At 33.3% G+C, this 1140595-nt stretch overlaps 4 protein-coding genes, 3 long non-coding RNA genes and 1 pseudogene across 11 annotated transcripts; 4 read left to right on the forward strand and 4 right to left on the reverse strand.

The window, feature by feature from the left end:
- Positions 1–4623: 4623 nt before the first annotated feature.
- On the forward strand, positions 4624–213016 carry LOC114340687 (heparan sulfate glucosamine 3-O-sulfotransferase 1). Its single transcript, XM_050656395.1, has 6 exons — positions 4624–4743; positions 18174–18279; positions 156307–156559; positions 185687–185902; positions 208896–209320; positions 212373–213016. Exons 2-6 carry the CDS (start codon positions 18209–18211, stop codon positions 212509–212511), a joined length of 1104 nt encoding a protein of 367 aa, XP_050512352.1. The 5' UTR covers positions 4624–4743; positions 18174–18208; the 3' UTR covers positions 212512–213016.
- Positions 213017–315992: 102976 nt separating this feature from the next.
- Positions 315993–319776, forward strand: LOC126888280 (uncharacterized). The gene is made up of 3 exons (XR_007699485.1): positions 315993–316451; positions 317006–317159; positions 318955–319776. It is a non-coding gene; the product is annotated as an uncharacterized LOC126888280 (long non-coding RNA).
- A 30688-nt stretch (positions 319777–350464) lies between these two features.
- LOC126888281 (kielin/chordin-like protein) lies at positions 350465–846824 on the reverse strand. Its single transcript, XM_050656396.1, has 9 exons — positions 846588–846824; positions 730368–730455; positions 554424–554512; positions 434679–434766; positions 418490–418666; positions 382206–382443; positions 363476–363674; positions 357504–357663; positions 350465–354766 (listed from the first exon to the last, which is right to left on the reverse strand). The coding sequence occupies exons 2-9, from the start codon at positions 730444–730446 to the stop codon at positions 353841–353843; spliced, it is 1956 nt and encodes a 651-aa protein (XP_050512353.1). The 5' UTR covers positions 730447–730455; positions 846588–846824; the 3' UTR covers positions 350465–353840.
- Positions 846825–901672: 54848 nt separating this feature from the next.
- Positions 901673–910901, reverse strand: LOC126888634 (zinc finger protein 233-like; annotated as a pseudogene).
- Positions 910902–913793: 2892 nt separating this feature from the next.
- Positions 913794–927385, reverse strand: LOC126888282 (gastrula zinc finger protein XlCGF52.1-like). 3 transcript variants are annotated; one of them, XM_050656399.1, is made up of 3 exons: positions 926729–927385; positions 924903–925204; positions 913794–916709 (listed from the first exon to the last, which is right to left on the reverse strand). In XM_050656399.1, the coding sequence occupies exons 2-3, from the start codon at positions 925147–925149 to the stop codon at positions 915697–915699; spliced, it is 1260 nt and encodes a 419-aa protein (XP_050512356.1). In that variant the 5' UTR covers positions 925150–925204; positions 926729–927385; the 3' UTR covers positions 913794–915696. The 3 variants fall into 3 exon arrangements, with proteins under 3 accessions (XP_050512356.1, XP_050512355.1, XP_050512354.1); XM_050656398.1 differs by having other exon boundaries at positions 925522–927385; XM_050656397.1 differs by having other exon boundaries at positions 924903–927385.
- An 8886-nt stretch (positions 927386–936271) lies between these two features.
- LOC126888283 (uncharacterized) lies at positions 936272–938316 on the reverse strand. The gene is made up of 2 exons (XR_007699486.1): positions 937676–938316; positions 936272–936554 (listed from the first exon to the last, which is right to left on the reverse strand). It is a non-coding gene; the product is annotated as an uncharacterized LOC126888283 (long non-coding RNA).
- Positions 938317–970166: 31850 nt separating this feature from the next.
- Positions 970167–972989, forward strand: LOC126888287 (uncharacterized). Its single transcript, XR_007699487.1, has 3 exons — positions 970167–970671; positions 971509–972214; positions 972601–972989. It is a non-coding gene; the product is annotated as an uncharacterized LOC126888287 (long non-coding RNA).
- Positions 972990–973037: 48 nt separating this feature from the next.
- On the forward strand, positions 973038–1135353 carry LOC114335388 (MATH and LRR domain-containing protein PFE0570w). 3 transcript variants are annotated; one of them, XM_050656404.1, is made up of 11 exons: positions 973038–973612; positions 1001207–1001611; positions 1004460–1004855; positions 1077152–1079521; positions 1085454–1085844; positions 1094421–1094617; positions 1096196–1096415; positions 1104689–1104820; positions 1113607–1113794; positions 1122494–1122780; positions 1134992–1135353. In XM_050656404.1, exons 2-11 carry the CDS (start codon positions 1001209–1001211, stop codon positions 1135286–1135288), a joined length of 4881 nt encoding a protein of 1626 aa, XP_050512361.1. In that variant the 5' UTR covers positions 973038–973612; positions 1001207–1001208; the 3' UTR covers positions 1135289–1135353. The 3 variants fall into 3 exon arrangements, with proteins under 3 accessions (XP_050512361.1, XP_050512363.1, XP_050512362.1); XM_050656405.1 differs by lacking the exon at positions 973038–973612 and adding an exon at positions 976222–976320; XM_050656406.1 differs by lacking the exon at positions 1004460–1004855.
- Positions 1135354–1140595: the final 5242 nt, after the last annotated feature.

The raw sequence follows: 1140595 nt of genomic DNA on the forward strand, positions 1-1140595 counted from the left end.
ATACTAATATGCAGATTCCCAGTGACACTAACATTTAATTCATTTTAATCATTAACAATAGTTTTTGTTCGATCAGATTTCTCGTAATCTAAATGTCCAGTTCGTTGAAACCGCTCTAGTAAATTTTGAAAAGTTTCTCTTTTTGGTTGTCATCTATCATGGAATAATTGCTGATGATAAATTCTTATTGCTAGTAGCACATTTTTATTTGTTATACTCTCCTAGAACAAAAAAACATCAGAATCATTTCCTGATTAGAAAAATTCCTATTAGTAATGGTAGCAAAGGAACTGGAACTTCAAAAGAATGTTTAAGCAAAGCAAATGTTTAAGCATACTTAGTGTCAAAGTCATAGACAACTAGATAGAATATTGTATGTTTTTATTAATATTAAACACACCAAAAACCTTAACTACGTAGATATTTTGATATATTAACCAGTATTAATAAATTAAGGGTCAGTCGAGATTAATATGTGTTCATTTTCGAAAAATTATTTATGATTGAATATTTTCACGGCAAAACTTAACTACGTAGATATTTTGATATATTAACCAGTATTAATAAATTAAGGGTCAGTCGAGATTAATATGTGTTCATTTTCGAAAAATTATTTATGATTGAATATTTTCACGGCAAACCTAATAAAATTTCACGTAATTTTTGTTGTAATTAATGGTAGGGGAGCCCAAGCGGGGATTTTTGCAGTTACTCGAGCGCGTCAGATTATCATATGGGGAGAAACCTGGTACCCTGCAGATGTACCTCTACCATATATTGGCTCTTAACACAGGGGAGTTCGTTAAGGGGGGCCCGAAAAAAAAATCTATCCTTAAAAAAACTCGAAATTGTCAGATTAAGATAAGGTAAGTTAAGTACATGCAAAAGAATGTATATTTCAAAAATCTGACGATTTGAGCTGGGCGTAAGGAAATGGGAGAGTCCCAAAATTTCACAAGAAAAAAGCGAATATTTTGCGAAATGAATGACAGATCGAAGAACTAAAAAATATGTGCTCAATATTTTTTAAAAATCTATCGAATGATACCAAACACGACTTCCTACAGAGAGGGGTGGGGGTAAATTTAATATTTTAAATACGAATCCCGCGATATTTCGCGAAATGAACATCAGATCGAAAAACTGTAAAATACACTTATTTAATATTTTTAAAAAATCTATCGAATGACACCAAAAACGACCCCCCACGGAGGTGGGGTGGGGGTTACTTTAAAATCTTAACTAGGATCCCCATTTTTTATTGCAGATTTGGATTCCTTACGAAAAAATAAGTAACTTTTATTCGAAACATTTTTTCGAATTATGCATAAATGGCGTTATAATCGGAAAAAACGATTGTTGGAAATGGAAAATTAAATTAAAAAATGGCAAGCGCCCACTAAAATGGAAAATGTTACTTAACTTTTTTTGGTTTTAGGACCTACTCTTCACAACCCAATAGGTCTCCAAAGCGCTCGAGTGACTGTACATTTAGCATACTTTGCTCCCCTACCATAACGTTTGGCTTAAAGAACTACGAATAACTTACAAACTAAAGCAGTTAAGTCTAGGGAATGCTTATGAAATTAAAAAGTACTATAAAATATCATTTCATTACAATACTAAAATACAGGGTGTTCCATTTAAGAAAACTAAGAAAATACTCATTCCAAGTTTCGACCATCCCTGTATACTAAAATTAAACATTTCGATATATTAATAAAATTTAATAATAATAGACTATATTAAAAATCACTTGGACATAAATGGAGTTTTTGATATTAAATCAGTACAATTCTGCAGGGTGTGAAGTTGGCTACAAAATTTATAAAAAACCGTAATTATCATTTAATCTACCTTGTATAATATTACAAAACCTCATATTTTAGGAAAGAAGACATCGATCAGAATCCAAAAATGTAAAAATATACAGGGTATCCCATTAAAAAAAAAACGAAGTTACAATCAACTTCCGGTATAACCGGAAGTAGCAAAGAGACCAAAATATTTTCATTAAATAGTTCATACCTCAAAACCCCTGTATTCCAATTTTTATGATTCTCTTACCTTTAGTTCTCGAGATATTTCTAATAGGCCCTTTATCTGCCTCACCCTGTATAAAACCGTTGATTAAATATCCTAATTCGGATATTCAATCAATAGGCGAGGCAACGAAGCAGTAAACCTAGGAAATTTGTGCAGTAAGATGAATCGTCATGGAACGTTTTGCATTCGATTCAAGACAGTGTCAGACAATTTTGTGAACTAAATTGATCTGCGGCAAAAATTTTTGTGCATGAGAAAATGCAGTTTCAAAGTGCATCTCGAAGAGATGGACAATGAAAAATTTAGAACCCAGGAAATATTGACGGAAATGAGTTCAATTTTTATACTTGGGGGTTTTGGAGGTCACTGAATACGAATTTCATGACGGCGCGGCGATGTTCTCCGAGGTACTTGGTGCACAGGGAGGAACTCATCGCCTAGGACAATTTCGCGAGGCGATCGAATAATTCGCGAAATGAAGATTGAATCGAAAAACTGAAAAATACGTGTTCAATATTTTTCAAAAATCTATCGAATGACACTAAACACGACCCCCCACTTTATCCCCTGGAGGTGGGGTGGGGGTAACATTAAAATCTTAAATGGAAGCCCCCTTTGTTATTGCAGATTTGGATTGCTTACGTAACAATAAGCAACTTTTATTCGAGAGATTTTTTCGAATTGTGGATAGATGGCGCTATTAGCGGAAAAAATTATTTATAATGATACCATAGGTAAATTATAAAAATGGTCTAATATCTCGAGAAATATACTTCCAAATAAAAAACCAAAAAATACGTGTTTAATATTTTTCAAGAACTGATCGAATAACATCAAACACGACTCTCCACTTCCCCCTGAAGGTGGGGAGGGGGTGCCTTTCAAATTAAATAGGAATCCCCATGTTTTATTGCAGATTTGGATTCCTCATGAAAAATAAGTAACGTTTATTTAAAACATTTTTTAGAATTGTTGATAGATGGCGTTAATAAATAGTGTCTTTCCGATTATAGCGCCATCTATCAATAATTAGAAAAAATGTCTCGAATAAAACTTATTGTTCGTCCGCTATAACTTTTGTATAATGTTTTGTATAACACAAAACATAAAGTGAAACGTACGTCGATGTGTATAGCATATAGTATACAGTATACACAATGTACATACACATCGACGTACGTTTCACTTTATGTTTTGACTTAATTGGTTTGAAAATGAATCGTGACGCATGGGAAAAGTTATAGCGGACGGATCATACTTATCTTAATGTAGGGAATACAAATCTGCAATAACAAATGAATGCTCCTATTTAAAATTTTAAAGTCACCCCCAACACCACCTCCAGGGGGTGGAGTGGAGAGTCGTGTTTAATGTTATTCAATAGGTTCTTGAAAAATATTAAACACGTAGTTTTTAGTTTTTTATCTGAAAGTGTATTTCTCGAGATATTAGACCGTTTCTATAATTTACCTATAGTATTACGATAAATAATTTTTTCCGATTATAGCGCCATCTATCCACAATTCGAAAAAACGTCTCGAATAAAAGTTGCTTATTTTTACGTAACCAATCCAAATCTGCAATAACAAAGGGGGCTTCCATTTAAATTTTTTAAGTTACCCCCACCCCATCTCCAAGGAGTGCAGTAGGGGGGGTCGTGTTTAGTGTCATTCGATAGATTTTTGAAAAATATTTTGAAAAATGAAACATACTTTTCAGTTTTTCGATCCAATCTTCATGTCGCGAATTTTTCGATCGTCCCCCGAAACCAGGTACCGCGGAGACCATCTCCGTCATGATATTCGTGTTCAGTGACCTCCAAACCCCCTAAGTATAAAAATTGTACTCATTTCCGTCAATATTTCCTGAGTTCTAAATTTTTCATTTTCCATCTCTTCGAGATGCACTTTGAAAATGCATTTTCTTATGAACAAAAATTTTTGCCGGAGATCAATTTAGTTCACAAAATTGCCTCACACTCTCTCGAATCGAATGCAAAAAGTTGCATGACGATTCATTTTACTGCACAAAATTTCTAGGTTTTGGGCTTTTTCGTGCTTCTTTGCTTCGCCTAAAATGATAACGGAGAAAAACAGGTCACACACTAAACGAGACTCAATACAAACTTAAAGTTTAAAAGTTGTAATTCAACTACATCTGGAGACATTTTTATAATAGGGAGAAAAGAAAGGAGACCACTATTTTCTTTTTCTTCCTACTTAAGATAGACTTAGGCCTTCCTACTTACAATTCGCTTGGGATAAAAGTTTGCTTTAAAAACACGTCGTTACAAAATTATACTGTAAAACCCTTTACCAAATCACGCCAGTCATTGACCGAAGGTACAAAGGAACCCAAAAGATTTGAGTAATTTTATAAAAAATTGTATGGGTGTCCGAGCGATTATGTTTCTTGTAACTGCGTATATAAATCCCTTGGGAAGTTTGAGAACTGCTGATATAAGAAATATTGCCTATATTGTTTGTTATGTAGCAATGGACATGTTTAAAGTATTAATTCAACAAGATATTTGTTATTTTTGAAGTCACTTTTGCTTATCTACCTTTTGATAACACTTCAGTTCATCGCCTTCCACTTTTTATTTAGTAGTTCGCAGTGTTTCACAAGGTTTACTTATTTATTTGATCAATCAAATATATTTTTATTAAATTCCCAACACCGTACGATACAGTCTCGGTAAGTAAACAAATCTTTTAACATTTGTGCTCGTTTTTAAACTAACATTTCCGCTATTTAACCTTGTCAGTTCTAATCAGGAAACGCAACAAATCATAGGTATATTATGGATTGATAACACATGATTTTAGTAAAGATAAACTTATCTCTCACCAAGTAACTCATTCATCTTCATCTAAAAATTCCATCTCCATATTAAATTACTATCAAAAATATGGGTAATTTACTGTCAAACTTAATCTAATTAGCTTCTAATCAGTAATTAACTGTATTCATAACAATATATAAAAGTAGCGATGAAGGTATCCTACTCTCCTAGCGGAACTACTACAGATCTGGCACTTGCAATTAACTCATATAGTACATCTTCAAATTAAATGTGGAATATTATCCTTTAATTTTGTGTAGTTGTTTCAGTTTATGCTTGCTATTGTACTCTTAGTTCTAGATTCTTCTATTCTTCTGTAACTTACCAATATTTTTATTTCCTTTTGCAACGTTTTCTTTTAATATCCATATTCAGATCATAACAATACATTCTAACATAGTAAACTAAATACAAGCATATTATTCAAGATACATTATTTATACACGCTTGTTCAATTGAAGCACATATTTGGTCATATTAGCCTTGGAAATAGTTTTAATCATTCTACAGGGCCTCGCTTTTTGACCCTTCGCTTTGTTATCTAACGTATTCGTTTCATATCTGTTTAGTATACGAAGTGAATACGTTCGATAACGAAGCGAAGGGTCAAAAATCGAGGCCCTGGCCTTTTACAATGCTTCTAAGCGTCATCCTGATCCCTGTTCAGTTCCTATCATTTTTATTTGACTGCGATTTTAAGTATTGTGATTAAAAATGGCTTTTGGTGTTAACATAATCTAAATATAATTAGCGTGCGATCATTTAATTTTTTGTTGAAATTTTTATAAAGGAACCTTGCTCCGATACAGTTATAGTGGGCAGAAGTACGAGAGGCATGGTGAAGTGTTTTAGAAGGCTTGCGGAAGCGGCAAGTGAATTAGAACTCGTGGTAAACGAGAAGAAACCAATTGGTTTCTACAAACTCTCGAAGTATCCAACAGATAATTCAAATTAAGAATTCACATATAGTGGACCGCTAGTAAATGTAACAAACACGACAAGCGACGAAATAAAAAGACGCATAGCAATATAGACCAGTAAGGATCTGTGAAAAAACGTCTATTTTTGGATGTGAAAGGTGGCATTCGAATTTTTGCAGATAAAGTTAGGTGACACCTTCAGTAATAATAATTGACTTATGCTCCTTCTCAAATATGCCCGGAACATTAATAAAAAAATGAAAATATTTAAAAATTTCGAAAAACGTCGATTTTTTTCTGCTTTCTTTGCTTATAACTTTAAAACGATTCGTTTTGGAACAAAGTTGTACAGAAATAAAATAAAGATAATTGAATTTTGTATGATATACGACTAGTCAAAAATGTCTTAACGTATTACCTTTCCTGCAATATAGAAATAAATACAAAATAAGGGGGCAAAATGCGCCTGTTGTTATTCAATATTTTTAACCACTTTGGTGGCACTTAGAACCTTCGTAATTCGCTTAGGAAATTATTTGTAATATACTTAAGAGGATCGGTACGTATTTTCGGCTGCAGTGCTATTCAAATGGGGATTCATTTTTTGCGAATCCTGAGAAAACTAATAAGTATTTTCGAAAAATTTAAGCGCAGAATGAAAGATTACGTTATTAGCGAGGGCCGAAAGTCCCTGAGAACTTCTATAATGTTTATTTTAATAAGTTACAGGAGTGAAAAACTAAGAAAAAATTTAGTGTGATTTTTAATTTCAAATATCTCACTTAAAATAAACTTTTTATTTATTCTAAGGGACTTTCGGCCCTCGGTAATAATTTAGTCTTTCATTCTGCGTTTAAATTTTTCAAAAATATTTATTGGTTTTTTCAGGATTCGAAAAAAATGAACACAATGCCGTGGTAATATTTTCCAAATCTATGTCTGTCTTACAACGCACTCAGCCGAATATAATAATCTCATTTAATTATAATCATCACACCTCATCAAAAGCTTCCTTACAAGAACATAGTCAGCGATTTTGGTATGGCTTAGAGCCAGACTACGTCAAGATCGCTTATAAATCGTGCTGGTAATCGCCTTGCAGCGAAACCTAAAACAAAAAAGAAGAAGAAGAAGAAGAATATAATATTGTCAGCATATATTGTCAGTCAGACACTGACAATCAGTGACAATCACGACAATTTTAAATATTTGACATTGCATCGGGAATATTTTAAGTTATTGATTAAATATTATTGATATATAGTGTATTTGATAAATAATTGATTTAATACGTAAACTTAATAAAAAGTTATTTATTGTGCATTATTTGTGGAAGATCCAAGCAGAGAATACATCAGGATAATAATATATTCTGTGATCCAAGTATTTTGTTGTTAAAGATGTTCAAAATTGTAAGCGTTCCATAACAATGTATTATTAAAAAATCACTTTAACACTTTTCCTCTTTTCTCGATTGATATTAGTTTTTGTTGTACAAATAAATTATTACAATCACTAAATACATAGTTAGTGAAAAAATTAATACATTTTTTAACTGAATTAATAATTTGCAATTATAAAAATAACAGTTATCCAAAAACATTCAAAAGCCATCTCTTTAAATTAATGATGACATTTTCAAGTAGAATGACATTCTAGTAATGTTTACATATCCATACCAGTGTGAATTTTACTGCACGTAATTTGCCGTGTAAAGACAGATAAAGTAGGGATACACGTAAAATATTTGCGAATTATGTACCCATAGCCTTAAACGGTGTACCAAATTTCATTAAAATCGACCTAATATATTTTGCATAATAAATTTGCAATCTAAATGTTTTTAAAAAAGTTCAAATTTTTTAAAATCTTTCTGAACAAAAAGTAGACCATTTAGAAGTTGTCTAATTTTTTTACATATAAAGAGGTGCTCTACCTATATCTAATACACTTTACAGAATTAAAATCGGATTATTTAAGGGGCCTCAGCAATGTTTTAAACTTATAAACAATTTTTTGGCTTATAAACAAATAGCTTTGTTTAATAATAAAAAAATTAATGTTTAGCAATGAAAATAATTAAAACCGGTATAATTTGACTTAAACTTTCAAATGCTGTCTAGTCAGCAGAATTGCTATTTTATTTTTTAATTAAAATTATTTGCGTTCAAAAATTGCAATTTTTCGAATTTTTGAAAGTTCCACTGCGTTTATCTCAAAAACTACGCATCCTACGAAGAAACTTGTAAGAACATTTTTTGCTTAGAATTACCCAAGAAATACAAAAAAATGTTTTATTTTGCGAAAAATCGATGTTATGTAATTCCTCAACTTCTTTGTTTATAACAATCTTATCGACATCCGGATCAACTGTTACCCAAAAAAATCGTGTTTTACGGGTCAAAAAATACATAAAAATCTTGGGTAAGTCCATCTAAATAAAGGAGCCCGTAGCACCCCCTCCTGGCCACAATTTGTTTATAAGCCAAGAAATTGTTTATAACTTTAAAACATTGCTGAGGCTGCTTAAACAATCCGATTTCAATTCTGTAAAGTGCATTAGATAGGTGGAGTGCTTTTTTATATGTAAAAAAATTGACAAATCTTTGTATGTTCTAGTTTTTGTTGTGCAAGATTTTAAAAAATTTTAATTTTTTAAAAAAGGTTTAGATTGCAAAATTATTATTCAAAATCTAGTAAGTCAATTTTAATGAAATTTGGTGTACGACTTTAGCACATTACAAAAATTTTCTAAGCGAATTAGGAAGGTCCCAAGTGTAACCTAAGTGGTGGAAAATCATTGAATAATGACAGGCTTGTTTTGCCCCCTTATTTTATATTTATTGCTATTTTGCAGCAAGGGTGATAAATTAAGACATTTTTAACCAATCGCATCTGATAGAAAATTTAATTATCTTTGTTTTATTCCTATACGACTTTGTCCCAAAATGAATCGTTTTAAAGTTATAAGCAAAAAAATTAAAAAAAACGAAATTTTTTGAAATTTTTAAATATTTTATTTTTTTTAATGTTCCGGGCATATTTGAGAAGGAGCATAAATCAATTATTATTAACGAAGTTATCACCTAATTTTATCCGCAAAAATCTGAATGCCACCTCTCACATCCACCTAAAAACAGATCCTTACTGGTCTAATAGCAAACAGATCTGTTCACGGTATCAATATTATTACAGTAAGGTCTTGTTTTATGTGGTGGATACGTTCTACAGAAAAGCGCATATAAAAAAATCGCATATAAAAAGCCTTACTTGCATTGAAAAAGTAGGGATACGTTCCGTAAATTTCTAAAATCACATAAAATTATAATATGTCTTTGATATTTTTTGTCTCAATTGGGCCAAATAAAATCTTAAAGAAGAAGTTAAAAACGCAGACTAACAATATTGAGATTTCAAAAATTTCTTCTAATGGAACATAAACTTTACGACACTTAATTAAATGTTTCAATCCAGAATTCAAAATGTGCTGTTTATTATACTGCAACTTGAAATCAGCAACATTTAAACTCTTCAATACTTAAAGATTTAAATTTAATTTCAAAACAATTACAGGTTATACCTTTCAATGCGAAACTCAGATTAATGTAATAACTATACATGCTACATCATGTCACAAGGGGAATACCCGAATTGCAAACCCTCAGGTTACTGACATCTGGATGAAAATAGTTAATATTAATTCCCACTATTTGTTAATAATATAATTTTTTTGATGAAATACAAACCGCACAATTTCAAAATCGCATTAAAATAATCCGAATAAAAAGAGACCTTACTGTATATAGTTCGTAATAATATCATTAGTAGACAACACTTTAACAAAACTGTTTGCTTTTCCGAAAATGTTCTAAGCATTGTATTTCTGATTGTATGAGAAAAATAGTGTAAGATACAATTAATTCTTGATCATACTAATCATTATTGGATCAAACTAATCATCCCAAAATAAAATTTCGATTCTATAAGTCTACGTTTGTTTCCGATTCAGCCGTTAAAAGTTATAGCGACAAAAATTGTCAAAACAAAAATACTGGCTTCCAGTTCTGATAAAATTAACGAAATCGGTAGACAACGGATTGGATTCGTGATAAATGTTGAAAAATAAGTTTAAAAACATTTTTCGGTTTTTCACTTCCGGTGGAAGTTTTTGTTGACTTTCGTTTTATTTTTTAATTTTTCCCTAAAAGCTGCAGGTTTACCTTTTTTTAGTTTACCTCTGTCCTTATCTTGTAACAAACAATCGCTTTGATTTCGATCCACTTGCTTGCAAAAAAATTCTCACAGAAAAATGATTTTTGCACCGATAACGATTTTCGTCCCTTTCTCTTTTCGTTTTAATGAAATATGATATTTAAAGGCGGAGATACATATGCGCGCTGCTCGGTGTGCGAGCCGCTCGCGCGCAGCGTATTCGTCAGATTAGTACGTGTTTTCAAGTGACGCACAAACGGCACGCACACGGCGCACCACGATCTAAATTCTGTCGGTTTTTCAACAAACGCTTTGATGGTTCGCAATACGTATTTGGACGGGTTTGCGAGTGGTTTGTAGGTTTTGGCGCGCATGGGTTGAATATTTGTTAGTAATGGAATGTCGGAACTGTCGGAAGGAAATATCTACCTTATTGATGTTTACCGTGGAAAATCATTATTGTGGGATCCTCAATAAAGAACCATTTAATTTAAAGAAACAACTTAAATCCGATGAACGGAAATAGAAGCTGAAATAAAAAAATGTACATGCGGACCTTTTTAAAAAATGTTAGTTCATTGTTGTACTAAAAATAACATGTATTAAAAATAAGATTTATTATTTTATTTGGGCATAAGCCACAATTCGAGTTTGAAATCAAGTTTACTTGACCTTTCGGCTTTCACTTCAGAAATAGTTATCAATATCAAAAAAACATTCAAAAGCAGATATATATTATGTGTCACCGGAAAGCGAAATAGGTAACGCACGACTTGGAGAACCTATAGTTTTCTAACTTCGTGTCTGGTGAAGCAACGCAGTTGAAACAAGCGGAATATTATAATTGTGTCACCGGAAAGCGAAAAAGGTAAGGCACAACTTGGAAGACCCAATAGTTTTCTAACTTCGCTTCTGGTGAAGCAACAGAGTTGGAACAAGCAGATATATTATAACTGGGTCACCGGAAAGCCAAAAAGGTAACGCACAACTTGGAAGACCCAATAGTTTTCTAACTTCGCTTCTCGTGAAGCAACGGAGTTGGAACAAGCAGATATATATTATAATTGGATCACCGCAAAACGAAAAAGGTAACGCAAAACTTGGAAGAGCCTATAGTTTCCTAACTTCGCTTCTGGTGAAGCAACGGAGTTGGAACAAGTAGATATGTTATAATTGTGTCGTCGGAAAGCGAAAAAGGTAACGCACATCTTGGAAGAGCCTATAGTTTCCTAACTTCGCTTCTGGTGAAGCAACTGAGTTGGAACAAGCAGATATATTATAATTGGGTCACCGGAAAGCCAAAAAGGTAACGCAAAACTTGGAAGAGCCTATAGTTTTCTAACTTCGCTTCTGGTGAAGCAACGGAGTTGGAACAAGTAGATATGTTATAATTGTGTCGTCGGAAAGCGAAAAAGGTAACGCACATCTTGGAAGAGCCTATAGTTTCCTAACTTCGCTTCTGGTGAAGCAACAGAGTTGGAACAAGCAGATATATTATAATTGGGTCACCGGAAAGCAAAAAAGGTAACGCACAACTTGGAAGATCCAATAGTTTTCTAACTTCGCTTCTGTTGAAGCAACGGAGTTGGAACAAGTAGATATATTATAATTTGGTCACCGGAAAACGAAAAAGGTAACGCACAACTTGGAAGAGCCTATAGTTTCCTAACTTCGCTTCTGGTGAAGCAACGAAGTTGGAACAAGTAGATATGTTATAATTGTGTCTTCGGAAAGCGAAAAAGGTAACGCACATCTTGGAAGAGCCTATAGTTTCCTAACTTCGCTTCTGGTGAAGCAACTGAGTTGGAACAAGCAGATATATTATAATTGGGTCACCGGAAAGCGAAAAAGTTAACACAGGGCTTGGAAGAACCTATAGTTCTCTAATTTCGTTTCTAGTGAAGCTACGCAGTTGAAACAAGCAGATACATTACAATTGTGTCACCGGAAAAGGAAAAAGGTAACGCATGACTTGGAAGTACCTATAGTTCTCTAATTTTGTTTCTGGTTGTAGGAACAAGCAGATATATTATGGTAGGGGAGCAAAGTATGCTAAATGTGCAGTCACTCGAGCGCTTTGGGGACCTATTGGGTTGTTTTTTTTTTCCCTGGAAGCCGTCTGTTGTGAACCGGTTGTACTGCAGCCACTTGGCTTATTGTACATCTTCCATTGTTTATGAAACCCATTCCAGAATTCTGGAACCCTGTACCAGCTTGTACAGGTCTAGTGGGTGGGTGCCATATAATTTTGGAGTCATTTCGATGTCTCCGAAAAGTGTTTGCCGCCTCCGATCCAATGCCTCACAGTCATGCAAAATATGGTTGACTGTTTCAGGTTCTCTGTTACAGAGTCTGCAGCTCAAGTCTCCATGAAACAGCCCCATTGTATGCAGGTGACCCTTAACTGGCGCATGTCCAGTGAGGAAACCTGTTATGACTCTGAGCTGATTCCTGCTTGTTTTCAGCAGTAACTCAGCTCTACTAGCACATGTCCGTCCGATATACATCTTGCCATGTGTTTGACCGGGTACACTCTCCCAGTGTGAGTTGTGTTGGCTTCGGATCCAGGCTTTTTTTCGTTCGCGGACGGTGCTTTTTGGCACTCCCACGGCCGGCTCTGGACCCAGGTATTTTGTAGCTGATGCTCTCTTGGCAAGTGCATCAGCTCTTTCATTGCCGTATATGCCCCGATGACCTGGAACCCATACCAGTATAACACTGTTATGTTGTGCCAGTCTATCAAGTTCTTGTCGACATTCCCACACCAGCCTAGAGTTCACCTTAGGGCTTATAAGAGCCCCAATGGCTGCTTGGCTATCTGTGCATATGTTAACCCGCTGCAGTTCGAATGCCCTCAGGTTGTTTTCTCTTGCACACTGCAAGATTGCAAAAATCTCTGTCTGAAATACGGAGGTACATTCTCCCAGTGGAATAGAAATGTTGAAATTTCCACCACTATAGAATATTCCTGCGCCCGAACCGTCTGCAGTTTTAGACCCGTCCGTATACCAAGTGCAACCCTGCAGTCTGGGTCGAGAGTTTCCTCTGTCCCATTCGTCTCGTGGGCAAATGTCCACTTGAAAAGGTACTTCAGGCATATATCTTGATGTCATATGGTCAGAAATCATCATCCATTCAGCATCATTAATTTCATTCGTTATTTTACTATGTCCTGATTTAACTGGTACGTTGCTCAGGTTTTCTCGCAGTCTATAATAGCCCATTCTCGCCTCACCTCTTATTGTTATATGTAAAGGAGGGAGATCCAGTAGTGCCTCCATAGCTGCCGTAGGTGTGCCCCTCATAGCCCCCGTGATCCCGAGACAAGCAAGTCTTTGCACCTTGCTTAATTTGATGATGGCACTTTTTTGCTGCACTTTTGGCCACCATACCACTGATGCATATGTAATTGTGGGTTTTACTACCATGTTATAAGTCCAATATACCATGTCTGGTCTCAAACCCCACATTTTTCCATGAGTACGTCTGGCTACCATTAACGTAGATACCGCTCTCTTCGTTATTCTTTCTATCTGCTGATTCCAAGTAAGTCTTGAGTCTAATATTATCCCGAGATACTTTACTTCACTCACCAGATTTAAATGTATACCATTTAGACTTAGAGGACCCAATTCCTCTGAATTCCTTCTTTTAGTAAATTTCATGATTTTGGACTTGGTTAAGGACTGATGTTAAGCCCTACATTTGAAGTCCATTCTGTAACTACTGTCAGAGCCTGTTGCATTCGATCTCTGACTGTACCATTAAATTTTCCGTGGGCTAAGATGACTAGGTCATCCGCATAGCCCAGGACGTGATGCCTATCGTTGTCGAGTCTAGCTATCAGGCCATCCATGACCAGATTCCACAATAGAGGAGATAAGACTCCCCCCTGTGGGCAGCCTCTGGCTACCTGAGCTGACACTGTATCCCCTAGCAACGTAGCATATATCACACGGCTTCTCAGCATGCAGTCTATCCATCTACAGCTTGTTTCGTCTATTCCTTTAAAACGGATCGCCCTTGTGATCGCTTCGTAAGAGGTGTTGTCAAATGCTCCCTCAATATCGAGAAATGCACCCAACATCACCTCTTGGTTTTCTAGAACGTACTCCACTCTCTGTACAAGATGGTGCAGTGCAGTTTCTGTGGAGACTCCCGCTCGATATGCATATTGTCCCCGATGTATCGGACTTTCAACCAATACACCATCCCTGATATGCCTATCGAGCAGTTTTTCTAAGGTCTTCAGTACGAATGACATCAGACTTAATGGCCGCAGAGACTTGGCCCTTTCCTGTCCGATTTTGCCAGGTTTGGGTATAAAAGCCACCCTTATCAGCCTCCATGCTTTTGGTATGTACCCCAGCCCTAAACTAGCCTGCAGTATCTTACACAATTTTTTGAAAAGAAGGTCGTTTCCCTTCTGTAGAAGTATTGGATAAATCCCGTCCGGACCCGGTGATTTATATGGCTCGAATGAGTTTATTGCCCATTTGATTTTGTCCTGGTTTATAACTTCTTTTGCCACATGCCAGTTTTCCCTAGAACCATAATTCATGATATCCAGTCCGGTTTGCCATGTGTCTAGTGGTATCAGTTTTGTCTCAGACTCAGGAAAGTGCACCCTGAAAAGCTCTTTCAGGGTGTCTTCACCATTCTGAGTGTATTCACCTGACTCTTTTTGGAGCGAGGGAATACTTATCTGAGGGTCCTTTGAGAGAACTTTATGGAGCCTTGCCATTTCTGAAGTCCCTTCTATCTCTTCACAATGCCTTCTCCACGATTCTCTTTTTGCCCTTCTCAGTTCCTTATTGTAGTCAGTCAGCGCTTTGCGATAATCGCCCCACTCGCCTGACCTTTTGGCGAAATTAAATTTTCGTCTAACCTCTGTCCTTTGATTTGCAAGATTATGATTCCACCAGGGAACTTTCCTGTTGGAATTCCTGACTATCTCCGGACAGTTGTCTTCGAACGCTGACGTGACAATCTCTTGAAATTGTTCGGCAGCCATGTCTAGGTCCAATGTATGCCTTATCTTCCCGTTAATCCTGCCTAAGCTATATTCTATGTCTGCTTGATATGCTTCCCAGTTTGTTTTACGAGGATTACGATAAGTTTCCTTGATAAGCTCATTGCCTGTCATTTCAAAACAAATGTGTCGATGGTCTGAAAAGGACACCTCATCTGACACATGCCAGTTTTTCACAGTTCTAGCCACGTTAGTCGTGGCAACTGTTATATCAATCACCTCCTTCCGTCGTGAAGTCACGAAGGTTGGTTTTTTTCCTACGTTTAATATGTCTAAATTATGTTGCATTATAAACTGTAGTACTGACTCACCTCTTGCATTGGTGTTTGTACTGCCCCAAGTCAGATGGTGCGCATTCGCATCACAGCCAATGATCAATTGCAATCCATTTTTCCTGCAATCTCTCACTAGCTGCTCCAATTCCCTTGATGGTGGTTGTTCGGGATCATCATATGGGAGGTATGCTGATCCTAAAACTATCTGCTTCACCCCTCCTCCATCTATGATCTTCATCTTTACCGTGGTTAAATCCCTGGAACAGTGATTTATCAACGGCAGTGTTTTGATGTTTCGTTTGACTATTATGCAAGTTCGCGGGACATCGGCAGACCGGCTATATATAAGCTCTCCACCAATACCCGATAGACCTCTTATTTTGCCCTTGTAAACCCAGGGTTCTTATATCAAGGCTACATCAAACCTTCTCATGGCGACAGTAAGTTCTGCCGAAGCTGACTTACTATGCTGGAGATTCGCTTGCAGGATTCTGATTGGAGCCATCAATGCCTCTGATGGTTTTGAAGGATATCTTTTTAAGTCTGTAATACGCCTTGAAATTTGCAGCCTTCAATGTTTTATAGGAGACCTCGTCGATCGTGTATACGAGGATTTGCATGTCCTCTCCGACCTTCCGATTTTTCAACAACCAGTCTTCCGTCTTAAGGTCTTTATTTTGCCTCTCTAAACGGGTTCTGACTGTTGATTCTTCAGCCTCTTTCTCGGGGATGCGGGCGAGGACCATAGGGCGTTTTGGCATGTGGCTGGGATCGACCACATTTAAGTCGACTCCTTCCCACAGGCCCTCCATAGTCCTTACCACCTCAGTAGTCCATTTTTTGGTATGTTCGTTAGCACAGTTTACCCACAGAGTACCTGCGCTAAACGATGTTTTATGGAACTGTAGCAGTTGATTTTGACTTCCAACAGGAGCCTCATCCACTGCTAGCTTTAGTTTGTTGATGATCAGGTCTGCGTGAGCCTGATCTAGTTGAGTATCCGGATGGTGCCTGTGTGCCACCGCTATCCTGAATACTTTTGTGACATTGCTGTATGACCTAGTCTGCTCATGAGAGCTCCTTGGTCTCTTAGCAACCCTTTGTTGCGGGGGGGTAATGGTATTCTCCCGCGGTCTCTTTTTACCCTCGGGTTTTACCAGTACTCCCGTTTTGTTTTTATGGGGATTTGCTTTGGTCCATGTTCCAGCAGCCATTTTTGCCTTTTTCGTCATCTTTCTTTTTTGAGCTCCAGAAAGGCGTTTTTTGCTACTTTGTGCAGAGTCTGTTCCGCTTGGAACAACTTCTGGCTCAGTATTTGGGACAGATACAGAATCCACGACTGAAGTCGCCTCTGTGTCCGTTCCCGTTTTTGTGTTTGTTTTTTCAATCTCGTTCTCCATATTTGTTCCCACGAGTTGGGACGAATTGCTGTCAGGCACGGCAGTGCGCCCTTACCGTGCTAAGGCTATAATCCCCCAGAGTTCGCCATCTCTCTAGGGCATCGCTTTAGATACACTTTACTCCCTGTACCATGCATCCCGTCGGCACGATGGTGTTACACCTTAGGATTGGGAGGATGGATCATTTGGCGTTACCCAGGGTGCACCACGTGGAGGCGATCCATCGCTACACCCCCCCTATTGGGTTGTAATTATTAGGTCCTAAAACCAAAAAAGTTAAGTAAAATTTTCCATTTTAGTGGGGACTTCCCATATTTTTAATTTAATTTTCCATTTCCAACAATGTTTTTTCCGATTATAGCGCCATCTATCCATAATTCAAAAAAATGTTTCGAATAAAAGTTGTTTATTTTTATACAAACAATCCAAATATGCAATAAGAAACGGGGGCTACCATTTAAGATTTTAAAGTAACCCCCCACCTCACCTCCGTGGGGGGTCGTGTTTGGAACCATTCGATAGATTTTTCAAAAATATTGATAAAGTGTATTTTGCAGTTTTTCGATATGATGTTTATTTTGCGAAAGATCGCGGGATTTGTATTTAAAATTTTAAATTTACCCCCCACCCCTCTCCGTGGGGGTCAAGTTTGGTATTTTTCGATAGATTTTTGAAAAATATTGAACACGTAGTTTTTAGTTTTTCAATCTGACGTTCATTTCGCGAAATATTCGCTTTTTTTGTGAAACTTTTTGACTCGCCCATTTCCGTACGCCCCGCTCAAATCGTCATATTTTTGAAATATAGACTCTTTTGCATGTACTTAACTTACCTTATCTTAATCTGACAATTTCGAGTATTTTTAAGTATAGATTTTTTTTCGGGCTCCCCTGAACGAACTCCCCTGTGTTAAGAGCCAATATATGGTGGAGGTACATCTGCAGGGTACCACGTTTCTCCCCATATGATAATCTGACGAGCTCGAGTAACTGCAAAAATCCCCGCTTGGGCTCCCCTACCATTATATTTGTGTTGCCGGGAAGCGAAAAAGGTAGTTCCCGAAATGTTCCCAAACTGTGGCTTATTCCACATAAAATAGTAAATTGCATAAGATGACACAAGAAAATAGTTTCAGAACAATACCAAAATAAAATGTAGTAGAAGTACAGGACAAAGACATGATTATCTACATTTACTAAATGTTCGTAAGTTTCCTCTGGATCGTCAAAATGAAAAATTTTAACGAACATTAACCGCGCCACGAACGCGCGGCGCACACACGGCGCGGAGTTCGTGGCGCGGATATCTGTCTCCGCCTTAATAAACATAACGGTATCTGGTTTTATTGATATTTGTATATATCATATACATTGCAATGAACCCACAATTTAATATTGATATATCAGCCGAGAGGTTTTTAATTTGATTAATTACTTGTTGCAGAGTCTCTATGATGATATGGAGGTAGACGAAAATCGATGCTTAGAATGAGCCCAGTTAAAACAGAAACAAGAAGAGGATGCGTCCGGCCACCACATTTCGATATATTGTGAGTACTTTTTGGAATACTAATATATTAAAAACATATTTTATGTACAGCTGCGGCCATTAAATAGTTGAATAGTTAAATAATTAAATAGGTTATACCTTTAAACAGTGCATTTATAAAATGTGGAAACGGTCTATTATCTCATGACTAAATTATTTTCAGTGTTAAAGCTCTGACTGGTCGATTTTTATTTTTAAATTATGATTTTTTGACGTATATTCCATATTAGTGACGTCATCGATTTGGGCATGATGACGTCATCGATGGTTTTTTAATAGGAATGGCGGTCGTGTGGTAGCTCATTTGAAAGTTGATTCAATTCTCTATTCAGTAATATAAACATTAACATCAATATTTATACAGGGTGGCCCAAAAATAATTTTTGAATTTAAAATAATTAACGCAAAAAGAAGAATGTATGTAATTTATTGTCTATTTATTATAATATATATGTCTATTTTTTATTGATCTGTAGGAAAAAATCCCCAAAAACCACCAAAAAAACAGTTTTTTGGATTTTTGTAGGGGGCGAACCTTATGGCAAAATCTGAAAAAAATTAAGGACGTAGTGTTTGACAAAATACACAAAATAAAAAAAAATTAGACCCCCAGATACCTCTAAGAAAAGGTTTACGCTTTTTTCCAAAAAAATATTTAAATTTTTTTTGGGGTTATGTACACTCAACCTACGGATCTATAAAAATAGACATGCTTTGTAAAAGCCTTAACTATGCCTATGAATTTTTTGAAATTTTAAAATTGTTCATGCCATCTAAAAAAAAATAAAAAGAAAAATGAAGTTTTTGATCGTGGTGGAAATGGGAAGGAAGGATTAGACGGAGAGCTAGAGGCGAGAAATCATCGTCATAAGTAATATGGAGTTTGGCATGTGAAATGTGTCTATTATATATTGATAACTATGACCCCTTTCAGGCTGACACCTCAGTGGATACAGGAATTAGCAATAAGGGATGAAAGGGGAAAGTTGGTGCAGTCATTAAATGTTTTCACCTTCTATTTTGTTAAACCTCCATCGATTTGCATGAAAATTGGTGAGTAGTTAGAGCATAACTCAAGAAACAAAACTAATATGGTGCCAACGTGCGCTTTTACCCTGGGGGTGGATGCCACCCCTTCTCGGGGGTGAAAACTATTTTATTAAAAATAACCCCACTAATCGATAGAGGAACAAATTTTAAGCAAAATTTGTTACTTCTAATTATTAAAATAAATCAATACTTTTTGAGTTATTAAAGATCAAAGATTTGGATTTTTCGTGAAATAAATGCATGATGTAAAGCGGTTTTTCGTGAATAATTCAAAAACTGTAAGTTTTATCAAAATAGTTATGATTACCAAAATTGAAGATAATAAAAATAAAAGAGATTTCTTATTCGAAAAAGCTTTGAGAATTAATAAAAAGTGAGTTATAGGTGATGGAATGTATATTTTTTTTTTTCGGCTAGTACCCAAATCTAAGTATTCAAGCTCAAATAACGGGAAAACGGTGCATTTTATAAAATATATTTACTGAACACTTGTCAAAGTACTCAAGAATACCTATCAAGTGAGCTCCAGATGAAGTTTATAACATCAAAGCTAAGCAAGTGATGATGAAAAAAAATAAAAGAACCCTTTCGAGTTTTTAGGAAAAAGTGAAAATTAAAACATACGCTATTTATATATTTATTTTGAAATTTGTTAACAGAATAGAATTTCGGGAATGAAGTTAGGATTATAATTTATAATTTATTATCAAGTTCGTTTTATTACAATTTAAATATAACAAGTTAAAAATGCGAGCATTATTATAACGAAAACTTTGTTTTTTATGTATTTAAATTCCTAATATGGAAAATTGCTATTATGAAAAGTTGTTTAGAATTAAAAATTATGTTTAATGTGCAATTATATCCTACTATTTAAATATTGTGAGCTATAAAGTCACTTTACTGAGCGAATTTCTTGAGCGAAATTCATATTTTTTACACATCGACTAAAATCGATACAATTTTATATAATCTTATTAGGTCTGGATCCCGCGTATGAAAAAAAAGTTGATTAATAGCAAGCTGAAAATTTGTTAATAGCTTAAGGGTGTCTAGTCGAATAAACTTTGATATATGGGAACACTGAAACAGGGGTAGTTTTAATTGTGGAACAGGTTAAAAATTTGGAACGGTCACAGCACGAAAACGGCACATTTATTTTGTCCGACAGAACAGACTTAAACTCTCCGAACAGAGATTAAACTCTCATGAAAAAATCAGACTGCTATTTATTACCTGTCATAATTCCTGTCATTTGACATATTCTACATGTTCCACTCATTAAAACGCCCATTTGGTGATAAATAGCAGTCTGATTTTTGCATGAGAGTTTAATCTCTGTTCGAAGAGTTTAAGTCTGTTCTGTCGGACAAAATAAATGTGCCGTTTTCGTGCTGTGACCGTTCATAGATAAAATTTGCTATCTGATGAGTGAATCGTAGGTTTTAGACGATACAGAACTTTTTATGAATTATAACTTTATTTCGTAAAATTAAAAATAAAAAAGTGTCCCGTAATATATGTGTCCAACTTAAGTAGACACACTGTATATTATACAATATAATATACATAATACATAAATCATTGGGTAGACACCACCAAAAATTTGTAACCTGCCATTTAACAATACTTACATTAAAATTAATAAGTAATATTTATTTATTTGATATTTCAATTCTTTTACAGTTTATATGAAGTAATATATTTTTGAAATAATATGAAATTTTCATTAACATTTTTACGTACAGTGTCTCCATTGTAGAATTATCTCGCTATCTAAAATTGCTAAAAAATCATAAATTGCTGTCCCGAGATGCAACTTGTCGTTGAGGTCAGTTATCTCGAAGATGGTTTGAGATATCGAAATGCCGTTTTCAGATTTGGATTCAGGAGACAAAACTACATTGACATCGGTACATAAGCTCCAGATATTGCAGGGATGGCAACGCAGGAACGAACGAACGGACTTTGCGAATTTATAAACGAAATCAAAATTTTCGTTGAAAATACTATTTATTTTTCACTTTCACTGTCACATTCACTAAAATCGCTATCATAATTATTTTCATCACTTTCGCTATTATGAATGTCATCATCAGCTTGCTCATCATCCATCTCATCGTCTGTTTCATTCTCAAAAATAATATCTCTAACAATCTCTGGCATTTGAGGAGCTTCAAACCATTTGAATTTATATGTGTTATCTTCAGCAAGTTCCCAACCATTTTGTTCAATAACCAGATCTGTTGGATTTTTTTATAGGCGTTCAACCAAATACTTTTAATGTATCGTGCTCGTAAAAGATGTTGATATAGCTCAGATTGAGATGGTGGTAAAGTTGGTGCATCAAAATTTTTCAGATATTTTTTTAAAAATGGTTCATTTACGTCTTTTAGCTTATATCGACGATTAAATATTGTAAGCCGTATGTCATTGACTTTTCTTTGGAGAATTCTTTTTGTAATCCCTGTATCGTATATGTGACAAATATATGTTTCTAGAATTTCAAAAACCATCTCTTCGTCAAAATCGATATCTCCAAGAGCATAAAATGCTTCCTTATATTGCTCAAATGATTTAATAATATTGAATGGTCTCTTTTTTCCCTTTCTATGAAAACATGGATTATAGTCACAGACAGTTAGAGCGTGGAAACCAGCTAAAGCTTTGCATATAGAATCTCCACAATGTTCGTAAATTTTACAGATACCAATATAATGTTTTTTTCCTGCGGTTCCAGACTGTATCCAAATGTGTAAATTACTGTTCAAGTGATGCATATTACTATTAACATAATAACCAGAATATCTGTATCTGAGCACTTTATGATTACATTGGCATCTTTCTGTAGTTGGCATACGTGGTATATTATTTTAGTGTCTGCCTCCTCATGAGCTGGACAACTAAAATGTGGAGCTTCGTCTTTCTGCACTTCTCCATTTTTACTAACGAAAAACTTGTGACACTCAACAAAATTAACATATATTATTTTACCTTGCAGAAAAGGTACTATTTCGTTATCAGCCCAATAAGTCAAAAAAAAAATCAAACCAAAGCCTCTTTGAATTTGTGATTTCTTAACTCTTTAATAAAATCGACTAGTCTCTTTTGATTGGGTCCTGATATACAGAAAACGCGATCGGCTTCTTTGTTACCTCTTGTAGATCTTTCATAGTGTTTAATTGACGGTTGGAAATATTGATCAAATATCATCAATCCGTCAATTTAAGAGCACATGCGTGAAGTTACGAATGATAAAAAGAACATATTATTATTAATTAAATGTATGTTACTAAAATATTATTTTTATATTATTTCGATATTTAATTGAATTTTTTCTATCGATATAAACTTAGTGGCGGTTTTAGCCAGGGGCAGGGGGCAGCTGCCCCCCTTCAGTTTTTACAGTACTTTTGTACTATAATTTTCGTTAAAAAGGCACGTTATCTTGTTTATTCACCGGTTGTGTTCCCTTACCCCCCACTTTTTTGGTCTAGAACCGCCCCTGTATAAACTGAATATGTACAGAAACTGAGGGTGTCCAATAATGAGCACATTTGACATAATATTCAAATACATTTTTGCTATATTTTATATAAATGTCTTAAAACAATTTTAAAAACTTATATAAATAATATAATAATTAAGCTCCAAATTTTTGGAGCCTAAACTTTGAAAAATGTTTGTAGCATAATTTTTAATGGTATCAACTTTTCCGGGAGCTCCTTTGATACATATTTCCAAGTACTTTGACAAGTGTCAGTAAATATATTTTATAAAATGCACCGTTTTCCCGTTATTTGAGCTTGGAATACATAGATTTGGGTACTAGCCGAAAAAAAAATATACATTCCATCACCTATAACTCACTTTTTATTAATTCTCAAAGCTTTTTCGAATAAGAAATCTCTTTTATTTTTTATTATCTTCAATTTTGGTAATAATAATAATAATAATAATAATATCGTCTTTATTATTTCTTCAATATAGAAATGTACATTTTTATATAAAACATAATATATTATTTTCAGAAATAAAGGGCGAAGTTCATTTTCTGAAATGTCGCCATTTACAGAAAATGTTCTTCCACTTAACCCGAAAAAGAAAAAAAAAACTTATCTATATAGTGCCATTATAAAAACAACAATAATTTCGTTACATTTACCAATTTATTCGAGCTCGAGCATTATGTTCGTCCAGAACCAAAATTATGATTGAGAAATAAACAAATAGTCTCTAGATTTGGATTTAAACTGCCCAATGTTTAATACTTTTATTGTTGATGGTAATGAATTATACAAATGACATACCTGATACCTAAAAGACCTTCTAAATATCTCTGTTTTAAATTTCGGTATTGCCAGCAAACCTTTATATCTAATATTTAAGTTGTGTATGTCCGTTCGATACGTGATTTTACGATGAAGATAAGACGGTTTTTTTGTTAGAATTATTTTATGATAAAGACAGACTGTATGATGTACCCTTCTATTTTCCATATTCAGCCACTCAATTTCCTTAATTTTATGTGAAACTCTTTGTCTTCTGCGAATGCCAAATATGAGTCTTAGACAGGAATTTTGAACTTTTTGAATTTTATTCTTGTAGTGAGTGGCTAAATTAGGACCGTAAAGAGCGTCAGCATAATTAAAATTTGAAAGTACAAGAGATTCACACAAAATTTTCTTAACATTAAATGGTAGAAAATGTCGATTACCGTATATAATCTTAATTGAAGCGTAGGCACGCTGTATCAATTTATTTATATGTTTTTCGAATCTTAACTCTGAATCCATTAATACACCCAAATTCTTTGCCACATCAACAACATCAAGAATTGAATCCTGAATTTGGATTTAGATTGATGGTAAAACTAATTCCCTTTGATTTTTTGGCCCAAATATTAATATGTTTGATTTACTGGAATTGATGCATAGGCAATGGTTTAAAGCAGCTTCTACAAATCTTTTTAAATCGGCATTAATCAGATCATTAGCGTTTTTTAAATTTTCGATTGGGAAACTGTAGTAGAGCTGAGTGTCATCAGCATATAAATGAGCTTGGCATGACTGAAGCTTAGAGAGAAGATTAGAAGTATATAGAGAAAATAATAAAGGACCCAATATTGAGCCTTGTGGAACTCCTGAGTTAATATTCAAAGAGTTTGAATTTTGACCTTCTATATTAACATGCTGTGGTCGCCCTTCCAAATAGCTTATTATAAGTAACAACGCATCATAGGAAAATCCTAAATACTTTAAAATGCTTATCATTAATTCATGGTTAATAGTGTCAAAAGCTCTGCTAAAATCTAATAAAATCAATATAGTACATTTTCTGTCATCTATAGCCGTAAGTATGTCATCGACAATATGCAAAAAAGCAGTTGTGCAACTAAAGCCTTTGCGAAATCCAGATTGAACATCAGGTAAAAGAGAAAATTTTTGTATATATTCCTTTATTTGAATTTCCATAGCTCTTTCCAATACTTTGGATAAAGTAGGTAAAATACTGATACCTCGCAAGTCTTTCATTTCTTTTGGATTTTGTTTCTTCGGCAATACCCTCACAACTGCCCTCTTCCACATCGCCGGACAGACATTCTCTGTTAAACAATAATTTATAATATGTGTAATGTAAGGTACGATATGAGGACAACAAAGTTTAATTAATTTAATATTTATACCATCACACCCTCTCGCATTCGTTTTTATATCTGATATGGTCTTAAAAACAAACAAGTCATTAATTTCCTTAAATTTAAAGTTTTCATTGAGTAATCTATTATTATTATAAAAATTTAAAAGATGTTGGGGTGGTTTTTTATTAGGAACAGATTTTATAAAAAAATTATTTAGATCGTTAGGCTTTTTTAAATCCTCTGGAATATTTTTATTTTTATCGGGAAGAAATTTATTCAACTTTAGTGTCTTCCACATTTCTTTTGATGAATTATTATTGAATTGATGTATAAAGTATGCCTTTTTTTCTCTCTCAATAGCCCGATTAGTAAAGTTACGCATTTGTCTATAAAAATCTAAATGTCTCTGTAATCTAGTCCTTTTAAATTTGCTTAAAGCTTTGTCCCTCTCGTTCATCATAATTTTGATGACATATGTCATCCATGGTGCTCTGGCTTTAGTGACTCTAGAGGTAACTATGGGAATATGTCTATCAAATAAATTATTTAAGCAATTAACTAAGTACGATATTTTTGCATCAATATTTTCCTGGTCATATATTCTGAAAAATGAAGTATTAAACAAATCAGCCTGAAAGGATTCTTGATTAAAATTTTTAAAGCTTCTATATGTACACATTTTAGATTGTTGCGATGTACCACCTACATTTACCTTACAATAAACAATAGAGTGATCTGAGATGTTATGATGTATGACACCCCCCTCCACTGCAGCTCCTTTTTGTACTATTACATAATCTAGAAGTGTTGCAGATGTAGCAGTGACTCTAGTAGGAACGTCTATCAATTGACAATAATTCAGTGATTCTAAAATTGAATAAAAATTCTTAACACTACTATTGTCATAGTCAAACAAGTCTAAATTAAAATCACCCATACAAATTATTTCATCTACAGTTGGTCCAATATCAATTAGACTATTTTCAAACTCATCCAGAAAAGAATTTAAATTTTTTTCATGAGGTCTATATATTACACCTATTCCAAATGTTTTTTTATGAACCGTAATTTTAATCCATAACTGTTCCCAGATATAATCCTGCCTACTTATAAGTGGTTCACAACGCAATCCATCTCCAACATATATACATATTCCTTTACCTCTGCAATTTCTATCCGCCCGGTATAATTATAATTATTAAAATTTAATTGGTCATAAACAATACTATATTTCAACCATGTTTCACATATTAAAAGAATGTCTAAAGAATTATCCGAAACTATTTGTTTAATATTTTGCAATGAAGGTACTAATGATCTTGCATTACAGCAACCTACTTTAAACATTTTGTTTTATTTTAAACAATTTGAATGCTCGAGTTCGAAATTAAAACAATACCAAAACAAACGATATCTAACTTAAACAAAAAATTGTAGTTCTTGTAGTTTTTGTTCCACCTAGATAAAAATCTAGTAACGGGAACAACTCAATTGGTCAAATGCTGCAAATATAATCCTTAATATTGTTATGCTCGTAAAAGATAAAAATAACAAACATCATGATTCTATCTGTTAATTTCAAAAGCCATTAAATAGAGAATAATAATAATACATTATATACTAAGTAAGTAGTTTAGCGACATCCTCCAGTGAGCTGATTCTTCTACCATTTTGTTGACCATTCAGTTTGACGTAAACTTGACCATAATTTGTCCAAACCACACCTGAACCATTAATTTTTTTCACTGCCTCCGTTACAATATTTAGCTGCTCTCTCGTTAAATCCTCTCGAATTATTATATTTGTAGACTTCAGTGACCTTTTATTTTTGTAAACAATATTTTTATAATAATTTGAGGAAAATTTCACCAAAACTGGTCTACTTTTGTGGGTTTCTTTCTTGTTCAGTCGATAGCAGAACTCTATACTTCTTTCATCTAATTCCAGATGCATTGTAGTTGTAAATATAGCAAGCATAGTTTTAGACAAATTTTCAGGACCCGATGGTTCAGGAACTCCATAAATTCTAAGGTTGGTGCTTCTCCCCATTTGTTCCTGTTTCTTTTGGTGATTAACAAGAGATTTGATTGTCTCTTCCTGCTGCTGAAGTTTTCTAACAATACTTTGATTTTCTTCTTCGAGTTTGGCAATTTTTTCGTTATATTTCTCTTCGATAATCCCAGTTATAGTTTCGGTAAGCTTGAGGATAAACTCATCTGCTGTGCACAATTTAACAACAAGGTCTTTAACTACTGAGTGCAATTCATCCTCTCCCTTACCACTTTGACTTCTATTACCATCTCTACCCATTTTAACAAAACAAACTTTATAAAAACTTACTGCAAATCAGCTAAAAATCAGCTAAAAATATTTCTATGTATCTATGTATTTACGTCCGTGGTCATAACTTCCACTTACAGACAAATTTTCAAAATTATACGTGCACGTTTACCACATATTCCAATACTTAATCGCAGCACCGCAAAACCACGTCTACTCTGTAAGGCACATTCTTTTCGACTAATCATAACTATTTTTATAAAACTTACAGTTTTTGAATTATTTACGAAAAACCGCTTTACATCATGCATTTATTTCACGAAAAATTCAAATCTTTGATCTGTAAAAACTCAAAAAGTATTGATTTATTTTAATAATTGGAGGTAATAAATTTTGCTTAAAATTTGTCCCTCTATCGATTAGTGGGGTTATTTTTAATAAAATAGTTTTCACCTCTGAGAAGGGGTGGCATCCACCCCCAGAGTAAAAGCTCACGTTGGCACCACATCAGTTTTATTTCTTGGGGTATGCTCTAACTACTCACCAATTTTCATGTAAATCGATGAAGGTTTAACAAAATAGGAGGTGAAAACCTTTAATGACTGCGTTAACTTTCCCCTTTCATCCCTTATTGCTACTCCCTGTATCCACTGAGGTGTCAGCCTGAAAGAGGTCATAATTATCAACATACAATAGACACATTTCACATGCCAAACTCCATATTACTTATGATGATGATTTCTCGCCTCTAGCTCTTAGACTAGATGTGGTGGGTTAAAATTACGCTGAGTCTTTACCACAGAGAATTTAAAAAAATTAAAAAAATTGAATTCTGGGTGTGAGGAAGGGTACCTTTTAATTTATTTATCCCGTCCATAAGTGGAAAATTTTATGCGCCACTGTCGACGCATGGGCCACTAAAAACTGACGGCACAGTGTGCATACGTTTTCTTTTAGGTTCTACTATTTAAGTTATAGGGTCTTATTGTGCCTAACATGATTAGCAAATTTCACCTTTATCGGCTCCTAGTCTACGAGTCAGAACATATATTTTATTTAGAGACTTGGATTCTAACAAACAGTAATGAAAACATGGTAGATTGTTTCGAAAGAAAAGTATTATAGGTATTAAGACGAATCTATGGAACGGTGAATGACAATTGAGTATGGAGAATACCATACAACTTCAAACTTTATGGAATATACCAAGAACCAGTTATCATAAAATACATTAAGATAGGTCGTCTCAGGTGGACAGGGCATGTAATGCGGATGGGCCAAACTGACCCAGGTAGAAAAACGCTCCTTAATAGATATTGGATGGAGAAGAAGAGGAAGACCCAGAACAAAGTTCCTTGATAACATCGATGAAACATGATCAGTATGGGAAAACGTGCCTGGCGGAGGAATAGGCTATTGATTATGTATTTTAGAAAGGAACTACAACGTTAACGGGGTTTTATTATTTTATATAGTCAATGGACCTCTCAGTATGGAAAAAAAAACAGCGGAGTGCTACCATTTAAAGGGGTGCGTTTTTGAGAAAAGGGTGAATTAGTCCCTAGGCACAGGGCGAATTAGGGTAAGTTCTATGCACATTTGGTGCAAATATGTCTACAGGAAAATTGTTTCAGGTTAAATTTACTATAAAAATATTACATTTTAAAGTCAAAAATATTTTTTGTTTACAAAAATATATTTAAAAGAAAAGCAAGAAAAAAACACGAAAGGTAGCATTTTTGTTTCTTACCCTATAACTTTTTTCCACGGGGATATAGGTATAGGCATTGCTTCACAGAAAAAAAACTTCCATCCTTTTTCTTTAAAGTGACGTTTCTTCGTATTAGTCCTTATGATTTATAGTTTCCAAATTATGATTTTTTAAAGTTCGCCACTCACAGCGATTTTGGGACATTCTCCTTGTTACTTCGTAAACATTGTTGTGTAACTTTTTTCTACGCAGCTTTAGGTATATGCAATATAAGACTATTTTAAACAAGATATGCTTTTTCAAAATGTCACATACACATGCAATAGGTCCCACTAAGCTGGAACCATATGGAAAACTTTTTTATTATTAACTTTATGAAAAAAAGGTATTCCTTATAAAATGCTTTGCATAGTCTAAAACCTAAGATGCAATCATGAGATATAAAATTTTGTCAATAGTGTACGAGGATGTTAAAAAATATTAATTTCGCTCAAGAGTAAAGTAGCTTTATATTTCAAAATATCGGAAGGTGTTATTAAGAAAAGTTATTTGGAATTAAAAATTATGTTATAATATGCCATTATATTCTTCTAATTGAAAAAATTAAAAATTTTAAAATTTTTCTCAAATTACGGACACCCTTGGAGAAGTCCTAGTCCTAGAATTTTTTGTAATATATCATTGTAAAGTAGAAAAAGTATGTTTTTTTGAAGTTATACTTCTTTACCGGCGATAGAGGGTAAATTTTTATATGGGAAAACCTAGCGACCGGGCGCATGCGCATTATAACTTTGTTCTGATTGGATGTTCAAATGACATGTCAAAAATTATTTAATATGGCGGCTGTGGCACAGCTGTAGTTAGATTATTTATGGTTGTTGCGTTTTAAAATTTGTGTGAAAAGAAACAACAAACAAAAGTTAGTTAATAGTTATACTGCCTTTTTAAATAGTTTTCATATACCTATATTTTTGGACTTTTGGACTATTTTGAACAAGGAAAACTCATTCTAATTTGGTAAGTACCTAGTTTTTATTATAATCATATTGTAATTATACATTTGGATTAGGTTGAAATACATACATTTATTTTCTCAAGAATGCGGATTTTAGAGAGAAATCCCAAATTAGGTTCGATTTTTATTTTTAAATTATGATTTTTTGGCGTAGATTTATTTATCTAGTAGGTATGTAATGCTTTGATTTACATACTTAATTTGATTACCAACAAAAGTTCTACCAATCTTCATCTAATATATTGTTTTCTTACTGTTTTGTTATATTTTTATATTTTCTTCCACAAAATTTAAACTACATAATTTTCAAAACAACGTCAAGCAGTAAAACGTTCAGTTACCGTATTTTTCCACATGATAAATAATGTGCGATTGGACGAGTGAGTCTACGCTTCGATTACGAGTCAAAGCGGCACGAAATTCTAGGGTTCAATTCCCGATCCAAGTTTTATTTTTTTATTTTTTTATGCATATTATGATTGTAAGTATATTTGTTATATAATTTTTTTTTTCAGCAAATGCGTATTTAAAATTTTTGCCAACAATTATTATCGTCCAGAAATCATTTTTTCTTTGTGGCATTTTTCAATGTGTTTGTGTGCGTTTTATTCTTTTATTTTTTTAAATTTTTGGTATAGTCTTAAAAATCACATAATATGTAGTAGAAGTATAACTTCTTACGTGCGTACAAAGTACACACACATTCTTGTTTTATTTCGCAATGTATATACCTGACTGTACAAGAAAAAAGTCATAATGAAAAATTCTAAAAATACTCATAAAAAATATCAAAAATCATAAAAGTATAAAATCTTGAAAAAGCATAACTTGCTTAACGTTTACCTACCCGCGCATCAATTCAACATAACTACACGCGTGGCGTACTTTATACGCCACAAGGAAATACACTTCAAAACAGCGGATTTGTTTATTTTTTTTTTTTTAAATACACTTAGTTGTTTGTTATAAACCTTATTCGGCATCAGTGAATACTTGGAGTTCCTTCTCAGTAAGCCAATTGGGATTTATAACTGGAATCATGGAATAACTGGATTCCATGATAAATAAAATTACTAATAAAAATTTTTTTGAAATGTAATTTTTTACAGGAGAAAAAGTATTGTTTATAAAGGAAAATATATTTTGTGCCATAATGACTAAAAAAGAATTGAAATATTTACTTATATTACGACTTATATTAATATAATCGTGGCGTATATTGTCCACCACCGGAAACAACAAATAATAAACTGTAAATTACAATCTTCCCAGAACGCCGATTATAACGAATCTAAAACCAAATTGTACAGCACATTCCAGTGATAGGTTAGAGAGATAAACCAGGTCAAAAACTAAATTTTTGAAGTTATACTTCTTTAGGCGCGATTGAGATTGAGGGTGAATTTATATTGATCTGCGCGCATGCGCCCACCGACAGTTTGGTATTAGTCTTTATACGGGCTCTGATTGGGTGTTGAAATGATCTGTCAATAATTGTTCAATATGGAGGTTATCGGTAAACAAAAATGTTGTATAATATATTAGTTTTTATTGTTGTGAGGACAGAAATAAAATCAAATTTATAATTATAGTGACTTTTTAAATAGTTTTGAAAAGCCACAGGTACGTAATTCTAAATGTTTCAGTTATACTCCAATAAAAAATTATCTTCATACCTATTTGGAAAATGTAAAAAAAATAATGTACTTACCTAGTACTTGCTATGCTATACCCCTGGTAGGCAATGCTTTAATTTACATAATCTGATTACGAACAAACTTTCTACAAATTTTCATCTAATGTATCGTTTTTTTACTCTATATATTGTTGAATTTTAATTCGACAAAAATCAAACTAATAAAAATTCATATAAACAAAATGTCAAAAAGTTGTTCAGTTTGTGTATATTCCCACATGACGTATACGCGAAGGTGCTGCAGTTTGAAATCGCTTCGACTCTCGTACGGCGGGATACACGGGAAGTAGGTTCAAGCCCAATGCAAGTTATATCATTTTTTTTATTTTTTTTGTTTAGATTTTATGATTGTTAGTATATTATTATATAATTTTTTTCAGAAAATACGTATTTAATTAAAATTTTTGGCAACAATTATTGTTCAGAAATCATTTGTGGCATTTTTCAATGTGTTTGTGTGTGTTTTATTCTTTTATTTTTTTTTAATTTTTGGTATTGTTTTAATAAAAATTTTTGGAAAGTAGTAGAGAAACTGTTTAAAGTATATTGATTTCGTTGAAATCATATAATAGAAGTATAACTTCTTACGTGCGTACAAAGTACACACATTCTTTTTTAAATATATTTGCAGTAGAATTCTTATATCTGGCGTAAAAAATATGCCAGCACGTGTAGTTAAAGGTTAAAAATTGTCGTACAACCTTATACAATAGACCATTTTAAAGGTAATTGACTTCTCTTTCTACTAAGTTTACCATTGCATATACCTAGAGAGGCGTAGAAAAAAGGTTACAGAACAATGTTTGCGAAATAATGAGAAAAATGGCCCAAAAATGCTGTAAGCGGCGAACTTTGAAAAATCCTATTTCGCAAACTATAAATCCTAGCGACCTCTACCAAACATCATTTTAACGAAGAAGGATGATAATTATTTTTCGATGAAGCAATGCCTATACCTATATCCCCGTGGAAAAAAGTTATGGGGCAAAAAACAAAATTGCTTTCTTTTGTGTTTTTTTCTTGTTCTTTTTTTGAGTATATTTTTGTAAAAAAAAATATTTTCGACTTTAAAATGTGCTATTTTGATAGTAAATTTAACCTGGAACAATCTTCCAGTAGACGTGTTTGTACTAAAACTGCATAGAACTCACCCTAATTCACCCTGTGCCTAGGGAATAATTCACCTCTTTCTCAAAAAACGTACCCATTTAAATGGTAGCACACCACGGATTTTTCAAATTTAGAGGTCCATTGACCATATGAAATAATAAAATCCCATTAACGTTGTAGTTCCTTTTAGCTCTCTTATTTTGAACATAAGCAATAGCCTAGAAGGCGATGGATGAAACTAACTAATGGATCTGGCAATATCTTTTAAAGAATATCAAGGATTTTTAAAATTTAGCTTGTGAAAGTATATTTAGTCCAATCAATGGCCATTTTCTCGTGGAATTTTGAGGATCAGGGTCGATTTCCTTGAAAATTTGGATTTAGGTACTATTTGTAACTGGAGAAAACTGGAATATATAGGCCACATAATGAGGGGGGAAAAGTACTCCCGGTTAAGGCTCATAATCAAAAAAACATTTCTGGAAAGAAAAATGTGGGACATAGGAGGATTTCCTGGTTCCGAAATTTAAGGGGGTGGTACGGGTGCAGTTCAATGCAATTGTTCAGAGCTGCAGCCAACAAAGTTAAAATTGCTGTGATGGTAGCCAACCTCTGATAGGAAAAAGTACTGCAAGAAGAAGAACTATTTATAACCTTCGTCAAAATCAACCCTACGCCGAAGCGGGAGTGAAAACAACCCCGTTTAGGGGATGAAAATTTGTTGAATCAAAATAACTATGGAATTCGATAGACTGAATAATTCTTAGTAAATTTTGTTCTATAAATGTTTTTGCAAATTTGATACTTTCGAAGTTATTAGCGATTGAAGCTATGCATTTTTCTTTAAAAAAAGTCACGTTTGATATCCGTTTTTCATGAATAACTTAAATTTAATTTTTGTAGAAAAAATCATTAATATTAACATGTGGGCTATTGATTATATTCAAAATAAGATAGCTAAAAGGAACTACAACGTTAACGGGGTTTTATTATTTCATATGGTCAATGGACATCTATATATGAAAAAACCGCGGAGTGCTACCATTTAAAGGGGTGCGTTTTTGAGAAATGGGTGAATTAGTCCCTGGGCACACGTTACATTAGGGTGAGTTCTATGAACTTTTGGTACAAACACGTCTACATAAAAATTGTTCCTGGTTAAATTTCCTATCTACATATCACTTTTTAAAGTCAATGATACTTTTTTTTACAAAAATATATTCAAAAGAAAAAGCATAAAGAAACCCAAAATAAAAAAAATTTTGTTTTTTGTCCCATAACTTTTGTCCACGGGGATATAGGTATAGACATTGCTTTACAGAAAAAAAACCTACATATTTCTTCTTTAAAATGTTGTTTAGTAGAGGTCATTAGGATTTACAGTTTTTGAAATATGATTTTTCAAAGTTTGCCACTCACAGCAATTTTGGGCAATTTTCCTTGTTATTTCGCAAATATTGTTCTGTAACTTTTTTCTACGTAACTTTAGGTATATGCAATGGTACACGTAATAGGAACAGAAATAAATTACCTTTAAAATGGTCTACTGTATAACGTTCTACGACTTTTTCTTTTCGAAAGAGATTATGGTTTTTCAAGGTTTTATACTTTTAACGATTTTTTGTAATATAATATAAAAATAAAATAATATTATTATATAATATATTATATATTATATATTATATAATATTATATTATATATAGTATATATAATATTATATTATATTATATATTATATAATACCTAATATAAAAAAATATTATTTTTTACATTTTTTACGATTATTTTTGAAATTTCTCATTATAACTTTTTTTCTTCTACATTTAGGTATGTATATATTATATTTTATAATAAAAAAAGCTTATTTTGTTTACTTTAAAATGGTGTATTACAAAAAATTCTAGGATTATTTTTGAATAAGATATTATTTTTCAAAATGTAATAAGTACGTGCAACGATTTTTGATTTTAGGATTATTTTTTAAATTTCTCATTATAATTTTTTTTTCTTGTAAGTGAATATACTATATATTGCTCAATAAAGAGGGCTTATTTTCTTTTCTTTAAAATGGTGTATCATCTATATTTCAATAATGGAAACCGAGTGAATCTTTGATATTTTTTTACCTGTATTATTTAAAATTATTTCTTTTACAAGAATTACATAAACATTAGTCTTAGAAAACGTCACTTTAGTTAAAATTATTTAAACGTTGACATTTAAAAAATTTTCAAAACCAAATTCCATCTCTTCGTTAGCATTAGCTTCAATATCTTCCTCTGACACCTCAGTTATCTTAGAGTTCCCACAATTAGTACCCATGCACATGCACCCTTTGCAGAATATTGAACAACTAATTCCTATCTTCCTACAACCGCAGTTTTTTGTACATCCTTTGGTACATTTACATGCTATTTTTTCAAGCAAAGCTTGTGGTGCAGGAGCTTTGACAGTAAATATTGGAATTATTCCATACTTTGAAGTTTGCCCGGCCGAGTCAAGTGGATCCAAAGTATTAGGTACCTATAAAAAATAAGATTCAATCATAACACACAATCACATAAAAAAGTTGTAATGAGAAATTTAAAAAATAATCCTAAAATCAAAAATCGATGCAAGTACTTATTACATTTTGAAAAACCATATTTTATTCAAAAATAATCCTAGAACTTTTTATAATACACCATTTTAAAGTAAACAGAATAAGCTTTCTTTTTTATTATAACATACCTAAATGTAGAAAAAAAGTTATAATGGAAAATTTAAAAAATAATCGTAAAAAATATAAAAACTCGCTAAAAGTATAAAATCTTGAAAAAGATAACCTCTTAAAAGAAGTCGTACAACATTATGCAGTAGAATATTTTAAAGGTAATTGATTTCTATTCCTCTTACATGTACCATTGCATATGCCTAAAGTTGCGTGGAAAAAAGTTACAGAACAATATTTGCGAAATAACAAGGAAAATTGCCCAAAATTGCTGTGAGTGACAAACTTTGAAAAATCATATTTCGAAAACTGTAAATCCTAATGGCCTCTACTAAACACCATTTTAAAGAGAAAATATGTAAGTTTTTTTTTTCGGTGAAGCAATGTCTATAACGATATCTCCGTGGACAAAAGTTATGGGACAAAAACAAAATTTCTTTCTTTTGGGTTTCTTTGTGCTTTTTCTTTTCAATATATTTTTGTAAAAAAAAGTATCCTTGACTTTAAAAAGTTATATTTAAATAGGAAATTTAACCAGGAACATTTTTTATGTAGACGTGTTTGTACCAAAAGTTCATAGAACTCTCCCTAATGTAACCTGTGCCCAGGGACTAATTCACCCATTTCTCAAAAACGCACCCCTTTAAATGGTAGCACTCCGCGGTTTTTTCATATATAGAGATTCATTGACCATATGAAATAATAAAACCCCGTTAACGTTGTAGTTCCTTCTATAGTACATAATCAATAGCCTAATGGTAGCTAATCAAAAAACAAAGAGACTCGCGTCGGAAAGACCTATGTAAACTCAATAACCACTGAGTTATTGCTCTTTAAAAGTTGGTTATTTTTGAAGAACCTCGAAATGTATACCTTTCAATCTCAAATAACTCGAATGTGGTGAAATTTTTGAGGAAAACTTAAGAGACATTAAAGTTCATTAAATAACTTTTCAAATGAGCTCTGATAATAATTTTTTTTTTGCATAAAAACTGACCGACTTATGACGAAATGACGAAAAGTCGCTACCTGCTTTTTTTTTAAATTTAACAATAATTAAACCCACACCGTTACAATCCTAATAGAAATTAATAGTTTCCCACTTGAAATTAACTTTATTTAGGTATAGTTACAATCCATGTGATTTGACCTATTTGAAATGCTTAATTTAGAAAAAATAGTTAATTAAAAGAAAAGTATTTGAAGAAAATTAATGCTATATAAATATGCTATCTGGACCCCGATTTTTGACCCTCCGCTTCGTTATCGATCATTCACTATCTGTACACTTTACATATATACAGATAGCGAATGATCGATAACAAAGCCAAGGGTCAAAAATCTGGGTCCAGGACCTCAATTTTTTACCCTTCGCTTCGTTATTGATCATTCGCTATCTGTACACTGTACAGATGCGAAGCGAATATGTTCGATAACGAAGCGAAGGGTCAAAAATCGTGGTCCTGGGCTGCAATATTAAGGATACTTGGGATCATAGCTACGAAATAAAAACTCGTGTTAAAAAGCCAGAATTTCTTGTCTTAGGAAGATTTTGTGCAATTTGACTTTAAAAATCAATATACGCATAAGAATTCTTAGATGTTACGTCATTATTGTCCTCCTCTACAACGTCGAAAGTTGGAGTCTTACAGAAGATGCCATAAAACGGTTAGAGGCATTTGAAATATGGTGCTACCAACTTATATTGAGTGTCTCATATGTACACCACACAACTAACATAACTATTCTCAAGAGGCTAAGAAAAGGCAAAGAAATAATTAACACCGTAAAGAAAAGAAAATTGACTTACTTCGGCCACATTATGCTTAATGATAAATACCGACTACTATAGTTGATTCTACAAGGCAACATTTTGGGCAGGAGAGACCCTGGACGTAGACGTATATCCTGGCTGGCTACTCTTGGAAGTGGACTGGTCTAATAGACGGAGAAGCAGCGCTGAAAAATCTCTTTGAATTTACTAAAGCTAAATTTTTCACAGTTGATTCCTTTGATTGTGTAGAGAAACATACTGCGGTCGGTCAAGCGAAACGTAGAACAGGGGTTACTGAAAGGGCATCAAAGTTGCTTTCCTACGAAGGTAATTAAATCCATTTACTAAGGATGAAAATCAGTACACACATTCTAAATTGAATATAAATAAAAGTTATTATAGTCGGTCAGCTGTATGATGGGACAGAGCTGGTCGGTCGGCCCCAATGAATGTACAGGGTTATTCACTATATTTGACCCCCTTGACCCTGTACCGTGCTAGGTCTAGTTTGCATGGAGGAAGAGCTCTGAATTGGGTAGGGGTTTTTCAGTACTTTGTGAAAGACAGACCTGGATGGGGAAGTCCTTAACCCCAACACGGCGCGTCCCAATGGCTGATAGGGAACGTTCCTGTAGATATACAGGACAGGTACGAATAAGGCTTCGCCAAATAAGTACCGGCGGATCAACTGAGGACATGACACAGGACAGCAGCTGTGTCATTAGTGTAACAGGTGCGGTGCCATAAAGTCGCAGGCGACAGTCAAATAATGATTTAACCGGCTGCGATACTGCGAACCTAAACCTAAATAAAAACCGAATGTGCGCCGGTATAAGCAATCAACCGTTACCAGGAGGTACGGAAGGGCACTCTATTGTCCTGGGGTTGAGAAATCGGCCCCGAAGGCGGATGAGCTGAAAATTCAGTCAACGGCAGTGGAATCAGGAAAGCAACGGGAAACTACCTGATTATAACTTCCCTAGTAACTCATGATGACAGATGTTAATAATGTAAATATATTTACTAATCATGGGACTCGGAATCCAAGATTCGGCGTGGGAAACAACAGGGTTTCCCCAGTCGTCAGCAAGCGAATTCCCTGTAATTCATCAAATTTGGTAATAGATAAGGAATGTTTAATAGCGACTTGGAATATTACAAGTATGTTTGAATCTGGAAAGATTCACAATACGATCAAGGAAATGCGAAGGTTAAATATAAATATCTTAGGTATAAGCGAGATGAGGTGGCCGGGTTCTGGCCATATGACGATAGATAATTATGAAATTTACTACTCTGGTGAAGAAGGTCCGCAACATAGAAATGGTGTGGCATTTATTTTAGAACAAAATGTCGCAAAATCAGTAAAAAATATCGTGCTATACTCAGATAGATTAATAATGTTACAAATAAAAACAAATCGTACAGACTTAAACATCATTCAGGTATATGCACCTACACAACAATATGACGATGAAGTTGTCGAAAGCTTTTATTCAGATCTAGACTATTTATTATCACTCACAGGAAGCCAAGATATAAACACTGTATTGGGGGATTTCAATGCCAAGGTTGGAAGAGGTAGTGAAGAAGATGTCGTTGGCAAGTTTGGTTTAGGAACGAGAAACGACCGTGGAGATAGAATGATTAGATTTTGTGTAGAAAAACAATTAGTAATATCCAACACTTTTTTTGACTTGCCTAAGCGACGACTTTACACCTGGAAATCTCCTATGGACACTTGTGGAAGAATAGTAAGAAATCAAATTGATTATATCTGTATATCAAAAAGATATAGAAATGCTATCTTGTCCTCCAAAACATATCCAGGAGCGGATGTACCCTCCAACCACAACTTACTAGCAGCTAAAGTATTACTTAAATTTAAAAAGATTAAAAAACCCAAAATATCTCCTAGGATCAGCAAAGATAAACTTTCAAATGCGGAAGTGAAAGAAATAGTAACCGATAAATTAGAAGATCAGTTTCAGAAATTGGGAAATAAAAATTCAGAAGAACAATTATGGGAGTCATGCAAAGAAACATTGGAAAAAGTCCAAGAAGACCATCTAATGGAAAATCAGCGTAGGAATAAGCAACAGTGGATCACAGAAGAGATATTGAATTTAATGGATGTAAGAAGAAAATATAAGAATGCTAATCTGACAGAATACAAAAAGCTAAACAGTATGATTCGAAGAAAAATAAGATCAGCTAAATCAGAGTGGCATAAACAACAATGTAAAGAAATTGAGAACTACGAGCGTATCTATGACGCATTCAATATGCACAAAAAACTGAAAGAAGTTGCAGGACTGAATAAAAAATGTAATCCTCCACTAATCGAAGATAAAAACGGAAAAATTATAATCGATATCGAAGGTCAACTAATACGATGGACAGAATATATAAAGGAATTATTCGATGATGAAAGAAGCGAACTAGAAACGCTAAATGACATAAGCGGTCCTCCAATAACTAAGGAAGAAGTGCAATACGCTATAAAGAACGCAAAAAACGGCAAGGCGATCGGACCAGATGGGATTTACGTAGAAACACTAAAGCTTTTAGGTGCCGAGGGCATTAAGATACTTACGAAATTGTTCAACTTAATCTACGAAAGCGGAAAAATTCCTAAAGATTGGCTTAAATCCTCATTTGTTGTACTACCAAAAAAACACAGAGCCACAAAATGCAGCGACTATCGCACCATCAGCCTAATGAGTCATGTATTGAAAACGTTTCTCAGAATAATTCATCAAAGAACATATAGAAGAATTGAGGAAAGAATCTCAAGTACTCAATTCGGTTTTCGCTGTGGCCTTGGAACGCGTGATGCACTATTCGCAACTCAAGTTTTAATTCAAAGATGCAGAGATGTAAATCATGACGTTTTCATGTGCGCGATTGATTTTGAAAAGACCTTTGATAAAGTTCGCCATGAAAAAATGCTACATATTCTCAAAACTACCGGTCTGGACGGTAGGGACATTAGAATAATCGCAAATTTGTATTGGGGCCAGGCTGCATGTATTAGGGTTGCGAATCAGTGCTCTGAAGAAGTAAAAATCAAGCGCGGAATTCGACAAGGCTGTATATTGTCACCAATGTTGTTTAATCTTTACGCTGAAACAATCTTAAATGAAGTGTTGGAAAACGCAAAAGAGGGAATACTCATTAATGGTATGCTTATGAACAATATCAGATACGCAGATGACACCTTGTTGCTGACTGGATCAATTGAACATATTCAAGCGTTATTGAACCGAATGGTGGCATTCTGCGCGATATATGGACTCAAACTCAACGCAAGAAAAACAAAGTTTATGGTTATTAGTAAACAGGCAGCCGTAAATAATAATAACTATAACGTAACAATCGGTAATGACTCAATTGAACGAGTAAGTAATCTTGTATATCTGGGTACTCATATTAATGAAAGCTGGAACCCTAGTACAGAAATAAAAAGTAGAATTGCCAAAGCAAGAACAAGTCTTATGAAATTTAAGAAAATCCTGTGCAGTCATGATCTAAATTTGGAACTTCGCATAAGAATGGTCCGATGTTATATATTCCCAGTACTACTTTACGGGGTCGAAGCATGGACACTGACAGAATCGCTTTTAAAAAACCTAGAAGCATTTGAAATGTGGGTCTACCGCCGTATTCTAAAGATCAGTTGGGTAGAAAGAGTCACAAACGAAAGGGTTTTGCAACGTTTGAATAAAAGTTGCGAAGTAGTGAACACGGTTAAAAGGCGCAAATTGGAATACTTTGGTCATATAATGCGTCACCCAGAAAAATATGACATACTTCACCTTGTCATGCAAGGTAAAATAATGGGAAAAAGAAGTGTGGGCCGCCGTACAACTTCTTGGCTTAAAAACCTACGCCAATGGTTTGGGAAAACTAGCACTGAACTATTTCGTGCGGCTGTAAATAAGACAATGATTGTTAATATTCTGGGCAACATGAGAGCCAACGATCGACAAGCGGTCTCGGCACCTTAAGAAGAAGAAGTACACTGCTTTATTTACAGAATTAGAAAAAAATGTAAAATACAAAAGTTATTTGATTTTTTAATTATTATTTTTTGACATATATATCGTACTAGTGACGTCATCCATTTGGGCGTGATGACGTAATCGACTATTTTTAAATAGGAATAGGGGTCGAGTGCTAGCTCATTTGAAAGGTTATTCAATTCCCTATTCAATCTAGCTTTAGTAAATTTAAAGAGATTTTTCAGCGCTGCCTCTTGGACTATAACGTCAACTGATCTATTTCGAGTTGCTGTAAATAGGACAAGATGGGTCAATGTGGTCGCCAACATCTCCTGAAGGTAGACACCTTTAGAAGAAGACGAAGTTAATTAAATCGAAAATGACATTTTTATAATTTAAAACAAAAGTGCATAGTTTCAATCGCTAATAACTTGAAAAGTATCAAACAAAAAGTTTAGAGAAAAAAATTTACTCAGAATGAGTCAGTCTATCGACTTCCATAGTTATTTTGAAATTTAATCCCGTATATGGGGTTGTTTTCACCCCCAGGGTAAAAACCCGGTTTGGCATAGGGTACCTAGATTTTAAAGAAGAGGATCAACCCGCCTTACATCCAAATTTTCATTAAAGTCGGTGTTGAATCTCAAAATTCCACGGTTTTTCAGTTTTTTACCGCTGATGACTGCTCTAATTAAAAATTATTCATATAAAATAATTAGTTTCAATGACTTGTTTAATGCATAATCATAGGTTCTATTCTTGTGGGATCGGTAGTGACCAGAGGGACCGCAGAATTTCGGATACAATTAGCATCTCTTTGTAAAAGACAATGAAGTCGACTTTACTAAGTAACAAGACATTTACACACCACACACACTGCACACTATACTGAGTGATTGCTGTACCATGCCATTGACCATTTTAGTTGTTGGGGCATTAAGCTAAATAATAATGGTAGGGGAGCCCAAGCGGGGATTTTTGCAGTTACTCGAGCGCGTCAGATTAGGTACCCTGCAGATATGCTCTTAACACAGATCTGCCATATATTGGCTCTTAACACAGGGGTGTTCGTTAAGGGGGCCCGAAAAAAAAATCTATCCTTAAAAAATCTCGAAATTGTCAGATTTAGTTAAGTACATGCAAAAGAATGTATATTTCAAAAATCTGATGATTTGAGGTGGGCGTAAGAAAATGGGTGAGTCCCAAAATTTCACAAGAAAAAAGCGAATATTTCGCGAAATGAATGACAGATCGAAAAACTAAAAAATATGTGCTCAATATCTTTTTAAAAAGCTATCGAATGATACCAAACATGACTTCCCAGGGAGAGAGGTGGAGGGTAAATTTACTATTTTAAATACGAATCACGCGATATTTCGCGAAATGAACATCAAATCGAAAAACTGTAAAATACACTTATTCAATATTATTGAAAAATCTATCGAATGGCACCAAACACGACCCCCCCACGGTGGTGGGGTGGGGGGTTACTTTAAAATCTTAAATAGGAGCCACCATTTTTTTATTGCAGATTTGGATTCCTTACGTAAAAATAAGTAACTTTCATTCGAAACATTTTTTCGAATTATGGACAGATGGCGTTAAAATCTTTAACTTGAAAACTTTACTTAACTTTTTTTGGTTTTAGGACCTCCTCTTCACAACCCAATAGGTCCGCATAACGCTCGAGTGACTGCACATTTAGCATATTTTGCTCCCCTACTATAATAAATAAAACTCATTTGTCGGAAAAATTTTAGTATAATTTATAAATGAGTAATAAACTTTATTAGAAAGAAACGTATCTGCCGATAAAATAAATGTTTATTGCAGGATACTTGTGGAAATGATGCATTACATAATTTCAATAATAACTTGTTTATCAAACTACATATTCAATTAATATGTTTATGATATTGTACAAAATTATTATGTACTGATAATGAAAATAAAATTATAAATTAAGAGCGTAGGCGGAAATATTTTACGGTTATAACTACTTTTTCTTTCTTTACACGGCAAATTATGTATAGTAAAATTATCACTGGTATGGAGATGTAAACATTACTGCGGTTGCAACTTACATATCTTACTGTGGTTAACGGTAATAGGGACCCCCAATATTTTGTTCTTGTTCAAAATAATAAATATATCAAAGAAGCAACGAGCTCTCTTCTGCAATGATTATTGAGTTGTTTTGGCATTTTTCAAACACGATCACAATACACAACGATAACTAGTTTTTAAAGCTATTAAGCTGTACGTCAGTGATTCTCAACCTGTGGGGCGAGCCCCCCTAGGGAGCGCGCTTTTAGTAATGGGGGGAAGTGAGCATATAAAAATACACACCAACAACATTACCTAATTTACTAAACTCAAAGCAAAACAAAATTCTGACAAAATAAAAAATAAAATACACATGAACACTAATGAGGAATTATAATCACAAAGAGCGCACTCAATACTAAAAAGTAAGATTTTACTGTTTTTTGTCAAAATACTCAAGGTACAATATTATTGCATAGATATATTGTTATTGTACGAGGGGGGCGCGGTGAAAATAATTATGGAAAATTGGGTCGCAAAGGGTAAAAGGTTGAGAAACTCTGCTGTACGTAGTGTGTAACCTATTAAGCTGTACAACAAAACCAAAATCATGGTTATTGATCGCCAACAACAGTTTCCTGAAACCCAAACTATTGCGGGATGCGAGGTAGTCTCATCTATGATATATCTTGGAGCTCTAGTTAACAACACAGGCAGTTGTGAACCCGAAATTAGAAGACGCATTCAACTAGCAAGAGCAGCAATGAGTGAACTAAACGGGGTCTGGCGTGATCGTCACATTACTATGACAAACAAAAAGAGACTCGTTTCAACTCTGGTCTTTTCCATATTTTACTATGCATGCGAGACATGGACAGTCAAAGAATCAGATAGACGACGTATAGACGCCTTTGAAATGTGGACATGGAGACGCCTGCTTCGAATTCCATGGACGGCTCGCCGTACAAATGTCTCGGTTCTGGATGAAATTAAACCGGATCAGCGTCTCTCCAGTACCGTTTACTCTAGAATTTTAAAGTTCTTTGGTCATATCCATCGGAGTGATCACAAAATGGAGCGGTTGGTGGTCCAAGGAAGGCCTCAGACTCAACGCCAACGCGGAAGATCTTCACAGCGATGGGCGGACATTACTAAAAAGCTTCTCAACAAACAGTATACTGAGGCAATACATGTAACTGATGACCGCGACCAGTGGAGAAATATTATCAATCAAACTGTCCGAGCTGCTGAAGCCCAATTATGAACCACAACACATCTACTAAGATGTTAATGACTATGATGATGAGTGTGTATTTATAAAAATGTTTATTAAAGAATATAGTCCACTGAAATATTCTCAACTGCTCAAAATCGGCAAAGAAGACGAAAACCCTTTGCAAATATGTTTTCGACCCTCCGGAATCCGAATCTGAAATTAGTTTTGCGAGAAAATGCCGGGAAATCCGGAAAAATCGTAAAACAGAGATTTTCCGCATTTTTTTCGAAAACTGCAATAGCTAGTGGAAAAATAATTAAACCATCGTGTTTATTGAACTATTTTACATAAAAATAGATGTTTTTTTTCGATAAAATGCCGGGAAATCCGGAAAAATCGTAGATTAGAGATTTTTCGCAATTTTCTCAAAAATTACAATAGCTAGCAGAGAACTAATTAAACCATAATGTTTATTGGACTATTTTACATAAAAATATATCTTTTTTTGCGAGAAAATGCCGGGAAATCCGGAAAAATTGTAAAATAGAGATTTTCTCGAAAACTACAATAGCTAACGGAAAAATAATTAAATCATCATGTTTATTGGACGATTTTACACAGAAATAGATGTGCAGTATATTAAAAAGATAAATAATTATTATAGTAATTTTATATAGGGTGTCCCAAAAGTAGTGGGACGGTCGAATATTTCGCGAACTATAGGCACATCGAACACAAAAACTGAAAAATACGTTTTTAATAATTTTCAAAAATCTACTTCCACACCTTGAAGGTGGGGTGGGGGTAACTTTAAAATCTTAAATAGGAACCCACATCTTTTTATTGCAGACTTTAATACCTTATATAAAAGTAAGTAACCTTTATTCAAGACTTTTTTTCGAATTGTGGATAGATGGCGCTCTAGTCGGAAAAAACTATTTAACTAATACCCTAGATAAATTATAGAAACGATCTAATATCAGAGAACAACGACCACGGTTGTTGTTCTCTGCTAATATCTCGAGAACTACACTTCCAAGTGAAAAACCAAAAAATAAGTGTTTAATATTTTTCAAAAATCTATCAAATAACACTAAACACGACAACCCTCTAATATATAGGATGTCCCAAAAGTAGTAGGACAGTCGAATATTCGGGAACTATATACCTATCGAATCAAAAAACTGAAAAATACGTTTTTAATAATTTTTAAAAATTTATCGAATGACACCAAACACGTCACTCACTTCCACACCTTGGAGGTGGGGTGGGAGTAACTTTAAAATCTTAAATAGGAACACCGTTTTTTATTGCCGATTTGAATACCTCATAAAAAAGTAAGTAACATTAGTCGAGACAGTTTTTAGACTTGTTGATAGATGGCGATAATAAATCGTATTTTTTCAAATACGGCGCCATCTATCAACAATTCTAAAAAATCTCTCGAATAAATATTCTTTATTTTTTCATCCAAATCTGCAATAAAAAACAGGTTCCTATTTACCTCCCCCCATCTCCATTAAACACGTGTTTTTTTTTATTTTTCACATGGAAGTGTAGTTTTCAAGATATTAGATAGATAGATACATTTAAAGAGGTGGCCCTCTAGCCTATTCCACTGCGGCTATTTGCCGGTGGATTTTCTTCTCCGAATGCAAAGAACCACACATTTGCCAGACTGTCACACTGACATAGAACGTGCTCTGCTGTTTCTTCTTCGAGGTGACAGAATCTGCACAGGTCATAATCTGACAATCCCATCAGCTTACAGTGCCCTATTAGCAGACCAACTATGGCTTTGACTGTTTTCCTGTCTTTGCTTATTAGGTCTGCCGTAAATTTTTACGAATGTTCTGTAATGAGCTGTTTCGTTTGTCTTTGTCCTGGTGAATTCCTTTACCATTCAAAAGATTGGTCAGCTTTCCACGTTCTTGCCGCCGTTCTTGTTACTGCCTTTGCAACATCGCAGATGTTCAGGTCCAACCTTTACAACATCGCAGAGGTTCAGGTCCAACCAATGCCATTGATGAGCCTTGCTTGGACATTTCATCTGCTTTTTTATTGCTCTTCTGACCCTCATGCCCCGACTCCCCGGCTACCGTAACCTTGCTGCGATCTCCTAATTTATTTAGGGCACACATACACAATCCCATACTGGCTTAAAATTGACCTCTACAGAATTGAGTAGCTTAAGGGCTGCCTGACTATCTATGAAGATGGCAACTGAATTGAACGTTGTTTCCTGCCGTTCTATTTCTTTTACGCAGTGACGAATTGCTGCGATTTCCTCCTGGAAAACTGTGACATCCTTTGATAGACTTACGGGAAATCTATCCCTTGATTAGTCCCTACTATGCTGGCTTCCACACCTTTCGGTGTTTTTGAGCCATCAGTGTACAGGTAGCAGCAACTTGACCCGTGTTGAGCTGCCCCCCCCCCCCCCACTTGCAAAAATTAAAAAACAAATAGCCCTGATTTATGAGCTATTTATGAGCTCTCATATTCCGCAAACTAAAAATTTTGAGCTCGTTCCACTGAGCAGGAATTTAATACCCTAGTGGGGGGGGGGGCTGAGTCAGCCCCCCCCCCACTACTTAAAAATAGGAATATTGAATCGGTTTTTGCGGCAGAATTACGAGCTATTTATGAGCTCTTGAAATTATATAGTTTCGATTTTTGAGCTCATCCCCTTCACCCCCAAACAACCCTTTAATTGATTTAACTTAAGAGAAAGATGCTGAGAAAACTTAAAATATATCGTATTGCGGATATAATTCATATAGCTTATATACTCTAAGAATATACTATTAAATCAAGAGCATTTCGATTATTGAGCTACAACCCCTTCGCCAGAAAACCACCCTATCTTCCCGGCTTAAAAGAAAGTTGTACTTAAAATGCATTAAACTAATTATTTGGCGACTACATATCATTTAATAATTTATAAGCTTCCAAATTACGCGCATTTAGATCAGTAAATTGCAATTTATTTTGTATAGTGCAGTCACTGAAGGTAAAAATCAACGATTACCTTCAATTTCGGTGAACCTTCATCGATTTTCACGAAAATTGGTCAGTAGTTAGAGGATACGTCAAGAAACAAAGGTGACATGGTACCACCTTGCGCCTTTACCCTGAGGGTGGATACCGCCCCTTCTCGGGGGTGAAAATTATTTTATAAAAAATAAATGCACAAATCAATAAAAGAACAAATTAAAAGCAAAATTTATTATATAAAGTTAATAAAATAAGTCAATACTTTTTAAGTTATTAAAGATCAAAGATTTTAATTACTTGTGAAAAAAATGCATGTTTTGAAAAGGTTTTTTGTAAATCACTGAAAAACTTTAAGTTTTTACAAAAAAGTTAATAGTAGTTTAATTCGTATAGCTTATATTCTAAGAATAAACTCTTAAATCACGCGTCTTTCGATTATAGAGCTACAACCCCTTCGCAAGAAAACGACCCCATATTCCCGGCTTAAGAGAGAGTTGTTCTTAAAATAATTTAAATTAATTATTTGGCGACTACATATCGTTTAATAATTTATGAGCTTGCAAAATATACGCATCTCAATTATTGAATTGCCATTTTCTTTCTATAGTGCAGTCACTGAAAGTAAAAATCAACTAGTACCTTCGATTTCGGTAAATCTCCATTTATTTTCACGAATTGACAATAACAACTTGGGGTTTTAGCCTGGGGTATATGTCACCCCTTCTCGGGAGTGAAAATTACTTTATTAAAAATAACCCCACAAATCGAGAGAGGAACAAATTATAAGCAAAATTTGTTATATAATGTGATTAAAATAAATCAATACTTTTTGAGTTATTAAAGATCAAATATTTTAATTTTTTGGAAAGAAAATGCATGCTTTAGAGCGATTTTTCATAAATGACTCAAAAATTGTAAGTTTTTACAAAAAAGTTTTCATCACTAAAATTGAAGCTAATAAAAAATATAATAAATTGCTTACTTGAAAAACCCTTTAATGTTAATTTAAAGTAAGTTATTGGTAATTAAATGTATATTTTTTTCCGCGACTGTTAAAATCTAAGGGTTCAAGCTTAAATAACGGGAAAGAGATGCATTTTATAACAATTAGGTACTAAATACTTGTCAAAGTACTTAGAAATACCTATGAAAAATAAGATGCATAAAAAGTTGATAGTATCAAAATCCGCTCACCAATTTTCGTGAAAATGAATGGAGATTTACCGAAATCGAAGGTACTAGTTGATTTTTACCTTCAGTGACTGCACTATAGAAAGAAAATGGCAATTCAATAATTGAGATGCGTATATTTTGCAAGCTCATAAATTATTAAACGATATGTAGTCGCCAAATAATTAATTTAAATTATTTTAAGAACAACTCTCTCTTAAGCCGGGAATATGGGGTCGTTTTCTTGCGAAGGGGTTGTAGCTCTATAATCGAAAGACGCGTGATTTAAGAGTTTATTCTTAGAATATAAGCTATACGAATTAAACTACTATTAACTTTTTTCTAAAAACTTAAAGTTTTTCAGTGATTTACAAAAAACCTTTTCAAAACATGCATTTTTTTCACAAATAATTAAATCCATGATCTTTAATAACTTAAAAAGTATTGACTTATTTTATTAACTTTATATAATAAATTTTGCTTTTAATTTGTTCTTTTATTGATTTGTGCATTTATTTTTTATAAAATAATTTTCACCCCCGAGAAGGGGCGGTATCCACCCTCAGAGTAAAGGCGCAAAGTGGTACCATGTCACCTTTGTTTCTTGACGTATCCTCTAACCACTGACCAATTTTCGTGAAAATCGATGAAGGTTCACCGAAATTGAAGGTAATCGTTGATTTTTACCTTCAGTGACTGCACTATACAAAATAAATTGCAATTTACTGATCTAAATGCGCGTAATTTGGAAGCTTATAAATTATTAAATGATATGTAGTCGCCAAATAATTAGTTTAACGCATTTTAAATACAACTTTCTCTTAAGCCGGGAAGATAGGGTGGTTTTCTGGCGAAGGGGTTGTAGCTCAATAATCGAAATGCTCTTGATTTAATAGTTTATTCTTAGAGTATATAAGCTATAGGAATTATATTCGCAATACGATATATTTTAAGTTTTCTCAGCATCTTTCTCTTAAGTTAAATCAATTAAAGGGTTGTTTGGGGTGTAGGGGATGAGCTCAAAAATCGAAACTATATAATTTCAAGAGCTCATAAATAGCTCGTAATTCTGCCGCAAAAACCGATTCAATATTCCTATTTTTAAGTAGTGGGGGGGGCTGACTCAGCCCCCCCCACTAGGGTATTAAATTCCTGCTCAGTGGAACGAGCTCAAAATTTTTAGTTTGCGGAATATGAGAGCTCATAAATAGCTCATAAATCAGGGCTATTTGTTTTTTAATTTTTGCAAGTGGGGGGGGCCAGCTCAACACGGGTAGCAACTTGTATGGATACACCTTCCTTCCAGCTTCCAGTCTTTCCTGTATGGCATATTAATTTTTAACTTATTGTCAAAGCTATATCTCATAGCTGTTGCACCGATAGGCTGCCCCATCACAATATCGGCTTTTAGCTCCTCAATTAGCTTTCTGTTTTCAGCACCATGCACCTGGCTTATTTGTAGCTGGCTGCCTATGCATTAATCTGTGCATCACTGATCTGGCTTCGCCCTGAACAAAGATATGAAGTGGTGGCAGATTCAGCAGGATTTCCAACGCTGCTGTAGGAGTTGTTGTTATTGCCCCCGTAATACACAGGCATGATAGCCTTTGTGTATTGCCTAGCAGCCTTATTGCTCCAACTGTCTGCGTCTTTGTCCACCACGTCACCGAGTAATAGGTTATCATGGGTCATGCGTCTAATAACTCTTGTGTATAACCATGAAATCATTTTGGGGTTAAGCCCCCAATTCTTATCGCCCATTCTTCTACATCTGCCCAAGGACAGAGTACCCTAGATGAATTATGGAAACGGTCTAATATCTCGAGAGGAGCCAAGGGGTATGCTCTTTTTCTAATCGGCGTAAAGCTTAGGAAAAGTCTTAGGACTTTGCACCTCCTTATACTATTCCAAGACCGCTGGGTACTCCCATCAATGATTGGAGGTGTGTAATTAATCTTTGATTGCACCCTTCTCGTGGTAACCCTGTTGAAACTAAACTCGACGGATCTAAACTAGATAGTCGATAAACAATCCCGAAGCCAAGCCGTGAGATACCGTGGTGAAGGTTGTAAGGCACCGGGGTGACAGTGTCGCAAACGGTTCCTTTGAGGCAAGGGGCAACAGGTCGTAACCCTAAGTATTTAGACCTTACCGTCGCAAGCGGGTCTCTGCGAGGGGTTCTAAAGGGCAGGAAATTCTAAAGAAATCTCCCAAGCTGATAGGCAAGGAACACGAATCTCCCAGGCTTGCAACACGAGTTGCAAGCTAGGCTGGGCAGCACTGACAAACAGTGGCATCTGTGTCACGCATTGCCACACACACGTGTTACCACTATTGTCGGACTATTTATTGCACTTTCATAAAGTGTAACAAGAGAGTCAAATGGAAACAAACGCATTAATATATTATACAGCTCGATTATATACCCTTTCTCTAAAACATTGAATTTTACTAGGTGGCTCTAATAAATTTGATCATCCACTAAAGATGTAAAGATGTGTCCTTGGGCAGATGTAAAAGAATATACGGTAAGAATTGGGGGCTTAATCCCAAAATGACTCTATGGTTATACACAAGGGTTATTAGACCTATGGTAACCTATTACTCGGTAACGTGATGGACAAAGAAGCAGCCAGTTGGAGCAATAAGGCTGCTAGGCAATACACAAAGACTAGCATGCCTGTGTATTAGGGGGCCATAAAAACAACTTATACAGCAGCGTTGGAAGTCCTGCTGAATACCACTACTTCATATCTTTGTTCAAGGCGTAGCCAGATCAGTGATGCACAGATTAATGCATAGTCAGCTACATATTGTGATGGGGCAGCCGATATTGTGATGGGGCAGCATATCGATGCAACAGCTATGAGATATAGCTATGACAATAAATTCAAAATTAATCTACCAGGCAGGGAAGACTGGAAAAAAGGTGTATCCATAAAATCTGCTGCTACCTGTACACTGATAGCTCAAAAACGTCGGAAGGTGTGGGAACCGGCATAGTAGGGACTAATCAAGGAATAGATTTCCCGGTAAGTCTATCAAAGCATGTAACAGTTTTCCAGGCGGAAATAGCGACAATCCATCACTGCGTTGGAGAAATAGAAAGGCAGGAAAAAACGTTCCGTTCAATTTCTGTCTTCACAGATAGTCAGGCAGCGCTTAAGGCACTCAGTTCTGTAAAGGTCAATTCTAAGCTAGCATGGGATTTTGTGTGTGTGCCCTAAATAAACTAGGAGATCGCAGCAAGGTTACGGTAACCTGGGTACCGGGGCACGAGGGTCATAAGGGTCATAGGGAACTAGCAAAACAGAACTAGTCGGTAACTACGAGTAAAGCCAATCATTCCTACTCTCATCAATTTATATACACTCTCGTACCCACTTAGTTTAAGCTAAAAGAAAAAGAAAAGCAAAAAGAGAAAGGGGAAGTTGGCGAGATTGGATATAAAAGGTCCTTCCCCGCCAACTACCCCAGGACGTAGTGAACAAAGTAGTTACAAAAGAAACACAAATATAATATAATGGAGACAATACACAAGGCACATGGGGTAGTCTCCTACTGATTACGTCTTAAACGTGCACCACATTTAATACATAAAATTTGTGTAAAAAAACGATAGACTTGCAAAATAAAATGAAAATAAATAAGTACGCGATAAATTAGATAAATAAATAAAAATAATTTAAATTAAAATAAAATAAAAAAATAAAATAAAAAGGCAATCAGCGTGGTTTGGGTGTAAAAGGTCCTCCCCTCGCTGGCTGCCTACCACAACCGAAACATATAAATAAATAAAATAAATAAATAGAGACGGTCCTCCCGCTTGCAGCCGCCTCTCCTTTTCTTCCTTATGCTTTATTGTCTTTGTGACGAAAGCAATGATCAGATCGAAGTCTCGCTTGCTGTCGATAGCTCTATCGATTATCTCGCGAGGCTCGCCCAGAGGAGCTCCCAGGCTCAGGCTCGATACGCCCGACATGCAGTGCGTCATCCATGACCCCACCGTCGGGACATGGATAGTTCTCTGATTTACCAATACGGTGGGTATATTTCCTGAACGATCCATGCTCCGTCAAGAACTGCGTGAAATAGTAATCGACGCGCCGATGCCGACTCCCGTACCACCTCACTACATCCGGAATCAGGGATCTCGTCCAGGCCGCCTTTCCGACTTCGGCTGTTCATTCCCTCTGCCACATCTCTAGACTTCTGACTCTTTCCTGTGGTCCTAAACCTATCGCGGTACATCCGGACTCTTTCCCCGGCCAAGGTGTGCCCCGGTACAGAACCAGCCACGACCTGTAAGGCAATGGTAGATACAGTCCTGTAGGCACTGCACACGCTGATCAGGGGTTTTCTTTAAGCCCCAAGATGCATGTCCTTATACTTCTTCATCCGGAGGACCTCATGCCACACTGGGGCCCCGTATAATACAGTGGATAATATAGATTGAAGTTGAAGCATAACTACCCTCTTTTGCGATCCGGGCCCACGATATTTGGCATTAGCTTATTTAGTGTTGACGTCTTCCCCTCCGCTTTCCGACATGCTTCTTGTATGTGTTACCCGAAGCTAAGCTTATCGTCGAAGGTAATCCTTAAGTATTTGGGGTATCCCTTTGGGGTCTTATTTCGGAGCCTTGATATTCGAATACTATGTCTTCTCTATAGCTTGGTTTCCTCAAGATAATTATTTCTGTCTTATCTACTACTAATTTTTAAACATTTTTCTCAATCCACGCCGCGGTGGTCCTGATTTCTCTATTTACTTTATCTTTTATACCCCAGTTCATATCATCTTTGACCAGTAAGGCTAGATCGTCCGCGTCCGCGTATGCAATCGCTCTCACTCCTCTCTTCTTGTGAATTTCTAGTAACCCGTTGTATAATATATTCCAAAGTAAGAGTCCAGGCACTTAAATCTAATGGTATTGTCAGATGATGACGTATGCAGATTCTGTCAACTGGAAGAAGAAACAGCAGAACACATTTTATGTCAGTGTGACAGTCTGGCAAATGTGAGGTTCTTTGCATTTAGAGAAGAAAATCGATCGGCAAATAGCTACATTGAAGGTTCAGTCTCGAAGCTATTCGACTTTTTAAAAAGGGTCAGGCTAAAGAATGTTTTATAGGACTAGAGGACCACAATAAATCTGAAAAGGTCGAAGTGGAATAGGCCAGAAGGCCATCTCTTTAAATTTATCTATCTAATATCTCGAGAACTACACTTCCAAGTAAAAAACTAAAAAAACACGTGTCATTCTTTAAACACCTATCAAATAACACTAAAACGACCCCACTCTATCCATGGAGATGGGGTGGGGTAACTTTAAAATCTTAAATAGGAACTTCGTTTTTTATTGCAGATTTGGATTCTTTATGAAAAAATAAAGAGTAGTTGTTTATTCGAGACATTTTTTAGAATTGTTGATAGGTGGCGCCGTAATTGGAAAAGTACTATTTATTAGCGCCATCTATCAACAAATCTAAAAACTGTCTCGAATAAATGTTACTTACTTTTTTGTGAGGTATTCAAAGCTGTAATATAAAATGTGGGCTCTTATTTAAGATTTTAAATTACCCTCACCCCACCTCCAAGGTGTGGAAGTGAGTGACGTGTTTGGTGTCATTCGATAGATTTTTAAAAATTATTAAAAACGTATTTTTCAGTTTTTTGATTCGATATATAGTTCCCGAGATATTCGACTGTCCTACTACTTTTGGGACACCCTATATAATTATTAGTATAATTATCTATTTTTTTAATATAGCTAAAATCTACTTTTATGTAAAATCGTCCAATAAACACCATGGTTTAATTATTCTTTCGCTAGAGCTATTGTAGTTTTAGAGAAAATTGCGGAAAATCTCTATTTAACAATTTTTCCGGATTTCCCGGCATTATCTCGCAAAAAAACTTGTATTTTTATGTAGAGTCATCCAGTAAATACGATAGTTTAATTATTATTCCGCCAGCTGTTGAAGTTTTCGAGAAAATTGGGAAAAATATCTATTTTAAAATTTTTCCGGGTTTCCGGGCATTTTCTCGCAAAGAAAACATCTATTTTTATGTATAGTCGCAGAATAAACACTATTATATAGTTTAATTATTTCTCCGATAGCTATTGTAGTTTTCGAGAAAATTGGGGAAATCTCTATTTTACGATTTTTCCGGATTTCCGGGCATTTTCTCGCAAACAAAACATATACTTTTATGTAAAATTGTCCAAGAAACACAAAGGTTTAATTATTTCTCCGCTAGCTATTGTAATTTTTGAGAAAATTGCAAAAAATCTCTAATGTACAATTTTTCCGGATTTCCCAGTATTTTCCCGAAAAAAACATCTATTTTTATGTAAAATCGTCCAATAAACACGATGGTTTAATTACTTCTCCTCTAGCTATTGTAATTTTTGATAAAATTGCGAAAAATCTCTAATTTACAATTTTTCCGGATTTCCGGCATTTTCTCGAAAAAAAAAATCTATTTTTATGTAAAATCGTCCAATAAACATGATGGTTGAATTATTTTTCCGCTACCCATTGTAGTTTTCCAGAAAATTTCGGAAAATCTTAATTTTACGTTTTTTCCAGATTTCCCGGCATTTTTTCGCAAACCAAATTTCAGATTCGGATTCCTGAGGGTCGAAAACATGTTTGCAAAAGGTTTTCGTCTTCTTTGCCGATTTTCAGCAGTTGAGAATATTTCAGTGGACTAAATAATCATATATTCTGGTACAAAAATTGTTCGATTGAACCTAACTTACCTTAGTACAAATGTACACTTAAAAAATGTACTGCCCTTTGAACGTACAAAATAAAAATCGATTTTTTCCAATATATCGACGATGTTATATGTTTTGTATCAAAAATAAATATGTGGCTTTCTCATCACAGGAAAATTAGCAAAAAAACAATAGTGGGATTATTTTTTGTCACTTACCATTTTGTCACTTCAAAGGTCTGTAACTTTTTTATTTGCACATTTCTACTAAGGTAGGTAAGTTAGGTTAAATCGAACTTTTTTGGTCCCAGAATATGTGAATATGACCTACCTTTTTGTTACGCCCTGCATATTATAAGTGAAATTGTGTAAACACATAAAAACAAACAAACAAAATTCTTACTAATAATTGTCGGCAACACTGTAAACATTTTTCAACACATGTCAAATCAATCGCCCAACTGTCATTGAAGTTTGAAATATTTCCGTACCTGTGGCCCTGTGGCGTACGATTGTCTAATGTATTTCATTATTTTCAACGAAAACATTTCGTTTATAAATTCGCAAAAGTGTGTGTGTTATTGCGTTGCCGCTAATAAAATGCAATATTCAGATCAGATTTATCGATGGATTCTTATGTAGTTTTTTCTTCTGAATTCAAATATGAAAACGGCATTTCGATATTTCTAACCGTCTTCGAGATAATCGACCTCAAAGTCTAAAATGTGACGTCACAATTGTTTTATTTTCTTCCGACACACTACACGTCTAGCTGAAATCGTTGTTAGTAAGTAGGCTAGTTTTTTAATCTCGATTTGTTAAGCAAAGCATAGGTTATTTACATTTGAATTTGACACTTCGTGAATGTCAAACTAAATTTTAAATTAAGTATTAATAAAACATCAATGACATTTGATAGTGAATTTGATTATTATATAAAATAAATAAGATGTTCAAAAATACAATTTGAGTATATTTTAAAAGCAATAATTTATTAACAGCTTTAAAAAGGTTTATACGAATATACGGCCTCCCCTATATGATAAATGGACTGTTCCATTTGCTATGAAATTAAAATATAGTCGGTTCGCTAAACTCGACACCACTGACTAGTGATTTTAGTAGGTGATTTTTTTGTTTTTTGCGAATTTTGCCAAAATTAGCAAAATTACTAACTATTTAGTAATTATTAACTAATTAGTAATCATTTTTTTTTGCACAATTGGCAAAATATTATTGACTAAAATCACTAGCCAGTTGTGTCTGAGTTTAGCGAACCGACAGTATATGAAACAATATTGTTTGGTATAAAAAATTATGGTCTGATATGTGCATGTGCAATTACAATCTTCTAATGGAAAAAAATATTTGAAGATTTTTCTCAAATTATGGATACCAACAACATTTCCATATATAACTCTTTTATTTTTTATTTGACGAAGAAAAGTTATTCTTCATAAAAAGTTCTTCATGTTCTAAGATTTATGATCATATATAAAATTTATAATCATTATATTTATAAATCATATATAAAACATCATATATAAAATTTTATTAATTTTATACGAAGTATATAAAAAATATGAATTTCGATCAAGAGTAAACTACCTTTATAGTTCATAACATTTAAATTAGAATGATATAATTGCACATTAAAACATAATTATTAATTCTAAGCTACTTTTCGTAACAGCAATTTTCATATTATGGATTAAAATACGTAAATAAACAAAGTTTTCGTTATGATAATGCTCGCATTTTCAGCTTGTTTTTATTAAACTTTTACAATTTTTCGATCAAATTTATATTATTTATTAATAATAAAAAATGTTTTTTGGTTATGCATATTGATATGATTCTAAAATTCCTTATGTATTCACAAGTACATATTATATTTTTCATATCACAATAACATTTTGACGCCTGTGAAAGATCGAGCAGTTCGGTAGCAGTATCGTATTATTAGCCGTGTTGGGGAAATTTCAACAAGATTAATTTGTTATTATGGAAAGGTTAACTACAAGTGACGTCAGATTGTATAAACTGTGACGTAACCAATTTTGTAGTAAAATAACTATAGCTAGTATCTAGTAATAATACACAAAAATATAATAATAAAAACTGTACACAACACAAGTTGATAAACAGACATGCAGGGTATAAACGAATGTCTTTATTAGGTGTTAGACGTCCGCTTAAATTTATTGTTTTCAAACAAAAATGATATGTTTGCCGGCAATATCCACATCAGAAATGTACACACTATAAAAATGTAATACGAACTATAAAAATAACCGCGAAATATCTATGTCACTTATGGAATAAAATTATTGCTGTCCTTGTTTTAAAAAATTATAAAAAACGCTAAGACCCGTCGACTTTTGTGTAGAAATGAGCGCTTTTTCACCCTAAATTTAAAATTTACATGTAGGTAACCCTTTTCTCTTTCTACCCATTTGAAGCCCAGTGGACCGATTTTGGTCTTATTTTGGTCTCACTTGTTCCCGTTATAACCAGACAGCAGTGATGTTTTATGTGCCAGAAGTAAGGACAGAAAATATCGAAAGTTTTGTATTTGGTACAATCAATACGTATATGTGCAGAACGTTTAAAAAATAAACAGTTCGTAACAAGTGTGATAATTAATTTATTATTTAAAATGTCACTGCATCCCATATTTTATCTTATATTATTTTTCTTGATTTTATAATCACTTCTACAATTTGTTCAAGTGTGTCAAATCGAGTAAGTATCAATGTTTACACCATATTATAAAAATATGTATTTTTTATAATCAGAATATATTGTTTCTCTTTGATAGTCCTTAATTATTATAATGCAAAATATAAGCCAAATCTTTTGAAGTACCTAGGTGCATTTGCACGCGACTCAGTATTTAATGTTTTGACCATGGGTTTTAGGTCTGGATCCCGCGTATGAAAAAAAAGTTGATTAATAGCAAGCTGAAAATTTGTTAATAGCTTAAGGGTGTCTAGTCGGATAATCTTTGATATATGGGAACACTGGAACAGGGGCAGTTTTAATTGTGGAACAGGTTAAAAATTTGGAACGGTCAGACCACGAAAACGGCACATTTATTTTGTCCGACAGAACAGACTTAAACTCTCCGAACAGAGATTAAACTCTCTTGTAAAAATCAGACTGCTATTTATCACCTGTCATAATTCCTGTCATTTGACATATTCTACATGTTCCACTCATTAAAACGCCCATTTGGTGATAAATAGCAGTCTGCTTTTTGCATGAGAGTTTAATCTCTGTTCGGAGAGTTTAAGTCTGTTCTGTCGGACAAAATACATGTGCCGTTTTCGTGGTCTGACCGTTCCAAATTTTTAACCTGTTCCACAATTAAAACTTCCCCTGTTCCAGTGTTCCCATATATAAAAGTTTGTCCGACTAGACACCCTTAAGCTATTAACAAATTTTCAGCTTGCTATTAATCAACTTTTTTTTCATACGCGGGATCCAGACCTATTTATGAAGGTTAATAAAAACAAACAGATAGGAGACTTATTTTTTATTTATTTTTCCAAAGAAATATTTTCAGATTGGTTAAATTGATATTTTTTCTAATTTTCATTATATTAGGCTATTGATTATGTTCAAAATAAGAGAGCTAAAAGGAACTACAACGTTAATGGAATTTTATTGTCTCATATGGTCAGTGGGCCTCTAAGTTTGAAAAAACCGCGGAGTGCTACCATTTAAATGGGTGCGTTTTTGAGAAAGGGGTGAATTAGTCCCTAAGCACAGGGCGAATTAGGGTGAGTTCTATTCACTCTTGGTACAATCACTTCTACAGGAAAATTATTCCAGGTTAAATTTACTATGGAAATATCATATCTTAAAGTAAAAAGTATTTTTTTTACAAAAATATATTCAAAAGAAAAGCAAGAAAAAGACACGAAAGAAAGCAATTTTGTTTTTTGCCCCATAACTTTTTTCCACAGCGATATAGGTATAGGCATTGCTTCAGCGAAAAATAACTACCATCCTTCCTCTTTAAAATAACGTTCGGAAGAAGTCTCTAGGATTTATAGTTTCCAAAATAGGATTTTTCAAAATTTGCCGCTCACAGAATTTTTGAGCCATTTTCCCCATTATTTCGCAAACATTGTTCTGTAACTTTTTTCTACGCATTTCTAGGTATATGCAATGGTACATTTAGTAGAAAGGGAAGTCAATTACCTTTAAAATGGTCTATTGTATAAGGCTGTACGCCTATTTTTAAACAAGTTATGCTTTTTCAACCTTTTATACTTTTAATGATTTTTGATATTGTTTATGATTATTTTTTAAATATGACTTTTCATATGACTTTTTTTCTTGTACATTTAGGTATATACATTGTGGAATAAAAAAAGCTTATTTTCTTTACTTTAAAATGGTTTATCGCAAACACCTCTAGGACTATTTTTAAACAAGATATCCGTAGGATATCCAAGAGTATCCGTAATTTGAGAAAAATTTTTAAAAATTTTATGTTTTCAATTAGAAGAATATAATTGCATATTGTAATATAATTTCTAATTCCAGGTAACTTTCCTTAATAACTCTTTTCGATATTGTGAAATATAAAGGTACTTTACTCTTGAGCGAAATTCATATTTTTTAACATACCTCGTACACTATTGATAACATTTTATATCTGATGATTACATCTTAGGTTTTAGACTATGCAGAGCATTTTATAAATAATAATTTTTTTCATAAAGTTAATAATAAAATGTTTTCCATATGGTTCCAACTTAGTGGGACCAATTACATGTGTATATGCCAAGCTTTGAAAAAGCATATCTTGTTCAAATATAGACCTAGAATTTTTTACATTACACCATTTTAAAGTAAGAAAATAGGCTTTCTTTTTTATTGGACAATGTATATACCTAAATATACAATAAAAAAAGTTATAATGAGAAATTTAAAAATAATCGTAAAATATATCAAAAACCATTAAAAGTATAAAATTTTGAAAAACCATATCTTGCTTAAAAATAATCATACAGTCTTCTACGATAGACCATTTTAAAGGTAATTGACTTTTCTTCCTACTAAATGTATTGCATGTACCTAAAGCTGCGTAAAAAATAGTTACACAACAATGTTTGCGAAGTAACAAGGAAAATGGCACAAGATCGCTGTGAGTGGTGAAATTTCAAAAATCATATTTTGGAAACTATAAATCATAGAGACTTTTACCAAACGTCATTTTAAAGAGGAAGGATGGAAGTTTTTTTCTGTGAAGTAATGCCTATACCTATATCGCCGTGGAAAAAAGTTATGGGAAAAGAAACAAAAATGCTACCTTAGGTGTTTTTTTCTTGCTTTTCTTTTGAATAGATTTTTGTAAAAACAAATATTTTTGACTTTAAAATGTAATATTTCGATAGTAAATTTAACCTAGAACATTTTTTCTGTAGAAGTGTTTGTACCAAACGTGCATAGAACTCACCCTAATTCGCCCTGTGCCTAGGGACTAATTCATCCCTTTCCCAAAAACGCACCCCACTAAATGGTAGCACTCCGCGGTTTTTTCATATCTAGAGGTCCATTGACTATATGAAACAATAAAACCCCGTTAACGTTGTAGTTCCTTTCTAAAATACGTAATCAATAGCCTATATTTTATTGTAGGCGATTCAACAAAAAAAACTAAATTTCTAATTACCTATAAATAAAAACATATTTATCTACTCATGTCATATTATCTATAAGTTTTTAATTTGTGAAAACTGTCATTATAGATAGCAGTGCGTGAAGAGTTTAAAGTGTGCGTGAAGTAACAATGTATTTTAAATGGGATTTACTTTTTCGCACACTTTCAATGGGTATTTTTTTGAGCGGCCGTGGGTAACGGCATAAACGCTGGCCTCATACGCCAGTAGACGTGGGTTCGATCCCTGCCAAAGACAAACCATTTTCATTTCCAATAATGACACGAGCCGTCTCACCGTGCCTCGGAGAGTACGTTAAGCCGTCGGTCCCCCTGGGCTAGTGTACATCGACACTAGTTACTTGAAACAGGGTTAAAGATGTAATTGGCGCTGGAACTATCCGAAAGGATCTCCCCGGCAAAAATGCCATACGATATTATTATTATTATAATGGGTATTTTGGCACACTTTCATATAATCAAATATCCTTTAACTTTCGCGTTGTCATGGTGATGACAATATGAGCAATGACTTACAACAAAATTTTTGACAGTTTTTTGGTTTGAAAGTAGTTAGGATTTTTAAATGTCAAAATTCTAAAAATTGTATGAATGAATTCCAGTGACGAAGAGTTACAGTTTTTTTATTTGTTTATAGTAGATCAAAAATATTGTATGAAACTGTGCGTGAAGTACTTTTTGCGAACTTACGCGACGTATAGCACTCGCTCCGTTGTCGCTCGTGCTCTAAAAATCGCGTGCGTTCGCAAAACGCATACTTCACGAAATGTTTCATAAATAACTATTATCTACTCTATGTCATATTATGTAAAAGTTTTTAGTTTGTGAAAACTGTCATTATAGATAGCAGTGCGTGAAGGGTTTAAAGTGTGCGTGAAGTAACAATGTATTTTAAATGGGATTTACTTTTTCGCACACTTTCAATGGGTTTTGTGGCACACTTTCATGTAATCAAATATCCTTAACTTTCGCGTTGTCATGGTGATAATAATATAAGCAATGACTTACAACAAAATCTTTGACAGTTTTGTGGTTTGAAAGTAGTTAGGATTTTTAAATGTCTGTGTTAAGTTCTAAAAATTGTAGAATAGAAATGAATTCCAGTGACGAAGAGTTACAGTTTTTTTATTTGTTTATCGTAGATAAAATATTGTATGAAACTGTGCATGAAGTACTTTTTGCGAACTTACGCGATGTATAGAATATCGCGTGCGTTCGCAAAAAGCATACTTCACGAACTGTTTCATAAATAACTATTATAACACATTATTTCGTTTACGACATTGTTTCTCATAAACAAACTAAAATGAACTATGTTCAATGGATACACATGAACAAAAAAGGTATACGTTAGTTGTTAAAATAAAATACAAATTAAAAACTAAATCGACACAAAAAATATTTGATGCCAAATTCAAAGTTGGTTTCGTTAGGAGCATTCACTACAGGAGGCAGTAACGTGCTACATGCAAAGCCACGATTTATAAAATATGTATAAATAATATATTATATATAATTTTATAATATATTATAAAAGTTACAGAAGTATCTTGTTTGCTGCTTTTTGCAATATATAATAATATGTAGAGTATCCTCTTTTGTTATCCAATAATTCTCTAAGATCTAAAAAAACTACCGTCCTATCAGTTTGCTACCAAACATATAAATTTTCACAAAAATTATCAAAAAACGCTGAACGGAAGGGCCGCCCGAGAACTTTATCGTACCGATATATTATCGTTGTCGTACTAGATACTGGCATTCTATAAAAATAACACAAGGTACTCGTTATTTTGATATTTTAGAAACACCTTGTATACTTGAAAATATTTTATGATTCTACGCATCATTAATTCCTGCATTTGAGAAAATGTTCGATGCCATATTTCGGGGACATACTATAGATTATTGCATAAATCAATAGAATATTAGTCATACCTTCATTTCAAATTAGTTCATTTTTCAGAGAAACTAATAGTTTACAATATTTGCATTTTTATTCCATTTCTATTACGCCAGTCAATGCGCGAGAGTAAGAACAAGATATTACCTCCGAATTCTATCCAACTGCATCGATTTTAATGAAATTTTGGGAGTAGCCCAATCTCCTAATTCAAAGTCTATCCTATATACTATGGCGCTTTTATCACGGGGGCGGTTCCCACCCCTTCTCGGGAGTGGAACATTTTTATTTCCGAATTACATGGAGAAAAAGGAAGATTTTTAAATAAATTTAAAAATGCGCTCTATGTATATTTAGATCTTATTTTTTTCAAAAACCTTTCATTTTAAACCCGTTAAACTTTTTGAAAGTGGAAATAACACTATATTAAAAGGTATTGCAGAAGACAAACGATTCATTTAAATTCTGGTTGATGAGGGGGTAAATATAAAATATGTACTTATTATGTATGTACGAATGTACGTATTTTTCCTTAAAGTACATTAGTCATATATTTTTTTTACACCATAAGTATCTCGCTTAGTCTAAATGTAACTGACATTTAACGGTGCTCATTTTAAAGGCCTTTTCAAACACTACAAAAGGCATTGGTAGCATTATACACCTACAACCTACCGTTTCTCTGTTATTTCAAGTTGAATACACCAATTTGAGCATCTCTTTGTTATTTATAATCTAAAAAATGTTTTATATAGTATTTTTAGTTCGATGCATAGTTTTTAAGGTATTCACAAAAAACCGTCCGAAAAGGTGTGAATTGTTTAAAAGGTGTGAGGTGTGAAATTTTTCAATGAAAATGGCCAGTTTTCAACTACGCATAACTCAAAAAGTATTGAGTTGTCAAAAAAAAGTATAGATCAGTTTTTGCTTAGAAATAGGTTCTCTAGCCACTTCCGTGGTTATTTTGACCAACTAATTTTCCACCCGCTTGAAGGGGTGGGAACCGCCCCAAGATAAAAGCGCCATAGTATATAGGGTAGATTTTGTTTCTTGAGCTATTCCCTACTTACTGTGAAAATATCAAGTACATCGATGTAGTAGGATAGAATTAGGAGCCAAATACCCTCATTGACTGCCCCATAATAATGCTCTGCTATGATCGCGTGAGAGAGGACACACACAATATTATAGCAAAATTTCTATTTACTGCAACTTTTCGTTTTTTTTTTAGCTACAGGAACGAGTTTTATGTCATTGGAAAGGTAATTTTATATTCTTTCAAAATATGTAAAAATATACAAAATTTAAAAAAATACGATTTTTTTTTCATTTCCGGTTCAACCGGAAGCCATATTTTGGGTAAAATTTATGGTGATAATATACAGGGTGTTAGTAAATAAGTATGAAAAATTTTAAGGGCTAATTCTACATGAAAAATTAATACCAGTTTGCTCTATAAACATAATGTCCGCAAATGCTTAGTTTCGGAGATACGGGGTGTTGAAATTTTTATTTCAAACTGCCAATTTATTTATTGCTCTAAGATCAGTTGAGCTATGAAAATGAAATTTGGTGAGTTTTAGGAAGTAGTTATTACGAATTTTTTGACATACAATTTAGAATTTTGTATTCATCATTGGCGCGCCTACAGGCAATGGTCTGAATTATTTTAAAGAAAAAAATAGTACGCCACTGAGATATTTCGAATTAAAAATTATTTTTATATTCCAAGTCTAATTTATGATAAAAAACCTTTCTTGCATTTTTTTCATATTATGATGCACCGTTTTTATGCAGAAAACTAAAACATCTTGTTGCGTATTTTTCATTTCTTAATACATCATCAAGAACTATCCAATATAATAATACTAAACTAGAACAACAACAGAAAATATTACTAATAACATTTCAACTAGGTGCAAATCTGCAAGAAATGTTTAAAATGATCTCCTTTGCAGATAACAGAAGAATTTTATATTCATCATTGTCGCGCGTACGGGTAATGGTCTGAATTTTTTGAAGAAAAAAATAGTACGCCACTGAGATATGTCAAACTAAAAATCATTTTTAAATTTCTCGTTCAATTGACGACAAAAAATCTTTCTTTCCTTTTTTTCATACGAGGCGCCGTTTTTATACAAAAAAATAAAACATCTTAATTACCAAGTATTTGAGGTAGTTTCCATATGCATAGAAACTTAGTTCAAATACTTTGTAAACGTTAAGATGTTTAATTTTTTTGCATAAAAACGGCGCCGCATATGAAAAAAAGGCAAGAAAGATTTTTTGTCGTCAATTGAACGAGGAATTCAAAAATGATTTTTAGTTTGACATATATCAGTGGCGTACTATTTTTTTCTTCAAAAAATTCAGACCATTACCCGTACGCGCGCCAATGATGAATATAAAATTCTTCTGTTACCTGTAAAGGAGATCATTTTAAACATTTCGTGCAGCTTTACACCTAGTTGAAATGGTATTAGTAATATTTTCTGTTATTGTTCTAGTTTAGTATTATTATATTGGATAGTTCTTGATGATGTATGTATTAAGAAATGAAAAATATGCGCCAAGATGTTTTATTTTTCTGCATAAAAACGGTGCATCATATGAAAAAAAGGCAAGAAAGATTTTTTGTCGTCAATTGAACGAGGAATTCAAAAATGATTTTTAGTTTGACATATCTCAGTGGCGTACTATTTTTTTCTTTAAAATAATTCAGACCATTGCCCGTAGGCGCGCCAATGATAAATACAAAATTCTTAATTGTATGTCATAAAAATCGTAATAACTATCTCCTAAGACTCACCAAATTTCATTTTCATAGCTCAACTGGTCTTAGAGCAATAAATAAATTGGCAGTTTGAAATAAAAATTTCAACACCCCGTATCTCCGAAACTAAGCATTTGCGGACATATGTTTATAGAGCAAACTGGTATTAATTTTTCATGTAGAATTAGCCCTTAAAAGTTTTCATACTTATTTACTAACACCCTGTATAATAAAGTACCATACATGTCTGCCAAATTTCAAATTTTAGTTTCTATTACAGAGGAAGTTACGGGCACTCGAATATTTTTTATAAAAAATTCATAACTCCCGTCCTGTGGAGAGTTAAAAAATCTGACTAATGTCATTCAATTTACCGATACGACGTCAAAAATACATCAAAAAATAAACAAATTCCTTGGAACCATTTTTGAGAAAATCTAGTTCAAAGTTATGTCAAATTTTCACCCCTTAAATATAGGCAACCCATAACTTTTTCTAAAAAACGATAATATTCTTCTTATAGCCCATTCTTTAGGCTATATAACGACTTTTTCAAATTAAACTTATCTTAAACAAGTTTTTAGATAGGTAAGGAAATGTATCGGGTGGGCGGTCGGCCATGTTGGCCGCCATTTTGAATTTAAAATGTCAAAATCCTGATTTCTAGTTATCTATCAATGAGCCAACTTTGAGTTAAATTGCATTTGTTTCAGTCAAAATTTGCAAAAATGGGCCCCAAATATCCCCCCTATTTCGGCCCCCCTTTGAGAGGTTTTTTTTAAAGCTTAGTTTCTCGACAAAATTCTCTTAAACTTACGCATGCCGAATTTCATTGAAATCGGTCCAGTAGTTTTTGCTGGGCGGTGGCGACATACGTGCGTACATATGGTTCTTTTCATGAGGATTTTTCAGTGCGTCACAAATGATAGAAAAAAAGGTAAGTCCGTGATAATATACATTTATAACATTTATTTTACAAACCAATTGTCTTTATTGCATTTATAAAATGGTATTATCTTTGATTTGTATAGTCTTAAAAATTGTACAGATTATACAGGGTGTAACGAAAATACAGGTCATAAATTAAATCACATATTCTGAGACCAAAAATAGTTCGAATGAACCTAATTTACCTTAGTACAAATATGCACATAAAAAAAGTTACAGCCCTTTGAAGTTACAAAATGAAAATCGATTTTTTCGAATATATCGAAAACTATTAGAGATTTTTAATTGAAAATGGATATGTGGCATTCTTATGGCAGGAATATCTTAAAAAAGAATTATAGTGAAATTTGTGTACCCCATAAACATTTTATGGAGGTTTTGTTCCCTTAAACCCCCCCAAACTTTTGTGTACGTTCCAATTAAATTATTATTGTGGTACCAATAGTTAAATTCAATATTTCTAAAACTTTTTTTCCTCTCAGTATTTTTTCGATAAGGCAGTTTTTATCGAGTTGCGGCTTCTTTTTAAATATGTTTCCATAAAAATTTTATGGGGGTTTTGTTCCTTTAAACCCCCCAAATGTTTGTGTATGTTCCAATTAAACTTTTACTGCGGTACCATTAGTTAAACACAGTGTTTTTAAAACTTTTTTGCCTCTTTGTATTTTTTCGAGAAGGCACTTTTTATCGAGATATTACTTATTTTTTAATGTCGTTCAAAATATACCTAAAAATGTAAATCATAAATAAATTTTCATATTATTACCAAGTCTCCATAATCGTACTTAGCCATATACAAATATGTGGTTGATTTGACAAATATTCAAAATATCTCGATAAAAACTAACTTTTCGAAAAAGTACTAAGAGGCAAAAAGGTTTTTAAAACATTGTGTTTAACTAATGGTACTACAATAATATTTAAATTTGAACGTACACAAAAGTTTGGGGGGGTTCAAAGGAACAAAACCCCCATAAAATTTTTATGGGGTGTCCAAATTTCACTATAATTTTTGGTTAAGATACTACTACCATAAGAATGCCACATATCTATTTTCAATAAAAGATCTCTAATAGTTTTCGATATATTGGAAAAAATCGATTTTCATTTTGTAACTTCAAAGGGCCGTAACTTTTTTTATGTGCACATTTTTGTACTAAGGTAAGTTAGGTTCAATCGAACTATTTTTGGTCCCAGAATATGTGATTAAATTTATGACCTGTATTTTTGTTACACCCTGTATTCGTAGATATATTATATAATTAGTAAATAAATTTTTTTCTATTATAGCGCCATCTATCGACAACTAGAATAATCACCGAACTAGAATAATTACCAACGTAATCACCGACATGCCTTTTTTTCTGTCATATACAATTTAATGCGTTAGAAAGAAATCGAAAAACTGTGACGCACTGAAAAATGCTCATGAGAAAAAGATTACGTACGTACGTACATACTTCCGACATGTTTTTTTATTTGCTTTTTAGACTCAGGGGGACTCAAAACGTCGAAAAAAAGTGAAATCTAAAAAAAAATTTTTTGCACGATCCTATAACTTTATCTATTATACTACGTATGTAGTACGATAAAGTAAATCTATTATACTACGTATGTAGTACGATAAAGTAAAAAGACTAGAGGCTAAGTTAGACTTCTATCAGCCTAGAGAACAAGCTGGATTTAAATCCGGATATAGCACTAACGACCACTTACTGGTAACAAAAAACTTGATAGAGAAGTCTGCAGAATACAACATTGGCACTGATATTCGTGGACTACGAGAAAGCATTAGATACCATAACCCAGCAGAAAATGTTAAAAGCATTGATAGAATGCCGGATAGACCATCGCTACACTATCAAATACACGATCATATCAAATACTATCAAAACACGATCAAATATATCTACCAAAAGGCAACGGGTAGCGTAAGACTATCTGAACAACAAACAAATACATTCTGTATACAGCTAGGAGTACGGCAAGGAGACACCATCTCACCAAAGCTATTTACAACCCTTTTACAACACATTTTTAAGAAGGGAGATCTAAACGAATATGGTATCAACATAAATGGAGAGAAACTCAGTCATTTGAGATTTGCAGATGACATCGTCCTTATAGCCAATCGTATGGATGATGCCATAATAATGTTAAACAAATTATATTACGCTTTCTTAGAGGTCGGACTAAAGATTAACATTAACAACACGCAAATAATGACTAATCTCGTGCTAAATCGTAATAGTGTTGTTGATGGAATGAACATTGAGCAGGGGCATTGAACAATTGAACATTGGGGCATGAAATTTAGTTGGAAAGGGATAACCAGACGTGCGAGCTTCCACGTCGCATAGGATTAGTCTGGGCAGTGTTTGGTAAGCTATGTATTTAAATCGGACTTGCTTATATGCCTCAAAAGAAAAATCTTTGACCAGTGTGTGTTACCTGTACTCACTTATGGAACCGAAACATCACCACTCACAAAAAAGGTAGTGCGCCGTAGAACAAAAACAACAGACGCTGTCGAAAAAATCGCCCCGCTAAACTGGAATTTGGCAGGATACGTCGCCGGATTGACGATGGACAAATCGTATTGTCGAGTGGAGGCCACGAGAAGAAGCACTGCGGAGCAGAGAACGCCCACCAACCAGATGGGCCGATGCTCTGAACCATGTTATCGATAACTTTTTTTTGGATTGAGGTGGAACGCTCTTAGCAAACTAGGGAAGGTGTCCCTAGTACTGTTGGACTCGGACAGGAGAGGAGAACACGCTGGGGCCCAAAGACCAGAGTATGGTTCATGCATCCCGCGTTCCCCCTATAACCAGCCTCCTACTAACTAAAACCACCCCCTCTTCCGACCCGGAACATCCCTGGACGTGTTCATTAGTGAACAATACATAGGAATATTCCGCGCTGTCTGTAAGTAGGTCCCAAGAAGATTTGCATAAGCTGTGCTATGCTATCCTCACCTTCCTAAGAGCGGAAAGGGGGATAGGGGAGATCCTCAAGTGTTGAATTGAAAATAAAGATAAGGTAAGGGTTGAGGTCATGTGTATCTGTGTACAATATTACTAAATCTTATTCTTAACGTAACATAGGGGAATAGGGGTATATCTCTGTATACGATGTTTGTAAATCTTACTGAGAAAAGTACTGTTCTTTTTGTATTTTTTTAATTTGTATTACTTTTTTATTTATTAATTTTTTATATTTTTTATTGTTATTTTTTTTTATTTTTTATTCTGCTGACTGTGAGGGCCCACTTCGCCGGTTTTGTTGTTATCGATAACTGAATGCAAGCCACACAAAACAGAGACAGGTGGAAAGAGCTGAGGGAGACCTATGTCCGACAGTGGACGCCTGTCAAATATTTATTGACAAATTTAACATAGTTGTTCTTTTTGCTATGTTTGCTTTCGCTAACTGTTTCAATAATAACCTTGGGTTTATTTGGGATTCAGGTTCATTGTTACTTCTATGAATGGCCAATGCGTTGATACTCGATAGATTTAGCATGCTATAAAATGTTACTAACGACCATCTTCTTGTATTTCTTGCCACACTATATGATGAAATCATTTTATTGACAAGATCGACCCCACACAATATATCCTAATAAAATAAAAAAAAAGTACCAGAAAGTATCCAAATCATACAAGGGGATCATTGTTTAAATAATTAAAAAGGGGTCATTTTTGCAAAAAAAATACTTTTTTAACTGCTGAGGTAATTCACTTATTAATGAAGGTCTATTGGATTTTTTCTGAAAAGTTGAAGGGTAAATTTATCACAGAAGACTTACTAAATTGAATTTGACCCCCTATTTATTTAAATAATTGTATATAAAACTTTAAAAACAAATTTGCAAAAAATTATTTTTACCGTTTTAAATAAGCACTATAAAATATCTTATTTTACAGACTAAGTTGAGCTATGTTACCAGTATTATGGAAAAAAAATTGGTCGAAAAATATTTAATATTTTTTGAGTTATTGAATTTGTTTATTAAATGTTACTATATTTTCAATTGCAAAAACGCGGTTGTTGCCAAAGAAATATTCACCTGCTTAAGATCTCATTATTTTTATTTTTATGTATATTTTCGATAAATGTATTGATAAATTCAAATTTCAATTAAAGTCCCCCCTAAAATGGCATTTGAAAATTATTCAAATTTGTTTGTTATTTTTTTTTAATAACGTCGCGGGGATTAAGTACTTTGAAATGCCGTTTCGATAACTGGGTTCCTGAGAATTTTTTACTAATTAACAAAATTTTTTTGTCGTTTTTTATTCTTCTTTTTTTTTCTTTGAGCTATATTACTACGGGCCCTTTTAGGGTTAAATTTTATTAAGAATGTCGAATCTCTGAGTTGTAGATTCTAGACCTAAAAATATTAAGATTGAACTAAAATCTCTTAAATAAAATGTATCTACTTACTGAGTTACAGGGTGTTTTACGTAAAAATTTAAAAATTATTGTTACCAAGTACTTTAAAACTATTTGACGTATCCTTATCATAGTGTGGCTATTATACACCCTACTAAATTGTGATTAATAAACGTTTCTAGCTAGTGACAGAGGCGTACGACAGGGGATAGTGAATTATTGACCCTTCCCAAATTCTACGCCACTGAGTGAATTACTATTTTAGCGAAATGTTTCGATTCTCCAATACTTTGTATGTAAATAACTTTATTGCTATCGATAAAGTCATCAGTTTGAGAGATATTGGAAGTTTAAAATGAATGAATGAATGAATCAAAAAATCAAAATAACTATGCCGTTTCATTTTTAACGTCCAATATCTCGAAAACTAATGACTTCATCGTTACCAGTAAAGAGTATATTATTTACATAGAAAGTATTGAAGAATCGAAAAATTTCGCTAAAATAGTAATTCCGTCGGTAGCGTAGAATTTGGGATGGGTCAACCATTAACTGTGCCCTGTCGTACGCCTCTGGTAGTGTCTAGAAACTGTTATTTATCACAATTTAGTAGACTGTATAGTACCCACACTTTCTGCTAAGTACGATAAGGGTACGTCAAATAGTTTGAGAGTACTTGGGGAAAATAATTTTTAAATTTTTAAATAAAACACCCTGTAACTCGGTAAGTAGCCACATTTTAATTAAGTGATTTTAGACCAATCTTAATATTTTTAGGTCTAGAATCTACAACTTATAGATTCGACATTCTTAATGAAACTTAACCCTAAAAGGGCCCGTACTAATGTAACTCCAAGAAAAAAAAAGAATTAGAAAAAAGACAAACAAATTTGTTAATTAGTGAAAAATTCCCAGGAACCCAATTATCGAAACGGTATTTCAAAATATTTAATCCTCGCGACGTTATTAAAAAAAGAAATTATAAACAAATTTGAATAATTTTCAAATGCCATTTTAGGTGGAAGTTTAATTGAAATTTGAATTTATCAATACATTTATCGAAAACATACATAAAAATAAAAATAATAAGATTTAATACAGGTGAATATTTCTTTGGCAACAACCGCGTTTTTGCAATTAAAAATAGAGTAACATTTAAAAAACAAATTCAATATCTCAAAAAATATTAAATATTTTTGAACCAATTTGTTTTTGTTTAATACTGATAACATAGCGCAACTTCTCTTGTAAAATAAAATATTTTATGGTGCTTATTTAAAACGTTAAAAATATTTTTTTGCAAATTTGCTTTTAAAGTTTTATGTAGAATTATTTAAATAAATAGGGGGTCAAATTTAATTCAGTAAGTCTTATGTGAAACATTTACCTTTCAACTTTGCAGAAAACAATCCTATAGACCTTCATTAGTAATTGAATGACCTCAGCAGTTAAAAAGTATTTTTTTGCAAAAATGGCCCCTTTTTAATTAGTTAAACAATGATATCCTTGTATGATTTGGATACTTTCTTGAAAATATCGTTTATACCCACCTAAACTTTGATATAAAATTTGTCTCAACCTATACGAATTTACATTTTGATTTACATGTAGTGTAATTTTATTTTACTAGACTAATAATTATTCAATATTATCTCTATCATATTCAATATTATCTCTACTTAATTAAATACATGTGTAAACGAGTTAAGCCTGTGAGTAGTAATACCGCTAGAACGCAAAACATTTAATTCCTTTTTTAACACAATTTCCGCTGTAAACTTTATTTTAAATAATAAGAAAGTATGTATAGTCCGTCCGCTATAACTTTTCCCATGCGGTACGATTCATTTTCAATCAAATTAGGTCAAAACATAAATTGAAACGAACGTCGATGTGTATATACATTATGTATACTGTATACTATATAGTATACTACACACATCGGCGTACGTTTCACTTTCTGTTTTGACTTAATTTGATTGAAAATTAATAGTACCGCATGGGAAAAGTTATAGCGGACGGACTGCATATAGGATATACAGGGTGTCCAGAAACTCTGCCGACAAACGAAGACAGGAGATTCGTCAGAAAATTTTAAGATAATTTAACCCAATTCACTTAGTCCGAAAATGCTTCCTAAGAGAGCTAGAGCTCTTTGAAGATGGCGTCTTGTAATTAGTTTTTCTTAAATACCTCCAAAACGCTTCTATTTAGAGAAACAAAAATTGGTACGCGTATTTATCTACAAGATATAAATCTAATCCATCCATTGCAAATTTCCAGTACCTATCATAGGCGTCCGTTTTGGGTAGGGCAACGGTTATTTTATCGCATAACTTTTTTATCTTTAACTTTTATGCATTTCTGACACTGGATTATGAAATTTTGAAGTATTCTAGTACTAAAATATACTCTTGTTTTAAATCGGAAGGACACACCGTTTTCTAGAAAAATCGATTTTAAAAATTTTTCGCTTTTTAAATAAAAAAAAATTTCAAAAAAAAACTGTTTAGAAAGACGAAAACTGGTACATTTATTTATATTCCAGAGATAAATCGATTTCATTAATTGCGAATTTCTATTACTGGTCGTAGGCGTCCGTTTTGGGTAGGTCAACAGTTATTTTATAGCATAACTTTTTGTCTTGAATTTTTGAGCATTTTTGACACTAGATTATTAAATTATGAGGTATTCGAGTACTAAAAGTTACTCTTACTTTATGTTGGTAAAATACTTCGTTTTTGTTGAAAAGTTCTTTCAATTTTTTTTCAAATTCCAAAAACGAAAAAGTTTCAAATCGATTTTTCTAGAAAACAAGAGGTGTGTCCTACCGACTTAAAACAAGAGGACCTTTTAGTGCTAGAATACCTCACAATTTAATAATCCGGTGTCAAAAATGCATAAAAGTTAAGGACAAAAAAGTTATGCGATAAAATACCCGTTGCTCTACCCAAAGCGGACGCCTATGACCGGTACTAGAAATTTGCAATGAATGGAATCGATTCATCTCTGAAAAGTAAATATGCGTACCAATTTTCGTTTTTCTAACTAGAAGCGTTCTGGAGGTATTTAAGAAAAACTTATTTCATGGCGCCATCTTCAAAGAGCTCTAGCTCCCTTAAGAAGCATTTTCGGACTAGGTGAATTGGGTTAAATTGTCTTAAAATTATCTGAGGAATCTCCTGTCTTCGTTTGTCGGTAGAGTTTCTGGATACCCTGTATAGGGTGAGGCAGATAACTGGCCTATTAGAAATATATCGAGAACTAAAGGCAACAGAATTATGAAAATTGGAGTAAAGGGGTTTTGAAGAGTGATCTATTTAATGAAAATATTTTCACCAATTTGCTACTTCCGATCATACCGGAAGTTGCTTATAACTTCGTTTTTTTTTTAAATGGGACACCCTGTATATTTTTACATTTTTGGATTCTCCTCGATGTCTTCTTTCTTAAATAATGAAGTTTTGTAATATTATACAGGGTAGTTTAAAAGATAATTACGTTTTTTTTCTAAATTTCGTAGCAATATTCACACCCTGTAGAATTGTAGCAGTTTGACAACAAAAACTCTGTTTATGTTTAAATGGTTTTTAATATAGTCTACTATTATTAAGAATTGTTAGTATAGCTAATTTTTTAAGTTTAGTATACAGGGTTGGTCGAAACTCAGAAAGAGTATTCTCTGAGTTTTCTTAAATGGAACACCCTATATTTTAGTACTGTAATGAAATGATATTTTATGATACTTTTTTATTTTTTAAGCATTCCCTATACCTAACTTCTTTTATTTGTGCTTAATTGTTAATTGAACCAACAATCTTAATTACGTAGTTATTTTGATGATAACTCAAGCATTATTGCTAATTTGAAGGATCAGTCTAGATTAATATGTATTCATTTCCGAAAAATTATTTTTGATTGAATATTTTCACGGCCAACCTAATAAAATTTCACGTATTTTTTGTTACAATTAATATTTGGCTTGAATCACCCATATCTCACAATTTAAAGCAGTTAGGTATAGGGAATGCTTAAGAAATAAAAAAGTACCATAAAATATCATTCTCTTACAATACTAAAATACAGGGTGTTCAATTTAAGAAAACTCAGAAAATACTCATTCCGAGTTTCGACCAACCCTGTATACTAAAATTAAAAAATTAGCTATACTAACAATTAATAACAATAATAGACTATATTAAAAACCATTTGAACATAAATAGAGTTTTCGATGTCAAACTAATACAATTCTACAGGGTGTGAATGTTGCTACGAAATTAAGAAAAAAAACGTAATTATCTTTTAAACTACCCTGTATAATATTACAAAACCTAATATTTTAAGAAAAAAGACATCAAGGAGAATCCAAAAATGTAAAAATATACAGGGTGTCCCATTTAAAAAAACGAAGTTATAAGCAACTTCCGGTATAACCGGAAGTAGCAAATAGATGAAAATATTTTCATTGAATAGATCACTCTTCAATACCCCATTATTCCGATTTTCATAATCCTGTTGCCTTTAGTTCTCGAGATATTTCTAATAGGACTTTTATCTGCCTCACCCTGTACATATCCCAACGTCATATATATGTAATAAAAAAATATTGCCAAATTTCAAAACCTTATGCACGATAGCCTTATACTAGGCTTAGCCCGTCCGATGTAGTGTTAAGTTTTAGTTTAGGTACTATACAGTCTTTATTTTCTTCTGGTCGTATAATGTACATACAGAGTGAGTTTTATGTATGGATACCTCCAAATATCTCGGAAACGGCTTGCACGATTTTTATAGATTTTGAAGGTTAAGGGTTTTCTAATGCGACCGATATTATATTGGTAATTACATTGTTGTCAGATCTTCCGTTTTTCTGGATATCTAAGGAACTTTCTTATTTCAAATAGAATACCCTGTATATTTTTTTGCGTTTCAAAGTCCTTAAGAAATATTTATTATTTTTCATGTTATATTTCCTATATCTAAGTGCCACTATTTCAGAGTTATTGCTACATTTATTTAAAAAAAAAATTAAACTAATTATAAAATTCAATTTTTTCTGCACCGTAGACATTATTTTAGGTTCTTTGGATCATTGGGAACAAAAAACGTCTTTTGTAATTTTTCTCTAAAGCAAATAGTTTCCAAGTTATAAACAATCTAAAATTGAAAAAAATCGAATAATGACGATTTTCAAGGTTCAAAATCACAAATAAAAAATATTATTCTTGAAACTGCGAAGTACCTAAATTCAATTTCAAGCCTTATTTTATCAGCTACCGATAAGTACTTTAAGCTTGTTTCATTCTAAAACATTGTTTTTTAGTTGTTAATGCAGCCCGATCGCCCGTTCTCTCATATGCTCTTCACTAACAATTAAAGAACAATGTTTTAGAATAAAACGTGCCAAAAATCCTTATGGCGAGCTGATAGAAGGTTCGAGCTTGAATTTAGGTACTTTGTAATTTCAAAAATTATATTTTTTACTTGTGTTCTTGAACCTTGAAAATCGTCATTTTTCATTTTTTTTTTTCAGTTTTAAATTGTTTATAACTCGAAAACGATTAACTTTAGAGAAAAATTACAAAAGAGATTTTTTGTTCCCAATGATCCAAAGAACCTAAAATAATGTCCCCGTGCCGAAAAAATTGTTTTTTTATAATTATTTGTTTAATTTTTTTTAATAAATGTAGTAATAACTCCGAAATTGTGGCATTTAGGTATAGAGAATGTAACATGAAAATTAATCAATATTTCTTAAGGACTTCAAAACGCAAAAAATATGCAGGGTGTTCTATTTGAAATAAGAAAGTTCGAAATTTCCAGAAAAATGGAAGATCTGACAATAATTTAATTACCACTATAATATCGGTCGCATTAGAAAACCCTTACCCACGAAAATCTATCAAAATTGTGCAAGCCGTTTCCGAGATAATTAAGGGGTTCCATACATAAAACTTACTCTGTATAATACAGGGTGTCCCGGAAAATAGTGCGTTCCTTTAAGGTATGGATAAAATACAAAATTTAGAACAAAAAAGTCCTATACCACTTTTTTCTAAAGTTAACCGTTTCCAAAAAAAGGTTACATTGGTTTCCATATACCTGAATTTTAATCTTCAGAAAATTAAATAATCTGGCAACATGTTACGCACTGGTGAATAAGAACTCGTTTGTGTCTTACAGTATTTAAAATAATCCAACCTAATACTTACTATTTTTGTTTACTATAATTTTTTTAAAATGTAATTGAAATATGGCATAATTTTAAACGAATTATACTTACATATTTTAAAATGAAAACACATGTTTTAAATGAACCACCACTTTTGCGAACACATGAATTCATTTTTAACTATTTAGAATGGGAAATAAGCCACAATATTATTAAAAAATGATTTTTATTAACGTTTCGACGCCCAAATCGGGTGCCGTTGTCAAAATACAAAATACTATTAATATAAACAAAAATGTTGTTGCTTAGTAAAAAAATTCTTCTAATAATTTATTTAATTTGACTCATTTATATCGGCAATTCAGATACATATGATACATTTTAAAGTAGAAGACTTTAAAATGATATTGCCAATATTTATGAGTTGCGTTCCTGGGACGACTTTACTGAAAGATAGTTCATTCGATTACATGAAATCAACCCCAACTCAAGAATATCCGTCACAAAAAAATTGCAACGGTGACATTAAAATTCTCGCGTTAGAGATCTCATAGTAAATCACGAGGGAAAACCAGGAAAAACCTCGTGATACTATCCCGACATCGTAAGTATTTGGTCTTACATTTAATTTACTCTCAAAATTAATACCAAATTCTGACTTTACTATAATTTTGTTTAAATTATAAATAATATCAATAATACATGGGTATATAAGTAATACTAAAATATAAAATATGTACTAACTCGACTATTGACTTACTAATTGTGGTATTTTCTTTCTATTGACTTCCTCTTTCAGTATGGGTATCCACATCCTACTGCATTCCACCGAGGAATTTGCGACACAATTGGTTTCGTTTAGCATAATTAGAGCCGCTTCTTTGATTTTTCTCTTTTTACTATCTGTTTCTTTCAGGACTATACTTGAATCTCTCCACTGAACTCTATGTTCATTATCCCATGCGTGTTGACATATTTGAGATCTATCAAATTCTCTATTTTTAATATAAGATTGATTTTCACTTATTCTAACGTTTAATGGTCTTGATGTTTCACCTATATAAAACTGTTCGCATTCACAAGGTATTTTATAAATACCTTGAATGAATGGTAATCGAATGAACTATCTTTCAGTAAAGTCGTCCCAGGAACGCAACTCATAAATATTGGCAATATCATTTTAAAGTCTTCTACTTTAAAATGTATCATATGTATCTGAATTGCCGATATAAATGAGTCAAATTAAATAAATTATTAGAAGAATTTTTTTACTAAGCAACAACATTTTTGTTTATATTAATAGTATTTTGTATTTTGACAACGGCACCCGATTTGGGCGTCGAAACGTTAATAAAAATCATTTTTTAATAATATTGTGGCTTATTTCCCATTCTAAATAGTTAAAATTGTAAAAATGCCACAAGAAAATAGCTTCAGAACAACAACATGAATTCATAGAGTAACATGCACTCATACGACGAGAAATTCCAGCAAAACATTTTGAAAGAATTTTAGTAGGTATTATGCCTCTCCATTTATTAATCTGCCATAAATAAACAACATAATATCATAATATTACTCATGAACACACGATTCAAAAACATTTTCGGCGTTGACACTAAACAGGATTCTTCCAAATTATCTGTTTACTAAACATGGGACTATTTACGTTTAGATTTTTGTACTTCACAGAGTTGCCAGATTTGAATTTGCGTTCCAAAATGTTTTATAGTTTTTTGGTCAAACGGTTGAATTTAGAAAAACATGTTATAAGAGTTTTTTGTTCTACATGGTGCCTTCTACCTATACCTTTAAGGAACGCACTATTTTCCGGGACACCCTGTATAACCTGACATTTCGTACATTAGGATACCTAACCTATTTATGAAGATTAATAAAAACAAACAAATAGATGATTATTTTGATATTCTTTTTCTCATGATCATCTTTCAGTGCGTCACAGTTTTTCGATTTCTCTCTAACGCATTAAATTGTATGTGACAGAAAAAAAGGCACGTCTGGGAATACTTCGGTAATTATTCTAGTTCGGTGATTATTCTAGTTGTCGATAGATGGCGCCATAATCAAAAAAGAATTATTTATTAAATAAAATAATAATATTATCAATATAATCTGTACAATTTATAAGACTATACAAATGAAAGAAAATACCATTTTATAAATGCAATAGACACAATTGATTTGGTTTTATTCCAAATTGAAAATAAAATTTGACAACTGTCAGATTTAACTAAAATGTCACGTTAGAATAAATGTCATAAATGTGTATTATCACGGACTTACCTTTTTTTCTATAATTTGTGACGCACTGAAAAATGTTCATGAAAAGGAGAATAGTGCGTTATTTAAGTTTAATTTAAACGTTGATGACATTTGCAAATATTAACTCAACCTTTGTTTTCTGATTGTAGTAGAAATAGCCTAATATTTCTTAAATTGGGATATAGTCTAAGATGCGATGTAAGGTCGATTTGCACCGATCTGTTTAATGGATAAAAATTATTGGATATGTAATTTAGCATGTTAACAATTACAAGAAACAAGGGTTGCCCGATCTAGTCTTGTTCTAACTATTATTAATTAATAATTAAAAAATTACATTTTTTTATAAACTAAAAAAAATTCGACCCTGGCAGATATCATTTTAGATGTTTTAAGTCATTCTAAACAAAAAGGCCTTTTGTAATTTTTCTCTAAAGTTGATCGATTTGAAAGATGACGATTTTCAAGGCTCAAAAACATAAGTAATAAGATATCATTTTTGAAATTACAAAGTACCTAAATTCAATGTCAAACCTTGTTCTATCAGTTTTGACAAGTCTTTTGGACTTATTTCATTCTGAAACGTTGTTTTTTAGTTGTTAATACCCGTCTCCCCATAAGAAACATTCCCAATTAACAATTAAAAAATATGTTTTAGAATGAAACATGGCTAAAATTCTTATCGAGACCTGATAGAAAAAGGTTTGAACTTGAATTATATTTAGGTACTCGATGATTACAAACGTATTATTTTTTACTTGTGTTTTTGAGCCTTGAAAATTTTCATCTTTCGTACTTTTTTCAGTTTTAAATTATTTATAAGTCGAAAACGATTAACTTTGGAGAAAAATTACAAAAGACCTTTTTTGTTTAGAATGATCCAAAAAAATCTGAAATAATATCTGCCCGAGTCCAAAACATTTTTTTTAATTCATAAAAAAATGTCATTTTTTAATTATTAATTAATTATATTTAGTTAGAACAAGATTAGATCGAGCAACCTTTGTTTTTTGTAATTGTTAACATGCTAAATTGGATATCCAATAATTTTTATCCTTTAACAGATCGGTGAAAATCGACCTTATATCGGATCGTCTACTAATACCTTTTAACATATTTCACATAATTTTTACCTACGGTATTTATTATAATGTAATTTCTCACCTATTTTTTACAGAGTCACGTTTCTCCTAACGATGACAAAAAGTATATGTCTTTTTTTCTAAAAACCTGAAAAGATATGAATTTAAATATAAAATTATTATAGATCGGAGACTTGTGGAATTCCAAACATATTTTATTATTCAGGGATAAGCCCTCAGACCCACCTGCAAGACATGCAAATTACCAATCCTTGGATTAACTGAAACTTTTTCGTGTACACGAAAATGACGAAGAACATCTTGAATATCGACAAAGTTAATTGAGAGGAAAATTACGGGTTGCTGAACTCTGTAATGGTATCGTGACTTGTCTGGAACGGCATGTACATGACATTTCATAAAGGTTTTAATTTTTACACTTATTTTTAAAATGGTAATCAGTTAAAAGGGTTAATCGGAAACTTCGATCTTCAAATGTCGGTAATAGTTGAAAATGTCTACCATAAAAAATATACGACAGTAAATACACGTCTAGGTACTCGTATAACACATTTGTATAGGTAGAGATGTCATAAATTAAAAAGAAAACACATCAATCATATAATATACACACACCCAAACTTATATGGAATCACCTGATATTTCTTATTATTTCGGACGAATTTAAAAAAACGAACACACGAAGTCAAACAATATTTATTTGAAAGCAATTTAATAACAAATACATAACAATTAAATAAAACAATAACGTATTTAACAAACAAATTTAAAGTAGTTGTTTTAAAGTCAATAGCATACAAAATTTCAATGTAAAACGAATACTGTTTAACTTGATTTTTTTTTTTTGTATTTTGTGGTAGTCAGTGTTATCACCTCTAGCCCTTATGCAAGCTTCAGTTTGCGTGGGCACGCTCCTAATAAAATTATCAACATTTTGTTGTGGTAGGATGCTCCATCCTTTAAAAGCAGTTTGTACTAGCCTTGTGGTGTTTTGTGGATTATCTCGGCGAGCTTCAATTTTTCTTTTAAGCATATCCCACAAATACTCTATAGAATTAAGCTCGGGTGAGCAAGCAGGCCACTCCAAACAAGGGATAGCTTCTGCTTCAATGATGTCTGTAGTCACTCTAATGGTATGTAGAGGTACATTATCATGCAATAAAATTAAATTTTCTCCTGTTGCGCCTCTCCAGAGCCTGACTACAGGTTATCAACATACCTGTGAGCAGTTAAAGTTGATTGGATGAAAATTAAAGGAGTTTTTTTACGGTCCACAATTCCTCTCCAGAACATTACACTTCCCCTTGTATATTTGTGAACAGATCTGACAGTCGTTCTTGCTTGTCTTCCTCGACCTCTAAGTACACTGTTTTGTTTTTAAAATAGCACATTTCGTCAATTCTCAATGTTCCAGTTTTGGTGGTGAAGACACCAATTTAGGCGATCAATCTTGTGCTGCCTGGATAACTCGGGAACCCATAACTGTCAGCTGCTGTATACTTCTTGGTACGAACTCTTCTTCTTATCCTTTCAACTGAAACAGTTACACCTGTAGCTTCCAAAAGTTGCCTTTGGAGCTGCAGGTGAGAAATGGTTGGGTGTCTTCCAGCTGATTGGACAATTTAACGATCGTGGAGAGCCGTTATTACTTTTGGCGTCTTTTCCTTGCTTTTTTTTTAGCTTTCCTAGTTTCTGTTACCTAGCATATGTTTTGGACAGAACGCCCTGTATTACTCCTAGCTCTACAGCTGTGTCCATGTGAGAACATTACTTTCTCCACAAGACCAATAATCTTTCCTCGTTGTAAGTTCTATAACCCCACATGAGGCATATTTTCGTTTTTGGACGCAAAAGTTAGTTTATCTATTTTCATTCAACTTGCAACTCAAGCAAATAATCTATACCGTACCGGGCTGCACTATCCGATTGTCTTATGTATTTGTTTATTTTCAATAAAAACCTTTAATCTTCGCAACAATAACAAGTTTTTTCAAAAGAAATAAATATTACTTTGAAATACATGGTGATTGCATATAAGTTTGGGTGTGTGTATGTACCTACCTTCTTATTTACGTTATGTTATTTTTATTGGAATATTTGTAGAAAGACGTTTGATTTGATTTTTGGTGTCTTTTTCTTAAGCAACCTTTAAAATTTAAAACAACGTAAATATTATGTTTATATTATATGGGATTGGCCACAGTCGATTGAAATGACAATTACGTTTTTACCTAAAAAGATTTGACGTTTCGAGTTCTACTCGGAAATCGTTTTCAAAAAGGGTTACCTATTAAGGAAAAGAAATTGTGTTGAAAGAGTGTAGAACCAAAGTCTTGGTGAGGTTATGTTTTAATGTTTTATCAAAAAATTGAGATTTGCGTAGGTACTTGGCCTTTAGTATATAAAATAAAACAGGAAGGAGTACAATGCGAAATGACTTCGAGCCAGGAAGGAGGTTGCAAATGGCGATCAGCTGTCAGATTTGCTTTCCATCTCCAGTAACGTACATTTGAAAGAGGGAAGAAAAGAAATTCTTAACGATTTGATTACATATTTGATGTTAAACAAACAGCTATAGATCAAGAGAAAATACTTCTTCTTCTTCTTCCTCTTTATAAGCAATTCTGCTTGTTCATTGGCGGATTGATACCTCTATGGAAGGTTGTCGCTCCATCTTTTGCGCGGTTGGCCGATACTTCTTCTGCCGATTGGTGATTTATCTCGTGCTATTTTGACCACACGTGTCTCCCCCATTCTGGTTATATGGTTGTTCCATTCTTTTTTTCTATTTAGTGTCCATTCGTTTATACACTGTACGTTACATTGTCTTCTAATATCTTCGTTCCTCTTTCGATCTCTCAGTGTATTTCCTGTAATTCTTCTCAGTACTCTCATCTCTGCCGTTTCCAGTAGTCTTTGTGTTGTGGCTGTATCGGGTCTTGTTTCTGATGCATATGTCATTATTGGTCTTACACTGGCTTTATAAATTCTTGACTTCATCTCAGTGTTAATATGTCGGTTTCGCCATATAGTGTTATTAAGGCATCCTGCCAATCTATTTGCTTTTTGTACTTGATTTCTCACTTCTTTGTCTAGGTCTCCGTAACTTGACAATGTAATTCCAAGGTATTTTACTTCCATTACTTGTTCAATACTGATACCATCAATTTCTATTTTGCATCTCATTGGTTCTTTACTGATTACTAAAGTTTTAATTTTTTGAGATGAAATTGTCATATTGAATTCTTTTGCTCTTATGTTAAATCTGTGGACTAATCTTTGCAGACTATCTTCATCTTGGGCTATCAATATTGCGTCGTCTGCGTAGCAGAGTATTTTTACTTCTTTGTTTCCCATTCTATATCCTCTTCCTTTGTTGACGTTTTTGATGATTTCAAATTGATTCTTTGTTGAAGAGAAAATACGTATTAATATAATATTTTGTTGAAAAGTCAGTTAAATAACATTTTATTATACTAATACCTTTAGTAAATTGATTGCATATACAGGAGCTTTACCAGATGGTACGCCTATGCACACAGCTGATCCAATACACAAACACCTTCTACCTCGTTGACAAAAACTTATGAGTCATCCACAGACGTTCAAGATGGCCGATTCCGCTAGAAATTTAAGGTGTTGTTGATATATGACAGACTTCTTCCTGTTTATTTTATATTCTAAGACTTGGCCATGGTGTTGTGGACAACAGCCATACTTTGGCTGAAAAGATATAAGGGTGGACATGGTACATCAAATTATAATTATTATGTGTGTTTCTGTATGATTTCTATATGTTTTGCGATTCTGTGTTTGGGAGTGTTTCGAAAATTGTGTTGGTGTATTGTGTGCAACATAAATGTATTGCGTATGATTGAGACAAGTGTTTCACATTTTCTTGTCCGCCATTGTTGGTATATTCTTGTTGTTCACTTTTTCTTTAATTATTGGAAATCAAAGCATTTTATCTAATATACAGGGTGATTGATTAGTGGGGTAAACCTCAATAGATCCGCTATACTAATAAATAGCAATAAAAGTTAATAACAAAAATTGTAGATAACTTTAAGAAACATATTACAAAATTAGTTAGAATGTTATAGATTGTTTCATAACCTAGTGGCGGACTAAACTTATGTTTTTTTAAGGAACACCGTGTATATTATACCGGTTTGTACAATATAAAGGGTTTTGTTGCAATACAATTTAAATTGCATTTAAATTGCAAATTTAATACAATTTTTTTACAATATAAAGGTTTGTTATGATATAGAGGGTATGTACAAAGTTATAACTAATTTTATATGAAAATCATAACAAGTTCAACATCGTGTATAAATAAAAATAAGCATAACAGAAACGGTTTATTGGTGCCATATTTTTTTGTTGATTGTGAAAATTTTTAAGAATGGTTTATATTGCTAATTTTCTTTATATTGAATACAGGGTGAGTCAAAACGCAAGTGCATAATTTTTTTAGTAATTTTAAATAGAACTTTTGTATTTTATATCACTATTGAAAAGTACCGTTGCCGTACTTTAATTTTTATATAACATTCCATATGTCTAAATTTATTAGTTTTCGAGATTTTTCATTTTTCAGAGCAAATTATAGGGGTCTAAATCTTTCCAAATTTTAAGTAAGCCATGACTGAATTATCTAAAACTGACAATTTACGATTACTGATTATTAATCCGGTAATCATTGTAACAATGTAGCAAATAAAAACATAAAAATAATTTATTAGTCATAACTTTTACAAAAAAATACACAACCACAACATACAGCATTTTTGAAACAATTAAAAATCACTTTTGTATGTAAATGTAACAAATAAAGAAAGAAAAATAATTTATTGGTTATAGATTTTACAAAAAAAAACAAACACAAAATACAACATTTTTGAAAACAATTAAAAACTACTTTTGTATGTAAATGTAAAAATGTAACAAATAAAGAACGAAAAATAGTTAATCGGTAAAAAAATTTACAAATAAAACATAAACACAAAATAAAATAATTTGAAAAATTGAAAGCTACTTTTAATAAAATATTTTAAATATTTAACTACATAAGGTGTTCAAAATGGCCTCCTAACACATTTATGCATACCTAAAAACGGTCGTTAAATGAGTTACTTACACTACGAAGCATTTGTAAATTAACACTTCGAAATACACTTTGAATTATATTTTTCATTTCATCCCTTGTTGTTGGAGGCATTATACAGGGTGCCCGAAAAGATTGGTTATAAATTATACCACATATTCTGGGGTCAAAAATAGATTGATTGAACCTCACTTACCTATATACAATAGTGCACACAAAAAAAGTTACAGCCCTTTGAAGTTACAAAATGAAAATCGATTTTTTTTCATATATCGAAAACGCTCAGAGATTTTTTATTAAAAATGGAGATGTGGCATTTTTATGGCAGCAATATCTTAAAAAAAATTAAAGTGAAATTTGTGCACCCCATAAAAATTTTATTGGGTTTTGTTCCCTTAAACCCCCCCAAACTTTTGTGTACGTTCCAATTGAATTATTATTGTGGCACCATTAGTTAAATACAATGTTTTTAAAACTTTTTTGCCTCTTAGTACGTTTTCGATAAGTCAGTGTTTATCGAGATATTTTGAATATTTGTCGAATCCACCACATATTTGTATATGGTTAAGTACGGTTATAGAAACCTGTTAATAATCTGAAAATTTATTTATAATTTACATTTTTAGGTATATTTTGAAAAAGAAGCTATATCTCGATAAAAAGTGACATAAAAAAAAGACTAAGAGGCAAAAGTCTTAAAAACACTGTGTTTAACTAATGGGACCACAATAATAGTCTAATTGGAACGTACAAAAACATTTGGGGGGTTTAAAGGAACAAAACCCCCATAAAATTTTTACGTAAACATATTGAAAAGAAGTCGCATCTCGATAAAAACTGGCTTATCGAAAAAATATTAGGAGACAAAAAAGTTTTAAAAACGTTGTGTTCAACTAATGGTACCACAATAATGAATTAATTGGAACGTATACAAAAGTTTGGGGGGATTTAAGGGAACAAAATCCCCATAAATTTTTTATGGGGTGGACAAGTTTCACTATAATTTTGTTTTAAGATGTTTCTGCCATAAGAATAATTCATGTCCATTTTCAATAAAAAATCTCTAATAGTTTTCGATATATTGGAAACAATCGATTTTCATTTTGTAATTTCAAAGGGTTTTAACTTTTTTAACAAAAATCGAACTATTTTTGACCCCAGAATGTGTGGTATAATTTATGACCAATCTTTTCGGGACACCCTGTATAACATTCACTCTTAACGTAACCCCAAAAAATCAGTCCAGTTTATTAAATTCTGCTGATCTGGGGATCTAGGGATATTGTATACAAATTAAAGGACGGTAATGGTACTTTTCAATAGTGATATAAAATACAGGGTATTATATTTAAAATTACCGAGAAATATAGAACCAATAAACCATTGCTTTTGTGCATATTTTTATTTGTACAGGGAGTTGAACTTGTTAGATTTTCATATAAAATTGGTTATAACTCTGTAAATACCCTGTATATCATAATAAACGTTTATATTTTTATGATGGGGAAGTTAAGAACATTTCGAATATAAAATAAAATATATAGAGTGCTCCATTAAAAAAAAGATAAGTTTGGTCTGCCATTATGTTATCGAACACTCTAATTAATTTTGAAATGTGAAGCTCAAAGTTGGCGAGAATTTTTGTTATTAACTTTTATTGCTATCTATTGCTATAGCAGATCTATTAAGCTTTACCGCACTAATCAATCACCCTGTATACCTAGAGTAATGCAAAGTTTGTTATTAAATTTATAAATTAATAAATTCTATTGGTGTTTGACTGATTTGGGTTTGTTATGTTTTAAAAAAATTGAGATTTGCGTACTTGGGCATGGTGTTGTGAGCAACAAGATATAAGGGTGGACATGGACATTGGGGTGGACTGGACATTCGTAAATTCTGTTGCTGTATTGTGTGTAGGATATGTATTGACATGTGTTTCACATTTTCTTATCCGCTATTGTTGGTATATTCTTGTTGTTTACTTTTTCTTTAATTATTGGCTATCAAATCATTTTATCTATTATACACGGTGATTGATTATTGGGATAAAGCTCAATAGATCCGCTATAGTAATAGATGGCAATAAAAGTTAATAACAAAAATTGTAGACAACTTTGAGATTCATATTACAAAATTGGTTAGAATGTTACATGGTGTTGGATAACCTAGTGGCAGACCAAACTTATGTTTTTTTTAATGGAACACCCTGTATTTTATTTTATATTCGAAATCTTCCCATCACAAAAATATAAAGGTTTGTTATGTTATACAATATCTTGTCCGCTATTGTTGGTATAATATTCTTGTTGTTCAATTTTTCTTTAATTATTGGCAATCAAAAAATAATTTTAACTAATTTATACATGGAGTAATGCAAATTCTGTTAATAAATTTATAAATTAATAAGTTCTATAGGTGTTTGATTGATTTGGGTTTGATTTAAAGAAATATTTTTACAGTACTTTACACTGTACATACATTAAAAAGTTTTCTACAAAAGGCAAATATTTATTAATAGCAATAATATGGTTTCAATTAACAAAAATGTTAATGAGTTGGTAATTAATTTTAAAGATTTTTTAAATAATCTTCTTGACAGTGGGAGTATCACTTGGGGAGAGCGTTGTACTTTGGGTGAGTTTTTACAAAAAAGTTATCATTAGCAGTTCATCAAGATCATTTAGAATATTTAAGAAAAATATGTTTTATAGAAATTAACCAAATTAATTTCTAAAACATATGGAAGTCTTATTTATGTAACTAACTGTGGCAAGTGGACCAAGGTATACTACCTACCTCACGGTCCTTATAATATTGTCCCTTGTTGGTCCATTCTATAAGCATCTATTAAATGATAAAAGAACAACAAATACATTATTCTGATACATTTTTCAGATCCCTTATCAATTTCTTATTAAAAAAGTCGTTACCTATTTGTTAAAAATTCCTTATCAATTTGTTGTTCCAATCAGTTACCTCCGCAATATACTTATAGACTTATATACCTTTTTTCCTGGCTGGCACATGAATTGACCATTCTCAATATTATCCTCTTCAAAGTCTTGATTTTCGATTTTTTTATGTCTGCACTGAAATTTGGAAGGTTCAGTACGGCGGACGTCATGTCATTTTGCCCAAATTATAAACAAAAAGATTATTAAAGAGATAATTTATAGCAGATTGCATCTGAAATTGTGAAACAAATTGTGCAAATGATTGCAGCAATTAATACAACAATTATATACCTTCAACTATCTTCTACCTCTTGCTTGGGCAGCCTACGGAGCTCTGAGAGACATATTTAGGAGCAGTATACCGATCGGTTTAAAAAGACAAGTGTGTGACCAATATGTGCTACCGGTAATGACATATGGAGCAGAGACACTGACTCTAACCAAGGCAACAGCGTCGAAAATGCGGGTTGCTCAAAGGCGCATGGAAAGATCCATGCTGGGCGTAACTTTACGGGATAAAATAAGAAATGAAGATCTCAGACAAACAACCGGTATCGCAGATGTTGTAGAACGTATCACCAGGCTCAAATGGAACTGGGCAGGAAACGTCGCCAGGCTGAAAGATTCAAGATGGGCACGAAGGCTGATGGAGTGGAGACCAAGAGAAGATAAACGAAGTAGAGGAAGGCCGCCTACACGATGGACAGATGATATCAGGCGGATTAGTAAAAACTGGCAAAAATCAGCACAAAACCGTGAAGTGTGGAAACAATTGGGGGAGACCTATGTCCAGCAGTGGACGTAAATTGGTTGGATAATGAACTATGATCTTTACTTGGGTGAACTTCAAACCTCACAAGCGCGACCTAGTTGACTGGGTTTTCCTTTTTCTGTTTTACTTCTTGATATGATTTATGCACAAACTTATTAAAAAAAGAATGTGTGTGTGTACTTTGTACGCACGTAAGAAGTTATACTTCTATTATTATACGGTTTCAACGTAATCAATATACTTTAAACAGTTTGTTTATATTTTATTAAAATATTAAACTAATTTTAATACTTACTACTTTCCAAAAAATTTTATTAAAACAATACCAAAAATTAAAAAATAAAAGAATAAAACACATACAAACACATATTGAAAAATGTCAGAAAGAAATCATTTCTGAACAATTGTTGGCAAAAATTTAACTAATACCTAGTTTCTCAAAAAAAATTATATACATATTTTATATTTTAGTATTATTTATAGGTATATCTATGTATTATAAATATTATTTATACTTTAAATAACATATACTTATTTATTAAAGTCACAATTTGGTATTAGTTTTGAGGTTGTTTTGAGAGTAAACTAAATGTAATACAAAATACTTACGATGTCGGGATAGTATTGCGAGGTTTTTTCCTGTTTTCCTCGTGATTTACTATGAGATTTTTAACGCGAGAATTTTACTGTCACCGTTGCATGTGGTTGTCTTTTTAAAGAGAGATGATATGATTTTTTTGTGGCGGATATTCTGTTGTTATATATTCTTTGTGTTGATTTCATGTAGTCGAATCAACTATCTTTTAGTAAAGTCGTTCCAGGAACGCAACTCATAAATATTGGCAATATCATTTTAAAGTCTTCTACTTTAAAATGATATTGCCAATATTTATAATATATAATATAATATAATATATAATATATATTATATAATATACTAATATATGTCTGAATTGCCGATATAAATAAGTCAGATTAAATTAAATTATTAAAAGAATTTTTTACTAACCAACAACATTTTTGTTTAATTTATTAATATTTTGTATTTTGGCAACGTCATTCGATGTGGACGTCGAAACGTTAATAAAATCATTTTTTAGTTATTTGCGGCTTATTTCCGATTTGAAATAGTTGATTATAATAAATATACCTTCAATCATAAAATGTATAAAAAATAAAAAATCAAGATTGGCATTGGGGATCGAACCCATGTAGGTATTATTGTGGATCAACCTATCAATCAAAGATAGAATAAAAATTTTAATTTTTTTTAATATAACGCGGGCACATAAATTTGATCCACCCTGTACATTGATTTGTAACTATTTATTATAAGTAGTTTTTAAGAAGTGATTTATCGTTAGTAAGTTTTTTCCCTGAAAAATAAAACATTAGGAAAGAAAGTGATATGAATAGACCATATAGGTCTGGATCCCGCGTATGAAAAAAAAGTTGATTAATAGCAAGCTGAAAATTTGTTAATAGCTTAAGGGTGTCTAGTCGAATAAACTTTGATATATGGGAACATTGAAACAGGGGCAGTTTTAATTGTGGAACAGGTTAAAAATTTGGAACGGTCACAGCACGAAAACGGCAAATTTATTTTGTCCGACAGAATAGACTTAAACTCTCCGAACAGAGATTAAACTCTCATGAAAAAATCAGACTGCTATTTATTACCTGTCATAATTCCTGTCATTTGACATATTCTACATGTTCCACTCAATAAAACGCCCATTTGGTGAAAAATAGCGGTCTGATTTTTGCATGGGAGTTTAATCTCTGTTCGAAGAGTTTAAGTCTGTTCTGTCGGACAAAATAAATGTGCCATTTTCGTGCTGTGACCGTTCCAAATTTTTAACCTGTTCCACAATTAAAACTTCCCCTGTTCCAGTGTTCACACATATCAAAGTTTATTCGACTAGACACCCTTAAGCTATTAACAAATTTTCAGCTTGCTATTAATCAACTTTTTTTTCATACGCGGGATCCAGACCTAATAATTGTTCAGGGTATTTGGAGATTATAACGGTGTTGTGTTATGCACGATTCCGAAAGCCACATTAATTAGTTCTTAGGAAATTAAGGTAAAGAAAGTTTGGAATTTTAAATATGTTTGTTTAATGATAGGAATATTGAGATAATTATAATTTCCAAAAATCCATAAGTTTGAGTAGGAATATTTTTGAAAGAATGACTGTTTTGTTTTCGAATGTAAAGAGAGGAAGGTGGGGAGATAAATGTTTCTGATTGGCTAGGCACTTTGGAATGGGGAAAGTTTTGTTTGAATGTGAGATAGTTTTGAAAAGAGGAACTCATTATGTTATTGGCATCGCTGAAGAGCAGTCAACGTTTTCGTGGATAGTTAGATAGCAAGTACCAGTGGGTGTTTTGATAGTGGAGAATAGAGCTGAAAAGTGGAACGAGAGACAGATCAAATTGAGACGAAATACCTCTTTGATTCTGTATAGTTGTGAGAAGGAGAGGAGATAATTTTTTAGAGTTTGTGTTTTGTTGGAGAATTGGTGCTGGTATGCTGATAGATTTGAAGCTTGAGAACGGAGAGGGCTTTGATGGGTAGCCTAACATAGTCAACGAGGGAGAGCTGTTTTGGATCAAGAGAAGACATGAGAGTGAGTGAAGCAAAAGGTCAGTCAATTTATGTGAAAGATATTTTTATGTTCGGAAACAAAAATTTTGAGTTAAAGCATATGAATTAAGATTCCAATATTTCAAAAAGTAAATAGGATAAGTAATTGGCGAATACCTAAATTTGTTTGTTTAGCTTGTTTTATCAAAGTCATCGGGAACAAACCGATAAGTTGGTTTTTTAACTAGAATAAATTTAAGTGGTAAAAATTTCATTCGGACAGCTGTGTCCACAGGTTTTAAAATTTTATAGATTTTTAGAGTATTGATTTTGATAATAAAATTCTGTATTCTTATTTTATATTTCTATTTAATTCCTTTTCCTAATATTTTTTCCCGATTAGAACCAACTAAGAGATACTGAAACCACGAGAGAAGATAAGTATAACATAAGATAATTTAGATATTTTTTTGTATTATAAAAAGGCACCCTGGGATTTTTTATTAAATTTTTTGTATGATTTGCGACAATTGGATAAGTGATTAAATAATTAATTGGAGTAATCAAATAAAGATTACGTGATATTAAAGTTATAAAAAGTAGATCATAACAACATGGCGAACCAACGTGTGGCGTGAAAGTATCTCTGGTTGTGAATTTGAAGGGATAGGAAACGGAAAAACTGGTGAAGGAAAATTTATTTGCCCGTCGGAAAAAGTTGATATATTTAAAATTTATGAAATATTTTGTTTGGAGTTATTTTTACCTAGGTACAATTTTGCATATTTATTTTATTTTTGATTGATTTGAATTTTGATAAATTTGAAAATTTGTGTGATAAATTTATTATATTTGGGGAGATAAAAATTTTCGCCTCTACAGCATACAAGGTATTTTCGAATTTCGTATCAGGCGGGGATAAATTTTAACTACATGTCGATAACAACCAGAAGCAAAAGCAAATAAAACAAACAACAAGAAGAACATTTGGAACAAGAATAACATATATAACAAGAAGACATTTTCGAAACAACAATCATGGCATCAGAACAACAGGAATTATCAGGAATAGATAAATTATTACAACTGATGCAACTCCAGTCACAAAAAATGGATGAAACATCAAAAAAAATGGATACAATGCAAGAAAATCAGGAAGAAACATCAAAGAAAATGGATACAATGCAAGAAAATTAGCAAGAAACATCAAATAAAATGGATAAAATGGATAAAAATCAGGAGGAAACATAACAAACAATGGATGAAACAAATAGAATAATGCAAGAAAATCAGAAGGAAACAAAACAAGCCGTAGAAGAGAACAACAAGAAAATGGAGGAACGCATAGAAAAGTATGAAATGAAAATTAAAGATCACATGCAAGAACAAGAAACGAGAATGAAGGATGACATGAAAGAACAAGAAATGAAAATTCAAAATAAAATGGAGGAGTTAACAAATTGCCAGAAAAAGGAACTAGAAAATTTGGAAAATAAGTTGGAAAATGCTATTCAAGTAGACAGAGAAGAAGTGGAAAAAAGAATCACAGAAACAGAAAAACAAGTCACCGAAAACAAGACGCAACAGAATTTCGGAGAAAGAAGGGAAACGATTATCCATAGTACAGAGGATGTGAAAATAAGGTTTGGCGGGGATGTAAAAAAATTACACCCAGTAATTTTCATAAATAATTTAAAAAAGAAAGTACAATACATCGGTAACTTCTAAACAGCCAAAGAAGCGATAAGGAACCATCTTAAAGATGAGGCGAGTTTATGGTTTGATAGCAAAGAAGAAGAATTGGACAATTGGTACAAGTTCGAACAAAAGTTCCTGAGTAATTTCTGGGGGAAAATACAACAGCTAGAAATAAACAAGGAGTTGCAAAATGGGAGATACCATGATAGAATGGGTATTTCAGAAAAAACATACGCATTACAATTATACAACAATGCAAAACACCTACAGTACAATTATTCGTCCGAACAGCTAGTAGAACTGATAGCCAGACATTTTGAAGATACCTTAGAAGATCACATAACGTTACAAAACTACAAAGATATCGACAGTTTATGCCAATTCTTACAAATACGAGAAGCAAAAATGAGAGAAAGAGAAATAAGAGGATCGCAAGAAAATTATAGACAACGCGAAAATCAAGACTATAGAGATAGAAGACAAAACTTTAGGAGAGATTATACAAGAAGAGATAGGAGGGAAAACGAAAATAGAGACAACGGAAGAGGAAACTATGAACAAAAAAATCGGCAATGGAACGAAGACAGATATCGAGAAAACCAAAATAGAAATAACACCCGCACATATCAAGAAGACAGAAATGATAATAGAAGGAATGAACAGGAAAATCGTGTAACCGATACGGGTCCGACAGACTAAGAGAAAATAGAAGAGCGGTAAACAATACGCAAATAGGTGAATATGAGGATGAGAGACAAAGCGACGGAAGAAGAAGCGAAGAAGAACAGCAAGCGTCTTTTCACGAAGGCGCTCACTAAACACAAAAGAACAAACAGGAATTTTTTGTCACCCGAAGGAATTTATTAAATTAGCAGGAAATAATGATAAAAGAAGTGGATTTAATTTAAAATTTGTAGATGGTTTTATCAATGAGAAACCGATTAAAATTATGATTGATACTGGTTCGGAAATTACACTGATTAACAGGAAATTAATAGAAGAGGTTGATTTAACAAATTTAATTTACAAAATTCCCAGGGTAAATTTAGTGGGCGCAAATAAACGGACTTTGGCAACTATAATTGAAGCAATACGAATAAGGATACGATTGGGCAAGAAATTTTATGCACTACAATGTGTTATAATGCCGAACATGATACATGATATGATCGTAGGGGTGGATGAATTGTCAGAAAAACATGTGGTGATACATTTCAAAAATAATACGATGAAAATCACAGAGGAAAAAGAAGAAGAACAGGACATTCTGGAAATGGACAAGGAACATGAGAAACGGAAAAAGGATAACGTAAACAAAAAACAAACGGTGGAACTGAATTTGGCAATGAAGCAAGGACAGAGAAGAAAGAGGAGAAAGCAGCAGAAGATAAGTAAGGACAATGAAACCTGGGATTCCTCGAAAAAAGAGATGAGCCCAGAAGAAGAAAAAAGAGTGACAAAAGAAAATGAAGCTTGGGATTCCTCAAAAGAAGAGATGAGCCCAGAAGAAGAAAAGGAAGAAGAAGGAGAAAAAAGATTGACAAAAGAAAATGAAGCTTGGGATTCCTCAAAAGAAGAGATGAGCCCAGAAGAAGAAGAAGAAGAAAAAAGATTGACAAAAGAAAATGAAGCTTGGGATTCCTCTAAAAAAGAGATGAGCCCAGAAGAAGAAGAGATCAGAATAGAAAAGAAGGCGAAAGGGATACTATTGAAACTGTGGTATTTGAAGAAGAAGTATGCAAAATGAAGGAGGCAGAATACACAATAAACATGTGTAAAGAATCGGAAGAAAATGAAAGAAAATTGATATGGGGAGAAGAAAAGGAGAAGGAACTGCGTGTAATATTGAGGGGGTATGAAAATTTAATAAATGAAGAAAACAGAGTAGCCAAAAAGTATGAGCATTCATTCGAGGTTAAAGACTTAGGAAATTTTCGATCGAAAACGTACCCAATCCCATATAAGTACAGACACTGGGACAAAGGAAGCAATTGTTTTTTAGGCGGGAATAAATATTTTGACAAAAGAGAAAACTGTTGTTGTCGAGAGAAAATCAGTTTTTCGTTGCACTTATTAAAAACGATTTTATCTCAAAACAAGGCGGGGATGTTATTGTGGATCAATCTATCAATCAAAGATAGAATAAAAATTTTAATTTTTTTTTAATATAACGCGGGTACATAAATTTGATCCACCCTGTACATTGATTTGTAACTATTTATTATAAGTAGTTTTTAAGAAGTGATTTATCTAAGTTTTTTCCCTGAAAAATAAAACATTAGGAAAGAAAGTGATATGAATAGACCATAATTGTTCAGGGTATTTGGAGATTATAACGGTGTTTTGTTATGCACGATTCCGAAAGCCACATTAATTAGTTCTTAGGAAATTAAGGCAAAGAAAGTTTGGAATTTTAAATATGTTTGTTTAATGATAGGAATATTGAGATAATTATAATTTCCAAAAATCCATAAGTTTGAGTAGGAATATTTTTGAAAGAATGACTGTTTTGTTTTCGAATGTAAAGAGAGGGAGGTGGGGAGATAAATGTTTCTGATTGGCTAGGCACCTTGGAATGGGGAAAGTTTTGTTTGAATGTGAGATAGTTTTGAAAAGAGGGACTCATTATGTTATTGGCATCGCTGAAGAGCGGTCAACGTTTTCGTGGATAGTTAGATAGCAAGTACCAGTGGGTGTTTTGATAGTGGAGAATAGAGCTGAAAAGTGGAGCGAGAGACAGATCAAATTGAGACGAAATACATCTTTGATTCTCTATAGTTGTGAGAAGGAGAGGAGATAATTTTTTGGAGTTTGTGTTTTGTTGGAGAATTGGTGCTGGTATGCTGATAGATTTGAAGCTTGAGAACGGAGAGGGCTTTGATGGGTAGCCTAACATAGTCAACGAGGGAGAGCTGTTTTGGGTCAAGAGAAGACATCAGAGTGAGTGAAGCAAAAGGTCAGTCAATTTATGTGAAAGATATTTTTATGTTCGGAAACAAAAATTTTGAGTTAAAGCATATGAATTAAGATTCCAATATTTCAAAAAGTAAAAAGGAAATATAGGTAATTTGCGAATACCTAAATTTGTTTGTTTAGCTTGTTTTATCAAAGTCATCGGGAACAAACCGATAAATTGGTTTTTTAACTAGAATAAATTTAAGTGGTAAAAATTTCATTCGGACAGCTGTGTCCACAGGTTTTAAAATTTGATAGATTTTTAGAGTATTAATGTTGATAATAAAATTCTGTATGCTTATTTTATATTTCTATTTAATTCCTTTTCCGAATATTTTTTCCCGATTAGAACCAACTAAGAGATACTGAAACCACGAGAGAAGATAAGTATAACATAAGATAATTTAGATATTTTTTTGTATTATAAAAAGGCACCCTGAGATTTTTTATTAATTTTTTTTGTATGATTTGCGACACTTGGATAAGTGATTAAATAATTAATTGGAGTAATCAAATAAAGATTAAGTGATATTAAAGTAATAAAAATTAGATCATAACAACATGTGACCCAAAACAGCTCTCCTTCGTTGACTATGTTAGGCTACCCATCAAAGCCCTCTCCGTTCTCAAGCTTCAAATCTATCAGCATACCAGCACCAATTCTCCAACAAAACACAAACTCCAAAAAATTATCTCCTCTCCTTCTCACACCTATACAGAATCAAAGAGGTATTTCGTCTCAATTTGATCTGTCTCTGGTTCCACTTTTCAGCTCTATTCTCCACTATCCAAACACCCACTGGTACTTGCTATCTAACTATCCACGAAAACGTTGACTGCTCTTCAGCGATGCCAATAATATAATGAGTTCCTCTTTTCAAACCTATCTCACATTCAAACAAAACTTTCCCCATTCCAAAGTGCCTAGCCAATCAGAAACATTTATCTTCCCACCTTCCTCTCTTTACATTCGAAAACAAAACAGTCATTCTTTCAAAAATATTCCTACTCAAACTTATGACTTTTCGGAAATTATAATTATCTAAATATTCCTACCATTAAACAAACATATTTAAAATTTCAAACTGTCTTTACCTTAATTTCCTAAGAACTAATTAATGTGGCTTTCGGAATCGTGCATAGCAAAACACCGTTATAATCTTTAAATACCCTGAACAATTATGGTCTATTCATATCACTTTCTTTCCTAATGTTTTATTTTTCAGGGAAAAAACTTACTGACGATAAATCACTTCTTAAAAACTACTTATAATAAATAGTTACAAATCAATGTACAGGGTGGATCAAATTTATGTGCCCGCGTTATATTAAAAAAAATTAAAATTTTTATTATATGTTTGATTGATAGATTCACAATAGTATATTAGGGCCGTTCGATTGTAAATCATGCTGCGTTAAAATTCATTCATTACGACACACCAACTGAACGTTTTAAACTTGTTAACAGTTGGTAATATTTACTTATTATCTAAATTTAATCAAATTAGTTTGATTTTTGTGGAAATATAATATTAAAATACAACAAAATATAGAGTAAGAAAAAATATATTAGATGAAGATTGGAAGAAATTTTGTTAGAATTCAAATTATGTAAATTGAAGCATTACCTACTATATTTAACATTTTCCAAATTGGTAGGTATGTAATTTTTTATTACAATACTAAAACATTTACAATTAAGTACCTGTTGGTTTTAAAAATTATTTCAAAAAATCACTAATCAACGTCAAAAAAACTGTCAAAGTGTTTAGACAAATTTAAGAGTTCCTCGGGAAAATTTGTAGATTTAGTTAGTTCTAAAGTCTTTTTTCATTCAACTCAAATCGATTGTGAAGTATTAAAGTGTGTTTCAAGAGATTCTATAGAGTGTTTAGCCGATTTTGTTTGTTTTTCCGTATATTTTAAGTTTTGTTATTTGACAACTGTACTGTAAGTAGAAATTTTTTTATATACTTATATTTGAACGTCGCTCGTGCCCCGGGATGTCCGTGGGCAAAAATGGAAAGGATCCACCAGATCCTGGTGTAGAAAATATTGGGTTCACAGATAAGAGCGATATAATTATGCAGACAAATGATTTAAATCAGAATAATTCTCATAGTGAATGTTTAAATGATACTAGTAAAAGTACTAATGATACCATAAACTTGACATCTACTTCAAATAAAACAAATACTATTCAAAAAAGTCAGGAATTTAATTCATCTAATCGATTTAGTTTAAATGATACTGGTCCGTTTTTTATATTTGTTCAACACATAAATTTGAGTATCGGTCGTTTGCATCCAATGAAACTTGGAGAAAAACTACTTTCGCTATCTAGTTATGATAAACATATTATTGAAATTGTTAGTGTAGGTAAAAATCGCATTAAAATTCAAGTCAATTCAGGTGCTGTTGCGAATAAATTAGTAGTTGAAGATTTTTTCGGAAAAAATAACCTAATTGCATATATTCCAAATTATTTAACGGAAAAAAAAGGGTCTCGTTCGCGGAGTGGACACTACTCTAACTGAGAGTGCACTACTTAATACTATTAAATCTAATATTCCAATAAAAAAAGTTCATAGAATGACTAGAATAGTTCAAAGTGACGGTGTATCAGAAAGAGTTCCTAGACAAATGGTTATTATTAGCTTTGAAGGTAAATTAATTCCCCAGTATATTTACATCAACAAAGTTAGGTGTCCAGTTGAAATATATGTTAGTCCTGTTATGCAATGTTTCAACTGTCTTCGTTATGGCCATTGAACGACTCAATGCAAGTCAAAAAAAGATGTAAGAAGTGCGGTAATGAAGGTAACACTGATTGTCCCGATAAATGTACTACATTTTGCGTTTATTGTAAAAATAGTAGCCACGAGTCAGTTTATAAAGAATGTCCCGAATATTTAAAACAAAAAAAGACTAAAGAAGCTATGGCTAACTTAAATATTTCATTTAAAGAAGCCGAAAAAGCTCTTGAAAATCCATGTTATTCCAGTTTAGTCCAAAAAAATAAATTTGCACCTTTAATGACCTGTGACACAGACTTTCCTCCATTAAAAAGCTCCTCCCCTAAACCCTCGAATTCCACCACTACTTATAAAAATAATAATCATCTGAATATAGCCCCCCCTAACGATAACCCCCCCAAAAAAAAGGAAGACTACTGATACAACTCCTAATTTTCCTCCTGTGCGTAGGGAATACCCGACCAGTTTCTGTTCGGGATCTGTATTTCAATTTGGAAACCATGAGCCCCGTAATGAATTTGATATATTTATAGGCCAGCTCAGTGCTTCACTCAAAAATTTAATCAAACAGAGTATCCTTGACTATTGTAATTCTTCATCAAATGTAGAAACTAATTTTAAAAATTACGAAATTGAATTAGAAAATAAAATTAAAGATATTATAGGTAATATTTTTACATGATTTTAATGGCTGACAAAAGTATTAAAATTATTCAATGGAATATTCGTTCGCTAAATGCGAACCGATATTCTTTACAGCAATTACTGTTTGAAGAACGTTTTGACATAGGTCTTTTATCAGAAACTTGGTCAAAACCATCTGATACTGTTTGCTTCAATAATTTCAATGTAGTTAATAAAAGTAGAATTAGAGGATATGGAGGAGTTGCCATAATTTTAGCAAATAACATTATTTATAATCCCATTTCATTTGTTAACAATTTCAATCCTAATTTAGAAGTTTGTGGTGTAGATATTAAAATTGACCAAAAAATGTATACTATCCTGAGTGTGTACCGTCCATCAAATGTTAGAGTAACAGTGCAAGATTACGTTAGTCTTTTTTCTCAAATTAGCAATGATTGTATTATTACCGGAGATTTTAATGCACATCATGGATTATGGGGATCAAATTCATGTTGCGTCGATGGTAATATACTAGTAGAAGCATTAGATTTCTTTCCTAATTTAATTGTTGTTAATGACGGGTCGGCTACTAGAGCTACTCCTCCAGGGAATATGAAATCTGTTGTAGATCTTACTATTATATCCTCTAGTTTATGTCCATCCTTTGACTGGACTGTTCTTCCAGATACCTATGGATCAGATCATTTTCCAATTAGACTTTCTGTGCAGAATATGAAAATTGAAAATAGAACTTTTATATCTTCGGCTAAATGGTCGATGTCTAATGCAAACTGGGATAATTTTAGAAACAACGTAGAAAGTGCCTTCAGACACGAACCAAATAAAAACCAAACAAACGAAATGATTTTCTTTTTATTAGATTCTATTACTGATGCAGCCAACAAATCTTTCAAAATTATCAAACCGCCAGTCAAATCTTTCAAATCGCCACCATGGTGGGATGATGAATGCCTCACTGCTTCTAACGCTAGAAAAAATTCCTTTAAAATTTATAAATCTAATCTCACCCTTTCAAACTTCATGGAATATAAGAAGAATGAAGCTATATGTAAACGAACTTTCCGCTCAAAAGCTAAATCTAGTTGGGCTCGGTTTTGTTCCTCACTTACTAGGCAAACTTCACCTTCAGAGCTTTGGAAAAGGGTAAACAAAATTCAAGGTAACAAAAAGTACACCGCTAATGATGAATGTATGGTAGAAAGGCTCTTTACAAAAATCTCTCCGGATTATGTCCATTTACCACTATTTATGCCGAGCATCTCTACTAATGACCACTTTTTACTAACCCCCATTTCAGCTGACGAACTTAAAGCAAATATCAAGAGTTCTAAAAATACAGCCCCTGGTATTGACGGCATTAACTATAGTATGCTATTAAACCTACCTGCAATTGCTATATATTATTTGTGCAAAATATACAACAATATTCTACTTAAAGGAGATCATTGTGATGCCCTCAAACAATGCCTGGTTATTCCTATACCCAAACTAAACCAGCGTACCGACTTAAGGCCTATCCATCTCATGTCCTGTTTGCTTAAAACATTTGAACGAGTTATGAAAAGCAGATTAGAATGGTGGTGTGAGAACAAAAATATATTTCCAGTGTCTCAGTATGGCTTTTGTAGGAACAAGGGAACTATTGATTGTGTTTCTCAATTAACAACTGATATTCAATTATCATATTCAAATAATAATTATCTATCTGCCATTTTTCTTGATATTTCTGGGGCTTATGACAACGTCAATTTAAATCTATTGTTCGAAAAACTGAAGCACATAGGTATTCCACCTTTGTGTGCTTATGTATTAGTAAACCTATTCCTTAATAGACAGGTATTTATTAGATGTAATGATAGATTGATTGGCCCAAGAGTAGTGCATCAAGGTTTACCACAAGGATCAGTCCTCAGTCCCTTGTTGTTTAATCTATACACTCTAGATCTCCACAGTATAGGAATTAGATGCAGTATATTACAATATGCAGATGATTTCTGCTTTTACAATGTGAATAAGTTGTACCAACAAAGTATTAATTCAACTAAGATGGTACTGGGTGATGCAAGAGAGTATTTTTTTAAACAAGGATTTGACCTTACTGCAAATAAATCAGCGGTGGTGTTTTTTACGCGACATCGCTTACCTGTTATGACCAGCATCATGATTAACAACCTAAGTATACCCGTTCATAAGCACTACACTTATCTTGGTATTACATTGGACACCAAGTTAACATGGGATGAACACATTAATAAGTGCTTAATAAAATGTGAGAAAAGTTTAAATATTCTTAAAGTAGTTAATCGCTATACCAGATCCATTCTCGACTATGGAAGCATTCTATATGGATCTGCCACAAACAGTCGCCTTAAAAAACTAGATCGCATTCAATATAAGGCTCTGCGGTTAGTTCTAGGTGCGCTCAAGTCTACGCCTATAGAGAATCTTTTAGCTGAATCCATGGAGCCTCCTTTACATTTAAGACGACTATTTTTGGCTGAAAAATTTATTCTTAAATGCCAATCTTACAACCAAACTGAACTACTACAAAAAATATGTGACATCTCTGTTTCTAATCTTGTCGACAAATGGTGGCACAACAGGAATTCTCCTATTTTAGCAGTGGCATACTCGAACGTTTCTCAGCACCTAAACAGTCCAGGTGAATTAACTTTCTTTAAATCGAGTTTTAATATATCTTATGCCAATGTTAATGTTTGGTTTCCAAATTTTGACAGTGAGAATCCAGTTGACTTTCAGCAACATATAGCCAAGCTTGATAATCCATGCAGGATTTTCACGGATGGTTCAAAATCAAGATTGGGAGTTGGATGTGCTGTATATATTCCGGATCACCAAGAATCCTTGATGTTCAAGTTAGATAAACAATGTTCCATATACTCTGCAGAAATGTTCGCGATTTATCAAGCTCTAGAATGGGCTGTCAACAAAAAAATTTCTAACAAGCAAGTTGTAATTATGTTAGATTCAAGATCTTCGTTATTAGCTCTAGAAAACACACGTAAACATTTATATAAAAATAGCCTTGTCGTCAAAATTTTAGAAAACCAACTAAAGCTACTGGAAAAACAGACTTCTGTAACTTTCGTCTGGGTAAAAGGACATATTGGTATTTCCGGTAACATAAAAGCAGATTTTTTTGCTAAAGAGGCAATCTTAAAAGGATCGGAAATAACATGGCTAGATAGAAGCGATCTAACAGCTACTCGCAAGAAAAGTTTGAAACAAAATTGGGATATTGAGTGGCACGCTTTCTGCAATCGAAGCAACAATCTCTACACCAAAATTCATCCTAGTTTACTTACTGAGCCTTTTGCTATCAGAAGTTATCCCAATAGAAATATATATGCCATGTTTATTAGATGTCTCTTTAATCATGCCACTGTCAAGTCATACCTCTATAGATTTAACCTATCCGAATCAGATCTTTGCGATTGCAATGGATATGTTGACGATATTAATCATTGGTTGTTTGGATGCAAACATAATGATGTTGCAATTAAGTTTTTGATGCACAATCTGGTTCAAGAAGAAATACCTTTCCCACAAAATAATGCTTCTCTTTTATATTTGTCTCGTAGAAATTCTAAAATCAAACAAATCATCTGGGAGTTTTTAAAAAGGACTAAGAGGAAAATTTAACTTGCACTGAATGAGTCCGGTTGAATGTGTTTAGCAATAATTATTGTTTTTTTATGTTTATCCTTATTATGTAATATTGTCTCCCTGTGAAAGTTCATTAAGTAGATTTTGCAAGGAGGTAATAAGAATAGAATTGTATAAAATATTATATTGAAAAAATTAAAAAAAAAAAAATTATACAAAAAAATATGTATACAAAAAAAATGTATAAAAAAAAATTAAATCTTATTTAAAAAAAAATTATATAAATAAAAAAAAGCATAATAAATTATAAAAAAATAAAAAAGAAAAAAAAATTAAAAACACAAAGAGGGTGTAAACCTCCGCGGGGTTGATCCGGGTTGAAGCCTTATCGCTGTGTAAAAAAAACATATATTTATTAGCATTTAGTATTAGTATTTAGTATTAGCATGTAGTTTTTTTTTGTCGATTTAATTATTTGTAAATTAATTTAAGTTGGTTAGGGCCATGAATGAGGAGTATACCTACTGGTCAATTAAATGTTTCCACTTCTACATATGTATGTATGTATGTGCGTGCATAAGTATTATATGTGCGCACATGTACCTAATGTATTATGTAATGCAATGTATTATATTTGGAATATTGTAGCAAACAGTAATTTATTATCTATCGTGGCTGAATGGATCAAGTAATCCAAAGCCAATAAGGAAGAAAAAAAATCACTACGATTATAAACTTACTTTTGTTTCTGTCCTCACAACAATAAAAACTAAAACTTATCTACGACTAAAATACAACATTTGTTTACCCATAGCCGCCATATTGAATAATTTTTTACAGGTCATTGTAATACCCAATCAGATCAAACGTTTAACGTTTCATCTGCGCCTGGCACCAAGATTTTGGTGAATTCGCGCACATATACATTTACTCCCAAACGCGCCTAAAGAAGTATAACCTCAAAAAAAAATGAAATTACCATTATTCTATGCTGAACTAAACAGTTACTTATTAATTAAGTAAGATTACCAATAAATGATTTCACCTAAATGTATTTTAGGTACTTAATTCCAAAGTCAAAGTACAAAACTATCGTTCTTGTTACAACGAATAAAAACGCTTATAGGTCTGGATCCCGCGTACCAAAAAAAAGTTTATTAATAGCAAGCTGAAAATTTGTTAATAGCTTAACGGTGTCTAGTCGGACAAACTTTGATATATTGGAACACTGGAACAGGGGAAGTTTTAATTGTGGAACAGGTTAAAAATTTGGAACGTCAGACTACGAAAACGTCAGACGTATTTTGACAGAACTTCCAATTGATTTGTTATCCTTTCATTAAACTCTCATGCAAAAATTAGACTGCTATTACTAACCAACATGATTCCTGTCATTTGACATGTTCTTTGTGTTCCACTCATTAAAATGCCCAGTTGGTGATAAACACCAGTCTAATTTTTGCATGAGAGTTTAATGAAAGGGCAACAAATCAATAGGAAGTTTTGTCCGACAAAATACATCTGACGTTTTCGTAGTCTGACGTTCCAAATTTTTAACCTGTTCCACCATTAAAACTTCTCCTGTTCCAGTGTTCCCATATATCAAAGTTTGTCCGACTAGATACCGTTAAGCTGTTAACAAATTTTCAGCTTGCTATTAATCAACTTTTTTTTCTTATGCGGGATCCAGACCTATTATATGCTCCGAGCTTATATGTTCTGATGTACATACATGCCATACAAACGTAATACTGGGTAAAAAATGTTAGGTTGTGTTTTAGGAGACATTTTTTTACTACAAGGCAAAAAATATAAAATTTGTTGAATTAGAGAAAACTGAATGAAAACTATTAATAATCGTTTGCCCAAGAGAAGAAATCCACAACCCATAATAATTTCCTTTTAGTATTTTATTGTTAGGGCTGAATTAAGCAAAAATCATATTTAAAATTATTTCCGCTCCTCCCCGCTTCCCACATATGCTGACCAAAAATACATTTTATAAAAGTATATTGCAAAATAAACCACAAAATAAACGACAGTTGGCCAGTTTTCAAAAAGAAAACTGGCAAACGTATTATCGAAACACGAGAATTGGAAGTAATTACAAACAAATGCAGCCTAAAATTCCCATAAAAAGATGGCTTCATTCTTTATCAAATCGCCATTTCAGAAGAGTTATAAATAGATTGAGATGTAATCACGCGCTTACTCCCCTTCATATGTTCAGTTTAGGTCTCACAGAGCCACCTAACTATGAGTGTGGAAAAGAAGGTGATCTACTACATATTCTTCTCGAATGTTCCCATCAATCAGTAAATATAAACAAAGTTTATGATAATATTAATATTTTAAAAATTCCACTTCCCGTCTACCTGAACAATTTGATTTTTTCTGAAGATATTAAAAAAAGCGAAAAAACCAAAAAAATTGAGAAAAAAAAAGGAAAAAAAAAAAGAAAAAAACTAAGAAGATGTAAACCTCTGAGATGTTGAATCGGGTTTATGTCTTAGCGTAGTAAAAAACAATTAAAAAAAAAGAAAGAAAAACAAATTAAAAATATAATAAAAAAATATACAAAAAAATAAATATTTACCAAAAAAATATTTACATCCAAAACAGTGTATTTTTTAGATAATAGTATGTTGGTTTGTTATGTACATTTAGAGTTAGAAATACAGACAAAATTCCTCTGATTTAAAAAAATTGTTTGTTTTTAAAATAAAATGTCTAGCTAATTGGCTCAGCCAAGGCCATCAAATTCACACAAAAAAAATAAACCAGAAAGTATTAGTGCCTAAAATTTGTGAATAATTAAACTTAAATAACATAACAATAAGTCTAAGTAAGAATGGTAACAGTAGGTAGGTAAACTGAATTTACCGCTTGAGTTGATTGCTTGAAAAACGCGCACACTCACGGAACAAGAAACTAAATCAACATAACTTAATACTTTAAAACCGTTTAAATCAAAAAAATATAGCCAACTGTATAGAGAAAGAACAGGTGATTGTTACAACCAAAGTTTGAACTATAGGGCTTTTCATCGATTGTCATTTATTTCGAGCTTCTCTCATATGTTGTATAATCTGTGTATAATATTAATATACACAGATTATACAACATTTGACAGAAGCTCGAAACAAATGACTGTGAATGAAAAGCCCTATTGAAACAGCTCCGAATATTTAAAAAATCAATTGTAAAATCATGTATCTTGTGAGATAAATTGAGCTAAAGAGGGTACTTTATGTACTTAAGTACTTTATGTAGGCACTTATATATTCAGTTTTTAGCTCTAAAATTACAAAACTTTATCTACAATCCTTACACCGCGTTTATAGCCGACAATACAGTCAACGAATATAGATGCATATAATAATTATATTATGCGTCATACGTCCTTTTATTCATTGACAGAGAGTAGACTGTTATTAGAGTAGTGGGTTTCTGTAAAGGGCGTAAGGAAGGTGCCAGCAACATATAGCAGATGTCACCAAGGTATATGCGTACCAAAAAAGTGACGACTCTAACGGCCGGTTTCACAAAGTCAAGTTAACTTGTGGTTAAGAGATAACCAGAGGTTACCCCGAAATAAGTGTTTCACAATATCAGGTCAACGGCGAAGTTGTGGTTAACCGACAGACTTTTTAACCAGAGCTTGGAGTGATGGTTAAGCTCTTAACCAGAGGTTATCCTATCCTAATTTCGTTTTATTGACAGGACAGAATGTAGAGTGATAGAGTGATACACGTAAATTATCAACCCGGCACCTGCCACGTGGGGTGCTACCAGCACCCCATAACACATTTTCATCAAATATTTGGTATTTCAAGTTTGGTAACCGTGCTGTGCGTCATAGTAGCTTTTTATAATATTATATACGCTTTGAGCTTCGCTGGGGTCGCTCCTAGCGGTTACTAATTCAACTTTCACCGGTAATTTTTAAATTTATTATTTAATTGTTATCGTTTAATATTTACAACGCTAAAAAGTTATTAAATTGTAATAGATTTTTTTAAGATTTTGCTAATCATTTTGACGTTCTATTAATGAAATATTAATTTCTTACTTCGGATACTTTCACAATTATCATGTAGATGGCGCCAAGATTAATTTATAAGTACATATTACAGAACATTAAAAAACGCAAATTCAGTATTTAAAACGTAAGTATATTTAAGGTAAAAATACCACAGCTTTGATCAACTAATATTTTTTATAATTAATGTTTTTAATTTTAATTTTAAATTAATCACTTTGACATTTATGTCAAATTTCCGGTAAACGTTTACAGACTTGTCACTACTGGCGCTCACGAATTTATAAATATCCCCTCTACGTACGAGCTCACAGCGGATAGCATATATCTGTTTGGGTTTGAAGTGGTTACTTAGTATCAATCTGATTTTGTAGCTCTAAAGTCGAATTGGGGTGTCATCATATGACACTTTAAGTTTTAATTTTTTTTTGTTTTTGATAAACAGGTCAAATTTACATTTTTTTATAGCAATAATTGATTTCAATTATTAATATAGACTCTATACTCAATAAATTTTAATTTGTTTAGATATTTTAATTCACTTCATTTATTATGGCTTGGTACAGCTGGTTCCTAAAAAAACTGATACGACTCTTAGTAATATTTGATTATTTTGAGCAGTGTATTTGATTGGTCTGACATTATATTACATTTATTATGACAGACAAATAATAAAATAAACAAACATCAAACAAATGATTACATATGTTAATTCATTATATTAAAATAATATAAATATCAACATCATAAATATATTAAAAGGATTCTCTTCTAAACTCTCAAAAAGCGTACGATCTTCATGAGCGGTAGATATTTTTGGTCTTCCAGAACCTTGCTCTCTTTCGAAAGTTTCTTGTTCTCTCCATCTTTTATTAATATTAAAAACTGTTGTTCTGCTTACGTTAAAAGGGTTCGCTCCGGCAGATAGTGACCAACCATCTTCTAATTTCGTTACAATTCTTGCTTTTAGTTCTTTGCTAGCATGTGGAGCCATTTTTTGAGGTTGAACAAAATAAGTTATCTGACAAATTTTAAGATTTGGCAGTGACAGTGACAGTATGTAAATAATAAGTATTTATCCTGCAAAATACACTGCTCAATTTTCTACAAAATACGCTTTAAGAGTCGTATCAGCTTTTTTGGAACCAGCTGTACTTGCTAATTTGCGTATAACCTTTTTAATTTCATTTTTTAAACTTTTATAATATATTAGTAGCTAATAAGTTAATAAAACATGTTTTTTATATTCTTGTGCTACTCAACACATTATTTTGTTCATAAACAAGAAGATCACAGAAAATTTTTAAGGGGTGCTGTGAGCACCCTACGTGGCAGTTGACGCCTTGCAAAGCCACGTGGCAGGTGCCGGGTTAATTACAGATATATGAATTTATAATATGATGTACTTAAATGTGTTTAGCATTTCAGCGGCCAATAATTTTTCGATTTTTAAATGATTTGCTTCCTGGGGTAATTATTAATACACATAATAATATATAGTCTCTTGCTTGCTAAATGTTTTTATATTAACAATTTAATTTTAACGATTTTGGCGAAAGATATTATTCTTAAGCAAAACTTAAAATGTATAACGTGCATGTAATATACAGCGTGTGTACTTTAGTTAGCCACGTATGGGAAGCATTTTTAATATTAATTTTACGAAATAAAGATACATCAAAAAAAGTTCTGCATACTAATTTATATGGTCCAAAATCTAAGATTCAACCATCATATTATCAAATTTTATTAATCCCATAGGAGATATGTTAAAATATATGAATTTTTAAGGCAAGATAGCAAGAATCAACATCAAAAATATGATTATGCAAATGAAACCACAAGTCTCGCAGTGAATATCGTAACCACACATATACACACATTTATTTTTCCTTAATCTGCAAAATAAACTCCACAACTCAATATAAAATCCCTAAAAAATATATACAACAAATTGTCCTAAAGAAATATAACAATTTATTGAATTTATCCTAATAAAAATTAATCAAAACTCATCTGACTGATCAGCTGATCTGATAATTCTCCATAAAAATGTTATTTCTGGTGATCATTGTCCATAATTTCCTACCAACATAAGAAAAATAGAACAAAAGTTACGGTCAACTAACCATGATTGAATCTGTGGTTGTGAAATAGCATCTGTCAGTTAGACTGTGGTCAAAGGTTAGTTGACCGCTAGGGTTAACCGCAGATTGTGAAACTGGCCTTAACTAGTAGATTTCTTTTTAGTTGTGTTAGAGTGTGTGAGGAGTTTCAGTGCGCTAAAAAAAGACAGATGTATCAAACTCAAGAGATCTTATTCATGTGCCATTTTCTTTCAGAACGTTGGTTACCATCATAGCTATCTTAATTTTACTCACTGTCACCTCGCAAGTTATTTAAGCATTAATTTCTTCTGCGTAATGGACTGCGTTTACCTGCTATTTTTCCTTGCATAATATTTTGTAGCAACCTATATTTAGGCCCTCTCATTACATGTTCGAAATACTCCAGCTTTCTCTTCTTTATGCTTTTTGTAATCTCAATAGTCTTGCTAAGACGTTCTGGCGTGTGGAGTTTCGAATCTTCTCCACCTAAGAAACTTTTAAAATTCTTCTATAGCACCACATTTCGAAAGCCTCAAGGCGATTTATATCGATTCCATTCACAGTCCAAGACTCAACACCATAAAGTGGGACCGAGAAGACTTAGTAGCTGAGTAGGCGGAACCTCAATGTCAATTTTAGGTTCCTGTTACATAATACTTTGGATATTTTTCAAAAAGCGGCTCAGGTCTACTCTATTCTGGATCTAATTTCACCGTGACTCTCTGCGTTACAATATACATAACTGATATGCAAGGTAAACAGTTTGATCAACTTGCTCACACTTGTATTATTTAGATTTACAGTGATGAGCGCGCTAACAATCGGCAAAATAATGCAAAAAATGGAAAACATAATACATTGTAAAACAAAAAGAGATGAAACTCATAGAGATGGAAATTATCGATATAAACTTATAAATTAAAATTACATTACATAGTTTCCCACGTTTAGACGTCTGTGACAGGAGTATTTTACAAAATCCTCCTATCAGTGACAGTTGTCTTACTCCTCCAATACGTCTAAAGGTGAAAAACTGTACGTAATCTAATGTTAATTTATACGATTATATCGATAATTTCAACCTCTACTAGTTTCATCCCTTTTTACTTCACAATGTATTATGTTTTCCATCTTTTGCGTTATTTTGCCGGTTATTAGGACGCACATCACTATATACGCTGTGAGCTCGTACGTAGAGGGGATATTTACAAATTCGCGAGCGCCAGTAGTGGCAAGTCTGTAAACGTTTACCGGAAATTTGACATAAATGTCATTAAGTCATAAATGTCACAAAGTGATTAATTTAAAATTAAAATTAAAAACATTAATTATAAAAAATATTAGTTGGTCAAAGCTGTGGTATATATTTTTACCTTAAATATACTTACGTTTTAAATACTGAATTTAAGTTTTTTTAATGTTCCGTAATATAATCTTAACACCATCTACACGATAATTGTGAAAGTATCCGAAGTAAGAAATTCATATTTTATCAATAGAACGTCAAAATAATTAGCAAAATCTTAAAAAAATCTATTACAATTTAATTACTTTTTTGCGTTGTAAATATTAAGCGATAACAATTAAATAATAAATTTAAAAATTACCGGTGAAAGTTGAATTAGTAATCCGCTAGGAGCGACACCAGCGAAGCTCAGAGCGTATAGACTGTTTTATTTCTGTGGTTTACTTATTATGAGTATTTTTATTTTCCTTACGTTCAGATTCAGACCTGCTTCCTTACAGCTGTCAACGACAATAGCAAGTAATGTTTGATGATTTCTTGAGTAGAAACTAGGACCTACTGTGTCGTCCGGATATCGCAAATTATTGATAACCAGTGGCGGCTCGTCAGGGTCGGCAGGGTCGGCAGTGCCGACCCACACATTTATGGACACATTATAGATTTTTTAAATATTTAATTTAATCGGAGTTGATGATATTCGTTTCTGTGAAATAAAAAATATATCTGTGAGATAATACAGACTAAATTTTATTCATTGTTTTTAAAAGACTTCGATCCCGATACGTTAGTTAAGTGATCCCTGTGCGCTGTGCGTAAGAGACTGATCAAATATATGATCCTATAGCCATGCACCCGCACCCGATTACGATTGTGTGAATTCTTATTATAAAGCCCGGCACGGCATGCCGTCCCCAGATCGAGGATTTGCTATAATAAGAAGCTATGGAATATTAGCCGATAGGCAACCAATTATACATTCTCCGTACTTATTCGAATACAAAGTACGGCAGCGGGTACCTCTGCCGAGGCCGAGCGGTGATCTGCAAACGGCAGAAACTCACGTACGTAGCCACGTATTGCCTTGCTGGCGCGCCCGGGATAATTATGAAATAGGTAAGTAGTTTTACGTCGCGTCGTTTAATTATTAATATTATTATTTATATTGTAATTCTTTTAAGTTGTTAGGAATTACCATTTAGGGGACAGGATGTATCGAAGCATTCGGTAAATCAAGTTAATTATAGAGAACAAATAAAATTGTTTAACAAATACGATCTGGAATTTTCTAATTTATTTTCTGACTCGAAGAAGAACTGACAAAGAATCAATTAGTAGTTACATTTTGATCCTTTTCGGTAGAAGTAGACGAAACTACTGATAGAGGTAACATGTCATTCACAAGTATCAATAGTTGTTCTTCGATACGCGTTACGTCTAAATTTATGAGAGGTTGTTAGGTTTTCAGACGTGAGTAGAAGCCATAAGACAGAATATATTTTTGGTGTTTTAATTTAAAGGATAGATTAAATTTCTTGATATCAAAAATAAATTGGTAAGGCAAATTTATGACGGGGCTGTCTTGATGTCCAGTGAATTGTATGGTCTCCAGACAAAAGTTAAAACAATTGCACCAGGCAAAACTATTATTTACTCACTGTTATAAGTCATTGACCTCTTTGACTATTCAAAATTTAAAAGTTACGCCAAAGAATTTTCAAAATATCTATTAGTTCATTAATCCAATTATCCATCATTTTTTAATCAAATAAAATAAGAAAATGAATTAACAGTTTTATATTCTGATCCAAATATTTTCGGAAGGTGGGATAAGTTACAGACTATGTATAATTTTATATACTGCAATTCATTAGGTACAACAAACTGTTCCCGAAATTAATAAATTATTGTGCTCAAATGTGGACAAATTCTATCTCAAATGAACGGGATTTCTCTTGTCTCAAAAGAGTCAAAACGTATTGTCGAAACACCATGAAACAGGAGAGAATGTCAAACTTGTCTCAAATGTCGATAGAAAAAAACTTTTAAAATCCCTCCAAAACAATAATAAATTTTACAATTACATACATTATAACCCATTTTGCTACTTCGAAACAACATAGACTAGAGTTAATTTATAAACAGGTATAGTTTCTAAATTTATAGGAAAAAAACAAAAAAAAAACAAAAAAAATAAAAAAAAAACAAAAACCAAAGGTCTCCTATGAAATTGAAGCCTTTGGAGACAAAACCTTGCCGACCCTGTCCCTAAAGCCAAGAGCCGCCACTGTTGATGACTTCACCATTCACAGTTATTCTTTGATTTTGTTGTATGTTGTTTTTCGGAAAGTGCATTTCTGAATTTTTTTTCAGAATAAACGTTGAAATGCTTGACAACAAGAAGCATCCTGTGATTCCAAACTGTGATTCCACTAAAACTAATATTGTATGATTCCAATACTTTACAATTATGCGAACATATCGCCTAGTGAGAACAATAGTGGCGAAACACGAAAATCAACGTTTTTGAGTTAAGTCCATCAACCGACATCTAAATATTCCCTCTTTTATGTGCAATATCGGCTAACAGTTATTTAATTTCCTTATTACTAGAGGGCGCCTACAAGTCTTTGTACTTAGGGTATTGTGAATTTGTCAAATATTTTGATGCATTAACGACGAAAGTACACCAAACTTTATATCAACACTGGCAAATCTGTCATTACGCCGTGCTTGCGTGTATTTGAAATAATAAATATCTTATTAAAGATAGTAGTGCAATGTGCAATAGTGGCGAATGAGCACTTTGGTCTGTGTGGTCGTTTTTTGCTTTTGTGGTTTTTTTTTATAAAACTTCTTATAAATAAACTCAGTTTCAATCGTTCTTAGGTACTTAGAAATAGCAAATCAAAAAAGCGACTATCCACTTTGGATCAGTATTGTTTAATTCCACACTATTGAGAACCAATATTCATTTTTAAAAAGAAGTCTTACAAAATAAATCAATTCCTTCTACCCGCAATCATTTCTTTAGTACCTAGTTTAAAATACGAAACATACGTGAGTAAAATGATGAATTTAATTTTACTATTCATAGTTCTTTTACTTACTTTTATCATGTTTATCCTTTTTTTTTAACAGACATAATGTTAATAATTATTACTTAAGATTTTGTTATTTTTCTATTGTAATTTAGTTTCATTTTGCGAATAACTTTTTGGTGTACATTAAAATATTTTTTCTACAACCGTGTTAAAAATGCAATTTTTAGCACTCAATACGAGGGTTAAAAATGCTATAAGGCACTAGTGCTTTAAAAATTTTAAGTCACTGTAGTTCGTATTGACCGTATAGGCAATTTTGATGTAATGTCAAAAGATATAAAAATGGAATGTCAGTCAAGTTCAAGTAAAAGTTTTTGTAGATATTGTTCTGTAATTACGTTTGTAGAAAAAATATTGTATGATATGCGTGTTAAAAAGTACATTTTTAAGGCACTCATGTGAATTGCAGAACTCGCTGTCGCTCATTCTGCAAACTTTCACATGCGTGCCTTAAACGTGTACTTTTAACACTTATATCATAAATAACTATTATTTGATTAGTTACTTATGATATAAGTGTTAAAAGTACAGGTTTAAGGCACGCATGTGAAAGTTTGCAGAATGAGCGAAGCGAGTTCTGCAATTCACATGAGTGCCTTAAAAATGTACTTTTTAACACGCATATCATACAATATTTTTTCTACAAACGTAATTACAGGACAATATCTACAAAAATTTTTACTTGAACGTGACTGACATTCCATTTTTATATTTTTTTGACATTGCATCAAAATTGTCTATACGGTCAATACGAACTGCAGTGCCTTAAAAATATTTTAAAGCACTAGTGCCTTAAAGTAGCATTTTTAACGCTCGTATGGAGTGCTAAAAATTGCATTTTTAACACGGTTGTAGAAAAAAGTAAATTGTTTAATTATTTAAAACAGAAACTAAACTGTTGTAGTATAGTAGTAGTAAAGTATAGTGGCGAAACATCAAAATAAACATCCCCGATAATGCAATAATGGCGTAACGCAGAAAATAAATCAAAAATAAATACAATATCCATCTTTTCTTCAAATAAAATTACTTCTACAAATTGGTTTAAATGACTAGAAGCATATTATTAGAAAAAGTCTGCAAAATGATTACCTATTAGTCAGTTATAGGTACTGTTTAGCAGTTTCATCAAAACTTCAAATAAGATTATCTCTAAATAAAAATGTATACCATTTTTATTCAGTTGCAATGCGAAGGCAAAATAATTTTATTTTTTACTTAGAATAGGGAGCGCAGTCCAGCGCCCTGAATCGACGATTTTCGACTCTTATTGGAGTCATTATCGAAGAGGCCTAGGGCTGCTGCCCTCTACTCGAAGTGACCAACCATGAAAGCTTATCCCCACATTGCAACTGACGTGTATGGATTAGGTGACTAGCGTCATCTGGCAATTGAAAGGTAAAGTTTCAATCCTAATAGCGCCATTAATAATATTAAAAAATATTAAAAATATTACTAAAAGATTTTTAAATTGAAAACTTATTGGTCCATTTCCCTGGTGACATCTCCAAGGCTTCTACAATATGCAAGCCAAATGGATGCTACAGTGAAGACAAAAGGAAAGGAATTCTACACTATGCAATTCACAACCCCCGTCTGCAGCTTGGTAAAGTTCCAACGGAAAATGGACCTAGTTACTCTATAGGAGTAATACTAATATAAAAATAAAAATGTATACCATTTTTATTCAGTTACAATGCGAAGGCAAAACAATCTTATGTTTCACTTAGAATACGGAGCGCAGTCCAGAACTCTGAATCGACGATTTTCGACTCTTATTGGAGTCTCATTGGAGAGACGTAGGCCTGCTGCTCCATACTCTAAGTGACCATTAACGAGAGTTCATCCCCCACACCAGTGTAGAATTCCTTCCCTTTTGTCTTCACTGCAGCATCCATTTGGATTGCATATTGTAGAAGCCTTGGAGGTGTCACCAGGGAAATGGACCAATAAGTTTTCAATTTAAAAATCTTTTAGTAATATTTTTCAATATTATTAATGTCGCTATTAGGATTGAAACTTTACCTTTCAATTGCCAGATAACGCTAGTCACCTATACTCCAGGCTGTGGGTGAAAAATAGGTCGATTTCAGGATATAATTCAGGAATTTTTGAAACCTATCAGGTGTTGTAAAGGACGATGCCAGGAATAACTTCTACTAAAATGTGACCAAAAATATTGTGAGCTTTTTTTGTTGTTGCGATCTTCATTTGTTAAATTTTCAATTTTTAAAGATTTTTAATTATGCAGCTTAGGATATTGATTCTAGGGAAAAACTTTTTAATATAAAATTGTAGTAAATTAAAAAACCTACAATTTGAGCTATGGTAAGTTTAATTTCGTTTATTGGTTATTGCAACACAGCCTGCGAAAAGTCCAAAATGGCCGTTTTTTACAATTGCGTTATTTATTGTACAAATAATTTTTTTTCATTTTTTAAGGCTTTTAAATGAAGATCTTTCAATTCCAAACATAAAAAAAATTGTAAGGCCGGATTAACGAATTTGTTTCTTAGATATTATAAATTGTTTATCCCAAGAGGTCAAATATCGAAGGCTATAACTTTTTGAAAAAAAAAATCATAGAGAGTTGGGAAGACATCCAATCTCCTTCTAAAGAGTTATATTTTCATATTCTGATGTAAATAAATGCGTAAAACATTTTTAAACTGCCAATTTTTGGGTTTGAAAATAAGGGGGCAAATTTCGTTATAAACATTTAGAGCTGAAGCGGCCCTGTACATCCTATGAGTTTTTAACTTACAGATTATTGTTGCTGAAGAGGAAACGAAGATTTATAAAAAAAATAAAACATTTCTACGACCAACTGAAGCCGAGCTAAACGTTGGGCTTGAAAATAAGGGGGCAATGTTCGTTATAAACATTTAGAGCTGAAGCGGCCCTGTACATCCTATGAGTTTCTAACTTACAGATTATTGTTGCTGAAGACCAAACGAAGATTTATAAAAAAATAAAAATTTTCTACAGCCAACTGAAGCCGAGATAATTGTTTCTTTTTTCTTAAATCGTAGTGCCTTTATTTACAACAATTAAGAAATTATTTTACAGTCGTTGACTAAAGAAAGACTTATATTATCTTAAATTAAAAATAATTATAAAATATAGTTACATTTAATTATTAAAAATTATTTTTAAAATCGGTGCTTTTGCGAGCGTCCGAAGTTTGCAAATCGCCCGGCTCGCTTCAAATCCGCGCGCTCGGAAAATTTTTACGTAACTTGTATTAAATTTTGACCGAAAACAATTTAATAATATTACCATTATAATATACAGTCTATTTACCACTGTATTTGTTTTTCTTGATAAACTTTTATATGTGAAATCTCATTTCTGAAGAAATAATATTACAAAAATGATACATATATATATATATATGAAATATATAACTATATTTTTAATTTTTTCATTGTTATATAAATATAATAATAATAATGTTACTTCTTATTATACAATATAAAAATTTTTCTTCTTGTAGTGCCTATCCGTTTTGGATGTTGGCGACCATCATGGCAATCTGTACTTGCACACTAAATCGGTACTGCTGCTCTAAAAAGATTTGTAGTTGTGTTGAACGACGTACGTAAATTTTCTAGCAAGGTAATAATCCTTCGACTTCCTGGTTCTCAGTTTCCAAATGGGGTTTGCCAAATTGCCATGATGGTCGCCAACATCCAAAACGGATAGTCACTACAAGAAGAAAAAGTTTTATATTGTATAATAAGAAGTAACATTATTATTATTATTATATTTATATAACAATGCAAAAATTAAAAATATAGTTATAGATATGTATCATTTTTGTAATATTATTTCTTCAGAAATGAGATTTCACATATAAAAGTTTATCAAGAAAAACAAATACAGTGGTAAATACACTCTATATTATAATGGTAATATTATTAAATTGTTTTCGGTCAAAATTTAATACAAGTTACGTAAAAATTTTCCGAGCGCGCGGATTTGAAGCGAGCCGACGATTTGCAAAATTCGGCCGCTCGCAAAAGCACCGATTTTAAAAATAATTTTTAATAATTAAATGTAATTATAGTTTATAATAATTTTTATTTTAAGATAATATAAGTCTTTCTTTAGTCAATGACTGTAAAATAATTTCTTAATTGTTATAAATAAAGGCACTACGATTTAAGAAAAAATAAACAATTATCTCGGTTTCAGTTGGTTGTAATTTTTTTTTTATTTTTTTATAAATCTTCGTTTCGTCTTTAGCAACAATAATCTGTAAGTTAGAAACTCATAGGATGTACAGGGCCGCTTCAGCTCTAAATGTTTATAACGAAATTTGCCCCCTTATTTTCAAACCCAACATTTAGCTCGGCTTCATCTGGTCGTAGAAATTTTTTATTTTTTTTATAAATCTTCGTTTCCTCTTCAGCAACAATAATCTGTAAGTTAAAAACTCATAGGATGTACTGGGCCGCTTCAGCTCTAAATGTTTATAACGAAATTTGCCCCCTTATTTTCAAACCCAAAAATTAGAGCTTTAAAAATGTTTTACGCATTTATTTACATCAGAATATGAAAATATAACTCTTTAGAAGGAGATTGGATGTTACAACAACTCTCTACGATTTTTCTTCAAAAAGTTATAGCCTTCGACATTTGACCTCTTGGGATAAACAATTTATAATATCTAAGCAACAAATTCGTTAATCCGGCCTTGCAAATGTTTGGAATTGAAAGATCTTCATTTTAAAGCTTTAAAAAATAAAAAAATATATTTGTACAATAAATAACGCAATTGTAAAAAACGGCCTTTTGGACCTTTCGCATGCTGTTTTGCAATAACCAATAAACAAAATTAAACTTACCATAGCTCAAATTGTATGTTTTTTAATTTACTACAACTTTTTATCAAACAGTTTTTCTCTAAAATCAATATCCTAAGCTGCTAAATTAAAAATCTTTAAAAATTGCAAATTTAACAAATGAAAATCGCAATTAAAAAAAAGCTCACAATATTTTTGGTCACATTTTAGTAGAAGTTATTCCTGGCATCGTCCTTTACAACACCTGATAGGTTTCAAAAATTCCTGAATTATATCACGTTTTTTCACCCACAGCCTGGGGTACTAATCCATTCACGTCAGTTGCGGTGTGGGGGATGAACTCTCGTTGTTGGTCACTTAGAGTATGGAGCAGCAGGCCTACGTCCCTCCGATGAGACTCCAATAAGAGTCCAAAATCGTCGATTCAGAGTGCTGGACTGCGCTCCGTATTTTGGATGTTTTCCGAAGTGAAAAATAAGATTGTTTTGCCTTCGCATTGCAACTGAATAAAAATGGTATACATTTTTATTTTTATATTAGTATTACTCCTATAGAGTAACTAGGTCCATTTCTCGTTGGAACTTTACCAAGCTGCAGACGGGGGTTGTGAATTGCATAGTGTAGAATTCCTTCCCTTTTGTCTTCACTGCAGCATCCATTTGGTTTGCATATTGTATAAGTCTTGCAGGTGTCACCAGGGAAATGGACCAATAAGTTTTCAATTTAAAAATCTTTTAGTTATATTTTTAATATTTTTCCATATTATTAATGTCACTATTAGGATTGAAACTTTACCTTTTTATCTCTAAATGTTCATTTTAAAGTTTCGCCACTATTAGTGTTCTCACCAGAAGATATCTGCCGTCCAAGCCAATGTCTCTTAGAACATCTATATCTGGAGTGCTTAACACGATCAAATGCCTTTTGGAAGTCATTTAATACCGGAAGAAGTATTCTCGGTCTATATTAATACACTCAACCAAACTTACATGGAATCATCTGATTTTTTTTTATTATTTTAAGCGAATTAATGCTAAATTAAATTTTCATCCATCGCATCTCTCAGGACCCTAACTACAGGTTATAGAACCCAATCAACATACCTGCGAGCTATTAAAATTGGTTCGATGAAAATTAAAGGATTTTTTACCGATCATAATTCCTAACCAGAACATGACCCTTCCTCTTGAAGGCCCAAACCAGACGGGCCACTCTGCAGCGCTACTCTGTGGATCCACAAAGCAGCTTCCGATGATTTACCATGGGTTCTTATGTAAAGTGGACGTCGCACCCCAGACGAGCGACTGTGGCCAGCCACAGTCGCCGAGCCTCACTGCTAGTGGCATCCACTAGTGGCAAACGCCATTCAGAGGACCACTTTTGTAGATGTTTACGAGAATTTATAGGGTGAGCACCTAAAATGAATTTCGAATCGGAACGGTTTTTGATTGAAGTGCAAAACAGACCGGATATATGTGATACAAGAACCCGAGGAGGGCATATTTATAGGGCATTCGAAGGAAAAGCGTCGGCCGTAATCTTTGAATTATTTGTTTCTGATTTTAAAGAAGGTAGCCCTATCGAAAATAATAAATCCCATAAGCAATGTTTTCTCTATTTATATAACATTTTATTATACATTGGATGCATTTGAACTGAAAAAAAAACAAATACAATCTTGTTTATTTATATTAAACAGTGGGGTCCCATCCTAGACCAAAAAAGGTTTTATTGTTTGTTGTGGAAAACAAAACGATAAGATATCAGTTAAAAGGGGTTGCAAGCTAACATGTTTTTCACTTTCACTCAGTTGTCAGGTAGTATTAAATTATTTTACGCCTGTAGGATACCCGATGTACTGGTTGATTTTTTATGTGCTTCTTTCTGTGATATAGCTGTTTTTGTCTGGTTCTTCTTAATTCCATTTATTGAGTTTATTGGTATTTTTTCAAAAGCGTTGAAATTTTATAAAATATTGAAAATAATTATGGACACTACAAACACTTACTTTGACGAGCACACTTTTTTAAAAGATTATTAGCCAGCAAGTTTTTAATAATTTGAACAAGCTTACTTTTTTTCACACTCATTACATTCAACCCCGCACCCTTCCAAACGATCCACTTCGCAGCGTAGTCGCCGGCGCTAGAAAATCGCATGTTTCAGCCACTCTGTGGATCCACAGAGTAGCGCTGCAGAGTGGCCTATCTGGTTTGAGCCTTACATTTATGAACAAATCTTTCAGTTTCCGTTCTTGCTTGTCTTTCTCGCCCTATAAGTACACGAATTCGTTAATAATCTGATTTAGTCTAGTAAAATAAAATTACACTACATGTAAATCAATGTAAATTCGTACAGGTTGAAACAAATTTTATATCAGTGTTTAGGTGGGTACAAAAGATATTTTCAAGAAAGTATCCAAATCATACAAGGCGATCATTGTTTAAATAATTAAAAAGGAGTCATTTTGGCAAAAAAAATTACTTTTTTAACTGCTGAGGTCATTCACTTACTAATGAAGGTCTATAGGACTGTTTTCCGTAAAGTTGAAGCGTAAGTCTTTCATTTTAGTCTTACTAAATTAAATTTGACCCTCTATTTATTTAAATAATTATACATAAAACTTTAAAAACAAATTTGCAAAAAATTATTTTTAGCGTTTTAAATAAGCACTATAAAATATCTTATTTTACAGGATATGTTGTGTTATGTCATCAGTATTAAGCAAAAAAAAACTGGTCAAAAAATATTTAATATTTTTTGAGATATTGAATTTGTTTATTAAATGTTACTATATTTTCAATTGCAAAAACGCGGTTGTTGCCAAAGAAATATTCACCTGTATTAAATCTTATTATTTTTATTTTTATGTATATTTTCGATAAATGTATTGATAAATTCAAATTTCAATTAAACTGCCCCCTAAAATTGCATTTGAAAATAATTCAAATTTGTTTATAATTTGTTTTTTTAATAACGTCGCGGTGATTAAATATTTTAAAATGCCGTTTCGATAATTGGGTTCCTGGGAATTTTTCACTAATTAACAAATTTTTTTGTCTTTTTTTCCTCTTTTTTTTTTCTTGGCATTGTATTACTACGGGCCCTTTTTGGGTTAAGTTTCATTAATAATGTCGAATCTTTAAGTTGTAGATTCTAGACCTAAAAATATCAAGATTGGTCTAAAATCACTTAAATAAAATGTGGCTACTTACTGAGTTACAGGGTGTTTTATTTAAAAATTTAAAAATTATTTTTACCAAGTACTTTCAAACTATTTGACGTATCCTTATCATACTTTACAGAAAGTGTGGGTACTATACAGTCTACTAAATTGTGATAAATAAAAGTTTCTAGCTACCACCAGAGGCGTACGACAAGGGCCAGTTAATGGTTGACCCTTCCCAAATTCTACGCCACTGAGGAAATTACTATTTCAGAGAAATTTTTCGATTCTCCAATACTTTCTATGTAAATAATATACTCTTTACTGGTAATGATTAAGTCATTAGTTTTCGAGATATTGGACGTTAAAAATGAAACGGCCTAGTTATTTTGATTCATTCATTTATTCATATTAAACTTCCAATATCTCTCAAACTGATGACTTTATCAATACCAATAAAGTTATTTACATACAAAGTATTGGAGAATCGAAAAATTTCGCTACAATAGTAACTCACTCAGTGGCGTAGAATTTGGGAAGGATCAATCATTCACTATCCCCTGTCGTACGCCTCTGGCACTAGCTAGAAACGTTTATTAATCACAATTTAATAGGGTGTATAATAGCCACACTTTCCGCCGAGTATGATAAGGATACGTCAAATAGTTTTAAAGTACTTGGTAGCAATAATTTTTAAATTTTTAAATAAAACTGTAACTCAGTAAGTAGCCACATTTTATTTAAAAGATTTTAGTTAAATCTTAATATTTTTAGGTCTAGAATCTACAACTCAGAGATTCGACATTCCTAATAAAATTTAACCCTAAAAGGGCCCGTAGTATGAAGAAAAAGAAGAAGAAAAAAGACAAAAAAATTTTGTTAATTAGTAAAAAAAATCCCAGGAACCCAATGATCGAAACGGCATTTCAAAATACTTAATCCCCGCGACGTTATTAAAAAAAACAAATTATAAACAAATTTGAATAATTTTCAAATGCCATTTTAGGGGGGAGTTTAACTGAAATTTGAATTTATCAATACATTTATCGAAAATATACATAAAAATAAAAAATAGTGAGATCTTAAGCAGGTGAATATTTCTTTGACAACAACCGCCTTTTTGCAATTGAAAACATAGTAACATTTAATAAACAAATTCAGTATCTCAAAAAATATTAAATATTTTTCGGCCATTTTTTTTGCTTAATACTGGTAACATAGCGCAACTTAGTCTGCAAAAATAAGATATTTTATAGTGCTTATTTAAAACGCTAAAAATATTTTTTTGCAAATTTGTTTTTAAAGTTTTATATATAATTATTTAAATAAATAGGGGGTCAAATTTAATTTAGTAAGTCTTATGAGAAAGATTTACCCTTCAAATTTGTAGAAAAAAATCCTATAGACCTTCATGGGTAATTGAATGACCTCAGAAGTTAAAAAAGTAATTTTTTTGCAAAAACGACCCCTTTTTAATTATTTAAACAATGATCCCCTTGTACGATTTGGATACTTTCTTGAAAATATCTTTTGTACCCACCTAAACTTTGATATAAAATTTGTTTTAACCTGTACGAATTTACATATTGACTTTTTTTTATTTTATTAGGCTAATTGTACACATCCTACTTTTGTTTGAAAATAGCACACTCCTTTTCCAATTTCTAATATTCCACTTTGGCTGTTGAGGACACCAATTTACGTGATCAATCTTGTGCTGCCGAGTTAACTCGTGATCTCCTGCTATATAGTCCTTAGGCACGGCAACTCTTCTTCTTATTGTTTCAACTAAAACATTTACACCTAATAGCTTCCAAAATCTGCATGTTTCCAATACATAGTGATTTCATATACATATATAAGTTTGATTGAGTATACAGTAAAAGCTCCTTATTCGCTCTTCCTTTATTCGCGTTTTCACTATTCGCGGATTGAAAAATGCCACCCAATTTCTATATTCGCGGCCCAAGGTTTCTTTTTTCGCGGCTCAAATTTTATAATATAGCTAAATAAAAAGCAGTTGGTGCCATCTGTCAATGAGTCAGCAAATCGACTAAAGCAAGAAACCCATTATGAACAGCCAGCACGGCACAGCCCGGCACAGCCCGGCACGGCACAGGACAGTCCAAATTCATTTGTATAGTTTTAAATGCAACGTAACCCATTATGAGCAGCCAGCCCGGCCCGGCACAGGCCAGCACGCAAACGGAACGGCCGAAATTCTCCTAGTAGAATAAAATCCGTTGGAGTCGAACGGTCTCTGAACGGCCAGTCGGCGCCAGTGTGTCATAATTGTTATAAAATATTATATTGTTGATTTTTTAATTGAAAGCGCGTTGTTTCTTTTGAAATAATATGGACGAACTTTTAATTGAGAGTGTCAGAGAATACCCATTTTTGTATGATGCATCGGACCCAGGTTATCACGATAGTAAGAAAAAGGACAATGCATGGGTACAAATATCCGAACATTTTGATCAATGGACAGGTACGTACATTATCTTTTAACCATGAATTCGTTTTTTTAACATGATGCATATTCATTAAAATTGTGTAGTTTATGTCTTTTAAAAACTTTTATTTTACGATAGTTTTTAAAATATATCATAGATGACATGATGCGTTTCTAAAATAAAATTAAAACAATACATAACATTTTTCTCCTATATAGAGATGGGCTAAATTATAAAATAAATTCATTTTCTCTAAAATGGACGGCTTTGGAGAAAAATCCCGAAACACGTCGATTTTTATTTTTAAATTACAATTTTTTGGCATATATTTCATACTAGTGACGTGATCCATCTGAGCGTGATGACGTAATCTATGATTATTTTAAATGGGAATATGGGTCGTGTGGCATCTCATTTGTGGCCAAAAAATGCTTTTTTAATTAAATTAATTGACGAAAGAAGAAGAATGTATGCAATTTATTTAACTCAAAATACTTTCTAATGATGTCAGAAAATAGAAAAAAATGTTTATTTGGCAAAAAAACATTGCTTTTCGCTTAAATTAAATGTTCAAACTGTCAAGAGGTAGGTGGGAGGCAGTTTGTGATTTAATTTAAGTGAAACGAAATGTTTATTTGTGAAATAAACATTTTTTTTATTTACTGACAGCAGTACAATGTATTTTGAGTTAAATAAATTACATACATTCTTCTTTTTGCGTCAATTAATGTAATTTAAAAATTATTGTTTTGGCCACCCTGTATAAATAAAGATATTATTGTTTATATTACTGAATAGAGGATTGCACACCCTTTCAAATGAGATGCCACACAACCCCTATTCCCATTTAAAAAAATCATCGATTACATCATTAAGCTCAGATGAATGACGTCTCTAGTATGAAATACAGTGGAACCTCGATTATCCGTCAGGGCACCGGACCAAGGGTATGACGGATAATCGAGAAGACGGTTAACAGAACATTAAAAAAATAAAAATCGTACTGTTATGGACACACAGATATTAACTAATAATTTGTGTGATGTACATTTTTATTTTCGGCTTGCGATTCTAAAAATAGAACTCTAAAAGTATGGTAGCATTTATCATTACCTATTTAAATTGAAATTTAATCCAGAGCCCTGAATAAGAACAAAAATTATTTACATAAAAAATGCGGTGATGGCATAACTGCACGTGTACATTTCAATGAATTTCGTTTGGCTTATAAACAAAATGAATTGATGACTCAATTTTTACTTGTGTATACAATATAACTTAATGGACCCTGACGGTTAACAGAGGTGACGGATAATCGAGGTTCCACTGTATATGCCAAAAAATTGTAATTTAAAAGTAAAAATCGACCTGTTTTGGTATTTTCTTCCAAAGCCGTCCATTTTAGAGAAAATGAATTTATTCGATAATTTAGCCCCTCTCTGTATATATTTTATTAATAAAAATACATTATCATTTATGGCAAATGATCATTTTTCCGGTGCCGTGCCGCGCTGGCCGTTACAAATGGGTTTTTGGACGGGCCGGCCTGTGCTGTGCCGTGCCGGGCTGTGCCGTGCTGGCCGTTCATAATGGGTTTCTTGCTTAATAAAAAAAATAAAAGTGACGTTACAATTACACCTAGATTAAGTTTCCAAAATCTATCGGCAGTTCCTTTGAGGTAACCCGCTCTCGCCGTCGTCGGTGTTTTTGAGACTGTAAATAATGAGAATGTTTAAGTAAAATAAACTATTAGATACTCAAAACATAGAGTATTAAGTTCTGCCGCAATCGCAGGTTCCATGATTTGGCAAGAGCCGCATTGCGTGTTTATTCTTTTACTTTTACATTCGTTACAAAAATTGTAATTGAGTAACACGTCTCTTCCGCTATCTTCCTAATTTGTAATGTTGACTAAAAAAATGAAAAACGGGTTTCGATCCGAAAAAATCAGTTTTATCACTTAAAGTGAAAATAAAAATGCTTGATCGTAAATATAAAAGGATCATTAGAAGAACTGAAACCATACACATTGAAATCATGCTGGAATAACTGTGGCCTGTTCTGAGTGCGGGAAATGCGGAAGAATCAGTGTTGAAACTTTAACTGCAAACATTGCCGAAATTACGGGTGGGATAGGACGAGATGGGTTCGAACAGTTACAATCAAGTGACTTCCAGGTGTTGCTTGAACCAGACTTGGAGTAAATGTTAAATTCACAATTCACAACCCAATTATAACAAGAGGCTTCAACAAGCACTGCAAACGTAACATTTAATTTAAAAAATCTTAGTGACGTTTTGTGCTGTCTTTATGAAAGTTGATACAATTATTTAACGAAGTCTTATTTTTAAGAGGCAAATTGCTAAAGCCACTGCTGAATAACATTATGAATTAAAGCAATTTTTATAAACTGCCAAGCAAGAGTTTACTAAATTCTTTAAAACATTGCCTAAATTTGAAGATAATTTGTTTAAAAGATAATCAATCGATTGAAGATACTCAATCTGTATGGCCAAACTTCAATTAAACTGATTTTTTAGGTATTTGCTTTTTTATTTCGTCACCCAAAAACGTATCCCATATAACCCCATATAAATTACCATTCTAGGTCTGGATCCCGCGTATGAAAAAAAAGTTGATTAATAGCAAGCTGAAAATTTGTTAATAGCTTAAGGGTGTCTAGTCGGATAAACTTTGATATATGGGAACACGGGAACAGGGGCAGTTTTAATTGTGGAACAGAAATCAGACTGCTATTTATCACCAAATGGGCGTTTTAATGAGTGGAACATGTAGAATATGTCAAATGACAGGAATTATGACAGGTGATAAATAGCAGTCTAATTTTTTGCATGAGAGTTTAATCTCTGTTCGGAGAGTTTAAGTCTATTCTGTCGGACAAAATAAATGTGCCGTTTTCGTGGTCTGACCGTTCCAAATTTTTAACCTCTTCCACAATTAAAACTGCCCCTGTTCCAGTGTTCCCATATATCAAAGTTTATCCGACTAGACACCCTTAAGCTATTAACAAATTTTCAGCTTGCTATTAATCAACTTTTTTTCATACGCGGGATCCAGACCTATTCCATATTCACGGTTTCCGTATTCGCGGTATATTTACGGAAAATAAATTATAAATACTAAATATTTATACGGTCTATAAACCAAAATACAACACTCTCCCCTATATTATGTAAACCAAGCAAAAATGCTGATGGTACAAAAATGAAAATTCACTGCTTTACTTGTGATTAAAATCTTTTCATTTGTAAATACTAATTTATAAACGACTATAAAATGTCAATAATAAACATTTAAAATTTATTGTTTTAATTGATGCAATTTAATTAATTTTGTTAATAAACTATACCTACGTTGATATTTGTTTACTTCTAAGTTACAATTTAATATTGGTTATGAGCATTTGCGCTCGGTTGTATGGAGTCTTTCAGCCAATTACATTCGATATCAAAATTTGACCAACATAACACAAATTAATTAGTAAATTGACTTTTCAATTATTGATAATTTGTTCAGTAAATATAATAAAGTTCTTGCCGTCTAGTCCATTAAAATGTTTTTAGGTTGCATTTCTTAGAGGAGTCAATTTTATTTTTTTAATGTGTAGGGGGGTTCAGTAGAAGCTTAAGTTCAAGTTTTTGGGGTCGCCACCCTTGTCCCCGGCCGCCATATTGGAAAAAGGGGTGCAAAGGGTTTTCGCGTTGTATCTTCTAAACTAGCAATCCTAGAGAAAATTTAATTACACATAAAATGTATCAAATTAAATTTTCTACAATTTTATATCTATTACTTTTTATCGTCAAGGGACCAACAAAAAAGTTATAAATAAAAATATGAGAAAATTTTGTAAGAAGTTTCTTTTTAGAGGTTATAACTTTTTTTCTGTTCATTTCACAATAAAATAACATCATAGAGATTTTGTAGAGAATTTTTCAATGAACAATTTTAGCTATAAAGTTGTTTAATTTTATTTATTATCTAGGTTTTACAGCGCTCCAATCTTGACCAGTTTCTCGAATTCTCATAGGAATACAATAAAAAAATATATATATCAATCGGTTTTAAAACGTCTTACGACGTTGTCCGATGCCTAATTTCCATGACACTCTATCATCCCATTGGCCCTCTCTAAGATCTCTTGCGCTCATCGCCTTCGTTACTCCCTCTCTCCAAGATTTCTTGGGTCTTCCTCTCTTTCTGCGGTTTGGTGGTACCCATTGCATAATTATTTTAGGGAGTCTTAAGTTATCCATCCTCTGGACGTGTCCAGTAAAAAAAAATACTTTTCTATAATACCGGGTGTCCACTTATATTTTCCCCCATTTTAACTGCCTATAACTTCTAAACGGCTCAAGATAGAAATATGCCGTTTTCGCTGATATGTTTTATTTTAGTAAAAGTTTTGTCTGAATGGATTGAATTTTTTATATTGCTTTTAAATATGAAAATAAAAATGGCGGATTTTTGAAAAAAACGTTGTTGACTTTTTTTAAATGGAACACCCAGTATATTTTTTCGTAACTTGAAAGAAATATCATTCACCTATCCAGCAATATAAAGTTTTTCAAAATCGGTTGTCAAATCACTGAGTTATTAATTTTTAAAATGAGAGGTGCAACGTGGATATCACATACCTAAATACCATAACGAAGCAAATTGATATGTTGTGATTTCCACATTGCATCTCTCATTTTAAAAATTAATTGCTCAGTCATTTGACAACCGATTTTAAAAATTTTTGTATCGTTGGATAGGTAGATGACCGTTTTTTTTTTTTCAAGTTACAAAAAAATATACTGGGTGTTTTAATAAAAAAAGTCAACAACGTTTTTTTAATCCGCCATTTTTTATTTAAAAACAATATAAAAATGGTCATTTACCTAAAAACTTGAAAAAACGGTCATTTACCTATCCAGAGATATAAAAATTTTTAAAATCGGTTGTCAAATGACTGAGCAATTAATTTTTAAAATGAGAGATGCAATGTGGAAATCACATAACATAATATCAATTTGCTTATTTATGTAACTTATAGTATAAGAGCTGGGAGCGGATTTTGTGCGTGATAAGTAATATGGAAAAACTATACGGGGATATGTTGAATTAGTTGTGTACATGACTTTCACCAACGGCCGGAAACCAGAGTTGGGGCCGAGGGTAGTTATAAGGGGTCAAAGTCGCGGATTTTATTATTTTTTTTATGACGCTCATGATCGAGATAGTGCACCAAAATTTGGGAATAAGTAGGTCATGACGTAACTAAGTAAAACCTCTAGGAGCGGAACGCTGCCTGGCCGACAAAGGGGTGGGGGTAGGGGTGAATATAAAAAATATAAATGGTTTTTTGCGACGTTCGTGATTGAGATAGTGGACCAAAATTTGGGAATAAGCAGATCATGACATTACTAAGTAAAATCCCTAGAGCCGGAAACCAGAGTTGGGGAAGAGGGTAGTTATAAGGGGTCAAAGTCGCCGTTTTTATTATTTTTTTTGTGACTCTCATGATCGAGAGAGTGCACCAAAATTTGGGAATAAGTAGGTCATGACGTAACTAAGTAAAATCTCCAGGGGTGGCACGCTGCGTGGCCGACAAAGGGGTGGGGCAGTGGTGAATAGAAAAAATATAAGGGGTTTTTTGCGACGTTCGTGATTGAGGGAGTACACCAAAATTTGGGAATAAGTAGACCATGACATAACTAAGTAAAATGCTCAGAGCCGGAAACCAGAGTTGGGCATGAGGATAGTTATAAAGGGTCAAAATCGCCGTTTTTATTATTTTTTTTGTGACGCTCATGATCCGGATAGTGCACCAAAATTTGGGAATAAGTAGGTCATGACGTACCTAAGTAAAATCTCTAGGGGCTCAACGCTGCGTGGCCGACAAAGGGGTGGGGGTAGGGGTGAATATAAAAAAAATAAGGGGTTTTTGCGACGTCCGTGATTGAGATAGTGCACCAAAATTTGGGTATAAGTAGACCATGACGTAAATAATTAAAATCCCCAGAGCCGGAAACCAGAGTCGGGAAGGAAGGTAGTTTTATAAGGGGTCAAAGTTCCGTTATTTATTATTTTTTTTGTGACGCTCATGATCGAGATAGCGCGCCAAAATTTGGGAATAAGTAGGTCATGACGTAACCAAGTAAAATCTCCAGGAGTGGAACGCTGCGTGGCCGACAAAGGGGTGGGGCAGGGGTGAATATAAAAAAATGTAAGGGGTTTTTTGCGACGTTCGTGATTGAGATAGTGCACCAAAATTTGGGAATTAGTAGTCCCTGACATAACTAAGTAATATCCCCAGAGGCGGAAACCAGAGTGGCGGACGAAGGTAGTTATAAGGGGTAAAATTCGCGGTTTTTATTATTTTTTTTGTGGCGCTCATGATGGAGATAGTGCACCAAAGTTTGGGAGTAAGTAGGTTATGACGTATCTAAGTAAAATCTTCAGGGGCGGAACGCTGCTTGGGGTACAAAGGGGTGGTAGGCAGGGGTGAGTATAAAAACATATCGGGTTTTTTTTGTCGTTCGTGATCGAGATAGTGCACCAAAATTTGGAAATAAGTAGATCATGACATTACTAAGTAAAATCTCCAGGGACGGAACACTGCGTGTGGGACAAATGTTGTGCCGGGTCACAAAAAAAATAATACACACTGCGACTTTGACCCCTTAAAACTACCCGCATCCCCAACTCTGGTTTCCGGTTCTGGGGCTTTTACTTAGATAAGTTATGGTCTACTTATTCCCAAATTTTGGTGCACTATCTCAATCTAACACGTCGCAAAAAACCCCTTATATTTTTTATATTCACACCTACCCCCACCCCTTTATCGGCCACGCAGCGTTCCACCCCTGGAGATTGTACTTACTTACCTCATGACCTACTTATTCCCACATTTTGGTGCACTATCCGGATCATGAGCGTCACAAAAAAAAATAATAAAAACGGCGATTTTGACCCTTTATAACTATCCTCATGCCCAACTCTGGTTTCCGGCTCTGAGCATTTTACTTAGTTATGTCATGGTCTACTTATTCCCAAATTTTGGTGTACTCCCTCAATCACGAACGTCGCAAAAACCCCTTATATTTTTTCTATTCACCACTGCCCCACCCCTTTGTCGGCCACGCAGCGTGCCACCCCTGGAGATTTTACTTAGTTACGTCATGACCTACTTATTCCCAAATTTTGGTGCACTCTCTCGATCATGAGAGTCACAAAAAAAATAATAAAAACGGCGACTTTGACCCCTTATAACTACCCTCATCCCCAACTCTGGTTTCCGGCTCTGGGGATTTTACTTAGTAATGTCATGATCTGCTTATTCCCAAATTTTGGTCCACTATCTTAATCACGAACGTCGCAAAAAACCATTTATATTTTTTATATTCACCCCTACCCCCACCCCTTTGTCGGCCACGCAGCGTTCCGCTCCTAGAGGTTTTACTTAGTTACGTCATGACCTACTTATTCCCAAATTTTGGTGCACTATCTCGATCATGAGCGTCATAAAAAAAATAATAAAATCCGCGACTTTGACCCCTTATAACTACCCTCGGCCCCAACTCTGGTTTCCGGCCGTTGGTGAAAGTCATGTACACAACTAATTCAACATATCCCCGTATAGTTTTTCCATATTACTTATCACGCACAAAATCCGCTTCTATCTCTCCGACTATTAGGTATGTGATATCCACGTTACACCTCTCATTTTAAAAATTAATTAGTCAGTGATTTGACAACCGATTTTGAAAAACTTTATATCGCTGGATAGGTGAATGACCTTTCTTTCAATTTACAAAAAAATATACGGGGTGTTCCATTAAAAAAAAGTCAACAACGTTTTTTTCAAAAATCCGCCTTTTTTATTTTGGTATTTATGAGCGATATAAAAAATTCAATCCATTCAGACACAACTTTTACTAAAATAAAACATTTCAGCGAAAACCGCATATTTCTATCTTGAGCCGTTTAGAAGTTATAGGCAGTTAAAATGGGGGAAAATATAAGTGGACACCCGGTATATTAGTCGAGCGGCAGCAATCTTTATGCCGACCACGAAAATCAAATTTAAGGTGAATGGCCAATTTTGGTCGATTTTTATGTTTTCGAGGTCGCTGAATCCGAATATGAAGTTTATTTTTATCTAGATTTGGTGGAACATGTTTAAAAATTAAATTTTATACAAAAATGCCGAAAATCAATTTTGATGATTTTTCAAATTTACCTCGCTGTATCTTTGGTCGCTGTAAATATTTCCTTTTGAAAATTTTAATGTTTAATCTTTGAAGTATGTAGATAACAATGGGATTTGTCCTAAATATTTACACACAATAAAAAAGGAGTTGTTAGTTTTAAAACATTTTGTCATCATATTTCGTTAGTTTCATGTTTACTTAAAAAATTTGAGTGACAAACTTTTTAGATTATAATTTTAACGAACACAACAATAAAATATATTTCATGAAGAAGTTTTTTGGAAAATTTTAAGTCAAAATATACAATAGGAAAAAAGTTATGTTACTTCATAAAAAAGCGGCACACCCCAAAAAACGCTTATATCTCGAGATCCTGACCACGGTGTGGTGAATGGCTAATTTTGATCAAACTTTATAATTTTGATAACATAAATTAGTTTTTTACTCTTCTTAAGAATTTTGCAATATGCGGTTGCGTCATTCTTCTTCTGAACCGGCGAATTTGTCCTCAAACAACTTCTTGGGCCGTTTCTTTATATGCTTCGGGTTATAAGTATTATAGTGGGAGAAAGGTCAAAAACAGATTAATAATGGCATAGCAATGTTAAAATAATAATAAATTGTATGAATAAAAATATATATATAGATAGAAAAGTAAGCCTAACTTTTGTTTTTATTATATCCCTATGAGCATTCGAGAATCTGGTCAAGTTTGGAGCACTGTAACACCTTTATAAATAAATAGAATTAAACAAATTTATAGTGGAAATTGTTCGCTGAAAAACCCTCTACAAAATTGTTATAATGCTATTTTATTTTAAAATGAACTGAAAAAAGTTATAACCTCCAAAAGGAATCTTGTTAAAAATTTTTTACATATTTTTGTTTATATCTTTTTTGTTGGTCACTTGACGATAAAAAGTAATACATATAAAATTGTAGAAAATTTAATTTGCTACATTTTATGTTTAATTAGATTTTCCGCAGGGTTGGTAGTTTAAGAGATATAGCGCGAAACCCCTTTGCACATCATTTCCAAGATGGCGACCGGGAGACAAGGGTGGCGACCCCAAAAACTTGAACTTAAGCTTCTACTGATCCCCCCTACACATTAAAGAAATAAAATTGACTCTTCTAACAAATGCAAGGCACGGCTTAAAAAATGTAACATTTTAATGGAGTAGTCATAGAGCAGTGATAAAAGTTTTTTGCTTAAGAACTTACTGACTTATGATGAAAACAAAGTCGCTCCCGGCTGTTTTTTTTAAATGTAACAATGATTATTAAACCTTCGTCATTACAATCCTAATAGAAATACATAGCTTCCCACTTGACATTAATTTTATTTAGGTACAATTGATACGATCCATGTGATATGACCGGTTTGGAATGCTTAGTTTAGAAAAAATAGTTCATTAAGCCGAAAAAGACCTTTTTATAATTAAAAAAGAAGTGTATTTTTCTTAAATAAATCTAATAGCATTCATAATATGAAAAAATGTTTCAAATATTAACCACCCTTTAACCCTCGCAGGACCAACCTTTTAGTAGGAACAGCGAGCACCAAGGAGGGTCAATAAATGTCCACACATAAATTAATCAAAAACGTGTTTCTTATTTTAAACTAATTTAAAAATAACACTTTTATATTATTCTTAAACGTTAATTTAACATTTAAAAGATACGAATTTATAATTTACCCAGAGTCTTGGGCTTTAGTGGAATTGGCATCATCGTAGGACACAGAAAACATTTTTGACTTCTTCCTGTGCTTACCGCATACATACTTGCATTTTGAACAAACTATGGTTGTTTTTGCCCACTTATTGGCCTTTTTATTTTAGATTTTGCTAATTTTACACATGAATGATATCGTCACTTTCCATTTTGGGATGATGTTGAAGGTATTCAAGGAGATTATTTTTTATAGTCCACTGTCAAGTTTTTATAAAAGTATGAGGAAATTAATTAAATTATAGAAATGCTAATTATGTAATCTGATACGGCAGTGGTAGGCCGACAACTACTAATTATTTGAGATTTTTGGGAGCAAAGGTATTTAGAGAATCGGATGTAATGCAATGTTGTGGATACTTTTTAACTCACATTGGTCTTTCTAGGGTTAAAGAGCATTAACTCAGTCGTCATTGGGTTTATATAGGTCTTTCTTTGAATCATTTGAACATATTCTACATTCATAACCAAGATGCAGCAGAAATAAACAAACCGAGACCCGTTAACTGTTACAAGGAGCACTCCTCAATCATTATTTACAATGTATAAAATTTGTAAATCATTATATGTAATTTACAATGTATACACATTTTAAATCATGATTCAGGAGTGACCCTTGTAACAGTTAACGTGTCTCGGTTTGTTTACGTCTACTGCATCTTGAGTGTGAATGTAGAGTAGGCCCAAAGAGACGCGAGTCTCTTTGTTTCTTTATATCCTACAATTTTGATCTGCATAATTTTTACTCTAAAATTCAAATTTTTTAAGTTATTCATGGAAAACAGTTAAAAAACGTGAGTTTTTTCAATGAAAAAATGCTTAGTTTCAATCGCTAATAACTTGAAAAGTATCAATTTTGCAAAAAAAAAAATTATAGAACAAAATTTACTCAGAATTAGTCAATCTATCAACTCTCATAGTTATTTTAATTGAAAATATTTTCATCTTTTGATGGGGTTGTTTTCACTCTCAGGGCAAAACCCCACTTCAGCGTTCGGAAGATTTTGACAAAGGTTATAAATACTACCTAAACCCAAATTTTGAAGGAAATCGACATTGATTCTCAAAATTCCACGAGAAAATGGCTGTTGATTGGACTATCATATTATATCAAATTTTTAGTTACGCTGTTTGGTCCTGAGGACTTTCTGTTTTTAAAATAATTCAATTGTTGTGTAATATCTAAGATTTCAAACTATTATTCCTACTTCTGGCATTTTATCATATTCTTGTGTGTTATAATAGAGAGCTCTGAGCTCTTGAATAATCTTCTGAAGTGTCTCTCGAGATTAAACTGGTCTGTACAAATTCGTTGGCGAATTTATTGTTCCTTAACGTCTCCGGATCTGTCTCTATGCTCCATATAAATCTGCTTCAGTTTCATGGAACGTTGACAATATTCTATTTTTATTTTTGTAATTATGTATTGTATTTGCCTTATTTCTCGATTCAATAATAGTGCAGTCACTGAAGGTAGATATGAACTGTTACCTCCGATTTCGTTGAACCCTCATCGATTTGCATGAAAATGGGTGAGTGGTTAGAGGATAACACAAGGAACAAAGGTGACATGGTGCCAACTTGCGCTTTTATTCTGGGGGTGGATACCACCTCTTCTCTCGGGGATGAAAATTATTTTATTAAAAATAACTTCACAAATCGATAGAAAGACAAATTATAAGTAAAATTTGTTATATAAAGTTATTAAAATAAATCAAAACTTTTTGAGTTATTATAGATCAAAAATTTTCATTTTTCGTGAGAATAATGCACGTTTTTAACATATTTTTCATAAATAACTCCAAAACTATAAGTTTTTACAAAATTCTTTTAATTACCAAAATTGAAACTAATAAAAACGAAATAAACTCCTACTAGAAAAATCTTTTAATGTTAACTAAAAGTGAGTTATAGATAAATGAATGTATATTTTTTTCAGCTAGAACCCAAATCTAAGTGTTCAAGCTTAAATAACGGGAAAATTATGCATTTTATAACATAAACTTATAAAACATTTGTCAAAGTACTTAGAAATATCTATCAAATGAGCAGCCGAACAAGTCGATAGCATTAAAATTTATGCTCCAATTTTTTTTTCAAAACTTAACTTTTAAAAATTTCTCCAAAAATGGTATTGTTTTTTTTTTAAATAACTCCGTTATTGTGTATGATATTAGGTTCACTTAAATATCATTTGAAAGGTAATTCAAAGGGCTATTAAACCACGTTGAATTTAATCTTTTAAACCTCTTACTTTTTTAAAGATAAAAGGTTAAATTGTCCCGGTTACATGGTTCTCCCAGCAAATTTTAAGTTTTAAACGTTTCTATCTCGGTTATTTTTTACCCCACAGAAATAGTGAGACAAATAAAGTATTTGTCACAGAAATAACTAATATTTGAAAATTACGATAATTTTAAAAATTCTGATTTTTGAAAATTATTTCTTTTTTCAAAAATATGCATCCTAAATAGTGTTGCCCAAATGCAAGACCAAGACGAGACTTAGACAGTCTTGGTCTTGGTCTTGCGCCAATACACCTGGTCTTGTTCTTGGTCTTGGTATTGCGCTCTCGGTCTTGGTCTTGGTCTTGGTCTTGCAGCAAGGGTCTTGCAAGTCTCGCAGTTACACATTAGCCTATTGCTATTCTTTAAGCGTTACTTTAGATCTTAGAACAACGTAGGTTCAGTTCACAGATTCTAAAGGTGTCGGTGGGGGACGCCGTCTATTCGCAGTATTATAGTCGGTCTATGAGAGAGAAAGTATTCAAAATCATGAAATAATAAATTTTATATTATTTGTCATTTCATTATTTCGAATACGTTCTCTCTTTACCTTTACACCGACGGACTCTAATACTGCGCATAGACGCCATCCCCCACCGGCACCTTTAGAATATGTAAACTGTAACACAGTAGGTACATTTTAATCTTGAATTATCATCGCCATGGTAATGACCAACAAAATTAATAAATGTCTAAACTGATATTGGGTGAGGTATGAACTCACGATTTAAGCCTAAGCGATCCGTGCCTATACTCTAACTAAAAACTATATACCATGGCCCACGGGAGACAGTAGACAGTCTGTTTCTTAATAAACGTTTGCATTTAATAAGCTTACATGTGCTAAAACATGGTACAAAAAACCAAATTAATGACAATGACAAAGAACATTATCTGTCTAGAAAAGGATTGATTTGATCGACCCTCACCTTACATGAAATGGAATAAAGGAGTTATACAATTTGCCATTTATTTAAATAAAAAGTAAAATACAATACAAATTAGATTACAGAACAGTACTCAATTGCTTTGACTTTACTTTATCTATATATTAGTTTTCTTGACCAAGAATTAATACAAAGATTCTTTTATACATTACTCGTTACTATCCAATACCCTAAGTAGGATATTGTTGTCTGTGTCGAATGATGAGTTTAAATTTCTTTATAAAAAATATGCACATCGAAAAGTTAACATAATCTGTTTCGTGATTAACAAAGCGACATAAATATGTGTCGGTGTCATAAACAATATCAAAGAAACTTATTGTTCAGTATGTTCAATAAGAAATAGACTATTATTTGATAGTTGTTGCTAGCCGCGCTTTTTCAGCAAATGTTGGTTTGTTTAACCGATATCACACACTCAGCATAAACGATGTTTAGTCTTAATAATGTGTTTAAAATGTTTTATTTTTACATTGTATACTCACCGGCACAAAATTCCGCCACACAAAATTTTTGATTAAATTTGACAATCTATAACTTTATTATTTGTACTCCGATTTTCAAGATTCTTGCGTCAGTCTGTAGGTACATGTATTGATATCGTTTGTTATTACTCCGGTGACAAAATTTTTTTGCTTAGATGGCATTATACGGGGTGAATTGAAGCGTTGTTTTTTCTCCTAACTTTAAAATATTCTGTGGAAAAATTGGAGGACCGATTTTGTTTCATACTCCTTTTGTATTATCCTGGAGGTATCACTAAGGTTTTGTTTTTTGAATTACCCGAATATCTCTTTTTTTGTAAGAGCTGCAAATAAAAACACTGCTTTGAAAACACTTTTAATTAAAAATATCAAACGCACTAAAATTAACAACACAAAACAAAATTAACAACAAAACAAAACAATTCAATAGTGGGTATGTCCACCTCTTGATTGATGTGCTCGATTGCGAGCACGACTGCTCGCAATCTGTTTGGTATCGAACAAATAAGATGTGTTATCCTTGTCTGGGGAATAGCCCGATATTCCTCTACCAGGGCCATAACTGTACCAAATTTTCTGGATGCCTAGGAGGACGGCGAATAGCTTTTTTTAATTCATCCCATAAATGCTCAATAGGATTGAGATCTGGGCTGCATGCAGGCCATTCTAATCTTATCAATCCAACCTCTATTTTATGAGTTAATCAGTGTTTTTATTTACAAAAAATGGTACAGCTCTTACAAGAAAAGAGATATTCGGATAATTCAAAAAACAAAATTTTAGTGATGCCTCCGGGATATTATGACAGGATTATGAAGCAAAATCAGCTCTTCCATTTTTCCACAGAATTTTTTAAAGTTAGGAGAAAAACCACGCTTCCACTCATCGCTGTATAATGCCATGCAAGCCAATTTTTTTGTTACCGGAATAATGCCAAACGATATCAATATATGTACCTACAAACTGGTGCAAGAATCTTGAAAATCGGAGCACAAATAATAAGTAAAGTTATAAATTGTCCAACTTAATCAAGAATTTTGGGTGGCGGAATTTTGTGCCGGTGAGAGTAGTTTTATGATCTCTGAGTACGTATCAAATGTGCCAAGTTTTCTTTTAATGGATATTTTTTGATTGGCTATGTATGCTTATGGTATTGTTCGTAATGCGCGTAAGTCCAATTTTCCAAATTTTTGTTACATATTTTTTTGCGTCTCATAGAGCCTCTATGCATCTAAGCATATACCCAAACTACTATACTCCCTAAAACGACATTCGGTCCTAACTGCAAGACGCAAGAGTCTCGCAGGGTCAGTCTTGTTCTTGCTCAAATCGTGCACGGTCAGTCTTGGTCTTGGTCTTGCTAAAATTAGGCGGTCTTGGTCTTGGTCTTGGTCTTGCGAAAATTCAAGAACAAGACCGATTTTGGGCAACACTAATCCTAAACCGGTCAAAGTTGTTGAAATCTTTAATTATGCTAATATAAAGAAATTCTTGTAAGGATTACTATACATTTTAATTTTTGTGGAAATGGCGTATGTTTAGTTTTTGACTTTTTCCTAAAAAATTCGAAAGGGTTCTCTTATTTTCATCATAACTTGCTTAATTTTGATACTGTTAACTTCTACGGGAGCTCATTACTTTGACAAATGATTAGCAGATATATTTTATAAAATGCGTTATTTTCCCGTTACTTAAGCTTGAATACTTACATTTGAGTACTCGTCGAAAAAAATATACATTCAATTACCCATAACTCACTTTGAACTAACATCAGTTTAGTTCTTTAAGTGAGGAGTCTATTAAATTTTTTATATTCTTCAATTGTGGTAATAACATCTTTTTTAAAAAAGCTTATAGTTTTTGAGTTATACGTGGAAAACTGCTTTAAAACACGCATTTTTTTAGGAAAAAATAAAATTTTTGATCTTTAATAACTCAAAAAGTATAGATTTATATAAATAACTTTATATAACAAATTTTGCTTATAATTTATCTCTCTATCATTTTGTGGTATTATTTTTAATAAAATAATTTTCACCCACTATAAGGGGTGGCATCCACCCCTAGGGTAAAAGTGCAAGTTGGCATCATGTTATCTTTGTTCCTTGAGGTATCCTCTAACTATTCACCAATTTTCATGAAAATCGATTGAGGTTCAACGAAATCGGAGATGAAAACCTTCAGTGACTGCACTATAATATTGGTTGCGATTTTCTGGTGTTAGTGAACATTTTTGTCAAATATGTCAGCTTCCTATCTTGTTTCACTTCTGTTTTAACTCTTAAGGGCATAGGCGGAAAATGTCGTCTGTCAAAACGTTCAATGTGTTTTAAATGTATTCTTTTTTTTTTCGAATCCTGATAAAACTAATAAGTATTTTTGAAAAATTTAAACACAGAATGAAAGACTGCATTATTATCGAGAGCCGAAAGTCCCTGAAAATTTCTATAATATTTATTTTAATAATTTACAGGGGTGAAAAAAAATAAAAAAATTAGAGTGATTTTTAATTTCAAATATCTCATTCAAACGAAACATTTTTGTTATTCTAAGGGACTAATCTTTCATTCTGCGTTTAAATTTTTCAAAAATACTTATTAGTTTTCTTCGGATTCGAAAAAAATAAATACATTTAAAACACATTGAACATTTTCACAGGCGACATTTTGCGCCTATACCCTTAACTACTGACGTGAATGTTTCAGGACGTAAACTCTGACAAGCGATATGTCATACCGTTGCCATTTCTCCTTTGATTTCAATATGAATTTGTCTTATACGTATTTATTTTTTACATCAACTATACAAGAAAATTATGAACGCATGCCTAATATTGAAAAAATGGTGGTGGTTCTAACAAAATCATTTATAAACTTAATTACAAAAAAAAACTGGAGTATTGGCAACTCAAAACTAGTAAAATAGTACTTTAATAATAGTAGTTTCTACTTAAAGGTAGAACAACTGCACAACAGTGAACAGTACAACAACTGCTGAGTACAGTGGCGTACCTAAAATTTTCCTCTGGAGGGGGTTGGCTTGGGCATCGAAATTTTTTTTGTATTCTTTATATACATTTTATATGCCATGGAGGGGGTTTAGCCCCCCAAACCCCCAGCCTCTTCCTCCCCCTCCCCCTCCTCCCGGGGTCCACCACTAAACTAGAAGACAATACAAGGTTGCAAATACATTAAATACTTTGTACATTCCAATATGACTTATAGGTACCTACATTTGTATTTTAAGGGAGGTAAAGGGGTAGAATGCGAATATATGGAGTTGATTCCAGTTATCCGACTCTCACCTTCACGCTGGTACCTCCTGTTAAACCGAGCAACCCCGCCGGAGATCCGGTATCAAACCCGGGTGGAAAGTGGGCTCGGGAACGGACGAGAGCGGGTGAAATGGTCCTCCGAAAAGGGGGTTGTGCTATGGGCCGGCGTCCCGTACATATGAAAATTTTGAAGCCACGAAACAGAAACTATTGCCTCGGAACAAGACGGATACTCGATATAAACGACACACGCAACGGAATAAGGATATTTGCATAGGTACGTGGAATGTGTTAAGTTGGTACAGACCTGGAATAGCGACAAGAGCCATTAGACAACTGCAAGAATATAACATGGATATAACAGCAATACAGGAAATAAGATGGACAGCAACGGGAAATTTAGAAATGGAAGATGTTATAGTCTTTTGGTCGGGTAGTGAGAACAGACATGAATACGGATGTGGATTCGTAATTGCAAAAAGATTAAAAACGGCAGTGATAGATTTCAAGCCAATAAACGAACGTATCTGCTTTTGGTCGGGTAGTGAGAACAGACATGAATACGGATGTGGATTCGTAATTGCAAAAAGATTAAAAACGGCAGTGATATATTTCAAGCCAATAAACGAACGTATCTGCTATATTAGACTCAAAGGTAAGTGGTCCAATCTCACTATATTCTCAATTTATGCCCCAACAGAAGATGCCGAAGAAGATAGGAAGGACGAATTTTACGAATTACTAGACCAACAGTATAAAGCAGCGCCAAAACGTGACATCAAAATAGTAATGGGGGACTGTAATGCTAAACTAGGTAAGGAAGACTATTTAAGAGAAGTAATTGGTAAACATAGCCTACACGATACAACAAATGATAATGGACACCGGCTAACACAATTCGCAATATCTAATAACATGATTATTAAATCCACCCAATTTGAAAGAAAGGACATTTACAAGGTCACATGGGTGTCAAATGATGGAAGAACACGTAACCAAATAGATCATGTCCTCATTGATGCAAGACACTCTAGTAGCATTATTAATACACGAAGTATGATAGGAGCTGGCAGCGATAGTGATCATTTTCTTGTAAAATCAAAGATGAGGACACGAATATCAGTACAGAAGATGGAGCAACAAGAACAAAGAGAAAGATGGGACATAGAAGCTCTTCAAATACCAAATAAAGAACTGGAGAACCAAGTAGACATAAGCAACAGATTTCAATTGCTGGGAGAGGAAGACCAAAATGTAGACCTAGGAGATGCATGGCAGCGAGTGGCATCAGTGATAGAACAAGCAGCGAAAGAAACCATTGGGAAAAAGAGGACTCGCCCAAAACAGAAATGGTTTGACAAACAATGCGAAGAAATGCTGGAAACAAAAACCCACAAAAGAATGAAAATGCTACAAAACCCTACAGATGAGAACAAAGCAGATTTTCGCAGAACGAGGGCACAGACAAGGCAACTACTCAGAACTAAAAAGAGAAGCTACATAGAACAGCAAATACGAGTAATGGAAATAAGTGGCGAGAGGAATCAAATAAGAAAATTCTTTAGTGAAGTGAAGACAGTCAGACAAGGTGGAAATGTTGGGGTAACACAAGCTATGAGAAATGAAGCAGGTGAACTGATAATGATGGAAACAGAAATCGTAGAGCGATGGAAGGAATACTTTCGGAATTTACTAAATATTGAAAGTGAGATGGAGGAATCAGACACTACATTTCATTCTGCAGATGTGGAAATACCACCACCAACACTCCAAGAAGTAAAGAATGCAATAGCACCTCTTAAAGATCACAAAGCACCAGGAAATGATGGTATAAATGGAGAACTGATAAAAAAGGAGGAAACGTTTTACATCAAAAATTGTATGACATTATTCTCAGAGTATGGCAACAGCAGAAAATGCCTAGAGAATGGAATGGAAGCGTTATAATACCCATACATAAGAAGGGAAATAAAGAGCAATTCCGAAACTACAGAGGCATATCGCTTATTAGTACAGCGTATAAGATTCTATCAATTATTTTACTAAAGAGACTCACTCCGTATTCGGAAGATATTCTAGGCGACTACCAATGCGGCTTTCGAAGTGGAAGGTCAACAATAGATCAAATATTTACCATCCGACAAATATTAGAAAAAAACTGGGAATTCAACCGAGATGTATACCAAATCTTCGTAGATTTCCAGCAAGCATATGACTCGACAAAAAGAAGCAGACTATGGCTAGCAATGCTAGAAATGGGAATACCAAGAAAATTAGTGCAGCTCACTCAAATGTGCGTGGCAGACTCATATGCACAGGTAAAGATAGGAAACAGAACATCGATGCCATTTAGTATAACATCAGGGCTTAGACAAGGAGACCCTTTATCACCATTGCTATTCAATTTGGCTTTAGAATACGCAATAAGTAAAATATCATCTGAACTAACATGGGGATTCGCAAATCGAGAATCAAAACTATTGTTGGCCTTTGCCGATGATCTAGATGCAGTCGCTCATTCTACAAGAGACGTAAGAGAGGTGTTTTCACAGCTCGAGGAGGAAACAGGTAACCTGGGCCTTCGAATAAATGAAGAGAAGACGAAATATATGCTGGTGACCACAAATCCAAGACCAAGAGTTAGGCAGAACGTAACTATTAATGACCACAACTTTGAAGTAGTAAAAGAGTTTAAATATCTGGGAGCAGTAGTCACAGAGGGCAATCACATAGAAAAAGAGGTCCCAGCAAGAATAGCTGCGGGAAATAGAGCATTATACTCCCTATCATCATTATTAAGATCTAAGCTGCTGAAAAGACAATCTAAATTAAGACTGTACATGTCAATTATTCGCCCAGTTGTTACATATGGGAGTGAAACATGGACTCTACATCAGCGAGAAATAAATAAATTGCTGATATTTGAAAGGAAAGTCCTTAGAATGATATTTGGTCCTCAAAGAGATGAATTGACAGGAGAGTGGAGAAGGCGCCGCAATGCTGAATTGGTGACTCTATATGGTACTGAAAACATCGTCAGACATATAAAAGCTAATCGGATAAGATGGGCAGGTCATGTAGTAAGATCAGAGGAAGACAGAGTGCTAAAGACAGTGTTCTTCGAGAGACCGGACGGTAGAAGATCAGTGGGCCGTCCCAGAAAAAGATGGAAGGATGATGTTGAAACCGATCTATCTAGGATTGGGGTACAACAATGGCAAATCGAAGCGCAAGATCGCAGACGATGGAGGGCCATAGTGGATGCGGCGAAGACTCACCCTGAGTTGTAAAGTCAGTCAAGAAGAAGAAGATTTGTATTTTAAGATACCCTTATTTAAATAAATTATATGTTATAGCATGACAATTCTCAGGGATTTTAGGGTATCTTGTCAAGAAAAATATGACGATGGATAATAATATGTGCATTTATTGATAGTTAACCGAAATGCTTCGAATATTAACTGGCTGCGACAATGACTACCGATATATTGCCTTGATTAAAAGTATCTACGAAACTAATACAGCTTGTATCCAACTTCACGAAGATGCAACTTGGAGCAACTGAGACAAAATATATTCATCGGAGTCATCTGAGTCAAAAAATATCGGGAGATAAACGCAATGTCATGAGAAAAGCGTTTTTTAATAGATTTGGCTTCTGTATGGCACAAAGTAGTGGTTTTTTTGAACGTTTAATTTAAGAATACCATTGAAAGAGAGAGAATACCGTTTTCAATGTAATTTAAGATCCCAAAAAGTTCAAAATAGAACATGGAATTAGACAGAATTAAAATTGTCCACTCGGTCACCCGACTTAGCTTCTCTAGATTTTTATTTTTGAGGCATGCTAAAGATTAATTTATAGATGCGTGAATTTGATCGAACCACAAGCTTGATGCAACTGAGACAAAATGTAAATTTTGCCCATTTTATCCTTAATTCAGTAAATCCTACGGTGAATGATTAGCTAATACTGAATTCAAAGGTTTTAGTAACAGAGCACCTGGACCCCGATTTTTGACCCTTTGCTTCGTTATCGAACGTATTCATTTCCTATTTGTTTAATGTATAGATAGCGGATGATCGATAACGAAGCGAAGGGTCAAAAATCGAAGTCAGAGCATTCAATTGTGATAAAACTTATATGACCTGTATCCCCGTCCACCAGAAGTTCCGACGGCAATATGGTCGCCGACGATACCATTTAATATTCTTCTAAAGCTTTCTTCTTGTGGTATTATAATGAAATTTAATATTTTTATTAGAAATAAGCCACAATGGCAGCTATGCACGCATTTAATCCCGCTTGGCGGCGCTAGTGTAGTTGGAGGTCAACGTTTTGACAATTCGTGAAGTTTGTATAAAATATGGTGTTTTTGATTACGATTTAACAAATAATAAATTATGGCCAAAAAATACGGATCTTGGGCTGTTTGTGCGTTGAAAAACGAATTGAGGAGAAGGAGTGCGAGAGTTACTGGAAAAAAGGAAGCCCTTATCGTATGAAAAACTATATTAATCATCGTCTCAATGTTTTATTTCTATAGCTCATCAGGGTATAGATCTGAGGGTATTTATTTGGTATTGACTCACTCCCCCCACGAATCTAGTGTGTATATTATAATATCTGCCTTACTTTTTTATCAATTTAAAATTCCCAAATAAGTACGCTCAGAGTTATTTTTTGTGTTTATCTTGTTTAAAAATGTGATATTTTCAAAATATGGCCGCCATGACAGTCGCGCATTTGTGGTAAATTTGGTTTATAGCCCAATAAATGACCGTTTTGGAGTGTAATTTCCATAGGCAACTCCGAATTGCATGAAAATTTGGATTTAGGTTCTACTTACCCTCCACTTCAAAGTTGAATTTGTGCCGTTGGTTGCTTTTACTTGGGGGGTGACATTTGCCCCTTCTCGGGGGGCGAAAAACGCGTTTAAAATAAGGCCGGAAATGGATAAATTGACTTATTTTAAGCACCTTTTGTTCTATAAAGTTTTTTACGTAAGTCAATACTTTTCGAGTTATTCGCGATTTAAAATGTTGATTTTTCGACAAAAAAAACTACGTTTTCAGACCGTTTTTCCCAAATAACTCAAAAAGTAAATATTTTACCGAAAAAAATATTTTTAGCAAAAGTGTAGCCTATAAAAAAACGAAAAAAATGGCGTACCAGTAAAGTCTACAAAATAAGTAAAAGCAAAGTTGTAGATCATGAAAAATACATTCTTATTCGTCTAATTCCAAATCGAATAATTCAACTCGAAATCACCGAAGAAAGAAGCGTTTTTCGGAAAAATCTTATTAACATTTTTAAAGTATCGAAAAAAGCGGTGTCGCGAAAAAAGGTCGCCAACAATTGGTCGAGCGAAAAAATGTCGCGCACATTTGAGCGCGTATCAAAAGGTCGCCGGCGAAAAAACAGCGCCGACGAAATAAGGTCGCGTGCAATTGATCGCGCGAAAAAAGATCGCGTCATGTTTTACATTATTAAAACCATTCAATTGGTTTTCAAAAAGGTTCTAAAGAAATTCTATTTGCATACTTTAACTTTATGCATTATGAGCCGATTAGTCTTGGAATTCCATCTAATTACTTTTTAATGTATTTTGGATGTATAAGAAGATGGGAAAAATAACGTATATCTAAATACTTTTTAATGTATTTTGGATGTGTAGGAAGATGGGAAATATAGGAGAATGGGAAATTATTTCATATGGTATTTTCAGGTTATTCAAGTGAATATACTTGAAAATTGAACAATTTTTAACATGAAGAAAGTATTTTTTTTGTTCTACGTGAATAATTTTAATATATGGATCTAAATTCAGAAAGGTACTTTCCTTCACACTTTTTACATGCTTAGGACTGTCAGCAAAAAACTGGCGTGTTTAAAAGTGTTTGCTCTTCCTAATCGGATATCGTTAAAAATATACAGTAATAATAGTTCTATTTACAGTATATATTACATACAAACGAATACCAGGTACCAGTTTACCTATTTTTGGTATTTTCAGAGACCGGTAATTAGCATAATTGGTTCTTAGTAGAAAGTCGTTATGCAGATTAGTGAAGAATAAGTAGTTTAGATAAGGGCACCTTATTGTGTAGGTATTTATTAGGAATTCCATGAAGTCATTACGATAAGACATTATTAGAAATGCTAAAATAAATATTGTACAAAAGTTCTTTGTCTAATTGTGCGTTATTCACTAATGTGGTAATTATTATTCCATATTCGTGAAACGTACTTTTATTACTTTTTAATGTATTTTGGATGTATAAGAAGATGGGAAAAATATCGTATATCTCATTATTCATTAGCTTGTCGATTTGTCAAGATGGTCTTAACTTACGTAAAGAGTCAAAAAGGTGCCAATATGTTGGTGTATAATGGATATATCCATAGAAAGGAAAAAACGATTGATCAAAAGACAATTTGGAAGTGCGCTCAGTACAATAAGCATAAATGTACCGGGAGAGTTCACACAGTGGGAGATGAACTAGTGAAAAGTACAAGTCACAACCACGTTGCCGATGCGTCAATATTAGAAGCAAAAAAGGCTTGTAACAGAATGAAAGAACTGGCTCATCAAGTTGAACTAACAACACAAGGAATCATAGCTACCGTTTCACAAGAAGTGTCTGTGGGTGCAACTGGGCAGCTACCTTCTATTTCATCCCTAAAGCGAACTATTCAGAACACACGCCAAAGAGTGGAAGCTATTCCGGCAAATCCAAGAAGCTTAACAGAGCTTATTATTCCGGAAGAATACACCAGAAACAATAACGGCGAACCGTTTCTTTTATTTGACAGTGGTCCAAACGAACAGAGAATTTTAATATTTTCCACTGAAAGAAATTTAACTTTGATGGCGAGCTGTGAACACTGGTATGCCGATGGAACATTCACATGTACTCCTCTATTGTTTGGTCAGCTGTATACAATACATGGCGTACAGTATAGCAACGTTATTCCAACTGTTTTTGCTCTACTTCCTAATAAAACTCAGGCAACATACACTCGACTCTTCCATGAATTAAAAACGTTACGACCAGGTTTACGTCCTACAACAATAATGGTGGATTATGAAAAAGCAGCAATTAATGCTTTACAACAAGAGTTTCCTGAAGTCAGAATCCGTGGATGTTTCTTTCATTTCACACAATGTTTGTGGAGAAACATGCAAGGTACAGGACTGCAACAAGTTTATACAGAAGACGCGAATTTTGCTCTACATCTGCGACAATTGGCAGCCCTAGCCTTCGTACCTGAAGTAGATGTTGTTGCAACATTCGGAGAGCTACTGGACAGCGAGTTTTACACTCAAAATGAAAATTTACTAACACCTTTAATAAACTACTTTGAGGATGTATGGATAGGCAGATTGGATCGACGACAACAAAGAAGACCGCCAATGTTTCCAAGGAATCTTTGGAATTGCTTCGAATTTATAGAGGAAGATCTACCGCGTACTAATAATGCTGTCGAAGGTTGGCACAACAGCTTCTCCTCGATATTAAATGCAGCACACCCAAATCTATGGAAGTTTATTACGGGGCTAAAGAAAGAAGAGAGTTTAAATCGATTAAAAGTGGAGCAATACATAGCTGGAAACCAACAACCTCAAAAAAAAATTTATAAAGATACAGCGCGGCGAATAAAAACGATTTGTTTGCAATACGGGAACCGGCCAAATCTAGAATATTTAAGAGGAATTGCCCAAAATTTTCAACTGCAAGTATAAAAAACTAAAAAACAATTAAAAAAGAATTTAAAAAAAAACAAAAAAAAAATAAAAATTAAAAAAACACAAAAAAATAAAAATAAAAAAAAAATAAAAATTAGAAAAAAATAAAAAAATTAAAATTAAAAAAACTTTTAAACACGCCAGTTACTAACTGCCAGTCCTAAGCCTGGATAAAGTGTGAAGGAAAGTTAAAGTATGCAAATCTGTTATTAATATAAATGTATTATTTAACTATGATATCTTCAATAAGTACTCACCAGTGACAATGTATTAATGAAATTGTGCCTGTTATATAATTTTTAACCACAATATCATTATTTTATTTGGGAAATTTTATTTTAATAAAGATGGTAGCCCTTAACCTACCCTATCTATATGTAGTATATACCCTGTAAAATATATTAAGCTTATATTAAAACTTACTCTTAAATAACCAAGGGTAAATTTTGCGACACTGCCAAGTCGTGAAATAATACCTCTAGGTACTTTCCCTACAACATTTACAGTTAAAATTACCTTAATTCGACCATTAAATTGGTCGAACATTTTACATGATCAATTTCAAATAGGATTATTTACTTCCAATTATTTTCCTATTATTTAAAGTGGAAAATAAAACTAAAGTCATTTAGAAGTCAATATTGGGTTGACGAAATATTTTTTACCAATAGGTTAAAATGACTAATAAGAAAATATTTAACTGTTTGGGTCATTATTTAACAGCAATCCTTTAGTTCTATTGCATCATCTAAATCTGACCTAAGCCTGGATTAAGTGTGAAGGAAAGTTAAAGTATGCAAATGAAAACATATTTTCTGACGCGATCTTTTTTCGCGCGATCAATTGCACGCGACCTTATTTCGTCGGCGCTGTTTTTTCGCCGGCGACCTTTTGATACGCGCTCAAATGTGCGCGACATTTTTTCGCTCGACCAATTGTTGGCGACCTTTTTTCGTAGATCCGAAAAAAGCTTATTATTTGTTTTTTACAAAAGTTTACAGCATCAAAAATAAACGAGTTACACTGAAAAAAAAAGTTGGCCCCTTTTTTTGGTAAAAAAAATCGTGAAAACCTCCCTCTATTTAGCACCCTAAATGAAATTAATCGTTTGGCTTTACCATCTATTTTAACTGTAAGTGCATTGCTTATATGATCTGTAAGTTTCATTGGTTTGAAGTGCTTGTTTTTAAAAACATTTATTTCATAGTAAAAAAAATTTTTCTAAAAATTTTTGAAAAATTTCATTTTTTCAAAATAACTTAAAAAGTATTAGTGATAAGAAAAATCTTAAAGAGTAAAAAAATGTAGGTTTTGTTATTATAAATATGCTAGTTTCATTTTGTTTCTCCGTAAGACAAAAATTGGTTAAGATATGGCTGTTCAAAATTTGCATACACTCGTGATTAGTGACCCATTCAAGCTTTCTCAATTATGACCCTTTCAAAATTAAACACTTTAAACCGGTGAAACTGACAGATCATATAAAAAATAGATAGGTAAGTAAATTGTTTGTAAAGCGGTAGCGATTAATTTAATTTGGGGAGCTAAACACGGCGAGATTTTCATGATTTTTTACAAAAAAAAAGAGGGCCAACTTTATTTTGAGCGTAACTCGCTTATTTTTAATGCTAAAACTTTTGTTAACACTTAAAACAAAGCTTTTATAAACACTTTAAAAGAGTTTAAATGGGTTTTTTCCCGAAAAGTGCTTTATTTTTCGGTGATTTCACCTTGAAATATTCGATTTGGAATTAGACGAAAAAGAACGTATTTTTCATGAGCTACAACTTTGTTTTTATTTGATTGATAGACTTTACTGATACACCATTTTTTTGGGTTTTTTATAAGCTATACTTTTGCTAAGGACATTTTTTTCGATAAAATATTTACTTTTTGAGTTATTTGCGAAAAACCGTCTGAAAACGTAGTTTTTTTGTCGAAAAATCAACATTTTCAATGGCAAATAACTCGAAAAGTATTGACTTACGTAAAAAACTCTATAGAACAAAAGTTGCTTAGAATCAGTCAATTTATCAATTTCCGGTCTTATCTTGAACGTATGTTTTTTCACCTCCGAGAAGGGGTGACTGTCACCCCCCAAGTAAAAGCAACCAACGGCACAATTTCAACTTTGAAGTGGAGGGTAAGTAGAACCTAAATCCAAATTTTCATGCAATTCTGAGTTGCCCCTGAAAATTACACGGTATCGCCGAATTTCCCGTTCATTTACTGGGCTATTAAGCATGGGTTGAGCGCAGTAGATTCTTCAATAGGGAGTTTTTGTGCACACAAATACGTAAACGTAACGCATCTTTTTGACATATACGCTTGCGCATTAATGGTTGAACTCCCGTATCTCGATGCGTATTACCTAAAGTAACGTTCTGCTACGTACGTGAGAACGCATCCCTATCGAGACGAAAGTCACCGAATGCACACGAGGATCTTGCCCGATTACCTACCAAAATGAACATTTCATCAGCGTACTACCCGTTTATAAACATTTTAAGGTTATATTGGTTATTGGTTTAGTCTATTTGAGTAAAATTATTCTGTGTTTGTAATTGGAAATTGGAACTTCATAATAGATTTAAAATTTTATTGTTTTTAAGTTGTCTATTAATAAAGCAAAACAAACAAATCTTGTATTAATTTAATTAAGAAATACAGTGATCACCATAATTAATAACTAGATAAACAAATGACCTAATTTCAGTAAAATTTTCAAATAAATATGACCAAACTATTTACATACTGAAATTCTGATGTAGGTACAATAATTTACAACTAAAAAGTAGGTATAAACAAAAATAAAAAAATTTTAACCTAAGGAAAAATAATATTTTTATATTTAAATAGAAGCAATTAAAACCATACCATTTCATCATTCATTTATCTTTTTTTTATATTTGTATATTAATTGTATATTGTGTGAACATTGTTTTATTTTTTTAATGTCAACGGAATTTAAAAATGACTTTACGATTTGCTTTACGTTACGTTAAGGCAGCTACAAAAACTACCTATTTTAACGTTCTTCCTCTACGACACGTTAGTTGCTTTACGTATACGGAGATGCGTACGTTACGTAGCAACAAAAACTCCCTAATAATGTTGTCTTATTTAAAAAAAAAATTATAATTCCTTATAGAAATATAGAATGTGTTAATTTAATTAAGTATAATTATTTGGGTGTTTGTCTAAGTGAAAGGCGACCTTAAATTTAAGGTAAAATTATAAAACATTAGGGTTAGGTTTGATCAGGTTATGTTTAAGTCATTTTAAAGCATATTTTAAAGATAATATGTCACTTAAATTTTCAGTTATTAACTTGTTTATATTATTTTCGATGACGCTAAGTTAGGTTTGGTCAGGTTATGTTTTAGTCACTAAAAAATATTGAGAACTTGAGGATTATTTCAAATTATTATTTCACATTTTTCTATATTATTGTTTCAAATATAATTTTTTTATATTTTCACTTCATAAAAAGCAATTGTAGATGTGGCAACAGTGTGAATATATACAAAATTGCATATCTTAATCCGTGCGTTTATGATAAATTTTGATCTGAATTTTATAGTGAAGTATTCTATTTTTTACAATCGAATCTAGGGGCAATACGTAATCTGTTTCAACAATTTTTTTATTACAAATACGTGCATTTATTGCCAGCACATATTTATCCCCTCTTATTGCTACAATCCACTTTTTTCTCATCAGAATATCTTTGAAAAACCTGTGTCCTGATGTTCTGGATGAGCACAAATGCACAGCAAAACATTGAGGAATTTTATGCTCTTAAGTTTAACTCACACAGCCAAACAAATATGCAATATTTACAGTCCGTCTAATTTACTTACCGTTGCACGTCATTATCTACGTTAAAGATCTAAGTTGACATTTTTGACCAATTACAAAAAATTCTTGAATTCATTTTAAATCAAATACATCACACAATTTTTGCGGAAGTGATTATACAGCAAAACAAATTAATATTCAATGTAAATAAATAAAAACTTTAGAAATAGCAAACAAGAATTAAGTTATAATCTTACGTTAAAGTACATAATAAAAACAGTAAATATAATTAAACACATGCTTATATAGGTCTGGATCCCGCGTATGAAAAAAAAGTTGATTAATAGCAAGCTGAAAATTTGTTAATAGCTTAAGGGTGTCTAGTCGAATAAACTTTGATATGTGTGAACACTGGAACAGGGGCAGTTTTAATTGTGGAACAGGTTAAAAATTTGGAACGGTCACAGCACGAAAACGGCACATTTATTTTGTCCGACAGAACATACTTAAACTCTTCGAACAGAGATTAAACTCTCATGCAAAAATCAGACTGCTATTTATCACCAAATGGGCGTTTTAATGAGTGGAACATGTAGAATATGTCAAATGACAGGAATTATGACAGGTAATAAATAGCAGTCTGATTTTTTCATGAGAGTTTAATCTCTGTTCGGAGAGTTTAAGTCTGTTCTGTCGGACAAAATAAATGTGCCGTTTTCGTGCTGTGACCGTTCCAAATTTTTAACCTGTTCCACAATTAAAACTTCCCCTGTTTCAGTGTTCCCATATATCAAAGTTTATTCGACTAGACACCCTTAAGCTATTAACAAACTTTCAGCTTGCTATTAATCAACTTTTTTTTCATACGCGGGATCCAGACCTAATAGTAAAGAATATAAACAAATATGAAGTATCATCACCGCAACTGTCAAATAAATGTTACCAATTTATGCCAAACTGTCACCTTCGTTCGATTATAGTTACAGTGTATTCCGAACAAATGTGCTTCATAAAAACGCTTTACGAGTATAATCCATTTATACAAATTAAGTGAAACATATTATTGTGTATTTCTTTGAGTTAACATTAATACAAATCTATAAATATTATTTTTACGCGTATATAATAAAATATGTCTAGTGGCTGTAATGCCAGTGTACTCGGCAAAGTGATTCTAAAAAAGAACACACCTGCCGCCTAAATATTTCGTGTTGGTATCATGTGACGTCACGGGCTATGACCCGGATGACGTGCAACGGTAAGTAAATTAGATGGAGTATACTTAGAAATAGATTGATTTGAAGTGTTGACGTAGGTTGAGGTGACCTCCAACTACACGAGCGCCACCTACGTTGAGCTTTCCAGATTAGCTGCCATTGCACATTAAAATAAGTTTATTTAGACGTCACGATTTCCACTTTGGAAATCGTTCTTAAAGTACAAAATATTAATAAATTTTATTTATTGATGTTTTGTATTTTGAAAACGATTTCCGAAGTGGAAATCAAAACGATAAACTAACATTACTAGAAATAATTGCGACTTTTTACTTTAAACAAAGTGTAATAATAATGTGTAAATAATTTATGAAGAAAAATATTCACACTTTGTCTACCCACCAGTCTTGGGACACGTGTTTTGCACTTTTACCTCATCAGACAGAACTTTCTGGTAGAGATAAAGTAAAAGAGAAGATCCTTTTGTTTATCGGTGGTTAATACAAAATATACATTATGTATCTCCCCACTGAAAGTATAAATATAGTCCAGAAATAGCCACTGCGCATCTGCTAGGAAAATATTCCGATTCGTATTTTTCGGATTTTTTGCAGAATCTTACTCAAAAAGGACCCCTTTTAACAAATTTGCATGTTGCCAGGACCAAAAGTGGGTCAAACATTTTTTAAACGTTTTTTTTTTTTTGTTTTTTTCCTAAAATAATTTTTTTTGCGCGGAACAAAGTTGTTTTAGGTCTTTTGGATCATTCCAAACAGAAAATTTTTTTAGTGACTTTTCTCTAAAGTTGATAGTTTTTGACATATAAGCGATTAAAAATTGAAAAATTGCGAAATCGGCCATTTTTAACTTTCAAAAACTATGTGAAAAACTTAAAATTTGAATGTTGCCAACGTAGGTAGATATTCTTTAAACATCGATTAATGAAATCCCGAAGAGTTTTTTGCAATACAGTATTCAAAACTCCTTTGTTTTTTAATTTCTAACCACGCGTGCGCGACACTCTTTTATACCGTTTGCATGTGTATACAGTATGGTGCAAATGAAAGGAATAAATTTGTTATTTCCTAAACCGGCGACTTTAAGAAAAAAACCCGAAATAGGTCTAGATGTATTAATAATTATAAAAATGTTTATATTACTAAATAGAGAATTGAAGAACCCTTCAAATGAGCTAGCACACGACCCCTATTCTCATTTAAAAAATCATCGTTTACGTCATCACGCCCAGATGGATGACGTCGCTAGTATACCACATATGCCACAATATCACAACTTAAAAATAAAAATCGACCTGTTTCGGGATTTTTCCTTAAAGTCGCCGGTTTACGAAATAACGAATTTATTCCTTTCATTTTTGAATATTGTATTGCAAAAAACTTTTTGGGATTTCATCAATCGATGTTTACAGAATATCTACCTACCTTGGCAACATTCAAATTTTCAGTTTCTCACATAGTTTTTGAGGGTTAAAAATGGCCAATTTCGCAATTTTTCAATTTTTAATCGCTTATATGTCAAAAACTATCAACTTTAGAGAAATATCACTAAAGACCTTTTCTGTTTGGAATGATCCAAAAAACCTAAAAAAACTTTGTTCCATGCAAAAAAAAAAATTAAGGAAAAAAACAAAAAAAACGTTTAAAAAATGTTTGACCCACTTTTGGTCCTTGCAACATGCAAATTTGTTAAAAGGGGTCCTTTTTGAGTAAGATTGTGCAAAAAATCCGAATCTGAATATTTTTCCTAACGGATGCGCAGTGGCTTTCTGGACTAATATGACATGTATATACAATAGTCTTGTGTATAATATTTTGATACTGAAATAAAAATATTTTTCAGATGGCTCCCGAAAGCGGCTATAAAGTCGATGGAGGGCGATTCTTCAGACTGCGTCTTAGTGGTCGGAGTATCTCGACCGAAGATGGCTCTTGCCATACTCACCATCATGTTGATCTCGCTCTTCTTCACCTTTCATTTGATATACGACAGTGCCCTTAACAGTCTGCAAACAAAACAAGTCGAGCATTCGAGGCCTCCAGTTCTTTTACTCTCCAGACGGCTATACCCTGCTGCAGCCAGAAGACTACCGCAGGTAAGCATTCGAATTATTTTTTCGAATTCAGTATTTAACGTCATTAGTCTATATTTGGTAGCGGGTAGGAACTCCTTTGGACAGTCCTATCAGGGAAAATTAATCAATCCCTGCCCTCCGTAGATTCCAGGGGTTTCCTGGCCCGGGAAACTTGTCCCTGTTTAGGGTCCCTAGAAGGCAAGGAGAAACCACTGTATTAAAGACTTCTTGCAAGTATCTCTAGTACAATTATCATGGTGATAAAAAACTTAAAGATTTTGACTACTGATCATGAAAATCGGATTTCACCATCCGGCAAGAAGGGTAAATCTAGTTCAGACCGTGAGGCCTTCCAGGTCGTCAACAAGAAAAATCCTCACGAACCAGAACACATTCTAGATGATAGATCTCTAACAGTTTTGTGAGCAGCCGTAAAGATAGGTACATGGAACGTTAGAACAATGTACGAAGAGGGAAAAATCTATAATGCCATTCAAGAAATGGAAAGACTCTCGATTAGTATTATGAGAATAAGCGAAATGCGTTGGACAGATACGGGACACCGAGTTATCAAAGACCTCAAAATATTTTACTCAGGAAATCTTAAAAACGAACATGTAAATGGAGTGGGCCTAATTATTAACACTACAATCGCCAACTTTGTCAATCACTTTGTACCTGTGTCAAAAAGAATGCTCTTAGTTCAGCTAAACATAACTCCCATAAAAACAAATATTATTCAAGTCTACGCTCCTACAGCGGACGTCCCAGAAGAAATTATAGAAGAATTTCACAGTGACCTTACTAATATTGTCAAAAGGATCCGAAAAAATTTAAATACTACTAATAATGGGCGACTTTAATGCCAAAGTTGGCAAAGGACAAAGTGGAAATTTAGTAGGAACCTTTGGGCTAGGAGAACGTAACGAACGTGGAGACCGTTTGATTGAATTTGCAACTGAAGGAAGCTCGTATTCACAAACATATTTTATGATCTTCCTCCAAGATGACTGTATACGTGGAAATCTTCTCAGGATACTCCAGATCACACAGTAAGAACTCAAATAGACTATAATATCCTTGTCAACAAACGATTTAGAAACTCTATAACATCTGTAAAAACGTACCCAGGATCCGACATAAAATCGGATCACAATCCACTTGTCGCCAAAATGAAACTTAGTTTAAAGAAAATTCAAAGACCAAAAATTCGGAAATACGATATTAATCAACTGAAAAATAAAACAGTAAAAGAAAAGGCACAAAAACGACTAAAAGAAGAAACGTGGGTTCATACAGAAATAGATAGTACAGAGCTAGAACTAGAAAAGATACACAAAATAAGTCAAGAAATATCAGAGAAATACTTATGACCTGAAAGAACAAAGACAAAAGAATGGATGACAAAGGAGATTCTATGTATGATGGAAGACAGAAGAAGGGCTAAAGATAATCTGAATAACTACAACAAAATAAATAACGAAATTAAAAGGGCTATTAAAATATCAAAAGAAAATTGGTTAAGCTCGAAATGTACAGAGATAGAGCTATTACAACAAAAACATGATTCGTTTAATCTCCATAAAAAGATCAAAGAAGCTGCAGGATTATATAAACACAAGAACACTGGATTTCTGACAGATAATCAGGGAAACATAGTATTGGAAATAGAACAGAAAAGGGATATTTGGATTAAATACGTGCAAACAACTTTTCAAGATGAACGAAGTAACACTGGTATCACAACAAAAAAAAAATTGCGAATCTGGACCTCCACTTACAGTTGAACAAGTAACGTATGCCATCAAAAGTACCAATGATGATAAAGCAGTAGGCCCTCATCATTTTCATTCCGAATTCTTAAAACTTCTGGACTACGACGGCATAAAATGGTTGACAAATATATTTAACAATATATTTATGACACAGGCTAGAATTAACTTTTATAAATCTTCCAAAAAAAACCCAATGCGAGAAAGTGCGAAGGCTATAGAATTATAAGCCTTATGAGCCATTTACTTAAAACATTTCTAAAGGTCATTCACAAACGAGTATATACAAAGTGCGAGGAACAACTAACAAGAACACAATTCGGATTTCGTGATGCTCTGGGAACACAAGTGGCCCTTTTTGCTGTGCAAGTGCTATTTCAGATATGCAGGGATGTAAATTGTGATATATACGTATGCTTTATAGATTACCATAAAGCATTTGACAGAGTAAAACATGACAAATTATTAACTCTAATGCAAGAAACTGGAATTGACAACAATGATCTAAGAATTATCAGAAACATTTATTACAATCAAACGGCCAAAATCAAAATAGAAGACCAGTTAACTGATAAAATTGCAATAGAATGAGGAGTACGACAGGGCTGTATTTTATCTCCACTACTATTCAATATTTACTCTGAAAGGGTATTTAAGAAAGCTTTAGACGGTTGTGGGAAAGGAGTATTAATAAATGGTGAATGGTAGAATAACAGTAGATATGCAGATGACACCATAGATTTTGCCGATAATCTGAATGATTTTAGACAAGGCGGAAACGGCGGGTTTGTTGGGAAAAATATTCCCATGAGATATTTTTGCATAATCACATTCGTGAGACATCCCAGAATAAGGTTCAAGAAGTCGCCCACGAGAAAAGTGGGCCAATTTTTTTTAACAATTTTTTTTTAATCAAATTGCAAAGATCAATATTTTCTCTTAAGTTGATCTTTTTCGAGTTAGAAGCAAGTTAAAATTTGAAAAACGAGAGAGTAGCCATTTTTAAGGCTTAATAACTCGGTCAAAAATTATTAGTTTGAAAGTCAGAAAGTGACTATATCAAAGTTTAAAGTCGCCGTTACATGATCCTGAAGAAATCTGTGTCATTAATTTACTACTAAGCTGTTATTTTTAATTAATAAAAATGAGTGGTTGTATCCTATTGACGCTGCTGTAAATGTGAGTGCGAGTAAGATGCACAATTGGACTGCTGGAATAGCTTCTCTCTCGCACTCAGCATTTACAGCCCCGCACACGTGCATGGCGCTTATTATTATTACTTAAAAATAACAGCTTAGTAATAAAGTAATGATAAAAATTTCTTCAGGATCTTGTAGGGGGGGCTTCAAACTTTGATTTAGTCATATATTGACTTTCATAATAATAACTTTTAACCGAGTTATTAAGCCTTGAAAATCGCCATTTTTTGTTTTTTTCAATTTTAAATTGCTTATAAGTCGAAAACGATCAACTTTAGGGAAAAATTATAAGAGACCTTTTTTGTCCAGAATGGTCCAAAAAATTAAAGAAAAAATTGTTCTGGCCAAAAATATTGATTCTTGCAATTTGATTAAAAAAAATTGTTAAAAAAAAATTGGCCCACTTTTCACTTGGGCGACTTCTTGAACCTTATTCTGGGATGTCTCACGAATGTAATTATGCAAAAAAATCTCATGGGAATATTTTTCCCTTCGAACCCGCCGTTTTCGCCTTGTCTATTTACAGATATTAATAAATCGTATAACAGAAGTCAGCAACAGATACGGACTAGCTCTTAACGTAAAGAAGACCAAATTTATGACAATTAGTAAAAAACCAATATTAAACGCTCAACATACAGTAAACCAACAGAATATCGAAAGATATGAGCAATATACATATCTGGGTACGAATTTAAATAGCCAATGGGACCACTCAACAGAAATTAAACTGCGAATAATAAAAGCGAAAGCAGCATACGTTAGAATAAGACCCATTTTCAACAGTCGAGACATATTAAAAACAAAATACCGTCTGTTGAGATGCTACATATTCACAGTTCCGCTCTACGGGATGGAAGCGTGGACACTAACTGTTGCATCTATGAATCGGCTCGAAGCTTTCGAAATGTGGTGCTATAGGCGCATCTTACGTATATCCTGGGTTGACCGAATTACTAATGTGGAAGTCCTCCGTAGAATGGGGAAAGAGTGTTAAATTCTCATAACCATCAAAACAAAAAAAATAGAATTTTTAGGACATGTAATGAGAAATCAAGAACGTTACGGCCTTCTCCAACTGATTCTCCAAGGGAAGGTAAATGGTAAGAGAGGACCGGAAAGAAGACGCATTTCCTGGCTTCAAAATTTACGAAAGTGGTATAACACCACTACCACTGAACTGAAAGTCAAGATAGCCATGATGATCGCCAAAATCCGGAACAGATAGGCACTTTAAGAAGAAGAAGTCTATATTTAATTTGAAATTTTTGCAACATACTCATTTAGAATATTTAAGACTGAAATATTTGTTTGGTGCTAAATTATTAATATATGTATCTCCAAAAAATGTTGCTTATCGGTGTTAGTTTTCTGTGGTTTCCCATAATCATTGTACAGCGATAACTATCCGAAAATATGCGAATCCGACGAGGAGTGCGACAGTCTTATCACTGCTGTTATTTAATCTGTATTCGGAGACTGTATTCAGAAAAGTGTTAAACGAGGTTCAAGGTGAAATGAAGATTAACTAAAGCAGCATAGACAACATCAGGTACTATGAAGACTCGATTCTAATAGCAAGGTCTACAAAATATAATAAATGCTGTTGTTCGCCATAGCGACGTGTTCGGTTTACATCTAAACGTTTCAATTCTAGAATTAATATTCTAGTATTTTCAAATACACCAATAAACGTACATTTGTATTACAAGGAACAAATAATAGAACAGGTATCTTTCATAAAAAAATATTTGGGAGTAAATATTAACAGCCTGTGTAATCAAAAATAAATCTTATTAAGACTCAAGCATAAGCGACGAAAACACTCATGAACATGACAACATTTTTTACAAGATCAGGCACTAGAGCTCAGAATTCGAATGATCAGGTGTTACGTTTTCTCTATCTTGCTGCATAACTGTGAAAATTGGTCAATAAACTCTGAAATGGAAAATAGAATAGATGACTTTGATGTGTATATACAGAGGAAGGCTGAGAATTTCATGGATATAAAAAGTTACCAACGATAAGGTACTTCGGAGTATGAGTAAGCAAAAGCCATTACTCAGCATAAACAAAGAGCAGAAGATACAATACATGGGTTATGTGTTGAGTCGTGAAAGATATTAATTACTCCAAATGATATAGGAAGGTAAAATATGGGAGAAAATATCATTAGGAAGACTCCAGAACTCGTGTCAGAAAAAGGTGATGAGGTGGTTTGACCGATCCTCGGCAGAAATCTTTTCAAAACTACAGTTGCCATTGTTTACACAGAGCAGTGTAAACAGAATACAAATAGACATGATGATCGCCAACCTTCGAAAGAAGACAATACCTTAATAAAAAAAAAAAGATTTTTGAAGTGAATACTTCTTATCGCTCGGAATGTAATTTTGACGGAATTTAAATCGTATTTGTCATCATTCGAATTCGATAAAATTAAATCAAATTAAAATTAAATACGAATCGAATACAATCGAATCGAAACGAATTGAATAGAATCGAAACTATAAGAAGTATATAGGTACTTCTGTCGGCACTCCGCATGTGTCACGCTTCTTTTATATTTAAAAATATTAAACAGCCATTATTTGCTTTTCATTTATTAACAGTATAGTTCTCGAGATATTAGACCGTTTTCATAATTATTTGTCTTAGGTATCAGGATGTATCGTATTTTTTCAGTAATAGCACCATTTATTAACAATGCGGAAAAATGTTTTGAATAAAACTAACATTGACGATATTATGGTGACACCACACTTCTTCTGTATGTGTTATTTGTTATGCACCTTATTCGGTCGCATAGTATGAACTATGCAGGGTTCATTCGTCAATATTTGCTTTATTCGCACGCATTTAACGCATTAGCATGAATAGCAGACACGCGTATCCGTCCAGTTTTCGGTTTTGACATATTATGTATCTACTCAATGTACTTTGTTAAAGGACAAATATTTGGGCGCATGCAGCGTAGCCGCATAACAAAAAATAACACAGCGAATTGTGGTGCCGCTTTTCAAAGACACAACAAAACAGAATACAAATGCGGGCCCGCCCGCCCAATAAAAACACACATTGTATATCAAAAGTCTTTAATAAACATTAAATATCAATCATCATACATCATAAAATATGTCATATATTATAAAAACTCAAGCTAACCCATTAATGGCCAAGCATTGAAATAATTATATTTTTCGCAATTCAAGTTTATATACATTATAAATAAAGGTATAAGAACAATGTTTTACTTAAAATTATAAACAATAACAATTGCAATATACAAAAAAATAATGTTTCGTTAACGAAACTTTGGCATAATATAGGTAGTAAATTGAAAGTTATACGTTTTATAGTGTTTAAATGAAATTTCTTAGTTTTATCAATTAAAAACTAAAGATATCGCTACAATAGTTAATTATATAAAATAAAATGATCACTTGGCAGAATGATAGTATGGCAGTAGCGTTATTATGGCATCTCATTTTTTATGGAAAACACTAAAACAGTCAACGTTCAAGTGAACCTTACATTTTCCGCATATATAGTTTTGCATCAGTTTTGCACAGTCTGCACCACCGTCTACGTCCCTCCTCTTCGCGAACGATATTATGACCAATCTGGTCACATTGAATATCAGAAGGCAAACTTCCTTTAGAAGAACGACCTCATGCTGATGTGGATGGCGTTGGCTCTGGGTCTGATTCGGCGTCACCTTCTTCAGCAGCTGTTTTTACTGTAAATCTTTTTCGTTCAGTATCAGTGACAAAACCAACGAAGAACGGAATTGCAATTGGACTCGAGAGTTATTCGCAATGTAAATTCTCCATGAATTTACAACTGTGCAATCTACAAGGTTCATAAACAAGGGCCACCACCACTTTTTACTTCTTACTCGGATCCTGTAATTTGATACCAAATTATCTAGGAGACTTTGACCCTTTATAACTACCTTCGTCCCCCACGTAGCGTTCCGCCCCTGAAGATTTTACTTAGTTACGTCACGATCTACCTATTCCCAAATTTTGGTGCCCTATATCGATCACAAACGTCACAGAATACCCCTTATAATTTTTATATTCACCCCTGCCCCCAACCCTTTGACCTCCACGCAGCGTTCCACCCTTGGAGATTTTTCTTAGTTACGTCATGACCTACTTATTCCCAAATTTTGGTGCACTATTTGCTCCTTACCGCGATTTTGCTCCTTATAACTACCCTCTTTCCCCGCTCTGGTTTCTGTCCCTGGATAGTTTACTTAGTTATGTCATGGTCTACTTATTCCCAAATTTTTTGGTGCACTATCTTTATCATGAACGCCACAAAAAAACCCTTATAATTTTTATATTGACCCCTGCCCCGCCCCTTTGTCCCCCACGCAGCGTTCCGCCCCTGGATATTTTACTTATTTACGTCATGACTTACTTATTCCCAAAGTTTGGTGCACTATCTCGATCATGAGCGTCACAAATAAAAACAATAAAAACGGCGACTTTGACCCCTTAAAACTACCCTCGCCCCCGCTCTGGTTTCCGCCCGTGTGGAAAAGTGACTAATTCAACATATCCCCGTATAGTTTGTCCATATTACTTATCACGAGCAAAATCCGCTTCCAGCTCTTGGACTATTAGTAGACTATCCGATATTGATCATAAATTCACGGATCCTGCCAAAGTTTCATAAACGAAACATTATCTTTAAAGCGTTATAAAATTTTATGAGTAGTTATATTTCAAATTGTGTTTGGATAATATTATTCTACAATATCTAATTGAACAAGGAATGCTGGTTTTGTCGAATTTGAAATATCTTGTGATTTATTATGCGAGCTCAAACGGCACCGACATATACTAGTAAATTTTGAGTGTCTTGTTTATTATTTCAAAAATTATGCAGCAGGTAATTTAGACCATTAAGATAAAAAACACGTCAATAAACTATCTATATAAAAGACCGATACATAAAATATAATAATCATCGTATGAAAATCATAAAAAAAATAATTAAAGAAATGTTTCGTTTTCGATACTTTGGCCATTAATGGGCTAATTTATAGTCCACTTACTCACGGTTTTTGCTGTAAATAAAGTTGGTAAAAAAATTGTAAAAATTTCTCCCTAATTAGCATCCCAAATGACATTAATCGTTACCGCTTCACAAGTTACTTGACTTTTATTGTTTATATTCGATACATCAGTATCAGAGTGCACCAACTCAAAAAACATAGTTCTTCACAAATCAACTTTAACTTATTTTCTCTGGGAGCAAATATTTTTAATCTGTTGTAAATGGTCCATTTGTTTTTCAAATAGAACAAAATTTTGGAATTAGATATTTTTCTTTTAGATGATAATTTTTAATTAATTTTTGTTAAAGAATTCAAATTTATTTTTGAGTTGGTGCAATATGAAACTGTCGACACATGATTTTTTTAACAGTTAGTGCATTTTGTATGAGGTATTTGTATGGAAGTAAAATAAGATTATTTAAGTATTTTTTTTTCTTATAAAATCATTATTGTTTCCTTGTTATGAGAAAATATAATAAAATCAAAATAATTCTGAATTGTCATTTTCTTCAGCAGAGGCAGCTGTGGCAGAAGTTGGTAAGCTCTGGAAAAACTCACAGTGAATTCTGGGTATTGCACCCGAGTAGCAAAACGACAACAAATAACATTTTTTAAGTGGTGGCACTCCAGGAGGTTTATTGAAGAGGATGAGAGATGGTTCTTCATAAGCCACGCTCTTTCTGTTTTATCGAATATTTATGACACTATAATTTTCGTCAAAATAAGACTTCTTTTGCATTATTTTGTGTGGCTGGACTTTCTCAACTCTAAGAATTTGTATTTCGCTCCATTTTATTTTGTCTCCGGCTTTATTTATATTAAAAATTTTCCCAATTGTTTGGAAATTTTTACTTCATACACTTCGTCAATTTCTTCTGTAGCGTATGAGGCCGTCCAGATTTCTTCTTCGCTTCTTCTTCTTCTTTTTGTGTAGACATGACTCTGTCTGTTTTTTCAATGTGCCTCTAGTAAGTTGTCGTTCCATCGTTTTCGTGGTCTTCCCACTGATCGTCCTCCTATTTGGGAACCGTATCTCGATGTTCTGACTACTATGTTTGTTGTCATTTGGCTTATGTGGTCATTCCATTCTATTCTTCTGTTTCTTACCTAGTTATTAACGTTATCCACCTTGCATATCCGTCGTATATCTGTATTTCAAGCTCTGTCCCATAGAGTCTTACCATCGATTTTTCGAAGGGTGTTCATCTCCGCTGTTTCGAGCAATCTTTTTGTCATCTCTGTGTCGGGTCGTGTTTCTGCCGCGTATGTCATTATTGGTCTGATGACTGTTATGTAGATTCTGCCTTTTATTTCTTTTCCGATATTTTTATCGGAAGTTTTCTTAGCCAGGCTAATTATTATCGGTACCATTTGCGATACAATATAGAGCGGGTTTCCTTTTAGGTATCTTTTTTTTCTTTTCCTACGATGGCATGCATCGCATCGCCCTCATTTTGAGTATGTCCAACTACTAAGCGTTTGTGGGTTATGCTTTTTATTGCTAAGTTTTTATAGCAATATAAAAACAAGCAAGCAATGAACTTGGCAATTATCGGAGTAAAATATGTGTATGCTCATATTGAGGTGCATGGTTCTTTAGATACTATCAAAGATACGTACTTATTTCATTAACACATCTGCTTGCGATACTTTCGTTCCACAAAAAACTATAGCCATGTTTGTGAGAAATATCAAATATAGTAAAGTTGTAACATGATAGGCGTCTCGTGTAAAGAGAAAATCACTCCGATCTCCATTTGTTAGTGATAATACAACTTGGAGATGAAAGCAACAAACTACAGTACGGTCATCTTCCTTTGAATCCTTGTTATCTAACTCCTTCTCTTACCGAATCTGATTTTTGTCTCTGATATGTGCATTATACTTTAAGTTGTTGTAATACTTTTTACAACACTGGTCTTTTTTGGTTGGAAAAAAGGCAATATTAAATTCCCTGTTGAAAATCTTGGTGTAATAATGGAGATTTACGGGAATTTTCAGTTCTCTTCTACATTTTTCTTGGTTAACTCTGTACATAGTGGCTAAGTTTGGAGATCTTTTTCTTGCTCCGCAAGAATGAGAGTAAATTACTGGAAAAGATTTGATGTGGGACCTCACGAATTTTTTTCATCATCTAGCACCCTTGGTCGCCCAGCATTTTTTTCCTCCGCAATTGTCATTCTGTGCAAACCCTAACTCTATTTTTTTTTAATTGCTGTGCCTGCTTTTTCATTATTATCCTATTTTGAAACTATGAAATAGCTTCAGAACAATATTATTATCCTATTCGAAATGTTCAAAGTGTTCATAAAGAAAACTTTACATACTCTAATTTTTTCATTTCTCATCTCAAAGTAATAAGCTCTATTTTCGCTTCTATGACTCCCTTCTTTCTTATATTGATATTTTGGCTTAACCGGCATTACATTGTTAACTATACAATTTCGCTGCCTATTTAAATCACCAATACCCCAGTAGCTATTTAACCGTTCTCCTCTTTCTGTATCACTAACTTTTTCCGAACATTTAATTTAGCAACGGTCAGTTCAAGCAGCTTTCACAGACCATTTTGAGTTAGTAGCTGACAACAGGTCTGCCGATCAAGTTTCATTATGCACTAACTCAAAGTGATGCGGTATGAAACTACGACGTTGTAAAAATTATATTCGATTCTGGATGTTGACAAGTCAAAATTTTTACAATGGTGTTGGAATTTTGAGATGATGTAATTTGAAACTGATAAATAAACATATTTGAACAATTTCCTCATACTTATCTCAATATTGAAAAATTTTGAGTTGGTGCAGTCTGATACTAATGTATTATCAGCTGTAAGTTTTATCGGTTCAATGTTCTCATTTTTGAAAAAAATTTGGTGTTAAATTTTTTTGAAAAAAAAATTGTTTTTCAAAATAACTTAAAAATTATTGGTGATACCAAAAATGTCAAGTAGTAAAAAAATATAGGTTTTGCTATTGTGAATATTTTGGACTTTTGCTTTCCTAAAGAAAAATATTGATTATAATGGCTTATGGCTGTTCAAAAATTTGCATACACTCCTGATTATTGACTCGTTCAAGCTCATTTAACTACAGTCTTTTCATAAATAAACACTTTGAACCAACAAATCTTACATATCTTATAAGCAATACATAAGTAAAGTAATTTGTGAAGCGGTAACGATTAATTTCATATCGGATGCTAATTAGGGGGCGATTTTCACGAGTTTTTTGCCAATCCAAAAAAAGATATTAACACTATTTTGATCGTAACTTATCTACTTGCTTTTGATGTTAGAAAACTTAAAAAAAAACAATGAACTAATACAACATAAAGTTAATATTAATCCTATTGCTCGTTATACTGACATGACTGACCCCTTTACGCCAGTAGGTTTTCATAAATAATGAAACTCATTATCAAAATTCATAACACACAAGGTGTGTAACACACCTCCGCTCAAACAGTGTCATAAGTCAAAAAAGCAAATTATCGAGAAAACGACGTTTAAAATTTGTGCTAGAACTTTTCCGGGTTTAATTTGAAAGCTGTTAAAATTAGTATCATAACTTATTTGGTCGGTTAGAAGCTCTACAAAATAGTAATTACAGTAATATTTTAAAAAGTTAGCTATATATTGGCAGTGGCGTTGTAGTATAAAATATTGCAAAAGTAACAAAGCATTGCCCGATGAAAAATTTGTAAAAATGACCTTTTGTGTTCACTTGTCTTCTCCATAGCATAAGTTGTCGCCTTTTAATAAAGTTAAAAATAAAAGTAAAAGCCAAAAAAGACTACGTAACAAGCAGATAGATATCAAAATTATTTATAAAATTATGTTTTTAATGATAAATAACACTTTCCCTGTTTAAATTATTGCATTTCTGACAATGCCAGAAGTGTCAGGTTAATAGTCCAAGCTGTGGGTGAAAAATAGGTCGATTTCAGGATATAATTCAGGAATTTTTGAAACCTATCAGGTGTTGTAAAGGACGATGCCAGGAATAACTTATACTAAAACGTAACCAAAAATTTTGTGCGGTTTTTTATTTATGACGATTTTCATTTGTTAAATTTGCAATTTTTAAAGATTTTTAATTTTGCAGCTTGGGATATTCATTTTAGAGAAAAAGTTTTAAATAGATAATTGTAGTACATTAAAAAACCTACAATTTGAGATATTGCAAATTTAATTTCGTTAATACATTATTGCAAAACAGCCTGCGAAAGGTCCAAAATGGCCGTTTTTTGCAATTGCGTTATTTATTGTAAAAATATTTTTTATATATTTTTTAAGGCTTTAAAATGAAAATCTTTCAATACTAAATATAAAAAAAAATTTAGTGCCCGATTTGTGAACTTGTTGCTTAGATATTATAATTTGTTTATACCAAGAGGTCAAATGTCCAAGGCTATAACTTTTTGAAAAAAAATCGTACAGAGTTAATCCAAGATCCACTCTCCTTATAAAGACTTATGTTTTCATATTCTGATGTAAATAAATGCGTATAACATTTTTCAACCTCTTATTACGGGTTTGAAAATAAGGGGGCAAATTTCGTTATAAACATTTAGAACTGAAGCCGCCCCTGTACATGTTATGAGTTTCTAACTTGCAGATTATTGTTGCTGAAGCCAAAATAAAGATTTGAAACAAATAAAAATATTCTACGGCCAACTGAAGCCTAGATAATTGTTTTTGTTTTCTTAAATCGTAGTGACTTTATTTATAACAATTAAGAAATTATTTCACAGTCATTGACTAAAGAAAGACTGATATTATCTTAAAATAAAAATTATTTTGACCGAAATTTACATTTAATTATTAAAAATGATTTTTAAAAGGTAGTGGAGATTTATTTTTCGTTTCGACTGTGATTTATTGTGTCGGTTGCCCTTAGCAACGGCTAGCAACTTATAATACATTGAATCACGGTTTTCGCTTTAACTTTTAAAGCACCGCTTGGATTGACATGAAATTTGGCAAACACATAGAGAATATGTTAGAGAATAAAAATGATATTGAGCCTCTGTGTGCTTTTGTCCTAGGGGTGAGTTTCACCCCTTATAAGGGGTGAAAAAATATATGTCCAAAATAAGTTCGGAAATGGATAAAACGTCTAATTCTAAGCACCTTTTGTTCTATAGCATTTTTTCACCAAGTTAATACCTTTCGAGTTATTTTCGAGTAAACACGTTCATTTTTCAACAACAAAAAAGACACGTTTTTGAGCGGTTTTTGACAAATAACTCAAAAAGTAAGTATTTTATTGAAAAAAAGAGTGTTAACAAAAATATAGCAAATTAAAAATTGAAAAAAACGGTGTACGAGTGAAATCTCTAGATCCAGTAAGAACAAAGTTCTAGCTAATGAAAAAGAGGTTCATATCCGTCAAATTTCAAAGTGAATTATTTCAACGTGAAATAACCGAAAAATCATGCACTTTTTGGAGAAAAATCATTACAACTTTTTTAAAGTGTTTAAAAAAATATGTATATCTGTTTTAAAAAAAAGTTTATAGCATCAAAAGTAAGCAAGTTACGCTGAAAATAAAGTTGATCTCTTTTTTTTTGTCAAAAAACTCGGGAAAGTCACCCCCTAATTAGCATCAAAAATGAAATTAATCAATTTTACTTCAATGTTGTGTTACTCGTGTATGTGTCGTTTATGTCTGTAAGTTTCATCGGTTCAAAGTGCTTATTTTTGAAGGGGCAGTATTTAAAGGACTTGAACTAGTTAATAATCATGAGTGTATGCAAATTTAGAACAGCCATATCTTAACAAATTTTTGCCTTCCAAAAAAAAAGCAAAAAATCCAAAGTATTCGTAACAGCAAAAACTATTTTTTTTACTCTTTGTGATTTTTGGTCACATTAATAAATTTTAAGTTATTTAGAAAAAAACATTTTTTTTTAAATTAAAAATTAAAACCCATTTTTTTTTAAATAAGCCCTTTGAACCGATGATACTTACAGATCATCACGTAACTTGTGAAGCGGTAATGATTAATTTTATTTAAGATGCTAATTGAGGGTCGACTTTCGAGTTTTTTGACCAAAAAAAAGAGATCAACTTTATTTTCAGAGTAACTTGCTTACTTTTGATGCTATAAACATTTTTTAAAAACAGATACACATATTTTTTTAAATACTTTAAAAAATGATTTTTCTCCAAAAAGTGCATGATTTTTTGATTATTCCACGTTGAAAAGTTGAAATAATTCACTTTGTAATTTGACGGATATGAACCTATTTTTCATTAGCTAGAACTTTGTTTATACTGGGTCTAGAGATTTCATGCATACATCATTTTTTTCAAATTTTAATTTTCTATATTATTGTTAAAACCCATTTTTTCAATAAAACACTTATTTTTTGAGTTATTTGTCAAAAACCGACTAAAAACGTGTTTTTTGTTGTTGTTGAAAAATTAAGGTATTTACTCGAAAATAACTCGAAAGGTATTAACTTGGTGACAAAATTCTATAGAACGAAAAGTGCTTAGAATTAGACGTTTTATCCATTTCCGAACTTATTTTGAACATATATCTTTTCACGCTTCATAAGGGGTGAAACTCACCCCCAGGACAAAAGCACACACAGGCCCAATATAATTTTTATGCTTTAACATGCTATCTATGTGTTTGCCAAATTTCATGTCAATGCAAGCGGTGCTTTAAAATTTAAAGCAAAAATCGTGATTCAATGTATTATAAGTTGCTAGCCGTTGCTAAGGGCAACCGACACAATAAATAATAGTCGTAACGAAAAATAAATCTCCATTACACTTTAAAAATCATTTTTAATAATTAAATGTAATTTGCGGTTAAAATAATTTCTATTTTAAGATAATATAAATCTTTTTTTAGTCAATGACTGTGAAATAATTTCTTAATTGTTATAAATAAAGTCACTACGATTTAAGAAAACAAAAACAATTATCTCGACTTCAGTTGGTCGTAGAAAATTTTTATTTAGTTTTGAATCTTTATTTTGTCTTCAGCAACAATAACCTGTAAGTTAAAAACTCACAGGATATACAGGGGCGGCTTCAGTTCTAAATGTTTATAACGAAATTTGCCCCCTTATTTTCAAACCCGAAATAATAGGTTGAAAAATGTTATACGCATATATTTACATCATAATATAAAAATATAAGCCTTTAGAAGGAGAGTGGATCTTGGATTAACTCTGTACGATTTTTTTTTCAAAAAGTTATAGCCTTGGACATTTGACCTCCAGTTGGATAAACAAATTATAATATCTAAACAAAAAATTCACCAATCGGGCACTACAATTTTTTTTATGTTTAGTATTGAAAGATCTTCATTTGGAAGCCTTAAAAAATACATAAAAGTTATTTTTACAATAAATAAGGCAATTGCAAAAACGGCCATTTTGGACCTTTGGCAGGCTGTTTTGCAATAACGTATTAACAAAATTAAACTTGCCATAGCTCAAATTGTATGTTTTTTAATTTACTACAATTTTCTATTTAAAAGTTTTTCTCTAAAATGAATAACCTAGGCTGCAAAATTAAAAATCTTTAAAAATTGTAAATTTAACAAATGAAAATCGTCATAAATAAAAAAACCGCACAAAATTTTTGGTTACATTTTAGTATAAGTTACTCCTGGCATCGTCCTTTACAACACCTGATAGGTTTCAAAAATTCCTGAATTACGTCACGTTTTTTCACCCACAGCCTGGGGTATATAGAGATATAAGAGAGGGGAAGAAAAATCCAGTCAGCTTATGCTGACTCGTTACACAAGCTCGTAAAAACGTGCAAACGCAATAAATAACGCAAATGTTTTCAAACTGTTTCTGTAATGCAACCAGAACGCAGTATTTTATCCGATCATCGATAATTTTTGTTCGGAACAGAATGGGTGTAAACGAATTTCAAATAAAAATATCCGATCATGGAATTACTAAAACGAAAGCATATCATCAAAAGGGACATTTTTGCATGGTTTTATCGCTACATGGCAGATGAATTAGTTCAGTTACCTTTAACATCAAAAGTGTTGCCAAAGGACACAGTAATGTTTGATGTTTTTGTCAAACATCTATACTAAATTCACAATCAAGATGCAGTAGAAATAAAAAAACCAGGACAATTCAATGTTACGAGTAGCACTCCCAAATTATTATTTTCAATGTATATACATAGTATAAATCTCAAAGCATGATTTACAAAGTTTATACATTGTAAATCATTATTAATAGTAAAAATGTATTAAATAGTGTGATGTTATGCCTTCTGGTCCCAATTAATTAAAACTCAGGTTTTCCGATAACATTATATTTAATTCAAAGTCGATGATTCACTACATAAGTTGTTTACAATATTAACTTGACCTATCCTATACGTGAATACCTTCCAACTACATCAATAATCATAATAATCTTTCTCTACCGAGTTAATGTTTATATACACATTTAAATAATAACAAAACATGACAATTCAATGTTACTTGCGGTTATTGAATCCAAGAACAGATACTACATGGATTAATGACTTTGAATGAGTTTTAAACATCTTTTGTACAGGGTGATATTATAACACCATACCTCCCCGTTTTGTTAAAATTACATATTTTTAAAATGTGATGCTCCTCTTTCCCTTTTACAAAAATGTTTATGGTTACCTAATACTATTTTCAAAAATTAAATTTCCTAACTATCCTAACTAACTGTAACATGGTACGTTTCAGAGTTTTTTTTTAATCCTAAAAATTGTTTATTATTATCACTAATTCACTTTCTGTTTCGTCTTGCTTTTTAGTCTTTTCTCCATTCACAAAACAGTGTCCACATAAAACAGTGACTAAACCTATCGGGATTTTAATATAGTCTTTTAGTGCCTATATGCATCTCCTATAAGCAGGGGAATAATCTAATCTACCTAACTAAAAATCTCGTATCTAACTAAAAGTCCTAAGCTAAGCTAATATTACTCGAATAAGTAAAAAAAAATGTATCCTTTACTCTATTAATAATTCCTATTTCAGTCTTCTTTTGATTTATTTATATATGTCTTACTAACTTTAAAATCATGTACCTATAATAAAAATGTAATCTCTCTAAAAACTTCTAATATTTCTCTAAAAAACTTCTAATAACTCTCTTGTAGCTAAAATAAAGATTTAATCTCTCTAAAAACTTCACTTTTTGTGTCCCTTTGCTTACTATCTACTAACACTTATTGTAAGATATTGTCTATCCTTAATTCAAACCCTTCCATTTTACGCGAAAATTTAACCTGAATTCATTATCTGCCTTTAAAAATAAGTTATTTATAATTGACGTTACTTTACAGAAAACAAAAATTTACAACTTTAATTCTTAGACATAATTCAATGATTAGCTACTTATTTGCTTAGTATCTTCTTAATTTTGCTTCTTTTCTTGCAATTTTTATGTGTCTTCTTTCATTTTTCCCACATATTTTAATAAAAAAATTATCTTTTTTTCTCTTCTTCTTCTTGTCTGGTACTACAACTATATTTCTTCATTTTCTCCACATAATAACACTTCTACAGTGTACATAATTCATCTTCATATACATATTTCATATAACAATCATATATCATTTATCTCATATATCATTTCATATAACATCATAATCATCACTTCATATACTAGCTCCGATACCTTCGTTTTACCTTAATAAAAGAGGTTTCACTCGGATGTCTTAGTTCTCCGCCAATATTAACCCGAATTTTCGCCCTGATCTGTACGCACTATTGAGGTGGTATAGTTAACTCAAAACACGAAATAGGTATTTTATGCGGTTCAAATTGTTCTAAAAATATCACAACCTCAATCCCTTGCTTTGAGGCCGTTGTTTATTCACGAATAATCATGAATAAAATAGGTACCCTTCAAAACACAGAGTGGGTCTCTAATAAGCTTTCAAGCTTCTATACATCACTTAGTACCTTCCTAATTTGACAAGAGCAGTGGGTTTCTTATTGTCTCAAATTTCCTCATAATATTCAACTTATAATATTGTTAGTTCTTCTCCAAATTCCTTATCTCGACTCATCGGGTCGGTTCGTTAAAAATATATATCTTGCTTATAGCAATGTTTATCGTATGTCATCACTAATCATTATTTATTAAAAAATATCATTTATCACTCAAAAAATTATTAATTCAGGTTCATATCATACAAAATTTAACACAAAATCGATGAAAATGTATTTATATACTCAATAACAAAAACAACTGGCTAATAAAATTCAATAATAGTATACATATTCGAAAAAAAAAAATCAATAAAAATTCAAAAATAGCATATGCAAAAGTTAGATAAAAATATTCAAAATCAGTTCATATCTCAGGATTCGATAGAAATTTTTGGAAAAAATTAGATATTCCATAAAATATTCAAAAATAACCGTACTAAAAATCGAAATCGGATAGATTTTTCAAATAAATTCAATAAAAATTCAAAATTCAATAAAAATTCAATAATAGCATATATAATAAACTTCGATAAAAATATTCAATTCAAAAATCACTTCATATTTCAAAATTCATAGATATTCTTAAAAAAAAATCGATACTTCATAAATTATTCAAAAATCAGCAAAGATAAATATTCAATTTTCAATAATAATATAAAACGAGGGAAGCATTTTTAATAAAGATAGATATTTTTACTTACATTTTATTTCCACTTTCTCTTTACACTGTCCCTCACTGGGTTGATCGTCTTCCTGGGTCCTGGTCCAACTCCCATTTTCGTCGTCGGTATTTCCACGCTGGCGCCACCATCTCTGCTCCTTTCAGAAGACCTCTTCTAGTCTGCAGGATCAGCCATGTATTAAATAGTGTGATGTTATGCCTTCTGGTCCCACTTAATTAAAACTCAGGTTTTCCGATAACATTATATTTAATTCGAAGTCGATGATTAACTACATAAGTTGTTTACAATATTAACTTGACCTATCCTATACGTGAATACCTTCCAACTACATCAATAATCATAATACTCTTTCTTGACCGAGTTAATGTTTATATACACATTTAAATAATAACAAAACATGACAATTCAATGTTACTTGCGGTTATTGAATCCAAGAACAGATACTACATGGATTAATGACTTTGAATGAGTTTTAAACATCTTTTGTACAGGGTGATATTATAACACCATAGAGGGTGCTCCTCGTAACATTGAAGTGTCTTGGTTTGTTTATTTCTACTGCATCTTGACTGTAAATTTAGTACAGTTACGGATAAACCGCAATTATACTTAAACTATTTTTACGCCGAAACGAAAATGAACTTCTCCTTTCTGATCGAAAACTGTGTCTAAAACACTTGTTTAAATACTATTTCATTTATACTAAAGTCGTCTAAGAATAACTCACAATTTTATTAACATGCGTAACAGCGTAAGAGAAAATAGCCATGCAAGTAGTGACGCAATCTCTAAGCGAGATCGCGACATGTGTACCAGCGTCGCTGTTAGGGATGGGAAAAACCTACCGGTTATAACCTAAAACCGGTTTTTTTACTTCGTAATAACCGGTTTTGCCGGTTGTTTTCTTGTCATGGTTATAATCGGTTTTTTCTTTTTAATAAAATAACCGATGAAAAACCGGATAATTTACCTTAGATAATAAAACCTTAATAGTTACCGGATAATAAAAAAAATGAATTCCGGGAAAAAATACTGTTTGTTTAAATTCATCAATAATTCTTGATTTGTTTAATGTGTATATTCGTTAATGACTCTCACGCTCACTGAAATATGTTTAAGAAATGTGATAAGCTGAACTAGCCATTTCGATGAACTTGAGAATAAGCAGGTCATGTTTGCTCAATTGGAATCCTATTAAAAACAGGTATTAAAAGATATTAGTATCAATATCAATCAGCTGTGTGCTGTGCAGAATGTGCAGTTAAAGTTGTATGATTTATAATAACTGCTATACCTACACAAAGGAGTCTGTGCAATCACTTAACAAAACTAAAGAAAAAAATAAAATAGTTTTGTATCTTGCATAAAATGTAATTTTTTTTCGGATATACAACAAATTTGCAAAACATTTAGGTACATTCAGTTTAGAATTTTAAAAATGGTTCATTATTTGTTTACACTAGTTTTACTATTTTTGATGTTACATTTTTGTTTGTATAATTCATATACATGTATACACGTTATAGTCTTATTTACTTCATTTACGTTTATAGTCTCATAAATTAGTACCTAATTTAACTACTTTTGTATTTTTCAATTATTTGGTATTATTAGGACCCGAAACTTTCATTGGGTTAGTTTATTATTATAAAGGGTGTAACAGAAAGGTAGGTCATAAACTAAATCACATATTCTGGGACCACAAATAGATCGATTTAACCTAATTTACCTTAGTACAACTGTGCACTTAAAAAAGTTACAGCTCTTTGAAGTTACCAAATGAAAATTGATTTTTTCCAATATATCGATAACTGTGAGATTTTGTATTGAAAATAGGCATTATGGAGTATCACAAGCTAAAGTGCAATGTAAATGTAACGTAACTTGTTGGGTATTGAATATTGATTCAAAAAACCTAAAATCGGTTTTTAGAAAAACCGGTTTTTTTGGCCGGTTAGAACCACCAGGTTAAACCGTAAATTAAAAAAAACGGTTTAACAGAAAACCGGTGTTTTGTCAACAACTGCCATCCCTAGCACGGTTTTTAGACTTTTACTACGGTTGTCTTGTCTGACGGTGGTGGGGCGACTTAAATTTTTGACTTTACGTCACATTATACACAAGTCCATATTTCTAAATGATTTTCGATATAGTCCGTTCTTTAATGGTAAAATATTGCAAAATCTCTAAATTTTAAAGAACCGCTTGGATTGACATGAAATTTGGCATACACATAGCTAACAAGTCAAAGAAAAAAAGTGATATTGTGCCGATATGTGCTTTTGCCCTGGGGGTGACTTTCACCCCCTCTTGAAAGTGAAAAAATATAAGTCCAAAATAAGTCCGGAAATGGATGAACTGACTAATTTTAAGTAACTTTTGTTCTATAGAGTTTTTTCACTAGGTCAATACTTTTCGGGTTATTTGGCAGTGAATATGTTAATTTTTTCAACAAAATAAGCACGCTTTTAGACAGTTTTTCGCAAATAACTCAAATAGTAAGTATTTTGTTGAAAAAACATTTTTAGCAAAAATATAGCCTGTAAAAAATTTAAAAAAGTGGTGTATATATCACGTATCTACACCTAGTAGAAGCAGAGTTATAGCTAATGAAAAAGAGGTTCATATTCGTCAAATTTCGAATGGAATACTTTACCGTGAAATAAACAAAAATGAAGCACATTTCGGGGAAAACACATTACAACTCATTTAAAGTGTTTAAAAAAGCTTCATTTTTGTTTTATAAAAAAATTTCTAGCATCAAAATTAAACAAGCTACGCTCAAAATAAAGTTAGTCCCTTTTGGTTTTGGTAAAAAAATCGAGAAAATCACCCCCTAATTAGTATCTTAAATGAACTTAATCGTTACGACTTCACAAGTTTCTTGACTCGTGTATATATTGTTTATATGATCTGTAAGTTTCATCGGTTCAAAGTCCTTATTATTGAAAGGGCTGTAGTTAAAAGGGGTTGAACGAGTCACTGATAACGAATGTATGCAAATTTAGAAACACCAAATCTTAATCAATTTTTGTCTAACAGAAAAACAAAAGCATACATGATATTCAGAAAAGCAAATCTGACTTTTTTTGTTTTTCCAGATTTTTGGTATCTCTAACAATTTTTAAGTTATTTTGAAAAAAAAAATTTTTCAAAATTTAAATTTTTAAAAATTTTACTTTGAAACCAAATTTTTTCAAAAATAAGCACTTTGAATCGATGAAACTTACAGATCATATAAACACAACATAAGTAAAATAATTTGTGGAGCGATAACGATTAATTTCATTTAGTTGCTAATTAGGGGGTGGTCTTCCCGATTTTTTTTTGCAAAAACAAAAGGGACCAACTCTATTTTGAGCGTAACTTGCTTAAATTTAATGCTAGAAACTTTTTGTAAAAACAGAAATAAAGCTTTTTTAAAGACTTTAAAAAAGTTATAATGGGTTTCCCCAAAAAGTGCTTAATTTTTTGGATATTTCACGTCGAAATATTCTATTTTAAATTTGGTGAATATGAATCTATTTTTCATTGGCTATTACTCTGGTTCTACGTGATCCAGAGACCTAACGCGTAAACCATTTTTTTTTACTTTTTTATAAGCTATATTTTTGTTAAGAACTTTTTTTCGAAAAAATACTTACTTTTTGAGTTATTTGCGAAAAACCGTCTAAAAATGTGGTTATTTTGTTGAAAAATGAACATATTCACTCGCAAATAACTCGAAAAGTGTTGACTTGGCGAAAAAGTTCTATAGAACAAAAGTTACTTAAAGTTAGTCAGTTTACCCATTTCCTGACTTATTTTGGACATATATTTTTTCACCCTCAAGAGGGGGTGAAAGTCACCCCCAGGGCAAAAGCACACATCGGCACAATATCACTTTTTTTCTTTGACATGTAAGCTATATGTATGCCAAATTTCATGTCAAGCCAAGCGGTTCTTTAAAATTTAGAGCAAAAACCGTGAAAGAATGGACTAATAATTGAATGTGAATTATTGTGTATGTATGTGTATTATTTGTTTTATTATTTATCTTATATTATACAGGGTGTTTCATTAATAATTGTCCATATAGTAACTGTTAAAACCTTAGCACAAAATACGAAGATTTAACCTAAAACACTTAAATAAAATGTGGTTCCTTACTGAGTTACAGGGTGTTTTATGTAAAAATTTAAAACCCATTTTTGCTCAGCATTTTAAAACTATACGACGTATCCTTTTCATACTTAGCAGAAAGTATAGATACTGTACAAGCTACTAAATTACATTAAACAAACGTTTCTGGCTATTACCAGAGCCGTACGACGGTGGAAAGTGGATGGTTGGCCCTTTCCAAATTCTACGCCACTGGCGAAATTGCTATATTAGTTCAATTTCTGGATTCTCCAATACTTTCTATGAAAATAATATACTCTTCATTTGTAACGATAAAGTCATTAGTTTTCGAGATATTTGAAGTTAAAAATGAAACGACACGGTTATTTTGATTAATGTGTTGTGTCGCTTCATTTTTAATTTCAAATATCTCGAAAACTAATCATTTTATCGTTACGAATGAAGAGTATATTATTTACATAAAAAGTATTGGAAAATCAAAAAATTACACTAAAATAGCAATTTCGTCAGTTGCGTAGAATTTGGGAAGGGTCAACCAGGCACTATCCCCTGTCGTACGCCTCTGGTAGTAGCTACAAACGTTTATCTATCTTAATTTAGTAGGATGTACAGTGCCTACACTTTTTGACAAGTATGATAAGGATACGCCAAATAGATTTAAAATACTGGGTACAAATATTTTTTAAATTGTAATCATATGAATCATATCATAAATTAATCAAAATAACTGTGCCGTTTCATATTTAACTTAAAATATCTCGAAAACTAATAACTTTATCGTTACCAATGAAGAGTGTATTGTTTACGTAGAAAGTATTGGATAATCTAAAAATAGCACTAAAATAGTAATTCCTCCAGTGGCGTAGAATTTGAGAAGGGTCAACCATTCACTATCCCCTGTCGTACGCCTCTGGTAGTAGATAGAAACGTTTGTTTATCATAATTTAGTAGGTTGTAAAGTAGTCGCACTTTCTGCCAAGTATGAAAAGGATACGTAGAACAGTTTTAAAATGCTGAGCAAGAATAATTTTTAAATTTTTAGATAAAACACCCTATAACTCAGTAAGGAACCACATTTTGTTTAAGTGTTTTAGGTTAAATCTTCGTATTTTGTGCTTAGGTTTCTCCAGTTACTATATGGACAATTATTAATGAAACACCCTGTATACCTATCCTAGTTTACTTTATCTTGTATTTGTAATTTTGGTGTTGTTTCCTGTAAAAACATATTTTGAATTAATTATGAAGTTATTTATGGTATGTGGTTGTACATCGTACCTATTGTAGGAGCTTAAATAAGAATGTATATTTATAAGGTAGGTTAAAACGTTAAAATTTCAAATATAAAAAAAAACGTTAAACACCATATATATTAAAGTCAGAATTTGTAACTAAATGTAAGACCAAATACTTAAGATGTCGGGATAGTATCACGAGGTTTTTTTCTGGTTTTCCCTCGTGATTTACTATGGAATCTCTAACGCGTGAATTTTACCGAGAATTTTTTGTCACCGTTGCATTTGGTTGTCTTTTTAAAGACAGATCACATGCTATGATATTTATGCCACGGATATTCTTGGGTTGGGGTTGATTTCATGTAATCGAATGAACTATATTTCAGTAAAGTCGTCCCAGGAATGCAACTCATAAATATTGGCAATATCATTTTAAAGTCTTCTACTTTAAAATGTATATGTCTGAATTGCCGATATAGATGAGTCAGATTAAATAAATTATTAGAAGAATTTTTTACTAAGCAACAACATTTTTGTTTAATCTAGTAGTAATTTGTATTTTGACAACGACACCCGATTTGGGCGACGAAACGTTAATAAATTTTTTTTTAATTTAATTGTGGCTTATTTCCCATCTAAATAGTTAATTATAAAAATGCCACAAGGAAATAGCTTCAGAACAACGTTAAAATTTCATTATGTATTAACGTAATAATAATGTTGATGACATTTTAGAATGCCAGGTACAGGCTGTAGTGTGGCCAAATTTATTACCTATTATTTAATATCTTACAATATATTATATACCAATAACTTTAATTCACATACTCCTAGCTGACATCTAAGGATGGTATGTATTCAATAGTTAATCCAGTATTATTGGAAATTCAGCGACCAATTTTCAGTGTAGAATGGAGATTGAAGTCCTAGATTTCCGTAAAGATTGCATAAACCATTGAATAAATATCAACAGTTTTCCATAATTAGGTATTATAAATCCACTAAACATCTTTACTTCTTAACTACGAGTATCTTGACTAATTTCCATACATCAAAGACATAAAAATACCGATTAATGATATTACGATTCAAATTACAGTATACTCGTGACGTAATCGCGCCCCTAATGTTAATTGTTAGTCGATCCAGACAACCGTAGTAATAGTCTAAGAGCTAGAGCCGAAAAATCATCGTCATAAGTAATATGAAGTTTGGCATGTGAAATGTGTCTATTGTATATTGATAATTATGACCCCTTTCAGGCTGACACCTCAGTGGATAGAGGAAGTAGCAATAAGGGATGAAAGGGGAAAGTAAGTGTAGTTCTTAAAGGTTTTCACCTCCTATTTTGTTAAACCTTCATCGATTTGCATGAAAATTGGTGACAAGTTAGAGCATACCCCAAGAAATAAAAATGATTTTGTGCCAACTTGCACTTTTACCCTGGGGGGTGGATACCACCCCTTCTCGGGAGTGAAAACTGTTTTATTAAAAATAACCCCACAAATCGATAGAGGGACAAATTATAAGTAAAATTTGTTATATAATGTTATTAAAATAAATCAATACTTTTTGAGTTATTAAAGATCAAAGATTTGTTCTGTTTAACGTTCCGATGACCAACCTTTTTTTGTTACACGGATGACCAAAGGGGGAAAAATGACCCCAGGTCAAAAATGTCAAAAATGACAATTAACAAAAAATTAAGTTTTTTTTTTAATTTTTTCTTTGGCATGGACTTTATGTCATTCAGCCAGTCACAACATGAGTATTAGTGTCATGTGTAGTGTGTATGTTGAGTAAGTGTCTTGTTACTTTGCAAATTCGACGTCATTAGCGTAAAACTACTTGGAATTACACATAATAGACGGTATTTTACTAAACTATCAACTTCAGGATATATTTTTTATTCGTAAAATATAGGGAAGTTTTTTTATTTTAAAATACGAGGATATCTAGAATGATATTAAAGTCAAATAAAAAAATAATGAGTTAAAAATTGAAAATACTTTTGAATTTATTAAAGAAAAACATACGCTGGGGTCACAATTTCCCCCGCTTGGTCATCCGAAGGTTAAGAGCACATGCGTGAAGTTACGGATGACAAAAAGAACATATTTATTAATTGTATGTTATTAAAATATTATTTTTATATTATTTCTATATTATAAATTTAGCAAAAGTGTATTCGAGTATGTCAAATGTACCCATTATTTTACACCCCCAGTTTCTGGACATATTCAGTTTATATTGATAGAAAAAATTCAATTAAATATCGAAATAATATAAAAATAATATTTTACTAACTTACAATTAATTAATATGTTCTTTTTATCATCCGTAACTTCACGCATATGTTCTTAAACAGACAAATCTTTGATCTTTAATAACTCAAAAAGTATTGATTTATTTTAATAACATGATATAACAAATTTTACTTAAAATTTGTCCCTCTATCGATTTGTGAGGTTATTTTTAATAAAATTGTTTTCACCCGCGGGAAGGGGTGGTATTCACCACCAGGGTAATAGTGCAGGTTGGCACTAAATCAGTTTTATTTCTCGAGGTATGCTCTAACTAGTCACCAATTTTCATGCAAATCGATGGAGGTTTAAAAAAATAGGTGAAAACCTTTAATGACTGCACTAACTTTGCTCCCTTATTGCTACTTCCTGTATCCACTGAGGTGTCAGCCTGAAATGGTCATAATTGTCAATATACAATGGACACATTTCACAGGAAAAACTCCATATTACTTATGACGATGATTTTTCGGCTCTAGCTCTTCGTCTAAAAATAGCCATGAAAATAGGCATGCAAGTAGTGTTCTACTTGCTCTCTAGGCGAAATCGAGAACTTATATAAGTAACTTATACTTTTCACTTACGCTGGAACACATTATGTTAACAAAATTGTGTCTGGGCATTGAGTTATTCTGGGCTGCAGTTGACTAAAAGCTTAGTTCGAAATATGTAGCGAGTGGTGCAGAAAATGGACAAAATCAGTGTAACTCAGCTCTAATAGCAGAAAATTGATGAGTTTTATTTTTGTGAATTTGAAATATGCATTTAATTGGAGGATCGGAATAACGGACCATGCAATTTGTAGGAGAACGTGGTTGTTAAATTATATAAATGTTAACTAACAAACAGAAAAAAAAAATCAAGTGATTAGTAAATATTTTTCATGACCTAGTTCATGATACATGTTGAAAAGGGGAAATTCTTTGATAAAAGTTTGCTTTGTGTAGGACACTAATTTTTTGGCTAATTGAGATAATTATCTTGACAATTAACAAAAAAAAAACAGTTAGTAGTAAATTTTTGAGATTCGTCAAATTAACATTTCTCTGTTATTCCTGTTATCAACCACAAACGAAAAAGAAGTTATTCAGGAAGATTCAGCTTGATAGTAATTATTTTTACATCTGGTATTTTTACTATTTTACAACCTTTGAACGTAGGACCAGGATAACCAGGATGACCACGCAATTTGTAGGACAATGTGGGTGTTAAATTATACAGTGAGCACGTAAAGGTTGGAATAAATTCATTTTCTCGAGAATGGACGATTTTGGAAAAAAATCCCGAAACAGGTCAATTTTTATTTTTAAATTACGACTTTTTGGCATATATATCATACTAGTGACGTCAGCCATCTGGGCGTGATGACGTCATCGATGATTTTTTTAAATGAGAATAGTGGTCGTGTGATAGCTCATTTGAAAGGTAATTCAATTCTCTATTCAGTAATATAAACATTAACATAATTATTTACACAGGGTGTCCAAAAAATTTTTTTTGGACATTTTAACAAATACATTTTACTGCTCTCAGAAAACAGAAAAAATGAATATTTGAAAAATAATCATTGATATTGGCTTAAATTAAATGTTCAAATTGTCACGAGGCTGGTGGGTGGCTGCTTTAATACCTATTGAATTTAAGCAAAAAACAACATTTATTTGCCAAAAAACATTTTTTTCTGTTTTCTGATAGCAGTAAAATGTATTTTGAATTAAATAAATTACACACATTCTTCTTTTTATGTCAATAAATTTAATTCAAAAAAAAATTTTTTTAGGCACCCTGTATAAATAATTATGTTAATGTTTATATTACTGAATAAAGAATTGAATTACCTTTCAAATGAGCTATCATACCACCCCTATTCTCATTTAAAAAAATCATCGATGACGTCATCACGCATCAGACGGGTGACGCCACTAGTATGATATATATGCCAAAAAGTCGTAATTTAAAAATAAAAATTGACCTGTTTCGGGATTTTTTTCCAAAATCGTCCGCTCTTGAGAAAATGAATTTATTCCAACCTTTACGTGCTCACTGTATAAATATTAACTAACCAACAGAAAAAAAATCAGGTGGTTAGTATTTATTTTTTATGACCTCGTTAATGATATTGGACAGGGGTGACTCTTTGGCAAGACCTTGCATTTTATATGACACATATTTTTTGGCTAATTGAGTCAATTATCTTGAGAATTAACAAAAAAATCCCAGTTAGTAATAAATTTTTGAGAATCGTCAAATCAACATATTACACTCCTGCTACCCCTATTAGCTATCACACACAAAAATTGTTGTAAGAACAAAAGTTGGGCTTCTCGTCAAAATAAAGCTATTCACGAAAAATTAGCTTGTTGGAAATAAATGATGAAAACCGGTTTGGGATCCTGGACGATAAGCGAAATTCATCAACTCGTTTCACCAATCTATATGGCAACTCTTCATCGTCAATTTTCACAAGATGATCTATAAGAGAAAACGTCAAAAACTGCACCTACACTGAAAATTCCATTTAGCCAATCTGTATTGGCAATCCGTATGGATCCATAATATGTAGGATGAGATGCAGATTTGAGTTTCTGCTTCATCAAGACTAGCCAAAATAATTAAATTTTAGTACTTTGTCGAATTTACATTACCAGTAGCCTTTTGTAGTACTTCATAGTATGTTGTCTATATTGAGATAATCATGCATTTTTTTCCTCTTTAACATGTTGCATATTAAGTAATCTGTAATACCTGTTTCTGTTAGTCTAAAAAATTATTTATAATTATAGGCGATTATCATGGGTGTACGAAAATGTGGCACAAGGGCACTTCTAGAAATGCTCTACCTTCACCCTATGATCCAAAAAGCAGCGGGAGAAATACATTTCTTTGACAGGGATGAAAACTACTTCAAAGGTCTGGAATGGTACCGAATGCAGATGCCTCATTCTTATCCTGGACAAATTACTATCGAGAAGAGTCCAAGCTATTTTGTTACACCAGAGGTAAGTCTTATTGTTTTTATATTGATAAATATTGTTTATCTAGTTATAGACGGTGTCCCGAAAAGATCGGTCACAAATTATACCGCAGATTTTGGGGTCAAATATGGGTTGATTGAACCTAAATTACCTTAGTACAAATATGCACATAAAAAAAGTTGCAGCCCTTTGAAGTTACAAAATGAAAATCAATTTTTTCCAATATTTCGAAAACTATTATAGATTTTTTATTGAAAATAGACATGTGGCATTCTTATGGCAGGAACATCTTAAAAAAATTATAGTGAAATTTGTGCACTCCATAAAAATTTTATGGGGGTTTTGGTCCCTTAAACCCCCCTAAACTTTTGTGTAGGTTCCCATTAAATTATTATTATAATAGTACTACCAGTTAAACACAGTGTTTCTAAAACTTTTTTGCCTCTTGGTACTTTCCCGAAAAACCAGTTTTTAGCGAGATATTTTGAATATTTGTCAAATCCACCACATATTATTTGTATATATTTTATTATGGTTAAGTACGATTATAGAGACCTGGTAATAATATGAGAATTTATTTATAATTCACATTTTTGGGTACATTTTGAACCATATCAATAAAGAAGCCACATCTCGATAAAGGGTGTCTTATCGAAAAAATACTAGAGGCAAAAAATTTTAAAAACACTGTGTTTAACCAATCGTACCACAAGAATAGTTTAATGGGAACGTACACAAATATTTGGGGGGTTTAAAGGAACCAAACCCCCCCTAAAATTGTTATGTAAACATATTAAAAAATAATCCGCATCTCGATAAAAACTGGCTTATAAAAAAATACTAAGAGCCAAAAGAGTTTTAAAAATACTGTGTTTAACTAATGGTACCACAATAATAATTTAACTGAAACGTACACAAAAGCTTGGGGAGGGGGGTTTAGGGGAACAAAACCCCATAAAACCTTTATGGGGTGTACAAATTTCACTGTTGATTTTTTTAAGATGTTCCTGTATTAACTACTAAAGGTGGGAAACTAATTTATACGTTTATATCGATAATTTCCACATCTACTAGTTGCATCTCATTTTACCTCACAATGTATTAGGTTTTCCATCTTTTGCGTTATTTTGCCGGTTATTAGCGTGCTCAATCACTGCGTAATACCGCATACTGTTTTACATCCTGCATTGATACAAATAGAATTTAAAGAATACGTTCATATTATTGACAAAATACTTACACAAACTTGATGTTCATGATTTAATTATAAATATTTTGTTACACTAACAGGGAAACTACGTATTCCTAAAGAGTCAAAATACTCCAGGGAAATAAGGTTTTTGTCGGGACACTTGAGTAGCCAGGTTGCAAATGGGTTTTTTTCGGTACTATATACCTAATATATTATACATACAAAAATGTCCATCACAGTTCGGATGAGAATTTTAGTTATTAACAAATAAGGGTCAAAAATTGCAGTTTTTTTGTTTAAATCGCTACAGGTAAAAATAGGATAATTAAATATCTTATTTATAGTATTCTTCTTTTAGTAGATGAGCCAATGTTTAAAGCGGCACTTTTTTAATTTTGGTCCGATCATTTGTTGCTTCGAAAATTGAAAAATAAAACTAAAATTTCGAAAATAAAAAATTTGTTAACTTTCGCGAAAGTGACCTTATGACTTTTATATTTCACAAAAAGTTGAGTTAAAGAGTCGATATACTGCACAAAAAATTATAAGACGATTAGTCAATTAGTTTAAATTTTATTCAATTTGTTTATCCCAAAGAGCTTTTTTTTGTAATGTTATTGTTCAGAAAATAATAATTATATAGAACTTCTGTGAAAACCACATTAAAGAAAAAATGGTCTGGTTTTAAACAATTTGAATAGCTTTGTTAATATTTACTGTAGAGTAAATTTACCTTGGAATTTCAAAAGCTGGTATTTTTACACAAATTTTCAAAAAAAAACTTTTCGCCTATGTTAATTACGGTCAAAGTTAACCACTTTTATTATTTAATTCACAGTTACTTCAATATACATAAAATTCTCCTGTGACAGTGTTAGTTACCATACTACTCCGAAACGGCTTGGCCGATTTTTATGAAATTTTACAAGTGTATCCTATGGGACTGAGAATAGGTTTTAATCTGTTTTTCATATCCATAAGTTATAAGGGGGGTTGCCCCCTGACATTTTTTTTTATTTTTTTGGACACAATTGTCTATCTTAATTTTATATGATTTAGGATTAAAAAATACATACAACCCTTAATTTACACTTTTCCATCACCAACCCCTATTTGATAATACCCATCTATATATTTACATTTATAAAATTCTCCTGTCACAGTGTTAGTTGTCATACTCCTCCGAGACCGCTTGACCGATTTTTATAAAATTATACATGTATATTCAATAGGTCTTAGAATCGGTCGTAATCTATTTTTCATATCCCTGAGTGATAAGGGGAACTCCCCTAACATTTTGAAATGTTAGGTGGGGATTTACGTACATAACGTACATAACGTACTCTACAAGACTACGAGTAGGTACATACAATTTAAAAAAATTATGATCAAAATCCATCAAGTAGCTCTGGAGATATTAATTGCAGCATATGTTTGAAGAATCAGTTTCATTTTTTGAGTGCACGGATTTTAATAATTCATTTCCTCCGACCACAAATCGATTTCGTTAGAACGTTATTTTTAAAGCTTTATTAACAACTCTGTTGAAGCTTAATGTTTACTCAAACTTTTACACACAAACTATATACCTTCAGCTTCGAAATGGCGCTAGTTGGGTTGCTTAATTGTTATAAACAAAGTAGCTGTCAATTAAATAAAAAAAGTGGCTAACTCTGACTGTAATTAACCTAGTCAAAAAGTGTTTTTTTGAAAATTCGTATAAAAATACTAGCTTTTTAAATCCCAAAGCAGTTTTAATCTACAGTAAATATTAACAAAGTTATTCAAATTGCTTATAAACTAAAAATGACCCTACTTTAGTAAAATGTTTTCGGAATGATAAAAATGACTTTTTAATGATTTTCTTAAAATACTTTGAAATCATGACTTTTCTTCTTTCATGTGGTTTTCACAGAATTGCTATTAGGTACATGACTATTTTCTGAACAATAATATTGCGAAGAAAAGCTCTTTGGGATAAACAAATTTAATAAAATTTAAACTAATTAACGAATCGTCTTAAATTTTTTTGTACATTATATGGACTGTTTGTCTCAACTTTTAGTGCAATATGAAAGTCTTAAGGTCATTTTCACAAAAGTTATAGCAATTTTTTTATTTTCGAAATTTTAGTTTTATTTTGCAATTTCTGAAGCAACAAATGATATAACCCAATATCAAAAACTGCCATTTTAAACCTTGGCTCATCTACTAAAAGAATAACAGTATAAATAAGATCAGTAATTACCCTGTTTTTACCCGCAGCGATTTAAACGAAAAAACTGCCATTTTTGACACTTATTTGTTAATAACTAAATTTCTCGTCCGAACGGTGACGGGCATTTTTGTATGTATAATGTATTAGGTATATAGTACCCAAAAAACCTATTTGCAACCTGGCTGCTCAAGTGTCCCGAACATGGTATATTTTTGCCTTATTTCCCTGGAGTAAAGCAATAATTACTTCCTTCAGAAACAACGAAAGGGTAATGAGCTATTCACAAGTAAATTAACATAAAACCCTTACTTTAAAAAACGTTCCCGTTGTTTTAAAAATAACGAATTTTGTGATAACAAATAATGATGTATCACTGGGAGCTATTGGTTAAGTAGCGGTTTGAGCGGTTTCCTAGAACTGTCTTTCGGAACGAGCCTAACCAAAAGCGGAATGAAAGATGAATCCCCGAAGGAAATTTCGGTCGCCGGCAGTTGTTGATGTGATTTCTTAACAACATCGATTTTAACTGAATTCATGGTGGCACATCTACGGATATTTTGGTGGATCTACGATTTGACAGATACCATATTTTCTACCAATTTTTATTTTTAAGACCATTTTACCACGAAATTACCTAATTTTATTCAAAATACAACAGCACATTTTAAGAGTTACCCTATATATGGTAACTTTAAAAAATGTTAAATCTTACTGATTTGTTGTTTTATTGCCGTCAGTCAAAAATATGACGAAGTTAAATATTAACCAGCCACTTTACAAATACAACTCAACGATTTACGATTTTATAGCCCAGTAAATTCAGGGCCACCACCGAATTGTATGAATATTTGGATTCTACTTACCCTCCACTTCAAAGTTGAACTTGTGCCGTCGGTTACTTTTGCTTGTGGGGCGAAAGTCACCATCTCTTTTGAGTGAAAAAATATATGATTAAAGTAAGTCCAGAGACGAATAAACTGATTAATTCTAAGCAACTTCTGTCCTATAGAGTTTTCTCATTAAGGCAATACTTTTCGACTTATTTGCTAGTAAAAATGTTTATATTTCAACAAAAAACACGTTTCTAGGCGGGTTTTTGCAAATAACTCAAAAAGTATGTATTTATCGAAAAAATATTCCTATCAAAACTGTAGCTTATAAAAAAACAAAAAAATAATGGATTCATGAAATCTATAGACCTAGTAAAACCAAGTGGAAGCTCACGAAAAATATGTTATTGTTCGTGAAATTCCAAATCGAATATTTCAACGTAAAATACCCAAAAAATTAAGCTCTTTTCAAGAAAAACTCATTAAAACTTTTTCAACTTATTTAAAAACAGCTTTATATTTTTATATTTTTTATAACGGTTCCTAGTTCCTGTATTCACCGTTTAAAAGTGCTTATTTTAGAAAGCGTAGTAGTTAAAAGGGCTTGAACGAGTCACTAGTCACAAGTGTATGCAAACTTTGAACTGCCATATCTTAACCAATGTTTGTCTTGCAGAAAAACAAATACTACCAATTATTATAAAACTAAATCATACTCTTTGTAATAATTTTTACTCTTTGAGATTGTTCGTATCACTAATACTTTTTAAGTTTAATAACGATTAATTTCGTTTGAGGTGCTAAAAGGGGGGCGATTTTCACGATTTTTTTAACAAAACCAAAAGGGCCATGTTTTTACCAAAAAAAAGGGCAACTTTATTTTGAACGTAACTCGCTTAGTTTTGATGCTCGAAACTTTTATAAAAATAAAATTAAAGCTGTTATTAAACACTTAAAAAAAAGATTTTTAAGAGTTTTTCCCGAAAAGTACTTGATTTTTTGGTTTTTTCACGTTGACATATTCGATTTCGAATTTGACGAATGAGAACGTATTTTACATGAGCTCCAACTTTCCTTTTATTAGGTCTCTAGACTTCAGTAAATACACGATTTTTTTGGTTTTTCATAAATAACCTACATTTTTGATAAGAATATTTTTTTCGATAAAATACTTAGTTTTTGTGTTATATATATTTCATATATATCGTTATTCATATTTCGATATAGAACAAAAGTTGCTTATAATGAGTCAATTAATATATTTCTGGAGTTATTTTAAACGTTTACTTGTTCCCAAAAAGGGATGACTTTTACCCTACAAGCCAAAGCAACCAACGGCACAAGTGCAACTTTGAAGTGGAGACTACATAAAACCTAAGGCTAAGGCCAGACAAGCGATAATTTAAGCCGTAAACAGAGGATAGGACAAATTTCTCGCGCTTCATTTTACTGCTCTTACGGCGCAGTAAATTATCGCTTGTCTCGCCTTAGCGAGCGGCTCCACGAGCGACAAATTTACGTTAGCAGTAGCAGTAAAATGAAGCGTGATAAATGAAACCAACATCGATAATACTGGGTGGCTTCAAGGAGCTGTAAGTTGTCGCTTAAGATCGGGAAAAGGGGCGTCGTCAAGGTCATGTCGCAGACGGATAGGTCCAGGGGGTAAATCTACCAGTTTATACCTAAATTTTGTATAGGGATGGTCACTTCTAAAAGTTCCTTTTGTTGTAAGATTAACACGTGCGGTGCTATGCACGCTGTATGCGTAGCTGTTGTGGAGCCATGATTTTACAGATGTGCTGCCGCTACTGCTAGCGTCAATTTGTCACTCGTGGAGCCGTTCGTTTAGCTAAAGTCTAGAAGTAAATTACGGCGTGTCGCGAGATGTAAATACACTGTTTTGGTCGTTGTTGTGGCTGGATGAGCTACAAAATTTTGGACCCAGATCCATTCGTTTGCGACAAGACACCGAAGATGGGCGCGTTCGATGTTGCTGCGCGATATTTTACAGCTCAGTCTGGCCATCCACTACTCTCACCGTGGGACCCATTTTTTCCCCTTCATTTTACTGCTCTTACGGTGCCGTAAATTATCGCCGGTCTGGCCTAACTCTAGGGCTACACAGGCTATAATTTACGGCGCCGTAAGAGCAGTAAACCGGACGAGGAATTGGTTAACTAACCAATTGTAGATGAAATAGGAGTTAGTCAACCAATGCTTCGTCAGGTCTACTGCTCTTACGGTGCCGTAAATTATCGCCCGTACGTGTGGCTTTTCGCTTACTAGGGATGGCGATTGTTGACAAAAACATCGGTTTTCGGTTATACCGCTTTTTTTACCTACAGTTTAACCTGGCGGTTATAACCGATCAAAAAAACCGGTTATTCCAAAAACCGGTGTTAAGTTTTTTTAGTCATAGTCAATACCAAATAAGTTACATTTACATTGCGCTTTAGTTTGCGATGCTACATTCGAATCGATATCAGTCCATATCAGTATAGAAATCCGTCACCAGTGTTGTAAAATCGGTTTCAGTCAGCTTAAAGTTTCTCATTTATGCACGGGCAAGAAAATTTTTTCCCATTTTTTCTCTAAATTCAGTATTTTTTCCACTTATCCGGTTTTTTACCGGTTATTACTTTAAAAAGAAAAAACCGGTTATAACCGGGACAAAAAACAACCGGAAAAACCGATTATTGCAAAGGAAAAAACCGGTTTTAGGTTATAACCAGTAGGTTTTTCCCATCCCTAGCCTAAATCAAATTTTCATGCAATTCGGTGGTGATCCTGAAAATTACACTCCAAAACGGATAGGACTCCATTACTGGCCAAGAAACGCAAAAATACGTTCAATCCCCTAAGAGGGACGGAACGAGAATTAGAGTATCTGATTCCTGAATTAATCATACTATTTCCAATGTTTACTTTTTCATCTAGAATGTTTCTAGGATTCATGGTATTGTTATGTTTCACAATAGGTATTGCTTCCAATAATTGCCGGTATTCTAAATTATTTTAAATGTAAATTGCACTCCTAGACTTTTTAAAATTTGCAAATTTCCTTTGATTTTTTTCTCTCCAACGTATTCCTCTAGTTCCTTAAATTTATTTGTTTCTTGTTCTTTTACACTACTCTAATTGTTCTAAATTTTTAGTGGTAAAGAAATCAATTTATTCAAGAGTTTCTTTTAAAACAGTTTAAATTTATTTAATTAGTTTAATCCTTAAATTTAATTTGTTTCTATGTGAATTTTTGTTAAATAAATTGATACTTTCGTCCTTTAAACTTTTCGGATTGTATCGATTTTGCCATTAACCTTTATATTTATAATAGTTTCTTCATTCTTTTCTTTTTTTCTTTCCGAATATTTTAGTAACATTTTGCAATCAAATGCTGTTTTAATCTCCTCATAAAAAGCGAACGAAATGCATTTTTTTTTCAGTTAGGGAATATAATTATAGCGTATTATAAAACTCGTATTATAAAACTTCGTGAATACTTCCTTAATTAAAAGCTATAAAATAAACATTTAAGGAAGCAAAGGTAAGACTTATTTTAAACTTCTAACTAAAATTCCTATACAAAAGAAGTTTAACTGCATTCCGACGATATCTCTAATAGCGTTGGATCTACTCCTTCCATTACAGGCTTAAGCCGGTATTACCTCCATTTTACTGTATTAATTATGTGGATTTTATAACAAGAAATACATAAATATACACAAAGCGAAGTTAACATGTACCTTAATGTTCTAGAATATTGAAGCTAAAAATTAATACTCGTACTAGAAAATCCAAAAGACTATGCAGCTGTAAAAAAACAGAAATATAGGTTAGAATAAAGGAACAAATGATAGAGTACAAGATATGGTCAATTTTGTATAACATCACATAGAGTACGGTGTATCTCAAATACAAAATATCTCAAATAGGTACATACTGAAATTCAACAAACTAGGTACAGAAGGAACTATAAATTTACTGAAGTCATATAAATAGTGGAGTTTTTACTTACGTAAAAAATCAGCCAAGATAGAACTTTTTATAATTTCATGAAGACATGTATAATAAACAACATATCAAAAAGTTCTGTTCCAAAAGTGGGTGCTTCACTATTTATTAAACAAGTGATCTGCGCGAAATAAGTTGTTTTTTTAAATACCCTACGAAAATATAAATTTTAGAAAAAAACTGACTTCATTGAAAAATTTGAAAAATTCAGAAAATTGTACACAAAAAAAACCATATTATACAAAGAGTTTTCTAAAATTATATCTACAGCTTCTATAACATTGTATTTATAACGGTCAAGTCATCCCCCTCACAAACATTGGCGCAATGTATTGCATCGCATCGTTCAGCGGAGAACGCGGTTCAGTTAATTAACATATTTTTTTCTTCTGCTTCTTCTTTTATATAGGCAGTGCTGCCTGTTTTTTGTCAACGGTGCCTTTCATTCTGCTCCTAATTTGTCATTCCATTTTTTACTTGAGCGTCCTATACTACTCCTGCCTAACGGTGACTTGTCCGTGCCTATTCTTACTATCCTTGACTTAGACATCCTCATTCCACTCTTCTTTTCTGTTCTTTATCTAGGTATTTATATTGTCTACCCCACATATTCGTCTGATTTCCTCACTTCTTACTCTATCCTAGTCATTTTCCAGCAACCCTTCTTAAGATCTTCATTTCGTTGGTCTCCAGATGTCTTCGTGTTTTGCTTGTATCTGGTCTTGTTTCGTCCGTGTAAGTCATAACTGGCCTAATAACTGACATATATCGGGCCTTTGTTTCCAATCTTAGGTGCTTGTTTTTCCAAATTGTGTCGTTTAATTATTTGGTCTTTTACCTCTTCTTCGATATTGTTGTCGGCTGATAGATTAATTCCCAGGTATTTGAAAGTTACTACTTGTTGTATAATTTGATTGTCTAACTCCAAATTGCATCTTATTGGTTCTTTGGCAATTACTAAGCTTTTTGTTTTTTGGGCTGATAATTTCATATTCTTTTCTTTTGCAGTAATGTTGAACTCGTGCAGTAATCTTTGTAGGTCATCTTCGCACTCTGCTACTAACACGGTGTCATCAGCGTAACAGAGTATTTTTATCTCTTTATCGCCCATTTTGTACCCTCTTTTTTTCTTCACTTGTTTTATTATTGCATCCAACATTATGTTAAACAGTAGAGGGCTTAGTAAATCTCCTTGCCTGACTCCTGTGTTTGTTTCTATGGGTTCTGTTCACTGGCGAAGCGTCCATGTAACCACTGTTACCATTGGTAGCAGTTAAAAATCTTGCAAATAAATATGTATTTTATGACGATGAATAATTCCATTTACCTATATTTTTACCAATAGAAATATATTATTATATTATGTATTAATGGTACCTAATTCAGTAAATAGCCAGACACACGAAAATATTGGCGAGTTTATGTGACTCAGTTGCACTTTATTATATTCTGTTACCAGTCTCATTTGTGGTGACAATGAATGGTTATCTCGCTGTCGCTCGGGCGGCTCGGGACCGGCAAGTGTCTGAAAATTTTGAAGTAGCGACGGGCGTAAGCGCGCTGTATATATCAGTAGGGCTGTTACCAGATTTAAATTTGCTAACAGTACCTATAATAAAAAGTGTGCGTGCAGTTCACCATGGATGAGTGTCGCTGCGTAATCGATCAACTACTTGAAAAGTAATTCTGATTGAAAAATAAAATGAGATTATTGAAAATGAAAGACCTATTTTAAACAATTTAAAAAAGGAATTTAAAAAATTAGCTCGATATTTTAAATTTAGTTGGTACAGTGAAAATCCTTGGTTATGTGGTTGCAAGAAAAATAGACTGTATTGTTGGCCATGTCTTCTGGTTTTTACAGAAAAAGGGGTGGACCAGGTTCACGATTTAAATAATTTTAGAGTTTTAAAAAAGAGACATGAATTTTCTCCGTTACCTACATGTAAGATGTATACCCAATTTGATTCATTTTGGCAAAACAAGAAACAAAAGTTCTCTTAACCAAGCATTTAAAGCAAATATTGTTAAACATAATGAGTTTGTTAAAAAAATAGATAGGTACTCGTATATCCTTAGCTCACTTATAATAGATATGTACCGTATATTTTTTGGCTGAACAAGAATTAGCGTTTCGTGGTCATTTTGAGGGCGGCGGCTCTGACATTCGAGGCAGTTACAGGGAATTGTTAACATTAATTGCCAAAAAAGATCAAAAATTTTGCCAACATCTAGAAACATCAACTGTTTTTTCGAGAGTTTCAAGTGATATACAAAATGATATTATTGAAGCTATATACATTTAGCCATATCTTCATTTTTTTTTAAATAAGATTTTTTGCATCTGGTTTTGGTAACACTTTAGAAAAAGTCACGCGTCGCCACTGGTTCTGTTATTATTCCATTGACTTTCATTTCTATTTTATTTCTTACATATATGTTTTCTATCAGTTTTATAATATCCAGTGGTAAATTTTTGACATATAGTAGGTATATCACATCTTTTAATTGGATTATATCAAAGGCTTTCTCTAGGTCTATGAAACAGAAAAAGGCTGGTTTGTTATATTTATGACATGACAGATTTCTCCGCTATTTGCCTTATCACAAAAACTGCATCGTTACATGATCTTCCACTTTTTCCACAACTCCTTATTGTTCATCCGATATATCGGATATCGGACATATTTTTTTAACTAAGTAATTGATCAAACTAAATTTTATAAATTGGAAATGAAAAGCTATCTTATAGGTATAAAAGCTATCTTATAGTTATAATACAAACAAACAAATTATGCACATAATTACAGTGTGGGTGGAAAGTGTTACATGAATTTTGTTTAAAAATGATTTAAATGTGTTAATAATACAATTTTACCTAAAAAATTCTCAGATTTGCACAACTTACTTTTTAAACATCGTACTAAACGAGTTTCGGTCTACCCGTTGTCCCTTAATTCTATCCCGCTCAAACGTAGGGGAGACCGGGGCAAAACGAGGCTCGGGGCAGAACGGGAAATGCATCGGTGTGCATAACTTACAGTTTCCATAATATCGGCAATAGCGCCATTCGAACGAACAAGGGTTGACTCACTTCAGTCATTAGAAAGAAACTTTTATTCACGTAGTGTGCTTCTTTACAGACATAAAATCCGTTTTCTTTTGTTTTGTTAAAAATTTTGGTGATATTTATAGAAGTGCTACAAAATGAGTAAGCAAGTTTTATCACGTTTTTCATTCAAATATGATAGATATATTACTGAATTTTAATATTGCGTGCTGCGAACCGTTTTATAGCTTTTAAGTTAAAAATTACTAATTTTATTTGAAATGATGTCTGTTGGGGCAAAGCGGTCGAGGCTAGACGGGATATTATCCATCTTGCCTCTCTCCTAAAGTGCCACTATTTTACAGCATTAAAACTCTGTAAGAAGAATCTGACGAAAACTGAAACTAATACAAAAAATAAAAGAAAACTAAAGAAGAAAACGACATGGACACTGACTCATCAGAAGATGATGAAGGTTGTGGTTGCATCTGCTGTGGATACTTATATTTGCAGTCATTTGAAGGATGGGTAGTGTGTAGTGTCTGCCATGGATGGGCTCATAATTTCTGCGCATACGTTGAGGATGAAGACGAAGGTGCTCATATTTTGTGAACTCTGTCAGCTTGACTAAAATACATTCCCATTTTGCCCCTTAGTATTTCCCATTTTGCCCCGTAACCGGGGCAAAACGGGAATTTCGCACTGATAAGTTAAGTTCTTTATAACCAAATAACTATGCAATTTGGATTATAAATAAAGTCATTTCTATGAAGCTTAATAGCAAGTGATCCTGTCAGACTTTGTTATTTTTTAATACACAGTTTAGCTTTCTTTCTATGATTTTTTCTTTCTTAACTATACCGTTCTGCCCCGGTCTCCCCTACTTAATTATTAAAATTGTTGTATAAAAGTAAAAAAATTTAAAATGGACGTTATCTGTGATGGTCATGATATATTTTTATAAGTTTACCTTTTAAAAATTCATGTTAAATTAGTGTAAAAATATAATATTCTCGTACTTCTTTTTATATGCTACCTATATTGAATAAAACTGTGCCTATATTGAATAAAACTATGAAGTGCCATATTATTTGCTTAATGGTATCTAAACCACAAGTACCTATGTATTCGGTAGTTGTCTAGAGATAAAATCCAAAATATTCCGCAAATAAACAAAATTATAAAAATATTTTAATATTTATACAAGATATAACTTCCGTATGTGATAATACTAAAAATGTAGTAATGAAACAAAGACTTACTCACAATCATTTAATTATACTTTGACGACCGGTTTCAATCTCTACATTATTCAAATCATCTTCAGGTCGGCGTTACAAGTAGTTAAATGCTACAATTAAAGAAAACCAGAGTTAGAACATTGTCTGGTTGCACAAATGTTAATAGAAAGCTAACTTCGAAAACATTTTTTGAAATAGAGGTTTGCAACTGTTGACATTTCAGAAAAGCGATACATACAAATGCACACTTATGAGCAACTGATACTCACAAGCATGCATAAGTAAATGGATGCATGCAGTTTATGAATATTTGTTGAAAAAGTTAAAAAATAATAATAAAAAATAAAAAAATTTTAAATTTTTTTTTTAAATTGAATAACTAATTAAAACATTAATCAAATAAATATGCTTCCAAAATTCAAAAAAAATATAATAATAGATAGTAGTATTACTCTGATCTACTTACATGCCGTTACAAGGGATGCGCTGCCACTTAGTTGGTTGGACGTATTAACATGTTAACAACTAAGTGGCAGCGCATCCCTTGTAACGGCATGTAAGTAGATCAGAGCAATACTACTATCTATTATTATATTTTTTTTGAATTTTGGAAGCATATTTATTTGATTAATGTTTTAATTAGTTATTCAATTTTTAAAAAAAAATTTAAAAATTTTTTATTTTTTATTATTATTTTTTAACTTTTTCAACAAATATTCATAAACTGCATGCATCCATTTACTTATGCATGCTTGTGAGTATCTGTTGCTCATAAGTGTGCATTTGTATGTATCGCTTTTCTGAAATGTCAACAGTTGCAAACCTCTATTTCAAAAAATGTTTTCGAAGTTAGCTTTCTATTAACATTTGTGCAACCAGACAATGTTCTAACTCTGGTTTTCTTTAATTGTAGCATTTAACTACTTGTAACGCCGACCTGAAGATGATCTGAATAATGTAGAGATCGAAACCGGTCGTCAAAGTATAATTAAATGATTGTGAGTAAGTCTTTGTTTCATTACTACATTTAATATGGACTCACATATGCAACCCATTCAATATTTAAAATACTAAAACTTTATGAATGTTCTGTTTTAGTAGGCAATTCAGTAGACAATAAACTCTAACCATCATACAAGAAAATATTTGAAATTATTATCTAGCTCTCTGTTTTACGATAAAATTCGGAAAAAACCGATATTTTTAACTTCAGAACTATTTAATTCTCCTCCTTCTTCTTTAGCTGCCGTATCCGTATTCAGACGTTGGCCGTCAACATGTTTACATTGGTTTCCTGAAGCCCTTCTCTATCGGCTACTGCTGGAAATAAATCTTCTACTCTGGATCCACCCCATTGTGTAATATTACGTAGCCATAAAAGTCTTTTTACCAATCTATCTCTTTCCCTGCACTTTTCCTTGTTTTATAAGGCGAAGTAGATGGTAGTTAGGGCCTTTAATTATATCGCACACCTAGTTCAATAGTGCCACAAGTGCAAAACACAATATTCTCGAGAAATGAGCAAAACGTTCTGTAGCAAACGCGTTATTCCCTGTAAATAAATTATTTTGAGAATAACTGGCTTCAAAATTACAATTTAGGTAGCAAATTATACACTTATTCGCTGGATCTTATTACAATTTATTAAAATTGTGAAGAAAGTCATTTATAAAGCGATACCTAGGAGATACGGCGGCAATATAATGAAAAAATCAATTGATTTTTGCAGTTGTGGCCGTATTGAACGTATTGAATAATTACATCGGTTGAATTGTGGCAGTGTATATTATCGCCACATCTCCCAGTTATGGCCATATTGCATTTTCAAAACCTCCAAAAACCCTACAGTGAAATACCGAACTAACTTACTTTATACTTATCCAAAACAATAATTTAGTTCAGGCTGTATTTCATAAGATGGGGCATTTTATAGGCAATATTTTACAGCCTTAACACAAAATTCGAATTTTTTGCAGTTGTGGCACAATAATTGAACTAGGTGTGCGATATGTCCGAAGTGTTCTGTTTTTTTTTTCTTGTTATGATGTTTGTAAATAGAGTTCATCATTTTAAGGAAATATTCATTGAAAATATGCAAAACCCACGATATATTTACAATCTGTCGATAGCACCCCAATTCGAATGCTTCTAATTGGTTTAACATTGTGATTTTTTTACGTCCATGTGTCACAACCACACAATAGAATGGACCACACATACCATTTCAGGACCGTCTTGCGAATATGCATCGACAGGTTTCTGTTACTTAAAACTGGTCTCCAGGTCATAAAATAACTACGTGGTATTTCGATCCTAGTTATTATCTCTCCACCAGAGTCACAATTTATATTTAACCAACTGCTAAGGTATTTAAAATGTTTTACATGTTCTATTTCCTCTCCATTAAGAGAAAGCAGACCTTGATCAAAGGGTCGGCGTAGCTCAGACGGTAGGATGTCTGACTCGCATGCTGGTAGGCCGGAGTTAGAAACCCAGTGCCGGCAAGAATAGCTAGACATTTTTTAAAAATATCTATAGGCCCCAGGTCGACACAGCCTGAATAAAATGAGTACCTTGGGTAAAACCAGGGGTAAAAATAGACGGTTGAAGCGTAGCACTGGCCCTGTTACCCTCCTTGTATACCGTAGGGCCTAGATATAGCAGATTCATCATCATCATCAGTAGCTCGACAACCCTTTTTGGGTCCTGGCTTGTTCTAAGATTTTCAGCCATTCTGTTCTGTTCCTTGCTTTGTTCTTCCAGTGGGTAATCTCAAGTGTTTTAAGATCTTGTTCCACTTGTTCCATGTATCTAAGTTTGGGTCATCCCTTTGACCTTCTCCCTACTGGTGTTTGCTTCATTATGTGTTTTGGTGTTTCGGTCTCCAACATTCGTTCAACATGGCCCATCCAGCGCAGACGTCCGATCTTTATGAATGTTATGACGTCGGGTTCGTTGTATGCTTCGTATAATTCAAAATTATATATTCTGCGCCATACGTCATTTTCTTTCACCCCCTTATATATGTGTCTAAGCATTTTTCGTTCAAACGTACCTAATAAGTTCTCATCGCTTTTCGTCAGTGTCCATGTATCTGATCCATATATAAGGACCGGTTTTATCAGGGTTTTGTATATTTTGCATTTGGTTTTTCTCGTGATGTTGTTAGATCTTAGATGTTTAATGAGTACATTATATGTTTTATTAGCAATATGTATTCTTCTCTCAACTTCTTCGCTGACATTGTTATTTGCGGTAACTAGTGAACCTAGATATGTAAAATTTTTTACGCTTTCGATGTTATAGTCTCCTATTGTCAGATTCTGTAGGTTTCTTTGGCCTGTCGATTTGCTGGCCTTCATGTATTTGGTTTTTATTTCATTAATATTTAGGCCACTGTTTTGTGCCGCTCTTTCTATAGCATTAAATGCTTCTATCATTTCTTTTTTGCTGCTAGCTATGATATCAACATCATCTGCAAATGCCAATATTTGTACACTTTTTGTTATTATTGTTCCTCTGGTGTTGACTTTTGACTCTCTAATTATTTTCTCTAATGTGATGTTGAATAGAATACAGGATAGGGCATCTTCTTGTCGTAGGCCCGTTCTAACATGGTTTGTATCTGTTAGTGCGTTTTGAATTCGAACCCTGCTTTGTACTTTAAGTGTTTCTTTTACTATATCAATGAGATGAGTTGGAATATTAAACTCTATCAGGGCGTTGATCAGAAATTCTCGATGGATACTATCATAGGCACTCTCAAAGTCAATAAAGAGATGATGTGTTTCTATATTAAATTCACTAGTCTTTTCCAAGATTTGTCTCTAAACGAAGATCTGATCTATTGTGGACTTCTGCCTGCGGAAACCACATTGATATCCCCCAACTATTTGTTGGGGGATATTGACAGTATTTGACAGTATTTTATATGCCACAGTCAGTAGCGTTATTGCCCGGTAGTTGTTACATTGAAGCTGATCTCCCTTTTTATGTAGTGGACTGATTACTCCGGTATTCCAGTCTTGTGGCAGTTGTTTATTATTCCATATGTTCACTATAAGTTCGTGTATCGCATGCAATAGGGAGTCTCCGCCTTTTTTTATTAATTTTGCGCTAAAGTTGTCCAATCCAGGTGACTTGTTGTTTTTCAGTCTGGTAACTGCTTCTTGCATTTCAGCTACTGAATGGGGGGTTGTTTCTCTGGTATCCGTTTGATCCAGTATAATTTCATCGTATAGTGAAACTCCGTTTTGTTCAAACTTCTCTTTAAAGAATTCAGTCCATCTTTGCAGTATTTCACTCTGTTGAGTTATTATATCTCCTTCTTTGTCTCCGCACATCATTGTTCTTGGTTTAAATTCTGTTCTGCTTTTGTTAAATTTTTGGTAGAATTTTCTGGTTTCTGTTGGTTTATTTAATTCTTCAATTTCTTGGATTTCTTTTTCTTTATGTTCTCTTTTCTTTCTGCGGTGTATTTTCTTCTCTTCCCTCCTTAGCATTATATATTCCTCATCTGCCTGTCTTGTTCTATGTCGTTGTTGTAGTCGTTGATATGCATTATCTTTTCTCTCTGTTATGTTACGACAGTCTTCATCGAACCACTTCCCTTCAGTTGGTTTGACCTTTTTTTGTAGACCCAAGGTCTCTTTGGCAGCGTCTTGTATGATGTTTTTATACGCTTCCCATTCTCTGTTTATATCCTCGTGCTTTTGTCTGTTTTTTAGCCTTCCTTTTATATATTCTTTGTATTTGGCCCTTTTGCTCTGGTCTGCTAAGTTTTTTATTTCATATTTTTTAATTTTGGATCCCTTTTCTTTTTTAATGTTTGAGATTCTGGCTTTTATTCTACTTTCCACTAGGTAGTGATCTGAGTCTGCATTTGCCCTTCGTCTGCTGCATGCGTTTATTACGTCTAAGTGATGTCTAAGAGCCAATAATAACATGATCGATCATGTTTACTGTAATCCCTTCTGGAGATCTCCACGTTCCCTTATGAATATTTTTTCGCTGGAAGCATGTGCTGCCAATGACCATGTTAAGGAAAGTTGCTAGATTTATTAGTGCTTACCTATCGTTGGTAGGTATTGTGGCTCTTTTCCTATTTTTGCGTTGAGATCACCATAAATCCTCCCTAAAGACTTCATTAGAGTACAGATTAAAAAGACTAGGGGACAAAATACATCCCTATCGTACGACACGTTTGATCTGTAGTTTCTCAGCACGACGGTTTCTAATTTGGGCTACTTAGTTGTAATATAAGTATTCACCAGTCTTATATTGTAGTGGTTAAGTCCTGCTGCCAGCAAGCAATCGAAAAATGTATCGTATTGTACTCGGTCAAATGCTTTCTGTCGATTTCGTTCCTTTGGAACTCACAACTTGTTTTATGAGAACACGCATAAAAAAAGTGCCGCTCTAGTTCCTGGACCTTTTCTAAATCCACATTGCTTATTATCCATTCTACTTGTTGTTCTGAAGTATGTAAGTAAGTAAGTACTTTTTGATCTTGTGGCATTTTTGTAATCAACTATTCTTAATAGGAAATAAGCCAAAATTTAACTAAAAAAATGATTTTATTAACGTTTCGACGTCCACGGCACATGTCATTGTCAAAATACAAAATATTAATAAATGAAACAAAAATATTGTTGCTTAGTAAAAAATTCTTCTAATATACTATATAATCTCCAACACGAGAATTAAAAAAAAACGATAAAATTCTTTACAAAAGGTATATTTGTTAAAATCCCTAAAAAGGGGCTACATCACAGAACAGAACTAGTTTTCGATCGGATGACCGATCATTATCAGTGTTTACGAGAATCTAACATGCTAACCACCAAAATAAAAAATGTGGGAAAAATCCCTTTACAATTGATCCGTCATAGAAACATAGATGAAAGATGTGAAATTAAACATGGATGTTTAAAATATCCAATGTTTTATGCTCTAGGTACCATTGAGCTCGAGTTTGACTTGTTCACATCATGGCTATATGGTAGCAAGTGACTACAACAAATATACCGTTTATAAAGGATTTTATCGTTTTTGTAATATATAATATACAGCCAGCTACAGGAAAACTTTTTCCTCGTGGATTTTACGAGAACTTTACTGTCATCGTTGCATGTGGTTTTCTTTTTAAAGACAGATCACATGTTATGATTTTTTTGTGACGGATATTCTTGAGTTGGGGTTGATTTCATGTAATCGAATGAACAATCTTTCAGTAAAGTCGTCCCAGGAACGCAACTCATAAATATTGACAATGTCATTTTAAAGTCTTCTACTTTAAAATGTATAATATATGTCTGAATTGCCGATATAAATGAGTCAGATTAAATTAAATTATTCAAACAACATTTTTGTTTAATTTATTAATATTTTGTATTTTGACAACGACGTCCGATGTGGACTTCGAAACGGTATTAAAATCATTTTTTTATTTAAATTGTGGCTCATTTCCCATTTAGAATAGTTGACCCATTCTACTATCGCACAAAAGGAATACTCTGTTTTGTATAATTCTTAAAAGTATCTTCAGTGTGTGACTTATTAAATTGATTAGTCTAAATTCGCTGCATTTGGTGACTGGTGAGCCTGCTTTTCTTTGGTAATGTTCTAAACAATGACTCCAACCAAACATCTGGTATTTTTCCGTCGTTGTAAATTTTGTTAAAGAAAGTGGTCAAGTAGTAATGTTTCCCTCTTCCAACAATTTAAATAGCTCAGCAGGGATTTGATCTGCTACAGGTGTTACAGGTGCTGTATTATTTTTTGGGTTGCTGGATTGTTTTTCTGCCTTCCGATTTCAGTATACAGGACGTCTATTTAACTGCTTGTCAAAGGTAGTATGTGTAGCATTTTGTCGAGAAGTATCGTCAAAAAGGTCACGGATGTATATTATTTGCACGGTCATTATTTGCATTGTTTTTCGTGATCACAAATTCTTCCGGAATTGCAAAATCGAAAGATTTTTAGTTTTTTAATTCTTTTTTTAATAATTTGCTGTAAAACGAAATTAAGAGATGTTTTGTATTTCAGTTCATTCAGATACCGCCCTTACGTGCATTTCACTTTCGTTAGAGATCCTCAGAGAGTGCATATATGACGACTACCTCTCAATGAGAGTAAAACGTGAATCGTGCGTTTAATGGGTTAACCCATTTAGCGCCAACGGTGCGAAAACGCACCATTTTTTTGTAGACTTTTTTTTTGGCAATTCGTTAATTTTTTTTTAATCTTTGTATTTTTTAAGCAACCAGAAGATATAAGTGTAACTAAATTTAATTTTGTTTAATTTCCAAACTCATGTTTTCATCACAAAAATATTTTCTAAATGTCCGACATTTTCAATCCTTCGACACAACTTTATTTTTACTTTAGTCATTTTATTGGCATAACACTTTTGTGGTGAAATAAATTAAAACATTATTTTTTTAACCTGTTTGTACATCAATTTAAAAATAAAAATAAAAAATTCTTGAGTCATCAAATCTCGTGTTTGAAAATAATGGTTCGATAACGAACCATTGGCGGAAGTCGACTTATAATCCTGCCTGACCAGGAATTTCAAGCCGACCCACAGGCAGTAATTTGGGACATTTTTATGAGTAAAAGCACGTATCCACTATGCTTGCGCTCTGAGCTCCTGCAACTGCTCCACATAGTGGATGCGTTTGCCGCTCCCGGACGGTGCAATTGTGAGCACTCTGCCTCGGCGCTCCAATCTGTGGTGGTTTATATGTAAGGGTGCGCATACCCTATCGATTGGAGCAGTTGCTGGAAGCGCGGAGCGCAAGAGGTTCGTGAACATAGTGGATGGTTGGCGCTCTCGGACCGTGCAACAGTGTGCGCTCCGCCTCAACGGTCCAATAGGTGGCGGTTTATATTTAGAGGAGCGGATGCCGTCTCGATGAGAGCCGTTGCAGGGAGTACGGAGCGCAAGATGTTTGTGAACATAGTGGATGGTTGACGCTCCAACACCGGCTGGTTATGCCGGTTGGCGCACCGTGCAACAGTGCCCGCTCCGCCCCGGCGGTCCAATAGGTGGCGGTTTATATGTAGAGGAACGCATGCCGTATCGATGGGACCAGTTGCAGGGAGCGCGGAGTGCAAGAGGTTTGTAAACATAGTGAATGGTTGGCGCTCCCAGACCGTGCAACAGTGCGCGCTCTGCCTCGGCGTTCCAATTGGTGTTGGTTTATATGTAGAGGAGCACATACCGTATCGATTGGAGCAGTTCACATAGTGACGCTCCCGTATTGTGCAACAGTGCGCGCTCCGCCTTGATGGTCCAATGTTACGAACATAGTGGGTACGTACTTTTAGAATGACGGGTATTGTGGTATTAGTCCATCTGGTGAGACCGCTCCCGTCTGGAAAAATTTCTGATTCGATTTCTTTGTGGATTCCTATCCAAAAATATCCCCTTTAAACAAATATGAAGAGTGCCGGGCGGAATTTTTGGGCAGAAATTGTTTAAACAATTTTTTTAAACAAATACAAAAGATCACGTTTTTTTGCTCTAAAATATATAGGTTTTTTGGGTCATTCTAAACAAGAAACGCATCTTGTAATTTTTGAAAAAAATTGATAGTTTTTGAGTTATAAGCGATTTAAAATCTGAAAAATGCGAAAATACGCATTTTCGAGACTTAGAAACTCATATTTAAATTAGTATTTTTGAGGTTACCATATACTTAAATTGAAGTTTAAACATTCAGCTTCAAGACTCTGAAGAATGATCACGTCTAACCTTAATTTAAATCGTTGTTTTTTAATTGTTAAATATGCATGTCCATCCGATTTTTTTGCCGGTGCGGCGAGCTCTATTTAAAAAATCTCCTATTTCCCTCAGAAAAATATTTTTTCTAGATTCTTTGGGATATTCTAAATAAAAAAAGTTTCTTGACATTTTTCTCAAGTTAATAGTTTTAAAGTTATAAGCGATTTAAAAACCGAAAATATGTTTTTTGGTCATTTTTCGCATTTTAAATCGTTTTTAACTTTAAAACTATTAACTTTTGAGAAAAATGTCAAGAAACTTATTTTATTTAGAATATCCCAAAAAATCTAGAAAAAATATTTTTCGGTGGAAAATAGGAGATTTTTGAAATAGAGCGCGCCGCACCCGCAAAAAAATCGGATAAACATGCATATTTAACAATTAAAAAACAACGGTATAAATTAAAGTTAGACGCGATAACTCTTCAGAATCTTGAAGCTGAATATTTAACCTTCAAATTAAGTATCTCACAACCTCAAAAATACTAATTTAAATATGAGTTTTTAAGCCTCGAAAATGCGTATTTTTGCATTTTTCAGATTTTAAATCGCTTATAACTCAAAAACTATCAATTTTTTAGAAAAATTACAAGATACCTTTCTTGTTTAGAATGACCCAAAAAATCTAAAAATATATATTTTAGAGCAAGAAAACGTGATCTTTTGTATTTGTTTAAAAAAATTGTTTAAACAATTTCTGCCCAAAAATTCCGCCCGGCACCCTTCAGATTTGTTTAAAGGGGACATTTTTGAATAGGAATCCACAAAGAAACCGAATCAGAAATTTTTTTCAGGCGGGAGCGGTCTCACCACATGGACTATATTCAGTTTTGTTATAATCTAGGGCTGAAGTTGGGGGGCTAGGGTTATAATCTAGGGCTAGCTTATATAGATAAGGCAGGTTGTGTAGTGTTGTAGACAATATGTCGATTTGTCGAATTTATGCAACTGGCATAATGAGAGATACAGGATTGAAAAGTGTAAACTGGAAACATCTAAAATAATTTATAAAAAAGATAGAGGGCCGTTCGACTTCGTTTTGGACAAAGAAGCTGAAGAAGGTGTAGGCAATGTTCTAACCATACTATTTTTGTTTATCAAAAATGCCAGGTCCATTTACACTCTAAATGTTTTGAGACTTTTCACAAAAGAATAAAATTGTTTTTTTTTTATTTTTATTTTTATAGCTCAATTCCGCCAAAGGTTGCAAAACGAACCATTTTGTTGTTGTGACACCTGCCATTATCAAAGTGTAAAACAATTTTTTTACGATTGTTTATATTTATTTTACTCTAGTTAATCAAATATATTACATATTTTTGCAGTATTTCTTTGCTTGGCGCTTAATGGGTTAAGGGCGTTTACGACGATCTCTGGATGAACTGAAATATAAGACGTCTCTTAATTTTGTTTTACAGCGAATTATTTTGTATTAGTTTTACTCCTAGCTGAGTATTAGGACAAAGTTTTTCGTGGGAATTTGGCCATGATGAATAGATAGCAGGTACTGATGTGCAGTTTTTAGACCGTCTTCTTTTATTTATCATTCGGTTGATTCGCAAGTAATAGAAACCACGAATAGGCATAACCAGAAACTTAGTCCCATTAGAGTGGTATCATTAAAGGTTTTATTTTTTCGGAACTAAAACTTCGAATGGTTCTTTTTTAATTTAATATATTTTTTAGGTCCCCGAACGCATCCGAGCCATGAACTCTAGCATAAAACTTCTTCTGATTGTTCGAGAGCCGGTTACCAGAGCTATCTCGGACTATACTCAACTCCGGGCAAACGCGGCCACAGCATCTCCATCCTTACCGAACCAACCACCGAAGTCGTTCGAGCAGCTGGCGCTCTTCGCGAACGGATCCATCAATGAATCCTACAGACCTTTGACGATTTCCATCTACCACAACTACATTCACAGATGGCTGGAGGCGTTTTCCAGAGACCAATTGCTCATCGTCAACGGAGATTTGTTGATTGAAGATCCCGTGAGCCAGATTCAGAAGATAGAAAGATTTTTGGGACTAGAACCGAGGATAGGCACGCATAATTTTTATTTTAATGAGACAAAGGGATTTTATTGTCTAAGAAATGAAACTTCTGACAGGTATGTAGAAATTACACTAATACACTGCGATATATATTCCTTAACGTATAGGGTCCATATTTGTTATACAAGTTCTACGGAAGTTGTTTCTTCTTTGTATAAGAAGAAATCCCATATCCGAATTATCTGACGGATTATTAAGATATTTTTCCACATTCCCTAAGTTTTATTAACCGTCGTGGACTCTTATTGACTATCTTCAATGATAGAGATTTGTCTATCTATGCACATTTCAGATTCTTCGTATGGTTTACTGTTTATTGTCGATACTTTTAGCCTCCTTGCGTTTACTTTATATAACAGTACAGTCCAAATATAAAAAATGTGTATAACAGGTTCGAAAAATAAAACAATGATTATATAATTTCTAGTAAAGAATTAAATATACGGAATTAAAGAATACGGACTAAGCACAGAGCCTTGGTGCAATCCTACTTTCACATGAAATTTATCAGTCTCTCCCACACCTGTCCTAACACTAGTCGTTACTCAACAATCATATACATATCCCTCACAATCTTTACATATTCACCAGGGACTCCTTTCTTATTGAGTGCCCACCACAGAATCTCTCGAGGAACTCTATCATATGCTTTCTCAAGATCAATGAATACATATGAGCGTTTGTTTCTTTACTCCTATATTTTTCCATCAACTGTCTTATAATGAAAACTGCATCTGTTGTTGACCTGCCCTGCATAAATCCAAATTGATTCTCGGATATTTCGGTCTCTTCACGTATCCGTCTATCAATTACTCTTTCCCACATTTTCATGGTGTGGCTAAGCAGTTTTATAGCCCTGTAGTTTGTACATTGTTGTATATCTCCCTTGTTTCTGTAAACAGGTACCAGTATACCGCTTCTCCATTCGTCTGGCATTTGTCCAACTTCCATAATTCTGCCTTGTCCAGTCCAAAACCTGCCTTGAACCCTTTTTTATCTTTTTCATTTTACTCAGTTTTTGAGTATTTAGAAACTGTCTTTCGGTCCTTTTCCTAGACGAAGAGAAGGTAAATGCGTGGCCTAAGTGTCCTCTATTTGCTTTCTCCTATTTTCGTCGTCTCTACGTGATTATATATTGTAAAATCCGGAGATATGGGATGCAGCCAGAAAGCCGTTTATTAACGAAAAGTCTTAGATTTAAAATATTGTTTATTATATTTTTATTTCAATTATTCTAATTGTTTAAAAACTAGTAAACTTTGTATCTGGGGCTTTTCGTTGTTTTCCTCGTAATACGAGAGATGTCGCTAGATTGCGTCTCAAAAGGTGGGTTCATTGCATCGCGATGGTTTGCCTTAAAAGAGGCAGAATGTTTATATTCCCTTCAGAGTTGTGACTGCATAAACTTCACTGATGATGCATAAGGATGCTGAAATAGTTGCTATATGGAGATGGTAGTCCAACTCTGAATCGAATATAAACAAAACCTGCCTTGAACCCTTTTTTATCTTTTTCATTTTACTCAGTTTTTGAGTATTTAGAAACTGTCTTTCGGTCCTTTTCCTAGACGAAGAGAAGGTAAATGCGTGGCCTAAGTGTCCTCTATTTGCTTTCTCCTATTTTCGTCGTCTCTACGTGATTATATATTGTAAAATCCGGAGATATGGGATGCAGCCAGAAAGCAGTTTATTAACGAAAAGTATTAGATTTAAAATATTGTTTATTATATTTTTATTTCAATTATTCTAATTGTTTAAAAAGTAGTAAACTTTGTATCTGGGACTTTTCGTTGTTTTCCTCGTAATACGAGAGATGTCGCTAGATTGCGTCTCAAAAGGTGGGTTCATTGCATCGCGATGGTTTGCCTTAAAAGAGGCAGAATGTTTATATTCCCTTCAGAGTTGTGACTGCATAAACTTCACTGATGATGCGTAAGGATGCTGAAATATTTGCTATATGGAGATGGTAGTCCAACTCTGAATCGAATATAAACAAAACCTGCCTTGAACCCTTTTTTATCTTTTCCATAATTCTATTAAATAGGCCTGCTAGCCACCTTGTTCCTGTCTCTCTCAATGCTCTCCATACTTCCCCAGGAATATCATCTGGTCCTACCGCATTTCCTTTCTTTATTTTTTAAAGCGCTTGAGTCACTTCCTCGTTTGTTATTTTGGTGACGATTGCTGCTACTGTCTCCGTTGACTCTACAGGCTGTCTGTAAAATTCTTCATTTAATAAGCTGTCAAAGTACTTTCTCCATCTCTTTTTGACATCCCCTTCGTGAACTAGTATTTTATTATTTTCATCTCAGATACATCTAATCTGATTAAAATCTTTTGCTTTCTTTGCTCCCTGTTTGGCTATTTTATATATCTTCCTTTTGCCTTCCCTGGTATCAAGTTGATCGTATAGGTCTGAATACGCATCTGCTTTGGCTTTTGCTACTGCTACTTTCGCTTCCTTTTTCGCCACCATATAGTTTTGAAGATCTGTGTCGGATCTGGTTTCTTGCCACTTTTTATATAATTTTCTCTTCTCTTTTATTTTTCCTTGTACTTCGTTTGACCACCACCAAGTCTCTTTATCCTCAAACTTTTTTCCTGACGTTTTCCCAAGTATTTCAATAGCAATATCTCTAATACTACTGGCAATTTTTCTTCAAATTGTATTAGGGCTTCCTTTCATGTTCCAACATATTTTTTCTACTATGCTTCTCCTGAATATACCTTCTTTCTCATCTTTTAGCATCCACCACTTGATTTTTTGTGGTCCTCTCCGGTATTTTTGTTTAGTAGACATCACTTATTCAAGTGATTACTAAAATTCTTAAGACCTCTGACAAATTACCACGCTGTCGACCATTAAGAAATAAAAAGTGCGTTAAACCATAAAATTATACAATGTATATTTACTATTAATTAATAGTAATAGATAGTTACTAATATTAATTAATATGTAAATAGGTATACCTTGTATTTATCTATTAACGGTATTTATATTAGGTGAGGTTAGGAGTTGTCAGGGATAAGTTGTCGGGGCTCTGCGAACGCACTTAGAGTAACACTTACTTATGACTTCCTTAATGAACCTAATAATTAAATGTTTCAGATGTCTAAGGGAAACTAAGGGAAGAAAACACCCAAGAGTCGACCCCGAGGTCATATCAAGACTTAGAAAATACTTTGGGGAACATAATCAGAAATTCTACGAACTGATTGGTGAAGACCTTGGATGGCCTGAAGAATAATGTTTCTTCTATCTTTAGATTAGTTAAATTCATTAAATCAATTTCGAAGGTAAATATTTAAAACAAGTACTTTATTTCTTTGGTTTTTTTATTAACAAACTTGTAAAAAATATTTTTGACCGTGTGAAAAATGGGATTTTTGAAAAAAAGTTTATGGATGTAAGGTTTTTAATATTAAGTTTTAATCATTTACCTTCTTTGTGTTTTTGATTTAAGGCATATATTAGCCGGGTGTCGGTCTTTTTATTATTTGAATGTTTTTCATTAACTACAGAAATGCAAAACGGAATTATAAGAATGTAGGTAAATACAACAAAAATGGAATGCGTGTTAAAAAGATATACACTGTGGGCCGAAATAAAGGAGTACATTTTTTCGGTTGAAAATAACATTTTTGTTTTTTGACAAATAACATGTCCTCAACATGACAGCAAATTTGGAAGGAAAAATAACGTACAGTGTCGGACTTATAAAAAAATGTATGTAACAGTGCATTTGAGCTCGTTGCAAATGAAAACTGTCTTAGCTAAAATTGAACTGATATGCTCTTTCGGTAGGATAGCTATCCACAACACTTCAATAAAAAGGAAAGTTTTCAAAATTACCGGATTCGAAAAATATAATTTTTTTAATAAATTAGGAAAATACAAAATTTTAACAAATAACACATTTATGAAAACAGTTTAATAATTTTAAAACTTAGACTAAAACATTATGAATGTGACCACCATTATTGTTTATCAGTTCTTGAAGTCGTCTGCGCCATAAATTGATAGCCCCATTTATTACAACCTGTTCAGAATTGTTCCAAACAAACTGCATTCTTTCTTTGAGCTGTTCGATGGTTTCAAATTGTTGTCAATTCAATTAAAAGATGCTCTATAGGAATTTCTCTCTTAAATTGTACGTCAGAATACACCCTATTAATTTAGGTATTTTTAGCAGGCCGTAAATAAAACATTTTTTCATCTGAACACCATATTTCTCTAATGTCTTTACAAGAGCGGAATCTTCTTAGTAGCAAATTACATCTTTCCAGTCGTTTTTCTCTTACATTGGCAGTAAGTCTTTGACAGTAAACGTTTTTAAATACTTTAAGATGGCAATCTTCTTTAATGATTCTTCGAACTGATGTGCGGGAAATCCTAGTTTCTTTTGCGATTTTCCTTGTTCCAACAGATTGGCCAGGTTGCAAATTTCCTAAAACAACCCTTATCTAGCAATATTTTCTTCAGTTCTTCAGCTTTACTTCCTCCCTCTTCCACTTTTATGTTCAATAGACCCATGGGTTTCCCTTAGATGTCTTAAGAACTTTCCTATTGTTCCAATATGCCAATTTTTCTCAGGAAATGCATTTACAATTTTTCTTGCACCATAATTATATTTTTCACGGTAATATTTAATTAATATTCTGTCTACTTTGTTTAAAAGTGGCATTATGAACTGGTCACTTTACTTATTTAATTATAAATGTCAAACAAATTCCATGACAACCTAACTTACATACTAAGTAAATTGACATATTTGAGCGTTTGAGAAATTCTTAAGACATTTAACACTAATTACTGCTAATATGAGGCAAAAACGATGGAAAAGATGTAATTTAGTGTTAAGAGGGTTTTCATTCTGGTGAACATATTAGAAAAGTATTCGAATAGGATTTCCTAATTTAAATAAAAAGTGATATTTTACAAATTCGGGATTTTTAAAAATTTTATGGCGAAGGCGTGTTCTGAACGTTATTTAAATAAATAAATGATATTTTGCGAATCCGGTAATTTTGAAAAATTTACTTTTTACTAAAGTGTTCTGGATAGTTAACCTGCCAAAAGAGCATATCAGTTCAATTTTAGCTAAGGCAGTTTTCATTTGCAACGAGCTCAAATGCACCATTATATAAATTTTTTATAAGTCCGACCATGTACGTTCTTTTTGCTTCCAAATTTGCAGTCATGTTTAGGACATATTAGGCTATTAGCTCTGCAAAAAGAAATTAAATCGCAAAAAGAACAAAAAAGTTATTTTCAACTAAAAACTGTACTCCTTTATTTCGGCCCACAGTGTATATGAACAATATATAAGTATACAAAAAGAAACTCTAATCATGGCAAAACGTGCCACCGAAATTCATAGAGAATTCAATACATAGTTGCAGAACACCAGTTGCCATTAAATAAAACAATCTTATATATACCTATAAATAGTTGTGCAAGACATAAACTATACTATATCTGCTGAGAGGGTTAACATTGAGGGGATATGACAATGTCGACAGTGCCACAGTATATAGAGGTTCCAGTGTTAGAGGTTACAGTGCTTCTCATGTTGGCATAATTTGTAAGCCGTCCCCCACGGGCGATAAATTCAATTCTTTTTCTTCACTATATTTTTTTATTTTAGTAATGAAATCCACCTCTTCTTTTCAACCACATACTTTGGAACACAAAGAATCTACATATCCGTCTTTCACTATAGTGTTTACGATCCGGGGCAAAGCACGTTACTTGCCATTTTTATTATACAAAATATACAATCGTTCACAAAAGTTCCGAATCTTTGCTTGAGGAATATCATTAAAAAACTATATTTCATAGAAGTTTAAGACCGAATTATTGTAGTATTATCTTAAAAAACACTATACTTAAGCAGAAAATTTGCAGAGGAAGCAAAATTTCAACTTCACAGGAATTAACAAGGCTTAATATTGGACAAATTCTGACTTTTTAACCTTTGTCTACAAAGTAGTAATAACTCGTGAGTCACACTTCGGCTGTCAGCCTTAAAATACATTCGTACTTTTCTATATTATTTAAACTTTATTTATGTATTAGGTATATCAGAAATTCTCTACCATGTAGAGTAATTTTAGTAAATTTGTAATAATGTATTGATGCATTAGCCCAAACTTCATAGTAAAATTTTAAATAATCTCTTGTTTTTGTAAATCGCACATAAAGCATACACATATATTATTATGATTGTCCCTCGCGTTGACAGATTGTACCACGTGACCTCTAATCATAGTTAACGCTACCAGCGGATACTGTACAGTTGCTATACAATTGTAAATATGTATTAGCCTGGCTTTTTGCATTAAAGTAATTCAATGAAAAATGCTGAAAAAATAAACAAATGATTTAGTTTAAAGATTTCACCATTGAAAATTTTGAATATTGGCAACTTTACTATTTTTTACTTCCCTGTGCTCAATTATTATAAATTGAAGATTTACAGAGTGTCGTAGGAAGGCTGTACTGATTTTATTTTATATGATAAATTAAACACTTAACTTTTAAATACATACATGGCTTCTATCAAAAATTTAATTTCATATAGCATAACTTATTACAGGAATAGAAAAGTATTTTTATACAACATTTTACAACATAATATACACTATTTTTTATTAAGAAATTATGACATAATTATCTCCTTTACATTTGATAGCTTGAATATTAGCTTAAGCTTTACCTTATCGTTTACAAGATAAAGTAAACATACGATTCCGCTTACTATACCCTTCTAAGATTATTCATTCCTGCAGTGCGTTTGTTGCTCTTTTAACGATTCAAAATATTCGGTATAAAATATCGTACTTAGTCTAATACTGGTCATTTGTCTTTCAAATTTAGTATTTTTCCTGCCACAAGGCACACTGATTCTTCCTTTCATTTCATAGATTTTACATTTCTCCATAGGAATTTACTTCAGGCATGTTCCACATTACCCAGCCTATTTAATAAAAACTATTATTTTTCACAATGATTTCTAACTTTTTTAACTTATTCTTCAAGAGGTTGGCTCCACTACTGTTTTTTGTTTTAATTCTCTTTCAGTATTTCTCAATATCAAAATCTTTAGTATCGAAAAAAGAAGCATTTTTCTCGGTTGATCGATGAACATTTAGATACTACGCGTTTTTACGTTTAAGATAGAAGAAGATATTAAAAAACTGCAAGTACAACTTCAAATGTGCCCCCCCCCCATTAATATCCTCGTAACATGTATCATGACCGACCCGTAGTTTAAGAGAAAAAATTAGTGATTTTTGCTAAATACTAAATTTATTTTGGTATTAACTGATGGAAAAAATTTACAAAATTATCCCTCATCTGACGTGTCTATTCATACCAGTAATGCGGTTGTCAGATTAGTGACCTTAATTATGATTATTATTGTAACGCTAATATCGTCGACAATGTTTGCACAATTCAAATTTACAACACTGGTGCCACAATTCTTAATCTAATATTCCTATTATATTTTATTGTCGCTAACTATTGTCCATTTCTTAATATTCTGCTTTATTCTTCTTAATAGGCAAAGTGTCTGTTTAATATTCCGTATTTTGTTAAAAGTTCCACCACAATTTTTTACCTCACCTAATTAGCCTCTTCGCTTTATTTGTGAGTTGTCTCACAGATTCTTAAAATATTAAGTTTTACACCATTTTTCTTTTACGGCAACTAATCAGCTTGTGGCAGTCCAGTTCACTGTGTTCACATTTTTTCTTCATATGTCAATGTCAGTACTTGTCTTAAGTTATTAGAGATTGTCAGTTTTATACTCCTAGGCAGTTTGAAACCATTTTTTTTTTTTCGAGAGCCTATTATCACGCCTTGTTATTGGCATTAATTTTCTTTGATTTCTTTAATGACATTGTTATCTTTGATAAGTGAATATATGTATATAAATGAGTACCTATTTGACTTAAAGAAGTGCTTGAACTTTTTTTTGCAGCTAATATGACAAAGAATCGCTGAGAAATAAAGTCAAAAATCAACAATTTTAAAGAGAACATACCTCAAAAATGAGTCAAAATTCATTCTACATTCTACTCCAATATAAACATTTTATTGTATGCTAGAAAATTCTAACTCCTAGCATGTTTCAGAATATACGAATATACGCATAAGATACGATTTACTGGATTTCTAACAATTGTTATCTATGCTTCTTCTGTCAAGTTCATGTCGATATTACTTTTGGCGTTTGCAGAAAAGTTCTGTTGAAAATCTGATGGGCTAATAATTTTTATTTCCCGTAAAATGTAAGTCTTTAATGACACTGTCGATTGTATACCCATTACAACCAGTTTCTCTTGATTTCTAATTGCTATTTTTTATTCAAGATATTTTTTAATTTATATACATGAAAGGAGATATCATAGGCTTATGAAGGACAAGAACTTATCCAGAAATACAAAACTGAAAATATACAGAGTTGCAATCAGACCAGTAGTTACGTACGCAGCTGAGACAAGGTGCCTCGCGGAAAAAATGAAGAAAACTTGAGAATATTCGAAAGGAAAATCCTCAGACGGATTATGGGCCCGATAAGAATGGACAACGAAGAAATGACAAGAAGAATGAACCATGAACTAAGAGACATAATGAAGGGAGAAAATATAGTTAGATTTATTAAAGCACAGAGACTGAGATGGCTGGGACACATAGAGAGAAGGAAAACGACCTACGGATTAAGAAGATCATCAGATGGAAACCAGAAATTGAAAGGACAAGGGGAAGACCTAGAGAGAGATGGGAGGACCAGGTAATGAGAGATATCAAAATTCAGGAAGTGAGAAACTGGAGGGAACTATGCACATATCGAAATGAGTGGAATAAAATTGTAACGAAAGTCAAGTCATACAACAAACTTTGACAACAATACACAAGTGAAATGCGGAGTGATTCACCGCAATAAGCGAATCAGAGGGCTCTAAGTAAGAGTGGCAAACATTCCATCCGGAATGAAAAGCCCTGATATACATGAAAACATTTTTTATCTTAATCATCCTAATCATCATTTTTATCTTAATTATCATCCAGCCTTCTGCGTCCAATGTTGAACATAAAGGCTTTCTCTAATGTCTTCCAGTTCTATCGGTCTTGCTTGCAGCAGCTTGCTGCAGCCAGTTCCTAACGATTATTTCAATGTTTCTGGTTTACTTAAGCCACGTTATGCATTCTAATTCTGTTCTCGTTTCCTCGTTTCGAATACTCTGTCGGAGAGTCAGTCTAAGTAACGTGAAACGAAAACGACAATAGACTACCCCAGCTAATTGAAATACCATTGGAAAATAATATTTCAACCAACGAAGAGAGCTATCGTTCACCCCAGCCTAGCTCAGTCTCTCAAGGTGTTTGTTCGTCTTGTCCTAATCTCAGATATGAACTCTGAAAATTTAGAATGGAAGCAAACAAAACAGTATTTTTAACTAATCATGTTTAATGTTCAGTAAAGATATAATAAAAATATGACCTATTAAATGCATTAACAAATATATTCAAATTCTTGCCAAAAACTAACAATTCTGGATTATACTTATGTATGGCTTGTGGCACTGGTTCGATGGTAACTTCTTGATGTCGAATGGTACTGCTGTTGGTTCTGCAATGGGCTCTGGGGTTGTAGGTGTTCAGGGCCACCAGGCCCACAGGTGTTGGTTGGTTGCAATCTAGATGAAGTTCATTGTTGCAGTCTAGATGATTTTGTCCTCGTTGTTCTATCGCCGGCCATTGAGGGTTGTTGAAACTCCCGGAGGGCGAACGGTGATCTTTTATCCCAAAAACTAGAAAATAGCACACACATCAAACATCGAGAAGTGAAAACCGATATGTGCCAAGTCTGCACTTAAAATTGTTATAAACAATTTAATTGTTTATAAATTGTTTATAAGGCTTATAAACTAAAAGACATAAAAAGAATGTTTCAAATAAAATTTGTTCGTTAATAAAAAACGAAGAAAAAACGTTTACTAAACTTAAATCCAACAATTAGAACTCAAGATATTGTAAAATTAGTGCACAATGCAAATTGCAAATTGCAAAATAAGTATTTTTCGAAGCTTTATCAGTCGTAACTCGGCTTCTACGCAAGGAAATGATCCTTAGAAGGTTTCATTTTAAAGCCTAGTTAATAGGCTTCCAAACAGAGTTTGTTAAATTACTTGGTCTTCATTTGTTTTAAAGTTATACCCATTTGAAGTAATAATTTTCTTAAAAAAAATGTACATTAATTTGTTCATAAGGGTTTTAAGCAAATTTAAGCTATAAACATTTATACTTTAATTAACAATAATGATAGAAGAACTCAAAAGGAAAATTTTGAGCTTACGAAAATGTTTGTAAGTTTATTTTTCGCCAAGATATCGATATTTTAATAGTGCGCTCTGTGGCTCAAGATCGGCTTACCGCATAAAGGTTCACGCGCTAACTTCTCCATGCAAATTACAATTTCTATGTATATTTACGTTATCTTCATTTTTCATTTTTGAAGATCCTAATAAAATTGTATCATATAATTCTTATAATTAAATCATCATACTGTACCTCGTATCACCTTTCATTATATTTACTTTGTCTTTTATTTTTTATACTAAATGAGAAAAAAAACATTAAAAACTTATATTTCAGAAATAGAACTAAAAAGTAATTTAATATTATTTATTAATACTATTTTTACAAACTTTTTGTTTCATGCATCTGAATCGAGATATACAGGGAATCTCAGCTTTTTTACATCTGCATAAGTTCTTAGAGCAATTTTTACAGTTACATGGTGGTACTAAGTCTGTTCTTGTAGGCAGTAAAACTAAAACCTGGGGCTTCAGAGTCTAATTATCTATATGATATAGATATAATCTATATCATATAGATATCCAGTGGATACTGGATAGTATCCATATAAAGTGGATCTAGTTCTTTTGCAGCATCATCAAGGCACGTCAATTGTGTGTATGCCGCCACAACATAAATGCTCGTTTTATATGCAATGATGCTGCAAAATAACTCGATCCATTTTTATACGGATATCACATATTGGCTCATTTGCATGCGTAGAAGCCGAGTTACGATCGATAAAGCGTCGAAAAATACTTGCTGAGTCGATGTTGCGCCTCATAGTGCGCCATTAAAATATCGATATCTTGACCAAAAATAAACTTACGAACATTTTATTAAGCTCAAATTATTCCTTTTGAGTTCTTCTATCATTATTGTTAATTAAAGTATAAATTTATATAGCTCAAATTTACTTGAAGCCCTTATAAACAAATTAATGTACAATTTTTTTTAAGAAAATTATAACTTCAAACGGGTATAACTTTAAAACAAATGAAGACAAAGTAATTTGACAAACTTTTAATGAAGATTTAAAATGAGATCTTCTGAGGCTGATTTACATGCGGAGAAGCCGAGTTACGATCGATAAAGTTTCGAAAAATACTTATTTTGCAATTTGAAATTTGCATTGTGCACTAATTTTACAATATCTTGAGTTCTAATTGTTGGATTTAAGTTTAGTAAACGTTTTTTTCTTCGTTTTTTATTAACAAACAAATTTTATTTGAAGTAATCTTTTTTATCTCTTTTAGTTTATGAGCCAGAGCCTTATAAACAATTTATAAACAATTAAATTGTTTATGACAATTTTTTGACCACTCGGATCGAAATCCATTCTCGAAATTCGTAATAAGCAGCCAAAAATCCATAAGAAACCGTTGAGTTTGTCCATCAGAATTAAAAATGACACGGTGGCCCCTCTGGCGCCTAGACTAGTAAGAAAAGTGCTCCATATTACTAATGCTCAACTACTAAAACTTTTAGCAATTTATAAAATATTCAAAAAATTAAATTATATAGTGAGAATTTTATCTATATTTTACTATAACAAATATATTTTTTAAACCTATTATCGTAAATCGGCACTACATTAAAATGCATTGTGAATAATTGAGAAGTTTTTGCCAGCATGAAGACATAATCCTCATGTTATCCAAGGCTCTATCGACACTCTGTAGATTATTTATTTTCATCTGCTTCAGAACTGAAGGTCACTTTATTATAGTACAGAATTGGCACAACGTAGATGTAAAACACACTGTGATACCATCCACATTATCATAGAGCGATATTTATCAAAAACTCTCGTAGTTTTGGAGCAAATGACTTTTGAAAAGTGAAAAATTATTAACTTATACATATCATCAAATGGATAAAAAATACGAATTATATTTAAGATTATTTCTATTACTTAATGGAAATAAAATGTCATATTCGTGGACCCGGTTTTTGAGTAGGATCATATTGATCAGTGCCTTATTTGATTTTTATTTTTTGTAGTCCACATTGGAACTAATGTTAATGATATTTTTTTATTCACGAATAGTATAGGTATTGATATTTATTTTGAAAATGTTAAATATTAAGTACTCGAGAATTGTAGAATATGGTGTTTAATGGTGCTTTAATGTCTAAGGTACTTTAAGATTATATATTTTTATCATACCATCTGCCGGATAAAATTCTCTTTACCCTTGTGCTCTTTTCCATAATCGCAAATTGTTCATCAATATATATATTTTATTAGTTGGATCAAAGAAGTTGGAAACTGGTGACTGTACGAAGCAAAGAGACCAAGAGGAAGACCTCAAATGGGCTGGAGCGACGACATCAAAAGAGTCGCAGGACCAATGTGAAAACGCCTCACACACAACAGGGATGAATGGTGAGAAATGAGAGAGACCTTTATTCGACAATTCGAATAGAAAAAAAGGTTATAAAAAATATATTTCATGAGTCAGTCTCTTATTTCATTCCCTTGAACTCTTTCGTTCTTGGCAACCATGTTAGGGATTCTTTATTATCCCCTGTCGGTTTATTAACAAAATTTTTTAAGTTTTTTCTCTTTAAGGAGGCTAGAGAATATATATCATTTGGTTCCATTATTTAAATTTGGTAAAAATCATCGGACGGGCGAAATAAAAATTACATCGTATTTCCATATGGGTGATGCCTCACAGACCTTACACGTCCGATTTCCGGCCCTCCGCTGGGAGATAAATATGACAAATTGGAAAAACACGATGTAGTTTTGGAAACTGCTGCACGAAAAATTTCTGCGGGTGAGCGGACAAACAATCTTCTCAGGTCTTTCAGCCACGAGTTCCTAACAATTTGATTCCTAACAATTATATCTTTTCTGTCTGCAGATTATTTCCAAGTGTACAAACTTCTAGGATGTTGTTTGATGAAGGTGTTGGTTATTAACAGATTATTCTCTACTCAGAATTGGGCAAGTCTCTCTCCCCTATTTTTCCTGGTACCGAGACCGTATGCTCTTATGTTGTCTCCTTCAGCACTACGACCAATTTTGGCGTTAAAGTCACCCCTGATTATCGTTATATCGCCTTTTGTGTCAGTCGCATTATTTCATCTAAGTTGTTATAAAATTTTTCGATTTCATCCTCCAACTTGTCAGTTGTTGGAGCATAGACCTGAGTAATATTTAAGATTGTATGGGAGCTTCGTGACTTCAACAATGCTACACTATTATTCAGAGGGATGAAGTGTGACTGATTGCGCAATTTTTTTCCGATAATAATATGCCGTTCCATATTGATGTGCTTCGTCGGTTCTTCCTAAATAATAGATGTATGATTTGTTTTTTGTTTTCCTGAACCACGCCATCTTACTTTACTAACCCCCAAGATGTATATTTTCATTCCTATCACCTCGGCTTCAGTGTTTTCCAGTTTTTCAGACATAAATAAGCTGCGTACGTTCCAGGTGGCATGGTGGCAATGTGTACTATCCTGTCATATATTTGGATTCTCTGTCCATTTCCTTGGATTTCAACCTAATAGTAGTTGACGGGGGTTCTTTGCACCCTCCTCCCATTTAAGAGATGCCCGGGTTAAGAGATGCCCGGGACTGAGCTTTCGTTTGCCATTTCCATTTGTGGGAAGTATAATGGAGTGGTTTTCCCTTTGCCTTCACTATCGCAGCAACATAACCATTCAAACTGTTCTAGTCATGATTGCATGATCCAATGCAGAATTCATTTCTTTTGTGCCTTGAGCTGGTGCAGATGATCGCTGCTGCGCTTCATCAGAGGATAGGAAATAAGTAAATAGATTTTGAACGGATAAAGGGATGGGTTATGATTTCTCTCAGTAAGGAATTGAGAGCAAAGCATGGCTTGCGTGGGCAGGGTCGCTTCTCGGAAGTAGGCCTATTTTCTACCGGGATCGTAGAAAAATGTCTACCCCCTAGCACCAGCTGGAGCTGGACTCAATATATTTGCAGTTAATATAGTGATATCTGCTAGTTACGTCAGGATTTCACACAGAAATAACTTAACAATAGGGATACAAGCAAATAGATATAGCAGAGAAAACGATGATTTTAAATAAATGCAATATTTTTAAAAGTGAATAAAAAAATATCGAAAAAAAAGTTTCATTTGGTTTCCGTTAAGTACCAAAGTTAAAGATAGTTATTATTTATAAGTATACAAGGTAGATACCTATGAAAAAGCAATAGTAGGTGTGACAGGACATCTCATAACGCGTCAGTTCGTAACGGGACAATTCGTAACGTCAAAATTTAACTATTCTGTTGGTTAACGGAAAACTAAATTTTATTATAGTTACAATAATAGAAATTACGTTTATGAATTTAACGAACCAGAATTAGGATAAACATTTTTGAAACATTTCGTATTTCTCGGAGAAATAAATTTTTATAATTATTATTATTTACACATGGTTTTACTACTTTAAAGTGATCATTCAAGATAAAAAATTATTTAGTTATCATATTAAAAAGAATATACAAAAAATATGTGTGAAATATATTTAAAAAAAGTGGTCTCAAAAAAAGTATGTATCATTACTCTTTTATTTTTGGGTATAGGAATGTACATAATATGCATAATGCATTTTTGTATAAATTCAGTAATACTAAATTTTCTAAAAAAAATATGCTAAAAAATTTGTTGACGTTACGAATTGTACCATTACCAATATGTACCTATAGTTACGAACTGTCGCCGTTACGAAATGTCGCCTTTACGAACTGACGAATTGTCCGCTACCGTTTGTCCGATTACGAACTGTCGCGTTACGAGATGTCATGGAACCAATAGTAGGTACCTAACTTACTTAGATTTCACGAAGGAACACTCTTTATTTAAATCACTTACCTTCCAAAAGAACTAGTGCATATCAACAGATGCCATATCGTTAAGTTAGAATTATAAGATATATTAATATATTTTAAGTGTAAACATATTCTGAAATAGAACTAACTCTAAGTCTCTTTCATAAAACTAACGGGCATAACTGCAATATCTGAGAAATGTTAACACTCTAATTTTATAATGTTTCTCTTAATAATTTTATAATACTTTAGTTTTTAACACTCCAAAAGTATTAGCTTGTTAAATACTACCCTAAAACTTACAACTAAAATTCTACAAGATCTTATGAATCAGAGGATAAGTTTAGCAGATGTACACCAGAGTTTTCGTACTGGAAGATCGTGTACAGATGCAATACTCGTCATAAAGCAAATTCTGAGAAATCAATAGAGTATAATAAATAGACCTGAATTTGTATGTCTGACTGACCTGAAGAAAGCATTTGATAGAGCAATACTCAAAGATGTAATCCATCTTCTGTAAAATTAAGGTGACCAATTATTTGTTGTTCAAAAAGAGTACACATTGCAAGTACAGGTGAAAAAAAAAGAAGAAAAAATGATAAAAACTTTATTTTCTATTAAAAACATTTTTCTTCGGAATGGATTTTTTTGCTAAATGAGCGATGTTCGTCTAATAATGTAGCCACATCCGAACAATTTTCATTTTGCATATTAAATTTGACTGTTAAGCTGGCAGATAATGTTTTTACAAAAGTTGTAACTTCTCACTGCTCCAATAATCATTCCCTAGTGAAATACCCTTTCAACAGCAGCATTAGTGCCTGAACAACATAAGGAAATTTCCATAAAAACTTTTAAATTTTCATATGGGATATGTTCTACTCTAAAAGATTATCTTACACCGAAAGATTTCTACCCATCTTTGTCAAGTTCTATTTTCTCGTCGTTCCATTTCTTCAATTTATCTTTATTTAGGTAAATATAAATTTACTTTTCGAATTTCTTCAAAGAAACTACAATTAACGAAAACTCTTTTTACAACCCTGACGTGCCAGAAATGGCAGGCAATATGCGAGCGTGAAATTCAAATCACTGTCAAAATAATTTTAAATGTTTAATTAATCAAATTGAAATAAAATAATCTCAAAAAATGTGTTAGAAATAAAAATGAGTACATACTTTCAGAGTACAGTACAGAATTTGAAAAGAGTACGGTTTGCGGAAAAAGAGTACAAAACTCAGTAAATGAGTACAGTTGGTCACCTTAGTATAATAGAGAAGTTCCCCTAGATATCATAAAAACCATTGAAAACATCTACAAAAACAACAAAATGAAAGTCAGAATAGATGGACAACTTACAGAACCTATAGATATAGGCAGCGGAATAAGACAGGGAGACACATTGAGTCGTATGCTCTTCAATTTAATCATGAATGAAATAATCAAAAGCGTCAACAAAGGAAGAGGATACAGAATTAGAAACAAAGAAGTAAAAATACTCTGTTACGCAGACGATGCAATATTGATTGCCCAAGATGAAGATAGTCTTCAAAGACTAGTCCATAGATTTAACATAGGAGCAAAGGAATTCAATATGACAATTTCATCTCAGAAAACTAAAAAAAAGTAATCAGTAAAGAACCAATCAGATGTGAAATAGAAATTGATGGTATCAGTATTAAACAAGTAATGGAAATAAAATCTTAGAATTACATTGTCAAGCTACAGAGACCTGGACAAAGAACTGAGAAATCATGCAAGTACAAATAGCAAATAGACTGACAGGATGTCATAATAATATATGGCTAAATCGACGTATTAACACTGAGATGAAGTCAAGAATTTATAAACCCAGTGTATGACCAATAATATCAGAAACAAGACCTGATACAACCACAACATAAAGACTACTATGTATAACGAGATCCCCTTATAACGAGGTAATTAGTCCGCCATTTCAGTTCTCGTTATAGAGGGAGTCTACTGTATAATAAACGGCGGAGATGTACTGAGAAAAATTATAGGAAATACGCTGTGAGATCTAAAGAGGAGTGAAGACGTTAGAAGACAATGTACAGTGTATAAACGAATGGACACTAAATAGAAAGAAAAATGGAATAACAACATAAGCAGAATGAAAGAGACACGTGTGGTCAAAATAGTAAGAGATAAATCACCAATCGGTAGAAGAAATATCGGAAGACCGCGCGAAAGATGGAGTGACAACCTCCCATATAGGTATCAATCCGCCCATGAACAAGCAAAATTGCTTATAAAGAGGAAGAAGAAGAAGTAGAAAAGAGCTTCAGAACAAAATTACCTAGGGCTTTACCAACATTTTCACCGAATTCATCTTCCAAGGAAAAACCCCTTCTCAATAGAACAATAAACAGTGTTTTATCATAAGAAAGGAGCCAGAACAGATCTAAACCACTACCGTCCTATTAATTTGCCATCGCACGTATATAAAGTTTTTACACAAAGTATCAAATAAAAAAACTGCTAGAGAAGTCTGCAGAATCCAACAAGCCATTGGCACTGATGTTCGTGGACAACGAGAAAGCATTCGATACCATAAGCCATCAGAAAATGTTACAAGCATTGACATAATGCCGAATAGGCTATCACTACACGAACATAATCAAATTAATATCCGCAACGAAAATAATTTCATGTAGTTGGCTGTATTTAATCACAAAAGCCAGTGCCAGTGACAGCCAAAGACATTTTGTGGCAAGCCAAAGACAGTTTGTGGCAACAGTGTTGCCAGTTCGTTCTTCTCTTGTCCTGGAACCAGCAGCGTGACGTGACCTAGCTTTTCGTGTTGTAAATATACCTTACAAAGGTATATTTTCTTTAAAAATCCTTTAAAGGGCTAAATTACAGAACGTTTTCGAACTAAAATGTTCATCATCATTGCTTTTAACATGAAATGAGTCTAATTATTTTAATTAAAGCAAACGTTAAATTTAAATTTTGACAAAAAAAAAGGTTGAAAAATACAAGTTGGTTATACTACTTATAGGTTTTTAACATGCTTGAGCCATCAAAATATATGGGTGAAAACGATTTAAGTGTTGTACAAGTATAGTTATTTTACACGTGTATGTTACATTTAATGTGATGTTTAAAATAATTATTTTAAAGAAATATATCGTCAAATTGGGGAAACAATATGCCTCTTCCGAAATAAAGGCAGATGATTGAGATATACAACATAAAGATTGGAAGATTTCAAACAATATTTGAAAAGGATTGAATGATTGTACTACAATTTACTACGTATGTTATATGATTTTACTTTCACAATGCGTCTGAGTTTACTAAATAGAAAACCTGATTCAGCTAGGTAAAGTGCAACAATTCACAAAATGTAGAATCTCAGTGACAACTAAACGAGTTACAAAAAATATGTAGAGTATAAAAAAAGAATAATTCTAATATAGTTTAGAGAGTAGAATCTAAGAATTTATAAAGTACATACCTACAAGAAACAATTATAAAACTGATATTAAATCAACCATCCATTAAAATTTTTAAATTGTCCTGGGTGAATGCAGCTTGTCCAATAGTTTTATTACTATCAAAGAATTTAAGATATAATGTAAGTATACAAAATGTACTCAAGTGATGGTTTGGTGAGGCTTTTGAGTTAGTTCTATTTGTAATTAGTGCTACCAAATGCTCGACAAAAAAGATACATATCAAATGATTTGACACATATCAAAATGTGATGAATATTTATTTTTTGTATATAGTATATCTAGAATAAATATTAATATGTGTGAATGGGTAGGCTAATTTTTTGCTTTAGGAAATATTTCAAAGTTATATTTGAATTTGAAGATTTGTGAGAAATATCGGCAAAGTGCTCAGACCATATTTACAACGAATTTGTGCATAAAACCAATATAATACGGGTTATGTACTAAGTGTTTAAAAATTATGTATTTTAACAGAAATATATATATATATATATATATATATATATATATATATATATATATATATATATATATATATATATATATATATATTGATTAGTCAATTTTGAAATACTCTCTTTTTTCAGCTGTCGGTTGAAGTTATATTTTCGTATAAAATATTTAAAAATATTGATAAAATGCAAAGTTTCATTACAAAGACTCATTATTTTATTAGTCGTGTTTTTTTAACATTGAAGTATTGTAGGTACTATATTTCTTTTCTGTAGAATTACACTAGGTAAAAATGATTATAATTTCTAAAGACTGATTTTTCAATGTTTATTTGATTTATACTTTTAATTTGAGATTTTGACAGGAATATAACAACAGAGACAACAAGGCAAGCAACAAAGGTAACAAGAGTAAGTGGTTTCCTCCGAGAAACCATATGGAGAAACGAATATCTGACCACGGAAAGCAAAATAAAAGTATACAAGACAACAGTATGACCAATACTAACGCATGCAGCAGAGACAAGGACCGATTCAAGAAAGACGAAATAACAAATCAACAATATCGAAATGAAAGTATTAAGATTAATAGCGAGCATATCATTAAGACACAGACAAACCAACAGAAGTATACGCGGACAATGCCAAATTCAAAATATTAACAGGTAGTCCAGAAAGCCACTGCGCATCCGCTAGGAAAAATATTCTAATTCGGATTTTTTGCACAATCTTACTCAAAAAGGACTTCTTTTAACAAATTTCCATGTTGCCAGGACCAAAAGGTGGTCAAAAATTTTTTAAACGTTTTTTTTTTTGTTTTTTTCCTAAAATTATTTTTATTGCATGGAAAAAAGTTTTTTTAGGTTTTTTGGATCATTCCAAACAGAAAAGGTGTTTATTGACTTTTTTCTAAAATGATAGTTTTTGACATATAAGCGATTAAAAATTGGAAAATTGCGAAATCGGCCATTTTTAACCCTCAAAGACTATGTGAAATACTGAAAATTTGAATGTTGCCAAGGTAGGTAGATATTCTTTAAACATCGATTGATGAAATCCCGAAGAGTTTTTTGCAATACAATATTCAAAACTCCTTTGTTTTTTAATGGCGAATCAAGCGTGCGCGACACTATTTTCCACCGACAGTATGGTGCAAATGAAAGGAATAAATTCGTTATTTCGAAAATCGGCGACTTTAAGGAAAAATCCCGAAACAGGTCGATTTTTATTTTTAAGTTATGATATTGTGGCATATATGGTATACTAGTGACGTCATCCGTCTGGGCGTGATGACGTAATCGATTATTTTTTTAAATGAGAATAGGGGTCGTGTGGTAGCTCGTTTGAAAGGTTCTTCCATTCTCCATCAAGTAATGTAAACATTTACATAATTTTTTATACAGGGTGTCCTTCTACTTCTTTTTTTGTCAAATAATTTAATTTAATAAAAATTTTTTGGACACCCTGCATAAATAATTATGTAAATGTTTATATTACTGAATAGAGAATTGAAGAACCTTTCAAATGAGCTAGCACACGACCCCTATTCTCATTTAAAAAAATCATCGATTACGTCATCACGTCCAGATGGATGACGTCACTAGTATACCATATATGCCACAATATCATAACTTAAAAATAAAAATCGACCTGTTTCGGGATTTTTCCTTAAAGTCGCTGGTTTACGAAATAACGAATTTATTCCTTTCATTTGCACCATACTGTCGGTGGAAAATAGTGTGGTGCACGCTTGATTAGCAATTAAAAAACAAATGAGTTTTAAACATTGTATTGCAAAAAACTCTTCGGGATTTCATCAATCGATGTTTAAAGAATATCTACCTACCTTGGCAACATTCAAATTTTCAGCTTTTCACATAGTTTTTGAGGGTTAAAAATGGCCGATTTCGCAATTTTTCAATTTTTAATCGCTTATATGTCAAAAACTATCATTTTTAGAGAAAAGTCACTAAAGACCTTTTCTCTTTGGAATGATCCAAAAAACCTAAAAAAACTTTTTTCCGTGCAAAAAAAATAATTTTAAAAAAAAAACAAAAAAAAAATCGTTTAAAAAATTTTTGACCACTTTTTTTTCAAAATTTGTTTGCATTGCATTATACGGGGGTGAATGGAAGTGTTGTATTTCCTCCTAACTTTAAAACATTCTGTGGAAAAATGGAAGGGCTGGATTTGTTTCATAGTCTTGTCATATTATCCCAGAGGCATCACTAAAATTTTGTTTTTTGATGAATCCGAATATCTCTTTTCTTGTAAGAGCTGTACCATTTTTTTAATAAAAACACTGATTGACTCATAAAATAGAGGTTGGATTGATAAGATTAGAATGGCCCTCGTGCAGCCCAGATCTCAATCCTATTGAGTATTTATGGGATAAATTAAAAAGCTATTCGCCGTAATCCTAGGCCTCCAGAAAATTTGGTATAGTTATGGCCCTGGTAGAGGAATATCGGGCTATTCCCGAGGCAAGGATAACACATCTTTATTTGATGCCAAACAGATTGCGAGCAGTCGTTGCTGCAAGAGGTGCACATATCCGCTATTGAATTGTTTGGTTTTGTTGATAATTTTAATTAATAGTGAGTTTGATATTTTTAATTACAAAAACCTTCAAAGCAGTGTTTTTATTTACAGCTCTTACAAGAAAGGAGATATTTGGATAATTCAAAAAACAAAATCTTAGTGATACTTCCAGAATAATACAAAAGGAGTGTGAAATAAAATCCGCCCCCAAAATTTTTCCACAGAATGTTTTATATATATACACCGTTTTTTAGGCGTCAACGCCCTTCCGGTAGGGATCTATGGAGGAGTGTCACCGAGCCGCAAGCCCTTATTCCTTGCCGTACCGCTCCTCCATAGGCCGATCAGACACCAGCTTATTCCAGACCAAGTCGTAGATTCTTTTTAGAATTTTAGACTACGACGTCAGCCTTTTTATTTTTATATTCACCGGGCTGGGGCTCGAACCTCAATCGCCTCGGTCGCATATCCACTATAGATTTGTCAACCGTGCGCCTCAGTCCGCTTGGCTAATCTGATCGACAGAATTTTTTAAAGTTAAGAGAAAATACAACGCTTCCATTCACCCACGTATAATCTAATCAAAAAATTTTTATTACCGGAATAATAAAATACGACATCAATACATATACATACCCACAAACTGACGCAAGAATCTTAAAAATCGGAGTACAAATAATAAAGTTATAGATTGTCAAACTTAATCAAAAATGTTGGGTGACGGAATTTTGTGCCGGTGAGAATATATTCTCACCTGCCCATTTAGTTATAAAACTAGCAATTGAGCAGGATCTCAATGTAAAAAAAGATTTTAATAAAAAAATGGTATGACAAGTTATGCTCTTAGCCAAGCCAGTGGCGGATCTGCAGAGTGATGGGAACTCCCCCCTCCTCGAGAAGATCCAAAGTGAAAGAAAACAATTTTTGAAACAGAAAAATATATTAGCTCATATGAACCTTATACCATAGACAGACAAATTCAACCCAATAAACCCGCTAGTTAAGAAAATTGAGGGAACTTGCTGTATATAAGTTATTATTGAATATAGTTTCGATTTATCTATGATAGTAATTAGTGTATGTTTCATTGGAAGCTGAAAGACACCCGCTTCCCCACAAGGCAAATGTCTTTATCCGCATTTGAACCACGCATAATGATATTCTCCAATATCTTCAAGTCGGTTCATTATAAGATTCTAAAAATGATTGAGTATTTACGATTGTATTCCATTATTGATTCTGGTAACACTGCTACTTAGACAAAATTTGAGAAACAATATCCACAAAGCAAAGGTTGTTTTTTGACTATTGGTGATATACTGTTTCTACACTTAACTTAAATAGCGATATGTACTCATAAGAAACTGCAGCAATTATTGCACGAGTCACCTAAGACCGTACATGATACAACAGTTGCGTTGCTCCACTCGAGTATCAATTCATTTAAAATACTTTTGAGTTTTGAGAATTAATTGTAAGGTAATAACATACATATAATAACACCATTAATTCTACCATTATTTGCACAACAGCTTCTGTTGCACAACTTGAATATAAGTGTATATGGGTCATATCACATTCTAGCCCTAATAAATGATATCGTTGAATACCAGGTAAATGCATTTTTAATTTACTTTGTTATTAAAAATAGCCCAATATTTGTCATAGCAAAAAATATATTGATATCAAACTTTTTATATATCTGATATTTAAATTATAAATATTGTATTATTTGTTTAGTGCAGAAACAAAACACTTTTGACTAGATAAATATTGAAATGTCTTCTTAACTGATTCTCACAAATCATCAGATATTAATACATACTTTATTTTATTTAATATATAATGAAATTTTATACTTTAAACTGTATCTTTGTCAAATCTGCTATATCTCGTAAAAATATCTAATACTAATTCTAGTCTATCACGTTTTAAATGTTGTAGTGTGTGTAGCGTACAGATTGTTGATTTATATATTTTTTCATTAAGTTATTCTGTATTTTAATCTGTAGTTAACTATTTTTAAAATAATTTAAATGGCTGTTTCTGAAAATGTCCCAAAGTTTAGTCAATTGTAATATTAGTTTTATGTTTGCAAACTAAAGAAAAAAATAAATAGCAGATTATTCTTATATTCTTACTGGGATCAAGTATTGCCTAAAAATAAAAATATTTATCTAAACGCTACTAGACACACAAGTACATTGAGCTAATACAGTCCTGGACCCTTCACTTGTTGCACTCTTTACTTTTATGTCTAGTGATGTCTAGAATATCAGAAAATGTATAGAAACCGAATATAAACAAAGAAAGTTGACATTTTATAGAACTGTTATATTTGAAGTTTATAGTTGTCATTGTGTTAGTAAAAGTAATACCTAAAGTATCATATTACTCGTATTCTTGGTGTTTGTTCTTTTTGGTCTTTATTCTTGAATACGCACTTTAGTATCTCTATTTAGTAGTTCTTTGTATTATTGCTTCTTTTAGTATTCTTCATTGATCCTATTTCGCAAATCTGTTAATATTTATGTTACTAATACATTTTTTGCATTGAGTGTGTACACTAATATCAAAACTTGGAATTACTTTACTGGTTTTATCTATTTTATAATCTTTCTCTCTAACCATTTCTGGACTTTGTACATACATAATTATGATGTATTGAAATTTATTGTGTTGCTTCTTGTTGTTGTACTATATGATTAGCTGTCTTAATGAACTATTGTAAGGTTTTCTTCGTAAGTTAGAAACCCAAATTCTCCTTAACTAGGGAAAATAGACCCAGAATTTTATACATCACTTGAATTTCATATGGCTCTAATTTTTTATAGTAATATAATTTTCTTCTTGACTTTTACAATCTTCGATGATCTCGGTCTGTATTTCAAGTAAGAAACCTTGTGCTGTTTCACAACACCAGCAGTTTTCGGCCTACACCAGCCCGTCGCCGTCGCAACATAAGTATCCTCTCAAATTTCGTTGAAAAGTTTACATACGATTTTCCTATCCATCAGCTTCCGGGCTTCAGCTATGTATTGTCTTGGCCAGGAGTTTTGCCATTTTTTAAAGATGTATAATGGCATATCCTACTTCTGATTCACGTATGGGTAATCCTGTAAGACTTGTGCTTGCACTGTCACTGTTGTTTTTTTTCTACTGGAAGCAGTGATGTTTTTGTTCTAAACGCCCACATGATTTATTTTTTAATGTTTGCTGAAAATTGTGCTGGTCATGCAATTCTTAATACATATTACTTTTGTAGATTTTAACGGGTCTTAGTATTTCTCTTATTTGTTTATAAAATCCAAGAGCTTCTTGATCTGGGTTGTCTGCGGTAGACGCATACACTTTACTTACATTTATATTGAGAGAACTTCCAGCAAATTTTAAGTTAATTATAATTACTGACAATTCTTAAAATAGTTTTTATTTATATGATCTTTAATTATTCCCAACCTATTTCTACGTTGTGGATCGTTGTTAGTTTTACCGAAATACTACAATTTTACCCTAATTATATATGGCATGAATCCTTATTTGGCACCATATCCCTCTTATTCCCATAAGGTTTAATGTACATATAGTATTCCCTTCTCTTTGACAGCATTAGCAGCGTTCTAGCTGCAAATAAACTGAATACGTTCCAGATTGCTACCTTCCTTAATAAATTCTTCACACCCTCTTGTGATATAACACCTTACCGGAGCTGAGGAACGTTGTTTTTTTGGTTCCTTGACATGTTTGAATTTAATCAGGAGCAATATGGTGGGGAATATAACATATAGTTCTTCATGTCAGGTTTCTATTACTTTCGATGGATACGATTTCTTTTATCTTCAGTCTAGGGTCATCTGCCCTTACTCGGTAGTCAGAGCTTCGTGAACAGGATACATCTATGAAGCAATTACTTCAAAAGTTTATTAGGTTCTTATGTCATAAAAGCCATTTTCTATTCTCTTCTCTGTACATTTTTGTCAGTGAAACCTTAATGGGTCATCCACTCAGGTATATAACTTTTTATGAAGCCTTCGCCTGTCCATAGCTCTGTTGGTAATATATAATACATAATCAAATTTGTTTCTTTCTAGTTCTATCATTCCCTTATTTATGTCTTTATGGTCACTTTATAGTCCCTGATGCTTGTTATCTTTTCTTTAGAGGTTTGTGTAACAACGAATCTTGAGTTAAGGGTACTTAAACTACTTTAGTCCTTATTAGTTTGTATCTTATTGTTTTCGTTTATGTAACAACTGGGTTTTTGTAATTTATTTCCTTCTTTACTTCTAATTTTTACGCAATATTTGATCCGAGTTCAATATAAATAAAACAGTTTCACAAAATGAATGACTCTTCAATCATATAGCCGGCTGTCACTATAAAGATATACACATTATTTTCTCTAATATATTGCTTCTAAAAGCGTAGCATAAAATTTGTTATATTTTGTCATTGCTGTTAGAGTAGGTACAGTTACTATATAGGACGTTTCCCATACTCTGTTGTTTCTTCTGTTTTAATAGTCTCCTTCTTAATAGAGATACAAAAAATACTATAAAATGGGACACTATGTTTTATCAAAAAGCTTCAACAAATGCAATTTAATGTTAAAGGAGACAAAGCATTATTTGCCTATACTATTGGTACCTATAAATAGTAATTTTAACTATTGGATATTGAAATTGAGTCAATACTCGCAATCTTAAAGTTTGTATATTTTTTAATAGTTGTTACACAATCATGGGGCAACCGGTTTCGAGGCTTATAATTTATGCCTCATCTTCAGGCCCAGTACATAACGTCTTCACAAATACAAACTACAAGATATCTGTGTCAGAAACTGTTCTACAGCTAAAGATATTCATGGAAGTCATCAGCCCCATCAAAACAGCGGACTAGTGCAGTAGCTCTTAATATCTAGATTATTTGTTATATTGTGAAATCTAGATTTGTTTTTTCTTCGTGTGTTCTCAGATAATGTTTGTTTTTACAGTTAACGGTTGTTTTTTGTCCCCTGGTGTTTTGCTGTTGTTTTTATTTTTAATGTTTATAAAAAACATTTAAAAGACATTTAAAATGATACATCACTCCCAAATTTTCAGGTGCACAAATTTTAAAAAAGGAGTTTTAAGATTGCCAGGAAGACCGTATATTTTGTATGTCATATTTGACAAAAAAATATATATAAGGTCTTCCTGGCAACCTTAAAACCCCTTTTTAAAATTTGTGCACATGAAATTTTGTGAGTGATGTCCCATTTTTAAATGTTTTTTAAATGAGTTTTAAATAAAAACAACTGCAAAAAAACAGGACAAAAAACAACTGTTAACTGTAAAAAACAAACATCATCTGAGAAAACACGAATAAAAAACAAATCTAGATTTCACAATATAACAAATAATGTAGATATTAAGAGCCACTGCACTAGTCCGCTGTTTTGATGGGTATAGGGACTTCCATGAATATCTTTAGCTGTAGAACAGTTTTTGTCACTGATATCTTGTAGTTTGTATTTGTGAAGACTTTATGTACTGGGCCTGAAGATGAGCCATAAATAGTAAGCCTCGAAACCGGTTGCCCAATGATTGTGTAACAACTATTAAAAAATATACAAACTTTAAGATTTCGAGTATTGACTCAATTTCAATATCCAATAGTTAAAATTACTATAATTACTATATAACTTGTGTTAAAATCTTTGCCCAATCGGATGTTATTTAGTGGTGCCCCCACCCACATTTGTGAATAAACGCTCTCTTGCTTAGTAAAAAATTCTTCTATAATTTATTTAATCTGACCCATTTATATCGGCAATTCAGAGATATCTATATTATTCATTTTAAAGTAGAAGACTTTAAAATGATATTGCCAATATTTATGAGTTGCGTTTCTGGGACGACTTTACTGAAAGATAGTTCATTCGATTACATGAAATTAACCCCAGCTCAAGACTATCCGTCACAAAAAAATCATAGCATGTGATCTGTCTTTAAAAAGACAACCAAATTCAACGGTGACAGTAAAATTCTCGTGAATTAAAATTAAAACAATTTTTTTAGTTAAATTGTGGCTTCCCATTTAGCTGCGTATTTTGTACATCTTACTTTTCAATCTCGTTCAGCAAAAAATATTGCAGACAATTTATTCAATTTCTTAAAATCGAAATGTGACTTTTCTACTTTGGTTGCAATTGGATGCGACGGAACAGCGGTAAATACTGGAGTTCACAATGGTGCAATTCGCAAATAAGAATTTTAAATTAGGAAACCATTAAAGTGGTTCTGTTTGTCTTTTACATAGAAACGAGCTGTCATTACGACATTTGATGAATTATTTAGATGGAGAAACCGCAGGAGCTACTGGATTTTCGGATGAAATAAGAAAGCTTTTAGAAACTTGTGAAACCCTACCTGTTTTTGAATTTCGAAAAATTCAAAGTGAACTCCTTGAAGTAGATATTGATACATTAAGTATAGACCAAAAATATTTGTACCGTATCAGAGAGCTTAAAATATCGACAACTGGGAAAGATGGCACATTCCAGGTGGATTACAACAGCAAACAGAATACTACGACTTTATGTAGGAACTTTAAATCCGACTACCAATTTGAATATTTTGGCAACTTTTCTGCAAAATGTGTATGTTCTCACTTGGTTTTCAACCAAATTAAAGCCAGAAGTTAAATATGGGCCAATTCATTTATTTAATATGATTCAATGCTCGAAATATTTATCACTAAAACTAAAGAAAATAGTGAACAAAGTCATTCAAGGTAATGGATATTTTGCACATCCAGACAATATTTTCGTAGCCATGTTGGGTGGTAAACGATCCCACATCCGAGAGCTAGGTTTGAGGTGCATATTAAAGTTTAGGAGTGGCCAAGAATCCAAAGAAATTCGCTAGTTTAAAATTCTAACTATAAATTTTGGAGCCAAAGAGTATTTTGACTTAATTAATTGGCAAACTAGTGTAATATCAGAACCACCAATAGTAAAACAATTGTCAACAGATGAACTTAGAAAAATAATTGATGACACTACTTCAAATAAATTTGAAATTCCTAAATTTCCTTGTCATTCGCAAGCAGTGAAAAGATGTGTCAAACTAGAGACAGAAGCATCATTATTGGTTTGTGGAGCTGAAGCAAGAGATGGATTCATAAGAAATCGAGTTTTGTCAAGACAAGTATTACCTAAGTTTGAAACAAGATCCGATTTTTTTCCAACTTTACAATAAATAATTAAATAAACTATATTGTAGTAAGTTCTGAGTTGTAAACAAGCAAAAACAACATTAATATAAAATAAAAAAATATGGTTTTTTTGAATATTTTTTTTAATTTGTAAATTTTTAAAGTTCTGGGGGCACCGGAAGATATTGTTCTATAAATCCCAAATTTTTGGTACCGTTTTGTAATAATATCTAACCACTTTTCCGCATATAGGACATATCAATTTGTAAAAAAAAAAATTCTTCTGTGTTTTCGCCCCACCCTATTGTTTATTCCTATTATCCCAAATACAATGTTGGATTTTGTATTATTCTCATACAAACTTTACAATAATTAATTGAATCGAAGGTATTTAAGTCTTCACAAAATATTATCAGTCTCTTTGACTGTTTTCATATGCAGGCGCAGGCATTCCTACTATATTGGGTTATATTACTTTCCCTTACAGTCAGTCTTATTTAATCATCTCTCATAATATTTTCTTTGGTCCCCTTTCCTACTCCAAAGACACACTTGACATTTTATGATTTCTTATTTTGGCAGCAATTGATACCACACCTATATCTCCACTAATATACATACATACATACTCGTAGGTGTCGAGGTGAATTTTAAACTAATATATTAATTTTTTTCTATTTTCATACTATAATAACTATAAATATATCAATTATGATGTCACTACCTGTATCATAATGAACTTCATTATGATACAGATTTTCATTACGATACAGATTTTTAACCAATAGAATCGCGATAAAGGTGGTAAAGGTGGCACACGAGTATTGACCAATGGCGAGTCAAATACATACGCTTTGATAGTTCTCAATATGTAAACACACTGTCAAACTGACAAACTACTTAATTTGTTTGCGTTACAAAACTAATAAATTTGAATATATTTTTGGTTGTGAATGATCATAGAAAAAATCGTGTATACAACTTGCATTTAATTGTCATTATGAAGCTCGTACTCTATACGAAACTCGCCGCTAGGCGGCTCATTTCGTATCAATCATACTCGCTTCATAATGACCATCATTAAATGCTTGTTGCATAATATACTATTAATTTCATTGTTGACACCATGCTGCTTGCCTAACTTAGTATGTAATTTCTGCAAAATGCATGCAGTATTCTTTCTTTTTATGCTTAAAATTCAGTGTCCTTCACTGTTTTATATAATTTCTACCCGTTTTATCCACTTTTCTCTAACTCTAATATATGCATCTTTATCAAATTATCTATCGTAGATATCTCCGGGAATTTTCGTATTCTTATATCAGAAACTTTTTTCTTTTTCAGTACTCAGAATTCGTACTTCAGGTGCTCTATTAGGTATTATATACCCACTCTTCTTCTTGAGAGTACAAAAAATGTGTTATTTGAAATTTTGGTAGTTTTGGCACATAACAGTCTATTGAATATCACAAAACTTACGAAACCATGTATAATAGGTAAACTATTTATTTATGGTTTTCTTCGCATAAAATTGCATTTGGAAAGCTGGGAAAGGTTATTTTGTAAGAATTATTTTTGAATAAAAAATTTTGAATGTCCTAGTATAAACACTGTTAAATAAAAGCACTAAAAATGGATATATTAAGAACTTTGTTTTTTATACAATTTTAGCCAATAAATGAAGTTTGATATGCAATTGAACCTACGTACATATTCTAGAAGTTATAACGATAAATTTAGAAAAAAAATATATTAAATGCAATAAATATTTTTTAGAAGAATGTGTGCGTAGACAATTTTTTTAAAAATTATTTCTATACCTAATATCCATGTATTTGTGGGTAATAAATGTGATGAATGCAGTATATCATTTTTGTTTTATTTTGACCTTATCCATTTACAATAATTAGTTACAAGTTACAAAACACTACTTCTATCATCCAAACGACTCAGTACTTTCTCTGGTACTTGATCGTATCAAACACTGTCTACAGAAAACGCACATGTAGGTTCAAATTATAGTATGTGGTATGTCCATAATAATTGAAGGGCACAGGCGAAAAACCCCGTTAGTCAATTTTTTCATGAAATGGGCTGATGACGCTATCGAGAGGCTTCAAACGAATAGTTTTTAAACATTTATTAGCTTTTGTACAAAACACCGTCAATCTACTAAAAATCCACGTTAGAAAATATGAGGTACTGGGGAAAAACCCCGTCAGTCATGGCGCGTGTATGGAAGAACCCCGTGAGTCAAGTAATATTGTAGTAATCCGTTACGAATACGCTGACGACCCCCTAATTGATGATGACGAGAATTGACTTCAGACCGTTTTTTTTAATAGTTTATTAGGTTTTACTCTGGTTTTTTACTGCAAAAATATTAACAAATTAATTATTAGGTCCTATTCCCAACAATTTAATTCTCTAATTTTTGCATTGGTCAATGTATTGCACCTGTTTGGAATTTTGTTATTTGTTTATCTTGATACGCATTCTAGACAAGCGAAAACGGCGGGATCGTTAGAAAAAATATTCCCATGAGATTATTTTGCATAATCACATTCGTGAGACATCCCAGAATAAGGTTTAAGAAGTCGCCGACATGAAAAGTGGTCCAATTTTTTTTAACAATTTTTTTTAATCAAATTGCAAAAGTCATAATTTTTGGCCCGTACAAATTTTTTTAGGTTTTTTGGACCATTCTGGACAAAAAAGGCCTCTTGTAATTGTTCTCTAAAGTTGATCGTTTTCGAGTTATAAACAATTTAAAATTGAAAAAAAAAACGAAAAATGGCGATTTTCAAAGCTTAATAAATTGGTTCTTCTTCTTTTTATATAGACATTGGGTTATGTGGTCGTTCCATTCTACTCTTCTGCTTTTCACCCAGTTATTAATGTTGTTCACCTTGCATCTCCTTCGTATATCTGCACTTCTAGTTCTATCCCACAGCGTCTTACCATCGATTTTTCGCAATATTTTCATCTCTGTTGTTTCTAGCATTCTTTTTGTCCTTTCTGTATCAGGTCGTGTTTCTGCCCCATATGTCATTATTGGTCTGATGACTGTTTTGTAAATTCTGCCTTTCACTTCTTTTCCGATGTTTTTATTTCTCCATATTGTTTCATTCAGGCAACCTGCGGCTCTGTTTGCTTTATTCAGCTGATCTTCCACTTCTGTTTCGAGCTTTCCATAGCTGCATAGTGTGATGCCTAGATATTTAAACTCCATGACTTGTTCTATTATTTGACCCTTTAGCTCTAATTTACACCCTATTAGATTTGCTGTTATAACCATGCATTTAGTCTTTTTTGGGGAAATTAACATGTTAAATTTTCTAGCAGTTAAATTAAATTCGTGCAGCATACTGTTAGTTATTTTAGGAACTATTACGCGAATTGACTTTTAATTATTATTAAATAAATAAGAGACTTACTTGAAATTGTTTATTTATAACACTTACAATTAACACTTATTTTACAATAATATCTAATTCATTTTACACTTCTTTCTAACATTTAATTTATTTACAAATACGACTTATCTACTTTAAAAATACATACATTTCAGAAACCCGATCAAACAATAAAATTCACGCGTGGATAAAAGTATTCACTGAATGGACTGCTGCGGTAATCTCTCTTCTTATATACTTCGGCACCCATCGCTCCGAACGCCGTGGAAAAGGAGTGGCTGTTTCGCGCATTCTCTAGCAACGACCAGAATGTTCAGTCAGGATAGGCCAAGCTGTGAGCAGACTGTTATAAATAGTGTCACATTGCCCCCTCCTTAAAAGATGGTTTCTCCTGGAACCTTGTCGGGACTGGAACTGGATGCTGGTATCTGCAACTGGACCCTCTTTTACAACTCCCAGTTGTATAAAAGTGACAGGGGACGGTCTTCGCTCCGCACCAGTAACTATGCGGATTGCAACAGACTAACACCTGGACCTCGGTGTCTTGGAAAATTTCTTCTACCATATTTCGGATAACTCTCCAGTCTAATTGGCTGCATTCTAACTTTGGCATGGCTAACTTTTGCACGTCGGACTCCAACACGTGCTCTCTCAATTGAATTAATGCAGCCCATACATCTTGGTAGGTAGGTTGGTCATGGACAGTGTCTTTTGTTACCAGATAGAATAGGTAACGTGATGCATCTTGGAGTTTCAATGCTTTGCCAGGAGCTGGCAGTTGGCATTGAAGTTCTGCAACTCGACCAAACTTCCTTCGGAAGGCGGATGCCAACCCTCGTGCGTCTTTGATACTGGCCGGGATGGTATGGGCCAGTGAATAGTCATCGGGAAGTGCGAGTAGATCTCGCTTTTCTTCAGTGGTAACACCATGTCTCGCTTTACCGGTACCTCCGTAAGCCCCCATGAACTCTTCAAACGTGAGGTCAGATATTTCTCGAACTTGGTTGACTTCCACTTCTTCATCTACGTCGTGGTCTCCCTCGTATGGCGCCAACCGGTTATGGTGGACTATCATCGGCTTTCCTCTAGGAATCTTGCTTATTCGGTAGATAACGTCATTAATTTTCTTGACAATGACGTACGGACCTTCCCAGAACTGCTGCAACTTGGGAGAACAACCTGTTCGCTTCTTTGGATTATAAAGCCAGACTTTGTCGTTCTCCTTGAAACATCCCTTCTCGGCTTGGGTATCGTATCGTTTCTTCATTCGGTCGCTAGCGATCTGAAGATGGGAACGGACCAACTCATGTATATCGTCCATTCTTCTTCGCAATTCATTCACGTAATCCTCACCAGCAACATCTTCTCCAGGTCGTCATCCAAACTCTAGATCACAGGGTAGACGCATATCACGTCCAAATAGGACTTAGCTGGTGTTTGGCCCGTTGATTCATTAACAGCAGATCTATAGGCCATTACGAAGAACGGAAGGTACTGGTCCCAGTCTCGTTGATGATTGGACACCATCTTTGTCAAATACTTGCCGACTGTCCTATTCATACGCTCCACCATTCCATCCGATTGTGGGTAATAGGCCGTAGTTCTTGTCTGCTTCATGCCTAGTCTATCACAATTTTCCTGAAATAGATCGCTCTCAAAGTTCCTTCCTTGGTCAGTATGGATTTCCAGAGGCACTCAGAATCGGCTGATGCAGTCTTTGATTAACACATCTGCAATAGTGGCGGCCTTCTGGTCTGGAATTGCGTAGATCTCAACCCATTTCGTGAAGTAATCCATTACCACCAATATGTATTTGCAACCATTGTCACTTTCTGGAAATGGCCCGGCAATATCCAAAGCTATTCTCTCAAACGGACTTCCAACATTGTACTGTCTCATAGGAGCCTTTCTTTTCCGGTAGGGTCCGTTACTTGTAGCACAGGTAGTACATTTCTTACACCAGTCCTTCACATCGTCGAAACTATTCATCCAATAAAATCGTTCCCGAATTCTCTGAAGGGTTTTCTTTACACCAAAATGCCCTCCTGATGGACTGTCGTGTAACTGACGAAGTACTTGGGCTACTCTGCTCTTTGGAATCACCAACTATGTTCTCCTCGCTGAACCATCATCATTTTCCATCACTCGTTTAAGCAAGCTGTTTTCCAAGATAAATGAGTCCCACTGGGCCCAATACGTCTTAACTACTGAGCTTAGGCTTGATATTTCTTGCCAAGATGGTCGACGATTTTCTTCTTTTCATTTTCGAATCTTCTGTAAAACTGGATCTTTTTCTTGTTCTTCCCTGATCTTAGTAGGCGTCCACTCGTCGTTGACCACTGTTGTTCTTAGTACTGCTGCTTCCTTTGACTCTGTTTTGTTGCAATGGGAACACTCTGCTGGGCACGCGCACGGCCTTCTAGATAGAGAATCAGCGTTCCTGTGGCTAACTCCGGCTCGATGCCCGATCTTGAAATCGTATTCTTGAAGTCGTTCAAGCCATCTGGCTATCTGACCCTCTAGATTCTTAAACTGCATTAACCATTTAAGGCCTACATGGTCGGTTCGGATTAGAAACTTCCTTCCATAGGGGTATTGATAGAAGTGTTCTACCGATTTCACTACTGCTAGAAGTTCTCTTCTCGTGACGCAATAATTTCGTTCAGGTTTTGAAAGCACTTTACTAAAATATCCCAGAACTCGTTCCTGTCCTCCTTGAATCTGAGACAGCACTCCTCCAATTCCCACATTACTTGCATCCGTATCTAAGATGAACTCTCCTTCTGGCAGTGGATACCCTAATATTGGCGCTGTAATTAAATGCCTCTTCAAAGTTTCAAAGGCCGTTTGGCAGTCTCCATCCCAGCAATAATCCCTTGCTTCCTCTGTAAGTCGCGTTAATGGCTTAGCGATATCTGCAAACTTCTTAATGAATATCCGATAGTAAGTACATAGTCCCAGAAAACTTCTCACTTGATGTTTATCAGTTGGTTCAGGCCATTCCTTAATGGAATTGATTTTTCCTTTATCCACGGCCACTCCTTCTTTGCTGACTATATGACCTAAATAATTGACTTTACTTTGAAATAGCTGGCATTTCTTGGGATTTAACATTAACTGGGCAGCTTTAAGTCGATTAAAAACGTCTTCTAAATTCTTCAGGTGGTCTTCAAACGTCGCCCCCAAAACGATTATGTCGTCTAAATACACCAGGCGCGTTTTCCAAGATAACCCTCTCAACACATTTTCCATAAGCCTCTCAAATGTCGCAGGAGCATTAAAGAGTCCAAACGGCATAACGTTAAATTCCCATAATCCAGATCCTGTCGTGAAGGCCGTCTTCTCCTTATCCACTGGATCCATTTCTACCTGCCAATATCCAGACTTCAAGTCCAACGTAGAAAACAATTTACTTCCAGCCAATGTGTCCAACGTGTCATCGATCCGAGGCAGGGGATAACTATCTTTCTTGGTAACATTATTCAACAAACGGTAGTCCACACAGAACCTCGTAGTTCCGTCTTTCTTCTTGACCAGGAAGACCGGAGAGACCCATGGACTCGTAGAAGGTTCTATCACCCCGTCTTTCTTCATTTCTTGAACAATCCTTTCAGCTTCCTCTCTCTTCGCCTGTGGTAATCGTCGCGCTGTTTGACGAATTGGCCTAGCGGTACCAGTGTCAATTTTATGTTTGACAACTGTCGTTCTTCCTGTAGTGCGTTCTTCAGACGAACCACTAGATCAGCCTTTTTCAACGTTGCGTCGAGCTCACGATTTTCCAGTTCTGTTCTGAGCTCCGTAAGGCGCAGATCAGAAAGTTTCGGCTTATACTGTGAAGACATGGTCACACTCTTTATTTATTACGATTTATATTTTATTTATTTTTAAAGGTTCCACACTCTATTTAAACCGAAAATTTACGTTGATTTTATTTATTTCAAGTATCCTCACTTCTGCACCATTTGTTACGTTATTTTAGGAACTATTACGCGAATTGACTGTTAATTATTATTAAATAAATAAAAGACTTACTTGAAATTGTTTATTTATAATACTTACAATTAACACTTATTTAACAACAATACCTAATTTATTTTACACTTCTTTCTAACATTTAATTTATTTACAAATACGACTTATCTACTTTAAAAATACATACATTTCAGAAACCCGATCAAACAATAAAATTCACGCGTCGATAAAAGTATTCACTGACTGGACTACTGCGGTAATCTCTCTTCTTATATACTTCGGCACCCATCGCTCCGAACGCCGTGGAAAAGGAGTGGCTGTTTCGCGCATTCTCTAGCAACGACCAGAATGTTCAGTCAGGATAGGCCAAGCTGTGAGCAGACTGTTATAAATAGTGTCACAATACGTTGTAAATCATCTTCACTTTGAGAGGTTAGTATTGCGTCGTCTGCATAGCAGATTATTTTAAGTTGTTTTTCTCCCATTTGGTATCATTTTTTAGTTCTTACTTTTTTTATTATTTCGTCCATGATCAGGTTGAACAACAGAGGACTCAGGGATTCTCCCTGTCTTATCCCATTGCAAGCTTCAATTGGGTCAGTTAGTTCTTCATCTAAATTGGTTAAAATTGGTTTAAATTGGTTAAAAGTTGTTATTATGAAAGTCAGAAACTGACTATATCAAAGTTTAAAGCACCCCCTACAAGACCCTGAAGAAATTTTTTTCATAATTTTATTAATAAGCTGTTATTTTTAAGTAATAATAATGAGCTCCAGCACTTATTAGGCGGATGTCTATGGTGAGTGCGAGAGAGCTGCCATTCCGGCAGTCCAATCGGGCATCTTACTCGCACTCACATTTACAGCCGCGTCAATACGCTCTTACGGCTTATTGTTAATAATTAAAAATAACATCTTAGTAATAAATTAATGACACAAATTTCTTTAGGATCATGTAGGGGGGCTTAATAATTTTTAACCGAGTTATTAAGTCTTAAAATGGCCATTTTTGCGTTTTTCAAATTTTAAATTGCTAATAACTCGAAATCCATCAACTTTAGAGAAAAATTACACGAGATCTGTTTTGTCCAGAATGGTCTAAAACATCTAAAAAAAATTGTCTAGACCAAAATTAATAATTTTTGCAATTTGATTAAAAAAAATTGTTAAAAAAAATTTGGACCACTTTTCTCGTAGGCGACTTCTTGAACCTTATTTTGGGGTGTATTACAAAATTTGTGATCATGCAAAAAAATCTCATAGGAATATTTTTTCCAACGAACCCGCCGTTTTCGGCTTGTCTATTCGTGAAGAATGAATAATTATGTATTTTTTGTGTTTATTTTAAATACAAATTTTGGCTCATCTGGTACTGGATTGTTGATATTTAACACATTAACCGCCACACTAAAATTTTTTGTTTTGGCCTTCAAGCTCCACGTTCAGAATCTCATTGTTAATATAAATTATACTTAACTCACAGAAAGCCTGATCCAAACATGGTGTGAGTTAAATACAACTCACGTGGCGTTTAATGTGGTGATTTTAATGGTAGGGGTGTTGCCCGACCATGGTTCTGAATAGTATCTAGCCGTTGCTTACTTCATTAATTGTGTCAACTCTCATTACTACTAATACCACGGTATGTTGCCAATTTTAAAACTACCGCCTTATTTATTGGAATAAAATAACATATCACTTCTTGACTATTCGATGGTGACTATATCGATATCACGATTAAGCAGACTATATCTGATAGTAGTACTCCAGATGAGAAATTAACAAAAAAGATTAGAATTTCTGCTGCCTTTTCCAAAGGGTGCAGTCTGAGAATTTTTTGGAAGAAAAGACGAGTGGAAGGTCGTTCTGATGGCACCATTGCCACGAATTTTAAAACAAAATTCTGAACTAAGTGCCATTCGTTGGGCGATTATGGGCTCCAAACCAGCAGCTGACGGATGGTTGCATGTGAGTCTCCGGGTTAACAAGGAATCAGACGAAAAGCTCGAATGGCTTTAATGCATCCAACAAAATCGTTACAATTTGACCACAGAGAGACTGGCCTATCCACTGCAGTACTGGAGAATTGATATCATCGACGATTTTGTCGAACGACACTGCAATACCGTAAGTGGCCGGCTTAAGTCAGTTAAAGGTACGATTCCGACACCGACTGCAGACGACAACTGCAGGCGGCAGTTAGAGTTGTTACCATGACATGCGTATTTGCACTATTAATTTTTATATTTATTAGCAACAATATTGTTATATATTAGCATATACAGTGCTAGTCAAAAGTCCGTACCCCCCCTCGTATCTTTTGAACGGTTATACCTATAGTAGTGAAATTTGGAGGGAAGAAATAAACGGACGTAAGCTTCTTAACTAGTCATGACAGGTGACGTAATAGTGACAGATGACTTTACAGCGCCACTCTGACAGATAATTTTAAATGAGACCTTATGACAAGTGATACATCGTTTGAAAGGTATTGAAAATACCTATTCAGACATACTAATTTTGTTTGAGTTTAAGCAAATTTTGATGAATAAATGAAATAAATATAAAATTATACTTTCGCATTTAATTAATCATCATCATCATCATCCAGCCTCAAAAGTCCACTGCTGAACATAGGCCTCCTCCCCTCGTTTCCAACCCCATCTATCCTGCGCCGCCCTCATCCAGTTTTTATTTACCTTTCTTAAGTCGTCAGTCCATCTTGTAGGTGGTCGACCGACGCTTCTCTTGTCTTCTCTTGGCCTCCATTCCAATAACCTCTTCGTCCATCGCCCATCTGTCATTCTGGCTACGTGTCCTGCCCATCTCCACTTCAACCTGGCTATCCTCTCGATGACGTCAGTCACCTTTGTTCTTCTCCTGATTTCTTCGTTTCTGATTTTGTCTCGCAGAGTTATTCCTAACATTGACCGCTCCATTCTTCTCTGCGTGACTCTTAGTTTGGTAGCCGAGGCTTTAGTTAAGGTAAGTGTTTCTGATCCGTACGTCAAGACTGGGAGGACGCACTGATCGAATACCTTTCTCTTTAGACATGTGGGTAACTCACTTTTAAAAGTTTCTCTCAGTTTTCCAAATGCTGCCCACCCAAGACCGATTCTTCTCTTCAGCTCATGAGTCTGGTTATCCCTGCCAATCGTAATTTCATGTCCCAGGTATTTATATCTATCTACGAGTTCTATTTCCTTCCCACCAATACTGATGTTCTGGTTGGGTACCAAATTTGTCATTATTTTTGTTTTTGAGATGTTTATATTTAAACCTACATTTTCTGTAGCTACAACGAGTTCTTGTACCATCTCTCTTGCCATACCTAGATCCTCAGCTACTATGACTATATCATCGGCGAAACGTAAGTTGTTTAGGTATTCTCCATCTATTTTTATTCCCTTTGTCATCCAATCCAAACTCTTGAAAGCATGTTCTAAGACCGTATTAAAAAGTTTAGGTGACATTGGGTCTCCTTGTCTAACCCCCCGTTCTATTTTTATGCGATTACTGTTACTATGTAATTTGACAGTGGTTGTTGCCTGTAAGTATATTTTGTGTAATAATTTTGTATACGTATAATCTAGCCTGCATTCTTTAAGCGCCTGTAATATTTTGCTAAGTTCAACTGTGTCAAAGGCTTTATGAAAATCGATAAAAACTAGAACTAGGGGTTTATTGTATTCCACTACTTTCTCTATCAGGGTTTTTATACTTTGTAGATGGTCATTTGTTCCGTAATTTTTTCGGAATCCTGCCTGTTCTCTTGGTTGATAAGTCTCTAACTTTCTTTCCATTCTCTTAACTATTATTCGCGTAAATAACTTATATAAATGGCTGAGGAGGCTAATCGGTCTGTAATTCTCTAAATTGGCTTTGTCTCCTGCTTTGTGTAATAGAATCATAGTAGCGTTGTTCCAGTCTGTTGGAATATTGGCGTTGTGAAGGCAGATATTGAAAAGTTGTTTAATTTTTTCAAGTAGTATATTTCCTCCAATTTTTAGTGCTTCTGATACTATTCCATCTTCACCTGGGGTTCGATTATTTTTCATTTTCTTCAGAGCCTCTTTGATTTCTGATTTTGTTATATCGGGCATTAAATCCGATCCTTGATTTAATACCCCAGTTTTTACTGTAATTGGAGGTTGCGCATTGTCATCTTTTTTTCTTGATTTGTATAACTCTGTGTAGAACTCTTCGACTATTGTTAATATTTCATCTCTGTTTGTAGTTTCTTTTCCAGTTCTGTTTCTTAGTTTGTTGATTTCTATTTTTCCTTTTTGTACGCTTAAGTTCTTCAAAACTTTCATGTTCTTATTTTGCTCTATTGCTTGTTTTGTTTTTTCTACATTGTAGTTTCTTATGTCTTTTCTTATTGACTTTGTGATAGTTTTATTTATTTGATTTAGCGCTTCTTTGCTGGAACTTGTATCTCCTTTCATCTGTCGTCTTAGTTCTATAAGGGTTTTAGTAGGTTGACTTAGTTTTTCATCTTTTTGGTTTGTTGGACAGTATTTAGTTTGAGCCTGTTGTATTGTGGTGATTATTTGCTTGTTCAGTATATTAATGTCTGTTGTTGTTGTATCTTTCAATGTATCATTAATGATTTAATTAATAAAAATTCTAAATTCCGCCTATGATTACTTGTCAAAAACTACTAGAGAATTGAAAAACGTCAACTTTTTTGACAAAAAAAACCATAGGCGGACATTTGAATTTTTATTAATTAAATGCGAATCTACAATATTATATTTATTTAATTTATTCACCAAAATCAAAATCCACTTAAACCCAAAAAAATTAGTATGACTGAATAGGTATTTTGAGTACCTTTCAAACGAGGTATCACTTGCCATAAGGTTCCATTTAAAATTATCGGTCACAGTGGCTCTGTAACGCCATCTGTCACTATTACGTCACCTGTCATGAATAGTTAAGAAGCTTATGTCCGTTTATTTCCTCCCTCCAAATTTCCCTATTATAGGTATAACCGTTCAAAAGATAAGAGGGGGGTACGGACTTTTGACTAGCACTGTATAACAAATCAATAGTGCAAAGTAAATACGCATGTCATGGTAACAACTCTAACTGCCGCCTGCAGTTGCCGTCTGCAGTCTGCAGTCGGTGTCGGAATCGTACCTTAAATTGTCCAATGTGAAGTATACGGACACAGAGAAGGAGACTGTAGAGCAGGGGTTCCCAACCGGTGGTACGCGTACCACTGGTGGTACGCGGGAAGATTTCAAGTGGTACGCGTCACGTGGGTGAAACAAGGGATTACGCTGGGTCTCTGTCTACCAAAGTGCCAGTGCAGTTGTTGTGCTTTCATATGAAGCTATGAAGCAGTTTTTGGTAAACCCTGGGACTTCAAAAGATAGTGTTAAAAAACCTAAACCGCAGGTAAATCGGTAATAATGTCTGTCACAGAAAATAGTGACAATCCTATTCATCAATGTATTGCTTGTTTCGAAATGCTTTCGAACCAAAGCATGAAGCCTTCTATGCTAATGTGTCACCAACACACAAAGCACTCTGATGTGGTTAGTAAGCTGATCAAATTTTTTAAAGAGAATCTACTTTTTTTAAGAAAGAAAATAAATGCATGACTAGCTTTGTAAATATGATACTAAATAAAGGCATCCTACCTTGCTAGATGTAGAATTGCAAAGGATGGAAAGCCTCACACAATAGGTTAGGCCCTTTTACTTCCAGCCGCCGTGGAAATGGCTCAAAACGTGTTAGGGGAAAAGGCAGCCAAAGAAATTTAAAAAATACCATTGTCAAACAACACACTGAAAAAGAAAATGACTAATATGTCTTCCAATATTGAAGAACTTTGTTTAAACTTTACGAATGCACATATTTTGCACTTCAAGTAGACGAAAGCACCGATATAACAAACATAGCACAGCTACTCGTTTTTGTACGATTTGATTTTTGTGAAGAAGTTATAGAAGAGTTTTTGTTCTGCAAACTACTTGAATCAAATACTACAGAGGAACTCATATGTCAGGTAAATTGACAGGACTAGCTGCAAAAATAAAGAAAATTGTTCCTGAATGCCGAAGTACACATTGTGTCATACACCGAGAAGAATTATAATTAGAAATAATTAATAGATATATTTCTAAAAAATTAGGATCGGAGAGGGGAGCTTCTTTCCATTTTTTTATGTACACCCCCCTCTCCCTCCGTGTTTGGCATTTGGCCAAATCTTCAAAATATTTTAGGTGGTGGTGGTACGCAGTTGCTAGAAGATGGAAACCTCTGCTGTAGAGCCTCTTTTAAGTGTTCACTTCCCGGGGTGGGAAGTGAAATCATCGAAATTATCAAGCAAACTTTACTTCAACCAAAAGGGACTGACTGACCTCTGAAGAGATTTTTGGTTCTCAAAGCTCAGATTTGCTATTGAAACTTTTGAACTTTACAAGGCTAAGCTTACATCTAAGCTACTCCAAGAGCGACTAGAAATAATTATGGATTCCCTGATCGCAACATTTAAAGCCAGCCATGCTCTGGGATATATTTCTAAAGCTTGGAGAAGGTCAAGGGTGGCGTTTATTCCCACACCAAGAAAAACAGATTACACTTGGCAAAATCGTACAAGCCAACTTTTTTATTATTTTATCCGGTCGGAACTCAAAAGGAGTTTGCACCAGAAAGAAGTCGCTCTTGTTTCATTTTTTAAAAACAGAGGGCGCATTTAATAATACCCCGATCAAGTCTCTCCAAAGTGCACTGATAAGGGAAGAAATCAAAAACACAACATGCAAGTGAAGTATTCAAATGCTGCAGAGCAAAATAATATCCACATATACGTATGAAGGTCCCATAAATCTGATGGCAACTAAGGGGGGTACCCTCAAGGTAGTGTATTGTCACCTTCATTATGGAACATAGTCGTAGATGACCTGATTCATGGGCTAAGCGCTCAAGGAGTCCGAGTCCAGAGTTTTGTAGACGATATCGTGATAATGACTAAGGAAAAATTTCCCAGCACTGTTGCGGATCAGATGCGATATGCCCTTCATTACTTAGAGGACTGGTGTCTGAAATAAAACCTTTCCATGAACCTTTCCAAAACTAAATTGATAGCCTTTACAAATAACAGGAAGATTACTGGACTGAATGCTCTGAAATTATTTGGACAGGTACTAGAAAGAACCAATGAGGGCAAGTATCTAGGGTTGCCCTTGATTCCAAACTAATATTAAGCAGAAAACTTATATTAACTAACAGGGTTAATAAGTGACTCTTCTGGAACTGCAGATGAGTTGGAGGTAAAATCTGGGGATTGAAACCGAAGGTAATATGTTGGTTATAAACATCAGTGATACGACCGACAGTTACTTATGCTTCAGTACTTTCGTGTGGAAAAACGGCTTTGCAATCTTGTGCAACCTCTCTTACCACTCTATAAAGACAAGAGCATCTAAACGTAACAAGAGCCTTGAATAATACAGGCACTGCTTCTAGCTCAGATCTGCCTTCGCTGGAATTATATATTTAGGAGGTAGCCGTTATGACTATCCTGAGTCCTGAGATTCAAAACAAACAATAATTGGAGACCGAATTATACAGGGTGTAACAAAAATGCATGTCATGAGACCGAATTATACAGGGTGTAACAAAAATGCATGTCATAAATTAAATCACATATTCTGGAACCAAAGATAGTTCGATTGAACCTAACTTACCTTAGTACAAATGTGCACATAGAAAAAGTTACAGCCCTTTGAAGTTAGAAAATGAAAATCGATATTTTTTCCAATATTAAAACCAATGTTAAACTATTACAGATTTTTTATTTAGAATGGATATGTGGCATTCTTGTAGCAGGAACATGTTTTAAAAAATTATAGTGAAAATGCACCCCATAAAAATTTTTATGGGGGTTTTGTTTTTTAAACCCCCCAAACTTTTGTGTAAGTTTCAATTAAATTATTATTGTGTGTGTGTGTGTGTGTGTGTGTGTGTGTGTGTGTGTGTGTGTGTGTGTGTGTGTGTGTGTGTGTGTGTGTGTGTGTGTGTGTGTGTGTGTGTGTGTGTGTGTGTGTGTGTGTGTGTGTGTGTGTGTGTGTGTGTGTGTGTGTGTGTGTGTGTGTGTGTGTGTGTGTGTGTGTGTGTGTGTGTGTGTGTGTGTGTGTGTGTGTGTGTGTGTGTGTGTGTGTGTGTGTGTGTGTGTGTGTGTGTGTGTGTGTGTGTGTGTGTGTGTGTGTGTGTGTGTGTGTGTGTGTGTGTGTGTGTGTGTGTGTGTGTGTGTGTGTGTGTGTGTGTGTGTGTGTGTGTGTGTGTGTGTGTGTGTGTGTGTGTGTGTGTGTGTGTGTGTGTGTGTGTGTGTGTGTGTGTGTGTGTGTGTGTGTGTGTGTGTGTGTGTGTGTGTGTGTGTGTGTGTGTGTGTGTGTGTGTGTGTGTGTGTGTGTGTGTGTGTGTGTGTGTGTGTGTGTGTGTGTGTGTGTGTGTGTGTGTGTGTGTGTGTGTGTGTGTGTGTGTGTGTGTGTGTGTGTGTGTGTGTGTGTGTGTGTGTGTGTGTGTGTGTGTGTGTGTGTGTGTGTGTGTGTGTGTGTGTGTGTGTGTGTGTGTGTGTGTGTGTGTGTGTGTGTGTGTGTGTGTGTGTGTGTGTGTGTGTGTGTGTGTGTGTGTGTGTGTGTGTGTGTGTGTGTGTGTGTGTGTGTGTGTGTGTGTGTGTGTGTGTGTGTGTGTGTGTGTGTGTGTGTGTGTGTGTGTGTGTGTGTGTGTGTGTGTGTGTGTGTGTGTGTGTGTGTGTGTGTGTGTGTGTGTGTGTGTGTGTGTGTGTGTGTGTGTGTGTGTGTGTGTGTGTGTGTGTGTGTGTGTGTGTGTGTGTGTGTGTGTGTGTGTGTGTGTGTGTGTGTGTGTGTGTGTGTGTGTGTGTGTGTGTGTGTGTGTGTGTGTGTGTGTGTGTGTGTGTGTGTGTGTGTGTGTGTGTGTGTGTGTGTGTGTGTGTGTGTGTGTGTGTGTGTGTGTGTGTGTGTGTGTGTGTGTGTGTGTGTGTGTGTGTGTGTGTGTGTGTGTGTGTGTGTGTGTGTGTGTGTGTGTGTGTGTGTGTGTGTGTGTGTGTGTGTGTGTGTGTGTGTGTGTGTGTGTGTGTGTGTGTGTGTGTGTGTGTGTGTGTGTGTGTGTGTGTGTGTGTGTGTGTGTGTGTGTGTGTGTGTGTGTGTGTGTGTGTGCTTGTTTTTGGCTTGGATGCAAGTTGCATTCATTTGCCACAGATTTTTTTTAAGTCATAATTATCAAGAAAATTATGTACGATAATAAAATAAATTCATATTATAAACATTTATAAATATATATTATTACTTTTAAGAAAACTAACTAGCAGATTTAATATGTTCATGTCAGTGGTACAGACAACATTATGGATATGGTAAGGTGGTAAATAATTCTTTTGAATAAGTGATTGTATTAGAATTTTTGTATTTAAGTTATAATTATTGCAATTAAAAAATATATGATTTAAGTCTCCGAAAGACCCACAGCTACATAATGCATTTTGTGTTATACCTAATTTGGATAAGTGAGCAGGAAATTTGCCATGGTTTGTTTTAATACGAAATAAGCAGGCGGAAAATAATTTAGAGTGTGTGTGTGTGCATTAATTTAAAATAAGAAGAACCTGGCAATTTTGGATGAATACTAAAGTTTGGGTTGAATGATGAATTTGCTAGATTAATATATTGATTTTCCCATTGCGACTGGATGTTAAATTGTATAATATTTTTGTTATCTCTTTAAGTAATTATATTACAGAATTCTCCCTCTGTAATTGCAAGTTTAGCCAATTGATCAGCTTTTTCATTACCCATTATCCCTATATGTCCTTTTACCCAAACAAAAGTTACATCAATATTTTGAAGGTATCTTTTAATGTCGCATAATATTGGACATTTTAGCGTCTCGAATTTGGTACTTTGAATAGACATCAATGAAGATTGAGAATCTGACATAATAACTGCTTTTTCAATATTTTTTGATATTAACCAACTTATGGCTTTTTGAATAGCAAATAATTCTGCAGTGTATATACTGCTATGTTTTGGGAGCTGATACAATAATGATTGGTTGGCGGTTTGAATAAAAACGGCACAACCGACGCCATTTATCGTCCTAGATCCATCAGTGTAAAGAGTAGTTATGTCTTTGTCTACAAAATCTTCTAGTACGGAATTTAGTATTGCTTTGTTGATTTGTTTGGACTCTGTATACTTCGGTATTATGACTCTATGTTTTTTAATTAATTGCATATAATTTATGTTAAACATTGGTAGTTTTTTATAATTGCCGTAAGTAACGGAAAGGTGTTTGGTATCGATAACAGTTTCTGCTAGTGGTGGACTGTTTTTAATTTTCCAATATTTATTGGTTAGGTCTTCGATTGCTAATTTGTTTAACTTGTCTATCATTGTAGACTCCCGAGTTTTTAGTTTAATAATATATTTTTGGGCAAGCAGTTTTCTACGGAACCGTAATGGTTGTTCATTACATTCAGCTAATATAGCATTCACAGGTGTTGATTTCATTGCCCCCATACAAGTCCTAAGACATTTGTACTGGAGTCTATCAATATATAATAGATTTGTGTTACTCGCGGATCCGTAGAGACAACATCCGTAATCCATAATAGATCGTATATAGGATCTGTAAAACATAACTGCAATATCTGGAGTGGCGCCCCATTTACAATTTGTGACATATCTTAATAAATTAAAACCTTTGTCACATTTACTTTTGACGTACTGTATATGTTTAGTCCATAATAATTTAGTATCTAGAATTATGCCCAAATATTTATATTCATTTACCACTGCTATGGTACGCCCACACAAGGCTAGGTTCCTCGGCGAGCGCAGCCTGTGCCTGGTAAAGAAGAGAACTGAGCATTTTTCTGTTGATAATGTCATACCAGTATCGTCAGTCCACTTAATTGCAGTTTGCATCATGGTTTCCAAAGCCCCCACACAACCATCATATGTTTGTTGAATGGAATATATACAGATATCATCCGCAAATTGAATGCAGTGAATTCCGTGAATTTTGTTAACCAAGGAGTGTATATCAGCTGAATATATATTAAAAAGTGTAGGACTTAATATACAACCCTGAGGTATACCTTGATAGACAGTTCTGGGGCCATGTAATACGTTATTATGATCCCTATTGTAAATATTGCGCGAGTGATAAATCTGCACTATAGCATGAGAAGCATTATTACTGAGACCAATATTTATCATTTTATTTTTTAGTAAATTTAAATCCACGGAGTCATATGCACCTTTTATATCAAGAAATAGACTAACTAAATATTTATTTTCTGAGAGTGTCATCTGAATATCATTAACTGAATGGGTAACTGCATCTAAACTACTATAACCCCTACGAAAACCATATTGATTTTGCGGCAATAAGGCATTTCGTTCAATAAACCACTCAACACGTGTTTTGATCATTCTTTCAAAAGTTTTTGTTAGACAAGACATAAGGGATATAGGACGATAAGAAGTTGCCATATTCTTATCTTTTTTCGGTTTTAAAATGAGACAAATAGTTATTTCTTTTAGTTGGTTAATATAATTTGCATTAACCCACCAATCATTATATATTTCCAAGATATTTTTAGCTTCACTCGATAGATTATTAATTATTTCGTACGTAATGAAATCTTTTCCAGGGGCCGTACTCGGCCCATTTTTTATTGCAGCTTCCAATTCTATGATATCAAACAGGTTTTCAATTTCATATATTCTTTGATCTGTATGAAAGTTATTAAGAATGTTCGGAGCAAGACTTGGAGATATTATATCGAAAATTTGATTGATAATGGATTCTGAAATAGGTGGTTTTTTTGAAAAAGAATTTTTATTTGAAATTTTTTTTTACAAAGGATCAAATTTTCGATATTGGTGTATTTTTATTCAATCCATTAACAAATTTTATCCCACTGCCCTGTTGTTTTGTCTTAAATAATCTTTTCGTCTTGGCCTGAACATGTTTAAGGTTGATGTAGTTATGAAAGTTTGACAATTGATTGTAATCAATCAATGCCGATTTTCGTTCTGAAACCATTCGGGTACATTCTTCGTCCCACCAAATTGGTTTTTTGTGATTAATTACTTTGCAGGTACGAGATTTTATAGAATTAGAAGCTGCAATATTTATAGCATTTGTAAGTAATTCAAAATTATTATTTTGTTTTTTATCTTCCCTATTGCTTATTATATATTCATTTACCAGGTTTTGAAAAAGCTGCCAATCGGCAGTAGATTCAATCCATTTCCTAGTTAAGTTAGGAGAAGGAGAATGTTGGTCCTTACCTACAGAAATAACAATTGGAAAATGTAAGGTACCGAAATCATCATCTAATGGGTTCCATTCACATTGGCTTATTAAGCTTCCGAAGGCAAGAGTAAGGTCTATAGCTGATGGTCTTTCATTAGGACGACTTAGTTTAGTTGGTCTACCATCATTTAATATAGTTAATTTAGTCTCTTCGATTGCATCTGACAACTTGTTCCCTTGTGTACTGTTTAGTGCGGATCCCCAATTGGTGTGATGGGCATTGAAATCACCACATATCAATGCATCACCATGTAGTTGTGAAAATATTGATAACCAATCATTTGTAGTAGCCTTTACGTTAGGAGGTTTGTAAATACAAACCAGAGAAATTTTGAAAGTATTAAGTTTTATTCCGCAAAGTTCAATATCACCGTTATAATTTTTTATTAAATTTAACTCCGAAAAACATAAGTTGTCTTTAATAAGTATACCAACCCCTCCGTAACCATCTTGTCTATCCACATGAACAAAATTAAATCCACTAAGAGAAAAAGTTATTTTCTTGGATAACCAAGTCTCATTTAAAATAATAATATCAAATGATAAGCTAGAAGAATTTAAGAAATATTGTAAGTTAGCTTTATTTTTAATAATTGAGTTACAATTCCATTGAAGTATACGTAACATTTTAACTATAGTTATCGTCTTCGCTATCACTAATTGATATTGAGTTTAATATGTATTTTACTTCGTTTTGTGTTTCATAAAACAATTGTTTATTTGGTACCGTCATTTCAAATTTTTTGAAAATATTTTCAAGATTTTGGGTATTTTCTCTAAAATTCCTAGTTGAAGTTTTTCTTTATATTGTTGAAATTCGTCTCTATAAGGATTGGGTAAAATGGTTTTAGAAGTAGATGGTCGGGTAATTGCTTTAGGTGTGAAAGTGTAGCGTTTAAAAAACCAGTGAAAATATGATCTTTAGATTTGTATAGATTTTACAATCCCTCTCTAAGAAGTCCAAATTTTTTTATTCAGTTTTTTACTTAAATTCAGATTGCAAGGAATTTTCTAAAACCGCACCTGTATACATCTACAAAGTATTGCGCACATTTCAATGTGTTACAAGATTCCTGTTTATTTGAGACGCAAAAACAGAATTTGTAAGAAGTTTTGACAAAAGTACAGTTCTAATGCGTAGATGAACTTTCTAGAAGAAATGTTGAAAATCAATTTGATTGGTTTGTTTGAATTTGGTACAAAGATCAAAGCTCGTAATTGGCTCTGAAGAACGGAAGCCGGAAATTGCGTAGTGACAGGATCAAGGAATTTTGGCAGGAGACGGAGAAGAAAGGGGCATTCTTACAATGGTAGTGAATCAGTAAACATCGATAGTCAGTAACCGGCTTTTTTGTGACGCAAAAAGAATTTCCAAGTAAATGGGATCTATCAAAGTTCTTCTGTGTTGTTGTTAAGTAGGTGTACCATCAGTTTGATGGTGTAGCAGTTCCTTTTTTGATGGTAAAAGTGTAATATACGCTTTGTAAAAATACTGCGTATGTATTTATGAAAGCCGGCATAGTACTAATATCGTAGTGATGAATTAAACCCAAGCCTCCCGTCTCCTGGATTAGAAAACCTATTTCCCGAGGTAAATAAGCAAATTTCTTTTGTTTTATGGTATTTTCATGGTATAATGGTATATGGTGCAATCAGTAATTTTCCATTGACATTTTCCCCTTCGAGTGACGTATGAACTACGTACGTGCTGTCAAGTGTCATGTCAAGTTTCACAATGGTGAAGTTTTGAATTTTAAGGTATAGTGACTTTTAATAATTATAAAATTCTCAAACTAATAACGTTAATTTCTTTCAACATAAAAAAATAAATCTTTTTGGAACTTAAAATACAAAAATGAAAAAGTAAATTGTTGAACAGAACAAAGAATAATTTTGCTTCCATCATTAAAATATTATTGTAAAGACATAATTGTAAGTTAATGTTAAAATCCTTTTTGAAACCTTTTGAAATAGTTAAAAATAAAAGATTTACGGAATGATATTTGACAGGTGACATAGTTGTTGTTATTTTCAATAATTAAGTACTACGAGGAGTAGTCAGTAATTCTTTAATGTAAACATTGTTCCCTGAATGAATATAAATTTTTGTTTTAATGCAAATGCTATAATATAGGTCATAATTAGGTCAGTCAGTCAGTTATACAAGTCATAATTAAGTCAGATATCAAATCCTCAATGCAATAATATTATTGTTTATCTTTTGGTGCACCATAACCTATGTTCAGAAAAGTAGATGTATTTTTTTACAGGTAATTTTTTATGTAATCTGAAAGTTTTGTTATCTCAAGGAATAATTTTTCAATAAATGCCATAACTGTGTATTTTGTCCTGTTTATTTACCGCTAACCTATTGGCAAAGTTTTAACCACAAACTTTAAAAGCTTTTTAGAGTCAAATTTTAAGATGTTGGATGATCATAGAAAGTAAAACTCCTGGTAAGGCGCCCTAACAAAATATAGCCAGGATTTATATTTAACACCCCAGGATATCTGTAAGTACCCTTGTTTAAATTTTTGATAGTAGTAAATATTCCCTAATCCCTAACTTCTTCTTAACGAACTCACAACCTTAGCTCTCCAACCAAAACACGAGCCGCCGTAGCAAAGTAGTTTTTAGAAATATCCCCTAGTTTTCTCGACCCTTTTGTATTTAAGCAGTATCTAAATTTTCCAAGCTTTTATCTTCCCCCTTATTTCTAAGTGCTACAAAATGTCGCCCTAGAACGTGGGGCCGATTCATTTTTCTGCCTCTTTCAGTGTCCAGTTGTGCGCTACAAAATAGCACCCTCAGACGTGAGGCCAGTCTCTTTTCACCCCCCTGTCATATCGTTAAGTTGTTCCCAAGCAGTTTACATTTTTTTAGTTAGTCCCAACTGTTTTTCAACTTAATTTCCTCTCCTTGCCCCAGATTTGAGACCGATTCTACTATCACAACCAGTATCGCAACATAGTTTAGCCCAAGAGCCCCTACATTTTTTTAACGTTACGAAGTGGTATAAAATTTTCAATAGGATGTGTAAATATGTACTCATTGTAGTGTATTAACATTGTTTTTATGTATGTACTTATAGTAGATGTTAATACAGTACCCATGGTGAAAGCAATATTTAAATTTTTTTTAAAAAAAGTATTGATTGTATAGACAAGTAGTCTATATAAGTAACGTTGAACATTCCAATATTGAAACTATTGATAAAGTATAACATTTTAGTTGTATTTGTGCATTTATTCATAATTGATTAACAATTTTTTACAGAATAACTTGTTTTTGTGATTTTTTTTGTTCGTCATTTGAGTATATGTGTATAGTCTGTGTAGTTTCCGTTTGAGCTTTTACTCCCAATGTTGTCTAGTTGTCCCATTATTTTTTTTCTCAACTAATCTAGTTTTGTCAGTGTCATAAAGATACCAAAGGTTAGTTGGAGTCTGCCTGTGAAGTAGTTTGAGTGTATCCGTGAAGTAAAGTAGTTAGTCAGTCCAATTACTATTTGTCTTTCCCTTCTTGTACCAGAATAGATCACAAGTGTAATACTCGTGATAAAGGAAGTGTGCTTAGTTGTCTAGGAACACTCCCAATAGTTATCGGAACAAGAACCGTTGTTGGTGTTATCCCGTGTAAGCTCATTCGAGAAGCAAGTTTCAATATTGTTTGTGTTTGTCTATCCCTGTTTTGTCTGAAAATATTTGAGTCTGTTGTTTCCTGTTTGTTTTGTGTACCCTTGTGTTATTCCCTGTTAGTCCGTGTCAGTGGTGGAGTGTGAATTTTTTGACGAATAGTTTATTGACCCCTCTTTTGTTTATTAAGTGATTGCAGACCAAGAGCAGAAGTTGCAACAAAGTCAGTGAGGTTAGGATCTGGCTGCGTGAGAGTGCAAGTGAGGTTTGTGTTCGTTTGATAAATAGAAACGGTTTTTTGTCCGAAAGTCATACTTTCTACTATTCCCATTGGTCTTTCCCCTGTGTGTTGTTTTCACCCCAGTTTTAAAAATGAAGTCTACCCAAGTTAATGATCTGAAAACCGATGAGTTATCTTATGAACTTTTCATAAGAGGTTTTAATGTCCAAAATAAGACTGTTGAAGAAAAACGTAAGTTGTTGAGAGGTCAGTTAAGTAAAGAGACCATCTCATCTTCCATTGATTTGACTAAAAATGTAGTCGATCCTGATCAAGAGTTGCCTACAATCCAGTCAATATTAGCAGATTTGCAAAGTATTGCGCGGGCAATGAGTGCACAGTCATCAAAGGCTGACTTTGCTCGTTTCAAAACAAGGTCCAGTCATCTGGATTTCAGATTGGAAAATTTCCCTGATAATGTAGAAGAAGCTATAAAAGAAGTTATTGACAACTATAAGATGGATTTATTGATGTTGACTGGAGATGTCTTAGAAAAGGAAGAGACATCTGACAATGTGTCCGTCCCATCGACTAGTGGTACAACTTCAGTCCCCGTTGCCCCTATTAGTTCAGTTTCAGCCCCTATTATACAAATTTCAACTCCTGTTAGAGTTTCTGATTTAAATATCAAATTTAATGGTGAGAGTAAAGCCCTTCCCACATTTTTAGAAAAAGTAAGAGATTCTGCTAGATCCAGAAATATTTCTGATGATGTCCTGTTTAGATCAGCTTTTGAGTTATTCGACGGAAACGCTGCTATTTGGTATAGGAGTGTTGGAAATACAGTTAACAGTTGGAATGAGTTGGTAACCCTTCTCAAAACTGCTGTCCTACCCCCAGATTATAATGATAATCTCCTTGATGAAATTAAAGGTCGAAAACAAAAAAAGTCTGAGTCAATCACTATTTATTCCGCAATCATGGAGAATCTCTTTAAACGTTTAGAAGAGTACCCGTCTGAAGCCCAACGAGTAAAGATTTTAAGAAAAAATATTTTGGTGGATTATATTCCACTCGTAGCCCTTCAAGATTTTCCCACTGTCGAAATGTTAGTCATAACTGTTAAACGTTTGGAGCAAAATGTTTTGCCCCTGCTTCAAACTACAAAAGGTCTTGCTGGTATTTCATTAGAGGATTCAGAAAAACCCCAAGAGAAGCTTCAGGTACTTGATAAACAAGACAAGCCTGATAACCCCAAAGGAGACAAACGAGAAAAGCAAGATCGTCCCTTTAAGAAATCCAAGTCTACGCAGAGAAATGAGAGACCCAATCCTCCAGTAGATACTGATGAAAGACATCAGTCTTCTTCTTCTTATCCACCAGAAAGACATCAGTCTTCTTCTTCTTATCCACCCCACAGAAATCAGTCTTCTTATCCACCTCCGTTGATGCAATCCCCTCCCTATCGACCGTATGGAAATCAGTCTTCTTCTTATCAACCTCATTCAATGCAACCCCCTCCACAACCCTACCAAACACATGACAACCCTAGAAAAATTATTTTTTGTTTTACTTGTGGTAAGCCCAACCACATTTCTCGCAATTGTACAAACAGAGAAATGTCTTGTTCTCGTTGTGGTAATAAAGGAGTGAGAACGTCCTCCTGTATGTGTCAAAAAAACTAGGTAGTGTGCAGCCAGTCGGCAGTTGCACTCCATATAGAGTTAAGCCCGACAAATTCCCCCAAAACATACTTAACCCTCTTTTTGAAAAGAAAGGTTGTGACAGTCGTCCTCATGTTAGTATTTCTATCTTTTCTAAAAACTTTGTCGCCCTCTTAGACAGTGGTTGCACCACATCCGTAGTAGGTGCCGCTGGAGTTAAATTTTTGGATTCCCAAGGAATTAAATATAATTCTACCCCCTGTAAACACGTCTGCTTAGCAGATGGTTCTCAAAAATCAGTTGTTGGTACTATTGATCTTCCAATTGAGGCTGATGGTGTTTCCCAAGTAGTGAAATTTCTTGTCGTACCCTCCGTTCCCCATAGTTTTATTTTGGGAAGTAACTTTATGCATAAATTTTCAGTGTTCTTGAATTTTAGAGATGGAACATGGCATTCTTCCCAAAAGGAAGAGAAAACAGAAACTTTGTATTCTGTAGACTCATTTTCCCCCACTGAAAAAAATTTAGTAGATTCCACAGTCGCTTCTTTTGAGGAAATTTCTAGTTCCAAGTACATTGGAAGAACCAATAAAATTGAAATGGTTATTGACACTGGTGATGCAAAACCATTTAAGAAAAGACAATATCCTTTATCCCCATACATGAATAAAATACTACATGAAGAGTTAGACGATATGTTACGATTAGGAGTAATCGAACCAGCCCAATCCCCATGGTCAAGTCCTGTATTATTAGTAAAGAAAAAGTCAGGTGAATATAGGTTTTGTTTTGATGGTCGTTCATTGAATGAAGTCACTGTTCATGATACTTATCCTTTACCCCAAATAGACAGAATTCTTTCGTTGCTTAGAGGAGCTAAATGCATTAGCTCCATTGATTTAAGAAAAGCCTTTTGGCAAATCCCGCTGCATCCTGACTCTAGGAAAAAGACAGCCTTTAATGTTTCTGGTAGAGGTTCCTTTCAATTCACTTCTGTTCCCTTTGGTTTGTGTAATAGTGCACAGATTCAACAAAGATTAGTTGATGCTATCTTTGGCCCTGAATTTGAACCCTATATATTCTGTTATTTAGATGACATCATAGTGTGTACCCCATCTTTTGAAGAACATATCCGATTGTTGAAAATTATAAGAGATAAACTGAAAGAAGCAAACTTGACCATTAACATCGATAAGTGTGATTTTTTTAAATCTGAATTGAAGTATCTTGGTTATGTAGTTGGTAACAATTCCCTTAAAGCAGATCCTGAAAAAATCTTAGCTATGGTTAATTATCCCAGGCCATCTAATTCTACTGAAATTAAAAGATTTATAGGTATGTGTTCCTGGTATCGTCGTTTCATTAGAGATTTTTCCAGTTTAGCCTCCCCTATTAATGACCTCCTTAAAGGTCATAGAAAGAAAAAACAACCAGTAGTTTGGACTAGTGAAGCTGAAAAAGCTTTTTTGAAAATTAAAGAACTCCTAATTTCTGCCCCTATCTTAGCCCAACCCAATTTCGAACTTCCCTTTGTTGTGCAATGTGATGCATCTGACACTGGTCTTGGTGGTGTCTTGACTCAAACTATTGATGGTGAAGAAAAAGTTATAGCTTATGCAAGTAGGTCCCTTTCCCGAGCTGAAAGAAATTATTCAGTTACAGAGCGAGAATGTCTCGCAGTGATCTTCGCTATCGAGAAATTTCGAGGTTATATTGAAGGAGTTAAGTTTTCGGTCATTACTGACCACCATTCACTTCTCTGGTTGAATAAACTGTCCAATCCTACAGGCAAATTAGCCAGGTGGGCTATGCGCCTAAGACAACATACCTTCGATTTGATTCATAGAAAAGGAACATCCCATTTAGTCCCTGATGCTTTATCTCGAGCTCATACCAATGATACACCCAAAGATGCCCAAAAAGTTGATTATCTAGAAATAGATCTTGACAGAATAGACCCTTGGTTCGATGATTTAAGATCAAAGATACTCCGTTCCCCTGGTGATTTTCCACAATGGAAAGTGGAAAATGATTTCATTTACAAGTATGCCCCATCCCCCAGTTCTTTCAAGACTAATGATATTGAATGGAAAATTTTAGTTCCCAAACCCCAAAGATTAGAAGCAATGCAATCTTGTCATGAGCCACCTACGTGTGCTCACTTTGGATTCTATAAAACTTTGTCCCGTATTCAAGAAAGGTACTATTGGCCCAAAATGCGTTGTGATGTGCTTAAGTTTGTCAGATCATGTAAAGTTTGTGGTGCTCAGAAAACACCAAATCATGCTCCTTTAGGTAAAATGGGTAAGCAGAGAGAAGCCCAATTCCCCTGGCAAATAGTTGCCATTGATCTGATAGGTCCCTTTGTTCGTTCTAAAAAAGGTTATACATGGTTATTAGTGGTTGCTGATTGGTTTAGTAAATATACCTTAGTCCATCCTTTGAGGAAGGCTACGGCTAAGAGTATTACTGAGTTTTTGGAAGATAATGTCTTCCTGATGTTTGGTGTTCCCCAGTATGTGATTTGTGATAATGCCTCAAATCTGAACAACCCTCTTCTAATTAATCTCTGTAGTAGGTATAATGTTCAGAAAGTATGGTTTAGCCCCGTGTATGCACCACAATGTAATTTTGTGGAGAGAAATAATAAAACCATTGGAACAGCAATCCGTATGTATATAAAAGACCACGTAGACTGGGACAAGAATTTAGCAAAGATCAGACAAGCTATTAATACCGCAAAGCACGAAGTAACTGGATACACCCCAGCTTTCCTTAATTATGGCCGTCATGTTCCCCTGAGTGGAAACTACTATGGTGTTGATCAAAACGATCAACGGAAGCAAGATCTAGAAATTATTCCTGGTAACCGTGATATGTATGCTTCAGAAGTAAAAGGATTAAGTCAAGTCTTCGAAAAGGTCAGGGCTAATCTTCGAAAAGGATATGAACGTAACGCTAGAAGTTACAACTTACGAAGAAGAGAAGTCCAATTCCAAGTAGGAGATAGAGTATGGAAAAGGAATAAAGTCCTGTCTAATGCTGCTAACAAGTTTATGTCTAAACTAGCACCGAGGTACATTGAAGCTACAGTCCGTGAAAAGTTGTCACCAGTGGTGTATCGTCTATCTGATTTAAATGGTTCTGATCTTGGTAAATGGCATGTTAAAGACTTAAAACCTTTTGTATCTGATGGAGATAATATGTCATCCCCTTAGTCCTGATCCCCTATTCCCTGTTCCCCCTGTATTGTTCTTCAGTTCCCTTAGTCTTGATAAGAAGTTGATATTCTCTTTGATTTTGGTATGTCGTCTTTTGGTCCCTGTTGTTGTCGTATACCCCCTTGTATGAATTTGTTGTGATTTGGCCCTTGTGTTGTTGTATCCCCCTTTGTTAGTCTTCTTTTATTTTAGTCTAGTTGTTGAAGTGAGTATATTCCCTGTGAGACGTTTAACATAAAGTTACCGATCTCGACTTGAGACAAATGTTGAAAATACGTTGTCTCATTGAGGTATTTAGAATGGAGATTCTAAATCCTCATTTTTGCTGAACCGTTGCCAACAAAATTCCCTGAAACTCGCTAGGCGTTTAGTGGAGTTTAGGCAGATGCCTATCTGCTGAGCCTAGAGCTCAAATGATTTTTTTAGTTCTCGAAAACCGCTCGCGGTTAGGCAACGAGGTGACAAGGCTGTGCCTGCCCTGATATTTCACTTGTGTTACTGTTGTGGATGTCAGCGAGGTCCACACAGGGCACAATGTTAGCTTCTTCCCCAAGGCACAGAAACTCTTGTCACCTACAGTTCATTTTAGAGTCATTACACATTTCAGTCTACTCGACTTTAAAGAGTCTGGCGATCGATGGTACGCTAGCCCAATCCCTAACGTTTGTTTGTTTAATTTAATCCCCACTAGCCATCATCTAAAAAAATTTTGATGTGATTGTTTAGCCTCACTCAAGGAGTCATGGTTGATTTTTGTTTGGTTTATCGAAAACTGGATAGCTATCCGAGCTTTCTCTTTTCGGAGGAGGCTGTGTAGCGTTTAAAAAACCAGTGAAAATATGATCTTTAGATTTGTATAGATTTTACAATCCCTCTCTAAGAAGTCCAAATTTTTTTATTCAGTTTTTTACTTAAATTCAGATTGCAAGGAATTTTCTAAAACCGCACCTGTATACATCTACAAAGTATTGCGCACATTTCAATGTGTTACAAGATTCCTGTTTATTTGAGACGCAAAAACAGAATTTGTAAGAAGTTTTGACAAAAGTACAGTTCTAATGCGTAGATGAACTTTCTAGAAGAAATGTTGAAAATCAATTTGATTGGTTTGTTTGAATTTGGTACAAAGATCGAAGCTCGTAATTGGCTCTGAAGAACGGAAGCCGGAAATTGCGTAGTGACAGGATCAAGGAATTTTGGCAGGAGACGGAGAAGAAAGGGGCATTCTTACAATGGTAGTGAATCAGTAAACATCGATAGTCAGTAACCGGCTTTTTTGTGGCGCAAAAAGAATTTCCAAGTAAATGGGATCTATCAAAGTTCTTCTGTGTTGTTGTTAAGTAGGTGTACCATCAGTTTGATGGTGTAGCAGTTCCTTTTTTGATGGTAAAAGTGTAATATACGCTTTGTAAAAATACTGCGTATGTATTTATGAAAGCCGGCATAGTACTAATATCGTAGTGATGAATTAAACCCAAGCCTCCCGTCTCCTGGATTAGAAAACCTATTTCCCGAGGTAAATAAGCAAATTTCTTTTGTTTTATGGTATTTTCATGGTATAATGGTATATGGTGCAATCAGTAATTTTCCATTGACATTTTCCCCTTCGAGTGACGTATGAACTACGTACGTGCTGTCAAGTGTCATGTCAAGTTTCACAATGGTGAAGTTTTGAATTTTAAGGTATAGTGACTTTTAATAATTATAAAATTCTCAAACTAATAACGTTAATTTCTTTGAACATAAAAAAATAAATCTTTTTGGAACTTAAAATACAAAAATGAAAAAGTAAATTGTTGAACAGAACAAAGAATAATTTTGCTTTTATCATTAAAATATTATTGTAAAGACATAATTGTAAGTTAATGTTAAAATCCTTTTTGAAACCTTTTGAAATAGTTAAAAATAAAAGATTTACGGAATGATATTTGACAGGTGACATAGTTGTTGTTATTTTCAATAATTAAGTACTACGAGGAGTAGTCAGTAATTCTTTAATGTAAACATTGTTCCCTGAATGAATATAAATTTTTGTTTTAATGCAAATGCTATAATATAGGTCATAATTAGGTCAGTCAGTCAGTTATACAAGTCATAATTAAGTCAGATATCAAATCCTCAATGCAATAATATTATTGTTTATCTTTTGGTGCACCATAACCTATGTTCAGAAAAGTAGATGTATTTTTTTACAGGTAATTTTTTATGTAATCTGAAAGTTTTGTTATCTCAAGGAATAATTTTTCAATAAATGCCATAACTGTGTATTTTGTCCTGTTTATTTACCGCTAACCTATTGGCAAAGTTTTAACCACAAACTTTAAAAGCTTTTTAGAGTCAAATTTTAAGATGTTGGATGATCATAGAAAGTAAAACTCCTGGTAAGGCGTCCTAACAAAATATAGCCAGGATTTATATTTAACACCCCAGGATATCTGTAAGTACCCTTGTTTAAATTTTTGATAGTAGTAAATATTCCCTAATCCCTAACTTCTTCTTAACGAACTCACAACCTTAGCTCTCCAACCAAAACACGAGCCGCCGTAGCAAAGTAGTTTTTAGAAATATCCCCTAGTTTTCTCGACCCTTTTGTATTTAAGCAGTATCTAAATTTTCCAAGCTTTTATCTTCCCCCTTATTTCTAAGTGCTACAAAAGTAGGTGCATTTTTAACTTCTATGGGTGAGTTAGCTTTACGCTTTTTAGGAAAATGATGTACTGGCTTAGGTACCCAATTTTTAGCCGATGAATTACTATCCTCATTATGTTGAAGAGAAGGAAAATTTTCTTGATTGTTCAATAAATTTTATCTATTATTAAGTACTATTTTAGAATAAGTTGGATTTTTTTCTAGTGTTTCTGCTTCTTTGAAGGTTATATTTTTTTCTGACATTATTTTTTTAATATTGTGTTGAGTTTGATATTTTGAACACTTTTTTGAAATAGATTGATGTCCAGTTTTATTACAATAAATGCAGAATTCTACATTATTACATTGAAAATTCTCGTCACTATGCTCTTGACTGCATCTCTTACATTTAAAGTTTGTACTCCTGCAGTACTTTGCCGTGTGTCCAAATCTAAAGCATTTGAAACACTGAACTACCGGATAAATATACGGCTCTACCGTAAAACGAACCAAATTAATTTTTACTGTTTGCGGTAGGCTGTTTCCTAAAAAGTTAACTATAATCATTTGCCTAGGAACTAACTGTACTTCTTTATCTGAATCAATAATTTTGCGCTTCATTCTCTTTACTTCAACAACTTTCCTATCGCTTTCAATGTGTTCTAATAGATATTTTTCGTCAAAGAATGTATCCACTTGGCGTATAATGGCTCTTTTGTGGTTGAAAAAAAGAGAAATGTACGCTATTAATTTATTTGAATTTATTATTTCATGACCAATAATTGAATTAGCAACATTAAAACTTTTAAAAATAATTTTATCTTTGTCCTTCCCTACATTTTTAATATCTAAAACGTCATTTTTAAATGTATTATTATTAAAAAGATAAAAACCCATTTTTACCGCTGACAAACGGTTTGTTTTTTCTTTTGGTTCTACAGTAACATAATAGGGACCAATATCATTTTCTGAATATTTGTTATCCAAATTATATTTACCTATGTCATTTTCCTCAATAATCATATCATCTGGGGTTTATTACCCCCATCAGATGTAACGCTCATTGGAAAATAAATATATTAAAATCTCTTACCTTTATACAGTTTGTTAAAACTATAATCTAAATATACAACCTTAATCGTAAAAGTAATTACACTAAAAACTTATCACTAATTGCTATGCGGAGCAGGTATTCGATATATGTTTACTGTTCAGAGATCCGAACTAGAATGTATTATTATTGTGGTACTATTAGATAAACACAATGTTCTTAAAACTGTTTTGCCTCTTAATACTTTTTCGATAAGTCAGTGTTTATCGAGATATTTTGAATATTTGTAGAATTCACCACATATTTGTAGGTATATGGTTAAGTACGATTATAGAGACCTGTTAAGAGGATCGGTACGTATTTTCGGCTGCAATGCTATTCAAATGGGGATTCATTTTTTTCAAATCCTGAGAAAACTAATAAGTATTTTTGAAAAATTTAAACGCAGAAGGAAAGATTACGTTATTAGCGAGGGCCGAAAGTCCCTGAGAACTTCTATAATGTTTATTTTAATAAGTTACAGGGGTGAAAAAACTAAGAGAAAATTTAGTGTGATATTTAATTTCAAATATCTCATTCAAAATAAACTTTTTATTTAGTTTAAGGGACTTTCGGCCCTCGGTAATAATTTAGTCTTTCATTCTGCGTTTAAATTTTTCAAAAATATTTACTGGTTTTTTCAGGATTTGAAAAAAATGAACACAATGCCGTGGTAATATTTTCCAAATCTGTCTTTGTCTTACAACGCACTCGACCGAATATAATATTGTTAGCACATATTGTCAGTCAGACACTGACAATCAGTGACAATTTTAAATATTTGACATTGCATCGGGAATATTTTGAGAAATTGATTAAATATTATTGATATATAGTGTATTTGATAAATAATTGATTTAAGACGTGAACTTAATAAAAAGTTATTTATTGTGTATTATTTGTGGAAGATCCAAGCAGAGAATACATCAGATATATCCTGTGATCCAAGTATTTTGTTGTTAGAGATGTTCAAAATTTTAAGCGTTCCAAAATAACAACATATTATTAAAAAATCACTTTAACACTTTTCCTCTTTTCTCGATTGATTATTAGTTTTTGTTGTGCAAATAAATTATTACAATCACTGAAAACATAGTTAGTGAAAAAATTATCACATTTATTAACTGAATTAATAATTTGCAATTATAAAAATAACAGTTATCCAAGAACATTCAAAAGCCATCTCTTTAAATTAATTATGACATTTTCAAGTTGACATTCTAGTAATGTTTACATATCCACACCAGTGTGAATTTTACTACACGTAATTTGCCGTGTAAAGACAGAAAAAGTAGGGATACACGTTAAATATTTGCGAATTATGTACCCATAGCCTTAATACACAATCTGAAAATTTATTTATAATTAACATTTTTAGGTATATTTTGAAACATTATTAAATAAGAAGCCTCCTCTCGATAACTGGTAGCTTATCGAAAAACTACTAAGAGGCATGAAAGTTTTAAAAACACTGTGTTTAACTAATGGTACCACAATAACAGTTTAATTGGAACGTACACCAAAGTTTGGGGGGGTTTAAGGGAAAAAACCCCATAACATTTTTATGGGGTGTACAAACTTCACTGTAATTTTTTTACGATGTTACTGCCATAAGAATGCCGCATGACCATTTTCAATAAAATATCTATATAGTCGAGGAAATGAAGCATTTTGGCTCGCAATTTTTTCGTCCAGCATGGATTTACTTGAAATTTTCACAAAAGGTAGGGAATATTCCAAGGATCATTTTCTATATCATGCCGCTGTACGCTAAAACCTTGGGTGTAGTTGCCACCCCATCTCGGGGCGGGAATTTTTTATTACATTTTCACCAAGTAAATCGATGTAAAAAGTAATTCTAAGAAAAAAATGTATTTTACATTTTCTTCGTAAAACTAATATTTTTCGAGTTATTCGCGCTTGAAAGTACCAGTTTTTCAATGAAAAAATCGACTTTTTTAGAGGGTTTTTTGAGAATACCTCAAAAAATGCATTTAATCAAAAAAACTGTAGATATCAAAATTGTATCTTTTAGTAACACAAATCAAATTATTTTTCCCTAATATCTTTAAGACCAATACAAACCAAGAAACGTCATGTTAAAAGTTAGCTTTTTTCGTCAAATGCATAATTTGAAATATTCAAAGTAAAACAACGGAAAAACTTTGCATTTTTCGAGGAAAACTTAAATAAACTTTTTTTAAAATACATTTAGGCCTTTCAAAAAATAATAATAAAAAGTTTGTAGCCTGAAAATTAAGCGACTTATGATCAAAAAAGTTCGGTACCTGCTTTTCTTTATGAAAAAATCAGTGAACACAACTCCCTAACGACCCTCCTTATTAAAAATTGGTCTTCACCTTACTGTAATTCCTTTTATATTTGTATTATCAATACACCCAAGAAGTTTAACCTATTTAAAAGGTCTAATTTTAGAAAAAATTGAGTTTAAAGAAAAATTAATTTTTTGGAATTTCCACTTTTTCACCTTTTACTTCAAAATATCTTCGAAAATACTGAAGATATGAAAAAATGATGGACAACTAGATTGTACCTTTTTTCTTCTTCTTCTTCTTCCTTCTTGTATGTAGGCTTTAAAGCCTGTTTCTTCTTCAATATTATCCTCCTAAATTGTTTAGGTTATCGCACCACCTTTTTCTTGGTCTGCCAATACTTCTTCGTCCATTTGGTGACTTATCTCGTGCTATTCGTACTATCCTATCCTCTGCCATTCTACTAATGTGTTCGTTCCACTCCTGTTTCCGTTTTGTCACCCATCCATTTATGTCTTCTATATTGCATGATCTTCTTATGTTTTCGCTCCTCTACCTATCCAACAGACTTTTCCCTGATATTCGTCGGAGTATTTTCATCTCTGTTGTTTCTAGTAGTCGTCTCGTTTTAGATGTGTCAGGCCTTGTCTCCGCCGTGTATGTTAATATAGGTCTAATTGCTGCTTTATAGATTCTTGCTTTTGTGTCTTGTCTTAAGTGTTTGTTCTTCCAGATTGTGTCATTAAGAGATCCCGCCGCTTTACTTGCTTTTAAGCTTTGTAGTCGTACTTCCTCTTCAACATCTCCGTAACTGGTTACATCAATTCCCAGATTTCTAAACCTTGCTTCCTGCTTTATTATTTTCCCATCAATTTCGATTTTACATCGTAGTGGGTATTTAGATGTTGTCATACATTTGGTTTTTTCTGCTGATATTATCATATTGTATCTCTTGGCTGTTGTATTAAAGATGTGTGTTAATCTTTGGAGATCGTCTTCTGTCTCGGCGATTAATGCGGCGTCGTCTGCATAACACAATACTTTGATTTCTTTATTCCCCATTCTGTAACCACGACCTTTACGTACTGCTTCTATTATTTCGTCCATTATTATATTAAAGAGCAGTGGGCTTAATGAGTCACCTTGTCTGACTCCACTTTGTACTGGTATAAACTGCGTTAGTTTTCCATTTATCTTTGCCTGTATTCGATTATGAAAGTAGATGTTTTCGATGGTTTGTATAATATTGATTGGTATGTTTCTTCCATACAGTAAATGTAAGAAGTCTTCGACTTGGATGCGATCGAAAGCCTTTGTCAGGTCTATAAAACATAGATATGCTGGTTTATTGTACTCAATGGCCTTTTCTGTGATTTGTCTCAGTACAAATACGGCGTCTACGCAGGATCTTCCGGATCTGAATCCTTGTTATTCATCTGATAAAGTTGTTAGTTTATTGATTTTGTTGGTTAGGACTTTTGTGGTTAGCTTAAGTGCGGTGTGTAGTAGATTTATACCTCTATAATTGTTGGGGTCTTCTTTGTCTCCTTTTTTGAACATTGGTATCGTTATGCTGTTTCTCCATGCGTCTGGTATCTTGCAGTGCAATATTAGTTTTTGTATAAGTTTTGTCATCTCTAGGGTTATACTTTCTCCTCCGTATTTTAGAAGCTCGTTGGTTATTCCGTCTGGTCCTGGTGACTTCCTATTTTTGAGTGAATTTATGGCTACCCCTACTTCCTGAAAACTGATTTCAATTTCGTGTCTTAATTCAGGTAGGTTATTATTTTGATTATGATTTTCCTTTCCTTTAAACAGTTCCGTCAAGTATCTTTCCCATTCGTTTGCTGGTATGTTATTGTATTCCTTCAATTCTGCCATTTCTTTCCGTTGGTTTCTTATGAATCTCCATATTTGTTTTTGTGTTCCGTAGAAGTCGCTTTCCATCCTTTTTGTAAACTGTTCCCAGTGTTCATTTTTTGTTCTTCTTACCAATTGCTTTGTTTCATTTCGTATTCTTCTATAGGTGTCTCTGGATTCTGGAGTGTTTGATGTTTTATACTTCATGTAGGCGTCTCTCTTCTCTTTACATTTGTCTTTTATTTCTTTTCTGAACCATGGTGTATTGTTGTTGTTTCTTTTGTTCAGTATGACTTTGCGTTTTCCTAGAGCTTCTGTTGCTGCCTCTTCAATATTGTTTTTAATTTTCTCCCAGCACGCGTTTATATCTTCGATGTCGTCTATCTGCTTCAGCTGTATCTTCTGTGCTAGCCTCCTTTGGTACATTTCTTTGGTAGAATCGTTCCACAGTGATTCTACATTGAATTTTTCCTCGGTGATTTCCTGTGGAAAATGTTTTGGTGTTAGTTTCATTCTTATTTTTGCTAGGACTAATTTGTGTTCACTCCCTGCGTCTGCCGAGTTTAAAGTTCGAATATCTAGAATCTGCTCTGGGTGGATTTTTCTATTAGTGACTATAAAGTCAATCATAGATTTGTGCCCCCTGGAGTTTTCAAACGTATATTTATACTGAAGCTTATGGTCGAAAAATGTATTATTGATTCGCAGTTCGTTAAAAGCACAGAGATTAGCCAGGAGTTCTCTATTTGAGTTGACATGGTTTTCATTGAATCTTTGTTTTACTCCTGGAACTATTTCATTTCCGATTCGTGCATTAAAATCCCCCATAAGAATTAAGTGTTCTTCATGAGGTATGTCGTCCAGGATGGTTTGCAACTGTTCGTAGAATGCCTCTCGTTCCTTCTTAGGTTTGCAGTCCTCGGGGCTATAGATAGATATAACATTTAATTTTTGGTAGTCCATTGTGATTTTCATATGTATTATTCTTTCGGAGATGTAACGGCAGTTACTTATGTTGTCTTTAAATTTTTTATGGACAAGTATACCTACACCTGCTCGTGCTCGTTCTTCTTTCTTCACTCCACTATATGCTAAAATATATTGGTTATAGTCTCTTTGACCTTTACCTTTCTTCTTGGTTTCTTGGATTGCACAAATGTCTATGTTTTTGTTTATCAGTTCTTCGATTATCTCTTGGTCTTTGTTGTTGAACGAAGTTATGTTCCATGTTGCTAATCTGATTGTTGGCTTCTTTTTCCTTCTCGTTTTCCTTTTCTTTGCGTGGTTCGTCATCTTAGGTTCCGTCGGGTTCCGAGGCTTTATATCGGTTCTTTGAGCCTTGTTTTCTTTTATAATGGGTAGGATGCTAACCTGGCCCATCAACCCTCCTCTTTTTTTCCGGGCTTGGGACCGTCTGTGAGTGTGAACGCGACTTCTGAGCTACTCAATCCACTCAGTCTTCGCGCTCACAACCCCCAGGCAGAGTTAGTTTTTTTTACAAGCACCTTTTTTAATAACTAAAATTTCCTTGTGCATAGATTTTCAGTACAGTGAACAGTTAGCGAGATATAGCTGTTTAAAACCTCTATTTACAAGCAAACACCCCCTTATTCGAGCCCTTTAAACCCACCCTAATTAAAAACTAAGGGATATTACGGAATTTAGTTTACAGAAGAAAAGAAGATAGAAAATGAAGAAGCTATGTTTATAAAACGAAATTTTGTTTTTCGAAAAATTCAGGTAGTCTGCTTATGGATAATTTTCAATGTATGTATAATACCACAGAACCGGCTCGTATACTGGAAGATGACTAAAAAACTATTTTTGTATTTGTATTTGTACATATTTGTAAATTCGTATTTTTGTGTAAATAAATGTTTTTGTAATTCCTTAATTCTACTTTTTTTCTCTATAGATCTATTAAAATATCTACTTATAAATACTGTAGTGTTATTAAGGGTGGTTTTTAAGGGTTGAAATATTATGATATTACATCCTAAAGTATAAAACAATCATTATTTAACCAATCAAATTTTACCCATATTAAAGTTTACAATGTTTTTATATAATTTTTGACAATAAGGGGTAGTTTACACCCCTTATACATGATAATCAACTCCCTTATACATGATATAGAATATGAAGTACAGGGTGGGATGATCCTAATCCCAAATTTTTATGTAAATCGATGCAAGCCTAAATTATCCCTTTAGGATAAGTAAATTTTTATATACAGCTCCAACAAGGCTGGTTTTAAGGGTTTAAATATTATGATAGTATATCTTAAAGCAGTGGTTTCCAACCTGTGGGGCGCGCCCCCTAGGGGGGCGTGCAGCTGTTTCCAAAATATAATTTTCGAATACAAACCAAAGACGTCGAATAATGGTCAGAAAAATGGATGGACCCGCTATCTAATGCTATCTGCATCTATTGGCATAATAGCTATGATGCTCAGTGAATCATATGCTGATCAACTTAAAATCATTCCACTTGCAGCGAAGAAAGACGAATATCTGAAGATCTCTGAGATCAATTAATAAAAAATAAAACTATCTTCATTCGTGTTGCAAGTAGATAAGGCTACGATGTTCTTAAGGATGCACACTTGATAACATACGTAAGTTATTGAAGGCAATACTACAGCAAGTGAAGTTTTTAATATCATTGACAATTTTTTTAATGAAAGTGACATTCTGTGGGAGAACTGTGTGGGACTATGCACATATTGAGCTCCATCTATGGCAGAAAAAAATGCCAGTCTACAGGCACGAGTTCGAAAAGTAGCTCCTCGTGCAGTTTGGATGCATAGCATGATTCATAGGCAATCGCTTGTTTTAAGAGATATGGGTGAAGATCTACTAATAGTATTTAAAGTTATTATAAGAGATATAAATTTTATCAAAAATAGCCCATTAAAAGGAAGGCTTTTCGCAAAATTGTGTGATGCAATGGATTCAAAATATAGATCATTCTATATTATTGTGAGGCACGTTGGCTTTCTCGTGTCAAAGTACTTCAAAGGGTGTATGAGCTAAAAGAAGCGATCGCCATATTTTTTACTGATAATAATAGAGAACAAGCAAACTTGTTTTATGACACGAAATTCCTTGTAAAACTTGCGTATTTAGTATTTGGTTAATATGTATTCTTCAAATACGCAGTATTTTAAATAAATCAATGCAAAGGCCTCAAATGCATGCATTTACGCAGAAAGACAAGATTACTGCATTTATGAAAAAATTAGAACTGTGGATAATAAGTTTGAAAAATTTTGACATGTTTCCCATTTTTAAAATTACCTGTTCTTGCTGATGAAATAGAAGAAAGTAAAGTTTTTATTAATAATCATTTGATCAATCTATGGAAGCAATTCTCGTTTTACTTTAAAGATGACATGTCTAAATATGAATGGATTAGAAACCCGTTTGTGATTGGAAAATATGATGATTTTGGCCTTACGACAGCAGAACAGGAAATGGTAATAGACTTATCTAGTGATAGCAAATTTTCAAGATTGAGTTGAGAATTTGTAAAATTAGATTATTAAAAAATTAACGGGGCGCAACAATTTTATTTTTTTAAAGGGGGGCGCAGGTACAAAAAGGTTGGAAACCACTGTCTTAAATCATAAAACAATCATTATGTAACTAATAAGAACCAAATTTTGACAATATTAAAGTTCAAAATGTTATTTTATAATTTTTTACACTTAGGGGTAGTTTTTGCCCTTAAAAAACCAAAAGCGTACAACGGCTCAATATAGAAAATGAACTAGAGGGTGTAATGAGCCTAATCCCAAATTTTTGTACAAATCGATGCTGGACGAAAAAATTGCGAGGTTTTGCCATTTTTCCAGCTTCATTTCCTCGACTAATAATATTTTTCGATATATTGGAAAAAATCAATTTTCATTTTGTAACTTCAAAGGGCTGTAACTTTTTTGTGTGCACATTTTGTACTAAGCTAAGTTAGGTTAAATCGAACAATCACACAAACATCTTATTCTTCAGGTGCCATCTCCGCTACGGAGGTTGGCAATCATCCTAACTATTTTAATTTTTGACGCAGTAGCTCTAAATAGTTGTTTTGAGCTGCATCCAAACCATTCTCTCAGGTTCTTCAGCCATGAAATTCATCTTCTTTCGATGCTTCTTCTGCCATCTATCTTTCCTTGCTCTATGAGTCGCAGGATGTAGTTTTCTTTCTTTAATTGTAAGTTCAACTTCCTTATTTTTACCTATTCTTCTCAGTACTTCATTGTTCGTAACTCTATCTACCCAGGAAACCCTCATGATTTTTTTATAGGTCCACATTTCAAAGGCGTTAAGTCGTCTCATTGTCTCTAAATTTAACGTCCATGATCCCACTCCATAGTATAGTACACTGTATACGTAACATTTTTGTAGGCGTACTTTAAGAGCTAATGTTAAATACACTGGGGTGCAAAATTAACCGGACACCTTAAAAATGGGTCATTTTTGATGTCTCGAATTTTCTAAATCTGTTGTCCGATTTAAGTGATTTTTTTATAATTTTATAGCCTTATTCTTTAACAATATCGCTGTAATAATATTGATGCTAAACAGGTAAATTTTCATTTTATACCGGGTGTACCAATGAAACTGTGTTTTTTTTCTCAAACTTTGCATCACCTTGTGGAATATTCTAGCATTTATAAAATACTCAAATTAAAACTCAACTATAGCCTTATATTTTCTCAACATTCTGCTTTTTGACTCATTTGCTTATGTTGGACCGTAAAAAAGTTAGGTACTTTAACAATTAGCCATGTTTTTCATCAATAAAGAGTGTTTTTTCAATAAGTATGGCAAACTTCAAGGGGTAATTCTACATGAAAAAATAATGACAGTTTGCTTTATAAACCTAAGTCCGCAAATGCTTCGTTTCTGAGACAGAGGGTGTTAAAAATTTCTATTACACACACAAGATGTATTTATTGCTTTAGGACCGGTTGAGATATGCTCAATGAAAATGGGTGGGTTTTATGATGTAGTTATTGTACATTTTTTGACATACAAGCAGGAATTAAATATTCACCATTGGCGCGCATTCGGGTAATATGACGGCTCATATTACCCGTATGGGCGCCAATGGTGAATATTAATTTCTTACTTGTATGTCAAAAAATGTACAATAACTACGTCTTAAAATCCACCAAATTTCATTTGCACATCTCGACCGGTTTTTAAGCAATAAATAAATCTTCTGTCTGATTTTTGCATGAGAGTTTAATCTCTGTTCGGAGAGTTTAAGTCTGTTCTGTCGGACAAAATACATGTGCCGTTTTCGTGGTCTGACCGTTCCAAATTTTTAACCTGTTCCACAATTATAACTTCCCCTGTTCCAGTGTTCCCATATATCAAAGTTTGTCCGACTAGACACACTTAAGCTATTAACAAATTTTCAGCTTGCTATTAATCAACTTTTTTTCATACGCGGGATCCAGACCTATATTAGGTAGGTACTAGGTACTTCCTCGACATAATTTCCTTTTTTTATTTTTTTTTATTTATTTATTTATTGCTAATTTACAACCTACTTCAATACAGTAATAAGTAAATATGTTGTATGTTCTTGGCTTGTGGCAGGTGTCGTCCATTGGCGACTCTCTGGAATTTACCTAGCAGCTAGGTCTTCTGGCCAAAGTTTTTTCAGACGTCTGTCAACCAGTGGGGGTTGAATAATTCGTCTATGAGACGGTTTGGGTGGTCTGCGCTGCGATTCATGTATCTTCTGGAGTGGTCAGCAATCACATCATTGATGAAGGGGATGTTGAGGTCTGCATGAAGGGTTTGGTTTGACACATACCATGGGGCTTTAGCTGATATACGAATAGTTTTTGACTGGAATGTTTGTAGTATTTTGGTGTTGGATGGTTTGCTACAGCCCCACAGCTCGATTCCGTATGTCCACACTGGTTTGAGTATTGTTTTATAGATGGTCAGTTTGTTTTCTAATGAAAGTTGCGATCTTCTGTTGATTAGCCAGCTCATATTTTTATCTTTTAGGTCGAGGTGTCGTCGTTTGGCTACAATATGTGATTTCCAAGTAAGTTTTTCATCTAGATGAAGGCCCAGGTACTTTACTTCTGTTTTTATTGGTATAGGTGAATTATTAAGGTGAAGTTGTGGACATCTAATTCTTCGATTTGTGAGATTTACTTGACAAGACTTGTTTGTGTTGACGTTAATTTTCCAGCATTTAAGCCAGTCTTCTAGTTCATTGAGATGATTTTGCAATTTGTTAAATGCTAATATTTCGTTGATGTCTGATGCTAGTATACCAGTGTCATCTGCAAATGTTGCCATTAGTGTATTTTCGCTAAGAGGAATATCAGCAGTGAAGATTTGGTAAAGGAATGGGCCAAGTACACTGCCTTGAGGTACTCCGGATTTTATTTGGTGGTAGTTGGATAGAGTACCTTCGTATTTAACTTGGAAGTATCTGTCGGACAAGTATGATTTAAGGAGGAGGTAGATTTGGTCAGTTAGCTAAGTTTTTATTTTAAAGAGAAGACCCTCGTGCCACACTCTATCAAATGCTTGCTGTATATCGAGGAATGCTGATAGACAGATTTGTTTCCCTTCTAGGCTCTCTTTTATCTTATTGACTAATCTATGGCATTGTTGTATGGTTGAGTGATTTGAGCGAAAACCAAACTGATGATCTGAGATAAGGTTTTCTATAGGTATTATTGTTTCTATTCTGTTAAGGATTAACCTTTCGAAGACTTTTGATAAAGTCGGAAGGAGATTTATTGGTCTGTACGAACTGGCTTCAGTTAGACGTTTACCAGGTTTAGGTATCATTATAATTTGTGCATACTTCCATTGCACTGGAAAATAGCATAGTCTCAGGAGGGTATTAAAAATAATGGTTATTAAGACGACACCTTTTCTTGAGAGTTTTTTTTAAGATTTCGCCAGTTATAAGGTAAAATCCTGGAGCTTTATGAGGGTTAAGCAGGTTGATTTCGTTACGGACTCCGTTTGGTGAAAAGTATTTTAGTGTTAATGATAGCTGACAGGGTGCATAGAGGAAGTCTCTAATTTTGTCGTCGTTAATATCGTTGGCCTGTGGGGTGGAGAAGACGGTTAATAGATGTTCTGCAAATCTGTTGGATTTTTCTGTATCTGATCGAGCCCAGGTTCCATCATTTTTCCTAATTGGTGATTTCATTACTAACGGCTTTTTGAATTTATTTGTGGCATTCCAAAGAGAGTTGTCGTCAAGAGAAAGGTTTGTGACATATCTTTCAAAGGATTCGTTTTTGACTGTTTGGATAGCGCAATTAAGTCTGTGTTTGAGCATGTTTAGATTTGTTTTATCTATCGCGTTTCTTGTTCTTTGCCATTTGCGACGGGCTCTTCTTCTTTCTTCTACTAGTGTTCTAATGTGGAGGGGTATACTATACCTTTTATCAATGGTTTTTTCCTTTACAAGAGTAGCTTTCCAAGCGGCCTGTTGTATTTGTTCCGTTAAATATTTTACAGCTTCTTCGATATCGTTTTTGTGCTTGAGTCGAATGTCAAGAGATATTTTTTCATTGATTTCTTCTTTGAATTGAACCCAATTCGTGTTACTGGAACATAGCCTTGGTGCAAGAGTTTTCCAAATTATATTGGTACTTAAGGTAATCAAGATGGGACTGTGATCCGAATGTAGATCAAAACTGGGGGTGATGTCGCTGTGTATTTGAGGTATTCCCTTAGTTATAGCAAAGTCTAACAGATCAGAAATTTTGTTGTTATCAGTGGGCCAGTATGTGAAGGTACCAGTTGTTAGGTATTTCAGGTTATTATCTTGTATGATTTTTAATAGATTTCTGCCTTTTGGAGATATCGGTCTTGCTCCCCAGGCAGGGTCGGATTTACCACTAGGCCGACAAGGCACTGGCCTAGAGCGCCAAATTTGTTAGGGCGCGGACCGGGCGGATTTTGTTCGCATTGCCTAGCTCCGAGTACACGCTGGCACAGTTTACCACGCATTAAAAGTTTAAAAAATATAAGAGCGATGTTTTAACATAACACTTTTAAACATAACCGTGGGAATATATTATTTACTAATTCTGTTACTTTCTTTACGTTGTACCTGTACCTGTAGACCGTGTCACAGCGCAAGTAAGATCATCAACTTACTCAGTTTGCTATTTCTCGCCTATTATGTCTCATTAGTCATGGCCCCCGCCAACCGCTCCTCCAACCCCTCATTCTCCTCCCCGTTCATCGACATGACTCTAAGTATCTGCAGCTCAGGAAATATGTTGGTTTAAAACTGATCGGGTAGTCTTGGTATTTGTCCGTATTTGTCTGTATCGTGTGTGTCGGTCGGGCTATAGCATCAGATGTCGAGTTGTGTTTATTTTTCAAGTTTCTATTGTTGCATTTTGAGAATGAGGGCGCTGTTATTTGTTTGATTTCGTTGTACAGTAATTGATTTTAATTTAGTTAATACTTATCTATTTATTGTTATTTTTTGTAGTATTATGTGTTATATACAAAATAAGTTTAAGAAAATTCAGTGCTGTTAAAAATCCGCAAAAAAAGTGGCGCGCATTACAAAAAATTCAGGGTAGAGCGGGAACTGAATAAAGAAAAACTTCCTAAACTAACAAAAATTTTTTCTAAAGAAAAAGAGAGAGCAAATGAGAAGGACGAGGCCAGCCCGAGTGTTTTATCAGCTAAACTAGTGGTTGAAAATGAAGATGGAGCAGTAGCAGTAAGTGAAGAGGACAAAAACGAGCAAGCTGCGAAAACGAAAACACTGTATTTAGATGATGATACGAAGTGTAACATAGTTGATGATTATAATGTTGATGATAATGTCGGTTCTGACAACCGACAACATTATTAATGAGTTTGCTGCTGCAAAAAGTAGCAGAAAGCCCATAGTTTGATCTGTGACTTTACGGTAATTTTGTATTTATTATTTTAAATCCTTAGCCCACTTCTCTTTTATAACCATAGAATATTGTTAATACCTAATGCAAAAGAACACTAGGGTATGTGGTTGGTTATGAGGGGGTTGGTGCGTGGGAGATTAAGGCGTGGGGCGCCAGAAATATTAATGCCTAGTCGGGTTCAATATGTAAATCCGGCCCTGTCCCCAGGTTGTATGTGAATATATGGTTTTGCATTCCAGTCCCCTGTCACTAGCAAATGTGAGCCAAGTTGTTCAAAAAACTCTCTGTATTCCTCCAGATTGATGGTGTGGCGTGATGGGCTGTAGATAGAAGCTATTGTTAATGGAAAGGTGAGCGCATGTACTTTTATGATAGTACTCTGAATTTTGTTGGTGATATATGGAGCAAGTTCGTAGTGTTTTATAGCTCTACGAATTATTACAACTGAACCAGCATGGGCTGTTCCATCTGGATGGTTTGCGTAATAGACAGAGTAGTGTGGAATTTTTATAAAATACCTCTCAGTTGTGTGACTCTCGGATATAAGCAGGATGTCTATTTTGCTTAATTTTAGAAATAGTATAATTTCTTGCACACGGTTTGTTAGACCATTTGCGTTCCACTCTGCTAATCTAAGTGAGTTAGTCATTACGACGTTCTATTTATCACTGTTGTAAGCATGCATAGTATCATGCTGTTTTGGTTTATCAGTTGTGCAAACATATTTTTATATTCGTTGAGGAATTCTGTAAGTTTATTTGAAAGGTCTGAATTATTGTTCTTGTCTTGTGAAGAAGTAGTAGTTGCTGCAACTTGAGCATATGTTACGTGTGATTGGTGTATGTGGTGAGCATTAGTGTTATTATTATTTAGGCTTGCAACTCTAGGTATAGGTATGCTGCTTGTTATATTTTTGTTTTTCGAATTTACTGGGTCTTTATATATAGCACATCCTTTATAGTTTGCTGGATGATTGCCATTACATAAGGCACATGTTTCTGGTGTGTCGCGTGCTTTTTTGCAGGTTTTTGTGTCATGTGATCCACCGCATTTAACGACGTTCTACACCTTCGTTGCGGGGTATGCCTCTCAGAGGAGGAAAGGGGGGGGGAACTTATATGCAAGCGAAACAGTATTTTCGAAACAGTATTTTCACTTTTATTTAATAATGGTACGGTAAACAATCCTCATTTTTTAATATGTTATTCCTTACAAAAAAACCTTTAATTTAGGCACAAATAATTAAGAATCGTAAATTTGGGTCAAAAGTTATTACTTTTTAAGAGCGAAACAGTATTTTCACTTTTATTTAATAATGGTACGGTAAACAATTCTCATTTTTTAATATGTTATTCCTTACAAAAAAACTTTTAATTTAAGCATAAATAATTAAAAATCGTGAATTTGGGTCAAAAGTTATTAACTTTTTAAGAATTCCCATAAGAGCCCATGTTAAAACTTAACTTTGAACCTTAATAGTAATTAAACGGCACGGTAAACAATTTTAAAAAAATCAAGTCTTAGTTTTTTTAAGTAAACTATAACATACTAAAATTTCATGCAAATCCTTAATTCTTTGCCGAAGGTGTAGAACGTCGTACTGTTATTATGCAGTTTCGTAGGACTTGCAAGATAAATATATTTTTGTTGTTTTTATTTGGCTCTATATCGACAAAGAATAAGGGCAATGGCTCTTTGGTAACTCCATGTCAACATTAATTATGCTGCGAACTTTAAAACCCTTATTATTTAATTCATGTGAGATATCTCCTGTGGGTGTTGAATGGTGTAATCATCCTCTTATGACAACTCTATAGGCCCTCTCTTGTTTCGGTTGGTAAGTGTGATGTACAATGTTTTCTTTTCTAAGGTGCTGTATGAGTGTCCTGTAGGTGTCTGAGTTTGTAGGGTTAATTTTTATTTTTACTGTATTATTAATTTGAATTAATTTTTATGTATTTACTGTATTATTAATTTTTACTGTAAATATTTGAAATGGTTTTGGTGTAATAGGTTCCTGCCGCAGTTGCAGTTGAAAGGTTTGCTATCATAGCACTATAGTCAGTAACTCCATAAATATAGATTGGTGGCGGTGAGGGATCTTTTTTGGTGATATTTGTGTTTTGTGTATTTGATAAATTGTCTGTTTGTTCATCTAGATTTTCTTTTGAGAGGGAATCAAATCTGTTTTGTGTTTGGATTTGGTTGGGAATTTCTGAAGTTGTTTGTCTTTTCACCCTTTTTCTCTTATTGTCAACTTCTTGCTAAGGATGTTTATTCTCGTCTTCTGTTTCGTTAAGTTATATGTCGCTATCGCTATCCGTGTAGTTATTGGTGTTTTGTGATGATGAGAGTGAGCATTGAGGGTTTGTGGATAATGTTGTGTATTTTGACTGAATAGGGTTTTGAGTGTTTTGAATATTTTGTGCAGTTGATTGACTAGGAAATTGTACTTGGTTTGGTATAGCTATTTGGGTTGGAATAGGTATTTGGTTTAGGCATGACATTTGATTTGTTATCTGGTTAGAAGGTGTTTAATTAAAATACAAAAATGGTACTTGCGGTTATTTATTGTTGGGACATCCCCCTAATAGCACACGACGTCCTTTGGACGTCCAAAATAGGTCCATTTTTGGTCCTAACGTCCATGGACTATAAACGGACGTCCTTTGGACGTCCCATGTTGGACGTCCTTCGGAAGGAATAAAAATGGACGTCCTTTGGACGTCCGACGTTGGACGTCCTTCGGACGGAATAAATATGGACGTCCTTTGGACGTCCGACGTTGAACGTCCTTTGGACGTCCATACTGGACGAAATACGGACGTTTTATGAACGCTTATATTGGACACATTATACCAATTACGGGATCAAATAGCAAAATAATTCAATAAAATATTAACTTGCGTTAACTTTACGTTAATGAAATACAGTCAAACCTGTCACTAACGGCCACTAAAATGAAAGAACTATTGGCCGATATAGAAAAGTGGTCGTTATTGCCAGTTTTTGTAGCCTAGATATACAGTACAACCTGTGTTACTGGCCACCTGTACTAACAACCAGTTTAAAAATTCCCCAAACCAATTATATCTAGACTACAAAAACTGGCAATACTGGTCACCTTTCTATATCGGCCAATAGCTTTTTCATTTTTAGCGGCCGTTACTGACAGGTTTTACTGTAATTAGTGTGGGGAATTTTTAAACTGGCCGTTAGTACAGGTGGCCGGTGTTGGCAGGGGGCCGGTAACACAAGTTTTACTGTAGTTTAAATCGAAAAGATTAAATCTTAATTCAAAATTGTATATTAAATTATTACAATTATATAAACAATATAGTTTAATATCCAAAACATGTTTTGATTTCATGTAATGTAATGAAAATCTTATTTGTAAATTATTGGTTACAATGTTTAACAACAGGAAATATTCAAGAATAAATAAAATAAAAGTTTCCCCTAACAACAAAACATTCCAGGAATTCTACTATCAAAGTTCTATTCCGTGAACATCTGATTAAATTATGGCTGGAAAGTTACCACAAGATATTCTATGAAAAGAGTACAATGTCCTCCTGGAGGAGTAAAATTTTCCATACTCAGGCCATTTACTATTCAATTTGCGTTCATTTTCAAATTTGCCGCGCGAGTATCTATGTAGCGTCGCGTGGTCATTGGTCATCAAGTCATCAATTATTTCATTTTCATCATAAGATAACCTAAAAATTTAGTAAAAATTTTGATTGGAAAAAAATGCATCGATAAGGGGGTGAAAAATGGAAATTAGTGGCTTTTTTTGCTGTACTCAACTGTACTGTTTAGTATGCTAGTTTTGGCTATGGCTGGATCTCTTAAACAATTATGTAAGCATTATAAAATCCGTTTTCAATTTTCTTTATGAAACGAATCATTTATGCATGTATTACCTGTAAATATTTTGATTTTTAATTGTAAAGAATAGAAAAATTACCGTTCATTTTAACTTTTTTTAGAATCAGCTGAAAGTGGTCTACAAAAAACCAGATATAACCAAAATAAAGATATAAAAAGTGTATTGGCTAATTGGAAGAAACTCAGCATTGTCCGTGCATAATAAGTTATTACTTTATAAACAAATATTAAGACCTAGGAATGGAACCTGGATATAATCATCAAGAAGATAGCAGGAATCCCGACAAACAACTTAAATAACTACAAGAATATTGAGGAAATCCAGCTCCTCGATACTACTGGGCAAACTAGAAGATTGAAGAGGACAAAGCCTTTTGAACTAGTTTGAGTGATAGGTGATAGTGAAAAGCAGAGCATAGTGCGTGATGTGGCTGTGTATGTTAGAATAGTGCACGATCTTGTTAGATTAGATAAGAGACGCTATCGGGTAAGCTCTTCATTTTAAGAAACAGTAGTAATTTAGGTTAAATTAAAATTGCTCATTGGTCAGTTATGACCAGATTGCTTTTTTTATGTTTGGCAAAAAGGGCGTAAGTCAGAATTGCACATTGCTAATGTTTTGATGATTTCTGGACCAGCAAAAAACTGTTGTAGACGTAAACTGTATGTACCAATAAAAAGAGCCGAATTTTCTGGTCCAGGAATCATCAAAACATTATCGATGTGCATTTCTGACTTAAGCCCTTTTTCCCAAACATCAGAGAATTGTAATGTACAAATTCTCCTATCTGATTTTTCATGAATTTTGTAGGAGACGAAAAACCATTTTTAGGATCATCTCCTGCTTTCACATGTAAATTTTGACATGTCTTGTAGTAAATAGATAGTTGAATTTACTACAAAACATGTCAAAAAATATATGAAAACAGGAGGTGACCATAAAAAAAGTTTTTAGTCTCTCTTAAAAAACTCATGAAAAAACAAATCGGAGGTATGTCACATCAGTGACTATATCCAGGGAATGTCTAAAAAATATACTTTGATGTCCCAAGAACCAAATATAACCTTTATATATTGATGTGATCTTTATTATTGATATGAGATAATATTTTTATATGTCATTTAATTTAATCAATGCATGAATAATAATCTAATTAATTTACCAGATCACATATCAATGTGTTTTCAATCTCAGGGCTTTTTATAAAATTAAGTACTTACATACGTGGCTTCTAAGTATTTCTTAATGGTTCCTAATCGGGATAGGAAAGAAAAGAGTAAAATAATAACACATATGGGTTACAATTGTAATCAAAATATTGTTTATTTTATTTAAATGGCAATCACTGCTTAATATTTGCTATATCTTATTATTCTTAAACATAACATTTACACATGGGAATCTTATTTCCTTTTGGTTTCCAATTGAAAGTTTTTATTAACATTTAACTATTATGATTTATTAGCAACAATTCTATTTAAGTTTGATGAAGCTTTTCTGATATTATTGATTATGTTTCTTTAATTTTAAATGTGGTATTTAATACGAAAAACCCATACATTCATGTCCAAACAAATGAGACTGACCTTTTTCTGGTGAACTGAGAATGTCTTCACACAAGACCCGTTTCCTGCTATCCTTGGCTGCAATCAAAACCTCGTCCTGGCTTCCAGTAATGTTCTCCTCTGAAACTATCTCGTATAGCTCTCGCTTCCTGCTTCTGTCGTGATGCTGTGTTCTACCTTTTTCGAAACTGCAATCAGCTACCGGGAACTCTTGGCTCAAAGAGGTTCTTTTACTCTCAACCTGGCCTACCTCTCGTTCCACGATAGATACTCCACACTCACGGAACTACACCGGCTTTCTCACTCTCCGTACACTACCGTCTACTACTGGACTTCACTTCTCGACAGCTCAAAACATTCTGATCTCTATTTGTCATTCATTCCCCTACTTTCTAAATATCCCTTCCAGATTCACAAATCAAACTTCCACCACCAACTCTCATTCGCAGTATTCCTCAAAACCAATTTTTAAACTTTCTAAATATGCTTAATGGATTTCAAAAGAAAAATAGTTAATTCCCATTCTAAAATTACTTTCTACTAATTACAAAATTTTAATGACCTAGTCTCTATTTCTACTAAGTCTTATTTAGCATCGGCTAATGATCGAACCTTCCGCGAACAACGATTATGACCTATTATCGATTTCACTTGAGTCTTATTTAATCACTTCTTAAAATTAAATATAACAATTTGTTGTATACAGGTTGTTCTAAATTTATATGCCCGTGGTTGAGAAAATTGAAAATATTTTATATTAAATTGAATTTTGTTTATAATTATCAAATTTTAATTTTCATATCAAATAGAAATATAACAAATCCCCGCCTTGTATTCGATAAAATTTATCTGCTTTTTTAAATAAATTTTCTCGAGGCAAAACCAACTCCCTGTATATTTCCTTACTTTAATCTATGTCTTATACCCTAACTTACTATCTACTTCATGTAATTCTGTCTTTTATTCGTGATATTTGTATACATCGTGAATATTATAAATTCCTCGGATCTTTTCCGAGTTCCTGTGCCTCAACTCATAACTATTTATCCCATTTTCATTATTCACGATGTACGGGCCTTCGAAAACAGGCATCAACTTTGCGCAAATGCCCCCAGGAAGATTTGATACTCGTAATGCCCTCACGAGTACTTTTTCACCCTTTTGGAAAGTCACTGGTCTTCTTTTTCTATTTTGTTCCTGTCTTTGGATATATTTTTCGTTGCTTCGCCGTAATCTTCTCTGTACGGTTTCAATCACCTGTTGATATTCTTTTGGCTCTTGGTCTTCCCATGGCCTTATCGGCAGTACACCCTTCATGATCAGTGGTGTCATGGTGTGGGAACGCGTGGGAACGCCGTTCCCACACTGGTTAAGAAAAGAAAAAAAATAATAGAGAATTTAGGTTTTGTAAACAAAAATTAGCAATGCGTTCCGGCACTGCGTTCCCGCACTGCTAATTTTGCCATGACACCACTGTTCATGATGTATTCTGGGGTCTCTTTTGTTACTGTGCTCGGAATTGTATTTAGATACCTTTCTATTTCCGCCATTTTCCTGTCCCAGTGGCGATGTGGACCATCTGTTGCAATGCGAAGAAATTTCGTCACTTCCTGTATGAATCGTTCCGACGGATTACTCTGTGGATGCCTGATGCTGACAAAATTTGTCTCTATTCCTCGTTCTCGAAGATGTCCCTTGAAACGCTCATTTCGGAAATACGTTGCATTGTCCAGTAGGATCTTTTTTGGTGTTCCTACTATGGCTATAAAATTGTCGATTTTTCTTAATATTTCCTCCCCCTTTGTGGTGCGGCAACTATATAATTTTACGTATTTTGAAAACACATCCACCATTACCAGAATATGTTTGTTCCTTTTAGTGGTCATGATTAGATCGCTTAACATATCTATTGCTACAATGTCTAGTTTGTTTCGGGCTTCAATATTTTTGGCAACATTTTCGTTTTTGAAATTCCGACTCTTATATTTTTGACATACATCGCACTTCTGGGTAATTTCCTTTGCAATGCGGTAATCCTGTCGGCTGATGTAATTTTCCCTAAAAACGAGCCAAACTTTTCTGCTACCGATATGCCCATTGTCCTCATGTAATTTCTTTATTATCTTTTCGGCCAATGTCTGTGTCACTAAATATAGTTCCTTTCCATCTATTCTCTTAAAATACACTCGCGATCATAAAAAGCGGGTCACTCGGTGAGTTATTTAAGTTAGATGTCTCGAATTGTCTAAACCTGTTGTCCGATTTGAGTGATTTTTTTAGTATGTTATAGCCTTATTCTTTAGCAATATCGCTATAATAGTATTGTTGCTAGACCGGTAAATTGTCATTGTATACCGGGTGTAACAATCATACTGTGTTTATTCCTAAAAGTTCGGAACACCTTGTGGAATGTTTTAGAATAAATAAAATATTGAAATTAAAACTCAGTTGTAGCCTTAGGCTCTCTTAACATTTTCTTTTTTGATTTATTTTTTATGTTGGATAATAAAAAAGTTAAGCACGTTAATAACTAGTCATGTTCTTCATCAATACAGGGTGTTTCTAAATAAGTGCGACAAACTTTAAGGGGTAATTCTGCATGAAAAAATAATGACAGTTTGCTTTATAAACATATGTCCGCAAATGCTTTGTTTCCGAGATACGGGATGTTGAAATTTTTCTTACAAACTGACGATTTATTTATTGCTCTAAAACTAATAGTGATATGCAAATGAAATGTGGTAGGTTTTAAGAGGAAGTTATTGTGGATTTTTTGACATACAATTAATAATTCTATACCATTGGCGTGCATACGGGTAAAAAATATTTTAAATACATTCCGTATGCACGCCAATGGTGAATATAAAATTCTTAATTGTATGTCAAAAAATGCGCCATAACTACCTCTTAACATCTACCAAATTTCATTTGCATATCTCAACCTGTTTTAGAGCAATAACTAAATCGTCAGTTTGTAAGAAACAATTCAACATCCCGTATCTCGAAACCGAAGAATTTACGGTCATAGGTTTATAAAGCAAACGGTCATTACTTTTTCATGCAGAATTACCCCTTAAAGTTTGTCGCACTTATTTAGAAACACCCTGTATTGATGAAGAACATGGTTAGTTCTTAAGGTGCCTAACTTTTTTATTATCCAACATAAACAAATAAATAAATAAAAAAGAAAATGTTAAGAAAGCCTAAGGCTACAATCGAGTTTTAATTTCAATATTTTACCTATGCTAAAACATTCCACGGGGTGTTTCGAACTTTGAGGAATAAGCACAGTATGATTGTTACACCCGGTATACAATGACAATTTGCCTGTCTAGCAACAATATTATTATGGCAATATTGTTAAAGAATAATGCTATAACATACTAAATAAATCACTCAAATCGGACAACAGGTTTAAAAAATTCGAGACATCTAACTTGAATAATTCATCGAGTGACCCGCTTTTTATGATCGCAAGTGTATATGTAATTTTCTACTTCCGCTCTTCTTTTTTCTCTTTCCTCTAGGTCTTCCTGGTTTGTCCTTATCTCATTTAACGAATATATCCCTTCTTCTTGTATTAATCTATTTAGTCCCACCTGTAGAGTAATTGTTTCCTTTTTTCCGGTGTCCTCATCCCGTGTTAGAGCGTCGGCTATTATGTTGTCTTTCCCTTTTATATATCGGAACTCAAAATCATACTCCTGTAATAATAGAATGCCTCTATGTATTCTATTATTTACTAATCTATTCTTCATGATATGTACTAACGCTGCATGGTCTGTTTCGATTGTGAATTTTGCTCCCAATAAATAAAACCTCAATTTGTTTACGCAGTATAGTACACTGGCAAACTCCAATTCTGTAACACTATATTTTCTCTCATGTTTTTTAGTCACTCGAGATATAAAACATATCGGCACTTCTTGGTCGTTTTGTATTTGAGACAGAACTCCTGCAAATTTTTGTATGGACGCATCAGTTCGGAGTATAAAAGGTAAATTGTAAATAGGGTGGTATATTTTCGTTCCTTTTGCGAATTCTCGTTTTAATGTTTCGAAAGCTTCCTCCTGTTCTTCTTTCCAATTCCATTTTATTCCTTTTTTAAGCAATTTTATCAGAGGGATTTCCTTTTGGCTCAAATCGGGAATCAGCTTTTTAAAATAATTAATCGTGCCAAGAAAACCTCTCAATGTTTTCAAATTCGTTGGTCTTGGGTATTCATCTATGAGCTTGACTCTGTCTTCGGCTAATCTTACTGTTTTGGTGTCCAATTGAAACCCCAAATAAATGACTTCTTTTTGAAAAAATTGACATTTTTCAATGTTTAATTTCAATCCCGCTGTGTCCAATTCTTCCAGAATTATTTCTATGTGTTCCAGATGACTCTGAGTATCTTGTGAAAAAATTAATAAATCATCGATATAATGAACTATGAAATCTTCATGGCGATTCAAAATGGTATGTAGAGCTCGGACGAGTGCAGCACAAGCACTCTGCAATCCAAATGGCACTACCTTAAACCGGTAGACAATACCATCAATAGAAAAAGCGGTGTAGTTTCTACACTTTTCAGCTAACGGTATCAACCAAAAACTGTGTTTTAAGTCAATTTTCGAAAATATGTGTGACCCGGTGATTCTTCCAAAAATGGCCTCGATGTTTAGAGGTGATTCATATTGTGATACAGTGTGCTGGTTGATATTCCTGGCATCTAAACATAATCTCAATTCTCCATTGCTTTTCTTTACTATCACAATCGGGTTAACATACGGTGAATCACATCTTTCGATGATTTGATCTTCCAACATTTTATTTATTTCTTCTTTCACCTCTTGTCGATACTTGTATGGAATCGGGTAAGTCTTTGATCGAAAATTTCCCAAGTTTTTCACCTCAAATGAATGTTCGTACTTTTTAGCCACTCTGTTTTCCTCATTGATCAAATTTTCGTAGTTTCTTAACATCAACCGCAATTCTTTTTCTTTCCCTTCTCCACATATTAATTTTCTGTCTTCTTTCTCAGATTCTTCACACATGTTTACCGTGCATTCTGCATCCTCGTTTGCATATACCTCCTCTTCAAATACCACTGTTTCAATCATATTCTTTTCACTTTCATTTTTTAGCTTTATTTCTTCTTCTCCTGAGCTCGTCTCTTCTTTTGAGGAATCCCAGGTTTCCTTTGTTTCTGATACTCTCAAATTTTCTTCTTCTGGGCTCAACTCTTCTTTTGAGGAGCCACAGGTTTCATTTTCTTTTATCTTTTTCTGACCTTTTCTCCTTTTTTTTCTTTGTCCTTGCTTCGCTGCCAAATTCATTTCCACTGTTTGTTCTTTACTTGATTCGTCCGTATTTTGTTTCTCATGTTCCTTGTCCTGTTCTTTTTCTTTTTCTTCTGTTAGTTTCATCGTATTATTTTTAAAATCTATCACTACATGTTTTTCTGCCAATTCGTCAACTCCTACTATCATGTCATGTGACATGTTTGGCATTATTACACATTGTAGTGCATACATATTCTTACCCAGTCGTACCATTACTCGTATGCCTTCATTTATAGTTGCCAATGTCCGTTTGTTTGCGCCCACTAAATTTACCCTAGGTATTTTGTAAATTAAATTTGTTAAGTTAACTTCTTCTATTAGTTTTCTGTTGACCAATGTTATTTCAGATCCAGTGTCTATCATAATTTTAATTGGTTTCTCGTTGATAAATCCATCCACAAATTTTAAATTAACTCCATTTTTCTTTTCGTTGTTTCCTGCCAATTTAATAAACTCCTTGGGGTGACAAAAGATTCCTGTTTGATTTTTGGTTTTTAGTGAGCGCCGTCGTGAAAAGACGCCGGTTGCTCATCGTTGTTTATATTTTCGTCATAATGTCTCTCTCCGTCATATTCATCTGTCTGGGTATTATTTACTTCTCTTCTATTTTCTCTAGGTCTGTCGGATCTGTTTCGGTTTTCTCGATATCCCTGTTCATTTTGTCTACCATTATTTCTGTTTTCTTGATTTGAGCGTGTGGTGTTTCTATTCTGGTATTCTCGATTTCTGTCCTCATTCCATTGCCTATTTCTTTGTTCATAATTTCCTCTTCCGTTGTCTCTATTTTCGTTTTCCCTTCTGGGATTAAAATCTCGTCTTGTATAGTCCCTCCTATTTTGATTTCTATCTCTGTAATCTTGTGTTTCTCGGGGCCTGTAATCTTCTCGCGACCTTCTTGATTTTCTTTCTCTTAGACGTGATTCTCTTATTTGTAGGAATTGGCATAAATCTATGTCTTTGTAATTTTGCAATGTGATATGGTCTTCCAGCGTTTCCTCGAAATGTCTTGCAATCAGTTCGACTAATTGTTCCGATGAGTAATTATATTGTAAATGTTTTGCATTATTGTAAATTTGCAAAGCATATGTCCTTTCTGATACACCCATCCTATCATTGTATTTCCCATTTTGCAATTCCTTGTTAATTTCCAATTGTTGGACCTTTCCCCAAAAATAATTCAAAAATTTTTGTTCAAATTGTTGCCAATTTCCGAATTCTTCTTCTTTGCTATCGAACCATAGGCTTGCTTCATATTTGAGATGGTTTCTGATAGTTTCTTTTGCTGTTTCGAAATTTCCGATGTGTTGTATTTTCTTTTTCAGGCTATTTATGAACGGCACTGGGTGTAATCTTCTTACATCCCCGCCAAACCTTATCTTCACGTCATCTGTGCTATGTATAACCATTTCTCTTCTTTCTCCGACATTTTGTTGAGTATTGATTTCCGCAATCTTTCTTTCCACTTCTTCTCCGTCTGCTTGAATAGCGTTTTTAAACTTGTTTTCCAAATTTTCTATTTCCTTTTTCTGGCAATTCGTTACCTCCTTTATTTTGATTTTGATTTCTTTAATCTCTAACTCCTGTTTCTCGCTCTTTTCTGCAATCTCTTCTATTTTTTTAACCATTTCCTTCTTAATACTCTCTATATTTCTGTTGTTTTCTTCTATGGCTTGTTTTGTTTCCTGTTGATTGTCATCCATTTTTTGCTGTGTTTCATCCATTTTTTGATCCACTTTATCCATTTTCTTTGATGTTTCTTCCATGGCTTGTTTCGTTTCACGTTGATTTTCATCCATTTTTTGTTGTGTTTCTCTTTGATTGTCATCCAGTTTTTGTGACTGGAGTTGCATCAGTTGTAATAGTTTATCTATTCCTGATAATTCCTGATTTTCTGATGCCATGATTGTCGTGTCTAAAATATCTTCTTGGTCTGAATGTTCTTTTTGTTTTTTGTTGTCTTTGCTTTGGCTTCTTGTCACAGACATTTGTTTTCAAGGAGTACTGTCCCCGCCAAATATGAAATTTTACTAGTATGTTACCAAGACGACTTTTTCTCACCCAAATATTATAAATTGTCAATAAATATATCAAATGTAAATATCGTAAAATAAAATATTAAATCAGTTATGTAAAATTTGTACCTAAAGAGATCTAAAATTTTATGTTATCAAATGTAAGTATCTCACTTTTTACCACAGGCATATAAATTTTCAAATACCGGCTTTACTCTTTCTATCCTTCAAATTTGCCACTAGAAATACTTTTCCATGCTTTCCACGTTGGACGACAGTTGATGTGATCTTTATTATTGATATGAGATAATATTTTTATATGTCATTTAATTTAATCAATGCATGAATAATAATCTAATTAATTTACCAGATCACATATCAATGTGTTTTCAATCTCAGGGCTTTTTATAAAATTAAGTACTTACATACGTGGCTTCTAAGTATTTCTTAATGGTTCCTAATCGGGATAGGAAAGAAAAGAGTAAAATAATAACACATATGGGTTACAATTGTAATCAAAATATTGTTTATTTTATTTAAATGGCAATCACTGCTTAATATTTGCTATATCTTATTATTCTTAAACATAACATTTACACATGGGAATCTTATTTCCTTTTGGTTTCCAATTGAAAGTTTTTATTAACATTTAACTATTATGATTTATTAGCAACAATTCTATTTAAGTTTGATGAAGCTTTTCTGATATTATTGATTATGTTTCTTTAATTTTAAATGTGGTATTTAATACGAAAAACCCATACATTCATGTCCAAACAAATGAGACTGACCTTTTTCTGGTGAACTGAGAATGTCTTCACACAAGACCCGTTTCCTGCTATCCTTGGCTGCAATCAAAACCTCGTCCTGGCTTCCAGTAATGTTCTCCTCTGAAACTATCTCGTATAGCTCTCGCTTCCTGCTTCTGTCGTGATGCTGTGTTCTACCTTTTTCGAAACTGCAATCAGCTACCGGGAACTCTTGGCTCAAAGAGGTTCTTTTACTCTCAACCTGGCCTACCTCTCGTTCCACGATAGATACTCCACACTCACGGAACTACACCGGCTTTCTCACTCTCCGTACACTACCGTCTACTACTGGACTTCACTTTTCGACAGCTCAAAACATTCTGATCTCTATTTGTCATTCATTCCCCTACTTTCTAAATATCCCTTCCAGATTCACAAATCAAACTTCCACCACCAACTCTCATTCGCAGTATTTCTCAAAACCAATTTTTAAACTTTCTAAATATGCTTAATGGATTTCAAAAGAAAAATAGTTAATTCCCATTCTAAAATTACTTTCTACTAATTACAAAATTTTAATGACCTATTCTCTATTTCTACTAAGTCTTATTTAGCATCGGCTAATGATCGAACCTTCCGCGAACAACGATTATGACCTATTATCGATTTCACTTGAGTCTTATTTAATCACTTCTTAAAATTAAATATAACAATTTGTTGTATACAGGTTGTTCTAAATTTATATGCCCGTGGTTGAGAAAATTGAAAATATTTTATATTAAATTGAATTTTGTTTATAATTATCAAATTTTAATTTTCATATCAAATAGAAATATAACAATATATATATATATATATATATATATATATATATATATATATATATATATATATATACAGGGTGTAACAAAAATACAGGTCATAAATTTAATCACATATCCTGGGACCAAAAATAGTTTGATTGGACCTAACTTACCTTAGTACAAATGTGCACAAAAGAAAAGTTACAGCCCTTTGAAGTTATATATTAATAGCACCAAGGGCCTTAGAGGCCCATGGCTTGAAAAGTTTGTTTTTTTCTTCATTTTCACGTTTCTTTATGTACTGAGATCTTCTCTGGCTTGATATGTGATTTTTCTCCATTCCTTCCTCTTATTCATTTTTCTTTTCTGACCCTGTAACACCATTCTTTCCAAATCTTTTTCGACCTCTTGCTTCCACCTTTTTTGCGGTCTTCCGCTTCTCTTTCTTGAAGCTATAGTGTAGTTTGGTACCCTTTTCGGAGTCCTCGTTTTTGGCATCCTTTCAATGTGACCTCGTGATCTAAGTCTCTGTGCCTTTATCACTCATTTGAAGTTACAAAATGAAAAGTGATTTTTTCCAATGTATCGAAAACAATGTGCTTTTGTGCACGTTTCAATTTAATTATTATTGTAGTACCTACCATTTAAACAACGTTTTAAAAACTTTTTTGCCTCTTATTGCTTTTTCGAAAAGTCAATTTTTATCGAAATATTTTGAATATTTGTCAAATCCACCACATATTTGTATATGGTTAAGTACGATTATGGAGACTTGGTAATAATATGCAAACTTATTTATGCTTTACATTTTTAGGTATATTTTGAACCATATTAAAAAAGAAGCCAGACTCGATAAAACGTGCCTTATCGAAAAAATACAAAGAGGCAAAAAAGTTTTGAAAACACTCTGTTTAACTAATGGTACCTCAGTAATAGTTTAATTGGAACATACACAAACATTTGGGGGGTTTAAAGGAACAAAACCCCCATAAAATTTTTACGTGGACATATTAAAAAAGAAGTCGCAACTCGATAAAAACTGCCTTATCTGAAAAATACTAAGAAACAAAAATATTGAATTTAACTAATGGTACCACAATAATAAAGTTGAATTGGAACATACACAAAAGTTTGGGAGGATTTAAGAGATCAAAACCCCCATAAAATTTTTATGGGGTGCACAAATTTCACCATAATTTTTCTTTAAGATATTCCTGCCATAATAATGCCACATGTCACATGTCCATTTTCAATAAAAAATCGCTAATAGTTTTCGATATAATCGAAAAAATCGATTTTCATTTTGTAATTTCAAAGGGCTGTAACTTTTTTTATGTGCATATTTGTACAAGGTAAGTTAGTTTCATTTGAACTATTTTTGGTCCCAGAATATGTGATTTAATTTATGACCTGTATTTTTGTTACACCCTGTATATACAGCCCATTACGCACCACCGTAAAAATTGGGAATTTTTGATGTCTCGAATTTCCTAAACCTGTTGTTGCATCTAAGTGATTTTTTTATAATGTTCTAGCCTAGGCCCTAGAATATGTTACCTCCTTATGCTTGTCATGCACAGGGAGCTATACTGTAATATATATTATATCACATTACTATAGAGAGCGATATGATATAATATACATATATTACAGCATAGCTCCCTGTGCATGACAAGCTTAAGGAGGTAACCTATAGCCTAGGCTATAATATTATAAAAACATCACTTAGATGGGACAACAGGTTTAGGAAATACGAGACATCAAATATACCCCATATTTAAGGTGGTGCGTTAATTTCTTGGAGAAGTGTATTGTAATTTAATGTAAATAATGTAATATCCAATAATTGTAATTTGATATAAGATGAAATATAAGTTCCTTAAAAAATATATTTTTTATTTCCCACAATACATTCTCCACCGAATGACCTTCCAGGACGTTAGATGGATGTTCAGCAGCAAGACATTGGACCAAACTGGGACATCCTATAAATGCCCAAATGACGTCCACCGAACGTCCCCTCCGACGTTAGGTGGACCTCCATTGGACGTTTGGCAACTTGGCCTTTGGACCAAAATTGGACGTCCTGTTAAGGTCCAATTCACGTCCCCTAGGACGTCCGATTAAGGTCCAATTTACGTCCGATTAAGGTACAATTTACGTCCGCTTAAGGTCCCATTTACGTCCGATTAAGGTCCAATTTACGTCCGATTAAGGTCCAATTTACGTCCGATTAAGGTCCAATTTACGTCCGATTAAGGTCCAATTTACGTCCGATTAAGGTCCAATTTACGTCCGATTAAGGTCCAATTTACGTCCTATTAAGGTCCAATTTATGTCCGATTAAGGTCCAATTTACGTCCGATTAAGGTCCAATTTACGTCCGATTAAGGTCCAATTTACGTCCCCTAGGACGTCCGATTAAGGTCCAATTTATGTCCGATTAAGGTCCAATTTACGTCCGATTAAGGTCCAATTTACGTCCGATTAAGGTCCAATTTACGTCCCCTAGGACGTCCGATTAAGGTCCAATTTACGTCCGATTAAGTTCCAATATACGTCCCCTCGGACCTTACATGGACGTCCAATGGACGTTCGGTAGCGCGACATTTGGACCAAAATAGGACGTATAAAGGACGTTCCTCGGACGAAAACGGACGTCCCTAAAGTCCGTGAAGGACGTCCAATGGACGTCCTTGTGCTATTAGGGCCTGTATAGTATTCATTTGTTGATAAATTGGTTGGTCATTATTATCAAATCCTAATAAGTTCCCCTAAGGGAACATATTTCTTTTGTTTGTTTCACTAATCACTTAGTTTTTGTTACTTTTCACTTTAACAATTTTTTGATGCTGATAGGATAAAATTACTAGTTAATTAGGTAGTTTTACAATAAGGAAGTTCTCTAGCGCTTTGAATGACGGTACATGTTCACGCTTCGAGAATCAGATTACTACTCTCCTTTTTTAATTGCTGTTTCTATAGAAAACAGTAGAATTTTGGTTTTAAGTAATGCTTTACAAATTATATTTGCATAACTGGTGTTTTAATATTTTATTGAAGTGACCTCTATCTATCCAATTATCCTTCTTCGGCCCATCTTTGGACATAGGCCACCCAATCCTTTTCCATTCTTCTCTGTCTGTCGCTACAGTTATCCACCTAGAGCCCACGTGCATCTTGACATCATCTGCCCATCTCATTTGTGGCCTTCCTCTGCTTCGTTTATATTCCCACGGTCTCCAATTTATGAGAATTTTGTTCCATCGGTCTTCTTTTGTCTTATAGTGTGTCCGGCAAATCTCCATTTCAACTTTGCAACTTCTTGTCTAACATCCCTAACTTTGGTTTTCTCTCTTATCCACTCGTTTCTCTTTTTATCCATTAGTCTTATGTGCAACATTTGCCTTTCCATTGCTCTTTGCGTGTTTATGATCTTGTCCATGTTTGCTTTCGTAAACGTCCACGTTTGGGAACCGTAAGTGAGAACAGGGAGTACGCATTGATTGTATACCTTGGTCTTAAGATGTTGTGGATATCTTTCGTTTTTAAGGATGTAGCTTAGTTTTCCAAATGCCGTCCATGCCAGTCTAACTCGTCTTTTGATCTCTGCTATTTGGTTTTCCTTGTTAAGTTTTATAATTTGACCCAGATATATATAATCGTGAATATATCGTGATTCGTGAATAGTATAAGTGACCTACTTATATTATTTTTGACTATTTAGGCCTCCTCATTTAGGCTATTTACTTTTCCTGCAAAGATTATTACTTTTCTAGTTTCCCCATCAATACGCCCCTGTACTAAAACCTTAACCATAAGTTGACTTTCGCATGTATTAAGTCTTTTTGAAATTCCTTTTGTTTAAAATCCATTTAACTGGCTATAACCGTTTATTTACCGTTTACCCGACAGGCTGCAAACACAACTGAGAGTTGTTTATATGGTTCAATATTGCGTAACAGCAACAGGTGAATTCGCATTCCAAGAATTTCCCGGACATGCGACAGTTGCTGCAGTTGTTGTAAATGAGTACTCGTAGGAATGCTGACCAGTGGATCATTACTTACTCTAGCATAAATACCTCTTACAAAGGGTTAAAACGAAAATAATTACCTAACTATAAATCTTTCCCAATCGCGACGTAATAAAACAAAAATGTTAAGGCACGGGTGGCTCAAACAAAATACCTATGTATTTTAATACAGTCTGCTCCTACAAATGTTGTGCATGCTCCTACAAATGACTTTTACCTATGACCAATGACCACCACGATGGTATTGAGAAAATTTACGCATCTGACACTTATTAAAAATGGCCGTACCTACGCTTTGGAAAATTCCGGGGTCCGTTTAAAATTAATGAAAAACCTGAAAATATGAATACAAATTCATTTGTCAAACTTAGTGGCGTATCTGCGGCGAGGGAAAAGGAGGAAATTTCCCCCTAGCAAGGTCCAAAATTAAAGAAAAAAATTGTTGAAACATAAAAATATATTAGCTGACATAAAACTTAAACCACAGACAGACAAATTGTCTTTTTATGTCTTTTGGTTGGTGTTTCATTGTAAGTCTCCCCCTCCTCCCCACATAAGGAAAATTTCCCCTCCCAAGGCAAATGTCTAGATCCGACACTGGCAAACTAGTTGTGAATTTCACAACATATTGATTGTAAATATAACTTAAAGAGAAATGATGTTTACTGCATATTAGTAATAATAAGCTCAAGAAAAAAGAATGTGTGTGTACTTTGTACGCACGTAAGAAGTTATACTTCTATTATATGATTTCAACGAAATAAATATACTTTAAACAGTTTCTCTACTACTTTCCAAAAATTTTTATTAAAACAATACCAAAAATTAAAAAAATACAAGAATAAAACACACACAAACACATTGAAAAAGCCACAAATGATTTCTGAACAATAATTGTTGCCAAAAATTTTAATTAAATACGTATTTTCTGAAAAAATTATATAATAATATACTTACAATCATAAAATCTATAAAAAAAATAAAAAAATGATATAACTTGCATTGGGCTTGAACCTACTTCCCGTGTATCACGCCGTACGAGAGTCGCAGTGATTTCAAACTGCACCACCTTCGCGTATACGTCATGTGGGAATATACACAAACTGAACGACTTTTTGACATTTTGTTTATATAAATTTTTATTAGTTTGATTTTTGTCGAATTAAAATACAACAATATATAAAGTAAGAAAACGATACATTAGATGAAAATTTGTAGAAAGTTTGTTCGTAATCAGATTACCTATGTAAATTAAAGCATTGCCTACTAGGGGTATAGCATAGCAAGTACTAGGTAAGTACATTATTTTTTCTACATTTTCCAAATAAGTATGAAGATAATTTTTTATTGGAATACAACTGAAACATTTAGAATAACGTACCTGTGGCTTTTCAAAACTATTTAAAAAGTCACTATAATTATAAATTTGATTTTATTTCGGTCCTCACAACAATAAAAACTAATATATTATACAACATTTTTGTTTACCGATAACCTCCATATTGAACAATTATTGACAGATCATTTCTACACCCAATCAGAGCCCGTATAAAGACTGATACCAAACTGTCGGTGTGCGCATGCGCGCGGATCAATATAAATTCACCCTCAATCTCAATCGCTCCTAAAGGAGTATAACTTCAAAAATCCAGTTAATGTGACAAGTTTAAATATTGGTACATATTGGTACATATGAATTTGAAAAGGTTGAACACTTTAAATATCTTGGAGTCTCAGTTAATGGAACTAATGACAGAAGCATCGTAATTAATGAAAGAATCCAGGCAGGAAACAGAACCTACTGGAAATACAATAACTTTCTCAAAGATAAAAAGCTTACTCAGATTACTAAACTGAAAATTTACAAAGCAGCAATTAGACCAGTAATCACATATGGTGCTGAAGTAATGTGTCTGACACAGAAAGAGGAAGAAAGATTGAGGATCCTAGAGAGGAAAATAATTCAGAGGATAGCAGGCCCACTAAACTTAGGTAATAATGAATTTAGAAATCTCATGAACCACGAAGTAAGAACTTCTGAAAGGAGAAGACATCGTCAGATTTATCAAGGCACAAAGACTCAATTGGATATGACATATAGAAAGCAGAAATCCAGAAGCCGTCATCAAGAAAATTCCCAAATGAAGACCTGTATCAGGCAGACCACGAGGAAGACCTAAAACTAGATGGGAGAACCAGATAGTCGAGGACCTTAAGAAGATGGGAGTCAGAGAATGGGTAACCATAAGCAAAAACAGGAACGAATGGAGAAAAATTATAGAAGATGCCAAGTCACACAAAACCAAAATGTTAATGCGGATTGATTCACCGCGACAAACGAATCGAAAGAGCCCAAAGAGAACGGCAATCACTCCGCTAGGAGTGTAGATGCCATGATGACGATGATGATGTTTACTGTAAAAAGGGTTAAAGGAACCTCCTGTAGGTATTTTCTGCTGGTGAGTTTGTTGATTTGTGTTGTACCTATCAAGGGTGCTTACTTTAATTTTGTGCGAGTTCCATTTCACCACAATTTCAGCACCTTATGGTCTTAGTTTTCTTGTACAGAATATCAATCATCGAATTAACAATCTAGACAAATTTGTCTTCATCTTCCTCTATTTACAGTCCTAACTTTACTGTACCCGCACGAGGTCTGCGTAGCTGATTCGTATTTGAGGGCGGCGGATAATACATCGACCAGCGGGTTGTGACGAGCTAAACGCAGTGTTTTCTGGATTTCATGATCACGAAGAACATCAATAAATGTTTAAATAGCCAAGTTTTTATCATATCTTCTGGGAGATGTTAAATAAGCATATCTTACTAACCTGGCAATATCTCTCTACCTCATATTCTTAACGAGCCTCATCTCACTTTTGTCTTCGATTGTTAAATTGCGACTGGTAGACATAAAACAAGTTTAGTATTAATTCATAACATCCAGGATAAGAACTCTTTACGGTTGGATTTGTATGAGGACCTTGAGATTTCTAGAGACATGAGGACTAGCCCCAATTTCGTTAACCGCCAAACTACTTTAAATCGACCTTTTACTCCTATCCACCGACAATTATTTCCCTAACAATAATTTTGATATATTTTATAATTCCCCATTCCTTTCTTTCTTTTCCTTTTCTTTTAATCATTTTCTTTACTGTGTTTCCTCTTTCCTTTCACCCCACTAGCATCTAACATTTATTATTTCCTTACTAATCACCCATTAACACCTTTTCAATATGCCCTTGGTTTCTTTTTCTTTCTCTTTCCCCTCTTTAACTATACCTTCCTTAACACAGCTTACCCCTTTTTCATTTCCAATTTTTCCTTCATATATTTTCCCAAACACAAAGTTATTGCCATCCCTAACACAGTTTACCTTCTTTCCTTTCCAACCTCCTTTATTAAAATTTTTTACCAACCACAAAGTTATATTGCCATGCCTCGTGTCTCTGTCTTTTCGGTTCCCCTTGCACTTCTTGCTTTAGTTATTCTTTTCTTTTTTTCAACACTATTCATTAACTTCCTTTGACAATATTTCAATCTGTTACTCCGTTACTAACTATACAATTTCAAATTTTCAGTTTATCAATTTAGTGAATCAGTTCATCTAGAAAATTGTTTACTTCATATCGAAAATAATCCCAACATTCAACCTGGATTACATAACTTTCATTCAAATGTACATTTTTAAATCCGTAAATCTTTTATAGTATTTTATATTTCATACATTTCAATCTGTTTATTCCATTACCTTCTGTAAATTTCAAATTATCAGTTCACTAATTCAGACAATAAATTTAAATTAGAATATTTTTCAATTTGCAACAACGATCACAACTACAATAATAGGCAACCAACAATACTCTTTCTATTTTTACATCATTATTCTTTTATTTTTACAACATTACTATGTACCTTACCTTTATAAGTCTTGAAGTTGTTCACATTGAATTAATTTTCTTTCACTTTTTATTTCAAATTAAATTAAATATTCGTCTTCTCTCACAACTGTCACCAGTGACGACACTGACTCTTTTATGAGTAACATTTTTATCAATTTAACAGTAACAACAGTTCTTTTTGTAACAGAGAGTAGCCTTTTCGATTTTTCATTATATTCCTAATTTATTATAATTTAAATTTCACTTAATACAGTTATTAATCTACATTCAGTTTAACTAATAATCTAAATTCTAAAAACACTATTTTATATTCATAACCAAAAATTGACTTCCTGTCTTGTCATGTCACTTCTGTCTAATAATTGGATTGTCATCTCCTTCACCTTTGTTGGTCTGTGTCCATTGAACTGGCAAGAACCACGATTTTTTATCGAGCAGGGAACCATGTTGCCCTTTGAGCACTCCTAACACATAAATTAATCCTTTAACATCGACTTGGAGTCGCTATAAATATTATAGAATTAACATGTAAACCATATTTCTCGATGTTACCATTTTCATAAGGTTGCTAGTTCCATGTACTAGGCAGAACGTGAGTATTACCACATTTTTTCTTCAACTAGTCACAATTTTAACCTTTTGCATTCATTCTAACGTGGAAATACTTCGTTCTAGGCACTGAAGATGATCTGATCTAGATCGAAAACGTTTTGCAGATCCTTTTGGATGACTTTTAATAGTTTTCAATAAACTTTTTATACCATTGTACAAATGAAGTTTTTTTACTTCTGTATGATTTTATAAAACAAGTGTTCTTGACCATTTCGCATATTTAGTTTCTTCTTAAGTTGTTCAAAATCATCTGTCTCCACTACGGCTATTGGTCTGAAGCACATCCAAGGCATCTTCTCGAAGAGTAATATTCGAATTTACAGCCTTTTCTTTTTCAGGCCAACCATTCGCTCTTGAAAGCTCCAGAAGAAGTTGATAGCATCAACATTCATGCTCCAAAACTTTTTCAAAATTTATGCTCCAAAAGTTTATCCAAGAAGCAAAAAACTAGACGGATAAATATACATTTAATGTACTTTAATGAGTTTCTTTATTTTGACTTTGCCACATAAGTAATGACCTCAAATATTTTGATCGGTTTAGAATGCATATTTTGAAAAAAAAATATTATTAAAACAGTCAGAATTTTTCAAATTTTCGTAAATTTCATTTTCTTTTAAGCAAAAATACTCGATAGGCATACGTAAAAAATAATACACAACAAAATTTAAGTTTTTAGAATTTAATATTTTTGTGGAAATGGAGTAGGTATATTAAATTTTTCACTTTTTACTAAAAATTCGAAAGGGTCCTCTTAATTTAATCACAACTTGCTTAATTTTGATGGTATTCACTTATTCCGGAGCTCATTTGATAGGTATTGCTAAGTACTTTGATAGTACTTGAAGTAGGTACTATGATAAGTGTTTAGTAAATATATTTTATAAAATGCATCGTTTTCCCGTTATTTAAGCTTGAATACTTAGATATGAATACACGCCGAAAAAAATATACTTGTCATTCAATGACCCGTATTTGAATTAATATAAAAAATTTTCACGTAAGGAATTTATTCGATTTTTTATTAGTTTAATTTTGGTAAGAATAACTTTTTTGTATAAACCTGCAGTTTTTGAGGTATTTATGAATAAACGCTTTAAAACATGCATTCATATAAGAAAATTTCAAATCTTTGATCTTTAAGAACTCAGAAAGTATTGATAATAACTTGATGTAACAAATTTTGCTTTGAATTTGTCCCTCTTTTTAATAAAATAATTTTCACCCCCGTGAAGAGGTGAACCCACCCACAGGGCAAAAACCCAGTTTGGCACCATGTCACTTTTGTTTCTTGAGGTTTCCTCGAACTATGTAGGTACTCACCAATTTTTATGAAAATAAATGAAGCTTCAACGAAATCGCAGGTGAACGTCTTCAGTGACTGCACTAATAAGAAAATAAGCTCCTGTATCTTTGGTACATTTTTGTGTAGTTAGGAGAATCCTTGAATTTCATAAGTATACAAAATTGGAAAATAGCTTACTTTTATCTGTAAGCCGTGACCAGACCTCGTAACGCGACAGTTCGTAACCGGACAGTTGGTAACGGACAATTCGTAACAACGACAGTTCGTAACGGCGACACTTGGTAACGGCGACAGTTCGTAACTATACAAATTCGTAACGGACAATTCGTAACGTCCAAATTGAATTATTCTGTTTATTTTTGTTAACGTGGAAACTAACTGTTATTACAGTTATAATTGAAATTATGTTTATCCATTGAACGAATCAGTACGGGGATAAACATGTTTAACACATTTTATATTTCGTGTTTCAGTGTATATTAAAAGTCTTTAAACACAAACAAATGTTTAAATACATACAAACTTTTAACAATATTCTTAAAAGTTTATTCCTCCTATTGTTCCTTAAATTTGCATATGCCAAGACAAAGGTATATTGAAGTACTTAATTCCTGAAATCTTTAATCTGACAACCGTCTTTAGATATTCCAAACTTTTTAAATAAAAATTTTGTAAAGAAAGGATTATAATTACCTGTTATTATAATAAACCTTGTGATTGGTAATAGCTTTGGGGCGTTCAAATCAACGCAACGGTTATAGTTGATAAGAGGGATGGCTTGTAATACTTTAATACTTGGTTTAAATACTTTTATTATATTCTGAAACACGAAATATGAAATGCCTTAAAAATGTTTATCCTGATACTCATTCGTTAAATTGATAAACATAATTCCATTTATAACTGTAATAACAGTTAGGCGTGTGATACACACGCGAGTAAGTACGCGAACTTATGGCTCGACGACCTTTTTCGCGCGTGTGTCACAGCAATTACGCGTATTTTAAGTCCACCGAGTAAGTACGCCGTCGATCCAACAAGTTTGAAATCTTACTCGTAACCCGTACGTGTATCACTGCCACGAGCCTCGAGCCATCATCTTATTGCGTTTAAAGTTACACTTATATTTTCAATAATTAAGCAAATTTCCTAGAAATAATTCAATCGTTTATTGTTGAAATGAGACAAGTTACATTTTATAAGTTTTGGGAAAACCGTAAAACACCATTTTAAGCTTTTTTGATTATTTGTTTTTGAGTAAACCTAATTATTTATAGGCTGTTTTATCCTCCTGATGAAAATATTAACCTCTTATCTATGATATTTTGTTTGTTACCCACACTTTTCGATTCCGTCTTTTTTTATTAGTACTAAAAATATATAATAGGTACGATAGGATACGACACGAAGTATATAATGCGATAAAATTCCTAAATAGCACAAAGCATCTTCTCTCGACATCACAATGAGTTATGAGCATGCCCCGCGCACTCTAATAAAAAAAATGTAATCGTATTTATTTTCCTTCCAATTTGTCAGAGGCGCTGATGTCGGCATCGTGATTGGTAGAAGATGACTTTTGACAAATCTTGCGCTATCTGGTTGGCTATCTGTGTTCAGTCATTATATGGCATATTAGGCATGGCATATGGTCATGGTCGGTTATGTGTTTCATGTTTCATGTGTTTGTGTTTGTGTCACCATAAAAAGCTGATATTCAGTCGTGTTTTTTGATATTTTTATTTAGTAATCGAGTACCTTTTTAAAGGTAAGTTTTTCTGATTATAAGGTAGAGATTTTCTGATTGTAGGTACTGTTTATATAACAGTTTTAAAATACACATTTTATTTCGCGTTTTGTTGTTAGGTCTAATGGCTCCGATCAGATGTTGTGTGCAGACGGTGGAAAAATGCAACAAGTAAACATATATTTAATCCAAATTAAATACTCATATTTCTATGTAAAATGTCACATTATTGTATAAATAAATAATTAAGAAACAAAGTTGTTTGTGTTGTACCTTTATTATCCACTTAAATAAAATATTAAATATTGGAAGTACCGTATGATGGAGGCTAGATTACGCCACTCTTCCTATCCAATCAACAACAAGAACGTTTAAAATTTCACACCTATCATGTCGAAGCTACAGACCGCTTATGTGGAGGCCAGATTTGTAGTATCCTTCCAATTAACCAGGTGCTGAAATACGTGACATATTTTTTTAAGAGTAAGATCGCATTCTACCCAATCACACAACACTTTTTTCTATGGTTATGAGTAAGTCTACCGTGTATCACCGACGGCGAGCCGAGTCAGTCCGCGATCTTTAAACCCGCGTACTTAAAGTTTGCGTGTGTATCACACGCTTTACCCAAGAAGCAATTGGATGTAATATTACGACGTCTTAACGTTGGATTAAATGCCCCAACGTTAATACGCGACGTTGCGACGACGGTCAGAAAACCGCTATTTGCACTTAAGTGGAGAATAGAAATACGGGTTGCCTCGACGTCCCCCTCTCGACTTCTCAGCTCGAGATATTTTATCGTCAAATTATGTTAGTTTTTAGGACTTTGTTCTCTACCACAGAAGTATGGCCGACACACTTCATTTTTACCAAATAGGTTAATAATCTTGGAGGATATTAAATCATCAGAAACTAAGATGCATGACGGCCTGTTGATACTTATTTAAGTAGGTTCCTACTCTATTCAGAATATAACCTAAGTGACTTGTATAATTATTTTATTAATCATCTGCCTCATTGCATAATGCTGTCGAAAATTTATAAACGCAAGGAAGTGTACTGTTAAACTAGATATAAAAATTGCTAAAAACTGAAAGCGCCTCAGAAATTTACAGGTTAAATCGAACAAAACGGTAAAAATAGAAATAACCATCGTAATTTAAAAAAACATATTATTATGTCTAGACCCATACAAAATTATCCTTGATTTATATATAAACAAAATTCGTTAATTAAAATCAAATATTCATTAAAATCTAGCAAAACAATTGCCAAATATTATGTTTCAAAAAATGGCTGAACCATGGCGATCTTTCATTAATGGCGGATTTGACTCGCAACCTAAATTGCACTCCATTTTAACTAATTTGGACAAGGACACCCCCTGCCGACCTTTAGTATAACCTATTTTTACCTTGCACACCTCGAATTTACCTATTGGTATACCTAATACCTACGTCCTAAAGTAAGCGCAAACAACCTGGTCTTGACGACAGACTCCCGACGACCGGTCGTCGTCGTGAACACGCCTTAATCTGGTGGACGATTTGAGATTGACATTTGAGAGTTGAATTACAGGTATCTTATAAAAATAACTTTGACATCAGGTTAACGTATACAACTTTACTTAAGTACTACGTTGTTATTACCTACGTTGTATTGTCGTTCTCGCCTTCCCGCAAGTACACGCAGCAATCTACCATATACCTACTGAGAAAACACCCGACGTCTCCTGAACGTTGGGTTCGATACTAATAAATACTCTGTAATCCCCAACCCCCGACGTTGAGCAGTCGTTAAATGTCTTCCAGTAAATTACATTGTAGTATAGACGTTATACCCGACGTCAGCTTAACGTTAAACCTTAACCTAATAATTAACGTTGATATTCTCAACGTTGGCTTGTCGTTGTCGTCTTCCCGAAAAATACGTCTACCATACTCGATAAAACACCAACGTCCTCTGAACGTTGGCATCTATCCTAAAAAATACGTTGTAATTCCCGACGTTGAGTAGTCGTTGATGTATGCCACTTAATTGCACTTATACTACAGATAGGTTAAGACCGACATCAGCTTAACGTCAAACCTTATCCTAATAATTGACGTCGTTATTCCCGATGTCGGTTGGTCATCAGATTATATTACTTATTAGTAGCAACGTTGCTCCATAGGAAAAACAGACGTTGTCCTTGGTTAAGGCTTATTGTGAACCAATTTTGTACTTAAATTTAACGTCCCATTAGGACAAAATTGGTTGCAGGTCGTAAAATTGCTACTTGGGTAGTTTCCACGTTAACAACAATAAACAGAATAATTCAATTTGGACGTTACGAATTGTCCGTATTTGTATAGTTACGAACAGTCGCTGTTACGAAGTGTCGCCGTTACGAACTGTCGGTGTTACGAATTGTCCGTTACTAACTGTCCGGTTAAGAACTGTCGCGTTACGAGATGTCATGGAACCCTGTAAGCACAGGACTTCTTGGTGTATTTTAATGAAAGGACAATGTTTGCTACAACAGCCTCAGAACTAAGTGCCAGAGACAAGTCACGTCTGACATAAGAAGAAAAATTAAGGACAGGTCTTTAAAAAATAACATTTTTATAATTTTTTAATAAATTTATTATATTTTATTTATTATCAAATTAACGTGAACAGTATAATTTACGAAAAACAAATAAAAACGCATTTAGAAATGCTTACATAATTAGTACATTTATTGTCTTTATCTCTTTAAGTTTACACTATTGAAGATAAAAGTATATTTTTGAAAATTGAAATAAATGTTAAAGCTTAGTGGAGTACAACGTTTGCAGACTTTTCTGACGAATAACCATGCACGCTAACGATAAGCTTTTTTGTAAAAATAAATTAAAACCTAATATAAGTTTTAATTAGTCCGCAAAAGTTGTAAGTCTAAAAGTGCATATTATGGGAATAGTAAAGCTGTACGTTAATTTTTGTCAATGCCGTTAATACTATTGTGAGATTAATAAAAGGGAATTAAAAAGGAGAGAATCATATTTTTATGATAATACAATAAACATAGGCGGTTGCTTTTCGATTCAATTTAAGTCTCTTGCCATCCTCCGACACGTGTTTCTAGGTATACCCGTCATCAGACAGGCTTGTACGAAGACTGAATTGAATCAAAACACACCGATTGATTTAAATTGACTAAATATTTAAATATAACGCATGCTTTTAGTGACCACTAACGAGCAAAGTGAAGTGAGTGTCGATAGCAATTGTGATACTCCACTGGAAAGTCGTTGGTAGTACATTTTTGACACAGCTGTCGCAAGTTTGTCGAAGTGGTCTTAATCAAAAGCTTTGTGCCATGAATTTAATTACTATACAAGTACAATAAGACGGTTCTTTTCAGCGAAGTAACAAAAAGTTATATATACTTTCACGTCGCTTTCACTTGACTTCTACTTCTTTACTTCTGAACAAGTCAAGACACATTAAGTTACAATTATTTACCCTTAAAAGACGGAAAGTACAAGTGGCTTGCATCAAAACAGACAAAGGGGAAAATGTGATCTACAGAAAACCTAACATTAAGAATGGAGTTGCTATAATATCCCATAGGCACATGAAAGGAAATATGACAAAAGTTGTAAGAACGAGAGATAGAAAGAGAAAATGTCGGTGAAATTTGTACTTAATTTTGTTCTGAATGTGAGGATAGAAATTAGGATACAATTTGAAATATTCCACTAGAGAAGCAACTAACAATGAAAGGTAATTTTAGTTACTAACCATCCTCCGTAATGTAAGGACATATCCTTCAGATCAGTAACTCACGAGGGTGTGGGGAGTCATATGATGCCTATAAGGCCATATCTAGCACAATTTTATCCATCGCTTGGAATTATACATAATAATAATGTAAATTTAACATAATTTTAAAATATTTAAAGGGTTTTTACCCATGTATTTTTGATGGCTCGGCATGTTATTAACGTGTATGAGCAGTGATGATGATCTCTTTATATCGAAAGAGTTCTGTGATTCTGATGTAGCCATTTGCGAGCTTATAATAAGTATATTATATATTTTATAAAGGATTTTCAATATTTTTTTTTGTAATTTTAATCTAGATGTGGGTCAATCTAAAAGAAGATATACAGGGTGTCCCAGACTAATTTAGCCACGCTTTATCTCTTAAACGAATAGAGATTTTCGAATGGGACAAAAAGTGATATATTCTACTTGTAATCCACTTTAATATGGCGTACAAAAAAATCATCCCCTAAATATTCATCCCTTAGTTACAACCCCTAACTTTAATTTTTTTAATAGCACCCTGTATATTTTTTTATAGTTTTGGATGTGGTCTTTTATTGTCTATTCAACACACTTTTTGAAAATAAAATCGGTTCGTAAATAACCAAGAAACTATCAGTTTATTTTTGTTAATTGTGTGTCCCAGACTAATTTATCCAGGCTATATTTCTTAAACGAATAGAGATTTTCGAATGGGACAAAAACTGATCTATTCCATTTGTAACACACTTTCATATGGCATAGAAAAAATTCATCCACTAAATATTCATCCCTAACTTACAGGATGCTATTAAAAAAATAAAGTTAGGGGTTGTAACTAAGGGATGAATATTTAGGGGATAATATTTTTTCTACGCCATATTAAAGTGTATTACAAATGTAATAGATCAGTTTTTGTCCAATTCGAAAATCTCTATTCGTTTAAGAAATATAGCCTGGATAATTTAGTCTGGGACACAATTAACAAAACTAAACTGATATTTTCTTGGTTATTTACGAACCGATTTTATTTTCAAGAAATGTGTTGAATAGACGATAGAAAACCACATCCAAAACTATAAAAAAATATACAGGGTGCTATTAAAAAAATTAAAGTTAGGGGTTGTAAATAAGGGATGAATATTTAGAGGATGATTTTTTCTACGCCATATTAAAGTGTATGACAAGTAGAATAGACTACTTTTTGTCTCATTCGAAAATCTCTATTCGTTTAAGAGATACATCGTGGCTAAATTAGTCTGGGACACCCTGTATATGAAGGACTAGGTTTTGGAACTAAAATGAAATGAAAATGATACTGATGGAAATATAACTATAGGGCAATTTTTAACACTTTTTTAAAATAAGATAGTTACTTTATTAGATCAAAATCGGATAAAATAGATTATTTCATTCATAGGAGATTCTGACCAATAGAAAGCTACAGAAATCTGAATTAAATCAATAATTTTTGATAATCTCCCGTCGTTAAGTATATTACGTCAGATGCCCTTCGTTGCTACGAAAAAATACATTCAGTGACATTAATGACAATTAATGTTTTAAAAATTATAAAAGTGATGACTTTCAATCGTCAAATATTTATAAAAACTGTGTGTTTAATGGTACTTACATAAATAAATTACAATAAAATTTTGGTTTTGAACAGTTTTATTCATGAAATAATCGCAACAAATTGCACTCGACCTCTGAAATTAATATAGAATTTTTGCTCTCGTGACACTTTGACATAATTTCACTCGCCTTCGGTTCGTGAAATTAAAACTGTCAAAGTGTCACTCGGGAAAAACTCAATAATTTCAGAGCTCTTGTGCAATTACTACTGATTATTTCATTCATAGGAGATTCTGACCAATAGAAAGCTACAGAAATCTGAATTAAATCGATAATTTTTGATAATCTCCCGTCGTTAAGTATATTACGTCAGATGCCCTTCGTTGCTACGAAAAAATACATTCAGTGACATGAATGACAATTAATGTTTTAAAAATTATAAAAGTGATGACTTTCAATCGTCAAATATTTATAAAAACTGTGTGTTTAATGGTACTTACATAAATAATTTACAATAAAATTTTGGTTTTGGACAGTTTTATTCATGAAATAATCGCAACAAATTGCACTCGACCTCTGAAATTAATATAGAATTTTTGCTCTCGTGACACTGTGACATAATTTCACTCGCCTTCGGTTCGTGAAATTAAAACTGTCAAAGTGTCACTCGGGAAAAATTCAATAATTTCAGAGCTCTTGTGCAATTACTACTGATTATCTTATGGCAAGGAAAGAAGATAGATACTATTCTGAAACTATTTTCTTATGTTATTTTTTATAGTCCTGGATCCGGCGTACCAAAAAAAAGTTGATTAATAGCAAACTAAAAATTTGTCAATAGCTTAACGGTGTCTAGTCGGACAAACTTTGAGATATGGGAACACTGGAACGGGAAGTTTTAATTGTGGAACAGGTTAAAAATTTGTAACGTCAGACTACGAAAACGTTCCATGTATTTTGTCGGACAGAACTTCCAATTGATTTGTTACCAGTTCATTAAACTCTCCTGCAAAAATCAGACTGGTGTTTATCACCAACTGGGCATTTTAATAAGTGGAACACGAAGAACATGTTAAATGACAGGGTTCGTGTTGGTTAGTAATAACAGTCTGATTTTATGCATGAAAGTTTAATGTGGGGGTAACAAATCAATTGGATGTTCTGTCCGACAAAATACATGGGACGTTTTCGTAATCTGGCGTTCCAAATTTTTAAACTGCTCCACAATTAAAACTTCCTCTGTTCCAGTGTTATCGTACATCAAAGTTGGTCCGACTAGACACCATTACCCTAACAACACACAACATTCCAGGAATGTACTACCAAAGTTCTATCAATATTTGAATGTCCTGGACATTTAGGGAACATTCGGTGAACATCTGATTAAATTATTCGTGGAATGTTACCATAAGACATTCTGTGAACATACTACCAATGTTCCTATATGTTCATTTTCAAATTCACGGCGCATGTATTTGTGCATGGTGCTTAGAGAGGGCATCACGTGACTAAAAACGACCAATGACCTCACTTCAGACTTCGGTGCTTCGGCCATCTTGACATGCATCTTGGCCTTGGCCACCTTGCCGTGCGTGATCGTTGTTTGTTTTTATTTGTGCTTTTTAAGAATATTTTTTAATTCGGATACTTTTATAATAACTTTAATAGTATTATTAATATAGTGCATAAAATCAGTTGGAGTAGCAGAAGCAATGTAGATAAAAAATCTGCAGGAATAATGTTTCAAAGGTTAGTATATGCAAATATGTAAACAAAGGCATGCCCCTATTTCAGAAAATATCCATTTATTATTTTAATAATTGCGAATAAGCCACAAACTTGCTTATTCCTAACTAAAATAGTAAATAGAGTTAATAACAAACGGATTATTTGTAAAATTAAATTTTTTTTTGCGTTTTTGCTAATGTATGCGTTTATAAACAGGATGGTAGACCACACACTATAATAGTACCAACTAATGAATACACAGTATGAATAGTACAGTCGGTTCGCTAAACTTAGTCTCAGACACAACTGGCTAGTGATTTTAGTAAATAATTTTGACAATTTGGTAAAATTGGCAAAAAAATAACTAAATAGTTAGTAATTTTGGCAAAAATGGCCAAAAACAAAAAAATTACCTACTAAAATCACTAGCCAGTTGTGGCTAGGGAAACGACTATACTAATAAACAATTTCTAAGCTGCTTTTTATAATATTTTGTGAGTTCAATAATCATATTTTTTATTTAAAACTAAAATTTGTTAATAATGCTCAGTAATGCATATATTTTGTATTTTTAGCTTTCCAGAAGATCCTGCAAAGAAGGCATGAAGTATTGATCAGATTTGTTAATAGAGCAGTATGTTCAAAACATTTTTTAGAAAAAGATATTGACAGAACTTCACTTTCAACCGTTTGAGAGACTGTGCTGTTCCAATAGCTTATATCACACAGGTAATATGCTTAACCCAATTAAGAATACAATTACAATATACAGTTGGAAAAATTAAAGAATAGGGCTTTTCATTTACAGTCATTTGTTTCGAGCTACTGTCATATGTCGTATAATCCGTGTTGTATTAATATTATACACAGATTATATAACATATGACAGAAGCTCGAAACAAATGACAATCGATGAAAAGCAATATAGGGCTTTGTTCATTGTCATTTGTTTCGAGCTTCTGTCATGTGTCACATATATTAATATATCTACGTCATACGTCTTTGGTTTGTATCATTGATTATATCAATAACGTATGACGTAGATATATTAATATTATGTGACACATGACAGAAGCTCGAAACAAATGACTGAATGAAAAACCCTATAACCATGAACGATCACATCAATCACTTATTTTGTATAGGGCTTTTCATTCACAGTCATTTGTTTCGAGCTTCTGTCATGTGTCACACAATATTACTATATCTATGTCATAAGTTATTGGCATATACCAATGATACAAACCAAAGACGTATGACGTAGATATATTAATATTATGTGACACATGACAGAAGCTCGAAACAAATGACAGTTGATGAAAAGCCCTATTTGCTGTCTTTTTCTATAAATCACAAACGTTTGTTACCTATAGAAAAAGATCATCATCATCATTGGCTCGACAGCCCTTTCTGGGTCTTGGCCTGTTCCAGGATTCTTCTCCACTCTGATCTGTTTCGTGCTTTTTTTCTCCAGTTTTTTATTTTTAATGTTTTTATATCATTTTCTATTTGTTCTAAAATAGAAAAAGATAGCAAATACAAAATAAGTGATTGATGTGATCGTTCATGGGTATAGGGCTTTTCATCGATTGTCATTTGTTTCGAGCTTCTGTCATGTGTCACATAATATTAATATATCTACGTCATACGTCTTTGGTGTGTATCATGGGTATATGCCAATAACGTATGACGTAGATATATTAATATTATGTGACACATGACAGAAGCTCGAAACAAATGACTGTGAATGAAAAGCCCTATAGGGCTTTTCATTCACAGTCATTTGTTTCGAGCTTTTGTCATGTGTCACATAATATTAATATATCTACGACATATGTTATTGGTATATACAATAATAGATACAAACCAAAGACATATGACTAGATATATTAATATTATGTGACACATGACAGAAGCTCGAAACAAATGACAATTGATGAAAAGCCCTATTCTTTCATTTTTCCAACTGTAGATACCGTTGTTCTTCATTATCTACATCAGAGATCTAAGTTGACATTGTTGCCCAATTACAAAAAATTTTTGAATTCATTTTAAGTCCAATATATCACATAATTATTGCGAAGTAGATTATACAAGAAAACAGATTAATATTGAATGCAAATAAATAAAAACATCAGAAATAGAAAACAAGAATTAAGTTATAATCTTAAGTTAAAGTAAATAATAAAAACAATAAATATAATAAAACAAAATACTTATTAGTTTGTGAAAAAGCTATTTCTTTGTGGCATTTTTGTAATTATTGTAACTATTTTAATGGGGAAATAAGCCAGAATTTACTTGAAAAAATAACTTTATTATGGTTTCTACTTCCACATCGGACGTCGTTGTCAAAATACAAAATGTTTTATTATTTTCTTTATTAAATATTATTTATTGTTTATTTAAATATTATTTAATTTATTATTATTATTATTATATGCATATTATTACCTGTAAATATTTCTTCTGATTGTTAATTGTAAAGGATAGAAAAATTACCATTTATTTTATTTTCTTTTAGAATCAGCTGAGAGAAGTGGTCTACAAAAAACCAGGAAGGAAATGGAATATGTGGCTATGAAAGGCAAAAGAAAGGTTTACAAAGCAAATGTGACACATTTTTTTATAGGAATATCAGTAAATTACATTAAAAAAATGTATGAAAAGATTTTTTGCAATAAAAATGTTTATATTTATCAAGGATGCATTATTTGGTATGGCCACATATCGTCAGTGATGTGACAATACCTCCTATCTGTTTTTTCATGAGATTTGTAAGATAGACTAAAAACTTGTTTGGGCCACCTCCTGTTTTCATATATTTTTTGACTTGTTTTGCAGTAAATTTAACTATCTATTTACTACAAAACAAGCCAGAACTTACGTATGCAAACAGGAGGTGACCTTAAAAAATGTTTTTCGTCTCCTGCAAACCTCATGAAAAAAGATATAGGAGGTATTGTCACAGCACTGACGATATATTTCAGAGAATGTCTAAAAAATATACTGTGAATGTTCAAAGAACGTTCGTAGACATTCATGGAATGTTCCAACAAGACATTTAGTCTAAAAAATATACTGTGAATGTCCAAAGAACATTCATGGAATGTTCCAACATTCATGGAATGTCCCAACAAGACATTCAGTCTAAAAAATATACTGTGAATGTCCAAAGAACATTCATGGAATGTTCCAACAAGACATTCAGTCTAAAACATATACTGTGAATGTCCAAAGAACATTCGTAGACATTCATGGAATGTTCCAACAGAACATTCTAAGAATATTTAAAATGCTGACACAGCACATTCCAGGGACTTTCCAGGGACATTCGTGTGCATTTGGGGACATTCCAGGAATGTTTGGAATGTCCTGTGAGTACATTCTAGGAACATTCATGGAATGTTTTGTGTTATTAGGGTAAGCTATTAACAAATTTTCAGATTGCTATTAATGAACTTTTTTTGGTACGCGGGATCCAGGTCTATTATCTTAAGGCCGGCCATTGGTAATGTTATAAGTATAGCCGATCCCATCACCTTTATAAAGTACACCACTCATAATCTAGAGCATATATGTATACCGAAAAATGCTTAACCTACTAACAATATATGTCGCTAGTTCCAGCCATATTTTTGTTATCCTACCTGTTGTGTATTGTTTATAAAAAAATGTGAAAGTTTTGCTTTTTTCTCAATAAATATAAGAGCGTTTATATCTAAATTACTTAAGTATTTAAATGAATTTCATGATAAAATTCCGTTTAGCACTACAGTAGAAGTAATGGAAGGATATAACGTTAAAAAAATGTGAATTAATAAAGTACTTTTTGCGTGGTGTACTTTTAAAATAAATTTCTGAAATTAATAGAAATTGGCATGTGAAACGTAAATATTCGACATATAATACGAATACAGTATAGGAATCTGTAAGAATCTAAGCTCTGTTAATGTAGCCATTATGTATAAGATGGCGCTACGAAAAATATTATATACATGTGCAAAATTCAGGAGCGGTATGGCCCGTTTGAAACTTTCTTTTGGAAATTTCGGTACTGTATAGAGAGTAATACCGTTTTGAGGGATGCGGGTGGTTCATTATTGCGTACTTGGAATAATATCAGGGCCCCGTAACCGGGCGTGCAACACGTGCGGTGTACGCGTGCGTAACCCCAATGGGGCGCCAAACCGAAGGATTGGTAAATAAGAAATATTTATTTTAAATGAGATAATCATTTTTTATATACAATTTTATTTATTTCATGAACAGCTAGAGAAATCTCAAAAATCAAATATTGTGTTATTACTGAAAAAATGATTATTATTCCCGTCCTGAAATGTTGAACGTACTCCGTCTAAAATATATTACATTTTATTGTCCCTTCCTAATTTTTTTCTTTGAAGTATGTAGATAGATTGAATTACGCTTGCCATATGAAAATCAAACATCAAATCACACTCCTTGACGACTAGAAACATAAATTAGTACCCATAACGCAACTTAGCAGTTTTACTCCTATAAAGTGAATCTTTTACTCTAATGATAATTACCCTTAAGTAAACACATACTCTATGAATTATGATTATGTATTTAACTTGGGTATTACCTTTTCCCGTAAAATTAATAATGTATTAATAATAATTAAAATTAATAATTAATAAAATTAATATGAAACCATATGGTTGCTAGTTATGCAGACACCCTATATAAAATTTGTTTGAAAACTTTGATATAACAAAATATTATTGTTTATTTACTTGAATGTATATTTTTAATTTAATACACAGGGTGCTTCATTCATGTTGCAAAAAAATTTAAGGGGAAAGACGCAAAATGTCGCCTCTCAAAATTTTCCTGTGTTTTAAATGTGTTCATTTTTTTCGAATACTGAGAAAACTAATAAGTATTTTTAAAAAAATTAAACGCAGAATGAAAGAAAACGTTATTGCCGAGGGCCGACAGTCCCTTAGAATAAATAAAAAGTTTCTTTTGAATTAAATATTTGCAATTCACTAAATTTTCTCTGTTTTCACTAAGTTTTCAGGAGAAGTTTTTTCAGGAGAAGAATAGGAGAAGTTTTAATTGTAGAACAGTTTAAAAATTTGGAACGTCAGATTACGAAAACGCTCCATGTATTTTTTCGAACAGAACTTCCAATTGATTTGTTACTGTTTCATTAAACTCTCATGCAAAAATCATATTGCTATTTATCAAAAATATAATTCCTGCCATTTGACATGTTCTTCGTGTTAAACTTATTAAAATGCCCAGTTGGTGATAATACCAGTCTGATTTTTGCATAAGAGTTTAATGAAATCGTAACAAATCAGTTGGAAGTTTTTTTTTTACGTTTTTCGTCAATATTTCTAAAACTATGCGATTTAGCATGAACAACCTTCTATACAAAATTGTTCTACATTAAATTTGAAACAAAAAAGGTCCTATGCATAACCCTTCTAAAATGAACGGTTCCAAAGTTACGGAGGTAGTATGTTATAATTGGTCCAAAAAAGGCCTAACCCAGACATCCGAAGTAAAAGTTTTCCTGCAACACCAAATTGTTCTATATGGTCCACATATGAGTGATCGCGTCTAACCTTAATTTATACCGTTTTTTTTTTAGTTGTTATATGCATGTTTATCCGATTTTTTGCCGGTACGGCGAGCTCTATTTCAAAAATCTTCTAGTTTCCTCCAAATAATATTTTTTCTAGATTTTTTGTGATATTCTAAATAAAATAAGTTTCTTGACATTTTTCTCCAAAGTTAATGGTTTTAAAGTTATAAGCGATTTAAATCCGAAAAATGCCAAAACGCATTTTTGGATTTTAAATCGCTTATAACTTTAAAACTGTTAACTTTTGAGAAAAATGTCAAGAAACTTATTTTATTTAAAATGTCCCAAAAAATCTAGAAAAAATATTTTTTGGAGGAAAACTGGAGATTTTTGAAATAGAGCGCGCCGCACCGACAAAAAATCGGATGGACATGTATATTTAACAATTAAAACACGACGGTTTAAATTAGGGTTAGACACAATCACTCTTTAGAATCTTCAAGCTGAATGTTTAAACTTCAATTTAAGAATCTGGCAACCTCAAAAGTTCTAATTTAAATATGAGTTTTTAGGCCTCGTAAATGAGCATTTTCGCACTTTTCAGATTTTAAATCGCCTATAACTCGAAAACTATCAATTTTTGAAAAAAATTACAAGATACCTTTCTTGTTTAGAATGACCCACTAAACTTAAAAATATATGTTCCGGGGCAAAAAAACGTGATCTTTTCTATTTGTTTATAAAAATTGTTTAAACAGTTTCTGCCCAAAAATTCCGCCCGGCACCCTTCAGATTTGTTTAGAGGGGACATGTTTGAATAGGAATCCACAAAGAAACCGAATCAGAAATTTTCCCAGACGGGAGCGGTCTCACCACATGGACTAAAATAGATTTCTCCAATACTTTTGGTTTAGATTTTACCACGAGATACGAGCACAGTATTTATCCAAGTAAAATTTTCAGCGAGACCCCGTCCTTAAACCGCCTACTAAAAAATTAAAAGTTCGCACCTGATATATAAAACGATTTCGAGTCATCTTAGCGAGGCCGCACCTGCATACTCTCTGTACTTAACTAAACTATCGACTCACTAAAAATTCTGCCGTTTGCGGCCTCGCTTAGATATCTATTGCGTTATTTCTCCGATAGAGGCAGCATCTCTCGGGAAAGAATCTTTTCTCTCTGTTGCGCCGGCATTTGGGGACCTCTCTTTCATACAACGGCCGGCCTTAACTGACATATTTGATTGAAATGGGTAAACTACAATTTTATTTAATTTATTTTAATTTTATTTAAAAATACTTTCACTTTGGAAACCGACGGGAAACTAATTCAAAATATTGCACAGGACTAAATTATGGAAAAAAGTGAAAAAGACGGTGCAATCAAGGCAAAAATAAAAGAAAAAATGACTTGGAAGACACAAATATATTTTTCCTAACATTAATTCCTATATGGGGTCAACTTCACAGACTTGTTAATGGGATGAGCCTTACCTAAGCGTTTGCCCCAGATTTTCGATGGTGCTCATCTGCTACTTCTTCCAGAATTTGTATTTTAGTGATTTTTAATTTGTTGATTTTCATTTTTGTGTCCTCCGAGACATATTGGCAGCTCAGTTAAATTAGAAACTGAAAAATTTCTAGTATCAATGATGGGGAATCGAACGTGGGCACTTGCTTAGTAGGCAAGTACCTACTATAATAATTGTAAATTGCTGAGCTACGACCTCCACTCTTTTCGACATTTAGTCCAGGTTGTATTGTCGACCCCGTTCGATAAAATATTCCGATTTGATTTTTTTGCACAAACTTACTCAAAAAGAGGTCCTTATATAGTGCCGCGGTTGAAAAACTGTTTAACACTAGAAAGTCGGGCTTGGCTTACCTATCTAGAAAGCCGGAAGGCATCATTTTGTCCCCACGTTCTTTAATCAATTAACTCAGTTTAAAAAAATTAAATCTACTCTAGACCATAGAATCTGATTTTATTTTTTACTTTCATTGTTTAACACATTCGCTGCCTATCAAAAACATTCGGAACACCACCATACAGTTTGCAGTTTTTGATATTTGCCACACTTGCCTTGTTACAGCCGCGGCAATGATTGGAAGTATGATTTCCTTTATTCCACGAACATACGCCTGTTTTGGATTACTTTGACAACGAATATTTTACTGTGCAAAATAAGAAGAACGAAAGTAAATTGCAAATTACATTGTTGTTTATTGGAATAATTATTAGCGCCATTTACTTTCGTACTTCTTATGTTGCACAGTAAAATATTCGTTGTCGAAGTAATCCAAAACAGGCGTATGTTCGTGGAATGGCCCAATATTTTCAACTGATATTTTTGTCGTTTTTGGATAGTAACAGTGATAGTTGTTGGTAGACCTGGTGTTGCTAGGCTAGGCGTAGTTCCAGATTTCGGGAGGCAAGGTATGGGGCCCATAATTCTTCACACAGCCGAAGGATAAACTTACAAAGACTGAGTCTACTTCCAGTTATTTCTTTATAAATATTCCATGCATTTCTAGCTTCCAAGTCAAGAGTATTATAAAACACGTACATAGGCCATCGTGTTGAAGTTACTTTTGTAGTATAAAGACGCATCATTTACATTTAGCCCTCTACACCCACAATTGTATCTTTGTGTTCACTTGTGTTCACCAACAATTTTATCTTTATTACGTAGACGATCAGTACCAGTATAAGGGTAACCATTTACAATAAACATACATAAATATAATTTTAACCATCCGACAGGAATTTGTAAGAAAGGCTCGTCAAATTTCCCCGAAAACGATAATAACTTACACAGGGCCAATTTGGCCCCTTTAGACTTCTATGGTAGATTTGTTAGAAAAACCATTTAATAAATTTGGTAAACAATATCTTTTTGTGCTAAATAAGTCTTTGTATCACAATATTAAAAGTAATAAAATATGAAATTATTATTGCCTCAAATAAAAAAACTACAATAACTTCAAATCGCAACAGGGGCCAAATTGGCCCCTCCGACTTTCTAGTGTTAAATAATTTTTTTAAACAAATTCACAAAAACCATTTTTTTCTCTTCAGACAAATTTTTTTTAGATCATTTGGGTCATTCGGAACAAAAAATGTATATTCTGATTTTTCTCTAAAATTGATGGTTGTTGAGTTATACGCGATTTAAAATTTGAAAAATTAAAGTTTAAAGCCCCCCCTCCTATAAGATCCTGAAGAAATTTTTGTCATTTTATTACTAAGCTTTTATTTTTAATTATCAACAATGAGCGCTAAGAGCGTATTGAGGCGGCCGTCAATGTGAGTGCTAGTGAGATTCACCATTGGACGACCGGAATGGTGCATTTCTTTCGCACTCACCATTGACGGCCGCTTAATACGAGCCTAGCACTCATTGTTCATAATTAAAAATAACTGGTTAGTAATACAATAATGACACAAATTTCTTCAGAATCTTGTAGGGGGGACTTTGATTTGATCACTTTCTGACTTTCATAATAATAATTTTTAACCGAGTTATTAAGCCTTGAAAATGGCTATTTTCGCGTTTTTTAAATTTTGAATCGCGTATAACTCGACAATCAATTTTAGAGAAAAATCAAAAGAGACCGTTTTTGCTCAGAATGATCTAAAAAAATTTTTCGAAGTGAAAAAATTATTTTGTGAATTTGTTTAAAAAAAAAATTGTTTAAATAATTTTCCGACCGCAGCACATTCCGGCACCTTCTGGATTTGTTATAAGGACCTCTTTTGAGTAAGTTTGAGCAAAAAAATCGAATCGGAATAATTTACCTAACAGCCTGGATACAGCCTGGACTAATTGGATATGCCCTAACAACTCAGCATATACAGGATGTAACAAAAATACAGGTCATAAATTAAACTACATATTCTGGGACCGAAAATAGTTCGAATGAACCTAACTTACCTTAGTACTAATATGCACATAAAAAAAGTTACAGCCCTTTGAAGTTACAAAATGAAAATCGATTTTTTCGAACATATCGAAAACTGTTAGAGATTTTTTTATTGAAAATGGACATGTGGTATTCTTATGACAGGAACACCTTAAAGAAAAATATTGGGTGGAATGCATAAAACGTAGTACCTGCTAATGCTTCAAGTATGTACTATATTTTTGAAGATTTTCCTACCCTTACAAAGCATTACTACACTTACAAATGCTTTATATGTGTTTTACTACACTTACAAAGCATTAGTAAAATCTTCAAAAATATAGTACATACTTGAAGCATTAGCAGGTACTACGTTTTATGCATTCCACCCTATAGTGAAATTTGTGCACCCCATAAAAATTTTATGGGGGTTTTGTTCCTTTAAACCCCCCAAACTTTGTGTACGTTCCAACTAAATTATTATTGTGGTACCATTAGTTAAATTCAATATTTTTAAAACTTTTTGTCTCTTAGTATTTTTTCGATAAGGCAGTTTTTATCGAGTTGCGGCTTCTTTTTAATATGTTTACATAAAAATTTTATAGGGGTTTTGTTCCTTTAAAGCCCCCAAATGTTTTTGTACGTTCCAATTAGAATATTATTGCGGTACCATTAATTAAACACAGTGTTTTTAAAACTTTTTGCCTGTTTGTATTTTTCGATAAGGCACCTTTTATCGAGATGTGGCTTCTTTTTTAAGATGGTTCAAAATATACCTAAAAATGTAAATCATAAATAAATTTTCATATTATTACCAAGTCTCCATAATCGTACTTAACCTTATATACAAATATGTGGTGGATTTGACAAATATTCAAAATATCTCGATAAAAACTCGACTTTTCGAAAAAGTACTAAGAGGCAAAAAAGTTTTTAAAACATTGTGTTTAACTAATGGTACTACAATAATAATTAAATTGGAACGTACACAAAAGTTTGGGGGTTTAAAGGAACAAAACCCCCATAAAATTTTTATGGGGTGTTTAAATTTCACTCTAATTTTTTCTTAAGATACTACTGCCATAAGAATGCCACATACCCATTTTCAATCAAATATCTCAAATAGTCTTCGATATATTGGAAAAAAGCGATTTTTATTTTGTAACTTCAAAGGGCTGTAACTTTTTTTATGTGCACATTTATACTAAGGTAAGTTAAGTTCAATCGAACTATTTTTGGTCCCAGAATATGTGACTAAATTTATGACCTGTATTTTTGTTACACCCTGTATATGTTCTCTTATTTTTGCAGCAGCTGATACTAAAATAATACATTCTTCCTCTATATCCATTCTTTTTTTTTCTCTCTGATTTTGGCCTTGGTTTAGAACTAGAACCTTTAGCCACGTAATTGTATAACTTATCACTAAGTCAGGGGAGTAATGTGTAGGGTGTGTTGAGTAAGTGTCTTATTACTTTGCAAAGTCGACGTCATTGTCTTCGCAAAGAGACGCTAATTGTATCCGAACGTCTGCGGTCCCTCCGGTGAGTACCGATCCCACAAGGACAGAAACCATATTCATTTATTAATTTATAATAAATGAAAAAATTTCTGACCCTGGTGAGATTCATTCAAATATCCATTCTTAATTTTATTAATTTTTGTCACTCCACTTCACTCATTCATCTAAGCTTCTCACTTCCATCACATTTAATCGTACTTCTTTCTTTTTACCGACCTCACATTAAGCTCCTATATCATAGCTTGTCTTCTATTACTTTTTACAATCTTAAATTTGCAGTAGTAACTTTTGCAAAGACAATGACGTCGACTTTGCAAAGTAACAAGACACTTACTCAACACACACTACACATGACACTAAGTACCTCATGTTGTGGCTGGCTGAATGACATAAAATCAGTGTCATAAAAAACTCTCCGAATAAACATTTTAGTTACTCTGATTTTGACCTACTATGTTTTAGGTCTGGATCCCGCGTATGAAAAAAAAGTTGATTAATAGCAAGCTGAAAATTTGTTAATAGCTTAAGGGTGTCTAGTCGAACAAACTTTGATATATGGGAACACTGGAACAGGGGAAGTTTTAATTGTGGAACAGGTTAAAAATGTGGAACGGTCAGACCACGAAAACGACACATGTATTTTGTCCGACAGAACAAAATTAAACTCTCCGAACAGAGATTAAACTCTCATGCAAAAATCAGACGGCTATTTATCACCAAATGTGCGTTTTAATGAGTGGAACATGTAGAATATGTCAAATGACAGGAATTATGACAGGAATTATGACAGGTGATAAATAGCAGTCTGATTTTTGCATGAGAGTTTAATCTCTGTTCGGAGAGCTTAAGTCTGTTCTGTCGGACAAAATAAATGTGCCGTATTCGTTGTCTGACCGTTCCAAATTTTTAAACTGTTCCACAATTAAAACTGCCCTTGTTCCAGTGTTCCCATATATCAAAGTTTATCCGACTACACACCCTTAAGCTATTAACAAATTTTCAGCTTGCTATTAATCAACTTTTTTTTCATACGCGGGATCCAGACCTATTTCAATCTCTTTCCTCGAAAGCTTTCCTCAGTTTAGTGGCTTCAGGTAATACCTTTGACTATTTTTGTCCAATTATCTGTCTCCTGTGCGTATTGATTTGCTTCGGAAAACGAGCAACCATTCGTACTTTATTTGGTCCGACCATTGTGCTGGAGATCTTCTTCCACAGAGACAGAGACTAATTATTATATAATTTACAACCTAAACAATTTAAATTTAAATAAATAAAACAATTATTATTGTCTGACCACTTCGTACCCTGTCATTTTTCTTATCTATTTGCTTGGTTGTTTCTGTTTCTATTGATAATCGTTAGGTACTTTGTTTTTTTTGTGGATTTATTTTATATTTATGGTACCTATGTGGGTATCCTATTTCTTCTTGTATTGTATTTAATTTACCGTTTCTAAGGTTTTCGTAGGTATAGGATACATCTGATCTGATAAAAACTTTTTATACCTATAGGTACTTCTCGCCATTCCTGGCACAATGTTGATCGTATAGGTTTTATACGGTTCTGCTGATACTCTCGATTTCTATTTGGCGTTCTTATAGTTTCAAAGGAACCTATTTTGCTATTGAGGAAGCACTGGTCAATAGCAGAATAGATTCTAGATATAGGATATTACAATTATTATTTATTATATTATAATTATTATTAATACATAATATACATATAAGCAGTGCAGTCACTGAAGGTTTTCACCTCCGATTTCGTTGAACCTCCATCGATTTTCATAAAAATTGGTAAGTAGTTAGAGGATACGTCAAGGAACAAAGATGACATGATGCCAATTTGCACCCCTCTGGGGTGCAAATTATTTTATTTAAAATAATATCATAAATCGATAGAGGGACAAATTCTAAGCAAAATTTGTTATATTAAGTTATTAACATGAATCAATACTTTTTGAGTTATTAAAGATCAAAGATTTTATTTTTTCGTAAAAAATGCATGTTTTAAAGCTGTTTTTCACGTATAACTCAAAAACTATTAGCTTTTACAAAAAAGTTATTCTTACCAAAATTAAAGACAATAAAAAATTGAATACACTATTCACTCAATGTGAAGTATATATTAAGTTATTAACATGAATCAATACTTTTTGAGTTATTAAAGATCAAAGATTTAATTTTTTCGTAAAAAATGCATGTTTTAAAGCTGTTCTTCACGTATAACTCAAAAACTATTAGCTTTTACAAAAAGGTTATTCTTACCAAAATTGAAGACAATAAAAAATTTAATACACTATTTACTCAAAGTACTAAACTAATGTTAATTAAAAGTAAGTTATGTATAATTGAATGTATATTTTTTTCGATGGGTACTCAAATCTAAGTATTCAAGCTTAAATAACGGGAAAACGATACATTTTATAAAATATACCTGCTAAACACTTATCAAAGTACTTTAGAATACCTAACAAATGAGCTCCAGAAGAAATTAATAGCATCAAAATTAAGCAAGTTATGATGAAACTAAGAGAACCCTTTCGAATTTTTTAGGAAAAAGTGAAAAATAAAACATACGCCATTTCAACAAATATTAAAATTTATAGTAATCCTTACAAAAGTTTCTTTGTATTAGCATAAGTAATGATTTTAACAATTTTCACCGGTTTAGAATGCGTATTTTTGAAAAAAAGATATAATTTAAAAAAATCAGAATTTTTAAAATTATCGTCATTTTCATATTCTTTTGATAATAACTATAAAAATACTCAATATCCGTAAAAAATGGTAAATAACCAAATTTTAGTTTTTTCTATATCAAATATTATACTTTTTTACCATTACTGTAGGGTGAAAAATAACCGAGATAGAAAAGTTTAAAGCTTAAATTTTGCTGTGAGAACCATGTAACCGTGGCCATTTAATCTTTGATTTTTAAAAAAGTAAGTGGTTGAAAAGTGGTTTTTAGGTGAACCTGATATCCTAAAAATTAACGGAGTTATTAAAAAAACTGATAACATTTTTTGGAAAAATTTTTAAAAGATGAAGTTTGAAAAATTTTTGGAGCATAAATTTTAATGCTATTAACTTGTTCGGTATCTCATTTGATGGGCGGAGGTAAATTCCTCACCAACCAGTAGAACCATATAATCCGACAGGTATTTTCCTCACCAAGTTTAAGAGTTCGTATTAATCCGGTAGGTATTTTCCTCACCAACTCACTCAGGTAATAAAATAAAAATATAGATGTAATTTAAGAATGATTATTATGAAAGCATCCGAAATCCGAATAAAACACATTCATTTCCTTACGTTGTAATAATAGTTTATAATATAGATAATGTGCAAAACGTATAACTTATTACTTATTATTTACTATAATAAGAAACACACTTTACAAAATCCATTATAGTCATTTGATTAGACTGATAACTTATTATAGTTATTAAGGTACCAAGAGTATTATAAGGATAACAACGCTTGAGGTCAATAGTGTATAGACCGAGGGCCTTCGGCCCGAGGTATATACGTTGACCGAAAGCGTTATTATTTTATTATTATAATACCCGTGATGCCTTCAACGTTTAATGTCCGACTAAATTATTCTTTATATGCAAAAAATTTGACTAAATTTTGAATTAATTAGTTTTCAAAAAAAGTACATTTACCAGAAATAGTCGTAACGTAGGTAATTGTGGTAACCATAGTTTTACTTAGAGTTTTATTTGTCAACTTGACAGTATTTAACTCGTTATTTAAATTTAATAGACGATAGGGCATTATTTTTCTATAACACCCCCTTGGGCGTTATATCGTACTTAATAGACTTCGAAATAATGTCATTATTTGTCAAATAATAGACCACTCGTACGTAAATTTTCTAACATGTTTCTCAGCTTACTTGCAGACTGCAGTAATAAAAAAAATTCATTTTATAGTTTGCATGACATTAAATCAAACACAAAACAATCTGATACGTCTTCCGGTTTTATATAATGTAAGGCCAAAAGTATGTTTGAGCCTACTTCAGAATCATTTGTATATTCTGATGTTAAATCAAGAGACTGAATTTTCTATACCAAGTTACTTAGGTGAAATCTTCAATCATGCATTTCAATGTTTGGACACATTTGAATGATTGCATTATGTATAAATATATCCTTTTCAAAATCTACAAAAACTTTACTAGGATTAAACTCAATTTCGAGAGCTTTAAAAATTTCTGATTTTAACAAATAGAAAAGATTGTTTTAAGTTTCTGTTTTTTTTTGTTTGACAGTAAACAGTATAATAAAGAAATATAATGCCCATTAATTGGCCCATGAATAGTGAATAATTGCCAATAATATGTGGTACGGTAATTGTGCCATACATATAATATACGAGAGGGGCAAAATTATGGAATAAATTAATTTTCTCTAAAACGGACGATTTTGGAGAAAAACCCCGAAACAGGTCGATTTTTATTTTCAAATTACAATTTTTTGGCCTATATTTTCATAGCAGTAACGTCATCTAACTGTGCGTGATCACGTAATCAATGATTTTTTTAAATGGTAATAGGGGTCGTGTGGTAGCTTATTTGAAAGGGTGCTATATTCTCTATTCAGTAATATAAACATTAATGCAATTATTGATTGATTGACTGATTGATTGATTGATTGATGACGTCACTAATATGAAATATAGATATGCAAAAAATTGTGATTTAAAAATAAAAATCGACGTGGTTCGGGGTTTTTTGTCCAAAATCGTCCATTTTAGAGAAAATAAATATATTCCATAATTTTGCCCCTCTCTGTATAAAATTCAGTGTTGCTAAAAATCTTATATTTGTTTCACATTCACAACTAAATACAGTTATCTTACTTTTGACACAGTTTATAAAGAGAAAATTTTCCTCCTTGGTTGTTTTTTGAGCACAGCTCTTCACAAATTCTTGAACCTCATCAATATTGGAAGGAAGTCGACTTTCGTCGATAATTATATATATTTTTTCTTATGTAACAGACATCAATCGTAGTAATTGTTTCAGGCAAATTAGCTGCAAGCTCTTGGCGAATGATTTTTGGCGGTTTTTCAGTATATTATCTTCGGCTCTACGTTTACAAGAGTTAGAAACAATTTTTCGATCTATCTTCTGCAGATCTGGTTCATGATTATGTTGTAGGCTACTTCTAGTTATTGTAAAAGTTGCCCCAATAATATTCAATTTCGCACTAAAAGTTATTTTATTGCCTCCAGAACACTTCTTCACTTTCTAAAACTTTCACCTTATAAAAAATAAAAATTTTAAATACCGAGATTACTTTCTATTAAACATGCCATTTTTGTCAAAATTCCAATTATGACTAAAAAGAAAATACTATAAAATTAATTAATTAATTATTATATTATGTACCTACTGTAATTTTATAGTAGATAAATAATTTTTCAGTTTTGGTGAGGAAAATACCTGTCGGATTACTCTTCCAAACTCAGGTATAAGATTATTTTGGTGAGGAAATTACACCCGCCGCATTTGATAGATATTTCTAAGTACTTTCACAAATGTTTAATAAGTTTATGTTATAAAATGCATCATTTTCCCGTAATTTAAGCTTGAATACTTAGATTTGGGTACTCGCCGAGAAAAATATGCATTCAATTCAATAATAACTTTTTTGTTAAAACTTATAGTGTTTGAGTTATCTATGAAAAATCGGCTAAAAACATGCATTTTTTTACGAAAAATTAAAATTTTTGATCTTTAATAAAAAGTTTTGATTTAGTTTAATAACTTTATATAACAAATTTTTCTTAAAATTTGTCCCCCTATCTAATTATGGGGTTATTTTTAATAAAATAATTTTCACCCCGAGAAGGGGTGGCATCCACCCCCAGGGTAAACGCGCAAGTTGACACCATGTCACCTTTGTTTCTTGAGATATCCTCTAACCACTCACCAATTTTCATGCAAATCGATGAAGGTTAAACGAAATCGGAGGTAATAGCTCATATCCACATTCAGTGACTCCACTAATATACGAACATGCTGAAATGGTAGTCATGATGAATAACAACAGGAAAATGAGGCCAATAAAAATCAACCGAGGAGTAAGACAGGGAGACACCATATCTCCAAAACTATTTGCTACCGCACTTGAGACATCTTTAAATCACTAAAGTGCAAATTGCAAAAGTGAGCAAAAAGACTGCATTTGCTATACCTGTTAAGGGTATTACGATTAGATGTTTCTTCACATTAAATGTTAAAGGAATTAAAAAAAAAAGCAAAATTAAGACTGATAATATAGCAGAACCGATAACAATAATGGTCCTAATTTGATTTGATTAAACAAAATTGCAGATAACTTTTTTGATATAAAAGTTATAATATCTACTTTACAATATAACATATAAAAAGTGTAATATTAAACAACAAAACGATAGTTTTTATTTTTATCTAAATTCATGAACTCTCATAAATGTCACTTTTACCTGCCATATTAAATTTCTCAAATATTTCTTTTTTAAATGTTGTAAACTAAAAATTAAAACTTTAATATTCAGTACAATACAAAGGTTTTTACAGAAACTGCTTACTGATTGCCGTGATCTTTTGTTGACTATCTGTCCTTCTTTTGTGTATTAAGATATCGGTTACAACCACTTCAAAACACACTTGAATAAGGCGTTACAGGTAAAAACATTGTAAGAAAGCTGGACTAATACAAAGCAATAAACGCCCCAGGAAAGAAATTAATGCTATTATTACTTCAAGATTTCTATTCAAGAATAGACCACGATGAGAGAGGTACGAGGTACAATAAAAAATCTTCTTGACCTCTTTGTTTATGTTGGCTTTGGTTTGCGTATTTATTTGAGAATAAAAGAGCAAAAACGTGTTTAAATATCTAGAAAGGGCAGTCATTTAATATGATGTATATAAGTAAAATACCTAATAAACACACCGATGACCAAAAAAAAATGCAACACCTAGAAGAACAGACCTTTTTTAAATATTTATTTATGGATTAGATGAACGGATTGATGCACATATTAATTAGTGCAGTCACTGAAGGTGGATTTGAGTTATTACCTCCGATTTCGTTGAATTTCCATCGATTTATTGCTGAGTGGTTAAAGGATACCTCAAGGAACAAAGGTGACATAGTGCCAACTTGCGCTTTATGCATTTTAGGGGTGAAATCCACCCCTTTCCTAAAAATTATTTTTTACAAACCATTCCAAATTCGATCGTTCAACAGGATCAGGATCTTTCAACACAAGACCACATATTGCCCGTGAAGTTTATACAAGAATCTGGTATATACAATTTGGAGTGGCCATCAAGACCACCTGATTTGTCACCCACCGAACATGTATGGGATATGGTAGGTCGAAACCTAAATCGATTGCCACGTCCTCCAGCAAACTTACAACACCTGTTGCATACCGTAACAAGAATTTTAATGAGTATTTCACAATATGATATAGACCACTTAATCCGATCAATGCCTGATAGAGTAACTGAGTGCATATAAAATCAAATAGAAGCCGCTCATTATTAATTTTTTGACGAAAATGACGTTGCAAATTTGTTTATAATCTTGTCAAATAATGAGAATATTATAATGTGTACTTCCATAAATAAATATTTAAAGAAATAATTGTCCTTCTATGTGTTGCAGTTTTTTTGGTTAACCCTAACAGGTGGGATGAAAAGTTCGTAGGCTGACACATAGATGGCACTACTGGTATTAAATTCATATGATTTTTATTCAGCCCTAACCTTCAAATGATGCGTTTATAAATTTGACAGCTGTTTAACTATTAGTTTATGAGATCTAGCATTTTGAGTGAAGCAACTTGTGTTAGTTTTTAAAAAATGGATAAAAAGGAATTTCGTGTCTTAATAAAGTATTGCCTTTTGGCGAAAAAAATACTGTTGAAGCCAAAGCTTGGCTTGATAAACATTATTCGGTTATTAGTCCAAGTATAATGAAGCTTAAAATAGGACAAAACCTCGCAATTTTTACATAATGGATCGATTTGTTTGAAAATTTGAGACTAAGTAGTGGATACTCCAAGGTTCAAAATCTATATGATGCCGAAGCCGAAAGGCTCTTTTACCATGGGGCTGGTTGCCACCCCATCTCGGGGGTGGAAATTTTTTATTATATTTTGACCACAAAAGTTGGTAAAAACATTCATTATAAGCAAAAAACGTTCTATGCATTTATTTGATAAAATTAATAGTTTTCAATTTATTCGCCATCGAAAGTGTTAGTTTTATATCGAAAAAAATCAATGTTTTTAATAAGTTTTCTGCTAATAACTCCAAAAGATTTCGTTTTATAAAAGCAACTTTACGTAACAAAAATGTATAGCTTTTAAAAAAATAAACAAAACCGTTTTATTAAATTTTCTTTAAGACCAATAGTAATTGGGCTACACTTTATTATGTTAGCTCTTCTTTGTCAAATGCTAAATATTGTAGTTTCAAAGTCAAAAGACGGGAAAACTATGCATTTTTCGAGGGCAACTTGTTCAAATTAATTTAGATTATTTAAAAATATCTATCACTAGAAATAAAAAAAAGAATATCAGTCCCTATTTTTTTCAGCGAAAAGTGATCGGAATCAACCTCCTAATCAACACCCTAATTTAAATTTGGTGATTGACATTAGTTGGTCTTTTTTATTTATGTATTATTAATAGGTTTTATAAGTTTGACCGGCTTAGAATGATTAGTTTAAAAAAAAAACGGAGTTAAATGCGAATAACGAATTTTTGTAGTTTGGAAGAAATGGCCTTTCCTTCAAAACAGAAAGATTAGCATCGGAGATACGAAAAAATGTTTAATATGAAATTGTAGCCAATTTAATTCCCAAGAACATGGTTTGCAAAAATTTTTTGTACGGCAAAAATTGGGTGAGCTATTAACAATTAAAACTTGTAATAAGATGCAAAAACCACCTTTACCAACCTTTTCAAAGTTACCTCTTTTTGCGACTGAGGATTTTCAAAAGATTTAATATTAATAGACTTATAGACCTTGCAAAAACCTACAAAATTCTTTTTTTACCAAACTTTTAAGATAAAAAATAAAGAAGTTACGGTTAAAAAATCAATATTTTTTGAAAAAAAAAAAAGGAGAAATCCAATTGGAAGCATAATAATGTTAGTCAGTTAGTTAGCGATGTTTTTAGTCATTGGCCTTATTCATTCTTCTTTATATATATTCTATTAATAGATGCTAGAAGTTTGACTGGCTTAGAATGATTAGTTTTAAAAAAACTGGAGTTAAAAGCGAATAACGAATTTTTGTAGTTTGGTAAAAAAATGCCATTTTCTTCAGAATAGAAAGATTAGCATCAGATATAGGAAAAAATGTTTAAATATGAAATTGTAGGTTATTTAATTCTCAAGAACTTGATTTGAAAAAAGTTTTTCTACGGCAAAAATTGGTATTATCGAAAAACATTGATTTTTTCGATATAAAACTAACACTTTCGATAGCGAATAAATAGAAAACTATTAATTTTCTCAAAAAAATGTAAAGAACATTTTTTGCTTAGAATGAATATTTTTGTCAGTTTTTGCGGTCAAAATATAATAAAAAATGTCCACCCTCGAGATGGGGTGGCAACCACCCCCATGGTAAAAGCGCCTTTCAGCATCATATAGATTTTGATCCTTGGACTGTCCAATAAGAGTTGGCAACTAAATAAGAGATGGCAGAAAAAAAAAATAAATAATAGAAAAATGCCTAGAGACTAAATACAATAGGGGTCCATAGCCCCGCTGACCCCCCTCTGTATCTGCGCCTGGTAGGTGGCGCTTGTGTAGTTGGAGGTCACGTCAACTTACGTCAACTATTCAAATCAATGTTTTCATTTGAGTCTTTGAATTTAATTTGAGAAAATAAAATGCCTCAATGTTGTGCTGTGCCTTTGTGCTTATCGAGAACATCAGGATACAGGTTTCCCAAAGATATTCTGATAAGAAAAAGTGGATTGTAGCAACAAGAAGGGATTAATATCTACCAACAATAAATGCACGTATTATCTGCAATAAACATTTTGTTGAAACAGATTACGTATTGCCCCTGGATGCGACTGTAAAAAATCGAATACTTCACTATAAAACTCAGATCAACATAAATATTTTTATTTTGGTCTGAGCTCTAGAAATAAAATATTAAGACGATGGTTAATATAGCTTATCCTTCGATACGGGCTTCCTTTTTTCCAGTAACTCTCGCATTCCAGCAAAAAGAATATCGAAAGAAAATGGAAGAACTGAAACTTATTAATTAACGAAAAGGCGCTTCAAGATATTAATCAATTACGAAATGAATTAAAGATCTCCAACGAAAGAATACAAAAATTAGAAAGCGAGAAAAGAAGGAAAAATATTGTGATTCAAGGACTACAGATTGACACCGATCAACCACTCTTGCTAGGGAATAAGGAAAAAAAATCATAGAAAAGGAAATGCGAGTAAAATTAAATGTTAATGAAGCAAGCAAGAAAGCTGGGAGACAAAATATATTTGGTAGAGATGGATAGCAAGACAGAAAAGACCAAAGTAATGCAAAATAAGATGAAACTCAAACAACTGAGAGAAAGAATATACATAAATAATGATCTGACAAAGGGCGGAAAGGGAAATAATGGCCAAAATAAGAAGAATTGCTAAGGAAGAGAAAATCAAAGGAAATAGCACAAAAACAGGGTACCAAAGACTGACAATAAACAATGAATTATGGAAATGGAAGAAAGAAAAAGAGCAGCTAGAAAGAATAGAGTAAGACATTGCAAAATACTAGAATTGAATGCAGTATTAGGAGACCCAACAAATATGACCCGGCAAAGAAAACGAAAACGAGAATCGAAAAATAATAAACGAGATAATGGCAATAAAGAAGAACTAGCTAAAATAGCGACGTGGAATATAAGAGGATCATCCAAGGAAGGAAAACTGAAGCATCTAGTAAACGAAGCCAAAAAATATAAATTTGATCTTGAAGCAACTTGGACAGGGCAGTTAGAAAATAGGTATGGCTATATAAACAGTGGAGGCTGTTAAAGGGTTTCCTTTTTTTTCCAGTAACTCTCGCATTCCTTCTCCTCAATTCGTTTTTCAACGTACAAACAGTCCGCAAGATCCGTATTTTTTGCCATAATTTATTATTTATTAAATCGTAAACAAAAACACCATAAAGACTAAGTTTTCACTCTAATTGCATATAAAACAACATAATGCTATTTTACACCCCACCAGAATGAAAACAATGGTGTTTATGTAACAGAATAGCATTATGTTGTTTTATATGCAATTAGAGTGAAAACTTAGTCTTTTTGCTAGCAGTTGCCGCTAGGGCATCTATGCCATTTCGTTCGTTGCAATCCGGGACTGCACGCTGGGGTTTGTTTTGGTTGCATCAGGGAGAGCAGCATATGTGCCTCCTGATGAGAGACTAATAAGTTTCGAAACCGGTAGGGGTGCTTGCAGCACTCTCTGATTGGACTAGAATATGGTTCGGCTGTGTTTTCCTTTTGCAACGAAATTGAAAATGGTTATTCATTTTTGAAAAACACCATATACAAACTTCACGAATTGTCAAAACGTTGACCCCCAACTACACTAGCGCCGCCAAGCGGGAGCAACGGCGTACATAGCTGCCATTGATGAAACATGGCTCCATCATTCCACACCGGAATCCAATCGACAGTCTGCCGGGTGGACTGCCCGTGATGAACCGACTTCAAATCGTGGAAAGACGCAACAGTCGGCTGAGGTTATGGCATCAGTATTTTGGGATGCGCAAGGTATAATATTCATCGACTACCTTGAAGAGAGAAAAACTATTAACAGCGACTATTACCTTGCTTAATTGGAGCATTTGAAGGACGAAATCGCGAAAAAACGGCCCCATTTGAAGAAAAAGAAAGTGCTATTTGATCAAGACAACGCACCGCGTCACAAATCAATGAAAATGATGGTAAAATTTCATGAATTGGGCTTAGAATTGCTTTCGCAGCCACCGTATTTACCAGATATGGCTCTCAGCGACTACCACCTGTTCACTGACCTCAAGAGAATGCTCGCTGGAAAGAAATTTAGCACCAATAAAGAGGTAATCGCCGAAACTGAGGCATATTTTGAGGGTAAAGACAAATTGTATTACAAATATTATGCTATTGAAAAGTTGTATAACCGCTATAATCGTTGTACCGTGTTCGAAGATAACTGTATTGAATAATAAAATCAAATTTTATTAAAAAAAAATTCTTTCTGTTAGCCTACGAACTTTTCAGCTCACCGATTATACTTAGACCATGACAAACAATCAAAAATTACAGCCCGTCAAAGTTTTGAAATTTTTGAAAGATCTATAACATGAGGGTATCTTATAGAAATGTAATAATAGTAACAACATGTAACAGTTAAGAAAATTAAATTAAACTTAAAAATAGATGAACTTGTAGGTTTATGAAGGTTTGTAAATACAATGAGTAGTACAATCATAGAAGATTTAGGTTGTCTTTCTATAAAGCTGTAAATTATTATATGACATAAAAATATAATTCTCTACCTTTCAAATGTTTATATATCCCGACTTCATTTGGTTATTATATTAATACAAGAATAAGTCAACACACTCATCGAATATTAAAACTTATCATCTAACAGGAACAATTCGTTTAAGTATTAAAGCTTACACTGGAAAAAATAGAAAAAAATATCTTATTAGATGCCTTTTATGTTTCTGTAATAAGTAAAAACTGTAATATAATATTAAATGTAATAAAGGATGTACATAAAAACAGATTACTTCTGTATACACGGTGATTCATTGTCATACTTGTCAGAAAATGTAGGTGCCCTTCATCCTACTAAATTATGATAAATAATCGTTTCTGACTTCTACTAGAGGCGTACGACAGGGGACAGTGAATGGTTTACCCTTCCCAAATTCTGCGCCACTGGCGGCATTGCTATCTTAGCGCAATATTTTGATTCTCCAATACTTTCTTTGTAAATAGTATACTCGTCATTCGTAATGTTAAAGCCATTAGTTCTCGAGACATTTGAAGTTGAAAATGAAACGTTGATTGAAAATGAGATTTTGATTAATGTATTGAGCTTTTTCATTTTTAACTTCAAATATCTCGAAAACTATTGCTTTTATCGGTACGGATGAAGAATATATTATTTGCATAGAAAGTATTGGAGAATCGAAAAATTGCACTAAAATAGTAATTCTGCCAGTGGCGTAGAATGTAGAAAGGGTTAACCATTCACTTTCCCCTGTCGCACGCCTCTGGTAGTACCCAGGAAGGTACATTTTAGGAAGGTGTATCGTACCTATACTTTCTGTCAAGTATGATAAGAATATGTCAAATACTTTTACAGTACTGGATACAAACATTTAATATTTATATAATAGAGATGTTTTATTTAAAAATTTAAAAACTATTTGTACCCAGTACTTTAAAAGTACTACAAATCTTTATCATACTTGCCAAAAAGTATAGGTACTGTACACTGTACTAATTTATAAACGTTTCTGGCAGAGGCGTACAGGGGAAAGAGAATGGTTGACCCTTTCCAAATTCTACGGCACTGATGAAATTGCTATTTGAACATAGATTCTCTAATACTTTATATCTAAATAAGATACTCTTCATCCGCACCGATAAAATCATTAGTTTTCGAGGTATTTGAAGTTAAAAATGATCGAACGAAATACATTAATCAAAATAGCTGTGCCGTTTTATTTTCAACTTCAAATATATCGAAAACTAATGATTTTATCGTTACGAATGAAGAGTATATGATTTACCTAGAAAGTATTGGAGAATCGAAATATTGTGCTAAAATAGCACCCATTCTATATATGAATATACCTAGTTAGAAAGATTAGGTTGGGGATGTTTTAAAGAAGACTTGATAGTAATATTAAGACTTATCTTTCACTGTTGATGGTTCTATTTTCTATTTTATTGGAAAATATATAGTTAGTTGAGAATAATTTTTGCAAAATGCACAGGAAATGAGTAGTAAAGGAGCTACATAAAAAATTAATATGATACAAAAAGCAATGACATCTAAATGTAATGATCTAATGATTGAACCAAATATATAAAATTCAGAATTATCTGCTTTATTTTTGACACTTGCGGAGGTATTTAAATTAAAAAAAAAATAAAACATATTTTTAGACACCATGTATTTATGATAAATACCTAGTTATGATGGAAAACCTATGAAGTATAAAATTTTAGTTATGGCACTAAACCAATCAAATTTTTGTGTATTGGTATGGGCCGTGTTTCGAAAAATATACCTATAGAATAATAGTTTGTTGTATTTTTCACAAATAATTTCTATTTTTTCCAATGAATCTACAAACAGCTTACTTACAATTACACAGAGATCTTCATACACAAAAAATACAATACTAAAACGTATATACAAAAATTGCTTTTTCGTAAATAAAACAATTTTAAGATTAACATGTATTTAAGCAAAAAATGCGAAATTCTTTGGTAAATAAATGTTTGCAACAATTTAAAATATAACAAATATACTGGACACATCATGACAATATTTAAGTTTTGTTAAACTGTCGTAAACACATTTTATAAAAAATAAATACCAAAATTGTGGAAAGTGTCACTAATAATAATTATACAAGGAATAACGAAACTATTGGTGATTAAGTACATCACAACTTCACAATATTAAGGTGTATAGATTTGTTCCAATTTTCCAATTCAGGCATATTCGAGAGTATACCAAGATTATTAAGCATTAGAAACCATTTTGATATTTAACCACAAAAGGCCTTTAACTTCTGTGGGTACCTATAGGTACTTTTAAATAAATATATTTCTTTGAAATTGTTTTTTATATAGTTAAATATAATTTTAATAGTTTTTTATATACATACTTATATAGTTTTTGAAATTGTGATGTTATTTATGTGCAATATTCTCGTTAAACCCTGTATATTTAACTACATATACCTATGTATAAAAATACAGGTTACACTAAACATATATTGGAACTGTTATATACAAAAATTTACATAAAAATAATTCTTTTATATCACCGTTTTGCCATGACACTTTGTTTTAAAAAATCACAGTGATTTAAGAAATCGTTTTCGAATATAATTTATAATAAAAACTAATAATCTTCAAAAAATATATAGTAAGTAATATAAGTAAAATATAATATTATAATTGTCACTAATCCAGTTTCTACTGTTTGAATAACTTTAGAATACAGTGGGTAATACACAATGTACGCCAATTTATTGATTAATATTATATTAAAAATAAACAAAATTTATACTGAGACCAAACAATCATCCAACATTTTCATCATGAATATTAAACTTACAGTCAAACTAATTGTATTCGCAATCGAGTGAACGCAATCGACGCAAGTGTACTTTTAGATGCATTAATAAGAAGATTAGAACACATTTCGTTCCGTTTTGTTTTAAATTCAGTTTAACACTGACTTTTACAACACTAGTAGCAGAAAATATTACAGATCTGCAAATAATTTTAGATACATAGTTCTCAAAAGTTTTCCAGTGAACGCAAGTGTAATTTTAGATGCATTAATAGAAAGATTAGAATACATTTCATTCTGTTTTGTTTTAAATCCAGTTTGACACACGTAATATCATACCATGATTTGCCTTTTACAATACCTACTAATAGCAGAAAATATTACAGATCTACAAAGGATTTTAGATAAGGTTGTTGCAAAGAGTGAAAAATTTGGTCTGTCACTGAACACAAACCAAAACAAAATTCATGGTTATATCAAAGAAACATATTAGAAACATGAATCTACACGTAAATAATAAGACGGTAGAAAGAGTTCAGAATAATTATAACTATTTAGGGACAAACATTAACGAAACAATCGATTATACCAAAGACATTATCAGAGTTAGAATAGAAAAGGCTGGAAGTGCATTCAGTAATATGAAACAAATATTATGTAGTAGAGACCTCAGCCTAAATCTTAGAAAACAAGTACTAAAGTGTTGTGTATTTTATGTTCTTTTGTATGGTGTGGAGACATGGACTCTTAGTAAACACTAGTAAACAGTGTCTCAATAGATTGGAAGCATTTGAAATGTGGACATTGCTGAGATAATACTGAGAATCTCCTGGACAGACAGAATAACCAATGAAGAAGTAGGTACTAAGAAGAATAAAGAACGGCAGGGAGATACTGGATTCCATCAAAATAAGAAAACTACAATATTTGGATCATATAACACGTGGTGACAGAGATGTAAACTCGTAAAATTAATAATGCAGGGAAATATTCAAGGAAGGCGTAGCATAGGTAGAAGACAAATGTCCTGGCTGAGAAACCTCAGAGAATGGTTTGGATGCAGCACAACTGACTGAATTATTTCAGACTGCAGTGTCAAAGGTTAGAATAGCAATGATGATTGCCAAGCTTCGTCGCGAAGATGGCACGTAAAGAATTATCTTTTAAAATTTCATATTATCGTACAAATTTTTGCGCTATTGCGAATGTTTTGCTTTGTTATGAAAACGCAGACCACCGGTTTTTGACATCTTGTTTTTGAAAGCTTTTGAAGCAGGTTTGTGAAATGTTGCTTGCATTGCAATGAAACTGATGACTAAATATTTTTGACGTAAAATTTACAAAAAAGGAACGGGTTTATTTGCACTACAATCAAAATGATCGTTTTTAGGACCAGCATTTATCATAACGAATGGGCAATGTTTTGAACATATGTAGTTATTTAAAGCAGAGTGAGAAAAATATTTAAGCGAATAATTACAACATGATTCCCACAGCCTTAGCTAATTACCCAGATTTTCCACGATTTTTAAAAAAATTTACACCCTTTTGTCATATAAAATTTGAAGTTTTCTTCATGAATCGTGAATTTTTGTGCCAAAAAGCGGTTTCATAGCGATTGCTATACTCTCATGCACTGAGGCTGAAAAACATTTGCGTTCACTGGAAAACTTTTGAGAACTATTCGGCAGCAAATATTTCTTGGGGATCTTTTGTGGCGATATTTTGTTCAAAAAAATTTGTGGGAATTATTTGACCGGAATTTTTTGTAGGGATTTTTTGTCTGGGGATTGTTTGTCTGCGATTATATGTTGAGGATATTTGTGGGGATTTTTTTGTGGGAATTTTCTGTCTGGGAATTTTTTGTACAGTCATAATTTGTGGATATTTTTTTTTTTGTGGGTTATTGTCCAGGCATTAGTTGTCCTGACACTATCCTCTGACCGCACGCTCCTCTGTGTTCTCCATGTTCAACCACGGCTGTTTTGGCAGAGTGTCTTTCTCAAGTGGCCTATGATCGACGTCATACATCACTTGAGTGATGTATGACGTCGCATGACTTCGTCATCGACGTAGGCACTTCAACATTTATCCTGAAATCGAAGTATACGTTCATCGTGTACTGTAATATTTGCAGTGCAGATTGGACACTGCTCAACCCTAACAACACAAAACATTCCAGGAATGCACTATCAAAGTTCTATTAATGTTTGAATGTCCTGGACATTCAAAGAACATTCGGTGAACATCTGATAAAATTATTGGTGGAATGTTACCACAAGACATTCTATGAACATACTACCAATGTCCTATATTTTATGTGAGGCCATTTACTATTCAATTTGCTTTCATTTTCAAATTTGCCGCGCGTGTTCTATGTAAGTAGGGTCGCGTGCCGCGTGGTCATCACATTTTCACATTTCATGATGATGATAACCTAAAAATTTATGATTGGATGTAAAATGGAATAATGGAAATTAGAATTAGAATTAGTGGCTTTTTTTGCTGTTCTGTATGTTAGTTTTGCTCTGGCTGGATCTTATTTTTATGTAAGTATTATAAAATCCGTTCTCAATTTTATTTGTTCTTTATGAACGAATTATTTATGCATATTATAACCTGTAAATAGTACCTATTTCTTTTGATTTTTAATTGTAAAGAGTAGAAAAATAACCATTTATTTTAATTTTTTTTTTAGAATCAGCTGAAAGTGTTCTACAAAAAAATCAGGAAGGAAACGTAACCTTGTGGCTATGAAAGGTAAAAGAAAGATATATGTAAAAGTATATTGGCTAGTTGGAAGAAACTCCACATTGTCGATGCATAATAAGTTATTACTTTATAAACAAACATTAAGACCTGTATGGACTTATGGATGCCCACTATGGGGGTGTACTTACTAGACCAAGTAATATAAAAATTATAACAAAGATTCCAGAACAAAATACTGGGAAATATTGTAGATGCTCATTGGTATGTGACAAAAAGTGATCTCCATAAGAACCTAGAAATGGAACCTGGATAGAATCATCAAGAAGATGGCAGGAAGTCACGAGCAACAACTTCATAAGTACGAGAATATTAAGGAAATCCAGCTCCTGGATACTACTTGGCAAACTAGAAGATTGAAGAGGACAAAGCCTTTTGAACTAGTTTGAGTGATAGGTGATAGTGAAAAGCAGAGCATAGTGCTTGTGTGTCTGTGTATGTTAAAATAGTGCACGATCTTGTTAGATTAGATAAGAGACGCTATGGGGTAAGCTCTTCATTTTAAGGAACAGTGGTAATTTAGGTTAAACTAAAATTGCTCATTGGTAAGTTATGATCAGATTGTAATTGTAATGTACAATTCAATACAATGAATAATCATCGTAGTGATGATTATGGAAAAAAATATATGACAAGATTTTGTGCAATAAAAATGTTTATATTTATCAAGGATTTATTATTTGGTATGGCCACATATACTTCTGGTATATCGTCGGTGATATGACAATACCTCCTATCTGCTTTTTCATGAATTTTGTAGGAGACGAAAAACCATTTTTAGGGTCATCTCCTGTTATCATACATAAATTTTGACATGTTTTGTAGTAAATAGATAGTTGAATTTACTACAAAACATGTCAAAAAATATCATATGTGACTGTAAAAAAAGTTTTTAGTCTCTCTTACAAAACTCATCAAAAAACAAATCGGAGGTATTATGTCACATCAGCGACTATATCCAGGGAATGTCTAAAAGATATACTGTGAATGTCCAAAGAACATTTGTAGACATTCATGGAATGTTCCAACAAGACATTCAAGGAATGTCTAAAATGCTGACACATGACATTCCTAGGACATTTAGGGGACGTTCTTGTGCTTTTGAGGACATTCCAGGAATGTTTTCAATGTCCTGTGTATACATTCTAGGATTATACATGGAATGTTTGGTGTTATTAGGGAAGTGATTGAAACTTGTTATTGTTTTGACGGCACTTGTTTTGGAATTGAAAATAGTACAGATCTTAGCATAGGAACATTTTTCATTGACGCAAAATGTGTAGCTATATAGTCGATTTATCAAAAAAAGTATTAGATAGAATTTTTCGTAAAATTGTATTAAATGACTTCAGAAACTAGCAGTAGCTGAGCGCAATTATAACCAAACCTATTAACAACTTACTTAACAATATATATTTTGAGATCAAGCTCCGTACAATATTTAAGTAATATAAAAATGTTTTGGAACTTACCTACAAACTAACACTACTTGAAGTGTCATGTGTTTATTTTTATAAATATTAAATGCACAAAGATAATAATACTCTTACATATTTATAATATTATATACAATCATACCTTAACTGATTAAATAAAACTGATTTCAGATCAAGGCACATGTAACTGTTACCCACAAAAATATATATAATTTTATTAAAAAAAAGGATATAATATGTTGTGTCTCTATCGTAATTAGATGCAATATCCAGCTAGTAAAAATGATAGCCGCACAAAGTCCTTCCGAATTCTTTCGAAAAAAAAAAAATTACAATTGTACAGAAATATCTGAAATAGCGAAGGACACACAGGCAGCAAATCAAGGAGAGGGAACTTCAGTTGAACGCGTAGGTGCAAAGAGTAAATATACATTTAAAATGCATTGTGAATATCACAAGAGAACAGAATGGTAGAGCCACGAAATAAAGAAAATAATAAAGAAGAAGAAGCAAACCTGGAAAAAATATCAACAGTGTAGAGATGAAAATAAACAAGTAGAATATATTGAGAAACGTAATAGAGCAAAGATAGCAGTAAGGGAAGCGAAAAAGCGGAGCTGGGAAGAATTTGGAAGCTAATTACAAAACCGACAATAGAAAATTCTGGAATTGTATAAAGAATTTAAGAGGAAAAATGTAGGGTGCAGTATCGAATCGGAGATAAAAATAACGAATTGAAAACAGTGACTAGAGAAATAGTAGAAGTATGGACACAATAATACGAAAATAAATTACAACAAGAAGAAGTAGAAAGAAATGAAGCAGGAGGAAATAGACCCGAAGTTGAAGGGGAATAGGAATCAGAGAATATAAGGAAGGAATAATTGGAAGACGCTATAAGGAATATTAAAACTGGAAAAGCGGCATTAGAGGACCAAATAGATCCAGAAATGATAAAATGGATCGGAGAAAAAGAAGAGGACTGGCTATTACAGATATGCAGGGAAGCTTGGAGTACAGCGTAAACCACAGAAGACTGGAAGAAAAACTAGTTCTACCAATATACAAAAATGTACGACAGAATGAATGCGAGAATTATAGAGGAATATGCTTGTCAGTGGTTGGTGTCAAGTTATATACGAGAATTATAGAAAAGCGTCTAAGATCAGTGGTAGAGAAATAAATGGAAGAAAAACAGGCTGCATTCAGATCAAACCGTCAAACAAACGATAACGTATATATTATAAGGAATATAATAGCGAGACAATGTCGTAAAGGGGATGAACTATTTGTTATGTTCGTTGATCTGCAGGCGGCATTGGATACAATAAACAGAGAAATAATGTGGAACTTGTTACTTTTTAAGTGCATGTTGCATGCATATTTTAACTATTTTTTAGTGCATATAATCCAGGCTCTACTCATAAAATAGTTTGATAATATAAATTCGTAATTTAGAAAGTTTTGACTTATTTTTACTCGTAATCTGTTCATATGATTGTAAGTAACCACAATTATTGTTTTTATCAGAATTTAGTATTGGATTTAAACGGTTTAACATGTGCTGTATACATTTAAAATATTATTATATTGCTATTTTTGGCATTCTTCATTATCATTAAAACTTTAGTTTGTCCATTGCACTAAATTATAAAAATAAATACAATACCCTAATGTATGCATATAATTACATCTGAAACTAATGTGAGATTTTCGACCGAGAGAATGTGAACAACTTTCTTATAAACATTTACAAACAATAAAATTCAAGCTGTTAGGTATACATACATATTTTCGATTGAAACAGGGTGATATTTCCCATTATCGGAAAATCATTCTGTAAACTTGTAAATTTTCGACAGATAATATACTTACCAGTAAGTTTTACTCTTCAGTGTAGCGACAACAGATCCCATAAGTCGCAGTATAACCCCACATCTACAATAAAAAACAGAACCCCGCCCCACATTTATATTCTGTACGGATTAATAGTAAATAATATTAATAGTAACACTCCTTTTGGAAAAGTGGTCCCGGTCAAATTTAATGGTCTTTGGTCCATCATAGTCCTCAGTGAGTAGATTAAAAAAGAACATGGCCCTAGGTCTGAAAAACTATTATTCTTGAGCTACAGCCTTCTGAAGTTCTTAAATTGAGGTACTCGGTTTACGTTAAGTGCACTAATTCACGGTACCTATAGTGAATGAAAATATCTTATTACTGAAAGAAGACAGACTCATTTTCTTCACGCATATTTTCGTCTTGCATATGAATTCGTGGTCAAAAATAGATGCATCGTATTTTAGTTTTCAGAAAACCTCCGAAAAGTCCTCAGAAAACTGAAGAAATGCGACAGAAAATGTGCTGCTAGAGTGACATAACAATTATCATGTTTTCATGAATTTCACACTTATCCAATACCATCATGGTTGCAGTTACACATTATCTTTAGAAAACTACTGAACAGGGGCGGATTTAGAGGGAATAGGGGAATTCTCCTAGTGACACGGTCCAGAATTAAAGAAAAAATTGTTTAAACATAAAAAATATGTTAGCTTACATGCAACTTACTACAGACAGATACATTCAGCCCAATTAACTAGACAGTTAAGAAAATAAAGGGAACTTATTGCACATGTTATTACCTATGTCTTCTATGTAGTTTGGGTTTATCTATTTTATATATTTGGAAAGTATACTGATAGGTCGTTAGTTAACGCGACATAAAATATTATGCATCTAACGAAAATCGGCAAGATCTTAACGTACAGATAGTTGAAGATGACATAAACCCGAGTTTTCCATAGAAGATTGTAATTCATATTTCGCGTTTACCTACTACCATGTATGTACTTCGTTTTTTCTTTTCATCTGAGCTATTTGCAAAAACTACTGCTTCGTCAGCCTAGCTAATGATTTTTAGAGTCACTCTATTCTGCATGTGTGAAAACTTAAGATGTCTTGTTCTGCTCTAGCAGCACTTATTGTGGTTGTTCCTCAATTTGCTGAAGACGCTTCAGTAGCAGTGCCGGAAAGTTTGATAGCAGTTTGTCTTGGGAGAGGGGGCGACTTCCAATAAAACACCAACCCCTATATACATAAAATAGATAAACCCTAGACATAGATAATAACATGTGCAATAAGTTTCCTTAATTTTCCTAACCCAGTTAATTGGGTTTAATTTGTCTGTCTGTAGTAAGTTGCATGTCAACTAATATATTTTTTATGTTTTAACAATTTTTTCTTTAATGCTGAACCGTGTTACGGGGGGAATTACCCTATTCCCCCTAGATCCGCCGCTGCTCAGTAGTTTTCTAAAGATAATGCGAAACTGTAGCTATGTTGGTGTTGGATAAGTCTGAATCATTCATGAAAACATAATAATTCTTATGTCGCTGTAGCAACACATTTTCTATCTCACTTCTTCAGTTTTCTGAGTACTTTTCGGAGGTTTTCTGAAGACAAAAATACGATGCATCTATTTTTAACCACGAATTCATATGCAACACGCAAATATGCATGAAGAAAATGAGTCTCTTTTTTTTAAATAATAGATATTTTCATTCACTTGACCGTGAATTAGTGCACTTAACGTAAACCGAATACCTGAATTTAAGAACTTCAAAAAGCTGTAGCTCGAGAATAATAGTTTTTCAGACCTAGGTGCCATGAAATTTTTTAATTTACTCACTGAGAACTATCATTGACCAAAGTTTCGTTAAATTTGACCGGGACCACTTTTCCATAAGGAGTGTTGCGGGGTCCTTTAAATAATTAAATAAATTGCTATTTATTTTTTGTTAGGTTTTCTAGCAAACTGATAAGATTTTAAAATGACAGACTAAAGGTAAATTTACTTTTAATTTATTTAAAATAAATTGGTCATGGAACATACAGGGAATAAGGGAAAAGATCAACCAAGTGGTAAACTAACTGAATAAAATGAATATGACATGACAGTTGCCACAGAAACCAAGTAGAAAGGCTAGGGCTGTGGTATTTATCGGATAATGGTTTAAGTTCTTTAGTGGGGTACTCAAAAAAGGCAAAAAGGAAGTACTCATTTGAAGCTACTGTGTTTCTACAGCTTCTTTAAAATTGTAAGCATTAAATAATTTTCATAAAATATTTTCACTCCGGTTACATTTTTTATATATTATGTATTTTAATTTATAAAAAAAAATTGAAAAATTCTGCAAAAGCAGTTCGAACCTAAAATGAGTTCTGTCGAATTCACGTGGTATTATCTATACCTACTTGTTCGTCATAATGTTGCGCATTTCTTATGGTTTATTTTTGTCAGCTATTTTACTGACATAACTTTTTTTACTTTGGTCAGCTTTTTGACAGACAGAATTTATCTTTCACGGTCCGTGACAATGCGCTAGGCAGTTCTCATTCCGCAGATTATGACGGTATCTGGAGGTAAGATTTACGAACTCTGCAGGAAAGAAACACGTCACATAAGAACAGTAGGAGCCAGCTGCGTTTTAATTTGCGGTGATCCAGTCACCAGCAGTTTTTTCTCACCATGACTCAACTGAGTTACTTCACCAAGAAGCGTGTAAGGCCGGCCGCAAGTTGACACGCAGCTCCGTGAGGTGACGCAGGGTGGGTCACGGTGAATTTCTGCGAAACAAATAATACTAAGACCGCAAGTTCCGACACAGAGTGACGTGAAGCAGTTTTCCCGGTCCGTTTGCGGTGTTAGCATCATTTTTGGTTCCACAGAAATTCACCGGGACTCACTCTGCGTCACCTCACGAAGCTGCATGTCAACTTGCGGCCGGCCTATACTCATTTCGCACCAAGCGAATCTCGAATCGAGTCCACTCAAATAAACCATTAATTTTCACAGGACATTACATTTTAACAGGTCGAATTTTTACATCAGTCTTGTTCAGTAACTGCACGATGTTCACATTTAAAAATTGGTATTGAAAATAGAGCATTTTTTTTTAAATGAAAAAATAAATCTATACTGACTCGAAAATAGTTGTATAAATTTTTAGAATCATCTAGTAAATCAGGAAACATATATGACTGAATGAATCAAAAAAAGTAATTCTTGTATTTATGGGATGAACTAAAAATAGCTTTCCTCGTTGACTCATTCTCCTTCTTCAAAGGTGACGTAATATGACTGTTTGGTTTGACTACTACGCCCATTTTTCCACATGTGTCTCTACACTGATGACTCCACAAGACGCATTCAGTGTAAAAGTTAATGACAGACTTGATTTGACTGGAATTATCTCGACAGGACTGGACTCGCTTGGTGCGAAATGGGCTTTCGTCTTGATAAAGGCAGTAAAGTTCACAATTTACTGCTCTGCGGATTCATATCTGGTAACAGTAAACCAAATTCATATAAAATACTGATAAACACATTTTCACCTAAAGAACATTTTCGTATGAGTCAAATTGAAATATTTGGAGAAAGAAATTTGTTCTTTTGATGACGATGTTTCACTGAAATAAGTATTTATAGCCAATTCATAAATAAATATACCAATATCAGTATGACTGTAATCTTGTAATACTAAAGCCCCTTTCCTTGTGGCTTTTGACTAAAATAGTGCACTTTTTGCTCTAAAGGTAATTAGATTTGCTAAATACACCAGCAGATGTTTCTGCTAACGTGGTATTTACCTATCACAAACGTTAAAAACGAATAAATAAACTTTAAAATAAAATATTCTAAAACTTTTTAAAAGAAGTATCTGGATTCTATCCGGAGAAATGACGTTCCAATTCATCAATTATATAAAATATTATGAAAACATAATATATAATAAGAAGACATATTATGAAAACTATATATCACGCATCAAAGCATATTACTCAAGGCGCTCAAACACTTTAACTTCAGGAACACCTCGTGTGCCATTAAGTACAGTAGCAACAGCAACGGACTTGTATAAAAATGGATATATGGATCGAACTAGATCTTACAAATCGATTATATAGCAATTAGTTACAATTATTAGCAGAGCTTGTAATACATAATACTAATAAAGGGCATCCCCGTTAAGAGACAAAATGCTCACTCCCAGAATTCATTTTTTTTTAAATTTTTTACGTTCAATATTATTCAAATTTAATAATCAGTGCAATTTTAACCCTCAACCTCCTCTCCCTTCTATTTCCACAAAACCGGCGTTTTTTCGTTTTTACTTTTTTATGAGGGATGCAATCAATTTCATTTCAAAAAATTCACATGCATACCTATTTGAGGCTTTTACAAAACATGAGGTTGTACATAATTTGAAGTAACTGAGTCCTATACCACATTCAACAATACGAGAAAACACGTTCAAACCCCCAAAAACATGTTTTCAAGGTTTTACGAGTAGTTGCGAGGTTAGTAATATTTTTTGAGATCGATACGACCTGAATCAATTTTTTCATTTTTTTACGTTTTATGTGAATTAAAAATAGGACTCAGAACAATTTTAGCCCGCAAGCCCCCTCATCCACACTATTCCGGTGAATTTCTTGAAATTTTTAAATTGATTTCACTAAACCCCAGATCCTTCATAAAAAACAAAAATAAAACGAAAAAAGAACGTTTTTAAAAAACGTCAAAAAAATTAAAAAATGGATGTCTGAGAGTGACGGCATTTTGCCTATCCTCAAGGGGGTAAGCTTTAACCGAACCAACGGAAACCCTACTGGCCTAGGTTTATAGCTACAAATCAAACAGACGCGGTTTTATCGAGTCAAATTCAATTGCACTGTTTCGTAAAAAATCATCAAGCAGCACTCAAATCAAGAAGTGTGCCAACACAGACTGTGGAGACCTTCGTCAAGTCTAAAATACTGAAAATGACTAGGTTACTTCAATAGTAACAAATTATGTTAAAGGTACACCTACAGAGCTCCTAGTTCGATTCAGAACTTTTGGCATCTGCTTCAACAAGAGTGCTTGCTGTTCGTTTCTCTTACGCTGGCGTAATCTTTTGGGGTTTCTTTTTAAATTTCGCATATGCGCCAGATCACATAACGTATACTTTTGCCAGTTATTCAGGTTAACACCGAGTCGTTCACATTCTCTCACATAAGCCGTTAAGCTATCACAGTAACACTTATGACCTTTGCAGTGATCCATGTCCATCTTGCACGCTTTAAAATATTTAAGAGTGCTCAATTTAGAGCGACAAGATGAAAACGTATCGCTGTTAAAGTATCTACAAGCACTTTTTCTCATGGGCGTTAAAGGTTTCTCCAGTTTCTGTACTCTGATTTTCTTAGCACATTCGAATCTACTTCCAAGGCACCAAGACGCGCCAAAAGCCAGGATTTCTTTATCTGAAAGCATTTTACCTGCTTTGGAAGTCAGGTCGTCTTTGACGTCGTAGTTGAAGTTACCGCAGAGACCACAAACATGGTTTTTTAAAGTTGCAGGAACAGTGACTTCTACGAAACTTTTAAAGTTCCAGTACACTTTGACCCCATTGTTCAATATTATCTCCACAGAATTATCCTTTTTCTTTTCAGCTTTAAATTTCCCATCAACTTGAAAAGGGATTGTCTTCACTGTACCATTAAACTTAATTCGTCCTTTTTGTTGAAGGTTTAATCTGGCATTTAGGTATTTAATGGATACCCTTCTGGTGGTGGAAGAACTTCCGTCAAGAAGGACATTGGCGACTCTTACAAAAAACGTGTGATTGGTACAATCAGCAGTCAACTGGTATTTGCCGATTCCTTTAAAGGTGTAGATTTTCCCATCGAATGTTTTATAATGGGGGTCACCAAAAACCATACAGGTTCCTTCGACTAAAAAAATAATGAATTTTAAACTATCGTTTCAGTTATACACATAGTTTCAAAAGTATTTATACATCACCCCTCGTATTCACGATTTTTATACTTTTATAAATCCGTATCCTTATCATATATTTAATAGATCTTTTTCATGTAAAATACACCTTCTTTGGTTTTTTATTTTTTAAAATACCCATTTAATTGATCTGGATTTGCCAAGGTGTAAATCACGAGACTCTAACAGGATAAAGGTACAACTGCGGTCACTGAATAGTTTACACCTTCATTTCTATATTTATTTTGATTTATTTTTACCTTTTATTTTGATTTTTTAATTATAATCAACTTATTCTGGGTCCGCCACTGGTAATTAACGTCATTTTGATGTAAAAAGTCCGTTTAAACGAGGAAAACATTAAAAAAATCGGCTACTAGATATGTAAGGGTGTAAACTATTCAATTGCAGCAATTACTCAATTGTACATTACACGGATTTTAAAAACTAATGTGAAATTACGGCGTGGAGCTGTGGGTGAAAATGTTGTATTTATGAATGATAACACCCGCCCATATAGAATTCAAGCGGTTAATTACTATCTTGAGACCGAGGGTATTCGCCGTATGGAGTGGCCTGCAATTTCTCCAGACATGAACCCCATTGAACATGCATGGGATATGCTTTAAAGAGTTATTCATGCTCCAAGGAATTCTAATAGAACCCATCATGGACCTACAAATTGCATGTAGAGAAGAATGAGAGAATCTGCCACAGGAAATGATTGATCGACTTGTTAGCAGTGTGAGAGTTCAAATCCAGGCTTGCATCGACGCCCGTGGTGAAAATATACGATATTAAAATTGTTAACTAATTTTTATATATACACCGGTATTTAGGCGTCAACGCCCTTTCGGTAGGGATCTATGGGGGAGTATCACTGATCCGCAAGTAGTGATGAGCAAAACAAGAACAAGACCAAGACCAGGCTAGTCTTGGTCTTGGTCTTGTTCTTGCAAGCTTGGTCTTGGTCTTGGTCTTGCAGCTAAAAGGCAGTCTTGGTCTTGGTCTTGCACTAGCCGGTCTTGTTCTTGGTCTTGGTCTTGCTGCAAGAGTCTTGCTAGTCTTGCTTTTTTGGTAGTAATAATTTGAACCAAACAATTTCGAATAAAATGTACATTGAAATAAATAAAGATGTGAAGAATGAAACTATATTTTTTGCTTTAAAATTTTAACAGAATGTAGAATGTAGTTTCAAACGGATACCAATTTTAACATTTTACATTCACCTAATGACCTAATTATTTCTCTCTATATAAAGAGATTAGAGTACATTTTTATAATGGTAATGTTTATCAGTAGGAAAAACCTGCATTTACAACCCTTGTTGCAATTGCCGGCCTTCGGTTGTGTCACGTTGTGTTTTGCATGCTGACGATACCTGCCGCCTGCCTTCAGACCACGTCTTGAGTCTGGATTATTGTTTATTGCCCTGTATTTTAATAAAATGTTAAAGAAAAAGAGCTTCTTAAAGGTGCCACAAATGATCAGGGACCTTCAATTGTAAAATTAATCCAAAAAATAATTTTAAAAATTTCCCAGTATCGGAATTTTTGTCATTATATTCAGAAACTGAACCTAAGCTTTGGATTTTGCGATACCAAGCTTGACACATTACAATCGACAACCAGTTATTTTTTATTCAGGCCACAATGCTTTCACAGCATTGTGAAATCCCTTTTCAAAATCTCTTATGATATTTTTTGTATTCATTTTAAATTTAACGACCTACATTTTTCCTCGATTATGCGAAAAGAATTGAAATAAGTGTCAGTATTTTTATTAGACAAAAAAGCGAAAATTACTGGTACATAAAAACCGATTTTAATTGCATTTTTTTTAAATGGATTACCCTATCTATAGTTACATTTTTTTGTCTTACAAATAATTTCAATTGTCCTTGAACTGTCGCCGTTTGAAAACTTGCCTTCTGGACACTTTGAAGGTTGAGAAAATGCAAACCGTTTGACTTAATCAAAACGACTTAAAAATATAACCAAAATATTATGTTTTTTAAAAATTCGATATTGTTTAAGGTTTCTTACAATGTCAGTATATATTATTGAACTAAAAAAATAAAGTTAAATAATAAAAACCAATTTTTCTCAAAAAAGTGCAAGAGTCTTGCAGGTTGGTCTTGGTCTTGCGTGGTCTTGCAAGGTTCGGTCTTGGTCTTGGTCTTGTTCTTGTAAATTTGGTCTTGGTCTTGGTCTTGCAACCAAAAGGTGGTCTTGGTCTTGGTCTTGGTCTTGGTCTTGTCGCAAGACCAAGACCAAGACCGCAAGACCAAGACCAGTCTCGCTCATCACTATCCGCAAGCCCATATCCCTTGCCGTACTGCTCCCTCATAGGCCGATCAGACGCCCGCACAGTCCAGTCTAAGCTTCAGATTCTTATGAATTTTAAACTGACGCGTTAGCCTCTTCGTTTTTCCGTTCACCGTGCTGGGGATTGAACTCGCATCATTATCGCTTGGGCTCGGGATCGAAATAATTTTTAATTAGGAATAAATTTTTTAGTTTTTAATTTTTTGTTTATTAAAATAAAAACAGTATCTCTTCAAACAAAAAATATTTGTCAACGTTATCATATTTTTTAATAATAACAGTAGTACATGAAAATAATTAATAATAGTGAAAATTTTGGGTGATGCATAACTTTTGAAACCATGTGTAGATTTAACTGAATTCTTACCTTCCACACATCGCGGACAACATTCTCCTGGCACTTTCTGAAACTTTGTGCCGTACGCACATGTCGTTGATGTAGTATTACATCTGGTGATGGCACAACTAGGCATTCCTCTCTGGCACATGCAAGACTTGCAGTCGTCTAATTTCCATTGTTCACCATCCTATCTAACAAAAATATCATTGTATAAAACGCGTAATTCAATCGTAGTTTTATGCAATAACCATTAGTAAAATTAGAATATTTTTTGGTAAAGTGCTCGAGAAAGTTAATTAAAAATAATAAATGATGGTTTTGCTTCTTTTCGATTCAGAGGGTTGCACACCAGCTAGACAGGCACTGCTTCTACCCTTTCAGGCGTCATCAGTAGCTTTCGAAAGTGTGCCCACCTCTGAACCGAAAAACAGCTACACCATCATTTTAAAGGGAATCTGAAAAATAATTCAAATTTCCCATCAGACGCGATACAGCGACATCTACTAAAAAATTGAAGAATCTCAGATGCAGAATCCACCAATTTAATAAATTAAAATGGTAGATAGTATTTTAAAACTGAGATTTTTCGTGTTTGAAAGTTCTTACTGGTACATCCTTAATCTGCGACTCTTTCAATTAATAAGACAGCAGACGACGAATATAGAAAACGAAAGGGAAACGATCACATTTCGCTTTCATTCGTCTAGGAAAAACGGACAGCAGAGGAACTTTCAGTACTCAAATCCGAGTAAAGGAAATAAAAATAATAAATGATGGTTTTGCTTCTTTTCGATTCAGAGGGTTGCACACCAGCTAGACAGGCACTGTTTCTACCCTTTCAGGCGTCATCAGTAGCTTTCGAAAGTGTGCCCACCTCTGAACCGAAAAACAGCTCCACCATCATTTTAAAGGGAATCTGAAAAATAATTCAAATTTCCCATCAGACGCGATACAGCGACATCTACTAAAAAATTGAAGAATCTCAGATGCAGAATCCACCAATTTAATAAATTAAAATGGTAGATAGTATTTTAAAACTGAGATTTTTCGTGTTTGAAAGTTCTTACTGGTACATCCTTAATCTGCGACTTTTTCAATTAATAAGACAGCAGATGACGAATATAGAAAACGAAAGGGAAACGATCACATTTCGCTTTCATTCGTCTAGGAAAAACGGACAGCAGAGGAACTTTCAGTACTCAAATCCGAGTAAAGGAAATAAAAATAATAAATGATGGTTTTGCTTATTTTCGATTCAGAGGGTTGCACACCAGCTAGACAGGCACTGTTTCTACCCTTTCAGGCGTCATCAGTAGCTTTCGAAAGTGTGCCCACCTCTGAACCGAAAAACAGCTCCACCATCATTTTAAAGGGAATCTGAAAAATAATTCAAATTTCCCATCAGACGCGATACAGCGACATCTACTAAAAAATTGAAGAATCTCAGATGCAGAATCCACCAATTTAATAAATTAAAATGGTAGATAGTATTTTAAAACTGAGATTTTTCGTGTTTGAAAGTTCTTACTGGTACATCCTTAATCTGCGACTTTTTCAATTAATAAGACAGCAGACGACGAATATAGAAAACGAAAGGGACACGATCACATTTCGCTTTCATTCGTCTAGGAAAAACGGACAGCAGAGAAACTTTCAGTACTCAAATCCGAGTAAAGGAAATAAAAATAATAAATGATGGTTTTGCTTCTTTTCGATTCAGAGGGTTGCACACCAGCTAGACAGGCACTGTTTCTACCCTTTCAGGCGTCATCAGTAGCTTTCGAAAGTGTGCCCACTTCTGAACCGAAAAACAGCTCCACCATCATTTTAAAGGGAATCTGAAAAATAATTCAAATTTCCCATCAGACGCGATACAGCGACATCTACTAAAAAATTGAAGAATCTCAGATGCAGAATCCACCAATTTAATAAATTAAAATGGTAGATAGTATTTTAAAACTGAGATTTTTCGTGTTTGAAAGTTCTTTACTGGTACATCCTTAATCTGCGACTTTTTCAATTAATAAGACAGCAGACGACGAATATAGAAAACGAAAGGGAAACGATCACATTTCGCTTTCATTCGTCTAGGAAAAACGGACAGCAGAGAAACTTTCAGTACTCAAATCCGAGTAAAGGAAATAAAAATAATAAATTATGGTTTTGCTTCTTTTCGATTCAGAGGGTTGCACACCAGCTAGACAGGCACTGTTTCTACCCTTTCAGGCGTCATCAGTCTCTGAATCGAAAAGAAGCAAAACCATCATTTATTATTTTTATTTCCTTTACTCGGATTTGAGTACTGAAAGTTCCTCTGCTGTCCGTTTTTCCTAGACGAATGAAAGCGAAATGTGATCGTTTCCCTTTCGTTTTCTATATTCGTCGTCTGCTGTCTTATTAATTGAAAAAGTCGCAGATTAAGGATGTAGCAGTAAGAACTTTCAAACACGAAAAATCTCAGTTTTAAAATACTATCTACCATTTTAATTCATTAAATTGGTGGATTCTGCATCTGAGATTCTTCAAAGTTAATTAACATTACTAAAGACGTAAAAATCTTCCTTTGTAGATGGTATATAATTTAGTTAAATTTTTTTTTCTAAAAAAGATCCAAGTTGGACTTAAAGTGGGTACATCACTGGTACGATACAAACAAACGTTTTCGGACTAATCAGTCCATCATCAGGTTAAAGTTCCAGATCCAAAGTAGTTGAAACTAGCTACTGTGGTAGGTCGAATGACCTTACCAGTATAAAAAATAAGCCATTTCGGCTACATCGAGAGTGACAATAAGTCGATATTACAAGATTTAAGTGTAATTAACCCAAAATGGAGTCTTCATCTTGGCTTCAAACTAAATGGTTTTGAAGACAGTAGGAAACGGACTGAAAATTTAGTATAGTAAAATTTAGAGCTATATTTTTGCTAAGAATATTTTTTTTTATAAGATACTTACTTTTTTAGTTATTTGCGAAAAACCGCCCAAAAACATGTTTTTTTTTTTGTTAAAAATGAACATACTCGCTCGCAAATAACTCGAAAAGTATTGACTTAGTGAAAAAACTCTACAGAACAAAAGTTGCTTAGAATAAGTCATTTTATCCAATTCCGGACTTATTTTAAATGTATATTTTTTCACCCCCGAGAAAATATTTTTCACCCCGTATTTCCCAATTTTTGTAAAATGGAGGGGATGTAGACTTGTAAACTTTTTCTTATATAATAATAGACAGTTCCAACTAACTATTTCCAAATTTTCATCCTTCCTTTGAATGGAATGATGATGCGGCTGTAGTTTCGTGTTGCAATGAAATTGAAAATGGTTATTCATTTTTGATTTAATGAGATATGGTTACAGCAAGAAGGAGCTCTAGCTTGATATTTAGATTAAGCATTTCCCGAACGAAGGATTGTTAGATTAGGATTAGATAGTATTGAATGGCTTTTCGTTCACCCGCATCGATACTTGAAAAGTAAAAATTATTATAACATTGAACCAGCAAGTGTCCAGAGCTAAGGCAAAGAATTATCCATGAATCCATACTGATTTCTAAAGAAACATAGAGCAGTATAATAGACGCAGTCTACCATCGTTTAGGATACTGCCAAATTAACAACGGAGGATATTTTAGGACTTGATCAGGTAAACATTAATTTAGTAATATTGTAATAATTGCTGTTTTGGCAGTAATAAATAAAGCAAAAAATACATCAAAGTCCAAAATTCATCCATCCATCCTCTCTCTCTCTCTCTCTCTCTCTCTCTCAATCCACCCACTCTACTAAATCCTACCCTATCGTAAACATTAAAATAGGAACACTATGGTTAAGAAAATGTATCGGAAATTAAAATTAAAATTGACATATTTCGTGACGACCGAAATAAACCAATATACAGGGTAGTGACAAAGTATGGAAACACGGTAATTTCTTGGAAAGCGCTAAAACGATTTTTATAGGATTTTGGTATGTAAGGGTTTTCTAATGCTATCGATATTATGGTGGTCTTACATTGTTGTCAAATCTTCCGTTTTTCTGGAAATCTAATGAACTTTCTTATTTCAAATGGAACACCCTGTATGTTTTGTGCGTTTTGAAGTCCATAAGAAATACTTATCATTTTTCTTGTTATATTCCCTATACATAAATACCATAATTTCGAAGTTATTGCTACATTTATTAAAAAAAAAATTTGATCAAATTATAAAAATCAATTTTTTTGGCCCGGGTAGATATTATTTTAGGCTCTTTGGATCATTGGGAACAAAAAAGTTCTTTTGTAATTTTCCTCTAAAGTTAATCGTTTCCGAGTTATAAACAATTTAAAACTGAAAAAAATTAAAAAATGACACTTTTTACGGTTCAAAAACACAAGTAAAAAAACTAATTTGTGAAATCACGAAACACATAAATTCAAGCTCAAACCTTCTTCTATTAGCTCCCTAAAATAATTTTTGGGACGTTTTATTCTAAAACATTGTTTTTTAATACATAATTGTTAATGAAGCGCCTATGAGAGAACAAGCGATCGGGCTGCATTAACAACTAAAAAACAATGTTTTAACATGAAATAATAGGAAATTCCTTATAGGTAGTTAATAAAAAAATGTATATGCTTGAGTTAGGTACTTCTTAGTTTCAAAAATAATATTTTTTACTTGTGTTTTTGAACCTAGAAAATCGTCATTTTTCGATTTTTTTCAGTTTTAAATTGTTTATAACTCGGAAACGATTAACTTTAGAGGAAAATGAAGAAAAAACTTTTTTGTTCCCAATGATCCAAAAAACCTAAAATAATGTCTACCCGAGCCAAAAAAAAATTGATTTTTATAATTTGTTAAACAATTTTTTTAATAAATGTAGCAATTACTCCGAAATTATGGCATTTATGTATAGGGAATATAACATGAAAAATAATCAGTATTTCTTATGGACTTCAAACCGCAAAAAATATACAGGGTGTTCTATTTGAAATAAGAAAGTTCATTAGATTTCCAGAAAAACTGAAGATTTGACAGCAATGTAATTATCACTATAATATTGATCGCATTAGAAGATCCCCTATATACCGAAATCTATAAAAATCATTTCAGCAGTTTTCGAGAAATTACCGTGTTTCCATACTTTGTCGCTACCCTGTATAAAGTATTATAAACTAAATCAAACAATTAGGCATGCACGTCATAGATTTAATGACATCATAACCCACTGGAAAAAATTTGACGACAAATAAATTCAACAAATTTTTCCTCATAAACATATTAGATCTTTCGTTACTGTCAAGTTTAGCAGGAAAGCGTTGTTGTCAAATAAAAAACATATATGTATTTAGCACAGCAGCTACCGGCTACACTGTTTCTCTTTGTCATTAAGTGTGTGAAACAAAGATAACTATCTGTAATAAGTGTCAAATTCATGTTGTCTTATAGAAGGTTATGTAAGATTTTTGTTTGTTTATTTTGTTTTTCTTCTTCTATTATGGTCTTTGGGAGCTGTGCCCATTTAGCCAGAAAAATTTCTTAAAATTAACGCCTAACTAAACCTACCATACAAGACTATTACGAACTTGCTTGTTCGACCAATCAAGGATAGGGAAGAGAAAGTGAAGTTGGTTAAAAAATAAGCTGTCGTTAAAATATAAATTAAATAAATAAAATATAATTTGAAAACAATAATTTGACATTATATTTAACCTCCAATATTATGGCACACGTCATTTACCATTTACTACCTCACCAAATTTAATAATAACGTCATATATACGTACTCGTCACTACTTCTAGCCAATGAAATGCTCACTGTAATAGGAATGGCATGTCAACAAAATCTGATTATTTCCTGTGTATTTTTTCAAATTTAAAATATGGCAACAAGAGAAAAACTGCGTGCGAGCCTTATTGTTTGACTTCGACTATATAAAGAATTGTAAGTATTAAGCATTCAGAATTGTAGTACATACATAATTACTAAAAAGTTATGCTAATTTATATTTTACTTGCCTGATAATTATGTCCATTGATATAGCAATCAGATCTAAACTCTTCTGGAAGTTCGCATTTTTTGCAACAACTGCCTGGAACAGACTTCTGTAAATCGGGAGCGCAGTCCAATATTGGACATGTATATCTGTTACATATTGCTGTTTGATTAGTGCAGGTGCAGTTGGTACATTTGTCGACGCTAAACTTGTCTCCCTGCCTACAATAAATAGTAATGTAATAATACATTTCAAGGTTATAATAATAGCGATAAAAAATGAGTTATTGCGAATAACCGAATCATTGAACACAATAATTGAACTCCTTTATTGAGAGTCCTTTGTTTATAAGATGCAGCTAGGGATGAGGAGTTACATCAATAATTAGAAAAAGTGCTATATTATTTATTTGTGATAACGCTCGCCTTAGCAGAGCCGGGATGTACCTATCAAAAAGCAGATATATATAAAATCAAAAAGACTAATTTTATCAAGCGTATAATCTCTTGTACCCTTCCGGGATAAAAGCATCAATTTTTTTGTCTTCCCTTAGAATATAGTCATATAGAATACCAGTCAATAGAACAAGTGAACTGCACTCTGAACTTACGGTACATATCTATTAGAGCTTAGGTTCATTTCTTTCTGATGCACGGAGTTAAATCTTAGATACTGGGAACACGTGCAAACAAAAGGTTGGATTGCTTTGAGATATGGCTTGTAACGATAATATACTTTTATCGTTTAGAGTAAGACTATGTATTCAACAAAACGTGCTCTTATACCGTCTCTGACAGTCTAAAGGACCGAACAGAAATCCATTAGTTTATTCTTTGTGTGTTGAACGGAGAATAACTAACCATCGGAATAGGTGCGCTGAACGTATTCCGAACCCGGTCGATTTGGCGAGTTGAGCGAAACTGACGAATCCCTATTCTATTCAACGACTCTGTGCGTTGAACGTATTCATCATTACATATTTTGCCATCTAGCGGATTAAGCCAGATACCTCCTTCATTGAACATTTCTTTCGCGTTGAGAAATAAATGCGACTCTTAACAAATTCTCTCAATTGCCGGTTTTTTAGGGAGTAAGTGCGAGCCTGTGGGAGGACAAAGATTTAAATTTAATTTTCTTGATGTCCACAGAGTGTACCCGAAGATATCCAAAATCTTCGTGGAGCATAAGCTACTTTCAACACTTCATACACGCTGAGATTATCTTATTGTTTGTGGAAAAAACCAATATATTGGCTGGATAAAGAAATACTGCGAATGAAGCTACCCCAGCAGGAAGCCGAAAAAGGCTTAATAAGTGACACTGATCGTACAGAGATGATGCATTTTGAAACAATTTTTGCGTTTATTTCTGTCATAGGCCTGGATCTCGCGTACCAAAAAAATTATTAATAGCAAGCTGAAAAATTTGTTAATAGCTTAACGGTGTTTAGTCGGACAAACTTTGATGTACGGGAACACTGGAACAGGGGAAAATTTAAATTGTAAAACAGGTTACAGGTTTCGAACGTCAGACTATGAAAAGGTCCCATGTATATTGTCGGACAGAATTTCCAATTGATTTGCTACCCTTTCAATAAACTCTCATGCAAAAATCAGACTGCTATTTACCACCAATATAGTTCCTGTCATTTGACATGTTCTACGTGTCGGACTTATTAAAATACCCAACATATATTTCGGACAAACATTTTTTCATTTATTATATAAAGCTGGCTATTGAATAAACATACAAACAACCTGCTAGTTTTTACAATCATAAACTTGTCAGATTGACACCTTCCACAATTAAAATCACGTTGCACAATTACAACTTCTCCTGTTCCAGTGTTCCCATACATCAAACTTTCTCCGACTAGACAGCGTCAGGCTATTAACAAATTTTCAGCTTGCTATTAATTAACTTTTTTGGTACGCGGGATCCAGGCCTATTAATGTTTGGATAAAATTCTATTTATTTTTGCAGAATACTATGTAAAAACACACAATTATATTAGTTTTTTTGTACTGTCAAAAATCACTACCGATACATTTATTTATTCTGCCCGGTCCACGTAAAATTTTGTTGTTTCCTGGGACCACTGAATACGTCACCATACGTCAAACTAATATAAACCGTGCCCATGGATGGCCACGGTGACTTGAAGCAAGCAACATCAAAATGGCTCACCGGTGGGCACATGGCGCTAAACATAGATATAATAACCTGCAGATTAGGCTAGTAGCTATGGGCCGCTCTATGCATCGAGGTGTAACGCCGATATCAAGGACTCCGTTGGTCAATATGCATTATGACTGGTCTAGCCATCTTTGTCCATCATATCAGCGGTATCTCTTAGTAAAAAGAGATACGAGTAGATAGACCACCGATCGACTGCCGCGCGTTACGCTTTTTTTGCAACAGTATGCCTTGTCTACGGTTAACATGTCTCTGGCGCTAAATGTGTTAAGGAAAAAGGCGCAAAATGTCGCCTGTCAAAATTGTCAATGTGTTTTAAATGTATACATTTTTTTCGATTCCTGAGAAAACTAATCAAGTATTTTTGAAAAATTTAAACGCAGAATGGAAGATTACCTTATTACTGAGAGCTGAAAGTCCCTGAAAACTTCTATAATGTTTATTTTAATACATTAGAGAGGTGAAAACAAAAGAGAAAATTTAGTGTGATTTTTAATTGCAAATATGTCATTCAAAAGAAATTTTTATTTATTCTAATGGACTTTCGGTCCTCGGTAATAACGTAATCTTTTATTCTGCGTTTAAATTTTTCATAACACTTATTAGTTTTCTCAGGGTTTGAAAAAAATGAGTACATTTAAGTTACTTAAGGCTTAAATACTCGTTTTGATTTTGAATTTAGGATTCAGATCCCCACCGATTCAGCTGTCTGGGTATTTGGACCTAAAAACTTTGGTTATCTGTATTCGTATACGACCTGTACAGTTGCCATCAAGTTATTGCAGCAAACCTTAATCTTAAGCTTATTACAAATTAATTTGTATTTGAGTGGTGTGAAGTTTCCTGCATACGTAAAAAGTAATCAAATGTTAATGTATTGTACATGTAATAGGATTAATAGCAGGGGCGGCTCGCGATAGTAGAAGGTGGTGAGGCACACTACACCTGAGGAATTTTATTATTATGGTTAGCTTCTCTTTAATGGCCGGAAAGTCGATTTTGTGACGTCATAACGCTAGGACGAAGCTAGGACAAATAATCCCCACAAATTATTCCTGGACAAGAAATCCCCAGACAAATAATCCCCGGACAAAAAATCCCCACAAAAAATCCCCGGACAAATAATCCCCGGACAAAAAATCTCCACAAGTTTTTTAGACAAAATATCCCCACAAAAAATTCTGGACAAAAAATCGTCAAGAAATATTTGCTGCCGATTAGTTATCTAAAAGTTTTCCCGTGAATGCGATCGACTCAAATGCTTTCAGCCTCAGTTCCTAGATTTATTTTTAATTCCAATTCCATATCGAAAACTTAAAATTTTACATAACAAAAGAGTGTGAGTTTTTTCAAAAATCGTGGAAGATATGGGGAATGAGCTTAGGCTGTGGGAATCATGTTGCTATATTATTCGCTTAAATCTTTTGCTCACTCTGATTTGAATAACTATGTTCAAAAAAATTTTACAAAAAAAATACAACGAAACATACAATATTTTTGAAACACTTAAACACAATAAAGAGATTAGAAAGGCTAAAAGAAATAGCTTCAGAAAATTCTGCGAAGAAATAGACACTACTCCCTCTGCAGCAAGGCTACACAAGGTCTTGGCAAAGGGAAGAGTAGATACAGTAATGGCACTACGGAAGCCAGACGGAAGCTTCACAGAAAGCGAGAAAGAACGAGCTTTGCTCTTGTTAGAAACTCACTTTCCTGGAGGAGCAATCACTTCAGGAAAAAAGAGTGAGCAAATCAGAAGACCTACCAGGGAAGACACTGCAATGGCAAAACACATCTGCAGTGAAGAACGGCTGAAATGGGCTATGAACACCTTTCAGCCGTTCAAAACACCTGGAACGGATGGAATATTTCCTGCCCTACTTCAACAGGGCCAAGAGGCAATCATTCCTCATATGGTCCGAATCAGTCGGAGCAGTCTTGAACTGGGATACATACCAGAAGCATGGAGAAGGGCCAAAGTCACCTTCATCCCAAAAGTAGGGAAACGGGATACTACGCACCCTAAATCCCTTAGACCGATCAGCCTCACATCGTTTATTCTCAAAACGATGGAAAAAGCTGTAGACAACTACATTAGAACAGAAATCTTGGAACAGGTGCCATTGCACCCCCGTCAACATGCGTATCAAGCGGGAAAATCCACGGAAACCGCCTTGACACAATTGACTGATGAAATCCAAGATGCTCTGAATAAGAAAGAGACCGTGGTATGTGCCTTTCTAGATATAGAAGGGGCTTTTGACAACACGCCACATGAAGCCGTCAAAAGAGCACTGCATGAGAGAGGAGTAGATGGAATGACCTCCACCTGGATGTCGCAACTGCTATCTACGAGAATCGCAGAAATGGAGACAGGACAAGACACTATCTTCATTAATGTGACCAGAGGCTGTCCGCAGGGGGGAGTTGCGTCCCCACTCATGTGGAGTCTCACTGTGGACAGCCTACTCTGTCAATTGACCAGGGAAGGCATACCATGTCAAGGATATTCCGACGACATGGTCATCCTTGCAAAAGGAAAGTACGAAAATATCCTCTGCGACATAGTTCAAAGAGGACTGAATATTGCAAACCAATGGTGTGACTCGTTGGGACTTAACATCAACCCCACTAAAACCACACTAGTAGCCTTTACAAGGAAAAAGAACCCGAATTTAAAAACCATAAAAATAGGGGAGGATATCGTCGAATGGAAAACAGAGGTCAAATATCTAGGGCTGATCCTAGATAGCAAGTTACTCTGGAATAAACACGAAGAGGAAGTAATACACAAAGCCACCAAGGCCCTCATGGTGTGTAAGAACATTGCAGGGAAAAACTGGGGATGTAACCCACGTATTCTGCAATGGATGTACACAGCAATAGTGAGACCACTAATCACTTATGGGGCAGTAGCTTGGGGCACAAGAGCTAATCTGAATACGACAAAGAAAAAGCTTTCGAAGATTCAGAGACTAGCCTGTGCATGTATCACTGGAGCAATGGGAACCTGCCCCACAGCTGCAATGGAGGTGATTTTAAACTTGACCCCACTGCACATTCAGTTAGAAAATGTAAGGAAGAAAACAATATACAGGATGATCAGAGAAGGAATCATCAGAGAAAAACCTCGATCACTTCAATTTGATCAAACTTGGGAAATGCCCCAAGATGATATGCCGAAGAAATTCAACTTTGTGAGAAAATTCATCACTAAGCTGAGCAATAAATCTGAATGGGACGAAGATACCATACAGAACTTGAACCCAAATGCCATAAAGTGGTATACGGATGGCTCCAAACTGGAAGAGGGAACTGGAATAGGAGTCTTTGGACCGAGAGCCAAACACTCAGAAAGCTTGGGCACATACCCAAGCATCTTTCAAGCAGAAATCCGTGCCATCGAAAGATGTGTGGAATTTAACATTGGAAGAAACTATCGCAGACAAGAGATTGTAATCATGTCGGATAGTCAAGCAGCCATCAAAGCACTGAGCTCACATATAATCAGTTCTAAGATGGTTTGGGAGTGCCTAGGAAAGCTAAATGAACTAGGCCAGAAGAACCTTGTCACCCTCCTATGGGTCCCAGGACACATAGGAATTGGAGGGAACGAAACAGCAGATCAGCTGGCGAAAAAAGGAGCCGAAACCCCATATCTGGGACCAGAACCATTATGTGGGATCAGCAGTAGCGCAATCTTAGGAGAACTAAGAGGAGAATTGGAGAGGGAAAAGTCCAAGTACTGGAATCAGTTGGAAGGATTGAGACAAGCCAAGACAATTCTGGGAAATTATAACCAGAATAGATCTCTTAGCTTTCTCAACCTCAGTAAAAAGAAGATCCGGATTTTGACGGGAATAATGACCGGGCATTGCCGGTTAAGAAGTCACATGAAGAAGCTAGGATTGGTAGATGAAGCAAAATGCAGATTCTGTGAGGAAGAGGACGAAACCTCAATACACATACTCTCAGAATGTCCTGCATTGCAGAACTCCAGGGCCAGATACCTAGGGGCACATGAAATAGAAGAGGAGAAACTGCCTGAATTGAAGCCCGACGATGTCCTAATCTTTCTTAGGAAAATAGGACTGGAAGAGCTGCTATAGGTCTGAGAAAACATCAGACTCATGGCAAGCAAGGGGGACACAATAGATCCTACGGGTCGCAGTGTACCTATCACCCCTATCTACATACATACATACATACATACAAACACTTAAAAACTACTTTTGTATGTAAATGTAACAAATAAATAAAGAAAAATAATTTATTAGTTATATATTTTACAAAAAAACACAAACACGAAATTCAACATTTTTAAAACGCTTAAAAACTACTTTTGTATGTAAACGTCCGATGTGGAAGTGGAAACGTTAATAAAATCATTTTTTTTTAAGTTAAATTGTGGCTTATTTCCCATTTAGAATAATAAATTACATAAATGCCACAAAGAAATAGCTTCAGAACAATATATTAGGTGATAATGAACAATGATTTAAAATGAAGAATGTTTAAAATACATATCCATAAACTTCTAAAATATAACAATCCATTCGTATATACCGAGTATGCATAGAAAGCTATGATCTGCAATCGACTTGTGCTTGTAGTCGGTTCAGTTCGGCTATTCCTATTCCGTTCCGCGGAACCTTAAGTAAAAAAACACGTGTTTGAGGTCGGCCTCAAGGATAGATGAATTTTGTTCCCAGAAGCGGTGGCACATTTTTCAAATTTTGCCGGTTTTACTGTTGTCGTTGTCCCATTTTAAGAAACGGTAGTATGCTAGACAATGATGGTGGGAGGCTAGCTTCAACTGTAATGAGTTGAGAAAGTTGGAATGAGATGTATGATGCATAGATGCTTATAATACTGGCACATGGAAGACGGATACAAAGATAAACAGTCAGGGCGGCCTTAGTCAGGGCGGCGAGTCAAGGCAAATGCTAGACAATGATGGTGTGAGACTAGCTTCAACTGTAATGAGTTGAGAAAGTTGGAATGAGATGCATGATGCATAGATGCATATAATACTGGCACGTGAAAGACATACAAAGATAAACAGTCAGGGCCGTACCGATTTAAATTTTTTTCATAAAAATAAAATTATTTGGGAAATTTCAAAAAGCTAAATTGTATTTAAAAAACTGGTTATGAAACAACGAAATAACGTAAATAATCGATTGATATACTGGTGAGGCACTGCCTCACCTGTCTCATAGGACAAGCCGCCACTGATTAATAGCACTTTGTAATAGAATTAAGATCAAGGTTTGCTGCAATAACTTGATGGCAACTGTACAAGTTCATGTGTATAGAGCCAGTCAAATGCTTTGGCACAATCTATGAAACATGTATATATACTTATATTTGCTGGTCTTGACACTTTTCTAGTAAGACTGATGTCGCGATTAACGCTTCCCTAGTATCAATCCTTCTGTAAAACCCGTCTGAAGTTCATGCAGATCTTATTGATCTAATTTCTACGGTTTGTAGTTATAGTCTAGTCACAACATAGGGGGTAACGTGGGCAATTCTAGCTCGCAGCGATTTGATGGTGGTAATATAGGTTTTTGGGTCGCTGAATCCAATGGAAGTAGTCTGGAAGCCCAAATATGGTGCGTTTAAATGTCATTAGCAAATTATGGTAAAATTAGGTATTTTTCAGGTATTATTAGAAGCCCTGTAACGAAATTGATAGTGTTAAGGTCTTCTCTGGTGTATTCTTGGTCGCTGAATCGAATGCGACTAGTCGCGATTACTCAAAATATGTTGTTATTTTGTTAATAACAAAATAATTGTTTATTCGCCAAAAAACTCGAAATATTGCGCTATCTACAGCAAGTTTGCAGTATTTTTCATAGTATTTTTATACGCTAAATCGATTGCCACTAATCGTGATAGCTTAAACCACGCTCCGACTTTGTTATTAATAAATTATTTCAAAAATAACGGTTTATAGTACGTTTACCCACGGTTTTTGCTCTAAATAAAAAAAAACACTTGGATTGGCATGAAATTTGACATACACGTAGTTAACATGTCAAACAAACCAAGTGATATTGTGCCGATATGTGCTTTTACCCTGGGAGTGAGTTTCACCTCTTTTCGGGGGTGATAAAAGAAACTTTTTATTATATATATATATTTGGGCTTCCAGACCACTTCCATTGGATTCAGCGACCCAAAAAACCTATGATACCACCATCAAATCACGACGAGCTTGAATTTCCCACGGGACCCCCTATGTTGCGACTAGACTATTATAGTAAATTATATCAAAATAATTCCGGAAAAAAAACACGCTGAGACCAAGTTTTCTAATCACTGGTTCATATACTCGTATTAACTATAATTTTTTAAATGGTTTTCTAATAGTGTGAACTAGTTCAGATAACACTATATGATATAATTACCGGTTTTATTAATTTGTTGGCAATTTTAGGTATTTAACATTATCTCTTTCTGGGTGGTAAATTAAAAATTAATTTTGTGTGTAGATAATATAGTTAACATTATTTTAATTGAATCTGGAAAGCTACAAGATGTAATATCCGTTTCGTTAGATTAGATAATGAGATGTTTATATTGAGTTTTTGGATTATTAAACATAATATTGGAAACATGAACTTCCCCCAGTTAATTTTCATCATATATGTGCCATATCTCTTGAGGTTAAATCCATTAGTACATATTTGTCCAGTCCCTTATATTTCTTAGCCACGATTTTTTCTTCGAATCAAGCTACGTTTCTCGTGAATCTTACCAAAGAATACCCCACCCACCTCTTTGATCTTACCTTCAAGTATTCGTATTATGCGTGGCGCTTAAACGACGCGCACAAAAATATGTTGTTCTTCTTTTTTTTTGCTAATAAAGGTGTGTCTGTTTTCTAAGATTTCTGCATTGGTTATTTTAGTCGTTCAACTAAAAGAGAAGCGATCCGTAGCATTTTAGTATAAGGCCCAGACCAGACGGGCCACTCTGCAGCGCTACTCTGTGGATCCACAAAGCAGCTTCCGATGATTTACCGTGGGTTGTTATGTGAAATGGACGTCGCACCCCAGACGAGCGACTGTGGCCAGCCACAGTCGCCGAGCCTCAATGCTAGTGGCGACCACTACGAGAATTTATAGGGTGAGCACCTAAAATGAATTTCAATTCGGAACGGTTTTTGATTGAAGTGCAAAACAGACCGGATATATGTGATACAAGAACCTGAGGGCATATTTATAGGGCATTAAAAGGAAAAGCGTGAGAGTCATCTTTGAATTATTTGTTTCTGATTTTAAAGCATATTAGCCATATCGAAAAGAATAAATCCCATAAGCAATATTTTCTCTATTTATATTTACATTTTATTATACATTGGAGGCATTTAAACTGAACAAAACAAATACTTACAATCTTGTTTGTTTATTTATGTTAAATAGTGGGGTCCCATCCCAGGTCATAAAAGGTTTTATTGTTTTCTGTTGAAAACAAAACGATAAGATATCAGTTAAAAGGGGGTTGCATGCTAACATGTGTTTCACTTTCACTCAGTTGTCAGGTTGTATTAAACTATATTACGCCTGTAGGATACCTAGTGTGACCAACTCCAATTCAGTCGAATCCGGGACAATGCTGAAAAAAAATACCTAAAATCCGGGACTTTTGAATGAAAATCGGGCCATTTGTTATTTTTTTAAATATAGGACTCTAATATCATCATTTTATTGGTTATTTAACATTTTTATGTTGACAATGATATTTTTGATGGTCTTAATCAAATGATACGCTCAAACACCTTCCCGAGCTGCTGTCTCTAAATCAATGCTCGATGAAGCTGTTGGCTTGAAAAATTGAGTCAATTTTTTGCTGCTGGACGCGGAGCAGATACCTCTTCGGTGTTTTTCACTTTTGATGTGACTTAGTATATCCGCTTTACCACTGTGGGCGATCGAAAATTCCGATCCACAAGTATCACACTTCATGTCACTGTTAGAGTTACTTTTTTTTTCAAAAATAGAAATTCTTCTTCCAATATTTTATTGAAAGTGCAATATCGTTTTCTGTTTTTACTTTCGTGTGTTGGTTCCATATTCATATTAACAATAATAATATATTGGAATGAAAAAGTCGGGTCAAAAACAATAATTCCGAGATGGTCACTAATCGATTTTCGGATTCAAACTGATTACTGTACTGACAATAAAATAAATGTTTAGATAAAAAAATCATATTGCAACGCAGCAGATTTGAATTTGGCTCAAAGCATGCAACGGTTTGGAAATTAATCATATTTCCCGAACGAACTCAAGAGGTTTATCTACTTAAAGTAGTTGACAAAACCGAAAAAAAAGATGCATCAGCAATCATTACATTACATCGTTCGATGCGGCATGCGTGCCTAGGCATGATTCATTGTGACATGAATTATTATTGTTTTTGAATGGTCTTTTCGGAAGACGATAATTAAAACACAAATAAAAAAAATTCCACAGTTTTCGTTTTCTTTCATAGAACTATTAAAATTTATACCACGATAAAATTTTTTTTTTCGTCTCAACAATTTAATATGATGTAAATTCTTAGAATAAAAACGAAAATATAGATTTTTACCAAAAAGTTGAAAATTCGGATGGCCCGGAAGCCTTGTCCTGGACGCCGGGACACAACTTCGTAATTCGGGTCATGTCCCGGATTTTTCGGGCTAGTTGGTCACACTAAGGATACCAGATGTACTTGTTGGTCTTTTATGTGCTTCTTTCTGTGATATAGCTGTTTTTGTCTGGTTCTTCTTAATTCCATGTATAGAGTTTATTGGTATTTTTTCAAAAGCGTTGAAATTTTATAATATATTCAAAACTATCGACATTACAAACACTGATTTTGATGAACACACTTTTTAAAAAAATATTAGCCGGGAAGTTTTTAATCATTTGATTAAACTTACTGTTTTTTCTCACTCATTAGATTAAACGCCGTACCCTTCCAAACGACCCACTTCGCAGCGTAGTCGCCGGGGCTAGAAAATCGCCTATTTCAGCCACTCTGTGGATCCACAGAGTAGCGCTGCAGAGTGGCCCATCTGGTTTGGCCCTAATGGACTCGGAAGATGGATAGGTACTTAGTTGCAGGTGGCATAGCAGTTTTAAATATTGATAGATCCTGTCCTGGATATCTCAATTTATTAAATTTTTTATATTTATTATGTATATAAGTCTTTAATATATAAAATCCACAAGGCAGAATTTCCTGTAGCTGGCTGTATACCTTTAATTACAAAAATTGAAGAAAAATCTTCTGGGTAAAAGGTATATTTATTTTAAAAACCCCAAAAAAGGGCTACAAATACAATACAGAACGTTTTCACTCTAAAGAGAGCATCATCAGTGTTCTTTGCAAGCTAGATTATAGATTAATAGACGAACAAAAATTATTTACAAAACACAAGAGTTGTGTCTGTGAAAAGGCAACAAAGATCATGCATAGCATTGCTAGTCTAGCACAGAAGGAATATAGAATAATTTCGTTCCGACAGATGAGAATATACCTAAGTACAATACTTGCATCAATTCTAGGGTACGGTTCAAGTGTATGGGCACATAGATTAATAAATAAAAAAAATGCAGAAAAATTAAAAAGAGCTCAGAGAGGATTTATTGTAAGAATGACGGGAGCATTTGGAACAACTGCAACACAGGCACTCACAGTTTTAACTGGAGTAATGCCAATGCATTTAGAAACACAAAAAAGAGCATGTAATTATTGGCTAAAAAAAGAAAAATATGAAAAAATAATACAAATAATAGGTTTAGATATAAGAAATAAAAGAGAATTAAAAGAAATAATAAATAGAAAAAGACAAAATGAATGGGAAAATCCAAAAAAATCTAGACGTTTATACAATTTTATACCAATATTAGAAAACATTCCAAATTATTTTAATCCAAAACAAGGTTTAGTACACTTTTTAACAGGACATGGACCGTACCCAACATATTTGGAAAGATTTAACTTAAAAGATGATGTATATTGTGAATGTGGAGAACTAGGTACACCAGAACATATAGTGTTACATTGTGAAAATACTATAGAAAATGAAGAACATAGAGAAATGAGAGGAAGATTAGAAATAATTGAAATAAGAGATATACTACAAAATGAAGAATATTTTGGAATATTAAACAATCTAACAGAAATAATATCTAAAAAACAACAAGAAATCTATAATACTAGAAGAAGACAACAAATAATCCAACCCTGATGAAGTTGAGTAAGATAAAGTTAAAATAAATAAAATAAAATATAAATTCAAAAATAGATATTTACAATTATAATAATAATTCAATATAAAATAAATAATAAAAATAATAATTCAATAAATAATTCATTAAATTAAAAAAAAAAGACTACCAACTCTCTTCTGAAAATAATGTATGGTCCTAAAGTTTTGGGAAAAATTTCAAAAGCATATAACTCTGACCACAATAATCTTATATTTTTATTAAATTATTCAACAATTTAACTTAAGAGGAAACAGTAGCGATCAACAGGTAGCGAAAACGCGTTCCAAGATTGCGGCTGTAATTTTGAATATTTTTTCGAGATATTTGGCACACGTATTCGTAATATAATAAAGAATGGCGGTACAGACCCCAATTTGAAAAATATATTAATATGTGGAAATTACTCTGTAATTAAAAACAATATTAAAAAAAACTAGCCTGTACCGCCATTAAGAAGAACAAAAAAATACACTTTCTTCAAATAAACTTTTTTATCCGATGCCTAGATTTTGTGTCATTTTGGAACTACTAATGAAATAAAAAATTTTAGTAGTTCCAAAATGACACAAAATCTAGGCATCAGATAAAAAAGTTTATTTGAAGAAAGTGTATTTTTTTGTTCTTCTTAATGGCGGTACAGGCTCGTTTTTTTAATATTGTATTTAATTACAGAGTAATTTCCACATATTAATATATTTTTCAAATTGGGCTCTGTACCGCCATTCTTTATTATATTACGAATAAGTGTGCCAAATATCTCGAAAAAATATTCAAAATTACAGCCGCAATCTTGGAACGCGTTTTCGCTACCTGTTGATCGCTACTGTTTCCTCTTAACTATCCTTATTATAAATCAAAATTCAAATAACAGAAAAGGGACCATTATTTTCGATTTGCCTAATAATTCCCCTGACACGTTGCATCATCCTTTGGACGACCTCGGCGTCAATTTCTCTAATTTTTGTATATATGCGGCGTCTTAACTGTTCCAGATTTTGTGCTTCCCATCCGTTATTATAGACTTTCCGACTTAATATTGCCCAGAACTCTTCAATTGGACGAGCCTGAGGTAGGTTGGGGGGATTGTCTGATTTCGGTACAAAGGTAATGTTGTTAGTTTCGTACCAGTCCCTTGTGATCCTCGCGTAATGACATGAAGCAAGATCTGGCCAAAAGACTATTTGATCATTTGCATGATGTGTGTTCACAAACTGAAGCAATTTAGAGAGACATCTTTGAATATAAATATTTGCATTTAAGGCTTCGCCTCGAACAACACCAATGTAGGGCTGTGAGATAAAGCCAGCCTCAGAAATTGCACACCATACCAAAATTTTGTCCTCAAATTTTTTCTTACTTTTGAATTTTATTTCATCAGGTACATTTTCGTAATCGTTCGTGTAAAATCCATCGTTACCCTTCATTTCAGATTTGGACAAAGTAAAATATTTTTCCTCGTCCATCACGATCAACTTGTTGACGAAATGCACTCGCCTTAACGCGCGGCAACATCTCGGAATTCTCTCTAATTGATCCTCTGTGTATTTTGGAGCTTTTCTTCTTTTCCGGTAGATAATATTGTTACTCGATAGGGTCCTGTATACTGTAGTCTTTCCACCATGAAATCTTCTGGCCAGTTTTCGCTGTGAGACCCCAATTTTGTTCTTAGCTGCTTCAATCAGTCTTGCCTCTCTTATATGGTTCAAAATCCGCGGTCGGCCACTTTTACGCAAGTTAACACATGGTATCCCTTCTTCACATTCTCTGATTGTGCGATAAATTGTCGATTTGCTTATGTTTTGATCTCGATATATATTAACAATATCTCGTTTCGACATTCGCCCAACGATATTATAAACACCTCGACGAATATCAATTTTATAAGACATTTTGCAGAGCACAAACCAAAATATTCTGCTTTGTTTATTAAATGTCAATAACTGATGACATTTCAATTCCATGGCCTTCTTTGTTAAATGCATTTTGCTTCTCAATCAGACCAGGTGAAATTTTTCCCAAAACTTTAGGACCATACGTTAGAGTCTGTCTTTATAACTTAGAAGGGAGTTGATGGTACCAAAAATATTTTAACAAATATATATTGTTTATTTAAATTTGTTAAATGTATTTGTTAAATGTAATTAATAGATTATGGCAAATTAGTTAATAAATTGTAAAAATAGATTTAGTAGGTTAGTAAAAAATGTAAAAATATAAAAAAATATCTGTATTCCCATCAGGAAAAAACGACCTGGATTAGTCACTAGAGGCCAGGTCATATGTATAAACAATAAATAAATAAATAAAAAATGTTCTTTGCAAGCTCTACATGCTAAGCCACCAAAAACACATGGGTTAAAACCCTTAAAATGTCGATTAAATGTCTTACATGAAAATGTTGTATGCTAAATCCTGACGATGGATGAAATTAATAAGGATACCCTAAGGCACTATATGACTTTCCACAAAGCACGTGGGTTGTTGAGTTGAATTTTCTGTATTGACATAGAGAAAGATAAAAGCCAGTCAGTCGACATTTTAAGAGTTTTAACCCATGTATTTTTGGTGGCTTAGCATGTAGAGCTTGCAAAGAACGCTGATGATGTTCTCTTTAGAGCGAAAACGTGCTGTATTGTATTTGTAGCCCTTTTTTGGGGGTTTTAAAATATATATAGTCCTTTTACCTTTTTGCGAGATATACCAATACCTTTTAAATATACAAGGTGTTTCTGAACAAGGTAACACCGTCTACAGTCGGAAAAATGAAAGAATACCCATGAACGAACATATAAAACACGCTGTATTTTCCTGTCACCGTGTCACAAAGAAAATTTTCCAGTGCAAGTACATGTAACAATAATTATTACATGTACTTGCGCTGGCCAATTTTTTGTGTGACACGGTGACAGGAAAATACAGCGTGTTTTATATGTTCGTTCATGGGTATTCTTTCATTTTTCCGACTGTATATGATAGGTAAAAAAATGAAAAATAATTGATGTTAATTAGTACAACATTCGTGTAACGCCATTTTTTTTCAAGATACGCGTTGAAGAACAAAAATTGCACATTTTTACGGTTTTGTCAAAACTACTGGCAACATTGTAGTGTTTGGTGGGTTATAAGACGTAGTAATTTTTTTAGTATTTTTTAACATACAATTAACGACATACAATTAAAGGAAAACCTGGAAATCAAAAAGAAAATGAAATCAAAAGAAAGAAGAATCCAAGCTCTAGAAAAACAAATATGAAAGAGAAACATCGTCGTACATGGTGTAGATGAAAGAGAAATTGAAAATTGAGAAATTTAAAAAAATAAAGTAAAAGAAATTACTAATAAAATGAGAATTTCAATAAATGAAAACGAGGAGATACAAGATATTCATAGAGTAGGAAACCAAAATAATAAAAACCGGCCTATAAAAATAGAACTTAAACATAAGTCAGAAAAGATAGAAATTTTAAGCCATACACGTATCCTCAAGGGCAGCAAAATATACATTAAAGAAGATTTATCAAGAGAAGGGTGTCCTTGATCGTTCCATTCGTAATCGTCCAACTGCACCACAGACCACCCGTGTTGAGCTGCCCCCCCCCCCCAGTTGCAAAAATTAAAAACAAATAGCCCTGATTTATGAGCTATTTATGAGCTCTCATATTCCGCAAATTAAAAATTTTGAGCTCGTTCCACTGAGCAGGAATTTAATATTTTAGTGGGGGGGATAGTTTCTATTTTTGAGCTCATCCCCTTCACCCACAAACAACCCTTTAATTGATTTAACTTAAGAGAAAAATGCTGAGAAAACTTATAATATATCGTATTGCGGATATAATTTCCATAACTTATGTACTCTAAGAATAAACTCTTAAATCACGCGCATTTCGATTATTGAGCTACAACCCCTTCGCAGAAAACCATCCGATATTCCCGGCTTAAGAGAGAGTTGTACTTAAAGTAAAGTAAAGTATTGTTGGAGTTATTATTTTAAATAGGATATAAAAAATCAAAATTTTGCAAATTTTTGTAAATTATTTGCTTTTAATGATAACTCAAACAATACTCGATACACGTAAAAAATGATAGATAACGAAATTTGAGTTTCTTTATTAGCAAAGATTTTACTTGTCTTTTGATTTCTGTATGAATCAAAATAACGAAGATAGAAACGTTTAAGCCTAAATTTTACTACGAGAACAATGTAACAGGAGCCCTTTACTATTATCCTAAAAAAAAAATAAAGTATTTGAAAGATTAAATGTAATACAGTTTTATAGCTCTTGAAATTACCTCCCAAATAGTTGGATGTGCCTGATATCATAAAAATTAACAGAGTTATTAAAAAAAATTCATTTTTTTGGAAAAATTAGTATAAATTTTGATGCTATCAACTTTTTCTGGAGCTCATTTGATAGGTATTTCTAAGAACTTTGACAAGTATTCAGTAAGTGTTACATAAAATGCATCTCTTTCCCGTTATTTAAGCTTGAATCCTTAGATTTGAATAGTCGCAGAAAAAATATAGATTTAATTACCTATAACTTATTTCAAATTAACATTATTTTTAAGTAAGCAATTTATTATATTTTTTATTAGCTTCAATTTTAGTAATGAAAACTTTTTTTAAAAACTTACAGTTTTTGAGTTATTTATGAAAAATCGCTTTAAAGCATGCATTTTCTGTCACAAAAATTAAAATATTTGATCTTTAATAACTCAAAAAGTATTGATTTATTACATTATATAACAAATTTTGTTTAGAATTTGTCCGTCTCTCGATTTGTGGGGTTATTTTTAATAAAGTAATTTTAACCCCCGAGAAGGAGTGACATATACCCCAGGCTAAAACCGCAAGTTGTTATTGTTAATTTTGGTTCTTGAGGTATCCACTATCCGGTCACCAATTTTCGTGAAAATTAATGGAGATTTACCGAAATCAAAGGTCATAGTTGATTTTTACCTTCAGTGACTGCACTATAGAAAGAAAATTGCAATTAAATAATTGAGATGCGTATATTTTGCGAGCTCATAAATTATTAAACGATATGTAGTCGCCAAATAATTAACTTAAATTATTTTAAGTAAAACTCTCTCTTAAGCCGGGAATATGGGATGGTTTTCTTGCGAAGGGGTTGCAGTTCAATAGTCGAAATGCGCGTGATTTAAGAGTTTATTCTTAGAATATAAGCTATACGAATTAAACTACTATTAACTTTTTTGTAAAAACTTACAGTTTTTCAGTGATTTACGAAAAACCGCTTCAAAACATGCATTTTTTCACGAATAATTAAAATCTTTGATCTTTAATAACTTAAAAAGTATTGACTTATTTTAATAACTTTATATTACAAATTTTGCTTATAATTTGTCCTTTTAATGATTTGTGCAGTTATTTTTTATAAAATAATTTTCACCCTCGAGAAGGGGCGGTATTCACCCTCAGGGTAAAGGCGCAAGGTGGCACCATGTCACCTTTGTTTCTTGAGGTATCCTCTAACCATTGACCAATTTTCGTGAAAATCTATGAAGGTTCACCGAAATTGAAGGTAATCGTTGTTTTTTACCTTCAGTGACTGCACTATACAAAATAAATTGCAATTTACTGATCTAAATGCGCGTAATTTGCCGAGAACAACTCTCTCTTAAGCCGGGAAGATGGGGTAGTTTTCTTGCGAAGGGGTTGTAGCTCAATAATCGAAATGCACGTGATTTAATAGATTATTCTTAGAGTATATAAGCTATAGGAATTATATCCGCAATACGATATATTTTAAGTTTTCTCAGCATTTTTCTGTTAAATTAAATCAATTAAATGGTTGTTTGGGGGTGAAGGGGATGAGCTCAAAAATCGAAACAATATCATTTCAAGAGCTCATAACTGGCTAATTGGTCTTTACCAAAGCCATCAAATTAAATAAAAAAAAGAGCTCATAAATAGCTCGTAATTCTGCCGCAAAAATCGATTCGATATTCCTATTTTTAAGTAGTGGGGGGCTGACTCAGCCCTCCCACTAAAATATTAAATTCTTGCTCAGTGGAAAGAGCTCAAAATTTTTAATTTGCGGAATATGAGAGCTCATAAATAGCTCATATGTACAACTCACCGCCATTACTTTAGAGTTTATAAAAATGATAATATACAATTACACCACTACGGTGTGGCGCAACAATTAATATTGAGAAGACCACATACTTTATGAAGGTGTTTCTCTATTTTTGCGGAATAATCTAGATGGATAATATCTCAAAACTCTATGCTACCGACTGACAAATTGACGTTACCTGAATAATGATGTTTTGACGGTACAAGTATTCTTCAGACTAACAAGGGCCCTGGTACCTTGACATCTCGGACAGCATTCGCCCATAGGATGAATTTGTCTTTGTTGAACACATTGCAAGACAGGGCATGCTTTCTTAGAGCAAACCATCTTTTTTCCTGTACATCGACATTGTAGACAAGGATCGTCTGAAGTAACATCTCTGTCATCAGTGACTATCTGTTCGTTTATTTTGCATTCTAAAAAGCAAATGAGCATATTGAATAATAATGACGACAATTTATAGAGTGCCTAAACCTAAATCTTACAGATTAAAAGAACAATTTTTAAAATTACATTAGTTGATTTACAAATGGCTGAGACATTCGGAATATTGGAAAGGGATGTTTATAAACCAATTTTCTATCCGAATAACCCTCGAACATTGATAAATGCTCAAAAATTTTTTAACAACTTTCTCAAGCTTGTTGCTTACAGGCAACAGACCTCCGCCTACGGCGTCGGTCTGTTTCCAAGCAACAAGCTTTCGAAATCTGTTATAAAATTTTTTCGAACAATTATCAATGTCCTTGGGTTATTACTACTGAAAATAAAACTTCGAAGTTCTTTTGTCATTTATTTATTTATCGTATGGTATTCATATGGTGAAATATTACACTAAAACATATACACATTTATATGAAAAGTAGGTAAAACCTTTGAACAAGCTAAACTTACACAGATAACAACAGACAAGATGCCCGTAAAGTTCTATTTAAAACTTATATTTATTCAAATATATTCAAATGGATATGAAGTAAAAAAACAGACTTACTCACAATCATTTAATAATACTTCGACGACCGGTTTCGATCTCTACACTATTCAGATCATCTTCAGGTCGGCGTTACAAGTAGTTAAATGCTACAGTTAAAGAAAGCCAGAGTTAGAACATTGTCTGGTTGTATCAAAATGCAAATAGAAGGCCCCAAAAATTTTTGAAAAATATGCAACTGTTGACATTTCAGAACAACAAACTGATAAATACCTATGCACACATATGAGAAACAAGTACTCATAAGCACGCATACGCACATAGATGCATGCGGTTTATGACTATTTGTTGAATTAAGTTAAATTTTAAAATTATTAAAAACTTTTTTATAAAAAACTAAAAACTATATAATTTTGATCTATAGGGGAGTGCATTTAGATTTTCACTTCGGAAAAAATCAAACAAGATAAAACTTTTTGTAATTTCATTACGAAATGTTTAATAAACAATATATCAAAAAGTTCTACTCGAGAAGTGGGTGCTTCATTTTTTATTAAACAAATGAACAGCGAAGTTAGATGTTTTTTTAAATAACTCCGAAAATATAATTTTTAGAAAAAAACTGACTTGACCATTGAAAAATTCAGAAAATTTTACAAAAAAAAAACTTATATAAAGATTTTTCTAAAATTAAATCTCTAGCTTCTGTAATTTTTTATTTATAACGCTAAAGTCACCCTTCTCACACACATTGGCGCAGTGTAAACTAACGTTGGAAGAAGTGCACGGTTGACTTTTTTAAATGTAATTCTTTAAATAATGGATCAAAAGAAATTTTACAAATTAAACATGAAAGAAGATGAAATAAGCTATCTTATGGTTGTAATAAAAATAAATAAAATGTATGGACATAAGTACGGTGTGGGCGGAAAATGAGCCTTACATGAATTTTGTTTAAAAATGATTTAAAAATGTGTAACTAATACAATTTTACTTATAAAACTCTCAAATTTGCATAACTTACCTCTCAATCATCTTACTAAACGATGTTTCATTCAAAAAAAATCTCAAAAATTTAATTCAAATAATACGATGTCTCAAAAAATGTAATTTTTGAAAACTTCGTAGTTTTACAGAATTCCCACCATTTTAAGACGGTATTACTCAAGTTTGAATAAATCTAATACAATTTTTTTGATATTTTTTTTAAAGCTTAGAATGAAATCTTTAAAAAACACTGAATTATTTTAGTTTAAAAATGAAATAAACAATTCCTTTTTGAGAAAACTAAGAAAAATAACAAAAATGTAATACAAAAACTGAAAATTACCAGCTGAAAAAATGTATATACAGAGTGATCAAAACTTTTTTCTGTAAAACTTACCTAAAATACATTTAACAATAGGCTTCAACAATAATAAATGTTCAACAAAAAAAATTTTTTTTACCTCTTATACAGTATGTCTGCGTAACTTGGAACCTATTGATAACTTTTTTAATATCAGTTTTACGAAAAAAGGTTATTCTTTATAAAATACTCTGCATCGTATATAACATAAGATTCAACCATCAAATATCAAATTTTGTTAATTTTGTAGGAGGTATGTCAAAAAATTTGAATTTCACTCAAGAGTAAAGTACCTTTATATTTCACAATATCGAAAATTTTTATAAAGAAAAGTTGTTTGGAATTAAAAACTATGTTCCAATATGTAACTATATCCTTCTAATCGAAAATTTGTTTTTTTTAACATTATTTCAAATTATTTATACCCAACACCATTACATTTTCACTTATTATTTATGATAACTGTTTTATTATTAATTTTACGAATAAGAAAATTATTCGTCATAAATAGCTGTGCATGGTCTAACACTTAATATGCAAGTATAAAATATTATATTTTATCAATATTATACGAGGTATGTAAAAGAATTATATTTCGCGCAATATATATGTACATTTTATAGTTCACAATATTTCGATTAGAAGAGTGTAATTGCATATTGACACATCGCTTTTAATTCTGGACAACTTTCCCTAATAACAATTTTCAGTATTATGAAAAATGTAGGTATTTTACTCCTAACTGAAATTTTTATTTATTGACATATCTTGTACAAAATTGATGAAAGTTGATATTTTATGATTGCATTTAAAGTTTTAGAATATGTAGAGCTTTTTACTAAGCATAACTTTTTTATTTATGATCCCATTGCAACAATTTTTTGAAAAGGTAGAAGCACAATTTTCACATGATTACGAGTAAGGCCGAATTTAATTAAGAGCGAACGAAACGATTCATATTAATTAAGAGCAAAAAAAATACATATTTTGTTCATCAATAGAAAAATTATTAAGATAACAGTTTGTTAACGTTTTAAAGCGGTCGTTTTTGAATATATATAGGTTTATCAAAACTCTCATATAAGCGAGTTTTGCATCTAGTGCACTAGAAATAAATAAATTTTGTAAAGAAATTATGATTTTACAACTATTTTTTAAGTTATCCGCCATTTTGGATCTGCCATTTTATAATTTAAATTATCAAAATTTGATTCAGGTTCAGCAACTTCTCAAAAATATCCACATATATGTAAACAAACACGTTTTATAAAAAAATTCGTATTTTTCAACTACTTTTTAAGGATTTTTAGGAAAAATCCGCCATTTTGAATCTGCCATTTTGAATTTGCAAATTGTAATGTCAGATTCGGGTTCAGCATAATCAAAACTAAAATAAAAATATTTTTTATCAAAATAAAATATTGAATTCACCCATACTCTTAACATTATTTATACAAAACAATTGTTATTGTTTAAACAATTAATAAACAATCAGCGGCGAAATTTGTGAGTAGAACTTTTTACTTCAACATATTTATAAACTAACAAAAAAAGTTTTAGAAAAATATAACCTTGTTTGATTTTTTCCGAAACATTGTATCTTTTCGTTCTAATTGCACTCCCCTACTACTTACATGCCGTTACAAGGAATGCTTTGTAAGTTCATCGATAACATGTTCAAACGTCCAACTTATGCTAATAGGATAGCTAGATAAGGGACTGGGCAAGCGGACATGCTTCGTAGGTCAAAACACAGTAAATTGGAATGGATCCCGAAGGCAGATGTGTGTTGTGCTTCTTGTGTGTCTTCTTCTTTAGTTGTAGCTTTTCTTTAATTGTAGCATTTAACTACTTGTAACGCCGACCTGAAGATGATCTGAATAGTGTAGAGATCGAAACCGGTCGTCGAAGTATTATTAAATGACTGTAAGTAAATCTGTTTTTTTTTACTTCAATTAATATGGACTCACATATGCAACCCATTCAGTATTCAAATAGATATATTCAAATATTTAACCTAATCCATTGGAGTAAGATTAATAATGTCCATACAGTCTTCACATACGATGTTCACATTATTGTGTTTTGTCACGAATAATCTGATTTATAGCTTCAGAGTGACAGTGTGGGTCGGTGTGGGGATAGCATACCCCGAAGTGGGTAATAAAGATTAAAGAATAATCAAGAAATAAATAGTGAGTGAAATAGCAATTAAAGTATTAGCGAATTCAAATAGCGAAGAAATTCAGCATCTTTCTATTTATCCTGCTTCCTGCATATTGTACAGTTAAAAAAAAAAAGAAGAACAATGCGTGAATCTTGTAGAAAAGATAATTTTTAGATAGGAATTTATTATGGGAATGAATTTATGAAGTGTCGCATTAATTAATACCAAAAGCTAAAAGATAACAGATAATATGCTGTCAGCCGCCTCGACTCCAGATGGTGGATGCTTGCACCTTGCCTTACCATGCTCAGATTTTTTAACGTATTTTTATGAAGTCCTTTATTCCCGAATAATATATGCCGTTTTTTTTAATTTAAATAAACATTTTCAATCATCCTCCAAGTATTTTTAGCCTTGGAAGAAGAACCCTTCAAGGAATTTTTTCAATTAATTGTTTTCAATAAAAGACGGGATCCTCTTTAACATTGGTACCTACTTTATAGTTTTTGCTCATTGCTCTGAAGATGGTTTTGTAAGCCTAAAGCGCTTGACTTTGACTAGTAAGTACCGAGTGTTCCAATAAGAATGGCTCTCGGCCATATGTCAGGAACCGTTTATAGTACAGCTTTGAGAAAAAATATTTATAACAAAGGTTGCCTCGGGAAAAGCCTGGAAATTATTGTCATAATTGTAGATCCACCTAAAGGGCACTGGAAATCCAATCATCGTATTCTTCATAAAATTCTGCGCATATTTGATTTCACAAGTTTAAGTCTACCTTTGCAAATAAGAGGTGGGGGTGAGTGGGAACCTTATTATGAAAAAGTGGCTGTAAGTCCGGTTCTGCTAAATCGAATTTTGCATGCTTGGTCTTGTCGAAAACAGCTCTTTTTCGTCAATGTATTTGTCCTATTTTCGAAATAGCCTAATAAGTAATATGCAAGCTAGGAGGGGTTATTTAATTATTTTCAGAAATCCAGATTTCTTTGGAAAATATTAAATACAAGTGTGCATTTTTAATCCTGTATTACAAAATTAGACCAAATTATCAACATTATACCGAAAACAGCATGTGGATACCTTTTTTCTATCTCGAGATATCTTAAAAAATGTGTAAATTTTGAACATAACTGTTACCCGTCAGTAACAGTTACGTTTACCTTCGTACCTCGTTTACCTTCACCGGTAAACGAGGTTAAGGAAAAGTAGTGTGCTATGGAAAACACAAATAAACATTTTCCAGATGTAAACGTGTATAAATAATTAAAACAACAATAAAACAAACAACACTATAAAATATAACAAAGAAATAAAAGCAACTACTTACTTAGTCTTAGTGACTGCCTAAATGTTCAAATTGTTGCCCATCGTTTTCGATGCAAGCATTTACTCTTTCAAGAGTATAGTATAGATTGAATGGCAAAAGATTTAACTGTTTTAGACTTTTATGGGGACGGATAAAACACCTGGTTTTTGCCGCTAGGCCCACTACTCGAGAAAACATGATCTAGAATCTAGACTCTAGATTCTAGAGAATACGAAAGGCCATTCAAAGCATTGTGAAAGCAGAAATTGAGACTGCTGTTCAATCTACTCTTGAAAGAGTAAATGCGTCTTGCATCGAAAATGATAAGCAACAATTTGAACAGTTAGGTCGTCACTAAGTAAGTAGTTGCATTTATTTCTTTGTGATATTTTATAGTGTTGTTTGTCTTATTGTTGTTTTAATTAATTATATACGTTTACATCTGGAAAATGTTTATTTGTGTTTTCCATAGCACGCTACTTTTCCTTAACCTCGTTTACCGGTGACAGTAACAGCTATGTTTAAAATTTACACATTTCTTAAGATATCTCGAGATAGAAAAAATTTATCGACATGCGGTTTTCGGTATTATGTTGCTACTTTGCTCTAATTATGTAACACAGGATTAAAAAATCATCTTCTTCTTAACGTGCCCTGTCAAGTCCCCTTGACGTTGGCGATTAACATGGCGAAACTGTCTCTGTCTCGAGCTATTCTAAATAGGTGTTCTGCTTTCTTTATTCCTGTCCACTCCCGGATATTCTTCAACCAAGAGGCCTGCTTTCTACCAATTCCTCTGCGTCCTTCGATTTTACCCATCATAATAAGTTGAAGAATATTATACCGGTCTCCCCTTACTACGTGTCCAAAATAGGCCATCTTTCTATATTTGATGTTATCAAGCAGCTCGCGGGTAGCATTTGCTCTCTTAAGGACTGCCACATTTGTCAGCATAGCCGTCCATGGTATTTTCAGAATACGTCTGTGCAGCCACATTTCAAAGGCCTCCAAACGGTTAATGGTGGATATTTTTAATGTCCATGCTTCGACACCATACAAGAGGACTGACCAAATGTAGCATTTAATCATGCGCTTTCGAAGTTGAAGTTGCAAGGTATCATTACAGAAGAATGACCTCATTTTTAAAAATGTGGTGCGGGCTATCTCGATTCTACATTTTATCTCTTTATCTGGATCTAGTTGTTCAGTAATATGGCAACCAAGATATTTAAAACTGGGTACTCTTTGAATTATATGACCATCAATATATAAACGTGAATCTTGATGGGCCAAACGGCTAAATACCATGTATTTTGTTTTTGAACAGTTTATATTTAGGCCAAACTCTCTTCCCACTGTGTCAATGGCATTTAAAAGGTGTTGTAATCCATTCATATCATCACTTAAAATAACTGTATCGTCTGCATATCTGATTGTGTTTATCAGAATTCCATTAACCTTCACACCCCATTCCAAATTATGCAGCGCTTCCTTAAATATTCTATCTGAATACAAATTGAACAACAGTGGGGACAGTATACAACCCTGTCTGACACCTCTTTGTATTTTGCATATTTCTGTTGATTTTCCATTTATGCAAGCTGTCGCTGTTTGACGCCAGTATAATTTTTCTATGATTCGCACATATTGACTATCAACTCCTTTATCCTTTAATATTTTAATTAATTTGTGATGTTGTACTCGATCAAAGGCCTTCTCATAGTCAATAAATACAGCAAAGACGTCTTTCCTTTGATCTCGGCATTTCTGCAATAACACATTTAGTGCAAAGAGTGCGTCCCGGGTTCCCAGTCAATTTCTGAAGCCAAATTGTGTTTCATCCTGGTCTTCTTCACATTTATCTCTGATTCTACTGTGGATGATACGTAGAAAGATTTTCAAGGTGTGGCTCATAAGGCTTATCATTCTATAGTCGCTACAGTTTTTCGGACGTTGTTTTTTTGGTAGGGTTATGAATTCGGACTTTAACCAATCTTCAGGGATATCACCAGTCGAATAAACATCATTGAAAAGTTTGACTAGTATTCCAATGTAAAAAATCATACTTGTATTTAATATTTTCCAAAGAAAACTGGATTTCTGAAAATAATTAAATAACGCCTCCTAGCTTGCATATTACTTATTAGGCTATTTCGAAAATAAGACACTTACATTGACAAAAAAGAGCTGTTTTCAACAAGACCAAGTATGCAAAATTCGATTTAGCAGAACCCCAGCCACTTTTTCAAAAGAAGGTTCCCACTCACCCCCACCTCTTATTTACAAAGGTAGACTTAAACTTGTGAAATGAAATATGCGCAGAATTTTATAAAGAATACGATGATTGGATTTCCAGTGCCCTTTCATTAGGTAAATTTTGTACAATTTTGATTTTTTAATTTTTGATATTCAATTACGCCCTCTAGCGGTGGACCTACAATTATGAAAATAATTTCCAGGCTTTTCCCGAGGCTACTTTTGTTATAAGTATTTATTTCTCAAAGCTGTACTATAAACGGTTCCTCAGATATGGCCGAGAGCCATTCTTATTGGTACACCCGGTACATATTTTTACGTACTTCAAAAATATCTTAGTTTTTTTTTTCAATTTAAAGATAACAGGTTACGATCTATTACCATTGGTATGAGCAAAGGATAGAAACATTATTAGATATTTTAAAGATAGATTATTTTAGTAGGCAAGCCTACGGTATATAAAAATAAGGGCAAACATAATAATGATGATGATGAGTAGACATTTACAACGTATCATGTAAAAACGTGATTTATGGTAGAATACCTCTATACTCTATATAGGTGAGTAGGGAGGGACGCGCCAAACTTTAAGACTGTATAATATACGTAAAAATAATCAAAAATAACTTATATGTTGTTGTTCGATTTTCATTTGTTTCCGAGATACGGGGTGTTAAAATTTTTATTACAAACTGACGGTTTATTTATTGCTCTAAAACCGGTTGAGGTGTGCAAATGAAATTTGGTGGGTTTTAAGACATAGTTATTGCTCATGTTTTGACATACAATTAAGAATTTTATATTCACCATTGGCGCGCGTACGGGTAATAGTCTGAAATTTTTTAAAGATAAAAATGGTACGCCACTGAAATATTTCAAATTAAAAATTTTTCTTAAATTTCTTGTTCAATTTGTGACAAAAAGCTATCTTCCCTTTTTTTTCATGCGACCCTTAGTTTTCATGCAAAAAATAAGACATCTTAACGCTTACAAATTTTTCGACGAAGTTTTTATATGAATGTGTAAAAACTTATTTCGAATACTTTGTAAGCGTTAAGATATTTTATCTTTTGCATGAAAACGAAGCGTCGTATGAACAAACATGAAGATAGATGGTTTGTCAGAAATTGAACATGGAATTCAACAATAATTTTTAATTTGAAATATCTTAGTGGCGTACTATTTTTTTTTTCTTTAAAACATTTTAGACCCTTATCCGTATGCGCGCCAATGGTGAATATAAAATTCTTAAGTGTGTGTCAAAATATGCGCAATAACCCACCAAATTTCATTTGCACACCTGAACCGGTTTTAGAGCAACAAATAAATCGTGAGTTTGTAAGAAAAATTTTAACACCCCATATCTCGGAAACAAATGAAAATCACATAACAACATATGCGTTATTTTTGATTATTTTTACGTATATTATACAGCCTTAAAGTTTGACGCGTTCCTCCCCACTCACCCCGTATATCCAGAGTACGTTGTAAGCTGCAACTAAACATTGCAGAGTGTAGAATATATGTTCCATAAGGAAAATCATGAAGCGTATATACCGTCATTATTTGAAGAAGTTAAAGAATCGGAAGATATGTATTGCGACCTAAAATGCTTCAACTGTACTACGCAAATAAAAATCAAGCAGTAGTATCTTCTCCTTTTCTTCTTCTTTATAAGCAATCCTGCTTTTCATTGGCGGATTAATACCTCTATGGATGGTTGTCACTCCATTTTTTGCGCAATTAGTCCAAGCTGTGGGTGAAAAATAGGTCGATTTCAGGATATAATTCAGGAATTTTTGAAACCTATCAGATGTTATAAAGGACAGTGCCAGGAATAACTTATACTAAAATGTAACCACAAATTTTGTGCGGTTTTTTATTTATGAAGATTTTCATTTGTTAAATTTGCAATTTTTAAAGATTTTTAATTTTGCAGCTTAGGATATTCATTTTAGAGAACAACTTTTAAATAGAAAATTGTAGTAAATTAAAAAACCTACAATTTGAGCTATGGCAAGTTTAATTTCGTTAATACGTTATTGCAAAATAGCCTGCGAAAGGTCCAAAATGGCCGTTTTTTGCAATTAAGTTATTTATTGTAAAAATAACATTTATGTATTTTTTAACGCTTTAAAAAAAATTGTAGTGCTCGATTTGTGAACTTGTTGCTTAGATATTATAATTTGTTTATCCCAAGAGGCCAAATGTCCAAGGCTATAACTTTTTGAAAAAAAATCGTACAGAGTTAATCCAAGATCCACTTTCCTTCTAAAGACTTATATTTTTATATTCCGATGTAAATAAATGCGTATAACATTTTTCAACCTCGTATTTCGGGTTTGAAAATAAGGGAGCAAATTTCGTTATAAACATTTAAAATGGAAGCCGCTCCTGTACATCCTATGAGTTTCTAACTTGCAGATTATTGTTGCTGAAGCCAAAATAAAGATTCAAAACCAAATTAAAATATTCTACGACCAACTGAAGCCAAGATAATTGTTTTTGTTTTCTTAAATCGTAGTGACTTTATTTATAACAATTAAGAAATTATTTCAGTCATTGACTAAAGAAAGACTGATATTATCTTAAAATAAAAATTATTTTAACCTAAAGTTACACTTCATTATTAAAAATGATTTTTAAAGTGTAGTGGAGATTTATTTTTTGTTTCGACTGTGATTTATTGTGTCGGTTGCCCTTAGCAACGGCTAGCAACTTATAATACATTGAATCGCGGTTTTCGCTTTAAATTTTAAAGCACCGCTTGGATTGACATGAAATTTGACAAACACATAGATAACATGTTAAAGAATAAAAATGATATTGGGCCTCTGTATGCTTTTGTCCTAGGGGTGAGTTTCACCCCTTATAGTGGGTGAAAAAATATATGTTCAAAATAAGTTCATACCTTTCGAGTTATATTCGAGTAAATACCTCATTTTCCAATAACAAAAAAAAACACGTTTTTAGGCGGTTTTTGACAAATAACTCAAAAAGTAGGTATTTTATTGAAAAAAGAGTTTCAACAAAAATATAGCAAATTAAAAATTGAAAAAAAATGGTGTACGCGTGAAATCTCTAGACACAGTAGAAACAAAGTTCTAGCTAATGAAAAAGAGGTTCATATTCGTCAAATTTCAAAGTGAATTATTTCAACGTGAAATAACCGAAAAATCATGCACTTTTTGGAGAAAAATCATTACAACTTTTTTAAAGTGTATAAAAAATATGTATATCTGTTTTTTAAAAAAGTTTATAGCATCAATAAGCAAGTTACGCTAAAAATAAAGGTGATCCCTTTTTTTGTCAAAAAACTCGGGAAAGTCACCCCCTAATTAGCATCAAAAATGAAATTAATCAATTTTACTTCAATGTTGTTTTACTCCTGTATGTGTCGTTTATGTCTGTAAGTTTCATCGGTTCAAAGTGCTTATTTTTGAAGGGGCAGTAGTTAAAAGGACTTGAACTAGTCAATAATCACGAGTGTATGCTTTAGAACAGCCATATCTTCACAAATTTTTGCCTTCCAAAAAAAAAAAGAAAAAAATCCAAAATATTCATAACAGCAAAAACTAAATTTTTTTACTTACTCTTTGTGATTTTTGGTCACATTAATAAATTTTAAGTTATTTAAAAAAAACATTTTTTTTTAATTAAAAATTAAAACAGATTTACTTTAAAACCATTTTTTTAAATAAGCCCTTTGAACCGATGATACTTACAGATCATATAAATAATACATGAGCAAAGTAACTTGTGAAGCGGTAATGATTAATTTGGTTTAATATGCTAATTAGGGGTTGACTTTCGAGTTTTTTGAACAAAAAAAAAAGAGATCAACTTTATTTTCAGCGTAACTTGCTTACTTTTGATGCTATAAACATTTTTTAAAAACAGATATACATATTTTTTAAATACTTTAAAAAATGATTTTTCTCCAAAAAGTGCATGATTTTTTGATTATTTCACGCTGAAATAATTCACTTTGAAATTTGACGGATATGAACCTATTTTTCATTAGCTAGAACTTTGTTTATACTGGGTCTAGAGATTTGCATACATCATTTTTTTCAATTTTTAATTTGCTATATTTTGTTTAAACCCAATTTTTTTCAATAAAACACTTATTTTTTGAGTTATTTGTCAAAAACCGCCTAAAAACGTGTTATCTATGTATTTGCCAAATTTCATGTCAATCCAAGCAGTGCTTTAAAATTTAAAGCGAAAACCGTGATTCAATGTATTATAAGTTGCTAGCCGTTGCTAAGGGCAACCGACACTCCTAGTCGTAACGAAAAATAAATCTCCATTGCACTTTAAAAACCATTTTTAATAAATAAATGTAATTTTCGGTTAAAATAACTTTTATTTTAAGATTATATAAGTCTTTCTTTAGTCAATGACTGTGAAATAATTTCTTAATTGTTATAAATAAAGTCACTACGATTTAAGAAAACAAAAACAATTATCTCGGCTTCAGTTGGTCGTAGAAAATTTTTATTTAGTTTTGACTCTTTATTTTGTCTTTAGCAACAATAACCTGCAAGTTAAAAACTCATAGGATGTACAGGGGCGGCTTCAGTTCTAAATGTTTATAAAGAAATTTGCCCCCGTATTTTCAAACCCGAAATAATAGGTTGAAAAATGTTATACGCATTTATTTACATCAGAATATGCAAATATAAGTCTTGAGAAGGAGAGTGGATCTTAGATTAACTCTGTACGATTTTTTTCAAAAAGTTATAGCCTTGGACATTTCACCTCTTGAGATAAACAAATTATAATATCTAAACAACAAGTTAACCAACCGGCACTACAAATTTTTTTTATGTTTAGTATTGAAAGATCCTCATTTTAAAGCCTTAAAAAATACATAAAAGTTATTTTTACAATAAATAAGGCAATTGTAAAAAACGGCCATTTTGGACATTTCGCAGGCTGTTTAACGAAATAAAACTTTCCATCACTCAAATTGTAGGTTTTTTAATTTACTACAATTTTCTATTTAAAAGTTTTTCTCTAAAATGAATATCCTAAGCTGCAAAATTAAAAATCTTTAAAAATTGCAAATTTAACAAATGAAAATCGTCATAAATAAAAAACCGCACAAAATTTTTGGTTACATTTTAGTATAAGTTATTCCTGGCATCGTCCTTTACAACACCTGATAGGTTTCAAAAATTCCTGAATTATATCACGTTTTTTCACCCACAGCCTGGGGTAAATCGGCTAATACCTCTTCTACCGATAGGTGATATATTATCTCTTGCTATTTTGACCACACGGGTCTCTCACATTCTGCTCATGTGGTTATTCGTTTTCATAAATATTTAGTGTCCATTCGTTTATACACTGTACGTTACATTTTCTTCTAATGTTTTCACTCCTCTTTCGATCTCTCAGCATATTTCGTGTAATTCTTCTCCGTACTCTCATTTCTGCCGTTTCTAGAAGTTTTTGTGTTGTGGCTGTATTGAGTCTTGTTTAAAATGCATATGCCATTATTGGTCTTACACTGGCTGTATAAATTCTTGACTTCATCTCAGTGTATCAACTCTGTCGGTTTAGCCATATAGTGTTATTAAGGCATCCTGCCAGTCTATTTGCTTTTTGTACTTAATTTCTCCCTTCTTTGTCCAGGTCTCCGTAGCTGGACGGTATATTTCCAAGGTGTTTAAGTTCCATTGTTTCTTTACTGATTACTTCTTCTTCTTCCTTCTTGTATGTAGGCTTTAAAGCCTGTTTCTTCTTCAATATTAGCCTCCTAAATTATTTAAGTTATCGCACCATCTTTTTCTTGGTCTGCAATTACTTTTTCGTCCATTTGGTGACTTATCTCGTGCTATTCGTACTATCCTATCCTCTGCCATTCTACTAATCTGTTCGTTCCACTCCTGCTTCCGTTTTGTCACCAATCCATTCATGTCTTCTACATTGCATGATCTTCTTATGTTTTTGCTTCTCTCCCTATCCAACAGACTTTTCCCTGATATTCGTCGAAGTATTTTCAAGTATTTTCATCTCTGTTGTTTCTAGTAGTCGTCTCGTTTTAGATGTGTCAGGTCTTGTCTCCGCCGTGTATGTCAATATAGGTCTAATTGCTGCTTTATAGATTCTTGCCTGATACTGATTACTATTGATTTATTTTTCTGATATGAAATTGTCATACTAAATTCTTTTGCTCTTATGTTAAGACTGTGAACTAATTTTTGCAGACCACCAATTTAGGCTATCAGTATTGCGTCGTCTGCGTAACAGAGTATTTTTACTTCTTTGTTTAACATTCTGTATCCTGTTCCTTTGTTAAGGGTTTTGATGATTTCATCCATGATTAAATTGAAGAGCATAGGGCTCAATGATTCCCCCTGTTTTATTCAGCTGCCTATGTCTATAGGTTTGTTAAGTTGCCCAGCTATTCTTTTTTTTTATTTATTTAAAAGTAGTTTTACTCTCTATTCTGACTATATTTTTTATGATATCTACGGGAACTTTTCTACTATTCAGAATATAGATTATATCTTTGAGTCTTATTCTGAAAAATGCTGTCTTTGAGTCCATTAGACATAGAATTGCTGGACTATTATATTCTAGTGATTTCTCAGTAATTTGCTTCATGACGAATATTGCATCAGTACACGATCTTCCAGTAACCCTGTTGTTCATCTACTTAACTTATCTTCTGATTCATTAGTTCTTGTAAAAATTTTAGTTGTAAGTTTTAGAGTAGTATTTAACGAGTTGATACTCGGGGCCTATTTTACCACTAGGCCCGTGAGGCACCTGCCTCGGGCCCGCATTTCAATGGGGCCCGGAAAAAACACCAAAAAAATTTTTTATTGCAATAACAAAATCAATTTTCAAAATTCTTTCATTTTACAAACAGGAAATGATAAATGATGACTCCACTGTTGATTTTCAAGCGACTTCACCCGTCACAAGTACATCTCCGTCATCTCCTATAGGAAACGACAATGGGAATATCTCTTTTCCTAGCGATATAGGGGATAGCGATATATAGGATTTATAAATAATCGACCGAATTAATATATTTATCAAATTAATGAATGTGTTACATAACTGGATTACTGGATAATAATAAAACCCGACATTTGCGATTGTTTATAAAATGAAAGCTAATGTAGCCGTGTTTATTGTTACATTTGTGAACTGATTTCTACGAAAATTGTTGTTCTTCTAACTTTCGATGGGTACAATGACTGGAAAATTATCAATAGCATAGTTATTCAACATAAGCGATCTCCTGAACATATTTCATCAATTGGTACATTAGTCAAGAGAAGCAGTACAGCAGGACAAATTGTAACATTAACGGTCTATCTTTTTATGGTTCAACATCCAAATTATTTACAAAAGGAAAAGCCCTATATTTTGGCTATCAAAATAAATACAAATTTGAAGTTTTGCACAGTCATACAGGTTGAATGTTCACATTTTTTAAGATACTTAGCTGAAATTTACATTTTAAACGCAGCTACTGCGACTCCACAAACAAGGTAAATTTTCGATATTTTGCTTCGCGTTAGAGATATCGTAAAAAGTTATTTGAAAAAGTAGGTACAGTGGAACCTCAATAACTCGGATTAATCGGGACCACGGCCGATCCGGGTTATCGAAAATCCGGGTTAGCCGGAAAATATGGTAAAAATTAATAAAATACCGTAGACTTACAGACAAACTCCGTTATAATTGAAATACGACTGTACTACACACAATACGGTCACAATCGGAACGATGTTATGTTATTTAAGAACAGTGGAGACTAAGACCATTGTTTAAAAAATAATTTTTTAAATAGTCTTTTAGTCTTTTTTAAACAATGCTAAGACAGTTTGAAATAAATAAAGGAATAACAGGTGCCTGTTGTTTCCGATAATCCGAGACAATGAACGTTGTTCTGTCGCTGTCTGTCATGAGTCATTTTTACTATTGTATAATTCATATTACACAAATACCCATTATCTCTCAAATATTATATTACATACATTTTTATTGTTGAAATGTTTGTCTGATGAAAATCAGTCCGGGTTAGCCGGACTTCCGGGTTATCGGGGGCCGACTTATGGGGGTTCCACTGTACTTAAAAATTATTCTAACCCAAGAACAATTTTTAAATTATTCTTGGGTTAGAATACCATATCAAATTGTATAGCAAAATTCTCTTGTCACTTTTTTCTCAGTATTTGTAGTCAGGACCCTAAACTTCATTTCAGCTGTCCCGATTTGCATCTCAGGACATGACTAATTAAAAAACTAAAAGTGCGAATTTTGTCATAAAATTTTGGGGTTAGAATAATATTTGGAACAACTTTTCAAAAAACTTTTACGAATATCTCTAATGCGAAGCAAAATATCGAAAATTTACCCTGGTTGTGGAGTCGCAGTAGGCTGCGTTTAAAATTTAAATTCCAGCTGAGTACCTTAAAAAATGTGAATATTCAACCTGTATGACTGTGGAAAACTTTAAATCTGTATTTATTTTAATAGCCAAAATATAGAGCTGCCTTCATTTTAAATGCGACACACTATATTTAAACAATGTTTATAATTGTTTAAAAATAATTTTTATTTATTGTTAATCAAAATTTAAATTTCTGGTGCAACTATATTTCTATTAAATAATTAAACCCTCCGTTACTCGCGCCAATTTTTTGTGATCGAATACTCGCGCACGGTGCAGAAGACCGGGTCCAAAAATATGGGTCAGCAATATTTGAAAAAAAATTTTTTTGCAAAATTGTGTACAATTATATTATTTAATGAATATATGATCATATAATTTTGTAGATATGCACTTGTGTCAACATTATATTACTTTAACAAAAAGTAACTTTGTTTATCATCATCTTCATACGTTTCCTCGTCAGTCGATACTTGCTCAAATAATTTTAATAATCTTTGCTTCTTCTTCTCGTAATCCATATGTTAATATAAATAAACAAATTTATAAATATTAAAAATAAGAAAAATATCTTAAATTACCTTACAACTTTTAATTACCTTACTAATTAATAGGTGTTGCCTAATAATAAAAGTACCATACTCTTTTTTACACTGCACGTGGACTTCACACTCAGTTGACTGATGACTGAAGAGGTATATGCAGCAGCAATTCAAAATCTCCACTACAATCAGAGTTATAGGAAGTTATTTAGAGGGCCGGTCTCATACACCGTGTGCGAGTAACGGAGGGTAAAGTTATTATTATTATTAAATCATATTTAGGCGCCCGAAAATTGTGTAGTGCCTCGGCAATGATTTGAAGTATAATAGCCTCTGGTTGATACCTCTGTAGGTTTCTGGCTGTTTTTTATTCACTTTTTTGAAAAGTCGAATTAGTTAGTTCGTTCGCCAATCTTCAGGTATTTTATTGTGCTTACTTCAAGCAGTAGTGTACAGTGGAAAATTTGAAAGTAAATGGTGTTTTTGCGTTACATTTGACATAAACAACAATCGGCTACTTTTTACTGTTGTTTTCTTTGATTTGCTGAAGTAACAAAGAGTTAATTAGTGAAAATTGAATTCAGCAAACCAACCGATCTAGCAGGGAGTTAAAGACAACAATTTTAATTTAATTACAGAAAAAAGTGGTCTGTTATAGACCGCAGCGGTGATCGAAGATTTTGATCGCATAGGTACATACACTGCGTGCGTTTGTTCGACGTAAATATTCTGCAGGTGTGCAACATAACAGAGCGAATTGAAACGGCTTTCAACCTATAAAATGCGAGAATGTACATTATAAATTTACCAAGTTAAATAACCTCATTTGGTTATAAACCTTGTATGCTTCAGACGTGGACTTGCACAAATCATTTAATAAATCAAAGAGAAATGTGTTTTATTTATTACAGATGGCTTCTGTTCGAGCAACAAATCGTTCAGGTAGTTACTTGTATCTGGCTTCTTTGATTACAACGAATACAATATAATATACACGCCTTTGAAGAGCTTAAATTTTAATTATTCTTTAACTTTTTCGTTAATTATTTAATCAAAAAGTGATCAAGACTATTTTTTTAAATAACAAATAACCCTTCATTGTAGCTGTACAAAATGCTTTCTAGTTTGGTTTTTAGTTTGACAATTACTATTTTAGTTTGAACGCATAAAAATCTCTTAATTTTATTGTCTACATAATATATTTTATTATACAGGATGCTGCCAAATAAATATGAAAGAATATTATACTGATCTATGAAAAAGGAGCCACTAACTTAATGTAATGTAAACTGTATTAAAAAAAAAAACGAAACTTTCTCATTTTTGAATCAAAGCACCCCGCAGAAACCTTATGGGAAATGATAAATGCTCTGAAACTTTGGGTTCTGGTAGTCCTTGATGTGTAGAACAAAAGACTCAATGGGCGCGTAGCTGTAAAAATTCATGGTTTTAAGATATAAGCCTCTGAAGTTATAGGTACAGTGAGGAAGTTTGAGTTGGAATACATTCGTTTCCTCGAGAACGGGCCACTCTGGAGATAAATTACAAATCAGATCGATTTTTATTTTTAAAGTATAATTTTTTGGCATATATTTCATACTAGTGACGTCATTAATCTGGGCGTGATGACGCAATCGATGATTTTTTAAATAAGAATAGGGGTCGTGTAATAGCTCATTTGAAAGGATATTAAATTCTCTATTCAATAATATAAACATTAACAATATAATTTATACAGGGTGCTGAAAAAAAAATTTTGAATGCAATTAATTGAGACAAAAAGAAGAACGTATATAATTTATTCAATTTGAAATACATTTGCTTGGTTGCTTGGTTGCCCATTCGAGCATTAAAATCTTCTTCTTCTTCTTCTTCCTTCTTGTATGTAGGCTTTAAAGCCTGTTTCTTCTTCAATATTATCCTCCTAAATTGTTTAGGTTATCGCACCATCTTTTTCTTGGTCTGCCAATACTTCTTCGTCCATTTGGTGACTTATCTCGTGCTATTCGTACTATCCTATCCTCTGCCATTCTACTAATGTGTTCGTTCCACTCCTGTTTCCGTTTTGTCACCCATCCATTTATGTCTTCTATATTGCATGATCTTCTTATGTTTTCGCTCCTCTCCCTATCCAACAGACTTTTCCCTGATATTCGTCGGAGTATTTTCATCTCTGTTGTTTCTAGTAGTCGTCTCGTTTTAGATGTGTCAGGCCTTGTCTCCGCCGTGTATGTTAATATAGGTCTAATTGCTGCTTTATAGATTCTTGCTTTTGTGTCTTGTCTTAAGTGTTTGTTCTTCCAGATTGTGTCGTTAAGAGATCCCGCCGCTTTACTTGCTTTTAAGCTTTGTTGTCGTACTTCCTCTTCAACATCTCCGTAACTGGTTATATCTAAACCTTGCTTCCTGCTTTATTATTTTCCCATCAATTTCGATTTTACATCGTAGTGGCTATTTAGATGTTGTCATACATTTGGTTTTTTCTGCTGATATTATCATATTGTATTTCTTGGCTGTTGTATTAAAGATGTGTGTTAATCTTTGGAGATCGTCTTCTGTCTCGGCGATTAATGCGGCGTCGTCTGCATAACACAATACTTTGATTTCTCACAATAAAACACTGAAAAACGTTTGTTTTTCTATACTTCCACAAAATTTATTACAACTTTGTTATTACTACAGCTGTTTCGGCAAAGTGCCTTTCTCAAGTGATATATTTTACAATGTGTTTGCCTTTTTAAGTCTTTAACTGAAGAGGTTGAGGAGTGGGGAGTTGTTTGTCTCGAGTTGGTCATTCAGAATTATATCTGTATTTTTACTATTTTTTATACAATTTATTAATTTCCATTGATTCTAAAAGTGATAGCTTAACCCACATAACAATGATGTTCGTATCATGTTCTAAGCATATACTACCAACATTCGTCAGAGTATATTCTTTTTAGTATATGCGTAGTACAAGCATAGCATGTACCTTAAAAAACATTCTAAATTTCATGTTCTTTGCACATACTTTAAAGTATATTCTCGTACCGAATATACTGAGTACATTCGTGTACGTAGTAACTCGGAATATTCGTAAAAGTTTATTCTTAGAATGTACCTTTACCGAATATTCTTAGCACATACTTATAAGTACATTCTTAACACATACTTATAAGTAGATACTATTCTCAGAATATACTTTTACCGAATATTCTTAGCACATACTTATAAGTACATACTTAACACATACTTATAAGTAGATACTTTTAAAATATCTTAAAAATAATATATATGTATGTATAGGAAGAATAATGTTAGCCTATAGATTATCAACTTCGTTAAGAATAATTAATGAAATTTAAAAATTTATGTATGTAGGTACTATTAATTAAACTACCGAATTCATTATTTAAAATTGTTTTAATTGTATGGTAAAAATGTTTAAGAATTAATTGTATTAACGAAAAAGGAGAAATTGTCGTTTCGCTTTCATAACTGAAATGCATTTACTATTTTGATTAAGTTTATTGAGTATTCTTATGAAGAATTTTATTTTTACATGGAATTGACATTCAGGTAAGCTGTGTGGCTGAGCCAAAACCCACAACCGGCACAAACAAAGCGGAAACGACCGCTGCATACCTGCATAGGGGTTAGCGGGTAGGGGGTTGGGAACAAAGGAAAAATACAAAATATGAAAATAGTTACTGAATAGGCATTTGGCATTTGTGTCTACACTTAACACTAACAATGTCTATGCTGTGTTGTGAGGAAGACCAAGTATTTCAACCAGGAATAGGAACATGCATAATTAAACGTTTTATTTTGTTTGCTGTCAACTTACAAATAAAAAATTCATTTTGGTACTTCAATATTACTTAAATAGTAAGTATGTATATAGGTACATATAAGCAACATATAAATTTTAGTTATTTACATACATATGTTACATAATATTTATTTGGGTACGATAGGTATATGAATATGAATATATAAATTTATATATTCAGCATTTTTATTTTTATATGCACATAATAACTAAATATATATACCTACTTACCTATATAATATTGATATAACTAACTAAAATTTATATAATATTTTATATTTACTTTTTAAGTAATATTGTAGAATGTACTAACTACATTCTCATATGTAATATGTAAATTTAGTAGAAAGTAGAACCTAGGATGAGATTCGGTGATGCTGAAAACATGCTTCTGAGCAATATAGCACTTCCTTGTAATATTCTTCCCATATACTAAAAAGTACATTCTTCCTATATACTAAAAGATGTGAGGTAGTACATTCTAAGTATATAAATAGAAGGTTTATAGCACCTTCTTAGAATATCCTAAAAAGTATATTCTTGGTATATACTGAGAAGAAGTGCGGTAGTACATTCTAAGTATATACATAGAACGTTTAAGTACTGTAATGTAGTATATACTCAGTATGTGCTCTGCACATTCGCAATGGTAATTACGCATATTCTTAGTATATACTTTTTCTGAAAAGTATGTTCTATGAATCTACTAAGAACATGAAATTGTTATGTGGGAAGGCCTTTATTTTGAATATGTAGAATTTGAAACTCTTCATTGAAAGAATGATTATGATCTAGAAGGTGAAGTGCGTATGTAGAAGTGTCTGTTTTTCTATTGTTGAAAGCCCTTTTGTGTTCTGCTATCCGTTTGTCAAAAGTTCTGCCAGTTTGACCGATGTAAGTTTTCGGACAGTCACCACAAGTTAGTTTGTACACACCACTCTGTAGTTGCTTTCTCTTTCGGCTTTTATTGTTTTTAATATGTTTGCTTAAGTTGTTGTTAGTTCTGAAAGCTGGTGTTATTCCTTTCTGGCAGAACTTTTGACAAACGGATAGCAGAACACAAAAGGGCTTTCAACAATAGAAAAACAGACACTTCTACATACGTACTTCACCTTCTAGATCATAATCATTCTTTCAATGAAGAGTTTCAAATTCTACATATTCAAAATAAAGGCCTTAAGCTATCACTTTTAGAATCAATGGAAATTAATAAATTGAAAAATACAGATATAATTCTGAATGACCAACTCGAGACAAACAGCTCCCCACTCCTCAACCTCTTCAGTTAAAGACTTAAAAAGGCAAACACATTGTAAAATATATCACTTGAGAAAGGCACTTTGCCGAAACAGCTGTAGTAATAACATAGTTGTAATAAATTTTGTGGAAGTATAGAAAAACAAACGTTTTTCAGTGTTTTATTGTGAGATAAAATGAACTTCCATCAAGTAACGGTCGAATCCATCAATTACTTTGATTTCTTTATTCACCATTCTGTAACCATGACATTTACGTACTGCTTCTATTATTTCGTCCATTATTATATTAAAGAGCAGTGGTATTAATGAGTCACCTTGTCTGACTCCACTTTGTACTGGTATAAACTGCATTAAAATCCTTAAGTATTATCAACTTTCCTCTAACATGATCTACTTTTTGTTGCAATTGATCGTAGAATATTTCCCTTGTTGTTTGGGGCTTATTATTTTCTGGGCCGTATACTCCGATGGTGTTCAGGTGTTCCTTCTCCATTCTTAGTTTCGCTGCGACAATCCATTCTTATATGTATTGACACTCTTTTATGTTATTTTGGTATCTTTGGTGTATCAGTAGGGCTACACCCTCTTTGGTCCTGTTTTCTTTTGCTAGTCCACTGTAGATTAGTATATATTCGCCTAATTTTGACTGGCCTTTTCCTTTCTTTTTGGTTTCCTGTAGAGCGCATATATCTATTTTTTTTTCTCTTTTAGCTCTTGGGATATTTCTTGGTCTCTAGTTTTAAGCGATCTGATGTTCCAAATGGGTATTCTCATCTGGGTTTTGGAGATTTTTCTCGTGTCCATATTTCTTGCCGTGGTCGTCTTCATATTATCAATCCGGTTCCGAGGCTTCACATTGTTTCTTTGAGCAGTATTCGTTTTTACAATTAGTAGGTTGCTAACGTTGCCAATCACCCTCCACATTTTATCCGGGCTTGGGACCGGCTGTGGCAACTACAGAGCTACTCGATCCACCCCGCAATTACCCCAGGCAGTGTTAGGGCAATAACCTTAATTCAATAACGTTACTCAAGACGCCCTGCAGCATAAATGTTGAAAGTTAGTCTTGTCGAAAGAATATCGAAATAGAGCCTGGACCAAAAGATTGTTGAAATAGAGCCTGGACCATACATGAAATATATGGAGTTATTAGAAGACAAACTTAAACGCATAGTGCAAGGACGACTACAGCTACAGAGGGTAGACTTTTACAACTATGGGCTGTCAGAAATCGTCGAAGTACTGTACTGATTAAACACTACATAATGAGTTGTTAGAAGCTACGGTAGGGTGGCCAAGCGTCCCGTAAAAAGGGATCGTCCCGTTTTTTAATGATCGTACCCAGGGTCCCGTAAAAGTCTCCCGGGACGCCTAAATGCCCCGGGAGTATTTGATCCTAATGCTCATATTTTGAATTATATTATAATAAATAAATATTGACTGCAAAATTGTTGTTTTTATTTATTATACGCGTGACAATTTAAATTAAATTAAATATTCATAATTAATTTGAAAACGATTTGTAGGTTTAAAATTAGCTCAAAAGAGCGTGTTTCAATGATTTCGTCTCGATGGAGGCCCCTCAGATTTCCCTTTAGCTGGAGTGTATCGCCTCCAAACGCTCATTGTATATATGTCCCGTTTTTTCAAGTTTATGATTTGGTCACCCTAAGCTAAGGGTACAAGAATAAAACCCAAACTATACATAATCGGATTTACGAAAATGGATTGACTGCAAGAAGGCCTTTGACCCCTGCATACCGCAGTGCACCCCACCGAATAACTGCTGTCCCACCTAAAAAAAAAAAAAAAATAAATAAAAACGAAAAAGAACGTAAAAAATGGAATTCGGGGAGTAGGAGAATTTTGCCTATCTTACCGGGAGTACCTTTTAATTTAAGTGGAAAGTTTAATTTCTCACCGTTGACCCAGTGCCACTGAAAATTGATGGTATAGTTCTCATACGTTTTCTTTTGGGTTCAACTATTTAAGTTATAGATTCTTACGGTGCCTAAAATTATTAGCAATAGTTTCCTATTCGGCTCTTTTATATAGGATCAAAAGAAAAATTCAACTCAATCCTGAAAAAAGGTTACCGAGATAATAATCAATGAGCAAAAAATACAAACATCATATAAATCAAGAGAAACATTTTAAAAAGAAATAAAAAAGAAATAAGAAAGGAATCAAAAAGTCTTAATTTCTCTTACTGCACACAATTACCACATAGAGAAAAATGACAGGAATCAGTGGCGGTTCCAGAAATTTTGTTTGGGGGGGGGGGGTCATGGGTCTTGAGGGTGATTTAATTACCTGTCTTTGATGCAAGGTCACTTAGTCTTACCGACCCTAGGATACGTGGGTTTACAATTATGGGGGGGGGTCATGACCCCTGTGACACCCCCCCTGAATCCGCCAGTGACAGGAATAAGATACATAAACCATCAAATTTTTAGGTAGGCATACTAAACACCTCAATGCAGTAGTAGATATATCGACACGAGTTTTACCAGCACAGTGGTATTTTCTACTTGTAATAGTCACTAAGGTTACTTGTCAGAAATGTAGAGAAACAAACGTAATAACCAAGTTGAATGTGAGTGCACTACATACATATGTTACACTTGTTGGTATCAATACCGACAGAGAGAAATAACAGATTCTGCTTATCTAAATATCAATTTACTGAAAATTTTGTATGTACCTAGTTAAAAATAACTAAACCTACCCGTAAAGCTTTTTTAATACATTTATTTTGAGTTAAAATGAATTGAAATTCGAACAGTCTCCATGCATAATTGTTTTACCTATACATTATATACATTATAAAGCAGCGGTTCTCAATCTGTGGTACATGTACCACTGGTGGTACATTTCATTTTTTGAGGTGGTACACAAAACGCAAAAACAGCCGAAATTAGCACCACTATTATAGTTAATTAGATCACCTAGTTAGATATGTATTTCAGTTAGGTGGTACCAAAAATAATAAAAAGTATTTGGTGGTACATGACACAAAAATATTGAGAACCGCTGTTATAAAGAATAAAAGCTTGTTACAAAAGTCATCAACTATGTACTGGTCTAATGAAATGGAAAATTACGATCCCAAGAAATAAATCAAAAACCTGTATCCACGAGACATCGTCATGTTGTGATTCAAGTAAACCACAGAGTACAGAGGTTCATAGAAACTGTAAAATCAAAACATCGAGGTCGGTTAATTGATAAGATAGAAAATGAAGCGTAGTACAAAAACATCTAGAAATACTAGATGTTAAGGGAAAATTATGGGTTTTCTTGAAATTTGCAATTTTATGAAATTTTACGCATATTACCAAGGCGATTGATCAAAGAGAGACTGATTGTTTATAGAAAAATTATATCATACTAAAAAGGATCTGAAACTCTTTTCTTCTGGCATGTCTAAGTGAAATATTATGTTTATATGGCATTCAGCCACAATCGATTGTAATGACAATTACATTTTTGACTTCTCTTTGACGCTTCGATTTCCACTACGGAAATTGTTTTAAAAAAAGAATATTTTAAAAATGTGGAAAACAATTGCTTAGGTAATCAACAAGTTGTTAGCGAGACAGGTGTTTTTGAAGTTCTACTTCTTTAGGCGCGATGTGAGTGAAATTTAATATGCGCGAGTTCATCAAAAACCTTGTTCCCGGCGCAGACGCATTATACCTTTGCTCTGATTGGGTGTTCAAATGACATGACAAAAATTGTTCAATATGGAGGTTATGGATAAACAAATATTGTATATTAGTTTTTATTGTTGTGAGGACACAGACAAAAGCAAGTTTATAATTGTAGTAACTTTTTAAATAGTTTTTAAAAGCAACAGGTACGTACTTAATTGTAAATGTTTCAGTATTGTAATAAAAAATTACATAGGTAGGTACTTACCAATTTGGAAAATGTATGTACCTATCTATTTATAGTAGGTAATGCTTTGATTTACATAATTTTATTACCAACAAAATTTCTACCACTCCTCATCTAATATACCTATTGTTTTCTTACTCTATGTCTTGTTGTATTTTAATATTTTAATTCCCTTTTTGAACACACACACACACAAAATCAAACTAATTTGATTAAATTCAGAACTGCCAAACAGTAAAACGTTCAGTTAGCCTACCTTCCCACATGACAAGTACGTGTAAGTGGTCAAGACGGATGTCAGGTGTGTGTAAGTGGATTTCATGTCTAAGCACGCGGGTTCGAATACCAATGCAAGTTTTTATTTTTTTTTTATTTTTTTTTAACATTTTATGATTGTGAATATATTTGTTATATATTTTTTTTTCAGAAAATGCGTATTTAGTTAAAATGTTTGCCAACCATTATTGTTCAGAAATAATTTCTTTGGTGAATTTTTCAATGTGGTTGTGTGTGCTTTATTCTTTTATTTTTTAAAATTGGAAAGAAATCCTTTGTAAAAGGTATAAAATTTTTTTATTAAAAATCCCTTAAAAGGGCTACATCACAACAAAACGTTTTCGATTTTTATAAAAAATCATCATCAGTGTTCGATCTAAAAATAAGTATAACCGATTTAATGAATATAAAGTTAGTATTTAAAATTTGACAAAGGTTAGAGCAAGTTGGTTATACTTACAAACTGGATGCTAGCTGAGCCACAAAAGAAAAATATCTGGGTAAAAACCCTTTACATAAAATATAGATGCCTTAAAAGTGCATACTTCAATAAAAAGGCCAGTGATGGTCACATGGCAAACAGGATAATGCCCTAAGGTAAAGTATACAGGTTTCCCAACACGTGGGATCCAAATTGAGTTGATCACATTTCAATGACTTAATGGCAACTGAATGCGAAATGAGTGATGTTTCTGAAAGGTGTCAAAAGACAGATGGACAACGTGACGTGGAATTTACCCTGTATTACGACAGCCAACTAATTGTTAGTAAAATATTTAATGAAAATTTACATAGTAATAACAAACATCAACAAAGTTGTGGCTATAATTACATTTAAGTAAGTACCTTGAATATGTAAGATGAACGTGGAGTATGAAATGATTTTTATAATGAGAATTAGCCAGAATCTATGCAGCCACCTATACATAATTCAAAGGTTGATGAATGCGGTTCCTATTCAAATTGAAGTAAGTCCAACTGTGCTGTTGAAAATTTAATTTACTATGAATTAAAAGGAGTGTTTGGTTTAATTGTACTAATGGCAGAGTAAATTAGAGAGTCTGTAGTAAATGGAAGTCTGATATTAAAGTAGTGTTGAAATTAAGATAAGTTGTATGAGTCACAGGAGGAAACTGATATAATATAATGATATGTGAATTAATTGGTTAAGGTACCTGAGTGTTGATATTGGAAGTGAAGAAGAATATCAATTGAACTAATAACCTGGCAAAAGTATGAGGTCCTTTTATGTAACATAGGCATCTAGGACTAAACATGTTTATGAAATAGGGATTTTTTCTATTTTTTATTTTTTATACCAAGTTATCGAGTTGAATTGAAAAGGTTTAAAACTGGATGGATGTATGAAGGTGTATTGGAAAACAAGCAATATGTGTAAAATTAGAAGGTAGTGAATAATTTGTGATTTGATATCAGAATTGTTTACTGTAATGAGGTGTGATGAAAAAGGCTGGGCGCCCCAGAAACCAGACCCCACATCCTATGGATAAGAGAGTGGAAGAATTAGTATAAAAACCTTTTATAAATATTTTTCTGAAGTGTAGTTGGACCTATAACGAAAACCTGATCAAATGTCAATAAGTTATGAAATTGGGTGGAAGAGATCAAATAGTGTTAGAGTTGTGACTGGTCGATTTAATAAAAACTGGAAAAAGTTAAAGTAGATTATTTTGGAAGACTAGTAGAAGTTAAGGGATAATGAGTTGATGTTAGAAATGTCATCTGTTAAATAAGTAAATGTGGAGGAAAAGATAATATAAATGAAAAAGAGTTTGGAAACAGCAAAGAAGTTTGGAAATTTAGGTTAAGAAAAAAGTTGACGATGTAAGGGATTGAAGTCACGATTGAAAGACACATGGCGGTTAACACAGTTAGGGCTTCTTTGCTTTTCTCTAATTATTTCCAAGTCCTCGTATAGGTCCAGTCTTAAGAAATTCTTTTGAGGTATGTTGTGTATTAGAGAAACATTTTCCGGAATGTTAAGAGTATGACTGTTTTGTTTTAAATGTTGAGAAAAGTGTTCTCTCTTTTTGTGTGTTCAAGGGAACGAGATGCTAGTGACCTACAAGTTCTTCCTATGTACGTAGCATCACAGTCAGAGCATTGAAGTTTATAAACTCCACTACGATTCATGTAGTTGATAGGGTCTTTGGAGTTGGAAAGACATTGTCCTAAATTATTGGAAACTTTGAAAGATATGTGTATGTTATCAACTGATCTCTTGATAATATTACTGATATCACCGGAAAGGCTCTCTTGATGGAAAGGTAATGAAGCATAAATGGGTCTGGTGGTCAGATCCCTGGGAAACGCAGCCTCCCTCAGAACCCTCAGTTGTCTCTTATGAAGGAGTTTGGTTATAAGGTTTGGTTCGTAACCGTTATTGAAAGCAATTTGTTTGATAGTGTTGAGTTCTTTAGTGTAGTTAGATTGAGATAGAGGGATGGTTTCTAGACGGTGTATGTAACTGTGGAAGGCAGAGTATTTATGTGACATTGGATGGTTTGAAGACAAGGGTATGACATGATCAGTCTGTGTTGGTTTCCTATAAATACTAAAATCGAAGTGGTCATTCAATCTGGTGATGGTGAGGCCGAGAAAGTTAATTGAATTGGATGATTCAAGTTCCATAGTGAACTTAATGTTGGGGTGGATTTGATTAATTTTAGAAAGCAATAGCTCAACTGATGTGGAGCTTCCACATCAGGATTAAATGGACCCTGAACATATTTCTGAAATTGGGCTCTGCACCGCCATTATTTATTATATTATTATGAATATGTGTGCCAAATATCTCGACAAAATATTCAAAATTAGAGTCGCAATCTTGGAACGCGTTTGTTGCTACCTGTTGATCGCTACTGTAGCCTCTTAATAAATTCTTAATTATTTATGACATTAAGGAATTTTATTTATGGCATTTTGGTACTGTCACTTCACTTTATCTTGCTACTTGGTGTCTCAGCTATTTGCATCAAATTTAAATTAAAGAAAATCTCGACAGCAGATATTGTATGTCGGGATTTCTCGTTACATGTTTATAATGAAATTTGCTCGTTTATTTTCAAACCAAAAATAAGAGGTTGAAAAATATTTTACGCATTTACTTACATCAGAACATGAAAACATAAATCTTTGGAAACAGAGTGGATCTAGGATTAACGCTTAACGATTTTTTGTTCAAAAAGTTATAGCCTTCGACATTTTGACCCCTTGGATAAACAAATTATAATATCTAAGCAACAAGTTCACCAATCGGGCTCTACAAAATTTTTTTATGTTTAAAAGTAAAAGATCTTCATTTTAAAGCCTTAAAAAATAAATAAAATTTATTTTTACAATAAATAATTCAATTGCGACAAAAACGGCCATTTTGGACATTTCGCAGGCTGTGTTGCAATAACATATTAACGAAATTTAACTTGTTATAGCTCAAATTGTAGGTTTTATAATTTACTACAATTTTCTATTTAAAAGTTTTTCTCTAAAATGAATATCCTAAGCTGCAAACTTAAAAATCTTTAAAAATTGCAAATTTAACAAATGAAAAACGTAATAAATAAAAAAGCGCACAAAATTTTTGGTTACATTTTAGTAGAAGTTATTCCTGCCATCGTCCTTTACAACACCTGACAGGTTTAAAAAATTCCTGAATTATATCACGTTTTTTCACCCACACCCTGGGGTATTATTTTCAACTATATAATGATCTTACGTCAAAAACTCTCAGTGAGACGCATATTAGTATGAGGTTGATTTTTTTTCTTTAAAAAATAAATTTATTGTGCCAACTCTGAAAAATTACACAAAACAAAATTAGTCAGAATACTTTTAAATAGAGTTTTCCACAATTCTAAATTTTAGAACACTACCTACACACTGTTCTGTTAACCTTTCGTCCATAGCTATTTAAAGGGTTTCTTGATCTCTTGGCGTAATCTTAGGTATGATGTTATATCCTGATCTTCGAATTTCTGCATTTCCTCTAACATATGTAAAATTTTTTGTCATCCACGACTTTTTTCATTTTTGGTAGTTTCAGAAATTGTTTTTGCCCTCTATGGTAAGATTCTACGGAACTTTTTCAAGTTCTTGGTCTGTATCATCGGCTATCTTTAGTGTCCCACTTTTGTCAGTCCATTATCTAATTAATTATATTATGGTGAAAATGTAGTCTATTAATAGTTATTATGTGAAGAGTCAAATCAGGAAATAGAGAGTAACTCACTTGATAACCATTTTAGATACTTTTACATCTAAAACTGAAAGACACCTTGTAATATTACGGTTGATGATGTTTGGGATAAAAATCCAAGTATTTTTGCAATCGTAAATCGCTAAAAGTATACTGGTCCCATCAAAGAAACACTCAATTAATATTTATGATAGTAATTTAGTAATTTCCAGCAATTATTTAGGTTTTTCTTGTTTAAATAATACCCTAATGGTGTAAGATAATCGAATGGTAATTGTGAAAGGGATAATATAGGGTCATTAAGTTATATACACAAAGTACATGGAGATTACATATTGAAGAGCTAATGAATATATTGTTCAGGAAATTGAAAAGGTTGCTTGAATTTAACCGGAATAGAAATATTACGTACAGGGTCGTAATAAATATAAAAGATTTAAATGTATAAATTTCACAAGATTGAAGAAAACAAACAACAAAACACCACAAGCACTCCAGAGACACTCACAAAAAGAGATTCAAAGATGACAACACTACCATTATGTAAAGTGTTTATCAGAAAAATTGAAAAGAGTTAGAAACAAGTACATTACAACAACGTTCAAAATAACCAACACTCTGAGATCCATCCAAGAAAGATCTAAAAACTGCATCTACAAAATACACTGTGAATGCAACAATTTTTACGTGGGAGAAACTGCAAAACCACTAAAGCGCTGGTTTCCTCGACAGCGGTGCCGACAACCTGCGATCGTAACACTGTGATGAATGACATCATAAAAAACTGTACCGTGCAAAATAATAGCGGTGGTTTCCAAGGATGCGTTGGAAGCCACCGCTTGCTGAGTTTGCACATTCCATTGCAGCAGTGAAGAACCTTGAATTTTTCACCGTAATATGACGTAATTCATTGCAGTGCTACGGTCTCACGTTGTCGGCACCGCTTTGGAGGAAACCAGCGCTTAAGTGTCAGGGTAAACGAACATGAAACATACATTAAGAACAGAGACTTGAAGAAATTTCAGATATGAAAACAAGTCTGGGACAAGGAGCACAGAGTACAATGGAAAGATGCATCAATAGTCATGAAAGTTACAGACATGAAAAAGAGAACAGTCAAAAAAGCATCCCTCATCCTACTCAACGAAGAAAAATGTGTAGCAAACCCGTCAGCCGAATTCAGTAGGCTTTATTTGTCATTACTAAAAGAAGAAGTCAAAAATAAGAACATACTAACTATAGCAGAATAAAAGAAAGCTGAAGAGCAAACAATATATTATATGCAACAAATAACATATGCAGAGAGGCGCTAAACTATGGAATAAATTCATTTTCTCTAAAACGGAGAATTTTGGAGAAAAATCCCAAAACATATAGATTTTTATTTTTAAACTAGCTGACCCGGCGAACTTCGTACCGCCTTAGAAATAAATCAATAATGTGTCAAAGTTCAATAAACAAAAATTAACAGGAAATCAAAAAATACTTAAAAAATATTTGTATGTATTACCTAACATAAAAGTACCTATTTAATTCATTCTAATAAGTATACCCCATTCCACGAATATACGACCCTCTTGGATTATCGCGACAACGAATATTTTACTGTGCAAAATATGAAGAACGAAAGTAAATTGCAAATTATATTGTTGTTTATTGGAGTAATTATTAGAGCAAAATACTTTCGTGCTTCTTATTTTGCACACTAAAATATTCGTTGTCGCGGTAATCCAAAACAGTCGTATATTTTGTGGAATACACCATAATATTTTTTTGCGGTGCGTAAATATTAAACGATGGCGGTTTTTCAAGGCATTATTAATTTTCCTTGCCAGAAACATGCACACTCAAAGTTTTCCGCAGACTCCAAAAAACTTGCGATTATAAACGTCACTGCTACACTTGATACATACATCAACAAATCTATTGCTGTTTACTGAGTAAGAGGTGACACCGGTTGACGTCTTGCGGAGATAAGTGGTCTAGTAATAATTGGTTAGTTATCGAACACGGTTCTTCATTTTGACATCATAACCATGAATAAACTTTGCCTGTCTGACTATGTCCTTCTATTTAGACCTCCTTTAGGTCCTTCTTATCCATTGTCTTACATTGATAGTTTTCAGGTCGTCTTCTAAGTCAAACAACCATCTCGTTCTGGACCTTCCTTTTTTTGTCAGTGTGTCAGCTTCTATTGTAAAATTTTCGTTAATCTTTTTATATCTTCTTGTCTCTAGACATATCACAGCTATGGCAGTCTTTGACTTTTCACAAATCTTACAATATCGCACACTTTATTTAATTTTAATTCGTAATTTTAATTTAATTTCGTCCCGATCCCGACTCCAGCCTAGATGGATGACGTCACTAGTATGAAATATATACCAAAAAATTGTAATTTAAAAATAAAAATAACTATTTTGAGATTTTTCTCCAAAATCGTCCATTTTAAAGAAAATTAATTTATTCCACAATTTTGCCCCTCTCTGTATATTATTTGGGATTTTTCAAATAATATCTTTGAAACCATATTTTTTTTCGCTATTATTGTTGTATAAGTAATTCCCACCTTGTGCCAAACAGAAACCGAATCTATTATACAACGCCTTTCTCATGGCGTTGAGATCAGTTGCTGATATGCTTTGGCTACATGCGACTATATTTTGTCTTAGATCTTGCAATGAATGCCTGTAAAAATTGTTCTCTGGCATCCCCCAAAATAAAAAATCTAGGAAGTTTGGGGATCCAGAGAGCGATTTTATTGTAGCTTGTTTATAATCACACGTTCAGAAAAAATTAAATCTAAATAATCTCTGACGGTATAAGCCTTATGCGAAGAACAGCCGTCTTGTTGAGACCACATTTTCTTTTTAAGTTGGTTTTAATGCGTTAGCTCTGTATTTTAAGTAGAGATTTTTGCAATCTTGGAGTGTGTCAGAGAAAGTAACATGAGGGATTTCGAACTAAGGCGTATTCTAAGCTAGTGTGGAAAAACTGACACAAACTTGACAAACTGGTGGAGCATTACAGTGTTACCCTGGTATGGGTTTCAAGTCATCGGGGAATATATGGCCTTGAAGAACTCATACATTTTCCAGAAGAGCATCGGTTGTTAAATAATCCTAAATAGAGCCGGTCAAGTACTGTCAAAAAACATCGTTCGCGATCTGAAAAAATCCTGGACCCAAAAACAACAAAACTCACACTAGTCAAATAAACCCGGTCCAACAAATGGCAAGATTTATATTGGATAGTCATAATATGCTAATAGAACTGAAGTACTGAAGTACTGAAAAATAAGCAGGAATCAGCTCAGGGTGATCACAGGGACTGATCAATGGGAATGTTTCATGGAGGCTTAAGCTGCAGATTCTGAAGCCGAGAACCTGAAACAGTAAACCATATCGTGCATGATTGCGAGGCATTGGATCTCAGGTAGCAAACACTTTTTGGAGACAACGAAGTGACTCCAGTAATTTTATTTGCAGTTTCTATACGACTAATATTAAAAGTGGCATGCACCACTTGAACCTAACTTCAGCCCGTGAGTAATGACCTATTGCTCACGGGTAAAGTAATGGGTGTTATTATTTTTTCACAAATAGTGAATGAGCATATTAAATGGTCGTAGAAAAAGATATTTTAATCTATTCCTAAAGCAAATATAGGCAAATATACCTATTCCTACCTAAGTTATAAAAAATACAACAAAATTGAATGAAAAATTTGTTTTTGCGATTACGAAGTGAATGTGTCAAACTTTTGTTTGGCACAAATAATGCTTAGCCACATAGCATATGTTTTAATCAAGAAGGTCTAAACTTCTATGAAAGTCATCCATGTTAAGCTAAATCTGTTACTAATAGTCTCCCGTTTTATACTGCTAACGCAGCTTTGGGATTATAGCAGGGTAGTCTGCTACCCTGCTATAATCCCAAGGGCCTACGGTATACAAGGAAGGTAACAGAGCCACTGCTACGCTTCAACCGCCTATTATTACCCCTATTGTTACCAAAGGTGCCCATTTTATTCAGGCTAAGTCGACCTGAGGCCTATAGACATTTATAAAACGTGACCAATAAAAATATATGTCTAGATGTTCTCGCCGGCGCTGGGATTTGATCCACGATCTACCAGCGTGGAAGTCAGACATTCTACTTTCTGAGCTACTCCGGCTCTTGAATTTGGTAATAAATTTGTTACTCAGATGCTGAAAAGAAGTGTTCCAGATCTTGATAAAATTGGCTAATAATTACCCAGTAATTGCAGCGAACTGCAGCGGGTTAACATATGGACAGATAGCCAAGCAACCATTGGGGCTCTTATAAACCCTAAGGTGAACTCTAGGCTGGTGTGGGAATGTCGACAAGAACTTGACAGACTGACACAACATAACAGTGTTATACTGGTATAGGTTCCAGGTCATCGGGGCATATACGGCAATGAAAGAGCTAATGCACTTGCCAAGAGAGCATCAGCTACAAAATACCTGGGTCTAGAGCCGGCCGTGGGAGTGCCAAAAAGCACCGTCCACGAACGAAAAAAAGCCTGGATCCGAAGCCAACACAACTCACACTGGGAGAGTGGACCCGATCAAACACATGGCAAGATATATATCGGACGGACATGTGCTAGTAGGGCTGAGTTACTGCTGAAAACAAGCAGGAATCAGCTCAGAGTCATAGGTTTCTTCACTGGACATGCGCCAGTTTAGGGTCACCTGCATACAATGGGGCTGTTTCATGGAGAATTGAGCTGCAGACTCTGTAACAGAGAACTTGAAACAGTCAAACATATTTTGCATGACTGTGAGGCATTGGATCGGAGGCGGCAAACACTTTTCGGAGACATCGAAGTGACTCCAAATATATATGGCACCCACCCACTAGACCTGTACAAGCTGGTACAGGGTTCCAGAATTCTGGAATGGGTTTCATAAACGAATGGAAGATGTACAATAAGCCAAGTGGCTGCAGTACAACCGGTTCACAGCAGACGGCTTCCAGGGAAAAAAACCCAGTAATTGCACAGATATATGAAAAATATCATATGTATAAAAAAATATATTTTAGAATATGGAAAATTGAAAAAAATACAAGGTGTACCTACTATTTAAAAAAATCTTGCGCCATTTTGGAGTAGTGGCACACCGAGTATATCACTAATTGCACTAATTACAGATAATAAGCATAATATGAGGAATTGAAATATTACTTTTGTACACACACATTGAAATAATCCATTGTTTTTGAAAACTATTTCCGACGTGGAAATCGAAACTCGAAACGTCAAATTAAACGTATTTAAGCGGATATTTTTTGTTAATTCGCAATAAAAACAGTAAATAATATTGAAATGCCACAAGAAAATAGCTTCAGAAGAATAATTTCTATGTTTGGGACATTCATTTATTTAAATCTCACATGTTAATGTGACGCTATTTAATAAAGCAAAATAATACATATTGTTAAAATAGAACAAACATTTTCAATTTCATTGCAACACGAAACTAGAGCCGCATTCTATTTTAATTCAATCAGAGAGCACTGCAAGTACCCTTACCAGTTTCAAGACTTATTAGTCTTTCATCAGGAGGCAAATATTGCAGATCTCTCTCTGACTGAACCAGAATAACCACCGGCGTGCAGTCAGGAATTGCAACGAACGAAATGGCAACGATGCCCTAGCAACATCTGCTAGAAAAAAGTTTAAGTTTTCAATCTAATAGCACACAAAATAATATTGAAAATGAATCCCCTGTACTCCGATCAGAGTAAAAATGAAAATTAAAAATGAATAAAAATTTTCAATTTCGTTGCAACAGGAGCCGCATTATATTTTAATTCAATCAGAGAGCAATGCAGGTGCCACTACCGGCATAGCTCTATCTGACTGAACCAGAAAAACCCCCGGCGTGCAGTCACGAATTGCAACGAACGAAATTGCAGGGATGCCCTAGCGACATCTGCTCAAATATAAATAAAATAAATATATAAATATAAATAAAAATAAATATGGTATTTACCTGCACAAGTCGGACAACACCTTCCTGGTTCGGGTGGAAGTGGTTTCGCACAAGGAGTATGACATCGTAGGGTAGATATCGTGATCACACCGGCTTCACATCGCAATATATTACACGGATCTTTCGGATCTGTCCACTCTGTATCACTTTGGTGGTAGTGACCGTTGTAGATGCAACCTAAAATAAAAAAGATATTAAAATCAAGATCATTTTTGTTATAAAAAGTATTTATGAAAAACCAGCGTTCTTGCGATATGTATATGATTAATAAAATATTTCTTAACCCGGCACCTGCCACGTGGCTTTGCAAGGCGCCAACTGCCACGTGGGGATCTCACAGCACCCCTTAACAATTTTCTGTGATCCACTTGTTTAAAAAACAAAATAATGTGTTTAGTAACACAAGAATATAAATAAACATGTTTTATTAACTTATTAGCCACTAATATGTTATAAAAGTTGAAAAATAAAATGAAAAAGGTGTTATAAGCAAATTACCAAGTACCAAACCATAATAAATGAAGTCAAGTAAAATATCTAAAAAAATTAAGATATAGTGAGTATAGAGTCTATATTAATAATTTAAATCAGTTATTTCAATACAAAATGTAAATTTGACCTGTTTATATCAAAAATACAAAAAAAATTTAAAACATAAAGTGCCAGATGATGACACCCCAATTCGACTTTAGAGCTATAAGTTCAGAATGACACTAAATAACCACTTTAAACACTAACACATATATACTATATAATATTATAGAAAGCTACTATGACGCACAGCTCGCTTACCAAACTTGAAATACCAAATATTTGATAAAAATATGTTATGGGGTGCTGGTAGATCCCCACGTGGCAGGTGCCGGGTTAATTAAGTAATATACCATTCACTTAACAAGATTTGCTAAAAATTACTAGTGATTTATTCAATTATTGTATTCTTTTACTTCTATTGTTTCGTTTGTTTTTTATATGAACTGTGTAAATTTTCTATCTGTTCTTCTTTTTCATGGTGGTTTACATAAATATGATCTTGTCCAGCCTTCTTTAGGAATATACGGTTCTTCTTTTTTCCCAATGTTCCTTCTCTCAAACTTTTTGTTTTCTCTATTGTTATTGTGACAATAACTTTCTCTCAGGCATACAGGGTTAGGTAGATAAACGGCCTATTAGAAATATCACGAGAACTACAGGCATCAGAATCATGAAGATTGGAATGAAGGGGTTTTGAAGAGTGATCTATTTAATGCAAATATTTTCATCTATTTCCTACTTCCGGTTACACTGGAAGTTGCTTATAACTTCGTTTTTTAAATGGGACAGCCTGTATATTTTTACATTTTTTGATTCTTCGCGATGTTTTCGTTTTTGAAATGTAAGGTTTTGTAATGTTATACCTTGTAGTTTAAAAGATAATTAGTTTTTTTTATAAATTTCGTAGCAATATTCACACCCTGTAGAATTGTAGTAGTTTAACATCAAAAATTATATTTATGTTCAAATAATTTTTAATATAGTCTACGACTATGTATTGTTAAGAATTGTTACCATAGCTAAATTTTTAATTTTAGTATACAGGGTTGGTAGAAATTCGGAATGAGCATACTCTGAGTTGTCTTAAATGGAACACCCTGTATTTTAGTATTATAATAACATTATATTTTATGGCAATTCTTTATTTCTTAAGCATTCCCTATACCTAATAGCTTTAGTTTTTGAGTTATTGGTGATTCAAGCCAAACTATAATTGCAACAAAAAACGTGAAATTTTATTAGGTTGGACGTGAAAATATTCAATCACAAATACTTTTTCAGAAATAAATACATATTAATCTAGACTGATCCTTAAAATTACCAATAATTGTTGAGCTATCAAAATATCTACATACAGTCGGAAAAATGAAGGAATACCCATGAACGATCACATCAATCACTGATTTTGTATTTGCTGTCTTTTTCTATAAATAACAAACGTTTGTTATAGAAAAAGACAGCAAATACATAATTAGTTCAGAGAAATAAGGGAAAAAAATATCATGTTTGTGACACAACCCCGTCCAGGCCGAAACCAAATTTTTTGAGTATTATGGACATCTATATTAATAACCTATATGTTTCCTGCAGCCGATTTTGATGATATACATAGTTATAAACAAATGAAGATCAAAAAACGGTAAATTTTAGCTTTTTTCGTCTACAACCAAAAAGTTAAGCATTTTAAACAAATTTGAGAGTGAGAAACTCATAAATCGTATAAAAAACTTCAATATGGCGTCCGCTGAATATGTCTATCCTTATTGGTTGCTTAGAAAATTGCAAAATAATTCATAAATTTTGAGTTTTTATAAATATTCATAAGTTATGTAAAAATTAACTTAGAACCTTCTTATTACATGGAATGCTGGGACTTCTGGTGCTTAAATTATACACTATATTTCATAACAATTGGTCAAATAGTTTAAAAGTTATTTAATTTGTTTATCCCAAATTAATTTTTTTTGCAACACTGTAAGTCAGAAAATGATGAAATTACAGTAATAGTTTGGATAGTTTATGAAAGAAGATGATTTATGCTAATAATTTAATTTAAAAAAAATGACAAAAAATAATTCTAAGTATCGCAAAATTATTTTGCAAGAACATGTCGATTTTTTGCTTATAAACAATTAGAATAACTTTTTAACCATTACCCGTAGAAAAACTATTTTTTCATATTTAGAATGACTGAATTTTATACAAATTTAAAAAAGAAAAAATTGTCCTAGGACAATTAGGGATGAAGTTGCCCCCTCCCCTTTTTTTAAGTCACAGCAGCTTTCTTTATAAAAATTACGAAATCAGATCAGTCACATTTGAAAGAACATACTTCAGAGCTTTAATGTACCAAATATAAAAAATATATACTTACAAACAAATCTTACACAAAGCTTCAAAATGTGAGCCTTAAAATCGACCGGTTTTGAAACTTGGGAGATCGATGAGAAGGGGGACGGAACTATTAGCTGTATCTCTTGTTCTCGCCTATGGATTTCGACGTTTCTTTTTTTAATTTGTATGTACTTTTTGCGTACAGTACGAGTATGCATTATTTAAATAAATTAATTGTTATATACACCATCAAATTTGTTTAAACAATTTTTTTTCAATTTTTCTTATAATATTTTAAGTAATTTTAATCACAAAACATGAATATTTATGAATAATATAATAATACATAGTTTTTTATTAAACTTAGTAATAATTTAAAGTATCAAAAAACAAATTATCCCATTCAATTGTTTCTAAAAATAGTATTGGTCTATGGAAATCAGAAAATCTCAAATCAGATTTTGGTACACTATTTTTTGGTAAACATGCTATTAGATGAATGAAAAACTGAAGTTACAGAACCACCAAACAAGAGATAAACGTAATTGAGTGGGGTTGGAAATTAAGCTAAGAACCGTTAGTATCAATCCGATCAACAGATCTTCTTTATACACAGGCGCCCATATAAAAATTTTCAGGGGGGCAGACGTGAAGATGTTCACATTATATTTTGTATACTTTGGATAACCATATATAGTTAATAGCACCCGAAAAGCTAGGGGGGCCACGCCCCCCCCCCCTGCCCATGGCATATCTTTATACCAGATATTTTATTAAAATAAACTATCTGCTCTTGGAAAAACTGGTTGCACCGAGTACTTGTTAGTACAGAGATATAAATAGTTTATGGACTTCGATAACCAAAACCTCTATCTTTCTCTATTATCTATTTTGGAGTTTCTTTTTTTAATCTGTATGTACTCTTTGCGTATGTTACGGATATGTTTTTTGTTAATAAAGTGGTTATTTAAATAACTATGTAAATTGTGTAAACAATTTTTGGAAATTCTTTTACGATATTTTTAGGATGACTTTGTTGGCAATCATAGGATTGGATCATATGCACTTGACTTTACAATAACTTATAATAAATAGGTAACTGATAATTGTTACATTTTTCATAAAAATACAAGTATTCCTAAATAAATCTCCTTTAATTTTATTTTAATAGTCTTGTTATAATACCAAAATGTATGAAATATCTTAATTTTTGCTTTTTTGCAATCTTAAAATTATAACTTTCAATCTTGTAAGATACAATTATTACAATGTTGTAGAAAATTTCTGAAAATAATTTTGTTCTTTTTATCCGCTCTCTAATTTTGTTACATTTCATTTTTCGTTTTCTAGTAGCATGTTTATCAAGAAATAAAACTTAGTTTATTTGAGATTTTTTATTTTCAATTCAATATTATAAGCCAATGTTAGATTTAAGAATAATTGAATAGGATTAGTATATAATAATTACGGGGCGTAACAAAAATACAGGTCATAAATTTAATCGCATATTCTGGGACCAAAAATACTTCGATTGAACCTAACTTACCTTAGTATAAATATGCACATAAAAAAAGTTACAGCCCTTTGAAGTTACAAAATGAAAATCGATTTTGTCCAATATATCGAAAATTCCGCGAGATTTTTTATTGAAAATAGACATGTGGTATTTTTATGGCAGGAGCATCTTACAAAAAAATTATAGTAAAATTTTGACACCCCATAAAAATTTTATGGGATGTCTTTTTGTGTACGTTCAAACTTTTGTGTACGTTCCAATTAAATTATTTTTGTACCATTAGTTAAACACAATGTTTTTAAAACTTTTTGCCTCTCAGTACTTTTTCGAAAAGTCAGTTTTTATTGAGATATTTTGAATATTAGTCAAATCCACCACATATTTGTAAATATGGTTAAGTACGATTATGGAGACTTGGTAATCGTATGAAAATTTATTTATAATTTACATTTTTAGGCATATTTTGAACCATATTAAAAAAGAAGCCACATCTTGATAAAAGGTGCCTTATCGAAAAAATACTAAAAGACAAAAAAGTTTTAGAAATATTGTGTTTAACTAATGGCACCGCAATAATAGTTTAATTGGAACGCACACAAACATTTGGGGGGTGTAAAGGAATAAAATCCCCATAATATTTTTATGTAAACATATTAAAAAAGAAGCCGCAACTCGATAAAAACTGCCTTATCGAAAAAATACTAAGAAGCAAAAAAAGTTTTAAAACAGTGAGTTTAAGTAATGGTACCACAATAATAATTTAATTGGAACGTACACAAAAGTTTGGGGGGTTTAAGGGAACAAAACCCCCATAAAATTTTTATGAGATGCACAAATTTCACTATAGTTTTTCTTTAAGATCTTCCTGTCATAAGAATGATACATGTCCATTTTCAATAAAAAATCTCTAATAGTTTTCTATATATTGGAAAAAATCGATTTTCATTTTGTAACTTCAAAGGGCTATAACTTTTTTTATGTGCACATTTGTATTAAGGTAAGTTAGGTCCAATCAATCTATTTTTGGTCCCAGAATATGTGATTTAATTTATGGCCTGTATTTTTGTTACGCCCTCTATAACTAATATGTACATTTTACAATAAAAGTTACATCAAATATTATTTAAAAAATTGAAAAAAAAATTGTTTAAACAAATTTGATGGTGTATATAACAATTAGTTTATTTAAATAACGCCTATTCGTAATGTACGTAAAAAGTACATACAAATTAAAAAAAGAAACAACGAAATAAATAATCGAGAACCAGAGATACAGTTAACAGCTCCTTCCCCCCTCTCATCGCTATCCCAAGTTTCAACGCCGGCCGATTTTAAGGGCCACATTTTTAAACTTTGTGGACGATTTTCTTGAAAGGAAATCTTTTGTATACTTGGTAAGTTAAAACTTTGAAGTATGATCTTTCAAATGCGGCTAATTTTATTTCTTAGTTGTTATAAACAAAGCTGCTGTGAATTAAAAAAAGAAGGGTGCTAACTTCTTCCCTAATTGTGCTAGGACAATTGTTTTTCTTTATAAATGTGTATAAAAATTCAGTCTTTTTAAAATGTGGAAAAATAATTTTTCTACAGGTAACGGTTAAAAAATTATTCTAATTGTTTATAAGCAAAAAATCGACATGTTCTTGCAAAATAATTTTACACTATTTAAAATTATCTTTGTCATTTTTTTTAAATTAGGTTAATAGCATAAATCTTCTTCTTTCATAAACTGTCAGAAGTTTTACTATAACCTCATCGTTTTCTGACTTATAGTGTCGCAAAAAACATTAATTTGGGATAAACAAATTAAATAACTTTTAAACTATTTGACTAATTGCTTTGAAATTTAGAATATAATTTAAGCACCAGAAGTCTCAGCATTCTGTGAAATAAGAAAGTTCTAACTTAATTTTTACATAAGTTATGAACATTTATAAAATCTCAAAATTTATGACTTATTTTGCAATTTTCTAAGCAACAAATAAGGATATAGATATGCAGCGAACGCCACGTTGAAGTTTTTTATATGATTTATTAGTTTGTTACTCTCAAACTCGTTTAAAATGTTTCACTTTTTAGTAATAGACGAAAAACGCGAAAATTTAGCGTTTTTTGATCTTCATTTGTTTATAACTATGTATATCATCAAAATCGGCTGCAGGAAACATACAGGTTATTAATATAGATGTCCATACTACTCAAAAAATTTAGTTTCGGCCTGGAGGGGGATGTGTCACGAGAAAAATCCTATTTCTCTGGACTAAATAAGTGATTGATGTGATCGTTTATGGGTATTCTTTCATTTTTCCGACTGTAGTTAAGATTGTTGTTGCGATTAACAATTAAGCACAAATTAAAGCAGTTAGGTATATAGGGAATGCTTAAGAAATAAAAAAGTGCCATAAAATATCATTTTATTACAATACTAAAATACAGGGTGTTCCATTTAAGAAAACTCAGAAAATACTCATTCCGAGTTTCGACCAACCCCGTATACTAAAATTAAAAATTTAACTATACCTACTAATAATTTTTAACAATAGTAGACTACATTAGAAATAATTTGGATACACTACAATCTTATTGCGAAATCAGCTGTAATATGCCAATGGCGTTAGTAACTAACAACAGTTGTCGACGCATTTAAGCTAAATAAAAAAATTATATTATTTTAGTTACCATAAAAGTGCGAAACAATCATGAAAGACGATTTTTTTACTTTAGATTCAGAGGCAGCATGGAAATGAGATAAGTCCACTTCAGTATACTAGTTATGCCACAAAAATGTTACAAACAACAGAAAGATTTTTATAAATGCTTCTTAGACTTCGATGACAAAACATTTCATAGCGTAGCGTTTTAACGAGCTACTATTAGAACGTTTACAGGAAGTCGGTTTAGATAGGAGGAACATTAATCTGCTAAAACACTTATAATGGAACCAAAAGTTTAGGATTAAGATGGACGGTTCCATATACGGAAAATATACGCAGTACGTATACAAAGTAGAAATTAGAAGATATGTGTTTTACCCCCTCTTCCAAATTCATATTTTTGACGGGATCAAGGTGAACGGAGTAAACAGCATCAGATACGCCGATGATACGGTGGTAATTATGGATTTCGACTTGAGTCTCCAACGAGTCCTCGACAGAACCAACTTGGTATGCGAGCACGGCATGAAAATCAAAAAAATGATCAATCTGAAAGAACAAAAATATACCTCACCCTTGTAGAAAAGACGGGTAGATTTTAGAATAGGTCAATAAGTTCAACTACCGGGGATGTTGGATCGATGGCAGTCTTAATCCAAATCTAGAAATGGAGTAGAGAAAGATCGAGTATGAAACAAATAAGAGAATTTTACAATGGTTAAACCCTGTAGTTGGCTGTATACGTTCAATAAGACAACCTAGAATAAAGTAAACACTTCTGTTGTATGTAGATATACAGCGTGTCTACTTAAGTTGGAAACATATGGGAAACATTTTTATTATTCATTTTACGAAAAAAAGTTATTCTTTATAAAAAGTTCTACATGCTCTAAAACCTAAGCTTCAATCATTAAATATCAAATTTTATTAATATTATACGAGGTATGTCAAAAAATATGAATTTCGTTCAAGGGTACATTTATTTCCCTGAATATCGAAAATTCTTATTAGGAAAAGTTGTTTGGAATTAAAAACTAAGATCAAATATGCATTTATATGCTCCTAATTGAAAAAAAAAATATTTTCCAAACTTTTCTCAAATTTATGGATACTTAACTTCGTTTTTATTTATTACACATAAGATAACTCTTTTATTATTACTTTTACGAAAAAAAGTATTCTTTATAAAAATCTCTGTATGTCCTAAGCCCTAAGATGCAATCATCAAATATCTCATTTTATTAATTTTATACGAGGTATGTCAAAAAATATGAATTTCACTCAGGAGTAAAGTACTTTTATTTGTCACAATATTGAAAATTGTTATAACAAAAAGTTGTTTAGAATTCAAAACAATGTTTCAATATGAAATTACATCCTTCTATTTGAAATATTGTGAAATATAAAGGTACATACATACTATACTCATGAGCGAAATTCATATTTTTTGACACACCTCGTATGAAATTTAAAAAAATTGATATATCATGGTTGTATCTTAGTTTTTAGAATATGTAGAGCTTTTTATGAAGAATAACTTTTTTTGGTAAAATGAATAATAAAAGAGTTAAGTGTTATATTTGTAATAAATAAAAACGATGTTGGGTATTCATAAATTTGAGAAAAATTTGTAAAATATTTTTTTTTTCAATTAGAAGCATGTAGTTGCATATTTGATCTTAGTTTTTAATTCCAAACAACTTTCCATAATAAGAATTTCCGATATTCAGAGAAATAAAGGTACTTTACCCTTGAACGAAATTTATATTTTTTGACATACCTCGTATAATATTGTAAAATTTGATATTTTATGATTGAATCTTAGGTTTTAGAGCATGCAGAACTTTTTATGAAGAATAACTTTTTTTCGTAAAATTAATAATAAAAAAGTTTTCCATATGAAGAGTATAGGGGAAAAACAAAGAATGTCACATTTTATACATATTGAGATAAACACCAATAAAGGTTTAATTCTTATGATATCTAAAAACTACTTAGAAGATTCTTAGCATAATTCTAGCAATTATTAGTCTATAATCTTAATATAATATTAGTCTATATTAACTTATTAATTTAATAATGCACCAACAAACTGCTAACATTCCTTATTTTTGTCCAGTGGCGTGCGGACCATTCTGGTCCTTCGCCTGGATGCAAATTCTTAAAAACTTTATATAGACTGATCTTTCTGGTTATTGTTCTGAATCGATAGTCTAGTCAATAGTACTCATTTTTTGCTACCGCATGGCGAGAAAATCCAAAATTCATGAAAAAGTGACATTCCTTGTTATTCCTCTGTACTCTTCATATGTTTCCAACTTAACCCCTTCGGTACGGTGATGCAAGATGCACCCGTGTGCATCACGCTTGACTGTCCATTCAGTACGGTGATGCACACGGGTGCATCATGAGTTTTCGTTCGCCATATACGGCGGGCCACCATCTGAATATTTCAGGTATTTTTGTTCCGTCCGAATTACCTTATTCAAATCTAAAAGTGGGGAAACCACGCCCAAAAGTGGGTGATGTCCAGAAGGAGATTAGATTTAGTTAATTTGATTGGTGATAAAGTGATAAGGTTGTTTGGATGTTTGACTGATGGGATTGTGTGGGAGGTGAAGTTACTGTGCTGCTGTTTACAACTTACCTTCCCATACCTTGCAAGATAATGCGAATGGAATTTCCCAGCTTAGGAGACTGGGGCGATATCAAGCACAAAATAATCTGGGGAATTCCATCCGAATTATCTTATTTATCTTTTTTAATAATTTTTGTGTAAAATGGCATTTTATGAATAAAATTTCATTTAATTCACATACTATGTAGAATAATAAATTTAATAAAAATAGTTTTATTTCTAAAATTAGTGTAATTATTCCATTAACTTTAATTAGTTGTAGTGTGATACTGTATTTTAACCGACCGCGCGAAGCCGCCCGGTAAGCGCTCGAATCCGTATATAGGAGCGGACTTGCCGAATGACGATCCGGCACGAAGGGGTTAAGTAGACACGCTGTATATTAATTTATTAAAAATTCTTTAAACTTGTATACACAAGGTAGTACAAAATTACAAAACACAAAACGTTTTCGCTCTAAACTGACCATCATCAGTGTGAACGTCCGGTGTACGAGTATTTGGAACTAGCCACTTCATAAGGTGTAAAAACCTCTAAATTACATTGTTGGTATATTTAACATTATAAAGTAATCGACATAAAGTCGATGTATTAAGATTATTGGAAAACCATGTGGATGTACTTCATCCATGCTCGAAAGATGCACGTAGTGCTCAGGTGAGAGATGAGAGGACGTTGACACTGATGATGGTCAGTTTAGATCGAAAACGTTTTGTGTTTTGTAATTTTCAACTACCTTGTGGATAAAATGTTAAAGAATTTTTAATAAATTGATATATTATATACATACATATTACTTTATTCTACGTTGTTAACAGTTGGTCGTTACCTCTCACCTGAGCACTACTTGCACCTTTCGAGCAACGATAAAGTACATCCACATGGTTTTACAATAATCTTAATACATCGACTTAATGTCGATTACTTTATAATGTTAAATATACCAACAATGTAATGTAGAGGTTTTTACATCTAATGAAGTGGCTAGTTCCAAATACATGTACAACGGAAGTTCACACTCATGATGGTCAGTTTAGACCGAAAACGTTTTGTGTTTTGTAATTTACTTTGTGGATAAAATGTTAAAGAATTTTTAATAAATTGATATATACCTACATATTACTTTATTATACGTTGTTAACAGTTGGTCGTTACCTCTCACCTGAGCACTACGTGCACCTTTCGAGCAACGATAAAGTACATCCACATGGTTTTACAATAATCTTAATACATCGACTTAATGTCGATTACTTTATAATGTTAAATATACCAACAATGTAATGTAGAGGTTTTTACATCTAATGAAGTGGCTAGTTCCAAATACATGTACAACGGAAGTTCACACTCATGATGGTCAGTTTAGACCGAAAACGTTTTGTGTTTTGTAATTTTACACTACCTTGTGGATAAAATGTTAAAGAATTTTTAATAAATTGATATATACCTACATATTACTTTATTATACGTTGTTAACAGTTGGTCGTTACCTCTCACCTGAGCACTACGTGCACCTTTCGAGCAACGATAAAGTACATCCACATGGTTTTACAATAATCTTAATACATCGACTTAATGTCGATTACTTTATAATGTTAAATATACCAACAATGTAATGTAGAGGTTTTTACATCTAATGAAGTGGCTAGTTCCAAATACATGTATAACGGAAGTTCACACTCATGATGGTCAGTTTAGACAACAGTGTTTTGTAATTTTACACTACCTTGTGGATAAAATTTTAAAGAATTTTTAATAAATTCATATACACCTACATACAACAGAAGTGTTTACTTTATTCTACGTTGAAATAAGAAAATCTTCCGAAAAATCCAAAGGCTCCGTCTGCGACAGAAGAATTGTATACAATTCTCCTGACACAGACGTCTTAAGGTGGGAAACTATGTAATATAATGTAAATTTATAGATTCCTACCGATAATTTTCCACCTCTACCAGTTTCATCTCTTTGCATTTCTCAACCTATTATGTTTTCCATATTTTGCGTTATTTTGCCGGTTATTAGCGCTCTCATCACTGTATGTATAACATATAATATATCACTACTGATTTTGCAAAATTGAAAGAAACTCTATATTTTGGTTGGTAAAAAAGCGGTGTCCAGTCAATTAATTAACCAAGTCAATAATAATAGTAATTCCAGTATGGAAGATATCATTTCGAAAATAATGGATAGGAAAGCTAGAGCTTGTAAATTATAATTTTTAATGTCAACGAACCCAAACGCATATAAGATAATAAGGAAGCAGTGGAAAAATATATTATTAAAGTATAACATTAAATATCCACAGTTCAAACTTTATAGGTTAGACAAAATATGATGGTACTTATACACCCAATTAAAGTTTTATTGAAATCTCCTGAAGATGTAAAACGTATTTTAAAAAATAGATTCGCTCACATTCCCTGTATTAAAATAGCATCCGATCAAACTAAAGTCAACAAGAGTATTATATTTATAAAAAAAATGAAAGCTGAGTTACAAGCATTACAAGAAGTTTTACAAAGTATATAGCCTAAAATTGTTCAGATCAAATCCGGATTTTTATGCTATTTTCCAAAAATTCTGATGACCAGTGAATTTAGATAACGAAAAATATTGCTGAATTCGAAATTAACATTGATATTACATCACAAGTTGACATACCGAGGGTGTTAAAATTTTAATAAAAGATAATAAAAAAAAGTAAAGTCATATCTAGTCAAATCTATCAGTATCTAATTGTATCAAGATCACATATTAATTAAATAACATATTTTGTCTATTTCTGATCTTAATCTAAATTTCTGATGCTTTTAATCCTGCTCTGATATCTTTAGCCTGCACTTGTCGTTTATGCAAGATTACCCAAGAAGCCGTTATTATGCAAGATTACCCAAGCAGTTGGAAGAGGTACGTAGTGGTTCCAATCCAGAAACCAAATAAAGAACCCCATTTATCAGATTCATACAGAGGAATCTCACTAGCATCATGTGTTTTAAAAACTTTGGAACGCATGATACAAAGAAGATTAGAATCTTGGTTAGAAATTAATAAGAAGCTCCCACAGTATCAGTTTGGCTTTCGCAGGGGACACTCCACAATGGAAAATATAGGACACTTAGTAACAGATATCAACACCTCCTTTTCAAATTCTAAATCAGTAGTTGGCCTCTTTGTAGACATAGAAAGTGCCTATGACAATGTAAACCTAAAAATTTTATTTAATCAGATGAAAAATATCGGTCTTAATATTGATTTTGCTAAACGAATTATAAAATTATACAGTAACAGAACAATTTCATTAAGAATAGGAAATAAAATATAGGTGAAAGAAAAGTTAACATCGGTATTCCACAAGGTAGTATTTTAAGTCCCACACTATATTTGATATACACAGCCGAAATCGAAAGCAAAGTTCAAAATTATGTCAAAATATTAGAATACGCAGATGATATCATAATTTACAAAGACGAATGCGAAATCCCCTTCGGAAGCAATATGGTAGAGAAAGCGTATAGTGAATTAAAAAGCTGGTGCAATTACATAGGTTTAAATATTTCTAGTCAAAAGACAAGGCTAGTTATTTTCTCCAGAAAACGGCAGATACCGAATTCAGTAACAATCAAAGATATTACTTTTCAAGTTCAACCATCGATTAAACATCTTGGAATTATTTTAGATAGGAAGTTGCTATGGAAAGAACATATAGAACACATAGTAACAAAAACAGAAAAGGGCGTAAACGTATTAAGAGCAGTAAATGGTTGTAACTGGGGAGCAGACCCTAACATTGCTCTTCTGTTATATAAATCATACATTAGATCCATATTAGACTACGGTTCTATTTTCTATTCACAAGCTGCGAAATGCCACCTTCACAAACTCGACTGTATAGTAACTAAAAGTTTAAAAAAATGCATTGGAGCCATGATGAGTACACCAAATTCTAATTTAATGATTGAATGCTGCGAACCACCTCTGGAGTTAAGAAGAAAATACTTAACCGAAAAATTTCTATGGAAAATTGTTTCTAGAAACAGTTTTTAAAAAAAAAAATTCATCAACTTTTTATATCAGATCTTACCAGTACATACTGGAAAAGTAAAAAATCTTTATTAATAGTAGAAGCTTACAACCAATATTTGAGTATTAAAGAATTAGTACATACTACCGATATATTACCATGTTTTGAACTAAATTCAAAAGATATTATTAACATTGAACCAATTTTCTTTAGGGATTATTCTCAATTTCCTCAACTCATTCGAAACCAATTATTTGTATCAGATGTTAATGATCAAGTACTTAACAGTTATCAGTTATATACTGATGCCTAAAAAAAAGATAATAGAGTAGCGTGTGCAGTTTGGGATCCAAATATCGAATATAAAGTAACAAAAAGATTAAATGAACATTTCTCAATATACTCCGCAGAATTGACAGCTATTTTTGAGGCATTATTATATATAGAAACTAACTGCCATCAAGAAAATTTCATTATTTTTTCTGACAGCAGAAGCGCCCTAGAAAAATTAAATAAACTCCACAATAAAACCAATTTAAATTATATTGAACTAAATATAGCCAAAAAAACTATGGAATTAACGAACTGTGGAAAAAGCATAAAACTAGCATGGATTAAAGCGCACTGCGGTTTGAAACATAATGAAATGGTCGATAACTTAGCAAAAGGGGCCCTAAATGTAAATTACGTTAGTAATTATAAATGTACCCCATCAGATTTAAATATATTTTCAAAAAACCAAGTGAAGCAGGAATGGGAAAGTTGGTATAGTGAAAGTCACAAGGAAAAATTTTATAAAAACTTACAAAGTTCTATTCCTTCTTCTACTTGGTTCAAAGAGGGCATTTTCGAAAAAGCATTCGTCAAAACGATTTGTAGATTAAGATTTAATCACACTTTGGTTCCATCACATCTTTTTAAAATTAAATTAAGGCAAGATCCCTTATGTGATTGCGGTGAAATAGGAACAACGGAACATATGATCTTAAATTGTAACACCATACAGGATAAGGTACAACATTTAAATTATGAATTGAATAAATTCAAATGTATTAAAAATCCATACAATCTTGCCCAATTACTTATATCTAAAGATATAAAAGTATATAAAACACTGTATAAACACATTTGTAATATAGGTTTAAAATTGTAAATTATATGTATATATTTGGAAAAAAAAATAATAAAAAAAAGGAAAAAAAAATAGGAAAAAAAAATTAAAAAAAAAATTAATAAAAAAATAGAAAAATAAAAAAAAAATAAAAAAATAAAAAAAAATAAAAAATTGAAAAAAAAAGGATAAAAAAATAGATTTAAAAAAAAATTAATTATATCAATAGGTAGAAGTTTTCCATCCGCAAGGTTGAATTGTGGATACTTTTGGCGCCAATTGATTAAGAAAAAATATATACATAAGAAAAAATATAATATATAAAACCAAAAACTTTTGTTAACCACAATAAAAAAAAAAATGAAAAAGAAATTATAAAGTGCAGCAATTCATGAGCTCAAAATATAAAAATCGGTTAGGCGAATGGATCCAGTAATCCGCAGTCATTTTTTTTCAACCACACACACACACTGCACTTGTCGTATCTACCTATTTGTGTGAACAAAATATGGTATATAATACAAACATCTCTAATATTTCACAAAGATGCACAGGGAACAAATTAAACAAATTAAAAGTATACAAATAAAACTATTTAGGACCGATAATATAATTATTAATGATTATAATTTCAAATAAATAATTAATGAAAAATATTTTGTTTAAATAAATTTGTCAATATGACTAAAAGTAAGAGTTTTGAGATTTGTTATCTCAAAACTTAGTTACTTGTTATGTGTGCTGCTGTATGGCGTAGAGGCATGGACGCTAAAGAAATAGATCGCCGATACATTATAGGTTTTCGAAATCTGGTCTTACAGAATAATGCTTGGAGTAAGCTGGGTGAACATAGTTACAAACAACGTAAAATTGGAAAAAAATAGAAATTAAAAAGAAGTTCTAAGTACTATCAAATTAGAAAGTTGCAATATTTGGGCCATGTTGTGAGAGGTAAGTGGTACGAACTTCTGCAGGTGATCGTGGAGAGGAAAATACACGGACGAAGAACTATTCAGCGCAGCGACTTCGAAGATTTGAATCTCTATGGTGGTTGCCAACATTATAAAAGAAGACGGCACGTAAAGAAGAAGAGATATTTCGTCGGATCCAGTTGTTGGAAAGTTGATTCGATTATGTGCAAATAGATCTTTGTAATTTATTTTTAAGGTATGTGATTATTTTCTCTCTGGGATCTTTAAAGAGTCAGAAATAAATAAATTCGTAATGAAATAAAGCAAAATCGAAATCATAGTGAAAAGATGTCTAAAAGACAGTTGACAGAAAGAAAAACGTATGGCACAAAACAAAAAATGGATTTAATTTCTAAGGTGTAATTAATTCAACGTAAATATTCGTTATAAAATTTACCTAATCTTACCTCGACATTTCTTGCAACATCCATCTTCTACAAGCATATGACATCCTTCAGTTTTCGGACATCCATCCGTACACGTTACATACCCATTCTGTAACAAAACAAGCTTGATGTTCATAAAAAAATAAAAGAATAGTAAAATAAAATAAAAAATGATTGTAATTCTGTCTGAGATACACGACAAACATGTTTATTTTTGTCTGGCCCGTAGGTTTAGTGTACGTTACCTCAAAATATATGTTTTTTTATTTTTTTTTTGTAAAAATGCGTATTTTTTTTGAGATGGCTACAGGTCTATGTTTTTATTTAGTGTATTTTTTCAAAAACTATATTTCTAATTTTTTTTTAGATTTTTCCGTAAGGTGCGTTTCCTTCAAAAATCCGTAAAGCTTTTTGAGGGGTTTTTGAAGAGTCATCTGTGGGTGATGAGTCATCATGTGCAGAAATGGGTGATATATATTCATAATGGGTGATATTACCTGTCTTGGTGATGACGTAATACCAGGGATAGAACAACGATATAACGAGGATATCAGAAATGAGAACGGGGTTCTTTTGACGGACTTTTGTGGCACAAATAAATTATGTATTCATAATACTTTTTCCCCTCACAAAGAACAACAGAAGTTTACGTTTGAAATTGCTTTGAAAATACCAGAGGACAAAGATAGATGATAAATTATATACGTACTTTCTACTATACTTTCTATATACTAGAGAGCTACCCCCTTACCAAATTTTGGATTCAAGGGCACTAGCATCGGCAGAGATGAGAAGTGATCATAAGCCAGTATTGTGCAAACAGCCGAATGAAAACAAGTATATAACATAAAAATAAAATTGCAGGATTTACCGTATTCAAAGATAAGAGTTTAAAATCTGCAGGACAACTCAACAAGCTATTTATACCCAAAAAACAATAGCGGAAAAATGCAGAAACGGATATATCATTCCCAGCAATTGTCCAAAATGAAGGCTTTAAATTTAAATGATAGTTCGCCGATTTAACACAAGAGCAAACAATTTTAATATGACGATCTACGTATTGCAATGTCCAGCTATTCGGATGTGGAAAAAGAAGAAAGATAGCAAGTAAAAATTAATAGCAAATAGATTAGCTAGATACCTTAACTTTTGAAATGTATTTAAACGTAACTTCAGCCTCATATGAAAAGTGCCTAAGTTCCAAAATAAGCAAACATGAGATTTTTGCGCCATCTGATTAATATTTATGGTACGCATGCATAGCAAGATAAAAATATTCAAAAAGGTATGTCTCTATAACCACAAAAAAGAATTCTACCCAACTCCACGGCGTTGGATGAATCACATGAAACTTGTCAAAGTCCATCATTGTCATTGATGTTAGATGTATTTTTGCTGCGCTGCTGTGTTATATTTTCAAGAAATGTATTATAAGCTACATTTTCATGGAAATAGTGTAAATTTAAGTACCATTATTATCCTTAAAACCCCACATTTGTTTTTCTTGTGGGACTTGGCATTTTTCACAGTTTATTTCTGGCGACTTTTTATGGAGATACGCATATTTCTTCATGATTATCGTTATTAAATGTGCATAACTCCAAAATTTTTCCTTATTTCAAAAATGAAAAGTTGTCTAACTCCATTTTTAAGTAATAATATTTTAAAAATAGATCTATCTTTATGAGAAGGCTGACGGACACTATTCTAAGTAACTGTGTCAAATAAGATAAAGGCTTAAGTCAAAATCATTCTTTAAATCACTTTTTTTCGTCTCCTGTAAAATTTGTTAATTTGGACTTAGGCACTTTTCATATTATGAAGCCGACGATAATATCCTTAAATATTACGCAACCAGAATATTCAAATGAAAATAAATAAAAGGCTTAGCAACAAGAGCAAAGTCCCCTATTTGAAGTTATTCTCTACTTTTCTCTTGATGGACATCAATAAAAAGCTAATAATGGGGAAGGGAAAAAATTTATTATTTTTCAAATACAAGTAATTGAACTTCGTAAGTCCTAGGTTTCCAACCAACGTGACAGAAGTAGAACTAAAAGCCAATATTTCAACTTTTTTGTGTAACTTTGCGTCCATTGATATACGATTTGATTAATTTTGAGTCGTTTTTGTCAAACGTCCGGTGATAACTTTTTAACCGAAAATGACATACCGGAACTAAATATCCCAACTCAGCCTTTCAATACGTGATGATTGAGATATCGCATGTACTATTTCTGCGACTATAATGTGGCACTTCCACAGGGATTACACCTTTTTAACCGGAAGTGGTATAAAAACCGGAAGTATATATTTATTCTCGTCTTCATTTTAAACTAGTGCAACTCTCCAACCGGTAATTTGCTGTTAAGTTTCTCACCTTTAATACAATCCTCGAGTTATAATATACGTTCTCATTTGACACCTTAATTGTCATTATATCTGTTTCAATCATGGAGGAGTTATATTCACGGTCAAATATACGAACGGACAGACAGGTGCGTCGAACAATATATCGCTGGCACTATTTCGGCAACTTTTAAACAGTACTTCCGGTTGTACCTCTAAAACCGAAAGTCCTAGATCAAATTTCGTGTTACAATTTTCAGTATACCATCCTTGGGTTACAAGCTTTTATTTAATACTCATTTGTCATTCTATCTGGTCTAATGCTGGAGTAGTTGTGTTTACAAAGTCTGTGGGACAGTAGTCCTGGGCGCATCTGTTTTGAAATGGAAGTTGAGAGGTGACTCATATTTTTTGCAGAAATTGCTTGGAATTAACTCATATAATAATAATTGAGTTATCCTCCCACTCAAAAAGGTCCGGAACATTGTTTAAATAATCAAAATGTCAAAAAATGAAATGAAAATTCGATTTTTCTCTTCGTTTTTTGATTATAACTTTTAAAGTATTCATTTCCGAGAAAAGTTTCACCGACATAAAAGTTGCGTCATTAAATTTTCTACAATATGGGATTATTTAAAAATTTTAAAAATTGTCACCCTTGTTGCAAAATAGCAATTATTGCGAAGAAACCATAAAACAACAAGTATTCGCATTTTCCGATTTTCAACCCTTTATGCTACACTTAGGACCTTCATATTTTACCCAGAAAAACTTTATGATATATTAAAACAATACTGTAAATTTCATTAAGATCGGTTTAATACATTTTGCAAAATTAATTTTGCAATCCAGCTTTCGCAAAAAAGATTCATTTTTTCAAAATGTTGCAGGACTGAAAATAAAGCAGATAGCAAGTTGAATTTTTTTCCATATAGAAGAATACTGTATATTTCATTTGCAATTTGCAAAATTACAATCGGTTAACTACCACGGCGTCAGGATTTTTATTAAATCACCATTAATTTTTGGTACTACGCGCAGGACAGCGGTGCGGTGTTCGATTCACACAAGTTGATTTCCACCAAAATTTCTTTGAACCTTTATCTAATATATTATGTTTTTACTGTATTATTTTGTTGTATTTTAATATTTTAATTTCACAAAATTCAAACTAATTTGATTATTGTTTGTGAAATATTGTTTCAATTGCATATGTTTAAAAATAATAAACTTTTATTTTCTAAGTTAAAATCTATGAACAAAGAAAGATTTTGCTAAAAAAGTGTAATTTCAATGTGTTTTTATTTTGAAATAAACCAATTTATTTATTTATATCGAAATGTACTAAAAATTAAAATTTATTAATAATTAATTATCAAATGTCATTGGAATGCCCAATCAGAGCAAACGTATCCGCTGTCCTGCGCGTAGCACCAAAGATTAATTTTTATTTAAAAAAATTCCTGACGCCGTGGTAGTTAACCGATGTTAATTTTGCAAATTGCAAATGAAAGGAACGGTATTCTTCTATATGTAAAAAAAATTCAACTTGCTGTCTGCTTTATTTTCAGTCCTGCAACATTTTGAAAAAATGAATTTTTTTTGCGAAAGCTGGATTGAAAAATTTATTTTGCAAAATCTATTAAACCGATCTTAGTAAAATTTACAGCATTGTTTTACTATATCATAAAGTTTTTCTGGGTGAAATATGAAGGTCCTAAGTTTAGCACAAATGGTTGAAAAACGTAAAATGCGAATACTTCTTTTTTTATAGTTTTTTCGCAATAATTGCTATTTTTCAACAAGGGTGACAATTTTTAAAATTTTTAACTAATCCTGTATTATAGAAAATTTATTTGCGCAACTTCTATGTCGGTGCAATGTTTCTCAGAAATGAATACCTTTAAAGTATCATCAAAAAACGAAAAGAAAAATCGAATCTTTCCTTCATTTTTTAACATTTTGATTATTTAAACAATGTTCCGGACCTTTTTGAGTGGGAGGATAACTCAAATACTCAAATATTATTATATGAGTTACTTTCAAGCAATTTCTGCAAAAAAATATGAGTCACTTCTTAACATCAAAATGTACTTTTTTTTTCAAAACGTTTGAAAACAATAATCACGTTTACTTCTTAGTCTCCAAGTCAAATAATATTGGAGTAGGTTACGGTTGTTTGAATACGTTCAATAAGCACAAATAAACGCCAAGTGACCCTAGGGTTTATTAAACTTTGTGTTATCACTCGGTTCGTAATTTATTAGTAATAATATTTATGTATATAAGAATCACAACTACAATAATTAGCAAATTAACTTATCTCTTAGTTACTTTTAAGACCGCTTGAACTAGAATCAGTGTCATTTGCCTCCCAGACCGTTTGACTTCTGTGATATAAATCTACTGCTCCAAAAAATTAATGAATGACTTTTTTATCTCATTAGCTTGTAATCGCAAACAGAGAACCAAAATTAGAAAAAGGACATTTTGGTTTCTTGAATGACCTTTATCTCATTAATTTGTAATCGCAAACAGAGATCAAAATTTAAAAAAGGAACATTTTGCTTTGAAAGAGCATTACATATTATAAAAAAACATTAATTTCTAACTCTATAAACCTATGTTGTTTTCGCTCTTCCTGTTTTTTCGCTCAGGTGTCGCCAATCCAATATTAATTGTACATGTCCGTTCCAAATAAGTTCTATTTGCTGGTGGTTCTATCATGGTATATATCATGGTGGTTGTTCTATATATGATTAAAATTTGTCTTATTCTGTCATTTGTTACTTGCATCATTCTGGATATACCTGCTGATCTGCGCTAAACATCCATTTCCAGAACAAGGAGTTTTTGTTCTGTTCTCTGAGTGATTTGCCAGCTTTCACATCCATAAAGTACAATGCTTTTAAAAATACTGTTATAGAGCTGTATCTTTTGCTGTTTATAGATATTTTTTGACAACAATATTATGAGTTCACTGTTCAGTATAATTCGTCCTTCATTTATCACCATTTTTTCCCAAATATATATTCGGAACATGATGAAATGACCATCATCTTCTAAGTTAAGATCATCGTTTTCAACTCTAGTCGAGGCATTGAAGCACAGAAAAAGGCCTTACTGTCGATTTTTGGCGCAGTAAGACGGATTTTAATGCAGTTTGGTGCGTTGGATTCGTGAGAATGTCAGGAAATTTTGTGAACTAGTGTAATGAATAAGAAATCTGAAATTGCATTTGTGCATAAGAAAAATGCATTTCAAAAGTGCATTTTGAAATAGGCCAATAGGCAATTATTATAAATTTGCAACTCGGTAAATAGTGGGAAAAATTGACTGAATTTTCTTACTCGGGGGTTTTTGGCGTCGCTGAAAACGAATATGAGGTCGGCAAGAGTATGCAAACTACCTGGTGCCTACTGCGGGTGTAATAAACGTCGTCCTCTGGAGTATTGTGGTAATTTAACATATGATTGGCTTAACTCATTACTCGGGGGTTTTGGGGTCGCTGAAAATGAATATGAGGTCGGCGAGAGTGTGCAAACTACCTGGTGCCTGCAGCAGGTGCAATAAACGTCTTCTAAAAAAGCTAAAAAAGTAGTTGTTGTTGCCGAAGATACCGATGTCCTCGTTGTGGTTACTGCTCTTACACCACAGAATATTGATATTTATTTTTTGAAACCCGTTCGACCTAATAGTGCAGAAGAATTATACTCTTCGAAGAGTCTGGAACATTTACCGGCCATTGCAGAAAACATTTTATTGCTTCATGCTATCACAGGGTGTGATACAGTATCGGCAACTTATTATTAAGGAAAAGATAATTTTTTTATACTTTTCAAAAGAATGAAGATCTTGCGGTACACGCAAAAAAAGTTAACAGAAAAGGATGTACCCCTTAATGAAATTATTGACCACGGCTGCCAACTTCTTATGGCTATGTACAATGCCCCGATAAGTTTCAGGAAACCGAATATTCCTGAGCAGTTTAAACTGAGTAATATCCAATTAGCTGAAACTTACCGATACAGAATGTACTTAATGGCTATTGCCAAAAATAAAAAGATTGTCATTGGAAAAACTCTTTCATCTGTTGATGCATTTACCCAGCATTTAAAAAGGGTATATTTACAAACAGAAATTTGGCTGCATGGAGAGGACAATAACATGAACCCAACCGATTGGGGATGGTAATTACAAAATAATGTATTAATTCCAGTTAGAATGACTCAGCCACATGGTATTTTTAATTTAATATTCTGTAGTTGTAAGTCAGACTGCGGCAACTCATGCGGGTGCAGGAAGCATGGGTTAGTTTGTAATTTAGCCTGCAAAAATTGTACAGGCTCTGATTGCACAAATATTGCATTGGACTCGAGAGAGGAAGGCAATATTGAAGAAGAAGATGATAATGATGAAGAAAATGAATTTTAAAGATAAATTACGATAAATTTTGTATAATGAACTTTTTTAACCATAAATATATTATAATAATAAAAATGTATGTTTATTTATAATAAAAATACCACCCTTTTCGATCACTATAGTTACATCGAAGAAAATAGATTACCCCAAAAACCCCCCGAGTAACGGGTTTAAACTAATTATATGATACATTACCATAATACTCCAGAGGAAGACGTTTATTACACCCGCTACAGGCACCAGGTACTTTGCACACTCTCGCCGACCTCATATTCATTTTCAGCGACCCCGAAAATCCCCGAGTAATGAGTTTAAAGCCAATTATATGATGAATTACCACAATACCCCAGAGGAAGATGTTTATTACACCCGCTGCAGGCACCAGGTAGTTTGCACACTCTCGCCGACCTCATATTCGTTTTCAGCGACCCCAAAAACCCCCGAGTAAGAAAATTGAGTCAATTTTTCCCAGTATTTCAAAATGCACTTTTGAAATGCATTTTTCTTATGCACAAATGCAATTTGAGATTTCTTATTCATTACATTTGTTCACAAAATTTCCTGACATTCTCACGAATCCAACTCAAGAATCCGCATAATAATCCCTCTTACTGCAAAAAAAATCGACACTTCAATCCTTCAATGCCTCGACTACTCATCTTTTTCACATGAATGTAATATAATAACAATTTTATACCATTTAAATTAACAGGGTTTTAACCCAAATATTTTTAGTAGCTTTAACTATATAATTATATTTTGTAAGTAGCACTTGTCTTTCGGAATTGTTATTCCGAAAACATGTCACTATTCTCTAATATACTCGCTTCAGGAACGCACCTAAAAAATTTAGCGAATACATTTTTTAGAGCCTTCTACTCTGATGTCTGAATAGTTATTAGGGGAGAGTTGGGCAAAACGGGATACCATTTTTGTTTATTTATATTACGGAAAAAATGTTAAAGAAAGTATCATATTATTATTTTTTTAGGTATAAAATTTATTAAAGCACACAAAAAACATATTTTTAGCTATTTTTAATGACTGCAAAATAGTAAAAAAATATTTATTAAAGTCCTGCACATCCCGTTTTAGCATACCACGGTTGGATAAAACGGGATAGGTTCACAATATTTAATTTTTTGCATAAAATTATCTAAAAAGTATATTTAAGTAGATTAAGACTACAAAGCAAAATTTACCTTTGAAAAAAATAATATCTTCAGTAGTCAGAAACTTAAAAATAAGCCTTTTTTGTGTTTTATTGCAAAATTGGCAATAAGAGCTTTTATTTAGGACTAGGTACGTATATCAGAACAAAAGGCACATAAAAATACGTTGTTCTTTTTTGCAGTATGAGAACACGCTTTATCGCTATTTAAAAAATTAATAGACCAACAAATAAATAGGTGGATAAAACGGGACATAAAAAACTGTATCCCATTTTATCCAACTTATAAGTGTCCCGTTTTGCCCAACTCAGACATTTTTCACAACAAAAATGGCTCCTGCCTAAACGTGAACGTAAAATTAGATAGACTACACATGAGAATATTCGTTAATGAGTGCTAAATTAAATGTAATAGTCACCGGAATTATATGTTCAGATATGTAGGCAATATAATGTAGAAAACAACGCACTTAAAAGTACAAAGTACCAAAAAAATAGAGTCAAACAATTGACACAACAACTTTTCATTCATCAATTAATGGCATCGAGGTAAAACTAACTGAGAATGGTAAATTGACGACTGAGAACAAGTTTTCGTCGTTATCCGATTGATAGCAGCACTAGTTGGGTCTCTAGGCTAGGTATCCCGTTTTATCCGACTATCCCGTTTTATCCAACTCTCCCCTATGTATTAGTGAGGTAGCTAAATTTAAAATATTAAAAGAAATTTTTCTGTTGCTTTGTGACAAAAAATTAATTTGGTTAATTTGTATTTTGAGAATGATTTGCGAGTTGAGAATCGAAACGTCAAATATTAACTATTTAATAAAAAAAAATGGTTTAGTATACATATTCTATACTCGGACGATTGTATCTGTATTTCTATCATGTATATCAATACTCTTGATTTACTATTCTGCTTGGGAAACAAGCCACAATATAAGTTGGGAATTAAATTTATTGACGTTTAACTTCCATTTCGGGAATTGTTAGATATCGAAATACAAAGTTTGAATAAATTAAACAAATTTTGTTTATGTTGCTTGGTAACTTTTGTTTAATTTATCATTATTTTGTATTTCGATAACGATTTCCGAAAAGGAAGTCGAAACGTCAATAAACATTTCTAACTTAAATTGTAGCATGTTGTGGCTTTCCCGAGTAAAATAGTAAATTGCCTAAGATGTCACAAAGAAATACCTCCAGAACAATACTACTGTTATATTGATATAACCACGATTAATGATTATTGACTGATTTGATTAATTAACTATTGATATATAACATGGAAAACATTTTTTGTGAATTATTATCCTTTTCAAGACACTGCAAACATATTCTTAAAATCTCCAGTAGTAAACCCTTTGACAATTATTTAAGACAGCGAAAATGTGGACTTTCTTAAAATTAAGGACAAACGGGTATGAAGATAAAAAGAAAGAGTAAACTGGACTTAGTTTAAAAGACATCCAAAACGATGTGTTATTTATAAAAAAAGGCATAATATAGTAGCGCGTCATCAATATAACTTCGGGAGATAGTATCATACCCTTTTTCGAAAGTTCTGCGAAACTTTGGCAACAGTGGCAATATTTGATATTATCTAAGATCACTATTTTGACATAATAGGACTCATAATAGGACTCATAGGCGCGCTAAATGCAAGGAATAGAAAACAATTTTATTATTAGTAAATAAATATTTGTAAAAATAAACCAAAATGGGTGAACATATTATGTTGACATAGGTATTTGCACGAAATAATAATAAAACAATATTAAATAATCATTTCGCTGTGAAGCGAAACTTATTTTATTTAGATCATAGAGCTCCAAAAGCACTCTAACTAGTTTCAACCCTTTTTTTAATAGAACTTTAACTGAACTTTTCCCATTTTTTTTAAACTACTGATAATATTTTTAGAATAAAAAATCCTCCTAAAACTTTATATATTCGCATTAGAATTCGAAATATTTTTACGTAAATATGCTTACCTATAGGTAAAACTCACAATTAATAATAATCTATTTTTTCAAATACTCCAACAACTTAGTTCTATTAAACAAAAATATAATAAATTAATTATAAAATAAACACTACTTCCCTATATATCAACACTAACGAATTCTTAAAATAGTACACTACTGAACTGAACAGATATCGATAAAGCAGATAACAGAACAGATAAGAGAATCGTACTACTGCTATTAAAGGTCTGGATCCCGCGTATGAAAAAAAAGTTGATTAATAGCAAGCTGAAAATTTGTTAAGCTTAAGGAGGTCTAGTCGGATAAACTTTGATATATGGGAACACTGGAACAGGGGCAGTTTCAATTGTGGAACAGGTTAAAAATTTGGAACGGTCAGACCACGAAAACGGCACATTTATTTTGTCCGACAGAACAGACTTAAACTCTCCGAACAGAGATTAAACTCTCATGCAAAAATCAGACTGCTATTTATCACCAAATGGGCGTTTTAATGAGTGGAACATGTAGAATATGTCAAATGACAGGAATTATGACAGGTGATAAATAGCAGTCTGATTTTTGCATGCGAGTTTAATCTCTGTTAGGAGAGTTTAAGTCTATTCTGTCGGACAAAATAAATGTGCCGTTTCCGTGGTGTGACCGTTCCAAATGTTTAACCTGTTCCAAAATTAAAACTGCCCCTGTTTCAGTATTCCCATATATCAAAGTTTATCCGACTAGACACCCTTAAGCTATTAACAAATTTTCAGCTTGCTATTAATCAACTTTTTTTCATACGCGGGATCCAGAACTATTATTACACTTAGAAATCTGAAGTAGGTTTGTCAAAATGACAGTGACTATTTCTCTATGTTGACTAATTAGTTATTTAGTTATAATATGTTCGATTTCTTGTTATAGATAAAAATTTTTAGGAGTTCCAATATAAAACAAAATCTAGGCATGGGATAAAAAAGTTTATTTGAAGAAAGTTTATTTTTTTATTCTTCTTAATGGCGGTACAGGCTCGTTTTTTAAACGCTTTTATTCAGTTTTATTTTGTCACAGATATTTGGCACACATATTCGTAATATAGTAAAGAGTGGCGGTACAGAGCCCAATTTGAGAGATATGTTAGTATGTGGAAATTACTCTACAATTAACTAATATATTTAAAAAAAAACTAGTCTGTACCGCCATCAAAAACAAAATAATACACCACCTTCCAATAAACTTTTTTATCCCATGCCTAGATTTTGTGTCACATTGGTATTACTAAAAATCGATTATCTATAACAAGAAATGAAACTTGACTGACTTGACAACATTTAGCGCGCCTATGAATATAATAATTATTGTTATCAAAATATTGTGCCTTCGTTCTTGATAGTTTAGTGTCACTGTCACTGTCCTACTGCCGACGCCCTCTTGCCGCACTGTTGAAAGTTCGCAGAACGTTCGCAAAACCCAATTGATTTCGATCATAACATGATGGTGATGTAATCACAGTTGCTATTATCCAAAATAAAAGCAAAACTAAATTAATAATCAGTGTGTCTCGCCCTTTCTTTCTAATATGTCGCATTTCTTAAATATTGACAGTCGGTCCTTTTTATGTGCATTATTCTACAGGAAAAAAATTAAAAAAACACAACCTGAAAGTTGTTAACAAGTTTTGACAGATTTTTAACATCAATAGTTTTATCTTCGTCATACAGAGAAAGACGAAGAGAAACAGTCGATCTGATGATTGTTTTGACTATAGATATTTTTTAGATCTTTATAGAGTATATTCCTACTGAACACTGTCACTTTAACATAACTAAATTTAGACGAAAAATTTGTTAATTTCTTTTAGCACCATATTGGTAGCATTAACTGTTGACGTTATCAAATTTTAAGACGTGTAGATACATATATGTTTTAATACAAGTGTACCACAAAAATAATTTTACTAAACTTATTGAAGAGTTAGGAATGAGTTCAGTGAACGAACACAGTCTACTAATTAAAGGTTAGATTTTTTTTCAACAACTAATGGCCATTGGAATGGTACAGTTGATTTTTCAATCAGACACCTAGTGTAGCGTGTAGTGCGTGTGTTGAGTAAACGTCTTGTTACTTAAAAAAGTCGACTTCATTGTCTTTACAAAGACACTTGTAATCGAACGTCTGCGGTCCCTCGGGTGAGTACCGAACCCACAAGGATAAAAACTATTGTCACTCATTAATTTTTAATAAATGAAAAATGTCCTAATCCTGATGAGATTTGAAATTATTTTGTTGTCTTATATTTTGTAAACATTTTATTTTTCTAGTTTCTCTGATATTTTTCGTAACAAATAAACTAGACGGTTTTACTCTTTACTATGTGTTTTAATTGACAACATGCGATACGTGAGGAGGTTATGTCTTATCATACACTAAGATGAAATTTAGTTTCTATATATACTGCGACATGAACACAGTGTTCAAAGAAAGAAAATCTGTGCAATGTACATCTCACTATTTAAAGAGCCTCACGTAGACACCAAATACGTACTTACTCTCGAGGAAATTCCACCCCAAAACATCACAGAGCCTCCATTAAACAATCTCGTCTCTCTTATGCTGCGCTTTGCACACCGCTTACTTGGTTGACAAATAACTCTTAAGCTGTCGACCAGAATTGTTAGCTTTATGTCCCTTTCTGTTTTTAAAGGTTTGTTAACTGTTAATTTTTATTGTTAATTTAGTTTTGTTTCAGTTAAAACAAGTCATGTTAAATAAAACTATTTCTATTTTCTTATCACATTGTTCACAAGACATAAGACTACAATATGATTTCCATGCATATTCACACTTATACCTTGTCCTCCCTAAAGGGTGCCTCAAACTTAACATAAAAAAAACATATACTTTCTTCCACCCGGTATAAGTTTAAACAAGAAGTTTGAGTAAACCTTTCCCAACTTTGTCAAAACCAAAAAAAATCTAAAATAATAAAAAAAATTAGCAGAATCCCTTAATCTGTTCACGAAAAAATCAATTACGATGATCATAATAATTTTAGGTGATGCATAACGTTTGAAACTATGTGTATTATTTGTATTTCATATTGTGACAATAAATAAATTGCTTTCGAGATTCTTTAAATTCTTTGTTATTTGTTTACTTTTTTTAGACGGGAAGAAAAAAATGCAAGGAGAGTTGATAATTGTCCAATAAACAGTGACGCAACACGGTCGAGTATTTCACCTCGGGCAAGACCGGCGATGGTGATAGAGAGTCCTTGCCACAGGCTACATGGCTACAACATCTCGGACTCGTACCCGTACCCGTATTCTTAAAGTAGCAGCTGACCATCACTGCAAGCAACTGCCCTAGCCTGCCGCTATCGCTCTGTAACAACTTGATGTAGTCCCAGGTGTGGACTTGCTCATACACAGTGTTGTAACTTACACTGTGTCAAATTAATTTATGTGTGTCTATTGGCACACACATCGTTGTTTTAATCAGAGCGATCATTTAACCAAGTTTCGTGTAATAAATAAATCAATAGAGACACTATGGCAATTACTTGAGCTGCTATTTTTTAATACTTGTGGTTAAAAACGTTGAAAAAAAAATTAAAACATATAACTAAAGTTTGGAAAGTTCTGACAAGTATGTATGAGAACATGAGAACAAGTGTTTGATAACTGAGTTGTCACCTATAGGGTAAAAATTATAACCTTCACGAAAACAACATTATTAAAATAAGTAGAGCCATATGAAAAGATGACGTAGCTGTATTATCAACTCGTCAGAATCCAGTAGATGCCTCTTCTCATCTCCAAACCTACCTAAACCTACTCGCAAAATGGTACAGTCAATGGATAATTAAAATCAATGAAAAAAGTAAGTACAAGTAACATTCAGATACCATCCGCCGAGAAATCTGTCCGCCATTCACACTTAAAAATACAGACGTTCCCGTCAGCAGAGAAGTGAAATATCTTGAATTGTATATCGACCAAAAGCTAACATGGAATAAACAGATCCAGATAAAACGCAGAGAGGATAAATCTACTGGCTCCTTGGTAGGACATCCAAATTGTTATTGAATAACAAATTGCTTCTATACAAAGCAATGTTGAAAATAATTTGGATGCACGGTATCCATCTCTAGGGATGCGCCAACTTAACCCACATCACAACCATACAGCGATTTCAATCGAGAGTCCTAGGATCAATCAATTGCTGGTGCACCATGGTATGTCAGTAGTCTCACGATTCACAATGATCTGAATATTCCCTTTAAAAGACACCGTGAACACACAAAACGTGTGTGTTCACGTGTTGTGAGGACACACAACGACCACCCATGAAAGCCAAGCAATAAACCAAGACAAAGAGCTGGTTGAACATATCTACCAGATTTGGCCAGCAATCAGAAGAATCCAGCGAACATGGCTAGACGATTTATTACAACGAAAAAATAAACCTATATAATGCAAAGCATCATTGGATGCTCCTCCTTCCATGCTTACAAATTCATTTACATTTACTTAAAACTCTTATGTAGAAATTGATTGTAAATGAAAGTTCAAAATAAAAAAAAATATGGAAAGATTAATATGTAACAAGTGTAGATAAAATGAGAAATAAAACCTTAAGAAAACCGCTGTCGTTGATGTACTTACGTTTAGACCCACTAAAACAAAGGACGACCGTCATAAATACATCATAATCATCATCATCATCATCATAATCATCATCATCATCAACAGCTATTCCATCCATCGTCGGATGTAAGCCTCTCTTAGGTGTGTCCATTCATATCTGTTTGCTGTTTTTTGCATCCATTCGTGGCCAGCCATTCGCTTGATGTCATCAGTCCATCTTGTTTTAGGTCTGGCTCTATTTCTTTTGCTTGCCCTTGGTCGCCACTCGAGAATTCGCTTTTTCCAGCGTTGCAGTTGCCTCCCATTCTTCCTATATGTCCTGTCCAGTTCCATTTTAACATGGCAACCTTCTGGATCACATCTATTACTTTGGTCGCATTATTATCTCTTCATTGGCTTTGCGATCACTGAGCTTAATGTTGAGCATTCTCCGTTCCATAGCTCTCTGAGTCACTTGAAGTTTGTGGACTATGCTGTTGTTAAAATCCCAAGTTTCGGTTCCGTATGTCAGAACTGGCAACACGTACTGATCAAACGTTTTTGCCTTTAAAGTGTTTGGCAAGTTTGATTTAAATACTGTTTGTAATTGACCAAATGCTGCCCATGCTAAGGAACATCTTCTATTTAAATCAGCCTTTAGGTTAAACTTTGACAGTTCTATTTTTTGTCCCAAGTATGTATTCGACTCAACTTTTTCTATATTAAACATAAACATAAATACATGCATGCATGTAATAAACATATTATGTAGTCAAATAAATAACTTTGTTCATAAAGAGTAAAATACAGATTAGACACAAGTAGGTAGGTAGGTATGTTGATTTTATTTCTAAGATAACCATTTAGTTTGCATGGCTATCATTTGTGGAATAGTTATTTTCCTAACAAGTGCAGAAAAGCGTCCGTTGTCATTGAGCGTTTCTTCGTTAAATCTTTGTGTAACTCCAGCCACAGGTATGTTGCCGAGTCTGGCGTTTAAGTCGCCGAGAATTATTGTTTTACTAACAGCTATTGTGGTGTCCAGTAGATCTTGGAGCTGTCCATAAAAAGCATCTTTTTCTTCCTTGTTTTTGTTGTTATCTGAGGCATATACAGGGATAATATTAAGTGTCATGTGATGAAGTTTAAGGCAAACCAGCATCATGTGTTCGTTGATGTATCTTATTTCTTGAATGCTGCTGCTATATTTATTGTGCATTAGGAGGCCTACTCCTGCCTGTGCTCGTTTGTTTTTATCTACTCCGCTGCAAAGGAACATAAATTTGTTCTTATTGACATTTCCTTTCCCTTTCTTTTTTGTTTCATTCAGGGCACATATATCAATATTATGGAGCTCCAATTCCTGCACAACTTCCTGTTCCCTTTTGTTCCACGATGCGATGTTCCAAGTGCCAATTCGTAGTTTATTTGGTCTCTTTGTCCTTTTCTTTGCGTGGGTAGTCATCTGTGTATCCGTCCAATTCCGAGGCTTCTGTTCGGTTCTATGACCGTTGATTGTTTTTACAGTAGGTAGGCTGCTAACCTTGCTCACCAACCCCCTTTATCGGAGGACCATTTCTCCCTTCCTCGTCGGCCCTGGCCTTGCCTTCCATTGGGGTTGGTTATCCAATCTCCAGCAAGGTTGCTCAGGTTTTCCAGGGTTCACCCGTGCAGCCCAAGCTGCACTTCGTGGAGGTGAGGATAGGAATTGAGTAGGAGAGGCTAGAGAATGCTGGAAACTGGAAACAGCATCTTATATTGCGCTTCACTACCCCCTTTGAACCCCGACCAAATCTTAGTCAATTAATTTAATTAATATGAAAATACATACACAAATTAATTCTTTGACAAGGCTGTCAAAACCAAACTTTCAGCATAATTGGTTAGCATGACGACGATCTTGGTTTCCATGACGACGATTCAAAACCACTGTTATTGTCTACTGATTTGACTTTCGAATATTATGTCAAAATTATTTAATTTCATCGAATTCTCGCGTTAATTTCATTAAAACATGAACACAATAAGATATATTTGAAATAAATTAGTAAATAATATCTAAATATTAGTTTATTGCATGTATGATAATTACTTTAAGGCCATATTAACATATCTAAATTAACACGCGTGCGGAAAAGTAAAACGCGTGCGGAAAAGTAAAACGCGTGCGGAAAAGTAACACGAATGAGGAAAAGTAAAACAAATGTCTATACAGTGATGAGCACACAAATAACCGGCAAAATAGCTCAAAAGATGGAAAACATAATACATTGCGAAACAAAAAAAGAGATGAAACTAGTGGAGGTGGAAATTATCGTTATAAACGTATTAATTAACATTAAATTACACAGTTTCCCACCTTTAGACGTCTGTGACAGTAGTATTTTATAAAATTCTACTGTCACAGTGACAGTTGTCATACTCCTCTGATACGTCTAAAGGTGGAAGGCTATGTAATGTAATGATACTTTCGACGTTTATAACGATAATTTCCACCTCCATTAGTTTCATCTCTATTTGTTTCGCAATGTATTATCTTTTCCATCTTTTGAGCTATTTTGCCGGTTATTAGCGCGCTCATCACTGTATACGAGAAGGCTTTAATACTATTGTATAATACTAGGTTTTGAGGCCCGGTTTCGTTCCAGCTTGAGTAGCGAGGTTCTGAGTTAAGTAGGGTCTCTTCTGTACTTCACGGAAGATGGAAGGGCGAGATGGCTACAACCGCAAAACGGCGCGTCTAAAAGGCTGATAAGGAAATGTCCTACACCTACAGGATAGGTGTGAATAAGGTCTTAGCGAATAAGCACTTGTGAATTAACTCAAAATAGGGCTGCAGCTATGTTATGAGTGACTCAAGGCTGGAGGTAAATAATTCCTCGCAGTCTTGATATTACACATTTATAGGTGGAAATCAAACATCGATTAAATCGGTTATAAAACTGCGGTGGAGAAAGCGTTGGGGAAACTAATGTACTATCCCTTCTATGAGCATTTTGAAATGTTTTCTCCTCAGTATAACACGTCGGCAATACGAATGACATTCGATGTGGTTCTACGTCCAAGGCTGACAGTGTGAAATAGACAACTGGGCATACAGAAGTGCACCACTGGCACTGCATGTGAAATCAGCTTCCAGTGGTGATAATGAATCTATCAAATGATGACAGAGCACCCGCTTAGCCTCTTGGATCATAACAGCTCTGCTATAAACAGGCAAGTTAGCGGTAATCAATAAAAATCTAGTAAGAATAAAATGGTAGCAGTTCCTTTACCTATTTTTCGATGCGTTCCCCTATTTTTGTCATCGTCTTTAACTCTTAAATAACTTTCTCTTTATTCCTCCCTATTTCTTCGATCTGATATGATCAATTTCCTTCTGAGTGTTCCTCTTCTCCCTTTCCGTCTGCTTCCCAATTCAAATATTTGCATTGATATTTTTTCTGTTTTCCCTCTTTTAATCTGATTGAACCAGAACATTTGCTTGTGTTGAATGTACTCAGTAATTGGTTTCTGCTTTCTCATTTGTCATATTTTATCTCATTTCTTATCCTGTCTTGTTTTGATTTTCCGCATCTTTTACTAAAATGTTTCATTTTGATTGCGTTGATTTTTGATAAATGTTTTTTCTGAATTGTCCAGTTTTTGCTTATGAATGTTATTATCGGCATTGTTATCTTTTGTGAATTTTTCTTTTGACTTCCATTTTCAAGCTATTACTCTGGACTAATTAGCAAAATTCATGGAAAAGTTATTTACCAGCAATTTTATTGCTGGAATCGAATTATAAGATCCTATATATTAATAATATAGGTATGCAAAGTCCGCAGATAGTGTGCTACTTTTTTATAAACAAAATGGCGCCGACAAATCGTATTTTTTTCAATTATTGCTCTATAACTCCGAAGATTTTAACTTTAGAACAAAAACACTCAAATAAAAATTCTCCACAATTAAATTCTGCATAGAGATATGTTTTTCACGATTTGCTCCGACGAAAATTTTCCTCGAAAAATGCGGGTTTTCCTAACAAAAACTCTAATTTTCAAATAAAGTTTTAGGTAAGTAATTATTAATCAATAATTAAATAACTTAGTGACATCAAAGCTTTCTTGGTATAGATTGTAATTCCAGAAGCCGGTGAAAATTAAACGAATATTTTAGCAACAATTCAATTGTTAATTAACAAATTACGATCGCAATAATAACCAAAATAATCATTATACATTGATCAAATTTATAAAGATTATAAAGATGAGATGCTTATTTAATATTTTATCGACAAAATATAAATTTTTCTTTTTTTTTGCATAATCTTTAAATTTTGAAAAAAAAATAGTTATAATACGCTGGTCTAATTAGTAAAGTACAAAGAAAGGTTATTTACCAGCAATTTTATTGATGGAATCGAATTATAAGATCCTATATATGATTAATATAGGTATGCAAAGTCCGCATATAGTGTGCTACTTTTTTTATAAACAAAATGGCGCCGACAAATCGTATTTTTTCAATTATTGCTCTATAACTCCGAAGATTTTAACTTTACACCAAAAACACTCAAATAAAAATTCACCCCAATTTGATTCTGCATAGAGGCATGTTTTTCCCGATTTGCTCCGACGAAAATTTTCCTCGGAAAATGTGGGTTTTCCCAACAAAATCTCGAATTTTCAAATAAATTTTTTGGGCCAGTAATTATTTATCAATAATTATATTCCTTGGTGAAATAACAGCTTTCTTGTTATAGATTATAAATTCAGAAGCCGGTGAAAATGAAACGAATATTTTAGCAACAATTCAATTGTTAATTAACAATTTACAGTCGCAATAACAACCAAAATAATCATGAGACATTGATCAAACTTAGAAAGATTATAAAGGTGTGATACCTATTTAATATTTTGTCGACAAAATATAAATTTTTCATTTTTTGCATAATCTTTAAATGTTTAAAAAAATTGTTATAAACAAATTAAAACATTTCTCAGAAATTGTTTATTATATTCTAATTTTAAAAAATACTTAAAATGCGTATTTCGTAGGTCTTGAAAATGAATGCTTTAAAAAAATTTTCCAACCATTTGCAAAAAAGTTATGAAACAGCAAAGCAAATATACGAATCCTCCGTTGTTTATAATTTGTTTTAGTTGTTTCAAAGCTTAAAAGTGAGTCTATGGTACAACCTAATTACTCACAAAGAATGTCAAAAATTAGTGCAATGGTTATATTTTAATCAAAGATTAAAAATACTTTGTTTTGTAATTTTTAGCGCAAACGTAGGCCTGATACAGAGTCGGAGCTAAAATGTTCACTCGAAGCGACTGACACGCAGCATACATTATTTATTAAAAGTGTACATCACGCGGCCGGTCGTCGCTCCGAGTGAAAATTTTAGCTACAGTACTGTGTTACTCTACTTTCGCGCGTGTAAATTACAAAAAAATATATTTATAATCTTTAATTAAAATATAACCATTAAACTTATAATCGATATTTTTTTGTAAATAATTAGCTTGTACTTTAAACTCACTTCTACGCTTTGAAAGAATTAAAAAAAAAATATAAACACAGTAGTAACCGTATGTTTACTTTGATGTTTCATAACTTTTTTACAAATGGCTGCAAAAAAGTTTTAAAGCATTCATTTTCAAGATATTTGAAATGCGCATTTTAGCTATTTTGTTTAATGTTTTGAAACGTTAATTTGTTTATAACTATTTTTTTAAAACATTTAAAGATTATGCAAAAAAATAAAAAATTCATATTTTGTCGACAAAATGTTAAATAGGCATCTCATCTTTATACGATTTTAAAGCTTGATCAGTGTATCATAATTATTTTGGTTACTATTGCGACCGTAAACTATTAATAATTAACAACTAAATTGTTGCTAAAATATTCGTTTAATTTTCATCAGCTTCTAGAACTATAATCTAAAGCAAAAAGGCTTTTAAGTCACCAAATTATTTAATTATTGGTAGATAATTACTTATCTAAAACTTTATTTGAAAATTAAAGATTTTGTTGGGAAAACCCATTTTTCGAGGAAAATTTTCGTCGGAGTACATCGGGAAAAACGCGTCTCTATGCAGAATTTAATCACGGTGAATTTTTATTTGGGTGTTTTTGTTGTAAAGTTAAAATTTTCGGAGTTATAGAGCAATAATTGAAAAAAAACACGATTTTCGTGCGCCATTTTGTTTATAAAAAAAGTAGCACACTATCTGAGGACTTTGCATACCTATATACCTAAAATTGCTGGTAAATAACTTTTCCCAAAAATGGCCCATTCTCCGATAATCAGCCCAGACTATATTAATAATTGTAGAATAGATTCGAGATAATCGCGAGTAATACGAAATATACATATACAGTGATAAGGGCACAAATAACCGGCAAAATAACGCAAAAGATGTTAAACATAATACGTTGTAAAATAAAAAAGAGGTAAAATTAGTAGAGGTGGAAAATTATCAATAGAAACCTATAAATTTACATTATATTGATAGTTTTCTACCTTTAGACGTATCGGAAGAGTTTGGCAACTGCCACCGTGACAGGAGAATTTTATATAATTCTCCTGTGACAGTTTGACTGAAGGTGGGAAACTATCAATATATGCATACTTCGACAGCTTGGATTCAGTTAGCTTCGGGATATACAACAGGCGGCTCTGATGATGCCTAAAAGCAGAAACCATGGTCAGACGATGGTGGTGGCCAGTAATCGAATTTAATATAAGGCTGTCTTTCCTTACATAATGGAGACTTGGACGGATTATTTAAACACGAGAACCATGCTTATCCTCCAGCACTCCCTAAATTGGGCAATCTAAGAACTGGAACAAAATCTGACTTTTTGGCCTGTTTTGAAAAAAATTCACCTGCTAAAAATAACAAACCAGCTGTTGAAATAACAATCATTGACGGTGCTGCAATTGTCAACATGCTGCGGCCAGGATTAACAAAAACCTTTGAGGATTATGCGAATAGTGTATTCCTACCTTATATCAATCCTCTGCCTTAAAATGTGAAAATAGATGTTGTCTGGTATGTAGGTATATACAGGGTGATTGATTAGTAGGGTAAAGCTCAATAGCTCCGCTATAGTAATAGATAGCAATACAAGTTAATAACAAAAATTTTAGCCACCTTTGAGGTTCACATTACAAAATTAGTTAGAATGTTACAGGGTGTTCGATAACACAGTGGCAGACCAAACTTATGTTTTTTTAAATAGAACACCCTATATTTTATTTTAAATTCGAAATTCTGTTAACTTCTCCATCACAAAAATATAAACGTTTGTTATGTTATACAGGGTATTTACAAAGGTATAACCAATTTTATATGAAAATCGTAACAAGTTCAACTCCCTGTATATACGTGTATATATTTTTTAACGTATTGTCCAAATTTTCAAAAATGGTCGATATTGCTAATTTTCTTTATATCAAATACAGGGTGAGTCAAAACGCAAGTACATTATTTTCTCAGTAATTTTAAATGGAACACCCTGTATTTTATATCACTATTGAAAAGTACCATTGCCGTACTTTAATTTTTAGATAACATTCCCTATGTCTAAATTTATTAGTTTTTGAGATATTTTCATTTTTCAATTAACCAGTAGCGTGGCGACCCAAATCAACAGAATTTAATAAACTGGACTGATTTTTTTGGGGTTACGTTAATAATGAAGTTTATAAAATACTTCTAACAAGAAGGGATGAGATGAAAAATAGAATACAAAGTGTATTTCGATGTGTTAGTTTACAAATGCTCCGTAGAGTAAGTAGCTCATTCAATGATCGTTTTTAGGCGTACATAAATGTGTTAGGAGATAATTTTGAACACCTTATGTAATTCAATATTAAAAATATTTTATTAAAAGTAGCTTCTAATTTTTTCAAACATGTTTTTTTGCAAAATGTATTACTGATGAATTATGTTTCGTTCTTTATTTGTTACATTGTTACATTTACATACAAAATTAGTGTTTAATTGTCTTCACAAAATATTGTATTTTGTGTTTGTGTGTTTTTTTGTAAAATTTATTACTAATTTTCTTTGTTTATTTGTTGCATTTACATAAAAAGATAGTTTTTAATTGTTTAAAAAATGTTGCATGTAGTGGTTGTGTTTTTGTTTGTAAAATATATTACTAATAAATTGATATAGTCGGTTCGCTAAACTCAGACAAAACTGGCTAGTGATTTTAGTAAGTAATTTTGCCAATTTGGTAAAATTGGCAAAAAAATTATAACTAAATAGTTAATAATTACTAAATAGTTAGTAAGTTTGCCAATTTTGGCAAAATTGGCCAAAAACAAAAAAATTACCTACTACAATCACTAGCCAGTTGTGTCGTGATAATCGGTAATCTTCAGTTATCAATTCAGTCATGGCTTACTTAAAATTTAGATAAATTTAAACACCTAAAATAATTTGCTCTGAAAAATAAAAATATCTCGAAAACTAATAAATTTGGGCATAGGGAATGTTATATAAAAATTAAAGTACGTTAATGTTACTTTTCAATAATGATATAAAATACACTGTGTTCCATTTAACATTACTGAGAAAATAATGTGGGTACTTGCGTTCTGACTCACCCTGTATTTGATATAAAGAAAATAAGCAATATCAATAATTCTTAAAAATTTTGACAATAAATAAAAAAATATGGCATTAATAAACCATTGCTGTTGTGATTATTTTTATTTATACAGGGAGTTGAACTTGTTAGGATTTTCATACAAAATTGGTTATAACTTTGTAAATACTCTGTACCCTGTATAACATTACAAACCTTTATAGTTTTGTGATGGAGAAGTTAACAGGATTTCGAATATAAAATAAAATATAGGGTGTTCCATTAAAAAAAAAACATAAGTTAGGTCTGCCACTGTGTTATCGAACACCCTGTAACATTCTAACTAATTTTATAATGTGAGGCTCAAAGGTGGCTAAAATTTTTGTTATTAACTTTTATTGCTATCTATTACTATAGCGGAGCTATTGAGCTTTACCCTACTAATCAATCACGCTGTATGCCTGACAGCTTGAAAAGGGAAACACAAAGCAAATGAGGAAAAAGTGTTCGGAAGCCTGTTGAACCTAAAAGTCCACTTACCAATAACTGGGAGGAATTTCTCACGAGTTGACGACAATAAGACCTTTGCATTTTTGACCTTTTTAGCTAAATATGGTATAGAATGCTAAGAGGCTACGTATTTAACACGCTATTATACGGTGTAGAGATCTGGACTCTCAAACAGAATAACATAAAAAATATTGAAAGAGTCACAAACGTTGAAGTATTACGAAGAATAGGAAAAGACCCAGAAATTTTGTTAACGATAAAACGAAGAAAACTCGAATATCTGGGTCACCTGATGAGAGGACGTAAATACGCCTTACTTCAAAATATAATGCAAGGAAAAATGGAAGGAAAACGCAATCCAGGTCGTAGAAGAATGTCATGGTTGCGGAATTTGAGAAAGTGGTTTGGCTGCACCACTAATGAACTTTTTAGGTCAGCTGTAAAAAAGGTCAGGATAGCCTTAATGATTTCTAATCTCCGATAGGAGTGGCACAAGAAGAAGAAGAAGGTATAGCAGATATTTCCACAGACAAGCAGGTAAATACTACAATCGGTAATGATGTTCTAACTGTAAATCGTGCAGATGTCTCGAGCCTAGCTGCATGCACAAACGAAAAAGCTGACACTAGAACTATATTGCATTTAAGTGATGGTGTGGAGCAAGGATATACTAATTCTGAAATACGCTGAACTACCGGATCTTCGCTGCGCATGACTTAGCAAGATCTTTGGGTCATGATCGCTGTAAATGGGTCTTATACACCGTAGAAAGAGGGAAAAAGACTACATGGGACACCTGGAATACCTGTCCAGAGAGAGGTTTGTAGTATTGTTATACATATGACTGTACTAGCAGTTACGAGTCAGTTAATGATACACGAAAACACCTGTTTAGCAAGAAATGTAGAGCTATCGACAACCTTCCTCAGACACAAGATGCTCCCATTCAGCACACAAAGAGAGCGATCTACTAGGCTAGTTTATTCTAAGCAGAAATGATAGTTGCAGCACAGTGATCTTGTCACCAGTGGATTGGGAGTGGAAGAAAAAACTTGATGGTGGGTGGGAAATAGTTTGGACAGCATTGTCAGAGGCTTCCCAAGTATGAAGAGAACTAATTCGGTGTGGCTACAAGAAAGGTTGCACACGACAGTGTCGTCGTTACAGGAAGGTCGCCGTACAGCCTAAGGTACACTTACAGTGTACCGCACTTTTTGCTTGTGACGTTGTTTTCAATAAAAATAACTTTCAGCCCACTTTGTTATAAGTAGAGTATTATAAATACATGTATTTATAATAAATATAATTTCCAAAAGAAACATTTACCCAACTTAGACGGGCTTTAAAATGTGTAGTTTTACAGAAAAATATGCTTATAAAAAGCCATAAGGAATACATGTAAAGATATTTTATGCATTTATTAAATCGTAATTAACGTGATGAAAAAGTTCAAAATATTTTTATAGAAATATTTTTACGCTCTTTTCAATGGTAAAATTATCTTTTTGAAAAAATGTTATATACAGGGTGAAAAAAATTTAAAGAAAACAGTTTTACATAAAAAACAAGGAAAAACAAAACTACCGAAGTAAACCCATTCTTCCGGTTCACGAATTAGATCTTGTAAATAAAAAAAGGAACCTATATACCAAATTTGATTGAAATCGGACTTTTCATTCGAAAGTTATCGTGCTATTAGACACATACGTACCTATAGCTGTCATTTTGAACGCCCGCCATTTTTATAAATGGCAAAATCTGAGATGGCCTCATATCTAAATTTGCACCTTTATATGTGTAGTACATGTGGTCTAAATTATATGCTTCTATCATTAAATGAACAATTATTTCACATATCGGCCGCACTATTAACTTTTTTAGCACTAAATAATTTTGTAAACGAAATACAAGGTAAGTACTAAATTTATTTTCCTACAATTTGTATGACATTATAGCGTTAAGCTCAAAAAGTTGACGTAATAGACAAAATCTGCGGCTATTTTTGGATCCAATGGCCAAAAGTTAGTTGAGAATAAGTCACAGATTTAAAACCGCGAAATTGCGGTTCCTCTGTATAATAATTGTAAAATATTTAACTTTTGTTAAAAATAATGCGGTTTACATAATACAGATAAGGTTTATAAAATTACAGTTTATGGTATTCAGTAACCTGAATAAATATGATGCTTTGGTCCGACTCTGTTGGTTCTTAAGGAAAATATCAGACCGTGCATAAAAATCTTAATTTACGGTTTTAGAGAGAACGAAGCATACTAAGAAAACACTCTATTAAAAAATAACTACTAGATAAAAATATGTTATTATATTTATCAAAGGAAATATGGAAATTATCTGTAGATGTTAAGAGGAAATATTTATTCAACCGACTGCGACTGGAAGGTTGCGTAGATATCGTGTGGACAAAACGTTTTAGGTTATAAAAATCAATATTATTCAATGGTTTTATTTCAAATTGCAAGCCTAAATCCGCAAACTGAGACGAAGTTGAGTCAAATGCTAATTATTATACAAATAAACAATTTTTTTCGAAATTATTTTTTAGAAAATAATTACAGATAAAAGTTTTAAAAATTGAAAAATTGTGTTATTCTTAATTTTGCAATGTTTTAACAAATTTATTACCAGTAAAATATCTAATGGTAGAAAACCCAAGCGGTTATTTTGCGCGTCACTCAAGTGCGTTAGAAAATCACACGGGGAGAAACCTGGTACCCTGTAAATGTACCCCTACCATATATATGTACGTGCATTGGAGGCAGTCCGTAAAAACATTATATTTTTAGAAAAACTCGAAAATTACAGATTAAGACAAGATAAGTCAAGTAGGTACATAAAGTTATGTGATGTTAAGTGCATATTTAAAAAAGCTGACGATTTGAGCTGTATCTATCATCAAAGTATGTACTACATACATAGTCCAGAAAGCCACTGCGCATCCGCTAGGAAAACTATGCTGATTCGGATTTTTTGCACAATCTTATTAAAAAAGAGCCCCTTTTAACAAATTTACATGTTGCCAGGTCCAAAAGTGGGTCAAAAATTTTTTAAACGTTTTTTTTTCCTAAAATTATTTTTTTTGCATCGAACAAAGTTTTTTTAGGTTTCTTGGATCATTCCAAACAGAAAAGATCTTTAGTGTCTTTTCTTTAAAGTTGATAGTTTTTGACATATAAGCGATTAAAAATTGAAAAATTGCGAAATCGGCCATTTTTAACCCTCAAAAACTATGTGAAAAACTGAAAATTTCAATGTTGCCAAGATAATAGATGTTCTTTAAACATCGATTGATGAAATCCCGGAAAGTTTTTTGCAATATAGTATCGAAAACCCCTTTGTTCTCTAAATGCTAATCAAGCGGGCGCGACACTATTTTCAACCGTTGCATGTATATTATGTAATATGCGTAAATATATGTGCGGAAAAATATTCTGATTCAATTTTTTTCAGCATCTGGCTTGACAAGGTCCACTTTAATTTACATGTTGCCAGGATCAAAAAGCAGTAAAAAATTTTTTTAAACTTTGTTTTTTTCCTAAAACTATTTTTTTTTGCATTGAACAAACCTTTTTTAGGGTTTTTTGGATAATTTCAAATAGAAAATATCTAAGTGACTCTTTTCTAAATGTGATAGTTTTCGAGACAATATAAGCGATTGAAAATTTAAAAATTGCAAAATCGGTCATTTTTAACCCTCAAAAACTATGTGAATAACCGAAAATTTTAATGTTACCAAGGTACGTAGATATTCTATGAATATCGATTGATGAAATCTCGAAGAGTTTTTTGCAATACAATATCGAAAACTCCTTTGTTTTTTAAGTTGCTCATCAAGCGGGCGCGACACTACTTTTACTAATAGGTCTGGATCCCGCGTATGGAAAAAAATTGATTAATAGCAAGCTGAAAATTTGTTAATAGCTTAAGGGTGTCTAGTCGAATAAACTTTGATATATGGAAATACTGGAACAGGGGCAGTTTTAATTGTGGAACAGGTTAAAAATTTGGAACGGTCAGACCACGAAAACGGCACATTTATTTTGTCCGACAGAACAGACTTAAACTATCTGAACAGAGATTAAACTCTCATGGAAAAATCAGAGTGCTATTTATGACCTGTCATAATTCCTATTATTTGACATATTCTACATGTTCCACTCATTAAAACGCCCATTTGGTGATAAATAGCAATCTGATTTTTGCATGAGAGTTTAATCTCTGTTCGGAGAGTTTAAGTCTGTTCTGTCGGACAAAATAAATGTGCCGTTTTCGTGTAATGTGACCGTTCCAAATTTTTAACCTGTTCCACAATTAAAACTGCCCCTGTTCCAGTGTTCCCATATATCAAAGTTTGTCCGACTAGACACCCTTAAGCTATTAACAAATTTTCAGCTGGCTATTAATCAACTTTTTTTTCATACGCGGGATCCAGACCTATAATCGGAAAACATTTTAAGTTTAAAAAAAATTGTTTAAAACATGTTTTGGCCCATTTTTGACCCTGATAACATGCAAATCTGTTAATAGGGAACCTTTTAAAGCAATATGATAAAAAAAATGAATCAGAATATTTTCCCTCATATCTTATATTTACGCATATTTATTACATATACATACAACGGTTGAAAATAGTGTCGCGCCCGCTTGATTAGCATTTAGAAAACAAAGGGGATTTCGATATTGTATTGCAAAAAACTCTTCGGGATTTCATGAATAGATGTTTAAAGAATATAAATCTACCCTGGCATCAATGAAATTTTCTGTTTTTCTGTTAGCAATTTTTAAATTTTTAATCGCTTATATGTCAAAAGCTATCAACTTTGGAGAAAAGAAAAAACCCCTTCTTAGGGGTGGAAAATTTTTTGGTTAAAATTATCACGGAATTCGCTAGAGAACCTAATTCTAAACAAAAACTGTTCTATAATTTTTTTTGAAAACTCAATAGTTTTTGAGTTATTCGTGGTTGAAAATGGGCCATTTTCATTGATACATAATACATAATACCTTTTCGAACGGTTTTTTGCGAATACCTTAAAAACTATACATCTAACTAAAAAACTATATTCAACATTTTTGTAAGTTATAAAAAAGCAAAGAGACACTTGCCTCCATAACTCTTCTAGTTATAATACAAAAAGAGATATGGTAGGTGAAAATAGTTTGTTTTTTGGTACATTCTATGTAATATGTTTTATTCAACTAATATGTTTTAAGAAAAAATGAGAAGTAATTTTAAGCTCCATCCACCAAAATGTAAATGCATCGTTTTCTTTCTACAATACCTTTTACTATAGTGTTATTTCTATGTTCAGGAATTTGGATGCGTTTAAAATGAATGGTTTTTGAAAAAAAAAAGATCAAGTTATATAGAACATTTTTAAATTTTCTTAAAAATCTTCCTTTTTCTCCATGTAACTTGAAAATGATAAGAGATACAGTAATCAAAAATAAAAAGGAAATTTTTATCTGGGAAAACCCTACATTTTCGTGTGGTATCTTTTTCTCGTATCTCTTATCATTTTCGAGTTACATGGAGAAAAAGGAAGATTTTTAAGAAAATTTAAAAATGCGCTCTATAATTTGATCTTATTTTTTTCAAAAACCATTCATATTAAACCAGTCCAACTTTTTGAACATATAAATAACACTATAATAAAATATACTGTAGAAGGAAAACGATGTATTTAAATTCTGATGGATGAGTGGTTAAATATACTTCTCATTTGTTCTTAAAATACATTAGTCATAAACTTTTTTGCAGAATATCTCGCTTAGTTTAAATGTAGTGGACATTTAGTATTGCTCATTTTAAAGGTATTTTCAAGCACTATAAAAGTTGTAAGTATCATTATACACCTAAAATCAATCATTTATCTGTTATTTCAAGTTGAATACACCGATTTAAGCACGCAGCAAAAAAACAAACTCTTCTTACCTTCCATATCCCTCTTTCTATTTTAACTAGAAGATTTATGAAGGAAAGAATCTCTTTGTTTTTTTGTAACCTTCATAAATATTCTATATAATTTTTTTGTTAGATGCATAGTTTTTAAGTTATTCACAAAAATCCGTCCGAAAAAGTGTCATTTTTCAATGAAAATGGCCAATTTCCAACCACGAATAACTCAAAAAGTATTGAGTTTTCAAAAAATAATTATGGAACAGTTTTTGCTTAAAATTAGGTTCTCTAGCCTCTTCCGTGGCTATTTTCACCAAAACATTTTTCACTCCCGGGAAGGGGGGGAACCCCCAAGATAAAAGCGCACATCGGTATAGGGTAGACTTTGTTTCATGAGCTATTCCCTACTTACTGTGAAAATATCAAGTAAATCGATGTAGTAGGATGGAATTCGTAGCCAAATACCCTCATTGACTGCCCTAGAATAACTTTTTTTGGATATGGAATGCAGGTCTATTTTTTTTATTTTGTGTGCTTTATCAAACACTATATTTTTAATTTTTTTCAGAATTTTCTGTAGCGTTCATCATCTTCACAATTCCGAAAAACTGTTTTTTCTTAGAAGGTTTTGTAGGATTTTTCTTATTTTATAGGCTTCAAAATAGATCAAATCAAGGTTTTTTATAGGTTTAAATTGAAGTAACCGAGTCCTTTAGAACATTCAAAAATAGGAGAAACGTTCAAACTACCCAAAACCCCATAAAATAGAGTTTTCGGATTTTTGAAGATGGCGACTCTTAAGAAAAAATTTGAAAAAAATAGAAATATAGTGTTTGATAAAATACACAAAACAAAAAAATCTCCAAAAATAGTTATACAATTTAGTATTTATAAAATTTAGTACACTCAAACTACAGGTCTATAAAAATACACATTATGGTTTGTAAAAGCCTCAACTATGCGTGTTAGTTTTTTGAAATTTTAAAATTGATTGCATCCCTTCTAAAAATAAAATAAAATCGAAAAATGATGTTTGTGATGGTGGGGGAGGGGAAAGGAGTGGTGGGCTAAAATTTGTTTGTCGCGTAGAATGTAAAAAAATTGAATTCTGGGAGTGTGTTCATTTTGCCTATCTTTAAAGGGGGTACCCTTTAATTTATTTATCCCGTCCATAAGTGGAAAGTTTGATGTGCCACTAAAAAGTGATGGCACAGTGTTCATACGTTTTCTTTTAGGTTCTACTATTTGAGTTATAGACTCTTACGGTGCCTAAAATGATTAGCATATTTTACCTATCCCGGCTCTTAGTCTATTTATGCCATGTATATAATATTATTAATGTAGTCTGGGTAGATTATCAGAGAATATGCCATTTTTGAGAAAAGTTATTTACCAGCAATTTTATTGCTGGAATCGAATCTTATGAGTGTATATATTAATAATATAGATATATAAAATCCGCAGATAGTGTGCTACTTTTTTTATAAGTAAAATGGCGTCCGAAAATCGTTTTTTTTTCAATTTTTGCTCTATAACTCCAAACATTTTAACTTTACACCAGAAACACTCAAATAAAAATTCACCGTAATTAAATTCTGCATAGAGACGTGTTTCTCTCGATGTACTTTGACGAAACTTTACCCCAGAAAATGGGGTTTTTCCAACAATATCTTTAATTTTCAACTATAATTTTAAATAAGTAATTGTTTATGAGTAATTAAATAACTTGGTAATATAAAAGCTCTTTTCGTATAGATTATAATTCCAGAAGCCGATGGAAATTGAGTGAAAAGTTTAGCAACAATTGAATTGTTAATTAAAAATGTACGGTCGCTATAATAACCACAATAATTATGATACGTAAGAATAACTATGATTTTTGTATAAAAAGACACTGTACCTATTAGTCCTGTCGCCAGGGGGGGTACAACGGCCTCGTTAATTCAGATGGACTTACTCAAGTTTTTTTTATGTATTTTGACCCGTAGAACACGAATTTTTTGGGTAACAGTTGATCCGGATGTCGATAAGATTGTTATAGACCAAGAACTTGAGGAATCAAATAACAGCGATTTTTGGCAAAACAAAACAATATTTTGTATTTTTTGGGCCATTTTAAGTAAAAAATATTTCTACAAGTTTTTTCGTAGGATGCACAGTTTTCGAGATAAACGCGGTTGAACTTTAAAAAAATCGAAAAATTGCAATTTTTGAACCCGAATAACTTTTGATTAAAAAATAAAATAGCAAGTCTGCTTACCGCATTTGAAAGTTTAAGTCAAATTATATCGGTTTTGATTATTTGCATTGGTAAAAATTTATTTTTTTATTGTTTAACAAAGCTATAAACACGTAGGGTTTCCCGTGCTTTTACATGCGTTTTAACGCATGTAACGTAGAAATAGTCTTGATTGCACTAGTACCTATTCTACCTACTCGTTCGATTTTAAATGAGAAATCATAGAAACATCACTCACGCACTAGTTGTTTGTAGCTTTGTTTAGCAATAACACAATAAATTTTTAGCAATGCAAATAATCAAAACCGACATAATTTGACTTGAACTTTCAAAGGCGCTAAGCAGAATTGCTATTTTATTTTTTAATCAAAAGTTATTCGGGTTTAAAAATTGCAGTTTTTCGATTTTTTGAAAGTTCAACCGCGTTTATCTCGAAAACTGTGCATCCTACTAAAAAACTTGTAGAAATATTTTTTGCTTAAAATGACCCAAAAAATACAAAATATTGTTTTGTTTTGCCAAAAATCGCTGTTATTTGATTCCTCAAGTTCTTGGTCTATAACAATCTTATCGACATCCGGATCAACTGTTACCCAAAAAATTCGTGTTCTACGGGTCAAAATACATAAAAAAAATTTGGGTAAGTCCATCTGAATTAACGAGGCCGTTGTACCCCCCCTGGCGACAGGACTATATCTAATGTATTTTACAGAATTGAAATTGGACTATTAGTACATTATTTAACGGTTTTTGCGGTAAATTTTAAAGAACCGCTTGGATTGATTTGAAATTTGGCATACATATATATAATATGTCAAAGAAAAAAAGTGATATTGTGCCGATGTGTGCTTTTGCTCTGGGGGTGGGTACCACCCCTTCTCGGGGGTGGAAATATTTAACCTCAAAATAACCTCGGAAATTGGTAGATATTTCAATTCTGAGTAAAAAATTTTATATACGACTTTTTCGGTAAATTGATATTTAGCAAATTATTCACGATCGAAATTGATGATTTCCTACATGAAAAATGCATGTTTTTGAGTGGATTTTCAAAAATAACCCTAAAATTATGCATTTTTACCAAAAAGTCATAACAGTCAAAAAGAAACATTTTAAATTAATGAATGGAGTGGTGTTCTTTAAATTATTATAGCAATAACACAACCTAAGTTACAGCCTACTTAAAATCGGGGTTTTTTCGAATTAACCTTGAATTAAACATTTTATCATTAAATAACGCAAGAAATAGAGATTTTTGGAAAAAATGACGCAGACATCTTTTAAAGATTTTACTGATACCTTGAAAAGGTGCTATGATAAAAGTGATTTGGATAAAAAATAGCCGAGTTATTACAAAATCAAAACGATTATGTCGTTGAAAAAAACAAAAGAATAATTACTTAAATTGGTGAATTTTCCACAAAAATAAAAATTAACATTATTCCATATAAAATTAGGTTTATTTATAAACTGACTACGTGTTCTGAGATTTTAACTAGTTTAAAGTGCTTAGGTTTGAAAAAAATTTCAATTTAGTATTAAATTATTTTTTAATTTTTTATAAGTTTTCCATTTTTTCAAAATTACTTGAAAACTAAAAGGAAGTTGAAAAATATATATCAATACTAAAATGTAGTATTTTTCGTACTTTAACTTTTTCAGTTCTTTTAATGTCTCTATGGTAAAAACTGAGTGAGATATTTATGTTTTAAGTTTGCACGTAAGTGTGAGAAGCAGTTTTCTAAGCTCTTTGAATCGCATGCTTTAAAAATAAAAGACCTCCAGAAAGTCCAACTTTTGAAAACTTTTAGCACTTACAAATCCCCAAAAAATAAGCTTTGAGACAATGAAATATCTTGAAAATTACAGAAGTTATCGTTAAAAAACCATATTGAAACTTACGTCGAATACTTTTTAAGCGTTGATATAAGTATTTTATTTTTTTTTTTCATGAAAAATTCGCATCATATGAAAAAAAGGAAAGATATATTTTCTGTCACAAGTTAAATAAGTGAGTCAAAAATGCTTTTTAAATTTGAAATACCTCAGTGGCGTACTATTTTTTTTTTTAATTCAGACTAGTGCCCGTATGGTGAATATAAAATTCTTAATAGTAAGTCTGTCAACAAATGCGTAATAACTATCTCTTAAAAGCTCCAAATTTCATTTGCATATCTCAACCGGTTTTAGAGAAATCAATAAAGGTTCACTTCGTAAGAGAAATCTCAACCCCCCGTATCTTGGAACTTCATTAGCTACGACTCTGGTTCTACTAGGTCACATACACAGATTTTTCATTTTTACATAATCTATATTTTTGCTTGGAATATTTTTTCGATAAAATACTTACTTTTTGAGTTATTTGCGAAAAACCGTCTAACAACGTGGTTCTTTTGTTGAAAAATGAACATATTCACTCGCAAATAACTCGAAAAGTATTGACTGAATGAAAAAACTCTATAGAACAAAAGTTGCTTAAATTTAGTCAGTTTATCCATTTCCGGACTTATTTTGGACCTATATTTTTTCACCCCCGAGAAGGGGTGAAACTCACCCCCAGGCGAAAAGCACACTTCGGTACTATATCACTTTTTTTCTTTGACTTATTAGCTATGTGAATGCCAAATTTCATGTCAACCCAAGCGGTTATTTAAAATTCACAGGTTTTGCAATATTTTACAGCGAGTGAATGATCTAATAAATGTCTTTGTAGGGGTAGTTTATAAAGGTTGAAAATATTATACTTAATAAACTAAATTGCAAACATAAAATAAAGTTTAAATCACTACAAAATACATCATTACCTAATTTAAAGTTACAAAATATTTTTTATACAAATTCTTCTTTAGAGGGTAGTTTTAAAGGGTTTAAAGATATTTATAGCCTATAAAATACATTTTAATATGAGAAGCAATCAAATTCCAATATTTATCATACTATTTAACATACCTACACATAATTCAGATTTAAATAACGCTTATATTCGCTGTTTTTAATTTTTGGTAAAAAATGGTAGTTTCCACCCCTTAAAAATAAAAAGCACACATTGTAGTCATATCACTTTTGAAGAGGAGGATAAGATGAGCTTATTTGCAAAATTTCTTCTAAATCGGAGCGGTTCTTTAGAATTTAGAGGTCTTGCAATATTTTACCGTTAAAGAACGTACTATATTTAAGCGGCCTCATTAATTTAAAATTATAAACAATTTTTTGGCTTAAAAACAAATAGAATATCTCGGGAAATATTAAAATAAATTAAATGACGAAAACGGTATGGGAAAAAAGCGGCAGTACGCTTCTTTTAAAATAAAAAACGTTTAATTGTGATGAGTGGTTCCTGAGATACAACCGGTCAAAGTTGACCGGCATTTACAGCAAAAATATAAACAATAGGATCATAATTTTTGAACCGTCACCTTTTTATTTTTGTCCTCTTTCTCCACACCAGTTTTCATATCTTTAAAATACTCATAACACATATTATTATAATAAAAACTATCGATATTACGAGTGAAAATTGCCAAAAAAGAACTGCCAATTCAGAATAATCTAAGAGAAAAGTCACTAAAGACCTTTTCTGTTTGGAATGATTCAAAAAACCTAAAAAAACTTTGTTCGATGCAAAAAAATTAATTTTAGGAAAAAACTCTAATCTTTCCCCTCGCCTGGCAAGGTCTTACGTTGCTCAGAATCGCCTGCCATTGTACACATTTCTTCTAAATGACTTATTCAAACACATACTTAAATTTATACCTTACAGGAGAAAGTTTATTTTACAACTAAACTATGCACTTTTTGATTCACCTGGTAGATACACGTGCAGGGCTGATGCCTGCCAGGTCTTGGTTTTTAGCCTTGGTGTGCTATGAATTATAACTCTAAAAAACTAAACTATTTGAGAAGCTATTAGCGACCAGGCTAATGAAGATAATAACTGATAACAGTCTTTTTCCGGATCACCAGTTTGGTTTCAGAGAGAAGCATTCAACAATAGAACAAGTTCATAGAGTCGTTGATATAGTAAATAAAATTTTTGAAGAAAAAAGTACCTACTGTTCTGCACTTTTTCTTGACGTCAGTCAGGCTTTTGATAAAGTCTAGCACGAAGGGTTGATCTTCAAAATAAAAATGAACGTTCCTGATTCAATGTTTACTATAATAAAATCATATTTAGAAGAAAGTTACTACCGTGTCAAGCATGAAGCAGATACATCAAAAATCTAACCTATACGATCTGGGGTCCCTCAAGGTAGTGTTCTGGGACCTATATTATATCTAATATTTAAACACGACATACCAACAAACGAAAATGTAACGACTAAAGCATTCGCAGACGACGCAGCTATGTTAGTCACAGATGAAAACCCCGCAACAGCTACCGAATCTCTTCAAAGGCATATCAGGAACATTAAAAAGTGGACAAAGAAATGGCGAATAAAGATCAATAAATCAAAATCACAACATATCATATTTACAAAATGTCGTAAAATATCGGCCAATATAGAAATAAATATCAAAGCAATTCCACAAGCCGAAAGCGTTAAATGTCTTGGTGTGCACCTGGACAAAACTTTGACATGGAGAACACATATATGGAAAAAGTGCCAAAAGTTAAATTTAAAATTTCGTAAACATTATTGGATACTGGGCAGAACATCGAAGTTGTCTATACGGAACAAACTGTTGGTATAGGTATACAATACAATACTCAAACCGGTCTGGACCTATGGGATCCAGCTATGGGGTAGAGCAGCAAAGTCCAACGTATGGAAAGATTACAATCCAAAGTGTTACGCTCTATAACAGACGCCCCATGGTTCGTGTCAAACAAAGACATTTATTGTGATCTAGAAGTACCTACGATCAGTGAAGTGATAGTTCAGTGCAGTGTTCGGTATATAAAACGCCTAGAAAGCCATCCAAATGCCCTGGCAATAAACTTGCTTGATAATAGTCAACAAACTTACAGACTAAAACGTAAAAATCCACTGGACCTTATTTATAATTAAGTTTTATAACTCACCGTAATTGGGTTTATGTTTTAGATATACAGGGTGCGCCAAACCTCTGGTTTTCTTTGATTACGGCTAAATTATGGGATATACAAAAAAATGTTTTTAACAAAATTAATGTATATCGAAACCGTCTATAATTTAAAATTATTTTCGATTATACAGGGTGAGTCAGAACGACGGTACGAACCAAAGTTGTGTTTTTTTTAAATGGAACACCCTATATATTACATCATTTTTGAATATACTTTTTAAAAATATTAAGAATTTGTATAAGGTATTATAGGCCTAAAGTTAACAATTTTCGAAATATTTACACTTTTATTCAGAAAAATGGTAATATTCAAAGGGCTGTGAATTAGGCTTTCAAGGTAATAAAAATTTAAATGATATTCCAAAGTTTTTTTAGTATACTGTTATTTTTAAATAAATTAACATATTTGACATATAGCCATAGAGTATACAGTGTGATCACTATTTGCAAATACATAATTTTCTCATTTCTTTTAAATGGGACACCCTGTATATGTGTATTTCCTTTTGTAGTAAATATTTCAACCTTTCTTTTGGTACGAGGTTGTATGCACCTAGCATGTTTCGTTTTGTAGATATTTAAAAAAAACTATAAATTTTAAGTTTTTGCGGATTTTTTATTAAAAAAATTTTTTGCAAAAAAAATAATTATAATCTGGTTCTAGAAACATCCATTAAAATATCAAATATGAAAATAAAAACGTAATTAAAGATTAAAATAAATCGCATACTAGTACAATTCAATTGAATTTAATAACTTAAAATTATTTTACAAAAAATATTTTACCATACTAATGAATGCCTAAATTAGTTACTAAATTAAATAAACAACCAAATTTGATATCTACCCTAGAAACTTTTCTACCCTAGTAACTTTATTGTACCCAATTTTGTTAGTTAAATTGTCTATCAGTTTTTAACTTTTTAATTTACTTACATCTTGAGAACGTATAAAGTATGCTTTGAAACAAATGAACGTTATAGAAGTATATTATGAAGTAAATAGTATCTACAATATGTAGTTGTGTCACAAAAGCTGGTTATAATTATTTCTAATGGTTTCGCCTAAAACAAATGTCATATTCACCAATGGGGAACTTGCACATTTTTTTTTATTACATAATAATTTTCAGTTTTGTATAAAAATGAGATTTCCAAAATTTCCCGCTTCAAAAACTCATAACAACTTAGAAATACACATTTAAAGTCTTCTTTATTTTAAAGTAGTTCAGACGGCCCGTGACGTCACATAGTTTTACATTAGTTTTTTATATGGTTATATCAGTGATGTGGGAGGGTTATATTCTTAAGTAAGTATATTCTTCTTCTTCTTCTTTATTTTATTTTCCTCCACCTACTTGGGTATTTGGCCACAGCATCGTCGCGAAATATGGGTAATATTTATATTGTAATGACATTTTTTGATCACTATACTTAATAGGAAGTGTGTACCTACTAAGTTTTATCGTTAAATACTTATGAGAATAATAATCAGAATAAAATCACAGTATAAAATTAGTAGGTATAATGGGAGTATAATATACATAATATATGTACTTACTTATCTGCTTTAACTCCCCGAACTTCTCCGACGGAAAAATTTTCACTCTTTTGAAAATATGTAGCCACCATACACATATCAACTATAGGTAAGTTATCAGACTGCCCTTTACAAAAACCCTCTTCGGTCATTTTAAAAAATATATCTTAAAAACACTCAAATATATCAGAAATAGAAATTATCAAATATATTTATAAAACTTAGTGTCAGTGTCAAAACGAATGCCAAACCTATGAGGGAACTTACACATTTTTTTATTACGTAATATTATTCAGTTTCCTTTAAAAATAATATTTCCAAACTTTCACGCGGTAAAACCTCATAATAACTTAGAAGATAATTTAAAATCTATATATTTTTTTCTGTTTTCTGGCCTTGGTTTAGAAGAACCCTTAGCCAACGTAAAATAGTTCAAACGATCAAAAACGCTTGTGACGTTACATAACTGTATTTTTTACTGACGTTTATAGTGTCTAATTTAAAATTATATACAATTTTGTTTACTTTGTTGGTGCAGAATGTACATGCACAACTATATGACGTCACTATGCGTTTTGGACCACCTGTTTTAATTTGAATTTTTAATCGTCTTTAGGGGCCAAACGAAAGACAAACAAAACTTTTTTTATCTTTGATACATGTTTTAAATTATGTTCTGTTGTGATTTATAACATTTTTTTCGAATTTAAAAATTTATGCAAGTTCCCTATTGTCCGGTTGAAAAATTAAAATTTAAAATATAAAAAATTGTTACAAAAATTTCAACTACAAAAGTATTACCAGCTTTTGTGACACCCGTTAATACTATTTATATTAATAAATAATTTGGCTGATACATTTAACATTCATTTGTTTCAAAACATACTTTATAATTATGTTCTCAAGATGTAAGTAAATTTAAGAGGTAGGTAAATGAAAAGTTTAACTGATCTTAGTCGTAAATACAATATACTAACTAACAATTAATTTGGTACAGGAAAGTTTCTGTGGTAGAAAAATTTCTATGGTAGATATCAAATTTGGTTGTTTATTTAATTTAGTAACTAATTTATGAATTCATTAGTATCGTAAAATATTTTTTGTAAAATAATTTTAAGTTATTAAATTCAATTGAATTGTACTAGTATGCGATTTATTTTAATCTTTAATTACTTTTTTATTTTCATATTTCATATTTTAATGTATGTTTCTAAAACCATATTATAATTATTTTTTTTTGCAAAAATTTTTTTTAATAAAAAATCCGCAAAAACTTAAAATCTGTAGTTTTTTTTAAATATCTAGAAAACGAAACATGCTAGGTGCATACAACCTTATACCAAAAAAAAAAGGTTGTAATATTTACTAAAAAAGGCAATACTCATATACAGGGTGTCCCATTTAAAAAAAAATGAGAAAATTTTGTATTTGCAAATAGTGATCACACTGTATATATACTCTATGGCTATATGTCAAATATGTTAATTTATTTAAAAATAACAGTATACTAAAAAAACTTTGGAATATCATTTAAATGTTTATTACCTTGAAAGCCTAATTCGCAGCCCTTTGAATATTACCATTTTTCTGAATAAAAGTGAAAATATTTCGAAAATTGTTAACTTTAGGCCTATAATACCTTATACAAATTCTTAATATTTTTAAAAAATATATTCAAAAATGATTTAATATATAGGGTGTTCCATTTAAAAAAACACAACTTTGGTTCGTACCGTCGTTCTGACTCACCCTGTATAATCAAAAATAATTTTAAATTATAGACGGTTTCGATATACATTAATTTTGTTAAAAACTTTTTTTGTATATCCCATAATTTAGACGTAATCAAAGAAAACCAGAGGTTTGGCGCACCCTGTATATGTATTGTTTGTAAATGTAAAATGTATGTTTGTATGTAGCATATTATCTGAATGTCATGTTTGTTCCATACTAGAGGTCCAGTCATTGGACTGACCTCTCTAACGTCAATTTTTTTTTTACTTCAAACCCCAAAGACGCTTATTGTTAGAATTTTTTATAACTAACAGATTGCTGAATAAACGTTTCAAAAAAACAAATTTCTAGCCTTACAGGAAGACCGTTACTCGGAAGGTTCTTAAACTAAGTTGTTATACTCCTCCGATACATCTGAAGGTGGGAATCTACATATGTAATGTAATGTAAATTTATAGGTTCCTATCGATAATTTTACACCTCTATTAGTTGTATCTCTTATTATTTCTCAACGTATTATGTTCTCCATCTTTTGTGTTATTTTGCCGGTTCTTGTAGGTGCCGGTGAGCACTCATCACTGTATAAAACCATTTCAAATAAAGAGATAACACAGGGATAAGTCATAAATTATTACTCATGAATTAATATCATCGATGTTTTTCTTAACTGATAGATATGCCTTCTTATTTATTTTCTACGTTTAAAACATTAATGATATTAATTCATGAGTAATAATTTCTGATTTCCAAGTACTTCCAAGAAAATAGCTAAATCACGGAAATTACTCATTTATTATCTAAACGACATAAAATACGATCACTTTATTGGTTTTTTCATCTCTATATCGGTTTCCTAGGCACTGCCAATCTCGAATACGACAAAACAATAATAAATTTATGTCACACATTTACTTACCAACCTTCTGATTTGAAATTTAATTTAAAACCACATATTTTAATATCTCGACACTTACAATTTCAAAATACCCACATTTAATATGTTTAAATGAATAATTCAAATTTAAACATAAACGCAAGTGGTTGATAGATTATGAATATATTTTAATTTCTGTTTAGCCTACAGTTGACCACCATAGTTGTATTTACTTCTGGGTATGGCACATCGGTATAATCGGTAATATTTTTACTTTATTAATTGTCTTTTCTTCTTGCTTCTTCTAACCGCAAAACCTCTCGAGGTAAACTATCATACTCTTTCTCAAGATCAATGAATACCGCATGATCACTTTATTAAGACAGCTGCTATAAAATATATAAATAAAGGAACAAACGCTCATAATATGGTATTCATTATTTTGTCTTGAGACAGCTCATTAGATAATGTATGGTATGTTAAACAGTAAATGGTTAAGTTCAATTAGTTACCACTATAAACAGCCCGGATTAACCGATAATAGTATAAAAGGCCCGGTTTCAGGTAAAATTTATTTTAGGCTTTATTATGGGAGTACCGTCTAGTCAGTGTTAATTGCAAAAGACCAACTCTGTCTACCTCGGTGGCTTATCGCTCCGGCATACCTCGAGATGTTTTGTGATGGGCACTAAATAAGAAAAATAATTATATGTGAAACTATTACTCCAGGGAAATAAGCACGAAATAGACCATGTTCGGTACACTGAAATATCCAGGTGGCTGACAACATTTTTAGTTATTGTAGACCTATATAATAGGATGAAAACCTACCTGTTCCCCGCCTAGTGTTCGGAGCCGTTTCTTAATTATTAACAATTTAGTGGAAAAAACGTGATTTTGTACACTCCATTAATAGTCTCCCGTTCTTTTCGTACAGTCCATTAAAAAGCTAAATTATAGTTGACATAAAATTACAAAATTTAATTTTTTAGAACATTGAAATACCTTCAAAATGCCGATTTTTGAAAGTTAAAAAGTCTATTTGTTGCTTCGCAAACTGCAAAATAAGTGAAAATCGTTATTTGCTAATAACTTTTAATAAAACTAACTTAGAACTTTAGTGTTTCACCCAAAGTTGGTTATTGGGGTACTTAAAAAACCCTCAAAATTTGAGATCGATCCATTAATTAGTTTAAAAGTTATTCTATTTGTTCATTTCAGAGACCTTTTTTTGCAATAACTTAAGTGAAAAAATCGTTTTAGAAACAAACACAAGCCCAGCACTTAGCACTCCCAGGTTTACAGAGACTGAACTTTTAACTTTCAAAGAAAGAATAAACCCAGCGTTAACTGAAACAAGTCCTACCCCCATAGATGATATCAAGACTTTCCGGGGAGGTTTTAAAAGAGATATATTAGATACAGCTAAGCCAAGTCGCCAACCCATAAAAAACAACAGTCGTAAACCACGGATTAGTGACCAAACATGGAAAATTATAGAACAAAGAAGGCAACTTAAAGTTGGCAGTTTTGATTTAAACGACTATCGAAGCTTATCAAGAGAATTCCAAAGAAATTTCCGGAAAGATAAATACAAATATGTGTCTTACATTTGCCAGGAAGTAGAAATCCACTTACATCGAAATGAAACAAGAGACCTCTTTCAGAAAGTAAAGCTACTGGCTCGAGAATTCAAACCCAGAAATTACGCTATAAAGGATGAGATAGGTAATATGATAAGCGATATGGATGCGGTTCTGGAGACTTGGAAGAGATATGTACTGCATAGAACTCTATAAAGCTGAAACCTCTAACATTAATCATATAACAGCACTGCAAGTCTCAACAACAACCCTAGAACCAGATATTCTAAGGTCTGAAGTCGATGAAGCCATAAAACACCTTAAAAGAAATAAATCACCTGGTTGCGATGACATCACGGCAGAACTTTTACAGAACATGGGTGAACATGGGAGAATCGGCAAATGGCCCAGTGATTGGTGTAGCGCACTATTTACTCCCATTCATAAGAAAGGCGTAACCACAAAATGTAGTAACTACCAAACCATTTTACTAATTTCACACCCAAGTAAAATTCTGTTGAGAATCATCAAGTGTCGTATGCAGACATACCTGGATAGACAAATACCACAAGAACAGGCAGGCTTCGTGAAGGGTAAAGGCACAAGGGAGCAAATTCTTAATATGCGACAACTCATTGAGAAAGCACGAGAATTCAAAATTCCGATGATCATCTGCTTTCTGGATTATCAGAAGGCATTTGACTGTGTAAACTGGACAGTTTTGTGGAAAGTTCTACATGAGATGGGGGTTCCTGATCATCTACCAGCTCTGGTGAAAAGCCTATATGAGAACAGTGAAACCAGAATAAGAATTGAAAACCATAAGTCCGATCCTTTTAAAATAGGTAGAGGAGTCCGAGAAGGATGTATTCTATCTCCAAGTCTTTTTAATTTCTATGGAGAATATATAATGAGAAAAGCACTCGACAAATGGAATGGCGGTATTTCTATCGCAGGAAAGAAGATCTCAAATCTCAGATATGCAGATGATACAACATTAATAACTGCATCCGAAGAAGAAATGTCCAGTCTGCTGCAGCTAGTGGAAGCCGAAAGCAATAGATGTGGTCTCAAGATCAATAAACAAAAAACAAAAATTATGATAGTAGATTATTCAAATTCACTTCAGACAACAGGAGCCTTTGACCAGTTTGAAGTGGTTAACGAGTTCAATTATCTAGGATCCTACATCAGTAATACAGGATCTTGTGAAACAGAAACACGTAGGAGAAGAGGCATGGCCAAAAACGCTATGAGTAGATTACCGAAAATCTGGAAAGATCGCTCCTTGTCGAAGAACACCAAAATAAGATTAGTACGTGCCTTAATTTTTCCCATATTTAATTACGGATCCGAAACATGGACAATGAAATCGGACGACAGAAAAAGGATTGACGTCTTTGAAATGTGGTGCTGGAGAAGAATGCTTCGGATCTCATCGACGGAATGCAGAACAAATCACTCAATCCTCCAAGAGCTTAATATTCAGACTCGACTTTCCTCTATTTGCCTCTCCACCGTCTTAAAATTTTTCGGCCATATTGCAAGAAGAAGTGATGATAATCTTGAGAGACTTATAATTTCGGGAAACGTTGAAGGGCGCAGAAGTAGAAGTCGCTCACCTACTCGATGGACGGATCAAGTACAGAAAGTCAGTGGAAAAACATTCTCTAAATCCATTGGGGAAGCTCAGGACAGAAGCCGATAGAAAGAGATATGTAGTTGCTCGTATTATAGGGAATCACGACACTCAGTAATGGTGAAACGACTGAGGAGGAAGTCAGAAAATAATAAAGATAGGGTAATTCTACAGGTGTAAAATGAAATTAAAAGACTTATACTCTCAATATGTAATAAGAAAAAAGATATTTAGTATAGTCAAAAATCCTAATGCCAATTTTTGAAATTTTGTAGTTAATAAACATTTAGAATAACTTGTATTTTGTACGCATTTTGTGTCTACTTTGGGGACATGGGCACGCGGAATATTAATCTAATAATGTATAAACATTCTCAATTTCTTTGCAAAACCAAAATGCAGCAGCTGCATAATACTCTGGTTAAATACTCTGGTTAAAGCGGAGAGTGCAGGAAGAGTCTATACCGGTTTCGGAGATCTTTTTCCCCTCATCAGTAAACCCATATCCTCTTCTCTCCGCTTTAACCATTTACCATAGCTTAGGGCCTTCCCGAATTGCAAAGAAAGAAATGTCACGGATGAACTAGGGCCATCTACCGGAAAACAAACTAAGTTATCAATCGAAGCAGTGCAGAAAACGACAATAAATATCGCCTCCGTACCACCAGATTGACAACAGGTGGAATACTTTCTTTGGTTACACCTCCTGAGACTTTTACAATTTATAAGTCATACAGGTGCCGAGAAAATTAAGATGAGAGAATTTTAAATAATTCACAACTCATCTACTCAGCATGGTAAAGCTCCAACAAGAAAGATTCCTTAATACTCAAAAGAGTAAATGAATTAAAAATGTATAAACATTCTCAATTTCTTTGCAAAACGAAAATGCAGCAGCTGCATAATACTCTGGTTAAAGCGGAGAGTGCAGGAAGAGTCTATACCGGTTTCGGAGATCTTTTTCCCCTCATCAGTAAACCCATATCCTCTTCTCCATATCCTCTTTAACCAGAGTATTATGCAGCTGCTGCATTTTCGTTTTGCAAAGAAATTGAGAATGTTTATACATTTTTAATTCAATTACTCTTTTGAGTATTAAGGAATCTTTCTTGTTGGAGCTTTACCATGCTGAGTAGATGAGTTGTGAATTATTTAAAATTCTCTCATCTTAATTTTCTCGGCACCTGTATGACTTATAAATTGTAAAAGTCTCAGGAGGTGTAACCAAAGAAAGTATTCCACCTGTTGTCAATCTGGTGGTACGGAGGCGATATTTATTGTCGTTTTCTGCGCTGCTTCGATTGATAACTTAGTTTGTTTTCCGGTAGATGGCCCTAGTTCATCCGTGACATTTCTTTCTTTGCAATTCGGGAAGGCCCTAAGCTATGGTAAATGGTTAAAGCGGAGAGAAGACGATATGGGTTTACTGATGAGGGGAAAAAGATCTCCGAAACCGGTATAGACTCTTCCTGCACTCTCCGCTTTAACCAGAGTATTATGCAGCTGCTGCATTTTCGTTTTGCAAAGAAATTGAGAATGTTTATACATTTTTAATTCATTTACTCTTTTGAGTATTAAGGAATCTTTCTTGTTGGAGCTTTATCATGCTGAGTAGATGAGTTGTAAATTATTTAAAATTCTCTCATCTTAATTTTCTCGGCACCTGTATGACTTATAAATTGTAAAAGTCTCAGGAGGTGTAACCAAAGAAAGTATTCCACCTGTTGTCAATCTGGTGGTACGGAGGCGATATTTATTGTCGTTTTCTGCGCTGCTTCGATTGATAACTTAGTTTATTAATCTAATACTTGATGTCGAAATAAGACTTACATCAGGACTTTCTTAACAGTAAATTCTAGGTGCATTTTGGCCATCTAATTGTCGAAACGTAAGCATAAAGTTTGTTTCGGTTTTTCTGGTCCCGGAATTAGTATCTACTTATCAGTACTTGTTCAATAATCCCAGATCATTTGAAAGAAAAAATTCGAGTAGTATGATGTTGGTGAAGCAATAAAGAATCGACATAATCTCTAGGTGATTTACTAGGGATGTCCGATATAAACAAGCAAAGCTAATCAAAAACCTTCAGGAAAAACATTATTTAAACGTTTAGGCTTCATAGTTTAGACTTTTAAGAAAATTTTTAAAGAATTTTTCTGATGTTTTTTTCATGTTTCTTTGCAGCCAGTGGCTTTTAAGAATTTATACATTAGTTGACAATCGTATATCTCTCCAATACACAAGAAAGGCACAAAGACGGATCCTAAAAACTATAGAGGGATCGCAGTGATTGCGACTATAGGCCGACTATACTCAAAAGTACTACGAAACCTGATAGAAAATGATATTAAAGACAAACAACCCGAAGAACAAGCGGGATTTAGGGCCGGACGCTCCACTATGGATAATATTTTCACATTAAAAATTGCAATGGAAAAATGAGTGCAGAGAAATAGAGAAACAGCTCTTTAAAAAAATAGCTTTAATAGATTTGGAAAAAGCATATGACAGTGTACCGATCTCCCAACTATGGATAGAAATGGGTAACTTGAAAATAAACCCAATTCTTATTAACGCCACTCAAAAATACTACGAACAAAACTTTGCAAGAATTAAAATGGGACAAGAAATCGCCTCTCCTTTTCAAACAACAAAGGGACTAAGACAAGGCTGCTGTCGGTCACCCACCTTATTTAAAATCTATTTGGACAGATCCTTAGTGAAATGGGTAAAAAAATGTAGAAACATGGGAATAACGGTGGGAGAAAACACGCTATATACACTTTTTTTTGCGGATGACCAGGTAGTAATTGCCGAAGACAGCGACGATCTTAGTTATATGGTAAGAAAACTGCAAGAAGAATATGAGGTGGCAGGTCTAAACATGAATATGACAAAATGTGAATATCTCTCAGTAAGAACAGATGAAATATGTGACCTAGTCTTGGAAGACGACAAAATCAAAGGCGTGCAATCCTGCAAATATTTGGGGGTCATTTTCAACAAGAAGGGAAATAGCGCAGATGAAATCAGGGAAAGAATAAATAAGGGCAGAGCAGCGACCCGTGCCTTAAACTCTCTTCTCTGGCAAAAAACAATTCGACGAGAAACCAAAAAACACATTTACGGAAGTATAGTCCAAAGTATTACACTTTACGGTTCGGAAGTATGGGACGTCACCAAAGCTAATAGAAACAAACTTATGACGACAGAAATGGATTATCTGAGACGAAACTGCGGTAGATCGACACTGGAGAGAGTTAGAAATGAACAAATAAGAAACGAAATGAAAATGGAGCGAAATATCAATGATGACATAGAGAGAAAACAATTAATCTGGTTCGGACATGTTAAAAGAATGCCAGAGTACAGATGGCCTAGAAGAGTACTGGAATGAATCCCTCCTGAAAGAAGAAAGAGATGACGACCACGGAGAAGTTGGCGCAACGATATTGATGAAGCAATGGCGGCAAGAGACTTAGAAGAGGCAACTGCATATGACAGAAAAAGATGGAAATTGGGGGCGGAGAAGCGGCGACAGCCGTAAACAATACGTTATTTATATATACATTAGTTGACACTTTCAGCTCCGAGCCAATGTCAGATATTTGTCTTATGTGGCACTTTTATACAGTCATTGGAAAATTGTTGAAATGTAAACACAGTAGCCGTGTCGGTGGCCGTGGTTGATAGCAGTGTGAACACGAGAGCCGTGTCGACGGACTTGAAAGTGTCAAGAGGAGTAATATCGGTATAAACCAATAGAGAGACATAAAATGAAACTAAGGAACCCTTCCACGTAAGAATAAAGGTAGAGAACGATGATAATTCTTTCTTGTTTCCTTCGTAACATAATTTTCTTGGAACCTGTCATACTGCATAAGAAGACTAAGACGGTTAAATAGTTAATTTTTTTTATAACCTTTTTTCTATTCGAAATGTCGAATGAAGGCCTCTCCCATTTCTCGCCATTCATCTCTGTTGTGTGTTAGGCGTTTCCACATTGGTCCTGCGACTCTTCTGATGTCATCGCTCCAGCGCATTTGAGGTCTTCCTCTTGGTCTCTTCGCTTCGTACGGTCGCCAGTTTCCAACTTCCTTGCTCCATCTACCATTTTCGAGACGTTCGTTGTGTCCAGCCCATTTCCATTTTAATTTAGCCGCTTGTTCCACGGCATCCCTTACTTTTGTTTTGTTTCGGGTTGCTTCGTTTGTTTGCCGATCTATGCGTGAGATACCAAGCATCTGTCGTTCCATGGCTCTTTGAGTTTTTCTAATCATTTTTGTGAATGTCCAGGTTTGAGCTCCGTAAGTGAGAACGGGAAGGATACAAGAATCGAACACTTTGGTTCGAAGGTATTGTGGTATCTTTTTGTCTTTTAGTATATATGAGAGTTTTCCGAATCCCATTCTTACTCGTCTGCTTATTTCGGTAGTTTGGTTTTCTTTGTTTACCTTGATATTCTGACCTAGATATATATATATATATATATATATATATATATATATATATATATATATATTCTTTTACATGTTCCACTTTTGTTCCTTGGATGGTTATCGTTGGTTGATCATCTTTGTTCGACATTAGCTTAGTTTTGCTCAAGTTCATTTTTAGTCCTTTTTTTAAGGATTCTCTATGAAGCTCATCGATCATCACCTTCAGCTCTTTCCAGCTGTCGGTTATTAGTACCACGTTATCTGCATATCTTAGGTGGTTTAAATACTTTCCATTTATCGAGAGTCCCTTTAGTCTCCCTGTCTTACTCCTCGGTTGATTTTGATTGGCCTAGTTTTCATGTCGTTATCCATCGTGACTACCATTTCAGTATGTTTGTATATATTATGTATTAATATCCTATATCTAGAATCTATTCTGCTATTGACCAGTGCTTCCTCAATAGCCCATAATTCTATGCTGTCAAAAGCTTTTTCGTAATCTATAAATGCTAAGCAGATTGGTAAATTGTATTCGTTAACTTTTTCTATTAGGATCTTTAGTGTGTGAAGATGGTCGCATGTACTGAAGCCTTTTCTAAAACCGGCTTGTTCTGCTGGTTGATATACATCGAACTTTGTTGTCAATCTATTTGTAATTATTTTTGTGAATGTTTTATAAAGTTGTGATAGTAGTGATATTGGACGATAATTTTTCAGATCTGTATTGTCACCTTTTTTGTGTATTAAGATTGTGTTAGCAGTATTCCAATAATTTATCCAGTAATTCTATGCTGTCAAAAGCTTTTTCGTAATCTATAAATGCTAAGCAGATTGGTAAATTGTATTCGTTAACTTTTTCTATTAGGATCTTTAGTGTGTGAAGATGGTCGCATGTACTGAAGCCTTTTCTAAAACCGGCTTGTTCTGCTGGTTGATATACATCGAACTTTGTTGTCAATCTATTTGTAATTATTTTTGTGAATGTTTTATAAAGTTGTGATAGTAGTGATATTGGACGATAATTTTTCAGATCTGTATTGTCACCTTTTTTGTGTATTAAGATTGTGTTAGCAGTATTCCATTCCTTTGGTATGTTTCCTTCAAATAGGCATTTATTAAAAAGTATTTTTAGGTATCTGATAACTTCTTCCCCGCCGTCTTTCAGCGTTTCTGCCAGAATTACATCGTTACCCGGTGCTTTATTTCTTTTCATTTCTTTAAGTGCATTTTATATTTCTGCTTCGCTTATTTCGGGCATTAATTCAGAGTTTACGTTTGTTATTTGTCTTTTCAGATTTTGCTTTGAACAGTCGGGGGAATCGTTTTTTAAATGGTATAATTCAGTATAGAAGTTTTCAATTATCTTTGATATCTGAGCTTTGCTTGTTTCTAGTTGGCCTTGTTGATTTTTTATAGTTATAATATTTTTCTTGCCTAATTTCGGTTTGGTATATTTCAGACTTCGCTTTTTCTCTATCACTTCTTCTATATGGTCTTCTTGCTGTTTTCTAATATCGTCTTTTGTCTGTTTTCGTATGGCTCGGTTAAGTTCCTTGTATTCTGTGTATTTCTTTTGTTTCGTGACAAGAGCTCTCTTCGTTGTTTCAGCATATTCTGCGAGGCGTAATAGTAATAGTTAATTAGGACTAATATATACTTCAGTTCCTGATTGGTCCTGATCATTTAAGAAATTCATTGATAGATAAGAAAACTTTCTATTAAATAAACCCTTAAGTTAGTATTAATATAGATTATGAACTTTTACCCCACCACCATATTATCATCATCCATCCGCCCATAAATTAAACTCATCGGTTTTGTAAAACTATTTACTACGAATCTTCACGAAATTATCTGGATACAACTTAAAATTAGGTTAATTAATTTTTTATCACTTTTGAATAATAAATCTACTTGATCACTTTTGTATATTGTTGGTTTCCTTACGTATATTTACCGCTGCTATCGCTTGTGGTTTAGGAAGTTTGTTCACCTTTGTAAACAAAAATATTTTTACCTAGGTCTGTAAAAATAACTATGTTGTTAATTTATTATTTCATCTTATTTCCAAAAACTAAAATATTCATTAAATGAAAACATAGGTGAAGCCCATTCCTAAATAAAAATCTAAAGAATTTCTTAGGTCAGAACAATTTCTGACTTTCACCTGTTCCTCCTCCTTCTATAATTTGCAACAAAAAGGGCGATAAATGAATAGACATGGAGAATCTAAAATATGCTTTCCACAACTCCTCAATCTATCTAAGTAAAGATCAATCGAATTCTGACTGTTCTGAGGAGATCACTGGATCAAAACATGTAAACAGATGGTGGTGATCTCTTAAACGAAATTAAACCTTAACTGTCTTTCTTTATATTCATTAGGGGAGAGTCGTACAAAATGGGGACAGCGGTTAAAATAGGGACAGTCGGGTAACTCTCTGATAAGTGCTGCTACAAGCGATGGAATGCAGTACTAACATCCTTGGCCATTACAACTACAACGGCAGTTTGAGTCGAGTCGCAGTGCCCTGTGTTTGTTTGTTCGGACAGTAGAATTAATCAAAGTTTCCTCGTTTTTATTTTACAATTTAATAATAAGCTTTATCATTATACAATGTGTCCCAAAAGTACTGAAACGGTCGAATATTTTGCGAACTAAACATTGGATCGAAAAACTGAAAAATACGTTTTCAATAATTTTTAAAAATCTATCCAACGACGTCAAATACGATCCCCCACTCCATTCCCTAGAGGTGGGGTGGGGGTAACTTTGAAATCTTAAATGGAAACCCCAAGTTTTTATTTCAGATTTGGATTCCTTATGTAAAAGTAAGTAACTTTTATTCGAGACATTTTTTCGAATTACGGATGGATGGCGCTATAATCGGAAAAAACAATTTATCGTGATACCATAGGTAAATTATAGAAACGGTCTAATATCTCGAGAAAAGCACTTCCAAATGAAAAACCAAAAAATATGTATTAAATATTTTTCAAAAACTTATCGAACAACGCTAAACATGACCCTCCACCTCACCCCCTAGAGGTGGGGTGGGGGATAACTTTAAAATCTTAAATAGCAACCTCCATTTTTTATTGCAGATTTGGATTAGTCATGAAAAATGAAGCAAAATTTATTCGAAACATTTTTTAGAATTGTTGATAGATGGCGCTGTAATTGGAAAAAGACCATCTATCATTTATTACCATTTATTAGCGCCATTTCGAATAAATGTTGCTTAATTTTTCATGACGAATCCAAATCTGCAATAAAAAATGGAGGTAGCTATTTAAGATTTTAAAATTAATACCCACCCCACCTCTAGGAGGTGAGATGAAGGGTCGTGTTTAGCGTTATTCGATAGGTTTTAAAAAAATATTAAATACATGTTTTTTGGTTTTTCATTTGGAAGGGTATTTGGAAAGTCACTTACTTTTACGTAAGGAATCCAAATCTGAAATAAAAACTTAAGGTTTCCATTTAAGATTTCAAAGTTAACCCCCACCCCACCTCTAGGAAATGGAGTGGGGGATCATATTTGATGTAGTTGGATAGATTTTTAAAAATTATTGAAAACGTATTTTTCAGTTTTTCGATCCGATGTTTAGTTCGCGAAATATTCGACCGTTCCGCTACTTTTGGGACACCCTATATAAGTATATACTACGTCCAGAAAGATACGAGGTGATTGCATAATCTCATTTAGCTGTATTATGTATAAGCATTTTCATGTTTTAGTTATAAGGTTAGTTCACCTGCAATCTCTGAGACGCCATATTGATGAGACAACAACACAGTCGGGTCAAATGGCAACAGCCTGGTAGTGCAAAATGGGGACGTCCCGTTTTACAAAGCTTTTGCGATTTCAATAAAATTGACATATATGTATTTTTTTATGGCCCCATAGAGTTTTTGACCTATTAAACATTAAAAATCACCCAAAGCTGTTACCGGTGGCATAACTCGCACACAAAGAACATTGGCTCCTCTGAGCACTTTTTACGAACAGGAAGTAAGAAAGTGGTTAGTAAACCATCCTGGTCGAGTTGCCACAATTTATCAAGTAAGAAAATTGTTCAACGCTGCTTTCAAAAGAGCTGCATCCGTATACACTACTGTGAAAGGATTTGAAAAGGCTGGAATTTGTCCTTTTAATAGGAATGTATTTCCTGATCATTTATTTGTACCATCTGAGGCTACACAAAGGCCTCTTGTTGAAGCTTCAAATATTTCACATACAGCAACGTCATGTTCCGAAACCAACTCTCAACAAGAGCCTTCAACTTTGGTTCCACAAACTGCTACCGTTGCTTCTCCTGGTCCTAGTAAGCAAATGACAACAGCTGATGAACCCCAACCATCAGTATCTGGAGTTAGTTCTCTCCAAACATCAACATTTGGAGTTGGGTCTCCCCAACTTTCAACATCTGGAGTTAGTTGTCAACAATCTCTGTTTCAATTTCACCGAAAATACCTATGCCTTCTCCTCAAGAGCTTGAAAGACAAGTAAAACTGATTAATGATAAAAGAAGGGGCAAAACCGTAATGCTAACTTCATCTCCATATAAAAATCAGTTGGAGGCTGAAATAAAGGAACAAGAGGAAAAAAAGAATTAACAAAAGAAAAACTTATTTGAACTTCAGGAAAAATCCTTAACAAGTAAAAGCAAGGAAAAAGAGGCGAGAAAAAAAATTATCTATAAATAAAACTGCAACCAGTCAATGGTCAAGTAAACCAGAGAAAAAAAAATGAAACTTGAAAAAGGAACGCTATCATCATCCTCATCAGACGACGAACAAGATCAAGACATTTCCTGCATTTTCTGCAACGAATTGAATTCAAACTCTAATGGAAAGAAGAGATGGATCCAATGTCCAGGATGCGGTAGTTGGGACCATAAAGCTTGCTCTAATGCGGGGAAGAAGACGATATATTTGTGTGTGATTTCTGCAGTCTCGTTAATGTGCCTTAAAATTTTGAACTTTTCTTTTATCAAAAAATTGTAAATTGTTAGATAAATATTCAAATAATTTAATAATATCTTTGTAATTAAAGCAGATTTTCATCAAAAAAGTGTATATTTCAAGATTTGTAAGGGTACCTCGTTTTACCCACATAGTTGTATAAAATGGGGACTTTTGACTTTTTTTTTGCTCAACATTTTTCACACTTTTAATTTAAGTGATTTTAAGAAAACCTACTTACAGATGATAGGCTAAAAGTTAACAAGCAGTTCACAACACCTAATATCACAAATAAATTTATAAACTAAACAAATAAATGATTAAGCGTCCACATTCTATACAACTCTCCCTTATATCCCAGAGAACGGCAGTTCTCGCCAGTGGCGCAGAACCACCCTACATGCGACACTATATATACGCGAAGTTTTCTATTCTGTCAACCTGACTGAATTGGAAAATGGGCCAAAAGCCATCTTAAAGTTTAGGAAAATATCAGCCAATCGATATATCTCAACCATCTATTTTGGTCAAAGAGTGTGGGTTTTATGGCCTTGTCTATTTGAGGTCTGTTTTTCGTTCTCGTCCACAAAACTCCCAAAAATTTCGAAAATTTTAGTCTAACTTCTGCGGCTTTTGATAGTATTGATCATTACCTTCCCAACGCGTGTCTAATTTTGAAAACCAGTTAAATGGCTGTACCACACAAAAGTTACCGAGCTCAGAAATTCGACTCAATTTCTATTTAAAAAGGGGAAATGTTTGTACGTATGTTTGTATGTATGTGGAAAAGTTAAACCAATCTGAATTTTTTTCTGTGTTTGAAGAGGGGGTCAGGGCCGATTCAGAACCGGTGTAGTTTGTGACTTTTGACTACCCATAAGCCAGCTATAGTACTGGGTAGGTACAACACGGCATATTTTTGGGGGTATTATCTTAGGTTCAAAGAGAGACAGAAAAAACCGAAAAATACACCAAATCAATAGCTCTTGAGTTAAGCTTTCAAGTAATGCCTAAGTGGTCAGGATCGGACGTACACATGGCTCAGTATAGCCGAAAAAACCTGAAAAATTTAACTTTGAAAGTTTTGGTTTTTCGACAATTACTCAAAATTTCACCCTACGAATTACGCCAATACCTTAGCGTTTGTAGGAGGACCTCAGACGTACGTGTCTAACGGTAATACATTAAATCTGGGAAAATTTCAATTTTTAAATTATAGGCCTCATAAGTATGATCAAATCCACTTCCTATGGGAAAAATGTTTTTTTAAGTCAATAACCTTTTGAACACATGTTTAGTGATCAAAATCGGTTAAGCCGTATAGAAGTTATCGATCTCGAAAAGTATAATCCATTTAACCATTATCGGCGAAATGGTCTAGTTGTTGTGGTTACGACGCTAAATTTGATCGGGCAATCCGAGTTGATTCTTTGTTAGCCATCCCAGTTTTTTTTTCAATCTATTACGAATAGAAAAAAAATCTAGTGTAGATACCTTCGATGCACACAAATAATTATATCAAAAAAAAATTAGTGGGATGGCTGGGATATGAACTCGGATTATCCTATCACAAGTTTAGTGTCGTAACCACTAGTTCATTTGGGCAATAATGGTTCAAAGGCCATCATTTATAACACTTAACGTGTAATCGACAAACATTACATTTAAGTTCATATATTTAAAAATGAATAACCATTTTCAATTTCGTTGCAAAACGAAAATACAGCCGAACCATATTCTAGTCCAATCAGAGAGTGCAGCAAGCACCTCTACCGGTTTCGAAACTTATTAGTCTCTCATCAGGAGGCACATATGCTGCTCTCCCTGATCCAACCAAAACAAACCCCAGCGTGCAGTCCCGGATTGCAACGAACGAAATGGCATAGATGCCCTAGCGGCAACTGTTACAACAAGACTAAATTTTCACTCTAATGGCATATACAACAACGTAATGCTATTCTACACCCCACCAGAATGAAAACAATGGAAACTTTCTCTGATTACACCTTCGAGGCTTCTACAATGTGCAAGCCATACGGATGCTGAGACTGAGGATGAGAATAGCATTATGTTGTTTTATATGCCATTAGAGTGAAAACTTAGTCTTGTTGTAGCAGTTGCCGCTAGGGCAATTTCGTTCGTTGCAATCCGGGACTGCACGCTGGGGTTTGTTTTGGTTGGATCAGGGAGAGCAGCATATGTGCCTACTGATGAGAGACTAATAAGTTTCGAAACCGGTAGAGGTGCTTGCTGCACTCTCTGATTGGACGAGAATATGGTTCGGCTGTATTTTCGTTTTGCAACGAAATTGAAAATAAAATTTAATAAAATAAAAAAATAAAAAAAATTTAATAACAAAAAAACAGGAAGTTCTTCTTTGTGGATTTTTAAATTGAAAATGGTTATTCATTTTTTATTTACATTTCCTCTGATTGGAGTACGAAGGGAACCATTCTCGTTGGAACTTTGCCGCGCTGAGGAGATGGGACGTAAATTGTAAATTGTAGAATTCCCTTATCATCCTTAGTCTCATCATCTGCATGGCTTGCATATTGTAGAAGCCTCGGCGGTGTAACCAGAGAAAGTCCCCATTGTTTTCATTCTGGTGGGGTGTATAATCGCATTATGTTGTTTTATATGCCATTAGAGTGAAAACTTAGTCTTGTTGTAGCAGTTGCCGTTAGGGCAACTATGCCATTTCGTTCGTTTCAATCCGGGACTGTACGCTGGGGTTTGTTTTGGTTGGATTAGGGAGAGCAGCATATGTGCCTCCTGATGAGAGACTAATAAGTTTCGAAACCGGTAGAGGTGCTTGCTACACTCTCTGATTGGACTAGAATATGGTTCGGCTGTATTTTCGTTTTGCAACGAAATTGAAAATGGTTATTCATTTTTGATTTACATTTACTCTGATTAGAGTACGAAGGGAACCATTCTCGTTGGAACTTTACCGCGCTGAGCAGATGGGACGTGAATTGTAAATTGTAGAATTCCTCATCTTCCTTAGTCTCAGCATCCGTATGGCTTGCATATTGTAGAAGCCTCGGAGGTTAACCAGAGAAAGTTCCCATTGTTTTCATTCTGGTGGGGTGTAGAATAGCATTATGTTGTTTTATATGCCATTAGAGTGAAAACTTAGTCTTCATATATTTAGTTTATAAAAAAACTTTGGAAAAACTCCTGACCCAAGAATAAAAAACCGCTAAATGCGGTAAAAATGAGTGGCGCATACAACATTCCAGCTACAAAAGAGCTGATAATAATTAATATTACGTGGCGCCAAAATGTATTTTCATTTTGGTGGAAAATACAATTAGAGATTTATTTTGAAAAATTTTTACATAATATTTGCTACATTTGGAGTAAAGCGCGCTACAAAAGAGCTTCAAAATGCAAATTGTATCAAAGTTACTCTTTTGTGGCGCGTTTTACTTCAAATTTAGCAAATATTATGGAAAAATCTTTCAAAATAAAACTTGAATTTTACTTTCAATCGCAATGAAAATACATTTTTGGGCCTCGTAATATTCATATCAGCTCTTTTGTAGCTGGAATATTGTGTGCGCCACTCATTTTTACGGCGTTTGGCGGTTTTTTATTCTTGTTCATTATACATATATTAGCAGTGCTCTTTTTGATTTTTGAAAATTTTCGAATTGTAACTTCATGAAAGTATTATATTTCCTGTTCTTCATTCCAAATAGTATAAGACTTTATTTAAGTATATAGTATTTAGTATTTAGGAACTTTAAAACAGTTCGTAAAAAAATTTATGGTTAAAAAAAACTCGAAAACGTCAGATTAAGACAAGGTAAGTTAAGTACATAAAGAACAGGAATATTTCAAAAAGCTGAGATTTGAGCAGGGCGAAAGGAAATGGACAAGTCACAAAGTTTCATAAAAAAGCGAATATTTTGCGAAATTAATATTAAATCGAAAAACTGAAAAGCACGTGTTCATTTTTCAAAAATCTATCAAATGATACAAAACACGACCCCCACAGAGGAGGATGGGGGTAACTTTAAAATTTTAAATAGGAACCCAGCAATATTTCGCGAAATGAAAATCGGATCGAAAAACTGACAAATACGTGTTCAATATTTTTGAAAAATCTATCGAATGACACCAAACACGATCCCCAGTGAGGTGGAATGGGAGGTTACTTTAAAATCTTAAACAGGAACCCTCATTTTTTAATGCAGATTTGGATTCCTTGCGTGAAAATAAGTAACTTTTATTGACGTTATAATCGGAAAAACCCATTTTTTTAAATGGAAAATTATATTAAACAATGGAAAATCCACACTAAAATTAAAAACTTAACTTTTTTGGTTTTAGGACCTAATCTTCACAACCTAATGGAGCCCATTGACGCTTTAGTAACTGCAAATTTAGTATCAAATGCTTATTATTATAAATTTTTAATACAGTAAAATCTTTCTAAAAAAACACATTCATTAAAAAAGGCTGTAATATTTTCACACCCAAAAAAGAAAAATTTTATATAGATGCATCATTCTGTAACCAGTAGTTTGCAGAGTGCGACAAAAATTAACAATGAAAAGTTTGAAGCGAATTCAAACAGCATCAACTTAATTTCAGAATATAAATTTGTGTGTAGACAAGAACATAAAAAATACTAGGTTCATCAAATATATCAGCAACAACTTAAAAAATAAACGATAATCTTTAGCAATATTTCTATGTAAGTAGTAAGTACCTACTCAGGCACAAAGAACTACTCTTCAATTAAAAAAATAACTGCCTCATCAGTTCTATGAATTTTTAGAATTCTGCTTAGGTGACATACTCTTTAGTTAAATATGAATCGGAATGTACAGACTTATGTATTATCACATAATGTAATATGTAATATGTACAGTATTATCGCAATGTGGCGTGCTAGAATTAAAGCTACATCAGCTTACTTAGATTAACTCCCGCAAATCTATCAACCACAATAAAGACATTAACCTCAAGAATTCCATTTTGTCTTATTTTGCAGTTAGCGAAGCAACATACTGACTTTTTAACTTTCATAAATCGGAATTTTGAAGCATTTCCAATGTTCTAATAAATCAAATTTTGTAATTTTATCAAAAATCGCATTTTTTTCAATAAACTGCTAATTAACGACTCCGAACTCTTCGCAGAAAACAGGTAGGTTTTCTTTCTATAGGTTTAAAATAACTAAAAAATTGTCAGATAGTTCGATTATTTAAAGTCCCCAACAGTGTCTTTTTTGCTTATTGCCCTGGAGTAAAAACCTATGGTATTTTATTCGTAGTAAATGTCCTAAAATAGATCGGTTTACTCTAACCTACTACAAGTTTGTATGAAAATCTTAATATCGCACGTCAAACAAATGTGGTGAGTTGTTTATTTTTTTAAAAAGATCAGGTGGCTCATTGTTTATTTGGATTTAATTTATTTTTGCACAAAAACTTTCTTCTTTGTATAGTAAATGACCTAGAACCAAATGTTAACGTTACACTAGCAACTAGAAGGAAAAACAAATATTTTTAAAAGTTGAAACTGATGAATTATTGACTTGTCGACACATTTATAGTTGTAGACACATAAAAAAATAATGATGATAGGTGTACACACCCATGTACACTATATTTTTCCGATCAGATTTATTTTTAAGTTTAGGTGATTCTGTGTTATTTCACACGGGATCTTGATGTCTTGGATGTTCTGGCATTATTAGTTAAATACACTCGGAAAAATTAAAGAATACCCATGAAAGATCACATCAATCACTTATTTTATATTTGCTGTCTTTTTCTATAACAAACGTTTGTTATTTATAGAAGAAGACAGCAAATACAAAATAAGTGATTGATGTGATCGTTCAAGGGTATTCTTTCATTTTTACGATTGTATAAGTAATAAAACTTAAAAGAAATTTTAAAATATTAAATCGTTATAATTTACTTTATGTTAAGTACACTAGAATATTTTTAAGTTTTATTGTATAATTAAGGGCATAGGCGCAAAATGTGGCCTGTCAAAATGTTCAATGTGTTTTAAATGTATTCATTTTTTTCGAATCCTGTAATACCTAATGCAATCTTTCACTCTGCGTTTTAATTTTTTTAAAATACTTATTAGTTTTCTCAGGATTCGAAAAAAATTAATACATTTAAATTACATTGAACATTTTGACAGGCGACATTTTGAGTCTATACCCTTAAGAACTATATGACATTATGTATTTATGCCCGTGTATTCATCGTCCATTTTAATATTTATAGCCCTTACGGTCATAAGGTCATACAGAGCAATTTTTGATAATTCATTAATAATCTTGATTAATAAAATTATAAAGTATTAATATTAAAATATTATGTAAATATAACAACAGGGTTGGTCACTCAAGAGTCCCCACGCAATATTCATTGGATTTTGTGTAAATGCAGAAACGGACTTTATTGCAAACTGACCATCTTTAAACGATACCGATTATCGATTCTATCGATATACGACCTATCATTATTTGTCAATCCCCTCTCTTCTAATACCAAAAACCCTTACAATGTGTCGCACATAATTGACAGGTATTTCGCTAGAGAATCCATGAGTTTTCTTTTCATCAAACATCTTCTTGTGACAAAATATCAATTTATTAATGATTGTGTTGGAATTGTTTCCATATTTCTGTTAAATGGAAAGTGTAAAAGGAGAACATCAAATCCACTAAACTTGTCGATCGACTGCGCCTCTTCCAACTGAGCCGTCGTGACCGACGTCACGACATACTTTTTGAGTTATTAAATTTGGGAATTCTTCTTGAAAAAATGCATGGTTTACAGCTGTTTTTCACACATAACTCAAAAGCTATAAGTTTTTACAAAAATGTTCTTATTACCAAAATTGGAGCTAATTTTACTTTAGCATAAATAATGGCCTCAAATATTTTGACCCGTTTAGAACACATATTTTAAAAAAATATATGATATAAAAAAATCAGAATTTTTAAAATTTTCTCAAGTTTCATTTTCTTTTGATAATAACCTCAAAAATTCTCGATATCCTTAAAAAATGGTATGTACAGAACAAAATTTGGGTTTTTTTGTTAGCAAGATTTTATTTGCTTTTTTTATTTTTGTAGGATAAAAAATAACTGAGATAAAAACGTTTAAATCCTACATTTTACTGCGAGAACTGTGCTTTTTTGGCTTGGACTATAGTTATTCAGCCAGTCTCTATCAACAGTAAATCTATTAAAGAATTTGTCAATTAGTGAAACATGGTTATTATAATATTATTATAATTTGTTACTTATTCTACCTACTCATTACAGCTCATGTACAAAGATAAGGAATAAAAGTTTAAAAAATTTAAAACGATTTTATTATAGCCCTTCAATTTGCCTACCTTTCAAACGGTTTTTGGATAACTCCAATATCGTAACAATCAACGGAGTTATTCTAAAAAAACAATAGCATTTTTTTGGGAAAATTTTTAGAGCATTTTTGAAAAATATATCAAGAATACATTTTAATACCATCAACTTCTTCTGGAGCTCATTTGATAGGTATTCCTGAGGACATTTACCTACAAGTTTGTAGTAAGTATATTTTATACAATGCATCGTTTTTTTGTTATTTAAGCTTGAATACTTACATTTAGTACTCGCCGAAAACAATATACAATCAATTACCTATAACTTTTTTGAATCACGAAAAATTAAAATCTCTGATCATAAATAAATCAAATTTATTTTAATAACCTGATTAATCCGGTCAAATTAGACATCAAAATAGTAGGCAAATAACAAAAATTGCCGGAGAGCCAAATTTTGGTGGAGAACTAGAGTTTACCATAACAAATAAAGTTTTAAAAGTCTCCATCGATCCCATGTGTGCAACAAAAGTTATTCGGGGTCAAAGGTCAAAATTTAAGATTTTTTATATTTTTCTCGAAAACGGTAAGTTTTATCAAAAAAAAACATCAAACCAAAGTTGTAGATCTTAACATTCTCTACAAAAATAGTCTTTACAATTTTTTTCCTAAAAGTTACCATTCCTGAGATATCGCGATTTTAAAAGTTACTTCATACATTACATGCACATATTATAAGCCACGTATATGCATAATGTGGCACTTAAGACAAGTACAAATGCCTATTTGTGTCTCTTTTATATAATATATTATACTATTCTGAAAATATTTCTTCAAAAGTAGTCCCAAACTGAATTTCCTCTATCCACGTGGCCTTGAAAAACATTTGGCTATACCATTGTTTAAAAACGAACAGATTGTCTATTGTAAACAATGGCTACAGTATTGTCCGTAGGTCTTGTTCATATTATCTGTTTCTTTTAGTGATAAAGGTTCAGTTTAAGTGAATATAAGTGCTTATTACAAGCGTCTACCATTTATCAGACATTACGGGCTTACAGTGACAGTGGTATTTGACGGCTACAGTGACTCGACAAAGAATATTAAAGCTGCAGAACAACGTCGTCGAACTACAAAAACATCATCGGGTTCCGAGATTATCTTTGATGAAAATATAACAGTTGCAGCGAATCAACAACAATTTTTCGCTAACATTAATAATAAATCTCGTTTCATTTCCATGTTAACTGACAAATTAACAGCTGCGAATATTGAAGTGAAACAACTAAAAATGACGCAGATGTCCTTATAACTCAGACAGCTATTGAAAAATTTAAGACAACAAACACAACAATTGTAGTTGGTGAAGATGTTGATTTGTTAGTACTGCTTACTGCAAGCTCCAAGGACTCCAGTAGATAAAGTTATTTATTTTCTGAAACCTGGACGGGCTCAACAGCGAACAGAGATATATTCTTCGAAAAGTTTATCGGCTTATCCCAAATGCCAAAAGTACATTTTATTTTTACATGCGATAACCGGCTGCGACACTACGTCAGCAATGTACAGAAGGGGCGAAAGTCAGTACTTAAATTATTCGAAAAAAAAAAAAGATTTGAATGACTGCTGTAAAGTTTTTACAGAACTTGATTCCACACCGCAAACAATAATTACGGAAGGAATTCGCTTTCTTCTTGCGGTTTATGGAGCTCCAAAAAAAAATTGTTGTCTTGATAAATACCGATACTTAACTTTTGTAAAAAATACGTGAAACAAGAAACGTGTACAACTATCACGTCTTCCTCCAACATCAGCATCTGCTTTTTAACATTTGTATCGAGTATATTATCAAGTTCAAACATGGCTAGGCAATGAACTGAATCCAGAAGACTGGGGTTGGAAATTAATAGATAATACTCTGGAACCGAATAAAACCTTACTCCCACCTACTCCAGAAAAACTCCTTAACACTATTTTTTGCAATTTCAAAAAAGGTTTTAGTGCCAAATGTGGATGTAAAAAAGTCGGCTTGCTGTGTTCTCTAGCGTGTACCAACTGCCAAGGTCAGTCTTGCTCAAATGTCCAGTTTAGTACAACAGAGGAAGACTCCTGTGATTTTAATGAAGAGACCAATGACTCAGTCACATTTAAACAATTTTTGAACATCCAGCAAGAGGAAGAGGAAGAAGATGAAATCGAAGAAAACTTGACTGTTGAAGTAGACTTTCAAGAATATGAATCTGATTAAAATATCTAAAAAAATCAAAACAATAGTTAACCTAATAATCAATAGCAATATCAATAATCAATATCAATAATAAGGTAATATCTAGAACTTGACCGGTATTGTTTCCTTAAATTATCCTAAAATTGTCAAAACAGTTAGTCGAGTAGGCCTACTGTAGGCCTAGGGGAAACCAAGGTAAAAAAAACGCGCCGAGTACACTACCTCACAGGTGGTGTGGAAACGTGTGCATATCATGTATAATGTGACTCTTAGAATCGCGTAATCTCAGGAATGGCAACTCTTAGGAAAAAAATAGTAAGGACTATTTTTGGTTTAAGGCTTTTTTTTTTGATAAAACTTACAGTTTTCGAAAAAAATCCAAAAAATCTCAAATTTTGACCTTTGACCCCGAATAACTTTTGTTACACAAATGGGATCGATAGGGATTTTTAATACTTTATTTGTTATGGTATACCCTAGCTCTCCACCAAAATTTGGCTATCCGGCAATTTTTCTTATTTCAAATGTTCATATAGGCCGGGTTATGATATAAACAAATTTTGCTTATAATTCGTCCTTCTATCGCTGTATGGGGATATTTTTAGTAAAATAATTTTCGCCACCGAGAACGGGTGGCGTCCACCTCTAGGGTAAAGGCGTAAGTTGGCACCATGTCACTTTTCTTCGTTGAAGTATCCTCTAACCACTAACCAATTTTCATTAAAATCGAAGAAGGTTTATCGAAATCGGAGGAAATAATTTATAAAATTAGCCATTCACCAAATTGTAGTCAGTACCATGTCATTTTGGGAATGCCTGCCTCTCGCCTATTTTGGATATTTTTATAATTTATTAATTCTATAAATTATACATTACACTAGAAGTTTTACACTTTATTGTAAGTTTTTTCTATATATAAAGTTTATAATACATTCGCATTTTAAATTTATACGCGATAAAAAGATATAAGACCGACATAAATAATTCGAATAAGTTTATTCCAAATAATGAATGAGCTTATAATAAATTACCAAACGAATAGCTTATACTGAAAGTAAATAAGTAAGTAGATTTTTTTATTTAAACGATTATAAACAATGATAACAACGATAACTAAAATGGAAAACCTCCGTTTTTATTGCAGATTTGAATTCCACATGAAAAAATAAGTAAAATTTATTTGTGAGATTTTTTAGAATTGTTGATAAATGTCGCTGAAATTTAAAAAAAGACGATTGATTAGCGCCATCTATCAACAATTCTAAAAAATGTTTCGAATAAATGTTAATTATTTTTTCACGAGGAATCCAAAACTGCAATAAAAACGGTAATTCTCATTTAAGATGTTAAAGTTCCCCGCACCCTACCTCCAGGGGGTGGAAGGGGGTCGTGATTGGTGTTATTCGATAGGTTTTTGAAAAATATTGAAATTGTGTTCTTTGATTTTTCATTTGGAACTGTATTTCTCGAGATATAATTTCTATAATTTACCACGATAAATCGTTTCTTCCGATTAAAGCACCATCTATCTATAATATTAGAAACAATGTCTCCAATAAAAGTTGCCTATTTTTACGTAGGGAATCCAAATCTCCAATAAAAAATGGAGGTTCCTATTTAAGATTTTAAAGTTACACCACACCCCACCTCAAGGGGATTGAGTGGGAGTCCTATTTGGTGTCGTTCGATAGATTTTTGAAAAATAATTAAAACATATTTTTCAGTTGTTCTACCCGATGTTCATTTCGCGCAATATTCGATGGTCCCGCTACTTTTGGAACACTTTTGTGTTCGATAACCTAGTGGCAGACCAAACTTATGTTTTTTTTTTAATAGAACACCCTGTATGTTATTTTATATTCGATATCCCCTTAACTGTCCCATCATCCCACCATCAAAAAAATATACTTTACTTTAGTTAATCAGTAGACCCATTTGTACCTTTCGGTGTTGGGCCGTTTATAATACAATTCAATAAATTACAATATTTTACAATCTTCTGAGTTGTCCTAGCTCTTAACGAACTTTCTCCATTCCTTCCTATTGGATGCCATCTGTGTTGCTTCCTGCCAAGTCTTACCCTTACTCTGCAGTATCTGCGAAATATCACTGTTCCGTTCTTTGATGGGTCTTCCTCCTCTGTTCTTCCCTATTGGTTTGGCGTCCCACACTCTTTTTACTTGTCTATTATTGTCCATCCTGGTTAGATGTCCGAACCATGCCCATTTTTTCTCCTTGATTGAGTCGAGTATCGGTTTGATTTTGAGTCTTTCTCTTATTTCTTCACTTCTGATTCTATCAGTTCTTTTTACTTCGATCGTTCTTCTGAGGTATTTCATATCTGCTGCCTGAATTCTGCTCATGTCTTTTATTTAATATCCAATTCTCTGCTCCATATGTCACCGTAGGTCTATATATTGTTTTGTATATTGTCATCTTGGTCTTTGTTGATATTTCTTTGTTATTAAGGAATCCTCTATTTAGGCTTGGAATAGTTTTCCTGTGTTTTCCATTCTATTGTTAAGATCAAAAAAAATATAAAGGTTTGTTATGTTATACAGGGTATTTACAAAGTTATAACTAGAGCTCGGGAAATATGCAAAATGCATCTTAAGAGCATATTTGCACATTTTGAATAAATTTTATAAGCGCATATACAATACATAATATATAAAAATTGCATATTTACAGACTTTTTTTACCTCAAACGGTATCAATAGAAAAATTTTTAAAGGGAAATGAGAAAAGTCTCAGATCTAAACAATAAATCTGAAGTTTCTCATGGAACCACTTTCTGGTAACATCCTTAATCTCTGCCTTTTACTATGTATAAAGCAAGGAGACGACAAATAAAGGAGACGAAGCGGACTTTACAATATACAGTCACATTTTCTTAGTGAAAAAATGTTGTTATTGTTAAGTGAAGCTGCGCCATACGAGCAAAGGTGGACAACATTTAAAAATATTTTTTTCAAATTTGTTACTTGTTTAGCACACGCTTTAATATAGAGTAGCAAAAACTGTAATGGCAGAATTTTCAATGGTCAATACCCTTGTATCAAATAAATAGTAAATATTTTTAAAATCCCTTCTGCAAGTACAGGTGTACAAAGGTCGTTTACCTAATATGCCTTTACCACCTGAACCTGTGATAACTAGATGGGGAACATGGTTGGGAACATGGAAATTAGAGACATCATTTGTAGTTTCGATGTATGTACCTAGATAACTCAGATGCTATAAAAAAATGTCTGTAAAAAAACGTTATTAAAAAGTAATTTGACACATATCCAAACCAATTTTGTAAATATTGCTGAACCAATAATTACTAAATTAGACAAGCGAAACGTTTCATTTGACCAAAGTATTGAGATAATTATCAATTCATTAAATGAAAAAATTAAAGACACGTTGGGGAAACCATTAAAGAGTATCAAAAATTCTGCACGATGTTAAAGAAAATTGCCGGAGAACAAAAAATAATTCAAATAAATAATATTATCAAGATAAGGAAATGTTAAGATGATAATATAATTTTACAGGTAGAACCCTCAATTATACATTTTAAGTTTGCTCCTTTAACTTCATGTGGAGTAGAAAGAAGTTTTTCCGTGTATAAACAATTATTATCAGATTCACGGCTCAGTTTTTCTGTAGAAAATTTAGAAAAACATTTAGTAATGTATAATTTTAATTGTAATAATAATATAACAGAGAATAATGATGATAAATATAAAGTATAAATGAATATAATTATGTAGTTAATAAACATTTCAACAAATATTTGTTTTATTTAGCTTAAATGCCTAGACAGCTAAGGCCATTGACATAAAATAAATAATTAAATAACTTCAAAACAAGGATTACTGTGTTTTTGATTTATATGCTTTAAATGCAAAAAAGCATATTTTAGTGCATGTTTCAACTGTTTTTTTGTGCATATTTGCATGCATATTTTAGGGTTTTTTAAGTGCATTATTTCCCGAGCTCTAGTTATAACCAATTTTATATGAAAATCAAAACAAGTTTAACATCCTGCATAAATAAAAATAAGCACAACAGAAATGGTTCATTGGTGCCATATTTTTTTAATGGTCGTCAAATTTTTCAGAAATGATTAATATTGCTAATTTTCTTTAAACCGAATATAGGATGAGTCAAAACGCAAGTACATTTTTTTTCAGTAATTTTAAATGGAATACCCTGTATTTTATATCACTATTGAAAAGTACCATTACCGTACTTTAATTTTTATACAACATTCCCTATGCCTAAATTTATTAGTTTTCGATATTTTTTTCATTTTTCAGAGCAAATTATTAGTGGTGTCTAAAGTTTTCCAACTTTTAAATAAGCCATGACCGAATTGTCGAAAACTGACAGTTCATCGTGATAAAACTGTTATTGTGTTATTAAATAGTTAAGATGAACTTTACTGTTGAGGAAATAGTTGATCTGGCTGGATATTGGTGGAGTGCTATAAAAATGCGTTATTATTAGTAACAATCTATCATGAACATGAACGGTTCTCTGAAAGACGACAACCTGCAACAGCAAGCTTTGAAAGATTAAATGGTCAGTTTAATTGCCCTGGTTCAGTTACGTATAAAAAACGCGAACGTACAAAAACTACTGTAACAGTGGAAAACGAAATGAATGTGTTGCTGTCAGTTACTGAAAATCCACATACAAGTATACGAAATATTTCCAAGGAAAAAGAGCAAACTTTACTCTGTGCAAAAAATACTTGCAAATAACAGAATGCACCCTTACCGCGTTCAAATGCACCAAGAATTAATTCAGGAAGATTTTGAAAAGAGAATATTATTTTGTGAATGGGCCTTAGATAAACTCAATCAACAGATAGATTTCTTGGATAATGTACTATTTGGACCGTTTCATAAAAACGGTTCAACCATGGCTTATTGACTGAATATCTCGAAAACTAATAAATTTAGATATAGGAAATGTTATATAAAAATTAAAGTACAGCAGCGTTTCTCAACGTTTTACCATTTGCGACCCAATTTTTCATAATTATTTTCACCGCGCCCCCTCCCCTCGTTCAATAACAATATATCTATGCAATAATAATATACCTTAAGCAGCATGAAACCTAATAAACTAAAAAGACATTGGGAAACGCTTCATAGTGAGTACATTAACAAACCACAAGAGTTCTTCGAGTTAAAATTAAAATGACGTGAAAAGCAAAAATTATTTTTAATAAAAACTTTGACTGTGAATGAAATAGTTTTACTTGCCTCTTATAAAGTCTCACATTAAATAACCAGCTCTAAAAAGCCTAATACTATTGATGAATATCTTATATTACCAACTGCAATTCAAATTGTAGAAACTGTGTTTGGAGATAATTTTGCCAAAAATTTGGAGTTTATAACTCTATCAAATGATACTGTTGCCCGTCGAATTGGTGATAGTTATAGCTGAAGATGTACAAGATCAGCTAATCAGGAAGTTGCGTGAAAAGCTGTTTTCGATTCAGCTTGATGAGGCAACAGTAGCAATAAAGATGCTCATTTTATTGCCTACGTTCGATTTTATGATGGCAGATCAGTAGTAGAACTACATTTCTGCAAACCAATTGCAAGATGGTTATCCCGTGGGAAATTTTTACAACGTATTTTGAAAATAAATATCGCCATTTTTCTAGAAGAAGAAAAGAGACCGGAAGCCAAGATATTTGACGATGGTTTATTTTTGATGACATTGAGTTACCTGGTTGATATATTCGAAAAACTAAATATTTTGAACTTGCAACTTCAAGGGGCCAATACACATATATTTGATACGAATGATAAAGTTAACGCTTTCTGTAGAAAATTGAAATTGTGGAGCAGAAATTCAAAGCAAAAAACCTAGAAATATTTTCAAATCTGGATGAATGTTTTAAAACTTACCAGGTTGGAGAAAAACACGTGAAAGTTGTTTTTGTAACCATTGAAAATCATTTAGCAATGCTGACAAAAAATTTTAAAATATACTTTTTGCCGACGACCAATTAATACGTACCTAATAGTTATGAGTGGGTCAGGAATACATTTTAAATTACACCCGAAAGGCTCTCTACTGCAGAAGAAGAAAACTTCATAGACTTCACGGCAAATGCCGAAATTAAAAAACAGTTTAATAATAAATCCCTCTTTGAATTTTGGGCAGGGGTAAATGATGAGTTTTCTGCACTAAAAACCAGAGCGTTCCGTATACTATTACCGTTTTCACCATCCTACCTTTGCGAAACAGCATTTTCCGCGATGACTGCTTTAAAGACCAAATATAGATCGCAGCTCAATATAGACAAAGAACTGAGAGCGTCTATTTCTAATATTACACCCTGTTTCAATAAGCTTTGCTTTGCAAAACAGGACCAAGGAAGTCACTAATTTACATTAAACTTGTTGATTTAGTATTCAGTGCTCTTCATAACTATACTCGTATATGGCTCCTTATCAGTGTTCATGTGTACTTTATTTTTTATTTTGTCAGAATTTTGTTTTTCTTTGATTTTAGTAAATTAGTCAATGTTTTTGATGTTTTTTTTTTTATATTTTCATGCCCCCCATTGCTAAAAGCGCGCCCACCTAGGGGGGCGCGCCCCACAGGTTGAGAATCACTGAATTACAAACAGTAATGGTACTTTTCAATAGTGATATAAAATATAGCGTGTTCCATTTAAAATTACTGAGAAAATAATGTACTTGCATTTTGACTCGCCCTGTATTGATATAAAGAAAATTAGCATTATCAATCATGTTTGAAAATTTTGACAATACATAAAAAATATGGCATCAATAAACCATTGTTTTTTTGCTTATTTTTATTTATACAGGAAGTTGAACTTGTTACGATTTTCTTATAAAATTGGTTATAACTTTGTAAATACCCTGTATAACATAACAAACCTTTATATTTTTGTGATGGGACAGTTAGGGAGATTTCGAATATAAAATAAAATACAGGGTGTTCCTTTAAAAAAAAACATAAGTTTGGTCTGCCACTAGGTTATCGAACTAATTTTGTAATATAAATCTCAAAGTTGTCTACAATTTTTGTTATTAACTTTTATTGCTATCTATTACTATAGCGAATCTATTGAGCTTTACCCCACTAATCAATCACCCTGTATATATAAAATGTGCATATTTAATATAAACAAAACAGTAATGTTAAAGTGACAATCAGTAATTGGTTTCAACCAGAGGAAAAAGTAGGTAAATAGACATTCGGATTTCCGACGAAGTTTAATCACGATTTTATCCGTTATGGTTTTAAGAGTACCTACTAAGAGATGAAATCAAGGAGAGTAAAATATATGAAAACTGTGGGGCTTCCAGGGAATGAATTGTCTTGAGAAAACTGAATTTTCTTTTGTAAAGGAAATCGCATATGCTGCAACAATTTTCTTCCTTGTGCCATTTTACGAATCGATAGAGAAGTATTGATTCTATTTTTGAAAATTTTGACATCAGGACATGTATTTTAAGGGTGTGTCCGTGATTTTCTCTTTCATTCCACTAAGTTTTTTCAGTTTTGACGATAAGAAACCTGTAAAAATGCATAAGGGCAGATCGCGAAAACGAAAAATTTTACCTTGGAAAAGTTGCGGAAAACACTATTTAAAATTTAAGGCATCTTCACCGAATAACACTTTAAACTGAAAGTAAATAAATAATAGAAAAAAGTAAGTATGGCGGATATTAGGTAGTGTTGTTTTATAAAATATTTTAAGGTGGAGTTATAATTTTAGTGTCGTAGTACAGTGTTAGTTTAGATTTAGATTGTCTTTAGTTGTTAGTTTATTTTTGCTTAGATATCTTTTTCAAGTTGGTTGTCATCTGTGATTACTGCTCCCAAAAGCTCCTTTAATACCTCCAAGTTCTGATCATTAAGAATTATGTTCCGTCTAATTCTATTCCTTCAATTTTTGGTTCTAATGTATTTCACCTTTTCATCATTTAATCAAAAAATAAAATAAAATTTTATCAAAAATATAATATCGTAACATTCAAAAATAAAAGGGGCTATATACAGCAAAGAGTGCAGGACTACTCTCAAGGAGGAAATATATCACCATCGCTAGAGAACATAGTTATTGATGCTTTGATCTACCACCTTAGCAGTCAGGGAATATGGACCCAACGTTTCGCAGGCGATATTAGGGTAGAATATCAGTACTGTAGAGTATATAAAAATAGCAGTACACGCATGTATAGCTAGTCGCTAGTCTAACCACTACAGAGGCAGATTCTTCTGAATAGTGAAGAATCGTTGAAAACTACAGGAACGGCAATATTAGAAGCCATCAAATATTAATAGTTCTTGAAACCTACGAACAATTAAATTCAGTAAATGCTAATACCAGGACAACACTGTACGGTGTTCCTGTATTGATAACTTGTACCGATGCGATAATATCATTAGAGAAGTGGAGGGTTACAGTGCGTACAAAATCAGAACTTGCAAAAACGTACAAGGATGGGTGTCTGTGCATAAGTAGGTACAACTAACTCACGCCGGCAAAGTAAGGTTCTAGAAGAAATTTTAAAGACCACAGCATTCTGCACAATAACGAAAGTTGCCAGTAGACATGAAATTCAAGTGGCTGGAAAAAAGTCATAAAAACAAATTAAGAATCTTTCAGGGATAACCTTGTAAAAAAACATTAGTAATACTGACAACAAATGTTCATCTAGTCTTAGCATATAAGAGCGTAAGAAGTTCAGAGAAGACTGTCAACTAAAGAAACACGTTTAAAACATAGGTGAGGTGACCGAACCGAATAATGGTACTGGAAATGAAAAAAGGAGAGTCTTGAGCTACTAGAAATCCGTAAACTTCCACAACAACGTTAGTGGCTTTTATGAAGAATACAGAAATAGACCTGTTGTTGGTAAGATATAATGGAAACACAGGGTTTGGTACAAAGGTCTACTCACGACCAAGTACTAGAGACATGTGTCGCTCGCGTGATGTAAGAAAAATAATGAAAGAACGGAAAGAAATAAGAAAATACATCTAATATAAATAACAAGAAGACTATGTACATATTAAAAATTTATTGTCTAGGAAACACTTTTTCGGGTATTGATGCATATTGACTACATATCATATTATATTCTGTTCTTCCATTATATCTTTGCACATGTCTGACATTATTCACGAATAACTTTTTATACTACGTCTCTTTTTAACTCACAGAAACTAGTTAGTATCGAAAAAGTAAACAGCTTGTCCACAGAAACCACAATAAGTTACACAAGGATAAACAATACTTTGTATTTAATACCTTTTTACTATGAATTTTGACATTTATCATTTTCAGTGACAGTGACATTAGAGCATTTGTTGTGTTTATTGGAATTTATAACTTATATTGCAGGGGAGGCCAAGCTCCTTGATAGTCCGAGCCATTTTTCAAAATTTGAAATTTTTCGTGAGCCGCAATTAAACAATTAGGTACCTATCTAAAAAGTGTATAAAAGGTATTAAATTTTTCTCTTACCGTTTGGATTTCACGAATTTTAAAGTGAAATAAAATGGTTCACATCGTTGTTTCAAATGTGCAAATAATTCTACAAGCAGCCTTTGTTAATTCATGATACTTCGATTCTTCATCATCATTATAACTTTTTCTGGGATGGCCTATTGATCTTCTATCGCCTCTCAAAAAACATCGTCTTTAACACTATGTCTTCCTATGATCTACCACATGACCTGCCCATCTTATCTTAGCTTTTGTATGTCTGACGATGTTTTCAGTATCACTCTCCTATCAATTCATACCTTTGAGGACCAAATATCATTTTGAGGACTTTGCTTTCAAATACCAGCAGCTTATTTATTTCCCAGTAGCTTATTTATTTAATTTGTGACAACATAGCCGATCTTCAACAACTTGTCACTATACTCGGAGAATACAGTAAGATAATGGGATTAGAGATTAATACCAAAAGAACCAAATTCATTATCATCTCCAGAAACATGGATGCACTTTAAAACTCCACCATAACACTGAATACCAAGTGCATTGAAAAATTGAGCAAATTTAAATACCTGGGAACGTGGCTTTTTGAAGACTGGGCATCGGACAGGGAAGTAAAAGGTCGCATTGAGCAAGCTCGACAAGCTTTCGTAACATTCAGGAAGGTACTGACAGAGTTCGATCTTCAACTGAGACAACAAAAAGGCCAACAATAGTTTTGATCCTCGATTTGCAAATCCTCCTGTCAGCTCAGATGATATTTTACTTATTAGATATTCTAAGGCCAAACTGAACAGTGATAAGGGGTCTCCTTGGCCAAATCCTGATAGTCTTTTATATTTGTTGCCACATTTTAAAACAAAATTAACAGTAATTCAGGGACATTTATTGAGAGCCACAAATAATCCTTCAAAGAGCCACATGTGGCTCGCAAGCCACAGTTTGGCCACCCCTGTTATATTGTATCTGTTTTATAAAGTTATATTGTGTTAAATATATTATAAAATAGTTGAATATATTATAACATAGTTAAATTTACAATTTAACTTTATAAAATACGCCCACCGATAAAAGCCATTTCCTAATTATTGCATTGACAGTACATATCAATAATAATAACATATCGACGTACGTTTCACTCAATGTCTTGATTGAACTTATTTGCAAATGAATCATGACATTTGTGTAAAGATATCCTGGAACAACTTATAATATGCTAAAAATGTATAAACATTTTCAATTTCTTTGCAACACGAAAATGCAGCAGCTGCATAATACTCTGGTTAAATCGGAGAGTGCAGGAAGAGTCTATACCGGTTTCAGAGGTCTTCTCGCCCTCATCAGTAGTCCCATATCCTCTTCTCTCCGATTTCACCAGGTACCCTGCTTTGAGCAATTCCGAACTGCAAAGAAAGAAATGTCACGGATGCACTAGAGCCATCTACCGAAAAACAAAGTAAGTTATCAATCGAAGCAGCACAGAAAACGACAATAAATATCGTTCCCATACCACCAGATTGACAACAGGTGGAATACTTTCTTTGGTTACACCTCCTGAGATTTTCAAAATTTATAAATCAAACAGGATGCCGAGAAAATTAAGAAGAGAGAATTTTAAATAATTCACAACGTATCTGCTCAGCGTGGTAAAAGTTCCAACAAGAAAGATTCCTTAATACTCATACAAAAGAGTAAATGAATTAAAAATGTATAAACATTTTCAATTTCTTTGCAACATGAAAATGCAGCAGCTTCATAATACTCTGGTTAAATCGGAGAGTGCAGGAAGAATCTATACCGGTTTCGGAGGTTTTTTACCCCTCATTAGTAGTCTCATATCCTCTTCTCTCCGATTTCACCAGGTACCCTGCTTTGAGCAATTCCGAACTGCAAAGAAAGAAATGTCACGGATGAACTAGAGCCATCTACCGAAAAACAAAGTAAGTTATCAATCGAAGTAGCACAGAAAACGACAATAAATATCGTTCCCATACCACCAGATTGACAACAGGTGGAATACTTTCGTTGGTTACACCTCCTGAGATTTGCAAAATTTATAAATCAAACAGGATGCCGAGGAAAATTAGATGAGATAATTTTAGTTAATCTTTATAATACGCTACTTTTTTAGAGTATAATATAGAATATATTTTTTAAATAAATAGCAAATCTACTAGAAAACACGTTCAGTAAACGTAAATTTATTGCGTAATTGATACATTTCTTTCGTTTTTCCACCCTTCCATTTTTGTATCATACAACCATGCAAAAAATGTATTGTGTCTAAATAAATCTATCATTCAGAGGGTTATGGTCTGGTGGAGGAGATAGGATAAGGTTTTGACGTGTGTAATATTTTTTTGTTGATTTATTGATATCGATCCGGATATTTGGCGATTCGGATGAGTGGAGCTTGAATGAACGATTTCTACTATACGTGTATGTGACGGGAAATTTATGACCGTGTAGTAAATTCAGAAAAAAATATATCGCATTTTATTTTTTATGCAAAAAAATGGAAATTTATTAATTTAAATGTACGGTTTCGATGTAAAAAACCAGCAAAAAATATAATTTATTTAACAAGTGTATGAGAGAAAATTAAATATTTGTTATATCATAAGAAAGGATAAAATTACAAACGTCATACTTATTTATTTCATTGCTTAACGACCAGTTGTCCATTTCCTCACGGTAATTGCTCTAGATTTTTGAACCGCTTGGAATGACATGAAATTTGGCATACACGTAGCTAAAATGTAATGGAAAAGAAGAGATAGTGTACCGATGCGTGATTTTGTTCTGGGGTGACCACCTCCAGGACAGTGAGTATTTTTTATCGAGTGTGAAAAACATAAGTTCAAAATAAGTCTTAAAGTGGATAAACTGATTAGTTTTAAGCAACTTTTGTTCTATAGAGTTTTTTAACTAAGTCAATACCTTTCACTTTCAAGTTATTTGCGAGCGAATATGTTTATTTTTCAACAAAAAAAAAAACACGTTTTCAGACGGTTTTTCAAAATAACACAATTTAACTACAAAAATTATTTTATTAACGTTTCGACGCCCACATCGGATGTCGTTGTCAAAATACAAAATAGTAATAAATTAAACAAAAATGTTGTCTGTTAGTAGAAAATTCTTTTAATAATTTATTTTAATCTGACATATTTATATCGGCAATTCAGGCATATAATATACATTTTAAAGTAGAAGACTTTAAAATGATATTGCCAATATTTATAAGTTACGTTCCTGGGTCATATTAAATGAGTCAGGTTAAATTAAATTATTAGAAGAATTTTTTACTAAGCAACAACATTTTTGTTTAATTTATTATTATTTTGTATTTTGACAACGGCATCCGATGTGGACGTCAAAACGTTATAAAATCATTTTTTTAGTTAAATTGTGGCTTATTTCCCATTTAGAATAGTTGATTACAAAAATACCACAAGTAAATAGCTTCAGAACAACAGTAAGTATTTTATCGAAAAAAATATTCTTAGCAAAAATATAGTTTATAAAAAAGTGGAAAAAATTATGTACGTATGAAGTATCTAGACCCAGTAGAAGCAGAGTTGTAGCAGAGTAATGAAAAGTCGGTTTTTATTCGTCAAATTCCTAATCGAATATTTCAACCCGAGATAACCAAAAAATGAAGCACTTTTCCGGAAAAACTCATCAAAACTTTTTGTAAAGTGTTTAAAAAAGCTTTATTTTTATTTTCTAAAAAGTTTCTACCATCAAAAGTATGCAAATTACGCTCAAAATAAAGTTGGTCCCTTTTTTTTGGTAAAAAAAATCGTGAAAATCACCCCTTAATGTGCATCCCAAATGAAATTAATAGATGTCTCCGCTTCATAAGATACATTGCTTATGTGTTGTTCATATGAAACTTAAAGATCATACTATGATCTGTAAGTTTCATCGGTTCAAAGTGTTAATTTTTGAAAAAATTTGGTTTTACAGTAACAATTTTTTTCTCTTAAGTTTGAAAAAAATTCCTCTTTTTTAAAATAACTTAAAAATTAGTATGTAGTACCAAAAATCTCAAAGAGTAAAAAAATGCAGGATTTGCTGTTCTGAATATTATCCATTTTTTGTTTATGTGTAAGACAAAAGTTGATTAAGATATGGCTAGTCAAAATTTGCATCCACTCGCGATTAGTGACTCGTTCAAGCCCTTTTAAAAATAAGCACTTTGAACCAATGAAACTTATAGATCATATAAACAATACAAAACTTGCAGTTACTTTACTTATGTAAATATACTACTTGTAGTAATGGTTAATTTCATTTGGGCTGCTAATTAAGGGGAGATTTTCACGATTTTTTTACCAAAAACAAAAGAGACTAACTTTATTTTGAGCGTAACTTGTTTACTTTTGATGCTATAAACTTTTTTAAAAAACAAAAGTAAAGCTATTTTTAACACTTTGAAAAAGTTGTGATGAGTTTTCATTCTGAAATGAAAGTGCTTCATTATTTAGTTATTTAACGTTGAAATATCCGACTTAGAATTTGATGAATAAGAACCTAGAGTGTATAGATTCTAAAGGTGCCGGTGGGGGATAGCGTATATGCACAGTATTATATTCGGTGTATAAGAGAAAGTATTCGGAATAATGAAATAAAAACTGATATAAAATTTGTTGTTTGCTGTAATCTTGCTGAGAACATATCTCGTTAAAATTGGCCCCAAACTTATTTTTCAGAGCAGGTACAATTTCAATTTGTAAGTAGCATTTTATAATAATTATCTCTTGTTAAATTTCCTTTTTAATAAAAACGGCCTAATTAACTGAGTACCTTCTACACTCTACACCCGACTATACATTTAGTTTTTGTAATCTTTGAGTATGGTGTTCACGTATCCAATGTGAATTTATTTCACTCCAATACCTTCTCTTTTGGCTTTGGCGATTTACATTCCCATACAGTGTAAATATTGCTTCGTCGGAAAAACATATCTTGTTAACGAAGTTCTCGTCAGTAAGAAATTCTCTTCATCATTACCTCAGTAAACTGTAATTTACGCACGTAGTCATCTTCATTTAATTCTTCTTGCAACAACTGAATTTTGTAGGGTCTGCATCAATTGCCTACATCCTACATCATATATTTGGGCTACTCTGCGTGAGTATGTATGTGTATATTTAATGTAATTTTGCATTAAATCTAAAACCGTTTTTGTTTTGCCTATTCGAATGAAATCTTTGGCTCCTCTAGGTTCCTCAAAGAGCTTTACAATTTTTTGCACCGTAGCCTTATGGATAGGGGAGAATGGTGTGGGAAAGTATCGTTGTACATGTTGGCTACTTCACTATAAGATCGTTTTGTATCGCCTTATCTCCTCATCATTAAAAAACAGTAACTTGCTCCGTTTCGTTAAAAACCATATTTATTGTAGAGCTTTTAAAAACACATAAAACAATTGCCAGCTTTAGTTATTAATATAATTTATTTTACAAAATTATTCAATATACGTCAAGCTATTATTACTTATATGAATGAATGTCAAAATCACAGCATTCTGTGTTTACGGAATTATATCAAAATTATTTGAAACTGAGCAGTTTTGTTTATTTACAATCTTCGTGGCTAGATAAAATATTAAGTATTTGAACTCGTTATAAATAGGCAACTCCAGTTGCTACTTAACGTGAGGATCTACCCTCTGGACAAGCAGCCCACGTGGTGTGAGAAGTCCCGTGTAGGGATGGGAAAAACCTACCGGTTTAAACCTAAAACCGTTTTTTTTTCTTCGCAATAACCGGTTTTACCGGTTGTTTTTTGTCCCGGTTATAACCGGTTTTTTCTTTTTAAAGTAAAAACCGGTTATTAGGTTTTTACGGTGATTAGGATTAGGTTAGGTATTATTTTGGATCCTGTACGGATTTAGGATTTTGGTCCTGTACGGATAATGTATTTTCGTTAAAGCAAATCATCGAAAAAAAATTAAAACGGAATAGGCCAATACACCTAGTTTTTATAGATTTACAAAAAGCGTATGACAATATACCGATACCGAAACTAACAACATTAACTTTACTCTCATAAAAGCTGTCCAAAATTTATACAGTGACATGAAATCTGCAGTAAAATTAGGAAACAAAATAACAGATTTGTTTACAGTCAACAAAGGTCTACGACAAGGATGTTGCATATCACCGAGTCTGTTTAAGATTTATATCGCCAAAGCCCTTGCAATATGGAAAAGAAAACGCAGTGGAATGGGCATCCAAATCGACGACAACACCTGCCTGTACACCCTTGAGTTTGCAGACGATCAGATAATATGTGCAAACGATAAAGAAGATTTGGAATATATGACTCGCAAATTGAAGGAAGAATACGAAAAATGGGGATTGCAGATGAATGTAGAAAAAACACAATATTTATGCCTAGGTGAGGATTCAACTGATATTATATTGGACAATAATCAGAAAATAACTAGCTGTGATAAATATACGTATTTGGGCATTAATTTCAACAAGGAAGGTACTGACGATGCAGAAATTAAGAGCAGAATAAATAAAGCAAGAACGATAATTAAATCATTGAACGGAGTTTTATGGAGTACCGAGATAGGGAAACAAAGAAAAATGCGAATATACAACACCATAATTAAGAGCACATTGGTATACGGATCCGAAACATGGAGAATAAAGGAACACCTAAAACGAAAATTAGAAGCTACTGAGATGGACGCCCTAAGAAGAGCAAGTAGAACATCGAGATTGGACCGGGTTAGAAATGAGGAAGTAAAGCGAAGAATGAATTTACAAGAAACGGTTGTAGAATGCATTGAGAAGAAACAATTAACGTGGTACGGACATGTTCAGAGAATGGGGGAGAAAAGACTGCCAAAGAAAATTTTGAAATGGATACCCACAGAAAACAGAAAAAGAGGAAGGCCAAGAACGACATGGATACAAGGAGTAAGACGATCAATGAGTGTACGAGGATTAGAAGATGAAAACTGCAATGATAGAAGATATTGGAAACAAGGCATCGGACAACGTCGGAGGACGTTTTGAACCCGAATTTATATATATTATTTTGGATCCCAAGCATAATTATTATTCTCAAGTAATTATTCCAAACAAAACCATAATTCAAATTTTATTTTATTTTATAAAATACAGAAGCAAACTGAAAGTGCAATCTTACATCAGCCAGAAACAATTATTAAGTTTTAATATAATATTTCCTTGAAAAGGTATTTGTAATCATAATATTTACATAAGAAGTGATCTGGTTGAATTAGAAGCAAACATCAAACATCATCTATTTTTCACACTTAACTCTTGACATAGAAAGTGGGTGAATGACTTTTTCTGATTACCAAAAATAATGCTCTGACTATGAATATCGAATTACTGATTACGATTACGAATCTACAAGAATTTCCCTACGTTTCCAAAACGATACACTCATACAGGAAGTATTAAATGAGTTAAAATGTACCTATTCTACAAATATACTAACGAGTTAAAAGTAATAGGTACATATGTTCTTTCGATAGTACTAATTTTGATAATATTGATATCGAGTCGAATGGAGTATCGCAAACTAAAGTGTATTGTAAATGTAACTTTGTAACCTATTGGATTAAAAAAACCGAAAACCGGTTTTCCCAAAAAACCGGTTTTTTTGGCCGGTTATAACCGCCAGGTTAAACCGTAAGCAAAAAAAAACCGGTATAACCGAAAACCGGTGTTTTGTCAAAAACCGCCATCCCTAGTCCCGTGTTGCCTGATGGTGTTGCCTGATGTTAAATCTAGGATTATTTTAAACATAACATTCAATTTAATATAATAATGTAAACTTTCTATACTTGTACAACATTTAAATGGTTTTTTCACTCATATATTTTGGTGGCTCAAGCATGTTAAAAACCTGTTCGCAGTACAAATGATGATGACTTTTTAGTTCGAAAGCGTTTTGTGATGTTTTAAAAAGATTAGGCTTTTTGTTTAAAAAACCCTCTAAGGGATTTTAAAATAAAATATACCTTGTATAAAGGCTTTTACTATTTTCTTTAACTAATTTATATATTATAAATAAAAAATGTTAACGTATTGAAGCTCGAATACTGATTTCTCCTAATCAACAACATTAAAGAATAAAAAATATAAAATACGAGTATGGATATTAAGTGACATAATAGGTGTTACCTACTACAAAATATATTAATTTCATGAATTAAGTATTTGAATTATTCATATGTTTACAATACTACTTTCAACGAACTAAAACTAAATTTGTAGAAAACGATTCGGGCCTTGATTTTTACATTCTTTTTCCATTAAGTCTTCTTCGTTCGTTTCTTGTTTCGGTCGCTACTTATACACAAAACTAAATATGACCATTTCATGTGAATTACATTTTCTGATCCTAGAATTGTCACCGTTTTAGAATTCCAATACTTGTTAACTAATTTTATGCTTATTATTCTTAGTTCCTAATAATATACAAGGTGCCCGGACGGAAACGAAATGAGGCATTATCAAAAACTACTACAACATTTTGGAAAGACCCAGCGACAGGTCAATTTTTGATGAAAGGGGGACACCTTTTTCCGGTGTTTTCGATTATTTCACTTTCACCCCTAAGTCAGGGTAAGAATCATCTCAACATTTTTTAATGGCAATGGTCCAATACTTTATTAGACCTGGATCCCGCGTACAAAAAAAAATTATTAATAGCAAGCTGAAAATTTGTTAATAGCTTAACGGTGTCTGGTCGGACAAACTTTGATGTATAGAAACACAGGAACAGGGGAGATCTTAAGAGTGTAGCAGCAAATATTTTACAGCCATCCCTAATTTTTCTGCCTTTACACGGCAAATTACGTGTAGTAAAATTCTCACTGGTATGGATATGTAAACATTACTTGACAATGTCATCATTAACTTTAAAGAGATGGCTTTTGAATGTTCTTGGATAACTGTTACTTGTATAATAAATTGCTTAAATTATTAATTCAGTTAATTAATATTATAATTTTTTCACCAACTATGTATTCAGTGATTGTAATAATTTATATACTGTACAACAAAAACTAATACTCAATCGAGAAAAGAGGAAAAGTGATAAAGTGATTTTTGAAGTTATACTTCTTTAGGCGCGATTGAGATTGAGGGTGAATTTATATTGATCTGCGCGCATGCGCACACCGACAGTATGGTATTAGTCGTTATACGGGCTCTGATTGGGTGTTGAAATGATCTGTCAATAATAAATAATTGTTCAATATGAAGGTAAACAAATGTATAATATATTAGTTTTATTGTTGTGAGGACAGAAACAAAAAAGTTTATAATTGTAGTGACATTTAAATAGTTTTTAAAAGCAACAGGTACGTAATAATTGTAAATGTATCATAGGTACCTACCTATTTGAACCTACCAAAATACATAGTATGTAATACTTTTACTTACATAATTTGATTACCATCAAAATTTCTATCAATGTTCACCTAATATATTTTCTTACTCTATGTTTTGTTGTATTTTTTCAATTCTAAATCATTTCAATTCAAAATCAAAATAATTTAATTTAATTCAAAAATGTCAAAAGCTTAATCCGTTTAGTTAGTCGATCTTCGCACATAATGACACATTGCCTCCGTGGCGAAGCGTTTAAGGCGAATGAACCCCAATATACCAACCGCGCTGATAGCTGGTTCGAATCCCAATAAAAACTTTTATTTTTTTATTTTTTTTTTATACATTTTACGATTGTAAGTATATTTATTATTTAATTTACTTTTCAGAAAATACGTATTTAGTTAAAAAAAAATTTCGACAATTAATGTTCAGAAATCATTTGTGGCATTTTTAATGTGTTTGTGTGTGTTTTATTCTTTTATTATTTTAATTTTTGGCACTGTTTTAATAAAAATGTTTGAGAAGTAGTAAGTATAAATTAGTTTAATATTTAAATAAAATATAAATAAAAAGTATATTAATAGAAGTATAACTTCTTACGTGCGTACAAAGTACACACATTCTTTTTTAATAATATATTGTTACTATGAAACGTTTACAATTTTGAACATCTTTAACAACAAAATACTTGGATCACAGAATATATCTTGGTGTATTCTCTGCTTGGATCTTCCATAAATAATAAACAATAAATAACTTTTTATAGTTCACGTCTTAAATCAATTATTTATCAAATACACTATCAATATTATTTAATAAACAACTCAAAATATTCCCGATGTCATGTCAAATATTTAAAATTGTCACTGTCTTGTATTATATTCGACTCAGTGCGTTGTATGACAAAGATAGCGAATGTTCGATTTGGAAAATATCACCACGGACATGGTGTCATTTTGTTCGAATCCAGAAAAAAACTAATAACTATTTTTAAAAAATTTAAACGCAGAATGAAAGACTTAATTATTATCGAGGGCTGAAAGTCCCTTAGAATAAATAAAAAGTTTCTTTTGAATGAGATATTTAAAATTAGAAAGCACACTACATTTTCTCTTAGTTTTTCACCCCTGTAACTTATTAAAATAAACATTATAGAAGTTTTGCTGTATTTATTGACTATGAGAAGGCCTTTGATGAGTACAACATCACAAATTAATTAAAATATTAAAGGATAAAGGAGTTGATAGTCAAGATGTACGATGGAATGGGGTGTGAAAGTTAATGGAATTCTGATGAATATAATCAGATATGCAGACGATACAGTTATTTTAAGTGATGATATGAATGGATTACATCACCTTTTAAATGCCATTGACACAGTGGGAAGAGACTTTGGCCTAAATATAAACTGTTCAAAAACAAAATACATGGTATTTAGCCGTTTGGCCCATCAAGATTACCGGTTATATGTTGATGGTCATATAATTAAAAAAATACCCAGTTTTAAATATCTTGGTTGCCATATTACTGAACAACTAGATCCAGATAAAGAGATAAAATGTAGAATCGAGATAGCCGGCACGACATTTTTAAAAATGAGGTTATTCTTCTGTAATGATACCTTGCAACTTCAACTTCGAAAGCGCATGATTAAATGCTACATTTTGGTCAGTCCTCTTGTATGGTGTCGAAGCATGGACATTAAAAATATCCACCATTAACCGTTTGGAGGCCTTTGAAATGTGGCTGCACAGACGTATACTGAAAATACCATGGACGGCTATGCTGACAAATGTGGCAGTCCTTAAGAGAGGAAATGCTACCCGCGAGCTGCTTGATAACATCAAATATCTTCTTCTTTAAGTGCCATCTCCGTGGCGGAGGTCGGCAATCATCATAGCTATTCGTATTTTAGAGATGGCTGCTCTGAAAAGTTCATTTGATGTACATCCGTACCACTCTCTCAGGTTGCGCAGCCACGATATTCTGCGTCGCCCTATGCTTCTCTTTCCTTGAATCTTTCCCTGCATAATCAATTGGAGCAAGCTGTATCTCTCTCCACGTGAAATATGTCCGAGATATTCCAATTTTCTTGTTTTGATGGTATTTAGGATTTCCATTTCTTTATTCATCCTTCTCAGAACCTCTTTGTTTGTAACGTGTTCTGTCCACGATATTTTCAGAATTCTTCTGTACACCCACAGCTCGAATGATTCTAGTTTTTTCATTGATGTAGCATTCAAGGTCCAAGCTTCCATTCCATAAAACAGAGTCGAGAAAACGTAGCACCTAGCCAACCTAACTCTTAGCTCCAACTTCAAATCTCTTGTGCAGAGCACTTTCCTCATTTTGTTAAAATTTGCTCTAGCCTTTTCTATCCTGATTTTGATTTCTTGTAAGTAAACTCCTGTGGAGTTGATCATTGTTCCAAGGTATGCATATTGATCGACTCGTTCGATATTGGATCCGTTGATGACGAGATTTTCGTTATTTCTTTGAGTTTTCAAAATTCTCATAAACTTTGTCTTCTTGACATTCATTGTTAGCCCATATTCTTCTCCAAACTCTGCTATTCTGGTCACCAGCCTCTGAAGATCCCCAATATTTTCAGCTAAGATGACAGTGTCATCCGCATATCTAATGTTGTTAATGGGAACTCCACTTACCTTTATTCCAGCGGTTTCACCATCCAGAGCTTTTTTCAAGATCTCTTCCGAGCAGGCATTAAAGAGAACCGGCGACAACACGCATCCCTGTCTCACTCCACGTCTGATTTCAATTTCCTCTGACAGCTGATCGTTAACACGTACTTTTGCTCGTTGCTTATAGTATAAATTCGATATAATCCTGAGGTCATTGTAGTCCAGCTTCCTTGATTCCAGAACATGCATTAATTGTTCATGTCGTACTTTGTCAAATGCTTTATTATAGTCGCATATATATCTTGATTGACGTCCAGGCACCTTTGTATAAGTATGTTAAGTGAAAAAAGAGCTTCACGAGTTCCCAGGCCTTTGCGAAACCCAAATTGCGTATCATTAATGTCTATGTCTAGTTTATGATATATTCGGTTATGGATGACTTTCAGTAGCAACTTTAGCACATGGGACATCAAACTAATGGTGCGGTAGTCGCCGCATTCTCGTGCGTTTTTCTTTTTAGGGAGGCAAATAAAGATCGACGTCAACCATTCTTTGGGTAATGTGCCTGAGCTATAAATTTTGTTCAAGAGTACCACTAAAAGATCAATATGCTGCTCATCTATAATTTTTAAAAGGTAGATAGGAAGCATGTCAGGTCCTGGGCTTTTTCTGTTCTTCATTGCTTTTAAACACATGTATTATTTCTTCCGTTGTAATATATGGACCTATTTCTCCTGAAGTAAGTTCTATGTGTTCCAGGTACCCTCTTTCATCAACGAACAGTTCAGCGATGTATTCTGCCCAACGTTGTACTTTCTCATCGGTCTCTGTTATAGCGACCCCGTGTCTATCCAGAAGTGCACCAGTTAGATTTTGCTTTCTTAGTCCAGCCATTTCTTTGACTTTCTTATGTAGGTTAAATAGATCGTATCTTTTTTGGAGATCCTGGATCTCTTTGCATTTCTCTTCAAAGTGTTTTTCTTTTGCCTGCTTTATCATCTTCCTTATCTCGTGGTTAATCTCCCTGTATTTATTGTCATTTTTGTTCTTATATTGTCTCCGTTGTTCCATCATATTCAGTATCTCGTCATTCATCCATTCCTCTTTTCTCCTTGTGGAAGTCTTTAGTATATCTTTACAAGGTTCTAGTATGCAATGTTTTAGTTGCTCCCAGTGCTCGTCAATGTCATTGGTGTCTATGTTCAGATCTCTACAGTTCTTATGCAGTTCGTGTTGAAGACATTCTTTTACGTTGGGTTCTTTAAGCTTGCTTATGTCTATTGTAGCTATTCTCTGATTTCTTTTAATATTTTTAAGTGCGAGTGTAATTTTGGCGATAAGTGGGTTGTGGTCTGAGGCCACGTCTGCTCCGGGATATGCTTTTATGGCTTTAACAGCATTACGGTATCTTTCGTTTATCATAATGTAGTCTATCTGGTTCCTAACTACTTTCTCCGATGAATCTGCGGGCGATCGCCATGTATACAGTCGTCTGTTGGGTAGTTTGAAAACTGTGTTTGTGATAATGAAGTTCTGCTCTTGGCAAAATTGTAGTAGACGATCACCTCTCTCATTGCGATTACCCAGACCATATTTTCCTACACATTTTCCGCTTTGCCCCTTTCCAATTTTTGCATTGAAATCACCTAGGACTATCGTGATTTCTCTGCTTTTTGTTTTTTTTCAGTGCTTCTTCGATATGCTGGTAAAATAATTCTAGTTCTTCTTCATTGGCATTCGTCGTAGGAGCATATACTTGTATCAGATTCAACGTGGCGTGAGATGTCTCTAATTGTAGTAACATTACTCTTTCTGAGATGGGGACAAACCCTTTCACTGCTCTATTAGATATTTTATTAACAATTATTGCCACTCCGTGTCTATGTAGGTTGTCATCGCTACCTGAATAATATATTGTAAGAAAAGATAGAAAGTATATATCAAATCTAGAAATATATCATATAATATTTAATCTTTCTATATATCAAATATAGAAAGATATATATTTTGGACACGTAGTAAGGGAAGACCGGTATAATATTCTTCAACTTATTATGATGGGTAAAATCGAAGGACGCAGAGGAATTGGTAGAGAGCAGGCCTCTTGGTTGAAGAATATCCGGGAGTGGACAGGAATAAAGAAAGCAGAACACTTATTTAAAATAGCTCGAGACAGAAACAGTTTCGCCATGTTAATCGCCAACGTCAAGGGGACTTGATAGGGCACGTTAAGAAGAAGAAGAAGTTTTCAGGGATTTTCGACCCTCGGTAAGAACGTAATCTTTCATTCTGCGTTTAATTTTTTCAAATATACTTATTAGTTTTCTCAGGATTCGAAAAAATGAATCCCATTTAAATAGCATTAAAGTCGAAACTTTGTACCGATCCCCTTTTAATTGTGGAACGTGATTTTAATTGTGGAATTGATTAGTTTATGATTGTGAGAACTAGAAGGTTGTTTTTTAAGCTTATTCAAAAGCAAACTTTATATAATATATGAAGAAATGTTTGTCCGATAAATATGTTGGGAATTTTAATAAGTCCGACACGTAGAACATGTCAAATGACAGGAATTATGTTGGTGATAAATAGCAGACTGATTTTTGCATGAAAGTTTAATAAAAGGGTAACAAACCAATGGGAAGTTCTGTCCGACAAAATACATGGAACGTTTCCGTAGTCTGACGTTCGAAACCTGTAACTTGTTCCAAAATTAAAACTTCCCCTATTCCAGTGATGCCGTACATCAAAGTTTGTCCGACTTGACACCGTTAAGCTATTAACAGATTTTCAACTTGCTATTAATAATTCTTTTTTTGGTACACGGGATCCAAGCCTTTTTTTATTGATTAAAAAAATACATTTTAAAGTTAATATTTGTAGCCGGTTACTTATTTCTTAGTCAACTAAATGGTGAAACTGATGATCTATCTCGAAAAGTTTGTTAGAAACGTTCTCCCACATTTGATACACGAAAGATACACGAAACTATGCCAGCGCCCGTATTGGCGAAATATGACTTTGGCGAACAATGATTGAATAAAAATTTTTTTCAATAGATATTTCGCTTTCCTTATTATTGCCATTTTGATTTTTATTATTTATTTATATATTTTCATACTGACTTTCTTTCCTTCCCCGATCTGGTGGTATATTCTTATCGTCATCTATTTCCATTTTGTGTTAGACACACACAACAAAAGTAATAGCTCAAGAGAACCAGCTAATGTTAAAATCTGGTAATAATAATTCAAACTACCTAATTGCTTTCGATGTACACTTAATTAATGTTAACACAGACAACTAAACTATAACGAAAAAGTGAAGAAAAACACTTAAAATTGATGTTTTCTTCAGAGAACTTCAAAATATCCGCTTTTTAATTTGACGTTTATTTGACACTTGAACTTATTGTTTGTATAATACATTTTATCAAAAATAGTAACTAAAAATATTACATTAACGTCAAATATGTCATATGTGTATCATATGTGTAACGTCAAATTGTATTCGCCAAAAATTTCAGGCCACTACGCTAGGTGTCGCGTCAGTCATGCACGGAGCGAATAGATTTTACTTTTTTGGTGTACTCTCAAAAAAAACATGGTGAGGCAAATCTGGTGACCGAGTCGATGCTGACTCTTTTCCCAATCCAATGCCGTGGAAAATTTTGAAACAGTTCGAAAAACACCCGAAAGCTGAAAACCAGAAAAGCTGCAGATAAAGACGCAATATCAAACGCATTAATGAAATATTGTGGAGCAGTAATGACAGAATAAGTACCAACATTAATTAACAATATTATAAAACACAATAAAATACTGAAAGAATGAGCGAATCAATTCTATTATTCACAAAAGGAGAAAAAAACATCCAGAAAACTACAAAGATATCTTCTTCTTATGGTGCCTATCCGTTACGGATGTTGGACACTAACATGGCTATTCTGACTTTGTTGACTGCTGCCCTGAAAAGTCCGGTAGTGGTTAAGTTAAACCATTTTCGCAGGTTATGCAGCCAGGATATTCTTCTTCGTCCTGGACCTCTTTTCCCATGCCCTTTACCTTGAAGTATGGTCCGAAGTAGGTCATATCGTTGTTCATTGCGCATTACATGGCCCAGGTATTCCAGTTTGCGACGTTTTATGGTTACGACTAGTTCGCGCTCTTTACCCATTCTATGTAGAACTTCTTCGTTGGTAACTCTGTCTATCCAGGAAATCCTCAAAATGCGTCTATAGCACCACATCTCAAATGCTTCGAGTCTCTTCAGTGATGCTTCAGTTAAGGTCCATGACTCCACGCCATATAAAAGAACGGAGAATACGTAGCACTTAAGTAAACGAATTTTTATTTCCAATTTTATATCGTGGCTGTTAAAGATTTTTTTCATTTTGACGAAGGCTGATCTTGCCTTCTCGATCCTTATCTTAATTTCCGTCGATTGGTCCCACTGTTCATTTAAGTTTGCACCCAAATAACAAAGGTTGGTGATTTGTGTTATAGGTTGTTGGTTAACTAGTAATGGACCAGGTGGTATCCTATTTTTGCTTATAACCATGTATTTGGTTTTTTTGATGTTAAAATCAAGCCCAAACCTGCTACTTACTTCTGCCACCCTGAAGACAAGTGTCTGCAGACCTTCAAGACTGTCTCCAAAAATGACAGTATCATAAGCGTATCTTATGTTGTTCAATCGTTCTCCGTTTATAGTATTCCCTCGTCTATGTCCGTTAGCGCTAGGTTCATAATGTGCTCTGAATATGTATTGAACAATAATGGGGACAATATACATCCCTGTCGCACACCTCTTTTTATCTTTATGTCGTCTGTTAACTGATCTCCTACTCTAACAGCTGCAGTTTGTTCGTAATAGATATTGTTTATTATACGGCGATCTCTGCTGTCTAGACCAATTGAATTTAATATTTTCATCAGTTCGTCATGTTTTACTCTATCGAACGCTTTCTGGTAATCAACAAAACACACATATATATCACAATTCACGTCTCTACATCTTTGAAAGAGAACTTGTATTGCAAAAAGTGCCTCTCGAGTACCCAATGCATCCCGGAAGCCGAATTGTGTGTGTTTGTCATGTGTTCTTCACACTTTTTATATATTCTTTTATGTATAATTTTTAAAAAAGTTTTCAGGAGATGGCTCATAAGGCTTATTATTCGATAATCTTCACATTTGGCATTGGGTTTTTTAGGGATTGTTATAAAAGTTGATCATAGCCACTGTTGGGGTATTTTCCACTTTGGTATATTTTGTTGAAGATCAAGGTTAAGTCTTTTTACTTCGTCTTTATCTATAATTTTCAAAAATTCTGAGTAGAACTCGTCTGGTCCTGCGGCTTTTCCCTCCTTAATGTTGTTTATAGCAGCTTCTACTTCCGCTTCGAGAATAGGTGGTCCGGTATCGTCATTTTTATTTTGTGTGATGGTGACATTCCTATCGTCTTCAAATGTTGTTGTCACATAGTTCATCCATGTTGTTTTTGTTTCTTCAATATCAACTATTGGATTTCCTTGAGCGTCTGTTAAGTGTTCCGGCCTTTTTGATTTATAGATGCCTGCTGATTCTTTGATCTTTTTGTGGAGGTTGAAGGAATCGTGTTTACGTTCCAACATCTCGATTTCTTCACACTGTTCTTCCAGATTTCTGTTTTGAGCTTCTCTGACAGCTTTTTTTATCTCTTTGTCTAGAAACTGATATGCAACGTAGTCTTTCCGCTTGGATTCTCTTCTTGTGTCCATCATCTGTAATATACCGTCGGTCATCCATGGTTTTTTCTTTTCTGTCTTTTTCGGTCGCAGGTATTGGTCTAATATTTCCTTCCCAATGTTTTCTAAGTGGTTTATTTTTGTGTCAACATCATTAACTACTTCTGACTTGGATATGTTGTTCTTCAGATATTCCCGTACTTCTTGCTTTATGTCATCATCTCTTAGTTGTTTGAGATCGTATCTTATAGGATTAGGTTTGTGGATTTTTTTAAATTTCGGACGAAACTTACCGACAAGTGGGTTATGGTCTGACTTAATATCTGCACCAGGGTAGGCTTTCACTGATGTTATAGAGTTTTTGAATCTTTTATTTATTAAAATATAGTCAATCTGGTTTCTTATGAGATTTTCTGGCGTGTCACCGGGTGAGCGCCATGTGTATAACCTTCTGTATGGTAATTTGAAGAGTGTATTGGTGATTACCAACTCTTCTTCCGTAGCAAATGTGAGTAGGCGTTCTCCTCTCTCATTTCGCTCACCCAAACCCCATGAACCTACTACTTCACCATAACTACCCTTACCGATTTTGGCATTAAAGTCACCCATAACTAGCGTTACTTCATTGGTTTTTAACTTACTTAGGACTTTCCTTAAATCGTAATAAAAAGCCTCTATTACTTCGTCTGATTTGTCTGCTGTGGGTGCGTATATTTGGATTATGTTGGTTTTTGCTGGGAATAAATCTAAATGAATGAGCATGATTCTCTCGGATATTGGAACAAAATTCGTAACGTATTTTTTTATTTGTTTATTTAAAATTACTCCGACGCCATGCTTATGACGACCTTCTGTATTTCCAGAGTAATATACTTGGTGCTCGTTTATTTGACATTTTCCGGCATCACGCCATCGCATTTCACTGATGCCCATTATATCGATATTCAGTCTTTCCATTTCATGGATGGCATTATAAATTTTGCCTGCTTCGTACATGATCTTGACGTTCCAAAGATATAAACTTGGTTAACACTATTCTAAAACTTACAACTACAATTTTACAAGTACTAATAATTCAGAGGATAAGGTTAGCAGATGAAAACCGGGTTTTTGCTTTGGAAGATCGTGTACAGATGCAATATCTGTCATAAAGCAAATTACTGAGAAATCACTTGAGTATAAATAGACCAGCATTTCTGTGTCTGAGTGACTTAAAGAAAGCATTCGACAGAGTAAGACGCAAACATGTACTCCATCTATTGTATAATAGAGAAAGTCCCCTAAATATCATAAAACTATTGAAAACATCTACGACAAAACAAAATGGAAGTCAGAATAGATATTGACAACTTACAAAATCTATAGACATAGGTAGCGGAATAAGGCAGGCTCATTGAGTGCTATGCTCCTCAATTAAATCATGGATGATTTTCTCAAAAGTGTCAACAAAGGAAGAGTAAAATAAAAAAAGAATAATGGGAAACAAAGAAGTAAAAATATTCTGTTATGCAGATGAGATAATATTGATACCCAAGATAAAGACTAGTCTACAACCTGCAAATAATAGTCCACAGATTTAATATAAGAGCAAAATAATTTAATATGAGATCTCTTCTAAGAAAACTAAAACAATAATAATCAGCAAAGGACCAATCAGATGTAAAATAGAATTTATGGCATCTGTATTGAACAAGTAACGTAAATAAAATACTTTGGAATTACACTGTCCAGCTACGGAGACCTGGACAAAGAAGTGAGAGATGAGAGTTCAAGTAAAAAAAAGTTAATAAAATGATCAAAACAGACTGGCAGGATGCCTTATAACACTATATGGCGTAACCGACATATTAACACTGAGATGAAGTCAAGAATTTATAAAGCCACTGTAAGATCAATAATGACATATGCACCGGAAACAAGACCCAACACAGCCACAACACAAAGTCTACTGGAAACGGCAGAGCTGAGAGTACTGAGCAGAATTACAGGAAATACGCGGAGAGATCGAAAGACATCAGAAGAAAATGTAACGATAAAGGAACGAAATAATCATATGGACACTAAATAGAAAAAAATAATGGAATAACCACATAAGCAGAATGGCGGTATCCCTTGTGGCCAAAATAGCAATAGCTAAATAACCAATCGACAGAAGAAGTATCGGACGACCGCGCAAAAGATGAAGTAACAACCTTCCATAGAGGTAACAATCCGCCAATGAACAAACAGAATTGCTTATAAATAAAAGGAAGAAGAAAAAGAACAAATTGGTGATACTTGACAGAAAAAATGTTAATTATCGTCAAATTTACTTAGAAAAAAACCAAAGACAGTTTTTCAAGAAATTATTAAAATCACATTTAAATAGTCAACAGCAATGCCCGTAGCACATATAATAATATAGTCCAGTTAGGTTAGATGAATAACAGGCCTAACCTTGCATTATGATCTGCCCCAAATTTTATTTTTCTAATCTTTAGGGGGGGGTCAATAGTAGTGTAAATTTAAAATCTCGACTGAATTCTGCCGTTGCGTTAGCCGCCATCTTGATTTTAAACGAGAACCGTTTTTGTTCAATATCTCCAACATTTTCAGCGTTTTGACAAAAAGTATAAGAACCAAAATTGTTCAAAATATGATTTTCTATACTTTCTATTATTACAATTTTTATGGCGGAAAATAGTAACAGTTAGAGCATAATTATTGAATTATCTCGTTTATTATTAGTTTTACGACAAAAATGTCCCTATACAAAAATAGAGGGAATGAAATTCTACACAATTTTGATCTCTTTGATTTTTTGCTAAAATTAATTTTTAGGGTAGTACGTATGCGGTAATGGCGTGAGCGTTAGACTTAATTGATTTTATAGCAATTGTTTTTGTTCAATATCTACGCCATTTTTAACTAAAATTGTTCCAAATATGATTTCCTATAATTTCTTGTTAACAATTTTCTTCATGCGGTTGATATTTTCCGAATTAAGTGGAAAAATAGTAAAAACTGGCGGGGGGAGCATAATTATTGAATTGAATCTTGTTTCCCAGCTGCCTCAAATTATATAATTATATCCGTTAGGGGAGATCAATAGTAGTGCAAATTTAAAATCTCGACTGAATTCCGCGGTTGCATTAGCCGCCATATTGATTTTAAAGGAGAACCATTGTTGCTTTATCTCCGCCATTTTCAACTTTTCGACAAAAACGGTAGGAATTAAAATTGTTGGAAATGAAATTTCCTACAATGTCTTTTGCACAATTCTTTTATGTGATCAAAATTCTCCGAGTTAAGGGGGAAAATATTGGAAGCTGAGGGGAAGCATAATAATTATTGAATTTATTATTAACTTTACGACAAAATTGTACATAACTAAAAATAAAGAAAATTATATTTTATACAATTTTTGAAACTTTCAATGAAACACCAACCAAACTAAGTACATAAAAGACATAAATAATAACATAAATATGCATTAAGTTCACTTAATTTTATTAACTAGCGGGTTTTATTGGTTGAATTTGTCTGTCGATATTTTAAGTTTCATGTCAGCTAATATATTTTTAATATTTCAACAATTTTACCGCATACGTACTACCTTAAATATTGATTTTATCAAAAAAATTATAGACATCAAAATTGTACAAAATTTAATTCTCTTTATTTTTGTATGGGTACATATTTGCTGTAAAACTAATATTAAACGAGATAATTCAATAATTTAATAATTATGCTCTAACTGTCACTATTTTCCCCCCATAACTCGGGAAAATTTCGACCACACGAAAAAAATTATAATAAACTAAATTATAGAAAATCGCATTTTCAATAATTTCAGTTTCCACAGTTTTTGTCTAAAAGTTAAAAATGGCGGAGATATTGAGCAAAACCGGTTCTCGTTTAAAATCAAGATGGCGGCTAACGCAGCGGTGGAATTCAGTCGAGATTTTAAATTTTTTACTACTATTGACTCCCACCAAAGATTAGAAAAATAAAATTAGGGCGCTTTATTAGTGAAATGAAATTCTTTTAGTTCATCCCCTAGTTGAATGTATATTTTTGTATATAACTAAAATAACTAGGATACTGTAGACTAGTTTCTTAAGATGAAATATATATGTTTTTCATTTATTTCTACGACTATAAAGTAGTCTATACTAAATTTACATTCAAGATGCAGTAGAAATAAACAAACCAAGATACGTTAAATGCTGCTAGGAGCACTACCGAATCATAATTTACAATGTACATAGGTATATTTTAAATCCCAAATCATGATTTCCAAAGTTTATACATTGTTAATTATGATTCGGGAGTGCTCCTCCCGAATGTCTCGGTGTGTTTATTTCTACTGCAACTTGATTGTAAATTTAGTATAGACTAATGCCACAGTTGATGCAGTATTGTGTTTATTTTGACCATTGTTATTATACTTAGACATTTCAATCTGTGAATACGTTTTACTAGTGTTGCATTATAATTAGAACACGTATTTCATGACATTGAAGTTCTTTGCTTTTTTTTTTCAGTAATTATTAGAATATGATTTATTTTATTTATGTTATAAACACTCCTAAAATGATGTCATTTTAAAGTACTCGACTGAAGATAGAGGACTATATAAAGGGATGTACGAAGGCATGACATGGTGTTCTTTCTTTGAATGATTTATTTTGCAGTCACATTTTCACATTGCTCAAATGTATAATTGTTCCATCAGACGAGTTGTCCCAGAGTTTGATTAATAGACCAAGTAAGTAACGATTTCTCCAAGACACTCATTGATAGAGGTATCTAATAACGGCTTTTGATAAATTTGGTGACAACAATATGCAATAAACAAAATATGCAAAATACTAAACGTCACTGTTTACTTATAAACAATATACAGTCGGAAAAATGAAAGGTTACCCATGAACGATCACATCAATCACTTATTTTGTATTTGCTGTCATTTTCTATAACAAACGTTTGTTGTTTATAGAATAAGACTGCAAATACAAAAAAGACTGCAAATACAAAATAAGTGACTGATATGATGATCGTTCATGGGCATGGGTAATCTTTCATTTTTCCGACGTATAGGGCTTTTCATCGATTGTCATTTGTTTCGTGCTTCTGTCTTATAGATAGGGTAAGGAACAGAGCCAGACTTCTCAACCCTCTCTCAGGACGTGTTGGCAAGACACACAAGAAGACTCTCTTACACACTTACAAGACCTATATTCGACCTGTCATTGAGTACAAATCATGCCTCTACTCTCTATGCGCTAGAGCACAGAAAGAGAGGTTGTTGCGAGTAGAACGGAGAATCTTGCGTAGATGCAACTACAAGCACTGGAGATATCCCTCAAACGAAATCCATAACCTCTCAAACATACCCACAATTATCGAGAGAATAAACTCTCTGAACAGGAACTTCACAAACAAAATAATCAACGATCCCCCCTCCGACACACAAAAATCTCTCAAATGTTCCTGTTCATCTTCTGGCCACGTATTCTACCATGCAAAGCCCAAGCGAAAAAAGATTCACCCACCGTCTGCTCTAATGCAAACATGCATTGACGAACTCCCAGTAGAATACGAAAACATCCTCGAGGCTACCCCGTTAGCCTACCGCACCCACCTATAACATATCCTCTTCCCTACCCCGAACAGGGAGAAGTTGATTTTTTGCGGTTTCCCAACTTCATTGCACAATTATACCTGTTCGTCCCAAGAAAATAGCCGCAACTATTTGCATCACTCGAACGCTCACTGTCCACGCTGCGCTCAAAGCCACATCCTGACCGCCGACGAGGGACGCAGGCCTACCTGTCGTTTTACAATGGTTTCTATGGAGATTAGTGGAGAGCAAAGCACGGACAGTACACGTAAATGTCAATGGAACCAACATCAACTCCATCAAACTTTCTTCTCTGTTGTCTTTTGGCCTTCTGGACACCACCGTCCGGCATAACTCAGGAACACCACACTTGCCCCAGTGCGTTTTTCGGACTGTTTGCTTTTGCGATCCAACACAATACATTCACCACAAACCCTGAAGAGGACAAAATCCTAAACGGGGACACTCATTGTAAGCATTTCCACAAAGCATTTAATCTTTACACGCAAATCAATACAATGAGATGAATGATTTCATTTTAAATACTAAAGGAAGTACGCTAAATTATATGGAAATATACAATTTTACTGAAAAAGTATAGAAAATCATTTATATATCTCCGCGTATTTTCTGTTTATAAAGTTATTTCTGTTAATTCGCTGCTTAATTGTTGCAAAAATAGTTTCAAAAGCCTATTTTTTGAAAATTATTACTAACTTTTCTACAATTGCCCAAAAAACTTTAATTTCGTGTGAAAAAAGTTGATTAATAGCAAGCTGAAAATTTGTGAATAGCTTAAGGGTGTCTAGTCGGATAAACTTTGATATATGGGAACACTGGAACAGGGACAGTTTTAATTGTGGAACAGGTTAAAAATTTGGAACGGTCACACTACGAAAACGGCACATTTATTTTGTCCGACAGAACAGACTTAAACTCTCCGAACAGAGATTAAACTCTCATGCAAAAATCAGACTGCTATTTATCACCTGTCATAATTACTGTCATTTGACATATTCTACATGTTCCACTCATTAAAATGCCCATTTGGTGATAAATAGCAGTCTGATTTTTGCATGAGAGTTTAATCCCTGTTCGAAGAGTTTAAGTCTGTTCTGTCGGACAAAATACATGTGCCGTTTTCGTGGTCTGACCGTTCCAAATTTTTAACCTGTTCCACAATTAAAACTTCCCCTGTTCCAGTGTTCCCATATATCAAAATTTGTCCGACTAGACACCCTTAAGCTATTAATAAATTTTCAGCTTGCTATTAATCAACTTTTTTTTCATACGCTGGATTCAGACCTAAAAGTTTTTGTCTACAACATTATTATGCTTACAATATTGGGTGTGCACCAATTCTGAAAGCATCAAATTGAAGAGAAGACATTATATTTATTATCAAATTAAGTGATTTAACGTTTAAAAAGTTTGTTAATTATTGTTGTAAAATAGATTTGAAAAAGTACTGTGATTTTAAGCTTATAAACATTTAAAATAATTCACATGCATCAACATGTAGATATTTACAAAGTTAATTTTTTTATTCGAAAAATGGCATTGATACTCGAAAAATAAAACAGGTTGGTTCTAGCATGTAGTTTTGTACGGTTTGACACCAGATTATTGTACTGCTTTACTGCGCATGTAATCATGGGGCTGCGCATGTAAACATCCACAAACTGGTAAGAAACTGTTATTTGCTAGAACACTTTTTTATCGGAGAAAATACCAACGTCAAATGTGACTAGTTCATGTTTGTTTTTATTTATAATTTTGATTTTAGATTAGAAATATATTATTCTTAGTGTCCTATCCTAGTGTCTTAGTATCCCGAATAAAGTACGTGCCTCCTAGAGGCGTGATACGGGCAACAATACATTGGCTTATAGGGCAGTCCTTACAGTAGGCGGGTGTGGGTACCCCTGTACAGAAAAATGCAGGTGGGTGTGGGGTAATACTGCACTTTGGTTGCATTGGTGGTGTATTGGCTAAACGTGCAGGGCAGGGTATGGTGCTGATAGAAAAGGCATTCAGGCATCAAATATCCAAAAAATATTTTCAGGCCATAATAATGAAAAGACCTTCTCCAACGCAATAAAAACTTATACTAAAATTATGGCATCTCCTGAGGTAAAATATTCTGGAAGTAAAATGAACCTCCGTTCGGATCTCCGGGTGAGGACTATCTCAGGGGAAACACCATTACAGGTTAGAAAAATCAGGATAGGGTCTTGTAATCTTAGTAGTCTTACAGGTAAGAGTCTGGAGTTAGTGGATGCGATCAAACGAAGAAGAGTTCAAATTGCTTGTATTCAAGAAACTAGGTGGAAAGGACAAATGGCGAAAGAACTAGGTGAAGGATACAAATTGTGGTATGTAGGGAGTAGTGACACTAGACATGGAGTTGGTATACAAATGTAATTGCTGATAGTGAAATTAAAGATAACGTAGTAGAAAATGTAAGAACGAGTGATAGAATGATGTCAGTGAAATCTGTAATTGATAAAGAGGTATTGAATGTTGTGTGTGTGTATACTCCTCAGACAGGTCTGGGTGAGAATGAAAGAAGAGCTTTCTATGACCAATTATAGGAGACGTACTGAGTGACATTCCAGCAGAGGAGAAAATAATAATGCATGGGGGATTAGGCTTTGGAACCAGAAATGAAGCTGGAGATGACATGCTTGAATTAGCAACAGCATTGGATATGGCGATAGTTAACACATTCTTTAAAAAGAGAGAAACTCAACTTATTACCTACAAAAGTGGACAACATCAATCTCAAATAGACTACTTCATGATAAGGAAAGAAGACATACGTGAATGCAAGCACTGTAAGGTAATAGTTAGTGAGACAGTAAGCCAACAAAATAAGCTGCTTGTTCTGGACATCGAAGTAAAAAGCGAAACTAAGCAAAAATATCGGAGAGGACCACAAAAAATCAAGTGGTGGATGCTAACAGATGAGAAAGAAGGTATATTCAAGGAAAGAATAGTAGAAAAAATATGTTGGAATATGAAAGGAAGCCCTAACACAATTTGGAGAAAAATGGCCAATATTATTAATAGAGACACGGCGATTGAAGTACTTAAGAAACGTCAGGAAAGAAGTTTGAGGATAAAGAGACTTGGTGGTGGTCAAATGAAGTACAAGAAAAAATAAAAGAGAAGGGAAAATTCTATAAAAAGTGGCAATAAACCATTTCGGACATAGATCTTCAAAACTATATGGTCGCCAAAAAGAAAGCGAAAGTACCAGTAGCAAAAGCTAAAGCAGAAGCCTATTCAAACCTATAGTATCAACTTGAAACCAGGGAAGGCGAGGCAAAGATATATAAAATAGCCAAACAGAGAGCAAAGAAAGCAAGAGATTTTAATCAGATTAGATGTATCCTAGATGAAAATAATAAAATACTAATTCACGAAAAGGATGTCAAAAAGAGATGGAGAAAGTATTTTGATAGTTTATTAAATGAAGAATTTTACAGACAGCCTGTGGAGTTAACGGAGACAGTAGCAGCAATGGTTACCAGCATAACAAACGAGGAAGTGGCTTAAGGGCTGCAAAAAATAAAGAAAGAAAAAGCAGTCGGATCATATGATATTCCTGGGGAAGTATGGAGAGCATTGGGAGAGACAGGATTAAGTTGGCTAACAGGTCTATTTAATAGAATTATGGAAGTTGGACAAATACCACACGAATGGAGAAGCAGTATATTAGTACCTGTCTACAAAAACAAGGGAGACATACAACAATATACAAACTACAGAGCTATAAAACTACTTAGCAACACCATAAAAATATGGGAGAGAGTAATTGATAGACGGATACGTGAAGAAACCAAAATATCCGATAATAAATTTGGCTTTATGCAGGGCAGATCAACAACAGATGCAATTTTCATTGTAAAGCAACTGATGGAAAAAATACAGGAATAAAGAGACCAACGCTCATATGGTATTCATTGACCTTGAGAAAGCATATGATAGAGTTCCTCGAGAGATTCTATGGTGGGCACTCAATAAGAAAATAGTCCCTAGCGAATATGTAAAGGTTGTGAGAGATATGTATGAGGGAGTAACGACTAGTGTTAGGACAGGTGTGGAAGAGACTGATAAATTTCAGGTGAAAGTAGGATTGCACCAAGGCTCGGTGCTTAGTCCTTATTTATTCTCGATAACAGCGAAACTACAGGGTAGCATTCCATGGTGCCTAATGTATGCTGATGATGTAGTGTTAATAGGAAATAGTGAAAGAGACTTAGAACAAAAACTGGAATAGTGGAGTCAAGCTCTGGTGGAAAAAGGTTTAAAACTTAGTAGGACGAAAACAGAGTATTTGGAATGTTCATTTAGATGGAGATAATACAAATGAAATGGTATATTTGGATGGTGAAATGATTGTGAAAATCAATAGTTTTAAGTACCTAGGATCGGTATTACAGAGTAATGGAGAAATAGATGGAGATACATGCAGTAGAATTAGGGCTGGATATGGATGAAGTGGAAAGAAGCGAGTGGTGTGTTGTGTGACAGAAAAATTCCAATGAAGCTGAAGGAAAAATTCTATAAAACAGCCATAAGACCGGTTATGATGTACGGAACTGAATGTTGGGCAGTGAAAAAGAAAGAGGAACAACGAGTGCATGTGGCGGAAATGAGAATGCTTAGATGGATGAGTGGAGTGACAAAGAAAGATAAAATTAGAAATGAGTATATTAGGGGAAGTCTAGGTGTGGCACCAATTGATGCCAAAATGAGAGAGCATAGATTAAGATGGTTTGGTCATGTTCAACGTCGAGACGTTAATCACCCAATACGAAGAATAGCTGAAGTGCAGATTCCTGGAAGGAGTAGGAGAGGAAGATCAAAGAATACCTGGGGGGAGACGATAAGGCAGGACATGTTGGTAAAGGGGATTAACATTGATATGACCCAAGATAGAGTTGTGTGGATAAATGCAATTAGGGAAGCCGACCAGGCATAGGGATAAGGCGAAGAGAATGATCATGATTAGAAATATATTATTCTTATAAGCATCCAAATTTGCAAGATTTATGTTAAATATTAAAAATGAATGTTATATACGTAAATAATGGTAAGTGGTAGTCAAAACATATGAGTTTTATTTAAAATTTTTAAACCGCAAACAAATAATTCCATTGCGCAAGTCACAAACTGAAAATTCGAACAAAATCCGCAAACTCTTTTGACCGTTTCAAGCCAGTTTCCAAATCAAAATTTACTTTCGTTAGAACGCTCGACTACTAGTTTCAAACTATTAATTTGTGTGCTTGAACGCCATCAAAAAAATGCGCATACTTCTGATAATTTAGGAATTAGTCCTTTTTTTTAATTCATCGGGGCTTTGTTTCTAAACATGAAGAGATTTAAAAAGAACCATTTTAAAGATCAAAAGTTCAAGTTTTGACACAAAAATTCAAAACATGTGCTGTTCAGGATGCGCCAAAGATGAATGGTTTACAAACGAAGTGATTTGAACCGTCTCGATTTACTATTTCAAAAAAACTTTATAAAACCGCAATATTATCTCCGGTTCTTATTAACGAAAATTGAGGTTTTTTAATTTTGGTTACCTCGCTGTATAGATTGTAAAAACGCAATTAATTAATATGTGAATTGTATATTTAACCGACTAATTTGTTTAAACAATTTAAAAAAAATTAGTATTCTTAAAAATTGCTTGGATTTTTTAAAATTATATATTTTTAGATGATTGCAAAAAGAATCGTTAATACTTTTCAGCATAACTGAATTTATAATTACATACTTATATGATACATTGTATGTTCTATATGGTTTGTATAACGTTTACATAATATTTTAAATAATGCATATTTTAATGCTAAATGTCCTAACAAGGACATTTTAATAGTTATCTACTTTGTAAATAAACTTATATGGCTAATGTATGTATTAAAAAGCGCATAACTGTCACATAAACCACATGTCGCTTTCCATGTAGTTGTTCAAAACCAAAGGGTAAATAAAGTGTTCTTATCATATAGGTACGTATTAGAAATGTGACAGATAGAATTATAAAATTTTCAAACGAAGGAAGGCGGTACAAAAAAGTCTAAGAGCAGCCAAAAATCTGAGAACCGTTATTTCTACTTCAAATGACGCTTCAGCCCAAATTGAACATTGGTCTCTAATATACGTGGTTTTGCGTCAGTCGCCTTTATGTAGAGATGGCGGTTTTTGTCAAAACACCGGTTTTTTTACTTACGGTTTAACCTGGCGGTTATAACCGGTCAAAAACCGGTTATTCCAAAAACCGGTTTTCGGTTTTTTGAATCAATATTCAATGCCCAATAGGTTAAAACGTTAAATTTGTATTGCACTTTAGTTTGTGATACTCCACATGCCCATTTTTAATATAAAATCCCTAACAGTTTTCGATATATTTCAAAAAATATATTTTCATTTTGGAACTTCTAAGGGCAGTAACTTTTTTTATGTGCACTTCTGTTCTAAGGTAATTAGGTTCAATCGATATATTTTTGGTCGCAGAATATGTGATTTAATTTCTTACCTACCTTTTTGTTACGGGTGTTACAGCCTTTATAATAAACTAACGCAATGAAAACTTCGGTTCCAATTAATATTAAATAATTGCAAAATACAAATGGTGGTGAAATTAGGTATAAGACTATAAACGTAATAAATTATGAAGCAAATTATACTATAACGTGTAGAGGTATATACATATGAATTATAAAAAAGGTAACATTAAAAATGGTAAAACTTATAAAATCAATCTTAAAATTCTGAACTGGATGTATTATTATCTTCAATTTGTATGTGTATTGTATTTCCGAAAAAAAATCCTTTTTTCACAACATACACAACACAATTTTATTATTTTCATTTTTTTTAAGTGATTCCAGAGGAATGGTTTTTTCTCCTGGATTTATAAATATAAGTTTATTCTCGTTTGTGTAGGTATACAGGCAAGACATGCTTATTCTCAAGTTCATCAAAATAACCAATTCAGCTTATCACATTTCTTAAACATATTTCGGTGACTGCGAGAGTAATTAACGAATATGTATAAACATTAAACAAATCAAGAATTATTGATGAATTTAAACAAACAGTATTTTTTCTTCGAATTCCTTATTTTTTCAGAAGTAACTTATCCGGTTATTCACCGGTTATTACCGTAAAAGGAAAAAACTGGTTATAACCGGGAGAAAAAAACAACCGCTAAAACCGGTTATTGTGAACAAAAAAAACGGTTTTAGGTTATAACCGATAGGTTTTTTCCATCCCTACCTCCACGTGCTAACATTCAGAAAATTATGCGCATCCGTTATCAATTAGCTCTCCCATCTTTTACATGGATCTCCTTTTGGTCTTATGTATTTTACCATCTAGACTCAAGGCATCTAGTCAGGAGCCTATGATCATTCATCCTTACTACATAACCAGCCTTGGACTCTAGTGAACTCTGGGTTAGGTGGTTCTTTAAACCATTGGTATATTCTCCATATACCATTGGCGGAGATGGGTCCAAATATCTTCCTTAGAATTTTTCTTTTATTTTGTGTTGTTTGTCGTCACCCAAATCTCACATCTATAACAACATCATTATCGTCAACAACTATTACATCTATCGCCAGAAATACACCTCTCTTAGATGTGATCACTTATTTCTGTTCGTTGTTTTCTGCAACCTTTCGTGACCAGCCATTCGCTTGATGTCATCAGTCCATCTGGTTATAGGTCTACATCTACTTGTCTTACTTGCTCTTGGTCGCCGTTCAACAATTTCCTTCGTCCAAAGGTTGTCTTTCATTCTGTGTGTCTTGCCCAGTTCCATATTAATATGACAGTCTTTTGGATTACATCTGGTACTTTTGATTATCTTCTTATTTCGTCTTAGATATGCGATAGCTGGGCTTAATGTTGAGCATTCTCCGGTCAATAGCTCTAGGAATCTCCTCCCGTACCGAAGATATCCTATTACCGCAGATATCATATTAATCGCAGATGATTATTCTACTGGCACTATAGAGAAAAAGAAATGAAACGAATCATCAGTATACACGTGATTATCCGATTGTCCAGGAGTGGTATTAAAGATTTAACAAACAGAGAAAACGAATGATGATCCGCGACCAAATGCATTGAGTACTGCATTAGCAGATAAAAATGTGGAATGTGTAAACGGTATGATTAGAGGGAATCGTCGAATTTTCAGGAAGGTTTGTGCGCAATGGGTTCCTTGTCTTTTGTTAAATGTCCAAAAAACCTTGCAAATGGGTTTTTCTCTGTAACATATCACAATGATGACTTTCTTTGGTCATATCGAAGTATGAAGTTCAACCTTCTGCAAACAAGGTATCTTAACAACTTATTTTCGAGCATGAAGGGCTTGAAGGTAATTTTTCTGCTTGTTAAAGCTCGTCCTCATGTGGTTAAATTAGTGAAAGAAAATCAACAACGATAGAAATTAAGGATATTAAAGCATTCACCCTATAGACCCGATTTATTGTCTTGCAATTTTCACATCTTTGGACAACTAAAAAAGGCGTTCCATATCCATATCCATAATTTTGGTGTATTCTTTAAAAACTGCCTGTTTGCGGCGTAGGTTGAGTGACGCTATGTTACTAAGGGCACAGTATAAAGAGGGACAGTAAAACCTCTTTTATGTCGGCACTTTGATCTCAAGAAGTAATACCGGCAGTACTCAATTGGTAATTTCACCAGTGGTGGATGCGGGTTTTCCCTATTAAAACCCGTACGTTTCTATGCGAATAGCAATTCGAGAGTGGGGCAAAAGCGACTGGGAACATTGCGCGGTCGCCATGCGCGACTACAGATTTTACTTCCAATTTTTCGGAGAGTGGTTCTACTGTCCCTCTTTATACTGTGCTAAGGGCGTACATTGTAGGGTGGGCATAATTGTGCATGTTATCAAAGGTATAGCGCGGTTTAGTTGAGCGTCGACCAGGTTGTATGAAGTGTGCCTGCTATTTAACCACACCGGTGCACAGTATTCTGCTACCAGATATATCAGGCCAAGAGCAGAGTATCTTAAACTCTCATACAGTCGTAATTCTCTGTTTGCCAGCCTGTTGTTCAGATGAAAAGTTGATACTTTAGTTTTGTAGTACTTGGTAGTAATCTCCACTTCTTACAGTATTTGCTGAGGATGGGTAGGTTTTTCGTGAGATTGATTCTTTCAAACTTCCGAGATTCGGTTTGCAGGATTGTCAACAATGTAGAGGTTAAAAAGTAAAGGGGCAAGAACAGAACCCTGTGAGAGGCCATTATTAAGTTTCATCTGTCTACTCGTCTTCTTTTTCCCATTATTATTTGGAAGGTTCTGTTTGTCAGCATGTTAATGTCAATGAGGTTAATTATTTTGCAGGGGATAATACGGGCCAGTTTATATATTAATATTAATCCCTCTCTCCAAACAGTATCACATGCTGCTGTTCGATCTATGAATGCTGTTGCTGTTTTTTGTCTCTTTTAAAAACTAGCTTCTATAAAAATTGTTAGTAGCAAGACTTGGTTCGTACTCGAGAGCGAAGGCCTGGTTGTTCATTCTGGCTTATCGTTTGGTTAGCCCAGTTTCGGAATTATCATTATTCCGTTTGCAATTATCCTTGTTCGCTTAAGTGATAAAGAAATGTTGCCTGGCTAAAGTATATAAGTATATAACATTGCAAGCCACTGTTTCGTGTATGCACCACTGCATATCAGGAACTCAGAATGGATGCCGTCAAACCCAGGTGCTTTACCTGATTTCATTTCTTTCAGCACATGTGTGGTTTCACAAATAAGAATTCTTATTGAATATTCTGAGTCCGTTCTGCTCGATTGTTTTAATGCCCTTTTAAGTCTCTTTTCACCATGGTAGTATGTGTTCGATATCGTGGAGCTCTTGATAGAGTTATTGTAAGGGAGGCAACCTTATTAGGAGATATTTTACACTCTATGGATTCCAATAGGTTAGAGTAGCACTGATTAAGATATTTAATTATAGCAGTTTTACATTTCAATATATTCAAGAGATATACAAGATTAAGATACTAAAAATAGATGTAATTAATTTGTAAAGCATTGCAGATTAGACTAATTTTTATGTACGATTCTTTCCCAACCTTAAGAACATAATCAAGGAAATTCCGCACCTCTTCCGACTAATTATAGTTCATTTGACACTTGATTTTACATAAATACACTTGGAATATTAATCTCAGATGATTATTCTACTGGCACTATAGAGGAAAAGAAAACTTACGGAACGATCATCATTACACGTGAATATCATTTCTATTGCACTTAATTTTTTTTAATAAAGGTAATTAAATTTAATTGTTGATTGGATTACTATACGTGGCATCTAGTAATTATTTCTTTGAAGTAACGTTTTCCGTAAATGGACTAGAAAAATGCCATAAAATACCGATTGTATTACATAATACCAGTCGGAGAGGGATAACACTAAAAGTTTTTATACTGCGAGGAAGTTAAATCTACAGAAGAATGCTTAATGGGAAGCAAACTTTATACGGCGTGGAAATTAATTATGAAATAAACGTTATGGTGGATGCGATCTTTGCCGAATACGGTATTAACGAATCAATGGTTTATGATCACAGGAAAACCAGAAGGTACCTAATAAAAAGAGTAATCTAGATGAACGGGGAATTCCCGAGATAACCTTTTTTGATTTGTTTTATTTTACATACATATTATTGCGATCTATCTATTTTATACAAAAAAATAAACATTACATAATATGTGAGTGTTAAGAGATTCACACAGTCAGTGGTAGGTATTCACCACTAAGTACGATAATAATAATAAATTGTATTAATTCTGTGTTTTGGTTTAGTTTCTAATGTTGAGGTCAAGAGTGTCTGCTTTTTTAGTCTTCTGTTCTGTAGGGGTGTCAGAAGATTGGTGATACCAATATGTCTGGGTTAGGGTGGTCCCAAAAACTCAAGTTTTTTTTTAGAGACCTAGGGACACTCCCATTTTGTTATATCTAATAAAAGAATAATCTATGCCAAATCTTAACACTCTAGAACAAATGGAACGCAGTGCTTAACACCATTTAGTTTTCATAAATTTCCGTAAAACACTTAAGTTTGGAAAAAAAGTTAAACAAAGTTTTAGACGGTAAAAGCGAAGACGTTTCTGAACCAAAGGCTAAGAAGAGCCTTTTTGACATGAATGTGGCAGCGGCTTTAGACAGGAATACAGTTTCCGATCGTGAAGCTGTAAGGCTTATCATTCCTATTGCTGCTGCACTTGGACATGATCCTGCGAAATAACCGCTTTCAAGAAGTTCTGTAAAAAGGAAACGAGAAGCAGCAAGACAGAATTTTTCAACAGCGATTAAATCAAACTTAGACATCAAAGAACCAATTGTTGTTCACTGGGACAGCTGTCCTGCCCGACATTTTAGGTTCACAAAAGTTAGATAGACTACCAGTGCTAGTTTCCTATGCTGGGGGAAATGAGAAACTACTGGGGGTGCCAAAATTGGCTAGTGAACAGGTTTGAATACTGGAAACGCAATACTTAAAACTCTTAAAACATGGGATCTCGATGATAAAGTCATTGGTATGAGCTTTGACACAACAGCCGTCAAAATACTGGTCTTAAGAGTGGTGCATGCACTTTCCTTGAATATATGCTGAATAAAGAACTTCTATGGTTGCTGTGTTGCCATCACATAATGGAAATCATTTTGAGCAAAGTATTTGCATTATGTTTGGGACCTTCAAGCTCTCCTGAAATTCCCATATTTAAAAGGTTGAAGGAATCATGGAATGCAGTTGATCGATCAGATTACGCACCATTAATTTTTCTCCCTGGAGAAGCTGAGTTAAGAAACAGTGCCATCGAGTCCTTGCTACATCATCTTAGTAAGAAAGACCAGCCTCGAGATGACTACCGAACTTATTGAACTGAGTCTGTTGGTGTTGGGACAACCAAGAGAAAACATTCACTGGAGAGCACCTGGGCCTATACACCACGCTCGGTGGATGGCTAAGCTTATTTATGCATATAAGTTGTACCTTTTCCTAGGTCAAGGAGTTTACGATCTTACAAACAAGGAAAAAGAAAACTTAATACAGATTTATCCGTTTCGGTGCACTTTTTTATGTGCAAAACTGAGTTAAGGCTCCAATCAGCGCCAATGCAGCTTTCAACGATCTAATTTTTTGGAAAGAGGCTGGGAAATACAGCGTCGTTGATGAAGATAAAGCTAAAACTATCAAGTCTTGCAGCCACATTTGTGGTACCTATCTGACGAAATGGTCGGGTTATCACTTTTTTCCAATAAAGTGAGCCTTGAAAACAAAGTGAGCATAGTGAATAAGACATCTGTCCCGGCACCGCTAAGGATGATTAGAGGAAATGCCGATTTCCGAAGCGATGAATGTGAATTGGTAGATTTTTCTAATAGTAGTACAAAGTAAACATTATGCAAAGATTTTAAACAAGCACCCAAGTGAATGGGAACAGGACACAGAGTGTAAAGAGGCAAAAAATACAGTAAATAAAATCAAAGTGGTCAATGACATCGCAGAAAGAGGTGTAAAACTATTTCAAGATTTTAACAAACTCATAACAAATGATGAGGACGAAAAACAGCTGTTACTGCAGATTGTAGAGGCTAATGAAAAACAAGTCCTGACTGAGCCAACAAAGAAGGCCGTTCTAGAAAGCCTACAGAAACCATCCATTTAAAAAGACAAAATTTAAAGAGTTCATTTTTATTATGGTCGTCACAATAAAATGTACTTATTTTAAACATGGGTTCCAATGTAAAAATAAACAAATAAATTAAGTTTTTGTATCCTAACATGTCTTGTAATTTTTTCAAAAATCGATAAAAATACTCGCGTTTTCATTATTTAAACAGTATTAAGCACTGCCTTCCAAGTGACGTATGGCTTTCATATTTTGACTCCTTACTTCTTTTATCAATTAGAAAAGAATTGGGGGTCCCTTGGCTTTTACATTCAACTTGAGTTTTTCACATAAGATCTTGAACCACCCTAGTCTGGGTGATCTTCAGTCTATTGTGGAACTTGGAGCACACAGAAAATATTTCTTTTTTGACGGTTTGGACTTGGAGATCCTTATGCATAGTATTATTGGAAATGTACCAAGGAGCTCTGCAGAGTTGCCTCGGAACTTTTGATTGAAAGCTCCGAATATTGTGTAGGTTTGTTTCGCTGGCAGTTCTCCAGATTTGGATGCCATACGTCCAGATGGGTTTCAGTACACATTTGTAGATAAGTAGTTTGTTGCCTAGATTTAGGCATGATTTTTGATTCATCATAGTAAATCTTTCTAGATATGAGTCCCAGTTGCAGTCGTTTGTTCAAAATATGTTTATGTCATGTTAGGGGGCTGTTTAGGCAAATCCCGAGGTATTTGACGTCACTTTTTAATGGCAGTGGAGTGCTGTTAAATGTTATAGCAGGATTGATCCCCTTCCTTAGTGTAAACGTAATGTGTGTTGACTTGGAGCTACTAACTTTAACTCACCAGTTTGATCAGCTCACCACAGTTTGAACCATATTTCAAGTCTATTTAGGTGACTTTGTAGTATCTGAGAGGTCTGGGTCGGATTTTCGTGGCAGGCCATTAGGACAGTGTTATCAGCATATACATATATGATGTTGCAATTGTTGTACAATCTGAAGTTGGTATGTCCCCAGATAGACAAAGAATTATGGTTTCAAGTTTATTTTTGGAGTTTAATAGCAATGATATTATGCAAAAAATTATGTTGTATCGCAGATTTAAAATGCGTTTATATCGAAAACAGTTGAGTTTAGCGGGATGAATGTAGTATACGTTTTTTAAGTAAAAATATTAAGAGAATAAAAAATTTTGATCCAAAAAGTATGTAAAGTGGGGGATAAAAAAATTAAACGTATTAAATGAGCGCTGAAAGACGTATGTGGCGCCCTCTGGGTAATACCTACATCATTTTTGGTGGCGGATTTAGATTTCTCATCCCAAAAATCCCCGCTTACCAAATTTCGTGTTGTTATCCCATGCCTATCAGGAAATATTCAAGAATAAATAAAATAAAAGTTTAACTTTGACACCCTGTATTTTGGTTTATTATCAACTTTCGTACTAAGGTAAGTTAGCTTAAATCGACCTATTTTAAGCTCAGGTATCTAAGGTTAAGCTATGGCCCATTCTTTACCAAACACCCTGTATATTAGAATACAAATTAATTTTAACACAATTTGTGCGACCAGGTTACATTTTAAAGCTTGGTAACAGTAATATTAAGCTACAGTTACAAAGAACCAAAACCTTGTGCCTTTGTACAGGTACAGCAAAGTAGGAGTTAAATAAGATTTTGTGGTTGTAGAAGTACCTAAATAAAAAGATTACAGGTATAGGCCAGGGTAATAAGACAAAAATATACCCTGTTCGTGACACTTCAGCAGCCAGGGTACTGAAGCGTTTTTTCGACAAGTAATACCTATAGGAACAAATTGTAACTATTTACTGCGTAGGATCTGGCGGCCATTTTTATTTATAAACAATTAACTCTCAAAAAATGGCATTTCTCCCTTTTTTTCAAATCAATGGAAAACAGTGAAGCGTATGATTTTTTTAGTATAAATATCTTAGAGATTATGGAAAAAGCTTTAAAATGACATATTACAAAGTTTGATATATTCATTTATTGTTAATATAATTGCGAAAAAAAAACGGAATTGCAAAAAAAAAATATTCTCGCAATAACTGTTGTAAAAATTAGTTTACAGGTTTGAAATTTTTGTCAAATGAGGGTTCTTTGGTGCTTAATACGTGATAAAAATTTCAAAGCGATCCATTCAATTGTTTAAATTTTATTAGAATTGTTTATCTCAGAGAACATTTTTTGCAATAACATAAGTCAGAAAAAAATGACGTTAGAACCATTTCACAGGTGTCCAATGGAAGAGCATGAGCTATATTTTCAACTTGGTTTAAAAAAGCGAATAAAAAATGCATTTATTAGTAACAAATAATTATGCAAAAGTATCGTAAATATTTCCTTATAAACTTTTTGAATAACTTTTTCCAAAAAAATTAACTTTTTTACCCTGTTTTAAGCGCACAACTACCAAGTAATGTTATTTATATCATAATTGATAAAAAATTGTAATAAATATACATAATTTTTTATATAACCAAATAAAAATTTTTTAAGAAAAGATTTACGATACTTTTGCATAATTATTTATTACTAATAAATGCATTTTTTATTCCCTTTTTTTAAATCAAGTTGAAAATATAGCTCATGCTCTTTGATTTGACACCTCTGTGGAATTGTTATAACGTCATTTTTTCTGACTTATGTTATTGCAAAAAAACTTCTCCCTGGGATAAACAATTTGAATAAAATTTAAACAATTGAATGAATCGCTTTGAAATTTTTATCACATATTAAGCACAAAAGAACCCTTATATGACAAAAATTTCAAAGCTGTACACTAATTTTTACAATAGATATTGCGAAATTATTTTTTTTGCAATTCCGACCTTTTTTCGCAATTATATTAACAATAAATGAGTATATCAAACTTTGTAATACGTCATTTTAAAGCTTTCTCCATAATCTCAAAGATATTTGTACTAAAAAAACCACAAGTTTCACTGTTTAACATTGATTTGAAAAAAAAAAAGGGAAAAATGCCATTTTTTGACACTTAATTGTTTATAAATAAAAATGGCCGCCAGATCCTACGCAGGAAATAGTTACAATTTGCTCTTATAGGTATTACCTGTCGAAAAAACGCTTCAGTACCCTGGCTGCTCGAGTGTCATGGAAAAAACCTTATTACCCTGGACTAGTAATGCTTGGTGGATGTGTAGTTAAGGTCAATGAGATTAAAATTAAATTGTGGGCTAGTCAATTTCGTGTTGTCCATTAAAAAAAATTATAATTTAAAATAAATCAATGAAGTATTGTATAAAATGCGAACCACTCGAATAACCAGTTGCAGATTTCGTACACATACACACTCACTCTCTCGCATACAAAATTATGTCTAGTTGAAGCAAGCGGTGTAGAATTACTTCGACGATATGCGAAGAATGCGTAGAATGCAAAGAAGAGGTATGTTCTTGTGATGGACGATTATTTATATTGAAATATTAACATGGATTTGAAATAGGTGTATATGCATACTTAGTAATACGATAATAAGATTTGATTTCATTAAAATTGAAACGTTTTAATCGGAGATAATTAATTTATTTTTATTAAAGTACCCTAAAGGATTCTAAAACTTATAGTCTATGTAAGATACGATATAAGGTTGACCTGCACCGACCTATTTAATGGATAAAAATTATTTGATATGTAATTTAGGTTAAAAATTATAAAAAAGTAACGGGTGCCCGATATAATTTTGTCCTGACTATAATTACTTATTAAATAACTAAAATAGTTATTTATGAAACAGTTCGTGAAGTATGCTTTTTGCGAACGCACGCGATGTTTAGAGCACGAGCGACAGCGGAGCGAGTGCTATACATCGCATAAGTTCGCAAAAAGTACTTCACGCACAGTTTCAAACAATATTTAATCTACGATAAACAAATAAAAAAACTGTAACTCTTCGTCACCGGAATTCATTTCTATTCTACAATTTTTAGAACTTTGACATTTAAAAATTCTAACTTCTTTCAATTCAAACCACAAAACTGTCAAAACATTTGTTGTAATTTATTGCTCACATGTCATCACCATGACAACGCGAAAGTTAAGGATATTTGATTATATAAAAGTGTGCCAAAAAACAGTGCGAAAAAGTCAATCCCATTTAAAATACATTGTTACTTCACGCACACTTTAAATCCTTCACGCACTGCTACCTGACACTTTTCACAAACTAAAAACGTATATATAATATGATATAGAGTAGATAAAATACTTTTATAAATTAAAAAAAAATTCTCGGCCCAGGCAGACACTTTTTTCAATTATCTGGTACCACCCGAAACCAAAAAGGGCTTCTGTAATTTTTCTCTTAAGTTGATCGATTTCGAGTTATAAACAATTTAAACCTGAAAAAATAATTAAAGAAGGTGATTTTCTAATGCAGGCCGAACCCCCGTCTTCACATAAGGAACCTTTTTCATTAACAACTAACAATAGTTATTTATGAAACAGTTTGTGCAGTATGCTTTGTGCGAACGCACGTAGCGGAGCGAGTGCTATACATCGCGCAAGTTCGCAAAAAGTGCAAAAAGTACCTACTTCACGCACAGGTTCATACAATTTTTTATTTACGATAAACAAAAAAAAAAACTGTAACTGTTCGTCACTGGAATTCATTTCTATTCTACAATTTTTAGAACTTTGACATTTAAAAATTCTAACTTCTTTCAAACCACAAAACTGTCAAAACTTTTGTTGTAATTTATTGCTCACCTTATGTCATCACCATGACAACGCGAAAGTTAAGGATATTTGATTATATGAAAGTGTGCCAAAAAGCAGTGCAAAAAAGTAAAACCCATTTAAAACACATTGTTACTTCACACACACTTGGGGCCGAGGGATGCGCTCTTTTTCTAATCGGCGTAAAGCTGAGCGGGAAAAGAACAAATCTCAGGGGACGAGTTTTGCACGGAGAGTCCTAGGACTTTGCACCTCCTTAAACCATCCCAAGACCGCTGGGTACTCCCAACAATGATTGGGGGTGTGTAATTAATTTTTGATTGTACCCTTCTCGTGGTGGCCCTGTCGAAACTAAACTCAGCGGATCTAGACCAGATAGTCGACAAACAGTCTCCAAGCCAAGCCGTGGGACACCGTGGTGAAGGATGTAAGGCACTGGGGTGACAGTGTCTCAAACGGTTCCTTTGGGGCAACAGGTCGCACCCCTTAGTATTTAGATCTTACCCTCGCAAGCGGAGCTCTGCGAGGGGTTGACTGTCCTTCCCTAGCTACTCGTGGAACCAATATGGAATCTCAAAATAAAACAAAAAAAGTCACAACTCAGAGCCAAAGGGTTCCCGAGGCCGAAGGCCCAGGGAACTCTAAAGCCAAAATCACAGTTCCTAAAGCCGAAAGGCAGAAAGCTTCTAGAGAAGATCCTAACGCCGAAAGTCCAGGAAATTCTACAGAAATCTCCCAAGCCGATAGGCAAGGAACAAGAAAGGCAGTCAGTGTAACAGCGTAGGAAGACGTTGATCTCATGACAGACGAAGAGATTAGGGCTGCAAAGCTATCTGGCATCTCTAAAGCCAAAATCAGTAAGCGGGTGAAACAAGGCCAAGATTATGTAGAAGCCAAAAAGGCTGTAATCAAGGCCAATTTCATCAAGGCTGCTGAAAGGGCAAAATAGATGTCGTTAAAGCCATTAGAGGCCATGATAAAACAAAACAAAACCCAGAAGGCCGAAGGCCCAAAAAGGCTAAGTTCAGACGGAAGCACACCGCCCGAAAGCCAACGCAAAGGGAAAAGGCCAAGAACCGAGGGTGTGACTTTCAGCGAAGCTGCCGCATCTGTTAAGGTCGCAGCAGTACTAACAGGATTCCCGAAAGCCAAGATGGATGTGGATAAGCTTAAGGCAGTCGAAATAGCCATCTTGGCTGCTTATAAAAAAATTCCGGAAGCAGGACCACAGGTTCGCTTCCTGAAGAGTACCTACAGACCGGGTTTCCTAGAATTAAATTGTGCGGATGACATAAGTGCACGGTGGCTAAAGGACGTGATTCCATCCGTGAAGCCCTGGGAGAGTGCATCTCTCAGGGCCGTGGAGGGGGAAGATATACCCAAGCCGCACTTATGCACTGTCTTCGTACAGGATGAATATGGGGAACGCCTTGAGTCCAAAAGGATCCTTAATAGACTAAGGATAAGTAACCATGGGCTCAAGACACATCTATGGACAGTCTGGGGTAGTAAACCTTCGGACAAAGGGCTGTTATGGACCTTCTCAATGGATTCTGAACCTCGAGAAGAGCTCCAGAAATTAAAAATATCACCCGTTTTCGGAGTAGGACGGTTAACTTTCCGACCCAAAGAAGGGAAGAAAAAAACACGGAATGAAAAGCCAGTAGCAACTCGTTCCAGTGAATCAGGGGAAACTTCCCTACCTATGGAGGTTCAGGAAGAGGAACAACCTTCTTCGGGTGGAACGGGCACACTCATAAGGACTAATGTCCAAGGGTGCGTCGGGCCCACGGAGGAAGGAACGTCCACAGAACCAGAACCGGACATCTCTTCGCAGTGAAGAGAAAAATAAGGCTTCTGCAGGCCAATCTTCAACACGCAAAAGCAGCATCGGCAACGCTAGTTAGAAGAGTGGAATAAGAAGGCATTGACGTGGCCCTCCTACAGGAGCCTTGGAGGATAGGCAAAAAGATTGCTGGCCTATCAACTAAACAAGGTAAGGTTTTATACACACCTAAAGCTATAAGGCCAAGGTCGTGTATAATTCACAGTAATAGAGAAGATTGTACACTAATCCCGGTGCTCTGCACCGATGATATTGCTACAGGTATTCTAACTGTAATCACGGAAATAGGAGAGAAGAAACTGGTCGATTTGTTCAGCCTACTTTCCCGGTGATGAGGCTCTGTGTCCACCAAGCATTATAAGCGACATAGTTGCATATTGTCTAGGTAAAGGATTACAGCTCATTATAGGATATTATGCTAACACACACCACACCATATGGGGCAGCACAAATATCAACGCAAGGGGTGAGTCTATTTTGAATTTTATCTTATCTGAAGGCTTGGTTATATCCAATACAGGAAACAAACCACCTTTTTTCACTAAGGCACGCAAAGAAGTGTTGGATTTAACACTCTGCACAAGCAAGATAAGTGATATACTAACAAATTGGGGTGTGTCTGACGAACCCTCATGTTCGGACCACAGACATATACGATTTGCCCTAGATATATTTCCATCAGAAATTAAATACAGAAATCCTAGAGATACAAACTGGGTAGGATATAGGGAGTAGGGTGGTGCGAAAAAAATCAAGTTGATAATTCCGTGTTGCTATAGTGCGGAAAAGTTGCGATTGGTAATTACAAGAAAAACAGAAAAGGAATTATTCAAATCGGACTTCATCTTCCGATCCAATTTCATTCATCCTTCGAGTACGTTTTATTAATCGCTATAGTAAAATTTATTTACAGTCTCAATGGTAGAGTAATAAAAAAAATAGATTTACGCATTTAACGAATATCTTCCGATCCCGCAAGGTCAATCAAAATCTATACAAATTTGAAATTTTTGATGATTTTGATAAATTAAAAAACATTTAGTTATCTCATTTTTCTGTTACATTGTGAAGCTCTTCGCTTGTTTAGATATTTTATGACAATATTTAAACAACCCAGAACTCAAAACGAGGAGGTGGTTGCAGTTCTAGCTCCACACGCACCCCTCTCTCCAAACCAACCAATGAGTGTGTGTTTTTTACATTATTTACATATTATGTACATTTCTTTTTCATCTGTTTGTGTCCAGCTCTTAAACATCAACTTTGTATTGTGATTCTTGGTAAAATCTGGCAGCATGGACCTTGATCTAAATGTTTTCCTGATGAATCCATCTGTTGATTGGGGCCCACATACATTAGCATTAGGCGATGCTTCCGTGAGAAACTTTAGACACCGCTCGTCAGTTTGCATGTGGCAGGGATAGTTTTTGTACATTTCAGTCTGGCATGTTTCCCGATGTAATGCAAGAAGTTGTATCTTCATTTGAAACTCTTCGAAGAACTGGTGGAGAAGATAGTTTTGTAACATCCCAGTCTACTTCAGTGTAGTCCTGTGCTTGAAAATTTAAAGTAGGAAGGATGAAATTTCTAATACTTTTGCCCTTGGCTTTAGTCTCTCCGGCTTTTAACACTCTCCTGGCCCTAGCTCTCTAATGTGTTTCCTTTCTCACTACTACTTGAAATTTTGAAGCACAGGACTAAACATAAATAATAGACTGGAATGTTGCAAAACTATCTTCTCCACCACTTCGTCGAAGAGTTTCAAAGATCTAAATAGGCTTATCTCAATGTCAATGGAGGACAAAGAGATAGCAATGGCCGCTTTTTTAGATATTGAAGGGGCATTTAATAATGTTACTACCAGCTCTTTGATAGGGGCTATGAGTAGACGAGGCGCACCTGCGGTAATTTGCAGGTGGATAATGGCATTTCTGGAGGTCCCCTAGGTGGAGGCTGTCCACAGGAAGGAGTTCTTTCACCTCTACTTTGGGCAACCTTGGTAGATGATCTTCTTAAAAATCTGTCCACAGAAGACTTTTACTGTCTAGGATACGCTGACGATATAGCAATCGTTGTCAGGGGCAGGTGTGCCCAGGTGATGTCTAGAAGAATGCACGCAGCCCTAAATATAGTTGACGACTGGTGTAAACAAAAGAGACTGATAGTCAATGCTCAGAAAACACAAATCGTCAACTCCACCAAAAAGACAGCACTACAAGGCCTAAATCCACCGGTGCTGGGAGGAAAACACATTTCATTGGCCAAAGAAACAAAATACCTTGGGGTTTATTTTGATCATAGGCTTACATGGAATATTCACATCCTAAAAACCACACAAAAAGCTACGGTGTCCTTAGGCAGATGTAGAAGAATGTGTGGTAAGAATTGGGGGCTCAACCCCAAAATGACTATGGTTATACACAAGGGTTATTAGACCCATGATAACCTACGGCTCGGTGACGTGGTGGACAAAGACGCAGCAAGTGGGAGCAATAAGGCTGCTAGGTAATACACAAAGGCTAGCATGCCTGTGTATTACTGGGGCCATAAACACCACTCCTACAGCAGCGCTGGAAGTCCTGCTGAATCTACCACCACTTCATATCTTTGTGCAAGGCGAAGCCAGATCAGTGATGCACAGATTAATCTATGGTCAGCCACATAAGCCAGGTACATGGTGCTGACAATAGAAAGCTAATCGAGGAGCTAAAAGCCGATATTGTGATGGGGCAACCTATCGATGCAACAGCAACGAGATATAGCTTTGACAATAAGTTCAAAATTAATATACCAGGCAGGGAAGACTGGAAGAAAGGTGTACCCATAGAGGCTGTTGCTACCTGGTACATTGATGGCTCAAAAACATCGGAAGGTGTGGGAGCCGGCATAGTAGGGACAAATCAAGGAATTCAGTTCCCGGTTAGTCTATCAAAGGATGTCACAATTTTCCAGGCGGAAATAACGGCAATCCATCACTGCGTGGAAGAAATATAAAGGCAGAAAAGAACGTTCCGTTCAGTTGCCATTTTCACAGACAGTCAGGCAGCGCTTAAGGCACTCAATTCTGTAGAGGTCAATTCTAAGCTAGTATGGGATTTTGTGAGTGCCCTAAATAAACTGGGAGATCGTAGCAAGGTTACGGTAGCCTGGGTACCGGGGCACGAGGGTCATAAGGGCAATGAAAAAGCAGATGAAATGGCCAAACAAGGCTCATCAATACCATTCGTTAAACCGGAACCCTTCTGCGGCGTTGCAAAGGCAGTTACAAGAACGGCTACAAGAAAGTGGGTAGCTCACAAATCTTTGGAATGGTAGAGGAATTCACCAGGTCAAAGACAGGCGAAACAGTTCACAGAACTTCGCCAAAATTTACGGCAGACCTAATAGGCAAAGACAGGAAAACAGTCAAAGCCATAGTAGGTCTGCTAACAGGGCACTGTAAGCTGAATAGGCACAAAAAGCTGATGGGATTGGCAGATGATGATCTGTGCAGATTCTATCACCTGGAAGAAGAAACAGCAGAGCACATTTTATGTCACTGTGACAGTCTGGCAAATGTGCGGTTCTTTGCATTAGGAGAACAAAATCCAACGGCAAATAGCTACATGGAAGGTTCAGTTTCGAAGCTATTATACTTTTTAAAAAGGGTCAGGCTAGAGAATGTTATCTAGGACTAGAGGACCACAATAGATCTGAAAAGGTCGCAGTGGAATAGGCCAGAAAGCCACCTCTCTAAATATATCTATCTATCTATCACGCACACTTTAAATCCTTCACGCACTGCGATCTATAATGACAGTTTTCACAAACTAAAAACTTATACGTATACATAATAATATGAGAAAGGAGTAGATAAAATATATTTTAGAATAAAACATGGCAAAAATTCTCATCGGGACCTGAAAGAAGGTTTAAACTTGGAGTTTGTACTTGTTGGTACTAATGGTACTTGATGATTACAAATATAATATTTTTGTAAATAATTGTGTTTTTGAGCCTTGAAAATCCTCATTTTTCGTTTTTTTTTTTAGTTTTCAATTGTTTATATCTCGATAACGATTAACTTAAGAGACAATTACACAAAAGACCTTTTTTGTTTCCAATAATCCAATAAATCTAAAATAATATCTGCCCGGGCTGAAATTTTTTTTATTATTTATTAAAAAAAGTCATTTTTTTTATTATTCATTAATTATAGTCAGGACAAAATTATATCGGACACCCCTTGTTTTTTATAATTTTTAACATACTAAATTACTTATCAAATAATTTTTATCCTTAAACACGTTGGTGCAGGTCAACCTTATATCGGATCCTCTATTAAAATCTCTTGAACTGTAAGTGTTAAGTAACAGTAAACAATTTGTAAAATGTCTATAAAAGTGTAATGTAAATAAACTGGTTTACCTTACAATAACAGGAAAAACATTTGCCTTTTTCTATGGAATCCACTGATACTTTAGCTCCTTCTATGGAACATGTTTTTCGATAACCAACTGAAACAAAAAATGAAATGGATTAATTCAAAAGTTATTTTATACCAAATAAATAAATTTGAACTATATTTTTGAAAAAACCCCCTACATCTAAATCTTCTGCGTATATTTACATTTTGTTGTTTGTATTTTTCAGGGTCAGATTTAATAGTATAGGCGTCTTGCAACCTGTAATTACCAGTTAGGCGCCATGTGTAACGATAGAACTCCAACAGATAGTTGACAGTTACGTAGAAAAATAAATTCCAACTATCAGAGCCTATAGTTGACGCTTCGCCTAGCTCAGTCTCTTAGATGCAAGTTCGTTTTGTCTTAATCGAAAATCTGAACAATGAAAATTTAAATTGGGACAAATAAAATACAAAATTAACGAATCATATTTATTTATCATAAAACAAAGTAAAATAATGATATTTATAAAAAAAATCAATGGGAAAATACCCAGTAGCTGGCTGTATACCATAATTAAAAAATCATACAGAAGTAAAAACTTCCTTTGTAGTAACAAATTCGCCAATTGTAACAAATAAGAAGGTACTTCTGTTGGAGTGAATGTAAAGAGAGGGATAAACTCCAACAGAAGTAGAAAAAGAAAAAAAAAACTTAATGTCAGCTAATGGAACAAAAATGAAGAGATGGGGTGGTAAGGGAAAATACTACTTTTTGCAGTAGTACTTGTATGGGGAATAATGATGAGATGATGATGAAGTTGAGGAAAGAGGAATTAAAAGGGATAGAAGTAGAAGTGTGAAGGGACAGAGGCAAATTGAATAGAATTGGCTAGCAAGAGATGCAAGAGAACAACTTGACACTCAAGGATGGATACGGCTCGTTTGCATGCGTCGAAAAACAGTAGCTCTAAGTAGATAATGATGACTAAAAAAGGTATATACTAAGATAAGAATAATGTTCTGAAAATGTATAAAGATGAATAAGTGCTAAAGAAGAACAAATTGAATAAACCTAACAAATCATGGGCGCCAAGAAAATGATCTTCGATCACTCTCCCAGGTATCTTACACTGCTGTCAAATATTAAATATATTAAATCAGTAATAATGAACATAAAGGAATAATAAAAATAAATGATATACAAAATAAGTAAAAATTTATTAAAAATAACTACTAGATTTTTGACAATCTCTGAGTTAAACAATGCATGTAATGTGACTCTAACATGACAAAAGTTATCGTTAAATATGATATACAATATAACAACAGTCCTGTTATATGTATGTACAAAACTTAAATACCTCTTACTTACATATAGGGTACCACTCACATGAGACTTCTACCAAATGGTTATAGGTAGTACGCTTGCTACGTACCACTAAATTGAAACCGACAAATATGGAAAATATATAAATAAATAGGCACAAGCCTGACTAAGAGAAAATACAATGATGAATTAAGCAAAATTAATTAATAAAAGTTATAGAAATGAAGCTAAGATAAATACCGAACGATGACCTAAATTAACTGAACAAATGGAATAAAGCGAATAAATAATAAAATATTTGGGAAACAAGCAAGTAATATTACAAAATAGGTAAATATCAAACCAATAATAAAATATAAAACCCTAATTTTCTAGGTCTGATTACCTGTTTTTTTTTATATACCATTGTACAAACGAAGTTTTTACTTCTGTATGAAATGATATTTATGTATGCAAGCAAACCCTGCCTGTAGCTTTACAAAAGATAGTATGATACTTATAGCATCGATGGATTACTTGCTTCTGTGTGGAGGTTGGAGTTGGATGTTATTTGCTCCAGATGAGTTGACCATGTTAGTGTCTAGAAGTGGTCGTTGTGTTTTTAATAGTAGCTGCAGATTTAACTAAACGTCGGCGATGTGAAAGTCGTTATGTGGTACCACGAGGCTAAGGAAATTCTACCCATATGGATAGGATAAGTCCCACCAAAAGATGGATAACAAAAATTGACAAGGTCAAAAAACCCAAGAGAGATTATAGTGGAAATAAATGAATTGTGCAAGGAAGCACTGCCTTCATTATCATAGGCTTTCCTTTGTTCTTTCCAGTGTTCTCTACATTGGGCTGCTTGTAGCCAGTTTCCCGCTACTCTTTTTATATCGTCGGTATATCTAGTCAGTCGGTGGTCGTTCTCGGCTTATTTCATACACACAACGAAAAAGGTACGTAATATTAATAAAAATGTTAATTCAGACAAAAAATGCAATACTTAAAATTTGTCCAATTCTTGGTTTTATTGGAACAACAAAGCGATGTTCATCAATTCATTATTTTCGTTAGTTGATCCAATGTATTACGTTTATTGAATTATGTATACCATAATATCACTTTATTGATATTACGAACACTGTTCACTGAGTCAACGAACACTATTCATTGAAACAACAACGTCGTTAATCGACCGAAGAAGACTATTCGTTGTGCCAATATCAGTGTTATTTCTCCTAACGTATACTGCTTCATGCATCCAATAAATTTCGTTTGTTTTTACAATTATTTCCATTTGTTCTTACAATTAATTCCGTTCATTCCCACAATAAATACGGTTATTCTTACAAGCAATTCTTTTTATTCCTACAATCAGTTTTGTTCATTCCTACTATGAACGTATTTTATATTAATAGTTACTGAATAAATGGACTAAACCTAATGGACTTTACACTGTATGAGTTCTTTTATACAGTGCGCTGGAATAAGTGTTAGCTCCCCCTATTAACTTATTTATTTTTAGCATATAAGCAAACCCTCGAACAGGTCGATTTTTAAATCAAAGTATATTATAACAACTTTGCTTTTTTTAAATGGGAAAGTACAATCATGTGACAGCTCATTTAAAAGCGTTTGAAATAGTGATTCCAAAAATGTATAACACCTTAATCTTTTTTGAGAGCGCAGGTGCAAGATTTCGATCGAATTATTTTTAAACGCATTCATTTTCTTCTTGGAATCCCGAGAAAACTAATAAGTATTTTTTAAAAATTTAAACGCAGAATAAAAGATTACATTATTACCGAGGGCTGAAAGTCCCTTAGAATAAACAAAAAGTTTCTTTTGAATGGTATATTTGAAATTAAAAATTATACTAAATTTTCTCTTTTTCACCCCTGTGACTTATTAAAATAATCATTATAGAAGTTTTCAGGGACTTCAGACCATCGACAATACTGTAATATTTTATTCTACGTTTAAATTTTTCAAAAATACTAATCAGTTTTCTCAGAATTCGAAAAAAATGAATCCGATAATAGACACACGAAAACTTCCTTCCAGTACGGACTACACTTGGAAAAGAAATGAAATTATTCCGCACTTCGGCAGAGGTAACAGCATTGTTTAACAAAGAATTCTTTTTTAAACAATGGTAACACAGAGAAGCTCGGGATATTACGACAAGGAAAAGCTACATTTCAAATGGTCAAGCAAAACAGTTATTGTTTCAACAACTGCGTTTATTGTTACATACCATGAACGCATTTATTGTGGTTATTAAACACAGTAGTAGATTGATCAATGCATTTGTTGTCACAACAATCAGTTTACATCTATGGAATAAACCAAGGTAATTGCTTATCATCTACGAAATCAAAAAGTGCTTGCTGCCAGAATAATCATTATTTAGTAAATATATGAAACTAACTTATCGGCTGAATAAATTGAGTGTTATTGATTAATGTACTCTAGTTATTTTCACAATTATTATTCAATCATTGTGACAATAACCAAATACATTGATCAATGTCTAAAATATTACGAACTACAATTTTTTTGAGTGTAGTATGTGGGTCTCCGTTCCATGATTCGTCTTGTCTACCGTCCATCTTGTGTTCTGGCTAAGTGCGCCCTGCTCATTTCCACTTAAGCGCCAGTTCAAGACGTCATCTTTTGAAGACGTCTTGAACTCCTGATCTTTGTCTGATTTGTTGGTTTGTTATGTGGTCTCGAAGGCTCACGTTTAGCATTGCACGTTCCGTGGCTCGTTGTGTAACTCTGAGTTTACTCGTGGATTTTTGCGTCAGTGTTAAAATCTCTGCTCGATAAGTTTGTACAGGCAAAACACATTGGTTATAAACATTTCGCTTGAGACAATGGAAATTGAACCTGTTGACAACACGAAAATATAATTTTATAAAACTGACAGCTGACCGTGGTCCTTACTATCGTCAAATATTTCTTATCATATCATCTATTAGAATGAAAGAAGTTGTCATCAAATGCTTTCGCCTTAATTTTGTACAGTTGTATCTATTTTTTTCTCTTTCGATTTGTGACTGTATTTCTGGACAAAATTTTGTTGTTGATCGATCCAGATTTCGAAACACTAACACTATCTCGGGTGAACTGTATGTCCATTAACCTGTTTAATTATAGTGAGAGATGTACCTTTTGCATCCTCTTATTGCTCTTTAGTCTTTAACATTGCATGGCTAACATTTTAATCTCTGGTCAATTCAAAATTTCACGTTTGCACACACAGCAATTCATACTTCTGCGATTTATTCAATATGTTTATATCATCAATGACAGTTACCATCAAACAAAACCATAATTTGTTTATTGTTATTCTAGTAAACATCAGATATCATCCAATGAACCCTCTCTCACCAGACGACAATTTCTTCTACTTGCATATGCTGTATCAACATCCGCAATTTTCTTCAACCCCGTCCATTCCCTAATTACCACAGTATCCTCTTCATCCAATAAAAATGCCCAACATCTTATAAAACCAATATCACAATAAATAATTTCTCCGCTGTTTAAAAATATAGATCCCGTCTGGCTATAATTCATTTCCTCTACCTACACTTCTCCTCGGACTAAACGTCTTCCGGCAACAGACGTCTCACTCGCCATCTTAATAACCTACAACAATCCCTTATCAGTCTTATGAACAAAGCATTATTTAATTCTGTCTACCGATGCTTCTAAAACTACCACTGGTGTTGTCTGTGCAGTCAGCACTAAATATGAACTTCTAAGATCTTCTCGATTACCTTTAACCTGTAGTGTTAACACAGAATATAGTATTCTGTTGACTTCTAAATACATCTTCCATCAAAACAAACATATTGCCATTTCTACGGATTCCCTTTCATATATCCGTTCAAACAATAGGTACAATTTTCACTGACCACCCATCAGTTTAAAACATTCATGACATCTACCAAAATCTCTCTGCTCAAGATGTAACAATCTCTCTCATATGGCTGCCTTCTCACACTAGAATTACTGGTAATGAAGCAGCAGATCATTTTGCCAAAGAAGCTACCAACCACAATACTGTAGTAACCACAATAATTGAACTAGCTAGAGATCTTAAATTATATTAAATAAATGACTTAATTCATCAAGTCCAGAACAGAGAGACATTTGCCATATTGAACGTCAACCTCAATAGAGAAGGCACTTAGGAGGACAAGAGATCTCAAACTCGTTTTCAAAAAGTCAGTAGAGGATACCTGGTAAAACATATGGCAACAAAATAAAACAGTTCTTCATGAACTCCTACCGTTTATTGGTCATCTGTGCCGGGACTTTCCACTATGAGAGAAACATCAGTTATTAGAAAATTCCGAATTAACCACACAAAAACTTACTCACGGTTTCTTGATGTTCTTAGGAACACGTCAAACTTGCCACCATTGCAATGTTTTCCTGGCCCTGAAACACATCCTCACCGACTGTAAATCATTCAGCAACCTGCATAAATAATTGGATTTGAAACGTACTTTTAATGAAATACTCAACAACCCTACAGATATCATGAAAACTATATTGTTTTTAAAACCGCTTGGTTCTACCACAAGATTTAATATAATAGACATTAGTTGAAGTTATATTATAATAATTGTTATTTATTCTCGTTATTTAATATAGAATGTTAGTGTTTCTGTACCAATGTCCATAGTTGTTGGGGTCCTTGATGTAAATAAATAAAATCGCGTGGAAATTTTAGTCTCCAAACTTATTTTCCGGATGCTACTATTTCGTATTTTGTATAATAATGTATACTAAGTACAATCACAAAAAAGATGCAATAGAAACAACAAACCAAGATACGTTGAATGTTACAAGGAGCACTCTGAAATCATGATTTATAATGTATATACAATGTAAATCCCAAATCATGATTTACAAAGTTTATAAATTGTAAATCATGATTCGGGAGTGTTCCTCGTAACATTCAACGTTCCTTGGTTTGTTTATCTCTAGTGCATCTTTATTATGGTTTTAGTGTAGAGACTCCCCCGTGTTTGCATTGATTTGTCATAATTTACTTTAATTATTTTAGTCAAAGGCATTGGTTTAATCCACAAAGTGAGGTTACATACTTATTGTATTCACAAGTACTTATAATTATAAATTATTCAACACAATAAACAATGAAGATGTGCTCAATTACTTTATAATGGTTCTGTGTTAGATCATTATCAATTCGAATTTATTGCCGTAAAATAAAATGAGGAAGCTATACTTTTTCCTACCTGTGACAAGTCTTTTGGAATTCCTATTAAAATTCTTAATTATTTAATAGTCGAGTTTATCTCGGTATATATAAGGCGAGGTATTATATAAAGAATTACTTATTTTTATTCTGCATTTCCTTAAAGGTTATGCTCAAGGTAAAAGAATATTGTCGTATTTCATTGATATTTAATCGCAGATAAAAATTACTGGTAATGTATTAATCATTACTAGTAGAATATAAACAAAATGTATTTCGTGCTCAACGAGATTAATTCTGACATATAATATAAAGATACTTCAGACATCTAAAAATCAAATACACTTTGAATACTTAGTAAGAACGGCATATCTTAACGGTTTCCCTGACCACAGCAAGAATTGTGTTTTAATATTTTACGGAGTTGTTTCATTTTCCGGTGAGTCTCTTTTTGAGGTTTTCAATATTTTGTCATAAGTAAACTTAGGCAAATATGCAAATAAAAAACTTCGCATATTCGAAATATTCGCATAAATATGCAGATTTTACATAAAATTATGCATGTTTATCTAGAAAATATGCATGTAATAGCAAAAAATATATAACAACTCAGAAAGTAGTATCAGATTTTGTACTATTTTTGTATCGAATTTCCACAAAATTCTAGGAAACGTCGCTCGTCCTGGTCATCAGGTGTCATGTAACGAGTAACGAGTCTGCAATGACTTTGTATCGAATACAAATATCATCATCATCGGTGACCACTTACAGCCCATGGAGGGCCATGGTCACCCATTGGGGTTACTAGGCTCTAAAGTTTTGCATGGTGTGGAGACCAGCTACACGCATAACTCTTCAAAAGTTCCAAACGATATTTATCTAAAATATTACTTTCTTGTTTCTTTTTTGAGGAGATCTTTTCGGCGTTGTGTATGTTTTGCTTGTTTGACTATAGCTGCACATGTCTTTCTTTCCTTTGCTTGTTTTTCCCATTCTCGTATTCCTAGGTCTTTTAAATCCTGGTTAATACCCTCAATCCATCTCTTTCTAGGCCTACCTCTCGGTCTCTTCCCATTTAATTATTTTCTAAGTACTTTTTTTGTATTTCTCTTATCATCCATCCTTTCTACGTGTCCTAACCAACTCAGTCGCTTACTTCGTATTTCTTTTATGATAGTCCGCCTGTTAAACACTCTATTTATTTCGTGGTTCATTCGTATACGCCATTCTCCATTATCCTGTATTGGTTCATATATTTTCCTTCAAATTTTTCTTTCCCATCTAAGAAGTTGTTCCTCTTGTTCACTAGTCAAAGTCCATGGTTCTGATGCATACATTACTACAGGTCTCATTACTGTTGTGTATATTTTTACTTTTGAAGTAGTAGATACTGATTTTGACTTATGATATTTTGTAGGCTGCAGATGCATTTGTTTCCAAGTGAGATTCTTGCTGTTACGTCATCACTGTTTTTATTTCCTTCTTTTATTGTTGATCCTAAATATTTGAAACGGTCCTCTCTTTCAAATATTTGCCCGCTCAGAGATATGTTGCCTTTCGTTTGTACTTTTTCCCGAGTTGTTATCATGTACTTTGTCTTTGAGACATTACCTTCTAGACCCATAGTCTGTACCGCTTCTTTAAAATATGTATAAATTTTTTCTAGGTCTTTTAATGTCCAGCTGATTATGTCTACATCATCTGCGTAGGCAACGACCAAATTGAGCTTTGTAAATATTGTACCATCCCTATCTATAAGAGTTTTCCTGATTACTTGTTCCAACGCAAGGTTAAAAAGTGTTGTTGACAGTGTATCCCATTGTGTTAGACCTTCATTAAATATACAAATATACTTATCGAGTTTTAATAAATCTCCAAAACACGAGACCCGTTCTGGGCACCTGGTACCTCGGACACCACTGCCGTCCTGATATTCGTGATGAGCGACCGCAAAAACCACCGAGTAACTAGTTTGCATTGATTTTATATTACCAGTCCGGAATAAGAATGACGTAACTGCAAAAAGCCATAATTCTCAGGAGAGCAAAAAAACGATTTTATAATATTTAAAATAGGGATTAAATGAGAAGTAATCGTCCAGGAGCGTCGGTATGGCGTTTATTATTAGAATGATGGTTTTTATTTTTATCTTAATTATTATCTTAATTTAATCCCCCCACTTACAACCCTTTTTACAGTTGCGTCATTCTTCATCTAAAAATTTTTAAATATTTAAAATAGTGATTAAATACAGAGTAACTGTCCGCAGCATCAGTTTTGCGTTTATTCTTACAATGGTGGCTTTTAGTTTCATCCCTATTGGTTCGAATTTCATTATCGTAATTTAATCCCCCCATTTTAAACCCTATCTACAGTTTTACGTCATTCTTGATCTTAAAATTTTTCTGTACAAAAAAAAACTATTTTTAAATATTTAGTATGCCGTTTATTCTTACAGCGATGGATTTATTTTTATCACTATTTGTCCGAATTTCATTATCTTAATTTAGTCGCCCCATTTTCAACCCTATTTAGAGTTGCGTCATTATTCATCTGAAACAAGGTCTAGAATGGTGCGTATTTCAATAACGACGCAACTACCCTGTAGTGGCTCAGCACATATATGTAGTTACAGTTCTGTCGCTTTTGTATCATCTGTACACAGTATTTTAGAAGTTAATTACGCAATAAACAGAAATTGATAAAATTTGCAGTTACGTCATTATTATTCCGGACCGGCGATATGAAATTTCAATAAAACAACAGACGAGGCCTCTCCTGGTCACCAGGTACCTTGGAGACTATCGTCGTTATGAAATTCGTGTTCAGCACGCCCAAAAACCCCCGAGTAGTAGATAATATTGAACTCATTTTCGTAAATTATTTCCGAATTACTTTATTATGTTTAATCACTTCGAAATGCACTTTGGAAAATGCATTTTCCTTGTTCAATATTGCAATGTTCATTTCGTCACACTGCACAAATTACTGCATCAAGTTTTCTAAAGCTCTTAGCCCGAACAAAGAACAATCTGACCCCAAAAACAATAAAGGTAGGATGAAAATTTGGGAATAGGTAATTGAAATTGTCTATTATTATATAATAAAAAGTTAACAATTCTACATCCACTCCACTTTACAAAAATGGAGGGGAATACCCCCTCTCGAATGTGAAAAATATACATTCAAAATAAGACGGTAATTGGATAAAATGACTAATTCTAAATAACTTTTGCTCCATAGAGTTTTTTCGCTAAGTCAATATTTTTAGAGTTATTTGCGAGTGAATATGTTCATTTTTAATAAAAAAAAACATGTTTTTGGACGATTTTTCGGAGATAACTCAAAAAGTAAGTATTTTATCGAAAAAAATATTCTTAGCAAAAATATAGCTTATAAAAAATTGAAAAAAATGGTGTATGCCTGAGGTCTGTAGACCCAGTAGAAGCAGAGTTGTAGCTAGTGAAAAGTAGGGTCTTCTTCGTCAAATTCCAAATCGAATATTTCAATGTGAAATAACCCAAAAACGGAGCACTTTTTGGGGAAAATTCATTTTAACTTTTTTAAAGTGTTTAAAAAAGGTTGGTTTTTGTTATTTAAAAAAACTTCTAACATTAAAAGTAAGTCAGTTACGGTCAAAATATTGTTGGTTCCTTTTATTTTTTGGTAAAAAAAAAATCTCGAAAGTCACCCCCTAATTAGCATCAAAAATAAATTTTATCATTACCACTTGACAAGTTACTTTGCTTATGTATTATTTATGTGATCTGTAAGTTTCATCTTTTCAAAGTGCTTATTTTTGAAAAAGCTGTAGTTAAAATGGCTTGAACGAGTAACTAATCACGAGTTTAGGAAAATTTAGAACAGCCATAGCATAACCAATTTTTGTCTAACAAGAAAAAAAATCAAAAATATTCAGAAAAGCGTAACGAACATTTTATTACTCTTTGAGATTTTTGGTATTACTAATAATTTTTAAGTTAATTCCATAAAAAATTCCATTTTTTTCAAAATTAAGAAAAAATGTTTTATTTTAAACCCAGTTTCTTTCAAAAATGAGCACTTTGAACCAATGAAATTTATAGATAATATAAAAAGTACATTTAAGTAAAGGAACTTGTGAAGCGGTAACGATTATTTTTTTTTTTAATTTATGTGTCTCGGCAGCAATGGCCATTGACACAAACAATATTGGTTATACAATAATTAATTACAATAAAGACTTAAAACTAATTATTATAACAGTTAATTTCTAAATCTTAAATAACATTAGGTAAAAATTATGAAGAAAATAAAATTGGAAATACAATCATTGGATACTATAGAGACGTACAACTAATTATAAAATTGCTTCGGTCTTCTTGGGATACTTCGGACGTTGTTTCGTCATAGTAGCAGTTGCATATGAACTAGTAAGATTACTGGAAGAATTGGGTCCAGACATGGTGATGCTAACAGTGGGGGAACATTGATTGAAATTGTTACTCATGTAGTCAAAAGTAACTTGAATTTGTTTATAGTACGCTTTAGATGTCTGCAAATAAGTGATAACCTTGAATACATCACTGCAATACTGGTTGCCTAACCGTTGGCGTCCGTTGGGACGGGATAGCAACAGTGAAAAACTATTGACAGTTTGACACTGAATGGGTTTAAGTTGGAAGATTATTAAGTAAAACATCTCTTACTGACTGACGTTACAGCTTGTTCTTGATGATTAACACGTCACTATTTGAGCGAAAACTAATTTTAATAACTAGTATTTACAGTAATAATTACAAATTTCGGCACCAATTTACAGATCGATACATACACGTTCTGACGTTAGTTTGACAGTCCAATTTTATTTAGGAAGCTAATTAGGGGCGATTTTCGCGATTTTTGCAGCAAAAAATAAAAAAGACCAGCAATATTTTGAGCATAACTCACTTACTTTTATTGTTAGAAGTTTTTTAAAAAAACAGAAATAAACCTTTTTTTAAACACTTTAAAAAAGTTGTAATGAATTTTCCCCGAAAAGAGCTACGTTATTTCAAATTGAAATATTCGATTTGGAATTTGACGAAGAAGAACCTACTTTTCATTGGCTACAAATCTGCTTCTACTGGATCTACAGACCTCATGCATACACTATTTTTTTCAGTTTGTTATAAGCTATATTTTTGCTAAAAATATTTTTTTCGCTAAAATACTTACTTTTTGAGTTATCTGCGAAAAACCGTCCATAAACATGTTTTTTTTGTTAAAAATGAACACATTCACTCGCAAATAACTCTAAAAGTATTAACTTAGTAAAAAAACTCTACAGAACAAAAGTTACTTAGAATTAGTCATTTTATACTATTTCGGACTTATTTTGAACGTATATTTTTTCACCCCCGAGAAAATATTTTTCACTCCGTATTTCTCAATTTTTGTAAAATTGAGAGCATGTAGAATTGTAAACTATTTCTTTTATAATAATAGACGATTTCAACTACCTGTTCCCAAATTTTCATCCTTCCTTTATTTTTTTGGAGGTTTTCGTAAAATTTTGTGTTCCCTGATCGGGCTATCTTACGAATCTAATGCAACAAATTTCATTAAGATGCATTAACCTGCCGAAAATTTGGGAAGTGTATTGCTTCACTGCCAAGCCTATAAGGGTTTTGTAACACGTGCCCGTCAGTCTTTTTTGCAACAGATTGGTTATATTTCAGGATTTTAATTGTGAATGTCTAGAACAACTGTCCAACCTATTTTCAGGTTACCGTCGTCCTTATACCATAACGTGTTAAAACGAATCCACGTTATAATCTATTTATTTTTATAATTTCGTGACTCTGCGTCCATCGTCACAATAACCTTTTCGTCGTCCCTTTGTCAAATTTTAACACTAATAAAAATTCCACTAGCCTAGAAGTTTCCTTTGATCATGACTCCTTATAAGATACCAGTTATTTCCCACAAAGAGTACTGTTATTCAACGACCATCCTGGTGTAAATTTAACCTTTGTTAAACGTAATCCCCAAAATTGTTAATTTGAAACTATAGTAGAATTATTTATGTTCAGTACAATTCAAAAAACATTAAAAAAGTGCAAGTCAAAATGTTAAAACATAAGCCACCGGTAGCAAATTTGACCCCCTCCCCTCTGTTCTGCGTACGTGCCGTACCATTTTAGTCTTCTCTCGTCTATATATTGCAGGGCATCTTTTTCCACTTGCATTCTTCTCCATATCTCTTCATTTGTTATTCTGTCTCTTCTGGTGAGACCACAGCATCTTCTTCAGTATTCCATTTCGGTTGCCATAATCGTCCCTTATCGGTATTCCCATACCCCTACATTTTGTCTTCCAAGTTGTTAGTGCGTGTTCTAAAAATATTTTAAATAGAGTTGGTGACGTTGGGCATCCCTGTAGTAATCCTTTTGTTGTTTTGAAGTTAGCAACTAACTTGTTTCCGATTTTCATATTTACTTCATTTGGACTGTATATGTTCTTGATTGCTTGTGTTAGGTTAGGTGGTATCCCTATTTAGTCATTGATTTGTACAGAGTTCTTTCCTTGGCATGGTGTCATATGCCTTCCTAAGGTCTACATACAAACGCCAAGTGTACATCTCTGTTCTTAGCTCTTTTCTTCTCTATTGTCTGTTGTATTGTATGGATATGAAATAATGTCTAGACATGAGTTCAGATTATATGGAACGTTTAAGTGGAAAGGCGCAAAATGTCGCCTATCAAAATTTTCAATGTGTTTTAAATGTATTCATTTTTTTCGAATACTGAGAAAACTAATAAGTATTTTTGAAAAATTTTAAGGCAGAATGAAAGATTACGTTATTACCGAGGGCCGAAAGTCGCTTATAATAAATAAGAAGTTTCTTTTGAATGAAATATTTGCAATTAAAAATCACACTAAATTTTCTCTTTTATTTTCACCTCTGTAACTTATTAAAATAAACATTATGGAAGTTTTCAGGGACTTTCGGCCCTCAGTAATAATGTAATCTTTCATTCTGCGTTTAAATTTTTTAAAAATATTTATCAGTTTTCTCAGGATTCGAAGAAAATTAATACATTTAAAACACATTGAAAATTTTTACAGGTGACATTTTGCGCCTTCCCCCTTAAATGTAAAAATTGGGATGTTTATGTTATAGGTCTGGATCCCGCGTATGAAAAAAAAACTTGATTAATAGCAAGCTGAAAATTTGTTATTAGCTTAAGGCTGTCTAGTCGGATAAACTTTGATATATGGGAACACTGGATATATGGGAACAGGTTAAAAATTTGGAACGGTCACACCACGAAAGCGGCACATTTATTTTGTCCGACAGAACAGACTTAAACTCTTCGAACAGAGATTAAACTCTTATGCAAAAATCAGACTGCTATTTATCACCAGTCATAATTCCAGATAAATAGCAGTCTGATTTTTGCATGAGAGTTTAATCTCTGTTCGAAGAGTTTAAGTCTGTTCTGTCGGACAAAATACATGAGCCGTTTTCGTGGTCTGACCGTTCCAAATTTTTAACCTGTTCCACAATTAAAACTTCCCCTGTTCCAGTGTTCCCATATATCAAAGTTTGTCCGACTAGACACCCTTAAGCTATTAACAAATTTTCAGCTTGCTATTAATCAACTTTTTTTTCATACGCGGGATCCAGACCTATTAAGATTAATCTGTAATTTTTTACGCGCTTGTGTAATCATTATTCATTGTTTTTCGTGTAGTTTTTCTCGATTTATTTCGTTGTGCTTATAACTCATGCAAAATTAAAAACTTGTATCTTAACCTTTTATTTCCTTCCTTATTTATTTCGAGAAATTTGTACTTTCAACGTCCATCCAAACACATGATTCTGCACATGGTGCTAAGGAAACTTAATACAAAAATCATATTTTTCTTCAATAAACTGCAAATTGCATATTTTGAGTTTAATAGATAACAGTCTGAAATCTTACTTCGTGCACATGTGGTAGTTGCATAATACCGTTTTCATTAGTTACTTTTTCAGTGCCGTGTTCTAGATAATTTAATAAGGGCTTGTCAAAAGAAAATAAAACAATTAACACTTCAGTAGGTTTAACGAATAAAAGATCAAATAATAAATGGCAAATAAGAAGCAATAATGAGTAAGTATTTTCTTAAGTTCTGATAAAACATATCACAATTACAAAGTAACTAGAATGTAAGCAATTGGAGAAAAAGCGAAGGACAAAAAAGACTGGAGGAAGATTGTAAACCAACCTATGAGGTTGCTTGGCTCGAAGTGCCAATATTAAACGAAAGTAATTAACTTATTTAACGATAAATGCAACAAAATGAAGATTAAAAATCTTCAGTTTGTTGCAAAGACTGCACTTCTTTAATTAAAAATGCCTATCGTATTTCTCATTAAAGATATACACACACCAAACTTATATGGAATCATCTGATATTTCTTATTATTTCCTGTGAATTTAAAAAAACGAATACTCGCAGTCAAACAATATTTATTTTAAAGCAATTTAATAACAATTACATAAAACAATAAAGTATTTAACAAGCAAATTGAAACTACTTGTTTTACAATAGCATAACAAATTTTAATGTAAAACGAATAATGTTTAAATTATTTTTATTATTTTTTTTGTTTTTTTTTTTTTGGTAGTCAGTGTTATAACCTCTAGTCCTTATGCAAGCTTATTTGCGTGGGCACGCTGCTAATGAAATTATCAACATTTTTGTGGTAGGTTGCTTCATTCTTCAAGAGCAGCTTGTACTAGCAGTGCGGTATTTTGTGGATTATCTCAGCGATCTCTAATTTTTATTTTAAGCATATCCCACAAATACTCTATAGGGTTAAGCTCGGATGAGCAAGCAGGCCACTCCAAACAAGGGATACCTTCTGCTTTAATGATGTCTCTAGTCACTCTAATGGCATGTGGAGGTCCATTATAACGCATGAAAATTAAATTTTCTCCTGTTCTCCTCCTCCTCTCCAACTCTCCATAGTCTAACTACATGTTATCAACATACCTGTGAGCAGCTAAAGTTTATTGGATGAAAATTATAGGAGTTTTTTTACGGATCACAATTCTTCTCCAGAACATTACACTTCCCCTTGTATATTTGTGTACAGACCTGACAGTTTTCGTTCTTGCTTGTCTTCCTCGACCTCTAAGGCTACGGCTCCACGGGCGAGAAATTGACGCTAGCAGTAGCAGTAAAATGAACTTAAGGTTCCGCGGAACGGAATGGGAGTAGCCGAACTGAACCGACTACGCACAAGTCCTGTAATCGGTACAGTTCGGCTATTCCCATTCCGTTCCGCGGAACCTTAAGTTCATTTTACTGCTACTGCTAGCGTCAATTTCTCGCCCGTGGAGCCGTAGCCTAAGTACACAATTTCGTGGGTAATCTGATTTTACACAAATCCCTACTTTTTCTGAAAATAGCAGATTTTGTCAATTCCCAATGTTCCAGTTTTGGTGGTAAAGACACCAATTTAGGCGACTAATCTTGTGCTGCTTGGATAACTCGAGAACCCATACCTACCTCCTGCTGTATACTTCTTGACACGAACTCTTCTTCTTATCGTTTCAACTGAAAGAGTTACACTTGTAGCTTCCAAAAGCTGCCTTTGGAACTGAAGGTGAGAAATGGGTAGGTGTCTTCCAGCTGATTGGATAATTAAACGATCGTGGCGAGCCGTTTTGGTGTTACAGAAGAATGTTGAAAATGCAGTGGGTTCAAAGGATTACCAATGTTGAAATGCTACGACGTTTAAGTAAGGAGTTAGAAATTATGAACAGTATAAAAACAAGAAAACTAGAATATTTGGGTCACATTACCAGAGGAGAGAAATATGAGCTGCTGAGAGTTATTATGCAAAGAAGGATCCAAGGAAAAAGAAGCATAGGAAGAAGACGCATCTTCTGGCTGAGGAACCTTAGAGAATGGTTTAACTGTAGTTCATTACAACTGTTCAGAGCAGCAGCCAACAAAGTGACCATAGCCATTATGATATCCAACCTCCGCTAGGAGATGGAACTTTAAGAAGAAGAAGGCGAGCCGTTATTACTTTTTGGCGACTTTCTCTTGCTTCATTTTTGAGCTTCCTAGTTTCTGTTACCTAGCATAGGATTTGGACAGAACGCGCTGTATTACGCCTAGCTCTACAGCTATGTCCCTCTGAGAACATTACTTGATCCACAAGACCAATAATATTTCCTCATTGTAAGTTCTATAATCCCTCATGAGACATATTTTCGTTTTTGAACTCAAAAGTTAGTTTATTTATTTTCGTTCAATTTGCAACTCGAGCAAATAACCTATACCGTACCGAGCTGTACGATCTGGTTGTCTTATCGATTTGTTTATTTTCAATAAAAACCCTTATTTTTCGCAACAATAACAAGTTTTTTCAAAAGAAATAAATATTGCTTTGAAATACATGGTGATTCCATATAAGTTTGGGTGTGTGTACAGTGTACATACCTAGGTATAGTATTTTTACTACAAAACGTTATTACGTAGGTCAAAATTTTTGACGTACGAGAACTGTCAAAACATTATAATGTGACTTTTCATTATTGCTATGTTTATTATAAACACGGCAATAATGAAAAGTCACATTCTAATGTTTTGACAGTTCTCTTACGTCAAAAATTTTGACCTACGTAATAACGTTTTTGTAGTAAAAATACTATATGTAATTATATGGCTTCCAGTCACTTGTGGTAAATATCTAGGAACAACGCTGAAGTCTAATTATTATTATAAATAAATCTATACAAAATGAGATTATTTATTGCTAATACTCTGTTGAATAAGAATTGCCCGATATATATCTTGAGAATAAGAATGACCCGATATTACTCCATATTATTATATGGCGCTGAAACTTCTTGAGAAGATCTAACACCGTAAGATTAGAAGCTTTTGACATGTGGACATATATACATTATTGAGGATTTCTTATACCCAATACTAAATATAAAACAAATATTCAGCATCATGCAGAAACCACGTGAGCTTATTTTTACCACCTAGAAGAGAAATTTGAAATAGTTTGGTCACAGAGGAAAGAAATATTCACCACTTCAGCTGATAATACACAGTAAAATAGATTGAAAATATCGGGAGGAAAATGAAGAATCTCATGCTAAGAAACTTCCGCGAATCGTTTGGCTGCACCTTCATTAAGTTGTTCAGGGAGGCAGCATTAACGATAAGAATGACTGTAATGATTGTACACCTCTATCAGATGTCATAAGAAGAAAAAGCAGAAAAGATCAAGTGCAACTTAGTAGGCGGCTTGAGCTTAAAAATAAAAATATACGGAAAATTTATTAATTCACATAACAATTTATGACTAAAAAAATCCCATTTTTTCCAATTATGTACGTCATTAAGATCACAAACTGTTTTATTGGCATTAGCTGCTTAAAGAACAGTAATTATAAGAATAAAAAAAGATAGTCTTACATCGAGAACAAATAATCAGAAGAGGAAGATAAATTTTTGATAACTTTTTTCATATAAAGCCGTGTCCTCACTGGTAAATTTTTACGTGCGAATTAAACTTATGGTTCATCGCAAGAATTTGCGTCGTAAATTTAACTGCTCGACCATCTAACATGTGTTTATCGTTCGTTGTGCGCCTCTGCTCAGGTTGTGTAGAGTGGCTTAAAAACTAGTAACAAAAAAACGTCCACACTGCAAACCGCATGCGACGCAAATCCTTTGATCTTCGCTCAGAAACCGACAACCGATGGAGCGCGTGCGTCGAAAATTCTTGCGTTCGATTTATGCGACGAGCAAGTCCACATTAGCACAATTTACCTAAGTCGAGCACGCAAATATTTGTGACGAAGAGCTGGTTCGTTACAAATTTTTACCAGTGAGGCCGCAGCTTTAGTAATTAAAAAACGCTAGTTGGAAGCTTTTAATACTATTATTATTAAGGGAGTAGGCGCAAAATCTTGGTCCAATGCTATTTAAACGCATTCATTTTTTCAAAAGTAATAAATATTTTTGAAAAATTTAAACGCCGGATGAAAGATTACATTATTACCGAGGGCCGAAAGTCTCTGAATAAAATATTTGAAATTAAAAATCACACTAAATTTTCTATCTTTTTCACCCCTATAACTTATTAAATTAAACTTTATAGAAGTTTTCGGGGACTTTCGGCCCTCGGTAATAATGTAATCTTGCATTGTGTATTTAAATTTTTCAAAAATACTTATGAGTTTTCTCAGGATTGGAAAAAAATGAATGCATTTAAATAGCATTTAAATAGCAAGGATTTCCTGGCTGAGAAATCTACGAACGTGGTTCAACACAACCACTACAAATCTTTTCAGAGCAGCAGTGTGCAAAGTGCAGATTGCCATGATGGTCGCCAACATCCGAAACGGATAGGCACTACAAGAAGAAGAAATAGCATTGGACCAAGATTTTGCGCCTACCCCTATTTTTCTTTAAGCTTTATATGAAGTATAGTCGTTCTTTTTTTTAGTATCTAGCTAATTGAAACTAATTTAGTAATTAATATTCAAAATCGTATACATAAATGAGTACCTTGTTAAACTGTCAATAATTGATAAATACATGATGATTCGAAAATCCAGGCATCAGATACATAAAACTAACAGAAAGTGGGAATTAATTAAAATTGATACATTCTTCTTTATCAAGATTGACATTAAAAATTTTTCAATAAAAAACAACACATAATAAGTCGGTTGTATGTGACTTAAACTTCACAGATGTATCAAAGAAAACTGGTTGTTGGCTGAGTACAAATATATCATACTTAATCATTAGTGATTTTTTAAAGAGACCCACCAGGGCCGGGCTCAACGGAGTCCAAGACAAAAATAAATATTTACACGTATAACGAATTTTAGTTTCAAAATTTACACGATAGCTTAAACTATATTTTTGGTTTTATTTTTCGATTCATTCTTTGTTTATATTATGTAACTTAACTTGACGGTACCTATACGCTTAAATAGTTCTCTTTTCTTATACATTTATTGGTTGTAATGAATATGAAAAGCGAACAGACTGGCAGGATGCCTTAATAACACTATATGGCGAAACCGACATAATAACACTCGAGATGAAGTCAAGAAATTTTAAAGCCAGTGTAAGACCAATAATGACATATGCATCAGAAACAAGACCGAATAAAACCACAAAACAAAAAGACTACTGGAAACGGCAGAGATGAGAGTATTGAAAAGAATTACGTTAAATACGCTGAGAGATCGAAAAAGGAGTGAAGCCATTAGAAGAAAATGACGTACAGCGTATAAACGAGGTTTCAGATTTTGGAAATAAGTGAAAATGAAACTGAAGATGTAGATCAGCGATGGAACTCCATAAAAACAACTATTACAGAAGCAGCAGAGAAATCTATTGGAAGAACGAAAAAAATAAAAAAGAAAAAATGGTTCGACGAGGAATGTGAAAGAACACTAAAAGAAACCAACAAAAGAAGAATTGATTATCTCTCGAACCCATCAGAAGAAAAACGTACACGATTCCACAGAGAGAGAGAGCCGCAGCTAGAAGAACACTTAGGCAAAAAAAGAAACAATATCTACAACAACAAATTGAAGAAGTAGAAGGAGAACACATTACGCAATAAAAGTAAAAATTTCTACAGAGAGGTAAGACAACATAAAAGAGACTCATATATAAGGACAACCAACTTCGTGAGAGATAAAAATGGAGAAATGCTGGCTGCCGAAAACAAAATAATAGAAAGATGGGCTGAATATGTTAAAGAGCTCCTGAATATCCAAAATTTCACTGATGAAAACAGTGAAAATGGTGGAAACAACGGAGAACATGAGTATCAAACGGCTGAATTAGAAATACCGTCACCAGGCATGGAAGAAATTAAGCATGATAAAAACGCTTAAAACGATAAATCCCCTGGTCTGGACAATATTGATGCCGAGCTAATTAAAACAGGCGGTCATAAACTCATAAGCAGAATCCATCAATTAATAGAAAAGGCCTGGCAACAAGAAATAATGCTGAAAGAATGGTGTGGTAGTAATTATTGTACCAATACACAAGAAAGGAAAAAAGGAATCATGCATGAATTACAGAGGAATCTCACTAATCAACACTACGTATAAAATATTGGCTTCGATATTTTTAAAAAGATTAGTACTATACGCCGAAGAAATAGTTGGTGACTACCAGTGTAGTTTGCCAGGCCTGGCAGATCGACTATTGATCAAATATTTACAATAAGACAAATGCTTGAAAAGTATTGGGAATATAATCAGGACGTTCATCAGATCTTTATAGACTTCAAACAGGCTTATGATTCAATTAATCGTGCAAAATTATGGAAGGCAATGATCGAGCTCGGCGTACCCAAGAAACTAGCTGCAGTAAAACAAATGTGTGAAGTAACTCCTTTGCACAAGTTAGAATAGGGGGGAAATATCAAATGCTTTTTGCGTAAATTCTGGACTGAGACAGGGAGATCCGTTGTCCCCATTGTTGTTTAACCTGGCCTTAGAATGTCATGCGAAAAATTTATCCAAAAATCAAACCAGACATAACTGCTCGGGAAGCAAAAATCATACTCGCCTTTGCCGATGACGTAGACGCAGTAGCACAATCAACATTAGAAATTAAGGATATTTTCTCGAGCTTTGAAGAAGCTGCATTAAACATCGGTCTAAAAATAAATGAAGACAAGACAAAATACATGGTCGTCTCAAAACAAGAACGACGGCGAATAAGGCAAAATATTACTATAAACGATCATAACTTCGAAGTGGTTAAAGAATTTAAATATCTAGGAGCAACAATTACAAATGACAACAAATTTTAGCGAGAAGTTGAAATGCGAATAATGGCAGGAAACAGATCTTTCTTTGCAAAGAAACATCCAATGAAGTCAAAACTTCTTTTACGAGGTGCAAAAAGCGCAGATACAATAACAAGCTAGAGTCTCTATTCGGAAAAGAAAATCTAGTCAGATATATAAAGGCTAATAGACTCAGATGGGCAGGGCATGTGTTACGCAGTAACGACAATCGCCTTATAAACAATTTTTTTTTTGGGAAAGGCCAGATGGAAGAAGGTCTGTAGGGCGACCTAGAAAAAGGTGGAAAGATGCAATCAAAGAAGATCTAGAGAAAATGGGAGTGCGACAATGGGAATTAGTGGCACAGGACCGACAAACATGGAAGGCAATAGTAAACGTGGCAAAGACTCACGAAGAGTTGTAGCGCCATTGATGATGATGATGATAAACGAATCGACACTAAATAGAAAAAAGAATGAAATAACCACATAAGCAGAATGGGGGAGACACGTGTGGTCAAAATAGCAATAATCACTAAACGGTAGAAGTATCGGCCGACAGCGCAAAAGGTGACAACCTTCTGTACAGGTATCAATCCGCCAATGAACAAGCAGAATTGTTTATAAAAAGGAAGAAGAAGAACAATTATTATTATGAATATCTTAAAAACCCCTATGCCTGGTGGATTTCGAAGACATTCATATAAAACTATGTTTTAAAATTGAAGAAAAAGATCTTCCGTGTAAAAGGTATATTAGTTTGAAAACCCCAATAAAGGGCTACATTAAAATACAGAACGTTTTCGCTCTAAAGAGAGCATTATCAGTATTCTAAGCCTAAAATAAGTACAACCATAATTAGTGAAGACAAGAGTAAAATTTTTTTTAAAGGATGGCCAAGATAAAAAATTAGGTTATACTTACAAGCTCTACATGCTAAGCCACCAAAAATACATGGGTTAAAACCCTTAAAATGCCGACCAAAGTCTTACATTGGCATTTGGTCGGCATTTTAAGAATTTTAACCCATGTATTTTTGGTGGCTTAGCATGTAGAGCTTGTAAGTATAACCTAATTTTTTATCTTGGTCATCCTTTAAAAAATTTTTTTACTCTTGTCTTCACTAATTATGGTTGTACTTATTTTAGGCTTAGAACACTGATGTTGCTCACTTTAGAGAGAAAACGTTCTGTATTTTAATGTAGCCCTTTATTGGGGTTTTCAAACTAATATACCTTTTACACAGAAGATCTTTTTCTTCAATTTTTGTAATTAATGGTATACAGCCAGCCACAGGAAAATTTTTCCTTATGGGTGTTTTAAAATATTATATTCATTTGTTATTTGAATTATATTTGTTTTCATGATTCTACTTGGTAAATAGTGTCTCTTACTTGGTTGAGTTATTAGATAAGACGGTCGTTCTCTCAGAACGTAAATGCACAGGTTATCATTACAATGAATCAATGGTGCTACAGCTCTATTGTATAACTTCGATATTTTTAATTCGTATTCGCTACAAGCGAATTTTTCCAATTTTCCTAGCATCATCATCCACAGTTTCCTTCCATAGAAGTTTTGATTTACATTTACTTCAGATCTGTAATTCTATGGCTTTTTTTCATAAGTTGATATTATGCCAAAATCACTCCTGTTCAATTTACCGATCATGACAATATCATTGTTTTCATTATCATTGTTACCAGCTATTTATATTTTTAAACTTTTTTAATTTGTTCCCCACGTGTTATTATGTTTTCTTCGCACTATTGGGCTTTGTAATCACCCTATATTTTATATTTTTTACGTATATGTTAAATGCATAGCATTGGACACAGGTTGTAAACTAAGGCCAAAAATGAAAATTTAAAAGACGTACCTATATTATGCCTTTTTTTTATTTACAACGAGCAAAAAATGCTTTCAACAAACGGAAAGAGTTATTATGTACAATGTACATTACAATACCTTTAAAGACATGAATTTAAAATATAAAACAAATTATGGGCCACAGTAAAATATCACAAGTACGTAGGGTGGATAGAGCCATGCATGTCGAGGGGATGAGAAAAATAGAAAAAGGGAAAAAGGTTTTAAATACAATTAAAATGGGAAAATTTCAACATCTGGGACATGTCACCAGTTATAACTCCCTGCAATTAATAACACAAAGAAGAATACAGAGTAAAAGGAGCCGAGGAAGAAGCCACATCTCCTGGTTAAACAATTTGAGAGCTTGGTTTAACTTCAATTTTTATTAATCTGTTTCGAGCAGCGGTATTGAAAGTGCGAATTGGGATGATAATTGCCCATCTTCTTATAGGAGATAGAATATAAAGAAGAAGAAGAAGCAATAGTTCTATTTGTTTATAGATCAGAATCCATTCCCAACAGTGGCGGCTCGTGATTTTTACAATAGGGGAGGCTATACCTAACTATAAAATATCTGAACAAATTTGCACTAGCAAAAAAATCCGCCAAAAAATCTAATTTAAGGCCCCCGTTTTTTGACCATTTTTTATTTGCATTTTATAATATCATCGAAGCACACAATTACGCCGAAAAGATATATATAAAGGAACGTGGATTTCCCCTGATAAGAAGACAGTAAATCAGATAGACCATATTTTAATAGAGAAGAAGCATGCAAACAATGTAATAAATGTAAAGAGCATGAGAGGAGCGGACTGTAACTCTGACCACTACCTGGTGAGAGCAGAATATAAAATCGAGCATAACATAAAGCGAAACAATAAAACAACAGAAAAAATTGGAAAACAATTTAACATAGGACTACTAAAAGATAACAACACACAGAAGAAGTATGAACAGGGAATAACCAACAGACTAATCAGGGAACAAGAAACGTCAAGCCCAGACAAACAATGGCAAAATATCAAAGAAGCAATCTTGGACACAAGTAAAGCAATCCTAGCGAAAACCAAAAGAAAACACAAAACAAAAGATTGGTATGATGAAGAATGTCAAGAAGTAGCAGAAGCAATAAGAAAAGTAAGACTCAAAAATCTCACAAATGACGAAGAAAGCACTAGAGAAGAATACAGAGAATTGAGAAAAATCATGAAAAGAAAATGTAGAAGCAAAAAGAGAAAATACAACGAGAACAAACTGAAAGAAATAGAAGAAAAATTTCAAAAAAAAGAAATAAGATCATTCTACCAGGAAGCAAAAAAAATGGAAAGAGGATATCAAAAAAACAACCCATATATGAGAGATGATAAAGGGATGTTGCTAAATGAGCCTGAAAAAATAATGGAAAACTGGCAAAACTATTTCACAGAACTGCTAAATAAGAGCGAAGTACAAAAGGAAACAAACCATGAAATTGAAGATGATCAGATAGCAATAGAAGAACCCACAGAACAAGAAATAAAGAACGAAATAAAGAGCTTGAAAAATAACAAAAGCCCAGGAATAACAGAAATATCGGCCGAAATGATAAAATCAGGAGGGAAAAGACTACAGAAAGAGATATATGACCTGATAAAAAGAATATGGGAAGTAGAAAAAATGCCAGAAGAGTGGACCATAGCAAGAATATGCCCTATACATAAAAAAAGGTGATAGAATGCGATGCGAAAACTACAGAGGCATCGCACTATTAGAAATAGTTTATGAAATCTTGGCACAAAGTATAAGAAAAAGGCTAAATCATTATTCGGAAAAAATACTGGGGGAATACCAGGCAGGTTTTAGAAACAACAGATCAACGACTGACCAAATATTTGCCTTAAAAGAAATACAGACTACCTGTTACGAACATAAAACAGTACTATATGCTTTGTTCATAGACTTTAAGCAAGCTTACGACACAGTAAAAAGATAGCAGATGTACGAACTGATGAAAGAATTGGGGATACCAAGTAAAATTGTCAGGATGATAAAGATGACGATGGAAAACACAACAAACGAAATAGCTTGGAAAGGGTATACATCCAAAAAGTTTGAAACCAAGGAAGGATTACGACAAGGAGACCCACTATCAACAATGGCATTCAATCTAACATTGGAAGGAATAATCAGGAAAAGCAGAATAAACATGCAAGAAACGATATTTAAAAACGGCCACCAATGCATAGCATTTGCAGATGATCTGACGCTATTAGCAACAAGCAAAAAAGAACTACAAAAGTTAATGAAAAACATAATAACAGAAGCCAAAAAATTCGGACTTAAAATAAATGAAGAAAAGACAAAATATATGATAATGGGAGAGATCCAAAAAGAAAAAGAGAATAACATCATAGTACAAATAGATGGAGAAAAAACATACTCGTTTAAAAGAGCCAAAGAAATTATTTACCTGGGAGCCAAAATAGATGAAAATGGTCATGAAGAAGGGGAGATAAAGGCAAGAATAGCTATAGGAAATAAAAAATATGGAGCATTACGCACATTATTGAAATCCAAATACGTATCAAGAAAAACAAAAATAAGAATTTATAAGACTGTTATCAGACCTACAGTAACATACGCAAGCGAAACATGGGTGCTCAAAAAGTCAGAAACAGACCTGTTAGAAAGATGGGAGAGAAAAATGCAAAGAGCAATATATGGAGGTGTGAAAATAGAAGGTCAGTGGAGAAGAAGAACCAATAAAGAATTGGAAGAACTATATCAAGAGCCAACGATTACGACGACGATCAAAACACAGAGAATACGATACTTGGGGCACATAGAGAGAATAGGAAGTAAACGAATGCCAAAAATGGTACTTTCACGAAGACCAATACAAAAGAGGAGGAAAGGCAGGCCAAGGAAAAGATGGAAGGACAGTGTATATGAAGACTTGAAGAAAAGTAACATTGAGAGATGGAAAGAACTAGCATTGGACAGAAGGAGAGGGAGAGAGGTTGTGAAGGAGTGTATAAAAAGACTGAAGTGTATTTAAATAAAATTTATAAGTTATGTAAGTTATATTACGTTATTTACTATATTATTTATGTAATCAGAAATGTAAACATTTTAGCCCTAGGCCTACAAGGCCTGTTGCGCTTAATAAATATAAATATAAATATAATATCATCATAATTCATAATTTCATAATATCAAATCATTTTAAAAATAGTTAGTATAATTGTAAAAGTGTATTACCAAAGTTTGTGTCGTTTATTTGTTAACAATTCTATCTCTGTAAGTAGATATGCATATCAAAATAAATACAGATTTGAAGTTTTGCAGTCCATACAGGTTGAAAGTTCACATTGTTTAAGATACTCAACTGATTTTTTTTAATTCTAAAAGCGGCTTTCTCTGCGAATCCAAAGAACACGGTAAATTACCGATATTTGGCTTTGCATTACAGATATCGGAAAAAGTTATTTAAACAAATTATTTCAAATATTATTCCAATCCCACATACCAAATTTCATCACAAAATTCGCACTTTTAGTTTTTTCAATATTTGTAGTCAGGATCCTAAAATCCGCAGAGGAGGCTGCTGGCGGGAAAATCTCACTTGCCCGATCTCCGGGCAGCGTGTGCGTTAAGCGATGTGCAGTGTGCACTAGTGTGCAGCTCTTCCGGGTCTCCTTAAACCATCCTTAAACGCTGCTGGGCTACGCGGAGCATTAGCAAGTGAGATTTTCCGGCCAGCAGCCTCCTCTGCGATTTTAGGATCCCGACTGCAAATAATGAAAAAACTAAAAGTGCGAATTTTGTGCTGAAATTTGGTATGTGGGGTTAGAATATTATTTGGAACAACTGGTTCAAATAACTTTTTGCAATATCTCTAACGTGAAGCAAAATAGCGAAGTAAACAAAACAGTGTAGCGTGTGTAAAAAATTTATGGGGAGGCTAAGCCTCCCTTTCCTCCTCTGACCAGCCGCCACTGATTCACAAAATAAAACACAAGTTTCTGGATGTGGGTAATACTAGAATGGAATGTGATGCAGACCATGTAATGCATAATTGAGAATGCCAAATAATCCTCACATAATATTGAAATATGGATACCTATTGACTGGCACCAGATTATCAGAGCTGTCTTCTGAAAAAAGCGTTTCCAAGTGATAGAACTGCACAATTGCACAAAGATCTTCTAGCTGATTCAGAGCTTTTTTTCACAATATCTATGTAAAGTGAGACAAAAGAAAGGCTTACTTTTTCTTCTACAATATCTTGACATATTTTACCATTTATTTTTAAAAGAACCCAAAAACAGCAAGAAGGTAAATGATGTAGTTTATTGTTTAGTTAATAAAGATGTGTTTTCTTTTTAGTTGTTATTATTTTACTTGTACCTAGGATCTTTATTTTTAGAACTATTTTCACATTTATTACTTCGCTACATCAATATATACATATCTATAATATGTTGAACAATGTCAATAAAATTACTGTTCAAAGTAGAATTTTTAAAATCAAATCATACTTTCATTTAAAGAATGGTTTAAGCCATTAATGTACAAAACTTCATTTAAATCTAATAAAAATTGAGCGAGCAAAAAATAAAAATAAAGTGTAGTGAATTTCTTATTTGGCACATAGCCACATAACTACTGTATTGCATAGTTGTGCCTCTATTCATATATGCCACCAAATATTTCCGTTTTGTACAAACACGAGACAAAATAGAGGGCCGTAAATGTATAGGAAGAAACATTCCTCATAAAATAATTTCCATCATAAAGTCACTGTACACTGATGCGACGTGCAGCGTGACACACAATGGGATCAACAGTGACGAATTTGACGTACTTACTAGAGTCAAACAGGGTTGCGTGCTTTCTCCGTTTCTGTTTAACATAGCTCTAGACCCATTGAGAACCTGCAAGGGGTGTACGTGGGCGAAAATAAGCATTGGGGGTCTACGAAATGAAAATGGGGGTCAATGTCAAGAACCGCAATTGATGATCAATACATTTGGTGACATTGAAGAAACGAATGTTACATTACAAAAGGGGTTGATTGGAATAAGTACAAACGAAGAACTTAAGGTAGAGATTAGAAATGGATATCAACAATTCTGGCTTCAAAAAGACATACTTGTTACTTATCCCGTATTATGGAATACCGCGAGAAAGTTTTTAATTGCTATTCTATCTTCATACCTAGTAGAAAGGTGTTTCTGCGTATATAATTATAAATCTCACAAAAAAAAAAGAAACAAACTGGACATCATTAACCGAGGAGATTTGAAATAATTATATCTATCTAAATTAATGCCAAATGTTGATAATTTGTTATTAAACCATCAAGTTCATCATTCCTATTAAATAAATGGTTTTCTGCATGAAATAAATGAAAATTCTTGCTTAGTTTTCTTCATTTAATTGTTACTATATTTTGATTTAAATTTAATTAATTAATTTGTAAAAATGTGTTGTTTTTTTTTACTTTGTCACACTAAAAGTACCTCACTACTGTTAGCAATTTGAATCTTTAAAAGTGAATAGCAGGGGGTCGATCTAAAATTGAAAAACATGACAAGGGGTCTACGAGAAAATAAAGTTTGGGAAACTCTGCTCTAGACTATGTTCTCTCCAAACTAGACTTCGACACAAAAGGGATACAATGGACGTTAACCACATGCCTAAGTGATCTAGAATACGCCGACGATATCTGCCTGTTAGGACAAAGGTTCCAGGATGTGGCCGACCAATTGGAAACACTATCCACTGAGGCCAATAAAATAGGTTTGAAAATCAATATTAGTAAAACCAAATCCATGAGAATAGGGCTTTTCATTCACAGTCATTTGTTTCGGGCTGCTGTCATGTGTCACGTAATATTAATATATCTACGTCATACGTTATTGGTATATATCAATGATACAAACCAAAGACGTATGACGTAGATATATTAATATTATGTGACACATGACAGAAGCTCGAAACAAATGACAATCGATGAAAAGCCCTATAAATGCAAGGAACAACACGCTATTTAATATCGACAACATGCAGATTGAAAATGTGGAAAACTTTACGTATCTTGGAAGTGTCATAACAGAAAGCGGAGGTATAGAAGACGATATTCGTATGAGGATACGAAAAGGTCAACAAGCATTCAACATGCTTAACCCTGTTTGGAGGTCTGGGGAATATACTACAAGGACAAAGATCCGAATATTCCAGTCACATGTTATGTCATGTCTGTTCTACTCTATGGATGTGAAACCTGGAAAGTGACAAAATCCCTTACAGACAGATTGCAGGTCTTTGTTAACAAATGACTACGAAGAATTGTCCGTATTTTCTGGCCAAACACCATCAGAAACGAAGATCTGCTACACCTGACCCAACAAAAGAGGATAGAAAATGAAATAAAGTCCAGAAAGTGGGGTGGATAGGTCACCCCGAAAAGATAGTTCCAGTATTGCAAAAACTGCCCTAGAGTGAAATCCCCAAAGAAAAAGAAAATGAGGTCGCCCAGCAGAAACTTAGAAAAGATCCATCATGGACGAGATAAGAAGTCAAGGAAAGTCTTGGAATGAGGTGAAGGCCCTAGGGCAAAATAGAACCCGATGGCGGGTTTTCACTGAAGCTCTATGCTCCACTTAGGAGTTCAAGAACATTATACATAAAGGTATAGGAAGAAAACAAGTTTCTTGGTTAAGAAACATTCGTGAATGGACTTAGATATCAAATGCAGGACAATTATTCCATATTGCAGAAGATCGAGAAGTCTTTGTAATGATGATCACCAACGTTGGATAATTCTGATATGGCACGTGAAGAAGAAGAAGAAGAAGAAGAAGAAGAAGAAGAAGAAGAAGAAGAAGAAGACGAAGATGACTAAAAGGTTTTCGGCTATCTCAGTGTGTTTTTTGCAAAGATGAGTAAAAGGTTTTCGTCTGTTTTGGAATGGTTCATGTTTCGCATTGGAGTGCAAGGAATAGTGAAACAAAACTTTGGAATAGTGATTGTGGTATTTTTGTTTTCTGACTTGCTAGACTTGCTGATAAACTATGCTAGGCTTTCGCGAATTACTCTGTACATTTATATTTATATTTAAAAATTGCACACTTAAATTTAAAAGTTAACGTTTCTTAGCGTTCTAGACAAACAAGAGCCCTTGTTTGATTTTAAAGTCCTCTGAGACGTTTTTACGTCTATTGTAATCAAGCTAATCAATTTTTTGGAAATTTTTAATTCTTTCTTAAATTAGCTCTAGGAGTGCTATAATTTTCACATGTTTGTTTATCTCCTATTTTATGTATGAGGCAGATTCTAGCCAGCATCCAGTAATTTGGCATTTTTTCCTCGTCCCATATTTTTTCACCAGCCCATACAGTTGCTCGTACAGTTGTTCTCCTCCTGCCTTTAACATATCAGCTGTTATTTCTGTCGCTCTTGGGCTTTTCTTGTTTTTAAGTTGGCTGATTATGTGCATTACCTCTTGTTTTGTTGGCGTCTCCACTATTGGATCGTTTTCTTCCATGTTCTGTATTATGTCCATCTCGTCCTCTTCAACGTTATTTATTAGCTCTTCAAAATAATTTTTCTCTCTTTCTAGCACCTGCGCTGTTTCGCTTATTAGTAAACATTCTTCATTCTTAATATAGATGCTTCGGCTCTGATATCCTTTGTCCCTTCTTTTAACCTCCTGGTAAAATGACCTTATTTCTTTAGTTTGAAATTTTTCTTTAATTTCCTTTAGCTTATCTTCTTTGGATATTCTCTTCTTTCTCCTACATTGTCTTTTCATTTCCCTTCTACACTTTTCTGTTATTCTCATTTTCGTTTAATAGCATTATTTGTCTAGCTCTCCTCACTGCTTCAGCTGGTTTGTTTAATTGTTTTTCCGTCGGGCGACTTCCATGTCCCTTTGTGAATTTCCTTCCGGCGAAGTTGTGTACTTCTTATTACCATGTTTCTCTCCATTGCAAAACACACTGCTCGGCGTCCGATATATTACGTTATATCACGTTTGCTATGCTTACCTACTATGTTCTCATAATATATCCTCCTTTCCAATCTTTGAGTTGAAATATGTTGTTGTTACTTGGACACATTGTCACGTAAGTAATGACGTATATCTGTTTTTATTTTCCGAAAAGTAAAAACGACGTATGACGTAAAATGACGTATGGGCCACTCCACGAACATAAGCCTGTTTTGGATTACTTCGACAACGAATATTTTACTGTGCAACATAAGAAGTACGAAAGTAAATGGCGCTAATAATTATTCCAATAAACAACAATGTAATTTGCAATTTACTTTCGTTCTTCTTATTTTGCACAGTAAAATATTCGTTGTCGAAGTAATCCAAAACAGGCGTATGTTCGTGGAATAGGGTATATATCTGTTTATTGACGAAATATGTTTTATATTGTTGTTACTTGGACAAAATGTAAGCTACATTGTCACGTAAGTAATGACGTATATTATCTGTTGTTATTTTCCGCCAAATGTAGATACATACTTCTCATACTTTAATTTACAGCTGTAAATTCACATAAAACAAAGTGTATACATGAATCAATAGAAGGCAAACCACATTTATTTAAGAGCACTTTTAAAAGAAAAACTCATTTTAATTATAGAGTGTGTAATGAAATACATTCAAATGTTCAAATCCGATAGATATCAAAACTCAGCACACCTTAATGGTCCGAGAGCTGTTACGACATTTTTGAGTAGGTATTTTAGGCAAACTGAAAATTTTTCAGGTGACTCTTCCATGATAGCCTAATACAAAAATGCCGGTCTGGCTGGAGGGTAGTGGTTATTTTCCCCAAAACTCCGGGTGGCTCAAACAAAATATCTGTGTATTTTAATAGAGTCTGCTCCTACAAATGTTGCGATTTTAAGACTTTTACCTGTGACCACCATGCCGGTATTAAGTTAAGCAACCATCGCTAAAGCCACTCTGCATCTAAAAATACGTAAATCAGGGATAACTTTAATGTAATAAAAGCGTTTTGGTAAATTATTGTGGGTTGTGGATTAGGCCACCGTTGCTCTGAGCGCCTCAATTGAGAATCATGTAACTCTGCTGGACAGCCTACCTGTTTCCCCGATGACGGAAAAAAAGTTCCAATCGTATCGATTTCTCAAAGATTCTCTCACTCTCTTCTTCTCACTCAAATTTCTCATTCCTCTTTCTTCACAGAACTGCAGAGCCGCCCAAATTTATAATGTTACTCACTCTTTAACACTTTCGAATACAACAACAAACAGGAACATATTTGGGCAGTCACATATATTTTGGGGCAAAATAAAAACATTAACTGAAACTTAAAATTGGTACTGACTCACATCAATACTTTTATAGCATCAATCTGAAAATTTTTCAGGTAACTTTCCCATGATAGCCTAATACAAAAATGCCGGTCTGGCTGGAGGGTAGCAGTTATTTTCCCCAAAAATCCCCCCAAAATTAAAAAGAGGGTAAAAATTTTAATTACAAAAAATATCATTGACGTGACTTTAAAGTAAATTTAATTATTCAAATATAAAGAAAAAAACAGCCAGGCGATTTGCGAGAGATCTGCAAGATGTTTGCATGGGCGCCACAGGATTATTTTCAGGGGGCGCATCTGAACTTCAGAAGATTGCATCTGAATATATACGTATAAATAAAACAACAATATAAAATATACTACTATACCTGCATAGCTATGTAGATAGTTTCTTTCCGGACAGGGTGGTGCAATTGATATTTTGACAGGGTATTTTTTAATATTAAAAATACCTATTCTAAAAAAGACAGGATTCTTATTTGGTGAAATTTTCTAACTGCCAGGTGATCAAACAAATTACACGAAAAGCGCTATAGGTAAGCAGCAGTGTGAAATATTGCTGAAGGTAATGTTCTTTTTATAACTGAAATATATTTTTTTAGTTAATTCAATCTTCTGCTTCTTCGTGTGCCTCATTCTTTCAGGACAATGGCGAGCATCACGGTCCATTTTATTGTTCTGCAGCGATTGTGAAGAGTTCTATTGTTGTTTTTACACTCCACTAATTTAAATTTTTCAACCAGGATATGCATCGTCTTTCCGGTTCTCTTTTTTCTTGCACTTTTCCTTATATAACCAATCACATTTTTTATTTCTTAGTAGGTGATCAAGTTAGCTCATTTTTCTTTCCTTCGTAGTGTTGAGTATTTCTTTTGCCTTTTTCATCTTTCTTAATGTTTCCGTGTTTGTTACGTGTTGTGTTCATGATATTTTTTACATTCTTCAGAATGTAAAATGAATAATTTAGCTCAGATGAAGAGTTTAAAGAAGAAGTACAAGATTCGGGCACAGAATTAATTTAGTTTATATTTTTATAATTTTCTACCTAGGTATATATTTATAATAAAAATTTTATCTTTTTCTATCATATTTGCAAAATATATTGTATAATATCGTATTATTTTCCTTCAATTAATAAAAAGGTATTTAAAAATTTAAATATAATAATTAGTCCAGCATTTTGAGGCACGACCACATAGGTATTGCCAGGTCACGTGATTTTGCTTGAGCGGACGGACTCGCTGCGATAGGGGACGCAAACAGCTATCGATACACGCTTTTCGCCAAAACAAAAACTGTCTTTTTTAGAATATTTATTTTTAATATTAAAAAATATCCTGTCAAAATAACAATTACACCCCTCTGTCCGGAAATAAAATGCATATACAGTTGCATATGTTAGACTGGTTAATAGTATCTACAGATTCAGATGCAATCTTCTGAAGTTCAGATGCACCCGTGAAAATGATCCTGGGGCGCCCATGCAAGCATATTGCAGAGTTAAAATCTCTCGCAAATCCCCTGGTCTGTTTATTTTATTTATATTTGAATATTTAAGTTTCCTTTAAAGTCACGTCAATGATATTTTTTGTAATAACAATTTTTACCCTTTTTACATTTTGGCTGAAAATTTTTCAGATTGCCTAAAATACCTACTCAAATATGTCTAACAGCTCTCATGCTATAATATCTTATGTCACTGTTCCGACCTAGAAATTTTAATAAAATCCTTGTGCAAATTTCACTTTATACATGTTTGAGATTGATATCGCATGACCTAGTCAACAAAAACTGTATTAATAGCTGTATTTAAAATGGTCAAGTATTTATTAACACTTTCAAATATATGAGTTTTACGCTAAATTTAAAACGGTGAGGAGTCAAGAAAAATTATGACGAGCTTTTTATTGATCACCAATAACAAGAAGGATCAACGTATTTAATAAATAAATAAAAATACTCTTAAAATAAATAAAAGAATTTACACAAAAGAGATTAAAAAAATTATGTACTGATCATATATTGTAGTTCACCCTCCATAGTCACTGGAGACCGCAACCATAGTTTTAAAGCAATTTTTTATTAAGAATACCTACTGTTTATCATAATAATACAAAGTACTTATTTTCCCCAAATCTTTTACACATGTTTACTTCTATTAGGTTTTGTCTAATATTTTGTAGCTTGTATAATTCTACTAAGAAAGTCACAAGCCACAATACGCTACCTTTGGGTCTTTGAGTCACAAGTGACTTCCTTATTTATCAAAGAGAGCTATTTTAGGCAAGGCGAAAACGGCGGGTTCGTTGGGAAAAATATTTTTTGCATAATCGCATTCGTGAGACATCCCAGAATAAAGTTCAAGGAGTCGCCCACGTGAAAAGTTGTCCAATTTTAAAAAAAAAATTTTTTAATCAAATTGCAAAAATCAATATTTTTGGCCCCTACAATTTTTTTTAGGTTTTTTGGACTATTCTAGACAAAAAAGATCTCTCATAATTTTTCTGTAAAGTTGATCGTTTTCGAGTTATAAGTAATTTAAAATAAAAAAAATGGCGATTTTCAAAGCTTAATATCTCGGTTAAAAGTTATTATTATGAAAGTCAGAAAGTGACTAGATCAAAGTTTAAAGTCTCCCCTACAGGATCCTGAAGAAATTTTTGTCATTATTTTATTACTAAGCTGTTATTTTTAAGTAATAATAATGAGCGCCATGCAAGTGTTAGCCGGCCGTAAATGCTGAGTGCCAGAGAGATGCCATTCTGGCAGTCCAATTGTGTATCTTACTCGCACTCACATTTGCAGCCGCGTAATACTATCTAGCCGCTTATTGTTATTAATTAAAAATAACAGCTTAGTAATAAATTAATGACACAAATTTCTTCAGCATCATGTAGGGGGGCTTTAGGCTTTGATTTAGTCACTTTCTAACTTTCATAATAATAATTTTTAACTGAGTTATTAAGTCTTAAAAATGGCCATTTTCGCGTTTTTCAAATTTTAAATTGCTTATAACTCGAAAACGATCAACTTTAGAGAAAAATTATGACAAACTTTTTTGTCCAGAATGATCCAACAAATCTAAAAAAAAATTGTCTGGGCCCAAAATATTGATTTTTGTAAATTGATTAAAAAAATTGTTAAAAAAAATTTGGACCACTTTTTACGTTGGCGACTTCTTGAACCTTATTCTGGGATGTCTCACGAATGTGATTCTGCAAAAAAATCTCATGCGAATATTTTTCTCAACGAACCCGCCGTTTTCATCTTGTCTATTTTGTTCAGTTTGTTTATGATGTGTTATGTGCTGCAATTATGTTCATAATTTACCCTCTCTTAAACCGCACGAACACCTATGTCCGTGCTTTTAGACCAAGGCATTTAGGAAAAAATAAATCGGTTTTTAAATACAGTACCTATCGACTTGCAACTTTTTGCATTGTGTTCGGGATGACGTCAGGAAAAAGTCTACTATACAAAAATGGGTGGAAATAATTGCATTTACAGTGCACGTCAACTGGAGTTTCAATGGTTTTTGGCACTAAATTTATGCAAACAGATTACTCGTGGGTTTTTGAGATCGCTAAATATAAATACGTCATCAGAACCAACACCCGGAGCATGGTGCCACTGCTGAGGTATTATCTTCTGAAGTTTCGAGGGTTTTCAGCACTTAATTGTATGGCTTATAGAATATAACCAATATAACTGACACTCGGAGCACCTAGTGGCCAGAGTGACTGCTATACATGTCATTTTATAAAATTTCGAGACTTTCCGACACTAAATTGATGCATAGTAACCGGGGGTATAAAATGATGGCAAAAACGCCCCAAGTAATCTATTTACATCAATTCAGTGCCGAAAACCGTACAACGTGTAGATCGTGTAGATCGCAAAGCTTTATGGAAATTGCTAGAGAAATACGGAATGCCTCCCAAGTATATCAGAATTATAAAACTGTTCCATGAAGGGTCCACAGCATGCATAGTCAACGAAGGCAAGTCAACAGAACAAATAGATATTGGTACAGGAGTAAGGCAAGGCTGTGTGCTCTCCCCGACCTTATTCCTGATAGTAATCGACTGGATCACGTCTCCTCCTCCTCTGTCATTTATCCTTCGTAAGGATGTGGTGACGTTATGGTATTTGACGAATGGTTGCTATCCATTCTTCTCTCTCCTGGGCGCGGTGTGCTGTCTCAGACAGAGAGTAACCGGTGGCGCATTTTATTTGGTCTGACCATCGGAGTGGCGATCTTCCTCGAGTTCTTTCACCCTCTACCTTGCCTTTAACCACCGACCTCTCCATGCCTTCTCTTCGTCTGGTAATGTGTCCAAAGTACCCCAATATATTTTGGTTGATGACGGTGGTAAGCCTAGTGTTGATGTCGAGTTCTGATAATATTGAGATATTTGTGCGATGTGCTGTCCAGGGTATGCGCATCATTCTATGATATACCCACATTTCAAAGGCCATTATACGTCGTGAGTCGGGCTTTTTAATGGTCCAAGTTTCTGAAGCATAGATAGCGATAGGAAAGATAAGCGTCCGTACCAGACGCAGTTTCGTGTTCCTGGTTATGGCCGTATCTTTCCATATTTTAGTGAGTTTGGCCGTTCCTGATCTGGCCATTGTAAGGTGTCGGCGTATTTCTTCTTCGCATCCACCATTGTTTGTGATAACAGAACCTAAGTAATTGAAACGGCTTACCACTTCAAACCCCGCTACGTTTCGTATTTTCGGCTGGTTATTTCTAATTCGATCGATTATCATTACCTTGGTCTTCTGTGCATTAATTTTAAGTCCATATTCACGACTAATAGTATCTAGTCTGTATGTATTCAAGTTCATTTGTTGATGATGCTAGTACTAAAGTGTCGTCAGCATAGCGGAGATTACTGATTTTTCGGCCTCCGGCTGATATTCCTCCTAACCATCCGTCGAATACAATGCGCATGATGTGTTCGCTATATATATTGAATAACGTGGGAGAGATAATACATCCTTGACGAACACAGGATTTTAGTTTAAAATTATCGGAGTATGTGTTGTTGACTCTTACGTTTGCTGTGTTGTTGATATACAGTTGTTTCAGCAGGTATATTAGATGTTCGGGGGTACCCATATCTCTCAGTATTCCCCACATTTTATGCCACTGTACATTATCGAACGCTTTCGAGTAGTCGACGAAGCACAACTATGTTTCTAGATTAAATTCTCTAGATTTTTCTATAATTTGTCTGAGATTAAGAATTTCTTCTCGTGTGCCTCTTCCAGGGACAAATCCACATTGTTCTTGTGGGATCTGTGGTAAAAGTATTGATTTTAATCTCTCGTTAATTATAGTTAAAAGGACTTTACTTGCGTGGGAGATCAGGGCTATAGTGCGGTAGTTATTACAATCAGTTGGTGAGCCTTTCTTATAAATGGGTATGAAAGTAAGCTTACACCAATCATCTGGCCATTTTCCTGTGTTCCAGATTTCATTACACAGTTTGAACATCACTTCAACTCCTATGTCTCCCATTTATTTAAGTGCTTCCGCCGTGATTCCGTCTTCTCCTTGAGATTTTCCAGTTTTCAATTTTTTTATTGCGGTTTCTATTTCCGATCTTAAAATATGTGGTTCCTTTTCGTCATTTATTTCTTCTGGGTTCACATCTTCATGGTCACTATGAAACAGCATTTCACAGTATTGTTTCCATGTCGCTGCTATGCCCTCTGCATTGGTGATGATCGTTCCCAAGTTATCTTTAATGACCTGTGTTTGTGGTTTAAACTCTTTAGTTAAGTATTTCACTTTGGCAAACAGTTCTCTAGATTCTTGACGGTCGGCGTGTTCTTCTAGTTGTTTGCATATTTCTTTAATGTGATTATTTTCGTCTCTTCTACTTGATGATTTTATGCGTCTGTTTACATCTGCTATCTTGTTTTCAGTTTCTGTTGGATTTGCAGCGTTGTTTCTAATATTTCTTCGTTCTTCTACTAGGTTCAGTGTCTCATCAGTCATCCAGTGTTTTTCTTTCCGTTGGGTTTCTTTGGGGTTTGTAATATTTATTGCGTCTATAATTCACGTCATTGTATGTTCCCATGTTTGATTGGGATCGCCAGTAATGTTTGGTGTGTTACTATGTCTTAGTGTTTCTTTGTATTTTCCAGGCTCTTTAGGAATATATTTAATTGTTCTAGTTGTTTCAATTTTCTTACAAAATTTGATACGAAATTCGGATTGTAACAGTTTATGGTCTGTTCCGCAATCCGCCGCTGGTTTTGTCTTTACGTTTACTACCGAACTTTTCCATCGTTTGTTGACAAGAATATAATCTATTTGATTTTTATATCTTCCCCCTGGTGAAGTCCAAGTTGATAGTCTTCGCGGGTGATGTTTAAACATGGTGTTCGTGATACTAAGTTCAGTGTCGATGGCAAATTGTAATAGCCTTTCTCCTCTCTCATTTAGTTCGCCTATTCCAAACTCACCAAATGTTCCTTTCAGCAGCTCTTCTGATGTTGTTTTGCCTATTTTTGCGTTCCAGTCACCCAATATTGGATCACGTCTAAGGCTACTAGTAATAAGACTGGAATAAGATGGAATGTTTTTAACTAACTTGAGGACTTGGAATTTGCAGATGACATATGCCTTTTAACAGAAAACAGACAACACATGCAACGCAAAACTGAAAAAGTAGCAGAGGCAAGGAAGAAGGTCGGACTTAACATAAACGTCGGAAAAACTAAAATAATGAAAATAAATACACCAAGAGAAATGGGAATATCACTGGGAGGCACGGAATTAGAAACGGTAGAGAAATTTCACTACTTGGGCAGTATTTTGAACAGCAAAGGAGGGACGGAGAAGGACGTAAAACGGAGAATAGGAATAGCTCAAAACGTATTCAATATGCTAAGGAAAATGTGGTCTTCATGTCAGATGACAAGTAGAACCAAGATAAGATTATTCAACAGCAACGTGAAGACTGTGTTATTATACGGAGCAGAAACTTGGAAACTGTCAAGAAAATGTATCGGACAGATGCAAGTGTTTATAAATAAATGCCTAAGGAAGATTCTTAACATTTTTTGGCCAAACCGCATATCAAACCAAGAGTTATAGACAAGAACTAACCAGGAACCTATATCTAAGACAATATGCAAAAGGAAATGGAGTTGGATGAGGCACACACTAAGGAGACCTGATACAGATATAGCGAGGCAAGCCCTATAATACACACCACATTGCAAGAGAAGACCAGGTAGACCCGTAGAAACGTGGAAAAGAAGTGTGGAGAAAGAAATTAATGCTATTGGGAAAACCTAGGCAGACATAAAGATTAGTGCAAAGGATAGAACACAATGGAGGCAGACAGTTGACGCAATATGCTCCGCATGGAGTGAAGAGGAATAAGTAAGTAAGTGCCGAAAACCCTCGAAACTTCAAAGGATGAAGTGATTTAGCTGTAACCCTGAGCACCAGATGCTTCGGGGGTCGGTTCTGATGGCGTATCCGTGCTCATTGATCCAAAAACTCCCGACTAAACTGTTTGCATCAATTTAGTACCGAAAACACTAGAAACTTCATAAGATGACGTTCCTTAGCAGTGATCGTGAGCACCAGGTGCTCGGAGGTCCGTTGTGATAGCGTATTCATGTTCAGTGACCCCATAACAACCCCCCAAGTAATCTGTTTGATTCAATTTAGTGCCTAAAACCCTCGAAACTCCACAAGCCGTTCCTTAGCAGTATTAGTGTTTCTGCCGCGTATGTCATTATTAGTTTGAGGACTGTTTAGGTTTTGTAAATTCTGCCTTTTATTTCTTTTCTGATATTTTTATTTCTCCATATTATTATTTCATTCAGGCAACCTGCGCTGCGGCTCAGTTTGTTCCATTCACTTAATCTTCCACTTCTGTTTCCAGCTTTTAGTAGTTAGATAGTGTGATGCCTAGATATTTAAACTAAATGACTTGATCTATTATCAATATGTCCCTCCAGCTCTAACTTACATCTTAATAGATTTGTTGTTATAACGATGCATTTTGTCTTTTGTGAGGAAATTAACGGATTAAATTTTCTGCCGGTTGTTTCGAGCTTTCCGTAGTTAGATAGTGTGATACCTACATATTTATGTATTTAAACTACATCACTTTGTTCTATTTAGGGATTGCAATCCAGCAGCATTTTCAATCCAGCTGGATTTTTGCACGATTGGCCTGAATCCAGCTGCATCCAGCGCGGATCCAGCAAAATGTGTAATCAAAATAAAAACACGATTTCAATGTTTTTTTGTCTGTGTTCTAAAGTTCTAAACAACAGAAACATGAATTATTTAGTCTTTTAGAAGTGAGACCTTAAAAAACATACGCCTAACCTACTGCGCACAGAACTGTACATATTGCGGAGAAAGACCTTTCGGCCTCTATATACTGGTCGGTTTTAAGATCATTAAATAGTCATAGACCGTGGACAAATGATCGCCTTTCACTCCTTCGGTCTCATAAATGGCCATTTCCTTTTCCAAAATCTTTTCGTAATCTTTTTGAGAATCAGTTTTTTTTGGTTATAAAAGTTTTCTCTTTCTCGTTTCAATTCAATGTTAAGTTCTTGTTCCAGTAAAATTCATGGGCCCTGGATTAGTTGGCCCCTCTTCTTCCATTATGTCCTCTTGCACTGGTTCCACAATCACTTGTTTATTTATACGACTCAACAAATTTTTCATCTCTTGTCGCATTGCATTCTTTTTCGGCATGAGGAAATAACCAGGATTGTTTAGTCCTTCGCCATACTTTTTTGGATTTTGTAAGTCCACTAATGTACCTGTAATTTCAGAGAGGCACCGTTCCGCGATTCTGTTGCGTAGTGCTTCAGATATATCGTCACTAAGGCTAGAGTCCTGGCTATTTAGTTTGTCTAAGGCAAATTTCATGGTTGTGTCGGCCGTTATCAAAGTCAACTCTCATCTGCAAAGAGCTTTTATAGCCAGTTTCACAGGTTAAAAAGTGGCGATTAACTCACTGATTATTGACTATTCGTCAGCAGATAATTTATCTCAGAATCAATGTCTATCAACGCTTTATCGATGCAAACTTTTAGGCTGTAGAAGCTTTTCAGCATACTGAGCTACTGCTAGCGTCATAGAATGGCAAGTTGCGGACTCACGACTTTGAATAAAGAGGCTAATGAAGACATTAAGTAACTTATTTCGAATTTGACATGTTTGCGGATCCGCGCTGCTGGATCCAGCACGGTTTGATGGATCCAGCATGTAAAAAAGCGCTGGAGCCATTTCTGGATGCTGGATCCATTTCTGGATGCTGGATCCAGAAATTGCAATCTATAGTTCTATTATTTATCTGACCCTCCACCGCTAATTTATTAGTAAATTTGCAGTGCTAACCATAAATTTTGTCTTTTTTGGGTAAATTAACATAATATATTTTCTGGTGGTTACTGGTGAGTATGGATTTTTTACAGAAGTTACAGAAGAAGGCCAGAAAAACCTTGGCAATTTAAAACCTGCGTAAAGATACAAAAATGAATGCGAAAGGATGTATAACAACTATTCTTTTAATTCTTTGTATCGTTTGTTTCTATTTCTAATTCCTAAGCCTTTCTTCCGTTTGTGTAAGGATTCACAATAATATAATTAATATTTAAGAAGAAATTAAAGTTGTCTAGAAATATTGTTCGTGCAGATATTAATTTTCAGCAAACGTGATGATAATAAATAAACATTCTATGGTAAAGACAGGCTTTTACATATTCATACCGGCAAGTTTTAAAATTGAAAATGTGCCTTGTAAAACGCAACATGTTAATAATTGTTGCTATTATTATTGCACGGCAATTATACTATTAATTATTTATTCACGTCCATATATGCGGTGAGATTTTTATATTATCTACATACTTAGCCATGAAAATGACAAGCTGAACCGACATGGTATTGTAAAATTCCGTTGATATTAGAGAACTTCATTAATATTCAAGTATCTGAATTCATCAGGATAAAATTAAATACTGGGCGCCGGATTATAGTCCACGTACTCACGGTTTTTGCTCCAAATTTTAAAGAACAGCTTGGATTGACATGTAATTTAGCATACACATAGCTAACCTGTCAAAGAAAAAAAGTTATATTTTGCCGATATGTGCCTTTCGCTGGTGGCGCTCCTAGCGGATTACTGGAATTATCTTTCACCGGTAATTTTTAAATTTATTATTTAATTGTTATCGCTTAACATTTACAACGCAAAAAATTAATTAAATTGTAATCGATTTTTTTAAGATTTTGCTAACCATTTTGACGTTCTATTGATAAAATATGAATTTCTTACTTCGGATACTTTCACAATTATCGTGTAGATGGCGCTAAGATTTTTAGATTAAATTATAATTACATACTACGGAACATTAAAAAAACTTAAATTCAGTATTTAAAACGTAAGTATATTTAAGGTAAAAATATATACCACAGCTTTGACCAACTAATATTTTTTATAATTAATGTTTTTAATTTTAATTTTACATTAATCACTTTGACATTTATGTCAAAGTTCCGGTAAACGTTTACAGACTTGCCACTACTGGCGCTCGAGAATTTGTAAATATCCCCTCTACGTACGAGCTCACAGCGGATATGTGAGTTTAATCCCTTCTCAGGGTGAAAAAATATACGTTCAAAATAATAAGTCCGGAAATAGATAAAGTGAGTAATTTTTAGCAACTTCGGTTCTATGGCGTGTTTTTACTAATAAGTTAATACTTTTCGAGTTATTTGCGAGTCAATATGTTCATTTTTCAACAAGTTTTTAAACGGTCTTTCGTAAATAAATCAAAAAGTGAGTATTTTACCGAAAAACACATTTTTAGCAAAAATATAACTTATAAACTTATAACAAATGAAAAAAATTGTACCTATATTTGGGGAAAATTATTATTATATTACTTTCCTAACTAGTGCGGAAAGTGATACTTTCACGCACGAGACTGCCGTTGACCCGAACGACGTGATAGCGGAGTTCGGGCAAGCAATCAAGTGCGGGGAAGACACTTTCCGCATGAGTTAGGATCAATATTTTTTTCTAGGGCCGTACGTTTGTAAAAAATCAGAAAAAATAGAGTTATATCAATTTTTATTTAGGAGTGAAAATACACAAAATACATTCTTTGACAAGGTTGTCAAAACCAAACTTTTACTAAAATTGGTTACCATGACGACGATTCAAAACGATTTTATTGTCTACTGATTTGACTTTTGAAGATTATATCAAAATAATTCTATTTCAACGAACTATCGCGTTAATCTCATTAAAACGTGAACAAAATAAGATAAATTTGAAATAAATTAGTAAATAATATCTAAATATTAGTTTATTGCATGTATTATAACATATTATAATGCCATATAACAAGGTATTCTACTTTCCCGCACGCCGTGCTGGAAAATTTACTTTCCCGCACGCCGTTTATTTTTGTTCTTTAAAAACGTTTCTTGCATTAAAAGTAAACAAGTTACAGTCAAAATAAAGTTGGTCCCTTTTTTTGGTAAAGAAAAATCGGGGGAAATCACCCCTTAATTAGGGGCTTATTAATTATCCCTTAATTATGTTGCTTTACTTATGTATTATTTATATGATCTGTAAGCTTTATCGATTCAAGTTCTTATTCTTGAAAAAATATTATGTTTTTTCAGAATAACTTAAAAATTATTAGTAATACCAAACATTTCAAACAATAAAAAATGCAGGTTTTGCTTTTCTGAATATTTTGGATTTTTTGTTTTTCTCTAAGATAAAAATTGGTTAAGATATGGCTGTTCAAAATTTGCATATACTCGTGATTAGTGATTTGTTCAAGCCCTTTTAACTACAGCCCTTTCAAAAATAAGCACCTTGAACTAAAGAAACCTACAGATAATATAAACAATACATACACGAGGAAATCAACTTGTAAAGCGGTAACGATTAATTTCATTATGCATGCTAATTAGGGGGTGATTTCACGATTTTTTTACCAAAAAAAAAGGGAACAACTTTATTTTGAGTGTAATTTGCTTCATTTTGATGCTAGGATTATGAAAAAAAAAGAATGTGTGTGTACTTTGTACCCACGTAAGAAGATATTCTTCTATTATATAATAGGTAATTTAAACGAAGTAAATATACTTAAAAGGTTATTTGTACTGATTTTATTTAAAAATCAAACCAACTTTCTTATCTACCACTTTCAAAAAAGAAGAATATCTGCAAAAATTATATAATAATATACTTACAATCATAAAATCTATAAAAAAAAATAAAAAAATAATAACTTGCTTGGGGCTTGAACCCACATCAAGTGGCGCCAAAGTTGACGCCATTTCAAACTACACCACATTCGCGTATACGTCATGTGGGAATATACACAAACTAAACGTTTACACCATAAACTTATATGAATTTAATAAAATTATTAGTTTGATTTTTGTCGAAATAAAATACAAAAAAATATAGAGTAAGAAAACGATATATGAGATGAAGATTTGTAGAAAGTTTGTTCGTAATCAGATTATGTAAATTAAAGCATTGCCTACTAATAGGTAACTACATTATTTTGTTTACATTTTCCAAATAGATAGGTATTGAAACTATTAGGTATTTCCAACTAAAACATTTAGAATTACGTACCTGCGGCTTTTCAAAACTATTTAAAAAGTCACTATAATTATAAATTTGATTTTATTTCTGTCCACACATCCATAAAAACTAATATATACAATATTTTTGTTTACCGATAACCTCCATATTGAACAATTATTGACAGATCATTTCAAAATTTCAACACCCAATCAGAGCCCGTATAATGACTAATACCATACTGTCGGTGTGCGCATGCGCGCGGATCAATCAAATTTTACCCTCAATCGATTCGCCGCTAAAGAAGAATATCTTCAAAAATCAAAATTAAAGCTTTTTTAAACATTTTTAAAAAGTTGTAACGAGTTTTTCCAAAAAATGCTTCATTTTTTGGTTATTTCACGTTGAAACATTTGAGTTGGACTTTAACGTATATGAACCTAGTTTCCATTAGCTACAACTCTGCTTCTACTGGATTTAGAGGCCTTGTACATACCTACACCATTTTTCACTTATTTTGTAAGCTATATGTTAATTATAACTGTTAATTATAACTTGTTATAAGCTGTTAATTATAACAAATGTGATGGAGTTCAGACGATTAATACTGACCATGCAACATGGGATAAATCCTCATGTCATGTATTCAAGCATACGCTGGACTCATTTAAGGCTAATATACTTGACATTAAATAGCAACCACAGAAACAATTTATTAAGCCCCAGGTGAAGAATAATGGAAACCCAAAACTAAATATTGAAGTATATTACCAAAACTGTCGCAGTTTGCTAGGTCGGACTCAACTGGTTTACACTAACCACGGCTCCGTTCCTGGTACCCATAAAATTTTTGCGTTCACTGAAACTTGGTTAAATTCTAGTGTGTATGATTCGGAACTTTTTGATCCTGAATTGTTTACTGTGATTCGTTCAGATCGGGATTTTTTAGCCACTGGGACAACTAGAGGTGGATGTGTACTATTAGCAGTTAATAAAGCATTAAATGTTATTCCTATTGATGTCTACTCTATATGTGCTGCTATTGCTGAAGTCTAATTAATTGATGTAGTCATAAGCAAAGTTGTATCAAAGAAAATAGTTTTTTATCTCGTGTTAGTATATATACCTCCGCAAACACCTCTAGCTGAACTAGAATTATTCCTAGAGTGTTTAGAAACAGTTGAATGTCTTTTTAACGAAACAGTATTATAGTCTTGGGTGATTTTAATATACCGGAATATACTCAAGGCATTACTACCGGTAAATCAGTGGCCGTGCAGAATGTTGCAAATTTCTTTAATCTATCGCAATATAATCATGTAGTTAATCATAATGAACGAATCCTAGATTTGGTATTTTCTAATATATTTTGTAACGTATATCAGGCAATTGACTATATTGTTCCCATGGATAACCATCATCCAGCGCTCATCATTGATTTTAGTATTAAAAAAGAATTTAATGAAATCAAAATCGACAGTAAGCAGAATTTTAACTTTAAGAGAGCCAACTTTATAGAACTTTATAATGAACTCTATTTATCTGACTGGTCTTTTCTTTCCACTGATCTTGATATCAACAGCAACCTAAATGCCTTTTATCAGTATATTCACAGCATCTTCTCTAAACATATTCCTCTTAAAAAGAAGCAAACTAAACGTTATCCGATTTGGTTCAATGGTGATCTGATTAATCTTCTGAATACTAAAAATAGAGCTTGGAACGCGTACAAAAAATCTCGTAATATTCAAAATTACACTGAATTCAAGAGAATTCGTTCAGAATTCAAATACTTTAATCAAATAATATACAAGCGTTATGTGTCTCAACTAGAACTCAATCTTAAACAAGATCCTCGTAGCTTTTGGTCGTTCATAAACTCCAAGAAAACAAATTGTTCTATTCCTGAAACTATATATATATATATATATATATATATATATATATATATATATATATATATATATATATATATATAATAGCACTAAAGGCCTTAGAGGCCCATGGCTTGAAAAGTTTGTTTGTTCTTCATTTTTACTTTTCTTTAGGTACCTAGATCTTCTCTGGCTTGGTATGTGATTTTTCTCCATTCCTTCCTGTTATTCATTTTTCTTCTCTGACCTTCTAACCCCATTTTTTCCATATCTTTTTCGACCTCTTGCTTCCATCTATTTTTCGGTCTTCCTTTTCTCTTTTTTGAGGCTATGTTGTAGTTTAGTACCCTTTTTGGAGTCCTCGCGTTCGGCATCCTTTCTATGTGACCTCGCCATCTAAGTCTCTGTGCCTTTATCACTCCTATTATATTAGGTTGATTGTATAATTCCTTTAACTCATTATTTGATCTTCTTAACCATAAACCGTCCCTTATTATTCCTCCATATATCTTCCTCAGGATTTTCCGTTCCCAGATCTCCAGTAAACTTTGTTCATTTTTTGTCATTGTCCATGTCTCACTGCAGTATGTTACTATTGGTTGGATAGTTGTTTTGTATAACTGTATTTTTGCCTTTCTTGATAAAAACTTGCTTTTCAGCATTCCATTAAGCGCATGTACACTTTTGTTGCCTGCCATTATTCGAGCTTGTATTTCTTCTTTAATATTCGGTTTACGTGATATTATTGCTCCTAGGTATGTAAATCTTTCTACCATTTCGAATTCGTATGATGTTCCTTCTTCTACTTCTACTTTAAGCTTTTGTCCATTCCTGAACTGACCATCTGTCCATTCCATACATTTTGTTTTAGTTTCATTTATATGGAGTCCCATTTTCTTCGCTGCTTTTACTATTCTCTGTACTATTGCCTGTAGCTCTTTTGTTCCTCTTGCAAGCAACACCACATCATCCGCAAATGCCAAAACTTGGTGCCGTTTTTGATATAGGAGTGCTTCTCTATTGATTTTTGCTTCTCGCATTATTTTTTCTAGGCATAAGTTAAAGAGTAATGATGACAAAGGATCGCCCTGCCTTACTCCTTCATTTACTATAAATGTGTCTGATGATTGGTTGTTTATTTTGACTCTATTTTCTGTATTTTCTAACGTAATATGTATCATGTTGCGTAACTTTCTGCTAACTCCCAATTCCTCAAGCGCCTGCTTTAAATTCTTCCTCTTTATTCTATCGTACGCTTCCTGGAAATCGATGAATAGCGCTATCGTTGGTAGGTTGTGTTCATAGCTTTCTGCTTGTAATTCTCTGATTACGAATATTTGGTCCGTTGTGCTTCTTCCTCGTCTAAATCCGCACTGATATTCACCTATTATATTTTCAGCTTCTTTTTCAAGTTTATCTTTTATGGATTTTGATAAGATTTTATATATGGTATTTAGTAATGCTACTCCTCTGTAATTACTACATTCTGTTTTGTCTCCTTTTTTGTGTAATGGGCAAATAATTGCTTCCTTCCAATCTTTTGGTATCCGTTCTATTCTCCATATCTCTTTTATGATCTTGTATATCCACTCATGTAGCAATTTTCCACCATATTTCATCATCTCTGCTGTTATATTATCGCTTCCAGGACATTTGTTATTCTTCAAATCTTTTATGATTTCCTCGATTTGTTCTTTGCTGGGTGAATTATCTTCTATGTCTTCTAAGTTTTCATTTCCTTCTTCTGCTTCCATGTATTCTCTTTGGTTTGACTTATTCTTGCCATTTAGTAACTCGTCAAAATACTCTTTCCATCTCTCTACTATTTCTGCTTCACCGCTTATATTATTCCCCGCTTTGTTTTTAACGAATATTGGTTTTTGTTGGTATCCTCTTTTCTCATTTCTGGCACCTTGATACAGGTTTCTTATTTCTTTATTTCTGTAGTTCTCTTCTATTTCTTTTAGCTTATTTTCTACGTGTTTTCTCTTCTTTTCTCTCAGCAATCTCTTTACTTTATTTCTTTGCTCTATATATTTATTCTTCGTCTCTGTCGTTTCTTTCATTATCATTTCCATCCTTAATGATTTTCTTAGTTTTATTTCGTTTTGTTCTTTTTACACTCCTTTCTCTTTTTATTCTCCTGTTTATTACACTCTTTTGCTGCTTTGTTCATTACTTGCTTTATGATGTCCCAGTTGTTTTCTGTTCGTTCTTCTATTTGTATCTTTTTTAGTTCTCTTTCCATTGTTTCCCCATACGTTTCTTGCTCTTTCTTTGTTGCTAATCGAATTGGTTTATTTATATGTTTCTTTATCTTTATTTTGTTTTTGTTTTCTGGTATCAGTTGTTTCATTTTGATGCCCACCATGTAATGATCGGAGTCGGCATCTGGTCCTCTGTATGTTCTTATCTTCTTTATACATTGCTGTTCTTCTTTTTCAATCAGCACGTGATCTATTTGGTTTTTAGTCTTTCTATCTGGCGATATCCATGTTTCCTTATGTATTTCTTTTCTTTCAAAATATGTGCTCATTGTCCGTTCTCATTAGTTTCATTGTGTTTGCTATGCTTTCCTATTGTCGGTCTAAACACTTCTTCCTTCCCTATTTTGGCATTAGCGTCGCCTAAAATAATTTTAATATCATATCTGGGTATACTTTCGATTGTTCTGTTTAGTTCACTGTAGAAACATTCTTTAACATCATTATCTTTTTCTTCGGATGGAGCGTGAATATTTATGAGGGTGATTTTTTGGTAATTTCCTTTGATCCTGATAGTACATATGCGGTCTGATACCGGTTTAAACTCTACTATTGCTTCTTTTAGTTCTTTTCTTATCATAAAACCCGTGACTAATATTCGATTCTTTCCACCGCTGTTATAAAACAATGTATCTTCTATTTCTAATATATCATTTCCCAGCTGTTTCGTCTCCTGCAAGGCTACTATGTCAAATTGGAACTTTTCGATTTCTCTCGCAAGATGTTTAAGTTTACCTTCGCCATATGTGCCTCTTACATTCCATGTTCCTAAAAGTAAGTATTCTTTTCGACATGTTTTCTTGTTTTTTGGTCCGGTTTTTGTTTTTTTCCTCTTGTTTCCTTTTTTTGTATTATCACTATCCTTTTTCTGTGCTTGTTTCGTCAACGTTATTCCTATGGTACAGTTATTTGTTAGTTTTTTGATGCTGTTTTGATCATTGTGCCCTCTTTGTCGTTCCACTTCCAGTCGATGTTATTTACCCATATTTTTTTTACTCCAATTTTGACTTCATTTCCTTTATTTCTTTCTTCCTGGGCAATGTTTCTAATTGTTTTCTGTATATCTCGTTCTTTTATGGTTGTATCTTCGTTGATATATACCTTGTGCTCTTTAATTTCTTTTAGCTTGTACTTTTTTTCCATTAGTTTTCTTTTTTCCTCTTGATTTTCTAATTCAATTAGACATGTTTTTTCGCCTAGCTTGTGAGCATTTCTTATTTTCACCTCTATTCCTAAGTGGTGTTTGATGAAATTGTTGATTTTTCCTTTTAACCGTGCTTGCTCATATGTGTCTATTGTTAGGCCGCTTATAACTACGTTGTTTATTCGTCGGTGTTTTTCCATAACTTCCATGTTTTTTGTTATTTCTCTGAGTCCCTCCTTGATCTCTTTATTTTCTTCTTTCAGTTCTGCATTTTCTTTTCTCAGCTCTCTGTTTTCCATAATGAGCTTTTCTATTGTTTCCTTACTTTCTTTTTGATTTCTTTTTATTTCCTTAATGTCATCGGTGAGGAGGCTCATCATTATTATTAATTGATCAATTTTTGACCCTCCTTCTGGATGTGTGTCATCACTCTCTAATTTTTCCATTTTCCGGCGCCAAACACTGTCTTCCACCTCAACCCTCAACCCACTGTTGTTATTTTCTGTGGTTATCCCGAAATTCTGCTCACAACGGCAACGTCGCAATTTCAACGGTCAAGGTTTCGTTTCTACGCTTTGATGTTAGACAAGCTTATCAATTATAGCGATCTTACTTTTTATAGGTCCTTGGTATTATTCCGATGCTATTTCACCGATTTTAAAGTTTTTTCTTATCACTGTCCTTAACTTAATGTCTTATATTATTCACTAGATACTTCCAATAATTTATTTCCCCTTACAACTCTCAGAAATTGAGTTTATTGCAGACGACAAATAAAATATGTGTTTACGTTTTGACTACAGTGTTGCCAAATTGTCGTATTTCCTGAAACTATGTCGTATAATAATATAAAGCTAGAGACTTCACAGAATATTGCCTCATCATTTGTCGATTTCTTCTCAAAGTCATACACCGATATTTCTCCTCCCGACCATATCACTTCCAAATTAAATACATATATTGCCGAACAATTGCACATTCCCGCTTTTACAAAATCTGAAATTGAACAGGCCATAAGGAAGATTAAGCCGAACATGACGATGGGACCAGATAATATTCCTGCATTTCTCATAAAAGTTTGTGCCCACGTATTTTCAACTCCTCTGTGTACTTTATTTAACTGCATATTATCCAGTTCGGTCTTTCCCACACAATGGAAAGTTTCTAAAATTGTCCCTGTGTTTAAGAAAGAAAATCGAACTTCTATCCAAAACTATAGGCCTATTGCTATCATATCCAACTTTAGTAAAATTTTGGAGATATGTATAAATAAACACCTTTACACCCACATTTCACCATTCATAGTTCCCCAACAGCACGGATTTATCAGTGGTAAATCTACTTTAACAAATCTTGTTAATATCACTCAATTCCTGTGTGAAGCATTAGACAGAAATGCTCAAGTCGACGTCATATACACTGACTTTTCCAAAGCTTTTGACCGCTTAAGTCATAAAATTCTACTGAATAAGCTCAGTTCTATTTCAATCACACCTACGCTGTTACAATTATTTAACTCTTATTTTACAGATCGATGGCAATATACACAAATTAGAGGTTTTAAATCAACCCCTTTTCCTCAGTTATCCGGAGTACCTCAAGGTTCAATTGTAGGGCCGCTATTGTTTGTGATATTCGTTAATGATATTGTTGATGACCTAGATGTTCATTCACTAATTTATGCGGACGATTTAAAATTATTTTTTGAAATTAAGTCACCCTCCGATTGCATTAGACTTCAAGAAAATTTAAATGAAATCAGTATATGGTGTGACACTAATTGTTTGCAGCTAAATGCGTCTAAATGTAATGTTATGTCTTTTTCTAGAAGCCCTTCTCCAACACACTATGATTATCATATACATAATACTTCCATTTGTCGCCCCTGCTCTGTTAAGGACCTGGGGGTCATATTTGACTGCAGACTATCATTTGTTCCACACATCACTAATATCGTTGCGGGTGCGTTTAGTACTCTAGGTTTCATTTTACGAAATGCGAAAGAACTTACCGATATTGACACTTGCAAATTTTTATATTCATCTCTTGTTCTCCCCAAACTCGATTATGCATCGATAGTTTGGTCTCCAATTTATCAAAATCACACAACTGTTTTGGAATCAGTACAGAGGCGGTTTTTAAAAAGTATGCACTTTAAATCCACTGGCATTTATCCTGCTAGGGGATTTTCTGAAGAGCTACTTCTCGATAAATTTAAGATGCAAAGTCTTCAGCGTCGTAGAATAACTCAATCTTTATGCTTTTTATTTAAAATTATTAACAATCAAGTAAATACTCCTGAGTTATTGCAACTTCTTAATCTCCACGTACCACGTGTTGCTTCTCGTACTTCACAAACGTTTTATGTTAACAGAGCCAGATCAAATATTTTGGTGCAGTCACCTCTAGTACAAATGCAAGCTCACTACAATGCGAACTCTGATCTCTTTGACATCTTCAATTCTAATTTACGCATCATTAAGAATACTGCTAACGATATTAGGTTGCAACCAGTCACTTTTTAACATCTTGCTGTTATATTATATATTTATTCTGTATTTTTGTATTTAATTGTTTTAAATACTATGTATTTTCTGTTTTTCTTTAATTACTTTATAAGTTTTTGTTCGTCGTTGTTCGTATGTGAGTGTGTTTTTCTCATTTTCAGTTTTTTCACACACTTACATATAAACGGCGTTTATGTAGTCTATGAATTTTATACTGTTTTGTTGTTATGTTTATGATCTGTAAACGGTAAATTTACTAATACGCTTAATACACTAACCCAGATTGTAATTGGTCCAGTACTGTTATTTGGGTACTAAATAAATAAATAAAAAATAAATAAATAAATATTTTTGCTAAGAATATTTTTTTCAATAAAATACTTTCTTTTTGAGTTATTTGAAAAAATCCGTCTAAAAACGTGTAATTTTTTGTTGAAAAATGACCATATTCACTTACAAATAACTCGAAAAGTATTAACTTGGTGAAAAAACGCTACAAAACAAAAGTTACTTAGAGTTAGTCAGTTTATTTCAAGACTCGCTTTGAACATATATTTTTTCACCCACGAGAAGGGGTGAAATTCACCCCCTGTGCAAAAACACACATTGGCACAATATCAGTTTTTTTCTTTGATATGTTTAAGCTACGTGTATGCCAAATTTGATCTCAATTCAAACGGTTCTTTAGAATTTTGAGGTATTGTAAATTTTACCGTAAGTGAATGGACTTTGATATGACGGATCTGCCTTTTTCACAATTCCAAATATGTGTTTTCTCCAATATTGTATTAAAAACATAAAGCGCCTAACTAAAAAAGTCAAACTTACAATATTTGTTATAAACTATAATTGAGCAATAGAAAGTTTTGAGGTGGAGTTTTAGAATCTGGAATGTCTTTCTTTGGAAAAACTATTTCGAAAGTCTGCTAGCAGAGAAAGTACAAAAAACACAGCCTATTCAGTACCGGACAGTAACAGAGTAATGAATAACATATCCACCCACAAGACAGAAAACAATGCATGCTATTAAAGCACTGAAGAATAATAAAGCCCCATGTACAACATACCAGCTGAAATTCTCAAAATTGGAGGACACACATTGATAGATACATTTTATAAACTAATATCAGACGTATGAATATACAAGAAATTTCAATCTACAAAAAGGGACACAAACTCAGCTACAAAAACTATTAGAGGCATATCCTTACTCTTTGTGAGTTATAAGGTGTTTACGTGGATCATAAACCGGAGATTAAGTCACTTTACAGAGCAAATCATAGGAGAATACCAGGCCGGAAAACATCTTAACACGCATTTTTCATTTCTTTAATGAATTCTGACAAACAACCTAATAGAATAACATTAAACCAGAACAATAACAGAAAGTACCTCTAAAATTTTAAATAGGAGCAAAGCAAATACAAAAAATGTTCGAAATGACTCCATGAAACTTGACACAAGATTCAATTCTTAGCCTCATAGAGCTTCAAAGTGTCGATTTTAAGCTCATTTTTCAAAATCTTCAATTTGGAATCGTTCCGTCCCACACATTCAATATACGCCATCTAAGTCTCAATAAACGCGACTATGGTATCAAAATAATATTTCTTGTTTCCCTGTTAAAAAAAATCATATCCCATATTTGTATTTATTGAGATTCAGATGCTGTAGACTGAATGTTTGGGACGGTACGTTTTCAAATTGATGATTTTGAAAAATTGACTAAATACCGACACTTTGAAGCTATATAACTACTGACAAACAATTGATTTCTGTAAATAAATTAAACTATTTTTATACTCTTTTGTTTTTTTTTTCTTAATAATTTGACGATAATTTAAATTGTTTGTGTTTAGTATCACTATTTTCGTTGTTATGAAATTTAAATCAATTTAAAACTATTTAAAATTTAAAGCATCTACCTAAATCCTGTTTTTAAGTGGATTAGTTGACTCGATGCTTATTTACTGAATCGGAAACCCATCATCACTGAATATATTTTACTAGAATTTTCACTTTAAAGTCTGCAATTAAAGTATATTTTGTAAATATTGAGCAAATATTGTTGTACTGCAACGGGTCCGTAATTTATACGATAAAGTATGTAACAAACTGCGTTTATTACATACTTTATTGTATATGTATATATCTAACAAAATGCGTTTGTAACATACTTTATTGTATAAATTATGTCTCGTCAATACAGTTATGCGTTTTTTGGGCAAATTTCTGTAAATATCCTGTTATTAGAGAGCATTTGGGTATTATAAATCTTTTATTTTAGTATCAATATATAAAATTTACTATATTTTACAAACGCAGATTTACCAAAATTGTTTGGGGTTAATAAAAAATTAGCGACTCAATACAATCTATTTTTAGGAAATATAGATGAGTCTATACAGCTTCTGTTCATATCTAACCTCTTCATTGACATTTCACAAAAATAATTTGCTAGTGGATAAATATTGGAAAACAAAAGTTTGCATCTGGCTAAACTTTTATTTAACTTCTTAACTCCCTGACAAAATCAAAATCGTGGAATAGACCAGGGCGTATCTATAAAAATATTAGTACATGTGGACGTTGAGAGGTGACTTAAATTGTTTTGCAGAAATTGCTTGAAAATAACTCAGATAATAATATTTGAGTTATCCTCCCACTCAAAATGGCCCGGAACATTGTTTAAATAATCAAAATGTCAAAAAATGAAGAAAAAGTTCGATTTTTTTCTTCGTTTTTTGATTATAACTTTAAAAGTATTCATTTTAGAGAAAAGTTGTATTGACATAAAAGTTGCGTAATTAAATTTCCTACAACATAGAATTGGTTAAAAATTTAAAAAATAGTCAACCTTGTTGCAAAATAGCAATAATTGCGAAAAAAACATACAAAAACAAGTATTCGCATTTTACGTTTTTCAGCCAATTATTCTACACTTAGGACCTTCATATTTCACCCAAAAAAACTTTATGGTACAGTAAAACAACACTGTAAATTTCATTAAGATCGGTTCAATAGATTTTGCAAAATAAATTTTGCAATCCAGCTTTCGCAAAAAACATTCATTTTTTCAAAATGTTACAGGACTGAAAATAAAGCAGATATCAAGTTAATTTTTTTTTGCTTATAGAAGTGTACTGTACCTTTCATTTGCAGTTTGCAACACTAAAATCGATTAACTACCACGGCGTCATGAATTTTTTTAAATAAAAATTAATTATTGGTGCTACGCGCAGGACAGCGGATAATTTGCTCTGATTGGGCATTCAAATGACCTTTGATAATGATTGATACACTTTAATTTTTATTACATTTCGATATAAATAAATAAATTTGTTTATTGCAAAATAAAAACACATACTCTATCCTTTGAATAACACTTTTTTAGCAAAAACTTTCTTTGTTCACATAACAATAATAAAATTAGTTTGATTTTTGTGGTATTAAAATATTAAAATACAACAAAATATATAGTAAGAAAATAATATATTAGATAAAGATTGGAAGAAATTTTGGTGGAAATCAACTTGTGTGAATCGAAAACCGCTATCCTGCGCGTAGCACCAAAAATTAATGTTTATTTAAAAAATTTCCTGACGCCGTGGTAATTAATCGATTTTAATTTTGCAAATTGCAAATGAAAGGTAGAGTACACTTCTATAAGCAAAAAAAAATCAACTTGCTATCTGCTTTATTTTCAGTCCTGCAACATTTAAAAAAATGAATTTTTTTTGCGAAAGCTGGATTGCAAAATTTATTTTGCAAAATCTATTAAACCGACGTTAATGAAATTTACAGTGTTGTTTTACTATATCATAAAGTTTTTCTGGGTAAAATATGAAGGTCCTAAGTGTAGCATAAATGGTTGAAAATCGTAAAATGCGAATACCAGTTTTTGTATGGTTTTTTCTCAATTATTGCTATTTTGCAACAAGGGTGACCATTTTTTTAATTTTTAACCAATTCTATATTATAGGAAATTTAATTACGCAACTTTAATGTCAGTACAACTTTTCTCAGAAATGAATAGTTTTAAAGTTATAATCAAAAAACCAATAAAAAAATCGAATTTTTCCTTCATATTTTGACATTTGGATTATTTAAACAATGTTCCGGGCTATTTTGAGTGGGAGGATAACTCAAATATTATTATCTGAGTTATTTTCAAGCAATTTCTGCAAAAGAAATTTGAGTCACCTCTCAACGTCCATCTCAAAACAGATGCGCCCTGGACTAGAATGCGTTTTGTCATTTCAAAATGAATATAAATCGTTGTTCTGAAGCTACTTCCTTTTGGCATTTTCGTAATAAACTATTCTAAATGGGAAATAAGCCACCATTTAACTAAAAAAATGATTTTATTAACGTTTCGACGTCCAAATCGGATGTCGTTGTCAAAATACAAAATATTAATAAATTAAACAAAAATGTTGTTGCTTAGTACAAAATTCTTTTAATAATTTAATTTAATCTGACTCATTTATATCGGTAATTCAGACGTATACTATACATTTTAAAGTAGAAGACTTTAACATGATATTGCCAATATTTATAAATTTAAATCGGATGGAAATCGGGTGGAAAACAACAATAGAGCTCTTCAGAATCGCTGCAGACAAAAACTTCTTCTTCTTCTTGTGTCGACATGACTGTTTGTTTTTCAATGTGCCTCCAGTATGTTGTCATTCGATTGTTTTCGTGTTCTTACTCTCCGTCCTTATTACTCTAATTATTGTTGTCATTCGGCTTATGTGGTTATTCTATTCTACTCTTCTGTTGTTTTTTAGCCAGTTATTAATGTTGTCCACCTTGTGTATCCGTCGTATATCTGCACTTCCAGCTTTATCCCATAATGTCTTGCCATCGATTTTTCAAAGGGTTTTCATCTCTGCTGTTTCTGGCATTCCTTTTGTCCATTCTGTATCAGGTCGTGTTTCTGCCGTATATGTCATTATTGGTCTGATGACTATTTTGTAAATTCTGCCTTTCACTTCTTTTTCGATATTTTTATTTCTCCATATTGTGTCATTCAGGCACCCTGCGGTTTTGTTTGCTCTATTCACTTAATCTTCTACTTCTGTTTCGAGCTTTCCGCAGCTAGATATTTAAACTCCATCACTTGTTCTATTATCTGACCCTCCAGCTCTAATTTACATCTTATTAGATTTGCTGTCATAACCATTCATTTGGCTATGACAGAGAGAGTAAAATGGGTTATGATGACCGTCAATGTCCTTAAAGGATAAGGCAGATAAAGAAAATAAATCAGAGTTATCGGTTGGTAAATTAGTTGGTAACATTACTGGTCTGACGACTGTTTTGTAAATTCTGCCTTTCACTTCTTTTCTGATATTTTTATTTTTCCATATTGTTTCATAAGGCAATCTGCGGCTCTGCTTGTTTTATTCACTTGATTTTCCACTTCTGTTTCGAGCTTTCCGTAGCTAGATAGTGTGATGCCTAGATATTTAAATTCCATGACTCTAATTTATATTCTATTAGATTTTCTGTTATAACCACTCATTTGGTGTTTTTTGGGAAAATCAACATTAACAGACAGAGCAAAATGGGTTATGATGACTGTCAATGTCCTTAAACGATGAGTCACATGGAGAAGATAATACGGAGTTATCAGTTTGTAACTTTTTCTTCGTATGGCAATATGAAATGTGCGATTAATGAATGTGTACTCAATGTAGTCAATGCCTCAATTTGGAAGCAACTCAGTACGTTCCGTGCTGAGCAACAGAATTTGGTAACCTAACAAGTACTAAAGAAATACCATGCATTTGAGTAATTAATTATAACAATTAAAGCTCGGATTATAAGCAAAATTCTTCTTTGTCTAGTTTTCCTATTCTAGATGTTTTTTGTACATTTTGACTTTTTTCGTAAATTAAGCCCATTTCTACCTTTTTTGAAGTTATACTTCTTTAGGCGTGATTGAGAGTGAATTTTTATTATTCTGAGCGCATGCGCACACAGACATTATGGAGTTCGTTGCTAATCTTTCAAGTTATGTATGTATCAGCGCCAATAAGTTATTAAAAGAATATATTAGTGTTTTTAGTAAATATATTATTTATTATAATTTTTGTGTCTCTGGATTTGTCTTCCTCGGGAGTAAGATTATAAGTAACTACTATAGGATCTTTATGGTATGGGAGCAAAGTATGCTAAATGTGCAGTCACTCTAGCGTTATGGGGACCTGTTGGGTTGTGAATAGTAGGTCCTAAAACCAAAAAAAGTTAAGTAAAATTTTCCGTTTTAGTGGGGATTTTCCATTTTTAATTTAATTTTCCATTTCCAACAATCGTTTTTTTAGATTATAGCGCCATCTATCCATAATTCTAAAAAATGGCTCGAATAAAAGATACTTATTTTTACGTAAGGAAGCCAAATCTGCAATAGAAAATGGGGCTTCTATTTAAGATTTTAAAGTAACCCCCCACCCCACCTCTATGGGGGGTCGTCCTTGGTGCCATTCGATAGATTTTTCAAAAATATTGAATAAGTGCATTTTTCATTTTTTCGATCTGACGTTCATTTCGCGAAATATCGCTGTATTCGTATTTAAAATTTTAAATTTATCCCTCCCCCCTCTCCATGCGAAGTCGTGTTTGGTATCATTCGATAGATTTTTGAAAAATATTGAGCGCGTATTTTTTAGTTTTTCGATCTGTCATTCATTTCGCGAATTATTCGCTTTTTTCTTGTGAAACTTTTGGACTCACCCATTTCCATAGGCCCCGCTCAAATCGTCAGATTTTTTAAATATACACTGTTTTGCATGTACTTAACTTGCCTTATCTTAATCTGACGATTTTGAATTTTTCCAAGGATAGATTTTTTTTCGGCCCCCCCTTAACGAACTCCAATGCATTAAGAGCCAATATATGGTAGAGGTACATTTTCAGGGTGCAAAGTTTCGTCCCATGTAATAATCTGATGCGCTCGAGTAACTGCAAAAATCCCCGCTTGGGCCCCCCTACCATTATACTTCACTTGATCTATTTGTCACCGTGATTTGTAATTGGGGGATTAGTTGCTAAGGGGTACAAGTGACAAAATATTGTAAACTAGTTTAAGTGCACAAAACTACTGGTGGCGGCATATCGCAGGTTCTAGTTTGACTACTTACAAAATATTTAAAAAGAGTTTGCGGCAAACAGGTATAACTACACTTGCATCCATTTGCCTGTAGGGTATTAGATATAAAAAAAGGGCCAATGTATTAAGTGGCAAAGAGAATCAATTGCAAAATTTGAAGCAAACGGGTACAAGTGTGAACGTTTTTTCAAAATTTCAAATATTTTAAATGAAAATAAATACATACTAACTTTACAAATGATTTCACAATTAGATAAATCAAATGTATAAAATTAATTCAAAAAAAGTCCATAAGTGATTAATATGCTGTAAAATTTACTATGTAAATTTAACTTTGACTTCGTTTTTCTCAACTAAACCATTTTATCACTTGTGCCCCTTAGTATCTAATCCCCCCAATTATGTCCGAGATGTCACGTAAATAGAGCGATGATGGTTTCGTTGGTAAAGCATTCAACCACAGATCGAGAGGTACCGGTTTCAAATGTGGACGATTCATATTCATTATTTTTTTTTTATTTTTGGTATTGTTTTAATAATTTTTTTTTGAAAATAGTAGGTAAGTATTAAAATTAGTTTATTATTTAAATAAAATACAAATAAACTGTTTAGTATATTTATTTCGTTGAAATTATATAATAGAAGTATAACTGCTTACGTGCGTACAAAGTACACACACATTTCTTTTTTTTTAAATTGTATGCTGCTAACCATGATGATATTATTAATACTGTCATTACTAAACCTCTGTATAATAGAGTTTTGGGTCAACAATTAATCAATGATTTGTTTCCTTTTTTCTAGAAATATCCCTGCGTGTTCTGGAAAATTTCTAGAAGTATTAAGAAAAGCACTGCACTATGCACAATTAAACAGGGAAAAACGGCATACCTGGGGTACCTAATTAGAAACGAAAGATACCAGTTTCTGCAAACCTTAATTGAAGGAATGATCGAAGGAAGAAGGTGAGTGAGCAGGAAGAAAATGTCATGACTCCGTAATGTCAAACAATGGACAGGACTAAGAAACATAGGAGACCTAATACATACTGCAAAGGATAGAGAAAAATGGTCAAACGTGATCGCGAACATCCATTAGTGAATTGCATAGGAAGAAGAACCACCCTCTATAATTTGGTCCCTATAGAAAATCTAAAAATATGTCAAAATACGTCAAATTTGGAAACGGGGTTGAGTGATACCTCATTTTATTCTTTTAATTACCTTTTAAAAATACCACATAGATTATATTTCTTTTCAGTACTTTTGGAAAAATCTTGGACTCAATACTCCAAAATATTTTGGAGTTCTGAACTCGATACTTAATACCTATAAGGTTTAAATTGATTTTCCCAAAACTACTCAAAAAAAATACTCAAAATACTCCAAAAAAAATTAAATTTGGAGTTCGATACTCCAAAAAGAACTTTGAAGTTCGATACTCCAAAAAGAATTTTGGAGTTCTGAACTTGATATTTAATAAATACCTTTTATCGCCAACCGTCACTCAAGTCATTCATTATTGTACTCATTTGCCCTCATTTGCGGCAGTAAAGTAACACTTTATTGTACTGAAAGAAGAATTTTACTTTACCTGCCGCTATTAATCAAATTAAACAAGATTGAATGTAAGTGGTCGATGGCAGTAATCGAATGGCGAGTGTTTGAGTGAACTTTAAATTTATTTACTTAATTATTAAAAATTTGTACACAATTTGCGATATTAATCTATTAAATTTATGTCAAAAAGTGAAATTCTGTAGTATTTTGTAATTATTTTCATATAAAATAAATTAAAACTTTACCGATTTAGTAATTATTCAACTATCGATTAAAAATCGAAAGCGGCCATCTTGCAAAAGTTATCTGTGATCACTTGGTCATCACTGTCATGAAATTAGTATGACGTCTAAAATTAAAAAAGTTCTTAAATTGTAAATTGCAGGTAAGTGTTAAAACCAATCTCAAATTATTTAAGAAAGTGAAATTGTAGATAATAGTTATTTTCCTAACAAGTGCAGAAAGAATTGGTAGTAATTACAAACAAATGCGACCTGAAATTCCCATTAAAAGATGGTTTCATTCTGTATCAAATCGCCATTTCATAAGAGTTATAAATAGATTGAGATGTAATCATGCTCTTACCCCCCTTCATATGTACAGTCTGGGTCTCACAGAGTCACCTAACTGTGAGTGTGGAAAAGAAGGTAATCTACTACATATTCTTCTCGAATGTTCACATCAATCAGTAAATATAAACAAATTTTATGATAATCTTAATATATTAAAAATTCCACTTCCCGTCTACCTGAACAATTTGATTTTTTCTGAAGAGATTAATATATTAAAAACAATTTACGAACATATCAAAAATTGTAAATATAGATTGTAGCAATAAAATTTACCCTGTATTTAAGAAATTTTGTTAAAACAAAGCAGGCATGTTTGTTAAAACAAAACAAACATGTTTGTTTTAAATCCTGTAGATTTAAGTAATTATTGTATATTATAATTGAAAAAAGAAAAGAACAAAAAAAAGAGAAAAAGAAAAGAAAAAAAAACAAAAAAAAATAAAAAATGCAAAAAAAACTATGAAGATGTAAACCTCCGCGAGGATGAATCGGGTTTACGTCTTAGCGTAGTAAAAAAAAACAATTTATAAAAAATAACAATAAAAAAATTAATAAAAAAAAACAAATTAACAATATAAAGAAATGCAAAAAAAATACAAAAAAAAATAAAAATTTACAAAAAAAAATGAACAACCAAAACAGAGTATTATTTAGATAATTGTAGATAATAATGTTAGTTTGTTATGTATTTTGAGTTAGAAATACAGAAAAAATTCCTCTGATTGAAAAATCAAATTTGTTTGTTTTTAAAATAACAAAATGTCTGGCTAATTGGCTCGGCCAAGGCCATCAAATTCACTCAAAAAAAAAAAAAAAAAAGTGCAGAAAGTCATTCTTTTCCGCACGCGACTGCAGTTTGCCGAACGACGCGAAGCGGGAGTTCGGCAAGCAGTCGAGTGCGGAAAAGAGACTTTCTGCAAGAGTTAGGAACAATATTTTTTCTAAGAGTCTTTAAAAAATTACCAAATCTTAATCAATTAATTTAATTAATATGAAAATACATACACAAATTAATTCTTTGACAAGGTTGTCAAAACCAAACTTTCAATATAATTAGTTAGCATGACGACGATCTTGGTTTCCATGACGATTATTCAAAACGACTGTTATTGTCTACCGATTTGACTTTCGAATATTATGTCAAAATAATGTTATTTCATCGAATTGTCGCGTTAATTTTACTAAAACAGGAACACAAAAGATATATTTGAAATAAATTAGTAAATAATATCTAAATATTAAAATTTTGAATGGGTTGCATGTGAGAGTTCATTTTAAATGAAGAAAAAGGCAGACGTACTCTCAATCATTACTCTCTCAAATGATTGAGAGTACGTCTGTCTTTTTCTTCATCTAAATATTAGTTTATTGCATGTATTATAATTACTTTAAGGCCATATTAACATATCTAAATTAACACGCGTGCGGAAAAGTAAAAACCGCGTGCGGAAAAGTAACACGCGTGCGGAAAAGTGAAACTTTCTAAACTAAAATGCGTGCGCGAAAGTAGACATTTTTGCACGCTCGTAGAAAAAATATATTTTGGCATTGTCCAAGCTGCCAAGCTTTCAGTAGGTACTTCATTCTTCAGTGTTTTCATTCAGGGATTATTAAAATTAAAGATGATTCATTTTATGAAATAATGAAGATAATCAAATTAAAAAAAAATGTTAAGTGTTAATGAGATTTTAAAGAAGTTTAATAAACGGCAGATTATTATTCAATTTTTTTTGTAAATTTTATATTATTTTTAAATGATTATTGAGCCCGTAATCAACTTTAGGGTGCGAATCATCGGAATTGAAATTCCAAGTTGATTTCGAATCAAATTATGTTGGCGATAAAATTTTGTATGCACCACGTCAGTACAGACTCTTTATCGTACTCGTCTGTTACTCGCCTTGCTCTCTACACTCGCTCTTCTCGTAATATCAGGCTCGTTCGATAAATAGTCACTTTACTGACTTGGTACATAAATAACTATTTTCTACAGCCACTATTCAAAATGCACTTTTCTGCACAGTTTTATGTTAGCAAACTTGATATTTTCTCACAGTATAAGATATTTGACATTAGTGTGCAGAAAAGTGACATTTCTGTGCCGCAAAGTTCTTTTCTGCACAGTTGACTACCTCATTCTGAGTAACGTCATATTCTGTTTACATCCGTGGTTAAAGTTTAGACAAATATTTAACCTATAAGACAATTATTATGTTTAACTATAGAATAGAAATTAAATTATGGATGTTAGAACTATTTTATTTTACAATTTTATTCTTAATAAACATTTTATAATTATGAATTAAACAATAAGGATTTAGCAACCTCAACAAGATACGTCGAATAAAGTAGGTTTGGTGGAACTCCATGGCTGCATAAATGTAACGTCAAATGTGACATTATTTTGTAATAATCACTTAATAGTTATTAAGGTACCAAGAGTATTATAAGGATAATAACGCTTGAGGTCAATGGTGTATAGACCGAGGGTCTTCCGCCCGAGGTATATACGTTGACCGAGCGTTATTATTATAATACCCGTGGTGCCTTCAACGTTTAATGTCCGACTAAATTATTCTTTATATGCAAAAAATTTGAATGAATTTTGAATTAATTAGTTTTCAAATAAGTACATTTACCAGAAATAGTCGTAACGTTTTTGTGGTAAACATAGTTTTACTTAGAGTTTTATTTGTCAACTTGACAGTATTTAACTCGTTATTTAAATTTAATAGGGTTATTATATTTATAGGGTTATTATATGTTATTTTTCAATAACACGCCCTTGGGCGTTATATCGTACTTAAAAGACTTCGAAATAATGTCATTATTTGTCAAATAATAAACCAGTCGGACATTAAATAGTTTAATTTCAAACAAATTAAGGCACTTCATTAATATTTTAACTGATTCCTGTGTAATTTGTTTAGGTATAATGAATTTAAATTGTTTAGTAGTAATTAAATACAGTTTAAAATTTATAATTTATTTTTATAATAAATCTTCGTTTGGAAATTGTGATTTTTATTTTTAGCAAAAACTGCGGTTGTAGAAAAAGTATAGTGTGTAACACGTGCAGACAGGTAATTTCTCACTCGTTTGAATTGCGGGACTTGCTTGCGCTCGTACCGCAACTTTTCAAACTCGTGAGAATTTAGTACCTTTCTGCACTTGTTGCACAATATACTATACCTACGGCTTACTTGATTTTTTTTTTTGAACGGCCATTAACATGACGTATCACTCAACGCTCTATTAAAGATTTTGGTGGTTGTGTCGGCCCCCCGCTAGAGGTTTGATGTAATTTAATTGAAAACTGGTCTATACAAAATGTCCCCCTCACCAATAAACTTTACGGGTTTTTGCATATTTTAGATTTTTTATAAGGACCAAAATAATAAAGGGTGGTACCTTTCCAAATTGACACACTGTATATTTACATATATCTAATTAGCCAAAATCATCTATTTATAAGAATAGTACATATTCATAACATTATTAATGTTATTTATTATAATCACCACCATTTATTAGGGATCTTCAGTGTAAAATTTTCCATTTGACGACGTTCTGTCTGATAATATGTTCAGCAAACCATTTAAGTTTTCCATATTTTTCTTTGATTTTACTACGAATCAAGCTATTCCTTTTTCTCTTTGACAGTTTGACATCTAAGAAACATTTAAAACAAATCATACCTAATTGTATATTTTTTTCATATCATCAGTTAAAAATATTTTTCAACTTTGTTTCTTATTTAGCCTTTTGATAGAACATAAACGTCTTATTTAGACATTTGAGAAAAAAATGGTTCAAACATAACTTATCGATCATAAAAAATTCTTTAATTTTGAGAGTTTCCAAAGTTGTGGTAAATTTTAAACAGATCGAATAGTTTAGAAGTTATTCAATTTGATTATCACGGAGAGCATTTATTTAAACAATTGTACTTGCGCAAACAGTCACTCTAGAAGTATTTTGTAAATTGCAATCAATTCTTTCAGTTTTAGTTTTTAGGGTATAATATTAAAGAAATTAATATTTGTCGGTTTGCTAAACTCAGACACAACTGACTCACTCATTAGCGGTAAAAAACTATAAAACCGTGGAATTTTGAGAATCAACACCGATTTAAATGAAAATTTGGGTTTAAGTTCTGTTGATACTTTTCTTCAAAATCTACCCTATGCCGAACTGCGCTTTGCCCTGGGGGTGAAGACAACCCCATCTAGGGGATGAAAATTTTTAATCAAAATAACTATGGAAATCGGTGGAATGACTAATTCTGAGTATTTTTTTTGCAAAATTGACACTTTCCAAGATATTTGAGATTAAAACTATGCATTTTTCAATAAAAAAACTCACGTTTTATAACCGTTTTCCACGAATAACTTAAAAAATTTAATATAATGGAAAAAATCATTAAAAACAAAATTGTGGCTAATAAAAACACAAAGAGATTGGCGTCGAAAAGACCTACAGTCCATTCTTTCACGGTTTTTGCTCTAAATTTTAAAGAACCGCTTGGATTGACATGAAATTTGGCATACGTATAGCTTACATGTCAAAGAAAAGAAGTGATATTGTGCCGATGTGTGCTTTTGCCCTGGGGGTGACTTTCACCCCCTCTTGGGGGTGAAAAAATATATATCCAAAATAAGTCCGGAAATGGGCAAACTGACTAATTTTAAGTAACTTTTGTTCTATAGAGCTTTTTCGCCAAGTAAACACTTTTCGAGTTATTTGCGAGTGAATATGTTTATTTTTCAACAAAATAACCAAATTTTTAGACGGTTTTTCGCAAATAACTCAAAACGTAAGTATTTTTTCGAAAAAGACGTTCTTAGCAAAAATATAGCTTATAAAAAAGTAAAAAAATTGGTGTACGCGTTAGGTCTCTGGATCTCTTAGAACCAGAGTTATAGCCAATGAAATATAGATTCATATTCACCAAATTTCAATTAGAATATTTCCACGTGAAATATCCAATAAATTAAGCACTTTTTGGGGAAAACCCATTATAACTTTTTTAAAGTGCTTAAAAAAGCTTTATTTCTGTTTTTACAAAAAGTTTCTAGCATTAAATTTGAGCAAGTTACGCTCAAAATAAAGTTGGTCCCTTTTGTTTTTGCAAAAAAAAATCGGGAAGACCACCCCCTAATTAGCAACTTAAATAAAATTAATCGTTACCGCTCCACAAATTATTTTACTTATTATATGATCTCTAAGTTTCATCGATTCAAAGTGCTTATTTTTGAAAAAGTTTGGTTTCAAAGTAAAATTTTTAAAAATTTAAATTTAGAAAATTATGCTTTTTTTCAAAATAACTTAAAAATTATTAGAGATACCAAAAATCTCGAAAACCAAAAAAAAGTCAGATTTGCTTTTCTAAATATCATTATTTTTTGTTTTTCTGTTAGACAAAAATTGATTAATATATGGTGTTTCTAAATTTGCATACATTCGTGATCAGTGACTCGTTCAACCCCTTTTAACTACAGCCCTTTCAATAATAAGGACTTTGAACCGATAAAACTTACAGATCATATAAACAATATATACACGAGTCAAGAAACTTGTGAAGTCGTAACGATTAACTTCATTTAAGATACTAATTAGGGGGTGATTTTCTCGATTTTTTTACCAAAACCAAAAGGGACTAACTTTATTTTGAGCGTAACTTGTTTAATTTTGATGCTAGAAATTTTTTTTGTAAAACAAAAATGAAGCTTTTTTTAAACACTTTAAATAAGTTGTAATGAGTTTTCCCCGAAATGTGCTTCATTTTTGGTTATTTCACGTTAAAGTCTTTCATTTGGAATTTGACGAATATGAACCTATTTTTCATTAGCTATAACTCTGCTTCTACTAGGTGTAGAGACGTGATATACACACCATTTTTTTTTTAATCTTTACAGGCTATATTTTTGCTACAAATATTTTTTCAACAAAATACTTACTATTTGAGTTATTTGCGAAAAACCGTCTAAAAGCGTGGTTATTTTGTTGAAAAAATGAACATATTCACTGCCAAATAACTCGAAAAGTATTGAATTAATGAAAAAACTCTATAGAACAAAACCTACTTAAAATTAGCCAGTTTATCCATTTCCTGACTTTCTAAGGACGAATATTTTTTCACCCCCAAGAGGGGGTGAAAACTACCCCAGGGCAAAAGCACATATCGGCACAATATCACTTTTTTTTTACTTTTAGCTATGTGTATGCCAAATTTCATGTCAATCCAAGCGGTTCTTTAAAATTTAGAGATTTTGCAATATTTTACCGTTAAAGAACGGACTACTAGGTAAACCCAATAACGACGAGTTATTGTTCTTTAAAGGATAGTTATTTTCGAAGAACCTCGAAATGGAGAACCTTCAATCTCAAATAACTCGAATGTGGTGCAATTTTTTGGGAAAACTTAAGAGACATCTTTTAAAGCTCGTTAAAAAATATTTCAAACAAACTCTGACAAAAGTTTCTTGCATAAGAACTGACTGACTTATGACGAAAATAATGTCGCTCTCCGCTTTTTTCTTTTTGATATGTAAAAATTAAATCCTCGTCGTTACAATCCTAATAGAAATGAATAGCTTTCCACTTGAAATTAATTTTATTTGGGTATAATTGATACGATCCATGTAATTCGACTAGTTTGCAATGCTTAGTTTAGCTTTAGACTAAATCGAAAATGACATTATTATTGTAATTTAAAAAAAAGTGCATTTTTCTTAAATAAACCTAAAAGTATTCATGATACAAAAACAAAAAAATCAAAATTTTCAGTAAAAGAAATTCTACAATAATTAATATTAAAACATTTTTTTATATTATGAATACTTTTAGATTTATTAAAGAAGAATGCTCTTTTTTTAATCTTAAAAATGTTAATTTCTATTTAATCAACTTTTTTTTCTAAACTAAGCATTCCAGACCTGTCAAATCACATGGATCGTATCAATTATACCTAAATAAAGATAATTTTAAGTGGGAAGCCATTCATTTCTATTAGGATTGTAACGACGAGGGTTTAATTTTTACATCTCAAAAAGAAAAAAAGCAGAGAGCGACTATATTTTCGTCATAAGTCAGTCAGTTCTTATGCAAAAAAATCTTTATCAGAACTTATTTGAAAGTTTTTTTAATGTGCTTTAAAAGATGTGTCTTAAGTTTTCCCAAAAAAAAATGCACCACATTCGAGTTATTTGAGATTAAAAGTTTTCCATTTCGATGCTCTTCGAAAATAACCATCCTTTAAAAGAGCAATAACTCAGTCGTCATTGGGTTTACCTGTCTTTCTGACTCGAATCTCTTTGTTTTTTATTAGCTACAATCTTGTTTTAAATGATTTTTTCCATAAAATTAAACTTTTTTAAGTTATTTATGAGAAACGGTTACAAACCGTGAGTTTTTTCAATGAAAAAATGCATAGTTTCAATCACAAATAATTTGGAAAATGTCAAATTTGCAAAAAAAAATTTTTGGAACAAAATTTACTCAGAATTGATTACACTATTGATTTCCGTAGTTATTTTGATTAAAAACATTTTTATTCCCTTAGATGGGGTTGTTTTCACCCCAGGGCAAAAGCGCAGTTCGGCATAGGGTAGATTTTGACAAAGGTTATAATTACTACCTAAATCCAAATTTTCAAGGAAATCGACCGTGGTTCTCAAAATTCCACAAAAAAATGGCTGTTGATTAGACTACTAGTGATTTTAATAGGTATTTTTTTGTTTTCTGCTAATTTTGCCAAAATTGGCAAAATTACTTACTAAAATCATAGTCCTGTCGCCAGGGGGGGTACAACGGCCTCCTTTATTCAGATGGACTTACCCAAATTTTTTTATGTATTTTGGCCCGTAGAACACGAATTTTTTGGGTAACAGTTGATCCGGATGTCGATAAGATTGTTATAAACAAAGAAGTTGAGGAATTACATAACAGCGATTTGTCGCAAAACAAAACATTTTTTTGTATTTTTTGGGCCATTCTAACCAAAAAATGTTCCTACAAATTTTTTCGTAGGATGCATAGTTTTCGAGATAAACGCGGTTGAACTTTCAAAAAATCGAAAAATTGAAATTTTTTAACCTGAATAACTTTTGAATAAAAAATAAAATAGCAATTCTGCTTACCGCATTTGAAAGTTTAAGTCAAATTATATCGGTTTTCAATATTTGCATTGCTAAAAATTTATTTTTTTATTGTTAAAAAAAGCTATAAACACATAGTGTTTCCCGTGCCTAATACATGCGTTTTAACGCATGCTACGTAGAAATAGCCTCGCACTCACTTTTACCTACTCTACCTACTCGTTCGATTTTAAATGAGAAATCATTGAAAACATCACTCAACACTAGGTGTTTATAGCTTGGTTTAACAATAAAATAATAAATTTTTAGAAATGCAAACAATTAAAACCGATATAATTTGACTTGAACTTTCAAATGCGGTAAGCAGAATTGCTATTTTATTTTTTAATCAAAAGTTATTTGGGTTCAAAAATTGCAATTTTTCGATTTTTTAAAAGTTCAACCGCGTTTATCTCCAAAACTATGCATCCTACGAAAAAAATTGTAGAAACATTTTTTTGTTAGAATGGCCCAAAAAATACAAAAAATGTTTTGTTTTGCGAGAAATCGCTGTTATGTAATTCCTCAACTTCTTTGTTTATAACAATCTTATCGACATCCGGATCAACTGTTACCCAAAAAATTCGTGTTCTACGGGTCAAATTACATAAAAAAAACTTGGGTAAGTCCATCTGAATACAGGAGGCCGTTGTAGCCCCACTGGCGACAGGACTATCACTAGCCAGTTGTGTCTGAGTTTAGTGAACCGACTATATTATTTTTTTTTTTTATTAAACGATAGGTTGACGGGGAAAGGGTCACTGACTGACCTTTTAGCTTATAAACATTTATAATAAATTTGACAATTTTCATATTACGCTTGTAAGTAGGTTCAAGGAACAGCTGGAAAAAACACCGAAAAAAAAACAAAACATTCACAAAAAAATTTTTTACAACTCATTCAAATGCTGAACTTTTCTGTGTGTAAATTTTAAATAAAATATATTTTTTAAAAGGCTGTTTTTTTTTCTTGGAGTTCTTAAGGGTTACAGATTCCTCTTTAGTGTTACCAGATCTTGTGTCAAAACTATCTGTATTCGCCGGAGCATACATTTTTAACATTTTTCGAGGCCTCGAGGTCTAACAATGTTTTTTTCCAGGGTACGGTTGTTAGCCCTACGCCCAACCCCTAGACTCGTAGGACCAGGGACTCGTCTTTTAGGGTTACCATACTTTATTCTGGTTTGATTCGCGGGTAGTATGTATTTTATTTCCCACCTACCCGACGGTCCTAGGACCGGTTAGGTTAGGACATTCCTCTATCCATCACCTGGGATGCGTCCTATGCCAGACAGACAACTACACGCGGAGGGTCTGTGGAGAAGGCGATATAATTTTAAACTCAGACTTATAAGAGATATAATATGAAAGTTATCCTACTAAAATAATTCTACTAAGTAGGCCGGTCGGAGGAAGAAGGGGGCGACCTAAACTCAGATCTCTGAAAGATGTACAGAAGGATTTAAGGAAGATTGGAGTAAGGGACTGACAAAGACGAATTAAGCCTACAGCTAATTTTATTTTCACCCAATTTTGAAAAATGTGAAAACTTTGAATTATCCACGTCCGTCCGTCCGTCTGTCTGTCTGTAAACACAACTCCTCCGTCATTATTCCAGATAGAATGACAAATCAGGTGTCAAATGAAAGCTTATAAACCAAGGATGGTACTAAAGGTGAGAAATTTTACCTAGGCTGTCTGTCTGTCTGTCCGTCCGACCGCGAATATAACTCCTCCGTCACTATACCAGGTAGAATGGCAAATGAAGTGTCAAATGAAAGCTTATAATCCAAGGATGGTACTAAAGGTGATCACTTTGACCTAGGCTGTCTGTCCGTCTGTCCATCTGACCGCGAATATAACTCCTCCGTCATTATACCAGGTAGAATGACAAATGAGGTGTCAAATGAAAGCTTATAGTCCAAGGATGGTACTAAAGGTGACAAATTTGACCTGGGCTGTTTGTCCGTCCGACTGCGAATATAACTCTTCCGTCAATATACCAGGTAGAATGACAAATGAGGTGTCAAATGAAAGCTTATAATCCAAGGATGGTACTAAAGGTGAGAAATTTGAACTAGGCTGTCTGTCCGTCTGTCCGTCCGACCACGAATATAACTACTTCGTTATTATGTCTACCAGGTAGAATGACAAATAAAGTGTCAAATGAAAGCTTATATTTCGAGCATGGTACTAAAGGTGAGAAATTTGACCTAGGCTGTCTGTCCGTCTGTCCGTCCGACCGCGAATATAACTTCTCCGTCACTATACCAGGTAGAATGGCAAATGAGGTGTCGAATGAAAGCTTATAATACAAGTCTGTTACTAAAGTGAGAATTTTGACCTAGGACTTCTGGTTTTAGAAATGCGACTAGAAGTACTACTGTTTTAATTTCAGCAGAATAGTACAAGTGATATATTATTCGAAGCGATTTCGCAAGACGAGAACAAATATATACTTCCGGTTTCATGACAATACGGTTTCAATAATACAGATATAATGACAAATGAGGTGACGAATTAAAGCTTACAACCCAAGTATGGTATTAAAGATGAGAAATTCGGACTTCCGGTTTTAGAGTTGAAACCGTAAGTACTGTTTTAAAGTCACCAAAAGTATAAGCGATACATCATTCGACGTGCCTTATCAAGATGAGAACAAATGTAAAATTTTGGTTTTTATATCATTTCCAGTTAAAAAGTTATAACCAGGAGTGCCATTATGGTCGCAGAAATAGTACATGTAACACATCAATCGAAGCGTATTGAAAAGTTGAGTTTAAATATTTAGTGCCGGATTTGAAGTCATTTCTGTTTAAACAATGATGACCCAAAGTTTAGTAAAAATGACTCAAAATTAGTAAAATCGAATGCCAATCAACTCAAAGTTACACGAAGAGTTCAAATATCGACTTCCAGTTCTACTTTCGATTACTTTGGGTGAAAACCTAGGACTTACGAAGTCCAATTAGGTACTTGTTAAACAATAAACTCAATCGGCTTTCGGGTTCAAGCGCGTCGTTTTTTTTTTTCGCACAGAGTTCTCGACATTCTCTCTCAGTTTCCCAGTCAGTCTCCTTAGCCACAAGATCTCTTCATTGCACTGTTCACTGATAACTGCACTACGGTTAAGTGCAGTGCAGTGTAGTGCGGTGATCATTCAACAGTGCAGTAAAAAGTTCTGGGAATACTAAGATCCTGAAACCCTAAACAAAGACATAGACAGGATGTCGAGAGCTCGATGTGGAAAACAACGCTGAACAACCCGAAAGTCTGGTGAGTTTAATGTTAATTTTTGTAATAATATTAATCTTACATTTAGGTTTATGCATTATATAGGCATTGGATTGAACCAATATTGCGTTTTAACCAGATTTTCAATATTGTTTAGCAAATTTAAAAACGATATCAACGATAACAATAATAGGTCTGGATCCCGCGTATGAAAAAAAAGTTGATTAATAGCAAGCTGAAAATTTGTTAATAGCTTAAGGGTGTCTAGTCGGATAAACAACTTTGATATATGGGAACACTGTAACAGGGACAGTTTTAATTGTGGAACAGGTTAAAAATTTGGAACGGTCAGACCACGAAAACGGCACATTTATTTTGTCCGACAGAACAGACTTAAACTCTCCGAACAGAGATTACTCTCATGCAAAAATCAGACTGCTATTTATCACCTGTCATAATTCCTGTCATTTAACATATTCTACATGTTCCACTCATTAAAACGCCCATTTGGTGATAAATAGCAGTCTGATTTTTGCATGAGAGTTTAATCTCTGTTCGGAGAGTTTAAGTCTGTTCTATCGGACAAAATACATGTGCCGTTTTCGTGGTCTGACCGTTCCAAATTTCTAACCTGTTCCAAAATTAAAACTTCCCCCGTTCCAGTGTTCCCATATATCAAAGTTTGTCCGACTAGACACCCTTAAGCTATTAACAAATTTTCAGCTTGCTATTAATCAAATTTTTTTTCCATGCGCGGGATCCAGACCTATAATGATGTTATGCTAATATAATGTACTACTGGGCATTTTATAATATATTATAGGCAATAATTTTGGTATGACCGTTCTTAGTTGTTTGGTGACTGAATTCCCACCATATTTTAAACAGTTTGAATATTTTTCCGGACAACTATATTGTATTTTCTTCAGTTTCTCTAATGCTTAGTTGATTTTTTCTTTCTCCATGTTTGCACTTTTCGTAATTATCTCTTGATATTTTGATAAAATTCGATCTTCGTTTGCACTAGACAATTCCTAGAGAGCGCTGTACCTTGTTGAGGGTCCAGGTACTAGCTGGTACTAGCACCTATTTTGTTTATTTTTAATCTTATGTATACTATGTCTTTTCACGGTGTTCTAATAAATCTCAATATATTGGTCCGTAAAAGTAGGTTTCCATTCTTGAAGAAAACTGGTCAGTACCTATTCGTTTTTATTTTCATTATTTTTCCTTCTTCTGGCATATTTAGTTTAATTTATTATACTTAATTCTAGCGTTCTTGTAAACATTTTCTAATAGTTCTTGGTAATTTGTCAGTTATTTTCTTTCTCTGTTTTCAATTAATTTTTGTATATATCAATATTGTGTATCTTGTAGATCTTAATTTTATGTTTGAGAGTTAACTTGAAATATTCTGATCGCAAGCTACGTTAGCATTAATTCAATACTGCTGGAATTAAAAACTCGCTCTATACAGGGTGTCCCGAAAAGATTGGTTATAAATTATACCACAGATTCTGGGGTCAAAAATATGTAGATTGAACCTAACTTACCTTAGTACAAATGTGCACATAAAAAAGTTATAGCCCTTTGAAGTTACAAAATGAAAATCAATTTTTTTCAATATTTCGAAAACTATTAGAGATTTTTTATTGAAAATAGACGTGTAGCATTCTTATGACAGGAACATCTTAACTAAAAATTATAGTGAAATTTGTGCACCCCATAAAAATTTTATGGGGGTTTTGTTCCCTTAAACCCCCCTAAACTCTTGTGCATGTTCATATTAAATTATTGTTAAAGTATTATTAGTTAAACACAGTGTTTCTAAAACTTTTTTGCCTCTCAGTACTGTCGCGAAAAGATAGTTTTTATCGAGATATTTTGAATATTTGTCAAATCCACCACCTATTTGTATATGGTTAAGTACGATTATAGAGACCTGGTAATAATATGAAAAATCTGTAATTTACATTTTTGTAATATGAAAATATACTAAGAGGCAAAAAAGTTTTAAAAACACTGTGTTTAACTAATGGTACCGTAATAAAAGTTGAATTGGAACGTACACAAACATTTGGGAGGTTTAAAGGAACGAAACCCCATACAATTTTTATGTAAACATATTAAAAAGAAGCCGCATCTCGATAAAAACTGGTTTATCGAAAAAAGACTAAGAGGCAAAAAAGTTTTAAAATTATTGTGTCTAACTATTGGTATCACAATAATACTTTAATTGGAACATACACGAAAGTTTGGGAGGGGTTTAAGGGAACAAAACCCCATAAAATTTTTATGGGGTGCACAAATTTCACTATAATTTTTTGTTAATATGCTCCTGCCATAAGAATGCCACAGGCCTATTTTCAATACAAAATCTTGAATAGTTTTCGAAATATTGGAAAAAATTGATTTTCATTTTGTAACTTTAAAGGGCTATAACTTTTTTTATGTGCACATTTGTACTAAAGTAAGTTAGGTTCAATCAACATATTTTTGACCTCAGAATCTATGGTATAATTTATGACCAATCTTTTCGGGACACCCTGTATTGCATAGTACAGAAAGATATAATATGACTACTTTCCAGTATAGACCAGGGCATTTAGGAAAAGACAAACACATCGATTTAAATACAGCACCTATCGACTTGCAACTTTTTGCATTGTGTTCGGGATGACGCCAGGGAAAAAGTATAAAATAAAAAATATGCCACAGTCAGTATATTAAGGGCTTATTTTGTTACTCGGGGGTTTTTGGGGTCACTGAACATGAATATGCCTTCAGAACAGTGGCGGATTAACCATTAGGCGGACTAGGCGGCCGCCTAGGGCCCGGGCACTTAATGGGGCCCGCATCCCACACAAATGCATTAATTAATATTCAATTATTTAAGCAGTAATTAAAAAAAATGTTAAAAAAATCAAGTAGGAGTAACTGAGACAAAAAAAAAAGAGAATGGTTAATTTATGACTTCCAATCAAACTCAGTTTTTTGCTTTGTCTTCTGTCAAATATCAGGAATATACAACCGACTTCAAGACAAATTAAGCAGTTATCTTCAAAGGCATTTTTATATTCCATGTTCTAATCATTCCCGCAATTTTTTTTTTTTTTTTTTTTTATTAACTCCCAGTATATTTACAATCTGTCACATATATAATATTGAAGGACAATAAGTAAATGGTCGGATATTTACATTGGACATGTAGGAAATATTTCCAGTGAATTATTTCCTTTACATAATTAACCTATTTATTTAAAACCGTTATTTGTTTGTTATTCTGAGTACACTTAGTTAAACCTGCTTATCAGGTCCGTTGGTTTAAATTTTTTTAAGCGGCGCACCTCACCTACTGTGTTAAATAGATCACTCGCGAGGGGGTTCACATGCGTATTTGCTCTATCCCGATATTTTTCACTATGTCGTTTTATTTCACTTTTGATGGTGGGGATTTCCAAGTCTCTTTCTATTGCTGTATTTGGCACGTACCAAGGGGCATTGACTATTATTCTTAAAACCTTATTTTGGAACCTTTGAAGTATTTCTAAGTTTGAATTTGACGCTGTGCCCCATAGCTGGATTCCATATGTCCAGATTGGTTTTAGAATTGATTTATATACAAGTATTTTGTTTTGAATGGTCAGTTTTGATTTCCTGCCGATAATCCAGTATAGTTGCTGCAGTCTAAGTCCTAGTTGTTTTCGCTTGTTGAATATATGTGTTCGCCATGTAAGGCGTTTGTCTAGGTGCATGCCTAAGTATTTCACACTATCAGCTTGTGCTAATTGGCTGTTATTTAGTTTCACTGGTGGACACTGATCTCTTTTCATCGTGAAAGTAACGTGAATTGATTTGGATTCATTCGCTTTTATTTTCCACTTTTTTAACCATACTCCTATTTTGTTCAAGTTTGTTTGTAGGTTTCTTGTAGCTCCTGCAGGATTGTGATGGGAGGCTAGTATTGCTGTATCATCAGCAAATGTTGATACTGTTGTTTGTTCTGTAGTGGGACTATCTGCCGTGTATAATAAATATAATATTGGGCCCAAGGTACTACCCTGTGGTACTCCAGATTCTATGTGGTAGATGTTAGTATATTCAGACTGCTGTTTTACTAAGAAAAATCTGTTAGTTAGGTATGATTTTAATAATGGATAGAAGTTGTGAGGTAAACCTTTTTTTATTTTATACAATAGTCCAGGATGCCACACCTTATCAAAAGCTTGGCTAATATCTATGAATGCGGCTGAACAATACCTTTTCTTTTCTAAGTCATTGCTAATTTGTTTAACGACTCTGTGGACTTGTTCTATTGTGCCATGTTTTGCTCTAAAGCCGAACTGATGATCTGGTATGAGCTTTTTTTCCGTTAATATTGGCTGCATTCGCTTGAGTAGAAGTTTCTCAAATATTTTTGATAAGATTGGCAAGAGACTGATGGGTCTGTACGAGCATATTTCATTAGGGTTTTTACCTGGTTTGGGAAGCATTATTATTTCTGCTACTTTCCACTGATTTGGAAAGTAGCTCAGCCTTAGCATTGCGTTAAAAATTTGTAGTAATGCTGTGATTCCTTTTCTAGTGAGTTTTTGCACTATAATGCCGGTTATTAGGTCATAGCCCGGTGCTTTTTTTGGTTTAATTTGGTGTACAATTACATCTCTTATTTCCTTGTATTTAAAGTTGCTTATGGGCTGTTCCATTTGGAGAGGTGACTCCAGGTAGTTTTGTATGTCGTCCATGTCTTCTTGTGTACTCTCTACTTCATTTGGTTTAAACACATTTGATAGGTGAAGTGCAAATGCATTGGCCTTTTCTTTGTCGTTTCTGGCCCATTTCCCCTGTTGATCTTTTATAGGGGGAATATGTTGTTGTGGCCTGTTAAATTTTCTTGTTGCTCTCCAGAGTGAGTAGTCTGTTGCTTCCGTTGGCGTTAGGTTTTCAAGATATGCCTGAACCGAGTCATTTTTCATCGTTAACAGAAGTTTTTTTAGGTCCTTACTTGCTTTATTGAGGTTTTTCTTATTTGCTGCTGTCCTTGTTTGCTGCCATTTCTTGCGTAGTCTTCTCTTTTCAGCAATTTGGTCTTTTATTATGATTGGGTTTTCGTCGATTTTATCACTGTCTTTTTGTATCGGGGTTGCAACCCAACCCGCAGTTTGAATGGAAGTTGTTAGTTTTTTTAATGCTACTTCTATGTCCTCGGTTGTTTTAAGAGGAATTTTAAGATCTATACATGCATCCACCCGTTCCTGAAAGGTGTCCCAATTTGTTTTATGATTGCATACTATAGGTTTTTTTGGTCGCCCTACTATTCCCTCAAACATGGTTAAGAGTATTGGTGAATGATCAGATGACAGATCAAAGCTGGACTGTATTTTGAGTTGTTTAGTATTAATGCCTTTTGTTACGAAAAAATCTATGGCATCTGGTGTTTTCTGTGGATCACTGGGCCAGTATGTAGGTTCTCCTGTGGCGAAGTGATTTAAGTTACTGTGATTTATAGTTTGAAGTAATTCTCTACCTTTCGTAGTTATTAGTCTGGAGCCCCAGGCTTTGTGTTTGGCATTATAGTCTCCTCCTGCTATGAATCTGTTTCCAAGCGTTTCGAAGAATTTAGAGTATTCTTGTTTTTTATTGTTATGTTTTGGAGGACAATAGACTGCAGAAACTTTTAGAATACCGCTTCCAGTATTTAGAGCAACTGTTGTTGCTTGCAGGTGATCTTTCGCATAGTTTGTTTCTTCGTTGTGGTTTATATTGCTGCGAATTATAATTGCAGTTCCACCATGGGCTGCTCCATCTGGGTGATTTGTTTGGTAGATATTATATTTTGCGATTTTCATATAAGACTTTTTAGTAAAATGCGTCTCTGCTATTAACATGATGTCTATTTTGTTTTCTTTGAGAAACGTCTTTATTTCTTCTGCATGTTGGCTCAGTCCGTTTGAATTCCATTGAGCTATTTTTAGTAACTGTTTCATTTCGATAATTGGTTAACTAGGGCTGTGATAAGGTTCATCATGGTCCCCATCTGTGTGATTAGGTCCTTCATCATTCCTTTTAACTCGGTTATATCGTTTTGCTGTGGAGGTATCATTTGTAATGGTATCTGAGTTTGAGTATTACTTACTTGCTGTATTTGTTGCTGCTGTTGTCCCACTGTTGCTTGAGCATATGATATTCCAGGTCTGATGTTTGATTGGTTCTCTCCATTGGTTTTTTCTCGTAGCTTCGGGTAAAGTTGTTGTTGTAACTGTTTGTGCACTACACAACCCCTGTAGTTAGCGGGATGGTTTTCTAAGCAATTCGCGCACTTCACTGTGTTGTCTCTTGTTTTCCGGAGGCACTCTGCTGTATTATGTGGACCCGCGCACTTCACACACTTATGATTTCGCTGACAGAAGTTTTTTGTGTGACCGTATTGTTGGCATCTCGTGCACTGGGGTATTATCCGTTTCTTGCGAGGTGGTTCAATTATAACACTGCAGTTCATGAGCTCTTTTATTTCATAAATGGTTTTATTGTTGTCCTTGGGTTTCAAGTCCACAAAAAATAGTGGCAAAGGTTTTTTTGTACGACTTTGGAGAACGTTGTGTATATTTACAGTTTCGTGTCCTAATGCCATTAAAATTGTTTTGATTTTTTTCATGTCAGTGGAATGATGCAGATTTTTTAACACGACTCTGTAGGTTTTATCAGTTTTCGGCTTATACGTGTAGAACTGGGTTTGTTTTTCTTCCAAGGCTTTTATAATTTTAGTGTAGGCTTCACCTACTTTAGGTTGTACTCTGACTTTCTCTTGTCCAACCGTTTTGATGAGATACTGCTCTTTAACGATCTCTTCTAGAAGTGATATTAATGGATTTATGTCAGCTACACCGTCTATATAAATTGGTGGAGGTTTTGGTTCTTTTTGGTCGTTTTTAGCTTCGTGTTCCTCTTCTTCTTGTTCTTTTGGTAAATTTTCAAATATATTTGTTTGTTTGTTTGTTCCTAACCAGTAGTCATCCAATTTGGTTTGTTTTGAGTGTTTTTGGATATCATCGGGACTGCGTATTCTTTTCTGATAGGTTACTGTTTTCCATTCATTTGGCGCTTGTGGTTGTTGTTGTGGTAACAACGTTGTTTGCACAATGTTTTGGTTTATGTTGGGTTCGTTTCCACCGATCTGCATGTATGTAGGTGCTGTTTGTTGTATCATTTGAAGTGGTGTTGGTTGATATCCAGGTAACGGTTGACTATTGTACATTTGACTATTTTGGTACATTTGTCCGTTTTGATCTAAGAACATTGCTGGGTTTGGTTGGGATAGTGGTATCCCTGTATAATTGTAATTGAAGTTACTAGCCATCGTTATAAATTAGAATTATCATTTTGCCCATATCTCCCCTACTAATACATATATTTGTAGTACTGGTTTCGTACTGGATAATTACTTCAACATTTATCACAACACAACACTTTTTGTTTAAATACAAAACATCGCACCGGTTGTATTTCAGTTTTCTAATGTCAAATTAATTACCATACGATAATGATTATAATAAGGTAATTATACTAGTTATTTCTTTGATACTTCTTAACTGCTTGAAGGTTCGAATGAGACTCAATTTGGTATTCAATTTTGCAAGCAAATTTTGCTTAGAAGCTGGTAATTATTTTGGTATGGTACGTTTTTTTTTCAATTTCTACCCACCGAAGGGCATTTATGTCCATTCACTCACGGTAAAATATTGCAAAACCTACGGATTTTAAAGAACCTTTGGATTTGAAACAAGAGCTTGGATTGACATGAAATTTGGTATAAGCATAGCTAACGTGTCAAACAAAAAAGTGGTATTGTGGTATTTGTGTTTTTGCTCTACGGTTGAGTCCACCCCTTCTCGGGGGTGAAAAAATATACCGTAAAAATACTTCCGGAAGTGGATAAACTGACTAATTCTAAGCAACTTTTGTTCAATAATGTTTTTTCATCAAGTCAATACATTTCGAGTTATTTGTAAGTGAATATCTTCATTTTTCAACAAAAAATAACATGTTTTAGACAGTTTTTCGCAAATAACTCAAAAAGTAAGTATTTTATCGAATCAATATTCCTAGCAAAAATATAGCTTTTAAAAAATTGAAAAAATGGTCGATGTGTGCAGTCTGTAGACCCAGCAGAAGCAGAGTTGTAGCTAATGAAAAGTAGGTTCTTATTCGTCAAATTCCAAATCGAATATTTCAACGTGCAATATTTAAAAAATGAAGCAGTTTTCATGGAAAACTCATCATAACTTGTTTAAATGTTTAAAAAAGCATTATTCTTATTTTTTAAAAAAATTCTAACATAAAAAGTAAGCAAGATACGCTCAGAATAAAGTTGATCCCTTTTTTGGGTAAAAAAAACTGGTGAAAATAACCCCCTAATTAGCATCCCAAATGAAATTAATCCTTACCGCTTCACAAGCTACTTTACTTATGTATTGTCTATATGCTCTATGAGTTTTATCGGTATAAAGTGCTTATTTATAAAAGGGCTGTAGTAGAAAGGACTTGAACAAGTCACTAATCACGAGTGTATGTAATTTTTTTATTTGGCTCAATGCCTCGACAACTAATGGCCATTGGCATGGTACAGTGGATTTTTCCAATCAGGTACCTAGTGTAATGGGTAGTGTGTGTGTTGAGTAAATGTCTTGTTACTGCAAAGTCGTCATTGTTTTTGCAAAGAGACGCTAATTCTATCCGAACGTCTGCGGTTCCTCCGGTGAGTACCGGATAGGATAGAAACTATTTTCATTTATTACAATTTTTAATAAATGAAAAATTTTCTACCCAGGGTATGCAAATTTTGAACAGTCATATCTTAACCTTCGGATGACCAAGCGGGGGAAATTGTGACCCCAGCGTATGTTTTTCTTTAACAAATTCAAAAGTATTTTCAATTTTTAACTCATTATTTTTTTATTTGACTTTAATATCATTCTAGATATCCTCATATTTTGAAATAAAAAAATTCCCTATATTTTACGAATAAAAAATATATTCTGAAGTTGATGTTTAGTAAAATACCGTCTATTATGTGTAATTCCAAGTAGTTTTACGCTAATGACGTCGACTTTGCAAAGTAACAAGACACTTACTCAACATACACACTACACATGACACTAATACTCATGTTGTGACTGGCTGAATGACATAAAGTCCATGCCATAAAAAAAATAAAAAAAATTAAAAAACTTCATTTTTTTGTTAATTGACATTTTTGACCTGGGGTCATTTTTCCCTCCCTTGGTCATCCGTGTAACTAAAAAAGGCTGGTCATCGGAAGGTTAACCAATTTTTATCTTCCAAAAAAAGCAAAAATTTGAAATATTCAAAAAAGCAAAACCTACATTTTTTACTCTTTAAGATTTTTGGTACCACTAATACTTTTTAAGTTATTTTGAAAAAAAGACATTTAATTTCAAAAAAATTTGTTTTATTTTAAATCCCAATGTTTTGAAATATAAGCACTGTGAACCGGTGAAACTTACAGATCATATAAATAATATACTTATAAGTTTTTTCAAGATTTTCCTAAATTTTCAAGATTTTTTTGGCAAAAAATAATCAACAATATTTTAAGCTTTACTTGCCTAATTTTGATACTCGAAACTTGTTTAAAAAAAAACAAAAATTAAACTTTTTTAACACTTTAAAAAAGTTGTGATGATTTTTCACCGAAAATGATTCATTTTTTGGTTATTTCCGTTGAAATATTTTATTTGGAATTTGTCGAATAATAATCGACTTTTCATTAGCTCCACTTCTGCTTATACTGGGTCTACATACTTCATACATACACCATTTTTTTAAATTTTGTATACGCTATATTTTTTCTAAGAATATTTTTTCGACAAAATACTTAATTTCGGAGTTATTTGCGAAAAACCGTCTAAAAACGTGTTTTTTTTTTTTTTGTTGAAAAAGGAACATATTCACTCGCAAATAACTCAAAAAGTATTGATTTAGTGGAAAACTCGATAGAACAAAAGTTACTTAGAATCAATCAGTTTATCCATTTCCGCACTTATTTTGAATGTATGTTTTTTCACCCCCGAAGGGTTGGCACTCATACCCAGGGCAAAATCACATATCGACACAATATCCCTTTTTTTCTTTGGTATATTAGCTATGGACTATTAATGAGAAGTTGTTGCGAAATGCAAAAAAAAAGAAAAATGATCTTTTTTACATTGTCTTAATTTATTTTTGGAGTAACTACTTCCCAAAACAACATAAATATCTGTAAATTTGTTTTAAGTAATTGGTCTCTATAAAGGGGCCTACTTTTTATGGCCGCCTAGGGCCCCATGATGCCTTAAACCGTCACTGCTTCAGAACCGACCGTAGCACCTGATGCCCAGAATTACTGCAAAGGCACGTCAACTGGAGTTTCGAGGGTCTTTGGCACTAAATTGATGCAAATAGATTACTCTAGGGTTTTGCACTTATCAAGTTACAACCTTTTTTATTGTTTCCGTGATGATGTCACACTGGGGTTCCAAATGTCGAAAGGGTGGTAATGAACCTTTAAAAGCGTATATTGTTCATAAACTTTGGAATTACTTTCGTACATAAGGGTTTTTGACATCGCTGATTACGAGTCTGACATTATTTTTTGTTTTTGAAAAACAAAGTGGCGGATCCAACATGGATGAAAGAAATTGAAAATATTAATCAAAACGCAAAATCCTTTGTCAAATTTGGTAGTTTAAGGTCGCTTATTACAAATCTAACATTATTTTTTTGAAAAACTTCCAATATGGCTAAAACACATTCGAAAATTTTATTTTGAACGCATATTTTTTTAAAATTTAATATTGTATGGGACTTTTGAAAATTCTGATTACCAATACATTTTCTTTGTGAAGTACAATATTTAGAACCTATTACTTAGATGCAATAACCCATAAGTACACAACAATTGCCAGAATCATGTAATATGCGTCATTTCAAACAGCTGCCATTAATGCAAATGCACTTAAAGGCAGCTAAACCAATGTTATTCTATATCTTCTGACTGTACATTTTAAGATTAATAAACATTATTCGCAGAATTCTGCAGAATTATGTACGTTTTAAATGTATTTTTAGGAAATGTTGATTATTTCAAGTATATTTTTACTGTTTATTCATTCACAAAATTTATGGATTTATTGTTATCGAATCTTTAGTCAACTTTTATCTTACATTCATACATACTTGAAAAAGAAGAATCTGATTTACAGCAATAAAACTGATAAACTAATAATACACTGCCGCCGGCCAAAATTAGGTCGTACATGGCTCACTTGTCCCGGAGTTATGAATAAGAATAGATCCGGTCTGATCCTTATACCTGCTTATTACGACTCTACAATACCTAGTATGAGAAAACAACTTACTGTAAACATGAAAATACCTAAATAGGGACTTTTATTTTACTTCATGACCACGTCTTCAACATTTGGAACCATTGAGCGTCAGGAAAAAAGTCTACAATAGAAAAATGGGTGGAAATGCCTAATTGCATTTACAGTATATAAAATCCAAAAGTGCATAAACATCTAAAAATCAGTACATATATTGAAGGCCAGATTTTGATACTACGGGGTTTTTGAGGTTGCTAAATACGTATACGTCACCGACCCTCGGAGTACCTGGAGCCCAAGGTCACTGCTGAGGGGTTTTCGGCACTAAATTGATGCAAAAAGATTACTCTGAAAGATTACAGATTACTCAAAAACCATGAGTAATCTGTCTGTATCAATTGAATGCCGAAAACCCTCGAACCTCCAGATGACGTGCCTTAGTAGTAACCTGGGTATCAGATGCTCCGGGGGCCAGTTCTTATGGCTTTGGTCCTTAATACACTGACTTTTACATGTTTATGCACATTTGGATACATTTTGTGCACTGTTAATGCAATTAAGCATTTCCCATTTTTCTATTCTAGACATTTCTCCTGACGCCATCCTGAACACAAAAAGTTGTAGATCGATAGGTGCTGTATTTAAACATCGATCTATTCCGATGGTTTTTGTTTTAACTGCTCTGGTCTAGTAGTATACCAGTATAACACAGTATGTAAAATTTTCTTGCTATTAAAAAACAAAATCTACATCTTTCTATACTTCCGTCATATTTATATCGTTAATATCAATAAAAAATATATTTTATTGTTACATAAAACCGCATGTGGTGTTTGTTAATCCTGGCCTATATATTTTCTTACGCCTTTCTCGATCTCGCACACCTGCTACTTTAAGATCACATTCGTAGGTATTGTAAGCTAATTTCCATTGTATGAAGTATGATAGTTGTCCGTTAGTCCGTATATTCTGTAAAGGTGTCAACATGAATATGATTGGTTAGTACCGTTATTTTGGAACGACTATGCTATTACAAAGAACTATGCTATTACTTAGGTATTTCATAGAAATGGTTATTCTTAAATACCTATTGTTTTCACGCTGTTATAGAAAATTTACTGCGTAAAATACCTATGTTAAATAAATTCAAAAGATTATATGTAATAAACTAAGGAATGTCGGAATTTTCTGGTAGTACGTAGTACTCACCAGAGATTTCAAGAATGGCTTTAAAAAATATGCTAAGTAATACGCTACAAATTCAAATGACGACTATCAAACATCTTGATGAGGTTAAATGCTCAGAAATCTTTCATTTGTAGATGAATGTTGGTTTGAGACAAAACTCCTGCTCTGAACTTAAATGAATAATAGTATGGTATAACTAGACCCAAACCCAGACATCCAAAGTGAAAGTTATCCTCCAACACCAAATTGTTCTATATGGTCCACATAATGTTCAGAAAAAAGTCACATCATTTTGAGCGTCGGGTTTGGGGTTACCAAACTATGCGGTTTAGCACGAATAACCTTCTATACAAAAATGTTCTACATTACATTTGAAATAAAAAAGGGCCTATGCATAATCATTCTAAAATGAACGGTTCAAAAGTTACGGAGGTAGTATAGTATAATTGGTCCAAAAAAAGGCCTAATCCAGACATCCAAAGTAAAAGTTTTCCTTCAACACCAAATTGTTCTATATGGTCCACATATTGTTTAGTAAAAAGTCACACCATTTTGAGCGTCCGGTTTGGGGGGGAGATGAGGGAAAAGCCGGTAAATTAGTAGTTTTTTTAAGTTTTTCGTCAATATTTCTAAAACTATGCTTTAGCAAAAACAATGTTCTATAAAAAAAATGTTCTACGTGAAATTTAAAACAAAAAAGGTCCATACATAATTGTTCTAAAATCAACGGTTCCAGAGTTACGGAGGGTGAAATGTGGAGGTTTTCGATACTTTCTATATTCTTTGGGCAATTTATAGAAATTTTCTTTAACAGGATTGTGTTTCGTAAATAAAATTTGCTATTTCAGTGGCCGATGATGTTAGTGATAAGCCCTTGAAGAAACGTCAACCTCACCACCCAAAATCATCATCAATTGCCCAGATAATATAAAAATAATCGAAAACTTTCACTTTTCACCCTCCGTACTTCTGGAACCGTTGATTTTATAACAATTACGTATAGAACCTTTTTTGTTTTAAATTTTATTTAGAACATTTTTGTATAGACCATTGTTTACGCTAAAGCATAGTTTTAGAAATATTGACGAAAAACCTAAAAAAACTACTAATTTACCGACTTCTCCTCCCATCTCCCCCCAAACCGGACGCTCAAAATGGTGTAACTTTTTACTGAACAATATGTGGACCATATAGAACAATTTGGTGTTAGAGGAAAACTTTTACTTTAGATGTCTGGGTTGGGCCTTTTTTGGACCAATTATACTATACTACCTCCGTAACTTTGGAACCGTTCATTTTAGAAGGATTATGCACAGGACCTTTTTTTATTGCAAATTTAATGTAGAACATTTTTGTGTAGAAGATTGATCATGATAAACCGGATAGTTTTAGAAATATTGACGAAAAACCTAAAAAACTACGAATTTACCGATTTCTCCCCACTCTCCCCTCCAAACCCGACGCTCAAGATGGTGTGACTTTTTTCTGAACATTATGTAGACCATATAGAACAATTTGGTGTTGGAGGATAACTTTCACTTTGGATGTCTGGGTTATGCCATTATTTGGATCAATTATATCATACTATAAGGAGAAATGTCTTATTTACATGTAAAGAAAAACAAACAGCACAGGCAGCGGTGCATTATGTCACAACAACCTATTATCCAAAAAGTCGCTGGATTTGTTTCCATATTTTCAAATATTGTAAACCATGAAGAAACTAAGCAAATTTACATAAAAAGTAATATCCGTGGAGTGTTTTAATACAACGTGAGCACAAAAGATCTCATTTATCCTCACTTCATACTCACTCCCTCCAAAATGGCAAGACGTGAGCAAGTAAGCGAGAAATAGTGTTTAACCCGGCCTGATAGACTTGGACCACACTTAAGAATGACACTGACAGCGTGGGGATCTCTATTTCTGCTATCTATAATGACTTGTCATACGATCTGTATTGCATGCTTGGGTCTCTAGTCCCCTCTCTGGGCTACGTCCCCTCTTGTCCGTTTTTTAGGTTTTGTTAGAATTTCTTCATCTTCTTCTTTTTGTATAGACATGACTGTCTGTTTTTTCAATATGCCTCCAGTAAGTTGTCGTTTCATCGTTTTCGTGGTCTTCGCACGGTTCGTATTCCTATTGGGGAACCGTTTCTCGCCGTCCTTACTACTGTATTTGTTGTCGTTCGGCTTATGTGGTCATTACTTTCTACTCTCCTGTTTCTTATCCATCTATTAATGTTCCCACCTTTCATCTCCGTCGTAAATCTGTACTTCCAGCTCTGTTCCATAGTATCTAACCATCGATTTTTCGAAGCGTTTTTATCTTCGCTGTTTCGAGCTATCTTTTGTCCTCGCTGTGTCAGGTCGTATTTCTGCCGCATATGTCATTATTGGTTTGATGACTGTTTTGTACATGCCTTTATTTCCTTTACTGCCTTTTAGTTCTTTTCGATATTTTTATTTTTCCATAATATTGTTTCATTTAGGCAACCTGCGGCTCTGTTTGGCTTATTCACTTTATCTTCCACTTGTTTTGAGCTTTCCGTAGCTATATACATGGGCGCCCATATACAAATTTTCAGGGAGGGGTAGACGTGAAGATTTTGAATATTACATTTTGTACACTATGGATAAAAATATATAGTTTAAAGCACCCGAAATGCTATGGGGGGGGGGGGGCACGGCCTTCCTCTGACATAGATAGCGTGATGCCTAGATATGTACACTCTATCACTTGTTTTATTTCTCCAGCTCTAATTTATATATTATTGGATTTGCTGTCATTAGATTGCTTTTTGTTTCTTTTTTTTGAAGAGTGGGGGGGAATTAGCATGTTGAATTTTCTGGTGGTTATATTAAATTTCATCTTTATTTTGAGAGATTGTATTGCATCGTCTGCATAGCAAATTATTTTAAGTTGTTTATCTCCCATTTGGTATCCTTTTTACTTTTTTTATCATTTCATCCATGATTAGGTTGATAAGAACTTACGGAATCCCCTGTCTTAACCTAATTACTGCTTTAATTGGATCAGTTAGTTCATCTTCTACTTCTAATTTTAGTTTGTTGTTCTGGTAGATGTTTTCAATCGTTTTAATTATTCCTATCGTATTTCCTATGAGCCAAATTGACACGCAGTTCTTCCCTTCAGAATAACTTCGTTATAGGTACATCAAAATAGACATATGTTGGAATATATTATATTATACATATTATGCCATTTGAGAGAAGCTGTTTAGTTTTTGGTATTTTATTCAATTTTGTTAATTACAAATTGGTATCTGTTACAAAACACTTCAGCCACTGATCAAATACTTCCATCGCTAGTTCAGCCGCACTTTGATCTCCATATGCAACATGTGGGGTGCGTACACCTATAAAGAATGCTTTATTTGCATGATTATTGTTTTCAATGATAATCTAGACACACAATGTGTGATTGTCTCTACAAAAAATAATTTAGGTTTCATTGTACATAGTTTCTTTTATAATTCAAGATTATGCCTTAATATATTTATGAAATAATGTCACGCTTATACTATATTCACAGGTATTCTGTACGGTGTGAATGAAACTATCGAGAAATATAGCAAATGAACTATGGTAAGATGAAGATGAATGATAATTAGATATCTGCTATGTTCTTCGTTTTTCTTTGGATGTACTGTATTTTTTGTGTATATATCGGCTGTAAATTGTATATTTCTATAAAATTTATTTCATTTGATTTTACATGCATACATACTACATACTTTAGCTCCCGTTATTACTTTGTTCATATTACTTATTTATTCGCTCCGGGCATGACTGACGTGACACCTAACGCCTTCACCTGACATTTTTGGATCTTACAATTTGACGTTAAAAAGCTACATCAGCGCGTCATGAATTTTTTTTTCGAATGTTCTGCGAACTTTTAACAGTGCAGCAGCAGTGCGTTGGTAGTACGACAATGACAGTGACACTATATGTACTAGCAAAAACGAAGGTGCAATATTGTGATAACAATAATTATTATACTAATGGGCGCGCTAAGTGTTGTCAAGTCAGTCAAGTTCGATTTCTTGTTATACACTCCGCCAAAAATGTATCGCACCACCTTAAAAATGGGACATTTTTAATGTCTCATATTTCCTAAACCTGTTGTTCGATTTTAGTGATTTTTTTAATATGTTATAGCTTTATTCTTCAAAAATATCAATGTAATACAATAGTGTTTCCAATGGGAAGGTTAGGAAATCGAGTGAATGTGCGTAATGGAAATTGACCGGCATAAACTATATATTATTTTTATTATTTTACTGTATTTATATGTATATATTATTATAAAATGTAATTTTTTATTTATTAATAAATTGTCTGGCTAAATAGGTCTTGAACCTAAGGCCAAAAAAAATCGATGTAATAATATTGTTGCTAAACAGATAAGTGTCATTGTATACCGGGTGTAACAATGATAGTGTGTTTTTTCCTCAAAGTTTGGAACACCCTGTGGAATATTCAAGCGTATAAAAAATATTGAAATTAAAACTCAACTGTAACCTTAAGCCATCTAAACATTTTGCTTTTTGATTCGTTTGCTTATGTTGGATAATAAAAAATTAGGTACTTTAACAACTAGCAACGTTCTTCATCAATACAGGGTGTTTCTAAATAAGTGCGACAAACTTTAAGGGGTAATTCTGCATGAAAAATTAGTGACAGTTTACTTTATACACATATGTCCGCATACAATGAAATTTGGTAAGTTTTAAGAGGTAGTTATTGCGCATTTTTTTGGCATACAATTAAGAATTTTATATTCACCATTGGCGTGCGTACGGGTAATATGACCGGGTAATATGACCCGTATGCACGCCAATGGTGAATATACAATTCTTAGTTTTATGCCAGAAAATGCGCAATAACTACCTCTTAAAACCTACCAAATTTCATTTGCATATATCAACCGGTTTTAGAGCAATAAATAAATCGTCAGTTTGTAAGAAAAAATACAACATCCCGTATCTCGGAAACGAAGCATTTGCGGACACATGTTTATAAAGTAAACGGTCATTATTTTTTTATGCAGAATTACCCCTTGAAAATTGTCGCACTTATTTAGAAACACCCTGTATTGATGAAGAACGTTGCTAGTTGTTAAAGTACCTAACTTTTTATTATCCAACATAGGCGAATGAATCAAAAAGCAAATTGTTTAGATGGCCTAAGGTTACAGTTGAGTTTTAATTTCAATATTTTATATACGCTAGAATATTCCACAGGGTGTTCAAAACTTTGAGGAAAAAACACACTATCATTGTTACACCCGGTATACAATGACACTTATCTGTTTAGCAACAATATTATTACATCGATTTTTTTTGGCCTTAGGTTCAAGACCTATTTAGCCAGACAATTTATTAATAAATAAAAAATTACATTTTATAATAATATATACATATAAATACAGTAAAATAATAAAAATAATATATAGTTTATGCCGGTCAATTTCCGATATTCTCGAAGAATAAAGCTATAACATATTAAATAAATTACTAAAATCGGACAACAGGTTTAGGAAATATGAGACATTAAAAATGCCCGATTTTTAAGGTGATGCGATAATTTTGACGCTTAGTGTATATAATCAATTTTTAGTACTTCCAATGTGACACAAAATCTAGGCATGATATAAAAAAAGTATTTAAAGAAAGTATATTTTTTATACTTCTCAAAATGCGCTCTGTACCGCCATTCTTTAGATACTATATTACGAATATGTGTGCAAAATATCTTGACAAAATATTCAAAATTAAAGCTGCAATCTTGGAACGCGTTTACCGCGCGCTGATGTTGTGTCTTAAGCACTGCAACACAAAATTGAGACATCTTAAATTTCTAGAGACGATCTCAAATAAAAGTGAAACATACGTAAGAGGGTTTATGGTCCTCTCTGAATGAACTGAAATATAAAATGTCTCTTAATTTCGTGTTGCAGCGAATTATTTTATATTAGTTTTACTCCTAACTAGAGCTTCACGATACGATACAATATCGATACTTTTTTAAGTATTGAGTATTGTATTGGTTATGCCAATGAAGTATCGTATCGTGTATCGATATTGGCAATACTATCTTATAAAAATATCATATTGATATTGATTTCGATACGATATCGATACAATACTCGATAAAATATCGATATAAATTAATAAAAAAAAGCACTTCTTTATTCATTTCTAACTATATTCATCAAAAAATCTCTACAAAAAAAATATACAAGAAATAGGGATAAATTACATTGTAACCTCATAAAAAATGTTATCCTTTAAAGAGGTCTTCATCTATCTGTTCACACAAATGAGTTCTTTGATACTTTTATCTTTTAAAGAGCAACTTTTATTTGTTAGTGTCAGCAATGCCAGCGCTGCTTCAGAAAAAAGCCGCTTGACTGGTACGGACGTCGCTTGGACATAAAAATATCCCTAGCTAACCGAGATAAAACATGGAGAACACTACTATAATATGATTTCCACCATCATAAACTATTTGGGTTCATCGTCCTTCTCTCTCGCCCTAATGGAGAGCATACGCGCTTGTGCCTCTTATAACTCTTGTAATAGTTTAACTGTTTAATAGCAAATAGGCCATATGCAACACTCACGTGGCGTTTTGTTTTTTTTTTTTCTCGATATCGATATTTTCAATAATATCGAGGCAAGCGTATCGACAATACAAGAGTATTGTATTGATTTCAGATAATGAGTATCGTATTGATATTGCTAAGGTATGTATTGTATCGGTATCGTATTGATTTTAGATACGATATCAATACAATATCGATATTTTTATCGAATATCGTGAAGCTCTACTCCTAACTAAGTATCGAAACCAAGTTTTCGTTGAAATTTGACCATGATGAATAGACAAGAAGTGAGGTGCAATTTTTAGACTTCCCCATGTCTTCTTTTAATTCCTCATTGGTTTGGTTTGCAAATAATAGAAACCACGAATTGGCGTAATCAGAAACTTTGTCCGAATAGATTTTTATTTCTCCGGAAATAAAACTTCGAATTAAATTATTAATAAAATAGTCTTGTCGCCAGGGATGGTACAACGGCCTCCTGTATTCAGATGGACTTACCCAAATTTTTTTTATATATTTTGGCCCGTAGAACACGAATTTTTTGGGTAACAGTTGATCCGGATGTCGATAAGATTGTTATAAACAAAGAAGTTGAGGAATTACATAACAGCGATTTTTTGCAAAACAAAACATTTTTCTGTATTTTTTGGGCCATTCTAACCAAAAAATGTTCTTACAAATTTTTTCGTAGGATGCATAGTTTTCGAGATAAACGCGGTTAAACTTTCAAAAAATCGAAAAATTGCAATTTTTGAACCCTAATAACTTTTGATTAAAAACTAAAATAGCAATTCTGCTTACCGCATTTAAAAGTTCAAGTCAAATTATATCGGTTTTAATTATTTGCATTGCTAAAAATTTATTATTTTATTGTTAAACAAAGCTATAAACACCTAGTGCTTGAGTGATGTTTTCATTGATTTCTCATTTAAAATCGAACGAGTAGGTAGAGTAGGTACAAGTGCAAGCGAGGCGATTTCTACGTAGCATGCATCAAAACGCATGTATTAGGCACGGGAAACAATATGTGTTTATAGCTTTTTTAACAATAAAAAAATAAATTTTTAGCAATGCAAATATTCAAAACCGATATAATTTGACTTAAACTTTCAAATGCGGTAAGCAGAATTGCTATTTTATTTTTTAATCAAAAGTTATTCGGGTTCAAAAATTGCAATTTTTCGATTTTTTGAAAGTTCAACCACGTTTATCTCGAAAACTATGCATTCTACGAAAAAAGTTGTAGGAACATTTTTTGGTAAGAATGTCCCAAAAAATACAAAAGAATGTTTTGTTTTGCGAGAAATCGCTGTTATGTAATTCCTCAACTTCTTTGTATATAACAATCTTATCGACATCCGGATCAACTGTTACCCAAAAATTCGTGTTCTACGGGCCAAAATATATAAAAAAAGTTTGGGTAAGTCCATCTGAATAAAGGAGGCCGTTGTACCCCCCTGGCGACAGGACTAAAACGGTAGTTTTCAAATTTTAGTATAGTATAGTTGATCCAAAAGATGGCATAACCCAGACATCCAAAGTGAAAGTTATCCTTCAACACCAACTTGTTCTATATGGTCCACACAATGTCTAGAAAAAAGTCACACCATTTTGAGCGTCGGGTTTGGGGGGAGAGGGGGGAGAAATCGGTAAATTCGTAGTTTTTTAAGTTTCTCGCCAATATTTCTAAAACTATGCGGTTTAGCATGAACAACCCTCTATACAAAATTGTTCTACATTCAATTTGAAATAAAAAAGGCCCTATGCATAATCTTTCTAAAATGAATGGTTCCAAAGTTACGGAGGTAGTATAGTATAACTGGTCCAAAAAAAGGCCTAACCCAAACATCCAAAGTAAAAGTTTTCCTCCAACACCAAAATGTTCTATATGGTCCACATATTGTTCACTAAAAAGATACACCATTTTGAGCGTCCGGTTTGGGAGGGAGATGGGAGAGAAGCCAGTAAATTAGTAGTTTTTTTACGTTTTTCGTCAATATTTCTAAAACTATGCTTTAGTGTAAACAATGTTATATACAAAAATGTTCTACATGAGATTTAAAACAAAAAATGTCTATATATAATTGTTATAAAATCAACGGTTCCAGAATTACGGACGGTGAAAAGTCGAGGTTTTCGATACTTTTTATATTTTTTGGGCAATATTTATGATATAATACCAAAAACCCAGACATCCAAAGTGAAAGTTATCCTCCAAAACCAAATTGTTCTATATGGTCCACATAATGTTCAGAAAAAAGTCACACCATTTTGAGCGTCGGTTTGGGGGGGAGAGGGGGGAGAAATCGGTAAATATAAAAAGTAGCGAAAACTTCCACTTTTCACCCTCCGTAACTCTGGAACCGTTGATTTTATAACAATTATGTATAGAACCTTTTTTGTTTTAAATTTTAAATGTTGTAGAACATTTTTCTATAGAACATTCCTTAAGCTAAAGCATAGTTTTAGAAATATTGACGAAAAACCTAAAAAAAACTACTAATTTACCGACTTCTCCCCCATCTCCCCCCCCCCCCTCCCCAAACCGGACGCTCAAAATGGTGTAACTTTTTACTGAACAATATGTGGACCATATAGAACAATTTGGTGTTGAAGGAAAACTTTTACTTTGGATGTCTGGGTTAGGCCTTTTTTTGGACCAATTATACTATACTACCTCCGTAACTTTGGAACCGTTCATTTTACAAGGGTTATGCATAGGGCCTTTTTTATTTCAAATTTAATGTAGAACAATTTTGTGTAGAAGGTTGTTCATGCTAAACCGCTTAGTTTTAGAAATATTGACGAAAAACGTAAAAAACTACGAATTTGCAGATTTTTTTCCCCTCTCCCCCCCAAACCCGACGCTCAAATTGGTGTGACTTTTTTCTGAACATTATGTGGACCATATAGAACAATTTGGTGTTGGAGGATAACTTTCACTTTGGATGTCTGGGTTTGGGTCTAACTATACCATACTAATTTATGTATAACATGGATATAGTATTAAGCACTAGGTTTCTAAAAATTCATCATAATCTTCTCAACCCCAAACAAAACAGACAGGGAAAAATCTGGTACTGGCAAATCACGTTTGTCATATGGACGAGCATGTTAATAAAGACACTACACGACCCCTATTCTCATTTAAAAAATCATCGATTATGTCATCACGCCCAGATGGATGACGTCACTAGTATGATATATATTCCAAAAAGTCATAGTTTAAAAATAAAAATTGACTTGTTTCGGGATATTTCTTTGTCGCCGGCTTACGAAATATCGAATTTATTCCAAACATTTGCACCATACTATATTAGCTGTATTATTCTGTTCTATGGACAAGGTCCTCGTAACTTAAGTAATTCGACAGGAATATTCCAGGGAATAGGCCATCTTACATTCTGGATAATGCAGTTCTAACTTCCTCTAGTATAATAGTGCGACTTTTCCATTTGCATATGTATGTTTTTATGAGAAAAATATCTTGTATATAAAAATAAAAACTTCTTCGTATTTTCGTATATCGTCATTTTTATGTGAGCCAACAGGAGCAATGCAATCATCTCATTATAATTATCAATGGCGTTACAACTCTTTGTGACTCTTTGTCGCGTTTACTATTGTCTTCCATATTTGTCAGTTCTGTGTCACTATTTCTCAGTGTCTCACTCCGATTTGGCTCAGATCCTCTCTGACTACATCTTTCCTCATTTTTCTTGGTCTTTCTTTGTCTTTCCCAACACACATTGTTTATAAGGCGATTGTCGTTACTGTCTATCGCATGTCCTGTCTATCTTAGTCTATTGGGCACTTCTTTCACCCTTCTCTCTCTCTCTCCTATTTCTTCCTCCAACAATGTAAAAATACTTAATACTCCCTCTTAATTCGAAAAAGTTTAGATAAATGTATTTTATTGAAAAATTATGTTAATTTGAATCCGCAGAATGAGTTTTATGTTTATTTTTGTCATTGTTTATATTGATTTATCATTCGAGATCAACTTAAATAATCTCGGTTATGGTAACAAAAATGCAAGAAAAAGCTTTATGTCATCCAGTTACGTAAGTCATAATTCGCGGTAATAATATCTATCATAGTAGATCATGACAAATTATTGTCAATATTATACTCTTAAAATTCTTAAATATTATGCTTATCAATCCTTAAGTCAAAGCTAAAACTAGATTTGAAAAAGATTTTTTCTAGAGCGTTCAAAAATGTCTACTTTCGCGTACGCATTTTAGTTTAGAAAGTTTTACTTTTCCGCACGCGTGTTACTTTTCCTCACGCGTTTTACTTTTCCGCACGCGTTTTACTTTTCCGCACGCGTTTTACTTTTCCGCACGCGTTTAGATATTTTAATATGGCCTTTAAATAACTATAATTCATGCAATAAACTAATATTTAGATATTATTTACTATTTTATTTCAAATGTATCTTATTGTGTTCCTGTTTTAATGAAATTAACGCGACAATTCGATGAAATAAAATTATTTTGACATAATATTCGAAAGTCAAATGGATAGACAATAACAACAGTCGTTTTGAATCATCGTCCTGGAAACCAAGATCGTCGTCATGCTAACTAATTATATTTAAAGTTTGGTTTTGACAACCTTGTCAAAGAATTAATTTGTGTATGTATTTGCATATTAATTAAATTAATTGATTAAGATTTGGTCATTTTTTAAAGACTCGTAGAAAAAATATTGTTCCTAACTCTTGCAGAAAGTCTACTTTCCACTCTCGACTGCTTGCCGAACTCCCGCTTCGCGTCGTTCGGCAAACTGCAGTCGCGTGCGGAAAAGTATGATATTCTGCACTTGTTAGGAAAATAAATATTTTCTACGGCCGTGCTAAAAGAGCCACCTTCACGCACGCATTTCGTTTCCGAAAGTTAAAGTAAATTTTCCCGCTTCGCGTCCTTCGGCAAACTGCAGTCGCGTGCGGAAAAGTATGACTTTCTGCCCTTGTTAGGAAATAGTTATTTTCCTAACTAGTGCGGAAAGTGATAGTTTCACGCACGAGACTGCCGTTGACCCGAACGACGCGATAGCGGAGTTCGGGCAAGCAGTCGAGTGCGGGGAAGCACTTTCCGCATGAGTTAGGAACAATATTTTTTCTAGGGCAGTACGTTTGGAAAAAAGCCACAAAAAATAGAGGTATATAAATTTTTATTTAGAAGTGAAAATAAGTTAATTCTTTGACAAGATTGTCAAAACCAAACTTTCAATATAATGGGTTACCACGACGACGATATTGGTTTCCATGACGACGATTCAAAACCATTGTAATTGTCTACTGATCTGACTTTTAAATATAATGTCAAAATAATTATATTTGATCGATTTATCAGTAGTAATTGCACAAGAGCTCTAAAATTCTATATTAATTTTAGAGATCGAGTGCAATTTGTTGCGATTATTTCATGAATAAAACTGTTCAAAACCAAAATTGTATTGTAATTTATTTATGTAAGTACAAATTAGTACAATTAAATACACAGTTGTTATAAATATTTTACGGTTGAAAGTCATCACTTTTATAATTTTTTAAAACATTAATTGTAATTAATGTCACTGAATGTATTTTTTCATAGCAACGTAGGGCATCTGACGTAATATACTTGACGACAGGAAATTATCAAAAATTATCAATTTAATTTAGATTTCCGCAGCTTTCTATTGGTCAGAATATCCTATTAATGAAATAATCGGGTATAATATCACAAGAGAGTGAGAATAAATTGAAAATAATGCGACAGTTTTTCGAAAATTTGTTGTCTGGCAATAGACACGAGAGCCCAAAGGGCTCGAGTGGCTATTGTCCAATGACAACAAATTTGAGTAAAAATGAAGCATTATTTTCTTATTTATTCTTACTGTCGTGTGATATTCGTAAGATTATTTTTTAATACGTATATTATGGATATTTTCTTAAATGTGACAGTTGTCAAAACTAGGAAACTGGTTGCCATTAAGCAGAAACAATCTACTTAAAAAATTCTATCTAATCGGTAATTTTCTACAGTAGATAATTCTCAGTATAATTTTAATCTGATTGGACAGAATTAAACACGTGATCAAATATCTTACTATACGATTGGAAGTTAAAATCATTAAAAAATAATCGCGCTAATATCATTAAAACATGAACACAATAAGATAAATTTGAAATAAATTAGTAACTAATATCTAAATATTAGTTTATTGCATGTATTATAATATATTATAATGCCATATTACAAGGTATTTTACTTTCCCGCACGCCGTGCGGGAAATTGCAACTTTCGGAAACGAAATGCGTGCGTGAAGGTGGCTCTTTTAGCACGGCCGTAGAAAAATAACTATTTTTACTTTTTAAGATTGTTTATAAAAAATAAAGCAAAATCAGCAGTACGTCTTCATAGTTTTTTGCTATAACTTTTAAAACCTTCAACTTCAACTATCTGTACAAGATTTTTACGTGAAATCAAGGATTTTTCCGATAGGCTGGTGTATCATAGATAATTGTGTTAAGCTTCGAAATTGTAACATTATTTTTCTAAAACGCTCAGCCTTTCCGTGATGCATGCTACATACAAATTAAAATTGCGTACCTATGGCTGGCGCTGGTGTGGTGAGTCACATGGCAACGAAGGTGTACATAATAAATAAGATATGTCTACTCTATTTTAATTTGCATGGGAGGATTTTTGCACACGCATATTATCACATGAATTTTTAAAATACACTGCGCTACAACTTTAATATATTGCTTTAATGAATGACTTTTTGTTTTGTAATCGAATCAGGCTCAACATGAATATGGATCGATTGGGAGCAACTTCTTAGCGAATCTCATAATACATGAAACTCTCTGAATAACTCATAACATTACATCCAGACCTTACAAATTATTAATATAAATAAGGTGCTTTCCTTAAATCAATTTATATACAGGGTGTCCAGAAACTCTACCGACAAACGGAGACAGGATATTCCTCAGATTATTTAATTCATAGAAGATTCTGACCAATAGAAAGCTACATAAATGTGAATTAAATTGATTATTTCATTCATAGGAGATTCTGACCAATAGAAAGCTACAGAAATCTGAATTAAATCGATAATTTTTGATAATCTCCCGTCGTCAAGTATATTACGTCAGATGCCCTTCGTTGCTACGAAAAAATACATTCAGTGACATTAATGACAATTAATGTTTTAAAAATTATAAAAGTGATGACTTTCAATCGTCAAATCTTTATAAAAACTGTGTGTTTAATGGTACTTACATAAATAAATTACAATAAAATTTTGGTTTTGAACAGTTTTATTCATAAAATAATCGCAACAAATTGCACTCGACCTCTGAAATTAATATAGAATTTTTGCTCTCGTGACACTTTGACATAATTCAAACTAAATTTAAATTAAAACCGTCAAAGTGTCACTCGGGAAAAATTCAATAATTTCAGAGCTCTTGTGCAATTACTACTGATAATTTTTTATAATTGCCCGTCGTTAAGTATATTACGTCAGATGCCCTTCGTTGCTACGAAAAAATACATTCAGTGACATTAATGACAATTAATGTTTTAAAAATTATAAAAGTGATGACTTTCAATCGTCAAATATTTATAAAAGCTTTGTGTATAATTGTACTAATTTGTACTTACATAAATAAATTACAATAAAATTTTGGTTTTGAACAGTTTTATTCATGAAATAATCGCAACAAATTGCACTCGAACTCTAAAATTAATATAGAATTTTTGCCCTCGTGACACTTTGACATAATTAAAACTATCAAAGTGTCACTAGGGAAAAATTCAATAATTTTAGAGCTCTTGTGCAATTACTACTGAGATTTTTAAGACAATTTAACCCAATTCATCTAGTCCGAAAATACTTCCTAAGGAAGCTAGAGCTCTTTGAAGATGGCGTCTTGTAGTTAGTTTTTCTTAAATACCTCCATAAAGCTTCTATTTAGAAAAACGAAAAATGGTGCGCATATTTATCTTCCAGAGATAAATCGATTCCATTCATTGCGAATTTCTAGTACCGGTCATAGGCGTCCGTTTTGGGTAGGACAAAGGTCATTTTATCGCATAAATTTTTTATCTTTAGGTTTTAAGCATTTTTGACTCTGTATTATTAAATTGTGAGATATTCTAGTACTAAAATGTACTCTTGCTTTAAGTCAGTAGGACACACCGTTTTCTAGAAAAACCGATTTGAAAATTTTTCGTTTGTTGAATTTGAAAAAAAAAATTGAAAAGAATTTCCAAAAAAAAACGGTGTTTTTCCAACTTAAAGCAAGAGTAACTTTTAGTACTAGAATAACTCATAATTATTTAATCTAGGGTCAAAAATGCTTCAAAATTAAAGACAAAAAGTTATGCGATAAAATTATAACCGTAGACCTACCCACAACGGTCGCATATGACCGGTACTAGAAATTCGCAATTAATGAAATCGATTAATCTCTGGAATATAAATAAACGTACTAGTTTCCGATTTTCTAAATAGTTTTTTTTTTATTGTTTTTATTAAAACAACGAAAAAATTTCAAATCGACTTTTTTAGAAAACGGTTTATTCTATCGACTTAAAGCGAGAGTACATTTTAGTACTAGAATACCTCACAATTTAATAATCCAGAGTCAAAAATGCTTAAAAATTAAAGAAAAAAAGTTATCCGATAAAATATTCGTAGCCCTACCCAAAACATACGCCTATGACCAGTACTAGAAACTCGCAATGGATCGAATCGATTTATCTCTGGAAGATAAATAATATGCGTACCAATTTTCGTTTTTCTAAATAGAAGCATTATGTAGGTATTTAAGAAAAACTAATTACAAGCCGCCATCTTTAAAGAGCTCTAGCTCCCTTACGTGCGCTCACTACGGAGACCAAAGGATGGTATCCTAGCCTAGAGCATGGTATCTTACTCTTCATATTCGTGAATTCTCGCATTTAAAATAATGTATTTATTTTACCTGGCGATCGAAACTATATTATCGATCGCTATGTAAATAAATAGTCCAAGTAATGAAGCTTAAAATAGGACAAAACCTCGCAATTTTTACAGAATGTATCGATTTGCTTGAAAATTTGGGAATAAGTAGTGGATAGTCCAAAGATCAAAATCTATATGATGCGGAAAGGAACTTTTACCATGGGGGTGGTTGCCACCCATGTCGGGGGTGGAAATTTTTTATTATATTTTGACCGCAAACGTTGGTAAAAACATTCATTCTAAGCAAAAAACGTTCTATACATTTTTTTGATAAAATTAATAGTTTTCGATTTATTCGCTATCGAAAATGTTAGTTTTATATCGAAAAAATCAATGTTTTTAATCAGTTTTCTGCAAATAACTCAAAAAGTTTTCGTTTTATCAAAACAACTTTGCTTAACAAAAATGTAGGTACCTTGTGAAAAATCAACAAAACCGTTTTTTTTTTTAATTTTCTTTAAGACCAATAGTAATTGAGCTATACTTTATTATATGTTAGCTCTTCTTCGTCAAATGCTAAATATTGTAGTATCAAAGTCAAAAAACGGGAAAACTATGCATTTTTCACGGATAAAATGTTTAAACTAATTTGAAGTATTTAAAAATATCTATCTCCAGAAATAAAAAACAAGTCTTTAGCTCAAAAATTAAGTTGCCTATAATGAAAAGAATGTCAGTCCCTATTTTTTTCAGCGAAAAAGTGATCGGAAGCAAACCCCTAATCACCACCCTAATTAAAATTAGTCATTGACCTTATTTGGTCTTTTTATTTTTGTATTATTAATAGGTTCTAGAAGTTTAACCGGCTTAAAATAATTAGTTACTAAAAAATGAAGTCAAAGGCGAATAAATATAGGCATCAGAGATACGAAAAAATGTTTAATATGAAATTGTAGCTTATTTAATTCCCAAAAACTTGCTTTGCAGAAATTTTTTCTATGGTAAAAATTGAGTGAGCTATTGACAATTAAAACTGGTAATAACATGCAAAAACCACCTTTACCAACCCTTTCAAAGTTACCAATTTTTACGACTGAGGATTTTAAAAGGATTTAATATTAATAGCCTTATAGACCTTGTAAAAACCTATAAAATTTTTTTTCAACAAACTTTCTATGATAAAAATTAAAAAGGTTACGGTTAAAAATCAATATTTTTTTTTGAAAAAAAAAAAGGAGAAATCCAATTGGAAGCAAAATACTGTAAGTTATCGGTGTTTTTAGTCATTGGCCTTATTCATTCTTCTTTATTTATGTATTATTAATATATTCTAGAAACTTGACTGGCTTAGAATGATTAGTTTTTTAAAAAATTGAAGTTAAAAGTGAATAACGACTTTTTATATTTTGGTAAAAAATGCCATTTTCTTCAGAATAGAAAGATTAGCATCAGATATACGAAAAAATGTTTTATATGAAACTGTAGGTTATTTAATTCCCAAGAACTTGGTTTCAAAAAATATTTTCTACGGCAAAAATTGAGTGAATGGTAAATGGGTATTATCGAAAAACATTGATTTTTTCGATGTAAATCTAACACTTTCGAAAGCGAATAAATCGAAAAGTATTAATTTTATCAAAAAATTGTATAGAACATTTTTTACTTAGAATGAATGTTTTTATCAACTGTTGGAGTCAAAATATAATAAAAAAATTTCCACCCCCGAGATGGGGTGGCAACCACCCCCATGGTAAAAGCGCCTTTCGGAATCATATAGATTTTGATCCTTGGACTATCCACTACGTATTCTCAAATTTTCAAACAAATCGATCCATTCTGTAAAAATTGCGAGGTGAAAAGCTTCGGTTTCTGGACTAAAATGCATTATTTTGAATTCCAGATTTCACGAATATGAAGAGTAGGATACTATGCTCTAGGCTAGGATACCATCCTTTGGTATCCGTAGTGAGGACACGCTTAGGGTGCGTTCACTACGGAGACCATCGCATCGTATCCTAGCCTAGAGCTTAGTATCCTACTCTTCATTTTGGTGAACGCTCGCATTTAAAATAATGCATCTGGCGATCGATAATAATATGGTACGACCAGTACCATACAGTGTGAGCACAACTTTAGGAAGCATTTTCGGGCTAAGTGAATTAAGTTAAGTTGTCTTAAAATTATCTAAGGAATCTCCTGTGTTCGTTTGTCGGTAGAGTTTCTGGATACCCTGTCTAGTATTATATAACTAAGACACATAAAATTACATGAAAATTAAATCTTGCCTGTTTCACTTATTCCTTTAACATTTGGGGGAAGTCAATAGAAAAGGTGTAACATCCCGTAGGAATCGAAATTTTTACTACGTGCGTCGTGTTTGTTTATTAACATTTAAGCAAAAAAGCGACTTTTTCATTCATTCATTTCATTCAAAAACTACGCATTGTAGATGAAAATGTTCATAGAGGACATTTTTGAAAGTACCTGCTCTTTAAAATGAGATTTTCTGAATTAAAAAATGTTTATAAACAAAAAAGCTATTACAAATTAAACCCGAAAGTAAGCATGTTCTTCAATTGTTTGTAATATTGAACTAAAATCACAAAATAACATAATTTAAAATATATATCAAAGAAAAAAAAGTTGTTTTTGTCTTTCGGTTGGCTCCCAAAAACGATTAAAATCGGGAGAAAATTCAAATTATTGCAGCCAGTCCAAAACGCGTCCTCACTGGTCGTGACGTCATAAAGTTGCAGTTCAAGTTCCGCGCCATTAATTCATTACGTTTGATATTTGTTTACTTGTTGTAATCATTTTATGGTGTATCTCAATTTTATAAATCTTTAGGTAGTTGCTGTGAACTATATATTATTTCATAATAATAATTTAAGTTTTAAATGTGTTTTTTTAAGACAATTTTTTTAAAATGACCGAAGAGGGTTTTTCTAAAGGGCAGTATCACCATCCGACAGATTATGAAAAAAACACATTTTAAAAAAAGACATTTGTACGACTCATAAAACCGGAGATAATTTTTTTAATCACAGCGCAATTGATTATAAAATAAACATTATTATATATGTGAAATTTGGGCAGTTTGTCAATAAATTTTCAGGTTTCAATTAAAATTTAATATATATATATATATATATATATATATATATATATATATATATAAAATTAACACTTACAACTTAAGTTAGTAAAACAAACCAAACAATTTTTAAACAAATTATAAAATATTCATTTTTCGCTTCGAAATCACTGTTTTTAATAATTTGGGTTATAGTCCTGGTTCCCGCGTACCATAAAAAAGTTTTTTAATAGCAAGCTGAGAATTTGTTAATAGCTTAACGGTGTCTAGTCGGACAAACTTTGATGTACGGGAACACTGGAACAGGTGAAGTTTTAATTGTGGAACAGGTTACAGGTTTCGAACGTCAGACTACGAAAACGTCGCATGTATTTTGTTGATTTGTTACTCTTTCATTAAACTCTCCTGCAAAAATCAGACTGCTATTTACCACCGATATAAATCCTGTCATTTGACATGTTCTACGTCTCGGACTAATTAAAATGCAAAACATATTTGTCAGACAAACATTTTTTCATATATTATATAAAGTTTGCTATTGAATTAACTAAAAAACAACCTGCTAGTTTTCACAATCATAAACTTGTCAGGATGACACGTTCCACAATTAAAACTTCGCCTATTCCAGTGTTCTCATACATCAAAGTTTGTCCGACTAGACACCGTTAAGCTATTAACAAATTTTCAGCTTGTTATTAATCAACTTTTTTTGTACGCGGGATCCAGGCCTATTATTTTAAGACAAAAAGAGTATTGTTTTAGTTTTTTTCGTAAAATTCTTACTTCAAGCGTAAAGGCACAAAAATAATTAAAATGCCGAAAAAACGCCAGTTTTAGCGTTGTGGGGCTATTTTTCAATAGGTTGGATATCGAATTTAAAAAACAACAAATGGGATGAAATCTACGTCCAATAAACTTTAAATAACTTAAAATAATCCAAATTATGAAAAAAACCATTTCGAAGCAAGAAATAGTTATTTATGAAACAGTTCGTGAAGTATGATTTTTGTGAACGCACGCGATTTTTAGAGCACGAGCGACAACGGAGCGAGTGCTATAAATCGCGTAAGTTCGCAAAAAGTACTTCACGCACAGTTTCATACAATATTTTATCTACGATAAACAAATAAAAAAAGCTGTAACTATTCGCCACTGGAATTCATTTCTATTCTACAATTTTGACATTTAAAAATTCCAACTACTTTCAAACCACAAAACTGTCAAAACTTTTGTTGTAATTCATTGCTCATATTGTCATCACCATGACAACGCGAAAGTTAAGGATTGTCACCATGACAACGCGAAGGTTAAAACAGTGCGAAAAAGTAAATCCCATTTAAAATACATTGTTACTTCACGCACACTTTAAATCCTTCACGCACTGCTATCTATAATGACAGTTTTCACAAACTAAAAACTTATACATAATATGACATAGAGTAGATAAATTACTTTTTTATAATTTGTTTAAAAATTGTATAAATAAATAGGTTGCCATGGAAAATTTTCGGTAAACTTTTGAACATGGCAAGTATCATAGATATTGATAACATTGTGCTGGTCAGTGTATTTCGGATAATCCTGATCCGGTATTAATAAATCAGGCTGTTTACCTGTTACAATTTATTCGAAACCGGTGCACTCATTAATCATTTTCAGTTTGAAATTAATGAAGAGATTGAAAATAAATCTCTAATGTATACTTTCATAACGAACGTGTTTAAAAATCAAGCGAATCGTTTATAAGCATTTTTATTACATCCAATCCAACACTAATATATAATAAATGCCAAACCCTGCACTCGTATCCAGTTTTGGTTGCATGCAGAAAAATGGGACACATTAAAACTTTTGTTCTATAGTTAACTATACAAATTGGTATCAAAGTTCTATTTTTATTCATATTTCTCGTTTTTCAAAAAATATGTATTATTAAGAAATTGTGTTTAAGAGTGTATAACCGCGAAGGTGTTGAGGAGGTTATGTCTTATCAAAATTGAGGTTGACATACTTGGCCATGGTGTTGTAGGCAACTTTGGCTGCAAAAATCTGATGGTGGATGTTTTATGCCCTCTATGACACATCAAATTCTGATTATTTTGTGTGTTTCTGCATTATTTTTATGTGCTTTATGCGATTTTGTGTATGGGAGTGTATGATTTTGTGTTGGTGTACTGTGTGATGCATACAGTATGTCGCAAAAGTATGGAATAAATTCAATATTTCTGAAACGGACCACTTAAAGAAAAATCTTAAAATACGTTCATTTTAATTTTTGAATGGCAATCAATTACTGTATAAGTGTTGGACATCAGTGTTGGTGTAATGACGTAATCGACGATTTTTTTAAATACAAACCGAAGACGGGATACCTCATTTAAAAGGTCTCCTAACCGCTTTTGCAACGATGTATTATTCGAATATTTCTTTATACAGTTTGGTACTTATCTAATTATAATGAATTCATGATTCCAGATACAGACGACTTAAAAAACGTCAATGTTAATGCTTGAATGGCCATCAATTGCTATAAATATAGATATATGTTAGACATTGCGTCATCAGTTTAAACAATTTTTTTAAACAAATTGTACAAGTCAATTTTTTAACCAGTACAAACCCGTTTTTGAAGTTATACTTCTTTAGGCGCGTTGGGAGTAAATTTATATGTGCGCGAAATCATCAAAATCTTGGTACCCGGCGCAGTTTAAACGTTATACGTCCTGTGATTGGGTAATTACAATGACCTGTCAACAATTGGTCAATATGTCGGTTATTTTGTTAATACGTCAATGGTTATGGGTAAGCAAATTGTATGTAGTATATTAGTTTTTATTGTTGTGTGGACAGACACAAAAAGCAAGTTTATAATTTTAGTGACTTTTTAAATAGTTTTTAAAAGCAACAAGTACACTTCGCGTCATATAAAACTGGTACACTTTTTTTCCCAATGTGAACCTGTGTTCAGACTGACAATTATTGTTCGTGAATCACGTCGTTGTTGCCATTACAGATAACGGAATTGCACTAAATCTAAATACAAAAAAATAACGTTTACAATGTATATTTCGAATTGTAATACATATATTTAAATTTCACACTTGTTCACTGTAAAAGTCATTCATTTTGTATTAATTTCAAATTAAATTTTTAATTTTTCCAGTGTGTTTTATTTATTCTACACAACTTAATGCAATTTTGTCCTACAATTTACGAGAAGCAAATCACACCTCTCGATTTGACGTTAAACATAATAATTTAAAGTCATGTCAAGATTTATTATCTATCAATATTTTTGAATTGAAATATTTTCATAAATTATAATAAAACACGAATCAATGTATGGATCCTTAATTGAGATGACGGAAAATTACAATTGTACTTTGACGCGAAGTGTACATAATTTTAAATGTTTCAGTATTGTAATAAAAGATTAGGACCTACATGCTTTGATTTGCATAATTTGATTACCAATACAATTTCTACCAATCTTCATATCTAATAAATTGCTTTTTTGGTCAATATTTTGTTGTATTTTAATATTTTAATTCCGCAAGAATCAAACTTATTTAATTAAACTAAGAGAATAAGCAACTGTCAAAAAAGTTTAAAACGTTTAGTTGCTATATTTTCCCACATCATTCAAATGTCTCGCTAGCTAAGTTCTGCATGCGGTGAGTTCAAAATTTAACAACCTTATAGACGCAGGTTCAATTCCCAATGCAAATTTTTATTTTTTTTTTATACATTTTATGATTGTAAGTATATTTATTATATTTTTTTTTTTCAGAAAATACGTATTTAGTTAAAATTTTTGTCAACAATTATTGTTCAGAAATCATTTTTTTGTTTCATTTTTCAATGTGTTTGCGTGTGTTTTATTCTTTTATTTTTTTTTAATTTTTGGAATGTAGTGAGTATTAAAATTAGTTTAATATTTAAATAAAATATAAATAAACTGTTTAAAGTACATTGATTTCGTTGAAATCATTGTATAAGTTCTTACGTGCGCACAAAGTATACACACATTCTTTTTTATCCTTTTTGGATCATTTGGATAAAACTGAAAAAACGAAAAATGACGATATTCAAGGTTCAAAAACCCAATTACAAAATATTAGTTCTGAGTTATTCACCATGTCCCTAAATTCGAGTTCAGATCTTGTTCTGTCAGTCAGTTGTCGATTAGTATTTTGGGCTTATTTTATTTTAAATATAAGTCCAAAATAAATAAAATTTACATTAAATTAAGGCACTTGATAATTGCTAACATATTTTTTACTTGTGTTTTACATCCTTGAATATCGTCATTCTTCGTTTTTTTTTTGTTTTAAATTATTTTTAACTTGAAAACGATTAAATTTAGAAAAAACTTTAAAGATACATTTTTTGTTCAGAAGGATCCAAAAAACATAAAAAAGCGAAATTTTCCGAGGCTTAAAAGTTGACTTCTACAATTTGTTTTAAAAAAATTGTTTAATGAGCGACTTCTTGATCCTTATTTTAGGGTATATTTTAGGGGATCGAAAATTCGTTCGAATGGACGCGAGCTTTCCATCTTACCTAATAAGCGCTTCATTAACAATTAAAAAACAATGTTTTAAAAGTTTTAAAATAAAATAAGCTTCATACATATATTCGTAGGAATCTGATATACAGGGTGTCCCAAAAAGATTGGTTATAAATTATACCACAGATTCTGGGGTCAAAAATATGTTGATTGAACTTAACTTACCTTAGTACAGATGTGCACATAAAAAAAGTTATAGCCCGTTGAAGTTACAAAATGATAATCAATTTTTTTCAATATTTCGAAAAATATTAGAGTTTTTTTATTGAAAAGAGACGTGTGGCATTCTTATGGCAGGAACATCTTAACAAAAAATTATAGTGAAATTTGTGCATCCCATAAAAATTTTATGGGGGTTTTGTTCCCTTAAACCCCCCAAAACTTTTGTGTATGTTCGTATTAAATTATTGTTAAAGTATTATTAGTTAAACACAATGTTTTTAAAACTTTTTTACCTCTTAGTACTTTCTCGAAAAGCCAGTTTTTATCGTACGATTATAGAGACCTGGTAATAATATGAAAAATCTATAATTTACATTTTTATAATATGAAAATATACTAAAAGGCAAAAAAGTTTTAAAAAAACTGGCAAAAAAGTTTTAAAAATATTGTGTCTAACTATTGGTATCACAATAATAATTTAATTGGAACGTACACAAAAGTTTGGGAGGGGTTTAATGGAACAAAACCCCATAAAATTTTTATGGGGTGCACAAAGTTCACTATAATTTTTTGTTAAGATATTTCTGCCATAGGAATGCCACATGCTTATTTTCAATAAAAAATCTCTAATAGTTTTCGAAATATTGGAAAAAATTAATTTTCATTTTGTAATTTTAAAGGGCTATAACTTTTTTATGTGCACATTGGTACTAAGGTAAGTTAGGTACAGTCAACATATTTTTGACCCTAAAATCTATGGTATAATTTATGACCAATCTTTTCGGGACACCCTGTAGATTTTAATACAAGTAATATAATTTTACTTGTACCTTGAAAATCGTGATTTTTTGATTTTTTGTTCAGTTTTAAATCATTTATAATTTGAAAACGGAAAACGATTAACTTTATAACAGAGAAAAGTTATAAGAGACCTTTTTTTATACAGAATAATCCAAAAAAAACTTCAATTTCTTGAACCTTATCCTGGGGGTCTCATGAAAGTGATTACGCAAAAAAATCTCATGGGAATATTTTTCCGAACGAACCCAAGTCTATAATAAAGAATGAATACGTTTTTAAACTAGCAAGTAACGAAAATTGTAAGGACGCAATTGGTTAGGTATCAATTTATTCTGACTTGTCTAAGAAAAAAATTGTGAACAAAGCGCTAATATACAGGGTGTTTCATTAATAATTGTCCATGTAGTAACTGGAGAAACCTTAGCACAAAACACGAAGATTTAACCTAAAACACTTAAATAAAATGTTTTTGCTCAGAATTTTAAAACTATTCGACGTATTCTTTTCATACTTGGCAAAAAGTGCGACTACTAGACACCCTACTAAATTATGATAAACAAACGTTTCTCGCTACTACCAGAGGCGTACAACAGGGGATGGTTAATGTTTGACCCTTCTCAAATTCTACGCCACTGGAGGAATTACTATTTTAGTGACTTTTTAGATTCTCGAATACTTTCGACGTAAATAATATTCTCTTCATTGGTAACGATAAAGTCATTAGTTTTCGAGATATTTGAAGTTAAATATGAAACGGCACGGTTATTTTGATTAATTTATGATATGATTCATATGATTAAAACTTAAAAAATATTTGTATCCAGTACTTTAAAACTATTTGGCGTATCCTTATCATACTTGGCATAAAGTGTAGGTACTGTACACCCTACTAAATTAAGATAAATTAACGTTTCTGGCTACTACCAGAGGCGTACGAGAGGGGATAGTGGCTGGTTGACCCTTCCCAAATTCTACGCCACTGACGAAATTGCTATTTTAGTGTAATTTTTTGATTTTTCAATACTTTTTATGTAAATATTATACTCTTCATTCGTAACGATAAAATGATTAGTTTTCGAGATATTTGAAATTAAAAATGAAGCGACACAATACATTAATCAAAATAACCGTGTCGTTTCATTTTTATCTTCAAAGATCTCGAAAATAATGACTTTATCGTTACGAATGAAGAGTATATTATTTTCATAGAAAGTATTGGAGAATCCAAAAATTGGACTAAAATAGCAATTTCGCCAGTGGAGTAGAATTTGGAAAGGGTCAACCATTCACTTTCCCCCGTGGTACGCCTCTGGTAACAGCCAGAAATCTTTGTTTAACATAATTTAGTAGTTTGTACAGTACCTATACTACGTGCCAAGTATGAAAAGGATACGTCGAATAGTTTTAAATGCTGAGCAAAAATAGTTTTTAAATTTTTGGATAAAACACCCTGTAACTCAGTAAGGAACCACATTTTATTTAAATGTTTTAGGTTAAATCTTCGTATTTTGTGCTAAGGTTTCTCCAGTTATTATATGGACAATTATTAATGAAACACCCTGTAAATACGGAAGTTTTTTATATACGAAATACTAATTACTGCATACTGCCTACCATCATAAATCAACAATGCAGCAAACTCATTAAAATCATATTCCTAAATTGAAACAACGAAAATTAAAATAATAGGGCGGCTTAAATGAACCGAAAAAATAGTTCCCATCGTCTCTACTCATGTTTCGGAAATACTTAGTCACTGGGGATTTTCTACCTGTCATCGCTCATTCACTGCCAGTGAAGAGGTCTCGTCGTCGGGAACGCATTTGTGTCAACTATTAAAAATAACTCATACTCTGGGCAAATTAGGAAACACCAAGGAAAAGTTATTTACCAGCTATTTTATCGCTGGAATCGAATCTTAGGATTGCATTTATATTAGTAATACTCGTTTACTCGTATAGGTATGCAAAGTCCCCAGAAAGTGTGCTATTTTGTTTATAAACAAATTAGCGCTCCGAAGTCTTACTTTTTCAATTATTGCTCTGTAACTTCGAAGATTTTAACTGTAAACCAAAAACACCCAAATAAAAATTCACCGTAATTTAATTCTGCACAGAGATATTTCTTTCCGATTTCCTTCGATGAAAATTTTCCTCGGAAAATCCGGGTTTCCCAACAATATCTTTAATTTTCAACTAAAATAGCGAAATAATTATTTATTGTTCGTCCGCTATAACTTTTCCCATGCGTTACGATTCATTTTCAAACAAATTAAGTCAAGACATAAAGTGAAACGTACGCCGATGTGTGTAGTATATTATAAACTTACGTGCATAGAAATCGGCCCACTTAAAAATTTGGTCATTTTTGATGTCTCATATTTCCTAAACCTGTTGGCCGATTTAAGTGATTTTTTGAACATGTTATAGCCTGATTCTTTAACAATACCACTCATATAATATTGTTGCTAAACAGGTAAATTTTCATTGCATACCGGGTGTACCAATCAAACTGTGTTTTTTCTCAGAGTTCGCATCACCCTGTGGAATATTCAAGCATTTATAAAATACTGAAATTAAAACTGAACTATAGCCTCAGGATTTCTTAACATTCTGTTTTGTTATTCATTCGTTTATGTAGGATAATAAAAAAGTTAGATACTTTAACAACTAGACATGTTCTTCATCAATACACGGTATTTCTAAATAAGTGCGACAGACTTTAAGGGGTAATTCTGCATGAAAAAATAATGACCGTTTGCTTTTTAATGGTATGTCCGCGAATGCTTCGTTTCCGAGATATGAGATGTTGAATTTTTTCTTACAAACTGATGATTTATTTTATTGCTTTAAAACCGGTTGAGACATGCCAATGAAATTTGGTGAGTTTTAAGAAGTAGTTATTGCGGATTTTTTGACATAAATCTAAGAATTTTATATCACCATTAGCGTGCATACGGGTAATATGATCATATGAACATAAACGAATGAATAAAAAAACAGAATGTTAAAAAAACCTGAGGCTATAGTTGAGTTTTAATTTCAGTATTTTATAAATGCTTGAATATTCCACAGGGTGATGCAAACTCTGAGAAAAAAACACAGTTTGATTAGTACACCGGGTATGCAATGAAAATTTACCTGTTTGGCAACAATATTATTAAAGTAGTATTGTTAAAGAATCAGGCTATAAGATGTTCATAAAATCACTTAAATCGGCCAACAGGTTTAGGAAATATGAGACATCAAAAATGACCAAATTTTAAGTGGGCCGATTTCTATGAACGTAAGTTTAGTATAGATACAGTATACAAAATGTATATACACATCGACGTTCATTTCACTTTATGTTTTGACTTAATTTGTTTGAAAATTAATCGTGCCGCATGTGAAAAGTTATAGCGGACGAACAATATTAATCATTAAGTAGCTTGGTGATATAAAAGCTTCTTTATAGTAGATTGTATTTCCGGAAGACGGCGACAATCTAACAAAGAGTTTAGCAACAATTAAATTGTTAATTAAAAATGTATGGTCGCAATAATAACCAGAATAATTACGATACACTCTAATAACTATTGTTTTCGCATAAACAGGCACTATACCTATCTAACGTACTTCACAGAATTGAAATTGGACTGTTTGAGCTGCCTTAGGAATGTTTTAAAGTTACCTATAAACATTTTTTTGGCTTATAAATAAATATAATATCTCTAGAATTAAATGAAGGAAACGAAATTGGAAAGGACGCGGCCGGAAAAGAAAAAAAGTTGAATTGCGAGGAATGGTTAGATAGGCACTGATAGAAAACGTAAGTATATGTAAGAAATAAAATAGAAATGAAAGTCGATGGAATAATAACAGAACTAAGGATGGGAAAAACCTACCGGTTTTAACTTAAAAACCGGTTTTTTTACTTCGCAATAACCGGTTTTACCGGTTGTTTTTGTCCCGGTTATAACCGTTTTTTTCTTTTTAAAGTAAAAACCGGTTTTTTCTTTTTAAAGCATAAACCGGTTATTAGGTTTTTACGGTGATTAGGATTATTTTAGGTATTATTTTGGATCCCAATCATAATTATTATTCTCAAGTAATTATTTCAAACAAAACCATAATTCAAATTTTATTTTATAAATACAGAAGCAAACTGAAAGTGCAAACTCACATCAGCCAAAAACAATTAAGTTTTATTATAATATTCCGTTGAAAAGGTATTTGAAATCATAATATTTACATAAGAAGTGATCTGGTTGAAGTAGACGCAAACATCATCTATTTTTCACACTTGACTCTTGACATTGAAATTGGGTGAATGACTTTTTTCTGATTACCAAAAATAATGTTGTGGCTATGAATATCGAATTACCGATTACGAATACGAATCTCCAAGCATTTCCCTACGTTTTCAAAACGATACACCCATACAGGAAGTATTAAATGAGTTAAAATGTACCTATTATACAAATATACAAACGTGTTAAAAGAAATACATGATAAATTTATTTTGATGGTAGTAAAAATAAAAGATAAATTGCTTTATCCAATTTATTTTTAAGTAAAATATTTATGTTGATATTATTTTTTTTAAATACCATTTGAAAGAGTCTCTGAAATTTTTTATAAGTTGAAATGGTTGGGTTAAATTGTATATTATTGCAATATGTATACAGTGCTAGTCAAAAGTCCGTACCCCCTCTTATCTTTTGAACGGTTATACCTATAATAGTGAAATTTAGAGGTAGGAAATAAACGGACGTAAACTTCTTAACTAGTCATGACAGGTGACGTAATAGTTACAGATGACGTGACAGAGCCACTGTGACCGATAATTTTAAATGGGACCTTATGGCAAGTGATACCTCGTTTGAAAGGTATTCAAAATACCTATTCAGTCATACTATTTTTTTTGGGTTTAAGTTGATTTTGATTTTGGTAAATAAATTAAATAAATATAATATTGTAGTTTCGCATTTAATTAATAAAAATTCAAATGTCCGCCTATGGTTTTTTTGTCAAAAAAGTTGACGTTTTTCAATTCTCTAGTAGTTTTTACGACAACATCAACCTTTTGACAAGTAATCATAGGCGGAATTTAGAATTTTTATTAATTAAATGCGAAACTACAATTTTATATTATTGTATTTATTCATCAAAATTAGCTTAAGCTCAAACAAAATTAGTATGTCTGAATAGGTATTTTCAATACCTTTCAAACGGTGTATCACTTGTTATAAGGGCCCATTTAAAATTATCTGTCACAGTGGCGCTTTAAAGTAATCTGTCACTATTACGTCACGTGTCATGACTAGTTAAGAAGCTTACGTCCGTTTATTTCCTCCCTCCAAATTTCACTATTATAGGTATAACCGTTGAAAAGATACGAGGGGGGGTACGGACTTTTGACTAGCACTTTATATTTATCTTACGCTATATTGTATTTAATAATAATCAATAAATATATAATAATAATAATAAAATAATAAATAAATATAATAATTAATAGAATAAAATGGTTTTATTAAAAATTGTGTTTTATTTATATTGATATTGATGTTCTTTCGCTAGTACTAATTTTGATCATATTGATATCGAGTATCGAGTCGAGTGGAGTATCGCAAACTAAAGTGCATTGTAAATGTAACATTGTAACCTACTGTATTAAAAAAACTGAAAACCGGTTTTTAGAAAACCGGTTTTTTTGGCCGGTTATAACCGCTAGGTTAAACCTTAAGCAAAAAAAACCGGTATAACCGAAAACCGGTGTTTTGTCAAAAACCGCCATCCCTAAACAGAACCCATATAAGCACATACAAGAATCAGGCAAGAAGATTCACTAAGTCCTCTACTGTTTAATATAGTGTTGGTTGGATGCAATAATAAAACAAGTGAAGGGCGATACAGAGATAAAAATACTCTGTTACGCTGATGGCACAGTGTTAGTTGAAGAGTGCGAAGATGACCTACAAAGATTACTGCACGAATTCAACATTAATGCAAAAGAAATGAATATGAAAATATCAGTGCAAAAAACAAAAAGTTTAGTAATAGCCAAAGAACCAAGATGCAAATTAGTAGGTATTAGACAATCAAATTATACAACAAGTAATGATTTTCAAATACCTGTGAATTAATCTATCATCCGACAACAATATCGAAGAAGAGGTAAAAGACAAAATAATTAAAACCAGTAGAACGGCCGGATGCCTAAACGACACAGTTTGGAAAAACAAACACCTAAGAGTGGAAACAAAGATCCGAATATATTATATAAGTCAGTTATTAGGCCAGTGACTTACACGGCCGAAAAAAGATCAGACACAAGCAAGACACAAAAACATCTGGAGACCAACGAAATGAAGATCTTAAGAAGGATTGCTGGAAAAGCACTACAGAACAGAGTAAGAAGTGAGGTTGAGAAAATCAGACGCATATGTGGGGTAGACAATATAAATACCTGGGTAAAGAACAGAAAAGAAGAGTAGAATAAACACATAAGCAGGATGTCTGAATCAATGATAGTAAGAATAGCCAGGGACAAGTCACCGTTATGCAAAAGAACAGTGGCGCACCCAGGAGGGGTTTGGGGGTTAAAACCCCTCCCAGTTCATATAACAAAGATATAATAGGGTCGGCGAAGCTGTAAGAAGTACCTGGTGCCAGGAATCTACGTCATCTCCTGGAGTTTTATAGAAATTCGTTATTGAAAATAATTTAGGTATTCTCTCGGGGTTTTAAGATCGCTGAACACGAATATTGCACCGAAGATGCTGTACGAGATACCTGGTACCCTGTATCTACGTCGTCTCTGTATGAAAATTCCTAATAAAATTTGTTGCAATTTGTTATTCCGGGGTTTTTAAGGTAACTGAGAGTTTTAATCATATACCTACTCGAGGTTCTGGTTCTGACATCTCTATATCTAAAAAAATTATTATTAATAGTTAAAAAAAATTTTTAAAAAAAGATTTTTTTTTTCATAATTTGCGCTCTGAACTAAAATAACTTACTGTTATTGTTACTCACCGTTGAATTTTATAACGAATTTCCATAAAACTCAAGACGAAGTAGAGTCCGGGCACCAGGTAACTCATACTTATACAGGATCTTTCATGCAATATTTATTGCAAAACTCCAGTTTTAAGTTTCAATGATTTTCGTAATGAATTTCCATAAAACTCCAGGATACGACGTACCTACTGCGATACCGGGCACCAGGTACCTCTTACAGCTTCGTCGAACCCATATTCCTGTTTAGCGACCTAAAAACCTCCGAGTATAAAAATATAACTCATTTCCATGATTATTTTCTGAGTTGTGAATTTTTATTTTTTGACACTAAGAAGCATTTTGGAAAATACATTTTCCATTTACAACAATGCAATTTTTATTTGTCCCTCATGCCGAGCATTCAAGAATTTTCCTAATGCTCTCTCAAATCGAACGCAAAAGGTTTCATAACGTAATGCTTTATATCCTGGTCTACAGGAAAATGTAACTTGTTTTTCACAACCAATACAAAAAAATTGGGTGTCCAAGCCAACCCCTCCCAGAGGAAAATTCTCGGTGCGCCACTGCAAAAGAAGTATAGGACGTCCGAGGAAAAGATGGAACGATTTATTTAGGGGCAGAATAAAAGCCACTGTTGAAGAAAAACAGGCAGCACTACCTATATAAAAAAAGAAGAATAAGAAAAAGCACAAAATAGCACACTTTCTGCGGACGTTGCATACCTATATTACTAATATGCAATCTTAAGATTCGATTCCAGCAACAAAAATAACTTTATCCCAAAAATGGCCCTTTTTTCGATAATTTTCCCGAACTATAATTAGAGAGAAAAGTTCGTTTAACGGGGAATAACGATTGTGTCACTATGTTAGGGGAACATCTGGACCGCTACTATTATTTTTGTTAAACTACTTAATGACATCTCTTTTTATGATAATTTCAGATTTCTAGACTTTGACGATTGAAATAACTGAAAAAAATTATGAGTCGTTACAGTTCTCTCTTCTCTTTTCACACAAGGATTTAATCTACGGTTAGTCCAGGCGGTAATTTGTTCTAAAACACCCTCGATTGGGTAAATCGGGTATGATTTTTTTGCTTTAATCATTTCGAAATATTATTAGAAATGACAATTTCACTAAGCAGGTACTTCAAAAGGTAGGCTTAAATTTTTTTATGAAATAATTTGTGAAGAGAATTAGAAAAATTAAATTTGTTTCTTGTTTTTGTTGCTATAATACAAAATAGAATTGAAAAATTGATTACAAATTTAAAAAATAATTATAATTATTGCAAAGTTAGCAAAAGCCAATAAAAAAAAGATCAAAAATCAATGTTTTTCGATAATTTTTTTCCGGTATTTAAGCGTCTTCAAAATTTGCCCAGATTATTTTTTAAATATTTTAATTTCCAATTGTGTACTGTAAGATTTTTCATCGCGTGTTTTTAATTCTGTTCAATCAGAGTGGTATTATAATGGGAAAAATCTATTTATTTTATTAGACTGATTATTTCACTCATAGAGATTAGGATCAATAGAAACCTACAAGAATAAAAATTACAGCGGTTATTTTTTAATGATTTTAAGTTCCAATCATGTGTTAAGATTTTCATCACGTGTTTAATTCTGCCCAGTCAGATTATTATTATACTGGGAATTTTCTACATACATTATTATAGTGGGAATAATTTTTGGGTAATTAGGATTGTTTCTGTTTAATTACGAGTTTCCTAGTTTTGAAAACTGTCACATTTAAGAAAACTAATCATAATAAACCTTTAGTTCTGCACTTAGGACAATAAAAATCAGAAATTTTAAGCGCTCGAGTGTACTTTGGTAAGATTATTTCATGAATAAATCTGTATTTATAAATAATTTTAACTAATATGTTATTGGTATTTTCCTCTGAATATTTGCTAAGCTATGCTGTTCATTTTGACAAGTTGAAAAATGGGTGTCACATTAACCATAGAAGGACCAAGAAGGGTTAAAAAGTATCCACAACATTGCATTACATTCGATTTTCTAAATGCCTCTGTTCCTAAAAATCTCAAATAATTAGTAGTTGTCGGCGTACTACTGCCCTATTAGATGGCATAATTAGCATTTCTATAATTTAATTAATTTCCTCATACTTTAATAAAAACATGACAGTGCACTATAAATAATCCCTTTGAATACCTTCAACACCATCCCAAAATGGAAAGGGACGATATCATGCATGTGTCAAATTAGCAAAATCTAAAAGAAAAACGGCCAATAAGTGGGCAAAAACAACCATAGTTTGTTCAAAATACAAGTATAGCCCAATAAAATAAAATAAAAACCAAAATGTAATTCCGTACAGGTTGGAATAAATTTTTTATTAAAGTTTAGGTCAAAACAAAAGATATTTTCAAGAAAGTATATGATTCATATGAGGGGATCATTGTTTAAATAATTAAAAATTGGTAATTTTTGCAAAAAATTTACTTTTTTAACTGCTGCGGCAATTTTTGTTTTTATTAAGGATTCTACAATTTTTTTCTGCAAAGATGAAGAAACAGTCTTTTATATGAAACTTACTAAATTAAATTTGACCCTTAATTTATTTAAATAATTATAAATCAAAATTGAAAAACAAATTTCCAAAAAAATATTATTTGCAATATAAATAAGCACTATAAAATATTTTGTTTTGCAGAAAAAGTTGCGCTATGATATCACTATAAATTGACAAAAGAATTTGTTGATAAATATTGAGCAGTTTATGAGATATATATATATATATATATATATATATATATATATATATAAAGGGTTGTCTACAGCTAATGCCGTTTCCCTTCCGTCAGCCAGGACTTCCATTTTTTTCGATCTTCCCAGTCTCCGTCTTCCAATCCTTTCTTAGACATGGCTTCGTCGACTTCATTTTTCCAAGATCTTCTAGGTCGTCCTCTTCTTCTCGTTCCTCTTGGGCTCCATTCTGCAACCTTGTTTATCCAAGTGTTTTCTGCTCTGCGTACGTGGCCGTACCATTTCAGTCTTCTCTCGTCTATATATTGCAGGGCATCTTTTTCCATTTGCATTCTTCTCGGTATCTCCTCATTTGTTATTCTGTCTCTTCTGGTGAGACCACAGCATCTTCTCCAGTATTCCATTTCGGTTGCCAGAATGCTTTTTTGGGTTTTTTTGTTTATGACCCAAATTTCTGCGGCATATGTCATGATGCTTCTTACTATTGTTTGGTATATCATTCTTTTTGTTTTTCCCTTGATGTTTTTATTCCAGATTACATTATGGAGTTGTCTGATGTAAGATCTTGTTTGTCCCAATCTACTTTTTATTTCTGCTTCTGTTGTTCCGCTTTTCGACATTATAAAGCCCAAATATTTAAAATTTATGAGATATTTAATTTGTTTATAAAAAATTACCATTTTTTCAATTGCAAAAACGCTGTTGTTGCCGACAGAGTATACAAGTTTTAAAGGTCTCATTTGGTTTGCTTTTATGTGTATTTTCGATAAATGTATTGATTCGTATTTTAAAAATTTAATTAAACACCCCTTCAAAATGGCGTTTGAAAATTGGTGTAATTTGTTTAAAACTTGTTTTTTTAATAAAATCACCAAGATTAAAAATTTTGAAATTATTTTTTGATATTCGTGTTTCTGGTAATTTTTGACACACTTACAAAAGAAAAAAAATGTCTAGATCCATTTTTTGCCGAGATAGCTTTTCCAAGTTTAAAAATTCATAATTTTTTTCTCTGATTCTGGCTTTGGTTTAGAACTAAAACCTTTAGCCACGTAATTGTATAACTTATCACTAACTTAGGTGTAATGTGTAGTGTGTGTGTTGAGTAAGTGTCTTGTTACTTTGCAAAGTCGACGTCATTGTCTTTGCAAAGAGACGCTAATTGTATCCGAACGTCTGCGGTCCCTCCGGTTTATTTATCAATATTAACATTTTAAAGTGCGTGATTACATATATCAACCCTACTAGTTGACAATATCATTTACACATAGAGTTAAAATTTTAGAATATTTAAAAAAATAATGATTTTCGTAGCGACCTTAACTGAAAACTTTTTGCATGAAGAGTGATGCAGTAGTACTTTGCAATATCTTCGTTAATAATGGACCAATTTTAATGTTTCTTTTTAGTTTATGGTAGTTTATAAAGATAGTACGTCTAAATGACACTTTTAACAATAAATATTCGTCAATTTGTTATAAACAATTTTTTTTCTCTAGATGTTATAAATAAAAGTTGGCACAAAAGATTTTTATAAAAAAAATAATACTGAATTAGCATTAAAATTTGTAAAAGACTTTTTCCTTTGTACAATATTAAAATATACAGGGTGAGGCATATAAAGAGCCTATTAGAAATATCTCGAGAACTAAAGGTAAGAAAATCATGAAAATTGTTATACAGGGGTTTTGAGGTGTGAGCTATTTAATGAAAATATTTTGGTCTCTTTGCTACTTCCGGTTATACCGGAAGTTGATTGTAACTTCGTTTTTTTAAATGGGACACCCTGTATATTTTTACATTTTTGGATTCTTCTCGATTTCTTTTTTCTTTAAATATAAGGTTTTGTAATATTATACAGGGTAGGTTAAAAGATAATTACGTTTTCTTATTAATTTCGTAGCAATATTCACACCCTGTAGGCTTGTAGTAGTTTGACATAATAAACTCTATTTATCTTCAAATGATTTTTAATATAGTCTTCTATTGTTAACAATTATTAGTATAGCTAAATTTTTCGTTTTAGTGTACAGGGTTGGTCGAAACACGGAATGAGTGTTTTCTGAGTTTTCTTAAATGGAACACCCTGTATTTTAGTATTGTAATGAAATGTTATTTTATGGTACATTTTAATTACTTAAGCACTCCCTATAACTAACTGCTTTAATTTGTGAGTTATTGGTGATTCAACAAAACATTAATTGCAACACAAAATATGTGAAATTGTATTAGGTTGGCCGTGAAAATATTCAATCACAAATAATTTTTTGGAAATAAATACATATTAATCTAGACTGATACTTAAAATTGCCAATAATGGTTGAACTGTCAAAATATCATCGAAGTTAAGATTGTTGGTGCGATTAACAATTAAGCACAAATTAAAGCAGTTAGGTATAGGAAATGCTTAAGAAATAAAAAAGTACCATGAAATATCATTTCATTACAATACTAAAATATAGGGTGTTCTATTTAAGAAAGCTCACAAAATACTCATTCCGAGTTTAGACCCACCCTGTATACTAAAATTAAAAATTTAGCTATAATAATAATTGCTAACAATAGTAGACTATATTGAAAATCATTTGAACATAAATAGAGTTTACTATGTCAAACTACTACAATCCTACAGGGTGTGAATATTGCTACGAAATTAATAAGAAAACGTAATTATCTTTTAACCTACCCTGTATAATGTTACAAAACATTATATTTTAAGAAAGAAGAAATCGAGGAGAATCCAAAAATGTCAAAATATATAGGGTGTCCTATTTAAAAAAACGAAGTTATAAGCAACTTCCGGTATAACCGGAAGTACCAAGTAGATGAAAATATTTTCATTAAATAGATCAGTCTTCAAAACCCCATTATTTCAATTTTCATAATTCAGTTACCTTTAGTTCTCGAGATACTTCTAATAGGCCCTCTACCTGCCTCACCCTATATATGTATTTTATAATTAATTTTATAATCTTTTTAACAGGTAATACACTAAAAATTGTGTATATATTTGTTAATTTTTATTCACTTATATATGTATATCTATTTATAGAGGTTTGTCCTCTATATATGTATTTTTAGAGGTTGTCCTCCATTTTTTTATATACTTATTTAATTTTCTATTTGTAGGTATTCACATTATTTTTGCGAGATTTTGGCAATTATTTGTAAAAAGAACAAAGTTTTTGTGATTCTTTAACAAAATTTTACTATTTTGTTAAATTTTTAAAATAAAAATTTGTTTTAATGCTCTTTTTTAATTATCTTTGGTGCCAACACAATACAAGACAAAAAAAAATTTTTTAAAAAAAAATTGTTTATAACTAGGTAATGATTATTTATGGCAAAAAAGGTCATGCAGATGCCATTATTTTTATATGCTACCTCAAATTAATAGAAAATATTGAAATTGGCCCAATATTAATGGAGATATTGGAAACCACTCCTCCGCCAATTTTCAGACAAAAAGTTTTCATTTAAGGTGCTAGGAATATCATCTTTTTCAAAATATTCTACAATTTTTAGTATGTGTATAAATCACGTTGTTAAGTATTAAGGTTAATAGATGTACTCACGTACTTTTAAATGTCAACATTGCTAAATAAACAAATTATGAATTTTTAAACTGGGAAAAGCTATCTCGGCCAAAAATGCTTCTAGAAAATTTTTATTCTTTTGTGGATATGTCAAAAATTACCAAGAATACGAATATCGAAAAACAATTATAAAATTTTTAATCCCTTCGATGTTATTAAAAAAATAAATTTAAAACAAATTACACAAATTTTCAAACGCCATTTGGGAGGGGCGTGAGAATAAATAAAAAATAAAAATAAAAAAATAAAACAATAAAAAATTCAGAGATTATTTTTTAATGATTTTAATTTCCAATCATGTAGTAAGATTTTTCATCACGTGTTTAATTCTGTCCAATCAGATTATTATTATACTGGGAGTAAGATACTTAGATACATTATTATAGAGAGAATATTTGTTAAGTATTTTGTTTCTGTTTAATTACAGTGAGTTTCCTAGTTGTGACAACTGTCACATTTAAGAAAATGAACCATAATAATTTTTTAGTTCTGCATCTAATGTCAAATTGTCACGAGGAAATGACAATTACAAATCGGCAATTTTAAGCGCTCGAGTGTAATTCGGTAAGATCATTTTATGAATAAAACTTTATAAATAATTTTGACTAATATTTTATTGACATCTTCATCTGAATATTTGATAAACTATGCTGTTCATTTTGACAAGTTGAAAAACATTAATTGTGATAAATGTCACTGTTACGCATTTATTATGTAATTAAATTACCGTAATCCCTTGACCGAGTACTCCCCTAACTTGTGTGTACCAATCCATGTTCCTCCTAAATAAACCGGTATTCATTTAGACCTCTGTATTTTTTAAGTTTTTTTAAAAGAAAATATATTTTTGGTTTTATGTATTATGCATTCCATCCCTAGAGACGACGCTGTTAGTGACGTCACGTTTCCTAGGAAATTTTTAAATATCGTTATTTTTATTATTAGTTTGACATTTTCGCTAAATAACTCTAATCGTGTTCTTTTGATTTGAAAAAAATTAGTGATAAAAAAAATAATTTATAGTTATAATTGTCTTAAATAATTGTTACTTTGTTATGTTAATAAAAATAAAACAGTAATTTCCCAACATAAAAATTATTACTTAATTACAAATAGTCGTAGATCCTATGTGTGAGAATTTAGATTTTAACACGACAAAAACCTTCAGAAAGCTTGGCTCTGTACTATACATCCCATGGGGATAGAGTAAGTTGTAAGAGTCAATTTTACCATTTTTTTATTTTAATCATTTGCATAATCTCATATAGTACATTTTCTCACGGTTTTTGTTGTAAATTATAAAGAACCGCTTGGATTGACATGAAATTTGACATATAGCTAACATGTCAAAGAAAAAAAGTGATATTGTGCCGATGTGTGCTTTTGCACTGGGAGTAAGTTTCACCACTTCTCGGGGGTGAAAAAAAATACGATATAAATAAGTCTTAATTCGATAAACTTACTAATTTTAAGAAGCTTTTATTGTACAGAGTTTTTTTAATACCTACTTCAACACATCAAAGTCAATATTTTTCGAGTTATTTGCGAGTGAATATGTTCAGTTTTCAACAAAAAACAAAACAAACACGTTCTTAGACAACTTTCCGCAAATAATTCAAAAAGTAAGTACTTTATCGGAAAAAGTAATCTCAGCAAAAATATAGCCTGTAAAAAAGTGAAAAAAATGGTGTATGCATGAGGTTTGTAGACCTAGTAGAAGCAGAGTTATAGCTAATGAAAAATATGTTCATATTCACCAAATTCCAAATAGAATATTTCAACGTGAAATAACCAAATAATTATGCACTTTTCGGGACAACTCGCTACAAATTTTTTAAAGTATTTAAAAAAGATTTATTTTCTGTTTTTATAAAAAAAAGTTTCTAGCATCAAATGTAAGTAAACAATACTCAAAATAAAGTTGGTCCCTTTTGTTTTGGCAAACAAAAACGGGAAAATCACCATCTAATTAGCAACTTAAATGGAAGTAATCGTTACCGCTTCACAAGTTGCTTTAGAATAGAAATATTTTTTTTATTTTACACTGAAAATTTTTACAATTTTATGGACAAAGCTTACATACAGTCAAAAGAATAATAATATCAATAACAAATAACAACTACAATTTACTAAAATTAGATAAATCGTCAATATATAGTATATAAGATATAAAAGCAAACACAAAAACAAGTTATTGCACAATTTATATAAATTGCAAATTGAACATACATACTTACAACAAATAAAATACAAAATTAGGAACTGACAAGTTTAAGCTAATGCGTATGAAACCCAATTTTCTTAGTTATTCATTAAGAAATTCTTCTATTGAATAATATTATGGTCTTTTAGATAGATAAGCTTTTGTCATTTTACGGAACTTTGGGAAGCTGTGGGTTGCCTTTACTTATGTTGCGTTTATATGATCTGTAAGTTTCATACATTCAAAGTGTTTATTTTTGATAAAATTTGGTTTTAAAATAAAAAGTTTAAAATTCCTAATTTAAAAAAAAAATGCTTTTTTCAATATAACTTAAAAATTATTAGAGACACCAAAATCTAAAGCAATAAAAAAGTCGGTTTTGCTTTTCTGAATATTTTTATTTTTTTGTTTTTCGGTAAGACAAAAATTGGTTAAGATTTGGTGTTTCTAAATTTGCTTACACTCGTGATTAGTGACTCGTTCAAGCCCTTTTAGCTACAGTCGTTTTAAAAATAAGGACTTTGGACCGGTGAAATTTACAGATCATATAAAAAATACATACATGAGTAAAGCACATTGTGAAGTGATAACTAAGTGGTATATTTGAGATGCTAATTAGGTAGTGATTTTGCCGATTTTTCTACCAAAAAAAGTTACCAACATTATTTTGAGCATAACTTGTTTACTTTTGATGCTAAAAGTTTTTTATAAAACAAAAATAAAGCTTTTTTAAACACTTCCCCAAAAAATGTTAGGTATCATGTTTTGGTTATTTCACGTTAAAATATTCGATTTGAAATTTGGCTATTTTTACAGGCTACATTTTTACTAAAAATGTTTTTACTGGGTTTATAGACTTCATTAATACACCATTTTTTCGCATTCGTTTCCCATTCACCATTTTGCAATCTGCATTTATGCTAAGAATGTTTTTTTCGACAAAATACTTACTTTTTGAGTTATTTGCGAAAAATTATCTAAAAACGTGGTTATTTTGTTGAAAAATGTGAAAAGTAATTTCGAAATTTTGCGAAAAGTATTGACGTGGTGAAAAAACTCTATACAACTCTCCATGTATTTTTTCACCCCCGAGAATGGACTTGTTAGCTATGTGTATGCCAAATTTCATGGCAATCCAAGTGGTTCTTTATAATTTAGAAGTTTTGCAATATTTTACCGTAAGCGAACCTACTAATATGCACCAAATCTTTATGACGTATTTATTAGGGTTTGGAGATATGTATTGGATAAATTAACATCAATATCGAAAGGGAATCAATTGTTGATGGACGCTAAAGAGCAAATGTCTATTTTTCTTATTCTCTCTTCTGAGCATTTTGCGTTATCGTCGAAATGCCTGAAAAGCTGATCAAGATCTTAAATTTACATAATCTATGATGTGATTTTGTTTTTGGTGACCTCTACATTTCAAACAAGAATGTTTAACATTTGTAAACCTGGCTTTACTGTTAGCGCAGTTAACAATAGATTAATGTTTCTATCTACAAATAAATTCAAAGCACCATTTGAGTCGTCTAAAGTAGTACTGAGATGTAGTAGTAGTACTGTTTTGATTAAAACACAAATCTATAATGCAGGAAAAGTATTGTTCATAATCAAATATTTTTCATCTTAATCAAAAGTCTAGGCAATAAAGCCTGTAGACTTAATAGGGCCAATAGCATTTACTAGTAATTGTAAATACAATTAATAGCTTCTTATTCTTCTTAAAGTGTCCTCCCCTCAATGGAGGTTGGCTATTACAATTGGAAACTCTTGTCTATCTTCAGCTCTTCTTATTACCTGTTCAAAATTTAGCTCTGTGCCATTTTGATAAATGTAGTGAAATTTCGAGTTTGCTTCGAGAGTAATAATGTAAAATACATCAACGTTAATACGCCTAATTCATCATCATCATCATCATCCAGCTTCTTCTCTTATCCACCGCAGGACATAAGCCTCCTCAGCACGTCTCCGGGAAGTTCGATCTTGTGCTAATTGCATCCATCTATTCTTTTTATGTCGTCTGTCCAGCGTGTTGGTGGTCTGCCTCTGCTTCTCTTCTCCATGCGAGAACTCCATTCTAACAGTCTTTTTGTCCACGTGTCATCCTGCAGTCTCGCTATATGTCCGGCAAAACTCCAGTCTAAACTGGTAATTATTTATATGATATCTTTCACACCCGTTCTTTGCCTTATTTCTAAAGGACCCCGCAGAAACCTTATGGGAAATGGCTCTCTGTCAAATGCTTTGACACTTTGGGTTTTGGTAGTCCTTGATGTATAGAACACAGTGGCGTGCGGTGACTTTTTCGAAAGGGGAAGCGATTCAATAAGGATATAAAAATATTTTCTTAAGGGTCGACGGTCGAGCAACTTTCCACCTGATAACACTCTGGTGCGCAGGGGCTCTCTATCAGCAAAGTACTTAATTATGTGAGACGTCCTGCGTACAAGGACTCACACACTAAATCCGTGACGCGTGAATGCGTGAGGCACTCTATTCCCGCTATTTCTAGTGACTATTGACCTATCATTGATCTGTATTGCTAGCTCGGGCCTTGAGTCCTCGCGCCGGGCTTGGTTTTCTAAAGAAGAATCATATTTAAAAAAAAATATACTCCGAGGCATTTTCCACAACACACAACTTTCACTAAAATGACACTTATTTATACTCGAGGTCTATTCTCCTATCAACTTCTGATAATTGTTGAATGCAGTCTTTTTTAATGGATAATAGGGCTAACTTTCAAAGTCTGTCTTCGCTTGTTGAATTTCTTTTAAACTCCTAATTTGAAACTTTTAATGCATCTTAATACTGCAAAACTTCGTTCAACTGATGCACTTGTGGCTGGGATAGTTAGTAGTACTAATTCACACAACTTGACCACTTCACACAGCGACTTGTTTAAACCAGTAGTTATAAATAAATCCCAGATTTCTGGGTATTTCTTTATCATTCATGTCAGTTGTTTCATAAATGATACTTAACTGAGAATGCAAAGCTGGGATATCAAAAAATTTTCATTATTTAATCGTAATGACATAAATTCCTCTGTGGGAAATTTTGATGAATTATAATTAGAAATATTAAGATTATATATAATTCTACAAATTTTAAATCGTTAAAATTTTAAAAGCTAGAATTCATTTGTTGTAGAATATTATCAAAAGGTCTCTTTGTTTCCTCTGTTTTCTCTGTCTCTCTGTCTCCGAAATTATCAATCTTCATTATTTTTCTTTCATGTTCAAACCTCATATGTTCAGTTTTATCCCAAATATTTTTAAACTGCTCTCGTTTTTTTAATTATCGTATTAATAAAGTCATCAATTTGTCTTTACAAAATGCAGTACCATTTGATTTCTGTAAAATGTCAAATAAAAGATCAGTAAAAGGAAATATCTCTGCAAAAAATTGAAATCGAAATATTCTTTAAGCGAATGTATGTAATACCTAAGCACCCCTTAGCAGCAGTAACAGTCGGAGCATCTCACTTTCGGGAAGGCGATACGACGAGCGCTTCCATGGCATACCAAAATTCGCGCGACTAGTGGCTGCGGTCATTGAACCCTGACCAATTTTAAAAGGGACAACTGCATGACAAGCGGCGATTCTGAGATGCGCTTCTGCCAGGAGTGGACCAAATAGTTGAATTGTGTGCATATTGAGTTCGTTCGTACGCGATTAATTTTTAATATTTTTCAATACCTATTGGCTAGGTAATATGTAGATTATTTGGATTAGGGAAAAATTTTTATTATTAAATATTGTACCAAGTACATTGCCTCAAATCTTTTGCCGCTCATCGATGAAGTTTTTCATAACTTTTACCGAAATTTGCCCACTACAGATATGCAAGACTTGGGCCCTGATTTGGAAGAGTTTGATGCAGATAATCAGTAGTTTTTTAGTTTCTTTTTCCAATTAACGTTGATGTTACTTTTTATAAAGAAATAAAGTATAAAAAAATGTTGAATTTTTTGTCCTGGAAATTTACACTAAGTACAATAAGTCGGTAACTCACTAAGACCACAGAAATTTGGCGTGAATAAGTGGGTAAGTTAGATTTTTTTTAAAGTAAGTGACATGCTCAAAGCTCATAATTATGTACGTCATTCGTTGCATGATTACCCACCAATTTCTACGAAAACGAAACTGAATTTAAATTTTTTATTCTTCAAAACTAATAAAATGTTTAAAATGGCTATACTGAAAAGTTTGTATTTTTGATTTATAGACTTATTCACAGATGGTACAGATTTGTAGTAACTCCATTTTTAAATGAACATTCCAAATACTCTGTTTTTGTCCTACTAAGTTTTAAACCTTTTTCCTCCAGAGCTTGTCTCCACTGTTCCAGTTTTTGTTCTAAGTCTCTTTCACTATTTCCTATTAACACTACATAATCAGAATACATTAGGCACCATGGAATGCTACCCTGTAGTTTCGCTGTTATCGGGTCCAAAACTAATGAGAATAAATAAGGACTAAGCACCAAGCCTTGGTGCAATCCTACTTTCACCTGAAAAATATCATATACAGGGTGTTTGGTAAAGAATGGGCCATAGCTTAACCTCAGGTTCCTGAGGTTAAAATAGGCCGATTTAAGCTAACTTACCTTAGTACAAAGTTTATAATAACCGAGATACAGGGTGTCAAAATTAAACTTTTTTTTTATTTATTATTGAATATTTCCTGACAAGTATGAGATAACAACATGAAATTGGGTATGTGGGAGTTTTTTGGGTCGAGAAAACTAAATTCCCTACCAAAAATTATGTATTGCCCAGAGGGCGCCACATACGCCTTTCAGCGCTCATTTATTACGTTCAATTTTTTTTATTCCTCACTCTGTGTAATTTTGACATTAAAATTTTTATTCTCCCATTAGTTTTACTTAAAAAAGGTATACTTCTTTCATCTCCCTAAACTCAACCGTTTTCGAGATAAACGCATTTTAAATCTGCGATACACCATCATTTTTAGCTTAATATCATTGTAGTTACACCCGAAAAATAACTTAAAACCATAAAATTATCCAAAAATGTATCGCAAATTTCTTCAAATGGAATTTGCGATGCAACGACATAAATTTGAGAACTGGTACAATTATTATGTTTTTTAGTTATTTTTCGGGTGGAACTACATACAATGATTATGTTAAAAATGATGGTGTATCGCAGATTTAAAATGCGTTTATCTCGAAAACGGTTGAGTTTAGGGAGATGAAAAAAGTATACCTTTTTTAAGTAAAACTAATAGCAGAATAAAAATTTTAATGTCAAAATTATACAGAGTGAGGGATAAAAAAAATTGAACGTAATAAATGAGTGCTGAAAGGCGTATGTGGCGCCCTCTGGGCAATATATAATTTTTGGTAGGGAATTTAGTTTTCACGACCCAAAAAACCCCCACATACCAAATTTCATGTTGTTATCTCATGCCTGTCAGGAAATATTCAATAATAAATAAAAAAAAAGTTTAACTTTGACACCTTGTATCTCGGTTATTATAAACTTTGTACTAAGGTAAGTTAGCTTAAATCGGCCTATTTTAACCTCAGGAACCTGAGGTTAATCTATGGCCCATTCTTTACCAAACACCCTGTATATCATACTTCACTCGTATGATATATATGCCAAAAAATTATAATTTAAAAATAAAAATCGACCTGATTCGTAATTTATCTCCAGAGTCGCCCATTCTCGAGAAAATGAATTTATTCCAACTCAAACGTCCTCACTGTACCTATAAATTCAGAGGCTTATATGTTAAAACCATGATTTTTTGGAGTTACGCGCCCATTGAGTCTTTTGTTTTACACATCAAGGACTACCAGAACCCAAAGTTTCAGAGCATTTGACAGAGAGCCATTTCCCATAAGGTTTCTGCGGGGTCCTTTCTCACTCGATACGCAAGTCTCATTTCTAGAATGGATATTTCCATTTTCCGGTGTGCTATTCTAAGCTTTGACACCCTTGCTTTGGTTAATGTTGGTGTTTCAGCTCCGTACGTAATGACTGGAAGAACACATTGATTGGAATATGGCTTAAAGGAATTTCACTGCTGAATATGTCTTTTAATCTTCCATATGCTGCCCAGCCTATAGACCAATCCTTCTATCTATCTCTTGGGTCTGATTGTCTCTAGAAATTTTGATGTCGTGTCCAAGATATCGATATTGACTATTTCTTCTATGATATTATCTTCGAGTGTCACTGATCCTCCAACACCAAGTTAGTCATCATTTTGGTTTTGTCTTTAAATACGCCTAATTGCGGCTTCGAAAATGTCTGACCAATTCGTGTCTGTACGCAAATCGTTTCAAATTGTTTGATTAAAATGGGCCCAATAGCGACATCATTATAGTTTCTTTATTAGAAAACTGCACTAACATTTTTCGATGTAATATAATTTTCAAAATATTTTTCGAGACAAACAGTATATTCTTTGACATTATGATCTTCAAAACAGGTACCTTCACCAATAAAGGATAAGCCTCACTCTATATTTCACAGTGGAATTAAATTTTTTAGAATGTCGTCCTTTTACTTTTATCAGTTTAAGTAGGTAAGGTAAAGATAACACAAATACTTTAAAGGTTTACAGAGATTGGATTCTTCGGGTGTTAGAAATGGGACCAAATTAATACTACTTGTGGTGAGGGTAGTTTATTTTGGGAAATATGAGATAAGTTTTCTAACTTAATATGTATATTTTTTTAATAAGGAATTGAAAGTATTTTAATTATAATTATTTTATTATTATCATATTTATTATAATTATTTTTTATAATTGTTTGTTTGATCAATCAATTCTCTTACCATAAATTCCCCAATAACAATGCGGATTCGTCCTAGATATAGTCTAAAGAGCTAGCAACGTTTTCGAGAAACTATTCTAAGACAGCTGATTCTTTCATATATTGTTCCCTATGCTTCCTCGAACACCGTACCGGCCATCTGGCTGCTGATACAGGTTGCGTTCATTACTGCGCAGCACACCTCCACAGGTAAATACAAAATCAGGGTGATTGATTAGTGTGATAAAGCTTAGTAGATCCTCTATAATAATAGATAGCAATAAAAGTTAATAACAAAACTTGTAGCCAACTTTAAGCTTCACATTACAAAATTAGTTAGAATGTTACAGGGTGTTCGATATCATAGTGGCAGACCAAACTTATGTTTTTTTAAATGGAACACCCTATATTTTATTTTATATTCGAAATCCTGTTAACTTCTCCATAAAAAAAATATAAAGGTTTGTTATGTTATACAGGGTATTTACAAAGTTATAACCAATGTTGTACGAAAATCGTAATAAGTTCAGCTCCCTGTATAAATAAAAATAAGCCCAACAGCAATGGTTTATGGGTGCCATATTTTTTTGTTGACTGTCCAAATTTTATAAAAATGGTTGATATTACTAATTTTCTTTATATCGGATACAGGATGAGTCCAAACGCAAGTACATTATTTTCTCAGTAATTTTAAATAGAACACCTTAATTAATAACTTTCTCTGAAAAATGAAAATATCTCGAAAACTAACAAATTTAGGCATAGGGAATAGTATACAGAAATTAAAGTACGGTAATGATACTTTCCGATGGTGTTATAAAATACAGGGTGTTCCATTTAAAATTTCTGAGAAAAAAATGTACCTGCGTTTTGACTCACCCTGTATTCGATACAGGGTGAAAGTTTGGAAAGTTTGGAAAGACAGATCTGTCTCTCAAAATATCAAGATGAGACTAGTGAATGCCCTTGTATTCTCAATATTTCTATACGGACAGAGACTTGGACTCTTCGCGCATGCGAGCGCCAAAAAATTGATGCCTTTGAGATGTGGTGCTGGAGAAGAATGCTGCGCATACCATGGACAGCTCATAGGACAAACGTTTCCATTCTAAACCAACTCAATATTAAAAAAAGGCTGTCCACAATATGTCTGCAACGAATTCTGCAATTCTTTGGTCACGTGGTTCGCAGAGGTGACGACAGTTTGGAGAGATTAATCGTTTCTGGAAACGTTCCGGGGAGAAGATCAAGAGGACGATCACCAAATAGGTGGTCCGACCAAATAAAGAATTCATCTGGAAACTCATTCTGCGAAGCTCTTAGAGCAGCTGAAGATAGAGACCAATGGAGAAACATTGTTAGGAATATTGGAAGAAATCACGATCCTCAGTTTCACAAGAGAGAGAGAGAGAGAGAGAGAGAGAGTATTCGATATAAGGAAAATTAGCATTATCAACCATTTTTATAAATTTTGACAAGCAACAAAAAAATATAGCACCAATAAACCATTGCCGTTGTGCTTATTTTTATTTATAGAGGGAGCTGAACTTGTTACGTTTTTCATAAAAAATTGGTTATAACTTTGTAAAAGTTTAATAATCTGAAAAATGAAAATATCTCGAAAACTAATAAATTTAGGAATAGAGAATGTTGTATAAAAATTAAAGTATGCTAATGACACTTTTCAATCGTGATATAAAATACAGGGTGTTCCATTTAAAATTACTGAGAAAATAATGTAGGTACTTGCGTTTTGACTCATCCTGTATTCGGTATAAAGAAAATTAGCAATATTAATCATTTTTCAAAATTTTGACAACCAATAAAAAATATGGCATCAATAAACCAATGCTGTTGTGCTTATTTTTATTTATACAGTATGTTGAACTTATTACGATTTTCATATAAAATTAGTTATAACTTTGTAAATACCTTGTATAACATAACAAACCTTTATATTTTTGTGATGGGAAAGTTAAGAGAATTTCGAATATAAAATATAGGGTGTTCCATTAAAAAAAACATAAGTTTGGTTTGCCACTATGTTATCGAATACCCTGTAACATTCTAACTAATTTCGTAATGTAAAGCTGAAAGTTGGCTACAATTTTTGTTATCAACTTTTATTGCTATCTATTACTATAGCGGATATACTGAGCTTTATCTCACTCATCAATCACCCTGTATATTGAATTTAAATTATTTTAGGACAAAACATTTTTTTGTCATTACTTTTTAAACCACAAAAATGTCTAGCAATTGTAGTTCATATTTCTAATAATGTTTAAAAAGGAATGACAAAATAATTTTTTGTCTTACAATAATTTTAAATTCGATATGTTTACCTGTACAAATGTGCTGCGCAGTAATGAACGCAACCTGTATCAGCAGCCAGATGGCCAGTACGGTGTTCGAGGAAGCATAGGGAATAATATATTAAAGAACCAGTTGTCTTAAAATAATTCTTTTTTCCGACGTTAAACACTATTTCACATCATTAATACGCATCCCTAATAATATTCATCAAATTATCGAAAAATCTAGAGAGTTTTAACATAAAAACATATCTGTACTTGTTGACTACTCCAATGCCTTCGATAACGTAAAATGGCATAAAATGTGGCATATAAGTATTAAGAGAAATGGGTAAGCCAAAACATCTAATCTATTTATTACAAGAAAAGAATTGAATGTAAATAATACCACTAATGTAAGAGTTATAATCTGGTTTCGAAAAACTTCAAATTAAAATCTACAGTTCGACAGGGATGTATAATATCCCCCATTCTATTCAATATAGTGAACGCATTATGCGTCAAGTTTTTGAGGAATGGCAAGGTGTAGCAACTGTAGCAGGAAGAAAAATCGAAAACCTACGTTATTCTGAAGACACTGTTATATTGGCGTCTTCACCAGAACAACTGGAACAAATTATGAATAGGCTAGGCACGGTAAGTGCGGAATAAGATTTAAAAAATATATAGAAAACCAAAGTAATGATCTTCGACAGAATCAGAAACAATCAAACAGAGATAAAAAACATGTTACGTTACGAAGTGGTCAGTGGTCAGACAATTTAATTACTTAGGCTCCGCTAACAACAGTGGAGGATTCGAAGATAAGATCCGTCTACACGCACAATGACCAGATCGGCAACAGCCAAACTCACAAAAATATGGAAGAACTCTGACATTACAAAAAAAAACAAAATTATGCGTTTTCGAGCATTAATTTTATCTATCGCCACTTAATCTTCGGAAACTTGGACATCAAAAAAGCCGATTCAAAGCGTATAATGACATTTGAAATGTGGTTGTACTGTTGAATGCGCATAACATAGAGCTTTTCACTCACAGTGATTTGTTTCGAGCTTCTGTCATGTGTCACATAATATTAATATATCTACGTCATACGTTATTGGTATATACCAGGGGTGGGCAAACTTTTTTTAGTAAGGGCCACAAAATATTTTTGGTCTATTACCGAGGGCCGCCATATTTGTTAACTTAACATTCTAATTTTTAACTTTTTACTAATTTTGTTTACGGGTGGGAGGGGGGGGGCATGGTTAAATTAAATAAATATATTCAGTACAATTCAAAGATTATTTAAAAAAAATGAAGACCAATTGTTGAAAAATAAGCCAACGTCGCAAAATTTTTCAGGCAGTTCCAAGAATAAATGGATTTTGCAGTATAACTCGTCAATGGATCATATAAAACAAAAAATTCAAAAATATTTTATTAGCTTATGAGTTTCTCGAGGTAACGCTGTTGAGTTTTTTAGTTTTAACGATTTTTGAGTTTTGATATCACTCAAAATACCAGTCAAAATAAGGAAATTTTTGTAAAAATGGTGAAAATCAACATATTTATTATTGTAAACCAAAACATATCTAGACAGAGTTACCTCACGAAATATCCAAAGAAAATCTATGAAAAATTTCAGGTGGATCTGTCAAGTAGGTAGTTTTTGAGTTACAATATCCACTGCCTTTGAAAAAAGCAGTTTTGAGAAAGACGCGTTAGATTTGACAACTTTTAATTTAATTTGTTTTTTGTCTGACAAATCGTAAAGTGATGCACGCTGGAATATATTTTTGAATCGTAGGGTAATTTACAAAAGAGACGGGAACAGCTGTGGAACGTTTCTCACTACGCTCAAGCTACTGCAAAGCGAGTCGAAGGTAGGGATATTAAACATGCTTTACTTCCGGTAATTTTACTACGGTCAAGCTGAAAATTTTAGAAAATATTCTTGAAGTTTATTTATTTATTTACTTTCATTTAAAATAATAAAAAAAATCAAAAATTTCAAACAAAAAAATTTTTCAAACCGTACCGCTCTCCCCTAAACAGCATTCGCACTTAATTAGGCATGGTATTTCCCTCAAAATATATGTGTATCTATATATTTATTTATTTTTATTTTATGTCTGAACCTATTTCGTTCTTCCCTAATATTGTTCTGAAGCTATTTCTTTGTGAAATCTGCAATTTACTATTTTATTTGGGAATAAGCCACAATTTAAGTTTGAAATTAAATTTAGTTGACGTTTCGATTTCCACTTAGAAAATCGTTTTCAAAATACAAATCATTAATAAATTAAGCATTTATTTAATTAGTTTAATTTATTAATGTTTTGTATTTTGATAACGATTTCCGAGGTGGAAGGTTATGTTGGACACGTCAAATAAATTTATTTTCAAACTTAAATTGTGGCTTATTCCCAAATAAAATAGTGAATTCTATTTTCACATTGCAATTAGTTACTTAAATATTTGAAGGGAAATTCCGTGCTTAAATAGATGCAAACACGCATCATAGGTAATATGCAACACGCGTCATTTAAATCAAAATAAACAAAGTTATACATTTGAAAAATCTTAGATTCCCTTCATTGTTTTTGTTTTCTTTGAAAGAATTAAATAATATAAAAATATGCACGATGATTTAATCCTATTACACGAATATAACAATATTAGTTATAACTGAAATGACGTTGGCGTTGACTACTTGTAGAACATTTTTGCACAATACCTGCTCATGGATTAAGCAATGAAAAATAATAACTAATGTTCTGAAAATTGTCCATGGACGTAATCTTAAGTTTTCTCAACATTATAATATTTGTTCCTCTTAAATTTGGTGCTCCGTCAGTTGTTACACTTACTAGGTTACAGCGTTAATTTAAAGTTTTTCAAACAGTTCCAGACTACTTCAAAAATACCGTTTCCATTTGTTGAAATTTCGTGGATTTCATTCAGGGAGCCGACAAAACTCTGCCGGAAACCCAAATAATTACCCGCGTTATGTTGAAAATTTGCGGAAAAATCACCCGCTGCGAAATTGTTAATTAATAGCTGCATTATCTATATTTATCTATTAATATAAGCACTAATTAAAAAAATCTTTAAATGAAAATAATTCACTTTTTTTCCGCGGGCCGCAAAAAAATGTATTAAGGGCCGCATGCGGCCCGAGGGCCGCACTTTGCCCACCCCTGGTATATACCAATATTGGTATACAGGGTAGCGTAAAGTATGAAAACACGGTAATTTCTCGGAAACCGCTAGAACGATTTTTATAGATTTTGGTGGATAAGGGTCTTCTAATGAGGCCGATATTATAGTGGTAATTACATTGTTGTCAAATCTTCCGTTTTTCTGGAAATCTAATGAACTTTCTTATTTTAAATGGAACACCTTGTATGTTTTTTGCGTTTTGAAGTCCTTAAGAAATACTGATTATTTTTCATGTTATATTTCCTATACCTAAATGCTATAATTTCGGAGTTATTGCTATATTTATTTAAAAAAAAAATTAAACAAATTATAAAAATCAATTGTTTCGGCCCGTGTAGACATTATTTTAGTATCTTTGGTACATTGAAAAAAAAAAGGTCTTTTGTCATTTTCCTCTAACGTTAATCGTTTCTAAGTTATAAACAATTTAAAACTGAAAAAATTCGAAAAATGACGATTTTCTAGGTTAAAAAACACAAGTAAAAAGTATTATTTTTGAAACTATGAAGTGCCTAAATTCAAGATCAAAGCTTATTGTATCAGCTGGCGATAAGTGATTTGGTCTTATTTCATTTTAAAACATCGTTTTTAGTTGTTAATGCAACCCGATCGCCCGTTCTCACATATGTGCTTCATTAACAATTAAAAAAATAATGTTTTAGAATAAAACTTGCCAAAAATTATTATAGGGAGCTGATAGAAGAAGTTTTGAGCTTGAATTTAGGTACTTCGTAATTTTAAAAATTATTTTTTTTGTACTTGTGTTTTTGAACCTTAAAAATCGTAATTTTTCGATTTTTTCAGTTTTAAATTGTTTATAACTCGGAAACGATTAACTTTAGAGGAAAATGACAAAAGACCTCTTTTGTTACCAATGATCCAAAGAACCTAAAATAATATCTGCTCGGGCCGATAAAAATTGATTTTTATAATTTGTTTAAAAATTATTTAATAATAAATGTAGCAATAACTCCGAAATTATGGCATTTAGGTATAGGAATTATAACATGAAAAATAATTAGTATTTCTTAGGAACTTTAAAACGCAAAAAATATACAGGGTGTTCCATTTAAAATAAGAAAGTTCATTAGATTTCCAGAAAAACGGAAGATTTGACAACAATGTAATTACCACTGTAATATCGGCCTCATTAGAAAACCCTTATCCACCAAAATCTATAGAAATCGTTCAAGCAGTTTCCGAGAAATTACCGTGCCTCCATACTTTATCGCTACCCTGTATACTATATTGGTATATACTAATATTATGTGACACATGACAGAAGCTCGAGATAAATGAAAATCGATGAAAAGCCCTATTGGCCGCACATCGCACAAATAATTCAATACTAGCAGAATTTAACATAAAAACTAGATTCACCACAATAATCAACCAGAACATACTGCGATATTTTGGACATTTAACTAAAAGAAGAGGAGACGTGGAACGAACGATAGTTGAAGGCAACGTAGCGGGCAAAAGATCCAGAGGAAGCTCTCCACCATTATGGTCGAATCAAATAAAGGACATGACTACTTACTCATTATCTGAAGCAAAACAACACGCATAGGAGAGATAAATTGGACATCTTGGAAATTAGTGCACTTTATGTAACGCACAGCTGAATCTTATGTTTGTGCGTCACAGTGTTGCCATGCCATTTCTTTCATAATTTCAATGAATTTTAAATGTACCTACAAGAATAATAGAATAAGAACGTTTACTTCTCCGTCATTATACTAGGTAGAATGACAAATGAGGTGGCAAATGAAAGCTTATAATCCAAGGATAGTACTAAAAGTGAGAAATTAGACCTAGATTGTCTGTCCCTAAAAAAAAGCGTTATATTGGGGATTTCTAATGTCCACATTAAAAGTTGCACTATTTTTTTTCTATAAAACATTTTGATCTAAAACTTACCAGAAAACTTCTTTGTACTCTCTACTTTCAAATAAACGTAATTAAGAAGCTAAATTTTAAACTTCGTCACACAACTTTTGTGATTAAACTTTGCAATGCACAAATCCGCAAATTTTTCTTTGAAAAATTCATAACCTTTATCATGATAAGAATAAAAACTTGAAGCAGGTACCTTTTTCTTCAGAAATGTTAGAGCTATATACTGTAAAAATTTCAGAAAAAAATATTAAAATGGAACAGAGTTGTAGCGAGGTAAACGCAAAAAAACGTGATTTCATTTTTTTTTATTTTTAGGTTAAAATTGCGATTTTGACAATGTTCCCCCACATAAAATTCAAAATAAACCTCATTTCCGTTTTTAGCACCCTCGAAAATATAAAGTATGAATAAAATTAGCCATTCACCCCTCCGTGGTCAGTATCTCGAAAACTAAGCGCTTTTTTGAGGGTGTCCCGCTCGTGTATAATATCACAAAAAATTGTAACGTGATAGTATGAAAAAATATAGGATACGGCAACGGTGTTACAAGTGATGGTCGGATCCAATGCCAAAATCTACACAGACATATTAGGGTGCACTAATATCCAAGAGGTCCGAGGATTTGTTTGTAGTGCGTATAGTAAAATCCTAATTAGTGTTTAACATTGATTCGTGAAAGTCAAGAAGTATCATTTTTTTATCCCTGACTTGTACGCCAGTCAATGGGTGCAAAAATAGGATATTACCTCCGAATTCTATCCTACTGCATGGATTTTAATGAAACTTTGGGAATAGCCTCTACTTATCTCCTAAATTCAATGTCTACCCTATGCCTTTGTGTGCTTTTATCTTTGGGGTGGTTCCCACCCCTTCTGAGGGGTGGACAATTTTTTGGTTTAAATAACCATGGAATTCGCGAGAGAATCTAATTCTAAGCAAAAACTGTTCTATAATTTTTTTTAAACTTAGTACTTTTTGAGTTTAAAATTGGCCATTTTCATTGAAACATAACACCTTTTCTAACGGTTTTTTGCGAATATCTTAAAAACTATGCATCTAACTAAGACAACTCTATAAAACATTTTTGTAGGTTATAAAAAAAAACAAAGAGATAGTTAAATATAATTGATGGATTCGACCGTTACTTGATGGAAGTTCATTTTATCTAACAATAAAACACTGAAAACGTTTGTTTTCTATACTTCCACAAAATTTATTACAACTATGTGACTACAGCTGTTTCGGCAGAGTGCCTTTCTCAAGTGATATAATTTACAATGTGTTTGCCTTTTTAAGTCTCTAACTGAAGAGGTTGAGGAGTGGGGAGCTGTTTGTCTCGAGTTGGTCATTCAGAATTATATCTGTATTTTTCAGTTTATTAATTTCCATAGATTCTAAAAAAGATAGCTTAAGGCCTTTATTTTGGATATGCAGAATTCGAAACTCTTCATTGAAAGAATGATTATGATCTAGAAGGTGAAGTGCATATGTAAAAGTGTCTGTTTTTCTATTGTTGAAAGCCCTTTGGTGTTATGCTATCCGTTTGTCAAAAGTTCTGCCAGTTTGACCGATGTACGTTTTCGGACAGTCACCACAAGTTAGTTTGTACACACCACTCCGTAGTTGCTTTCTCTTTCGGCTTTTATTGTTCTTAATATATTTGCTTAAGTTGTTGTTAGTTCTGAAAGCTGGTATTATTCCTTTCTTTTTTATGTATCTGGCTATTTTTGTTGTTACTTTGCCAGTATATGTGAAAGAGCAGAAGGTACTGGGTTCTTTCTGTGGTGGTGGATACACTAATTTCAGGGCTTTCTTATGGAGTTTTTGATTTAAAATTTTGTTAACTGTTTGTTCGTTATAGCCGTTGTTTACTGCTATTTGTTTAATGATGTTTAGTTCTATCTCGAAGTTATACTAAACATCATTAAACAAATAGCAGTAAACAACGGTTATAACGAACAAACAGTAAACAAAATTTTAAATCAAAAACTCCATAAGAAAGCCCTGAAATTAGTGTATCCACCACCACAGAAAGAACCCAGTACCTTCTGCTCTCTCACATATACTGGCAAAGTAACAACAAAAATAGCCAGATACATAAAAAAGAAAGGAATAATACCAGCTTTCAGAACTAACAACAACTTAAGCAAATATATTAAGAACAATAAAGTCGAAAGAGAAAGCAACTACAGAGTGGTGTCTACAAACTAACTTGTGGTGACTGTCCGAAAACGTACATCGGTCAAACTGGCAGAACTTTTGACAAACGGATAGCATAACACCAAAGGGCTTTCAACAATAGAAAAACAGACACTTCTACATACGCACTTCACCTTCTAGATCATAATCATTCTTTCAATGAAGAGTTTTAAATTCTGCATATCCAAAATAAAGGCCTTAAGCTATCTTTTTTAGAATCTATGGAAATTAATAAACTGAATCAACTCCTCAACTCACTCCTCAACCTCTTCAGTTAGAGACTTAAAAAGGCAAACACATTGTAAATTATATCACTTGAGAAAGGCACTCTGCCGAAACAGCTGTAGTCACATAGTTGTAATAAATTTTGTGGAAGTATAGAAAACAAACGTTTTATTGTTAGATAAAGAGATAGTTGCCTTCATAAATCTTCTAGTTATAATACAAAAAGAAATATGGTAGGTGAAAAGAGTTTCTTTTTAGCACATGATCAAATTGGTGTTTTCAACTTGAAATAACAGAGAAACGGTCAATTTTAGGTGTATAATGCTACCGATACCTTTTGTAGTTCTTGAAAATACCTTTAAAATGGGTAATCTTAAAGGTCCATTACATTCAAACTAAGCGAGATATGCTGCAAACAAAATTGATAACTAATGTATTTAAAGAAAAAATGAGACGCAATTTTAACCCCCATCCACCAGAATCTAAATGCACCGTTTTCCTTCTACAATACCATTTAATATAGTGTTATTTCTATGTTTAAAAAAGTTGGACGGCTTTAAAATGAATGGTTTTTGAAAAAAAAATAAGATCAAATTATAGAGCGCATTTTTAAATTTTATTAAAAATCTTCCTTTTTCTCCATGTAACTTGAAAATGATAAGAGATGCGGTAATGAAAATTAAAAACGAAATTTTTATCTAAAAAAAACCCTACATTTTTGTGTGGAATATTTTTTGCGCATCTCTTAGCATTTTCTAGTTACATGGAGAAAAGGAAGATTTTTAAGAAAATTTAAAAATGCGCTCTATAATTTGATCTTATTGTTTTCAAAACCATTCAATTTAAACCAGTCCAACTTTTGAACATAGAAATAACACTATAATAAAAAGTATTGTAGAAGGAAAACGATGTATTTAAATTCTGATGGATGAGGGGTTAAAAATATACTTCTCATTTCCTCTTAAAATACATTAGTCATCAATTTTTTTGCAGCATATCTCGCTTAGTTTGAATGTAATCGACATTTAATATTGCTCATTTTAAAGTTCTCTTCAAGCACTACAAAAGTTATTAGTGTCATTATACACCTATAATCGATCGTTTCTCTGTTATTTTAAGTTGAATATACCGATTTGAGCATGCAAGAAAAAAACAAACTCTTCTCACCTACCCTATCCCTTTTTGGATTATAACTGGAAGATTTCTGAAGAAACGAATCTCTTTGTTTTTTTATTAGCTACAAAAATATTTTATATTTATAGTTTTTTGTAAGATGCATAGTTTTTAAGGTGTTCGCAAAAATATGTCCGAAAAGGTGTCTTTTTTCAATGAAAATGGCTATTTTCAACAACGAATAACTCAAAAAGTATTGAGTTTTCAAAAAATAATTATAGAACAGTTTTTGCTTATAATTAGGTTCTCTAGCCTCTTCCGTGGCTATTTTAACCAAAAAAATTGGTCACCCCCAAGAAGGGGTGGGAACCACCCCAAGATAAAAGCGCACATCGGCATAGGGTAGACTTTGTTCCTTGAGCTATTCCCTACTTACTGTAAAAATATCATTTAAACCGATTTAGTAGGATGGAATTCAGAGCCAAATACCCTCATTGACTGCCCTATTGGGTTTTCGTAAGTTTTTAGATAGGTAATATACATTATCAATTCATTAAAACAAGTTAATGCTAGAAATGATAATAAAAAAAGAATAGAATGTGAGATAAAAAAGATAAAAAAATTAAGCACGACGAAAAATTGATTATTAGTCAATTTCATGATATACCTATCAAAAAACTGATTCACGAATTAAACCTGATTATGAAAAAGCTTTTAGGAAGCAGCCATTCAGAAATCAAACATCAAAATCAAAATGCTTTTAGAACTTAAGGTAACATCATCTTTCGTTACATTGTTGAACTAAGGCTCAGATGAGAAAAAAATTACTTTATTTCTTTTAGCATTACAGATTACCAAATATCCTACTATTAACATCGTTAAGTTCATTAAGTGAAGTCAGAAAAAAAGTCTTAGGACAAAAACAACAGACGCTGTCGAAAAAATTACGTCGCTAAAATGGAATTGGTGAAGACACGTCGCGAGAATATTTGACAAAATCTGGATAAGACTGATTGTAGAGACCAAGAAAAGAAGTCCTATACAGTATACAGAGAGGCCTCCCGCCAACCAGATGAACTGACAACAAGAAGCGCAGTAGCAGTAACTGGATAAAGTCGCACAAGACAGAGGCAGACGGAAAGAGCTGAGAGAGACCTATGCCCAGCAGTGTACGCATAGTTTAGGATGATGATTAAGAAATATTAGGTGTCAAGCTGTTTTTAAAAAATTGCTTAACTAAGTAAGCAAAATAAATACAAAATAATTTTTGTATTGTCATATTTTTTAAATTAGCCTCAATATGAACTGAGATCTACATAAGACAAGAATATACTCAATTCGATAACAAAGGCAGAGAGCTAGCAAAAGTTATCCAGGATAAAAGCTACTCATTCCTATCGACGGGATTACCGACATATTGGCCAACCGATCCAAATAAAACACCAGACCTATTGGATTTCTTTATTACAAACGGAATATCTCAATCATATACAGATGTAGTACCAAGTTTTTGATTTATCATCAGATCATAGTCCCGTAATTGCCACAATTAGCACAACGGTGATAATAAAAAACCAACAACTCGACTGCATAACTTCAAAACAAACTGGGACACATACCGGCTAATCATAGAACAGGAAGTAAATCTACTAGTGAGATTGCAAACTCCCGAACAAATAGAAACAGAAACTAATAATCTAATCAACTTACTTCAAAATGCTGCCAAACAGTCTACCCCTCAACCTGGACAAAAAAAATTTTCAACCAACATTCCTCTTGAAATAAAAAGACTAGTAGCAGAAAAACGAAAAGCTAGATCAATTTGGCAAAGAACTCACAGACCAGACGACAGGACAATTTATAATAACAAAACAAGAAACTTAAAAACAGCTCTAGAACAGATGAGAAACAACTCATTTGAAAACTATGTATCAAACCTTTCGCGTCAAGATAACTCTATCTGGAAACCAATCAAAAACAAAAATAAACCAATAAATACTTCACCTCCAATTCGGAAAAACTCATTACCACCAGGACCATGGGCAAAAAGCAACAAAGAAAAAGCTGATTTATTTGCTGAACATCTAACTGAAGTCTTGAAGTGAAGCCACACGACAATGACCAAGTACAAGAAGTAGAGCAGGAACTAGCCTTACCAATTAATCAAAGAGAGCGACTAACTTTAATTACACCGAAGGAGATCAAAGATGAAATTAATCATTTGAATGAAAAGAAGGCATCAGGCACTGATCTCATAACAGCAACAATGCTAAAACAACTTCCTAAAAAAGGTATAATGAAGTTATTGTACATATTAAATGCAATCTTAAGACTTAATTATTGGCCTATATCACTAAAAATTGCCCAAGTAATTATGATACCGAAACCTGGTAAAGCTTTAACGGATGTTTCATCATACCGCCCAATAAGTCTACTGCCAATAATGTCAAAACTTCTTGAAAAGCTGTTACTTAAAAGAATTATGAGCGACCTAGAATTCCAAAACTGGATCCCAGAACACCAATTTGGATTCCGGCAAGGTCATTCTACAGTGCAACAATGCCATCGCATATCAAATGTAATTAATAGAGCTTTGGACAATAAACAGTATTGCACAGCAGCCTTTCTGGACATCAGCCAAGCATTTGATAAGGTATGGCACCCAGGATTACTTTATAAAATCAAAAAATCCCTACCCAACAAATACTTTGACTTATTAAAATCATATCTAAATCACAGAGAATTTGAAACTAAAGTGGAGGATGAACTATCAAACCGTAACAAAATTCAATCAGGAGTCCCACAAGGTAGTATATTGGGTCCACTTCTTTATGTACTGTACACATCCGATTTACCAACCTCTCCACAAACCACCATTGGAACTTTCGCTGATGACACAGCAATATTTGCAACTGAAGAGGATCCAAGAGCTGCAGTATTAAAACTTCAAGAACACCTAGACCAAATTGGACAGTGGTTAAAGAAATGGAAGATAAAAGCTAACGAAACTAAGTCAACACATATAACTTTCACACTAAGGAAAGACCAATGCCCAAATATCAGCCTTAATCAAGTCAACATACCACAACAGAACATCGTCAAATACCTGGGGCTTCATCTTGATTCTAAATTAAACTGGAAACAACACATCTTAAAGAAGAAGAAACAAATTGAGTTGAGAGTGAAAGAAATTAATTGGCTTATAGGTAGAAAATCTCGACTCTCAATTGAGAACAAACTGCTGATTTATAAAACAGTCATCAAACCTATATGGACGTACGGTATAGAACTATGGAGTTGTGCCAGCAAATCAAACACAAAAATTATCCAAAGAACTCAATCAAAAATTCTACGCACCATCGCAAATGCCCCGTGGTACATTTCCAACCAAACCCTTCATACAGACCTAAACATCCCGTTAGTCAGCACAGTAATTCAAGAAAGAGCCAACAGACATCACGAGAAATTGGAAGACCACCCCAACCAATTAATATTACCATTACTACAGCCACTAAACAACAGAAGATTATGGCCCATAGATCTTCGCTGAAACTGAGGTGAAACCGCTGGGTGATGTACCTCATAACGCCATTTTAGTGTACAATAATACATTGATATATGTTATTGTACTTGTTATCAAATTAGCTTATAGAATATGTAATTCTGATTGTTAATAAATGCTTACAAAAAAAAAAAAAAAATTCGATAACAAATAAGGCGTGTAGAAGCCAAGGGATATAAGTGCGGTTTTGGTACTTTTAAGAAAATCAAGTTTGAAGTTTAACACCTTTCCTAAATTCGACCGCTTGTTTTTTAAAATAGTTAGTGATTGGCTGGTCTTTTTAACTTTGAGAACTTTTATGTAATAGTATATTTATATCAGATTGAAAAAAACTTAACATTTTATAAGATATTTTAGGATAAAAAATACCCATTGTCTTCCAATTACATACCTGTACTGTACTTGTATCTTTATTCTTTTAAATACAATTTAATTTACAAAACACCAGATTTTTGTAAAAAGTAAACAATTGGCATATAATATGTAAAAAGTAGGAAGCAAACTAGAAATAAACTAGTCATCATCGCTTTCAAAGCAGTTAACTGGGTCGCCGGGTTCTTCCTGAATATTATCCTGAGTACCTTGATCTGGGTTTTGTTGTCTTTCCCGTTGTTGGTAAGGCAAATTTCTGTAGAAGTGGTGATAAGATTAGCATAATATGTTGCCTGTTGTAATAATGGCTTTCTGGTTTCACACGGTAGATTATTTTGTAATATTTGAGGTTTTCCCCGACGATTCGGTTTCATGCCCAAATTTTCGAAAAGAGATTCAGTTCCTACACTGTTCTTGAAAAACAATTTATCAGGATGATCTTTATGTATTATATATTATTAATCAACGTAAGATTTTTGTTATTATGTTTGTTTACTCTTAATATTGGCTATGAACACGTGTGCTTGGTTGTATAGTAGTTTTCAGCCACGTCTAAAATGTAACTAACTTCGCAAAAATATAATTACTAAAATTACTAGACAAGTTTAGACAATATATTATTTAGTTTAGAATTACTAGACAATTACTAACAAATTTATTAACGAGTTGGTTGCCAAACGATATAACTAACACTTGTTTGGAGACCAAGGGATATAAGCGTACTCATATCCAGTGGCTGCCAAATGATAAACAAAGTATTTTCGGGATATAAGTGAAATACCCATAGATGTCACTACCGGTTTTAAATTCACTTGTATCCTTTGTCCACAACATTAAAATTGGTATTAACTACCTATTACTGTAATTATCTCCAACTTGACCAAAATTGCACTTATACCCCTTGGCTTTTAGACGCCTCAAATAATATCTATCAATTATTAAATAAAAAAAGATCCTACGTCATATTAGCGAAATATGATATATTTACTGTCTCCTAGTGATACTTAATCTTACTTAAAGTAGGTGTAACTAGGTATAAAATTATAAGTGTAGGTTGACATTAAAAATTAATGAAAATGCAATATAAGTAGTTATTATCTCGTGTAAGATATATGTAAATCAGTTAATATAGAGCGAACAATGTAGAAAACCGAATAATCATTTGTATCTGCATACACTTTATTGACTACCATAATATTATATGAGTTTCTTACATTCACTACTGAATATGTGCCATCTCTGTTGAGGATGGCGACTATGTCGGCAAATTCGTTTCTCACAAATGAATAAGCATTTTCAATTTCGTTGCAAAACGAAAATACAGCCGAACCATATTCTAGTCCAATCAGAGAGTGCTGCAAGCACCCCTACCGGTTTCGAAATTTATTAGTCTCTCATCAGGAGGCACATATGCTGCTCTCCCTGGGTGTAGAATAGCATTATGTTGTTTTATATGCCATTAGAGTGAAAACTTAGTCTTTTGCTAGCAGTTGCCGCTAGGGCATCTATACCATTTCGTTCGTTGCAATCCGGGACTGCACGCTGGGGTTTGTTTTGGTTTGATCAGGGAGAGCAGCATGTGTGCCTCCTGATGAGAGACTAATAATTTTCAAAACCGGTAGGGGTGCTTGCAGCACTCTCTGATTGGACTAGAATATGGTTCGGCTGTGTTTTCGTTTTTCAACGAAATTGAAAATGGTTATTCATTTTTGATTTACATTTACTCTGTGTGGAGTATGAAGGGAACCATTCTCGTTGGAACTTTACCGCGCTGAGCAGATGTGACGTGAATTGTAAATTGTAGAATTCCCTCATCTTCCTTAGTCTCAGCATCCGTATGGCTTGCAAATTGTGGAAGCCTCGGAGGTGTAACCAGAGAAGGTTCCCATTGTTTTCATTCTGGTGGGGTCTAGAATAGCATTATGTTGTTTTATATACCATTAGAGTGAAAACTTAGTCTTTTTGCTAGCAGTTGCCGCTAGGGCATCTATGCCATTTCGTTCGTTGCAATCCGGGACTGCACGCTGGGGTTTGTTTTGGTTGGATCAGGGAGAGCAGCATATGTGCCTCCTGATGAGAGACTAATAAATTTCGAAACCGGTAGGGGTGCTTGCAGCACTCTCTGATTGGACTAGAATATGGTTCGGCTGTGTTTTCGTTTTGCAACGAAATTGAAAATGGTTATTCATTTTTGATTTACATTTACTCTGTGTGGAGTATGAAGGGAACCATTCTCGTTGGAACTTTACCGCGCTGAGCAGATGGGACGTGAATTGTAAATTGTAGAATTCCCTCATCTGCCTTAGTCTCAGCATCCGTATGGCTTGCAAATTGTAGAAGCCTCGGAGGTGTAACCAGAGAAGGTTCCCATTGTTTTCATTCTGGTGGGGTGTAGAATAGCATTATGTTGTTTTATATGCCATTAGAGAAAAAAAAATTCGTTTCTATTCTGGCCTGCGTGTATTAGGTTATTTCGGTTGGTGTTCGGCCAATCTGGTGTGCCGTGGTGTGCCGTGTGCGCGTCGTTTGTGCGCCACTTGAAAACACGTACAAATCTAAAAAACGCGCCGCGCACACACGGCGCTAAATGTGCGGCGCGCATATCTATACGTACCTTTCTATTTGTCAGCCACAATATATTCTTCCGACCTATACCTTTCCATCTTCCGACCTATGTTATAGATGTTCGTACTCAGTGCTGCACATGATAATATAACTGACGTAAGCCGATTTTCTTATCTTAATAGTTCGATATAGTTGTGGTTGGGTATTCATTTGTCTTAAGACTTCTACGTTAGTCGTTCTCTAAAACCACATTTCAAACATTGCATCTCTTTTAAACCTTCCTGCTTCATTGCCCACGTTTCACATCCATGCCAAATGTAGCGATTTGATATCCGAAGTCTCATATGCATGGCTAACTTCGGGAGGAAAGAAATTTTTCATGTTAATTAAGCCAGTCCTGGCGATTTCAGTGCATCTCCTGTTTTAGTGCGATTCCCGTGGTCCAGCTGTTTATTTACATGTTTAAATCCAGTAGAGACATACTATACTGGATTTATAATATGGTGGTAAAACCAACAATTACATATGCATCAGTGGTATGGTGGCAAGAGGTGTAGCAAAAAGTACCATTCTTAAACTTAGCAAGGTGCAAAGACTAGCTAGGGTGGGGCGAAGGGGGCGGTCCACCCCGGGTGTCACCCGTTCGGGGTGACACCCGGGAGACACGATCACAAAAGAATGAATCGTTAATTTGTAACTTTACTCACTTTACAATCAAAATACAATTCGATATTATTTTGTGAACACACGAAACCGAGAGAACTCGAGGTCAAAGAGCATTTCTTGGATTTTTTACGATAAAAGCAAAAATGTAGTTGATCTAATTAACGAAATTGTCAAGAAGCTTGAAATTGATGATTTAGATATATAAAGCACCGTTCACAGAGATACGATAATGCAGCTGTTAGGAGCAGCGTACATGGAGGAATACAAGCTATTATTAAAGAAAAAACAAAAAGGCTATTTTCGTTGGATTTATTGATCATATAGTTAATTTATGTGCACAAAATACATCTAGTGTAACATTTTCCAGAACACTAGAGGTAAGTTTTAATTTTTCTTCTGCTTCCACTAGCTGCTGGGAAGTGGTTATTAATATTAAATACAGCAAAGCATCTGTTAAGCGACTATCTACAACGCGTTGGAGTGCTCACTATGCTGCAGTTAAATTATTGACAAACCATTTTGATAATGTTGTTGCTGCAATTGAGGAATTATTATATCATCACATAACCTTATGCCCGCTTTGTGTAATATCACATTTCTTTGTTATCTTTTCTTTTGGAATGATGTACTAAGAGAAATCAATTTATGTCAGATTGAATGCAAAGTAAAGGCATAACTGTTGATCAATCAGCGACCAAAATAGGAGAACTTCGTCTTTATATTGAAGAAAATCGTGGTCATATTATGAAGCAATATATTTTGCCACGAAAAGATATGAGGACAAAGACATTCCCACCGAAAAACTCACACTTCAAGCCGAACTTCAAAAGTATATGTTGAAATGTTTTGACCTATACAATGTTGAACTCGAAACCAGATCAAAGTCCATTCAAGATGTGGCTTCATTGTTCGAGGTTGTGCAAACGCACACTTTGCTTTTCACAAACAGTGAACAGTTGTAACTAGCTGTTTCAACATTTTGTGACTTTTACCATGAAGAAGTATTAGAAGGAGGCTTTCTGCTAGAAGCATTAGTGAAGACATTTATCTACAAGCGGCCCATATTACAGCCTCTAAACTAAATGGTGATCTGTAGACTTTTTAAAATTCATTGCGGAATGGGATTTCATGGAATCCCTCCCATACTTAATGATCGCATTAAAATTGTTTGTAGCCATTTGTGTATTGGTTGCTTCATGTGAGAGAAGTTTTAGTAACTAAAATTAATCAAGAACTACTTGCCAGCAACAATAACTCAAACACGGCTAAATACCCTCGGTGCAATTTCATTAACCCGGGAGCAGTCGCGCCGTTAGAAAAAAGCTCAAGTTTTATCCTTTTCCGTGATAACTTAATAAAAAAATGTTTCAACATTGCTTTTCACTCGTAAGTGCCTCGAGGACGACCGTAGTAATGCGTGGAAATTTTTTTAATTTATTTTTATTTTTTTATTTTTTTTTTTGTGGAATTTATGGCTTTGGTGAGAACCAATTTTCTTTAAAATGGTTAGAAATAGATATTTTTAACATAATAAGTAAATAAAAATATTATAAAATAGAAATTTGATTTAAATTCGTATTTAAATCTATATTGTGAGATTTTTTCATTATTCAAAACATACATTTATCGGATTTTCGTCAATTTTCACAATCTTTATTTTTTGGATTTGGGGTGACACCATCGATTACCGCCCCGAGTGTCACCCTTGCTAGCTACGCCACTAGCTATGAGTGGCACATCAACGTCAGATATAGAGGCCATACTAAACTTCCCTCTTTACATACAAATTTTAAAGAGGGAAATCGGGAATAGAATATTATAGACTGCGAAAAAACTGACTAAAGTAAACTATCTTTCTAGATTTACTGTTATAATTGGGAAATAAGCACAATTTAACTTGAAAAATTATTTTATTGACGTTTCGACTTCCACTTCGGACGTCGTTATCAAAATATTAATAAATTAAACAAAACTGTTGTTGCTTGGTAAAAAAGTTTTTCTAATAATTATTTAATTTAATCTGACTCATTCATATCGGCAATTCAAACATATATTATACATTTTAAAGTATAATACTTTTAAATTATATTGCCAATATTTATTTTATTGAAAGACAGTTCATTAGATTACATGAAATCAACTTTAACTCAAGAATATCCGCCAGGATGTGATATGTCTTTAAAAAGACAGATCACATGCAATGGTGACAGTATGATATGTCATCATTGCATGTGGCTGTCTGAAAACTGAAGGGGCGAAAGCATATTCGGTACTGATGACAATTTAACCGGAATGGGACGTTTCGGCGTCGCCGTTTCGGCGTGGCCATTTCGGCGTGGCCGTTTGGGCGTAGAGCCGTTTCGGCGTAGGCCGTTTCGGCGTAGGCCGTTTCGGCGTCGGCCATTTCGGCGTCAGAAATTTTATTTTAGTTGACTAAATACCTACATTGAGGTTTATTGGTCAGGCAATTTTTTGGAAAAAAATCTTTTAATATAGTTATTTAAATACATTGGAGTTCATTGGTCACACTAGCACATATCTAATTATAACATGTAAATAATAACTAAAATAAAATATTCATTTTTCCAAAATCTTGTTTATTCATTTATTTATATATAATATCTACAGCTAGAAGCCAATTACAGATATTACATTAACTATGAGCTAAATAACAAGCACACACACATAAGTATAAAATTGACATATACAAATCTACCATTAATATTAAAATTTTGTGATCAATGGACTCCAATGTATCTATTTAAATAACTATATTAAAAGATTTTTTTCAAAATAATGTCTTACTAATAGACTCCAATGTAGGTATTTAGTCAACTAAAATAAAATCTCTGACGCCGAAATGGCCGACGCCGAAACGGCCTACGCCGAAACGGCTCTACGCCCAAACGGCCACGCCGAAATGGCCACGCCGAAACGGCGACGCCGAAATGTCCTAGACCCCAATTTAACCCTCTAACGGGCAAGACCGTCTTAAGACGGTCTTTGCATTTTAGCTTATAAAACTTATACCGAATGGTTTTTGCTGCCACAGTAACGACATGCATCTTTAAAAAACATTACTTGACGTTATTCGGTACAACTAAACACATTCTGGCATCGCGATAACGTTATTATCGCCATATTAGTCAAGTGCTAACATCCCATAAAGTGGCAATGAAAATTATTTCTTCATAAACATTATTTTTAAATAGTCAAAAAACACGTTTAGATCAAAGTGATCAACTTGATAATTTTATGGTAAGTAGATTGTATTTCATGTTTCAGTAATATAATAAGCTTTTAGTAAAAACTATTGTGTAAATAGGCTTTATAAACAAACATACCAAGACAGTCTCAAGACGGTCTTGCCGGTTTACGTATAAAAAATATCCCCTTCAGTATGAAATTTCGTTATCTTTTTGTGCGTAGGAACATGCTTATTTTCCTGTTGTTCTATTATTTTTCTTTTCTCTGATAGATGCATCGTCTAAATCGTAACCATAAAACAAAATCAATTTGGAAGAATTGTCTGATGAACAATTATTCGACTTTATTGACTCCGTTGAAATCGACGATAGCATTTATAGTAGTGACGATAGTATTGTGGAACCCGACTATGTTGATGCTAGTATTGAGCCTGAAAAGCCTTACAGTCTATCCGAGGTATCAGAGGCTAAATCAAAAGTTATTGACGAATGCATTCAGGAAATTCTTGAAGCTTATACAACTGATGCGGATATTCTGTCATTTTGTCGACATGGCCGCCACAAATGCATTCATACTATACAAACTTATACGTGCCGAAAGTGACTGTTGAGAAGAGGAGAGAGAGGCCTCTATCTCTTCCACAATTCCGTGAAGAGATAGCATCTGGTCTTGTTTCTTTCAAGGAAAAACGAAATGTAGGTCGACCATCATCAGCTCGAAATGGTGAACCTGGTTCTTCTAGTAAAACTAGTTCATCTGGTGTTGGAAAAATAGCGGTTAATCAAGTTGCTGATGTACGTTTTGATGGTGAAAACCATTTTCCAGTTTGGGTTGATCGAAAAGGCAAGAAGAGGTGTAAGCTGTGTACAAAATCTGATACGCAGATTGTTTGTTTCCAATGTGACCTCCATTTATGCGGCACAGTCGGTAAAAATTGTTTTTGGGATTACCACCATCAAAAATAACATGTTATATACTCATTTTTCTTAATAAATCTTGTCTTATAATAAACATTACCAAATTTATTGTTTACTCATAACCCGACAAGACCGTATGTAGACGGTCTTCACTATTTCTCACCTAGCACTTATTCTAGACAAGATTTTTAGCAGAAAATTTAAAAATAAGTTATTATTGCCTATATTTACTTGAAAAAAAATATCAACTTCAACAGATAATTTTTACGATTTGGCCTGTTAGAGGTTTAAATATTTATCTTCCACTAGAAGAATGTACATGTGTATTTCAGGCAATGAGTGTTTTGAAATCTTGCAGTGTGCAAGAGAAATTAAAACAATGGCTTTCCAATTGAAGTAGATCAATATATGCACAAATAGCCAAGCAACCATGGCGGCACTTATAACACATAAGGCAGACTCTATGCTAATGTAGAAATTTCGAGAGGAAACCTGGAATCCATAACAGTTTGACACTGTTATGTTGACGGGGGGAACACTATCAATCTATGTAGTACGGATTCCAGCACAGCCTATTTTACTTCAAATTAGGCCCGACACAATTTTCGGGCCCCTAAATATGATTTAATAATAATAATAACTTTTTTAAATAAATTAATTATTTAATAGAAATATAGTTGCACCAAAAATTTAAATTTTAAATAAGTTTAAATTTTTATTAACAATAAATAAAATTTATAAGCAGTTAAACGTTGTTTATTATTATAGTAGGAAAGCGAAGTATGCTAAATGTGCAGTCACTCGAGCGCTTTGAGGACCTATTGGGTTGTGAAAAGTAGGTCCTAAAACCAAAAAAAGTTAAGTAATGTTTTCCATTTCAGTGGGGACTTTCCATTTTTAATTTAATTTTCCATTTCCAACAATCGTTTTTTCAGATTATAGCGCCATCTATCCATAATTTGAAAAAAAGTTTCCAATAAAAGTTGCTTATTTTTACGTAAAGAATCCAAATCATGAATAAAAATTTGGGGCTCCTATTTAAGATTTTAACATAATCCCCCACCCCACCTCCGTGGGGGTCGTGTTTGGTACCATTCGATAGATTTTTCAAAAATATTGATTAAGTGTATTTTGCAGTTTTTCGATCTAATGTTTATTTTGCGAAATATCGCGGGATTTGTATTTAAAATTTTAAATTTACCCCCACCCCTCTCCGTGTGGATCATGTTTGGTATCATTCGATAGATTTTTGAAAAATATTGAACATGTATTTCTTAGTTTTTTGATCTAACGTTCATTTCGCGAATTATTCGCTTTTTTTGTGAAACTTTTTAACTCAGCCATTTCCGTACGCCCCGCTCAAATCGTCAGATTTTTGAAATATACACTGTTTTGCATGTCCTTAACTTACCTTATCTTAATCTGACAATTTCGAGTATTTTTAAGGATAAATTTTTTTTTCGGGTCCCCCTTAACGAACTCCCTGTGTTAAGAGCTAATATGTATATTATTGTGTTTCAATTAGTCCAGAAAGCCACTGCGCATCCGCTAGGAAAAATATTCTAATTCGGATTTTTTGCACAATCTTACTCAAAAAGGACTCCTTTTAACAAATTTGCATGTTGCCAGGACCAAAAGGTGGTCAAAAATTTTTTAAACGTTTTTTTTTTTGTTTTTTTCCTAAAATTTTTTTTTTTTTGCATGGAACAAAGTTTTTTTAGGTTTTTTGGATCATTCCAAACAGAAAAGGTCTTTAGTGACTTTTCTCTAAAAATGATAGTTTTTGACATATAAGCGATTAAAAATTGAAAAATTGCGAAATCGGCCATTTTTAATCCGCAAAAACTATGTGAAAAACGGAAAACTTGAATGTTGCCAGGGTAGGTAGATATTCTTTAAACATCGATTGATGAAATCCCGAAGAGTTTTTTGCAATATAATATTCAAAACTCCTTTGTTTCTAATTTCTAATCACGCGTGCGCGACACTATTTTCCACTGTTGCATGTGTATACAGTATGGTGCAAATGAAAGGAATAAATTCGTTATTTCGTAAACCGGCTACTTTAAGAAAAAAACCCGAAACAGGTCGATTTTTATTTTTAAGTTGTGATATTGTGGCATGTATGGTATACTAGTGACGTCATCCGTCTGGGAGTGATGACGTAATAGATTATTTTTTTAAATGAGAATAGGGGTCGTGTGGTAGCTCATTTGAAAGGTTCTTCAATTCTCTATTCAGTAATGTAAACATTTACATAATTATTTATACAGGGTGTCCAAAAAATTTTTATTAAATTAAATTATTTGACAAAAAAAGAAGTAGAAGGACACCCTGTATAAATAATTATATAAATGTTTATATTACTGAATAGATAATTGAAGAACCTTTCAAATGAGCTAGCACACGACCCCTATTCTCATTTAAAAAAATCATCGATTACGTCATCACGCCCAGATGGATGACGTCACTAGTATACCATATATGCCATAATATCGTAACTTAAAAATACAAGTCGACCTGTTTCGGGATTTTTCCTTAAAGTCGCCGGTTTACGAAATAACGAATTTATTCCTTTCATTTGCACCATACTGTCGTCGGTGGAAAATAGTGTCGCGCACGCTTGATTATCAATTAAAAAACAAAGGAGATTTGAATATTATATTGCAAAAAACTCTTCGGGATTTCATCAATCGATGTTTAAAGAATATCTGCCTACCTTGGCAACATTCAAATTTTCAGTTTTTCACATAGTTTTTGAGCGTTAAAAATGGCCGATTTCGCAATTTTTCAATTTTTAATCGCTTATATGTCAAAAACTATTATTTTTAGAGAAAAGTCACTAGAGACCTTTTCTGTTTGGAATGATCCAAAAAACTTAAAAAAACTTTGTTCCATGCAAAAAAAAATAATTTTAGGAAAAAAACAAAAAAAAACGTTTAAAAAATTTTTGACCACCTTTTGGTCCTGGCAACATGCAAATTTGTTAAAAGGAGCCCTTTTTGAGTAAGATTGTGCAAAAAATCCGAATTAGAATATTTTTCCTAGCAGATGCGCAGTGGCTTTCTGGACTAAATTTATCAATCAAAGATAGAATAAAAATTTTAATTTTTTTAATATAACGCGGGCACATAAATTTGATACACCCTGTATATTGATTTGTAAATATTTATTAGAAGTTAGCTTTCAACGTAAAGTGGTTTGTCCTTAATGAATTTTTCCATGAAGAATATTAAAAAAATTTTTGTAAATAAAAGTGAAGTGAAAGTTATTTAGGATTAGTATTTTTAACCGATTGTTTATTACGGGAAAGATAGAAGCCATAGGTAATTAGTTCTTAGAAAATTAAGATAAAGAAAGTTTGGAATTTTAAACTTTTTGTTTAACCCCGAGTAAATTTTGTAGAATTTCCCGAAAGTAATTAGTATGATGGTAGGAATAATTTTTGAAAGTATGAGTGGGTGTTTCGAATGAAAAAAAGAAGGGGGAAGAAGAAATGTCTCTGACTGGCTTGGAAAATAAAAGATCATTGAGTTACCGGTATCCGAAAGGGGCAGTCAAAAGTTTTCGTGAGTAGTTCAGCAGCAAGTACTAGTGTTTTGTTTTGATAGTGGGAGTAGCCGAAAAGTGGTACGAGAGACAAATCAAATCGAGAAGAAATACCTCTTTGATTATGTACAGTCCAAGAGAGTAAGTTACAAGAATTATCATTATAAAAATTATTTGTGACACCAAGTAAAAAAGATACTTGGGTCTCAGGAGATTATTGTTGAGAGAAAGAAAGGAGAGAGTTTTGGAGTTTATTGAACGAGTACTGGCAAAAAAGAGGCCTGGCTTGTGTTTTGGAGAAATAGTTGCTGGTATCCTGCTGGATTGTTTGCTGAGAACGGAGAGGGCTTTGATTGGTAGCCTAACATAATCAACAAGGAGGAGCTGTTTGGGTCAAGAGGAGACATCATTGTGTGTGAATCAAAAAGGTCAGTCAATAAGCTATGTGATATTTTTTTTTAATTTGAAGTTGAATTTTTTACGTAAAAGCATATGCATTTTAAGATTCCAACATTTCAAAAATTTAATAGGAAGTACCTGTAAGTAATTTGCGAATACCAAATTTGTTTGTTTAGCTTGTTTTATTAATAGTATCAAGAACAAAGCGATAAATATTTGTTTGAATTAGATTAATTTATATGGTAAAAGTTTCTTTTGGACAGTTATGCCCACAGGATTTAATTAATAAATTTACAGAGCATTGCTTTTGATAATAAAGGTATTTGTATGTGTTTATTTATGATTTTTCTATTTATTTCCTTTTCCTATTTTATCCCGATAAGGATCAACTAAGAGATACTGAAACCACGAGAGAAGATAAGTATAACATAAGATAATTTAGACATTTTTTTATATTATAAAAAGGCACCCCGAGATTCTTTTTTAATTTTTATGTATGATTTGCGCTAATTAAATAATTGTTCAAGTAAATAATAATTAATATCAAAGTAATAAGAAGCAGATCATAACAATATGGTAGAGGTACATCTGCAGGACACCACGTTTCTCCCCATATGTTAATCTGACGCGCTCGAGTAACTGCAAAAATTCCCGCTTGGGCTCCCCTACCATTACAGTCATACAGGTTAAAGGTTCACATTTTTTAAGATACTCAACTGAAATTTTAAATCGCGGCCTACTGCGTATCCACAAACACGGTAATTTTTCTATATTTTGCTTCGCGTTAGTGAGATATCGGAAAAAGTTATTTGAAAAAGTACTTGTCAATCTTATTCTAACCCCACATACCAAATTGCATGACAAAATTCACACTTTTAGTTTTTTCAATATTTGTAGTCAGGACCCTAAAATTCGTCTGTCACGTGATGCATCTCGGGTCCACCAATTTTAAGTTTTAGGATCCTGACAACAAATATAATAAAAAAACTAAAAGCGCGAATTTTGTTATGAAATTTGGTACGTGGGGTTAAAATAATATTTGGAATATCTTTTTCAAATAACTTTTTCCGATATTTCTAACGGGAAGCAAAATATCGAAAATTTACCCTGTTTGTGGAGTCGCAGTAGGCTGCGTATAAAATTTAAATTTCAGCTGAGTTTGATGGTAGCTCAAAATATATGGCTGTCTTCATCTTAAATGCGACACACTGTATATGTTATTTCCTTTTGTAAATAATTTGGTTGTTGAACCATAAAAGGATAGACCATTCTTGGACAAAATTTAATGGTTGCTATTGCTGTTATTCGTTGAAGAAGGTTTCTCCAATGTGCCTTTTCTTCTAAATAACTTTTTCCATTAATGTTAGAATTTTTCCTGCTGTACTACTTCTCTTGAATAACGTACCAATTGATGAAATATATTCAGAAGATCGCGCGCTCATGTTGAATAGCTGTCCTATTGATATTTTTTCAGTCATTAAGTTTCCCATCGAAAGTTAGAAAAATAATAATTTTCGTAGAAATCAGTTTACAAACATAACAAGGCTACATTTAGGAATTTACACTAACCACTCACTAAGAATTAGCTTTCATTTTATAAAAAATTGCATTTTGCAAATGTCTGGTTTTATTATTATCCAGTTGTGTTACACATTCACTAATTTTATCAGCATATCAATTAATTCGGCCGATAATTTATATTTACAAGATATTTAATTGTTGAAATTCCAGATTTACCTAAATGTTTTGGTCAATCCCCTATATCGCTAGGAAAAGAGTTATTGACATTGTCGTTTTCTATAGGAGATGACGGAGATGTACTTGTGACAGGTGAAGTCGCTTGAAAATCAACAGTGGAGTCATCATTTATCATTTTCTGTTCATAAAATGAAAGAATTTTGAAAATTTATTTTGTTATTGCAATAAAAATATAAATTTTTTGGTGTTCATTCCGAGCCCCATTAAAATGCGGGCCTGAGGCAGGTGCCTCACGGGCCTAGCGATAAAATAGGCCCTGGATTCCAGGTCACCGGGGAATATACGGTAATGAAAGAGCTGATGTACTTGCCAGAAGAGCAATATGCAAGAAGAGCCTACAAAATATTTCGGTCCAGTGCCGGCAAAGTGTGTAAAAAAGCATCGTTCGTGACCGAAAAAAAGAATGAGTCGAAAGGTAGAATATTTCTTACTCAGAAAATATACCCGGTCAAACACAGGACAAATATAAATATATTAGAAGGACATGTGCTAAGAGGGTTAAAGTACTTCGGAAAACAAGAAGAAATCGGCTCAAAGTCATAAACACTCAGGCAAACACATTTTGGTGACAAATTTTTACCGCGACTATACTGTACAGATTGGTGAATGTGCCAGTCATAACAATGAACAATTTAGATAACATGTCAAAGACAGTAAAAACTGCACCTTTAGTTTTCAAATTACAAATACTATTATACATAATATGTAAGTAAATTGCAAAGAGAGTTTATTATTTCTTATAAATAATTATAATAAAGTTTAAGGTATACTTTATATAAAATTTAAGATTTATATGTGGAAAAACTGTATAATTACCTGATTACCTCTTAGTTTCATGAGATTGTGTATCATTTCTCTCTTATTGACCAGTTATTAAATTTAACCAACAGAACCAAAATAAAATACTGAAAGAAATCAGGTTCAGATCATGATTATAGTTAAATACGACTATAAAATGTTTAAGAAATAAACTTTTTTCCATAAAGAAAGAAATCAGGTTCAGATCACGATTATAGTTAATTACGACTATAAAATGTTTAAGAAATAAACTTTTCTCCATCAATTAGTTTAAAAAAGTGTGTTCTTAATAGAAGCTTGTTGACAACAATAAAAGATACCCGAATTGAGCTGCCAGGGGGTCCGTCATTAAAGATAATGGTCCAAATGGCATCTCTTTTTGATCTCCGAAACATTACGACCGAATAAAACAAACACAAGGTGTGTCTGGTCAGGTATATTAACGAAAAATTAAATTGTAACCTCCCAGAGTGGCTAGTAAATCATAGAGACAAATGGGCGGCATAAAGAACTGACAAGTCCGATATGGAGGGTGTAACAGCTGGTGCCAACAATTCCCTTGGAATTGTACAAGATTGTTTGCAATTCATATTGATGATTATTAGACTTAGCTGTGCTTGCTCTGTTGCTAATATGTGTATGCTTTCCTATCATCTTGTTATCACATTTTCTCTTTTATCAAACCCAAATAGCTAAATATATACTTTATTCAGAAATAAAGTGACCAACTAATGATATGGACCATCTTATTAATACTTCCTTATGTTGTATGGGAATTTTATCTGAAATTAGTTTTCAAATCACACAATCGATAGTGTTCCACGATCCATTGATTTTATTTAAACTTCTGCCAACGTATTTTTGATTCGCGTTTCATCTATTATTCAGCACACTCTTCAGCACCAGCCATGGACCCATCCTCGACAATATTATGTTTCAAGATGTGCCTATCCGTGACGAATGGTAACGATCATCGTGGAAATCTTTATCTTATCCGCAGGAGCGCAAAGAAGCTGAACAGATGTAATGTTGAACCAGGTTTGGTTCTGAGGTTATTGAACTAGGATGTTCTTCTTCCTGGACCTCGCTTTCCAAATATTTTTCCTTGCAGAATGGCTTGTAAGAGGGTATATCTGGATTCATTTTGCATAATGTGTCCGAAGTACTCTAACTGTCCTCGACATACAAGCACACTTTTAAGCCATGAAATTCTCCTTTTTCCAGGCCTTCGTATTTGCCTTCTCTATATAGTGTGTCAATTTGAAAAGTTGCCACCCCCTATAATTTGGTTCCTATAGAAAATCTAAAAATATACAAAAACACGTCAAATTTATTTGTGAGGGGGATGTTTTATAGACCAGTTTTCAACTAAATTACATTAACCCTCTAACGGGGGCGGACACAACCCCCAAAATCTTTAATGAAAAGGGGGGTTGAGTGATACCTCATTTTAAAGATCGTTCGATTACCTTTTCAAAAATACCACATACATTATATTTATTTTTAGTACTTTTGGAAAAATCAAGTGCAACCATACAGATATTAAGTATCGAGTTCAGAACTCCAAAACTTTCTTTGGAGTATTGAACTCCAAATTGAATTTTTTTGGGTATTGGAGTATTTTTTGGAGTATTTTTGGAAAAATCAAGTAAAACCGTAAAGATATTAAGTATCGAGTTCAGAACTCCAAAATTTTTTAGAGTATTGAGTCCGAGATTTTTCCAAAAGTACTGAAAAGAAATATAAGGTATGTGGTATTTTTGAAAAGGCAATTGAATGACCTTTAAAATAAGGTATCACGCAACACCCCTTTCCATTAAAGATTTTGGGGGTAGTGTCCGCCTCCGCTAGAGGATTGATGTAATTTAGTTGAAAACTGGTCTACAAAATGTCCCCCTCACAAATAAATTTAACGTGTTTTTGCATATTTTTAGATTTTCTATAGGGACCAAATTATAGAGGGTGGCACCTTTTAAAATTGACAAACTATACAGGGTGTCTAGAAACTCTACCGACAAACGAAGACAGGAGATTCCTCAGATAATTTTACGACAATTTAACCCAATTTACCTAGTCCGAAAATGCTTCCTAAGGGAGCTAGAGCTTTTTGAAGATGGCGTCATGTAATTAGTTTTTCTTAAATACCTCCAGAACGCTTCTATTTAGAAAAACGAAAATTGGTATGCATATTTACTTTCCAGAAATGAATCGATTGCATCCATTGCAAATTTCTAGTACCGGTCATAGGCGTCCGTTTTGGGTACGGCAACGGTTATTTTATTGTATAACTTTTTTGTCATTAACTTTTAAGCATTTTTGATACTGGATTATTAAATTGTGAGATATTCTAATAGTAAAAGGTACTCTTGCTTTAAGTCGGTAGAACACACCGTTTTCTAGAAAAATCAATTTGAAAGTTTTTCATTTTGGGAATTTGAAAAAATTTTTTAAAAAAATTAAAAAAAAACGATGTATTTTACCAACTTAAAGCAAGAGTAACTTTTAGTACTCGAATACCACATAATTTAATAATCTAATGTCAAAAATGCTTAAAAATTAAAGATAAAAAAGTTATGCTACAAAATAACTGTTGACCTACCCAAAACGGACGCCTATGGCCGGTACTAGAAATTTGCAATTAATGAAATCGATTCATCTCTGAAATATAAATAAATGTACCAGTTTTCGTTTGTCTAAATATTTTTTTTTTAAATTCAAAAAACCAAAAATTTTCGAATCGATTTTTTTAGAAAACTGTGTATCCTATCGATTTAAAGGAAGAGTACCTTTTAGTACTAGAATACCTCACAATTTAATAATTCAGAGTCAAAAATGCTTAAAAATTAAAGACAAAGAAGTTAGGCGATAAAATAAGCGTTGCCCTACCCAAAACGGACGCCTATGATCGGTACTAGAAATTCGCAATGGATGGAATAGAGTTATCTCAGGAAGAAAAATACGTGTACTAATTTTTGTTTTTCTAAGTAGAGGCGTTCTGGAGGTATGTAACTAAGAATATGTATTCGGACTGAGCGAATTTAGTTAAATTGTCTTAAAATTATCTGAAGAATCTTCTGTCTTTGTTTGTCGGTAGAGTTTCTGGACACCCTGTATATACGTTCTCATTGTCAACAGATGATCTGATGGACTATATCCTTTGAGGAATTTAGCCTGTTCTACCGGTTGGTAATTATCCATTTTGTAAGTCAACTGGTTGTTAATAAATCCCATAAACAGTTTGCACATTTCACTGAGCAAAGGTACTTCAGGTCATGTCATATTTATCTCATTTTTTGAGTAGAAAGTATTACTCTCTTTCTAGAATTCTAGACTCTCGTTCCAGTCTTCTGGGATTTGGCTATTATCGAGGCATCTATTGAATAGCTCTGTTAGTATTGGGATTGTTATTATCTTGCTTATTTTCAAAAGCTCGGCAATTATTCGTGGCCTGGAGCTGTTTAAAAATTTATAAGGGGAATATTCCCTATACGGATACAATAAGAGCAACGGTCACCAAAATAACAAATGAATAAAACGAGGAAGTTGCTCAACTGACTCAAAAAATAAAGGGTAGGTAAATCAGTTGTTTCTGGAGAAGTGTTGACACCTTTACGAGTGACAAGAACAATGTAGCTAATAGGTTTATTTAATAGAATATTGAAGTGACAAATGTCAGATGAATGGAGAAGCAATATCACAGTATAATGCTACAGAATCAGTAAGGTCACTCCAGGAAAATCCTTTGTTTTCTATGTTCCATTTTGGTGATGGCACATCAAAAATTTTAGTCCTTCGCGCAGATAAATGACAGCTAACGGCATCCTACGTTTGCTGTGATTGGTCGTTATTGTCGCGAAGTCAAAATTTTGTCTCAGGAAAGGATTGCAATATTGGAACCGTCAAATGAATTAACTGATTCTTTATCACAAAACTGTGGCAATGGTAGGGGAGCCGAAGCGGGGATTTTTGCAGTTACTCGAGCCCGCCAGATTATCATATGGGGAGAAACCTGGTACCCTAGGCAGATGTACCTCTACCATATATTGGCTCTTAACACAGGGGAGTTCGTTAAGAGGGGCACGAAAAAAAAATATATCCTTAAAAAAATCGAAATTGTCAGATTAAAATAAGGTAAGTTAAGTACATACATGCAAAAGAGTGTATATTTCAAAAATCTGACGATTTGAGCCGGGCGTAAGGAATTGGTTGAGTCCCAAAGTTTCACAAGAAAAAAGCGAATATTTCGCGAAATGAATGAGAGATCGAAAAACTAAAAAATATGTGCTCAATATTTTTTAAAAATCTATCGAATGATATCAAACACGACTTCCCACGGAGAGGGGTGGGTAAATTTAATATTTTAAATACAAATCACGCGATATTTCGCAAAATAAACATTAGATTGAAAAACTGCAAAATACACTTAATCAATATTTTTCAAAAATCTATCGAATGGTGGGGTGGGGGTTACTTTAAAATCTTAAATAGGAGCCCCACATTTTTATTCTAGATTTGGATTCTATACGTAAAAATAAGCGACATTTATTCGAAACATTTTTTCAAATTATGGATAGATGGCGCTATAATCGGAAAAAACGATTGTTGGAAGTGGAAAAATAAATTAGAAATGGAAAGTTCCTACTAAAATGGAAAACTTTACTTAACTTTTTATGGTTTTAGGACCTACTCTTCACAACCCAATATGTCCCCAAAGCTCTCGAGTGACTGCACATTTAGCATACTTCGCTCCCCTATTACAATATATTAGTATCAATTTACAAAAACAAGGAAGCGATAAAACAAAACAATGCACAATCTACAGGGTGATAAAACTTCTTAGATAGATACAACTCCAATAGTTTAATAAGATGCAATATTATTAATATTAAGTACAATACTAAACCTTTTCAGAACAAATTATAAAATCTGCAGAAAGATAATCATAAGTAGAAATGCACTATATTTGTGAATGAACTATATATTCGCAATATATTAACTTTACAGTACCAATGTTTTTTTTGGCTGTCACTAAACCCTATCATTCTCTGTAAATATGTTGTATCTCTAAATTATAAAGTCATTATTTTTCTTTTTGAAAACGAATCAGGTGGTTAGTGGTACATTATACAGTCTTGGCCACCCATGAAGAACCCCGGGCCGCAGGTTTAGAATTAAAATGTCTTTCTTTGTTTGTTTGATGGGTGCATGCTATTCGAAACAATCGATAGAGATTCTTGCATAAAATATATGATATATCTTGGTTGCGAAAATGTTCCCAATTGAAAAAAAGGAGGAATTAAATTGGATAAAAAAACAAACAAAAAATTTTTATAATTAACTCATAATGAATAGATGATAGATGAAACATTCGGCATAATGAACCAAAAAACATATAATTTTGAGAAAAAAAAATAAGTACAAGAGAGTCAACAGAGATTTAAAAGAAAGTACTTTATTTTTTGATTATTTCATGTTCAAATATATGATTTGAAATTTGACGAATAAAAACATATTTTTCATTAGATACAACGCTGCTTCTACTGGGTTTACGGACCTCATACTACATACACTATTTTTTTCCCTTTTTTTATGAGCTTAATTTTTTTATGAGCTTAATTTTTGCTATGAATATTTTTTCGATAAAATACTTATCTTTTGAGTTATTTGCGAAAAATCGTCTAAAAATTGTGTTTTTTTTTTGTTGAAAATTAACATGTAGATACACTCGCAAATATCTCGAAATGTATTGACTTAGTGAAAAAATGCTACAGACTAAAATTTCTTTAGAATTATGTCAGTTTACCCACTTCCGGACTTATTTTGAACGATTTTTTTTTCAACACCTCAGGAAGGGGTGAGTCTCACCCCCAGGCAAAAGCACATAAGATCGGCACAATATCACTTTTTTTCTGTGGCAAGTTAGCTATGTGTGTGCTTTTCATGTCAATCCAAGCGGTTTTATAATTCGGAGCAAAAACCGTGACTAAATGGCTTTTTAGGAAGCCTACTTACAAGCTTATGAAATAAAAAATATCAAAGGTATTAGACGAGCGGCACACCCCCATAAAAACGCTTATTTCTCGAGATACTGACCATGGTGAGGTGAATGGCTAGTTTTAGTCATACTTTATATTTTTGATGGTGCTGAAAACGAAAAGAAAATTAGGTTTATTTTGAATTTTATGTGGGGGAACATTGTCAAAATCGCAATTTTACCCTAAAAATAAAAACAAATAAAATAATGTTGTTTTGCGTTTACCTCGCTATAACTCTGTTCCATTTCAACATTTTTTTCTGAAATTTCTACAGTAAATAGTTCTCACCTTTCTGAAGACAATGGTGCCCGTTCTAAGCTTTCAGTCTTATTCTAATAAAAGTTATAAATTTTTTAAAGCGAAAAGTACAGGTTCTTGAATTTCAATGTTTAGTCGCAAAAGTTGAGCGACGAAATTTGAAATTTCGCTTTTTAATCACATTTATGTTAAAACATAGGATCCAAAGAAGTTTTCTGGAAAGTTTTAAACCAAAGTGTTTTGTAGAAAAAAAAAATGGTGCTACTTTTAATATTGTTGTTATAAATCCTCAAAATACCGCTCATTTTTCGAGTTGCTTACCATTGGTGGTGACTGGCTAATTTTGGTTTCACTTAATATTTTTTATGGCGCTGAAAACTAAAATGAAGTTTATTTTAAATTTTAGGTGGGGGAATATTGTGAAAATCGCAATTTACCCTAAAAATAAAAAAAGAAATCACGTTTTTTTGCGTTTTACTCACTACAACTCTGTTCCGTTTTAATATTTTTGAAGTTATACTTCTTTACCGGCGATAGAGGGTAATTTTTTATATGTTAAAACCTATCAGCCCGGCGCATGCGCATTATAACTTTGTTCTGATTGGATGTTCAAATGACATGTCAAAAATTATCCGATATGGCAGCTGTGGTTTGGAGGTAAAGGTAAAGGTAAACAAATGTATAATATATTAGTTTTATTGTTGTGAGGACAGAAACAAAAAAGTTTATAATATTGTAGTGACTTTTAAATAGTTTTTAAAAGCAACAGGTACGTAATAATTGTTAATGTATCATGGGTATAAACCTACCTATTTGATCTGCCAAAATACATAGTATGTAATACTTTTATTTATATAATTTGATTACCATCAAAATTTCTATCAATATTCACCTAATATATTGTTTTTTTTTACTCTATGTTTTGTTGTATTTTTTCAATTCTAAATCATTTCAATTCAAAATTAAAACAATTTGATCAATTTTCAAAATATCAAAATATCACAAGTTTAATCCGTTTAGTTAGTCGATCTTCGTAAATAATGACACATAGTGTCCGTGGCTAAGCGGAGAAGGCGAATGAATTCCAATACCAACCGCTCTTATCAGCGCTGGTTCGAGTCCCAATAGAAACTTTCTTTTTTGTTTTTTTTTTAATACATTTTATGATTGTAAGTGTATTTATTATATAATTGTATTTTCAGAAAATACGTATTTAGTTAAAAAAATTTTCGTCAATTAATGTTCAGACATCATTTGTGGCTTGTTTAATGTGTTTGTGTGTGTTTTATTCTTTTATTATTTTAATTTTTGGCACTGTTCTAATAAAAATGTTTGAGAAGTAGTAAGTATAAATTAGTTTAATATTTAAACAAAATATAAATAAAAAGAATATTAATTTCGTTTAAATCATATAATAGAAGTATAACTTCTTACGTGCGTACAAAGTACACACACATTCTTTTTTTTCTAAAGTTTGTACAGTGTATTTATTGTTCACCTTTCTAAAGACAATATACCTGTTTCAAGCTTTTACTATTGTCATAAGAAAAGTTATATATTTTTTAAAGTAAAGGTGCAGATTTATGATTGCAAAGTTTAATCGCAAAAAAGACAAACTTTTAAATTAAGCTTTTTAATCACGTTCCTGTTAAAGTATAGAGTACATAGAAGTTTTCTGGAAATTTTTAGATCAGAATCTTTTATAGAAAAAAAAATGGTGAAACTTTTAATATCGACATTATAGATCCCCAAAATAACACTTATTTTTTGAGATATTGACCATGGGTGTCGAGTGGCTAATTTTATCCTTACTTTATGTTTTTGGTGGTGCTAAGAACGAAAATAAAGTTTCTTTTAACTTTTAGGTGGGAGAACATTGACAAAATCGCAATTTTACCCTAAAAATAAACAAACATGAAATTACGTTTGTCTTAAAATTAAAAGTTGCACCATTTTTTTTTTCTAGGGCACATTTAGATCTAAAACTCCCCACAACACTTCTTTTGGACTCTATGTTTTAACATAAATAATGTGATCAAAAAGATGCATTTTAAATTTTGTCACTTCAATTTTGCAATTTAACTTTGCAATTCACGAATCTGCACATTTTATTTTAAAAAATTCATAACTTCTACGACAATAAGACTGAAAGCCTACAACAGGTCTCATAGTCTTCACAAAGGTGAGCAATATAATATACTATAAACGTTTCAGAAAAAATATTAACATGGAACAGAGTTGTAGCCAGTTAAACGCAAAAGGACGTGATGTTTTCTTCATTTTTAGGTTAAAATTGCGATTTGGACAATGATCCCCCACATAAAATTTAAAATAAACCTCATTTTCGTTTTCAGCACCATCCAAAACATAAAGTAAGATCAAAATAGCCATTCAGTGCCCATGCTCAGTATCTCGAATAATAAGCGCTATTTTGGGGATGTTTGTTTAACGTTGATATTAAAAGTTGCAACATTTTTTTTTCTATAAAACACTTTGATCTGAAACTTTCCAGAAAACTTCTTTGTACTCTATGTTTTAACATAAACGTGACTGAAAAGCTAAATTTGAAATTTCCTTACTGAACTTCTGGGATTAAACTTTTCAGTTCACAAATCTGCACCTTTTACTTTAAAAAAGTCATAACTTTTATTGGAATACGAGGAAAATCTTAAAACAGGCACCACTGTTTCAGAAAGGTGAGCAATATATACTGTATATATACTTTAGAAAAAAATATTAAAATGGAACAGAGTTGCAGCGAGTTAAAGGCAAAAAATCTTGAATTCTTCTTTTTATTTTTAGGGTAAAATTGCGATTTTGACAATATTAACCTACCTAACATTCAAAATAAATTTCATTTTCGTTTTCTGCACCATAAAAAAACATAAAGTAAGAGCCATTCACCACCCATGGTCAGTATCTCGAGTTGGGGATTTAGAATGTCGATATTAAAAGTTCCACCATTCTTTTTGCTATAAACCATTTTGATCTAAAATTTTTCAGAAACTGTCTTTGTACTCTATATTTTAACATAAACGTGGTTAAAAAGCTAAATTTAAAATTTCGTCACTCAATTTTTGCTATTAAACTTTGCAATTCACAAATCTGCACCTTTTACTTTAAAACATTCATAACTTTTATTAGAATAAAACTGCAAGAGAGCTACCACTCTCTTCAGAAAGGTGAGAGCTATTTACTGTAAAAATTTCAGAAAAAAGTATTAAAATGGAACAGAGTTGTAGTGAGGTAAACGCAAAAAACGTGATTTTATTTTTTTTTTTAATATATAGGGTAAAATGGCGATTTTGACAATGTTCCCCCACATAAAATTCAAAATAAATCTCATTTTCGTTTTTAGTACCATTAAATACATAAAATATGACTAAAATTAGCCGTTCACCTCAACGTGGTCAGTACCTGGTCATTTTAGGAGTGCCTGCTCGCCTATATTACAAATGTTCGAATGCTAAAAAGTCAATCCTTCTTCATACTGTTTTTTAATAGCAAATTTAATAAAATGTTTTAAAATAAAAGTTTTTTTTAATATACGATTTACAAAATACCTCTAGAGACACTCTAACTAGAGTGATTGTTTGGGCAAGTTCATTTGTTTAAATAATCACTCTACGGGGTAAACAAATTGAATTAGGTACTTATAAATTATTTGGTCGTTCTGTTTGAAATTCAGCGCACTTTAATAACTAATTAACTCTAAAAATTTTGGGTGATTATGTACATGGCATTATACAAAAAACAAAGTTATTAACATTTTTACAGTTGACTCCAGGATTCGTTGCCCGTGCGTCATTAAGACCTGGCGAGATAAAACACATATCTAGCATCATTCTCTTCCACGCATGAAACTAAAGACAAACCAGCTATCGCCTGTTATTAAGTAAAAACGCATGCTATTTTTTTATGAATGCTCCAGATTCAGTACATCGAAAAGAGATAGGTACAACAAAAGAGTCGTTTGGGGATGTTTTCAGATTTTAAGTACAATTTGTGACGTTTCTGGTTTGTTTACTTTTGTGGCTGTCAGTATGTTGAATTTTTTGCTGTTTTTTGTCGAATTTTTGCATTTTGAATCTTTTTTATATCACACAAATTTTACTGTAAGTGTATTTTATTTTGCCAATTTTTGCAACATACAAGCTAACCTCATTCACACATTTAAGGAATGGTAGTGTTTAAGTTTCCGCCAAAGTGAATAAAATGACAAAAATAAATTATTAATTATATTTTTTTATAAAGCGTTTATTTATTTATTAATCGCTAATGAAATTATAGTTATTTATGTATCAAGGGCGTAAAATAGGCGTTTATGAACCGCGACGTGTAAGTAAGACACGTAACACGTAAGGTCCATAAACGCTCTTTACGCCCGAAATACATACAAATGTTTATGCGCGACTGTTTTAATGATCATTTATTAATAAAGATACAAAATCCCTTGCACGATCGTCTTAGTGATTATTTTTTAATGCGTCTTTTTCTTTCCACCTTTTGCGAGCAATTTATTATAAATACCCTTTCAAAAGTTGCATGAATTTTATAGCTCAATTTATTAAAACTCATCCTGTATAACAATTCACTGAATCATTTGTATTGGTTAGTTAATAAAAAATGTCATATTGAAAGAAATATGTGTAAGAAATAATAATATGATAGAACAGTAATCTCTATAGCTTTGTTCGCGTTACTTTAGCAACAAAGTAAATAAGTCAAGAATAGTAAGTCGCCATTATTTATCGTAATGAAAGTTTCATAACACATTTCTTAAGAAGTTCTTTTATAATGGAAACTAGTGACGATGAAACATTTTCTGGAACACCACCGGAAATTTTTAAAGCAGCAGAAGATGCAAAATTAAGTTTACTACCCGCTAAATCTAAGAAAATATACGATAAGGTCTACGATGAATTTGTTAGTTGGTGCAAATTGCAGAATGTTAAAGATGGTAATTACATATACAGAAAATGTATTTCTTGCGTATTTTCTGGAGAAGTCTAAATGCCGTAAGCCGTCGTCTCTATGGTCATATTATTCGATGTTAAAGGCAACTGTAAATTTGCACAATAATGTAAACATCGGAAGATATTCAAGATTGATAACACTCCTAAAACGGATATCAGATGGTTATAAACCAAAGAAATCTAAAATTCTAACCAGAGAAGAAATAGAATCGTTTTTGGTAAATGCTCCAGATAATTTATATCTCATGACAAAAGTAAGTTACTTGCTATTTTTTTATATTTTAGACTATTATTTTAATTGAGTATTTATTGTAGGTTGCACTAATTTTTGGTATTTGTCGTCAAAAGGAATTAGCTAATATTTCAATAGATGATATTCAAGATTTAGGAACAACATTGCTGGTAACCATTCGAGCATCTAAAACCAAAATTGACCGTATTTTTAGTGTACTTGACAAAGAGCAGAAGTCACCAAGTTATCTCGACTTATATAGAAAATATGCTGCACTACGTACCTACTACAAATATCAACCACCGACGTTTTTTTTGTGTATTACAATAATGGAAGATGTTCCAGTCATGTCGTTGGAAAGAATACGTTTGGTCATATTCCTTGTAAAATAGCGACTTATTTAAAATTACCTACTCCAAAAGATTACACGGGCCATTGCTTTAAACCAGTGGTTCCCAACCTTTTATGTCTCGCGACCCACCTTCTGATGTTTTTCCATATTCACGACCCATTCTTCACCCATGATGATACGCTATTCCGTACTCTGTACGCTATTTAGTTACTGTAAGAGCCACGCCGCGGCCCACCTGAAATGTGCCCGCAACCCACTAGGCTGTTCAACGATCCTCAGCAACTTTGCTGGCTAACGCAGGTGAGAATATCCTTAACATAAAACGACATGCTGGTTGGAAGTCTACATCAGTAGCGGAAGGATATATTGAAGATTCCGTGTCAAATAAAATGAAAATCGCCCAAAAAATTGTCAATGCTGATATGCCATCTACAAGTTGCTCAGATTGCAGTCCAAATTTATATGGTGATTCTTTTGAGCAAGCACCTTCCACAAATCATACGGAGTTATTGGAAGTTCATAGCAACTTACAACAGAGCAAAGTAGCAAATCCTAACATTTCTATAAAAAATTGTTCAAAGTGGCACTTTACGCCCGCCAAATGTATATATAATATGGACTTTACCGCCCGGTCGTGCATAAAAAGAATTTATTAAGCTACTTTCAATGTAACTGTAATTTTGCACCAAAATTTTGAAGCAAAACATACATTTTGACATTCTATTTATTTGTTAACGTCAAAATTTATAATATAACCCATGATCGGAGCAGTACCCACTTTCTGTGACTTGCTGTAAACAGGGTTCTTTACCCCGTGACTCAGGGGTAAAGAACCCTGGACTCAACGTATATCACTGTAAAAATAAGGGTTTTTTTTATTTCGGTCAATTGTTTATATATTTTAATTTGTAAACACAACATTAAAGATCTTTTTATGATCTACAAGTTTGCTTGAACCATTTGAACCGTTATTCACTAAAATGTACAATAAACGTTTTACAGGCCAACATTGATTTTTTGACTATTTACGATTGTTTAAAAAAAATAAAGCATAATTAGCTGTATGTCTTCATGGAATTGTCATTAGCTACCCTCCAAATATCTTTTAAAATCTTCAATTACCTGTATAATATTCTTTCATGTTTTTGGTATTGACTGGCTTACCAACAAAATAAACCAATATTAAAAAGTTAACAAAATATGTTGTGAAGCCATTTTGAAATTATAAAAGTAAGAAGTAAGATTTTGTAGTCTTGATATATTATTTATTTAATTAATACAATATATGTACAGGAAATTATTAATCTTGGATGTATTCGTTAATGCTTATCCGGAAGCGGACATTATTTAGCGATAAGGAAAGTATGGTGCAAACATCAAAATACGAGACAAATATCCGGAGTAGGTAAATATTTTGGTGTAGGTATAACGAAAAGGTAAAGCATATAAAAAAAACCCTCATTGCAGTAAATAAATCGTATCATAATTAGTCCAGGAGAGTTTTTCTAAGGGCATCTCAATAGTCAAGTACTTGTCGAGTTTTTCTGATAATATACAGGGTGTAACAAAAAGCCCGGCCATAAATTAAATTACATATTCTGGGAGCAAAAATAGTTCGATTGAACCTAACTTACCTTAGTACAAATGTGGACATAAAAAAAGTTACAGCCCTTTGAAGTTACAAACTAAATATCGATTTTTCCAATATATCGAAAACTATTCAAGATTTTTAAATGAAAATGAACATGTCGCATTCTTATGGCAGGATAATCTTAAAAAAGCAACAGTGAAATTTGTGCACCCTATAAAAATTTTATGGGATTTTGTTCCCTTAAGCCCCCCAAACTTTTGTCTACGTTTCAATTAAATTATTATTGTGGTACCAATAATTAAACACAATGTTGTTAAACCTTTTTTGCCTATTAGTATTTTTTCGATAAGCCAGTTTTTATTGAGATTCGCCTTCTGTTTTAATATGTTTACATAAAAAATTAATTGGGGGTTTTGAACCTTTAAACCCCCCAAATGTTTGTGTACGTTCTAATTAAATTTATTGTGGTACCATTAGTTAAACACAATGTTTTAAAACTTTTTTGCCTCTTAGTACTTTTTGTATAAGTCAGCTTTTATCGAGATATTTTGAACATTTGTATATATTCGATGGGGTAGAATATACGAATGTTAGTATGAGAATGCTTAGATGGATAAGTGGAGTGACAAAGAAGGTTAAAATTAGAAATCAGTATATTAGGGGAAGTCTAGGTGTGGCACCAATTGATGCCAAAATGAGAGAGCATAGGTTAAGATAGTTTGGTCATGTCCAACGTCGAGACGTTAATCACCCAATACGAAGAATAGCTGAAGTGCAGATTCCTGGAAGGAGTAGGAGAGGAAGACCAAAGAAGACCTGGGGGAGACCATAAGGCAGGACATGTTGGTAAAGGGGGTTCACATTGATATGACCCAAGATAGAATTGTGTGGAGAAATGCAATTAGGGAAGCCGACTCCGCATAGGGGTAAGGCAAAGAGAATGATGATGATGATGACAAAAGAAATTCTTGTCACAGAAGCTTTGACATAATTTTAAAATTGTTCATTTTTTAAGTTTTATAAAATCTGTACTTACCTAATTGAGATTTTGTTGACGAGACCATTAAATATAATGCTGTGAAGATGAAAAATCCAAACACTTTTTGTAAAGCCATAGTAACCACCTGTAAGTAAAAATAGAGTCAATTATTAATGGTGTTAGAACAACATTGTTTTTAGTGATAGATTTTTCAGGTTTTTAAGCCTTGGTCTAGAATTATTATAAGTTTTGACTGCAACTGCAACTGACATGAGCGATGTAATAAAATACTGCCTAAAACCTTTTTCCACTATTAATCAAAAATAGAAAGGACGTTATTAATTTTGTTTACATCATTAGTTACAAAACATTTACATATTTAAATATTTTGCATAATTCTACTCAGAAATTAAATACAACCAAACTTATCAATATGGAATCACCAAGTATTTGAAACCTGCAGCTTTTGGAAGTTATGGTTGTAATTCAGTTGAAACGATAAGAAGAAGAGTTCGTGTGCACAAGAACTATATGCTGAGTCACAACCAGGAACTTCATCTGGAGGTGGGCGTGGTCGTCCAAACAAAGAATTTTCTGCGAGTAGGTAGAATCAAAAGGAAGATCAAAACGTCGAAAGACTTCAAAGCTGTTATCGACGTTCGAAACCGAGGAGCTTACTTTAGCTGCAAGGAGAAAAGTAAAGACTGAAGGAAAAGACAATGCCGTAAAACTTGTCTCTGAAGCACTTTTGACGACTTTGACTCGAGCCGGTAAAATTTGGGCAGCTTGGCAGAAAACTCAGAAGTCAAAAGAAATAATTCCACTCACCCCAGATGAAGCGCTATCAGTAATGATTGAATCAAAAGATACCAAACATTCATATCTTGTTCACAGACGAATAGCAAAAGAACATTTTGTCGATATACATCCGTCTTATCACAAGCTTCGAGAAGCAAAATTACGCTGCTATCCCCGAAAATAAGTACAAATTGTAAGTGAGTCATGTGCAGAAATATTATTACAGGGCCTCTTATATCATACAGTTAAACGGTTAGTAGAATTGCAGAAACTAGTTCTTCGTTCATTATCAACTGATCTTCTAAAGAATTTGAAATTGTTGCTGAAATGGGGATGCGATGGAAGCACCGGTCATTCACAATACAAGCAACTTTTCTCCGATAATAATCTTTGTGATGGCGATTTATTTCTTACATCCATAGTGCCATTACAGTTATATGCGGAGCAACCTGGACAAGATAAAATTATTGTGTGGCAAAATCCCCGCCCATCGTCAATTCGATTTTGTAGACCTATACGCTTTCAGTTTAAGAAAGAAACGAAAGAGCTGACGGTACAGGAGACATCATATATAGAAAATCAAATTTCAGAACTTCAACCCAATATTTAGTCCGTTCTTTAACGGTAAAATATTGCAAAATCTCTAAATTTTAAAGAACCGCTTGGATTGACATGAAATTTGGCATACGCATAGCTTACATGTCAAAGAAAAAAAGTGATATTGTGCCGATGTGTGCTTTTGCCCTGGTGGTGACTTTCACCCCCTGTTGGGGGTGAAAAAATATAAGTCTAAAATAAGTCCGGAAATGGATAAACTGACTAATTTTAAGTAACTTTTGTTCTATAGAGCTTTTTCGCCAAGTCAACACTTTTCGAATTATTTGCGAGTGAATATGTTCATTTTTCAACAAAATAACTACATTTTTAGACGGTTTTTCGCAAATAACTCAAAAAGTAAGTATTTTGTAAAAAAAACGTTCTTAGAAAAAATATAGCCTGTAAAATAGTAAAAAAAATGGTGTACCCGTTAGGTCTCGGGACCTCGTAAAACCAGAGTTACAGCCAATGAAAAATAGAGTCATATTCATCAAATTTCAAATAGAATACTTCGAAGTGAAATATCCAAAAAATTAAGCACTTTTTGGGGAAAACTTATTATAATTTTTTTAAAATGTTTAAAAAAAGCTTTATTTTGGTTTTTATAAAAAGCTTCTATCATTAAATTTAAGCGAGTTACGCTCAAAATAAAGTTGGTCGCTTTTGTTTTGGCAAAAAAAATCGGGAAGACCACCCCCTAATTAGCAACTTAAATGAAATTAATCATTACCGCTCCACAAAGTATTTTACTTATGTTGTGTTTATATTATGATCTCTAAGTTTCATCGATTTAAAGTGCTTATTTTGGAAAAAATTCGGTTTTAAAATAAAATTTTTAAAAATTTTAATTTTGAAAAATATGCTTTCTTTCAAAATAACTTAAAAATTGTTAGAGACACCAAAAATCTCGAAAAAGAAAAAAAGTCGGCAATGCTTTTCTGAATATCATGTATTTTTTGTTTTTCTGTTAGACAAAAATTGATTGAGATTTGGTGTTTCTAAATTTGCATACATTCGTGATGAGTGACTCGTTCAACCACTTTTACCTACAGCCCTTTCAAAAATAAGGACTTTGAACTGATGAAACTTACAGATCATATAAACAATACATACACGGGTCAAGAAACTTGTGAAGTCGTAACGATTAAGTTTATTTGAGATACTAATTAGGGGGTGAATTTCCCGATTTTTTTACCAAAAAAAAGGGACCAACTTTATTTTGAGCGTAACTTGTTTACTTTTGATGCTAGAATTTTTTTTTATAAAACAAAAATGAAGCTTTTTTTAAACACTTTAAATTAATTGTAATGAGTTTTCCCCGAAATGTGCTTCATTTTTGGTTATTTTATTCCATTTGGAATTTGACGAATATGAACCTATTTTTAATTAGCTATAACTCTGCTTCTACTAGGTATAGAAACGTGATATAAACACCATTTTTTAAATTTTTTTACAGGCTATATTTTTGCTAGAAATGTTTTTTCGACAAAATACGTACTGTTTGAGTTATATGCAAAAAACCGTCTAAAAGTGTGGTTATTTTGTTGAAAAAATAAACATATTCACTGGCAAATAACTCGAAAAGTATTGACTTACTGAAAAAACTCTATAGAACAAAAGTTACTTAAAATTAGTCAGTTTATCAATTTCCGGACTTACTTTGGACGAATACTTTTTCACCCCCAAGAGGGGGTGAAAAGCACCCCCGGGGTAAAAGCACATATCGGCACAATATCACTTTTTTTCTTTGACTTGCTAGCTATGTGTATGCCAAATTTCATGTCAATCCAAGCGGTTCTTTAAAATTTAGAGGTTTTGCAATATTTTACCGTTAAAGAACGGACTATGAAGAAATTGCAGTTTCTCATGTTTGTGTGATGACGATGATAGAGAGCAAAGTGTGTAATGCAATAACGGAAACAGCTTCTTTACAAACATGTTATATATGTAAAGCAACGCCCAAACAAATGAATGACATCGAAAAACTATTAAAGAGGGAAGTTATCCAGGAAAATTTGAAATTTGGATTGTCAACTCTACATGCCTGGATCAGGTTTTTTGAATGTTTGCTGCACATTTCCTATAGATTAGAATTTAAAGTTGGCAAATTCGAGGAAGTAACAACACAGCAGTTTTTGAAAACAAGAAACGTACCATACAACAAATTTTCAGAGACAGAACAGGTTTGCTTGTGGATATACCTAAGAGTGGAGGTAGTGGAACTACAAATGACGGCAACACAGCTTGACGATTTTTTGCTGACCCCTCACGTGAAATTACTGGCATAGATAAAGATGTCATTATGCGATTTGGTGTTATATTACGCACCTTATCTTGTGGCTATGCAATCGATGTGCGAGCTTTTGAATAGTATTGTTTGGAAACCGCAAAACTGTATGTCGCTAAATATTCATGGTATTATATGCCTTCTATCTTCGTGAATAAAATATGACTCCATGGAGCCATAGTAATCAAGCAGGCTATTCTGCCTATCGGTCAATTGTCAGAAGAAGCCAAAGAATCAAGAAATAGGTATCTCAAAAGTTTTAGGGAGAAACATACACGAAAAATTTCGAGAATATCAGGAAATCAAGATTTGTTAAACAGGCTCCTTATAACTTCAGATCCAGTAATTTCATCTTTGCGGCAGTACCCACTCCGAAAAAGTTCAAACATATCTTCTGAAGTTGTATCCTTGTTGACGGCTCCCTCGTTAGAATCAATGGAAGCAGATTCTCTACAACTTAATATGGAAAGCCACCAAGTTTCTTCATCCGACGAGGAAGACGACAGCGCGAGCGACGTAGATTTTTAGTGGTAAGCATACTATTGTATTTACAAGGGCGGATCTAAGGGGGGCCCAGGAGGCCATACCCCCCCTTGGGATTGAAATATGTTCACATTTTGAACTGATTATAAGACAGTTCACAAATGTTCAAAGACTGTTGTATGGTATATACAGATGCATCAAAAAATATTGAAGGTGTGGGGTGTGCCTATTGGGATAGCAGTAATAAAATTAGCAAAATGTTCAAAATAAATTCTATTATGAGTATATACACAGCTGAGTTAATAGCGATAATGGAAGCACTAAAATATTTATCTAGTATAAATCATTCAAATTTTATAATTTATAGTGACAGTAAAAGTTCTCTAAGTAAAATTAGTGCTATAAATGCTAAATCAAAAGTGAACTACATTGCATTATATATAATAAATAAAATTAAAGAACTTCAGCAACAAGGAAAGTCTGTTAAGTTAGCATGGGTTAAAAGCCACTGTGGAATAACTGGAAATGAAATGGTAGATGAATTGGCTAAAAACGCGGTGACAAAAGGAGTATTAACACATTATCTTTGTACGTCTGGAGATATTGAATCAGATTTATTCAAGGAGCTTAAGAAAGAATGGAAAGAAAGGTATATTGATGAGAACATAAATACAGGAAATCATTACAGATCAATCAGAAACTATATCACAGATAAACCTTGGTTTTCTAAAATGGAGTCGACAAAGGATATGACAAGAACCATATATGCAGAATGAGATTTAACCACTGTCTTACACCATCATATACAGCGCTAGTCAAAAGTCCGTACCCCCCTCTTATCTTTTGAACGGTTATACGTACAAAAGTGAAATTTGGAGGGAGGAAATAAACGGACATAAGCTCCTTAACTAGTCATAACAGGTGACGTAATAGTGACAGATGACGTTACAGAGCCACTGTGACCGATAATTTTAAATGGGACCTTATGGCAAGTGATACCTCGTTTGAAAGGTATTTAAAATACCTATTCAGCCATACTAATTTTTTTGGATGTAGGTGGATTTTTATTTTGGTGAATAAATTAAATAAATATAATATTGTAGTTTCTCATTTAATTAACAAAAATTCAAATGTCCGCCTATGGTTTCTTTGTCAAAAAATTTGACGTTTTTCAATTTTCTAGTAGTTTTTACGTAAACTTCAACCCTTTTGACAAGTAATCATAGGCAGAATTTTGAATTTTTATTAATTAAATGCAAAACTACAATTTTATATTTATTTCATTTTTTCATCAAAATTAGCTTAAACTCAAACAAAATTAGTATAAATGAATAGGTATTTTCAATACCTTTCAAACGAGGTATCACTTGCCATAAGGTCCCATTTAAAATTATCTGTCACAGTGGCGCTGTAAAGTCATCTGTCACTATTACGTCATCTGTCTTGACTAGTTAAGAAGCTTACGTCCGTTTATTTCCTCCCTCCAAATTTCACTATTATAGGTATAACCGTTCAAAAGATACGAGGGGGGGTACGGACTTTTGACTAGCACTACTGTATATTTAAACTTAATATAGCTGATAGCCCTCAATGTATTTGTGGTCAGTTTGGTAACCTATAACACAAAATTTTGACCTGTTCTCTTATTTCTAATAAAGTTAATATGTTTTTAAATTCACTGTATTCTTTGACTGATGTCCACCATCCCATTAATTTAAATTATATATATTAACATTAGAAAATAATGAGTTGGTATATCGACTATTGTATAAACATATTTTAGATATTAAACTTAAGTTGTAATTGTAAAATATAGTTTAAGTATTTCTTGTAAATTGTTATATATTAAAAGAAAAAAGAAAAGAAAAAAAAAAGAAAAAAAAATACAAAAAAATATATAAAAAAATATAAAAAAAATAATAGAAAAAAAATATATAATAAAAAAAATATATAATAAAAAAAAATATATAATAAAAAAAAATTAATGACTGACTTGGACAGTCCATAGTAAAAAGCTTTCGAATGAAGTAGAGGGCTAAAGAAGAAAAGAAGAATGTTGCAGTTTTTACTGTGGAACTCTGAGAACATCATTTAGAAAAAATAAATAAAAAAAAATATAAAATAAAAAATTATTAAAAAAAATACAAAAATAATTATTTATTAGTAGAATTGTTTATTAGAGATTAATATTAGTATTAGTTTTAGGATAAGATACGAAAAAATGACTAATAAAATAAAAAATAGTAAAATTGGCGAATGGATTTAGTGTCCGTAGTCATATAAACCCAAATAAACAACAACAAAAGTTAAAGATTAAATTTTAGTATTTAAGTGTGTCAAAGTAAGTTATAAGTATAATCTTTTAAGCACTATTATATTAGATTTTAAGTAGACTTTATTTCATGCAATTTTTTACCCCCTGACTTGCTAGATTTTTCTATCGCTATGCCCCCCCCCTTGAGATTTTTCTGGATCCGTCCTTGTTTGTTTATTTAGAAGCTAATAAACTTGTTACAGAGCGGAATTTTTATTTTTATACCTATTACCAAACATATTTTGATAAATTTCTCTAAGTTTTTTTCGAATTTTTACCTAAATAATTTATAATCTTACTATGCTTAGTAATAAGTAACGTATATTACGGTAATTCATTTTATTTTGTTAATATTTTTTAACTATATAAACAGTTCATTGCATAAAGATCGAAAAGTCTACTCAATGTAATTATTAACCTTATAGCACCCTAAAAGTTACGCCTGGCTAGTTTAATTTTTTTATTATTTTTTCCTTTAAAAGACTACAAAATTAAAGCCCTTCAGCCCATTTTCAGATTTTTGGCCGCTTTTTGCATTTTCTGGCCCACTGTGCGTATTTGAAACCTGCAGCTTTTGGAAGCTATGGTTGTAATTCAGTTGAAACGATAAGAAGAAGAGTTCGTGTGCAAAAGAACTATTTAGCAGGAGACAGTTACACGATCCTGAGTTACCCAGGCAGCACAAGATTGATCACTTAAATTGGTGTCTTCAACACTAAAACTGGAAGATTGGAACTTGGCAAAGTGTGCTATTTTGAAACGAAAGCAGCATTTATTAGTCTAGGCGCCAGAGGGGTCACCGTGTCATATTCAATTCTGATGGACAAACTCAACGGTTTCTTATGGATTTTTGGCTTCTGATTACGAATTTCGAGGGCGGATTTCGATCCGAGTGGTCAAAAAATTGTTATAAACAATTTAATTGTTTATACATTGTTTACATTTAAGGCTCTGGCTCATAAACTAAAAGAGATAAAAAAAATGTTTCAAATACAATTTGTTCCCTAATAAAAAACGAACAAAAAACCGTTTACTAAACTTAAATCTAACGATTAGAACTCAAGATATTGTAAAATTAGTGCACAATGCAAATTGCAAATTGCAAAATAAGTATTTTTCGAAGCTTTATCGATCGTAACTCGGCTTTTACGCATAAAAATAAGTTTTAGAAGGTGTCGTTTTAAAGCTTACGTAACATGCTTCCAAACAAAGTTTGTTAAATTACTTGATCTTCATTTGTTTTAAAGTTATACCCGTTTGAAGTTACAATTTTCTTAAAAATATTGTACATTCATTTGTTTATAAGGGTTTCAAGCAAATTTGAGCTATAAACATTTATACTTTAATGAACAATTATGATAGAAAAACTCAAAAGAAACAATTTGAGGTTATGAAAATGTTCATAAGTTTATTTTTGGCCAAGATGTCGATATTTTAATGGCGCGCGCTATGAGGCGCAAGATCGGCTCACCGCGTAAAGGTTCACGCGCTAACTTCTCGATGCAAATTATAATTTCTATGTATACATACGTTATCTTCATTTTTCATTTTTGAAGATCCTAATAAAATTTTATCATATAATTCTTATAATTAAATCATCATACTGTACCTCGTATCACCTTTCATTCTATTTACATTGTCTTCTATTTTTTGCACTAAATGAGAAAAAAAACATTAAAAACTAATATTTCAGAAGTATAACTAAAAAGTAAGTTGATATTATTTATTAATACTATTTTTACAAACTTTTTGTTCATGCATCTGCAAATCTGCATAGAGATATAGAGGGAATATCAGCTTTTTTACATCTGCATAAGTTCTTAGCGAAATTTTAACAGTTACATGGTGGTACAAGTCTGTTCTTGTAGGCAGTAAAACTAAAACTTTTTGAGGCTTCAGAGTCTAATTATCTAATATGATATCCATATAAAGTGGATCTAGCTCTTTTGCAGCATCATCAAGGCCCGTCAATTGTGTGTATTCCGCCACATCATAAATGCTCGTTTTATATGCAATGATGATGCTGCAAAAGAACTCGATCCATTTTTATATGGATATCATATATTCGCTCATTTTCATGCGTAGAAGCCGAGTTACGATCGATAAAGCGTCGAGAATACATACTTACTTGACTGTGAGCCAATCTTGCGCCTCATAGCGCGCCATTAAAATATCGACATCTTAGCCAAAAATAAACTTACGAACATTTTCGTAAGCTCAAATTGTCCCTTTTGAGTTGTTTTATCATTATTGTTAATTAAAGTATAAATGTGTATAGCTCAAGTTTGCTTGAAACCTTTATAAACAAATTAATGTACAATTTTTTTAAGAAAATTATAACTTCAAACGGGTATAACTTTAAAACAAACGAAGATCAAATAATTTAACAAACTTTGTTTGGAAGCCTCTTAATTAAGCTTTAGAAGGACACCTTAAAAGGCTCATTTTCATGCGCAGAAGCCGAGTTACGATGGGTTAAGCTCCGAAAAATACTTATTTTGCAATTTGCAATTTGCATTGTGCACTAATTTTACAATATCTTGTGTTCTAATTGTCGGATTTAAGTTTAGTAAACGGTTATTTCCTCATTTTTTATTAGGGAACAAATTTTAATTGAAACATTTTTTTTATCTCTTTTAGTTTATGAGCCAGAGCCTTATAAACAATTTATAAACAATTAAATTGTTTATAACAATTTTTTGACCACTCAGATCGAAATCCCCCCTCGAAATTCGTAATCAGCAGCCCAAAATCCATAAGAAACGGTTGAGTTTGTCCATCAGAATTGAAAATGACACGGTGACCTCTATTTGGCGCCTAGACTATATGTAGAATTAGATGATCAACGAATTCGTGTGCTTAGAGGACGAGGAAGCCGAACAAAAACGGAAACTTCCAGATCTGTTCACAAATATAAAACAGGATATGTCATGTTCTAAGTAGGCATTATGATTGGTAAAAGAAATCCTTTCATTTTCATCAAACCAACTTTAATAGCTCGCAGGTCGCAGGTATGTTGATTTTGGTACTATAACCTGTAGTTGGGCTCCGGAGAGGTGCAATGAAAGAAAATTTAATTTAGCTTTAATAAGCTTAAAATAATAAAAAATATCACATAATTCCATTGAAGTTTCGTTGTGTGTATGATCTGGCTATTATTTTAAATCAAACAGAGCCTTATACACATCTTACAGACCATTTTTCAGGCTCCTTATAATCAAAATTATAGTCAAGGTACATTCGACATACATATTATTATGTATTATATGACGTCGGAAGTCAAACACAACTTCTTTTTTTTTTCTTCCTCCTCCTCTCTCCCTTGGCCTTGATGAGGATGTGATGACGTTATGGTATTTGACATATCGTTGCTACCCATTCTTCTCTCTCCTGGGCGTGGTGTGTTGCTTCAAACAGAGAGTAACCGGTGGTGTCCTAGTAGATGTGCTCTCACTATCGGAGTGGCGATATTTCTTAAGTTCTTTCACCATCGACTTTGCCTTCAGCCACTAAATCTCTCCAACCACTAAAAGTGACTGTGGGTGCATTTGCACATCACAATCACTTTTCCAAAAAATCACGTAAACGCCATGAGTTTTAAATACTGTAACGGGTGGAATGAGTTTAGAATTAAATTTATTACGAATAAAAAAATTGACAAAAATCAAAAAAATATATTAAAAAAGACAGGTGAGAAAAAGAAAGTCTGGGGTTCAGCTGCACCCCGAACCGCCTTACGAGGGTTAAAAACTGAGTTAGTGCAGCCGATATGTGAAACAATTGTGCATTTAATGATAGAAGCATTTAGACCATATATGTATACTACACATATAAAGGTTCAAATTTAGATACGAGGCCATCTCAGATTTTGTCTTTTACAAAAATGGCGGGCATTCAAAATGGCAAATATATAAATGTGACTAATATCAATATAACTTTTGAACGAGACGTCAGATTTCAACCAAATTTGGTATATAGGTTATCTTTTTGATGTGTAAGTTCGAAGTCTTGAACCGGAGGAATCGGTTTACCAAAAGTTGTATTTTTGCTGGTTTTTATGTAAAAATATGTTGTTTTTTATTTCAATTGTTTCACCCTGTATATATTAATTTTTTAAAAAATTAATGACGCCGTTGAAAATAGCGCGAAAATATGTTTTATTAAATATTTTAAAGTTTTTAGTTATGTCAATTACCATTTAATAAATGCATAACGTATCTTCACATGTACCTATGTTGTACGGCAGAACCGTGCAAATATTATAATAATTATTCTGCATTTAATCATAGAAGCATATAATTTGGACCACACATACTACATATATAAAGGTTCAAATTTAGATATAAGGCCCTCTCAGATTTTGCCTTTTTCAAAAATGGCAGGCATTCAAAATGGCGACTATACATATGTGACTTATAGCACGATAACTATTAAACGAAAAGTCCGATTTCAGCCAAATGTGGCATCAAGCTTCTTTTTTTGATAAATAAGATCGAGGTCTTAAACCGGAAAAATCGGTTTACCAGAAGTTGTGTTTTTACTCTTTTTATATGTAAAAATATGTTGTTTTTTTCCAATTCTTTCACACTGCATATATTAATTTTTCAAAAAGCTAATACCGCCGCTGAAAAGAGAGTAAAAATATTTTTTAGGAAATATTTTGAACTTTTTAATTGTGTTAATTACCATTTAATAAATGCATAACGTATGTTCACATGTACCTATGTGCGGCAGATTCATTTTGAATGCCCGCCATTTTTTTTAAGATAAAACCTGAGATGGCCTCATATCTAAATTTAAATCTTTGTATATGTAGTGTGTGTGGTCCAAATTATATGCTTCTACCATTAAATGCACAATAATTCTTATATAATTTGCACGAATCTGCCGCACATAGGTTCATAGTTACATGTGAAGATACGTTATGCATTTATTAATTGGTAATTAACATAACTAAAGAGTTCAAAATATTTTCTAAAAAATATATTTACGCTCTTTTTAAAACCGGTATTACCTTTTTGAAAAATTAATATATACAAGGTGAAAGAATTGAAAAAATAAACAACATATTTTTACATAAAAAATCAGGAAAAACACAACTTCTGGTAAACCGATTCTTCTGGTTCAAGACCTCGATCTTTTACGTCAAAAAAATAACCTACATATGTACCCAATTTGGTTGAAATCGGACTATTTGTTTAAAAGTTATCGTGCTATTAGTCACATATTTATAGTCGCCATTTTGAAGGTCCGCAATTTTTGTAAAAGTAAAACCTGAGATGGCCTCATATCTAAGTTTGAACCTTTGTATGTTTAGTATATGTGGTCCAAATTATATGCTTCTTCCATTAAATAATGCACAATAATTCTTATAATATTTGAACGAATCTGGCGCACATAGGTACATGTGAAGATAAGTTATGCATTTATTAAATGGTAATTAACATAACTAAAAAGTTCAAAATATTTCTTAAAAAATATTTTTACGCTCTTTTTAAGCCCGGTATTACCTTTTAGAAAAATTAATATATACAGGGTGAAAGAATTAAAAAAAAACAACATATTTTTACATAAAAAATCAGAAAAAAAAACAACTTCTGGTAAACCGATTCTTCCGGTTCAAAACCTCGATCTTTTACTTCAAAAAAAGACGAAGTTGAAATCGGACTTTTCGTTCAAAAGTTATCGTACTATTAGTCACATATGATGTATTATCGCCATTTTGAATGCCCGCCATTTTTGTAAAAAGTAAAATCTGAGATGGCCTCCTATCTTATTTTGAACCTTTATATATGTAGTATGTTTGGTCCGAATTATATGCTTCTATCACTAATTGTACAATTCTTATAATATTTGCACGAATCTGCCGACTGAGTTTAGTTTTCTTATTTTTCCGTATCGTATTTATGTTAGTCTATTATTTATGTAATCTAATATTGTTCTAATCTTCTAATCGTAAAATTGAGGTCCCCTTCATCTTGATCATCAGCGGAGCTTAGAGGTATACAGGGTGATTCATTAACAAGGTCCAATCTCTGAGTTGTAGATTCTAGACTTCAAAATATTAAGATTTAACCCAAATCACTTAAATAAAATGCGGCCTGTTACTGAGTTACAGGGTGTTTAATTTAAAAATTTAATAATTATTTTTACCCAGACCTTTAAAACTGTTTGACATATCCTTGTCAGATTTCGCAGAGAGTGTACGTACTGTACACCCTCTTAAATTGTGAAAAATAAACGTTCCTGACCATTACCAGAGGCATACGGCAGGGGAAAGTGAATGGTTGACTCTTCCCAAATTCTACGCCACTGATGAAATTGCTATTTTAGCGCAATATTTCGATTTTCCAATACTTTCTATGTAAATTATATACTCTTCGTTCGTAACGATAAAGTAGTTCGTTCTTGGTGTTCTTCTACAATGTATTGTGTCTCTTCACTTTTAACTTCAAATATCTCGAAAACTAACGATTTTATAAGTGTATTATTTTCATAGGAAGTATTGGAGAATCGAGAGCACTAAAATAGTAACTCAGCCAGTAGTGTAGAATGTGGGAAGAGTCATCCATTCACTGTCCTCTGTCGTAGCCCTGTCGTCCCCCTGGTAGTAGCCAGAAACGTTTGTTTAACATAATTTAGTAGGGTGCACAACAGTATTTATACTTTTTGCCAAGTACGATAAGGATATTCAAATACTTTTAAAATACTGGATACAAATAGTTAATATTTTACCCAAATCACTTAATAAAATGTGGCTCCTTAGCGACTTAATTAATTTGAAAATTATTTGTACCCGGTAGTTTAAAAGTATTTGACATATCCTTATCATACTTTCCAAAAAGTCTCAGTACTATACACCCTACTAACATATGTTAAATAAGCGTTTCTGGCTATTACCAGAGACGTACGACAGGGGAAAATAAATGGTTGACATTTCCCAAATTCTACGCCTTGATACCTTCCAATACTTTCCGTGTAAATAATATACCCCTCATTCGTAACGATAAAGTCATTAGTTTTCGAGATATTTGAAGTTAAAAATGAAGGGGTATAATAAATTAATCAAAATAGATGTGTCGCTTCATTTTCAACTTCAACTATTACGAAAACTAATGACGTTACCGTTCCGAATGAAGAGTACATTATTTACATAGAAAGTATTGGAGAATCGAAATATTGCGCAAAAATAGCAATTCCGCCAGTGGTGTAGAATATGGGAAGGGCCAATCATTCACTGTCCCCTGTCGTACGCCTCTGGTAGTAGCCAAAAACGTTTATTTATCATAATTTAGTAAAGTGTACAGCACATAAGCTTTCTGCCAAGTATGCTAACAATATGTCAAACAGTTTTAAAGTACTGGGTAAAAATAGTTATTAATATTTTTAATAAAACACCCTGTAACACTGTAACAATTTTATGGTAAATCAGGAGGAGGGCCAGAAACAAGTAGTTAATTTGGCGACTTCCTGTTTTTAAATAAAAAATTATATTTTTTATTTTACATTTATCATATATTTATTTTTGCGTTTACTATTCTACTAAAGTTAAACTTACATTTTTAAGAAAATCTTTTGAAATCATTAATGCGGCTGATTACAAAATATTCTACTGTAACCTTTCTCATTTTATAGATATTAATTGTTTGCAGATGAATTCAAGCGTAATTGAAAATTGCACCGCCACTGCCGAGATAGTTTTCAATGACCTTTTCACATACACCGATGGTATACCGTTTAAAGTATAAAACAAGCTACTTCTGATTACGCCGAATAATACAAAATGCATTTAATTCTATGAAAACGTTTAATGTCTGCTGTTGATGATAGCATTTTTTATTTTTTCTTATTTTTTTACAACGTATTCACAATTTCACTGAACTCTGTCCAGGTGTACAAGAGCGCTGTAAAAGTTTTCGACAAATTTTCTTCTGAATTTTTCAATCTGTATGAAAGAAACGATTTTAACAAATAATATTGCCGAGACATTATTACACAATGAAAACTAACAACAATTAACGTTTTGAAATATTTAACATTGAAATTTTTCCCTCGGACACAAGTTATTCGAATGAATTTATTTTACGTACTCATTTATATTGAAAATATGAAAATTTATTATTTTTTAAAAACTAGAATGCATTGAATCGATGTTTTTTCTCTCTTACTAACAGTAGAGTGAACAGGAACTGTTCTCTCTCTCTCTATAGGAACAGTGACCTTCATAGGGACCTAGAAATGCCTAGGTACCTACTGTTAACAAGAACATTATAAAATTTTGTAAAACAAGAGTCACGAACAACGACTTGTTCCAACACGTTAATGTTGAATCCATCCAGCTCATCGACAACACGGATCTGGCTAGAAGACCCAAGAGAAAGGAACTGTTCAAGGTTTTTAAGTATAGTTGAAAGTATAGTATAGTATATTGCAAAGTATAGTTGAAGTGATGGTACAGGTTAATATGTGTGCAATAAATTAACAGAACCTAAGTGATACCAGTGAGTTTGTCCTTAGTCTTAAGTTTTTAGTAGGTACCTAGTAATTTAGACTAAAAAAAGTTGCTTATTGATCACATTGTTTGATCAGATTGTAATGTTCTTAAGCATCTTATTGGTGTTTATTAAATAAAAAATGGATAATCTCAGAACTCTTTATGCAATATATTAGTAGAAAAATTATTAGATAATATTTAGTACAAAGACAACAATGATGCTCACATGCGCTTCTTGATATTAGAAATAAATTCGACACAATAACATTCATGTAAATGCCTATGTTTTATTTACGAGATCAAACGTATTAGTGCAGAAGACATAATATATCGCACCTCCGCTCAAAGAGTGTCATAAGTCAAAAAAGCAAAGTTTCTAGAAAACCACGTTTAAAGTTTGTCCTATTTTTGGGTTTAATTCAAAAACTATTAAAATTAGAATAATAACTATTATATTAGTCAGTTACAATGGTTTTTGAAGCTCTATAAAATAGAGTATTAAGTATATTAAAACTATTTAAAAAAATAATTTTTTTGAGGTTGTGACACTATACAGATAAAATAACGGAAAATTTGCGAAATATTATTTATCAAAAGTGACACGTGCAGTAGGTGCAGAATATAATATCATTATTATTATCTGGTTAACAGACATACTTTTTATTGATGTTTTTTTTAAATATGTACAAGTAAGTAACAACATTAAACACAAAATACTGTAAAAAGAAAGATAACTAAGTGATAAATGTGTCACTTTTCTTGAGCAGATTGTTTTGAATAAAGTATAATCACATATACAGTATGTCCCTCTAAGTTGTATCCATATGGAAAACTTTTTTATTATTAATTTTACGAAAAAAAGTTATTCTTTATCAAAAGCTCTGCATGGTCCAAAACCTAAGATTTAATCATCAAATATTAATTTTTTTGAATATTATACGAGGTATGTCAAAAAGTTTGAATTTCACTCAAGAGTAAAGTAGCTTTATTTTTCGTAATATTGGAAATTGCTATTATGAAAAGTTGTTTGGAATTAAAAACTATATTCTAATATGCAATTACATCCTTCTAATTGAAAAAATTTTTTTTTGAGAAATTATGGATAACAATCATTATTTTTTCAGTTATTTCAATTCTGATAACTCTTTCATTATTAATTTTACGAAAAAAAGTGACCATCTTATATCACATTTTATCAATTTTATACGAGGTATGTCAAAAAAGATAAATTTAGATCAAAAGTAAAGTACCTTTATAGTTCAGAATATTTCAATTATAGGCTATTGATTATGTACTATAGAAAGGAACTACAACGTTAACGGGGTTTTATTATTTCATATGGTCAATGAATCTCTATATATGAAAAAACCGCGGAGTGCTACCATTTAAAGGGGAGCGTTTTTGAGAAATAGGTGAATTAGTCCCTGGGCACAGGTTACATTAGGTTGAGTTCTATGCACTTTTGGTACAAACACGTCTACATAAAAATTGTTCCTGGTTAAATTTCTTATCTAAATATAACTTTTTAAAGTCAAAGATACTTTTTTTTACAAAAATATATTCAAAAGAAAAAGCGCGAAGAAACACAAAAGAAAGAAATTTTGTTTTTTGTCCCATAACTTTTGTCCACGGGCATATAGGTATAGACATTGCTTCACAGAAAAAAAACTTACATATTTTCTCTTTAAAATGGTGTTTAGTAGAGGTCATTAGGAATTACCGTTTTCTAAATATGATTTTTCAAAGATCGCCACTCACAGCAATTTTGGGCAATTTTCCTTGTTATTTCGCAAATATTGTTCTGTAACTTTTTTCTACGTAACTTTAGGCATATGCAATGGTACATGTGAGAGGAACAGAAATCAATTACCTTTAAAATGTTCTACTGTATAATGTTGTACGACTTCTTTTAAAGAGGTTATCTTTTTCAAAATTTTATACTTTTAACCAGTTTTTATATTTTTTACGATTATTTTTTAAATTTCCGATTATAACTTTTTTCTGCATTTAGGTATATGTATATCATATATTAAAAAACAAATCTTATTCTGTTTACTTTAAAATGGTGTATTATAAAAATTCTAGGATTATTTTTGAATAAGATATGCTTTTTCAAAATGTATTAAGTAGGTACTTGCAACGATTTTTGATTTTATAATTATTTTTTAAATTTCGCATTATAACTTTTTTATGTGATTGTCTGTTATGATTTAATCTTATTTTTTATAGGTAATACTTTGGATCCACTTGACTCGGCCGGGCAAACTTCAAAATATGGATTAATTCCAATATTATTGTAAAAGCTTCTGTACCACAAGCTTTGCTTGAAAAAATAGAATGTAAATGTACCAAAGGATGTACAAAAAACTGCGGTTGTAGGAAGATAGGAATTAGTTTTTCAATATTCTGCAAAGGGTGCATGTGCATGGGTACTAATTGTGGGAACTCTAAGATAACTGTGGTGTCAGAGGAAGATATTGAAGCTAATGCTAACGAAGAGATGGCCTTTGATTTTGAAAATTTTTTAAATGTCAACGTTTAAATAATTTTAACTAAAGTGATTTTCTAAAACTAATGTTTATGTAATTTTTGTAAAAGAAATATTTTTAAATAATACAGGTAAACAAATATCAAAGAATCACTCGGTTTCCATTATTTAATTATAGTTGATACACCATTTTAAAGAACAGAAAGTAAGCCCTCTTTATTGAGCAATATATAATATAGTCATGTACAAGAAAAAAGTTATAATGAGAAATTTCAAAAATAATGTTAGGTATTATATAATAACATATAATATATAATCTAATATTATATAATATATTATATAATAATATTATTTTATTTTTATATTATATTATAAAAAATCGTTAAAAGTATAAAAGCTTGAAAAACCATAATCTCTTTAAAAAAAGTCGTAGAACGTTATACAGTAGACCATTTTAAAGGTAATTGATTTCTATTCCTATTACGTGTACCATTGTATATACCTAAAGTTACGTAGAAAAAAGTTACAGAACAATATTTGCGAAATAACAAGGAAAATTGCCCAAAATTGCTGTGAGTGGCAAACTTTGAAAAATAATATTTCGAAAACTTTAAATCCTAATTACCTCTACTGAACAACGTTTTAAAGAAGAAGTATGTAGGTTTTTTTTCTGTAAAGCAATGTCTATACCTATATCCTCGTGGACAAAAGTTATGGGACAAAAAACAAAATTTCTTTCTTTTGGGTTTCTTTGTGCTTTTTCTTTTAAATATATTTTTGTAAAAAAAAGTATCATTGACTTTAAATAGTGATATTTAGATACGAAATTTAACCAGGAACAATTGTTATCTAGATATGTTTGTATTTTTCAAACGCACTCAAAACGCATTTCTCAAAAACGCACCCCTTTAAATGGTAGCACTCCGCGGTTTTTTCATATATAGATGTCCATTGACCATATGAAATAATAAAACCCCGTTAACGTTGTAGTTCCTTTTAGCCACCTTATTTTGAATATAATCAATAGCCTATTAGAAGGATGTAATTAGATACTGAGACATACTTTTTAATTCTAAATAACTTTTTATAATAACAAGCGAATTTTGCTCTTGAGCGAAATTCATATTTTTTGACATACCTCGTATAAAATTGATAAAATTTGACAAAAGATGGTTGTATTTTAGATTTTAGACCATGCAGAACTTTTTATTAAGAATCACTTTTTTTCGTAAAATTAATAGTAAAAGAGTTATCTGAATTAAAATAACTGAAAATAATGTTACGTTATCCATAATTTTTCAAGAAAAAATTTTTCAATTAGAAGGATGTAATTGCATACTAGAATAAAGTTTTTATTTCCAAACAACTTTTCATAATAGCAATTTTCAATATTGTGAAAAATAAAGCAACTTTACTCTTGAGTGAAATTCAAACTTTTTGACATACCTCGTATAATATTCAAAAAATTTGATATTTGATGGTTAAATCTTAGGTTTTGGACCATGCAGAGCTTTTTATAAAGAATAACTTTTTTCGTAAAATTAATAATAAAATTTTCCATATGGATACAACTTACAGGGACATACTACTAGTCAAACCCCGATCAGCTATTAAAATGTCGTAATTTGTTAGAATGGGTTTAATAGAACGTCATTTTTTATTGGTAATGTTTATTACTTTTATATTGTCGTAATTAAAATAAAAAAATTAGTGTTTATTCTCGCATGTTGAGGCATTATGGCATTTAGAGTTGCAAAATACGTTAGACCTTTTACACTTACATGGTTTTGAAGAGCACTTCTTATTGCAGTGGTATATTATAAATCCTTGTCCTCCAAATTTAAAATCGTTTGTACTAATTTCTCTTAGAGACAGCTTAACGTCTGGAACACCTTCGAAATTAGGAAAACTCTCATTGGATTCATTTGATTTCTTGGAAAAAGTGTGTTTATTGTTCCATATTTCGTACCAACTCTATATAAACCGTCAATTATTGTTTTATCTTGTATGATACCCAAAAAATTTCGAGCATCTCCTTGGCACGCGTTCGAGACGCGTTTGTGCACAGACAGAAAAGATTAAAATAAATAAAGGAAATGCGATTGAAGGTCTTCATGCCCAGGCTAATGCCATGAAACAATTATTAAGTGAAAAAAAACTGTACAATACCTATCCCCAGTTTTGATAGAGCCAAAGAGGATGCTCGAAAAATTTTCAATATCATACAAGATAAAATAATTGACGGTTTATATATAGTTGATACGAAATACGGAACAATAAACACACTTTTTTTCAAGAAATCTAATAAGAGAATGCAAAGAGAAATTTCCTAATTTCGAAGATGTTCCAGAAGCTGTCTCTGTCTCTAAGAGAAATTAGTACAAAAGATTCTAAATTTGGAGGGCAAGGACTTATAAAACGCTACTGCAATAAGAAATGCTCTTTCAAATTACGTAAGTGTAAAAGGTCTAACGTATAGTGCGACTCTAAATGCCATAATGCCTCAACATGTGAGAATAAACAGTATTTTTTTTATTTTAATTACGGCAATATAAAAATAATGAACATTAAAATTAAAAAATGACGTTTTATTAAACCGAATCTAACAAATTGCGACATTTTAATAGCTCATGGAGTTTGACTAGTCAAACCCCGATTTCATAAAATTAAATTTCGACCTTTGCCTGACCAACTTAGTCTCTCCTAGGTTTGACTAGTCAAAGGCCGAAACTGTAATTTATTTCGGACTTTGACTAAGACCGTCAGTCAGACTTGAGGATTGCCTAGTCAAACCTAGGAGTGCCTGAAATTCGGGCTTTGACTATAACACTTATACCAAAAAATTAATAGTTTTTATGTGAGACCGTGTATTTGTTTATTTTTTGTATTTCCTTTTGTCAAAATAAGTATGAACTTATATCCTTATAAAATTTTTTTTATTAAAATAAGTTTACTCTTTCTCCATAAAGGTTTTGTTTTAGGTAATTGCTGATATACAAAGTGCTATTAACAAAAAGAAGAAAAAATGAAGAAGTTGGATTTGCCTCTCCATCCTTTTATTATTGTATAGAAGCCAGTGGTTTAAGAGTGGAGAAATTATTTGTATGTATTAATATTTAACGTTTTATATCCTGTTTTTATTATCTAATAAAGAATAATTTTACCTTAACAGAATGATTTATTTCGCCGTATGTAATATCACTTTATTTTTAAGAAATGTAACTTATTTCTGAATATAAAATTAGGTATATCTGAAATAGTATATTAAGTATGGAGAACGGTAAGAGTTTTATACCGATCGAAGACAATTGTTTGGAGGAGGAGCGGAGCGACGACTCCAATTATTGTCTGAGATCGGTTACCCTTAACGTTCGACATGCTTATAACGTTTTTTGCACGATTGATACCATTATAAATTATAAAATTAAACATTTTCGTCATATTGACTAGTTTCATTCATTTTATCAAGATAGATACTTTGGTTGTTAGGTAGTAACTAGGGTGCATAACAACAATGGAGAAATGAGTTTTTATTTAGTTGTCAATAATTTTAAGTACAATTTTGATTATTATAAATTAAAATATGAGCGAAAGTGAATTTGAAGAAATTGAACGGGATTGGGAAGAAGGGTGTTCCGCAATTATTCCCGAAAAATCCAAAATCCGTTATCAAAATACCTACCAAAAGTATATAAAACTTCGTCCATTACAAGTAAAATCAAATCATTTGTTCTTAAGATACGCCAAAGAAAAATGTTGTGCTCAAGTAATAGGGAAAGGGACAATCGGGGCTGGCCTTCTCAAATTGCCAAATTCTTAAATTTGCCTAATCCCGAGAACTATACTGGCCATTCGTTCAGGAGGACATCAGCAACGCTTTTGGCTAATAAAGGTGTTGATGTCCTCGGATTAAAGCGTCATGGAGGTTGGCGTTCATCGACAGTGGCAGAAAGCTATGTAGAAGATTCTCTTCAAAATAAAATAGATTTTGCCGAAAAAATATTGTGCAATACTAGTAGTACTACTAATGTATGCGATTCTGCAGGAGTTTCTGTTAGAAGTGAAACCACAGCCCAAACAAGTGGGATTTCATTAAATAATTTAACAAATTGTACCATAAGTTTCAATATTAATAAATAATTCGTTAGTTTTCTTTATTCTTTCAAAAAATAAATTAAAATTAAGAGATTTTTTAACTCGACGGTAAGTGAATTACTTACCGTCGAGTTGGAGTACTTACCGTCGAGTTGGATTACTTACCGTCGAGTTGCTAGTAAATGTCACCTACTGACGTAAAATCTGTCACGGTAAACAGTCAAAAATGATCAATCGTGCAAAAAAATATATTCCCTAAATTTAAATATATTAATTAATAATGGTAAGATAAGAATATTCCTTACTAAGAAATATTATTGCTCAGAAAGAAGAGTTTTGTAATGCCAAGAAAATATATTCTTATTACAAATATAATTTCTTTCGGACAAATGGGTTTGCAGTTTGCAAGAAAGTGATAGTTCAATCATGTTTAAGATATATTTCTTTGGGTATATTAAAATTTATTTGAAATATTTTAGAAAATTATATCTTACATACAAAGATATATTCTTTATGTCAAGGATTTTTTTCTCTCGGTGTAGAAACATCAGATATGAAAACTCTTCGAAAAGTCGATGGTAACACACTATGGGACAGAGCTAGAAGTACATATATACGACGTAGACTCAAGGTGGAGAACATTAATAACTGGATAAGAAAACAGAAGAGTAGAATGGACTACATAAGCCGAATGACAGCAAATAGAGTAAGTAAGGACGGCAAGAGATTGTTCATCAATAGGAAAACGATCAGTGGGAAGATCACGAAAACGATGGAACCAAAACTTACTGGAGGCACTTTAAAAAAACAAACAGAGGTATGTCTACACAAAATGAAGAAGAAGAAGAATAAAAAAATATATAATATATAATTATAAATGTTATATTTATCCGAATAAATTAATTATTGAAACTATTACATTTCAATATTGATGAAAAATATCGAGGAATATTTTTGTAATCAAAAATATACAGCATGCTTTATAAAAAATCTTTATTAGTCTAGAAAGCCACTGCGCATCCGCTAGGAAAAATATTCTAATTCGGATTTTTTGCACAATCTTACTCATAAAGGACCCCTTTTAACAAATTTGCATGTTGCCAGGACCAAAAGGTGGTCAAAAATTTTTTAAACGTTTTTTTTTTTGTTTTTTTCTTAAAATTATTTTTTTTGCATGGAACAAAGTTTTTTTAGGTTTTTTGGATCATTCCAAACAGAAAAGGTCTTTAGTGACTTTTCTCTAAAAATGATAGTTTTTGACATATAAGCGATTAAAAATTAAAAAATTGCGAAATCGGCCATTTTGGACCCTCAAAAACTATGTGAAAAACTGAAAATTTGAATGTTGCCAAGGTAGTTAGATATTCTTTAAACATCTATTAATGAAATCCCGAAGAGTTTTTTGCAATATAATATTCAAAACTCCTTTGTTTTTAATTTCTAATCACGCGTGCGCAACACTATTTTCCACCGTTGCATGTGTATACAGTATGGTGCAAATGAAAGGAATAAATTCGTTATTTCGTAAACCGGCTACTTTAAGAAAAAAACCGGAAACAGGTCAATTTTTATTTTTAAGTTATGATATTGTGGCATGTATGGTATACTAGTGACGTCATCCGTCTGGGCGTGATGACGTAATCGATTATTTTTTTAAATGAGAATAGGGGTCGTGTACTAGCTCATTTGAAAGGTTCTTCCAGTCTCTATTCAGTAATGTAAACATTTACATAATTATTTATACAGGGTGTCCAAAACATTTTTATTAAATTAAATTATTTGACAAAAAAGAAGTAGAAGGACACCCTGTATAAATAATTATATAAATGTTTATATTACTGAATAGAGAACTGAAGAAACTTTCAAATGAGCTAGCACATGACCCCTATTCTCATTTAAAAAAATCATCGATTACGTAATCACGCCCAGATGGATGACGTCACTAGTATACCATATATGCCATAATATCGTAACTTAAAAATACAAATCAACCTGTTTCGGGATTTTTCCTCAAAGTCGCCGGTTTACGAAATAACGAATTTATTCAATTCATTTGCACCATACTGTCGGTGGAAAATAGTGTCGCGCACGCTTGATTATCAATTAAAAAACAAAGGAGTTTGGAATATTGTATTGCAAAAAACTTTTAAGTTTTTCACACGGTTTTTGAGGGTTAAAATGGCCGATTTCGCAATTTTTCAATTTTTAATGGCTTATATGTCAAAAACTATCATTTTTAGAGAAAAGTCACTAAAGACCTTTTCTGTTTGGAATGATTCAAAAAACCTAAAAAAAAAAACTTTTTTCCATGCAAAAAAAATAATTTTAGGAAAAAAACAAAAAAAAAACGTTTAAAAAATTTTTGACCACCTTTTGGTCCTGGCAACATACAAATTTGTTAAAAGAATTCCTTTTTGAGTAAGATTGTGCAAAAAATCCGAATTAGAATATTTTTCCTAGCGGATGCGCAGTGGCTTTCTGGACTATATTATGTATTGGAAAAACTGAAAATCTGGTAACAATGTACATACGATGTGAATCTTGGCCATGTTGCACAATTCATATCAGATAAATTTCATAAATGTTCCCTGCATTTATCTTAAACCAACCCTATATGGTATTTTCTGTTTCTTCTTCTTCGTGTGCCTCATCCGTTAAGGATTGGCGATCACCACGGCCCATTTCACTCTGTCTGCAGCAGTTCTCAAGAGTTCTGTTGTTGTTTTTCCACTCTTCTGCTTTGCATTTTTCTACCAGGGCGTGCGTCTCTCCCCTGTCCTATTTTTCCTTCAACTTTCCCTTGTATAACCAATCGCATAAACTCATACTACTACTCTACTAGTACTTATCGTATTATAAAACAAGAAGATCTATTTAAATAGACCAACAACCGTATAGACCAGCAACCGTATGCCGGAGCTCTTAAAGTCAAATACATATAAAATATTTCCGTGACAGGCGTTTGTATGTCGTACACCTCTCGGCTAAAATTAATAAAAATTACCATAATAATTTAAGTTTAAGCAATTTTTATAGGGAATTCCATATTAAGATATTCAAACTATTTGGTTTTTGACCTTGCTTATACAATACAATATATATACAAAATGTAAAACATAGTTTACATACCCACGTTTACACAGTGTTAGTGCCGACAAGATTCTAGAAATATCATAAGCAACAAAATAACAAGGACAATAATATTTTAATCTAAAATGCTTATTATTATTTAAAATCTAAGAAACTGTAGGTACAAATAATAACTGTAGAAATAAGGGGGGACGATTTTACACAACTACTATGAGATAATGTGTAAGGCATATACACATACATTCAGATACAAGAAATAAATAAATAGAATAAGATACAAAAAATTATAGAATAAAAGGAAGCAAGAGAAGAAGAATTAACAGAATCAAAAGAAATATGATTATTTAAAATAAAAAAGAACAGAAACGAACAAACCAGATGACAGTACAAAACAAATACTAATACAAAACGTAACGACAAAGAAAGGCAGTTACAATACTAGATATAAATTATAAAAATGTGTAAAAGTAAAGACAAAGAAATTGATAAGTTAAGATAAAAATATACATGTAATATTTCGTAAGAGTATAGCCAACTATTTTCTGAACCAAAATTAGGGAGACTTTCGTCAGGTTTGAGAAAGAAGCAGAGAAGATGGGGCCCCTAATCAATGAAAATAAAACGCAATATATGTAACTGAGCCGCAATAACCACAGCAGAGACAGGATCATCAGAATATCACCATTAATGACTATCTTTGAGCGCATTAGAGAATTTAAGTATCTTGGAACAACAATAACTGACGACAATAACGGATCAAAAGAAATAAACAATAGGACACAAGCCGGCAACAGATGTCTTTATGTCCTTCAAAACCTTATAAAATCGAAACAACTAACAAAACGTACGTGTCGTTAGATATGCATATGCATATGTGCCTCCTGATGAGAGACTAATAAGTTTCGAAACCGGTAGAGGTGCTTGCTGCACTCTCTGATTGAACTGGAATAATGATGTGGCTGTAGTTTCGTGTTGCAACGAAATTGAAAATTGATATTCATTTTTGATTTACCTGTTTACTCCGATTGGAGTACGAAGAGAACCATTCTCGTTGGAACTTTACCGCGCTGAGCAGATGGGACGTGAATTGTAAATTGTAGAATTCCCTCATCTTCCTTAGTCTCAGCATCCGTATGGCTTGCAAATTGTAGAAGCCTCGGAGGTGTAACCAGAGAAGGTTCCCATTGTTTTCAGTCTGGTAGGATGTAGAATAACGTTTTTGGATGTTGTTTTGTGTGATATTAGATTGAAAACTTAGTTAAAAAAAAAGAGCTTCACGCGTTCCTATGCCTTTGCGAAACCCAAATTGTGTATTATTAATGTGTACGTCCAGTTTATGCTATATTCGGTTGTGGATAACTTTCAGTAGCAACTTAAGCACATGGGACATCAAGCTAATGGTGCGGTAATCGCTCAGTGGCGAAGCGTCCATGTAACCACTGTTACCATTGGTAACAGTTACAAATCTTGCAAATAAATATTTTATGACTACTACGAAATAATTCCATTTATATTTTTTACCAACAGAAATACTTGTTATAGTACCTAATTCAGTAAATACCCAACTAGACGCACGAAAATATTGGCGAGATATGTGAATCCATGACACGTTATCATATGCCGTTACCAATACTGGCACTGGTAACTGTAACGCAGGAGAAACCTCGCCATCGCTCGGGACTAGCTCTGAAAATTTTGAAGGACCGACGAGTCTAGAGACGGCGCGCGGGCACGCGGTGCATATCAGTATTGTTACCATTTTGAAGATTGGTAAAACGTTGGTTTAGTATGTTTAGTACCTATTACAGATTACAGTGTGCGTGCATTTAAACATGGAAGAGTGTTGCTACGTATTGCGTAATTGATCAACTACAGTAGAGCGTCGATTATCCGAACTAATTGGGGGACATGGGTGTTCGGAAAACCGATTTGTTCGGATAATCGAACTATATTGAGATTGTCATATATATTTATCCACAAGTGAATAAAAACCATATTTATATAACTGTATATTTGTTTATACCTTGATAATGACAAATAGCAATTAAACAAAAAAGTGCAGTCATTGCAACAACATATTTTTGGATACCCAATTAAAGAAAATTGAAGATATTTTAAGCGTTAATTATTAACGCTTGCTCAGTACTCGAGTGCGAGGCGCGGGAGTCGGGAGTTCGGATAACCGGTCGTTCGGTTGATCGACGTTCGGATAATCGACGCTCTACTGTACTTGAAAAGTCATTCTACTTGTATATTTTTTATATATTATTTTAAAGAAAAAAATGATATTATTGAAAATGGAAGAATTAAAATATAAACAATAGTTTTCAATATCTGTTCTTTTTCCTACTTGTTCATTTTTTTATGTTAATTTTATGGTAGAATAATATGTTTAGTTTGTTTATTATTTATTGTTTTACCTGTTACATACATAATTACATACATATAATTTGGGCATAGTGATTTGTTTAATTTTATCCCACAGGATTGAAAACAAAAACTTATAGTTGGGAGGTTCAAAATATTTTTTTAAATAGGATTTTTTTTCATCTGGTTTTGGTAACACTTTAGAAAAAGTCACGAGTCGCCACTGTAATCGCTGCATTATCTTTTTGGGGAGACAAATAAAGATCGAATTAACATTTATAAAAAACCTAAAGTCCAAAAAATCGACAGCCCATGTAGTACTGGACTTTGGAACTAGAAATAAAGCTGGAGATGATATGCTTGAATTAGCAACAGCATTAAATAAGGCGATTGTTAACACATCTTCCAAAAGAGAGAAGCTCAACTAATTACTTGCCAAAGTGGTACAAATTACTCCGAAATAGATTATTTCACAAGAAAAGAAGATTCACAATGAATGTAAGGACTGCAACGTAATAGTTAGTAAGACAATAAGCCAACTATCCAAGTTACTTGTGCTAGACATCGAAGTAAAAAGAGTTGAATATTTTTCAAAAATATGTCGAGTGATACCTACCAAACACGGTCCCCACGGAGGTGGAGGGTTACTTTAAAATCTTAAATAGAAACCCCATTTTTTATTCCAGATTTTAATTCCTGACGTATAAATAAGTAACTTTTATTCGGTACATCGGAAAGAACAATTTTTGGAAATGAAAAATTAAATTAAAAAATGAAAAACTTAAGTTTTTTTGGATTTAGGACCTAATCTTCACAACCCAGTAAGTCCCGATGACGCTTCAGTAACAGAAAATTTAGCATCCAATGTTCACCTACTATTATTAATTATACAGAACTTGACAAAAATAATAAAGTATGTTATCCAAATTTCTTTGATGGATTTTGTGCGTGTGTCTTTGTATGTGTATGTATGTATACTCGTTTGTGTAAACATACCCGAATTAAATAATATATTGTTTACATTAATTGTCCGCCGTATTAATGTATGCTGTCATAAAAAATAGGCGCCATTTGTAAGTTTGAATACGTCCGTGAATAATAGTTGAAACTAGTCGAGGTGTGTCTTCAGTTGCCGTTACTAAAAAATGAACCACCATCTACGTTCAAAATAACATATTTAACTCTATGCAAAGATAAGATCCAGATTGATTTCAACTGAGGTACAGGACTATTATTATAATATTAATGACCAAAACTAGAAAATATGTTGAAATTTGCATGATTTTTTCATTAGAATGTTTAAATTATCTAATAGTAAACTTAGATAATCAGTTAGTAATCTCAGTTAGTTTAAACCTTCAATACCACCGTGTAGATACTTATTACTTTACTTTCCTCGCTAGATGTACATAATGTACCTACTTTTAAGTCCGTTGTACTTTACAAGGTAGAGAATTAAGTGAGATATTGTCTATTATATCCTAATTTCTGTTGTATAAAAAAATACGGAAATGCTTCTCACAAACCACATACCTTTAGATTTTTTTAGACAAATATCCGCACAAAATTAAAAATCGGAACATTTTCTTCCAATACGTAAAAACTATGATAACCACGAGGAAAAATTTTCCTGTAGCTGGCTGTGGGGTGTATTCTGTAACACTTCCGTTAAATTTTAGAGGGCTCTAAAATTTTAGCGCCCGCTAAAAATATTTTGGTATTCTGTAAATCATATATCCGTTAAAATCATAACCTAAACCGTTAAAACTCCCTCTAAATAAAAATATTTTAGAGGATGTCAAAACGTACCCGCTAAATTTTTAGCAGTCCGTTAAATGTGGTTTGATTATTTTTGTTGGGTTATGTTTGTATGAATAGTAGTTTGTTATTCTTGTATTATACTGGAGATAAATATTTAAACATGGAAAATGGCTTTTTATAATGTATTTGGTGAAGAAGTACTTAATAAATAATAATGAAAGGTAAGTCTCATTTTTACTTTACAATTGACACACTACACCTATAAGTAACAAAATTCAAATGTTTGTTTCTTTTTGTAGAGCTGATTTCAGATTACAGCATAAACACAAAGTAAATAATTGACCTGAAAGTAAATAACTACAATTACCATTTCAAAGGAAGTAGGTACCTTACCTAAGACTAAGTACCTAGAGATGTTATTGAAAAAGTGTTGGAAGTCAAAGATGTTTGTCAAAGCAATTAAATCCTATTAATGCAGGTAAAATTATTTAAAGTTATTGTGGAACATTACAAAACGTACCAAATGATTACAAAGGTAAAGTTTCAGAAGGTTTATAACCAGATGCAGATTAATAAGATGACCTTAATGTTATTGAAAATAGACCATTTGACCAAAATTAGTGTCGAAGGGGAGAAGAAATAAGATATGCAATTTTTCAGCAATATTTTAATGTATAACTTTATATATTAAAAATGTTTAATTGGTAAATATGAGTTTTACTAAAAAATAATTAAATATAATAAATATTATTTTCTAGGAAACTGTCAATTTCTTCTTCTTCTTAAGGTTTTTGGCCTCTAACCTTCCTCTAACAGTCAGTTTTCGGTCAATTTCTAGGTTAAAAGTAGTTCAAAACGATCAACGTGCGACGTTGCCGTATTTGTTCCAAAACCTTTTAGAGGATTCCTCTAAAATAATATTATTTTAGCGGTCCTTTATAATATGTGTTTACAGAATGACAATCTAACCGAAAAGTTTTAGAGGACCGTTAAAAGTTAAATTTTAGAGGCCTCTTAAATTTAACGGAAATGTTACAGAATACACCCCTGTATACCCTTAATAACAAAAAAATTATAAAAATCCTTTATAAAAGGTAAGTATTTATGTTTAGATGTTTAGAGCACGAACGACAACGGAGCGAGTGCTATACATCGCGTAAGTTCGCAAAAAGTACTTCACGCACAGTTTCATACAATATTTTATCTATGATGAACAAATAAAAAAACTGTAACTGTTCGTCACTGGAATTTATTTTTATTCTACAATTTTTAGAACTTTGACATTTAAAAATTCTAACTTCTTTCAAACCACAAAACTGTCAAAACTTTTGTCGTAATTTATTGCCCATTATGTCATCACCATGACAACGCGAAAGTTAAGGATATTTGATTATATGAAAGGGTGTCAAAAACAGTGCGAAAAAGTAAGTCACATTTAAAATACATTGTTACTTCACGCACACTTTAAACACTTCACGCACTGCATCTATAATGACAGTTTTCACAAACTAAAAACTTATACATAATATGACATAGAGTAGATAAAATGCTTTTATGTTTTTCCACTTATTCCTTTATTCCGCTTATTCTTTTATTCCTTTAGCATTTTAATAAATATATACATACTATTTATGAAGGATTTTAATATTTTTTTAACTATGAGTTATCTGTTCATAACTCTGGAACACTACTTTCCTATATGTATTATAGAAAAGAATTTTGAGGATTCATATGATTAACAGCAAAATAGAAACTATGGTGCTTGAAATTCTAACAACATAGTCAGTAAATATTTATCTATTTCAAAATATATTTCTATCTTTATGGCTAAGTATACACGGCCGCTAATTTCAGAGAAGTACACTGACCCTGTATATTACACCGATCCGGCTTTGAAAAGGCTTTCGATCGAGTCGATAGGGAACAAATGTGGAACATTTTAAGACTGTATGGACGAACAACAAAAATTATTAACCTGATCAAACAGTTTTATGAAAGGTACAAAGCTAGACTAGAATACGAGGGAGTAATCACAGAACGAATGGGTATTGAAAGCAGTGTTAAAAAAGGTTGTATCTGGTGTCATACGTTATTCCTAATCTTGGTAAGCTGTGTTATGAGAAAAATAATAGATGATCGGACAGGCATTAGATGGAACATCTTTAATCAGCTTGAAGATCTTGAATTTGCTGGTCACGTATGCCTGTTAACAGAACACCAAAGTATCATGCAAACAAAAATCGATAAGCTAACATATTATTCCGGCATCATTTGTCTCCAGATAAATGCAGTGAAGACAAAAATCTTAAAAAACGATAACCCGCAAGTTAATAAAATAAAAATAAAAGGTATAGAAAATAAAGAATTACAGAAAGTCACTTATTTGGGATTAATCGTGAAACAAAACGGCTGCAGGAATGACATATAAGCAAGAATAACGAAGACACGACTCGCCTTCAATGCGTTAAATAAAATCTGATAAATAAGTGAAATATCAGAAGCAACAAACATTAGTGTATTCAATATGTGCGTCAAAAGCGTATCATATTATTCTGCGAAGCAGAGACTTGGAAACACGACGAAAGCACAACAAAGAGGCTACAGACTTTTATAAATAGGTCCTAAAGGAAGATCTTAAAAGTTAACTGGCCTAATAAAATAACGAATGTAGAACGATGGAAAAGTACGAAACAGACCAGAATAATAACAACAATTAAGCAGAAGAAATGGAAATGGATTGGCCATGCCATACATTAAAGAAAGATCCTAATAACATCACAAGACAAGCACTCGAATATGAACCCGAGGGGATAAGAAAGAGGGGGAAAACTGGATAATACCTGGAAGAAAACACTAACCCGAGAACACAACAGAATTGTCTTAAGGATGGGGGAAGTGAAAAACAAAGCAAAAAACAGCGGATAATGGAAGGAACTGATACGCAAATTAACCAGAAAATAAACACAAAAAAGATGCGCTGAGCTGACCATCAGCCTTCTTACACCACCGGCAAAGAAACGCAGACGCGCCCAATAATACTCCACTAGGAGTGATGTTCCAAGAGAGAGAGAGAGGAAGAGTTAATGGAAAAACTCATTATTATAAAATATTTTTTTATATTATAATTACATTTTGTTGTTACTTCTTGTGAAATCTTGCAAAACATCAGTAAGATGTCCTTTGGAATTCAGATTCTTTATTTTTTATTTCCGGTAGAATGCAATTTTTTCTCACAGTCTGCGTTTTATTAGACAAACACGTGAAAGAGATATGTTACATAACGAAACCAAGTTATAGGAAAATACCTTATTGTGTCATGTAAATGTAGTACACCATTAAACAGCTGTTCAAAGCGATAATCTACATTGAACACAAAAACCCCATTTTTTGTATGTACTGTAACTATGTTTATCCAACTTTTCTCAACCTGATATTAAAAATAAGTTGAACGATTAGAATGAAGGCAAGTCTTGACCTCTTGACTATTTTAATTGTCAACTTATCACAACGTTGTGAAACATTACCCATCTACAACTGCCGGCAGCGATGACATGATTTAAGACCTTTTAAAGGTTTTAATGAATAAAACATTAGAAGAGAATCCAAAGTTTGATAAGGTTTAAGAAATACTCGTATATTACCTAGAAGTGTTTTCAAAGCGACACGAATTCATTTTATAATTAAAATAAATTTAAAGATTTTGACTAAAAAATTAAAATACATCAACAAAAATTTTTGGATTAAAAATTTTTATATTCTCCTTATCGATTTTTATAAAAATAAACTCAGTAACGAATTAATTATTTACATAAAAAAATTTATAAACTTCCGAGTGTAAAAAAGTTTAGCATGCATAAACGTTACGTTATGTACGGCATCAATGCATATTTATGTAAGGATTCTTTTTAAGGCTATGGGTACATAATTCGCAAATATTTTACGTGTATCCCTACTTTTTCTGTCTTTACACGGCAAATTACGTGTAGTAAAATTCACACTGGTATGGATATGTAAACATTACTAGAATATCATTCTACTGGAAAATGTCATCATTAATTTAAAGAGATGGGTTTTGAATGTTGTTGGATAACTGTTATTTTTATAATTGGAAATTATTAATTCAGTTAATAAATGTGATAATTTTTTCACTAACTATGTATTCAGTGATTGTAATAATTTATTTGTACAACAAAGACTAATACTCAATCGAGAAAAGAAGAAAAGTGTTAAAGTGATTTTTTAATAATATATTGTTATGGAACGCTTACAATTTTGAACATCTTTAACAACCAAATACTTGGATCACAGAATATATTATCCTGATGTATTCTCTGCTTGGATCTTCCACAAATAATACACAATAAATAACTTTTTATTAAGTTCACGTCTTAAATCAATTATTTATCAAATACACTATATTTCAATAATATTTAATCAATAACAACATATTCCCGATGCAATGTCAAATATTTAAAATTGTCAGTGATTGTCAGTGTCTGACTGAGAGTATATGCTGACAATATTATATTCGGCTGAGTGCGTTGTAAGACAAAGATAGGTTTGGAAAATATTACCACGGCATTGTGTTTATTTTTTTCGAATCCTGAAAAAACCAATAAATATTTTTGAAAAATTTAAACGCAGAATGAAAGACTAAATTATTACCGAGGGCCGAAAGTCCCTTAGAATAAATAAAAAGTTTATTTTGAATGATATATTTGAAATTAAAAATCACACTAAATTTTCTCTTAGTTTTTCACCCCTGTAACTTATTAAAATAAACATTATAGAAGTTCTCAGGGACTTGCGGCCCTCGCTAATAACGTGATCTTTCATTCTGCGTTTAAATTTTTCAAAAATACTTATTAGTTTTCTCAGGATTCGAAAAAAATGAATCCCCATTTGAATAGCATTGCAGTCGAAAATACGTACCGATCCTCTTAATGAATTAAATAAAAAAGAAATAGTATTTTGAAATTTTTACAATAGAGGTGCTTTTCGAAATGGCGTTTAAAAATGGCGCAATAAAATATACCTATTTCAAAAAAGAGTACAGGTCATATTAGACAAGACGAAAACGGCGGGTTCGTTAGAAAAAATATTCCCATAAGATTTTTTTGCATAATCACATTCGTGAGACATCCCCGAATAAGGGTCAAGAAGTCGCCCATGTGAAAAGTGGTCCAATTTTTTTTAACAATTTTTTTAATCAAATTGCAAAAATCAATATTTTTGGCCCGCACAAATTTTTGTTATGTTTTTTTTGGACCATTCTGGACAAAAAAGGTCTCTTGTAATTTTTCTCTAAAGTTGGTCGTTTTCGAGTTATAAACAATTTAAAATTGAAAAAAACGAAAACGAAAACGAAAAATGGCGATTTTCAAGGCTTAATAAATTGGTTAAAAGTTATTATTATGAAAGTCAGAAAGTGATTAAATAAAAAAGCCCCCCCCCCCCCTACAAGATCCTGAAGGATTTTTTGTCATAATTTTATTACTAAGCTGTTATTTTTAGTCCAATGACTCGCACTCACATTTACAGCAATAAGCTCAATACCCTCAATACGCTCTTACGTCTTATTGTTAATAATTAAAAATTGCAGCTTAGTAATAAATAAATGACACAAATTTCTTCAGAATCATGTAGGGGGGGCTTCAAACATTGATGTAGTTACTTTCTGACTTTCATAATAATAATTTTTAACCGAGTTATTAAGTCTTAAAAATGGCCATTTTTGCGTTTTTCGAATTTTAAATTGCTTAAACTCGAAAACCATCAACTTTAGGGAAAAATTACAAGAGACCTTTTTGTCCAGAATGGTCTAAGAAACCTAAAAAAAATTGTCCGAATCAAAAATAATAATTTTTGCAATTTGATTAAAAACAATGTTAAAAAAAATTTGGACCACTTTTCTCGTGGGCGACTTCTTGAACCTTATTCTGGGGTGTATTACAAATGTGATTATGCAAAAAAAATCTCATGGGAATATTTTTTCCAACGATCCCGCCGTTTTCGCCTTGTCTATATTAAATATAGCTGAGTATTAATGAAACACATTATGCAAAGGGCCGCCTCGGTAAAAGGGCAGGCTCCGGTAAAAAGTAAAAAAAAAACGGAAAATATTACGTCTTCGTCGATGCCGGGCCCCTTACATTGCCAGGTCCCGGTAAAATATACCGGCTCTACCGCCCTCGAAGCGGATGGAAAGCTAGAGATGGAAAAAACCTGCCGGTTTTTTTACTCCGCAATAATCGGTTTTTCCGGTTGTTTTTTTTTGTTCCGGTTATAACCGGTTTTTTCTTTAAAGTAAAAACCGGTGAAAAACTTGACACGTTACCACTGGAAAATAAGGAATTTAAAGAAAAATAGGAGAAGTTTTTTTATATAAACGGACGAAAATATTTTGAAATTAACGTGTGAAATAAAATTGTGCTGCCTCCAGTGTCATAGGAATAGGATTTATTTTCCGAATGTGACGTTTTGAGGTATTATATAATGGTATATTCGGATTTAAATTTGATTTGGGCTATATGGTGGCCAATATAATTTTTAGATTAAATATCATCAAGATACCTAAGTAATCACTATTCTACCGAGATGAAGACTTGCGTCATGGTGCATTAACACGAATTTGTTATCCAATATGGCTGGCAAATGACAAAACATGATCTGCTAAAATGTTTTTAATGTACATTTGTACATTAAAAATTGTCATCTGTCATTTGCCCAATCACCTCCACAAATTCGGTATCTCCTTTCCAAGAAATACCACTCCATAACACTAGGCCGCCACCACCAAAATTAACACTCTGTATGAGGTTACTTCTGGCATACCGTTCACCATATGGAAGCAAGAATTACAAAACTTCGTCTACAGAAGAGTTGGCGAACAGTATGTCAGTTATAAACTCATACAGAGCGTTAGTTTTGGTGGTGGCGGCATACTGCTACGGAGCGGTATTGCTTTGAAAGGACATAAGTACAGAACACGTGGAGGTGATTAGGCGAATGCCAACTAATATGTACCGGGTGTCCCAATAAGAATGGCTCTCGGCCATATCTCAGGAACGGTTTATAGTAGAGCTTTGAAATAAAAAAATTTATAACAAAAGTTGCCTCGGGAAAAGCCTGGAAATTATTTTCATAATTGTGGGTCCACCGCTAGAGGGCGTAATTGAATATCAAAAATAAAAAAATCTAAATTTTACAAAATTTTCCTAATGAAGGGGCACTGGAAATCCGATTATTGTATTCTTCATCAAATTCTGCGCATATTTGATTTAACAAGTTTAACTCTACCTTTGCAAATACGAGGTGGGGGTGAGTGGGAACCTTGTTATGAAAAAATGGCTGTAAGTCCGGTTCTGCTAAATCAAATTTTGAAAACTGGATCTTGTTGAAGACAGATATTTTTCTTCAATGTAAGCGTGATAATTTTGAACCATCCTAATAAGTAATAAGCCAGCTGGGAGGCGTTATTTAATTTTTTTCAGAAATCTAGTTTTCTTTGAAAAATATTAAATACAAGTATGCATTTTTAATCATACTTTATAAAATTAGATTAAATTAGCAATAGAGTAGCGAAAACCGCATGTCGATACCTTTTGTCTATCTCAAGATATCTCGAGAAACGTGTAAATTTTATACATAACTGTTACTATCACCGGTAAACTAAGTTAATGAAAAGTAGTGTGCTGTGGAAAAAAACAAAATGACATTTTCCAGATGTCAACGTATAAAAATATAATTAATTAAAACAAAAATATAAAGAGAAACAATATTATTAAAATTAAATCTAACACAGAACAAAAAGAACTACTTAGTGACGACCTAAATATTCAAATTGTTGCCCATCATACACTACTCTAGAATACATTATCCAGAGAATACTAAACGCCATTCAAAGCATATCGAGAGCAGAAATTAACACTGTTGTTCAATCTACTCTTGAAAGAGTAAATGTTTGCAACGAAAATGATGGGCAAAAATTTGAACGTTTATGTCATCACTAAATAGTTGTTTTTATTTCTTTGTAATAGGGCTTTTCAACGCTTCTCATTTGTTTCGAGCCTCTGTCATATGCCGTATAATCCGTGTATAATATTAATATACGAGATATGAACGAGGCTCGAAACAAATGAGAAGCGTTGAAAAGACCTAATATACGTTGACAGCTGGAAAATGTTTCTTTGTTGTTTCCATAGCACACTACTTTTAATGAATTATTTCGTTTACCGGTGACAGTAACAGTTATGTTTTTAAATTTACACGTTTTGTAAGATATCTCGAGATAGAAAAAAGGTATTAACATGCGGTTTTCGCTATTCTGTTGTTAATTTTATCTAATTTTGTAATATGTTATTAAAAATGCATGTTTGTATTTAATATTTTCCAAGGAACACTAGATTTCTGAAAAAAATTAAATAACGCCTTCTAGCTGGCATATTACTCAGTAAGTTGGTTCGAAATCATAACTTTTACATTGACGAAAAAGATCTGTCTTCAACAAGACCAAGTTTGCAAAATTTAATTAAGCAGAACCGGACTCACAGCCAGTTTTTCATAACAAGGTTCCCACTCACCCCCACCTCTTATTTCCAAAGGAGACCTAAACTTGTCAAATCAAATATGCGTAGAATTTTATGAAGAATACGACGATCGGATTTCCAGTGCCCCTTCATTAGGAAAATTTTGTAAAATTTAGATTTTTTAATTTTTGATATTCAATTACGCCCTCTAGCGGTGGTCCCACAATTATGAAAATAATTTCCAGGCTTTTCCTGAGGCAACTTTTGTTATAAATTTTTTTATTTCAAAGCTCTACTATAAACGGTTCCTGAGATATGGCCGAGAGCCATTCTTATTGGGACACCCGGTACATTAAAAATATTTAAGATCATGTTTTACCATTTGAAAGCCATATTGGATATGACATATTGGTGTTAATGCACGTCATCATGTCGCTAGCATAGTGAAGCCTCACCTTGATAAGATTCAATCTCTTCATCAGTGTGACAATATGATGGATTACTGTAAATATAAAGCACAAAGCTCATAATAATTATCAAGAAGAAGATAGCAGAAGATCAAATCTACGCCAACCAAACCTCAGTAGGAGTGATAAACTACAACTACCTCGAAACCGTAACTAATACGACTGGACCAACCAGGAGAAGAGCGCTCATCGGAAAAGCTAGATCCACCCTCAACCAGAAGAGAGCCCCATTCAAGCACGACAACGTCGCTATTGGTATAAAAGTAAGAAAGCGGCGATGTGTTTTCTGTCCGTTTATACGGTGTTGAATCTTGGATCTTAAGCGAATATATTATGTGCGTAATATTGGAATGATGTAAGATGTTGCTATATCGGAAATTACTTAAAATCTCCTGGATTGACGAGTCGTAAATGAGGAGGTTCTTATAAAAATAAAGAACAACCGAGACCACCATCGAATCTCTAAAACTACAATATTTCGGACACATTATGAGAAATGAATTGAGATATGCCCTGCGACAAACCATCCTGAACCGTTTCTTTATAGATTGATTATCTGAGTATCGATATATTCATTTAATAGTATCGTCATGGATAATATTATTGATACCGATTTCAATGGAGTATCGCACACTAAAGTGCAATGTTAATGTAATATTGTAACCTAAAGGGTATTGGCTACTGATAAAAAAAACGAAAACCGGTTTTTGGAACAACTGGTTTTTTGACCGTTGATAACCGCCAGGTTATATTCGGTATAACCGAAAACCGGTGTTTTGTCAACAACCGCCATCCTTAGCCTGTGCAATATTAAATAAACAGACAGTCGAACTAACGGCGGTAAATTTCTGAAAAAAATTAAAAGATCTATCAAGTAAGTTACAGAAAAAAAACAAGAAAAAAATACTCATACTGGAGTACAACAAAAGTATCTTAGCCCGATCAGAGAACGCACAATTTTACGAAAACCTCCAAAAAAATTAAGGAAGGATAAAAATTTGGGAATAGGTAGTTGAAATTGTCTATTATTATATAAGAAAAAGTTTACAATTCTACATCCCCTCCACTTTACAGAAATTGGAAAATACCGGGCGAAAAATTTTTTCTCGTGGGTGAAAAAATATACGTTCAAAATAAGTCCGGAATTGGATAAAATTACTAATTCTATGTAACTTTTGTTCCATAGAGTTTTTTTACTAAGTCAATACTTTTCGAGTTATTTGCGAATGAATGTGTTCATTTTTAACCAAAAAAAAAAATGTTTTGGGCGGTTTTTCGGAGTTAACTCAAAAAGTAAGTATTTTAGCGAAAAAAATATTCTTAGTAAAAATATAGCTTATAAAAAATTGAAAAAAATGGTGTATGCGTGAAGTCTGCAGACCCAGTAGAAGCAGAGTTGCAGCTAATGAAATGTAGGTTCTTCTTCGTCAAATTCCAAATCGAATATTTAAATGTGAAATAACCAAAAAACGGAGCACTTTTCGGGGAACATTCATTGCAACTTTTTTAAAGTGTTTAAAAAAAGGTTTATTTTTGTTTTTTAAAAAAACTCCTAGCATTAAAAGTAAGTGAGTTACGCTCAAAATATTGTTGGTCGGTCCCTTTTATTTTTTGGTAAAAAAAAAATGGCGAAAATCACCCCTTAATTAGCTTCTCAAATAAAATTAATCGTTACCGCTTTACAAGTTACTTTACTTATGTATTGTTTATATTATCTATAAGTTTCATTGGTTAAAAGTGTTCAGTTTTAAAAAAAATTGGTTTTAAAATAAAAGATTTTTTATAATTTTGAAAAAAATCCTAATTGTTTATGGAATTAACTTAAAAACAATTGGGAATACCAAAAATCTCAAAGAGTAATATAATGTACGTTTTACTTTTCTGAATATTTTTGATTTTTTGTTTTCTTGTTAGACAAAAATTGTTTATGCTATGGCTGTTCAAAATTTGCCTAAACTCGTGATTAGTTACTCGTTCAAGCCATTTTAACTACAGCTTTTTCAAAACGAAGCACTTTGAACCGATGAAACTTACAGATCATATAAATAATATATAGACAAAGTAACTTGTGAAGTGGTAATGTTAAAATGTATATGTGATGCTAATTAGGGGGTAATTTTCGCGATTCTTAATATTGCCTCTTCTCACAATTATTCGATGTAAAGATATGAAAACATATTCAAAATAAACTGCATGTTCACATGAGGAAGAAATAGATGCTATCCGGAATTGGTTAAAGAGAATGTGCCATAGATATATGAATATCATTCACACAGAAATAGATTTTAACTATGTTGAAGATTGTGCTTTTGGTACGTTTATAGATAATAAAACTTCGCAACAATGAAAAATCTATTAATAAATATCACACTGTCCTTGTACTTGTGATATGGATTTAAAAAAATTACATCTTTTCAGTTCTATTAAGTGAAAAACTAACGAACAAAGTCATATTCTATGGATGTCAAACAAGTATAAAATATTTTGTAGATAAAACATAATGGAGTGTTCAGGGACCTGTCAGCTTAAGACAACAAATAGTACATATTAATTAATTAGTGATAATATTATTTCTGGCATTTCATATGCCCCCTCTGTGGCTCTGTGGTAAGAGTTGAGGGTAAGAGGAATCAAGCTATGTGAGTTCGAATCCCAGCTGGGTAGGAAATTTTTCTTTATTAAAAATTTAATAAATAAAAATAGTTGTGGGCTCGGTACTCACCTGAGGGACCACAGACGTTCAGATACAATAAGCGTATCTTTGTAAAGACAATGAAGTCGACTTTACTAAGTAACAAGATATTTACTTACCACACACACTACACATTACACTGTAAACTGATTGCGACTGGCTGAATGATTAAATATGTCATTAAAAAAGACTTTTCACAGAAAAATACCAACACTTCTAACGGTAGAAAATACAGCGAATAAAATAATAATCCTCAAATACATACCTGCTGACTTTACTTGAATCATGGTAGGGGAGCAAAGTATGCTAAATTTGCAGTCACTCGAGCGTTATAGGGACCTATTGAGTTGTGATTATTAGGTCCTAAAATCAAAATAATTTAAGTAAAATTTTCCATTTTAGTGGGGACTGTCCACTTTTTAATTAAATTTTCCATTTCCAACAATCGTTTTTTCCGATTATAGCGCCACCTATCCATAATTCGAAAAAATGTCTCGAATAAAAGTTGCTTATTTTTACGTAAAGAATCCAGATCTGCAATAAAAGTTTGGGGGTCCCATTTAAGATTTTAAAGTATCCCCCCACCCCACCTCCGTAGGGTGTCTTGTTTGGTACCATTCGATAAATTTTTCAAAAACATTTTGAAAGTGAATTTTGCAGTTTTTCGAACTGATGTTCATTTTTCTAAATATCGCGGGGTTTGTTTTTAAAATTTTAAATTTACCCCCCACCCCTCTCCGTGGGGGGGTCATGTTTAGTACCATTCGATATATTTTTGAAAAATATTGAAGACGTATTTTTTAGTTTTTTGATCTGACGTTCATTTCGCGAAATATTCGCTTTATTTTGTGAAAATTTTTGACTAAACCATTTCCTTTATTTTAATCTGACAATTTCGAGTATTTTTAAGGATAGATTTTTTTCGGACCCCCTTAACGAACTTGAGAAAAGAGAAAGAAATTGTGAGCACTAGTAAACAAAGAAAAATTACATATCTAAGCCAGGAGAATATTTTCGTGGCTCCAAAATATGCGTAAGGAAAAATAATAACCGGGCTCACTTCAGTCGAGGTATTCAGAAGTGCCGTATAGTAAGCAATATCAGAATTGCCATGTTATTAGTCAAAATTCGAAAAGGACAGGACACTTGAATAATAAGTATTAGAAGTATATATTGTAACGATTAACAACAGCATGAGAAAGAAAGTACAATGAGTAAATCTCTAGTATTGTTCTAATTCCCAGCATTTCCTTGATCTTCTACAATTTTCTTCAGTAGCTTATTTTCACCAATCGTTATAATATACAGAGTGGGCCAAACAAAAGAGTCCACCTCGATATTTGGCAGTATTTATTAGATTTTAAGAAAATGACGAAACAGGTAGATTTTTGATCTAAGGGGGACACATTTTTACGGTACATACATCTGTCATTTGTCAACTTCTTCCTTTCCACTCCCCCCCCCCTTATTTTCAAATAGGGAATAGGGGTCATGTGCTAGCTCATTTGAAAGGCTATTCAATTCTCTATTCCGTAATATCAATATTAACATAATTATTTATATAGGGTGTCCAAGAAAAAAATATTTTAATTAAATTAATTGACATAAAAAGAAGAATGTATGTAATTTATTAATTTCAAAATACATTCTACTGCTGTCACAAAACAAAAAAAAAATGTTTTTTGATAAATAGACATTGCTTTTCGCTTAATTTGAATAGGTTGAATATTGAATTTAAGCAACAAACAATGTTTATTTATCAAATAACCATTTTTTTGTTTTCTGTCCCAGTAGAATGTATTCTGAGTTGAATAAATTACATACATTCTTTTTTTTGTCAATTAATTTAATTCAAAATAATTTTTCTTGGACACTCTGTGCAAATAATTATGTCAATGTTAATATAACCTTTCAAATGAGCTAGCACACGACCCCTGTTCCTTATTTCAAAATAATGGGTTTGGGGAAGGGGAAGGGAGGGAGTTGACAAATGACAGATATATGTACCATAAAAATATGTCGCCCTTAGATCAAAAATTGACCTATTTTTTTATTTCCTTAAAATCTGATAAATACTGTGAAATATCGAGATGGACTCTTAGTCCAGGGTAATAAGGTTTTTTCCATGACACTCGAGCAGCCAGGGCACTGAAGCGTTTTTTCGACAGGTAATACCAAATACTATAGAAGGGTATTATAGAAGGGTATAGAAGGGTAACCCTTCTATAGTATTTGGTAATACCTATAAGAGCAAATTGTAACTATTTCCTGCGTAGGATCTGGCGGCCATTTTTATTTAATTAATTAAGTGTCAAAAAATGGCATTTTTCCCTTTTTTTTTTCAAATCAATGGAAAACAGTGAAAGTTATGGTTTTTTTAGTACAAATATCTTTGAGATTATGGAAAAAGCTTTAAAATGACATATTACAAAGTTTGATATATCCATTTATTGTTAATATAATTGCGAAAAAAGGTCGGAACTGCAAAAAAAATTAATTTCGCAATATCTATTGTAAAAATTAGTGTACAGCTTTGAAATTTTTGTCATATAAGGGTTCTTTGGTGCTTAATATGTGATAAAAATTTCAAAGCGATTCATTCAATTGTTTAAATTTTATTCAAATTGTTTATCCCAGAGAGCATTTTTTTACAATAACATAAGTCAGAAAAAAATGACGTTAGAACCATTCCACAGGTGTCAAATGAAAGAGCATGAGCTATATTTTCAACTTGGTTTAAAAAAAGCGAATAAAAAATGCATTTATTAGTAATAAATAATTATGCAAAAGTATCGTAAATCATTCCGTATAAACTTTTTATTTTGTTATATAAGAAATTATATATATTTATTACAATTTTTTATCAATTATGATATAAATAACATTACTTGGTAGTTGTGCACTTAAAACAGGGTAAAAAAGTTAATTTTTTTGGAAAAAGTTATTCAAAAAGTTTATAAGGAAAGATTTACGATACTTTTGCACAATTATTTATTACTAATAAATGCATTTTTTATTCGCTTTTTTGAAACCAAGTTGAAAATATAGTTCATGCTCTTCCATTTGACACCTGTGGAATGGTTCTAACGTAATTTTTTTCTGACTTATGTTAGTGCAAAAAAAATGCTTACTGAGATAAACAATTCGAATAAAATTTAAACAATTGAATGAATCGCTTTGAAATTTTTATCACATATTAAGCACCAAAGAACCCTCATTTGTCAAAAATTTCAAACCTGTACACTAACTTTTACAGCAGTTATTGCGAAAATATTTTTTTTTGCAATTCCGACCTTTTTTCGCAATTATATTAACAATAAATGAGTATATCAAACTTTGTAATATGTCATTTTAAAGCTTTTTCCATAATCTCAAAGATATTCGTACTAAAAAAATCATAAGTTTCACTGTTTTCCATTGATTTGAAAAAAAAAGGGAAAAATGCCATTTTTTGACAGTTAATTGTTTATAAATAAAAATGGCCGCCAGATCCTACGCAGCAAATAGTTACAATTTGTTCCTATAGGTATTACTTGTCGGAAAAACGCTTCAGTACCCTGGCTGCTCGAGTGTCACGAACAGGGTATATTTTTGTCTTATTACCCTGGCCTATCTTGTCTTTGGCCCACTTTGTATTATGTCATGTCCAAACTACTCAAGTTGTATTAAGTATTATGAGTTTAGTTATTATACTTTTTTGTTTAGTTGTTGTTTTAATAAGTTCTTTCTTCTTTATTGTCTCACATTATTTTCGTGGGACAGAACTGTCATCAAAGATATCCGTCTTGTTATTTACATTATATTTTATATTTGTCAGATAGCCAAGCAAGCAAGGTGGCCGAAACGCATTCACTTCACTGTGAATGATCTAGTCGACTGATGGTTCAGACCCTGGCCAGAAAACAAAAAACCTAACAGTAGTAGTATACAATCAAAATGGATCTGTTATTTAGACTAGAATACGCTGATGTATCGGATCGACTATCGGATCACTACTTTTCGCAGATGACCAAGTCATTTTTGCACAAGGTAGGGAGGACATGGAAGATATAATAAGGTAATAAAAGGAAGAATATGAACTATAGAAACTGACGATAATTATATGTGAGGCCGAATATTTATGTATCGGATCCGATGTTGTAGATATGAACTTAACTTTAGAAGAAGAGCTTTAGAACTTTAGAACTATTAATAGTTGTAAGACCTTTAAGTACTTAAGCTCAATGGATAAGCCGAGATGGTATTGGTATGAGATATATAGAAATAAAGATATCACGGAGAAAACAACATAAGAAAGCACTCCATGGAGTGATATAGAAAAACACTCTAATCAAAGAAAACAAAAAAGGATCTTTCAGAGTATAATGATGAATTTTGCCCTATATGGAGCGAAAGTATGGCCAATGACAACAACAAAATAAGAACAGATATATTGGACTTTAGAACATTGCCAGATAGAATAGAAAGTGTTACATATTAACATGTCGTTCCTAGAAAGTATTACCTATTAATAAATCATTTATCTGACACAATTCAAGCATTTTTTGTCCATTTCTATTTTTCTTGTTTTCTTGATGGTTTCCTGTATTTTTTATATTCTGCATTTCCTAATCGTTACCTCTTCATTGATTCCAATCTCCCGTTATTATTACGTATTCGCGTTTTCCACTTGCTTTGACAAAACTGTGCTTTGTTCTTCGTAGTAAAAAGTTGTCATACTATCAATGTAATTACAGTACCTTATTAAAAAATTAGTTATTATATTTAGCAAAAACATTGAACAAAAACTTTCTCTAAGCAATCTAGATTTTGTAAAAGAATACTTTTTTTTAAGATATCGCTACTATGGCACCGTGCTCACATGGTCTAATCGTGGTTAGATTTTTTTGCAAAATCTGCTGTGGCTTTCTAAATCTTTGAAAACCTTCATAATAATCACTATTCATGTCTATGAAAAACAATAACAGTTCCTATATCACTATTTTTCTGGCTGCTTGATGGCGATAACACTTTCCAAGGACACTAACATTTTTTATTTACTAGAAATAATGAAGGGAATACCTAGCTATTTAACAATGAACACATTTATTTATCTTTTCAAGCTACTTCCTGTTATAAATCTGAGTTAATTTTTTATTGATGTCCTTCAATGGATTCTTTTCATTCATTTATTATAATGAGAATGTTTGACTTTTCAATCGTTCAATTATCGCTTTCAAATTTTCGTTGTATTTTATTAGGTTTCTTAAAGTAAATAGCAAGATCACAATAGTTATTGGTATTATTTGTTAAATAAAAAATTCCATTTATTTCAGTCTTTGGAATGCATAAAGTATATTTATTACATAGTTAGCATAGTGGGGTCATTATCACACCCAAATTAAGTAGATGATACATTTTTTTTAAATTTACGCAAACGGAAACTTTAAAAAATATTCGTATTCAATTTGACTTTGTTAATTTAGATATCTGTAATCTCTAAGGTTCTATGAGACTGGTGCTAATAGCAACAAAATTACTAGCAATAATCTGGAATACCAACCTAAGAGTACTAACCTAAGAATAGGTACTTTTCATCCATGTGGGAAGGATATAATATTCATCTCAAAACCTTCGAAACCACTAGAACAAGTTAGTTCATAATCTTATAAACTAATAAGCTTTTTACTGATTATTTCATTAATACAGATTCTGACCAATAGAAAGCTATATAAATAAAAATTACACCGATTATTTCATTCATAGGAGATTCTGACCAATAGAAAGCTACATAAATCTAAATTAAATCTATAATTTTTGATAATTTCCCGTCGTCAAGTATATTACGTCAGATGCCCTTCGTTGCTACGAAAAAATACATTCAGTGACATTAATGACAATTAATGTTTTAAAAATTATAAAAGTGATGACTTTCAACCGTCAAATTAATATTTATAACAACTGTTTGTTTAATTGTACTAATTTGTACTTATATACATAAATAAATTACAATAAATTTTGGTTTTGAACTGTTTTATTCATGAAATAATCGCAACAAATTGCACTCGATCTCTAAAATTAATATAGAATTTTAGAGCTTTTGTGCAATTACTACTGATTATTTCATTCATTGGAGATTCTGACCAATAGAAAGCTACAGAAATAAAAATTAAACTGATTATTTTTTGATGATTTTAACTTCCAATCGTATAGTAAGATATTTGATCACGTGTTTAATTCTGTCCAATCAGATTAAAATTATACTGAGAATTATCTACTGTAGAAAATTACCGATAGAATTTTTTAAGTAGATTGTTTCTGTTTAATGGCAACCAGTTTCCTAGTCTTGACAACTGTCACATTTTAAGAAAATGTCCATAATATACGTATTAAAAAATAATCTTACGAATATCACACGACAGTAAGAATAAATAAGAAAATAATGCTTTATTTTTACTCAAATTTGTTGTCATTGGGCAACAGCCACTCGAGCCCTGCGGCTCGCAGGGCTCAAAATATTAAAATTTAACCCAAATCGCTTAAATAAAATGTGGCTCTTTACTGAGTTACAGGGTGTTTTATTTAAAACTGTAATACTTATTTTTAACCAGGGCTTTAAATATCCTTGTCATACTTGGCAGAAAATGCAGGTACTAAATTATGTTAATTAAACGTTTCTGACTACTACCAGAGTTTTCTATGTAAATAATACACTCTCTATTTGTAACGTTAAAGTCATTAGATTTCGAGATATTATGAAGATATTTGAACATGAAATGGTACAGCTATGTTGATTAATGTATTGTGCTCCTTCATTTTTACCTTCAAATATTTCGAAAACTAATGATTTTATCGGTACGAACGAAGTGTATATTATTTACATAGAAAGTATTAGTTGAGAATCGAAAAACTGCACTAAAATATAATTCCGCCAGTGGCGTAAAATGTGGGAAGGGTCAACAATTCAGTTTCCCCTATTCCCCTACGCCTCTGGTAGTAGCCAGAAAGGTTTATTTAACAAATTTTAGTAGGGTGTACAATACTTACACTTTCTGTCAAATATGATAAGCATATGTCAAAAACTTTTAAGGTACTGAATACAATGGTAGGGGACCCCAAGCGGGGATTTTTTCAATTACTCGAGCGCGTCAGATTAGTATATGGGGAGAAACCTGGTACCCTGCAGATGTATCTCTACCATATATTGGCTCTTAACATAGGGGAGTTCGTTAATGAGGGCACGAAAAAAAACTATATCCTTAAAAAACTCGAAATTGTCAGATTAAGTAAGTTAAGTACATGCAAAAGAGTGTATATTTAAAAAATCTGACGATTGGACGTAAGAAAATGGGCGAGTCCCAAAGTTTCACAAGAAAAAAGCGAATATTTAGCGAAATAAAAACAGATCGAAAAATTAAAAAATGTGTGCTCAATATTTTTTAAAAATCTATCGAATGATACCAAACACGACTTCTCACGGAGAGGGGTGGGGGTAAATTTAATATTTTAAATACGAATCCCGCGATATTTCGCGAAATGCACATCAGATCGAAAAACTGCAAAATACACTTATTCGATATTTTTGAAAAATCTACCGAATGGCATCAAACACGACCCCCACGGAGGTGGGGTGGGGAGTTACTTTAAAATTTAAATAGGAGCCGCCATTTTTATTGCATATTTGGATTCCTTACGTAAAAATAAGTAACTTGTATTCGAAACATTTTTTCGAATTATGGATAGATGGCGATATAATCGGAAAATACGATTGTTGGAAATGGAAAATTAACTTAAAAATGGAAAGTTCCCACTAAAATGGAAAACTTTACTTAACTTTTTTTGGTTTTAGGATCTACAATTCACAACCCAATAGGTTACCATAACGCTCGAGTGACTGCACATTTAGCATACTTTGCTCCCCTACAAATATTTAATATTTATGTAATAGGAATGTTTGATTTAAAAATTTAAAAATTATTTGTATCCATTACTTTTAAAGTAATTGAAATATCCTTATCATGTTTACAAAAAATTAGAGGTACTGTACATTCTACTAATTTATGTTAAATAAACGTTTCTGGCTACTACCAAAGGCATACAGGGAAAAGTGAATTTTTGATCCTTCCCAAATTCTACGCCACTGATGGAATTGATTTTTTAGCATAATGTTTGTATTCTCCAATACTTTATATGCAAATAATATACTCTTCATTCATAAAATCATTAGTTTTCGAGATATTTGAAGTGAAAAACAAAAGAGCGCAATACACTAATCAAAATATCTGTGCCGTTTCATTTTTAACTTAAAATATGTATGTCGAACACTAATAACTTTATCGTTACAAATAAATAGTATATTATTTAGTAGAAAGTATTGTAGAATCGAAGTATTGTGCTAAAATAGCAATTGCGCCAGTGGCCTAGAATTTGGGAAGGGTAAACCATTAACTGTCCCCTGTCGTACGTCTCTAGTACTTACTTACTTACTTACTCCGTGGCGTTACAACCCTTCGTGGGTTTTAGCCGACTCGACAACATGCCTCCACTGTTTTCTGTCTTGAGCAACCTCCATCCAATTCTCCACGCCCATCGCGCTTAGGTGCTATATTATCTCGCCACCGGAGTCGAGGGCGTCCGCGTGGTCTCCTTCCAATTGGGACTTCCTCCCATACCGGTCTTACTGTTCTTTAGTCTGAATGTCTTGTGATGTGTCCCGCTCAATGGAGTCTTTTGGACATTATTTCTTTTATGATGTTGGCGTCTGAGTAAAGTTCTTCGAGCTCTTTTTTAGTTCTTATCCTATATTGTCCGGATGCTTCATCCAGCACAGGACCAAAGATCTTCCTTAGGATTCTTCTTTCCCAAACAAGTAGTTTCTCTTCGTTTGCCTTTGTTATCGTCCATGTTTCGCTTCCATACATAACAACGCGTCGTATGATTGTTTTATAGACTTGTATCTTCGTACGTCTTGTTAACTGTTTTGATTTTATAAGGTTTTGGACAGCAAAAAGACATCTGTTGCCGGCCTGTATCCTGTTGTTTCTTTCTTGTGATCCGTTATTGTCTTTAGTTAATGTTGTTTCAAGATAATTGAATTCTCTAACGCGCTCAAAGTTAAAGTCATCGATGGTGATGTTCTGACCAATTCTGTCTCTGCTTTGGTTGTTGCGGCTCATATACATATATTTCGTCTTGTGTACGCCTCTGGTAGTAGCCAGAAACCTTTATTTATCATAACTTAGTACGGTGTACGATAACTACACTTTCTGCAGAGTATGAAAAGGATATGTCAAATAGTTTTAAAGTACTGGGTAAAAATAGTTATTACCTAAATTTTTAAATATAACACCCTGTAACTCAGTAACGAGGCACATTTTATTTAAGTGATTTGGATTAAATCTTAATATTTTGAGGTCTAGAATCTACAACTCAGAGATTGGACATTCTTAATGAGTCACCCTGTATATGTATAAACCGCAACCGATTGGAGCGCTAAGGCGGAGCGCGTACCGTTGCAAGCTCCGGGGATTAATCAAGTAACCAAGTTTAACTTTTAAGTTTGTAAATTGTTTTAACAAATTATTTTATTACTATGCCTAAGTCAATTCTACTAATGCAACTAATAACAATTTAAATTAACATTGGGTTTATACTTAAATAAAATACCCCTGTAATAGAGAATATGTTTATTGCGGTAAATTGTTAACTGTAGATTACAACTACATTAGAGAATTACACAAAAACATTTGCAATTATACGAACAAGTTATAAAAAAGGCCAATACGTTTATCCCAGACGGCATCAACAACTTCACAAAGATTCCGCCTCCAAGAAGAGCTCAGAATGTATAAAGAAAAATGGTGCGGTATTTGTTTAAGTACTGATATGTCATTTTCTCTGACTTTTTAAGCTTTATGCAGTCAATAAAGATCTATATACAAAAAATGCGTTAATACAACAAATCCAACAGCTTATACTCTTATACCAATAAGACCAACAAAGTGACACAAAAAAAAAGCAAAGGGAGGAACATTTTTAAACAGCAAGAACCATGAGATTGATGTTAATACATGTTAAAAATAATTAGATTGTAGTCGATAGTAGTAACAATTAGTATATATTTATGTTACGGTAAAAGTAAATAATTGGTAATTGTATACAATTACCGGTATTTCTATACAATTACCAGAGCCGACGGTAAATGTAGGAAATTATTTCCAATTATCTACTTTTACTGGTAATTGTATACAATTACCAAGGACCAGTGGTAAAAGTAAGTAAAATGATGAATAAAAACAATAAATTCCAAGAGCTATTCAAGAAGTTTGATTTTTGAACTTAATTAAATACAAGAGACATTTTGTTTAACCTGAATTGAGCTATTTTGCCTGAATTAATACTACTACTTTACTTACTTACTATTTATTGTGACATGGCAAACTCTCATGGAACTTGGAATTAAGCAACTTTCCAGTTTTTCTAACATACCCGCGCAATGAAAAATGTTTAGTTTTGAAACTATGTCTAAAGAAATGAATGATTCTTTGCAGATGGTAAATTGATTACTGCTATGCAACCGTAGCAGTCGCCCTTCTTTGGTACCCAATTCATATAATTCATTTTAAATACTCATAAAAACAGCCAAAAGTTTTTGATGTCTTAAGCATTTTCTTCTCTTACTATTCAAGGTCTTCCTTTGCCACATGTCCATTTAATTGCAACAGAATCTCGCCTCTCTGAAATTTGATTAGAAAATACTTCTTCTAGAATCGCATTAGATTCATTCACTGATGGTTGCTCAGGTTTTTCTAGTTCTTGTGCTATTAGAAGTTCATTTGGTTCATCCACTTCTGCTTCTGCACGTTCTTCACAATCAAGACCTGACTGGGTTTTTTTATACTTGTTCTTCTATTTCCAAATCTTCTTCAGTTGAAATATTTTCTAAAGGATCTTCTGGCAGTGATGAAGTTGTGATACTAATTTTGGCAGGTAACACAAACATAGCTTCATGCCGACTGCACTTGATGCCATAAGGGTAAGCTCGGTCCTTGGTGAATTTTACAGATCGAAGACCCTCTGACAACTTGTTTTTGTTTGAATGCTTTTCAACTTGGAACTTAGTATATTTTCAATGTCTTTATTCGCAACAGATCCTTGTGACTGACTGTTTCTTGGCTAACCGTGTACTATCTTTAAATCTTTTCACGTGTAGCACAGTTCTTCTATAATAATTATGTTCAAGAATTCTCATCCATTGTCGCTTTGAAGAATGCTAGGAGCTCCAAAGGCACACAATATTTCAAGAAGAACTAACGCAACTTCTTCTGCACGTTTAGTTTTCAACGGTCGTAATTGTACAAATTTTGTTAACTGATCTTGGTAGACAAAAATGAACTTGAATTAATTATCTGCTTGTGCTTGCATAGATATCTATCAAATCTATTTGACCTCTACTATTAATTTTTCTGACAGTATAGGTTTCACTACTAAACCTTTTTTGGAACACTTAGATTTTTTTCTGGCATGTTTCACATGGATCCAGATAGATCTTTATGATTTCTACAGTTATGTATTATGGCATTCAGCTTGATTGTCAATAGTTATAATTTGAATTTCTTACTTTTGCCAAGATCCTCTGGGAAATGTATACAATTACCGGTACAAGTAGGAAATAAAGGGGTTTTAAAGAATATTTCCTACATTTACCATCGACTCTGGTAATTGTGTACAATTACCAGATTATCTACTTTTACCGTAACATATATATTATATAAAGTAAATACTTTAATATTTTCTTTTCGTTTAAAATTTTGGCGATCATCGAAATCTTGTCTTCTTCTTGAATTATTATCTAATATATTATTTCCGATTGCATCAGTTACATAATTCCAGGATAGATTAATAACCGATCCTATTACATCATTTCACACTGATATATTAAGAAAAATACGTATATGTCTTTTATTCCTTTTAATACCTTATTTGCATATAAAGTAGTGTTTCCATTTGGTGCACTATATATTATCATATCATGATTTATATATTGTCATTGCATTGTAATCCTATTACAGTTTCTACATTTAGAAGACATATCGGGATAACAGCAACACATAAGTATAGTAGAAATAACACTAAATTTACGAAAATATATCATAAATTCCAGTATAATATTTCAGATGTTCCAAAAGAGCAAAATGTATTCGGAAAGAAAGAGTACAATAAAAAGCTCTCTGTCACTCTATTTTACTCCATTCCACGTTCATAAAAATTGCTTGAAGTTATTTCGACTTGCTTTAAAGCTGACAACAATGAACTATTTTATACAATGCGGGCCACTGCGATCATAAGGCCTTGGATTGCTTCCAAATCTTTTGACTAAAACCACCGGATTTAATATGTAAAAATTATTTTTATTTGTATTTTCTAGACAGGCGGCGCTCTAGCTAAAAGCTGCTAAATTGTTCGATATTTAAAAGCAACAAAACGAACGAAAAATTATAAAATAAGAGATTTTAGAAAGACTGGCAAAGGATCTGGAGCGTGACTTCGACAGTAAAAAATCACTTATAGAGCAACATGTATGGCATTGCCAAAATCTAATAAGCGTAAAACATTAGGAAAGTTTAACATAGAAATAAATTTTATAGAATATTTAAAAAAATACTATTTTAAAGAAGAAAGCAGCAAAAACAAACATTGTTTCCAAACAACCAGTGTAAGAAAGTAAATAAATGGTTTTTGGTACTTGTATGACACCTTTCATAAATTCTTTTTCACGTGTTACAAGATTGATGATTTTATTATTATTAGCAATAACACTTTCTCGTTCAACCTAATCGTCTCTTAAATAGTAATCCTGCTCTATTCAGAAATCCTATCCAATAAAAAGAACAATTAAAACGCTTCTAAAATGAGTCATAACTGGTTTTTCACCTCATTCAATCCGTCTCGGGAAGTCTCTAGAGATGACAGAATCACATGGTTTCTCCTGTAACCTTATCGAGATTGTAGTTGTATGAAAATAGCAAGGGACGATTTTCGCTCCGCACCAATAACTATGCGGATTGCAACAGACTAATGACTGCAAAGACTGGAGATCGGTGTCTTTCAAGATTTCTTTCACTATATTTCGTACAACCCTCCAATCTAATTGGCGGTATTCTATCTTTGGCATACCTAACTTTTACACGTAGGACTCCAACAAGTGCTCTCTTAAGTAAATTATCTTGGTAGGTAGGTAGATTGGTCATGCATAGTGTGTTTTGTTACCAGATAGAAAAGGTAACGTGGTGCATTTCGCAGTTTTAAAGCTTTGTCGTGAGTTGGCAGTTGGCAAGTTCTGCAACTCGACCAAACTTCCTTCGAAAGGCGGATGCCAACCCTCGTGCGTCTTTAATACTGACCGGGATGGTATGAGCCAGTGAAAAGTAATTGGGAAGTATGACAGTGCTTCAGTCATTGCTTTTTTTCAGTGGCAACACCATGTCTTGCTTTACCAGTACCTCCATAGGCCCCCATGAATTCGTCAAACGTGAGGTCAGGTACTTCTCGGACTTAGTATACTTCCACTTCTTCATCTACGTCGCGGTTTCCCTCGAACGGCGTCAGTTGGTTATGGTGTGCTGTCGTGGGTTTCCGCCTAGGAATCTTGCTTATTCGGTAGATAAAACATCATCAATCTTCTTCACAATGAGGTAGGACCTTTCCAGAACTGCTACAACTTGGGAGAACAACCGTTGCGCCTCTTTGGATTGTAGAGCCAGACTTTGTCGTTTTTCTTAAAACTTCCCTTTTTGGCTTGGGTATCGTACCGTTTCTTCATTTGGTCGCTAGCGATGTAAAGATGGGAGCGGACCAACTCGTATATATCGTCCATCCTTCTTCGCAATTCATTCACATAATCCTCACCAGCCTCATCTTCTCCAGATCGACGTCTAAGTCCAAATTTTAGATCACAGGGTAGACGCATCTCGCGTTCCAATAAGACTTTTGCTGGTGTTTGGCCAGTTGATTCATTAACAGCGGATCTGTAGGCCATGGCAAAGAATGGAAGATACTGCACCCAGTCTCGCTGGTGATTGGACACCATCGTTGTCAAATACTTGACGTCTGCCTTATTCATTCGCTCTACCATTCCATCCGATTGCGGGTGATAGGCTGTGATCACTGCGATCATAAGGCCTTGGATTGCTTCCAAATCTTTTGACTAAAGCCACCGGATTTAACATTTTTATTATTTTTGACGTGACTTTAACAATAAAAAATCACTTATAGAGCAACATGTATTGCATTGCCAAAAATTAATAAGCGCAAGACATTAGAAAAGTTTAACGTACAGATAAATTTAAAGAATGTGTTACGAAATTAATATTTTAAAGAAGAAAACAGCAAAATACCAGGATTGATTCCAATCAATCAGTGTAAGAAAGTAAGTCCGATGGTTTTTGACACTTGTATGACATTATTCACGAATATTTGTCTAATTACGTCTATTTTCTACTATAATATAAAACCAGGAATAAGTTTCGTGTTCATCTATAAGACGAACATAAATATTGGCAATATCATTTTAAAGTCTTCTACTTTAAAATATATAATATGTGTCTGAATTACCCATATAAATGAGTCAGATTAAATAAATTATTAGAAGAATTTTTTACTAAGCAACAACATTTTCGTTTAATTCATTAATATTTTTTGTATTTTGACAACGACATCCGATTTGGACGTCGAAACGTTAATAAAATAATTTTTTTAGTAAAATTGTGGCTTATTTTCCATCAAAACTAGTTAATTACAAAAATGCCACAAGAAAATAGCTTCAGAACATCGTCTATAAGACATTATTTTTTAAAACGCAAAAAACATTATGACGAATATCGGTGATTGATCCTGGCAATTTTTAGATTAGGATAGAGGGATTAGGAATAAAATTGGAAAAAATCCTTTGTAAAAGGTATAAAATTATATTAAAATCCCTTTAAAGGGCTACATCACAACAAAACGTTTTCGATTTTTATAAAAAATCATCATCAGTGTTAGATAAACTGGATGATAGCTGAGCCACAAAAGAAAAATATCCGGGTAAAAACCCTTTAAATACAATATCGATCCGTTAAAAGTGCATACTTCAACAAAAAGCCTAATGATGGTCACATGGCAACTAGGATAATACCCTAAAGGTAATGTATTGAAATTTCCCAACACGTGGGATCCAAATTGAGTTATTTACATTTCAATGACTTAATGGCAACTGAAATGGCAGTCATTGAAATGTAAATAACTCAATTTGGATCCCACGTGTTGGGAAATTTCAATACATTACCTTAGGGCATTATCCTAGTTGCCATGTGACCATCATTAGGCTTTTTGTGGAAGTATGCACTTTTAACGCATCGATATTGTATTTAAAGGGTGTTTACCCCGATATTTTTCTTTTGTGGCTCAGCTAGCATCCAGTTTATCTAACACTGATGATGATTTTTTATAAAAATCGAAAACGTTTTGTTGTGATGTAGCCCTTTTACCCTCGTAACCCGGTGCTTAGATTCTTACGTAAACAACGGTTCGGGGTGCATTTGCACCCCATCTGTATATCCATTTTTCTATATGTGAACGTCGGGGAAATTAATTTGAAAGATAATTAGGACTTATCTATTATAATACGAAATATAATTGTACAAAAAAGTACTCATTTCTTCTTAAAAAAAATTATTATCGTCGCAAGACAAGCACATAAAATGTTGCACAGACTGAGCAACACAAAGTTTTTACACACAATACAGTTATACCGGGACTTTCGGTCTTTTTTCTCTGACATAAGTAACACCGACCTTGTCCCGTAACTCTGTTAGCTTCAGGTGGAACATCAGAAACGTCCAATTCAGGATTCGAAATTTTCATCATTTGCACCCAAAAGTCATTTTTTCAAAAAAAGCACGTAAACGCAAAGAGTTTTAAATGCTGTAATGGGTGGAATACGTTTAGAATTGAATTTAATACGAATAAAAAAATGGGCAAAAATCAAAAAAAAATTATTAAAAAATATAGGTGAGAAAAACGAGGTCTGGGGTGCAGCTGCACCCCGCACCGCCTTACGAGGGTTAAAGGGATTTTAATAAAATTTTATACCTTTTACAAAGGATTTTTTCCAATTTTGTGATTGATGGTATACAGCCAACTACAGGAAAAACATTGTATTCTCCTTGTGGATTTAGATTAGGAATAATTAAAACACTTCCCCTGTTCCAGTGTTCCCATACATCAACGTTTGCCCGACAAGCTATTAACAAATTTTCAGCTTGCTATTAATCAACTTTTTTTGGGTAGTCGGGATCCAGGTCTATAATTATTATAATGATTAATTTCTCACTTTTTTCGTATTAATATATGATATTACAACTTATTACTTATCGACCATACTAACTGGTAATTTTAGGTAATCGTATGCACTAATATATATTTTTTTTGATAATGTATACAAAAATGTTCGTCAGTAAAGTAATCATTTCACATTTCATCGAAACTCAGTTCAAAGAAGCTAAAATACCCAAAACGAAATTTCAGGAACCAAAACAAGGCAAGGAACGTCTTTCAACAGATCCGAACGTCTGACGATTTTGTTAATGTTATGACGTGAGATCATGGCTACACCGTGCAATAATAATAATAATACACGCGAACGAGTAGTTTAATTTAGTCTAGCAGTTTCGGTTATTACCTAAACATTGGAGCATACTCTAATTAATGTATAATTAATGTAATATGAACTTATCAATCTATGTTTAGGAATGGACTGTATGTGTTTATTTTATGTCTGCACAGAGGCTATGTTTGTAAAGGATCATTTTGGAGTTGAATTGACGGAATATCCAGGGTTTAGTAAATTGCGTAAAATGTGTAACAGAAAAATCCTTAAATCATTTCTTGTTATTAATTTATCAGTTCCTTTTGGCTCTTTAACTTCGTTTATAATTAAATGTCTGTATATATTTTTGTCTTAGGTCCGTAATGCCTGGTTGCACCAACAAATCAAAAGCTCCAGCACGTTAGTCCAGAAAGCCACTGCGCATCCGCTAGGAAAAATATTCCGATTCGGATTTTTTGCACAATCTTACTCAAAAAGGAACCCTTTTAACAAATTTGCATGTTGCCAGGACCAAAAGTGGGTCAAAAATTTTTTAAACGTTTTTTTTTTTTGTTTTTTTCCTAAAATTATTTTTTTGCATGGAACAAAGTTTTTTCAGATTTTTGGATCATTTCAAACAGAAAATGTCTTTAGTGGCATTTCTCTAAAATTGATAGTTTTTGACATATAAGCGATTAAAAATTTAAAAATTGCAAAATTGGCCATTTTTAACCCTCAAAAACTATGTGAAAACCTGAAAATTTGAATATTGCCAAGGTAGGTAGATATTCTTTAAACATCGATTGATGAAATCCCGAAGAGTTTTTTGCAATATAGTATTCAAAACTCCTTTGTTTTCGTACGGCAGGGCTTCCCAAACTTATTCGTACTGTGACGCCCTTAGGACTTTGCTATTTTTTGCGACTCCCCTCAACCCAACCCCCAATAATACTTACCAATTTTAGTACTAGCCCAGTGACAGGTTATAGTTATAACAAAAAACACTATTTTAACATAATTTATAATTTTTATTAGAAACTATTAGATTTTATATATTTAATTTAAGAAAGAACTAGAGATTTGACTTTTCATAAAAACTGCTTTTTATTTATTTAACAACTACTACTTTCATTTTTTATCAACAACAACCTACTTTTTTTATATACATTTTAAATAACAACCTAAAGGGTGGTTTATACGAACATTACAAAAACATATTCCAATACTCCCACCTTTTTGTTAAGTTGTTCAACCCATAAACAAACCATTTAAATAAAAAAAAATATAACAAATGTCCACTTTATTGCACTCTGATTGTCTATCTCTTACTTTACTAATTAATGATTAAGATCATTTTAATGTGGTTCTGAAGCTATTTCCTTGTGGCATTTTTATGATTAATTATTTATATGGGAAATAAGCCACAATTAAAATGAAAAAAAATAATTTTATTAACGTTTCGACGCCCAAATCGGGTGCCAAAAGATCATTTTAATATTGTCTACATGTCCAGTATAAACACACTGATTAGCTGATGATTTTTGAAAACCGTAGTTAGCCAAAAACGAGTGGAATTTTCGATTCCAATACCGTGGTGATTGTTTTAAACCGTACAACGACTTATGTAACTTGCACACTAGTCCGGGTTCACACTTTAGCCCCAGAGGTGGTGACATAAAAATGTCTTCGTCAAGATGTCCATATAAAAATGCTGTTTTTATATCGAACTGCATGATTTCATAGTCATTTATTGTGGCTAGAGCTAACAAGATTCTTATGGAGTCATACCTTGTTGTTGGTGCAAAAATTTCATTGTAATCTATTCCTTCTTTCTGGGCATATCCTTTAGCACACAATCTAGCCTTATATCTTTCTATTGAGCCATCTGGGTGTCTCTTGACTTTGAACACCCATTTTGAGTCTATAATGTTTTTATTGTCTGGCTTCTTAACCATAGTCCATGTTTCATTTTTCAATAGTGCATCAAACTCTTCATTTATGGCAATTTTCCATTTTTCTTCGTCTATACTTGACACTGCTTCTTCATATGTCTGTCGTATATCAACTTCAGTAAAATTTACCTCAAAATCATTTAATCTGGCTGGCAAACGTATATGTCGTTGTGGTCTCAAGTTGATATTATCATCATGTTGTAAAACTTCTGTTTCATTATTAACGTTTATTTGTTCTTCTTCTTGTCTCTCTTCAAGTTCATTTTCTTGTATTTCAAAAATTGTCACATCATCTTCTGCTGCTATCTTGATCACATTGTCTTTCTTTGCACTGTACATTTTATCAGTGAAAAACACATTTCCAGATATCACTATTTTCTGTGTTGTTGGGTTGAATAATCTATAATTTGTGGAGTTTTTGTCATATCCAACAAATATAACCTTCTGACTCTGTGCCTCTAGTTTCCTTCTTTTCTGGTCAGGAATATGTACATATGCATCACACCCAAACACTTTCATGTGGTCAAATACAGGTTTCTGCCCTGTCCACTGTTCATAAGCTGTAGAACCTGGTGTCTGTTTGCTTGTAATTCTGTTGCAAATGTAGATGGCAGTATTAACTGCCTCTGCCCATAGTCTCTTATCTACTCCAGATTGGTATAACATACATCAAACCATTTCTACAATTAATCTGTTATCTCGCTCAGATCTGCCATTTTGCTCTGGAGTGTATGGTGCTGTGGTTTCTGACTCTATACCTTCTTGTTCTAAATACTCTTTGAAAGTATTATTTGTATACTCAGTACCATTATCTGTATGCAGTTTTTCAACAGAATAGCCATACTTTGCCTTAATTTTTCTATTATATACTTTGAAACAATCTAGTACATCTGCTTTATGTCGAATAAAATATGCTACTCTATACCCAGTGTACTCATCTTTGAATGTTACAAAGTAACGTGCTCCTCGTACAGATTCAGTTTGCATAGGTCCACAAACATCACTGAATATTCTTTTTCCAGGAGGTAACTTAGTGTGTGGTCTCTCTTTAAAAGTCTTCTTATGTTGTTTTCCCATCAAACAACCTTCACACACAAAATCTTGTTTCTTTTCTGTAACACCTTTGATTAAGTTCATTTTTACCATTTCTTCTAAATATTTCTTATTAACATGTCCCAATCTTTCATGCCATATCTTTAAATCATCTACTGTAGTCACACATGCATTATATATTATTGTGCGAAACATAATTTTATATGTGTTGTTTCTATCCTTTATACCAACTGCTGCTAGATTCTCATTTTCATATACTTTGGCTTCATTGTTAATCTTAATTACACTCATACCTTTGTTTGTCAAAACACCTTCTGAAAATAAATTTTTTCTCAACTGTGGGATATATAGCACATCATTTATAGTGGATTTAAACCATTGTCCATTGATCAACTTCTCTATTTTAATAGTTCCCTTACCTTGTACTGGTAGTGTTTGATTATTGCCAAGTGATACCTGTGATGTAAAAGTTCTGTCAATATTAAAAAAATATTCTTCCCTGTAACACATATGTGCTGATGCACCACTGTCCATAATCCAATCATCACTTGTATCCACTTTTTCTAGCTGTTTTTCTTCTATGTTGAATGCACTCTCATTATTAACATTATAATATGCGCTACTCGAAGAACCACCACGCTGATTTTCTGTAGAGTTGCCAGCTTGTGCTCTGTCATTCTTTTTATAACCTTTTCTGTAGTTACTAAAGCCACCTCTGCCTCGATTATGACTTCTATATGACCTGCTACTACTGTTTTCTTGTTCGTTCTTTTTCTCTCTGCAAAATTTGACAATGTGCCCCCGCTTTCTACATCCAAAACATATTACACCCCTCTCTTGACCTTTCTGATCATATTTTCCTTTGAATGACATTGTTGCCAGTGCTTGTTCTGTCTCTTCATATGCAGTTAAGTTCATTTCTTCATCTAACAGTCTTGCGGTGAGGTTACCTATATTTTGTTTAGCACTGTCTACGGACAACCATGCCTGTCTAACATTTCTGTACTTTTGGGGCAATGTACTCAGTATTTTTGTCATAATAGCAATATCACTCACATCATCACCTGCTTCTTTAATTTGCTTAGCAAGATTCTGCACTTTTGCTATGTGTTGAGCGATAGTATCTAGGCTACTCATCTTATATTGATGAAACCGTTCATGCAACATCATTTTATTTGATTCTGATTTCTGCTCATAAATAGACTCAAGGGTCTCCATAATCTCTTTAGCAGTATTACAACTTTCAATTAAAGTAATCTGATTTAAACTCACTGCAGATGTTAAAGTGAACATAGCCTGGGCATCCTTTTTAAACCATGCCTGTAATTCGTCTCCTGCTACTTCTGGTTTGATTAACGAGCCATCAATAACTCCATATATACCTTTCGCCCTTAAGGCACATTTCAGTTGGAACTTCCACTGTTGAAAGTTAACGCCATCAAATTTACCAACTGTGGATATATCTATTTTGTCATCCATTATTTTTTTTTGCTTCAAATTTCCAGCGACACACGCCACTCTAGTTCTTTGTTTGACTGGGTCTAGTTCTTTCTTTCAAACCCTTATACTTCGGACACACCGGCAAAGTCTTTAAATATACTTTCTTGCTTTTTCGGACACACAGATACTTTAAAATAAATATACGCAGTAGTTAAGTATGATCTGGGGCCACATAACCTATTAGATTTTATATATTTAATTTAAGAAAGAACTAGAGATTTGACTTTTCATAAAAACTGCTTTTTATTTATTTAACAACTACTACTTTCATTTTTTATCAACAACAACCTACTGTTTTTTTTTATATACATTTTAAATAGCAACCAAAAGGGTGGTTTATATGAACATTACAAAAACATATTCCAATAGAAACTAAGAACGAAATCAAAACATAAGCACAAAAATAAAAAGGGATATTTATTTATGTAACTGGCTGGTTAATGTGAGGGATGTGATTGCTTTTTTGAGCATAGCTTATGAAACCGGGGGCTCCAGTTTGGAAATTGCCACTCTCATCTCTTTTTTTTCTAAGTTTATGTTTGACCTCTACTTGTTTTTAATTACTGCAACTGCAGAAAAGCCTGTTTCGCACAAGTACGAAGTCGCAAATGGTAATAAAACCTTTAATGCAGCACTGCTGATGGCTTGATATTTATGAGAAACTGAGCTAAAAAATTTAAACAGTTTGTCCTTGTCGTATTGAAGCTTTAGGCTGCAATCGCATGACAATTATGTCAGTTGTTCTTTTTCCTCTGTTGAAATTGTCGATGGTGTGGATGACTGGAAAGGGTTTCTGACCCAGATCTTCTGGAAAATATTTCTCAAAGTGTTCGCTCAATGATAACATGTGTTGTGTAAACATATTTTTTAAAAAGGGATCGAGGATTTCTATCGTTCTTTCTTGTAGAATACCTTATAAAGCAGGGAAACAGTCAATTTCTTGATCTTCGAATTTTCTCTTCCATAAGAGCAACTTCTTCTGAAACCCAGTAATTTATTAGGATTACTCACAACAGAATACGGAATGCCCTCGACTCCAGTGTTGCCACTGTCCGGATAATTATCCAATTTTCGGATTCAACAATTTTTTGAATAATTTCGGTAACTCAAGGGTCTATCGATTTGATGTTATATTTTTATTTGATTTATTTTCAAATCAAACAAAATCAAATAAATATATTTTCTGTATTAAAAGTCCGCACTGACACGCGACGCCCCTGAGACAACGTCGCGACGTCCCAGGGCGTCGCGACGCACAGTTTGGGAAGCCCTGTCGTATGGTATACTCCACCGACAGTATGGTGCAAATGAAAGGAATAAATTCGTTATTTCGTAAACCGGCGACTTTAAGGAAAAATCCCGAAACAGGTCGATTTTTATTTTTAAGTTATGATATTGTGGCATATATGGTATACTAGTGACGTCATCTATCTGGGCGTGATGACGTAATCGATGATTTTTTTAAATAAGAATAGGGGTCGTGTGCTAGCTCATTTGAAAGGTTCTACAATTCTCTATTCAGTAATGTAAACATTTACATAATTATTTATACAGGGTGTCCACAAATTTTTTATTAAATTAAATTATTTGACAAAAAAGAAGTAGAAGCTACAAATGAGCTACAACACGACCCCTATTCTCATTTAAAAAAATCATCGATTACGTCATCACGCCCAGAATGATGACGTCACTAGTATACCATATATGCCACAATATCATAACTTAAAAATAAAAATCGACCTGTTTCGGGTTTTTTCCTTAAAGTCGCCGGTTTACGAAATAACGAATTTATTCCTTTCATTTTCACCATACTGAAAACTTTTTTCTTTTTTCTTTTTTCTAATTTTCACCATTAGAAATTAAAAAACAAAGGAGTTCTGAATACTGTATTGCAAAAAACTCTTCGGGATTTCTTTAATCAATGTTTAAAGAATTTCTAATTACCTTGGCAACATTCAAATTTTAAGTTTTTCACATAGTTTTTGAAGGTTAAAAATGGCCGATTTCGCAATTTTTCAATTTTTAATCGCTTATATCTCAAAAACTATCAACTTTAGAGAAAAGTCACTAAAGAACTTTTCTGTTTGGAATGATCCAAAAAACCTAAAAAAAACTTTGCTCCATGCAAAAAAAAATAATTTTAGGAAAAAAACAAAAAAAAACGTTTAAAAAATTGTTGACCCACTTTTGGTCCTGGCAACATGCAAATTTGTTAAAAGTGGTCCTTTTTGAGTAAGACTGTGCAAAAAATCCGAATCGGAATATTTTTCTTAGCGGATGCGCAGTGGCTTTCTGGACTACGTGGCAATTCATTGTGGCAAGCTGAAAATTGATCTAAGACTCAATGGTTCAACGCGTATGTTTCGTAAGCTGAACTTAAAGAACGGCTTAACCAGGCATAAATGTCATTTTCTTTCGCAAAATATTTCTTTCAGCTATCTTCTAATACACCTTTCGCATCTCTCCTAATTATTTTTCAGTAATGTTTTGAACGCAACCCTTTTTATTTATGATTTTTCTGATTAAAAATGGCATACTCTTTGCCCTACATCATGGTATAAATCCTTGCCTATGCCGCAGAGAACCTGGATCGCTTCCGTCTCCGATCAGTTTATCCCCAAGATTTGTTCTCACTGTGGCTGATTGGTTTCAGTATAGATTATTGTCCAGATTTAGCCATTTCTACGGCTCACGCTCCCGATAAGGGGAAAATTGACTCATCCCAGATACGTACGGTATCAAAAGGATTAAGCTCTGGTGGGACTCTTTCCGTGTTATCGAGCTCTAGGTGACTTGGTATGCTGGAGTATCTCCCAAAAATTTTCGTACACATCTGGCCGTCGAGAGTAGTACAGCTTTCTGTGTGGTCTTATAAAGATGTTCATTTAGACCAAGCTTTTTTATGTTTTCGAGGAGGTTCTTCGGAATGACTCCAGTAGTAGACATAATAATAGGTATCGTCCGGATGCTTTGCATTCTCCATTGTCTTCGTATTTGAATTTCCAAATCTCTGTACTTGGCGATCTTTTAGGTAAATTTAGTACGTAGATTATTGTTGTTAGGTATCACCACATCAATTAGTCTTGTTGTTTGTCTTGTCTGTCGTTTATCTTGTTAATTTTTAGTGCGAGATCTGGTCTATTATGTGCCACTGTTTGGTCTGTGAGCACAGTGCGGTCCCAGTATAGCTTGTAATTGTCATTCTCACGCATAATCTCAGGGACGTATTGATAATATGGGAAATGGTCCGTTTGGAGAAGTCTCAGCTTGATAGCAGTCATAGCTTGAAGTCTCTTGAAGAAGGATATTTCCTACTGCGTCATGCTGTTCCTTATATTCAGTTGAAGCAAACGCCTGGCAGCCCTCTGTAAGATGTTGGATGGTTTCTTGAGCTTGAGATCCATATCGGCATTTGTCTTTTTGGACCTGAGGGTCTTTGACGATATATTTCAGGTAATCTTTGGTTGGTATAACCTGATCCTGAAATGGCTAGTAATGAACATTCTGGTTTTCAGGGAACATCTATCCTGATGTCAGCCAATATTGCGACGCTGTATTGTCGACATAGTCATGGCTGACCTCATTGGGATGTTGCCCGTGCAGAGGTTTACCCATCCAGGTACGCATTTTTTCGTCCTTTGTAAGGTGGTTTATGCGCATTTCGGGTTTCCTCAGTTTAATCGACGTTGTGTCATCTACTGCGCAAATAGCGCGATGTAGAGTAGATGTCTTAGCTCGTATCTGAAAATAAGTTCTTAAATGAACAATATGTTTATCTAATTGCTCACCTATATCCATAACTCGTCGTCCTCCTAAATACCGGGGTAGTGTCGTTCTTTCTACTCCACTTCGAGGATGGTGTTTTTGTGCTTTTCGTTGAAGATTTTCCATATGGGGTTTTGTCCACGTAACAATACCAAATGAATAGCTAAGCGCAGAACAAGCTTAGGTGTTTAGTGATAAACAAATTTTACTGTTAAGCTGTGAACGAAGCAGCTCTTTTACCCTTCGTATAGAGTCAGTAGTTATCTCAGTTTTCATTTTCTTATGGTCAATTTTCCGCGCCTGCTTTATTCCAAGATATTTGTACATATCGTTTTCAACCATGGCCTCGATAATTTGGCCATTTTGCATATCCAATCCACCGGGCTGTACCTTTCCTCTGACTATATTTAGACACGGTACTTGTCTAGTGCGAAGGGCATACTAATATCATTAGAGAATGTTTCTACAGTTTTTAGCATCTGTTCTAGGTTGTCTCGAAGGAAATCATCCATATACAACAGATGATTAAGCTTAGCTACTACAGCATTGTTGTTTTTAATGCTAAAACATGAGTCAGTGGAGTTTAATAGCTGGAATAGGGGTTCATAGCTACAGTTGAGTCCGCGAGTCTTTACCCGTGCGTCATCATTTAAAGCATACGAAATAAGTCGGAAATCTATTTCACGCAACAACAACTGACAGAAAGTGGCTACTGTTCCGATTACGGGTTTCATTATAAAATTTGACGTTATCAAATATATAGAATGTCAAATGTAAGTTTTGCTTCAAAATTTTTGTGCAGAATTACAGCTACATTGGAAGTAGCTTAATAAATTCTTTTATTATTATTGATTAATAAATAAATAAACAATTTATAAAAAAATCCAACAACATATTTTATTTTTGTTATTTTATCCACTTTGACGGAAATCTAAACACAGTCATTTCTTTACTGTGTGAATGACGTTAGCTTTGTATGTTTTAAATATTAATTGCCAAAATAGAATTATCTACCTTAAAATTTCAAAGCCCAATATAAAATTAGTTGTGAAAACACCTGTTTGTGTAATTTAAAGAAACTTCAAAACGCAAAAATTCGACAAAAACCGCAAAAAGTTCAACTGACTGACAGCCACAAAATTAAACAAAGCAGAAACGTCAAACAAATTGTGCTTAAAATATGAAAACATACCGAATCGTCTTTTTTTGTACCTATCTCTTTTCAATGCACTGAGTCTAGATGGTTCATAAAAATAACATGTGTTGTTACTTAATAACAAACGGCAGCTGGTTTGTCATGAGTTTCATGCGTGGAAGAGAATGATGCTAGATAAAAAGTATGTGTTTTATCTCGCCAGGTATTAATGACGCACGGGTAAAGACTCGCGGACTCAACTGTAAACATAATCACAATGGACTCAGCGTGTCTCCTTGAAACAGGCCCCTACGTATAGATTATTGTTACTATTCTATTGTTGTATGTTGTTATTATTAGTATTGTATTATACGCCGCTCTTTATAATCCATTTGGGTTTTGGCTGTTGAACCGTGTCTAATGCTTTTTGGTAGTCCACAAAGCAGATGTAGATATCGCAAGCCATATCTCTACATTCTTGGTATAATACGCCTTTCATTAATCCAAACTGAAGTTCTTCTATAGATAGAAATTCATCCACGATTTTCTGAATCCTGCCCTTTGCAATATAATCCAGGGCCCATCTGTTTTGAGATGGACGTTGAGAGGTGACTCAAATTTTTTTGCAGAAATTGCTTGAAAATAACTCAAATAATAATATTTGAGTTATCCTCCCTCTCAAAAAGGTCCGGAACATTGTTTAAATAATCAAAATGTCAAAAAATGAAGGAAAAATTCGATTTTTTTCTTCGTTTTTTGATTATAACTTTAAAAGTATTCATTTTCGAGAAAAGATGTACTAACATAAAAGTTTCGTAATTAAATTTTCTACAATATGGAGTTGGTTAAAAATTTAAAAAAGAGTCATCCTTGTTGCAAAATAGCAATAATTGCGAAAAAACCATACAAAAACAAGCATTCGCATTTTACGTTTTTCAACCATTTATGCTAGACTTAGAACCTTCATATTTTACCGAGAAATACTTTATGATACAGTAAAACAATGCTGTAAATTTGATTAAGATTGGTTCAATAGATTTTGCAAAATAAATTTTGCAATCCAGCTTTCGCAAAAGAAATTAATTTTTTCAAAATGTTACAGGACTGAAAATAAAGCAGATAGTAAGTTGAATTTTTTTTTTTTCATATAGAAGTGTACTGTACCTTTCATTTGCAATTAAGTTGCAAAATTAAAATCGATTAACTATCACGGCGTCAGGAATTTTTTTAAATAAACGTTAATTATTGGTGCTACGCGCAGGACAGCGGTGTTCGATTAACACAAGTTGATTTCCACCAAAATTTCGTCCAATCTTTATCTAATATATTATTTTCTTACTCTATATTTTGTTGTATTTTAATATTTTAATTCCACAAAAATTAAACTAATTTTATTATTGTTTGTGAAATATTGTTTAAACAATTGCATATGTTTAAAAATAATAAACTTTTATTCTCTAAGTTAAAATATATGAACAAAGAAAGTTTTTGCTAAAAAAAGTGTTATTTCAAAGGATAGAGTATGTGTTTTTATTTTGCAATAAACAAATTTATTTATTTATATCAAAATGTAATAAAAATTAAAATGTATCAATTATTATCAAAGCTCATTGGAATGCCCAATCAGAGCAAACTATCCGCTGTCCTGAGCGCAGCACCAATAATTTATGTTTATTTAAAAAAATTCCTGACGCCGTGGTAGTTAATCGATTTTAATTTTGCAAATTGCAAATGAAAGGTACAGTACACTTATATAATCAAAAAAAATTTCAACTTGCTATCTGCATTAGTTTCAGTCCTGTAACATTTTGAAAAAATGAATTTTTTTTGCGAAAGCTGGATTGCAAAATTTATTTTGCAAAAGCTATTGAACTGATCTTAATGAAATTTACAGTATTGTTTTACTGTATCATAAAGTTTTTCTGGGTGAAATATGAAGGTGCTAAGTGTAGCATAAATGGTTTAAAAACGTAAAATGCCTATACTTGTTTTTGTATGTTTTTTTTTCGCAATTATTGCTATTTTGCAACAAGGGTGACTATTTTTTAAATAATTAACAAATTCTATATTGTAGCAGATTTAATTACGCAACTTTTATGTCAATACAACTTTTCTCGAAAATGGATACTTTTAAAGTTATAATCAAAAACGAAGAAAAAAGTCAAATTTTTCCTTTATTTTTTGACATTTTGATTATTTAAACAATGTTCCGGACCTTTTTGCGAGGGAGGATAACTCAAATATTACTATTTGAGTTATTTTCAAGCAATTTCTGCAAAAAAATTTGAGTCACCTCTCAACGTCCAAATGTACCAATATTTTTACAGATGCGTCCTGGTCTAATACTGGAAGGTGAGAGGGGGTATTTACAATTTGCGGAAAAATCCACGGGTGTTCTGTGACATTGTCTGTGAAAATTTTTTCTTAGGGCTTCCTCATGGAAAATCTAATTTTCATAGTAAAATGTCACAGGAAACCCGTGGATTTTCCACAAATTTTAAGTACCTCCTCTAACCTTCCATCATTGTCAAAGATTAGGACTAAGAAAATCGTAGCTTACTTCTATCTAATATCTCCCGGTCTCATAGCTTATATATCCTGCGATGTTTAATTTTAGGAAAAAGTTTTAATGCTTGGCTCGTTAGACTCGATAGCATTAGTCTATCTTATGGAATAGTACCATGTCATTACCCTTCTGTTAAGAGATGTTATGGCTGCCCTTCTACCACACCAACCTGTCAGGTTCTACCACTAGTAGAGATGGTCCGGTTTCCGTAATTATTGCGAACTGGTTCTCTATCTCATAAAAAACTTATTTCGGATGTAATTTTTCCAGGTCTTATCAATACTCTCTTTGTCCACGATTACTTCTTCACTGTAAAGCTGAACATTGAAGCCAGGACACACAAATAAGTTACAATCATTTGAAATGTGGTGTTATAGAAGGATGCTTAGAATAGCATGGACACAGAACAAAACGAACACGGAAGTATTGCGAGAAACGGGCAAATAATGCGAAATAATTAACACAATCAAAATAGGAAAGTTAAAATATCTGGGAAACGTAATAAGGAACAATGATATGAAATGCTAAGACTAATAGTGCATGAGAAGATAAGAGACGTAAGGAGTATAGGAAAAAGAAGAGTGTCATGGTTAGAAGTTTAAGAGATTGGTTTAAATGCAGTTCCATAGAACTCTTCAGAGTAGCGGTAGACAGAGTAAAGATAGTGATGATGATTTCCAACCTCTGATTGGGAGATACCACTTAATGAAGACGAACCTGTTCATTGTCATTTACTTCCTCTTCTCTTTTTGCACTTGCTTGCTATTTATTTTATTTTTTTTATGTAGAATTTTTTGTAGAATTTCAATTTCTTGACATCTTTTCTCGAGTTATTTTTATTTAGTTTCTCTGTTCTTTCTCTGTATCCTTCGCGGTAATGTTTTATACATGTAATTTTCATTTTCCTTCTTTGTTCCTTCAACTGCAGAATCTCTGTCGTCATTCATGTTTTAATTTTACTTTCTTCCTTCTTCACAAAATTGTCTTTGATATCCTCTATCATTTTATTAAGGGATTAATATTATCTTCTCTTCGGTACCTTACGATGTACCATCGATTTCTTTGAAATTTTTATTAAATGTTTTGCTAACTATTTCTTTTACTTCGCTACATTTCAGTTTCCTTATGTCATGATTGTTTACAGTTTTTCCGCGTACTTTCTTTAACTTGGGTTCTGTACACGATCTCTAGAGGATTGTGGCCGTATTGAATATAAGCGGCTGGGTTGGTTTTACCACTCTTGAAACTATTTTGATACTTTTTGTTAACAAGTATATTATTATGTATAGTCGATTTATGATAATAACGTCTTCGCCGTTATCTCTAGGTGATTTCCACGTATATAGGCTTTTACTGTTTGTATTTCTGCAATTTCTTCATCATTGTGGTTATGGGTGCATAGACTTGTATAATGTTTGTGTTGACCGGTAATATATTTATTTTTAACAAGAGGATTCAGTCTTTTACTAGTGTAATGTTGTTGACACGTTTGGCATATTTTTATTTGTGATTATACTGACTCCATTTTCATATTTACAATCTTTTGTATTTTTCTATATCACATAGCTGGAGTCAAGATTTCGCTTATATCCATTATTGCTATTTTCATCGGTTCCTTTTCTGTTACTGCACATTGATTTTTTTCTTTTTGATCCTACTATAGCCTCGAATACTTTAGTTAGAGGGTAGCTGAAACTGTAAACTTGCTAAAATTTATCTATCTTATAACCCTGGATTAAGTTCCATACCCAAATTTTCATCCATTAGTGAACGATAGTTATCTCCAATAACATAGGTTACTTTTTTCTTACACAGAATTATCTTATAATTTTTTTAGTGAAGATAAGTTATGGTATAATCTGAAAAGTTAAATAGCGCTTGTTTCCCTAGAATAGTAAGGCTAGCTCAACACATTTGAACTAACGTTTTTTTTTCACCAAAATATTTATCCAACCCTTTACTTTAAAATGTATATTAGCAACGAACATACAGTGATGAGCGCGCTAATAACCGGCAGAATAACGCAAAAGATGGAAAAGATATTAAGTTGTGAGATAAAAAGAAATGAAACTATTAGATATGGGAAATTTGGCGATAAAAACCTATAAATTTACATTCTATTTATTGTTTCCCATCTTTAGACGTATCAGAGGAGTCTGTCAACTAAAACTGTCACTGTCAGATGCCGATAGATGGCGCTATAATTGGTAAAAACGATTGTTGGAAATGGAAAGTTAAATTAAAAAATAGAAAGTCTTCCACTTTATGGAAAACTTAACTTAACTTTTTTTGGTTTTAGGACCTACTCTTCACAACCCAATAGGTCCCCACAACGCTCGAGTAATAGGGCTTTTCATCGATTGCCATTTGTTTCGAGCTTCTGTCATGTGTCACATAATATTAATATATCTACGTCATACGTCTTTGGTACATACCAATGATACAAACAAACGACGTACGACGTAGATATATTAATATTATGTGACACATGACAGAAGCTCGAAACAAATGACTGTGAATGAAAAGCCCTATTGCAAATATAGCATACGTTCCTCGGCTACTATTAGGAAAATAATATTTTATATTTTTACAACCATTTACAAAATAATATATGGGATAGATTTTACAAATGTTCAAAATATCTTAATAAAAACTGACTTATCGAAATAGTACTAAAAGGCAAGAAAGTCTTAAAAAAAATTGTGGTTAAATAATGGGACCACTTGTGATAATTTAATCGGAATTAAGTATTTTCTATGGGAAATAAGCCACAATTTTACTAAAAAATGAATTTATTAACGTTTCGAAGCCCAAATCGGGTTTCGTTGTCAAAATACAAAATTCATCCATCCAATGGCACTACAGCCCAAATCGAGCCTTGGCCTCCTTCAATAAGCTTCTCCAATCATTTCGATTTACCGCTGTTCTTTTCCATGAACGCGTTCCCAGGAAGACGAAGTCGATGAGGATGCCAGGAAAATACAAAATACTATTAAAATAAACAAAAATGTTGTTGCTAAGTAAAAAAATTCTTCTAATAATTTATTTAATCTGACTCATTTATATTGGCAATTCAGACGTATTTTATACATTTTAAAGTAGAAGACTTTAAAATGATATCGCCAATATTTATGAGTTGCGTTCCTGGGACGACTTTACTAAAAGATAGTTCATTCGATTACATGAAATCAATCCCAACTCAAGAATATCCGTCGCAAAAAATCAAAGCATGTGATCTGTCTTTAAAAAGACAACCAAATGCAACGATAAATAATAAAATTCTCGCGTTAGAGATTCCATAGTAAATCACGAGGGAAAACCAGGAAAAAACCTCGTGATACTATCCCGACATCGTAAGTATATATATATAGTATCACGAGGTTTTTTTCCTGGTTTTCCCTCGTGATTTACTATGGAATCTCTAACGCGAGAATTTTACTGTCATCGTTGCATTTGGTTGTCTTTTTAAAGACAGATCACATGCTATGATTTTTTGCGACGGATATTCTTGAGTTGGCATTGATTTCGTGTAATCGAATGAACTATCTTTTAGTAAAGTCGTCCCAGGAACGCAACTCATAAATATTGGCGATATCATTTTAAAGTCTTCTACTTTAAAATGTATAATATACGTCTGAATTGCCAATATAAATGAGTCAAATTAAATAAATTATTAGAAGAATTTTTTTACTTAGCAACAACATTTTTGTTTATTTTAATAGTATTTTGTATTTTCCTGGCATCCTCATCGACTTCGTCTTCCTGGGAACGCGTTCATGAAAAAGAACAGCGGTAAATCGAAATGATTGGAGAAGCTTATTGAAGGAGGCCAAGGCTCGATTTGGGCTGTAGTGCCATTGGATGGATGAATTTTGTATTTTGACAACGAAACCCGATTTGGGTTCGAAACGTTAATAAATTCATTTTTTAGTAAAATTGTGGCTTATTTCCCATAGAAAATACTTAATTATAGAAATGCCACAAGGAAATAGCTTCAGAACAACATTTAATCGGAACGTACACAAAAATTTGTAGGGAACAAAACCCATAAAATTTCGCTGATATTTTTTTAAGATGTTGCTGCCATAAGAATGCCGCATGTCTATTTTTAATAAAAAACCTCTATTAGTTTTCGGTATATCGGAAAAAATCTATTTTCATTTTGTAACTTCAAAGGGCTGTAACTTTTTTTATATGCGCATTTGTACTAAGGTAAGTTAGGTTTAATCGAACTATTTTTGGTCCCAGAATATGTGATTTAATTTATGACCTGCCTTTTTGTTACACCCTGTATTTATCATTATAGATGATAATTCAAGGCACAATATAGGAAAAGAAGACTATTGGAACTGGAAGAAGACGCATTTTCCCCTAGTTAAATAATCTAAGAGAGTGGTACCTATAAATGCAGTTCTTCACAGTGTCAAAAGTGAAAGTGGCCATGATGATGAGACTAACCTCCTTAAAGGAGACGGTACATAAAGAAGAAGATATTTAACGTCACTTGACATCCAAAGTAATTTCATATTTTACAGATGCTATTTCATTTATACTTATACTTACATTTACATATTCGTTGTTTTAATGCCTGATGATATAGAAATATTTTATGTTCGTTTATTTTACTCCTTGTTTGTTCTGCTTCGAAAGTTGATTATTACATTCTTAGTCAATTTACTCACGGTTTTTGCTGTTAATTTTAAAGATTGACATGAAATTTGACTTGCACATAGCTAGCAAGTCAAAGGAAAAAAGTGCTATTGTGCCGATGTGTGCGTTTGACGTGCGGGTGAGTTTCACCCCTTCTCGGGGGTGAAAAAATATAGGTATGTTAAAAATAAGTCCGGAATTAGATAAACTGACTAATTCTAAGCAACGTTTGTTCTATAGAGTTTTTTCACTAAGTTGAGTTCACTTTTTGAGTTATTCTCGAGTGAATAAATATGTTCATTTTTTTAACACAAAAGGTACGTTTTTAGACGGTTTTTTGTAATAAAATAACTCAGAAAGTAAGTAGTATCTTGTCCAAAAAAGTATTTTTAACAAAAATGCAGCTTATAAAAAAGTGAAAAAAATTGTGTATATACAGGGTGTTTCATTAAGAATGGCCAATCTCTGAGTTGTAGGTTCTAGACCTCAAAATATTAAGATTTAACCCAAATCACTTCAATAAAATATGGCTCCTTACTGAGTTACAGGGTGTTTTAGTTAAACATTTAAAAACTATTTTTACCCGGTACTGTAAAACTGTTTGACGTATCCTTATCATACTTGGCAGAAAGTGTAACTACTATACACCCTACTAAACTATGATAAATAAACGTTTCTAGCTACTACCATAGGCGTACGACAGGGAATCGTGAATGGTTGACCCTTCTCAAATTCTACGCCACTGGGGGAATTACTATTTTAGTACAATTTTTCGATTCTCCAATACTTTCTATGTAAATAATATAGTCTCAATTGGTAACGATAGTCATTAGTTTTCGAGATATTTGATAAGTTAAAGATGAAACGGCACAGTTATTTTGATTAATGTGTTGTGTCGCTGCATTTTGAACTTCATATATCTCGAAAAATAATGATTTTATCGTTTCGAATGAAAAGTATATTATTTACATAAAAAATAATTAGAAAATTTAAAAATTACACTAAAATAGCAATTCTGTCAGTGGTGTAGAATTTGAGAAGGGTCAACCCCTTACTTTCCCCTGCCGTACGCCTCTGGTAGTAGACAGAAACGATTATTTAACATAATTTCGTAGGGTGTGCAGTACTTACACTTTCTGTCAAGTATGATACGGCTAATAATATTTTACGTCAAATAGTTTTAAAGTGCTGGGTACAAATAAATTTTAAATATTAATCATATGAATCATATTTATTATATCATTAATTAATCAAAATAACTGTGCCGTTTGATTTTTAACTTCAAATATCTCGAAAACTAATGGCTTTATCGTTACCAACGAGGAGTATATTATTTACATAAAAAGTATTAGGGAATCGAAAAATTGCGCTAAAATAGTAATTCCCCAGTGGCGTAAAATTTGGGAAGGGTAAACCATTTACTATCCCCTGTCGTACGCCTCTATGATAAGGGTACGTCAAATAGTTTTAATGGATAAAATTAGTTTTAAATTTTTAAATAAAACACCCTGTAATTCAGTAAGGAGCCACATTTCATTTAGGTGATTTGGGTTAAATCTTAATATTTTGATGTCTAAAATCTACAACTCAGAGATTGGACACCAATAGAGAATTCTTAATGAAACACCCTGTATATATGAGGTTTGTAGACTCAGTAGAAGCAGAGTTGTAGCTAATGAAAAGTAGGTTCTCATTCGTCAAACTCCAGATCTAATATTTCAACGTAAAATGACCAAAAACAATTTTTGAGAGAAAACTTTTTTAAAGTGTTAAAAAACTTTATCGTTGTTTTTAAAAAAGTTTTTAACTTCAACAGTAAGTAAGTTACGCTCAAAATAAAGTTGTTCCTTTTATTTTGGAAAAAAATCGTAAATATCGCCCCTTAATTATTAGCATCCCAAATGAAATTAATCGTTACCATTTCACAAGTTGCTTTACTTATATGTATTTTTTATATGAACTGCTCGGTTCATACTATCGGTTCAAAGTGCTCAGATTTAAAAAAAACTTTGGTTTAAAGTCATTTTTCTACTGTAAGATAAAAATTGGTCAATCATAAATAAGGCTGTCCACAATTTGCATACATTCATGATTAGTGACTCGTTCAATCTATTTTAACGACAGCCTTTTCAAATATAAGCACTTTGAACTGATGAAACTTACAGGTCATATAAACAATACATAAGTAACGTAACTTGTGAAGCGGTAACGATTAATTTCATTTGGGATGCTAATTAAGGGGTGATTTTCGAGATTTTGGGACAATTATTTTGAGCGTAACTTCCTTTTATTAGAAACTTAAAAAAAAAACAAAAATAAAACTCTTTTAAACACTTTATAAAAGTTGTTATGATTTTTTCCGGAAGAGTGCTTGATTTTTTTGTTATTTCACGTTGAAATATTCGACTTGGAATTTGACGCATAACAACCAACTTTTCATTAACTACAAATCTGCTTTTACTGTGTCCACAAACTTGTATACACCATTTTTTTGTCACATTTTTATAGGCGATATTTTTACTAAGGGCTACTATATTTTTACTGGATAAAATACTTACTTTTTGAGTTATTTGCGAAAATCCGTCTAAAACGTGGTTTTTTGTTGAAAAATGAACATATTTCCTCGCAAATAGCTCGAAAAGTATTGGCTTAATTAACTCAATAGAATAAAAGTTGCTTAGAATTAGCCAGGTTATCCAATTCCGGACATATTTTGATCAAATATTTTTTCACCTCCAAGAAGGGGTGAAACTCACCCCCAGGGCAAAACCACACATTGGCACAATATCACTTTTTCTGTTTGACACGTTAGCTATATGTATGCCATATTTTAATGTCAATCCAAGCGGTTCTTTAAAATTTGGAGGTTTTGCAATATTTTACCTTGGGTGAATTGACTATCTACAATGTATTGCCGGTCCCTGCTTTCACTGTATTTCTTAATTTTATTATGAATTGTTTTTCTTGGTATGTTTCTTAAGGTGCTTTCTTGTGGCATTTTACGTTTTAATTGTAATATTTTTTTGGGAATCGACCACATTATATTGTCAACATTTTATTTGGACTTCTCAGAAATACTTTCGTATTACCTTCCAATACCTTCGTAATCTCCAAAAATATTAAATTAATGATTGTTCTTTGTAGGTGGATAGATTATCACGTCTGCGTATTTTTTAATAGAGCATTGAACATTATCAATGAATGGTTTTATTACAAGTACCATTTTTGTTCTACATAAATAGTGTTAATGAAAGTAGGAATCGATAAGTGTTATATAATCGTTTTTATGAGATCAAAGGTTAAGGGGAAAGTGTCTTAAATCTCTATCTGGTTTGACATAACTTTAAAAATACTTATTAATAATTTTATAACTTAATTTTATTTGACTCATTCATATTGATAGTACATTCTTTTACGGTTTTTGCTCTAAATTTTAAAGAACCGCTTGGATTGACATGAAATTTGGCATACGCATAGCTTACATGTCAAAGAAAAAAGTGATATTGTGCCGATGTGTGCTTTTGCGCTGGGGGTGAAAAAATATATGTTCAAAATAAGTCCGGAAGTGGGTAAACTGACTAATTTTAAGTAACTTTTTTTCTAAGGAGCTTTTTTGCCAAGACAACACTTTTCGAGTTATTTGCGAGTGAATATGTCCATTTTCAACAAAATAACCACATTTTTAGACGGTTTTTCGCAAATAACTCAAAATGTAAGTATTTTGTCGAAAAAAACGTTCTTAGCAAAAATATAGCCTGTAAAAAAGTAAAAAAAAATGGTGTACGCGTTAGGTCTCTGAACCTAGTAGAACCAGAGTTATAGCCAAAGAAAAATAAATTCATATTCACCAAATTTCAAATAGAATATTTCGACGTGAAATATCCAAAAAATTAAGCACTTTTTGGGAACAACTTATTATAACTTTTTTAAAACGTTTAAAAAAAGCTTTATTTCTGTTTTTATAAAAAGTTTCTAGCATTAAATTTAAGCAAGTTACGCTCAAAATAAGGTTGGTCCCTTTTGTTTTGGCAATAAAAAATCGGGAAGACCACCCCCTAATTAGCAACTTAAATGAAATTAATCGTTACCGCTTCACAAATTATTTTACTTACGTTGTGTTTATATGATCTGTAAGTTTCATCGATTAAAAGTGCTTCTTTTTGAAAAAATTTGGTTTTAAAATAAAATTTTTAAAAATTTTTATTTAAAAAAATATTTTTTTTAAATAACTTAAAAATTGTTAGAGATACCAAAAATCTCGAAAAACAAAAAAAGTCAGCATTGCTTTTCTGAATATCACGTATTTTTTTGTTTTTCTGTTAGACCAAAATTGATTAAGATTTGGTGTTTCTAAATTTGCATACATTCGTGATCAGTGACTCGTTCAACCTCTTTTAACTACAGCCCTTTCAAAAATAAGGACTTTGAATCGATGAAACTTACAGATCATATAAACAATACATACACGAGTCAAGAAACTTGTGAAGTCGTAACGATTAAGTTCATTTGAGATACTAATTAGAGGGTGATTTTCCCGATTTTTTACCAAAAAAAAGGGGCTAACTTTATTTTGAGCGTAACTTCTTTACTTTTGGTGCAAGAAATTTTTTTTATAAAACAAAAATGAAGCTTTTTTTAAACACTTTAAATAAGTTGTAATGAGTTTTCCCCGAAATGTGCTTCATTTATGGTTATTTCACGTTAAATTATTCCATTTGGAATTTGACGAATATGAACCTATTTTTCATTAGCTATAACTCGGCTTCTACTAGGTATAGAGACGTGATATATACACCACTTTTTAAAAGTTTTTACGGGCTATATTTTTGCTAAGAATGTTTTTTCGACAAAATACTAATGTATTTGCGAAAAACCGTCTAAAAGCGTGATTATTTTGCGTGATTGGTTAAAAATGAACACATTAATTCGCAAATAAAAATAACTCGAAAAGTATTGACTTAGTGAAAAAACTCTATAGAACAAAAGTTACTTAAAATTAGTCAGTTTATCCATTTCCGGACTTACTTTGGACAAAAATTTTTTTCACCCCCAAGAAGGGGGTGAAATCCTGATCTGATCTACATCCTCACTTTCCTTTTCATTTATCTCCAAAATCTGAAACCTATTTCTTTTTCTAGTTCGTATTATCTTTTCTTATCTTATTCTTCCAGCTTTACCACATTTCACCATTAGGTATTTGTCTTTTTATTTACTGTTTGTGCTGAACTTATTTTTCTGAGTTTGGCCTGCACAAGAAAATGGTCCGGGTCGGTGGCCCTCTCATAGTTCTTACGCGTATTATGCTCCTAGAATGTCTCCCAGCAATCAATACATGATCTATTTCATTATATGGTCTTCCACCTTTTGATCTCCATATTGGGTGCGTTTGAGAGCTAAGTTGCAGCCTGCCGCAAAATCAATTAATCGTGATCTATTGTAATTTGTAACGTCATGTAGACTATATCTTTCTGTCACTGGTATTACGTACGTACTCTTCTGTGCCCACTTTTACGTTTGTATCCCTTAGTATTATTTTGATATCATGGCCTGGAGCTTATGTGTATAGTTTATTTAGAGAGTCTTGGAATTCATTTTTATCATCCTCTGATGCTTCTTCGAAGCCACATCAATTTTCATGTGGAGTTCATGACTAATGACTTCTCTGAGATTATTGTTCCAGATTTTGTCCATCTCATTTCTTGAATGGCTACTATATGATATACCTCAGATCTTCAAAGTTGTTCGATCGCTCTTGTGGCAATTCCAAGTCAGTACTTTAATACGTTCCATGTTTCTAATAGAATATACTTTATGGTAGGGGAGCCCAAGCGATGATTTTTGCAGTTACTCGAGCGCATCATAAAACCATATTGGAGAAACCTTATACCCTGTAAATGTACTAAATGTACCTTTACCATATACAGGGTGATTCATTAAGAATGTCCAATCTCTGTGTTGTAGATTCTAGAACTCAATATATTAAGATTTAACCCAAATCACTTATATAAAATGTGCCTCGTTACTGAGTTACAGGGTGTTCTATTTAAAAATTTAATAACCATTTTTACCCGTACTTTAATACTTTTTGACCAATCCTTGTCATACTTTGCAGAAAGTGTAGTTGCCATATACCCTACTAAATTATGATAAACAAACGTTTCTGGCTACTACCAGAGGCGTACGACAGGGGACAGTGCATGGTTTATCCTTCACAAATTCTACGCCACTGGCGAAATTGCTATTTTAGCACAATATTTCGATTCTCCAATACTTTCTATGTAAATTATATACTCTTCATTCGTAACGATAAAGTCGTTCGTTCTCGAGATATTTGAAGTTTAAATTGAAACGGCACATCTATTTTGATTAATGTATTGTGCCCCTTCATTTTTAACTTCAAATATCTCGAAAACTAATGATTTTATCGATACGAATGAAGAGTATATTATTTGCATAGAAAGTATTAGAGAATCTAAAAATTATGCTGAAATGGCAATTCCATCAGTGGCGTAGAATTTGGGAAGGTTCAACCATTCATTTTCCCCTGTACGCCTCTGGTAATAGCCAGAAACGTTTATTTAACATAAATTAGTAAAGGCGGAGATACATATGCGCTCTGCTCGGTGTGCGAGCCGCTCGCGCGCAGCGTATTCGTCAGATTAGTACGTGTTTTCAAGTGACGCACAAACGGCACGCACACGGCGCACCACGATCTAAATTCTGTCGGTTTTTCAACAAACGCTTTGATGGTTCGCAATACGTATTTGGACGGGTTTGCGAGTGGTTTGTTGGTTTTGGCGCGCATGAGTTGAATATTTGTTAGTAATGGAATAGTCGGAACTGTCGGAAGGAAATTGATGTTTACCGTGGAAAATCATTATTGTGGGATCCTCAATAAAGAACCATTTAATTTAAAGAAACAACTTAAATCCGATCTGAACGGAAATAGAAGCTGAAATAAAAAAATGTACATGCGGACCTTTTTAAAAAATGTTAGTTCATTGTTGTACTAAAAATAACATGTATTAAAAATAAGATTTACTATTTTATTTGTGCATAAGCCACAATTCGAGTTTGAAATCAAGTTTACTTGACGTTTCGACTTTCACTTCGGAAATAGTTATCAATATCAAAAAAACATTCATAAGCAGATATATATTATGTGTCACCGGAAAGCGAAATAGGTAATGCACGACTTGGAGAACCTATAGTTTTCCAACTTCGTGTCTGGTGAAGCAACGCAGTTGAAACATGCGGATATATTATAATTGTGTCACCGGAAAGCGAAAAAGGTAAGGCACAACTTGGAAGACCCAATAGTTTTCTAACTTCGCTTCTGGTGAAACAACAGAGTTGGAACAAGCAGATATATTATAATTGGGTCACCGGAAAGCCAAAAAGGTAACACACAACTTGGAAGACCCAATAGTTTTCTAACTTCGCTTCTGGTGAAGCAACGGAGTTGGAACAAGCAGATATATTATAATTATGTCACCGGAAAACGAAAAAGGTAACGCACAACTTGGAAGAGCCTATAGTTTCCTAACTTCGCTTCTGGTGAAGCAACGGAGTTGGAACAAATAGATATGTTATAATTGTGTCGTCGGAAAGCGAAAAAGGTAACGCACATCTTGGAAGAGCCTATAGTTTCCTAACTTCGCTTCTGGTGAAGCAACTGAGTTGGAACAAGCAGATATATTATAATTGGGTCACCGGAAAGCCAAAAAGGTAACGGACAACTTGGAAGACCCAATAGTTTTCTAACTTCGCTTCTGGTGAAGCAACGGAGTTGGAACAAGCAGATATAATATAATTGGGTCACCGGAAAACCAAAAAGGTAACGCACAACTTGGAAGACCCAATAGTTTTCTAACTTCGCTTGTGGTGAAGCAACGTAGTTGGAACAAGCATATATATTATAATTGGGTCACCGGAAAACGAAAAAGGTAACGCACAACTTGGAAGAGCCTATAGTTTCCTAACTTCGCTTCTGGTGAAGCAACGGAGTTGGAACAAATAGATATGTTATAATTGTGTCGTCGGAAAGCCAAAAGGTAACGCACATCTTGGAAGAGCCTATAGTTTCGTAACTTCGCTTCTGGTGAAGCAACTGAGTTGGAACAAGCAGATATATTATAATTGGGTCACCGGAAAGCGAAAAAGTTAACACAGGGCTTGGAAGAACCTATAGTTCTCTAATTTCGTTTCTAGTGAAGCTACGCAGTTGAAACAAGCAGATACATTACAATTGTGTCACCGGAAAACGAAAAAGGTATCGCATGACTTGGAAGTACCTATAGTTCTCTAATTTTGTTTCTGGTTGTAGGAACAAGCAGATATATTATGGTAGGGGAGCAAAGTATGCTAAATGTGCAGTCACTCGAGCGCTTTGGGGACCTATTGGGTTGTGATTATTAGGTCCTAAAACCAAAAAAGTTAAGTAAAATTTTCCATTTTAGTGGGGACTTCCCATTTTTTAATTTAATTTTCCATTTCCAACAATATTTTTTCCGATTATAGCGCCATCTATCCATAATTCAAAAAAACGTTTCGAATAAAAGTTGTTTATTTTTATACAAACAATCCAAATCTGCAATAAGAAACGGGGTCTAGCATTTAAGATTTTAAAGTAACCCCCCAACTCACCTCCGTGGGGGTCGTGTTTGGAACCATTCGATAGATTTTTCAAAAACATTGATAAAGTGTATTTTGCAGTTTTTCGATATGATGTTTATTTTGCGAAAGATCGCGGGATTTGTATTTAAAATTTTAAATTTACCCCCCACCCCTCTCCGTGGGGGTCAAGTTTGGTATTTTTCGATAGATTTTTGAAAAATATTGAACACGTAGTTTTTAGTTTTTCAATCTGACGTTCATTTCGCGAAATATTCGCTTTTTTTTGTGAAACTTTTTGACTCACCCATTTCCGTACGCCCCGCTCAAATCGTCATATTTTTGAAATATAGACTCTTTTGCATGTACTTAACTTACCTTATCTTAATCTGACAATTTCGAGTATTTTAAGGATAGATTTTTTTTCGGGCCCCCCTGAACGAACTCCCCTGTGTTAAGAGCCAATACATGGTGGAGGTACATCTGCAGGGTACCACGTTTCTCCCCATATGATAATCTGACGCGCTCGAGTAACTGCAAAAATACCCGCTTGGGCTCCCCTACCATTATATTTGTGTTGCCAGGAAGCGAAAAAGGTAGTTCCCGAAATGTTCCCAAACTGTGGCTTATTACACATAAAATAGTAAATTGCATAAGATGACACAAGAAAATAGTTTCAGAACAATACCAAAATAAGATGTAGTAGAAGTACAGGACAGAGACATGATTATCTACAATTACTAAACGTTCGTAAGTTTCCTCTGGTTCGTCAAAATGAAAAATTTTAACGAACAATAACCGCGCCACGAACGCGCGGCGCACACACGGCGCGGAGTTCGTGGCGCGGATATCTGTGTCCGCCTTAAGGTGTGCAGTACCTACACTTTCTGGCAAGTATGATTTTGGCAATTTCAAATACTTTTAAAGTAGGTACTGGGTACAAATAATTTTTAAATTTTTAAATCAAACATCCCTATTACATAAATATTAACTATTTGTATCCAGTATTTTAAAAGTATTTGACATATCCTTATCATACTTAGCAGATGGTGTAGATACTATACAACCTACTAAAATATGTTAAATAAAACTTTCTGGCTAGTACCAGAGGTGTACGACAGGGGAAAGTGAATGGTTGACCCTTCCCACATTCTACTCCACTGGCGGAATTACTATTTTATTGAAATTTTTCGATTCTCCAATACTTTCTATGCAAATAACATACTCTTCATCCGTACCGATAAAATCATTAGTTTTCGAAATATTTAAAGTTAAAAATGAAGGAGCACAATACATTAATCAAAATAGCTATTCTTGTTCTCATGATCATTTTTCAGTGCGTCATTAATTATGACGTCATATACTGTATTGGGTGTGTCGAGACTTATTTCATGTAATTATTGACGAATCTGACAGATGCCAGAATCGTACTTCGCCATAGGTGAAAAGCTTGTGGAATTAAACTAATTAGTAATTTAGTAGATTTTATTTTTACACAATATGTTAACATGTAGGTATTTTTTATAAAGGGGAATAAAATTAAAAAGTAAACAATATTGTTAATTGAATTTATAAATATGGAAACATTCAAAAATGACACAAAACTATCCATAAACTGTATTTTTATCTTCTTGTCTAGGTGCTGTCTCCGCTTCAAAAGTTGGTAATCATCAGAGCGATCTTTATTTCTAAAACCGCGGCTCTAAATAATTAATTGTTATTACATCCAAACCAGTTCCTAAGGTTCTTGAGCCATGAGTTACGTCTCCTTACTATGGATATTTTTCTTGCATAATAACCTGGAGTATAAACTAACTTCTAACGAATTAAATTCTAAACCAAAATACAAAACTAACTTTTAACGAACTAAATTCTAAACCAAAACACAAAATAATGCACAAAAACGTTGTGAAACACAAGGGAAGTCGAATTCGAAATTTCAAAATGATAGGTACACAAAATACTGACCTGAATAATAACCGTCACTTGACTCTTTGACACTTCTAAAAATTGGCCAAAATGGACGAAGTTTTCGTCAAATGTTCGTAATACGTGTATTTGATTGGTTAGAAAAAACGCGCATTCTAAATATCAAAGAATCAAACGTAGGTTAGGAATAGACATCTTATGTATATAACCATTGTAATGCTGCATTATTTTTGTGTTTAATCACGGAGCTACCGCTTTTTCCGTCTCATCAAACTTAATGCATTAGAGAGAAATCGAAAAACTGTGACGCACTGAAAAATGATCATGAGAACAAGAATATGCTGTTTCATTTTCAATTCCAAATATCTCGAAAACTAATGACTTTAACGTTACGAATGAAGAGTATATTACTTACATAGAAAGTATTCGAAAATCGAAATATTGTGCTAAAATAGCAATTTCGCCAGTAGCGTAGAATTTGGGAAGGGTCAACCAATCACTTTCCCTTGTCATACGCCTCTGGTAGTAGCCAGAAACGTTTATTTATCATAATTTAGTAGGATGTACAGTACCTATATTTTCTGCCAAGTATGACAAGGATATGTCAAATAGTTTTAAGGCCCTGGGTAAAAATAGTTATTAAATTTTTAAATAAAACACCCTGTAACTCAGTAACGAGCCACATTTTAATTAAATGATTTGGGTTAAATCCTAATATTTTGAGGTATAGAATCTACATCTCAAAGATTGGACATTCTTAATGAATCACCCTGTATATTGGCCTTAATACAGGGGAGTTCGTTAAGGGGGGTCCTAAAAAATATATCCTTAGAAAAACTCGAAATTGTCACATTAAGATAAGAATCTGATTTAAGAGGGGCATAAGGCGAGAGACAAAGTTTCACAAAAAAAAGCAAATATTTCGCGAAATGAACGTCAGATCGAAAAACTAAAAAATACATTTTTAATATTTTTCAAAAATCTTTCGAATGCTATCAAACACGACCCCCCACGGAGAGGGATGGAGGGTAAGTTTAAAATTTTAAATACGAACCCGCGATATTTCGCGAAACGAACATCAGATCAAAAAACTGCGAAATACACGTATTCAATATTTTTGTAAAATCTATCGAATGCCACCCAACACGACCCCCCTACGGAGGTGAGATGGGGGTTACTTTAAAATCTCAAATAGAAACCCCCATTTTTTGTTGCAGATTTGGATTTCTTACGTAAAATAAATAACTTTTATTCGAGATATTTTTTCGAATTATGGATAGATGGTGCTATAATCGAAAAAAAACGATTGTTGAAAATGGAAAATTAAATTAAAAAATGGAAAGTCCACACTTAAATGGAAAATTTTACTTAACTTTTTTTGGTTTTAGGACCTAATCTTCACAACCCAATAGATCCCCATAACGCTCGAGTAACTGCAAATTTACCATATTTTCCTCCCCTACTATTATGAGTAGTTTTCATCGTTTGTTTTGATAATATTATGTTCTAACCCGAGGCAATAATATTCGTTTCGTAACTTTAGTGTTGTACATGTATGGCTCGCTGGTCAGTAGCAAAATTATACTTTTACTGTGATTTATATTTTACTGTGATTCTATTACAATTCTTCTTAGTCATTAATAATTGTTTAACTTAAATGACTATTGCATTTACAATTTAATTTTCCATTCAAATATTTAATATTCAAAAACGATTTGAAACAATAGATCGAAGTAAATACCTACATAAATACCTAAAGGTCAAAAAATCATTAACTGTAAAGAAAATGAGTGTATAATTCCAACAATAGTTACTATTGAGTCATAAGACTGTCTACAAAATATTCATATTCTATTCTATTTTATGCAATTCAACTTAATTCTATTCTTGTATTATCATATTTTATTGTTATTTTGTATTTGATCTACTTTTGTCTCGTATCTATTTTGAACGTATTTATGATTTTTCAGTACTAGGTATGTACTGCTAGTCTCAGAAGAGAAGATAAACGCAGTAGAGGAGGGCCGCCTACTCGATGGACATATGAAATCAAGCAGATTAGTAAAAACTGGCAACGATCAGCACAAAATCATGAAGTGTGGAAACAATTGAGGGACCTATGTCCAGCAGTTGACGTAATTTGGTTGGATGATGATGCTGATTATATTATATTATGATGATAAATAAAATTATTAATAAAATTAATATAGGGGAGAATGGGGGAATGGGAGCCATCGGGTAATGAGAGCCACCCAGTTTTATTTAAATTACGCGCTTTTAAATACTTGCTGACACTGGCGACACGTTACCGACAATGCAGAGATGCAGCGACATCGTTGCAGATGTTTATTCAGTGTTGTTTGAATGTTGTGTGAGCATAGTAGACTTTTTGCAGTAATCGTTATAATACACGTGGTTTGCAAAATTCACGGTAAGTTAGTCCCAACATGTTTTTCTTAAAAACTATTTTATGCAAACTAAACTTAACTACCTAAAGAATAATTGCATGTGATTTGTTTTTTTAATCACCTGGTTTTGGTAATTTTTTTCATAGGTTAAAATTTTCTAAACAAAACGGGTAATGGGAACCATTATGAAGACTCATCAGATGGGACTCATCGGATGAAGAAAATGTCAGTGATAAAGACCTTTGTGATGATAACTCGGATAATGAAGATGAAACAGATTTATGTTTGATCTGCTATGATTCTGGGAAAAGTGGCAGAACTGTGGTATCGCTGTACAGCTTGTGGTCGATGGGTACATGCAGATTGTTCGGGGGTTGACACAGCTAAAGATTATCTCTGTGACTTTTGTTTAAACAAAATGAGTTAAAAACAATGTATTACTATTTTTGTTATGAAAATTAAAAACTTAATACAGATAAAACTTAAAATAAATTGTGGTTCTTATTACCCGACCTATTGGGGCAATTGGAGCCATTCACTATATTTAGTAATTTCATAATAACTTTAACATAACTAAATAAATTTACGCAATAATAATAGCGAAGGCTATTATAGCCTTCGCTAGATATTCCTAGATATTCGCTAGATTATCGCCTTCGATAGACATTTTAAAGTAGCTCTTAGCCTGGACCGATTTTTTATATACCCTAAAATTTATTTTTTATTAAAGAATATAGTTAAGTGGTTCCCATTCCCCCATTCTCCCCTATCTAAAACCCAGATGATGACAAATCTTGTAGTCAGCGAAGAGATATACGATTTAACGTACATGAGGAAGAAAAAAACAATAAAGCACTAAAGAAAAATATACTGAGCTAACCATAAAAGCAATGTTTAAGAAAAAAAACATAAAATCCTTTATAAAAGGTATATTTGTTAAAATCCCTATACAGGGCAACATCACAGAACAGAACTACTTTTCGATCGGTTGACCATCATCATCAGTGTTTGCTTGAATCTAACATGCTAACCACCAAAGTAAAAAATATTTGGGTAAAAACCCATTACAATAGGAACATAGAAAAATGATGTGAATTTAAACATGGATGTTTAAAATATTATGCAAAAATTTAAAAAATTATGCAATGGGTACCACCAAACCGCAGAAAGAGAGGAAGACCCAAGAAATCTTGGAGAGAGGGAGTAACGAAGGCGATGAGCGCAAGAGATCTTAAAGAGGACCAATGGGATGATAGAGTGTCATGGAAATTAGGCATCGGACAACGTCGCAAGACGTTTTAAAACCGATTGATATATATGTTTAAAATATCCAATGTTTCATGCTCGAGGTACCATTGAGCTCAATTTGACTTGTTCACATCATGGCTGTATGCAAGCAAGTCTTGCTTCCATACAGCCATGATGTTCTTGGATAACTGTTACTTAATTGCCTCATAATTAATTGCCTTAATTATTAATTCAGTTACCTAATTAATATGATAATTTTTTCACTATGTATTCAGTGATGGTAATAATAATTTATCTACTGTACAACAAAAACTAATAATCAATCGAGAAAAGAGGAAAAGTGTTAAAGTGATTTTTTAATAATATATTGTTACTATGAAATGCTTACAATTTTGAACATCTTTAACAGCAAAATACTTGGATCACTGAATATATCCTGGTGTATTCTCTGCTTGGATCTTCCATAAATAATAAACAATAAATAACTTTTTATTAAGTTCACGTCTTAAATGAATTACAAAAAATACAAGATCATTTGTAAGAGGTATATTTAAAATACCCCAATAAGGGTTACATCACAAAACAAAACGTTTTCGGATTAATAAGTAATCCATCATCAGTGTTAAGCCCTAAAATAGCAAGTATAACCTAATTAATAATAGAAAATGTGATAAAAGTTGACTAAGGTTAAGAATTGACACAGGCCATACTTACAATAGCATGCATGCGTGAGAAACCAAAAAGTTATGGGTGAAAACCCTTTGAAAGTTGTAAGATGTTAAATGATACTACATATTAATGATAATGATGATCGATGTTGCAAATATTCCTGGATATAACCCAGGGCAACACAGGACTCTAACCCACGTGGATATGATTTTCAAGGAATGAACCTTACATATTGAAAATTGAGTGTCAACTGAACTGACAGGTAAAAGAACTTCAGAAATATGTCAGTGGCAGATTAGATTAAATTACAGGTAAAAGAACTTCAGAAATATGTCAGTGACAGATTAGATTATCTAATCTGTCACTGACATATTTCTGAAGTTCTTTTACCTGTCAGTTCATTTGACACTCAATTTTCAATATGTAAGGTTCATTCCTTGCAAATCATATCCACGTGGGTTAGAGTCCTGTGTTGCCCTGGGTTATATCCAGGAATATTTGCAACATCGATCATCATTATCAATAATATGTAGTATCATTTAACATCTTACAACTTTCAAAGGGTTTTCACCCATAACTTTTTGGTGGCTCATGCATGCATACTATTAAAAGTATGGCCTGTGTCAATTCTTAACCTTAGTCAACTTTTATCACATTTTCTATTATTAATTAGGTTATACTTACTATTTTAGGGCTTAACACTGATGATGGATTACTTATTAATCCGAAAACGTTTTGTTTTGTGATGTAACCCTTATTGGGGTATTTTAAATATACCTTTTACAAAGGATCTTGTATTTTTTGTGATTTATGGTATACAGCCAGCTACAGGAATTTTATTTTCCTCGTGGATTAAATGATTTATTTATCAAATACACTATTAATATTATTTAATCAACAACTCAAAATATTCCCGATGCCATGTCAAATATTTAAAATTGTCACTGCCTGACTGACAATATGCTGACAATATTCTATTCGACAGAGTGAGTTGTATGACAAAGATAGATTTGGAAAATATTACCATCGACATTGTGTTCATTTTCTTTTCGAATCTCCTAAAAAAACCAATAAATATTTTTGAAAAATTTAAACGCAGAATGAAAGACTAAATTATTGCCGAGGGCTGAAAGTGCCTTATAAGAAATAAAAAGTATATTTTGAATGAGATATTTGAAATTAAAAATCACACTAAATTTTCTCTTAGTTTGTTCACCCCTGTAACTTATTAAAATAAACATTATAGAAGTTCTTAGAGACTTTCGGCCCACGCTAATAACGTATTCTTTCATTCGGCGTTTTAATTTTTCAAAAATACTTTCTCAGGATTCGAAAAAAATGACCATTTGAATAGCATTGGAGCGTACCCATACGTACCCATCCCCTTAACGGAATTTTATTTTCTTCTTTTTTATGCAAATTACCTACTTTATCTTCATACACCTGCACCGTTCATAGATCTCTTCCGAGGACTGCCCGATTTGTAACTAATTGCGAGCGATTCTTGCCACTATCCCTTATTTCATTCTGTTTCTGTTTATTCCACTTTGAGAGTCTTCCAGTTGTTTTAACCCATTCGCAGACACGACTGCATATGCAGACACTTCCAAAGCGAAATGACTACCTGCATATGAAGACGTGTCCACGAATATGTTAACAAGTATGTTCATTTTTGTGGTTTCCAATAGTATTTTGGTTGTTAGTGTTTCTGGTCTAATGTCTGAATTATATGTCTTGAAAGGTAGTATAACTAGTTCTCCTCTCGTTTTTAAACGCTTTTCTTTACTTTAATAGTTTGCATCAAATCTTTAGACGTTAATTTGACTGACTTTTCATTAATGCAAATGAATGAAAAGGACCCCGCACAAACCTTATGGAAAATAGGTCCAAGTGGATTTCGTTCATTCTTTGGGAAAATACTCTTTGAAGCATCCTGATAAAAAAGTCTCATGGGCACAACTCAATCGTATGAAGGATTTTCAAGATATAGATGCCCAAACTCGGAAAATTATAAGATTTACGGGGTATTCCAATTCCGTGAGTTACTGGGTATTTGGCAACAAGTAGAAGTTTGGATCAAAGAAAAGTACTAGCAGTCTATGATTTTTTCCTGGCTATCCAATGGCGACCTTTTCTTTGACCTTGACCTTCAACGGACGTCTTCTTCTAGAGTTTCGAGGGTTTTCGGCATTTAATTGATGCAAATGAATTAATGGAGGATTTTTCGGGGTCGCTATACACGAATATGCCAGCAGAACCGACTTCCGGAGCACCTGATTTTCAAGGTCAATGGAAAGGGGCTCCTGGAGTTTTGAGGGTCTTTGATACTACATTAATGCAAACGGATTAGTTATAGATTTTGGGGTTGCTGAACATGAATACGTGATCAGCACAGACACAGGAGCACCTGGTGCCTAAGACAGGTTATCTTCTGGAGTTTCGGAGGAATAAAATGGATTACTCTTAGGTTTTTGGGGTTGCAGAACATGCATACACTATCAGATCCGACCCACACGAATCACATTGTGCCTATCACGTATTCGTATTCAGCAACCCCAAAAACCTATAATTAATCCGTTTTCATCAATGTAGTACCAAAGACCCTCGAAACTCCAGGAGCCTCTTTCATTGACCTTGGAAACCATGTGCTCCGGGAGTCGGTTCTGGTGGCATATTCGTGTTTAGCGACCTCATAAAACCCTCCAGTAATTCATTTGCGTCAATTAAATGCCGAAAACCATCGAAACTCTAGAAGATGACGTCCCTTGCAGTGGCCCTGGCCACCACGTCATCCGGAGGACAATTCTGATGGCATATTCGTGTTTTGCGAAAACTTGAAATCATAAAAACCCATGAGTAATATGTTTTTTCATATCAATATTTCATTTCAATATCAATTTAATGCCTAAAACCCTCTAAACTATAGAGATGACGTCCGTTGAAGGTCAAGGTCAAAGTAAAGGTCGCCATTGGATAGCCAGGAAAAAATCCTAGACTACTAGTACTTTTACTTGATCCAAACTTCTACATGTTGCCAAATAACCAGTAACTCACGGAATTGGAATACCCCCTAAATCTTATAATTTTCCGAGTTTGGACCTCTATGTCTTGAAAATCCTTCATACGATTGAGTTGTGCCCATGAGAACTTTTTATCAGGATGCTTCGAAGAGTATTTTCCCAAAGTATGAACGAAATCCACTGGGATCTATTTTCCATAAGGTTTGTGCGGGGTCCTTTGCAGACATATGCATTCGCGGGAACAAAACACGAATAGTCAATAAAAAAAATGTTTACGTTTATTAATTGTTTAAATAAAAAAAATAATTTTAATGGAAAATGCTTAAATTCTCTTGTTTTTTACAATGTAGAAACTTCAAACTTTTACGGATTGTAGCTTATGATATGAACTATAGACTACCTATACATAATTTCACTTTTTACATTAATTGTTTACGTTATGCTTCATAAATAAACAATAAAGTTTCAAATTTGAACGCTCATATATTTGTTTATATATAAATCGGCGTTTATTCGTGTCAAATTTCAATACGATACGAAACAAAACTTCAACCATAACTCGAATTCAAAAAATTCGTGTTTTTATCGTAGTCTTAGAAAAACCACCAATAGAGACGTTTTGTGCTACAATTAACATTAGAATTCGATTTGTCGTATTAATTAATTAAACGCTTTTCTTTAGTTCAATCGTTTGGGTCAAATTTTTGGAAGTTAATTTGACTGCCTTTTCGTCAATGCAAATGACTAAAAATTTGCAGACATAATATGCATTCGCGGGAACAATACACGAATAGTCAATAAATTTTTTTTGTTTATTAATTGTTTAAATAAAAAGCGATTTTAACGGAAAATGCTTAAATTCTCTTGTTTTAATTCTCATTTGTCAATGAAGAAACTTGAAACTTTTACAGATTGTAGCTAATTATAATATGAACTATACATAATTTCATTTTTTATGTTAATTGTTTACGTTATGCGTTATGCTTCATAAATAAACAATAAAGTTTCTAATTTTTTGCCGATTTCGACTACTTTTCATGTTTGTACATCATATTATGTTTTATATATATTTTAATAAACATGACGATATATTTTAATGTTTGAAAAGTGTAAGACTAAAAAGTAAAAAATAAAAAAATATAAAAAAAAATATTTTTAAGAAACGCTTTTCTTTAGTTACGAGTGACTAAAATGAAACATATTATAAAAAACCAACTAAAAAGCAAAAAATAAAAAAATTGAAAAAATCTAACACATTCCTTAAATAAAAGCGTGGTGGGAAAACCGTTTATTCGATAAGGACGCGCCACGCTTTTCTTTGACGAATCTGTTAGAATTTTAATTTTTTTTTTATTTTTTGCTTTTTAGTTGATTTTTTTATAATATGTTTAATTTTAGTCACTCGTAACTAAAGAAAATCGTCTCTTAAAAATATTTTTTTCATATTTTTTTTATTTCATTTAGTCTCAATGTGTTGGTGTCTCAATAGGGCTTTTCATTCATTTGTTTCGAGCTTCTGTCATGTGTCGTCTAATACTAATATATCTACGTCATACGTCTTTGGTTTGTATCATTGGTATATACCAATAACGTATGACGTAGATATATTAATGTTAGACGACACATGACAGAAGCTCGAAACAAATGACAATGGATGAAAATCCCTATACAGTATGGTTTAGACAGCTGTCATTTTGCTGCTCTTATTGATTGTTCTCGTAATTTAGTCTCAATATTATCAAAACCTAATAGTTCTACACATCAATATGTAGATTTCATTGTACTTAATAATTACTCTACTACTACTCTCCTAATTTACTTCAAGCTTACATGCCAAAGGTATATTTTTGATGTTGTCATGCAGTTTGGTTTAGAGTCGGATATTACGATGTTGAAAGATTTGGCTGTAATAATAAATTGGTGTAACGGTAGTTGCAGATCGTTTTCATTATAAGCTACTGGTATTGCTTATTGCTTCGTCTGCATGGCATGCAAGGTTAATCTTATTTTCTCTTATTTTATTTGAAATCTCTCATGGCATGTTAAACATGATGATATTCAAAAGGAAGATTCCGCTCCCAGTAAGTATTGATTCAGTTCCTCATTTATATTCGCATTTATCAACAGAATAATTGATATCGAACACTATTTACAATAATGCTAAACCAGCAGGAACAGGAAACATTCATCTAACTACAACCTTTAGAAACCAGGCAAGAAGTGAGTGACATACAAAAAAAACATTCCCAAAACTTTTAAACCAGAATGTAGAAGACCTATTAAACGAAAAACGTTGTCACTCGAGAGAAAAAAAAAAACAAAATATTACAGTAACAATCAATAAAAATAAAACAAATATACTTTCACCAAGAATGTATGCCTTTTTGACACCGTATTTAATTAACAATAGTCCATTAATTCGATTGTGTATCCCAGAGAACGGTAGTTCTCGCCAGTGACACACACGCCTCTACATATACGCTATATATGCTTCTTTTCATGAGCATTTTTCAGTGCGTCACAAATGATAGAAAAAAAGGTAAGTCTGTGATAATATACATTTTAGTGACATGACATTTTAGTTAAATTTGACAGTTGTCACATTTTATTTGCAATTTGGCATGAAATCAAATCAATTGTGTTTATTGCATTTATAAAATGGTATTTTCTTTGATTTGTACCTATAGTCTTATAAATTGAACAGATTATATTCGTAGATATATTATATAATTAGTAATTAATTTTTTTTTTCGATTATAGCGCCATCTATTGACAACTAGAATAAATGTTATAAAAATGTCACCGACGAAATGTAATCACCGACGTGCCTTTTTTTCTGTCACATACAATTTAATGCGTTAGAAAGAAATCGAAAAACTGTGACGCACTGAAAGATCCTCATGAGAAAAAGCATTCCTACCTACGCTATACACTATATACCTACGCGAATTTTTCGACTCTGGCAACTTGACCGAATTGAAAAATGGGCCAAATACCATCTTAAAGTTTAGAAAAAGACCCGTTAATCCATATATCAACCATTCATTTTAGTCTAAGGGTATGAGTTTTACAGCTAGAGATTGCAATCCAGCAGCTTCTATTTTCAATCCATTTTCAATCCAGCTGGATTTTTGCAAGATTGGCCTAAATCCAGCTGGATCCAGCGCGGATTCAGCAAAACGTGGAATCAAAATAAAAACACGATTTTAATGTTTTTTTTTGTCTGTATTTTAAATTCCTTAACAACAGAAACATGATTTAGTTTTTTGGAAGTGATACCTTAAGAAACATATTATCTATCACACTATTCACACCTACTTCGCACAGAAATTCACATCCAGCCTATTGCGAAGAAAACCATATCGGCCTCTATGTTGGTCGGTTTTAAGGTCATCAAAATAGTCATAGACCATGGACAAATGATCGTGTTTCACTCATTTTGTCTCATAAACGGCCATTTCCTTTTCCAAAATCTTTTCGTAATCTTTTAGAGAACCAGTTTTTTTGGTTATAAAAGTTTTCTCTTTCTCGTTTCAATTCCAGCTCAGGTTCTTGTTCGAAATTAAAATTCACGGGCTCCGCATTAGTTGGCCACTACACATTTTTCATCTCTTGTCACATTGCATTCCTTTTCGGCATGAGGAAATAACCAGGATTATTTAGAACTTCGTCATACTTTTTTGGATTTTGTAAGTACACTAATGTAGGTACCTGTAATTTCAGAGAGGTGCCGTTCCGCGATTCTGTTGCGTAATTCTTCCAATGGATCGGCACTAAGGCTAGAATCCTGGCTATTTAGTTTGTCTAACGCAAATTTCGTGGTTGTGTCGGCCGTTATCAAAGTGGACTCTTTTCTGCAAGCAAAGAGCTTCTACAGCCAGTTTCACCGGTTAAAAAGTGGCGATCAACTCATTGATTATTGACCACTCGCCAGCAGAGAATATTATCGCAAGATCAATGTTTATCAACGCTTTATCGATGCAAACTTTTAGGCTATATAAACTTTCCAGCATAATGAGCTACTGCTAGCGCGGTAGAATGGTAAGTTGCCGACTCACGGCTTTGAATAAAGACGCTAATGAAGACATTAAGTAACTAGTTTCGAATTTGACACTTTTGCGGATCCGCGCTGCTGGATCCAGCATGTAAAAGAAAGCGCTGGATCCACCTGGATTGCTGGGTCCAGCAATTGCAATCTCTATTTACAGCCTTCCCCGTTTGGGGTCTGTTTTCCTTTTCGTCCCCAAAACTTCCAAAAATTTTAAAAATTTAAATCAGATCTCTACGCCTTCTGATAGTACTCATCATTACCTTTCCAACGCATGTCTAATTTTGAAAATCGGTTGTACCATTCAAAAGTTACCGAGCTCAGAAATTTTACTCAATTTCTATTTATAAAGAAAAATGTTTGTACATAGATATGTATGTATATGTGTGGAAAAGTTACACCGATTTGAATTTTTTTTTTTTTTTTCGATGTTTTAAGAGGGTGCAGGGCCGATTCAGAACCGGTGTAGTTTGTGACTTTTAACCCCTTAAGACAACACTGGGTACGTAAAATAGGACATTTTCTTGGGTGAATGTATTTCAGGTTCAAAGAGGGATAGGAAAACCGTAAATACATTAGCTTTCAAACGTTAGCTTTCAAATTGTACCTAAGTGGTCAAGATCAGACATGGCTTAGTATAGTAGAAAAACTAAAAAATTGAACTTTAAAAATTTTTGGAGATTCGACAAGTACTCAAAATTTCCAAATACGAATTGCATCAATAACTGAGAGTGTGTAGGAGGATACCTAATGCGTCTAACGATGTATATTTCATATCTGGGAAAATTCTAGTGTTTAAGGTATAGGTCTCATAAATATGATCAAATCAATTTCCGATAGAAAAAACGGTTTTCTAAGCTCACTAAATCTTATGATACCTTCAGATATCATTATTTGATATTGGACGCATCAGATACTACTTATTAATACCTGTCAAAGTCATGTTTAGTTATCAAAATCGGTTAACCCGTTTAGAAGTTATTCAGCTTTAAAATATTACCCATTTAACCGTTATCACCGAAATGATCTATAAAGTTAGACCGACATACATTTAAGTGGTTGCGGACATACATTTGGGCGATAATGCGGCAAAGGCATTTATAACGCTTAACGTGTAATCGAGAAACATTAAATCCAAGTTGATACATTTAATTTATAAAAAACTTTGAATAACTTCCGATACAAGAATTAAAAACTGCTAAACGCCGTAAAAATGAGTGGCGCACACAATATTCCAGCTACAAAGGAGCTGATGTGAATATTACGTGACGCAAAAATGTATTTTGATTTTGATGGAAAATAAAATTAAGGTTTTAAAACGCGCCAAAAATGAGTACCTTTGATAAAGTTTGCAGTTTGAGGCTCTTTTGTGGCGCGTTTTACTTCATATTTAGCAAATATTATGGAAAAAATCTTTGAAAATAAAACTAGAATTTTATTTTCCATCCAAATGGAAGTACATTTTTGCGCCACGTAATATTCATATTATCAGCTCTTTTGTAGCTGGAATATTGAACGCGCCACTCATTTTGACGGCGTTTGGCAGTTTTCATTCTTGTTTGATATACATAAATTCATTTTCATTAAGTAAGGAAATAACAACTAAATTTTCAAAAAAAAAATAGACTACACTTACAATTTTTTAGGTGCCAACGTGAGCGTTTCACTGTCATCAATTTAATAGTTTTTTTGAACATTTAGAAAATAATAATTGTAGTTTTATTGATTGTGTTGTTCTTTGTGTTTTAAATAGTTTTACTAATTTTGATTTAATTTGCTACTTATCAGAAGAATTCCATAAGTAGCGAAAAGAATGCATGAATGCGTGTATTTCCATGGTGAATCGTACATACTATGCTTATAAAAGATTGATGACATCGAAATTATTACACAAAAGAACCAAAATGACTATCTACAGAACATTAATTAGACTCGTAGTAGACCTGGATCCCGCGTACCAAAAAAAAGTTTATTAATAGCAAGCTGAAAATTTGTTAATAGCTTAACGGTGTCTAACCTAACGGTAATAGGGGAAGTTTTAATTGTGGAACAGGTTAAAAATTTCGAACGTCAGACTACGAAAACGTTCATGTATTTTGTCGGACAGAACTTCCATTTGATTTGTTACCATTTCATTAAACTCTCATGCAAAAATCAGACTGGTGTTTATCACCATCTGGGCATTTTAATAAGTGGAACACGAAAAACGTATCAAATGAGAGGAATCGTGTTGGTTAATAATAGCAGTCTGATTTTGCATGAGAGTTTAATGAAAGAGTAACAAATCAATTGGATGTTCTGTCCGACAAAATACATGGGACGTTTTTGTAATCAGACGTTCCCGATTTTTAAACTGTTCCACAAATAAAACTTCCCCTGTTCCAGTGTTCCCGTACATCAAAGTTTGTCCGACTAGACTCCTCCTCCTCCTCAGTCGTTTCCTCAGTGCTGAGTGTCGTGATTCCCTATAATACGAGCAACTATTTCTTTCCATCGGCTTCTGTCCTGAGCTTCCCTCATGGATTCAGAGAATGTTTTTCCACTGGCTTTCTGTACTTGATCCGTCCATCGAGTAGGTGAGCGACCTCTACTTCTGCGCCCTTCAACGTTTCCCGAAATTATAAGTCTCTCAAGATTATCATCACTTCTTCTTGCAATATGGCCGAAAAATTTTAAGACGGTGGAAAGGTAAATAGAGGAAAGTCGAGTCTGAACATTAAGCTCTTGGAGGATTGAGTGATTTGTTCTGTGTTCCGTCCATGAGATCCGAAGCATTCTTCTCCAGCACCACATTTCAAAGACGTCAATCCTTTTTCTGTCGTCCGATTTCATTGTCCATGTTTCGGATCCGTAATTAAATATGGGAAAAATTAAGGCACGTACTAATCTTATTTTGGTGTTTTTCGACAAGAAGCGATCTTTCCAGATTTTCGATAATCGACTCATAGCGTTTTTGGTTATGCCAATTCTCCTACATATTTCAGTTTCACAAGATCCTGTATTACTGATGTAGGATCCTAGATAATTGAACTCGTTAACCACTTCAAACTGGTCTAAGGCTCCTGTTGTCTGAAGTGAATTTGAATAATCTACTATCATAATTTTTGTTTTTTGTTTATTAATCTTGAGACCACATCTACTGCTTTCGGCTTCCACTAGCTGCAGCAGGCTGGACATTTCTTCTTCGGATGCAGTTATTAATGTTGTATCATCTGCATATCTGAGATTTGAGATCTTCTGTCCTGCGATAGAAATACCGCCATTCCATTTGTCGAGTGCTTTTCTCATTATATATTCCCCATAGAAATTAAAAAGACTTGGAGATAGAATACATCCTTGTCGGACTCCTTTGCCTATTTTAAAAGGTTCAGACTTATGGTTTTCAATCTTATTCTGGTTTCACTGTTCTCATATAGGCTTTTCACCAGAGCTGACAGATGATCAGGAACCCCCATCTCATGTAGAACTTTCCACAAAACTGTCCAGTCTACACAGTCAAATGCCTTCTGATAATCCAGAAAGCAGATGATCATCGGAATTTTGAATTCTCGTGCTTTCTCAATGAGTTGTCGCATATTAAGAATTTGCTCCCTTGTGCCTTTACCCTTCACGAAGCCTGCCTGTTCTTGTGGTATTTGTCGATCCAGGTATGTCTGCATGTGACACTTGATGATTCTCAACAAAATTTTACTTGGGTGTGAAATTAGTGAGATGGTTCGGTAGTTACTACATTTTGTGGTTACGCCTTTCTTATGAATGGGAGTAAATAGTGCGGTACACCAATCACTGGGCCATTTGCCAATTCTCCATACATGATTTCACAGTCTCCACATTAATTTGAGACCATGTTCACCCATATTCTGTAAAAGTTCGCCGTGATGTCATCGCAACCAGGTGATTTATTTCTTTTAAGGTGTTTTATCGCTTCATCGACTTCAGACCTTAGAATATCTGGTTCTAGGGTTGTTGTTGAGACTTGCAGTGCTGTTATATGATTAATGTTAGAGGTTTCAGCTTTATAGAGTTCTGTGCAGTACATATTTCTTTCAAGTCTCCAGAACCGCATCCATATCGCTTACCATATTACCTGTATCATCCTCTATAGCGTAATTTCTGGGTTTGAATTCCCGAGCCAGTAACTTTACTTTCTGAAAGAGATCTCTTGTTTTATTTCGATGTAAGTGGATTTCTACTTCCTGGCAAATGTTAGACACATATTTGTCTTTATCTTTCCGGCAATTTCTTTGGATTTCTCTTGATAAGCTTCGATAGTCGTTTAAATCAACGACTAACGATCAAATCGATCCGACTAGACACTGTTAAGCTATTAACAAATTTTCAGCTTGCTATTACTCAACTTTTTTTGGTACGCGGGATCCAGGTCTATAATCTATGGTTGTGAAACCTGAGTAATGCGAAAAAAGATGAAACTAAACTCAAGACATTCGAGCGAAATATATATATATATATATATATATATATATATATATATATATATATATATATATATATATATATATAATCGATAACCCTTCTACCCTAAGGTGTTGGGCATAAAGTCTAAAATAAAGTCTGTTTTTATGCTTCGTACACAAACTTCCTATAATCCTTCTTATTTCTTGCCATTTTCTTCGCTCGTTCTTTAGTGACTCCTCTTTTGTCTAGGATGGCAGCGATTTCATCGTCCCAGGTCTTCATGGGCCTGCCCCTCGGTCTTTTCAGGTTTCTTCTCGCTTCCCAAACTTGTTTTACTGGCCTTCCTTTATCCATCCTAACCATGTGGCCGTACCATCTTAACTGGGCTGCTTCGATTTTCTTCTCTATTGGTTGGACTTTAAGGCGTTCTCTTATTTCCTCATTCCGTATCCTGTCCATCCTGGTCACACCTAGTACTCTTCTTAAATACTTCATTTCCATGCTTTGCAGTTTCTTCTTTAGTCGGGTGGTGAGCGTCCAGCTTTCACATCCAAATGTTAGGATAGGTACGAAAACTGTGTTGTAGGTTGTTATCTTGGCTTTTTGGGATACTTCTTTTTTCGATAGAAATGTGCTCTTAATTGCATGGTATATGCGGGCTGCGCTTGCTATTCTGTTGTTTATCTCAGTATCGTGTGCACCCCTACTCTCTATTTGAACTCCCAGGTATTTGAAAGTTTCAACTTGTTCTAGGGTGTCGTTATTGATTTTAATTTTTGTACGTTTATCTGTTTTCCCACATATCATGACCTTAGTTTTACTTTCCTTAATCCTCAGATTACGTTTTTCAAGTTTATCCCTCCATATTTGGAGGTTTCTCTGTAGTGCGGCCTCATCTCTTCCAAACACAACGAGATCATCTGCAAATGAACATTCTGCTATCTGTATCATTTCGAGATTTCTATGTCCAACATACATTTTCGATGTTTCTTCTCTGGTTTCCTTCATTACATCATCTAGAACAATATTGAACAAGATGGGGCCTAGTACACCTCCTTGTCTTAAGCCATCATTAACTATAAACTCGTCCGATTCCATATTATCTGTTCTTACTCTATTTCTTGTGTTTTTGTATAGGCTCATAATAGCTTTTCTGAGTTTAGTGTCTACTTCCCTGTTCATTAGGCTTTTGTCGATTTCTATCCTTGGTGTTCTGTCAAAGGCTTTTTCTAGATCTATAAAAGCTTGGTGTAGTTCTGTGCTTGTATTTCGCGTATTTTGTATTAGCTGCTTGAGTGTGAAAATATGGTCATGAATGCTTCTTCCCTTCCTGAATCCGCTTTGTGACTGTTCCAGTTTGTGGTCCACTTCTTGTAATAATTTTTTCTCTAGTACTCGTTCGTAGACTTTGGAAGGAATACTCAGGAGGGTTATACCTCTATAATTACTGCAGTCTCGTCTGTCTCCTTTTTTGAAAATGGGTAAAATAATCCCCACTTCCCAGTCTTTTGGGACCTTACTCTCATTCCATGCTTTATTGCAAACTTTTCTGAGCATTTCATTTCCATTTTCTCCCATATTTTTTAGCATTTCCGCGGATATCTTATCGTAGCCAGCTGCCTTTCCTCTTTTAAGCTTACATATTATTTCTTTTATTTCATCTGTTGTTATTTCGGTTTGATTTTGGTTTTCAAGTGCATTTTCTTCGGTGTTATCTGATTTATTATTGGAGTCTTCTTGGGTCAAGAGGTTTTCAAAATATTCTCTCCATCTGTTTATGATTCTTTCGTTCTCGCAGAGAATGTGGCCATTTTCATTTTTAATTTGTTTTGGTGTTTGTTGTACCTTCTCTGCTCTTAGACTTCTCAGGGTTTTGTAAAATAATTTTTGATTAGTGTGGTAGTCTTTCTCCATTTTATTGCCAAAGTCCTCCCAGCTCTTCTTTTTCGCTTCCATAACCATGTCTTTTACTTTTGCCCTCTGCTGTTTATATTTTTGATAGCTTTCTGGGCTCTGCTTCCCTAGGTATTTCTTCCACGCTAACTTTTTTAATTTGACCTCTTCTTTTATTTCATTACTCCACCAATTTGTGCACTTCTTGTTTTTATTAATTATAGTCATTCCGCAGACTTGCTTGCCTCCATCTAGGAGTGCTTCTTTAAGTTTTTGCCAAGTTTCTTCTAAGTCATAATTCTGGTTTAAATGCTTTTGAAGACTATTGTTTACATAGTTTTTGTATTTCTGTGCTATTTTCTTATCTGTTAGCTTATATGACTTAATAGCTGCGTTTGTGAGATTTTTTGGGGTTTTGTCTCTTTTTTTCAGTTTCCTTTGAGTTAGTTTTTGTTCGTTTCCTATACTTGTTCGGGACACTACCAAGTAATGGTCGCTATATATTTCTGCTCCCCTTCGCACTCTGACATCTTTAATATATTGTCTTAGAGATCTGTTCACCAATACATAATCAATAATAGATCTTTCTCCTCTGCTTTTAACTTCTCTGGTGAATTTATGCACATCTTTATGCTGAAAAAACGAATTCATTATTAAAAGATCATTCTCTCTGCAAAAGTCTATAATACGTTCTCCATTATTATTTCTTGTTAGTTCTCCATATTGCCCTAGTACATCCGAGGAGTCGTTGTCTTTTATGCCTACTCTACCATTAAGATCTCCCATTACTATTGTGTTCCCTTCTGCGCTGTCTATAATCTCTGTCGCCTTTTCCCAAAAAATGTCCTTGGTCTTCGCTCTTTCGGTATCATTTGGTCCGTATATGACAAATATGTTAAGTAGCTTCTTCTCATCGGTTGTCATCCTTATTTTCAGGATCCTTTCGGTGATACATTCCCAATCCTTAATGCTGCTAGTCAAGTTTTTATTAATTAGTCGAGCGAAATATACTGAGAAAATTATGCGGCCCGGTGCAAGAGAAAGACAGTACATGACGTATCCTTCATTTAATTCATTAATTTCGATGTTTCTCCTGATTCTACATGTACCTACTGTCTTTCTCTTGCACCGGGCCGTATACTTTTCTCAGTATCTTTCTCTTGGATGTCTTGAGGTTTGCGTTATCTTTTATTCTCATTACCCAGGTTCTATATTGTAAGATTTATAAAAAGTCAAAACTGTCATGGCTGGGACATGTCCAGTGAGAAGAAGATACAAAAGCACCTAAGAAAATATTACAATGGAAGCCGATATGAAGACGAAAAAAAGAAAGGCACAGAATGATATGTCTGGATGATGACCTGAAAACTATGAATATAAGATAATGAATGAGAAGGGCCCAAGAGAGATCTGAATGGAAGGACATAGCCAGACAGGCAAAGACCCATCCAGAGTTATGATGTCAAAAGAAGAAGAAGAATTGGAGTATTATTAATTGTGTTGTCCTTTGTGTTTCGAATAGTTTTAGTCATTTTGGTCTAATTTACTACTTATCATAATTTCAAAAAGAGCTAAATACCTTAGACTCGATAATAAAGTTTTTGCTTCGAATTTGGAACAGTATTACACTTGTAAAACATAACACTGGATTGGAAACTGCTATTTATAAATAAAATAGGAACATAAAGCAAAGCAAATCGAGAAAATATATTGCAATTCGTGTATTAAATATCGTTACAGCTATAGTTACAGACGATACATTTTTGCAGAAAATTTACAAGATCTTCAGACACTACCTACTAAATCTAGTCACTACCTACTAAATCTAGTCAGTATTACACTTGTAAAACATAACACTGGATTGGAAACTGCTATTTATAAATAAAATAGGAACATAAAGCAAAGCAAATCGAGAAAATATATTGCAATTCGTGTATTAAATATCGTTACAGCTATAGTTACAGACGATACATTTTTGCAGAAAATTTACAAGATCTTCAGACACTACCTACTAAATCTAGTCACTACCTACTAAATCTAGTCAGTATTACACTTGTAAAACATAACACTGGATTGGAAACTGCTATTTATAAATAAAATAGGAACATAAAGCAAAACAAATCAAGAAAATATATTGCAATTCGTGTATTAAATATAGTTACAGCTATAGTTACAGACGATACAGCCATTTTTGCAGAAAATTTACAAGATCTTCAGACACTACCTACTAAATCTAGTCAGTGAAGCAAGTTATCGGAGAGGCCTTAAAATCAACATTTCAAAGACAAAGTGGATGGCAGTTGGAAAGATTAATATAGATCAAGGTCTGACTTCTCTTAACCCTCGCAGGACCAACCTTTTAGTAGAAACAGCAAGGACCAAGGAGGGTCAATAAATGTCCACACATAAATTAATCAAAAACGTGCTTCTTTATTTAAACTACATAATTTAAAAATAACAGTTTTATATTATTCCTAGAACTTAATGGAACAGTTAAAAGATACGAATTTTTAATTTACCCGGAGTCTTCGGCTTCAGTGGAATTGTCATCATAGTCCAGGGTAATAAGGTTTTTTCCATGACACTTGAACAGCCAGGGTACTGAAGCGTTTTTTCGACAGGTAATACCTATAAGAGCAAATTGTATCTATTTTCTGCGTATGAGCTGGCGGCCATTTTTATTTATAAACAATTAAGTGTCAAAAAATGGCATTTTTCACTTTTTTTCTCAAATCAATGGAAAACAGGGACAATTATGGTTTTTTTAGTAGAAACATCTTCGAGATTATGAAAAAAGCTTTAAAATGACATATTAAATAGTTTGATATACTCATTTATTGTTAATATAATTGCGAAAAAAGGTCGGAATTGCAAAAAACATTATTTTTCTACGAGCGTGCAAAAATGTCTACTTTCGCGCACGCATTTTAGTTTAGAAAGTTTCACTTTTCCGCACGCGTGTTACTTTTCCGCACGCGGTTTTTTTACTTTTCCGCACGCGTGTTAATTTAGATATGTTAATATGGCCTTAAAGTAATTATAATACATGCAATAAACTAATATTTAGATATTATTTACTAATTTATTTCAAATATATCTTATTGTGTTCCTGTTTTAATGAAATTACCGCGACAATTCGATGAAATAAAATTATTTTGACATAATATTCGAATCGGCGAATTGACGAATATTTCGACATAAGTCAAATCGGTAGACAATAACAGTCGTTTTGAATCATCGTCATGTAAACCAAGATGGTCGTCATGCTAACTAATTATATTGAAAGTTTGGTTTTGACAACCTTGTCAAAGAATTAATTTGTGTATGTATTTTCATATTAATTAAATTAATTGATTAAGATTTGGTAATTTTTTAAAGACTATTAGAAAAAATATTGTTCCTAACTCTTGCAGAAAGTCTCTTTTCCGCACTCGACTGCTTGCCCTCGAAAAGAATGAGTTTCTGCACTTGTTAGGAAAATAACTATTTCTCAATAACTGTTGTAAAAATTAGTGTACATCTTTGAAATTTTTATCAAATGAGGGTTCTTTGGTGCTTAATATGTGATAAAAATTTCAAAGCGATTGATTCAATTGTTTAAATTTTATTCAAATTGTTTATCCCAGAGAGCATTTTTTTGCAATAACATACGTCAGAAGAAAATGACGTTAGAACCATTCCACATGTGTGAAATGAAAGGGCATGAGCTATATTTTCAACTTGGTTTAAAAAAAGTGAATAAAAAATACATTTATTAGTAATAAATAATTATGCAAAAGTATCGTAAATCTTTCCTTTTAAACTTTTTATTTTGTTATATAAGAAATTATACATATTTATTACAATTTTTATCAATCATTATATAGATAACGTTACTTGGTAGTTGTGCACTTAAAACAGGGTAAAAAAGTTAATTTTTTTGAAAAAAGTTATTCAAAAAGTTTATAAAGAAAAATTGACGACACTTTTGCATAATTATTTATTACTTATAAATGCATCTTTTATTTACTTTTTTAAACCATGTTGAAAAAGTAGCTCATGCTCTTTCATTTGACACCTATGGAATGGTTCTAAGGTAATTTTTTTCTGAGTTATGTTATTGCAAAAAAAATGCTCTCTGGGATAAACAATTTGAATAAAATTTAAACCATTGAATGAATCGCTTTGAAATTTTTATCACATGTTAAGCACCAAAGAACCCTCATTTAATAAAAATTTCAAAGCTGTACACTAATTTTTACAACAGTTATTGAGAAAATATTTTTTTGCACTTCCGACCTTTTTTCGCAGTTATATTAACAATAAATGAGTATATCAAACTTTGTAATACGTCATTTTAAAGCTTTTTCCATAATCTCGAAGATATTTGTACTAAAAAAATAATAAGTTTTACTGTTTTCCGTTGACTTAAAAAAAAGAGAAAATTTTTTGACAGTTAATTGTTTATAAATAAAAATGGCCGCCAGATCCTACGCAGGAAATAGTTATAATTTGTTCCTATAGGTATTACCTGTCGAAAAAACGCTTCAGTACCCTGGCTGCTTAAGTGTCACGAACAGGGTATATTTTTGTCTTATTACCCTGGCCTATCATCGTAGGATACAGAAACATTTTTGACTTCTTGCTGTGCTTACCGCATACATACTTGCATTTTGAACGAACTATGGTTGTTTTTGCCCACTTATTGGCCTTTTTTCTTTTAGATTTTGCTAATTTGACACATGAATGATATCGTCCCTTTCCATTTTGGGATGGTGTTGAAGGTATTCAAGGGGATTATTTATAGTCCACTGTCAAGTTTTTATAAAAGTATGAGGAAATAAATTACATTATAGAAATGCTAATTATGCCATCTAATAGGGCAGTGTACGCCGAAAACTACTAATTATTTGAGATTTTTAGGAACAAAGGCATTTAGAAAATCGGATGTAATGCAATGTTGTGGATACTCTTTAGCCCTCCTTGGTCCTTCTAGGGTTAATAGAGAGGAAATAGAACGGGTAAATCATTTCAAATACCTTGGCAGCTAGTTAAATGTAAATTGTGACTCTAATGAACAGTTAATAACCAGGATCGAAATATCAGGTAAGGCTTTTATGACCTGGAAACCAGTTTTACGTAACAGAAACCTGTCGATGAATATTCGCAAGAAGGTCCTGAAATGTTATGTGTGGTCTATCCTATTGTATGGTCGTGAGACATCGACATTAAAAACCACAATGTTAAATAAATTATAAGCATTCGGCGAGGCGTGGTGCTATCGGCGAATCCTAAGGATAACGTGGGTTTCGCACAATTCCAATGAAGATGCTCTTCAAATGATGAATTCAGAACGCCTGGTCATAAGCATCATAAACAGGAGAAAAACAGAATAATTCGGCCATATAATTCGAGGACCTAAATACCATTAGGGCCTAAGCAGTTTAAAGGAAGAATTTACGAAGTTATGCAAAGAAGCATCCAAAAGGGGTTTAGAAATAAATCAAAACAAAACAAAATACCTAACATGCTTAAGAAAAAACTCAGTTAATGTAATAAGCTTAAATATTGGTGAATATGAATTTGAAAAGGTAAAACATTTTAAATATTTTGGAGTCTCAGTTAATGGAACTAATGATAGAAGTATCGAAATTAATGAAAGAATCCAGGCAGGAAACAGAACCTACTGGAAATACAGTAACTTCCTCAAAGATAAGAAACTTACTCAGAATACAGAACTGAAAATTTACAAAGCAGCAATTAGACCATTAATCACATATGGTGCTGAAGTAATGTGTCTGACACAGAAAGAGGAAGAAAGATTGAGGATGCTAGAAAGGAAAATAATTCGGAGAATGATAGCAGGACCACTAAACTTAAGTAATAATAAATTTAGAAAACTCATAAACCACGAAGTAAGAGAACTTTTGAAAGGAGAAGACATCGTCAGATTTATCAAGGCACAGAGACTCAGATGAATGGGACATATAGAAACGAGGAATCCAGAAGCCGTTATACAAGAAAATTTCCAAATGGAGACATGTATCAGACAGACCACGAGGAAGACCCAAAACTAGATGGGAGAATCAGATAGTAGAGGGCCTTAAGAAGATGGGAGTCAGAGATTGGGTAACCAGAAGCAAAAACAGGAACGAATGCAGGAAAACTGTAGAAGATGCCAAATCACACAACCAATTGTAAAACCAAAATGTTAATGCGGATTGATTCACCGCGACAAACGAATCGGAAGAGCCCAAAGAGGGCGGCAAAGACTCCGCTAGGAGTGTAGATGCCATGATGATGATGATGCTCTTGATGAAATACCATCTGCTTCGCCTTATAATACAAGGAAAAGTGGAGGGAAAGAGATGGATTGGTCGAAAGAAACTTTCATGGCTGCGTAATATTAGACAATGGTGTGGCTCCACAGCAGTGGAAATATTTCGCGCAGTAGCCGATAGAGAAAGGTTTCAGGAAATTGTAAACATGATGACGGCCAACGTCTGAATACAGACACAACACCTAAATAAGAAGAAGAAGACGAAGAAGACAGCTAAATAACATAAGCAAAAAAAAGAATTTTGAATAATATCGATTTCAATAAATGCCAATTTAAATCATTAGAGGCCTCTGAAAATTTCAGAAGTATATTAACACTATACAAAGAATAATTTCACCTATCCAAACAAATAAAGGGCTAAATAAGAACAATATAAGTAATGGCCCTTGCGTCAATTATTTAACGACAAAATGTTAACTTAATTAAGTTTTTACCAGGGAACGGGAAATTAATCTTATGGTTTCAGACTTTATGACCCCATATAGCACGTTGTTTTAGTTCGAATGGACTAGGACTATACAGGGTGTTTCATTAATAATCGTCCATATAGTAACTGGAAAAACCTTAGCTCAAAATACGAAGATTTAACCTAAAACGCTTAAATAAAATGTGGTTCCTTACTGAGTTTTTAGTTGACAGGGTGTTTTATCTAAAAATTTAAAAATTATTTTTGCTCAGCATTTTAAAACTATTCGACCTATATTTTTCATACTTGGCAGGAAGTATAGGTACTGTACAACCTATTAAATTATGTTAAACAAACGTTTCTTGATATTACCAGAGGCGTACGACGGGGGATAGTGAATGATTGGCCCTTTCCAAATTCTACGCCACTGGCGGAATTGCTATTTTAGTTCATTTTTTGGATTCTACAATACTTTCTATGAAAATAATATACTCTTCATTCGTAACGATAACGTCAATCGTTTTCGAGATCTTTGAAGTTAAAAATGAAACGATATGGTTATTTTGATTAATGTATTGTGTCGCTTCATTTTCAATTTCAAATATCTCGAAAACTATTCATTGTATCGTTACGAATGAAGAGATTATTATTTACATAAAAAGTATTGGAAAATCAAAAAATTACACTAAAATAGCAATTTCGTCAGTGGCGTAGAATTTGGGAAGGGTCAACCAGCCACTATCCCCTGTCGTACGCCTCTGGTAGTAGCTAGAAACGTATATTTATCATAATTTAGTACGGTGTACAGTACCTTTATTTTCTGACAAGTATGATCAGGATAAGCCAAATAGTTTTCAAGTACTGGGTACAAATAGTTTTTAAATTTTAATCATATCATAAATTAATCAAAATAACTGTGCCGTTTCACACTTAACTTCAAATATCTCGAAAACTAATCACTTTATCGTTACCAATGAAGAGTATATTATCTAGTAGAAAGTATTGAAGAATATAAAAATGGTACTAAAATAGTAATTCCTCCAGTGGCGTAGAATTTGAGAAGGGTCAACCATTCACTATCCCCTGTCGTACGCCTCTGGTAGTAGCTAGAATCGTTTGTTTATAACAATTTAGTAGAATATATAGTAGTCGCACTTTTTGTCAAGTATGAAAAGGATACGTTGAATAGTTTTAAAATGCTGAGCAAAAATAGTTTTTAAATTTCTAGATAAAACACCCTGTAACTCAGTAAGGAACCACATTTTATTTAAGTGTTTTAGGTTAAATCTTCGTATTTTGTGCTAAGGTTTCTCCAGTTACTATATGGACAATTATTAATGAAACACCCTGTATAGGTAAAGTACGCAGAAATGTAGATACTGTGCAGTAATGTAATATGTACCCAGTACCTGCCACTAGAGGCATTTCAAAACAAAATGACGGTGAACGAAAAAGAACTAGTAATTTCTGAATAAATAATCAGATCTACCATGATACCACGGTTTGTTGGATCCTGGAAGGTAGAGATTTAAAACCAAATAATGAATTGTATGATATGGATTAACATGTATCGAGTACCTACTTTGGAAACAACACAAGGAAGGAATAGGGAACGTCTGACACAATTACCAAAACTTTCTAAAGAAAGAACAACTAGCGATAGTTAACAGACAAAAATAAGTCGACTATCGCCTAGATTCATAGACAACTAAGAATACGTTTAATCACATCACCAAATGTGTTGTTAAATGATTAAAGAGTGATCTTAAGTGAATTTAGTTGAAAAAATAGATGAGAAAAACTCATAATAGATAACAATAATTCGCTATTTTTGTTGTACAAAAGTCATCCTACTAAGAGCAGACGTAATATTAACAAATCAAACATGTACAAAAGACAAGTATTAAAATTGATCTGTAAAATATTAGGTTATTTTAATAATAAAGACTCATTGATAATATTCAATATTTTGCGGCTGTTTCTGTAGAGAATGAGGATGAATTTGAAATTACACAATACATATTGCCAAATTAATACGTACGCAATGGAAGCTATTGGAGAAGTGGATAGTATGTATAAAGATTAGAAATGAAAGCTGGAATAACGAAATAGATCTTGTGGGGAAGAAGAAAGGTATATATAATAAATAGCTATCAACAAAGGACCTTTACGACCGACAGCAGTATAATTCTTTAAACAAAGAAGTAAAAAAGGAGGTAAATAAAGAAAAAATTAAATTTGGATTAAAAACTGGGTACCTACTTGGAAAACAACACAATGAAGAGATAGAGAGCATATCAAACGACACACAACTAGTGATATTAAGAGACAAAAATAAGTCAACTGGATTCACGGACAACTAAGAACACATAATACATTTAATAAACTAATTATAGAACACAAAATAAATAAAAACGAATGTCACATTATCAAAAGTGTTGTTACATGAGTGAAGAGTAAACCTAAGTGAATTTAGTTGAAAAGATGGATAGAAACAGCTCATAACAGATAACAATTCGCTATTTTCATTATTCAAAAGTCATCCTAATAAGAACAAACGTAATAGTAAAAAACAAGAGAACAAGAAGCAACACAATGAAGAGATAAGAAACGTCTGAAACGACACAATTACCAAAACTTCCTGAAGAAAAAACAACTAGCAATAATTAAGAGGCAAAATTAAGTCGTCTAAATTCACAGACAACTAAGAACACATTTAATAAAATAACTAAAGAAGACAAAATAAATAAAAACGAAGATCACATTACCAAAAGTGTTGTTAAATTAGTGAAGACTGAACCTGTGAAAATGAATTTAGATGAAAAGATAAAGAAGGACAGCTCATAATAGACAACAATTTGCTGTTTTCGTGGTACAAAAGTCATCTTAATAAGATCAAACGTAATGATTGTCTGTAAAATATTAGGTTAGTTTAAGAGGAAACAGTAGCGATCAACAGGTAGCAAAAACGCGTTCCAAGATTGCGGCTGTAATTTTGAATATTTTTTCGAGATATTTGGCACACTTATTCGTAGTATAATAAAGAATGGCGGTACAGAGCCCAATTTGAAAAATATATTAATATGTGGAAATTACTCTGTAATTAAATAAAATATTAAAAAAACGAGCCTGTACCGCCATTAAGAAGAACAAAAAAATACACTTTCTTCAAATAAACTTTTTTATCCGATGCCTAGATTTTGTGTCATTTTGGAACTACTAAAATTTTTTATTTCATTAGTAGTTCCAAAATGATACAAAATCTAGGCATCGGATAAAAAAGTTTATTTGAAGAAAGTGTATTTTTTGTTCTTCTTAATGGCGGTACAGGCTCGTTTTTTTAATATTGTATTTAATTACAGAGTAATTTCCACATATTAATATATTTTTCAAATTGGGCTCTGTACCGCCATTCTTTATTATATTACGAATACGTGTGCCAAATATCTCGAAAAAATATTCAAAATTACAGCCGCAATCTTGGAACGCGTTTTGGCTACCTGTTGATTGCTACTGTTTCACCTTAATACCAAAGACTTCTGGATAGTTTAATATTTTTCCTCTATCTCATTATCAAATGAGGTTGATTTTGAAATTATCTACACAATTAATACGTACGCAATGGAACTTATTACTATTGAAAAAGTGGGTAGTATAAAGATTAGAAATGAAAGGTGGAATAAAGAAATAGATCTGGTGGGGAAGAAGAAGTATATGTATAATAAATAGCTATTAACAAAGAACCTTTACGACCGGCCACAGTAGAACAATTTAAAGAAAGAAGTAAAAAAAGACGCAAATAAAGATAAAATTAAATGTGAATAAAAACCGGGTACTTGAGAAACAACACAATGAAGAGATGAGGAAGATCTGAAACGAGACAATTACCAAAACTTCCTAAAGATCCGGACCAGAAAAAGAACAACTAGCGATAATTAACACAAAAATAAGTCGTCTAGATTCACAGATAACTAAGAATACCTACGTTTAATAAAACTGTAGAACACAAAATAGATAAAGACGAAAAGCACATCACCAATTGTGTTGCTTTTTTCTCCTTTTTTGGCACAGACATTTGCTATTCAGTCACAACTTTTTTAGCAATGTGTTGTTAGATGAGTGAAGAGTGAACCTAAGCGAATTTAGTTGAAAAAATCGATAAGCACAGCTCATAATAGATAAACATTCGCTATTTTCGTTGTAGAAATGTCATCTTAATAAGAGCAAACGTAATAATAAAAAATCACATGTACAAAAGACAAGTAGTAATGATTATCAGCTGTAAAATATTAGGTTATTTTAATATTAAAAACTCCTTGATAGTTCAATATTTTTCGGCTATCTCAGTATCGAATGAGGTTGAATTTGAAATTACACAATTATACGTACGCAATGGAACCTATCGAAGAAGTGGATAGAATAAAGATTAAAAAATGAAATGTGGAATAAAGAAATAGATCTGGTGGGGAAGAAGAAGTATATGTATAATAAATAGCTATTAGCAAAGGACCTTTACGACCGGCAACAGTACAACAATTTAAACAAAGAAGTAAAAAAATACGCAAACAAAGAAAAAATTAAATGTGAATAAAAACCGGGTACTTGAGAAACTACACAATGAAGAGATAGGGAAGATCTGAAACGACACAGTTACCAAAACTTCCTAGAGATTCGGACCAGAAAGAGAACAACTAGCGATAACTAACATACAAACATAAGTCGTCTGGATGCACAGATAACCACTAAGAATACGTTTAATAAACTAATAATTGTAGAACACAAAATAGATAAAGACGAAACGCACATCACCATTTGTGTTGCTTTTTTCGCCTTTTTTGGCACAGACATTTTTGCTATTCAGCTAATCACAACTTTTTTAGCAATGTGTTGTTAGCTGAGTGAAGAGTAAACCTAAGTGAATTTAGTTAAAAAATCGATAAGCACAGCTCATAATAGATAACAATTCGCTATTTTCGTTGTACAAATGTCATCCTAATAAGAGCAAACGTAATAATAAAAAATCACATGTAGGTACAAAAGACAAGTAGTAAAGATTATCTGTAAAATATTAGGTTATTTTAATAGCATATCATGCAACGAGCATTTAATGATGGTCATTATGAAGCGAGTATAAGGGATACGAAACGAGCCGTATGCGGTGAGTTTCGTATAGAGTAAGAGCTTCATAATGATAATTAAATGCTAGTTGTATACACTATTTTTTCTATGATCATTCACAACAAAAAATATATTCAAATTTATTAATTTTGTAACGCAAACAAATTAAGTAGTTTGTCAGTTTGACAGTTTGTTTACATATTGAGAACTGTCAAAGCGTATGTATTTATCGCGAATGCCATATCGCCATTCTATTGGTTAAAAATCTGTATCTTAATGAAAATCTGTATCATAATGAAGTTCATTATGATACAGGTAGTGGCATCATAATTGATATATTTAGTCCAGAGAAATAAGATTTTTCTCGTGACACATCCCCCTCCAGGCCGAAACCAAATTTTTTGAGTAGTATGGACATCTATATTATTAACCTATATATTTCCTGCAGCCGATTTTGATGGTATACATAGTTATAAACAAATGAAGATCAAAAAACGCTAAATTTTCGCTTTTTAATTCGCAAATTTGTTTGTTCATTTGTTTATGAAAGAAGAACATTAATACTATTACAGTAAAACCTGCCATATCCGGCCCAATGTGGCGACAGACCGATCCGGATATGAAAAAATCCGGATATCAAGACCATTTCTTTTTTAGTCTTTGAAACGTTTTCCTCCTTAATTCTTTCCAGTAATCAACGCCTTCAATACCTTTCGTCGATAGGCACGTTTTATAGATTCTACAATACATTATTTCGCCATCTTTTAGTTCTTTTGAGTCGGGATGAGAGTGCGTTGTCCGACAGCAGGACTGCCTATCTCGTTAGATTTCGGTAGATCCGGACGGCAGAACCGTCCGGATATGGGGAGGTCCGGATATGACAGGTCCGGATGTGGCAGGTTGTACTGTACCTTAATTAAAAATAAATGACAAAAAATAATTTTAAACAGTTGAAAATTATTTTGCAAAAACATGTCGATTTTTTGCTTACTTATAAACAATTAGAATAACTATTTAACCGTTACCCGTAGAAAATTTATTTTTTCATATTTAGAAGACTGAATTTTTATACACATTTAGAAAGAAAAACAACTGTCCTAGGACAATTAGGGACAAAGTTAGCCCCCCGCCCCCCATTTTTTTAATTCACATGTTTTTGCAAAATTATTTTGCAATATTTATAATTATTTTTTGTAATTTTTTTAGCTTCATCATTTTCTGACTTAGTGTTGCAAAAAAAATTAATTTGGGATAAACAAATTAAATAACTTTTAAACGATTTGACCAATTGCTTTGAAATTTAGAATACGAATTAAGCACCATACATCTCAGCAGTCTGTGTAATAAGAAGGTTCTAAGTTAATTTTTACATAAGTTATGAATATTTATAAAAACTCAAAATGTATGATTTATTTTGCAATTTTCTAAGCAACCAATAAGGATAGACATATAAGCGAACGCCATGTTAAAGTTTTTTATACGGTTTATGAATTTCTTATTCTCAAATTTGTTTAAAATGCTTATTTTTTTAGTAATAGACGAAAAAAGCGAAAATTTACCGTTTTTTGATTTTCATTTGTTTATAACTATGTATATCATCAAAATCGGCTGCAGGAAACATATAGGTTACTATTATAGATGTCCATACTACTCAAAAAATTTGGTTTCGGCCTGGAGGGGGTTGTGTCACCAACAGGATATTTTTTTCCTTATTTCTCTGAACTAATTATTATAGTATGAGAATAGAAAAATATTATTAAAGACTCCTTGATAGTCGGCTATTCCAGTATCGAATGAGTTTGAATTTGAATTTACACAATTATACGTACGCAATGGGAGCTATTGGAGAAGTGGATGTTATAAAGATTAGAAATGAAAGGTGGAATAAGGAAATAGATCTTGAGGGGAAGAAGAAGGATATGTATAATAAATAGCTATCAACAAAGGACCTTTACGACCGGCGACAATACAACAGTTTAAACAAAGAAGTAAAGAAAGAGGTAAATAAAATAGATAAAATCGAAAATCCCATCACCAAATGTGTTGTTAAATGAGTGAAGAGTTGAAAAGATAGATAAGGACAGCTCATAATAGATAACTAAAGTCAGCCTATCCTAATAAGAGCAAGATAATAATAAAAATCACATGTACACAAGACAAATATTAATAATTTTCTGTAAAATATTAGGTTATTTTAATATCAAAGACTCATTGACAATTCAATATTTTTCGGCTTCTTAACTACTTAAAGTTATGCAAACGGTTTTTTTTTTAAATGGATCTAACCTTTCAAATTTATTGAAATTGTTAAATGTTATAGGAATATTAAACTTTAAAAATCCGTTTAAATGCCAAAGAATTTAAATTTCTATCACGTTGATAACTGAAGATTGCTATTAACTGGACTAAAATGCATTTTAGAAATTCCCAAAGTGAAAAAATCTGTTTAAATAACATGAACTTAAAATTAATATTAGTAGTTATAAGAGAAACTACACTTACCAAGACAGCAACAGTATCGGGTCCACGCTGAAAACAGTTCTTGGGTTTCGAAAACCGAGAAAACTGACTAAAACAAACTCACACGCGCTCGTCTTTTCCGGCAATAATAATTGTGACCTCCATGTAAACAAATGAAATACGTCGTAAATAAAGTTGATTAGGATCGGACGTTGATATCCGCATACTACAACAGTTGAGACGACACTGACTGCACTGCACTTAATAATCTAGTGTTGATATTTGAACGAACGCAGAGTTTCTGTTTGCTGTCTACTTGCGTGCGAATCATCGAGTGGACCCCCTTCCAAGATCTAAGGTGGTCTTAGGAAAGGACTCAGTTTTCACTGTTATCCTTGCTGTTGCCGAATGGTCAGCGAGTAATGATGGTTTGTAAAAGATGAAAGGAATGAAAAGAATTCAATACTAATTATTGAAGTTTAAGTGATATTTAAAGGACGGGTTATTAGGAGGTCAGTTTTAGGGACCTACTGAATTTTATATTAAAAACGAAAAAGGCAGATTGAGGTAGGTACTTAACGTGAATTTCAGTTTGAAAAAAGTTTTGTCTTAAAATTCCATTGGAGCAGATCGTTTGATTACCGGCAAATCGATTCGTTTCTTTCTTTTTATTATTATAATTTTTTGAAGTTCCGATCGCGCGGTATGCAATTTCGACGGGACTAAAATTGTATTTGGTGTCACTCAAAAATCGTGACGCGAGTGGTAACCTTGCGGTATACCGTAACATACATATATCTATACATATTCTTAGTCAACTAAGTACAGATCCCGAATTATCTATTGTTTGATTGGTTTCAGGGTGATTTCAATTATAAATCCCGAATTTGACATTACTCGCTGGCCTCGGAGTGGTCTCAACCCTATAGAGGTGATTTGTTCAATTTTATAAAAAAAAAATAGTGCAATAGGTTCATGTTTTTATTGTAAAACTAAGTAAGGATCCAGAATTTGATATTATTGACTGGTTTCGGCGTAGGTTAAACTCTATAGGGGTCAGTGGCGAATTTAGGGTACTTGCGGCCCTAGGCCAAATTACCCCGAGCGGCCCCCGATAACTTCACGATTATGTAATTAAAGCACAAATACTTAATAATAATAGTAATAATTACAACTTTTATTTTAATTTTACTTTTTAAATTTCGTAATACAAAGTATAACATAAATGAATAGAAATGCCTGTAATGTTCTATTTGAATACGGACATAAATAGGTTGAAATGAATTCAATAGGTACTTAAATAATCTTGGTTTGCAAATTTGGCTAAAGCCCCAAAATAGCTCTAACAACAGTGTCTATATTTATAGAAATTTCGAAAAATAAAATTTATAGAAATAATTCTACAGAGAGAGTCTGTAAAGTGGAATAAATTCAATATCTCAAATACTAATTGTTTTTTTGGAAAATGCTCAGACCCGTCGATTAGTATTTCAAATTGTCCTTTTTGACATTCAATAAAAATGTATACAGGGTGTCCCAATTTAGAGATATGACGTCATCGTCGATTTTCTTAAATGGCAACACTGTCATTTTGATAGCTAATTTGATAGGGTTTGTAAAGTTATACATAACTGCAAAATATCAAATTTTTATTCTCTACCATTTACAAGATAATAGAAAATAACAAAGTTATATCTGTAATTTGGAATATATTCAATAATTAAAATACTAACTGTTTTTTTGAAAAATGCTCAGACCCGTCGATTAGTATATCAAATTGTCATTTTTGACATATAATAATAATGTATACAGGGTGTCCCAATTTAGAGATATGACGTCATCGTTGATTTTCTTAAATGGCAACACTATCATTTTGATAGCGTGTGTAAAGTTATACACATCTGAAAAATTTCAAAATTTTATTCCCTACCATTTACAAGATAATAAAAAATAACAAAGTTATGAAGAACAAGAAGTAATCAAATAATAATTGAATTTATTTATTTCAATTAAGCAAATGCTCATAACGTTGCCCATTGACAATTTGACAATAATTGAGGGCAACATTATGAGTTTTTGCTTAATTTATTGAAATAATTAAATTCAATTATTAGTTGATTACTTCTTTTTCATAACTTTGTTATTTTTTATTATCATCTAAATGATAGAGAATACAAATTTGAAATTTTGCAGTTGTGTATAACTTTACACACCCTATCAAAATAGCTATCAAAATGACAGTGTTGCCATTTAAGAAAATCAACAACGATGACGTCATATCTCTAAATTGGGACACCCTGTATACATTATTATTATATGTCAAAAAGGACAATTTGATATACTAATCGACGGGTCTGAGCATTTTTCAAAAAAACAGTTAGTATTTTAATTATTGAATATATTCCAAATTACAGATATAACTTTGATATTTTCTATTATCTTGTAAATGGTAGAGAATAAAAATTTGATATTTTGCAGTTATGTATAACTTTACAAACCCTATCAAATTAGCTATCAAAATGACAGTGTTGCCATTTAAGAAAATCGACGATGACGTCATATCTCTAAATTGGGACACCCTGTATACATTATTATTGAATGTCAAAAAGGACAATTTGAAATACTAATCGACGGGTCTGAGTATTTTCCAAAAAAACAATTAGTATTTGAGATATTGAATTTATTCCACTTTACAGACTCTCTCTGTATATTTATAGAAGCCTTTGAGATGTTGGTTTTTCGAAGAATGCTGAAGATCTCTTGGAAAGATCACGTGACCAACAACGAGGTGCTGAGAAGAATAGAGACTGAGAGAGAACTCCTAAATATTGTAAAAAACCGAAAAACCAGTTATCTAGACATAATTCACAGAGGAGAAAGATACAACTTTTTACGACTCATAATGGAAGGGAAAGTGGAAGGAAGAAGAGGTTCAGGAAGAAGAAAATGCTCCTGGCTGAAGAACGTGAGAGACTGCACAGGTATGGAGTATGGACACACATTCGCTACTAAGAACCTCTCAAGATAGAGAGCAATTTGCTGTAGTTATAGCCAACCTTCAGTAATGGAGAAGGCACCTTAAGAAGAAGATAGAAAATATATAATTCAAAATGTTAGCAAACAGCAGTTATTTGTAAAATTATTAATATTGTTAAAATTTTTATGTTATTAATTAGTATTGTAGTTAATTGTTAAAATTAAATACCATTTGTTTCATTACGAGGGAAAAATACAGATGACAACAAAAGACTAAAAAAACCGAGTTGAAAAGACATTATAAGTAAAAGAACAAGCAAAATAATATGAACAACTCTACTAGTAAAAGGCTACGGTACTGAAAAATAAAAATATAAATGCCTGGTTGCACCAACAAATCTTAAGATCCAGCTTCACCCAGCTCAGCTTATAGATAGGGCCGATTTAAATGTCACATAAATTGCACCACAATTTTGAATTCTTATCAATGCGATCCACATGACAATTCATTTTAGCAAGCTGAAAATGGATCTAAGACTCAATGGTGCAACGCATATGTTTCTTTAATGCACGCCTTAAGCTTAAGATCTGTTAGTGCAACCAGGCATAAGAATACAACAAATAAACTTCTAGATCGTTCAGTTCATTATTCTCTTATACTGAAAAACGTCAATGTCATTTTCTTAAATTCTTAATTTTTATAAAGTTGGATTAATGATTAACATTGACACTCACTCCACTCCATACTCATAATAAATATCATATCTAAACACTCACTTTTCTAGCTTTTTTGGCTTCTTCTTCTTCTTCATGTGCCATCTCCTCTAAGAAGGTTGGCAACCATCACGGCAATTCGCACTTTCGATACCGCTGCTCTAAAGAGATCAGCAGAAGTGCAATTAAACCAAGCTCTCAAATTGTTTAACCAGGAGATGCGTCTTCTTCCGCGACTCCTTCTACCCTGTATTCTTCCTTGCATTATCAATTGTAACAAGTTATAACGCTCGCCCCTCATAACATGTCCCAGATATTGCAGTTTTCTGACTTTAATTGTATTTAAAACCTCTTTATCTTTTCCCATTCTTCTCAACACCTCGATATTCGTGACTCTATCCACCCAACTTATTCTTAATATTCTTCTGTAGGCCCATATCTCGAAGGCTTCTAATCTGTCCGAAACATCCTTCTTTAATGTCCAAGCCTCCAACCCATAGAATAATACGGAGAACACGTAGCATCTCAGAAGTCTTATCTTTAAAGAAATTGTAATGTCCCTGCTACAGAGTACTTTTTTTTAGTTTGTTGAAAGCATTTCTTGCCTGTCCTATTCTTGCTTTAATCTCTTCTGTGTACTCATTAGTTTCATTAATTATTGTACCCAAATATTTATATTTTTCAACCTTTTTAATTTGTTCTCCATGTATTGTTATGCTTTCTTGGCGCTGTTGAACTTTTGTGATTGCCATAAATTGTGTCTTTTTTGTGTTTAGGGACAGTCCGTTTTCTTGGCTGACTTCTACCACTCTGTCAACCATTTGTTGTAAATCCTCAAGACATTCGGCTAATAAAATAGTGTCGTCGGCAAACCGTATATTATTGATTGGTCGACCATTTACTTTTATTCCCGTGGTTAGGTCTTCTAGTGCTTCCTGGATTATTTCCTCTGAATACAAATTGAACAAAGTAGGAGACAGGACACAGCCCTGTCTGACGCCCCTCTCAATACGTATTTCATTTGAAAAGGCGTTGTTCTCTTTTACCACAGCGATCTGATTATAATAGATAGCACTAATGATCCTGATGTCCCTCATATCTAAGTTTTTCTTTTCAAGTAATTCGATAAGGCGGTTATGTCTGACCTTATCGAAGGCTTTGTTGTAATCCAAGAAACACATATATACTGGCTGATTAACATCCATGCACCTTTGCACAAGTACATTTACAGCGAACAGGGCTTCCCTCGTTCCCATTGCATTTCTAAATCCAAATTGCGTGTCGCTTATGTCCTGCTCAAGTTTGTTATGTATTCTCCGGTGTATAATTTTTAAAAATATTTTGAGTGTATGACTCATTAAACTTATTATCCGGTGGTCTTGGCATTCTTTTGCATTTGGTTTTTTTGGCAGTGTTATGAACGTTGACAGCAGCCAATCTCTGGGAATGATTCCTGTACTGTATATTGTATTAAATAAGTCGACCAATATTCCAATTTGCTGGTCCTCTATTAACCGTATTATGTCTACAGGTATTTGGTCAGGACCTGTTGCCTTGTTGTTCTTTGTTCGCTTTATCGCCTCTAGTACCTCATCTTCTGTTATGTCTGGGCCGTTGTCGAACTTTTCCTGCTCTAGTACTATTTCAGTCCGTTCGTCTTTAAATAGCTCTTGAATATATTCCTGCCATCTTTTAAGCCTTTCACCGACGTCTATAATTATTTTTCCGTTTTTATCCAGCAGTATGTTTGATTTTTTCTTAATATTAGTGCCTGTTATTTCACTAATTTTCTTATGAAGGTTTAAGTTATCATGTTTCTCTACCAACTGTTCAATCTCTGCGCATCTGTCACTATACCATCTTTCCTTTGCCTCTCTGATCTTTCTCCTTATTTCTGTGTGTATAATATTATACATGTTTTTGTCTTTGGTTTTATAAGATCGCCTTGCTTCCATGAGATCTAGAATCTCGTCGGTCATCCATTCATTTTTATTCTTAATTAGTTTAGGTGTAAGTGTTGTCTCACATGTGCGGATAAGAGCATCTTTTAACATGTGCCATTTCCTGTTCGCATCTTCAGTAGGAATAATTTCTATTTTGGTGAGCTCTTCTTTAATTTTTAGTGTGACTTGCTCTTTTGTTGATGGATCTCTCAAACGAGATACTTGTATCGTCTCTACTTTAGTTTTAACCACAGGCTTCTTTAGATTAATTCTAAACCTTCCTACAACTGGGTTGTGATCTGATCTCACATCAGCTCCAGGGTATGATTTTACTGATTTTATGGAATTTCGGTATCGTTTGCAGATGAGAAGGTAGTCAATTTGGTTTCTGATGACGTTATGTTGGTTGTCTGCTGGTGATTTCCATGTATATAGTCTCCTGGTCGGCAGATCATAATAAGTATTCGTGACAATAAAATCGGTCTCTTGGCAGAATTGAGCCAATCTTTCTCCTCTCTCGTTACGAGTGCCCAGTCCAAAGTTTCCAATAAAATCACCTTGACTTCCTCTACCGATTTTTGCATTTAGATCTCCCATTACTATTGTAACGTCTCTAGACTTGGTTACTTCTAAAGCTTGTTGTAATTCGTTATAAAACTGTTCGAGCTCTTCATCCGATTTATCTGCTGTGGGAGCATATACTTGAATTATATTGACTCTAGACTGGGCTGTTTTTAGTGTTACCATCATAACTCTATCCGAGATGGGTAAGAAGCCAGTTACAAATTTCTGGGTGGTTTTATCAACTAATATCGCTACCCCGTTCCAGTGATTTGGGTCATTGTCATTACCAGAGTAGTATATCTTTGTTTGGCCTACTAATATGTCACCTGAATTGGGCCATCTGGTCTCACTTAATCCTAATATTTTTATGTTAAGTCTTTCCATTTCCTGAATGACATTATGGACTTTACCTGCTTGGTATATTGACTTAACATTCCACGTGCCTACCTTCATGCACTTTTTGTCGATTTTAGTCTTCTTTTTGGACGATGTGTTACTGATGGGTATTTCACAGGGATTTCGTTTGATATCGACCTGAGAGGCCCTGTGGTCTATCTGTGATTTGCCTCCCCTGCCGGATCTTGGTCTCCGATATCCATGATCAGTAACAGAGTTACTTTTTTGTACAGCCATGACAATTGTACTAGGGATATCCGTATATGATCTTTAATGTAGTGGTTTCCCCTTGCCTTCTACATCCTTATGCCGTTGACCGTTTTTTTTTTTTTTTTGTTCATCCGCCTTCGAGGCCGATTTCTCAACCCCAGGACAAAAGAGTGCCCTACCACTTACTAACTCATCCGCCCGAAGCCGTTGGTCGGTAAGTGGGAGATTGCTTATACCGGCAATCACTCGGTGAAATTATCGCCATATCTGGCTACCCTCACTTAGTTTAGCCTGCAGACCAATGCAGTTGCCCGGGGTGTGGCACGTGGAGCCATAAGTGAGAGTTAGTTGTCTTATGAGGACCAGTTATCAAGAACCATCTCCCTGCAAAATCTTTAATCAAATTTTTAAAGTCTTAGGGCCGGTTGTTCGAACGCTAATCAAAACTGATCATTATCAAATATTTAATTACAATTATATTTGATTAAGCGTACTTCTGACAGATGTTGCATTTTGAGGTTATGTTGACTGATTTATTTTATTATTTTGGTTTTAATTTAAAATAAAACATAATTAAACTCTTTCTGATGTTAATTTCTTGTTTTTACTTACAAATCAATAATAATAATAAGCAATTTTTAATAATTTAAGAGCTGCGGCTATATTTTAATTACTGTTTTACCTACAATCAATAACTGATTAGTGTTTTACATGTATTTTTCATGTCGCAATTTGATTCCCATCAAGAAAATTGATTACAATAAATGATTGATTATAATCAACAATGATCACTATCAAATATTTAATTACTGTCACCAAAACTGTCAATGTCAACTTTTATTGGGTTGCTGAAAACATAATTGATTAAAATTATGAGATTAGTTAATCAATTAACATAACAATTATTAACATAATTGATTAAGTAATTTCATATTATGTTTTCAGCAACCCAAACAAAGTTGACAATGACAGTTGGTGACAGTAATTAAATGTTTGATAATGATCATTGTTGATTAGCTTTCGAACAACCGGCCCTAAGGCTTGAAAAAGCTCAGCATTTGAAACAAAACTAGCCAAACTAGACAATCTAGAATCTTCGTAAGAAGTCGAGTTCCTCAAGTAGTTTTTGATTTTTTCAACACGCTGAATGATCTTTCTTCAGATGCATTAGATGTCATCACACATTAGAATGCGCAAAGCCGTGTCCATATTCGGAAATATTGTTGTTAACTGTTTTTCATGCATGAGTTTCAGATACTCCAAAAGTGTAGGTACTCCTCGGAGGCTTGGTAATCTTGTTGTCATGAGGTTCTCTTTCTTCATCAAATATACCTTTAACAAAGCCTTTGAACTGTGCACACTCTTCTCCAAAGTCACCATCTATGTCGACTCGATACTTTTTAGTCAAAATAGAAACTTTTGCCCTGATTTCCTCATTGGAAATTGACGATAAGTTGTTTAAAAATCGAAATTTTTCATTAAGACTGAAATAAACTTCGGACCTTTCATCCAATTGTGAATAAAGCGTGTCAATTACAACATTGAATGTATTAATCTTTAAGTCTTCTTTTGACATTAAAGTGGGGTTCAGTGGTTCATCTTCTTTGTCTTAGCAAAGGAGAGCTTTTCTTTTCGGGCGTCTTTTTATTTCAAGAATATAGTTTTCATTTTTAGACAACTCTTTTCCTCTTTTTTCATAGGAATCAAAGTTGTCTCTCAGCCTCAATGCGTACTCCTTTAGAGATTTGTTTGTTGCAAGTCACATTCAAGTCTGTAGTAGTTTTTGCAATATTTTGCTACTCTTGTCAAAACATTGTAAAATATCGTACTACGTGTTTAGTAGAATAGCCATTCTCTTATTTGAAAAATTGTTTACTGATTTCAATTCAATTAGTAAAAATTTTTTACCAAAAAAGTTTTTTTACAAAACGCTGCGGCCCCCTTTTGCTTGCGGCCCTAGGCCGCGGCCTAGTCGGCCTAGTGGTAAATCCGGCACTGATAGGGGTTGATTTATAAAAAATAGAGCGGCGTCTGTTTTGATACTAAAACTAAATATAGATTCCGAATTTTCAATTCTTGACTGGGTTCGGGGTAGCTTCAACCCTATAGGTGTTGATTAAATAAAATTTAAAAAAATTAAAATTAAATAAAATTAATCAAATTAAATAAAATTGAGTAAAATTAAACAAAAATAGGAAAAATTAAATAAAACTAAATAAATCTGCAAAAGGGTAAATAAAATTAAAATAAATTAAACTACATTTAAAAATATATGAATAAATAAAATAAAATTAGTTAAAATTAAGATATTTAAATAAAAATAAAATTAAATATAATTAAATAACACTATGTAAAATTGAAAAAAATAAACAAAAATTATATTAAAAAAAATAAAATAAAATTAAACTGAATTTAAAAAAATAAATAAATAAAATTATGTAAAATAAGACAAAATTAAATAAAATGATATAAAATAAAATAAAGCTGAATAAAATTAATTAAAATTAATTGATTTAAATAAAAATAAATTAAATGAAATAAAATAGATAAAATTAAATTAAATAAATTAAATACAACAAAATAAATTAAATCGGATTGAATCGAATAGAATCGAAACGAATCAAATCGAATCGAATATAATCGAATTTATAAGAAGTATCCACTTTTCTCGGCACTCCGCAAGTGTCGCGTTCTTTTTTATTATACAGGGTGGTTCGCTGAAAACTTTCCAGTCAGGTTTTGTTCGACTGGTCAAATTTTATTTTTAGGGAAGAATATTTTGTAAATAATTTTTTAACTTAAATTTCAACCAATTTCGAAGGGCTGGCGTGGGCTTCATCTACAGGGTGTAACAAAAATACAGGTCATAAATAAATCACATATTCTGGGACCAAAAATAGTTCGAATGAACCTAACTTACCTTAGTACAAATTTGCACACAACAAAAGTTATAGCCCTTTGAAGTTACACAATGAAAATCAATTTTTTCGAATATATCGAAAACTATTAGAGATTTTTGATTGAAAATGAATATGTGGAATTCTTATGGCAGGAGCATCTTAAAGAAAATTTATTAGATTATAGTGAAATTTGTGCACCCCATAAAAATTTTATGGTGGTTTTGTTCCCTTAAACACCCCCAAACTTTTGTGTACGTCTCAATTAAATTATTATTGTGGTACCATTAGTTAAATTTAATATTCTTAAAACTTTTTGCCTCTTAGTATTTTTTCGATAAATAGTATTAAATTGTAGTAAATAAAATTTCACATAATTTTTTCTTAAGATGCTACTTATTGTGGCTTATTTCCCATATAAATAATTAATCATAAAAATGCCACAAGGAAATAGCTTCAGAACAACATATAGATGCTACTGTCATAAGAATGCCATATGTCCATTTTCAATAAAAAATCTTTAATAGTTTTCGATATATTGAAAAAAATCGATTTTCATTTTGTAACTTTTTTTATATGCACATTTGGACTAAGGTAAGTTAGGTTCAATCAAACTATTTTTGGTCCCAGAATATGTGATGTGTTCAGCTTTTCACTTCTTTGGATTATTTGAAATATCTCGTTTAAAAATTGTTTAACTGGTACAAAAAATTCGGAGGAGCTCCAGTTTGTTGAAAAATTAAGTTTTCTCCGCGATAATAGTCAATTATGGGCTAGTCTATGGGACCAAACGATATCCCAGGAGAACAAACGAAGAATATACAACACCATAATTAAAATCATCATTACAGCTCGGAAGCGTGGCAAATAAAGATAAAACAGAGAAAATGCTCCACCGGAAAGTCAAGGGGAGAAAGAGTAACAAATGAGCGCATAAGAAAATTCGTGGAAAGGCCATGGAAAGCAAAAGAGGGGAACACCTAGACCAAGCTGGCGAGAAGTTATCGACCTTTCCAGATACCGAGAGGAATCTGGAAGAAAAAAGATAAGGACCAATCAACACAAGGGCTAAGAAGAATAATATCTTGCAGTATAATACCTGGGTGGCATCTGCGGTTCATTTAAAACGAACTAGAATGCACAAGTGTGGGAAAAAACAACCATTTAGAACAATTATTGCTTAGAAAGTTATAACTTACCGTGATGTCATGATTAAAAACTTATGTAACGGTGAAGATTTAGTGTTACTTGAAGGAACGCAGAGTTTCTGTTTGCTGTCTACTTGCGTGCGAATCATCGAGTGGACCTCCTTCCAAGATCTAAGGTGGTCTTAGGAAAGGACTCAGTTTTCACTGTTATCCTTGCTGTTGCCGAATGGTCAGCGGGTAATGATGGTTTGTAAAAGATGAAAAGAATAAAAAGAATTCAATACTAATTGAAGTTTAAGTGATATTTAAAAGACGGGTTATTAGGAGGTCAGTTTTAGGGACCTACTGAATTTTATATTAAAAACAAAAAAGGCAGATTGATTGAGGTAGGTACTTAACGTGAATTAAATCAGCTTGAAAAAGTTTTGTCTTAAAATTCCATTAGACCAGATCGTTTGATTATCGGCAAATCGATTTGTTTTTTTCTTTTTATTATTTAGTGCAGTCACTGAAGGTTTTCACCTCCGATTTCGTTGAACCTCCATCGATCTTCATGAAAATTAGTGAGAAATTAGAGCAGGGGTGGCCAAACTGTGGCTCGCGAGCCACATGTGGCTCTTTGAAGGATTATTTGTGGCTCTCAATAAATGTACCTCAATTGCTTTTAATTCTGTGTTAAAAAATGTCTTAAATTATTGACAGCAAATATAAAAGACTAAGTGTATAACATCAGAATTTAGGTCCTGATGGACCCCTTATCACTGTTGTGACCATAACCTCTGGGCTAAGCTCCTTATTACCCTTGCTAATCCATTTGGCCTTAGAATATGTAATAAGGAAAATATCGTCTGAGCTGACAAGGGGATTTGCGAATCGAGGATCAAAACTATTGTCGGCCTTTGCTGATGATCTAGTTGCAGTCACTCGTTCTACAAGAGACATGATAGAGGTGTTTTCTCAACTCTAGGAAGAAACAGGTAGTCTGGGCTTTCGATTAAATAAAGAGAAGACGAAGTACATGCTAGTTATCAAAAATCCAAGACCAAGAGTTAGTCTAAAGAGTCACAAAAGCGTTTAAATATCTAGGAGTGGTAATCACAGATGACAACCACATATTTACAAAAAGAGGTCTCAGCAAATAGCTGCGTGTAATAGATCATTATACTCCATATCATCATTATTAACATCTAAGCTGCTAGAAGGACAATCTAAATTAAGACTGTATGTAGGTACGTACATGCCAATTATTCGCCCAATTGTTACATATGGAATTGAAACTTAGACTCTACATCTGCGGGAAATAAATAAACTGCTGGTACTTGAAAGAAAAGTTCTCAAAGTGATATTTGGAATTAACAGGAGAGTGGAGAAGGCGCCGCGAAGCTGAATTGGTGACTGTGTATGTTAAATGTTAAGTGCGGCTCGTGAAAAATTTCACATTTTTAAAAATGGCTCAGACTATCAAAGAGCTTGGCCACCCCTGAATTAGAGGATACCTCAAGGAACAAAGGTGACACGATGCCAACTTGCGCTTTTACCCTGGGGGTGGATGCCACCCCTTCTCAGGGGTGAAAATTATTTTATTAAACATAATACCATAAGTCCATAGATGGACAAATTATAAGCAAAATTTGTTATATATTAATTAATCAAATAAATCAACACTTTTCTTTTTGAGTTATTAAAGACCAAATATTTTATTTTTTCGTAAAAAAATGCATGTTTTAAATCGGTTTTTCACGCATAAATCAAAAACAATAAGCTTTTGCAAAAAAGTTATTATTACTGAAATTAAAGATACTAAAAAAATGAATACATTCATCACTTAAAGAACTAAACTAATGTTAGTTCAAAGTGAGTTATTGGCAATTGAATGTGTATTTTTTTCGACGAGTACTCAAATCTAAGTATTCAAGCTTAAATAACGGGAAAACTATGCAATGTATAAAATATTCCTGCTAAATATTTGTCAAAGTACTTCGGAATACCTATCAAATGAGCTTCAAAATAAGGTAATAGCGTCAAAATTAAGCAAGTTATAATGAAAATAAAAGAACCGTTTCGAATTTTTTAGGAAAAAGTGAAAAATAAAACATACGCCATTTCCACAAAAATTAAAATTTATAGTAATCCTTAAAAGAACTTCTTTATATTAGCATTAGTAATGTTTTCGATAATTTTGACCGGTTTAGAATGCATATTTTTGAAAAAAAGATATAATTTAAAAAAAATCATAATTTTTAAAATAATTGTAATTCTCATATTATTTTGATAATAACTCCAAAAATACTCAATATACGTCAAAAATTATAAACAACCAAATTTTAGTTTTTCCTGTGCCAAATATTTTACCTGTTTTACTAGTTCTATAGAGTAAAAATAACCGAGATAGAAACGTTTCAATCTTAAACGTTGCTGTGCGAACCATGCAACCGGGGTCATTTAACCTTTTATTTTTTTTTAAGTAAGGGGGTTTAGAAGATCAGGTTTAATGTGCTTAAATAGCACTTGGAATTAATTTTCAAACAGTTTTTAGATAAACGTGATATCGTAAACAAGAACGGAGTTATTAAAAAAAAACAATAACATTTTTTGGAAAAATTTTTAAAAGATAAATTTTGAAACAATTTTGAAGCATAAATTTTAATGCTATCAACATGTTCGGGGGCTCGTTTCATAGATATTTTTAGGTACTTTGACGAATGTTTAATAAGTTTATGTTCTAAAATGCATCACTTTCCCGTTATTTCAGCTTGAATACTTAGAGTTTTTTACTCGCCGAAAAAAATATAAATTCAATTACCTATAACTCACTTTTAGTTAACTCTAAAAGGTTTTTCTAGTAAGGGATTTATTTCATTTTTTATTAGCTTCAATTTTGATAATAATAACTTTTTTGCAAAAACTTACACTTTTTGAGTTATTGATGAAAAATTGGTTAAAAACATGCAATTTTCTCAAGAAAAATTAAAATCTTTGATCTTTAATAAATCAAAAATTTTGATTTGTTTTAATAACTTTATATAACAAATTTTACTTGAAATTTGTACCTCTATCGAATTATGGGGTTATTTTTAATAAAATAATTTTCACCCCCGAGAAGGGGTGGCATCCAACCCCATGGTAAAAGAGCAAGTTGGCATCATGTCACCTTTGTTCCTTGAGATATCCTCTAACCACTCACCAATTTTCTTGCAAATCGATGGAGGTTCAACGAAATCAGAGGTAATAGCTCATATCCACCTTCAGTGACTCCACTAATTATTATTTTTTTGAAGTTCTGATCGCTCAGTATGCAATTTCGACGGGACTAAAATTGTATTTGGTGTCACTCAAAAATGGTCACGCGAGTGGTAACCTTGCGGTATACCGTAACATACAAAGCTATACACTTAATTTAACTTTCTTAGTCAACTAAGTACAGATTGGGTCTGTAGTACAGATCCCGAATTATCTATTGTTTGATTGGTTTCAGGGTGATTTCAAGTATAAATCCCGAATTTGCCATTAGTGGCTGCCCTCGGAGTGGTTTCAACCCTATAGAGGTGATTTGTTCAATTTTATAAAAAAAATAGTGCGATAGGTACATGTTTTTATTGTAAAACTAAATAAGGATCCAGAATTTGATAGGTCATAGGTTTCTTCTAGCAAACAGTCAAACTAGTCAGAAACCGTCAGCAAAAAGTTGGTCAGTGAGAAAACATAATACAGTCACCAGTGCTAACCCCTCTACTTGCGCTGGTCCACTATTCCCTGATGGTTTCAAACCGTTTGAAACTGATGCTAGAACAAACCTAATATTGACTGGTTTCGGGGTAGGTTAAACTCTATAGGGATTGATTTGTTCCGTTTTTCGGAAAAAAATAGAGCGACGTCTGTTTTGATACCAAAACTAAATATAGATTCCACATTTTCAATTTTTAACTGGGTTCGGAGTCGCTTCAACCCGATAGTGTTGATTAAATAAAATTAAGAAAAATTAAAATTAAATAAAATTAATCAAATTAAATAAAATTGAGTAAAATTAAAATTGATTAAACTACATTGAAAAATATATAAATAAATAAAATAAAATTAGTTAAAATTAACATAATTAAATAAAAATAAAATTGAATATAATTAAATAACACTAAGTAAAATTGAAAAAAAAATGGAAAAAATAATAAACAAAAATTATATTAAAAAAATAATATAAAATTAAACTGAATTTAAAAAAAATAAAATATGTAAAATAAGATTAAAATTAAATACGAATATAAAATAAAATAAAATAAAGCTGAATAAAATTAAATAAAAGTAATTGAATTAAATAAAAATAAATTAAATAAAATAAAATAGATAAAATTAAATTAAATACAATAAAATAAATTGAATCGGATCGAATCGAATAGAATCGAAACGAATCAAATCGAATCGAATCGAACATAATCGAATTTTATAAGAAGTATCCACTTCTCTCGGCACTCCGCAAATGCCGCGTTCTTTTTTATTATACAGGGTGGTTCGCTGAAAACTTTCCAGTCAGGTTTTGTTCGACCGGTCAAATTTTATTTTTAGGGGGGAATATTTTGTAAATATAATTTTTTAACTTAAATTTCAACCAATTTCGAAGGGCTGGCGTGGGCTTCATCTAGATTTACAATCTTGAATATAAAGGAGTATCGAGTGATATCTCATTTTAAAAGTTGTTTATTTTTGTGTTGTGTTTTGTGTACAATAGAGACAAATCTGGTAAACGTGTGAATCATTCAGCTTTTCACTTCTTCGGATTATTTGAAATATCTTATTTAAAAATGGTTTTACGGGTACAGAAAAATACGAAGAAGCTGCAGTTTGTTGAAAAATTAAGTTTTTTCCGCGATAATAGTCAATTATGGACTAGTCTATGGCACCAAACGATATCCCAGGAGAACAAACGAAGAATATACAACATCATAATTAAAATCATCATTACAGCTCGGAAGCGTGGCAAATAAAGATACAACAGAGAAAGTGCTCAACCGGAAAGTCAAGGGGAGAAAGAGTAACAAACGAGCGCATAAGAAAATTCATGGAAAGGCCATGGAAGGCGAAAGACATGAACACCTAGGCCAAGCTGGCGAGAAGTTATCGACCTTCCAGATACCGAGATTAATCTGGAAAAAAAAAGATAGGGACCAATCGACACAAGGGCTAAGATGAATAATATCTTGCAGTGTAATACCTGGGTGGCAATTTGCGGCTCATTTAAAACAAACTAGAATGCACAAGTGTGGAAAAAAAAACAACTATTTAGAACAATTTTAGAAAGTTGTCATGATCACTTACCGTGATGTCATGATTAAAAACTTATGTAACGGTGAAGAATTAGTGTTATTCGAAGGAACGCAGAGTTTCTGTTTGCTGTCTACTTACGTGCGAATCATCGAGTGGACCCCATTCCAAGATCTAAGGTGGTCTTAGGAAAGGACTCAGTTTTCACTGTTATCCTTGCTGTTGCCGAATGGTCAGCGAGTAATAATGGTTTGTAAAAGATGAAAAGAATGAAAGGAATTCAATACTAATTGAAGTTTTAGTGATATTTAAAGGACGGGTTATTAGGAGGTCAGTTTTAGGGCCCTACTGAATTTTATATTAAAAACAAAAAAGGCAGATTGATTGAGGTAGGTACTTAACGTGAATTAAGGTATCTTACGTCGATTATTTTTGATGGATGAATTTAAGAAAAATAATTGCACAAAATGTGTTCTTACCACTAGAAAATTCTTGTAATCGCGATACCAACACTAAAGTCAATGGGGTATAAACCCAGTGTCCTTGAGGACCAACATTGGGTTCCAATTCGACCCAATACTGTTTTTTCCTAAAACGTGTGTCATAAGTCATAAGAAATATCAGACCTGTGCAGTGAAATAAAAGTTCATATTACTTAATCTATAGTGTTGTCTAACGTTTAATAAGGGAAAAAAATAAAAGAAATGAATAAAAACTGCAATTTTCAAAACAGTTATTGTAATTAACAGTTATTATTTTTTGGGTATAGAAATCAAATTGGGGCTTTAAAGTACACTATTATCTAATATTCGAGCTTTCGGAAATTTTTATTTCCCTTTTCAAGAATTTCTACAATGCAATAATAAAAAAAAATAGAATATGTATATAATGTATATATATTTAGTCTTCTTTATATTCATTTTTCCCAGAGATAACCAAATCAGAGGTTAGTCAGGCAAGAGACTCTATGAAAACCAATAAATCTGCTGGTCCAGATGAATTACCTAGCGATCTGATAAAGTTGGTCAACGAGAAAAACCTGGACATAATAGTAGAACTGATCAACGCTATATATACTAGAGGAATCATCCCTAGAGAAATGTTGACATTAGCATTTGTGTGTTTGCCAAAGAATGCAGTGACTACCGAACCATAAGCTTAATGTCATATACCTTGCAGCACCTCATGCAACAAGGCTGCATACTATCACCTCTATTATTTAACGCTTATTCTGAAGAGGTAATGCGAGAAACTCTGGAAAATGAAACAGTCGGCATAAGAGTAAATGGAGTCTTAGTTAACAACATCAGATATGCAGATGATACAGTAATAATAGCCGATAGTTTACAAGACCTGCAAAGGGAGTACGGACTCTCTCTCTCTCTCTCTCTCTCTCTCTCTCTCTCAATATCATAAAGACGAAGTTTATGAAAATTAGTAAAAACAACCAAAATACTAACGAAATCTTGATAGTAGAGGGCCAGCAGATCGAAAGAATCAGAATCGAAACAGAAAATAATGACTACACGCAGAAATGAAAGTCAGAATCGAAAAAGCACGTTCTAATTTTATGAAAAAGAAAAAGTACGCCTAACAAAATGTTACGTATACAGTGTACTATACTATGGAGTGGAATCATGGACGTTAAATGTAGAGACAATGAGACGACTTAACGCCTTTGAAATGTGGACCTATAGAAGAATTATGAGTTTCCTGGGTGGATAGAGTTACAAACAACGAAGTACTAAGAAGAATAGGTAAAAAGAAGGAAGTTGAACTTACAATTAAAGAAAGAAAACTACAGTATCTCGGACTAACTACGGAAAGAAAACTACAGGAAGAACCTGAGAGAATGGTTTGAATGCAGCTCAAAACAACTATTTAGAGCTACTGTTTTAGGGAAACTGTTTTGTTTAGTAGTACGAGTAGTTGAAGTTGTTAAGCTGAACTTGCTATGATCACGGTGTCATCTGAATATATTATGGTATTAATAGTGTTTCCATTAATTATTATTCCTTCACTTTCTTCAAAAATTTATTCACTAATTTCATTTAATAGTCATGGATACATAATACATCCCTGCTTAATAACACCTCTCCTGATTTCAAATTCTGAACTAGCTTCGCTATCTATTAAAATTTGTGCCCTTTGATTCCATTAGAGATTTGTTTTTATTCGTAAATGTTGTTTGTATTAAATCAAAGGATGCCAAATATTCTTGATATGCACAGTAGGTAGATTTTAAAGAACAACTTTATTACCATGGAAGATATTATACATAAATTAAATAAAGCTTAAGGGACCGTTCAAGTATTACGTAACGCGGTTGGGGGGAGGGGGTAAAAAATCCTCAAAAATTGCGTTACGCCATAGTTAAACTCCCATAAGAGTGCGTTACGCAGGGGGAGGGGGGTCAAAAATCTTCAAAAATCGCGTTACGTAATACTTGAACGATCCCCAAGGGGAAAGGAACAAAATGCAAAACTTTGACGCCTGTCAAAATTTTCAATGTAACTTAAATGTAGTCATTTTTTTTCGAATCCTGAGAAAACTAATAAGTATTTTTCAAAAATTTAAACGCAGAATGAAAGATTACTTTCTCACCGAGGGCCGAAAGTCCCTTAGAATGAATAAAAAGTTTCTTTTGAATGAGATATTTGAAATTAAAAATCACACTCAATTTTCGCTTAGTTTTCACCCCTGTAACTTATTAAAATAAATATTATAGAAGTTTTCAGGGACTTTCGGCCCTCGGTAATAATGTAATCTTGCATTCTGCGTTTAAATTTTTCAAAAATGCGTATTAGTTTTCTTAGGATTCGAAAAAAATTAATCCCATTTAAATAGCATTGAAGCCGAAAGTTCGTACCCATCCCCTAAAATTTCAAAACGAATACATCAACAATCATCATTAAGCATCAGTCAAGTCAGACATATTGGATTATGTGTCAAAATAGTGTTACCAAGTGATAAAAGAAAATTAATGAATTACAAATATTTTACCGCTTGTTTATAAATGTACCAAACTTTAACACCCTCACTTTTTTTAAATCCAATTTTACTGCGCATACCCAATGTTTTTTTTATGGCACTTTAGTTAAGAAATTGGCTATCATTCTTGCGCCCGGTAAGTAACTAATGTCTATCTCACCCCTTTTAACCCACTCCTTTATCTGGTGATATTTAACATCTATTGTGTTTACTCCTAGCATGTAATGCATGACTGTTGCAAAGTTGATTTGCACTACTATTGTCATTATAAATAGTGAATAGAAAAAGACTGTTTAACTTGTACAGACAAGACTTCTATATAAATCAAAACGGGAACTGGTGTATGTTTTCAAAAAAACTGATAGTGTGTAAATAAATTTATTAAATCAGCTAAGTACTTTGTATCAGCTAAGTACCATGTAAAATGGTAGCAATTTTTAAAACACATTAAATGTGAGTATTTTATATATTTTAAGGGTTTTTACCCTGACCAGTGGTTTGATCCCTAGGTCATTTTTTAAAATTGGAATGTTTGCTCAATGATTTCTCTTCGTAAATTTATTTATACACTATCAGTTTTTTTTTTTGAAAACATACACCAGTTCCCGTTTGGTTATAAATAGTGACACTTTCTATAGGTGACTTCAGTTCTTTCATCAGCTGTTTATGAAACATGCATTCCTTTCCACATTCGCTTATTGCCACATACTCTGCAAACGTAGTACTATCTGCTATTGTTACAGATGTTTTCTTTCTAGCCTTCCAACTAATGAATCCTTCGTCCTTCACCTAGCATGAAAACATAACCAGATGCAAATAATGATCGCCTATCTACAACTACCATAATCCGAATCCGCATGACCAACTAAATTTTTGCCTTTCTTTGAATATGTGATACCTAAACTGGCTGTACCTTTAAGGTACCTAACAACCCGTTAAGCGGCACTAAAATGCTCCTTGCTATTCGAATTGTTAAATTGGCTAAGATAACTAGCAGCGAAACTATATCAGGTCTACTCCCAACTGCCAAATACATTGATGCTCCTATGAGCTTTTGATAATCTGGGTTCATTTCATTATTTTCAGCCAACCAACTAAATTTTTGTCTTTCTTTGAATATGTGATACCTAAACTGGCTGTATCTTTAAGGTACCTAACAACCCGTTTAGCGGCACTAAAATGCTCCTTGCTATTCGAATTGTTAAATTGGCTAAGATAACTAGCAGCGAAACTATTTCAGGTCTACTTCCAACAACCAAATACATTGATGCTCCTATGAGCTTTTGATAATCTGGGTTTATTTCATTATTTTCAGGTTTTTGAAGTTTAATACCTGATTCTAATGGAGTTGAAACTGTAACAATTTTCCAATTCACATCTTTTTATAATGTCTAAAGCATAGTTCTCTTGATTCATTAAAAAAATTTCTGTTCCTGGTAATTTTCATTCCAAGACATCCCTTAACTACCCTTAAATCATTAATTTTAAAAGAGCTCGATAATTTCTCTTTTAGAATTTTAATTTTATTTTTAGAGTTTCAAAAAATGTTAAAATCATCAACATGCAAACCTATAACTATGACAATACCATTATCCCGTTTTATATACACACAAGGTTCCATTTTTGATTTGCAAACTTTTTTATTTTCCTTTATGAACTCTTCGGGTTGCTCCATGTAAATAGTTTCCGTTAAGGCCATCGGTACATAATTCGCAAATATTTTACAGCTATCCCTACTTTTGCTGTTTTTACACGGCAAATTACGTGTAGTAAAATTCAAACTGGTATGGATATGTAAACATTACTAATTAGAATGTCATTCTACTTGACAATGTCATCATTAACTTTAAAGAGATGGCTTTTGAATGTTCTTGGATAACTGTTATTTGTATAATTGCAAATTATTAATTCAGTTAATAAATGTGATTATTTCATTCATAGGAGATTCTGACCAATAAAAAGCTAAAGAAATCAAAATTAAACTGATTATTTTTTAATGATTTTGACTTCCACTCTTATAGTAAGATATTTGATCACGTGTTTAATTCTGTCCAATCAGATTAAAATTATACTGAGAATTATCTACTGTAGAAAATTACCGATAGAATTTTTTAAGTAGATTGTTTCTGTTTAATGGCAACCAGTTTGATAGTTTTGACAACTGTCACATTTAAGAAAATATCCATAATATACGTATTAAAAAATAATCATACGGATATCACACGACAGTAAGAATAAATAAGAAAATAATGCTTCATTTTTACTCAAATTTGTTGTCATTGGACTCGAGCCCTGCGGGCTCTCGTGTCTATTGACAGACAACAAATTTTCGAAAAACTGTCGCATTATTTTCAATTTATTCTCACTCTGTTGTGATATTATACCCGATAATTTTTGATTGTTTCATTCATAGGAGATTCTGACCGATAGAAAGCTACAGAAATACAAATTAATCTGATAATTTTTGATAATTTCCCGTCGTCAAGTATAGTACGTCAGATGCCCTTCGTTGCTATGAAAAAATACGTTCAACGACATTAATGACAATTAATGTTTTAAAAATGATAGAAGTGATGACTTTCAACCGTCAAATATTTATAATAACTGTGTGTTTAATTGTACTAATTTGTACTTACATAAATAAATTACAATAAAATTTTGGTTTTGAACAGTTTTATTCATGAAATAATCGCAACAAATTGCACTCGATCTCTAAAATTAATATAGAATTTTTACCCTCGTGACACTTTGACATAATTTCACTCGCCTTCGGCTCGTGAAATTAAAACTGTCAAAGTGTCACTCGGGAAAAATTAAATAATTTTAGAGCTCTTGTGCAATTACTACTGATTATTTCATTCATAGGGGATTCTGACCAATATAAAGCTACAGAAATCTAAATTAAACTGATAATTTTTGATAATTTCCCGTCGTCAAGTATATTACGTCAGATGCCCTTCGTTGCTACGAAAAAATACATTCAGTGACATTAATGACAATTATTGTTTTAAAAATTATAAAAGTGATGAATTTCAACCGTCAAATATTTATAACAACTGTGTTTTTAATTGTACTAATTTGTACTTACACAAATAAATTACAATAAAATTTTGGTTTTGGACATTTTTATTCATGAAATAATCGCAACAAATTGCACTCGATCCCTAAAATTAATATAGAATTTTTGCCCTCGTGAAAACTCGGGAAAAATTCAATAATTTTAGAGCTCTTGTGCAATTACTACTGATACTTTCTTCACTAACTATGTATTCAGTGATTGTAATAATTTATATGTACAACAAAAACTAATACTCAATCGAGAAAAGAGGAAAAGTGTTAAAGTAATTTTTTAATATATTGTTACTATGGAACGCTTGCAACTTTGAACATCTTTAACAAAAAAATACTATTATCACAGAGTATATCCTGATGTATTCTCTACTTGGAACTCCCATAAATAATTAATAATAAATATCTAACTTTTTATTAAGTTCACGTCTTAAATCAATTACTTATCAAATACACTCTCAATATTATTTAATCAACAACTCAAAATATTCCCGATGCCATGTCAAATATTTAAAACTGTCACTGTGTCTTGTCATCATATTCTATTTGACTCGGTGCGTTGTATAACAAAAAAAGCGAATGTTCGATTTGGAAAATATCACCACGGACATAGTGTCCATTTTTTTCGAATCCCGAAAAAACTAATAAATATTTTTAAAAAATTTAAACGCAGAATGAAAGACTTAATTATTATCGAGGGCCGAAAGTCTCTTAGAATAAATAAAAAGTTTCTTTTGAATAAAATATTTGAAATTAAAAATCACACTGTTTTCTCTTAGTTTTTCACCACTGTAATTTATTAAAATAAACATTATAGAAGTTTTCAGGGACTTTCGGCCCTCGGTAAGAACGTAATCTTTCATTCTGCGTTTCAATTTTTCAAAAATACTTATTAGTTTTCTCAGGATTCGAAAAAAATGATTCGCCATTTGAATAGCATTGTAGCCGAAAATACGTACCCATCTCCTTAAATCCCCATTCAAAAATACAGTAGTTATATTAACATGATCTATTTCGTAATCATTTATCGCACTTAAGGCAAACAATATTCTTAATGAGGACAATCTCGCCACCGCACCGGTGCGAATGTTTGATGATAGTCTTTTCCAGGGATTTGTGAAAAACCTTTGGCTATAAGCCTTGCCTTATAACGTTTAGACCCGTCTATTACATTTTTCAATTTATATACCCACTTGCACTTGACAACATTTTTATTTATTGGTCTATCGACAAGTTCTCATGTATTATTCTCACTTAAATATTCTATTTCCTCGGCCATAACCTTTCCCCACAAAGGATTTATCTGACCTTTCACAGATTTCAGCTTAGGTATTTGGGTCATTAGGCCCAACAGAAAAGAATGAATACTCAAAATCGTCGTCCCTTCTAGCTGTTCAAATCCTATTGGCATACCGACCACCAAATGTGGAACTTATCTCTTCACCTTCACTGTTATCATGGACTGAAACTGAATCTTCCCCCTCACTGAGATCATGGACTTAATCTTCACCCTCACTAACATCACCTTTCGTATAACCAGGATATATTTCGTTTTCCTCTTTTTGACCACTTATTTCAGATAATATACAACCTTGGCCATCTGAATGGTTCAAAGTTTCAGATCTAAGTGGATTATCTTTACCACTTTCATCAATATTAATATTTTTACTATCAATATTCAATAATTTTGGAGAAAAGTTAGCTTCTGTCATTGTTGGATATAGGTCTGGATCCCACATAAGAAAAAAAAGTTGATTAATAGCAATAATAGCAAGCTGAAAATTTTTTAATAGCTTAACGGTGTCTAGTCGGACAAACATTAATATATGGGAACACTGGAACAGGGGAAGTTTTAATGGAGGAACAGGTTAAAAATTTGGAACGTCAGACTATGAAAACGTCAGATGTATTTTGTCGGACAGAACATCCAATTGATTTATTGCCCTTTTATTAAACTCTCGTGCAAAAATCAGACCGGTGTCTATCACCAACTGGGCATTTTAATGAGTGGAACACGTAGAACATGTCAAATGACAGCAATCATATTGGTTAGTAATAGCAGTCCGATTTTTGCATGAGAGTTTAATGAAAGGGTAACAAATCAATTGGAAGTTCGGTCGGACAAAATACATCTGACGTTTTCGTAGTCTGACGTTCCAAATTTTTAACCTGTTCCACAATTAAAACTTCCCCTGTTCCAGTATTTCAAATCAAAGTTTGTCCGATTAGACGCCCTTCAGCTATTAACGAATTTTCAGCTTGCTATTAATCAACTTTTTTTTGGTACGCGGGATCAAGACCTAATAATCTGCGTATAATATTAATATATATATATACGGATTATACAACATAAAATATGACAGAAGCTCGAAACAAATGACTGTGAATGAAAAGCCCTATTGAGGGACATGAATTTTGGCGTACATTAAGTGAGTTCATATTTCGTCGCCGTACTATTACCTTAAAAAGCTTTTTTAAGATTATCCCATGCCTCTTTGCTACATTTAGCATTGTGGGCATGAACATAACAATTTGGTTGCATGCAATGCTAATGCCCTTTGATCTTTTGCTTTGTCAATATCTGATACAATTGGTAATGAACCATCAACATACCCATAAATATCTTTCAAGATTAAACTCATTCTCATGGCAAATCGGCAATCCCCGCCCCCCCCCTTGGTAGACCCATGAGATGCCATATTACCACAGAGCAAAGAAAAGTAAAATCACGGATTTGATTTGCCAAGCATCTTACCTCATGAGCAACCATTTTATCGTTGTTGTTTTTAGAGTGATTTCTACAAGATCATCGTAGATTTCTTTAATTTGGTATATGATGGGAGCAATTGCATCAATTCTACTTTCCTATGTAGTTTCGTAGTTTGTTTCAATTTTCGTAGTTTGAACCACAAAGGTTTCAATGTTAGGCTAGAAACATGAATTTGCAGTACAGCCCAATGATGAATAGATGCTGCAAGAAGTTGTCAATTTTTTTCACTAAAATGAATAAAGAAACTGCAAACTGTGAGGCTTCAGCAGCATCGTTCACGATTAATTTGAGTGAATGGCTAGAACATGGGATAAAAAATGATCTAGGATTCATTTTTAAAATTCTGTTTTAAACACCTAAGTTCTTCCCTTTCATGTTTGCCCCATTATCATACCCTTGTTCTCCCATATCTTCCAGAGGTATTCCCAGTTCATTCAGTTTTTGCAAAGTAACTTCTGTAATCCTAAGCCGTGGTTTCCAGTACAGGCACAAATGCAAGAAAATGTTCTGCAATTTTAACATTTTTCGAACAGAAACCTAAATTGACAAAACGTACAACAATATTCATCTCTTCCACCCCAGAAATATCAGGCGTACAATCTAAAATTATGCTATAATAATACTGTTCTGATTTCAAAAAGTTTAAAATTTTATTTTTGATTTGGTCACGGAGGAGCTGAATAACTTCGTTTTGAATACGTTTTCCCAAGTAGTACTGCTGCTTGTTACTACCATTCGTTGTTCTCCTAATGTGCTCTTGTAAAACAATCAGTTTTTCCAAAGAACTCAACAAGCTTTAAAGAATTACCATTGTTGTGATGAAACAGTTTAGCACAATCGCCCCTAAATGGAAGACATTCTTGTGCTAAGAACTGTATTATTAATATAAGTCGTTTTATTACATTTTTTCAATGACGAGTGTCTGAATTTAGAACTTTTTGTGTTTCTTCGTCTATGGTTTTTCCCGATTCTGGTCTAATTGTTCGTTCTACCCACTGTCGCTGTGACTGTAGATGAGTTGGAGACTTAGCGTGGTTGGACAAAGCTTCAGCCATATGTTTCCAATTATTTATCCATTTTCAGTAAATTTAATTTTGACATTGGAAAATATTTTACAGAAAAACAATACACAGAATTGTTTGTTTTAGAATAAATTACCGACTTTCTGTCAACATTTTCACCATTGCACATTTTGTAACTGTAGTAGTTAGTTGTAAATATATGTAATATTTTATCTGTTATTATCTGTTATCTGTTAATCTATGATTATTATTTCTTCAATTTAAAATTTGGGTGTCCTCTAAAATTTGCGTAGCTAAATTAGCCGCCCTGGGGCCGGACCTGAATGTCCGGCTACCATAGTTTACGTGGCCAGTGGCCATAAAGTTTATCAATGTTTGGTACGTTTGAAGAAACTGAAGTTACCATTGTTGTGGAATTATTTGAACTACTTGTAGTTGTCATATTGATAAATAATAAAAACATCAAGTTAATAACAAATAACTGTGTACTTGTAGCAACTGAATAACAAACATTAGTTTTATCACTTTACAATTAACACTCTTCTACCACGTTAAATCAGAGGATTTCAAATATTCTTGATATACACAGTATATTTTAAAATACAACTTTATTACCATGAAAGATATTATACATAACTTAAACCAAGCTTAAATTGCAAAATGAATACATTAACAATCATCATTAAACATCAGTCAAGTCCAAGTCAAACCAATATTGGATTATGACATGTGTCAAAACAGAGTTACCAAGTGATAAAAGAAATCAAAAATGAATAACCATTTTCAATTTCGTTGCAACACGAAACTACAGCCGCATCATTATTCCAGTTCAAGATTAAACCGGTTTCAACTTTCGAAACCGGTAGAGGTGCTTGCTGCACTCTCTGATTGAACTAGAATATGATGCGGCTGTAGTTTCGTGTTGCAACGAAATTGAAAATGGTTATTCACTTTTGGTTTACATGTTCACTCTGATTGGAGTACGAAGGGAACCATTCTCGTTAGAACTTTACCGCGCTGAGCAGATGGGACGTGGATTATCAATTGTAAAATTCCCTCATCTTCCTTAGTCTCAGCATCCGTTATAGCTTGCAAATTGTAGAAGCCTCGGAGGTGTTACCAGAGAAGGTTCCCATTGTTTTCAATCTGGTAGGATGTAGATTAGCATTTTTTGGTGTTGTTTTATGCGCTATAAGAATGAAAACTTAGTCTTTTGATAAATGAAAATTAATGAAGTACAAATATTTTACCGCTTGTTTATAAATGTACCAAACTTTAACAGTTTGTTTTTAGAATTTGGATTAATTTTTCATGTCTTACTTTGTCAAATACTTTTTCAATTTTCAAAATCAATGTAAAACATGCACATCCACATTCATATCCGTGCTTCTGTGAGCTATCACATTAAAATAACGTATCTCTGGTTTCTGAAGCCAAACTGACTATCATCTATTTTTTCTTCCAGTTATTTAATAATACGATCATGTTTTATCTTCAAGAATAATTTTAAAGCATGACTTATTAACATAGTGTTCTGTATTCACTGTAGTCTTTAGCCGTTGTATTTTTAGGGATAGCACAAAAGGTGGAGAGTAACCATTATTTCGGTAGATGTCCTATTTTATACACTGTGGTAAACAAGTCTACTATAATGCCTAAGGTTTCATCATTTATGCATTTTAATCTTTCTACTGGGTTTTGGTCTGGGCCTACTGCTTTGCCATTTTTTCTGTTTTTTATTGCCATTTTAAATTCTTCTTTTAATATCGTTAAAATCATACCAACTTCTTCTATTTCTGCTTCAATCTGTTCACTTCTATTCAAAAATTAACACTTCTGTTAATTTTTTATGTATGTTCAAACTATCATGTCTGTTATGGTATTCTACTATTTCTGCGCATTATTCTTATAACCATTCTTCTTTCGCCTGCTTAATTTTGTATTTTATTTATTTATCCACTTTTTTGTACATATGATTATCTTTGTTTTTTTTTTTGTTGACTTCTTGTTGTTTTCTTCCATTAAATTTAAAATTTTCTCCTTTATCCATTTCTTTTGTATCTGATTGGTGTCAGAATTTCTTTTTCACTTTTATCTATTTCTGTCTTAATTAATAACCATTTTTTATTGGTTTCAGTATTTTGCAGAATTTATTCTTTAACATTTATTATCGATTATTGATATCATCTCTCAGGCGTTGTCTTTTGAGTGTGTTCTGAGGAATTAGGTGGGTAGATGAAATCAAAAAAGAAGTCGAAAAGAAAGGATTGGCATTGGAAAGTGCAATAAACCTAACACAAGATCGGAAAGATGGAGACAACAATGCAAAACTCAACTACCAGCTTTACACCTAAAGGTAGAAAGGCTTGGGACTAAGTAAGTAAGTACCTAAGTAAAAACCAAAATCACAGAACCGAAAATATCTTACAACTACCTTAACCCTTATCCGGGCAACACATTTTACTTACGTAACCGGGCAACTCGGGTCCGTTGGGCCCACCACTGTTCTTTAATGTACTATTCATATTTGCCCATATATTATATCTAATATTCATTTTTGATTTTTTATTAAACTTAAATTTAAATTCTCTAGATTAAAAAAGGTGCTACTATAGTACCTATGCGATCTACCTCGAGGGTGCGATGATCTACCTGAAGGATTTGCACAAAATAATGAAATGCAAAAAACTTTTGTAAAAAAATATTTATTTACAAGTAATAAATATTTGGCGCCAAAGAAGACTTAATTAATAAATAAATAAAATCTTTTGTAAATCTAATAGGCCATTTTATTTGAAAAGAGTGATTGGTATTTACGCATACCCTGAAAAAAGATTACGGTGTTGTTGCCTTTCATTATTGTGTGAAAACCCTTCTGAGAAAAGGGTATAAAAGATAAAATATAGTAGGGCCATAAAACTTACTCCAAAGTATATCTACATTATGATTGTTGACACTCAGGTGCCCTGCAGTTAGTAGGAGACCAATAAAGGCATATATCTCTTTAGAGTCGCAATATGTCCAGTTCTCTATCCCCAGGACTTTTTCGGCTTCTTTATTTGTACAGTTCACTATTTCGTTCACAATTTTTTCGTCCACAAACAAACAAAAGGAATCAACAGGATCATCCACACTTTGACCAAGGGCTAACATTAGTTTGTGCACTTTGCTTTTTATTATGTCGCAGGATCGCATACGTCCTGTCGGTTGTGGTTGACTCTTCCAGTTAGTTCCATCCTTAGTTTCAAAAATTACACACTCTGAAATCCGGTAACTGATAGCTACACATTCTGCTTCTTTATCACTCAATACTACTTGCTGATCATCCTATTCACTTGCTTCCGAAAGATGATCTTAAATTTCAGAGTCACTTTCAATGCCAACTACTTCAGGAGATTCTTCATCATCGGAATCCCATAAATTATTAGCAATATCTTGCAGTTCTGCAGCTGATAATGGTTTTCGGGACATTTTATTCGCACTATCTACTTTCACTGTAATTCAATATAATTTTACTGGCTTAGTAGTTGTCGACACTAACATCGGTATCAAACGACTGATAGCAGATGCATTATTTATTTCAAAATATGTATAGGTACCTACCTAAAAATACTATTACCTACATTCCAACAATCATTATCAGTTGTTACAATTCATTTAGAATAGATATAACATCTATTGTAAGCATCTCTTTGATGTTCACATCAAAGAGATGTTTTAATTGTTTGTTGCACGTTTAGACTTTATTATTGGATTTCCGGAATCATAAAAGTCTTTTACATAATCCACAAAAACATTACCTGACTGTCAGATTAACTTCTGTAACAAAGATTTAGACTTTAGGTATAACTACAAGTAGGGCCCGACAGGCCCGTATTGCCCCTTTACGTGACAAAATTCTTTCGACGCAATAATTTCAAAAATAATAATGAATATTTTGAATAGCTCATGACTATGTTGAAGGAAACACACTTCTAAACAAATTCAGTGATGCATAAAATTTAATAAAAATTTTTTTATCAGTTTATGATAAAAGAATTTTACGTCTCGGGCCCGCCGAGCCCACCTTGCCCGGATAAGGGTTAATCTTTCACTGTTCATCTTTGGGATACATACGAGTTCTTCACGAATCCAACAGAAAAAATATTTACCTTCCATCGATTATACTACAACATTGTGGTGATGACCTATTATTCTTATAATATTTGTCGGAAAAAACATTAAATCAAATACAATTGGCACTTGTTAAAACAGATGATGAATTGCCACTATCTACAACGTAATAGGAAAATTTGTTTTACTGAAATTTATTACATAATTCTGAAAATGTATCGCTGAAACTCGTCAACATTGAAGTTAAATTGTGGCTCTTTGCAAATCAAATTTCATGTTATTGGACTCAAAATAAAAACAAATTTCCCTATTGGTTCTAAATTTTTGATTGATTTATTTCTGTTTTTATCTTTTATGGAAATTATGCTACATTAGAAATTATAAATGTACGTATTTGTTTTAAAAAAAATTTCTAGCTTTCATTTTAAAAACCATTGTCAAATATCCGAAGAAAAACAGTTGAAGTAACAAAGAATGTTATTTGATCCAACAATAAAACATTGACAAATTTTCTTTTCAATACTTCCACAAAATTTATTACAAAATAATGTCACTACATCTGTTTCGGTAGAGTGCCTTTCTCAAGTGATTTATTTTACTATGTTATGCTGCATTTTAAAGTCTATAACTCAGCGTTTCCCAAATGGTGGGTCCCGACCCGGTATCGGGCACGAAAGCAAAATGACGGGTCGCCTTGCTGTTTCACAGAGAGGCTGTCAAAAATGCCACTGTTTTTAATCGAATCTATGCAAGAGTGTGTAAAATTTATAAACTTCATAAAATCGCGCCCACTGAACTCAACCTTTGTACAAAGAAATGGGAAGTGAACATGAACATCTTTTACACTACGACGTGCGTTGGCTATCAAAAGGGAATGTTTTTAAAATACTTATTGAATTAAAGGAAGACATTTCAATGTTCTTAGAACAGCATCCACCAACGGCTAGGGACAGGGCCGCCGCTACCATGTGTGCATCGCACACGGGCGGCCGATTATAAAGGCGGCCAAAAGCAGTCCACTGATGATATTTTTTTTTTAAACGAAAATAAATTTAAAAAACAAATAGTAATGATTCAGATATTTCTATAAACTCTAATATTCCAAACAATCTAAACAAAAATGCCAGAAAATGTTAGATATTATATGAACTGCCCTTTTGCAGCTGTAGTCATAAAGTAGTTCCGGGAATGCTTTTTAATTCAAAGTGGCTGACGGTTTTCGGACTTAAAGGATATTTTTATCTACGTGGTCCATTTGCGAATTTTTTAAATTCTGAACATTTATGACTTGTTAAGAGAGTACGACACGACAATAGGATACTTTCCGAGAATTTAAATAAGTGCTTGTTAAGTTACTCTCAGTGAGTAACAAAAAAGTCTTTTTTATTAGTCGATGGTTTAAAAAAATATTTTTTATTACTCGATGATTGCTCTGTTATAATATTGTTCCTTTATGCTTATGTATGGTTATAGATGGGTTATAGTTCAGTCTAAGTTGAGAATTTGATGATTTTAGACACGCTTTTGATAAACGATTTTGTTTGTAATAGATATATAGTAGTGTGCCCGTTTCTTTTGCACACTACTGTTTTTCAAATAGGCCTGGATCCCGCGTGCCAAAAAAAGTCGATTAATAGCAAGCTGAAAATTTGTTAATAGCTTAACGGTGTCTAGTCGTGCAAACTTTGATGTACAGGAACACTGGAAAAGGGGAAGTTTTAATTGTGGAACAGTTTAAAAATTTGGAACGTCAGATTACGAAAACGTCCCATGTATTTTGTCGGACAGAACATCCAATTGATTTGTTACCCTTTCATTAAACTCTCATGCAAAAATCAGACAATTGGTCATAGACACCAATCTGATTTTTGCATGAGAGTTTAATGAAATGGTTACAAATCAATTGGAAATTATGTCCGATAAAATACATGGAACGTTTTCGTAATCTGACGTTCCAAATTTTTAACCTGTTCCACAATTAAAACTTCCCCTGTTCCAGTGTTCCCATGCATCAAAGTTTGTCCGACTAGACACCGTTAAGCTATTAACAAATTTTCAGCTTGCTACTAATCTACTTTTTTTGGTACGCGGAATTCATGCCTAAAAGTAACGTCGAGATCAGAGCAATTATTTTTCATATACCCGTTACGGTTACGATGTACCTCCTGCACATTTTTTTAAATACTGGTACCTATGTTGAAACGAATAAAGTGTTAAAAGGGGAGCGGCAAATAGTAAGTTGCACACGGGCGGCCAACACTTTAGCGGCGGCCCTGGCTAGGGATGTAATATTTCAACTTAAGGACAGTTTTCATGATTATCATTGGTCAATTGGTCAATCAAGGTAGCCTATCTTTGTGATATTTTTTACTTCTTTAATAATTTAAATATGACATTACAAGGTAGCAATGTAACTATCTATTTAAAGTACAAGAGAAGGTGGAAGCTGTAGAAAAACTTAATTTGTGGACACGCCGCGCGGAAGCAGGCAATTACAAAGCTAACACAACTACAAAAAGAGTATAACGTGAATTTATCACAGGACGAGATTCCAGCAACTGTCAAGGAATATCTGCTAGGACTGCAGGCAAATCTGAAGGAATATTTTCCTCCCATCCACAGCAAAAAAGCATGGATAAGGAATCCATTTAAAATGGACGTAGAATCCGGGACAGAACTTCTAGATTTAGATATTGAGTCAATAATTGAACTATCGTATGATAGGGCACTCAAAGACATATTTGATAAAATACCACTGACAGATTTTTGGATGTCTTTATAAAATATATTATTTTTACAAGTGATAAAGTTTCTACAGCTCCCGGCGTGAACCATGGTCGGTGAGAGAAATCCTGTCTGCGTAAAGATTAGGTGGGTGTACGATCGACGACAGCGATTGTCACCGGCCATGGTTCATTCCGGGAGCTGTAATTCTTTTTGTTACGGCCTATAAGTGTGAGGCAGGGTTTTCAGCACGGGTTTTCCTCAAAAATAAATCTGAAAACCTTTTCTTTCAAACGTGACGATTTTAGTTAACCAGAAACAACTTCATACTTCTAAGTAATAAAGATTTTTATTTTGTTTTATTACATTTTTGTTTCAGCTAATGATTCTTTATTAAAATATATAAAACTATAATAAATATTAATATATGTTTTCTTGTACACACAAATCAGTGTATGCAAAAAATTAGTGGGTCACCAAGGACAAGCACAAAAATAACCGGGCCACGGAAAAATAAGTTTGGGAAACGCTGCTCTAGCTGAATAGGTTGAGAATAATTGGAAGATCCTACGTACACGAATGTACTCTGTATATTCGGTACGAGAATATACTTTGAAGTATATGCAAAGAACATGAAATTTAGAATGTTTTTTAAGGTAAATGCTATGCTTGTACCACGCATGTACTAAAAAGAATATACTCCGACGAATGTTGATAGTATATGCTTTGAACATGATGGGAACAGCATTGTTATGTGGGAAGTGGGGAGCTGTTTATCTCAAGTTGGTCACTCAGAATTATATCTGTACTTTCAGTTTATTAATTTCCATAAATTCTAATAAAGATAGCTTAAGGCATTTTTTTTCAATATGAAGAATTTGAAACTTTGAAAATTTGAATTTTGAAATCGTTCATTAAAAGAATGATTATGATCTAGAAGGTGAAGTGCGTATGTAGAATCTGTTGAACTACTATTATTGAAAGCCATTTTGTGTTCTGCTGTCCGTTTGTCAAAGGTTCTGCCAGTTTGACTGATATAAAGTTTTGGACAGTCACCACATTTTGTCAGTTTGTATCTAAACACCACTCTGTATTTGCTTTCTCTTTCGGCTCTTATTGTTCTTGATATATTTATTCTTTTATTTGATATATTTAGGTGTTCTCACATATTTATCATTTTTTAATCGGCAGTGGCAGGACAATGGTACGAAATAACTATCAAAATTCATGTTACAAGGGTATGCGTAAGTAGACTCGTCAGGATACAAAATCTAACAAGTCATAATATAGTCCAAGTAATGAAGCTTAAAATAGAACAAAACCTCGCAATTTTTACAGAATGGATCAATTTGCTTGAAAATTTAAGAATAAGTAGTGGATATTCCAAGGATCAAAATCTATATATTGCCGAAAGGCGCCTTTACCATGGGGCTGGTTGCCACCCCATCTCGGGGTTGGAAATTTTTTATTATATTTTAATCGCAAAAGTTGGTAAAAACGTTCATTCTAAGCAAAAAACGTTCCATACATTTTTTTGATAAAATTGATAGTTTTCGATTTATTCGCTATCGAAAGTGTCAGTTTTATATCGAAAAAATCAAACAAGTTTTCTGCTAATAACTCCCAAAGTTTTCGTTGTACTTTACTTTACAAAAATGTACCTTTTGAAAAAATTAACAAAACCGTTTTTTTTTTATTTTCCTTAAGACCAATAGTAATCGAGCTATAGGTACCTACTTCATTATATGTTGGCTCTTCTTCGTCAAATGCTAAATATTGTAGTTTCAAAGTCAAAAGACAGGAAAACTATGCATTTCTCGATAACAACTTGTTAAAACTAATATAAAGTACTTAAAAATATCTATATATATATATATATATATATATATATATATATATATATATATATATATATATATATATATATATATCTAAAAAATATCTATCTAGAGAAACAAAAAAGTCTCTAGCTCAAAAATTAAGTGAGTTACAATGAAAAGAATGTCAGTCCCTATTTTTTTCAGCGAAAAATTGATCGCAAGCAACCCCCTAATCTCCACCCTAATTAAAATTAGTCACTGACCTTATTTGCTCTTTTTTACTTATGTATTATTAATAGGTTCTAGACGTTTGACCGGCTTAGAATGATTAGTTTTTAAAAAAATGGAGGTTAAAGCGAATAACGAATTTTTGTAGTTTGGAAAAAATGGCCTTTTCTTCAGAATAGCAAGATTAACATCAGAAATACGAAAAAATGTTTGAATATGGAATTGTAGCTGATTTAATTCTCAAGAACCTGGTTTGCAGAAATTTTTTCTACTTCAAAAATTAAGTCAGCTATTGAAAATTAAAACTTGTAATAACATGCAAAAACCACCTTTATCAACCCTTTCAAAGTCAGCTCTTTTTGCGACTGAGGATTTTAAAAAGATTTAATATTAATAGGCTTATAGATCTTGTAAAAACCTACAACATTATTTTCTACCAAACTTTTTAAGATAAAAAATAAAAAAGTTACGGTTAAAAAATCAATATATCCTTATTTATTTATGCATTATTAATAGATTCTAGAAGTTTGACTGACTTAGAATGATTAGTTTTTAAAAAACGGGTTAAAAGCGAATAACGAATTTTTGTAGTTTGTAAAAAAATGCCATTTTCTTCAGAATAGAAAGATTAGCATCAGAGATGCGAAGAAATGTTTCAATTTAAAATTGTAGGGTATTTAATTCCCAAGAACATGGTTGAAAAAAATTTTTTCTACGGCAAAAATTGAGTGAATCGTAAATGAGTATAATATCGAAAAACATTGATTTTTTATACATACAAAACTAACACTTTCGATAGCGAATAAATCGAAAACTATTAATTTTATCAAAAAAATGTATAGAACATTTTTTGCTTAGAATGAATGTTTTTATCAACTTTTGCGGTCACAATATAATAAAAAATGTCCACCCCCGAGATGGGGTGGCAACCACCCTCATGGTAAAAGCGCCTTTCGGAATCATATAGATTATGATCCTTGTACTATCTACTACTTATTCTCAAATTTTCAATCAAGTCGATCCATTCTGTAAAAATTGCGAGGTGAAAAGCTTCAGTTCCTGGCCTAATAAGTTGTACTGAACTTGAAAGCGAATGATACAAATATTCAAAACAACGGCGAAGACTCAATGTGAAAATATCAACATTTAAAATCAAATCATTAGTGATAGAGAAACCCAATAAAAGTAATTAACGAAAAAAAATAATCTAACAAATTTCTAAATTCGAATATCATTTTCTTCTTCTTCTTCTTCTTTATAAGCAACTCAACTTGTTCATTGGTGGATTGATATCTCTCTGGAAAGTTATCACTCCATATTTTGCGCGGTCGGCCAATACTTCTACCGATTGCTGATTTATCCCTTTTTATCCCTTGATATTGTTATGAAAACTGGTCAACCCTTGCCCCCCATAGACATCAAAAGTTATTTATGAACTCTTATTATGACATATTTATGAATTTGTGTTTGATTAATTTATGAGCGACCCTAATTTAAAGAAAAGTCTCGATTAAGTTGTTTTCATACCTTTGGTATGTGTATGTGTAAAGGTATTTTATTTTCCTGAGCTAGGCGTTTTCGACAAAATTGTCATCTTCGTAGCTACTGCTACAAATGAGAAGTAATCTAATAAGCAAAAAGATGTCTAAGTACAGAAAGTTTTTTTTAACTTACGTCAATGTATAAAACAGAAGTAACTTAGAGTTGTATGTGTGCGTATCGTGTTGAACAATGGATATTAAAAATGCATTAAAATATGTAGATCTAATGTTGCAGTCGTCTACTGTGCAACCCAGGAGGATGAAAAAACAAATACATGTAAAACAACCTCTCGGGCTTTTAACTAATTGTTCTTTTGTTATTGTACTAGCAAATTCGATTTTACATGCCTTAAGTTATTATGTAAATACTCGTATATTCTGGATAATTCTTTTTCCACCTACCTCTACCGAAAGTGTACTTTTCCTGACCTGATTGTAGGGAGCACAGTCGTACTTTTCTTCCCTAGGGAGTAAAAGTACTTTTCCTCCCTAGGGAGGAAAAGTAAAAGTGACGTATTACGTAAGGTGTTACTTACGTAATAGATAATAGAATATTGGATAGGGCGGCAATAAGTTATTTCATCAATGACATACCATGACGTCACTTTTACTCACTGAGTATCTATACAGTTTAACGTTTATTTGTAGAACAACCTTGTATTTTTCAGAATGGTAAAAAACAGTAAATTATTATTTTGGTTTAACAATGTTTACATTAATAATTTGACGTATATTTGACAGTTGACAGTTCTACTGTACCTACTTGTTAGTTTTAGTTCTCTAATTCATTTTGTTAGTTACATAAGTAAATTATTTAAAAATGAAAAACTGACTTGTTATTTGAGGAAGGTGGAAAAATCTTATGTATAACAAGGGAGTAAAGTGCCTTTTCCTCCATTGAATGATTACTGCCGTCCGCTACGCGTGGGGCAGTAAAACAGTATTCGAGATGATTAAGAATTATATAAATATAGTCGGTTCGCTAAACTCAGACATAACTGGCTAGTGATTTTAGTAGGTAATTTTTTTGTTTTTGGCCAATTTTGACAAAATTGGCAAAATTACTAACTATTTAGGAATTATTAACTATTTAGTAATTATTTTTTTTTGCCAATTTCACCAAATTGGCAAAATTATTTACTAAAATCATTAGCCAGTTGTGTCAGAGTTTAGCGAACCGACTATAACAGGGTTTTTGGAATTAGGGGACGAGTTGTGAACGTCGGCGTATTTTTTATGTGTAACGGGTGCGGGACCTAGGTATATATTTTTGTATTTAGATAAATTATTAGATTTAGTTGGTGAATGTTTTAATAAAGCAGTAGTAACGTATAAAATAAATTAGATCTTGTATATTAAATTTACAATCAAGATGCAGTAAAAATAAACAAAACATGTTAAATGCTACTAGGAGCACTTCCGAATCATAATTTACAATGTACATACATTGTAAATCCCAAATCACGATTTCCAAAGTTTATATACATTGTAAATTACGATTCGGGAGTGCTTCTATTTAGTAGTATTTAACGTGTCTTGGTTTATTCATTTCAAGATTTTTACTACATCTTGATTGTAAATTTAGTAGATATAGTAAAATTTTAAATATTGTAAATAAAATAATATGAATTAAGTATTTTATTTATTTACATAAGTTAGTGTTTAAAAATAAATACAACTCATTTCAAAATAAGTATTAGTATTTAACGTGTCTTGGTTTGTTTATTTCTTCTGCATCTTGATTGTAAATTTAGTATACTTAGTTAAATTTTAAATATTATAAATAAAATAATATCAATTAAGTATTTTCTTTATTTAAATAAGTTAGTGTTTAAAAATAAATACAATTCAATTCAAAATAAATATGAGTGCCTATTAAAAGTCAATTCGAAGTAAAAATACTACAGTGCTGTCAGAATTGGAATATTCACCCCCCGCTCTGGTCTGGGTCTGTGAAATCCTTAGGTTAAACATTAATAAAAGTAAATCGTCATAAATAAAGTATGTGACTATGTCTTTCCAGTATGGAAAAGGTTCTGCAAGAAGAGGGTAATAATCCAGAAACCTAGGTGTTTGAGGACTAGCATGCTGCTTTAATTTCGTCAATTTCGAAAGACATTACATCGTTAGAGAACATAGTTTTTGGTGAAATCTCCCAAGTTTCGACGGACATTACATCATTAAATAACAAAGTTTCTGATGACATCTCCCAAGTTTCTGGTGAGATTTCAAAAGTTTCCTCCTCCGTTTCTGGCGAAATTACATCATTAGAACATAAAGTTTCTAGTGAGATTTTGAAAGTTTTGGGTGATATTACATCCCTTAAAAGCAAGGTGATTAACGAGATTACATCCCTAGAGAGCAAAGTCTCTGCTAACATCTCACCAGAAATCTCAAAGGTTACTTCGGATTTCAACGATAAGATATCGTCGTTAAAAAAACAAGTCTCTGCTTTTGAAGAAAAGATCAAAGAAATGGAAAAGAAAATAGAAGACACGGAGAAAATAGACAGAGTAATGGAACTTACCTTAGCAGATAATAAAGACGATGATGAGCCCAAATACAAATTGGGACTACGGCCGATAGTTGAAGGGAGTGTAAGTAAGTTGTGGTCGCGTTAAAGTTCCAACTTTCGACGGAAAGTCGTCATGGAAAAATTATATGAAACAATTCGAATCGGCTGCAAAAGCGAACGAAAAATTTAAACATCCCATATCTCGGAAACGAAGTATTTGCTGACATACGTTTATAGAGCCAACTGTCATTATTTGTTCATATAGAATTACCCTTTGAAGTTTGTTGCATTTATTTAGAAACACCCTGTATATAAGGATTTCGGTAGTATTCACTGTATTATTTCACTTAACCGTTCTCTTCAGTTCTTTCTGTTTTGCCAGTCCCCTTCCTGCAGGTTTCTTTTCTATTGCTTAGTCCATTTTATCTCTAAAAGATCTTCGGGGTTTGCCTCTCTTCCTTCTTCCTATCGGGCTCCGGCTCCAATCTGTTATTCTGTTCAACCAACGATTTTGGTCTGCTCTTCTGCCATGTCCGTACCAGGTTTTAAAGTACGAGTCTGGGTTGACATAATAATTAATACAACAGTAATTTGGAATTACTACCCGTTTATTTAAGCGTAGGTAGATATTACGTAAATATAACTAATTACATGTAAACAATAATGCATGAGGATGCCATTGCTAATATGAAAGTAGTTCGCGCATGCGTGTAAATAATTCTTCGTTGCGCGCGCACCACGGAGTTGATAGTCAGAGAGCTAGATACATTACACTCCTCCCTCCTAGATGAATTTACTCATCATAGTCCTCCAAATACTTGGGAGGTTTTCTTATTCGAGCGGGACGCTTCTTGACTTCAGAGACCTGCTCTCCAAGTTGTGGTTCTGGATCTACCAAATCGTTAGGATGTGGGAAAAGCTGTTGCGGAGTTTCGCGTATTTTCGTTTCCATTGAGGTTGACGGTGTAACTTCGTCTGTGGTTTCCTGGTCACATACACGAGTTCTTATTTGGTCAGAATGACGACGTAAAATTTTACCATCAGGTGTTTGAACTTTGTAGCTTAATGGTCCGGTGGTTTCAATTATTTTGGAAGGAAGCCACTTTTGACCAGGAGTAAATGACCTTGCAAATACAGTCTCGTTTTCATGAAAAACTCTGGGCCCAGCTTCATTAGGATATTTGGTCTCTTGCTTGGATAGCATCTCTTTCCTAAAATCAGGCTGTAGACGATCAAAAAGTGAGCCTAACTTCCGCCCCATTAATATTTCTGATGGGCATCTCCCTGTCGGACAATGGGGTGTAATGTGCTGTTCATTGCTATCTGTCATTTTCTTAAGTGCATTTTTTACATTTGGTACCATGCGTTCCGCTTGCCCATTACTACTTGGATGGTACGGTGCAACCAATGTTTGTCTAATAAGGTTTTTCTTAAAAAAAAATCTTGGAACTCAGCCGACGTAAAACTAGTTCCGTTATCGGATACGACAACATCTGGGATGCCATGAGTGGCAAATAAACCGCGTAAAATATCTATGGTCACAGCACTAGAGGTATTTGGAACGATTTTTACCTCCAACCACTTTGAATATGAGTCTATGATTATCAAAAACATTTTTCCTTTAAATGGACCGGCAAAATCGAGGTGTATCCTTGTCCGTGGAGCTGTGGCCCACTCCCAAGGATAGATTAGAGCCTTTTTGGGCATATTTCTAGACTCCTGGCACTCGCTGCATGTATTTACTAGGTGTTCAATTTGCTTGTCGAGATTTGACCACCAAACATAATATGAGCGTGCCAGTGACTTCATTTTTACGATTCCAGGGTGTGCTGAGTGTAGCAAATTCAGTATTGTTTTCCTCCCTCCAAGTGGAACTATTACCCTTGTACCCCATAACAGGCAGTCTTGATAACAGCAAATTTCGTGTTTACGTTGTAGATAAGGAGTATATTCGTCTGAAAATTTAATTTTCTCCTCAGGCCAGCCTTTCCATGCCCACTGCAAAACTTTAGATAACACTGGGTCTTTCTTAGTTTCATTAGCGATGTCTTTGGCACATATTAATTTTTCTGGGATGTTCTCGAGCATCAAAACTCCATCTGAGTTTGGCGGTTCTGGCGCATTTACCTTTTGTGGCAAACTGCTAAGAGCATCTGCATTCTGATTTGTGCACCCGGTATGTAGCATAATTCGTAATCATACGCAGATAACATAAGAGCCCATCTAAGCATTCTGGGTGACAGTAGCTCTGGAACACCTTTTTTGGATTAAAAATACCCAGCAATGGTTTATGGTCCGTTTTTATGCTTATTCTCCTGCCATATACATATTCATGGAATTTTTAACGCCCGATATTATGGCCAGTGCTTCTTTGTCGATTTGGGCGAAGTTTCGTTCCGCAGACGATAGAGTACGACTATGGTACGCCACTGAATATTCGCGTACCTCATCATCGCGCTGCCTAAACACACAACCTACCCCGTAAGGGCTAGCATCAGACGTCAAAAATAAATCCATCCGTTCACTGTAATGTCCCAATACCGGTTCTTTTGCCAAAATATCTTTTAATAATTCAAAAGCTTTTTGTTATTTGTAACGCCACTGCCAAGGAACGTCCTTTCGGAGCAGGGCATGTAACGGATTTGCAATAGTTACCTTGTCTTTTAGGAAAGCATGATGAAAATTTAAAAGTCCAAGAAAAGTTTGTAATTCGGTTTTATTAGTCGGAGCAGGCGCACTGGTGATGGCCGCGATTTTGTCTTTAGTGGGACGTAAACAGTCTTCACTAATTTGAAACCCGAGAAACTCTATCGTCTTTGTTCGAAAAACACACTTTTCGTTGCGCAAATGCTCTTCCTGGAAACGCGATAATACTGCGCGCACTTTTGAGTCTAAGTCTATTTCTGAGGTACCTACTATTAAAATGTCATCGTAATACGGTAGTACACCCGAAATACCCGTTAATCTAGTGTCTATGAATTTTTGAAAAATTTGTGGAGCGACGGATATACCGAACTGTAAACGGCATTTAAAAGCTCCCTTATGCGTAATAATTGTTTGTGCCTCCGCAGCTTCGCGGTTGACACTTAACTGCAGATAAGCTTGCGCCATGTCTAGTTTTGCAAACACTTTACCGCCCGCGAGAGTGGATAAAATGTTCTGTACCGCTGGCACTGAATAAGGTTCTGGATTTAGCGCTAAGTTCAATGTAGATTTGTAATCGCCGCAGATCCGAACCTGCTATAAGCCTGTCCAATTCAGCCTCAATCTTGTCTTTTAGTGCAAAGGGAACCTTACGCGCTTTAAGCATAATTGGCCTTACATTTTTGTCTAACGAAAAACTTACTGGGGGACCCCGGTAAGATCCCAAATCCTTGTTAAATACATCTGGGTATTTTTCTGGATAATTAATAATGGAATAAATCTGACTTACCCCTGCTATGGTTAGTCCTAACCTCTCAAACCAGTTTCTACTCAGAAGACTGGCGCGGTTTCCTTCCGTGACTATAAGGGGAAGCTTGGCTGATCGTTGACCCCTTTTTACCTCCACTAGACACTCACCCAGTATGGGTATCACTGTATTTTGATAATCGCGTAGAATAACACTGCATTGATTTAATTTAGGTCGATTTTCAGTAAATATTTTATGGTAGGTCGATTTGCTAATCACTGAGAAACTCGCGCCCGAATCAACCTCCACTTTCACATTTTGGTCATTGAGTAGCACGTCTACTAAATATTTACCGGTAATGCTATCAGACGTCACGTTAAATAACGAAAAATTATAGTCGCTACTACTAGTATGGTATAGTTAGACCCAAACCCAGACATCCAAAGTGAAAGTTATCCTCCAACACCAAATTGTTCTATATGGTCCACACAATGTTCAGAAAAAAGTCACACCATTTTGAGCGTCGGGTTTGGGGGGAGAGGGGGGAGAAATCTGCAAATTCGTAGTTTTTTTACGTTTTTCGTCAATATTTCTAAAACTAAGCGGTTTAGCATGAACAACCGTCTACACAAAATTGTTCTACATTAAATTTGAAATAAAAAAGGCCCTATGCATAACCCTTCTAAAATGAACGGTTCCAAAGTTACGGAGGTAGTATAGTTTAATTGGTCCAAAAAAATGCCTAATCCAGACATCCAAAGTACCCATATAGCACACAACGTCCGATGGACGTCCATATAACGTACATTTAAAGTCCAAACGTCCATGGACCAAAACTGTACGTATTATGTACGTCCACTACGCGACGTCCATTGGACGTTTGATTTCAACGTACATTGGACATCCATTTGTGGTCCATGGAGATTTTACACAAAATGCGACTATTATTATGAGTAATTATATATAGCTTCTTGTTTTAATCAAAGCAATATTATTAGTAGAATACAAGAAGCTTCTAATAAATGTAGTCACATATTTTTTCATCATCGAATTAAAACACTGAACCACTAAAATTATTTTAATTAAACCTATATAATACTAGATGATGATAAAACGATGGTAAACTTTTTCAGAATAACGGAGCTACATCGTGCATCGGTAATTATAGAACTTACAATAATTAGACACTACCAATTTAAATCTTAAATGTACATTTTGTAACTTGTTAAATTTCCCGCCAAACTAAATGAGAATCTTCTTGACAACGTTGTCGCTCTTCACGCTATCGGTCGTAAAAGGTAGTACTAGGTAGGTACTTTTAGGGGATTATCTCTGTTAATTGTTGTGGAATACTGAAGGAGGATTTATTTATGATAATTCACAGAATGGCAAACCCGCTTGCAATATACAACCGTACTTTCTAAGAAATGTTTGGAAGGAACAGAACAGAAATAAACCTCTTTTAATGTGCATGCATCATAGGGCGCCATTATCTGAATTTTGTCTTTATTAAGTTATTACATACAATATAATACATCCTCATCCTATGATATCTTTGTGTTTATTGTTCATCGTGCAAGTGCAGTCGTGCATTAATGAAGTTCCTATTATAAAGTTATAATAAAGAGAAATAAAAACGGTATTTTGTGTAATGTTTTAAAGTATAAGTTTAGTATTATAGGAATTATTTCCTATACCTAAAGGCTTCTTGCTATGTATGTATTCAAAAAATTATGGACACTAGATTGCTTTCTGAAAAGTGCCCTACAAAAATGTCCATAAGACGTACATTCAATGTACATAAAATGTACATTGAAAGCTTCAACAACGTACACTGTACGTTTGTAGCGGACGTTCTATGGACGTCCAATTTTGTGAACTCTGGACGTTCGTTGGACGTCCATCGGATGTCCATTGTACCTTAGCGGGACGTCCATTGGACGTTCCAATGTACACAGATGTACGTCCATTGGATGTCCATAAAACGTACTTGTGCTATCTGGGTAAAAGTTTTCCTTCAACACCAAATTATTCTATATGGTCCACATATTGTTCAGTAAAAAGTTACACCATTTTGAGCGTCCGGTTTGGGGGGGAGATGGTGGAGAAGTCGGTAAATTAGTAGTTTTTTTTACGTTTTTCGTCAATATTTCTAAAACTATGCTTTAGCGTAAGGAATGTTCTATAGGAAAATGTTCTACATAAAATTTAAAACAAAAAAGGTTCTATACATAATTGTTATAAAATCAACGGTTCCAGAGTTACGGAGGGTGAAAAGTAAAGGTTTTAGATACTTTTTATATTTACCGATTTCTCCCCCCTCCCCCCCCCCCCAAACCCGACGCTCAAAATGGTGTGACTTTTTTCTGAACATTATGTGGACCATATAGAACAATTTGGTGTTGGAGGATCACTTTCACTTTGGATGTCTGGGTTTTTGGTATAGTTATATCATAAATATTGCCCAAAACATAAAAAGTATCGAGAACCTCGACTTTTCACCCTTCGTAACTCTGGAACTGTTGATTTTATAACAATTATGTATAGAACATTTTTTGTTTTAAATTTCATGTAGAACATTTCTGTATATAACATTGTTTACGCTAAAGCATAGTTTTAGAAATATTGATGAAAAACGTAAAAAAACTACTAATTTACCGGCTTTTCTCCCATCTCCCTCCCATTCCGGACGCTCAAAATTATGTAACTTTTTACCGAACAATATGTGGACCATATAGAACATTTTGGTGTTGGAGGAAAACGTTTACTTTGGATGTTTGGGTTAGGCCTTTTTTTTGGACCAGTTATACTATACTACCTCCGTAACTTTGGAACCATTCATTTTAGAAAGATTATGCATAGGGCCTTTTTTATTTCAAATTTAATGTAAAACAATTTTGTATAGAAGGTTGTTGTTCATGCTATACCGCATAGTTTTATAAATATTGGCGAAAAACTTAAAAAACTACGAATTTACCGATTTCTCCCCCCTCTCCCCCCAAAACCCGACGCTCAAAATGGTGTGACTTTTTTCTGGACATTGTGTGGACCATATAGAACAATTTGGTGTTGAAGGATAACTTTCACTTTGGATGTCTGGGTTATGCCATCTTTTGGATCAACTATACTAGGTATACTATACTTAGAAAACAAACACTTTAAAGACACGAAGAAAATAGACAGAGTATTGGAACTTACCTTAGCAGATAATAAAGACGATGATGAGCCCAAATACAAATTGGAACTACGGCCGATAGTTGAAGGGAGTGTAAGTAAGTTGTGCTCGCGTTAAAGTTCCAACTTTCGCGGAAAGTCGTCATGGAAAAATTATATGAAACAGTGAATCGGCTGCAAGAGCGAACGGATGGTCCGAAACAGAAAAAGCTGTAAACCTCACTATTGCTGTTCTAAAAGATGCTTTGGATGTCATCCAGACTATAGCGGTAGTGGAGACAGATGACTTCGAACAACTGAAAAAGAGACTAAATATGCGATATGGTCACGAACATTTAGAGCATGTCTATAAGTCGCAGTTTAAAAATCGAAGACAAAAGAAAGATGAAGCTTTTCAGGAATATGAGGCAGATATTACCAGGTTAGTACGATATGCATATCCAACAGCTTCCGAAGACATGATGGAAAAGTTGGCTGTTCAAACATTCCTTGATGGTCTTCGTGATCATGAAATGCAAAGAACACTGCGATTAGCTCGTCACAAGACGCTGGTCAATGTCTTGTCCGCCGACCATGAATATGAATAAGCTACCCAGGCCTCTGACAGGTACAGTAAAGTTAGTACTGTGAAAGAGGAAGAGGATGAAGACAAACTGGAACAGATTGTCAATATGATAAAGGGCATTTCAAACAAGAAAACGAAGACTATAAGGTGCCGGAAGTGTGGTGAAATGGGACACGTACGAAGTTCGTGTAAGTATCCCAGGTACGACACTAATCAAGAAAGCCACCAGTAAGAAAACTAGAACGGGTCGGCCTTAGGGGGACAGCTTCGACACGCAACTTTTCAAAGACCCTCTCATACTAATAGCCTCTTTAAAATGTCGTGAAGATAGTGTATATGTAGATGGAGAAATAAATTGTAAAAAGTATACATTTTTGGTGGATACAGGAGCGACCAAGTGAAGGCTGTATGACACTATGCATTTTCTTGTATCATTTCTAATATCGTTTCTGATATCGTTTCTTGTATACATTTTCTTGTATCATTTCTTGTACGTACATTTGTGCCCTGTATGACACTATGCAAGTTCTTGTATCGAAAATTGTATGAAATTCGGCACGTGATTGGTCGAAATTTTGTTTGTCACCCTGTGTCACGTTATGGTAGTACGTAGTACTGCATCTACAGACACAGCTGATTTTAAATATTTTATAAAATTTATAAACTTTTATATAATTAACATTTTAATGTTAACCAGAATTTTAGGTTGACTGAGGTTGATTATTTGTGTTTTTATTTTGTTTTGATATTTGTGCTAAAATATTTGCATTAGAATTATATATGAATTATAGTTTGATCCAAATTAGGAACTATTGTATTTTCGTCTATTAAAAAATTATGCACCATGAAACCTAAATTTATAGTTTGAACTTTACTAGGAGCTAAATATATGGTTATTAGTAGAACAGTAGTCCATACCAAACGGTATATTAAGTATCAATAAAAGATTTATAAATAATACCTACAAAAACACAAATAAATTCATCAATACATTATCCCATTTTCATTTCAGCCGCCATTATGAGTAAGTAATTATGACATTTTAGATGTTTTACCAGCAGGTTTTACGTTTTTGCTCTTTGCGCAGAAATTGGCGCAGTTCTTGTACAATAATCTGTGCCTGACACAAATTCTTGTATCGTTTCTGATATCGTTTCTTGTATCTGTGTATGACACTATGCATTTTTTTGACATATCAGAAACGATATTAGAAATGATACAAGAAAATGTATAGTGTCATACAGCCTTAAGAAACTCGTACCAACGAGGTTGCGACTGCGAACTGCCACAGGTGAAAATGTTAAACACCTACGGAGAAATCCAGATACAATTAGGAATTGAAGCAGAAAAGTTCGTCGATATTGTCATAGTTGCTGATATCGAATAAGATGTTATATTAGGAATGGACGTAATGAATTTGCATGGATTTCAATTGGATTTGGCAACGAGGAGTTATTTCTTCATTCACATGATGAGAGCACTGTGCTAGAACAATCATTAAAGACGATACAGTTGTGCCTACGAGGAGTGAAACGATCATCATAGCGCGGCTACAGGGAATTATAGAAGAAAGAACACCTGTTATGATGGAGCCATGGAACCACGACAAGGAGGTTGGCAGAGGAATCATAATTGGAAAGGAGTTAGTTACTTCGGCTAAATAAATTCCCGTAAGACCTATTAATGTCAATGACTACCCAGTGACTATCAAGGAGACAAAATTAGGAACTTGTGTACCCGTGAAGTCCATAATCCGTCATAAGATAACATCAGATAATTCCAACGACAAGTTCGACCAAATGGTTGCAATCGCAGGCCAGTCTCTAAATTAAGTGGAGAAAGCCACCACCAGCAAGGGAATGTCTTCGGAGATATCGTGACATATTTGTACCGAAAGGAGGAAGGACAGGAAGAACTACCGTTGTCAAACATAAAATTGATGCTGATAACGCTAGGCCAATTCGTCAAACAGCTCGATGATTATCACAGGCGAAGAGAGAGAAAGCTGAAAGGACTGTTTAAGAAATGAAGAAAGACGGGGTGATAGAACCTTCTACGAGCAAATGGGTCTCTCTGGTGGTCCTGATCAAGAAGGAAGATGAAACTACGAGGTTCTGTATAGACTAGAGTTTGCTGAACAATGTTACCAAGAAAGATAGTTATACTCTGGCTCGGATCGACGACACATTGGTACATTGGCGGGAAGTTAATTGTTTTCTACGTTGGACTTGAAGTCTGGGTGTTGGCAGGTAGAAATGGACCCAGTGGATAAGGAGAAGACAGCCTTCACTATAGGATCTGGATTGTGAGAATTCAACGTTATGCCATTTGGACTCTGTAATGCCCATTCGACATTTGAGAGGCTTATGGAAAATGTATTGAGAGGGTTATCTTGGAAAACGTGCCTGGTGTATTTAGACGACATAATCGTTTTGAGGAAGACTTTTGAAGACCGTCTGAAGAATTGAGAAGACGTTTTTAATAGACTTAAAGCTGCCCAGTTCATGTTAAACCCCCAGAAGTGCCGGCTATTTCAAAGTAAAGTCAATTTTTTAAGTCATATAGTCAGCCAAGAAGTAGTGGCAGTGGATAAACGAAAAACCGATTCCATTAAGGAATGGCCTGAACCGACTGACAAACATCAAGTGAGAAGTTTTCTGAGACTATGTATTTACTATCGCAGGATCGCGAAGAGGCATTTAATCACAGCGCCAATACTAGGGTATCCACTGCCAGAAGGAGAGTTCACCTTACCTAGATATGGATGAAAGTAATGTGGGAATTGAAGGAGTGCTGTCTCAGATTCAAAGAGGACGGGAACGAGTCCTTCAATATTTTAGTATAGTGCTTCCAATACCTGAACAAAATTATTGCGTCACGAGAAGAGAACTCAGGCCCGGCCCTAGGGATTTTGTCGCCCTGGGCAAGATCAGCGACCGCCCCCTCCCCCTTGGTGGACTCAAAAATTTTATGTATATGTCGTTTCAAATTTCACTATGGCTCTTAATTTGCTGAATAATTTTTAAATAGAAATCAACTTTATATCGTGTCTCTGGATCTAGGTCCATACTTTCATCTTCAGCCTCATCGCTAAATTGCCTTTTCACTTTTCTCTTTCTTGCTATTACTGTGTCTCCGAATTTCGAGTTTTCAATTTCTAACTCTTCTAACTCTTTCTAACTCTTCACTTCCATGAGATTTTAAATTGATACACTCCCATATCAATACTCTGCAGTGATTTGCTGACTACGTTGATGTGAAGTAAAATGTCATGCCATATTAGAAAAGTAAAATAACGGAGTTGATTTGCCAAATAGCTTGCCCCATCAGCAACCATTTTATCGTTGTTATTATTGACACTGATTTCTACAAGAGCATCGTAGATTTCTTCAATTTGGTATCTGATGGGAGTAATTGCATCAATTCTACTTTCCCATATAGTTTCAGACAAATTCTTCAATGTTAGTAGGGTAGGCTAGAAATATGATTTTTCAGTATAGCCCAACGATGAATAGATGTTGAGAAAAAATTGTAAATTTTTGTCACCAAGGAGAAAAGGAAGAAACTGCAAACTGAGAGGCTTTAACAGCATCGTTCACGACTAAGTTGTGTGAATGTGAATAGCTAGAACATTGTACAAAAAATGCTCTAGGATTCTTTTTCAAAATTCTGTTTTGAACTCTCAAGTTCTTCCCTTTCATGTTTGCAAATTATCATATTCTTGTCCTCTCATATCTTCCAATGGTATTCCCATTTCATTCAGTTTTTGCAAAATATCTTCTGTAAATCACAAGCCTGTGGATTCCGGTACAGGCACAAATCAAAGATCTGCAATTTTAACACTTTGTGAACAGTAACCTATATCGACAAAACGTACAACAATAATTATCTGTTCAATACCAGAAATATCAGGTGTACACTCTAAAATTATGCCATAATATTTTGCTGATTTCAGAAAGTTTTTAATTTTCATTTGGTCATGGAGGAGCTGAATAATTTCGTTTTGAATACGTTTGCTCAAGTTGTTACGCTGCTTGTTACTACCATTCGTTGTTCTCCTAATGTGCTTTTATAAAACAGAATCAAGTTTTCTAAAGAGCTCAACAAGCTTTAAAAAATTACCATTGTTGTGATGACAAATTTTAACAGAATCGCCCCTCACTATTCTGATCCCACTATTCTTATTCGATGAAGAAGAAGGCGGCGTTGTCTATCTCCCGTCAAATGAACCTTGCAATTGTTATTGTTTCACTTAATTCTCGGTTTTACAGTTGCGTTTTTGCTGCTTTTGTTCATTATATTGATTTTTTATAATATTAAAAAACGAATTTAGTATTTCTTCAATTTCAAAAATTGGCTGTCCTCTAAAATTTGCCGCCCCAAATTTTTTCCGCCCTGTGCAGCCGTCCAGTTCGCCCACCCCTGGGGCCGGGCCTGAGAGAACTTCTAGCAGTAGTGAAATCAGTGGAACACATCTATCAATACCTCTATGGAAGGAAACTTCTAATCCGAACCGACTATGCCGCCCTTAAGTGATTAATGCAGTTTAAGAATCCAGAGGGTCAGGTAGCCAGATGGATTGAATGACTTCAAGAATACGAGTCCAAGATCGAACATTGGGCCGGAGTTAGCCACAGAAACGTCGATTTCCTTTCTAGAAGGCCGTGTGCAGCAGAGTGTTCCCACTGTCATGAAGATATGATTCGAGCAGTCGATAGAAGGATAGTGGAAAGGTTTTAGATTTTAGATATTTTGTATAATAGTCCATCATGCCAAACCTTGTCAAAGGCTTGGCTAACATCCAAGAATACTGAGGGACAGTATTGTTTTGTTCTATTGCTAGATTTATTCAATGTGTTATTCTGTGTATTTGCTGAACTGTTGAGTGGCCTCGTCAAAAACCAAATTGGCGTGATGGAATCCAATCCTCAGGGAGTTATTCCTTTTGACTAAATAAAATTTCTTCATTTTCACGGTAAAATCACAGAACACTTTTGATGGCCTGTGGTTAAAATTGGATGTCAAACTGTGTTTTGTACCACAAACGATACATTTTGTACACGTCAAATTTGGCCTTGAATAAATTCGTCAATTTCTTGATCAATTTATTGTTGGTGTAATACCCGCTTTACATCAACAATAAATTGACTAAGTTATTCAAGGCCAAGTTTGACGTGTTAAAGCACACTTTGACATCTAAGTTTGTTCGTTATCAACTTCACGTGAAGAAATTGACGAAATAGAACACTGTGACAGCATAATAATTCTAATTAGATTTAACGAGATTTATTTTGCTGTGTCATTGCATTGGTACTACTGAAAATATTGACACGTTTACAACATTTATTCAAAGTTCCTTCAATTTATTGAAGTCAAAGAAACTTTTCCAAGAAATTCACGAATTTATTGACGTGAAGTTAATAACGAACAAAATTGGATGTCAAATTGTTGTTTTTTGAACACGTCAAATTTGGCCTTGAATAAATTGGTCAATTTCTTGTTCAATTTATTGTTGGTGTAAAGCGGGTATAAGGGCGACGTCCCATGTATCCGATTTACGACGATACGTTGATACGAATGTATTCTCATTGGTCAGAATTGAATCAGAATATTTTTGCGCCGAATTTCATCCGAAAGTTTTAACTACGCTTCCAACATCGGATAAAGTTGAAATTATTTTTTCCGATAAAACGGACGTTTTGTAATTGTAACGTAACCTCATTTTATTTCTGTGCATTCAATTTATTGAAACATGGATTTGAATCGAAGAAGCTATGTTCGTAAAGTTAATAAAACAGTATATTATTATGTTTGCTTCTTTTAATTCGTGAAAACAAACCAAACCAAACCAAAACGTACAATGCGACCAAGAAGATATTGGGTTCACCACATTGGGTCATATTGGGAAAGTCACAAGGGGCTTTTAATAATTTGTTGCAGGAAATGGAGCTAAATGATGTTGATAAATATTTCAGCTCTTCCATAGTTTCTTGCATCTCCTCCATTGTTTCTTCAACTTTATCCATAATAACATGATACTATAAATAATATAATAAATAATATTTATAGTATCAAGCATAATATCAATTACAAATTACAACAATATTGCCATTACTAACCAAACCAAACAAATAACAAAGGTCAAACAATAAAAAAAATTGACATTTGACCATGAACAGTTGACAGTTTATACGGATTTTCGTATCCGATAATCGCAACCATGTGACAGCTGCTAAACTAGCTACTACGAAAAGAGACGATTTTCGTATGTCGGATATCGGATACATGGGACTTCGCCCTAAAGCGGGTATATGACTATGACAGCATAATAATTCTAATTAGATTTATTATGCTGTCATTGCATTGGTACTACTGAAAATATTGACACGTTTTACAACATTTATTCAAAGTTCCTTCAATTTATTCAAGTTAAAAAAACTTTGACTTCCAAGAAATTCACGAATTTATTGACGTGAAGTTAATAACGAACAAAATTGGATGTCAAATTGTTGTTTTTTGAACACGTCAAATTTGGCCTTGAATAAATTGGTCAATTTCTTATGTCCACTTTACATCAACAATAAATTGAACAAGAAATTGACCAACTTCTTCAAGGTCAAACTTGACTTATACAAAACACAATTCTACATCCAATTTTGCCGTGAATAAAAAGAAAATAAAGAAATTTGACAAAATAAAACATATGCAATTGTTCTATTTCATCAAATTCCTTCATTTTCTTTTACAAACCATACATTTTGTACACGTCAAATTTGGCCTTTGAATAACTTTGTCAATTTCTTGTTCAATTTATTGTTGATGTAAAGTGGACATTATTGGTGTAAAGCGGGTATAATACCCGCTTTACACCAACAATAAATTGATCAAGAAATTGACGAATTTATTCCAGGACAAATTTGACGTGAACAAAATGTATAGTTTGTGATACAAAACACAATTTGACATTCATTTTTACCCACAGATCACCTAAAGTGTTCTGTAATTTTACCGTTAAGGAACGCCTGGTTAAGTACTTTAAACAATGGAGACTTAAACCTAACCCCAAAAAAACCGAGGTTAGCTGTTTTCACCTGAACAACAATATGGCCCACACAAAACTTAAAGTGTACATTGATAACCAACTGCTCACGCACAACTATAATCCCAAGTACCTCGGCGTCAACCTGGACAGAACACTCTCCTTTAAGAAACATCTTGAGAACACCGCAGCAAAGCTGAGAACCCGTAACAACATCATACAGAAGCTTTGCGGGACTACATGGGGCTCAACAGCAAGTACACTTCGGTGTTCAGCCCTTGGACTCGTATACTCCGCAGCTGAATACTGCTCCCCTGTTTGGCTGAACAGCGTTCACACAAAAATTATAGATACTCAGCTCAATGTCGCCATGCGTCTCATATCTGGAACGATCAAGTCTACACCTGTTGAGTGGCTTCCACTACTGAGCCACATACCTCCACCTAACCTTCGTCGTCAGCATGCTCTGCTTAGAGAATTCCAAAAGCTGCTTAACAACCCGCAGTTACCTATACACACATATGTCGCCGACGCTAACTCACATCGATTGCGCTCCAGAAAACCTCCGACTAGAGATGCAATAAACTTGAGTTCCAACAATTTCCAAATGAACTCCCAGTGGAAGAACATGCAGAGCGACAGACCGAACCTAATAATGAGAAACACACCATGCATCACAGAAACTCCATGGTCAACTCTTAACAGGATAAGAACGGGTCATGGAGTCTGCGCAGATTCCCTTTATAAATGGAAAATGAGAACCTCTGCTGAGTGCGACTGCGGCGCCGAGAAACAGACCATCCAGCATATGATTGCCGAATGCCCTCGGAGAAAGTATGATGGAGATCCTCTGGACTTCGCCTCTGCAACACCAGCGTCGATTGAATATATTAATACATTAGATGTTAGACTATAACATATGTGTGATAATGTTGTGTATCAAATTGCCATACGCTAAATAAATAAACCGTGAATCAAAAGAAAATGAAGGAATTTGACGAAATAGAATAAAGGACATGTTTTATTTCGTCAAACTTCTTCATTTTCTTTTTATTAACGGCAAAATTGGATATAAAATTGTGTTTTGTACATGTCAAATTTGACCTTGAAGAAGTTGTTCAATTTCTTCATCAATTTATTGTTGGTGTAAAGGGGGTATTAGGTTTTTCCCCAGTGTGCAATTTCATATGTTACTTTAAATGAGTACCTCGCGAAAACTGGTACATATTTCGCACATAAATGGTTTTTCCCCAGTATGCGCTCTCATGTGTTCTTTTAAATAATGACATTGTGAAAAACCTTTGGTGCAAATTTCACATTCAAAAGGTTTTTCTCCACTATGCGTTTTAATGTGTGCTTTTAAAGTAAATCTGTGTGAAAATTGTTTGAAACATACGTGAACATATGTGAATCGTTTTTCTTCAGTATGCGTTCTCATGTGTTTTTTAAATAAGAACTGTGTGAAAACTGTTTGTCACATATTTCACAAGTAAAAGGCTTTTCCCTAGTGTCCAGTTTCATATATTTTTTAAATTCTACTTTATTTAACAATCAGTATATACATTCTATAAGTTAAAGTGTTGACTTGGGAGCAGGGCTCCTCATTGACGTGAAGGGATTCCTTCCAGTGAAGGAGTCCTAGAGGTTGTCTTCATGTCATCTGGCCATACTCTCTTTAACCTTCTGGCAATTGGTGGATATACTAGCAGCTGTAAGACTGCGTTGGGGTGTGTTTCCATTTTCTCGTGGTGTTTGTTATATCTTTAATGACATCTGTGATGAATGGAACCTTCAGATCTTCATGTAGTGTTAAATTCGACACGAACCAAGGTGCACTTGAGATCATGCGTATGCGTAGTATTTTTGAATGACTCCTTTGGATGATAGCAATATTAGATTTGCTTGCACATCCCCAGACTTCGATATCATACATCCATATGGGTTTGATTATGGTGTTGTATATCAGCAGTTTATTTTCCAAACTTAGTTTTGATTTTCTACCTATTAACCAGTAGAATTCTTTGACTTTCATATTAACTATTTTGAATGGGAAATAAGCCACAATTAAATTGAAAAAATAATTTTATTAACGTTTCGACGCCCAAATCGGGTGTCGTTGTCAAAATACAAAATATTACTAAATTAAACAAAAATGTTGTTGCTTAGTAAAAAATCCTTGCAATCCAGACATATATTATACATTTTAAAGTAGAAGACTTTAAAATGATATTGCCAATATTTGAGTTGCGTTCCTGGGACGACTTTACTGAAAGATAGTTCATTCGATTACATGAAATCAACCCCAACCCAAGAATATCCGCCACAAGGAAATAGCTTGTGGCGGATAAACAAAATGCCACAAGGAAATAGCTTCAGAACAACATTTGACTTTCATGTCGATTTGTTTTCTCTTCTTTGTTATGTGCACTTTCCAAGTAAGTTTAAAGTCTAGATTATGTATGCCGAGGTATTTGGAAGAGTTGTTTTTAGCAATAATTTTGTTATGTATATATAGTGATGGACACTGATCTTTTCTTGTAGTAAAGTTGACGTGGATGGATTTAGCCTCATTTATTTTAATTTTCCATTCTTTGGCCCAATTTTCTAGGTCATTTTGTAGGATGTTGGAAGCTTCTACTGGATCTTGGTGAATTTCTAAGATGACGGTGTCGTCCGCGAAGGTTCCTATGACAGTGTGTGGAGACGTAGGAATGTCTGATGTGAATAATACATATTATAGAATGGGATCCAGGACAATGCCTAAGCGGAACTCCAGCCTTCATTGGGAATTTTTGTGAATATTCATCATTCACTTTTACAATAAACTGTCTGTCATGAAGATATGATTCGAGCAGTCGATAGAAAGATAGTGGAAAGATTTTAGATATTTTGTATAATAGTCCATCATGCCAAACCTTCTCAAAGGCTTGGCTAACGTCCAAGAATATTGAGGGACAGTATTGTTTTTGTTCTATTGCTAGATTTATTGAATGTGTTATTCTGTGTATTTGCTGAACTGTTGAGTAGCCTTGTCAAAAACCAAATTGGTGTGATGGAATCCAATCCTTAGAGAGTACTTCGTTATTTATTCTTTGTTTTTTGTAAACAGTTTTGCTCCAGTGTGAGTTCTCGTGTGTTCTTTTAAAAACAAACTTAGTGAAAACCGTTTCATGCAAATTTCACATTCAAAAGGTTTTTCTCCAGTCTGCGTTTTAATGTGTGCTTTTAAAGAAGATCTGTGTGAAAATTGTTTGAAGCATATACTGCATGTGAATGGTTTTTCTCCAGTATGCATTTTCGTGTGGCTTTTGAAATAAGAACATTGTGAAAACTGTTTGTCACATATTTCACAAGTAAAAGGCTTTTCCCTAGTGTGCAGTTTCATATTTTTTTTAATTGTACTTTATTTAACAATCAGAATATACATCCTATAAGTTAAAGTGTTGACTTGGGAGCTGGGCTCTTCATTGGCGTGAAGGGATTCCTTTCAGTGAAGGAGTCCTAGGTTGTATTCATGTCATCTGGCCATAGTCTCTTGAACCTTCTGGCAATTAGTGGATGTACTAGCGGCTGTAAGACTGCGTTGGGGTGTTTCCATTTTCTCGTGGTGTTTGTTATACCTATCTTTAATGACATCTGTGATGAATGGAACCTTCAGATCTTCATGTAGTGTTAAATTCGACACGAACCAAGGTGCATGGTCATGCGTAGTATTTTTGACTGGCTCCTTTGGATGATAGCAATATTAGATTTGCTTGCAGATCCCCAAACTTCGATACCATATGGGTTTGATTATGGTGTTGTATATCAGCAGTTTATTTTCCAAACTTAGTTTTGATTTTCTACCTACTAACCAGTAGAATTCTTTGACTTTCATGTCGATTTGTTTTCTCTTCTTTGTTATGTGCACTTTCAAAGTAAGTTTAGAGTCTAGATGTATGCCGAGATATTTGGAAGAGTTGTTTTTAGCAATAATTTTGTTATGTATGTATAGTGATGGACACTGATCTTTTCTTGTAGTAAAGTTGACGTGGATGGATTTAGCCTCATTTATTTTAATTTTCAAGTCTTTGACCCAATTTTCTAGGTCATTTTGTAGGATGTTGGAAGCTTCTACTGGATCTTGGGGAATTGCTAAGATGACGGTGTCGTCCGCAAAGGTTCTTATGACAGTGTGTGGAGACGTAGGAATGTCTTATCTGAATAATACATATAGAATGGAACCCAGGACACTGCCTAAGCGGAACTTCAGCCTTCATTGGGAATTTTTGCGAATATTCATCATTCACTTTTACAATAAACTGTCTGTCATGAAGATATGATTCGAGCAGTCGATAGAAGGATAGTGGAAAGATTTTAGATATTTTGTATAATAGTCCATCATGCCAAACCTTGTCAAAGGCTTGGCTAACATCCAAGAATACTGAGGGACAGTATTGTTTTTGTTCTATTGCTAGATTTATTGAATGTGTTATTCTGTGTATTTGCTGAACTGTTGAGTGGCCTTTTCAAGAACCAAATTGGTGTGATGCAATCCAATCCTCAAGGAGTACTTCCTTATTTACTCTTTGAAGTATGAGTCTTTCTAGCACTTTTGATACGGCTGGCAATAAGCTGATTGGTCGATAAGATTAAACTTCGTTTGGGTTTTTGCCTGGCTTCAGTATTAAAATTATTTCTGCTGTTTTGAGTTGCCTCGGCCAGTAGTTAAGTATCAAGATAGCATTGAAAATGTACATTATGAGTATGACTCCTCTGCGTGGCAGTTCTTTTCGCATTTTGGAGGTTACTTTGTCGATCCCTGGAGATTTTCTTGAATTTAGGAAGTTTAGTTCGTTTTGAACTTCCTTTACAGAAAGTTGTTTGGTTGCAGGTTGTTACATATTTCAAAAGTGTGCACAAGGCTTTTTCCTAGTGTGTTTTCGCCTATTTTGCATTTAAATGGTTTTTCTCCAGTGTGAGTCCTCATGTGTACTTTTAAAAACAAAATTAGTGAAGACCGTTTCATACAAATTTCACATTCAAAAGGTTTTTTTTCCAGTATGCGTTTTAATGTGTGTTAAAGTATACTGCATGTGAATGGTTTTTCTCCAGTGTGCGTTCTCATGTGGCCTTTTAAATAAGAACTTTGTGAAAACTGTTTGTCTATATTTCACAAGTAAAAGGCTTTTCCCTAGTGTGCAGTTTCATATTTTTTTAATTGTACTTTATTTAACAATCAGAATATACATCCTATACGTTAAAGTGTTGACTTGGGAGCTGGTCTCCTCATTGGCGTGAAGGAATTCCTTCCAGTGAAGGAGTCCTAGGTTGTCTTCATGTCATCTGGCCATAGTCTCTTGAACCTTCTGGCAATTGGTGGATGTACTAGCAGCTGTAAGACTGCGTTGGGGTGTGTTTCCATTTTCTCGTGGTGTTTGTTATACCTAAGTATCTTTAATGACATCTGTGATGAATGGAACCTTCAGATCTTCATGTAGTGTTAAATTCGACACGAACCAAGGTGCATGGTCGTGCGTAGTATTTTTGACTGGCTCCTTTGGATGATAGCAATATTAGATTTGCTTGCACATCCCCAGACTTCGATACAATACATCCATATGGGTTTGATTATGGTGTTGTATATCAGCAGTTTATTTTCCAAACGTAGTTTTGATTTTCTACCTATTAACCAGTAGAATTCTTTGACTTCCATGTCGATTTGTTTTCTCTTCTTTGTTATGTTCACTTTCCAAGTAAGTTTAGAGTCTAGATGTATGTCGGGGTATTTGGAAGAGTTATTTTTAGTAATAATTTTGTTATTTATGTATAGTGATAAACACGGATCTTTTCTTGTAGTAAAGTTGACGTGGATGGATTTAGCATCTTTTATTTTAATTTTCCATTTTTTGAACCAATTTTCTAGGTCATTTTGTAGGATGTTGGAAGCTTCTACTGGATCTTGGTGAATTGCTAAGATGACGGTGTCGTCCGCAAAGGTTCCTATGACAGTGTGGAGGACGTAGGAATGTCTGATGTGAATAATACATATAGAATGGGACCCAAGACACTGCCTAAGCGGGACTCCGGCCTCGATTGGGAATTTTTGCGAATATTCCTCATTCACTTTTACAATAAACTGTCTGTCATGAAGATATTATTCGAGCAGTCGATAGAAGGACAGTGGAAAGATTTTAGATATTTTGTATAATAGTCCATCATGCCAAACCTTGTCAAAGGCTTGGCTAACATCCAAGAATACTGAGGGACAGTATTGTTTTTGTTTTATTGCTAGATTTATTGAATGTGTCATTCTGTGTATTTGCTCAACTGTCGAGTGGCCTTGTCAAAAACCAAATTGGTGTGATGGAATCCAATCCTCAGGGAGTACTTGCTTAATTGTTCTTTGAAGTATGAGTCTACCGAGTCTACTATTATAGTACTTTTGACACGGCTGGCCATAAGCTGATTGGTCGATACGATGAAACTTCGTTTGGGTTTTTGCCTGGCTTCAGTATTAAAATTATGTCTGCTGTTTCGAGTTGCCTCGGCCAGTAGTTTAGTCTCAAGATAGCATTGAAAATGTACATTATGAGTATGACTCCTCTGCTTGGCAGTTCTTTTAGCATTTTGGAGGTTACTTTGTCGATCCCTGGAGATTTTCCTGGATTTAAGAAGTTAAGTTCATTTTGAACTTCTTTTACAGAAAGTTGTTTGGTTGCAGGTTGTTACATATTTCACAAGTTGTTACATATTTCATTGAAATATTATTTTTTCAATATTATTTCAATTTGTCGCCCAACGTGGGGTCCGACGATTTCAATATTATTTCAAGTATCTGGGGTAGTTTATCACTCCAATGCACAAGGCTTTTCAATATTGTGCAGTTTTATATGAGATTTTAAATGATTACTTTGCGAAAACTGTTTTGAACATATTTCGCATTTAAATGGTTTTTCTCCAGTGTGAGTCCTCATGTGTTGTTTTAAAAACAAACTTAGTGAAAACCGTTTCATGCAAATTTCACATTCAAAAGGTTTTTCTCCAGTATGCGTTCTAATGTGGCTTTTAAAATAAGAACTTTGTGAAAACTGCTTGGTGCAAATTTCACATCTAATACCCGCTTTACACCAACAATAAGTTGATGAAGAAATTGACCAAGCTCTTCAAGGTCAAATTTGAAGTGTACGAAACATAATTTTACATCCAATTTTGCCGTGAATAAAAAGAAAATGAAGGAATTTAACTAAATGCAGCATGTTCTATTATAGGACATGTTTTATTTCGTCAAATTTCTTCATTTTCGCGGTAAAATCACAGAACACTTTTGATGACCTGTGGTTAAAATTGGATGTCAAACTGTGTTTTGTATTACAAAACATACATTTTGTAAACGTCAAATTTGGCCTTGAATAAATTCGTCAATTTCTTGATCAATTTATTGCTGGTGTAAAGCGGGTATATGACTTGACAGCATAATAATTCTAATTAGATTTATTATGCTGTGTCATTGCATTGGTACTACTGAAAATATTGACACGTTTTACAACATTTATTCAAAGTTCCTTCAATTTATTGAAGTCAAAGTAACTTTGACTTCCAAGAAGTTCACGAATTTATTGACGTGAAGTTAATAACGAACAAAATTGGATGTCAAATTGTTGTTTTTTGAACACGTTAAATTTGGCCTGGAGTAAATTGATCAAGAAATTGACGAATTTATTCAAAGCCAAATTTGACGTGAACAAAATGTATCGTTTGTGATACAAAACACAATTTGACATTCATTTTTACCCATACATCACCTAAAGTGTTCTGTGATTTTACCGTGAATCAATAGAAAATGAAGAAATTTGACGAAATAGAATAAAGGACATGTTTTATTTTGTCAAACTTCTTCATTTTCTTTTTATTCACTGCAAAATTGGATATAAAATTGTGTTTTGTACACGTCAAATTTGACCTTGAAGAAGTTGGTCAATTTCTTCATCAATTTATTGTTGGTATAAAGGGGGTATTAGGTTTTTCCCCAGTGTGCAATTTCGTATGTTACTTTAAATGAGTACCTCGCGAAAACTGGTACATATTTCGCACATAAATGGTTTTTCCCCAGTATGAGCTCTCATGTGTTCTTTTAAAGAATGACATTGTGACAAACCTTTGGTGCAAATTTCACATTCAAAAGGTTTTTCTCCACTATGCGTTTTAATGTGTGCTTTTAAAGTAGATCTGTGTGAAAATTGTTTAAAACATATACTGCATGTAAATGGGTTTTCTCCAGTATGCGTTCTAATGTGGCTTTTAAAATAAGAACTTTGTGAAAACTATTTGGTGCAAATTTCACATCTAATACCCGCTTTATACCAACAATAAATTGATGAAGAAATTGACCAAGCTCTTCAACGTCAAATTTGAAGTGTACGAAACATAATTTTACATCCAATTTTGCCGTGAATAAAAAGAAAATGAAGGAATTTAACTAAATGCAGCATGTTCTATTATAGGACATGTTTTATTTCGTCAAATTTCTTCATTTTCGCGGTAAAATCACAGAACACTTTTGATGACCTGTGGTTAAAATTGGATGTCAAACTGTGTTTTGTATTACAAAACATACATTTTGTAAACGTCAAATTTGGCCTTGAATAAATTCGTCAATTTCTTGATCAATTTATTGCTGGTGTAAAGCGGGTATATGACTTGACAGCATAATAATTCTAATTAGATTTATTATGCTGTGTCATTGCATTGGTACTACTGAAAATATTGACACGTTTTACAACATTTATTCAAAGTTCCTTCAATTTATTGAAGTCAAAGTAACTTTGACTTCCAAGAAGTTCACGAATTTATTGACGTGAAGTTAATAACGAACAAAATTGGATGTCAAATTGTTGTTTTTTGAACACGTTAAATTTGGCCTGGAGTAAATTGATCAAGAAATTGACGAATTTATTCAAAGCCAAATTTGACGTGAACAAAATGTATAGTTTGTGATACAAAACACAATTTGACATTCATTTTTACCCATACATCACCTAAAGTGTTCTGTGATTTTACCGTGAATCAATAGAAAATGAAGAAATTTGACGAAATAGAATAAAGGACATGTTTTATTTTGTCAAACTTCTTCATTTTCTTTTTATTCACTGCAAAATTGGATATAAAATTGTGTTTTGTACACGTCAAATTTGACCTTGAAGAAGTTGGTCAATTTCTTCATCAATTTATTGTTGGTATAAAGGGGGTATTAGGTTTTTCCCCAGTGTGCAATTTCGTATGTTACTTTAAATGAGTACCTCGCGAAAACTGGTACATATTTCGCACATAAATGGTTTTTCCCCAGTATGAGCTCTCATGTGTTCTTTTAAAGAATGACATTGTGACAAACCTTTGGTGCAAATTTCACATTCAAAAGGTTTTTCTCCACTATGCGTTTTAATGTGTGCTTTTAAAGTAGATCTGTGTGAAAATTGTTTAAAACATATACTGCATGTAAATGGGTTTTCTCCAGTATGCGTTCTAATGTGGCTTTTAAAATAAGAACTTTGTGAAAACTATTTGGTGCAAATTTCACATCTAATACCCGCTTTATACCAACAATAAATTGATGAAGAAATTGACCAAGCTCTTCAACGTCAAATTTGAAGTGTACAAAACATAATTTTACATCCAATTTTGCCGTGAATAAAAAGAAAATGAAGGAATTTGACTAAATACAGCATGTTCTATTATAGGACATGTTTTATTTCGTCAAATTTCTTCATTTTCGCGGTAAAATCACAGAACACTTTTGATGACCTGTGGTTAAAATTGGATGTCAAACTGTGTTTTGTACCACAAAACATACATTTTGTAAACGTCAAATTTGGCCTTGAATAAATTCATCAATTTCTTGATCAATTTATTGTTGGTGTAAAGCGGGTATATGACTATGACAGCATAATAATTCTAATTAGATTTATTATGCTGTGTCATTGCATTTGTACTACTGAAAATATTGACACGTTTTACAACATTTATTCAAAGTTCCTTCAATTTATTGAAGTCAAAGGAACATGACTTCCAAGAAGTTCACGAATTTATTGACGTGAAGTTAATAACGAACAAAATTGGATGTCAAATTGTTGTTTTTTGAACACGTTAAATTTGGCCTGGAGTAAATTGGTCAATTTCTTATGTCCACTTTAACATCAACAATAATTGAACAAGAAATTGACAAAGTTATTCAAGGCCAAATTTAACGTGTACAAAATGTATGGTTTTTAAAAGAAAATGAAGGAATTTGATGAAATAGAACAATTGGATATGTTTTATTTTGTCAAATTTCTTTATTTTCTTTTTATTCACGGCAAAATTGGGTGTTTTGTATAAGTCAAATTTGACCTTGAATAACTTTGTCAATTTCTTGTTCAATTTATTGTTGATGTAAAGTGCACTTTATTCAACTTATTGTTTGTGTAAAGCGGGTATAATACCCGCTTTACACTAACAATAAATTGATCAAGAAATTGACGAATTTATTCAAGGCCAAATTTGACGTGACCAAAATGTATAGTTTGTGATACAAAACACAATTTGACATTCATTTTTACCCATACATCACCTAAAGTGTTCTGTGATTTTACCGTGAATCAAAAGAAAATGAAGAAATTTGACGAAATAGAATAAAGGACATGTTTTATTTCGTCAAACTTCTTCATTTTCTTTTTATTCACTGCAAAATTGGATATAAAATTGTGTTTTGTACACGTCAAATTTGACCTTAAAGAAGTTGGTCAATTTCTTCACCAATTTATTGTTGATGTAAAGGGGTATTAGGTTTTTCCCCAGTGTGCAATTTCGTATGTTACTTTAAATGAGTACCTCGCGAAAACTGGTACATATTTTGCACATAAATGGTTTTTCCCCAGTATGCGCTCTCATGTGTTCTTTTAAAGAATGACTTCATGAAAAACCTTTGGTGCAAATTTCACATTCAAAAGGTTTGTCTCCACTATGCGTTTTAATGTGTGCTTTTAAAGTAAATCTGTGTGAAAATTGTTTGAAACATACGTTGCATGTGAATCGTTTTTCTTCAGTATGCGTTCTCATGTGGTTTTTAAATAAGAACTTTGTGAAAACTGTCACATATTTCACAAGTAAAAGGCTTTTCCCTAGTGTCCAGTTTCGTATATTTTTTTTTAATTTTACTTTATTTAACAATCAGAATATACATCCTATAAGTTAAAGTGTTGACTTGGGAGCAGGGCTCCTCATTGGCGTGAAGGGATTCCTTCCAGTGAAGGAGTCCTAGAGTAGAGGTTGTCTTCATGTCATCTGGCCATACTCTCTTTAACCTTCTGGCAATTGGTGGATATACTAGCAGCTGTAACACTGCGTTGGGGTGTGTTTCCATTTTCTCGTGGTGTTTGTTATCGCTGTGTCTAGGTACACGCTAACGTGTACGCAAATAAAAAAGTTAGGTACACGGGAAAATGTCATCAAGTCAGTGACGTCACTATTATTTAGCGTGCTCTGTTACTGGTTTTTTACATACACGCTAACTTGAGCCGCGTGTATACTGTGGTAAGTATACACCGCGAGTATTGTCCTTTTCATGAGCATTTTTCAGTGCGTAACAAATGATAGGAAAAAGGGTAAGTCCGTGATAATACACATTTATGACCAAGTATATTCAAATGGGAAATAAGCCACAATTTTACCTAAAAATGATTTTATTAACGTTTCGACGCCCAAGTCGGGTGTCGTTGTCAAAATATAAAATAATACTAAATAAACAAAAATGTTGTTGCTTAGTAAAAAATTCTTCTAATAATTTATTTAATCTGACTCATTTATATCGGCAATTCAGACACGTATTACCTATACATTTCAAAGTAGACGACTTTAAAATGATATTGCCAATATTGATGAGTTGCGTTCCTGGGACGACTTTACTAAAAGATAGTTCATTCGATTACATGAAATCAATCCCAACTCAAGACTATCCGCCACAAAAAATCATAGCAGGTGATCTGTCTTTAAAAAGACAACCAAATGCAACGGTGACACTGAAATTCTCGCGTTAGAGATTCCATAGTAAATCACGAGGGAAAACCAGGAAAAACCTCGTGATACTATCCCATATTGATATGGGTATTCTTGAGTTGGGATTGATTTCATGTAATCGAATGAACTATCTTTTAGTAAAGTCGTCCCAGGAACGCAACTCATCAATATTGGCAATATCATTTTAAAGTCGTCTACTTTGAAATGTATAATACGTGTCTGAATTGCCGATATAAATGAGTCAGATTAAATAAATTATTAGAAGAATTTTTTACTAAGCAACAACGTTTTTGTTTATTTAGTATTATTTTATATTTTGACAACGACACCCGACTTGGGCGTCGAAACGTTAATAAAATCATTTTTAGGTCAAATTGTGGCTTATTTCCCATTTGAATATACTTGATTATAAAAATGCCACAAGAAAATAGCTTCAGAACAACATTTATGACATTTATTCTAACATGACATTTTATTTAAATCTGACAGTTGTCACATTTTATTTTCAATTTGGAATAAAAACCAATCAAATGTGTCTCTTGCATTTATAAAATGGTATTTTCTTTGATTTGTATAGTCTTATAAATTATACAGATTATATTTGTAATATTATCTAATTAAAAAAATTATTTTTTTTTTATTATGGCGCCACCTATCGACAACTAGAATAACTAGAATAAATGTTGTAAATGTCTGTAATCACGGACGTGCCTTTTTTTCTGTCACATACAATTTAATGCGTTAGAAAGAAATCGAAAAACTGTGACGCACTGAAAGATGATCTTGAGAAAAAGAATATCAGAGTGTTAGAATTTGTTTAATCGCGTTATGTTTACACTTTAATATTGGTTAGTAAAGAGATTTCTTATTTTTTATTTGTTTAGTGTTTATTTTTAAATTAATTATGGAGTGTGGACAATAGGTATTTAGGTAGTTCTTTTAATGAGTTTAACAACATTTTAAAAGAGTATGAAAAAGATAAGAGACTACTAAATTAATATAATTATTAATTACTATTAATAACTATTAAATTAAACCAAAGTGTTGTTGCTTAGTAAAAAATGTCTTCTAATAATTTATTTAATCTGAATAATTCTTGTATTTTGACAACGACATCCAATTTGGACGTCGAAATGTTAATCAAATAATTTTTTAGTTAAATTGTGGCTTATTTCCCATTTATAATAGTTGATTATAATAATTAACTTACGTATAAAAATTATTTTAATATTTTGTACATGTCATGTCAACTAAATACATTATTTATTTTGCTAACCTGAATATATATACTTTTATAATATAAATATGCATTGATTTATTACAATTAAGTCTGAAACATATGAACAGTTTTGCTTCCCTTCCCTTAATAACAAATATTTTTCTATCAAACCAACACATTAAACACATGAAGGCCTCGTCCCACCATCAAACTGGTTTGAGCAAACTGAAAGTGACAGTTAGTGACGTCACATCCTGAGTGTTCATTGTGGATAATAATGAAAAATTTTAATTTTAAATAAAGTACAAACAAGTTAGACAACTCAATACAAAAAATTTTATCAAACTAGACTGATAGTGAGAGCAGATTTTTAGAATTTCAAAAAAACTGCAATTGTGACGTCACTTTGACGTACTTCCGGAGTTTGCTCAAACTGTTTGATCAAATTATTTGATGGTGGGACGCGGTCTTGATACTATAAATAAAGTTATTTATAGTATCATGACTAAACATATCAAAATAGCGTGTACCAAAATATACAGACACTGTGCACGCTAAATAATGACGTCACTGGTTTGATGAAGTTTAATTCGCGTGTACCTAACTTTTTTATTTGCGTACACGTTAGCGTGTACCTAGACACAGCGGTTTGTTATACATATCTTTAATGACATCTGTGATGAATGGAACCTTCAGATCTTCATTTAGTGTTAAATTCGACACGAACCAAGGTGCACTTGAGATCATGCGTAGTATTTTTGACTGACTCCTTTGGATGATAGCAATATTAGATTTGCTTGCACATCCATATGGGTTTGATTATGGTGTTGTATATCAACAGTTTATTTTCCAAACTTAATTTTGATTTTCTACGTATTAACCAGTAGAATTCTTTGACTTTCATATTAACTATTTTGAATGGGAAATAAGTCACAATTAAATTGAAAAAATAATTTTATTAACGTTTCGACGCCCAAATCGGGTGTCGTTGTCAAAATACAAAATATTACTAAATTAAACAAAAATGTTGTTGCTTAGTAAAAAATTCTTCTAATAATTGATTTAATCTGACTCATTTATATCGCCAATTCAGACATATATTATACATTTTCAAGTAGAAGACTTTAAAATGATATTGCCAATATTTATGAGTTGCGTTCCTGGGACGACTTTACTGACATAGTTCATTCGATTACATGAAATCAACCCCAACCCAAGAATATCCGCCACAAGGAAATGGCTTGTGGCGGATAAAAAAAATGCCACAAGGAAATAGCTTCAGAACAACATTTGACTTTCATGTCGATTTGTTTTCTCTTCTTTGTTATGTGCACTTTCCAAGTAAGTTTAGAGTCTAGATGTATGCCGAGGTATTTGGAAGAGTTGTTTTTATCAATAATTTTGTTATGTATGTATAGTGATGGACACTGATCTTTTCTTGTAGTAAAGTTGACGTGGATGGATTTAGCCTCTTTTATTTTAATTTTCCATTTTTTGACCCAATTTTCTAGGTCATTTTGTAGGATGTTTGAAGCTTCTACAGGATCTTGGTGAATTGCTAAGATGACGGTGTCGTCCGCAAAGGTTCCTATGACAGTGTGGTGGACGTAGGAATGTCTGATGTATAGAATGGGACCCAAGACACTGCCTAAGCGGGACTCCGGCCTCGATTGGGAATTTTTGCGAATATTCATCATTCACTTTTACAATAAACTGTCTGTCATGAAGATATGATTCGAGCACTCGATAGAAGGATAGTGGAAAGATTTTAGATATTTTATATAATAGTCCATCATGCCAAACCTTGTCAAAGGCTTGGCTAACATCCAAGAATACTGAGGGACAGTATTGTTTTTGTTCTATTGCTAGATTTATTGTATTTGCTGAACTGTTGAGTGGCCTTGTCGAAAACCAAATTGGTGTGATGGAATTCAATCCTCAGGGAGTACTTCCTTATTTATTCTTTGAAGTATGAGTCTACCGAGTCTACTATACTCTGTCTACCGAACAGACGGAGTAATCACCTGAATAAATCACAATTTTTCTTCAAAATACCTTAGCTCACTTGCATGTACACAATACCGATAACACCAATATAGTCTGTTCGCTAAACTCAGACGCAAATTTCTAGATATTTTAGTCGGTAATTTTGCCAATTTTAGTAAAATTGGCAAAAAATAGTTACTAAATAGTTAATAATCACTAAATAGTTAGTAATTTTGCCAGTTTTTGCAAATTTGGCAAAAAACAAAAAAATTATCGACTTAAATATCTAGCCAGTTGCGTCTGAGTTTAGCGAACCGACTATACCAAATACCTTGTTATGAGTATTATGTACCAAGGCGTGACTTAAGGTATTTTGAAGAAATATTGTGATTTATTCACCTGAGTACTCCGTATGCTCAGTAGACAGGGTATAGTACTTTTGACATGGCTGGCAATAAGCTGATTGGTCGATACGATGAAACTTCGTTTGGGTTTTTGCCTGCCTTCAGTATTAAAATTATTTCTGCTGTTTTGAGTTGCCTCGGCCAGTAGTTTAGTCTCAAGATAGCATTGAAAATGTACATTATGAGTATGACTCCTCTGCTTGGCAGTTCTTTTAGCATTTTGGAGGTTACTTTGTCGATCCCTAGAGATTTTCCTGGATTTAAGAAGTTCATTTTGAAAGAAGTTCATTTTGAACTTCCTTTACAGAAAGTTGTTTGGTTGCAGGTTGTTACATATTTCACAAGTTGTTACATATTTCATTGAAATATTATTTTTTCATTATTTCAATTTGGCGCCCAACGTGGGGCCCGACGATTTCAATATTATTTCAATTATCTGGGGTAGTTTATCACTCCAATGCACAAGGCTTTTCCCTATTGTGCAGTTTCATATGAGATTTTAAATGATTACTTTGCGAAAACTGTTTTGAGCATATTTCGCATTTAAATGGTTTTTCTCCAGTGTGAGTCCTCATGTGTTCTTTTAAAAACAAACTTAGTGAAAACCGTTTCATGCAAATTTCACATTCAAAAGGTTTTTCTCCAGTATGCATTTTTATGTGTGCTTTTAAAGTAGATCTGTGTGAAAATTGTTTGAAACATATACTGCATGTAAATGGTTTTTCTCCAGTATGCCTTCTCATGTGGCTTTTTAAATCAGAACTTTGTGAAAACTGTTTGGTGCAAATTTCACATTTATAAGGCTTTTCCCCAGTGTGCAATTTCATATGTGACTTTAAATGAGTACCTCGCGAAAACTGTTTGGTACATATTTCGCACATAAATGGTTTTTCCCCAGTATGCGCTCTCATGTGTTCTTTTAAAGAATGGCATTGTGAAAAACCTTTGGTGCAAATTTCACATTTAAAAGGTTTTTCTCCAGTATGCGTTTTTATGTGTGCTTTTAAAGTAGATCTGAGTGAAAACTGTTTCTTACATATTTCACAAGTAAAAGGCTTTTCCCCAGTGTGCACTATCATGTGTGTTTTTAAATGAGTACCTCGCGAAAACTGTTTGGTGCATATTTTACATTTAAATGGTTTTTCTCCAGTATGCGTTTTTATGTGTTCTTTTAAAGTAGATCTTAGTGAAAATTGTTTGAAACATATGTTGCACGTGAATGGTTTTTCCCCAGTGTGTATTCTCATGTGTTCTTTTAAAGAAAAATTGACTGAAAACACTTTTTTGCAAATTTCACATTCAAAAGGTTTTTCCCGATGGTGGACTCTCATGTGTTGTTGTAAGGATGAATTCGTTAAACACACTTTAGGACAAATTTTACAAATGAATACCTGTTCTTCAATTACAGTATCCTCTTTTATTATGTTGGTTGCATCATTTTGTAAATCTTCACAAAAGAAACCTAAAATCATAGTTATATAGTGAATTCGCTTTAAAAGAAAATAAAATGTATAATTGAGGGGTTGACAACAAATATCGTCAGTCAATTAAGTCAATATCGTTCTCAGTCAATTAAGTACCAATATCTACAGATTGCCGATTCGCAGAATAAATAAAGGGTGATTCATTTGGAGGTACTTTGAAAAAAATAAATTTAATTTGAAAATCTTTATTACAGTCGAACCCTCTTATTGGAATAGCCTTCGTGCCAATCAAAAGTATTCCTATAACCGGAATATTCTAATAACCGATCATTGGTCGCTAGTGAAAATGCTTCGGGACCTCAAATTTTTATTCCTTAAACCGGGATATTCCTTTAAGAGGTATTCTAATAAGCGGGTTTGACTGTATTATACAAAAGAACCATTCTTTACAATAACTTCTTAACGATAATTTCTTTTAAATGTTGACCGTGACTGCGATTACCATGGTCCATTCTGAAGTTCCAATTCTCGATGACGCGTTCGAACATTTCCATTTGTATTTGACCAGTGACTCTGGTAATATTGGCAACCAATGCCTCAATCGTAGCCGGTTTATTCATGTAGACTTTGGACTTTAGGTAGCCCCAGAGGATAAAGTCTAGAGGTGTGATGTCACAGGATATAGGCGGCCAATTTACTGGTCCGAAGCGTGAAATAAATTGCTCACCGAATCGTTCCTGCAGAAAAGCCACGTTTTCAGGGAATGTATGGTAAGTGGCGCCATCTTGTTGCAAGCAAATATAGTCAAGACCACGAGCTTCAATTTCAGTCACCAAATAGTCCGTCATCATGATGCGATAACGGTCTCCATTCACAGTAACATTCTGGCCGGACATGATTATGAACTGACAATTCCACTGGCCCATAAACCACACTAAACAGTTGTTTTTTTCTGAATGTAATGGCCACTCTTGAACCTCTTCGGGTTGCTCATCACCCCAAATACTGCTATTTTGTTTACTCACGTCCCTATTAAGGCAAAAACAGTCCACAATTATGTGGACCATAAATTGCTCTAAGCGCACGAAACACATTCCTCATAGAACTCCTATATTCGTAATACAGCTGCATAATTTCTAGACGCTGTGCCATCCAGGATGAAATGTCAAACAATACTGAATAAAAATACGTCAGGTGATACGATTCATGCACGACCTCACATCAAATCCCCACCAAAAAAAGTACTCTAAATGAATCACCCTTTGCAATAGCCTATAAATAAAAAAAAGACAAAAATGATAACCAATCTCGTCCCCAATGAGCTGATAGAAATCGAGAAATCGCCCACAGAACCTGTGGAAAAATATGTGTATTTGGATAAGGTTAACGTGAGAGAACCAAACATGCAAGCTACTCCGAAAACTAAGTTTAGGTTGGTCTGCATTCGGAAAAATGAGACGTGTTTAAAACAAATAATCCAATCCATTTATAAAGGAAAGCTTTTAACCAAACTAATGCGTTTTACCAGTCCTCACTTACGGACTGTATACGGACTGTATGTGAGGACTGGTATAAACCACAAATGTTTATAACCACTTGAATTTCCAGAGGAAGCGTTTTACTAAAGGAAATTTGATGATTACCACTAAAATTTTTTCTTCTGTTACACCGTTCTCTGTTCTCTGATGTACACCGTTATTAGGCGTCAACGCCCTTCGGTAGGGATCTATGGAGAAGTCACCAAGCCGCAAGCCCTTATCCCTTGCCGTACAGCTCCTCCATAGGCCGATCAGACACCAGTTTGTTCCAGACCAAGTCGTAGATTCTATAGAATTTTATACTACGACGTTGGCCTTTTTATTCTTCAAATGACCAGGCTGGTATTTTCAAATACCACTACTAAATTAGCACTAAAATGCTACTAATTTAAACGCTAATATTTATTATTTATTTATTAATACGTTGTATACAGTTAATGTTTTAGAAAAAATACTAAGTTTTCACTTTAATGGCATATAAAACAACATAATGCTATTCTATATCCCACCAGAATGAAAACAATGGGAACCTTCTCTGGTTACACGTCCGAGGCTTCTACAATTTCCAAGCCATACGAATGCTGAGACTAAGAAAGATGAGGGAATTCTACAATTTACAATTCACGTCCCATCTGCTCAGCGCAGTAAAGTTCCAACGAGAATGGTTCCCTTCGTACTCCAATCAGAGTAAATGTAAATCAAAAATGAATAACCATTTTTAATTTCGTTGCAAAACGAAAATACAGCCGAACCATATTCTAGTCCAATCAGAGAGTGCAACAAGCACCTCTACCGGTTTCGAAACTTATTAGCCTCTCATCAGGAGGCACATAGTATGTTGTTCTCTCTGATCCAACCAAAACAAACCCCAGCGTGCAGTCCCGGATTGCAACGAACGAAATGGTATAGATGCCCTAGCGGCAACTGCTAGCAAAAAGACTAAGTTTTCACTCTAATAGCATATAAAACAACATAATGCTATTCTACATCCCACCAGAATGAAAACAATGGGAACCTTCTCTGGTTACACCTCCGAGGCTTCTACAATTTGCAAGCCATATGGATGCTGAGACTAAGGAAGATGAGGGAATTCTACAATTTACAATTCACGTCCCATCTGCTCAGCGCGGTAAAGTTCCAACGAGAATGGTTCGAGAGAGCAACATATGTGCCTCCTGATGAGAGATTAATAAGTTTCTAAACCGGTAGAGGTGCTTGCTGCAGTCTCTGATTGGACTAGAATAGGGTTCGGCTGTATTTTCGTTTTGCAACGAAATTGAAAATGGTTATTCATTTTTGATTTACATTTACTCTGATTGGAGTACGAAGGGAACCATTCTCGTTTGAACTTTACCGCGCTGGGCAGATGGGACGTGAATTGTAAATTGTAGAATTCCCTCATCTTCCTTAGTCTCAGCATCCGTATGGTTTGCAAATTGTAGAAGCCTCGGAGGTGTAACCAGAGAAGGTTCCCATTGTTTTCATTCTGGTGGGATGTAGGATAGCATTATGTTGTTTTATATGCCATTAGAGTGAAAACTTAGTGTTTTTGCTAGCAGTTGCCGCTAGGGCATCTATGCCATTTCGTTCGTTGCAATCCGGGACTGCACGCTGGGGTTTGTTTTGGTTGGATCAGAGAGAGCAACATATGTGCCTCCTGATGAGAGACTAATAAGTTTCGAAACCGGTAGAGGTGCTTGCTGCACTCTCTGATTGGACTAGAATATAGTTCGGCTGTATTTTCGTTTTGCAACGAAATTGAAAATGGTTATTCTTGGAACAAATATAATATGGTTCATATTTTACACGTAAAAAAATTTTCACTTATATGTACTGTTATGTCTCTTTAAAATAAGTTTTCTTATGACGATTCTTCAAGTCAAGTCATTCATTCATGCATGTTACTATACAAAGGTGTTTACATACGTCAAACAACAGTGAACAACTTTGGTTCACAAATATAAAAACACAAGGCATAATATGAAATATTCAGCCGTGTGATGGATGACCGAAGTTAACTTTAACGTTTGAGTTAAAGTTAAGATAACTCTCAGGGATAACGTGCCCATAACTATTTACGTAAAGTCGGTGTGATAAATCTTTCACCGTTATGAGATCGTTATTTCTTCAGCGTTAAAAAAGAGAAATAACATTCGACTAACAAAGTTTAAAGTAACAAATGTAGAGAACCTTATGTAGAGTAGTACAAGTTGGAGTGAGCGCGAGAGATCGATCGGAACATGCCACAAGCGCTTGACAGGATGGGAAGTTACGCATAAAAGCGGCGTTGCCGAGTTGATGCAATTGTACCAATTTGATACAATTAACAACCAAACTTTTGATACTAAAGTATCTTAAAGTAAAAACCTCCAATTTTGTGATATAAGAAATTTGCTTCAAATAACATTAAACGACGTTTTTTAAGTTTTTGTACAAAATGTGTTGGTTTAGTACATTTTGTGTCACTATTTCAGTCATTCCAGTGCATTTACAAAAATGTCTCTGGCAACAATGCATATGTTTATAAATTTCAACTTATATTCAACAATTATAGATCTGTGCCAACCAACAGTCAAACTAGACAGAAACCGTCAGCAAACAGTTGGCCAGTGCGAGAACATAATATTGTCATCGGTGCTATCCCCTCTACTCACGCTGGTCGACTATTCGCTGATAGTTTCTGACTGGTTTTACCGCTAGTTGGAACAAACCTTATATCTTGAGTTGATTTTTGTATGATTTTTAAAATTGCATTACCCTTCTATTCTTAAATTATTAGCTTTACTTTTTATTGTTAATTATTATTTTAATCGTATTATTACCACGGGCTTGAAATTGTTATTTGAAGTCTATTTTCTTGATATTTTTAATTTTGTACTGCTTTATATTTGATATTAAATTAATAACATGCCGCACAAAATCATAGGACAACATGAAGCAGAGTTATTCGTTGAATATTCACTTAGATTTATATCTAAAAACAATTCAAAAGATGAACTAACCTTACATATCCTTACATAACTACAGAGTTATCTCATAACTTGAGGTTTAACGTCGCGTTATAAAGTGACAGTTGATATACCAGATAACTCAAGAACTGTCAAGAAATAACGCAAGTAGTTAAGTTAAATATGATACATCACACCAATTCGAGGATTATAACATAACTACAGGATAACTTTACGTTAACGATAACTTCCGTCATCCATCACACGGCTGAATACATACATTAATTACAAGACAAACACGCTCTGGGTTCCTAAGTATAAATAGAGTACAATTCAACAATTCACAACTCAGTTCTGGCTAATGAGAAAATTCTTGTTTTTTTAATTATAAAATTGGCAATTCAGTAATTTCAGTAGGCAGCTTGTTGTAAGATATTACACTATTAGGTCCGTCTCTACTTCTTTGAAGCCTGGTGTAAGGCAGCATTAAGGAATGCTTATTCCTGGTTTCATATAAATCGTTTATATTTAATTATATGATTAATAACATAATATAATATATAATTAACATTATAATTACATAATTAATAACCTCAATATATAATTATATAATTCATAAGTTAATTAATTATATAATTAATAACCTCTAGCATCACGATTTTTTTTGAATGACTCTCGCGTCACGACCACGACTGCCTCACCATTTTGAATAATGCTTGATAGGAGTTTACACTTTACACCCACCAAAATTCCATACCGAATGATAAGAAGTATTCACTTCAAAAACAAAAGTAAATCATTTTTAAACACTTTAAAAAAGTTTTGATAAATTTTCCCAGAAAAGTGCTTAATTTTTTGTTTATTTCACATTGTACTATTTGATTTGGAATTTGACGAATAAGAACCTACTATGTGGGCAAAAGCACACATCGGCACAATAACCCTTTTTTGAAGTGAAAACTTCTTTAGGGACGTTGTGCGATTTTTGGATAGGAGAAAAAGCATTGAATTCGCGACCGTCATCGCGAATGCTATATATTATGTGTATGTACATATAAATTGTGTAGGGGTATTTTAATTTAAAATAAATGTAAAACTTATTTTAGGATGGGTAAAAAGGATCGATTTCGCGACCATCATCGCGACCGTCATCTCTTCGGCGAAAAATTTTGTATGTACTATATTATGTGTATGCATACATAAATTTTATAGAAGTATTTAAATTTAAAATAAATGTAAAACTTATTTTTGGATGGGGAAAAAGGATTTATTTCGCGACCGTCATCACTTCGACGAAATAAATTTTGTACATATATTTATTACGCGTATGTATGTATATAAATTGTGTAGAAGTATTTAAATGTAAAATAAATGTAAAATCTATTTTGGGATAGGGAAAAGAATTGATTTCGCGACCGTCATCGCTTCGACGAAATAAATTTTTTACGTGTATATTATTATAATGTACGTGTAATAATAGTAATATTATTGAAGTGACAACTTCTTTAGGGACGTTGTGCACTTTTTAGATGGGGAAAAAGTATTAAATTAGCGACCGTCATAGCTTCGAAGAAATAAATTTTGGAAGTGAAAACTTCTTTAAGGACATTGTGCCCTTTTTAGATGGACAAAAATATTGAATTAGCGACCGTCATCGCGATGGTCATTGCTTCGACGAAATAAATTTTTGAAGTGAAAACTTTTTTAGAGGCGTTATACACTTTTTAGATGGGGAAAAAGTGTTGAATTAGCAACCTTTATTGCTTCGACGAAATAAATTTTTGAAGCGAAAACTTCTTTAGGGCCGTTGTGTACTTTTTAGATGGGGAAAAGTATTGAATTAGCGACCGTCATCGCGACCGTCACTGCTTCGACGAAATAATGTTTGAATTGAAAACTTCTTTAGGAACTTTGTGCCCTTTTTAGATGGGGAAAAAGTATTAAATTAGCGACCATCATAGCTTCGACGAAATAAATTTTGGAAGTGAAAACTTCTTTAAGGACGTTGTGCCCTTTTTAGATGGAGAAAAATATTGAATTAGCGACCGTCATCGCGACGGTCATTGCTTCGAAGAAATAAATTTGTGAAGCGAAAACTTTTTTAGAGACGTTATACACTTTTTAGATGGGGAAAAAGTGTTGAATTAGTAACCTTTATTGCTTCGACGAAATAAATTTTTGAAGTGAAAACTTCTTTAGGACCGTTGTGTAGTTTTTAGATGGGGAAAAAGTATTAAATTAGCGACCGTCATTGCTTTGACGAAATAAATTTTAATTGAAAACTTCTTTAGGGACGTTGTGCACTTTTTAGATGGGGAAAGGTATAGAGTTTGCGACCGTCATCACTTTGCCGAACTAAATTTCGTACGCATATATATTATGTGTATGTATACATAAATAGCATAGATCGTACGCAATTCATAAATAATATAGGTATAGCACTTCTTTTTGGATGGGGAAAAAGCATTGAGCTCGTAATTTATATACTATAAGAAGTTTTCACTTCTGTCGGCACTCCCATGAGTGCTTTAAATTTTTTTTTCTTTGACATGTTAGCTATGTGTACGGAAAATTCCATGTTAATCCAAGCGGTTATTTTTAAAATACAGTGGTTTTGCAATATTTTACCGTGAGTGAATGGACTAAAAGTAAAATATATGAATCTATGATACTCATAAACAAGGGTATGTGTGTTTTGTTTGTTTACCCAAAATGTTTTTGACTAATGGGGTTTTTGCTATCAATCCCTCAATTGGAACAAAAAGTTAATCTAGGTTATCTACATGCAAAAAAGTATTTTTATCGCCAACCGTCACTAAAGTAATTCATTATTGTACTCATTTGCCCTCATTTGCGGCAGTAAAGTAACACTTTATTGTACTGAAAGAAGAATTTTACTTTACCTGCCGCGATTAATCGAGATTGAATGTAAGTGGTCTATGGCAGTAATCGATTATTTTTTGAGTTAACTTCCAATTTATTTACTTTAATTATTAAAAATATTGTACAAAATTTACAACATTGTTAATTAAATTTATGTCAAAATGTGAAATTCTGTAGTATTTTGTAATTATATTCATATAAAATCAATCAAAACTTAACCAATTTAGTAATTATTCAATATTGATAACTATCGATTAAAAATCGAAAGCAGCCATCATGCAAAAGTCATCTGTCATCACTGTCATGAAATTCTTCTTAAAAAATTCTTAAATTGTAAATTGTAAGTAAGTGTTAAAACCAATATTAAATTATTGGCGATAAAATTTTTATGCACCACATCAGTAAAGACTCTTTATCAAACTTGTCTGTTATTCGCCTGGCTTGCTCTGCTTATAATATCAGACTCGTTTGATAAAGAGTAACTTTACTGACTTGGTACATAAATAACTATTATTTAACATAGAATAGTAACAAAACGAGTCACTGATATATGACTGCCACTTTTTAGCTACTTACTGTTATAATTATTGTTTAGTGCCTGGTTGCACCAACAGATAATAAGCGTGTACCTTAAGCTTAAATATAAATGTAAATCCTTATGCTGGGGTCACACTAGCATCTAATACCGTTAATTACCGCATTATTTGATATATTTCCAATGCAAATAATGTGATAATTAATGGTATTACACGCTAGTGTTGCCCCAGCATTGAAGTATAAGCTGAGCTGGGCTAAGCTGAAGCTTAAGATCTGTTGGTGCAACCAGGCATTAATTTTATAAAAGCTTCAGCAAATTATTTACCTAATGCATTTGTTTGTTTTTCTTCAACTGGCGTAAATTTATCTTCATCTATTTCTGTCTTTATAGGGTATTCCTTTAAGTCTAAATAATCAAATGTGTCATCTGCATTTTCTGTCTTGGGCTCTTCCTTAATCTCAATCTTGTTGATATCCAGAAGACTATTTTCCAGCTCATTATTATATATTTCTGTTTTACATTTATTCTCATTAAATTCTGGTTTCACGTCCATTTGATTTAACTTGATCATATGTATTTCTGCTATATACCAACGGATTGGCTACTGTCGACTTTTGTGACTTTACCTAAAAAAGCAAATTTGAAAAGATGTAGTGACTACCGAACCATCAGCCTGATAAGTCATGTTTTAAAGATATTTCTATAGGTTTTCTTTAAAGACGACCGTAATAAAAGTCCGTTTGATGTTTAACAGTTTTAATTAATAAAATAGATAACTAAATTACTGATACTATTAAATTGACGAAATGTAAAAGTGTAAAAGTGTAATTACGACCAAAATCTTACGTGTTCTTATGCTTACAAAAATGAAATGTATTTATAGATAATTTGCGTCTAATCAATATAATACCCGTCTTAATTAGTCTTTTTCTAAGTATTATACCTAAGAAATGCGTCTATGGTCGCTGTGATGTTATGATCGACTGAATGTATTCGTTCTCTTTCCCTACGCTAAAACAAACCATCTTAGGCTAATCTCCTTTTACCTGTGAAACAACCCTATTAAAATTGGTTCAAAGCATATACCGACATCTTTCAATAACCCAAAACTACAAAAAATTAAAAGTAGTCCTCTACCGTCGCCGTAATCCCCAATTCGTTATGCACATCTGTGCCAACGTCCATATGTGAGACCCTTATCCCGTTCTCGTACTAATAATTAAGAAAAATGATATACAGGGGAATTTAAAATATAAGGTAAACTATTTACAATCCTACATTTCTATGAATTTTGCACTCTACGATGTACCAAAAAAATAGAAGAACAACTTGGTGATACACTGTTTGGGTTCAGCAATACCCTTGGAACCAGAGAAGCACTATTTAGTATTCAGGTTATGGTACAGAGATGCAGAGATGTCAGACATCCAGTCTATATGTGTTTTATTGACTTTGAGAAGGCCTTTGATCGATTAAAACATACTGAAATGATTGCCATTCTTCAGCAGGTGGGTATTGATGATAAAAGACCTAGGCATTATTAAAAATCTTCACTGGCATCAACATGCAACCATCAGGATTGGCCAGGACACTTCTTAGGAGCTTGAAATACGAAGAGGAGTAAGGCATGGCTGCATTTTGTCTCCACTAATATTTAACATCTATGCTGAGTTCGTTTTCAAAAAAGCAGTGGATAATGTTCAATGTAGTATCAAAATTAATGGCGTCAATATTAATACTTTGTAATACTCAGATGACAGGGTGAAGAACTTCAACATCTAGTTAATAGGATTACCACAACGTATGATGAAGACAAAAGTGATGGTTGCCAGTAAAATGTATCGCTTATCCTTGTTTAACTTATTGTGGTTTCTATGGCCAAGTGGCTTAATTTTGCGATGCTAGTTTCTGTAAGTAAAAAGAGACCCCTAGTATAAACAATAATTCATGAATTTCGTGCATATGCAAAGATCCATTGAAACAATTGTGTATTTGATGATTCTAAGTATACAAACAGGTCCATTACCATTTACTGAATAACATTTAAACTTTCTTTGTTTCTGGGGAATTTTCTGGGCAGTGTAAGCTGTGATTTAGATTATTGTAAAGGCTGTTGTTAACATTAGAATTTACAGGAACCGAATCATTACCTGGGGAATGTTGAGCCCCTTTTCCAATTACAATAATTTAAAAAGATAAAAACTGGATTAGCATTAAACCAACGAATATAGAATCTCAATTGATTAAACTGTGGTGATATAATAGTCAACTTATATATAGACCTATATATAGGCCACTGCAATACAAACTTTAGTTAGGGATTCCTAACTGCAACAAAATAGATTTTTAAGACAAGTTGAAAGGTTACGCATGTTGTGGTGTTGTGTTCATTATTTTTTACGAAAACTAGTTTGGTAGTTTACACTTTACAAAAGAGAAATCTTTCTATACTACAAAAAACTACAAACAATTCAAAATTCAGAAAGTCTTGAAATAAAAAATTAATTGACACTTAACTTAAACTTAACCCTCTTTTCTTCTTTTCTATGATTGATACTGTAAACTGTATTAGGGAATCCATCGACCTGTCAAAGTTAAATCACGTGATCTTTGGTTGGCACACAAAACCAATGAACCATAGATTAATAATATAGTATTACCATCATAGAGGTATATATTAACATAGAGTGAGCCCTCACTCCGCCACCACTGACGACAAGATCTCTTCGACTGGTTTGCGGTATCTCTTTCTAGCACAATGTATCGAGAAACATAACATGAAACTAAGTGGGGGTACGGAACGGCAACTGAAATAAGGAGAATTACTTTATTCTTCTTTTTTCTTTAATTATTATGACAAATGACAAGACAACATAACCCAAATAATTTAATGCGGCCCTATTTCTATTTTTGAACAAAATGTTGGAAATATCTTAGTTTATTTTTAGTTCTAGCTTATTTACGGCTAGATTGAAAATCTGAATTTTCTAATATTGGTTCATGATTATCATCAGAGACTTGATTCGGTTCTTAAACAGGTAAATTTTTTGTCTCATCTGATATTGATTTGGTAGTGGAATTCTTTAGTGTATTATTTGGACTTTCATTTTCATCTTAATCACTATTGTGATTCAATAATTTTAGGTCACTTTTAGGAGCTGAGTACTTCGTTGCAACTGTACTTTTCTTTCTGTTTGGATACTGCATTAAGGCATAATCTGCATTGGCTTCTAAAAGATAATCCTCTTCAACTAAAGGATCAAACTTACTCATTCATACAAATTTTCTTAGTAATACTTTGTCTGAATCCTTCATGAAGAAATAGAATTTCTGCTAGTTGATCTTCATTGAAAAGTAAACACATGTTCATGATGTGTACAATTGGTTGCTGTAGACAGTAAACTTCATATAGAGTGCAGAGCATCTGGTATATAGAACATTTTTCCATTTAGTGATGTCTAAATTTCTGGTTTTCAATGCTAGATTCACTGCTTTCCATATAACTCCATTGTATCCTTAGACAAGGAAAGAGAGAGGACGAGTAATCCTATGACCAAAAGTGAAGCCAAACTGACACCGGGGATTTTGATCATCGACGTATCTTTGGGGTATTGTTATGCATTGAGTATTTAAAATAAAAACATGAAATGTATTTAAAATGAAGAATTTGTGTACGGTAAATGTTTTATTAAGTTGCTCATATTACGTACATATGTTTCAATACATACATATGTTTTTATTACGAATTTTAGATGATGATTTACTTTATTTTTTATGAAATTTTAACCTTCAACGAACACCCACCACTGGCAACCCATTGTTATTTTTGACGTGACCGCCATGTTTCTGGTGACAAACAAACCAAAAACTGGCTTCACTTTTGGAACGTGTGTGTTAAATGGGTGTTACCCGTCCTCTCTTTTTTCCTTGTCTAAGATTGTATCTTTTAACTTAACCATTTCCTTCAATATGGTGTTGTTCTACTTGAAGATATTCCTTTAGAGTGTAGGTAATTAATAAATTCTTGGTAAGTCAAGCTAGTCCCCCGGTCTGACTGGACGTATCTTAGCATGGAAATCTTGAAAATTCATCAATTTTTTTTTGTTCAGAATCTGTGAGGATACGTGAGAAAAAAGTAACGGGTCTTCCAGATTGACTCAGCATGATAGAAATAGCAAATTCATTCATGTATCTGTTTCAACAATGAGAATTTATTTTTCATTAATTACTGTCCATAGAAGTGCAATATTGTATATCCCAAAATATTTATAACTTTTGATTGTAGTGACATTTATTTTGATTTAAAGTTAACCCATATTTTTTAACGGCATTTAAAAACTTCTGTAAATTCAAATCATAGCTATCTTGATCCTCACCACTAACTGTTATGTCATCTAAATAAGCGTAAACCCCTTGTAGATTTTCTTTTTTATTGATAGAATCAATGGCTCTCTGAAAATATGATAATCCATTGGTCACCCCAAGAGGAATACGACAAAATTGGTAAAGGCATCCACTTTCCTCAAAAGCTGTACATGGTTTGTCAGATTCATGAATTGGTATTTGATGATACGCGTTTTTTAAATCAACTTCCATCTGACGTTTATAATTTTCGTTTTTGAAAAAAATGATGTATCACAGACTTAAAATGCGTTTATCTCAAACACAGTTAAGTTTAGCGAGATGAATGTAGTATACTTTTTTGAATAAAAATATGAACATAATAAAAATTTTGATTCAAAAAATTGAATGTATTAAATGAGTGCTGAAAGACGTATGTAGCTCCTTTTGGGAAATATTAAATTAATATTTATTGACAGAAAACTCCACTTTACAATTAAAAATAAAAGTCAAAATTAAACATTGAACACAAGTTAACTTACATTACTTACAATTAAACTAACGACATCAAAAAATTAAAACCAAATTAAAATAATTCACGTGAAATAGTTCTTTTAAAAGCATTTAGTGTGACTCCCATAAAGTCTATATTTGGAAACTCATTTACACTAGAAACAATTCTATTTAAAGGCATATTTTCTGCATGACGTGTATTGCACGATCTAGCGGATAGCAAGGGACATCTTCTCAAATTCCTAGCTGGAACATAAAAATCTATTCGACCCAGAATGCTAGGTGCAACAATAATACCATTTAACACCTTAAATATGAAATTAAGGTCAAAGTATCGCCTGCGATCCTCTAGACGGTGCAAATGAAACATCTGCATGACCTGACTGGAATTCAATTGCATTCCTCTAGTTCCTAATCTATACCGCAGATATATAACGAATTTATTTTGAATCGATTCAATTCGATATTTGTGATTCTCATAACTTGGACTCCAAATCACTGAACAATACTCTAGTAATGAACGAACATAACTCAAAAACAATCTCACAATTACAAACAAATTATTAAAATCATATGACATTCTGATGACTAACCCTAATGTCCGATTAGCACGTGCAATAGTGGCATCATAATGGTCCACGAAACTTAGCTTACTATCCAGTAACACACCTAAATCCTTAATTACCTGAACCCTAGATAAATCCACATCTCCGATCTTGTATTTAAAATCACTGGTGGTCTTATTACGTGAAAAAATAATATATGAGCGTTTCGAAGCATTCAATCAGATTATTTTCCTGGCACCAATGTACTAAAGAATCCAAGTCTCTCTGCAAACCCTCACAATCAGATTCTGACCTAATGCATTTAAATATCTTTAAGTTGTCTGAAAATATCAGGTATTCAGATTTAAAGTTCCTACCAATATCATTTACCAACAACAGAAAAAGCTTAGGACCCAAATGGGAACCCCTGACATGGTTTCAAATCCATTAGAAACACATCCTGCTGATCTTACTTGCAATGTTCTTCCTTGCAAATACGAAGTAAACCAAGCTAATAAAGAACCAGTGATACCAGAGTTTCTCAGCTTTGTAATTAAGACATTATGATCTAGTAGGTCAAAGGCCTTACTGAAATCGGTGTATATAGAGTGCACCTCGTAACCCTCATCCATTGCTGTACCTATACTATCGATATACAAAAAGAGGTTAGTGAGAGTAGAACGTCCGCCTACAAATCCACGTTGGTTGTCCGTAATAAAGTTCCTAAAACAATTATCCAAACTTGGCAAAACCATTTTTTCAAATACTTTAGATAAGGCTGACTGAATACAAACTGGCCGATAATTTTTGATATCACTATGATCTCCTGCCTTGAAAATAGGACACACAAAGGAATGTTTCCATCTGTTCGGGAAAATTCCCGTCTGGAGAGATTTATTAAGAACATATACTAATGGTTCACACAAGGACACTGCACTTTCTCTTAGGAACAAATTCGGTATCAAATCAGGGCCAGCCCCTTTATTGACATTTAATGACAACAACACATTCAGTAAATTGTCAAAAGTGACTTCGAGGTTACTAATTTCCACCTCCATCTGTTGTGAGAAAATTTCATTACTCTCCAGGTTATCCAGAGATTTACCATTAAAAGTGCTGTATACAGTACCAAAATGTTTCGCAAACAACTCTGTTATTTTTTGTTTGTCATTCTCACTTTCCTCACCTAGAAACATAGAGCCAGGGAGAGCACCATGTCCGTTGGTTTTATTTTTGATGAACTTCCAAAATTCACCAGCGTTCTCATTTATTCTCACTTCCATATTTGAAACGTAAGCATAGTAAGACTGCTCAGTGAGTGATGAGCATTCATCTCTCAAATTTTTAAATTCAATATAGTGGTTATACTTATTTGTAGTTTTATATTTTTTATGCGCAATCTTTTTGGCAATGACTTTACTCTCAAGTTCAGATGAGAACCAAACAGGAAAATTCGATCTTTTTATAGATATCTTTGGTACAAAAAGTTCAATTGCGTTCCAAATAATGGAATAAAAAGCATCTAAAATGTCATTTACATCCTCTAAACAGTACAACTCAATCCAATTGATCTGAAGCAAATAATTATTCAAGGCACAATAATCCGCCTTGTGAAAGTTATAATAAATATTAGTTTCCAAACTGATATATTGATTATCAAATAATATTAATGCTTCAAGTGAGGGATGATACCTGTCACACGTCATTAAAGCTTCCGCTTTTTTTAGATTTAAATAAGTATCAGAGAAACACAGATCAAGAATTGAGTCATACTGGTTTTTAAAATAATTATATTGACCTAATCCTAAAAAAATTGAATTCGTCATAAAACAAAATTTCAGTATCATACTTATATTGTTAGCAGTCGTCTCACCGTCCCATATCAGATTTGGTAGATTATAATCCCCAAATAATACTAGTTTAGAATCTTTATACTTATTCATAATTAGTTTTACAGTATCAATGTGATTGGAGTAAACATCCAATCTAGATCTGGGCGGAATGTAGACACAGCCAAAAACATATTTAATGCAATTAATAGTAATTCCAGCAAAAACCTGTTCTACATTTGAACTGGCAATTTCCACTAGACAAGAACTGATATCACTTCTAACTGCAATTAACACTCCACTTCCTTTTGATTTCTCGCTGGAAATATGATCACGGTCCCGACGGTATACGGTATATAAATCACAGAAAACTTCATTACTTTTAATTTCAGGACCAAGCCAACTCTCTGTTAGGAAAATAACGTCATATATAGCTGAACAGGATGTCAAATATATGTCCTTTAGCTTCGTACGCAGACCACGCACATTTTGGTATTAAAGTGATATACTATTCATACTTATGTTCGCATTTGGGAGTTTTTTGGATTCTGGTGGTTTTGTTCTTTTACCTTTGAAATAAACGGGTTACCATTCTTGTATCGTATTGCCAAGTTTGATTCACCATTTCTTCTACGCCTATCAAGTTCTTCATATAATTTCTTGAGATGATTTCGTTGCATTTGAGTAAGATCTGATTTAATCAATATGCTCGATGGCTTCAACTTATGTTTGTTTTTAAGACATGCAATCATTGTGGTATTATTTTGAAAAATTACCTTAAGTGGTCTTGGCCTGTCACTACTGCTATTACCACGTCATACCCTCAAAACCTTAAACTCAGTTGCTCCAACCTCCAGTTTCGTTAGTACTTCTCGAGTATTTGCCTTGTCATGATCTATTCTCTCATTAGTAACCTTAGATTGGCTCTCATCAACATTATAGATTAGTATATTTTTAGATCGACTACTTCTATCTTCTAATTCCAAGAACATATCTTGCTATATATCATTTTTGGTGGCGAATTTAGATTTCTCGTCCCAAAAAACCCCCGCTTACCAAATTTAGTGTTATTATCTCATGCCGTTAGGAAATATTCAAGAATAAATAAAATAAAAGTTTAACTTTGACACCCTGTATCTCGGTTATTATCAACTTTCGTACTAAGGTAAGTTAGCTTAAATCGAACTATTTTAACCCCAGGAATCTAAGGGTAAGCTATCGCCCATTCTTTACCAAACACCCTGTTATCGTACTAGTGACGTCATCCATTTGGATGTGACGACGTAATCTACTATTTTTTTTAAATTGGAATAGGGGTCGAGTGCTAGCTCATTTAAAAGGTTATTCAATTCCCTATTCAGTAATATAAACATTAACATGATTAATTATACAGAGTGTCCAAAGAATTTTTTTTAAATTAAATTAATTGACACAAAAAGAAGAATGAGCTAGCACACGATCGCTATTCTCATTTAAAAAAATATTTGATTACGTCATCACGCCCAGATGGATGACGTCACTAGTATGTTGTATACAGTAGAACCCCGAAAATCCGAACTAATTGGGGGGGCAGCCTGTTCGGATTCTGAAAAGTTCGGATTATTCGAAATTCAGCCTAACCAGTAATTCAAAGCTCTCCTGCAAAACTGGTAACCTGACTATGAGAAAACCGAAGTAAATTTATGTTTAACCTTTATAAGCACTACATATAAAGTACCTACGTATTTATTTTTAAGAAATTTTAAATGAAGTCCTACTAATCCAATATTGTTCAATTTTCTGGTTATACTCTGTATAGGGGAAGTATGCCCGAGACGGCATACTGGCTGAGATGGCATATCACGTGTTTTTCGTAAACTATTCCAAATTTGGTGCCTAGTATGACAGTTTTCAGTTCCTCAAGTTAAAATTTGTCGACATTGTTGAACTTATGCATGTTAGTTTTATTTTGACAGCAGTAGCCTTTGGAATGTTAATTAAGTAGGACAAAATATTTATTGACTTTTTTGTATCACATTATAATTCGCGAGTCTTTACACCTGAGTTAAGTTTTTAAATTTTGTGATGTTCCTTTACCTTATGCATGCCTATCACGCCTGTATCGATTTATATCTTAAAAATGTGCTTAAGAAAAATTAGGTTAAAAAAACGGTATGATTGCAATGTTGCCTGAGATGGCATAGTAAGCAGGTGGATAAGATGGCATAGGTATTCCATCTCACCCTTATGCGTTTTTACACTGCATTAATTTTGTTATATGATTGAAGTTTGTCGTTACAGTTATGGATCGTTTTAAGAGGAATTCGAACCAACAAAATCGATTCCGTCGATATTGAGACAAGTGACGAGGAAGATGCTGCTTGCATTTTTTGTATTGGCCTCTTTTCATTATCTCGTTCTCGAAAAACCTGACGAAGATGTGCCAAATGACTAACCTTGCCAAATTTGTGGCAAGTGGTCATATTCCGAATGTGCCGGTGTACCCAAGACTACAAAAAAAATTATTTGTGACTTATGAGTCGAGATTAGTGCCTTTATTTCAAGGGTATGCCATCTTACCCACATGTATGTGGGTGAGATGGCACATGTAATACTTTATAATTTATTTTCTCAGAAAAAAACTATAATATGTACCTTGTTAAAAAATAATGTTATATTTATGTAAATGTTCCTAGCACTGACTTTGATTTTTATTACATGTCTAACTCTATCGATTATCGATTACAAAATATTAAAAAAAAAGTATGCCGTCTCAGGCATATCTCCCCTAATAAACATGTATTTAAGTTTTTGTCTTGAATTTTTAAAAAAAATTTCACTTTCCGTTAGTTCGGATTTGCGGGGTTCTACTGTATGTCAAAAATATATATGGGGGGGGGTCAAAATATAAGTGAATAACCCTGTACATCAAGAAATTTACTACCAACGTCTCTGTTACTGAATATATCACTAAGTACAGGGCAATCTATTTAAAACTTAAAAAATCAGCTAAAAAATTATACTATCAAAATCATCTGAGAAGCTTTAAAAGTGTTGCAAAAGAAATTTGGTCCATAATAAACAATCTTCTTCAAAATCAAACTCACAAAGCTCAAACATTTTCCCTTCCAGACCATGAATACTTTATTAATGTGAGTAAAATTATAACATCAACTATTTTGTCACAAGAGATCAATTTTGTTAAGATCCGATTTCCTATCTCCCTAATTCAAGAAAGGTCTCAAATTCATTATTTATAAGAGTTGATTAATCTGAACTGATCCAAACAATCAATAGTATCAAAAGCAAATCTTCCTGTAGTACTGATGGACTATCCATAAAAATTGTCTCAAATCTCCCAGAAAATGTGTTGGGAGTCCTCATCCCACTAATGACTCTTTTAAGGGGCTATCCTAGTGTAAAAGAACGAAATTCACATACTTTTTTGGGAATATCTAAAATAAAAAGTACTGTACCAATTGTTTTGAAAATTTGCATGACTATTTATTATAAAAAGAAGTACATACAAGTAAAACAATTTTCATAAAAAAAATAATGAAAATTTAACGATTTATGCCCTATCTACTGGCACAGTGAAAATAAAAAACATGGCTCCACTGCTGCAGCGATTGGGAGTAATAGAGATCCTGAATTATAAAATTGCAAATACATATTGATTATTGAAATATAAGTTATTTCCTATACCATCAATTAGGATTTTTGGAAAAATGACGAAGTGTTGAAATTTTTTTAAATTAGCTAGAACATTTTCAGTTTCAAAAACCTCCAAATTGACATTTTTTATCCGATTAAAAAAATCCCTATTTGATGGTATAGAAAATAACCTATATTTCAATAATAACTTTGATATTTTATGTTTCAGGATCTCTTTTATTCCCAATCACTGCAGCAGTGGAGCTATGTTTTTATTTTCACAGTGCTAGTAGATGGCGAATAAATCATTTAATTTTCAATATTTTTTTATGAAAATTGTTTCACATGTACTTTTTATAACAAATGTTCATGCAAATTTTCAAAATAATTGGTACAGTACTTTTTATTTTAGAAATTCCCAAAAAAGTATATGAATTTCATACTTTTACACTAGGATAGCCCCTTCAGAAAGGTAAATTTCTAGAGCTGCCTAAAGACAGCCATCATTATTCCTCTTCATAAGGGTGGTGAAAAATCTAATGCCTGCAATTATAGACCTATTGCATTACTACTGGTACTCTCAAATAGGACTCATATTACACAAGTATAAAAACTTGTTGCTGGTATGAGCACATTGTGTAAATGTTAGGATTTAAAGAGGATATAAAAACCTTCAATACGATTATGAGGATTATGAGCGTTAGTCTCTTTATATCCTAACATTTTTTTGTTATTGTTTTAGTTTATTATTGTTTTATTGTGTTTATTATTGTTTTTTATGACTCTGTAAGTTTTGTGTATAAATTGTACAATTTTCCATGACAATAAAGCATTGTTCTATTCTAAGTTGTCTATTTTGTTAAACCAAAGCATTGATTATTATTACAAAATATTAATATAATCAATTAAATATAATATTAATCTCACAAACAATATAGGAAGTATAGTTAAAAAGAATAAACATAGTAATCCACAAGGAAATAAATCTGCACATAGCTATAGCCCAAAGTAACTTCTGTTGTTTATCCAAATCTTCAATAGTCAAAAACATTTGTGTAAAATTAGGTTCCAGCAGTTTCTCCTTTTCCTACATTTAAAATAGCTGGTGTTTATTCCTAAAAACAACAAATACATAAATAAAAACTCTAAATTGTATACCATAAAAATATCATACAAATATGACAAAATATCACAAGAGTATTTTAACATTATTTAAGGACAATTGCCATAATAAGCCACAACAAAAATGTATTAAGCGAAAAAGCTATAGAGCTGAAACAGGAAGTTGCTATGTTTGGTCTATATATTAATGAAAGTAAAAAAAAATACATAAATGGAGTGCACAAAGTCAAATCCACATGAGAATCTGAAGGTAGACAACCATACCTACGAATATGCCTCCACTTTTCCCTACCTAGACTCAATCATAAAAAATGACAACAACACCTGTCAAGAAATATAACAACGGATTCTTATCGGTAATAAGAAGTGTTTTTATGCATACAAAGACGTAATGAAAAGTAAGTTACTGTTACTGAATCGTGAGTATAAGCTTAGAATCTACAAAACAGTAATTACACCAGTGGTCACATATGGATGTGAAATGTGGACCATCTCAACCACTAATGAAAATCAACTGAGAATATTTGAGCGTAAAATACTAAGGAACATATTTGGACCAACACATTGTAGAGATGGTTCATGGAGAATTAAAATGAACCACAAGCTGAATGAACTAATGCAGAGCGCAAATATTGTTAGATTTGTAAAGTCTCAAAGACTAAACTTTCTTGGTCGCTTAGAAAAAATGTCAGATAATCGAGCTGTGATGTCAGAGATGGGAAGCCCCAAGGAAATATAACAAGAGGAAGGCCCTGTAACAGATGGATAGACGATGTAGAGAAGGATCTTAAAACCATGAATATCAGGCAGTGGTGCAGGAAAGTAGCCGACAGGGCAGAATAGAAGAATGCTGTTAAGCAGGCAAAGATTTACAAATGGTTGTAGTGTCATTAGAAGAAGAAGATTTAAGGACAGTTTAGGCAGGCTATATGCATTAAGGCATTATTAAGCTTTGCATTTAACCATATTGTAATACACTATATCTTACATGGTCAAGCATGATTTTCTTTACATAACCCTTGTTCTAAACTAGAACCGAATTGGTAAGTACATATATATTATTATTGTAGACATTTTAAGAACTTATTACTTAGTTGAATTACTTTAAACTTACCACTTATTAAATGTTTACTGCATACTGTCATATTTTAATTTGTGGTATGTTCTCTTTATTGCTTTTATCCAATGTTCCTGCCTTTGTTTGGATAAAATTCATTTAAATGTATTGCATGGGGGAAATGTATAGCCTTGGGAACAGTAAAAAGTGAGGATTTTATCCCTGTCTGTCCTATTCCCGCAATTTACAGGCTTCTCAAGAAAGCCCTTGCTACAAGTCGGTCAAACACAAGGAAAAGTGTTTTTTCTTTTTTACACACAAACAAATTGACACAAACTGATAATTACTATGGGATAATTCAGTTCTGTAGGCTATAAACAACTTTATATTTAATTTACTATCACAATTTCGCTGCACAATTAACAATAAAAAACAAAACCAAACAGAATATTCGTCTAAAAACATTTACAAATAAATGTCAATGTAAACAGTGACGTCAGTGACTAAATAAAAATAACAGGAAAGACATCAGCTAACTTCGTACTTCTCCTAACTTAAAAATGACGTTTATCATACTGTCGCAGCTTTACTATGTGTAAGAGTGAAGTAGCACTAATCCAAAGAAAAAAGATGGTGTCGTCACTTCGCTCCGAATGACACTCTCTCTATGTCAATATATACCTCTATGATTACCATCCCATTTAAACAGTGAAGCGACATTGCGGCCAACATAAAAGTGAGAGGTCCTAGAGAGAGACAGAGCTTGTCAGGGAAAATTTGACTTCTTCATTGGTTGGATATTATCATAATGACCAGAGTTGCCAGATGTGGTTTTATAAATCCCCCACTTAGAAACTGAAATTCCCTCAAATTAAGCTCAAACCCCTTAAATTTAAATTTTTGACGCATTTTAATAAATTAGTAGTCAAATGTAGAGAACAGTAAACCAAAATTATACTATTTATCAACAGAGGGCCTTGGAAATAATTCATAGGTCCTATCGTCTTCGATTATATGAGAGTATAATTATACAGTTCTACGTATATACGCAAATTTAATTTACCATGACCCCTTAAAATATCTCATAATTGTCCCTCCACAACCATTTCTGCTTAGAAAAATTCCTCTAGACGCTTTCAAATTACTCCAAAATTATGGAAAAATACCCCAAGCTGGCAACGCTGACTACCACTATAAATTTTTTGTTTAGGAAAGATGGCCATTATCTTCCCTCCTTCCCTGACTAGCGCTATCTCATCCTGGCGTCATTAAATTCACTTCTTGCCCATTCCAGAATGGCCCCATCCCATTTAAACAGTGAAGCGACATTGCGGCCAACATAAAAGTGAGAGGTCCTAGAGAGAGACAGAGCTTGTCAGGGAAAATTTGACTTCTTCATTGGTTGGATATTATCATAATGACCAGAGTTGCCAGATGTGGTTTTATAAATCCCCCACTTAGAAACTGAAATTCCCTCAAATTAAGCTCAAACCCCTTAAATTTAAATTTTTGACGCATTTTAATAAATTAGTAGTCAAATGTAGAGAACAGTAAACCAAAATTATACTATTTATCAACAGAGGGCCTTGGAAATAATTCATAGGTCCTATCGTCTTCGATTATATGAGAGTATAATTATACAGTTCTACGTATATACGCAAATTTAATTTACCATGACCCCTTAAAATATCTCATAATTGTCCCTCCACAACCATTTCTGCTTAGAAAAATTCCTCTAGACGCTTTCAAATTACTCCAAAATTATGGAAAAATACCCCAAGCTGGCAACGCTGACTACCACTATAAATTTTTTGTTTAGGAAAGATGGCCATTATCTTCCCTCCTTCCCTGACTAGCGCTATCTCATCCTGGCGTCATTAAATTCACTTCTTGCCCATTCCAGAATGGCCCCATCCCATTTAAACAGTGAAGCGACATTGCGGCCAACATAAAAGTGAGAGGTCCTAGAGAGAGACAGAGCTTGTCAGGGAAAATTTGACTTCTTCATTGGTTGGATATTATCATAATGACCAGAGTTGCCAGATGTGGTTTTATAAATCCCCCACTTAGAAACTGAAATTCCCTCAAATTAAGCTCAAACCCCTTAAATTTAAATTTTTGACGCATTTTAATAAATTAGTAGTCAAATGTAGAGAACAGTAAACCAAAATTATACTATTTATCAACAGAGGGCCTTGGAAATAATTCATAGGTCCTATCGTCTTCGATTATATGAGAGTATAATTATACAGTTCTACGTATATACGCAAATTTAATTTACCATGACCCCTTAAAATATCTCATAATTGTCCCTCCACAACCATTTCTGCTTAGAAAAATTCCTCTAGACGCTTTCAAATTACTCCAAAATTATGGAAAAATACCCCAAGCTGGCAACGCTGACTACCACTATAAATTTTTTGTTTAGGAAAGATGGCCATTATCTTCCCTCCTTCCCTGACTAGCGCTATCTCATCCTGGCGTCATTAAATTCACTTCTTGCCCATTCCATCGGTGTTAAAACCGTTCTTAACCTAAACTCAATGTAATTTTTGATTTTTCGTCGTGATTTTTTAGCTAATTTAGTATTAAAAGACATTCATTAGATTAATTAGTTTATAAACTTTACGTTTTTGGTGATTTTGAGTGCTGACAACATGCCTGTGACTTGTATAGTAGTGAACTGCGGAAGGCCAACTGATCGGGATAATGTTAATTTTAATTTGTTTTTTGTCGTGATTTTGAGCTTAATATAGTATTTAAAGACATTCATTGGATTAATTATTTTATAAACTTTACGTTTTTGGTGATTTTGAGTGCTGACAACATGCCTGTGACTTGTATAGTAGTGAACTGTGGAAGTCCAACTGATCAGAATAATGTTAATTTTAATTTGTTTTTTATCGTGATTTTGAGCTTAATATAGTATTTAAAGACATTCATTAGATTGATTATTTTATAAACTTTTCGTTTTTGGTGATTTTAAGTGCTGAAAACATGCCTGTAACTTGTATAGTAGTGAACTGTGAAAGTCGAGCTGATCGGATAATGTTAATTTTTTTCGTGTTCCCTCTATAGGGCTTTTCATTCACAGTCATTTGTTTTGAGCTTCTGTCATATGTCCTATAATCCGTGTATAGTAATATTATACACGAATTATACAACATCTAACGGAAGCTCGAAACAAATGACAATCAATGAAAAGCCCTATTAGAAACTCATTTATGTTTCCTCGCCTAACTAAATTACCAAAAAACAGGACGCACTCATGCTAGGAATTATGGTTTTTATTAATATTATTACAATTATTTATATGTGACACTAACGTAACTAGTGACATTAATTTTAGGCCAATGTGACAAACTTTATTAATACTAAATTTTAACATTTATCCCCTATTTTGTTAAAACAATATTATTTTGTTTTTCATTCTATTCAAAATAAATGCAGTTTTGACAGGGAATTTGTTTTGTTATTTATTTATTCCATATAGACCTGGATCCCGCGTACCAAAAAAAAGTTGATTAATAGCAAGCTGAAAATTTATTAATACCTTAACAGTGTCTAGTCCGACAAACTTTGATGTATGGGAACACTAGAAGTTTTAACTATGGAACAGGTTAAAAATTTGGAACGTCAAACTACGAAAATGTTTATGTAATTTGTCAGATAAAACTTCCAATTGATTTGCTAACCAATTCATTAAACTCTCATGCAAAAACCAGACTGGTGAAAAAATCACCAACTGGGCATTTTAATGAGTAGAACACGAAGACCATGTCAAATTACAGGAATCATGTTGGTTAGTAATAGCAGTCTGATTTTTGCATGAGAAGTTAATGAAAGGGTAACAGATCAATTGGATGTTCTGTCCGACAAAATATATGGGCGTGTTTTCGTAATCTGATGTTCCAAATCTGAGTTTCCAAACTGTTTCACAATTAAAACTACCCCTGTTCCAGTGTCACAATACATCAAAGTTTGTCCAACTGGACACTGTTAAGCTATTAACAAATTTTCAGCTTGCTATTAATCAATTTTTTTGGTACACAGGATCCAGACCTAATAGGTTTGTTCGTAGTACGACACAAACGATTAGCAACTGCTGCCAACCGTCAGATGCATGAGCAGTTAACAGTTAGCGTTGTGCAGTTAATAGTTAGCATTCATAGACTACGAATGCGCATGTGTCTGATGGTTGGCAAGAGTTGCTGATCGTTCTACGAACAAACCTATCAGTAAGCATAATTTGTGATATCCATGGGTAGTTACTAACAGAAAGAGGCAGGATTCAATTTTTAAAACATTTATTTTAGAGTCAAAACATAGTCGTACCTTAAACGATAAATGTATATTATCATTACAAGTTGATACTAATTACAAAAATAAATACACATCTAAAAGACCAATACATAATTACTCATGATGAAGAAGTACATTATAATTAAAAATGAATAACCATTTTCATATCGCTGCAACACAATGCCAAAGCCATCTTATATTTCAGTTCGTTTAGTGAGCGCAACAAGCACTCTGACCGCACAGTTTCAAAACTCATTAGTTTTTCATCAGAGAATGCATATGTTGCTATCTCCAAACCATGTAGCTGTAACATATGTACATGCATTGGGTTCTTCTTCGTCTGTCTTGCTCTGGGCATACTCAGCTAAAAATAGGATTGCTGCAATATGGCTGCAGACTTCACTATTACCGGCCATAGGTACGCATACAATGTGCATTTGCCATGTCATCAGAACTGGCTATCACCCCACCCAAGCATTTAGTCGTTTAGCATTAGCTTTTTGGAAATGCTTCACCTACAAAAAATATTTTATTTTTTTTGGAAATTCTTCAACTACAAAAATTTATTTTTATTAGAGTATTTGCATTCTTTACAATGGAGAATATTTTATTTAAAATCAGACATTCATATAATATAATTTTAGAACAATCATGACAGTAATTCAAATAGATGGCAGTAATAAATCATTTTCAGAGAATTATGGAGTTCGCAGTTTACAGATTAGGATGACGATATGTCTGGTTTCATACAGATATATAAACGTAAATAAATCTAATATTTAGAACCAATTTATCCAAAAGACACTAATACTGTTATCCATATATTTCTTAATGGTGAATAAATAAAATAAAGGCATACCTTTCCAACAATAATATGGAAATCAGGAAATCATTAACAATTTTTACTCCATTCAAAACAAATCCAGCTGTAAAATATTTATGTGCCTGAAGGCTTTCATCTGCTGCTTAGAGTAGCAACTGTGAGACTCCACCAGATCTGTATAAATATCTATAATAGTAACTTGATGGACTGCACTTTACTGTAAAATCCAATTCTGGCTGAATTCCGTATGGATCTAAATCCCCAATTATTTTCAGCTTCAATAAATATCTAAAACAATAAAAGAAATAATGTTATTGCTTGCAAAATTCATCATTATTGATAAATATCGGGGCAAAATGAACAGTAAATAAACATTGTTTCGCCTACCTTTCTCGCAACATCTGGAGTTTCCAATAATAATTTCCTTAAATAATCAGTTTGCATTGTGGTAAAGTTTATAACGTTCACAAAAACAGGAAACGAAATACAAATGAATCCAAAATAGACAAAATACGACGATAAACAATGAAAAATCATTGAAAAATAGATACAAACATAACCTCTTCGTTAGTTTGTGTGCCAACCAGAGGTCACGTGGTTTGGATTGCCTAATTGGCGCACGGTTATGGCACGGTTCTGGATTAGACATTACTACGGTTGCCTAAATCGACTAACCAATGAATATTAAGGTTGAGATCATGAGATTACGTCGCGAGAGTTTACTGTCATTTTGGTCATTTGAATCGTAATATGATTTTTTTCGAATCCTGAGAAAACCAAGTATTTTAGAAAAAATTAAAAGCAGGGTGCAAGATTACATTATTACCGAGGGCGGAAAGCCCCTTAGAATAAACAAGCAGATTCTATCGAATGAAATATTTGAAATTAAATATCACACTTCTCTTTTATTTTCAGTCCTGTAACTTATTAAAATAAACATTATAGAAGTTTTCAGGGACTTTCAGCCCTCGGTAATAATGTAGTCTTTCATTCTGAGTTTAAATTTTTCAAAAATATTTATTAGTTTTCTCAGGATTCGAAAAAAATGAATACAATTAAAACACATTGAGAATTTTGACATGCGTCAAAATTTTGCATTAACTTAATGTAAAATTCTGAACTGTTGAATTCCAGCTTCCCTAATAATTATTGTACATCAAAAGACATTAGAAACTATTTGTAGAGGATTGAAATCTGTATTGGAAATAACTGTTAAAATTGGTCTACATATTCCAAAATTTTGTAAAAATGTAATAAATTTTAGTTTTCAGCCCAAACTTAGGCCACACACATTGCAATAATGTTCACATTTTTGAACTGTCAATATTTTTATTTTATCATCTATTGTTTAAAAACAATACAGTTGATAAGATACCCTCAGTTGCGGAGAAAGGATTAATAATAAAGATTTTTTTATTCAGTCAATGGTGTGAGCACTGTCAGTTAAATAGTAACGTGTGGCCTTACTTTTACACGCATACCTATTGTGGCAAATGTATTAAAATGTTGGTATTCGGAACATATCCGATACTGTATACTGTCCGGCGGACAGTATACTATGGTGTCAGGTGTTCATGTGATTAAAGGTAAAGTGACCAATTAAGAAGAAAATGGAAAATCTTGTTTTTAGACCACCTGAGCCTCTAAGCTTGGATGGCAATGTTTCGGCCAACTGGAAAAAATTCTGGCAGAAATTTGAAATTTATTTGGAGGCCTCTGGATTAGCCGAGAAAACTGAGAAAAAGAAAGTTGCTTGTTATTTAAGTCTTGTAGGAGATGATGGATTGGAGTTGTACAATACATTTACCATTGAAGGTGATTTGACTCTTGAAAAATTAAAGGACAAGTTTGATGCATATTGTGCACCCAAGAAAAATGTAATATTTGAAAGATTCTTGTTCAATAGTGTTGTGCAGAAAGAGGGTCAGTCTTTTGACTCATTCGTGACGGAACTTCGTAAAGCCATAAAAACCACAGAGTACCTGGATCAAGATAACATGTTAAGAGACAGGATAGTCATGGGCATTTTTGAAAAGGGCACCCAAGAACGATTGCTTAGAGAAACGTCTCTAACTCTACAAAAAGCAATAAACATTTGTCGTGCTTCAGAAACCAGCAAAAATTTATCAAAAGAGATGCAGGAGGTAGTACAGTTGAATGTGGTTAAGAAAATTGACCGCAAACCATCTAAGCAAGCAGATAGTGGTAGTGGTAGCAGTAACAGCTCAGGTAACAGAGAATCATGCAGGTTTTGCGGGTACTCTCACCCTCCAAGAAAGTGTCCGGCGTATAACAAAACGTGTGCCAAGTGCCAAGGGAGACATCATTTTGCAAATGTTTGCAAAAGTAAGGGAAAACTTGGATCGGACGAGGCAAGTGGGTCCAAACGAAGGGTACATCATGTCGAAGAACATGAACAGACTGACAGCGAAGGTGAAGAGTTTTATGTAAGCTCATTAGGCAGGCATGTTGGGGCGGTTCATGAGGGCAGCAACCGCATGTGGACAGAGGAGCTCCAGGTAAATGAGCGGAAAATCAAGTTCAAACTAGACACTGGTGCTGAGGTAAGCGTAATGCCATTAAATGTACTGAATCGGGTGTGCCCAGATGCTTGTTTGCTTAAGTCAAAAGTGACTCTAGTTTCATATGGTAGTGTAGCGTGATTAGTGTAATTACTTCTAATTACAATAAAACTAGCGGTTCGTAATTTATATACGACTTTATTTATATAAGTTACAGACGAATTTATCTTATACACTAAACTTATTCACAAAATATGCCCGTATTTATACCCAGTTGTTATTCTGGAACAATCGACTCCCATCTCGAGCTATCGGCTTGTTCCGCCTACGTGACGTACCTTCCAGAATTCTCCGGCGAAGCCTAGCACATCAGATTACGTCATTCTCGAGGTGTTTACTGTTATACGGGGATCGGCCAAGATTTCTCTTCCGCTACACTGCTCTCCTCTTAAGATCTGAGCGTCTCGATCAGCAACTCTAAATGAAGGCCCAGGATGGCGGAATCTACACGACTCTCCAGCTCTGCATACACCCTTCAAGAAGAAATAACAGTCTACTGTCTTTGAAGGGTACGACATCTTCGGGTTCATGCAACACACAGTGATTTGTACACCAGTTCCTCTGAAGACCACTTCAAGCATGCTTCTCACAATCTTCCAATCCAGATTTTCTACTGCATGGCCTATTTTTGGTAAAGCCAAATTTTTGATGTCATAATTACACACGATTTTCTTCAAATTAGTTAGAGCACGCCATATGTTCTCGTAGCTTGGCGTGTCCGTATAAGACTTTCTGGTCACCATATACAGCAAAGATCGAGGACCATCTTCCAATCGCAGTACTCTTCCAATTTTAGGCTGCTGATTTCTTAACTCGTCCAGGCGGCCGAACTTTCTATTGAATACGGACGATATTCCTTTAGTCATCTCGAGGTCTTGGGCAACACAGTGGGCCAGAGAGACGTTTTCTGGAACACCAAACAGATCTTGCTGAACTTCTGTGGTCACGCCGAATCTAGCACTCTTTCTCGCTGCGTAATTTGACATAAATTGATTAAAACTTGGCTGTGCGACATCTTTCATCTCCTGTTGGAGGACTCGTGCTTCTTCTGTTTCATTTGAGCCAGCATATGGTGCAAGACGATTTATGTGAATAACTTTTGGTTTACCGTTTGGCAACTTCTTAATTCTATATATTACGTCATTTATTTTCTTCTTAACTTCATATGGACCTTCCCATTGTCTTTGCAGTTTAGGACATAAGCCTCGACGACGTTGCGGATTATAAAGCCAGACAAGATCACCTACTTCGAAGCTTTCATTCTTGCATCGAGAATCATATTGATCTTTCATTCTGTCACTGGCTATCTGGATGTGTTGTCGGGCAAGTTCATGAATGTTGTTCATTCGTAATTTCAGGCGGTCAACGTAGTCTTCGCCTGCAACATGTTCCTCGGAAGGTCCGCAGCCAAACTCTAGGTCGCAGGGCAACCGAACTTCACGACCCAACATCAGGCAGGTTGGTGTTTGACCTCTAGTTTCATTTACGGCCGAGCGGTAGGCCATCAGGAATAAATGAATGTGTTGGTCCCAATCTCGCTGATGTTCAGATACAACTTTGGACAAGTGTTTACCCATCGTTCGGTTCATCCTCTCGACCATCCCATCTGATTGAGGATGCAGGGGTGTTGTTCTGGTCTTATTGGCACCAATCTACAAACGTTTTGGAAAAGAGCTGACTCAAAGTTTCGCCCTTGGTCGGAGTGGATCTCCAAGGGAACACCAAATCGGCTAAAGAATTCTTTAACAAGTACCTCTGCAACGGTAGCAGCTTCTTGATTTGGTAATGCATAGGCCTCTGTCCATTTTGTAAAATAATCCATGGCTACCAGGATGTATTTATTTCCAGCATCGGTTTCTGGAAATGGACCTGCAATGTCGATAGCTACTCTTTCCATAGGACTTCCAACATTGTACTGTCTCATGGGTGCTCTCTTTTTACCAACCGGACCATTACCGGATACACACAGTTCACATTTTCGGCACCATCTTCTTACATCATCTTTACAGTTCACCCAATAGAACCGTTCTCGAACCTTTTGCAGAGTCTTCGTAATACCAAAGTGTCCACCTGATGTACCGTCATGCAACTGACGCAATACTTCTGACACTTTACTTTTAGGTACAATTAACTGAAGCTTAGATTCTGTACCATCATCGTTCTCAAAGGTTCTGTACAAAAGATCATCTTTTAGTATCAGGCAATTCCATTGGCTCCAGTAGGCCTTGACTTTCGGACTACATGCACTAATGTTTTGCCAACTAGGTCTCTCACCTCGACGCATCCAATCCAATACTCTTTTTATACATGGATCATCTTCTTGGGCGTTTTGTAACTGTTGGGGCTGCCATTGCTCATTAACTACGGTGGTTCGTCTCACGGGGCAAAATTGTTCCTCTAATTTGGCACAGTGATTACAATTTGCACTGCATGGTCGTCTCGAAAGGCCATCAGCATTTGAATGAACTCTTCCGGCCCTGTGTTCTATCTCATAATCATATTCTTGCAGTCGTTCTAACCATCTTGCCATCTGGCCCTCTGGATTACGGAATTGTATGAGCCATTTTAGAGCAGCGTGATCTGTTCGAAGAAGGAACTTTCTGCCGTACAAGTATTTATGAAAATGTTCGCAAGCCTTCACTACACCCAGCAGTTCTCTTCTGGTAACGCAATAGTTTCTTTCTGGTTTCGACAGGACTTTGCTGAAATAAGCGATGACTTTTTCCTGTCCATCCTGGATTTGTGAGAGAACAGCTCATATGGCACTGTTGCTAGCATCGGTATCCAAAACAAATTTTCCTGCCTGTCCCGGGTAGCTTAATATCGGTGCACTGATCAGAGCCCTTTGTAGTTGTTCGAAAGCTTTTTGACACTCCTCACTCCATGTATATTCTTTGCCCTCCTCCGTCAACTTTGTTAGGGGCTTGGAGATATTGGCAAATCCTTTGACAAATCGTCGGTAATATGTACATAGGCCAAGGAAACTTCTAATTTCATGTTTATCTTTTGGTACTGGCCAATCTTTAATTGCTTCAATCTTTTCAGGATCAGCTGTTACACCATTACTCGATACAATATGTCCCAAATACTTAACTTCTCGTCGAAACATGTGACATTTCTTCGGACTTAACTTCAAGTTCGCTGCCCTCAATCGTTGAAAGACTTCTATTAGATTCTTGGCATGTTCATCAAAGGACCTTCCAACCACAATTACATCATCCAAGTAAACCAGGCATGTTTTCCATGTTAGACCTCTTAAAACTGCCTCCATTAATCTTTCAAATGTGGCAGGGGCATTACATAAACCAAACGGCATAGCCGTAAACTGCCAAAGCCCTGATCCTATCGAAAATGCGGTTTTCTCCCGATCGGCTGGCTCCATGTCTACTTGCCAATATCCACTTTTTAAATCGAGTGTGGAAAACCAACGAGAACCGGAGAGAGTATCCAATGTATCGTCTATTCTGGGCAAAGGATAACTATCTTTTTTTGTAACCGCATTGAGCTGGCGGTAGTCGATACAAAAACGCGTTGAACCATCTTTCTTCTTTACCAGAACTACTGGTGATGTCCATGGACTGTTCGATGGTTCAATTACCCCTTGTTTGTCCATATCCTTGATAATCTCTTCGGCTTCATCTCTTTTCGCAAATGGAAGTCGTCTAGGCCGTTGTCTGATTGGCTGAGCGTCTCCGGTATTTATTTTATGCGTTACTATGCTTGTTTTTCCCTTATCCTTCGTGTCAATAGCAAAAACATCTTGATACTCTATCAGCATAGATGTCACTTTTTCCGTTCGTTCATGATCAAGATCTTGGCATCTTTCAATGATCATCTCAACAAGCTCCTTTGGATACTTCACCTTCGATGATTTCTCATTGGTATTCACAGAGCAAATTGAAGCCACGGGAACACACTGCCCGATCAAAGCTCCTCTACTTAACTTGATAGCAGTTTCCCTTAAATTCATAACTCTTACAGGGATCACATCTCGAACTTTTACCAAAGTTTTCGCCGTTAGGAACTCGACATTATCCACATCTTCGACCATCCTTAAACTTCCCTCTCGGCAGTGTCCATCAAGCATGGTCATCAGAATTTTCTCACTATTACCGGGTATGGTTACGTCGCATGTAGTAAGTAAGCGGATGACATCTTCTTTGTCGTCGTGAAAGGGCAACTCTTCACCATTGATCTTGAGAACTCCATTTTGAACATCCAATATTGCCCCCACTTTCCTTAGTACGTCCATCCCCAATATGAATTCGTCGGAGATCTCGGCAATTAATACTTGATGTTCAACTGTGGTCTGGCCAATGGATACTGACATATTAGCCTCGCCATATGTATTAATTAGCTCACCAGTCGCTGTTCTAAGCTTTACTGTTGCAGGTGATAATTTATTATGGTCTCGTACTACATCTGGACGTGCGATAGTTCTCGTTGCACCTGTATCCACCAAAAATGATCTACATCTATTACTGATACGACCTTCGATGTATAAGTTGTGGATTCCACCGGAGGACGTAAGGTTGACAGTTACTATGGGGGCTCTAGTTCTCGAGGTCGGCAGTTGCCCCTTGGTGTCGACCCGCTCTAGTTTTCCGACGGCTGTACGATCTTCTTACAATTACGACGAATGTGGCCTACGTCTCCACAATTCCAACATCTAAGCTCGCGTCTCTTTGGCATCTGATTACTTAATACTCTCCGTATCATTTCTTCCAGACGTTCATCGTTGTGTTCGTCACTTTCTTCAATGGTTCTTATTCTATGGCCTCGTGAAGTTTGACTAGCCGTTTCGTGTTCCAATGCAATAGCAAGTGCTTCATCTAAAACTTTCGGCCTTGCTAGTCGTAAAGCTTTCTGTAGTTCATTATCTTTCAGCCCATTGACGAAGGTATCTACTGCAATTTCTTCTAAAACGCTGTCTGGCACCTCTGGATAAGCCAACCGCACCACACGAGCCACATCTGCTTCAAATTCTTGCAGATTCTCACTTGCTCGTTGACTTCTACTTCGCAGTTGTGCTTTGTATACTTGTTGTAGATGGGCATCTCCATAGCGTTTTTCTAGACGAGTGAACAAGGTCTGGTAACAATTTTCATGACCCTTAGGAATTGATCTTAATATATCTGCAGCATCACCTCGCAAAGCAGCAGTCAAGGAAACAGCCTTTTCCTGTTCGGTCCAATGATTGGCGGTCGCAATAGCTTCAAATTGTCTAAGATATATGGACCAAGAGGACTTTCCATCGAATGGTGGTAATTTGAATCTCATATTATGCGACGTTTCGTCTCTCGGTAGTTCATCTTTCACTACCGGATCTAACGCTGCTGCATTAACTGATGGTTGTACTTTTGTATCGGTTATCATGCTCTCTAGTTGTTTGATCTTTTCTTCTACGGTCTCTACACTTTTCTGCATCTTATCGAATGTTCTAGAAACTTCTTCAAATTTCTCGTCATTCTGTCTACAAACGTCTTTAATTACTTGAGAAACACTTTCAAATTTCTCGTCGCTTTTTCTAGAAGTTTCATCGATCTTTTGAGAAACACTTTCAAATTTCTCGTTGTTCTGTCTACTAACTTCTTCAAGTTTCTCGTCGCTTCTTCTAGAAGTTTCATCGATCTTTTGAGAAACACTTTCAAATTTCTCGTTGTTCTGTCTACTAACTTCTTCAAGTTTCTCGTCGCTTCTTCTAGAAGTTTCATCGATCTTTTGAGAAACACTTTCAAATTTCTCGTTGTTCTGTCTACTAACTTCTTCAAGTTTCTCGTCGCTTCTTCTAGAAGTTTCATCGATCGTTTCAGAAACAGTTTTTAATTTCGATAAGATTACTTGTTCTGCTGACTGGAAGTGGAACGTCTTTGGGTCTTCTCCGTTCTTCGTGAGGACATCCTCGAGTCGTGCTTGTAGGACTATCTTGAGCCCACTGCTGTCCAGATCCCGTTCCTCTAGCTGTTCACGGAGCTGTTTTACTGTAAGTTCTTGTAGCAACATCTTTGGTCGGCACACACGTACTTTCCAAAATGTCTTTTAACAGTCTTTCCGAATACCGAACAATCAACGCACTTTAACTATTCCCGACGAATAAAGTCCAAAAGTCTTTTAAAGTCTTTCCGAATACCGAACAATTAACGCACTCCGGTTATTCCCGACGAATAAAGTTCAAAAGTCTTTTAAAGTCTCTCTGTAATTCACTTATTTATATCGCACTAAGTTAACCCCACACCTGACACCAACTGTAGCGTGATTAGTGTAATTACTTCTAATTACAATAAAACTAGCGGTTCGTAATTTATATACGACTTTATTTATATAAGTTACAGACGAATTTATCTTATACACTAAACTTATTCACAAAATATGCCCGTATTTATACCCAGTTGTTATTCTGGAACAATCGACTCCCATCTCGAGCTATCGGCTTGTTCCGCCTACGTGACGTACCTTCCAGAATTCTCCGGCGAGGCCTAGCACATCAGATTACGTCATTCTCGAGGTGTTTACTGTTATACGGGGATCGGCCAAGATTTCTCTTCCGCTACAGTAGTATTGATTTTAAAACTAGATCTCTTGGTAAAGTTGCATTAAACTGTTATAATAAAAATAATGTAGGTCATGTTTTGACATTTGAAGTTGTAAAAGCCAATGATCAGATACCTCTGTTAGGCCTGGAAGCTTGTGTAACCTTGAATTTAATTAAAAGAATTAATAGTACACAGGTTTATGAAAATAAGGGTGCTAATTTTAAAACGTTTAATGATGTTATTAAGGCTTATCCAACTGTTTTTGATGGAAAGTTGGGCAAGTTTCCAGGTCAACATCATATAACTTTAAAAGAAAATGTTGTACCAGTGGTTCAACGTGTAAGGAGGGTTCCTAGAGTTTTATATGCTAGAGTTAGATCAAAATTAATAGAATTAGAAGATCAAGGTGTCATTTCGAAAGTTGATAAGCCCACTAAATGGTTAAACCCTCTTGTCATAGTTGAAAAGAATAATGTAAATAGAGATTTGAGGTTATGCTTGGACCCGACTTATTTGAATAAAGCTATAGAGCGTGAGCATTTTTTGATCCCCACAGTCGATGAAATTGCACATAAGCTAGGTGGTAAAAATATTTTTACAGTTGTTGATATGAAAGATGGGTATTTTCATGTGCAATTGGATGAACAAAGTTCAGAATATTGCACTTTCGGAACACCTTTTGGTAGGTTTAAATTTGATAGGTTGCCTTTTGGAATATGTAGCGCCCCGGAAGTTTTTCAGAAGTACAACTATGAACTATTTGGTGATTTGGATGGAGTGGGAGTATATTTTGATGACCTCATTATTGCAGGTTCATCTGAGGCTGAGCATGACCAAAACCTTAAGATAGTACTTGAAAGAGCTAATAAGTTTAATGTTAAATTTAACATTTCAAAAGTGCAATTTAAGCAGCAGAGTGTTAGGTATATGGGTCAAATTTTTTCAGGTAAGGGAATTGAGCCTAATGATAATAATGTAAAAGCAATTCTAGATATGCCTGTGCCAAAATCAAAGGCTGATCTTCTCAGAATACTAGGTATGGCTAAATATTTGAGTAAGTTTGTACCCAACATGTCCAAAATCACTGCGCCGTTGAGAGAATTAACAAGTTTAAAGGTCCCGTGGCATTGGTCAACAGAACACGAGCATTCTTTAAATAGACTTAAACACCTACTAACAAGCGCTCCGGTGTTATTTTTTTTTTAATCCCAATCTACCTGTTGAGATAGAGACTGATGCTAGTAGGGATGGGTTGGGCGCTTGCCTGTTACAAAATGGACACCCAGTGTCCTTCGTGTCTAGAAGTCTAAATAAAACTGAGCAAAATTATGCGCAGATAGAAAAGGAAACTCTGGCTATCGTGTTTGCCATACAAAAATTTCATTTTTCGCTCTATGGCATGAAAAATATTAAAGTCTCTAGTGATCATAAGCCCTTAGAGTCAGTTTTTCGTAAAAATCTACATTCTGTTACACCACGCTTGCAAAGAATGCTAATCAGGTTACTTAACTATGATTTGAATGTGACATTTAAAGCTGGTAAATATTTATACATTGCAGATACTTTATCTAGGGCCTTTTTAAATTGCAGCGGGCTAAAATCAGATCAGGAATTTGATTTTGCTATTCATTCTTTAGTAACAGAATTACCAATGTCTGATCAAAAAAAGGATAAGTTTAAAATTGAGACAGAAAATGATTCACAATTAAACAAGCTTTTATATTATGTTAAAAATGGGTGGCCTTTGATTAAAACTGATATCCCTGAAAACCTGCGTCATTATTTTAAACTTAAAGAACAAATTAACATGTCGTCAGGCTTATTGTTTTTGGATTATAAATTAATAGTACCTAGTTCTTTACATTTAGAGATGCTTAAATTAATTCACGAGGGGCACTTGGGAATCGAAAAATGTAAAGCTCGTGCAAGGAAAATTTTTTACTGGCCAAATTTAAGTAATGATGTAGAATTGTTTATAAAAAAATGCAAAACATGTGAAAACATTAGTAGAAAAAATTGTAAAGAAAGTTTACATCCTTTTGATATTCCAGAACGTCCGTGGCAAAGGCTAGGAGTTGATATTTTTTCTTATTCAGATAAATCGTATCTAGTAGTAATGGACGCATATTCAAACTGGTTAGAGATAATTCATATTAAGGATAAGTCTGGTCCAACCATAATATCAAAACTGAAATCATTGTTTTCCAAATTTGGAGTTCCTGATACTCTTGTCGCTGATAACATCCCATTTAATAGCTCTTGTTTTCGAAGCTTTGGTCAGGAATGGAATTTTATCATTGTGACAAGAAGTCCAAATTATCCACGTGCCAATGGATTAGCGGAAAAAGCGGTATCCATTGCAAAGAATATGATAAAAAAGTGCCTTAATGATGGCACTGACATACATATTGCGTTACTTCAGTATAGAAACACACCACTTAAGTATATGGACTACTCTCCATCGCAGCTCCTTATGAGCCGTGTTTGCAAAACAAAATTGCCGGTTTCCAATGTGTTGCTACGTCCAAGTTTATGTGAAAATATTAAAGAGAAATTGATCGCTAAGCAAAGAAAGAATTTAGATTATTATAATCAACATGTGAGAGACTTAAAAGAGTTAGATATTGATAATAATATTACGGTTTATAACCATGTAAAGAAATGTTGGGAACCAGGCAGGGTTGTAGCAAAGCATGATTCACCTAGGTCATTCTTGGTAGAAAATAAAGAGGGGAATGTTGTTAGAAGAAATCGTGTGGATCTTCGACCATCACCCAATACATTCAGGGTGGAGAACCCCATTTTGAATGAAGAATTTGAAAGAGATGATATTTCTTCTGATAACAATCCACCCAAGACGTTACCTATAATAAATAGATCCCCAGAGCAAAACATCCTGTCTCCCACACCGTTTGCTCAACCTTTAAAAGATAATGTAAACAAGGAAGTAGCACTAAATCAAGCGCCTCAGCCTTCAGCTGTGGTCATAACTAGGTCTGGTAGACAGGTTAAGAAACCTAGTAGGTTTAATTTGTGAATTAAAACCAGTTTTATTTTACTCCTAATGTTAAAGACCTTTGTAATTAAAAGGGGAGATGTATTATAATGTTGGTATTCGGAACATATCCGATACTGTATACTGTCCGGCGGATGATTAGTCACTGCCTTATGTCACTCGCTTGCAGGGTTACCAGGTCTACTGATTTTTCAGTAGACCTACTGATTTGAACTACAATCTACTGACCTACTGAAAACAGTATAAAAGCTACTGATTTGAACTCCAGTTTACCGATCTACTGAAACTTCTACTAAAAAATTTAAAATCCAACGTCCAACAACATGTTAATCTTCTTTCCTTTCACTTTACTCAAATTTCTATAAATTTAATAGTCGGTACCTATTATGGGATGTTTAGAATTTGCATGGTACTTAATAATGATGTCAAGTGGCTGGCTACCCTATGAAAACAAGGGACTCTTGGGTTGAGGAGAGAATTGCTTTGTTTTCAATAGACATACTTATATGTGTCATCTGTTTCCAATTTAGATACAACCAAACCATCCGGTGACGCCTCGATAAGATCACAGTACAAAGCAGGAATAAGATTTATAGGCCTTGGGCCCGCATATACAATTATTATTTATGACCACACCGTTGAAACTTTTTGTACTTGTTATTTGGGTGGAGTCGGACAAATTTTGAGCTTGGCGCATTATGGTAGTGGGGCGTTTGTCTGTCAAGCGGTGACGAAGTTGTCAATTTTATGCAAGAAAAAAATTTATTACCACATTGGTCATTCTATTTTAATCAATGGATTTTATCATATAAACAACGAAAACAATTTTGTCGGACAAAAATATTGGGGCATACGACGCGTCGGACACGCTAAATATGTCAAATTTATGAAAATAATAAATTTATTACCACATGGATAATTTTAACGGTATCTACCATAAAGCATTTTTACAATAATGTGGTAACCTTGTCGGACAATTTTCACGGGGCATATGCGCAGTCGGACGCGCCGAAGATGTCAATTTCCTGAAATTTTTTTATTTACAACCATTTTTCCGACAACATTAGTAGGTTATAAGTAATTATATTCTTAATCAAAAAATCAAAGTGTCGGACAAAAATATTGGGGCAACTCGACAGTCGGACAAAAAATTTAATTTTTATTAGTAAACTATACTTTCCAATTATGCTGGGTTCGTGCATCCCTTATTTTACAACCATTTTTCCGACAAGAGTAGTAGGTTACAAGTAATTATATTCTTAAACAAAAAATGTAATTGTCTGACAAAAATGTTGGGGCAAACGAACAGAAAACTTAATTCTTTTAGGCTATCGACGAGGAGGTATTATCAAAAAAAAAATTTAAAACAGAGTTTCTCGGTTACTTTTGAATCGATTTAGCTGAAAATTGGTACACACACTAAGTAAAGCATTTAAAAGGGTATGACGTAGGTCGGAACCCAAAATTTTCTTAAAAAATTTTCCGACAAGAGGGAAAATTTTAGAAAAATTGTGATCTGATAATGTGTGTATATACTCCTTGAACAACGACAAACATCGTTCTGTATTTTTTTCTCGAATTAAAAAAAAATTTTCAGCACATGTATCAGGTTATAAGTAGTTATATTCCAAATCAAAAAATCTAAGTGCCCGACATAAATAGTGGGGCACATCCAAAGTCGGACAAAAAATTTAATTTTTATTAATAAACTATACTTTTAAATTATTCTGGGTTCGTGCATCCCTTATCTTTACAACCATTTTTCCGACAAAAGTAGTAGGATACAAGTAATTATACTCTTAAACAAAAAATGTAATTGTCTGACAAAAATGTTGGGGCAAACGAACAGGAAACTTAATTCTTTTAGGCTATGGACGAGGAGGTGTTATCCAAAAATATTTTAAAACAGTTTTTCTCGGTTATTTTTGAATCGATTTAGCTGAAAATTGGTACACACACTAAGTAAAACATTTAAAAGGGTATGACGTAGAGCTGTACCCAAAGTTTTCCCAAAAAAATTTCGGACAAGAGGGAAAATTTTAGAAAAATTGTGATCTGATATTTGCGTACATACTCCTTGAACAACGACAAACATCGCTCTGTAGTTTTTTTTCTCGAAATAAAAAAAAATTTCCGACACAAGTATCAGGTTATAAGTAGTTATATTCCAAATCAAAAAATCTAAGTGTCCGACAAAAATATTGGGGCAAATCCAAAGTCGGACAAAAATTTAATTTTTATTGATAAACTATACTTTTAAATTATGCTGGGTTCGTGTACCCCTTATCTTTACAACCATTTTTCCGACAAAGGTAGTAAGTTACAAGTAATTAGATTCTTAAACAAAAAATGTAATTGTTTGACAAAAATCTTGGGGCAAACGAACAGAAAACTTAATTTTTTAGGCTATCGACGAGAAAGTATGTAATATCAAAAAATTTTAAAAGAGTTTTCTCGGTTATTTTTGAATCGATTTAGCTCAAAATTGGTACACACACTAAGTAAAACATTTAAAAGGGTATGACGTAGAGCTGTACCCAAAATTTTCTTAAAAAATTTTCTGACAAGAGGGAAAATTTTAGAAAAATTGTGATCTGATATTTGCTTACATACTCCTTGAACAACGACAAACATCGTTCTGTAGTTTTTTTTTCCAATTAAAAAAAAATTCCGACACAAGTATCAGGTTATAAGTAGTTATATTTTAAATCAAAAAATCTAAGTGTCCGACAAAAATATTGGGTCAAATCCAAAGTCGGACAAAAAATTTAATTTTTATTAATAAACTGTCTTTTAAAAAATACTGGGTTCGTGCAACCCTTACCTTTAAAACCATTTTTCCGACAACATTAGTAGGTTATAAGTAATTATATTCTTAATCAAAAAATCAAAGTGTCGGACAAAAATATTGGGGCAACTCGACGGTCGGACAAAAAATGTAATTTTTATTAGTAAATTATACTTTCAAATTATGCTGGGTTCGTGCATCCCTTATCTTTACAACCATTTTTCCGACAAAAGTAGTAGGTTACAAGTAATTATATTCTTAAACAAAAAATGTAATTGTCTGGCAAAAATGTTGGGGCAAACGAACAGAAAACTTAATTCTTTTAGGCTATCGACGAGGAGGTATTATCAAAAAAAATTTTTAAAACAGTGTTTCTCGGTTACTTTTGAATCGATTTAGCTGAAAATTGGTACACACACTAAGTAAAGCATTTAAAAGGGTATGACGTGGGTCGGAACCCAAAATTTTCTAAAAAAATTTTCCGACAAGAGGGAAAATTTTAGAAAAATTGTGATCTGATAATTTGTGTACATACTCCTTGAACAACGACAAAAATCGTCCTGTATTTTTTTCTTGTATTAAAAAAAATTTCAGCACATGTATCAGGTTATAAGTAGTTATATTCCAAATCAAAAAATCTAAGTGCCCGACATAAATAGTGGGGCACATCCAAAGTCGGACAAAAAATTTAATTTTTATTAATAAACTATACTTTTAAACTATTCTGGGTTCGTGCATCCCTTATCTTTACAACCATTTTTCCGACAAAAGTAGTAGGATACAAGTAATTATACTCTTAAACAAAAAATGTAATTGTCTGACAAAAATGTTGGGGCAAACGAACAGGAAACTTAACTCTTTTAGGCTATGGACGAGGAGGTATTATCCAAAAATATTTTAAAACAGTTTTTCTCGGTTATTTTTGAATCGATTTAGCTGAAAATTGGTACACACACTAAGTAAAACATTTAAAAGGGTATGACGTAGAGCTGTACCCAAAATTTTCCCAAAAAAATTTCGGACAAGAGGGAAAATTTTAGAAAAATTGTGATCTGATATTTGCGTACATACTCCTTGAACAACGACAAACATCGTTCTGTAGTTTTTTTTCTCGAAAAAAAAAAAATTCCGACACAAGTATCAGGTTATAAGTAGTTATATTCCAAATCAAAAAATCTAAGTGTCCGACAAAAATATTGGGGCAAATCCAAAGTCGGACAAAAAATTTAATTTTTATTGATAAACTATACTTTTAAATTATGCTGGGTTCGTGTACTCCTTATCTTTACAACCATTTTTCCGACAAAGATAGTAAGTTACAAGTAATTATATTCTTAAACAAAAAATGTAATTGTTTGACAAAAATCTTGGGGCAAACGAACAGAAAACTTAATTCTTTTAGGCTATCGACGAGAAAGTAATATCAAAAAATTTTAAAAGAGTTTTCTCGGTTATTTTTGAATCGATTTAGCTCAAAATTGGTACACACACTAAGTAAAACATTTAAAAGGGTATGACGTAGAGATGTACCCAAAATTTTCTTAAAAAACTTTCCGACAAGAGGGAAAATTTTAGAGAAATTGTGATCTGATATTTGCTTACATACTCCTTGAACAACGACAAACATCGTTCTGTATTTTTTTTCCAATTAAAAAAATTTCCGACACAAGTATAAGGTTATAAGTAGTTATATTGTAAATCAAAAAATCTAAGTGTCCGACATAAATAGTGGGGCAAATCCAAAATCGGACAAAAAATTTAATTTTTATTAATAAACTACGCCCTGAAGGGCACTAAGGATTATGAGAAAGAAGAAGATTAATAAACTATACTTTTAAACTATTCTGGGTTCGTGCATCCCTTATCTTTACAACCATTTTTCCGACAAAAGTAGTAAGTTACAAGTAATTATACTCTTGAACAAAAAATGTAATTGTCTGACAAAAATGTTGGGGCAAACGAACAGGAAACTTAATTCTTTTAGGCTATGGACGAGGAGGTATTATCCAAAAATATTTTAAAACAGTTTTCTCGGTAATTTTTGAATCGATTTAGCTGAAAATTGGTACAAACACTAAGTAAAACATTTAAAAGGGTATGACGTAGAGCTGTACCCAAAATTTTCCCAAAAAAATTTCCGACAAGAGGGAAAATTTTAGAAAAATTGTGATATGATATTTGCGTGCATACTCTTTGAACAACGACAAACATGGTTCTGTAGTTTTTTTTTCTCGAAATAAAAAAAATTTCCGACACAAGTATCAGGTTATAAGTAGTTATATTACAAATAAAAAAATCTAAGTGTCCGACAAAAATATTGGGGCAAATCCAAAGTCGGACAAAAATTTAATTTTTATTGATAAACTATACTTTTAAATTATGCTGGGTTCGTGTATCCCTTATCTTTAACACCATTTTTCCGACAAAAGTAGTAAGTTACAAGTAATTATACTCTTAAACAAAAAATGTAATTGTCTGACAAAAATCTTGGGGCAAACGAACAGAAAACTTAATTCTTTTAGGCTATCGACGAGAAGGTATTATCAAAAAAAATTTTAAAACAGTTTTCTTGGTTATTTTTGAATCGATTTAGCTCAAAATTGGTACACACACTAAGTAAAACATTTAAAATGGTAGACGCAGAGCTGTAGTCAAAATTTTTCCAAAAAAATTTCCGACAAGAGGGAAAATTTTAGAAAAATTGTGATCTGATATTTGCGTACATACTCTTTGAACAACGACAAACATAGTTCTGTAGTTTTTTTTCTCGAAATAAAAAGAATTTCCGACACAAATCGGGTTATAAGTAGTTATATTCAAAATAAAAAAATCTAAGTGTCGGACAAAAATATTGGGGCAAATCCAAAGTCGGACAAAAAATTTAATGTTTATTAATAAACTATACTTTTAAATTATGCTGGGTTCGTGCATCCCTTATATTTACAACCATTTTTCCGACAAAGTAGTAAGTTACAACTAATTATATTCTTAACCAAAACATGTAACTGTCTGACAAAAATGTTGGGGCAAACGAACAGAAAACTTCATTATTTTGGGCTATCGACGAGGAGGTATTATCAAAAAAAATTTTAAAACAGTTTTTCTCGGTTATTTTTAGATCGATTTAGCTGAAAATTGTTACACACATTAAGTAAAAAATTTAAAAGGGTATGACTTGGAGAATGGAGAAGAAGACACAATGATGAACTCCAGACAATATACGGAGATGAAAACATAGTACGCTACATTAAATCAAACAGAATACGATGGGCGGGTCACGTACTAAGATCAAGTGACGAAAGACTTCTAAACGCCACATTCTGGGAAAGGCCCGATGGAAAAAGGTCAGTTGGTCGCCCAAGAAAGAGATGGAAGGACGCAGTAGCCAGCGATCTTCGCAAAATGGGAGTACAGCAATAGGAAATAGCTGCTCAGGACCGACAACAATGGAGGGAAATAGTAAACGCCGCCAAGACTCACATAGAGTTGTAGAGCCAAATGATGATGATGATGATGACTTAGAGTTGTACCCAAAATTAATTTTGGGTATTAACTACAGTTACATTATTAACTACATTTTTTAACTACAGTTAAGAATTTAATATTCACCATTGGCGCGCATACGGGTAATATGAGCCGAAAAATACGTAATTTAATATGAAGTCAAAAATGTATAAAAATTAATTTTTTTTTAAATTGTACCAAAACGCCCCATTATTTTTGTCCGACAAGTGATCCAATATGCATTACACATGTAAAAAAACAGTACAAAATAAAAATAACATCTGTGGTAATAAATAAAAAATTTTCAGGAAATTGACATTTTCAGCGCGTCCGACTGCGCATATGCCCCGTGAAAATTGTCCGACAAGGTTACCACATTATTGTAAAAAGGTTTTATGGTAGATTTCGTTAAAATTAGCTATGTGGTAATAAATTTATTATTTTCATAAATTTTAAGTTATTTTTCGGGTGTAACTACAATGATATTATGCTAAAAATGATGGTGTATCGCATATTTAAAATGCGTTTATCTCGAAAACGGTTGAGCTTAGGAAGATGAAAGAAGTATACCTTTTTTAAGTAAAACTAATAGGAAAATAAAAATTTTAATGTCAAAATTATACAGAGTGAGGGATAAAAAAAATTGAACGTAATAAATGAGTGCTGAAAGGCATATGTGGCGCCCTCTGGGCAATGCATAATTTTTGGTAAGGAATATAGATTTCTCGACCCAAGAAACCCCCAGATATAAAATTTCATGTTGTTATCTCATACCTATCAGGAAATATTCAATAATAAATAAAAAAAAAAGTTTAACTTTGACACCCTGTATCTCGGCTATTATAAACTTTGTACTAAGGTAAGTTAGCTTAAATCGGCCTATTTTAACCTCAGGGACCTGAGGTTAAGCTATGACCCATTCTTTACCAAACACCCTGTATGCATAAAAATTACTTTTTATTTTAATTGTACCAAAACGCCCCATTATTTTTGTCCGACAAGTGATCCAATATGCATTACACATGTAAAAGAACAGTACAAAATAAAAATGACATCTGTGGTAATAAATAAAAAATTTTCAGGAAATTGACATCTTCGGCGCGTCCGACTGCGCATATGCCCCGTGAAAATTGTCCGACAAGGTTACCACATTATTGTAAAAAGGTTTTATGATAGATACCGTTAAAATTATCGATGTGGTAATAAATTTATTATTTTCATAAATTTGACATATTTAGCGTGTCCGACGCGTCATATGCCCCAATATTTTTGTCCGACAAAATTGTTTTCGTTGTTTATATGACAAAATCCATTGATTAAAATAGAATGACCAATGTGGTAATAAATTTTTTTCTTGCATAAAATTGACAACTTCGTCACCGCTTGACAGACAAACGCCCCACTACCATAATGCGCCAAGCTCAAAATTTGTCCGACTCCACCCAAATAACAAGTACAAAAAGTTTCAACGGTGTGGTCATAAATAATAATTGTATATGCGGGCCCAAGGCCTATTATGAGTATGTGATGAATAGGTAGGTACAGTTATGGTCAGTGAATAGTTTACAGGCTGGCTTAAGAGCCGATTTTTTACAATTTTTACCTCGTTTAAAATGCATATTTCGCGTCAAAGTGACGTTGCCAGTGGTGTACCTAGTATAGGTTGATTAAAATTAAAAAATCAAAATAATAAAAATATATTTTACAAAATTTAACAAACTGGAAAATATAGAAAGAATATTTTTAGAAATAAAATATATTATGGTCTTAATATGATTTATTTTATTATTTTATTTTTCAACACTAGCGAAATTTTTTAAAAGCATTGACTTTTTGAGATTTTTTGACTTTGACATTATTTATCAAATCAGAGTACGAGCGACACTGCAATTTTACAGAATTACAATATAAAAATTACAGTGTAAACTATTCAGTGATCGTAACTGTACTTTATTTTTTGGTAAAAGAAATGGGTAGGTAATTTTTGTCTTTAGTAAATACTTAGTATTTCTTAGTATTGCTTATTACTAAGCAAAAAGTGTAAACATAAAATTTATGTATATTTAATATAAAGTTTATATGTAATACCTACCTAATGTTTACATACCTAATTAAAGTGCTTTTGAAAATGGCAAGTAGCCGAAACGGCAAGCAATAATAATGTGTTTTATTTATAACAGATCGACAAACCCAGGAATTAAAAAAGTTTTTATTTATAAATTCGTGGTCAGGTAATAACAATGCTACTAATCATGCTACTGACGTCATCCATCTGGGCACGATGTCGTCATTGATAATTTTTTTAATAAGAATAGTGGCCGTATAGGGCTTTTCATTCACAGTCATTTGTTTCGAGCTTCTGTCATGTGTCACATAATATTAGTTTATCTACGTCGTACGTTATTGGTATATATCAATAATAATGATACAAACCAAAGACGTATGACGTAGATATATTAATATTATGTGACACATGACAGAAGCTCGAAACAAATGACAATCGATGAAAAGCCCTATTCTACAGGTAATTTTTTAACCAAGAGGAGTAAACTAAAATGACAGATCCCAAGAACGTTACTGGGACAGATCCCAGACCCAAGAACGTTACTAGAAATGTCACCAAATTCATCTTCTTTTTTCGTTGATCATTTCAGCTTTCGATGATAATCCATAATAGGTATATCATATTATATTAACACATCGCTAAAGAGTTCTAAAAACAACTGTTTTTATATAAAAGTAGACTAAAAATCTATATTAAAGAAATAATGCAGAAAACACAAAAAATCGCCGATATACTTAATTAACCTATAAAATGACAGAAGTGCCAAAAATTTCATAAATGTCATAAGTGTCAAAATTTAATAACAGTGGAGTAAACTTGCCTGCGGTTGGACCAATTAGAAACAAGCATTACGGGGTAAATTTGAATCACTCCTCTTGCTTTAAAAAACAAACAATAGCTTATTTGAAAGGTTATTCAATTATCTATTCAGTAATATAAACATCTTCTTCTTCCTTCTTGTATGTAGGCTTTAAAGCCTGTTTCTTCTTCAATATTAGCCTCTTAAATGGTTTAAATTATCGCACCATCTATTTCTTGGTCTGCCAATACTTCTCCGTCCATTTGGTGACTTCTAAGAGGTAGGTGGGTAAAATAAATATTTTTTGATGTTTTCTGGCAACAGTAAAATGATGTATTTTGAATTAAGTAAATTACATACCTTTCTCCTTTTTGTGTGAATTAATTTAATTCAATAATTTTTTTGTACCCTTTATAAAAAATTATTTTAATGTTTAAAGCAATAAATGTTTATTAAACTGAATAGAGAATTGAACAACCTTTCAAATAAGCGAGCACACGATCCTATTCTTATTTAAAAAAATCATCGCTATATACGCCAAAAAAGCATAATCTAAAAATTAAAAATGACTTATTTCGGGATTTTTCTCCAAAGTCACCCATTCACAAAAAAATTATTTTATTTCAACTTTTACTCGTTCACTATATATTATATAAAAGACCAAATAAATAAATAGTACCTATCTATGTAAATTTCTATGAAGGCCTTAAAAATATGAGATTACTTGGCCGCGTCCGTAATATAGAGGTGACCGTAGATACCAGTTCATAAATATAAGGGAATCTACATAATATAATTAGTTTGGAGAATTTTAAACTGGCCGTTATTTAGAAACTGGCCGTTATTTAAAGACTGGCCGTTAGTAGAAGTGGCCGATTTTAACAGGTGGCCGTTAACACAGGTTTGACTGTATTATAAATGGCTTAAAAAATCTACTGATGGCTACTGATTTTTTTAAAGCAAAACTACTGACGACATTAAAACTGACCTGGCAACCCTGCTCGCTTGTCTATTCATTCTTGTGTGGCATCATGGTTGTTCAACAATTAATAAAGAACTATAATAACTGTCTCTGGCATTATTTCTAATATTATACAGCAAATGTATCATATTTTTCAAAATTTTGGAATGCATTTAAATCGTAGAACAATTTTAACTTTTTATTTTAATACAGATTTTAATTCTCTACAAGTAGGGTGAATGCACCAGTAACCGACCATGCACCAGTTACCGACCACTCTTTAAACAAATATTAAAACTAAGAAAATCTTAGAACGTTCAGAAATTATTGCACCGCCCACGTATACTACGTGGCCTTAGGTATGTAGGGAAATTTCGTTGACTTATCCAAAGCAAGTTTAAAGGAAGTGGGAATTTTGGTGTATTGGCAACACTGCCAATAGGTTAAATCTGTGAGCGTGTAACTAGATGCACATGAAGGTAAGCAATTTTTATCTAATTACATCGAATGTTTTTTTAACTTTTTTAATGTTGAAATATGATGTTACTCGTTAATAAAAGTGTAATAAATACAGTTAACTTGTTATTTTTCTAAATATCTGTAACTAAGTGATTAATTTATGGTGGTCGCTTTATGGTTCACCATTTAAACATTTTTCCATTAGACGACCAGCTGGTCGCTTTCTGGTTTGGCTTTGTATCCACGGATGATTTGTTAAATAAGCTGTTGCTAGTAGTACGAATAGGGGACTTTAATTTTTATACGTAGATCTAATTTCTGTCCAATAAACGACCAGTGGTCGGCTACTGGATCAAAATGGTGGTCATAAATTGGTACAGTAATCAAACTATTTGTTTTAGATGCCTAAAAATTATTCTAAAGACGATTTGGTCAATGCTATTAATGAAGTTCGTGATGGAGCAAAAATACGGGAAACTGAGAGGAAGTATAACATTCCCCATGCCACATTTATGGACAAATTAAAAGAAAAAACATCTTTGGATGCTAGAAAGGGTCCTCCAACTATTCTAACTTCAGATGTAAGTAGGTCAATCTTGTTAGTAAACATAATATTTTAAACACAAATCAGTAATATTTTGTATTTTGACAACGACATCCGATTTGGGCGTCGATACGTTATTAAAATTATTTTTTCAATTCAATTGTGGCTTATTTCCCAATCAAAATAGTTAATTAGTAAGCATGAATTTCTATATACAGTCGAACCCGCTTATTGGAATAGTCTTCATGCCATACAAAAGTATTCCTATAACCGGGATATTCTAATAACCGATTATTGGTGGCTAGTAGAAACATTTCGGGGCCTCAAAATTCTATTCTTTAAACCGGGATATTCCTATAATCGGTATTCTATTAAGCAGGTTCGACTGTAAAATATTATATTGATTTTTGCCTAACCTTTTCTCGTTTTGTAGGAAGAAAACCTCCTAGTTTGTTGGTTGAAGGGAATGGCCAAAAAAGGAATACCGGTTGAACCAAGACAACTAATTGATTCTGTACAAGAGGTAATAAAAAAAGATCGACGACCAAGTCCATTTACTCAAGGAAGACCTGGAAGAAAGTGGCTAGATCTTTTTTTTAAGCGACATCCAAGTATTTCACTGCGTAAACCTGAAGCTCTTGGTTTAGCAAGAGGGTTGGTAACTGAACGTGCAATTCGTGAATGGCATCAGAATTTGGAAACTTATATAATAGAAGAAACTGGAAATAGCAATCTGCTAAAAGATCCTTCCAGAATTCTCAATGGGGATGAATCGGGTTTTCGAACTAACCCAGGAACCTCTTTAGTTATAGGTCCCAAAGGATTTAAAGATCTGTATCAGGTTCGAGGTAGTGATAAGGAATGTATTACGGTAATGGTAACATTTACAGCTAGTGCAAATATGGCACCTCCTTGCATCATTTATCCCTATGAAAGAATACCGGCAGAAATTAGCAGAAACGTAAATCCTAGCTGGTCATTAGGCAGATCTAAAAAAGGATGGATGACTTCACAAGTGTTTTTTGAATATGTTACAAACAGTTTGTTGCCTTACCTAAAAGAAAGAAATACCACATTTCCAGTTTTATACATAGTCGATGGACATAAATCGCACATAAGCTTTGAAGTTGCTGCTTTTTGTAAGGAAAATGGTATCATCTTGTATTCATTGCTAGCCAATGCCACTCATATTTTACAACCAGCAGACGTTTCAGTATTTCGTCCTATTAAAGTTTCTTGGAAGAAAATTGTTTCAGATTGGCTGAATAAGACTGGAGCTAGGGCTGTCACACGAGCTAATTTCGCACCATTAATTGAAAGTGCTTTACAAGCTGCAAACGAAGATGTCGTGAAGAATGGTTTCAAGAAATGTGGAATCTTCCCTTTTGATAAAGAAAATATTGATTACAGTAAATGTTTGAGTCATGAAAGTAGAACAGTTGACAAACCATGCCAATTTAATACTGAACATTTACTGTTTCTCGAGTCAATGCTCCCTTCTTCACGTGTTCGTCAGTTCCGAAGCAGTGGCGAAAAATGGGATGGTGATGAGTCGGCCAAAGAGCTATTTGATGCTTGGTACAAAATAAAACAACATATTTTGAATCAAGCTAAGTTTACTAAAGAGCCCTCTTCTAGTGATGATAAGGAGTCAGATGCTCTTACAAAAGACTTAAATTCAGAAATGACCCCAACTCAAAATGAACATAATGAATTAATTATCGCCCAGGTGAATTCAGAATCTGATGATAAGGAGTCAGATGATCTTACAAAAGACTTAAATTCAGAAATCACCCCAACTCAAAATGAACATAATGAATTAAGTATCGCCCAGATGAATTCCGAATCATCTTTTAATGAAAATGAACGGAATACTAGTATCCAGACATTACTTCAAGAAGATAAACAGCAAAGTAACGAAAATAATCCACAGGCAACTTCTAAGTCAGAGTCGTTCACTACACCAAAATCTGGTAGGTCTATTCAAACAGGGGTAAGTCCTGCTTTTGCCGACTGCGTTACTTGGCCAACGCAATCACCAGTTAAAAAGGAAGGAAGAAGTAGAAGAACTGTCAAGCTTCCACATGCAATAGGTGCTGGAGCTTGGGTTGAATACTGGAAGAAAAAAGATGAAGAAAAAATACAAAAAGAACAAAAGAAAAAAGAAAGGCTTGAAAAGAAAACCGAAAAAGAAGAGTTACAAAAAAAACGGGCAGCAATACAAGTAACGGATAGAGAAAAAAATATGAAGAAGAGAAAGAAGCTATTAGAAGAGTCTTCATCGTCATCATCTGAAGAGGAAGATGAATTTATGGACACACAGGACGATTCATTGGACGATGCAGAATTTTTCGAACTTCTACAATCGAGACCTTCCACTCCACACCTAGAAGAACTTCTTAAAGATCCTGAAGAAGGAAACTTTGCTTTAGTAAAATTTCCTACAGAAGGTGGAGGCAAAGAAGCATATTATATAGGTCAAGTTGAAAAAATAAAGGAGAACGAAGAAATTGAAATTTCCTGTTTAAGAAAGAGTCACAAATGTGAAAACAAATTCTTCTTCCCCAATGTCCCTGATAAAGCTGTAATTGAAAAAGGTCAAGTTGTATATATATTAAAACCAACTATGGTAAGTGGTACGAAGCGTCAACAGTCAGCTGTTACATTTGAAGTAAATCTAAAGAACTATAATGTTCGGTAGAATAGTATAGGTACAGTGTAAAATTGACAGCTGTTCTGTAATGAATCATTTTATAAATTTTTTACTCTAAATAAATGTTTAAAGAATAAAAAGGTCTTTTTTAAATGCACTTTTCGCGTGGTCGAATATTGGTGCATAAGTGGTCGAAAACTGGAAAAAGTGGTCGGTTATTGGTGAATTTGTCAAATAATTTTTAATAATTAAAAAACATAGGTTACCTCAAAGATACGTTATAATATTAAATGTATTTTTAAAGTATATAATAAATACTAATAAATGCTAGAAGTTTTACGTTTAAAAACTAATTTTTCAATTTAATATTAATTTTTTAATTTAAAAAATCCTAGTTTGGTCGGAAATTGGTACATTCACCCTATTCTCTCATGACTTTTGATGTAAAATAATTAGGGAAGCAGGAATTCAACAATTCAGAATTTTACATTGAGTTTCCTATGGCCCTTTTTACGATTCACCACCCGGTATAAGATAAAATGTGTACTATTTGTCTAATTATTTCATAATAACACATCGATCGAAAAAATACAAAGATGCAAAAAAGTTTTAAAACACTGTGTTTAACTAATGGTACTGCAGTAATAGTTTAATTGGAACGTACACAAACATTTGGGGGATTTAAAGGGACAAAACCCTCTTAAAATTTTTATGTAAACATTAAAAAAGAAGCCCCAACTCGATAAAAACTACCTTATCGAAAAAATACTAAGAAGCAAAAAGTTTTAAAAATATTGAGTTTAACTAATGGTACCACAATAGTGATTTAATTGGGACGTACACAAAAGTTTGGGTGGGTTTAAGGGTACAAGACCCCCCATAAAATTTTTTTCTGGTGCACAAATTTTTCTATAATTTTTCTTTAAGATGTTCCTACCATAAAAATGCAACATGTCCATTTTCAATAAAAAATCTCTAATAGTTTTCGTTATATTCGAAAAAATCGATTTTTATTTTGTTCAAAGTGCTGTAACTTTTTTTATGTGCATATTTGTACTAAGGTAAGTTAGTTTCATTCGAACTATTTTTTGTCCCAGAATATGTGATTTAATTTATGACCTGTATTTTTGTTACACCCTGTATATTATGTGTATGAGTGTATGTATACAAAATAGCCCGCTGGGAGCGTTAACTTGACAATAGGTCACGTGGTACATTCTGAAATTTTGGGGGACGACCTTATGTGTAGTGTATTCCTTATGGGTGATTTACAAAAACAAGAGATTTTTTAAAATTTAACTACTGATTTTGTGCTAATGTATCAATACATTAATAGAAATTTACTATAAATACTCTATATGGTAGAAAATGTCTGATATACTACATAAATATAATTTCGATATTCAAAATTAGGAAGAGATTTTGAGGTTAACAGCCGAAATGTGAGGTTGCGACTGATCATTTTGTAAACAAAAGTTGAAAAGACAATGTTTGTCCACAGTACATTACTGTGATGTTTGTCCTCCTAATCTTAACTGTTTTTAATACCTATAATGTTGAAATTTTGCTTTCTCTATTTAATTAGAGTATTTTTTAAGATATCACCGTAATTCGGTCTTAAATTTCGATGAAATATAGTTTTTTAGTGATATTCTCCAAGCAAAAGGGTGAACTTTTGTAAACCATTCTATTTTTTATAATAAAAATGATAATTTGCTTTGCCCCGGACTGTAAACACTATAATGAAAGATGGTTATGTAGATTCTTTATGTTTACAAAGGATCTAGTTGAAAAAAAGAGGTAGATTTCATTACTAAGTAAGAAAATATAGTGATAGTAAAGAACTGAATTTATCCCTTTATTACTATTGACTCACAGACGGAAAGATAGGGAACCATTCTTTAGTTTGCTGGTGCCACTTTGTGAATTCTGACCAACAAAATGACCCAACATTTTTAGAGCATATCAAGCCAAAGGTTTTTTTGATGGACAATTAACCTTTACATCTAAATTAAAAGAGTAAAGTAAGTAATTTTACTTGTGTTGAAATATCTATTTCAATGTTTTAGCATGCCAATCAGCTGTTCTCTAGAATTTATTTTCAGAGACCCTTTTATTTGCTGTGTTCATTTTCTTATTAATATGATATTTATTATTCAGTCAATTTATAATAATATGTTCTTTGTCCGCCCGGTATATAAATTTTCAATTTTATGATAATGTAGATAGTGATGCTAGATTCAAATTTCAAAAGTTATTTCCATTATCTCAAATAGTATTTATTGAGAAAATACTGTTAGTTTGCCATTTTCATTTTAAATTGTTATATTTACAGTAAAAGTCATTCTTTTTAGATTATTGTAGCCTAAGTTTATTAGTCTTAACCCTCTAACTGGCAAGAGGTCACTGAGGGTCCCTTCACTTAATACTTATTTAAACTACAGGTAAAATTAATATAGCCATAAACTGTTTTGAATCTTCTTCTCTAGTTCTTCTAGAGACGTTTCAAACACATTCTAAATTCATTACGTCATATAATTACATTTCTGCCTCAGTTTTGTGCGACAGGTTGAGGTGAATGCAGAACAAATATCTCTCGTTAATTTTTTTTTTCGAAGTAAAATTTTGATACTGCAAGTACTCTGAATTTAGTGCAAACATTTTATTATGAATGGTTTACAGCTTCGAGTTTCACTATATATTGGAATTATTACAAAACAAATACTTATTCTGAGTGTGGATAAATAACGAAAATAGAAAGGGTTCCTCAGGGACACCTTGCACGTTTATTTGAAGTTTCGTCTCAATTTATTGTGTGTGGTTGTGCTATTATTTTCCAACATTTGATCACTTATTTGTAGGTATATTTTGCTTCTTGAAATGGCATTCAATATCAACTTGAGAAAGAAACAGTTTGATTTGTTGGTAATGACCGAAGATGAAATCCAAGAACTTATGGATTCTGTTGAAACTGATTGGAAAAAAGCAAAACATCCCATTGATGACATTCGCGGTGACAGTATTGATCACTTTCCACTTTAGCTCAGCAAAGAGGATGGTAAAAAAATGTAAATTTTGCAATGTGTTGAAAATTCAATGTATGTGTAGCAAATGTGATATTCATTTATGTTGTTCTAATGCCAGAGACTGTTTTTATAATTGTCCCATAAAAATAGTTTACACCTATTCTGTTCTGTTTGTTTATTTTAGTAAAAACCGCTCAAATCAATGTTCCGGTCAACCTTTATATTTTTCACTTAAACCGGCAAGGGGCACCTGAGGACCCCTTTACTTGATTTTACCTGGGAGCCAAACAAAAATTGATAATTAAATTTTAATAGCATTTCTAGGTTTCTAAATACATTATTAAACTTGAAAAATATACCCAGCTAAATAGAATAATTTTTAGAATCTTGCCAGTTAGAGGGTTAATAAAAATACCTACCTAGTCATTGTCTGTTGTATATTGATCTTAGGTAAATTCTTTTGCTCATATAAATACCATGCTGGTCCCATTCAGGTTCATTTGTAGACTCAAAGTAGGTGAAACCTAAAGAGACCTAGTTAGTAAGTAGGTTTTCTGATTTTATTGATTAATTTTCGAATTAGGTAAAGAAAATATTTTTGGGGTATTTATTTTCCGTGAATGCTAATTCATTGATATATCAGCAGTTGTGTTAAACAATAATAATTATTTTCAAGTTTGATTTATTAGTTGGAAAATTTGTTAATTTTAAAGAAATATTTGGGATTCAATTAATTTAAAAGAGAATTGTTTTTTATGATTAAGGGGTATTTAAGTTAAATCATTTTAGTTATAACTTTAGTTCAAAAGTCACTTGTAAATTTTTCTGTACTGTTGACAAGGAATATTATAGTTTTGTAGACTTGGGTGGTAGCGACCCTTCATAAATTTGTGCTGCAGGTTGTCTACATCTCTATTTCTCTTCTAGGCAGCCAGGAGAAGGGCATGGCTCTAACCCTCAACAATGAGCATTGCAGAAAATTAACAGTTCCCTAGGTAACCATCCACTGAAAATCTTAGAAGAATAATAGAGCCCCCAAGGCAACCATAAGAGTAATTGTTGACATTACCGCAGTTCATCAGGTAACCATATTGTCTTATTTGGACCTACCATCTGACCCCTACTGAAGATCGTAAAGAACTCAAGACAGCACCTTAAGAAGCCTTCAGACCATCAGCTAAGATCCTTAATAAAATATATAGCTGGCCTGTAAACATAGACAGACTATTTTTATATAAAGTAACATCATAAATTCTAAAATGTAGATCTTGAATTGTGACCATAATAAAATGAGAAAATAAAGCATTTATACTGAAGTTCATTCGGGTATATAACTTTCGGGTATTAGAGTGTAGAGTGTTTTGTTAATTATTAATAAAATTAAAAAATTAATATATTATATATATTATATATTATACAGTACAATTTTCAAAGGAGGAAGACCTAACCCTTCGGTCCAAACCTAACTTTCGGGTATTAGAGTGTAGAGTGTTTTGTTTACCTGCCTTAATCCTTCCGTTGCGCGCAATCACAGCAACCCTCTTCAGGTAAATTTCAGTACCCCAGGAGGTATTTGACCGCTCCTGGGGTCATTCAAACCATTCAAATAAACAATAAATGAGACGAGCTACGGCAGTCAAGGCCAAGCAAATCGAATAAAAGAAGAAGAAAAAGACAAAGAAAGATTGAAACGAGCATTATGTTTATGTTTGAATAAAAAATAAAGCACCTTCCGTCTTTGCACAAGAAATTATAAAAAAATTTAAATTAGGCAACATTGCAGAAATAAACTGTCATCAATCCATACGTAAGCGATCTGCGCATACTGTAATGGCGGCCATAATTTGAAATTGATGTGAAAATTTCACATTTTTAAATGAGATAAACACAAAAATTAAAGCCGAGCGCAGTTAATTGTTAATTTTAAAATGATAAGAAGGTAAGGCAGATACCATATATACAGTTGTCAGACTTGTGGGAGTTGTGAGTCAACACTAAATAAATACCCAAAAAATGCAATAGTTGCAGGTAGTATTTTAAAGATAGTCACTCACACATATCTAAATAGTTAGTGGTGTGTAGGAAAGAATATTAGTAAAACTTATTAAAATGCGGCACGGTGTACAGCAGTGTCGACATCGGAGGGTTAATAATAATTTAATATAATACAATTGTAATTTGATATAATTTAAATGATATACATGCAGTATACATAGATAAAAGTAAGGTTAACAACGTACTTTTGTTTCCGAATAGCTTTAATCCATTTATTTCTTTTGTCTATCCTCATTTGGGGTTTAGAGTTTAGGAAAACGAAAGAATTTCACTTCACTATTTCTCCATGTAAGCAAACAATCAATTACTGGGTTCTAGTTTACTGAATGGGTAGACGGATTACGGATATGAAATTTATACCAATGAATTCTGTTTCACTTACTGATAATTGTACAATAATTTTTTATTGGGGGCGGGCGTTACTTTTCATGTAATTGCAATTTAAAATATGTCTTATTTTTAAAAATCGCCGCCATTTTCCGCCATTATATACCATAAAACAACAAGAAACGACAGGAATGACAACCGTTTTATAAACGCAAGAAGGAGAATCCTAACAGTGTTGCCATAGTTATATAAAATATGTTTTCTTATGAAAATTACAATTTTTCAATTCTTAAATATGTCATTTTACTTATTCTGACGCATTTTTAACACAAAATGACTGCTTTATTACAAGGGTCAGGTTAGTTCTGGTTAGGTTTCGTTACGTTAGGTTAGATTACATCAAGTTTATTAATATTATAGTGATTTATGATTATATTTTAATAAATAAATTCTGTGGGATTCCCAGAATACACTTTCAAGGTTGGAATGAAATTTTATGTATTTCATGGTTATGTACTGTCACTGATTTCGGGAAACCATGTTGCCATGTGAATGACAAAAGATAATTTCACATGAAAACATCGATTTTTGTCCATTTAAGCGTACCATTGATTTGGAATATTTATGCAAACCTCTAAATTTGGCAACTGTTTTTGAAAAATTGGTAGATGCATGCATTGACGCATTTTTTAAACAGTTTATTGTTAGTTTTTAGTTTGTTAGGTCGGTTGTTTGTGCTGCGCCCTGGATTTGGGCGTTGTCTGTTGCATCATATACAAATTTGTGAAAGTGAAGTTAGTTTATCGGGTGGGTTGTGATTGCGCTCAGCGGTCAAATACCTCCTGCGGTTCTCTCAATATAATACCCGTAAGTTAGGTTTGGACCGAAGGGTTAGGCCTTCCTCCTTTCAGACCGCCTGCGCCCAATTGCAATCTGCCCAGTTTATCGTTAAATAAAGGTGAAGTGAGACTAAATGGTGTGTAGGTGTTACGAAAGTAAATTTAAGTACAATTAAGGTGTGGCTTTAATACCTATATTCACAAAGAAAAGGCCTCTTTCGAAGCTAGTAAACTGCAGGCAGAGGAAATAAATATGTTGGTGGCAACTTTTATTACATTTAAAGCCACGAATTTGGCTTTGGACTCTCAAATTGCATCGATCTATAGCTGTTTTGTAAGTAATTTTTATTAAATTTTTAAATCTTTAAAAGGTTAAAACTGGCAACACTGTCAAATTTGACCTCTCGGCGCCTGTCCGCCATATTGTTTTGAAATATGACAAAAAAAATATTATTTTAACCAATATTACGTATTTTTTCATAATTTGATTGTAAAAATCAGTTATATGTATTATGTTTCAATTACTTATATTTTATTAAGACATTCTATATACTTTTGTATCCTTTTCACGTAAATTTTTTTTGGCTACTATTACATTTTTTGATTTTTTTCAAATATTTCTTGATTTTTGGGCACTTTTACCAGTTTCCCCCAAAGAAAACAGTAAAATGTCTGCTTTTTTCCACTTTTCAGGCTAAGTCCATAAAAAAATTGGCATTTTCAAGGTCTACCCTTAGAGTAAATTTTTACCAATTACTGCACAGAACCGTGATGAGGCATTTTAAAAGAAAATAAGCCTACAAACTACTAATTAAGACTCTAATTAGACTCTAATTACAGTCTAATGTATTTGCTACAAGTACATTAATTATAATAAAAAAATAATAAATAATTCACAATATGACATTTGATGACATTTGTCATGTCATGTGCGATTTTGGGGGACGTTTAGTTACAAATTCTGCCACCATGAGAAGGACGGTCGAGATGTAATATCCCCTCCATGTCAACCCTCCCAGCGGGGATGTGAAAAAGCATTGAGCTTGTAATTTATATACATAAGTTTTCACTTCTGTCAGCACTCCCATGAGTGCTTTAAATTTTTTTTCAGACATTTTTTAAGCCACATTAATGTTCAAATGATATTAAAATTTGAAAAAAAAATCACCAATTTTTTTGAACCACTGTGCAGATAAACAGAATTGGTAAAAATAAAAATAATCGGTTTTTTGTGTTTCTTGAAAAATCAAGTTAATGTCGTTTTGGCTTGGCAGCATGGCTTGGAAATTGAGTGAAATTGGCAACATAGCGCTGTCATTTTTATAAATTTCAAAACAGTAAATGTAAGTTTATTGTCAAAACAAAATATTTACCGGTATATTTATTATCGTCGATATAATAACAAATTTACCTTTTGAAATAAATGGTAAGTAACATTAATTATTCTTTTCCGACAATTATTTCCGAACACATAACTTTTTGCTAACACAGTAATATTCCCAGTTTTATTATTAATGATAACTATTTAATATGCTTGTTTTTTAATATACACTGGATATAAATATTTTCTTAAATAAATTACCGTATAAAATGACTTATATTTCCTATGTGTAAAATACAAATTACTTAATTATTAATTTTCATAACTAAAAACAATTCAAACTATAGCGACATACCTACATATTTGTTATTCTGAGTTATGTTAAGTAGGCACTTACTGAAATTTGAAGCCAAACTTATTTTGGGTTGAATAATATTCAATTGCTAATATTTTTATCTGCTCCAAAAATGAATAATCCAATAACATGGGCAACTGTTGGTTGGTATGATTTTAAATAATTTTAATGTTATAAAAAAATTAATAAATGCATACTTCATACTACATAATAGAAGCGTTGAATAATAAAATTGTACATTTGTACATTTTTAGCAACAAACGCTAGAACTACGGTTGCGTGCGGCGCAACTCATCGAAAAACATTTCATATACACCCAAATCGTATACAGCTACTTCATCGAAAGCCCCAAGTCATCAATTGCTCATTTCATATTATGTGAGGTTGGAATAAATTCATTTTCTCGAGAGTGGGTGATTTTGGAGAGAAATCCCGAAACAGGTCGATTTTTATTTTTAAATTATGATTGTTTGGCATATATATCATAAGAGTGATGTCATTCATCTGGGCGTAATGACGTAATCGATGATTTTTTTAAATAAGAATATGGGTAGTCACTTAAAAGATTATTTAATTCTCTATTTAGTAATATAAACGTTAATATAATTAAAAGTGTATAACCATTTTCAATTTTTTTGCAATCCGAAAATGCAGCAGCATTATACTCTAGTTAAATCGGAGAGTGCAGGAAGAGTCTATACTGGTTTCGGAGGTTTTTTTCCCGTCATCCAGTAGTCCCATACCCTCTTCTCTCCGATTTCACTAGGTACCCTGCTTTGGGCCCTTCCGAACTGCAAAGAACGAAATGCCGCGGATGTACTAGAGACATCTACCGAAAAACAATATAAGTTATCAATCGAAGTAGCACAGAAAACGACAATAAATATCGTTCCCATACCACCAGATTGACAACAGGTGGAATACTTTCTTTGGTTACAACCTCCCGTGATTTTCAAAAATTAGAAATCATACAGGATGCCGAGGAAATTAAGATGAGGGAATTTTAAATAATTCACGTCCCATCTGCTCAGCGTGGTAAAAGTTCCAAGAAAGATTCCTTAATACTCAACAAAAGAGTAAATGAATTAAAAATGTATAAACATTTTTAATTTCTTTGCACTCCGAAAATGCAGCAGCATTATACTGTAGTTAAATCGGAGAGTGCAGGAAGAGTCTATACCGGTTTCGGAGGTTTTTTACCCCTCATTAGTAGTCTCATATCCTCTTCTCTCCGATTTCACCAGGTACCCTGCTTTGGGCAATTCCGAACTGCAAAGAGCGAAATGCTGCGGATGTACTAGAGACATTTACCGAAAAACAATATAAGTTATCAATCGAAGTAGCACAGAAAACGACAATAAATATCGATATTATAACGATATTTATTGTCGTTTTCTTTGCTACTTCGATTGATAACTTATATTGTTAATATAATTATTTATACAGGGTGTCCAACATTTTTTTAAATTAAATTATTTGAAACAAAAAAGAATGTATGTAATTCATTTTATTCAAAACACATTTTTAGTGCTGTCAGAAAACAGAAAGAAATGTTTATTTGACAAATAAATATTGTTTCTCGTTTATATTCAATTTTAAAGCTGCCACCGACGCGTCTCTTAACGGTTTGAACATTGAATTTAAGGCTATGGGTACATAATTCGCAAATATTTTACGTGTGTCCCTACTTTTTCTGTCTTTACACGGCAAATTAGGTGTAGTCAAATTCACACTGGTATGGATATGTAAACATTACTAGAATGTCATTCTACTTGAAAATGTCATCATTAATTTAAACAGATGGCTTTTCAATGTTCTTGGATAACTGTTATTTTTATAATTGCAAATTATTAATTCAGTTAATAAATGTGATAATTTTTTCACTAACTATGTATTCAGTGATTGTAATAATTTATTTGTACAACAAAAACTAATACTCAATCGAGAAAAGAGGAAAAGTGTTAAAGTGATTTTTTAATAATATATTGTTCTTATGGAACGCTTACAATTTTGAACATCTTTAACAACAAAATACTTGGATCACAGAATATATTATCCTGATGTATTCTCTGCTTGGATCTTCCACAAATAATACACAATAAATAACTTTTTATTAAGTTCACGTCTTAAATCAATTATTTATCAAATACACATGGGCCGGTTGTTCGAACGCTAATCAACAATGATCATTATTAAATATTTAATTACTGTCACCAAAACTGTCAATGTCAACTTTGTTTGGGTTGCTGAAAACATAATTAATTACAATTATGAGATTTATTATTAATTATGTTAATAATTATTGTTATATTAATTGATTATAATCTCAGAATTGTAATTAATTATGTTTTAACAATTGACATCGACAGTAATTAATTATTTGATAATGATCATTGTTGATTAGCGTTCGAACAACCGGCCCACCAATAATATTTAATCAATAACTCAAAATATTCCCGAGGCAATGTCAAATATTTAAAATTGTCACTGATTGTCAGTGTCTGACTGACAATATATGCTGACAATATTATATTCGGCTGAGTGCGTTGTAAGACAAAGATAGATTTGAAAAATATTACCACGGCATTGTGTTCATTTTTTTCGAATCCTGAAAAAACCAATAAATATTTTTGAAAAATTTAAACTCAGAATGAAAGACTAAATTATTACCGAGGGCCGAAAGTCCGTTAGAATAAATAAAAAGTTTATTTTGAATGAGATATTTGAAATTAAAAATCACACTAAATTTTCTCTTAGTTTTTCACCCCTGTAACTTATTAAAATAAACATTGTAGAAGTTCTCAGGGACTTTCGGCCCTCGCTTATAACGTAATCTTTCATTCTGCGTTTAAATTTTTCGAAAATACTTATTAGTTTCTCAGGATTCGAAAAAAATGAATCCCCATTTGAATAGCATTGCAGCCGAAAATACGTACCGATCCTCTTAAGCGAAAAGCTATGTCTATTTGTGAAATAAACATGTTTATTGTACCGGTTTTCTGACAGTATGTAGTAACACAAGTAAGATGTATTTTGAATTAAATAAAATGCGTACATTATCTTCTTTTTACTCGTGGCTTATATATTAGCCCAATCAAATAAAATTACAATAGATACATGTCAGTGGCGGCTTTTGGGGGTAGGCAGGATAGGCCGGGCCTACCCAATAATTTTAACTGCTTTAAAATTGAAAAACATATTCAAAAATTATGTTAATGCATGTAAATAACTTTTAAATGTACTAAATCACTCAATACATTAGCTTCCGTTAAAACAACTATGTTATATTATATTATCACAGAAAGCATTGAATCGTATCCAGGCATTTTAAATATCATTAATAGGCTCGTTCGGAGCCGGCCGACCCCGCTCACATAAGATCTCCATACAAAAAGCCTTTGAAGTTAAGTCGCTTGCCGGACAACGATTTATATTGTCGTGTTATGCTTGCTGTTTAGGCACCAGACGATCGGGCCTTAGCCGACCATCGTTGCCACTTGTAACGTAATTATCGAATTGTAATATAATTTTTTTTTAATTATGATAAAAAAATATGTAACTGTAACATATATCTATAATTGTAACATATTTTTAAACAAACGGAATTTATTTCTGGAATTGGGCGATAAAAAAAGATTCACACAGAATATGGCGCTAAATTTCCACAAAAAGCTTTGGACTCATTGATGGATACATATGAACTACTTTTTAATAAATCCTTATTAAAAACTGAACTGGAAATGATTTTTTCTGCTATTCATCGTGAAAATTTTCACGATAAGAGTTTGTTAGAACTAATTAAAAGTATGTTTGACAACGAAACCAATGAAATTCTTCCTGAAAGCTACAAGTTATTTTGTTTACTTGCTACAATACCTGCAACAAGCGCTTCAGTTGAAAGAACCTTCTCCACTTTAAAGCGAATAAAGTCATCTCTTCTCGGTGTCTCTTCGAAATACAATGACGCAAAGTCGGCTTTCATCACTGTCTACTGATTATAGAAAGAGAGATTATAGAAAGAAAGAGACAACAGGGGTAAACAAGAGCAATATAAGCAATAGATAGAAAAGAAAAGAACAGAAAAAGAGCGGCTGTGCGCGCGAGAGAACGGTCTGGAAAGACGTGCCACGCGCGTAAGCCGAGAGTGGGTTTAGTTGGTAGGCATTGTAGCACGGATTCATCCGGGGGCAAGGCCCCCAGTGGGGGAACGGGGAACTGCGTTCGGATGTACTCTGTTTACTCTGAATCCAACACACGCCAGGTACGATTCACCTGGTACGGTTTTTAGAAGATTCCCACTCTCACACAAAAAAAAATATGTATTACACACACTGGCAGCTATTTTTTGGGGGGGTCATGGATCTTGAGGGCGATTACTTTTCTCTGATGCAAGGTCACTTTTAGTCTTTCCACCAAGAGGATAAGTGGGTTTTCAAATATTTGGGGGGAGGTCATGACCCCGTGACCCCTTCCTCTGGATCCGCCACTGATTACACATAGCTATATGTAATTTGCTGGCTTGGCCTACCCAAAATTTTACCCCACCAGCCGCCACTGGTACATGTAAATCAAAATGTAATTCCATACAAGTTGGAATAATTTTTTTATCAAAATTTAGGTCAAAACAAAATATATTTTCAAGAAAGTATATGATTCATATGAGGGGAGCATAGTTTAATTATTAAAAATGGGTAATTTACTAATTTTTGCACAAAGTTTACTCTTTTAACCGTTGCGGTACCAAATATTAGCGAAAACAAATTTGAAAAAAATTGTTTATAACAAATTGATGAATATTTGTTGCAAAAAGGGTCATGAAGATGTTATTATTTTTATATGCTAACCCAAATTAAAAAAAAAACATTGAATTTTGTCCATTACTAACGGATATATGGCAAACTACCCCTACACTAATTTTCACGCAAAAACTTTTCATTTAAGGTAGCTAAGAAAATCATTATTTTTCAAAATAGTCTAGAATTTTTACTACATACCTATATAAATGGCATTGTTAACTATTAGGCTTGATAGATTTACTCACGCACTTCTAAATGTTAATATTGATAAATAAACAAATTATGAATTTTTAAATTTGGAACAGCTATCTCGGCAAAAAATGGTCTTAGAAAAACTATTTGTTTGTAAATATGTGAAAAATTACCAGGAAAGCGAATATCGAAACAACTTTTTAAAATTTTTAATCCAGGCGATGTTATTAAAAAAAATCAAGTTTTAAACAAATTACAAGAATTTTCAAAGGCCATTTTTAATTTTAATTTTTTTAATTTTAATTGAAATGTTGACTTCTCAGTGCATTTACCGAAAATATCCATAAAAGCAAAAACAATGAAACCTTAAAAAATTGTATACTCTATCGGTAACAACCTCGTTTTAGGTCTGGATCCCGCGTATGAAAAAAAAGTTGATTTATAGCAAGCTGAAAATTTGTTAATAGCTTAAGAGTGTCTAGTCGAATAAACTTTGATATATGGGAACACTGTAAGAGGGGCAGTTTTAATTGTGGAACAGGTTAAAAATTTGGAACGGTCAGACCACGAAAACGGCACATTTATTTTGTCCGACAGAACAGACTTAAACTCTCCGAACAGGGATTAAACTCTCATGAAAAAATCAGACTGCTATTTATCACCTGTCATAATTCCTGTCATTTGACATATTCTACATGTTCCACTCATTGAAACACCCATTTGATGATAAATAGCAGTCTGATTTTTGCAAGAGAGTTTAATCTCTGTTCGGAGAGTTTAAGTCTGTTCTGTCGGACAAAACACATGTGCCGTTTTCGTGGTCTGACCGTTCCAAATTTTTAACCTGTTCCAAAATTAAAACTTTCCCTGTTCCAGTGTTCCCACATATCAAAGTTTGTCCGACTAGACACCCTTAAGCTATTAACAAATTTTCAGCTTGCTATTAATCAACTTTTTTTTCATACGCGGGATCCAAACCTATTTTTGCATTTGAAAAAATGGTAATATTTAATTACCAAATTAAATATCTCGTAAACTGCTGAACACTTTTCAACCAATTTTTTTCTGCTTGATAATGTTAATCACAACCCAACTTTTTCTGCAAACCAAAATGCTTTATACTGCTTATTTATACTGCAAATAATATTTTTTTGTAAATGTGTTTTTTAATCTTGATTTACAAATATTTAAATAAATTAAGGGAAAAATTTAATTTATTATACTGCCGTCGTAAGCAAAAATGCAGTATCTAGGGAAGGTGGTACACAGTGAGACCAAAAATGAATTATTGGCGATATAATTTTTTTAATCATCTATAAGAACTGACAGCTTCAGCTATAATGATTTTTGGTATTTTATGTATCACTTCCAAAAATATAAAGGCCTGTAGTTTTAATTCAAAAAAGTTATGTAACTTTAAAAACAACCTTGCACATGTCTCAGTGTGTACCACCCCTGCTACACAATGAGACATGTTACTAGTACACAGTGAGACACATGATATATTCCATAGTTCCATAATAAATATAAAAAAAATAGTTAATATCAACTTCGTAAAATACTTATACAGGGTGTTTGGTAAAAAATGGACCATAGCTTAACCTTAGATTCCTGCTATTAAAATAGGTCGATTTAAGCTAACTTACCTTAGTACAAAAGTTGAGAATAACCGAAATACAGGGTGTCAAAGTTAAACTTTTATTTTATTTATTTTTGAATATTTGCTGACAGGCATGGGACAACAACACGAAATTGGGTAAGTGGTGCTGGTACTATACACCCTACTAAATTATGTTAAACAAACGTTTCTGGCTACTACCAGAGGCGCAGGACGGGGGAACGTGAATGGTTAACCCTTCCCAAATTCTACGCCACTGGCAGAATTGCTATTTTAGTACAATTTTTTGATACTCCAATACTTTCTGTGTAAAAAACATACTCTTCTTTCGTAACGATTAAACCATTAGTTTTCGAGATACTTGAAGCTAAAAACGAAGGGACATAATACATTAATCAAAATAAATGTGCCTTTTCATTTTTAACTTCAATTATCTCGAAAACTAATGACTTTATCGTTACGAATGAAGAGTATATAATTTGCATAGAAAGTATTGGAGAATCTAAAAATTATGCTAAAATAGCAGTTTCATTAGTGGCGTTAAATTTGGGAACGGTCAACCATTCACTTTCCCCTGTCGTACGCTTCTGGTAGTAGCCAGAAACGATTATTTAACATAATTTAGTAAGGTGTACAGTGCCCAGTGGCGGCCGGTCAGGGTTGGCAGGGTCGGCAGTGCCGACCCACACATTTATAGATATAGATTTTTTTATAATTTGTATCTGTGAGATAATACAGACTAAATTTTATTCATTGTTTTTCCGAGCGTTAAGTGATCCCTGCGCATAACAGACTTCTCAAAAAAATGAATGATCCGAGCCATTCATCTGACTTTTCGGCTAGCCGTCCCCAACTCATCCGTAGCTTGACGATTTACACGTAAAACTCAACGAAATAACAAGCCGATGAGCAAGCGAATATACATTCTCTCCGTAGGCATTAAGCTGTAGGTACGGCACATTTAGATCTGCCGGTCGGTGTTTCATTTGGAAGCATCGGCAGAAATTGTCAAAAATAATCACGCCGTTTTACGTCGTTTAATTGATATTGTAATTTTTTTAAGTTTTCAGGAATTATCATTTAGTGGACAAGATGGATCGAAGCATTTGTTAAAAATCAAAGTAATTGTAGAGAATTAATAAAATTGTTTTAGAAAAATTTACTTTCTGATTCGAAGTGTATTCGTAATACAGAATGAACTAATACAAAATAATCAAATAGTTACATTTTGAATAACGTTATTGAATCTGAGATTTAGAAAACCATTTGCTTTTCGCTGGAAGTAGATGAAACTTCTGATTATCATGTCATTCACCAGTAGCGTACTGATAGATTCACGGGCCCTGGTTCCAGTTTGGATGCGGGCCCCCCGTCCAATAAAAACACACATTAGTATATCAAAAGTTTTTAATAAACATTAAATATAAATCATTATATATTTATAAAAACTCAGAAAGATTAGGTTATTACCGAGGGCCGAAAGTCCCTGAAAACTTCTTTAATGTTTATTTAATCAGTTTCAGGGATAAAAAAAGAGAAATTTTAGTGTGATTTTTAATTTCAAATGTCTCATTCAAAAGAAATTTTTTATTTATTCCAAGGGACTTTCGGCCCTCGGTAATAATGTTGTCGTTCATTCAGCGTTAAAATTTTTCAAAAATATTAACTAGTTTTTTCAGGATTTCGAACAAAAGGGACACACATGTTTACATTTGTGCGTCAAAGGGACGCACAAGAACATTTCTCCAATGTTCCTTTTCTCTAAATATTTTTTCCATTAATGTTACAATTTGTCTTGCTGTACTACTTCTCTTGACTAACGTACCAATTGAGAAATATGCTCAGCAGATCGCTCATGTTGAATAACTGTCCTATTGATATTTTCCCAATCATTATCACCGGAAGTTAGAAGAACAATTTTCGTATAAAATAGTTTACAAACGTAACAATAAACACGGCTACATTTAGAACTATACACTAACCACTTGCGAAGAATTTTCCCCATTAGCTTTCGTTTTATAAAAAATCGCACTTTGCAAATGTCTGGTTATTAGATATCTAATTGTGTAACACACTCACCAATTTTATCAATATTTTGATTCGGTTGATTATTTATAAAATATTGTTGAAATTCAAGATTTAAATGTTTTGACCAATCACCTATATCGCTAGGAAAAGAGTTACTTACATCGTTGTTTTATAGCAGATAACGGAGATATACTTGTACCCAGGCCCGCGCCGTCCATAAGGGTGAAGGGGGGCGGAGCCCCCCGGCGCCGTATTCAAAAGGCGCCAGTAGAAGCCGAAAAAAATTTTTTACAATACCGAAATTACCAGAAATACTAGTAATATTTTATTATCTTGTAAAATTTAAAACTTACCAATCGTAGGTAGGTATAAAAATGGCAGTAAGTATTACTTTGATCCCATAATTGTACGAACCCTTATGTCTCTTATTAAACTGAACCATATTTGTTCTCTGATGGTGTAATCGTTGTTTTTTGTAAATATTTATAGCATTTATTTAATATTTATAGGTATATTACTTTCCTAAACACATAACAAATAGTTTGTAGGTATTCGCTCCGTGCATGACTGACGCAACACCTTGCTTCACCAGGACCTCGATTTTTGACCCTTCGCTTCGTTATCGATCATTCGCTATCGGTACACTAAACAGATACGAAGCGAATTAGCGAATACGTTCGATAACGAAGCGAAGGGTCAAAAATCGAGGTCCTGACCTTTTTAGATCTCACAAATTGACGTTAAGCATATGATAAATAGATAACATTTATTTACCATTTTTTATAAAATTTGTTATACCAACAATGCCAATGACATTACAAAAATAGCTCCAATAATGTCATTTTTGCCACTACTCACGCTGACATCGTTTCTAGGTACGCCCACCATGGTCACGCACGGAGCGAATACCGAATACAGATTCTAGTGAATTCACTCACAATAAAATATTGCAAAACTTCCGAATTTTAAAAAACCGCTTGGCTTGACATGAAGTTTGGCATACACATAGCTAACCTGCCAAATAAAAAAGTGATATTGTGCTGATATGTGCTTTTGCCCTAGGGGTGAGTTTCACGTTTCACCCCTTCTCGGGTGTGAAAAAGTATACGTTTGAAACAAGTCCGGAAATAAACTGACAAATTCTAAGTAACTTTTGTTGTATAGATTTTTTTCACTAAGTCAATACTTTTCGAGTTATTTGCGAGTGCATATGTCCATTTTTCAACAAACAAAAACACGTTTAGAAACCCACGAAAACCACTTTTCGGGGAAAACTCATCATAACTTGTTTATTTTTGTTTTTTAAAAAGTTTCTACCATTAAAAGTAAGCAAGTTACACTCAAAATAAAGTTGGTCCCTTTTTTTGGTAAAAAAATCGTGAAAATCACCCCCTAATTAGCATCCTAAATGAAATTAACCGTTACCGCGTCACAAGTTACTTTACTTATGTATTATTTCTATTATCTGTAAGTTTCGTCGGTTCAAATTGCTTATTTTTGAAAGGGCTGTAGTTGAAACGGCTTGAACGAGTCCCTAATCACGAGAGTATGCAAATTTTGAACAGCCATATCTAATATTCCAATCTGTCCAATCAACATTTTCTCGTGGAATTTTGAGAATCAAGATCGATTTCAGGATAGGGTAGATTTTAATCTTTGTCAAAATCTACCCTACGCCGAAGCGGGCTTTTGCCCTGGGGGTGAAAACAACCCCGTCTAGTGGATGAAAATATTTTTAATCAAAATAACTAGGGAAGTCGATATATTGACCAATTCTGAGTAAATTTTATTCTATAAAATTTTTTTGGAAAGTTGATACTTTGAAAGTTATTGGAACCGATTTATGAGAACCTTCAATCTCAAATAACTCGAATGTGGTGAAATTTTTTTGGGAAAACAAGAGACATCTTTTATAGGTCATTAAAAAAATATAAGCTATTCATGAAAAACGGTCATAAAACGTGAGTTTTTTCAATGAAAAATGCATAGTTTCAATCGCTCATAACTTGGAAAATATCAACTTTGCAAAAATAATTTATAGAACAAAATTTACTCAGAATTGGTTAATCTAACGACTTCCATAGTTATTTTGATTGAAAAATTTTCATTTCCTAGATGGGGTTGTTTTCACCCCAGGGCAAAAGCTCGGTTCGTATAGTTATATAGTCATATAGTTATAAAACGTATAGTTTTTCACCCCAGAGAAGGGGTAAAACTCACCCTCAGAGCAAAAGAACACATCGGCACAATATCACTTTTTTTCTTTGACATGTTAGCTACGCTTATGACAAATTTCATTTCAATCCAAGCGGTGCTTTAAAATCCGGAGCAAAAACCGTGAGTAAATGGACTTATTCACTAAGTTGCAAAAAACTACTTACAAGGGGGGGGGGAGAAAAGGGGCGCCTAAAATTACTTGCCCCGGGGCGCTTGAAAGCCTTGGCGCGGCCCTGCTTGTACCAGGTGAAGTCGCTTGAAAATCAACAGTGGAGTCATCATTTTCTTTGATTGCAACTCGCCCTTCATCACATAATTTATTTTCACTATCACTTTATGGTAGTATACGGATGTATGTTTTGATTTGTTTTCTTGTGTTTACAAATTTTGTTATTTGTTTTGATTTATGTGTTGTGAATACTAGCTGTAAAAGGGGTGATACACACGCGAGTAAGTACGCGAACTTATGGATCGCGACCTTTTTCGCGCGTGTATCACCGCAAGTACGCGTACTTTAACTCCGCCGAGTAAGTACGCCTTCGATCCAACAAGTTTGAAATCTTACTCGTAACCCGTACGTGTATCACTGCCACGAGCCACGAGCCTCGAGCCATCGTGTTATTGCGTTTAAAGTTACACTTATATTTTCACTAATTAAGCAAATTGCCTAGAAATAATTCAATCGTTTATTGTTGAAAGGAGACAAGTTACATTTTATAAGTTTTGAGAAAACCGTAAAACACTATTTTAAGCTATTCTAAATTATTTTGATTATTTGTTTTTGAGTAAACCTAATTATTTATAGTCTGTCTTATCCTCCTGATGAAAATATTACTATATTATCTATGATATTTTGTTTGTTTATGCCTACCTTGTATTAAATTAAAATAGATCAAAAACAAGTGCTATACTTCACATCATGATTTTGACAGCTTACCACACTTATAAAGAATCAAATTATTCTTCTATTTAACAAAACCTGACCAAAAAAATAATCAAACTCTACTAAAAAACATAAGATTTCAGCAAAATTAGGTACACAGAAAATAAAAAATTTAACCACGAGGACAGTTTCTAAATTTTTTGCTACCGACGGCGACCGCGATCTTTAAAACCGCGTACTTTAAGTCTGCCGTGTATCACCGACGGCGAGCCGAGTAAGTCCGCGATCTTTAAACACGCGTACTTAAAGATTGCGTGTGTATCACGCGCTTAAGTGTTTCAATTTTTATTACCATCATCACATCGACCTAGTTAATTTTTACACATCTAACCTTGAAAATGACGTATACTTGTGAACATTGTCTTACACAATATTCTGACTCGAATAAATACAACCAGTTAAGATGTAATGGAGATTGCCAAAGAAACTTCTGTATGAAATGTACAAGATTAAACAAGACCATCACTAAAGCCCTATTGGACCAAAAGTCTTCTCATCTTAGATTCTTTTGTACCGTATGTGACTCTCGAAGTTTAAATTATTTAAATGACAAAATTACAAATTTATCAAAAAATCAAATACCTTTAGAGAACTTTGAGGCCTTAATTCAAGTTACTAAGAAACTAAGTGACAATTTGCCTGTTTTCATCGAGACTTATGACCTAAAAATGACGGCAAACTGGACTATCTTACGAAAAAAATTGACGAGATCCACAAACTAAACAACCTGCTGAATCCTGAAAAGGTTTTAAAATCTGTAAGGCAGATGGAACACGACATTTTTAATATATCGTCAGTTTTTTTCGGCTCTTCTTCAGGTGAGACTATCAAGGTTGAAATCCAAGACACAAATTCAACTAAGATTAAGTTGGGATTAGAAAGGCTCTCTTGAAATATCGGTGAAATTTCAACTCAAATGAGCAGTCTTACAAAAAATCTATCTACTATACCAACTAAAAAAGAGATATTGAAGAAAAATACATCTTATGCCACCGCAAGTACCCAAACTGAAGAGCCCCGACATCTCGAACCAAATTAGCCAAATTAGAAAAGCCAAAAATTACAGAAGATAAATGTCACTTTGTAGTTATTAGTAACTTGACCCCAACGTACACCCCTATACAAGTTGTTCACTATATCAAAGAGAAGATAGGCATTAAGGAATATATTAGATGTTACGCACTCCTTAAAGATGCCGACACAACAACTGGCTCTTCGTTCAAAATAGGTATAAAATCTAGAACAGCTATTAACCTATTATTTAATAAGGAAATTTTGGCCACCTGGTGTTAACATCAAATGGTCTATAGAATCTTCCAATTCTGAACCTACGCTTTCATCTGAGTCACATAAGAATCTGAAGAATCTCAGAAGTCCTGTCACCTTGGAAAATCCAATTACCAATTCTCGCAAGAACAAAGATGAAGTAGAAAATACAAACATACGTACAGACAAGCAGGCCATCGAGGTTTGTAAATCTAAGAATCCGTTCCATTCGCCTGTAAATTTCATTAAGAAGGATACTTTAGAACCTTCGATAAATCTGGATCCTTTGACCCCACCAAAAGTTAGATTAACCAATAACTCGAATAGTCGATATCTTCTAGCCAGATTAAGGGAACCGGATATCTTAAAAGCCATTAAACTTCATCTTGCTTATCTACACGACCAACCAGCTTCAGTGTTTTACGATGGATTTACCAATACAAGCGTTAAACTCTTTTTGGCTTCCGAGGGACTTCCCACTAAGACTGAAGATCTACGACGAATTCTGCTGGAATTTAACAATGCCTATGGGATTGGTCCAGATGAGGTGGAAGCTGATCTTGATGCTTACAGATCCTTTCTCACTTCTGAAAGAATTATACACCTGCAAAAATCAAGGGAATGTCACCGAAATTACTATTCCGCTACCTCTCCAAAACGAAATTTTTAAACATCACGACGTGTTCTGAGGGACTAGAATCCTCAAATTGTTTTAGTGATAACAACTTTAGCATGGTTCTGATTAATATTCGTTCTATAAGATACAAAACTGATGAATTATTTTTGTTCCTAGAGGAATTAGGATTTCCCCCGGTAGTTGCGGTTACAGAGCACTGGCTTGAAGTCAACGAGCCCTTTTTTGTAGAAAAATACACCACAATTGCTAGGTATGATCGTCCAAGCTCAGCTTACGGAGGCACCCTAATTCTATCTACGGGCAATGATTTTTCTTCTGTAACAGAATATGACTTTCTGCTAAGTGAAGCCTTCTTTGAGTTTTCGTTAATTTAACAATAAGAATCTTAATCTTTATATTATTTGCATTTATAGATCACCTACCTAACTCTTCCGTGGGACCATTTTTTTAAGACCTTCTAAATTTGTCAGATAACCTGCCCCATAAAAGTAGAAAAATTTTATGCGGGGACTTTAACATTGATTATGCTGCTGCTAGTGCTACACAAATATCCTTGGTCAACATATTTGAATCGTATGGTCTAACAATGCACGTTGATTCTCCTACAAGGATTACAAAAACTTCATCTACCATAATTGATTATACTGTCTCAGATTTTTCACCCCTTGATGTCCACTCTACAATTATTAATGCTGAACTATCTGATCATGAAGCAGTTTATTCGAAGTTTAATATCTTGAGCCAACCCTCCTCGAAAACCCGACGTTTAGGCAGGATTTTTTCCACCCGGAACTTTCGTAATTTCCAAAATTTATGCTTAACCTCTGAGTGGCGCTTTCCTGCTATATACGTGGATAATAATTTCAGTGCTTTTTTGGATAAGTATCTTCAATAAAACATTTCCTTTTTTTGCAATTAAGCCAAAGCATCGCAAACCCTGGACTACTAAAGGTATCCGAATATCTTCCAAGAATATGCGTTCTCTTTTCTATATCAGGAAATTTACTAGTTATAGTCCAAAAAACAATTATGAAATTGACTGGCCAGTTGGTTGTGAAAACCAGTGCCAATAAAACACAAAACACACACACACACACAGGCGCGGATTTAGAAATTCATAATAGGGGGGTCAGATGTACCGCAAATATTTTATTGTCCAGATTTAGCCATACGACTCACACTTACTATAAGGATAAAATTCAGTCATCTCAGATACCTACGGTATCAAAAGAATTGAGCTCTGGTTGTCAGAAAAAAATATTAAATAATAAAAAAATATATATAGACTAAATACAATAGGGGGGTCCATGGACCCGTTGACCCCCCTCTGTATCCGCGCCTGCACACACACATTTTCACTAATGCATTGCTAATAACAGATTTTTATATATTATATTAGACGACAAGATGGGACCCCTGAAATATTGGGGCCTCCCGCAATCTTCATACTGCGGGGGCCTCTCTTACGCCCCTGCTAATAGGTCGTTAGTTAACACGACAGCAAAATCTTAACGTACAGATAGTCGAAGATGATGTAATCCCAATTTTTCCATAGACAATTGTAATTAATATTTAGCGTGTGCTGACTACCAGGTACTTACTTTGTTTTTTTCGAATTTAGATCAAGTCCATGTTCTCTACTTGTCTTTATATCTGATATGCGGGACAAGTTTCATGTCAGTTAATGTATTTTTTTATGTTTCGACAACTTTTTCTTTAGTTCTGGACCTTGTTACGGGGGAAGTTCCCCATTCTCCCCTAGATCCGCCACTGGTCAGTAGTATTCTAAAGATAAGGCGGAACTGCAGCTTTGTTGGTATTGCATACCCGTGAATTTCATTTTGCATTCACGAAAACATGATAATTCATATATCGCTCTAGTAACGTATTTTATATCGCACTTCTTTAGTTTTCTGAGGACTTTTCGGAGGTTTCCTGAAGACTAAAATACGATGCATCTATTTTTGACCACGAATTCATATACAAGACGCAAGTATGCATGAAGAAAATGAGTCTCTCTTCTTCCAATAATAGATATTTTTATTCACTTGACCGTGAATTAGTGCACTTAACGTAAACCGAGCACTCAAATCCAATAACTTCAGAAGGCTGTAACTTGAGAATAGTAGTTTTTCAGACCCAGGTCCCATAGACTTTTTTAATCTACACATCTAGAAGTATCATTGACCAAACTTTCGTTAAATTTGATCGGGACCACTTTTCCATAAGGAGTGTTGCGGGGTCCTTTTCAACCGTAATAACTCCACCTTTCCTTCCGGAAAAAAAATTAAGTTTGTTGGAATTGAATCCCAAAGAAACTTTTTACAAATACATACTATGTTACACTATTTATATCATATTCTGATTCAACGTGGCTATCAGAATTCTGTGGGTGAGGTTTCAAGTCTTTCACATGTCAGTGACCAATAGATTTACCATTATCATTTACTAATTCATATGTACAATAACCAACCTTACGCTTTATTCTAAAAGGTCCAACAAATCTATCAGCAAACTTAGACGTAAAATAATTAGCTTTATCAGAAAACACATACGTAGTTCTTTTTCCAAACTAAATCATTTTCCTTTAAATAAACATCTCTTCTTCTTAAATTATATATCTCTCTGGTGGTATCTGAAACTTTATCGATCCGCTTCTTAACCCAGTCTCTCAACTTATTCATATTTTTAGAAGGATTATAAACAGGTTGTTTATTTTCTTCATTCCCTATTTTTAGATGATACTAACTTCCATGAGTCATCATCTCACAACCATAATTAATGAAATATGGTGTTTGACCTGTCACTTCAGGTTTGGCAGTTCTATTGGTACAACCTAATTCAGGTAAATTAACATACCACAACCTATGATTATCTTTAATATAAGCCATCAACATGGTTTTCATGATACGATTGATTCGTTCAGAAGGGTTCGGATGAGGGGTAAAATTTGGAGTAAAAAGAATGTGATTCCAAACTCTTGACAAAAAGATCTTAGAATATTACCTTTGAACTGACTTCCATTATCACATTTTAAAACTCTGGGAACACCAAACAAAGAAATACATTTTCTTTTAAAATTTTACTTATAGAAGTAGCAGTTGCCTTTCTCAGAGGGAATAAAAGAGGAAATTTCCTGAACTTATCAGTAACTACCAAAATCCAGCTGAACTTCTGGGCAATGGTCCAAATAAGTATCTTCCAAGAATCTTCCAAGTCTTTGTGGGTTCGACAGCCTGTCCCATATGTCCTGCAGGACTTTTCTGTTTACGCTTTGTCCTTAAACAAACCTCACATGTCCTTATATATTTGGTAATGTACATTTTCATAAAAGTATAATAGAAAAGGCGAGATACATGATGAACGTTTTGTAAATGCCTAAATGACCTGAAACACAAGAATTATGACACCTCTGAAGTATCTTATCTCGAAAATCTTGTGAAACTACAAGTTTCCAATATTCACAATCATATCTTAAACTCGAAAAATCTTGATCAATATATTTATACAACTTATTATTTGCAAGTCTCCACTTGATGAATTTTAAAAGATTTTTATTTACACATTTTCTTATACCATTTATCACTGCTAGAAGGAAAATCATATTCGTCACATCTGGGGTTTATTGCTTCAACATTACTTATTTCTACAGAATTTATCATATGTACGCTATCAACAGGTAGTTCTAAAGCTCACGAAAGGGTATCAGGAACTACGTGATCCTTACCTTTGCGATGCAGTACTTCATAGTTAAACTGTTGCAGACGTAAGGCTCATCTACCAAGTCGTCCTTGAGGGTCCTTCAAATTGTCCAACCATAACAACGAGTAGCAATCAGTGATTACATAGAGCTTATAGCCATCTAGATAAGCTCGTAAAGTTTCACATGCCCACAAAACACAGAGGCATTCACGCTCAACACTGCTATACTTCCTCTCGGCTCTATTTAGAGTTCTAGACAAATAACAAATAACATGTTCAGTTTCATCATACTTTTGAGTAAGGACAGCTCCAAGACCATACGCTGACGCATCAGTTTGTACGTAAAAAGGTTTGTCAAAATTAGGACTAGAGAAAATAGGTGCTGAGACAAGAGCGTATTTAATACTCTGAAAAGCTTCCTCACAAGCTATGTCCCAAACAAACTTTTTAGTCTTTTGTAACAATCTACACAAAGGTGAAATAAGATCTGAATAACTATTTACAAACTTACGATACCATCCTATAACTCCAAGGACTCTTGTGACTTCAGTGACATTGATAGGTCGTGGAAGATTCACAATGGCCTCTTCTTTCGCCGGGTCTACAGACAGACCACTAAAGTTTACAACATAACCCAATTATTTAAGTTCTGACACACAGAACACAGAACGAACATTTTTCTTTATTAAGGGTCAGATTGGCTTTTTCCAATCTGGCAAAGATTTCTGTCAAAACTTCGACATATTTATCGTAAGTTGACGTAGCAAGACATATATCATATAAGTACCCAAAAACATACTCAGAGAGTTCAGGACCTAATAGATTACCTACTAACCTTTGAAACGTAGCTGGAGCGTTGTGCAATCGAAAACAACAATACTGGAAAAGTCCACGCCCTGACACAGCAAACGCCGTGTACTGCTTGCTCTCTTCAGTAAGACCCACCTGCCAATAGGCACTCTTAATGTCCATTGTTGACAAATATCTAGCTCCACCTAATTTACTTAAAATGCTATTTATAGAGGATAAAGCATAAGTGTCACGCTCCGTAACTCGATTTACTTTCCTAAAATCAACGCAAAAGCCATTCTCCATTCTTTTTAGGTACCAAAAACACTGGTGAAGACCATCCGCTGTGTGACTGTTCGACAACACCAAGCTTCAGCATTTTGTCCAGCTCCTTGTTAATCATATTCTGCTTAATTGGTGATACCGGATTAAACCTCTGCTTGATTGGTTCTTGTTGACTAACTACAATTTTATGTTGAACTACATTAGTATACAAGTTAATTTGTCTGGATCGATACTAGAAAAATAAGAATCAACGAGTATGTTAAGCTGTTTGCGTTGCTCTGGTAGAAGTTCAGATTCCTCGATTGTATCATTCGGTTGTATCGAATTAACTACTGCAACACTCATAACTTCCGAAGAGAAAAACCACTCTCCTTTTTGTAAATCTGGTACAGTACCCATTCGCACCCAGAAATCTACACCGAGTACTAAAGAGTATCTACACTGTGGCCAAACGAAAACATCAATTACTTTAACAACATCACGAAGTTTAATAGGCACCGAAGCTACACCTAATAAAGGACTCTGACTACCATCTGAAACTCCGCAAGACCCATCAGGAACAGTTTTTAAATATACACCTAAACTACGTAGAATCTCCCATGTAGGCATATTTACAAAAACTTTATTGGCTCCACAATCCAATAAACCGAATACTGTCTTACCTAAGATATTAGCTTCTACAGTTGAGTCCCTGAATCTTTACCCGTGCGTCATCATTTAAAGCATACGAAATAAGTCGATGATAAGCCGGAAATTGAAATTTACTAAACACAACAGCAAGTGACAGTAAGTGACTCGCTGTCGCGTTTAGTAAATTTCAATTTCCGACTTATCATCGACTTATTTCGTATGCTTTAAATGATGATACACGGGTAAAGATTCGCAGACTCAACTGTACATAAGGACATTCACTTTCATTACTCTGTGCTAAAATATAATCCAAAACTAACTTAAATGAATAAGTCTTATCACTATCCTCTTTCTTATCGACCGTTAACTGTCTATTCCGATTCGAGATAGCCCGGTCGTCTACTATCTCCGGTGGTGGTTTCCCGAATTATTTCCAAAATTGTTTCCAGTCCTAGAATTATTGCTACGATTCTGTGAATTACATTGAGGACAAGTATTTTTAGTAAAACCTTCCTTGTTACAACCAAACTATCTAAACACACGTATTGGCCTCTTACAGTCCTTAACCACGTGACCATACTCATTACAGCGCCATCATTTACGTACAAATGCCTCTACTTCTTGTACAACGTGCTGACGAGAAGAATTCGCTCTACTACTAGAAGAGGGCTTAAACGACTCAATATTAATTCGAGTTTGCTCAATTTTTCGACACAAGTCAATTAAATCAAAAGGAGTCTTTACTTCGACTAAAGTTAATCTTTCCTGATAAAAAGGTAAAATGTTTTTAAGTAACACCTGCATTTTTAAACTGTCCGAAACTGGTGTTGACATATGTTTGAACTTACTGGTCATCTTGGCAACAAACATACCAATGGATTCGTTAGATTCCTGAGTAGTATAAAGAATATCCTGCCAGATCTCATCTGCATAAAGGGTAAATTCTTCCTTCATTCAGCTCACCAAACTATACCAGTTGCTAGCGTAGTTCCTATACAATTTATAAAAACCTAAAGCATTACCAGTAAATAAATCTCTAGCACAAGAAAATAACTCAACTTTATTTACATTACGTGACCTACAATACTCCTCAACTTCTTCAAGAAATACAGAAAAAGTTTGCGGTTTACCAGAATATTTAATTCCCCACTTATATACAGGTTCTGAAGGAAAGTTATTATTAGACGACAAGGTAACATTGGGACAACTTATTGGTCCATTTCCTTGGTAACACCTCCATGGCTTGGAGCCATGGCACCACGGCATCAAATCAGCAGATGGATGCTGAAGCGAAGAAGACAAGAGGGAATTCAAAAAACTTACAATTCATGACCCCGTCTGTTCAGCCGGTAAATTCCAACAGAAAATGGACCTAGTTACTCAAAGAAGTAACGACCAGTATAAAAAGAAAATAAAAATTTCATTTTTATTCTATTGCAAAGCGAAGGCAAAACAATCTTATTTTTCACTTAGAATACGGAGCGCAGTCCAGCACTCTGAATCGACGATTTTCGACTCTTATTGTAGTCTCATCGGAGAGACGTAGGCCTGCTGCTCCATACTCGAAGTGATCAACCATGAAAGTTTATCCCCACACTGCAACTGACGTGAATTCGTTACTTCTTTGAGTAACTAGGTCCATTTTCTGTTGGAATTTACCAGATGAACAGACGGGGTCGTGAATTTTAAGTTTTTTTAATTCCCTCTTGTCTTCTTCGCTTTACCATCAATCTGGCTTGCATGGCTTGCAAATTTTAGAAGCCATGGAGGTGTTACCAAGGAAATGAACCAATAAGTTTTCAATTTAAAAATCTTTTAGTAATATTTTAATATTTTTAAATATTATTAATGTTGCTATTAGGATTGAAAACTTTACCTTTCAATTCCCATATAACGCTAGTCACCTAATCCGTTCACGTCAGTTGCAGTCTGGGGATAAACTTTCATGGTTGATGACTTCGAGTATGGAGCAGCAGGCCTACGTCTCTCCGATGAGACTCCAATAAGAGTCGAAAATCGTCGATTCAGAGTGCTGGACTGCGCTCTGTATCTAAGTGAAAAATAAGATTGTTTTGCCTTCGCATTGTAACTGAATAAAAATGGAATTTTTATTTTATTTTTAAAATCTGTGATTCAAATCACCGGCCAGGCTTCAAGTGCTTTCTCAAAAATCTTTATTGAAAAAGAATGAACGTTGTTGTTTTGATACCAAGGCGTTCAAAAACAAAAAAAATATCTATAACAAAAATCTTCTCTCACTAACGCACACAAAAAGCATATACATCCAAATATACAAACTATACATCCTCCAAGGACAAAATAATCGGTTACTAGATAACCTAAACTCAACAAACGTTACTACCAAATTTTCAACCGTAATAAGCTGTAAATAAAAACACTGCTTTGAAGGTTTACTTAATTAAAAATATCAAACGCACTAAAATTAACAACACAAAACAAAATTAACAACAAAACAATTAAATTGCGGGTATGTCCACCTCTCGCAGCAATGACTGCTCGCAATCTGTTTGGCATCGAATAAAGATGTGTTATCTTTGCCTGGGGAATAGCTCGATATTCCTCTACCAGATCCATAACTGTACCACATTTTCTGAAGGCCTAGGAGGCGGCGAATAGCTATTTTGAATTTTATCCCATAAATGCTCAATAGGATTAATATCTAGGCTGCATGCGGGCCATTCTAATCTTATCAATCCAATCTATATTTAAGATATTTATGTTTATGAGTCAATTTGTGTTTTTATTTACAAAAAATTGTGCAGCTCTTTCAAGAAAAGAGATATTCGGATAATTCAACAAGCAAAATCTTGAGGAATATCTCCAGGATAATACAAAAGGAGTATGTAGCAAAATCAGCCCTCCAATTTTTATAAAAGTTAGGAGAAAATACAACGCTTCCATTCACCCTCGTATAATACCATTTAAGCAAAAAAAATGTGTTACCGAAATAATAACAAACGACCTGAAACATGTACCTATAAACTGATGCAAGAATCTTGAAAATCGGAGTACAAAGAATAAAGTTATAAATTGTCAAACTTAATTAAATATTTTGGGTGGCAGAATTTTGTGCCGGTGAGTGTAGTTTAATCTTTAATTATATATATGAAGACCTTGGGACCAGAAGGGGGCATGCCACCAAACAATATTTTAGAGAAAACATCATTTTAAACTTTTTTTCAAATCCTGAAATCCAATTTTTAAATTTTTCTTGGTATTAAAGCCCATAATCGTTTGGAAATATGATAATAAATACACAATAAAAGTAACAAAAATGTTTATTTAACGGTTTTTGAGTTTTTGAACATTTTGTAAAAAAAAAGAATGTGTGTGTACTTTGTACGCACGTAAGAAGTTATACTTCTATTATAATATAATTTCAACGAAATAAATATACCTACTTAACAGTTACAATATAAAAAATTAACAATAATTACCAAAAATGAACCAAAACTTAACAATGCCAAATATTAAAAAAAAAAGAAAAAAATATGAATCGTCCGGGATTTGAACCCGCAATCTCGCGATTTTTTGATCTCTGGTCTAATGCTCTACCAACAAGGCCATCAAGTCGCATGCTACTTACCTTTCAGATATACATAATTATACATCACGGTGACAAGTGAAATATAAAAATAGATGTTTTATTATTTTACGCCCAAGGAAGACAAATCCAAAGACACAAAATTTTAATAAAAAACCTTTTAAACCACCTTTTTTAAATTGCGCAAGTTGTATTATTAATATTAATGTTAATAAATGAAATATAAATATTTTGGCGTTTCACAATTAGACAATTCACTTTTAACTGCAGTGCCTTAAAAATTTTAAAGCACTAGTGCCTTAAAGTAGCATTTTTAACGCTCCTATGGAGTCCTAAAAATTGCATTTTTAACACATTTGTAGAAAAATATATTTAAAAACACTAATATATTCTTTCCACACCTTTTCTGGACTGATACATACATAAATTAAAACATTTTGAAAAATAACTTCAAAAATATAATATGAAAACTATTTAAAAAGGCAGTATAACTATTAACTAACCTTTGTCGTTTCTCTTCCCACAAATTTTTAAACGCAACAACCATACATAACCAAACCGTCAACCGTCCAAACCACAGCTGCGCTACAGCTGCCATATTGGATAATTTTTGACATGTCATTTGAACATCCAATCAGAACAAAGTTATAATGCGCATGCGCCGGGATCGTAGGTTTTAACATATAAAAATTCACCCCCATATCGCGCGTAAAGAAGTATAACTTCAAAAATATGAGGCTTATCCTCTGTTGTATAAAAATTATATTCTAAAATATGAACATAAAATGCAACAATAAAATAATTCGCCACGAATTGAACGTGGACGTGGAGCTAGGATTTGTTGGGATGCTTTGAAAAAAGAACGTTGGGAATTTTTAGAATTTTAGTATAACGAAGACCTCGGAAATTTTTGCTACCTCTAAAACCGAAACCCCAACCATTTGATATCTTTGTCATAGTCAGGAATAGTAGGTACGATTCGCAAGCATTCATCATCATCAGTAGCTCGACAACCCTTTTTGGGTACTGGCTTGTTCTAGGATTTTCCTCCATTCTGTTCTGTTCCTTGCTTTGTTCTTCCAGTGGGTAATCTCAAGTGTTTTCAGATCTTGTTCCACTTATTCCATGTATCTAAGTTTGGGTCTTCCCTTTGACCTTCTCCCTACTGGTGCTTGCCTCATTATATGTTTTGGTGTTTCGGTCTCCAACATCCGTTCAACATGGCTCATCCAGCGCAGACGTCCGATTTTTATGGATGTTATGACGTCGTGTTCGTTGTATGCTGCGTATAGTTCAAAATTATATCTTCTGCGCCATACGTCACTTTCTTTCACCTACTTATATATGTGTCTGAGGATTTTTCGTTCAAACGTACCTAATAAGTTCTCATCGCTTTTAGACAGTGTCCATGTCTCTGATCCATATATAAGGACCGATTTTATCAGGTTTTTCTCATGATGTTGTTAGATCTTAGATGTTTAATTAGTCCATTATATGTTTTATTAGCAATATGTATTCTTCTCTTAACTTCTTCGCTGACATTGTTATCTGCGGTGACTAGTGAACCTAGATATGTAAAAAATTTTACACTTTCGATGTTATAGTCTCCTATTGTCAGATTCTGTAGGTTTCTCTGGCCTGTCGATTTGCTGGCCTTCATGTATTTGGTTTTTATTTCATTAATATTTAGGCCACTGTTTTGTGCCGCTCTTTCTATCGCATTAAATGCTTCGGAAGCATTACTAAATAATATAACTCAGAAAAGACAGGTCATGGTCGCAACATAAGAAAGAGAATATTTAAAACTGTATATTTCATTACATTAGGACTTTTATGTGATTTTCCGTTCCAAATATCTTTGTTTTTAATTATTTATTATAGTGTTGTGTTCTGGAAACCCTGTATTTCCCTTAACGAAATATTTTTATACATAGATTATTTTTATTTTAAATATTTCTACTCTTTTAGATATGACTGCTCCAAACATAGGCTTCAGCCCTGCCGAGATGAATGAACATTTCAAACAATACCCAAGAACTTCATCAATAAAAGATTATTACAAAATATCAAAAAAAAGTGAAACTAAAACTTACACAAGAAACGCTACAGACAATGAAAGTTCTGTAAAGATATCGAAAACAGATGCGTTTAAAAAATACAGACATGTTCAAGAAACCCAAAACCATTTTCGTAAAGCAAATATAAGTGCTTTCAGAAAATTAAAAAATGATAAAGTTGGAAAGAAGGACCATAATACAAATTCAACAAACGATACGGAACTTCTTAATAACCTCTTCAATAACACCAACACTAAGAAAGTATCCTTATTTCCTTCTACATTAGAATCTAGTTCCCAGAATGTTACAGAAACAAGTGAGTCTTTAAATATTTTTTTAGTGACAAAATTTTAAATATTAAAAGAGAAAATGTTTTCGACAATAATTTTAATATAAAAAATAATACCAAAATTCAGATTCAGTAATGCTGTATTGCTTTTAAATATATTAATTGCTTAAAGTAATAGCTCTCCTAATAAAACAATACCAAACCATAATTATTAAGAATAGATCGGGCTACGGACTACCCCTTCATATATGCGTACCTTATATATGATAGTGCAAGATTCGCCTTAGCTAAAACTTGTGTCCAGGCTATATTTATAGGTGCTTTGGCCGCTCGTCGTTTTTCGTTAAAGTGGACACTAAAAGATAGGCGCGGTGTTAATTTCACTCTCAAATACCAATAATTATTAACGACTTTCACCACTTATCCATCTATTTTCCATTCTTCTTCATTATTTCCACCCCTTTGTCCATACCATCATAATTTTTGACTTGTGAATGTTGATATTTCATAAGTCCATAGCCTACAATACTCAATCAATTTTTACCCCTTTGTCTAAACACCATAAATTTTGACTTGTTCATGTTGATTTTTAAATTCCATAGCCTACAATACCCACCTAATTTATTAACCATACTTTGTAAAGCTCTCGGACTGCTTGCTAACACCACCATATCAAATAAAGCAATATTCTAATGAAAAATCCATTTTTAAATCAACGCCTCCTCATACAAAATCATTTAAGTCATTAAGAAATGGTGCAAATAGCAGCGGACTAAGAATGCAACCTTGCCTAACCCCCATCTCACAGTTAAACCAACGTGACGTACCATCCTCCCCAAACTGCAGATTGTGTTCCTATAAAAAGACATTTGATAATTTCCCGCATTTTAGAAGACAACCTGAAATAGCTAAGCTGGTAATACAGCGCTTGTCGATCAATCGTATCAAACGCTTTACTGAAGTCCACAAACAAAGCGTAAGTTCTATTATAATCTCATTCTCTTCGTATTTTAGTTATAAGTGTCAAATTAAACAGTTGTTAATCTACTGTAGTATCCCTCTCTATATCCTGCCTGGTATTTCAGCAAAACCCCTGACTCAGTCACCTTTTTTCTGCCCTGTAACAAAGACGAAAACAGCTTGGCTACTGCGTTCAGATAACTGTAAAGTTTGTTTAGCAGTAAATGGTGGACTTCAATTAGTACCGACTATAAACATCCTGGGTTAACCGATAGTAGTATAAAAGGCCCGGTTTCAGGTAAAATTTAAATATGTTTCCTGGTAAAATGATGGTATGCTTTATTATAGGAGTACCGTCTAGTCAGTGTTAATTGTCAAAAGACCAACTCTGTCTACCTCGTTTGCTTATCGCTCCGACCGGTCTTAACAATGGGTCAAGTCAGATAAATTTAATAATATTTACGACCGCACTAATTGAAGTCAACCATTAACTGCTAAACAAACTTTACCCCTGTAATTCATTACAATGATCTGTCAAACTTTTTTTGTGCAAAGTAAAAATAATCGCGTCTCGGAAAGAATTCCGAACTAATCCTCGATTAAACATTGTAGTAGGGGAGGAAAGTATGCTAAATTTGCAGTTACTCGAGCGTTATGGGGGCCTATTGGCTTGTGAAGAGTAGGTCCTAAAACCAAAAAAAGTTAGGTTAAGTTTACCATAACATGGGGTACTTCCCATTTTTTAATTTAATTTTCCATTTCCAACAATCGTTTTTTTTTTCGATTATAGCGCCATCTAACCATACTAATTCTAAAAAATGTTTCGAATAAAAGTTACTTATTTTTACGTAAAGAATCCAAATCTGTAATAAAAAATGGGGCTCCTATTTAAGATTTTAAAGTACCGCAGATAAAACAGGTATAAAGACCACTCCGTGGGGGGTCGTGTTTGATGTCATTCGATAAATTTTTCAAAAATATTGAATACGTGTATTTTCCAGTTTTTCGATTTGATGTTCATTTCGCGAAATATCGCGGGGTTCGCATTTAAAATTTTAAATTTACCCCCCACCCCTCTCCGTGTGGGGTCGTGTTTGGTATCATTCGATAGATTTTTGAAAAATATTGAACACGTAGTTTTGAGTTTTTCGATCAGAAGTTCATTTCGCGAAATATTCGCTTTTTTTGTGAAACTTTGTGACTCGCTCATTTCCTTACGCTCATTTAAGCCATACTCAAATCGCCATGTACATACTTAACTTACAGTAGGAAAAATGAAAGAATACCCATGAACGAACATATAAAACACGCTGTATTTTCCAGTCACCGTGTCACACAAAAAATTCGCTAGCGCAAGTACATGTAATAATTATTATTACATGTACTTGCGCTGGGCAATTTTCTTTGTGACACGGTGACAGGAAAATACAACGTGTTTAATATGTTCGTTCATGGGTATTCTTTCATTTTCCCGACCGTACCTTATCTTAATCTGACGATTTCGAGTTTTTCTAAGGATATGTATTTTTTTTCTGATCCCCCTTAACGAACTCCCCTGTATTAAGAGCCAATATATGGTAGAGGTACATTTACACGGTACATGGTTTCTCCCATGTGATAATCTGACGCGCTCGAGTATGATAATTCCCTCTTGGGCTCCCCTACCATTGCATTAAAAGCAACCAATAACTACTTTGCTTTGCTATTACATAATAGAAAGATTTTTATAAACCTCGGCCGGTATCGTATCGGTTCTGAGTAGGATTATTATATAGGTAAGTTTCCGTTCCAAATATATTTGTTTAGGTACCTATTTATTGTAGTGTTGTGTTCTTGAAACTATGTATTTCCCATAAATACAATAACGGAATATTTTTTATTTATATCATTTTTTTAAATATTTCTACTCTTTTAGATATGGCTGCTCCAAACATAGTTTCTACCCCTGGTCTTACCAAGATCACTGAACCTTCCAAACAATTTCCAAGAAATGCATCAATAAAAGATTATTACGAAATATCAAAAAGTGAGACTAAAACTTACACACGCAAAAATACAGACAATGAAAGTTCTGTAAAGATACTGAAAACAGATGCGTTTAAAAAATACAGAAATGTTCAAGAAACCCAAAATCATTCTCCTAAAACAAATTTAAATGCTTGTAGAAAATTGGAAAATGATGAAGTTGGAAAGAAGGACCATAATACCAATTTAACTAACTATACAGAACTATTTGATAACATCTTAACTAAAAAAGAATCTTTATTACCCCCTACATTAGAATCTAGTTCCCAGAATGTTACAGAAACAAGTGAGTTTTTAATGTTTTAGTCACAAAATTTCAAATATTAATGTTCTCAACAATTGTAATATAAGAAATAACACTAAAATTCAGATTCAGAAATGTTTTTTACTTTAAAATACAGTACAGTGGAACCCCGTTAACTCGGATTAATTGGGACCGCGGCCGATCCGGGTTATCGAAAATCCGGGTTAGCCGGAGAAAATGGTAAAAATTAATAAAATATGGTATGCTTACAGATAAACTCCGTTATAATTGTCACACAGACACTGGTAAACCACGTTCGCATTCCACACAAAACCACACATACAAAGCGTCGTCAAAAGTCTCATTCTTAGCTTTATTAGCTTTGCACCGATTAAACTGCCTTTTGTTATCATTTTGAAAAAAAAATTCTTCGATTTTAGTTCTATTTTTCTTCCAATCCGATACTGTAGATGTACCGACACCATAATATAATGCTGCAAGATTCACCTTTATCAATTCTACTTAATGCTTCTAGTTTCTTTTCCATTGTCACAACAACATTTTTACGTTTTGTTGCCCTTATAGACAAAAGACACGCAAACACAAAATCTGAATAAATTTACGAACGATTACAAAATGGAAGCGAACAATAATACGACTTTACTACACACAATACCGTCTCTGATGTTATGTTATTTAATAAAAGTGATGACTAAGACCATTGTTAAAAAAAGAATTTTAATAGTCTTTTCTAAGCAATGCTAACACAGACAGTTTCAAAAAAATAAAGGATAATACAGGTGCATGTTGTTTTCGACAATGAATGTGGTGTACCATGAGTCATTTTTACTAAGTTATATGTAGTTCAATCCGGTTCCATTACCTCTCAAATATTATATTACATAGAGTTGGTACAAAACCTCGTGAACCTTGAAAATGCGTATGTATAACCGAAATAAAATGAAGCCAAAAACATACGACTATTTTATTTGCTGCGAATTGCGCGACATCAGGGTCCCATCTGCACCCTGATATTTTCAGTAATGTCGGATTCATCAATCGTTTCGTTCGTATATTGACGTCACCAAATGAATGAATTAGGTTCACGAGATTTTGTAACAGCAATACATTTTTATTGTTGAAATGTTTGTCTGATAAAAATCGGTCCGGGTTAGCCGGAGTTCCGGGTTATCGGGGGCCGACTTATCGGGGTTCCACTGTAATTGCTTAAAGTAATATTGGTCGTCTGGGGAGTCGTCTAGCCAAAATATAAAAACACATTTTTTTGTTATAAATAACAATATAATTAACAATAATTAACACAAAGTATCATGATATATTATAAGATTGAAATATCATAATAACATTATAATATTCTCCATATTTGAAATATGAATAAGGGAGGGATGGTATGGTTTGAAATCAACATTTCCAGAACATTTTTGTGATTTTTTTTAAACTATGGTACAATTAATTTATTTTTAAATTAAATGAGAATATTAAGTATAATTCATTCATACCGAGTACACGTATAATTACAGGTGCTTAAATAGTGATTAAGACAAGTTTTTGTGACAATTAATAATAAACTAATTTCATACCGGGCTAAATTAATAAAAAGCCTAGTGTTGTGAAGTGTTTATTGTTTTTGTTTTGTATTTATATGGTGGTGGTTTACAATAATGGGTGAAAACTCTCCCCCTGATAAAAGGGGAACCCAAAACATGGACCAGGAGGAAGAAATCGAAAAGACCAAGGAACCGGAAAAAGAAATCAAGCTGTTCAATCTACAAAAAGGGTATCTCTGCACGGATAAGGTATATGTATTCGTTGAAAAAATAAATACGGAGCCGATTGGAAAAATTCACCCCAAAAAGGTAGGTCGATTAAGAATATTCTTAGCATTGACAGAGTAGGAAAAAATAGGGTAAGAGTACAACTTAAAAGCCCAAAGATGCAAATTATCTAGTTAACAATGAGAATTTAAAAGAGGAACAACTAAAAGCATACATTCCAAATAACCTGCTTCAAAGGAAAATCATCATAAATAACGTAGATACTTCTTTCGACTTAAAAGGAAAATTGATATAAATGGAGAAAAAGCATATGTACCTAGACAAATGGTATTACTTACTTTTGAATGTAACATTTTACCTCATCATAGTCATTAACATCTTAGTAGATGTGTTGTGGTTCATAATTGGGCTTCAGCAGCTCGGACAGTTTGATTGATAATATTTCTCCACTGGTCGCGGTCATCAGTTACATGTATTGTCTCAGTATACTGTTTGTTGAGAAGCTTTTTAGTAATGTCCGCCCATCGCTGTGGAGATCTTCCGCGTTGGCGTTGAGTCTGAGGCCTTCCTTGGACCACCAACCGCTCCATTTTGTGATCACTCCGATGGATATGACCAAAGAACTTTAAAATTCTAGAGTAAACGGTACTGGAGAGACGCTGATCCGGTTTAATTTCATCCAGAACCGAGACATTTGTACGGCGAGCCGTCCATGGAATTCGAAGCAGGCGTCTTTATGTCCACATTTCAAAGGCGTCTATACGTCGTCTATCTGATTCTTTGACTGTCCATGTCTCGCATGCATAGTAAACTATGGAAAAGACCAGAGTTGAAACGAGTCTCTTTTTGTTTGTCATAGTAATGTGACGATCACGCCAGACCCCGTTTAGTTCACTCATTGCTGCTCTTGCTAGTTGAATGCGTCTTCTAATTTCGGGTTCACAACTGCCTGTGTTGTTAATTAGAGCTCCAAGATATATCATAGATGAGACTACCTCGCATCCCGCAATAGTTTGGGTTTCAGGAAACTGTTGTTGGCGATCAATAACCATGATTTTGGTTTTGTTGTAGTTAACCATGAGTCCAAATTTAGCACTTTCTTCCTCGAGTTTTTTTAATAATTCAATAATTTCTTCTGGAGTAGAGGCTAGAAGTGTAGTGTCGTCTGCGAAACGCAAGTTAGATATCTTAACACCACCTAGGTTTACTCCTCCCTCCCAACCATCCAAGACTCTGCGCATTATGAACTCCGAATAGATGTTAAATAATAAGGGAGATAAAACGCATCCTTGGCGTACTCCCTTCTCCAAAGTGCATTTGTCAGACAGGTATCCGTCCATTCGAATATATGCCAGGTTATCTTGGTACAGTTTGCTAATAAGGTGAGTCAAGTGTTTAGGTACACCCATTGTCGTCAATATGTTCCATAGTTTGTCCCATCAACATTATCAAAGGCCTTTGTATAATCGACGAAACATATAAATATCGGGATCTGGTATTCTCTGGCTTTTTCTATGATGTTTCTTACATTAAGGATTTGTTCTCTAGTACCTCTGCCCTTTACAAATCCAGCCTGTTCAGGTGCTATTTGCCAACTTATGAAGTTTTCTAGACGCCGTTGCAGTATGTAGAGGATCACCTTACTGGCGTGTGATATTAGAGCTAATAGCCTGTAGTTGTTACAATTATTTGTTGAACCTTTCTTATGAAGAGGTATGATTATGGTCTTTCTCCAATCCTCAGGCCAAACGCCTGTGTGCCATATTTCATCACACAATCGATGTAATATTTTCACTCCACATTCCGGAAGATGCTTCAAGACGTCTGCAGTAATGAGATCATATCCTGCTGCTTTGTTTAACTTAAGTCTTTTTAAAGCGAATTCCACCTCGGAAAAAAGTATGTCAGGTTCAGATTCAAAACTAGTGTGGTGTGTCTCTGTTGAAGGAGAATGGAAAGTGGAGGTCTGGCAGTCAGGTACAAACGGGGTGTCCGCCGGCATCTGGTCCGTATTGGCGTATAAAGACTTACAATACGCCCTCCAAACATCAATAACCTTGTCCAAATCCGTCTGTACATTACCTTCATGATCTTTGATAGACCAAGATTTCTGTTTGAATTTACGTGTGAGTAGTCTGACTTTATCAAAGAGTTCTTTGGTGTTATTTGTGTCGGCATGTAGTTGAATTTCTCTGCAGATTTTCTCTATATGCTTGTTTTTGTCTCGTCTACAAGCAGCCTGAATAGCTCTAGATAGCTGTCGGTACTGGGAATTCCTGAGAGGGTTCTCGATTCCAGCAATTTTAAGTTTTCTACGTTCTTCAACGAGGTCAAAAGTATCTGCAGACATCCACACTTTTTTTGGTCCGGTTGAGACGGCATTAGACTGTGCCTCGCAGTCAGCCAAGGTCTGTATCAAGGTATTTTTAAAAGATAACCAAATCTTTTCGGAATCATGAGTGGCGATAGTTGGTAAAATATTTTCGAATCTTTCATTACATTGGCTTTTAAATTGTTGTGTATCTTTTATTTTTGATATCCTCTTGTTTCGGATCCTAGCACATGCCTTGAATTTTTGCTTTAGCGTTGCAAAAAGAAGTTGGTGGTCAGAGCCGCAGTCAGGGCTAGGTCGTGTTTTACATTGGCTAATAGATGTTTTCCAGCGATGTTTAATCATTATGTAATCGATTTGATTTCGGTGTCGTCCGCCAGGTGAGATCCAAGTGTACAATCTTCTGGGGTGGTGCTTATACATAGAGTTCATTATTGTCAAGTCATTGTCAACGCAGAACTGGATAAGGCGGTCTCCCCTTGAATTACGTTCACCTATTCCATATCTACCCACAATATTTCGTATATGTTCGTCATCCATAGTAACACCGATTTTTGAGTTTAAATCACCCATGATGATAGCGATTTCTTTATTTGGGATATTTTGCAGATATGATTCCAGTTCGTTGAAAAAAGATTCAGTTGTATCATCATCAGCAGTTGAGGTAGGCGTATATACCTGAATCAAATGGACGATAGAGGGAGATCCATTTAGTTTTAAGGAAATTATACGATCACTGATAGCTTGATATCCCAGTATATAAGGAGAAAGAGATTTTGAAACCAAAAAGCCAACACCATTGATACTTTTGTTAGTGTTGCCTGAAAAGCACATGAAATGTCCCAAATTAGTTATGTAGTGCCCCTCGTTACGGAAGTGAAGTTCAGAGAGCTCGGCCACAGAGATATTGGTTCGTTCCAGTTCCTTCTCCAGAATAGCTTGTTTGCCCGGTTGTAAAAGGCCACGGACATTCCATGTAGCTATGTTGTATGGTTTGCGGTTATTAAGTTTTTGTTTTTCACCAGTAGCACATTTCGCATATAAAGCCTGATGAGTCACGTCTACATGCCCGGTAACTGATTTCACACATTCCTCCCCGGACGAGAAGATGCGCCGGGTGCCATCCGGATCGCGAAGCTCATCATCCGAGGCCTCGCAGCTATTGCTCATATCATGAACTTTCGTGGGTGAAATAAAGGGGTGGTTTCCCGTTGCCTTCCCCTTTGGTTGGGAGTGCTAATAAGGAAATTTGTTTAAACAGGGTTAGTAGGAAAGGACAATGGTATCTACTGTTTGGACTTAGTAGATATACCAAGGCTCGCGTTTGCAGGGTCGCATACCTGAAGTAGGACTATCACCTATTGGGTTTATAGACGAGTCTCTACCCGCTACCCTGAGGAAATTAGGAGTGTGTGAATGGGGAGAGGCGCAAGTTACGCAGTTTGTGTGTAGGGTGCGCGACATGTATATGCCACACACCCCCCGCGCAAAAAGGACCTCTTCCACTCAAACACGGTCAAGAGGACTCATCCGACACTCGGGGTGTGGCTGAGATAGGTTCTTGGTAAATAAATGGGTATGGGACGAGATGGAATGTTGGGTAAGGACAGCGGTCAGCTGCTCCTGCGTTCGCCTCTTACGACCAGTAGGAGATACTGTGGGTGTATTCTTTTTAGCGGCCCGCATCCCACACGGGACATTTTACCTAGATATGTATATATAAACAGCGTGGCCTGTTCCGTAGAACCCAATGTGCATAGAGTTGTCCAATGTTTTAAATGCTTGCAACATGGACACATATTTCGTAATTGCAACAGTACAATTACTAGATGTATCAACTGCTCACAAGAGAAAAACGATTATCATAACTGTAGAGACCCGCAAGACAGTTATTGTATACACTGTAAAAACTTTTATCACAAATCCATATCCAAACAGTGTCCAAAATTTAAAGAACAAAACGAAATTTAAAGACACATGGCAGAAAACAATTTAAATTTTTGGAATCAAAGGACAGTCTAAAAAGATCTTATACATCTGCTGTTACTACAAAAAATAGGTTTGAAGCATTAGATATGATAAATAATGAAAGTTTTCCACCTCTTCCAAGGCAAAACAATGTCAGACATAATACTTCTAAACCATCCACATCCAGTATCCAACAACAAACACAAAAAGTAATTCCAAGTCAACCTGAAACTTCCTCTCAATTTAAAAAAAGGAAAGCCCAATCTCATTTAGTTGAAGAAATGTTTCCTTTTCAGTTTGGTCCAAAAAACCCTCTACCACCAAATATTTTACACAGCTCCGATCCTGATCTTAACACAGATGAATTTATTATTATTTTTTCAATTTTTTTAACAGTGTATTCGAAGAGTTTAATTCTTTTAACGATTTAGAAAGATTAGATAGAGCATACATATATGATAAAATTATTAAATTTAATAAATTTAAATAATGGCTAATAAAATAAAAAATAAGATAAAGATTTTACAATGGAATGCACAATCGGCTGTGGCTAATAAATTGAGTTTAGCTAAATGTTTAAATGAAAATATAATTGATATTGCCTTAATTTCAGACACATGGTTTCAGCCAAATAAACAATATAATGTTAAAGGCTATAAAATTATTCGTGAAGACCGCCATGATGGGTATGCTGGTGTGGCACTTCTCGATATATTGCTCACCAGATATACGAACAACAGTTGCAGACTGGGAGGCAATTCTTAATTGTACCAACTCTAATAGCATTTTTGGAGGAGATTTAAATGCGCATCATCAAACATGGGGATCTTACAAAAATAACAGCAAAGGCACGCAAATAATAACCGCTTCAGACAACACAGAGTTAGTACTTTTAAATACCGGATCCTCCAATAGGTTCACAAATAATGGGAATAATTCAGTCGTGAATTTAACTTTTGCAACTCCAGATATAGCAATTATGCTCCAGATTAATTGTGCATGGGAAACCTTACCTGATGTACTGGGCTCAGACCATTTTCCAATTATTATAGAAATGATTAAAGGAATGGAAAGTAAAGACACCATAATACATCCTAAAACAAAATGGAACCTAAATAAAGCAGATTGGAGCTTATATCAAGAAATTGCGGATACATATAACAACAACGTAGAACAAAAGTATGTATAACTTATTAGTTGAAGGGATAAATAAGGCAGTAAATGCCTCTATACCATCTACCAACCTTTTAAAATGAGCAAAAAAAACCTCTCTTTCACTATGGTGGGATCAAAGCTGCGAAGATGCTATTAAAAAAGAAAACAAATGCTCAAAACATATAAGCAACGAAGCACCATGGAAAATGGTATGAAATGTAAAAAACGAAAATTCAAAAGCAAAAAAGTTTTTAAAATATAAAGCCAAATTATATTGGCAGCACTGGTGTGAAAACTTAAATAAAAATACACCATTGACAAATATATGGACACAGGCCAGAAAAATGAATAGAAGATCTGGAGAAGTTAATACATCGGGGAATTATGAATGGCAAGAACAATTTCTAGATAAAATTTCGCCAGCTAATGCCTTGAATGATACATCACACATTTTCACAAAACAAGGGCAAAATAATACCAATCATAAAATTTTCAGTGAACCTATCAATCTGCCAGAATTAAATTACAACATAAAAAATAGAAACAATGCCAAGATGTTTCTAATCAAAATTCTTAATGATATCTGGATTAATGGGGAATGTATAGAAGAATGGAAAAAGACTTGTAATACCAATACACAAACCAAACAAAAACCCCCACCTATACGATTCATATAGACCTATTGCACTTATGCCCTGTATACTCAAGATTTTTGAAAGAATAATTAAAAACCGACTGGAATGGTGGTTAAATACAACTGGTTCTCTGCCAACCACACATTACGGTTTTAAAAAAGGGTTTGGCACCATTGATGCGGTGACACACTTAGTTACAGACATACAAATATGTTTAACTGAAAATGATTACAACGGCACGATGTTTCTAGATGTTAAAGGTGCGTATGACAATGTCAACTGGTTCATTCTACAGGAAAAAATGATACAATTACAAATCCCTCAAGAAGTTGCTAACACCATATGCAAATTGTATATAAACAGGCAAGTAGGACTCAGAGAATGTGATGGCTGTCCAGTGAAATACCAAACTGCAAATTTAGGTTTGCCACAAAGATCTGTTCTTGCACCACTGCTCTTCAATATTTATACCACTAATTTACACTCCTCCATATCTACAGCAACTATGATACAATATGCCGATAATTTTGTTGTTTATACACGTAGCAAACACCTTGATGAATGCATCAATCGTTTAAACTTCAGCACAGAACTCTTTTTAAGATCCATAAATGATTTAGGACTACAAATCTCCGCTGAAAAATCCAAAGTCGTAATCTTCACCAGGCATAATGTGAAACCAATGCAGAAAATCAAAATAAATAAAATAGAATTTCCAGTGGATACCAATGCCAAATACTTAGGAGTTATATTAGACAAAAAACTGACCTGGAAACCACATATTGAACAAATAGAGATAAAATGTAACAAAGGACTAAACTTCTTAAAATCCATCATACGAACTTGGTGGGGAGCAGAACCTCAAACGGCAAGATCAATAATTGATTATGGTTGTACACTTTATGGAACGGTAAATAAAACCAATCTACGTAAGCTGGACGTTATAACAAAGCATTTAGAATATGTCTGGGAGCAATGAAATCTAGGTACACCAGTTGAACCGTTAAGAGCTGAAGCAATCGAACCTCCATTAGAACTGAGAAGATCATTTTTAGCTGAAAAAATGATTATTAAATCACTAAAGAAAAATTCACCATTCATTAGTATTATTAGTACCTAATATACAAAACGAATACGACTTAACTAAGCCTTTTTGGATACATAAGAACTCTCCGTCTATTTGTGAAGCATTACGAAACGTGACCCTACAACAGTGCCGGTTTAACCTAACTTCGGGCCCTGGGCGCTGAACATTTAGGGGCCCCCTTAATTGCTATTCGTTTCGTTGTCAGTTTTTTAACAAGAAAACACATGTATTTATTGTAAAATCCATACTTTTTTTAAACCAAACAAGAAGAATAGCAAACGTAAAAAATATTCCAAAAAATACATTTAAAAATAAAAAAAAACAGAACTTTACATAAAACAACAAGTGACGAACAAAAAAATATATTATAAAAAATACATACTTATGTTTCTCCAGTTCTATTACAATTCAGTTGCTCAAGGGCTTCATTTTCTATACTTAATACAATAGTGACATGCGTCTAGATTTTCTTGACCCTAATTTGGCGTTAAATATATTTTTATTCTTTTTAAAGCCGAAAAAGACCGCTTGCCCTACGCATTAGAAGTTGGCATCGTGAAATAAACTTGCAGTAAAGGTAAAATATTGGGGATTGTTGCCTTTACAATCTTTACATCCTGGATGACACTAAATTTTATAAATATTTATTTAACTTTTGGCATAATGTTATAGAATGAGTAATTTCATTATGCAAGTTCTCTTTGGTTTCATCAACATCTTTATTATATTTCACACATAAAGTATTAATTGACGTCTTGGCTGCTTCTTTATCTAGCGTAAAAGAACATCTAAAAACTGATATTACATCCTTGTAGCATTCAATTCACATTAAAAGATCTTGAGTAATATTGTGGCCTATAACATTAAATACTTCAATTCCGAATCTTTCTTGCCCCTTTAATTGTTTCACTTTCACCTGCTTCATCGAAAAATGTTTTTCCCTTTTTTGTTTTTTGAAGGTCAGTTGTATAGAATATGTTTAAGATATCGTCGTCTTCGTAAAAAATATTTTTGGCTTCTATTAAATTTCGCTTAACATATTTGATACAACATATATTTCTTACGTCTACAACAAATCTCAAAATTGGTGTCATTAATTCTACTCCAATTGACACAAGTCCACAGTTTCATCACGTTCACGTTTTGCTTGTTGCATTAACTCGTTCCAAAGTTTTTGTCCAAATCACTGTCAATGAAGGTATCCATTTTATTCTGCAATGACTTGGCTTCATTTTTAATTGCTAATTTTTCGTCTCTGTTATTGCTTAACTGGGAAAAATAGGTTCGATGGATCCCTAGAACTTATTGCAAATTTGATGATATAAATAGAATCCTTTTATTTATTCGCATCCTGTTGTAAATGCTCAGCTAAGAAGTAGTCAAATTTAGCCTAGTATTCTTGACGACTCGTTAAATCATTGGATCAACGGAAAGCTAGTCCTTGAGAAGCAAGTAATTTAGCAGTGACAACAACTCTTCTTAGGACGTTTATCAAATAGTCAGCTTCGCATTCTACTTGCTCTTTCAAGACAGCAGCGTCTATAACTCCAATTATTGATGATCTTGTTATTAATGTAACCATAGAGTTGTAACCAATTTCAGATGAAATTTACTTTCTTCGTGAGATTTGAACAAACTATTTAAATGTTTTCAGTAGGTCCATCCAAAAATCAGTTAAATTATTTTTTCAATTGAAAATAATTTGCACGGATAACAACAGCTGTAGCACTTGCGTAGTATATTAGAAAATCTCTCTTTTATTTGCTTCCATTGAGTTTTCCTCTATAAATTTGCTTTCATTTAATCTTCTATAATAACCTTTTTCTTCTTCTAGGTACATTTTTTACAATTTTCTAAGGAGTCACTCTTTGGTTTAAAAGTTCATGGTTTTTATAAAGTCATCAGTCTTAAAATCAGACCATTTCGAAATCGCAGGTACCTATTTCATCGTCGTTTTTTCTATTTTGGAAAATATTCAGATTACTTAGCGGACTTTACTTTTTTATTAATAAAAGGAACGGGTCCCTACGGGCCCCTCTGGGGCCCGGGCCCCAGGGCGCCCGCCCCAAGCGCCCAGTGCATAAACCGGCACTGCCCTACAACCACAAACAAAGGTGGAGATCGATTACTTTGTTCAATTTGTTGTATGTGATGTGAATATACCCATCATCATAGCATCATCTAATAACATAGTTATTATTCAAATTTTGGACCAACATCCAAACTATGTCACAATATACACTGATAGATCAAAAAACACTGACGGCACCGGTTGCGCCTTCGTAATACCTAAACGTATACAAAAAAAACTATAAGCTACATAAAAACACATATATATCTTCACAGCTGAGGCAATAGCAATTCTAAAAGCACTAGAATATGTACAACAGGAAGAGGAACAGAATGCCATTATCTTCTCCGATTCACTTTCAATTCTTAAAATTTTAAAATCAAACTCAAACACATTAAATGATATTATCTTTAACATCCAAACAATTATTAAAAAATTACAAGATCAAAATAAATTTATAAAATTCTTCTGGGTTAAAGCACACGTAGGAATAACAAACAATTAAATTGCAGATAAAATTGCCAAAGAAAGCATAGAAATGGGGGAACAGATAAATTGCGAATTAACTACAGATGAATAAATAAACATATCAAAACATAAAATGATGAGAAAATTGTCCTACTTGTGGTGAGAATCACCTTTACAAATCCAACACGTTACTCCAGACTAGAAACCAAATTGAGGAAAAAACCTTGGTACAATAAGTACTTGATTACAATCGCAAAAGCATAACCACTATTAGTAGAATAAAGTTTGGTCACGCATATTATCCAGCACACTTACATAAAATCAAAATACTTGAGAGTGATCTTTGTGAAATATCAGAAGAAAATCTATGCAAAATTTCAGGTGGATGGGTGATGGGTCAAGTAGTTTTTGAGGTACAATGTCCACCGCCTTTGAAAAAGCAGTCTTAAGAAAAACGCGTTTAAAGTTTTGACAACTTCGTCTTTTTCTTCTTATTTGTCTGTTAAATCGTAAAGTGTTGCACATCGGAATATTTTTCTGGATCGGGGAGTAATCTACAAAAGAGAAAGCGAACAGTTGTTGAACGTTTCTCACTACGCTCAAGCATGCTCGCGCGAAACCTCAGCAAAGCGAATCGAAGGAAGGGATGTTCAACATAATGTATCTCTGGTAATTTTACTCCGATCAATCTGAAATGTTCAGAGCGTATTCTTAAAGTTATTCACTTTCATTTAAAATAATAAAAAAATTAAAATTTCAAAGTATACTTCTTAAGTACTCCAGACACAAGAACACGTAATGATAAAAGTATTAAGTGTTAATCGATTTAAGAAAGAGGAAAAAATCACTCATTAATTGACAAATGTAAATTAAATGTTAAAAATAGATTAAATTTTACATGAGGCTAATAGTTATATTCCAACACAAGATTATATCTATACTTCCATGCATCCCTTGCGTATCCAGCTAGTTCCCTCTAGCCCAAACCTCTCATTTTGTTCCAACAATTCTTCCCTTTGCAGTCTATATTTTCCAAACTACTTCATTCTGTATTCACTTAGTACCGAGCATCGCCCCATGAAATGCAGAATATCTTCCACTCCCTCTCATTACACACAAAGCACACGTTTTCCTATCATCATTCCTACAAGGTCTATCATTGAGATACAATACACCACATCTTATCTTAAATATCCATCTTATATTATTAATATTATTAAAATACATACACTCATATACACTCATATAGTTAATCCATATCAACTCCAAGTCCAATGCCAAACAGGACCCCGATTACCATTGAAGAAGTCACGTCAGCTATTAAAACAACTAAAGATGGTAAAGCTGTAGGGCCTGATCAGTTTTATGTAGAATTCCTAAAACTTATGGATGAACAAGGAATAAAATGGATAACAACTGTATTCAACAAAATATACGTAACTGGAAAAATACCCCAAAGCTGGTTAAAGTCGACCTTCGTAACTCTACCCAAAAAAGTAAATGCCAAAACATGTGAAGACTACAGAACAATTAGCCTAATGAGCCACTTACTCAAAACGTTTCTGAAAGTGATACACGGCAGAATATACAGGGTAGCGATAAAGTATGTGTCCAATAACAAATATTCAGAATTCATATCCGATATTGAACAGAATAATTGTATCACCCAGTAGATTGCACGAATTTATTTGTTTTTATATTCACACACGTAGATTATTAGTTTACATCCAAATTGGTCAATTATCAACAATATAATTTGGAAATGACACGAAAGTGCTGACAAAAGTAGAATTATTTACCTTAATTAAATATACAAATCACGCGGGCATCGTGTCACCAATGACCCAATTTAAGCTTCTATAAAACCAATATATCTGGCCTAGAGAAAGAGTATTCATCAGTCTACATCAGTCTTTAGCTAATCGCGTATCAGTAATTAGTCAGTGTTCGGAAGTACTCCCGGGGTAGAATTACCCTAGTGTCGGTTCTATCAATAAATACCTTTATCGCTATTCGGTGTCTTTACATCGGTGTGCCATCTTTATACATGGTCCTATCGAGAAAAAAAGGAGGCCTACAACTACAGTCCACACCAAATGAACCCAGTAGCAGATAGACGACGCTTGGCCCGGGAGTACAGAACAGAAACCAGATCCAGAAAGCCATCGCAGAGCCAGAGATCGAAATACAGGCCAGAAGCCAGATCCAGAAAGCCATTGCAGAGCCAGAGATCGAAATACAGGCCAGAAACCAGATCCAGAAAGCCATCGCAGAGCCAGAGATCGAAATACAGGCCAGAAGCCAGATACAGAAAACCATTGCAGAGCCAGAGATCGAAATACAGGCCAGAAGCCAGATCCAGAAAGCCATTGCAGAGCCAGAGATCGAAATACAGGCCAGAAACCAGATCCAGAAAGCCATCGCAGAGCCAGAGATCGAAATACAGGCCAGAAGCCAGATCCAGAAAGCCATTGCAGAGCCAGAGATCGAAATACAGGCCAGAAGCCAGATCCAGAAAGCCATTGCAGAGCCAGAGATCGAAATACAGAACAGAAACCAGATCCAGAAAGCCATAGCAGAGCCAGAGATCGAACTACAGAACCAGAAGCCAGGTCCAGAAAGCCACTACAGAACCTACAAACTACAGGATCACTTGCACAGCCATTCCAGAACCAGGAGAGCCGCAACGTCCAGAAACATAAAGAAAAAACCGTAAGTTTTTGAATAACATAATATTTTTCCAACTTTTACGTATCGTATATACAATATTTTCCATTTAAACCCAAACTAATTGACGTATACATACATACAATATATATTTTTTAGTGCCTTCTATACAATATTTTCCATTTAAACCCAAACTAATTGACGTATACATACATACAATATATATTTTTTAGTGCATTATATACAATATTTGCCATTTAAACCCAAACTATTTAACTTACAGATAGATATTTTTTTTGCCTATATAATAATAATAAACGGTATTTATCCCTACAAATATTTACTACCTATTTATTTTTTTTTATTTAAAAATTTGATAAAGAAAAAACGTATACATATTTCTATTGTATTTCATTCATATTGCATAATTTTAATTAAACGTAGTAGCCGAGAGGTTTCTATTTATAGTTGTGTAACATAATATTTTGCTTGACGACATTAACCTACATGTACAACTGACCTACAGAAAAACTGAGCGTCAGCAAGGTCAAAAAGAGTAAAATTCCCGCATCATTTAAACGTGAATCATAGTAAATTGAAAATATAAATAACATATTAAAAATACCGTAAAAACACTTACTGCTGGATAAAAGTAGGTGAATTTAAACATGGAAGCGGTACAGAACAAGCAAGCAGAGATTGGAGCAGAGATTTGTAAACAGGTATCGTCTCTTAAAAGAGACCCTGGATCTAGCAAGAATCAACAATACATTAAAGAGCGCCAGGATAGGTTAGAGGATTATTGGACAAGATTTGTGCATAACCACGAAAAATTACTAGAGAGTGGAGTAACGAAAGACAAATACTTCGAAACAAAATACTACGAGCAGGTCTTTAAGACATATATTGAGGGAAAAACCCTATTGGAAGAATATGGAAGAATCTTGAAAAGAGGAAAGACAACAAAAGGAAAGGAGATACAAATAAGAAAACAAAAAATCGAGGAATTATTACAAGAATATGAACAAGACTTGCAGTACGATGAAGAACTGCAAGCAGAGTTGAAAGAACACATGGAGAAAATAAACACACTCATCATAGAAGCAACAGTAAATGATGAGCTAGACGTTATAGACAGTGACGAAGTAGAGAGGATAGATCAGCTAAGGAGGAAAGTCAGGGAGACTTTAAAGAAAATACGGCCTGGGATGCAACGACCAGACAGCACACAGAGAAGAGATGGTGTGACATTACCGCAGGTAAAAATCCCTGTGTATGAAGGAAGATACGAAACGTGGAGAACTTTCCACGATCTGTTTACGAAGGTAATACATGAAAACGACCAATTGTCGAAAGCAGAAAAGATGCAGTACCTAAAAACACAAGTAAGAGGGGAAGCCCACAGGATGATACAACACTTGCACATATCCGAGGCCAACTACGAAGTGGCATGGAACATGTTAAAGGAAAGATATGAAAATCCGAGGATGATACTGTTTAAACTAATAGACAGGATGTTACTAGCACAGGAAGTAAAGGAATCTTCCGCTAGAGCACTGAAATCACTACATGACACCTTCCATGAGTGCCTGGAAGCCATAGGAGGCTTAGGAACAGACACGGAAGCGTGGAGCCCATTGATAGCGCGAATTAGCATAACAAAATGGGACAATGAGACAAGGAGGCTATACGAAAACCACATCGGAGACAGTAGAGAGATACCGACGTACAAATCAACACAAACATTTTTACAGCGACGATTCCAAACACTGGAACTGCTGGAGTCAGAAAAGAGACAAGAGAAGCATGGAGGATCGGGTAAGAAAACAAGAATGAGTTGCGTGATATGCAACGGAGATCACGGAGTACCATACTGCAGAGAATTTCAGGAACTCAATGTAAGAGACCGGAACAGGATAATACGAGAAAAAGAATGGTGTGCGAATTGCCTAGCACATAAGAAGGAGAAACAATGCTTTTCACAGATTAGGTGCAAACACTGTGGCGGAGACCACCACAAAATGTTGCATTATGAAAAAGGAAACACAGGCAACAGAAGAACCACAAATGAAACAAAAGGAGAACAAACACAAGAAAGAAATGGAAGAGAATCGAACAGTAGAAGAAACGGGTACCAATCGGACAGGTACAGAGGAGGAAATAATTATTCCAACAACGCCAGAGAACAAAATAACGGAAGACGAGAAAACACGCAAGAGAACAAGGGGCAAAGAAACAACAACACACAGCAAAGAGGACAGAACTCAGTTAACTGTGCGAGCCATAAGGAAGGTGAAGCATTACTAGCCACAGCAGTGGTACGCGTAAGGGATGCGAATGGAGAGTCTCTCATAATGAGAGCATTGATCGACCAAGGGTCACAATGCGCATTTATAACGGAACAAGCGGCGACGGCGCTAGGAACAAAAAGGCAGCCAATACAGGCGACCATATCCGGAATAGGCTCGTCAGGGGAAAAGACAGCCAACTGGAGTATGAAACTTTTGATCGGAAATCATTACCAAAGTGACTTCGACATGGAAATAGAGGCACTGGTACTACCGAAAATAACAAGGGATTTACCGGAACAGGACATAATCCTACAGGACTATAACGAGAAGAATGTACTACTGGCAGACCCAAGATACTACAGGGTAGGAAAAATAGACTTACTGCTAGGAGTAAAAGAATATAGTTACATATTGACAGAAGGGATGCACAGAATAAGTAATGGACTCCTAAGTCAAAACACCAAACTAGGTTGGATAGTTTCGGGGATAGCACGAGAAAGGGAGACTACAAAAGCAGAAGTATGCTGTATGATATCCAGACAAGAAATGGACATACAAATAAAGAAATTCTGGGAATTAGAAGAAGTGAATCAAGAAACAAGTTTATCAGTAGAAGAGCAAGAATGTGAAGAAATGTATCGACAGACAGTAAAAAGAAATGAAGAAGGGAGATACGAAGTGAGAATTCCGTTTAAGGAAGACGTCACAAAGTTAGGAGAATCTAAGCAGCAGGCATTCGCCAGATTGATGCAACTAGAAAGGACGTTTACAAAAGACAAACAGTTAGAAGCGAATTACAGACAATTCATGGAAGATTATGAAAACCAAGGTCATATGGCAATAGCGGAAAACCAAGGAGGCGGTTACTACCTACCTCATCATCCAGTGAGAAAGGAGGACAGTACTACAACAAAAATAAGAGCCGTGTTTGATGCATCAAGTAAAAGCTCATCAACAGTAAGCTTGAATGATATTATGCACACGGGGCCAAAATTACAACAGGATTTGACAGATATACTATTGAGATGGAGATCCCATAAGGTAGCATACTCAACGGATCTGGAGAAAATGTTTAGACAGATCAGAATGGCAGAAGAAGACCAAATGTATCAAAAAATACTCTGGAGAAAGGACACAAAGGATCCAGTGCAAGAATATAAATTGAAGACGGTGACATACGGCACGGCCGCAGCACCATTTTTAGCGTTAAGAACAATACAACAATTACAGGAGGATGAAGGAGGGAATTTCCCAACAGCATCGAAAATAATAAAAGAAAATATGTATGTAGACGATATACTAGGAGGAGCGGAGACGTTAAAAGAAGCAGAAGCAGCCCAGAAGGAACTAATACAAATTTTCAAGAAAGGTGGATTTACACTTAGAAAATGGTTGAGCAACGAAGAAAAAATAATGGAGAACGTACCGGAAGAAATGAGGAATGTAGACTCAAAAGCATTCAAGCAAGAAGAAATACGAAAGACGTTAGGAATACATTGGTCACCTAAAGAAGATACAATCAGATTCAAGATAGAAATAACGACGACAAAGAAAATAACGAAAAGACACATACTGTCAGAAGTAGCAAAACTATTTGACCCATTAGGATGGATAGCACCAGTAGTAATTCAGGCGAAAATGTTCATACAAGAACTTTGGGAGCAAAAGACCAGTTGGGATAAAGAATTAACTAGCACGCAACAAAGCCGGTGGAAAGCATATCAGGCACAATTAATAAATCTGGAGAAAATAACATTACCCAGGTGGAACAATTTAAATAAAACAAGCAGAGTAGAACTACATGGATTCGCAGATGCGTCTCTGAAAGGATATGGAGCGGTAATTTATTCAAGGGTGTTAGACCCGGAAATTAAAACGAATCTAGTGATAGCAAAATCTAAAGTCGCACCATTGAAAGGGAAAACGACATTACCAAGATTGGAATTGTGTGCCGCGGTACTATTAGCAAATTTAATGAAGAAAACCCTACAAGCATTGAACAGGGAGAACATGGCAATATATGCATGGTCGGACTCAACAATAACCCTGGCTTGGATAAAGGGATCATCAAAAAGATGGAAAATGTTCGTCGGCAACAGAGTAGAGGAGATAAAAGGAGTTATAGGACCAGAAAATTGGCATAAAGTGGATACGAAAGAAAACCCAGCGGACATCCTCTCACGTGGAAGTACCGCATCAGAGTTATTAGAAGCAGAGTTATGGTGGAAGGGACCAACTTGGCTGACGAGTAAACAAGCACTTAGGCTAACGGCAGAGGATATACCTGAAACAAATGAGGAGAAAGTCAAAACGAAAATAACGGCGCACATGGTAACGATAAAGGAGGACATATGCGAGAGATTCTCGAATTTAGAAAGAATGAGAAGAGTAGTATCATATTGCATGAGATTTGCAAACAACTGCAGAAAGAAGGACAAAAATCAAGGACAACCTACAGTCCGAGAATTAGAGGAAACATTGTTAAAAGTGATAAAGCTCACACAGCTCAACAACTTCAAGCAAGAAATCAATAAGCTGGAGAAGAAACAGCAACTAGACAGGAAGAACAAATTAGCATCATTGGTACCATTCCTGGATAAACAAGGGATTCTAAGAGTCACCGGAAGGCTGAGGCACACGAAGCTACAGTACGCGGAAAAACATCCTATAATTTTACCTAAGGACAGTGCACTAACAAAATTAATTATATCGGAGAGTCATACAAGAAACATACATAGCGTACTACAACAGACATTACAGTACATAAAGAGGAAATATTGGATAATAAACGGAAGAAGAACCGTGAAAAATCAATTAACTAAATGTATAAAGTGTAGGAGGTATAAAGGACAAGTAGCACAACAGTTAATGGGAGACCTGCCGGAGGACAGAGTGAACCCGAGTGATCCCTTTACGAATACAGGGATAGATTATGCCGGGCCGATAAAAATAAGTACTACGAAAGGTAGAGGACAAAGGAGTTATAAAGGATACATTGCAGTATTTGTGTGTCTGTCAACAAAGGCAGTACATCTCGAGGTAGTAAGTGATATGTCTACGGATGCATTTATTGCGGCGTTCAAAAGATTTACGGCACGCAGAGGACAGTGCATCAACATTTACAGTGATAACGGAACCACATTCGTAGGAACGGCAAATTTACTAAAAAAGGAAAATCAAAACATAGAGGACGAGATAAAACAAGGATTAGTTGCACTAGGCACCCAGTGGCATGTCATACCTGCATATGCGCCACACTTCGGAGGATTGTGGGAAAGCGCAGTGCGAATAATGAAATATCATTTGAAAAGAATCATAGGGGAAACAGTATTAACATATGAAGAACTGAGTACGGTGTTAACACAAATAGAAGCCTGTATGAATTCGAGACCATTATGTGGATCATCAGAAGACCCAGAAGGGAAAATAGCAATTACACCAGCTCATTTCCTTATAGGGAAAGAAATCGTATCACCGAATCGGGAAGAAGAGCTCACGATGTATTTGAAGATGCCAGCAAGGTGGCGAATATTGGAAAAAATAAAAAGAGATTTCTGGAAGATTTGGAGGCAAGAGTACCTGCAACAGTTACAACAAAGGAATAAATGGCATAAAACGCACCCAAACATAGAAAAAGAAGAAATAGTCATAATTAAGGAAGAGGATACACCTCCAGGTAGATGGCCATTAGCAAGGGTAATAGAAACACACCCTGGAGCGGAGGGATTAACCAGAGTAGTGTCAGTGAGAAAGGCAAACGGGAAAATAACAAAAAGGCCTATACATAAGCTGATAAAATTGGAAGAAGAGAAACAGGAAAAACCAAAGAATTCATCAGGATCAAGATGGAAGAAAATACTAATCGCAATAATGTTTTTAACACTATTAAAACCCATGAATGCAGAACTGTATAAAATATACAATCCGGAACCAGGGTTATTTACAGAAGACCTTGGAGAGGTTTACATAGACCGGGGAACATTCCGAATAAAGGTGCTAATCGAAAAAGGAAGAGTTCAAAAGGAGCATCAACTGATAGGAAGTATGATAGAAGGCATACAGGATCTGTGTCAAGAGACAAAAATCGTAAACTTTAAAGAGATAATAGGGAAGTTAGAGGAAGGACGAAGGAAGGCGGAGTCAGTAAGTGAGGCGTTAAAAGTAGAAATAAAAGGAAGAGAAAAAAGAGGAATATTAGGCACAATATTAACCTCCATATTTGGAGTGAACGACGAAGCCTATAGTAACATTGAGACACTAGACAAAAACCAGAGAGAATTGATAAAGGGGTCACAGCATCAGGCAAAGATAATGTTAGAGACAATAACGTCAATAAACCACACGGAGATGAGGATAAATGAACAACTGAATAAGTTCCAAAAAGCACTAACAACCGGTCTACAAGATATATCTAGAGGTCTCAACGAAGTAGAGGACAAAGCACAAAGATTAGAAACCGAATATAGCACGTTACGAATACAAACTATAGCATTACAAGTTACGGAGTTCATAAACGAATATATTCAATTTTACGAGGGAATATTAAACCTTCACTACAACCACGGCCATTTCATTGATATAATAAAGCCGGGTCAAATAGCCAAGTTAATAGAAAGAGCAGGGAAGATACTACCACAAGGAGTGGAAATACGACGACAACCCGTTATAGAAACGGAGGTTAGCCATGACGACAAATATACAGGGTGTAATGAAAATACAGGTCATAAATTAAATCACATATTCTGAGACCAAAAATAGTTCGAATGAACCTAATTTACCTTAGTACAAATATGCACATAAAAAAAGTTACAGCCCTTTGAAGTTACAAAATAAAAATCGATTTTTTCGAATATATCGAAAACTATTAGAGATTTTTTATTGAAAATGGACATGTGGCATTCTTATGGCAGGAACATCTTAAAAAAGAATTATAGTCAAATTTGTGCACCCCATAAAAATTTTATGGGGGTTTTGTTCCCTTAAACCCCCCAAACTTTTGTGTACGTTCCAGTTAAATTATTATTGTGGTACCATTAGTTAAATTCAATATTTCTAAAACTGTTTTGCCTCTTAGTATTTTTTCGATAAGGCAGTTTTTATCGAGTTGCGGCTTCTTTTTTAATATGTTTACATAAAAATTTTATGGAGGTTTTGTTCCTTTAAACCCCCCAAATGTTTGTGTATGTTCCAATTAAACTTTTACTGCGGTACCATTAGTTAAACACAGTGTTTTTAAAACTTTTTTGCCTCTTTGTATTTTTTCAAGAAGGCACTTTTTATCGAGATATTACTTATTTTTTAATATGGTTCAAAATATACCTAAAAATGTAAATCATAAATAAATTTTCATATTATTACAAAGTCTCCATAATCGTACTTAGCCATATACAAATATGTGGTGGATTTGACAAATATTCAAAATATCTCGATAAAAACTAACTTTTGTAAAAAGTACTAAGAGGCAAAAAAGTTTTTAAAATATTGTGTTTAGCTAATGGTACTACAATAATAATTAAATTGGAACGTACACAAAAGTTTGGGGGGGTTTAAAAGAACAAACCCCCCATACATTTTTATGGGGTGTCCAAATTTGACTATAATTTTTTCTTAAGATACTACTACCATAAGAATGCCACATGTCTATTTTCAATAAAAGATCTCTAATAGTTTTCGATATATTGGAAAAATTCGATTTTTATTTTGTAACTTCAAAGGGCTGTAACTTTTTTTATGTGCACATTTGTACTAAGGTAAGTTAGGTTCAATCGAACTATTTTGGGTCCCAGAATATGTGATTAAATTTATGACCTGTATTTTTGTTACACCCTGTATAAAGGTCATCGGCTACTTCATAGTGACAGGGAGAAATAATTACAACATGCTCAAGGTCACTGCGATACCACTTAAGGTCGAGGGGTCAGTGTTGCATTCATTTGTCGCCCCAAGAAATCTACTGATTGTAGATTATAACACTCTCCACTACTTCAAATTGACCGCAGAAGATAAAGCAAGATGCTTACAGTTGGCACGGTCACAGATAGCGTGCTCCCCAACGGCTGTAATGAACATGGATACCAAACCAAACTGTATACTGGAAGAAATTTATGAGCGATCTAAGAATAGCACATGTCCAGTGGTTACCCGGGCAATACATCAAGCTCAGTGGAGTAAGATGGGTACACCCAACTTCTGGTTAATAATCACACCGATTCCGATACACCTGTCCATTATCTGTGATGGAAATCGAAACGAAAGAGTTCTGGAGCGAGTCACATTTCTGAAACTCTCGCCCCGATGCATCGCCCAAACGAAAAACATTACACTACTCCCAACTAGCAGTGGAGTGGAGACAGCGATAACCAGTTACCTAAAGACTCCGATCACTCCCGTAGCGCAGTTGCTGACGATGACACGACGTAAGTTAAGTACGACTCAACCCACACACATTAACACACAAGGAGATGAGTTCCGTACTATACTATTGGAAGAAGAGAGTCTGGAGCAAGAAGTCGCGCATACGCCTTGGCGAAAGATACACGAATCACATTGGGCTTATTTAACGGCCACCGGGGTCATTACTTCGATAGTGGTGATTGGTCTGCTCATATTGTGGAAATACTGTCCTGTTACACGAAAATGTCGCTCAGTTAAAACACTTAGTCAGAAACCCGAACACGAGGTACCTACATTAGCTCGTAACCGGAAAGACGACTCCCCGTCGACTTCCAAAGCCGACATCCCTCTCAACACCTTTTCATCTAATAGTCCCAATTTTGATCTAAATATAGAGTCGGACGTTGAAAGCTAAGTTAACAGTTGGAGAAATATTGATTATTCTTAAACTATTTATTAATAAACTATTTATGTTGTAATATTAGAAATATACTTATTATATCTTATGTTTATGTTATACTTGTAAATTTCGAACACTGACACTTGGGACCGCTTTTCCGGCGGGCAGTATGTCCAATAACAAATATTCAGAATTCATATCCGATATTGAACAGAATAATTGTATCGCCCAGTAGATTGCACGAATTTATTTGTTTTTATATTCACACACGTAGATTATTAGTTTAGATCCAAATTGGTCAATTATCAACAATATAATTTGGAAATGACACGAAAGTGCTGACAAAAGTAGAATTATTTACCTTAATTAAATATACAAATCACGCGGGCATCGTGTCACCAATGACCCAATTTAAGCTTCTATAAAACCAAGATATCTGGCCTAGAGAAAGAATATTCATCAGTCTACATCAGTCTTTAGCTAATCGCGTATCAGTAATTAGTCAGTGTTCGGAAGTACTCCCGGGGTAGAAATACCCTAGTGTCGGTTCTATCAATAAATACCTTTATCGCTATTCGGTGTCTTTACATCGGTGTGCCATCTTTATACAGTATGGAAACACGGTAATTTCTCGGAAACCGCTTAAACGATTTTTATAGATTTTGGTGGGTAAGGGTCTGCTAATGAGACCAATATTATAGTGGTAATTACATTGTTGTCAAATCTTCCGTTTTTCTGAAAATCTAATGAACTTTCTTATTTTAAATGTAATACCCTATATATTTTTTGCGTTTTGAAGTCCTTAAGAAATACTGATTATTTTTCATAATATATTCCCTATACCTAAATGCTGTAATTTCAGAGTTATTGCTACATTTATTAAAATAAAAAGTTTAAACAAACTATAAAAATCAATTTTTTCGGCCCGGGTATACATTATTTTAGCATCTTTGGATTATTGGAAACAAAAAAGGTCTTTTGTCATTTTCCACCAAAGTTAATCGTTTCCGAGTTATAAACAATTTAAAACTGAAAAAATTCTAAAAATGACGATTTTCTAGGTTAAAAAACACAAGTCAAAAATATTATTTTTGAAACTATGAAGTACCTACCTAAATTCAAATTCAAAGCCTATTGTATCAGTTAGCGATAAGTGATTTGCTCTTCTTTCATTTTAAAACATCGTTTTTTAGTTGTTAATGCAACCCGATCGCCTGTTCTCTCATATGCGCTTCATTAACAATTAAAAAAACAAGGTTTTAGAATAAAACGTGCCAAAAATTCTTATAGGTAGCTGAAAGAAGAAGGTTTGAGCTTGAATTTAGGTACTTCGTAATTTTAAAAATGTTTTTGAACCTTAAAAATCGTCGTTTTTCGATTTTTTTTTAGTTTTAAATTGTTTATAACTCGAAAACGATTAACTTTAGAGGAAAATGAGAAAAGACCTTTTTTGTTCCCAATGATCCAAAGAACCTAAAATAAAATCTTCTCGGGCCGAAAAAAATTGATTTTTATAATTTGTTTAAATTTTTTTTTTTTTATAATAAATGTAGCAATAACTCCGAAATTATGCCATTTAGGTATAGGGAATATAACATAAAAAATAATTAGTATTTCTTAGGGACTTCAAAACGCAAAAGATATATAGGGTGTTCCATTTAAAATAAGTAAGTTCATAAGATTTCCAGAAAAACGGAAGATTTGACAACAATGTAATTACTACTATAATATCGGCCTCATTAGAAGACCCTTAACCACCAAAAATCTATAAAAGTCGTTCAAGCGATTTCCAAGAAATTAGCGTGTTTCCATACTTTATCGCTACCCTGTATAAAAAATGCGAAGAACAGGTATCATGAACGCAGTTTGGATTCCGCGATGCCTTAGGCACCCGAGAGGCTCTGTTCGCTGTCCAAGTTCAAGACTACAAAAAGGCGTTTGATAGAGTAAAACATGATAAACTCATGAACATCTTGAAAGAAGCGGGAGTAGATGATTGAGACTTGAGAATCATATATAATTTGTATTACAACCAAACTGCCAATATTAAAGTGGATGACCAACTGACAGAGGCAGTCTCCATAGATAGAGGAGTGAGGCAAGGATGCATCCTGTCCCCGGTGCTGTTTAATATATATACTCTGAATGTATCTTCAAGCAAGCGCTGGGAGAACTACAGGAAGGCGTATTAGTCAATGGAGTGCATCTGAACAACATTAGATATGCCGACGACGCTGTAGTTTTTGCAGACAGTCTAGATGGTTTTTAAAGAATAATGTCGCGCATATCAGATATAAATAGAGAATACGGACTTGATCTCAATAGGAAAAAACAAAGTACATGGTATTCAGTAAGCGCGAAATATTAAATACACAGCTTTTGGTTAACCCACAACTAATTGACAGGGCCGACAGCTACACATACCTTGCTACCAACATAAACAGCTAGTGGGATCACTCAAGTGAAATAAAACAACGCATAGGAAAAGCGAGATCAGCGTTAATAATGATGAAGTCTCTTTTCAGAAGTCACGATTTACCTCTTGCTACCAAAATCTCTATCATCAGATGCTACGTATTTTCTACGTTATTATACGGAGTAGAGGCCTGAACACTTTCCGAGGCTTCTTTGAGAAAACTCGAGGCATTCGAGATGTGGTGTTACAGGTGCATTTTGAGAATTTCGTGGGTGGATCGTGTGACTAATGTTGAGGTTCTACGTAGAATAGGCAAGGACTGCGAGATTAGTAACACAATCAAAGAGCCCAAACTAGAATATCTTGGCCATGTTATGAGGAATGAACAGAGATATGGCTTGTTGCAACTCATTCTTCAAGGCAAGGTATTTGGAAAGAGAGGACCAGGGAGAAAAAGAATATCTTGGCTTCAAAACCTGAGAAAGTGGTTTAATACATCGATAACCGGACTATTCAGGATAGCAGCAAGCAAAGTTAGGATAGCCATGCTGATCGCCAACATCCGGAACGGATAGGCACCTTAAGAAGAAGAAGAACTCCAAGTCCAATTAAATCTCTATAATGATTGAATAAATTTTATGCAGTTGCTCTCTCCAACGCTCTTTCTTTTGCCCCAGCACGAATGGCTCCTATCACTTGTTTAAGCGTATCCACCCACAAATTTCTATCTTCCCACTCTGTGTTAAATTCCACTCCCCATATCTCCCTCAAGTGTTCCCAATTTCTTCTTCAACCACAGTCAGCTCTTATCATTTCCCGAAGAAGAAATTTTGACAGACGTCCTTCCTCATACTCTAGCACTCTCTGGACATAATGTTTATGTAACTTCATCATAAGTATGGTCCTTTTCATAAGCATTTTTCAGTGCGTCACAAATGATAGAAAAAAAGGTAAGTCCGTGATAATACACATTTATTCTAACATGACATTTTAGTTAAATCTGACATTTGTCACATTTTATTTGCAATTTGTCATAAAAACAAATCAATTGTGTTTATTGCATTTATAACATGGTATTTTCTTTGATTTGTATAGTCTTATAAATTGTACAGATTTTATTCGTAGATATATTATATAATTCGTAAATTTTTTTTTTCGATTATAACGCCATCTATCAACAACTAGAATAAATGTTATAAATGTCTGTAATCACGGACGTGCCTTTTTTCTGTCACACACTATTAATTCAATGCGTTAGAAAGAAATCGAAAAACTGTGACGCATTGAAAGATGCTTATGAGAAAAAGATTATTAGATACACATGCTCTGTGTTAGTTTCTAAATCCAATATGTAGTTTGGGCAATAACTGGGAATATTCAACATTTTTCTTTATAAAAAACCTTCTTACCTCCTCAACTTTTTTAAATTCCACAAGTCCCCAAACTTAAGCTACATAAGTTATAATAGATCGGACTACCCCTTCATATATGGGCACCTCAGATGATAGTAGAAGATTCGCCTTAGCTAAAAACTGTCTCCAAGTCATATTTATAGCTGCTCTAGTCGCTCGCCCTTTTCCGTTTCGAAGTGGACACTAAAAGATAGTCGCGGTATTAATTTCACTCCCAAATAGCAATAATTATTATTGACTTAGCTAAAACGCTCAAATGTAACCTTAAATGTTAAGCTTTTTAGCTAATTCGCCTTAGCTAAAACCTATCTCCAAGCCATATTTATAGTTGCTCTACACGCTTGTCGTTTTTCGTTAAAGTGGACACTATAATTAGACCAGTAAGGATCTGCTTTTAGGTGAATGTGGGAGGTGGCATTCAGATTTTTGCGGATAAAGTTAGGTGATAACTTCGTTAATAATAATTGATTTATGCTCCTTCTCAACTATGCCCGAAACATTAATAAAAAAATAAATAATTTAAAAATTTCAAAAAAATTCGTTTTTTTTCTACTTTTTTTGCTTATAACTTTAAATCGATTCATTTTGGAACAAAGTCGTATAAGAATAAAACAAAGGTAATTCAATTTTCTATCAGATGCGATTGGTTAAAAATGCCTTAAATTATCAACCTTGCTGCAAAATAGCAATAAATATAAAATAAGGGGGCAAAACAAGCCTGTCCTTATTCAATGATTTTCCATTACTTAGGTTATACTTGGAACCTTCCTAATTCGCTTAGAAAAATTTTTGTAATGTGCTAAAACCGTACACCAAATTTCATTAAAATTGACTTACTAGATTTTGAATAATAATTTTGCAACCTAAACTTTTTTAAAAAATTAAAATTTTTTAAAATCTTGCACAACAAAAACTAGAACATACAAAGATTTGTCAATTTTTTTACATATAAAGAAGCACTCCACCTATCTAATGCACTTTACAGAATTGAAATCGGATTGTTTAAGCAGCCTTAGCAATGTTTTAAAATTATAAACAATTTTTTGGCTTATAAACAAATTAGTCCTGTGGCCAGGAGGGCCACAGGACTAATTTGTTTACAAGCTACGGGCTCCTTTATTTAGATGGACTTACCCAAGATTTTTATGTATTTTTTGACCCGTAGAACAAGATTTTTTTGGGTAACAATTGATCCGGATGTCGATAAGGTTGTTATAAACAAAGAACTTGAGGAATTACATAAAATCGATTTTTCGCAAAATAAAACACTTTTTTTGTATTTCTTGGGTAATTCTAAGCAGAAAATGTTCTTACAAGTTTTTTCGTAGGATGCATAGTTTTCGAGATAAACGCAGTGGAACTTTCAAAAATTCGAAAAATTGCAATTTTTGAACGCGAATAACTTTTGATTAAAAAATAAAATAGCAATTCTGCTCACAGCATTTGAAATTTTAAGTCAAATTATACCGGTTTTAATTATCTGCATTGCTAAAAATTAATTTTTTTTTAGTATTAAACAAAGTTATTTTTGTATAAGACAAAAAATTGTTGATAAGTTTAAAACATTGCTGAGGCCCCTTAAATAATCCGATTTTAATTCTGTAAAGTGTATTAGATAGGTAGAGCACCTCTTTATACGTAAAAAAATTAGACAACTTCTAAATGGTCTACTTTTTGTTCAGAAAGATTTTAAAAATTTGAACTTTTTTAAAAACATTTATATTGCAAATTTATTATGCAAAATCTAATAGGTCTATTTTAATAAAATTTGGTACACAGTTTAAGTATGTTACAAAGAATTTCCTCAGTGAATTACTAAGGTTCTAAGTGCCACCAAAGTGGTTAAAACATTGAATAACAACAGGCGTATTTTGCCCCCTTATTTTGTATTTATTGCTATATTGCAGAAAAGGTAATAAGTTAAGACATTTTTGGCCAGTCTTATATTATACAAAATTCAATTATCTTTATTTTATTTCTCTACGACTTTGTTCCAAAACGAATCGTTTTAAAGTTATAAGCAAAGAAAGCAGGAAAAAATTTACGTTTTTCGAAATTTTTAAATATTTTAATTTTTTTATTAATGTTCCGGGCATATTTGAGAAGGAGCATAAGTCAATTATTATTACTGAAGGTGTCACCTAACTTTATCTGCAAAAATCCGAATGCCACCTCTCACATCCAAAAATAGACGTTTTTTCACAGATCTTTACTGGTCTAAATATAGCCGTGGTGGTATAGAGACAGGTAGCCAATATTTTATCAAATATGAATTTCATATCCTTTAATTTTTTCATCAGTTTTCTCAATATCATAGGCGTAACCAGGGGGTGGTTTTGGGGTTATAACCCCCCTTTTGGATGTACTTTGACACCATTATTATTCCATACCCCCCAGAGACCTTCAAGTAGATGTAACCCCCCCCCCTTAGGATCATCCTGATTACACCTCTGCTCAATATTATCCTTTTCCACTTCCTCTCTTTTGTATCATCATCATCATCATCAGCCCATAGTCGTCTACTGCTGAACATAGGCCTCCTCGAAAAACTTCCATTCAGATCTATCCTGCGCTGCTGCAATCCAGTTGGTACAAATCCTCTTTATGTCGTCAGTCCATCTTGTGGGTGGTCTTCCCGGGTTTCGTCTATCCGCTCTCGGTCTCCATTCCAAGATTTTTTTGGTCCACCTATCATCTCTCATTCTAGCGACGTGTCCTGCCCACTTCCAATTAATTTTGGCTATGTGTTTTATTATGTCTTATACACCACTTCTTCTACGAATTTCTTCGTTTCTTACCCTATCTCTTAACGTTATGCCCAACAATGATCTTTCCATTCTACGTTGCGTCACTTGTAGTTTTCGTGCAGATGTCCTTGTTAGGGTAAGTGTCTCTGCGCCATATGTAAGAACAGGCAGGACACTTTGATTAAAGGCTCTTCTTTTTAAGCTGATAGGTATATCACCTTTAAAAATATCACGTAGTCTTCCATATGCTGCCCATCCCAGAGTTATTCTTCTTAGCAGCTCAGCAGTTTGATTGTCTCTGCTAATTTTTACCGTATGTCCAAGGTATATGTAGCTGTCAACAACTTCAATTTCGACGTCTTCTACCTTTAAAGGATGGCTCGGAACTAAATTCGTCATCATTTTGGTCTTCTGGTAATTCATATTTAGACCTACTTTACGTGCTGCATCGCGGAGTTCATTCAACATATCATTGGCAGTTTTTAGGTCATCTGAAATCAGAACAATATCATCTGCGAATCGTAGATGACTGAGCATCTCACCATCGATATTTATTCCTTTATTTTCCCATTCCAGTGATTTCAAAGCATGTTCAAGTACAGTAATGAACAACTTAGGTGACATAGTATCTCCCTGTCGAATACCTCTCCTGATATATTATATCTTATCGGTAAGACCGTGCAGATTTATAGTAGTTGTAGCATTTCTGTATATATTTTCTATAATATTGGTGTACCTATGATCAATTCGACACTCTTCCAATGCCTTAAGTAGTGCGGGTAATTGGATAGTATCAAACGCTTTATGGAAGTCTATAAACGTTAGAACTAGAGGTCTATTGTATTCAATTGATTTTTCAATCAAGACTTTGATGCACTGTAGGTGGTCATTTGTACCGTAGTTGGGGCGAAAACCAGCCTGTTCTTTTGGTTGGTACAGCTCAAATTTTGCTTCCAATCGATTGGTTATTATTCTGGTGTACAGTTTGTATAAATGGTTGAGTAGAAAAATTGGCCTGTAATTCTCTAGGTTCATGTTGTCACCCTTTTTATGCATAAGAATTGTAATTGAGTTATTCCAAGCTATAGGAATTTTTTGACTATACAAGCAGAGATTGAAGAGGTCTTGTATTTTTTTCAGAAGAGAAGTTCCGCCAAGTTTTATAGCTTCTGTAACTATTCCATCATCTCCCGGAGCCTTGTTGTTTTTCATTTTTTGGAGTGCATATTGTATCTCATCTTGAGTAATTTCTGGAATATCCTCAGATCCCTGGTTTTGTACTTTGTGTCTATTTTCTGGATGTATGACATTGTTAACTTGGTTTGTGTATAATATAGTGTGAAACTCTTCGACTATTCCTAGTATTTTCTGTCTGTCTGTTGTTATCTCACCATTTTTATCCCTAAGCTGGAAAATTTATTTTCTACTTGTCGTCATTTTTCGTCTCATTACCTTCATGCTCCGGTTTTGCTCTATAGTCTGTACTATTTTTTCATGTTTAAATTTCCTAATATCTCTTCTCACAGCTTTCGATATGTCTTTATTGAGTGCCCTAATGGTTTGTGGATCAATGTTCTTTTCACTTTTTAACTGTCTTCTTTCTGTTATTTTGTGTTGTGTTTCTAAAGTGATCTTTTCATCTCGTTTGGTCTTTGGGCAAAAACGTGCTTGTGCCAGTTTAAGTGTATCAACTATTTGTTTGTTCAACTCATCGATATCGTTTGATATTATGGTGTGATCAAGAGTGTTATTAATGTAGTCTCCAAATGCTGTTTCGTCTTGTGGGCGTGTCCAGTGAAAGTATTTCTTTTTTAATATATGGCTTCTATCTAAATGAGTTGGTATCTCAATGGTAGCTCTAACCATCCTATGGTCAGTGTTTGTCGAGAATCTATTAAGAACGGTCACATCTTTAAATATATATTTTTTATCTGTAATAAAGTAATCTATTTCGTTGCGGGTATTGCCGTTTGGGTTCCTCAATGTCCAGCGTCTGTGTAGCTTTTTGTAGAAAAAGCTATTCATTTGATAAAGATTATTCTCTAGTAGAAATGACAAAAGCATTTCACCTCTCTCATTTCTACCCGGACTTCCGAAATTTCCCAGAGATATTTCCGATGCATCTAACTGTGTTCCCATTTTTGCGTTGAAATCACCGCCCATGACAGTGTAGTGGGCATTATTCTCTCGTATGGCTTCTAATATATCTTCGTAAAATTGTTCTACCTCTTCGTCACGATGGGTTGATGTTGGTGCATAGACTTGTATGAACTTAACAGTACATTTTTTATTTAACTGTATATTTATATAAATTACTCTCTCAGATGTTGCTTTTACTAACACCACATTTTTGGAGAGTTTCTTGTGTATTATGATGCCTACTCCTCCTACAGAGATGTGTTCACTTCCCATATAATAAAGTAGGTGACCAGAGTTTAGTGTTTCGAGAGACTCTCCTCGTCTTCTTACCTCACTGAGTCCGACTATGTCCCATTTAATATTCTGTAGTTCATTTTCTAATTCCAGTAATCTGTCTTCCGACATCAGGGATCTAACGTTAAGCGTTGCAACTTTCATCGTAAATCGCTTTGTGTTTTTCTCAGGTTGTGTCAGAACTTTGTTCCCCCCCCCCCCCCAGAATCCGTGGGACAGACTAATAGATCAGTGTGAGACTCTGGGTTTTGAACTCTACTCACCTGGGGTAATCTTCCATTATTATCGTACATTTCATTTTTCGAGGAAAAATGGCAATTTAAAACGCCGCGCTTGTCATGCGTGTTGGCGAGTTTAAGAGGAAAGAATAGTGTGAATAAAATAGTGACCCGTCTGCCCTCGGAAACCTAATAGCCATTCGGGGTCGGAAGAAAACAAGAGTTAGCCAAGGGAGGCTGATAGGATAGATCAAAGAACATTTCACTTAAGACCAGTTGAAGAAGAGTGAAATGTGAAGGCCCTCATGACTCGCCAGGTGCGATTCATGAGTGTATGAGTATTTATGCATATTGTGTTCCCGCTCATACATCGGGGCAGTGACTACAGACTGTATGGCTCGTCCAGCATGCCATAGCATGTACAACTGGGGGCACGACATATTGCGCTGCAAACCTCGTACCCCCCGAAGTCCATGGCCTGACCTCTTTTGTATAGGATCTGTCAACATAAATAGTGATAGTCTAATGCGTTTGATTATAGAAGGCAAAATAAAAGGTAAAAAGGATGTAGGAAGAAGACGAACCCCCTGGTTATAAAATTTAAGGGAATGGTTTAGTCTGAGCTCTAACCAAGCAATCAGAGCTGCCGTAAGTAAAATAACAATTGCCATGTTGATATCCAACCTTCGATAGAAGATAGAACTATAAGAAGAAGAAGAAGTCAACATGAATCATGGTATTTTTAAGTTTCTTTATATTCTTAAAAACTCACGCTATGTCGTCATTCCAAGGAATGTGTGCAATGATAGGACAGTTTAACCTAGATGAGAACTGTGTCACAGTATAAAGAGGGACAGTAAAACCTCTTCCATGTCGGCACTTTAATCTTAAGAAGTAATACCGGCAGTACGCAATTGGTAATTCACCAGTGGTGGATGCGGGTTTTCCCTGTTAAAACCCGTACGTTTCTATGCGACTAGCAATGCGAGAGTGGGGCAAAAGCGACTGGAAACATTGCGCGGTCGCCATGCGCGACTAAAGATTTTACTTCCAATTTTTCGGAGAGTGGTTCTACTGTCCCTCTTTATACTGTGACTGTGTGCAATGATAGGACCGTTTAACCTTAATGGACATTGTCAAAATAACTGTCAAAGTCGTGCTCGTTTTTCTTGGATTTATCCAAAAAAATATTAATTTTGGCAGTTTTTTGGTATATTCCGGGCTTATTTTCAAGTGTATTGATTTACTAAAAGTTTCTGTTTTGTGTGTTATACGGGTATAACATTATTTTGTTCCCCCATGGGGGAAACAAGTGTAGGGACGTCTTCGTTGACGAAAATGTCAGTAGATAATAGTGAGGCCTCTCTGGACAAAAATGCATACATGGAACCAGAAAAGAAAACCTTTAACCTGCTTTCAGATAAGTATAATATACAAAATATTTGGGTTTATATTGAGAGACTTAATAATGAAGGTAGTCTGGGCAAATTGCATCCTATGTGTGTCGCAGATATTTTATTTAAGAAACTTAAACTCACTAACATTGTAGAAATCGAAAGTTTAGGAAAAAATCGCATAAAAGTTATGTTGAAGTCCTTATTGGAGGCAAATAATTTAGTAAATAATAAGTCATTGAAATTGGAAAACCTTAAGGCTTACATACCAAATCATTTGTTGGAAATTAAGGGCATAGTACGCGATGTAGATACGAAATTTAATGTAGATTATTTAATGGAAAATATAGAATGTTCTTCTAAAGTCACTAATATATACAGAACCAAACGTAAAATTATAAATGACAATAAAGTTGAATTTGTCAATAAAAAAATGATAATAGTCACCTTTGAAGGCAACGTTTTGCCAAATTATGTTTCCTTTAATAAGGTATTTTGCCCCGTAGAACAGTATATTACAAGGGTCGTTCAGTGTTACAAATGTCTTTTATTTGGGCACGTATCCGGTCAGTGCAAAAGCACACAAGAACGATGTATGCAATGCAGTCAAATTAAAGAAAAAGATCACAATTGTAGTAAAGAAGTCATATTTTGTATGCATTGTAAGAGTAAGGAACATATTTCAATATCAAAAAAATGTCCTCAATTTTAGAAACAAAAACAAATTAAAAATATAATGGTTGAGCATAAGATGTCCTTTCTAGAGGCACGTAATTACTGTGACAAATCTTTTTCAAATTTTGTAAGCAATAATTCCTTTGAATGTTTAGCAGATAATGAAAGGAATTTTCCTAGTCTGCCTTCCACTAGTAAAAATATTTCGATATCTAAACCAGTTTCTAAAAACCCAACTTCTTTTGCTTTTACTCAACCTGAAATAAATAATACTAATAAAAAAAGAAAATTTAATTCACCAAGTGCACAGACGACTGCTGAGAAACCGATGTTCCCTTTTGTTTTCGGGCCTGATAAGCCTTTACCTGTTAATACAACCGTACCAAATTATGGTAATATTGAAATTAAGAAAAATGTAACAGAAATTCTTTCTACTTTTATATTGCAACTTTTACAAGGTATACAAAATTTTGATGATATACGATCAATCGATAAAAAATTAATAGTCAGTAGCATTGAACAGGTATTGGAGGGTACTTTGATTCATATTAAATAAATAATGCCCTGTCAACCTAAATTAAAAATAATACAATGGAATGCTCGTTCTGCTGTCTCAAATAAAAATAGTTTGATGCATTACTTAGTAAGTAAAAAAATAGACATAGCTCTTATTAGTGAAACATGGTTTAAAAAAAATGTGTTATATAATTTTAATGGATATAATCTGGTTCGTAATGATAGGTCAGATGGTTATGGTGGAGTTGCAATACTTATAAATAAATCAATTTGTTTTACTGAACTAAAAATAGAAAATAATAAGTACAATAATGAAATACAGTTATGTGCTATAAAAATTAAATATGGAAATAGACAAATTAGTTTTATATCACTGTATAGAGCACCTAAAATTAGATGCACAATAAATGAATGGATGAACATATTTTCCCAGGTACAAAAACCAGTTATAATTGGAAGTGATTTTAATGCCCATCATTCTGTTTGGGGTTCAAATACAAATGATGAAATTGGAATACAACTGATTAAAATGGCAGATGATCTTGAATTTAGTTTTAAATAATGAAAATCCCACTTTACTAACTCAACCTAATCAGAATTACTCAATGATTGATGTTACTCTCTGCAGTCCTGATCTTGTTAGTAAGACTGAATGGTATGTCTCTTCAGACACTCTTGGATCGAATCACTTCGTTATACATGTGGATATTTGCATTAAAGACGAAACGGAAACAATTTTACCGAAAAATAAATGGAACATCAAAAAAGCGAATTGGCCTTTATATACTTCTTTGGTACAAAACTTTTTTAATAAAAATGGTGATGTTCAAAATAATGTATCAAGCAAATATGAATATTTAATAAATAGTATAAACTATGCTGCTGAGATTGCAATACCACAGTATACAACTTTTAAGCCAAGAACTCGAAATCCGTCACCGTGGTGGAATACTGAATGTGACATGATTATTAAAAAGCGCCAATTATCACTCAACGATTATAAAAAAGAACGTAATTTTGAGAACTATATAAAATGTCAATCAATTATGGCAAGTACCAAAAAACAACTAAAAAGTATTGCAAAACAAAGCTGGGTCAATTGGGTTTCTTCTCTCAATAAATCAATTCCATCATCAGTACTCTGGACTTAAGCTAGGAAGTTATACAGAAAATCACCAATAAAATCAAAATCTTTTGAGAATGATTGGATAGAAGAGTTTTTTGACAAAATAGCCCCACCAACAGCAACATCTATGCCTAATGAATCTAAGAAAATCGATACTGACAAAAATTATTTTTTATTTCAACCTATTAGACTAACTGAACTAAGTTATACCTTAAATAATCGTCCTAGCACAAGTCCTGGCTATGACCATATTAAGTACCCTATGATTAATATGCTTCCTGCAATCGCTAAAGATCTTTTATTGGAAATATTTAATGAAGTCCTATATGCAGGTACGGAAGAATTTAAAGAAGTCATTGTCATTCCAATTTTAAAACCAAACAAAGATCGGAATCTGGCACAATCATACAGACCAATTTCACTTATGTCTTTTATTCTCAAAGTTTTAGAAAGGATACTAAAAGTAAGACTTGAATGGTGGATAAATGAGAAAAAACTACTTCCAAATTCTCAGTACGGCTACAGACAAGTGTCACATCCTGATCATAACAAGACCAGGGCATTAAGCAACACCACACTGTTGGGAGAAACGATGGGAGGAATTCCTCAAACATCCCTTAGGATATTCAAAAGAAAAACGTCCACCGTTCCATCCATCAGAATGGTGCTCTGCCCGACTGCTCAGCCCTGGGTTCGTTCCCTGTTCATTCTTCCTTCACACCCATCCCAGAAAAGGTACAGGAAATAAAAAGTCTACCTAATCATTTTTAAATACGCTATTTATTGAAATATAAAAAAAAACTTAACAAAAATCATTTTTATTGTATACTGATTACTGATAACCAAGTTAATTTTCTAAGCCCGTGACCGAGACCCCGCTGGTAATCGGTACAAAAGTTATAAAGGTAAAATTTACTCAGCTTTAAGTCCTTCCGTTACAGTTCCTAAAGGAGGTCCCCAATCCCTGTAGAATTTATCGTCGCCAGTAGTTAAGGGAAGTCTAGGGCTACGTTGTTGGGCTGTCTTGTCTCTGTAGGGCTGTCTTTAATTTATTCTACTGCATCAGGATACGGTCGTAAGCTAATTCGCTCTTCAAGGTAGCGGTAGAAGGTTTTCTTTTCCAGGTGCTTGATTAAAATCTTCTTCCCGAGGTAGGGGCTAGAAAAATTCAAACAAGGATCAGTTTTCTCCCAAAAGAAAAGCCCGATCAGAAATAAAGCTGAGTATTGTGAGAAACACGATCTCAGCAAAATCTCTGACCACGGCGTGGTATTATTAAAAATAAAAAGAAACGGAAAGAATTCTATCAATAAAATATTATAACTATGTACAGGAAATAAAGTAATATACCATAATATACCAGAGAAAAATAAATAAAATTATACAAGTTTTTAAGCTTTATTTCAAGGAGAAAATAGGTATCTGCTGTGCAAAAGAAATCGGTGAAAAACTTAGGCTAAAACTAGATAATCAAACTTACCCATTGTTTAACGGCCTACACACAAACACGATCATATATGCCAATATTGTGCCTGATTTACGTGGCAATGGCAAAAGGGAGCTAGTACAAATTTTTATCGCATTAAATAGCTTCGAAGAGATGTACTAATTGAATTGACGGTAGTAGGGTCGCTTCTAGAAATATATAGTCCGAGGGACAAATACCAAGCGGAGCTTGGTGTAGCGTTCAATTGGCTGATTGAAACGTTACACACCCCCCAAGGTACCGGAAAATTTTTTCACAGGGACTTGAAAAAATTTTTTTTGTAAAAGAAGAAGAATAGTTGTAAAAAAATGTGAATAAGAAGAAGGATGACAAGTAAGAATGGCAGAAAAAAAAATGTTGATAAAAAAACTCGAGACGTGAAAAGAAGAAGAAGCAGAAGAAGAATGAATAAGTAGGGTAATTATATTTAAGATAATATTAAAAAGAAAACAAGAAGAAATAGTTGATTTGAAAGAGAAAGAGAGAGAGACAATATTTAGCACAAATCAAGTTATTAAAGTTAAATATAAATATTTGGACCAGCAATAAAAAATTGTTGCTAATAGCTGTACTATAAAATTCAACTGTAAAAAGAAATGACGCTAACCAGCTAGTTAAGCCTTGTTCTCTGAACTTTTGTTGCAGATACCTTCATTCGAAGAAAAAGAATAAAGCATTGTATTAATAACTAAAAATAAGCTGAATTAATATTTAACAAATTCTGTAGGTATACCTAATTAATACTAAAAGCTAAAATTTAAACTTACAATTATAAATAAAATAAATAGTAAGGGATGCGCCTTTGGAGTAAAGTAAAGCACCCCTAGGTCAAAGCAAAAGTTAGGCAGTAAGCACAACATATTATTCAGCCTATCAATAAAAATGGAGGTACGGTAATATGAGATAAACAAAATTTTATTGATAGTAAAATAAAGATGTACTAGATAAACTGCCAGAAAAGTTTAGACAAGTCAAGGTTATAATCATAGATAAAAAATGAAACAATGAACTTAGAAAAGATAAAGAAGAATGATAACGAATGAACATAATTTAAAAGTCTGATATTAAGAGCCAATAACAAACAATGTCAATAAAACAAAAGAAGACTCTTGAAATATTTAAAGTATTCACAATATATAAAAAAATAAATCTCAGATGTTTTGGTGGGTGTTGAGATGAAAGTAGTTGAAGCTCAAATTCTAATGAGATATTTCAAGAGTGCCAGGGCGCCATGCAAGCAAAAAATCGAAGGTTCATAAAAAAGAAAATTGGTAAAAGGTGTCATAAAATTTTCCTATTGAAGCAGAAGACATGATTACGCAGAAGTTGAAAAAAAAACTATATGTGCATAATGCACGCTTAACTTCAGGAAGTATTTACGACCTGAGGATAATAGTTTTCTAAAAACTATTAAAATTATTTCAAAACGCCATGGAATTACACAAAAGGTGTCACCTGTGACGGCTGCATAATAACATTTGTGTTTCGAAAAGAGAGTAGCAATAATTAATATACGCCAAGATAGTTCCAAACACGGAAAGGATAGAATCTGGTGGTGGCCCAAACTCAAGATAACGCGTATTCAGGAATCACAATCGTGAAAAATGCACGATAAAAAGATACAAATTATGAACCTCGAAAAATTGATTACAAAAAAAAATTGACAGAAATGTTGTTAAAATAAAGATGTGGAAAACGTCTCTTAAATATAAGAAAAGACAAAATCAATTATTATCGATGTCTGTATCGTTATCAACGTCATCATCATCAATGTCGTCACAATCTGTTTCATCAGGTTTTAAATCTCTGACGTGGAAATTCCCTAAGTCAACACCATTAAGATCCTTGACAGCATAAACAGTGGAAGAAATAACTTTGTCAATAATGCAAGGAACAAATTTCGGAGCAAGTTTTGAGGTAAAATTATCAACAGCTTTAGACAAGACAAAATTTCTTTTCCAGACTTTCATTCCAGGAGAATAAGTGGGAGAGGGCCTTCTACGTAAGTTATAACGATCCCTGTTGGTAGTGTAGGAATGACGAATTCTTTTTTGGACTTCATCGAAGATAGGGGTCAAGTTTTCGGGCGGCAAGGGAGAGAAAAGACTGTTGTTAATATTTACCGAATTATTTGCCCTATCCTCAATGCTTCCGTAAAAGGAACCGTCAGTTGGAATATTCCTGGCAAAAGTTAGGAAAGAGGGAGAAAATTTGGTAACATCATGTTTTGCGAGCCTGATTGCCTGGGCTATCTTAAATATGTCTTTATCCCAGTCTTTATGGTTGTCTTGAATAAAAGAACGAATAGCTGTTACGATAGTTTTGTTTACCCTCTCAGTTGGATTAATCTGGGGAAAATATCTGGCATTGTACCAGATTTTCTGTACATTGTATCGTTTCATAAGGTCCTTAAATTCCTTAGAAATGAACTGAGGGCCATTGTCAGCAGCAAAAATCTGCGGGATACCGAAGATCAGGAAGACCTGATTTTCAATAAATTTCACGATGCCAGCAGACGTCGCTGAGGACATGGGGTGTACTAAGATAAACTTGGTGAACCAATCTACAACGACCAAAAGATATCGATTACCCTTCTTAGATCGAGTATAAGGACCTAGAAGGTCAGCTGAGAGGAACTGAAAGGGGTAGTTGATGTCCCTGTATTTACCCATTCGGCCTGCTGGGGGTAAATTTGATGATTTACACGAAGCGCAAACTTTGCATTTAGAGACATATTTTGAAACATATTGCCTCATTTTAGGCCAATAGTACAATTCGGAAATTCTGCCAAGGGTTTTGGATACACCTAAATGACCTGCTGTAGGTTCGTTGTGGTACATATGGAGGATAGATTTTCTGTGTGGGGAGGGAACAAAAATTTTCCAATCCGGAGAGGAATCGCAGAATTTGGAACGAGAGAAGACATGCTTGTATAAGATATTATTTTTCCGGACATGTCAGTTGCGAGATGGTGCACCTTCCACCATGAGGCCAAAACCGATCCAAACGGACACCTGTTCGTCTTCGGAATCGGAGACGAGGACATGGCTGTCCTTAAGAAAAGAGCAATGAGGCTGAGCTACGCGTTCACCTCATTGACTCTAAAAGCAAGCAAACAAAAAATGGAGGGCACCTCCTCGGAACCAGGGACCTCAGATACTCGGCAACCGGATACGGTCACTGAGACTGAAACACCCGTGGTTCCACAGCAGGACGACGACCATCAGATGGTGGTCGACGAACCCTGCAGAGGAAGCACCGAAACGACTAAGGCTGCCGCCTCCTCAAGTGAGGAGGAAATGGACGCCTAAAAAGAACCAATACGACACCTTCGCCATGGGCAAAGACGTCAGGAAAAAGGTAACCATTATTCAATGCAACCTCCAGCACAAAAAGGTGGCAACAGCGACACTCTGCCGCCACCTGGATGTAAAGGAGGATGCAATAGCATTAATCCAAGAACCTTGGATAATTAAGACCAAAATAACTGGTTTTGGCAGTCTAAATGGTCAAATCTTCAGCTTACCAAGCAACCAACAACCGAGAACAGCAATATATGTTCCCAGGAAAATTAAAGCCTCCCCCCTGGTGCAGTTTTGTACTTCAGACGTAACTGCTGTTAAAGTAAAATGCCCATGGGGAAAAGGCAAAAGCAGAGAGTTGATACTAGCATCGGTCTACCTACCCTCAGATGCAGCCACCCTACCACCAACAAAGGAGATGGAAGATCTGGTAGACCATTCTCTCAGCCAGAAGGTAGAACTTATTATCGGCTGCGATTCGAATTCTCACCATCTAGGCTGGGGCAGCAAAGATAACAACTCTCGAGGTAAGTCTCTTTATGACTATATTATTAGTAAAGATTTGTATATCTTAAATAGAGGCACGGAACCTACATTTATTAATGTTCGTAGCCAAACTGTTATAGATATCACGCTAGCAACAGCAGAAATATCTAATAAAATTCAGAACTGGCAGATCTCAGAGGACATCTCTATGTCTGATCACCGCTGGTTGACCTATATTATTAGTCTGGAAAAAAGCCTTATCAAATCTCGCGACCCTAGGTGGACGGATGTAGAACTCTACAACCGCCTCTTAGAAGATGCTCTGCGGAATGAAAAGGCTTTAACTCCAGGAACTAATACAGAATTGGAAAGGTACACGGTATCTATCCAAAATAAAATAAGCTACGCTTATAAAAAATCCTGTCCGATAAGGATGGTCCAGGAAAGTCGCAAAACCAACTCTTGGTGGTGCACTGAACTGGAACACCTTAGAAAGACAGCAAGAACTTCTTTTAATAAAGCAAAACGCACCAAACTCAAAGAGGATTGGGATATTTATCAATCAAACCTCAGAGAGTTTAAGAAAGTCTGTAGACAAAAACAAAGAGCTGCTTGGAGAGCCTACTGTGAGGAAATCGAAGATTTTCCGCAAGCTTCCAGGCTACAAAAAAGCGCTCTCAAAAGATCCACATCGGCATATCAGCATACTAACAAAGGAAGATGGAAGCAAAACTTCCAACCTTTGCGAAAGTGCTGAGGTCCTGATGAAAACACACTTCCCCGGTTCTAGTATTTCAAAAGCACCAAACTGGACGGAAGAAATAATCATACCCACACCAAATGACTGGCATCTTGCCAGAACATTAATTAGTGAGGAAAAGATAAGATGGGCCATATCGTGCTTCGCCCCTTTTAAGTCACCAGGGCCTGACGGCATATATCCAGCCCTACTACGGTGGGGACTGGATATTCTTTTGCCGCACCTTGTGGGAATGTTCAGAGCCTCCTTGGCTCTGAGATATATTCCTAGAGAGTGGAGAGAGGTACGTGTGGTCTTCATACCAAAACCAGGTAGGATGGATTACACCCTACCGAAGGCTTTCCGACCAATTAGCCTGACATCTTTTCTCTTGAAAACGATGGAAAGGCTATGCGAGAGGTACATAAGAGATGAAGTTCTGGTTCATAATCCACTTCATCCAAATCAACATGCATATACTTCGGGAAGATCTACCGATTCTGCACTTCATCAAGTAGTGGGAAGAATTGAAAGATCGCTGGATAATAAAGAATCCACCCTAGGTATATTCATAGACATTGAGGGAGCGTTTGATAAAACAACTTTCCCAACCATCACCCAACAGCTCAATGTCAGGAATGTCCCCCTGGCCGTGAGCGAATGGATATTCAGTATGCTGTCAAATAGAGCAATAAGCATAAATGTAGAAGACGTTTTGGTTAGAGGGATGGTTACGAGGGGATGTCCACAAGGGGGGGTGCTATCACCACTCCTCTGGAACATAGAGTTGGATACCCTGGTTTACCAACTCTGCAAGAACGGTTTCTACACAATAGCCTATGCAGACGATATAACCGTCTTGCAAAGCGGTAAGTTTGAGAACACACTATGCGAGAGATTACAAGTTGCTCTCAGACTAATAGAAACATGGTGTAAGGAACACTCACTGTCTATAAATCCAAAAAAGACAGAGATGGTCCTCTTCACCAGAAAAAGAAGGATCACGGGCTTAATACCCCCTAGGATTCTAAACTGCAGTCTGAATTTCTCTGAAGAGGTGAAATACCTTGGTATTACCCTTGACAGGAAGTTAACATGGAACTCTCACTTAGATAGTAGAGCTAAAAGAGCATATATTGCCTATGAACAGTGTCGGCGAACGGTCGGACGCACTTGGGGCCTTTCGCCCAGGGTGGTCGCCTGGATCTACACTACTGTCATTAGGCCAATACTAACTTACGGAGCCATTGCTTGGGTACCAAAAGTGCTACAGGCAACAGCGATCAACAAACTAAACCATATTCAACGGATGGCTTGCCTAAATATAACAGGTGCCATGAAAACAACACCAACTGCTGCAATGGAGTTGCTCATTGGCATTACCCCTTTAGACATATATGTCAGAGAGGTGGCGCTGATGACGATGATGAGGTTACGCTCAGCGGGTGCAAACCTTGATGTAGGAATGGGACAATTGAGATGTCGTTTCTGGCGGGGTGAGCTGGAGGCACTGCCCCAGCTGCATGCGGGCCATGGATGCGACTCAATTAAACCTACGTTTGTCTTCGACAAACCCTACAAAATCGAAACAAGTCAACATAGGGAGTCAAACGTGGCAAATGCATATTGCATCTACACCGATGGCTCCAAAACGAAAGAAGGCTCAGGATGTGGAATATACTCCAGATCATTGAACCTTAGTATAAAATGGGGCATGGGCAAAAATGCCAGCGTAGTTCAGACTGAACTGGCTGGTATCTCCATAGCTGCAAAAGAGATAATCGGGAAAGGTATAGCCGGCAAAACTGTAATAATCTGCACAGACAGCAGACAAGCGCTACTAACCCTGAACAGACCACGCGTCATATCAGGGCTAGTAATGGAGTGTCATGAATCACTAGCCCAAGCTTTGGATGGTAACAACATCATCCTGAGATGGGTTAAAGGACACAACAGAAATAAAGGCAACCGCATTGCTGACCAGCTGGCTAGAAGGGCAGCAGGCCTAAGACTCTTAGGACCTTGTGATCTTTTTGGCTTGTCGACTACAACAATCGCGGAAACTGTCAAATGTCACTCCCACTCGCAAACCGTAAGAAGATGGGAAGAAGGGCCAGGATGTAGACTTGCCAGGGTAACACTAAGGAACCTTGGGAAGTCAGCATCAGAATAGTACTTGAGAATGACCAGGAAAAACCTACGCTTGACCGTTGGTTTTTTAACTGGCCATTGTCAACTAAGAAAACACCTCCACACACTGGGGCTAGTAGACACATCTCTATGCAGGAGGTGTGAACGAGATGACGAAACTGTCGAGCATGTCCTATGTGAATGTCCGGAGTTATCGTCAATACGAGAGTATGCGTTCGGCGAGCCTTGGCCTACACCTGCCGATATAGGGGAGATGTCACCAGGTGATTTGTCCACCTTCCTGGAAATGGCAGGATGGATAATGAACTAAGGACGACAACCCCCTGGGAGGATGTACAATGGGTCAATTGTGGCCTAAGTGCTGTGGGACTTGACTCACACTCCCTACTCTACAGAGATACAGAGAAGATATTATTTTCAACTTTAAGAGAAGGATACTTATGTGGGTCATTGGTAACCTTCTTTATTAAGGTGTTATACCAATTGTCTCTAGTGAGATTAGACAGATTGAGAACTGAAACTTCTGTGGCATTTTCTGGAATTCTGGAAAGGGAATCAGCAACGACATTAAGAGAACCGCTACGATGCACTATGTCAAACTTATAAGAAGATAACTTCATTATCCATCTAGCTAGACGAGGAGAAGGGTTTTTCATAGTGAAAAGCCACTGAAGTGAAGCGTGGTCAGAAATTACGCAAAAAACTGTGCCTTCGATATAACCTCTAAATTTTTCGACTGATAGGAGGATGGCCAAAAGTTCTTTCTCGGTCGTGCTGTACTTGCGTTGGCATTTGTTGAGAGTTTTGCTAAAATAAGCGATGGGGTGCTCAAAACCGTCCTCTTTTTGAAACAGGACTGACCCAATTCCAGAGTCACATGCATCGCAGGCAATATAAAATTTCTTTGAGAAATCAGGACTAGCAAGAACAGGAGCACGAGTGAGAAGGTTTCTTATCTCATGAAAAGCTGAATCAGCCTCTTTAGTCCATGATATGGGCTGTCCTTTCTTTTTTCCTTTTAACAAATCCGAAATTGGAGAACAAACAGAGCTAAAGTTAGGGAGAAATCTACGGTAATACCCGATCAAACCGATAAGGCGTCTGATCTGTGTGGTATTCTGAGGTACAGGGTATTCTAAAATAGAATCGATTTTCTCAGGATCTGTTCTAAGACCTTTTTCATCGACAATGAATCCTAGGAACTTAAGAGATGGTCTACAAAATTGACATTTATCAAAATTGATGGTCAAATTGGCAAGTTTCAGTTGTCTAAACAGCGAGGAGAGTACTTTAAGGTGAGTCTCAAAATCTGGAGTTACCACAATAATGTCATCAACGTAGTAAAAGACATAGGGGTCAAGTTTGGGACCGATTACCATGTCGATTAATCTGCACATTGCTTGTGCGGAATTATTTAGACCAAAGGGAAGAACATTAAAGCAAAATACTCCACGATTTGGAATAGAAAAAGCGGTTTTGATCTTAGACTCCTCGTCGAGAGGAATTTGATAGAAAGCATGTCGTAAATCAATGGATGTTATATACCTAGCATCACGAACTTTAGAGATAATAGAGTCGATAAGGGGCATTGGGTAACTGTCCGGAAGAGTTATAGAATTCAGCTTCCTACCATCAAAACAGACGCGATGTGTGCCGTTCTTCTTTTTAACGAGCCATAGAGGACTCATCCAAGGAGTTGGAGTGTGTAAGGGTTGAATAACCTTTAGTTTCAGCATTTCGTCAACACCTTCATTGAGGATTTTCTGCATTGCAGGCGATAGAGGGTATTGCCTTTGTTTTACTGGCTTTGCATTTCCGGTGTCGATGTGGTGAGTATAAAGGGTTGTTCGACCAATAGAGTCCTCTGGAGCTATTTCTTTGAATAGAGAAATGATCGAATCTAATTGAGCGAGTTGAGAAGGAGATAATGTGCATCTATCAGAAATCGTATTAATAACGCAAGTTGAAAAATTATTGGAGCTATACGAAAAATCAGAAAAATTAAAAGATAAACCAAAAAGACGGACAAAATCCATACCTAAGATAATTTTATGTGATATGGAGGGAACAACTAAAAATTTTAAGGAATGTGTGGTGTTCTGTAAAGTAACGGGAACGTGAACAAAGCCAATGGCATCTTGTAGGCTACCGTCAGCTGTCGTTAAGTGTATTGCAACGTCATAACTAATCTGCAATTTAAATTTTTTTAATAGATAAAGGGCTTTAGAACCAAAAATTGACACGTTAGAACCAGAGTCAATAAGAGCAGAAATAGAGTCGTCTAAAATACTGACTGAAAGATAAGGACGGTTGTCATGTTCACGAACATTTAAAAGAGGATTTGTAGACAAAGTTCGACTGATTTGAGACGTATGTGCCAAAGATACTGGAGTAACGGTAGAGACAGGTGGATTGACCATGAGGGAAGAGGGAACAAGAGATGGTGAAGATATGTTTGAATTTAAGTTATTTTGGTAAAAAGTTAGGTCGTCAGAGATAACAGGTGAAGAGAGAGTTGTAAGTGAAGGTAGAGATTCATCGGTTAATGACGGGGTGCGCTGGGTTGGTCCGCGGGTCTTCCTTGTTGTGGGGTGGAAGATAGTGCTGGCGGGTTGATGGTGACGCCAGTATGGTCGTTTTTTTGAACGTTAGAACATTTCGGACACCTCGCCTTTGTAACACGCTGTCTTCCACAGCCGTAACAGAAAATAGTAGCTTCGGATTGGCAATCCTGATAGACGTGTCCTTTAGTTCGGCAATTCCAGCAAATTACGTTCAAAGAACATGTTTCTCTGAATCTTTGAGGTAAGGAAGTGGACTGTTTAGAACGGGAAGAACAAATTGCACGAGAAGTTTCTATGCACTTACACGCATTAATGAGATCAGCAACAGTGGGGGTTTTGACCATAGCAAGATCCATAACAAAATCAGGAAGAAGGCCTAACCTAATTTCTTCCACTCGCTCCGCTTCTGAAACATTTTTTTCAAGACGATTGAAAAGTGCCTCACAATCGGCTATAAAAGAGAAAAATGGCTCATCAGGACCTTGCTGTTTAGTACGAATTTGTTCCCATAAGGCTCTATCGTAGTTGTCAGGTAGATAGGTTTGTTTCAAAGCTGAAACTAACTCATCCCAAGAAGCAAATGACTTTTTTAAATAGTGGTTATGCCACCAAGTGAAGGCAGAGCCTTCGAAAAGATCTCCGGCGGAGAGAAAAAGATCAGAATCCTTGCATCCTCTAGACTGTTTTAAGACATTAAGTTGTTCAAGAAAAGGGATGAGGTTTGTACCCCCAGAAAATTTTCTTATTCCCCATTTGTGCACGGGAATAGGTTTTGACGCAGTAAGAAAGGAAGGAGAGGCAATAGGTGTAGAAGAGAAGTGTTGATGCTCCTCTTCATCTTGAGGATTTCCCAGTTTTTCCTCCAACTCGCCAAAAAGGATGGATACGTCCATTTTAAATTTTTGCTTGGTCTCCTCTTCCTTTTCATCTGAAGCGGCCATGCGACGTGCTCTTCCGGATAGATGGTGAAAACGATCGGAAATAGTCCGATAGCTAGGAGTTGCACTAGTACCAGTAAAACCCTCGACCAAAGTTTTTAACTCCTGGTACATTTTCTTAGCGTCTTTGACATCCTGCGTAAAAGCCGGAGTCAACTTATATTCTGGGGCTGTCTTCTTTTCTTCAGTAAGCAACCCTCTCAGTGATTTTCTACGCTCCGCAACATTTTCGGGCACTGTAGAACCTCTAATGGTGAGTTCGTAGGCCAATTCCTCCGTTTTTAGGTGGTTGGGATTGAAAGGGAGAGGCATGATTAACAACGAGAAGATAGTTGAAAAATCTGAGAGGATAGTTGTAAAAGAAAAAAGACAGAAATTCACAGCGGGCGAAGAATAAAGAATACAACGATAGTAACTACAATTCAAAATTAATTAAAGAGAGTAAAATTTAAAAATAGTAAAGATAGTTTTAAAGATAGTTAAATAAAATTAATTCAGCATAAGAAAATGTAAGTCCTGAAAATTTAGTATTTTTGGGACAAACGGTATATATTATAATACATTACCACATTAAAAATGTATCGCAATAATAAATATTAGCGACAAAATATTTTATAGATATCATTAAATATAGATTGCTAATACCGGCAAAAGGCAATTAAGCAAAACGAACATTTATCAAAGAAAAATAAAATGTAAAAACTAGTATTTTAAGCTAAGCCATTAATGTTGAAAATAGACAAAAACAGCAGAGTGAATATTAATATCTACTAACGATTTAAATTGGAATTGTAAAATAAGGATATTTTTAAATTTATAGCGATAAAATTCTGCAATATAGTTTAAAAGTAAATTTCTATTTCCTGCATCCTGACTAGGATAAGCGCGAGAAAGAATAAACAGGTTTTATTGGGCGCCATTTTGTCACATCCTGATCATAACAAGACCAGGGCATTAAGCAACACCACACTGTTGGGAGAAACGATGGGAGGAATTCCTCAAACATCCCTTAGGATATTCAAAAGAAAAACGTCCACCGTTCCATCCATCAGAATGGTGCTCTGCCCGACTGCTCAGCCCTGGGTTCGTTCCCTGTTCATTCTTCCTTCACACCCATCCCAGAAAAGGTACAGGAAATAAAAAGTCTACCTAATCATTTTTAAATACGCTATTTATTGAAATATAAAAAAAAACTTAACAAAAATCATTTTTATTGTATACTGATTACTGATAACCAAGTTAATTTTCTAAGCCCGTGACCGAGACCCCGCTGGTAATCGGTACAAAAGTTATAAAGGTAAAATTTACTCAGCTTTAAGTCCTTCCGTTACAGTTCCTAAAGGAGGTCCCCAATCCCTGTAGAATTTGTCGTCGCCAGTAGTTAAGGGAAGTCTAGGGCTACGTTGTTGGGCTGTCTTGTCTCTGTAGGGCTGTCTTTAATTTATTCTACTGCATCAGGATACGGTCGTAAGCTAATTCGCTCTTCAAGGTAGCGGTAGAAGGTTTTCTTTTCCAGGTGCTTGATTAAAATCTTCTTCCCGAGGTAGGGGCTAGAAAAATTCAAACAAGGATCAGTTTTCTCCCAAAAGAAAAGCCCGATCAGAAATAAAGCTGAGTATTGTGAGAAACACGATCTCAGCAAAATCTCTGACCACGGCGTGGTATTATTAAAAATAAAAAGAAACGGAAAGAATTCTATCAATAAAATATTATAACTATGTACAGGAAATAAAGTAATATACCATAATATACCAGAGAAAAATAAATAAAATTATACAAGTTTTTAAGCTTTATTTCAAGGAGAAAATAGGTATCTGCTGTGCAAAAGAAATCGGTGAAAAACTTAGGCTAAAACTAGATAATCAAACTTACCCATTGTTTAACAGCCTACACACAAACACGATAATATATGCCAATATTGTGCCTGATTTACGTGGCAATGGCAAAAGGGAGCTAGTACAAATTTTTATCGCATTAAATAGCTTCGAAGAGATGTACTAATTGAATTGACGGTAGTAGGGTCGCTTCTAGAAATATATAGTCCGAGGGACAAATACCAAGCGGAGACGTTACACAAGGATGTGGTACTATGGATGCCCTCGCTACTATTGTAACTCATATTCAAAATGCATATTCTCGAAATACATATGTACCAATGTTATGTTTGGATATTGAAGGTGCATATGACTGTGTTAATTTAGATATGCTAAAAGACAAAATGATTCATCGATTCGAAATACCTTCTCTTCTAGCTCAAAATATTGTCAATTTCTACAAAAACAGGAAAATATATATCAGGATTAAAAATAATTAACTCATTGGACCACGTTTTAATAGCTCAGGTCTTCCACAGGGGTCAGTTTTAAGTCCTTTTCTATTTAATCTTTACACAGCTGATTTTCATAATATTAGTATCGACAATATTTCGTTTAATATAATACAATATGCTGATGACTTTTGTATTTATACTGAATCTAAAAAATATAATGATGGCTTAAACACATTGGAAAATATCCATGAACATTGCCGTGAGTGGATTAAAAAAAATGGTTTTGAGTTAGCAAACAACAAGTCTAACATTTGTATATTCACTAGACACAATGTACCTCAAAGAGAACAAATACAATTAAATGATGATTACTTTCCTGTTTGTAAATCAGTAAAATATCTGGGTATGATTCTGGATACCAAATTGACCTGGAAACTTCACGTTGATTTTATGCTTGATAGATGCAGTAAAGCACTAAATTTTCTTAAATCAATTGCAAAAACTTGGTGGGGTGCAGATGTTGAAACATGTCTTTTATTTTATCGTTCATATATCAGATCTATTATAGATTATGGCTCAGTACTGTATGGATCGGCTAGTAAAAATATTTTAGGTCGCATAGAAGTTTTTCTAAACACAGTATTGCGCTGTTGCATAGGTGCTATGAGATCTACCCCTATTGAACCACTCTATGTTGAAACAATGGAACCGCCGACTAAATTCAGAAGGGAATATCTAAGTCAAAAATTTCTTCTTAAGATCCGATGTTACAACACTTGTTTATATAAAGAAATTAGTACTTTAAATTATTTTGATTTAACAAATAAATATTGGGCTCACAAAAACTCGCCACCGTTATGTTGTGATGTTGGGGGTTGCTGGACGAAGACACTATCCCGAACAAACAAACTTAAACTTTTTACATAACTTTATTCTTACAAGGTTAAAGGTACAATTACAACTACGTCGACCGACATTATCGTTAGGATAGATCAAGGTGACCCATATCTCGGTAACTATATCCCCTGACTACGCGCCAGCAGAGTTCAGCGAACACACTGATCCAACAACGATGTCTCAGGTACTCGACCTTCCCACTTATATCTATTATATTAAAAACAATGCCCATATGTATTACCATATATGGTTATGCTATACGTATTTCAATAATGACGTGTGCTTTGTTTGCAGTCTTGCGAATGAGTTGAATACTTTGAACTTTGCTACTGTCGTAATAAATTATACAAATTGCAACTATAATATTGACCTTATTCTTATAACAAATAAATTAGGAAAATTCCGTGAGGGTTGTCGTGTACCATCACATCTCTCTGGGCGGGGAAAAGATGAAAGGGAATTTCAGTAACAATTTCCTTTCATCTCTATTTTATATTATTTATGCTGACTGACGTCTCTCCTTTATAAGAAAATTAAACAAACATATTAAAAGAAAATAAGAAAAGAAAAAAAATGAGATATATAAATATGTACACTGAACCTTAAGTACTAGTAAAAGTCTTATGGTGGACTATTATTACACTTTTACACTATAACACTTTTCAGTACTTATTCTTTTTATATATTATACAGCTTAACGTTATTCTTATGTATGACTACTTGTTTACCCTTTTTCTCAATAATTACGTTAGGCGTTTCATCTTTAATTACGGTATATGGACCCGAAAACAAAGAGTTAAGTTTTGTGTTTGGCTCATTTTTTATTAATACCTTATCTCCTGGTTTATAAGTTATTTTACTCGTTTTGGCATCATATATTTTTTTCTGCTGTGTTTTGTATGTGTTAGTGTTTCTCTGGCCTCCTTTGCGGCTACTTGTAGTCTGTATTTCAGTTCCATGGGATAGTCGTCAAAATTATACAGGGGTTCTATTTCGTTTTGAACATTTGTCGGCAGTCTACATATTTTTCCGAACACTAATTCGAACGGTGTATAACCCGTTGCTGAGTGTACTGAAATGTTATACGAAAAACAGAAATATTGCACCCATGTACTCCAATTTGTAGGGAATTTTGATAGTTGTATCCTAAGGTACGCATTTAAATGTTTGTGAGTATTTTCTAAAGCTCCTATTGTTTCGTGGTGATATGCTGTTGAGTCTAGTTTCTCTATTTGCAATAATGAGCATGTTTCCTTAAATGTTCTTGCCATAAACTCTGAGCCTTGGTCTGTGACTATTTTTCTGGGTACTCCATACCTCAGAATAAAATTTTCTACCAATGCCTTGGCTACTGTTTCGGCTTCTTTGTTCTTTATTACATATCCTTCTATGTATTTACTTAGCTCACATTGCAGTGTCAATATATATCTATTCCCACTGTCATCCATCTCAAATGGTCCTACTAGATCTATAAATATTGTGTCGAATGCGCAGGTGGCAGTCGATGTGATAGTTAGAGGTTGTTTGGTTATGATAGAATGCTTATGTCTTTGACAATCGTCGCATCTCTTCACAAATTCCTCGATATCTTTTCGTAAACTATTCCAAAAATAATATTTCCTTATATTTTTGTACATTCTATTTATTCCGGCATGCCCTTCTGTTGGTAACATGTGAAAATCATTAATTATATTTCTTCTTAATTTTTCATCTGCTATATTCTGTTTGTCTTGTACTATACATATTTTGATATCTCTTTCTTTAAATATTTTAGGATCCTTTCTTATCTCTTCAATAATTGGCTGATTCTTATTATTCTTTACTAGTACTAGTTCCTTTATATTCTTTTGTGCGCACATTTGAATCAAGGCTCTCAACGATGCTCGTAGCGCAGACGTTGATCGAGGTTCTTGATATGTCGAGTTTCTCAACGACGCTCGTAGTGCAGACGTTGATCGAAAATCTCGAATCAGATAAATAATATCGTCTTCTTCGTTGTACAATATACTACTATTTGTATTTTCTTCAGCCGAATCTAGCTTCATTGTTTTGCAATCGTCCTTGTCTATCAGTTTTACCTCTACCGCACTTTTCGGGAATTTCAACAATTCGACTACGTCTGGTTGATCAGTCCATTCGTTCTTCGAATCGGCGATTTCCTCCTGCTTTTTCGTTTGTGCTCTCGTCATCACTAATATACTTTTCTCTGAGTCCTTATTTAGTTGCTTTAGTTCTTCTGATGTAACTTCTGTTCGTGATAAGGCGTCAGCTGTTACATTTTCAGCTCCTTTCACGTATTTAATTGTAAAGTCGTATTCTTCTAACTTCAATCTAAATTTGGTTAATCTGCTGGAAGGGTTTGTCATACCAAATAGGTACACCAATGGTCGGTGGTCTGTCAAAATAATAAATTCTTTCTGTAGAAGGTAATGTCTCCATTTAGCAATGCTCCATACTATTGCCAGTAATTCTTTTTCTATCGTAGGATAATTCATTTCCGCTTTATTAAGTGTTCTACTGGCATATGCTACCGGTTTGTCATTCCCGTTTGACAAAGTTGCTCCTAGTGCGATGCCAGATGCATCTGTCCGTAGAATAAACGTGTTCTCCTCCGATAAATCTGGGAATTCCATTACGGGGGGGTTTGATAATGACGTTTTGAGGCTTTCAAAAGCTTTTTGGCATTCTGTTGTCCACTCAAATTTTACATTTTTCCTTGATAGTCTATTTAGAGGTGCGGCTATTTCTGCAAAATGATTGATATGTTTTCTGTAATAATTTGCAAAGGCTACGAATCTTTTTGCTTCTTTTGCATTTTGTGGTATTGGATATTGTTCCAATGCGGTGATCTTTTCCGGATCTGGTGCTATACCTTTATTCGAAATCTTGTGTCCTAAATATAATAGTTCTTTTTTCATAAACTCGCATTTAATTGGATTTAATTTCAGATTTACTTTCCTTAGTCTCTCTAATACCTTCACTAAATTCTGATTATGCTGTTGTAGACTGTTGCCAAAGACTATCAAATCATCAAGATATATAAACATGTTTTCATAATTTAAACCTGACATTGCCATAGTCATGGCTCGTGAGAAACATCCTGGGCTTGTCTTTAACCCCATCGGAAGTCGTGTCATTTGATATTGACCTCTATCGGTTGCGAATGCTGTGTACGGTCTGGACTTAGAATCGAGTTCTATTTGGTAATATCCTTGGTATAAATCTAAATGTGAAAAATATGTTGCTCCTGATAAAGCGTCTAGGATTTCTTCTATGCATGGTAATGGAAATCTGTCATTCTTAATTTTGTTGTTTAGTTGTCTGTAATCTATCACAACTCTCCATTTCTTGTTTCCATTTTCATCGTTTTTCTTTGGCACTATAAGTAGTGGAGATGAGAATTCTGATATTGCATTTTCAATAATCCCGTCTTTTAACATTTTGTCTACTTGTCTATTTATTTACGTTTTTTGTCCATGTGGTAATCTATACGGTTTTGTATAAGCAGGTGATACTCCTTTTTGCAATTTTATTTTTGCTTTGTATACGTCCGTCGTTGTGCATGGATCGTTTTCTAAGAAAAACACATCGGAATATTTTACACATATTTTTTCTATTGCTCTTTTTTCCTCTAGCGATAAATTTGTTGTGTTTATTATATTCAAAAGTCTTTCGGCACGACTCACCGATTGTTTTGATTCTCCCATGTGGAAAACGTCGAACTTGTCTAATCTTTCGATCTTCGGTCTAAAATTCTTAACAATTATTTCTCTATCATTGATATTTAATATCCTTATTGGTATTTTTCCGTCGACTGGTTTTGAGACTGTTCCTGCCGAGAAAATTCCTTCCGCTATCTCCTGTGGTATAGTTACAAAATCTCCGTAGTGTGTCCCGATCTCGAAAAAAAATAATTTTTCACATCTCCTAGGTATTATTATCGTATAAATTTCTCCCATAAATAGCATTTCCAAATCTCTTCTCATTCCTTCTACATGTAACGATAATTTTAAGGATTCGTAATTTATTGTAGCAAAATATTGGTATAAAAAATCGCTACCAATAACTCCATCGACTTTATTTGTGAAACTCTTCATAACTGCAAATTCCTGTGTCAACGTTATCTTCTCTGAGTTATCTAATATTTCAAGGTCACACAATAAGGTTCCCCTTGTATATACAGTTTTTCCGGTAACGCCTCGCAAGCTAATACGTCGGGTTTTGTTTATGTCGGTGTAGTTTTTATCTAAACATTCTTCAAATAAAACGCTGACTGTTGCGCCAGTGTCAATTAATAGTTTTTTGCGTTTTCCTCTGTAATAAACATTAATATAATTTAATCCACTTGCTGTGGAATTATCTGCCTCCATTCGATGGGCCACGAAAAAAATCTACTTCTTGTATTGTGCTTGTGTGTGGCTGCTCTTGGCGGGGCTGCTCCTCTGTTGCGAAATATGCTCCTGGTGAATTTATGTTGCTGGGGTTTCTACCTTGCGACCAATTATTATTTCTCCCTCGTTGACCATGTCCTGCTCCTCTGTTTCTTTGAGACCTACCTCTGTTATGATATTGTCTTACTTCGTTTCCATTTGTATTTCTATTATTATATGTCTTGTTACCTTCTTTTCTCCTGTCAAAACTATTTTTGTATCCGTTTGTTGTATTTCTTCTTCCGCCTCTATATGTTTTATTCATGTGGTACATTCCTGCAGTTCCGTTCGAGTTAGCGATTCTTCGTTCTTTGTGCTTGTTATCGCTTCCGCTAAAGTGCTAAAGTTCTTGGCTTTCAAAATTGTCTTTATCTTGTCATTTTTTAAACCGTTAGTAAACACGCTTATTGCAATTTTTTCGTTTACTTTGGCCAGCACTTCTTCTGCATCTCTGTTTCCCTCTGCTTGTGCTATTGTTAATTTAGCCATGAGCTCCTCTAAACTTCTTCCAAATTTTTCTATTGACCTATTCTCTTGTTTCGCTGAGTTGATCTCCGCTGACAGAACAGGGATAGATTGTTTTACTAGAAACTTTTCTTTAATATCGGTTATTAGTGCCGCGTTTGAGTTGTAAGTAGTCTTCAGTCGTAATTTTGCTGCTTGCGTTAGTTTCACCTTCAACAGGTACTTTGTTAGTTGCGGTTTTCCCTCATTATCTAAAAATTCATCGTACAGTTCAATTGCGTCTATGAATGCTCTAATTGATTCTTCGGTGTTTCCTATGTGAGGGATCAGGTTCCCTGCTGTTTTCAGTTCGAATTTCTCTCCCATCTTGTCGTTGTTATGTTCAACTTGTCTTTTCCGTAGTTCTGTTTGGACTTTTTCGATTTTTTCTCCAATTTTTGCAATAATATCTGCAATGAATTTGTCTTCTGCTGCCTTACAGCTGTCACCTTTGTATATTTTATGCACCGTCCTAAACTGTTCCGTGATAGTCCTGAGTTTTTCCACCCATTTATCTGTGATTAGCTTATTTTTCCTTCGTTCTATAGTGTCTTTTGTGAGATTCCTATTTAATATAGTTATATCTTCCAGAATACGTTGAAATCTTTCCTCGAACATAAATTCGGCTTGGCCTGACTACGTTACTCAATAGTATATGGCCTAGTGTCTCGAAGTCTCAATTACTTCGTAAAGCTTATCATTGCCGTTAAGTTTATCAAATATAACAAAATATAACATATAAAATATTATAATAAAACATAAATGTAAGTAAAATAAAAGGATCAATAATATTGGATAACCGTCAATATTTAAAGTGTCAGTAAATAAGTAAGTGAGTAATTATATAATAAAAAAAATAAAAATGTCAATATGAAAATTAAAAAAAATAGTCATCAAACTTACTTCATAAGCAGTTAAACTGTATTGTATTAAAAAGAAAAATTACTCACGAATATGGGTTCATGTGTCTATGCATTTGGTCCTGGATTCTGGGCGTCTAACCTCAGCATCTCCATTGATTTAGATACTTCCTGTCGGATGTGGCGTCGAAGCTGCTTCTTCCATCGTCGATACAGTAGCCATCCGACGATGCTTATGGCCAGGCTGAACGATACAATTCCCAAAACTCCAGGGATTGATAGCTTCTCGTTTTCGCCGGTTTCAGCTGTCACACCTCCGCTGTTGCCTGCTTGGTTTATGAAGATCTGTTCCTCTTTTTCTTTATTCTGGTTGTTTCCCATCTTACGTGTAGAGCTGCATACCTCAATCTATATTCAAACCAGAAAACTCCATTCTTTAACTTAAGGCACGGGTCGCCATGTGATGTTGGGGGTTGCTGGACGAAGACACTATCCCGAACAAACAAACTTAAACTTTTTACATAACTTTATTCTTACAAGGTTAAAGGTACAATTACAACTACGTCGACCGACATTATCGTTAGGATAGGTCAAGGTGACCCATATCTCGGTAACTATATCCCCTGACTACGCGCCAGCAGAGTTCAGCGAACACACTGATCCAACAACGATGTCTCAGGTACTCGACCTTCCCACTTATATCTATTATATTAAAAACAATGCCCATATGTATTACCATATATGGTTATGCTATACGTATTTCAATAATGACGTGTGCTTTGTTTGCAGTCTTGCGAATGAGTTGAATACTGTGAACTTTGCTACTGTCGTAATAAATTATACAAATTGCAACTATAATATTGACCTTATTCTTATAACAAATAAATTAGGAAAATTCCGTGAGGGTTGTCGTGTACCATCACAATGTGACGCATTTCGAAACACTGCGGATAATAATACTGAACTTGCAGTTGCAAATAAAGTGGTAGATTTCGAAGATTTCTTTGAGTTACTAAATCAAGTAGATATAATACAACCCAGCTATCATGAGCACTCTTTATTAAACAGTATTGTTTTAAACAACTACCTTACAAATTGGTCAAAATCTGTTTGTATTTATACAGATGCATCCAAAAGTTCAAATGGTACTGGTTGTGCCTTTTATATTCCAGATAAATTTATAGAAAAAATGTTTAAACTGCCCTCAAATTTCTCCATTTTTACTGCCGAGGATGCGGCGGTATATGAGGCTTTAATTTATTTCAAGTTGGCATCCTATAATTCCGCAGTAATTTTATCTGATTCATTATCTGTGCTTACTGCTATTCAAACACCTCACCTACCTTGTAGTACTTCTAATCCATACATTTTTTTAATAAAAAAATCTTATTTGAAATTAATAAACACACCCCAAAAATAAAGCTTATGTGGATCAAAGCACATTCAGGACTTACACATAATGAGCATGTAGACCAATTAGCTAAAAATTCCCTCATCCATGGAACAGTAACCAAATATCAGCCCTGCATTCTAGATGCTTTTGCTTGTTTAAGAAATGAACAGATGAAGAGCTGGAAAACACACTGGGAAAGGTACTGTAACATTTCAACAACACAATACAGTTTGATACAACCGATTATTCCGGAAAAACCTTGGTATAAGAATTTCACCCTCCCTCGCAAATACATATCCACCATCAGTAGAATTAGATTTGGACATGCATGTTATCCTGCACATTTATTTAAAATAAACATATTAGATTCGAATATTTGTCAAGAATGTGAGGTTAAAAGTGACTTGAACCACATATTTTTTTAATGCAAAAAGCATAAACACCTAACCAATCACCTAATTAAAAGAATTATAGACCAGAACATCCCACTCCCTGTAAATATTCTATTTATTCTGTCACTGAATAAAAAGAAAATTTTTGACTGTTTGGTATCTTCCTTGTCGGATAGTAAAATATTATTGTAATTAGTTATAAGTATTTGTAAAATATGTTTAAGAAATACAAAAAAAAATAAAAAGAAAAAAAAAATAAAAACATGAAACAAAAAAAAATTAATAAAAAAAAAATTAATAATTAAAAAAAAATACTTAAAAAAAATAATAAAAAATTAAAGAAAAAATCACTAAGAGGATTTAAACCTCCGCAGGGATGAACTGGGTTGACATCCTATCGTAGTGACAAAAAAAAATACAAAAAAGAATGCATTTATTTTAATATTAAGATTAATGTTTTTATTTGTAAAATGTATACACTATGTGTTCTTGATAAACATTAAGTAGTATAATATATTTATATTTATTAACATAGTATGTACATTAGCTGTAATAAGTAGGTAAATAAGAAGTAAAAAAATTGTAATAATATTATAATAACCAAGTTTCACTAATTGGCAATATCTTTAATACATTTACTTTTGATTGAGACTGGCTGAATGACCATAGTCCAAGCCAAAAAAAAAAAAAACCTTAATGGACCTAGTGGATGTGCTCTGTTCACTCTGATTTCTTTCTCGACTCCAATCATGTCTGTAAAAAATATTTTAATGACAGGAATAAAACGTTATCTACCGGAATGAAACAATCTCCTGAAAATCAAGTTGTTTCTTCTTTGCCTCCCTTCATGCTCTATTAAGTAAACCCAGTAAAAACACGTACATGGACGTAACGTAGAAAAAAGAGAATGTTATTTAAAATTATATATTTTATTACAGAACTGATCAAAAAGGAAGTCATGAACTTATGTAGAACTAAAGTACATCAAATAATAAGAGAAGCCTGGGAACAAGAAATAATGCCAAAAGAATAGAGTAGCTGCATTATCGTGCCAATACATAAAAAAGTCAGAAAGGGTACATATGTAACAACTACAGGGGAATTTGACTAATCAGTACTGCATATGAGATATTGGCTTCAGTGTTTCTAAAGCGATTACTGTCATATACATAGGAAATTATTGGCGATTACCAGTGCGTCTTTAGGCCTGGAAGATCAACAATCGACCAAATATTTACTATCAGACAAATGCTAGAAAAGTATTGGGTGTATAATACAGACGTACACCAGATTTTCATAGATTTAATAATAGATCGCTTAAAACTGTGGAGTGCAATGGAGCTAGGCGTACCAAAGAAGCTGACCATGGTTTCGCGAATGTGTGTCAAGAATTCCTTTGCACAAATTAGAATAGGAGGCAAAACTTCAAATACGTTCGGTGTGAACACCGGACTCAGACAGGGAGGCCCGCTGTCCAAATTACTGTTTAATCTAGCATTGGAATATGCAATGCGAAAAATCTATACCAGACAACTGACAGAGGAGCAAATATTGTTCTCGGATTTGAAGAAGACATAGATGCAGTAGCTCACACTAGTTAAGGATATCGTTTCGAACTTTGAAGAAGCAACACTAAACGTAGGCCTGAAAATAAACGAAGAAAAAACTAAATACATGCTCGTACCAAGAAAGGAATGACAGCGAATAGAGAACACATTACCATAAACGATCATAACTTTAAGGTGGTCAAATAATTCAAATAAAAATAGAAAATATACGGTTTTGATTTAAATCTCTCTCCTGCCATCCCCCGATACTACTACTTCTAGGTCTACCTGTTGTCAAGGAGGCTCTGCAGAAGACAAATTTACACCAAAACGTCCGCAGTTCTCGGTACAAAAATAAAATTATTTATACCGTAGTATGGTTAGAACGCCCTCTTACGGGAAATAAGTGAAATGAATGTCGACTCGATTCAAGTTCCCTGTTAACTCAGATATGACAATATCAAAAGGCACCGCTAGGAAAATATTCCAATATGCGGTTCAGATAACCTGTATGAAACGAGTCTTTGTACTCTAATACAGAGTTAAGTATTAGTAAAAAAAAATAGAAAATATACCTGTCTCCTGCCATCCCCTGATAGTACTATTTCTAGGTCTACCTGTTGTCAAGGAGGCTCTGCAGAAGACAAATTTACACCAATCGAGTACACAGAAGTCGGTCTAGACGGTCCAGTTGGCAAAGGCGCAGTCGATCGACAAGTTTAGTGGTTTGCGATCGATGGTTCGAGCCTCAGCCAGGTCAAAAAATTATTAAAAGGCCAACGCCGTAGTATAAAACTCAATAGAGTCTACGGCTTGGTCTGGAATAAACTGGCGTCTGATCGGCCTATGGAGGAGCGGTACGGCAAGGGATAAGGGCTTGCGGCTTGGTGATACTCCTCCATAGATCCCTACCGAAGGGCGTTGACGCCTAAGAACGGTGTATATACGAGTACACAGAAGACAAGTGTACACCAATTGAATCGAGTCGATATTCATTTCACTTATTCCCCGTTAGAGGGCGTTCTAACCATACTACGGTAAAAATAGTTTTATTTTTTAACCGAGAACTACGGACGTTTTGGTGTAAATTTGTCTTCTGCAGAGCCTCTTTGACAACAGGTAGACCTAGAAATAGTACTATCGGGGGTTGGCAGAAGACAGATTTAAATCATAACGAAACCGTATATTTTCCATTTTTACTAATGCTTTACTCTGTATTAGAGTACAAAGACTCGTTTCATACAGGTTCTCTGAACCGCATATTGGAATATTTTCCTAGCGGTGCCTTTTGGTATTGTCATATCTGGGTTAACAGGGAACTTGAATCGAGTCGACATTCAATTTAAATAATTCAAACACCTAGGAACAATAATTACCAGTGACAACACAGGAGAACGGGAGGTTGAAGTACAAATAATGGCGGGGAATAAATTTTTCTTTGACGTTCAACATCTAATGAGGTCAAAGCTTCTCTCAAGACGTGCCAAAATACAAATGTACAAAACCATAATACGGCCAGCAGTGACATACGGAAGTGAAGCATGGACATTGAGAAAGAAAGAAATCAATAAACTCTTAGTATGGGAACGCAAAATCCTACGAGTTATAAAATATATAAGATCCTTCCAGGGACAGTGTGAGAAATGAATGGAGAGGCAGATACAACAATGAATTAGAACTCTCTTAGGGCAGGGAAACAACGTGAGATACAGAGAAGCCAATAGACAAAGATGAGCAGGCCACGTGGTACGGAGTGATGACGACAGACTGATTAGCAATGTGTTTTGGGAAAGACCAGACGGTAGACGACCGGCAGGACGCTCTAGAAAAAGGTGGAAAGATGCAGTCAGAGAAGACCTGGAGAAGATGGAAGTGAGATCATCGTAAGTAGTAGCACAGGATCAAAATCTATGGAAGTCAATAGTAAACGCGGTAAAGACTCACGAAGAGTTGTAAAATCCAAAGATGATGATGATTTTATTACGTTCGAACTTTTAACTGCTTTTCCGTTCCAAATATCTTTGTTATTAACTATTTATTGTAGTGTCGTGTTCTTGAAACTATATACAGGGTGATTGATTAGTGTGAGGAAGCTCAGTAGATCTGTTATAGTAAAAATTACAAAAAAAAGTTATTGACAAAAATTGTAGGTATCTTTAAACTCCACATTTTAAAATTAGTTACACTCTTACAGGGTGTTCCATAAGATGGTGGCAGACCAAACATATGTTTTTTTAAATAGAACACCCTGTATTTTATTTTAAATTTGAAATCTGCTTCACTTCCATATCACAACAATGTAAAGTTTTATTATGTTATACCGGGTATTTAAAAAGTTATTACCAATATTACCTGAAAATCGTATCAAGTTTAACTCCCTGTATAATTAAAAAGGAGTATAGGAACATTGATCTATTGCAACCATAGTTTTTTAATAATTGTTAAAAATTATAAAACATATTCGTTTTCATAATATTCGTTAAATTAAGTACAGGGTAAGTCAATACGCAAATACATTATTTTCTTGGTAATTTTAAATAGAACACCCTGTATTTTATATCTCTATCGAAAAGTACTACTATCGTACTTTAAATTTTATGAAGTACTCCCTATACCTAAAGTTATCAGTTTTCTAGATATTTTTATTTTTCCATCAAAGTATTAATTTGGTAGATATTTTAACGTTTACCAATAATTATTGTGAGTTGGCCATGATTGATTTGTCAGAAACCGACAGTTTGACATTATTGTTTATTAATTCTGTAACGAAATAACGACACAGAAAAGAAAACAATTTATTTCAAAATAAAATTTATAAAAAATAACCGACGGAAAATAAAAAAAAAATAACAACACATAGAAAAATAAAAAACAACAGTAATTCTAACTTATCTTACTTAAGTAAGGTGTTCAAAATGACGTCCCAAAACATTTATGCATACTTGAAAGCGGTCATTGAAAGAGTTGCTTACATTACTAAGCATTTGTAAAGAAATATTTTAAAATGCAATTCGGATTCTATTTCTCATATCATTCCTTGTTGTTGGAGGTATTTTACATACTTCGTTCTTAACGTAACCCCAAAAAAATGAGCCCATTTTATTGAAATCTGGTGACCTTGGGGGCCACCTTACCCGTCTATGTCTATCCCTTCCGATCCACCTTTCACCAAACTGATCATTAAGTTCAGCACGTACTAATTCGTTGTGGTGCGCAGGAGCACCGTCATGTAGAAACCACATTTGTTAACGGATATTAAGTAGAACATCTTCTAATAATATCGGTAACTGATTTACGATAAAATCTAAATAAATCTCACCATTTAAGTTATCTTCAAAAAAATATTGTCCTACTACATGGTTACCGACGATACCTCCCCACACATTTAGAGACTGTGTGTTATTATGTGGTATGGATTACTTGTTGAATAGTAGTGAAAGTTATGCCTATTAACAGAACCGTTTCGATGGAATGTAGCTTCATCACCAAATAGGACATAATAAAAAAACTCTCTCTGCTCATTAATTTTTTTTAAGGCCCATTCACAAAATACAATTCGTTTCTGAAAATCATCATTATTTAGTTCTTGGTGCTTTTGAATATGATAAGGGTGCATCTTGTTTTTAGATGAAATGTTTTAAACAGAGTAGTAAATAAGTTCTTGTTCATCGGAAATACTCCTTATACTTGTGTGTGGGTTTTCTGTAATTGCCATCAGCACACTCATTTCGTTTTCCTCTGTCACATTAGTTTTTGTTCGTTCATGTTTTTCATAATTCACTGAACCAGTGCGGTTAAGACGATCTTTCAATTTTTCAAATGTATCTAGTCTAGGTTGTCGCCTATCTGGAAACCGTTCTTGATAAATTCTAGCTGATAGTAATGAATTTTTATTGCATTCTCCCAAAATCCAGATCATATTATGTACCATTTCATCAGTAGTAAAATTCATTATTGCTAATTTAAATTGAATTAATTACTGAATTACTAATTAATAATTGTTGCTAATTTACGGTGTACCCCAATACTGAATTAATAAACAATAATGTCAAACTGTCAGTTTCTGACAAATCAATCATGGCAAACTCACAATAATTATTGGTAAACGTTAGAATATCTACCAAATTAATACTTTGATGTAAAAATAAAAATATCTAGAAAACTGAGAACTTTAGGTATAGGGAGTACTTCATAAAATTTGAAGTACGATAGTAGTAATTTTCGATAGAGATATGAAATACAGGGTGTTCTATTTAAAATTACCAAGAAAATAATGTACTTGCGTTTTGACTTACCCTGTATTTGATTTAACGGATATTATGAAAACGAATATGTTTTATAATTTTTAACAATTATTAAAAAACTATGGTTGTAATAGATCAATATTCCTATACTCCTTTTTAATTATACAGGGAGTTAAACTTGATACGATTTTCAGGTAATATTGGTTATAACTTTTTAAATACCCGGTATAACATAATAAAACTTTACATTGTTGTGATGTGAAAGTGAAGCAGATTTCAAATTTAAAATAAAATACAGGGTGTTCCATTTAAAAAAAGATAAGTTTGGTCTGCCACCTAACTAATTTTGGTAACTAATTTTAAAATGTGAAGTTTAAAGATACCTACAATTTTTGTTAATAACTTTTTTTTGTAACTTTTACTATAACAGATCTACTGAGCTTCCTCACACTAATCAATCACCCTGTATATAGCGATACGCTTTAATTACTATGTTTGCTAAAATTTTAATAACTTTTCTCAAAACGAAATAACATTTAATATACAAACCATATTCTAACAAGGGCCGTTAAGTTAAGAAACGAAAATGTATCCTTAAGCAGATTGTATAAAATTATTGTTTTTTTTTTCAAGGAAACACTAATAGATTCCGAGGCCAGATTGCCACACTCTATATGTCAACTTCTTAAAATACAAAAAGTTTCTCATCTTTTAAAACGCCGATGTTAGTAATTTATTGCCTTTCTAGCCATAGTGTAACACCGCAAGCATCATGACATAATAGAGTGTTGTGACCTGGCAGTATTAACACAGCGGGCGAACGATTCAGACACACCCACACTAAACACCCTTACGAGATAATAAACGAAGCATGCTTGTTTACCCAAAATAAATATATTACTGTTCATTGTTTACACTTATTTTTAATTGATTCTATAACCTACCATCGGAACATTGGTGACCCCGCGAATAAATAAAACGACGCGAACTTGTAAAAACAGTGTTAATAATTTACTTTTGCCGGTTAAAACAGTGAACAGTGACAATGACGGACGGTATCAGTACTTGTGCTTCAGGAGTCGATCGGATTTCAGTTATAATCCCACGGTTCTGGCCCAACGATCCCGAAATTTGGTTCCTGCAAGTGGAAAACCAATTTACACTGGCAAACATAAAAAGTGACGCAACAAAATTTAACTACATAGTTGCTAATCTCGAAACAGCTTACATATCAAAAGTTAGGGACATCATTGTGTTACCACCAGCTACAGAGAGGTATGTAAAATTAAGGTGAGAGTTAATTAAGAGACTTAGTGCATCTCAACAACAAAAAATTAAAAGACTACTTGAGCATCAAGAACTGGGCGATCGAAGACCTTCCCAATTCTTACAACATTTACAGTCTTTAGCAGGCACAACGGTACCAGACAATATTGTAAGCTCTCTGTGGTTAAGTAGACTGCCATCGTCTACACAGGCTATTTTACCTACTCAAGCTAAAGCTAGTTTGGACCAGTTGCCGAGCTAGATGACACAATCTCTGAAGCTGTAGCTCCTAGAGCCCAAATTTCAGAAGCTTCTAACGCGCTTGAAAGTACCATCGATAAATTGACAGCCGAATTAGCTGAAATAAAAAATTCAGCTAGCTAGCTTGTCATATGCTCAAGCACAAGCTAACACATACCGTAGTAACTGCAGCAACTCAAGAGGCAGACCATATCCTAGAGATAGAAGCTACAGTAGGGAGCGTAATAGTGACATTTGTTGGTATCACTACCGTTTTGGTGAGCAGGCTCAAAAGTGTTCTCCTCCGTGCAAGCATCAGGGAAACATCGCGGGCAGTCGGTAAGTGCAGCATCCGATCCAAGCCCAAAGTCTCGCCGCCTTTTCGTAACAGACTATGCAACTAAAAAACAATTTTTAGTCGACACCGGTGCCGATCTGTGCGTTTTTTCGCGAAAATATGTACGGGGTGCGCGCGAAAAGACTACATACGAACTATACGCAGCCAATGACACTAAAGCGACATACGGTTATGTGAATTTGACATTAAATATAAGACTACGGCGTGATTTTACGTGGCGATTCGTAGTGGCGGACATTTCAAAGCCTATTATAGGAGCTGATTTTCTTTCTCATTTCGCTCTCCTAGTGGACATTGCTAACCAGTGCTTAATAGACAGTGCGACAACCCTTCGAACTAAGGGACTCGTTAAAGAGTGCCTCGATAGTAGCGTAAAGACTATCGCGGAAGTGTCGCGTTACCATGAACTGTTGCTACGATTTCCGCAAATCACGCGACCCGCCGGTATCGTAAAAGACATTCAGCATCAAACCAAGCACCACATCGATACAACACCAGGTCCACCCGTTTTTTCTACGCCGCAACGATTAGCACCTGACAAACTGCAATGGGCTAAAAAAGAGTTTGAAAATCTTCTACGACTAGGCATCATAAGACCATCAAAAAGTAACTGGTCTACTCCACTGCATATGGTCCCGAAGAAAGGTGAGGAATGGAGACCCTGCGGAGATTATCGACGTCTAAACCAAAGAACGGTTCCAGATCGATATTCAATTCCGCACATCGAAGATTTCGGTCAGTCGCTAGCTGGTAAGACAATTTTCTCTACAATATATTTAGTGAGAGCATACAACCAGATACCAGTAGCCACCGAAGACATACCAAAGACCTCCGTTACCACACCATTTGGGCTGTACGAATATTTATATATGCCTTTTGGTTAACGAAATGCAGGACAGACCTTCTAGCGTTTCATAGATGAGATTTTACGTGGTGTAGACTTCGCCTACGCCTACATTGATAACATTCTCATTGCGTCAGAATCCGAAGAGCAGCATATGTCGCATTTGGAAGAAATTTTCAAAATGCTTAAACAGTTTACCGTTGTTATAAACCCAGCAAAGTGTCAATTCGGCAAAAACGAGATTACCTTTTTGGGATACACAGTATCAGCAGGAGGACTCACACCTCCCCAAGAAAAAGTAGCAGCTGTACGAAATTGCACTCAGCCAAAAACAGTGAAAGACCTACGCCGATTTCTAGGTATGTTAAACTTCTACCGAAGGTTCGTACCCAATGCAGCTAAGCTACAAGCACTACTACATGATGCCCTAAAAGGTAATGTCAAAGGAAAAGCACCAATTGAATGGACACCACAGCGAATCCCAGCCTTTGACGACTGCAAAAACAGTTTAGCTAACGCTGCTTTACTGAGCCACCCTGTAAATGACGTTGATATCTCCATCACTTGTGACGCTTCTGATTTTTGTGCTGGAGCTGTACTACAACAAAAAACGGATAGAGGTAGGAAACCTTTAGCTTTCTTTTCTAAGAAATTCTCACCTAGCGAAAAGAAATATAGTGCATACGACAGAGAACTATTAGCTATATATCTAGCCATAAAAAACTTCAGACATATGATCGAAGGCAAGGACATAACGATATACACAGACCAGAAACCAATCATCTTCGCCTTTACTCAGAAGCTAGACAAATGTAGTCCTAGACAGTTCAGATATTTAGACTATATAGGACAGTTTTGCACTAACATTCAGCACATTTCTGGATTAGCGAATATTGTGGCAGACGCACTATCTCGAGTCGATAGCATTAAGAAAGATATCGACATCATGGACTTAGCTCTCGCACAAGAAACAGATCCAGAACTGCAAACTTTCTTAAGAGAGAAAACATCACTGCAAATGAATAAAATACGCTTTTCCGAACAAAACGTGAGTTTGTACTGTGACATATCAACATCTACAGCCAGACCATTTGTACCGAAACCACTTCGAATGGCAATTTTTCGCACCATGCATAACCTAGCACATCCCGGAATCAACAGTTCTGTGAAGATGATCACACAGAGATATGTCTGGCCATCCATTAAATCGGATGTGAGGAAATTGACTCGAGCGTGTCTACAGTGCCAAAAATATCGCGCCACATTGTTTCACCTACTGGAAGCTTTCTACCACCTTCCAGCCGATTCGAACATGTCCACATATACATTATAGTGATGCCGATTTCAGAAGGAAACAAGTACTGTCTAACATTAGTCGACCGTTTCACACGTTGGCCAGAAGCCTTCCCGATGCCTAATCAAGAAGCAGACACAGTAGCCAGAACATTTTTTTCTGGTTGGATAGCTCGTTTTGGCACTCCCAAGCGCATCACAACAGATCAAGGCCGACAATTCGAATCGCATCTCTTCAAATCAATCTGCAAATTAACTGGAACTACCCATTTAAGGACAACCGCCTATCATCCTCAAGCCAATGGTATGGTAGAAAGGTTTCATCGACAGTTAAAAGCAGCAATTCGATGTCATAAAAATATCCAATGGACCGAAAGCCTACCTTCAGTGTTACTGGGCATACGAGCAGCGTGGAGAGAAGATTGAGGTACTTCAGCCGCCGAACTCGTGTACGGAGAACCATTGTGTTTGCCAGGTGAACTATTATTTTCGTTGCAAAGAAATACCGACGACAGTGCTCACATTTACTTAAAAACACTTCGAAACCATTTCGAAAATCTCCGTCCTAAGCAACCGTCGCATCATGGATCCAAAAGCACCTTCATTTTCAAAGACATGAAAACCACCTCTCACGTTTTCGTCCGCGATACAATCAAAAGCAGCTTAGAAAACCCATATCACGTCCTTTTCCAGTTATTAAGCGAGGAGACAAGACTTTTTTCGTCCGTATAAATGGAAAAAAAATAACAATTTCCATAGACAGATTGAAACCGGCGTACGAGCTTCACGAAAGTATCCACCGCGAGCCGGAAAGAATGACAGTGTCCAGCAAAACGAATACAGACAATGAAAACAGCAAACCGAAGAGGAAAACGAGATTTCCTAAAAGTTATCAAGAAAGTGTCGGTTAACAGTGAATTCAGTGATTTTTTTTCTCCTCGTATAAACATTGCGTTTTTTTTCTATTTTCGTTTTTTTTTCATCATATGTATATATTATGTATTATCTATCGTCTTATTCTCCCAAACGGGGGTGTTATAGCCATACGCTTTAATTACTATTTTTGCTAAAATTTTAATAACTTTTCTCAAAACGAAATAACATTTAATATACAAGTTAAGAAAAAAGTTAGTAAGTTAAGAAACGAAAATGTATCCCCTAGCAGATTGTATAAAATTAATGTTTTTTTCAAGAAAACACTAATAGATTCCGAGGCCAGATTGCCGCACTCTTTATATCAACTTCTTAAAATACAGAAAGTTTCTCATCTTTTAAAACGCAGATGTTAGTAATTTATTGGCTTTCTAGCTATAGTGTAACACCGCAAGCATCATGACATAATAAAGTGTTGTGGTCTGGCAGTATCTACACAGCGGGCGAACGATTCAGACACACCCTCGCTAAAAACCTTTACGAGATAATAAACGAAGCACGCTTGTTTACCCAAAATAAATAAATATATTACTAATTGAAGAATCTCAGATGGAGAATCCACCAATTTAATAAGAATTAAAAATGGTAGATGGTATTTTAAAACTGAGATTTTTCATGTTGAAAGTTCTTACTGGTACATCCTTATCTGCGACTTTTTCAATTAATAAGACAGCAGACGACGAATATAGGAAACGAAAGGGAAACGATCACATTTCGCTTTCATTCGTCTAGGAAAAACGGACAACAGAGGAACTTTCAGTACTCAAATCCGAGTAAAGGAAATAAAAATAAATGATGGTTTTGCGTGTTTTCGATCCAGAGGGTTGCACACCAGCTAGACAGGCTGTTTCTACCATTTCAGGCGTCCTCAGTAGCTTTCGATAGTGTGCCTACCTCTGGACCGAAAAACAGCTCCACCATCATTTTAAAGGGAATCTGAAAAATAATTCAAATTTCCCAGCAGACGCAATACAGCGACATCTACTAATAAATTGAAGAATCTCAGATGCAGAATCCACCAATTTAATAAGAATTAAAAATGGTAGATAGTATTTTAAAACTGAGATTTTTCATGTTGAAAGTTCTTACTAGTACACCCTTAATCTGCGACTTTTTCAATTAATAAGACAGCAGACGACAATTCTTCAATTTGTTAGTAGATGTCGCTGTATTGCGTCTGATGGGAAATTTGAATTATTTTTCAGATTCCCTTTAAAATTATGGTGGAGCTGTTTTTCGGTCCAGAGGTAGGCACACTATCGAAAGCTACTGAGGACGCCTGAAATGGTAGGAACAGCCTGTCTAGCTGGTGAGCAACCCTCTGGATCGAAAACAAGCAAAACCATCATTTATTTTTATTTTTAAATATATTACTGTTCATTGTTTACACTTATTTTTAATTGATTCCGTAACCTGCCATCGGAACATATATATTTCCCTAGAAACAAAGAAAATTCTCTATAGGTCGGAGTGCAGAATCCTTGGTAACTATCTTTACATTTAGTATTTTATTAATATTGTAACGTTTACATTTTTCTGCATGTAGAATAAAAAGCGAGTTGGAAATGATGTGAATTCACATCAAATTGTGTTCCCAAAACCATAATAAATTTCCTTCGCGCCGAGAAGGCGCTTGAAGAAACTGTGTTTTTTTAAATCTTCGCCCTTTTCTGCCCTTTTCGCAGGCCAGATGGAGCTTGACAGATGTCTCACTTGGCCTAGTAAGTTACTAATTATTATCTGGCTACTGTGAAGAAGCAATATGCCATTTTTGTCGCGTGCGGTCTAGATAAGACACCTGTTTTGTGTTTATTTAACTGAAAAAGTGCATTGACATCCTAAAGAGGTCATCCTTTTAATATAGGTAATTTGATGTCATTATTGAGTAATTTTTATTTTAAAGTGGGTGATCAATTAAACTATAGAAATTTTATGGGTGATCATTTAAACTATAGACATTTTGATTATGTAATTTTTTGTGTAATTACTATAATACTTAGTATTATAGAAACAAAAAAGCTTTTTTTATTGTCAAATAGATGACGGAATATGAGTGTCAATTATATATTTTTAATTTTTTTGAGTAATTATTCAGTTTTTCAGTTTAATAATTAGAGTCATTAGAAATTATAGTCATCTATTTTACGTTGTTGATTATCGGTCTGTGTTTGTGTCGACCAAATAATATTAAGTTAATGTATTTGAAGTTTTCTTTTTTTGGTCAACAATTTTATAGTTATTTCTTTCTGTGTAGATCCTGTAAATATGTATTGAGTATTACCTTATTGAGAACACCTTATTGAGTAGTTTAATAAAAGTTACATTGAAACTTACGATGTCGTATTTTATTTGATTTTATTATTTACAGCTCAAGATTAGAACATTGATGTCTTGTCGTAGCATTGTTGCTAATTTTTTATTGTTGTGTTATGTTTCGTTAATTATTGTTCCTTTGAGTATTTGTTGGTCAAAATACCAGGCGCCCAATATTTTCGTTTATGTATTCAGTATTTACGTTTTCTAGAGTCCATGAGTCAAACCATCAGTTAATGTTATCTATTTATCTTTTGTCTATCTTCGTTTCATTAGCTCTATTCGCATACCATTATTTATTCATTTAACATCTATCATTGTAACAGAAGCCCAACCCAAAGGACCATGCCCACATCTCTTCCGACTGAGCAACGTGGCCTTTGTTTCGTCAATGTAAGCGATTGGACCTTTCCATCTTCGGTCATTCCTTATTCCATCTAAGGATAATATCGTCCTGATCCTTCTGGTTCAGCTCCCATGAGCTCTTGTCCATCCGATCGCTATAATATGCATAGTTCGACAGCAGGATTCAATTCGCTTCGGTATACACCACAGGCGGCTCTAAGGACGCTGTAAAGCAGAAACCTTGGTCAACCGATGGTGGTGGCCCCGAATCGAATTTAATCTAAAGCTGTATTTACTTATATATTTTGCATAAATACAATAACATAATATTTCTTCTCTTTTAGATATGGCTGCTGCAAACTTAGTTTTTAGCGCTATCGAGATCACTGAACCTTCCAAACAATTTCCAAGAAATGCATCGATAACAGATTATTATAAAATATCAAAAAGTGAAACTAAAACTTACACACGAAAAAATACAGACAGTGAAAGTTCTGTAAAGGTATTGAAAACAAATGTGTTTAAGAAATACAGAAATGTTCAAAATACCCAAAACCATCTTCCTAAAACAAATATAAGTGAGTTTAAAAAATTGAAAAATCAAAAATTTGGAAAGAAGGACTTTAATACAAATTCAACAAGCTATACGGGACTTTTTAATAACCTCTTCAATAACTCCAACACTAAGAAAGAATCTTTATTACCTTCTACATTAGAATCTAGTTCCCGGAATGTTACAGAAGCAAGTGAGTCTTTGAATGTGTTTTCTAGTGACAAAATTTCAAATATTAGAAGAGAAAATATTCTCAACAAATGCAATGTAAGAAATGACACTAAAATTAGCACAGAAGAAAGAAAAATTAATAAAAATATTGAAAATTCAAAACGTCCTAAGGACATTCTTAGAAAATTTTTAATGCATTATCAGAAACCTAATACTATTAAATCAGAAGGTCTAAATGAGAATATGAGACAGGAAGAAAAAAGTGAGGGGAAAGATATTTTCAACAAATGTAACCTTAGAAATGAGAATAACACTGGAAAAAATAGGCCTAACAATGAAAGCATTAAAACGAAGATAGCAGAAAGAAAAATTGATACAGATGTTGAAAATTCGACACATACTAATGATAGTGTCAGGAAATTTTTACAGCATTTTCAAAGGCCTAACGCTATCAATTCAGAAAATATGAATGAGGATACAGGCATGGTAGAACAAGTTAATAGTAGGGAAGATATGGTTAAACATTTTAGTGTTAAAACTGAGAATAAAGTTGAAAAAAGTTGGAAGCATAATAAGAACAATAAACTAAAGGTAATCAGAAAAATTGGTAAGAGTATCGAAAATTCAAGATGTACTAGTGACGGTCTTAAGAAACATTTAGATTTTCAGCTACCTAATAATATTTATTCAGAAAGGAGAAATAAGAATATAAAATCTGTGGAAAAAAACAGGAAAAAGGATATGTTTAAAAATTTTAATGTTACAAATGAGAATAATGAGAAGGAAGATGGGGAAAGCAATGAAAACACTAAAATGAAGATAGAAAGAGAAGTTGATAAAAATGACGAATATTCAAACTGTACTAATGACAGGCGTAGGAATTTCTTACAATATTTTCAGAGACCTGTTAGTTTTGATTCAGACGAGGTAAATGAAGATAGAGGCAATTTAGAAATAAAGAGAAGAGAAAATATGTTTAAAAATTCTAATGTCAGAAATTACAATAAAATTGGACTAGATTGGGAACATAATAAAAACATCGAAATAAAGATTGTAGAACAAAAAATTGACAATAATATCGAAAATTCACCATCTAGTGATAAAGTAATTCAAGAGTTTCTACACCTTTTTCCGAAATCTAATAATACTAGTTCAGAAAGTGTGGATGGAAATATGGAAGAGTTAGAAAAAATCGCAGGTGAAGATTATTTCGAAAATGCTGACGCTATAGAAGAAAATGAGATTCAAAGTGATTTCGAGAACAATGAAAGCACCGAAGTTGAGACTTCGGACTCTTCATATGTGTTTGAAAATAACACAATTCTCCAAGATATATCGAAATCACAGTTGCCGAAAGTATTTGTTGATCAAAAAATGACCAAGGACAATGAAAAATCTAAAAGTGCCATAGCACATAATTCATTAAAGTTTAAGACACTTTTACATCAAAATAATTATGATGATTTAAAACAAAAAGCAGACGGTTTTGACGATTATAAGCATGAGGATTCAGAAAACAATAAAAGTGCCGAATTTAAAACTCCAGAATTTTCATATGTGTTCCAAAATAATACAATTCTCCAAGATATACCGAAATCGCAGTCGCCAAAAGTATTTGTTGATCAAAAAATGACCAAGGACAATGAAAAATCTAATAGTGTTATAGGATATAATTCATTAAAGCTTAAGACACTTTTACATCAAAATAATTATGATGATTTAAAACAAAGAGCGGACGTTGTTGAAGATTATAAAATCAAAAACTTTGAAACCACTGTTAAACATTACGAGGAGCCTTCAGTTTTTCTTCCCTCTCAAATTGAATCGTGTGTGATAGAATTTAAGAGTAAAAACATTGAAACTACAGACGTCAAACAATTATCAGATGCAGAGCATATTCTGCATGCAACAGTTGAAAACCCTAATCAGACCTATATAAACTTGCCTCGCACCCTAAATGCTACACAAAGAAGTTCTGGCAACAAAGAAGGTAAGTTGTTAATTTTAAATGAATGTCGACTCGATTCAAGTTATCTGTTAACCCAGATATTAAAATATCAAAAGGCACCGCTACGAAAATATTCCAACATGCGATTGAGAGAACCTATATGAAACGAGTCTTTGTACTCTAATACAGACTTATGGCATTAGTGAAAATAGAAAATAGACGGTTTCGTTTTGATTTAAATCTATATCCTGCCATCCCCGATAGCGCTATTTCTAGGTCGTCTACCTGTTGTCAAGGAGGTTATGCAAGAAGACAAATTTACATCAAAACTTCCGTATTTCTCGGTACAAAATCGGAAGTTTTGATACTTCGTGAAATACGGAAGTTTTGATGTAAATCTGTCTTCTGGCATAGCCTCCTTGACAACAAGTAGACCTAGAAATAGCGCTATCGGGGGATGGCAGGAGACAGATTTAAATCAAAACGAAACCGTCTATTTTCTATTTTTACTAATGCCATACTCTGTATTAGAGTACAAAGACTCGTTTCATATATGTTCTCTAAATCGCATGTTGGAATATTTTCCTAGCGGTGCCTTTTGATATTTTCATATCTGGGTTAACAGAGAACGTGAATCGAGTCGACATTCATTTCACTTATTCCCCGTTGGAGGGCGTTCTAACCTTACTCCGGTAAAAATAGTTTTATTTTGTACCGAGAAATACGGAAGTTTTGATGTAAAGTTGTCTTGCATATCCTCCTTGACAACAGGTAGACCTAGAAATAGCGCTATCGGGGATGGCAGGAGACAGATTTAAATTAAAACAAATCCGTCTATTTTTTTATTTTTACTAATGCCATACTCTGTATTAAAGTACAAAGACTCGTTTACTTCTTCCTCCAATCAATGTATCTGTATCGATGTATCGCTTAAATCTAGTCAATGCCCTTTTGTGTTCCTCTAAATATTCTGTCTCAACACCTGTTCAAGCAACAGCGAGAAGCGGAACTACCTGACTTGATAATGGCAAGTGCAATCTTGCCGAAACGTCGTCAAAATAATGGTTTTTCTAAAAACCAAAATTATTCAACGCAGAGTCAAACCCGGTAAACCACAGAAAGAACATACTTATAGCTCCCGCGGAAATTTTTAACATGAAACTTAAACTACAGACAGACAAATTCAACCCAATAAACTCGATGGAAAGTTATGGGAACTTATTAGATATTATCTAGGTATATCTTTTATGTAGTTTGGAATTATCTATTTTATATTGTTCGGTTGGTGTTTTGTTGGAAGCCCCCCCCCCCAAGGCAAATGTTCCACCACTGCTACTGCAGCGCCTTTAGAAAACTTAGGAACAACCACAAAACAAGTGACCCTAGAGCAGCACAAGACTTCTCACGTTTTTATGAATGCAGAATAGAGTGCGCTTAACAAACATTAGATATGCCGTCGAATCAGTAGTTTGTAAAAAAACTAAGTTTTCAATCTAAAGCGTCGTTTTCACGCTACGTCTTATTCTACGTTTTCTGTGTCACGCAAAACGTACGAAAAAACGTACGTTTTGTTCAGTGTATAACAAGAAATGAAATGAATCGAAATGAAATCCAAGGTCAGATCGAAGATATGATGGGAAAAGCACAGTGGCGGCCCGTCAGGTAGTGCCATAGAGCCATGGCACTACCTTGCTAACTATGCAGAAACATATATTTTTTATCTTAAAAACATTTTAATGCCTGTTTATTTTTTTTGTGAATATTTCTCTTTATTTTTATAAATTATATCAAATCTGGCAACTGTGTAGCGCAATGCAAATCTACCGACTCTTTCCACCCACAGCTGACCGGATAAAGGATGAAAATCATAAAAATCCCAGTGCCGAACGGCATAGTGGCTCGTGAGAAAAGAGAAAGATTGTATGAGCATCCTGTGTAAGTGACAGAGAGAGAGCGGTATTGCACTTTTAACATACGTTTAAATTGGAGTCTCCATGCCAGGCTCGAAATCTCGAAAAGGAAGTTAGTGGATCTTAAGATACAATGTTTTAGATCTACATATTTCTAGTTTCTTTACGCGTTCGCTTGACGCTATTGTGTTTATTGTCTACTACTGTATTGTATATTTGTGTTTATACTCTACTATATTTTTTAATTTGTAATTATTAGTTAGTGCGTTGTGATCGTGGGTGTCGTAGGTATAAAAATAATATTTTGATTATTTTCTACGTTTAATTTATTTATTGACAATTAATCAAATTAGTATATTAAAAAACTCTTTTGGTGGTTTTTCGTTAGAAAAAAAACTACAAATTAAAGAACTCGGTCGGCCTTTACCCGATTTAAAAATTGAAAAACAAAGTGGAAATGGACAAAAACTTCGCTGTCGTAAGTTTAATAAAATTATTTATGATAAAAATAGCTGGTTGTGTGGTTGCGAACAAACTAATAAACTCTTCTGTTTTGTATGCGTTTTGTTTGGAGGTGACGAGACTTGGTCAAACAAAGGCACCGATGATCTTGTACATATATGGGAGAAATTGAAATCCCATGAAAAATCTAAAGTGCACATGAATAACGTTTTTAGCTTTTCAATGCTTGGTAAGTTAAATATAAAAACCCAATTAAATTCAGCTTATCGTGATACTCTAATTAAACATAATGAACAGGTAGATAAGAATCGATATTTTTTTTTATTTATATTTTATATCCTATTTGACCATATCGTAAAACCGCCACAAAAAATTTAGGCAGCTGCCCGGATTCTGGCACTACCTTCCTAAAGTTATACGAGCCGCCACTGGAAAAGCATAAGCGCCGGACTCCACTTGCGATTTGTAGTCGCGCTATTGTTTTGTCTCGAAGATTGAACACATTGTTTGAAAAACGTTAATATGTATCTATACACTTAATAAAACGTACGTTTTGCATGACACACAAAACGTACAATAAGACGTAGCGTGAAAACGACCCTTTATAGCACATAGAACAATATCCAAAAATGTTATTCTACATCCTACCAGATTGAAAACAATGGGAACCTTCTCTGGTAACATCTCCGAGGCTTCTACAATTTGCAAACCATAACGGATGCTGAGACTAAGGAAGATGAGGGAATTTTACAATTTATAATTCACGTCCCATCTGCTCAGCGCGGTAAAGTTCCAACGATAATGGTTCCTTTCGTACTCCAATCAGAGTAAACATGTAAATCAAAAATGAATAACCATTTTCAATTTCGTTGCAACACGAAACTACAGCCGCATCATTATTCTAGTTCAATCAGAGAATACAGCAAGCACCTCTACCGGTTTCGAAACTTATCTCTCATCAGGAGGCACATATGCTGCTCTCTCTGACCCAACTAGGACAAACTCCGGCGTGCATTCACGATTGAACTACTCGATTGAATTACACGATTGAACACTATCTGATTGAACTAGAACAATGATGCGGCTGTAGTTTCGTGTTGCAACGAAATTGAAAATGGTTATTTATTTTGGTACTCTGATAGGAGTACGAAGGGAACCATTATCGTTGGAACTTTACCGCGCTGAGCGGATGGGACGTGAATTATAAATTGTAAAATTCCCTCATCTTCCTTACTCTCAGCATCCGTTATGGCTTGCAAATTGTAGAAGCCTCGGAGGTGTTACCAGAGAAGGTTCCCATTGTTTTAAATCTGGTAGGATGTAGAGAAACATTTTTTAATGTTGTTTTATGTGCTATTAGATTGAAAACTTAATCTTTTGCTAGCAGTTGCCGCTAGGGCATCCCTGCCATTTCGTTCGTTGCAATCCGTGACTGCACGCCGGGGGTTTGTCCTAGTTGGATCAGAGCGAGCAGCATATGTGCCTGATGAGAGACTAATAAGTTTCGAAACCGGTAGAGGTGCTTGCTGCACTCTCTGATTGAACTAGAATAATGATGAGGCTGTAGTTTCGTGTTGCAACGAAATTGAAAATGAATACTCATTTTTGATTTACAGTAGTTTGTAGTTTTTGCAAATAGCTTAGATGGTTTACAAAGCAAAGAACAAGGTCCCGCATATCAGATATAAGTAAAAAATATGGACTTAATCTCAATATGAAAAAGACAAAGTACATAATATACATAATTTCTATGTAATTACGTGATATTTTTGATATTGTGGATGTTGCAAGTGCCAGTTTCGGTGTTGTTATTTTTTTTTTATTATGATGTAGCGTTTATTTTTAAATCAAATGGTGTTGTTGCTGAGATCAGGTTTATATTCTGCATGCGTGAAGACGAGTGAAGTCTTATTCGGCTCTAGCAGCACTTGTTATGGTTATTCCTAAGTTTCTGTTAATCTATTTGATACATTTTCCTTGGGGGGAGGGGTCCCCAATGAAACACCAACCAAAAGACATAAAAAAGATACAACCCAAACTACAGAAAAGACAAAGATAATAACTTATATGCAATAAGTTCCTTTACTTCTAACTGTCGAGTTAATTGGGTTTAATTTGTCTATCTGTAGTTTAAGTGTCATGTCAGCTAATGTATTTTTATGTTTCAATAATTCAATAATTTTTTGTTTAATTCTGGACCGTGTTAGGGGATGAATTCCCCTATTTCCCCCGTAGATCTGCTACTATTCAGTAGTTTTCTAAACACAAGGCGAAACTGCAGCTATATGTGCAAAGATAATGAATATGTAGACTACTTAGCTAAATACAGTATAACATCAGGCACTTTATTGTCATATTCTTTATGTGTATCAGATGTTATTACTATTTTTAAAAGAAACCAACTATCGATATGGAAAGATCAATGGAATCTCTACTGATTAACAAACCCCACAAGATACACCACTTTACAACCAGTGATTTGACAAAGTACTTGGTTTAAGAGTTTTAAAGCTCCACGTAAATATATAACAACTATAAATCGACTATGTTTTGGGCATGCTTGCTATCCAAGTCATTTATATAAAATAAATGTGATTGAAGACGATAATTGCAAACATTGCGGAAAACAGGGTGATCTTGATCATATCTTTTTTGAATGTACTAAGTTTCGACATCATTCAAATTCTCTCTATAAAAATTTAATTAAACTTAATATTCATGCACCGTTCAATGTCCAGTCTCTGTTGGCTACAGGCTCACAACAAATATACAATATTATTAGAGATTTCTTGTCAGATACACGCACGGTCCTGTAAGATTTGTACGTGGGCCTGTAATTTTTAATGATTTAAGTTCAGATTTGCATCCTTTTTTATCATAAATGTTTTATCACTTTATCAGATAGCCATCATTGGTTTTATTGTATTATTATTGTATTGTATTATTTATTGTATTACTATATTGTTTCTGTTTAATTTTGTATTAGAGATAGGATTGTATATTCTTTATTGCAACTGGCTGAACGACTAATGTCTATGCCAATAAATAAATGAAAAAATCTGCAGCTATGCTGGTATCGGATAAAAGTGTGAAGCATTCATGCAACATCTCTAGCAGCACATTTTCTATCGCACTTCTTCAGTTTTCTGAGTACTTTTCAGAGGTTTTCTGAAGGCTAAAATACGATGCATCTATTTTTGACCACGAATTCATATTCAATACGCAAATTTGCATGAAGAAAATGAGTCTCTCTTCTTTCAATAATGAATATTTTGGTTCACTTGAACGTAAATTAGTGCACTTAACGTAAACCGAGTACCTGAATCCAATAACTTCAAAAGGCTGTAGCTTCAGAATAATAGCTTTTCAGACCTAGGTCCCATGGACTAAGCACTGAGAACTATCATTGGCCGAACTTTTCTTAAATTTGACCGGGGCTACTTTTTCATAAGGAGTGTTGCGGGGTCCTCTCTCTTTAAGTTGTTTTTTCTTACAGACTGCTAGGAAGCATTTCTCTCTTCGCTATCTTAAGACGAGCTAAATATAGAACTAGTAACCCCAGACGAACATAAATTATATACAGTAATTAAAATTTATTTTAGGTATTCCTTCTGAAAAGTCAACAACTGCCAGAAAATCGGAACCACTAAGTAATCTATTGAAAAATGCGTGTCTTAAAAAAATATACACTAGTACCAAAAATAGCATATCTAAAGAAATAGATATGGCACCAAAGGAACATCGAACTGAAAATGTTACAAGCGAACCCTCCAATGATGCCTCTCATAGTAGTCCAGATGATGACATATTCTTAATGCTCACTAAAGAATATGAGAAACATAAAAAAAGGCAACAGCTAATCGATTCTGAAGCGGACAGTAATGAAGAACGATTTCTAAAATGTTTACAGAAAACATCGCTGGATGTAAAATCACGAAACAAAAAAAGGGCTTATGTCAAAAGACTGAAAAAAGGAAATATGAAAATATACAGGTAAGATTAAAAGGGAAATCCTTCTAGTTGACTGTAAACCATAGTAAAAATACTGAAGAAGTAAAAAAGACTTCCTTTTGTAACTGGTATATGAATTTTTTATTAAAAAATCTTTTAAAAATTATCTAAATTGGACTATAAAGTACCTACATCACAGAACGAATGTTTTCGGTCTAATCAAACCATCATCAGGTTACACTATAGATCGTTATAGTTGAAACTAGCCAGAAAAATTGGTCACCTGACCTTTAAGCTACATATTTTAAGCCATTTGAACTTAAGAAAATGTGACAATAAGTCAATGTTCAACGATTAAAATTATCAAGGAAAAGTCTTCGTTTTATTGTCGCGTTTTATTAAGTTCAAATGAAATAAATAAGTAATTTAATGGTCATGTGGCGAATTTCAGTGGCTAGTTACAACTACAACGATGTAGATTGTAACCTGATGATGGTTTGATAAAACCTAAAACGTTCGTCCTGTAATGTGCTTGATAGTCCAATTTGGATGATTTTTTAAAGATTTTTTTATTAAAAAATTGATATACCAGTTACAAAAAGGAAATCTTTTTTACTTCTTCATTATACAAGTAATAGATATATTTACGTGAATCTTTTGAAGAATTTTTATAATATAAAGATTCCTTTGCATCATTTATGTCGGAAGTCAATTGTGTAATAAATCAATCAAATTGCAGTAGATAAATTCTAAAGGCAATCAAACTAACAATTAATTTCACATGTAGAATAGTCCTCGCCAGAGTATTTTATCACACATGTAACCAGGGCCGTAGCTACGATGTTGAGGGCCCCGGGGCAAATGTGATCTGGGGGCCCCCTACCGGGAGGTCTGGGGAATTTACCCCCAGCGCAAGGGGGGTCCGGAAAAATGTTTGATATTTAACCCCTTGAAAGCACATTTTCCCTCCTATGTGAACACCACAATCTCTTCTTTCTTTTTTTTTTTCAGCATGTCCTGCAGTAACTATAAAATTAGCAGCACTAATGATTACAGCTTCATCTGTATCTGACATTGCGGACGGATTATCAACGAATGCGTTCGTTCGCTACAATGTAAATGGTCTTACTTTGTACCGAACGAATAACCAAGCGAACACCTACGAATTCGTTCCTGCTTTCGTGTTCACTTTGATTTAAAAGCACCTTAAGGTGCCTTAAGCTACTGCAGTGTGAGCCAATCACACTCAGTGAAGCTGGTCAGTGTACTGGTGGGACTGATCCTAATGTGCTCATTTTATCTTATGTATACCTTTCTTTTCAATATGTGGTTCCTTTCACGTACCAAGATGTGGTCTGGGGTAAATTGATTAAGACAAAGTAGCTGGGACCTGGGGTCCCTATTCCGGTTGCATTTTAGTTTTTATTTCGCCAAAATAACTAATTTTCTCAGTCACAATTTATATGTTTACGAAAGGTCTCGGAGGCCCCAGCTTAGCTCGGGCCCCCCTCTTTCAATGTCATTTTAGCTTTTATTACGCCGAAATAACTAATTTCTTAAATAATAATTTAATTTTTTACGTTAAGGTCTCGGGGACCCTAGCTTAGCTCAGGCCTCAGAGGCCCTGTTCTGTTCCAATTGCATTTTAGTCTGAAATACTAATTTCCCCAGTGAAAAATTAAAACTATGTTGCGGTCTTTTTAAAAGTGTGTCATTTCAAAATATTTCATTGGGATCAGCTTTTAAAATACATATTTTTTATTTTACCCGTTAAAATCTGTGCATGGGGCCCCCTTGATCAGGGGCCCCGGGGCACTGCCCCGGTTGCCCCAATGGTAGTTACGGCCGTGCATCCATCAAAACTTTGACTTATTTATATTAGTCCATTCACTCACGGTAAAATATGGCAAAACCTGTGAATTTTAAAGAACCGCTTGGATTAACATGAAATTTGGCATACACATAGCTAACATGTCAAAAGAAAAAAAGTGATAATGTGATGAGGTATGATCTTGCCCTGGGGGTAGGTATCACCTCTTCTCAGGGGTGAGAAGACATATCTACGTTTAAGAGAAGTCAGAGAAAATGGGTAAATTAAGTAATTCTAATTGTAAGCAACTTTTGTCCTATAGAGTTTTTTCACTAAGTCAGTATTTTTCGAGTTATATGCGGGTGAATATGTTTATTTTCAACAAAAAAACACGTTTATAGACGGTTTTTCGCAAATAGTTAGTACATATTTTACCGAAAAAATATTCTTAGCAAAAATATAGCTTATAAAAAAGTAAAAAAATGTAGGTGTATGAAGTCTGTAGACCTATTAGAAGCAGAGCTGTAGTTAATGAAAAGTAAGTTCTTTTTCGTCAAATTCCAAATCGAATATTTTAACGTGAAATAACCAAAAAATGAAGCACTTTTCGGGGAAAACTCATGACAACGTTTTTAAAGTGTTTAAAAAAGCTTTATTTTTGTTTAAAAAAAATCTAACATCAAAAGTAAGCAAGTTATGCTCAAAATAAAGTTGGTCCTTTTTTTGGTAAAACAAATCGTGAAAATCACCCCCTAATTAGCATCCCAAATGAAATTTATGAGTCATTAATCGCGAGTGTATGTAAATTTTGACTGCCATATCTTAAACAATTTTTGCCTTAAAGAAAAACAAAAAATCCAAAATATTCCCTAGAAATTTTTAAGCTGTGTGGAAAAAAAATTATTTTTTCATAATTAAAAAAAAACTTACTTTATCACAATTTTTTTTTTCAAAATAAGCACTTTAAAGCGATGAAACTTACAGACCATATAAAAAATACATAAGTAAAGTAACTGGTGAAGCGGTAACGATTAATTTCATTTAGGGTGATTGTCACGATTTTTTTTTACCAAAAAAAGGGACCAACTTTATTTTGTGAGTAACTAACTAACTAATTAATATAAAGCTTTTTTAAACACTGTAAAAAAGTTGTGATAAGTTTTCTCGGAAAAGTGCTTCATTTTTTAGTTATTACACGTTGAAATATTCGATTTGGAATTTGACGACAAAGAACCTACTTTTCATTGGTTACAACTGTTAATATTGGATGTGAAGACTTCATACGTAAACTATTTTTTTCACTTTTTTATACAGGGTGAGTCATGAGGAACTGTACATACTCCTACCTCGTATAGAGGCCCCTATGGGGAATAACAAATGACCATTAAAAAGTGTCTGCTCCCATTGTTTAATAATATACAGGGCGAGTTTCGCATTTTGACAAAAATTTGTATTCGTCATAATTTTTGAACGGTCAGATCGATGTGTCTCTTATTTTGGTAAATCGTTACACTATTGCCACCTAATCAACTGATTTATTCAAACTAGAAAAAAATCAGGTCCGGCTTTAAAAAAATTAGTTCGTTTGGGTCTTAGAAAAAATTTCACCCTGTATAAGCTTTCTGAAAACTCTAATATGAATTTTACAAATTAGACAAATAGGCAATTAAAATAACATATTTATTTTTTTCCGCACACGATTGCTTAATTTTTTATAAAAAAATCAAATTTGATTATGAATTAAAAGTTTGGTAAAGTAAACCATAGATTTAACAAAATTAACTTTTATTACCAAAATTAATTTTTTTGAACAAATATTTAATTTATGTTACCACCAATCAACTGATTTATTCAAACAAGAAAAAAATCAGGCCCGGATTTAAAAAATAAGTTCGTTTTGGTCTTAGACAAAATTTCACCCTGTATACGCTTTTTGAAAACTCTAATATGATTTTTACAAATTAGACAAATAGGCAATTAAAATGGCATATTTATTTTTTTCCCACACGATTACTTAATTTTTTATAAAAAAAATCAAATTTGACTATGAATAATTAAAAGTTTGGTAAAGTGGACCATAGATTTAAAAAAAATAACTTTTATTACAAAAATGAATTTTTTTTGAACAAATATTTAATTTATGTTATCACCCAATCAACTGATTTATTCAAACTAGAAAAAAATCAGGCCCGGATTTAAAAAATTAATTTGTTTGGGTCTTAGAAAAAATTTCACCTTGTATACGTTTTTTGAAAACTCTAATATGAATTTTACAAATAAGACAAGTAGGCAATTAAAACGGCATATTTATTTTTTCCCCACACGATTACTTATTTTTTTATCAAAAAATCAAATTTGACTATGCATAAAAAGTTTGGCAAAGTTTTTGCATAGATTTAAAAAAATTAACTTTTTTTACAAAAATTAAATTTCTTAAAATTAAAAGTTTTACCATTTTTTTTTTTTTTTTCTATAACACGTCTAGATCTAAAACTTCCCATAACACTTCTTTTGGACTCTATAGTTTAACATAGACGTGATCAAATTGATAAATTTTAAATTTTTCCACCTAATTTTTGCGATTTACAAGTTTGCAACTTTTACAAGAAGAAGACTGAAAGTCTACAACAACTTTCATAGTCTTCACAATGGTAAGAGGTATGTGCTGTAAATATTTCAGAAAAAAAATATTAAAATGGAACAGAGTTGTAGCGAGTTAAACCGTGAGTTCATTTTTTTTTCATTTTTGGTTAAAATTCCGATTTTGACAAATTTGATTTTTTAATAAAAAATTAAGTAATCGTGTGGGGAAAAAATAAATATGCCATTTTAATTGCCAATTTGTCTTATTTGTAAAATTCATATTAGAGTTTTCAAAAAGCGTATACATGGTGAAATTTTTTCTAAGACCAAAACGAACTAATTTTTTTAAAGCCGGATCTGATTTTTTCTAGTTTGAATAAATTAGTTGATTAGGTGGTAATAGTGTAACGATTGGCCAAAATAAGAGACACATCGATCTGACCGTTCAAAAATTATGACGAATACAAATTTCTGTCAAAATGCGAAACTCGCCCTGTATATTATTAAACAATGGGAGCAGACACTTTTTAATGGTCATTTGTTATTCCCCATAGGAGCCTCTATACGAGGTAGGAGTATGTACAGTTCCTCATGACTCACCCTGTATGCTATATTTTTGTTAAGAATATTTTTTTCTTATTTTTTGAGTTATTTTCGAAACACCGTTTAAAACGTTTTTTTTTTGTTTGAAAAATTAACGTATAACTCGAAAAGTAATAAAAAATTAATGAAAAAACTCTATAGAACGAAAGCTGCTTAGAATTAGTCAATTTATCCATTTCCCGACCGGATTTATCTTGAACGTTTGTTTTTTCACTCCTAGAAAGAGGTTATGCGTCCCAGGGCAAAAGCAGACGTCGGCACACTATCACTTTTTTCTATGACATGTTACCTATGTATATTCCAAATTTCATCTTAATCTAAGCGGTTCTTTAAAATCCGCAGCAAAAACCGTGAGTAAATGGACTACAGTCCGTCTAATTTACTTACCGTTGCACGTCATTATTTACGTTAGAGATCTAAGTTGACATTGTTACCCAATTACAAAAAATTCTTGAATTCATTTTAAATCAAATACATCACACAATTTTTGCGGAAGTGGATTATACAGCAAAACAAATTAATATTCAATGTAAATAAATAAAAACTTCAGAAATAGAATAGGGGAGTGCACATAGATTTTCACTTCGGAAAAAATCAAACAAGATAGAACTTTTTGTAATTTCATTAAGAAATGTTTAATAAACAACATATCAAAAAGTTCTATCGAGAAGTGGGTACTTCATTTTTTATTAAACAAATGAACTGAGAAATTAGATGTTTTTTTAAATAACTCCGAAAATATAAATTTTAGAAAAAAACTGACTTGACCATTGAAAAATTCAGAAAATTTTACAAAAAAATCCTTATATAAAGATTTTTCTAAAATTAAATCTGTAGCTTCTATAATTTTTTATTTATAACGCTAAAGTCACCCTTCTCACAAACATTGGCGCACTGTAAACTAGCTTACAGCGAAGTGCACGATTGAGTTACTTTAATGTAATTCTTTAACTGATCGATCAAATGAAATTTTTGAAATTGGACATGAAAGAAGAATAATTAAGCTATCTTATGGTTATAATAAAAAGAAATAAAATTTATGGGCATAAGTACGGTGTGGGCTGAAAGTGAGACTTACATAAATTTTGTTTAAAAATTATTTAAAAATGTGTAACTTATACAATGTTTCTTATAAAACTCTAAATTTTGCACAACTTACCTCTCAAACATCTTATTAAACGATGTTTCATTCAAAAAAAATCTCAAAAATGTAATTCAAATGATGTGTCGTATCATAAAAAATACATAAAAAATGTAATTTTTGAAAACTTCATAGTTTTACAGAATTAACACCACTTTAAGACGGTATTACTCAAGTTTAAACAGGTCTATTACAGTTTTGTAGGTGTTTTTTTAAAGCCTAGGATGTACTCTTTAAAATGCACTGAATTATTTTACATTAGAAATGAAATACACTATTTTTTTGCGAAAATTAAGAAAGATAATAAAAATGTAATACAAAAACCGAAAATTACCAGCTAAAAAAATGTTTATATAAAGTGATCAAAACTTTTTTCTTTAAAACTTACCTAAAATACATTTAACAATAAGCTTCAACAATAATAAATGTTCAACAAAAAAATTTTTTTAGCTCTTATACAGTATGTCTGCGTAACTTGGAACCTATTGATAACTTTTTTATTATCAGTCTTACGAAAAAAGTTATTCTTTATAAAATACTCTGCATCATATAGGATCTAAGATGCAACCATCAAATATAAAATTTGATTAATTTTGTACGTGGTATGTCAAAAAATATGAATTTCACTCAAGAGTAAAGTACCTCTATAATTCACAATATCGAAAATTGTTATGAAAAGTTGTTTGGAATTAAAAAATATGTATCAGTGTTCAATTACATCCTTCTAATTAAAATATTGTGAATAATAAAGGCACTTAACTCTTAAGAAAAAATCATATTTTTTACATACCTCGTATAAAACTGAAAAAGTTTGATATCTGATGGTTGTATCTTAGACTTTAGATCAGGTAGAGCATTTTATTAAGAATAACTTTTTTTCGTAAAATTGACAATAAAATAGTTACAATAATTGAAATAAAATGATGATGAATATTCGTAATTTGAGAAAAAATTAAAATTTTTTTTTCGATTAGAATGATGAATTTGTGTATTAAAATATAGTTTTTAATTTCAAATAACTTTTCATAATAGCATTTTTTGATATCCTGGAATATAAAGGTACTTTACTCTATAAAAAAAATTCATATTTTTGATCATTATATGAATTTTGATTCATAATATCTGATGATTGAGTTTTAGATTTTTGGCTATCCAGAGTATTTTATGAAGAATAACTTTTTTCCGTAAAATTGATAATAAAAGAGTTTTCCATGTGGTTCCTAGCTACGCAAACATACTGTATAAGAGCTTCTATATAAGAATTTTCAAATTGTAATGCCATATTGGGATTCAGCATAACCAAAAACAAAATAGAAACATATTTGATCAAAGTAAAATAATGAATTCAACGATATTTTTAAAATGATTTATACAAAACAATTGTTATTGTTTAGACAATTAATAAACAATTAGCGGCCAAATCTGCGAGTAGAACTTTTTACTTTAACATGTATATAAACTAACAAAAAAAGTTTTAGAAAAATATAAGCTTGTTTGAATTATTCCGAAACAATGCATATTTTTGTTCTAATTGCACTCCCCTAGAAAACAAGACTTAAGTTATAATCTTCCGTTAAAATACATAATAAAAACTGTAAATAGAATGAAACAAATACTTATAGTAAAGAATATAAACAAACATGAAGTGTCATCCCCGCAACTGTCAAATAAATGTTACCAATTTATGCCAAAATATTACCTTCGTTCGATTATAGTTACAGTGTATTCCGAACAAATGTGCTTCATAAAAACGCTTTATAATCCATTTATACAAATTAAATGAAACATATTATTGTGTATTTCTTTAAGTTAACATTAATAGAAATCTTTAAATATTATTTCTACGTGTATATAATAAAATATGCTTTCGCGTATATGATTCTAAAAAAGAACACACCTACCGCCTAAATATTTCGTGTTGGTATCATAATGTGACGTCACGGGCTATGACGCGGATGACGTGCAACGGTAAGTAAATTAGATAGAGTATATATCCATTCCAATCAAAGCCAAACGGCCAAACGCGTGTTTCACACACTAAGAATTTTGACCGTGCGATGGTTGAAATGTACGTAGTGGCTCGAGCAATCATATGGAATCTTTCTCTCTTCACCGAACGTTTCAATCGGTGAAGGGAGAAAGATTCCATATGATTTCTCGAGCCACTATGTAAATACATTTCAACCATCCCACGGTCAAAATTATTAGTGTGTGTTTCGAGCGTTAGATTCGATTGAAGTAAATTTCTGCTCACTTTGTGCGAAATTACATAGATCTCAGTAGTATATCAGATTTTGAGATTGCAAACCCAAGTTACACAATGCAAGTTAAATTTTCCTAATTTTTTCTTTTGGGAATAAAGTGATTTAAAATTATTAAACATAAGGCATTGGCATAATAGAAATCGTGGTGGTATATTATGCTAACATACATTTTGCACATTATAAAGTTTATTCATTTTTTTTTAAATTTTTTTCTAAGGCTTAAGAAGTTCAGGAAGAATGTGAATCTTAAAAATCAGACAAATGAAACTAAAACATGTATCAAGGAAGTTATCGAGCAACTTACCCAAAATTATATAGAACCTGAATCACAACTTAGAAAATCAGTAAGTTTTAGTTCGAAATCGACGTCTTCGTCTTGTGTAACGGATAGCAGTAAATTGGAAATAACATCAGGTTATATATTTTTTTATTTATTATTATTTTAGTTAATACATTATTAAATTTCGCAACCGCATACAATTTTTACCAAGGCCGTCACAAAAAAATAAATATCAACTTGGCACATATCAACCAGTAGAGCAGGCATGGTTAGAAAAGGGCTAAAACGAGTTTTAGACTTAGAGGGATTTTTCTTTCTTCTAGTTCTTTTTCTAGTTCTAGTTCTTTTTCAATTCTCTTCCTCCGGCTGTTTTTCGTCCTTCCTCTTTTCCTTCTCCCTTGTGGTGTTTACGTTAAAATCTGTTTAGGGAGCCTGTCATCTGGCATTCTCTGTACATAGTTGTATATGCGTGACCCCCATAATTTCTCGTATTCTCCCATTTGGTATCGTATCTCTTCTTGATTTGTCTGCTGCTCGTCTCCAGAAGTCCATTTCTGTTCGTAGTAGCATTTTCACCGTTCTTTGTTTTATTGGCCAAACTTCACTGCCATATGTGATTTCACTTTTAATTATGGTATTGTATATGAGCTGTTTGTTCGCTTTAGATATTGTTTGATCCCACATAATGCCGTTTATCACGAATATGGCTTTTCTGCCCTGTATGTTTCTGTCTTTTATAGCAGCATGAAGTGTTCCATCTTGAGTTATCTTCATGTCCAGGTACTTGTATTCATCGCAGTGTTTAATTTCTACTCCTTCGTCTAATGTAATGGACTACTTTGTCCCTCCAATACACATGGCTTCAGTTTTCTTAATGTTGACTTCGAGACCCCATTTGTTATATTCTTCTATTAGCTTCCGGATCAAGTCGTCATGATCCTGAGCAAAGAGAAATTGGTTGTCTGCGAAACATAATGTGTATAAAGTTTGTTTTTTTGCTGCAGTTCGGTACCTAAGACGCGATGCTTTAATTCTGCGCCAAGTTGTTGTCTTTCTTCCCGGAAACTGTGACATAATTCTTGTAGTTTTCGCATCTTCAAAAGGATTCTCTTCTAATCTCTCCAAAAGCGTACGATCTTCATGAGCGGTAGATATTTTTGGTCTTCCAGAACCTTGCTTTCTTTCGAGAGTTTCTTGTTCTTTCCATCTTTTATTAATATTAAAAACTGTTGTTCTGCTTACGTTAAAATGGTTCGCTACGGCAGATAGTGACCAACCATCTTCAAATTTCGTTACAATTCTTACTTTTAGTTTTTTGCTAGAGCGTGTGGAGCTATTTTTTAAAGTTGAACCAAGGAACTGTCAGTTCGTATGAGTTGAACAGAATAAGCTATTTGACACATTTTAAGATTTGGCAGTGACAGTATGTAAATAAATATTTATCCTTCAATGTACACTGCTTAATTTTCTACAAAATACGCTTTAAGAGTCGTATCAGTTTTTTTAGGAACCAGCTGTACTTCACTTTTACGAATTGTAACTAAAAATTAACTTTTTCTTAAGGATGTTTTAGATAACTTCAAATAAATTTAACATTCTACATAAAACGACATACACAAACGAAACAACGACGAACACTGCTGCAGATGTTTTTAAAATATTTAAGTGTACGATTCAAATTAACATTTTTATTTTTTTTTTTGTTTTTTCAGATTCAGAAAAGCTAAATACACAACAAGATTTAGACATGTATTTAAAAAATAAATCCTTACTGTTCAAGGGGAAACCAGAGTGTTCACCATATTATGACGCAAATGAAATATTAGGAAGAATACGTAATATTTTTGTGGTAGTCTACGAGGATATAGTAAATGAAAAAGCGCCAGTTTTAGAGTACAGACGTCATGATTTTAAGAAACATGTTCAAGATGCGTATGTATTTTTTGTTTTTTTTTTAATTATACTTCTTTAGGAGCGATTGGGAAAATTGTTTAGAGTGAATTTTTATAAAAAGCGACAGTGTGAACTACGCGCGCACACAGACAGGGCCGGATTTACCAAATTTTTCACTATAGGCCCGTCTCCATGACCCTTCCCCCCACCCCCCCCCCCCCGGTAGTAAAAGGAAGGGTATTAAAAGGCTTACTTGGACGAATAGGATGAGAGGATTAACCTTTAATAAAAAAAACATAGAAGGGGTGAATTAAAAGTTTTATTTTTACGATTAAAACATACAAGCACAGAGAAAATCGAACTTTAATTAATAATAATAAAAGTATGTTCCTAGAACACTTTCTTCCTTGCCTTCTTTTCTCAGTCTCAGTTCTACTTTACTGTACATGGCAGTCAAGTACCAAGTACCGGTACGCATGACGGAAGGCCTAACTGACGAACGTGTCTCAAGTCATTAATTGTATTAAAATTTACTATGGTTCCTTTTTAACAACTAACATTAAGTTAACATATACAGGGTGAGTTTTTAGTGCGGGATCGGTCGATAACTCCATTATGGTATAAAATATCGAGAAAAGTTATTTTAAAAAAATGTAGGCAATGATATTCTCCACGCTTGGAAAATATGTCCATTTCTACAGGGTGATCAGTAACTGCGTGGTATATCAAACATATAATTTTTTAAATGGGACACCCTATATATTTTTTTATATTTATATTCCCCTCATAATTCTTGTTCATATAATATATGGTTTTGCATTACTATACAGAGTATTTAACAAGTTATGACCATTTTTATTTCGAAATCACTATGAGATTAACACCCGGTATATAAAGAAGTAATTAGTAGACAATAATTTGTTTTATGTAATAAGATAAACAATATACTGTAGTTTTTAAATTAAGTCCAATTCACATCATTGACGAATATTTGTATACAGGGTGAACTACAAAACCCAATTACGATTTTCTCTATTTTTTTAAATGAATCACCCTATATTTTATTTTTCAACATTATTGTATTTAATATATTCTTTCATTTTTATATAGCATTCCCTATATCTAAACTGATTACTTTGCGAGATATTTTTAGTTTTCTTCAAATTTCGGGAATACATTCAATTTTTCTAGTAGAAATAAGTTAGTATTGAGTGATAATTAAACAAAATTATTTTTATTAGATAAATAACCAACACAAAATATAAACCATAGCAATATGCAGTGAATGTACCAATAAATGTGATATTAAGAAATTATCATATTTCCCTAATACACAAGAATCGTAAATTTCCTACAAAAAAAAACTTTGTATTGTACCTATATAATAATATAACAAGATTATTTTTATTCAATAAATAACTTACATGAAACATAAATCAAAACAATATACAACTGATGTAACAGTTTTTAGATTGGTATATCAACAGCATTCTAAGCCAAGAATTTTTTAGTAGAACATTCATTTTTATAAGCACTTTTAAACTACAAAACAAAATTACGATTTTCTCATTTTTTTTTAATAGATCACCCTTTATTTTATTTTTTTTTGAAATATTGTATTTATGATACTCTTTCATTTTTATATAGCATCTCCTATGCCTAATCTTATTAGTTTCTGAGATATTTTTAGTTTTCTTCATTTGCCGGGAATACATTCAATTCTTATAAATATAAATAACTTAACAAGTAAGTATTATGTAATAATATAACAAATATTTTCATTCAATAAATAACTAACAAAAAAATAATAAACCATAACAAAAATTTAATGAATGTACCAATTAATGTGATGTTAAAGATTTAAGTCTAAAGTAAATGTTGAAAATGACCACTTTCAACGTCTATGCAATTTTGTAACCGATATTCAGATGACCGAGCCACATTTCTAACATTTTTGTAAGTCAATATTATTAAAAGCTTCTTTTATTCTATTTTTCATATCATCAAGCGTTGTTGGATGCTTCTGGTATACAAGGTTTTTTATAGAGCCCACTTGAAAAAAATCAATTTTGGAAGAACTGGAGCACCGACGTATAAAAACCTCAACCGTCAAAAAATGTGGACCAATCACATAATCTCTAACAATATCACCTTAAAAACATTTATAGATCACCTAGTTTGAGTGTTAACAAAGTAGGGATTTCTTGATGCATATTAATGAAATTTAATATGAAAATTATATTATTAATAACTGCGGGTCACAATCTGCAATTAGGAATGTGTTACTAAAAACTTCTTGGCTTAGAATGCTGTTGATATAATAATCTAAAAACTATTAAATTAGTTGTATATTGTTTTAATTTATGTTTTGTGTGAGTTGTTTATTAAATAAAAATAATCTTGTAATTTTATTATACACAAGATACCTATATTGTTTTTGTAGGAATTGTATGATTCTTGTATATTAGGGAAATATGATAATTCCTTAATATCACATTTATTGATACATTCATTGCATATTGCTATGGTTTATATTTTATGTTAGTTATTTATTAAATAAAAATAATTTTGTTTAATTATCATTCAATACCAACTTATTTCTACAAAAAAATTTGAATGTATTCCCGAAAGTTGAAGAAAACTAAAAATATCTCCGAAAGTAATAAGTTTAGATATAGGGAATGCTATATAAAAATGAAAGAGTATAATAAATACAATATTTTTGAAAAATAAAATATAGGATGATCCATTTAAAAAAATAGAGAAAATCGTAACTTGGTTTTGTAGTTCACCCTGTATACAAACATTCGTCAATGATTTCAATTGGACTTAATTTAAAAACTACAGTATATTGTTTATCTTACTACATTAAACAAATTATTGTCTATGAATTACTTCTTTATATACAGGGTGTTAATCTCATAGGGATTTCGAAATAAAAATGGTCATAACTTGTTAAATACTCTGTATAGTAATGCAAAACCCTATATTATATGAACAACAATTATGAGGGGAATATAAATGTGAAAAAATATATAGGGTGTCCCATTTAAAAAATTATATATTTGATATACCACGCTGTTATTGATCACCCTGTAGAAATGGACATATTTTCCAAGCGTGGAAAATATCATTGCCTACATTTTTTCTAAATAACTTTTTTCGATATTCTATACCGTAATGGAATTATCGACCGATCCCGCACTAAAAACTCACCCTGTATATGCCTAGCACGCTACGTCACTATTAAGAAAGTTAACATTGTACCTAATCAAAAGCCTGTTTAATAAATTTTTCTTACCTCAAGTTGCTGATGATTGTCGCTGTCGATTTCGCTACCAGCAGTGCAAACTTTATTGTTGTTATCCGACTTAATTCTTGAATCAGGATCAGGGCGCACACTAAACATCTCGTCAATTTTACGGCATTTTGACAGGGCAACTACGGCTTTCTTATCCTCCTCTGCTTTGCGAACACGGTTTTGGTAACCTGATAATTTCTTGCTACCCATTATTATAAATTGGTCGCTTAATTGTAGGAGTTAGCTCTCACAGAAAACTATCTGAAAAGCAAACAAAGCACAGGCATAACCAATACGGAGCGGTACTACAACTGATGCAATCTCAGCCGCAGCGAGACGTTTACTGGCGGACGGGCGCGAGGTGGAGGAGGGCGTGGGCGAGGCGGTGTTTTTTTTTTAATTGCACTTCCCTATTTCCTTCATGGTTTTTTCCTTCCCTAAATTATGGAGGCTACAAATAAGCATTCATTTTGAAACTTTTGTCAATTCATGAACGGTTGTTGTCGGTTGCCTAACAAACGCGGGGCGCCGCGGACGCCCCTCAAACCTCGGCGCCCCTAGTCCCGGGCCTAGTTGGCCTTACGGTAAATTCGGCCCTGCACACAGACAGTATGAAATTGGTTACCAAATCTTTCAAGTTACGTATACTCCATCTAATTTACTTACCGTTGCACGTCATCCGCGTCATAGCCCGTAACGTCACATGATACCAACACGAAATATTTAGGCGGTAGGTGTGTTCTTTTTTAGGATCACTTTGCCGAGTACACTGGCATTACAGCCACTAGACATATTTTATTATATACGCGTAGAAATAATATTTAAAGATTTCTATTAAGAGGAAACAGTAGCGATCAACAGGTAGCGAAATCGCGTTCCAAGATTGCGGCTGTAATTTTGAATATTTTTTCGAGATATTTGGCACACGTATTCGTAATATAATAAAGAATGGCGGTACAGAGCCCAATTTGAAAAATATATTAATATGTGGAAATTACTCTGTAATTAAATACAATATTAAAAAACGAGCCTGTACCGCCATTAAGAAGAACAAAAAATACACCTTCAAATAAACTTTTTTATCCGATGCCTAGATTTTGTGTCATTTTGGAACTACTAATGAAATAAAAAATTTTAGTAGTTCCAAAATGACACAAAATCTAGGCATCGGATAAAAAAATTTATTTGAAGAAAGTGTATTTTCTGTTCTTCTTAATGGCGGTACAGGCTCGTTTTTTTAATATTGTATTTAATTACAGAGTAATTTCCACATATTAATATATTTTTCAAATTGGGCTCTGTACCGCCATTCTTTATTATATTACGAATACGTGTGCCAAATATCTCGAAAAAATATTCAAAATTACAGCCGCAATCTTGGAACGCGTTTTTGGTACCTGTTGATCGCTACTGTATCACCTTAATGTTAACGTAAAAAAATACACAATAATATGTTTCATTTAATTTGTATAAATGGATTATAAAGCGGTTTTATGAAGCACATTTGTTCGGAATACACTGTAACTATAATCGAACGAAGGTGATATTTTGGCATAAATTGGATTTATTTGACAGTTGCGGTGATGACACTTCATATTTGTTTATATTCTTTACTATAAGTTTTTATTTGCTTATATTTACTGTTTTTATTATGTACTTTAACGTAAGATTATAACTTAATTCTTGTTTTCTATTTCTAAAGTTTTTATTTATTTACATTGAATATTAATTTGTTTTGCTGTATAATCACTTCCGCAAAAATTGTGTGATGTATTTGATTTAAAATGAATTCAAAATTTTTTTGTAATTGGGCAACAATGTCAGCTTAGATCTCTAACCTAGATAATGACGTGAAACGGTAAGTACATTAGACGGACTGTATGTATCTGTGCAAATAAAAGTGTGAAAAAGATATATTGGTGTTTTTAGTAAATATATTTTTTATAATTTTTGTGTCTTTGTATTTGTCTTCGTCGGGAATAGGATAACAAATATTAAAGTATGATGAAAAGAAGATTAAAAAACAATATTAATAATATTTCATAATCTTAATCTTAATAATCTGTCAAAATAGTTCATGGTACCAGACAAACTAACTATCATGCTAATTTGAGACATATTTTTATGAAATAGAAGTATATTAGTACTAACTTTTTATTTATTTTCTATTAGGTCGAAATATTTCATAATTTATATTAAAATACTGGAGTATAGTGAAATATTGCTAAAATTCAGCAAAATTGTAAATCTTATATTATGTTGTCGTTTGTTTACGAAATTTAGATCCACATAATGACAGCGGCTAGTACGAGTGCGAGTACTACGAGGTTCTACCAATTTTTGTAGTAGGTTTCTGTACACAGGGCTGCTTTATCCATTAGGCAATATAGGCAGTTGCCTAGGGCGGCAAATTGTGAGAGGGCGGTAAAAATACTGTGCAAAAAAATATTTGTATATAAAAATTAAAATCGAATAACAAGTATGTATCCATCAATGAAATAGAAGTGGGCATTCATTTCTAAATAGAATAAAACAAATTGCATTCCTAACAAAAATAAAACAAACATAGCATTCTGTTATCTTTCACTATTCATTCAAAAAGGACGGAAGTAATAAATTTAGTGATTATTAGGCCGCTGGCAGCTGGGCAAAGGCGGTGGGCCATTAAACACTTTAATATTGCACATTTTGCAGAAACTAAAGATTTGACTTGTCTACAGTAGGACATCGAGTTAGAGTTGGGATTTTCAAACTGTATTATTACAACTAAATAAGGTTCGTGTCATCGCACAGATATACTTCATGGAAATAAGCAAGAAATGGAGCATGTTCGGGACACTGAAATATCGAGGTAGCTGACTACTTTTTTAGTTATTTTTTAGTAATTTATCCACAAGGGAGTGGAAGTAAACGTCCAGTGTACAAGTAATTGTAACTAGCCACTTCAATAGGTGTAAAAACCTCTAAATTACATTACTGTTACATTCTATCTTAAAAAGTAGTCGACATTAAGTCGATGTCTTAACATTTTAAAGATCACATGTGAATGTATTTCATCTTTCCGGGGAGGGGGTACAACGGCCTACTTTATTCAGATGAACTTACCTAAGTTCTTTTATGTTTTTTGTCCCGTAGAACACGAATTTTTTGGTTAACAGTTGATCCGGATGTCGATAAGATTGTTATAAACAAAGAACTTGAGTAATTACATAACAGCGATCCTTAGCAAAACAAACCTTTTTTCTATTTTTTTGTGTCATTCGTCATTCTAAGCAAAAAATGTTGTTACAAGTTTTTTCGTGGGATGTATAGTTTTCGAGATAAACGCGGTTGAACTTTCAAAATGTCGAAAAATTGCAATTTTTGAACCCGAATAACTTTTGATTAAAAAATAAAATAGCAATTCTGCTTACTGTATTTGAAAGTTCATGTCAAATTATACACGTTTTGATTATTTGCATTGCTAAAAATTAATTTTTTTATTATTAAACAAAGCTATAAACACATAGTGCTTGAGTAATGTTTTCAATGCATCTCTTATTTAAAATCGAACGAGTAGGCGCGCCTACAAACAGGCAGTTTCTACGTATCATGCGCTAAAACGCATGCATTTTGCACATGTTAAAACGCTCAAACATACTTACAATAGTAATATGTAACATTACGCCTGATGTAAAATAAAGAATATTTTTAACACATTTACAAACATTATTTGAAGAACCTAACATTATTATTTAAATAAAAAAATCCTGCATGCATTTTTTTCGCAAAAATGGTACATGTTTTAAGGGCGGCTCTAGAGAATTGCCTAGGGCGTCATTTGACCTAATCGCGGTCCTATCTATACATGTAGAGATAGTGAAAACACTCGTGACCACGGCGCAGTAGACGAAATTTGGTTTAGTCCCCACTTCCATGCGAAACGCACTGTGCTATGCAACGTAAAAATGTCCGCCTTCGCGCAGCTCCATGGTCAGGAGTGTTTGCACTATCTCTACTGTTGCATAATATGTATCTTTTTGGGGATTATGATACAGTTTTAAAAAGGAGTGACCGACCGCTTGAGAAAACCTCATGTTGTAACCTTACTGTTTTTTTAATTTTTGATATTATTTTAAGTATTAAAATTAAATTTTAAATAAATGTGTGCAACCACAACCGCTAAATTATTGTTATTATTAATCGGAGTGGAAATCAAAACGTATTTTAGGTAAAAATATGTACCTACCTAATTGGAATTACAACCTAACTGTGGCTAATCACATATAAAAATAACATTTAATATAAACAATGGTAGAAAACCGTCAATAATTACTTAAAATATCTAAAAAAAAACTAATAACTTTAGGCATAGGGAATGCTTCATAAAAATTTAACTATGTTAATAGCACTTTTCGATAGTGATATAAAATATAGGGTGATCTAGGTACAATTTCCAAGAAAATAATGTACTTGCGTTTTGACTTACCCTGTATTCGATTTGATGAATTTTAGCAAAATTAATAATCATTTTTATAATTTTTACTGTCTACAATTTGTTCAATTAAAAAGTGTTTCATTAATAAAAAACATATTTTTGATGCGGTGCAGTCAGTGGCGAATCCAGAAGGGAGGTCACGTGCCCCCCCCCTCCAACGAAAATAAATATCAATTTAATAGTGCTAAAAAAAATAAAAACCGAGAGCTGTCAAACAAAAAAAAATTAGGCCCATCCAAAAAACAATTGAAAACCCACTTATCCTAGGGGTGGTAAGACTAAGTGACCTTGCATCAGAGAAAAGTAATTAAATCACCTTCAAGATCCTAGACCACGACCCCTCCAATTTCTAGATCCGCCACTGGGTGCAGTGTTGTGGAAACGTTTACAGCTAATAAGATATTATTTAAATGCTTCATTGTGGAGCCGAATTATTTTATGTTTAGAATCATTGAATTTGAAATGAGCATTGTTGTTGCTTAACTTCTTTTTTGGTCGATTATTTATATTTAAATTACCTATATAATTTTTTAGAGCTCAATTTACAACAAGTAGCGCCAAAATTTCTTCCAAATCAAAACAAAGTGCAGAGAAATTTAGGCTAATCTTGCTTCTCATGAAAAAAATCCAGGCGTTATTGGAGACGAACACCAAAATAACAAAAAGGTAAATCTTTATCTTTAATAATAATTAGTTTATATATTTCATTGTAAATATCCTATTTGTAAATGTTTTCATATAGTCCATACATATAGCTAACATGTCAAAGAAAAAAAGTGATATTGTGCTGATGTGTACTTTTGCCCTGGGGGATCAGTACCACCTCTTCTCGGGGTTGAAAAACATACGTTTAAAATATGCCAGGAAGTGGATAAACTGACTAATTCTAAGCAACTATTGTTCTGTAGTTTTTTTTTTCGACTTTCGAGTTTTTTGTGTTCGAGTTATTTGCGAGTGAATGTGTTTTCTACACATCAGTTTTCTACAAAAAACTACGTTTTTAGATGGTGTTTCGCAAATAACTCAAAAAGTAAGTATTCGATTAAAATAAATATTGTTAATATACAGTAGGAAAAATGAAAGAATACCCATGAACGAACATATAAAACGGTATTTTTCTGTCATCGTGTCACACAAAAAATTGGCCAGCGCAAGTACATGTAATAATTATTATTACATGTACTTGCGCTGGGCAATTTTCTTTGTGACACGATGACAGGAAAATACAGCGTGTTTTATACAGTCCCTGCTCAATTTATTAGACTCACCCTAGAAATATCAGTTTTTTTTTCTTTGAAACCACTTAAAAGTATGTTCAAAGTCATACGGTACTGCTGAATGGGTTAAATAACGATTACTTGATAATCGTGCTAAATAATAATTATTAAAAATGGTGAGACATTTTGATTGAATTGTGAAAACTTGGTAGATGGCAATAGAATGGGCTAAAAGGGTGCAATGACTCGACTTTTTTAACTTTACTTTTTTAATTAAATTAGTGGTTGATATTCAAATTTTCGTAAAATTTTTAGTAGTAAGTGTTAATATTAGTCTTTATTAATGTTAGTTTTTAATTTGTTTAATTTCTTTTAACATATTAATAAAAATATGTTAATTTCTAAAAGACGAATGTCTTCGTTTGGAATTTTTTCATATGGGTGATTGTAAAGATTTTTTTGTTGAGCAAATCTTTTCTGCTCTCTTCTGTTACTGCTCTTTTAGAAAATACTACATGTATGAAAGAGAAATAGCAAAAAAATGGCATATCTTTATGGTCAGTTCGAAGGTTGAGTCAAAAACTTAAAGAGAAACATCCTTTTACATCGGTTAGGAGGGGTCGGTACGGTAGAAAAATGTCAGTCACCCCCAAAGGGCAAAAATTTTTTAAGAATTTCGCTGCAAAACACAGAAGATGCACCCATTGCCATATACGGAATAAATTGGAAGAATCAGAGTGTTCAGTATCGGAGTCAACTGTACTCCGAAATTTGTACAGTATGGGATTCAAATCTCATAGGCCAGTTGAGGAACCAAGAAAATAACCAACTATCACCAAAAATGCTAAAAAAAACGCTTAGTTTGGGCCAGTTTGCATGAAGACTCTATTGCCATATAGATTTTGTGCAAATTGGCCGAAACTAAGCGTTTCTTCGACATTTGTGGTGATGGTTTTGGTTCCTCAACTGGTCTATGACATTTGAATCCCATACTATACAAATTTCGGCGTACAGTGGACTCCGATACTGAATACTCTGATTTTTCCAATTTATTGGTTATATTGCTATGGGTGACTCTTCTGTGTTTTACAGCCAAATTCTTTAAAATTCGTTGCCCTCTGGGGGTGGCTGAAATATTTCGGCCATACCGACCCCTCCAAACCGATGTAACAGAATGTGTCTCTTTAATTTTTTAACCCAACCTTCGAACTGACCATAAATATATGCCATCTTTTTTTGCTATTTCTCTTTAATACATGTGGTATTTTCTAATAGAGCAGTAACAGAAGAGATTTGCTTAACAGACAGATTTTTACAATCACTCATATGAAAAAATTTCAATCCGAAATATTCGTCTTTTAAAAATTAACATCTTTGTATTAATATCTTAAGATAATTTAAACAAATTAAAATAAACATTAATATAGAACAATATTAACACTCACCACAGCAAATTTTACGAAAACTGAACATTAATCACTAATTTAACTAAAAAGCTAAAGTTGAAAAAAGTCGAGTCCTTGTGCATTTTTAGCACATTCTATTACCATCTGTCAAGTTTTCACAATTCAAAAAATTTTTTACCATTTTTAACTTAAATTATGTATGACAATTATTATTAAGTAATTATTATTTAACCCAATTAGCAGTTCCGTATCACTTTGAAGATACTTTTAAGGTGCTTGAAATTAAAAAAAAAACTGCTTTTTCTAAGGTGAGTCTAATAAATTGAGCAGGGACTGTATGTTCGTTCATGGGTATTCTTTCATTTTTCCGACTGTATGTAAATATAGCTCATAAAAATATGTAATAAATATAATATGTAAATATAGCTTATAAAAAAGTGAAAAAAGTGGTGTATGTATGAAGTCTGTAGACTCAGTAGAAACAGAGTTGTAGCAAAATGTATGTATTTTATTTAATTCATAATATGTTTTACTACTTTTAGAAAAAAAACATGTTATATTTAACAAATAAACAATGATTTTCACTTAAATAAAATGTTCAAACTGTAAAGAGACATGTGGGAATGTGGGTGGTAGCCAGGGCCGCCTAGAGGAATGAGCGAGCCCCGGTAATAAGTGAAGAGCAGGCCCCGTATGAACTGTAAAGTTTCATCTATCAGTTCTTCACTGATGTCTTCAAATATCAATGTTTTTCTTAATATTGTCGTCATCTTCATCTCGGAATGTCTATAAAATCTTAAATAGCGAATAAATTTCATTGCTGCATTAAATTGTCTGGTAAAATTTTGTATCGCCAACCGTCAATAAAGTCACTCATTATTGTACTCATTTGCGGCAGTAAAGTAACACCTTATTGTACTGAAAAAAGAATTTTACTTTACCTGTCGCGATTAATCCAGATTGATTGTAAATGGTCGATGGCAGTAATCGATTATTTATTTGAGTTATCTTACAATTTATTTACTCTAATTATTAAACATATTGTATACAATTTACGACATTGTTAATTAAATTTATGTCAAAAAGTGAAATTCTGTAGTATTTTGTAATTATATTCATATAAAACAAATCAAAACTTTACCGATTTACTAATTATTCAATATCGATAACTATCGATTAAAAATCGAAAGCGGCCATCATGCAAAAGTCATCTGTCATCACTGTCATGAAATTTTTATTACGTCTAAAAATAAAAAAATTCTTAAATTGTAAATAAGGCTTTTCATTCATAGTCATTTGTTTCGAGCTTCTGTCATAATGTTGTATAATCCGTGTGTTAATATTATACATGTATGTTATACATGTATGTTAATATTCGCCTCGCTCGCTACGCTCGCTCTGCTCATAATATCAGACTCGTTCGACAAAGAGTAACTTTACTGACTTGGTACATAAATAACTATTATTATACAATCAATGACAATGTCAAATATTTCAAAGCCAACTATTGCGCCGGGCTCAAAGTTATGAGTTACTACTAGGCCCAAGCAAATCATCAAAAAATCTCGCAGGCTTCTTGCGCCGTTTATTTGATGTAAATTCTGGATTTATTCCATAAATGCTGGCAACTAATTTAGAGTGTTCAACAATGGAAGACCATAAATTTCTGATTTTACGGAAAAATTACGTCTTTGGTGTGGTCGAAGCCGGGCCCCTTACATCGCCGGACCCCGGTAAAATGTACCGGCTGTACCGCTCTCTCGGCGGGCCTGGTGGTAGCTTGAACATTGAATTTAAGCGAAAAGCAATGTTTACTTGTGTCAAAAAAACATTTTTCTCAAAAATGAATAACCATTTTCAATTTCGTTGCAACACGAAACTACAACCGCATCATCATTCCAGTTCAATCAGAGAGTGTAGCAAGCACCTCTACCAGTTTCGAAACTTATTAGTCTCTCATCAAGACTCACATATGCTGCTCTCTCTGACCCAAATAGGACAAACCCCGGCCTGCAATCGCGGATTGCAACGAACGAAATGGCAGGGATGCCCTAGCGGCAACTGCTTACAGAAAACTAAGTTTTCAATCTAATAGCACATAAAACAACATCCAAAAAATGTTATTCTACATCCTACCAGACTGAAAACAATAGAAACCTTCTCTGGTAACACCTCCGAGGCTTCTATAATTTGCAAGCCATAACGGATGCTGAGACTAAGAAAGATGAGGGAATTTTACAATTTATAATTCACGTCCTATCTGCTCACCACGGTAAAGTACCAACGAGAATGGTTCCCTTCGTACTAAAATCAGAGTAAACATGTAAATCAAAAATGAATAACCATTTTCAATTTCGTTGCAACACGAAACTACAGCCGCATCATCATTCCAGTTCAATCAGAGAGTGCAGCAAGCACCTCTACCGGTTTCGAAACTTATTAGTCTCTCATGAGGAGGCACATATGCTGCTCTCTCTGACCCAACTAGGACAAACCCCGGCGTTCAGTCACGGATTGCAACGAACGAAATCCAAACAACATACAAAAATGTTATTCTACATCCTACCAGACTGAAAACAACGGGAACCTTCTCTGGTAACACCTCCGAGGCTTCTACAATTTGCAAGCCATAACGGATGCTGAGACTAAGGAAGATGAGGGAATTTTACAATTTATAATTCAAGTCTTATCTGCTCAGCGCGGTAAAGTTCCAACGAGAATGGTTCCCTTCGTTGGAACTTTCCCGCGCTGAGCAGATGGGACGTTAATTATAAATTGTAAAATTCCCTTATATTCGGAATATTCCCCAATATTCGGAAAAAATACTGGGAGAATACCAGGCAGGTTTTAGAAACAACAGATCAACGACTGACCAAATATTTGCCTTAAAAGAAATACAGACTACCTGTTACGAACATAAAACAGTACTATATGCTTTGTTCATAGACTTTAAGCAGGCTTACGACACAGTAAATAGACAGCAGATGTACGAACTGATGAAATAATTGGGGATACCAAGTAAAATTGTCAGGATGATAAAGATGACGATGGAAAACACAACAAACGAAATAGCTTGGAAAGGGTATACATCCAAAAAGTTTGAAACCAAGGAAGGATTACGACAAGGAGACCCACTATCAACAACGGCATTCAATCTAACATTGGAAGGAATAATCAGGAAAAGCAGAATAAACATGGAAGAAACGATATTTAAAAACGGCCACCAATGCATAGCATTTGCAGATGATCTGACGCTATTAGCAACAAACAAAAAAGAACTACAAAAGTGAATGAAAAACATAATAACAGAAGCCAAAAAATTCGGACTTAAAATAAATGAAGAAAAGACAAAGTATATGATAATGGGAGAGATCCAAAAAGAAAAAGAGAATAACATCATAGTACAAATAGATGGAGAAAAAACATACTCGTTCAAAAGAGCCAAAGAAATTATTTACCTGGGAGCCAAAATAGATGAAAATGGTCATGAAGAAGGGGAGATAAAGGCAAGAATAGCTAAAGGAAATAAAAAATATGGAGCATTACGCGCATTATTGAAATCCAAATACGTATCAAGAAAAACAAAAATAAGAATTTATAAGACTGTTATCAGACCTACAGTAACATACGCATGCGAACATGGGTGCTCAAAAAGTCAGAAACAGACCTTTTAGAAAGATGGGAGAGAAAAATGCAAACAGCAATATATGGAGGTGTGAAAATAGAAGGTCAGTGGAGAAGAAGAACCAATAAAGAATTGGAAGAACTATATCAAGAGCCAACGATCACGACGACGATCAAAGCACAGAGAATACGATACTTGGGGCGCATCGAGAGAATGGGAAGTAAACGAATGCCAAAAATGGTACTCTCACGAAGACCAATACAAAAGAGGAGGAAAGGCAGGCCAAGGAAAAGATGGAAGGACAGTGTGTATGAAGACTTGAAGAAAAGTAACTTTGAGAGATGGAAAGAACTAGCATTGGACAGGAGGAGATGGAGAGGTGGTGAAGGAGTGTATAAAAAGACTGAAGTGTAATTAAATAAAATGTATAAGTTTTATAAGTTATGTAAGTTATATTAAGTTATTTATTATATTATTTATGTAATGAGAAATGTAAACATTTTAGCCCTCGGCCTACAAGGCCTGTTGCGCTTAATAAATAAATAAAAATTTAACTTATCTTCCTTAGTTTCAGCATCCGTTATGGCTTGCAAATTGTAGAAGCCTCGGAAGTGTTACCAGAGAAAGTTCCCATTGTTTTCAGTCTGGTAGGATGTAGAAAGGCTTTCATGGCTGCAAATGTCTTTCATGGCTGCGTAATATTAGACAATGGTGTGGCTGCACAGTAGAAGAATTATTTCTCGCAGCAGCCGATAGAGAGAGATTTCAGGAAATTGTTAACATGATGACGGCCAACGTCTGAATACAGACAAGGCACCTAAAGAAGAAGAAGGATGTAGGTTTTTTATGTGCTATTAGATTGAAAACTTAGTTTTTTGTTAGCAGTTGCCGCTAGGGCATCCCTGCCATTTCGTTCGTTGCAATCCGTGACTGCACGCCGGGGTTTGTCCTAGTTGGGTCAGAGAGAGCAGCATATTTGCCTCCTGATGAGAGACTAATAAGTTTTGAAACCGGTAGAGGTGCTTGCTGCACTCTCTGATTGAACTGGAATTATGTTATTTATTTTTGATTTACATGTTTACTCCGATTGGAGTACGAAGGGAACCATTCTCGTTGGAACTTTAGCGCGCTGAGCAGATGGGACGTGAATTATAAATTGTAAAATTCCCTCATCTTCCTTAGTCTCAGCATCCGTTATGGCTTGCAAATTGTAGAAGCCTCGGAGGTGCTACCAGAGAAGGTTCCCATTGTTTTCAGTCTGGTAGGATGTAGAATAACATTTTTGGATGTTGTTTTATGTGCAATTAGATTGAAAACTTAGTTTTTTTTTAACATTTTGCTTGTTTTCTGACAGCAGTAAAATGTATTTTGAATTAAATAAATTATATACATTCTTCTTTTTATGTCAATTTATTTTATTTAAAAAGATTCTTTTTTGGCACCCTGTATAAATAATTATGTAAATGTTTATATTACTGAACAAAGAAATATAGATGGAGGGAGAGAGCGGCCCTGGATGCAGAAAAACATCCTGGCTTCTGGATTCTGGAACCTTCGCCAGTGGTAAGGAGGGAGCACTACGACACTATTTAGGACAGCTGTGGACAACGTAAAGATCATGCGACTGATCACCAATATTCTGGGAGGACAAGGCACTTAAAGAAGAAAAATAAGAAGAATAGAGAATTGAATAACCTTTCAAATGAGCTAGCACACGACCCCTATTCTCATTTAAAAATCATCGATTACGTCATCACGCCCAGATGGATGACGTCACTATTATTATATATGCAAAAAAATCATAATCTAAAAACAAAAATCGACCTGTTTCGGGATTTATTTCCAAAATCGGTCAGTCACGAAATAATGAATTTAGTCCATTTAACTTTTACCACTGTATAATAGTCACATCACAAAGTAAAAGTCAAACAATTAGGCATGCACATCATAGATTTAATGACATCATAATCCACCGGTACAAACTTAACGGCAAACAAATTCAACAAATTTTTCCTCATATATTAGTTTTTTCGCTACCGTCAAGTTTAGCACGAAAGCGCTGTTGTCAAATAAAAAACATATCGATGGTGAAAGTTCTCATTCTCCTATGTCAATTTTTAGATATTTTGTTCGGTTACCCTTAAATTAAAGAGAAATATGTAATTTTACTGTTTACAAGCCCCTATGTTGTTATTTCATATATGGCCATCTATCAGCCAATTAATGAAATAACGACATAGGAGCTTGTAAACAGTAAAATACATATTTTCTTTAATTTAGGGTAACAAAACAAAATAGCCAAAAAATGACATAGGAGGTTGGGAACTTTCACCATCGATATACGTATTTACCACAGCAGCTACCGGCTATAGGTACTATTTCCATTTTTCTTTAAAAGTGTGAAACAAAGATAACTATCTGTAATATGAGGGTCAAAGTCATGTTGTCCTATAGAAGGTTATGTAAGATTGTGTTTCTTTTATGGCCTTTGGGAGCTGTGCCCATTTAGCCAGCAATATTTCTTATAAAATTAACGCCTAACTAAACCTATCAACAAGACTGTTACGACCTAATCGACCAATCAAGGATAGGGAAGGGAAAATGAAGTTGGTTAAAAAGTAAACTGTCGTTAAAATATACCTAAACTAAATAAATAAAATATAATTTGAAAACAATAATTTGACATTATATTTAACATCCAATATTATGACATACGTCAGTTACCATTTTTAATATCTCACCAAATATAATAATGACGTCGTATATACTCGTCACAACTTCTAGTCAATGAAATGCTCGCTGTAATAGGAATGATATGTCAAGAAAATCTGATTATTCCCTATATATTTTTTCAATTTTAAAATGTGGCAACGAGGGAAAAATTGCATGCGATCCTTATTGTTTGTCTTCGACTCCACATACAATCATTATTTTCTACTGTTCTACTCTTTTTATATCTTCTAAAGATATAAACATATAAGCATATGTGTGCAATAAGTTATTTTCTTCTCCATCACGGCTCTGGTAGAATCTGGCACTGATGTATCTAGAGCATGTAATGGCTAGGGCTCACGTAGGGTTGAAATGACAGAACGATGATTATGATAATTTTATTAGCATGATTATTAATTTGTGAAATAATGTTACCATTTTAAAACAGTAAGTCAGTGAATTTAATTTTATTTTTATTTCTGTTTAATCTAGAGAGCTTTATTACCAGATGAAACACGTTGTAAAAAATCAAGATTACATCGATCGAGCTATAAATGCCATCAGTTGTATCCTGGATGTAGGGCCGTGGGCTTTTAATGTGGTTAGCCAGAAGGGATTGGTGTTAGGGGATTTAAAAATTTTTATGGCACATGGTTCAGTCGTGGACTGCAGTATATCTGGTATGTACCTAAAAATGATACCTAGAAAAATGTAAGTTCAAACAGCTGATTTTATAGAACGAATATTTTCTCCTTCTAGTTTAATAATAGGTTTGGAAGTTTTTTTTATTGACTTTTGATTAAACTTTTGATGAACAATGTTAGTGCAGTCACTGAAGGTTTTCACCTCCGATTTCGTTGAACCTCCATCGATTTTCATGAAAATTGGTGAGGACACCTCAAGAAACAAAGGTGACATGATGCTAACTTGCGCTTTTACCCTGGGGGTGGATGCCACCCCTTTTTTGGGGTGAAAATTATTTTATTAAAAATAATACCATAAAACGATAGAGGGACGAATTCTAAGCAAAATTTGTTATATTTAGGGCCGGTTGTTCGAACGCTAATCAACAATGATCATTATTAAATATTTAATTACTGTCACCAAAACTGTCAATGTCAACTTTGTTTGGGTTGCTGAACACATAATTAATTACAATTATGAGATTTATTATTAATTATGTTAATAATTATTGTTATATTAATTGGTTATAGTCTCATAATTGTAATTAATTATGTTTTAACAATTGACATTGACAGTAATTAATTATTTGATAATGATCATTGTTGATTAGCGTTCGAACAACCGGCCCTAAGTTATTAACATAAATCAATACTTTTCGAGTTATTAAAGATCAAAAATTTTATTTTTTTCTTAAAAAAATGCATGTTTGAAAGTTTTTTTTTCACGTATAACTCAAAAACTATTAGCTTTAACAAAAAAGTTATTTCTACCAAAATTGAAGACAATAAAAAATTAAATACACTGTTCACTCAAAGTACTAAGCTGATATTAATTCAAAGTGAGGTATGGGTAATTGAATGTATATTTTACTCGATGAGTACTCAAATCTAAGTATTCAAGCTTAAATAACGGGAAAACGATGCATTTTATAAAATATACCTGCAATATAAACACTTATCAAAGTACTTCAGAATGCCTAACAAATGAGCTCCAGAAGAAGTTAATAGCATGAAAATTAAGCAAGTTATGATGAAACGAAGAGAACCCTTTCGATTTTTTTAGGAAAAAGTGAAAAATAAAACATACGCCATTTCCACAAAAATTTAAATTAATAGTAATTCTTACCAAAATTTCATTGTATTAGCATAAGTAATGATTTTAACAATTTTCACCCGTTTAGAATGCAAATTTTTGAAAAAAAATAATGTAAAAAAATCAGAATTTTTAAAATTATCGTCATTTTCATTTTCTTTTGATAATAACTATAAAAATACTCAATATACGTAAAAAATGGTAAATAACCAAATTTGAGTTTTTTCTATATAAAATATTATACCTGTTTTACTATTTCTGTAGGGTGAAAAATAACCGAGATAGAAACGTTTAAAACTTAAATTTTGCTGCGAGAACCATGTAACCGTGGCCATTTAATCTTTGATTTTTAAAAAAGTAAGGGTTTAAAAGATTAATTTTAACGCATTTTAATAGAATTTGGAATTACCTTTCGAACCGTGTTCAGGTGAACCTGATATCCTAAAAGTTAATGGAGTTATTAGAAAAAAACGATAACATTTTTTGGAAAATTTTTTAAAAGATTAAGTTTGAAAAAATTTTTGAGCATAAATTTTAATGCTATTCTTTTTCTCATGATCATCTTTCAGTGCGTCACAGTTTTTCGATTTCTTTCTAAAGGCGGGTTCTCATTAGTCAATCTCATTGATCAATATCCTTGATTCTATGCTATAGAAGAAAAATAGATTTATATGAACGTCGATTCAGCGATATTGTTCTATCATATGGTGTTTCAATAAAAGTGAAAATCGTTCCTACTTTTGATAGATCAATGGAAATGATTCTATCAAATAGAACAATGGTTGACAGTGAGAACTAGCGTTCAGTTGCGTTGACATGTATTTTGTGGAGTTAAATAGTAAGCATAATATGAGATGAGGTTAAGTTCTTTGTGAAAACCATAGACATATTATAATTTCGTGAACAATATCACATTTTAAATGGAGAGACAACCATATCTGCAAGTTTCTTTAACTATACCAGAGAGAGGAGTGCTATGGATAATTAGGAGTGAACAATATACAAATATAATAAAGCGGGAAAAAAGCAATGAAGCTAATCGTTTTGGAATGGAAATAGAAATCCTGACTCAAACGATATTAAAAAAAGTATCCGGACAACCTACAAAGTTGAACTGAATAAAATATTCAAAGCAAATAAAAGTGGTACAGGAACAGATGATCTGTATAAACATAAACCACCATAAACCAAAACGTTTAAGAGGTGTTTCCGTTGCAAAAGAGAGTCAGAGATGTTCTTGTTTTCCTATTTTTAAGTACGTTTTTTAAATATTCACACCCAATGCGAACGCCAGCATGCACACTTTTCTTTTTTACAGTCGTTATTAAAGTTAGCACTTTGTAGACCGAATTCAATATCCTTGAAATAGTGTGAATTTGAATTCTATGTTCAGTTCCATAGAATCAACGCTATTGATCAATGAGGTTGACTAATGAGAACCCGCCTTAACGCATTAAATTGTATGTGACAGAAAAAAGGCACGTCCGTGATTACAGACATTTACAACATTTATTCTAGTTATTCTAGTTGTCGATAGATGGCGCCATAATAAAAAAATATTTTTTTTAATTAGATAATAATATTACAAATATAATCTGTATAATTTATAAGACTATACAAATCAAAGAAAATACCATTTTATAAATGCAAGAAACACATTTGATTTGTTTTTATTCCAAATTGAAAATAAAATGTGACAACTGTCAGATTTAACTAAAATGTCATGTTAGAATAAATGTCATAAATGTGTATTATCAAGGACTTACCCTTTTTCCTATCATTTGTTACGCACTGAAAAATGCTCATGAAAAGGACAATATTAACTTGTTCTGTATCTCATTTGATTGAAATTTTTAAGTACTTTCACAAATGTTTAATAAGTTTATGTTATAAAATGCATTATTTTCCCGTAATTTAAGCTTGAATACTTAGATTTGGGTACTCACCGAAAAAAATATGCATTCAATTAGGTACCTATAACTCACTTTTAGTTAATATTAAAAGGTTTTTTTGATAAGAAGTTTATTTAATTTTTTATTAGCTTCAATTTTGGGAATAACAACTTTTTTGTAGAAACTTATAGTTTTTGAGTTATCTATGAAAAATCGGTTAAAAACATGCATTTTTCTTACGAAAAATAAAAAAATTTTATCTTTAATAACTCAAAAAGTTTTGATTTATTTTAATAACTTTATATAACAAATTTTGCTTAGAATTTGTCCCCTATCTAATTGTGGGGTTATTTTTGATAAAATAATTTTCACCCCGAGAAGGGTTGGGATCCACCCCCAGGGTAAAAGCGCAAGTTGGCACCATGTCACCTTTGTTCCTTGAGATATCCTCTAACCACTCACCAATTTTCATGCAAATCGATGGAGGTTGAACGAAATCGGAGGTAATAGCTCATATCCACCTTCAGTGACTCCACTATGTTAAGAAAACCGAATTAGAAAAACAGCTCTGTACTAAAACCCAATATACAGGGTGTCTCGAAAAGATTGGTCATAAATTATACCCACACATTCTGGAGTCAAAAATAGCTCGATTGAACCTAACTTACCTTAGTACAAATGTGCTCATAAAAAAAGTTATAGCCCTTTGAAGTTAAAAAATGAAAATCTATTTTTTTCAATATATCGAAAACTATTAAAGATTTGTTATTAAAAATGGGCAAGTATTATTCTTATGGCAGGATCATCTTAAAACAAAATTATAGTGAGATTTGTCCACCCCATAAAAATTTTATGGGGGTTTTAATCCCTTAAACCCCACAAACTTTTGTGTACGTTCCAATTAATTCATTATTGTGGTACCATTAGTTAAACACAACATTTTTAAAACTTTTTTGCCTCTTATTATTTTTTTGATAAGCGAGTTTTTATCGAGATGCGGCTTCTTTTTTAATATATTTCCATAAAATTTTTACGGGATTTTTGTTCCTTTAAACCCCCCAAATGTTTGTGTACGTTCCAATTAAACTATTATTGTGGTACCATTAGTTAAAAACAGTATTTTTAAAACTTTTTTGCCTCTTAGTCTTTTTTTTTTTTTTTTTGATAAGTCACTTTTTATCGAGATGTAGCTTCTTTTTCAAAATATACCTAAAAATGTAAATTATAAATACATTTTCAGATTATTAACAGGTCTCTATAATCGTACTTAACCATATACAAATATGTGGTGGATTCGATATATTCAAAATATCTCGATAAACACTGGCTTATCGAAAAAGTCCTAAGAGGCAAAAATATTTTAAAAACAGTGTGTTTAACTAATGGTGCCACAATAATAATTAAATTGGAACGTATACAAAAGTTTGGGAGGTTTAAGGGAACAAAACCCCCATAAAATTTTTATGGTGTACACAAATTTTACTTTAATTTTTTAAGATGCTGCTGTCGTAAGAATGCCACATGTCCATTTTCAATGAAAAATCTCTAAGAGCTTTCGATATATGAAAAAAAATGATTTTCATTTTGTAACTTAAAAGGGCTGTAACTTTTTTTGTGTGCACTATTGTATATAGGTAAGTGAGGTTCAATCAACCTATTTTTGACCCCAGAATCTGTGGTATAATTTATGACCAATCTTTTCGGGACACCCTGTATATAGCCGGAAATAATTACCGTAGAATGTGTAGAATGTGAAACTGAAAGAGCCAAAAGAAATTCGTGTTATCCAAATTCCGTATTCAAAATTCTTTACAAAGACATTTGATTACAGAATTTGAAACTGAAAGAGCCAAAAGAAATTCGTGTTATCCAAATTCCGTATTCAAAATTTTGTACAAAGACATTTGATTACCGTTTAAATTAAAAAAATTGACTAGTAATAAAATCTTCAGAAGAATTAAGGCATTTAAAATGTTGATTGCGTTTTCTTTAGAGTTAACATTTCTTTTTCATCTTCATTTCCACTAGCTTGCTGCCAGTCGACTTTATAACTTTACTTTAAAGACTTTTAGAGCCCCTTAAACAATTCCCCAGGCGCATCTTATTAACCAATTTTAATTTTTTTACACTGAGTTTCAAAGCTTCTTCACTTTTCTCAACACAAAAACTATTAATGATCTATTTATTAAAACATTTCGCAAAATAGGAAATTTAATTGCAATTTTTTTGGTGCTAAAAAATAAAATGAAGAATGCGGGTCTGTAATGTTGGTTTTTTAGTCAAATGTCTTTCTGAATTTCAATCCTTTTTATTCAATTTTAAAAGTGGGATGGGAAATATTCATAAGATACCAAAGCGTGTCCCTGGTTATGTAGGATTCACTCATTGCTGCTGAGATGACATTCGAGCCCACGACAAGTGGTGACTTAAACCGCAATTTCTGCTAGGGCCAGAACATATTATCAACTAAAACCCTCCTTATCTCTCATTCACAATTTATTCTCATCCTCTCTATTATAATCTGTCACAGACTCAGAACGAACCTCATTTGCTCTCTCTTATTCACTCCTATTCATACCCCATCTTATACCAGTTTCGACCAAGTCGCAGTAAGGGCAGTTGTTCGACGTCACTTTCTTAAATCTGAAGAGTTGTGAGCAGAAGCAATCGTGTCCCGGGAACACTTGCAACAAGAAATAATCCAGTTGCCGGTGTCCACAATCGAGCCACGTCTTTAAGTCCGGTATGAGGGATTTGATCCAATGTGCCACGTAGCCTGCCCTTCAGCTTGCCACAGCCTTATAGCTAAGGATCTCTCTCCTCACCCCTCGTACTCTGTCACACCGCTGTTCCTATTTCGTTTAAGTAAACGGGTCATTTCACATACTTAGATATGGGTAGTAGGGTGCATCGAAAAAGAAGAAAAAATTTTTTTTGCGATGGAAAAGTAATACCTCACAAAAGTTGCCCAATCAACTGTTACGTATTTTGGTAAATTTTTTTCGAAATTGGAAAATATCTTCTGCCCCCTTAACACAATTAAAAATTTTAATAAAATGTTAACAGACGAAAAATATTTTTATTTCGAAACGAAAATGTAATAGCTTACTAAAGTTGCCTAACACACTATTTAGTATTTTAGTAAAAAAAACATTCTTTTTATAACAAAATAGCCTAACTTATCCGTCTCCCTGACGTCACCCAAGTTTTTTAATACTAAAATAAATATAAAGCAAATTACAAAATTAGGTATATAAATATTACAAAAAAATATGGTAAAAGCATTCTATTCGAAGATGTCTTCCAATTTAGCGTTAAAGTGAGGCATAGTTTTTCTGGAATCAATTCGAGTTTATCCCTCGAATACGCTCCACAAACTGCTAGAGAAGCTTGTGTCACAAGCTTAACTCAAAGTAGTCGTGTGAATCAAAATTTTTATGGAAGAAAGTTTGAAGACCCTAACGTTTCTTGATTTGATCACTGGCAAACTTCTTTTGATGTCCAAGGGGTAGATCATTTGAATGTCGCAGACATACAAACCACTGAAGCGGTTTTTTAAGAAGCTGTTCTTCTAACGCCCTTCATCACCCTTAAGTATTTACGACTGATTCGTCACATGCAATAGCTGGATTTGATTCTTTCTGATATACCACACAGCGAACACCCATATCTGAAATATTTGCACCCTGGCTCATGCACAAGTGTTATGTGTTCTTCCACGATAGATTGACCATAAAACTAGGTACTGTTTTTTACTTGAGCTAAAGTTTTGTCTTTGCGTCGGTAAATTTCTTCTTTAACCGTTGTTCTCTCTGAGATTATATTTGTTTTTTTTCCTATCAATCGAGCTAATCACCATTTTTTGGGACCTCTTTGATTTAATAGAAATTCGCGCTCACCCAGAGGCACTTTTTTATATTTGCTACAAAGACAATTAATCAGAGTGTCACATTTGAATGCTGCAAGATCGAAACGTGTAGTTTTACTTTTGTTCTTAAAGCATTGAATTTTATTTTTGTAAAATTCACTGTTTTGCCTTTTCTTAAATGGTTTCATAAGTTTCAAATATTTGTCATGATAGGCTCTTAAAAGCTGAATAATTCTTGTATGTTAAATTATTGGAATTAAAGCCTTTTTCCATATTTCCTCCAATTTAATTGCAACCTGGTCGGCAATACCAGAAAATTCTGGCTCTTTCTTGCTGAGTTTTTTATCCTCTTACAACCACAAAACTTCATCGCTTGTTTGTATTTCGGTTAAACATTTTCAGGTATATTTGGTGGTTGCCCAAAAATGGGGCGGTTCACAGCTCATCTTGATTTCATTCCCCATGGTCGTGGTTTATCTATTTTAAAAATCTTTAATTTACAAACAACAATAATAACAAAGCAAGGCATCACACCAAACATAAGTGAAAATTACACGCACGGACTCACGAAGCGGGACATTTCAAAGGGGTTGGGGAGACTGAAAAAACAAATAAAACTTTAAATATCGTTTAAATTTGTAATTGACAACATTTTAAATTTCTTTAAATGATCTTAGATCGAGTTAGCACATATTTTATTCCAAATAATATAAATTGAAATTTTCATAAAAATCAAATATCTAATAAAATTCAAGGTCGTGGGGGGCAGAAAATTTGCTTAGAAAAAAAAATTAAAAATACTAATATGCTGAAAAATAACAGTAGCAACTTTTTCACGCTATTAGATATAACATTTCCAACTTTTATTTTTTCGATGCACCCTAATGGGTAGGCAAGTAGTCGGTGGTGACACACTGTAGCCGAAGACACAGTCCTGTAGGCGCTTGCCACACGCAACATATTTGTTCTGTCTGTGCGTGTCAAGATCCTTCGTGAGTCTATTCGTGCACTACATCCTGAACTTACCCAGAGAAAGAACGCCTGCGCATTACAAAATTGGGCGTTCGAGAAGGTCGAATTTTCCCCTCTGAACAGATTATGCGCAGGCGTTCTCGCTCTGGGTAAGTTCAGAATAAGTTCTGGGCATGATGCGCGAATAAGGCTCGCCGATGTTGGGTATTATCCCCCAGCGAGGCGCTCTATGCGTGGCCATGCGGATCACCACCCCAGGTGCTTACCTCAACTTCTATTAGTGGGCAGAGTTACTCCCAAGTACTAAACGCACTTTTTAGGAGTAATTTCCGCTCCACTGCACTCGCTCTCACAGTTACAAGATCACACGCTCTCGTTACAACCATTTTTTTTTACTTCAACCAACCCTAAATATATGCATACTCATCATTAGCTCATTTTTCATAACTGTAGGATATATGAATTTCATATACATATGTATATTTTATCCTCTAAATAAACACTACTCAATTAAAAACGAATAACCATTTTCATAATGAAAATGGTTATTCATTTTTGATTTACATTTACTCTGTGTGGAGTATGAAGGGAACCATTCTTGTTGGAACTTTACCGCGCTGAGCAGATGGGACGTGAATTGTAAATTGTAGAATTCCCTCATCTTCCTTAGTCTCAGCATCCGTATGGCTTGCAAATTGTAGAAGCCTCGGAAGTGTAACCAGAGAAGGTTCCCATTGTTTTCATTCTGGTGGGGTGTAGAATAGCATTATGTTGTTTTATATGCCATTAGAGTGAAAACTTAGTCTTTTTACTACTCAATTACTGTACATGAAGTTGTTAATTCTCAAATTCTTTTGTTCACATGTTTTAGCTACACTAATACCCCAAGATATAGAAGATATAGCAGAATTACATTCAACGGCCCGATTTATACTAGTAGTCGAAAAGGAAGCTATTTTTCAAAAACTAATTGACGAAGACTTCCAAACTAAACTAAATGTACCATTTATTATGATCACAGGCAAAGGTTATCCCGATTTGAATACGCAACTGTTTCTAAGAAAACTATGGACCTCAATGTCACTCCCTGTGTTTATTTTGGTAGACTCAGATCCTCACGGCATTCAGATTATGTTGAATTATAAGTTTGGATCTATTGTAAGTATCATATTTGCAACATCATCATCGTCATATGCGCAATTAAGTTATTTATCTCCATTAAAACTTTCAACAAAGTTGTGGTCTTGAACAACGTTACAAATATTAATTTTTAGATAAATATAGGCAGTTAAGATTTAACTTAAAGAAAAGCAAAGATGGTTCAGATTTGATTACAGTACAGAGCTTCTACTATGTGCTTATACGCAGGACCCCCGTAAGAGGTACTGGCGCCTGTGTGCAATAAGGATTTTGGTGCCCCTTAAGGCATTTTGGATCATGTTTTTTATTTATTTTTTGAAACATACATTCAAAAAAGTCCGGAATTGGATAAAATGACTAATTTTAAATAGCTCTTCTTCTATAAAGATTTTTCTGTGTCAATACTTTTCAATAGTTTTCAAGTTATTTGCTAGTAAATTTATGTTCATTTTTCAACAAAAAAAACAAGTTTTTAGACGGATTTTTGCAAATAACTCAAAAAGTAAGTATTTTATCAAAAAAATATAACTTATAAAAAAGTGAAAAAAATGGTGTAAGTACCTATGTATGAAGTCTGCAGACCCAGTAGAAGCAGAGTTGTAGCTGATGGAAAGGAGGTTCTTATTCGTCAAATTACAAATCAAATATTTCAATGTAAAATAACCAAGAATCAAGCACTTATCAGGGAAAACTCGTTACAACTTTTTTAAAGTGTTTAAAAGAAGCTATATTTTTTTAACATCAAAAGTAAGTAAGGTAAAAATATTGTTGGTCCCTTCTATTTGGTAAAAAATCATGAAAACCACCCCTTAATTAGCATACCAAATTAATCGTTACCGCTTCACCATAAGTAACTTTACTTATGTATTGTTTATATATGATCTGAAGTTTCATCGGTTCAAAGTGCTCATTTTTGCAAAGGCTGTAGTTAAAAGGGCGAAAGGGCTGAACGAGTCACTAATCATGAGTGTATGCAAAATTTGAACAGCCATATCTTAAAATTTTTGTCTTACAGGAAAACAAAACATCCAAAATATTCAGAAAAGCAAAATCTACATTTTTTTACTGCTTGAGATTTTTGGTATCACTAATTAATTTTAAAGTTATTTGGAAAAATAAATTTTTTCAAGACTGAAAATTTCTTTAAAACCAAATTTTTTCAAAAATGAGCACTTTAAACGGTTTACTGTAAAGAGACCGAAATCATTAGACCGAAAGCAGTAGACCGAACTCATTAGACCGAAAAGCACTTTACCGAAACCTCACTAGACCGAACAGCAGAAGACCGAAAATCAGTTCTTTTTACTTGCCGCAGTAAAAGAGATAAGACTAATGTAATTACAACTAAATGTTATTTGGATGGATATTATAAACAGTTAAAATGGTGTTAACGTCACTCTACCCTAATTTAATTTTATCTTCACTTATTTGTTTAACGGATGAAAATTATTTCATATCAAACTGTACAGAGTAACAATTTACACAGTCTATATATAAAATAATACAAAAAAATACAATAAACAAAAAGGCAGATACCTATACAAAATCTTAGCATAATTTACTGCAATCTTTTTTAATTTATGTACCATTTCGGTCTAATGCTGTTCGGTCTAGTGAGGATTCGGTAAAGTGCTTTTCGGTCTAATGAGTTCGGTCTACTGCTTTCGGTCTAATGATTTCGGTCTAATTGTCGTGTACCCTTTAAACTGATGAAACTTACAGATCATATATATACATAAAGCTTTTCCTAAACATTTTAAAGAAGTTGTAATGAGTTTTCCCCGAAAAGTGCTTAATTTTTTAGTTATTTCACGTTGAAATATTCGATTTGGAATTTGACGAATAAGAACCTACTTTTCATTAGCTGCAACTCTGCATTTTGCAGACTTCATATTATTATATAAATTATTTTTTCACTTTCTTGTAAGCTATATTTTTGCTAAGAGTATTTTTTCGATAAAATAATTAGTTTTTAATTGCGAAAAACCGTCGAAAAACGGTTTTTTTTGTTGAAAAATGAACATTTTCACTCGCAAATAACTCGAAAAGAATTGACTTAGCGAAAATTTTTATATAACAAAAGTTGCTTAGAACTTGTCAGTTTATCCAATTCCGGACTTATTTTGAACGAATGTTTTCTCACCCCCGAGAATACCCCCAGGTATTCTCGGGCGTATTCCCCTGAGAATATCCCTTTTACCCCCAGAGTAAAAGCACACATCGGTACAGTAGGTATCACTTCTTTTTTTTTTTTTAGCTATGTGTATGACAAATTTTATGTCAATATAAGCGGTTCTTTAAAATTTACAACAAAAACCGTGAGTAAATGGACTATTATTAGTATGCTAAAATATCAAAATGAAACAAACAGAATAAAAGCATAACAAAATAAATTAATATGCCTGACTTCTGACATGTTCTCGCAAATGGGAACCGGCAGTAACTGGATGATATACTAATAAATATTCGTGTGTGTTTAAACTGAATCCTATTTAATTTCTCAACTTTTATTTTAAAATTAATTTTTGTTTTTTTGTTCCTTGTTTTTTTCCATCCTAAAGGATGGACGCCATCCATTTTTCCACGGGCGCCATCCTAAAGGATGGCGCCCGTGTTCATTGCACACTTTGCACATATGGTAGCGGGGGCCCTGCTTATACGTATTTCGGAATAACCGTTTCCTCATCGGAGCACCTGGGTAGAGGCACTGAACTGAAATAAAATCCTTTCATCCCTTCCGGGTAATTATCAAACTAATTACCAAAGATGCTAATAGCACCATCTATGAATCAAAAGTCCAATAAGTCAGGAAATAAAATTCGAAATTATTTATCCTCTGAGCTTTTTAAGTTGGAAAAATAAAGCATAATAGAGTGGCGAAATACTCGACAAGGGAAATCTAAATTGCATTTCACGTCCTGTCATTCATCGTGTTAATAATTTCAGCGAACTATTTCCTTTAATATCCACCAAAGGTGAATTAGTCCAGAAAGCCACTGCGCATCCGCTAGGAAAAATATTCTAATTCGGATTTTTTGCACAATCTTACTCAAAAAGGACTCCTTTTAACAAATTTGCATGTTGCCAGGACCAAAACGTGGTCAAAAATTTTTTAAACGTTTTTTTTTTGTTTTTTCCTAAACTTATTATTTTTGCATGGAAAAAAGTTTTTTTAGGTTTTTTGGATCATTCCAAACAAAAAAGGTCTTTAGTGACTTTTCTCTAAAAATGATAGTTTTTGACATATAAGCGATTAAAAATTGAAAAATTGCGAAATCGGACATTTTTAACCCTGGAAAACTATGTCAAAAACTGAAAATTTTAATGTTGCCAAGGTAGGTAGATATTTTTTAAACATCGATTGATAAAATCCCGAAGAGTTTTTTGCAATACAATATTCAAAACACCTTTGTTTTTTAATTGCTAATCAAGCGTGCGCGACACTATTTTCCACCGACAGTATGGTGCAAATGAAAGGAATAAATTCGTTATTTCGTAAACCGGCGACTTTAAGGAAAAATCCCGAAACAGGTCGATTTTTATTTTTAAGTTATGATATCGCGGCATATATGGTATACTAGTGACGTCATCCGTCTGGGCGTGATGACGTAATTGATGATTTTTTTAAATGAGAATAGGGGTCCTGTGGTAGCTCATCTGAAAGGTTCTTCAATTCTCTATTCAGTAATGTAAACATTTACATAATTATTTATACAGGGTGTCCTTCTACTTCTTTTTTTGTCAAATAATTTAATTTAATAAAAATTTTTTGGACACCCTGTATAAATAATTATGTAAATGTTTATATTACTGAATAGAGAATTGAAGAACCTTTCAAATGAGCTAGCACACGACCCCTATTCTCGTTTAAAAAAATCATCGATTACGTCATCACGTCCAGATGGATGACGTCACTAGTATACCATATATGCCATAATATCATAACTTAAAAATAAAAATCGACCTGTTTCGGGATTTTTCCTTAAAGTCGCCGGTTTACGAAATAACGAATTTATTCCTTTCATTTGCACCATACTGTCGATGGAGAATAGTGTCGCGCACGCTTGATTAGCAATTAAAAAACAAAGGAGTTTTGAATATTGTATTGCAAAAAACTCTTCGGGATTTCATCAATCGATGTTTAAAGAATATCTACCTACCTTGGCAACATTTAAAATTTTCAGTTTTTCACATAGTTTTCGAGGGTTAAAAATGGCCGATTTCGCAATTTTTCAATTTTTAATCGCTTATATGTCAAAAACTATCATTTTTAGAGAAAAGTCACTAAAGACCTTTTCTGTTTAGAATGATCCAAAAAACCTAAAAAATCTTTTTTCCATGCAAAAAAAATAATTTTAGGAAAAAAACAAAAAAAAACGTTTAAAAAATTTTTGACCACCTCTTGGTCCTGGCAACATGCAAATTTGTTAAAAGGAGTCCTTTTTGAGTAAGATTGTGCAAAAAATCCGAATTAGAATATTTTCCTAGCGGATGCGCAGTGGCTTTCTGGACTAAATAAGGTATAAACTAAAAGAAAAGATGGTTCAGATTTGATTACAGTACAGAGCCTCTACTATGTGCTTATACGTATTCCGGAATAACCGTTTCCTCATCGGAGCACCTGGGTACCCTTGTCGAGTATTTCGCCACTCTGTTATGCTTTATTTTTCCAACTTAAAAAGCGCAGAGGATAAATAATTTCGAATTTTATTTCCTGACTTATTAGACTTTTGAGTTAAGATTTAATTCCGTTTCAGAGACCACCACCATCTGTTTATGTACTTTTTGACCTCTTGATCTCTTCAGAACAGCCCGTGATGTGCTCTGAATCGAAAACAAATCCAACTGTCATGTAAGCAAATTAATAAGAAATAATTTGCAAATGGACGCAATAGCAACATCTATCAAAAGCAACGTTTTAACACGTTAACGGACAGAACGTCTGTAGACGTCTAATTTCCATTGATGGAATGTGACACAACGTCTATAGACGTTGCATTTTTCCCTATTATACTATGCAAAATACATATATTATGTAGTGTCATAACACTTCCTTATAAAAATCTACAAGGAAAAAGTTTTCCTGTAGTTGGTTGTATACCATATACAGTGGAACCTCGATAACTCGGATTAATCGGGACCGCGGCCGATCCGGGTTATCGAAAATCCGGGTTAGCCGGAGAGCATGGTAAAAATTAATAAAATACGGTATACTTATATATAAAGTCCGTTATAATTAAAATAACATGGAATATATATGCACAGTACACATCTAACTTACCTATAGTTATATAGAGTATAGTATAGACCAGCGTTTCCCAAATGGTGGGTCGCGACCCGGTACCGGGCCACGAAAGCAAAATGCTGGGTCGTCTCGCCTTGCCGTTTCACATCTTGCTTTTTAAGGCCGCGCTCTGACTAACGCCACTACTATCTTTGTAATATTTTTGATTTCTTCAACAATAATTTAAATATGACATTAAAAGGTAGAAATGTAACTGTATTTAAAGTACAGGAGAAGGTAGAAGCTGCAATAAAAAAAACTTAATTTGTGGACACGTCGCGCAGAAGCAGGAAATTACAAAGCTAACAAAACTACAAAACAAAAAGTGTATAACGTGAAATGATTGTCGGATGAGATTTCAGCGGCTTTCAAGGAACACTTGCTAGGACTGGAGGCAAATCTGAAAGAATATTTTCTCCCCATCCACAGCAATAAAGCATGGATAAGGAATCCATTTAAAGTAGAATCCGACACAGAACATCCTTATATAGATATTAAGTCAGTAATTAAACTATCGTGTGATAGGGCATTCAAAGACATACCTACTTGACAAAATGCCACTGATAGATTCTTGGCTGTCTTGACGCCAGGAGTACCCAGTTCTTGCAGAAAAAGCGATAAAGTTTCTAATTCCTTTTGTTACAACCTATAAGTGCGAGGTGGGGTTTTCAACACTGGTTTTCCTCAAAAATAAATATAGAAACGTTTGGAAGTATGTACCTGAGGATAAAATTAACATATTTTCCTCCAAACGTGAAATTTTTAGTTAGCCAGAAACAACTGCATAATTCTCATTAATACAATATTTTTTTTGCTACCACTTTTTATTTTGTTTTATTACATTTTTGTTTGAGCTAATGATTCTTTATTAAAATATATAAAACTAAAATAAATGTTTTCTTGCACACACATACCAGGGTATACAAAAAAATTAGTGGGTCACGAAGGATAAGCACAAAAATAACCGGGCCACGGAAAAATAAGTTTAGGAAACGCTGGTATAGACAGTATATAGAATATTGTTCATTTCTAGGTCTGTTTCGGTTGTGTCAATTTCGTCTGCCATCGTAACAATGTTATGTTATTTTAGAACAGCGGCTCTTTCATTGTTTAAAAGACCATTGTTTAAAAAATAATTTTTTAAAAGACAGTTGGAAATAAATAAAGGAATAACAAGTGCCTGTTGTTTGCGATAGCCCGAGATAATGAACATCGCTCTGGCACCTCCGCCGTGTGCCATGAGTCATTTTTTACTATCGTATAGTTCAAATTACACAAATACCCATTATCTCTCAAATATTATAATGCGAATAACCTAATGGTCGAAGCGAAGTTTTAACATAATACATACTACATACATTTTTATTGTTGAAATGTTTGTCTAAAGAAAATCGGTCCGGGTTAGCCGGACTTCCGGGTTATCGGGGGCCGACTTATCGAGGTTCCACTGTAATACAAAAAACAATAAAATCCTTTATATATTTAAAATCCCTAAAAATGGCTACATCACAGAACTAGTTTTCGATTGGTTGACCAATCATCCTCAGTGCTTACGTGAAATTTACATGCTAACCACAAAGATAAAGTATTACAAAAATACAGTCGAAAAAATGAAAGAACATGAACGATCACATCAATCACATATTTGTATTTGCTGTTTTTTTCATAAATAACAAACGAGAGAGATATATTATTAATAATCTGAATAATATGTGATTGATGACGGTGATCGTTCATGGGTATTCTTTCATTTTTCCGACTGTATGTGGGTAAAAACCCTTTACAAGTAATCCGTCAAAGAAACATCGGTTAAAAATGCGAACTTAAGCATTTATGTTTAAACTATTCCATTAATACGCCCCAGGTAACATCTGAGCTATGGTTTGACTTATTCACATGATGACATGTGAACGTTCGCATTTTTAACCGATGTTTCCTTGACGGATTGCTTGTAAAGGGTTTTTACCCACATATTTTTTTAATACTATATCTTGGTGGTTAGCATGTAAATTTCACGTAAGCACTGATGATGATTGGTCAACCAATCGAAAACTAGTTCTGTGATAGCCTTTTTAGGGATTTTAAATATATACCTACCTTTTATAAAGGATTTTATTATTTTTTGTTTGTCGTTTTTTCTTGCTTATACATTTGATGCACTGTCCTTCAACGTGTTAAAAAATTTAAAAATCTAAAGGATCTCTTGGAAAGTCGGAAACAAATTCCGATTTTCACCTGTACCCCATCCTTCTATAATTTGCAAGGAAAAGTGGCGATAAATGAATAGACGTGGGGAATCTACGATATGCATTTCACAACGCATCAATTTATCTAGGTGAAGATCAAACGAATTTTGATTCCTAGTACTCAATTCGTGAGTAAGAACGAAGATAAATAAAGACAGTTAAGGTTTAATTTCGAAATTAAAATTGATAAATTATTTATTGATGAAAACTATGACACTTTTTAATCCGGCATATTTACAGGACGTACTAGTCTAGCTTAACATAGATATTTACACTGGAGGTACAATTCGTCAAGCTCCACGGACATACTACCATTTGCTAGACACAAAGAAGTTGAAAATATGATGCGGTATGATAAATGCAGATATCATCGAGGAACCTTTGGGTCCCTGGTGTTCACCGTTAGTTTTAGTAACTAAGAAAGATGAATCTACTCGCTTGTGTGTAGAATACAGAAGATTATACCAGAGTTACACAAACAGAGTTATCTGTTTCGACGAATACTAGATACACTAAATAATTTATCAAGTGCTAAATACTTATGGTACATCCAGATGATCGAGACAAAACAGCTTTTTCAACTTGCCGTGATCTCTACTGATTCCAGGTTCTACCATTTATTTGGTCTTTGTAATACTCCAGCTACGTTTGAATGTCTGATGAAAATGGTTTTAAGAGGACTTACCTGGAAAACATGCTTAATATATCTTGATATAATGATATGATTATGTCCAAAATCTTTGATGAGCATTTGAAAAAGCGAGGTATTTAAAATATTGAGAAATGACAATTTAAAGCTAAATTATAAGAAATGTTCACTTTTTCAAAGATAGGATACGATCTAGGGCATATCATTTTAGTAGAAGGAACTGATCCAGAGAACATTTGAGTTTTTAAAGATTGAAGCTGAAAAAGGAAATTATTAAAGAAAGTAAGTTATCAATCGAAGTAGCACTGAAAACGACAATAAATATCATCAGATTGACAACAGCTGGAATACTTTCTTTGGTTACAACCTCTCAAGATTTTCAAAAATTATAAATCATACAGGATGCCGAGGAAATTAAGATGAGAGAATTTTAAATAATTCACAACCCATCTGCTCAGCGTGGTAAAAGTTCCAACAAGAAAGATTCCTTAGTACTCAACAAAAGAGTAAATGAATTAAAATGTTTAAACATTTTCAATTTCTTTGCAACACGAAAATGCAGCAGCTGCATAATACTTTGGTTAAATTGGAGAGTGCAGGAAGAGTCTATACCGGCTTCGGAGGTTTTTCCTCTTCATCAGTAGTCCCATATCCTCTTCTCTCCGATTTCCCCAGGCAACATACTTTGGCCCTTTCCGAATTGCAAAGAACAAAATGTTTCTTGTTGGAACTTTTACCACGCTGAGCAGATGGGTTGTGAATTATTTAAAATTCTCTCATCTTAATTTCCTCGGCATCCTGAATGATTTATAATTTTTGAAAATCTCGGGAGGTTGTAACCAAAGAAAGTATTCCACCTGTTGTCAATCTGCTAGTATGGGAACGATATTTATTGTCGTTTTCTGTGCTACTTCGATTGATAACTTGCTTTGTTTTTCGGTAGATGGCTTTAGTACATCCGTGACATTTCGTTCTTTGCAATTCGGAAAGGCCCAAAATATGATGCCTGGGGAAATCGGAGAGAAGAGGATATGGTACTACTGATGAGGAGGAAAAAACCTCCGAAACCGGTATAGACTCTTCCTGCACTCTCCGATTTAACCAGAGTATTATGCAACTGCTGCAATTTCGTGTTGCAAAGAAATTGAAAATGTTTATACATTTTAAGGAAATTATTAGCTTTTTTAGGCTCCGTTCATATTATCGAAAATTTTGTCATTTCTGTCATTCAGTTAGCACAAGTACTGTAATATTTTTTGTAGTTTTCAACAAAAGTGATTAGAAAGAAATGCTAAATGGACTCAAGGGTTCTGCCGCGTTCATAGATATCTCAGCAGCTTTCGACACTGTCCGGCGAGAAGGAATGATTTATAAACTCTTACGCACTCTTGCAAATTCACCGCTAGAATAAGGTTCAAAACAGACGGACCACGCTGCAGCGCTACGCTGTGGATCCACAAAAGTAGTTTCCGATGATTGACCGTGGGTTATTATGTGGAGTGGACGTTTCATCACAGACGAGCGACTGCGGCCTATTTTGAACCTAATAGAAAATATGCTCACCGACAGAGTATTTCAAGTAATTAGGGGATCCAAAATAAGCACTCCGAGAAAACTCAAAAATGGTCTACCACAAGGCTCGGCACCCGCACCATTGCTTTTTAGCCTTTACATCGCAGACATTCCGACAACAACATCAACAAAGTTTAGCTATGCTGATGACTGTGCTTTATTAACACTAAGAAAATCACTAGAAGAAGCTGAAGATATTCTGACGAAAAACCTAGCGGTTATGGGACGTTACTTTCAAAAATGGAGACTTCGCCCCATGCCTCTAAAACCGAAGTAACCTGCTTCCAGATAAACAACAATCTGGCGTCAAAAACACTTAACGTTCACTTTAATAACACACGACCCATAAAGACAATAAACATCCAAAATACTTAGGCGTGGTTTTGGACAGAACGTTAAGCTTAGAACATTTAAGTACAGTTGTCGAGAAACTGAAAACCAGAAATAACATCATTCAGAAGCTCTGCGGCACAACATGGAGGCCATCGGCATCCACATTTAGGTCTTCAGGTTTAGCTCTTGTTTATTATGTAGCTGAATATTGCGCATCAATATGGATCAACAGTGCCACGTTCAAAAGATTGATGCCCATCTAAATAACACCATGATAATGATCGCTGGAGTAATCAAATCTACACCAACCCATTGGCTACCAGTGCTGAGCAACAGTCCACCACCACCACCACACCTTAGCCGACTCAATCTGCCCACCAAATAATATAACAAGATTCATAGAAGGTACAACCAAACGTCGACTGCGCTCCAGAAAATCTCCAATACAAACCGCAGAATCAGCCGCAACCACCTAATGATCAACCTGATCACGAGATGGATACATGAACGGTCAAAAACTCAACCAAATACTATATAGTTATACCTTGCACCATAGATACACCTGGATTTGATCTACCACGTAAGAACTAGTGCACACTTAGGGCCGATTTCTCGCATCGAGTTAAACTCCAGTTTAACCTGAACTTTTAGTGAACGTCCGTTTAAAGTCAAAATCGTCTTTCTTAATTCACGTTCAACAGCTTAAACGCTGAAATTCGGGCGTTCAAAACAAAGTTCAGATGATTTCAAGGTTTCAAATGAAACGCTGTCATAATATAAATATAACCTATTATATTATATTAAGCCTAACGATAAACGATAACTTTATTTTTGTTTTTATTACATTTATTTATAATTATTAAAATGACTGTTTGACTATAAATACTTAAATTTAACTTTATTCAGAAACAGCATAAAAAAGGTCACACAAAATGGCGATAGTTTTTTACCTTTCGCCATCTATTGACATTTCTCGAAAGATGTAGAATGCGAACTGACAATGAGAATTGCATTTCCAAACAAAACCGAAGTTCAAGGATGAACCCCAGTCAATTGAACCATAGATTAACGCAGTTATGAGAAATCGACCCTTTAATGCATCAGAACTCAACATCACCGAGCTCAAGATGGTCGATGTTGCACAAATGGGGTAAGCTGCCATCACTGTCATGCAGCTGCGGCGAGGTACAATTTATCAATCACCTAACGGAGCAGTTTGCCTATAAATTGGGCATGATCAACTATTTTTTATATCGAATCAATTTTAACTTAGCAAATTGTAATTTGTAATCTTCTAAATTATCTTATAAATATAAATAAAACGGGATAATACCCGAAGGTTACACCAGGGAGTAAAACTCCCTGGTGTAGTTGGTATATTTAATAAAAATTAAAAATAAAAAAAAAATTAAAAATCCAAAAGGATTACGTTCAGAACGTTTTCGGGCTTATCAGTCCATCATCAGTGAACTCTCTGTCCTTGCTAAATAGCCACAATGCCAAACACTGGTTATGATGTATGTTCTAACTACATATTAAAATTTGCAAAAGAATTTGGCCTAGATTGGATGCCAATGGATTACTGCCAGCAACATGATGCTCTACTGTATCACATTACGATATTTTTTTTAAGTGATTAGGTCTTTATTGAACCACGTTTAGTCTGTCAATAATTGACAGATTAAACGTGGTTCAATGAAGACCTAATCACTGTCAATGATTGACAGACTAAACGTGGTTCAATGAAGACCTAATCACTTAAAAAATCTCTTAATGTGATACAGTAGAGCATCATGTTGATGGTAGTGATCCATTGGCTTCCAATCTAGGCCAAATATTCTTTTGCAAATTTTAATATGTAGTTGGAACATACATCTTAACCAGTGTTTGGCATTGTGGCTATTTAGCAAGGACAGGGAGTTCACTGATGATGGACTGATAAGTCCGAAAACGTTCTGAACGTAATCCTTTTGGATTTTTAAAAAAATTTTAAATTTTTATTAAATACACCAACTACACCAGGGAGTTTTACTTCACGTTAAATTTTATTTATCTTATAAATATCTCAAAAATGCGATACGCTAAAATCAACAAGTTCAGTTAGCTAGACATAGTAGCTATTTATCTTATATTTAAAATTTTCAGAAAAACGCTCATCTTTCTCGTTATCTAGCAGTACCTAAAGCCAAATGGATAGGAGTATATCCATCAGAAATACACAAGTTTGAGATAACTACCCAACCTTTGTCAGATAGCGATTTAAGCAGAATTAACAACCTTCTAAGAGCGCATTATATGGATGACAACCCCGAAATAGTGGCAGAACTGAAAATAATGTTGCAGCATAAATTAAAAGCAGGAATTGAAGGATTGATCAAGAATGATGTATTTTTAAGTGATGTGTATTTAACCATGAAGTTTGTTAATCTTTCGTTCATTTGAAGTTACCTTAAGTTGTTTGTATCTATTAAAAAGTTGTTCATATAAAAATATATTTTTATACTTTGAATTTGTTGGGTTATCTAATATAAATCAAACCACTTTTTTATTATTGCAAAATATATTTCATCACTTTGACATGTCTTCTAAAATTTAATTCTAGGTATGGTTCTTCTCAGTCTTTTTTCAGTGTGACGCAAGTGACAGAAAAAAGCACGTCCGTGATACATACACATGTATAATAACAGTTATTCCAGTTGTTGATAGATGGAGCTATAATCGAAAAAAAAAGATTTGGGTTTACCGATTTACTGATTATTTACCTATTACATATCTATACGACTATAATTTAAAGTTCTTCTCAGTCTTTCAGAGTGTGTCATTAATGATGTAATATATGATTTTAATAATGTAGAGCAGAGGTCGGCAACGCGGCGCCCGCGGGCACCACTGCGCCCTTCAATAAATTTTAATGCGCCCTTAAACTATTGTTAATTTAGACAAAAAATTCAAAACGTATATTTTTTATACGTTTATATTCATAAATTTGTTAGGTCAAAAAATAGTTGGCGCCCGCCATGAATTTTTAATTTAGTATTTCACTCTTTACATTAAAAACGTTGCCGACCTCTGATGTAGAGAATCATATCATAGCATGACATTTTAATTAAAACTGACAGTTGTCAGAATCGTAATCGTAATTTGGTGTAAAAACAAATCAATTGTCTTTATTTCATTTATAAAAAGGTATGTTCTTTGATTTGTATAGTTTTATAAATTCAGATTATAATACATAGTCGTATTATATATTATTGTATTATAATACATGTACATAGTCGTATAGATAATACATAAATAATTTTTTGTTCGATTATAGCGCCATCTATCAACAACTGCAATAAATGGTATAAATGATTTTAATCACAGACGTACCTTTTTTTCTGTCACTTCGAACTTAATGCGTTAGAAAGAAATCGAAAAACTGTGACGTACTGAAAGATGCCTATGAGAAGGAGAATACGTCTTACCCACGTATTCAAAAAGTGGGTTTTACCTTTCGAAGTATATATAGAAGAGAAAGCAGAGGCGGCCTTCAAAGCAAAGGCAAGTTCTTCTCAAGAATGTTGTTTAAAGACGAATTTCGACCCCAAACCAATTTATGTAACAGAAAACCACCAGCGATAACAAAATGAGTTCTATGACTGTTATTGGAGGATTTCTCTACTGGTGTAAAAACATTACACCAAGATATTTACTTGGTAACTTTTCCCATGCCATCCTTAACGAATTATACCAATGGAAAAGGTACTAATTCGTATGCTAGATAATTATTTGATATCGCCGACTCTTTCTCTCGACATGTAAATCCGTTGAACTAAAAGTAATTTAGAAATGTCTTTAACACTAACGGTTCAAAAAGCTATCGAAAGGTACTAAGAATTTATTAACGAGAAAAAATACAAACAGATCAACCAAACAAAATTATAAAGAGAAACAAAATAAACAAAAATCAAAATCCTATAACTACAATATTATTTCCTAGTGACTACACTTGAGAGCAAAAAAATCGACGAACTCGATGATTTTTTTAGTGTGTTATAGCCTTATTATTCAACAGTTTGACTCCTATGTGTATCATACATAATACACAATAGGTACTCTCACCAAGTACTATAGACTATAATACATCCAACTCACACAGAAAACTGACAGCACGTTGCTACTAGCGCCTCTGTCGGCTGGAGTTGATAACTACGTTTTCTCAACGTAAACATACACATTTAATTTTGTTAATTTTTGGATAACTAGCTCATCTTTGTAAATTCTGTTTGTATTTTTATACAAAATCCTATAAAATGGGTTCGGTAAAATGGATTCTCAGAAAATACCTATAGTCTGGGCTGATTATCGGAGAATAGGCCATTTTTGGCAAAAGTTATTTACCAGCAATTTTATTGCTGGAATCGAAGCTTATGATTATATATATTAATAATATAGGTATGCAAAGTCCGCAGATAGTGTGCTACTTTTTTTATTAACAAAATGGCGCCCCAAATCGTGTTTTTTTCAATTTTTGCTCCATAACTCCGAACATTTTAACTTTGCACCAAAAACACCCTAATAAAAATTCACCAAAATTAAATTCTGCATAAAGACATGTTTATCCCGATCTGCTCTGACGAAAATTTTCTTCGGAAAATGTGGGTTTTCCCAACAAAATCTTCAAATTTCAAATAAAGTTTTAGATAAGTAATTATCTACCAATAATTAAATAACTCGGTGACATAAAAGCTTTCTTGGTTTAAATTATAGTTCCAGAAGCCGGTGAAAATTAAACGAATATTTTAGCAACAATTCAATTGTTAATTAATAATTTACGGTCGCAATAATAACCAAAATAATTATGATACACTGATCAAACTTTGAAATCTTATAAAGATGAGATGCCTATTTAATATTTTGTCAACAAAATATAAATTTTTAATTTTTTTGAATAATCTTTAAATGTTTAAAAAAATAGTTATAAACAAATTACCGTTTCTCAGAAAGTTTTTATTATATTCTAATTTTAAAAAATAGGTAAAATGCGTATTTCAAAGATCATGAAAATGAATGCTTTAAAACTTTTTTGCAACCATTTGCAAAAAAGTTATGAAATAGCAAAGTAAACATACGATTACTAAGTTGTTTATAATTTTTTTTAATTCTTTCAAAGCGTAAAAGTGAGTTTAAAGTACAAGCTAATTACTTACAAAAAATATCGATTATTAGTTTAATGGTTGTATTTTAATTAAAGATTATAAATATATTTTTTTGTAATTTACACGCGCGAAAGTAGACTAATACAGTATCGTAGCTATAATTTTCACTCGAAGCGACGAACGCCACGCGAGGTACAGTAGTTAATAAATAAAATTATGTATTATAACCCGTCTCCGGATCTGTATCAAGCCTACTTTCGCGCTAAAATTTACAAAAAAAAAAACATTTTTACTCTTTGATTAAAATATAACCACTGAACTAATGTTTGATATTTTTTGAGAGTAATTAGTTTGTACCATAAACTCACTTTTAAGCTTTGAAAAAATTAAAACAAATTATAAACAACGAAGAAATCGTATGTTTACTTTGCTGTTTCATAACTTTTTTACAAATGGTTGGAAAAAAATTTTAAAGCATTCATTTTCAAGACCTTTGAAATACGCATTTTAAGTATTTTTTAAAATTATAATATAATAAACAATTTCTGAGAAATGTTAATTTGTTTATAACTATCTTTTTTAAACATTTAAAGATTATGCAAAAAAATGAAAAATTTATATTTTGTCGACAAAATATTAAATAGGCACCACATCTTTATATTCTTTCTAAGTTTGATCAATGTCTCATAATTATTTTGAATTTTCACCGGCTTCTGCAGTTATAATCTATACCAAGAAAGCTTATTTCACAAAGTTATTTCATTAATGATAAATAATTACTTGCCCAAAAAATGTATTTGAAAATTCGAGATTTTGTTGGGAAAACCCACATTTTTCGGGGAAAATTTTCGTCGGAGGAAATCGGGAAAAACATGCCTCTATGTAGAATTAAATTGTGGTGAATTTTTGTTTGAGTGTTTTTGGTGTAAAGTTAAAATCTTCGGAGTTATAGACTAATAATTGAAAAAAACACGATTTGGGGGGAGCCATTTTGTTAATAAAAAAAGTAGCACACTATCTGCGGAATTTGCATACCTATATTATTAATATATAGGAGCATAATATTCGATTCCAGCAATAAAATTGCTTATAAATAACCTTTCTTTGTACTTTACTAATTAGACCAGCGTATTATAACTTTTTTTTTTCAAAATTTAAAGATTATGCAAAAAAACGAAAAATTTATATTTTGTCAGTAAAATATTAAATAAGCATCTCATCTTTATAATATTTATAAGTTTGATCAATGTATCATGATTATTTTGGTTATTATTGCGATCGTAAATTGTTAATTAACAATTGAATTGTTGCTAAAATATTCGTTTAATTTTCACCGGCTTCTGGAATTACAATCTATACCAAGAAAGCTTTGATGTCATTAAGTTATTTAATTATTGATTAATAATTACTTACCTAAAACTTTATTTGAAAATTAGAGATTTTGTTGGGAAAACCCGAATTTTCCGAGGAAAATTTTCGTCGGAACAAATCGGGAAAAAAAGACTATGCAGAATTTAATTGCGATGAATTTTTTATTTGGGTGTTTTTGTTGTAAAGTTAAAATCTTCGGAGTTATAGAGCAATAATTGAAAAAATACGATTTGTCGGCGCCATTTTGTTTATAAAAAAAAGTAGCACACTATCTGCGGACTTTGCATACATATATTATTAATAATATAGGATCTTATAATTCGATTCCAGCAATAAAATTGCTGGTAAATAACTTTTCCATGAATTTTGCTAATTAGCCCAGAGTACTAGGACGGGAACAAAATCAACTAAAAAGTGTATTACTTTGCCCCCATTCACCCTGAAGAGAGTGTGTTTAGCTGTTTAGAATTTCTTGTTACAAGAAGGCTAACTAACCCAAGACTGTATAGAAAATTTATTTTGTATTATTAGGGCTAAGGGTTTTAATAATAATGTACCTGATAGTGTGAAATTTAGGTGTAACTTGAGATCTGTCATGGGAAATGAATTGTTGCAACCATGCATCGACCAACAGCAACATTGATGCTTGTTCCTTTTTAATCCAAAAACGACATAAGTGATGACAATTACGATATGATCGAAACAAATTCTGAGACTTATGTGTTCGGATGGGTTTGCAGTCAATTGTCTCACGAAGAATGTCTAGAAATGCCACATGCATTATGAAGAGTTAAAAAAATATGGTAGATCATCTCATTTTAAATTTTAAATGATGAAGCAAAGAGAGCTTCAGATAAAATTAGTGATACATTTAAAAGTAATTAATAAAATTAAAAATTTACTTACAAGAAACTCTCCAAAATGTATGTACAAATTTCCACAAAACTTTTATAGATAAATATTTTATTGTTTTAATAAAACCGTATCTAAATAAAATTAACAATACTTAGTAAGAAGAGAAAATTATGTAAATTAAAAGTAGCAATATAAAATTAAAGAAAATAACTCACAACTAAATTTGTATTTTGATTTAATCGTATAAAAATAACCAATGCATAGTTTGTAGTTATCAACTCATACCACTAGATGGCGCTATTTTGCTTACTGCCACAAAATTAATGGGAAATGTCAAGAGTTGTACCTATTATAGTCTATGTATAGTATTTGCTCTCAATCT

The sequence above is a fragment of the Diabrotica virgifera genome, chromosome 7 (genome assembly GCF_917563875.1).
Source record: "Diabrotica virgifera virgifera chromosome 7, PGI_DIABVI_V3a".
NCBI classification, from domain to species: domain Eukaryota; kingdom Metazoa; phylum Arthropoda; class Insecta; order Coleoptera; family Chrysomelidae; genus Diabrotica; species Diabrotica virgifera.

Coding starts and splice junctions, on each gene's coding strand:
- LOC114335388 (XM_050656404.1), top strand. CDS start 1,001,209: ATGACTGCTCCAAACATAGGCTTCAGCCCTGCCGAGATGAATGAACAT. Junction 1,104,821..1,113,606: donor AACACCAAAATAACAAAAAG/GTAAATCTTTAT, acceptor TGTTTAATCTAG/AGAGCTTTATTACCAGATGA. Junction 1,122,781..1,134,991: donor ATTATAAGTTTGGATCTATT/GTAAGTATCATA, acceptor TAAAATTTTCAG/AAAAACGCTCATCTTTCTCG.
- LOC114340687 (XM_050656395.1), top strand. CDS start 18,209: ATGCTTAGAATGAGCCCAGTTAAAACAGAAACAAGAAGAGGATGCGTC. Junction 18,280..156,306: donor CCACCACATTTCGATATATT/GTGAGTACTTTT, acceptor AATATTTTTCAG/ATGGCTCCCGAAAGCGGCTA. Junction 185,903..208,895: donor GCTATTTTGTTACACCAGAG/GTAAGTCTTATT, acceptor TATATTTTTTAG/GTCCCCGAACGCATCCGAGC.
- LOC126888282 (XM_050656399.1), bottom strand. CDS start 925,149: ATGATCAAGTTAAATCAAATGGACGTGAAACCAGAATTTAATGAGAAT. Junction 916,710..924,902: donor AAAACAAACAAATGCATTAG/GTAAATAATTTG, acceptor CTATGATTTTAG/GTTTCTTTTGTGAAGATTTA.
- LOC126888281 (XM_050656396.1), bottom strand. CDS start 730,446: ATGGCTTTACAAAAAGTGTTTGGATTTTTCATCTTCACAGCATTATAT. Junction 554,513..730,367: donor GTCAACAAAATCTCAATTAG/GTAAGTACAGAT, acceptor TTTTTGTTTCAG/TTGGTTATCGAAAAACATGT. Junction 363,675..382,205: donor GTCAAAACATCATTATTCAG/GTAACGTCAATT, acceptor TATTTATTGTAG/GCAGGGAGACAAGTTTAGCG.